We start from the raw sequence: 956,170 nt of genomic DNA on the forward strand, positions 1-956,170 counted from the left end.
TACATATTAAACTGTAATATGTTCATTATTATTTATATTTTTAATATAAAGTATCGATATGACTATAACATAAGATTATAACACAATTTAAAATACCTAATTCCTCAAAATATTTATAGGTCCGCGAAATAAAATTCTGTAAATAAGGAAAAAGAATATCAGGACTAAAAAAACGTAATAGTAATTAAAACGCAAATAATGAAAATGTAATTATTAATAAAGTAATGAAATATTACAATATCATGATTGAAAGAGACAAACATTTTGGTTTAATTCAGATCCTCTTCAGTGTATCGGACATAATAACATAGAAAAAATGTAAATAGAAAAAGAAAAGCAAACATAGTTCACTGTACATGTCAGAAGATAGAAATATAAATAGATTCAGCAGGTGACATGATAAAAATGAGTTTTAAATACAATAACAGCGCACATATCACGTAATGAGAGATCCTGTTTTAATGAAACACAATGCAAAAAATTATTAAAAAATTATTAAAACATAATTTGCATCTCCAAACCGCATTTTCACGAATCTACTTGATCATCTTCAAGTAATCAAGTAATCAAGTAATACAAAAGCGTGGCAGTATGTTTTGTTTTCAAAAAGATGAGGGATCGAGGAAAACCGCCGCGCTATATTTCCCTATCTGAATTTCCACAAGCTGCCGTGTCAATAATCGTATGCAGGAAAAAATAATGATTGTATATTATTTATTTATTCTACATTTAAATGTATGTGTTTACTGTAACAAGTCCTTCCTCTTCTCTTTTAATTAAAAGTTAATTAAAAATAATTATATATTATATACTTAAAAATGCAGATAATAGATACAATTTTCAGATTAAGATGTTGTGAAACCACAAAGTTCAATTCAGGCACTAGAGATAGATATTAACGTAATGACACCTGACTTATTTTCGGATCGTCGGAGTTTCCTCCACGGGAGAAATTCTAGCCCTGATAATCGCGATCATTAAATTGATCATTAAATTGATATTCCATGAATCGGTGTCAGGAGCACTCGATACCCCGCCTGAATAGGCTTGTTTCGCGTTGAATCGCGAAGGGCTTGTATTCTCGCCATCAGCGGAGGGTTGCGTTCCTCCATCGGAATACGAGCCCTTCGCGATTCAACGCGAGCAAACTGGCCGCCCTTTCGACAGTAGGACAATAGAGCTTACGTTCATTCAATATTTTTCCATCAACAGGCTGCACGCGCTCATCTCGTTAAAAAGTCTGTTTGATCGGCAAACATCGCGGGTTCGTGTCCTTGATAGTCGCGCGTGAAATCGGCGCGACACGCGCACACGCAATTGCCCCTTTCATGTGACAGGTATTCGTCTCTTAAAAATGTGTTCGCGATATTCACAATTAAATAAATGCTTCATTAATCCGATTAAAAACTCCTTATTCCGCGCTAATAATTCTTTGATTACATTTATATGTTTGCTTCGAATCTGTTTCGAAGTTTATTACCAAGCGTGCTTATCATCTTCTGCAAACATTCATTATATTCCTCATTAATTAATTGCCCTCATTAATTAATTACGTATATAACATGTAGACGTTTTTAACGAAAAAAATTATGTGTACAAAATCACGTGAAAAAATATTTATAAAAGACATTTTCTTTTCGAAGGATATAATTTTAATCAACAACTCGTTCGTGCGTTGATTTAAATTGCATAAGAAAAATACGAGTTATCGTTAAAAAAAATAAAACACATCATCAAAGTCTGTTATTGGGGCATCGCGGATTTCCGCTGCTCGGATTTAAACACCTTGTGGATATTATCAAGATCGTAAATAATTTTGACGGCTGCGTGCATCTGCGCCCAATATTCCAGCGGTTGTCTTGGAGTCACCCTCTCATGCCACTCTTGTATTCTGTCTATCTCGTACGACAATTCAACTCAACGCGGAGAGAACCGATGACAAACCTTGCCATCTAAACAAAGGGCCTCATGCCGCAAATGCGCACCAGACACGTAATTTCCGTGCGACATGTAAATCGCACGAAATGAATTTCTGCCAATCACGCACGTGCGCCAGCCGCGCACGATCACGAAGATCGTGTGGTCCAGTGTGTGTATGTGTATGTGTGTGCATGTATGTACGCGTGTGAAGCGTATATTTTCAAAAAAATTGCCCGTATAACAAAGCCTATAAAAAAAGAGAATACAGTATATGTAATATGGAGAAGGAACGCGCTACGTTGTTGAAACAAAATTGCATTTATCGATAGTGGCATCGCTTTTTTATTTTTCGCCGCGTTTGTTTTGTGTGAAACCACTAATATATCGAATTGTATATCATTCATATCAATTATTAATACGTTATTCTTGTTGCTAAAAATGTAATAACAGTTCATATAATTAAACGCGATTTTTCAGCGTACAGCTTTTAACAGAGTTTTAGTGCTCATAATATATGCATCGTTTATTGCGTTTTAATAAAAAAAACAGAAATATTCACTTTTAATTAAAAAGTCGATCGGTTATGTGGAGCTTTAAATAAAGAGCGGAGATTTTAATATTAACTTGTGATCCGTATGAAAATTAAATTCATTCGAGAAATCGAATAAATGAGATACGTTAATGCTCGCTGTAATATTTCCTTTCCAGTAATATTTATGCTGTATAGAGCAATCGAATCAACAAAATAAAAAAAGTACAAAATAACAGTTCAACATAAGCATGAAAACGTTGTTAAGAGATAAACATTTTTTTTAAAGAATAGATAATTTGTAAAAATATTTATATTTATGACAAGGTTATCTCAAGTGATAGAAGAGATAAAAATAGAAATTGTACTTTGAAATGTTCACTTAATTCAACTAATATAAAATGCAAGCAGTGTGATAGCTATGAAAATAAATGTATTTATATATAAGTTACGAATATTATAGATAAATATTTACAAAATCTCATTGTAATATATATGAATAAATTTATTTTCATATTTATCACAATGTTTGTATTTCGTATTAGTTACGAGTATTATGGATAAACGTTATAAAATGCTCATAATTATAGAAGATAAAAGATAATTTTTCTTGGTTAAATCAAGTAAATATTAAATCTCAATTTTCGAGATTTCTAATATTCCTCTTATCCCCCTGAGAAGATGTAAACGAGAAAAATCAAGCCGAAGTCGCTGAATCTGGAATCGAGTCTTTTGCTTGTCGGGCCACTGAGTTATTCAGATCCTTTCTCATTTGCTTACATATAAATCTATTATAAATAATAATAATGCTTCTTATGTCGCTGTTACAACAAGTTAAAGAGATAGTAAGTAAGGCTTTCAATATGAAACACAAGATTTTAAATATCGCAGGCTATAAAATATTTCAACATTATTAGCAATTCTCTTAATTTAATAAAACATTTATTCGGTTTTATCGCATCAATATCGTATTCTCGACAATCAAATCTAAATAAAATCAAATAAGATCAAATAATATCAAATTTACAAAATAAAAGAAATGGTTATAAATTTATGAATATTACTTACTTATTAAATGGTTATAAAATTATGAATATTCCTACATAAATTTTATGAATATTACTACTTTATCTTTTTTGAATTATACCTAAATATACATTCGTGTATCGATAATCGCATACAATTTAAAAGTTTGACGTTTCTCTCAAATGTTATAAATATTCTAATTAGATATGTAACCTATTTTTAGTTGATAAAGTTATAAATATTTAAGTCAGTCTGGTTCAGCAAGTAACATATATTCAGATTTTAATAATTCAAATTTGTCATTATAATTTATAATTCAAATATAATTAGTAATTCCTGAAAATACATAAATTTAAATAATCGGGCAACAAAGTTCTTTTTTGGAAAAAATCAATCTTTATATTATTAATATATGTATGTTTTCGAATTCTCAAATTTAACAATATGAGATTTAACGATAATAATAATAATAATAATAATAATAATAATAATAATAATAATAATAATAATAGTAATTTAACAATAACAATGATAATTTTAATTTATAGAAATTAAAATATTACACATTAATAAAAGATTTTGTAATCCTGATTATTACAAATTGTCCATAGTTAAATTTAATTTTATGTACACAGTTTATTGAGCAATTAAAATTCAGAGTTCAAATTTTTTTAATAACAAAACATAAGATAGAAATATCGAAATAAATTAAAAAAGACAGTACTACTTCACAAGTATTATTATTTTATATAAAAATAGCAAATTTAATTCTGATTTAAATAATTTTGTTTAACGGAAGAATTCTAACGTTTTGATGATCATCATATATATTTGTTTTTAATGTAACATAAAATAATTTTATAAAACAAGAATTAAAGCTTTTTTATGCAAATATACAATTTTTCAATTTTGAACTAGATACTGCACATTAAATTTTTATATGTGTATATATGTTTGTCACATTTATTGCTATATATATATATATATATATATATATATATATATATATATATATATATATATACATATATATATATATATATATATATATATACATATATATATATATATATATATATATCTGAAAAGGCTGTGTAATGTAGGTTTGTAATGTGATATTTATAATAGAATGATATTTATAATAGAATTTATATATTTAGGCGAACGGAGAAATATTATTTTAGATCACATAAACACTTCAAAAATCAAGAGAGAGGCAGAGAGAGAGAGAGAGAGAGAGAGAGAGAGAGAAATGTATTATCATATAACTTGGAAGCATGTAGGGCTCGGATTTGCCTTGTACTCCCTTCCATAATACGTCCCGTGATAGTCATTGTCGACGTATTATCCGATTACAGGCGGGAAAAGAGCGCGATACTTCGTTAATACCCTAATCTAATATAATAACGGCGAAAATAATTCGTTTTCTTATAGTTACGTTACAATAGAGGAAGCACTTTAATTTCTAATCGAATGCCATTAAATTAAATCAATTTTATCATACGAATACTACAAATACGCACGTATACATGTTACACGTGTAACACAATCTCTTTTTAGAATATTATATAATTATATTTTTTTATTTTCATATATTTTCATTATTAAAAAAATTGATTTATCGTGCGAACAATTTTTGCAACTGTGCTACAATATGCTGTTTAGCTCTTGGCTATTATTCATTTATTTGTCTAGAAAGAAACGCAATTCTAAAATATGACAAATGACGCCATTGTTCTTTTTAAATGCAATGTAAACTGCTTTTTTTCTTGTAACGTCGCAATTTATTCAAATACATTGTCAGACCGCTTCCGCATGTGGCAAATTTTATACATACGTCGGCAAAAATGCGAAACAATTTGACATCTCGTGAAATCATTAATTAGTCTCATTACATGACATGTTACGCAAGTGGCAAAACAGACGCGTGTAATTATTCATTGTCAATGCTTAACAAATAAAGATCGTCATTCGATGCGATATAAATACTGCGCATCTGCATTACGGCGTAAGCATTGGATACGCAAAATTTCAACATGAAGTTGACAGTGGTGTTTCTAATCATGGCGATCCTGGTCTGTGCCATGTTCCAGGAATCCGTAAGTATTAATTTATAATTTTTGATAATTTCTTGTGCCGGAGAATAACGAGATGTTGTTCTGTCTGAAGGAACAAACTTTTTTTTGGTGGGGCCACAGGAATTGGCGTCCTAGGAATTATAGGGGATGTAAAAGTACAACGACAACAACTGCCGCGACAACAACAACTGCCGCGACAACAACAACTGCCGCGACAACAACAACAACTGCATCAACTACAACTACAACACCTGCAACAGGCTAGATAGAGAAGAAAGCGCAAGATTTTGAAAGCGTTCCGCCTTCATCAACATTAACCTGATAAGGAGGAAATTGGAAACTCAAGTCTACTTAGAGAAAAATAATACTAATATGCAGAATCTTTATATATATAGTACTGCCGAGTTAACAAGGTAAACTAACATATTCTAGAATTATAGCCTGTGAAATAATCGCTATAATAAAAATATACTAGATATACTAAAATAACTTCTCAAGTTTTTTGAACGAAATTCTAGTCTAGTGAAATTGTCACGCTAGAAATGTGCGTTCGAACGATTTTTTTTGCAGATAGGCCTTATCACTTTTCGTCATATCTCGGAAACGCCGCAAATCCAGCATATTCGAAGAGTGAATATCTACATATAATGTTCAGTAAATAAGAGAGTTCGGGAAGTTTTCTAAAAAATTTATAATAATTCTTTATCGTCGAGTAATATTATTTAAGTATATTTGATGTAAAGTATATTTTTTTAGTTCATATTGAGATTCGTATCCTTTATATTAAGAAGAACCGTGAAAATCGAAAATTTCTACGCGATTACTCTTGACGTATTGCTGGCTAAAAAAAATCCACGTCGTTGCGATTGATACAACGTGTGTGCCGAAGGTACGCGAGTGTGAATAGAAAGCTTCATCGCTTCTCTTTATCGTGCCTGCGGGCCCCTCGTCGAACATGCTGGATTTGCGATGATGATGTCTTCGAGATGTGACGAAAAGCGGTAAGATATGTCACTGAAGAAAAAAGTCGCTCGAGCGCACATTTCTATCCTGGCGGCTTCGCTAGGCTAGAATTTATTTTCCTATGAGATGTTCGGGTGTACGTATGTGTGCGTGTATATATATGCATATATGCGTGTCGTTGCAGACGCTAGCAGCTGCCGGGTACGATATTCTACATGCGTTATTCACATATTTCCATACATAAATTTCATAGAGGTGAAAGTAGATGCCTGTTTGGTTGCGTGTCGCCGACGATCGTATGACGACGCGTTTTTTAGGGAAGACTTTACTTCTATTACTCTATTTACATACATGAAGTAATTTCAGGTGAAAAATAGAAATGTCAGGTAAAAAATCTACTTTTATCATTATTTTCGAAACAGAAGCACATCGCGCAATTATCAGTATCGCATACACACACAATCGCTCTTTTTAAACTAAAAACACTTTATATCGCATTTTAATCATCGATTATATTTTCTTTCGTAAAAACGCGGCGCGGTGTAAAAGCGTAAAAAAAAAAGGTTTTAATATGGCAAAAGCTAGCAGCAGAGCGTGGTCACGTCAGCTCGGTGGTGTAACCTAATTTTCAGCGATTAAATGCAACGAGCGCGATAATGCTTGTAAATTGAGCGAATTATGCCACCGGTGCTGGCACCCGACGTAGCCTCGTCTGATTAACATGCACGTTACGCCGGATAATGCCGTTCGACCTGACATTTGCATTGGTACGCGTCGAACGGCCTGAGATTTTAACACGTGGGGCCTTGAACGGATAATCATGTAAAGCTCGTAAACTGTTCGCAATAATTACATTCACCTCTAATGTAAATACGATCCCTTCTTCATTTCCCGTGAAATTTATTCTTCGTACTTTTGCAGAGAAATAGAAGACATTATAAATAAATCATATTACATAATAAAATATAATTTATTTATTGCGAATGTTTGACGGTTTTTGTGGTCTCTTTATCCGTTCGACGCGTTTCGTGCGGAATCTTTTGAAAAAGTGATGGAAATGGCGACGGAAACATTCTTCGACGTCGACAGATTGTTAGTTCACGTGTTCAAGCAGTCGTCCTGTTACCAATTTCCTGAGCGTTTTTCCTCCGGCTATAGAGATCCCGGCCAGGTGAAATCATGGCTACCTTTACGAGAAAAGAAACGGACCCCCACGGTAAGCAACTTCTGCTCGCGACAGCTACAGCTTTTCCTTCTTCCGTCTCATTCAGACCGTATTCCCGAGTCTCCCTCTCCACCATCTCTCTCTCTCTCTCTTGCTCATCCCCCTTCTATCTTTCTCTCTCTCTCTCTTTCTCTCTTTTTCGTCGACTAGTGCCGTAGTCGGGATTTCCCATTCGTGTGCGACGTTTTCACTGTTGCGTATCGAATGCAGAGAGCCGGCAACCAACCCCTTCGTTTTGGTCCACGAGTGCGAATCCTCGAAATGCGTGGGATGGAAAGCATAGGGATAGGGGGAAGCACCGATTCGACGAGGCGGCGGGTAGACGAGGGAAGGATCGCAGAGAGGTCGGACACCACGTAAATTGCATACCCGATTGCGGTCTACTGAAGAGTGGTGTCCTCCACCGTGCCGTTCCCCCTGCCCCCGCTCGGGTGCCGCGACCCCAAACTAGATCTAACAAGCCGGCGACCACAGGCCAGGTTCGGCTCGCAACAGGATCGCCACCTCTGGGGACCGCCGGCGGCTACACGCCAGTGAACGGTTCCCTTGTATGCATGTGTGTCCCGACTGCACTACCCCTACGATGGGAATCTTTGTGTCCACCCGCTCGCTCGTCCTAACAAGCCCTCTTATGTCTATTTGTAAACCACGGTGCGCAAGAAACGTCGCGTTTTTCTCCGCGACTCGATAAAAGATATAATTTGATTTCGGATGTGAAAATCTTCTTGGGAATGAAGAGGCCTAACATCTCAGATTTTAATGACGAACACTCTTTATGGACACTCTCTCTTAATAGACTGTGTGTTACAATTGTTGTTGCGGCAACGATTGTCACGTCAGAATGAGATCAGGACGACTTTTCGTCGCGACAAAGTAACGAGCCACATACTGTAATGACGTTGTCACAGCGTTGTCGCTGCATTAGACAGAAAACGATACCACCCGCTGATCCCGAAGAATACCACCCGTGCTCTAAGACTTCTCAGATAGGGAATAAAAGGGAACCTTCATCGTGCATAATAGACGCCGACCACGAATGACATTGTCAGATAGAGAAGCTAAATAAACTCGAGCAATTATTTCACGAAACGCTTAATTGCCACGAACACAAGCCTTGGGAAGTCTCTTATTCTCATCTATCACTGTCACAATCAATATACCATGAATTTCTGCGTCTCGGTTTTTTCCTCATTAGTGTTTGCGCTGGTAAGTACGCATAATTAAAAACATAGTCTAGAGAAATACATATTTTTTTAAACGTATATATTTATACAAAACATTTTTTCCTATAGAATTATTTATTTATAGACTCGGAAATGTTTTCCAGGTGGACTTTCTAACTTTGCAAGGCGCATGAAGTTTTTCTCGTTTCGTTAAAATGTATTCTATCGCGACGTATCAGGAGAGAGAATGGCCAAGCGGGATCGCAAACTTTAAACGGCACCATTAATGCAAAACGGTAGGCTTCCTCCAATGATTTTTTGAATAGTTCTTGGCACGTTAGAACGATTGTCGTAGCCGCGTCTTTGGCGCGCAATAGGAAAGGAAGCGAGAGCTTGAATAAAGCATAGCACCATTTCGTGAAAACCCTTACTGCAAACTTTTCTCGGCGACCACATTAGAAAACTTTTTACGATTGTACGATCTGACTATCCAAACTCGGGGATATTTCATTGTATAGGTCAATTGTATAGGGTGTTCCAAAGTCGCCGGATAACCTTTGAATGACAAATCTTTTAAAAGCTATTTAGAATCGATTTTTTCTTAGCGAAAATATTAGAGAGATTATTAGATTTTATTAAAATTTAAAAATCAATTAATTTTTTGCATCATATGTCTTTGTGGTCAAACATAAAATGAGATTTTTCTACTTTAAAATCCTTTTTTTAAATAGTTTAGAACTCGAAAATTATTCGCTTCTTTGAAAAAGAATAGCTTTTTATTTATAAAAAGGCATTAATTTACTACACAGCACGCGCACTGCTTTATTTTAGCATTTTAGCATCTGTATTAAAGAGAGAGAGAGAGAGAGAAAGAGTATTTGAATTTAAAAAATTTTATTAAATACAATATAAGTAAAATGTCAAATAAAATAAATAATAAAACTCTAGATTTACTTGTAAAAACACAAACATTGGCATTCATGCGATGAATTAATCCTAAGATGTAACGAATAAACTCCAATCGGTACTCTCTTCCCCCAGATAAATCCGATTCGTCTTAAGCCCAATCGCGTGGCAATCGCAGACATCTATCCAGATGAAACACTGGCGGCAACCGACGCGGGATAGTCATCCACGGCGGCTGTGAGTTTCGGATATCGAAGAAGGAGATGCTGAAGATGGGAACCGCCGAAGAGCGGAGGAGGAGGGGGAGGAGGAAGAGGAGAAGATGGAAGTGGAGGTGAGAGTTTGTGCTCGGAGGTAAGAGGCTGAAGAGCCCATCTGGCTTCCAATCAGAGCGTTGCCACCAGCACATGTGTTCACGGCACGTTGGAGGTGGCGGCTCAATCAACGAGGGTGCATCCCTCTCCGACCTCCTTCGTCACCCCTCACTCTGGCAACTTTATATCACATAATCGAGCCTTGAAGCCGCCGTTCCGTACCTCGTTTACCCCCTTCCTCTTCCCCTTCCCATCATCCTATCGCCAACTCTCTCTCTGCTCGTCTCCCCACCCCTCTCTCTTTCTTTCTTCGTTTCTTTCGGAGCCATGTCTTTTCGTCCTTCAGATACCAGCAGCTCCCGACATCCTACAGCTCTCTTCCACCGCTCTCGCATCGCGCTTCCGCATTTACGAGCTACCATCCTTCTTCTTTCCGTCGATCCTTTGCCCCTCTCTCTTTCTCTCTCTCTCTCTTTCATCTCCGAGTGACTCTAACGCGCATCAACGACAGTATCCAACGGCGCCAACGGCAGGTTAAGTAATTGCGGGGGGAGGAAAATGCATCGCTCGTTGCGAGAGAAACGGCGCGGTGTAACTGTGAAAAGTAATCACCTGCCGAGGTTGGATACGGCTACCTGCATCGTCGGGAAACACGACGGGGAATCGGAGGAAACTACTATCGACCGGAAAGATCCGGCCGGCGATTAGCTTCTCGAGGAGCCACGACGAGAACTATAAATTGTAATAGAGAAAGAGGGTCTTACGTAATTATTGCGCCCGTGGCGTTTACATCCTCTCACCCTCTTTCGTTTCTTTCGCGCGTCCGTTTCTGTTCGTTCCGACCCGAAGAAACTTGCGGACTCTTATTAGCGAAACAAAGTAATGATCCGGCGCGAGGTGTATTTCTTTTCCGTTTAATGATCCTAGATCGTAAAAAAATCTTACGCGTACGTCGGAACTTCGTATTTGCGTAGAAATAATTCTAACGATATTAAAGACAACTTCATTGCATGTATTTAAACATGCGCGGGTAGACACAAAGCAGCCTGCTGATTTCGAAAGTGTTGCAGAGAGTTTAATCTAAAAGTTATATTGTCCATAATGGATCTAAAGCGCTGAAGTATCTTCGTTTAAAAGGGTCTATTTGTAATTTGCGCAGCGGAATATCGTATAAAATGTGGACTCCCTATAGCGTTGCAACATTTCGCAAAGCCGTAACATGCGCGACGCATAACACATCTGCGCCACGCTACTCAATGGCACGGAAGAGACGAATTCATGCGTAATATTTCCAGGACGATTTGGCTTGGACGTCCTTTTTGAAGCACCGTTTAAGTAAATTGGGTCCTCTTTTCTCATGCAGATACGGTATCCCCTTGGCCGAATTGAATTTAAACGGGTCCACTCGTGCCATGCTAATTTGCTCGTGCCGCCTATGCTAACGTGCCTTTGACGCTCTTATTTAGAATACAGTGCATAAATTGTTTTGTTGTTAATACATACAAATTATTTTTCCCATACTTTCATAAACTCGCTCTGTAACGCAATAAAAAATTGTCTTGTCATTTTAATTTAATATTTCGTAGCCTGTTGCAATTTCAACAAAGCATTATTTTTATTTATTACAAATCTGGATAAAACTCAATTTCTAATGAGATTTTATTCAAGTTTAATATTTTATATGCTAAAATATATTTTCTAACGACTCAGATGTAGAAAAATAATTTTTAAATATAGTTTTTTGATGGCGAAAAGAGAAAAAAGAGAAAATGATTAACGGATGATTAATTTAACATAAACTGAATATCGATCAATAATATTAAGTTTTATAGTTGTTAGTCTCTATTGTATGCTATATTAAACTAATTATAAATTAATATATTTATTAATGCATACAAATAATTTTTATTTTATTCTTATTATACAATCGTCAATACATTTAAATAAATAAAAACTTGATGTCTACATTAATTAATTTTTATTACAATAACATATGAATATTATATATATTATATATATACATGAATAATATATTATATAAATTTCATACTAATATATGAATATATATGAATATTATTATTACTATAACATATATAAATATTCCAATATTATAATAGAAATATCAATATTATTTTTTATTTAATTTTCTCAAATTTATTGTATTTATAAAATTACTTTGTATTATGTAGCAAACTCAAAGCAAAAAACTAATTCTCAAAAATATCATTTCTTTTATTTAAGAATAAGAATAAGAATAAGAAGATTCTATAAATTGTAATCAAAATGATTATTGGTTATTGCATGACGTAGCATTATCTTCTCCTCATATCCTATTTCGGCATCCGCTATCGACAATTTCTTGATCTTAAATCGGTTCAGCATCTGCATGCAAAATGATTAAAAAAATAAAAATTGTTGAAAGAGTCTCAGCATTATAAAGCCTTGTCACAATAATTGTTCGATTACATATTATAATTATTATTAAATCGTTTGTTATCAAAAAATATTCGAGTAAAATATCAGATTTTCAAATGTTACATGAACCGAAAAATTTTATGCGCGATTATTTACATGTAAAATTTTATAAATTGTCAATCATACTTATATAGAAGTTAAAAACTTATTCATTATATCCAGTTATAAGTTCAGTATAACTAAAGCCTATTTAAATATTTATAACATAAATTTACCTTGTTATTCATTTCCCTGTTGTTTATTATCTTCCAAATATTGTTTATATTTATGTATTTGGATTACGTCGTTTGTCAAACTTGCCAGAAGATTCATAATTGTTTCCGCATTACTATGAATACCTTGACCTGATTCATCATCTAACATACAAAGTAATTAAAAAAATGAATGTTAAAATATTTTTAGTATCATCTTTGTTTATAATGAATCGCATTATCTAATTAATTCATGAAATTGTACAACTAAATCACTTATTATTCGAATATCATAATATATTTAGATCTTTGAATATTATTTAAACAAAATATTTTTCTTATTTGCGATTATTGAACTGTGTGATTTTACAAACTATCAATTATAATTAAATAGAAAATAAACATAATACAATTAATTATTATATTTGCATATAATAATCAGCTTTAATTGAAATTGACTCAAATCTTCATAATGTATATAGAAGTTGGACATCTGATTTTGTAAATAATTATTGTGCATACAGATATACACACACACACACACACACACAAAGTATATATTAAAAAAAAAGAAACGTACATAAATATATTTTTCTTACCTTGTTTCTCTTTCATTTTATCTTTATGTTTTGCATCTAAATGTTTCTGAATATTTGAACTGTTTAAATTTACAAGAAAATAGCGTTTACAAATATTGCACATTGCCATATTGTTTCCGAATGCAAAATATTTCCATATCCAATTCTCTTTTTTATCAATTTTATTATAAATTTCACTATGATCAATTGCTACGTGATTTTCATAATGATACTTGTAAATGGTAATATAATAAAATTTATCACAAAATCTGCATTGTGCTCTACCATTTTCTAATGTGCAGTATTTTATCCACCAATAGTCTTGTCTCTTATGTTGTTCCACTTTAACATCATATTCATACAATTATTATTCAATCTTTAAATAACGTATACATAAATGTATTCATATTTATGAATGTCACATAAATAATCATATTTCTAAATGTCACACAAATAAAAAAATTTTCTCCTATGCATTTATTTAAATGCATGATTTTAGAAATTATAATTAATATATTTTAACAATATGCGACAATCAGAATATTGTATCAATTTAATATTAGCAACAATTGAAAATAATTTAAATGTTTATAAAATAAAACTACTTTGTTTATCTCTACCTGTGTCGATCATAGATTCGTGTTGTTTTGAGTGGTTTCTAAGTTTACGATGTATTTGAATCATATATTCCCGATCACAAAGCTTGCACTTCATCATATTGTTTTGGAGTTTGAAATATTGATATAAGCAATTATCTTCGAAAGTATATATATTATGCTGAGTTATATGTACTTTAAGATTATATTTGTCTATGTATTCTGTAAACTCTTGATTACAAAATCTGCATTTGGCCATATTCGTTTCAAATATCCAATGTTTTTCCATGTTTACGCGTTAATATTATAGTCACACTGTATGTTACAGAAGTAATTGTACTATATATAAGGAAATAATTAGTTCACCGAGATGTGTTCGTGGAAATTTTTCTCGACAATAAGGGTCATGAAAAGAAATATGATTCTCTGCACGAATATAAATATTGATATAGTTTAAATCTGACTAAACCGTCCAGTATTGTATCTTATTATTCGATAGGCATATCTGAAATGTCAAACAAAATAAACTAAATAAATCATCACAAAATAAAAAGAAAAATAAATCAACTAATAATTAGAAGCTAATATTAAGATTTTGCTTTTTACTTTGACTTAAAATCTAATTGAATTCTTTTTAAACTTCAATTGTTTTAATATTTTAATAATCTACACATGTGTGTAAGAGGATATCTCTCTTTTGACGGTTAATCCAAAAAATTAATTCTCACGTGTAAAAAGTCCCGTTGATCTTTTCATTAATTTATTAACATAGTTTCTCCTATGTCTAATAGAAAATTTTTGAGTATTAAATTAATTCCAAATGAAATAAGTATATTAAATTACTTTTTAATAATATTAAAGTTAATAAAATTAGAAATCAATTATGTATTGCTTCTAGTATACAATTATTAATGTATCACCACATATAAATTTGAAAAAATAGAAAAACTGATGTTTAAGATAATATATTTTTACTAAAATACAATTTGACAAATTATTTTTAAATAAAATCTATAATAACAATTTTATATATTAAATAAGATATATGTGAAATTAAACAAATCTTTTTCATTTATATGAAATATTTGACGTTTTGAGATAGTCGATTAGAAAATATATATAAGAGAAATGTCAATGTTATTTTCTTTTATCTCTTGTTTAAATTTATTTAATTTCGTAATCGCTCTACATTATGTCGCAAATACAAAACGAATTAATACACATCGAAAGTATCATCTTTTTTTTTGAGATTACTTAAAGCGCTATGGTACAAATAGCTGTATTATTGTAATGGTTTGATGTAGCATTTTATCTTCAATGTTATGTTTGGAAAGCGCCATTGCCGAAATACCTTGAGCTTCACTTGATTAGTCATCTGAACATAAATAATTAAGAAATTAAGAATTGATTGAATAATTTTAATATTATAAAATTTTACTCTAGGATTATTATTCGATTAACTTGTAAACCCCTGTTACTATTTAATTAGATATAATTCAAATATCCGAAATATTCCTGCCATGATATATTCGGATTCGAATATTACTTATTGTTAGACTAAAAGACTCTTTTTGTGTTAGATTAAAGGACTCTTCTTTTATGCAATTATTTGAATTAATTGATTATAATAAAAATTGCATTATTTTGTTGCGAATTATAGATCGTTTGGACTCATAATATATATCTCCATGAGATTAAGTTAACTTTCTAACAAAATGTTATTATAACTTTAAATTTAATTACGCACATATCTTTTTGTGTGTCATTTTTTTGTCGCTAATAACATTTAAATTTTGACTCTTAATGCAAAATAAACAAAAATAAATTCTCTGTTTTTAACGCAAGAAAGAGTCCAATATTTTGAGAGATTTGACAAACATTTTGATAGTTTCTTATTTTATATCTTTAATTGTACAAATAAAACATGATAATCACAAGTGATACCCATTATGTTATTTATACGGCAATTCATTAATATGTTGGGAACAATTACAATTACCAAGTTAAGACGTAACGAGATCTGAAATATGAGCATAATGGCTACCAGATTCGAAGCTAACAGCTTTAATTTATATTACACACACACAGACGCACATATTAATAAATTAAACAAATGTATTATACCATAACTCTTTATATTCGAAAATGGCATTTATTAATGAAAACATTTATATCTCACATTTATATCTCTCATATTATGTATATATATATATTATATTTTATAATTTTATGACAATTTTTTTTGTTCCCGTATTTATCATTCATCTTTAAAAATTCGTCCCTAAATTAAATTAATAAAAACTTAGTTGATATCTTTTCTTATTAATATAGCACGTAAAGAATTGTTATCGAATCTATAATGACAAGATGACTTTATTTTTTAGTTTGTGGCCAATATGTATTGCATGATTCATATAATTTATTACAGATCTAGATGAAATACAATCAGATTTTTTTCAAGTTCAATATCTTATGTGTGTTAAAACATATTTTCTAACTAGTCAGACGTAAATACAAAAAAATAATTTTTAATTATGTCGTTGTGTGTTTGATACTGATTATACAATATAGTTTTTTTTGACAATCAAGAAATGATATGCATGATTAACTTAATTAAAACTGAATATCAATTAGAAATATTAAGTTTTTATAGTCTCTATTGCATGCCACGTTAAACTAATTATAAATTAATATGATATTTATTAATACAGATAATACTTCTATGCTACTTTTATTATACGAGCGTTTTTCATACAATTAAATGAATAAAAACTTGACAAACTAAAGTAATTAATTATTACTACTACAGCATATATGAATATTTCAATAATATAATAATCACACATAAATATTTCAATAATAGAAAAGTCAACATATTATTTTTTTTTATTTTCTCGCACTTATTTATATTATTTTTTATTTAATTTCTTCAAACTTATTTATTTGATAAAATTATTACTGTATTATGTTGCAAACGCAAAGCAAAAACCTATCAAAAATATCATTTCTTTCATTTAATGTGAAGGTTATATAAATTCTAGACAAAACGATTATATTATTAGTAACTATCTGATGTAGCGTTATCTTCAACATCTGTTTCGGAATCCGCGCCATCGACAATTTCTTGATCTTGAATTGATTCAGCATCTGCATGCAAAATGATTAAAAAAATAAAAATTGTTGAAGTAGTGTCAGCATTATAAAGCCTTGTCACAATCACTGTTCGATTATATCTTATAATTGTTATTAAATCGTTTGTTATCAAAAAATATCCGAGTAAAATATCAGATTTTCAAATCTTATATGAAAAATTTTTTGCGCGATTATTTACATGTACAATTTTGTAAATTGTCAATCATACTTACAGAAGTTAAAAACTCATTCATTATATCCAGTTATAAGTTTAGTATAACTAAGACTTATTTAAATATTTATAACATAAATTTACCTTGTTATTCATTTTCCTGTTATTCGTTATCTTCCAATTTCTTATTTTTATTTTTTATACATTTGGATTACATCGTTTATGAAACTTTCCAGAAGACTTTTCATATTTGTTTCCTCATTATCATGAATCCCTTGACCTGATTCATCATCTAGTATACAAAGTAATTAAACAAATGAATGTTAAAATATTTTTAATATCATCTAGTCTTGGTTTATAATCAATCGCATTATCTAGTTAATTCATGAAATTGCACAATTATATCACTTATTATCCGAATATCACAATACATTTAGATATTTAAATATTATTTAAACACAATTGTTTTCTTTTATGATTATTGAACTGTGTGATTTTACAAACTATCAATTATAATTAAATAGAAAATAGACGTAATAAAATTAATTATTATATTTGCATATAATAATCAGCTTTAATTGAAATTGACTCAAATCTTCATAATGTATATGGAAGTCGAACATCTGATTTTGTAAATGATTATTGTGCATACACACACACACACACAAAATATATATATTAAAAAAAGATAAACGTACATAAATTTATTTTTCTTACCTTGTTTCTCTTCCATTTTATCTTTATGGTTTGCATCTAAATGTCTTCGAATATAATTACTACGTAAATGCACAGAAAAAGGATTCTTACAAAACTCGCATATTGCCTTATAGTTTCCGAGTGCGAAACATTGCCATATCCAATTCTTTTCTTCGTGAATTTCATTATAAATTTCATTATGATCAATTGCTACGTGATTTTCATAATGACGCTTGTCAATAGTTATATAATAAAATGAATCACAAAACCTGCATTGTGCTTTACCATTTTCTAATGTGCAGTATTTTATCCACCAATAATCTTGTCTCCTATATTGTTTCCCTTTAACATCATATTTATACTTAAAATTATTATTATTCAATTTTTAAATAACGTATACATAAATGTATTCATATTTCTGAATGTCACATAAATAAAAATATTTTCTTCTATGCATTTATTTAAATGGTTGCATGATTTACATAATTTTCTAAATCATAATTAGTATATTTTAACAATACATGCAACAATCAGAATATTATATCAATTTAATATTAGCAACAATTAAAAATAATCTAAAATAAAATTTGTTTATAAAATAAAATTAATTTATTTATCTTTACCTCTGTCGATTTCAGATTTGTTTTGATGATATTTTTTTGAATGCTTTCTAAGTTTAAATAATACTTTAATCTTATATTTGAGATAACAAACGTTGCACTTCAACCTATTGTTTTGGAGTTCGAAATATTGAAATAACCAATCAACGTTTTCTTTGAAAATATCGTTATGCTTCTTTATCATGTGTATTTTGTAAGAACGTTTGTCTATGTAGTCTCTATATTCTTTATTACAAAATTTGCATTTGGCCATATTCGTTTTAAATATCCAATATTCTTCCATGTTTACGCGTTAATATTATATTCACACTATATGTTATATACAGAACTTATTATACTATATATAAGGAAATAACTAGTTCACCGAGATGTGTTCGTGGAAATTTTTCTCGACAATAAGGGTCATGAAAAGAAATATGATTCTCTGCACGGATATAAATATTGATATAGTTTAAATTTGACTAAACTGTCTAGTATTGTATATTATTATTCGATAGGCATATCTGAAATGTCAAACATCATCACAAAATTAAAAAAAAAATAAAATCAGCTGAAAATTAGAAGCTATATTAAGATTTTATTTTTTACTTTGACTTAAAATCTAGTTGAATTTTTTTTTAACTGAAGTTGGTTTAATAATAGAATATATATATATATATATATATATATATATATATATATATATATATATATATATATAACAGAATGTCTTTTTTAATCAAACATTAATCCAGAAATTTAATTCTCAGATGTAAGAAACATTCCTATTGCCTTTTTCATTATTTTTTAACATAGTTTCTTCTGTGTATAATAAAAAACTTTTATATATGTATTAAATTAATTCTGAATAAAATAAACAAGCATATTACATTATTTTTTAATGATATTAAAATTAATAAAATTAGGTTCTTTTAATTATATACTGCTTTTAGTATACAATTAATCACGTATCACATATGAATAAATTTAAAGAAATGAGTATTTAATATTTAATTTATTTTTACTAGCATGACACAATTTGATAAATTATTTCTATACGAAATTTCTATAATAACAATTTTATATTATGTAAGATATATGTGAAATTTAACGAACTTTTCATTAAAAAAAAAAAATTTATGATTTGCGATGCTCGATTAGAAAATATTTTATAAATTATATTAATGCAGGAAAATCAATATTATTTTCTTTTACAATTGCTTAAATTTATTTAATTTTTAATCGCTCTATATTATGTCGCAAAGCGAATTATTACACATCAAAAGTATCATTTTTTTGAGATGACATAAAGCACTGTGTTAAAAATAACTCTATTATCGATAATGATTGCATAGTGTAGCATCTTGAACATCATGTTTTGAAATCAGCACCATCACCAGTCACCTAAGCTTTGAGTTCCACTTGATATTAGCATTAATTGAAAATAATTTAAATATTTATAAAATAAAATTACTCTGTTTATCTCTACCTATGTCCATCATAGATTCATGTTGTTCTAAATGGTTCTTAAGTTTAGGAAGTATTTGAATCTTATATTCCTTATAACAAAGCATGCACTTCATCATATTGTTTTGGAGTTCGAAATATTGACATAACCAATTATCTTCGAAAATATATATATTATGCTGAGTTATATGTACTTTAAGATTATATTTGTCTATGTAATCTGTATACTCTTGATCACAATGTCTGCATTTGGCCATATTCGTTTCAAATATCCAATGTTTTTCCATGTTTACGCGTTAATATTATAGTCACACTGTATGTTATATACAGAAGTTATTGTATTATATATAAGGAAATAATTAGTTCACCGAGATGTGTTCGTGGAAATTTTTCTCGACAGTAAGGGTCATGAAAAGAAATATGATTCTCTGCACGAATATAAATATTGATATAGTTTAAATCTGACTAAACCGTCTAGTATTGTATCTTATTATTCGATAGGCACATCTGAAATGTCAAACATCATCACAAAATAAAAAGAAAAAAAAATCAACTAATAATTAGAAGCTAATATTAATATTTTGCTTTTTACTTTAAATCTTAAAATCTAATTGAATTCTTTTTAAACTTCAATTGTTTTAATATTTTAATAATCTACACATGTGTGTAAGAGAATATCTCTTTTTTGACGGTTAATCCAAAAAATTAATTCTCACGTGTAAAAAGTACTCCCGTTGATCTTTTCATTAATTTATTAACATAGTTTCTCCTATGTCTAATAGAAAATTTTTGTGTATTTAATTAATTCCAAATGACATAAATATATTAAATTACTTTTTAATAATATTAAAGTTAATAAAATTAGAAATCAATTATGTATTGCTTCTAGTATACAATTATTAATGTATCACATATAAATTTGAAAAAATAGAAAAACTTGATGTTTAAGATAATATATTTTTAAAAATACGATACAATTTGACAAATTATTTTTAAATAAAATCTATAATAACAATTTTATATATTGAATAAAATATATGTGAAATTAAACAAATCTTTTTCATTTATATGAAATATTTGACGATTTGAGATAGTCGATTAGAAAATATATACAGGGTGACCCATTTTAACTTAGGCAGCCAAATAACTCGAAAAATAAGCAAGATAGAGAAAAATGTTTTAGACAAAAGTTGTATGGTTTCGAGGGGGCCATAAGATGGTATCATTGGTTTGACCTTGAAGAGTCATTTGAAGGTCACGTGAAGGTCACTTCAATTTTTTTAAATGGAATACCCTATATATTTTTGTACATTCTTGTAGCTTATTTCGAGAGCTTTCCAAAACACTATAATTAAGTACCTTTCCGTTAAGTACTTTTTGAGTTATGATGCTTGAAATAATTTCTTAATTTTACATAAACCGTAAAATATCTTGTAAAATATTCATTTTTCGATTATCTTACCTTAATACTTTTATGTACAAAATAATGAGAGGAATCAATTGGTGTAAAGAAAACACATAGTTGTTTTTAAGAAAAAATATGGAATTGTTAATTGCAAATTACATATTTTTTCTTCGAAACAACTATGTGTTTTCTTTACACCAATTGATTCCTCTCATTATTTTGTACATAAAACTATTAAGGTAAGGTAATCGTAAAATGAATATTTTACAAGATATTTTACGGTTTATGTAAAATTAAGAAATTATTTCAAGCCTCATAACTCAAAAAGTACTTAACGAAAATGTACTTAATTATAGTGTTTTGGAAAGCTCTCGAGATGAGCTACAAGAATGTACAAAAATATATAGGATGTTCCATTTAAAAAAATTGAAGTGACCTTCACGTGACCTTCAAATGACTCTTCAAGGTCAAACCAATGATACCATCTTATGGCCCCCTCGAAACCATACAACTTTTGTCTAAAACATTTTTCTCTATCTTGCTTATTTTTCGAGTTATTTGGCTGCCTAAGTTAAAATGGGTCACCCTGTATATATAGAGGAATGTCAATGTTATTTTCTTTTATCTCTGTTTAAATTTATTTAATTTCGTAATCGGTCTACATTATGTCGCAAATACGAAACGAATTAATACACATCGAAAGTATCATCTTTATTTTTTTGAGATTACTTAAAGCACTGTGTTAGAAATAGCTGTATTATTGTAGGGGCTTGATGTAGCATTTTAGCTCCAACATTATGTTTTGAAATCAGCCCCATTGCTGAAATCCCTTGAGCTTTAGTTGATTAGTTATCTGCAAACAAATAATTAAAAAATTAAGAATTGATTGAATAATTTTAATATCATAAAATTTTACTTTAGGATTATTATTCGATTAACTTGTAAGCCCCTGTTACTTTTTAATTACATATAATTCAAATATCCGAAATATTCCTGCCATGATATATTCGGATTCGCGAATATTACTTATTGTTGGACTAAAAGACTCTTTTTGTTAGATTAAAAGACTTTTTTTCTATGCAATTATTTGAATATAATAAAAATTGTATTATTTTGTTGCGAATTATAAATCGTTTGGATTCAATATATATTATCCTCTTGAGATTAAGTCAACTTTCTAACAAAATGTTATTACAACTTTAAATTTAATTACGCACATATCTTTTTGTGTGTCATTTTATTGTCGCTAATCATATTTAAATTTTGACTCTCAATGCAAAATAAACTAAAATAAATTCTCTATTTTTAACAAAAAAAACGTCCAACGTTTTGAGAGATTTGATAAACATTTTGATAGTTTCTTATTTTATATCTTTAAATGTACAAATAAAGTGTGATAATCACATGTGATACCTATAATGTTAATCATACGGCAATTCAATATGTTGGGAACAATTACAATTATCAAGTTAAGACGTAACGAGATCTGGAACATGAGCATAATAGCTATCAGATTCGAAGCTAATAGCTTTAATTTATATTACACACACAGACACATATTAATAAATTAAATAACTGTATTATACCACAACTCTTTATATTCGAAGATGGCATTTATTAACGAAAACATTTATATCTTTCACATTTATATCTCTTATATTATATTTATATTATATTTTATAATTAAAGAAATTTTTTTTGGTTCCTGTATTTATCATTCATCTTTAGAAATTCGTCCCTAAGTTAAATTAATAAAAACTTAATTGATATCATTTATTATTGATATAGCACGTAAAGAATTATTGTTAGAGAATCTATAATGACAAGATGACTTTATTTTTTAGTTTGTTTCCAATATATATTGCATGATTTATATAATTTATTACAGATCTAGATGAAATACAATCAGATTTTTTTCAAGTTCAATATCTTATGTGTGATAAAATATATTTTCTAACTAGTCAGACGTAAATATAATTTTTAAATATGTCGTTGTGTTTTTGATACTGATCATACAATATAGTTCTTTTTGACAATAAAGAAAAAGATATGCATGATTAACTTAATAAAAACTGAATATCAATTAAAAATATTAAGTTTTCATAGTATAGTCTCTATTGTATGCCATGTTAAATTAATATGATATTTATTAAAACAGATAACAATTTTATACTACATTTATTATACGAGCGTTTTCAAATTAAATAAATAAAAATTTGGCAAACTAAATTAATTAATTATTACTACTACAGCATATGTGAATATTTCAATAATATAATAATCTCACATATAAATATTTCAATAATAGAAAAGTCAACATATTATTTTTTTTATTTTTAAGTCAACATATTATTTTATTTATTTTTTAATTTTTTCACAGATATTTATATTATTTTTTATTTAATTTCTTCAAACTTGATTATTTGATAAAATTACCACTGTATTATGTTGTAAACGCAAAGCAAAAACCTATCAAAAATATCATTTCTTTCATTTAATGTGAAGGTTATATAAATTCTAGACAAAACGATTATATTATTAGTAACTATCTGACGTAGCGTTATCTTCAACATCTGTTTTAGAATCCGCGCCATCGACAATTTCTTGATGTTGAATTGGTTCAGCATCTGCATATAAAATTATTAAAAAAATAAAAATTGTTGAAATAATCTCAGCATTATAAGGCCTTGTCACAATAATTGTTCGATTATATATTATAATTGTTATTAAATCATTTGTAATTAAAAAATATCCGAGTAAAATATCAGATTTTGAAATGTTATATGAACCAAAAAATTTTTTGCGCGATTATTTACATGTACAATTTTATAAATTGTCAATCATATTTATATAGAAGTTAAAAACTTATTCATTATATCCAGTTATAAGTTTAGTACAACTAAGGCTTATTTAAATATTTATAACATAAATTTACCTTGTTATTCATTTCCCGGTTATTCATTATCTTCCAAATATTTTTTATGCATTCGGATTACGTCGTTTATCAAACTTGCCAAAAGACTGTTCATATTTGTTTCCTCACCATGAATCCCTTGACCTGATTCATCATCTAGCATACAAAGTAATTAAAAAAATAAATGTTAAAATATTTTTAGTATCAACGAATCTTGGTTTATAATCAATCGCATTATCTAATTAATTCATAAAATTGTACAATTAAATCACTTATTATCCAAATACCATAATATATTTAGATCTTTGAATATTATTTAAACAAAATTTTTTTCTTATTTGCGATTATTGAACTTGTGATTTTACAAACTATCAATTATAATTAAATAGAAAATAAGCATAATACAATTAATTATTATATTTGCATATAATAATCAGCTTTAATTGAAATTGACTCAAATCTTCATAATGTATATAGAAGTTGGACATCTGATTTTGTAAATAATTATTGTGCATACACGCACACACACACACACACACACACAAAGTATATATTAAAAAAAGAAAAAGGTACATAAATTTATTTTGCTTACCTTGTTTCTCTTTCATTTTATCTTTATGTTTTGCATCTAAATGTCTTCGAATATCTCTACAATTTAAATTTACAGGAAAATAGCGTTCACAAATACTGCACATTGCCTTATTGTTTCCGAATTCAAAATATTTCCATATCCAATTCTCTTTTTTATCAATTTTATTATAAATTTTAGTATGATAAATTGCTACGTGATTTTCATAATAATACTTGTAAATGGTAATATAATAAAATTTATCACAAAATCTGCATTGTGCTTTATTATTTTCTAATGTGCAGTATTTTATCCACCAATAGTCTTGTCTCCTATGTTGTTTCTCTTTAACATCATATTCATACAATTATTATTCAATCTTTAAATAACGTATACATAAATGTATTCATTTTTATGAATGTCACATAAATAATCATATTTCTAAATGTCACACAAATAAAAAAATTTTCTCCTATGCATTTATTTAAAATGCATGATTTTAGAAATCATAATTAATATATTTTAACAATATGCGACAATCAGAATATTGTATCAATTTAATATTAGCAACAATTGAAAATAATTTAAATGTTTATAAAATAAAATTATTTTGTTTATCTCTACCTGTGTCCATTATAGATTCGTGTTGTTTTGAGTGGTTTTTAAGTTTACGACGTATTTGAATCATATATTCCCGATCACAAAGCTTGCACTCCATCATATTGTTATGGAGTTTGAAATATTGATATAACCAATTATCTTCGAAAGTATATATATTATGATGAGTTCTCATATGTACTTTAAAATTATTTGTGTCTATGTATTCTGTAAACTCTTGATTACAAAATCTGCATTTGGCCATATTCGTTTCAAATATCCAATGTTTTTCCATGTTTACGCGTTAATATTATAATCACACTGTATGTTATACAGAAGTTATTGTACTATATATAAGGAAATAATTAGTTCACCGAGATGTGTTCGTGGAAATTTTTCTCGACAGTAAGGGTCATGAAAAGAAATATGATTCTCTGCACGAATATAAATATTGATATAGTTTAAATCTGACTAAACCGTCTAGTATTGTATCTTATTATTCGATAGGCACATCTGAAATGTCAAACATCATCACAAAATAAAAAGAAAAAAAAATCAACTAATAATTAGAAGCTAATATTAAGATTTTGCTTTTTATTTTAAATCTTAAAATCTAATTGAATTCTTTTTAAACTTCAATTGTTTTAATATTTTAATAATCTACACATGTGTGTAAGAGAATATCTCTTTTTTGACGGTTAATCCAAAAAATTAATTCTCACGTGTAAAAAGTACTCCCGTTGATCTTTTCATTAATTTATTAACATAGTTTCTCCTATGTCTAATAGAAAATTTTTGTGTATTTAATTAATTCCAAATGACATAAATATATTAAATTACTTTTTAATAATATTAAAGTTAATAAAATTAGAAATCAATTATGTATTGCTTCTAGTATACAATTATTAATGTATCACATATAAATTTGAAAAAATAGAAAAACTTGATGTTTAAGATAATATATTTTTAAAAATACGATACAATTTGACAAATTATTTTTAAATAAAATCTATAATAACAATTTTATATATTAAATGAGATATATGTGAAATTAAACAAATCTTTTTCATTTATATGAAATATTTGACGATTTAAGATAGTCGATTAGAAAATATATATATATAGAGGAATGTCAATGTTATTTTCTTTTACCTCTTGTTTAAATTTATTTAATTTCGTAATCGGTCTACATTATGTCGCAAATACGAAACGAATTAATACACATCGAAAGTATCATCTTTATTTTTTTGAGATTACTTAAAGCACTGTGTTAGAAATAGCTGTATTATTGTAGTGGCTTGATGTAGCATTTTAGCTCCAACATTATGTTTTGAAATCAGCCCCATTGCTGAAATCCCTTGAGCTTTAGTTGATTAGTTATCTGCACACAAATAATTAAAAAATTAAGAATTGATTGAATAATTTTAATATTATAAAATTTTACTTTAGGATTATTATTCGATTAACTTGTAAGCCCCTGTTACATTTTAATTACATATAATTCAAATATCCGAAATATTCCTGCCATGATATATTCGGATTCGCGAATATTACTTATTGTTGGACTAAGAGACTCTTTTTGTTAGATTAAAAGACTTTTTTTCTATGCAATTATTTGAATATAATAAAAATTGTATTATTTTGTTGCGAATTATAAATCGTTTGGATTCAATATATATTATCGTCTTGAGATTAAGTCAATTTTCTAACAAAATGTTATTACAACTTTAAATTTAATTACGCACATATCTTTTTGTGTGTCATTTTATTGTCGCTAATCATTTAAATTTTGACTCTCAATGCAAAATAAACTAAAATAAATTCTCTATTTTTAACAAAAAAAACGTCCAACGTTTTGAGAGATTTGATAAACATTTTGATAGTTTCTTATTTTATATCTTTAAATGTACAAATAAAGTGTGATAATCTTTATAGGTATCACATGTGACACCTATAATGTTAATCATATGGCAATTCAATATTTTGGGAACAATTACAATTATCAAGTTAAGACGTAACGAGATCTGGAACATGAGCATAATGGCTATCAGATTCAAAGCTAATAGCTTTAATTTATATTACACACATACAGACACACATATTAATAAATTAAACAAATGTATTATACCATAACTCTTTATATTCGAAAATGGCATTTATTAATGAAAACATTTATATCTCACATTTATATCTCTTATATTATATATATATATATATATATATATATATATATATATATATATATATATACAGGGTGCGCCAAAAGTCTGGATACACCTAAATATCTCACAAATGATGCATTTTAGAAAAAAATGTTTCAGGCAAAAGTTGTTTGGTTTCGAGGGGGCCATAAGACGGTACCATTGGTTTGACCTTGAAGAGTCATTTGAAGGTCACGTGAATGTCACTTCAATTTTTTTAAACGGAACACCCTATATATTTTTGCACACTCTTGTAGCTTATCTCGAGAGCTTTCCAAAACACTATAATTAAGTACCATATCGTTAAGTACTTTTTGAGTTATGAGGCTTGAAGTAATTTCTTAATTTTACATAAACCGTAAAATATCTTGTAAAATATTTATGTTTCGATTTATCTTACCTTAATACTTTTACGTACAAAATAATGAGAGGAATCAATTGGTGTAAAGAAAACACATAGTTGTTTCGAAGAAAAAATATGTAATTTGCAATTAACAATTCCATATTTTTTCTTAAAAACAACTATGTGTTTTCTTTACACCAATTGATTCCTCTCATTATTTTGTACATAAAAGTATTGAGGTAAGATAATCGAAAAATGAATATTTTACAAGATATTTTACGGTTTATGTAAAATTAAGAAATTATTTCAAGCTTCATAATTCAAAAAGTACTTAACGAAAAGGTACTTAATTATAGTGTTTTGGAAAGCTCTCGAGATAAGCTACAAGAATGTGCAAAAATATATAGGGTGTTCCGTTTAAAAAAATTGAAGTGACATTCACGTGACCTTCAAATGACTCTTCAAGGTCAAACCAATGGTACCATCTTATGTCCCCCTTGAAACCATACAACTTTTGCCTGAAACATTTTTTTCTAAAATGCATCGTTTGTGAGATATTTAGGTGTATCCAGACTTTTGGCGCACCCTGTATATATATATATATGTATATATATTATATTTTATAATTTTATAACTATTTTTTTTGTTCCCGTATTTATCATTCATCTTTAAAAATTCGTCCCTTAATTAAATTAATAAAAACTTAGTTGATATCATTTCTTATTGATATAGCACGTAAAGAATTATTATTATAGAATCTATAATGACAAGATGACTTTATTTTTTAGTTTGTTGCCAATAAGCATTCCATGATTCACATAATTTATTACAGATCTAGATGAAATACAATTTCTAATCAGATTATTTTCAAGTTCAATATCCTATGTGTGTTAAAATATATTTTCTATTTTCTAATTAACTAGTCAGACGTAAATACAGAAATATAATTTTTAAATATGTCGTTGTGTTTTTGATACTGATCATACAATATAGGTTTTTTTGACAATAAAGAAGAGGATATGCATGATTAACTTAATAAAAACTGAATATCAATTAAAAATATTAAGTTTTCATAGTATAGTCTCTATTGTATGCCATGTTAAATTAATTATAAATTAATATGATATTTATTAAAACAGATAACAATTTTATGCTACTTTTATTATACGAGCGTTTTTAAATTAAATAAATAAAAATTTGACAAACTAAATTAATTAATTATTACTACTACAGCATATATGAATATTTCAATAATATAATAATCACATATAAATATTTCGATAATAGAAAAGTCAACATATTATTTTTTAATTTTTTCGCAGTTATTTATATTATTTTTTATTTAATTTCTTCAAACTTGATTATTTGATAAAATTACTACTGTATTATGTTGTAAACGCAAAGCAAAAACCTATCAAAAATATCATTTCTTTCATTTAATGTGAAGGTTATATAAATTCTACATAACACGATTATATTATTAGTAACTATCTGACGTAGCGTTATCTTCAACATCTGTTTTAGAATCCGCGCCATCGACAATTTCTTGATCTTGAATTGGTTCAGCATCTGCATATAAAATTATTAAAAAAATAAAAATTGTTGAAATAATCTCAGCATTATAAGGCCTTGTCACAATAATTGTTCGATTATATATTATAATTGTTATTAAATCATTTGTAATTAAAAAATATCCGAGTAAAATATCAGATTTTGAAATGTTATATGAACCAAAAAATTTTTTGCGCGATTATTTACATGTACAATTTTATAAATTGTCAATCATATTTATATAGAAGTTAAAAACTTATTCATTATATCCAGTTATAAGTTTAGTACAACTAAGGCTTATTTAAATATTTATAACATAAATTTACTTTGTTATTCATTTCCCGGTTATTCATTATCTTCCAAATATTTTTTATGCATTCGGATTACGTCGTTTATCAAACTTGCCAGAAGACTGTTCATATTTGTTTCCTCATTACCATGAATCCCTTGACCTAATTCATCATCTAGCATACAAAGTAATTAAAAAAATAAATGTTAAAATATTTTTAGTATCATCTAATCTTGGTTTATAATCAATCGCATTATCTAGTTAATTCATGAAATTGCACAATTATATCACTTATTATCCGAATATCACAATACATTTAGATATTTAAATATTATTTAAACACAATTGTTTTCTTTTATGATTATTGAACTGTGTGATTTTACAAACTATCAATTATAATTAAATAGAAAATAGACGTAATAAAATTAATTATTATATTTGCATATAATAATCAGCTTTAATTGAAATTGACTCAAATCTTCATGATGTATATAAAAGTCGGACATCTGATTTTGTAAATGATTATTGTGCATACACACACACACACACACACACAAAGTATATATTAAGAAAAGATAAACCTACATAAATTTATTTTCCTTACCTTGTTTTTCTTCCATTTTATCTTTATGTTTTGCATTTAAATGTCTTTGAATACCATGACTATCTAAATGCACAGAAAAACAGTGTTTACAAATCTGGCACATTGCCATATCGTTTTCGAGTGCGAAATATTGCCATATCCAATTTTCTTTTTTATCAATTTTATTATAAATTTTAGTATCATAAATTGCTACGTGATTTTCATAATGATGCTTGTCAATAGTTATATAATAAAATGAATCACAAAATCTGCATTGTGCTTCACCATTTTCTAATGTGCAGTATTTTATCCACCAATAGTTTTGTCTCCTATGTTGTTTCTCTTTAACATCATATTCATATAATTATTATTCAATCTTTAAATAACGTATACATAAATGTATTCATATTTATGAATGTCACACAAATAAAAAAATTTTCTCTTATGCATGTATTTAAATGCATGGTTTTAGAAATCATAATTAATGTATTTTAACAATATGCGACAATCAGAATATTGTATCAATTTTATATTAGCAATAATTGAAAATAATTTAAATATTTATAAAATAAAATTACTTTGTTTATCTCTACCTGTGTCGATCATAGATTCATGTTGTTTTAAATGATCTCTAAGTTTAGGAAGTATTTGAATCTTATATTCCTTAGGACAAAACTTGCACTTCATCATATTGTTTTGGAGTTCGAAATATTGATATAACCAATTATCTGCGAAAAGATGTATATTATGTTTAATTATATGTATTCTCAATTTATATTTGTCTATGTATTCTGTATACTCTTGATCACAATGTCTGCATTTGGCCACATTCGTTTCAAATATCCAATGTTTTTCCATGTTTACGCGTTAATATTATATTCACACTGTATGTTATATACAGAACTTATTGTACTATATATAAAGAAATAACTAGTTCACCGAGATGTGTTCGTGGAAATTTTTTTCGACAATAAGGGTCATGAAAAGAAATATGATTCTCTGCACGAATATAAATATTGATATACTTTAAATCTGACTAAACTGTCTAGTATTGTATCTTATTATTCGATAAGCATATGTGAAATTTATGTCAAACATCAACACAAAATAAAAAGGAAAATAAAATCAGCTGAAAATTGGAAGCTGATATTAAGATTTTGTTTTTTACTTTGACTTAAAATCTAATTGAATTCTTTTTAAACTTAAATTGTTTTAATATTTTAATAATTTATATATGTAAGAGGATGTTTCTTTTTTGATGGTTTAAACGTTAATCCAAAAAATTAATTGTCACGTGTAAAAAATACTCCCGTTAATCTTTTCATTAATTTATTAACATAGTTTCTTCTATGTAGAATAGAAAACTTTTGTATATGTATTAAATTAATTCTGAGTAACATAAATAAGTATATTACATTATTTTTTTAATAATATTAGAGTTAATAAAATTAAGTTTTATCAATTATGTACTGCTTCCAGTATAAACAATTAATTATGTATCACATTTAAATAAATTTAAAGAAATAAATACTTAATATTTAATCTACTTTTACTAAAATATGACATATATAATTTGACAAATTATTTTTATATGAAATCTATGTAAATAAAATATATGTGAAATTAAACGAATCTTTTTCATTTATAAAAAATATTTGACGATTTGATATAGTTGATTAGAAAATATTATATATATATATATATATATAATATTTTCTAATCAACTATATCAAATCGTCAAATATTTTTTATAAATGTAAAAGATTCGTTTAATTTCACATATATTTTATTTACATAGATTTCATATAAAAATAATTTGTCAAATTATATATGTCATATTTTAGTAAAAGTAGATTAAATATTAAGTATTTATTTATATACTTAATGTAATAAATAAATACTAATATACATGTATATATATATATATATATATATATATATATATATATATATATATATATATATATATATGTAAGCAAGTCAATGTTACTTTCTTTTAATCTTGTTTAAATTTATCTAATTTCATAATTGCGCTACATCATGTCGCAAATATAATACGAAATTACTAAACTTCTAGAGCATCATCTTTTTGTTTTTTTGAGATTACTTAAAGCGCTGTGTTAGAAATAGCTGTATTATTGTAATGGCTTGATATAGTATTTTATCTTCATCGTTATGTTTTGAAATCAGCGTCATTGCCGAAATACCTTGAGGTTCAGTTAAATAGTCATCTGGACATAAATAATTAAAAAATTAAGAATTGATTGAATAATTGTAATATTATAAAATTTTAGGATTATTAACTTATGGGATTAACTTTAGGATTATAAACTCTCGGATTATTATTCGATTAAATTGTAAATCTGTTATTTTTTAACTACATATTATTCAAATATCCGAAATATTTCTGATATATTCGGATTTGCGAATATTACTTATTATTAGAGTAAAAGACTCTTTTTAATAGATTAAGAACTGTTTTTCCGGTAATTGTGCATAAAAGGGGCCTCCTCTCCGATTTGCTTTATTTTTAATTATGTTATAGGGAAGATCTTTCCGAGTAATTTCGTATATATATATATAAGGGTCGGACTCAAATAGTTTTGGAGGTATAGGCTGAAAAAGGATAAAAATAATAAATTCAAAAATAATTTTAATAGAATATATGTATTTGTAAACTTTGCTTTGTCTTGCGGAGCCACAGCATGTTCGGCCCCCCCTACGGGGGGGCACCACTTTCGGAAGATATAGCCTAACCCAACCTGTGTCTGAAGTGTGGAATATATCTGGCTTCGCATAGAAAGTTACAAACTTATATAAATCATATGAACCGTGTAAAGTGAAATGTTATATATATCAAGGTATTTCTTACACTTCAGACACAGGTTGGGTTAGGTTATATCTTCCGAAAGTGGAGCCCCCCCTACGGGGGGGCGGAACATGCGGTGTCCCCGCATGTACTTTGCAAGAAAAAGCAAAGTTTACAAATACATATATTCTATTAAATATATTTCCTTAAACATATATGATATGGTAAAATTATAATATCTACATTTATTTGCGACTTTCCACGCGAATTTTTGTATTTATTATTTCTATCCTTCTTCAGCCTATATCTCCAAAACTATTTGAGCCCGACCCTTATATATATATATATATATATATATATATATATATATATATATATACGAAATTACTCGGGAAGATCTCTCCTATAACATATTTAAAAATAAAGCAAATCGGAGAGAAGGCCCCTTTTATGCACAATTACCGTTTTTCCTATGCAATTATTTGAATATAATAAAAATTGCATTATTTTGTTGCGAATTATAGATCGTTTGGACTCATATATATCTACTTGAAATTAAGTCAAATTTCTAACAAAATATTATTATAACTTTAAATTTAATTACGCACATATCTTTTTGTGTGTCATTTTTTTCGTCTCTAATAGCATTTAAATTTTGACTCTTAATACAAAATAAACAAAAATAAATTCTCTGTTTTTAGCACAAAAAAAAGTTTAACATTTTGGGAGATTCGATAAACATTTTGATAGTTTCTTATTTTATATCTTTAAACTACTTTGTACAAATAAAACATGATAATCACATGTAATACCCATAATGTTATTCATACGGCAATTCATTAATATGTTGGGAACAATGACAATTATCAAGTTAAGACGTAACGAGATCTGAAACATGAGCATAATGGCTATCAGATTCGAAGCTAATAGCTTTAATTTATATTACACACACAGTCACACATATTAATAAATTAAATAAATATATTATATCACAACTTTTTATATTCGAAGATGGCATTTATTAAAATAAAAACATTTATATCTTTTATATTTATATCATTTACATTATGTTTATATTATATATGTTTATATTATATTGTATAATTTTATAAAATTGTTCCTGCATTTATCATGCATCTTTAAAAACTCGTTTTTAAAAATTAAATTAATAAATATTTGATTGATATCTTGATATTTTCTTATTAATATAGTATATAAAGAATTATTGTAATAGAATCTATGAAAAATTCTTACAATTAAATAAAATATTAGATAAAAATTACGATTTTTTAAATATTTAAATTCTAATATTTATAATATTAAATAATAATATTTATTTTATATTAATTATTAATATAGGTAATAAAGATTTCAGTGGTTTGAAAATATTATATATACAAATAACTTTTGCACAAGAATAAATGAAAAAATGCGAAGACGTTATATTGTCATTTACTTCGCTAATTGAGTGACGCGCAAGAAACTCTTAGAACGACATCAATGACTCAATATTCATCTAATTCACACGCTCCTTTCTTGGGTGCTATTATCTTTGTTGTTATGACATTCCATAAAAATGCATATAGAAAGAGAATCGCGTGTATCCTTGCAATATTCTATCACATCATCATGTTCTGTCGATTTTGCATTAAATATAAATCAAAAGGAAGAAATTAATAAAAGCATGGTTGATATATCAACCAAGGTTTTATTAATTTCTTCCTTTTCTTTTATACGATAAGAAGATAAGAATGAAAAGAAAGCGAAATACATATCAGTTTCTTGTTTTATTGTCTACAAAAGGAGAAAGAAAATAATCCGCGATTCAAGAGCAACAGCTTTCACTGTGCGTGAAACAGGACATTTTGTTCGATAACAATCTTGAACGTGGCATGACTATTCGCTGCTTTGTATGTTTCATGACAGAAGAAACGCTTGAATGCTAATCTCTGTAACGTATTTAAACTCTCGTTTTATTTCTCTCTCCATATATAAATGATCAATTTTGTTATCATAAAGATTTTGTGACTTTTTCAAACATTAGTAACCAAAAAAATGTTTGTTTGCTAATTTTATTCTATAAATATTCTATAATTAGTTTTTATAAAAGACAACATAAAAATATTAGGTGCGCAACTAAGTTCTCGCTGTTTTTTTTATGAAAATGCAACTTTATTGTGAAAAAATGGTTACAAATGAATCATTCAAAGTATTGCCCATCGCTAGCTACAACTTTTTCCCATCTTTCTGGCAGAGCTCGAATACCGTTACGGTAAAAGTGTTCATCTTTTGAGGCTATCCACGAATCAAGCCATTTTTTGATGTCTTCATATGAGCGGAACTGCTGATCAGCCAGACCATGTGCCATCGAACGGAACAAGTAATAATCGGACGGCGCAATATCTGGGGAATATGGCGGGTGGGGTAGGACTTCCCATTTGAGCGTTTCCAGGTAGGTTTTAACGGGTTTGGCAACGTTAGGCCGAGCGTTGTCATGCTGTAGAATCACTTTTTCGTGCCTCTGCTCGTATTGTGGCCGTTTCTCGCGCAGTGCTCGGCTCAATCGCATCAATTGAAGTCGATACCGTTCCCCAGTGATGGTTTCGTTCGGTTTCAACAGCTCATAATAAATAACATCGACCTGGTCCCACCAAATACACAGCATAACCTTCGCAGCGTGAATATTCGGCCGAGCCGACGACGTAGAAGCATGACCGGGCAGTCCCCATGACTTTCTTTTCTTTGGGTTGCTGTAATGAATCCATTTTTCATCACTCGTCACGATGCGATGAAGAAAACCCTTCCTTTTTTGCCGCTGGAGCAGTTGTTCACAGGCGAAAAAACGACGCTCAACGTCCCTTGGCTTCAAATCATAAGGAACCCAAGTTCCTTGCTTTTGAATCATTCCCAACGCATGCAATCGCTTGGAAATGGCTTGGCGGGTAACTCCTAATGCTGATGAAAGCTCTTGTTGCGTTTGGCATGGATCCTCATCGAGCAATGCCTCCAATTCAGCGTCTTCGAAGGTTTTTGGCCTTCCTTCACGCGGACGGTCGTCAACATCGAAATCACCGTCTTTGAAGCGACGGAACCAATCACGGCACGTTGTTTCACTTAGAGCAGCATCTCCGTAAACTTTGTGGAGCTCTCGATGCGCTTCAGCCGCCGTTTTCCTCGAATGAAAGAAGAAAACTTCCCGCATATCAACACTTCCCGCAAATGACGATTATTTAGCACAAAATCAGACATTTTCACACAACCAAAAGTATATGACGCCAAAACAAAATCACTACTGTGTCAAAACGGTTTGTTTACCATATGTCTAAGCTTGGTTCATGACGTTTTGGATATGTCGAAATCGACCAACACTTATTGGTGGCGCAATCTATTGACAAACAGCGGGAACTTAGTTGCGCACCTAATATATTATTTTTTTGTTACACTAATTAAATTATTAATTTGAGAGTTATTTGTGAGAAAAAAGGGAATTACGCTGGTTAAAGAAAAAATCCAATTTAGAAAATATGAGACAAATATACGGCAAACGCTATGTTAATAATGTTTTAATTACATTCTAAATCAATTCTCTCTCTAATAATATAATAATAAATAAATTATTCAATATTGTATACACAGTATATAATTGTGATTGATATTTAAGTAAAATATTGAAATTTTTTATAGTAACGAAGAAAAAGAAACCAAAAGAGTATTATTGTTTTAACATAATGTATTATTGTTTTAACGTAATATCATCTCGCTAAACTGATTGTGAGTCTATTGAATTCTTCTAATTACAGGCAATCTGATTAGCTGCATTTGGTAAAAGATTTTCCGAATGTTTATTTGTACTGAAAATGGGAAAATTAAATTAATTTTAAATGAATAGATAAACTAATTTTTTAAAAAAAGGAGAAGGAAGATATTCCTTCATCTTCTTAAGATATTTTCGCAGAATACTGATACATTCATATATAAATACACAGAATTTATTACATACTGCCGCCATTGGTTACGCGTTATATCGAAACGTAAGAAATTCTCTTCATACTCTCTTTAGCTATAAATCTCGCCACTTGTCACAAAAATCGCTTTATCTTCCTCGGCGCGGACTCTCGCGTCGAATTAAGTGAATGCAGTTTGTTTGCTCGTGTCGTCGGTATTTCAGGGATGGAATAAGCGGGGAGAGGGGAGAGAATGGAGGAGGTCGGGGGGAAAGGCCAGCCGATGGCGCCGGGTGGTGAACCCCGGTCTGCGGGGGTTGCACTGTGCATGGGCTCGCGAGATACGAGAAATAATGGCAGCACGTATACGCACGCCGGCCGCTTGTACACACAAGGCCACATTCGCCGAGGGAAACTGACCGCCGAACAGTTCCAATGGGGCCTGGTCACCACTCCGGCGGTAATAGTCCCGACAATAATCATTTATTGTTCCTCAATGGCGCCGACGCGGTCTCGCTCTAAATGGGAAGGCATAAAAAGTTCGACAATTTTATTCCGGCAAGTAATTATTACTCTTATTTCTATTCGCTGACAAATATAGTTTCTTTTAATCTTGCAACTTTTTTAATTTTTTTTCGATGTCATATATGTAATAAAATATTTCTGTTGAATGCAGTTTCAATTACACGTATATATTTTCAACAAGCGTCTTCATGTATTAATTTATAAATTCTCAGATTTAATCTTTACGTTTTATTAATCTCAAACATGTTTTTCATGGTTCGATTTTGATAAATTAAATATCGCTTGGATTTCAATATTAAGTAAACCTTCTGAGAAATATTATTTTCAATTATATATTTCTTGGTCATAATTTAATTATACTTTTTGAATATATTTGATTTTTTTGTTAAAATAAAATATTTGCTTAAAAAGTTATAGAACCATGGTTAATTGTATAATTTAATTTACAACATAATCCTTAGCTAAATAAGTTGCAAAACGCAAGAAAGAATCAAGAATCAAAGGAATTTATACATTTATTTATGACCGTTGTGCATCGCAGATCAAATTCAACGCTCATAGAATCAATTCGAAAGATAATTTTAATCTTTTTGCTTAATATATTCTTTTCATCTAGAAAGCGACTCTTTGTATCGAGTTTTCGAGATAGTATTTTACGATCTCAACCTGTGTCTTTTTTCATAAATTTTCTTAATAAATCATTTTATTGACCGTCTCAAATACAAAGACTACAAAGAACTATTAAGACTTGATATTTTATATTAATATCGTACATATATTGTTATAAAAAGATATATTTATTCGGGATATCTTCCTTTGTGAATCAATACATGGCATATTATAATATAATTAATATTATTACAAATTATTTTATTAGTAATTATTAGTAATTATTATTAATAATTATATGTAATAATTAATATAGTACCATTAGATTATTGGCTTTTTTTCTGCGGTCTCTGTTTCATACGCGACGAGGAACGCACTTTCTACACGCCTTAAGTAATGCTAATTCGTGTTTCTAGTCTAGACGGAGTGACGGATTATTAGTGCAACCAAGCAGTGTGTACGCGCGTTCCCGTAGAAGCAAATCTACGTGTGCGTATATACATAGGACATGTGGGCAATAAACACTCGATGAGCAAACGGTGTGCGCTCGACATTTGATTGGGCGAGCCGTGCGTAATGACGGGGTACTGTCATGCAAATCTTGTCAGCGTCGCTTATGACTGTGGGCCTATTACATCCGTAGACATTCGCTCATCATCTTGTTTGGCAACTGTAAATCGATGATTTGTAAATTCTAGAAACTTAGCGCATGGTCTTCGAACAGGTGCTTTATTGACGTCGCGTGTTATTGATGTCTCTATGCGTATCATATAATGCAATTGTTGTATCGCTATGCAATTGTTATATGCTTCTGCTTATGTTGTTATATGCTTTCTGTAACAGACACGTTTCGAGATAAATTCGATGCAAAAAAAAGAACGCGATCTTATATCTCATAATAAATGTTTGTCTGCTAATTTTATTCTATAAGTAATTTTGTGAAAAACAAATTAAAAAATTTATTAATCTTTTATTGTATTAAATAATTAACTATTAAATAATTAATTTAATTTAATTATTAAATGAAATGTTTAAATTATTTGCGAGAAAAAATGAATTATTTTTTTGAGTTGATTGAAATAAAAAAAGACTCGAATTTTAAAAATACGAGACAAATGACAACATTCTTACGTCAGTGCTTTGATTAAGCGTTCTATTAAATCAGCTGATCAGCGTTCTATTAAATCTTCCGATATAATATTACGCTACGTAATTATAATTGACATTTAGAGAAGTCCTAAATTATCCCAGCCCTAAATTAACTCGAATTTTTCGCGTTGCAAACAAGATGCAACGTTATTATTACTATCGCCGGCGTAATCGCATGAGGGCGAAGATGAAACGAATGACTACAATCGAATGAATAACAATGGCTATTTCGAGTCACGGTCGAGCGGGTCGTCAACGATTTCGACGCTTTTGTACCGCTCGCATCGATTCGCCCTTTTTCATCTATTTCCCCGCGCGCGCAAAACTCCACCGCGCCAGCCACCTAAAATGCAGGTACCATGTGGTGACCATGGCCGATGTCCAAAGTAGAGGATGGCATTTATAATTTTTTTTTTCGCCTCTAACCCACGCACGCACATGAACGGATACACGCGCGATGCCATCGCGGTCGGATAGAATTTATATTTCGCTCGGCGCGTTATCGTTGATTTATCGCAAGACCCAGTTTTCCACATTTCTCCGCGCTTCGCGTAATCATTTTTTTTCACCCGCGCTTGTTTCGAAAAGGAGAAAAAAATAACGACGAGTTATCGCCAGATAAAAGCGCATTGCATGCGAATGATCGGTAGTTTTCGATACATTTTATGAACAATAATTGGGAATAAAATACCGATTGCGAATAAAAGTTGTGACAGAAATAACAACGTTACGTGATATTTTAAAAGCCTAACGAAAACGTTCGCGTGTATGTACATGGGTTTTCATATATAAATGCACGGAATTTTGGAAGCGCCATTATTCGACGGTCAGTCGTATAGAAAAAATTGCACAATCAAAATCGATAAATATGTTTTTGTATGTCTCTGTTACATTGAAGAAATATTAATATATTGCAACAATCACATATCGGAGTCCACTTAAAAAAAACAAGTATAATCGAAATTTATATAATACTCTCCTTTTCCAATTTATGCTCTTTTTTATGACATTGGTTACATATTTCAATATTTGTCATTAAAAAAAGATTTATGTAATTGACAGTTCAAATATTGAAAGAATTAATGATGTACGAATAATTTGATTTCATGTAAATTTAATATCATTGCTTTCGAAGAACAAAGAAGGTTGAAATACACTCTTCTTAAGTTTGTAATAACATTTTGAAAAGTTTTCATTGCATAGAAGTATGCAGAGATTGTGTTTTTAACAGTTTTTTTTTAAATCTCGAACGCGTGACGAAGATCGCTCGCGATGTGCTTTCGCCATCAATGAAGTATTAAACGTAAAGATTATTTAAACAGAAATATTAGAAGAATAGCGTTCATAAAGTAATTAAAATACCATTTGAAAGTAAAACAATTAAGAAAAATAAAATTTACTAGAAATGCTTTTTCGTGAAAAGATTTCAAATTTTGTAAAAGTTTAAAAGTAAGAAAAATATCTTAAAGTAAGAAAGGCTCTTAAAAAAATTGTTTATCCAATTATTTAAACAAAAATGATTTGAAAAGATTTTTTATTTATAAGAAAAGTATATAAATATATAAATATATAAATATTTTAACGTTTATATATATGTAAATAAATAATGTAATAAAATAATATTGTATTAAAATAATATAATATATAAGTAATGTTGCAATATAAAATAATATAAAATTGTATATAAATAATGTAATAAAATAATTTTTACATATATTATTATATAATATTATATAAAAAAATTATTATTATATAAAAATAATAAGAAATTAACTAAAGTTCTGCTATTGTATTAAAACATGAATGATATGTTGTGGAATATTTTTATATTTATTCCACACGCGGCCAATAAAACTGTTGTTTTCCCTATTTTTTCTTCTTCGGAGGGCTCAACGCGAATCTTAATTAGAATATACGTATTTCGGGGAATGTAGATGAGTTTATTGGTAACAGCGCCCATGCGTATCTGCAATAACAGGATCATGAGCTTATAGCTGGAGCTTAAGGGGTTCGATCAATTATTGTTCGCCTCCTATCTACATCACGCTGGGCTAGAGCATCGGCCGATCTACAACAGGCGCATTCTAAACTGCATTTACGCGCGTACTTTTCACTGTTATCATCAAACAAGTCATTTTCAAAGGATAAAGATATTACGCTATTTATTGATCAAAATCTGATCGAATTCTTGAATGTTTCAAAAATTAAACATATTTCAAAAACACAATCTGTTTCTACATTTCTTTAAAGAATTATTCACAATAAAATTATGCAGCATAATTCTTTTTCATGAAAAATAAAAGTTTCATTAAAATAAAAGAAATAATGAAATATGAAAAAAATTAAAAATGAAATATTATCATTAATTTGAAATAATTATCGATATAAATAAATTAATTTTTATATACTTTATTATTTATCGAAAATGCGCGCTTTTCACGTAAATTAAAAGAAATCGATAGAAAGAAGATTTACAAGAATTTTTCTATTTTTTAAAAATACAATTACATATTTCTCAAGTGATGCATGTTGTTACGTTAATAAATTTTTTATTCATTAATTTAAATAAGTTTCTTGCGAATCATAAATATTATTTTACTATTTTCGACCGTGGTGTCTTTTGACACCGAGAATATATAGCGCAAGATTTATAAGAATCTTTCTATTTTTTGAAATATAATTACATATTTCTCAAGTGATGCATATTGTTACGTCAATAAATTTTTTATTCATTAATTTAAATAAGTTTCTTGCGGATCGCATAAATATTATTTTGCTATTTTCGACCGTGTCCTTTGACAGCGAGAATATATAGCGCAATGTCAAGCGCATATTATGCAATATCGCGGATTATCACGTGTGAAACGTTCTATAGGAGAATCCAGGATCGGTTAGTTGACTATACCGTCGCGGCTAGGCCGCTTATCTCGCTGCTCTGGCATGCTAATCAACGAGCTATACTACGCCTACGCTTGTATATAGGACAAGCGCGTTCCGGCAGTTATCTCGATTTGTCCAAATAATCCCGGAACAAATCGTTGCGGGCAGCGATTAACTTCCGTCTCGTTTCTACTTCATGCAGTGTACGTCTGTCGGCGGCGCCCATTTGTTTCCGCTTCCTTCAGTTGGCGCTAAAGCGCCATCGATAGAGAGAGAAAGAGAGAGACCGACGTATAAATTCACTCTCTCAAATGAATCATCGGGAATACTTTATCGTTCCAGCGAGAAATAATTTCATCCAGCGATTAATGCATTCGCGCTGCAACTCATCTCGAGCCGCAAAAATCAATCCCCCTACACGTTCGATCGCATCGTAACTTTCTACCTCTTGTAACTTGCCGTTTTTGCCTCGATGGATTCGCGCACAGCAAGACCCGCCACGCTATTATTCTCGTCGGCGCTTCGCAATCTCGTTTCGCAATTTATCTTCTCGCAGTTATCTTCTCGCGCTGATTACGCGTCAATCATTTAAGAGCGGCAGGAAAAGAAATAAAGTCGCGAGCCTTAAAGACGATGTCGCGCGAAGGTCCTCCACAAAAAGTTCACCCTCCGCGAGGGTGAGGGGAGAGGGCGACGCGGAATAATATCGTCCCACGACGAGATCCTTCCGGTAAACTCCCCGGTGGCGCACCACCCGCCGCTCTTCTCGAAACGAAGAGAAAATTGGAAGAGACTGGAGGCGGCGGCCTCTTCCAAGGCGGTTCTCCAACCGGCGCGGCGCGATGGGGAAGCCAGAAGAGGCGCCGTGCGGGAAGAGATCCGCTCGCGTTCGTCCTGAAACGCGCTCCTCGGGGACTCGCGAATGAAATTTCATTTCGGGAGCGCCGTAATCCCGGAATTGTTACTTGACTTCGTTCGCGGAACGAGAGCATGAAAGGGATCCCGTAGATTCGCCCTGTAATCGGTAAAATGTACCTCCATTTTCCGCCCACTCTCTCTCTCTCGCTCTCGCTCGCTCTCACTCTCGTCGCCCCCGCGCGCTACTTACTTTCCTTCTTTAACCGACACGAGGATCCTCATTGTTTCGTACACCTGTGCTTGCAATTGGCTCGTCTCGAATTCCAAAGGGATCAGCCGTAGGGCTTGATAAGACCTTGAAGTCGTTGTTGAACGAACAGAAGCGAATCGATGTAATTTGCATGGATATTCACGACCGGGCGCGCCCGATATCGCGATTTCACGAAGGAGCCGTAAACTATGAGAGATTATTCCGCGTATCTTAGAACGGTAATTCATCCGGAGTACTTCGAATGATGTAAATTTGAAATTAGAGAGCAACAAATATATTATTCATGTACTTACCAGTTTACGAAACTTTATAAAGCTTAACTGGATTGATAGCTGACTGACTTGATGGCGTCTATTGATTATGAGATCAATGGAGAAATATATAGCAATGTGACTATTAATTAGAGGAAAATGATGGTCTCGGAATAGTCAGGAACTTGGACTCTCCAATCTCCAATTCGCTCGCGTTAAACTGCACTTCCTCTCCTCTTTGCACTGATGGAACTATCCGAGCATCCGCCGTGATCTCACTTCGCTAACCTAATTTTCGGTAAGAGATTAATCGTATAATTCAACGTCGAGTGACGTGCAGACGCCGTCGATAGCGCGAATGCGGGCCAAAATGGTATTACAGCCGAATCCGGGGGAATCGATTCCCATCGATATGATCGTCTCGAAGCCCCCGAAAGGAACGGATAGAGTAAGGGACGTGGAATTTAGATCGCGAATACCTCAAGGAACATCAATTAATCATTCGTATCGCAATATGTGAAATCGATTCGGATTATCGCGCGTAGACGACTTGATCCATTTATACAGATTACATGTTAACTAAACTGTCATAAGTAGGGATGCTGCAATGCGTTGCATGTATTAATCTTTTTGCTATAGAATATTTCTCTAGATAATTCGTATATTAAATAATTGATTTTTTTCTCTTTCTATTCTTTCTATTATTTTAGGTCTCTAATTCTTGGAAATCAATCTATTTCTTACTATATTTATGATTTTCATTAAGCTAATCATATTTCTTGCCATAAGAAATGAAAGAAATTTCTTTAGTAAACTATAATGAAGACGACAAGGAGAGTTATTTCTCTCGATTGAAATTTGAATCGTTAGAATTCCAGTGTGTATGTATCTAAAGAATTCAATTATGATAATTTACAGCAAGATCTGTGTCAACATGATTCGCTTGTGTTTCACAATTCATAACAAAAAAGATAAATTCGTATTCTCGTGAGAGAAACGCGAAGAAATTGCGCTAGTTCTACAAGCACGATTACCATTTTGATATTTTCTCAGAGCTTGAAACTTTTCATCGTGCATGTTGCGAGTATTTTGACTAAGTTAGAGTTTTCAATGTTGATAGAGATCATAATAATTTCAAATTCATAAGCGAGTAAAATTAATCATTCGATTAATTTAAAATTATACATTAAATTAGAACTTTCTAAAAAAGCCCAATATTTATTTCTAATCATGTTTGATTGTTGATTGTCATAATCCGTAACAACAATTTTTGTGTAAATGTAATAAAAAAAGGAAAAAAAGGAGAAAAAAATTATTATATGAAAGAGAAAAAAACACGAGCTTCGGGAAAAGAAAGCGATGAAGACAACGATTGTGGACAGAATGACGGAGAGAAAAGTAGAGGATAAGAGAAAGAGTATTTCATATATATATATAGTACTCCAACTCGCGATTAGATGACTTGTCAACCTACGAGAAAATTGCGTTTTACAAACTTGTTTCGAGAAAAGAATTGGAGGGAATTGCGGACGAGGGCAGCCCCCGTCGTAGGCAGGTAAAAGAAGCTGCGAAGGAGGGAAAGGATGAGTCGGCCACGTGTTAGGAGAGAGGACCAAGATGAGGACGACGAGGAGTAAAAAGGAAGATGCCCCTCTCCTTGCGTTAGGGCAAAGCAGTTTGAGCTGAGCTTCGAGCAATGCAAAGTCGCTACTTCTGTTGTAGCTGTCCCGTCTTCCTCCATCTCCCCCCTCCCCCTTCCACCACTCTTTCCACGATTCTCCCTCGTCGTCTTCACCTATTCCTTACAAAGAGAGACACAAATTGCCTCGGAACTTAGTTTCGTCGGATATAAAGGACTTTCCGATTACGTTACCCGTATTCCGTGATTGATCCGAGATGACGATTGCGAGGGCAACTCGACGTGACCTCCTTCGCACGCTTACTCTTCGTGCCGTCTCGTCTAAGGAATTACAAAAAAGCGTTATTTGCAGCTCTCAGATACATTTCTTCCAACGTTCCTATCGTGTCATTGTCCTATAACTGGCTCTCCTGCGAGCGGAAAATTTGCTTCGGAAGCTCTATTACATTATATTGTATCTCGATTATATTATATTACACTCTGCTTGACAAAACTTACATAAATAAGGTGACAAAATATTGGACGCGTCCATAGCGCAAGATTGGTAATGCCAGCTTGTTCCCTAGATAATTTCGAGAAACAAGATTACGTCGCGTATTTATTGTCGCCAAATGCGAGAAGCCAACTGGACGAGTCACATGTCCATCGCAGGAAAGCAACACATATGTCGGACGAGCGTTATTCAAATAAACAATACAAACATCAACCGTAATCGTTGAGGCGAAAGTGATGTTTGCAGATCGGACATGGCAGGTATTCGAATTACGAGGTCCAGCGATCGGAGAAGGTCCCGCGCCAAACGACCGTACGACGGCGATTGGCCAGTCTTTCAGGACACCCCTTCGAGCGCAGTTTACGTAGTTTACATACGCGGGATGAAGCGAAGCTTTGCGAACGGCGGAGATAAGCCGCGTCCGAGAGCCGGCCGACCTTATCCCTCTTTTTTCGCCTAATATGGCGATAAAATAAGGAAAGAGTCCCCACGGAGAGAAAAAAATGGATTTCATCCCCGTGCTGTGATTCTTTCGGATTTCACGCTTCAGGTGGAACTTCGGCGTTGCCCGCGACAGAGTTTCCACCCCGACTGGTTTCCACTCTGCTCGCGCAGTAATAAATACGCCGGATCGGCCTGTTCCAGCCACGTGAATATAAAGGAATAAGGGCGATATATACATATATTTGTGTGGCGATTGTTATTTGACAAATAATCATAGTTTCACACACACATATACATACGCGAATAAATTTACTATCAACTTACTCTAATTATTAAATTCTGACATGTATATAATATTTTACATATATAAAAAATACATACATAAAGAAGTATTTTATTCGTGAAAAAAAATCATCCATAGCAATAAGTTTATTTCTTACGGAAAGAAATCATTGCAAATAATTTCTATCTAAAAAGATTATTTTATTTTATAAATCATCTTATTTTATTTTATAAATTATCTTATTTTATAAATCATTTACGCGATTTTATAGATTAAATAATTATACGAGAATTCAACGTTTGATTGAATAGTAGACACAGAAATCAATTATGCGCTGTGATAATTAAAATGATAATTAAAAATAAAATAGCAAAGAACTCTAATAATTATCGATCACGTTCTCCTAAAACTAATTTGGTTAACTTTTCCGTTGTTCTCGTGTCGAGCGAAGGAAATTTGAGCAAAATCGACAGAGCCGTTTGATTCTCGTGTTTATCGGTGCAAAATGTACATACGGAAACAGTTACATAGACGTGCGATAACGAGCGCGAGGGCAAAGGACTGGTCGTACGTGTTTTCGAATTTTCCGGGCGAGCGCGTTGATCCAAAGGGCGCGAGTGGGTTAATGATTCTCTCTTGGTCCTTCCCCCTCTGATCCCTTCTTATTTATGGCATGCATTTCCCTATATCTCTCTCTCTTTCTCTCTCTTTCTCTTTCCATTTCCCATCCTTATCACTACTATATCAACTATTATGTACGGAAGTTCGTTTCGATTGAACTTGGACTGCGATAAGAACGAGGAGAGGGAGAGGATTCGGTAGAAAGTAGTGAGAGAAAAATATAAGAGAAAAATTTTTACTATGAATGAAACATTTCATGGAGCCGATTGTGAGTTTGAACGTTTTCTGGCTGATCGGACGATGCACCGTGGACACCGATGCGGAAACCTTCGTTCTCTTTTCGCGTTGCAACCGGTCACCCCGTAATCCCGCGCTTGCTTCTATTTTATAAAAGGGAACAGAAAATTGGTTGATATTAAGAATCCGTCGTTATCATATTCGAAGTTAATAGTTTCAATTTATAATGTATATATTACATTATAAAATCTCAAAAATGTTTATATATAACGTACGTATGTTTATTATAACGTACTTAAAGATCAATCCTCTGATTTCGTAAATAATGTATATACATATATAAAAAAAGAAACCTATTTAAATTTATTTTCCTTACCTTGGTTTTTTATAATTACATCTTCATATTTTTTATTTAAAAAATTTGCTTTATAATATTTTCACTATATAAACTCATACAAAAAAGGCGATTACAAATCTTGTACCTTATTATATTGTTTTAAGTGTGAAACATTGCCATATCCAATTAATTTTTCCATGATTTTCACTGCAAATTTTCATATGGCAATTTGTTACATAAATTTTATAATGTTCCATTGAAATTCTGTTATCTTAAATCACAAAATTTGCACTATATTGTTTTCTAATATGCAATATTTTATCCATCTATACTTTTTTACATCCTTGCGCCTTAATATAATATTCATATAATTATTATTCAATCTTTCAATAATCTGTATATATGTATAAATGTATTCAGATCCCTGAATCACATAAACCAAAAAATTTTCACGTAAGAAATTACTTAAATATATATGGTTTTAGAAGTTATAATATATTATAATATATTTTAAGAATATCTATATATGCAACAATCAGATTATTATATTAATTTAGTATTAGTTATTGAATTGAAAATAAATTAAAAATTTATATAATGAAATTACTTTGTTTATCTTTACCTGTTCCGATCTTATGTTTCTTTGAATGCGTTCTAAGATGTAAGCGAATCTTATATTCACGATCACAAAGCTTGCACTTTACTATATTGTTTCTGAGTGCAAAATATTGATTGAATCAATTACATCCGCGATTGTCTTTGAAAATTTCGTTATGTTGAATTACCATGTGTTTGTTAAAATCATCTTTTGTCTATGCAATTTATAAACTTTGCCACAAAATCTGCACTATCTTCATTTCAAATATTCAATATTTTTCCACGTCTGCGCGTTAATATTATATTTACTGTTTTATATTACAATATAAGGAAGTAACTAGAGAGTTCACCGAGATGTATTCTCTCATGGAAATATTTATCGATGATAGAGATCGTGAAAAGAGATATGAATATCTCTGTAGGAATATAAATATTGATACCTAGTTTAAATCTGACTAATAATAATATCTCGGTATTATTTTTTGTTTATAACGCATGACCGTATCTTTAAATTTACATTAGATATGCGTAGTAACCTCATATATAATATGCTGATAAATAAACTTTAAAAATCAATATCATTCGAACGACTTCATTTTTTAGTTTGTCGTCGATATGTATCATATAATTACATGTATCATATAATTTATTACAGAACTGGATGAAATTTAATTTTCAATCAGATTTTTTCAAGTTCAATATCTTATATGTGTTAAAATGTATTTTCTAACTAATTAGACGTAAATAGGAAAATAATTTATAAATATGTTGTTACGTTTTTGATCAACAATATAGTAGTTTTTAATAATAAAGAAAGAGATATGCATGATTAACTTAATATAAACTTAACATCGATTAATAATATTAAGTTTTTATAGTTGTTAGCCTCTATTGTATTGTATGTTATATTAAACTAATTATAAATTAATACGATATTTATTAATGCACACCATTTTATGTTATTTTTATTATACAAACATTAATACATTTCAATAAATAGAACTTATCATTTAAATTAATTAATTATTTCTATATTATATATTTCCATATATAATATTTATTATATATTTCCATATATAATATTTCCATATATAATATAATATTTCCATATATAATATTTATTATATATTATATATTTCCATATATAATATTTCCATAATATAATAGAAAATCAAAATTATTTTTAATTTAATTTTCTTGAATTTATTCATAAAATTGTTACGTATTATATGTTCCAAACGCAAAACAAAGAAACTATTTATTAAAAATATCATTTCTTTCGTTTAATAAGAAAATTGTATAAATTCTTGTAATTGTATAAAACAAAACGATAGTGTTATTATTGGTGATTATTTATAGCATTATCTTCAACATCTGTTTCGGAAAAAGATGCAAGCTCCGCGCCACCAACAAATTTTTGATTTTGGTTCAGCATCTGCATACAAAATGATTAAAAATAATAAAAATTGTTCAAATAGTCTCAACGTTATAAAATGCCACAATCACTGTCCGATTAGATCTTATAATTGTTATTATATTAAGTCACTTGTTATCAAAAAATATCAGATCTTTAAATATATTATAAATATATTATATTATACGAACCGGCGAAAACTTTTTGGTATGCGATTATTTACATAAAATAAATTTTTGTAAATTGTCAATTAAAACATTTATATAAATGCAAAAAATTGATTTGTCATATCTAGTTATAATTTAGTATAATTGAGGCTTATTGAAAAATTTATACCTTGTTATCCCCGTTATTTATTTTCTTTCATGCTACGTTTATATATTTGCATTCCGTTCTTTATAAAATTTAATGCACTTTTCATATCTATTTCCGCGTTACCATAAATTCCTTGACTTGATTCATCATCTAGCAATCAAAATAATTGAGAAAATGAACGTCAAAATATTTTTAGTATCAGCGAACATTGTTTTATAATCAATTGCACTATTTAATTAAATCATGAAATTGTTATAATTAAATCACTTGTTATCCGAACATCAGAATACAATTAGATCTGTGAATATTACTTAAATATAAATTTTTTCTTACATGTGTTTATTGGACCGTATGATTTTACAAATTATCAATTATAATTAAATAATAGGTTTAAGAAAATTATATCTACAAATAGCATTAGCTTTAATCGAAATCTTTATAATGTATGTAAAAGTCAAACATCTGATTTTGTAAACTATTATTGTACACACACACACACACACACACACACACACACACACACACACACACACACACACACACACACACACACACACACACACACACACACACACAAAAGTAATATATATTTAAGAAATATATATATAAATATTTATTTATTTATTTTTTTACCTTTTTTAATTTTATCCATATGTTTCTTATTTAAATGATAAATGATATTTGCACTTTGTAAATTCACACAATAATAGAAATTACATATCTTGCACCTTGCAGCTATTATATCATCTTCGAGTGCGAAACATAGCCACATCCAATCATTTTTTTTATGATTTTCAATGTAAAATGTTGGGTGATCAGTCATTACATGAACTTTATAATTTTGCGTATGAATAATAATTTTATGACTTGAATCACAAAAGTGGCATTGTACTCTATTGTTTTCTAACGTGCAATATTTTATCCACCAATATTTTTGTTTCTTGCATCCTTGCGCTTTAAGATCATATTAATACAACTATTATTCAATGTTCAAATAATGCGTATACATAAATATATTTAAATCTCCTAATATTTCATAGATAAAAAAATTTTCTTGTATGCAATTACTTAAATGTATGATTTTACAACTTATATTAATATATTATAATAATATATTATAATAATATGTTATCCAACAATCAGAATATTATAACAATTTAATATTAGCTATAATGAAAAATAATTTAAATATTTATAAAAAAACTTGATTTGTTTGGTGATTTCTTTACCTGTGTCAATCTGAGATTTATGTATTAATGAATGTTTTGCAAGAGTACGTGATTGAATTTTATATTCGCAATTACAAAGCTTGCACTTCGCTATATTCTTTTCGAGTGCGAAATATTGATAGAACCAATTATTTTCGCGATCGTCTTTGAAAGTCTTCTTATGTTCATTTTGTATATGTATGTTTAACCTTATTTTATTATGTATGGAATAATTTGTATAACTTTTATCACAAAATTTGCAATTTGCTGTATATGCTCTAAATGTCCAAAAAAATGTCCAATTATTTTCCATGTTTGCGCGTTAATATTATATTTACACTTTTATATTACACATTTATATTACAGGACTTATTGTACTAAATATGAGGAAATAACTAGTTCACTGAGACGTATTCTTGTGGAAATTTTTCTCAAATAAAGGACATGAAAAGAAATATGATTCTCTGCAGGAATATAAATATTGACATATAGTTTACATCTGACTAATGTCTCGTATTGTTTTGTATCGTACCTATTTTTACTAAATATCAACACAAAATAAGAAGAAGAATAAAATCGGTTGAAGATTAAAATTAATATTATATCAAGGATTTTGTTTTTGACTTTGACTTAAAATCTAAATTCTTTTAAACTTAAATGGAGCTTTAATGTTTTAATAAGTTATATATATATGTAAGAGAATGTTTTTTTTTGTCGATTTAAACGTTAATCCATAAAATTAATTCTCAGATGTAAAAAATACTCCCTACTCTTTTCATTAATTTATTAACATTATTTCTTCTATGTCTAATAGAAATATTTTGTGCATGTATTTAATTAATTCTAAATGAAATAAGTATATTATATTATTTTTTTAATAATATTAGCATTAATAAAATTACATATCATATTGATACATGATTTAAATTTGACATATAATATATTGTATTATTTTGTTCAGCATGACCGTATCTTTAAATTTACATTAAATGTGCGCGATAGCATAATATGGTGACAAATAAACATTGAAAATCAATATCATTCGAACGACTTTATTTTTTAGTTTGTCATCTATATGTAGTTACATATCTAAATAAAACTTAATTACTAATCAGAATTTTTCAAGTTAAACATCTTATCTGCTAAAATGTATTTTCTAATAAGTCGGACGTAAATATAGAAAAATAATTTTTAAATAAACTTTAATTATGTCGTGTTTTTGATTACTGATCAACAATAGGTTTTTTGGATGAAGAAGGAGATACGCATGATTAATTTAATATCGATTAGTGATATTAAGTGTTTTTGCAGTTGTTAGCCTCTATTATATTGTATGCTATATTAAACTAATTATAAATTAACACGATATTTATTAATGCAAACAATTTTATGTTACTTTTATTATATAAATGTTAATAAATTTCAATAAATAAAAACTTGTCATCTAAATTAATTAATTATTACTAATACGTATATTTCCATGATTTAATAGAAAGTCAATATTATTTTTTATTTAATTTTCTTGAATTTATTTATAAAATTATTACGTATTATATGTTGCAAACGCAAAACAAAGAAACTATTTGTTAAAAATATCATTTCTTTCGTTTAATAAGAAAATTGTATAAATTCTTGTAATTGTATAAAACAAAACGATAGTGTTATTATTGATGATTATTTATAGCATTATCTTCAACATCTGTTTCGGAATCCGCGCCATCAAAAAATTTTTGATCTTGAATTGGTTCAACATCTGCATACAAAATGATTAAAAATAATAAAAATTGTTCAAATAGTCTCAACGTTATAAAATGCCACAATCACTGTCCGATTAGATCTTATAATTGTTATTATTAAGTCACTTGTTATCGAAAAATATCAGATCTTTAAATATATTATAAATATATTATATTATATGAATCGGCGAAAACATTTTGGTATGCGATTATTTACATAAAATAAAATTTTGTAAATTGTCAATTAAAACATTTATATAAATGCAAAAAATTGATTCATTTATATCTAGTTATAATTTAGTATAATTGAGGCTTATTGAAAAATTTATAACGCAAATTTACCTTGTTATGCCCGTTATTCATTTTCTTCCATGCTACGTTTATATATTTGCATTGCGTTCTTTATAAAATTTGACGCACTATTCATATCTATTTCCTCGTTACCATGACTTGATTCATCTAGCATTCAAAATAATTGAAAAAATGTCAAAATATTTTTAGTATCAACGAACATTGTTTTATAATTAATTATTTAAATAAATCATGAAAGTCTTATAATTAAATCACTTGTTATCAGAATACATTTAGATCTGTGAATATTACTTAAATACAAATTTTTTCTTACATGTGCTTATTGGACCATATGATTTTACAAATTATCAATTATAATTAAATAATAAGGCTTAAGAAAATTATATCTACATATAGCATTAGCTTTAATCGGAATCTTTATAACGTATATAAAAATCAAACATCTGATTTTAACTAAACTTGTAAACTATTATTGTACACACACACACACACACACACACACACACACACACACAAAAGTAATATATATTTTAAAAAAAGAAATATATATATAAATATTTATTTATTTATTTTTTTACCTTTTTTAATTTTATCCATATGTTTCTTATTTAAATGATAAATGATATTTGCACTTTGTAAATTCACACAATAATAGAAATTACATATCTTGCACCTTGCAGCTATTATATCATCTTCGAGTGCGAAACATAGCCACATCTAATCATTTTTTTTATGATTTTCAATGTAAAATGCTGGGTGATCAGTCATTACATGAACTTTATAATGTTGCGTATGTATAATAATTTTATAACTTGAATCACAAAAGTGACATTGTACTTTATTGTTTTCTAACGTGCAATGTTTTATCCACCAATATTTTTGTTTCCTGCATTCTTGCGCTTTAAGATCATATTAATACTATTATTCAATGTTCAAATAATGCGTATACATAAATATATTTAGATCTCCTAATATTTCATAAATGAAAAAATTTTCTTGTATGCAATTACTTAAATGTATAATTTTACAACTTATATTAATATATTATAATAATATGTTATCCAACAATCAGAATATTATAACAATTTAATATTAGCTATAATGAAAAATAATTTAAATATTTGTAAAAAAACTTGCTTTGTTTGTCTTTACCTGCGTCAATAGATTTATGTCTTGATGAATGTTTTTTAAGAGTACGTGATTGAATTTTATATTCGGATTTACAAAGGGTGCACTTTGCTATATTCTTTTCGAGTATGAAATATTGATTGAACCAATTACTTTTGCGATCGTCGTTGAAAGTCTTGCCATGTTGAGTTCGCATATGTACGTATAAATGTTTTGTCAATGAAATAATTTTTATAACTTTTTCCACAAGATTTGCAATTTGCTGTTCCATTTGTTCCAAATGTTCAATTTTCCATGTTTACGCGTTATTATTATATTTATACTTTATATTATACAGGATTTATTGTACTAAATATAAGAAGATAACTAGTTCTTCGAGATGTATTCGTGGAAATTTTAACCGACAATAAAGGTCGTGACAAGAGATATGATTCTCTGCAGGAATATAAATATTGATATATAGTTTAAATCTGACTAATGCCTCGTATTGTTTTGTATCGTACCTATTTTTACTAAATATCGACACAAAATAAGAAGAAAAATAAAATCAGTTGAAAACTAAAAATTAATATTTCATGCAATGATTTTGTACTTTACTTTGACTTAAAATCTAATTATAATCTTTTTAATCTAAAATTGATTTAACATTTTAACAATCTATATATGTAAGAGAATGTCTCTTTTAATGATTCTAATGTTAATCCAGAAAATTAATTTTCAGATGTAAAAAATACTCGTGTTCCCCTTTTCTTTAATTTTTTAACATAGTTTTTTTTATGTATAATAAAAAACTTTAATTAAGTTTTTATTAACTTTAAGTTGATTCTAAATAAAGTAAGTATATTTCATTATTTTATGTGTGTTTAATGATATTAGAGTTAATAAAATTAGTTATCAGCTGTATATTGCTTTTAGTATTAATGTATCATATATGAAATTTAAAGAAATAAAAACTTGATATTTGAGTTAATATATTTCTACTAGTATGATACAATTTGACAAATTATTTCTATATGAAATCTATAATAATAATTTGATATTGAATAAGATATATGCGAAATTAAACGAATCTTTTTCATTTATAAAAAAAGATTTGACGATTTGCGATAATCGATTAGAATTGACACAAATGATACATATGCAAGAAAGTCAATGTTATTTTCTTTTAGAACTTGCTTAAATTTATTTAATTTGTAATTGCTCTCTATATTGCAAGTACATACAAACGAATTATTATACATCAAAGTATAATTTTTTATATATTTGAGATTATTTAAAGCGTTATGTTAAAAATAGCTTATTTTGATTATTGATAGGCTGTTTGATATAGCATTTTGTCTTCAACATCATCTTTTGAAATCAGCCCATTGCCTAAATATCTTGATTTTCAATTAACTCGTCACACAAATAATTAAAGAATTAAGAATTGATTGAATATAATTTTAATATTATAAAATTTTATTCTAGCACTATTATTCGATTAACTTATGAACTTGTTATTATTTAATTGCATATTATTTCAATATCCAAAATATTTGGATTCGCAAATATACTTAGATTGCTCTTTTTTATATGCAATTACTTGGATATATTAAAAATTGCATTATTTTGTTGTATAATTATATAGATCATCTAAAATGGGCTTGCAGAATCTTAATATAAATCAAACATTGATAACTTTAAATTTAATTACACAGACATAACATTTTTGACTCATAATATGGTTGGACGGGATTCATTTTTTTGCTTATTAATAATACTTAAATTTTGACTTTTAATGCAAGATAAACAAAAATTAATTCTCTGTTTTTAATCAGAAAAAATCTATCATTATGGGAGATTTGATAAACATTTTGACAGCTTCTTATTTTATTCTATACCTCTAAATGTATATAAATAAAACAATGTTATTGACAATTAACTATGTCGAGAATAATTACAATTATCAAGTTGAGTCATAACGAGATCTGAGACGTGAGCATAATTATGAATATACATTATTATACTCATCAGCTATTGAATAATGAATAATAAGGGACATTTATTTTCGATATCCTGCATTGACGACAGAATTACATTAAACTTATTAAAACAATTGCAATTTAATATATGAAATAATTATAGGGAATTTTAAAAAATTCGATATTTTTACATAGATAAATTTTAATCAAAAATTGAAAAATTAAGTCTCATTCTTATTTATTATGATTATTGTAATTTCAAAAGGAGCAAAATTTTAACACTCTGTTTAAACTTAAACCATAATTTGTATGATTTAATAAGTGGTGAATTAGTCTAAAGATTATGACGTATACATTATTACAGTCAATAGATTGTACGAGGAAGAAACTTCCTCTCTGTTTGATAAAGGACTTATCACAATGAGGCCAGAAAGATTCCGAGTTGTCTGAGCAATCAGTCGCCCGCATGTTTGGATTGCTAACCCTCTACTTTATTCCTTTCCCTCTTCTTATTTCTACAGCTTCTCTCTTCTCTCGTTTGAAAGACTTGTCTTCATTGATCTCCCAAGGTAAAGAATTTTACGTAATTAGGAAGATAAAATTATATCACAAACAATTATACTAATTTATCATTAATTGCATGCTCTAAGAATACACATAAACGTTTTAAATATCTAACATCTTGTTGATGCATTAATTTTATTTTTGGCAGGAGCAGCTTTTTGACAAATTTTATGTGTGTTTTGAAGATAGATAAGATTTATAAAATAAATCAATATATAAATATATAAAGAGAAAGAGAGAACGAGCACATCTCGAGATAGAGGGGGCTTGAAAAGGTCGGTTGAAGGGGGTGGAATCGGGAGGAAGCAACAATGCGCGGCGTCTCTTCGCGGCCAAACGTTCGGAATAACGCGAAAATGTTCGTGATAACTGCTACTCTCCGACATGGTAGAACTCGCTCGTCCGAACAAAAGTCTAATTCGCGCGGCGACGACGACGGCATTAGCGAGGCGTGGGAGGCGGGCATCGTTATATAGCTTCTCGTGCGAACTGGTCGTGGCGAAATTTACCGTGTGTCGAAGGCAGGAAGTTTCCTCGGTCCTCTCACACGCGCGATGACAAAGGACAACGGCCGAGCGATGCGCATTCGTACGGATTCTACGGGCAAAGTTTGCCGAGTCGCTCGTTCACGTGCACGTGCGCATCCAGGTCCACGTCCGTGCGTTTGGACTCGCGCGCATGAAACCGCCTCCGCTTGAGAATACGCGAATATTCTATTAGGGACTTAGGTACGCCGAGAGATAGATGGATAGATAGATAGATAGAGAGAGAGAGAGAGATAGAGACAGAAATGTAAGTGCGTCGACTGTGCAGGACGAGAAAGGGATTAGTCGAACTATTCGCACGGAATTGTGGCTCGAGAGCGCGCATGCTGCTGTCCTATTGGACCCCTTCAACGTTGCCTTCCTTCAGGAAACATCGTCGCGCTTTGCAGGATTCCCTATCTATCTCTCTCTCTCTCCGTTACCTCTAATTCCTGATAGCGAGACGAGAGAGGAGAGGCGCCGGGCAAAGTCAGCGTGCTGCGTTTGATTACGCTTCCCGATCCGATTGTCGACGAGTACGGGTACTTTGTACCGAGTTTTCGTCTGACGAACTCTCTCCCGATGAGAGAGAGAGAGAGGGAGAGAGTGAGTCATCGGGATTGCGCCGTGTCCGCTTTGGGATACGTCGCGTTTGAAAACTGCGCCAAATAAGCGCCTTCTCGTTTGCACGTCTGAAAGTTTGAAAATATTCAACACTCGTTGTTACCTCGACACACATGTATAAATATCTCGCTCAACATTCGCGCATTTTCGGTAATAATTTTTTTTTTTTCATTTATGTCTATTTTTTTACGAATCTTCGCAACCCCTGACCGCATGCCCCACAATTTACTTTAGACGCGTTGAAAATTTCAGGAACCTGGGTATGTACGGTAAATTTGTAAAGATTAATCGGGGGAGCGCGCTGTAAATGCGCTTTAAGCCGGGCTAGGAAGTAAACGTAATATTAGTTGTTGCTAATCTGATTATTAGCATACTGTCGGATCATAGTGTTTATCGGCTCTTACCGATGTATAAGCTTACGTGCACGAATAACTCGTGAATATACGAGTGTCCTAAAGGTGTATCGCCCATTGGCGAGTATCTTTCTTGTTGCGATATATATGTCGATGATATAATCGGATTCTGCCAATAGCAGCCGCGGCAATTGCGCAGATAGCCACGGATGCTATTAGAATAATCTGGACGCAACCCAGAAGCTGATCCTGCGGCAAATGGATTTTCATTGAAAGGCATCGCGGATCCGAAGCCGGGAAATTGCCGATATTTTAAGAACATTTTCATAACTTTTGTCAATTTCCGGTTTTGAAGTCAACGATATCAGGCCGATTCAATTAACTGTCGAGCTCACAGAAAATGCAAAGATGGTCAAAATATCTCGATGGTGATCGACTAGCGTCTAATCGATGATTAAATAATCCTTTCAAAAGAGTACAAAGTGTCCACTCTCTCAAATCTTGTAAAAAAATTCTGTAAAATTTTTTTGATTATCAAAGTATTTTTATTCAAAATTTTACATAAAGGGAATATTGAAAAAAATTTTCAACTTTCTAAAGTAACTTTCTTACTAATTTTTATTTCAATTTTCTAAAGCAACTTTTTAAAATAAATTCTTTTATTGTATGCATTTTCCATTTTTCACCCATGTAAAGGAAAAATATAGAGCCTTTTAAGTCTCAAGTACTAGATTTATAAATGTACTGAATAAAACTTTCATAAAATAAATATGTTTCACTTACATAATATTTTCATTTTTTTATCAATAAAAATTATAATAAAAAATATATATTGCATATTCAACATTTTGTTAAGTTGAATAAATATTGTATAAATAGAAATCGATATATATATTTATAATATACTTTAAACATATAAATCATATGACTTGTCGATTTTTTATATGTATATTATCTTATTTATTTAATAAATTTCTTACTTATCAAATTGCATCAAATACATATTACTTTTATTACAGTCAATGCACAAATCATTGAATTGAAAGCAAACGCGGCTTATGTTATAATATTATATAATATTTAAAAAAAATATTTTGCTACACTATATTTAATAAATTAATTATCAGAGCTTTTGTAAACAAGCAGGCTTTATGTATGTTCACTTAATTAATAGCTAGAATAATTGTTCTAACAAATAAGTTATTGTTTTAAAATTTTTTGGATTGAAAATTTTATCATTGCTTTTTTTACATCTTTTTCATTTGTGTACTAAAATAATTATAATTTACGATAATTTATTTATTTAAAAATAAATACCTTAGGAACTTAAAAAAGATTCATTTTTTGAAGATTCACTTATCTCTCTATATCCATTAAAATAACTTTATTCCTCGATTTTTAAAAAAATGATTAGATACGTTTCAATTGCTTCTTTTTTAAGACTTTCTCGATTTTTCAACGTACAATATTTAACAATAGGAAACAACTGTGGAGAGCTTATTGCGTGAGATGCAGGGTGGGACGCAAAAATTTATCGAGATTGAATTATATAGAAATTTTTATAAGCTTATTGAATTTGAAATTTAATTCAAAATTGATGTAACGAATATAAATAGAGGAATCATAGGATAAACAATTGATTATAATTTTTCTATAGTGTAATAAACCTATAGAATAATAAATAGTTCATCATAAAAATTTTATTAATTTTGATTTTTACAACAAACTTCTTTTAGAAGCAAGAAGTATTAAAACTATACTTAATTTTGAACAATAAATAATATTTTATTCTCATCACATTATATATTGCTATGACAGAAAATTACATAAAAATAATTTTTTTCATCTTTAATCTAAATTTTTTGAAATATTATTACATAATAGAATATTTGAGAGCTACGATTGTTTCCGGCGTAAAAAAATTACAAGAAATGATAAAATTACTCTTTTCTTCTCATCTTCATTATTCTTCCGTTTTATAATACATAACAATTAAGAGATTTAGCTTAAAATAATGAGATTAAAGTTTAAAATAATTTGTAAGAAAATAAACTAAAATTTTATTTATAAATAATTATTTTTGATACATAATTGATTTCTTTTAAAAAATTACTTTCAAAATCAATGACAGATGTAAAAATCATGACATATGTAATATCTGTTATATACAATATTATGTAATAAATTTATCTATACAAATAGTATGAAAAAAATATGTCTCATATATATGTATATATGTATGTATGTGTGTATATATATATATATATATATATATATATATATATGTATGTATGTATGTACATACATATGTATGTATGTATGTATGTGTACCAAATACTTTTAAAAAATTATTTTCGAAATCAATAACAGATCATATGTAATATCTGAGAGATGTTAAATATAATATTATGTAATAAATTTTTTAATAGTTATTAATAGTATGAAAAACAGCCGAAAATATATCTTTGTCAATGTTTGATAAATTCTTAATAAATAAACAATGTATTTGTAAAACTGTAGATGTATTGTAATTATAATTTCATGTAATATTACTTAATGTTACGTCAAAAAGCAAATTATTATTCATCAAATCGTCAAATTCTTCCATTTCCTTAAATATATTTTCGAGTTCAGTAGGGCCATCATATTCAGCAATGTTATCAAAATCCGTTGACTGAGAGCTGTTTAACTCAGAATCTCCAAGATATAATGATATATAGTCATTTTCATTGCCAAATTGATAAAAATTGCGTATTAGTTATTTGTAGCTGCTTTTAGGAATGTCTATAGCACTTTGCCTAGAACGTAAAAAACTGTTTGTTAACCTGTTTGATATTGACCTGTTCTTAATATTCATAATCTTTGTGATAAAGATATATTAAACATCTTGAATTTGATAATTATACTTATTATATATAATTTTATTCATTATGTACACAAAAATATATATGAATAAGAGAATGAAAAGAAATAAAATAATAATATTCGATTTATCGCCGTTTCTCTCTTACCCCGTTTATTTGAATTCCAAAGGTACATCGACTTTATGAGTGATCAAATGTTTCATTAAAGAGAAAAAATTCCTTGGAAAAACTTGATGGCAACATCGGCACGTTATTTCACAATCCTGATTTACTATAATATCTTTACTATGTATTATCCAGTTTTGATGTTCTCTCGCTTTATTTTTATCAATTCTATGTTTAATTCTTAAATGTGTTCTCATATGGCGTGTAAGGGTGTAATTTATATTATATTTTTTATGACATCTACCACATTGTAATTTATTGTCTTGTGTTACAGTAAAGGAGCATTCGCTTTCTCCTATTTTGGAAATATTTTGTTTAAGTGCCATTTGAGTGTCACGAACTTTTGTAGAAACTCGATCGAAAAATGCCAAACGGCGCGAAAGCGCTTGTCTTCTAATTCTGAGTCGAAAAAAGCTAAGCGGCCAGTCTTGTTTATAACATTAAAAAAATATACACTTGCATAGTGTTATCTTGCTTCAATTTCGTCTTAATTTGTCTATGATCAAACGGTAACAGTAAAGACACGCATCCACACAAACCGAACGTGCAATTATTGTGAATTTACAATTTGATGCGCTAGCACTTTTAAGCACTGGATAGAAGAAGCGCGATCGCGCCGCTTGACACTGGAACGGATAATAATGTTATAAATACCTTCATGTTTCTTATTTATGTGATATTTTATATTGTTATTGTTTGCCTGAAGAGAATAATATTCATTACAAAAATTGCACGTTGCACCTCCAACGATTTTTGTAAAATACGGCCACACATAGCTACCCATAATATTCGCTTTGTATCAGAGACTGTATATAACTAAATTCAAACGAAGAATAATTTCAACGAAAAACATACAAGGTAATAAAGGAAACAAAGAAAGGTCGTGAAAAAATGTCTTTGTATAAATGGAAATATTGATACACAATTTAAGTGTGCCTAACTGTTTCACGATTAGTTGCTTATTCACTGCTGGTCTCATTGTTTGTAGGAAAAAATTACAGAAAGAGAAATTAAATAATCATAAATATTACAATAAGTATGAATATTAAAAATTACTAATCGTTGCATGATAGATCTGTCTGTGAATCTGTATCTGTGAATTAGCAACAATTACTTCTATCGAAATAGGTAGCATAAATTACCACATCGATAAGAAATGAAAAGTGCGAGATACATTAATCGAGGAGTATAATATATTTTTCTGTGTACTAGAATAATCTTATTTTAAAGAGATATATTATCTTATTTACTTAATAAATTTCTTACTCTTATCAAATTGCATCAAATATATATTACTTTTATTACAGTCAATGCACAAATCATTGAATTGGAAACAATCGCGGCTTATGTTATAATATTATATAATATTTAAAAAAAATATTTTGTTACTATATTTACTTTAATAAATTAATTATCAGAGCTCTTGTAAGCAAGCAAGCCTTTATGTATGTCCACTTAATTAATAGCTAGAATAATTGTTCTAACAAATAAGTTATTGTTTTAAAATTTTTTGGATTGAAAATTTAATCATTGTTTTTTACATCTTTCTCATTATTGTACTAAAATAATTATAATTTATGATAATTTATTTATTTAAAAGTAAAAACCTTAGGAACTTAAAAAAGATTCATTTTTTGAAGATTCACTTATCTCTCTATATCCATTAAAATTAGTTTATTCCTCGATTTTTAAAAGAATGATTAGATACATAACTTTAAACTTTCCTTCCAAACATCTTATCGAGAGGCATATTAAATACGTTTCAATTGTTTCCTTTTTAACACTTTCTCGGTTTCTCAGCGTACAATATCTAACAATAGGAAGCAATTGTGTAGAGCTTATTGCGAGAGATGCAGAGTGGGATACAAAAATTTATCGAGATTGAATTATATAGAAATTTTTATAAGCTTATTGAATTTGAAATTTAATTCAATAATTGTAATGAATTTAATTCAATTTAATTGTAATGAATATAAATAAAGGAATCATAGGATAAACAATTGATTATAATTTTTCTATAGTGTAATAAACCTATAGAATAATAAATAGTTCATCATAAAAATTTTATTAATTTTGATTTTTACAACAACTTTTTTTAGAAGCAAGAAGTTTTAAAACTATATTTAATTTTGAACAATAAATAACATTTTGTTCTTATAACATTATATATTGCTATAACATAGAAAATTATACTAAAATAATTTTTTTCATCTTTAATCTAAATTTTTTTGAAAAATTATTACATAATTGAATATTTGAAAGCTAAGATTGTTTCCGGCGTAAAAAAATTACAAGGAATGATAAAATTACTCTTTTCTTCTCATCTTCATTATTCTTCCGTTTTATAATACATAACAATTAAGAGATTTAGCTTAAAATAATGAGATTAAAGTTTAAAATAATTTGTAAGAAAATAAACTAAAATTTTATTTAGAAATAATTATTTTTGATACATAATTGATTTCTTTTAAAAAATTACTTTCAAAATCAATGACAGATGTAAAAATCATGACATATGTAATATCTGTTATATACAATATAATGTAATAAATTTTTCTATACAAATAGTATGAAAAAAATATGTCTCATATATATGTGTATATGTATGTGTATATATATATGTGTATACACACACACACACACACACACACACACACACACACACATACATATACACATATATATGAGACATATATATATATATATATTTATATATATATTTTATATATATATATATTTTATATATATATATATATATATTTTATATATATATATATATTTTATATATATATATACATATATATATGTATGTACATATGTATGTATGTGTACCGAATACTTTTAAAAAATTATTTTCGAAATCAATAACAGATCATATGTAATATCTGAGAGATGTTAAATATAATATTATGTAATAAATTGTTTTAATAGTTATTAATAGTATGAAAAACAGTCGAAAATATATCTTTGTCGATGTTTGATAAATTCTTAATAAATAAACAATGTATTTGTAAAACTGTAGATGTATTGTAATTATAATTTCATGTAATATTACTTAATATTACGTCAAGAAGCAAATTATTACTCATCAAATCGTTAAATTTTTCAATTTCCTTAAATATTTTTTCGAGTTCAGTAGGGCCATCATATTTAGCAATGTTAACAAAATCCGTTGACTGAGAGCTGTTTAACTCAGAATCTCCAAGATATAGTGATATATAGTTATTTTCATTGCCAAATTGATAAAAATTGCGTATTAGTTATTTGTAGCTGCTTTTAGGAATGTCTATAGCACTTTGCCTAGAACGTAAAAAACTGTTTGTTAACCTGTTTGATCTTAATATTCATAATCTTTGTGATAAAGATATATTAAATATCTTGAATTTGAAGATTTTACTTATTATATATAATTTTATTCATTATGTACACAAAAATATATATGAATAAGAGAATGAAAAGAAATAAAATAATATTATTCGATTTATCGCCGTTTCTCTCTTACCCCGTTTATTTGAATTCTAAAGGTACATCGACGTTATGAGTGATCAAATGTTTCATTAAAGAGAAATAATTCCTTGGAAAAACTTGATGGCAATATCGGCACGTTGTTTCACAATCCTGATTTACTATAATATCTTTACTATGTATTATCCAGTTTTGATGTTCTCTCGCTTTATTTTTATCAACTCTATGTTTAATTTTTAAATGTGTTTTCATATGGCGTGTAACGGTGTAAATTATATTATATTTTTTATGACATCTACCACATTGTATTTTATCGTCTTCTATTGCAGAAAAGCGGTATAAGCTTTCTCCTATTTTGGAAATTTTTAAGTGCCGTTTGAGTGCCACGAACTTTTGTAAAAACTCGATCGAAAAGTGCCAAGCAGCGCGATAGCGCTTGTCTTCTAATTCTGAGTCGAAAAAAGCTAAGCGGCCAGTCTTGTTTATAATATTAAAAAATTGTACACTCGCATAGTGTTATCTTTCTTCAATTTCGTCTTAATTTGTCTATGACCAAACGGTAACAGTAAAGACACGCATCCACACAAACCGAACGTGCAATTATTGTGAATTTACAAATTGATGCGCTGGCACTTTTAAGCACTGGATAGAAGAAGCGCGATCGCGCCTGTTGACACTGGAACGGATAGTAATGTTATAAATACCTTTATGTTTCTTATTTATGTGATATTTTATATTGGAATTGTCTGCCTGAAGAGAATAATATTCATAACAAAAATTGCACATTGCACCTCCAACCATTTTTGTAAAATACGGCCACACATAGCTACCCATAATATTCGCTTTGTATCAGAGACTGTATATAACTAAATTCAAACGAAGAATAATTTCAACGAAAAACATAGAAGGTAATAAAGGAAACAGAGAAAGGTCGTGAAAAAATGTCTTTGTATAAATATAAATATTGATACACAATTTAAGTGTGCCTAACTATTTTACGATTAGTTGCTTATTCACTGCTGGTAATCTTATTGTTTGTACGAAAAAGTTACAGAAAGAGAAATTAAATAATCATAAATATTACAATAAGTATGAATATTAAAAATTACTAATCTTTGCAAGATAGATCTGTCTGTGAATCTGTATCTGTCAATTAGCCACAATTACTTCTATCAAAATAGGTAGCATAAATTACCACATCGATAAGAAAGGAAAAGTGCGAGATACATTAATCGAAGAATATAATATATTTTTCTGTGTACTAGAATAACCTTATGTTAATGATATATGTATATGACAGAAAATTTACAAAAGAAAGAACTTTTTAAAAAAGTTTCCTGGGTTTCAACAAAATTCTATGAAAATTCCCCAAGATCTTCCCAGATACAAAAAACCTCTTTCAAGTTTTCCATCTTTTTCCAGAAGGTAGACACTCTGTAATATTATAAGATTGTTCATACATTGACGTATTGACATTTATTTCTTGACGTTTTATCTCGTAACACATCCCATTAATCGTTATAGCTTCATACGATTTCATTTACTTCGCTTCATGGCAAATCGAAAGAAATATCCATGTCTGCTAAAACTTCGCTGAAATCGCGCGATTTTCTTTCACATCGAGTAAATTGGCCGCGCGCGAACGCGCACGTAATTCCTCGGGATTTTGCAGGAATTCGCAGAAATTTCGCGAGAGGAATCGGGACCGCTTCTCGATAGAGTAATCACGAACCGATTTTAATAATAACCGTTCGTTAACGCTCGACGCGTCGATTGGCGGGTTCAATTAAAATCCGGTAGATTTTTCGAGTCGACACGCCGATTCGTTCGCCGATATATCGTAAAACATATCACTCCATGGACGCCAGATGAGCCAGAATAACGCGCGTCGGTTCGACGATAATTTATGTTATCGCGAAGCACCCCCGAATTCTGATTCTGGCGCAAGAGTTATAGACTAATTAAATCGGTGACGGAGCGTGTTAGTGCTTTCACCGAATGCACGCGGCTAATTACCAGTTTACGACGAACCAATGGTACGGTACAGGCGATTTGTCGCGGGCTCCCTTCTAATTGCACGCATCAACGTTCGTTGTCAGCTTGTAATCCCGCAGGCGTAACTGCGATTGATTAAGGGTGCTAACACTTGGAAAACAACTTCTTGCTGCGGTGGATGCTCTGTAAATCTCGCGATTGAATCGCGGAAATTATTCGCGGCTTAAATATTCTCCACACGAGCGCTCAATTAAATATTAAATATTTACAGCCGAGGAGATTCTCTTTTTTTCGTTAGAAACAAGAGCTCCAATCGAACGCCATCGTATCGCATTTTTTCTCCCTTTATTCTCTAGATCGGACCTCGCGTGGTCGATCCACGGTGACAAACTTACGCGAAGACGCGGCGGAAATAAAGTGTCGATTTTTCCAAAGGACAGAATTAGGAGGCACTTGGCTGGCGATGGGCCAGGCAACCAAGTTTCCGATATGCAATTCCGCTTTATTTCCGGATCGTTTGGCGCGCCCGCGCACTCGTGCGAGGGCTAATGTAATGGAAATGCTGTAAGCCCTCTATGTTCCTATGCATATTATTGTGCCACTTCCACGCTGCGTCGCAACGCTAATAATTGTTATGGCTCGATAGAGTCCAATTCTAACGGCGTGAGGGATGGGGGGAGAGGAGTTGCGTGGAGTAGGAGAGGGGGAGGGGAAGGGGGACGATGGGATCGGATCGGACTCGGCCTCGGACGCGATTCTGGCATTGAATAAATTGCAACTGTTTTTCCGCGTCCGTGACTCTTTTCAACCAACCGATCCGGCAATACTCGACGGGATCTGGCCGCGCAATATCGATTCGGATTCGTTCGGATGGGACCGGCGGCTAAACTGATTCGACTTTGAAGCCCACGTTTACGCATCGATTCGCGCTCGGTTGCCGCACTCTGCGATAGCTCTGGATATCGCCGAAAGAGACCGATTACAATTGATTTTTTTTAGCTTATCTCTAAACCAAAAACGCTTTGATTTGCGTCGAATCAATTTGAGCTACACATGCATATAAATATGAAAAAATATTCATAATCTTTTCTTTTTATTTTATCGCCAACGTTGAAAAGTTGATTCGTAGCATAACAAGTACAGTGGCATGCAAATTACTGTCAAATCATGGTTTCACAAATTATTACAATAATAAATGAAAAATTACAAGTACGCATACAGAAATAGATAATATTTCATGTAATGCGTCATTAATAGAGTTGCAATCTCAATCCTTGCTCGAAGATTGTCTTTAAAAAAAGAAGAAACAAAGAAAAAAAGAAGTACATTTATTACATTAATTATTTCTTAAAATTATATAAATATTTTTTTCATAGGAAATATTGTATTAAGGATCAAGTTATTACAAAATAAAAAGTATAGCTAGCTAAAAATATAATATAATAACAATATAAAGATTACTATCAAAATTATATTTTTTCCTATGTTTTTATTATTTATTGTAATTCTTTATGCGTATTATATTATTTTTTAAGGAAATAGGGAAAATAAAAAATAATTTATACCAAATATTCAAAGATTCTCTCTAAATGATTCTTCTCTCTTCTATAAATCCAAAGACTCCGGGCTAAAACCGAGGTAGTAGCAATTTTAGTCGCAAAATTTGAATCTGTATTCAAAAAGATTTGAATACAGATTCAAATTTTTTCGATAAAAGACACATGACATAAAGGAGATGAAACTTTGATTATTTCTTCCTTGATATTTTAAGTGCATCAAATGCTAATTATGTCGCAGGAGCTAATAACAAACTCTGCGCAAGGAGATTTTTCGTAAAATCGCGGTACAAAATGGAAAGCCTCTCTTTATTAATCCTACCGGAAAGGGAGAAGAATGGGGGTGAGGGGGAGTAACGATAACGTTCTGTGCGAAGTGTTCTCAAGTTAGGTCGATAGCATCATTAGAATTTGAAACGCAAATGAGAGGCTCTCTCTCTCTCTCTCGCTTCCCTCGTCTCCATCCCATCTCGAAATCCCGGCAAAAATCACTTGGCGCGCTGGTACTTTCGGTGTGCAAAGGCTACGATTTTATTTCCTCGTGCCAGCTTGCGCTGCGAGCTCGTAGACGCCTCTTGTAAGACCGGGGCCATTTCGCGTCTTTCGCAACACCATGCCATGTAAACGAGGATACTTCTCGTCGTAACAAGCGGTAACTAAACGCGTAAGGCGAAAGCGTAAGATACAATACATCCTAGAATAATGCTGTCGGCCTGGTTTGAGTTCGGCCATTGGTTTAATGCGTAAAAATTAAAACAGTAAAAGTGCACGTCTTAAAAGCGCCTTTTTTCATTGTAATTTTGAATGGGACACATATCATATTTTATGTCCTTATTATCATTCTCTCGCTTTCGCCTCTTTTATGATTAAATTTATAGAATTTATGCGCGGCAATTTCACACAGAATTACGTTCTTAATGCTAGTTTTTATTCCTTGCCGTGGAAATTAAGAAAAAAATGTTAGAAAATTTAATTTGCACGATTAAAAATAAATATCAATGTAAGTAAAAATAAATATCAATGTAAGTTTTGTGTTAAGAGAATCTTTTATGCCAGGAACAGCATTCGTTTATCGTCGAAAATATATTATTATTATTTGTTTATTTATAAATTTGAAGATCCCATGTGTGCGAATAAAATAATTCTTTCTTTTTTATGCTGTAAAATTTATTGCTCGATGAGACCGATATTAGTTCAGCGAGTCGTTGCGTCTGAAAGGGAAAACGAAAGTTACCGAACGTCATCCTTGGCCTTTCGTCGGTAAATTGTAGTTGGAACAAGGGAGAAGGCGGAAAGAAAAATGCTAGGAAAGGCAGGAAATAAGATCTGGCGATGCGCCATAGCGATTTATTTATTTTTCCCCGTGCAAACTTTTAGCCGAGAAAGCTGTGGAAAGCGCTTGGACAAACAAAGGGAACAAAAACATTTTATTATGCGATTAAACTCGATGATGACAATATTTTAAGGGGTGATAAAGACTTTGCCAAATGCAGTTTCCGCCGTTGGCGCGTTAATCGATTAGTGGATTGTCGTTGACAACTAGATTTTAATAAAAAGAAGGTATCTAGATTAAAACGTGTCAACGATTATTACACGTTCTCGCGCAAAAATATTTATTGCATTGGATGGATTTTACTTTCTTCAATTTTATCTTCAATTTTATTTATTTTTATTTTTTTTACAGCCTTCATTTTGAAAAATATAATTATTGATCAGTTTTTTGTCATAAATGTTTCTTAATCTTGAGCAATTTTCAGAGCCGCAGAAAATCGGCGACGAGTCAGGCACGAAACGAGCAGACCGTAAAGACTCCGGAAGGTGTTCATGAAACCTTTATGCGATCATAAAGACAGTTCATAAAGTTTATACGCGCGGATGTGTAGTCGCTAAACTATCGCACGTAGACCTTTCGCGATATCGTACGACTAAGAATGTCCACAAGGAGACCGCATCGACGCTTTTTACAACTGGAAAAACTATTATTCTGTCGCGTTTTACCGCCGATGAGGATCGTGCAAGGTTTGACATTTTATATTTTTTATATATATTATACGTCGCATATATTATTTCTACTCACGAAAGAAACGATACCAGCTGGCATCTCATATTTTTCTTTTATGATAATTATTAATGCGAGTAATTTCCTGACATGACATTTCCTTTGAAGATATTTATGATTAAGATATTTATTTATATTATTTTATTTTATTATTATTTATTATTATTTATTAGTTATTATTATTTATTTATTATTTATTATTATTATTTTATTATTTATATTTTAAATGATTTTTGGGATTATATTTTTACACCTTAACTATCTAATATTGACACACATCTTTAATGAAAAGAGTCCAGTTAAGATCGAAACATTTATTACTTTTTATTAAGAACTTTTGATTCTGTTATTTTTCAAACTAATTTTAAAAACTTTCGACACTTGTGCTGTTTATAAAATATATACACGTACATCCGTTTGCTCCTTAAACCTTTCTTGTATTATTTATTGTTTAGTTTATTATTTGGAACATTTTTCCATCGTCTTTTTTCATTTTTTGACGTATTTCAAACAAGTGTTCTAGCACGTCCACCTTCGTATTCAGTCCACGAGATAATCAGATATTGTTAAACGATTTCGATTTCTTGTGAAATAATGGAAGATTGAGAAGCACACGGGAGAGACAAAAGGAAATTTGCGATGTTATCGCGCTTTTTAGCTCAATCTCAGTCAAAGCGGAACAAATTGGCTTCGTAGAGCTCGTCTCGTAAACGGGCATTTATAGAGAATTAGCGGTACTCCAATATAAATCCTCTTCATTATCAGGGCAAATTTATTGGAGGATATTATCGAATTATCACGATAACATCGCGACGGTATCTGTCGGGTTTCGAGTACGGATTGTGTTCATTTGGGGCAAAAGGTCCCGCGTGGCCGCATAATACGAGTATTTATTACAAAAACGTTATTTATTGGCCGACGATTCTTTGAGCAAATGATTTGTTACTGGCGTGTCCATCGATTTTAATGGCACGCTTATAAAATTGACATTTCGTCTGATTGGATAGTTGAATGAATTCGAAATCAATTTTTTTTTTAATTTTGTGAGGTTGGCAATTTAAACTACTTTTTACGATTACTAAAAGAATGTGCGTGCGTGCTTTAGAATATTACGTGATTTTAATATAATTTTATATATTTAACTTTAATTTAATTTAAAATATTTTATGCTTTTGTTTTGAATTTTAATACAAATTTTAAATGTCAATATTAATAATAAAGACGGATAGGGATAATAAAATGCATATACATTTAGTTGCAAAATCATCATCGACTAAGAGAAACATAAAGAAGAAAATTTACTTGAAGAAAAGCAAAGTGGAAAAAATACAATGTAAAAGTTTATACTTAATAGAAAGGCTTTCGCGAGGTGGATCATCAGAGGAACTCATTTATTGGCGCGCTAACAACCCGGAGAATCGAGAAAGAAGAGGAGGAGGATGGGAATAATGTGCAGAAGTACGTGTAAACCGCGCGGAAGTAAAGCCAAGGCGAACGAATTCAGTCATTTTCTCTTGTCCCGCGACGTAATTGGAAACAGACTCGGGGATCGTCCTATGTATCAACACAGCCCGCCAGGATAACCGGGCGTTCCCTTTCGCTTATCGGATAATTACGGGGTTGGGTTCTTCTAGCCGTGCGGATTGGAATGAAAGCTGCCGGGTTACCGTCGAAACGGACTTCGGACGGAGGATGAAGACGCACGGGGGTGGATGGAAGAGGGAGAGCCTTGGTTATAGGAGGTGGAAGAAGAAGTCGTTACAAAAAGTTAAGTCGGATCAGGCCGAGGGTTGCACGATCGTGCAGGGGAGGAAGGCGTTAGATTAGCGTGATCTCCAGTGATAACGTTCCGCCACTTCCTCTTTTCCTCCTCCCCGTCACCATCCATCCGTTAACTTACTGCCGCCCTTCGCGCGCTCCTCTCTCTGCTACCCTTCCCTTCCTCCCTTCCTCTGATATCATCTCGTCCGGTCGGATTCTAGCGGACAGCATCTTAGCACGTTGTTACCGTGCAATTACCGACTCCCCCTAACGAGGAGGGGTCGCGGGGATGCAACTTTTGAAAATCTCCTATTAGAAATAACGGCCCCTCAGCGAGCGTACGTGTTCCGAACATTAAGGGTAAATTGGGATCTGCGAAGAGAAATGAATCCGCGAGTCTTGTCGAGAGAATGAGACGCGCTGTTTCAACGTACGTAGAAATAACGACCGGCCTGCGACTATTGTAATGCATTCCGATTTCTCTTTATTTCGGAATTCTTATATCAATCGTGGGAGAACTAATATTTTTAATAATATTTAAAAGTTTTTTAATTTTTATTCATTGCATGCAAAATTGAATATTATTTATTAATGTATTTAACGTAATTTTTGTTTTCTTTTTTGAGAAGTTTTTTAGAAGATTATACTACCCTTTAGATTCTTTGGAATTGTAATACGTAAAAAAGTAATTGTATGTAGAAAACAGAAATTGTATGCAATAAAAAATGTGTGTTACTTCTTAATATTTATTCTTTAATATGAGACTTGTGTATCTTAAGTATAATTATTATCAAGGTGCAAAATAGAAAAAAAAATAAATGCCAATTATAAAAATTGTAAAAAATCAATGTATATAAGATAATGCATTTAAAAGTTGCAAACATCAAATAATAAGAGATTTTGACAGATTTAGATTATTAATAATTTTTTTAAATTTTGACAGAATAGAACATTTTTGAATTAATACATAAAAAAAGAATATAAATCTTATAATCCATTTTCTTAGATATTTTCTTTTTTTGTCAAATTTTATTAATGATTGAATATATTTGTACAAGAATCTGTTGATTTTTTTACTTTTCATATTTCTAAAAAAATGCACATAAATATAAATATTTTAACAAGTTAGATATATGTATATATTTGCGCATGTGTGCACATGTATTGGTATATGCCATATATCTTCTTAATTGCCTCATGATGAAATTCTTCTATTGCGATTGCGTTTTCTAACAAAGTACAAAGTAGTGGCGAAAATAGCGGTTATAACATCATTGTAAAGCGTTCATTATGGTGGGTTAATGCAACTCGCGTAATTACTTTGGAATTGTTGTCCCTCTACTATTGAAGATCAGCAATAAAGCTCGTTTGTATTTCTCTAATTAACCGCAGCTGTATTGTCGATTGCCATTTTGGGTGCAATTACGGCGTTGCGACTTTACAACCGGTCTAAACTTTGTTCCATACGATCATGTATGTCGTATCAAAGACATACGATAATTGGTTTTTGATACGACTAAAACAATTGAAATTAACCAAGTTTTACTGAAAGAGAGAAGATTTAATCTTTATATAGTATAAAAAAAATGTTTGTTATTTTGAAATACATATAATTATATTATTTTGCAACAACATTTGTATTTTAATATTAACAGAGAAATATCTTTTCAGTTCTAGTATTTTACATAAAATTAAAAAAATATCTATAACATATTTGATAATTAAAACATCAATCAATTTTGAGAAATATTTTTCGCACAACTCATTCCTACATAAACTATAAAGCATCGTGTATATCGTATCAAAGACATACGATAATTGATTTTTGATACGACTAAAACAACTGAAATTAACCAAGTTTTACTGAAAGAGAGAAGATTTAATCTTTATATAGTATAAAAAAATGTTTGTTATTTTGAAATACATACAATTATATCATTTCGCAACAACATTTGTATTTTAATGTTAACAGAGAAATATCTTTTCAGTTCTAATATTTTACATATGCGTTAAAAAAATCTATAATAAATTTCATGATAATTAAAAAATCTATAATATATTTCATGATAATTAAAACATCAATTTTAAGAAACATTTTTCGCACAACTCATTCCTACATAAACTATAAAGCAGCATCGACAATTTTTCACAACGATCCTTTGACAGTCGTTAACAGGAGTGAGACCAAGTTTTAGAGACGCAAGGGACGCCCGGAAGACAGGAGGAAGTTCCGGCAAGAAGAAAAATAAAAGGGCAGGAGAAAAGATCTCGGTAATGGTAGCCGACCGAGGAACGGTCAATTTAGACTTCAAAGGGTTGTCCGGTATAAAGGATATATAAAAGGAGAGGTATGGTCTTTCTTACATCCCGAAGCAAATTCCGTCTCAGAGAGAGAAAGATAGAGAGAGAGAAAGAGAAGGAGAGAGAATAAGCGATGCCTGCGACCTACGGAGAGAGCAAACGCGCTCCATTATTTCCCAATAAATTTCCAACGCTGAAAGAGAACGGTCTCTTGCTTTCGCCTTTCCGGCGTGCAAGCGTCCACCCCCGGTTCCCTCCGTTTCACGTGCACGTGCGAATCCGGTCTCCAAGTTTTAAAGTGGTTTTAAAGTGTCATCGCGCACTCTCTCGAGAGTGGACGACGCCAGTCCACTCGGCTCATTTCATCCGTTGTATCGGTAAACTATAACGAGACAAATGGATGTAGGAACGAAGCACGCCCTCACATCCGCCCCAACTAGACATCTTTCTTCCCTTCGTCTGTTTCTTCCTTTTTTTTCCTCCTTTTTTTCCCTTCGCTCCCTCTTCCTCTAACGCGATCACCTTAGGTCTCTCGTCCGTCCTCCGCAACGGGAGAGAACGAGGAGAGAATCAAAGTTGTGGACGTGGTCCACACACATCCGCGACCATTCTCTCCATCCCTTAAATCCCCTCCCCCTCCCCCTCCTCCTCCCTCTCCACGTACTCTCCTCTGAACACGTACTTTAGCCAAAGTTGCCCCGTCTAGTCGCGATAGATATAAATGAACTTGGTACTTTCAATCGTTTCCAGTTCTTTTCCCGAGTCTGCTACAGACTACGGCGCGTAAAGCCGCTTAGTTCATCCCCCGATACGTTTGCGATACCCGATACTTTACTCGAATAAATAAGTAAACGCCCCGCCATACGTTACAATGTAAGGTATTTCGAGGTCTTTCGTATTCGAGTGTACATAATATATAAATATCCCAACAATCGTAAATCAATTTTCAAGAATTCAAGTCCTTTCTTATTCACTTTTCCACTGCTTTTGAAATAATGAAATATTTAATAAAATTCTTTAAAAAATTACATTTTACGCATATTTTACATTCGTGTCTGGTTTCATTTATTTATTTATTTTCACATATCAAACTTTTGTTTCCTTCGCACGCAAAAATAATCTTTATTATATCATACATTTTCGATTTATATCGCGAAAACGACATAGTAACGTATCAATATAACGTATATAAATATGCTCTATCTGATTTTCCCGATAATGCACTATTGTACGTCATAGTTACATCTGCATTCCCGGCTCCGTTGCCGAAATCTATAGATTACACATGTTTCATTGCTTTGAATCGCATTGAGTGATCAAAGCAATTAGCGAAACGCTGATTGAACATTCGCATCAATCAAATCACCAAACAAATAACGATTTCCCTTTCTGATTTCTATTCTTTGCATCCCCAAATGAATCAGCGCGATAGATCAATGTCGAAGACAATGAGATTTTTAGCTGCTGCTGTAATGAACAAACATGTATTTTGCGCAATAATATAATAATAATAATAATAATAATAATAATAATAATAATAATAATAATAGCAAAAAAGCCAAACAAATAATAACGAAAACGAAATATATCAGAGATAAAACAACGCCGATAAAATGGTGCTGATGTATTCTAAGAGATGGCGTCACGAGTATTGCACGAGAAGAAATACTGCGGTCTATATAATAGAAAAAAAAGGATGTAAAAAAGAAGAAACGCTGCGGCATCTCATCTCAGAGATATAAAACGTCCCTATCACGTAACGTTACGGGAACTCATCGATAAGTTGGAATAATGCAAATTGTAAACAAAATATTCTCGAGGAAGTCTCGGTGTTTTACGAGCGTGTTTCGAAGCGAGACATCTTCCCGCATCGTCTTCGGCTACAAAATGCGAAAGACCCAATGCGAAAACTTTCAATTGTAACGACAATGCGCGCCGATTTACAGCGTCGCGAACGGCTTTGCATTTCTCCCGCAATCGTAACGTCCCACGCCTCCGTTATCCCCTTTTTCGTACGGAACAAGATCGCGTCCGAAGTCAAATTCTATCCCGTTACGAGAGATTCCCGTGGGAACTGGAACTGTATCTTCCTCTTTGTACATTCAGACACACGGAATCCTGCCGACCACGACACGAGGTTGACGTTGTTTCGGAATTTCTCGAACGCTATGTTTTCTCATCGTACGGCACTCAAAAAAATGTTTCGCTGATGCAGACAGATTTCTAGATGTCACAACGAAAATGTATCTCTATTTTTTGAATCTGCATTGTTTGTAACATGCAAAATTTATAGCAGCAAATTAGTAACATTTTCTGACAAATTTAGATCTCACTTGTCAAATATTAATCACTGCGTTGGATAAATATAAATTTTGATACTACTAGATCTTCGAAATTTTAATGAATAGAAAGATTACCTAAATTTCATTAATAATTCAAATATAAATTCTATCTCTGTCATTTAGATTAAGTGTGATATCAAAGTATTTGCTAATCATTTATTACCTCAGTTAATTTTTGTCATTTAGAAAAATATTATTATTGCAAGACTATTCTTTTGAGAGGAAATCACATATAACATAACGTAAATAAGGACTCTTTACCTACCTATCGATACTACTCTTCCCAAATCAGAAAACTATTTACAAATTTGCTTACTTTTTTATAAATAAGAACTTTTATATTTCTCGTCTCTTTCATAAAAATAATGTTCTTATACGGATATTAGACTAGATTTTTTTTCAGAGTTATTGCATTAATACTACTTTTTCTAAGGCACTTCTTAAATAACGTCCACCAACGTCCTATACCACATGAACGTAAAAGGAAGTGCGTATGTGCGCAAAATATTTCGTGATTTCACGAATACGTGTCATGCGATTTTGCGAAGTTTATTTTATGAAGAATTGGGTGATATTCGCCCCGTTGTAACAGCGTTGCGTTTCCACGCAATCTTTTTTAATAGCAAAGCGCACACAGGTTGCGGCGGTCCCGGCGTATTGTTGCCGATAGGTGTATGTATCCTGTAACAGGTAACGTGGACAAGCAGTGTAAATTCTCTCACGCTTCATCATCGCGGTGTATCGCCCATATGCTACGATACCCGGAAAAAAATGAATACATATTTGGCAATTTCCAGCTTGCAGTATGCAGCCGAAAATGGCGGTGGGATGGAGAGCAAATATTTTGCTTGTAGGGCGTGAATTTCGTTTTTATAGAACTCGCGGCGAGGAACGCGCTCCGGAGTTTTTCGCAGTCATATACGAGGGGGAGGGGAGGGAGGGCTCGTCACGGGTATGCACATATGCACCTACGAGTTTGCTTTTATTAAAAACTGAAGTCGGGGGACGTGCGCCGCATCTCTATCATTCAAATAGACTTTAACGAATAGTCCCGCCGTGGGAAGGTTATTTTTTTTTAATCCAACTAAAGCTCGACTAAAAGGGAGAGAGCGAAAGGGATTCGGCCGGACATCGATGGCACGTAAAACGCGAACGAGAAAACAAAAATCGCTGCGGCTTATCGGGAAACACGCTCGCACGGGATTGTCGCTGGCTAAGTTTTCGCGCTCGAGACGAAATAAAAGTGTAACTGGGTTTCTTAAATAATCAAATTAATTCAGGAGAATGTATAATTATCGAAAACTACGAAACAGAGGGAAAAGACGATACGTTTCGGGGTGTTTTACAAGATCTCGAGAACGAGAAAGAGAGAGCAGCGACAGATGCGATGTTGCTGCAGACACCCCCGCGAATCGAAATGAACTTGGGGGGCTCGCTCGTCTCTCTCGCATGCGTTTCCATCCTCCTCGATCCTTTCCGATCGCTCCATTTCTGTCTCTTTTATCCCGCTGGTCTCTTTTATCTCCTCTTCCTTCCCTCTTTTTCTCTCTCTTCTCTGCAATTCGCGACTCTGCCAGACCCGTGGGTTCGTATTCCGGCTGTTTAATATATGGCTCCTTGTAATTGCCTCGCGATAAATTAATACGATTTCGCACGCATGTGCCGCACGATATATAGGCCCATTGTTTCGGGTGGCGGCGAGTGCCCCCGAGGAGAACGAGAAAGGGTACGGACACTTACATATCCCAGGATAGTTACCCGGAGTCCCGGGGACGATGCTTTCTCCCTTTTTCTTTCTTCCCTTTCTTTTTTTTACCCCGTGCGTCGATCTTGAGGAAGAGAAACACCTGCTCTCAGCGCGCCGGCCGCGATCCGGCGTGCTGAGAGATGCGGTTTACGAGAACAATGAGGTTCACCGTAATTTATCGCCCGTTATATAGACGTCCGCCCAGCCGGTCAGCCGAAATCCTCGCGGTGCGTAGAATATATTTTATAAAGAGCCTCGAGATCTCGCTCTTTTCCACCAACGCGCGGTCTGACGGCTCGTTATAAATAATATCATCAATTACCGCGTTACCATTGGCTTAAAAAGTCTTAGTGAGTGTACATCTCGTAAAGAGAAACGCCGAATATGCGTGAATAACGCAAGATCGGCGATGCAGCAAAAATACGTTTAATAACTGCGAATGAAATAATTATGTAACGACGGTACGAGAGAATTTATCTATATCGATATAGGAGGAAATTAGTAGTAGCGCAGGGTAATAGACAAGATGTGTGAAAACGGGCATCATTACGTGCGATAGAGGGGTGGAAAATGAGAGGGCGCACGTGCGTGAGCAACGGCGATTATACCAACGTATACGCATAGTTTAATGGTGGGTTTTAACAAAAATTATCGGGTAGATAATTTCATGGAACCGACATACCGGGTTAACATTAATTATTCCGGCGTCCGCGCCGAGCTTCGTTGAGCTAGTAAATTGAGGGCATAAATTAAAAAATAACAGTTTAGTTGCGTATCCACCTACCATATGTGACGTGCGTGTACGTAACGTATGGTCGGCGGCTCTATTATCACAATTAGACGTGCAGATTTAAACTCCGCATTAATAGCGTAAATTCTCGCAACGAGCGGCAAATCATCCTATAAAAAAACATCGATGACTCTTGTAATTATAACGTGCATGGCCATCGATCCTTTATCGAGAAATAATCAGAGATAAATTACAGCAATTCTTATAAGGCACAAGACATTTCTCTACAAATTATTCCAATCATTGTCAAAATATTTATTACGTCGTGAGTAAAATTGATTTTTATTGACTCTTAACGAGCCTCTTTTATTTTCCTTCCAATAATCATATTTAAATGCAAAATGTGTTTGCGACATTATAAAAAAATATTCCTTTTTTTACTGGAACACGAAATTGTGCTCGAGATTAATATGTAAAATAATATCACAAGATACTCCAAAGTATCCTCATTTGGAGAAGTCACATTCGTGCTTGCTATTCCTCGACATTCCGCTCGGTCCACGGAGGTATACATTCCCAAATTCTGTTTGTCACCGTTAGTCGCAGAAACTGTGTACGGAGCCAAATATCGCCAGGAACGATTTCGCGTGGGTCGGAGGGTTATATTATACGTCCGCAGTGGCACGATAAAAGTAACGGATACGGTAATTCACTTCGTTAATGAACTTCCAGTTGGCAAGCCCCCGGCTCTTGTCCGTGAGAGGCCGGAGCCAACTGGGGAGATACATTATCCCTGGAAATTAGAATACCGCGAACTCTCCAGGAGCATCGCGCTGATTCTAATATTGCGGGAGGGATAAAGAGATAAAACAGCGCGCCAAGGAGATGAGATTGTCGTGTGATACGGTAACGGCACAGAAAGATAAGCAACAGAGATGCGAATGGGAGTAAGAATTTTATAAGATGTAATTAAAAACTTCTCTGCTCCTTTGGCCATGCCTCGTAAGAGAACTTGTTTCTTCGATGACATCTATAACATTATTGGACTGAAATAAATTCAAGATTAAAATTCTTTTAGAATTTCGATAAAACCGCGCACATATCTAAAATATCTGCGAAGGGATCACGTTTATCGCACACACGCATGAATTTTTATAATTTCTGGAAATTAAATCTCGTAGCGAGTAAAAATGTTTCATGAGACGAGCGTCAAAATTAATTGTAAATCCAAGTTGGTTTTAGAATTTTATTTTGAAAACGTCAACTTTTCGATATCGTTAAAGGATCCATTTATCCTTAAAATATTTCCCCGTCACATAACGTTCCGATATTTTGCTCCACCGCGAAAAGAGTGCTTTTATAAACATTTTATCAGCTATCGGATAGGCGCGCGCTCAGCACGCGCACTCTCCGAGAAATTATTGATATCCTCGCGTGAATATTGTAAGCACGTGTGTTCGACCCGCGCGACCAATAAATATTGATAATACCGCGGCATTATAGCAATAAACGCAAAATATAAATAGAAATTTAGCGACATGTGCGTTTGGGCTCCATTCTCGTGGAGTAAGAGGGCACTGTAAAACCGGCTTATTATAAATTGATCTAATCTATATGCATTAAAAGCGAGTCCCGATACGCGTACACGTCCGCGACCGATATCGCGTTTTGATAATGCGGCCGGATATTCAAATTAGGCGAGTTTATCAGATTTACTGAAGTGTCGCCGCGGGATCGCACCGAAAATATGAATCCTGAATCCCTCGCGCGGTCATATCTTGTATATATTTTTTCTGTTTCGGTGAGCGTGATATTCGCCCTGACTTTGACCGCGTTATGTGTGGCTCACTTTTTTTTTTCTATTTATTTCCTGTGTCGTGCATCTCGATGGGGCTAAAGTTATCTGCTTTTATATATTTATTCATACTTTTTTATTTTTTTGGGGATAAATTATCGCGCATATATGACACGAATACGTTAAGAGTTGAATAATTAATTTAATGAACTTAAATGAAATTTATTCATGACACAGTCATTTATTTAATTCAATGATTATTAATTCCTATGATTATAATTCAGACTATTACAGTCTCGAATGAGAGCACGTCTAAAAGAAGATCGGGTCGTATAAAAAGCAACAGCTAAATTATATCTAAAAGAGGGTATTCTTCAATCGACATCACTCTGAAATGACAGATCTTATTAAGTTATAATAAAAGCGTCATGGCTATATATGCGCACATATTCGCGCGGAACAGAATTGGGCTCGATTCAAATCTATCTCTGGCCGGGGCAAGTCAAACATCAACAGGCAGCGGAGCGTAGAGGGGAAAAACGAAAAGCGGCGAAACGTGTATAATATCCAACAGAGGCGGCCGATATTCGCGTAAATGATTCACCGGCCGCTATCGTTCGCGCGAATAAATTCATTCGCTTCGAAGCTCGGCAAGGGTGAAAGGGGTGGAATCAGGTAACCACGGAGGCGGAAGAGACCGCGAGAGAGGGATGAAAGGGAGCAAAAATGTGTGTGGATGTGTGAGAGAGATAGAGAGAGAGAGGAAGAGAGAGAAATTGCTGGGAAGCTCATTCCATTCTGAAGGCAAAAGCTAACGCGAGTTACGACGAAAAGTTCGGCGCCGAGGCTGCGGCTAAAGCGATTCGTGCGACGTACCATCAAGGAATTCGCGATTTCTCGCCCCGGAGGCGTCACAAGGGAGGAAGGTTCAGAGCCAGACTGGGATATCGCATTAAGATAAATACGTAAGCACGCGGCCGACGTTGTGTGAAAAGTGTAATCGTCAAAAGAAAGGTCGAGGTATGCGCCCAGGCTCCCTCTTGCGAATATTTCATCAGGACTTGGGTGGCTCTCTCTTGCAGCTCGAGCAGTTCTCAAAGCTCCCTAACGAATTTCACCAGATCGTTCTCTCTTTACCGTCTTAGCGAATTTTGAATCTTCCCTTCTATATCCGTCTCGATCTGGCGTATACATCGTGTACTCGCCGCGAATGTTTTTAGACTCAAAATATGTGAATACATTTCGCGCACACTCGGCTCGTGTAGCTTCGCATAATAGCATAATTTGCCCCAGGCATTTCGGATATAATGGCCTAAAAATTTCCCGTAAAAAACTTGCGGACGAAAGAGATGTAGAAATTTTAAATATTTATTAAAAATTCAAGCATATATTTTTTCCATCGTCAAAATATGCGGACAAATACAATAATATACAATTTGATACAATTTGATGATACGTATGATATAGGGAATGAGCTCTCTCTCTAAAAAAAGCTTTTACTTCCATGATTAAATCAATACAGAGAAAACGGACAGAGAGGAAAGTCCGAAATGCTCGCGTTCAACGAGAGAGAAATTGAAGTAGACATTCTGGAAAATTAATATGAAATAATCTTCATAAACGCGCGTGAGAATGGAATTTTTTTTCACCAACTTTTTTTTACTCTATGTATTTATGAGTTGCGCGAGTTGCATGGTTCTCGGCGATGGACGCATGCTCAGCTCGCGTATAAGCTTTTAGAAGGGGGACCGAGGGGTTATGCTGACAAGCGACCGGCACGGTGGATTATCCGCCGAACCGTGACCGGATAGGATCATAAATTATGATGGGGAATTTGTTCGTTTTCGCTCTATAATTCCCGGTAGCGAAGTGCATAGGAAAAAAGAGAGAAAAAGAATCATCGCGCGTGAAAATCGCGCTTTTGTCGCTATCGCGTTGCCGAGTAGATGGCCTTTAAACTTGTTTGCTCGCGGGAACCAAGATACAAAACTTCGCGTCTGATAAATCGAACATCGCCAATTTAATCACATTGTCTCTTAATTTATCGGTGCTCGTTTTTAAAGGAAGATTTCTTATTTTAAGAAATTTTATTAATGTACCTTATTCGATCGGATTTCACGATAAATGTTCCCGCCCTTAAAAATATACATTTCAAGAGATCGTGAATAGAGAGCGGCAGAATTTTATTCTGAGAACACGCGGATGTCAAAGAGATTCATTAAATTAGAAATAAAAGAATGGAATTAAATCAATGATGTCGCACTGCATTTTTGAGCCGGTAAATGTATATAGTAAATTGTTTATAATATATTTGGGATTTAAAACGACACATTCCTGGTACTCTTATCCGAGATATTTCATTACGACATTGATGAATTCGGTTTTATCGTATGATAATGTAAGCCACACGAATGTAAGCCGTGATATATCGTAAATATTGTTCGGGAATGAATCACGTGGGATTATCGCCTTGGAAATTCGTTTACAAAGTCTCCTCTCGGCTGCGGAACGCCGCGTAGGTAATTTTACAGAGATTGAATTGGCTTTATACCCCGAGACTGAAATATGAGTCTGCGCTGTGTGAAATAAGAGCCGATTAGATTGAAAGAGTATCTCTTTTGATATCTTCTTATACGCGGTGGCGTCAGAATTCTCTTGCTAAACTCTTCCTTTCGCACTTTTCTGCGACGGGATGAGTCACGCGATAGCCAAGAGAACATTTAATAAATGCTTTCTATTTTCTTACATCTCACTCTGCGATATTTTAGAAATATCTTAATTATGAGAATGGAAGTGTCCACAGAACCAAGATATTTCTTCTGCGCATTAAATTAAAAGTTAATTGCGTAAATATTTAATAGAGATTATATGTATATGTATTATGTGACAGGATTTTTAATAAGCGTAAAAAATTCGATTTATTGGTATCTCGATTTAGCTTTAATAGATCTAGCTTCAATGTATGCAGCCTGAGCGATAGTTACATGTACGCCAGTCAAATTGAAAATACGTGCGTCATGAGTCTCATTGGAAATCGGAGTCACAATTGACGTGTTGCTCCAGATACTCACTCGGTATCAGTCCTTGATGATTCAGCTTGGTAATAAATTGTTAATTAACGATTCCATCAGCGGTGACTGAAGAGCGTACGTGAGGGGAAGAAAATAGCGGAAATCCCACGACAAGGATTAATAAAAATAAAACAAGCGCGGCGAGCTGGCACCGCCATTGCTTTACGCAGTGCCATTTGCGTTCGACATGTTAATTACCGGCACGGCCTCATTAATCCTTCCACGACCAACGTTTTGTCTCCCTCAACTTGTTTTACCGAACTTTACACAATAGCCATCTCTCCGCGTAAATAAATGGAATGAGACAAAAAAAGAATTGCTAGCATTAAAAAAAATTTATAGTGATCGTTTATAATAAATAAATTTGCGAAGAATTAATCAAGATGGCTGTAAAAAAAATTAAGCCCGCACTTGATTTTTATATAGGGCGATTCACGCAATTAAATCGTAGGGTCTATTAGATAGTCTAGATAGTCCGTTGTAGTCTAATTTAGAAGATAGAAACCTAAATCTCTAAATGAAACATATGCTTTCAAGGAAATGTTGGAATGTTTCATTATAACAAACATTTTGTGATTAATTTTTTATGTATACACAGTAAAAAATAAAATATTAATTTTAACAATTTTCACATGTCTCAGAAAGTCCACTCTAAATTTTAAGTTAAAATAACTCATTCGTCGTATGTTACTTATTGACAAATTAAAAATGTTAAATAATTGACACAATACATTTATTTTTGTTATTGTGACTTTAAGTGTAATGTAAAAATAATATACAAATTAATTAAAAATTACAGGAAAAAATAGTTACAATAACTTGTAAGAATTGTTGTAGAACATTAACATATAATAATAATTATTTTGACTTAAATTATTTGTAATAGAAACATTTGACTTTAGTAAATTTGATTATTTTGTATGTCAAAGTTCAAGATTATTTAAAGATTTGCTTTAACTTTAGAATGTTAAACTGACTTTGAAACATGTTGATTGTTTAAAATGATTATGTTAAAAATACTCAAAATAATATTCCATTTCTAAGAGACATATACAAAGTGTTAAGTTATGAAGTTGACATAAATGTAACACATGAAAACGTTATAAAAATAATAACATATAAGTTGTATGTTAATTTTACATTAAAGTACTAATCAAAACGTTGTAACACAAGAAAATTTTAACATATGGATGCACAATTTTTTACTGCGTATTAACTGCAAAATATGCATATAACATACTATTACATATAATTAAATAAATAAATAAACTGTAGCCAAAATAAATAGATTAATATAAATAGATTGAGAGAAAGAGAGACAGAGAGAGAGAGAGAGAGGAAGGGAGGGAGGGAGGCAGGGAGAGAGAGAGTTCAAATTTAATATCTCCGAATGAAAAACGAAGCTTAAATAAAAGTATAAATGATATATCGTTTTTCAAAATGAGCGCAAGTGTTAAAAACATGATCGATATTAAAATAATAAATAACATCTGCAAATAATATCATAGTGATATAAAAATTAAAGGATTACGAATATATCTGACAATGCATTTAAGTATACAAAATTGTGAATTTATGTGCATTCATGTCCATTCATATCCATTCTTCCGAACAATATTACATCTATCTTTTGTTATTCCTGGCAACATTTATTCTGACTACATTTTTTTGAGCCAGAACTCGAGAAAGGAGAGAAACTTCTTTTATTATCGACTGATAATCATCGTTGACAGAGCAAAGATTTTATGCTTCTTTACGATCACAAACTAAATATGCACATCATTCAAATTGCGCGAAAGAAAGACGATTATATATATCTAGGTTATAATATTCTAGCCCATTTATTTTAACTCTCCACTAGCGGACTCAGGGGGGTCACTCATGATTCATATCCTAAAACTATTTTATAAAACTCATAATTGAGATAAATATTCCACATTAGTATGCATAGAGATACAATAAATATATATTATCCGCTTGTATTTCAAAAATATCTCTCTCTCTCTCTTTTCCTTTAATTATTATGTATAAGTTGCATTTTTTAAAGAAAAAATTTAAAAATATAATACATTTAAAATCTAACATCTAAAATTTTATTTTAGAATAATAATATAAAAGAAATTTTGCTATATAACTCAATACTGAACCAGAATTTTTCATGTATCTGTTATGTCAACTTAGATTGCCACATTGTCGGAATGTTAAACTAACGAATCTATGATATGTCATATTTGTCTGTAAAATCTTTATGTTATTGTTAGCGCAATACATTCAGGACACATAATTATCATAGATTCGTTCACCTCAAAATAAAATAAAAATTTTTGTCACTCACCGGTCGTTCCGCAACAATGGAGTTGACTGCATCGAAGTTATGTTGTTCTCTATAACATACAAATATAAGATGCCAATTATAGCAGTAATCAAAATAATTAACATTTGCAAAAATTGTTATTGCACGTACCGGATATAAAATTTTCGATATGTACAATAATAAGCAGAAGGATATTTAATAAAATAATTACATATATTTTTCGAGAAGCTAATTCTTCTCAAAATACAAACTTTTATAAGATTCTTTTGTTCAATTCTTTCTTCAGTCATCTAAATAAACGAATCGAATCAACAGATGTGCACGTGATTAATAAAAAATAGTTGTATAAATTAATCATTTCAAGAGATTGGTCCACTTTCATCTTTCGATATCTCTCCTAGACATCTTTTCCTTTTCTCAGATTGTCAGGACTCGTACATACTTGCGAAAATGATTTGTATATATTATAGTTCATTACTATTTATTATGCAATATGATGAGAAGGAACACTTTGCTTGGCACTCTCAAAGTTAGACGCGCGATACTTTGCACGGGATTTCCAAACTAATTAAGACAAATCATACTAAAAATGGCATATTGAAAACAAGTATATTGTTCAACGTATTAAATGGGCTCTCTAGCCACATATATGATATGTAAATCATTTAACTAATTAATGATATCGACTTATGACAATGCAGCGTGTTTCGGATACTTAATTTTGCCTTCAATGTAAATCTTTTAGGTACCATTTTATTATTATTAAAATATACTCAATAAAAGGGTTATGTTATGTAATTTTATAATATAATATAATATAATTTTTAATTTACTTTTTATAATTAAGAGATTATTGTACATACATTATTTATGCATTTGATATATTATTATAATATTTCTCCCCCTCCCCCGTTCTCTCTCTCTCCTTCTCTGTTTTCTAAATATAGAAATTCATTAATATAGGAAGTATTAATGTATGTCACAGACAGTGCGTAATATGTATTATTGGTATTATTTCAACAATATATGCAGACCATTGAAATGCGTAGAGTTTAGCATGAAAAACGGCAAACGAAGGGAAAATCGCGCGAGCGTCGGCTTCCTCTCGTATCCATAGAAGAAAACGAGGTAGTATTGGGATAATCTCGATGCGCTCTCTCGTTCTCATACATATTTATCCGCGACGTGTGTACACGGTGAATGCACCGGCGATCCATATGCATGGTGCAACGACGATGGAATCGCGCATTCGAGGTGCGGTCCCTCTCGCAAAGGGGTGGAAGGAGGGAGGGGGAGGGCGAGAGGCAGCCTCGGGAGCGCTCGAAAGGTCGGCGAAGTGTGTGGGTGGCCTCTTTTTTTCTCCGTCGGCCAATTTCACGGTTGAAATGTAAGGAAACTGCGAGAGAAAAGGGGGCGGGAATCGACTGCGATATTAATGAACGTTTTAAAAGCTTATCAACGACGAAATTACGAGAGAGAAAGAGAGAGAGAGAGAACACTTAACAAATTTTTATATGTGAGTAATCAGCTATTTGAGATACGATATTAAACTTGCGCCGACATTTCTAATTTAACTAATAAATATGAACATGATTGAAGTATAATAATAAATTGTACGCGGGTAAATCAATATTATATACAGAGACATGATGTAAAATTTACGGTAACATTTTTTGAAGAAATAACTATTTCAACATAAACATTTGATCGATACTTTCTAAAATCAAAACGGCGGTAAATTACAAGAAAATAGGAAAAACAGTAGCAAATTTTATAAAAACATTACAAATTTATTTTTTTAAATCACTCTTCGATATGTACTTTACATAGATATATAAAAATGTGTCACGTACACAGAACATATAAATAATTGGACAAAAATTTTATAATCCGAAAAATAATTAAAATGAAATACTTGAGTTCTTTTGAATATTTTAATTCAAAATTCTAATAAAATAACAATTTTTATATCCATTAATAATAAAGAATTAATATATTGGGAATTTATTATTTAATGGTTTTAATTACCCGTATAAATAAAAATTGGTGTCTTACAAGAATTTCTTCACCTATTATAAAATAATATTTGGTCAGCGAGCGACTTTTTCAAGGATCCTCCATGGCAATCGGCATTGCATCCATCGAGCGAGATACTCAACATCGCTCTGGAGTCGCATATCACTGTGTTAAGAAGCAGCATTAGGTGTGAGGTATGGGCAGCTCAGTGGTCTAGAGCAGTTGCCCGGAAAGCGAAAGACTCGGGTTCGATTCCCGATCCAGTCACTTGTACCTCACATATTTTTCTAGTCCACGAATATTGTTTTCTAACAATTATTCGTTGGGCTGGAGAGTGTGTAAATGCTCTCTCCAAAGAATATGCGTCGATGCCGTTGCCACGGATGGATTCTGTCGCTCATTAATCAAATGGATGTATAGACACGTCCGACCTCCTCCCACATACATCCCTATCTTTTCTAGAGGCTTGCCACGGTCCTATTTAGGGTCTATCCGCCACTGCTATTCTAAAATAATATTATTAAATGAACACAAGTTAGGCATACCTGAGGAGATTTAGATAGTGTATCTCAATATATATACAATCATACGTATTTCCCTTTCCCTTTCTTTCTTCTATACACCAACCTCTATTCCTTGAAGTAAATCTTATTTCGTATTTAGTAGTGTACGATCTGTGATATACATTATATATAAGAAAATAAGTGGTGGTGGAGTTATTTTACAACAGAAGGTGTATGTAAAATAATGTGCAGTATTTGTAATACAAATATTAAGCCTAGGTCAAAAGCAGTAGAAATTATGAGACATCATCTAACGGACGATAAACATATAGAAGTTTATGGCAATGTTTTTTTTATGGATATATAGATTGGAATTTATACTATGATTCTATTATAATAAAAGAATGTATGACTCATCTTGAACATTTAAAATGCAAATATTGTGGGTATATATTTTCTATTATTGAAATTACTGCTACGACTGAAATGATAACACATTTAGAAAATAATCATAAAATTAACGAAAGTAAATGGATAGAACTTAATATGTGTATAGTAGCCCAAACTGAAGGTTGTAATTATTTGTAAGCTAAACCAGGAGATGTGATCGAAACAAGAAAGTGTAGGAAATGTGACTTTTTTTATCATTTCTTTCATCATTCGCGACTTAGTAATGCTATCATCTATGTAAAGCTTTTGCTCCACCAGCATTGCTCTAAAATTACAGAATTTCCTTCGGATATCATACCAGAAGAGTAAGTTGAATATTATTAATTTACTTCTTTTGATTCATTTATATTTTTCGCATACAATAATAAGAATGTATATACATATATCATAGATAAAATTACAACTTTTAAATATTTATAACACTGCGTTTACTACAAATATTTTATATATTCGAGTCATTTTAATTTACTTTTTAGATTATTATATTAAAATATCATAATACAAATTTATAATTTATTAATTTAATATTTTTATAATTGAACAAGAAAGAGAGAGAGAAAGAGAATTTGACACATAAACATAAATTGTGAATAAATATGAAAATTTTTTGTAAAAATTATAAATAATTTTTTAAATGGACAAATATATTTAAACTGATATTAGATTTTTATATTCAATTTGTTGACATAAAACATTTACAGTGACAATATTGTATTTAATATGTAAGAGAGAGAAGAGGGGAGATGGCGAGGAAGAAGGGGGAGAGAGAGAGAGAGAGAATTATATTTTGCGACATCGTAATTAGATAGAATTTACCATGATGTATCCCCTCCCTTCTCGAGCCCCCATCTTCCTTTCGAGTCTCCCCTCGGGGATATCGAGGAAACCTGTGACAATCAAGAGAGATGCGCTCGGTCCCCACCTCTGTCCCCACGTCTCAATTTGTTCGGCAAGTGACACACGCGTTTTAGTTTGTGTACATCTTTATGGTGAATACACGCGCGATTTCCGGAGAGGGAAAGCTGCAATCTCGGGTATTGGGAGACTGGTTACGCACAGTGATTTTCCTACCCCTAATGACTTTTGTTTAACTCACCCTACACGTTGTATCTCGATGCCCGAGCTCGATGTTGCTTCGTCTTTGTCCGGGGTTTGAATAAATCGCTCGTGTAACACGCGTCCCTCCCTCCTCGTTATTATAAAATTGTAATAGTCATCAAGATGCGAGACGAGATGCGGCAGTACCCCGGGTACGATAATTCGCGCTCCATATTTCCGTTTATTCGAAATTGATGAGTCATGTAAGCTCGATGATACATTTATACGCTTATATTCGATATCTCTGATTATCGTGGAATTTATCGTGCAAAAAAAAAGTAATTTGTAAATTAGCAACTGCTACTCAGAAACTATGTGGATTAAATGATGAGACATTCATCCTCAATCTCTGAAATAATTCTCACGCTTATTTATCGCTGCCGAAGTTCCTGATTTTACAATTTTCAAATCGCGACCGCGACGTGAATCTAATATCTCTCGCAGAAATATATCACCGTCGGATTAACAATGTAAAAATGCAAATAAATTTCGTGGCGGGCACACACGACCCCCCGGGTTGAACGGCACTAAAATCGATCCGGGGAGATGGTTACTGCACATGGCTTTCGGGCCATTTACCAATTACCGACGATTAGCCGCATAATATCTTCGCTAATAAAATTCTTAATTACAAATTGTGGATATGGGATATCGGCTTTTCTCGGTTCGCGATACTGATTATCGCTCTAATAATTCGTTGCACCAACTGCAATCTACCAATATCGTTACTGCGTATGTATATCATTAGCCTCACATAATTACCTATAGCGCCAAAAATGTAAAAGAGAGAGAGGAAGGGGAGGAGATGCGCCGCAATTTTCGATACTGCATTGCGTCACGGCACATTTCGCAGTTTTCCACATGGTCCCTCGATGTATCTCACATAGCGTTTATTTACTTTTTTTTTTTTGCTTGATAATGGTATTTGATGTATGATTTACCTGCTTTACATTCACGCTTTTCATACATTACGAGCGCTAATCTACCGTAATTTGTAATAAAATATATTTTATAACCTTTGACCGACCTATATTTTATGATCCGCCATTTCGCATGCTGATGTTGCAAAGGAATTTATAAAACATTTAGGAATATAATATATCTCTTTCTGTATTTAACTTCTGTATTTTAGTTTTGCGTGCTGACTCTTTCAAGTATTTAGCGCGCTACTTTGAATAATAAATATAAGTGGATATATTGAAACAGAGAGAGAGAGAGAGAGAGAGAGAGAGAGAGAGAGAGAGAAAGAGAGAGAGAGAGAAAGAAATTTGATCGAAAGCTTAACGTTTGTTGAAATTATTTATTTCCATGCGTATAAATTCAAAGAAATGTGTTGTCATGTCTTAATAGCAATTCGAGAGCGATACATTCGCGATATAGAACAAATGGCCGAATTTGTGGGGTCGGTAACAATAAGCCAGTTGGTTCACATGACGTCGGAAAGAACTGCGAATCTGTTGCCATACAAATATCGAAATCAAAGGCGGTCACGCACGTGTAGTAACATCTGGTGTCTCGGACCATTTGCCGATTAGCGACGATCGGTTGCATAATATCTTCGTTAACGCTTTCGCTCGCGTTCCAACTCAATTATTGCCACTCGACATAACATGTCGAGAACGTACGATTGCATTACGCACGAAGTCTGCATTTCGAAGAGCAAAATACGTGAATTGTCGTGCCTGCAAAATATTTGATCGGTAATTCTTCACAAACAATCATACTTCTCTTATTTTAACAATAATAAAATAATAATTATCTTAATAACTGTAAAAAAGATTGGTAATTAAAATAATATCGATAATATGTTATTAATAATATGTTAGCGAGATGTATGATTTCCAAGAGTGCTTTTTAATTAATCCCTTAATTAATCTCTTAAGCAATCCGATCAAAATCCTTTAAATCAATTATAATTTTAATTTATTAATTTTATCATCTTTTCCTTTTAATATATATTTCGACATTTAAATTAATGCCAGCATTGCAATTTCGTCTTTATACCGAGTTTTCAATCGATCCTCCTCGAAAGCCGATATTTGCCGTACGTTCATTAGTCGCGTGGTTATTTAAAAAAATTTTATTTCGTTTCATTCATTATATGTCGGAACAAAAACGATATTTGTGTACTTCGTGAAGCGAATTCGAAGAGAATAGAACGAATCTTGACTTTAAGAATGCTTTTGGAAAAGACGATTAATAATGGCTGTCGCGTGTCTTCGTTCTTCGAGCGATTTTCTCTCGAGTTTGTTGACCGATTCGGAGACGAAATATGACGGCAAGAGAATTGGACCGACCGACCGACCGATTTCTTTGACAGAGGCGAATATAATTGTGCGCTTTGACGCGCGTCCCATATGTCGCTCCTGCGGACAAAGTGCAAAATTCAGAATGCCAATTTGTTATTTCTTTTTCTTCATTCCATCGACCAGATCCAGTGCATTGTGCATATCGTTGCTGAGCCGAGCGTGATTGACCGGCAATTTCATAACGAGTGGTCCGGAACATACGTAAGTCTGAAACCGGTTCGTTGGACAGCCTTATATGCACGATTACGTCCTTTTAATAACTAACAATTTTGTTAATATAGACTTTATTTATTTATGTGTTTTATTATTTTTTTTAGAAAGATAGATATTGAAATAATCCTTGATTTACGCAATAAGCTTGTTATCAATTTTAATTATTTTCTTAAAAAGAAATCACGTTTGTGTGGTGTTTTCCGGAATATAAGCAAATAACAAAAAGTTTTTTAACTGTTACAATAAATTAAAAATTAAAAAAATAATTAAAAAAGTAATTTAAAAAATTGCGATTTTACAGAATGACTTTAAATTAGAAATAATATTGATTCTGCCAAGTTGATTAGTATAAATGATCAAATCGATAGAGAAGAAAGAAAATACAAGAAATAAATTAAATAAACATTATAATGAGATTTTGTGGATTGTAAACTGAACACTATTAAAAAAAAATCTATTTAAAATCGTCATTTTATTTTAATGCATATCAATACCATATTACTTTTATTACTGTCAATGCATCACATGTTTATAAACTTGAGTAAATAAAAGTTTAATATTTAAATTTACATATATATTTGTACTAATGTATATACAATCAAAAAATTATTCGTATTACTTCTATATGATGACAAATTTATGTATTATATACGATTAATTATATATAAGATTATATATAATAATTACATATAATTACATATAATATATTATAATTACAAATAATTATTATATATCTTATATATATATATATATATATATATTATTATATATCTTATCTATATATAATAATTGTATATAATTATTATATACGAATATTATATAAGGGTATTATATACAAAGGCATATTATATATAAAATATTATACATAACAGGGAAAACATATAAAAATTTTGAATATTTGGCGACGTTATAATATAAAGTTAAAACGCAAAATAAATTGCTCGTCAAAGATACTAAACCTTATTTATGATTATTTATATCATAATAATCGTTAGAGTTCGAATTTTTGTTATTGTTATGGTAGCGACCTGATGTAGTATTGTCCTCGATATCTCTCTTGAAATTCATATCAGTGCCGTCGAATTTTAAAATCAAAATACTAGTTAACCTGTAATTATATATAAATATATATATAAAATAGCATGAGAATAGAATAAACGGAAGAAAGAATAATTGAAGTAATCAATTTTATAAAGTTTTAAAGTAATCATACGCGCACATTATTTCATTGTCAGTTAAAAATTATTATTAGAATCTTTTTATTTGAGATATTAGAATATGTGGATACAAATATTATATAGATTCAAAAAGATTCTCTAATTATATAAATTCTCAAAAATTAATGATTTAAATTATAAATTCACACATGATAAATATTTAAAAATTATTGTATCTGTATATTATGACAACTAAACTCACAAATGTTTATAAAACGAGAGTGTGCTATGTATTTGTTTCGAATATTTGATATTTATTATAAAGAAATGTTAAATTTTGTATGTTTATTGTACATAAAAATGCAAACGATTCAAAAATAAAATAAATAAATAAATAATAATATAAATAATATAAAGATAAGATAATAATAAAACTTACCAAGGTTTTTCTTATTGCGTTGGCATCATTTCCAAAGATATATTAATATTAATATTGCTATGATCATCGAGCAAATGTTTCATTAATATAAAAAAATTACTTTCTTTATAAATTAATTTGCAGTCTTTGCATCGTTTTTCCTTGCTTCCTTCATGGAGTTGTTTAAAATAAACATGAAAATTGTTCTTCATCCAAGTGTAGAGATAGTCTGCTTTACTATTGTTAATTTCATGTTTCTTGATTAAATGTCGTAATAATTTGTTGCGATCTAGTGGTTCATAGTATTCACAAAGCTTGCATGTTACACGATCAATTATAATCTTGTAAAACTTTTCTAGCCAGTCACCTTTTTTGCTGGTTTTTTTATAATACTTTTTATGTTGCTTGATTACGTGAAAGCGTGCAGATTTCGGAAGTGTTACTAGATAACTTTCATCACAAATACTGCATGTTATTTTATTATTTTTAGAGAGAAAATATAGCTGTATATACTTTTGCGGAGACATGATATCCGCTTTATATCGAAGATCGTATGTTACTAAATGTAAGAGAAGAATTATATTTCATATCAATGTGTCATTGTCACGGAAATAAACACTGGCAAGAAAGAGGAGAAGATCGCTACAACAACTTATATGATTCCCTATTGATATGAAAATCTTGATACACAATCTAAACGTCTGCCTAACATCTCATTCGATCTTATTCGATGATTACAATTTTGAATTTACACTAGAAATATATGTCCAGTATCTATATATCTAAAACACAAATTAATAAATAATTATATATTTATCTACATTATGAAAAATGTTTTATGATATGGTTTTATTATTTTTTGTATATTATACATATATTATATTAAAATATTTATCTATAGAATTATTATTTTATATTATTTATATTAGATGTGAATTCCTTTTCTTTATAATACATTTCTATTTTTTCAATTGACATTTATTGTTTCTTTTTTTTATATCTTGACGCTTGAGATGTGATATTCTCTTATTCAAAATCTTTTATTCTCTTAATCAATTTTTTAAGAGATAATGTGCATTCTTTATTAAAAGCACACATGCTTCTGCTATATTTAATGTAATTTTGTTTAAATATAACTTTAAAGAATCTATGCAAAATAGTGAAATTATTGTAAAAAGATTTCTTAAAAAGAGAATAGGAATATGTTAAATACATAACAAAATATTTAATCTTGCATAAAAAATAAAAGTCTAAAAAATAAAAAATTCTTAAATATTGTTAAAATATTAACTGTTCCAATGGATGTAAGATTAATGAAACTAGCCAGGTACGTATATATCAATACACACATACGTATTATATTAAAGTCATTGGCAATTCGATATATGTTTATTTTTATTTTCTATAATTTCTATAATGTTTATTTTTATTTTCTATAATTTATTTTCTATAATTTATATAAGAGAATATGTTTATATTATCTGTAAAAATTACTTTGTAATCTTAACAAAAAGAGTTAGAGAAATTTAATTTTAATTAAATAAATTCTAATATTAAAAATTGCTAAAATATCGATAAAATATTTTTGGGTTGGAAAAGATTTTTGTTAAAGTAATTAATTTTAGATAGATAATCAGATCAATAACGAAAAAGAGAGATGCGAAATAAATATTATAATATTATTATATTTTCCTGTTTCTTAGAATAACCTATTTTACATAAATTAAACAAATATATTATCATGTTTATTTAAGAATATCATTTTATTAATGAGAGTATATTGAAACTTTACTTTATTACAGTGAATGTACATATATATAGATGCATATTTATTCCTCGTTCACCGTGTATTTAGAATGACTAAAAACGAATCACTCTGTAAAAATTTGCCATCCGGCTAATTTTAAAAGATCATTTTTGTAAAACAGAATTAGAGAAGAATGAGGGCCTATGCAGATGATGTCATGACATGAGAGACAACAGAGCGAGCGAATATTTTCCGCTGCCGTAGGAAAGGAGGTATTTGTGAACATATATGTGCGTGCATATGTATGTATAGTATGAAAATAACATCATAGCGCGCGCGCAAACGTCATCTGCTGGAGAACTTGCACGCACGACAACCACATATCTGGCAATGAAAAAAATGCACGTCCTATTTATGAAAAAAAAAATATCATAAATTTACTCTTTCTCTCTGCAGTTAAACAATATCGTGCTAAATCGCAATTTTATTTTGAGTCCATGCCATAACGTGACGTTTGTGCGTTTTACTGAACTTCATCACCTAAATAGAGTGTCATGTCGAATTTAACACTTGTAATTGATTATAATGTTAATCATATTGCAAGTGGCGTTCGATTAAGCGCGATTGAGATATCAACAAGATTAACGGTAATCCTGTGAAGTTAAAAATAAATTATAAAGAGATAATCTATTTATAATAAATTATGCATTGCATGTGCGAACAAAGAGATAATTGTGTCAAAGATCAAAATAATTAGCCATTTTAAATACACTTATATATTAATTATACACTTTCGTGCATTTCTCAGAAAACATTTCTCCAAATTATTTCAGAGAGAAACGAACTTCGCTTGCGAAATCACGCGCCGCATTTTACGTACCTTCAATCATGATTAAATCCTTCAGACATATAATTAGGCGAAATTACGCGAGTAGCGAAAATCTGGATCTTACATCAACGGTGGGAGAATCCCTGTTGATTCTCGCGAGCCTTCGTCCAGCTTGAGGTGAAATTTACGCCTTTCGAATTTCGTTTTTTTTTCGCGTACGCGATGTACAAGAGAAGAGGGTGGAGGAGGATCGAAGGAGAGGTGCAGTGATTTCTCAAGTGCGCGCACCTGCTCCGCGTTTCTTCAGATCGGGTCCCAAGAGATTCGATCGCCAAGGGGCACGCTACCTGTATTTCGTATCTGTACCCGAAAGGTCCTCCTCGAGAAGCACCTGAATCGGCCGTCGCGATATTCATCGTCCGGCGAGCGGTGTGGCCCGCGAAGGTCCTCTCCCTCTCCCTTCCTTGACGCGCGAGGCTATCGATGACCAGGTGGTTCGCAGGTGTCGGCGATCTCGACAGAAGGAGCCTACCTTCAGCGACGATTACGAGAGTGGTGGGTTAAGACGGGACCGTCGCGCTCGCCAGGCATATGTTGCGCGAGCCCCCCATGGAAAAAGGTGTTTATCACGCCCTATGGGAAAAAGTGACGCTCGACATTTTTAACATTTTTAACGTACGAGTTATTTATGAATGCATAAAAGATAGTTATAAAAATATATTAAAGCGTATTAAAACATTTATGCGAGGACGAGTGACAATATTATATGTGTATTTATGTTTTTAATATTTTCTTACGTAAGAGAATATATTAAATTGTTGCATGAAATTGTTTCTAAGAGGATTTCTCTTTTTCCTTGTTTTATTTAACCTTTTTAGAATTTTTATTTTTTATCTGTTATCTTTATCTCCCCTTATTATTTTTTTTTATTGTTGCTCGTTCTCAAAATCTCTTGCAAAATTAATTAACATTCGCAGTTCTTTTTTGCGGCTATTTTCAAATGGCTTGTGAAATAGTTCAATATGCTTTTATTGTACTTGTTAATTTTACATTGGCAAGAATTTGCTGGTTAAATTAAAAACTTTTGTCGAGCGCACCGTACACTTGTGCGCCCGACAAAAGGAGCTCATTAGCCATAGAATTATGAAAAGCGCGCCGAGTTGTTGGCGGTAGTTATTCAAATTCCTCCACGCGCTCTCGCGCGTAACAGCGTAATGATAATACTGCTCGTTGGAGGAAAGAAAAAAGAAATACGAGGAATACGCGTCTCCCGATGTAACAAACAGGTCGATGTCGTTAACAAAATGTCTTTCAAGCCCGTCGAATGTAATTGCACAGCTAAGGCGAAAAGTATTCCCTTTTCTTTCAAAACTGCAAGGGAATTTTTGAGAGAAATCAGCGCGAAATGGATCAACGTTTCACGTTCTTTTGAGGCTTTAAGCGAACCGAGGGCTTTCGTTTCAGCTTGATGGTGCATAGAAATCCGGTTACTCGTCGATGTATGCAATTGAGGTATCCATGATGACCCTGTTGGCGCAAATTCCGCTTCCGATATCGCAGTGATGAAGCGGAGTCATCTCCTACCTTTGTAATCGAATATCATCTTTTCACCGCGTTTAATTTCAAATTTAATGATGTCGCGAGCGATATACATACCGCGTATATACATATTGCGTTATCATGGTATCAATTTTGTACGGAAATTCTTCACAGAAATAATTCTCTGCGAAAGCAAAATGCAATGAAAGGCAAGTAAAATGCAATGAACATTACCGTAAAAATCGGAGATTGACAGTAAACCACCTTTTCTTTTCTTTTTTTAAGAAAATAATAATATCGTGGAAGTTCTTTGTCAAATTTGACATTAATTATATTTTATCATTATGTTAGAAATAAATAACATTTCGTGCAAAGATATTTCCTCTAATCTCGCGTGACATATAATAGTTATATACCGTCGTGTAATAATGGCAAGCTGAAGTAAATTAATTATAAGCCTTCCTATCCATCACCACATCCCGTGTCTTTTCTGAAATGGACGTGACTGGATGATATCGACCGATTACATCTTCGATCTTGCATGACAACGTGGCCGCATTACGTGAAATCACGTAACAGCCATCGAGAATGTCTCGAGAGAGATTTTCGCGTGTCAATCAGACTCCTCTGGTTTCGCGTCACGCGAGTAATTACGATGTTCCGTTAAACATGAGAAATTCCGAGGGGTTTCCGTTTTGTTAGAATTAATGTCAAAAGTTGTGCGAATCGACTCTTTCGGTTGCGTTAACGCATGCTTATTCGCGATTGCCAATTATTCCCGTTAATTACGTGTCCAATTTTACGTTGTGCGGCTTCAGCAAGAATAAACGCATGATAAACGTTTCGCGAGTTTAGAAACGTGTTTGAAACATTTTGTATTGTACAAAGTTAGCACGCGAATTGCGAGTGTTGGTGAAAAAGTAAAACAGATGCAGCTTATTAACAAATTATATATATATATATATATATATATATATATATATATATATATATATAAATATAAATAAATTTTATATAAAAATATAAAATCAATTCACACAAAATTATCAATCTTCTTGCAATTAAATTATTTCTGAATATATCTTCAATATATATTGTAGTATTTGTGAATTATATACCATATAATTCACTTACAATTTTGTAAAATTCGAAGCCTTTTGTTTCTCGTGATTTTGAGATAATGCATGCAAACTATCAGGCAAATTCATGCAAAAAATTCCGCTGCACGAATCCAACGTTATAATACGTAGAATTGTTCCTAGAGGCGCGAATCGTAATTCTCTTTTCGCCGTTACGTGTGTTAGATAGCGAAGTCGATCTTTCTATCAAACCGTGAGAGAGAAGCGATTCCCTTTCGAAAATATGCCCGCTCACGCGGGGAGTCTCGGTACAAAGCGGAGATTTGAGCGCGACCCCAAGTTCTCGGGGTTCGATGGATCGCGAACCGCTATTGCAGGTTACACCTGTAAATCTGGTCCCCGAGGCGGTTGCCACCCACGGGATTCGTGGGTCTGGAACACGCGCGGTCAGATCCGCAGATTATACGGGGTACCTTGTTCCTCTTGTCCCCCTTTTCCCCCTGATTTGTGTGCCCCTCCTCCCCTCCTACGTCGCATTCCCTCTTCCCCTTCGTTTATCTGTCGGGCATGCACGCTGCATTTACGTAGACCTCGTGGCCAAAGGAAGGGGAGAGGGAGAATAATCGACTATCCCCGACAATTTAGCACAATCCTTGCACATCCTCTGCGTCGACTATGTTTATCGGTAATGTGGAGTTCGATAGAGCGAATGTATCTATTTCCAAAGATCCGTTTCGACTCGTCGATCGACACACTTATCGCATAACGGAGGGCAATAAAGTCCCACAATGCGTTTCTGCCATCTTTAAATAGTTTCCGTTACTTCTCTGATTTGCTCCTTTTATTTTCTTCCTTTCTCCATAATTTTAATAATTCTAATATTTAAATGACATATTTAAATGACATACTATAAAAGAGAAAATTTTATTTGGTTTTGTTTTATATATAAATTTTCGCGCTTCTCTGGAATCTAGAATAACGCTCCAATAGTCGCTCTTCTGACAGCCAACCGCGAAATAAATAGAGTCTCATATTCTTATCTCAGAGATATGGAAGTTTAAGGAAAAAAACAGAATGTGTGCACGTTATAATTTTGCATCGCATATTAAATACAAAACATTTCTGCGAGTCGTAAAAGCCGAATTCGGACTGAAAATAAACCCCGTGCACGCGATATAACGCGCGCCAGTTTTAACGGCGCGCGCGTTGTTATTGGTCCATATTCGCGAAGCAATTACCCGAATCTCTATACTTTCTTTTCTACTTTCCTCTTTCTCTCTCTGCCACATGGGGATACGGCGTATAAAATTGTAGATTACGCGATGGCCCGCGGCACCATCGCTTACCGTCGCAACGTGGCTTAATCCGGTGACGTTGGTTGCCCGCGATAAAGCCGAGTTTCTCAGGTCGCGCTAAAAACACGGAGAATACCCCCAGGAATTCGACGTCGGACTCCTTTCGCGCAGGATACCTGGCAAAAAAAATACCGGACATTCGACCATGACGTCGTGTAAATGCACGAGACACTACGCGTTGCTTTATGAAAAACAGTTTTTATCACGCACGTTTGGAAATTATTTCGTCTCAGAAGGATTCGATATATTATTTGAGAATAACTCTAATCAGTCTAAGAAGTAAAATTATTTGCCAATTTGTGTTCTATTAAATTTGCGATTGAATATTCTCAATTTAATAATCAATTAGCGATATTTTTAATTTAATTCAATTTTAAATAAATTTTTTTAATTATTTCTTTATTATTAATAGATAAAAATTGTTAATTATTAGTTGTATAGTTATTTGTTAGTTATTATAATTTTTTAATTAAAATATTTATAAGAATTCAAATATTTAATTATCATTAGGATTAAAAAATTTTTAATTACTTATATGTTCATTTCTATAATTTTTCAATTTTAGAAATTATTGATTATATTCAAATTATGAAATGACAAATTTTTGAATTGTTGTATCTAGATATAATATTAGCTAAACGAATTTGGTTTCAATATTTATAACTATTTATATGTTTTCCGTATATTGATATTTCTTATACTGATATTTAAATTTATATGTTAGAAGGTTTCTGTTTACATGATGCATTTTTATATATGTACGTAAAGTACATATCGAGTAGCGATTTAAAAAAATCAATTATAATAATATTTTATAATAAAATTTACTACTGTTTTTCTAATTTTTTTGTAATTTATCGAGAAAGTACATCAATCTGATCAATTAAATACTTCATTAAGTCGAAAGAGTTATTTATTTGGAAAATATTATCGTAAATTTTACATTGTACCTCTCTATAATATTAATTTACTCATACACAAAAGTTTGTTATAATACTTCTATCACATTCATATTTATTAAATGTTGGTGCAAGTTTAATATATTCGTATCTCATTAAAAACAATTGGTTACTCATATATAAAATTTTTTGTTAAGTGCTCTCTCTCTCTCTCTCTCTCTGTGTATGTGTGTCAGTAGGATCCTTCATCGAAATATCTCTGCGCATTTGAAACATTACCCTTCATTCCGCTTCATTCTCTCCCATCTCGCTTTGTTTCTATGCACAGCCGTTTCTTTTTATCCTTACTTTCCTCCTCAATCTTTCTCCACGGATTTTATACTCGTATATGAACTACTTTATGATTTAACTCCGCTCGCGCTATTAATCATTCTGATCAACTCCCGCGATGCTGTAAAAGGAATCGACCTGGCATACGTATTCCCTATCCGATTTTCCTCTTTTACATTGAGTAATACGGCAACAACACGTATCTATATTAATGAGATGGTAATAGTTTTCATTACGATGGTACCAAAGCAAGGTAAATAATTATTGTTTTCGATTGTATGTGCACAGCAAATTATGCAAAATTATGATGAAAAATCGTGGCATCGAATCGGGAGTGTATCTTTAACATATAAAAAAAAAGGCAATTCTATCGAAAGACTTATATTTGGCAGCTGATCTCTTCAATAAATACGTACAATATTTTTTGTAAAATTTTATATTTTTAGATAACATTTAATTTAGCTTTTGCACACATATATGTTATTTTTCTAAAAATATGTTATTCGTTTTATATCAATTAACATTTATGCATACATTTTAATAACATAATTTCTCAGTTGTTCTCTAAAAGAATATAAAAATAAGGTGTCGTTCTGTTAATATTTGTTAACATTTTTAATAAGCCATAGACAAACACACATTACATAAAAGTAATCATATATAATTTGTTTTATAATATATTATCTGTATTATAATATAAAATCTGAACACATAAATTGAAAGAATAGATTCATTTGATTTACATCTACATATTTCTATTAAAATTTCTTCAAATTTTTCATTCTTAAGATATAAATGATTCGTTTTTATAAAGTTGTTTCAAAGTCGTTTTACCAAATACAGTTAATTTATTATTCGGATCTTCATATACTCGAGAATATTTTAATAATGAGAGGGAGAATCTTAATTCACTGAAATATACTTTAAATTACTGAGCTATGGATTATAGCACATAGTTTGAACAATAAATATTCACAAACTTAACTTTATTACTATACTTATATAAAATTATAAACAATTAGAATTACAGCATTATCATACCTTCGTAAGTTTAAATTCGTAATTAAATATGTATGCATATCAAACTTCCTTTTGTTTATTTTGACTTTAATTTAAAATTGAAAAATAAATTATAAAATATTTTAAAGTCATATTTTTATTTATGATTCCATTATATTCCATATAAAGACAAAATCAGTTTTAAATTAATATTAATTTTTACAGCATTTGTTAAGCAGATGTTAAAAATATTGAATCAAGCTTAATTAATTATATTATATCTAGATACGGCAATTCATATTTATTATTTACAATTTGAAATAATTCTTTAAATATATGTATTTATTATTTACAATTTGAAATAATTCTTTAAATATATGTCATTAATATATTAATACTAAATTATTAATTATATGTTCTTATTAATACTATATTAATTATAAGAGAATTTGAAGCTTTCTATTATTATTAAGTTTTTATTTGAAGTTAGTAAACATACAATGCATTACAATTTTAATGAAAATAATGTAACATCAACACATTTTCATTAATAAAATTATAATCTTAAATAAAAACGTAATAATTATATAATTTATAATAAACGATAAAATCTCATCATGATGAATACTTAACTGATTTATTTTATGCATTCTTTTTCTTTTCTATCAATTTAATTATTTACATTAATCAATTTTCGGCATAAAAGCATTTCTTAATCTGTCTAAAGATATTCTAAAGTAACAGTTTCTTTAATATTCGTATTTATTATAATATATGTAATTGAATCATTTCTTTAATTAAAGCTATTTCTTCTTTTCTCTCCACTTTGATTATTTTTACATTGTTTTTTCTAATTTCAGAAAGATTTTCAATTATATTGTTAGAGATTATTGATTACGTTAAGATGATTTCTTCAAAAATATAACCGACATAAAAATTTTTAGCGTTCGACTACCAATAGACAATAATAACTCAATTGAACGCAATTTATATTATTTATATGTATATTTGTTATCACATTTTTTTATCATGTTTCTTGATTTAAACCATTTTCGAATTTTTTTTCCGAACTATATAAATACGACTGAACGTATAATTGATTTACCGTTTCATCGCTGCAACGTGTGTGTGAAGCTGGCGTATTTTGTCAAAATTCATAAATAATTAAGTTTCCACGAAATGATACGCCAGCTTCACACACACACACACACACATATATATACTGCTGTTCGACATTATACTTTTAAGCGAACGTAAGCTCCTCGGGGACGCAAAATCGTTTATCTCGACAGAGCGGCTCACAGATTGAATGATGAATTACTCTCGTATGTCGTAGTAGATCGCGCCGCGTAAGCGTATGTTCGAGCTGCATCAACGAAATCTCGATTCGAGAGGGAAAGGGAGGAGGGATGTGTGTCGATGTAGGGGAGAAAAGGTGGGCGTCGAAGAAGGAAACACACACGCGTACAGAGATGAGGTGGCCGAAACAGCGATGAGAGGAATCGGACAATAATGATGCGTTTCATTGAGTCCATTGTGTTTCGGGATCCAAGTTCACAGACACAATCGGCGTGTATCCATTGCTGCGCGGGGGCGGCGCTATTCAATCGACTTTCAATTTCTGGATGGTGTTGCGTTCGTGTACGAGAGTTGTCTGGTCTGGTAGAGAGGCCTGGTTAGTAGCTGTGCCCCGCTGTGTTTCCAGAGATATATTAGATGTATTGTATCTGTCGATTCGGCCCGGATTCTTCGCGGCGGCAATTTTTGCCCTACACCCTCAGAAAGGATTTCTAATAACAAGACAAAAAATATTCTTGACACATTTAATCCGGTCACAATCTTATGTAGTATAAAAATGAAACAATTTTAAAACTAAAACAATAATTCTTATTCTTCTCTCTCGAATTAAATAAGATTGTCTTTATAATCTGGAAACAAGAATAATATAAAGAAATCTAAGCTATATATTCTTGCACTTAGAATAATTTGATATTAGCGCCATTTAATAAATAAGAATATATTCTTAATTTGCGACTTCTACGCCGCAACTCGATTTTCGTGTGCGCGACATGTTTCTTCATTTACCGCTATGCGGCGACACCACTCTTAATTTTTCTCGTACTCAATATTTACCATGAAATGTATATAAAGGACTTGTATTAACATAAGATCTAAAGTATATTTTTCTCCTTTAGCAGTGATGCGGAAGAGAGGACGCCTGCTCACACACAGGTTCTCTATGTGCATTTGAGCCGCATCCTCTTTCTGACATCACTGTTTATCAATTTAATTTCAAGTTGAATTTAAAATAATTTATTTAATAATCTGGATTCCTTGTTGGGATTCAGAATATTAAACAGATTATTTCAAATTAGGCGGAAAAAACTTTTAGACCAATAATTAAATTTATTTGACTTCAGCAAAATTTATTAATTCCAAAAAAATATTTTTCTCTGTGTATTAAGAATATATCTCTTTAGAAGATCCTCTTAACTTAAGAGTATCCTCTTAGCGCTTATTTTAGTGGTATATATTCTAAAGATAAGTGGCATATTCTTAAGTTAAGAATACAATTTTTTCGCAGTAGTTGCGTGAAACCGACATGCATCTGTCGTCTTTTGTAGATAGTATCAGGATCATTTTATTCTAGATTTAAGAATTTTCTATTTAAGATTAAAATATTCTTTTTTTAATAAAAAATATGATTGGCGCTATATCGATCCTATTTTATGATAGATTGAAGTGTAATAGCATTAAATTTAGAAATCTTTTCTGTGGGTGTATATCTTCTTTGTCGGCATCCTCTTTTCTCATATGCTTCAGCGTTTGTTGTTCAGATCAGCTGAAACAGTATTATAGATTTCTATAATAGATTATTCATAGAATAATATTGGAAATAAATGGTCATAAAATTGGCTTGATTGTATGATTGCAGATCATTATATAGAAGATTAGCATTCTAATGGCTCTGTTATTTGAATACGAAAATATGAGATAGTAATCTTTGTTAATAAGCGTAATTTATTAAGCTATTATTTGTAGAAATATATAATTACCTTTCAAAATCTTCGTAGATTATTACGAATACAGTTGATCGTTTATATAACTTTGATATGTACTTTATCATACATATGCTTTTAATACACTTTTGCATTTCTCCAGCTCAATTAAGTTTTAAAAACTGAAAAAAAAGGTAAGAAAACATAAATAAACTTACAATATCTAAAATTACATACGCAACAAGAGTGGAAATTAAAGTGTTAAAACTGTTACGAAATTGTTGATCATTATTAAAAAATTGTTTAAAATATATACAAAATCAATCAAATATTTTGTTATATATTATTAATTTATAATGAATATTAAACTATTTAGTATTTCTTTAATTTGCAAAGCATGCTTTATACAATTTATATATATGGTTTATTTAAAACTAATATAAAGTTTAAAAATTAAGCATTTTCGAATTTAATTATTCTTTTTATATTTATTTATAATTTTTGATTATATGTATAATGTCATCAATAAAAGTTATTATATTACTTTTATTTTATTATTTATTTATTATATACACTTTTATTTTATTATATTATTTTATTATAACAATAAATGTGTGACTATGATCATATCAGCTTTTATTTATTCTTACATATAATATTTAGTTATATTTTTAAAAAGAGAGAGAGAGAGAAATGTCATTCGGTAACATCCGATCATGTCGCAACTAAGGATCGTCTGCTTTTGCAGCTTTGAACCTTTCATTCGCGTATCTCTCGTAACCCAGACATCTCGTTCGGGTAGATTAAATCTCAAAAAAAAAAAGAAAAAGAAAAAATCCGCGATGCGCGCATTACATCGTCAAAGCGCCTCACGAGATCCGATTCGTCATCAGACATCAGAAGTTGCGAGAGTTCAGCGCTTTTTGATCTGAAAAAAGCTGGGGTCGGGAACGCGCGCTTGGAAATTCCGTGGTATCCCATTGCCGCCATTGTCACGAGGAGATCACGCGTGTGCGATGCGTGAGGGTAGAATGTAGCCTCCGGCCCCGGGATACCGAATAATAGATATTAACACAAAAGCGGTGTGTGCCGTCGCGTTGAAAATTGATTGGACATGTACATGCGTCGGTTGATAAGGTAGCCTCTCTCTCGTTATACCGGGGGTGCGATAAATACACTTAGTCCGCATGCAAACGGCGCGAATACGCAGAATAGATTGCAAGTAATTACTTCGCATTTCCTCTGTCCTATTCGCTTTCACTGAGACGACGCGCATATGCAATTGTGTTACCGAAAACTAAGCGCGGCTTTACGGAATACCCATTTATACATTATAGCGTGCTCTACGAATTTTATTACAGTTGCATTTATAGAGATATTTCAAGCTTAATATCTCGGAAAAGGAAGTAAAATTCTTTACAGATTCAATGAAATTTAAAGATGTAATTTTTTCAACTTTAACAAATTTAATCCTTCTTTTAAAATTTAATTTGATTATTTGAAATTGTGCAAAATATTAAAAGACTAATTAAATTCTCATTTACACGTTAATGTGCTCTAAAATGTAACTTTATTATAATTAATATCATTGCATTTATAGAGTTATCTCAAGCGTATTATTTCGTAGACGAAAATAAAATCTTTCTTTTATATATTTATAAAAGTCTATAGAGAAGGCCTAATTTCTTTGTCAATATTTAATATAATTTTTAAAGTCTTACGCTCTACTTTTTAATGCAATATATCTATTTTACTGCCTTCTGCGTTCTTGATTCTACAACCTTAATTGATTAACTAAGGATTTATCTCATGAACCTCTCATTACAAGATTTATTAATATAATTTTTCCTTTAATCTTTTCAATATTTAATTTCTCGTTTAAAAAAATACAAATTACTTAATATTAAAAATTAAAACAAGAATTTTACTTCCTTTGGCTAAATTTAATCTAATCCATCTGAATCTTACTCTTTCTCATTCGAGTTTAAATGCCGCTTCCGAACTCATGAGGGCCACGATCGTCTCCCGTAAGCGACAGTAAAAAGCGCGATGCGACATCGCAGCGGAAGCATTTCCTCTCCCCTACCTATGTTCTTTTTCTCAAAAATTAGCAAACAGACGTTGCTAACCTGGACGATGTTGTCGCCTCCGCTCCAGGTGGACGGGGCGCGCGCGTTTCACCCCCTCGTCCCATACTGACGCCGACTACGGCCGTCGGGCCGTCCGGAGTGCGGATAATCTAATTATCTTGGACGACAAATCTCGTTACCCGTGTCGCGGCTGCTGTTGCCGACGACACGGCACGACGACGCGGGGGACAATGTCGTGACGACCTAAAACGCAAAGGCGTAACGCAGCGACTCGGCTCGCTGCAGCCGGAATGAAATGGAAGGACGCGAGGACCGGAGCACGAGGGTGAGAAAACGGGGGGGGGGGAGTGTGTGTGGATATAGAGCGAGGAGAGAGAAAGAGAAAGGGAGACAGATATCGTTAACGTAATCACGAATTTCTCTACGAGAATTATTCGTCCGCCTCTCTGCATGCCAGGTCGCCGGCGACGACGGCGGAAGGTAAGCGAGGCCGGAGGCTCGGGCCAGGGAAGAAAAGAAAAACGTTTACGGGGGCTTATGTAAATGCGGGTAATTAATTTCGCGAATCCTATTAGCTCCCGTGCAACGAGGGAAGCGGGGGCGGCGAAGGGAGGGGAGGGGAAGGAGTAGGTGCGCGGGAAGAGATGGGAACTTAACGGAGGAGGCAACCTCGCGCGCGTGGTACCGGGATTTTTTTCGAGAGTCTCGACTTCGGAACGCACAACCGGATGTTAATTTCGACCGGAATGAAGGAGAGGAGAGGGGCAAGAGGAAGAACGGCTCGTATACATATATATGCATACGCCTTCGAGAGTTAATTGGATCGCTCGGCAAAAGAATCGCGCGTCCAACTGTTGTGTACGTCGTCGGATAATCGAAGAACGAAACTTTACGGCGCGGAATTCGTAATTATGCACCGCAATGCGATGCATATCGCATGCCGCAAATTCGCGCTCGGAAACAGTGGTATAAATTGTCGAGAGGTTTAATCAAAGAAACTGAGCACTGCTGTAGAAATGGGTAAAAGAAAATCGCGCGAACTGTTGAACTTTTCATACTCCGTACTTCGTATCTTGTAATGCAAAAATGATGTGGGCCAATATTTTTTATAAGATAATGACGTGGAAATCAATAACGCGAAATTATTATTTTTTTCTCTTCGATTTTGATAATAATACTAAATATAATTAATAATAATATAATTAATAATATAATTAATATAAATAATTAATAATATAATTAATAAAATAATTAATAAATAATTAATAAAATAATTAATAAAATAATTAATAAATATAATTAATAATAATCGTCTTAGATAGTCTAAGACGATTTTTCTACGCTAATAATAAGATCCAGAAAAATTAGAAAAATTAGAAAAATTAGAAAAATTTGGATTCTCATGGAAAGAGCTTTCCACTTGTATTCGCCATAAATTCGTCCCCGTGATAATAAATCCAGTTTATCGTCGTGCTCGTCCTTTCGCCGAGCATCGCTCGCATTGTTGTCATAAAGCATCGGGGGCACTTTTGCTGACCCGGTCGGCAACGGTTAATGTGTCCATCGTGAAAAATTCGTTAATTTCACAGTGACTGCCTTCGCGCCCGCGCGATCGCCTCTCACGTGCACGTCGATCGGACTCTTTTGTCCACGAATGCATGAACCGGGGTACATTCTCTCCAGCATTCGACCGTGTACGTGTATATGTGCGTGTTTGGGGTAAGTCTCCCCCTTCAGTGCGCCGCGCGTATTATTGACGGTTCAAATTCATTAGATTCTCCGGCGACGCCACCGAGGGATTGCGATTCCGCGAGGGTGACGGCGATAGAGCGAGAAACCCGGAACCCGCCCCGAATTGACACGGAAAAAGTTGGGTCCCGCAAACGCATATCGGATTATTTCCGATAGACTTGATTTCATTGATATCGAGATATATCGATTTTCTCTTGTCGCGCATAATTTAAAGAAAAAGTTTGAAGCATAAAAAAAATGTCACAATTTTAAGACGGAAATGTAATATTTTAATCTTTTTCAAATATATATAACAGTTTTAAAAATATAAGATATATAATTTATAATAATAATAATAATAATTTAAATAATAATCATAAAAATATTTAATTTTAAAATTAATAATACGATTGTGTATTTGATGTAGCAAAATTAACGATATCAAAGATAGCCCTTCACAGTTTACTTAAGCAACGCAATTATCTAAAATTTTGAGGCTTTCTGGATAATTGGAGTAGTCGCTTCCTGCGCGAGGCAAATGAAATTTTACGATGTTTTTAAGCAGCCGCGTAAGTTTCGCGGGAAACGCGACGCCTCGTACAATTCACCATAAGAATCGTGATTTAAGAATCCGTCGGCAACCCTAGAATTGTATCTCCATCATCCATTTTGTTCCCTCCGATCGCTGGCTTGGCAACGCATTTTTCTTTCGACACCGCGGAGAGACGGAGGCATAAGTTATTCCTTTGGTTCAACGTTACGAAGGTCCTCGAGGGACGCTACAGCTGGCGATACTTCCTTCCTCTCTCGCGATCTGTCCTAACGTTTGCGACGAATTATATGGAGAGGAAGGAAAAAAAATCTTTCTCCCATTCTCTTTCTTTTTTCTCCCGTCTCTTTTCTCTCTTACTCTCTACGCGCTTGACGCATAGCCGCGTTTAATACCATTATGTGCTCTCTACATTTCCAATGACAAATCATTCCGCCTCCTATACTACCAAGTCTAGTCTGTAAATATTCTTAAACGTGTGAAATATAACGCGCGGGTTTCACGAAAAGTATACGAGCGGGGTTATTACTTGCCGAAAAGTAACAGAGCGAAGATGAAAACAGTGGAGAATATATTCTCCGATAAAGCAACCCGAAGATACGTTGCATTTTTACAGTCGGAGACATTCCTCGCGCGAGCTCGCGAATTTCGGGAGAGAGTGCATTTGCACAGGCAGCTGCGAATAGTTCATGTCCCTAAATACAAAGTCCCCTACCCCGAGCGCGGCACATTGTCACCAGTACTGTCTGCTTGGAGTGATTAACTCCTTTCATTATCGCCGCTTCCGTGACCTTCGTCGCAGTCTCGACGTAGTCGCTTCCTCCTTTGCGTCCTCGCGCGCATTCCTCGCGCATTTTAAAGCGACCCCCCGCCGACGTTGTCGTGTTGTCTCCCCCATCCTCTCCCCGACGACCTGTCGAGGCGCGAATTAATAATGTCGTCGCAATTAATAATCGCGAAATTAATACCGAGACGTGAGAATAAAGATGACTGGGGAAGTACGGACGCGGAATTTTGGAATTTCCTTCTTCGTTTCTAATTATTTTCTTTTTTACAACTGTTTTTTAACTTTGTCTCGCATTATTTCTTTATATTGCATCGCATAATCTTGCATTTTTTTATCGCGTATGAGTTTCGTAATTTAAACATGGTAATCGTATGTATTATATAAAACCATACATTTGAAACATTAGCTTTTTAATAACTCTTTTTGTAGAAAGATATTCCGCATTAAATTCTGTTATATCTCTGGAACAAAAATATTCACGGAATTGTGAATATTTTTCTCAGCTATGTATTTTTAGAAATATTTTGCAATGTAAAAATCTCATAAATAGCAATTGATTCAATATTGTAAATTACACGCCAATTCTCGACATTATTATTCCATTGACGCATATACGTTATTGCGTGCCGTAAATTATTTTGCTTTTTCTTTTTCGGACATTATCGATTATATTTTAAGGTCTCTCGTGTATTCACGTTGAAGTTGCTACCTTTGATTCTTTCAGTAATGAACTGCTCTATAGAATGTCCATTTCCAAAAAATCTGCTTCGAGATATTAGTTTCGCTCGTCACCAATGTAACTGCGTATGTAACATCTGTATGTAACTCCCCAGCAATTCATCGCGATTACAATCGACCGCTGATCGTTGCGCGTTTCGATTCGGAAGCCGCGACGAATTGACCTACCCTATTTTTGAATCAATTGATCGCTATGTGGGAATGTAGATTTCATGAAAAGCCATTCGCGGTGTAGGTCATTCGATGAAATCAAATGTCGAGCTCACCAGATTCGTTTTACCCCGAATATATTCGTGCCGTGTACAGAGGGAGAGAGAGAGAAAGACAGATAGACAGATAGACAGACAGACTGACTGATAGACAGAGAGAGAAAAAGAGAGAGAAAAAGAGAGGACCGAGAATGTAAAAAACTGCAATCCGAGAAGATTGAATGATCGCGCCGGAATAGATTAATTCCCCTCGGGGGTCGATTTTGCGGAACTGAGGCATTTTATTACAACTCAGTTCTTGATCTGAAAGAGAGAGAGAAGGAAGGAGAAAGAAAGAAGAAAAGAAAGAGAGATAATGAGTTGACCTAATAACCCGGAAAACCGCAAGCGAGATTATTTCTGTGTTCAATGACTGAGCTATTAATCCCCGCCTCTTCCAGTTTTAATCAATTTTTACCGCGCAACAACGCCGATTAAAAGAAACCTAATTGAAAGCAACGGTCGGGACTTAATAATCATTCAAAATGGCCTCACATATATTGCAGTTTCGTTTTCAAATATACTTAACAACTCGTTGGTCGTGAAAGGAACTAAAATCTGTTTTGATGATATTTGACTCACGATAAACTGAGTTACAAAATTGATTTTGAATTAACTGAGTTATAATGCTTAATTCCTTTTTGCAGATAAGATAAGTCGAATTTCGAGGATTTTTTAAATTAAAAAATAATTTACTAATACGATACGCAAAGTTGTAGCGCCCACACTGTTTATAAAATATAAATATATTCAATCAATATATATATACGAAGTAATATATATTGAAATATTATAAAAGTTATAATTATAAATATTTTATACAAAAATTTTATTTTTAAAAAGAAGTATTTATATATAAAGATATTAATATTTGTGTGTGTGTTTTACAAATATTTATGTGTAAAGTATTTATAAATGTAAAAATATGGATATTTGTATGTTTGTTTTACAAATATTTTATATTATAACTTCTATTTTATTCTATTTTATTATACTATATACGGGAAAGGCGAGCGCCAAAACATCATACAATTTATTCATTTTGTTTCATCACGAAATATATTTAACGTAGTATAAACTAATGTAATATATTTCTATATTACTACTGTAATATATTTTATTTACAATATATTTTTTAAAAATTTTAAATTATATAAATAATATGAATTAATTATATAAATATAATAATATATAATATTATAATAATATGATTTAATACATATGAAATATCTTTGAAAAATTTCAAATTAAGTATTAAAAACGTATCACTTCTCTTTATTATTTTAAAACGAGTGACGATCGTAGGAATCGATAATAATTTATAATATATTATATAAAATATTATATAATATTTATTATATATATATATATATATATATATATATAATATAATTATATAATAATTATACATTATAAATAAAATAATACAAAGTATAAAATATAACGATCTACATTATGGAGAATAAAATGTAAAAATAAGACTACTATACACACACACACACACACACACACACACACACACACACACACACACACACACACACACACACACATAAACACTACGTCACATAATTCGGCAGCATAATGTTTACATACGAAGGTGTTGTTACGAGGTCATTCATGCGGCGAAACTTGAACGAACAGTAGTAGTCGTCGCGCGCTCCGTGCGTATTGTTATTTCTAAAATTACGATCGCGATGAGATACGAAACGCGATCATTACTTACGATTATTACTTCTCATTTAATCATTAATTAACATCATATTGTATACAATATTAATATAAAATTGCTGTGCGATTGTCGTTTTCTATTATTATTTTTTATCGATATATTTATCAACTGTCATAAGTTTGTTTCTTGTAAAATAAAGTGCGCAATTAATGTTGAAAGTATTAAAATACGACGTGATATTCTATTCTAATTAGTGCGCGCGAGAGTGTAATCAACAGAGTGTTTTTGCGAGTGTTATGTGAATGCCATGAAAAAATAGAAGCCAAACAAGAGAGGAGGAATAGGTTCGGAAAGAATGGAGAAACGTATATGGGGTAATTTTATTAACTTATAATTTGCTGCTTGAAAAATGAAAATTTGTATCTAGTATCCTCACAACAGTTACATTGAGAAAAAAGTTATTAACTTGACTAAACCCCGTTTAACTAAATTATTATTTTCTTAATTGAAGTATTTAAATATTTAAATCATTAGACAATTAAATAAGGACTTGAAAGAAGGTTGAAACATCTGTTGACAGATTTTCAATTATATAATTTTACGTCTATATTATATGTAAAAGTTTTATGATCTACATGAGTTCTTTCTTATAATACGTTATATTTTACTTGTATGACTATCACGCACTATTTTCTGCGTCTATGGTCCTTAGCCTTTTTTAATTGTCTAATGATTTATATCCTATAAATCCTTCTAGTTACGCAAACTTTTATATTTTAAATATTTAAATTAAATAGATGATAGATATTAAATTTAATGTGTATTATTTAATTTAAATACTTAAATATATTTCAATTAAGAAAATAATAATTTAGTTGAATGATTTAATCAAGTTAACAACTTTTTTCTCTCAGTGCATACATAATATAGTAAATTTTATATTAATAAATGTAATAAATTTTATATAATAAATCTATAAAAAATAAAACATTCTAAATTTTATTTTAAAATGCTTAAAATATTTAATACAATATCTGTAATTAATAATTTAAATTAAATTAAAATTGAAATTAAGCTAGAATTAGATCTTTTAAATATAACATTGTAAAATCCTTTATTTCTTTAAAATTCATAATTTTTTAGATTATTTTTATATATATATATAATTTCTCTTATATACAAGCTTATATATAAAACTACTTTTTCGAAAATTCTGTATTTTTCTTAGTAAATATTTCTTTAAAGAAACAAATATAAATTGAATTTGTATGTAATAATTATTATTTTATATAAAAAAAAATACATGTCTCATATAATTTGGATATTTTTGTATTTTACAGATTAAAATTTATACAACTACAATTCCGTCACTTCGCATCAAACTGGTAAGTGTTAAATCGTTTTTTTATTTTAATCTTTTGATAAAATATTGCAAACTTGATATAATATTGCATCACAGACAATAGTGAATTATATAGAGTTTTTATTTCAATCAGTAGCCTTTTGAGGATGCTAATTTATTTCGCACCAGGATAAAGTATATTAAAACAATCAGTTATCTTGTTGATTTTGATATTGAAACATTTCTCGAATTCTTTAATTATTTTCAAAACACGTATTATTCTCGAATTTATTGCGCGCGAAAATAATCGAAAATTGATTTCGCGAGCGCAATTAAATGCAGTATCGGCATTAAGAGCAGAACATTCTGTTACTCGTAATTCATAAGATATTTCGCGCGGGTTGGACGAAACTTGGTAAAGTTTGGCGCGCGTGACACCTGCCGCCGCGTAATCAACCTGCCGAGTTAACTAGGTTTCTCGTTCTCTCGGCCGTGGCGCGAACCTGCATATCCTTCCGCAACGACGACCGCAACGCGACACGGTTCTGCCGCGTATTGTCTCAATCTACGGGGTTATCCGGGGCACCGTCTAAATTCATGCTCGATCGACCAATGAAAACGTCGACATGTGCCTTCACGTACGGAGCGTAAGTGAGGACCGCGCGAATACCGTTGTTGGAAGCTGACGTTACTTTACGAATTACGTTTAGCAATCGAGATTTCACTAAGAGACGTTAGAAAGTTATAAGCCAGCTGAGACCCCGCATTGTTTGTCGTAAGGTTGTTACGGAAATTTGATGAGCGTTCGTTCGTTATGCGACATTAAAATTCACGTGTGTTTACAAGAGTTATTGAATTTTATAAAGTGTAATCAACGTTCTTTTACGATCTAAATTTGGATAATATAAACGTAATAAACGTAATATAAACATAATAAAATAGTGGAATCATCTGTTGAAAACGGGCTTGAAGAAACATAACCATGACGTATTTTAATGTCAGAATAATCACATGGGTATATTTTAAAAAATAAAACACAGAAATAAAGAAATATACGCACATGTGTCTGTTAGAAAAAATGGTAATTGTCTATTCAGTTACATATCATAAAGAAAAAAGATATTATTTATTTCTTGTGTAGAAATAATTAAGCGAAAACATCAATTGCGTAGAAATAATTAAGCGAAAACACATCAATCTTACTAATACAATTATAATTCTTCGAAAATAATTATTTATTATTATTTTTAAGAAAATTTTCTATTTGACATGAGAAAATAATCGTTTTTCATTCTCGACTTTAGATGCATTTCAATCCTCGCTTTGCTTGAAATAGCTGTCGATAAGAGTTTTATTTTACTTGTGAGGTACTTTGATTTTGATTAGGCAACTCTCATTGATTGCGGAATAAAAGCGTATAAATAAGAACGGAAAAAGACATAGGGGGCTGAGACGGTAAACGGAATCGAAAAGAGCTCGATGCGCGAATAAAAGGTATAAGGAGAATTTGCGGACGCGACTTTTCTCGCACAGACTATCAATTATGCGCGGCGCTTTACTCTTTGAATCCCATTCTATCGCGCATACGACTATCACGTGTCGTGAATAATATCTACATTTAAGCTTACTAATTATGGCACAGCGATACAACGCCCGCATAATGAAACATGCATTACAGTATGTGTAACGTTAATTACGCGGGGCGAACAAGCGCAGGAATGTAATGCAATTCTGTGCTCTACACGTGTTGTGTATTCTACTCTCGAGACGATATATTTAGATATAAACACGATATGTAAATAAATAACACGCTACATTTCTGTCGGACACACATCAGGGATGTACGGTTTACCAGCATTACAATAATGCGGTTAATCGAGAAATTTATAGAAAATTTAATTATTGGAAACTTCGTCTCTCAAATAAGACAAGAATTTTATTCCTGTCGAATTTCATTCAGATAGAGATTAACTATTTAAAAAAAATACAATTAATAGACATTATTTCGATATGTCTTTCTCCCTTCCTCTGTTGCATATTAATTAAATACATTAAATATACATAAATAGAGAAATACAAATAAAGTTATGGAATATCTCCTCAAGATGATGAAGGCGTATGATACTCAAATGTACGGTATGTTCAGCAATAGCAGGAAGGCAACAACAGCAAGAGCAACAAGTGCGCCTGTCGTAATTACCTTCCATTTCGCTTCACGAACTGTTACCTCGCAACAAATAGACATTTCATGAAAACGACCGAATAGATTGTCAAATTTATAATAACATAACGTCAAAAAGAGACGTATTGCATGAAATCTTAAATTGTTTACTTTATTATTAATGATGCATGTAATATTAACGTTAAACGCGTATCTTGGCTGTCATAAACATATCAAAACATACAAAATATTTATCTTGTCAAAATTTTGAATTGATAAATAATTTTAAATTAATCAAAACAAAAAAGTGTGCATTTCGTATGAAACTATATCGATGCAATAAATAATTAATTATAAATACAGAGATTTACATGCAATCGTGAAAGAGCAGAATAACATGACAATTTGACAAACAATCGATTTATCACTCTGACGCTCCGATTGATAAAATCTCAAATAATTAAATTGAATAACGTTTAAAATATAATTATCGTGACACATCGTGCAGTTCTCTGAAAAGGTCGTTTTTAATTGCAATTAGATTCGGCGCGTATTCATACATAAATATTTAATACGATGATGGTTGAATCGACGAAGACGTTGATGAAAAGCAAAGTGCAACACAGCGAGGAAGAGAGGCAAAGAACGAGAAGGAAAGTGGTCCTCAGCAACCCCACCGGTGGCAATCACCTCTCTCGGTGGTGGATGCACCTTCGCGAGCAGTAGCAGTAGCAGCAGCAGCAGCAGCGGCGGCGGTGGCGACGGCAACCTCCCTCCGAAAGCGCAGAACGTGGCGCATGCCCATCCGGGAATCGAACCCGCGGAGGCACAACGTCACCGGCGAACCGTCTGCCGGGTTCCTCAGTACGTTTGGCGAACAGTTCGCGAACGGACGTATATTCCTCTTCCTCGTGGGCTCTGGAGAACGCACACGTCCTGAGCATAAACACGAGCGATAGCAAAGAGAAAGCGAGAGAAGGAGAAAAGAAAGGGCAAACGCGGGGGTGGTCTAGGTGGCCCCGACGCGAATGCGAAGGCCCCACGATTCGCACGCGAACCGAACCACCTGTTCTCGTAGGCCGTTCTTCTCTTTCGCGTCGATCCTGCGGCGCGAATGCCACGGTGACGCGGGGAGAATATCCTCGAGATTGACGCGCGACCCGAGTGCATGTATTGACCTCGTCGTCGACAGCTCGCACGTCGCCGACTCGCCATCAAGGTCGGTTCGCGATCAATGAACGTGGCGTTCGCCGCCACGTGACTGGACGAGACAGCGAGGACACACGCATCCGTTGTGGAATGCTCGTAGAATCCCGTTTCAGGACGCTCGCCAGGACACGCCGTGAATCGTTTCCGTGAAAATTCTCAACTGTCGTGGCCGATAACGGTCCCCGACGTCGTTCTCGAGACCTCGCTTGAGATTCCGCTCAATCTCGCGACGTTCCTGAGATTTTTTCCACGTTTGCGCTTTGAAATCGAAAGCCTCTCATGATAGACAATTTCCTCCTCTTAACACGTGACAGCGGCGTGTTCGGTCATCAGATTAGAACGAGGAAACCATAGTCGTTCCGAGGCTCATCCAGAGAGATTCTCCGGTCGATTCTGTCCCTCGATCTCTGATTAACGGACACTGATTGTGCGACGCGGAAAGAGGCGTTAATGTCAGATCGACGTCGCTGCGGACCCTTCGATAGATTTTCCGATTGTTAAAGAGTTCGTACGCGAAAAGAGGGAATGACGGTAGGGGAAGGACGACTGTGACGTGCAGTGCAATCTGTGTAAAGTAGACTCCGGGGACAGTGGGAAGGCAGTTGGAACGTGACGTGACGAGAGAGTTATAGAGGCCGAAAGAGCACGGACGCGAAAAAAACGCTGGAAGACAGACCCTGTTAAGCCTCCGAAGTGGGAATTGTCGCGTCAGACACGTGAGACTGGTGAGTCTTTAGTTTCAACATTACTATGTTACATCATAAGAAACGCTTTACGTTGTAATGCAAATTTAATCGGGGAAGCGAAAGATGTTTCGATAAAATAGTAATGGCCGCGTTTATTGTTTATGATCATCTCCAAATGAGCAACAAGTGTTGCTGGCATTGTGTCAGACAATCTATTCTTGATATCGGATTATAAATATCTCCTCGCCTGTTTGCGTCCTTTTTTTATAAAAAAAAAAAGAGAGGAAATTTTCAACGCTTATAATTCATGTACCTGTCATGTACTGCACAATAGTCTCCCAGAATGATTCTTATCAGAGTTTTTTTTACAGTTTAGTTTTTTTATGTAATCTTTATGTTACAACATGTATCTTTCATTTCTTTCATATATCCATAGGATAATGCGAATAATCATTTTACATACACACATGTGTATAAAAATATAACATAAAATTATATTTTTGCAAAATGATAGCGTGATTTATCTCATCTAATTTATAGTTCCTATTAATACAGCTGAAAACTTGGATGATGATAATTAGGATTAAATATGCAGCAAACGTTTAGCGAATATCCGGCTCTCGTGGATACCGTTAGTTTGAAGTCCGCATTTTAAAATAGTACACGCGGAGTAGGATGGAGAATAGTAGTGAGAAAAATGAGGAGAGACGGAGAGGAGAAGCGGAAAGAGTAAAGCGCGACAAAAAGGACCTGCCATATGAACATGAGTGACGTTAAGCTGACGTGAGTGGAAGGGCCGGCCGAAGTCGTGGGTGGCCCGAAAGAAAGGGAAAAGGATAGAGAAGACGGTTGACAAAGCAGAAGTATGGCAGACGGAAGGACGTAGCAAAGTGTGGCAAGACCGAATAGAAAAAAAAAAGTAGTAGAGATCGTTGCGGTCTCTCCGGAGCGGACGTCGCTTTCGATTAATATGCACGACGATATAATTCGATGGTTACAAATTCAAACTGCGCGTTTGCGCGAATATGCGTTAACTTCGCCGAATCATGAATTCAGATGTTGACTATTCAACCGCGAACTCGGTTGATTTATGTACGCGTCGATCAATCGCCAAAGTTTGCATTTCCCTCGCAATTTTCGCTTACGAGAAATGTAGCGAAATATGTGCGTATATTTTCAGCATCTCGAAAAAAAGATTTAATTAAATTTGATATTTATGATTATTTTGAATAAGCTTTAAACGATTAACTTTTAATTTGATCGATTAATTTAATAAGACAAAAATCTAGTAGCCATTATTAAGCGAGAATTTATGTTATTAATGGAATTTATATATATTTTTTTTTGAAAGATTTTGTTTTCTAGATTAACATAATTACTCTACTTTGATGTGGATGAGAAAAAGCAAACATGTAATTTCGAACAAAATTAATTACATCTTATTTCCCTCGCAAATCTCGCTTACGAAAAATGTACATGTATTTTCAGCATTTAAAAAAATTTAGTTTAATATTTACGACTGTTTATCTTACATAAATTTTAAATTGATTAATTTCGAGAATTTATGTCGCTAATGGAATTTATATTTTGCAAAATTCCGTTTTTTAGATTAACGTAGTTAATCGCGTTACTGTACTTTGACATGAGTGAGAAGAAGCAAAAATATAATTTGCAGCAAAATTAATTAGATCTTTTGCAGCGCGGACAATTAATTTACTTGCGGCGTGCAAACTTTTTCCCGCGTCACGTAGAGACAGAAAATTCGCCGCAGTCGCACGCGACGTTAGTTTTTTGGGCAAACTTAGTTAACTAAGTAGCCAGAGAGAAAAAGAGAGAGAAAGAGGTAGAGAGAAAAAGATAGAGACGCGCATAAATAAAACGCGGGAATAAAAACTCGGCTCCGGTCCTCCGATTGAGGCCTATAAAAGCTATGCGTCACGCGACGGCTTGTTAGGCAAACATCACGCAAATAAATTTCGACGGAATCAAAAAAAGGGTTCGATCGTCACGATGATTACGCGTCAGACGCGAGTGTAACCCGGTGGCGGGAGAGGCGAAAGGGGAGGTCGCGCTTAATTCAACGCGTCGAAAGTTAGTCGTCATTAATTCTCTCGTTTCGCTTAATTAATGCCGAGCTGCAGCGCTTTCGTTGAAAATTCGATATACGAGATTATTTCATTCAGTTTTACAGTATATAAACTTATACGATTTCATCGGCGGGATATCGGAAATGTTTATTGACTCGGTTACGCTGTCCGATTAATTGCTAGCTTACTGAAAAATAAATAAAAAAATAAGATACATAGAAGAGCTTCGCGTTACGTTAAAGTATAAGGGGAGCTCTCGGATAAAAGCTACTGTACGCGTGTCACGCGACTAGCTTTTTTCTTGCGCGGTTGCTTATCGCACGTTGGAATGAAGTTGGAAAGAGTCTATTTTCTCTTTTTCTGAAGAGAGTTTTGCTCTAACTTTTTGAATTGCTTGGCTGGAAATGGCAGCAATATCATCTTTGCAACCCCGTTGTCAACCTGCATCCCCTTTTGTAGCGCAACGTCTATTGAAATTATACCGCCTGTGACATCCGTTTCTTCGTGGAGAGAATCGCGGACTGATTGTCGGAATTAATTAATTGGGTCTACAGCGCACATTTATATGTCGCGCAAAAATGCAATTTAAATGGAAATTTCGTGACCCCGATTGAATTTTCAATATAACGTAACATTTGTTATCGAAACTATATGTGCCTCACACTGTAGCTGTTTCTGATAACATTTCCATTCGGCGCAATCTACAAACATGTATATACGTTCGTATATATTCTGAGAAATGCGATTTTAATTATTTTCCTTGGAACTTTTCGACAAGTACACGTCTGTACGCACCGTAAACGAGAGGAATACAGGGAAGAGAGAAACGGATAATACAGTCCGAAACATTGAATGGCAGCCGGTAAACCCCCATCGAATAGGAAAGGGCTTATTCTCGATTGGACAAATTGCCGCCAATCATAAATAATTGACAGACAATCGCAAGGGATTTAGATTTACCGGCTCGGCACGTATCTATGCGCGTGTGTGCGTCTATGCGTGTACGCCCATAACTTCGATACTGATTTGTACCAACTCTAAACCTTAATTTAGAGTGCGTTGGTCCACATTTATATAACCGCACGCGAGCAATACACGGGGGAGACCAATGCGCCGTTACGCTCCATATATTCCATGCACGTTACATTCTCATCAGAAATACGTTTAGTTGTAAAACGTTTCGCGCGCACACAAGCACGAGCATTAATATATTTTGTAATATTATTAATGCGCTCATTTCCACTGGATTTGTGTAAAGTGCCTCATTGTGCATCGGGCATTGTATCAAATATTATATAGCTTTATAAAATACGTGATACAGATTACAAGTAATCTGCTCGGGATTAACCCCAGATGCCAATCATGTGACTTTTTTACTTTTCAAGTTGCCCAATAAACTCACAAGTTTCCTTAGAATATTATTTACATTTATGATGCTCTCTTACAATACTGATTAATTAATCGGTTAAATATACATAAATGTAAAAAGTTAAAAAATATAGAAGAAAGGAATCTTCAGGATAAATTAATTAATAATTGAGATGACACAGAATCAAATATGACAATTAATATTTATCAATATTGCTGAGCTTGTATATTATATGTATATTAGTATTATATTTGCATATGTATATAATACTATATAATATAGTTAAAATTTTCAAACGAAATATTAAAAATATAATAGCAAGGAAAGAGCTAAAAGATATTTATAAGTATTATGTATTTCATGTTTTAATCTCGGAAATAAATTTAATAAATATTCTTTACTTCAAATAATCCGATCAATTATATTTGATAAAAAATTATAAAATTTTGAAAAGTCATTTCTTTGCCTTAGAAATAAAAGAATTACAGAAATTTTAATAGAGACAGAGATAGAGTGATAAACTATAACGACATATTTTGTTTTATGCAGATATTATGGAGTGATTTACGATTCGAGAAAATACAATTCGTGTCTAACTTTTATGATTTTCTCCAAGATAAATGTAATCGCTCCGTTTTTCCAGAATTATTCTATTATTAATAAAATATTGGATAACATGCAGTCGATGAGACCTTGCGAAGATAAATTGACATTTATTCCGAGAGAAAAAGCCTAAATAATTATTTACGACTATTTATACGGATTTCTTTGCGGAAGCCACTGACGTGCAGGTTGCGTGCACCTTGGGAATTTGTACGGATCGCGCGTAATTCGAGGAACAGACGTCACTGCGCCGTATATCGAGATGGCGAATACCAAGGGGTAGATGTACCGGATTGCAGGGGTAGAGCATGTCTTCCGCGCGATCAGATACCGAAGATTACAAACGAAATACCACCGAGCTATTTTTGTTTTAGGAATTCCATCGTAAAAACGCCGTCCGCAAGTAGACTCGAATTGGTCGTGTGCATGCGTATCTTATGTAACTCTTCGGATAACAAACAGATTGCCATCTACGTAATGTGTGTGTAGAGTTTAAAGTTCACGTAAACCTCTCCCTCCCTTTTTGTGAAGAGTGGAAACTAATTTCGAATATAGAGAATATAAAGAGAAAGATGTATACATTTCTACAAAACCGGAAAGCTTGAAAAAGATAAGACTACGCGCTCGAAAGGAGAGAGGGGTAGACACGAAGGCCGTACAAGGGCCCATTTGGTTAGAGGAGGAGGATGATATAGACGTACGGAGTACAATGAAGAGAAGATAAGTAAAGCTGCTCCGAAATGAGGTCGACATAATTGCACCCTCTCCCCCTTCGCCCCCCCCCCCTCTCGATCCGTACTAGAAGCGGGCGGTCGCAACTATGGGCGAGAGAGAGCTATGTCGCGACGGGGGTTGAGAAGGACAAGCCTCGTAAAGGGAGTTGGCCGCCGTCCATTGTCTCATACGGAGACTCGACCCGGCGCTGATTAAATACTTGACACATCCCCGCGGCCGCTCCGATCCGGCATAACTTTGTTCGGATTGTAATTACGGGCCGGATCGGTCTTCGTTCGCGAAACGAGGGGGAGGGAGGAAGGGGTGGGTTTTCCGAGCCATTCCCGCCGACAAACTTGAGTTCGTTCCTTTCAGATCGCTCCACCATCCCCCCCGGCTGGTTCCGACTTTCTATGCGCGAGCCGTCTCGATTCCCAACTTTTTGAAACGTTTCCGGGGATTGTGCGCACATGATCTGTTGAATAACCGTCCCTCTGTCCGTCCGTCTGCCCGTTCTCGGCTTACCCCCTTGAGGGGTTAAATTATTGATTCGTATTTCGCGGTACATTTCTTGAGGTAATGATCAAGAGAGAAACACGCCGCACATTTTGCTTGAAACTTGTGGTTAAATATTGACACCAATAGCTACAATATCAAGAAAGTTGTCGAGAGATTCGTTCTATAAAGTTCCATCTGAGAAGCACGAGTTGTCGCGCTTCAAGACATTAATCGCTGCAAGTCTTACGGCTGTTTTTACCAGCCAATTAACGATAATTGGACTAGCTCGAAATTTAATTAACCAGCATCATAATGTTATTAATCGTCCAAATCAGCGGCGTATAAAATTACAAGTATGCTTCCCACATTTTATTTACACGTCATCACGCTCGCGCGTTCACGGATCTCACCATCTTCGGTTTACAGGGTTTACAGAAGCGAGCGAGCGCGCCGCGCGGTTTATCGCGGGTACCAACCTCTCCGCGGATTATGCAATTTAAAATGAGTTAATTGAAGTGCAATAAGTCGTTAAAACTCTCGAGCAAATTAATTAATATGAAAGCCGGTTAGAATGGGGCAGCGCGCGCGAAGAGCGGCCGTCCTGGCCCGATCCTTCGCGTCGCCCACCCCCAACCCTCCCTTCCCTTGCCACCCTCGGTCTCATTCTTGCGATGCTATTACCACACCGACGCGACGTCGGCCATGTCCCTGGCACCGTTCACTCCGTGCCGGGAACAAGGCGTTCTGCGAAGGTGGTGGTAACGATGAGGTCGACGGCGTAGGGGTCGATGAGGAAAGCACGGTTAATGAAATAATGTACGCTCGAGGTGGCCCTCGAGCACGCGGCGCGGATTTAACTTTTGCGCGAAAATGCTCGCGCGTTGGGAAAGAGGAAGAAAAAGAGAGAGAGAGAGGGAGAGAGGGAGAGAGAGAGAGACGGATTCCCCGCGTGTTCTCTCAACTTGGAGCTAAGTCGCGGCTTTATTGCCGAGGGAGGGCCGATCGTTGAAATCAAAGGCCCTCGCAAATCGTAGCGTGCTTAATTAAGAATTCTGCGTGCTGGGGGGAGCGCAATATCGTCGACTTGGATAAGGGGAGTGAGAAGGAAGGCACGCCGTTTTCGCGTGGAATTTTTCGTGTTTCGACGGTTCCACGAATTACGCGTTACGTGCTTTTATCAGCGTCGGGTTTAATTGCGCGTCTACCTGCGTCTGCATTTGCTAATTGCGAACGCTAAATCTGCGTGAGTCGCATAAAAATTTTAGCCTCGTCTCGATTTAACGCATTAAATCAAATGTCCCAAAATTGTCGTATTTCCCTTTCCCCAAGATTTTCACCCTCTCTCGTCAATATTCTGTTATATTAAAACTTTTTAGTAAGTTTTGTTTCAAAGTCGCGCGTAAATAATACATTGTTTCCTTCTTTGAAGAAATTCTTATTGAAATATTTTAATAAATTTTGTTTCAAAGTCACACATAAATTCACAATGTTTGTAATTTTCTACAATTAAGAACAAATACATATATCTTGGAAAATATATATAAAATGTTTTAATTTTGATTTAAAGGAAAATGTTTGCTGATGGGAATATAAAGGCTTCTACTTGAATATTTTCTGAGTCAATTTTGGAATTTGTCGAGAAAAAAATATCCAGAAATATTTATTAAATAATTTGTATCCAATAATATGATAATATAATTAGTATATCATACTAAATAAAGAAATCTATATCAAATAACTGTCTATTATTTGCGCTTATAAAGTGCACTTGTGGTGTCTTGATGAAAAACGATAAACTTTTCTGTACTCAAGTATTTCCACAAATACATACGATCTACAAATCACTTACCTATAAAATGCAGTCCGCTCGCACATACTCGAGCTTTCATCGTGTGTAAGCAATCTCTTTTAAAAATAAATATATTTCAGTTCGAAAAAAGGGAGCGAAACGTGTGCGGAAAAGCGAGGAAAGCGTGACTATCGTTTGGATAAGTCTCAATATCTGGACGAGGGATGGCGAGAGATCCCCGGGGAAATAAGCGGGAAAAATAAATTATATCGATACGATCCGCGCGCACGATTCGCGCTATCTGTGTTTATGAAATAGTTTATGAAGTTTTATTGCCCGCGGCAAGAGAGAGACGCCGTTCGTTAATGCTGACGTTGGCGAACGTCCATTTGACACGTTTTCAGTTTAATTACTTCGACCGCCGCTAACGGACGAACTTTCTGCAGACGTTATTTCCACCTCGTTTAATGGGTCATTTTGCGTGTCAATTCTCCGATTCTCCTCCCTCGCCCTCTCTCTCTCTCTCTCTCTCTCTCTCTCTCTCTCTCTCTCTCCTTCTCTCTTCTTTTTCGTAGCGAAATTTGCCATTATTTACGCCGGTACAATAGCGCGGCCATTAGTCACCGCTTTTCATAGAAGCACATATCTTTTTATTTATTTTTTTTTAAGTTATATAATGCATATCATGAAATTAATGGTCATACAAAAATTTATACAGCAAAGGGGCCATTTCTATTTCTAATATATGATATTCCACGCAAACGCATAGTAAAGAGAAATTTTCTTCCATGCTTTAGAGTCGCTTTTTATTTTTTACGAGTGTGTGTGTTCGAATATAATTAATTGAGATAAAATAAACGTCACGTATGTGATGGGATTAAACGAGCAACGTTGTCATTGAATGCATAAATATCGTCATAAATATCGTATCCGTTGTGCATCTCGTTGCCGCTCTGTCGGAGGTCGTGGAGAGTACGATCTTAATTATAACGGCTAAGAGAATATAAGTTTTCACGCCGGGATAAACCGTACTAAATTTCACAGGTTAAACTAGTTACCGCCCCTCGATGTCTCGCGTTACGCAATTTCGTTCACTTGGAAACGACCTTGGTTCACTTCCTTCATTCCGCTCGCTTTTCATCCTTCCTACGTGCGTGCGTCTTCCGGAGACGTGTGTGCGCTCCCGTCACTGAAAACATTTAACGCTGGAAACCGGTTTTAAAGGGTCTAACGAACTGCGAAGCCGGGCTAATTGAGACCGTTGCAAACGCGCCTGTATCTCCGTCGGAACCAGTTTACTGCACGACGACAGGTGTAACACGAGGATGTTTCGTCGCTTTACGAGCGCTAATTCCTTTAAGCCGGAGGTTGAGGAAATGTTATGAGAGAGAAAGCCCAGAGGAGAAAGAGAGAGAAAAACAATTCGCGAATCTATCGATGTATTTCTAGAGTTATCTCTCTCTCTCTTAATATAATGTCAAGTTGATAACTTAATTAAATATTGACACAGTTACACGATTTCTTTTTGCCTTTCAAATATTTAAACTGGCATCATGTAATTGTGTATATTAATATATAATACATTCCATATTCAAAAAAAGATGTATGTATTTTTTGAAAACTGTCTTTATTAAACCGCTATTTTCCTCGATTTAAAAATCGAACACGGAATGTTGGACAAGTTAAAAGTGGGAATTTGGCGGAGTAATAATCTAAAAGCACTCTGTATCGTTTTATAAATATGGCAATGAGAATTTGCGAAACGTTTCTCGCGGTTACGAAACGTAGCGTAATATTATTTTCTAGAAGAGTTCCCTCGATACGAGACGATACGAGGCGAACATTGGAGCAACGAAATTGGATAACGTCCACGTTCTCGTGCGCACACACCAAAATCGGCAAAATTGTATTCCGGACTTTGTTACGTGCGAGCACCTTCAATTAGGAGTTCAAAGCGAACGAAACGACAGGTTTTCGGATGCGGTGTAATGGCGCAGTTTCAGCGCAACTGCGCGACGATAATTCATCCGCTAATGCAAAATTATTGTATCATTTATTTATAATTAAATAATTTTATGTAAATTATTTATAATTTGAATTTAAAAATGACTTGTGTAAATATTTTCCTATCAAAAATGAGACAAGTGTAAATGTCAGTATTTCAAAGAATATTTATATGTATGACATATATGCAGAAAATATTTATTTTGTAAAAATTCTGATGTGAAAATTAAAACTTAATATGGAGAGCATTTTTTTAGACCGAGTGAAATATTATAGAAAAATTGCAAAGTTTTAGAGAAATAGCTATGACACTTGATTATTTATATTATATACATAGTAAAAATTTGTGCGTCTATGTGTTGAAATTTTCTTGTGTTATCACGTTTTGATTAGTATTTTAATGTAAAATTAACATACAACTTATATGTTATTATTTTTATAACGTTTTCATGTGTTATATTTATGTCAACTTCATAATTTAACACTTTGTACATGTCTCTTAGAAATGGAATATTATTTTGAGTATTTTTAACATAATCATTTTAAGCAATCAACATGTCTCAAAATCAGTTTAACATTCTAAGAAAAGTTAAAGTAAATCTTCAAATAATCTTGACATACAAAATAATCAAATTTACTAAAATCAAATGTTTCTGTTACAAATAATTTAAGTTAAAATAATTACCATTATATGTTAATGTCCTCAATATTTCTTACAAATTATTCTAACTATTCTTTCATGTAATTTTTAATTAATTTGTATGTTATTTTTACATTACACTTAAAGTCACAATAACAAAAATAAATGTAAAGTATTGTGCCAATTATTTAACATTTTTAGTTTGTCAATAAGTAACATACGACGAATGAGTTATTTTAACTTAAAATTTAGAGTAGACTTTCTGGGACATGAAAAATGTTAAAATTAACATTTTATTTTTCCGTCTGGGACATGAAAAATGTTAAAATTAACATTTTATTTTATATATACCGTGTATATATTCCCGTCGTTGTCTTTTTGTCGTGTTTTTGACTGCGCATTAAGCGTCTAATAATCGCGTATGCTTGCTCCGGTCGCGAAATCGGCTTATCGTTATCAGCGCGCTGCATTCCCCGATATTGGAGCGAGGATATCGCGCTATTGATAATCGTTCAAGAATATAAACCTATTAATGGACCATTCTAGAACGCGCGAGGATCTTCGTTCCAGTCAAACGCGATGCGATGCGACGCGACGCGACGCGACGCGATGCGACGTAATCTTCTCCTGTCTCGCGTCCGATCGTATAATACCGTGTAACGAGGATGCAATGCATCCCCCCTGAAATCCCTGCCATGCAGGACGACTATGCCGAGAGACCCCGTTGGATCCGCCGGGATGACGAAACGTATCTATGCGTCCGCGTGTGCGTGAGAACAACGACACGCGTAGCAGCAACAACCGTGTGACAACACGAAGGCCGCTCGGTCAGGCGCAAACCGGCGGGGACTATAGCTGAATTAGCATGGCTATCTGGATAATATATTGGACTGTATCGTTGGACACGACCAGCCAGAGCCACGTGATATACTGACACCCTCCCCCTTTTCCCTCTTCGCCCTTCCCTGCTTTTATTGGCAGGACGCACCCTTTCCCCTTTGCGCTGCTGGTACCCAGCCCTTGACACCCGGTTTATCCACTTTCGCTGTTAATCCGCATCGGTAGTAGCGTAGAAACGGTAAAAAATGTATTCCCTCCTCGTTACCCCTTTGTCGCATTCTTTCCTGCTTCTCTCTCGCCGCTTCTAGTTTCTCCCGGCTCTCATTGAATATATAGTCGTGGTCGATTAACTCCTCTTCCACGCTCGAAACTTAATCAATTTCATCTGCATGTCAATTTTTCTTTATCCCTAGAATCGCCTTTAAAGTACAGGATGTTTCGGAACAGTACAATCAAGAAATAAATCAATAATAGTATAATGTAATAAATAATAACAATTATAATGTAAAATTTAAAGTTTTTTATACAAACCTTTGTTATCAAAGGAGTAATTTAAAAAAATAATAATATTAAAATAAACATTTTTTAAACTTGGATGGTCTCTCTAACAAGTTTGCATCATATATATAAAATTTACCTCGACAACTGCTGTCAAAATACGTGTAAAAGGACCGTAAAATTTTATTAAAAAAAGTAAAGTGTTATAAATTAAAACTAAAAATATTAAAGTAATAATTACCAAGTGATAAAAATGGCAAATAAGAGACGAGGAGCAGATTATTAGAGAGCAAAAAACATTCTTTTAATTAAAACATTCTTTAGATTAAAATATTAAATTTTGTTAAAAAAATATACATTAAATACGAATTTTACGAACTATTTTTGGTCCATCTTTAGCATAACAATATTGATGTCAAAAGAATATCAGAAAATAACAAAAATGGTTATTAATTTTATTTTTGTGTTACTTTCCGACGTTCTTTTGACATCAATATTATTATGCTATATTTTGTACCTAATACAAAAATTTTTTTTCTTGCTCTTTAATTATCGCATTTCGGCTGTTATTTGCCATTTTGTCACTTAGTTATTAAAATATTATATTGAAATATTTTTTTTATATATTAAATATAATTCTTTTCCAATTAAAATTATTTTATATTGTTTTATTAGAAAGAATGTTGTATTTTCTATTGTTAATAGTTAATGTTGAGATGCACTTGACAATATGTGATTATCATTAAAAATTACTCAAATTTTAAGACTTTAAATTAATTATTAATTTTTTAATTGTCAATATTGATTCTCTAGAAAATCAAAATTATTAATATTAAATATCTAGAAAATCAAAATACGACATGTAAAAATTTATTTTACATTTCAATCATTAATTTTTATGAAGAATTATATCCTTTTTTAGTGTACTAATGATTTAAATCTTGTATATAAGATTTGAGACTGGACATATTAATTACAGATATATACATGTTGGCTGTTTTTTTTTCTTAAAGGATTGTACCTTTGATAATTATTGATTTCGAGATACGAGTTCACGAATAAGAACAACTTGCCAATAAGATTGAATAATAGGATCATCATGTGGGCTGAAGAAGCGAGACAGGTGATTATTAATCGTGCATCAAGCGCAGTTGGTAATCCATATATCGAGCACACGCGGGGGTCCATGACTTGCCCGCGTCTTCGACAGCGAAACTCTCGTCCGAGAATCTCGTGCGTGGATGGTAGTTTATGGACGACCGACATCAAGCCGGTGAAAGACGCGTATTGTGGCTAATCGTATTCTGCCTCGTAACCACCCATAATGGATTTCGGAGCCGTCCCGGTTAAATTAATAAATACTCCCGATCTTGCGCACGTCAGAGCGTGATTTATGACGTTTTATCGAAGCGAGGAATCGTAGAGTCCCGTGGGATAGCTCGTGGCAAAGATATTTGATTGGCTTGTTTGAACAAGACGTCGTGCTCCATCGCGGCCGAACTGGCAGATTAATAATACGATAGATGAACATTTAATTGAATGACGATCCTCGTTCGCTTTTCGTACAATGATGCATTGAAAACTACTTAGTATTCATCGTTCATTAAAATCTCATGTGTTTCACGATAGTAAAAGTGACGTAAAGAAAAGGGAAGAAAACGTTAGTGACTTTAGTGAAGTCCATTTAATCGATTTTCGCCGGATGTAAAGAATTATAAATACATTACCCGTTCAATTTATTAATTTATGAAGACAATATAAAGAAAATATTTTACATAAAAAATATTTCTCTTTAATAAATAATACAATCTTTGTGAAAGTACGCAAGATATCTATCTTTTGTTAAATCAATATTTACATTTTCGATGTATCGAAAGGTTAAGATGGAAAGAATGATTTGATTGATGAGCTATTTTAAGTCGCACGCGATATGGAATGCATTAATTAAATATGTTAAATATATTTTTAATCTTTAGTTAGCAAACTGTCAAACTTAAAGTATATTCAATTTTCTACTTATTGATATAGATGTACTATAAATTTTGCAAGAATGAATACAATTTCTCATGAAAAATCACGAAATATATATATGTATATTGTGTCCGTGCATTTGTAACTACTCGCGAAAATTTCGATAGAAGGAGAGGTTTCGCGGGTTCACGTATTTGCGTATATAGAAAATATTGGTGGTAAACTATTTCAACGAGCGATCTGCACCGTTTTCACTACCTAAAAATAAAGTTCATACGCCAGCGTGAAATTGACGCCGTGAAACGTTATCGGCGTTTCCCAATCGCCCATATTCTCGCGACTGAGCGAAGCCCAATTTGCGATGAAAATGTATGTATAGCAACGGCGGTTGAATGAGACTGAAGGATGGATCGGATTAAGGTTAAAAGCGCGTACGGTAATTGAACATAAGAGCAACTATTTCTCCTCTAGCGATCAAGTGAATTAACGGAGCAAGTTGAAGCTGTATTGTAAAAGGGTTTTTAAATGAGATTTTAATTTAAAATCCAATGCGAATGCGATTTGCAATCATTACGATAATTTACAATTGCTTTTTTTTATAAAATTATATCATTTTGAGAAAATTAACATAAGCCCCACGTTCGAGAGAAGTAAAGCAAAAAAAATCATTTCGAAAGAAATAAAGCGTTACTTAAGATATGAATTAGAGTTTGATAATATTTAATATGGAAGGAATGATATTATTCATTCGATATTTCAAGCATTTTGGTTACATTGTCAGTTAAATAAATTAATAAAATTTAGATATAAACGAATGAAATTGCAATTATTAATTAGCAGAGATAAAAGAGAAAAACAGAAGTGAGATTTCTAATTTTGACTTTATTTTTCCTCCAAAAATTATTTTAATTCTATATTTTAAGTCACAATCGTTCCTCCTTTATAAATCTATCCTACATCACATCTATACTAAAAAATTTACATCAGCAAGTAGAAAATAGATTAATATTTTAAGTATATATTAAAATTTTCAACGCATTTATTTTTATAATTTCCTTTCGAAATGGCTTACCTTTTTCCCGGAATATTTTTATTATAATATAATATTACTATGTAAAATAATAAAGAAACATGAAAATCGTGTAGATTAGCTCTGCGATGCAGTTTCGCGGCGCGGTTATCCGCGAAATTGATAAACGTAATCGCGACAAGGGCGATTCGCACGTTTCGCGTTTAAGACCCGAGGCCTTCGAGGCTGGAGAGAGAAACGCGATTTTTGAAATTTATCACACGCAGCCCTTTACATTACAGAACCATGGAAAATAAGTCGCGCGTGCGCAAGCGATATGCAGCGACGAAATTAGTCGTATCACATTCCCGTGATCTCGCCGCGCGTTCGCGGTGGCGGTATCGATCGTGGTTAGTAATTAACGAGCGGCGCGCGCGAGAAAAATCGAAAGCGATCAAGCCTCACTGCGCGTTGCTAACTAATTACCCGCCGTGGATCGTGATTGCGTCGCTTTGTCAATCTCCTAGCGAGCTGCACCCGTTCACCCGCTCGATTTGCATTCCGACATTCGTTCTACGAAAGCCGCGGTGTCTATTTTTAACTCGTGTACCGACTGAATCGTGCTGGCCGTTTTATCGCACAACCGCAGTTTCTATCAAGATATCCAGTTACAGGTAGTATTTATAATGTAAATTCCTCCACGACACTTTGTTGTAGAGATATTTATGTCCATACAATTATTTATTTTATTTTATTTTATTTTATTTTATTTTATTTAAATGAGAAAAGATCTCTTTAGCACAAACAATTATATAAATAACAAATTACTTATATCAGTAAAGGCTCAGAAAAAACTAATAAAAACAATGAGATGATAAACGTTTGAATGAGCTAAAAAATATATGAAAGAAAACCATGTGATCAGAAAATTTGTTTGTCATTTATTAAGCATACATCCCTTAATTTATTATAAAAGATACGATAAAAAATTAAACTGTTTTTAAGAGGCTTGGCTGGAATATGCAGTCCTATATGAATCAATAAAAAAATCAGGGCAAATAATGCGTCCACTAATCAATTTAAAGAGAAATAATAAATTTAAAAAAATTCTCATACTTTCCAATGCTAGCTTAAGCTTATTTAACATGAAATTATATGTGTGATCAAAGTAGACTAATACGTTGAATTCTTTATAAAAAAAGATTAACTGTACAGAAAAAGCAATATTAAAGCTGTTCAATTATTGCACAATATTTAGAAAAAAATGAAACAAAACAATTATATAAGAAAAAAAAATATTTTGAACGCTTAAAGATAAAGATGTTACTATAACGATGACACATTTTTCGGTTTCAAATAGAGTTTCATGATTCTTCGTTAAAATCGGATAAATTTGCTGATGAAGCCATTGAAGATAGAAAAGCCACTTTTGAGAAAGGCAATCATATTATTTCACTCGTGAACTTGCATGACTCAAGAGTGTTAAAACTTTACGAGCTATTTGATAGGGAAATTGCATCCTTCCGAGATTTCCTTTTATTTCGTCGATCGGCTACCTAAAAATTTTCATACTCGCGAGAAGGATATTATCTTCCAATCTTGCTTCCGGTCTTATCGCATCCGGTATTGCTGTACAACTTTTCACAATTCAGATCGAATCGACAGCGAGAGAAAAATCATATTACATTTATAAATGTATTATGCCATCCATATTTCGCACATAAAAAATGAGAAAGATTAAGCGATTTTCTTTGGTATAAAAAATACGTTCAGGATAATAATTTAGAATCTTATTGCTCATATCGCGTTGCAATAATAACAAAATTATTGCAAGATTATGAATTGGAAGCCATTGAATTTTTTCCACGAAAAGTCATGACATGCTTTTAGTCACATTTCTGTATTTTACACGTATGTTAATTAATTAATTAATATTTAGTAACTTATATTACTTTATTTTCCTTTCATTATTATTCTTGTTAGCATATTCAATGCTTTGCTTTACATATGCCTTAGTACTTATCGCATGAAGCATTTTAAGTATGCGAGTTTAAAATTTAATTTTTCTTTTCATAATTATCAGTATGCTTTATTGGTAAAAACATTGCGCGCGCTAAAACGTATAGATTTATTAAACTTTATTATAAATAAGTGTAAAATATTATTGATTAGCTGATAGCTGATTATTTTTACCTATTTATTTATTTATGAACAGAAGATTATAATGATAAGACAAAATCAATAATATTGTAAAAATATTGATAACATAAGATTGATAAATTTTTAAATCTCAAAAAGAGAAAAGGAAGAGAAGAAAATGACAATAAAATTAATAATTTGAAGTAAAATATTAGCAAAAATATTTAATAATAGAAATATATGCAATATATTTTAAATCATGATTAATCAGACAAGATTAGTCAGTTGAAGTTAACGTAGAAGACTTCAAAGAGAAAATAATTTCTAATTACGTAAAAGAATAATATAAAAATATTAACGAGAAGTCTACTGCTCACATTGAATTTAATTTTTTCATGATTTCAAAAACGACAGATTAGTTAATTTAACAAGTTTAACAAAGTTTAAGATATTAAAAAAAAAAAGAGCAATAATTATATATATTTGCCTGCGCATTTCAATGATATAAAACTTAAAGCCCTAAAAAAGAAATATATATATATATATAATCAAATATATCATTATTTCTCGCGAGAGACAAAATCTAAGACAGTAAAGACGTATGAAAAGATTTGCTCAGTTGAATTCTTGTCTGAGCATAAATATATTTAATTTGATCTCAATAAGCGTAACTTTTGCAATTTCCTCCGAGCTTGTATATCTTTACATTCGCGTTCTCCACCGTTAGAGTGTTTAGGTTTTAGCCGCGCTTTGACGTCGCGATGGCGGTAAAGGCCACCAACAAGATACCAAGTTCAAGTGCTCGCACGCCGGTGGATCCGCGTGCATGCATCTTGAGGATACGTCCGGGAAGAGAGAGCGAAAGCAGAGAGAGAAAGAGAGAGGGGTGCGCGATCAATCTCGTCGATAGAGGAAACTCGGGAGAAACTCATTGAGAAGCACTCCGCCGGTGTGCTGACGAAGAACAAGCACCCGTTCTTCCATTTATCGGCCGCGTACGCCAAGTTAAAGTTCGAAGCCTTGAAGAGCGGCAAGGAACGAGAGCGCGGGCGACACGGCGCAAGAAAACGTTGACAACGAAAGCCAATATGGTGGGTAATGAGAGGGTCGCGTCAACTTTCAACGTTCCGTAATGACCGCGAGAGGAAGAGAGAGAGAAAGAGAGGAAGAGAAAGAGAGAAAGAGAGAGATAGGGAAAGTGGCGGCGGGGGTGGAAAGGGACTGGAGTGTGCTGTGGGGGTGAGATTGTAAAGAGTGTTTACTTAACCCCTGTCCTGCGCCTCGAGGTGAGTGCAGCTGTCTATAAAGACCGCGGATCTCTATATAACGGAGAAGAAGAAAGGGCTGAGCGAACGATAGACGAAAAGGCAAAAAGGGAGAGAAGGAGAGGGAAATATGCTGGGTCTGTTCAACGAATACAAGCGGTTTTTACGCGCGGTCTGTTTATACGACAATACCTTTCAGCACACTCGACTTGACGACGACGTCGCGCGAATCCCGGCAACGTTTTTTATCAGCCTTTCTTCGCGTTATACATCCGCTGTAAATCGTGTGTACTTTGTACACCGAAAATGCGCTCTCTTATAAAGCTCCGGACAATTCTGACGCGCACAATCGCAAGCCCGACCCGATTGAATCGTTAATGCCTCGCTTGTGCGAAATCAGTTTCTTCGCGAGAGCTCGCGATATTGAAAGCTGGCAAATATTTTTAATCGAGCCAGTGTTTTTTTTTTCCCTCGAATAATAATCAAAGCTGTTTATCGAACGCATAATATGTCATAATATGCCATGCAAAAACTACCCCTATAGATTTATCCTTCCTTTTTTTACTTCTCCTTCCGTTGGTATCTGACAAGGATATATGTTCAAACACTTTAGATTCCTCGGTAAACAAGACAACCAGAAGTTGCTTGCGTCTGACGATGTCGCGTTGTGTACTTTTTACGTCACATCTTATTGCATTCTATGCCGGTGCATTTTCTCAGAAATGCATTCCGTTAAAATATAAAAGTTATTATGTTTTTTAAAAATTGAATGAAAAGAATGGACGTCATGAATTATAATCAAATTCTTAACTTTTAATCACGATGTTTTAATTTTTAATTACTAATTTTTTTCGATAATCAATAACGATATATAAATATATAAATAGCGAGCATCAGACATTCATTCATTTAGGTATAATGTAACGCGCGTGTGTAACTTCTGCGAATAACAGTTTCTTTATTAGAATATGTACGTTTAAAAGCATTGAAATGATTATCCACCGTCCTCTTTCAAGTATCTTCCTTGAAGGCAATAAAAGCCTTCCGCATCCTGTCTCTTTGCAAAATTCTGCCAACGTAATGGAGTGTCCTCTCAGTTATACTGTTTGAGATGAGCCGCGGTCTGAACGTGACATTTGCATTTGTACAAGCAAAAGCGGGCAGCAACAGTTTGCAATGGGAACAAACATATATTTTTCCCAAGGGTGGCTTGTTACGCGCGACTTTTCATTTGTTTTTCCCAACATCCGAATCTCCACATTTATGCCACAAAGTGCGGTATAAATACTTGTATGTGCGCGCGCTTAGTATATTATAATATTCCCCGAAGCCAGAATCAATTATCGGTGTTACCATTCGAAAGCTTCGCTCGGCGAAGCTCATTTAATGTGCAATAATACTAAACGGCATAATGGCGAAAATAAAATGTCAAGTACGAGGGCGTGCAACGGGAAAAAAATTTCGTAAAAGGAAAAAAGAATTATTTTTCACATCTCGTCAACGCTATCGCTATGCAATTTGCAATTTCAATTAATGCAGTTTTATATCTTCGACGCGCGCTATTATCTAAACGAGTTAATCGCTAACGAGCGAGGGGGAGGGAAAAACTGCACAATATCGAAATAATGAATTGTCAAGCGACAATCATCCCGATGCATTTGGCGGACAAAGGCTCGTTACACAATGTCAGGCGTCGACAAAATCGAAGCGCACCGCTCGACTCGTCGCGCGTGTGTTAGCAAAACGTTAAATGCTGGACAAACATAATTTGTCCCCGCCACTCGCAGGCATTTATTTGCCGACGTCCTCCCCCGACTGATTTTCGAAAGTGTGAAAGGCCGGGCTCTCCGCTAAAGTGTTCGTCCTCGTGTTTTTGCCCCGCAGCAAAGCCATAAGGCGAGCTTTTCCGGGGGTGACCGCGCGTAACGCGAAAGAGAACGAAATAGCACGCGGAAAGACTAATGAGGAGTAATGAAACACGACCAAAACCGAAAAGAGCCGGCTCGACGGACGCGATAAACGTCATATGCGAAGAAGATTACTGCTTTTATACTGTAGCGAATTTTCATCGTGACATAACTGACGATAATTGACCAAGTATGATTTATAGTCACGTCATTAGTATTTAAATAGCCGGGAAAAATATTACGGTAAAAATTACAATTTTTATAATCGTCGACGTATTAACATGTAAGAGAAAAAAATCGCGATATTTTTATTCAATAATATTATATATTTTACAAGGTATTGTAATTATTCAGATATTTTAATGCAGAAATAAATAATTTACAATCTTTATAAATATCCTGATATCGTTACATTTCAGCTTCACAATAAATATTGTAAAAGAGAATGTATTTTTCACTGTAAAATTTTCTTCGTGCATAAATAATGGAATTCAGCGACAATAAAAAACCACTTCAATATAAATATAAGAATCACTCACATGACAATTAATTTATTGTCATGTGAGAGTGATTCTTATATTTTATTCGATTCGCACGCGCGATGAAGAATATACAAGATGTTCCTAAATTTGTGATAAATATTTTAATGACAAATTCTTTGTAGCATTTTAAGACGAAAATTCTAATACAAAAATGTTAAGGCTATAATAGTTTTCAAATGGGAAAAATTTAAGGATCACGATTTTTAATGAAATTCTTGAATATTTTCACAATAATTTCACCAATGTCAAAAGCATTCGATTCAAGGAAGCATCTTTACTATTAGCCATTTTGCCACCCTTGAGCGCGCGAAACTTTAGCCCTGTCATTCGTGATCTTTTCCCATTTGAAAACTATTACAGCCTCGACATTTTCATCTTAAAATGTTACAAAAAATTTGTCATTAAAATATTTATCGCGAATTTAGGAACAATATATATGGAACCCTATATATGGATAAATAAGTGAACAAAAATATAATATATAAAAAATAAAAAAATTCAATTCTCTAGTCTAAAATCGTCGCAACAATTTAATCTTCTTTCGCGCCCTCGACATTTTCCTTTTTCCGCGGACGAGATTTACATCAATATTTCGCTCCCTGAGAAAAGCGCGGGGGACACGTGCATTTTTGCGTGAAAATCGCGCTTGTAAACGCACGCTACCGAGTATCGAATATTTCAACTCGGGAAAACGCGCGATACACAAGCCCTCATGGAAGGACACGGGGGCGGTGTATACGGAAGGGCGGTCTGTGACATCGAAGCCGGCATGTCGGGTTTGGCACGATGTTTGCCGAATACAGTCAAAGTGCATGTGAATTACCGCATTAACCTGGACTCGGTGGATCTCGATATATGTGTGTGTGTGTGTGTGTGCGCGTGAATATGCGCTGCCGTTGGTTGGCGCAACGCGAGCCGCGTAATTAAAACATTCTTGTCACCGGACGGATCGTCAGCGCAAACAGGAGTGCCCATCATTTCGATTTGAATTCATTTGGCGGTTGAATTAATTAGCGTCGCCGGTTTTCGTTTCACCGACGTGTCGGATGTGAGGATCCCGAAAGCGGGCACAACGGACGTAACGCCTCTGTCTGAAATATTGATGCATGCATGATATACTTGCCGAAAAACACACACATGGAATTTCGAAACGAGACTTTTATCCCATGGCTAATACCAGATAGCGTCTTTTCGCGACATATCGAAAACGATCTTGCATTTTGTAAGCTTGCGAAGTGCTCGTAATGAGTTTAAAATACTATGATTTAATCATTCTCCTCCCAATCTCGCGTTATTACTTGAATCTTCTTAATAAAAGGATAATAGATAATTTGACAAAATCAATTTTCATGTACTATCTTCTTTTTTTTCAAATTGTACGATTAAATAAGAGTCTTTAATTACGACTTTTGTGTATTGTAAATTTTAATAAGCGTAAATTTTCAACGAGTATTCACATTTCTAGAGGAGGAGAAACATACGTGTAACCTGCAGATTGTTATCTATTGCTAAATAATTTTCTTTGCTAGCTACTCGCTCAACTTAACGTCGTGTTAAGAAGCTATTCGACGCAGTCGGGACCGATTCTGAGCTTAGTCCGCCAACATTCTCGCATTTGGAGAGCTAATAAATAGTAGGAAAACGACCATCGAGGAGAAGAGGCTTCGCATAAATAATCCGGTGACTCTGACAGTAGAGTCACCGGACTCTATGCAGTGTCCCGGCTGCATAGAAATTTTAGAGCGTGCTCTAACCATGACGAGTGCCATGTTTTATGGAATGTTCAACCGCATTTAAAGCCCGACGCGACAAGTCCCGGTACAAGGGTACTTAAAATTCGGCGAGTATCTCGACCACAGATCTCCCGTATATTTGTCCGGTGTACTGTTTGTTTTTTTTTTCAAGCTCATATTTACCACTTACACCTGACGTTTCTTTCACTACCATTGATAATATATTTTAAATGCGTGTTACATTAATAATTTTTTTAATAACTTTTGCTATATTAAAATATATCTCTTAGAAATTTCTATTTATTCTTATATTAATTTTTTTGCTATTGATCTACTTGTTTCTTTAATTAATTCTTTAATTATATATTTAATTATACAGGATAGGCCATTTTAATCTACGCACTGAAATATCTCAAAATCCATAAGTTTAAGACAAAAATGTTTCAGACAAAAGTTGTATGGTTTCGAGGGGGCCATAAGAGGGTATCATTGGTTTGACCTTAAAAAGTTATTTAAAGGTCACATGAAGATCACTTTCAATTTCTTAAATGGAACACTATATTTTTTATTGCATATTTTTGTAGCTGACTTCGAGAGCTTTCCAAAACACTATAATAAAGTATTTCTTCATTGAGTACTTTTCGAGTTATGAGGCTTGAAATAATTTCTTAATTTTACATAAACCATAAAATATCTAGTAAAATATTCATTTTTCAATTATCTTACCTTAATACTTTTATGTACAAAATAATAAGAGGAATCAATTGGTGTAAAGAAAAAAAAGTTGTTTTTTAAAAAAAATATGTAATTGTTGATTGCAAATTACATATTTTTTCTTAAAAACAACTATGTTTTTTTTTTACACCAATTGATTCCTCTCATTATTTTGTACATAAAAGTATTAAGGTAAGATAATCGAAAAATGAATATTTTACTAGATATTTTATGGTTTATGTAAAATTAAGAAATTATTTCAAGCCTCATAACTCGAAAAGTACTCAATGAAGAAATACTTAATTATAGTGTTTTGGAAAGCTCTCGAGATAAGCTACAAAAATATGCAATAAAAATATAGTGTTCCATTTAAGAAATTGAAAGTGACCTTCATGTAACCTTCAAATAACTCTTCAAGGTCAAACCAATGGTATTCCCTCCCCTATCGCTTTTTCTCATCTACCATTGAATCATGGTTCTTATCTTTGAGAAGTACGAAAAGCCTCGGCACTTCCTTGATTCGTGAGAAACAAAGACCAGTAGATTGAAATTCGTTTATTGCAGCCCAGCTGCTTCTATCGCGCGAGAGTTCGACGTTATTCTTTCTATTACAACGATAAGACTGGCGAGGTCCATTCACGACTCCTGCCCGCCGTTTCTTTCATTCGAGTTTCCTTTCTCCGAATTTCCTCTCTCTTTTTTTTTCTTTACAAATGTAGCTAATTGGAATTGATGCTGTTAAATTATATCGCTGCTTATTAAAAGTGAATTCGCTGTTCAATCCCATTTTATTATAAATATTAAGTTTAATTTGTTTTTTCTTCCTCGTAGAATGTTAGATTAATATACTCTATATATTCTTAACAAACTAAGTTGTTCGAAATGAAAAAGTAAGTTTCATGAGAGACACAATATTTTTATTACGAGGAATAGAAAGAAACTGACCTCTTTTGGCTTTGCAGAATTGTTGGAAACAGGTGATGTAACAACTTTCTTTTACTGTCGAAATGTCCTTCGCTCGAGGAAAGATGAACGATCAAGCGAATTCTTCCGAGTATATTCGCGCAGAAAGGAAGGAAATGTACATGAGGAAGCAGAGGAAACGAGGATGTGTGTGTCAGCTAAGCGACACTGACGTCTCTCTTGGCTGGTTGAAATTTTCGGTTACTGCGTTTAAAGGAGGTTCGAGGAGGAGAAAGAGAGATGATAAATAAGGTCAATTCTGTCCTTTCTTTTTCTCCTCTCTCTGTTTCTCTTTCCAGTCGCAAAGATTCGAAAGGCGGTGGACGATGACGTTTGTCTATGCAAATTCCTGTCAGGCCGCACGATCCTGTTGAGTTTCGCGTTCTTCCATCTTTCATTTTTCCATCTATCTCCGCCATTTTTCCGACCGACATTACGCACGGGACATTAATGGAACATGGTTGACAATTTTTATCTCTCCTCTTATTGGAATATTTTATATTTGACGAAGAAAGAATTCTAGTTTCAATATACTTATATCTTTAATATTGGACAACGATGTCGCAGATTTGATGATCGAGGAAATCGATAAATTATAAAAAAATTAAAAAGAAAATGGCATAAGAGCCAACGCGCGGTAGAGGTTGGAGCGCAGAGAAGCAATACTTCTTTCTTTTTTCAATATTAGTTTATTACGAAACACATATTATAATAACAAAAAGAGAACGTTTCGGATCATTTTTTGATCCTTCTTCAGCGCGATGTTAATAATATATATTACAAATAGTGACGCGTTACATTAAACGAATTTTTTCTCGACGCTAAATTAGATGACGCTAAATTACATCCCGCGGAGGTCCAGTAAGCGATAAATTATAACATCTAGCCTCGTCTTTTCGATTGCAAAAGTCGTAAAATAATGCGCGCAAATTTCCGCCTCAATCGACAGACTAGACGACAGCAAATCGCATTATCTGCGCGTAATTAGTGTCATACATAAATGAGTGAACGGATATGTTACAAAGGCAATCGAGCGAGATTATGTATGCTTTTAATAATCGAGCGGAGATGATTAATTATTATCGCACTTGCTACTTCAACATTTATCTATATGCTTCCATTCTTTACTTTCGCGAAATACTCTAGAAAATTGAATATTTAATCGTTCATCGCGAATCACGATCAACGATTATTATCGACGATAATGATTAGTAGTCTCTGTTATCTCGCGAAATTTTACAATCTCCTCTTTTACATCTTTTATATTCGTCGATTGTCATTGATGAATTGAACGACAAATTAACACAACAAAAATTGATATACAGGGGGTTTCTTAATAAGTGCGAAAAATTTTAGATGATTCTTTGTCGAAAATTAAGGGCGGTTTTTCATATAAACATATACTCCTACTTATTAAGAATCACCCTGTATATTTGTCTGATCATCAAAAAGTTTCAAGAAGATTTAAACGGATCTCCGTGTCAGACCGGATAAAGCTTATTAATTCATTCGCGTAATGTATCGGAAAAAGAGAATGCGAGGACGTATATTGTTACTCAGCTTTATGGCTTGAGAACAAGTGAAAGTGACATTCTCGCGATATCCGCGTTCTCGCTCTCGTATTTCTTCGTCCTCGGTGAGAAAGGATCTTCCCGACTGGAAGACATGAAATATTTGCCGAAGATGGTGGACACGGCCAATCTGCGCGGACAGCCACCATAAAGAAGAATGTCATCACGAATCCAGAAATGTTGGTTGTTTCCCGTGACCACGTATACACACATACACACATATATGGTCGTAGAAAAAGCATGTAGCAGGGATAACGCATTGCTGTAAACTTTGCACAGGAACGGCTTTGTTTCGAACCATTTCGTAGCGCAAAAGCGTATCCGGATATATTCGATGGTGTGCTTTAACGTTGAATCGGATTGGAGGTATCATCGTGAGATTACTTATTGCCTTTATTTTATATATTTCTTCGAGCTTCGGAAGGACCACCATATTTACCCACAATATTATCGATATTTCTGGATATATCCGAGAGTGTGCAAGGACCGTCATAATCAGCAATGTCCTGAAAATCTCTTGACGGAGAGTTGCCTCCATCAAACTCTCCAAGATATAGCGACATATAGTCGCTCGCACTTTTAAATTTCTTAAAATTATTCATTAGTTGTATGTGGCTGCTCCTGAGAATATCTCTAGCACTTGGCCTAGAATGTAAAGAACTGCTTGCGTTGTAGGCTAAACTATACGTTGGCTGTCTTGAAGGGTCTGGTTGATGAGGATAGCTGGTTGATGGAGCAACATATCTATATTCAGCATTTCTACCAGGATGTAAAAAATTGCTTGCATTATGACCCATACTGTAGGTTGATGGCTGTTGATTTCTGCTTGATGTAGCAACTTCGGGATTTCTATTAATATTCGGAAGATTGCATGAACTATTCGATCTGCAAAATGAGAAATAAAAACTTGATGATTAATCAATATTTTAAAGTCTTGTTTGAATGTCCACAATATATAATTATTAAGTCTAAGCTATTATTGTTAATAAAACACACTCATTATTCAAATATCTCTCTACACAGAAAAAAAATGAGTGCTACACAGAAAAAGAATGAATGCTCAAATCAAAACTTATATACTTAAATTAACGTGTTCATTGTTTCATATACACAACAATTTATAATCTTCTTAGAAGAATTTAATAATTTTAAATTTCAACAATATTATAGTCTTATTTTAATATTGTAATTGTCACCTCAAGAATATATAATTATTTAATTCTACTTTAAGAAAATTATAATCTTTGATTTAAAAATATTATTTTCTATCTAACATTGTTTCTTTCCATTCAAGAAAATTAAATCTTAAATCATAAGAATATATTTTTCTCGATTGAACTATATAAAATGGTTTCATTCAAGCAAGCAATTATTCAAGCAATTATATTTTTCTTTAATTAACGCAATATAATCTCATTTCAAGATTTTCATGTTAAAACATTTAAAATATTTTCAAAACAAGAATGTCCTTTTTTTCTGTGTATATTCTCATAAATTCAATGTCCAAATACAAAAATTCTTGCCCCATTAGTTAATTTTCATACTTATTCATAATTCATACAACTTGTTACAAATTACCGATTATAGAAATATAAATATTAAATATAATAAACAAAATTGTGTGTGTATTATATATTTTGATATAGTATTAATTATATATATATATATATATATATATATATATATATATATGTAAGTTAAATTTAATCAAATATTTATAATTTTTGTAGTAAACACATGATAAATACTTGATATGTAGTGAACACATGATAAATTTTATGATTTTACTTATGATATACTTTTTACTTATTATACAAAAGTATATAGGGTGTCCCAGGTATCTTCCGTCCAAAAAAAAGGCAGATTCTCTGGCCATTTTAAAAACGATTTTTCCTCAGCGAAAATGTCGAGGGAGGTCATTATTTTTTGCATATTCCCAATTTTTGTCATCATGTATCTTTCTAACTAAGCCTTAAATTAAAATTCTATTAAAGTAAACTCTACCTAAAATTAACTAAAGAATGTGACTTTATTAATATTTTATTCCCATAAGCCTTAGTTTGCGAAAAACCTTTTATTTTCAATCGTTTATAAATCGAAAACTATTAGTGCCGCGACATTTTCGCTGAGGAAAAATTGTTTTTAAATTGGCCAGAGAATCTGCCTTTTTTTTTGGACGGAAGATACCTGGGACACCCTGTATATAATTGATTTAAAAGAGATAAAATATAATAATATTCAATTTAGCGGTTTTTCTTACCTTGTTGATCTGACTTCAAAAGATACATTGATTTGATGAGCGTCGATCAAATGTTTCATTAAATTAAAATAATTTATATTGTTTTCAAAAACTTGGTCGCAATATTTGCATGTCATTGTAGAATTCCGATTGAAAGTAACATGATTACTATAAAATATCCATTCTCGATGTTCTTTCGCTGTATTTTCATCAATTTTATAGGTATTTTTTAAATGGTTCTTCATAGCTGTCGTACTGCTGTAAGTTTTGTTATAAATCTTACATACACAAATATTACATACTGCTTTACAGTCTGGTATGTCAGAAAAGGGCCAGTTTTCATCTGTTTCTGGGATGACAATACTGTTATAAGCATTGCTATGTTGAAATTTTATATGATTTTTCATGTTTAAGTTGTTGCAGTTAAGATGAAAAGAAACGTGACAAATACTGCACTTTGCAATATTAATGCTCGCCTTTATAAAATATCGCCATACGTATTTTGTAACGCCCATAATATCTGCTTTGTATATCACAAATTATATATGACTAAATTCAAATAAAGAATTATTTCAACAAAATATATAGAAACTGATAAAAGAAGCAGAGGAAGGTCGCAGAAAAACATACATATGAGAGACTTTTTGTATAAATATAAATATTGATACACAATCTAAATTTGTCTAACAAATTTTATGACTAGTTGCTTATTTATTGCTGATAATCTCATTGTTTGTAGAAAAATTACAGAAAGAGTTAAATAATCGCAAATATTATAATGTGAATATTAACAACTATCAATTTTTTACGAGATATCTTTGAATTAGCAAAGATTATTTCTGTTAAAGGATTTACGTAAACTATCACGTTAATAAGAAAACAAGTTGTGGAATATTATTATTAATCAAAGATTACAATAATTAATTTTTGTGTGTGCGTGTGTGTGTGTATATGTTGGAATAATTATAAATTAAAGTCATATTATGTTACATATTTAATAATATCATTTTATTTAGGGAGATGAATCAATTTTACTTTTATTATATATATATACAATTAATGTATCATACATATCAACAAATTGAAGATGCAAAGATACGTGAAAATCTAATATTTGTTTAAAAGATTTTCCTTGCAGAATCTATGATAGATTCATGTCATATGATATAAAGAATAATAAATATAAATATAATATAAAAATATAAAAAAAACTTTTTCTCTTATATCTTTGTTGATGCTTGATAAATATAGTTATATATATAACAAGATGTTTATTTGCAAAAATAAATGTAATTATATTGTAAGATTGCCAAACGTTACATCAAAAAGGTAAAAATAAATAATTACTTATCTGAGGTTTATCAGATTAATTCTCTTTTATTTACTTGAGATTATTTAGATCATTAACATCAAAATTTATTTTGTATAAAACACAATAAGAATCTGATATCTATTTGACATCGCAAGCTGTAGTATCTTTTTTAGAATTATTAAATTAACTGTTTGAACACTACTCGATCTGCATAGAGTCTACAAGAAAAAAGAGTAATAATTGTTGGATTAATGAATGTTATAAAGAATGAAACTATATGGACGGTACAGTTGCAGTTTGCGCGTAAAGCCTCGACTTTTATGAAATACGGCCTGGCAAAAGTTCGCCATGTAGGACCACTGAGCCGCTGACACCTGCAATCTGCATTTTCGGTTGCATTCGAGATGCATATACTTCGGTGGTATATCCGTATTTTACGATTATTCACGTGCCATTGTCTGTATGACGAAAAATGTTGCGATGCGCATGATGCTTTTTCCGACATCCATGCTATTGTCTTACAAGGGAAGGATCAGAAGTGTCCCTCTCCAATTTGGATATGTTATAATCTAAGTGAAAATAAGATATATATATTTTTTTATTTATGATCATTATAATAAATAATTTACATATTGTAATTTTTATATTATATTATATATAATTTTTATATTACAGCAATATAAAAATTTGTTATATAAATTTATGTTGTTTTTGTATCTCCTCTGAGATAAATTTAAACTTAATGGGCAAGAAAGGGAGATTACGATTAAAATATCAATTATTATCAATTATGAGAATTGATTGTGAAATGCCATTTTGGAAACTCCAACAGTAGGCGAGGATTAATTTAAACTTGATATCTGATAAAGATCCATGTTTTATTGTGTATAATTAACGGCACATGCAATGCTTCAGATTTAATTATCTCCAACTTCTCTCTTCCCAGCATCTCATTCCATGTTTCCCGAAACAAATATCAACCACCGCAGCTTCCTTTGCAGCAATCCCGCCGATATCCAAGTTGGGAACGTCGATAAATCAGGTTGGTGTTAGCGGAAAGAGCATTATTTACATTCGATCCGGCGGCAAGTTTAGAAGTTTTAATAGCTCAATGACATTTGTTTCCGGATTGGGGTGAACGCGCTTGTATAACGCATATTGGAGAAATCTTTACTTTCTCTCTCTCTCTCTTTCTCTTCTTCTCTTTCTTTCTGTCATCTCGCTATCTTATCCAGAGAAAAGTTTCACAATCGAAGTTATCTGAGTTGTTTATGACGTCAGTAGCTCGCTGCAATAGTCCATCTTTCAAGCGCGAGAGTTATGACATATACTTTTATATTATCACCACTTTAGTCATCTATCCGCTTACAACATATGCGTCACTTTTCTAGCGAGTAAAGTTGCGATATAAAAATCGAATATACCAGCCGGCCGATTACTTTTACGAAGTACAAAGTACACGAAAATCGCCGCAATTTTCCGTAACTTCTTTGACGCTCTGCGAACTGATTTTTCCATTAATGAAGGCATTTAAATGTCGGAAATGTGTGACAGGATTTTAAATAGCCGATTAAATATTATTTTTCGGTAAATCGCGATTGCGTGGCGCTTACTTCATTTTGAGATTTAATTTGTGACCAATTGTCAGGACGCATAATGTCGCAAATTAGACAATCGCGACAAATAATGGCTCGTTATCATTTTTTTGCATTTGTAAAAAAAATCGTAATTTTCCACAGACATCAATTCTCGACCTGTCCACTCGCAGAAAATATTCAAGTATGCATATGACTTAATATAAGTTCGCTTATCGATTGTTATCAGGCGTGTCTTGCTACCTGGCTGACTTGCACAAGACTATTTTGTAATATAAAAGCGCGTTTCTCTCGCATGCCCTTCGCGTTATTAATTATTCATCTCATGCCATGAGGGACGGCGACGTAATGAGCGTCTATGCCCCCCTCATCTCTCTCTCTTTCGCGTTCTTTCTCTTCCTCCTTCTCTTGCTCTCCTTCGATCTTCTCATTCACATGACGCTTCTTCATCCATTCTTGCCTCGCGCGCGCTCTCCTGCTCGAGAAAGTCAAGAAAGATTATTAATAGCCCGCTCTCGCGTGAATTATCGTGCGCTCTACGAGATATCGTCGCGAGCACGTGCGATATTCAGCGACTTGACTTCGCGTAGCTTGCAGCATTAGCGCCTGGCGCAGCAACGGGAAAATATCTGACCCAGTAGAAATTGGGTTGCACCTCGAGATGCTCCGTTGCATTAATATGAGATCAGATGCCTCGCATTCGGTGGCCCATCTTCCGCGTTATATCCTACGAGTTCATCGATCCATCGCTCCACTCGAAAATTTAAATTGTATCTTTTATTTTTCCGAGAGGTGGGAAAAAGAAAAATTGAGAGAAGAAATCGCAAAAATCCCTCATAGCTGTAATTATATTTCTAATTAATATATGCACGCGCACATATACATAGGTATATATATATATATATAGATATACAGAAATCTCACACGCAAAAGTCAAACTATTAAATGTACAATGCAAATTGGCATCGTTTTCGTAATTGAGAAAGTCGTTCAACTTCACGTGACATACTTGCATAATTTTAATCAGCAACCTATTTCCGTACAGATATTATCCAACAAATAAATATGTATATGTAATAATGTATATTCCCAACATATTTAACTAACTCTCGTCTATGCGACCGCGTTACATTTAAACATCCTTTACGAGGGCTCCGAAGGTTTTAATGGCATGGTGCTCGAAAAAGCGGAAATATGTCGGCACATCGGAAGTAAAAAAGGGAGAAAGAAGGAGGAAGAAAATTTTCTCTCTCTTGCTGTCTCTTTCTCTCTCTCTTCGTGAGATGCACAGGAATATATTCCCGTCCCATTCGCCAATAAAGGCGATACAAACGAGCTCATTATGCGGAAAAGGGGCGGCGGTTTCAGTGAGGAGCGCCGGTGGTGCAGCCACCGCGAAAACCAACTCTCTTCTCAGAGTCTCCCAGAGTTCTCGACAATCTGGCTCCTCGGCCGTTCTCGCGGCGATAAAGATAAAGGAACGACGAACCGACCAGGCTGACGTAAACGCGGCACCATAACGCTCCCCTATCGCGCGCATAACGTTCGAACATTAATTTGCATTCGCTTCCTGGCCGCGGCTCCTCATACGCGTCAAGACAACGGAGATGCCCCAGATGGGCATGCAATAACCAATCGAAGAGAATGTTCCTCATATCTCTATTTTATCATTTTTAATAATTTTCAGTAACTAACATAATTAAGAAGAAACTTTTTTTTTAAGAACTAAAAAAAAGAAGTATTTTATTCAATCAGAACTAAAAAAAAGAAGTATTTTATTCAATTTTCTCAAAATTGTAATGTTATAGAATATTTCTTGGACTAAAATTATAAGCTATGTGTTTTACGTCTTATTAATAAAAATACTTAATTAGATTTTTGCGATTGTTAACATGCGATGCGTTGACTGTAATAAAAGCAATATAAAATAGCTATCTGGTAAATGAAATGGTATTATTAAATAAATAATATACTTTTTAATATTTAATTATTTCAACATATAGTTATTATCATAATCTTGAATTAATATATTCTGCACTTTTTCTCTTTCTTGTCAACTTGAGGATTTACGCTAATTATTTTGACAGAAGTAATAGTTGCAAATTCACAGATATAGATTCATAGACAGATTTATCTTGTCGAGTTTAGCAGTTTTTAATATCGTATTCATTGTAATATTTATGATTTATCTAACTCTTTCTGTAATCTTTTAAATTGATGACATTATCAGCAGTGAAAAAGCTAATCGTAAGATTTCTTAGATAGAGTGTATATCAACAATATTTATATTTATACAAAGATTAAAATTATTCTTCGTTTAAATTTAGTTATATACAATCTGTGATATAAAGTGGACATCATGACTGAAGAATCCTTCCTATGTACAAGAAGCTTTTGGTGGACGTATTTCACAAAAGAATTTAACGTTGCAAAGTGCTATATATATGGTAAAAATTATCATCTTAAAATGTCCAATAAAAATATAAGAAATCACGTAAAAACTGAACATAGAAATGGTAGTATTGTTACTTCAATAGTTTCAAGAAAAAATAGAAAATAGCCCTATTCCATTTCTATACAAAACAGCGCAATAAAATGTAATATTTGTGAGAAAAATTATAACATAAATTACAGCATTACCACATATATGAAGAAGCATTTACAAAATATTCATAAGATTGATGAAAATACAGCGCAAGAACATCGAAACTGGATATCATGTTGTAATCATGTTATACTAAATTTAGTTAATAATACAATGACGTGCAAATATTGCAACCAAGTTTTTCAAAACAATAATTATTTTAATATAATGAAACATTTGACTGACACTCATCAAATCGATGTAGCTTTTGAATCAGATCAATGAGGTAAGAAACGACAATAAATTGAATTATTATTTTACCTCTTTTAAATCAGTTATATATAAGTTTTGCATAAATAAATAAAATATATGTGTATCATGAATAAAATCATAAAATTCATTTAAAATTTATCATATACTTATTACAACAATTACAAATTACTAAATTCAATTTAACTTTCATATATATCTAGCTACACAACACTATATCGTATTTAAAATTATTATTTTTTTATATAACAGCTAAAATAGTAGGTTTATGAAAAAAATGCATAAAGCCTTTTTTGTAGGGTTTTTCAGGGGCTTTATTTTTTGCTTAACATTATTTTTTCTCAAATCAATATTTTCGGAAATAAAAAGCATTAAAATTGTGAAACTTCAATTTGTTGTTTCTTCTAAACCAATGTTATCCCCCACTTATTTCTTGCGTAGAATTACTCAGAAAAAGTTCCTCTACAACATATTTAAGTGGCGATAAAATCGGTGAGGTCTAACCTTTTATGCACATTTACCTTATTGTGTATAATCGAACATATTATTTCACGGCGTGCATTTACATTTTGGCTCTTATTTGATTTTTATGTACATTACATTTGATGCCTATAAAACTATGTATGATGATTAGGTATTTTAGCTCTTAAGAATATGCTTACTTCCTCAAAATCTTGTAATACTATCTTGATAATAGAAAGAAAATATAAATATTATAATTTATTGATATTTTTTTTTGTATGAACTTTTGTATTTTAATATTCGATTCTAATTGCATACAAAATATGATCTTATGTTAAATTAGATCTCTCGTTTTATCAGCAAAGAGTAAAAATATGCAGAGAGTGACAACATCTCCTTTTCATGTCTATTAAAGTAGGTCTTCTACAGATTCTTCAAGTCACGAGTTTCTGTCGTAGTTCCGCGATTGGCCAGTCTTTGAAGAACCGCGCGACAAGAGAGTAGCCTCGCTCAAAAGACTAATTAACCTCACGGGGTCGTTAGCATATTCGTCCGTTGACCCGATCTTGATGAAGAGAAACCACTCGAATCTTTATGCGCGCACATGCCTCTTTCTCTCTCGTTTTCTCTCTGTCCAACGGCTTGACGAAGAATAGCGATTGTTGGACTTAAGAAAGAATGTGCAAGTAAAGCTATATCAGTCTTTTGGAGGTATTTTTATCACAATCTAGGGAAAAATGGCAAATAATTTCAAGGATCGCTGAATTTTTTACTACTGGAATTAAGTTTGATATTCTTTTGATATCGTGATGTATATTATTTCGTAAGCTACTTTTCATGAATAGTAAAAATTACTTGCTTTCCTGTGTTGTGATTTGTGTGTGTGAGAGTTAAATATTATATATATCTATAATTTCTCATGTGAAATATTACATGAAGAGCTATATTATATAAGTTACATAAATAACATTGTTACAATTTTCAAATATGTTGAACGCTTCAATAGTTGCTATTGTAAATACAAGATGTACATTGTTAATGACGTCAAACAAAATCAATAATTATCATGAATCTGTGTAGATATGACTCTGCTACAAGTATGCGTGTCATGTATTATTTTTAATTATAGTAGATTTGTTAGCAAATAGGATTAATTTACATCATATAATCACTCTTTTTATGTAATTAATAAAAAAAATAAAGAAAAAAATGAGAACATATACGAGCAGTATGAAAAGAATTAATAGAAATAAATAAATAAATATATATAATTATTATTAAAAATTGAAAAATGATAATTTATTTCATTAGAAGTTTTATATAAAAAATAATACACACACATATTACATAAATATAAATTCATAAATATAAATTCAAAAACAATAAATTAAACATAACAAAATTATACTCCATGTAAAGAAATATGAAAAATGATGATTTCGAAGCTTGAATACTTGTTCATGTCATGAATTTTTATTCTTAGCAACTTGTTATTTTTTAATGGCATTCTTTCAGAATGAGTACATTAAAAATTATCGTATTATAATCTAACTTTTAACAGTGGAAAAATTCAAAAATAATCTATTTTTTTATCATAACACGAAGTTTTTCAATTGAAAAGTAAAATTAAATTGACATAGTTTTTAGATTAGTAGATAATCAACAAGTTAAAAGAAACTTCTAGCGATTTGTGGAATTGTGTATTCTGGCAGATATATATCTTAATGCTAACTGTGTAAACGAATTTTACAATCACGATCATTAATGGAATCGACTTTCGGGATTCGATGTCGAGTACCATGTGAATAATTATTCGAAAACGATTTGCGGAATCTCATTAAAAGCCATTTGCATTAAATGTCAATTAACTCATGTTACGCGTTAGAATACACTTTGTGCTGGATCAGCCTTTAATTAGAGATAGAAGTTGAGTTATTCAAATTACAATAAACAGTAAAGAATCACATATACCTATTTTATTTTTATATTGAAATAATATAAGAAAACACAAAAATGATAATCATTAAAATAATCTTAAATTACATTGTTTAATTTTTTAAATTTGTTTTTATTTTTCTCATGTTCCTAACATTAATTCATTATCTTCGGCATGTGTATTTAAAATAAGATATTTTCTATTTCCGGAATATTATCAAATGCGCTCACACTAAAAACGTATACGTGCTGATTTTATAATAACTTTGTTGACAATCCGAGCACGTCGCACCACTGTCGATCTGCACCAAAATTTCAACTGAATTCGATTTTTTTCATTCTTTCACGATTCCTCCCGCAAAGCGACCGTTACCGTCGATATTCCTACACACACAATAGAATATTCCCCGTAGAATAATTGACTTTATTGGATTACCCGAACTGCATTCTCTGATACGCGCGATGAACAAAATAAATGCTTGCACAACCTGTATAAATTATTCCATCAGGATATCATCATCGAAACTCGAAATTACACACGTAACTTTACAGCAAGGATGATGAAGTTGTACGAAGTTCAGAAATATTATTCAATTCTGATGTATCTATTTTTACGCAGTGTCGATTACTTTTGAATAATTCGTGGAATTTTCATATTTTGATATAAAAAATAATCTTTAAAATAATTTTACTTTTAAGTAATTTTACCTTTGCTTATATTTCATACATATCGTGATGCTTATCACATATGTATGCAACATAAGCAATTAAAGGTAAAATTATTTTAAATATTATTTTTTTATAAAAATATAAGAATTCTGCTACGAGAAAAAAATTACAAATGGAGATAATAGATTAATTATAATCCAAAACATTTTTCGTATGTTTAAGTCCATCAATTTTTGTTATAAAAATATATATAATTTCTCTCTCTCTCTCTCTTAATATACAGAGATTTGATAAATATTTATATTGTTGCGATAAGTTGATGGGATACTTATTGCCATTGTGGGATATGCAAGGCGCGTACGCGAAAAGAGGAAAGAGCACAGACACGTGGAGTCATTTCTACGCACGTGTACGTACACACGTGCGAATACGTGGTCGCACTTTAATCGAGATAAATCTCGATATTTATAGCCGACGATCGCGCGGGGCCGGATATGTCGGCCATTGTACTTCTGTAAATGCGCCAACGCATCTGCAGCTGCACACCCAAGTTCGGATATAACGTCTGAGCTTATTATATGCGATCGTAGTACAGCGCACGTCGGCGTTGCATTTATGTTTTGCGTTTACATACCGGGGGTAAATACGCGTAAAAACATACAATATGGCAAATTAAACCGAGATATCTGAAAGAGCGATATCGCAGGTTTGCATGTGTTAATTAAATATTTAGAGATTTAGTGATGCAGATTATATATATATCATATATTTATTGGCGATGGGGAAAATGCATTGATGTGTGCATGACTATCTTGTCTCCGTTCCAAACAGTAACATTTTTTCTTTACTATTAATTAAAAATTCTCTCTGTCTGATATGTCCAATTAAAACTATAAAATTATCAAATACATACAGTAGCGTGCAAAAGTCTTTGGTCAAACTTAATATCTCCAATTTATATGCATAATGTATTTAAATATCGATTTTAATTATTCCTCGAAGTCAATTTATATTTTCCAACAAATTTTCAAAGCTGTAATTTTAACTTAATACATCTTAAGTCTTATATTATCTGGAAACACAATCAGACCTCTTAATGACTATAGAACGTTATTTATGTACTGAGTCATACAGTTCTTGTTTCTTTATATTAAATTTTGGTATATTATGGATAAATTTGATTCACAATATTATCTTCTTTAAATAATTTAATTATTTAATATTAATATACGTTTTATAAATCTAATATTTAATTTAAATTTATGTGTCTCTTGTTGCAATGTCATTACAAATAATTGTTGAAAAATAAAAAAAATGTGAATATTCAATTAAATTGCATGATAAAATTCAAATTCTTTTTGAAAAAGATTATATTTATGCGAAAATTGCAAAAGATTGAAAATTCCAAAATTACAAGACTTCAAGAAACAGGAATATATGTGACAAGAAAACGTTGTGGACGACCTAACTGTACATAAAAAAATGAAAGACAAACACATGGTCATGAATAAGCGAAAGAGAAGACTCCCAGCAACTGTGTAGAAAGAAAACCTGAATAAAATTAGGAAAATTCCGATGTTAATGACACAAGAAACGGGTCTAAAGGGTCGTATTTGTCAAAAATCTTTATTACGGCGTGTAAATGAAACAAATCGTTTTCAATGGGCTAGAGAACATCAACCTTGAGCATTGAATGAATGGGAGAAAGTTTTTTTGTATTGATATGTCCAAGTTTGAATGACTTGGAACTAAAAGACGTCAATATGTTTGAAGAACGGTCGGAAAATATGTACTTGATGTATATTCGAATACATATGAAGTTATACGTATAATCTTATCGTAATCTTGTTTATCTCTTCTATTATCGCGCTGCGTAAATGAAAAGATTAACAAAAAATTCTTGGAGCTTAATATAAAGTTAACTAAAAATTGATAAAAAAATGTACCACAGTATCTTAGTGCAATATGCAATGCCATCTGGAACTCGGAATATTGACAAAGGATTTATCTTTCAGTAAGATAACAATCCTATACATTCAAATTATGTATGAATTGTTTGAAAACGAAAGAGTCTTTAAAATCATGGCATGACCATCGCGATCACGCGATCTCAAGCCTATTGAGAAAATTTGTAAGATAAATTGGATAGAAAGGTTCGTATGATGGCCTTAATAAATCTTCAAAACTTCTGAGAATATTTAAACAAAGCCTGAAGAAACATAACCGAAATGATGGAAAAATTAATGTCTCGAACGCCAAAATTATACAAAATAATACACGCTAAAGGAGACAACATCAACGAAAGCAAAATTTGAGTTAAATTGAGCTATTTGTGTTAAGTAAATAAAAAGTTCTTGTTTATATTTTGTTAAAATATCATGTAAAACAATGTTTCATATCAAATTTAGCATTGTTTTATTATATTTTGTCTTTTATTAACAATTATTACCAAAGACTTTTGCACGTTAGTAAATGTACACTTTTTTTCAAAGATTGTTAATTATGTTTGAATTATATATATATTATAAATATAGATGACAAATTTAAATTGTTATATCTAAATATAGAATTAGCTAAACGAGAAGCTGATTTATATATTTCATATATTTATAATATTTAATATTTATATTTATAATATTTAAAATATATTTCATATATTTATAATATATATTTTCCTTTCCGTTATTGCTACCGTTTCTTCCTTCCGTTATTTAGTCCCGTTATTTCCTTTTCCATCGGAATGCATCCTTACTGTGAAACACAGGTAGAAGATACATTAAGATAAAAATAGATCTTTGTCCCTAATAAACACATATATAAATCATTCCTCTATTCTTTCATTCAAAATTCTAAGAAACTTTTTGTTTGAAGTTTCCACCAGTTTCGTGGAACTTAGCCGCACTGTTCAAAAAATTTCAATATCCAAATACAAAAATTCTTACCCCACTATTTAAAAAATTTTCATACTTGTTTACAATTTATATTTATATGTCACAATATGTCACAATAATCGATTATAAATGTACTAAATTAATAAATATTAATAAATTTGTATTATGGTATTTTGATATAATAACCTAACAATAAGTTTTAAATTGAATATCTACAATTTGTAGTAAACCCATGAGCCATAAATATTTGAAATTTGTAATTTTATTCATGATACACATTCTTATTATATATGCGAAAGTATATATAAATGAATATATATAATTTAAAAAAGATAAACATGTAATTTATCGCAATTTCTCTTACCTTTGTGGTATAAGGAGTGAATGTGAAGCTGCAGCAGTTTGTGGTTGTGGATGGAAATGCTTCATTATATGCTTAACTAACATCTTTGATTCATTCTTTACAACAGCGTTACATTTCTTGCATGTTAGTTTGTCCATTCCTAAATTAGAATAATTATTAGTGAATAGTTATATTTGAAGTTTTTTGCTGTATGTTTATTAATTTGATGTATAAGTTATAGGCGGGATATCATAAATCTCATAGAATTCATAAGAGGAGTCGTTTAATAATTATAATATTTGCATTTGTATTAGTTAAGCATTGCGTTGTATTTTGTTTCCCACTTTTTTTCAGTCTTTTAAATGTCGGGACATGTTCATAAACAGATTAAACTTTAATGATTTTCCATAATAATTATAAATTCCTAATTTAACTCTTCAGCTTAAATTCTTTATTACAAATATTACATATTACTGTATATATATATATATATATATATATATATATATATATATATATATATATATATATATATATATCTTTTAATTAAATAAAAATAATTAAGTAAAATAATTAAATAATTCCACTTTTATTTTTTTTACTTTTTCTCCACGGTAACATAATATCCGCTATATACATCACAGATACAAAATTTACGATACAAAATCTATATAAAAGATATCAAGATAATATCAAAATCTATGCTATCGCAATGTCGTAAATATTATATATATATTTATTAAAATAATAATGTATATGAAAATAATTATGATTTTTTCATGATGATTCCGATATGATTCGTCATGATGCATCACGATTTATTGTCGTTAATTAATTATTGGTCTATTAGTCTATTTCAAACGGTTCGATAAATAAAGCGATACGATGCGAGTATCATCGTAACTCTATCGCTGACTGTGACTATTAAATACAAAATAAGAATTATTTCAAGAAAAAATACAAAAAAATATAGAAAGTAGTGTGGAAGAATATAGAAAAAAAAGGAAATACGTATATGCGAAGACGTCGAGCAAGTTGAAACATGTATGATTGTTTATACACATGCAAATATTAATACACTGTCTAACACATCTGCCTATAATATGTATAAATTTAACAATATTGTTGTATAATAAGTGTATAATAAGTAAAATTTTCGCCAAAAAAGATAACAATATTTTTATTTGTGCAGGTAGTTAAAGCCGTCAAAAATTAAAATTGCAATAAATGCTCTTACAACTAATAATATAACAATATTGAAATTTTTTTTATCTTTAACATTTATCATTAAGTTTCTATAACTGTTAATGAATTTAAACCTATTATTAATCTTTCAATGCAAATTTTCCATTAACCTGCATTAAAATATATGATTAAAACAATAAGAATGTGATTGAAACAATAAGAATAAAATATAAAACAAAAAAAATAAATATTAAATTTGCGATTTAATATTCTCAATTTAATAATAAATATTTCTTTAATCATTTCTTTATTATTAGTAGATAAAAATTGTTATTTTATTAGAATTTTTAATTAAAATATTCATAAGAACTTAAGTATTTTATTTTAATTATTGTTCAGATTAAAAAATTTATAACTGATTATAGTATATAGATTTATTTCAATATTTTTAATTTTAGAAATTATTATTATATACGAATTATAAATAAATGACAATTTTTTGAATTATTTTTATATATAATATTATTATTTAGATTAAATTTGATTCAGTTTGATTTCAATATTTATAATACTTGGGAAAATGTAATATGTCTATCTTTCAAAAATATTTGTGAAGTAAATGTTTTATATGCGTGTTTATATACATACGAGCACAGAAAGGTCTTAACACATGTATTTATACACATACCGCAACTTATATCTTTTTCTTATATACAGAATGTCTGATATAAAGTGTCCCATCGAAAATATACAAGTAGATCTCGTTAAACTGAATTGAAAAATCCTGTACTATTTTGCAAACAACCATGCAAAAATTTCAAGATATTAATTAAAGAAGATCGGTCAATCAGCGCGCGATTCACCATATGATTGCATTAGCTGTACACTCTAGACGTGCCAGTGGCAAATATTGCATAGCAACAAAAAGATAAAAACCGGAGTAAGAACAGCTCAACTTTTCATTGTCATGTAACAAAAGATAAGTATTCCGACTCTTGGTTTTTCAACACTGTACAACACTCCCCGCTGGCATGTCTGAAACGTGCATGTTATCTAGCTATGCGGAGAGATTGCGTTCTCGTTCGATCTTCTTTAATTAATATTTCGAAATTTTACATGATTAGAAAATGATATAGAATTTTTCAGTTCAGTTTACGAACTCTATTTGTATATTTGGGGACACCTTGTATATTGATATCTAAATTTATTATTTTGCGTTAGGATATTTACGTCTACGTGATGCATTGTTATTAATTTGAATTGAATTACCTTTTGATTATTAATATATTTCTCATATGAGAAATATATTAATAATCAAAAGGTAATTCAATTCAAATTAATAATCAAAATATCAAAAAGTAATTCAAAGAAATGAGAAAGAATTAGTAATATTTTTGAGATTTAACTCCACGTGTAGCGCGTGATAGGCATCTATCAGCAGCTGATTCTTGTGAATTTCGTATAATAATAGAAGGAACTAAAGCCCTAAACTCAGATCTTCGTGAGATATGATATATGTAACTTTTCATTTAATTGAAAAAATATATATATAGAAATTTCTAAAATTATATTATTTTCATAAGGTCACACTGAATCATGCTTTATATCAACAAGATAAAAAGTTTAGCTTAGGCTATATCAATTTAAAAACATTTTCTACATACTTTTAGGATTTATGTAGAAATATTCCATTATTCGTTCCATAACAATTGAATTAAAATCACTTTACTTCTATGTTATTTAATAAATATTTAATAATAGTAAATTTCTTGGTTTTATTGCGCTCACTCCGAAAGTTTACTTCGTACTGAACTTTAGAAATAAGTATAAGGATAAACTCTTATCCCTTTGTTCTTAGATGCACCAATCGTTTCTCTATCCTCCCCACCAGTCAAAATTCCCAAAATCAAGCTTTAACTTATAGTAATATTGGTTTTTCGAAATTTAGCTCACTGTAAGACTCAAGTATAAGGATAAAGGTGGACGCACATAAAATTGGACAGGAGCTCATAACCATAAGCATAAGAAAATTGATTGGTTCATTTTCTTATGCATATATTTGTGGACCAATCAATTTCCTTATGCTTATGGTTATGCGCCTATGCAATTTTATGTGCTTTCACCTTAACACTTGTCTCTTTGTATTTAGATACATCAATCATTTTTCTATCCTTTCCAATAAAAATTCTTAGAATCAAACTTTTATTTAGTAAGCTTTTAGTTAGATTTTCGAGATTTAGTCTCGAAGCGCATCTCGATGAAAAAGGAAATAGCGAAACGGAACAGAGACGGAAAGGAATCTAGGTAGAAGGCTAACTAATCAGAATGATTTCGTTTTGTTCTTCGGGAATCGGGTTTCCTATAGCAAACATTTTACTGGACAAAACTAAAATATAGTTATGTTTATCGGATATAGTAACCGATAGTAAAATATAGTAAAATCTAGTTATAGTAACGGATATAGTAATTACATAATCTGTGTAACTCTAGAATTTATTATATCAGACTTATTAATAATTTTATTTATCTGTGATATTATTTTTGTTCGTTTTACTATAAATAAATACATTCCAGCAAACACTAAGTAAGTTATATTGTTGAGTGAAAAATTATTACTAACAGTTATATAACTGTTACTTGGTGTTTAGAGTTATTTATTTAATAGAGTTTTTTATTTAAAAATATTAAAAGTATTTAGAAGTTTATAAAAGTTAAAAATATTCAAAAGAAGTTACTTAAAATGTTTAAGTTTGTAAAAGATTTATCTAAGGAGGAATTTCCTTAGAGAAAAGTATATGCTAAAACGGGACAGAATCATTCTAATTAGTTAACTTTTCACTTAGGTTTTTTTCCGCTTTCTCCTTTTCACTAGATGTTTTCACAAAGTGTGAAAGACGCAGGTATAAAGATAGTGTGTCCGATTGTGTCCTATTGTGTTCCTTTGTATTTAATTGCATTCTTCTATCCATCCAGTCGAAATTCCTAAAATCAAATTTTTATTTTTTAAGGTTTAAAGCTTTTCGGAATTTAGCCCCATGCGATACCATCTTGATGATTATAAAAGCAATAAAGAAAAGATTAACTAGCGACCGTGGCTGTCATTTGTTCAGAGGCATAATTATGTATTGTTTCGCTAGTGATCGTACAAGCAGACATAAAATCCGCGTCTATCATCATTTTCTATATCGATATCTCTTCCAGCGAGGTATGCAATATGTCCAAGATGATGTACTTTATTGGCTATATATTTTGTCCTTCACACATAACACGCAAGCCAAAGAATACTCGTCGAAGTCGCGCAACTTTTTTACAACTCCCTAGTATGTCTTTCTGGGAGTTTGATGGTTGGAAAAAAAGAAAAAGAGATGTCGACCATCACGCGAGACCTGTAAACGGTTATCGCATTACTCAATCGGAAGCACGCTTCTGGCGGCCGGAAAAATAGTCCGGATCATCTGTGTTTTATAATATTCAAGGATCTTTTAGTGAGAATCTCCAACTCTCTTTATCCTCCTCGTGGTAAATTAGGCAAACGCACTTTTATTCAAATTATTGTCGATTCGTGCTTTTGAGACGCGATCCGACGCGAAATCTTACATTGTTCGGCCTGTTATGTTTTCACAGGTTACACATTAAAAAATAAAATGTTGATTATAACATTTTTCACATGTCCCAGAAAGTCCCCCCATTCTAAATTTTAAGTTAAAATAACTCATTCGTCATATGTTACTTATTGACAAACTAAAAATGTTAAATAATTGACACAATACTCTATATTTATTTTTGTTATTGTGACTTTAAGTGTAATGTAAAAATAACATACAAATTAATTAAAAATTACGTAAAAAAATAGTTACAATAATTCGTAAGAATTGTTGTAGGATATTAACATATAATAGTAATTATTTTAACTTATATTATTTGTAATAGAAACATTTGATTTTAGTAAATTTGATTATTTTGTATGTCAAAGTTCAAAATTATTTGAAGATTTACTTTAACTTTTCTTAGAATGTTAAACTGACTTTGAGACATGTTGATTGTTTAAAATGATTATGTTAAAAATACTCAAAATAATATTCCATTTCTAAGAGACATATACAAAGTGTTAAGTTATGAAGTTGACATAAATGTAACATATGAAAACGTTATAAAAATAATAACATATAAGTTGTATGTTAATTTTACATTAAAGCACTAATCAAAACGTGGTAACACAAGAAAATATTAACATATGGACGCACAATTTTTTATTGTGTATTTTCGAGTATTTATGACCCAGCACGTTTGGACATGAAAAAAGTGAGAATTTTTTGATGTATAGAAGAAATGTCATGAATAATTTTTATCAAAGACTAGGCTATTGTCAAGCAACAAAGAGGTAAATTTGAATACTTACTCCATTAAACTACATACTCACACATCTAAACACACATATACACGCATTTACAAACAAAAAAGAGATAAATCTGACCTCTACGATGCATCTCAAATAATATCAGTATTTAAATCTTGTCAACCGAAAAATACTAAACAGAATTCAGCTCTATTATACCATTTTGAAAACGTCTTGACGTCTCAGCTGCAATAATATGTAGTCAAAAGTATAGATTTCAATTCAAAGAAATTAGCCCTGATTTAATCTTGACAACGACACTCATGGTCAAATACATACTGCCATTGAATGAGTCTTTTTAAACCTTGTAACTTTCTTCTGAAACATTTTTTTCTTTAAAATGTATTATGAAATATTTTACCGTTTTCAAAGCAATATATGTATATATATATATTTAAAATTTGATTTGGAATTTTATTATATATATTGAAAATTTGATTTTTGTTGGGGATTATTTTATTCATTACATATAAAAGTAGATAAAGCGAAAAGGGCAAGCGGGAGGCTTAGTAGTAAGTAGGGAAAAATTTGGAGATTGGCGTATGCAGATGATATAGTATTAGTCGCGAAAGAAGCAAACGAGTTGAAAGAATTCTAGATATGATATAAGATATAGAGAGTTATACACGATAGAAATACCAGAATATTTAAGAAAACAAGGTCAAAAAGATTTTTAAAAGATTATAGCGAGATTTAGATGTGGAAACGAAGAATTCCGAATAAATTTTGACAGGTACTGGAAAAGAAACTGTGTAGAATATGTCAGAAGGAAGTAGAAACATTAGGGCATTTATATATAGCAATAAATTGTACAGAAGATACGAGGAATAATAAAAGAATGAGTCAAATTTTAGGAGAAAAGGGAGAATTAATTGAATGAAGATAATTCTAAGGTTAAGAAAAGAGAATAAAACCAAAGAAATTATTAAAGACAAGCTAGAAGTAATTGAGATTATTTAGAATAAGAAACAACATTATATAAGTTAAGCCTATTATAAAGTCTGCAATGTACATTTTAAACCCCTTTCAATGCCGAAATGCAAGAAATAAATAAATCTATCTATAAAAGTAGATATAAATAATTTAAAAGAAATGTAATAATAATTTATTTTATCGCCATTTCTTTTTTATTCCATCAGTTTTATTTTCAAAAATCCACCGATATAATGAGCATTGATTAGATATTTCATTAAGTTTAAAAAATTGTTTTTTCGAAAAATGTTATCTCATGATTATTGTGTCATCTTAACAAGATATTCACACATCCATCTGAAATTTTATTGCTATATTTTTTGTTAATATATATCTATACTTCTTATAAAAATGCAGAAATTTAATAAATATAATTTGTAACGTATATAATTTAATGTACATATTATATTTTTTTTCACATTTGTAAAAAAATGTAACTGTATAATGTATTGTATGGCGTTCTTCGTGCTTTTATTTGTGCTTTGTTTCTTTCGTAAAATTTTTCCATTAAATATGTTATTGTATCAACTAAAACAACTGTGACTTTGCGTAGTTAATTATATCATTAATTCGCGCACACATACGATAGCAACAATCGTAAATCACGACTGTAAATTGCGTCATGTATTATAAAACTTACATGACACATTGTCCAAAAAAATTCAATGTGTTAATAATATTCCGTTTGATCAAAAATAAATATATTATTTTTAATCATATTACATTCTTTATATGACATAATTTCAATGTGTGGATTTTTCGCATTGAACTACAGTTATTTTATTCATTTACTTACTCATCCGTTTTTTCGTTTGCCGATACCAAATTTTTTATCACTTTTAATTTAGTGCCCGCATGACACATGCAGAGAGACGAATCCGAAAATTAATTTCACTGGAGCGATTTTAACATTTGCACGTTTAACAAATTTTGTTGTCTCCTCAATAAATTGATTTTAGCAGTTAACAGTGATCTATTTAAAGCTGTGTAAATGAAAGAAATATAAATTTTGTATTATATTGTACGAGCCAACGATATTTAATACATTAGTGAAATATACATATATTTATTTATAGATTATCTATTTATTTTTAAAATTTCTTTTTATTTTCAACTTCAAATTTTTGCATTCTAGATGCAAGAATTTTAATTTATATACGAGTTTTCTCTCTCTCTCTCTCTCTCTCTCTGACATATGTTCTTTTATATTTATGAAAAACAATACCTTTCCAAACACGATATTTGCGTTATAAATGCCACATATATGCGACGAGCAAATTTTTCGGCAAGGAGAACTGTAACATTCCATCCATGTGTATTTCCGGTGTGACAGAATCGCACCCGATTATCTATGGTTTTACCAATCCCATACGTCAGACGGAGCGTGCTCTCACCAAGAGACCAAGAGAAACGAAGGCAGATCATCTCGCTTTATGGGTTCCCTGTACGTGTCCACCGTAGCGGCGGGAATGATACCGTGAGTCGCGTATTGTCCTCGCTTATTTATCGTCGCGAATGCGATACAATTCCAAGGGCCTGCGATACTGTGGGCACGAGTGCGAGATATACGGAATCTCCCAATGATTCAGATCCCCCTTGTGTCCTTTCCGCTCGGAGCTGGCCAGATAGCGCGCTACATCGATATGAAACCCCGTATGATCCTCGATTCGCTTATATGGACGGCAAAGAAATTATAGCCTCGTCCAATATATATATATATATATTCCTATAAGGATAAACTCTTATCCCTTTGTTCTTCGTTTCTCTATCCTCCCCACCAGTAAAATTCCCCAAATCAAGCTTTAACTTATAGTAATTTTGATTTTTCGAAATTTAGCTCACTGTAAGACGCAAGTATAAGGATAAAGGTGGAAGCACATAAAATTGCAGGAGCGCATAACCATAAACATAAGAAAATTGATTGGTTCATTTTCTTATGCATATATTTGTGAACCAATCAATTTCCTTATGCTTATGGTTATGCGCCTATGCAATTTTATGTGCTTTCACCTTAACACTTGTCTCTTTGTATTTAGATACATCAATCATTTTTCTATCCTTCCAATAAAAATTCCTAGAATCAAACTTTTATTTAGTAAGCTTTTAGTTAGCTTTTCGAGATTTAGTCTCGAAGCGCATCTCAATGAAAAAGGAAATAGCGAAACGGAACAGAAACGGAAAGGAATCTAGGTAGAAGGCCAACCAATCAGAATGATTTCGTTCTGTTCTTCGGGAATCAGGTTTCCTATAGCAAACATTTTACTGGACAAAACTAAAATATAGTTATGTTTATCGGATATAGTAACCGATAGTAAAATATAGTAAAATCTAGTTATAGTAACGGATATAATAATTACATAATCTGTGTAACTCTAGAATTTATTATCTCCGACTTAATAATTTTATTTATCTGTGATATTATTTTTGTTCGTTTTACTATAAATAAATACATTCCAGCAAACACCAAGTAAGTTATATTGTTGAGTGAGAAATTATTACTAACAGTTATATAACTGTTACTTGGTGTTTAGAGTTATTTATTTAATAGAGTTTTTTATTTAAAAATATTAAAAGTATTTAAAAGTATATAAAAGTTAAAAATATTCAACACATTCAGATCCCCATGATTCAGATACCCCTTGTGTCCTTTCCGCTCGGAGCTGACCAGATAGCGCGCTACATCGATATGAAATCCCGTATGATCCTCGATTCGCTTATATGGACGCTAAAGAAATTATAGCCTCGTCCAATATATATATATATATATATATATATATACATATATATATATATATATATATATAGGATGTTTCTTAATAAGTGCGAAAAATTTTAGGAGATGATTCTTTGTCGAAAATTAAGGGGGGTTTTTCATAGAAACATTAAAAAGATCTAATAAAAAATTGAATAGGAGTTGAAAAGGCTAAAAAAAATAAATTAATAAATAACCTTTTTACTAGTATAAAATATCCATCTAATTTCATTTTTTTAACTTGTTCCAAATTTGAGAAGAAAATAAAAACCTAATTTTTACCCTCATTTTTGGAGGAGTGTAATTCCACAAGGAGGGATGTAGGAGTATATGTTTATATGAAAAACCTCCCTTAATTTTCGACAAAGAATTATTTCCTCTTCGCACTTATTAAGAAACACCCTGCGTGAATTTATCCGCGTATATACTTTAGATACTTATACTATTTTACATAATAATTTGCATGTCGTATCAAATGAGATTAAAAAATGAATTTATTATATTAAAACAAAATAATAATAATAATTTTCTCTAACTAATTCGCTCACTTGTATGAATCTATAAGCAAAGGTGCACGCAAATGCACGATGCGACGATGAACGGTTAATTCGCTCAGTCACGTGAGTCTAGATTCACGTGACTGAGCTGTTCGTTGTTGATCGTGCGACTCGCGTGACTCGCACGCCTTTGCCTGTAAATCGCCGATATTTCCGATTAAAAGAGTCGTAGCGAGTTGAAAGGAAAAATGAAAGCCGGAAGTGCAGCATGATAGTGATTTGCTTTAACACATTACAGTCTTAATAAAAACATTTACTAAATATGCCTTTTTAAAAAGTGGATAATTTATGTGTTGTATCAAAAAAGATTAAATTAAACTTATATTTGAACGAAATGAAATGCACTAATATAATGTCATTTTTTCTTTTTTCAGGTACGTATATAAAAGTATATAAAACACAAGGCAGAATCCAGTATCAATTTCTAAATCTACATGTCATATGTAAGTACATTATTATAGCTTCCTAAAATTATCTGAGAAACTTAAAAAGTAAAGATAAAATTATGTGAAGAGGATAATAAAAGGGGAATAAAATTGCGACAACTATTACATTATTATAAGTTGATCTTTGAAATGACATTAAAAAGTAAACTCGATATTTTTACTTCTAACTAGACATAACTGGAAAAGTTGCGAATTCTTTTGGACCACGAAATCAGTGCCAAACTGCAAACTCAAAAATTCACAGTTGCATATGTCAGATAAATAGTTCGCGAACGGGTCAACCTGTAACACGAAGCAGCTCGTGACTCGAAGACGTAATTCTTTTTTAATATTCTTCGATCGACGACAGCGAAAATGTAGGTTGTCCTACATCTAAAACTCTACGCGCACAGATGACATGACTTTTAATGGACGGTCTGATAAAAAGATGCCCCGAAAAAGTCACAAAAGTCAGCGGACGTACATAGATGGAACTTTGATCGGTCGGAACCAAGATGATCCGACTGCCCGATTCACCATTCCCGACTCCTCCTCTTCCTCTCTCTCTCTTTCTCTCTTTCTCTCCATTCTTTTCTCATCGCGTTTGTTGTCCTTGTCGTCGTCGTCGGCGTCGTTGTCGGCGTCGTCTACGACGACGCCCGTTGACGACGAGTCTTGTAATCAAAAAGTCATTATCCAGGGTTGCCTCCGACTCCGGGAACTTTCTCGTTGTCGAGTCCGACCACAATTCCTCGGAGTTCCCGGCATCGAGACGATGCGAAATGAGAGACAATGATACTACTTCGTATTAATTTCCCTTCTCGGTGCGACGGGTTCTTACCCCTCTTGCTCCTTTCTCCTGTCCGGCGAAACATCAGCCGGCGACTCCTCTCCCCGTCGTCCTGCCGACCCCATTGTCGCAGAGCTTGTTTTTATCTTCCGGTTTCCTCGCCCAATCTTGCACCGTACATCTACTCGCACACGCTACTCTATCTCTGACGCATAGGATACATCTCAGAGAAGCGCTCTTTGCGGTACGTGGGATACTTTGATAGATATATTTTGGAGCACGGAATCGTAATCCGACAAGTTATCCGATGTGGGACAGGAAGCGAAATTATTACACGCGGTTGTAATCACGTCGCATCTACTTTCCAGGCTGCAGCTGTGAATATCGAATACGGATAAAATAAATGTCGATTTGATGCCTCGATCGAAATCTCTAGCGAACGACGCGAGCAAATCGCAAGCATTATTTTTGTATTATTTTTAAAGTTTGAATTTTATGCTATTATTTTGACAGGAAAATCGATATCTCGAATAGACGAGATTTCGAATCGCTAATAAAAGGGCGAGTCTACATCACACCTCTGTGCCCCCGACTCTGTTTGGCGATACATTATTTAAATCAGCGTTGTGCCTGTTTGCTGTCTCTGTGTACGACATGTAAATACACTCCCCTGCTCTTGCAACTCCACCTGTGTTGCCGCAAATCCCTCCTCAATCATTGAAAAGAGATAACATACATTGGCCCCGATCCCAGTTTCATGACAATCCCGATGATCGCATGACAAAAATTATTCTGTAAACTGAATTGTCGTATTTGCCTCTCTCCTAAAACTTTGAAAATGTCATCGATTCATTATCCAGCTGGATCGATAATGATCATGAAATGCTCTGGTTTAAAAATGCGTTCCCTCGATTTATCTTTTAAGAAAAAAAAGAAAACACTTTACATTGTTTAATTGACTTTTTGGAGTATTTTCGCTCTTGCGTTGGAGTATATTTTGCGTTTGATTGCAAGAAAAGGATCTTTTTATCCGCGATCTCGTTCGCATTTTATCTTAATGTTCGTTGAGAATAAATTTCTTAAAACCCTCGTGTTATCTTTGATATTGGGAATTCATGCTGACTGTACCAGGTATCTACGAGACATGTTTATGCGAAGCGATTTCGCGGAATGACTCACTCGGTTGTTCCAGTCTAAAGACTTGGATGGGAGGCGGCCAAGAAGGAAGCAAAGTCGGCCGACGAAACGGTTGGGATATCAGGGGGAGAATGATATTAAGATAGGTATTGAGATATTCAACTCCATTAGCGGCAAGAACCTCTGGGAATCGTTAAAGATTCGGCTGACTACGCTAAAAGATGCTAAACCCTCATGATGTAGCGAGCAGATCAGTAGACAAAACAACGATAAACGCGCACGATATACATGTATAAATCATTTATACATAATCTAAATATTTGATCATCCAAATATTCTCCTCATTTATCATTTTGTTTCGAAAGAACGTTAAACAACATTCTTTAAAAACATGTAACCATGTAGGAAAGAAAATAAACTTGAAACATCATTCATAATAACATCAATTCTCTTTTATTTCCCGACAGCATCATCGTGAACTCCGAACTGGAAAACAGCGGGCTTATGGTAAATGCAGTTGCTATTGCAGTCGCATGCTTTTGTATGCGCGAGCATGCACAGGTGTAAACCGGTAGCTCGGTGTTTACAACCGCCGATACTCCTTTTATCGAGTCACCTTAGGATGCGCGTGTCTCGGGACGCGCAGCCTCTACGATTCTCAAAGTGCTTCGTTATTCGCGCATCGATACTTTCTCACGGTAACGGATTCAGCTTCGGATTCTCCCCGAGCGAAGCGCAATTTTCTCGCGATACACACTTTGATGTTATTGCAACGCGACTATTATGCGTGTTACATCGCGAGCATCGCCGGAAAACATCGGCTTTGCCGATAGTCTGTCTTTCGCGATTGTTTGGAATTTTATAAATCGCTCTCTTTCTTCATCAGTTTAACAGGTTTTTTTGGTAAATAAAATTATCAATTTGACACGCATAAAAACGAGATTACCTCAATCAACTTCCGACTAGAATGCTGCTAATGTAGCTCGCGTAATATTTATTGTCGCTTTTTCCCGTTACTCCTAAAAAAGTCACATGTTGTAAACATCTTTGTTAGTATGTATATATACGAGATTGAACGCTATTATATCTTGTATATAAGAAAGAGCGATCGATATTTAAATTATGTAAAGATTGACGTAACGGACTACTATCAGGGATATTACTTGTTTATATTCCCTTGTAATCTTGCACGTGACACAATTATCAATTATTAAATTTATTAAAATTCTAATGATAATTTTGTTTTACATTTGGCGCGAATAAATCAGAAATCCTATGCTTGAATCTACAGTATTTGTGAAACTGCCAAGCAATTTGTGATCGTCATTACGTATCATAAAATGTATAATAGTGGCATTCGTGCACTCGCGATAAAAGAAGCGCGAAAGGAGTGGTAAGGAAGCGAAATCGTGGAGCTCGGCAATAAATTAGTGTACCACATTGCCGTATCAATATTTATGCAGCATACTATTTCACGACGATAACATTGTCGTTTGTTCCGCGGCCAGTAACATTACAATGCCATCGACAATGCGCATATTAATGCATCTGTGGAGGAGTCCGCCTTCAACGGCTTTCGTCGCGTCTTTCGTAAATTAATGAAAATATCTTTGAGATATTATCTCACGGTTTTTTGTCTTTCTTCGCTTTCCAATTAAATTATTCATCGAGATCTTGCCACTTGATTTCTGTCGATGCGTTCTATTCGACAGACGCGTCTAAACGCTTCTCATCAAAAACGCGATTTACAAGATTATTAATTTACGCGCTAATTTTGACAGAAGTAATTGTTACTAATTCACAGATTGCTAATTCATCGATTATCTCGTACAGAGATTAGCAATTTTTAATATTCATACTTATTGTTATATTTATGATTATTTAATCTTTCTGTAATCTTTTCTTACAGACAATGAGATTATCGACAATGGATAAGCAACTAAACATAAAACAATTAGGCACATTTAAATTGTGTATATGTCAATATTTACATTTACACAAAGACATTTTTTCACGACCTTTCTGTTTCCTTTATTAACTTCTATGTTTTTCGTTGAAATTATTCTTCGTTTGAATTTAGTCATATACAGTCTCTGATACAAAACGAATATTATGGCTTGCTATGCATGGTCGTATTTTACAAAAATCGTTCCAGGTGCAACGTGCAATTTTTGTAATGAATATTTTTCTCTTCGGGCAGACTATTCCAGTGTAAAACAGCACAGAAAAACGAAACATAAAGGTATGTGTAACATTATTAACCGTTTCAGTGTCAAGCGGGGCGATCGCGCTTCTTCTGTGCTTCTTCAGTGCTAAAAAGTGCCAGCGCATCAATTTGTAAATTCACAGTAATTGCACGTTCGGTTTTGTCGATGCGTGTCTTTATTGTTACCGTTTGGTCATAGGTAAATTAAGACGAAATTGAAGTAATATAACACTCTGCAAGTGTACATTTTTTTAATATTATAAACAAGGCTGGCTAGCAAGGCGTTTAGCTTTTTCCAACTCAAAATTAGACAAGCGCTATCGCGCCGCTTGGCATTTTTCGATCGAGTTTCTACAAAAGTTCGTGACACTCAAATGGCACTAAAACAAAATATTTCCAAAATAGGAGAAAGCGAATGCTCCTTTACTGTAACACAAGACGATAAAATAGAATGTGATAGTTGTCATAAAATATATAATATAACTTACACCGTTACAAGCCCTATGAAAACACATTTAAGAAATAAACATAGAATTGATGAAAATACAGCGAAAAGACATCAAAAGTGGATAGAACGTAGTATTGACATTATACTAAAGGACATTATACTAAATGATCATACAATAACGTGCCGACATTGCTATCAAGTTTTTCCAAGGAATTTTTTCTCTTTAATGAAACATTTGATCACTCATAAAGTCGATGTACCTTTGGAATTCAAATAAACGGGGTAAGAGAGAAACGGCGATAAATCGAATATTATTATTTTATCTCTTTTCATTCACTTATTCATATAAATTTTTGTATACATAATGAATAAAATTATATATAATAAATAAAATCATCAAATTCAAGATATTTAATATATCTTTATCACAAAGATTATGAATATTAAGATCAAACAGGTTAACAAACAGTTTTTTACGTTCTAGGCAAAGTGCTATTGATATTCTTAAAAGCAGCTACAAATAATTAATACGCAATTTTTATCAATTTTGCAATGTAAATGACTATATATCACTATATCTTGGAGATTCTGAGTTAAACAGCTCTCAATCAACGGATTTTGATAACATTGCTGAATATGATGGCCCTTCCGATCTCGAAGATATATGTAAAAGTATAGAATTATTGACCAGCTCTCAGTCAACGGATTTTGATAAAATTGCTGAATATGATGGCCCTACTGAACTCGAAAATATATTTAAAAATAAGGAAATGGAAAAATTTTACCTTTTGATGAGTAATAATTTGCTTTTTGACGTAACATTAAGTAATATAACATGAAATTATAATTACAATACATCTACAGTTTTACAAATATATTGTTTATTTATTACATATTTATCAAACATCGACAAAGATATATTTTTGTCTATTTTTCATACTATTAATATCTATTAAAAAATTTATTACATAATATTATATTTAACATCAGATATTACATATGTCATGATCTGTTAGTGATTTCAAAAATAATTTTTTAAAAGTATTCGGTACACATACATACATATGTACATACATAAATATATATATATATATATATATATATATATATATATATATATATACACATACATATACACATATATATGAGACATATTTTTTTCATACTAATTGTATAGAAAAATTTATTACATAATATTGTATATAACAGATATTACATATGTCATGATATTCACATCTGTCATTGATTTTGAAAGTAATTTTTTAAAAGAAATCAATTATGTATCAAAAATAATTATTTATAATTAAAATTTTAGTTTATTTTCTTACAAATTATTTTAAACTTTAATCTCATTATTTTAAGCTAAATCTCTTAATTGTTATGTATTTTAAAACAAAAGAATAATGAAGAACATGAGAAGAAAAGAGTAATTTTATAATTCCTTGCAATTTTTTTACGCCGAATATAATCTCAGCTCTCAAATATTCTATTATGTAATATTTTCAAAAAAATTTATATTAAAAATGAAAAAAATTATTTTATTGTAATTTTCTATGTCATAGCAATATACAGGGCGATCCTGAAAAACGTTATGTCTTTAAAATGACGTATTCCTGACACCATTCTAAGACAATTTTTCCTTTACCAAAATTTGATTTGAAGCGTAGTTTTTGAATTATGAGCAAAAATAGTTAGTAAATCACGCGTCGGGTACAGAAGGCAGGCAGGAGCGGCGCGGCGTGCCGCGAGCGCGGACGCAGCTGACCGCCCGACGGGTGATTATCACCGCATGAGTCGCTAACTATTTTATCTTATAACATAAAATTATGCTTTAAATAAAATTTTGGTAAAGAAGAAAATGTCTTAGAATTACGTCAGAAATACGTGTTCCTTAAAATAACGTTATTTTAATAATGAAAAGTTGTTCCGGATCGCCGGCCGTCCGACGTTGCAATCAGCTGATTGCTACACGCGATGTGTGTATGGCGGAGTGTGTGCGTAAGAGAGAGAGAGAGAAAGAGAGAGAGAGGAAGGGTAGGAGGGACAGACATTCATACACACGCACGCACTTTTTTTCTCACTCTCTTTCTCTCTTTTACGCAACACTCATACACTCTCTCATTCAGTCTCTCACTCACACTCTCTCGGTCACTCACTCACTCACTCACCTGCTTACTCACTTGCTCACTCACCTTGTAGCAGCGTAGCGAATCTTCATGCTATGTATTGTTGTTATTTGCTGCACGGTTATGATTGCTAGAGATGCGCGACACATCGAAATTTTTTCGATTATTAGTCTCACACTCGATTGACACAATACAGATTACACGATAACGAGTTTACTGTTTATTCACTCACTATTGATTTATCGATACCAAAAATTACTTTCAAAGAAACGCGAATGCAAACAGCACATGACTCGACGCGAAGCGACGGACCGCGGAGACTGCGCGACAACAAGAGTTATGTTGCCAGAAATGCGACACGCGACGCAAGAATAATGTAATTAAAATTACATTATTCTTGCGATTGACTTAAATCTTCGCATCGTGAATGCAATAATTTCGAAAACGTAATAACGTACAACACATGCTTTTTAAAATAATAATTATTTATTATAATTAGAAATAGTTATTATTTATAATAAATAATTAATTTTTTAAGTATGTCATTATACGTTTCATGTTTTCTACCGCATTCGCAATGCGAAGGTTTTAGCCGATCGTTCGTCTTATCTCGCGTCAATCACGCGCCACGCGCAAGTCGTTTGTTAGATGTCGCGTGTCGCGTTTCTGGCAACATAACTCTTGTGGTCGCGCAGTCTCCGCGGTCCGTCGCTTCGCGTCGAGTCATGTGCTGTTTGCATTCGCGTTTCTTTGAAAGTAATTTTTGGTATCGATAAACCAATAGTGAATGAATAAACAGTAAACTCGTTATCGTGTAATCTGTATTGTGTCAATCGAGTGTGAGACTAATAATCGAAAAAAATTCGATGTGTCGCGCATCTCTAGCAATCATAACCGTGCAGCAGATAACAACAATACATAGCATGAAGATTCGCTACGCTGCTACAAGGTGAGTGAGCAAGTGAGTAAGCAGGTGAGTGAGTGAGTGAGTGACCGAGAGAGTGTGAGTGAGAGACTGAATGAGAGAGTGTATGAGTGTTGCGTAAAAGAGAGAAAGAAAGCGAGAAAAAAAGTGCGTGCGTGTGTATGAATGTCTGTCCCTCCTACCCTCCCTCTCTCTCTTTCTCTCTCTCTCTTACGCACACACTCCGCCATACACACATCGCGTGTAGCAATCAGCTGATTGCAATGTCGGACGGCCGGCGATCCGGAACAACTTTTCACTATTAAAATAACGTTATTTTAAGGAACACGTATTTCTGACGTAATTCTAAGACATTTTCTTCTTTACCAAAATTTTATTTAAAGCATAATTTTATGTTATAAGATAAAATAGTTAGCGACTCATGCGGTGATAATCACCCATCGGGCGGTCAGCTGCGCCCGCGCTCGCGGCACGCCGCGCCGCTCCTGCCTGCCTTCTGTACCCGACGCGTGATTTACTAACTATGTATTTTTGCTCATAATTCAAAAACTACGCTTCAAATCAAATTTTGGTAAAGGAAAAATTGTCTTAGAATGGTGTCAGGAATACGTCATTTTAAAGACATAACGTTTTTCAGGATCGCCCTGTATAATGTGATAAGAACAAAATGTTATTTATTGTTCAAAATTAAGTATAGTTTTAAAACTTCTTGCTTCTAAAAAAAGTTTATTGTAAAAATCAAAATTAATAAAATTTTTATGATTAACTATTTATTATTCTATAGGTTTATTACACTATAGAAAAATTATAATCAATTGTTTATCCTATGATTCCTCTATTTATATTCGTTACATCAATTTTGAAATTAATTTCAAATTCAATAAGCTTATAAAAATTTTTATATAATTCAATCTAGATAAATATTTGCATCCCACTCTGCATCTCTCGCAATAAACTTTCCACAGTTGCTTCCAATTGTTAGATATTGTACGCTGAAAAATCGAGAAAAACTTAAAAAAGAAGCAATTGAAACGTATTTAATATGCCTCTCGAAAAGATGTTTGGAAAGAAATTTTAAAGTAATGTAACTAATCATTCTTTTAAAAATCGAGAAATAAACTTATTTTAATGGATATAGAGAGATAAGTGAGTCTTCAGAAAGTGAATCTTTTTAAGTTCCCAAGATATTTATTTTTAAATAAATAAATTATCGTAAATTATAATTATTTTAGTACAAAAATGAAAAAGATGTAAAAAAAGCAATGAAATTTTCAATGCAAAAAATTTTAAAACAATAACTTATTTGTTAGAACAATTATTCTAGCTATTAATTAAGTGGACTTACATAAAGCTTGCTTGCTTACAAAAGCTTGCATGCTTACAAAAGCTCTGATAATTAATTTATTAAAGTAAATATAGTAACAAAATATTTTTTTTAAATATTATTTATAATATTATAACATAAGCCACGTTTGTTTTCAATTCAATGATTTGTGCATTGACTGTAATAAAAGTAATATGTATTTGATGCAATTTGATAAGTAAGAAATTTATTAAGTCAATAAGATAATATATCTCTATAAAATAGGGTTGTTCTAGTACACAGAAAAGTATATTATACTCCTCGATTTATGTATCTCGCACTTTTCTTTCTTATCGATGTGGCAATTTATGCTACCTATTTTGATAGAAGTAATTGTTGCTAATTCACAGATACAGATTCACAGACAGACCTATAATTTTTAATATTCATACTTATTGTAATATTTATGATTATATAATTTCTCTTTCTGTAATTTTTTCCTACAAACAATGAGATTACCAGCAGTGAATAAGCAACTAATCGTAAAATAGTTAGGCAGATTTAATTGCGTATCAATATTTACATCTATACAAAGACATTTTTTCACGACATTTCTCTGTTTCCTTTATTAACTTCTATGTTTTTCGTTGAAATTATTCTTCGTTTGAATTTAGTCATATACAGTCTCTGATACAAAACGAATATTATGGCTTGCTATGCATGGCCGTATTTTACAAAAAACATTCCACATGCAACGTGCAATTTTTGTTATGAATATTATTGTCTTCGGGCAGACTATTCCAGTGTAAAACAGCACAGAAAAACGAAACATAAAGGTATGTGTAACATTATTAACCGTTTCAGTGTCAAGCGGGGCGATCGCGCTTCTTCTGTTCAGTGCTTAAAAGTGCCAGCGCATCAATTTGTAAGTTCACAGTAATTGCACGTTCGGTTTTTGTCGATGCGTGTCTCTATTGTTACCGTTTGGTCATAGGTAAATTAAGACGAAATTGAAGTAATATAACACTCTGCAAGTGTACATTTTTTTAATATTATAAACAAAACTGGCCGCTTAGCTTTTTTCGACTCAGCATTAAAAGACAAGCGCTATCGCGCCGCTTGGCATTTTTCGATCGAGTTTCTACAAAAGTTCGTGGCACTCAAACGGCAATTAAAAAATTTCCAAAATAGGAGAAAGTCCATACTCCTTTTCTGTAATACAAGACGATAAAGTACAATGTAATAGTTGTCCTAAAATATATAATATAACTTACACCGTTACAAGCCCTATGAAAACACATTTAAAAACTGAACATAGAATTGATGAAAATACAGCGAGAGGACATCAAATCTGGATAGAACGTAGCAATGATGTTATACTAAATCAGGATTGTACAATAAAATGCCGATATTGCCATCAAGTTTTTCCAAGCAATTATTTCTTTTTAATGAGACATTTGATCACTCATAATGTTGATGTACCTTTGGAATTCCAATAAACGGGGTAAGAGAGAAACGGCGATAAATCGAATATTATTATTTTATCCCTTTTCATTCTCTAATTCATATATATTTTTGTGTACATAATGAATAAAATTATATATAATAAGTAAAATCATCAAATTCAAGTTATTTAATATATCTTTATCACAAAGATTATGAATAAAATAATATCAAACAGGTTAACAAACAGTCTTTTACGTTCTAGGCAAAGTGCTATAGACATTCCTAAAAGCAGCTACAAATAACTAATACGCAATTTTTATCAATTTGGCAATGTAAATGACTATATATCACCATATTTTGGAGATTCTGAGTTAAACAGCTCTCAATCAACGGATTTTGATAACATTGCTAAATATGATGACCCCACTGAACTCGAAAATATATTTGAAAGTAAGGAAATGGAAAAATTTGACGCTTTGATGAGTAATAATTTGCTTTTTGACGTAACATTAAGTAATATAACATGAAATTATAATCACAATACATCTACTGCTTTACAAATATATTGTTTATTTATTACATATTTATCAAACATCGACAAAGATATATTTTCGGCTATTTTTCATGCTATTATTATCTATTAAAGAATTTATTACATAATATTACATTTAACATCTCTCAGATATTCCATATGTCATAATTTGTTATTGATTTCGAAAATAATTTTTTAAAAGAATTCGGTACGCATACATACATATGTACATACATGGATATATATATATATATATATATATATATATATATATATACACATACATATACACATATATATGAGACATATTTTTTTCATACTATTTGTATAGAAAAATTTATTACATAATATTGTATATAACAGATATTACATATGTCATGATTTTTACATCTGTCATTGATTTTGAAAGTAATTTTTAAAAAGAAACCAATTATGTATCAAAAATTATTATTTATAATTAAAATTTTAGTTTATTTTCTTACAAATTATTTTAAACTTTAATCTCATTATTTTAAGCTAAATCTCTTAATTGTTATGTATTTTAAAACGAAAGAATAATGAAGAAGATGAGAAGAAAAGAGTAATTTTATAATTTCTTGCAATTTTTTTACGCCGGATACAATCTCAGCTCTCAAATATTATATTATGTAATAATTTTTCAAAAAAATTTATATTAAAAAAGAAAAAAATTATTTTAGTGTAATTTTCTATGTGATAGCAATATATAATGTGATAAGAACAAAATGTTACTTATTGTTCACAATTAAGTATAGTTTTAAAATTTCTTGCTTCTAAAAAAAGTTTCTTGTAAAAATCAAAATTAATAAAATTTTTATGTTTAACTATTTATTATTCTATAGGTTTACTACACTATAGAAAAATTATAATCAATTGTTTATCCTATGATCCCTCTATTTATATTCGTTACATCAATTTTTAAATTAGTTTCAAATTCAATAAGCTTATAAAAATTTTTATATAATTCAATCTAGATAAATTTTTGCATTCCACTCTGCATCTCTCGCAATAAGTTCTCCACAATTGATTCCTATTGTTAGATATTGTACGCTGAAAAATCGAGAAAGTCTTAAAAAATAAGCAATTGAAACGTATTTAATATGTTTCTCGAAAAGATGTTCGGAAAGAAATTTTAAAGTAATGTATCTAATCATTCTTTTAAAAATCGAGAAATAAATTTATTTTAATGGATATAGAGAGATATGTGAGTCTTCAGAAAGTGAATCTTTTTAAGTTCCTAAGGTATTTATTTTCAAATAAATAAATTATCGTAAATTATAATTATCTTAGTACAAAAATGAAAAAGATTTAAAAAAACAATGATAAAATTTTCAATCCAAAAAATTTTAAAACAATAACTTATTTGTTAGAACAATTATTCTAGCTATTAATTAAGTGGACATACATAAAGCTTGCTTGCTTACAAAAGCTCTAATAATTAATTTATTAAATATAGTAACAAAATATTTTTTTTTTAATATTATAATATTATAACATAAGCCGCGTTTGTTTCCAATTCAATTATTTGTGCATTGACTGTAATAAAAGTAACATGTATTTGATGCAATTTGATAAGTAAGAAATTTATTAAACAAATAAGATAATATATCTATTTAACATAGGGTTATTCTAGTACACAGAAAAATATATTATACTCCTCTATTAATGTATCTCATACTTTTCCTTTCTTATCGATGTGGTAATTTATGCTACCTATTTTGATAGAAGTAATTGTGGCTAATTCACAGATACAGATTCACAGACAGATCTATCTTGCAAAGATTAGTAATTTTTAATATTCATACTTATTGTAATATTTATGATGATTTAATTTCTCTTTATGTAATTTTTTCGTACAAACAATGAGATTACCAGCAGTGAATAAGCAACTAATCTTGAAACAGTTAGGCACATTTAAATTGTGTATCAATATTTACATTTATACAAAGACATTTTTTCACGACTTTTCTCTGTTTCTTTTATTAACTTCTATGTTTTTCGTCGAAATTATTCTTTGTTTGAATTTAGTCATATACAGTCTGATACAAAACGAATATTATGGCTTGCTATGCATGGCCGTATTTTACAAAAATCGTTCCAGGTGCAACGTGCAATTTTTGTAATGAATATTGTTCTCTTCGGGCAAACTATTCCAATATAAATAGTCACATAACAAGGAAACATAAAGGTATTTATAACATTATTAACCGTTTCAGTGTCAAGCGGCGTGATCGCGCTTCTTCTGTTCAGTTGGCATGGGCCCTACTTTACAAGAATTATTAACGACGCAAAGTGCAATTTTTGTGGTGCAAATTATTATCTTAAGAAAGGTTATACAAGTATGAAATGCCACATAAGAAGTGATCATAAAGATATTTATAACAGTTTTAAATCAAAAGCTTCAAAAAAGGAATTTGAATGGCCGTTTTCTATAACAGAAGACTGTGATATTTGTCATATGCATTATGATATAAGTTACACCGTTTCGAAAAATATGACAGAACATTTAAAAAATTTCCATAAAATTGATGAAAAATTTTTTTTTTAAATTTGTTTTTAATTTATTTACACATGCATTGACTGTAATTTAAATCTTGATATAAATGTTGCCGAAGATGCTGACATGAGTAGCTAACGTATAGTTTGGACTATAATGCAAGCAGTTTTTTCAATTCTAGTAGAAATTCTGTAGGTGTTCAATTAATTTATGCACCTTTTCTTAGGAAAACATTATATTTCTCGTATCACTCGGTCTGCTAAAAAATTGGTGTTATATATGATTTAATCAATATATGTACTTTTATCATACCCAAAATTTCATGAAAAACATCTCTGTTATCTCTTATATTAATACTTTAATTGATAATGATTCCGTATTTATTAACGTAAAATCTATGATGAATTTATGCATATACGCATGCATACAGACAGCAGTGAATAAGCAACTAATCACAAGATTTGTTAGGCAGATTTAGATTGTGTATCAATATTTACATTTATACAAAGACATTTTGACCGCGATCTTTCTCTGTTTCTTTTATCGATGTCTATACTTTTCGTTAAAATTATTCTTCGTTTGAATTTAGTCATATATAATCTGTGATACAAAGCGGATAATATGGCCACGTACGATAGTTATGTATGCTATAGCTATGTATGGCCCTATTTCACAAGAGTTATTAACGACAAAGAAATGATTGCAAAGTGCAATTTTTGTGGTGCAAATTATTATCTTAAGAAAGGTTATACAAGTATAAAATGCCACATAAAAAGTGATCATAAAGATATTTATAACAGTATTAAATCAGAAGCTTCAAAAAAGGAATTTGAATGGCCGTTTTCTATAACAGAAGACAATCGAGCAGACTGTGATATTTGTCATATGCATTATGATATAAGTTACACCGTTTCGAAAAATATGAGAGAACATTTAAAAAATTTCCATAAAATTGATGAAAATACAGCGAAAGAACACCGATATTGGATATTGTATAGTAATCATGTTATATTAAATGAATCGAGTGATACAATGACGTGCAAATATTGCAACCAAGTCTTTCAAAACAATAATTATTTCAACTTAATGTTACATTTGATCAACACTCATCAAATCTATGTACCTTTTGAAATCAGCGAGGTGTGGTGATCCATAGAGGTAAAATGGCGATAAATTGAATATTATTATTTTATCTCTTTTAAGTCAGTTATATATACTTTATCAGTTATACATACTTTTGTATAATAAATAAAAAGTATATCATGAATAAAATCATAAAATTCAAGTATTTATCATGTGTTTATACTATAAAAATTATAAATATTTGAGTCTATGTAGCTTGTATAACTAATACTTTATCAAAATGTGATAATTAAAAAAATTTACTATTTATTATATTTAATACTTATGTAATCGATAATTTGTAATAATTTGTAATAATTTGTATGAATTGTGAAAATTAACTAATCGCACAAGAATTTTTATATTAGGATGTTGAATTTTATATGAATATATGGAATATTTAAGTTATTGAATAATAAATGTGTTTTATTAAACACTTTAATAGTTTAAACTTAATAATTGTATATTGTGGACATACAAACAAGATTTTAATATAATATTGATTAATCTGGAAGTTTTTGTTTCTCATTTTCCTGATTATCAAATAGTTCAAACAATCTTTTGAATACTGATGCTGAAGATGTTGCTACATCAAGCAGCTATTGGGAACCAATTTTTGACGAGTTCTTCTTTTACGAGTGTTTGTGATACTGATGTTTATTTCATCTCTGACGATAATTCTGATTGTGATATTGATGTTTGTAATAAATATTGAATTTTGATGCCTTGACAAGAGGGAAGAGAAAAGAGAATCCCAAGGAAGTGAAAAAAATAAAACGTCTCTAATGAGTAATCATTTGTATTGCTTTTTGTGGTAAACTAAGCTATATAACACAAATTTATAATCATATCGACTATTTTGCGAACATACAGTTTGTTAGTTCCAATTATCAATCATCGACAAAGATTTAAAATTTTATAAATATTTTTATACCATTTATATCTATAGTTTTTATATGTTTCATAATTAACGTTAATGTTTAATTATATAATGCGATATATTATTGATTGTGCGAGAATAATTTTTTTAAACATATTGTCTTAACGCGAAAATATTTGAATATATTACATTTTTAAATTTGTTTTTAATTTGTTAACACATGCATTGACTGTAATTTAAATTTTGATATAAATGTTGCTGAAGATGTTGTTATATGAGTAGCTAACGTATAGTTTGGACTATAATGCAAGCAGTTCTTTCAATTCTGAGAGAAATTCTGTAGATGTTCTTTCAAACAGTTATGAACATCAAATTTTACAATGATTATCAATTTGACAATGTAAATAACTATTTATTGCTGTAGATTGAAAATGTTGAATTAAACAGCTCTCTGTCAACGGATTTTGATGACCTTCCTGATTTATAAAATGATGGCCTTTGCGAATTCGAAGATATATTAAAAAAATAAAAAATAAAAGAATTAATGCACTTGGATGAATAATTATTTACATTATTTTTTGATGTAACATTAAACAGTACAATATAAAATTATAATTACATATACAATTTTACAAATATATTGTTTGTTTATTATATATTTAATCAAGCATCGATAAAGATATAGGAATTTTTATCATATTTTTTATACTATTTCTATCTATAAAAAAATTTATTACATAATATTATATAACATCTCTCAGATATTACATATATCATGATTATTGATTTTGAAAGAATTTTTTTCAATGTATTTTATATATGTATATTGAAACAAAGATATTTAAACAATTTAAAATATTTATGCGTTTTTAATTTATTAATATTTATTAATTTCAATAAAAATAGTACAAAATTTGCGTAATTTTATAAATAAGATGATATGTTTACAAATAAGTACAGTATGTAATATGCTCTTTGATATGTGTGAATATTATCGCAGAAACTCTTAGAAAAATTTGTTTTATAAATAAATAAAACAAACACTTGAATCTGTTTTTGATAAATGCATAAAATAGAAAATAGAATTTGTGCGATATCTTCTAAATGATACTGCGATTATTCCGTAAGTTTCAATCCTGATCCTTTGCAAATATACCTCGAGCAAGCTCGCGCCAGCATCAGGGATTCGCGCGGATACGTTCGTCACGTCGTTGACATTTGAAGTATATCTATCGCCGAAACCGAGCAGTATTTACAGGAAGCTTACTTTCGCAAACGTGACTAGGTTATGATCGAAAGGAGCTTGCCATTTCGAAATGCTCCCCGATAGCTGGCTATTCCTAGAAAGGGTCGAGTCGATCGAGTTTGTTATTCCAGCAACTCTGACAATAGCATGCGCTCCGCTCTCAAGAGCTGAGGAAAATACGAAAACACTCAACGCCATGTGTTGGTAACATCCTTTTATTTAAAAAAAATTCTCATTTTAATGCCTCCTTTTTGATATTCTTCTGTAAATCTTTGTCCTTACAAATTTTGTAGCATTTTCGAATATCTTTCAAATAAATAATTTTTCTCTTATATATAAATGTACATAAATTTCTCACACACGTATTGTTTTTTATCCTTTTAACTGTAAATCTATTTTATTATATCATTTATTTATTTTTATATTTTTTATTTTTATCTTTTTATATTTATTATTTATATTAATTTTTATTGGTTATAAAAATTGAATGCTTAATTTTAATGAACAAATATATTCGGTTTATTTCCATTATTCAATATACATATATTTAATTTTTTCAATTTTAATTTTTCATTATTCAATATATGTGTATAATTAATTTTGCTTCTTTATCACTTACTCGAAAAATTATAAAACCTTCTTGCGATTTTATTAATAAAAAGACGCTTCAAATTGCGTACAATCATACCGAGAAATCTTGATGTCGTGACAAATTACTACATTGCAATAATAACATAATAGAAGTGAGATTGCTTTCGCAATGACGTCACCTTTCTATCATTACAATCATTTCATTCATTACAATCCGGGGCGGCGTGTGACTGAGGTGGCAAGGTACTTACCTGCCATATGAAGGGTTTCGGGTTCAAGTCCCACAGATCCTGAGGCAGAAAATTTATATATTTCTGCGATATAGCCGCCCCTATTCTCCTCCTGCATTCCGCAGTCTATTGGATGTGTAAGTAAATTTTGGACGTTCGGGTCTTGTTAGGCGTTTAATTGATTTCGAGAGAATAAAAAGTTTATGGCGTGGTTTCTCTTTAAACATAGTTTGTTTCCGCTCCTCACTGTTCGGCAAGTAGGAGACGTAGATCCCGAACCTCTATAACGTCGTTACCGCTGCCTATGTTAATTGAGAGGTTTTTGAGATTCTTTTAGTAAAAGGACTTAAGTTATCGATTTTGCGTCGCGAGCAGATAGATCGCAATAACCGCTTATAATAATCATCACTCTCGTGTGTTTGGTTACGTTCGCATAGTGCGTTCGATATATTTTTTAGTGTTTCGCGTTTTCGAGCGATCGATGAGCGGATCGATCCATTCGTGCTTAATATATTTTATCGCGACTTCTCCGGGAACCGCCGCCGCCAGTCAATCTGCAAATCTTGTGTGTAATTACGTCTGTAATTCCTATTCTCTCGCATTCTGTGTATTCTGTGTATTTCTCGCGTGATATATCGATATCGATTTGTTCGCGCTTTTACGCATGTCGTGCACGACCCGAATTCCGCGAGTTTTTGCTTATTTACTGCGAATATCGAGTGAGCGAATTTCAATATTCTTGTATTATTATTAATATATTAGACTGAAAATGCCGCAACTTTATTAATTCGAGGGTGTTTTATTTTCTTGTTTGATTTTCTCACCTGGGCGGCCGATACATCGGTCGTCCATTTATAAATTGATCCATCTCGCTCGCGCTCGATACCGCATGGGCTATAGGTCCTACCTCATAACTCTATTCAAGCCTATTATAATTGATTCCGCTGCGTTAATTGCGTCGATCACGCACTTACATTGTCATTATTATCTTTTCATTTATTCTAATATATTATTTCATTGCAAATATCGTCTTGCTATTTTCAGTGGGTTCTCAACCTTCTCTCCTCCGTTACATGACTGAACTATCGCGGCAAATACCATCCTGAATTCCGTCGCATTCGTTTCTCCGTCTCCATTTTTCGCATTCATCTCGATATTTTTCACGTATTTTTGTGCGGTACTATTTCCCATACCTAGCGCCCAATACTTCAGAGAATCTTCGCTAGTATTTTCGAGTAAAGCGGGAAAGCGTCGAAAAGCCTCATTAGCATATCGTGAGCGAAACAAGGTTGCTCGCTTCTAATCGTTGAGTAGCTAGTACTTTCGACTCTCGAGTTGACGTTGATAAACGTTAATGAGAGCCGCACGTAAATTTCCTTAACTCCCAATGAAAAGTTTAAATGATAAAAAAGTGGCAAGTAATTAAACGCGGTGATTGGCACTCCAGACTGAGTAAACGAAGATTCTTTTAATTAAGGTCCCATCGCGTATCTCTGCTCTCTTTGGTCGCGTCAACCGCTGCCTACTCATCTTTCACAGGTACTTTCAGCTATAGGTTCCAATATATTCGTAAATTCTAAAATATAAGTTTATCATAGATGAAATCATAAAATAGCAATATCAAAATTACAAGATAATTGAATGAAAATGCGTTTTGAGTGAAACCCAATAATACGCGAAAAAAGAGACATTAAGATAATCAGTATATTCGATATTCAAAATATAGAATGCTCTTAAATTTTTATACATTTAGTGTGTTTTTAATAAATTTCTGATATTAATAATTGACATTGGAAGGAAATAGAAAATATATTTTACAAAGTTTTCGTATATGAGAAATGTAACTTAAAATAAATGTAACAAAAATGAATAAAAGTCGATAAGAATTATCGAAATCTAGTCAAGATTTATATATATTATTATCGGTATTTTTATATCTTAAAGAAAAAATTATATCTAAAAGATACATTCTCTATATTTCTCTAAAACAGCAGGAACTATTAGGATATCCTATACATATTATTTTTTTAAAGTTTATAAAAAATTGACGATTCTTCCAGTAAATAAGGCTCCTATAAAATATTCTATTAAAAAGAGGGGATACAAAGAAAATATTATATTTATAACAGTAATAAATCTCCATTTTTCGAATGAGAGTAGATTGTTTTTTGCTATCTTCCTGTGCGTATGCGACCACGCATTTTTATTATACTACAACTTTACTACGATGTAAGTAATGAAATTCTCTGGTTTACGAGAATATTCCTCTCTTACGAGAATATTTCTCTCTTGGAATATATATAATATATAAAATGTTTACGCGAAAATATCCGTTTCGCCGTTACAACAACGCGATCCACCGTAACATACGGGGACGTGCGACCCCCTGCGCGTGAGAAAGCGAGCGGGAGCCGGGGCGCGGGGGTGAAACCGATCGCGGAGGAAGCGGATTAAGCTCAGCGTGGCATCGTAAAAATGTGCTTCTCCACTTTATACATACTTTAGCCTCGCACGCGGCATCTCCCACGCACTTACTGTCCTTACGCCGCTTTCGGTAATGCAACCATAAATAACGGAACAGGCGAGGCGCCCCCCCGCCAGCCCCGCGGAGCTCGTTTCAGGACGCGTTATCGCGTATTCCCCTTCGAACGCCATCCCTTGCGAGCATCTCAGCAAGGGGTAATCTTCCTCGCAAATGCTTTTCCCCGCGATATGTATGAGAAGCAATCAAACGATCCGTCAGCGACCGCCGAGACGGATGCGTCGAGTTTTTCCTGTACGTGTTCGCACCACGACGGTATGTATAGTATCCTAAATCGATTTCGCGCTTACATCTTTCTCTCCCTCTCTCTCTTTTTCTCGTCGCCTCCCACTTTCCCTTGTTTTTATTCCGAACATCGTAATGGCATTTTTATTCTCCCGCATTTGCGACGCACTTTGCTGTCGTTCCTCAGAGCAGTAGAAATCACGAGATTTAACAGTTTTGTTAAATCGGATAACCGAATAATTGAATAACTTATTAATGCGCTTGTTAAAAAAGTACTTAATATAATATTTCAATATTTTATTAAAAAATTAAAAAATAAAAAAATACTTAATATAATACATTTTTTCTTAAATCTTTCAGTCTACTCACGATATTGAGTATTATCGTGGTGATAATTATGTTTCTCTCGCGCATCGATTTTTAAGTCTTCGACTTCGATCTTCCATTTTATGATGTCGATAGCGAAATATCCTCAGACGGGACCACCCGCGCGAAACATTCGACCGAAATATCCTTACTTCCGAGAATTTCCAAGTGCAGGAACCATACACTTCAGAAATATCGGGTTATGTGCATTACTAGCGCGACTATTTTCGGAACTAAAGACATACCAACGACGACACCAACGCTGAAAATCGGCCACCCAACTGGTTGGTCTTAATGGCCTCAACGAGTGAACGCAGAAGAACGGTAGAATAAGAACGCGAGAAAGACAGTCCTTTGAACACTCTTTGCCGATCTTTTAGCCGCGTTTCGTGCCGTAAAACGCCGAGTAGCTTGAAAAAATCGAGAACGCGAACAGATGAATTTTAACATTTTGCATCTCGCGTTAAATTGTATATATTTATATATTTACATGTGTGCGTGTATCACGAAAAAGATATAATTTGTCTAAAACTTCATAATTCATGCATAATCCAATTGCGCGGATATCAGTGAGAATTTGGATTGTTTTACGGAAACTGGATTTTAAAATTTACTCTTTGACATACTAGAACGGTATATTAATAGATTAAAGCACTTTTGGTCCTATGCTCGTGCAACGTAAAATATATGGTGTAAAATGCAATTTATCTTTCTGCAGCGGGCGCTTAGAATCGTAGAGAATGTTCTTAACGACATTTCGCAATTAGTCACAGCTCGTTGTGGAACAAAGTATTTCGCGAGCTTAGTAAACGCTCGGATTGTTAAGGACGTTCACTTTGTGAGTGCGGTTGCTTATATACAGACACAGTACCTGTAACGCGTTACCGTTACAAGCGCGACTGTTGCGACCCCTAATTTAATCGCTAAGTAATCGCGTAACATCTAATTTGTAATGTAGGCTGCGTTCTCCCATTTGCACATATCTAAGCATTTGCAATCGCGCAATAATTGAGCATCGCGTTACGAGTACAAAAGATACGAATTGCAAAAGAGAATTTTGGCATTAAATTTTATTCGTTGAACGATTGATCATAAAATTGAAGATCGTTTAAGCATGTGATCATTAATTGCGTAATTGTGGAACGTATTTTAACCGAGTGTTTTTTTATGATTTTAATTTGACAAGTGAATGACGCGAAATTTTTAAAAATTTTTTTAACGAAATCAAATGCTGTCGCGTCTAAAAAAATAGAGAGAGCAATAGGATTTTAATTTATTTAATAATTTAGTGTTTTTTTTCACGTATTATTAATTAATATTTAAATCAATATACATAATTTTATTCGAAAATTAATGTAATACGCTTGCACATTTATTTACGCAAATAAAGTTGATAATTGAAATAGCACTTCTACGTCCTCGTTTAGAAGCGATCATTTATTTTCGAATAAGAACAGAATTAACGGCGTATAACGCTGTCGACCTGATTCCGTCGCTCTCCATTTCCGTCATTTTCCGAATAGCTTTAAACCCGCAATCTTCGTTGTTTCCGTCAGAGGGAAAAAAAAACGCGCGCACTTTTATTGCTTTTCAACAGAAAAGCAAACTGTACGTCAGAAGCAGCAAGGAATAAGAAAGTGCGATCCCGCAATATCTCTCGGTTTGAAATAAAATCAATGTTTAATTAATCTCGATTAAAACTTGACAGCGTGTCTATTTATTCAAAATAATTCTCTCTATTAAACTCGATTATTTATTGAAATCAGTAAATTTTCAATATATATATTCCAACTTTTCTTTCCTAAAAATTTATCAGTGCTTTATTCAAAATGAAAAAAAAAAGAGTTATCAACGGCTGTAACTCGACTACTTTCAAATACATGTGGGTCGCCGCGATTACATACGATAGCATACGTGCCTGACCTAATTAGCAAAATTGCCATTGTAATTAAGCGAGCAAAACATTCTGCGGGTTAATGCAAGGCGACGTGATAGTGGAGAGATGAGCGTAACGAGTTTCGCATTGGGAGGATATAATTAGGACGAGAAATACAGTAGAATGGTGCCGACAGTGTCACATGCCGTGCCATTTTTACAAGCCCTCAGAAGCACGTTTCCCAGGCATAGAAATGGAAAAAGGAGAGCGCCGGATCTCTCGGTGATTTTATGCTGCAAACTTTAAAGCATAATACTAATAATATCCAGCCACATACACAGCGAGGTATTCATATTACTACTTTCGCTGATGTAACGCGAGCAAAGCGGCTTTTACGTTGTTAATAACAAATATAGCGAGAGTTCACACGTTATCTTTATTAATTAAGACTTTACGACTGCTATAATAATAACCGTCCCTAGCCATCAACTATTTATATCTAGGTTTATTGAGAAAGAGGAAAAAACAGAAAATATGTATTTGTAACAAAATTTGTTTAGATTATAGAGAAAATTATACATAATAAAATTCAATAGAAGTATTGTAGAAAATTTAAATTATAAAATACAATATTTTCTAATTTTTAACAAAAAGATTAACGTGTGTATTGTCTCTTAAATTTTGCAATGTATGTTGGAGATGTAATTTTATGGAAGTTTAAAAAAAATACTTTTTTGTCTGATTTATATTTTTGACGAGTATATCTAAAAGCTATATAAAAATTAAACAAATAATATGTGGAAAACGGTGATCCTATAAGAATGATAGCTTATAAAAAGCAGATTAAATGTGAATTTCAATATTGTACGTTTCACGCCCTTTATCATACATAGCTCGTATGTACGCATGTATGCATGGCGTTGTATTAATTCGTTTATACAGGGTGACCCATTTTAACTTAGGCAGCCAAATAACTCGAAAAATAAGCAAGATAGAGAAAAATGTTTTAGACAAAAGTTGTATGGTTTCGAGGGGGCCATAAGATGGTATCATTGGTTTGACCTTGAAGAGTCATTTGAAGGTCACGTGAAGGTCACTTCAATTTTTTTAAATGGAATATCCTATATATTTTTGTACATTCTTGTAGCTCATCTCGAGAGCTTTCCAAAACACTATAATTAAGTACATTTTCGTTAAGTACTTTTTGAGTTATGAGGCTTGAAATAATTTCTTAATTTTACATAAACCGTAAAATATCTTGTAAAATATTCATTTTTCGATTACCTTACCTTAATAGTTTTATGTACAAAATAATGAGAGGAATCAATTGGTGTAAAGAAAACACATAGTTGTTTCGAAGAAAAAATATGTAATTTGCAATTAACAATTCCATATTTTTTCTTAAAAACAACTATGTGTTTTCTTTACACCAATTGATTCCTCTCATTATTTTGTACATAAAAGTATTAAGGTAAGATAATCGAAAAATGAATATTTTACAAGATATTTTACGGTTTATGTAAAATTAAGAAATTATTTCAAGCATCATAACTCAAAAAGTACTTAACGGAAAGGTACTTAATTATAGTGTTTTGGAAAGCTCTCGAAATAAGCTACAAGAATGTATAAAAATATATAGGGTATTCCATTTAAAAAAATTGAAGTGACCTTCACGTGACCTTCAAATGACTCTTCAAGGTCAAACCAATGATACCATCTTATGGCCCCCTCGAAACCATACAACTTTTGTCTAAAACATTTTTCTCTATCTTGCTTATTTTTCGAGTTATTTGGCTGCCTAAGTTAAAATGGGTCACCCTGTATAAGCGTTCAACATTTTACAGATTGCAAATGTGACATTGTGGCTTGCTATTCAATAGCGTTCCGCGATTTTGCGCCATCGTGAGTTTCTATCGTGGCCAATTCATCTCGTTGCATGCACTTTATTCGAATGCACTTCCCCCAGCGTCCGCATTTATGCGGACAGGCTGATAGTTTCACGACTGTGCATTTATATCTCATTTTCGAACTTTCAAGCTCTCCAATATTTCCGTACGCGCGTATTTCTGTCGACCAGAATTCTATTTACAATCCAACGGAATAATTAAATTTATCATCCGTATAATTTTTAACAACATTTTCACCTCCCTTTGACGATGCGCAAATTATCACGTTGGAGGAAAATGCAAAATTCATAATTTATGCATTTTCAGTTGCTCGCCTGTCAAATCTGTTTCACATGCAACTCATCTCGCCCATCGAAGCCCTCTCGAATAAAGCCTCTCCACCTCGTTCTGTCTCCCCGCAAGTCACTGTTTGATCGCGAGCATTTTCGAAGCGCATGTACGTCGAAGAATGTCGAGACGATTCGAGACTTGTTTACGCACGTACCTAGCACCAGCGGGATATTTGTCGATAGCCGCGAGGCTGAAAAACGTGGATACCATTCTCTCCTCCGACCGTAATATGGTCACGCGGGGGTGGACAAAGCGGACACGTGCTTGCACGCGATGGAGAAAGACTCCCCGCATATCGCCAGGAGGTCTGTTTGCTTAGGAAGCACCCGAAAAACCGGGCGTTAAAAGCCGCGCAAGCTGCTCTCTCCGAAACACTCGCGTCGCTTGTCGACGACGACGACTATGTAACCGGTGCAGGTCCCCGGGCCCTGGGAAACGTCGGGATAATGTGTCGTCGTTCTCGCGTGGGTCAATATTTTCATTATTTTCCCCCGGCAACGAGCGGGGAGACAACGATGGAAAACGCCGTGGAAAACGCACGCGAGGCGCTCGACAAATTCCTTTTTTTTTTTCTTTCACACGAGTCGCTCCGAGGCGCATTCCCGCGGGAATACGTTTCTTCTCTTTTTTTTCTCTCCTTTTTCTTTTTCGCGAGGCTCTCTCGCCACGCGCACGCTCCATTTCTCCGACGGAGTTCCGTCACATCAATGGACGGAAAAAAGGCCTCTCCTACGCTTCGGCGTTAAATAGAGAAAAACACGAGGTGCTGAATATTTTTCGAGCCATTGTTTCGCGAATCCACGGAGACAATTCCGACCAAAGTGCTACATTTCGCTACGGGAGGATCGCGCGAATGGAGGCTAAGGAACGTGTCGATGATCTTTGAATAGGATGGACGTCCCCTGAATTAAATGTCAACGAACGAACGTTTTGCTGCTGCCGTTTTAACCTGCCAAAAGTTTCTATCGTAAACAAAATATTAAGATAATTTATTCTATATAAAATATAATTTACCGATATGACACATATTTTGAATATCTTGTATTGGATTAAAAAAAAATTATGAATAAATCATATAATCAGATGTTAAAAATATTACTCCGAATGAATAATAAATATATTGACATAGAAAGATGGATAAAGTGAATAACGTAACGCTTGAGAAATAAATATTTCAACATCGTAATTTATAACTACGTGATTTATAAATCGTTTCACTTCGATTAACATAGATAATTGACTGTGTGTTCCAATTCGTGGAACGGATAAATTAACCGGTGCTCTTCCCAAAATCTTTCTCCTCCGTGCATCCCTTTTCCTCTGTCACTCGTTGCGAGCTTCCAGATGTGCACCCGAGTGGTTTTACGACTGTATGTATTAATAAAGAGATGTTCTATCTAAACATTTTCAGTTTCCGAATGTTTGACAAATGACTTGTCTGTTAACGGTGCACAAAGTCTAATGGTGTTAATCCGATTAATCTCGCGCGTTTATCTTTGAAAAATTATTATTGTAAATATTATTAAATTTCTAAATATTTATTAAACTTCTAAAATAAAACGTCAATTATAAGCAAAATGTTGAAATATGTTAGCAAAATAAAATTGAAATATTAGTGTCTTAAGTGACATGGGCGATGCTCTTCATGTTCTAATTGTTTTGACATGATTTAATTTGTGGCAGAAATAAATTCAATATGCGTACCTATTTTAAGCTTTGATAATAGATAATAATGCAAATAGATGGTATACATAATGCTATACATATTAATTTTTAAGATGTAAGAAGTTATAAACTTCTGAGGAAAATATTTGAGATATTGCGTTTTGTTCCGCGAAGATAATATTGAGAGTTAAACTTCACTTCCCGTTCAGTGACAAAGAGAGGAAGAAAAATTGCTTCGGTATAAATAACAACCGATGTCCTATGTCACGATTTCGTGGCGAGTGAAAGACACTCGTTCGCTTCGACAGGTGCGTGCCATGCAGTTCCGTTCCCAAGAGCCCAGACACGTACGTCCATTAAATGCTTCCTGAAACATCAACATCAACACGCTCCTGCTTTCTATAAATGTTAAATGAAAAAAAGAAAGGTTTCCTCGCTCCTTATATTTTTCTGAAGACTAGATATGCCTGTGTCAACTAATAGAGTCATTCTCGTATCATAAATGCTGGAAAATACACGTGCTAAAATTTGAAACTGTAACACAAGTAATGGAATAACAATTTATTTTTTATCTATATAGTTTCTTATATTTCTACTTAATGATTTTTAATATATAACATATAATTAAAAAAAAAATTTTTAACTCAAAAAGAGAATTACCTTTTTGCATAACTTTTTTATGTTACAAACTAAATTTTGAAATATTAAATTCCAAAATACTCTATTACATTACATAGTAAATTATTTAAAAAAAACTCTTTTTTCATTCAGTTTCCTCAAAATTATAAAGTGATAAAGCATTAGGGTAAAATAATAACGAGTTTTATTATAATTTTGCTATATTAACAATTTATATAAATATATATAATATAATATGAGCGTTTGTTTCTTCAACTTGTTGATCTGTGCGATGCATTAACTGTAATAAAATTAAATAATATATACTTGCAGTTAATATAATTAAAAAGGTACTATTAACTAAGGAAAATAATATATCTCTTTAAGATAAAATTATTCTATATATAATACACAATAAAAATACATTATAATCTTCGGTTAATGTATTCCGATCTTTTTCTTTTTTTTTATCTTGATAATTTACGCTAATTATTTTGATAGAAGTAATTGTTGCTAATTCACAGATTCATAGACAGAATCTATCTTGTAGAGATTAATAATTTTTAATATTCATACTTATTGTAATATTTATGATTATTTATTCTTTTTCAAAATCTTTTTATAAACAGTGAGATTATCAGCAGTGAATAAGCAACTAATCACAAGATTTGTTAGGCAGATTTAGATTGTGTATCAATATTTACATTTATACAAAGACATTTTGGCCGCGATCTTTCTCTGTTTCTTTTATCGATGTCTATATTTTTCGTTAAAATTATTCTTCGTTTGAATTTAATCATATACAATCTGTGATACAAAGCGGATAATATGGCCACGTACGATAGTTATGTATGCTATAGCTATGTATGGTCCTATTTCACAAGAGTTATTAACGACAAAGAAATGATTGCAAAGTGCAATTTTTGTGGTGCAAATTATTATCTTCAGAAAGGTTATAAAAGTATAAAATGCCACATAAAAAGTGATCATAAAGATATTTATAACAGTATTAAATCAAAAGGAGAAAAGGAAGGAACTTCAAAAAAGGAATTTGAATGGCCGTTTTCTATAACAGAAGACAATCGAACAGACTGTGATATTTGTCATATGCATTATGATATAAGTCACACCGTTTCGAAAAGTATGACAGAACATTTAAAAAATGTCCATAACACTGATGAAAATACAGCGAAAGAACACCGAGATTGGATATTGTATAGTAATCATGTTATATTAAATGAATCGAGTGATACAATGACGTGCAAATATTGCAACCAAGTCTTTCAAAACAATAATTATTTCAACTTAATGTTACATTTGATCGACACTCATCAAATCTATGTACCTTTTGAAATCAGATCAACGAAGTAAGAAAAACAGCGATAAATTGAATATTATTATATTTTAACTCAATTATATATAAATTATGTACTTTTGTATAATAAGTAAAAAATATATCGTGAGTAAAATTATAAAATTCAAGTATTTATCATGTGTTTATACTACAAGAATTATAAATATTTGAGTCTATCTATCTTATATAGCTAATACTATATCAAAATATAATTTGAAAAATTACTATTTATTATATTTAATACTTCTATAATCGATTTGTAATAATTTATATGAATTGTGAATAAATATGAAAATTAACTTCGGACAAGAATTTTTATATTAGGATGTTGAATTTTATATTGAATATATAGAATATTTAAGTTCTCAGGGGATATTATTTGAATAATAAATGTGTTTTATTAAATATTAATAGTTCAGATTTAATAATTATATATTCAAACATAAGATTTCAATATAATATTGATTAATAATGAAGTTTTTATTTCTTATTTTATGCAGCTTATCGAAAAGTTTAAGCAATCTTTCGAATAAAGGTGCTGAAGATATTGTTACATTAAGCAGCTATCGACAACCAATCTTTGACGATAATTCTGATATTGATGTTTGTAAGGTCTCTGACGATAGTGATATTGATGTTTGTAAGGTCTCTGACAATAGTGATATTGATATTTGTAATTAATGATAATAATTGAATTTTGATGCCTTGACATAAGAGAAAAGAGAAGAGAATCCCAAGGAAGTGAGAAAAATAAAATGTCTCTAATGAGTAATCATTTGTATTGCTTTTTGTTGTAACATTAAGCGATATAACACAAATTTATAATCATATCGACTGTTTTGCGAACATATAGTTTGTTTGTTGCAGTTATCAATCATCGACAAAGATTTAAAATTTTATAAATATTTTTATACCATTTATATCTATAGTTTTATATATGTTTCATAATTAACGTTAATTCATAATTAACGTTTAATTATATAACGCGATATATTATTGATTGTGCGAGAATAATTTTTTTAAACATATTGTCTTAACGCGAAAATATTTCAATATATTAGATTTTTAAATTTGTTTTTAATTTATTTACACATGCATTGACTGTAATTTAAATCTTGATATAAATGTTGCCGAAGATGCTGACATGAGTAGCTAACGTATAGTTTGGACTATAATGCAAGCAGTTTTTTCAATTCTAGTAGAAATTCTGTAGGTGTTCAATTAATTTATGCACCTTTTCTTAGGAAAACATTATATTTCTCGTATCACTCGGTCTGCTAAAAAATTGGTGTTATATATGATTTAATCAATATATGTACTTTTATCATACCCAAAATTTCATGAAAAACATCTCTGTTATCTCTTATATTAATACTTTAATTGATAATGATTCCGTATTTATTAACGTAAAATCTATGATGAATTTATGCATATACGCATGCATACAGACAGCAGTGAATAAGCAACTAATCACAAGATTTGTTAGGCAGATTTAGATTGTGTATCAATATTTACATTTATACAAAGACATTTTGACCGCGATCTTTCTCTGTTTCTTTTATCGATGTCTATACTTTTCGTTAAAATTATTCTTCGTTTGAATTTAGTCATATATAATCTGTGATACAAAGCGGATAATATGGCCACGTACGATAGTTATGTATGCTATAGCTATGTATGGCCCTATTTCACAAGAGTTATTAACGACAAAGAAATGATTGCAAAGTGCAATTTTTGTGGTGCAAATTATTATCTTAAGAAAGGTTATACAAGTATAAAATGCCACATAAAAAGTGATCATAAAGATATTTATAACAGTATTAAATCAGAAGCTTCAAAAAAGGAATTTGAATGGCCGTTTTCTATAACAGAAGACAATCGAGCAGACTGTGATATTTGTCATATGCATTATGATATAAGTTACACCGTTTCGAAAAATATGAGAGAACATTTAAAAAATTTCCATAAAATTGATGAAAATACAGCGAAAGAACACCGATATTGGATATTGTATAGTAATCATGTTATATTAAATGAATCGAGTGATACAATGACGTGCAAATATTGCAACCAAGTCTTTCAAAACAATAATTATTTCAACTTAATGTTACATTTGATCAACACTCATCAAATCTATGTACCTTTTGAAATCATCGAGGTGTGGTGATCCATAGATGTAAGACGGCGATAAATTGAATATTATTATTTTATCTCTTTTAAGTCAGTTATATATACTTTATCAGTTATACATACTTTTGTATAATAAATAAAAAGTATATCATGAATAAAATCATAAAATTCAAGTATTTATCATGTGTTTATACTATAAAAATTATAAATATTTGAGTCTATGTAGCTTGTATAACTAATACTTTATCAAAATGTGATAATTAAAAAAATTTACTATTTATTATATTTAATACTTATATAATCGATAATTTGTAATAATTTGTAATAATTTGTATGAATTGTGAAAATTAACTAATCGGACAAAAATTTTTATATTAGGATGTTGAATTTTATATGAATATATAGAATATTTAAGTTATCGAATAATAAATGTGTTTTATTAAACACTCTTATAGTTTAAACTTAATAATTGTATATTGTGGACATTCAAACAAGATTTTTAATATAATATTGATTAATCTGGAAGTTTTTATTTCTCATTTTCCAGATTATCAAATAGTTCAAACAATCTTTTGAATACTAATAGTGATGCTGAAGATGTTGCTACATCAAGCAGCTATTGGGAACCAATTTTTGACGAGTTCTTCTTTGACGAGTGTTTGTGATACTGATGTTTATTTCATCTCTGACGATAATTCTGATTGTGATATTGATGTTTGTAATGAATATTGAATTTTAATGCCTTAACAAGAGGGAAGAGAAAAGAGAATCCAAGGAAGTGAAAAATATAAAACGTCTCTAATGAGTAATCATTTGTATTGCTTTTTGTGGTAAACTAAGCTATATAACACAAATTTATAATCATATCGACTATTTTGCGAACATACAGTTTGTTAGTTCCAATTATCAATCATCGACAAAGATTTAAAATTTTATAAATATTTTCGTACCATTTATATCTAGTTTTTATATGTTTCATAATTAACGTTAATGTTTAATTATATAATGCGATATATTATTGATTGTGCGAGAATAATTTTTTTAAACATATTGTCTTAACGCGAAAATATTTGAATATATTACATTTTTAAATTTGTTTTTAATTTGTTAACACATGCATTGACTGTAATTTAAATTTTGATATAAATGTTGCTGAAGATGTTGTTATATGAGTAGCTAACGTATAGTTTGGATTATAATGCAAGCAGTTCTTTCAATTCTGAGAGAAATTCTGTAGATGTTCCTTCAAGCAGTTATGAACATCAAATGTTACAATGATTATCAATTTGACAATGTAAATAACTATTTATTGCTGTAGATTGAAAATGTTGAATTAAACAGCTCTCTATCAACGGATTTTGATGATATTCTTGATTTATAAAATGATGGCCTTTGCGAATTCGAAGATATATTAAAAAATATAAAATGAAAGAATTAATGCACTTGGATGAATAATTATTTACATTATTTTTTAATGTAACATTAAACAGTACAATATAAAATTATAATTACATATACAATTTTACAAATATATTGTTTGTTTATTATATATTTAATCAAGCATCGACAAAGATAGAGGAATTTTTATCATATTTTTCATACTATTTCTATCTATAAAAAAATTTATTACATAATATTATATAACATCTCTCACATATTACATATATCATGATTATTGATTTTGAAAGAATTTTTTTCAATGTATTTTATATATATATATATATATATATATATATATAAATATATTATAATAATATTAATAATAATATTATAATAATATTAAATTAATATTATATATATATATATATATATATATATATATATATTATGTATATTGAAACAAAGATATTTAAACAATTTAAAATATTTGTGGGTTTTTAATTTGTTAATATTCGTTAATTTTAATAAAAATAGTACAAAATTTGCGTAATTTTATAAATAAGATGATATGTTTACAAATAAGTACAATATGTAATATGCTCTTTGATATGTGTGAGTATTATCACAGAAACTCTTAGAAAAATTTGTTTTATAAATAAATAAAACAAATACTTGAATCTGTTTTTGATAAATGCATAAAATAGAAAATAGAATTTGTGCGATATCTTCTAAATGATACTGCGATTATTCCGTAAGTTTCAATCCTGATCCTTTGCAAATATACCTCGAGCAAGCTCGCGCCAGCGAGATTAGATATCTCTTATCGTACAATAAGATAGACATTTCTTTTTATTTCTCTCTTCACAGATCTTCTTCTTTACTTTATAATTTTTCTCTTTAAATTTATTATTATGTGATATTTTTAATTGTATTAAAATCGATGCACTTTTATTTGTAAAATAATATATTCTTAGATAAACATAATAATATATCTTTTGGATTCATAATTTCAAGACAAGAAAGAATTTAACATAATTCAATTATTTTATTTTAGATCTTTCAAAGTCGATTGATTTATTTCTTTTTTATTTTGCTAATAAACATTGATAAGCTAAAGGAATAAAGTTTTTCTGGTCCAAAAATGGATTAACAATTTCTAATATCCACTCATAAATGTCTTAACATTAGATTTTGTTCTATTAAAACACTAGACACCATACATTTTTTATGAGAAAAAAATACGAAAAAAGATCATTGTCATTTTTCTTAAATTCTCGTTAAACTAATATGTTATAATGTATTATTTTACATAGATATTCTCTAGCTTATCACTTTGAATTATCAGTATAGCATATATACAATTCATTATTATTTAAAAAATACAAGTCTCCTGTACTAACAATAAAATAAAAGTCTGACATATGGAATGCGACATAGCGAGCACCAACTGAAAACGATAGCGCTTTATCATCACCATTGCGTCTAGCATAACGAGTCGCCATTCGCAGTTGCATTAAGCGAGATTCCAGCTGCGAGCGCTTCGCTATCGCCGACTGCTAATATCAATTGGCATTCATAATCATTAGGCGATTAATATTATATTAACGTTAGCGCGTACCCGGAGAGGCTGTGTATTGCAAGGCAGAGCGCGACCAGATAATCCGCAATCTACGGCTTATAGCAATTGAGTGCAGTAATAGCGTTGTTATGCATTTGATATAAAGCCTCGTTTCGCGTCGAGAGTCTGCGTACGTTATGCCGTACCTGTTCCATCCACCTTGTACATTATCCAGCTTTGTACATTATGTACGGCCTGCATGTGACTGTGCGCGCCCGCGTGCACTATGTGAGCGAAATGCCCAATACACCTATTTGACAATCTATAGGAATGTGTAATCCAATATCGCGCTGGCATAGCATGTCTGCTAGGTGGTCCGATCTATATCGAGCGAGGAGAGGTTGATAAAAACGCGCCTCTCTATCGTAAGACGCCTCGTAGAAATGTAAATGAGCGCAATCGCGTGTGGTCGCAATCCCCAGTCGATTGACTCGTCAACTATCTCTAGAGTTGCATAATACGTCAGCGAGAGGAGGGTATTATGGGATTTTCGTATAAAGAAATTATTGAGGGAAAATACAAAGAGAGAAAGAGAGAAAGAGAGAAAGAGAGAAAGAGAGAGAGAGATCATATGGTTTCGTGTATGTACAATACGTCGCGTTGTTCCCAAAATCCAGATCTCGGCGAGCATGTTGGTAAACGATTGGCGACACGTCATGTACAAACACACATGTACACGTAGCTCCATCGTCATCGGGTATATACGTGTATTTTGAAATTCTCTCGATGTGCTTCGTTACCGGGCCACATCTCGGCTGTATTTGGATCCGCTCTTTCTCTCTTCCCCTCTCTCTCTCTCTCTCTCTCTCTCTCTCTCTCTCTCTCACTCGCCTTGTTACCGAGTATAATAAACATAGAAATATATAGTTGCGCTGGTCTTATCTTCGCGGATTAACTGGAAACTGTGGTCGGGCACGTAAAATCCTCGGACACGGGTTGGCGTGTATCCTCGTACTGACCACCCATCGTGAGAATATCTTATTAAAACAAAGTAATGGACACAAAACGCGGTTTCTTCGTGGTGCATTATTGTACATATGTAACGGCACATGAGTCGCGTACATACCATCTCGTACATAAATCCTTTATCGTCCAATGCATGAAAAAATGATTTAGCAAGAAGTTTCAGTTTCTCGCGTTGTATTATGCAAGGGTGAAAAAAAAATAGGAGAGAGAAATAATCCGAATCATCGAAAAAAAAAAACTTAATCCGCAACGCTTTACGTTTATAGACGTTACTATAAATTATTAAGTGTAGAACTTTCTCTTTATTTATATTAACATTAAGCATATTATTATAGATATATCAAAGACAATAAATTTCTAATAATCTCAATAATTATTCAAACAAATCTTGTAAATATCGCAAACCAAATTATAATTCATACAATTGCACCTTTTTTGTTTCAATAAATTATTAATAATTGCATGTTAAATATTATGTATGTCTAAAAATTAAAATAAATCATATATAGATGAACATTGATAATTAATTAACCGTAAGACATTAAAATTGCAGTAATCGATATAATTGAAATTCTTAGCGAACGCGGAAAATCCGAATCTGATGATTTCTATAGTAATCCAGCACCTCTCTCCATCTGCTTGTTATATGTTCATCAAAATGTTAATCGAGATCTTCGTAGTTGTCTCTCCTCGGTTTGTCTATTTCTCCCAAGTTAATAATCATGCGACGAACTTGGAAGTAATCACGAAACCGTGTTAATTCGTGGATCATGCCGAAAAGATTAGCGAACTCGCCAGTTCTAGAAAGTAGGAAAATATGAAAAGTTTTTAATGGATCCCTCGCTTTCTTCCTATTCCCGATATTAATTAAAATCAGATGTTTTTTTCACTTTTTGTTGCTCTATGTTTATTTGCATTACACTTCGATGAATACATATATGAGAATTTATTTCATTATATCAGAATGCGCAAAGTGAATGAAAAATATTATAGAAAATGTTTAATATAAACTCATAAAAAACGTACTTATAAGTCGTCGATTGCCAGACGAATTAAAATAAAGATTGAGCATTTATATTAATCGATTTATGTACGCAGATCTACAATGTATGTACATGAAATAATACATTGAATCGATATTTGAAATGATATGATTAATTAATACATATAATAAATTTGAGGATAAAAAAATGAAACAGTCGGCAATAAATAAAATTTACAGGGAATAATAAAGAAAAAAAATATTTATATTATTATTATTAGAAAAAGTCATTTATAATCATTCTTCTTGCATTATTTTTTTTCTAAATACTTATATTTTTATTTCGATATAGATATATAATGAGGAGAAAATCTTTCGATTGCAATACTGATTAATAAATCGAGAGAGATTAATAAACATAAAAGTTTTGCGACGAGACTTTACCTAAGCTTCTTCCGATATTAATTAACGGGAATTTCTCTCTCTTTTTCTCTCTTTCTTTCTTATCGTTTGCACTATTGTCCTGTCATATTAAAAATTGACGAGAATGTTCGCTGTTGCCGTGGAGAATATTCCTTCCCTTACAAATTCTTCGTTGTTCCCCCTCGTTCGATTACCAAAACTTCGACAGACTTGGCTCGCGGAAGCCAGGAGCATAATTAAAGCATTCTGCTGATAATTGTCATCCATGACTCCTTCAATTTTCGCGGACGCATTGTTAGCCCGGCACCTACAACTTATAAACTCATCGGGAACAACTTGAAAATTTGTACGGAAAATGAGATTGTTGATCAGCGTATTTTACCTCGCTTCGCAGGATAAAGTTACTCGGGAATAAATATTTTTTCTCAACTTTTCTTTTCCTTGAACAAGCAACTTTACTTCCTTTCATTATTATGTTAAAGATATGATGTGTATTGTATATATGTATAGTATGTATTAGCATATTTAATTCGATAATTAATTATATATAATATCGCTTAATATTACATAATAATGCGTTACGCAACTTTGATATAATCTTATTGTGTGTGCAAGTATGCGATAAAGTAAAATTTTTCAAAATTGCCATTTTAGGAACTGCATTAAGCTTCATTTTGATATATTAATTATAGCGATGTTTCATTGCTCGAGTTTTTAGTATCCGATATACATTCGACGTTTCGAGTGCCGTTGAAGCCACGGAGAATTCCCGGCTAATTCCCTTTTCGCTCTTGGAATCTATTTACCGACGCTAATTGCTTCGATTGTCTCGACACATCCTTCTACCTTTGAGTCTCTAACAGCATCGACATCGAATTCACCGATAATCGAACGGTTTTCATCAAATCGTTGACTTTACTCCATCATGGCAGTATAGTTGATTAAAATCGGAGAGGCAGAAACGTAATTGAGAAAATGTTGAGTAATCATTCATGTAAGAATAGATTGCATATATATTGTGATGTTATGTATATATATTCTGATTATACTATCATTAAAAAATGTTGAAAAATATAGTTTGATGCATTAAAATATATCCATTATTATTTTATCGATTTATACAAAAATATTTATATTTTATCAGACAAAATTATATATGCATTTTTATATATTTTCGTATATATTTTTTAAAGCCTGTGTATAAAAAACTAAATATCATAAACATTCAATTTGTGAAAAAAATGTGTTACTCAATATAATCATATGTTTTTATTACTTCATGGTTGAAATAACCATGAATATCTTTTTATTCGATTTAATAAGCTGGTTTATTTGCAAAATATCATATGTCTTTATGTACTTCGTTTATATAGTCGGAGCAAAATTGCCATGAATTTAAATTTTGTACGATTTAGCAAACAGTTTTATTGAAAAAAATAGCGAGAGAAATTTTCGAACCTGCGACACGAGAAAAAGGCACGGTTTTCTTTCTTTGATTTCTAACGGAACTTTTTGTCAGCAAATCCACAATCCGTGCGAGTGAATATGCAGGAGTTTCTAGTCTCTCGTAGATATTTCGAGCTGCTTGACAAATGACTGACGTCGTCGCATCACGCAATATATCATGACGAATCACATGTTAAAGAATGAAACACGTGAGATGGAAACGAGGAGATAATTTAATTTTGGATCAATCTCTCTCTCTCTCTCTCTCTCTCTTTCTCTCTCTCTCTTCTCTCACTCATATAAAATTATTGTCACTATAAATATTTTATCATCAAAAGTACATTTTATCTGTCGTCTGTTATCGTTATTTTCTAATATTGTCTTGTCTGGTATTATTATTCCTAATTTTCTTGTAAGATATTACTATGATAAATATAACATATAATAAATTTTGATGTCTTTTTAAATTTCTCTTTTTTTTAAGAAATTAAAGTGCACTATAAGTATTACACCTCGCCATATCGCCTTCAGGTGCAAAATATTCTTACGTATACATAACAGATCTTCTGTATATTGATATTATACATATATATGGATCTGCTTTATAAATCGTATTACAAATCGTATTAATAAACAACAAAAGAAAAAATTTGTTTTAACGAAATATATGAAGAATATAGAAACTGGTAAAAAATAAAGAAAAAGATAATTTTAAAGATTAATAATTATATAAATGCGACTAAAAGCCGCAAAATATTTTGAAATTAACACAAATTAGTTCTGTCGAAGCATAAAGTTAATCAATAAAAAAAGGTAAACACATTAATCGAATATTATAATAAATTTTACGATGTTATTAAAGTAATTATAAGATAAAAAGATATATTATCATACTTATTAAATAATATCATTTAATTTATAAAATTGCATCAATTTTACCTTATAGTTAATGCACACATGTCAACACATTGAATAAAAAATCTAATATCGGTTTAAATATATGTTGTATAATACACTTAAAACATTATTATCGCAGAATCACTAATAAATTCACATATCATAAAGTATGTTATATTAAATGTTATATAATATATGTAATAAATTATATATATATTACATATATTACATCCTATCTTCATCTTGGAGATGAAGCCATGGCCTGTTTAGGATCCTTTCATAAAGGCATAAAGAATAAACTATTGAAGCATTTATGCCTTAATAAGCTTATCGGTTTATTCTTTATGGAAACATGACATTTTTTGCATGTTATTTCGCCCGTATCTAAATCATAATAATCGTTAGCTTAGTGAATAACTGGATTTGAAACTTCTCTGTTGCATCTTTAATTATAAGTTCTAAGTGGGATGTCAAAAATCTCATTTAAGAGAAAGAATTCAAGAGACGTCATTTAATAATTATAATATTTGCATTTTATATTAGTTAAACATTGCGTTATAAAATAATTTCACATTCATTACTTCTCCATGGTAACATGATATCCGCTATATATCACAAATCATGTACTCATTAAATACAAAATAAGAATTATTTCAAGGAAAAGTGTACAGAAGCTGGTATATAGAAGAAAAAAAGGAAAGGTCATGAAAAGAAACATGATTGTTTGTATAAGTGTGCAAAAATTGATGTGCTGTTTAAATGTGCCTAACATGTTTCCTTGACTTGTGTTCATTTAATATCATATATATACATGTGAAGAATCCGAGACCCTTCGTATGACAGACAATCGCTTTGCCACTTTGACCATCCGCTACCCCGAATTAAAACCATTAGAAATTAAAATTACAATTGAAACATCATTTGTAGGGTATTTCACTGTATTTCATGAAATGAAAGTCTATAATTAGCATGAAGGGAATGAGTGTAGATTTTGTCCTTTAGAATAGCTCGTTATAGTGTTTTTTTCGCGAAAAAGAATAGAAGGTTAAATCAGAGATGTAGAGGCTCCGAAAATCGCATAATCGAATCTCGAGAGTCAATCATTCAATATTAACGAAGCGGAATGTGAATCGTCTTCATTGACTATAATATGGTCTCACGATGTTTTAGAATCAGTCCAGATTTGCTTCGAAAAATAGCATTCGCGAATGTTGTATAGATTTCAAGCGAAAACGGAATTTCTCCAGTTTCTTATATATTTTACTTTTGTAACTGTGATTTTGCGAAATTAATTTAATCTCGTTTCTTACACTATGAAGATGAAGCTTGACTATAAGCGCAAAAAGATTAGAAGAAAAGTATGGATAGAAGAAGCGGAGAATTTCCGTCGCGATTGATTTCGGCTGCACTTGTCTTTTAATTGGCAATAAGCAGCGCAAACAGCATCCAGCGAAACATTAGGTGCCTTTAGTATTTCCGATCAACAATGTAATTAATATAAAATAGAAGATAGTGTAAGCTTGAATGAGAAATAGATCGTATCGACTCGTTCTTAATCTAAGAAACAGCAAGTTGCAACCGACGTCGCAAAGCGATGAAATGATCCCGTAATCAATCTGTACAAAAATATTGTCATTTTTTCTTTTTTTTTTCTTCTTTTATGATGTGTCCTATTGCTACTAATAACAAAAAAAACATCGTCTAAAATGCGTAAATTCTTCAAAGAATTGAATGATGATAGATTAATAGAGAATGTATGTTCCCGTGCTAGGAAAAATATTTCAACTTCTTGTGATGATTCTTTGGCATTGTATTTATTCCACGAAATTTTATCAAGGAGCCCAATTATAGACCTATATAACATTGATTAATAATTAAAGGGCTTTGAATTAAGCTTAATCTTAAGCTCTTTAGTAAATTTTAAGTCAAATTTAATGGCAATTTAATTGTTATCGCATTGCGATTCTAATTGATAAAGATTTTAATCGCATTCTATTGCGTTGGGCATTCTATTTGATAGGAAATTAATTTCTATTAAACGATAATTTAATAATTAGAGATTTGGCTCAAGTAATCAAAAAATTAAAAAGAAAATGGCATAAGAGCCAACGCGCGGTAGTTGGAGCGCAGAGAAGCAACAACACTTCTTGCTTTTTTCAATATTAGTTAAAAATATTAGTTAAAAAACACATTATTTTATTATTTGCAGGTGTTGAAAAATTCTAGTTGAAAGTTTAATAACAGATTCGAATTCAATAACAGATATATAAATTTAGAGGCAATGTTATAATATCGTTGGTTGTAACGGCATTTATTATAATTTTAATTTCTAACGGTTTTATAATAATTGTGTTCAGGGTAGTGGATGGTCAAGGCGGCAAAGCGATTGCCTGCCATATGAAGGGTCTCGGGTTCAAATCCCGACAGCATGAAAATTTTCTGCGACATGGTCGCCCCTTCCCTTTCCTCTTCTTTTCTCTAATAACGAGAGTTACAGAAGTATTGTTTAGGTCTAATATAGTGTAGTTCCCCTACACTACATCGTTCCTTCTACTGCTACATACAATTGTCCACGGAATAAATAAAAATATTAATGTTCTTTATGAGAATTCTTTCACATATCTGATATTAAATAGAGTTAAAAGAAGAAAATTGTTCAATGTTAAAGCTATTTTTAGCAATATAAAGCGCGCTTTATAGTTAGAAAACACAGCTTTAATGACAATTATCATTTAAATTAAAAAGAAAATGGCATAAGAACCAACGCGCGGTAGTTGGAGCACAGAGAAGCAACAACACTTCTTTTTTTTTTCAATATTAATTTATTAAAAAACACATTATAATAACAAAAAACGAACGTTTGGGATCATCTTTTGATCCTTCTTCAGCGCGATGTTAACAATTTATATTACAGATAGTGACGCGTTACATTAAACGAATTTGTTCTCGACGCGTAGGTAACGCTAAATTAGCGTCACCTACGCGTCGAGAATAGAAGGAACGATGTAGTGTAGGGGAACTATACTATATTAGACCTAAACAATACTTCTGTAACTCTCGTTATTAGAGAAAAGAAGAAGAAAGGGCATATGGCAGGCAATCGCTTTGCCGCCTTGACCATCCGCTACCCTGAATACAATTATTATAAAACCGTTAGAAATTAAAATTATAATAAATGCCGTTACAACCAACGATATTATAACATTGCCTCTAAATTTATATATCTGTTGTTGAATTCGAATCTGTTATTAAACTTTCAACTTGAATTTTTCACCTGCAAATATATTTAATAAAGATTAAAATCTTGCCTTTTCTCCCACCGTCTCGTAGATAATCGCCTCGTAATTCACATATCCAGGGTCGTTATTATTCACCTGGAGGGAGACTGCGATATGCAAAGGCAAATCGCTAGCCGGACCGGACGAATACTAGCGATATTTACATATATACGTAAGAGCTTAGTTTCTTTTCGAGCATTATATCCCGCGACTAAAGTATGCCACGAGGAAAAGAATGAGTTTACTTTGGAAGTTAATAACGCTTTAGTTAACCGAACGTGAGACACGCTTTCCTATTAAAGGGAATGGAGCTCACGAGCAATGAGTTTATAAGCTGCGCTGTCGCCGAGATCGTACATCGTGAGAATATAACGTAAATAATTATCGTCGCGACTTGCTGTGTTTACCGTAAACTTCATCTTTAATACTGAAAACGAGCGGGACGAAAGTTCGATGTCCCGAGACGAGATGATGATCCCGAGAGCGATCGGCAAGATTTCAAGGTAGCTCGCTTGACGCAGATATGTCAATTGTAACGCCTGGCTTTTATAATGGCACTTAAAGGCATTCACTTGTCTATCTTTAAAGCATCTCGCGATAAAAGCGAATTGCTGGTTACGTGCGAACGATTAAATTGAACCGCTTTAACCACGCACAGTGGGGCCAAATCCTAAAAAGCTAGTCAAAATTTCAAAATATTTGATTTATTTCAATAAGATAAAAATTAAATTTAGATTGTATTGATGTAAACATTTTCTGTATACTTTCAGAAATTTCTATGTATTCTTCTATGAATTGTCATAATTTATAAAAATTGAATTAAAATCGAACACTCAAGTTATTCTTAATCTATAATAAAAAAAGTGTATGATACCTTCAATTTCTTTGCAATCTTATAATTGATTCATGTATCTCCAGAAAAATTAATATTTGGCGAGCAAACGACGCTTAACTGTGGATCGCCCTTGCGAACTTTTATCTATAAACTTTCTTTCAGATTTTATTACATGCCAAATTCTTACTCAAACAATTCAATTTTACACAGTTTACGTTACATACTTGTGTCGGACACATCGAGGTTCATTCCCCGTTCGAGCTCTGAATTTAATAAATTTGAAAGTCTAATTATCACAAGTTTCATTATCATAACTCGAGATCACTCACATATATATCTTTTCATCGTATATATCTAACATTATTATTTAATGATAGCATATTATTTGTAAGATTGCATCAATTTTATATTTCCCTTGTTACAGATGTACATCACATGTCAACAAACATAGAAACAAAAGCAAAAATCTAATATTCGTTTACAATATCTTTGTCAATACAATACAATTAAAAGGTTATTCTTGTAAAATTTATGATAGATTCATATAAAATGAATTAGATTTATGTTACATAATATAAAATAATAAATTTAAATAATATAAAGAATAGAAAAAGTTTTATATCTTTGTCAATATTTTTTAAATAGTTTAATAAGGTATATATTTGCTAAAAAATTGACATAATTAATTCGTAAAATATCGTTTAACGTTACATTAAAAAAGCAAATAATTATTCATAAAAGTGCGTCTATTCTCTCACTATTTAATTTTAAATAATTTTAAACAATAGCTTCAAGAACATTATTATTAAAATTGCAGTTACTGAAAATTAGCTACTGAAAACTGATGTAGCAATGTTTATGTAAGATTGGTGTTTATCATATAAACAATTTTTTAAAAATGCATTTTATATCATAAATAGAAATTCTAATCTTTAAGGAAGATAAAAATTGAATTGATCACGAAGCAAAGATAGGTTTAATTCACTTATGCTAAAATTTGCAGCAATGAAAGCAGATGTGAAAAACGGCGCTATTCACACAGATCGTACATCAAGACGTATATACGAACGTCGTGGGTGATTTCTTGGTACTTCTGAACCGACCCGCCGGATCCATCGGGAATAATCCATATTTCATCAAACATATTGATAGGATCTGCTTGTATGCGAGAGTGGATGCTCTCTTGACCCGTCGATATACGCGAAACACGAGAAAGCGCGAGGGGCGCGTTTAGAGGGCGAATTTTTAGGAGAGCGAATCGTTAACGAAAAAAAGAAAAGAAAAAGAATCTTACGCTTGTCCGCCGGTCCGATTAGGAGGCAAAGAGACGAGCGGGATAAAGCGCGCGACAGATCCCGTTATCGCGCGCAAACATCCTCGAACGGGTCAGGTCGAGGAAGATTTTGCGACTGGGACAACGTCGGGAATCTTATAAATCATCGCACCGAGGGTCCGAGCGTCCGTTTTATCATCGTATGGAAATCCAGTGAGTTATATCGAGAGCCACGCCGCGCCGGTTTCTTATTTATGGTTGGACCGAATCGTAATATCGCGCGCGGGGGCGAAAACTTTTCCGCGCATCTGGATCGCGTTTTCCGGATCTCTCCCTGAAAATTGACATCGCGATCCGTCCATTCTTTCCGTCTGCTACTTTCTTATCGTCTTAGTCTACCGAGAAAACTTGGAAAGTCAAACGGGGGTGAGGAGAGGGGGGGTTTGGAGTCCTTCTATATCGCGAGTTCGAACTCAAACGACGACGGATCCTGGAGGGAAACTATCCAGGACATTCTTTCCACTCGCTGACAAACGTTTCTAAATGATTCCCGTCGAGGAAAACGTCCACGAATTCTCGGATTCCGGGACGCCAGCTCGACGAGGGACGAGTTAATAACACGTCCGGCGAACTGGATGTTCAGACCATCGTTAATTAAAGTCGGAGGTCCGCGTTCGCAGGGTCCGGTCGCACCACCTCTCTTGACTCTCTCTCTCTCTCTCTCTCTTGGCTACCCCTACCCGCCTAATTCGTACAACAATGTCTATTATTCAAGTTAGCCCGTGTACGTGGTATAACCACCTAACACAGCGGCTGCTGGTGCGTGCTGGCCTGAGCAAGTTTGCCCGGAGAACGCATAACTCCCGAGCTTACCAAGTTTGCCGCACCGAAAGTACTAGAAACCCGCGGAGCCGACTCGTTGCCTGGTCCTTAACGCAATGGAGGATGCACCGCGCGACACGTTAATTAATCCATCGGATTAACAATACGCTTATATTACTCTCTTCTGTCGCCAACTAGGTCATTAACCGACGATATAAGATAATATAAACTTATTTGGAAAAGCACGTAAGAAAAATCTGGACACACTTATAATTCAATATTGTGAGACTTGATGATCTTTAAAAAATGCTAATTACTGTCGTAGAACATTTTTGTCTATTTTCACAAGGTGAATGAATGGATGTAATGTTGTCGAAAATGGTTCTAGAATTGTATGAAAATATTTATATATGCAGATAATAATATTCAATATAACAGATTAACTATGCAAAAGAATTGAATTATCGTATGGAAAATTGTATGTATTTTATTTATTTATATGATAATATTCTTTTATTTTATTTGAAAAGTTACATTTTCCCTCAAAAGATATTGTATTATTTATACATTATATAAAATGTTGGAATTTCTATCATGAATGTCCAGATCTCTTTTAATGCAATAAAAAAGGAGAACAGTTTAATATCAAGCAAATTTATTTCTCAATGTTTTTATTCCCACTCTTTTACACATAATAAATATTGAAATTGCCATCTCCAGTTCGTGAAACAGTAAAGTATTATAGCCGTAGTTAATCCAGAATTATTATCTCTATAACAATTATCTCATGTCTTCTTAAATAATATTATATCTTACAGTGTTTATTAATTTGTAATGTAACTAAGAATTTGCTCTTAGAATATATACTATTATTTCATTTGAAAAATATTCAGAAAAAAAAATAATGATTACATTGACTTTTGAATGTTTCTACAATTAAATAATGAAATATTCCATAAGCATAAATAAAATAAAAATCTTGCAAAACAATTTGAAATTAAAGCTTCCACTTATTTAATGTAAAATATATTTAATTTTCTTCGCGTTTGTGAATATTAAAAATTTTATATATATAATATATTTCTTTTTATATTTATAAAACATCTCTAAATTTTATAAATGAAAGATATAAATAATATATAAATTTTCTAATATTTATAAAACACAAGAAAATGAAAATGTATTTTATATTGAAACAAATGGAAGTTATATCGATTTCAGATTCTTTCGCAAGATATTATTTTATGCGCTTATGGCATATATTTTATCATTTAATAGTAAGAGAGAGAACATTATAGAATCGATAGCGAAACAAGGCTATTCTTTTTTTATGGATCGTGTAATCATTCTGTGTATCCTTTATGCATAACTAAAGCGAGATGAGAAATTCACCAATGTTGATCTATCGAGTGCACAGTACGTCTAGATATTCTTCTTGTTCCGCCCATCTTCACCTACTTCACTCGACTTGATTCGACGTTTTCTCTCTCTCTCTTTCCCTCTTATTCTCTCAAACGGCGAATAAGTTCCGCGGCTCGTAATCTACAAATATTATCCCAGAGCTCCATCCAGGAAAAAGATCTTTCTCTCCTGTTCCAGCAGGCAAAACTGCCTTCGCTACCCTGAAAACTCGTCCAATCATAGAGCTCCGAGCTGGCCGTGCAAACTTCTACCACCTCGGCGTAGGATTCGCGTGAAAGGAGCACCGAGGAGAGAAGGGAAAAAAAAAGAAAAGACGCGTGACCGAGAAAGAGAATGAAAGAGAGAATTGCATCGTAGATTTCAAAACGGCGAAAAGAAGTTGGGTGAGAGGACGGGGAGGACAGGGAGGGAGGGGAGAAATGCGAGAAAAGCCGCGGAGAGGAAGTTTGCTCTGTAATTACCGCGTGCTGCACAATTAAAATCTTAATCTCCCCCGCGCGTAAAAATGGGACAAACTCCATAACGTCATCGTGCCGCGAAAAATTTCTCAACCGGTGCCGTCTTCTCCAGACTTAAGTGCATACACGGCTCATCTTCGCGCGAGATTTCATCCGTCGCGAAAGAATCTCGCGAATGCAGGCAGCGGCGTAGTTAAGTGTCTGATGAGATTTATGCAAGAGAGACATTACCAGTACGTGTATTAACTCAACTATTTCTTTCTCTTTTTTTCTTCTTTTTTTTAAGGGTATATAAAATTGTATAATTAAAACATTCGCGGAGTTAAAATAACACGTGTGGATTGGAATCGTAATTTATAAACCTCTGTTTATTTTTGCAGGAATAAATTTGCATCGAAGAGAGGGAGGAAATCCGTTCCATTAATGTATCTATTAGTTTGATTATCGGTTATACAATCCTTCCGTCTCATCAGACTTTCTCGACTCGCTCATTACGGCGAAATCTCGGATTTCGCGTAACAGAGATACATATTTACGGGCGTTTCGTAACATTAGCGCTCCAACAATCGCGTCGATTCGTCGAGATCGTAAAACTTAAGAGGGACGTTGAATTTCCAAAGAGGTTCCCGGGGTTAATAACGTAAAGCTGGTCTGTAATTAACACGCGAAGGAAGAAAGTCGGAAAATAATATCTTGCCGAATTTCGAGGGGCTCCGCAGGGATATTCGTTTCACGGCCGAGCAGTGACCCGAGGCACTTTGGAGGCTGGTTATCGAGACCCAGGGAGTTTCTTAATCTGCTCATAAGTCAGAAGGGTTCCGAGCCAACGAGCGAGGCGTTGCCCCAGGAGTGCGATTCAGCTTTTCAACTAAGCTCGTATTACGGCTCGAGCCTGCCGTCTTCGACGCTGACGTGATTTTTCACCACGTACCACGGGATAATTGGGAACTCTTGTACATCGTTCCGACTATCGTGCGATCATTTCCTTCGGACCCTCGTCTCTAAGGCAGTTTTAAGCTGCACCCAGAACGTCGCGTACTTACTTGAAATCCCTCGCGCGAACAAAGAGTAAGTATAAGAAAGGGGCTTTCGGAAGATTGCATTGTAAAATCATAATACATTTATTAAGATTAAGCGACCGATCCAAGATATTTGCCCGAGAGGTTAAATTCAGCAATATGATTTATTTCGAGTCATCATCTTGTAAATAACATCCGGTGTAACGAAAACTACAGGATAAACATCGAGACTCAAAATTCTTCTTTATTGTTGTTTCTATTTATTATGCACACACCTGCGGCTCTCAAGACACTAAAAAAAGAATGACTACCGTCTCCTTGTGAATAATTTCGCCGCTTGCAACTTGCCCGACCTCCATTTGACCCTGCTTTTAATCTAGTGTTCGTGTGCCCAAGTGTTTCTTATTTATAACTTTCTTTCGCGGTCCCTTCGTTAAAATGCAAATGCGTCGGCATAGAAAATATATCCGTGAAATTAAAAAAAAAGAGAGACGAAAAAGGAAGAAAACCAAGAAAAAGTCCGAGGCCGCACATATTCCGCGGAAGTGAGAAAGCGAAACGCCGCATTCGCGGAAACTGCCTTTTTGCGCGGTCGCCGCCGCCGCCTGGTCACCATCCTGTGTGTAAAAATAGAGAGTGTGTGTGGGAGTAGAGCGGAGTAAAATTCCCGTGGTCTGAAAACGGTGACGATGATTTACAAACGGTGCGCGATGGTGAAACATAAGCTCTTTTCATCCTCTTGCACGAGAGCGCTGCTTTTCATTGTACTCCATATTGAGCGCTTTATCGTTCCAATGGCTCGCGTACCAATATGGGAAAGAGAGAGAGAGAAAGAATCACGTTTTGCTTTACTTATTCTCTAATCGTACAAACGGCAGTATTGATTGTAATTCCCGGACAAAGAGATGATTAACCGGTCGACTCTAACGAGGCGAATAAAAATAATGTTGTAGAATTTAAATCGCGCCGCGATTTTTTTCCTCCTTTCGTTATCGAGCCTTTTGTATCCTTCGCGGAATAATGACGAATACATTTGTTGCATTATGATGCTTTGTAAATTTGTACAAAAGTTACTCACGTGTTGGAATATCGCTATTTAACTTGAATGCATGTTTTATTTTCGCAAATATCCACGCTCGATTCGAATCGCTTTTCGCAAAAGCAGATGCAATTGAGAAAAGTTCAATGCAATAGTAATCTTGTTCTTTAAATTTTAAAAGAGTCAACATATGGATTTAATTTTCTTTCTTGACTTTAAGATTAATTTCTTCAAATTTTTAGAAAAATGATAAGTGTCTCTGTTTGCGATCATTTCTTTTAAATACAATTGATAATGGTAGAAGCAATATCGATGCAGAAGACGAAGGAGCGGACCATTTGCGCTTGGCTCCTTGTAACCCTTTGTAAAGCCAACGTTCAGGTAACAGCAGTACACTGGACGAGCAAGTCTGTTGTTCTGGCGGCGGTTGTTGGCTCGCTAACTGCCCGGGTGACCGCCTCTCTCGCAAATTACCTCCAATTTACCACTAAAGTTACACTGGAGCTTCACTGTCCTCCTTCCGAGGGTTGGGTGTCTACCCACCATTGATGGTGTAGTATCTTGCGAACGGCTCCTCGACTAAAAGCGTGCAAATCTGCGCTTTAAAGCCGTCTTATCGCCATCTCGAAAAAGAACGTTTTCAAGTTTATTTAGCATAGTCGAAAATGAGATGAAGCATCTTACACGGACTCATCGCTAAGAAAATATACATCGTTCATTTAAAAATATAAGACACATAATAGATGTATAAAGAAGAATCGCGATAATTTAATCGTCTTTTTCCGTTTATGTTTTTACTCCTCGTTGCGTTATATCCGTTCATCTACTTCTTAACGCGCAGTTCATTATTGAAAACTTTTTGAAAGTCGGAAGACTCATCCAATAATATAGCATTCCGCTCGGAAAAGTGTTACTATGACTACGTGCGGTGAAATGATGGTGGGATTTTGTCGGCGCGGGTAGAAGGGGGAGGGGTACACGGCGCCAGTATGCAAATGTCCAGTCTTGGCAATCTGCTTAACTTCTCGTCTCGAAAATTTTCCGTCTTTCCCCTGGAGAGCTTATGTAAAGTCAGCCGTCTATTAATAATGTATTAAGTAATTACGAGAACAGAAAAAGAGAGTTGCTCTCCGTGCGATGGGACAGGGACACGTCTCGTCGTCGTTGACTTTCACACTTATGCACACTCATATATATATATATACATATATACAATCTTCTCCGGATGAAGAAACGCGAGAGATAAGCTAGTTAAGCGCGTTAACATTCGACATTTGTACGCGAGGAAGAAGTCGGAGAAGAGATTTTCACGAACGAGTTTTTTTCTAGAATCGTTGCCCGCCGGTAAAACGTGAAAGTTCCACGATACACGTTTTTCCGAATCCTTCTGTTAATAGCTTCACTTGCGTTTCTTTTTTTCCCACTCTCGCGTTTCTTCACTTTTCTCGCATAATATCGCTCGAAAATTTTTGGCTCTCAACATTTTTTACACGTTTCTTTCTAAATCTCTGGCTAAAATTTGAATTAAATAATTTATTCTTAATCGTCGTGAATTTTCTAATAATCGACCGCGATTATCGCACAATAGTGTGATTTAGATGTATATTAATTTTTTTTTTTTAAATAATAGTTATACAAAAATTTTGAACAAAATATTATTTTCTTTATATGACATAAATGAAAATTAAAACTTTTTTTTTAATGTTGTGCATAGCATTAGTTTTTTTAATGGAATATCTTTTATTATAATTTTGTAAGATATTTTATGACAAATTCGATAATGTGCAATAAAGTGAGATTTTTTCAATAGTCGTTTATTAAGAATTGGCATTTGTTTTTAATTATGAATGGAGAAACAAAATAATTCTATTATTTAAAAACACAAACTTTATCATTATTTAAACAATCTCTATTATTATATTATTATTATTATTGCTATTATTATTTGAATAAATTTCATTATTTAAAAAAATAAATATAAACTAAAAGAAATAAAAAAAACGAAGTATACATTTAAACCGACCGCACTGTATAATGATGAATAAATGGCAAAATTATAATGCGAGGCGATTGCTTTCGCGCTTTCACCACGGCCAGCGTAAATGCGCGAAGAGAGAGTTTCAATATTGATATCAAGTGGAATTATATCGTTATTATGTCATTATTCCCGGATAAAGAAGCAACTCGGGTGAAAAATGCTCGGCATCGAAACAAATCCTCGACAGGGAGGAAGTGCGCGAAAACTTCTTTCCGGAATTACCGGCTCTGGATTTATTCCCGTGGAGCTTTTAGCCGAGCCAAGCAGTTCTTCCGCTGCGATTCGCAACGAGCTCAAACGCGAACGAGCGATTCGATATTAATGTCGTTACGAGTTCGCGCCCTACTTACCTCCAGTTGCGCACGCGAGACATCCTGGCGGATCCTCCCGCGGATCCTCCGCTCCTCTCGGGAAAGTTCGCATTTCGCGCATCGAACTCTAATGCTCTTTTCGTAATTAATGGCTTCAGCCATCTCCGTATTGCCTCCGTCCTTGGAAATCGCGCGATTCTCACGCGAAATGAGACTCGGGGATAGAGGCACGTATATTGCCGCGAAAACGGCGAGGATGTGCGATATCGCGATATCACGCACACATTACACACCTGCGTGCTTGCGCGTATTGTTCTCATTAATGGTACAAATAGGATTCGCTCCGTGTTTAGAATAATACGCGCCATCGCGTCACACGTAACGCGTACAATTTGCGTTTGAAGCTTCGGAACGCAGGCGAGATTTCGCGTTGAAATAGTTCTAGATAATTATAAATTGCAATTGACGAGTGAAAGCGAAAAGATAGCGCAACATAGATTACGCTGTACGATGATAGCTTACTGACTACGGTTAATTACAAGCTTCCTGCTTCATAATTGAAACGCGAAATGCAGTATTAAATGTTGCTGCATTAGAATGCCGACATTAGGCAAGGTAGGAGAAAAGAAAATAATAATGTTCTAAAATGAATATTATTAAATAAAGAGAAATAAAAATAAAATAATATATTTGTGTAAATATTTTGTAAAATTATTTTATTTTTATTAAAATATTATTATTAAAATATTATTTATATTATTTATTAAAATATTATTAAAATGTTTATTTATTAATATTTATTAATTAAAATATTAAAATATTATTATTAAAAAATTATTATTAAAATATATTGAGAGAGAGAAAAAAAAAGAGAGAAGGAGAGATTATCTCTTTTTCCGATTGAAAATTCAGGAAGAAAAGCTCCTGCAGAGAGAGAGTCGTTCATTTTTCCGCGAAGTAATTTTTTTCTACTTTTCCTCGGAGCTTACGAGAAAATCGATTTATCCGCCTAAAGTAAAATATCAATTATACGTTTCCTAGAATTTCGTAGATGAAACGCGAGTGGGAAATGAAATAAAAATCCATGCGCTATCCGTTAGCCTATCATGTTCGACGATACATATCTAACTCTCGCGTATCCTCATGTCTCTGCGGATAGCTGTAATATCCAATATCCGGAAACAGTTAGGAGCCCTGGAAATACGGCTGGTCACGCCGTGTCCCTTTCCTCTACCCCTTTCGAGCCGTCCTCTCTCGAGATAATAGTAGCATGGACGTTAATTTTTTTTTCTCCCCTCGATATCCTCGACCCGCGGTTGAGATTCAATTTGCAAAGGCTATTCCAGTAATTGCATAAGTACCGAACCGCAGTCGCACGTGGTCGCAGGCTAGGTTGTATCCTCGAGATCCGTATTTCTCCACATGTGCGCACACCGCCGTGTAACCCTGTTTCACGAGCACGAATCGAAGAAAGTTCTTTCGTCGAGTCGCAGCCAGGAACGTCCCGCTCTATCAGGAACAGAATTAATACAGTTTACCCCGCTAATTACTTGATTGCATTAGTTTAGGATGTTCATTGCTTTCCGATTAACCTTCCTTACGCAGAAGTTTGCGTTATCGGGAATTTACGTAATCGTACTAAATTAAATCAGCGATGCGATAATATCTGTGTGCTCGAAAAACCGTCGTTTAAAATAAATTTTATCTTTGATATTTTGCACAAAGGTGCAAACATTTTATTATATTTATTGCGAGAAAAAATTATTACACATACAAACGTATCATTTTTTTATCCTACTCTGTCTTGAACCAATTATTTTCAATAAGTATTTTTTTAAAATAACACATATTTATTATATTTTTACTTTTAATTATCTGTCATGATAAATTGAAAAATTAAATTTTCAAATTATTATTATTGTTAAACACGCACATTGAAATTATTTACACGCGCATGCAGTCTGCATTATTTCTTTTATTACTTTCATCTTGTTTTTATTTCGATGCATCAGCGGTCAATTGCGAGGCAAAAATAATGTATCGCATATCAGATAATTAAATTTGCGAATAGATAAAATTGGCTCACGCGCGCATTACACCACCGATATACGCGGTGCAAGTCATATATCCTAGGGTTAAAATAACTTTTTGTCGAGTATTAAGCACACAAGCCGTTGATCAAATCAAATAGATTACTATGTACATTCCTCTTGTACAAGCACTCGTGTAACTGGTAGCTGTACTCTGCACACGATTCGAAAATGTCATCGTTAACCATTGTTCTGTGAACATTCACACCGAGAGGGAGATGCGCGAGCATGATATATTCGGCTCCCTTATGAATACGTCCGCCGTATGCTTCGGGCTAGATTGCTCTAGTTAACGACAGGTATTTGAGCGCTAACTATTCGACTGACTCAGTGCCATTAGAAATGTTTCAAGAGAAATTGCCCGTACTGCATTGTATTAGCGTGCCGTCGTAATTCCGTACTCGCGTGCAGAATTAACGGGCTTCCTCGAAAGGTAACGTGTATTTTTTTTTATTAGAAACACATTTTGTACAAATGCGTCCTAAAACCAATCTGGGCCTATGGCCTCCCACTATGGGGGCCTCCCACATCTGCAAATTCAAACATAAAAATCCTCCAAAGATTTCAATCAAAAATTTTACGTATAAATCGTCGATGCACCCTGGTATGTCACAAATGCAAGACTTCACTATGAACTAGATATACCACTAGAGACGAATTAATTGCCCGAACTGCAATTTATAAAGAACGCATACAAATGCATCCCAATCGTTTGGCTTGTGAACTGATGGACGAAAGTCCTATTTTCAGAAGATTAAAAAGAAGAGCACCTCCAGGATCTATTCAAATGAATATTTAAAAAGCTGCTAAATGTCATCACAGGATAGATCGCAGTATCTACATACTTAAAAAAAAAGAAACACATTATGCTTTCGCTGCTCAACTATCTTTATTTCACCAGCCGAGAATCGAAGATTTATATCGTCATGTCTCTTATCCTTCGTTGATGGAATCAACGAAGGACTGCTCGAATGAGTGATAAAACGTATGGTCGACGAAACACGTAATGTAGCATAAATCCTTCGAAAATAATCCATAAAAGCGGGAGGATGTAAACCGGAAAAGAAGAGAACCCCATCGAGAGAGAGAATCACGACGCGGGGGCGCGCGTTAAGGAGGAAGCACCGCCCGTCGCGACGATGAGAATTTATGGGCTGTTCTCGAATCGCGAATACAATTTAAGCGCTGTTGATCCCGCTGTGACAAAGTGGCTCGCATGATGGATGCGGCCGCGCGCGTTCGCGTTTGTTACACCATCGGCAGGAGCGAGAGCGCCGATATAACCGAGATACCGAGTGTTGTACGGCAACAAGGGCGAAGGAGAAAGAGCGAGAGCTGCGGTACACGAGGTACAAACAGAGGGGTAGAACACGAAGAGAGAGAGAGAGAGAGAGAGAAGGAGGGGAAGAGCGAGAGAGATAGATTTGTAGTGTACTGTGCAGGACCGGGAGTGGAAAATGGCAGGAGAGCTGCCTCGTGACATCCTACTTAGTCCGCAATTCGCGGCCCATTCATCTTCATGCGCGGAGTTCGATCGGATGTCTAAAGTTTTCAGCTCGATCTGAAAGCTCCAGTTAGCGTCCTGCGATCGGGCGGGGGAGAAAAAAAAGAAAGAGAAAAACTGAGTACGAAATGATGTCGTTCGCAGGCAACCTTTCATTAATATCGCTTGTCGGCGTTATTAACAGTTTCTCTCAATATTCGTGACGCAATATGACGTAAAGAGTCGATATATGTGTAGATATATTTATATGCACGTATATTTTTGATTTTCAATGTATATATTTTATATATGTATATATTTATCCAGTCTATATTTTTCAGCATAAAGAATTGATAATTTGTAGGAATTTTTTTCAAGAATATTAGAAATTGATCTTTTTACATGTTTTTCTTGATATTTAAATACAGTCAGTATTTTTAAATCTTAAATACTTAGCTCTTCTTTATTTAATATATCTTTGTGTCTAGCATTTAAAATACATGATTCTTCATCAGTATTTTTAAATTTTAGCTTTTTTATTTAATACGCATACTTTTTTATCCTCTTTTAATTTTATTTTTATTATTTTTATTTTTAATACTTTTTTATTTAATACGAATCTTACTGACTAATGTTTAAAAATATATGATTTGACATGCTGCTCCGTAGAATATTTCTGAACATTGAACCTAATTTTGTATTACTGGAAAAAAATGAAAAATAATAAAGTAGTGTCTTTCTCTCATAGTATTTTAAAATTAAATATTACTGACATATATTGTATGTTTAAATCTCAATAAAAACATATATAAAATACCCAAAAGATTAATTTTTGATATTCTTGGGAAAAATTGTCTAAAAATCATCAATTTTTCATGTTGCTAGAATAGACTGGAGCCTTAAGTTAGAAAATGTATCGAAAGGGCAAATTTCGCGAATATTCGCGAGTGCCCGAAGAACTTGAAGAGGAATCGCGCTTTTTACAGCTTACGTCGGCCCGAGTTAATTGTATCACTGCAAATGCCAAGCGTATGCTAATTCGAAAGCATGTATAATACACTCTCCCTAGTATGCACTCCGCCGTCTCCTAGCCGAGTATGCAAATGAAAATCCAAGTTTCCTACACTGCAGTGTTTGTATTACCTCCCAATGGACTGGATGGTAGAATTTCGCTCTGTTGATATAACCGGGGATGACGATATACCTCGCCATTTCCGCATTGATGACGATGCAACTGCGAGATTCGTTTTCAACTCGGAATGCGACGATTAAAAAATCACCGGCCGCGATTCCGTCTCTCTGGACGATGTCGACGAATCGCGCCCGTTTATCTCGCGCCGCCATTATAAGGGAATTGAACGGCGTTTATAAATTTCGCTCTCTATACGATCGATGCGCTCTCGTGGTCGGTATAGACCCGGCGGCTTTACCATGGTAGTTTACGTCGCTCCGAATACTGGACATGTTATACAAGGTTCAGGATGATGTCGCGCTAATGCACCGGCTTTGTTGTGATTTGTGTACAGTATCTCCTCTCAGTGTACGCGGCTGGGATACTTCAACAATGCTTTAGGCCCACTACGGTGGAAGGCACAAGTTATGGGAGCGTGATGGAAGCGCGGCTAATAAATGGGAACCGATTACCACGCATTATGTGCTCTGTGCTGCGAATTGGTTTGCCGGCAAAATCACAGGGAGAGGAAGAGAAGAACATAAAGAGCATATATTTTACGTATTAACAATAAATATTATATCATAACATTATTATTACATTTCATGATTTCCTTGCGTAACATTGTTTTTCTAAACTTTTTCACGTTGATTTGATACGTGATATTTATATCTTCTTTACATTGATTTTATACGTGATACCTTATACGTGACGTATCTATGCGATGAGCGAGTTATAGAGCTCGCAACGTGTTGCTTTTGCCGATGAGTCGATAGTGAAAAAAAGTAAAGTTCGATCGTAGCGTGTTGCTTTCGCCGATGAGCTTGCAATGGCCAAGTCTGCTGTAAACTTTCACGCTTCGAGTATTGTCAATAAGCTAAATAACATCAGAAGGACTCCATGATTGTTGACACTATGCGAGCAGATCATCTACGAAGGGCGGTTGAATAAGATAGATCGAAGAGATAGAGACTGCATGAATAATTTTACACTTACGTAAACACTTGTGTATACAATGCAGATGTTACTGCTCAACCGGTCCACCGCTTCGTACATCACTGTCTGTTTTTGGCCAGGTCGGCCTCTTCCAAAGGATGACTTCCGTGACGCGCCATATCTACGGATCCCGGAACTCGAGGGAGGAGAACGGAATCGTCGCCGTGACATTTCCTATTTACGGCACTTCCTAGCGAGCTAAATTAACCGAGAATGCCGGCGATCCTTATCCGTCCCCCCGTTCTCCACCCCCTGACGTCCTCCTCACATTTCGCATCGTCCTGAAGAACCGCCCGCGACGACGCGACGTTCCTCCTTTCCCTCTACGTGACCGAGCAGATAAGAGGGCGAGAACCGTCGTTAGTCTCTCCAGTCGAGAAAACGGAAGAGTGTCCTCGTGCACGCGAAAACCATAGCTGTGGGAGAGATTATCGGGTGCTACTTCGTTTACAAATTTCCCAGAGCCCCTCGCGCGCGCGGCAATGTCTCTTTATCGTATTATTTAAATGCCTCTAGATATCTTCCGCTACGATTGCCGACGTCGTGCACGTGAGATCCATATATTTCAGGGCTTAAAGCGACAAGATCGAGAAGAGCGAAATTATTTCAATTTCTACAAAGAATTATTACCTCAAATGTACATTTACCGCTGTATATATTTAAAACTCTTCAGCTGTATATAATAATATAAAGGTCAGAAAGAGAGATAGGGAGAGAAATAAACTTAGTTTTTACCTATAATAACTGAGAGTAACAGAATCAATAATGCACCAATGAAAATTCCAGCAACCGCTGGCTTTTCCGATTTAGATCGTCCATTACTTTATAGCTCTCCATAAATACTTCTAATGCAATTTATCGCGACGTTGTGCGACCAGATATAGAAACTTCTTGTCTAGTTATAGTCCTTTATTACAACTCGAACATGATCCCAACATGCTATCTTGAATTATTTGAACTGAACTTCTTTCTTCATTTATTAATAAATATATATATATATATTTTACTCATTATTATAATAGTTTTTGATGTATTTTCCTTCCTACTTTATTTTTCCGTATCAATAAAAATTTATAATAATTAACATTGTGTTTTTTCTAATTAAAAGAAATTGTTTTATTTAAAAATTTAAATCCATACTTTTGCAAGAATCATGAGACGTTTTGTAAACTTGACTTTAGAACCGTTTAAATAATTTCCACTATCTGCTATTCCACGACAATGGTTAGCCTTGTCAGACATTGTACATAGATTGAACCTATAGAAAAAACTTGTTCCTAAATATAGCGCAACGACACGAGATAATCACGTCAGCGATATTAATGACGCGCTTTGTACATGACATATTACCAATGAGATTGCCACTTCCCTTGCCGCGAGCATTATTAACTTGTTGGGCGTTTACATTAGCGGTGTAATTAAACATTCGAGGCGAATTATCGCGATCTGTCATAGATAACTCGCAGCGGGTAGGTGCACAAATACAGAAAAAGAAAATAAAATCACGCAACGCAATTCCGACAATCGCTCTCTCTCTCTTATCGTTTCGTAGACACGCATTAACATGAGCAAATCAAATCCTGTCACTTATAATTACTCACGCAATAAATATAACATGTTATTCACCATGTCAAGTTTTTAAAAGGTAACGATTTAAAACTCGCTGCACGATTTAATCTGAAAAATTTTATTGCAAATTAAAATATTTATTTATTTATTTATTTATATAAAAGAAAAAAGAAAGATCTCTTTAATACAGAAAAGAATTAACATCAATAAAGACGCAGAAATAACTGTTGAACTCAACAGTTTCAAAATCCTTTCAAAATCAAGCAAAATATTATGACTTTGCTGTAAATAAAAGTAATTATTATTAATAATAGAAAGAGAGAAAAGCTTACCTGTTTAGGAACATTTTCTTCAGATATATCCATATTATCCATGTTTATTTAAACTTTTTCAATAACTTTATTGACAACAATTTATTATCAATAATCAACAATAATAATTTGACATGTAGGGTTATGTCAATTATTATTGCCGCCACTACTTCGAGATGTCTCCAACTATATTTCCCTATACGGATGCTTAGAACGAATCTTATTGGTGAATCATTTTTGCTTCTTAGATTCACTCGCAGCCAATGAGAGCACGTAGACGAAATAATATTGTTTTTCCGCTTTTTATTAATAGAATAAAGAATGATAATTATATGTTCTAAACCATCCTTGGTTAATAAAAAACTGATGTGCAAAAGATGACATCGATAATTATGTTATTGTTATCGAGAAAAGTGATAACAACCGATCCGCAGCAGTCGGGAGTAAAAATAGAGATTTAAAGAAATATTACTCTTAAGTAAGATTCTAGTAACAATATTTTTTTCTCAATATTCTTCCATTTTCTACATCTTCTACTTCCTACACAGATACAAAATGAAATGTCGATGTATGATACTGTTGGTTGTAAGAAAAATTGGCGGACGGTTACGGCACGTTGATATATACGTATGTCATTGCGTCTGGACAATGGTCAACTCGAGGAGAAAGAGAGATGCGTAAATAAATAATGCTGGAGAGAGAGAGAGTGGTTATTTCATGGCGATATGTACAACAACACATCCGCCGCTTATAGACTACTTCCCGCTGCCATGAAACTGCACAAAGCGTTTCTATATATAATTCTTTCGCGATATCTTGTACTCGTGTTTTTCAGCGCAACTACACTCCTGGACAAAATTAACGCATAATTTTTTTTTCACTTTTTCTTTAAAATTTTTCGTTAAAATTTAAATATCAGCTTTTAAAGAAAAAGTGAAAAAAAATTATGCGTTAATTTTGTCCAAGAGTATATAAGATTCGCGATTCTTTTCATTACAATCAAACATTTCTGGAAACAAATGGATTTCTTTGCATATTAAAAATATATGCTCGTCATAAGCATACTGTAAAAATTATTGAACTTAGAAAAAATTCAAATATATGTGCATTTTTCCTCGGGATGTGCTCAGCCATCGGTGGCAAAGTTTTCGAGGGCATGCGACGTCATGGAAGGCGAGTCGCGGCGGTTTATAATGTTTATCTCATAATGCGCCGTTCCTCATCGTACTTCTTCGATGCAAAATGGCGTGGCCGTTAGTCTTTTACGCGAGGGCACATTAGCACCCTCCGTGCCGCGCCCTCATAACCGACGAAGGGCCACGCGCCATCTTGAAAAAAAATGCCAGACGATGAGACGCTCAACCTCTCCTCGGCCGTTACCTCTTCGCTTTATACCCTGTTCGACGTCGCGTCCATACCTTACATTTACAGCGTAACTCCGTAGATAGAGTGCCGCGATCTATAATCTCCCCAGAAGTGGGGTATCAATTCCAATAGATTTAAATCTTTCGCGACCACATTCCACCTTCCTCGTGCGCCGATCTTCCGCCTCTCGTAGATAACGTCATTTCTTCTCGTCCTCGACAATCTACGTGGAATAAGTTTGCCGCGTGTAAGACGAGAATTCGTTGCTTTATAGGACGGAGGAATAAGCAAGATGTACGAGCTGCCGTCCCGAAGCAGAACTAAAAGGGCGACTTTTAAAATACTTTCTCGGTCGGAAAGTTCGTCGGTTGAGGATTTGTCGCACGTGACTCGGTACCATCTGCCACTCGATTCTATTTCCGTATATATACGCGATTTTTTATCGGATATCGCGAGAAAGGGGAAAAAAAACGCTTCGCTTCAAGAGAGCATAGAAAGTGTCCCGCTTTAAGAGGGATAAATCCCCGCGTGACCGACTTTGACATAATTTTTCACGGAACAAACACATCGTGATGGTTGTTCCCCGCCGACACCGGCAACCCTCGGCGACGCGGAAACGTCGATTCGCAATGTCGATCAGTGACCTTTCCAAAACAGGGTCGGAGATCGTTCCGGGAAGGGATCCACAGAGAGAGGCTAGTTAAACGGCATAACGTGCCGCCCTTTAAGGGCGCTTCCACAGGAATGCGACGCCGGGCTGACGACGTGACACGCATCGACGAAGCGCGATGCGCGGCGCATGCTAATGTCGGAAATCTGAAACGTCAACTGGAGCAACGTTGCTTTGGAACGATGACGCGGAACGCCTACCGGGATTTCGTGGAGATTCAATTCGGTTCTGTACCAAAGTGCGGCTCGTTCGTGACGATTTGTGCCGGACGAAAGGCATTATCTGGCGGAACGAACGTTCGCATTGTGTCCCACAGTCGTTTATCAGACGTGATTAGAATGTAACGAATGCCAATCTTTTCTAATAATATGTTTTAATTCATCATAATGGAATCATATCGTGCTGATTACGTATAAACTCTCCAAATTGACTGGAATATCCTACTTGCATCTTTCTTTTAATTAGGTCAAAGTATCTCCGACTTCATATTTAGATATTCTTTGCATATAAAATTTTATTAATCATATTTGAAGTTTGTCTGTTTATAAGGAAGTTGTATAAAAGCGCGAAAGATATAAAAAGAATTCTCATTCTAGAAACTATAATTTCTGTTTCAATTCTGCGACTTCGAAAATATCACTGGAGAGATTGTTATTAAATATAAAATGGAACGATGGGAGAAAAATCGAAGGAAAGAACGGACAGTGTTGAGTAATCGTTCGAACCGCATATTGGCAGTTGTCCCGGGTTGCTTACAACAGATTAATCATTGAAATACGTGCAAATATTTATTTCCCAGCTGTCAAAAGCATACCTACTTCGCCCGCTTTCCTCCGCGACTCCAGAGTAAAGGAAGGATAGCCTACCCACATATGAGAGGACTCCCGAGAAATACGACTCTTGGATGCATTCGAACCAGTGCACATTCTCTCTCTCTCTCTCTCTCTCTCTCTCTCTCACTCTCTCTTTCTTTTCCTATCTCTATCTCTCTCTCTCTCTCTCTTTCTCGGCCTCTCGTGTCGTTACCGCATTGCCTTTATTTATCTTTCCTTGTGCACAGTTGCGTTCTCGCGTTCACAAACGCAAATCAAAATGTTTTCTCAAGTCGTACCTTTTCTCTACCTTCTCTCGCAGAAGGCACAACACTGTAGTCTGTTATTAAGGACAGACCGCACGTTTCGTTTATTTCAATCTGCCTCATATCCGTTTTCGTATGTATGTGTATGATTGTATAGAAAAGATTTTGACGAAAGCTGCTCGGTTATGCGTACACAAATAAACCAGAATGTATATGTAAATCGCGCGCGACAGGATATTAATTTCATCAACATACGACGATGTGTTTAGCATTTTAATAATATAACATGTTACACTTGCGTGACAGGCCGAGGAAGCGGGATATGTAAAATGCATTTCGCGACCTATTAGAGAGAGTGCACAAGTGCCTAAAAAGCGCTTAAATGGAAAGAAAAGAGATATCGCGTGTGTGCGCGAGCGTTTAATCTCTTCTTCTATATACATGCATAAAAATCACGTCGCTCTCTAAATATTGCGCCGCTGAATATTGCCATTTCGCATATCCGGCGTAATGCGCGCAGGCCCTTTAACTAAATTCCGAACGAAATCGCGAGAATTCGCGTTCGTGCCGGCGACCGGGTGCCTGGTGGAATCGAATTATGAGGGACTGCGACGGTCGACGCTCTCCACGGATGCGAATTTCACTTCCGGGCGCGGAGAGGTACAATAAAACGAAGACATTTGACGGACCGGGGCGAGAGAGAGATGGGAGGGTAGGGGGTGAGGGGAGCGAGCGCGGTGAGACAGGAGGTTGGAGAGGCTATGAAATTACGGGTAGGTAAATGAAACTATTCCAGAGACCCGTGCACAAGCGTACACACATGCAGCTGCCGCTGCCGCGTCGCTACCAGTCCAACCTAACCCAACAGTGCGGAAAGGACTTTTTACTTTTATCTGCCTTTCCCGCTTTATTTTCGCTTTAATTTCTCCCTTTTCGTCGCGGCGCACGCTAATGGGAGGGATACCAGCGGAAGGGGAGAGACAGAAAAGGGGGACACGCGACGAGTGGATGTGGGAGAGTCGTTGGCCGTACCTTTTTCTCTTCTCCGAACTAAATCCTCGACGAAACTGCAATTCCTCCTTCAATGCCGATAAAATTAATTATCTTGTCCGCCTCCATTTCTTCGTTTTTCTTCGAGCAGGTGACACGTATCGTAAATTGTCAGTTGAAGACTCCGAAGACGATTGGGATGATCGATCATATGGGCCGTTTGATCTTTGCGGTATCATACGATTGCTCGAATTTTTAGCTCGATTACCCTCCGTTACCGCGTATCTCCGATCGCTTCGCGACTAACATATTGATTTCTAGCGGTACATTGGTAGACGTCATGTTCCCGCGATATCCGAGCGACGACGTTCCGCTAACAGATCGAACTTTCGTGTAGCGGAATATGCGATTTTATGTAAGGCGAAAAGGAAGATCTCCCCGACAAAGGGAAGAAATTTCGAATGTCGAGATGCCGCGCGGGCGCAACGTGGGTCCGTATTTGGCGAACGGGAACCTACAACGATTTCCACTTACTTCCTCGGAAACTTGGGATAGAGGATAGAGTTGCCATCCTATCATTCTCACCGGTTCGCCGTTCGCCGCGGTGTGATTCCCTTCTCGCGCATCCACCGATACACTTCGTTTTCCCGCGACTTTCTTCTCGCGTATTTTGCAGAGAAGGTAGATACCTACGGAAACAGCGTCAAGGCGGCGGCGCGTCCGACATCCACCCTCGCCCTCATTCCCGCAACCTCCCTCTTTCTCTCCCTCTATCTTGGGGTGGCATTGCGCCCCCACCTCCTCCCCCAACGACACCCCTTTTGCACCCTCCGTCCCCAACGACCCTGCCGTGGCCCGCTCGTGCCGTCAGTCGAGTCCAGAGGACTCCGCGATTCGCACTTCGGCCTTAGCGAGTTTCCTCTTCGAGTCCTTCGAGAGATCGCGAGCCTTTCGTTCATTATCGTACGTTCGCTCCTACAACAATTTCGCAATAAAAATCCATCTCGAATAGAGTTGCCACGTGTCAACGATGTCAACTTTATTATCGTTGTATGCGACAAACTTGTAAAAGCACATACAGTCATCTTCAGAGATTATTGAAGAAAATAAATTTCAGGAACGAGTAATTTTATCCGATTGATACGGAAAATCTAACATCGCAAACATCAGTGCCATTAAGGCTCGACGATCTTGATGCGTCGAACATTTGTGATACTTAAGCGATTTACGCAGAGACGGAAAGAGGCATCTCGCGTGAAGCTGTGTGCATCTCTTAAGGTAATCTGATATTGAGTAAACAGCGTACGCGTAAAGTGCACCGTTCCAACGCTATATTGACAGGCGAACACGTGAGATCTCTTTCCCGACTCCATCGCATGGCACTTTGGAAGATGCCATCGGAGCACTCTGGCTTCCAGGTTCGGGAATTTCGCATAAGCAAACCAGAATAACCCATCGTGGCGTCAGATTCGAACTATACGCATCCTTTAGTCGCGGCAATATCTACTTTGCGAGATACACCTGATGAAACCAAGTCGTCTGGAATGAAGAATCCGTTTTGAAATGTTTAAAAATACCGATTCAGATTATAACAATTCCTTTATTCTAAATTTCGTATCACTTGAACTATTGAACTTTTCACCTTTAGGAGATGATAATGTGTGATATTTTTGATTTAATGTGATGTAATATCGTTGAAATTTTCGTTGATTAGTCATTGCCAAGTTCTGTTTACAAATAATTACGAAGCATAATTCTTGCTGCTACTAAGAAAACAGTGTTTCGACAACTGTCGACACATGACGGGAGCTGTGGCCTTGAAGGATTGCACGACTTGAAGTTCTGCTAAAGTGCGAAAGTTCTGCGAAACTGCACGGGAGTTGAATTGAACGGATATACACGCCTCGAATACGAGTCGTTCAAAAGGAAGTGACCTGCATGACTTTGATTTAATCTTGCAATAAATGACGTAAAGATTTCTTTAAAATCCTAAAGAAGTGACAGTGTCGACAGTTTCACTATCTTGATCAACTCAAACATATCAGTGTTCATTAAGAGACTTTTATTCTGATTACACTTATATTCTGGTTGTAGAGAAATTACATTTCGCGTGAGATAAGTTCTCTTAACATCTCAGTTAAATTGACGATGATTTCGAACAGAAATTGAAGACGACACGAGAATTTCAAGGTAAGAGACATATTTCAAATGGCTGAGATAATTTTATCGCGATTCTCCGAATTTTAATTGATATAAATTAAATTTAAATAATCAATCTTACACGCAATACTCCAATATGCTAGATATTCGAGTAATCGTTTTATTAAATTTGTATGCACATGTACCTATTCATACTTAGTTGGATATCATGTATATTTCAATATAACTCAAAAACAGTTTTCATTATACGCCGTCCTTTATTAAAGTTTCCGTTGCATTTTCAACGTTAATATTTGTTCAAGTCATGAACACATATTTAATGCGAAATTTTATTACGAAATTTTAATGCGAAAATTTTACCAAGTACAAAATGAGAGACGAGAAGAAAACTGATGATAAATTTAAGAATTTATCTTAAGGACTTTCTTCGTGTAAATTAAAATAAAAATAAAATGGGACATTTCCTGACGTGAAGAAATAAACAGATCGTGACATAACGTGACGCAACGATACTCCCGATCATCTTCTCAACGAGTGAATTATTTCTAGAAGTCAATGTGACATGGATACAAGCCAAAGGAACTTCACGTTGGCTGTCGTGCCATTGGTAACGGGAATTTCGCTTTGCGCTTGGACCTGCGCGATTAAATCGGCCGCGGCACGTAAAGCGTTATGCAGTCTGGCCATGACGGTCTGTTTCTACTCTTTGGTCGTGCAGTGAATTACGTCGCTCGTTTTCGCGTACAGACTTGCAGCACATCGCGCGTTTGCGTGCTATTTTACGGGACGTACACGCCGCGTACGTCGTGTCACATAATATTGCCTCAATAACGGGACTGCGGGGGAGGGATGATCTGTGACGCCCGAGGGTTTATTACATCCTAACCGACCGATATTGGTCACTGGTCGATCGCGCGGCAACTAGAGGGATAAACCGAACGGAGGGAAGTAGATGGGTAAATCGAGCCGGCGAAAAGCTGAAAAGAGAGCGACGAGCCTTCATGCGGCTATTTTACCGCCGGCTTTTGGCTCGTGCTCGGTAACACGCGGCCTAGTTTATGGTGACCCATCTCGATAACCGACTATTTCATTGTGGCTGTCCGACCTTTCGGTCCGGGGGACAGTTGCCTAATATTCGCTCTCTCTTCGTCTCTGTCGCTGACAACAAATATTGTTCGCCATCGAACCGATAAAAATTATACTGCTGCTTGTCACATTCCATTGTAATCGTAATATTCGCCTGATAGTCTCGTTAATCTATCAGTTGCTTTCATTATCATTTATGTACGATATCAAATAAATTATGTTGAGTATTAAAAAATCTTGTTAAAAGATAAAAAGTTACATAAGAATATTTTTCTCTTATTTAAAGAATTATGCATATAATTATTGAAATTAAAAATCAGACAGTAATAAAAGATTATTAGCAGTAAACGCGTTAAATAATAACATTTCATTGATTAAGAGAAAACAATATAGTATTTAAATGAATCGATATTTAATTATATACAATATGCAATTTATTTAATTAACTATTTTAATAAACTTTTTTAATAATTACTCATTTTCATCAACTTTCTCGACACGATATGATTTAATAGTCATGCGAAAAAAGGAAAAATCTACTGAAAAGTTTTGAAGCATATCATATTCAAGTATGTAATTACTGAACATAAAAATTTTAAACAGTAATAAAAGATTATTATCATTAAAATGCAGTAAACAATAACATTTTTATTTATTACTGAGAGAAAAACATACAATATATTTAATCCGATAAATCGTACTTAATTATGCAAGTTCTCTAATTACTGTGCAATTTATCTAATTATTTCAGCAAACAGTTTTTATTAATATAATTACCCATTTTCGTAAACTTTTTGGATGTAATTTACGATATAATTTAACAATCATGCGAAAAAGAGAAAAAAATCTACTGAAAAGTTTCGAAGTTTCATACCATGTTCAAGAATGACACAATGTAAGACTTGCAAAACTGCTGGGTCGTTCGGGGAGTGGCGGTCGAATCTTCTGTTACGATACGTCCCGTCCTTTTCCGACATACAGAATTTCCGATAAAGCCGTCGAGAATTCGCTGGAGAGCCGGCACCGTACTTGATCAGTTCGAATTTCGCAAGTTCCATCCCCGAAGTTCACCCTTTCGCACATTGAGCGGCTCAGAAGGTTGTAAGAATCTTTGAGAGTTCAAAGCTGCAAACTTGCCCGGACGTGAATTTGAAGGAGGGTGAACGGATATTCGGGGGAAAAAAAATTATCGTACTGCGAGGGAGATGATATCATTATGTTGTTACAACGAACCCTCGAATTGCTAATGGAATAAAATTGCGAGAGAAAGAAAAGAAGAAATATGTATGCGTGTGATAACAAATAGTATAATTCTAATGCTAAATCACCCTACCATTTCTTTCTTATTGTCGTAATTTTGAACATAGGACATGTATATACACATAAGATACCATCTGATATATATGCGATCTGATGTAATCCATTTTTAATACATTTTTATGTTTTACACACACATACACACATTATTATGTTTTACACACACATACACACATATATAAGGAGATACAAAAACGCGTATGTAAAGGTGTTATTTTAATAAAAAATAAGTTGTAATATAAAATTTTCAGTAATATCAGTAATTTTTAATTAAATAATCAATAATTTAGACTGTACTTTTTATATAAACAGTTGTATCAAAATACGTGGTATTTAAAGGCGATTTCTCAATAAACTCTATTTAAATATATCATAATATACATAAATATCATATATAATTTTCCTATTATGTAACAAGTATAATCCTTTTATATAACGAGCAATTATAATCCTTTTTATATAACAAGCTAATTTGTTGAGGCATAAAATTCCTATTCAGAACACATACGAATGTGCGTGAATCACTCTCGATAATCCTTTCTGTACAATAACAGTGCTAATCTGTTGGAACATAAAATTGTTATTGGAGATTGATGTATTTTATTCTATTTTATAACTTTTACATTTACCCACAAATAAACTGCTTAAACTGCATATAATAACACATTTAACAGACTTTCAAATTATTATTTTTTTTTAAAGAAAGCTATTGCAAAACTTATTATCGTTCGCGTTCGTGTCGATTTTTATCTAAAATTTTGTATGAACAAGTATTAAATCTCATAAGTCTTACATAATTTTTTTCAAAGATTTGCGCTCACCTGGCGTATCTAAAGACCAGGAATAATCGGCGTTACGTACATCATTCTAATCACGACTTTATCGGCCTTGTTCGACATTTTCCCGGGCCGGTGATGAAAAATTTGAAGCTTACTATACACACGAGCTATCTCAGGCGCGCCGGTTATATTTCCCCGATATTGATTTCGTTACACACTCCATAAATAAGTTTCTCCGCCTTCCATATCTTAAGAACCGGACGATAAATCTTTCTTCTCTCTTCTGCGCGCCGACTCGCTACATCCGGTTTTTCACGAACGAGTTATCGCGCGTAGCAAGCGCTCGACGTACAAAGGAAAGAGAGACTTTCGCCGAGCATCAGATAGCAACGTTTGGCTCGATCATCGAATTACCTGGTAACAACCGTAATTACCATAATCGTCCGTAGACGTAGGTGCCCGAGGTGCCAAAGCGATAAATCAAAGACGTCGCGTCGGGTGCGAAGAGACATTATACCGTGCGTCTGCTTCTCGCTTTTCGAGAAGATCGCTTCGAGGAAATTCGTTGGGAGAAACGGAGCGTTTTTGAAGTTTTAATTTCGCGATTGCAATGCGATCTTTTTTTAATTTATGGAAGTCTGCTAAAAGTTAAAAGCTGTTGTTGTAACGTGAGCATACTTGACATTTGTTTTATGTTACATCTGTAATATACTTTGTGAGAAAAGAAGACCATATACATATGATACTTCTTATATACAGGGTGTTTCTTAATAAGTGCGAAAAATTTTAGGAGATGATTCTTTGTTGAAAATTAAGGAAGATTTTTCATATAAACATATACTCTTACATCTCTCCCTGTGAAATTACACTCCTCCAAAAATGGGAGTAAAAATTATGTTTTTATTTTTTTCTCAAATATGGAACAAGTTAAAGGAATGAAATTAGATGGATATTTTCTACTAGTAAAAAGGTTATTTATTAATATTTTTTTCAGCCTCCCGTATTGTTATAAGGGGATGAAACTAATAACCCCTATTCAATTTTTTATTAGAACTTTTTAATGGACCAGAATATGATTATCTAAAAATATGTATTAAAAAGTTTGATTTATTTAGAAACTTTTTTATTTCTTTTATTTTTTTCATAAAATCAGTAGTTTTTAGAAAAAAAATAAAATACGTTATCGTGCACAGCACGATGCAAAATAGCATAGGTTTCGAATTACGAGAAGTTACATTTTAAAATAAAAATAAAATTAGAGTAAATGTTGGGAAAATTGGAACAAAAACAAAATTATAATAAAAACCTAAAAACCTAAAAAATAAAAACCTAATATTTTCACCCTAATATTTCAAGTATTCTTTCGAGAAGTCTTAAATATTCTAGTTGAAGGCTGAACAATGGCAGCAACGGCATCTTTGTCGCTATTGAAAAGAGAAATATGACAAATCGTCGATATAAGCGTTTCCATAAGTGGAGAATGTCTTCAGTATCCAATCGTAGAGCTCCAATATCGGTTTATTGCAACGATTTTCAACAATGTGAGTATTGTCGCAGACTTGTTCCCCGGATTTGCGGAGACGTCGCGCGCGTCTCGCGAGAAGATTCATTAAATTCTATAACCCCCGATTATGCTTCGTCAGCTTTCGTCGTCTTTCTTCCGGCGCGTTTTACTCGTCGGGCTCGCCTCTATTATTATTGCCATTATTATTTCGTTCCCGTTATAATCGCTTTCCCGTCTCGAGATCTTTAACCTTGATCAGTATGCTGCACTACGACGTCGCCGTTTACCGGCAGATTGGAGGCTGCGCTCTAATGATGCCCGCAATTTTCCGAGGACTCTCCAATCCCGCTAATAAACTTCCGCGACAGGACGGGCGGGATCGCGATTTTTATTCCCGAGTCGATCGCGCAAGATTATAAAGGTCGCTAAAAATTATCTCGTGGATCGATCGGAAATTTTGTCCTTTCCTTTCGTCGTCCACGAGGATAAATCCAGTGCAGGCCTCTTGAAGCGAGAGGAGACTTTGATATTCCAGCCAGCCAACAAGCTGCATTTTTAGACGGCGAGGGCAAGAAAGATTCGACGCGTTCCCTCGTCGTTTTTGCGTTTTTTTTCTGTTTTGTTTTTATACGTACGATCAATTACGGCGGATGTTAACAGAACTTGATCGCCGCTCGTAAACAACGCTTTAATGGCAGCGCAGTAATGGTCGACGTGTGTGCGCTTGGTAGCTGACTTTCGCCTCGGTAACGTGATACAAGGATAATTCATGCCGACGTTATAAGCGACCGTGGCCGCGTTTAACGCGGGACGTTTATTACGGGACATTTCTGTCGAGCCGTACATTTTCTACGGGGCGGGAAATTCGTCTTCTACGCAAGACGTAAATCATTCCTTACTTTACGAGGATGCATTCCGAAACGTGAACGTCTCGTCGAAAAAATGCGCCTCTCGCACTATTATTGCTCGTCCGGTTGACGAACATGTAGTTTGCGAACTTCAAAGTCCGCCTCTCGTCAAAGTCTCAAGATTTCTCGATGTTACAACGTATTATTCAACGAGAATTATAAATGGTGCATTTATGATGCATCCATCCTCCATGTATCAAAATAAAAAATGTTCAAACTTTTATTTAATTTATTTAGTTTAATAATTTTTATTTTATATAAACTTTGATTTATTTTATTTAACTTGTATTGGCTGATTGGCTAAATTTATTCGCCAATTATTGTTTCTATTGTCAAAAGTTATTTTTATTAATCACCTTATATAATTGTAAATTTTTTTATATTAGGCGTTTGTTTCTTATTCTTTTATTGTTTAGTAGAGAGAATTCTTTTCGTTTATTTCTACAACAAATATATAAATAAACAATTTCTTCGATAAGAGAATTTGAGTTTAATTGAAATTAAAATATATTAAATGTTATATTCAAAAAACTTTTCCTTCTGATATATAATTAATATTCGCTTGTGTCAATTATATTATTAAAATGTTGTAAAGCTCAATCACGATATAACAGATAGTTTCTTGCCGGATTCAATTTACATAAAGATCATCATAAACAAGGAATTGCGCAAAGTAGTTGGCATAGATTATCCGATAAAGAGCGAAGGAAACTGTCACGGTCGGACGTGCTCAATCGGCGGAACTTCCTGTTTGAATCGATTATTAATTGCTGGCACGTGCGCCACGTGGCTTCTATCTGCATCCCGGATGAAGGGCCGAGAGCACATCGCGAGCATTTCGGCGGCCGATAAGGTTATGCCCGTCCACCAGCTACTAATTAGCAGTTGATTGACTTCCTCCTCTTCCTCCTCCTCCCAACCCCGTTATAGTTGTACCTGGGATTAGAACTCGAAACGCTCATTACAGTACTGAATAGCTTCTGCGAGCAATAGAGATGCACAGACTATATATGAATAATAGAGATATGTATAAACGGATATACATTATACTAGGGTAATTCAATAAATAAGATAACAACTTAAGATTGTTACCTTATTTATTGAATTATCTTAGTATAATGTATATCCGTTTATATATATAATATTAGCAACTGTACATATATAGCATATCTTGTTACCTTATTCATCGAATTTGGCCTTCATATGTGAATGAATATAACTTTTAAATACTGCATTTATATATGTTTATAACTTATTTATACATATATCGATATTTTAGTTTTTCATACAAATTTATTCTATATTTAAATATACAGATGTATATTCTATACTCGATCAAATTATATAAACGTTCAAAATATTTTGAGAAAGAAAGAAAAAAAAGAGAGAAAGAGAGAGATAAAAATGTGACATTTTAATATGCGATTGAAATGAAGAAAACATTAAATTTTTTGTTTGTTTCACATATTCGGCATTTTTATGCGGGACAATATTCTCTATATACATACAACGTTACTATTATTTATACGCATCCTATTGTCATATATTGAGAGCAGACAGCGTGTTCGATTACTCGTCAACGAATCAATAAACTGTTGAAATAAGTTCAATATGCAGAGCGCGGATATTCTATTATTTTTTTTTTTGGATATATGTTTGCATTGATTATTTGATATTGTATAGCGTATGTACATATATATAACTTTCAATACATTTTTAGTTTACCGCTGGTGAAGACAGTAGTTTTTCGGTCTATTGGAAAAGCACAAATAAAATAAATCTGAAACAATTTTACACACATAAAAATACATATATATATATATATATATGTATTTTTATGTGTGTAAAATTGTTTCAGATTTATTTTATTTGTGCTTTATATATATATATATATATATATATATATATGCTTTATATATATATTATATAATATCTTTCAGTACTTTTTTATATCACGAGTTGCAAATTGAAAAGGCATGTTGGCGAATGTTTTATGCAAAAACGTTCGGTGTAATCTCGTTCTTTAAATAATTATCCAATAATTTGAACAACTTTCGAAAACACGTTTGGACGATATCTGACAATCGGATGAAAACCTTTCCCTGTAAGCGTTTACGGTTCGATGCCATTATGGAGGCAGGTCAATCCTTCGATTATCATACCTCCCGCATCGCACGTACACGGACCGTTGGGATACGATTAATGAGGAAAATCGGTTGATCGACAGTTACATTGTAATCAGATTGACAGAGCGGCAACGGCAGGTGACATGCCCGTCGACTTGTCAGAAAAACAATTGGCCGTTAATCACTTTTCAATTACGCGGAAAACGACCCAGTCGTCACTCATGAATGAGATGAAACGACAATGGAGAGTGTAATTCGAAAGTATGAAGAGAGTTATATATATCGTCAAGCTTGTTTACTTTTTGTTTTTCTTTTTTGCGTATTGTGCCGCAACACTTTGCATCGTGTTTCCTTCATGGTCTTTGTAAAACTCGTTAGCGATATTTAAAAACAACAGTCGATAGTTAGTATCACATTTAATTGTCGATTCGTTTTACATTATCAACGGAAAAATAGATTTTCAATTAATAATAAAAATTACTTTATTAATTTGATTAAAGAATGCATGACGTAAATCGTGTTGTAAATACTTATTACAGTATAAAAATTGCACAGATAATTATATAAATCATAAATCTAATTTAGACATAAAATATAGACATCAGTTTATGTGATAAAGCAAATCTATTTTTAATCGAGATTCATCTTCAATTTCAATAAACGTGGAGGAAATTGACTTTTCTAAATTAGATCCGTTTCCGTCAGCGAAGTCACTTTAAATTTTTCTCGTAATAAATTCGTAGAAAACTTAATGTCTTAAGCACCGATAATTGACGTTGATCCGGTTCAACGTCCCTGTTTCATTAAATCTCGCCTTCCAAGGAAGAGGCGCGTCCCGCGGAATTGAATGTGTAGAAAAGAAGGGTGACCCGGATCATAATGTGTGATGGTTAGAATAAGTTAATAAACAATTGCTCAAACGAGAGTACAATAGCCGTCGTGATATTGGCTGCCACATCGCTAACGATGACGGACAGCGCTTTTATGAAAATACACGCGCACCGGATAGGGTTGACACGTGGAAAGTAAACGAAATGTTGATACGACGAGAAGCGTCTGCGTGATACACGTGATTTTAATGGATATTGAAATCGAGAGAGAGAGAGAGAGAGAGAGAGAGAGAGAGAGAGAGAGAGAGCGAGCAAATTTAATTGTATGCTATTATGATTTTCTGTGTCAACTCACTTATTATTAACCTTTGATTAAAAATATTGATGAAACATAGATGTAATGATATTTTACACGTGTGCCGAAGAGAGCGTTTCTCTCCAAAATTATCTGAAATGATATTTTCATCCTCACAATTCCTTCCATTTAATATTCCAACAATTGCTCATGCATGACGCGTGTCTTAAGAGGACCATTTACAGTCCTCTTCTATGAACACCTGTAATTCACGCTATTTCGTGACTCAAGGGGTACTTTTTTGACGCGTCTTTTATGAATCATCCTATACGTCCGGGACCACCAAAAGCAAGTGAAATTAATATGCCACAATCGCGGTGGCCACCCATAATGGGTGACGGGAAGCGATGACAGATCGCATGTGGGCAAGCAACGTGTACATGTCGCTTTCGTAAAGATGCAACCGTTCGCTCGAAAACCACCTCCGCGAGAAAAGTACGTGAAAGGAAAGAGAGAGAGAAAGAAAAGGAGACAGCGACAGCCATAAAGTGGAAGAAATAGCGAGGGGAACTCTTCTCCTGCGCGATGTAATGGCTTTTTATTCAACGGGTAGGTAGGTAAGAGATCCGTGGAATAAGACGCGTCTGGATAATGATTGTGCGCAGAAAGATGTTTCCTTCTCCTTGTCCTTCTCTTCCTCGAACGTCGCGCACATGATAATCGAGGTAGGTGAGGTCCGTCGTTTCTGTCGCCGGATGTCACGCGGTGCCAGGCGACGTGTTTCGTTCAAAGTGACCGCACGCATCGATATTTCCTTCGATGAGTCAATATGAATGCAGATGCGTCGTTTCGTAATCCTTTCCAGCGACTCGACGAGGCAGAAAATAATTAAATAAAACAGAGGATCGACAGAGGACCGTGAATAATTTTAATTGGAATTTATAATACATTTTATTACACGAATAAAATTAAAATTAAAATTCGAAAACTTGAAGAAGGATGAAAATAATTTTTTGTTTACGCAAATATAAAATGTGCTATCATATAATTAATATTCCATACTAAGCATGTGCAAAAATTCGTCGCATTCGAATGATTACAAAAACACCCCCATCGACGCGCTAACGGTAAATCTTGGGTTGAAAAATAATATTCGCGCGCTTTAACCGATCCTCATCCGGGAAATATTATCTGTTTCCAGTATCGCCGAGTTTCCCTCGAGGAGAGAGAAAAAGGTAGAAGAAAAGAGAGAGAGAGAAAATACTTTATAGCCGAGTCGAGGAAAATGCGACGTTTGCATGTGGTCGGCGGGTACGTAGCATAACCGACGAAGGAGTTTACCAGGCAGAACGGCGTGCGGTGGCGGAAAATAAATCTGCGCTTTCCGTGTCGCGCAACGTGCAATTTTAAAGGTTGCAATGGCGGCGTAAAAAGCGTGAAGCGCCACCCCCGCCGGGAAATAAAAGTGTACGTACACACGATGTTGTACCCCTCGCCAATCGCGCTTCTACGTCGCGCCCTGTATCGGACCACGTGGCGATTCTTTGGCGCTGGATGACACATACCGGGCGCGGTTATTTTTCGTTTCCGCGAAACGCGTGACGTGCGCGCCCGGCACATCAATATTCATTAATCCGCGGATGAATGTATGTATATTTATGCGCGGATTGGGCCAACTACACCCACACACATGCGCCGAAGAGGCTGTCGTGTAAAAAAAAAGGAGAGGAAAAAAAAGAATGTACCCTGAAACGTTTCGCCAGTTGATTACTTGAAAATGTTACGCAAGATTAAGGAAGATATCAAAATCGATGTAGAGCTTTCTGATAAATCCCTATCTCGTAGCTTTATCAGAGCTAATGTGAAATTGATATCCACAAGTAGTGTTAATTTACTTATCAGAAACGTATAATTCTTTTTTTATGTTTTTATAACGATGCTTGTATATTAAATTGGCTTATAAAAAACTTTCCTCCCTTTGAGAATTTTTCTTCAGTCTTCTTTTGAAAATTACATATTCTAAGTAATGATAAAAGAGAATATCTTCTTTGATATTACATTATTTAATATTATTCTCGTATATACACATATAAATATAATAGATACATAGATACATTTGAAATATTTATTATATATGTAAAAAATATCTTATTATTTACAAATTATTAAAACAGAGAAAATAGAATTTTATTTTCTGGATAAATTGATTTCATAATTAAAATACAAAAAGAGTTGGAGAAATTCGGAATCAACAAAACGAGGCCAAGTATCTTCCTAATGAACTCATTGAGTACCCTAAAAATGTGTAAATATGTAGAGTAGATTACAAGTCGCGTACTAACGATGTATCATATCTCACTCTCTTCGGCTCTTCTTGCACAGCTTTGCTCAACCGTGAGATAACGACTAATAATAAAGCTTTATCATCGCTGTAGGGCATCTCACGAGAAAGCATACGTATAGATCCGACACCCCTCGAGAGCCTTACACATGCAGCCTCTGTTCCATCGACTGTTTTTTGTCAAAAGAACCCCATTATACTGAACATGCGCGCCTAAAGTAGCTCTTGACCTTTTCCATCTCTCTCTCACCCTCTCTCTCTCTCTCTTTTTCTCACTCTCCGTCTATCTTACGCCTTTGGCACGTATGGAGCTGACTCTCCCTATATCTCTGTTTCATATATTCCCGTGTCAAGCACTTTCCACGATTGTCGCTCGAGAGTTAAAGATGACGTTAAGCCAAACCTTTTTTTCTCCCAGTAACGGAACTAAATCAAACGATTCTGCCATGCGAGCGAACGCAATCACACGTACATCGATTCGATCTCTCAGTATTTGTTTGTCTCTAGAATTCTCAGTACTTTTGATATCTTTGACGCAAACAGCGAGGAAGGAGTGCGAAGTGTTTGATCATACGTGACCGACTTTTTCAAGTGACTTCCCGGTTCCGCAAACCCTGTGAGATTTATCGTAACAGACGTTTCTGTCGGCTCTACAAAAGTTTCACGATTTGACGATTATTTTTCACAAGCAAGGGCTTTATCCATCCGACGAGTATTCGCGCAAAGTTGATTCGAGCGTACAATCAACTTGGAGAGATTGAGATTTGTAAGCAATGTGTAACACAATTTCCGGTAATTGCGGTGAGATATAATTTTCAAGAAGAACGAGGAGCGAAGCGCGTAACTCATCGATCCGCCAATTTGAGCGGTAAGACGAAGATTGATTCATGATCTTCAATCACTATGCCAAGGTTGCCGCTCTGGGCCGAGATGAATCGACGATCGATTTCGCACATAGCGGAAAATACGCGCACACATTCACGCACGCTATCTGTTTATAAATACGAGTGTCCTGGTCGCTGAATCATCCCTTTGCAACCGCCAAGATACGTGACGAGCCATTAAATTGGCTCGTGACATCCTGTATTACGCTACGATTCCGTAAGCTAACGAGAATCGCAGACGAGTCATCCTTCAACAATTCTACACAGAAAAAAAATAAGTAAAAAAATAAGTGTCAAATCAAAACTTATATACTTAAACTAACGCGTTCATTGTTTCGTATATACGCAACAATTTATAATCTTCTTAGAAGAATTTAATAATTTTAAATTTCAACAATATTATAGTCTTATTTTAATATTGTAATTATCATCTCAAGAATATATAATTATTTAATTCTACTTTAAGAAAATTATAATCTTTGATTTAAAAATGTTATTTTCTATCTAACATTGTTTCTTTTCTATTCAAGAAAATTAAATCTTAAATCATAAAAATATATTTTTCTTGATTGAACTATAAAATGGCTTCATTTAAGTAAGCAATTATTCAAGCAATTATATTTTTCTTTAATTAACACAATATAATCTCATTTCAAAATTTCCATGTTAAAACTAAATATATTTTCAAAACAAGAATGTCCTTTTTTTCTGTGTAGTCATCACGTTAACACATGATTCAAATTATCATGTGTGAATATTTCGATTGTTCTTTCGATAATATATCAACGAAATTATCGTGAATCGATAGAAAATCGCGAGTATTTTATTAAGATGAAGCAAAATCCTTTAGTCCAAATGTAATTTCAACAGATTTCACGTGTAACATAAATATCATATATCGTTAAAACATTTGTACAGAGAAATATTATATCTCGCGCGTCTCTCTTTCGTCGTATTCTTCCAGAATAGAAGGCATTGCTGTGTGCGTGTCGCGATGAAAGAATACTGGAAATGGATGGCAGACATCGACGGATGCTCGGACATGTCGCAAGGGGTGGTCCGATGTCTTCAATGGTGACAAAACCGTGGCATTCCCGTATCCGCTCGCAATTTGGCGAGCAACGATGTACCTCGACAATAGAATACTCTTATTGTCCGATGAAATAATCGTAAAAGGATAATAGGGTTTTACGGACCGACTGTTAGTCGAGCATGTCCCCGACCATAAATACGTTCTTGAGCAATATCCGGTTAAAAGCGATCATTTTTGCTGCCGAGAGAAAAAAACCACTCGGAAGTGAATTTTTATTTTGAAGAGAAAATACCGCGATTACATAAATTATCTCATTCTATTTAATTATCAATCGTACACATCAGCACTTGTTCCTAGAAATATCGACAGCTGTTTTCTTCTATGACATATTTTAATGATTATTTTTGCACGATAAAAAACATTTTGTATTTCTGTTAAAATTTTCTTGTATAAAAATTTTTGTGTTAAATTTTTAACATACTCTTATGTTAATGTAACATATTATCGTTGCGTTATTTTGACATTTCTGCGTTGAGTTAATATTCACCGTTTTTAAGAGTTAAAACAACACAATTAATATGTAAATGCACGAATTTTTGATGAAATATGTTATATGTTAAAATGAACAGATAAGTTGTGTTATTTTTCTCTCTATAACAGTTTCCATATGTTAAATCGACATATCTCTTCTGTTATTTATCATAAAAATGTAAGAATAACAATTTTCTTTTAATTAAATTTAACATTATAAATATGTTAATTTAACATAAACTTTATTTCCAGATAAAATTTAAGTGTTACACTTTTGTGTTAATTTTTAAACATATTACTTGTGTTATTTATTTACATACTTGCCTTCTGTTAAATTAACATTAAAATTAGAGTAGATAAATTGGGAAATGTGAAATATGTTAAATTTAACACAAAATTTTTTACTGTGTGATTCTGTAATTTTTCTAATTTAAAAACTGTTGAGATAAGATGTCGATAAGGTAAAAAAGGAGAAGCTTAATTTCTTAATAACATTTCGATTTTAAGAAAGATTATCGTACATCGCTTCGATGTTAAATTTAGTTACGTCAGACTTTATCGCTCCTTATAAATGCGAAAGTTATTCAGTTACAATGTAAACGGAAATGTATGTTTGCGCTTGTCATATGTAATAGCGCTTTTCTCCGCGGTTTACGAGCACGGCACTTTAGCTGGACGAAGATTCCTTTTTTTCTCCTCGCATCTTCGCGTACAACGACATACGCCATTCTTCTGGATTTAGTCAGAATGAAATATATTTCACCATATATTTTTACTTTTCTCTCCAGAGAGTGCCTCCTTTACGTCTATCATACTCGCGCATAATATATTTTAGCTCGTAAAACACGTTGTCCTACGCTGGTCTTCCGTCTCTATCCAAAGATTCGTATTCATGGACCGCTTTTAGTAGCTGCTGAGTCTATTAACGACGCGCTTATAAGGAAAAGGAAGTTCGTTAAAAGCATGCCGGGAATACGAAATATCGCCTGCAATGACCTGCGAAGCGAAGGCTCATAAATTTCGCAATACTTCTCGCTCCTCAAACTTTTATCTCTCTCCCTCATGTTATTACGATTTAATTTTTATGATACCTTCGCACTTATAAAGTATCAGATAAAAGTGTACATCGGGATACGAATGAGATTATCGATTAAAATTTATAAGATTACAAGTTTTTAAAAAGTCAAAGATTGTCTGACAAAGATACTAGAGTTCAGAATTATATTGAAAATTAAAAACATCTTTAATAAATTAAGTTTCAGAAATAAATAAATAATAAAAGTTTGATTTTTAGTTTAATGTCAAATATATTATTTCTGAAAAATGGTATGAAATAATCGACATTTTTCGCACCAACAACCTCTCTCAAACTAGTCTAATTTTGGCGTTTCGTTTAACCAGTACTTCCGGCGCATTCGCTCGCATGGCGCGTTAGTTGCAAGCGGCAAAAGAAAAAATATGAAATACCAGAAAAAATATGCAGTCGGCAAAGGATGAGCTTGCGATCTCCGACGCAAGAATTTAACTTCACGGTCGCTTTTACGACGTTTTTATCGCTCATTTCGTGCAAGGCATATGTCCGCTATCGCAAAGTGATCTTTGTTTTGTATTCGACCGCCGAACTTAACTACTGGGTTTGTCGTTGATGTCTCTTCGCCCACGTTAACTTTCGCTTTCTTCCGAAGAGAAAGGAAAGAAGCGTACATTCGAGAACAGGCAGCTCGTTTGAATTCTTTCAGTTTCTTTGATCCGGCGTGCGTGACTTGATACGCGATCGATGAAATACGTGCATTTGCGAAATAAACCATTATCTTCAATAGTCGAATCTCGATTAGAGTTCGCAGAGTATTGTCAATTATTGCAGCGAGATACATGCCCAAAACAATATAGGATTATTTTTAAATCTACATGTTAAGTTGTAAAAATTGCGCTATACTAATGTATTACATTCTATTACACGAAATCAATTTTACTCATCAAAATGTTTTCTAAATAATCTCCTAGAAATGTGACTGGAAATATTCAGTTTTTCCATTTCTCGGAATATAAAGCTAAAAAGAGATTTTATTAAATATAATAAAATATAATAAAAAGATTGAATGTATCCGTTATATTAATATAGTTTTCTTGCAAAAAAGAAAAAGAGTAATTTTTTGGTTGACAAGATTAGATATTCTGGATTTTTTCATTAAATTTTCAAATAATTTCTTATTTCGTTAAATATAAAATTTTTATCTTTCCGTAGAATTTTTTAAAAATCTATTTCTTGCAAAAAAAGATATTTCACTTTTTAATTATAAATAAAATGATAAAAGTAACACATTAAGTATCTCTGCCGTGTTTCTTTTATAGAGAGCGTCTAAAATTGAAAATAAAATAAAAATTAGAAGAATATGATTTTAAAAATGAAGAATATGATTTTATATTACATATTTGCACCTTTTAGTTTATATAAAATCTCTGTTTTCAACTGCTATTTATATTAATAAAAATTATTATTAGGACATTTTCTTAGAAAAAAAATTGTTTTCAAATTTACTAAAAAATATATTATTAAATGTTTGTAGTAATAACATGATATTTTGTATAATACTGCAGATTTAATAGGTGGATTAAATACACAGAATGGTATTCCACTCAGCTTTCTACATTTATTCCAAAATTATATGAAGAATTTTTATTCTGAAAGATGATAAAAAGAGAAAAAAGATGTAATTTATCGTCAGAAATTCCCGAGTATCACACATGGTATATCTCACATTGCAAACGTCGCTATTTCGTGCATCGTGAGCCTCCGGTTCACCGGAAGGCTAAATCACACGTCGGCAAACTAACTCGAGCGTTAAACGTCTCGTTTGTGTTTAGCTCGCTAATACATCTAGTTAAGTGGAAAGCAATTCTGGCCGATTATAGAAGACCTGCATAGAACTCTCTCCCCCGATGGGAACAGTCAGTGTCAGTGTCAGTGTCAGATCCGATACAGTCATCCGGTGAACGTGCATCGCGAGAATGTTACTTCACGACTATTCAAATGTTAATCATTCGAAAAATAAATGACCGATTAAGTATTTTCTCAAGTATCTTCTCACAGATCTCTCTTAAATCCTTCCTGATTCGCAACGATCTAACACGTTAAATATTAATATATAAAACTAATCTTTGTACGCGACACTTTTCTTCAGGCATCGTGGCCATTAGCTAAAGTTAACCGAAGTTTACGAGGGAACGCGGGATTTAATCTGCTCACGCTACGTCCATACGATTACCGACAATCACCCTGCAATTGCGTGCATTCCCATTGACGGTTGAACAGCTCCTAATGCACTCACGAATAGGGAATTACGTATATAACGCGCATAACGTAAACTGTACGCGCGTAAAACGTTATCAGGGAGAGATTGAGGAAACTACCGCGAAAGAGCTTGGAGCGTGCCGTAATAATAACATTCCGAGTGGTATATAAAGAATGGTCATGGCCGAACGGGTGAAAATGTGGACTGCCGGCCGATTATCTGCGCGAGTGATCAGCATCGAAATGCACGACGTGGTCTGGATTTTTCTCTCTCTCTCTCTCTTTCCCTTGTTTTTTATTTCATGACGCCCACGACACGCGAGAGGGAATCGGCGTCGTAACGAGAAGGGCCGCGGCTTCCTTCTCCTCCTCCTCCTTCGAGAAGACAATAATTAAGGATCCCCCGTGCCGTGACAATTGGCGCGTTGGCCGTGTTATGTCGTGCGGCCTGCACGCTATCCTCGTACTTGCGTGACACGTTCGTTGCGTGACTCGGCGCGAGCATCGAGCTAAGCGAGTGGATACGAGGCCACGACCCCGTCATTATCGGTAGATCGTGTTAAACCCCCGTATAACCCGGGCACACCGAAAACCCGGTAACTCGACGCGAGATCTTTCCCCTTCCGCTCGGAATCTTGGCTTTTCGACTCGCGCGTGAGTTCCATGCACCCTCATATATTGGATGATTAAATTCTTTAGCACGAGAATATTTTTTTTCTTGCAAAATCTTGCTCCCCGGGATATCTTAAATCCTCGAGGAATAATCGAGCAAGCCGCTTGCAGGGAATCGTTAGGTCGGCGTCCAGTTTTATCATAATTTTTATGTCAGATTGTCCGAACGAAGGAGGACTACGGTACAGTGCATCTCCTCGAGGCTGTTTTTTCCCCTGCAAAATTCATCAAGCGAAAGTGTTCGCCGCGCGAAAGAAGAGGGACATTAGAAGGAAGATAAACACGAAGAAATCTTCTTTGGAACTTGATAAATCGCGGTGGGACGGGGACGGGGGAACGAGAGGACGCCGCGAAAAACGAAAGGATCAACGAGCCCCTCGTCCAAATGCCCGTGTATTATATGCGGCGTCCGCGCCTCCGGTAATGGCTCCTTATGATTTAGCGAGAGTGTTTTCTTAGTTCTCGCGAAAGTGGAGACCGCGTAATCGTTTGTCAAGCGCCCGACGAAATAATAGCGCCGGCGGGGTTGGAACGGCCACCCCTTCGTGTACCATCGCGCCAAAGAAATTCCACGGTGATATTTCATCATCATCGCTATTAAAGGTCATTTCGCAGATGAAGAGTAATGACGAACGTCCTTCGCACAAGCACGGCAACGATGAACCTCGTTCCCGAACGATGTCCCTCCGTAAAGAATCTCGAGGGGTCGCGCGACTCGTAAAGCCCCGCTGATGATATGCCCTTGACAGTGAATTTTTCCGGTCAGCGGATTCAAAACAAAAAAGACAATTGTAAAACTCTGTTACGTGCGATCAGCTTATAAATACCTATTTATAATTTTAATAAGATGAAAGAATGACACTGTTCAATGACAAAGATACGAAGAAAAGGGTAATTTTATAATTTCTTATAATTTTTTATGTTGCAAATAATTTTAGCTTTCAAATATTCTATTATACAGCAATTTTAGAAAAACTTAGATTAAAGATGTAAAAAAGATAAGATGTAAAAAAATTATTTTAACGTAATTCTCTATGGCATAGCAATAAATAATGTGATAGGAACAAAATTTTATTTATTGTTCAAAATTAAGTATATTTTTAAAACTTTTTGTTTCTAAAAAATATTTGTTATAAAAATCAAACGTAATAAAATTTTTATGATCAACTATTTATTATACTATAAGTTTATTATACTATAGAAAAATATTCATCCATTATCCCCTATGATTCTTCTATTATTTATATTCATTATGTTACATCAATTTTGAAATAAATTTCAAACTCAATAACCTTATAAAAATTACTATATAATTCAATCTCGATAAATTTTGCATCCCACCCTGCATCTCACGCAATAAGCTCTCCATAGTTGCTTCCTATTGTTAGATATTGTACGCTGAAAAATCGAGAAAGCCTTAAAAAAGAAGCAATTGAAACGTATTTAATATGCCTCTCCAAAAGATGTTTAGAAAGAAATTTTAAAGTAATGTATCTAATCATTCTTTTAAAAATCGAGGAAAAAACTTATTTTAATGGATATAGAGAGATAAGTGAATCTTCAAAAAATGAATCTTTTTTAAGTTCCTAAGGTATTTACTTTTAAATAAATAAATTATCGTAAATTATAATTATTTTAGTACAAAAATGAAAAAGATGTAAAAAAAACAATGATAAAATTTTAAATCCAAAAAATTTTAAAACAATAACTTATTTGTTAGAACAATTATTCTAGCTATTAATGAAGTGAACATACATAAAGCTTGCTTGTTTACAAAAGCTCTGATAATTAATTTATTAAATATAGTGACAAAATATTTTTTTTAAATATTATATAATATTATAACATAAGCCGCGTTTGCTTCCAATTCAATGATTTGTGCATTGACTGTAATAAAAGTAACATGTATTTGATGCAATTTGATAAGTAAGAAATTTATTAAATAAATAAGATAATATATCTCTTTAACATAAAATGTTATTCTAGTACACAGAAAAATACATCCCCTAAAGAAAATCTTATAAAGGTAAAAAAATACGCTAAGTACATAAAGAAAATAAAAAAATCTAAAAGAGTGATAAAAATAAAATATTTAAAAACCGATATGAGATCAATACTACTAGCCAAGTACAATAAATTATGTGATATTAATTCGTAACCGATACTAAATGAGTTAAGATTACTTTAATTCCTAAAGCAATTTTTATATGATGTATATAATTTAAAAAAGTTTTACACAAATTCTAAATCGCATAAATGACCTTCAGGTCGAAGTTAGATATGAAAACTTGGCGTGCCCCCCTCCCGCTTCGTCGTTTACATATCTTGAATAAAATAAGAAATTTGATTATACAATATACATATATATACAATATATATTTGTTTATCCTTTCATTTAGTAAGTACAATTTACATTTTTATAAAATAAGCTTTAGACTACGAATGTGCAACAGGCAGCCTGTGGGTCAGAAACGACCTGCGAAGCTTTTCAATCCGACTTACAACAATTAAACTTTACTTGCAGAGAAAATAAAAAAACTCATAAAAAAAGAGATTTCACTTTGCCTAATCTCTATGTGATGATTTCCAGGTAATACAGAGGAGACAAGATATATAAGTTCGAAATTTAGCTACGCGCGTGCGCGGTCCGTAGTGTAATTTTAAATTTTACATTGGGCCCATCAAAAATCTAGCTGTTTCCTGTTTTAAACTATATGATTTAAATACGGGGCACGCCAAGTTTTCATATCTTACTTCGACCTGAAGGTCATTTATGCAATTTAGAATTTGTGTAAAACTTTTTTAAATTATATACATCATATAAAAAATGCTTTAGGAATTAAAGTAATCTTAACTCATTTAGTATCGATTACGAATTAATATCACATAATTTGTTGTACTTGGCTAATAGTATTGATCTCATATCGGTTTTTAAATATTTTATTTTTATCACTCTTTTAGATTTTTTGATTTTTTTTATGCACTTGGCGTATTTTTTTACCTTTATAAGGTGTTTTTAGGGGATCTCACTGCTTTTTATAAAATTTTATATTATTTATACAGAAAATATATGTTAGATTTTTTAAAGACATTTTTTTATGTATTTGACGTATCTTATTTTACCGTTATAAGGTTGTTTCTAGAGGGATATCACCATCTTTTTGTAAAAATTTATATTATTTCTGCAAAAAATATATACGCATTTTTAAAAATCTTTACTAAGGGTAAGTCGCGTATTTTTACAAGGTTTCATTTTCTAGATATTAGAGTTCACTCCCAAGGAGTGCTTTTTGAACATTGTTATAATACGATAAATTAGTCTCCTTAGAAGTCTTATCTAACGGCACAGTTTTTATATTTTTGTGATACCGTTTTCGAGATAGATTAGATTTTACCCCCAAGAGGTTTTTGAAAATTGTTATGCGATAAATTAATCTCTCACACGTATACACACACATATACACATATCACACGTATGCACACATGTACATAAATGGTTTTGTTTCTTAAAGCATTTTTGCACACTAAAGCGAATAATCATATATACGTAGTATGAACGCAGCTTGAGGGACAAAATCGCTTTGAATGTGCGCATGCGAACATACGTTCATGAGTCTGAACCTTATGAAGGAAAATGAAAAATTGCACAATTCCGACATGCGATTATCATTTCTCGGAAATGACTGCACCGATTTTATTCAAACTGGTCACAATCGAAAGCTTGTATTCACATTATATCAGAAAAATGCCGTTAAATTTTTAATTACGGCTTTAGTTTCTGAAATATTTCAATCGAAAGTGTATGTGACGTAAAATCATTTCACGTAAAATTCCAGATAAGCTACTTAGGTGATATCGCCGCATCGAGAACAGTGACTCTCAATGCTCGGATCCAATTATTTATCAGTTTATGTACTTGGCGTCGCGACGCTACCGCGTCGCTTGATTATACTCCTCGATTAATGTATCTCGCACTTTTCCTTTCTTATCGATGTGGTAATTTATGCTACCTATTTTGATAGAAGTAATTGTGGCTAATTCACAGATACACAGATTCACAGAAAGATCTATCTTCCAACGATTAGTAACTTTTAATATTCATATTTATATTTTAATATTTATGATTTAATTTCTCTTTTTGTAATTTTTTCCTATAAACAATGAAATTACCAGCAATGAATAAGCAACTAATCGTAAAATAATTAGGCAGATTTAAATTGTGTATCAATATTTACATTTATACAAAGACATTTTTTCACGACCTTTCTCTGTTTCCTTTATTAACTTCTATGTTTTTCGTTGAAATTATTCTTCGTTTGAATTTAGTTATATACAGTCTCTGATACAAAGCGAATATTATGGCTAGCTATGTGTGGCCGTATTTTACAAAAATCGTTGCAGCTGCAACGTGCAATTTTTGTAATGAATATCATTCTCTTCAGACAGACTATTCCAATATAAAATATCACATAAACACGGAACATAAAGGTATTTATAACATTATTAACCATTTCAGTGTCAAGCGGCGCGATCGCGCTTCTTCTATCCAGTGCTTAAAAGTGCCAGCGCATCAATTTGTAAATTCATAGTAATTGCACGTTCGGTTTGTGTGGATGCGTGTCTTTACTGTTACCATTTGGTCATAGACATATTAAGACGAAATTGAAGCAATATAACACTGTGCAAGTGTACATGTTTTTAATATTATAAACAAGATTGGCCGCTTCGCTTTTTTCGACTCAGAATTGGAAGACAAGCGCTATCGCGCCGCTTGGCATTTTTCGATAGAGTTTCTACAATAGTTCGTAGCATTTAACGTCATTTAAAAAATTTCCAAAATAGGAGAAAGCGAATGCTCATTTTCTATAATACAAGACCATAAAGTACAATGTGATAATTGTCATAAAAGATATAACATAATTTACACCGTTAGAAACAAAATGAAAATACATTTAAAAAATGAACATGGAATTGATGAAAATGCAGCGAGAGAATTTGAAAACTTGATAGAAAATAGTAATGATGTTATACTAAATCATGATACAATAACGTGCCGACATTGCCGCCAAATTTTTCCAAGGAATTATTTCTTTTTAGTGGAACATTTGATCACTCATGAAGTCGATGTACCTTTGGAATTCAAATAAACGTGGTAAGAGAGAAACGGCGATAAATCGAATGTTATTATTTCATCTCTTTTCAATTAACTTATTTATATACATTTTTGTGTACATAATGAATAAAATTATATATAATAAGTAAAATCATCAAATTCAAGATATTTAATATATCTCTATCACAAAGATTATGAATATTATGATCAAACAGGTTAACAAACAGTTCTTTACGTTCTAGGCAAAGTGCTATAGATATTCCTAAAAGCAGCTACAAATAACTAAAACGCAATTTTTATCAATTTGGCAATGTAAATGACTATATATCACTACATCTTGGAGATTCTGAGTTAAACAGCTCTCAGTCAACGGATTTTGATAACATTGCTGAATATGATGGCCCTTCTTCCTCCCTCCGATCTCGAAGATATATGTAAAGATATTGAATTATTGACCAGCTCTCAGTCAACGGATTTTGATAGAATTGTTGAATATGAGGGCCCTATTGAACTCGAAAATATATTTGAAAGTAAGAAAATGGAAAAATTTGACGCTTTGATGAGTAATAATTTGCTTTTTGACGTAACATTAAGTAATATAACATGAAATTATAATTACAATACATCTACAGTTTTACAAATTATTTACAAAATTATTTATTTATTATGTATTTATCAAACATCGACAAAGATATATTTTCGACTATTTTTCATACTATTAATATCTATTAAAAAATTTATTACATAATATTATATTTAACATCTCTCAGATATTACATATGATCTGTTATTGATTTCGAAAGTAATTTTTTGAAAGTATTCGGTACGCATACATACATATGTACATACATAGATATATGTGTGTGTGCATATATATATATATATATATATACATACACACACACACACACATACATATACACATATATATGAGACATATTTTTTTCATACTATTTGTATAGAAAAATTTATTACATAATATTGTATATAACAGATATTACATATGTCATGATTTTTATATCTGTCATTGATTTTGAACGTAATTTTTTAAAAGAAATCAATTATGTATCAATAATAATTATTTATAATTAAAATTTTAGTTTATTTTCTTACAAATCGTTTTGAACTTTAATCTGATTATTTTAAGCTAAATCTCTTAATTGTTATGTATTATAAAACGAAAGAATAATGAAGAAAATGAAAAAAAAAAGTAATTTTATAATTTCTTGTATTTTTTTTACACCGGAAACAATCTTAGCTCTCAAATATTCTATTATGTAATAATTTTTAAAAAAATTTAGATTAAAGATGAAAAAAATTATTTTAATGTAATTATCTATGTCATAGCAATATATAATGTAATAAAAACAAAATGTTATTTATTGTTCAAAATTAAGTATAGTTTTAAAACTTCTTGCTTCTAAAAAAAGTTTGATGTAAGAATCAAAATTAATAAAATTTTTATGATTAACTATTTGTTATTCTATAGATTTATTACACTGTAGAAAAATTATTATCAATTGTTTATCCTATGATTCCTCTATATTCATTACATCAATTTTGAATTACATTTCAAATTCAATAAGCTTGTAAAAATTTCTATATAATTCAATCTCGAAAAATTTTTGCATCCCACTCTGCATCTCTCGCAATAAGCTTTCCACAGTTGCTTTCCATTGTTAGATATTGTACGCTGAGAAATCGAGAAAGTCTTAAAAAATAAGCAATTGAAACGTATTTAAAATGCCTCTCGAAAAGATGTTTAGAAAGAAATTTTAAAGTAATGTATCTAACCATTCTTATAAAAAACGAGGAATAAACTTATTTTAATGGTCATAGAGAGATGATTGAGTCTTCAAAAAGTGAATCTCTTTTAGGTTCCTAAGGTATATATTTTTAAATAAATAAATTATCGTAAATTATGATTATCTTAGTACAAAAATGAAAAAGATGTAAAAAAAACAATAATAAAATTTTCAATCCAAAAAATGTTAAAACAATAACTTATTTGTTAGAACAATTATTCTAGCTATTAATTAAGTGGACATACATGAAGCTTGCTTGCTTACAAAAGAACTGATAATTAATTTATTAAATATAGTGACAAAATATTTTTTTTAAATATTATATAATATTATAACATAAGCCGCGTTTGCTTCCAATTCAATGATTTGTGCATTGATTGTAATAAAAGTAATATGTATTTGATGCAATTTGATAAGTAAGGAATTTATTAAATAAATAAGATAATATATCTCTTTAAAACAGGGTTATTCTAGTACACAGAAAAATATATTATACTCTTCGATTAATGTATCTCGCACTTTTCCTTTCTTATCGATGTGGTAATTTATGCTACCTATTTTGATAGAAGTAATTGTTGCTAATTCACAGATACAGATTCGCAGACAGATCTATCTTGCAACGATTAGTAATTTTTAATATTCATACTTATATTTTAATATTTACTTATGATTTAATTTCTTTTTCTGTAATTTTTTCCTATAAATAATGAGATTACCAGCAGTGAATAAACAACTAATCGTAAAATTAGTTAGGCAGATTTAAATTGTGTATCAATATTTACATTTATACAAAGACATTTTTTCACGACCTTTCTTTATTTCCTTTATTAACTTCTATGTTTTTCGTTGAAATTATTCTTCGTTTGAATTTAGTCATATACAGTCTCTGATACAAAACGAATATTATGGATTGCTCCTATGTATGGCCGTATTTTACAAAAATCGCTGAAGGTGCAACGTGCAATTATTGTAATAAATATTATTCTCTTCGGCTATCCTATAACAGTATAACAAGACACATCGGAACGAAACATAAAGGTATTTATAACATTATTATCCGTTCCAGTGTCAAGCGACGCGATCGCGCTTCTTCTATCCAGTGCTTAAAAATGCCAGCGCATCAATTTGTAAATTCACAATACTAGCACGTTCGGTTTGTGTGGATGCGTGTCCTTATTGTTATCGTTTAGTCATAGACAAATTAAGACAAAATTGAAGCAATATAACACTATGCAAGTGTACATTTTTTTAATATTATAAACAAGACTGGCCGCTTAGCTTCTTTCGATTCAGAATTGGAAGACAAGCGCTATCGCGCCGCTTGGCATTTTTCGATAGAGTTTCTACAAAAGTTCGTGGCACTCAAACGACACTTAAAAAATTTCCAAAATAGGAGAAAGCGAATGGTCATTTTCTGTAATAAAAGACCAATGTAAATTACAATGTGGTATTTGTCATAAAAGATATAATTTAGTTTACACCGTTACAAACCAAATGAAAATACATTTAACAATTCAACATGGAATTGATGAAAATGCAGCGAGAGAACTTCAAAACTTTATAATAAATAATAATGATGTTATACTAAATCAAAATCGTACAATAACGTGCCAACATTGCCGAAAAGTTTTTCCAAGGAATTATCCCTTTTTATTGAATCATATGATCACCCATTTTTAACTCGATGTACCTTTGTAATTCAAATAAACGGGGTAAGAAAGAAACGGCGATAAATCGAATATTATTATTTTATCTCTTTTCATTCTTTTATTCATATATATTTTTGTGTACATAATGAATAAAATTATATATAATAAGTAAAATCTTCAAATTCAAGATATTTAATATATCTTTATCACAAAGATTATGAATATTAAGATCAAACAGGTTAACAAACAGTTTTTTACGTTCTAGGCAAAGTGCTATAGATATTCCTAAAAACAGCTAGAAATAACTAATACGCAATTTTTATCAATTTGGCAATGTAAATGACTATATATCACTATATCTTGGAAATTCTGAGTTAAACAGCTCTCAGTCAGGATTTTGATAACATTGCTGAATATGATGGCTCTTCCGATCTCGAAGATATATGTAAAAATATTGAATTATTGACCTGCTATCAGTCAACGGATTTTGATAGAATTGTTGAATATGATGGCCCTACTGAACTCGAAAATATATTTAAAAGTAAGGAAATGGAAAAATTTTACGCTTTGATGAGTAATAATTTGCTTTTTGACGTAACATTAAATAATATAACATGAAAGTATAATTACAATACATCTACAGTTTTACAAATATATTGTTTATTCATTATGTATTTATCAAACATCGACAAAGATATATTTTCGGCTATTTTTCATACTATTAATATCTATTAAAAAATTTATTACATAATATTATATTTAACATCTCTCAGATATTACATATGATCTGTTATTGATTTCGAAAATAATTTTTTAAAAGTATTCGGTACACATACATACATATGTACATATATATATATATATATATATATATATATATATATATATATATATATACACACACACATATACACATACATATGACACATATTTTTTTCATACTATTTGTATAGAAAAATTTATTACATAATATTGTATATAACAGATATTACATATGTCATGATTTTTACATCTGTCATTGATTTTGAAAGTAATTTTTTAAAAGAAATCAGTTATGTATAAAAAATAATTATTTATAATTAAAATTTTAGTTTATTTTCTTACAAATTATTTTAAACTTTAATCTCATTATTTTAAGCTAAATCTCTTAATTGTTATGTATTATAAAACGGAAGAATAATAAAGAAGATTAGAAGAAAAGAGTAATTTTACAATTTCTTCTAATTTTTTTTATGCCGGAAACAATGTTAGCTCTCAAATATTCTATTATGTAATAATTTTTCAAAAAAATTTAGATTAAAGGTAAAAAATATTATTTTATTGTAATTTTCTATGTCATAGCAATATATAACATGATAAGAACAAAATGTTATTTATTGTTCAAAATTAAGTATAGTTTTAAAACTTCTTGCTTCTAAAAAAGTTTGTTGTAAGAATCAAAATTAATAAAATTTTTATGATCAATAATTTATTATTCTATAGGTTTATTATACTGGTGAAAAATTATAATCAATTGTTTATCCTATGATTCCTCTATATTCATTACATCAATTTTGAATTACATTTCAAATTCAATAAGCTTGTAAAAATTTCTATATAATTCAATCTCGAAAAATTTTTGCATCCCACTCTGCATCTCTCGCAATACGCTCTCCACAGTTGCTTCCCATTGTTAGATAATGTACGCTGAAAAATCGAGAATGTCTTAAAATATAAGCAATTGAAACGTATTTAATATGTCTCTCGAAAAGATGTTTGGAAAGAAATTTTAAAGTAATGTATTTAATCATTCTTTTAAAAATCGAGGAATAAACTCATTTTAATGGATATAGAGAGATAAGTGAGTCTTCAAAAAATGAATCTTTTTTAAGTTCCTAAGGTATTTACTTTTAAATAAAAGAATTATCGTAAATTATAATTATTTTAGTACAGAAGTGAAAAAGATGTAAAAGAAAGCAATGATAAAATTTTCAATCCAAAAAATTTTAAAACAATAACTTATTTGTTAGAACAATTATTCTAGCTATTAATTAAGTGAACATACATAAAGCTTCCTTGCTTACAAGAGCTCTGATAATTAATTTATTAAATATAGTAACAAAATATTTTTTTTAAATATTATATAATATTATAACATATGCCGCGTTTGTTTCCAATTCAATGCTTTGTGCATTGACTGTAATAAAAGTAATATGTATTTGATGAAATTTGATAAGTAAGAAATTTAATAAATAAATGAGATAATATATCTCTTTCACATAAAGTTATTCTAGTACACAGAAAGATATATTATACTCCTCGATTAATGTATCTTGCACTTTTCCTTTCTTATCGATGTGGTAATTTATGCTACCTATTTTGATAGAAGTAATTGTGGATAATTCACAGATACACAGACTCACAGACAAATCTATCTTGCAAAGATTAGTAATTTTTAATATTCATATTTATTGTAATATTTATGATTATTTAATTTCTCTTTCTGTAATTTTTTCGTACAAACAATGAAATTACCAGCAGTGAATAAGCAACTAATCGTAAAATAGTTAGGCAGATTTAAATTGTGTATCAATATTTACATTTATACAAAGACATTTATTCACGATCTTTCTCTGTTTCCTTTATTAACTTCTATGTTTCTCGTTTAAATTATTCTTCGTTTGAATTTAGTTATATACAGTCTCTGATACAAAGCGAATATTATGGCTAGCTATGTGTGGCCGTATTTTACAAAAATCGTTGCAGGTGCAACGTGCAATTTTTGTAATAAATTTTGTTCTCTTCGCCCAAACTTTTCCAATATAAATAGTCACATAACAAGAAAACATGAAGGTATTTATAACATTATTAACCGTTTCAGTGTCAAGCGGCGCGATCGCGCTTCTTCTGTTCAGTAAAAGTGCCAGCGCATCAATTTGTAAATTCACAGTAATTGCATGTTCGGTTTGTGTGGATGCTTATCTTTACTGTTACCGTTTGGTCATAGACAAATTAAGACGAAATTGAAGCAATATAACACTGTGCAAGTGTACATGTTTTTAATATTATAAACAAGATTGGCCGCTTCGCTTTTTTCGACTCAGAATTGGAAGACAAGCGCTATCGCGCCGCTTGGCATTTTTCGATAGAGTTTCTACAATAGTTCGTAGCATTTAACGTCATTTAAAAAATTTCCAAAATAGGAGAAAGCGAATGCTCATTTTCTGTAATACAAGACCATAAAGTACAATGTGATAATTGTCATAAAAGATATAACATAATTTACACCATTAGAAACAAAATGAAAATACATTTAAAAAATGAACATGGAATTGATGAAAATGCAGCGAGAGGACATCAAATCTGGATAGAACGTAGTAATGATGTTATACTAAATCAGGATTGTACAATAAAGTGCCGACATTGCCATCAAGTTTTTCCAAGGAATTATTTCTCTTTAATGAAACATTTGATCACTCATAAAGTTGATGTACCTTTGGAATTCAAATAAACGTGGTAAGAGAGAAACGGCGATAAATCGAATGTTATTATTTCATCTCTTTTCAATTACCTTATTTATATACATTTTTGTGTACATAATGAATAAAATTATATATAATAAGTAAAATCATCAAATTCAAGATATTTAATATAACTTTATCACAAAGATTATGAATATTAAGATCAAACAGGTTAACAAACAGTTTCTTACGTTCTAGGCAAAGTGCTATAGATATTCCTAAAAGCATCTACAAATAACTAATACGCAATTTTTATCAATTTGGCAATGTAAATGACTATATATCACTATATCTTGGAAATTCTGAGTTAAACAGCTCTCAGTCAACGGATATTAATAAAATTGCTGATTATGATGGCCCTACTGAACTCGAAAATAAATTTAAAAGTAAAGAAATGGAAAAATTTTACGCTTTGATGAGTAATAATTTGCTTTTTGACGTAACATTAAGTAATATAACATGAAATTATAATTACAATATATGTACAGTTTTACAAATATATTGTTTATTTATTATGTATTTATCAAACATCGACAAAGATATATTTTCGGCTATTTTTCATACTATTAATATCTATTAAAAAATTTATTACATAATATTATATTTAACATCTCTCAGATATTACATATGATCTGTTATTGATTTCGAAAATAATTTTTTAAAAGTATTCGGTACACATACATACATATGTACATACATATATATATATATATATATATATATATATATATACATATACACATATATATGACATATTTTTTTCATACTATTTGTATAGAAAAATTTATTACATAATATTGTATATAACAGATATTACATATGTCATGATTTTTACATCAGTCATTGATTTTAAAAGTAATTTTTTAAAAGAAATCAATTATGTATCATAAATAATTATTTATAATTAAAATTTTAGTTTATTTTCTTACAAATTATTTTAAACTTCAATCTCATTATTTTAAGCTAAATCTCTTAATTGTTATGTATTATAAAACGGAAGAATAATGAAGAAGATAAGATGAAAAGAGTAATTTTATAATTTCTTGTAATTTTTTTACGCCGGAAACAATCTTAGCTCTCAAATATTCTATTATGTAATAATTTTTCAAAAAAATTTAGATTAAAGGTGAAAAAAATTATTTTATTGTAATTTTCTATATCATAGCAATATATAACGTAATAAGAACAAAATATTATTTATTGTTCAAAATTAAGTATAATTTTAAAACTTCTTGCTTCTAAAAGAAGTTTGTTGAAAGAATCAAAATTAATAAAATTTTTATGATCAACTATTTGTTATTCTATAGGTTTATTACACTGTAGAAAAATTATAATCAATTGTTTATCCTATGATTCCTCTATATTCATTACATCAATTTTGAATTAAATTTCAAATTGAATAAACTTATAAAAATTTCTGTATAATTTAATTTCGATAATTTTTTGTGTAAAAATATAAATTCATTTTAAATTTTAATATTCTTTCTATGTTGATATTTCTTTATTTTAAATTTGTGAAATTTTACTTTAATTTTATTTTAATTTCTATTTTCAGCAATCTAAAAAACCTTTAGAAATAGTTAAAAAAATTGGAATAATTAAGATTGAATAAATGATGGAAAAATGTTCCTCCTTAATAGCTCAATTTACAGTTCTCCTAATTCAATGTTTCGTTATAAAATTCTTATCAAGCTTACAATCTGCAACCTTTTTTGAGAAATAAGAGTTCTAACAATATCCTTAATTATATGCGAATGGAATTAAACTTTTTCAATACGTCCCATATTATAACAATACACAACACGATAAAGTACATGGTAGTTCTCATTGTTAACATGCCTTATTGGAATGATTAATTAAGATCCATTAAATATTGCAATGCTTTTCCCTAAACTATCGCTAACTATCGCTAAGCGTTTTACGCGCGTCAACGATTTAGAATAAATATTTAAAAGTCGTTATACATAATATTATATTTAAAAAAACCGTTTATTAAGAATATTCGAAGAAATGATGGGTCGTCAAGGTGTGCCTTCGATCGATCACGCAACGTTTTCGGCAGGTGGATTGATATTCCAGAGACGTCGACCGATACTGGAGGCCTGGCCGCTACTGATCCGAAAGCGAAAGATCGTGAACGACCGAACGAACGAGATTGCGCAGCGAAACATTAACATGCCGTCACCGATGTGCGGTTATCAACACTGGATTGTTCACCAGCGTGTCTCGACTTCCAACGCGCAAACCGCATTACGTTCTCCACCACCGCATCGTTCATCGTCTACGTCAAGCGCTGAGCCAGTCGTAACCCTCGTGCCTTTCGTTGCGGATTCTTAACCTCCTCACGACGCTCCCCGAGGTTTTACAACACCCAGTTTATTCCCGCGAAAGGCCGGTCCTTTAGGTGAACGCGAACCGCCGCTATAATTCCGTCGACGTACACCCGGCTTGTCTTCAACCATCGGCGACCTATTTCGTGCCGCGCGTTCCTACCGGGATTCGAAAATGCTATTCCACTCTTGCTCTCTCTATCTCTCTGTCATTTTAATGTCAGAGCATCTTGCGGCCTTTAACATGCGTAATTGAGCATATATTTATAATTTAATGCTACTTTAAATAGATACTATCTTACAATAGCGCATATTCTCATGCATGTCTAAAAATATATGTCCTTCAAAAAAATTGAAAATATACATAGCGTATTGATTTATCGAAACAATGATGTGAGACGATCAGTTGTCTAAAATAAATCTCTATTTCTTATACGTTCGAGTAGGGAAAATTATTTATGCTGTTCAATATGCAACCTATTAAAGTCTAAAAGATACCATTCCTATTATATTCGCGACGCGATCTTTGATCTTCGAGCACGTTTCGGTCCAAAGGGAAGCCCTATTATTTCCACGCTCGTTCTTTTTTTCTGCGCAAGTTGAGAGATTCCGCTCCCCGTGGTAATTCGAAAGAGCAGCGGAGAGGGAAAGAGAGAGAGAGAGTGAGTGGTTCCTCGCGTAAAGAGTCTACGTGACTAGGGCAGTCTTTTTTACCCCGAGAAACATGGACCATGGAGTTTCCTCACATACGCATAACACGAACCAGGCGTTAATCTTGATTTGCAACTAACCAGCTCCATCGTTCTCCGGCGCCTCCAATGCAACCGTAAAGCATCGATTTAATCCCTGGAGATCTTTCGTTACGTTCTACTTTTGCCTTCTCATTCTTCCGCGAGCGTGCGAGCCATGTACCTTCCGCGAGAATCGTTAAATTTATCGGAATTGATAGCTCCCTTTGCACGTCTTAAGTTTTATTTACAACGTTCTGAATAAAGGTGCATATGAACGAGAAACGCGCATCACGGACAATACATAATTCGTCGATATTAATTATATATTAAAGCGTGAAAGAAATTTTTATTCATCGTATCGATACTGCTTTGTGATATTCTCTAGTACTTTTAATGCTTCTGATAGATCGACGTGTACGAAATATTGAAAGCACGCAGATTTTGCGCAATTTCGCCGCAGTCTCGACTGCGTATTTGTCAAAAATGAGACGAAATCCGCGTCGGACCTATTTTATGTCACATCCAAAAATATATATATATGGATATATACGCCGGCCGGAAGAGACATTTCGCTGAGGGTTATCATCTAGGCTCTATCTATCTCCCTCTCTCCCTTTCTAGCTCCTTCCGTTCTATCTCCCTTTTCCTTTTCACCTCGTCCTACATCAGACCTTGGGGAATGAAATAAATTCCACGTTTCTGAGAAATTGGAGAGCCTCGGGGGTAGAAGACATTTTCCTTGGACCTTCGGAAAACTCCTTATTCCGCGTCATCTGCTTTTCAATCAAGGTCGGGTATCGGCGCGGACGAGATGAGAAGAAGGTGAGCTCGGCTGCGAAGCCGATGGGGGGCAGGAGGGAGAGAAGGGGGAGGGGGTAGAAAGAGGTCGGCAGCCGCCTTACCTTCAGGTTATAGATAAGTTGATATCACCCTTATATAGCATCGTCGCTCCATCGACCTCGCATTTTCAGAGCTCGTTTTTAACCTTGGTGCCAAAAGAGGAAGAGTTACGATGTTGACCGTGACAGAAGAAAATTTCCCTTCTTCTTGTATATATCTTCGCGACTTTAGATGATAAAAAGCATCTAATTTTTTACATTATTTTTATATAGGAATCTTTTTATTTTAGGAGAATATATTTTGCATGTATTGTTATGGTTAAATATTCTATATAATCCTGACTTCTCTCCCTCTTTCTCTCTCTCTAAAATAAAATATTCAGTAAATCTGTAACTTTGGAATTTTTTATTTGCAAGTTATCAATATTTATTATCAATATTTATTTAAATAACAATAACATGTTATTCAAATTTGATAATATTTACAAAAAGCCAATTGAAATTTTTGTTACAACAGGGTATTTTTCATATATGTAAAATTCAAGCGCCAAGCGAGGAGAAAGAGAGAGAGAAAGAAGGAAGAGAAAGAGAAAAGATGTTGCAGATTCGTAAACTCCGTTGTAGCACGTGCGGTCTTCCGCGTGCGAAATGTTTCAAACTAATGTAAATTATATATTTGAGGCGACATGTATCTCTAACAAGAAAAGGAAACGGGAGATATTATACGGGAGAGAGAACCGCGCGGCGTTTTGTCACCGAGTTCGCAGATACAAGTTTCGTCGGAGGCGCGATAAGTAAAACTCAGTCCTTTTTATTTCTCGCAAGACCGCGCGAGAAATTTCTTTCCAAGTTTATACTTACTTTCTCCACCTTTTTCGTGCCGCCAGCTGGGTGGCCCTTGTTTCCACCACAATTTTAGTTCAGTTGGCCGCCAGTCACGCATAACAAACGATTTTCTCTTCCACATTTCTCTCTCACTCTTTTCCTCACCGCAAACTTTCTTCTTTTATTTCCATTTGACCATTAACTGTAAACTCATAACTGCAGCAAGTTATGAATGAAGCGATATTCCCAAATATTTTAAAAGTAGCGGTTTGGGGTTATATCTTACCACAATGCTTATATTTATTTATTTATATCGAATATTTTTTTCCTGATAAAGAAATGAAAAAAAAATTGAATGCCACAAATAAGTTAGATTTCATTTTGTAAATGATTATTATTACGACCAGAATTTCGCTTTTTACATTTCATCAAACTTATGTAGATAAATGAAAATGCGAATCAATACTTCTCTATCAATGCCAAAGAGATTGCGAATGATCGATGATCGATCAAATTTGATTGAAAGTTTTCGAGTAGCCGTGAAGAATGATAGGATGCTACTGACGAGAAACAATTGCGGTTCGAAGACCCGTACTTCAAAATTGGCGGATGCCAGTTCCTGCAAACTGTGAGAGACTTTCCCCGAGTCCGACGAAAGAGAACAAAAGTCCCCGAGGACCAGCGGACGAAGGAAGGCGATGGAACCAATATGTAGCACACCTTTTTTCCTCCTCTCTCTTCCTCCCTCTTTTTCCTCGCTTCTCAACCCACCGACGAAACCTTTGTTACTTGTTAGTGACTTTTATCTGGTCGCCCCGGGTTCTCGATTTATCTCTCAGTCTCCTCTCTCATTCTCTCTCGCCCTTTTTTCTCCCTCTTCATCTCCTTCTCCTTCTCTTTCGTCTTCTTTGTCGCTATCGCCTGCCTACAGCCCGCAGCCTCGAACAGTCCGGAACTTCTTATTCCGGATTTCAGACCCGTAGGCAAGGTTTTCACTCCCTCTCCCCTTCTTTCTTCTACTTCTTCCTCTACTCCGTTTTCTGCGGCCGCCACCAGTCCTTTTGGTTCCACCACCTGGTCTTTCTTATCAGAGATAGCTTAATCTCTCGCACGACTTCTGTTAAGGTAGACAACCGGACTAGCACGCGCGCTGCCACGAAGACGCGAACGACTCTTCCCTTCCCCTGTGTAAATCATCTCGTCTTATCTCACCGCTCCGGAAATTCCAGAACGAATTCGATTCAACGGGAGTTCTTAATTCTTATAGTTAGCTGCGCGCTGATCCATTACCGATAATCCCATAGAGAACAATCATACAGAAAGAGTTACACAATCGCAAATTTTATAATAGATATGAATACTAGAAACTGCCAATTTTTGCAAAACATCTTTGAATTAGTTAAAAATAGTTTTGTCAAAGCTATCAACCTTCAGATCGAAAAAAGGTTCGTAATAGATTCGTAAATATACTAATCAAATATTATATAATAAATTGTTATACATACTAAATTATTGTGTGTGAAATATAATTATAAATAAAAAAATACATGATCATGCTACTTTAATAAATGCCATTTTATTTTTCAAATTATCAATTTTGTGCTATATTACAGTCAATTCCATTATAGTTGATGTGCATCGAATTAAAAATAAGGACAAAAATCTAATATCTATTTAATTTCCCGTTAATATGTATACAATATTAAAAAAATTATTTAAAAAATTATTCTCGCAGAACTCTAATAATATATTATATAATATATCATATGATATGTTATATATAATATTATTTAATATATACATAATTATATATATATATATATATATATATATATATATATATATATATATATATATATACACATACACACACACATTATATATATAATTATTTTATTTAATATATATTATTATTTATAATATGTGTATACATATATAAATAATAATATATATATGAATATAATTTTAATATATATAAACAATTATAGATATAAAAAATTATTAAAAACATTTTAAATTTTTGATGATTGATAACTAGAATTAACAAGTTTTATACTCGAAATAGTCGATATAATTATAAATGTGTGATATATGAATATTGCTTCATATTGCAATAAAAGCAAATGACTACTCGTCAAAAACGCTTTATTTTTTTCACTTCCTTGAGACATTCTTCTGCCAAAGAATCAAAATTATCAATATTATCATAGTCAAAACGCTTTATTTTTTTCACTTCCTTGAGACATTCTTCTGCCAAAATATCAAAATTATCAATATTATCATAGTCATCACAGTTAAAACTATCGTCAGAGCTAAAAGTTGGCTGCTGATAGCTACTTAATGTAGCAATATTTTCAGCATTTCTATTAGACTTTGAAGAATTATTTGAGTTGTATTCGAAATTATAAGTTGTGTGTGCCTGCTGATAAGTGCTTGCTGTAACAATATCATTAACTTCTGTATCAAAAAGACTACTTGATGTAACAATATCATTAACTTCTGTATCAAAAAGACTACTTGATGTAACAATATCATTAACTTCTATATTTGAAAGACAATTTGATCCATCATTTAATCTGCACAAGATAAAAAATAATTAATACATAATAAATAATTCATACATTATACATATATATATAATCAATACGTATATATATAATCAATATTATAAAATATTATAATATATATATTATAAAATATTATAATATATATAATCAATATTATAATTTTATCTAAATTGTGTGCACAATATATAATTATATATCTTCAAACTGTTATTATTAATAAAATCTTTATTATTTTAATATCTTGGAATATTTTAGAAAACTTAAATAGTCGATGTTCTGAATATTCGATATCCAAATGATATCGAAATATAAAAATTTTTGCCCCATTATCTAGTATTTTCACTACTTCTTCACATTTTATATTTATACAAATTATTACACAAATTATAATAGTAAATTAATAAATATTAAATTTGTATTATATATTTTGATATAATTATCTAAATTAAATTGACTCAAATATTTATAATAAACATATGCTAAATACTTGAATTTTTTATGATTTTATTCATAATACACACATTTTACTTATTATACAAAAATATATATTAGTAATTTAAAAGAAGCAAAATAATAATATTATAAAATTTATTCTCTTACCCTATTGATCTGATTTTCAAAGATACATCGATTTCATGAGCGTCGATCAAATGTATCATTAAGGTGAAATAATTGTTTTGAAAAACTTGGTTGCAATAGTTGCACGTCATTGTATTTAGTGAATTTCGTTTAACATGTTTACGACACAATATCCGATGTTTTTGCGCTGTACTTTTATCAATTTTGTGGATAGTTCTTAAATGGTTTTTCATATTTTCCGAAATAGTATAACATATGTTGAAACTCTTCTTACAAAAATTACATTTTACTTGATTGTCTTCTGTCATAAAAAACGGCCGTTTACTTCTCTTTCTTTGTGACTTTGAAACTTTTGAGGTGACAGTAGAGTAGTAGTTGTTATCAGAACTATGCGTAGATAGTATGTGCAGTATTATCTTGTTATAATTTTTTCTAAGGAAAAAAGTCGTATCACAAATTTTGCATATTACATATGTTTCGTTAGTGCCTTTTGTGAAATATGTCCACGCATAGTGTAAATTCTTCTCTGACATAATGTCCGCTTTGTATCACAGATGGTATAAGACTAAATTCAAATAAAGAATCATTTTAACGAAAAATATAGAAGCTGGTAAAAGAAACAGGGAAAGGTCGCGGAATAATCTAAAATATAAATGTAAATATTGATACACGATCTAAGTCTGTCTAATAAACCTTACAAACAGTTGCTGATAATTTTACTGTTTATAGGAAGATTACAAAAAGAATTAAATAATCATAAATATTACAATAAATGTGAATATTAAAAATTGCTAATCTATAGAAAGTAAATCTATGAACCCATATTTGTGAATCAGCAATAATTACTTTTGTCAAAATAATTTGTATAATCAAGTCGATAAGAAAAAAAAAATGCGAAATATATTAATCGAAGATTATAGTAAATTTTTACGTACATATTTTTATTAGCATAATTATGTTAAAAAGATTTTCTTATTTAATATATTCTCTTATTTAATTATAATAATAGCATTTTATTTATCAGATAGCATCAAATACTACATTCATTACAGTCAATGCATATATATATACAGATAGATAGATAAGACATGTAATATAAGACGTATAATATAAGACGTGTAATTGTTTATATAAATATAAATATTGATACGCAATCTATAAATCTGCTTATAACGTCAAATTGCTTTATTATTTCTCATTATTTGACAATTATAATTTTAGATTCATGTTAGAAATACGCAACATTTAACAAAATTACAATAAATGAATGACAAATTTAAAATGTAATATATTGATAGTATTAATAATTAAATGAATTTTATTCGAATATTTATAACACTCTTACGAAATATAAATGTTATGTGGGTGTGTATGTGTGTGGATGTGTGCTACATAAATCTAATTCGAATATTTTTATTTATAATATTTGTATATATAAATGTATCGAACACAGATACGTATTACAAATCTAAAAGTATGTAAAATTTATGCGACATCATTGACTTTATCAATTATTCATATTATAATAAATCTAAATTATAATTGTGAAACTAATGCAGTTTCATGTCTCTTCTAAGCAAATTATATAATTCTTATGAAACTCCAAATATTTTTTGTAGACTATACGAAAATCTCTCGCAAATATTGAAAATAGATTTGCAAAGTTTTATCTTATCACACTTATATAATTATGTAACATTAAAAATAAAAAAAATGTTTTTCGACATATTAATTCTCTCTTAATTATATTTTTTTCTTAAACTATATTATGTACTATAATATGATAATTATGAAAAAAAAACAAAAATAAAATTTCACAAAGAAGACCAGAGGAGAAGATAATTTTTTGAATAATTTTTCGCTTTTTCTCTTTGACAAATCACGTAGGGACAAATGATGTAATTTGTAACAGAACACTTTTCGTTTCGGGCTTTCGAGAGAGATCGGAGGGAAAAAAATAGTTTTTCGCTACCGTGTCCATCGTCGCTGATAAGTCGTCCTTCGAACAAAGCGGTTGATTTGTAAGGATGGTCTTCAAGATCACTTTTCTTTCGGGACCGCCATGGAAATATTGGAAGTAGTAGCAATCGAAGAATGACCCTATTCGCGCCTTTCATAGCAAAGTCTTAGATAATAAAGGTTCGTTCACGTGAGCATAATGGAAGACTGATTACGCTGTCCGTGCTATCAGCACTTGCTATTGCTCACCAAGAATCTTACTTCCGACATTTTCTCTATCTACCCCTTAAACACGCTATTTCTTTGTATGTGTCCGAATTGCCTTCATTATTTCCAAGTAAAATAATAATAATATGAAACTGCGAAAATTACATAGCTTTAATCATTCAATATAAATTACAGCTTTCTCTATTCAATTATTACATAGTTTTTTATTATTTAATTAATATGAAAATTAATATTAAAAATTATATAAATAATATATTTATACATATATTATTACACATATATAAATTTATAATTCTTAATATAATTATTAAAATATAAGCGTTAATGTGAAATATAAAAATGTTGTCAGGGATTTTTACAAAAGAAAATTGCAGATTTTCGAGAAATTCATAAGTTAAAACGATTTCTTGTATTAATTTCCGTATCAAATATTCTCTTATATATATAATATTAAATATTTAACAAAATATGTTTCTGTTTCAGGTAAGTTTTAGCTGATAGTGCCTACGATTTATTCAACTACAAATCCAGCTCTGATATAAGTAAGTAATAAGTCTATATCCTTCTCATTTTTCACGCTATAAAATAATTTTAATGATACTAAACTCAACTTTGCGAGAGAGAAAAACCTACGCTATCGTTGATTGTTGCTCAAAGTGATCGCGCGTATTCCGTATTCCTTATAACACCGGCCGCAATTAATACTGATGAGGAGAAAGTTAAAGGGACCTTTGTAGGAACAGTGTTTCCTTGAGTTCTTATCATGAACTTTTATTATCATTAGTCGGCTTCTCCGTCTTCTTCAAAGAAACATTATGACTACGATGATATGTTGTATACATCGACTTAAACCGACGTAAATCGATTAACGAATTAACACATTTATGTACATTTTATCGATTTTTCCCTCGCTTGTACAAATGTCAAATCTCGCGGGATATTCTTATTACACGTGGCGCATTATCATTCGTTTATCTATAATCGAGAAGGTTGATGCAACAACGCGGCCTTTGTGTCGACCTTAATACTTCGTTCCTCGTTCATGTAAATTTCAACGGTAATTAGTTCGCGGGACATACAACGACGAGAGTTATAGGAGCCTTGCAGTGAGATGAGTTATGTGTGCATTAAATGCCGGGGAAAGGCAAAGGTAATGTCTAGATTCTTGCAATATCCGGTGATCATTCGAGCAAACTGTCGTTAAAGTACGAAAAGGAATATCGCTCAAATACACGCTTTTCAATAAAATACATCTATCTAAATTCGAGTTTAGGTAAATTTACATCGCACGATTACGCTTATATTTCTAATCAATGAAATTATAGCTAATATTTATCGGCAATAATTCTATCAAAAATATAACATTTATCATGAAAAAAATTATCCAACATTTTCTCTTTTTTACACAACACTTTAATTATCTCTCTGCGTTCAACTTCTTATCGGATTCTCCATTGCTAATCGATGAGATCTCTCGAATCCCAATCAGGGTAGCTCGTACACGGGGAACGCGCGCCGACAAGAAGGGGATCACGATCACGGCGGCAGTCGTGGGATTTTTGGCGCGACCTCCGGGATACGTGGATCGAATTCCATGGAGGTTCGAAGGGGCTTCAGAATTCTCGTAATATCCGGCTAACGTCCGTGCGACCACCGAATTCAAAGATAGATTCCACGTGAGTGTATAAGCGTGTTGAAGCGAAGGGGCTTTACGGAAACGCGAGGAAAAATGGAGATAGAGACGGAAGGTAGAGAAGCACGTGAGAGGGTCGCGTTCTCGCGCTACCGAATGACAAATGGAGACCACAAGATTGCGCCTCCGACATCCAATTAGCCCGACCTTCCTCTCCTTGTTCGGCTCTTTCCTGACGCTTCTGTACCACCTCTAGGCCCACCCTCGCAACGTCAGGTGCAGGACACCTCGTCCGCAGCGTCCTGTAAATGACCCGAAGAGCAAGAAGACTCAGTCCTTTGTACGTTTAATCAACGAAGCCCAAACGTCATTCCGCTCGAGTTCGTATCATGTCGCCATTTTCGTCAGCATCTGTGGCCCATGCTAATCCGTATAGTCTGGCAATTCTTAAGCGTTCGTGTAATTAACTAAAAACCGCTCAATTTTATTTATTTTCAATTTAAAATTGCGACGTAAGAATTTTATTTATTTTCAATTTAAAATTGTGACGTAAGAATTTTATTTATTTTCAATTTAAAATTGTGACGTAATCGTTAATTGTAAAAATCAGGAATGCGTTATACATATATCGTATACGATTACGCTTGAGAATGATTTACATCAGAATGCATTTGCTGTCAATTAAAATTGTTCGATGAGATGTAACTTTCATTTAACCTTTAACACGTACACGTCTATCTCGGCTCGTTCCGCGACGTGAATTATTCGTAATTCGCACTTAATGGAGAATTACTTGACGTTCCCCGAGTTAAAATTGTGCGCCATGCGCCAGTGAACACGAGGTGGCACGTCCTTGTCATCGTTCCCAGGCTGCGCCTTAATATTACGGAACCGAGTGCCGTCGAAGACGACGACGAAGTCGAATCCCGATGTGAAAGACGGCGGCGGCGGCGGCAGCGGCCGCTTCATAACGTCTAAAGGGCGTCTATCGTCGCCTCGTCGGAAGACAAAACCGGCAATTACCGTCATTCCTTCCGCACGATAACCCAGCAGCTACGTCCGCGTGTTTGCCGAACGATCGATTTTCTTAACCCTTGCTACACAATCTCTCTCTGATTTCCCGGGCGCTCCCAGAATCGCTTCGTTGCCAACCGGGGGTTAAATAAATTGTGAATTTCACGATAAATCGAGCGCGAGAGATCTACGATTATTTCGCGCGGGTGATCGTATTCCTTGATCTCGGCTCGTAACATAACATCCGAGCTCGAATTCCTCTTGGAAATATTCTTGGCCGGTGTAATTTGACGTCGAATAATCGGATATTTCGAGTAACGCGTCACTGTCTCGCAGCTCAATGTACATCCACAAATTTGTCGAAACATATTTAACATCAAATATCCTTCTGAGAAGATCAAAAAGATCAGAGACGCGAGGTAAAATACGGATGGATTTTCAAGATGAAAGGTATCGAAAAGCTATCAAATTTTTTCAGCAAAAAAATTATACATCTTTACAAATATAAGCAAATAAATTTGCATAAATTATCGTAATCGAAATCACTGTATTTAAGTTCACGTTATAATCATGAAATGTTTATATTACATAATGCCAAATAGGATACAATTAAATCAAATCAACATCTCGATCATTTTACATTAGTTTGCAATAAAAAATAAAACAAATTAAATAAAATCTTTCACATGCTTTTAAGCAAAAAGAAAAAATGAGAATATCTAATAATTGTATATATTGTATATATTTTGTATATTTTGTATATATCATCTAGAAATTACTAAAAACAAAAATGTTTAATTAAATTGTAAATTATTAATTATAAATTATCATCGCATTAAATTAAATAGGTACTAATCGCGTAATAAAATATTTAGGTATCGTATATCATAGATTCGATTCAAGTCATCGCGTTGTGATTAAAGAAGGTGTTGTAAAAAGAAAAGAAACGATCTCGACAATTTATAAAAATACTCGAAGAGAAGTCGTAGTCTTGCGGTGGGGGGAGGGGATGCATATGTAACCGGACGATAAATCTTTGACAGTAGGCAGTTGGGTGGCAGTGTTTAGCGCGAGGCATGTGGCGGCCACGTTTGCTGGCTGTACTAGGTACAGAGCAAGCGCCTCTGTTACTAATTGCTCATTAGTCCGGATCACAGACATTCCGATCTGCGGTGCTAGTCGACGTTTATTTCCACCCGGTTGCGCGCGGACAACGATTTATTCGTCGATCCGTGCCCCAATTAATTAACTAACTGTTTGATCGGGATTCGAAACAAACTTCCGCTAAACTTTCCTCATCCGATTCAAAAAGCACAATTCGTCGATTTCTTTTAAAAATTAACTCGTTCAACCAGACATACATATGTGTAGACATGTATGCAGATCAATAACTATGTTATATTTAATTGATTATTAATCTTAATTTTTCAAGATAATTGTTAGAATTAAAATTTTAATTAATGATTATTGGATTATTTGCTTCTCTTCAAACATACTTTTCTTTTTTTAAGCTCGCGCGATTAATGCATGCGTCTGGAAATTGATGTTGGCGATCGGTTATAATATCTTAATAACGAATAGCTTCACTTAAAGAACAATGCAGAGAAGAACGTGGACGCGGATGGATGCTTTTCGCGGTTGCCGGAAGAGCGAGAGGACTCGAAAGATCAACGGATGCAATAGTGTTCTCGGGAATGAATCGTCAGGAAGTGTAGCGAGCGCGATTTGTTCGACTGAGAGAATACTATGGTGCGGGAGAGTAGGGGAGGGGGATGAGGGTTGAGAGTGGAAAGGACAGTGACGTTTCGAGATAGAGAAAAGGAGGGAGCGTTTTGCCGCGGCATTATGCGAGCCCGTCTTATCGTCCCGCTTCTAATGTTTGCTCGTTTTCGTGCCTCCTTCAGTTCCGGGCACTTCTCTTGGATCCGGCGTCTCCGGGCTTTGCGTGATTAATCACCATAAATAAATATCCCGCCTCGGCGCGAGATACCGCGCACCGGGAGAAAGAGATTACTTCTTGCCGAGGATTCTGCTACAATCATAGCGCGAGACGGGTAGAGAGAAACGCCCTTCCTCCCCCGTTTCCATCCCCAGGTGAGAAGAAGGCGCAACGGCGATGTAGCTCATCTCGCGGAAATAACGGGCTGACCATTAACTTGATTTTTAAATCTAACGTAAGCGATAGTCTTCGCTGCATTCCACGCAATAAGTTACAACGCTCTCGACAGTTGCTTCTTATTGTACGCTAAAAAATCGAGAAAGTCTTAAAAAAGAAGTAATTCGGGTAATTATTTACGGACACCTCGCCGATTACACAAAATGGAAATTTTCTTTCGGAGTGAAGATGCAAAAAAAAGGGCGAAGCCTCTTTTAATACATTAACAGCTCATGTAAAATAGTGTATTCAATGTATATGGTGTCAAAAAATTACGTTTTAATCAAATATAATTCGACCCCGACGTTTTATCTCGTTCTATTTTTCAATTATTTAAATATAATTTAGATTCAAAACGCACAGCCAAAACAATCGAATCATAAATCGAAGTAATTAACATAATGAAAAGCTTCGTGATACATCAATCCTTTAATAAAAATATTATTTAATTAATTTATATAATCTAAAACATCCCTATATACTTTAATATTCCGTGTATATATGTTAAAGTACGTAAAATATTTCGACAATAACACGTTCGGCCTTGACGGCGTATGACGCGCTGTGTTTACATGTCAGGGCCTCGATATCATTCACACGGTAACATTCGAGCAGTAAGGTGCGAAATACTTCGTACATTGTCAAATTTTCTTTCTAACAATAAAACGCAATCGCGATTAATATTGAAACATAATTCGTTACGATAATTATAATTAATACTTGCTAAACTTTTAATTGTAATTATTACGCGATCGGGAGTGCCGTACAAAGTGTCCCACGGTCGTTGCGTATATAATTAATCTTAATTAATCTTTTTTCGGGAGTGAATGTGAGTGTAACAAAGAAATAGCAAAGAAGAGGAAAAGCAAGTCTGAAAAATCACTGGGCAACGTACGAAGCAACAATATGAGGTAAATAATTTTTAAATTATTTATCATTTATATTTATCATTCATTTATCATATTTATCATTATACATTAGTATAATATATATATAAAATATTCTGGATTTTATTTTAATATATTTAAAATATCTATAAAATAAAATGTTCTCGTATTAATTAATACTTTTATATAGATAGTAATATTTTATAAACTGCTTCATAATAATATATTATTTAGATATTGTATGCATAAAAAATTAGAATTTTTTTATTTTCATAAATTTATATTCAAAAAAGAATTTGGTAATTATTAACGGACACCTCGCCGATGACTTTGATCTTTACATATGTTGTAAAAGTGAGGATGCTGATTAATTTTTCTCTTTGTTTTAGCGGTCTCTTATAGTTTTTGAGATATTTAATGAAAAATGTTTAGTGATTAAAACGTAATTTTCTGACACCGATTTGCACATGATAAATTTCCAATATAAATTGTCCAATATAAATAATATGATGTATATGCAATTTTATAAACTATATATAATATATAATATAATATATATGTTCTCTTTAAATAGACTACATTTTGACGTTACATAAATGTATTAATGAATATTTATAAGCGTAAAGAAAAATGACATAATGTTTGAAGTTCTATAAAACCTTAATACGAGGAAATTAATATTGCATAAACCACGTTCTTGCCTTTCAAGCCATTCTTTTCAATCCGAGCGCTACCCGCCGTCTGGCATTCGTTTAAACGAATGCGAGAGGCATACCACACCGCATACATATACTCATCACGGCAAAGCGGTACGAATTTGGCGAGGGAATGTTTTTGACAAATCACACACAGCGAGGATACTCGCCGATCCTTTGTCCAGATCCTTCTTACCCTCTCGAGTCACAACGCGGGTTCGCGAAACTTAAACAATTGGAAGCCGGACGGTGGACAGATACATAGCGAAACAAGATATGTGCAATGTATCTCCGACTGCTCTTATGTATTTCAAACACATGCGCCAAAAAAAAAAGAAAATGGAATGCGACGGATATAACAGTTTTTACATTTTAAAACTTCTAAATATAGCATTAAATCATAAAAGAGAATAAAGTCGAATATTAAAGCCTTTCAATTCGATTGCACGTGTGCATAAATGCGATAAAAGTCTCAAAAACTTAACCAGATTATCGATGTAAAATATTATCATTTTCGGAGTAAAGTGGATCTTTATTTACCCGCAGACCCACACATACACAAACACGACAATTATTTATATCAATTTGCATGCAAATACAAGAGATACAAGAGATTTAGATTATAACACATATACACACATTGCGGAATCGTATTTTATAAAATAAGGATATATAAAAATTGAGAGAATAAAGAAATAAAGAAATACACAAATCTATCGATGGATGAGTTTTCTTTCGCACAAAATAAAATTCTTCCAAATTATCTTTATTATTTTATAGCAAAATTAATAGGTAATTAATATATTTATTTTAATTTGAAAATATTTACTGATAATATATACTCTGCATATATAGTCTCTTTAAATTTTTCTGCCTTTTTCAAAGGGGTAGATCCGTCAAGTGGCGCCGCTTACGGAAAAACTTTGCATCAAGATCTACCCCATTCTACGCTGGATATTCTAATAGAATATTCGATTTAAGAAAAAAATCTAAGAATATTCACTTTACGTAATTTAAAAATCAAAAAATATATACCTTACGTAATTATTATCTTTTCACGACAATTCATAATCAATACGAATAAACTTGAATTCACTAAGAATCTTGATGATATAAATTAATCACAATTTTTAATTACGTATTAACGCAGTAGAATCCAAGCCACCCCCAGAAATTTGCATTGGCATGATTTTTTAATCGCGAAAAAATATATACATCCAGAATAATTTAAGAGCATCTTGTAATAACATGTTTTCCACCTACTTATTAATATATCCATCTATAGGAAAATATACATCTGGCACATCGCCATTATTATATCGAATAACAGAATCGATTCTCAAGAGCGTTATACACGCCGGGGTACAATAACCAGCGCGAGGTCCACCTACAACCCGCGTCGGCCTTCCTTCCTTCCCCCTCCTCTCCTCCACCGTCTCGTAGATAATCGCCTCGTAATTCACATATCCAGGGTCATTATTATTCATACTTGGAGTGAGACTGCGGTATGCAAAGGCAAATTGCCAGCCGGACCGGGCGAATACCAGCTTGCATACGTACATAAGGGCTTAGTTTCTCCTCGAGCATTATGTAACGCATCGAGCATTATGATTATGCCCCGCGACTTTGCCGCGCGTATATCGCGACTAAAGTATGCCACGAGGAAAAGAGTGAGTTTACTTTGGAAGTTAATAACGCTTTAGTTAACCGAACGTGGTACACGCTTTCCCATTAAAGGGGATGGAGCTCACGAGCGATGAGTTTATAAGCCACGCGCTGTCGTCGAGATCGTACATCGCGAGAATATAACGTAAGTAATTATCGTCGCGACACGCTATGTTTACCGTAAGCTTCACCTTTAACGGTGAAAATGAACAGGATGAAAGCTCGACGTCTCGAGACGAGACGTTGACCGATCGGCAAGATTTCGGAGTAACTCGCTTGACGCGTCAATTGTAACGCCGGGTTTTTATGGCACTTAAAGCTCGTTTACTTGTCTATCTTTAAAGCATCTCGCGATAAAAGCGAATTGCCGTGCAAACGGTACGGGAATTGAACCGCTTTAGCTGGCGAGACCAAATCTCGAAAAGCTGGTCAAAACCTCAAATGCCTTATTTTAACGAGGTAAAAATTAAATTTAGGTTGTACTAATGTAAAAAACATTTTCTACACTTGCAGGAGTCGTTTCCACGAATTGCTCTATGAATTATTTCATGAAATTAAAATCGAATATTTCACTTTCATTATTCAATTTATAATGAACCGTAAATTTCTTTGCTTTATTGCGCGATGCATTGCACTCTGAACGAAAGCTAAATTTGAACATACAAACGCAGATATAAGGATAGACTCTTGTTCCTTTGTATTTAGATACATCACATTCCTCTGTCCATTAGTCAAAATTCTTAGACTCAAATTTTTATTTTTTAAAGTTTTGGCCAGCTCTTCGGGATTTAACTCCTGTGCGGCGTTCCCCGACGATTATAGAGGCAATAAAGGATAGATTAGCTAACGGCCGTGGCTGTTATTTGTTCTTGTTCAGACTCATAATTATGCTTTATTTCGTTAGTAATTGTACAAGACGTAAAATCCGCATTTCTTTTCCACATCGATATCTCTTCCACCGGTAACATATCCGAGATATGTATGTCGAGGGTGGTGTACTTTATTGGCTATATATTTCGTCCTTCGCACGCAAGTCAAAGAGTACTCGTCGAAGTCGCGCCACCTTTTTACAACACGCTCCGTCTTTCTGCAAGTTTGATGGTTGGAAAAAAAGAGAAAGAGACGTCGACGATCACGCGAGACCTGTAAACGGTTATCGCATCACTCGACCGGAAGTACGCTTCTTGCGGCCGGAAAAAATAGCCCGGCTCGTCTGTATAATTACGCTTTGTAATATTCAAGGATCTTTCAGCGCGAATCTCCGAGTTTGTCTTCCTCGTGGAAAATTAGGCGGACGCAGTTTTTATTCAAATTATTATCGATTCGTGCTTTGGAGACGCGATCCGACGCGAAGTTTCACGTTGTTCGGCCTGTTATTTTTTCACGGGTTATTTCCGAGTATTCATGGCCCGGCGCGTTTGAACGTGAAAAAAAGAGAAAGAGAGAGAGAGAGAGATCGATCATGCAGCGCAGATTTGCGGAATTCCTCCGGTCGGGCCCGCCCCGTCTCCGCGTGTCAAATGAAAATATGTCACTGCCAGTCGGTGGCAGTCGAAATCCGGACGCGGTGGCGTTCTCATCAGCATGCGAAAACTTTGTTATTTGTTTGAACACGTTAAATTATGCATGCGCAATATGCTGACGGCTTTCGACGGGGTTTCAGGGGGAAGGTGAAGGGTGGGGAGGGAGGGGACAGGCGGGAAAGGGACGGCGACGGAAGAGGAGAACGCGAGTTTGGGCGCGATTCGCGGGGGTAGTCGAAAGAACGGATGAGGGGGGTGAGAGAGAAACAGTTGCCACATAGAGAGCAGGAGGAGAGCGAGTCGAAAGGGTGCAGCCTTTCTCTCAAACGTAATTGAAACAACAATAAAGTACGAACGCACAACAATGAACGCGTCTAATAACCCCGAGCTCTTTGCCAGCTCTATATCACGGCCTGAAAACGAAGGGGCCTTGCGTCGGCTCTATCGCTCGAGGGGCGTGAAGATATGATTAAATTATACGACGGGGGTACAAGCTGTTCGCCGCGTCCGCCAAGTTTATGTTCTCGTACGATCAACTATCTTATACGGCCAGGCCGATCAGTTATCCCGAGAATTAACTTATACACCTTCTTGAAAATACGCTTGAATTTTATCTTATCATTATTTTATCAAACTCAATTTATTAAAATAGTTAATAAAAAGTGTGTGCTCTAAATTTCATTTTTTATTTAATCAACCGACTAATGTTAAAGTAACGTTTTAATTTTTCAAAGGTCTTTTTTTGCAGTTTTTGTTAAATGCACAAATGTCGGTCTAATATTTAATAGAAAATCCGTGCGTGGAACGCACTGACGTTTCATGTGAGAATATAATTATATGTCAAACGAGAAAGCCTTTTCTCGCTTTTGCATGCGCTGACGTATATACATAATCCTGTTTTAAAAGTCATAGAACTATATTATGCACAGAGTGCTCGAATATTTTAACTTAATGCGCAGAGTTTGTACATGATGACAAAAAGATAATCCGGTAGCTGAAGCAGAGCAATAGCAAAAAGTGGCGACACGACAACGCAATGTTTGATTAATTTACTTAATTTATGCTATAAGTTACAGACGATAATACTTATTCGAAAATGTGAATCCATGATTATTCGAATACGTTTAATGTTAAAGGACACTAAAAATCGTCAAGAAGAACAGAACGAATCTGTACGAATACGATTCAAAGACAAGAACACGTCTGTAGACGTGTGTGTGTGTGTGTGTAGTTTATGAGTTAATACGCGATGTGTACGCGCGATGCATTTTTTTATCCGTTGACAAACGAACGGACGAACGTGACATGGTCGCGCTAATCAAAATCCGATGCAGCGACGACCGCCGATTAAGCGGTGGTCCCCTTCTGAACCGTTCTCTCCGTCACGAATCCGCGACGAGGATGCGATCGGTCGGTCGAATGGTTTTTGACATAGGTCCGCGATTGCGCCGACCTCTCTCCCCTATCTCCCTCGTGTGTATACTTGGCATATATATATATATACATACATATTTATACAATGCTGCTCGTCCACGTCGATCGTCCCGGAGCGACACACAGTCGGCCGATCTCCCCTCTCCTCCGCAGATCCGTTTAAAATATGAAACATGCGGGAGGGATGACAGCTAAAATCTGCAGGAAGTTGGTACAATGCAGTCAGGACTGCGGGCTACGCCGCGAGAGAGGAAGCTGGTCAATTGAAAACAGGGTGACCGAGTTTCGAGCTTCCCCTCTCTCCCTTTCCCACCTCCCGCGTTTCATCCACAGCCGCGTTCTCCGCGTTATTTCACTGCCTTGAAAACCTGGCGCATCGACTTCTTTAGCAAAACCGCGTCTTCTCCTTCCTCCTCACTTCCCGTCTCTTGGCAGAATGCATTCTTGTATGAACGGGGTGAGCCGTAAAGAAATAATCATGGCTCAACACATACGCGTGAGAAAATATCGTCATCACGGTGACCCAGCTTTCATGAAACTGCAATTTCTTCGCTAATGCAGCATCTCTGATTCACGTAAAAAGAATTCTAACGTGTACTGAAAATAATCGTCATAAGTAGGTCGACATTTCCTAATAAGAGAAGCGTCGCAATGAAGTCTTTCGATCGTTACATATTTGTGGGGACATTTCGTTTTTATTACATCCCGAGAACGATATTTTTTGTCGCTCTATCGTATTGAAATTTCTGTATTATTATTGTATATTTCTTATTACTTATCCTAGTTTGTAAGCAGCGATGAATAATAATGTCAAAAATTCTTTTTGTGCATATATATGTTTGACAGGGAATGTTCAAGTACAATAATTGAAGCAGACTGCAACTATAGTTAAATTCGACAATTTAAAACAATTTAATACATTTCTCGTATGCGAATATCGTCTATTTTCTTCAAATTAATTGTTGCGAATCGTGGCATCACTGCTCTTGCTGAAACTTATGACTACAAAAATTATTTTTTTTTTCATAGCTTCTTCAGAAAAATCTGCTATAAAGAGCTCCGATACGGCTCCGATTGAATGTTCGATTCGTATTGAGCACATTTCGAATTTGATTTTACTTATATACATTTGTCTAATCTTTTCAAAGAAATTGATGTATATTAAGTTTAAGTTTAATATATAAAATTCTTTAACGAATAATTAATCTCAACGGTCACATATGTGTGCACATTATTTTATAAGAGATTTTGAAATATTTTTTAACTTTTTCTATTTTGTTTAATAACTATAAATATAAATAATATAAATAATATAAATATAAATAATATAAATAATATAAATAATATAAATAATATAAATAATATAATAATATAAATAATATAAATATAAATACTATAAATATAAATATAATATAAATATAATAATACCAATATAACAATAATAATTAAGAAGAAAATAAATTAATTTTTTTCGACTTCAATAAATCCGTTTCTGACGTTAAAAGGAAATTGTTGATTGAATACGCATTCCCAACATGCTCACATATGATTTAGACATATCTGCCACTTCCACTCCTCCTTCTAATATGGATCTATTTTTAATAGTTATCCAAATTCCAGATCGAGACCAATTTATTGCGCGTTCAATCAAAATCATTGTCCAAATCTTCCATTACATTTACATGTGTATTTTTTTTTCTTAATGTATAATATAAAAATGACTGTCATCATATATTATCATTAAGTTATATTTACGCAAGCGGAAGTGCGCTTACACTAGTGCCGTTACAGCCAAACAGATTAGCCGCATATTCTAAGTATTCGAGAAATATTTGCACGCGTCACTAATTGCTTGTTGATATTATAGGGTAAAAGCTTGACGCGGCACAATGGCGCGTACATACAACGTCGATATCGGGATAGAAAGGATTAAAACGCGGCGCCACGTGAAATACGTTTACTATCTTGTTACAACGTCAATCAAAACGAACGGCAATAAATCATCAGCGTATCATATCCCACGGATCATATACATACCAAAAACTCCACCGTATACGTTGATAGCGCGTTAGATAGGCGCGTTACAATATTATCTTCCAGTAAAATGTAATAAATTTTCGTAACGCGCCGCCACGTATTTTATACGCGAAATATATATATTTATCGCGCGCGTAGCGAGATATCCAAAATTAAATCGTTCGCGCCATCAGGCGATATAATAAAGAGACAGCGCAGTGTCGACTATCATCATCGGGAACTCGGTCAAATCGAGCGGATATCGTTTGAATAGAGTGTACTCTAGCCCATTCGCCCCTTAAATTCCCCATCCTTTCGTCGTCGTCGTCGTTTCTGGCTTCCGTCTGGCGTATGTCGCGCGCGAGCTCTTATTAAAGGTGGCGATTTATCGCTAGTAATAACGGTGCGGTCTGGTACGAATATCTCCCGCCAAGCTTCCCTTGCCAAGCGGGAGAAGCAAGCTCGCAAGATTGTCGCGCGAAGAGGAAGAGGTCAGAAACTGGAAAGTAAGGGTTTATTCGCAGTAACCCTCTCGAGTGGGGGTGGGAAGCGAGGGGTAGTTGGTGGCGAGGCGGTGTGTTATCAAGCGTGCGTTAAGCGCGCGCGCGTTTTCCGGGGTAGATTAACAATTCCTGACATTTTAGTGGCGCTCCGGATGCGTTAACGCCACTTCAAGTACCGTAGTAGTGCTCGGCTGTAACGAGCTCCAGGATTGATTAACCGCCCCTGTCGAGCGACCCGCAACTACGGACTACTACGTGCCTCTCTAAGCAAACGAGACGACGGCCCGACGAAAGATGTGCGGAACTTATAATTACCGCTTGATTAATTGCCATTTTGACAGATAACTTGGAAACGGAGGGAATTTTTCACCGACTAGTCGCGTCTCGCTGGGCAACGAACGGTCTACTGTGTACGGTCTATGCGTCGATTAATCTTCTTAAAATATCGGACTCTATGTAAATTAGTCGACTGTCTGCCGACTTTTCGGACAGCCGTCAGACGGGCCGGCAGTTACGTTGAAATCTGGAAAATTGAAAATATTCATCACGGAAATAGAAGAATGCACGAAGCATACGCGAATCTCCGGGCATTCCGCGAATAAATGCACGGATATTCCGTCGATTCGGCTGGCTTCCTCACTCGTGGATCTTCATAATGCGAAACCCAGCATCCACGCAAGCACGCAAGCTTGAGATAAAGTAGGGACAGGTACGAGAGACAATCGACCATAAAATTTATCGGAAACGATCGATTACAGATACTTGGCTCGGATTATATACGATCAGATATTTATTGACAGGTATTAATCGTAAGTTTCGAAGGCGGAATGTTAGTCTGAGAGAAAATCTTGATCGGTCAACAAGCGGCGTGATAGACAGCGGCAGGTGTTTTCCCACGTTGAGAGCAGTGATCGAACGATGGATCGTCCGAGCCGGGTTTGGATGGCGTATACAAGGAACGGGTCACCTGCTCAAGGGGTTAAGAAGACGAATAAGCATTATTCATACCGCGTGAACGCTTATCCTTAAGTTATTCATCTCATGAATTAGTAAACACGATGAAGAGAAGCTCTGGCTCGCGCGCATCGGCGCATCCCTACAAGGAGAAGCTTACTAGAATATTAAGTCCAACGAGATTTTTTGTCTTTCGTGCTTGCCTCGTCTTCGGAAAGTGCCCCAAATTTTAAAATTAGTCAATTAAAATTATTATATTCAATATTGTAATAATGATCACTCCAAGAAATACTTGACATTTATATATTTTTCTTTGAAAGCTTACAAAAAAAATTATAAATTGATAAATATTTAAGGAAAGGACATATATTCATTGTAATAACATAAGTTCTTAAATTTCTCAAGAAATAATGATCAATAATAGTCTATAGATTAAAAATATAAAGCACGTATTTTCGTTTGATAAAATTTTCAAAGATATAGAAGGGTCTCAATATTCCCTCGTCCAGAACCGCAAGCCTTTCTATCGCGCTGGTCGGTAATATTTAAAGGAAGAAGAAATGACTTAGCGCGCGGCGAGAGCGAAATGGCTACCGCTCGCCTCTCGTCATGGCATCGTCGAACGGCTATAGGCTGGAAATAGATTACAAACGTAATATTTCAAGCGTCGTAAATATATCCCCCGCTGCCGGTGCGATCTGTGAACCTTTCGTGCTTTTTCGTCCTTTTTCTCTGACGTTCGTCTGAGCGTCGACTGGCAGTTGCGACGTCGCGATCTAATTGGGATAAGAATTTTTGTGCCGAGTGGCCCCTTAATTGGTTGCTCGTCATTAAAAGCAGTCTCGCAACTCTAATTATCATTGCGTAAACCTTAGCACGTCAAGGCATCCTTGAGTCTCTCGTGAACTTTGGAATGTAGTTGAATTTGTCATGCAACAAGACGACTCATTTATATCAAACATGTTTTGCAATTTTATTTTCGAAATATATCTAAATATAAAATTTCGCTTTATTCTCTCAATTTAAATATTTAAATTGATGACAATCGAAATAACAAATAACAAATGTGGTTATATACGAAATTTTTTGCAAGGACAATACAAGTTCTAGGAAAAATGCTGCCCGTATAAGGCAGCTAAACTTTGACATTGATAATATCTTGTAAAGAACACGTATCTTCACAGATTGAACTTGGTGAAGAAATATATATTGTACAAGATATTATCAATATGTAGATAATTGAAAGCATTTATATAATATTATAAACAGTAGTAGAGTTACACATAAAGATATACAGAGTATATAGAGTATATCTGCTGATTAATATCAATAAAATTATCAAAAAAATGATTGGCAATGTCACATCGAGTAAAAAAATTTATATATGTAAATATATGAGTCGTCATAGATGGAAATCGCGAACATATGTGCACGTGTCTTTTGTAAGAAATTATCTTAATATACTATCATAATTTGTCTAACTTGCAAAAGTTTTTCGTTTTAGTAAGATAGGTTCTTTTTTGTAAAAAAAAAATGTTTTTGAATTATTTAATAAGGAGACTACGCGAATATGTGACTATGCGAAAATAGTCTCAACCTAAGTTTTCGTTTCTTGTTGCTGCTGCTGCTGTTGCTGTTGTCCTTCGTCGGCGTCCCAATCTTCCACATCCGCAGGCGGGTAATTCCACGGTTGGATTTTGGCTGATCCGAAAATCGCAAATATCACGAAAGCCGAAACCTGGGCGACAATCGTGATCCAGAACGCGACTCTCCAACGCGCCATAGTATGCTGTAGGAGAATATAAATAAACAAATTAAATAAAAAATAGAAATAAAAAATTAAATACGATATACCATATACGACAATTTCTCTCTCTCATAAACGCGATAATATAATAAAATAGATAAACAAAATATTGAACATTATTTTTATATCTACACTTTAAAATACATATGTTGTAAGAAATTTAATCTGAATATTTTGCGATTACTTGATAATTTTCTGAGAAATTACTTTGGAAATTACTTTACGATGAGAAGCAAATAATATAACGTTATAAATCTCATTCTCTATCTTTTAATGTTACGATAAAGTTAAGTTTGCAGTTGATTGTGCAATTAGGATTCAGTGTCTCCCGGAGAAAATGTCAACTTAACTTCCTTATCGGCTTAAAGCCGTTCCACTTTCCGTAGAACTTGAGAAAAGTGGAATTCGCGCGGATAACTTATTAAAGATTCGAAGAAATCGACGATTACGTCATGTTGTTCTTAGCAGACATTTCTCGATCGCGTTAACGTTTTTTCTATAATTGGCGTTAGAAATGTTCACTCACTCCTTCCGCTACGAGGGCACCGACTATCGGCGGCAGGATAAAGGCGGATATGGTGCCCGGGGTATTTGTGATGCCCATGAGAATTCCCGCATAATTCGGGGCCAGGTCGTTCTGATTACAAAGGTGACCGACGAATATAGCACCGCAGACTACTATGCTCAAAGTTAGCAGCACGGTCGATGTCACGCGATCGCAGCCAATGTACGAGATAATAACTAGAAAAATGCTAGGCGGTATAGTACCTGAAACAGAAAAAAACGTCTCGGATTATGTATGAAATTGTATAACGAGTCTTACGTGAAACTAAATTAATGATGCGAGTAAAATATATTTTTCCAAAACACATGATATACTAATGTAAGAACCAACGATGTATTATTCGATATGAATATTACGCAAACCGATTTTAAACATTGTTATTAGAAGTAGTGACAAAAGAATTGTAATGTCACACTGATTCATATCCGGAATTACGTAAAAAAATTTGCAAACAATATCTCATCTTCATTTCATTAATATGTAAATTACATGTGTGTTCAAGTTTAATTGTGTCATTATATCCGCTAATATAATTGTTGGTGCTAAAATAAGAAAGAAAGATTATCTTTAACTGCGTTTTTAATTATATAAGCAATCAATATTAAAAGAAAACAGTGCAAAAGAAAGTATTTTATATTTATTTCCCGTTTTATTTTTATAGATACTGTAATATCTTATTAAAAATTATAATAATTTTGATGAATATATATATTTGACGAAATTCTATTATTTTATTCTATAAGACCATTTATAAGCTATTCATTTTTAACTTTGAATAAAGAAGGAATCTCTATTTATATATGTAATAATTTTTGGGGAAGAATGAAGTCTGCAATAATTTATTTTGCATTTGAAATACGTACTTATGAATACCGCAATTTTACGAGCAACCGTCTGCGACCAATATCCCTTTTTCCGTCCCCAATCTAAAACTCTTCCGATTAGCGGATTAGTGAAGGCATTTACGAGATATGGCGTGCAGACAATAGCGGCGTTCTATATAAAACAGATTGAGAATATTTACATACAAGTTGAAATTTATATTTTATGATTATAAACTGTGTGTGTAGAAAGTTTTGCAGAACAAAATTAATATTATATGCAAAATATATATTATAAAATATGATTTTATGCTTATAATAACGAGAGAATTTAATATTTTCATTAAAGTAAAATAATTTATGTTTACAGCAAAATAAAAAAAAAAGATTATTTTCATCATTGACTTACCGATGCGATATCGTATCGCAAAATCTTGTTCATGTAAAGCGGTAACTGGGTCAGTAAGAAGTACCAGCAAAAGTTGCCTAGAGTATTAGTGGCGATTAGCGCCAAAAATGGCACCGACGTGAATATACTCTTCCAGGGGACCTTCATCTTCGCGGAGCCGGGCGTACGATGGCCGTACGAATTGACGATGAACGATCTCTCCTGCTCCGATATGTACTTTTGCTCTTCCGGACAGCCGGCGAAAAATATATAAAAGACGACGCACCAAATCAACGGTAACGTTCCGTGGATGTAGAAAATAGCTTTCCAGCCCACGAAATTTAATATCAATCCCGAGGTAAGAATAGATACTACGGTGCCGAGCGACGTGCCGGCGTATATGATACCGACCCACGTGCTCTTCTCCTCGTACACAACCCATGTGCCCAAGAGAACGTTCACTATAGGAAGATTCGCCGCGCTCACGAGGCCGGTTAAAAATCTCACCAAGTATAGTACGTACAGTGAGTTCGCGGAAACCGGTACCAACATCGTTAAGACCCCGTTCGCCAGCACGCAGAATAGCAATACGAACTTGGTATTGAACCTATGCATCGAAGAATAATATATTTATTAGAACTAAAGATATGCGTTTAAGACAAAAAAATATATATATTTATTTTTAATTAATTTTTTTAAATTATACATGTTATGTTTATAGGAGAAAAAAGTCTGTTGGTGAGTCTCTTTCTCTACAATTACTTACCGATCCGCCAAATATCCCGACGGAAACATACCGACGAGATATCCCGCAAAATAAATGCTAACGACCAGACCTTGCTCTCTTGACGACCAATCGAACGGACCATCAATGTCAGTTTTTTCCGGAACATCAAATTCTGGACATTCATCCGACCAATCTGATACGCCAGGTTTCTTCTTCACCATACCGATAATAGCCGTCGCGATATTCACCTTCAGACCGTAAATAATCATGTTCGCAATGCATAGCATTATAGCGAACAAGTACCTTACGCGTATCTCTAAAATTGTTATTGCAAGAGAATAGTGTTAATGTTGGAAATGCAGGTATCAATTAATAGTAATTTTATGTTCGATCAATAGTATGTTACATCCAAGTCTTATGATTAATCGAGACTAATCAACTATCATTCATTTTTGATAATTATTTTAAGAATATTAGTGACAGTCAATACCTGAAATTTTGCAAGCTACTTTAAAATAATTTACATATTTATTTATATACATGTGTGTATAAATTATGTAATATTATAGATAAATATATCAGTGTAGATGAAAACGATATCATATGGCACAAATATAAATTGCATAGGCATAAATATAAATTATTCTACTCGCGTAATTTAACAATGTGCAAGCGCGCGCGGATATTATTTTAATAAATTACGAAAATCATTTTTATGGTTTTTTATAGATATGTAAAATAACACGTAGTATAAACAGAAGAGAGTTCACCCGTTTAATCTGTATTAACCTAACAAATTATAATGCACTATCGCAAAATACAAGAGGAAATAATACGCATGTGTGCGTACACGAAATAAATTCATTAGCAGACTCACGAATAATAAATTATTCCTTAAAATAAGATAAGCTAAAAATTAATTTTTATACATGTAATTTTCTAAATTATTATGCACACATTTACATTACAAAAATCTTGCGTAAAAATAGAAGCGGCATCGAATATTCGAGGCAAATAATAATAAAATAACGCGATTTATTGTTTATATGTGTAAAAAAGTCAAATATAAATTTCTTTTATACCGCGCATTCAAAATAGCACGCTCAAGAGAGATAATAAAATTATTGCTTGCAAAATTCCGCAGCTACGTAGACACTAATAAAACGGGGAATATTTTCTTACCCATCGTTCTGAATATTCAACGTGACCTCGGTTAATGAGTCGACGACATCGATGATCATCACGTTTCAAATCGTTACGCCAGTGTCGCTGTTTTCGTATCGTTTGTTTTCCTATCGATACACTATCATCACTACCTTCAGAATTTTATGCGACTTTGCTCTTCGCTCTCGCTCTCGTTCGCGCACCCAAGCTCGATGACAACTATCGAAGTGTATCACTGACGAAGAGACGCCACCCGGTACGATGACACCCAGAGATTCCTCCTCCACGAATGTCTTTTTTAAACTTGTGTGTCGACTCCGAGTTGAATTACTCCTATTGATGTGTGATTAAGCTGCGAGAGAGAAGAGCGTACTGCCAGTCATTTGCAAAGTCAATAGTCCGCTGTGTTTTACGACTTTACATACGATTCCTCTCGTAAATACGTTACGCCGACACGATAACAGTTACATGCATATATTAAGGTTACAAGGTTGCTACGTGGAAAAAGTTTTTTTTTTCAAATGGCAAGCGACGTCATACGAAAGACAGTTGTTTTTGTCTTTTATATTTTTTAGATAACATATGCATGCGCTAGTTTGTTTTCAATATCGCGCTTAAACAATAGCCGATATTTCCATTTTCAATGTCAATGTCTTTAAATATGTTCCTTTGCTAAATGTGAAATAACATTCTTACGCAAATTTCCAGTGCTACAATAATCTGTAAAAACTGACACAATATTCTTTAAGAACTTTAAAATACGATATCACAGTATAAATATTTACTTATATTGTGACAATAAATTACAAATCTTTTCTGCACCGTACTATACTTTATCAATTTCAGTTTATGAGATAATATCGTGATGTTGAAACTATCTTTACAGTATTTATTCGATATCTACACAGTGTCGAAATTATTATCATTCATTAAAATTATGAAGCTAATATTTCTAATAATTAATATATCTAATAATTAATATATTTCTAATAATATATTTCTCTAATAATTTTCCTTTCCATTTAATGAAAATTTACCAATCGACATCTGTTGATTAAACATTTCCACTAAGAATCTTCTTCAAAGTAAAAGATGATTTAGTAGATGAGTCATGATAGTTTCGAAACACTATGTATAAATAATTTCAAGAGACATAAAGAATATATTATATATTTACAATGCACAGTGTGATAGAGAAATGATAAAAGATAACAGGATAGACTACTTGATGACGCATGCACGACTGTTACTGGAACTAGGTATAACGGAATGTGTGAGTTACTCTACAAAAGACAGTTCGACACGAATTGACCGGCGGTCACACAGTCACTAAACTAGATTATGAAAGCGGACGCGTTTTAACTTTCAGTTAATTCGCACCGTCAGTGGTTCTATAATACAAACAAGACTGCCTTGTATTTGCCACGTCATTAAATAGAATCGGTTTGAGCGACGCTTTTATCTACTGTTGCATAAATGCTATATTTACAGAATTATTTAGTGCAATTGCATAATCATGAAAAAATTTCAAGAACCTTGCCGAATTTTGCTAAATACTCTATGTATATCATAATAAAATAAAATGAAATAATAATGTAATAAAATTATAAATAATAAATAAAATCAAACATATATTATAGATAATAAATAATTATAGATAATAACAAAAACATATAAATAATAAATAATAATAGCATGTGTTATACTATGTAACATTTAATTATAATTAATAAATGACGAAAAAATATTATAAATAATAAATAACAATGAAACATAATTGATATATAATTAATAATTAATGTTAAATAAATGATTGATTAAAATAACAGCAGTTTGGCATATTTGCAGTCGTGTGACTAGTTGACTTTCAAGGTGATCTTGTGAGATAGCTCACCCTTTTTTACTCGTTGAAAATGAAATTCCGACGGGATAGCACAGTGTTGCACCACTCACACTCTTCTCTCAAACCGGTCTTGACGATGGTCTGTGAATTCACGCGCTGTTACTCGCGCGATAATTAATGCCAAGTGCGCCTCTATTTTGATTATACAAACGTCGACAGTGTTTCGTCTCCGCTGGCAGTTGAAGATACGCAAGGTCTTACTCGCGTGATATCCAACGTGGATGTTCCGGCCGTTATCTCGATGAGTAGCCGGGCACCGAGGCTCTCCCAAGTCCCTTCCTCTTGCTGCGACACGGTGGCACACGATATATACGGTACATTCTTAACAGATATCCGTCGGCGAGACGCCGCGCTTAATGTTTACGGGCTGAGGATAATGGGGTCTCCCCAGTGAGCCCGTGTCCAGACGGATGAGAAACGTTCCGGAGCGCATCCTGAGACGACCTCCCGCCGATCACGACAACAGTCTACGGATATCTAGACACATCCGTAACGCCCACTGAATTATATTCAACACGCACGCGTCATCCTTTTCCGTCGACCGATTTCAGATAAACTAGATAGATTGGTAGATTGCTATAATAATGGCTACACGATTATCTTTCTGTTTATTGCGCATCGTGCATCACACGTCGTTAAAGAGAGATGAATGAGCGCCTTTCTGACATAAATCCATTTTATTTTGACGACTATGTTTACACGATTTTTTACAACAGGGAATATGGAATTTATATAAAAATTAATAATAAATATTTCCAAAATATTGTAAACATGTTAATGCTTTTTGCTACGTATTTCGAAATAATACGTTTATCGCCGCACTCTTATGTGTATATTCCATATTTGTAAGAGATAATCGACCAGACGCACTCACTGTGAAAAATAGGTCTTACATAATAATAATTAGAGAGAGAGAGAGAGAGAGAGAGAGAGAGAGACAGAGACAGAGAGAGAAGAGAAAAAGAAGATTAAGAAAACGACATAAAACCTTGTAGCTCTTTTCAAAGATGATTTTTATTTTAAAAGTGTCACACATATATTATAAATACTGTGCATTATTGAGAGATATCATTTTATGCGTATCAAATTCGCATATTAACGCATAATTATCGCACATATATATATAATGAGAATAATATATCTATTTGTTTATTTAACATAGAGATAACATAAATGCACATTATTTATTATATAAATACCACGATATACCTAGAATACATCCGTGCCGCTTGATTTTAATTTGATGGATAATTAGATTAATTTTATATAACATTTTATATGAATATATCATTCTCCTTTTTAAATTTCAAGATGTAGGATAAAACAGTCCATATTCAAATCTAAACGAGTATTTCAAGATAAAAATAAGAGTCAATTTACGATTATGTACGCCAATCTATAACATTGCGATAACTTGAATTTTATGTAATATGCTCTCTTTCTCTCTCTCTCTCTCTTTCTCATTAGTCAGCGAGTTTTATATAAAACAGTCTATATTCGACGCGCACAGGAAACTTTGACCCTTGACGTCGTATCTCGCATTAAATTTTCAAATAATACACTATATAATCTCCTTCATTCAGCGGCAACCGAGGTTTTTAACGTAACGTTATCGCGTGATGTCGCATCTCGTGCTTTCTTCTCCTCTCGCGGTGCAAAACCGCATACGTTTCTGCATCGTTCGCCGGCTGATGGGCAACGGCGGACACAAAACGGTGGACAATATATAACGACACGCCACCGACCATCGCAAAATATTTTTACCAGACCGCGGTCTCTTTCGTGCGGTAAGCATGTGACAAGCGTGACGAAACGTTCGTAGAAACGAGAAGCGCACGGAACGGAAGTGGTTGCCGCGGCAGTCTCGTGACGACGACGACAACGACGACGATGACGACGACGACGACGACGACGAAGCTTGGAGACGCACGAGTTGCCATCATCCTCGCGTCTCTTCTGGGCTTATTCGGCCCAGCGCACACCTGCATTCGTGCTCGGGGTGAATGCTCTACCTGCTAGAGGAATATGGCAGGTCGAGAGAGGGGTGCCGGCGAATCCACTCGAGAAAACGCAAAGCTTCGCGCACACCGATAAAAATGGATACGTCGCGGCATCCGAGACAAGTGGAGAGAAAAAAAGAGAAAAAAAAAAGAGAGAAAGGGAGTAAAAATGCGACAGGACCAAAAAAGAAATCGAAAAGTGCACTCGAAACGGAGAGAAAAATATCGACCGGGGAGAGAACGACACTTTGCGTCGATTAAAGAGACACGAAGGACTCTCGGGACGCGACGGGACAATGGCGTCGATCGAGCGGTTAGTTTGTGAAAATCTCGGAGCGAAACTATGGATCCCCGCGCGCGAAGGATTTCGGGGACACTTCAACCGGTTTGTATTGTAGAGGCGTTTCGGGCCTGCTGACTCTGTCCGCAGTGTAAACACACGGCTCTCGAAACCACCGCTACTTCCAGACCCGTCGGAGACTCGTATCCCGGCCGAATACCAATTAGCTTTTGCCGCTGCTGTTGCTACAGGTTGAAGCGGATTGACTAACGAGCGAGATGCTCCTAACATTCTTTAATTTTCCCCCGTTTACTCGGACCACCTGCTACGAAAAAATGTCAAACCGACATGAAACAGATCCTATTCGTTTTAATTGATCCACGGTTCATTCATTATCACGTCAGATAATTAGAGTTAAAATATTGAAATTTACCTGTCAAGTCGCAAAATAAATCATAAAGTTATACGATAATGAAATCAAAGAGACATCCATCACTTGTTTAGTATTTTAAGGCAAAGCGACAAATTTTCAATATAATTTTTTTTAGCAGGTGCAAATTTAACTATTTTTACTTCTCATAATGCGATAAATAAATAATATAAAAATAGCATTAATAAAATAAAAGAATTAAAAAAATAAGTCGGAACAGTAGATAAGTATTTTTTTTAACATGTCAATTATATATATGTTCAATCAATTTAAATTCTGCTTGAATTTCCAAAGAAATCGCTTCAAACAGACTTATTCGAGAGTACGATTAATTTGCAGATCAAAGGAAGGAAATTTTCAAACAAATGCAACGCGTACATTTGAAGGAAGAAGCGTGGCAGATCGAAGGCAATGTATCATCTCTCGCTATCTTTCGCAAAGTCTCCGCGCGCGTTTTCCGCATCGTATTCAAACGAAACGGACAGAGTGCCCGCATCCCGTCCGAACGAAGAAGCGCACGCGCGGCATACATTTCGCTTCGCGATAAAAAAAAGAGAGAGAGAGAGAGAGAGGAAGATGGGAAACACACATGCGCGGGGGAGACGAAGAGATGATATATGCGGACATTAGTTATACACGAGATGTATGAGGTTTCGCGTGGCGTCACTCTCTGCCACTGTCAGATTCCGGCCAGAAGCGCTGCTCTCTCCTCCCGACATAATCGGAACGACCCATATTTTCCCGCCGCAATGCGTCAAGCCGCGCGGAGCCGTGTGCGATTCCCCTCCGCGTGCTTTCCGTACCTTCATTTTTCACTCAACCGCCCTCAACCGTGATCTCTCCCGCGCCCAAATTCACCTTCCGTGTCGTCGCCGTCGTCGCGAACGTCTACCGCATTTTCTCGCTCTCTTCCCTTCTCTTCCCCGGCCTTCTTTCCTCAGCCGGCACGACTCACCGACGTCGCGACGATTGTACATCGTTTCCGGTAAAATTCTCCCTAGAATACGGGAGCCTCTCGCCTCCTCTTCCTCCGATCGAGAGACGAATCGATTCGCGAAAATGCCGCCGGCGCAGCCAACGACAGTCGAAGCGTCGTGGCAAATATTGGCCGAGCATTTTCTATCTATTTTGACACTACGGGCGTATCTACTTTGATAAGTGAGCCGATACGCAAAGTAGCAAGACGAAAGTTTACGGTCACTCACCGAGTTTTCTCTTCAAGAGAAAGAAATGAAGGCAAAATTTGGATGAAGAGTAAATGAATGATATAAGAAATGGATGCCTTCAACGATTATGTAAAAACTAAACAATTTTATTTTCTAGTGGCAGCTTGTCACTTTTTTAGTTTCGAATTTTCCAGCGCATTTCCCTTAATGTATGCACGTATTTAGATTTTTAAAATATCGCTTTTTTCATAAATAGGTCGTGATTACATATGCAAGGTATGTTGTTATTATTATATTCTCAGGATCTCTCGTAGCGACGTTGCGTTGACGCATCAGTATGAATGCATGTAGATACTATAACCAGAGCTGCTGGAAAACCTTTCTTGTAGAAGAGCATTGGATTATAGCGGAGACTGGGGGAAGAGGTAGGCAGAGTCTATCCTGATGAAGACCGTCGATATCGATTTTTCGTTAGAGAATGAAAAATGCAGCCGTTGCTTCGTAAAATATGTGCACTTTATCTTACGCGCTAGGAAATGCATGCGTCACGACATTACGCAACGATGGTGTTATTGAACGGCCATAAAACGTTTGTTTGTTCGGCGAGTTTACACAGCTTTCATAGTTCAACGGCAGCCGTCGGTCGAACCGACTGTCACTGAATGAAATGCTAACGATGATGGACGACCGCGCGAGGATCTCTTTCTTCCGTTTGATCCGTAGGGAGAAAAGGGACGTCAGTAATTTGTACGCAGTAGCCGAGTTATCGGGAAGTTGCGCGTTTCAAAAATACTCTGTAATTAAATGTGATTTGCATTACAATCTTGACGTTTATATCCGCCATGTGTCATAATGACATTATTATTCATTATAGTACGTCCGTTCATGCGTACGTATTCATAAGTCGCGGAAATCGTCCACATTTATTTCCTTCATCAGGTCGTAATTTTTTAAATATCTTAATGACACAAAATTCATGTAATTTAATCTATGATCCCACGCGATGTAATGTATTATATTAAGCTTTCTGTGAAGGAATTTTTGATAAACTCTCTTCTTTTATGTTCAAGGTAAATGCTAAAACGCGCTCATTGTTGAGAGATATCGCATTGATATGTTCATTTATGACGTAAGCAATCGTTTAAATTTGAAACAAAGAAACGACTGTATTTTTCTAGGTGAAGAGCATATATTTTTTATTCATTTCCATTCATAATTTACATGTCATAATTTATATGTCTATGCGCACTTGATTCTGATATCCTTACGAATATGTGTGTCGCACATTAGACGGAACAATAGTTCGATGTTTCATGGAATTGTCAGTACCTAATTGTCACAAAGCATAACTGCGACACAAGTGGCGATAGAAAAATATATTATCAGACATCAATGACGAGAAATAGGTCAATATTCATAAGTTTGGTATAAAATGATCTCGTCGAGCCCAAGTGTCACAAGTCGAGTCGATCGTCAAAGGGAAATCTAAACAATGCGTGTATCATTAGTGTACCTACTCGTCGCCATGGCTTGCGTCATGGTTAAGGAGGCTGTGAGTATTAGGAGGAAATAAATTTCTTTTTCAATTTTCTACCATCAGGTTTTTGTGGGATAACGAGTCGTTTATTCCAAGAATACATTTCATCACGTATTACGGTATATTATTTTTTTTCCGACAGAATTCTACGCCAGGATTTTTCTCGGATCTTATGGAACATTGTCCGTTACTCAGCTATTTTTTCCAAAAAGATTGTTGCTGCGAAACTAATAGAAGCTGCTGCCCAACAACAACGACAAGTACTACTACGACTACCACTACCACTACCACTACCACTACTGCGGCTCCCGCGGGGAACGGGACGGGCAAGAGAAGAAAGCGCTGGGTTACTCCAAATTATTATAACAACTTGTCACTAGACATAAAGTATAATACGACGCAAGAGAACAAATGTACATGAGCTTGTACATGAATATGTAATATATATCACAAGATTAAAATAAGTAATATAACATATGTGTACGTGTAAACACATATTAGCGTCAGAACATGATTAAATATTTTTATTAAAAGTAGTAAAGTTTAATCTAGGTATTTAAAAATTAATATAATAATATTATATTGGCGATTTAATATAATAATAATATAATAATATTATTTGTGCATATTAATCGTATAATAAATTATTAATTGAAACTAGAATAAAAATACATAAAATGAGGGAAATTTTAATAGTTATTATTTCTTATATATTATATTTACATATTATTAATTTCTCTAGCCTCTTTCTCACTGAGAAATTCTCCAAGAGAGAGAGAGAGAGAGAGAATTTCGCGTAAAACGAAGGAAGTGATTCATCAATATAATTAATGATCGGATAATACCTCATTGAATATTCATGAGCGATGCAAATGTCAAAGAGTTGCTCCGATATCGATTTCGCTTTGATAGAGTTTTATACGCGTTAATAAAGAAGCAACCTTTGCGTTTAACGTTTGTACATCTGGATTCTCTCTAATTCGTGATAAATTAATTATCAGTCTAACTAAAATTAATTATTAACCTAACTGAAATTAATTATTAACCTTACGAATTAATTAGCGCACACGTTAAACACACTCGTTAAAAATGGCGAGAAAAATAACGAGCAACAAACACGTTGTAAATTCGTCTACGATGACGTCTAACGAGATGTAGAACGTGGGAGGAGATAGGAAAGAGTAGGCGCGTCGTGTCTCTCGCTCGAAGAGAAGGAGAGGCATCTGCCCGATCGAAAGTGCCTCTCTGCCTCGTCCTCGAAGACCGACGCGACGAAATCTGTAACGTAACAAACTGTAATGCCTCTCGCGATCGTCGTACCCTGAAATATAATAGCGTGTCATTAGATTTCTAATGTGTTTGCTAGGCACGCTTGCGCGTGTCGTCCGTTCGCTGACAACGCGGCGTTTACGAACCAGATACAACCTAATTACCGCGTCTCTCCCGGCCGCGTCTAAAACCTATTATTTCCACCCGATAGTACGGGCTAATGTAATTATATATCCATCCCGCTTTTGATGCGGCTTTAATCCGGTTCGCTCTCCGCCAGCATAACATCCCCTCTGCCATTTCCTTCCCCTTTTTCCTCGTACTCTCGCTTTCTCCCTCTCCCTCTCTACCTCTCTCCTGCGGTATTACCGAAACGAAACAACGAATTTCCGGTCGTTGTTTCACATTTAATCGCCGTATCGTGTTTCGACGGTTTCACCCGTGTGCCAAGTGCTTTTTTAAATCGTGGAGCCTCAAAACTGGTTGAAGCAATCAATTTCTGTCCGCGATGCGTAATATATACAGCGTAAAGTGGCAAACGTTTCGCTCGCTTTGAATCGAGCGGAATCAAATAACGAAATTAATAATTATACGGAGATACCGTTTCATGCAGAAATTACACGTATCAAGATATTATTCGACGCAACATTTATATACCATCCGTAATGCATTATCATCTGTTTGAAACTCGCGACAAGCTGCTTAAATTTGCACAATCAAGCCGTCAGTGTCCTTCTTCATTTTGTACTTTCTTATCGATTCTTATCATCTTGCGCGAACTGTTAAGTAATACATGCGACTTTCGCATCGCAGTTGACTGAACTTTACCTGTCTGTCGTTTGAACGCATCATGACGTTTACCGGTACTAATAACACGTCATCGTGAAAGAACTTTCTCCGTAACTCCGTAATCGCTAGACTGACACGAGTTTCTGCAAATAGACACTCGATACACGCGAGCGCGCATTAATACGAGAAGCGTTCGAGGCAACGAGGTAAGAGATATTTTATCGACAGCGAAACGCGATATATCCTCGCCGTTCAAGCGGTAATTTGCATGTAAAGATTCTCGTTCCCGGATATCGATTACACATCGCTGACCCACTTTTAATTCGGGCTTCAGGTATCGATCTCTTTCGGCACCATAATCGGAGCATCCGCATTTTCGGAGTAGTGCCCTAGAAGTGGCCAAGTACATAACGAGAGGAGAGCGATCGACGTTCGAGGGCTGATTATGGCGAACGTGTTGCTTAAAGTGCCACTCGGCATTCCCGATACCGTGGAATTTTACACCGATTAGGCGGAGCCAAAACACAGGTTGGACCGGAGACAATTGCCGATACCGTGCCCTAATGAGGCGGAACGGCTACAAATCTTCGACTAACGAGACTTCTGATCTTTTAGACGCATCTGAAAAAAATTCCCTGGCTGTCGAGAGAGAGAAAGGTGCTTCCGACAGGTGTCGACAGCTCGTAACACGATTGCTAATCTCTCGAGATGATGGGTTACGCACGCAAAGTTACGTCTGTGATTAGGTGCTACTTTACTACGGATGCCTCATCTATCGAAAGCAAAATGTATCGAAGCATTTATACCTTTCGATGTAAAAGTATCGCAATATATCTTGTTATTATTTTCAAAAGTTTAATTCGATTAATATTTATCGACACGTATGAGAGTTTTATGATAAATATATTTCTTTCGCATATAAATGTTTACCTATTACAAAATCATTTATCATTTCCGTATTATATGCGTATAATGGGAGCTATCTATCTTCTTTTCAAAATTTTTGTCTAAACTTACGTCACGTTTGACAGTGACTAATTGCTAGCGAGAACATTAATAATGCAATTTAAAACAAAACCGCTCATGAGAGAGGAGGGAAATGAGATGGTTGTAAAGACGGTGCCCAACTAAAAAAGAGCGCATTACAGTATTTTTTAATTCACGATGAATAAAGTCATATATTCCCAAAAATTAGAAAATAAACGTCTACTTGAGAAAAAAACTACGTTATTCCGTGCTGAACAACCGTGTAGAAAGTCATTTCGTATCATTTTGAAACCTGCGTTCCGTCAGTTTTTTTACGTTCAGCGCATAATGCCCGAAGATTATCGCTCACATATTATCTCTCGTATGATATAAATTTTATCTTACCTCGAGCGCACGCGTTAATTTCATTAATGTCCCGTTACAACGAAGAGCAAGGAAGTGAATTATCTGGAATCCGGTTAAACCGAGTGCCTCCAGAAAGGCATAGAGAACGAAGTTTGGCGCGACTGGGAGTAGAAAAATTAAGGCAAAATATAAATGGGACGAGGTAATAAGTGCTGTTTAATTGATATTTTGATTCTAGTATACACACATTTTGCATATATCATTCATTTATATCTATACATACCTGGATATAGCTATTCCATTAAATATAGAAGCGTGACGGAGTGAGAACCGATGCATCTTCCGGACACGTGAAGAATGTATAATTTACGAAGCGGACTGTAATTTTTAAAGCATACTATCGCTCACCTGACAAAGTGCGCCTCTGAAAAGAAACTACCGTAACAGCTGTCTATTTTGGAGAAGAACAGGTCTTGTTGAGGCCCCTTTACACGGATATTAGGGTATAATAGGGGAGCTAAGTTGGGCCTACTATTTCTTACGCCTGCTTTCTGTTCTTCGCGGCTCACGAAATTTACATGAGAAGGAATTCTGGGCTAGACTCTCCGTATCTTCCATAATCTCGATTTTAAATAGATTGTCAAACTATCTCATCTATGTGATTTATTAAGCATTCAAACAAACTGACTTTAGCCTCTCTTCTTTCTGATCAGTAATTAGATAAAAATTGAAAACGTAGGACACACATAATAACGTTAACGATACGCCCCGGCTACGATTACGTTTCTAGAAGTCTAATGATGAGGATACATCACGCGGGGACAACGCGATTTGAAGATATAAGGATGCAATTGCGCCCGTCCGGTATCTCGCCTTAATCCACGAAATCGTTTTCGAGAAAGAAGTCTACTAGTTCAGTCCGCCGCATTTTTCTTAGCCTCGTATCTGGCATCTCGATGGCCCGCCACCGTCGTACGATCAAGAAGAAGATGCCCGCGAAGGATAAATCTCTCACAGCCGAGAAAAATATCGCGGATTATATAGAGAAAGAAAGAGTGGGTGTGGAAGCGCGAAAAAATCGCGGCCTGTTTAAAAAATATCCTCCACGGAATGTTTGCGCGACGATGATGATGCGCAATACGGATTGGATGGAGCGTATCCGTCTCCTCTCGCCATCCAGGAAGGACTGCGAATCCCCGGGCGGGTCGGCGCTTAATAACGATTTCTTTGTTGCGATGGAACTGCCATTACCTACGGACGCAACCATTACTACCACCAGGCAGCAACGCCAACATCGTCACTACCACCGACGCAACCGTCGTCGTCGTCATCGCTATCACCACCGCCTATCCTGCAGCCACCATCACCAACGGATAATGAGAAGGTGGCCCGAGGGAGCCACCACGAGGGAGAGAGAGCGGGAAGTTGCGGCGCGGTCGCTCTTCCAACAACGCGCCAGAAACACACCGACGCTGGCTGGGCTGGGGCACCCCTCACGAAATCGTAGGAGATCCTACAGGAGTATACAAGGCGCGAACAACGTATGCTATAAACACAATATATGCGCCGCAGCCGCCGCAACCGCTGAAGAATCGAGAGAGGATTAAGCTTCGCGAGCGCCCGCCGACGCAGTATTTTATCCGGTGTAAACGGGCAGCGACCGCCCGACCACGAAACCGCCTCGCATCCCCGATATATATCTGATTGGCGAGATTTAACGAGGAGACCCGCGCAGTTCGGATAAGATTCATGAATGAGATCTCTGAGCGCACTCCTCGAGATGGAGAGAGATGGGGCTCCTCCGCAACGTGAATAACGAGCAACGCGAGCCGGGCGTGGCCCTTCGTTCCCCCCGTGAACCCCAAAGACGACCCACGAAGAGTCAGGAATTTAAACATGCCGTCTACTCGAATCGCGATTAACGCGAATCGTAAATTAAACGTTGATCTTTTTGGAAGGCAAATATTTGTGCTTCAATCTGTCACGAATTAATTATTTTAGTCGTGTTAATTAAATTAAAACGAAAGCGAAAATGATGCAAATGAAAACAATTAAAAATTATTAAAGAATCGGTAAATATTAGTACTCGTACATGAAACCGAGAAAAGTCAAGATATGCCCTGCTTACACTTGTATCTCAGTTTTGCAAGGATCTCATAAAGCGGTATGGTTTCTTGTCCGGGTCAGAGAAACAGCGCCTGAATATTTATGCTAACATCATGACTTGAGGAGGGTACGAACATAGTATGAGATGCCGTGAAATTTCATATTGCCGATGAGATAGTTCCCTATGAAATTGCTTGAATGGTCCCGTCGAGGCTTGCCTTGTAATTTCAGGACGCGCAGCATAATAAGTTGTGCCGAAGCGTATTATGTTTCGCTTACAATTAGATTAATGAATATCCGGGTTGTTAACCAATCGTTGTTAAAACAGGATAAAAAAAAAGTCATCATGATTTTGACATAAATCATCTGATGCGAACAAAAAAAATTGCTTTACTTTTATATATATTACATATTTTTAATCGAAATATAATATATTCTTGAAATAAACGTATACATTTCGAGCAAATACAAGACATAAAGAATGCAATCAATAATAATTTATTACACGAGTTGCAAAATCCGCGCAGAGCGAGACATGCATCACTGAAAAAATCATGTTCCGTAAGTAAGTATCGTCTATCCATGAATCTGGAGTACATACGAAACAAATTTACCGGCGCCCCCAGATTTATTGACCTTCACGAGCCCATTTCGCTTTATCTTATAAACCTTATTTAGGATTAATGACGCGGGAACGAGCCGCGGCAAAGATCGATAGCGCCCAGAGGTTCGTTACAGCCTCGTATTTCTTCGGCTGACAAACAGTTATTTTTCTCGACGAATCATTCTCGATATCCGCACGCATAAAACACAATTCTTTGTTCAAATTCTCGTTCGCGAGAAAAAAATATTTGCAAAACGTCCACGGCAAATTAACGACCGTCCGATTATTTATTCCAAATAATATTCGAAATGAATACGAATAAGAATACAATGCTCGGGAAATGATCATTATCGATCGGAGAAATCACGGACCCTTTGAACTCTGGAATCTTATCGCGGGAAGCACAAAGTCTGTGCGGAAATTTTAATTCATTCCTCGCTTACGATAGACAGAGCCGTGTCTCCCTGCGGGATGCCAAAGATTTTAGATAGAAGAGATACGGAATATTAAAACCGACGTTTTGTTCGTCTTGTGTGCATGCGCTTCGATATATAACGTCGCTCGTGCGCGGCTTATAAGATGAAAATTCGAGATTGTAGTCCAAGTTATGAGTTATTGCCGATTTATCACGGGATAAAGTTCAAATAAACGTTATATATAATGGAATTAATAATAGCAGTTATAGTGAATCGTTGCTTATACAATTATTAGCGATTTAAATATTTCGAAGGAGAGCGAAATGACGTTGACATTAAGCTGAAGCCGGCATAAATCGATACTTGTAAGCGACACTTTTTCACGGGCTTCAGTATATGATCCCCGTAAAAAAGTATCGTACACTTCCACCAGACATTTATCAGCTTTAATCAGCTTTTAATTCGTCGAATAAACATTCTGGGATGATATTTATACGTAATTTTTTTAAACAGCACATAGCTTCGCTGTTTAACTCGAGAGACGCGTTTTTATGTCGAATATATTTTCTCGTTTTGGAAAAAATGATGAAGCGAAGACTTGAGACATCTTTCCCCTTTTAGGAAAAGTCCACTCGAGTCCTTATTCTTAACGAATACAGAACATCTTAATGAGAAGGCCGCGATCCCTCTCCTCCGATCCGCTCCACTCCAGGCCTTGCGCTTTCATCATTCGAAGAGCGAAGAATCCACTTCGCCGTACCTGCATCGTCATCATCGTCAGTCGCGATAATGAGGACATCGTGTGCCGTTAACAAGACGCTGTCACATCTCGCTGTTCTCTCCACCCTCTCGCGACGCAGGAATGTCATAACGCGGCAGGTTTACGAATGTGCTTAGCTGGCGCCGCATTCTTGTCTGAGACGAGGCGTCAGGAATCATGCGCGTCGTTTTGCGACAGCCGAGCTCCTTCCTCGCAGCGTCGACGGCTCGCAACCATCTTAAGAAAACGTCGCGAAAGAGCAACGACACCGACTATTACTTCAAGCTGCGACTGCAATTTTGTAATCGCAAAATGACATGTCAAATCGTCGCGAAAAATCGGGAAAGCTCGTATAAAAATAATAGACGGACGGGAGAAATTTATAAACAATATTCACATGTCAGAAATTTATAAACAATATTACAATTTTCGCTTCTTATTTCAACGTTATACTTAACACGTAGGAGATTCCATCGCTCAAGTATTCGCAAAGTCAATGTTAAACCGGTTAGAGAATGACGTGGAGATGAACGGCGGTCGGAGTAAGACGATAGTGTGACTTAAATCGCGTCTATTCAGCTTTTCCCGTGCGTTGCATCACATGAGAAAAAAAAAGTACAATCTCTCTCTCACACACTCCACGCACGTTGGATCAATTGAATATTTTCATAAATAATGTATCGTTCTTACGCGTTACAAAGCGAAAATATTTGACAATGGCGCGATCACAAACGAATAGCAGCTGTAATACCAAACAGTCTCATAACTGGCGGCAGACGTATTAACATATTAATACGTATCCACGTGTTATAGCGCATCAGTATGCATGTAAGCCGATGTACGTCGGGGCTTCGTTGTCCGGCTTAAACGTAGGGTGATCGCTGTGGGTAGACGATCGGGATACGCGGGGGAGAGAGGGGGGAGAGGGGGGAAGGGGTGAGGAGGGTATCATAATACTCGTAAGCCTCGGAGACACATTAAGAGGATCATATCGTTCGCGTTCGAGATACTACAAGACGTTTCTTACGGTTCGATCCGAAACGTGTATCCGTTATGAGAGAACGGAATAAAGGGGAGTTATATAGAGTCCCTCTCACGCGTCGAGACGGCAGCCTGTCGCTTTTTTAATGCGATAAAGGTGTTCGCGTCCTCCGGGTATATTATCCCGTTGAACTCTGCCCTGAGCAAAGGCGGACGTAACCCTTTTTCCTCTCCGGTCTCTCGAGACCGCTTTCATCCAAGTCGCGAAGTCGGTTAAAGAACGATGCGCCTTTGCTTGAAGATGCGAGGCAACGATACATACATTTTCTGATATGTTTATCCTACGATGTTATATCTCGTCCTCTTAAACAAATTTTTCACGCAACGTTTGATTTATTTTATTAATTCTTTAAAAGCACGAAAGCAGAGATCACAAGTTGTGTAGACAATAATAATAAATATTTTTCTAATTGTTGTTCTTGTCAATTATAGCGTTTCCACTGTGCCAGAAAAAAATAAGCATAACTTATTATGTTTCACGCATAATTTTAATTAAAGAAGAATAATTGCAAGATTTTTTTTTTATATTTGAGAGAGAGAAAAATTATCGGAGCAAGCACCTTCGTACTCTTTTTAATGATAAAGCGCATCACATTACGATTCTGCCTATCATGCAAAATACATTCCTAGAAGAAGTCTATCGCGTAATACTAAGAGACTTACACACACATTCGTGTGTCGATTCATAGATGTAATTTCCGTGAATTAAATACGTACAATTACAAGAATCACTCATGTCATTCCTTCTCGCTGCACGATTTTGATAACAAGGTGTTTTGAAACTTGCGAAAACGCACGCTTTTTACTCGACAATTCCGCGTGTATCATTGTTGCAGTATAGTAACTTTAATATGTTTATGGACACAACTGCGCGAGGGTGGCGACGAGAACAAGAAGAAACTTCTGACGCCATCCTTTCACGTCGTTGAATTACGATCATTTTATGGGCAAAGATGGAAGAGGAAGAAGCGGAGGGAGAGAAAAGAGAGAAATTGCGGTTATGCTTCCGATAAAATCGCGCGACGCGAAATTATTTAAGGTGAACTGCTCTTCCAAGACTTTGTAGACTTCATGGGAGAGAATGTCGACGTGCTACCTTCCGGCATTTCTTAACCGAGCAAAGTCGTAAAAAGGGCGAAATCTCAGTTTACGGCCGGTTTGACTTTTCTGCATTACGATAAATCCAGAGGAAATGATCAGTTCGTCTCCCATCTCTTTCTTCATCATTTTTAAATACTAAAAAAAATAATCTTTAATCTCAATTTCGTCTAAAATTTAGTATGCAAGTTTCAAGTTCGTTATATATAATTGTGCTTAAAAACGAAATATAAGGCTATAGGGGAAAAAAGCCCATGCTCGTTTGTAAATAATTTGAGTGGAGTGCCTCGACTGTGCAGTCGAATCGTCGAGAGGTCCTTCTTCCTCGAATCCGTTTTTCCTCTTCTCTTTTTCTGTTTATTTCTCTTTCTCTCTTTCTCCATCTCTCAATAGTCTCTTCAAGTTCCGTCTGCGTACCTGAGCAAAAGCGCGGGATACAGCTCGGGAATGTAGGTATATTTTCCTGTGTGCATGCACACGTATACACGCACATGTCTCACGCAGAATAGTAGCGTCGTTTCAGACGTTCGGTACGTTGGCGTACGACCGTGCTTTTTGTACGCAACAAGCTCCGGCTCGATTGTTTCTCTCTAAAACCATCCTCGGCGAAATGCACGTATTCTTTTCGCAAGTTTCACGAGAGTGCCGAGGTTCCCTTCCCCGCTTGTACCCCTTTAGCCCCGACGAATCCAATCCTTCCGCAAATTTTCCGCGCTGTTTGGATAGATACGCACCCCCTGCTTCTCCAAAAATACTCGTCAACGAATAAGCAGACGGCGAGGCAGTAAAGAACGATGGTATATAACGTAGTAATGACGTCGTGCAAGTGTTTGTGTCATGTCGATGAATGAATTTCAAAAAAAAGACAGGATAATTAAGGTTTTTCAGAGAGTCTTTCAATGATACATTCCAGCCAACCGTATAAATGTGTCTCATATGAATATCTCGGTGAAGCGGATCCATATTCTTCGTCCCGAAGAGATTTGATTAAAGAAAGTTTTAGCTTTAAATTCGAAGCGTTTCGGTTTATTTCAAAAGACAAGTCTCTTCGCGTATGAAGTAAGAAGTTAATAACGTCAGCAATTAAAGTTCCATTGTTGATTCCTGGGCCAAGATCGCACTCGTGACGTCATTTTGCATTCATTAGACATTCTGTCATGGAAGTTTTTCCGTCGGATTCTATATCCGGGGAAGATAATCGAACTCATTCAAAACTAGTTTCCGGACGAGTGAAATTGGCATTCTCCCCGAGGCCGAGAGCGTCGAGAGATCCGACGTTAGATTTTGTCAGGACATAGGATATTAGGCAACCGCGCTGTAGACGCAAAGAGAAACGCGCAGGAATTCAGTCTGGGAAGTCTCCCTTCCCTCCCTCGCCATTCCTCCGGCTTGCTCGAGTCCTCTCGTGCAATCTTGCTGGTTGCAGATAAGACTAATTACCATTATATCCACGGAGAATAGCTCGTGCACCATCATCCGAGAATCCTAATCTAACCTTTAATAATATCTCTCTCTCGTCGACAGTCAACAAGCCTCGCGGCATGAGACATTCCAACTTGGTCATAATTAACGAAACACAATAGACGCAGACTTCAGGCAAGTTGAAAGAATTATTTACAAGTACCTTTTCTCATGTACATACATTTAACAAATTAACGTCCAAGTAAACTAACAATAAATAAGTCTGTCACGTGTAATTTCCAAGACGTGAGCTTAACTATTTTATAGAAACTTACTACTAGTATCTAAATGTATTCGCGTAACAACTGTAATTTAACAAAGAGCGAAGTTTGAAAATTGGCTCTATATCAGGCTCGTGGAACTTGTATTTACGTCGCAGCGCACGAGGCGACCGTGTTTATGCATGCGGCAAACTCGACCTTAAAGGTAAAATCATGCGTAGGGCGTGATCCGCCGTTAACGTTGTAAAAGGCGCGAAACTTGCAGCTCGAACGTATCGTCTTTAGCGGAAAACGGGGGATCCTCGCTTACTAATGGCGAGTCGCGCGAAACTTTGGACGGGCGTTATGAAAATTTACGGATTTTAAATGCCCGCGAACGGCCGGGCGACATTACAAGTTTTTAGCCACGGAAACTTCGCCCTTATCTCCCTTTATGGTCGAGTGCCGTCCTGGAGAAAATGGGGTAACGCGAGTATCTCGAAGCGGAAACATCGATCTCTCCGGAGGGTCGTAAAGATGCGGGAAGGATGGCGAGGACAAAGGAGAGAAAAAAAGGGTAGAGAAGAAATAGATACGAAAGAAGGAAATAATCCCAGAAATTGAAGTGGACAGCGTTTCTCTCTGCCTCGCGAGGTAATATTTTCATCCTCCAATGAAGAGAGAGCCTCCGTTACTGGGTCAGTGGTACATCGATATTCTGTGCATCAAGACGAAGAGTAGCTGTTTTGTACTTATTCCAACATTGAATATCCGAGCAATAATATCGTCTCTGAAGAAACATCGATTTTCAAAGAAACGGACAAAAATGTAATACATCTTTATACGTCGATGGTTTGAATAAGTCTTGAAAAAATATTATAATAGTATTATTGCGCATTCCTCCCTCTCTTTAAAGAGAAAGCATTGTCGTTTAAAAGTAACATCAATAATTTTCAATTTCATATATTTCGATATCAGGAAAATGCGTTTTTCCCCTATAATGCTTTTTGCATGCTGAAAGCAGCGTCTCTCTTTATCGTTGCTCGGACTTTTACGACGTGAATGTAGAAATCGGATAAAAACGAATCGAAATAGCACGCGCGGAATCAGCTTTTCGCTCTCGCGAAAATGGCCAGCTTAATTTATTTAGTCGCTCGGACGCCTCTCTACCGGCCAAGCTGCTAGCGGTGACAAGGCGAGGCGGCGTCGGCGAAGTTGCTAACTTTATGCTCCGCTTGTTTAGATTGGACAGGAAAGCGGTCCCTCCGGTTCTCGCCGATGTTGGTAATTTGGCACTGACTTCGGAACCAACCAGTTAGCCAGCCAGCCGGCACCGGTTGACGGTTTAACCGTAATCACCGTGCGCAACGACTTTCCTCAACTTCCAATCTCAAGATTGTCCGTGTCGCCAAAGGCATTCCCGCAGCCGCGGATCGATCTCGCGATCGGGCGCCAGAGGAACGAGTTCCTATAACCGTGCCAGCTGCTACACTTGTCGGCCACTTAACCCCGTTCCCTAAGTCACTGGGTACGGGACGAACGTATTATTATCCGTCGTAACGCATGCAACGCCGGTTACTACGATGTTCTTCAAGATGTTCTCGTGGGCAATTAAGCGCGTCGAAAGGGAAACGAGGTGTTTCCACTTGGTAGCAATCTAACGTAGGATAATTATGAGATAAATGGAATGATAAATGCTTCGAGAAGGGCTCATGCTCGAGTTTACTGACCATCGTTACGCGAACAATCTTCCTGAGCCGTACATTTATTCCCTTATTTGTATTCATGTATACCACGTGTATATATTCGACCGCGTCAATCGTCCCGATAACGTCACTTCCTCTTGTTTACTAATGTCATGCGTGACGCGCGTTTGAAAATACGCGAGTCTTATCAGCAGACATCTAATTGTTACGTCCCGTGGCATAAATCGAGTAAAGACAAATAATTATTCAGGTGAAATTCTCGACAATTATGTCACAGGCGTGCGCAAACTCCATTTCTATGACGCATATGACGTTTCGCATTCCAGTTTCATGGTTTTCGCGTGTAATTCATCGGGTAGTTAGAGCCAACATACACATAACACACGACGCGATAGGATTCGACTTGTAACTGTATTCCTCCGAGTATATATCGTCGGCAAAAGCGATTAGCAAGGCGCGATTCTGTTTGAGATGTAGGCGTGCAAATACGGGTTTATTGATTCGCCACTAAATATTCGTCGCGCCGAGAATTGCCGATATATTATCGTTTATTTTAATTATTTTTTAATATTAAAAACGGAACGAGATTTATCGGGTAGATTATTATGAGGAATGCGGATATAAAAAAATTGCACGCAGAAAAAAAATCGATCTTTTCCTCTTTGAATTCTGACTCTTGCAACAGATTCGAGATTCACCGAAATGTTTGCAAAGTGCATGCAAATATGTCGAACCTACAACTCTCTTTATTGATTCGCCACTGGATATTCGTCGCGCCAAAAATTGCCAATATATTATCGTTTATTTTATTTATTCTCTAATATAAATAATAAAATCGAGATTTATCAGATAGATTATACAGGGTGTTTCTTAATAAGTGCGAAAAATTTTAGGAGATGATTCTTTGTCGAAAATTAATTAAAGGGGGTTTTTCACATGAACATATACTCCTACATCCCTCCCTGTGGAGTTACACTCCTCCAAAAATGGGAGTAAAAATCAGATTTTTATTTTTTTCTCAAATTTGGAACAAGAAGTGAAATTAGGTGGATATTTTCTACTAGTAAAAAGGTTATTTATTAATATTTTTTTCAGCCTCTCGTATTGTTATAAGGGGATGAAACTAGCAACCCTTATTCAATTTTTAATGTTTATATGAAAAACTCCTCTTAATTTTCGATAAAGAATCATCTCCTAAAATTTTTCGCATTTATTAAAAAACACCCTGTATAAAGAATGTAAATATAAGAAACTGCGCACAGAAAAAAATCGATCTTCTTTTCTAGTTTCTGACTCTTTGCAAAATTCGAGATTCACCGGAATGTTTGCAAAATGCATGCAAATACGTCAAGCCTGCACACAATTCTCTCTTTCTCTCTCTCTCTCTCTCTCGCTATTAACGTATCTTCTTTACACAGAAGTTTCGCTGATTCGAGCACGAGACACGAATGAGGGTGACCTCAAGTTCCGAAATTCATTACGGCGCGCCGCATCGAACTCTTAGCACGTATACAGCTGCCATTTAACCAGCCATTCACTCTACCACGTACCGCTTTCTATCCTCTAATAACTTCCCGATAGTCGAAACGTCACGAGTGCCAGCGAACGACTAGACTCTCGTATACGCTTCCAATAACCGCAGGACAGTTGGCAACTGTCGCACATGTCGTTTTCCAGGGCGCTCCCACCCATGAATTTACTTTGCTGGCTCGGAACGAGATATATAGAACAGCTCAATTTTTCAGATTCTCTAATGCATGTCGCGGAATTGCCAATTCGGCTAACATGGCAAAGAGTCACAAGCGATCCGAATAATTTTCTCCGTCTCAAGTTTATACATCATGAGAATGACATCGTTTCAATCAAATTACGGTTGAAAGTAATTTTACTAGAAAAAAATACCAAATACCATTTTATTCTTAAGTTTTACAATGAAAGTTTAAAATCAAAATTTATATATGTAAAAATTTAGAGAAACCTCTCTCTATTTCTTTTATTAAATTGTATCACAGTCTTTTTAATACCATTTTAAAGAAATAAAATTGCTAATAGTTAAAGTTTTATATCAATTAACTATTTCTAAAAGCTTTTTAGATTGCTGAAAATAGAAATTAACGTAAAATTTCACAAATTTAAAATAACGAAATATAAATATAGAAAGAATATTAAAATTTAAAATGAATCTATATTTTTACACAAAAAATTATCGAGATTAAATTATATAGAAATTTTTATAAGCTTATTGAATTTGAAATTAAATTCAAAATTCATGTAACGAATATAAATAGAGGAATCATAGGATAAATAATTGATTATAATTTCTCTATAGTGTAATAAATCTATAGTATAATAAATAGTTCATCATAAAAATTTTATTAATTTTGATTTTTACAACAAACTTTTTTTAGCAGCAAGAAGTTTTAAAACTATACTTAATTTTGAACAATAAATAACATATTATTATCATCACATTATATATTCCTATGACAGAAAATTACACTAAAATAATTTTTTTCATCTTAAATGTAAAGTTTTTGAAAAATTATTACATAATAAAATATTTGAGAGCTAAGATTGTTTCCAACATAAAAAAATTACAAGAAATTATAAAATTACTCTACTTTTCTCATCTTCTTTATTATTCTTTCGTTTTATAATACATAACAATTAAGAGATATAGCTTAAAATAATGAGATTAAAGTTTAAAATGACTTGTAAGAAAATAAACTAAAATTTTAATTATAAATAATTATTTTTGATACATAATTGATTTCTTTTAAAAAATTACTTTCAAAATCAATGGCAGATGTAAAAATCATGACATATGTAATATCTGTTATATACAATATTATGTAATAAATCTTTCTATACAAATAGTATGAAAAAAATATGTCTCATATATATGTGTATATGTATGTATGTATATATATATATATATATATATATATATATATATATATATATATATATATATATATATATACATATATATATATATATATATATATATATATATATATATATATATATGCATGTATGTACATATGTATGTATGTGTACCGAATTGTTTTAAAAAATTATTTTCGAAATCAATAACAGATTATATGTAATATCTGAGAGATGTTAAATATAATATTATGTAATAAATTTTTTAATAGATATTAATAGTATGAAAAATAGTCGAAAATATATCTTTGTCGATGTTTGAAATACATAATAAATAAACAATATATTTGTAAAACTGTAGATGTATTATAATTATAATTTCATGTTATATTACTTAATGTTACGTCAAGAAGCAAATTATTACTCATCAAAGCGTCAAATTTTTCCATTTTCTTACTTTTAAATATATTTTCGAGTTCAGTAGGGCCATCATATTCAGCAATGTTATCAAAATCCGTTGACTGAGAGCAGTTTAACTCAGAATCTCCAAGATATAGTGATATATAGTCATTTTCATTGCCAAATTGATAAGAATTGCGTATTAGTTATTGGTAACTGCTTTTAAGAATGTCTATAACACTTTGTCTAGAACGCAAAAAACTGTTTGTTAACCTGTTTGATCTTAATATTCATAATCTTTGTGATATAGATATATTAAATATCTTGAATTTGATGATTTTACTTATTATATATAATTTTATTCATTATGTACACAAAAATATATATGAATAAGTGAATGAAAAGAGATAAAATAATTATATTCGATTTATCGCCGTTTCTTTCTTACCCCGTTTATTCCAAAGGTACATTGACTTCATGAGTGATCAAATGTTTCATTAAAGAGAAAAAATTCTCTGGAAAAACTTGTTGGCAACGTCGGCACGTTATTGTACAATCCTGATTTAGTATAACAACATTACTAATTATTAACCAGTTTTGATGTTCTGTCGCTGTATTTTCATCAATTTTATGTTTAATTCTTAAATGGTCTTTCATACCCCTTGTAATGGTGTAATATATATTATATATTTTATGACAAATATCACATTGTGCTTTCGAATTATCGTCTTGCATTACAGAAAATGAGCATTCGCTTTCTCCTATTTTGGAAATTTTTTAAGTGCCGTTTGAGTGCCACGAGCTTTTGTAGAAATTCGATCGAAAAATGCCAAGCGGCGCGATAGCGCTTGTCTTCTAATTCTGAGTCGAAAAAAGCTAAACGGCCAGTCATGTTTAAAATATTAAAAAAATGTTCACTTGCATAGTGTTATATTGCTTCAATTTCGTCTTAATTTGTCTATGACCAAACGGTAACAGTAAATAGTAAAGATACGCATCCACACAAACCGAACGTACAATTATTGTGAATATACAAATTGATGCGCTGGCACTTTTAAGCACTGGATAGAAAAAGCGCGATCGCGCCGCTTGACACTGAAACGGATAATAATGTTATAAATACCTTTATGTTCCTCTTTTATGTGATATTTTATATTAACATGGTCTCTCCGAAGAGAATAATATTTATTACAAAAATTGCACATTGCACCTGGAACGATTTTTGTAAAATACGGCCATACATAGGAACCCATAATATTCGTTTTGTATCAGAGACTGTATATGACTAAACTAAAACAAAGAATAATTTGAACAAAAAACATAGAAGTTAATAAAGGAAGCAGAGAAAAGTCGTGAAAAAATGTCTTTGTATAGATGTAAATATTGATACGCAATTTAATCTGCCTAACTATTTTACGATTAGTTGCTTATTCACTGCTGGTAATCTCATTGTTTGTAGGAAGAAATTACAGAAAGAGAAATTAAATAATCATAAATATTACAATAAGTATGAATATTAAAAATTACTAATCGTTGTAAGATAGATCTGTCTGTGAATCTGTATCTGTGAATTAGCAACAATTACTTCTATCGAAATGGGTAGCATAAATTACCACATCGATAAGAAAGAAAAGTGCGAGATACATAAATCGAGGAGTATAATATATTTTTCTGTGTACTAGAATAACCCTATTTTAAAGAGATATATTATCTTATTTACTTAATAAATTTTTTACTCTTATCAAATTGCATCAAATACATATTACTTTTATTACAGTCAATGCACAAATCATTGAATTGGAAACAAACGCGACTTATGTTATAATATTATATAATATTTTAAAAAAATATTTTGTTACTATATTTACTAAATTAATCATCAGAGCTTTTGTAAGCAAGCAAGCTTTATGTATGTCCACTTAATTAATAGCTAGAATAATTGTTCTAACAAATAAGTTATTGTTTTAAAATTTTCTGCATTGAAAATTTTATCATTGTTTTTTTACATTTTTTTCATTTTTGTGCTAAAATAATTATAATTTACGATAATTCATTTATTTAAAAATAAATACCTTAGGAACTTAGAAAAGATTCATTTTTTGAAGACCCACTTATCTCTCTATATCCATTAAAATAAGTTTATTTCTCGATTTTTAAAAGAATGATTAGATACATTACTTTAAAATTTCTTTCCAAACATCTTCTCAAGAGGCATATTAAACACGTTTCAATTGCTTATTTTTTAAGATTTTCTCGATTTTTCAGCGTACAATATCTAACAATAGGAAGCAACTATGGAAAGTTTATTGCGTGAGATGCAGCGTGGGATGCAAACATTTTTCGAGATTGAATTACATAGAAATTTTTATAAGGTTATTGAGTTTGAAATTAATTTCAAAATTGATGTAACATAATGAATATAAATAATAGAGGAATCATAGGATAAAGGATAAATACTTTTCTATAGTATAATAAACCTATAGTATAATGAATTGTTAATCATAAAAATTTTATTAATCTTGATTTTTATAAAACTTTTTTTAGAAGCAAAAAGTTTTAAAACTGTACTTAATTTTGAACAATAAATAACATTTTATTCTTATCGCATTATATATTGCTATGACATAGAAAATTACACTAAAATAATTTTTTTCATCTTTAATCTAAATTTTTTGAAAAATTATTACATAATAGAATAATTGAGAGCTAAGATTATTTCCAGCGTAAAAAAATTACAAGAAATTACTCTTTTCTTCTCATCTTCTTCATTATTCTTTCGTTTTACCATATACAACAATTAAGAGATTTAGCTTAAAATAATGAGATCATAGTTTAAAATAATTTCTAAGAAAAAAAACTAAAATTTTAATAACAAATAATTATTTTTGATACATAATTGATTTCTTTTAAATAATTACTTTCAAAATCAATGACAGATGTAAAAATCATGACATATGTTATATCTGTTATATACAATATTATGTAATAAATTTTTCTATACAAATAGTAGGAAAAAATATGTTTCATATATATGTGTATATGTGTGTGTGTGTGTGTGTGTGTGTGTGTGTGTGTGTGTGTGTGTGTGTGTGTGTATATATATATATATATATATATATATATATATATATATATATGCATGTATGTACATATGTATGTATGTGTACCGAATTGTTTTAAAAAATTATTTTCGAAATCAATAACAGATCATATGTAATATCTGAGAGATGTTAAATATAATATTATGTAATAAATTTTTTAATAGATATTAATAGTATGAAAAATAGCCGAAAATATATCTTTGTCGATGTTTGATAAATACATAACAAATAAACAATATATTTGCGAAACAGTAAATGTATTGTGATTATAATTTCATGTTATATTACTTAATGTTACATCAAGAAGCAAATTATTACTCATCAAAGCGTCAAATTTTTCCATTTTCTTACTTTTAAATATATTTTCGAGTTCAGTAGGGCCATCATATTCAGCAATGTTATCAAAATCCGTTGACTGAGAGCAGTTTAACTCAGAATCTCCAAGATATAGTGATATATAGTCATTTTCATTGCCAAATTGATAGAATTGCGTATTAGTTATTTGTAACTGCTTTTAAGAATGTCTATAACACTTTGCCTAGAACGCAAAAAACTGTTTGTTAACCTGTTTGACCTTAATATTCATAATCTTTGTGATATATTAAATATCTTGATATATTAAATATCTTGAATTTGATGATATTACTTATTATATATAATTTTATTCATTATGTACACAAAAATATATATGAATAAGTGAATGAAAAGAGATAAAATAATTATATTCGATTTATCGCCGTTTCTTTCTTACCCCGTTTATTCCAAAGGTACATCGACTTCATGAGTGATCAAATGTTTCATTAAACAGACATAATTCTTTGGAAAAACTTCATGGCAATGTTCGCACGTTATTGTACCATCCTGATTTAATGTAACATCATCATAACTATCTCTTATCCATTTTTTAAGTTCTTTCGCTGTATTTTGATTAATTCTATGTTCAATTCTTAAATGTATTTTCATACTGGGTGTCGTGGCGTAAAATATATTATATATTTTATGACAACTATCACATTTTACTTTATCGTCTTGTGTTACAGTATAGGAGCATTCGCTTTCTCCTATTTTGGAAATATTTTGTTTAAATGCCATTTGAGTGTCTTTAGTAGAAACGAACTTTAGTAGAAACTCGATCGAAAAATGCCAAGAGGCGCGATAGTGCTTGTCTTCTAATTCTGAGTCGAAAAAAGCTAAGCGGTCAGCCTTGTTTATAAGATTAAAAAATGTACACTTGCAGAGTTGCTTCAATTTTGTCTTAATTTGCTTATGACCAAACGGTAACAGTAAAGACACGCATCGACAAAGACCGAACATGCAATTACTGTGAATTTACAAATTGATGCGCTGGCACTTTTAAGCACTGAACAGAAGGAGCGCGATCGCGCTGCTTGACACTGAAACAGTCAATAATGATATAAATACCTATATGTTTCCTTCTTCTGTGACTTCTTATATTGGAATAGCTTTTGTGAAGAGGATAATATTTATTACAAAAATTGCACGTTGCACCTGGAACGATTTTTGTAAAATACGGCCATACATAGCAAGCCATAATATTCGTTTTGTATCAGAGACTGTATATGACTAAATTCAAACGAAGAATAATTTCAACGACAAACATAGAAGTTAATAAAGGAAACAGAGAAAGGTCGGGAAAAAATGTCTTTGTATAAATGTAAATATTGATACACAATTTAAATGTGCCTAACTAACTTTACGATTAGTTGTTTATTCACTGCTGGTAATCTCATTGTTTGTAGGAAAAAATTACAGAAAGTGAAATTAAATAATCATAAATATTGAAATAAATGTGAATATTAAAAATTATAGATCTGTCTGTGAATCTGTATCGATGAATTAGCAACAATTACTTCTATCAAAATAGGTATAAATTACTACTTTGATAAGAAAGGATAAGTGCGAGATACATTAATCGAGGAGTATAATATATTTTACTGTGTACTAGAATAACCCTATGTTATTATATACCCTATGTTATATATGTATATAAAGAGATATATTATCTTATTTATTTAATAAATTTCTTACTTATCAAATTGCATCAAATACATATTACTTTTTTTATTACAGTCAATACACAAATCATTGAATTGGAAACAAACGCGGCTTATGTTATAATATTATATAATATTTTAAAAAAATATTTTGTAACTATATTTAATAAATTAATTATCAGAGCTTTTGTAAGCAAGCAAGCTTTATGTATGTCCACTTAATTAATAGCTAGAATAATTGTTCTAACAAATAAGTTATTGTTTTAAAATTTTTTGGATTGAAAATTTTATCGTTGTTTATTTACATCTTTTTCATTTTTGTACGAAAATAATTATAATTTACGATAATTAATTTATTTAATAATAAATACCTTAGGAAATTAAAAAAGATTCATTTTTTGAAGATTCACTTATCTCTCTATATCCATTAAAATAAGTTTATTCCTCGATTTTTAAAAGAATGATTAGATACATTACTTTAAAATTTCTTTCCAAACATCTTTTCGAGAGGCATATTAAATACGTTTGAATTGCTTCTATTTTAGGACTGTCTCGATTTTTCAACGTACAATATCCAACAATGGGAAGCAACTGTGGAGAGCTTATTGCGTGAGATGCAGGGTGGGATGCAAAAATTTATCGAGATTGAATTATATAGAAATTTTTATAAGCTTATTGTATTTGAAATTAATTTCAAATTTGATGTAATGAATATAAATAGAGGAATAATAGGATAAACAATTGATTATAATTTTTTTATAGTGTAATATATATATAGAATAACAAATAGTTGATCATAAAAATTTTATTAATTTTGATTTTTACAACAAACTTTTTTTAGAAGAAAGAAATTTTAAAACTATACTTAATTTTGAACAATAAATAAAATTTTGTTCTTATCACGTTATATATTGCTATGACATAGAAAATTACATTAAAATAATTTCTTTCATTTTTAATCTAAATTGTTTTCAAAAATTATTACATAATAGAATATTTGAGAGCTATGATTGTTTCCGGCATAAAAAAATTACAAGAAATTATAAAATTACTCTTTTCTTCTCATCTTCTTCATTATTTCTTCGTATTAAAATACATAACAATTAAGAGATTTAGCTTAAAATAATGAGATTAAAGTTTAAAATAATTTGTAAGAAAGTAAACTAAAATTTTAATTATAAATAATAATTTTTGATACATAATTGATTTCTTTTAAAAAATTACTTTCAAAATCAATGACAGATGTAAAAATCATGACATATGTAATATCTGTTATATACAATATTATGTAATAAATTTTTCTATACAAATAGTATGAAAAAAATATGTCTCATATATATGTGTATATGTATGCATATGCATATATATATATATATATATGTATGTATGTATGTATGTATGTACATACATATGTATGTATGTGTACCGAATACTTTTAAAAAATTATTTTCGAAATCAATAACAGATTATGACATATGGAATATCTGGGAGATGTTAAATATAATATTATGTAATAAATTCTTTAATAGATATCAATAGTATGAAAAATAGCCGAAAATATATCTTTGTCGATGTTTGATAAATACATAATAAATAAATAATATATTTGTAAAACTGTAGATGTATTGTAATTATAATTTCATGTTATATTACTTAATGTTACGTCAAAAAGCAAATTATTACTCATCAAAGCGTAAAATTTTTCCATTTCCTTACTTTTAAATATATTTTCGAGTTCAGTAGGGCCATCATATTCAGCAATGTTATCAAAATCCGTTGATTGAGAGCTGTTTAACTCAGAATCTCCAAGATGTAGTGATATATAGTCATTTTCATTGCCAAATTGATAAGAATTGCGTATTAGTTATTTGTAGCTGCTTTTAGGAATGTCTATAACACTTTGCCTAGAAGGTAAAAAACTGCTTGTTAACCTGTTTCTTAATATTCATAATCTTTGTGATAACGATATATTAAATATCTTGAATTTGATGATTTTTCTTATTATATATAATTTTATTCATTATGTATACAAAAATATATATGAATAAGAGAATAAAAAAAGTTAAAATAATAATATTCGATTTTTCCGTTTCTCTCTTACCCCGTTTATTAGAATTCCAAAGGTAAATCGACTTCATTATGAGTGGCCAAATGTTTCATTAAACAGACATAATTCTTTGGAAAAACTTCATGGCAATGTTCGCACGTTATTGTACCATCCTGATTTAATGTAACATCATCATAACTATCACTTATCCATTTTTTAAGTTCTTTCGCTGTATTTTGATCAATTCTATGTTCAATTCTTAAATGTATTTTCATACTGGGTGTCGTGGTGTAAAATATATTATATATTTTATGACAACTATCACATTTTACTTTATCGTCTTGTGTTACAGTATAGGAGCATTCGCTTTCTCCTATTTTGGAAATATTTTGTTTAAATGCCATTTGAGTGTCTTTAGTAGAAACGAACTTTAGTAGAAACTCGATCGAAAAATGCCAAGAGGCGCGATAGTGCTTGTCTTCTAATTCTGAGTCGAAAAAAGCTAAGCGGTCAGCCTTGTTTATAATATTAAAAAATGTACACTTGCAGAGTTGCTTCAATTTTGTCTTAATTTGCTTATGACCAAACGGTAACAGTAAAGACACGCATCGACAAAGACCGAACATGCAATTACTGTGAATTTACAAATTGATGCGCTGGCACTTTTAAGCACTGAACAGGAGCGCGATCGCGCTGCTTGACACTGAAACGGTCAATAATGATATAAATACCTCTATGTTTCCATCTTCTGTGACTTCTTATATTGGAATAGCTTTTCTGAAGAGCATAATATTTATTACAAAAATTGCACGTTGCACCTTTAGCGATTCTTGTAAAATACGGCCATACATAGGAGGAAATACCCATAATATTCGTTTTGTATCAGAGACTGTATATGACTAAATTCAAACGAAGAATAATTTCAACGACAAACATAGAAGTTAATAAAGGAAACAGAGAAAGGTCGGGAAAAAATGTCTTTGTATAAATGTAAATATTGATACACAATTTAAATGTGCCTAACTAACTTTACGATTAGTTGTTTATTCACTGCTGGTAATCTCATTGTTTGTAGGAAAAAATTACAGAAAGTGAAATTAAATAATCATAAATATTGAAATAAATGTGAATATTAAAAATTATAGATCTGTCTGTGAATCTGTATCGATGAATTAGCAACAATTACTTCTATCAAAATAAGTATAAATTACTACTTTGATAAGAAAGGATAAGTGCGAGATACATTAATCGAGGAGTATAATATATTTTACTGTGTACTAGAATAACCCTATGTTATTATATACCCTATGTTATATATGTATATAAAGAGATATATTATCTTATTTATTTAATAAATTTCTTACTTATCAAATTGCATCAAATACATATTACTTTTTTTATTACAGTCAATACACAAATCATTGAATTGGAAACAAACGCGGCTTATGTTATAATATTATATAATATTTTTAAAAAATATTTTGTAACTATATTTAATAAATTAATTATCAGAGCTTTTGTAAGCAAGCAAGCTTTATGTATGTCCACTTAATTAATAGCTAGAATAATTGTTCTAACAAATAAGTTATTGTTTGAAAATTTTTTGGATTGAAAATTTTACCCTTGTTTTTTTTACATCTTTTTCATTTTTGTACTAAAATAATTATAATTTACGATAATTAATTTATTTAAAAATAAATACCTTAGGAACTCAAAAAAGATTCATTTTTTGATGATTCACTTATCTCTCTATATCCATTAAAATAAATTTATTCCTCGATTTTTAAAAGAACGATTAGATACATTACTTTAAAATTTCTTTCCAAACTTCTTCTCAAGAGGCATATTAAATACGATTCAATTGCTTATTTTTTAAGACTTTCTCGATTTATCAGCGTACAATATTTAACAATAGGAAGCAACTGTGGAGATCTTATTGCGTGAGATGCACGATGGGATGCAAAAATTTATCGAGATTGAATTATATAGAAATTTTTATAAGGTTATTGAGTTTGAAATTTATTTCAAAATTGATGTAACATAATGAATATAAATAATAGAAGAATCATAGGATAAAGGATAAATACTTTTCTATAGTATAATAAACCTATATTATAATAAATAGTTGATCATAAAAATTTTATTTATCTTGATTTTTATAACAAACTTTTTTTAAAAGCAAGAAGTTTTAAAACTATACTTAATTTTGAACAATAAATAACATTTTAATCAACACAATAATTATTATTACTATTGACAACAATTTATTGATAATTGTCAACAATAATAATAATTTGACATATAGGGTTATGTTTCTGTAATTATTATTCCTGCTACTTCGACATGTCTCCAACTCAAGTTACTATATTTCCCTATACGGATGCGTAGAACGAATCTTATTGGTGAATCATTTTTGCTTCTTAGTTCCGCTCGCAGCCAATGAGAGAACGTATAGACGAAATAATATTGTTTTTCCGATTTTTATTAATAGAATGAAGAATGATAATATGTTCTAAACCATCCTTGGTTAATAAAAAACTGATGTGCAAAAGATGACATCGAATTATGTTATTGTTATCGAGAAAAGTGGTAATAACCGATCCGAGCTCGGTGAAGCGCATACTCCCTCCGTCTTTTGCCAACCGTAGGTTGGCAGCAGTCGAGAGTAAAAAGATTTTCCACCTCTATCGCTATTTTCATTAATTCGTCAAAAGAAAGACATGGAAAAGAACTTTCAAACTTTGAAAACTCTCGATAGCAACCTATTCTATACCAACCTATTCTATACAAACGAATGCACAAACTGTACACTTCTGATCGATAAATTGACTAAGTAGATGCAAACTTTATGTAAGCTTTAATAAAGCTCAGCGCTTAAGAATACACCAATTTTCTTCAAATATCTTCTCTATGATGTAATGATAAATAAGAAAAATAAAATTTAATTTAGAAGATTCACGGATTTAAAATCCAAAAAATCTCAGCGAAATCTTCGTATTTAACGCCATTTCGATACATCGAAAATTTCTTAATCTCACGTAGGCTGGTATAATTAGCAGCGAATCTACATTAAAAGAGAGAGAGAGATGGAGAGAACAAGAGAGCTTTCGGGGGAACGCTAGCGAGACAACTGGTGAATCCGGACCACGATGGTAACCTTCAGACGACGGCGACGACGGGAAGGTGGAAGCCTCACAACAGGGGTTTCGTAAGATGAGCTATGACGCTACACGGTAAAGTTAGCGGCTTAGCGTCAACGTTTGACAAATTGTGTGCCTCCGCCTCGCGCGCCATTGGACGACATAGCAATCTCCATTCTCTCTCTCCCTCTCTTTCTCTCTGTATCCGCGGCAATGACACTTCGCCTTTGTCCTGACTCTGACGCGCATTTTGTTGAATGGCCACCTTTTCGGGCGTACATACACAATGTGGCTCGCGGGCATATTAAACAACAAAAGACGTTCCTGGAAGACAGTCCGCGTGATTCGTAATTAATTACGAGCGGGATAAACACGTCACGATGAATCGCGACCTGGACGTTCAAGCAGCCTTGATTAATCGCCACTTGAAGATTGATTTAATCTCAGCGAAAAAAAAGAAAAACACATACAGTCTCAATGATACGTATATCCAGATCCCTTTCATACAGATATCATTTTGGAACAATGCCTAAAGTGTAAAGTACCTCGTCCTGCAGTGAGATATGACGCATGATATTTTCGTTGTTTTATGTGACGCGCGACTTTACAGAACATCCTCTATAGAGAACCTTCGTGAGATCTTCCTCGTGAGATCTCTTTTAGCCGGAGATTCATGTCGGAGGAGCAATCGAGAAGTTAACAAGAAGGCGGGAGTTCGATAGAAAGCCTCAACCTACGCGCAGAAGATGCGACCGATAAAGGAACATTGTGACTTGATCTCCCGCAACATCCAACGCGCACTCCACCTTTCATCACGACTCCGGATCTTCATCTCGTCTGTATCGCCTCCTTAAAGCGATGACTCCCCAGGATATCTGCGCGCGCGCGCGCTTTGCGTTTCGTAGAAACGTAAATAAGATTAATCGTGACGTGCGAAACAGTCCGCGTCTGCGAGAGAACACGTGTTGCCCATTCCTGCTCTATCCACTTGGGTGGCTCCGCGACCGCTCGATTAACATCTGGATATCGCGATGCTCTTCACGGCGAACGACGTTCGATAACGACGTGTCTGTGAACATCTTGCGTCCAGCACGTGAACATGCCATGTTAGCGGAAAGAATGAGTTTATTTTGCATCTTTGTATCTTTCTACGTATTTATATGGGGGAAAATAGACCACTGGAAAAAGTAATCATTTGTAATTTTATAAATTGCATCACAATGTAGTGACCCTCGAAATTGCGATTAAAACATGATTTTTCCTTCTTTCTCATTATAATATAAAAATGTTGATCTGTGCGAGCAAAAGAATATCGATACATCATCACCGCAACTTCAAGGTGCCATAATCTCACCCTACTTGCAATTAGAATAAATCCAAGGAAAAAACAGGTAAATGATTCTACAGTTTAATCTCAGTTTTCCGAAGATACGAGGCAATTTTCGGGAGGAGGTAATTTAGAGGGAGGGCGACCTATTACTCCGAACAACGCACTGTTTCAATAAACCCGTGGGAATTGACGACGTACAGGAGGACAGGACGAAGCGTCCCCAAAACCCGCACAGTGTGTGTGGCGGCTATACTGAAATATTAAACGAGAGAGTGCAGGACGCGCCGCATACGCATCCGCGTACGCACGTGTTCCCGCGTATACATACATGCATTACACACGTGTACCCGTGTACGTACTTGCTATTTTGTTGCACCGCCATGTACGTGCATATTAACCGGTTTCGGTGGTTCCAGCCTTGTGTGCTCGTCGACCGACGCTCTAGGGGGTCGCCGTACAGTATGTGTCTGATAAATATTATAATTAGCTGATGCGGCTGATGGGACAATATAATTCGTTTACGCGTTAATTCTTGCTGCCTGGCATCGTAGACTCCCCTGATAATGCCACTGCCGAAACGCGTAGTGTCAGTTGTGCGACAGCGTTGGACACTTTGCCGTTAAAAAGTCACGAGGACTTGGAGCAAGTATATACGTATCACGAAAGATAAAATCGAATACGAGAGATCGGACAAAAATAACTTTTCAATTGCCGATAAAAGTAATCTCGATAAATCAATGCAAATCCCAATAATCGCTTAAGTAAAAAAATTGCCGACATAATGTTATTAAGAAATATATGTACTCGAGATAAATTGATATATATAAACATACACATGCACGTATATATATATCTTTCATAATCCATCCCGTATCAATTGATCTTAAGCGTATCGAATCGTATCTGCGAGTGTCTTTCCCTTCTCTTATTTTCCCGTTTCCCCAACTTCCTCATCTCGTCTCGATCTCCCTCCTCGTCCCACTAACGCGAACGTTATCCGATTATTTCCGACCGCCATTTTCCACGGTCCCACAATGCATCCTTCGATTGCGACGGGTCTCGATTGTATTTTCGTAAGTGATATTTGCTGAGAAAACTTTGGCCACTTCACTCTAATTGTTTCTCTCTCCCGTCGCGTCCGCTCTCGCGGAGAGAGCGAAATCCGTCACGGTGAATAAATATCCCCAAATAGACGTACCCTCTGGACGCGCGCGAATCCGCTCCATTTCCAAAGAATCGCGATATTTTCCGCCCCGCGTTAACATATATTTTTAAACTTTCATCTTACACAATTCGATATCGAATCCCGAGTTTTCAAAAAATTCAATAAAACCCGAGAGCATCGGGCTCCCGTGCGCGTAAATCGTTCATAAAACTTTTGAATCCATCATCGAACGTCGAACTCGAGCTACCGCGAGTTTTATTTTATACATTTGTGCGCATACATACGTACGTCGTGGTTATAAAAATTTTTTTCAAATCAGTCCCGAGAGGGAAAAGCCAAACCATTATCCGGCAATAACATGATTTATTACGGCCTCTAAAGTTTAATGAGACGTCGTAATTAATTCCGCGATATTCAAGAGATATTCTAGACACTTTACCAGCGAATATTGCCAAGATGTTTGCTAATAGTATTCACAGTTTGATGCGCAATTATCATATCGATTCGCTCGTTTATTTTTCACGAATTTGCGAATCGACGACAAAGAGTGACTCGAGAGACTTATTATCGGACTTATTATCGATATAAATCGGTTCGCGCAATTGTGCTAGGTGTTAGAAACGAGATTACGCAAGATAGCTCTCTCTTTTAGAATCCTCCTGTGCGGTATAATGGAGTGATACGAAACAAAACAGAGAAAACAAAGGGAACCGCAGGCACGAGAGTGGGTTTCTGGCTTTCGGACCGGCCACGTGCTGGTGTTACCGCAAAGCATACGCGACCACGGACGGTACGTGTGGACAAGTGTACACCAAGAAGGCGTAATGGACAGCTGGCAATTCTCATGCGAACGAAAATTGTCCGCTAAAGAGCATCATGGTCGTTGTTAAACGCTGCTTTACGCGTTAATTATTATAATTGACTATAAATAAATCACGCGTAGCGAATCGGTCCTCACAAGTTTCTAATTTAAGATAAGTTACTTGCTGTTATATCTTTCCTCCGCAATAAAATAGATAGACATTGATAAAAATATTGAAAGCTTGTAATTATGTTATTTTAACTAGAGTTAAACTAATGTTGCATAGAAAAAATTCTCCTCTTAATATCTCAAAATATACATTCGTGAGGGAATAAATGGAATAAATAATTTTTCCAATTTCCAAGAGATGTAAGGGGAATAAATGCGATTGCGTCGACTGACATCTTTCGAATAGAGCCGAAATATATTTAGGAGGATGAAACGTTAATCTACTTTCGATACAAACGATGCATCATTTGGTACAAATATAGTGCACGAGCGTATGGAGTAATTTACAGACTGCAGAGCGAAGAAGTGCCGTTTATCAATTATTGACATTCGCAGCTCTTTGCCAATATTGACACGTTCGCGCGCGTACGTGTTTCGCCTTGCTGGCCAAGCGATGCGCCTGGTCGGAGCCGAAGCGAATAGCGAGATAGGCCGATGTTAATTCCTGAATTATTCTCGCCAAATCGAATCCCCATTTATTAATTAACCCGCGGCACGAAACCCGCTCGGGCGCGAGCGCACATAGCGTAGCATGGCGCGGCGACACGTATTTCCTGGCAAAATTGGGCTGACGTGCAACGCGCGCGGAATACACATTGGGAGTCGGGAGTCAGTCGATTCGATCGTCGGACGATTGCCTGTAATGTCGGGTACGTGTAATGCAGCGGCGGTGGCACGCCACCGTCACACACAGGGAACCGGAGCTAACGAGGTTCGCTACGGTATTACCAGGCATCGAGGGAACTCGACATCGTCGTCATCGTCGTAGTCGTCGTAGTCGTCGTCGTTGTCTGGATGCGAGAGACCGAAATGTAAATGAGTCAATACACAATCGTCGTTACAACTTGGACGACTGTAATATTTATCGTGCGTCGTATCCGACAGTAGAGACTGTTTTGTCAGGTCGCAATTCCCATCTGAGAAGGCGGTGAAATCAAATGTGACGTGACACTAAATGAATGTTTAAGTTTGAATCGAAAGATGTTACAAAATTGCACTGACATTTTGCATGTGTATGTGTATTTATAAGTAAAAAAACATTGATTTTTGTATATGCTTTTAAAAAAATGTCTTGGAGAAATATCTTAAAAGCATCACTTTTAATACACATATATTTTTAAATATCATACAAAAGTCTTAAAAATATTTTTACAAATATTTTCAAAATTTATCAAAAAATGTAGGATATAATTTCCGAAAAAATTTTTTGAAATTATCTACGAGTATATTTCTACTCGATTGAAATAATAATTGAATTTATATCGCGAAGCTTTTAAAGCACTTATAGTTAATTGAGAAATGCTATACTATTAAATAAAAAAAATATAAAATACTATTTATTATCTATCAGTATCGAAATAATAAATGTATGTACATTGAAAGTATATATTAATTAAAATAAGAAAACTCAAATCAAAGAATTATTGATACAAGAAATAGATGCAATTATGCAAAAACTCATATCGATATTACATAGCAGAAGAATTTTTAGATTTTTTTCATCACGACATTACTTTTCGAAAGATGTTTTAATTGAAGAATTTCGCGTAAAAAGAAAAATTAGAATTAAACGACAAACAATAACAAATGTAAACCTGGGGTATTAATAAAAAACTTTATTATATTTATTTATTAATAATAACTTTATATATTAAATATTTTAAATAAAACCCCGATAAAAAGGAGTACCTCGCAAAATTTCGCCGAAGGCACGCGGATCGATCGATTTTCATGAATCTTCGTGAGACGACGCTCTACGTCGGTTGCTGGCGAAATGAATTCACGAAAAACGGGTGGGATTCTTTATCGGGCTGGCTATTCCCAGCAATATGGACGCATATAAGGTCCGACTATTTGCAGAAGAAAAGGTCCAGGAGGATGCAAGTAGGTAGATACGTCAGGTACGTACATATACGATCGGTATACGATATCGGCGCCGGTGCACTTTGCAGCAGGCGCGCTGACGTGCGATCAAGGGATAAATTGAATTATCATAAAGAAATTGCGTCCGAATATTTCGTCCAGTTCGTATCGAATGCCGGCGAGTAGATGAGAGGGCGCCGATAGCTTTTCCAATATCGCCACGAGCCGGAGACCTGCATCGGGAATTTTAAGAATCTAGACTTTTCTCCGGCCTCCCCGGTACGTGGACGTATACAAACACATGCTCGAAATCCCATACGTATTTATACTCCGCTAGGAAACCGACGGGAAGAGTTGAGGAAGGGAAAGAGAGAGAGAAATCGGTTTGCACTTCGAATCACTTTATCACAATTGTCAATTGTCTGCCGGAGTAAGACAATCATCTCGCGGAGTAAGGATGTACGGACGTGTAGAAGGATTGAGTGGATTTAGTCGTAGATATTTTGGATTCGTTTTGATTTTCACTTTCAATTTACACGTGTCAAACGCGATTTGGAAATTTGAAAACTCTCTATCGACGGATGAGACATGATGAATACATTTTTCCGCTCAATCGAAATCTTAGATAGTTTCTGATTTAAATCACACATATTAAATTTAGATAATAAAATTAATTTGCCACGTGATATAAAACATGTATTTATTAAAATATTCAAATCATACTCATGTAAAAAAAAGATTTCATACATATTGAATGAAATAATCATATAGCCCATCAATTTTGATTGACGTAAATATAACTCTCTCTCGTATGAGTTGTATATATATATATATATATATATATATATATATATATATTCTGATATTATCTTTCTTTACATAGAACTAGTACATGTGTAACATACGTCCGCATATCGATATATCGCTTAATTTTAACCACATGGATGGTGTATATAATGTAAGCCTAATATCGTTAGAACTTGCATGTGCAAGCGGACGCCATACGTTGTGCATCCTGAGCACAGGCATCAAATACCCGACACCGCTATTATACGCTCATTTCAGGTTAATACTCGACTGATGTTGTTACATCAATCTAACGACTGACGGTTAGGTATCGGGCATTAAAATTGACCGCCACTGAGGGCTGCATCAGCGAAACGCATTGTCTGTTCTCACAAAGTTATCGTGCACGTAAATATACTGGAATCTAAATTATCGAGTAAAAGATGTCTAAGCGAGAAATATCGATATTCATCTAAATAATTATTTAAATTCCTTTGCACGAATTGAAAATTTTAGACTTATTGAATGTCAACTTTGAAATGCAATTTGATTAATGATAATTCTTTATTATATTCAAATTATATTTTTAAGTTTTCCTTCTCCTTCCTTTTACTATGAACGAAAAGCTCTAATGTATTTTTAGACGATTGAAATAAAATCAAATTGTTAAATTTAACTCAACTGTACTCTTTTAAAAGAAGTCATCGATCTTAAGCACAGGATATTACAAATATAACGAAAATAGATCATATATATGTATCTGTGTTTCAGCTGTAATAATTAATAATAAGACAATAATAGTCCATATAAACTTTATCTTGAATTCTGACGAGGATTACATTGCATTACGATGCAGCAATCGAGAGAACCGGATGTTCGCTGCGAGGGGGAAAAACCAGAGTGAGCACAAAGGTCGTCTCGTAAACGAGTCATTTTGAAACCTCGTTCCTGTCTGCTGAAGAAGTACCCGCGAATCGTAAAGTCTCGCAAATCGCCCCTTTGCCGTCTCGTATATAATACCCATGTGCTCATAATTCGTAATTTCATTTTGGAATTCGCCGACTTGGCGAACTTAGTGCGTGTGCGCGGCACATGTGCGCTGACGTGAGTCACACTGTCAGGCCGCAAAAACCGGGCGAATCGTTAAGTAGCCGCGCACCCACAAAAATCGTGTACGAGCAAATGTCACGTACGTACATATATATATATGTATTATATATATATGTGTATCTGTTGTGTGTATGTGTGTGTGTGTATAGGTACTGCACATCGGACACGTCACGAACCCTCCGGGGGAGCGCCAAGGGGATGCGAGTTGCATCCAATTCATCATCGCTCACCCTTTGTGCCGCTCGCGCCGGCGACGCGGTTGTCCCATCGGATTGTGCGAATGGGAGAAAGTAAATTTGTCACGGTGTATATATATATATATATATATATATATAGAATTTCGATCTGAGATATACAAAGAGATCTCATTTTACCTTGCAATAACGATAGTATATATTTTTGTTTGAGCGATCAAACACAATTAATTAAATTACCTGAAGCTAAATTATAAATTTGCAATTATAGAAATAATGTGCCCTAAAAAATATACTTATTATGTATAGTTATTAAAAGAATCTATAAATGCTAGGCATTTAATAAAAATTAAAAATACAAATAAATATATAATGATATTTTAAACAAAAATCCAATTTAAAGAATTTAACTGATAGGAAATATTTATTAATTTGTCGCTAAAAGAACATCTCGATTGTTTAAAGAAGAATCGTTATCTAAAAATATTAGCTGTGTTAAAGGCTTGATATAAAATATATTTAGCAATATCGAGTTCTATTCTCTTAAAGTAATACAGTACGCTAGAATTCTAATCGATTGATAATTATGTAATAATTATGTTCAAATATTCGAAGTAGAATTGCGCAGTAATAATTATTACGGAAAGGAATTTATATGCCATCGAATTTCGATTGATATTTTGTTGAACGCATTGCTCTTTCATTATTAATATATCGAGTCTACCGCGTTAACTAGTTGATTCACAGATTTCGTAAAGTTATTAGGGTTTCCCGCGGATGCAGCTTTATTATCTCATTCGGTTTGGGTATTCGGAGGGAAGAGAGGCATGCGGGTGTGCCGAAAGGCACACCTGATTAAGAATGCACCCTTCCAACGGTGTCCATGACCCGTGGTTAGGGCTGGTGACATTAATAGCGAACACAACCGACGATCCAGATCCCCGCGGCTTACCCGCGTCTTATATTTAATTCAACGCCGCCGCTAATTCACTCCAACGCATATTCAATAATTTCGGGATACGCGGAATGTAGCGTCTTCATCGTTATATTTTTCGCTCTATCATGGCTAGAGCAGCGACGAGCGATATTCCCATTGTCACAATATTAATGATGTCAACGAGAGCTGATTAAATTAAACGTCAGCTTCACATGTCAAGATGTAATTTCAACTCTTAATTTTAGGAAATCCTCTTAATTTTTATTATTGAATTAAAGAAGAATTCAAAAGATATTTTAAGGCCATATTTTTTAATATTTGCGGAATAACAATACATTAAGTCGAAAAATTTAGAATAAAATATATTAAAAAAGTATAATAACTATTTCTAAAGACTTTTTAGATTGCTGAAAATAGAAATTAACGTAAAATTTCACAAATTTAGAATAACGAAATATCAATATAGAAAGAATATTAAAATTTAAAATAAATTTATATTTTTACACAAAAAATTATCGAGATTAAATTATATAGAAATTTTTATAAGCTCATTCAATTTGAAATTTCATTCAAAATTGATGTAATGAATATAAATAAAGGAATCATAGGATAAACAATTGATTATAATTTTTCAATAGTGTAATGAACCTATAGAATAACAAATAGTTGATCATAAAAATTTTATTAATTTTGATTTTTACAACAAACATTTTTAGAAGCAAGAAGTTTTAAAATATTTAATTTTGTACAATAAATAACATTTTATTCTCATCACATTATATATTGCTATGAAATAGAAAATTACATTAAAATAATTTTTTTCATCTTTAATCTAAATTTCTTTGAAAAATTATTACATAATAGAATATTTGAGAGCTGAAATTGTTTCCGGCGTAAAAAAATTACAAGAAATTATAAAATTACTTTTACTCCTCATCTTCTTCATAATTCTTCCGTTTTATAATACATAACAATTAAGAGATTTAGCTTAAAATAATGCGATTAAAGTTTAAAATAATTTGTAAGAAAATAAACTAAAATTTTAATTATAAATAATTATTTTTCATATATAATTGATTTATTTTAAAAAATTACTTTCAAAATCAATGACAGATGTAAAAATCAGTCATTGAATCATGAAATATGTAATACCTGTTATACACAATATTATGTAATAAATTTTTCTATACAAATAGTATGAAAAAAATATGTATCATATATATGTGTATATGTGTGTGTGTGTGTGTGTGTGTGTGTGTGTGTGTGTGTGTGTATATATGCATGTATGTACATATGTATGTATGTGTACCGAATTGTTTTAAAAAATTATTTTCGAAATCAATAACAGATCATATGTAATATCTGAGAGATGTTAAATATAATATTATGTAATAAATTTTTTAATAGATATTAATAGTATGAAAAATAGCCGAAAATATTTCTTTGTCGATGTTTGATAAATATGTGATAAATAAACAAAATATTTGTAAAACTGTAGATGTATTGTAATTATAATTTCATGTTATATTATTTAATGTTACGTCAAAAAGCAAATTATTACCCATCAAAGCGTAAAATTTTTCCATTTCCTTACTTTTAAATATATTTTCGAGTTCAGTAGGGCCATCATAATCAGCAATTTTATAAATATCCGTTGACTGAGAGCTGGTCAATAATTCAATATTTTTACATATATCTTTGAGATCGGAAGGGCCATCATATTCAGCAATGTTATCAAAATCCGAAAGCTGTTTAACTCAGAATCTCCAAGTTATAGTGATATATAGTCATTTAAATTGCCAAATTGATAAAAATTGCGTATTAGTTATTTGTAGCTGCTTTTGGGAATATCCATAGCAGTTTGCCTTGAACGTAAGAAACTATTTGTTGTTGTTAACATGTTTGATTTTAATATTCATAATCTTTGTGATAAGGATATACTAAATATCTTGAATTTGATCATTTTACTTATTATATGTAATTTTATTCATTATGTACACAAAAATATATATGAATAAGAGAATGAAAAGAGATAAAATAATAATATTCGATTTATCGCCGTTTCTCTCTTACCCCGTTTATTGGAATTCCAAAGGTACATCGACTTCATCATGAGTGACCAAATGTTTCATTAAACAGACATAATTCTTTGGAAAAACTTGATCGCAATGTCGGCACGTTATTGTATCATAATTTAGTATAACATTATTACTATTTATTATCCAGTTTTGATGTTCGCTCGCTATATTTTCATCAATTCTATGTTTAATTACTAAATGTACTTTCATATCGTATGTAGCGGTGTAAGTTATTTTATATTTTTTATGACAACTATCACATTGTACTTTCGACTTATCGTCTTGTATTACAGAAAAGGAGTATTCGCTTTCTCCTATTTTGGAAATTTTTTAAGTGCCGTTAAGTGCCACGAACTTTTGTAGAATCTCGATCGAAAAATGCCAAGCGGCGCGATAGCGCTTGTCTTCTAATTCTGAGTCGAAAAAAGCTAAGCGGCCAGCCTTGTTAAATGTTATAATATTTAAAAAATGTACACTTGCAGAGTGTTATATTGCTTCAATTTCGTCTTAATTTGCCTGTGACCAAACGGTAACAGTAAAGACACGCATCGACAAAAACCGAACGTGCAATTACTGTGAATTTACAAATTGATGCGCTGGCACTTTTAAGCACTGAACAGAAGAAGCGTCATCGCGCCGCTTGACGCTAAAACGGTTAATAATGTTATAAATACCTTTATGTGTCGTTTTTATGTGACTATATATACTGGAAAAGTTTAGCCGAAGAGAATAATATTTATTACAAAAATTGCACGTTGCACCTGGAACGATTTTTGTAAAATACGGCCATACATAGCAAGGCATAATATTCGTTTTGTATCAGAGACTGTATATGACTAAATTCAAACGAAGAATAATTTCAACGAAGAACATAGAAGTTAATAAAGGAAACAGAGAAAGGTCGTGAAAAAATGTCTTTGTATAAATGTAAATATTGATACACAATTTAAATCTGCCTAACTAATTTTACGATTAGTTGCTTATTCACTGCTGGTAATCTCATTGTTTATAGGAAAAAATTACAGAAATTATGTAAATATTAAAATATAAGTATGAATATTAAAAATTACTAATCGTTGCAAGATAGATCTGTCTGTATTTCTGTGAATCTGTATCCTTGAATTAGCAACAATTACTTCTATCAAAATAGGTAGCATAAATTACCACATCGATAAGAAAGGAAAAGTGCGAGATACATTAATCGAGGAGTAAAATATATTTTTCTGTGTACTAGAATAACCCAATTTTAAAGAGATATATTATCTTATTTACTTAATAAATTTCTTACTTATCAGATTGCATCAAATACATATTACTTTTATTACAGTCAATGCACAAATCATTGAATTGGAAACAAACGCGGCTTATGTTATAATATTATATAATATTTAAAAAAAATATTTTGTTACTATATTTACTTTAATAAATTAATTATCAGAGCTTTTGTAAGCAAGCAAGTTTTATGTATATCCACTTAATTAATAGCTAGAATTGTTCTAACAAATAAGTTATTGTTTTAAAATTTTCTGCATTGAAAATTTTATCATTGTTTTTTTTACATCTTTTTCATTTTTGTACTAAAATAATTATAATTTACGATAATTAATTTATTTAAAAATAAATACCTTAGGAACTCAAAAAAGATTCATTTTTTGATGATTCACTTATCTCTCTATATCCATTAAAATAAATTTATTCCTCGATTTTTAAAAGAACGATTAGATACATTACTTTAAAATTTCTTTCCAAACTTCTTCTCAAGAGGCATATTAAATACGATTCAATTGCTTATTTTTTAAGACTTTCTCGATTTATCAGCGTACAATATTTAACAATAGGAAGCAACTGTGGAGATCTTATTGCGTGAGATGCACGATGGGATGCAAAAATTTATCGAGATTGAATTATATAGAAATTTTTATAAGCTTATTGAATTTGAAACTAATTTCAAAATTGATGTAACGAATATAAATAGGGGAATCATAGGATAAACAATTGATTATAATTTTTCTATAGTGTAATAAAGCTATAGAATAATAAATAGTTAATAAAAATTTTATTAATTTTGATTTTTACAACAAACTTTTTTTAGAAGCAAGAAGTTTTAAAACTATACTTAATTTTGAACAATAAATAACAACACAATTTTAATCAACACAATTATTATTATTACTATTGACAACAATTTATTGATAATTGTCAACAATAATAATAATATGACATATAGGGTTATGTCAATTATTATTCCTGCTACTTCGACATGTCTCCAACTCAAGTTACTATATTTCCCTATACTGATGCGTAGAACGAATCTTATTGGTGAATCATTTTTACTTCTTAGTTCCGCTCGCAGCCAATGAGAGAACGTATAGACGAAATAATATTGCTTTTCCGATTTTTATTAATAGAATGAAGAATGATAATTATATGTTCTAAACTATCCTTGTTTAATAAAAAACTGATGTGCAAAAGATGACACCGAATTATGTTATTGTTATCGAGAAAAGTGGTAACAACCGATCCAAGCTCGGTGAAACGCATACTCCCTCCGTCTTTTGCCAACCGTAAGTTGGCAGCCGTCGAGAGTAAAAATGCGATGAGATTTTATACATGTTCATACTTTAGGCAATATATATCTAGTTAATATGTTTGTATTATAGATTGGTCTGCATTAATCCGGGTTTCCGGCGTCATTAACATTATTTCCGGTCATTACTATAGTTTACATCACCAAATAAAAACTAATATATCATGCCACAAGCGACAATTATATAGTATTACAATTGTTGACGCACGCGATTCTGGATTTAATAAAATTATAAGAACAATTTTTTCAGTTGGTTAGTTGTATCACTCTTAAGCTTTCGGGATCTTATTTAAAAGTGAATTCAACGATCCCGAATGTTCATGTAACACCTCGAGTCGCGATCAAAGTACATTCATGAGCGGAAGGAAGCGGAGGCGAGGCATTCTATTGACAAAGAAGAAAAAGTATCTATTTACAAGTCGCGTCGCGAATTCTGTTCATTCTCGGCGTTGGCGTGATCAAGGAAACCAGAGTTTTAATTTTCCGCTCCAGCGGTTCGCCAGCAGGAGAATCAATGAGAATTAGAGAGTAGGGTAGCACCCCGGCTTTTACCCTCGGACGAAAAGGAATACGTTGCTAGAGAATCGCAGGAGAGGATGGAACACGCGGAGGGAATGATACCGCGTCTTTACCAAATGTCTACTTATGTATAGTCATATATATATAAATACGAACCGTATTTACATATTTTATTCATACATATGTGATGCAAAGTAGATCGAAGTAAAATAGATAAGCGAACGAAGATAAAAATTTTATATTCGTATCTCTTCAAGGGAAATATGTTCGAGTCCGTAATAATCCGCCGCGTCAGATCTCGTTCCGATATTTTTAGCTTGATACGCTTCCCATAAAGCCGTTCGTTAAAGTATACGTAGTTGTAGCAGTTTCTTTTTTTTTTTCGAAAAGGTCATCTTGCACCTTTGGGGCCAGTAACTCGGAAGATCTTCCGGCGCGAGAGCGAGAAATTTAATCGCGATTCGTTCGTACGATTAAATGTCACCGGTGCCATACACGCGAGACCGGCACGTGGGGAGACAACGACGACTGGGGAAATGAAAGGGTGCAAGACGGAGCAACGGAACGCGTGATGCGTGCGCGCGAGAAAGATAGAGAGAGAGAAAGAAAGAGAGAAAAGGGCAGACGAGAACGAAGGGTAGATCAGCGGGGCCCCAGATTTCCCCAGTGATTGTCTCGCAAAGTCTCGCAGAGTCTCGTCAGACCATTCATCGGCGACGTGCCGAGACTTCGAGTCTAGAAGGTTGCAGTCCTTCTTCGCTTAAACCGTCGCCTCGTCCTTTTTCAATTCCCGAGGACGAAGAGGCGAGAGCGGATCGCTCGATGTTAGCTTGCGTGTATTTTATCCCGCACGACGTCCTGTCTTCTTTTACACATCCATCTGACTCTTTCTCTCTCTCTCTCTCTCTCTCTCTCTTGCTCGTCCTCTTCCATATTCCCCTCTTCATCGTTCATCCTTTGATGATGGAATTGCCAACTGGCCGATAACACTGATTGAAAAAAAGGCTCCCACACAAAATCAAATTTCCAGTTACGAGCACCCCCGATATAGCGGGGACACCGCGATACCGATTGCTTTGATCGCTACACATATATGACCCTCCGTTATGAAATCTCTCGCAACCGCCCTAAAACCTGTTGGAAATTACCATTATCGAATGAATTTTATTCGGAGTAATCCTGACATTTTAATCACGCAATAGTAATTACGATATGCTTTGACGTGTAATCTTAATGGCGGAATAATATTAATGCCATTCGATTGACGGCTGCGAAGGGTCGTAAAAATTATAATGTATATATAAAGTAATTTATAAATATTTCGAATTAAAAATATATTTCACGTCGGGGCTCTCAACATTGTTATAATTAAACAACATTGCGAAAACCACTCGCCATTGGATTACAAGTCGGGCTTTCCCCTTTGATTAACGGAAGTCTCGCCGGCTAAAGAAACGATTTACATCACGGCGAAACGCGGCGAAATTTGCGAAACTGGTCAGCCGGCCGGCGAGGTCGGCGCGTATTAATTAGAGACCCGCCCTTAAAGTACCGGCGAGGCCTTAAAGTACGGCAGCTACGGTCTGGCGAATTCAGTGCTCGGATTTCACATAGTCAGACGCGGCTTTAGTGCGCCGTGGGGGTAATTATTCAAGCGGCATCCCTCGTGGCGGGCGAGTCACGCAAGGGTACGAAGGGCGCGGGCGAGCCGTGAGGGCGTGAGACGACGAGGCGGGGTGGGTTTCCGAGGCGCGTCATCCATCACTCCGTAACGTACGCATGTACCCACGAGTGCCCCGAAATAATTGAGCGAGAGCGAGGCGCGGAATCGTTTCTTCTTCCGGCGAATTTCGCTTGCACTCGAAAATCCAGCCTCCGAAAGAGAATAGAAAGTATTAATGCGTTTATTCGTTTCGATTATCGATAGCATTTGAAAGTCGATTTTATAATCCTCTGATGTATGAGAATGTCCTAGTCCCATGTGTGATATAAATTTGTATAACAATACGATTATTTCTAGGAACTCTTCTCTTTTTCTAACGCCCTTTCCTTGGTGCATAAACAATCGAGTGGTATTAATGTTTCTCAAAGAGATTTTAATTGCAGCGGCGAGAATTTCACAGAAGAGCGTGAATTGCATGGTTGCAATATCGATGGTGAATGCTTCAACTTTGATCGCGCTTTCCTAGCTTTTATTATTCCGGAGCCGAACGATTAGTATTCCGTAAAAAAGAGGAAGAAAAGAACGAGGGGAGCGGACTTTCACTATTTATTTGTGCTGTCTGCGAAAGGAAAGGATGCTCGAAAATATTGCGCGAAAGAGCTTCCGTATTCCGGAGGGTAACGTCGATAATGAGTGCAATTAGCACGCCTAGACGATGAAGCAACCGCGCGAACACCAGAGTCGATTATCGGGAATACGCTCGTTCGAGCTGTTTCACGCTTGGCGACTCGAGGCAACCGAGCCATTCATGCCGATCGTAAGAAGAGAAAGATAGAAGGGATGAATGTCTTCATTGACGTGAAAGGTAACACTCTCCACGTAAGAGTAAGACGGCGGTGTTTATTCGTTAGCGCCGTGCGAATTTGAAGGGGAAACAATGTATTCGTCTTTACTTAGTCGCCTTTCCGACTCTCTTTATTGCTCCTTCGCCATCGACCCTGCTCCTGCAAGAGTACGGTAATCCGACGCTGCGGTTTGACCGCCTGCAAACCTGACCAGGGATCTGCAGGCCTCCCGCGAAGGTATCCTCTTCCACGAACCACGTCATTATGCAAGCATCAAGTATCCCTTCAAGGGAATTTTCGAGGAAAATACCTCGACCGCCAGTTTCGCAGACAACGTTGCCTGAGACGTCGAAAAAATAAGAATAGATCGAAACACGAAAAGTATATAATTGTAATATAAGTACGCTAATCGAAGAAATTTTAATTTCTCTTCTCGAGAAATATAAATTAATATATAAAATAATATAAAATAATATAAAATAATAATATAAAATAATATAAAATAATATTTAATAATATTAATATTAAATAATATTTAATAATATTTCAACGACATATTACAAACTAACGTTTCTTCTCAAATCAATTTAAAAATATCGGTAAAATGGAAAAATAATCGTTTTCGGTTTCTTATTTTGTAATTTGCATGAAAAAATCATACTAGTTTATGGTTATGAATTTTGTACAACATTTTCGGTAATTACTTGCAGGATCGATATATTTTTTTTTTCGAGGAAACGATGCAAGCCATTACTGTTAAGTTTCTCCCAAGTGAAATGCACTTTAACGTTGCGATGCTGGGACCCTTTTTGCAGCACTACAGATAAAACAAAAGGGAAAGAAGCGACAGAACGGCGCGGAAAATAAAAGAGGAAAAAGGAGAGTGTACGGGACAAGTAAGGCGAGGTACATATATGCATGTATATCTCGCATACTTTGCACACGAAAGTATACATGCATCGTGACAACAAAGAAAATTAAGAACTTGAAGCAATAAATCAGCTTATGGAATATTAAAGAGAACGGAAGCAAAAGTTTATCCACGGCACGAATTTATTATGGCAAATCCTTTTGTTCTTTGAAGAGCGAAAAAAAATAATAAAATTTAAATATTTAAGAAAAAAGTATAAAAAAAGACTTATAAATATCACAACTTTGCTAAACTCCACTCCATTTTTCATATTTTGTGATCTGTCGAATAGTTGCACTACTGTCTCTGTACATTTTTCCTCAGACCTTCTCTTTTGAGTTCTATAACACGTTTCCGCGCCTCTATCCCTCGGGGCATTTTGCAGCAAAGAAACGTGAGAGCATTCGTAACATGGCGATCGAGGTAACTCTACAATTTTTATAAATAAAATCGTAAACCTGCCTTGTTTGCGGATATTCTGAATATTTATTCTCCTTTGTTCTACGCTTTTGTTTCCATTTCCGCTATGAAGTTCCTTTGGCAAGTCTCTGCACGATGTGGATTTGACTTTTCAAGAATGTCGATAGAGAACTAAAATCAACCAGCAAAGGAATCGACATCTGAGATATTGCACCGTCTTTTGAGTCCGCTAGTGATTTATTCCAGGGGATTTTCTACATCTATTTTAAATATAAAACTCGAATAGATTAATTAAGCGAGATGAAAAAGTAAGATACGAATGATACGTGTGATACGAATAAGAAACCTCGTCTATGAATAATGGATAATATCCAATGTAAATGCATATGTCGCATAGAAGTATGCATTAAAAATGATCTTATTGTAAGTAATGCCCAATATACATATGTCTAAAAGATTTACAATGGAAAATGCAAGAATTTAGAAAAACGCAGTAAAATATTTTCCGACGTAATTTACAGTCAACATGAACTATTCCTTCCAATAGCCCATCCAGTCAATGCATCTTGTTCGGGTCGCGAAGAGTGCAGGATAACAAATCGGACGAACTCGGGAAATATATGTACCTATGTATTCGAAAAGCTGCTACGGCTTCGATCCTATGCAAATCCAGAAAATACCAAGCGCAATACTCGTCGAAACGTCCATTCTTGCGAACGATTCTATTTAAAATCGATTCAACCCCTTTCGACTTCATCCTCACATGCTTCAAGAAAATCGGAGACTGCAAAGTAGGTACTTGATAATTAACTTGGAACATATGTATAATATTTATTTATTGACATTAAGATATTTAAAAATTAATAAAAAAAATTTAATTATTAATAAATGATTACATCTCATGAATGAAAAGCGTTAACATACAAGATAAAATTTCATACACGTAGAATATTCTTCCATCATAAAATTAATTCACAGAAAAGAAAGAGAGTAATTCAGGGAAAAGAGAGAAGAAGAAGAAAAAAATGAAGAAGAAGATAGTTTTTTTTGAAAATTATTTATATAGATACTTTTGTGATTATATAAAATTGATTATATAAACACAATTAATATTGTTCTGTCTTGTATCAATAAAAAGTGAACTGTGTATTATCCGCTGTTTTATTAGAAGGTACATGAACGTGTTAAAGACATCCTGTCGATATCGGATATGAATTTTGAAATCGTACGCCGCAGACCGTTCGCTGAATTCGTCAACAAAGCTTGACAGAAATTTGCGTTTGTTATATAAATGGTACGGGAAACGGCCGAATTTGAAGAGAGAATCCAATATAGAAAATACGTATATTTTTACATGAGAAATACATATATTTGTAGCCATGTTTCGATAGCTCTGCGAAAAGCTGATATAAAATTTCTTAAGTTTATCTTACCAGCTTTTACGGCAACAATGGATAGTAAAAAAAGTTTTATCGTCCACACATGCTCACTTTCCATACCAGTTTATGAAGCGGCGACGATGCACGAGCAATACCGCGAATTGAACCAATCATGGTGATGCACGCGCCGCCGTTATTCTCACAACGATATTTTCGGGTATTCGCGTACAAAAGCGTGTAACGTCCGAGACGATAAATATAACCGAGAGTTACGCTGCTATGACGTGATCGCGGAACTTTGCGGCGCAGGTGGTCGAGACCGTTCAACGTTGAAAATTGTCTGTAATTTTATGGCTGTCGGAGGAAAAACGTGTGAGCGGGTTAACGGGTTGGCGGATATGTATTACGAATTATAGTGAAAGCGCGAATTAAACTGGAGCAAAATCGTATAACGCGAAACTCTTCAGTCTACGGAATGAACTTTGCGGTATTCGCTATGGATTCCAATTTAATTTAATTTGTTAATACAACCCTCTCTCTTTTTCTCTTCGCCTAGTATGTTGCACGCGCTCGTGTGTATCGAGAAAGAGACGGCGCAGGTCTAATGGGAAGGTAAGAAGGGTATACTATTCCATGGGTTGAGCCACATTCAGACTGACGCGGTAATGCGCACGAATCCATTTAGCGACCGCAACGTCTCCATCCAAGAGAGCAAGCGGAAGAGATTCGAAGGAGAAAACTAGAGAAATAGGCGTGCAAGCGAGAGAGAGAGAGAGAGAGAGAGAGAGGAGAGGAAGAGCAAAGTAGGAAAATCTCCCGTTCCTAAGAAGAAATTCTCCTGGTACCCGAGATGCACGTCTCCTGTCATTAATGACTAAGAATACTGCAGCAAGCAAAGCACTAAAGACGACGCCGCGTCTTTCAGGGGAAATATTTTCTTGTCTACATTGGTTTAAGAGGAAGAAATGTATCCAATCTACGTTTAAAAATATATCTCTGAAATAATAACGACGGATATTTTTCAGTTAATCTTCCTTTACGTAAACTTACGGAGCTCTATCGTTTAACAAAATCGAAACGAGAGATTCGATATTAATAATGGATGCAAAAAAAACTATTCTTAATTTAAGCTCACAAAGATTTTCGCGCGATATCATCGCGCGTCGACAACAGAAGGAACGTCGTTTTACTTCTCATCCCTCGCTTCGTCCTCGGAAAAATATTATCTTCCGAAATCCCACTTTACGAGCGCTGCAGATGCCTGCTGTTTCGAAAGAACCCTCGTTCGCGGAGGCACGAAGACGGAAAAAAAAGGAACGGAGGACGACGAGGAACGGAGAGGGCGTGTCGAAAAGACAGAAATTGCGCGAATTATGCGAATTAAGTGAGCTCGCTGAGTAGTGACAAAGCTGCGTAATGAAGATACCGAGGAAGGCGTGTCGCGAGAACGGGAGGGTGACTGCGAGGCGCACGGTAGGAAAGGAATAAGGAGTAGGTGAAGGGTATAAGGCGAAATGAAGTCTGCAGGGTGGACGTCGAGGAGAGAGGAGGGAAGCTGGTAAAATTCTTGGAGTCGTGGGCTACGAAAGAAAGAGAAGACAAGAGGCGGAGAAGGAGAGCTTCGCTCTTGGAAAGTGAAAGAAAGAGCGGACGGAAGATGGAGCGTCGAGGAGACGACGGTGGTGTTCCAGGGGTGACGGTGTGTTGGTGGCCCGCGAAAACCGGGTGGAGAGGGAAATGGAAGAGGAGCCGCTGCTGTTGCCGCCGCTGATGTTGGTCGTCGTCGTCGTCGTCGTGAGAAAGCGTCGCGTTGGGGTTGTGTTGGAATAGTCGACGGTGCGCCACATGCCGCGCCCGCAGCAGCCGATGGAAATGTAAAACTGCGACAAGTCTTGGAATAAAGTGGCTGAATAAAATACAACTAAATCCCCCGTCGCGGCTCGGCTACGCCGACCGTGGGATTCCCGAATGGAGGCTGATGCGGAATGCGGCGCGATGCCGCAACCATCGCGACTTACCACAACGCGACCGACTGCGCTCCTGCATCCTCCTCCTCCTCGGATGAAACAGCGAGGAAAAACTTTCTCGCGGGAATGCGCGAAACGGGAAATGGCAGTTACACCTATTCGCCCGCATCTCGCGCGATTCCTTAAATTCCGGGCATTTTGTACGATTTATCGAAACTGGCACTTACAGATGTATACGCTGACATTCCTTGAAACTGTCATATTGAGATCTTTGGCAAGTAGATTGACTGAAAAAGCCTCGATTATATTTACCGTATAAATGTGAGACAAGCTTCATTTATCACTCTTGTAAATTAGCGAATTTACCGCTCATTGATTCGCCAGAATGTCCGTTTTAGGAGTCGAGATCGCTTTTAACTCGCGGAAATGACGGAAACGGTCCGCGCGGCATGAAAGATCGCCCTTTCCGTTTCTCCTCTGCAGACACATACGTTGGATACGACGGTACCTTGGGTGACCGGATGCATTATCTGCCTGTTCGGACAACGTGTAAGTGTAATTAACACGCCGCCGCTCATAACGAGGACAATGTACGCAGTCGTACTAATGAGAGCAAATTAGCTCGTTTGTGCCAGTTTAGCTTCACCTCCTTGCTCCACCGGGCCCTTCTCTCTCTCTCTCTCTCTCTCTCTCTCTCTCTCTCTCTCTCTTTCTCTCTCTCTGTGCGGTCAAGAATGCAAATTTGGCCGTTTCGCACACACCCATCTACACCAAAAATGCGAATTTCTGCCGAGCTTCGTTGACGAATTCAGCGTTGTCGACGGTCTGCGGTGTACGGTTTCAAAATTCATATCCAACGTGACGAGACGTCTTTGACGCGCTGTTCGCGTTCATGTACTTTCTAATAAACCCTTGGACAATGCATGGCCAATTTTGTACTTACATAAGACAATATTAGTCGTTTACAGTTTTTGTAATTAAATGTCACGTAATTATAAAAGTGTCTAGATAACTTTAAAAAGAATTCTTTGCTTAAACTGATTAATATTCTAATAAAATATCTTTTATTATACAATATAAATTTTCGATCCTCCATTCGCTATTTAAATGTTCTCTCTTTCCTTCTTATTAACAATAAATAATTAAATATTTTAATCCCAATTAAATATCATGCGTGATTCTACGATGCGCGTCATTTTTAGATATTTATTTTGTAATCTTTGATTTTCTCTTGAAACATGTGAGGATGAAGTCGAGAGGTGAGTCGAATCGATTTTAAATAGAACCGTTCGCGAGAATCGACATTTCGACGAGTATTGTGGCTGGTATTTTCTGGATTTGCATAGGATCGGAGCCATAGCAGCTGCTCGAATATATATAGGTACATATATTTCTTCCAGTTTGTCCGAATTGTTATGCCGGACTTTGCACACATACACATATATTTTAAAAATGATTAAATTTCATAAATCAGTAGAAAAAAAGCATCGTGCAATTTTTGACTCTTCAAAGTATCTTTTATATATTTGCGAGATACTTTGTAATTAATAAAAAAAATTTTCCAATTACTAAAAAATACCAGGAAACGCACGCAATTACAATAATATTGATCGGCGTTGTATTGTCTTTTAAATATAGCCAAAACACATTTAGGAATAACCGTAATCTATTTTTGATACAACATGGTGCAAATAAGACTATTTTTGTATTATATTTTTTTTTAGCCAACCAATATCGTAAAAAGCCGGAACAAACAATAACCATATCGAGCTTGACTGAATTTCAACACCTGCACTCATACATGTACTATATTCGTTTTTATAACACAAAGTCCGCATACATGACAAAATTATCATAGAAACGGATTTTTTTCTTGATTATTACATTATACGTGTTGAAATATAGAATATTCTTTGCAAGAATACAATAATTTAAAAAATTTTAAAAAGCGATTTCGATTAAAGTAAAAGATTTCTTTTTCTTGCTATCCGTATTTCATCCTTAACGACGATCAACACACAATTGCGATGCTTTATAAAACTTTTATCAAATTATCTTGGTGGATTTCTTTCCTCTTATAATGATTATAAGGAAATTTCAAATTCAGAGCTTAAACGGATTTTTAAAACATAAATAAAACATAAATTAAAGTGCGGGAAATGTTACGCGGAAAAAAGAGTCACGTTATTAATTACTTAATAACTTTTCTTCTCATAGTCATTGTATTTTACGTTCGTTCATAGCAATTGCGTGAAAATGTTGAATTCAAATTTATCTTTCACTTTCCTTTCGAATTCAGTACGAACGTATATCATGACGGATTATATACATATCGGGTAAAATATCGGCGGTTATCGTTATTAGAGGATCGGCGTAGGTTCGTATCGCAAGTTGCTAATTAGTTTGCCAGATGGACAAACGGTTCGCAGTAATATTGGCTCGGTTAGCTAATAAGTCCCCGTATATTACAGGAGCTAATGAACTTTAATCATTCCCGTTTATATCTCGATTTCCAATCATTGGAAGAAATAGTGGAGCATTACTCAATCGATAGCAATATATTTTTATTAACCCTTTATATAATACAAAAATACTATGCTATTTCTTCCAGAGACAATATTTGCCAATTAGATTAGACAATTTTCGAACATCGAAGAAATATTATCGTGGTGTAGCGATCAATATTTTTTCCTAAATTACATTATATTCGTTACGTTATCAAGAAAGGGCAACTATAGTCATCAGAGCAGCGTTTCCAAAACGTGCTCGGGCAACTTGAGATGGTTGAAGGAGTTCTCGAGCTTACATACGAGGGATTGCCGGTGATATGTTGGCCGTTAAATCGGCTTGGAAATAGTTTCCGGAACTAATTTACTCGTGGGGGTCAGCGTCGTCTCCTCCACCGAATATCCTCTTTATTTAACGTTCCGGCTATCGTCCTCGAAATCGCTGCGGTCGCAAGGAGCGAACTTCGAACATCGGACGTAATACCCCGATCCATTCCCTGACTACGAATCAATATTATCTTTGATCTAACGTCGTCAACGCTTGAATATATAATGGTTCGAATACCGAGAATTCCTCGATCGAATTATTTGCAATCGAATCAACTAGTTGCGTTAATCCTAGATCGCTGATAGAATATTCATTTTACGTATCAACTTACAAAAACTCGTTATAAATAAAACTTTATGACACTTTTCTCTTGAATCTTAAAATCTTTTATTATATTATATCGAGAGAAATGTATTCGGGTCTTTAATTTTAGAATATTATTCTTGTCAACTTTACTAATTTTAATTACGATTCGTTTCAGGTGATTTATCCCTACGTAACTGTGACTCCGGCAAGGAGTAACTATCGAGGTACATGAACGAAGGACATGAACTACTCGCAAGGTAAGTCAATCTTGAAATATATCACGTATTCCGAAATATAATGTAGAGGTATATTTCGACGATTGTGCTCGCTGTAGAGGAAAAGAGGGACGCGTGACCGATATATCTATCGTGTATCTATCGAATTCACCCAAGGTTTGTCCCCGTCCAATTTCCAGCCCGGCCAAGTGAGCGGGAGGCGGTCTGAAACAGTTCGGAAATTCACTCAACTAATCAAATACCGCTAAAACCGCTAAACAAGTTAGGTTAGCAATCTACGTGCTCCGAATGGTAACTTCGAACTGCTGCGGCTGCAAAGCGCGAAAACGCTCGCGACTGCCTCCGCAATCCGCACGCCATCTTCGCCCTCTCTCATCCACCTACATTCCTTAACGAGGGGAAACGATTCGATGCAGACGTATACGGATCTCCTAATCGACGGTCAAAGTTACGCTATTGCAGGTTTTGACTTCGCTCGTCGTGTTACCTGGTTGATTTAAGAATAATCAAGATAAATGCGTTAACCCTTTTAATTAGAAATTATTGTGAGAGATAAGAGAAAAAATTACAGTATCTTTAAACACGCTAAATTATATAAATGCTGAATCTTTATATAAAAAGTATTCTAGAATATTGAAAGTAAAAATTTAAAAAAAAATATTAAAAGTCAAACTGTACTCGTATACTATTATACTTCATCAAACGCTCAATTATATTCCTTAAGCGAATAAATAGCCTCGTCATTTTTAATTGGATCTAATCGCAAACATTAAAGTCTACTTGAATAATGAACGAGATACTGATCAAGTAAAAATATGAGAAGAAATTAATGAAACTGATTTATTTTTGCTCCTAATTAAAAGTTCATTATAGAATCAAATATAAGACGGTATTACAAAGCTTTTTCGTAAAAAAAGCAATTGAACACGAATAAATGATCGTATAAACAAAAGTATAAACAAAAATCCACTCATCTTTGTCGCGATAAATTCTCGTGATTTAATCGCGCAAAAAAGCAAGAGCAAAGAAGAGGTATTAAATAAAGACATCAACCATGTATGTATGCACGTGAATAAACAGGTACTCTTCTCCGCTTGATATGCGTGTGTCTAGGCCATTAAATCTCCATACAAACACATCCGGGACATTTTCACGTAGAAACTGCACATAAAACGGACTCGTAACTCGCATTTTTTACAATCTGCTGATCGGAACTATTCAAAGCGCGTTTGGCGAAGCTCGCCAGGCCGTCTGAATCATCGTAATAAAATCGAACGTGATCGGACAACGCGCCGTGGCTTTTGCATGACGTTTCGTCATCCCTAAAGCGAAAGGATAATTCGATCGAAGTAACTAACTCCACTCAATAAGAAGTGTTAAATGTACATCTCGCAAAATCACGCTACGCTGAGCAAGAAGTCCGACCTAGTTACGTCCTCGGGTGGATGGGGTGGGTTTTATGCGTGTATGTCTGTGTGCAACACCTTTAATAGTAAACGGGAAGTCCAGCCATGCGTACGTATCGCGGAAACGCAAACGAAGTCTTACACCTCGCTCTATCCCCGTGTACTCTACTACTTACGAACACGATAATTACCTAAAGGAATTTGCGGGCATTCGTTCCTTCCGCGTATCTAAAGACCTCGTTTAAGCGTTATCAGCGTTTCGTGAATTTAGTAGCCGTATTCCGCAAGGCGGGAGCTCTATCATGGCGTTAACGCGATAATAAAAAGGAGGAACATTACCGTGGCCATGTAATTAAAACTTCGAAGACCTCGGAAAGAGTATAAAATATAAATCTTATTACAAATTGAGATAAAATACAAATAAAACGTGTATCGGAAAATCGATTGCAAATTTATTCTCCCTCTTCATTACGTACAGTTTTTCCGAGAGTGTGCATTGTAAGGATTAGGAAAAATGATCTGCATTACGAAATATGCGATTAATCTGTTCTACATAGATTTCACGGAAAATCGTCCTTTTTCAGTTCCACAATATTAATTTTCGTAATTAAGTATCTGAATAATTAGAAAAGATGGAAATTCAAAAATTAAACTTTTAATAATTTCCCTTCGTTTTCCATTACATATTATCATTTATAAAAAAATGCGCGTTCTTTCTTTCTTGAGTTATATTTTAAACGATATCGAGTAAAGAAGAATTCGCATACGTGTATGAAAACAAGGAATATTTTGGCTTATCGACTAAAAGCACTTACTCGTGTAGATCCGGGAAAGAATACGATGGAAAAATACAAAATTTGTTATAAATTTTATTTGGATCGATACTCTGACACAGAATCCATAAAGCCGATTAAAGTTCGATAACCGATTGGCTGGGCGCAGCGCGCAACGCAGTTCCCTGTTTCTCGTTTCGGCAATTTAAATTTCCAACGGAACTGAATACAATAAGGACAGTGAATCGGCGCAGATTGCAAACAACTGTTTGCCAAGAGCTCAAATTACGAAAGACAAATCAGGCTGATCTGTCATCCGTTATTTACTCGGCGATTTCAGCAAATGAACCGCTCCAAATCGATCTACAAAAGCATTTCGTTTTAGTCCGCATCGATAATGACACTTTGGTTTCGCTGCGTCAACTACGATTAATTGATTCGTGCTAGTCGAGCCCATCTATTATCGCCGCAGATGCACGCGCGCGGATTTGTTGTAAATTGACTCACACGTCTGGCGCTCAGCTGCGCGATTTAATTATACGGCCGATGAGAAAGAGAGGGAGAGAGAGAAAGAGCTCATTGCGCCAAAAGTTCAATTAGACTCGCGGGCTCTATTTGTACCGGGCTGATCATGGATAGGAAATTTCACGCAAAAGTGCACGCTTTCCATCAGACGAATGGATTATGGAGAGACGATAGTGGATTTTACACCATTCACGGGTGCGTATCGAGCGGTTGAAATTATTTGGCGATATCGAGCATTCGACGCATTGTAAAAACGCTCCATTTCTCGATGCAATTCTGTAGAGACGCATTATTACACGCGCTTACTACTCCGCCCGCGTTGTTCGCATCGTCGAAAATTGTATAATTTATTCCGCGCAATTCCCGTAAAACGTCGGGGACGGATAAATAATGACGGGGCGAATCAACGGATATCTGGAAAATTGGCGCGTTATTAACAGTTTCGCCGATAATCGATCTTTTCGCGAATATTTCCTCGCGATATTTTCGGCGGACGCGCGTACACGAACTGGTTATGGCTATCTCGTATATCGGGCCGGGCGCAATCGCTTTTCGAACGGCCAGAAATAAACGAGCCGGCGCCAGTTTATGCAGCTTTTAATCGCGAGGAGCACAAAAGCGATGCGATGCGAGATATGTATTATACATGCATACGTGTATCGGCGCCGACGCGCGCGGATGCGCCCACGCAGCGTCCCGCGGACTTGCGTTCGCGCTTATAATTCCGGAACCGGGGGTTGAGATACCCGAGCGAATCCATGGCCGATGCAAGGCGCGCTATCGAGGACGTTGGTATCGTCGGCGTTGCCCTTTGATGCGTGAAAAGATTGTAAAGTCACGATATATCGGCTTTTTTTGCGCCCTCCGCTTCCCCGCGCGCTCTGTCCTCTCAATTGTTTTATCTTACTTTATTATTCTTTTGCGTTCTTTCAATCACGACGGCTAATCAGTCCCTTTGATCGCGCCCGACATCGTCTCGAGCATGCGGATACTTTAAACGCGCGTATGCATTTTTCTCCCGTCCTACGACGGCGAAAGAGAAATATCCTTTCAGACGGTATTTATGCGTTTCTATGAAATATGTTTAAAATATTCAAGACTTGTTTGGCGGAGGGTATTACCGCGACAAAAGAATACGGAACGCGCGCGCAGTCGCTGCGACTCTCTCCTCTTTGTGCGTCCGCCGAGGAGACTCGGGGATTGGAATTAACATGGGATCCGGAGTGCGTTTCCACTGAGGGAGAACCGGCGTGTCTCGTTAATATGGATTTCACTAACGATCCGACTAATTTGTACGCTCTCTTCTTCATTCGGAGAGTTATCCCTCCGTAAAATAGCAAACGAGACGAAAGTGCTGGAAAGGCGTCGCAAGGACAAAGGATGCAGCCGGGATCAGTGTCCTGGATCCGTGAAGAACCTAATGGCCGTCTCGGCATACATTTGCATGTGAACGACCGACGAAGGTTTCGAGATTACGAGCGTGTCTCCTCCCTTCGCCCCGTGTGGCCTTTCTATTGGCCAGACGAGATAACGTCGAATATGAGTACAATTAAGCCGCGAGAGAAGAGGGAGAGAAACGTTGACGCGGGACGACAGCGCGTGTTCTTGCACCTTGGGGATATGCTGATAGGTTACCTGACGCGGCGTGAGATGCATTCGCAATTAAAAGAAGTCTCGCAACGTCCAACTAGAATTTAAAGAAAAAAGCGCCCTTACATTTGCATTACAATGGTCAGAAAAATGGCGACGAAAAAGGCGAAGGGAAAATGTAAACATTAAAGAGTGTATCGCTGAATTTTCCAAAAAGAAGTACTGTCAAATTAGACCGGGAGTAGGTGTAAATAATGGTCAAGCGGCCAGAAAGGTCGGCTTCCGCGAGAAAGGGTACGTGGCAAAGAGAAATTAAGGCAGCGGTTGCCAGAGTGTAATGAGTGCTAAAGCCGCACTGGCGTAAGAACCACAGAAAATGCGTAGAATCCGCAAAATTCAAAAAGTAATAAAATCACGAATAAGAGAAAGAAAATAAAATAGGGAAAATGAAGGGCGCAGAGAGAGAGAGCGAATAAAATTTTTTATTCTTAAAGCTCCGTAAAAATATACGAACATTATAATATATTATACATAATTTTATTACATGTATATGTACAATTTTTACATTATAATTTTATTATTAATACGTAATATCGATATTGCAATATGTATTTTACAAAAGTATAAATTATACCGATGATGTACAAAATCGATTTTCTTAATTTTCTCAAGCATTTTAACGCAGTTTTATGGGTACATTTTTTGTCCTATTCCTTCCGATGAAGAAAATTATATTATAGCATATTATGCGTCTAATTACCTCCATTAATTACGCCCGTTCTTGACTTCATTCGGTATGGAAGATTAATCTTGAAGTCCGCGGGGCGCGTTGCTGCACCAGTGAGCGGGCAGAAAGGATGGATTAGTCACCTGCACTCAGGGCATGCGCTCGATAAGAGCCCTCGTAACGTTACCTGCCGTGCGGCCGCCGCCACCGTTGCAATCGCCGTTGCCTCCGGCGCACACACAATCGCCATTTAGATTTCATTACGTGCCTTAACTGCGCGCTATTTACGAACCGGCGGATAAATGTAAGACCCGTCGCCATATACGTTTCGCCGTCTAATAAAGTACGCGCGTTTCAATGCATCTGTCTTCCCGGCGACTACATTGAGATTTATACGATTGTCGACAGTATCAAAATTACACAACGACCTCGTACAGCGAGATACCGTATTCCGCGCACGACTATTTAAGAATGATTGTTACGGTTATGATACCGTCTCGAAGAGAGAGAGAGAGAGGAAGAAAAGAAAAGAAAACGAAAGCAAGAGAGAAATTCGCTCTCCAAACGTGCGGCGCTAAGTTTTAGGGACAAGAAGCTCTAAATTTCGCGGAGGATTGCTGGACGAGCTTTCGGGTAAATTAAGGATCGCACGTAAGAGAGACGCTTCGTTGGGACACCCTCGATGACGGTAATAACACTAACTTCTCGTCAACCATCGTCGAGAAAATCCTCGAAGGATCCTCTCGTCCAACGTGGCAGTATTTCGCGAAAACTTCTTCAACGATGCCATCCGCAAAGCGAAAGAAGGAAGAGCAACGACGTCATTTGCGAAAGAAGATTTCCTCGGACATTCTTGCTCGAGGCTCGAACGCCAAGTCTGTAATTTTGAGCGACCAATTAATATTTCGCTGACAAAACGCAATGTCTACGTTATTATTTGTCGAGAGATTCGCCAAGTGGATCACTCGCAGTCAACAAAAGAAGCGGAGGGTACGTTTCGCCTGATTTTACTTTTTCGACCAATCAATACCGGCGTCTTTTTTCCTTCTCCACTCGAGAAATCCAATACTCCTCGATACAATTAAATTTTCCGATATTTCGATATTCTTACTGATAACGAGCGGGACCGATAGGTCGAACCGAATCTTGAGGATGGCGTTTAAAGGAATAGCGCGACCTGACTTGGCGAAACGAAGTCCCGACTAAGGAAACTGGCTTTGATGAGTCCACAAAGGGAAGCGCGCGCTTCTATTTCTGCGAAGCGGAACGCGAATCTCAATCGTCAACGACTTCGTCTTCGGCGATGCCGTTTGTGACAGAGAGAGGAAGAGAGAGACAGATGTAGAGAGGGAGATTGTGCGATACAGAGGCGCAGGAGGTTAGCTCAGGCGTGATCCAGCATAATGCGAGAGCAATTTGGTGAATGGAGTTAATTCAATAGAGGCTCTCGAGCACGCCTCCGGTACTCGGGGGGCCTCTTCAGCGTCTGGTGAACGTTAACCTCCGCCAGATATAGCACTCCTACGTCGTCTGTCCGTTTCGCTTCGGCCGACGGACGTACGAATCGCGGCCCTTGCAAGTTCATTTAAGTCTCGCGCGGTATGAATCGAGACTCCCGGGAAGAAGTACCCGTTTAACCACAACGGTCTTTGGAATGTATTTTTTTCTCTCTTTCACCAGCCATACAACGTTTGCATTCAAGTAACGAAGGCATACTGTAGCGAATGCAAAATCTTTAAGCGTAAATATTCTATGCACAATATTCTATAAATATTAATATTTACAGATTTCTCTGCCCACAATCGAAACATTAAATAATATTTTTAGCTTAATATCTTAGTTTAATATTTAGTTTATTTTTATACTAATTAAATATTGTATAAAAAGAGATGTGAATTTTATTTTTTTCTTTTTTTTTTGCTATACACTTCATTTATCGCTTACAAATCCCATAAATCAATACTGTAATAATAGAAAATAAAAAATTCAAGCACGCATAGTCTGCGAGACGCCTGCGAATCAAGCCGAGGAAGAAAAATGGCGCTGGAAGGGACACTGGCCGTTTCTTCCACAGCTTGCCTTGCGAGGCTGCGTATCCGCGGACGAACAGACGATAAATCCACCGCAGAAAATAAAACGAAAGCTAGAGAGAGAGAGAGAGAGAAAGAGAAAGAGAGAAAAGTATCGAGGGATATGAGAAAGATCTCCTCAGTCGTACAATGCGACTCGTTATAGACTCGGTCCCGTTCATTTTCTCTCTCTCTGTCCTTGGCCGTGCTCGCAGACACACACGCTGTTCTCGAGCTGTCTGCCAATCGAAAATCGTGTCGGCGATCAAATTGAATTTCCTACATCCACTTCCTTCTACTCGTTGAGAGCGGGGGCGTTCGACGAGTGGCCGAGAAAAAAATCTCACGGGATTTTACGCGTTCGAGATGCGTGCGCGAAAACGATCGTAAAGTAACGCCGACATTACGGAAGAGATCGTCGTCTACCGGCGTAATATTTAAACGCACGATAATATTTATTTCGCAAATATCGCTCGAAATTATACCGTATTCCGAAATGTCAATATTAAATAACGAAGTCCGGCTTTTCATACGCGAAGATAATGAATAACGCGAAACATCGTGTCTCTCGTGTCGGGACAAATTTTAATTATGTTAAACGTCAGTCTATCGGAGGGACACTTGACGATAAACAAAAAGTCCCCGTTATTTCCCAACGGAACAATAGCTTTCGTTTCTACGCAGTTGAACGGCGGGCGAGTTGACGCGCGGATTGACCCTCGAATGTTGAAAAAAAAGATAGGGAAAAAAAGGGAAAAAAATATGGAAAAAGAGGAACCGAGAAAAAATACACAAAAATTGGCAATGCTGCGAAATGATCGGCTGCTTGTGTCGCATGGACGTCGCTCGTATCGTACCGGGCCGCGAGACAACCGTTGCACTGGGCACAGCGAATCCGTTTTTGCGCCCGGCTGTCCGCGGCAGATTTTTGGTGCGGATGCGTTATGGGTCACCCCGGGTGGCGGACAGTTGCGTCGACGTGGACAATCGATGTTAGCTATCAGTTGCAGTTTGCGCGGGGCGGTTATGCCCGGGACAATTGTTATTGACAAATCGTAATGTCGATCATCAGTCATGACCGTGACAGGGCACCTGCAGCGGCCGCGTGATCGTCGTCGTGAATGCGTGCGCGTGTGCGTGCCCTCTGTGCAAAGACGGATTGCGCGATATTTTAGAGATATTGCGTTAATGAAAGCTTAGTGTGCGAAATTATTAACGATAAAGCGAGAGAAAGATACAACTCGTCTCCCCGAGTTAGAAATTTTTCCATGTATTTTGTATACATTTTGTGTATATCTTGTTTGTCAGAATTATTCGAAAATACATGTCAAAGTATTTTTATCAAAAGCCCTTTAAATAATCTATAATTCATAAATTCGAGAAAATGAAATGAAATTGCATTTATAATTTTATATATCGTGTAATATAATAAAAAACATATGTACGTACATTAAAATATGCGACACAAATAATAATGAATAGAATTCTCTTTTGAATTTTTTCGCGACTCGTAGATCATCTAAACCTCGAGCTAAAGGAATCTTAATTTATAGCTTTCACAAATCATAATCACAATAATTAAATGCATATATGCATAATATTACTACTTTTCACTATGCCTAACTACTTTTAATGTATATCGAGTTTTTCCATCGAGTTGCTGCGAAACGGAGAGCGGAGTAAACGCATCAGCGCAGAGTTAGTCGACCGCAACAGAAATGTACGAGGGACACGCGGCTATCTCGTCAGTGTCGTAAAATGGGCGTAAAGACATCTCGGCGTCTGGATCGTGCTGAGATAAGCGCGGAGAAAAAGCGAGTTTCCACCCCTGACGAGCATTAATTACGAGCAACGCGTATACAACGTCGACGCATTATCGACATTGTTATTCATGATCACCGAGCCGGGGTCCTGGAAGGACGGACGCGACAGACCATAACGTCCGGATAGGATGCCGTAGGTGATCCTGTCTCTGAATGCCACGACGTTGCTCTGACGCTTACGATTAGCGAACGTCCGTGGCGTGTTTCGCCAATTTAGGCACGCCATACGCTTTGTTATCATCTCCGACTGACAGTCAATGTTCTCTGACGAATGACTACCGAGTCGATCGTCTAATTTGTGAGTATAATCGAGAATATCGTAGGATACTGCACGGACTCGAATGCGATAAACTCGTTGTAATGAGCACGGCACTTCAATTTCTATCAGATTGAGTCGATTTTTTTCCGCTTTCCAATCATTCAAGCTACCTGAAAATTGTGAACGCGATCGGAGCGTAAAATGCGGAAAATAATTTTCAGTTTAATATATTTTTTAAAGGGAATTTAAATATTAAAAGATTATCTCTCTCTCTCTCAAATTTACATTAATTCTACACATAAAAAATTTATACATTTATACATAATTCTAGATTGAAAGTTGTACTTCGAATTGAATCATATGCATATTTCTGGATTGAAAAGTTATACTTTGAGCTTCATGGTAATTTTAATACGTTGATGTTAAAGTAAAATATTTATTTACGTTGCAACACAAACATAATTAGTATGTATAACAGTGGATTATAATAAGAATTGTGATACAGAAGAGAGATATTTGAATAGAATTACTATCCCCAAGAAAGAGAATGGTAAAGAATGCTCTAGCGTGTTGAAAGTGAATCGAGCAATTCACTGGTGAAACGATCGCTCTGACACTTAAAAGACCATTAAGAACTTAATGATCACTAACTGCCATTCATGAAAATTTATTATATAGTATGACGAACATTACTGAGAATACTATTACACTTTTATGAGCAAAAAATCTCTGCAGGAGGTTTGAAATTAAATAACTGATAAAACATCGGGATTCATTTTTACCTTTGCAGCTCAATTCGAAGAAAGCTGTTTTCAACGACGTACAATTTATAAATAATACTTCAAATTTTAATGAAATAAAAGTATATTATAAATTAATTAGGAGAGATTTATATACATGAGAAAAATTCCGTAAATTTAAGGGAATATCCTTGCGTATGAATATGTGAAATGACGTTATATTTATCAACTTACCTAAACAAGCTTAATGCACGAAGCTTGCGGGCTCGTATTAAATTTACATGGTTCGGAGAGCAATTCTGACAATCCACGTTCCAAGTCGAAATTACGCTGAATATTACGTGGTGGAGTTCCGCGTTCAGTTTCGAATTATCGACGATTTCCTGAGTGCACCGATAGAATCCATTGTTGGCTCATGCACTCAAAGCGACATTCGCGGAGACGAGCGGAAGACTTGTGGGCGATGAACGGATGGACATTCGGAATCGAGCTTAGACTAACCCGCTCCTACGTCGAAATGACCCTCTCTCTCTCTCTTTCTCCTTCTCCCTTGCCTCTCTCTCTTTCTCCCTCGAGTGAGATTCGACGTGGCTTTCGGGGGACGAGATATCGCATTATTCCCGACTGAATGGGGTAAATCAGGGTCTCGTAGAGTTCCGACGTGGAATCGGCGGTTCTCTCTCGGATCGCTGATGTCGAGAGGATGAGGGTTAGCTGGCGGCAGAGCGGGCTGCCTTGGGAATTCAATTATACCTACGGAACAATGGCACCCGCGCCAGTAATGAAGGGACCGTCGCCGGGAGGTCATCAGATTACGTGGTATTTACAATATATAAGCCGGATGGTTGGCGGATGAGAAAAGAGGGCTCCTCTATGGCGGCATTTCTTTCCTGAGTCGCGTCTCCTCCCACGAGACGTCGCATCGAGAGAGTTAATTCGTAAGACGGAGGTGGATTATCGTCAATTCTTTAGATAGCTAAGAAGAGAGAGACTCCCACCGCGCGAAGACTTTCTGGCACAATTTGACGGGATTATGTAAAAAAAAACAATGCCATCGAAAATATTTCGATTCTGCTTCGTTTTGCGTCCCGAGTGGATAGTTTTCTCTCCGAGACTGTTTATCGGAATGAACGAATAGATAATTTCGCTTCGGCCCGCGCTCGAAGCAATTCCTCCGTGAATTTACATCGATAACGTTACGACGCAACCCATTCAATGCACTCTAGCGTACCGCTGCAAATTGGATGAAATGGTAGCCGCGCGAATACGCTACTCGTCCGAGCCGCGTGTTACGCGATAACTTTTGACACTAACGTTGGTTTACTGCGGACGTTACGTTCGAACGATTCGAACGCAAAACGACTGAATAAATATCGCCCTGGCGCGGAGTGGAAATATTTAGTCCTGTCTTTCTCTTTGATTCGGACGGAGAGATTTCGTAATTACGTTAAGAGGGAGAGGAGAGGGAAGAGATCGAGGTCCTGGCTCTCTCACGCTCGATCGGCCATGCGTTCAGGACCGGGAATGGATTCCGTCAATAATCTCTTTAAAACGGACTAAATTCATTATCCTGCTCTGTATTCGGCGAATGGTCGATACACACAACCGAGCCTTTCTACATGACCTCTCTTCCAATCCCTGAAAAAAAGAAGCTGCGATCGCGGTGACTTAAGGGGGCGCCTTATGTGAGTCGCGCAGCATCATCGCAAAATCAATAGACGACGAATAGAAATCCGATGTGACTCAGAGATCGCGATCGTTCGCTGTGTTTACCTACGGTATACAAGACAATTCAATTTCACGCCCGCGGATTACATCGCTTCCTTAAATTCGACGTTTGTTTCCGCCTTTTAGACGACGAATCTGCGCGCGTCGACGAAGGATCGCGGTAAAAAGATGAGAGGAGGAAAGCGAAGGTGATATGAGGTTTTCACTGGCCCAGATCCGTATATTCCGAGTCGCAACTAGGGAAAAGAAATGGAAAAAGGAACAAGAGAGAGAGAAAGGAGTTATACGTCGGTACATTCCGGGATATTCTGCATATCGATTCCTGCCGGAAAAATGCGTTATTCATGGGAAACGGAATCGTACGTTGCGGAAACAGAGGGTGATCCGTGCGAGCGCGATACACCGAGCCCATTTGAATCGAGAGTCGACTGCGACACGCCGTCTTCTCACGACAGAAGAAGTTAAAAACGAGGAGAAACTGACATGAGGAAGGAGGAAGCGGAAGGGAGGAGGAATCGCGTATAGGGAGAGCTATAACGAAGAGGGATGAGGTTCCGCTAAGTCATCTCTGATTTCTTTGCGTCGTCTGCAAAAGATGTCGGCTGGGGGGGAATATGTCACGTGATCTATCTTGTCGACAGTGATACTCCGAGTATCGAGAACACATGTTCAACTTGTGCATTAGTATAATGTGTATCCGTGTATCGCGATAAAGCGTCTATAAAAACATCTTATATAATAATAGTAATATAATAGTAATATAACAATCACGTAATATATAAAGATTAAAACGCTTTTCCTGATTATAATTATATATTTTGGATGCAAATGCATTAATACTTAATACGTCGTGTTTTAAAATCGACATGTAAAGAGAATAAAGCTTTAGCACGCCAGAATATCCGGAAATTAACTCGCAGTTTTACCTGGTCTATATTTTCGTTTGATGACGTCAATGGAGGACGGAAATAAAAGCAACTGACGGTAGTGGACTATCGAAAAAATTGTTTTACATCATTGTACGTTGCATTTGCGTGAGAATTTCCAGCAAATAAAAAACTCTCCCAATATATATACGAGTACACTTCCATCCTCTCTTCTTTTTAATTTTCATTCCTTCGTATTATTCATGATATGCATATTTATCAGACTGAGAGGCAGAGAGATAAACTTATGGAAATTTTCTATAACATTTTTATAACATGGGACCGTGAGTTTGTGAGTTTTTTTGATCGCTATTATGTAACGCGGCGCGGACAGGAATTTCAAAATTAGTATCACAGCGATCGGCGCTGAAGTCAGAACGATGGAAATTCTCCCCCGACGAATTATGGCAGGGAAAGTATGACGCCGCGCTCTCAAGCGTTCCCAACGGATCACGAATGAATGTTATATGGGCTCGAGCTCCCTCGTTCTTTCTCTTCGCCTCGTGTTCTTCTCTTGGCGTTACTATCGTAGCGACCCCTTCGTTGCTTTTAGCCTCTAGAAGAGAGAAAAACCGAGCGACAAAAGTCGTCAAAAGTATAATCGAGCCTACCGATTTTTATCCGGATTCCGCGACATCGATCCCTGGGCGCTAGGAAGCTCACCGAGTAATAGGAATGATTAAGAAATCTGCATACATCGCTCCCGGGATAGCTGTGCGTGGGTGTCTCGCAAAAAAGGGGGAAGGGGAGAACAAGAGATGAACAATCACGAACCGCTCGATCGTTGGAGATCATTACACGGTTCTCGCTCCGACCAAATAAGCTCGCTCGCTTACATGTAACGATGTCAGGGGCCGGTTGACATAATGAACAATTAATATGCAAACAGCGAATACTTAATGCTAAGCTGCACGGCAGATTTTGATGGGCTATTCGCGGGATTCATTGGGTTTTACGAGGGAGTATCCTCCTTTCCCCCGTTTTGGTTCCCGTTTTGATCCTTCACTGCGATATATCGAAAAATCCAGAATCATGCTGCAAAATATTTTTAAAAGGGAAAATGTGAATATAACAGAATCTCGTTAATGTAAAATATACACGCAGTATATGATATTTGTAACTTGAAAAGTTTAAAAGTTTAAATACTATATGAATGACAGATAAATAAAGAGACACGAGATTACATGTATAAGTATATTAAAATTATATTAAAGAAGCTCAAGATACATTAAAGCTACTTATTTTTTCAGCTAATACGATTTACTCTTAATAAGTTTACGAAAATTCGTTCCAAAGCCAGTGAAAGTGAAATACTGGCAGAATTAAATACAACTTTCTCAGGCGCAATAAATTTAATTATGCTGCTTTTAGAAAAAGAGAGAAGGTATAATTTAGCATCAAAGATACTGCGAAAAAAGGACGGATGAGGCTAATTGGATTTTCCGGTCAATTTTCTTTTCTGTCAGCTAAAAAGAATTCTTTGTCCGGCAGTTTATCAAATATAAATCGTCACCGTCAAAATAGAGTTAGCCTCAATCGTCTTTATAATATGATATATATAACTCTCTCTTTCCTATACCGGATATATAAAGAATTTTTATCCGTTCCAATAATCTTATATTTCTTCCAAAATACAGACTATACGTAGTCATATATATTCACATTTCTATCAATCAATAACTACACACACATAACATGATTACATGAACTTTTGAGAGGAAATAGGATTTTGATAAGCTATTAAAAGTATCGGAAATATGTACGTGCGTACATATTTTAGATAACTTATTTGATAAATGAGAGACAAATAAATATTATATTGTCATGAAATCTCTCTTTGTGAAATATAATATTATTAATATTTATTTTATCTGTACATATATATTATATATGTTATATTTTATTTTATTACAATATATTGTTTAGCACGAAAGTAATAATAATCAATTAATCTGCGTATAAATAAAAGATTTCAGTATTTAAATTACGTAACGAAATAAAATAAAATGTTTTTTTAAGCAATATATTACGAGTTATTTATCTTGAAATATATTAATGTTTGTGTGCAAAAAATTTGTATATTTATATATAAATATATTATTCAACAATATTTAAACCTATAAAGAGGTTTGGTAATTTGAATTTTTCGCGAAAGATTTTCCATTTCTTGGCAATCAATACTCCTTATTAAAAGCTACTTCAGTGGCCCATTGTGCGAAGGATTGGCCTAGTACTATTATTATATTCACGAAAATCCTTTGCAAACTCTATTCGCGTGTTGTAACCAACGACAGAATATTAGATCCTTCCTTCCGTCGTAGCAAAAATATAATTAGTTGTTCGATGAAGATAACATTGATTGCAAGAGCCTCAATGAATCGAGCGTGAAATTAATCCGATTGTTTTGGAATAAGCTTAAGTAAATCCGCAAGAAGAAAATTTATCGTATGTAGCGTGCATAAAACTAATGAAAAAAGAGCTCATCACGTTTCTTTACTTTATAGCAAAAGAGAATTGAGATTTAAATCTATTACAACTATATATGAGATTAATTATTATACCCGAAACAAAGATAATTAATTTAACTCTGATACATAAAAAAGATGTATCAAACTTGGGCAAAGTACGTGTGTTGATGTATTTGAAAATATAGTCCAATTGAAAATACATTCCAGCGAAAAGGAAGGGTCGAAAACGAATTTTGTCGTCTATACGCATCGCGACTATATCGCGTAATTTAGGAAAATTGGAAACAACCCTTCATATCGTCGGCAGGGAGTTTCGTGAAGGCTCTCGAGGCACTTGGTATGGAAGGTTTTAATAGCCAATCTGTGGGACGCTGAAGCGATCTCTTATAGCGCGACATATTCGAGGGTTCGAACGCATATACAGTTTAATTCAAGAATACCGGGGAAGCTTACAACGTTTTCTCCACGTCGCTATAAGCCAGTTATTTCGTCTCGAAGCCTTCAAGAATATTTGTTTCTAATCAGATTTCTAAAATTTTAAATGCTAAAAAATATTGCAAACTAACGTATATCTTGCAAACTTTTAAATTGAAGTGATTATTGTATTTATCACGTATTGCATTATTAAATCACAATCTCTTCTTATTTTTCATCTAAAGAATTTTTTAAGTTAGCAATCTCAGAAATATTAAGAAGAAAAGCGTATTATAAATTCTGTATAAAGTAATTAATCGGCGGAGCATTATCATACATCTTTTAATTAAAATAAATGTGGATCTTCGCGAACGAGAAAGCAATAATCACGATGCGTGCAATCGAGACAAAATCGATATATTTTTACTCGCGCCATAATGTTATCTACGGCGACGATTCGAAAGCAAGAGTAACAAATGAAATGACGTGACAAACGATTTCATCCCCTCGATTTCATTCGATGTCACACCCGCCACCGGGGCGCCGGCAACGCGCACCATTCTTCGCCTCGAGGCGAGATATTTTAGCGTGGCAGCCCGGCTTTCGGAAATCGCGTGCTTAGCCACGCGAGAAATGGTCCATGGGGTGTCTTGGAGCAAGAGAATTTCGAGGGTGGTAATTATTAGCGGTGCCGATTCTCCGTTGTCGTAGCACGATGTTCACACGCCCAGATGTCGCCCGCGAGGCCTGAAGGGATTCTCTCCTAAAGGGTCTCTCTTCATGGGCAAAATCGAGCCAACTATTTCGCCAGAGTAATTTCGGGGAGGGCTTCAAGAGTTGAAAGATTGACAATTCGCGACATCGGTCGATCGGTTTAGTTCGAGAAGATAATCTAATGTCCCTCTTATGCTTCAATTGAAGAACTTTCCCTTTAAGCTTCCCATTTTTTCCATATCTTGAGAAAAAAACCGATATCGTGACAGAGTATCTTTTGTAAGCAATCATTACATGTATCTAATATGTAATCAAGTGGATAAAAACATAATAATTATTAAAATAAATTAATTGTTTTTGAAAAATTTGTATGTAAAAATGTTGCAGTAAATAAAACGTATAAAATTGTACGAATACAATTTTTAATCGATTTTAATGTGCTGTAAAATATATGTTAAGAGATTTGAAAGTTAATAAGATAATAATTTATTAATCGCATTACATACACCATACCGGATGATCTTTCTTATAGAGAGAATAAAAAAGAATTATAAATTATTTATTACATAAGCACATGCGAGAGATGTAATCAAACTGTTCTTGATCTGACTTTAATCTCAAGAAATTTCCACAAGAAAGGGGCTTAGAGGTCTACATAAGTTCAACGAACGAACTCCTTTCTTTTACTTCGTACCGTATGAACGTTGGGAAACGCGGACCCTCGTCTTCGTGTTCCTCGATCATGATCTAATCCGGGGGACTTAACTGTCCGACTTTACGTATCTTGTGGAATTAGGGAATAAAGATTATTAAGTGACGGGCCGAAGGGGCCTCTCGAAGGGACAGCCGGAAAATCCCGGTTGAAGCGAGTGAGATTCTCTTAGACGGTACTGATCTGTAAATGTCGTGACGAGGACCAGAATATCCTTTCGCGAAACGCGATTAAATTTGCGGTACATTCGTAATTAAATACAAAGCCTCGTAATATGAAGTATATTTAAAAATAAAATCTAGTAAATGTAGAAAAAAACATTTTACTTTGCTTGCCGCAATTCGTAAATTAAACTTTAAGTCTCGCGTATTTAAAAACTTTCTGGCAAAATTTTATAATTCGGAAAAAGTTGTTCCATATAAAAATCTACGATCTTTAGGAAGTTGTGCACTTAATGTTGCAAATTTCTCGCATGTTGCAAATTATCGCGAAACAAAATAATAAGCTAACTCGTAATTTTTAATCTAGCTATTTTCCATGTTAGTTATTTTTCGATTTTCTCATCAAATATAGACTATAAAAATCATACGCTAATTTTATATCATACGCTATTTATGTCAAACTCTTTTCATTATTGCATATCTCTTCTTTTTATTTTTACAATCAAAATTTCAATCAAAATTCGCGCGATCTGAATTAGACTTGCATTTCGCCGCGAAACGATGTTTGGTGCGGATAGAAATGTAACAACGCGTGAGACGGAAAACTAGTGCTTTCCCACACAAGTTGATTCTTAGCGTGAAGACGACGGCGTTACAGAGAGGGTTGAAAGTAGACCGTGAGGGAAAAAGTGAGAGAGGAGAGCGGAAGAGGATGCTGAAACGAGTAAAAGGATCCGTCGAGCGAGAAACGAGGTAGATAGATAGTAGCAAACTGGTAAACTTTCCTAAAGCATAACCGTTACCGTAAGGCAATGACGAAGTGGCACTCTGCGCCTCGCGTACAGGTAGATTCATCTGCTCGCCCAAGGGCTGCATCTTACTTTTTGCGTGGAAAATAGTTTCTCGGGTTACCGCGCGCGTTAGTTTCATGTTAGTCAAACTTCGTATCTCTATGATATTTTATATGAAATTTCCATTTGCCGAATAACATCATCCGGATAAAATCCGGAAATGTATCAAAGATAAAAAAAATCGATAAGGGAAGAAATAACCGCGCATGCGTACATTAATTAATTCTTGTTAATCTGTTTATTTTATTATTTTTTTATAAGTGTAAGAATTAAAATAAAAAATTTTTCTTGCATATAAAAAATTAGAATCACGTTTGATTTTTTTTTCATTTCTACAGTCGTGTAATTTCTTCCTTTCTTCCACTTCTCATTCGCGTTTTGCGATTCGCGATGGAAATTCAAGGAGTTGTGCCCTCCGGGGACAGTGCGGTCTGAAGGATAATATCGGAGTGCCGTTTCGATTCGTGGATTGTAAACCCTCTCGTCCGCGGCCAGCTTTCCCGTCGATCTTCCCGTTAACGCGTCTAAGTAGCCTGGCTTCGTTCAACCACGCTAATTCAATAATATCGCTGAATCTATATATTAAGCGGATAGGATCGATCGTAGGAGGAAGAAGAAGAGGAGAAGGAGGAGCAGGAGGAGGAGAAGCGATAGTGGTAGGAAATGGACCAGCGTTCTAATTCATCTCGTAATGCTCCTTACCTACCCTGTACCAGCTCTCAGTGTGGTAATGGGTTTTCGCTACCCCTGAAATTTTGCTATATCCACCTATCGTGCCGCAACCGACGTACCCTCTCCACGGAAGCGCGATGGAAGATCAAATTGATTCGATTCGACGTCGGGGAAGATACCAGACTAATTGGCTATCATGAGTTTTGCATACCTTGAAATTCTGATTAATAGATGCCTTCCCTTAATTCGAGAATGTCTACAAGGATTAGATACGTGTTGTCGGGATATTACTTAAATAAAATCGGATAAAAATATATCGCCGAATTAATCTCGCTTTAAATTATCTACAATTCAGATAAAATTCCATTTATAATTTCATATATCATATAGAACATGAAACTACTAACTAAAAAATTAAAAAGCGTATTTTTAAAAGATTCTAAAAGAACCGCGTTGCGAGGGTATGATCGCAAAGGTCCCATCATACCCAGGTGAGGCAAGATTTAACTTGGTCGCTCATAAGCCATCGTGAGCAAACCTGCGTGGACGATCCTGTCGCCGAGCTCGTTGATAAATCGTCCCGCGGCTCGCAGCATCCGGCTCGACATTGCCGCATCGTCGTCCGACAGCGCCGACACATCGCTATTTTTAAAGAGATAACAAATGACGCTTATAATAAGCGCATTCAGGCGTGCCCGCTTTGCGTAAACCTGTCGCAGACGCGGGTGTATTTTTATTTCTCGTATGTACGCACCGGCGGAAACTGCCTCTCATGGTCTTCGATAAAAATTGTAAAGGTTTTAAATAAAACGGTTGAAAGAATTCGACGTAAGTTTCGTAAAACGAATAATCAGCAACGATAGAATTTTATATTGGATAAAAAATCCTCTTCACGGAAACACAGAACTTTGTCTTAAAAAATATAATAATAATGATAATAATAATAATAATAATAATAATAATAATAATAATAATATAAATTATATCGTCGTAAAAATGTCGTTTGTAGGAATGAGAAATATAAAAATGAATAAAAGTGCAATATTTTTTCGCGTTATAAAGCCCGGTAGCAACAACTTTCTCATTGGGAGAGTTTATTAGCGTTCTTTATATTTGACACTTTCTTTACGATCGACGTGTATGAAGTTGTTCCGGCTGGTAATATAATGCTGGCAACCGTAAAAGTTAATATACTCTCGATATTTCGGGAATACAAATCACCATGTCATTTTCCTCCCCTTCGCCTCTTTCCTATTTCTTCCCGGATGGCGTATGAAATTTCCATAACTGTAAACCGGGCGCAAGGCAATCCCCCGATTCTAGTTCCTCATGACTGTGCAAAGTATATTTTCGCATGCTGCCACTTCATTAACTTTTTATGATGCGTAAACAGAACCCCAGAGCCAATGAAAAAAAAGTCATATTCGCGTGCCAAATGGTGATGTAATGTTTACTATCAAAGTAATTTCAATCATACGAGAATAATTTCGAAAAATTATTAAAAAATATTTTATAGAGCTAATATAAATAAAAATTCTCTCAAAAAGAGAGAGAGAGTTACACAAAATTTTCAAGCAAATATATGGCACATTGAATGCACTTTGATTAATAAACATCTCAGGTTTCGGTCTGAAAAAAATTTTTTTGCAATAAATAATTTAGGTTTAAATGTATTTTTTGTCAATTACTATTGAAGTTACGGGTCAAGATTGAAATCTCGTTTGGTAATCTCAGTTTGACATATCATAAAAGTATATTGATATGACGATCGAAACGATGTAGCTATCGTGGATATGTGTCTCTGTGAATTTTTTATCACCTCTCGGAACTATCCCGCGATTATGTTAAAACGCGACACTTTTTACGATCGCTTTTACTTCCGATTTTACTCCCCGCATAGATCGGCGTTGCTCGCCACTACACGCGATAGAGCGAAAAACTCGTAAAAACGTGTGCTTCTTCGTATCTGCAAAACAACCGTACAATCCAAATGCAAGAGTCGACTTTACGAACCGGATAAAGACGACCGAACGACCCTTCTTGACGCGATCGCATCGGAATGATTCATCATGAGAGTTACCAACACTTTTTTAGTGGAAATAATTTCTACGAGAAAATAGATGAGAGTTATATAGGCAACTAAAATGGATTCTACGTCAAACTTGATAAATATTTATACAAATTGAAGAAATTTGAAATGCGTGACAATTTTATTCGCGACAATTCTCGCAGGTAGTCATAATGTCATTAAATTTCCGTTACGAAAATATAACAGAAATTGTTGGAATAAAGATAAATCCTCAGGTACAATGCATCAAAACACTGTACGTCATTTTATAACATTATAGAAAATTATAGAAAATTCTTCTTTTTTCATATGAAAAAAAGAAGAAAATTAAATCAAAATCACAAAAAAATGAGAGAGAAAATATTATTAAGAAATATTATTAAGTACAATAAAAATAAATAAAATCTATAAGTTCTCTTGTCAATCCATTTTCTGCAAATTCTAGAATAAATACAGATTAAAAGAGTTCCGTTTGTGTTCTGTTTTACGCTCAATTTATAATATCCCGTGCAACAAAGGCCAAGCAAAACTCTGAACGCCGCGAAATGTGTTGTCGATAAACAGCGGACAATTGATCTCAATGGTGAAAGTAGAGAGAGGAGGTACGGTCGAAGGTAGACACGGCGATCATTCTCCGATCTGGCGTGTCGACAACGCGGGAAGCGCATAGCTCAGGGCGACGTTCATGACCCGCGCAAGTTGCTCTGCAAAAACTATCCGTTTTTACTATACTGCCCCGCAGGCCGCCTCTCGATTCGCCCGCGCGATCCGATACCGAAAACGCGGCGCCGCTCGAATCGAGCGCTTCTCTCGCGGCCGCCCCCGCGTTTCGTAGTAACGCGGTGTACAAGGAGGGATATTGGAAGGGTTGAAATATATGCATCATGGAACAACGAGGAGGAGAGAAGGAAAGAGAGAGAGAGAGAAAGAGCATGCCCGGTAATATCAGATTTATTTTATGAGCGAGGTAGAGCGGTGTACCATCTCGCGGAGCAGCCCTCTGCCGCACCAATGATTCAGCCGCAACTTTCACCCTCGTAGCCCCCTCGATGCCATTGTACGCGCCCTCCCCCTTTCGCGAAACTTTTATTCGCGTCGCTGATCCGCCTTGCTGGCGCGCGCGCCACGGTTGCTTCTCCTTTCCCGTCGGTTTTGCTCACCGAGAAGCGAGAAGAGACGCGAACCACGAGTGAAACGTGCTCACAAAAGCTTTCGGGACTTCGAAGCAGGCGATGTTCCCGTTTCTTTTTCTTTTACGCGCCAAAAATGATATAAAAGAAGTATGGGGATACGCTGCTGAAAAGAGAATGCGTCGCGCTTTAAAAATATAAGTAATAGAAAGTTGTCCTCTCTCATGTTAAATCATATGACAACTGCAACTAGTTCGTAAACGAAATACAGTTATATAATATTTATAATTTGTGTAAAAACAATATCGAGAAATATCTCGGCAAATTTTATTATTCTAATTTGAATTCGTAACAAAAAATATAAGAGAAGATATCAAATTGAACATGGATTTCGCAAAAATCGACATACTCTTGTTTCTTAGTAATTAAGTGTTGCATTCCATCACAGCTGATATGATGAAAATTCATATATCATTTATCAAGATAGAAAGTTTATATATAAATATATATAATATAATATAAGCATGTGTTTCTCCAACTTGTTCAACTGTGCGATACATTGACTGTAATAAAAGTAATATATACTTCTAGTTGATAAATAAAAAAATACTATTAAATAAGTAAGATAATATATCTCTTTAACATAAAATTATATTGTATATATAAAATAAAAATACATTATAATCTTTGGTTAATGTATTTTTCTATTTTTTATCTTGATAATTTGACGCTAATTACTTTGATAGAAGTAATTGTTGCTAATTCACAGATCCATAGACAGATCTATCTTGCAGAGATGAATAATTTTTAATATTCATACTTATTGTAATATTTATGATTATTTATTCTTTTTCAAAATCTTCTTACAAACAGTGAGAATATTAGCAGTGAATAAACACAAGATTTGTTAGGCAGATTTAGATTGTGTATCAATATTTACATTTATACAAAGACATTTTTTCACGACCTTTCTCTGTTTCCTTTATTAACTTCTATGTTTTTCGTTGAAATTATTCTTCGTTTGAATTTAGTCATACACAGTCTCTGATACAAAACGAATATTATGGGCAGCTATGTATGGCCGTATTTTACAAAATACGTTACAGGTGCAACGTGCAATTTTTATAATAAGTATTATTCTCTTCGGCTAGACTGTAATGTAATAAATCACATAAAAAGGAAACATAAAGGTATTTATAACATTATTATCCGTTTCAGTGTCAAGCGGCGCGATCGCGCTTTTTCTATCCAGTGCTTAAAAGTGCCAGCGCATCAATTTGTAAATTCACAGTAAATGCTGGTTTTTGTCGATGCGTATCTTTACTGTTACCGTTTGGTCATAGGCAAATTAAAACGAAATTAAAGCAATATAACACTCTGCAAGTGTACATTTTTTAAGTATTATAAACAAGGATGGCTTATCATTTTTCGACTCATAATTAGAGGACAAGCGCTTTCGCGCCGCTTGGCATTTTTCAATCGAGTTTCTACAAAAGTTCGTAGCACTCAAACGGCACTTAAAAAATTTCCAAAATAGGAAAAAGCGAATACTCCTATTCTGCAATACAAGACAATAAAGTACAATGTGATACTTGTCATAAAATATATAATATACATTACACCATAAAAACCGGTATGAAATTACATTTAATAAGTAAACATGGAATTAATAAATATACAGCGATAGAACGTCAATACTGGATAGAAAATAGTAATGATGTTATATTAAATGAGGATAGTACAATAACGTGCCGACATTGCGATCAAGTTTTTCCAAAGAATTATGTCTGTTTAATGAAACATTTGGTCACTCATGATCAAGTCGATGTACCTTTGGAATTCCAATAAACGGGGTAAGAGAGAAACGGCGATAAATCGAATATTATTTTATCTCTTTTCGTTAACTTATTCATATATATTTTTGTATACCTAATGAATAAAATTATATATAATAAGTAAAATCATCAAATTCAAGATATTTAATATATCTTTATCACAAAGATTATGAATATTAACATCAAACAGGTTAACAAACAGTTTTTTACGTTCTGGCAAAGTTCTATAGACATTCCTAAAACCAGCTACAAATAACTAATACGCAATTTTTATCAATTTGGCAATGAAAATGACTATATATCACTACATCTTGGAGATTCTGAGTTAAACTGCTCTCAGTCAACGGATTTTGATAACATTGCTGAATATGATGGCCCTACTGAACTCGAAAATATATTTAAGGAAATGGAAAAATTTTACGCTTTGATGAGTAATAATTTGCTTTTTGACGTAACATTAAGTAATATAACATGAAATTATAATTACAATACATCTACAGTTTTACAAATATATTGTTTATTTATTAAGAATTTATCAAACATCGACAAAGATATATTTGCGGTTATTTTTCATAGTACTAATATCTATAGCATTAATATCATTTAGTAGTCATAGTATGTATTAATATCATAGTATTAGTATCTATTAAAAAATTTATTACATAATATTATATTTAACATCTCCCAGATATTACATATGTCATGATCTGTTAATGATTTCGAAAATAATTTTTTAAAAGTATTCGGTACACATACATACATATGTACATACATATATACATATATGTATATGAGACATATTTTTTTCATACTAATTGTATAGAAAAATTTACTACATAATATTGTATATAACAGATATTACATATGTCATGATTTTTACATCTATCATTGATTTTGAAAGTAATTTTTTAAAAGACATCAATTATGTATTAAAAATAAGTATTTGTAATTAAAATTTTAGTTTATTTTCTTAGAAATCATTTTAATATTTAATCTCATTATTTTAAGCTGTATGTCTTAATTGTTATGTATTATAAAACGAAAGAATAATGAAGAAGATGAGAAGAAAAGAGTAATATCATAATTTCTTGTAATTTTTTTACGCCGGAAACAATCTTATCTCTCAAATATTATATTATGTAATAATTTTTTAAAAAATTTTGTTTAAAGATGAAAAATTTATTTTAATGTAATTCTTTATGTCATAGCAATATATGATGTGATAAGAACAAAATGTTATTTATTGTTCAAAATTAAATATTTTAAAACTTCTTGCTTCTAAAAAAGTTTCTTGTAAAAATCAAAATTAATAAAATTTTTATGATGAACTATTTATTATTCTATAGGTTTATTACACTATAGAAAAATTATAATCAATTATTTATCCTATGATTCCTCTATTTATATTCGTTACATAACTTTTGAATTAAATTTCAAATACAATAAGCTTATAAAAATTTCTATATAATTCAATCTCGATCAATTTTTTCATCCCACCCTGCATCTCACGCAATAAGCTCTCCACAGTTGCTTCCTATTGTTAGGTATTGTACGCTGAAAAATCGAGAAACTCTTAAAAAATAAGCAATTGAAACGTATTTAATATGCCTCTCGAAAAGATGTTTGGAAAGAAATTTTAAAGTAATGTATCTAATCATTCTTTTAAAAATCGAGGAATAAACTTATTTTAATGGATATAGAGGGATAAGTGATTCTCCAAGAAATGAATCTTTTTTAAGTTCCTAAGGTATTTACTTTTAAACAACTAAATTATCGTAAATTATAATTATTTTAGTACAAAAATGAAAAAGATGTAAAAAAACAATCATAAAATTTTTAATACAAAAAATTTTCAAACATTAACTTATTTGTTAGAACAATTATTCTAGCTACTAATTAAGTGGACATACATAAAGCTTGCTTGCTTACAAAAGCTCTGATAATTAATTTATTAAATATAGTTACAAAATATTTTTTTTAAATATTATATAATGTTATAACATAAGCCGCGTTTGTTTCCAATTCAATGATTTGTGCATTGACTGTAATAAAAGTAATATATATATGATGCAATTTGATAAGTAAGAAATTTATTAAATAAATAAGATAATATATTTATTTAACATAGGGTTATTCTGGTACACAGAAAAATATATTATACTCCTCGATTAATGTATCTCGCACTTTTCCTTTCTTATCGATGTGGTAATTTATGCTACCTATTTCGATAGAAGTAATTGTTGCTAATTCACAGATACAGATTCACAGACAGAACTATAATTTTTAATATTCACACTTATTTTAATATTTATGATTATTTAATTTCACTTTCTGTAATTTTTTCCTTCAAACAATGAGATTACCAGCAGTGAATAAGCAACTAATGGTAAAATTAGTTAGGCAGATTTAAAATGTGTATCAATATTTACATTTATACAAAGACATTTTTTCCCGACCTTTTTCTGTTTCCTTTATTGACTTCTATGTTTGTCGTTGAAATTATTCTTCGTTTGAATTTAGTCGTATACAGTCTCTGATACAGAACGAATATTATGGCTTGCTATGTATGGCCGTATTTTACAAAAATCGTTCCAGGTGCATCGTGCAATTTTTGTAATAAGTATTATTCTCTTCAACAAAACTATTCCAGTATAAAAAATCACATAAGAAGGAAACATAAAGGTAATTTATGCTATATTTATAACATTATTAACCGTTTCAGAGTCAAGCGGCGCGATTACGCTTCTTCTGTTCAGTGCTTAAAAGTGCCAGCGCATCAATTTGTAAATTCACAGTAATTGCATGTTCGGTTTTTGTCGATGCGTGTCTTTACTGTTACCGATAGGTCATAGACAAATTAAGACGAAATTGAAGTAATATAACACTCTGCAGATGTACATTTTTTTAATATCATAAACAAGGCTGGCCGCTTAGCTTTTTTCGACTCAGAATTAGAAGACAAGCGCTATCGCGCCGCTTGGCATTTTTCGATCGAGTTTCTACAAAAGTCCATGGCACTCAAACGGCACTTAAACAAAATATTTCCAAAATAGGAGTAAGCATTTTATCCTATAATGTATTACTAAACGGTAAATTACAATGTGATAAATGTGGAAGAGAATATAATAAGCATTACAGCGCTACTATCAATATGAAATCACATTTAATTGAACATGGAATTGATGAATGTACAGCGACAGAACGTCAATACTGGATAGAAAATAGTAATGATGTTATATTAAATGAGGATAGTACAATAACGTGCCGACATTGCGATCAAGTTTTTCCAAAGAATTATGTCTGTTTAATGAAACATTTGGTCACTCATGATCAAGTCGATGTACCTTTGGAATTCCAATAAACGGAGTAAGAGAGAAACGGCGATAAATCGAATATTATTTTATCTCTTTTCGTTAACTTATTCATATATATTTTTGTATACCTAATGAATAAAATTATATATAATAAGTAAAATCATCAAATTCAAGATATTTAATATATCTTTATCACAAAGATTATGAATATTAACATCAAACAGGTTAACAAACAGTTTTTTACGTTCTAGGCAAAGTGCTATAGACATTCCTACAAGCAGCTACAAATAAATAATATGCAATTTTTATCAATTTGGCAATGAAAATGACTATATATCACTACATCTTGGAGATTCTGAGTTAAACAGCTCTCAGTCAACGGATTTTGATAACATTGCTGAATATGATGGCCCTACTGAACTCGAAAATATATTTAAGGAAATGGAAAAATTTTACGCTTTGATGAGTAATAATTTGCTTTTTGACGTAACATTAAGTAATATAACATGAAATTATAATTACAATACATCTACAGTTTTACAAATATATTGTTTATTTATTAAGAATTTATCAAACATCGACAAAGATATATTTGCGGTTATTTTTCATAGTATTAATATCTATAGTATTAATATCATTTAGTAGTCATAGTATTAATATCATAGTATTAGTATCTATTAAAAAATTTATTACATAATATTATATTTAACATCTCCCAGATATTACATATGTCATGATCTGTTATTGATTTCGAAAATAACTTTTTAAAAGTATTCGGTACACATACATACATATGTACATACATATATACATATATATGAGACATATTTTTTTCATACTATTTGTATAGAAAAATTTACTACATAATATTGTATATAACAGATATTACATATGTCATGATTTCTACATCTATCATTGATTTTGAAAGTAATTTTTTAAAAGAAATCAATTATATATCAAAAATAATTATTTATAATTAAAATTTTAGTTTATATTCTTAGAAATCATTTTAATATTTAATTTCATTATTTTAAGCTGTATGTCTTAATTGTTATGTATTATAAAACGAAAGAATAATGAAGAAGATGAGAAGAAAAAAGTAATTTTATAATTTCTTGTAATTTTTTTACGCCGGAAACAATCTTATCTCTCAAATATTATGTTATGTAATAATTTTTTAAAAAATTTTGTTTAAAGATGAAAAAAATTATTTTAATGTAATTTTCTATGTCATAACAATATATGATGTGATAAGAACGAAATGTTATTTATTGTTCAAAATTAAATATTTTAAAACTTCTTGCTTCTAAAGAATGTTTATTGTAAAAATCAAAATTAATAAAAATTTTTATGATAAACTATTTTTTATTTTATATGTTTATTACACTATAAAAAAATTATAATCAATTATTTATGCCATGATTCCTCTATTTATATTCGTTATATCAATTTTGAATTAAATTTCAAATTCAATATGCTTATAAAAATTTCAATATAATTCAATCTCGATATATTTCAATCTCGATAAATTTTTGCATCCCACCCTGCATCTCACGCAATAAACTCTCCACAGTTGCTTCCTATTGTTAGATATTGTACGCTGAAAAATCGAAAAAGTCTTAAAAAAGAAGCAATTGAAACCTATTTAATATGCCTCTCGATAAGATGTTTGGAAGGAAATTTTAAAGTAATGTATCTAATCATTCTTTTAAAAATCGAGGAATAAACTTATTTTAATGGATATAGAGAGATAAGTGAATCTTCAAAAAATGAATATTTTTTATGTTCCTAAGGTATTTACTTTTAAATAAATAAATTATCGTAAATAATTATTTTAGTACAAAAATGAAAAATATGTAAAAAAAGCAATGATAAAATTTTCAATCCAAAAAATTTTAAAACAATAACTTATTTGTTAGAACAATTATTCTAGCTATTAATTAAGTGGACATACATAAAGCTTGCTTGCTTACAAAAAATCTGATAATTAATTTATTAAATATAGTAACAAAATATTTCTTTTAAATGTTATATAATATTATAACATAATCCGCGTTTGTTTCCAATTCAATGATTTGTGCATTGACTGTAATAAAAATAATATGTATTTGATGCAATTTGATAAGTAAGAAATTTATTAAATAAATAAGATAATATATCTCTTTAACATAGGGTTATTCTGGTACACAGAAAAATATATTATACTCCTCGATTAATGTATCTCGCACTTTTCCTTTCTTATCGATGTGGTAATTTATGCAACCTATTTGGATAGAAGTAATTGTTGCTAATTCACAGATACAGATTCACAGACAGATCTATCTTGCAAAGATTAGTAATTTTTAATATTCATACTTATTGTAATATTTATGGTTATTTAATTTCTGTTTCTGTAATTTTTTCGTACAAACAATGAGATTACCAGCTGTGAATAAGCAACTAATCGTAAAATAGTTAGGCACATTTAAATTGTGTATCAATATTTACATTTATACAAAGAAATTTTTTCATGACCTTTCTCTGTTTCCTTTATTAACTTCTATGTTTTTCGTTGAAATTATTCTTCGTTTGAATTTAGTCATATACAGTCTCTGATACGAAACGAATATTATGGATTCCTATGTATGGCCGTATTTTACAAAATTCCTTGCAGGTGCAACGTGTAATTTTTGTAATGAATATTATTCTCTTCCGAAAAGCAATTCCAATATAAGAACTCACATACGATGGAATGATAGAGGTATTTATAACATTATTAACCGTTTCAGTGTCAAGCGGCACGATCGCGCTTCTTCTGTTCAGTGCTTAAAAGTGCCAGCGCATCAATTTGTAAATTCACAGTAATTGCATGTTCGGTTTTTGTCGATGCGTGTCTTACTGTTACCGTTTGGTCATGGGCAAATTAAGACAAAATTGAAGCAATATAACACTGCAAGTGAACATTTTTTTAATATTATAAACAAGGCTGGCCGCTTAGCTATTTTCCACTCAGAATTAGAAGACAAGCGCTATCGCGCCGCTTGGAATTTTTCGATCGAGTTTCTACAAAAGTTTATGGCATTCAAACGGCACTTAAAAATTTACCAAAATAGGAGAAAGCGAATACTCCTTTTCTGCAATACAAGACGATAAAGTACAAAGTGATAATTGTGATCAAAAATATAATTATGCTTACACCGTTGAAATCCTTATGAAAACACATTTAAAAAATGAACATAGAATTGATGAAAATATAGCGAGAGAACATAAAAACTGGATAGAAAATAGTAATGATGTTATACTAAATCGGGGATGTACAATATCGTGCCGACATTGCGATCAAGTTTTTTCAAGGAATTATTTCTCTTTAATGAAACATTTGATCACTCATAAAGTCGAAGTACCTTTGGAATTTAAATAAACGGGGTAAGAGAGAAACGGCGATAAATGGAATATTATTATTTTATCTCTTTTCAATTAACTTATTTACATACATTTTTGTGTACATAATGAATAAAATTATATATAATAAGTAAAATCATCAAATTAAAGATATTTAATATATTTTTATCACAAAGATCATAAATATAAAGCTCAAACAAATTAACAAACAGTTTTTTACGTTCTAGGCAAAATGCTATAGACATTCCTACAAGCAGATACAAATAACTAATACACAATTTTTATCGATTTGGAAATGAAAATGACTATATATCACTATATCTTGGAGATTCTGAGATAAACAGTTCTCAATCAACGGATTTTGATAACATTGCTGAATATGATGGCCCTACTGAACTCGAGAATATATTTAAAAGTAAGGAAATGGAAAAATTTTACGCTTTGATGAGTAATAATTTGTTTTTTGACGTAACATTAAGTAATATAACATGAAATTATAATTAAAATGTATCTACTGTTTTACAAATATATTGTTTATTTATTATGTATTTATCAAACATCGACAAAGATATATTTTCGGCAATTTTTCATACTATTAATATCTATTAAAAGTTTATTACATAATATTATATTTAACATTTCTCAGATACTATATATGTCATGATCTGTCATTGATTTTGAAAATAATTTTTTTAAAATATTCGGTACACATACATACATATGTACATACATATATAAATATATATACACATACATATACACATATATATGAGACATATTTTTTTCATACTATTTGTATAGAAAAATTTATTACATAATATTGTATATAACAGATATTACATATGTCATGATTTTTACCTCTGTCATTAATTTTGAAAGTAATTTTTTAAAAGTAATCAATTATGTATCAAAAATAACTATTTATAATTAAAAATTTAGTTTATTTTCTTACAAATTATTTTAAACCTTAATCTCATTATTTTAAGCTAAATCTCTTAATTGTTATGTATTATAAAACGAAAGAATAATGAAGGAGATGAGAAGAAAAAAGTAATTTTATAATTTCTTGTAATTTTTTTACGCCGAAAACAATCTTAGCTATCAAATATTCTATTATGTAATAATTTTTCAAAAAATTTAGATTAAAGATGAACAAAATTATTTTAATGTAATTTTCTATTTCATAGCAATATATAATGTGATAAGAATAAAATGTTATTTATTGTTCAAAATTAAGTATAGTTTTAAAACTTCTTGCTTCTAAAAAAAGTTTGTTGTAAAAATCAAAATTAATAAAATTTTTATGATCAACTATTTATCATTCTATAGGTTTATTGCACTAAAGAAAAATTATAATCAATTGTTTATCCTATGATTCTATTATTTATATTCATTACATCAAATTTGAAATTAATTTCAAATTCAATAAGCTTATAAATATTTCTATATAATTCAATCTCGATCAATTTTTGCATCCCACCCTGCATCTCACACAATGAGCTCCCCACAGTTGCTGCCTATTGTTAGATATTGTACGCTGCAAAATTGAGAAAGTCTTAAAAAATAAGCAATTGAAACGTATTCAATTTGCCTTTCCATAAGATGTTTGGAAAGAAATTTTAGAGTAATGTATCTAATCATTCTTTTAAAAATCGACGAATAAACTTATTTTAATGGATATAGAGAGATAAGTGAATCATCAAAAAATGAATCTTTTTTGAGTTCCTAAGGTATTTACTTTTAAATAAGTAAATTATCATAAATTATAATTATTTTAGTACAATAATAAAAAAGATGTAAAAAAAACAATGATAAAATATTTAATCCAAAAAATTTTAAAACAATAACTTACTTGTTAGAACAATTATTCTAGCTATTAATTAAGTGGACATACATAAAGCTTGCTTGCTTACAAAAGATCTGATAATAAATTTATTAAATATATTAACAAAATATTTCTTTTTAATATTATATAATATTATAACATAAGCCGCATTTGTTTCCAATTCAATGATTTGTGCATTGACTGTAATGAAAGTAACATGTATTTGATGCATTTTGATAAGTAAGAAATTTATTAAATAAATAATATATCTCTTTAACATAGGGTTATTCTGGTACACAGAAGAATATATTATACTCCTCGATTAATGTTTCTCGCACTTATCCTTTCTTATCAAAGTAGTAATTTATACCCATTTTGATAGAAGTAATTGTTGCTAATTCGTCGATACAGATTCACAGACAGATCTATAATTTTTAATATTCACATTTATTTTAATATATATGATCATTTAATTTCACTTTCTGTAATTTTTTCCTACAAACAATGAGATTACCAGCAGTGAATAAACAACTAATCGTAAAGTTAGTTAAGCACATTTAAATTGTGTATCAATATTTACATTTATACAAAGACATTTTTTCCCGACCTTTCTCTGTTTCCTTTATTAACTTCTATGTTTATCGTTGAAATTATTCTTCGTTTGAATTTAGTCATATACAGTCTCTGATACAAAACGAATATTATGGGTTCCTCCTATGTATGGCCGTATTTTACAAAAATAGTTCCAGGTGCAACGTGCAATTTTTGTAATAAGTATTATTCTCTTCAACAAAACTATTCCAGTATAAAAAGTCACATAAGAAGGAAACATATAGGTAATTTATGCTATATTTATAACATTATTAACCGTTTCAGAATCAAGCGGCGCGATTACGCTTCTTCTGTTCAGTGCTTAAATGTGCCAGCGCATCAATTTGTAAATTCACAGTAATTGCATGTTCGGTCTTCGTCGATGCGTGTCTTTACTGTTACCGTTTGGTCATAAGCAAATTAAGACAAAATTGAAGCAACTCTGCAAGTGTACATTTTTTAATATTATAAACAAGGCTGACCGCTTAGCTTTTTTCGACTCAGAATTAGAAAACAAACGCTTTCGCGCCGCTTGACATTTTTCGATCGAGTTTCTACAAAAGTTCGTGACACTCAAATGGCACTTAAACAAAATATTTCCAAAATAGGAGAAAGCGAACGTACCTTTACTGTAACACAAGACGATAAAGTAGAATGTGATACTTGTCATAAAATATATAATATACATTACACCATAAAAGCCATTATGAAATTACATTTAATAAGTAAACATGGAATTAATAAATATACAGCGACAGAACATCAATACTGGATAGAAAATAGTAATGATGTTATATTAAATGAGGATAGTACAATAACGTGCCGACATTGCGGTCAAGTTTTTCCAAAGAATTATGTCTGTTTAATGAAACATTTGGTCACTCATGATCAAGTCGATGTACCTTTGGAATTCCAATAAACAGGGTAAGAGAGAAACGGCGATAAATCGAATATTATTTTATCTCTTTTCGTTAACTTATTCATATATATTTTTGTATACCTAATGAATAAAATTATATATAATAAGTAAAATCATCAAATTCAAGATATTTAATATATCTTTATCACAAAGATTATGAATATTAACATCAAACAGGTTAACAAACAGTTTTTTACGTTCTAGGCAAAGTTCTATAGACATTCCTAAAACCAGCTACAAATAACTAATACGCAATTTTTATCAATTTGGCAATGAAAATGACTATATATCACTACATCTTGGAGATTCTGAGTTAAACTGCTCTCAGTCAACGGATTTTGATAACATTGCTGAATATGATGGCCCTACTGAACTCGAAAATATATTTAAGGAAATGGAAAAATTTTACGCTTTGATGAGTAATAATTTGCTTTTTGACGTAACATTAAGTAATATAACATGAAATTATAATTACAATACATCTACAGTTTTACAAATATATTGTTTATTTATTAAGAATTTATCAAACATCGACAAAGATATATTTGCGGTTATTTTTCATAGTATTAATATCTATAGTATTAATATCATTTAGTAGTCATAGTATGTATTAATATCATAGTATTAGTATCTATTAAAAAATTTATTACATAATATTATATTTAACATCTCCCAGATATTACATATGTCATGATCTGTTATTGATTTCGAAAATAACTTTTTAAAAGTATTCGGTACACATACATACATATGTACATACATATATACATATATATGAGACATATTTTTTTCATACTATTTGTATAGAAAAATTTACTACATAATATTGTATATAACAGATATTACATATGTCATGATTTCTACATCTATCATTGATTTTGAAAGTAATTTTTTAAAAGACATCAATTATGTATTAAAAATAAGTATTTGTAATTAAAATTTTAGTTTATTTTCTTAGAAATCATTTTAATATTTAATCTCATTATTTTAAGCTGTATGTCTTAATTGTTATGTATTATAAAACGAAAGAATAATGAAGAAGATGAGAAGAAAAGAGTAATTTTATAATTTCTTGTAATTTTTTTACGCCGGAAACAATCTTATCTCTCAAATATTATGTTATGTAATAATTTTTTAAAAAATTTTGTTTAAAGATGAAAAAAATTATTTTAATGTAATTTTCTATGTCATAACAATATATGATGTGATAAGAACGAAATGTTATTTATTGTTCAAAATTAAATATTTTAAAACTTCTTGCTTCTAAAGAATGTTTATTGTAAAAATCAAAATTAATAAAAATTTTTATGATAAACTATTTTTTATTTTATATGTTTATTACACTATAAAAAAATTATAATCAATTATTTATGCCATGATTCCTCTATTTATATTCGTTATATCAATTTTGAATTAAATTTCAAATTCAATATGCTTATAAAAATTTCAATATAATTCAATCTCGATATATTTCAATCTCGATAAATTTTTGCATCCCACCCTGCATCTCACGCAATAAACTCTCCACAGTTGCTTCCTATTGTTAGATATTGTACGCTGAAAAATCGAAAAAGTCTTAAAAAAGAAGCAATTGAAACCTATTTAATATGCCTCTCGATAAGATGTTTGGAAGGAAATTTTAAAGTAATGTATCTAATCATTCTTTTAAAAATCGAGGAATAAACTTATTTTAATGGATATAGAGAGATAAGTGAATCTTCAAAAAATGAATATTTTTTATGTTCCTAAGGTATTTACTTTTAAATAAATAAATTATCGTAAATTATAATTATTTTACTACAAAAATGAAATCATGTAAAAAAAACAATGATAAAATTTTCAATCCAAAAAATTTTAAAACAATAACTTATTTGTTAGAACAATTATTCTAGCTATTAATTAAGTGGACATACATAAAGCTTGCTTGCTTACAAAAAATCTGATAATTAATTTATTAAATATAGTAACAAGATATTTCTTTTAAATGTTATATAATATTATAACATAAGCCGCGTTTGTTTCCAATTCAATGATTTGTGCATTGACTGTAATAAAACTAATATGTATTTGATGCAATTTGATAAGTAAGAAATTTATTAAATAAATAAGATAATATATCTCTTTAACATAGGGTTATTCTGGTACACAGAAAAATATATTATACTCCTCGATTAATGTATCTCGCACTTTTCCTTTCTTATCGATGTGGTAATTTATGCCTATTTTGATAGAAGTAATTGTTGCTAATTCACAGATACAGATTCACAGACAGATCTATCTTGCAAAGATTAGTAATTTTTAATATTCACACTTATTTTAATATTTATGATTATTTAATTTCTCTTTCTGTAATTTTTTCCTACAAACAATGAGATTACCAGCAGTGAATATGCAACTAATCGTAAAATTAGTTAGGCAGATTTAAATTTTGTATTTCAATATTTACATTTATACAAAGACATTTTCTCACGACCTTTCTCTGTTTCTTTTATTAGCTTCTATGTTTTTAGTTGAAATTATTCTTCGTTTGAATTTAGTCATATACAGTCTCTGATACAAAACGAATATTATGGCTTGCTATGCATGGCCGTATTTTACAAAAAACATTACAGGAGCAACTTGCAATTTTTGTAATAAGTATTATTCTCTTCAGAAATCCAATTCCAATATAATACGTCACATAAAAAGGAAACATAAAGGTATTTATAACATTATTATCCGTTTCAGTGTCAATCGGCGCGATCGCGCTTCTTCTGTTCAGGACTTAAAAGTGCCAGCGCATCAATTTGTAAATTCACAGTAATTGCACGTTCGATTTTTGTCGAAGCGTGTCTTTACTGTTACCGTTTGGTCATAGGTAAATTAAGACGAAATTGAAGTAATATAACACTGTGCAAGTGTACATTTTTTTAATATTATAAACAAGGCTGGCCGTTTAGCTTTTTTCCACTCAGAATTAGACAAGCGCTATCGCGCCGCTTGGCATGTTTCTACAAAAGTGCGTGGCACTCAAACGGCATTTAAAAAATTTCCAAAATAGGAGAAAGTCAATGCTCCTTTTCTGCAATACAAGACGATAAAGTACAATGTAATAGTTGTCATAAAATATATAATATATCTTACTACGTTACAATCGATATGAAAATACATTTAAGAATTGAACATGGAATTGATGAATATACAGCGACAGAACGTCAAAACTGGATAGAAAATAGTAATGATGTTATATTAAATCAGGATAGTACAATAACGTGCCGACATTGCAATCAAGTTTTTCCAAAGAATTATGTCTGTTTAATGAAACATTTGATCACTCATAAAGTCGATGTACCTTTGGAATTCAAATAAACGAGATAAGAGCGAAACGGCGATAAATCGAATATTATTATTTTATCTCTTTTCGTTCACCTATTCATATATATTTTTGTGTACGTAATGAATAAAATTATATATAATAAGTAAAATCATCAAATTCAAGATATTTAATATATCTATATCACAAAAATTATGAATATTAAGAAACAGGTTAACAAACAGTTTTTTACGTTCTAGGCAAAGTGCTATAGACATTCTTAAAATCAGCTACAAATAACTAATACGCAATTTTTATCAATTTGGCAATGAAAACGACTATATATCACTACATCTTGGAGAATCTGAGTTAAACAGCTCTCAGTCAACGGATTTTGATAACATTGCTGAATATGATGGCCCTACTGAACTCGAAAATATATTTAAGGAAATGGAAAAATTTTACGCTTTGATGAATAATAATTTGCTTTTTGACGTAACATTATGTAATATAACATGAAATTATAATTACAATACATCTACAGTTTTACAAATATATTGTTTATTTATTATGTATTTATCAAACATCGACAAAGATATATTTTCGGCTATTTTTCATACTATTAATATCTATTCAAATATTTATTACATAATTTTATATTTATCATCTCTCAGATATTACATATGGTCTGTTATTGATTTCGAAAATAATTTTTTAAAAGTATTCGATACTCATACATACATATGTACATACATACATATATATATATATATATATATATATATATACACATACATATACACATATATGTGAGACATATTATTTTCATACTATTTGTATAGAAAAATTTATTACATAATATTGTATATAACGGATATTACATATGTCATGATTTTTACATCCGTCATTGATTTTGAAAATAATTTTTTAAAAGTAATCAATTATGTATCAAAAATAATTCTATATAATTAAAATTTTAATTTATTTTCTTACAAATTATTTTAAACCTTAATCTCATTATTTTAAGCTAAATCTCTTAATTGTTATGTATTATAAAACGAAAGAATAATGAAGAAGATGAGGAGTAAAAGTAATTTTATAATTTCTTGTATTTTTTTTATGCCGGAAACAATCTTAGCTCTCAAATATTCTATTATGTAATAATTTTTCAAAATATTTAGATTAAAGATGAAAAAAATTATTTTAATGTAATTTTCTGTCATAGCAATATAATAATGTGATGAGAATAAAATGTTATTTATTGTACAAAATTAAATATTTTAAAACTTCGTGCTTCTAAAAAATGTTTGTTGTAAAAATCAAAATTAATAAAATCTTTATGATAAACTATTTATTATTCTATAGGTTTATTACACTATAGAAAAATTATAATCAATTATTTATCCTATGATTCCTCTATTTATATTCGTTACATCAATTTTGAATTAAATTTCAAATTCAATAAGCTTATAGAAATTTCTATATAATTCAATCTCGATAAATTTTTGCATCCCACTCTGCATCTCTCGCAATAAGCTCTACACAGTTGCATCCTATTGTTAGATATTGTACGCTGAAAAATCGAGAAAGTCTTAAAAAAGAAGCAATTGAAACGTATTTAATATGCCTTTAGAAAAGATGTTTGGAAAGAAATTTTAGAGTAATGTATCTAATCATTCTTTTAAAAATCGACGAATAAACTTATTTTAATGGATATGGACAGATAAGTGAATCATCAAAAAATGAATCTTTTTTGAGTTCCTAAGGTATTTACTTTTAAATAAGTAAATTATCATAAATTATAATTATTTTAGTACAATAATAAAAAAGATGTAAAAAAAACAATAATAAAATTTTCAATGCAAAAAATTTTAAAACAATAACTTATTTGTTAGAACAATTATTCTAGCTATTAATTAAGTGGACATACATAAATCTTGCTTGCTTACAAAAGCTCTGATAATTAATTTATTAAATTAAATATAGTAAAAAATATTTTTTTTTAATATTATATAATATTATAACATAAGCCGCGTTTGTTTCCATTTCAATGATTTGTGCATTGACTGTAATAAAAGTAATATGTATTTGATGCAATTTGATAAGTAAGAAATTTATTCAGTAAATAAGATAATATATCTCTTTAACATAGGGTTATTCTAGTACGCAGAAAAATATGTTATACTCCTCGATTAATGTATCTCGCACTTTTCCTTTCTTATCGATGTGATAATTTATGCAACCTATTTTGATAGAAGTAATTGTTGCTAATTCACAGATACAGATTCACAGACAGATCTATCTTGCAAAGATTAGTAATTTTTAATATTCACACTTATTTTAATATTTATGATTATTTAATTTCTCTTTCTATAATTTTTTCCTACAAACAATGAGACCAGCAGTGAATAAGCAACTAATCGTAGAATAGTTAGGCAGATTTAAATTGTGTATCAATATTTACATTTGTACAAAGACATTTTCTCACGACCTTTCTCTGTTTCCTTTATTAGCTTCTATGTTTTTCGTTGAAATTATTCTTCGTTTGAATTTAGTCATATACAGTCTCTGATACGAAACGAATATTATGGATTCCTATGTATGGCCGTATTTTACAAAATTCGTTGCAGGTGCAACGTGCAATTTTTGTAATGAATATTATTCTATTCCGAAAAGCAATTCCAATATAAGAAGTCACATAAAAAGGAAACATGAAAATATTTATAACATTATTATCCGTTTCAGTGTCAAGCGGCGCGATCACGCTTCTTCTGTCCAGTGCTTAAGAAAATATTATATTTCTCGTATCTGCTAAAAAATTGGTGTTATATATAATTTAATCAACATATGTACTTTTATCATACTATCATATAGGTATATTATATATCAATATGCTATAAAATATATATATGTTACCATACTTCATATATACTTATTATATAAATTTAGTCTTGCTAATTAATTTACTTATCAGAGTAAACTAACTATTAGAGCTTTTCCAAGACGCTCAAAATTGTGGATTCGTTGCTCGTTTATATGCTAAATCACAGCTTGTATTAAGAGTTCTTAAAATTTAAAAACTTTTCTTATAATTTTTTTTTGTTAATTACATAATCTGAATAGCAGTAACAGTACATGCTATTTTTTTATAACGTGCTATTACGGTATATGTTTGTATATTTTTAAATTTGTTTTATTTGCATCTCTATTTTACTTTTTCATCTCTTCATCTTTTTTGTGATTTTTACTACATTTCTTTATTTTTACTATGTTTTTACTATATTTCAGCGAGAATATCGGTGTTAGGAAACAATTTCCCAATCTCATTTTTTGCTCGCTATTAAAAAAGTTCTTTTATCAAAAAGTTTAAAAACAATATCACCAAAATTGAGATGTAAGCTTATAGAGATTACAGTATCCAATAAATATCTGCGATCATAAATTTATGTCAGTTTTGATACATTTTCTCTGCCCTAAATAAAAACTGTGCAAGCTAGAAAAACGCATACATAGCATAATCATAAAGCGGATACGGATCAACCTTTAAACGGAATACAAATTGCATAATTTGTATAAAGAAAAAGATTGTGTCCCATTTTGGAGATATACATAAAATTGTGCTGGAAGCTACGAAGATAATATTTTTCACTTGCACGAGTATGTGTTTGCGTCATTTGAAAATTATTCCGCAAATTGTTCGAGAGTCTAGCGGTTCGCGAGATAAGGAAAATCACATTCTACGCGAAGCGCAAAGAAGATCAAGTGCAAAAAAATGCAAGATTAAACGCAGGTTATATGCTGAGTTGTAATAATTAATCAATCTTCTGGAAAAGCGCTTAGAGTACCCATTCTGTATTAACACAGCTGACACTCCTTCATTATCGTTTTATACGCGAGAAGAGCTTATCAACGGAGAACAATCGAACACGCGATCCGCCAACAAAGTGGCTGCGGACCACCCGCTGTTGTGTTTTGCATTTCTTTCATACATAGACTTCAAAATACACCATTAAAAAACATATCAGCTCTCGCTTTTTCAGCGTGTTAAAAACGTGTCGGTTCAGACATGGTGTGAAATCGCTCATGACCCGTTTGGAAACTAAAATGAATTTGACACGCCTTGCTTATCGAAAGTTTTTGTAGAGCGCTAGCGAGATACATAGATAAAGGTTGAAACGCGCAGCAGTTTAGTTGAAATATATGCACATTTCGCTGTAAAGATACTAGGAATTATATAACTTTGCTTAATTCACTCGCACAATGTATTTTCACAATGTGGAATTTAATGTATGCGGAGCGTGCAAGTGGGTCAATTTGATTACCGATCAATTAGTCACGTAGGGAGGATAGTCAAGAGTATCGAATAGTTAGGTCCATTATGCAAGTGAACCCCGGCAGCCGTGTGAACCGACTCTCTCCCTTCCCGCCCATCGCACCGCCGAGAAGTCCGTCAGTGTTAGGTCAGGATGTAATAGACGGGCCAGTATGCAAATTGGTCGACCCTAGATAGTGTACGGGGAGGGTTAATACTTAGCGAGACGAGAATGACGGGTAGTAAAACGATCGCATTTAACCTGACCGGACCGACTTGACAATCAGCCCCGAACGTTCCAAAGGCGTCCGATATTAAATCCAACGTGTATATTACACGGTGTAAAACCACAAAGCAACACAACCCCCAATCAGACACGTTAGCTTTTCGAAGGGGTCGCGCAAGATTACCGTGTCGTCGGCAATTATCATAATTGCAGTAATCGCACAACAAAAAGGAAGACGCCAGTCTGACTAAATGAAAGTTGTTTCTGATAATCTTGGTTGAAAGGGTAACATGCTGGAAGTAGTAACCCCCGGGGAAGCTCACGTTGAGTCAGATCTGGGCAAGAATAAGCGAACAATTGAGGATTGAAGCTAAACACTAGACAATTTCGACAATTGGCAAACATCTTGACGCATGTTTACTTTGTATCGAATCATATATCGTCAACTGCTTTTACTCATAAATAAAAATCATTCTCTCTAACAGTATATTTTTTCGTTTGTTTCAGGTACGTTAGCCGATATGTTAATTGGATGCACGTTCGGTGAGTGATAAATAAACACGATGATGGAGCATCTCTTTAATCTACGGTTATATGGCTAAACCGTTTACGAAGAGGCGACTCACTGTTTTCCGTTAACCGAGGAACGGAAAGAAGAAAGAATCGCGTTCCGTAGATAAATTCGACGGGCCGAGTTAGCGACCAAACGACCATGTAGTACTTCGATATCCTTGGGAACTCGTTACACGAGGGGGACGAAAGGGATAAAGAACTCTCGGCTCGTAAATTACACTTCAGGAACCATTGCTCCGCGAGCCGAGCGATCCTCGCTCGTTCTTCTTTCGACGGATCGATAGAATAGGAAAGCGGGGAGGGAGAGAGAGAGACAGAAACAGTTTTCGCGTCTTATTGTTCGTAATTAGAAGGAGAAGAGAAGAGCTCCCCTTTTAATCGTGACCTCGTTGATAACGTCCACCGGGAGCGTTCGGCAATTTTTATAAGCGCGCTTATATGTATCGTTACGGATCCATCGATAACGAGAATCCGGATTTATGAAACAACGAAAAAACAACGTCATCAATCACCGCCGTCCTTCTTCCGCCCGCCACCGTGTTGCCCCGTCGCCGTGTTACGCGAAACAACTAATGAAAAATGACCTACCGGCAATTATGATGGCCGGCGAGCTGGACAAAGAACGATAGAGAGGAAGGATTGATTGAACGAGGCTAGAGGGATATCGCGAATCGCGAGGTCAGAACCCGAGGGATTGCAGAGTGACGCGAGCTAATCTGTGCGCTTTTATATTTTCGATACTCGATTTTTAAACGTTCCCTCTTTCGCTCATCTATCTGCGGAGTTTATAAAGCTCAATTTTATATATTTTCAATATTCCAAATTATATATCAATATTCCACTATAAATGCGACAACACATTTGTACGTATGTATGTGCATTAATCGTGAAAGAACGATGACGATCACGTGGCATGCAAAGTTATCCATTTTACGGGTGGTTAACGTGATTATACGCACAATGCGGCTTTTCATCCCCCTCTCGTCCACCCGCCAATTCCAGTCACTCCCACACCCGCGCCTCCTACCCGGTCGACCCTTTAGCATAGACACAGGAACCGACTATCCCGAGGGACAGATGGACGATTCGCCACCGGTCGCTGACCAGTCAGCGTTTCCCACCAACGCTCCATTTTCCACTTGGATATCGCCTAATAATTTCGGGGATTTTCATCCTAATCCTTTAATGTCCTTATTCACGGGCAATGGTCAAATCGAATATCCCGTCGAAGCGGTCGGCGCGGTATCACGCATCCATCTATCGAAGCGTCAACGAGCGCAATTTCGCGCCGCGATACCGATTATCCTTCTCGTTATGGATCTCGAGATTCACGTTTCCGCGCTGCCTCCATTTCAGATCCGGATACGGCGACGTTGTAGATAATTCGCGCCTGTGTAACATTGCAATGCGCGTAAAATTCAAGACTAAAATCAAAAACACATATATTTGTGTCTTTATTATTAATGAATTTTATATATCTTTTTTCGAAAAATATAATTAAATTATTACTAATTTTTTATAAGATATAATTAATTGTTACTAATTTTTTGTAAGATATAATTAATTATTACTATATAATTTTTTATAAGATTTTTCAATGTGTAACATTTTAAAATAAAAAGATCGGTTTTTAACTCAAATTGAATGATGTGATATTTTTGACATTTGACAGAGAACAAACGAACGGGAAAGACAAGCTTTTCGAGTGTCTCTTAAGCGCAAGGCATTTGTACCGTATCTCTCAATTAATAAACATGAACAGAGCGAGTCTGTGTGAAACGAGACGCAACAGCGGACGCAGTTTTTTCAACCAACGTCAACGTGATGCAGTGCAGAGGACCGCCGACGGTGCGCTAGAACCTGGAAGATTTACGACCCCGTAATCATCTGCTGATCCACGAGCGGCGATCCCCTCTTTTCCCTTCCGGTCGCCCATATTTTCTGTCTCGAGTGTCCAATGTTCATTGTGTGTCCGTAGCGGGGCGTGAGCGCGATAGAGAAGGAGAACGAGAGAGAAGGAGAGTCGATAGCGAGGGTGGTATAAGGGAGCGCACGTAGAGAGGAGAGAACGTGACGCGGAGAAACGAGAGAAAGAGAAAGAGAAAACGTCACCGCACGCGTTTAATTCGTTTCGCACCTTCTGGGTCAGTGAATCGAGAGACGAATGGTTCGACCGCTGAAATTTGCTCGCGTCGGCTGCGACGTGTTGAATTTCCCGCTTGCCGCTCATATCCCAGTTTTCTCATTATTCCCAACACAATCGCTGATCGTGATTCTCTTTGAACGAATCACCGCCGATTTCGCCCCCGCGACGTTTTTCTCGAAATTTTCGAAAAATGTATATTTTTTTTCTTAAAAAAATTCTCGTCCAAATCGGGTTCAATATTCAAATCAACCGACTAATAAACAAAATGCTTGTTGATTCACATTCTATAGCTACGATCATAATTTCTTTGTTTGAGGATGAAAATTGACTTGACACTACTCCATAAAGTACTTCATTTCGAGCATAATAAGCATAAAATTCTCGTGCACTTTTATATTACACTGAAATAATTGTCAAACGATAGTGATTTACAAAATTATATTCATTCTAGGCTCTCGAGACTCGAATCTATCTTATCTTCGAGCAAATGGATGCACATTGTATTAAAGTTCGTATGTACAATTCGATAAATTATCCGAGGGGGAGAAGAGGGGAGGGATCATTGAACCCAGCGACAGAATCGTCGTCGCGACGAGGATAACCGAGGAGCGTAGCCTTGGGTCGCAGCCATTCAGTCGTTGTGGCAACAGGACGGACATTCGCGCTATCGACTCTATTACAATTCACTCGTTTTCGCTTTGGCAACCCTCGTTATCCGAATGCAGCCACGCAAGTACGGAGACACATTGTCCGACCGGACAATACACGCGGATTCAGAAGCCCCCGCGTTTTCCGCCGAATGAAAAGTTGTCTATTACCGTGCTACCCCTCCCGTGCGCTTTTTAACCATTCATGGATTTCCGCGCGCTCCGGATCTTGAAAACGAATTTTAATTTTGCGACAGACGAGACAGAAAAATGACTAACGGTCATTTTCACTGATGGAACAAAGTTCCCTTTACGATCGTAAAAGTAAGATCGCCAAAAAAAATAAAGTCTCAAATTTATATAAATTTTATATAAATAAGCATTTTAATAAACTCCTTTAGTTCTCGAAATGGGATTACTATGTGTTACACGCGACTACTTGATTTGCGAGAAGAGTTCGACACGAACAAATCCATTCGATCGAGGAGTTTAAAGAGTGTAATGAAGAGCGGAAATCTCGTAGAAGAGTAGAAATAACGTAGAGAGGAGAGACGCAACAACATGCGGCAACAACCGGCGGGAGAAGAGGAAACAATGGTTGGAGGAAAGAGCTGAAACTTAAGGCGGAATAGGAAACGGATAAAAGTGGACGAGAAATTCGTCGCAGTCGTCATTGGCGCGGGGGTGAGAACGCGAGGGTGAGAACGCGAGGGGAGAAATCCGTTTTCACTTTCCGCGCTGAATCCCAATGCCGCCGGTTGAGAAACGAAGGAACAAAACGTGCGAGTTGTCGGTGTGCACCGCAGTCAGACTGCGGCTCGGCATGCAAATGCGCACCCCTTTCCTCCCCCCTTTCTCTCCCTCTCTCTCTCGATTCTCGCTCGGCTTCACTGTGCAGCCAAACTCGCGAGCGACTCCCAAGCGACGCGGCTTCTTTTCTTTCCCATTGTAGTCTCAGGTTTTTGCGGAGAAAGCCGACAAAGGGGGAACTTAAGCTCGTACGTGCGACTCGTAGATCGCAATTCCTCGAATTCGGTCGATAAAGCTGAAGATGCGTCAATGGTTTCATGATTGAACGTAAATAATCGCGAAAGCTTGCATTTTTTTTTCATTAAATATGTCAGTATTAATTCTTATACATTTTTAATACAAAAAACAAAATTTTTATAAGTCTATGCATATTGTTACAAACTTGAGAATTTTATAAGCGCTACATTTACCTTAAATATAAAATAAGAAACGTTGCACTTGTAATATTTTCAGAAATTTAAAAAAGAAGAGAAAAGATTAAGAGAATTATATCGGATAAATATCTCGGAAAAATTATCTTGGGTAAAACGAAGATGTATCATATTCAGAATATATATTATTATTGTACATATTATTATTGTACATTTTGCGCTTTTCCGGAAATCGAAAAACGATTACAGAAGGATAATCTGTTCGTTATTACGGTATCATCGTTGCAGATGGTATCACTTGATAATAAGACAAAGCTAGGTGGAAGAATTGAGATGTGACGTCGCCGAAGGATCGCTGAGTAAATCTTTACCGCGTGCAGAGGCAAGAGAGATAAAACGAGCAAGCAATAAAACGGAAAGAATGAGTAGGGGGAAGAAAACGCGACTCGAGAGGTTGAAGCATCGGGTGAGTTTCAGAGAGAATGAGAGAGAAAAAGAGAGAGAGAGAGAGAGAGAGAGAGAGAGAGAGAAAGAGAGAGCTCAGTTATGGCACATACACCTGAACGTACGTGTACAAATATGTGCCATCTGCGCGAGCACACGCGCGTAACCACCCACGCTAGAACTTGGTGTAGAGTTCGAGTTTGCGTTGACTTTATGAGATCCTTTTATCCCACAGTAATCTTCCTTGTCAGGGCTTCGGCCAAATAGATGTGTTTCCTTATTTCTCAAATGCACGGCGTTACAAATTTCGCATATCGCGCGAATATACGTACACGATAATATACGTTTAATTATCATTAAATTTTAATTAACATGCATGATCTCTCGTCATGTCGTACACGTTTTTCGTTAAATAATATCGTTGATATATTACAATATTAGTAACGTGTGATACGTTAAAAATATAATGAAAAATAATACTTCTTTAATTAATAATTTTTAAAGAGTATTATTTAAAAAATCAAAAATTTTTTTGACGAAATATTTTATTCTCCTAATCGAAAATCCTATAAAATGGTTGAAGGATCGCTCTGTAAATTGGTATTATGTGTGAGAGAAAATAACTGTGTAAATGTGCAACAGCATCTATGGGTGGTAGTATCTTGAGGAATCGATTTTTAGTCCAGGTAACGCAAGAGATATCGGTCTCCTCGTCCTCTTTCGATCCTGTTTTGTAGCGGAGCGCGCATTATCGAGAGTATTAGAATTAACGAGCAACTGCGAAACGGTAGTCGGGATAGTAATCATCGTTAACACTGACCGTTATCGCAAATCGCACAAACTTGGTTCTTAGGTCGATCTAGTGGTTCGTTCCAAATTACTTGCCATCCGGAAAGATTTGTCTCGTATTAGTTTCCCTCCCCCGATCTATAACACAGATTTATATTTTCGAACGTAGAGTCATTTGCGGCGTGTGATAGCTTTGTTCCAATTCGATTAGATAAACGATATATCCGGATACGAAGCTCTGTGAAAATATATCTAATTCTCATTATTTTACATTTTGCGCTACCTTATTAAAGATACTTGATACTTGATATATCAAAAAATATATCTATAACTTTCATGTTAATTCAAATAAAATTAATAATATAATATATCTATATCTTTCATGTTAATTCAAATAAAATTAATGATAATTTTAATTAACGCGATTGAATTAAAAATCGCAATAGTGGCTGCCAACAAATATGAGGGGATAAATACAACATCTTTTCGATAAACTTCAATTAAATAAGTTTTCAAAGTTCAACTCTCGACATAAATATATATCGCCTGGAAAACGTTGACATTATGCATGTCAGATTTTCCGCAAAACTTTCATAATTATAATTAGATTTATCCACAAATGATTCTTCGCGAATAATTCATTATAAGAAAACTGACAGATTTATATTTAGCAGCTTACACATGAAACCATCACTTTTGCGATGGTTACTTAAGTGATGGCCAACGTGGTGCTAAAAGTTACCGTAAAGATCCTAGTCTGCGATCGTTTAATCCTGACAGTTCGAAGGGTGACAAGGGGTTTAGCGGATTCGATTAACGAGCTGCTCGGAACGTTCGTGACCAACGTCCTCTCTCTTGCCGTTTATCGGAGTCCCACGAGGCCCGAAACGTGTTCGCGAACGTGTATGCATTATCGCCGCGAGGATAAATGCACGCAACATCATCGGGACATCGCGCCATGTTGCGACCGTACGGGAGCAATCGATCCGATCGATTTCGGCTACATCGAATGACAGATGGGTACATCGAGAAAGTGTTTAGAACGTACGACACGACGTATCGATGACTCACTCACGGCAAGAAACAAATGGCCTTCATTTCATCGAGTTATCGCTCTCCCGCGAACCATCTTAATTTCTCGTCTTCCAATTAAGGCTTCTTCGAAGACGACCAGCCGCTCTCCGACGGGGGTCACCGAATTATATGGACCATTGCTGATCTTTATGGCGAGGAAGCAACCGTGGGGTTCGCTTCTCCCCGCGGATATGTGTCTTTATTAGCGACGGGAGTGCTTTATTCGGACGCGGTAATGCCAATGTATATCCAACGAAGTAACCTCACAAGTTAATGACGCGATATAATTCTTGTCTGTTGAAACTTTAACCGAAAATCCTAAAATACTCTCGAGAGTGACGGGCAAACTGTGCAGAGTATGCGACATCGAGATTCCTCTCGATCCATCGTGAAAACGCGTCCTCTTCGCGCGCTCTTTGTAACCGAACAATGACCGGAGTAACGGTGACGGCGGGAGAATCCCTTTGTGCGAATTAGATAATTCGTGAACATAAAATATAATAAATTCGTGAACATAAAATATTAATATAAATGGCTAATATAAAGTAATAAAAATATAGCTATTAATTTGTATTATATTTGTGTTAATTAAAATTCTGTTTGTAAAATGTATAACTGATATTTTATAAATCAAAAATTAATATTCCGAATGTATATTTCTCGTTAGTGATTTCAAATAATTAATGGATGCAATTATTTTTCTCATTATATATAGATGTGAAATATTTAAAAATATTATTAAAAATACTAATGTAATATAATTTTAAATAAAGTATAATTACTAATATAATTTTAAATAAAATATAATTACTAATATAATTTTAAATAAAATATTTAAAAATACTATTTTCACATAAATTTATATCCATGCATTTATTTACATTTCTCTCTTATATTTTATTTTCTGAATCTTTATTCATATTTTATTTTAAATTATAGATATAAATTATATTAAAAAAAGGAAACAACAGTTATTTTTTTTAAACACATCTTAATCATTTTTTTAGTATTATTCCTTCTTGCAATAGATATATATGTATATAATATTTAAAATAATATTTGTAAATATAATGTAAATATAATAAGAGATAATATTGAAATGCAAAGAGTTAAAATCTTAAGAGAGATGTTACAATATTTTAAATACAAATTTTCTGATGATTCTTATAAAATTATTATTTCAAATAATACTCTGATAATTAAACTTGAAATATTTCCTATGTAATTGTTACTATCATCTTATTAGAGAAAATAAAAATTCAAATAATACATTATATTTAAATAAAATTATGAGAAAATAATTATCTTCAATAACGTGAATTTGAAATGTGCGACTAAGAAGTTTGATTGCGCTAAACGCATCGGGGCGACGTGACGACCGGAATAAACGGATGAGATTCGCTAGGGTGCGCGATGCAATAATTAACTCCCACCCTTCCTTTTCCGTACACGTTAAGTATAAATCAAGACAATGAACCGAGCATCGATTCAACTGCTACTGTTGCCTAGGCTCGCGTGAGCTCGGAATTAGCAATCGGCGACCACCATTCTCGTGTGAGCGGGTATAAGCGATACGGTCGCACACACATCGAAAGCGAAATACCATAAATACCGCGTGTGCACCATGATTTGCGCACGACGATACCGCGCGAATCTAATGTCATTTTGTTCAACGCGTGCGCCCATATGTTCGCTACACGCATCTGCGTGTATATCGCATGCGTGCCAGCAGGTATATATTTATACCCGACGCGATGACAACAGCAACGTGGACCCAGGATGAAAGCCTTTGATAATTTAATTTATACACCGTGAACGAATCCTTACGGCGCGCCGAGCTAATTGCATAATTTATTGCTGTCTGACGGTTCGATAACCGTTGCCCTTGCGACGCATTTCGCAGTAATGTGGAAGAATTCGATAAAATCTCCACCCGCAGCGGAATATCGCACAGGCCCAGAAACACGAGTCTTGAATCTTAAAATGCATTGAAACCTGATTTACTATTTTTTTTAAATTATTTTATATATTATTATTATTTTTATTATTATTAAATTTAAATTTTTTTGTCTCAGAGATTTTTAATAAATAAAAATTAAATATATTTTTAGATAATAATAATAATATACATTATGCTTCAAAAAAAGAAGATTAATTAAGGGTCCTTTTTTCTGAATTTAGTTTTTTACGCTATTTTCAGAAAATTAATTTTTAATTGATAACTTTAACAAAGTAATATTTTTAATTAATCTTCTCCAATTTTGATGAAAATAAGAAATATGCATATTTTTTCATAAATACTCAATCTCGTACATATTAACAAATTGGAACGCTTTCTTGATGAAAAATGTATGGTTCTGAATTAATATCATCGCCAAATAATAAAACATATTTAAAAAATGTTATTTTGCCTCCTGTAGAATTTATTCATATCGTATCATTTTGATTTCTCTATTGACCGACCGCAATCCCCTTAGGCAAGGAAAGTCGAAATGACAATCCGACTTGAGAACTCCGGTTTGAATAAAATTTAGAGAGGCTCCTGTTATTGCTGCGAGACGATGCGCGCATCGATAAAAGCCTGGAATTTTCATTCAAATCCCGTGCGCATCTGTTCCCGCTCGTGGAATTTACGACGTATATCTTCGCGCGAATATTTATACGGAATCAATGGAGGAAAGGGCGGCCTCGTCCATTCCGGTCAATTGTGTCAAGGGTCGGAAAAGTTTCGCGAAGTCCTTGACACACCCGTCTACCATCGCCGCTCCAGTTTCCTCGTTAGCACGTTGATTGGACGTGATCAAGCTGGCGCAATATGCGGGCTTAATTAATTAGCGTTAACCCGACATTGAGCAGAGAGTCTGTTTCCCCCGAGGAGTGGATAACGATGAAAGTTAGGAATACACCAATATCTATCTTGTAATGCTGTGCATTTTTGACCGCATTTTATCGCGTGAGCGCGATTCATACATTTCATTATATTAAACATTTATTATAAAACATACTTCTTCTCTCTTTGTCTTCCTCTGGAAAATCAATGCTCAAGTTTATCGCTACAAGAACGAATAAATGTTTGCGCTCGACATTTGATGGAATTGCTACTTTACATTAATATGTCACAAATTAATCGGAGAAAGGGGAGGGCGATTATCATGAATTAAAATTATAGAATTATTATATACCATATTTATTTTTGAAGATTATTCTCATTATTTTTCGTTATCAATTATGAAATTATTTCGAGCGCATGAGCGCGATAATCATTCCCGTAATAGATGAGGTGGTCGGGAGAGTTTTGAAAAAACTGACATGTGTCAGGCCCCGCCTCGTTTCCTATCACTCTAATCTGTCACGATAGATCGTCGTTGACACGACGCGAGTCACGCCTTGTGGGTCACGTTAACATAGCTCGCGTTTCATTTACCGTTCAATCCGACGTCTCGCCCATCGACGGCTCGTTTCGCTATGCGTGAGGCGCGTCTCATCCGCGAATCGTTCCGTCCCGTGACTTCAAATCGAATAGCGTCCAAGTCGCACGGATCGGTTGGCTTGCAATTCACGTGGAAAGGTAAATCTCGATCTCCTCACGAAGCGTGACCGATCAAACGAACCGATGACGTACCGCGCAAAGGCACAAACGCAAATTAATCTCCCTTAATATTTATTATCCCGGAGCAAATGAGCGTGAAACCAGCGAGAGAGGAAGATGCAATCGTACTTGAAAAGAAACGCTATGGGGGGAGAAGCAAGAGAATACGCGCTGCTCGTCGCGTATCCATCGGGAAAAAACGAGGACAAATAAACCGCAAAATTCGATTGCAAAGGGAGGTACTATATATATCGATTCTGGTCAATTCATACTGACTAAACCAAGTTCACAGAAAATTTCATGGCGTCATAAATCATAAAATTTCGATCTGAAGATCTTGATTTCGATCTTGAAGATCGAGGAGAATGGAAGTTGAAAAGAAAACAGAAGAGAGGAAAACACAGAGACACCGAGGCACTGAACTGAAATTAAAAGTGGAACGACAAAAGCCATAGAATAATACGATGTGTAATCTGCAATCCAATCTTAAGTTAAATGAGAGGAAGCGGTAGGAGGACGAAGAAACGACTAGCAAGGAAGAGGAAAGAGAGAGAGATGAAAGAGGAGACGCGGCAAACAGGAGAATGCGAGGGGATAGAGAGTCCTCGGCGAGACCTCTATACTCTCTACTCACGGAATCCCTCCAGGATCTCTCCAAGATCTCTTCTCGCACTGTCTGCAGAAGCGTGCGGGGGAGTCGGCACAAGAGAAAGGAGAGACAGCACAATGCGCGCGAGGATCGCGAGACATTGTCGCCCTCCCCGCTCGTCCCTCATCCCACCCCTTCTCCCTGGCATACCCTTCGTAGACGCGTCTTCCGAAGCCACCGAAATCTTGGAGGCCCTCTTTGTTTCTAGCTTCTCGAGCGTGTGAAAATTCCAGCATGCAAGACGCTATCAGAGTCGAGCGAAGGGGTCGTTGAAGATGTTCAGGAAACATTGTACTGCGCGAATTATTCGAGATTAACGGCATTTCCGGCAAAAGAAACGCGAGGTTTCTTCCGTTCATCTCAAAGATATACCTCTCCCCACAATTTGCTCCAAAATTTAGTGATCGTATGATAAAATTGACTCCTAAATCGTATCAATCATAGACACTATTATTCGCATATCTCCTTTTTATGATAAGCGATTCTGAATTATATATGTACAAAATATTTGACAAAATTCTCAACAGTATTCAAATATTTTAATATCGAGTCTAACAACAATTGCTTTTATCAGTTATTTGCCTACTTATATATAAGTATAAAATTTAATTATTTCAATATTCACGGATCATAAATCATCATTTATTGCAAAAATGCATGTGACTTCAATTTAATAACGTTCAATAAATTACACGGAAGAGAGATAAAAATTTCGTTAATTACGCTCTGATTACCTAAGTAAAGAACATTCGTACATAGCATATCCAGTGCACTCAGTGAAATATAAAACTGGGGAGCGCGCGCAACTGGAGGGATCGCGCCACGTTTCCGTTAATCCAGTCCGCTGTAATTTGTGCAATTCAAATGAGTTCGACCATCGCTTCGAATTACTGGTCGGGCAAAATTGGCAGGCGTCATGTCCATAGCGAAAGCGACACACTAATGATGCTATACAATTACTTACGGATCATTAAGTATTACGACCAGTACTTATATTAACGCCGGGATAATGAGCGCAAAGCTGTGAGCAAATGACACCTAAATGCCCGTAAACGCACGTGCGATCTTACCGTTTATTTCGTAACACGATACGACGTGTTCTTATATACACTATGACACTTGAAGCTTCGACAGCGATAGAGTGATAGACATAGAACACTTCATATTTCCACATTTTTATAATATTTATAGCTTTTTTTGTATCAACTGAAACCGTAGGAAGAAATATGAATTACTTTCGAATTATCCTTCAATTAAAAATGGAAGGGTCACAGCTGAAATTTTTAATGAACGACAGATCTATTTTTCCCATCTTTAGAGCAAAAAATTCATATTTTAACACCAGTTATCGGTGATCACTGAAATTCAAATCGCATGGGACAAAAGAACGACCATTCGAAGATGAAGCAGGAAGGAACTCAATGTTCCGGAAGGGGCGATGCTGTCTCAAGTGTGTGACCACACGATGGAATGAAAAAAAGAGAAGAAGGAAGCACGGCGGAAAGAAGGAAAGGAGATAAGCCAGGCTCTCGGAACTTAGAAACGAGCCGGCGTTGAGGGAGAAGGCAATGAGCATCGGGGGAAATCTTCCGAAATAAGAGGAGCCGGGGTCAGGGAGAGTAGTTCGCATAGCTACCGGGTCCGGTTACACCGCAAACCCGATAGCCCAGTGCTCCCGTTGAGAGCGGCGCGTTTCGTTCGTTTACGCGCGCGAAATTCCCTACTACTATTACTACTACTACATACTTGGCTCGACTTGGAAAGTACCGAAACTTTCCGGAATAACAGCGAAACACAGGCCAATCCGGCTCCTACCATAGGGTCCGCTGAACACTCGCGAGGGCTCAACTCGTTCGACAAATTTGACATTGTTATGACAGAACACAGCAGGTGTCTCTTTTTCTCTAAGATATAAGAATGAAAAATATTTTCTTTTCTTATGCAGGGGAGAAAATATTCTAGACCTTCACGGAGAACATATGAGAAGTCTCAAAGATTGCTTGATACCACAAGCCGCTCGATAATCTAATAGGAAGATAATTGTATATTTTTGTTATTTATTTTTTTTGTCATTTATTTATTTTTATTTGTCGGTAGTTATCAGTAAGAATCGTCAAAAGTTTGTCGCGTGCATGTCACATTGCTATCGTTTTTTATTTATGAAAAATATTAATATTAGATTTTTCCCGTGTTCCACATATATTGGAATGCTGAATGAAATTGTAGATGATGTCCGCTTTATCGATTTAGCAACCGGCGCATGAATTAATATCGCTTTAATTAAATAGCGCTCATTCGATTTGGTTGATAAAAATGTAATGCTTTTAATCAGTGACGTCAATTTATCACAGTAAAACACTCATGATATCCTCGATATTCTCATCAAGTGAAAAACAAATTCGTTGACTCGCACAACATTTTACTTATGAAATACAGTTTTAACGAAACGGCTTTGCGATATATATTGATAACGCTCACATTCATGACATTTATAAATAATTTTTAGTTATCACAAAATGCCAGTGAGTTCCAAGAGGCAAAGTTTAAATATGTATTTTATGTCAAATCCAGTATTGGCGAATATATGATTATAAAGCATAAAACTCTTTAATTTTATTGTAAATTATTATAATATAGATTATAATAATAATTTCACTTATTACTTAATATAATAAAAATGTCGAAATTGAAATATAATAATATCTTTGTTATTTCGTTTTTTTTCACGAAGCAACAACTCTTCTTTATAAACATAAAGAAAAATGCAATGACATCTAAAAATATGTATCTTTATCAAAATTACGAACAGTGGGAAAGAAATCAGACACAACCAACATCCGCGAAAATTTGCGATTCGATTTCTTTTTCGTCACCTGTCATTTGTCAATTTTCAGAAAGTGATCGGTTCAGCTGGTCGAGGACGATCTAGGAAATCGAGCGAAGAATCTCCCGCGAGGGGATAGATGCAGCGAAATATCGACACTGTTGCTGCTTCTCGGATGCCCGGATTTGCCTAGCGCGTTCTCGTGTCTCTTCTACTTTTTTTAAATCTCATTTTATATACCTATCCACCGAGAAAGCACGAAGTGAAATAGCGCCGGAAATGAGAATCTACTCCCGACCGAGTTGAGGGTGAAATTATTTTGCGGATATAGGCTACACTGAGAGCGAATTTCTTTCCCACCGACTTGATTTTTCAAACATGGAAATATAGAGGCGTCGACGGAAATTACAATTATTGAAATTACTTGAATTATTAAATTAAATTAAGCTTAAAAGAAAGATTTTTAATCTAAAGTATATAATGTATAATTTTGTAAACAAATAATTTTATATATTTTCAAATTTCTTCCTCTCTTTTCTTATATAAAAATAATAATTTTGAAACTAATGTTTTTTATATTGCATGAAAAACCATTGGAATCGATTATATAAAATAGTAATTTTAATATACTTAATTGCTATATATTTGGAGATACTCAGAATAATGTCAAATAAATTAATTGCTTGCAGTAGCAATTAATTATTAATATAATATAAATAATAATAATAATATTAATATAATGTTTTAATAAAAATATTAAAATTCAAACGATCATGATCTTACGACACGTGATCGGTTGAAATTTTTATCGAAACTTTGATGTTAATCAAACTTCCCTAAGCTAATATCAAGTAACGCGCATTATATTTAATATTGCGCAAGCTGCCACAAATGTATCTGACATCTTCGCGACCGTTCGGATTAAGGTATTAATTACGATTACAGACGATATCAGAACACGCTGACAGGTCCGCCCGGGCGTGTTTGTCCCTCCGTGACATCTGTCGATTCGGAGCGTACGCGACATGAGAAGAAAGGAGGGTGCAGGAGAGGAGGGAGGAGGATCGACGCGCAAAGTACAAGGAACGAAAGGGGAGGTGACCGCGAAGGGAGTAAAGGGATCGAGGGAAGGGTCGGGTAAATGAAAAGCAGTAAGCCGAGCCGAACGTGTTTAGGGGACGGTCGTATTTGAGGATGGCACGTGACCGCGATTCGCAGCCCATGGCAGCTGCGAAAAGGCTCCTCTTCTATATGTCCATCCCTTTCTTTCCTCACTCACTGTTTACCCCCGCAATCATATCGGCAAATACGACGTACAATTAAAGGCAATACAACGAGAACGCTTTCGACGTGTGCATCGGCACGAAAAATATGGGGAAGGAAGAGGGGGAGCGCCCGAAGAGCGCTTTGTGTTGCCGAATGCGAATTTGATTGCCGCTTCGAGATGATCGAACGTGTTTAACGATCGCGATTACCTTTCGCTACGTCAAGTCGTTATCATTGTGGTAAATTCCGTGGGTGGTCGAGATTCTTTGCGGTAGACATAGGATAATATTTAACCGATTCAAGCAGAGCGAACGCGCACACATGACGCGTCGCGCATATCGATGGCAATCGAATCACGCCGCATTGCGCCGAAATAAAATGACGTTGAAGAGGTATTTGATTAAGCGCGCGTATTGTTTTGATGAAAGAGGACACTCGCAAATCGTTCATTCGCAAACATGAAATAGGGAGCGATGATTTTGTCGATTTCATTGATATATCCTGGTACGTGTACGCGCGCGTGCGCAAACAGTCGACGGCATTTTGCGCAAATTCCGTTATGAATGCTTATCGAAATTCTCGCGCTTCCATCTGACGATACACGTCGCTGACGTGATTAAGGAAGACGTCAATCTCAGATTTTAATCCGCGTTTGCAATCTGACATATCGCACACAAACTTTGGACAAGCTTTCACGAGCGTCAACGAGCGTAATCGATAAAAATTAAATTCATCATCTCGCGTATCGCGTGAAACCCGCAGTCAACGAACATGCGCCAATAATGGAAGCTGGATCAATTTTTAATCATTTTTCTCGGCGAGATGCGTCACAAGGATGAATGCGCGCGAGGAACGGGATAGAATTTTCATTACGACCAATTTTCCGCAAGACATTCAGTATGATGAAGAAATAAGTAGCTTGGCTCGAGATGAGAAATCCGCTTAGCGCCGAGGGAATCCGGTGGTGACAACTTATTTTCGCGTGGAGGCGACGCAAAGCCGCGTCGCCCCTAATACAAAGAACCCGGGGAAAATCTAGACACGCGGATGCGTGCGCGCGCGCGCGCGCGTGCCGTCTACCCTTATTCGGCGCGCATCGTATAGACGCTTTACACGCGGCTTAACAGTCGATGGTTATAAGTCGCGGGTAAATATTGTGCCGGTAAACAGCGTTGGATCCCGAAAGGGCCTTAGGGTTCGACGGCAGAGAGTCGGAAGGGGTTGCACCGGTGGTTTGCACGTGCCGCTATTTACGCAGAGAGATACGTAAAGAGAGAGGGGAGGAAGGTGGATCGCGTAGACGTGTGTATGTATGTGTGTTTCCGAAAGGCTTATGGGTGCTCCGGTATCAGTTACCCCGTTCAAGTATCTGTCCGCGTTTCGATCCGCCCCCTAGCTTCTCTCCGAGCTCTAGAGCCACGCGGCTTTTACTCTCCGTTCCGTACCTACCTATCCTATCTACCTACGAAGCATTATTGCGAGAGTTAAGGACCTCCGTTTAGCGTTTGCGCTATTAACAGCGTGTATACGTTCTTGCGGCAACGACGTACGCGCGGTCTAATGGCCTCGAAAGATGGTGGTCGCGTTTAGCGAGAACAAAGCTAGTAATTAGCCCAAGACTGAGGAACTCTAATAACGCGCCCCGCCTCTTAATTTGGAGTAACAAAACATACTTGGAGCAAGTATGATCTCCCTAACGCGTTCTCAATGTCCGAGATTGATCTTACCCGAAATAATCAAGCGACAGAAATTAATAGGAAAATAAATTAAATAATTAAATATCTGAGAGAGAAAGAGAGAGAGGCGTGGAAACGCGAGACATTAAATCGCACACTTTCCGATTGACTACGTCGGCGTAAAATTAACGGGCAGTCTCGGTAATTGCTATCCCATTTCGACGATTTCGGCATACCTGTCATAGTCGCCGGCGAGCGCGATTACGCACGAGTCGAAATTCCGCCTCGTCAAAATATTACCGCTGTGAATTGAGGTGTTTGAATATATGCCGACGGTATTCGCGAATCACGCAAAGAACTCGAAGAATTCCTCGCTCGATATCATCCCGGCCCGCGTTGACGAGTCTCGTGAACCGTGAAAGCGGCGGATACTTTCACGCCGCGAAATCCTCGCAGATACTCGCTGCCCGCGCGATATATCGGTATGCAACGCGATGACGTAAGTGGAATTACGAAGTAATTGCGCGGTTATAACACAAGAGAGAAAGAGAGAGAAAATCTCTCAAACGTCACGCGATACATTCTCTATTCAAACAGTTTGATAAACGTGACACACTTCCCTCTAGATGAAGGGAGCGAGTGCCTTCTCTCGCGCACCCAAGCTGGACTGAATATAACGCGGATCCGCATGGTAAATATGCTCTCCTAGTTAGCGCCGCCGCAAACATTGATATCCGCGTTTATACGTAGGTGAGGTCGACTCGTGGAACTGGAGGAAGCTGGAGCTGGAGGAACTTGCTCGCGCTACGGCGGCTTAGAGCTTGTAAGCGCTGCATCTCCGCCGGGGAAATGATACTTCTCTTGACAACTGGGTCAGTTTTATCGAAAGCTCTTCATTAATTAACACGGGAATAGCAAAATGTTGAAATATTTAAGTATATTATTTTTTATTTAAGTATATTATTGATGTTATTACGCATTGAATCACTGTTATTTTTAAAAACTAGAGTAATGCGACAACGAGCCTTAATGTCGTGGATAATATATGTTTGCGAAGGATTTATGTATTTATACGAGTATTTTCGAAAGTTTCCAAAACTTATTTAAAAATGTTTTACATTTTCCAGTAATAATAAGATTTTCTTTTTTTATGTGAATTGTCTGGAGAAATCTGTCCCATTTTTTCGTTTTGTAAAGTATCTGGTAGTTAAAAATAGTGCAATATTAATTGCAACAATGAGAACAGCAGACATATGTCGTCTACTTGTTTAACTTTGCATTGTATCAATATAACATTACACGTTGCATATTGGTCTACTACAATTAAATTCTGGGATTACAGATTGTATTTCGTGTTACCAAGTATATCAAGCCTGCAATTAATAAATTTGTAAGCATCATTTCCAAGTCAATTCTTTTCTTATCCAAGAATCTTTCTTCTAAAAATTCTTTTAATATTTGTAATATGCATTCTTCACAATCAAACTTTTTTTAAATATTATTACATTCGTATGAAAGTAAAGATATTTTAACATGTCATTATTTATATTAATACATTAAGTGTATACGTTAATATATTAAAAAATTTCTTTACACATGTATCTCAGGAATCATGAAGTCTTAAATTTCTTAAAATAACTAATCAATATAAAATATTTTATAATAATATACACATATATGAAAAGGGTAAATTGCTTAATCCAACATTTATCCAACTTTAGAACACGTCATTTTTCCAAATGATTAAACATTTATGGTAGGTAATAACTCATTTATAGAGATAGAATCTATTTACACAGTATCAAATTATAAATGTAATTATTTTACAATCCATAATCCATCAAAGAATTATACATGGGAAAGGAAGGGAAAGAGACACTTGAAATATACCAATGAAAACACCGACTTGTCGACATACCTCGCAATATGGAAAAAATAAGACGTCGGAGAAAAGAAGAAAGTGACAGGCGTCCCTCCCTGCGACTCGCATATGCACGAGCAATCCTGCGATACGTGTACGTGACTGCAGCAGACTAAACACAAATACGTAAAGAAACGAAGACGCGAGCCTTCTGAAACTGCGAGATGTAAAATTCTCGTGTACTCTCGCGTGTTCCCTAAAACAACTGCGTCACACGCGTGCACGATTTTATTTTTACCCTCCATATATCCGCTCGTGCATACATATCGGAGAGGGTATCTTCTACCCAATAGACCCAAGGACATCACTGGAGCTTGCATCGATTGTTCATTAAAGGTTCCAGAGAGGCGCGGTTCTATGGTTTTCTTAAAGGCATACGTTTCGAAATGTTTTCCTACATTCTTGCAAATTTCCCCAAAATTATCGAAACGTCAAAATTGACCTCAATATTTGACTCATAATGCCAATGTGAATTATTCATATCGCTCAATATTTCGGTCGATGGTCCTTTTATTAGAGGAATTGCGAAAATCCCCTTATGACATTATTCCCGAAATACGTGCCCGGCGAATCGAACAACTCGCGCCAGCACCAACGACGGCAGGCCTAGAGAGTCTAGTTAAATCCGAGCGTACACACACGCGGGGTCGACGGCACTTTCTCGACTTGGCGTCGCGAGAGAGTAAACCGAACGGATATTTGCTCGATGTCGCGAACCGCACAAACGCAGCAGTGCTGTATATCGAAGGCGATATTCCGCCTGCCGCGGAATCAGAGCCACGGAGCATTGGAGAGAGGCATTCTGCGCGTGTGCGTGCACGCGCGTATGTGCGTGTACGCGCGCGCGCGCGCGGGGGTGATTCCGGTGCAAACCCAAAGCGTTGACGAGCCGAAGCTTTGGGCGTGCCTGTAGCGCCCCGGGATGAAACTCCTCGTCGACGACAACGTCGAGGACTGCGAAGGACCACGAGGACGAGGACGAAGACGATGACAATAACGTAGGCAGAGCCAGCTCCCCCCGGCTTAAGGCCGCTCGGGACCTCTCCCGGGAACGACGAGGTCGCCGTTCAGCGAGGAGGCTACCTCCGGCGTAGCACCGACGAGAAGAAAAGAGGACGGAGAAAACTCGGAAGAACGGAAAAGGAAGGGTGATAGCGTGCGCCCGTGTGCGACCATCGTAATATCACAGGCAATTTCCTGGAGGAATTTGATCGGTTCCTATATCGCCCGGAATATTTTTCCCTGTCATTTATTTTTCGAAACATCTCGCGAAGCTGCTACGATCACATCTCGCTCTCTCTGTCTCTCTCTCCCGTTCTCCCTTATTCCTCCTGGCTATATAGCTGTATCAACGCACGTTATGTGTATATCAGCCGATGGAGATTTTCCCCGGCAATAAGGTAACCCGGTTTCACGCTTGCAACGGCCGTCGAGATTCCCGCTATATCGCGTAATTACTAGAAGAGAGACGATTTTTTTATATGCAATATCCACTGTCACGATGCGCTAAATCTATGCGTCACCCGAAAGGGGATGAAACTCGTTAATAAATAGTCGAGAGCACGCATTTTCGAAAAGAGAGTTCATCAAAGTGCCATGCGTACCGATTTAAAAAAAGGAAAAAAAAGAATAATCATTTTTAACCATCAGCATATGAGTGCGCACTCGTCATTAAAGAATCGTTGCATTCCCCGACAGAGACAGTGCGTTCCTGCATCTTTCGGAATGTTGTCTTGTTTCTTTGCGCGTCTTTGGCTCTATTTTACAGGTTTCGAGAATTTTTTACGAATTTGGTGAAATTTTTCTGTTTGTGAAGCCTTTTCGACCTCTTTTAAATTTTTAACGAAATATTTTAAAAAATATCTTGTTGATAAATTGTAAACATAAAATCACACGTAATAAATATCTAAATATTTTTCAAATAGATAATTTTCGATAAATATTTGGATTGAAAACTCTCTGAGCTCTTTTTTTTTTAGAGAGAATTTCACCATACATTTCAACTATTCTAAATTATTCATCGAGTTACAGGTTTAAATGAAACATTCGTTATATATTCTTTGTAGCTCTGCGCACGCATACATTATAGAAAATTTTCTTTCGAAACGACGGCTTTGTATGCTAATGCGTTAACTCGGAAACGAACGCGAATCGTCCGAAACGAAAATAACATCGACTTTGTCCCGTGCTCGCATTAAGAAAACAAACCGAGTAACGTTCATGTGCATATCTCCCTTGTTCTCTCTCTCTCTCTCTCTGTCTCTTTACACGTGTGCGTGCGCACGCTGACACAACACACTCGAAGCCCATAAACCATGGTAGCCGAGTCACATCCGGCGTATAAATCTCGCGGGGGTTAGCTGCCGGCGGTGCCTCGAGTTGCACGTGGAGATGGGGAAGGGGGGCGAGACGACGCCGGGGAAAGGGGGCGAGCATGACAGCGCGGCACGCACCCAGAAACGGCACGACAAACGTGTGCCGCCGGTAGTGGTGGGGGTGGATGGAGCGGAGGACAACTAGTTAATAGTCATTAGTGAGTCGCGCCAGTTTTAAATCTTCCGCCGGTCTGCCCGAAAAGGGGGCGTGCTGGCCATACCCCTGTCAACCCCCGAAAAGGCTTCCGCCCGGTTGCGCGTAGATTGGCCCAGCAAATTACCCTTAGCCCACCCCTTAGTTAGCTCGCTGGTTATTACGTAATTTGATGTTGAATGCGATCGCCCCCCTCCTCTTCCCCTCGCGAAATCCGGCCAACTATTCGGCCGCGTTTCTCGTTTTTGTGAATTGTTGCGAATTGTCGTCCCTGTAAATGTAACGCTCCCCGACATCGATTCTCGAATCTGTGATTTATTCGCTTGAGAAACATTATATTTAACGATGCATTTTATATTAAAAAAAACGGCTAGATTAAGATATACTGTTAAAATCCACGGCGATGTAATATTCACGTACACTTTTCGAAATGAATCGAATCAAAATGTCATGAAAATTACCGAGAATTACAAATAAGTTAAAAATAACAAGTTTAAGACGTCTCTCTCAACTTGATATCAATGAATATTAATTCTCGAATTAATTACTTTTTGCTCCGAAAATAGTAATAACCAGATTCCGACTTTGTGTCTACAAGATTAATTTGCAAAATAATCAAAAATTTATTTCACGAATATTACATTCGGGAATGCTATATCTTAAGAGTACACAATTAATTCAGAAAATGTTTTAATAATTCCAAGAAATTATGCCATATGTCCATTAGATTTTTTTAGATGTGATGATAGTGCCAAATTTTAACGGAGCTAACCTGGATTATAAATACATATTGCAGAACGAATTTTATAAAATATAAACCATCGTTTTTTTATCCATATCCTCCATGATATAGCGATGTTTTTAATATTTTATCGATCATTTGCCTAAATTTCGTTTGACGGAAAACGTCGTCCTATATTGAAGCTCCGATTTTTGCCGGTAGAATCGAAGATGCTTCATTTTTAAATGCAGTAACGCATAAACTCGATCAACAAACGTATTAACGTGCGAGGCTGCCAAGTAGCTAATTATTAATCGCTCGTATAGTCGCGACAGGGAGCCGTGTAATGTATCAACTGGCAGTAATTAAAAGCTGCCGCGTAGCACCGGGGTCGTTACGATCATCGCTGCGTTGGTAGCTTACAATAAATCGTGCGTCGTAGGTGGATGCATTGTGCGTATTGGTCGCTCTTTCTTTGTTTTTTTTCTTTTTTTTTTGTGCGCGTATTCGCCGGCGATTCATCTCTTCCACGAGCGCTCGTAAATAAAACCAAACATATGGAATTGTTCGGTTAATCATTAACATTAGACGAAAGTAACATTAGACGAAAGTACAATCTTAATCTTAAAATTTAAAATTTTAGTAGCAATTGTTAATTATTGGCCGCTTACATTTGACTAGCTGGAAATCTCCCTCGGAGGCTTAATCAGGATCGTGAGAGCATCTCTGATAATGCGTCCGAGGGTTAATCTAGGTCGATTGTGACGTTTAATCCTTTCCTCGCCTCGTGTAAGATCTATCGGATAAATTTTGCAAGCGTGAAATACTAGTCATTGCTCCGAGGAATCAAGCAGCGGAATAAAATTTTCCTCGAATAAATATTTATCAGAAAAACGAGCGATTTTCCTCTAAGATATCTCTTATGATTTAAGCGGGCTTGCAATTTTTGAGTTTCGCTGGCAATTTTCGGAAGACTGCGATTCTGACTGCCGCACGTGGTCGTATTCATTTTTGCTCGCGAGCAATTAGCTTGTTTCAAAGGTTGCTATTCGCTTAGCATATGTACACATATATTTATGTATACATATGTGTATACAGGAGAGAATGCGTTTCTACTAGGTTGTTTCTGTTTCCTGCGGCATGCAGAGATGCTGGTTTTACGAAGTCGGCGTTAATTGCCTCCGGAGATACCCTCGGTCGTACCGTAATTCACGCATAAATACATGAAATTACTTTCCCTTATTTAGGGGCTCGTTAGGCAGATCTACTGTTATTGCCGACAAAGCGAAATAAACCGGCGCGCCAACATTCTCAACACGGCTCTACGTACGCGAGAGGAAGGGTTGCAATTTAGATATAAGTGTTACACTTCGCACCTTATACAAAGCGTTCTGCGTCGTGATTGCGATTCAATAATGAGACAAAAAGACTGCGATAAGAAAACAGCCAATTAAATTTGTTATCGTAATCCCTATTTCTTTTTACGCTAAAACAATGAGACATTTTTTAGAAGACGAACTTTTAGAACGTTTATATTGCTTGGAGATTAATCCCAATAATTTGTAAAAGGTTATATTAAAAATACATAATACATCTTGGACTATTTTCCGAGTTTAATTGATTTTATTAAATTATAATTGATTTTGTTCGATGATATTTATTGCTATCCCTTCAAAAAGTCTGTCTCTACTCAGAGTTGAACAGAAGTTCCAAGTTCTATTAAAAGATTGCTCCAAGCTCGAAGGATTTGATGTTTCTGACATAGCCCGAAGTGCTATTCTGCTAAGTAGGCAACTGTATATTTTTTCGTGAGACAAGAGTATCAAGAGAGTGATGTAGAACACTTGGATATACAAGGCATAATCGGAAGAGCGGAAATGCGACATATGTAACATCATCTTGAGTAGACGCGTCAAGTGATTAGTTTTTTCCATTTTCTAATTTTGCAAAACCAAATATTCTCGTGTTTTTTCCTCCTACTGAGATATTTTAAGTAAAACTATTTACAATCTTCATGCATGTCTTTCAAAATCATCGATATTACTCCAAGATGTCATTGAAACAAGTTGAATAAACAATTTTAAGTCACTAATTATATATCCTGCATAACTACCTGGAGATTCATTACTTAAGAAAACCAAATATTAATAAAGTTTTTTTACTGCAATTCAAAGTGTTTCCTTCTTAAAGTAAATTATGAAATGCGAGTATCTTGCTGTGCAGTCAGATACAATCTGATCAGACTGGCAACATCTGTTCATCTCAAATTTCTTGTCTCGAAGTAGAATTGATAGAGTAGAAAATATGACATACGAAATTGTAATCCTCGTTTCGAACGACCGCCATAATAAATTTCGATAGTAATTACGCACGTTGTAGATGTAACTGCAAAACCCAGCGATGAAGTACAAACTAGATAAACAGATAAACGAGGTTGCCGTGGGTGTTCATAACAAGGGTCGAACTTCGAAAAGCGGATTTGTCGGAGTAGTAATTCGACCCCTGTCCTACCTCTGTGGACACGTTCCACTAATTAATAACGATAAGTACGAATGCGTCTACACCGCAAGGGATAAAACGGCGGTTCACCAGATTCCCACGAGACAAACACGCCGGCCTAGAGTTGAGCCGATAACGCGGAGATATATGTATGTGTATGTATATATGCGTAAATTTCTCCCTCTCTCTCTTTTGCCTTTCCCTGCTTTTTTTCACAAAATCCATTTCAGTTGTTCGACTTTTCGATACGCAGTGTAACTTGCTGACGAGAGCAACAATGCAAAATCTCATAAATTCGCTACCATACAATCGTAAAAATTCGCTCATAAAGTTTCTCGTCAGCTTTGTTACTAGAAATAAATACAGGTTGAATCGTGGAAGTGACAACTTCGTGGTATCGACAATACAAAAGTCAGAGAAACTTGGGCTCGATATCATCAACGTGGATTTATTCGTCGTATATAGAAAAAGAAAAATAAAAGCTAAGTTTTTATGAAAATAATTGTAAAATGCAAAACGTTATTACAAAAGCGTCATTTACTTGATCTGTTACATTATTCCAATCCATCTCTGTAAATACTCTATTCCAATAATGTATAATTTACAAAAAATATCAAAAATATTTTCATAAAAAGATTTAAATATAAGTGAAAAATAATGCAATATATGAATAAAGTTATTTAAAATTATAAAATGTATTATCTAAAAATTGGAAAAAACTATCTTTATTTAATTGATTCTCATTGATTTTCTAAAAAATAATAAATCATTATTTTAATAATTTGAAAAAAATTAGAAATGTAAATTTTAATTGTAAACTTTTTTAATTAAAACAATGTTATTTATGAAGAATTACATTTTACCATATTCTTAATAAAAAAAGTTTATGACGGGATTCATTTTTCGACATTTGCAAAGGAAATACTTATGGATTTATTTAGATTTGTAAGCAAAAAGTGTAACAGACGAGATTAAAAAGATGTTATGTTTTTCATAGCTACCAACTGGTTAAACCGATTTTAACGATCTATATGTAAAAAAAAATTATTGGCCTAGTTATTCTGCAAAGCATGGCAAATCGTTATTACTTCTGTTTTTAAAACATCAGAGTTAGTTTGCGTATGGTTCTTTCAAAAGAATTTATCTACCATCTATTTTTATATCGTTACCAACCAAAATGGAGATATAAATGACTAAAATGTAATTTTTTTCGAATAATTTCTTAGATATACATAATATATTTTATAATTTCAAATATGATATGAATATCCATATATTATATTATTTATCTCATATATGTATTAATCTTTTTATAAAATACTTATGATATTAAAATACAAATATTTGAACCGATGTAAATAAATAATTAAAAATGATATATAAAATATAAAAATTGAAAAAAAACTGAACTAAATAATATTATATTAAGACTTTATAATACTTATGTATAGCAATATTATATCGATTTTAGATGCCATATATCTTCAAATATCGATACGTAAATATTCCAAGATATAACAGCAATTTCATAAGCTCTAATTACTTTCGAAATGAAAAGAGAAAAGTTGCGACAAAGCGGATTATCCCTTTCCCCTTTCAGTTAGATTAATATGGCAATTTCAAGATAACGATCGCGTAACCCTAAGGCACAATGGCGGCGCTCGAAGCCACGAATGCGAGGCAATACAACCTGTGAATAGCGATCCGTAGGATGTATGGGTCGGAGTTATAACTAGCTGTGGAACAATCCTAGCGACTTTTGATGGTGTTGGATATTAAATTTCGCCTGTGTCTCCTGGTTTTATTGGATTACGGATAACCAGCCGAGATATGGCGTTGTGTGCTGGAGAGCTCGCCACCCTTGTTCCTCTCTAAGTACCCTGCAAACCACGTCTGCATTGGCACATAACGCTTGGTTCGTCGAGTGTTGCTGAAACAGGTAGAGAGAAAGAGGAAGGAGAGAGAGAGAAATAGAGAGAGAGAGAAAGAGAGGATTGTTTGTACGAAAATTAAATTCATAACGATAAAATCCTTTACGACTGAAACGCGAGCACGCGAATACGTGGCGTTGTATGCATATATCTATATGCGCGACTCAAAGTGCGTTCGCCAGCGAAATTTGGTTCAGTGCAATCAGCCGGACTCGCGGAATTGAAAGGCGCAAGTATTTGCTTGTGCGCGAGCAAGTCGAGTGTCGTCTGAATAGTCAGCCGAGTGCATTATCGGATCTCGCGCATGTATAATATCTCGTCGTAGAATTTGCAATAACATTTACGAGGATGTCCTCGAAAGTAAAAGAAAAAAAATTCTAATATATATATATATATATACGTGAACGAAACGACAGAGAGTCGATGTTGTTTGATATGCTTATATATTTCTTCTTTTTATCAAAATATATAAAATATGAAGAATATTTGAATATGTCTGTGTTTGTGTGTGTGTAATCCACCGAATTTATCGTCAAAGTTTATCAATCGGTGATTGAATTAACTAATATTCGAGTAGTTAGTATGGTGATGACTTGAATAAAATATCTATCACAGAAATATACACATTTATTATCTTGAATGAATCTAATTCTTTTTTTTTTCTCGACACATTATAAGTTTCTATGAGACGTGCCGTATCCGCATTTTAGCGGGATTTTGAAGCTCCTCCACCGCACTTTCGAAATAAACGACTTGTATGATTGAAGACGTGTAGTAGAAGTCAGTCATAATCAATTTCACGTCGATCTTGGCCGTCATCCTGTTCAATTTCATTAAAAACCTTTCGGCCTGATTTCACCACCGCACTGACGCGGTAGGTAAAAGACGGATAGGAGTGATGCGCGTGTACCGTGTCACCGTGAAAATGAAAATTACGGTGGAGAAACGGGGGTGGCTTTGATCAGAGCGAGTCGAGAGATTATCAAGCGCTGCGTCGTATCACCGCGACGTAACGATAACGTCACGGCGGAAGTTCGTCAGCGGCGAGGCCGGATTCATCTCCCGGTTGATTCTTTTTCCCCATCTCCTTTTTTTTCGTCGAAATCGTGTAAATCAGTGACTCGGTGAATTGCCGGTACAGACGTGGAAGTCGGGATTCGGATGATGAAGTAACGAGTAAATAGAGGCGAGCTCGTTTATTGACGAGGGAGTAGACTGCGCGCTCGTACCACATATAGACACACAGAGAGATGGCGTGTCAGAGAAAGATATATATATATAATGTGTGTGTGTGTGTGTGTGTGTGTGTGTGTATGTGTGTATAGCGACGTACGATCGAATGATCGAGTGGCGGTGGTTGCGTCGACGGGTCAGGTAGCATCGAGTGCAAAGCAAACCTTCCTTATTCAAATGACCGTGGCGCGTAGTGGAAAACTGCGGTTTCGATATCGATCCGCCGATTCATCTGCTCCGATCATTAACGGATTACATTTTGCCGTATCGCGACGTTCTGTACACGCGGGCAAATGCGAGTTCCTCCGCGCGTCCCTCTCCCGTCCACCTGGGATTTTTGATTAATGCAAATGACGGTGCGTTAGTTAGAACGCGAAGAGCGGGACGTTTTTCTCTCCGCCGGCTGTAATATGTATGAAAAGCGCTATGGAAAAGGTACTCCCTTCTCGGTTTGATCATCGAATGGAGCAGCTGGACCTCGATGCGCGTATCACGGAATCATGTGTATAGTCGCTTTTATGAGGGCAACGTATATTCATCGTATGTATACATATACAGGGTGACCCATTTTAACTTAGGCAGCCAAATAACTCGAAAAATAAGCAAGATAGAGAAAAATGTTTTAGACAAAAGTTGTATGGTTTCGAGGGGGCTATAAGATGGTATCATTGGTTTGACCTTGAAGAGTCATTTGAAGGTCACGTGAAGGTCACTTCAATTTTTTTAAATGGAACATCCTATATATTTTTGTACATTCTTGTAGCTCATCTCGAGAGCTTTCCAAAACACTATAATTAAGTACATTTTCGTTAAGTACTTTTTGAGTTATGAGGCTTGAAATAATTTCTTAATTTTACATAAACCGTAAAATATCTTGTAAAATATTCATTTTTCGATTACCTTACCTTAATAGTTTTATGTACAAAATAATGAGAGGAATCAATTGGTGTAAAGAAAACACATAGTTGTTTCGAAGAAAAAATATGTAATTTGCAATTAACAATTCCATATTTTTTCTTAAAAACAACTATGTGTTTTCTTTACACCAATTGATTCCTCTCATTATTTTGTACATAAAAGTATTAAGGTAAGATAATCGAAAAATGAATATTTTACAAGATATTTTACGGTTTATGTAAAATTAAGAAATTATTTCAAGCATCATAACTCAAAAAGTACTTAACGGAAAGGTACTTAATTATAGTGTTTTGGAAAGCTCTCGAAATAAGCTACAAGAATGTACAAAAATATATAGGGTATTCCATTTAAAAAAATTGAAGTGACCTTCACGTGACCTTCAAATGACTCTTCAAGGTCAAACCAATGATACCATCTTATGGCCCCCTCGAAACCATACAACTTTTGTCTAAAACATTTTTCTCTATCTTGCTTATTTTTCGAGTTATTTGGCTGCCTAAGTTAAAATGGGTCACCCTGTATGTACGTTATTTATATATAGGTACCGCCATTTTGCAATGTACTTATGATATTATGGGCGACTGATCAAAAACAAGATTCAACGATTCGAAAGACGAGTGCTCGCCTTGCAAAAATGACCCAAGTACGTACTCGCATGAAAGGGAGTCGCGGTTTTCGAAATAATTGGTGATTGGGACGAGTTTATACACCGGTGAAATAACGCGGCGAGCTACCGATCTAAATGCGAGTGGAGTCTCGTAGACATCTGGCGAATTAATTGCTAAAATCTGACTAAAATCAATCCCGGGACTGCGTTACCTGAAGCTGTATCGCGGAATGGAATTTTTCATCAATGAAAACCGCGTCGATTCACCGACGACCAGGGAAACCGACGATCGGCGGATATTTTTGTTACACTGATCGAACAAAGCCGTCCACTTTCATCGACCGACGCCGCGTTCCGCTCTCTTGTCTCCTTGCGCGTCCTCGAAATTTTATTTCATCGACCGGCGCGCTCATCAAACGATAAACGTTTCATGGTTTCCGTGAGAGGCCCGACCGCTCCGCGTCATTCGTCTCTGCAACATCATTGTTGGCCCTCGTCTCCTCCCTCATCCTCATGGAGGCATGGAATGATCCACCATTGCCGTCCTGAGAGGCTCGGGAACGCGAGGGTACTTCGCGAAAATTGAATACCTTCATTTTCTCGATGTTTACCGTAGAGGAATCGCTCTTCAATCACGGCAACGTCGAATGGCGAATCAAAAAGAGAGAAAGTCAAAAATGTGCCGACCGTTATACAATCCGTCACGATATTGATCGTATCTACGACATAAATTCAGTAATGAGATGAGCAAACAAGCAAAGTAATAACAGTTTTAATTATTCATATGTTGCCCACATAATTTATACGGAAATTTTACTAGCGTTATTAGAAACAGAATTGTTTCTCTCTCTTTAAATAAATTTAAATAAACATTATCATTTGTGAAAACCCTTATTTTCTTCTAATGAGAGGAAATTTTACAAGTTTGATTAATACTAACAAATTTTAAACGATATACACACACATTAAATACATTTTTTTCACATTATCGTAATCATAAGTCATCGTTTAAAATTCCTCCTGATAAATATTTATCAATAAAGCGCAAATAAATAACAAAAAATAATTTTAATATATTTATGCTTTCAATATACATGGAATATGACGTAATAAAAAACCTTTGATATTGGCAAATGGCGCAGAATTTACGGGAGGACAAAAGAAAAAAGCCAACGAATTATACTCACATCTATTCACCTATTAAAATTTATTATACTTATTAAAGTGATTTCGTGACTTTAATCAAATTCCTACATACATGTTTTCCAAGATACATAAGTAAATCGGTAAGAGAAAGAAAGATGGAAAGAGTGATTTATATTTCATATCCGGTTTCTTCATTCAAGTATCGAGAGCCTTTATGCCATCTTTAATATCCCTGATACTAGTGCATACACGTGAACGTACATATACACATAACCCTTCACGCACACACATACGTATTTGCATTTCCTGGCTCGGCAGCGCGTACGATTGCCCTCTTCGAGGAGCATTTCTGTCCTGAACAGTCGATGAATCTTTCATCCGACTGTCGTAACAACGGCGTTCACAGACATACCTGACGAAAGAGAGCGATCTATATCCCGCAAGGTCGCCGAATCAGGACGTAGAATCTCTCAAAGGGACTTCCACTACAGGATATTGCATAAGTCAGTCCATTTTCTATTATTGCACGATCGATCAATAACATTTAAAAATCTCGTTGAATCTGATATCTATCGCAGTATTTGTATAGTTCCAAATTCCCCGCATTAATTTACATTGATTCACGATTCTCATCATTATTGGCAGCAATTAAGATCATTTATATTCGTTAAAGTAATTTATACATTCATTGACGAAATTCTCTTTTAAATTATAAGCGAATTTAGCTAGAATGTAGAAAATAAATTTCGATATTCTTATCGTGTCACAATATTTCTTACACGTATCTTGCAATAGAACTTTTCGGCAAATCGTGATAGTCTTTTTCTCTCTCTTTTTTTTTCCTTAAGATAGAAATCTAAAATAGAAATTGCTGCGGATATATTTCTCCAACATCGCAGATATGTAATGCAGTTATTGGAAATAAGCGGGAAAACTGATGTCACATATACACACATACACACACAATCTGGAGAATCGCTATGTTGAATAAAGGAATAAATGGATGCGCATCAACGACATATCAAGGAAATACGCGTTTTCCTTTTGTCCGAGCCAATGGAAACGAAGCATTGCCGGTCCCAAAGGAGCAAAAGGGGGAGAAAGGGAGAAAATCAAACGCGGAAAAAAATAAAACTGTAAAATAAATTGAGTCGGCAGAAGGACAATTTCACGATTACCGGAGTGGCGCATTTGTTTTGCCGTAAAATCCGATAGCCATCGGCTTTCCTCTATAAAAAAAGAGCTCGTGGGAGAATACGATTTCGAAATTTCAAAAAGACCCGATCATTCTATACGAAGAATCACGAATAAAATTTATGTTCGTTCTCCATTAATAGTTGCTTTATCAATCGAAAAAATTCCATTAAATGGCACATTATTGAAAATTCGCTTTTCTGAACTATATTTTCTCAAACTAAATGTCACTGATTAAAGTATTGATTTTCAATAGAATTGTATGTTTCACTGATGGCAATAAGATATATTTTACTATTTATAATATTATACTTACAACTAAAATTGCTTATCAGTGATAACATATTGATTCCATTTAAGAGAGTATATAGGAAAAAATATAGTACAGATTTAATTTTAAAAAATGCACGAAGTGTACATTTACAATCTAACAGATTTTAGAATAAATAAAAATTATTAAAAATAAATTATTAAAAATTATTAAAAAGCATTAAAAAAAGAGGGAAGAAACGTGCAAGTCAGCTAACCATTTGTAGTAAATCAATTTATAGCGTGCAATTTATGAGCGCGAGCGAAGGGTCTTAAGAAAATTAACGAAGTGTGAGGAGAACGGGTTGCTACCTGTTATCGCGTTCTGACCGGCCTCTAATTTTTCTACTTTCGGCTAAGACCAATAACTAGGAGTCGATCGATCTGATCTACGAACGCATTAACCAGACTGGAAGCTAGGACTTATATTAGCCACATAAAAATTGATCGATCGATCGAGCGATTGATCGACAGTGTCGGGATTCCCATCGCGACTAATAGACGAGCATACCTCGGCGGAATAGAAGATCAGCGATTGTTTAACGCCTACGAGGATCGGGACTAATAATTTAATGATACTATTCAGATCGAATGAATATTAAACAGGAGACGAGCAGCATTGTAATCCTCGCCGATGAGAAACCATCTGTCGATCGGTATCGAGCGTAATTTCTCGCAGGAGCGAGATTATTATTTCCGCTTAAAATGTGCCCTCTTTCGACTCAGATAGACTCCGTCTGATCGAACATCGTTAAAAGTATTCCAAAAAGACTCCCCCGGCTCTTTTTGTTTTCCGAGGATCGTCTGATCAGTCGCACGGAAAGTCTAATTTCTCGTTTGATCAGAATTCCTTTTCAATCGTACGCTGACTTCGACTCTTACTCGACTACGTACGTACAATATCTCTCTTCTGTAATTCGAGTAACGTATAGATACCTGACCGATTATTCGACAGATTTTGAGATTTTATAGATGTCGAGCTTTCCGACTCTCGTTTACAATTAGTAATGCAACACTGAATTGCAGTGGGAAACCAGATTTTCACAGTGCTGCATAATTATTCGAGGGATAACATTTAATGCTATTTAGGTCAGCAAATTTGACCGATAATGAATATTTCCATGATTCACGTGATTTTCGAAAATTTACATGAATATTAATGTGAAATTTCTACAAAATGAGAAAATATTTCTCTGTCCTTTTAATGTCATCAATTTTAATAAATAAAAATATGATCTCTTTTTTTAATATAAACTTTGATATTAAAAAAATTAACTGATTATTTTAAAATTAATATTTACTCCAATTAAATTTACTATTATCATCTTCCTTTGAAATTTATGATTACGTATATCAATGATTAATAATAGATATTGCGATTACCATTTATTAAGAATAAAATGGCGATACTTATAAGATTCAGAAATTTCCTCAGAGATCAAAGAATATCGAGCACGAGTTCAAGAAAACGGATGAACACAAAGATCGATCTTTCTGTGATGTAACTGCTATAAACTTCGCCTTTAAGCTCCTTTTCCTCGCTGCCGTCAATAAAGGAAAATTAATTCAAATTAAAATCCAATTTGTGCGCTATCTCTTATTCCTCTATAGAGCGAAGATACTCGTTATCCTTCAGAAGATGTCGAAGCTCGTTAAGTTCTCATCGAACTCGTGAAGTATCTGTCCATGAAATCGTAAGGATTATATCGTACATCTACCTTCTCTCTTTTCTTCCCTAGTTAAATAATCTCTCGAGCTTAGCAACGCAACAAATAGAAAAAGTCATTACCTGTCGAAATCGAGGACGCGTCTTCTTGTAGCTTTGCGTTTAACGAGCAATAAAGTTAAAAAAAAAATTGGTCCACTAATCGCAAACGACGTAGACCCATCGGACACTATTATCCTGAATTGATTTTATCGAACGTTCACCCATCGGATAAATTTGGTATCAAATTTCTTCCAAAGGACTCTCCTCAATCGTAGAAACGACTCGTTGGAATTGACTTATCGCCATTTTGAAGTTGAAACGAAAGAGTAAAGGGAATGTACAATGTTTCTGGCCCATCATCACACCCTTTTGTTCGCAGATTCTTTGATCAATTTAAATCCGACTTTTTCCAAGTGAAGATTCGATTGGACACAATTTCTCCAATCTTTTTCAATAAATAAACGTCTGTAACTAAATCTGCAGTTAAAAGCTTTGTTTAAAATTTGTTAAGCTGTGTTACGGAATCTCTGACTAAAAATAAATGGCATCGTGCCATTAGGTGAACGTGTAATCATTACGTCATATTTTTCCAATCCTATAACTCCTATTGATCGTTATTGCACTTCGATATAGATATCGTGTGGATATGCAATTCGAGTTGTCCTGGGTTAGGAAACCGCCGCGACAAGGTGGCAGAGGATACAGACATTAAGGGTGAGGATGAGGTTATTCTACGAAGATCGTCGGAGATGCCCGAGAACTGAACGTTGCGCGCGGCGCCCCTTCAGGATCAATACGGCAACCCCGGTTGTAATACCGCGTTGCCTGCCGCGAGCAACGGTGGTATAACTTTTTAACGGACTTTCCTTTAGGAATTTCTCGTCCACCTCGGAATATTCTCAAGGATTTCATCTCCTCGCGTATCAAGAGAATCAATACCCTCACTTATAATGCTTCTAATAACCGGCAAAAAATTTCCGCTATCAAAGATCTATAACTTGGAATAAATCAACATAAATCATAAATCATCTCCGATATATTTAATTGCGCGAGAGGTACAACAAAAGAAATTTATCCGTTCTATTTAAGAGAATAATTTAACGAGAAGAAATTCTTTTCCTTTTTTTAGATTTAAAATTGACTTTCCCTAGAGAAAGATTTTTTTTTTATATATGCAATTGAATTATAAATTATTTCAGTCTCGCAGAAAAACGTGCAAGATATACGTATACATTTCTCTCGTCAATTTAAATACGACATTAAAAAAGCCAATATCGAACGTTATTGTCGTAACACGACTGATCAATTCTCGAGTCAGCCGCGAATCAGAAATTTAAATCAGCACCGGCATTTTTGCATACTTACGGTACAGAACGGACGTGAGTTTGAGAATTTTTCAATGTTCCGTCAAATCATCGTAGACTTAAAGGAGCCTATCGCATCGTGATGCTCTCCCAGCGGATTGAAAAAAATTGTAATTACGTCCGAGATCGATAACGTCGTCGTTACTCGTTAGCGCAGATATAGGGAAGACATAGTGGCCATTCCATGTCTGCTTGGCCAACTTGCGTCGTTCTGATAACAAAAGGATAGCGAGGTAATTGCACAGCTCAAGGACCATTTGGCCGATTATTTTCCTTCTTTCCCTCTAATACGGTAATCTCTCTGTGTCCTTTCGTATCTCATCCTCACGTTTGGAGATTTAATGAAAATTTTGTGCGTAACATTTATAATGTTGTAATAAAATCCAATATTTTTATTAGCATCCTTTTCGCGAAGAATAGAGATGAATTCCGTAGGCTGAAAGATAAACACGCACATACGTGCGAGCGCCTTTCGCATGGTTTGTGGAGGAATCGTGTCTTTGATATTGAGATGCAGGGTTTCAATAAAAGAACAAATAATTTCCATGTTATTGAGCCACAGGAAGGTGGAAGGGAATTTTTTAATAACAGTGCTCGGGGATAAGGCGATCGCAGAATGAAGACTGGTATGCCGCGAAGACACTGCCTAAGGAATCTCTGACCCACTTCGCGATTCTGAGCCAATATTTTTCTATTCTCTTGAAAATTCCTCAGAATGCACAAAAGATTTCTGTAAAAGCCATGAATATTCCCACTATGAGGTAAGATATACGCGAGTCAGGAAGGCAAATAACATACGTATGCTCATTTAAATGATTTAGCCTTTTTCTTACTAAAAAATAAATTATATATATGATATAAATTTAAATTTATATAATATATTTAAATCTTTAAAAACGTAACAACATGATTGCATATTAAATCCATAGTGAATATTATTTTATAATTATTGAATATTAATGAATATTATTTTAATAATATCTTTATTGATTCTTGGTCAAAAAGTTTTTGTGTACAAAGTTTTAGAAAAGTAATAAAAAGTTACCATAAGAAAGGCAAGAAAGAGTATATAACTTTCCATCCAACTACCTTTAAAACAACAAAAAGTAAAAAAAGATAAATTTAATAGTAATAAAAAATTATGAAGAAAGTTCTTTTATTTTTTATTTTGAAACTAATAATTCACACTTTTCTAAATTAATAATATTATGTATATCTACATATATACATATTAACGATACTTTAGAATCAGAATTGCAATCTTGCTTGTACATATATTAACTATAAATACGTCACATTATTGATTAGTCATGACAAACCTAATTTCGATTCGGACATTAACTGACTGAGAAATTACTTTGTACACGAGTTGAAACAACTAGCATTCGTATCTTTTAACAAATCCATTTTAACTTTAATCATAGACGGTGCAAAATACATTTGATATATTTGATAAAGAACAAGTCGAACAGTAAACTTTTATTTATCAAATCACTATGAAAAAAAAGAATAGTATTGATAAATACAATATCTATAATTTATTATGTAGGAAAATCTTTTCAAAAAATTTTATAAAATTATTAAATGTATATATCTTTTAATAATCGTATATTTTTCTTCATATATATACATATATATGAAAGTATATGATTATTAAAAGATGCAAACAAAAGAAATGCATTAACTTTACAATTTAAAAAATATCGTTTTAACTTAAAATAAAAACAAAAGATTTTAAAAAATTACGCAAAAATGGGTTCTCAATAATTATCATTAAAACATTTTCAAGAAAATCTCATTCTTTTCAAGAAATTCCAACATTCAAAAAATATGAATATAAATATATTATACTCGAAAAGAGCCATACATGAAAACCATACATAAATGTAAATAAAAGAAATTAAATTTTATGAAAAAGTACATTTTAAAAGAAGAAAATTAATGAGGAAAAATGTGATTGAAAGCAAGTTTAACATTTTTTATTCAAACAGAAAAAATATAATCTGGCGAAAAAGCGATGAGAAATTAAAATTAAAAAATTTGAAATCAAACGTAAAGTAGAATGCAAGAATGATATGGAGTACGAGCTGCATTTCTATTTAAAATCAGTGAATTAATTTTTATTCAAGATATCACAGAGATAAAAATTATTATTTGATAATTCTAAAGAATAATTTATTTTGGAAAATAAACTAGACTCGGTCTCTTTTGATATTTATATATATTTGTAATACCAACATTATACCTTTACAACCGATTTATAAATAATATTTTATAAGGATTATTTTGAATTAATTTAAATTTTAATCCTTAATTTCTCCGCTTATAGCCTGCCAAATATTGTGTATTGCTTTTTCTCAAAATAAATATAATAATATAAAGACATAAATAATAATACGAAGATTTAGAACAATTTGAGATTTTATTAAATATATATACGACCCGAAACGTTTTGTTTAAGAATATTTACTATATATATATAAAATTAAAAAATGTTGCATCCATGATCCCTCGATTTTAATTCTATTAGGAAATCTGAAGAACTAAAACTCTCTCTCTCTTATATATTATTTATTTTACTATAATTATCTTCTGAAAGTGTACAATATTTAGCCATAAACGAAAATTCGTGAAACTTTAATGTTCTAAAAAACATTAAAAGTTTGATTAAAACAAAAATAAAGTTCCATTAAATATTTAATCAATGTTATTTCAACATGCTTTAATGTTTAAGATATATCATTAAGCAGAATAACTACCTAACGAAATATTAAAAACTAACTTTAGTTTAAAAAAATATATTTAAAATAATAATACATATTTCTAAGCTATTCGAACATTCTTGTAATACTAGATATTGTTTCGTTTAAAACATACACATCTATTACAAACAATTACATTTATCTATTTAATATTTTTGTTTTATAAATATCTCTAATATATCAATAATTAATTATTTAAAATATATAAATTATTGAGATACTGGAATAATATCCACATTTTTAAATATCTTTACAAATCGATTGTAAAGAATGCTGATATTATACATGTATGTAAATGTCAAATGAGACCGATTCCAGCGTAATTTTTCGAAGTTGTCTATTTATTCACTCCGTATGACAGGAAGAAGGGTGAAACGAGTGACAAGTGGTAGGGAAAAGACAAAAGAGTGAGGATATACCGACCGATGTAGCCCTGCAGATGGCTCCATTAACGGATTCGCGGATAATCTACAAAAATATTGCGCCCGGCAACGGAAGTACCGTGCTTCCGTGCGGGAAATACGGAAAATTCGGGTCGAGAGGGCCCTTCTGCCGTCGTTCGCTCGCAATTTTTTCCCCTTCTATCCGCGAGGGAGAGAGGAAACGGGAGGAAAAAAGCGGAATAGAAGTGGAAAAATAGGGAATGGGTCCACTTTCCTCGCGGATGAGAACTCGCGTCTAACCCACTCTCTTTTATTCACCACGCCATCATCGTTTCGCTACCATCTCCTTTCACCAAAAGCCTCGCTGTATTGCAATCTCGTTGTATAGCTCCCTCTCACTCGACCAGATTTTTGAATCTACGCATCCGACGAATTACTGCAGACTTATGAATCTGTGATGGATTTTTCTGATATTCAGAGAAAAGAGATGCGTATTTAAAAAATAATTAAAAGCTTTTCAAAGCGAGAGAGAGAGAGAATATTAAATGTAAAAATTATCAAACTTTTTGCTTTACCTTTACTAAATATATATCATTGACTCCTTCATCGTAATTTTATTAAGAAGACGTATAAGTATAATAAAGATAATAAAAGGAAAGGACACGAGGCTGCAGTGAAAAAACCGAGGGTGGAAGAACTTGTCGAAAAGGCAAGCGACATAAAAAAGCAGGGGAAGATATAAAGCGAAGGGAAGAGAGGTTCACGGGGAGGAAACGGGTGATCTGAGGTAGAGAGGAGGGATCGGCGCTCTGTGCCGAGGATAAGAATTTGCATAAACCGCCCATTAAGTCGCGGGTGGTTTATTGAAAGCAGCGGTGGCGTTTGTAGGTGTGAGTCGAGATGGCTCTGGAAGGAAGATCGCTTAAAGGAAAGTAATAACGTTTGTTGGGCGAGCGAGAGACGGTGGCGCGCCCCTGCCCCCGCTCGTCCCTTTCCGTCATCCGGCTGTTCCGTCGCCGACTGTGGCGAGGGCTGAGAACCCGGCTCCGGATACGAGGCGTTATTAGTTCCGTATTCGAAGGTCTTTGCCGGAGCGCGCGAAGCCAGTCAAGGTCTTCTTCCTTTATCGCGCACCGACCCCCGTCACATCGGTAGCTCGGCATCAGACACGATGCAATTAACGCCCCGTAGTGTCGGGGGGGAGGGGACTTACACCTAAGAAGTGTTGCGCCGAAATTTCCGGTTAATCCCCCTTTATGCGAACATAAAATGTTTCGCCGAGACATTTACTCTCAGCGCTCATAATATAAAATAATTTGTGAAATTCTAACTTCATCTTTGCATGATATCAAGAGAATGCGATGAGATATCGACTAACGTGAATGATGTGAATTATTTACAATTTGAAATGTTTATTTTCTTTAACTTGTAATAATATACTTCTATATACATAGAATCATTCTTAAAATATCATTTTATTTGTGCGATGATAAAAGTTTGAATTTTATAAAGCTTTGCTTTTTTTACGCATCATGTTTCATTACGTATGTCTTGGTAGAGGCAACATTATAATTATTATACAGTTGTTTGATGAAAACCAGGTAAAAATAAAAATCTGCGAAAGAACGGGAAGAACTATGACATAAAAGGAGGAGAAAACAATTTATGTTAATTAACGGTAGCTTTGGCTCTAGTTCCGTCAAACAAAAATAATGTGTGTGTGATGGCCTTCGTTAAAAAACGCTCGACATCCTTCGTTATAATTTCAGGACTAACGTCGCACAGTGCGCCTGTTCTTTGATCATTCCACGGCAAAGCGCTCATTATATATATCTTTTAAAATCGCGCGTCGAAACTGTGCAATTTAACAAATATAACCAGAGCGTGCAAAAAGCAAAGTGTTTTACCGTGAACGAGAATATAAGAAAAATAATTTTACGACACAATAAAGTATAATATTAAATCGCTATATAACTATGGAATTTTACATATCACTCGCTGAACAATCTCCAAGTAACAATCTGCAATTTCAAATCAAAAGTGCATATTACAAAGAACATTTTCGAAATCAGAGCAGGTATCATTCGGATTAAGCAAAAACCAAATTCGTCATTAGAAACCGGTATAAATAAAAGTTTTACATAGAACTTTGTTCGTTTCACGGAAGAGTTGAAACTTCCAATAAAAAATATTGGTATTTCCCGATAGACCCGAAAGAAGCGATTTATCCATTCAAAAGATTTAAAATATTTTATGTATACATATGTATAAAGTATATTTATTTTATATAAAAATATAAAATATAGAAGTAATAACCGGTAATCTTTGAAATAATTCAAGCTGTAGCTTATATATAAAAATTTATAGAACCGGTATAACTTATATTTTATTTCTACAAACCAAAGACACAGAATCATGAATCAAACGAATGGATTTTTAACTTCAAATTATTTATTTATAATAAGAGAGAGCGAACATATAAAATAACTTCAAGATATCCGAAAGTTTATGAAAAATGATTAAACTAGTAAATATAATAAGATCGTGTCTTCTAATAAATGTTTATACATCAATATATCTATAATATATCTTTAAAATGAAGGATAATAAAGTGATAAACTCAAATAATGCAAAAATAAGAATAAAAAAGTAAAAATTGCTCCTGTGCGATACGGAATAATACTCGCTAAGGTATTTTAATCGCATTTGCCAGTGCGGATAAACATTACTTCAAATATTGTCGAAATTTCTTATTGATGAATAAAGAAGAGAAAGAGATAAAGAGAGAGAGAGAGAGAGAATTCTAAGCCGATAGAAATTCAGAAGAAAACGACGACTCACAAAGTAAAATGCACAAGTAAAGCAAATGGATTACTTCGATAGGATGTTGACACACATGGAAAATATCGAGAGAAACATGCGCAAATGAAACATGCGAAGATAAAGAGAGAATGTGATATGGAACGATAGAGACAGAGAAAGAGAGAAAGGGAAAGATGGAGGAAAGGAGAAAGAAAAAAAGGGAAAGGGCCGTCTACGACTGGACCGGTCGAATCGCGAGAAAGGGAACGTGCGAAAAAAGGAATCTCCTCTACGTCGGAATCGGTAAATTTAGATGCGAGACGAAGAAAGGGGTCGGAGGATACCGACGACGGGATGAAATGCATCAGGCATGCGGCTCAGGCTTCGTTAGGCCACCCCTGTGTCTTTCTTTCTCGGCTCTTCACTGTACATGCAGCTCTTACTTCTATCGCCTTTGGCAATTTCCCAGAAGAACTCTTTGAGCAAGGAAAAGAGAAAAGGCACGCCTTTGCCTGCGCGTATCGCCGTACATGTATTAGTAAGAACAGTATGTGTAATATATATCTATCGAGTATCCATAGATTTCGTACATCAAACTTCGATAAAATAAAATTAATTATTATAATAATTTTAAAATACGTGGGGAGAAATCAAAATATTAAGTTATATCAAAGTAGTACTAAAGTAATTAAAAAGATTCGTCAGAAGTATAAAAAAATTGAATGCACTGAAAATCAAATAGGCATAAGAATATATTTATAAACGCAAATGTGTTTTAGTACCTTATTCTGAAAGGTAAACTGTAAATTAAAGAACAATGTAAAAATTCATTATATCCCTTTTTTATATGTATATAACCTGTTGAAAAATTATATTGCAAAAAATAAATAGTAAAGAGCTATTGTAAAAAATAACGACGAAGAAAGTTTCATCGAAAAGCAAAATGGCGTATATCATACATGCATCGTGACTGTATTATGAATTACCCGATACATACTGCGTACGTCAGCTGTTAGGACAAACGAGTTCGACCTGGCTCGTGGCTCACCGAGTATTTGCCTCGAGGCGAGGATATGGCTAACGCTCGACGAATTTAGTTTTGGGGAGAATTTATGTTTTCGCCATTGGCGCGAAATGGCTCGCACCAACGCGCTATCCGCGCACAAGTTTCTCGCGAGTAAAGTGCGAAACGTAGGGAGCGAGGGAAGGGGATGAAACGCGGGGAGCCCGGGGAAAAGTTGCGAATTTCACGAAAACAGCTCCCCCCATTTGTATGTGTGTACGTGAGCACGCGAGGAATTAATGGTGATACTTTTTACAATCCTTCCTCCTCATTGTGAGTGCCAGCATTATTTCGCACAATGCGTTTTACAAAGTACATGTGAATTATTTTATAATGTTCCTTGCTGTAAGCAACATAATTTCGTAAAAATATAATGTCTTATGCAATTGATTGAACGTGTCTTACGTGATCGAATTAATTTTTTCTAATGCGAAAATTACTTGAATGATTAAAACAAAATTATCAGCGAAAATGTAAACAACAAGGCAAACTAGAGTGTATAGATATATATGTAAATTATTTATTAAATATTCGATGTTGTTTTTATTCAATTATCTTTCTCATTTTTACTTTACGAATTTTTACAAAATATTCTCTCTCTGTTAATTATTAATTTAGATATCCTCTCTAAAATCACAGAATAAAAATAGCATTAAGAAAATAAGAAGAAAATTTTTCCATTCTTTTTTCCTCTCAACTCTCACTCAATCATCTGATTCATATCAACCATATTATCTGGAACAATTGAGATGATTATCAAAAATTCTATGCTTTTTTCCTCTTGATTTTATCATAATTTTGTCTTTTAGCGTCTTTTGTCTTTTATTTTATTGTAATACATATTTATCCTAATTGTATGAGATGCGTCGTGAATATGATACGAAAACAGTACTCAATAATTATGCTGAAACCATCTCTTATACTAGAAAGATAATATGAATTAGCAAAAGAAATAAAAAGATGGCAAAATCTCTTATATAATTCCGAGCCAAAAAAACTTTATCCAAGTTAAGATGATGAGAATTGGCAGTGGGGGGGATACGTATACACACAAACACTTATATAACTCCAATGCTTTCTATATTACCTGAGCCGCGAATTTTATTCCGCTTAACTATCAGCGTAATTATGACATAAATTTTGAATACGGACAATTATTTTACGCCAGTAGTAATGCTTCGCGGATTTGCTGCCGACGATGCTTTCCTGATTCTTGCGAAAGGGATTTTCAGGATGGCATTGGACAGAGAGGACGCGAAAGAGAGAGAGAAAGAGAGAAAGTAGAGGGTGGCAATTTCCAGTTATAACGGCTAATCCGTATTTCATCGCCTAAACGGCGCTCGTTCGTCTTCGTTCCTCTGCGGTTGAGAGAGCCGGGATGGAAGTCGGAGTCGAGTCGCAGTAAAATATAATTGGGTTTCGAGGATTATCCCGCGGGCGAGATAGATCTCCGTGCGACTGGTTCCACTGGGCGGGTGTTCCCTTTGCCCCCGCGGATCCTCGGGAAGCTCATCACCCGTGGGAGTGCGGCTCATTTAATTCCTAAATAGGTTGATTGCGCGTTATACTAATCTTGATTAATTATATCTCGTTGGATTCACTAGATCTGTTCTAGGAATACCGATCATAGTCTTTGAAATCAATCGTTATAGATTTCGAAATCAAGTTGCCTGAAATAATAATACACTAATATTATAATCATTATACTATTCTATCAATCTTATCTCGTCTTCCGCAAAATTATTGAAATTGGCTGTAGAAAATATTTCCATGCTTGATTCGGCATTGAAGGAATTAATGGACAATGCGATATATGAACGTGGGCAGAATAGATAGATTGTTGGATTAAAATTTGATGCCTTTTGTGACCTATCATCTCAATGCAGTGCATTGTAATTGAGCTCTGTCTTCTCGCTACTCGCGCATACATTTTCTCTGTATCTTTTAGCCCGAAGGGTCAACCATCACTCAGAAAATGTACAGTGATTGTCATTTTTGGCAATACAATATATTTTATTGCTAACATTGCTATTGCATTGCTTTTGTATTGTTAATAATGCTTTTGCATTTTTGGTATTCCTATTATTATTTCATTGTCAATATTGCCAGTACTGCCGAAGTAAAAAGTATTTCTAATGCATATTACCTTTCTCTTATATTGCTAGTACGATTTCAATTCATATTTGTCTTAAACATGAATTTCCTAAAATTATATTTACTGTACTGCCAAAATATATTCCTGATGAAATGTTACAATGATTGCCAGTGGTTGACCCCTCGAATTCTTCCGTTAAGCAGAATTTTTTAAATTGCTATTATTATATGTGTATGCTTAATATAGAACCGTCTTTTGTAATTTATTTTGATATCTCTATTATATTTTTTACTGTTCAAAAAACTTGAATCGTGAATTTTAATTATTCAATAAACTGTGCACCCAAAGTTACATTTATCACAAAATCTTTTATTAATGTGTATTTTGATTCTTATAAATCAAAATTATTATAGTTATTGTTAAATTGTTATTATTATTACTATTAAATCTTATATTCTTAATTTTAATAATCTGAATATAGTATTTGCTGTGAATCAAACTGATTTAAATAATTATAACTTTATCAAATATGAATATGTTACATATGTAATTAGAATATTTAGGATATTTGTGAGAAATATCAAACATTTTAAATTTTGCAATTATTTGTAAACGAATATACATTTAGGGACGATTCAGAGATAATTTAGGAATATTCATAAAATTTCCAGTCATTTCTTTTATATTATACATTTGATTTTGTAGCTTCAATCGTTGAGAATATTTTGATATGATAAAGATCGAATAAATATTTCATTAAATTGAAAGAATTACTTAAAATGACTCCAAATTTCGACTTGTTAATTGACTTATTAAAATGTTGAAATATCTATGTATCGCGTGAAAATCTTTTATTATAATTTCATAAACTTTATTGGTTAAATGCATTTTTATAATAATCGTAAAACCCATTATCATTCATTTTTAAAGTTTATTTTATCGAAGTAACTTATGTCATTTTGTATCAAATATTGCCACTTTCAACATTCTGAGTCATTGTTCTGATAATATATATTTAATCTATACTATAAACTTATAGTATAATTATAAATTTATTTCTTTTTTAAAGAGACGAAGTACTCCACAAATACTGCATTTTGTGTTTTCACTTTCCTTGAAATGTTTTTTTACATACAACTATACATTTAATAAATCTTCCTTGCGTTAACATCGTATCTGCTTTGCACCCTAGATCATGTATTAATATATATATAAATATGAAAAAGAAACTTATTCAAACAAAAAAGTTGCAAAGAATATGAAAGCTGATATGAAAAAAGAATAAATTGTATAAAAATGTTTAATTTTCATGTATATAGATAATAATATATAATTATATCTGCTTAAAACATTTTTTAACTTTTACAGTTGCTACTTTTACAGTTTGCTAATCCACAGCTCATAATCTCACCTATTAATAATTACAAAAAGAATATACATAATTATTATATAATTACAAATGTGTGTTAGAATAAATATTAGTAGAAACAGCTTTCCGTTTCCTGCAGGATATTTTTGTGAATTAGCAAAAATTAATTCCGTTAAAACGTAAATCATCGGATCAATGAATATAAATTAATCGAATATTGTAACAAGCTTTTTTAAGTGTATTGGAATAATTATAAATTAAACAGATGCAATATTATGCTTATGTAAAAACGCTATTTTATTTATAAAATTACATCAATTTTACATTCCTTTCAATTAATGCGTCAATAAATTGATTATGAAAACCTAATATCGGTTTAAATATTTGTCCACACAATACGAAAAATTATTTTTGTAAAATCAATAATAGATCATGTCATATAATATGTAATGTTACTTTAATTCTTTGTCAATGTTTGATGTGGAGACGATTAAAAGAAGAAGTTACATTTCGTAAAATAATAGATATAATTGTAAATTTGTGTTACATTAATGCAGCTGCTAGTTTGCACTTTTCTATCGATTTTGTCTACAACTATCTCCACATCTTTTGTATCATAATTTCTCTAGACTTCTCGAAGAAACGTAAGACGCCCGAGTTCAGGAATGATTATAGTTATCAATGATTATAAATCGTCCGGAACATATTTCCCTTGCACTTTTCACTCTTCTTAAAGTTATTATATTTATAATTATAATATTAATTATTATAAAATTAGAACACTAGAAACAAAATGGAAAATATATTAATTGTATACATACGATTAACAATTGTGTTTCATTTTAGTGCTACTTTTGACTTTATAATAATAATAATAATAATCATAACAATAATAACTCTATAAACTCTGTAAATGTATAGAGCAATTAAACTATTTAATTTATAATTTTTACCGTCCTGAACGTCTTACGTTTCGCACACGTGTTACAACAAAAATTAATACAGTAATTACTCATCATAAACGCATTACTTCTCTCACTTATTTTTTGAGGTAACGTTTTGAAAACCTAATATCGATTTAAATATTTTTCCTTACAATATGTTACAATACAAAAAATTATTTTTACAGAATCAATAATAGGACATGTCATACAATATGTAATGTTACTTTAATTCTTTGTCGATGTTTGACAAGTGGAGACTGGATTAAAAGAAGAAGTTATATTTCAAAAAACAATCGATTCTATTATAAATTTATGTTACATTAGTGCAGGTTAGTTTGCATTTTTCAGCTGATTTTGTCTGCTATCCCCACTCCTTTTGTTTCATAGGTTTCTCTAGACTTCTCGCGGAATCGTAAGATGCTCGAGTTCATGAATGATTATAGTTGTAAATCGTTCTGCACATATTTCTCTTGCACTTTTTATTCTTTCTAAAGTTATTATAATTATTATTATAATTGTTATAAGTATTATACAATTAGAATACTAAAACGCATATTAATTGTATGTATATATACGATTAAAATTCGTGTTTCATTTCAGTGTTACTTTTGACCTTATAACATAATAATAATAATCATTACAATAATAACTTTACAAACAATGTATGGAGCAATAAAACTCTATTTGATTTATAATTAATATTGTTCTAAACATCTGAACATCTTACATTCCGCGAACAATCTAGATGTTGTGAAACAAAAAAAGTAGGAATGGCAATAACTAAAATCGGCCGAAAAGTGTTAACCGCAGGCTTGCATTAATGTTACAACAAAAAATCAATATAAATCTAATATCTTATCATAGACGCAATTCTCTCACTTATTTTTTCAAATAATGTTTTACGAATCGTCAAATTTATGAAAGCAAAGTCAATAATGTAATAAAAATCAGAATTAAGAGTTAAATGCTAATAACTAATACATGCGATATTATTAACGGACATACTCTAATATCTCCTTCAAGATTTTTAAGTTTGTTTGAATTATATTAAGAACTGTTTCGGTGTTTTCATTAAAATGATCTGCAATCATATCGATAAGAGAGTCTTTGCCTGTGTCTTCATTTAAATATTGGTTACATGATTCGGAACTAGAGATCGAACTTGACAGTTGGATTAATGTTGCTTGTTGTAGCAGTATCGCTAATCACCTTTCCTCACTCTGAATCATCCGTAGAACTGGATTTTCTGCGTTTATATGGAGGTTCCTTTATCTGAGTACTAACCGCAGGCCTGCATTAATGGTACAATAAAAAATTAATATAAATAATATCTTATCATAGACGCAATTCTCTCACTTATTTTTTCCAAGTAACGTTTTTACGAATCATCAAATTTATGAAAGCAAAGTCAATAATGTAATAAAAATCAGAATTAAAAGTTAAATGCTAATAACTAATATATGTAGCGATATTATTAACTAACATACTTTGACATCTTCTTCAAGACTTCTTTACATTTACTTGAAAACTGAGGTGACTCCGAGAAAACTCCTTGCGCCGAGCTACCTTGATGGCTGGGACCTGGACGATCAGCAATATCGCTGCTTAATGTGGTATCCTCTCTGACAGTAGAATATAAAGAAAGTAATCTGTACAACATAAAATAAAAATTACTGGATTAATCAGTACTAAAATCTAACTTCAATTATGTGCAACAGTATATATTTTCAAGGCATAAAATTATTATTTTTTAATGTAATACTTTTAATATGAAATTTTTTCTTATCATAGAAAAAATCTGAATATTCGATTATTCTCAAAAATTCCACATCCAAATACAAAAATTCTTGCTAGATTATTTAAAAAATTTTTATACTTATTCACAATTTATATTTATGCATAATGTCATAAATTATTGACTACAACAGTATTAAATTAATAAATTTAAAATTTGTATGATATTTTGATTAATAACTTAATAAGTTAATTTAACCCAAATATATAAAATATTTGTCGTAAGCATGTACTATAATCTCATATATCTGAATTTAAAATTTTTTCCATGGTATACATTTTCCTTATTATATGCAAAAGTATATAAATTATTCAAAATAAATATATAAATTATTCAGAAGAAGTAAATTAATAATATTCAATTTTCGTTGTTTCACTTACTCTTTTGGTATTTCATTCCGAGAAAGACATTTTCCAAATTTTCCCTCATCATTGCGATGGTTGTCGATCATATGCTTTGCGAACATGATAGCGTTTTTGGCTCGACTCTCATTATCATCATTATCACATTTCTTACATGTATATACTCTAATCGCTCCTGATTTCGTAGTCTTGCAATAATCAACAGTACAGTCTGCTATCCAGTTATTAAGGGATATCCAGGTATCTTCGCTAACATGATGTATATCTTTTAAATGTGATCCCATTTCAGGCGAAGCAGTTAGGAATGGTATTTTTTTAATCTCCGTACCAGCATAAGTAGACATTATATTATAACAAGACTGGCATTCTACTTTTGGATTGAGCATGTGGTCATCAGTTGACTGTACTATTTTATAATACCTATCCCAATCTACATTTTTTAAAGCAATTGACCCAAATACATTATTATAATTATTAATAGCGTTCTTATGAGCTTCAATTCTATCATGTAGATGATCATATAGAAGTGTAGGTTTATTTATGACAGGCCTCTTATGTGCATCACAAAGCCCACACTTTGCTATACATATACCTTCTAACGTAAAATAATTCCATCTAAACGTCTTATCTGCCATGATGTCCGTTATGTATCACAAATCGTGCACTACTAAATATGAAATAAGACTTATTTCAAGCAAGAGTGTACGAAGAATATAGAAGGTGTGTAGAAAAAAGAAGGAAAGGTCGCGGTAAGATGTGTGATTGTTTGTATGAATGTAAATATTGACTGTCTAAATCTGCCTAACTTGCCTGTTTGCCTGACTTGTTTTCGTTTAACAATATTATTTTATGATACATGGAAGGAATTTTCATAAGACATTGATATTTTTATTTATGACGTGGAATTAAAGCCGTTAAAAATTGTAATCACATTAAATGCCCTTAAAACCTATGTAATATATCTTTAAAATTTGTCTTTAAATTTATATACTTTGTTACTGAATATGTTATTAACTTTTTAACTGGAATTTTTTGACAATCTGCATTCAAATTACAATTAAAACAATAAGAATATAGTAAGCAGGTATTAAATTTTTGAAATTCAATATTATATTTTTAATTTAATAATAAATTCTCAATTTAACAATTTTTCTTTAATCATTTTTCATTATTAATATGCAAAAATTGTTATTCTATTAGAATTTTTAATTAAAATATTCGTAAGAACTCTAATATTTAACTTTAATTATTATTCGGATTAAAAAATTTTTGCCCGATTACTTGTATATTCATTTCTATATTTTTTTGGTTTTAGAAATTATTGGTTATATTCGAATCATAAATAAATAACAAATTTTTGAATTATTGTATCTAAATAAAACATTAGCTTAAAAGGTGAATTAGAACGAGCTTGATTTTAATACTTATAACTTTTGCCAAAGTGCGATATTTTTCGAATAATATTTGTGAAGCAAATGTTATTAACGTCTGAATTTTATATGCTCGTTTATATACACACGCGAAGTTAGAAAGGCCTTAACATCTGAATTTATGCATATATCGTAATATATATCCTGTTTCTATATACAGTGTCTGAGATAAATTGTCAAGTATAAAAAGTCCTATATCATTTTCCAAATAACCACGAAAAATTTCAAAATATTAATTAAAGAAGATCGATCAATGAGCGCAAAATCCACTTGGTTAGAGTGCATGAGGTGCAGATGCCGGAAACAAGTGTCGCATAACAACGAAAAGACAAAAGTCGAGGTACGCCCGACCAAACTTTTCGTTGCAATTTCACACTCTTCACTGTCACACCTAGAATCTTACATCTCACAGAATAGTCGCTGATTATGCACTCATTGGCAGATCTCTTTTAATTAATATCTCGAAATTTTACATGATTGTTTAGAAAATGATATAGAATTCTATAGTTTAACGAGATCTACTCTCGTATATTTTCAATGGAACACTTTAGGACTGTCAGATACCCTGTATGTATATGTATTATACTCCCATATTTAATTATAATTAAACATTACAGATTGTAAAATTAATTTTGTATTTGTGATGAAAGATTTTACATTTCCATCTCTTTCTTTCTTATCGATATCTAAAAAATTTAAATGAATTTATTAAAGATTCTGTATATAGGAGATTGTCTTATACTGATTAATAAAATTATTTCGGCATTGTTTAAATATTTAAAACTTGTTTTCTCGCCCTGCCCTCTCACCCCCCCCCCCCCCACTCCGCCATCTGTCTTCCTCCACTCACATTTTTTTCTCGATTTTTCACATATTCATGTAATCTAAAATAATCTCTGTATGTGTTCGCCGTATGTTTAATGAATAAATTCTATTATAAATATCACATCATGCTTTATGATTGTCTTGTATGTAATGTCAAATATCCCCATATATTCATCTGTGTTTTCTTCTTAGCATGATATTCGATTTGTATTACAAATCATACGTTATTAAATAAAAGAAACCATCCAACAACGAATATAAAAGTTGAATTTCTTATATTACTTTTAATACATATAATCATTGCATACGTTAATATGTTATTTGAACAAGTAAAAATATAATATATAAATATTCACTACCCATTTTCATCAATATAATACACATATAAAAATTGTTTTTACAAACACTATAATGACAGATTCATGTGTTACATAATCTTTTTGGATATATAAGTAATTTTTTAAATAACGGATGTATACATATAAAAACTTCACGTACTTGAGGCAATATCTAGTACATAAATAAGAAATTTATATTTGCATGAAAGCGCTTGTGTGTGAGTCTTGTTTTATAAAATTGTTTTATGTTATATTAAAAACGCAAGACATATAATTGTATACTAAAACATTAAAATTCTTTCGTTAATCTTACAATTAGTCATTTAAATCAGATTTAAACTGCTATATGATAAAAACCACGAAAGCTTATAATTTATCATACATCATGTAAATATTGATGTACAATTTTAATGTTGAAACTGTCTAACATTGTCACAATCATTTTATATTATAATACTTCTCATTATTATATACACTTGATTACAACTATAATCTAGATTCACAATTTTAGATTCGCCAACAGGCAATATTATAAATTAAATATGGCACATTTATATAAAACAGTGTTATTTTATTTTTATGAATATTTTATGTAACTTCTATATGTAATACAATCATTGCATACGTTAATATATGCAGGGTGTCACTGAATTCGGTGCCAAAATTGATACAGCGGCTTCAGGACATGAAAACAAGTCGAAAATGTTAATAAACATATATTCGAATTCGAACGGATTTGGAGTTATAAGGTAATAAAGTTGCTTTCTTAAGACAATATATATTGAGATAATTGTTATTTAATGTTCTTTATTTTGTTTAAAGCTTTACAAAAGATGCTCAAAAATTTTTTCGTCGACTTCGATACACTTTTAACACTGCTGCGGATGTCATTCGTAAAACTCCAAATATTTTCCAAAATGCTCGAAACAATTTATTAATTCGTGCTAGAAAGTGTATCGAAGTCGACGGAAGAATTTTTGAGCATCTATTGTAAAGCTTTAAACAAAATGAAGAACATTAAATAATATTTATTTCAATTTATATTTTCTTAAGAAAGCAACTTTATTACCTTACAACTCCACAACCGTTCGAATTCGAACGTATATTTATTAACATTTTCGACTTGTTTTCCTAAGGCCGCTGTATCAATATCGGCACTGAATTCAGGAATGCCCTGTATTTGAACAAATAAAAATGTAATATATAAATATACACATTTTTATTTCAATATAACACACATGCAAAAAATTTCTCCTACACAATCTATAGTAACAGATTCATTACATAATCTTTTTAGATATATAAATAGCATTAAATGGCGGATATATAACATATATCAAATATATGGATATGTACATGTATAAAAATTTCATATGCTTGAAATAATATCTAGTACAGAATTAAAAAATTATATATTTATAAAATAACTTCGATTTTTATTTTATAAGATTGTTTTATGTTATTTGTTACATTAAAAAACGCAAGATATATAATTGTATGTACATCAAATGTTAAAATTCTTTCGAGATGTCAACCACCACTCAGAAAATGTACAGTAATTGTCATTTTTGGCAATACAATATATTTTATTGCTAACATTGTTATTGTATTGCTTTTGTATTGTTAATAATGCTTTTGCATTTTTGATATTCCTATTATTATTTTATTGTCAATATTGCCAGTATTGCCGAAGTAAAAAGTATTTCTAATGCATATTTGCTTTTTGTCTTATATTGCTAGTACGATTTCAATTCATATTTTTCTAAAACATGAATTTCCTAAAATTATATTTACTGTACTGCCGCAATATATTCCTGATGAAATATACAATGATTGCTAGTGGTTGATCCCTCGAATTCTTCCGTTAAGCAGAATTTTTTAAATGAAAATTAAATTGCTATTATTATATGTGTATACTTAATGCAGTACCGTCTTTTGTAATTTATTTTGATATCTCTATTATATTTTTTATTGTTCAAAAAACTTGAGTTCTGAATTTTAATTATTCAATAAACTGTGTACCCAAAGTTACATTTAACTACGGACAATTTGTAATAATCAGGATCATCATAAAATCTTTTATTAATGTGTATTTTGATTCTTATAAATCAAAATTATTATTGTTATTGTTAAATTATTATCATTATTAAATCTTATAATGTTAACTATGTGAGAATTCGAAAGCATGCAGATATCAACAATATAAAGATTGATTTTTTTCCAAAAAAGAATTGCGTCAGATTATTTAAATTTATGCATTTTCAGAAATTGGTAATTTGAATTATAAATTATAATAATAAATTTGAGTTATCAAATCTGAATATAGTATTTGCTGTGAATCAAACTGATTTATAAATACTTATAAATATCAAATACGAATATATTACATATCTAATTAGAATATTTATAATATTTAGAATATTTATAATTGTGAGAAATATCAAATATTTTAAATTTTGCGATTATTTGTAAACGAATATACATTTAGGGATGATTCAGAGAAGATAATTCAAGAATATCCATAAAATTTACAATCATTTCTTTTATTTTGTACATTTGATCTTGTAGCTTTAATCGTTGAGAATATTTTGATATGATAAAGATCGAATAAATATTTTATTAAATTTAAGAATTACTTAAAATATCTCCAAATTTCGACTTGTTAATTGACTTATTAAAATGTTGAAATATCTATGTATTGCGCGAAAATCTTTTATTATAACTTCATAAACTTTATTGGTTAAATGCATTTTCATAATAATCGTAAAACCCATTATACCATTCATTTTTAAAGTTTATTTTATCGAAGTAACTTATGTCATTTTGTATCAAATATTGCCACTTTCAACATTCTGAGTCATTATTCTGATAATATATATTTAATCTATATTATCATAGAACGTGTACGCACACACACACATACACACACTGATTGTTACAGTCATCGCGTATAGCAATCAGCTGATCGCGGCGAGCGCCCCACGTAATCGCCTATATCGCGCCGTCCCTGCCTACCTCTTGTACTCGTTCCGTAAGTAGTTAACTATTTTCCTTTATAGTTTAAAAACTAAGCTCCGGGCAAAATTTTGCAAGAGGAAAAATCGTCTTAGAATTCATTCAAGAATTTGATATTTTAAAGACAAACGTTTGTTCAGAATCACCCTGTATATATAAATATGAAAAAAGAATTTATTAAAACGAAAAAGTTGCAAAGAATATGAAAGCTGATATGAAAAAAGAATAAATTGTATAAAAATGTTTAATTTTCATGTATAAATATAGATATTAATATATAATTATATCTGCTTAAAACATTTTTTAACTTTTACAGTTGCTACTTTTACAGTTTGCTAATAATAATTACAAAAAGAATATACATAATAATATATAATTACAAATGTGTGTTAGAATAAATATTAGTAGAAACAGCTTTCCGATTCCTGCAGGATATTTTTGTAAATTAGCAAAAATTAATTCCGTTAAAACGTAAATCATCGGATCAATGAATATAAATTAATCGAATATTGTAACAAGCTTTTTTAAGTGTATTGGAATAATTATAAATTAAACAGATGCAATATTATGCTTATGTAAAAACGCTATTTTATTTATAAAATTACATCAATTTTACATTCCTTTCAATTAATGCGTCAATAAATTGATTATGAAAACCTAATATCGGTTTAAATATTTGTCCACACAATACGAAAAATTATTTTTGTAAAATCAATAATAGATCATGTCATATAATATGTAATGTTACTTTAATTCTTTGTCAATGTTTGATGTGGAGACGATTAAAAGAAGAAGTTACATTTCGTAAAATAATAGATATAATTGTAAATTTGTGTTACATTAATGCAGCTGCTAGTTTGCACTTTTCTATCGATTTTGTCTACTACTATCTCCACATCTTTTGTATCATAATTTCTCTAGACTTCTCGAAGAAACGTAAGACGCCCGAGTTCAGGAATGATTATAGTTATCAATGATTATAAATCGTCCGGGACATATTTCCCTTGCACTTTTCACTCTTCTTAAAGTTATTATATTCATAATTATAATATTAATTATTATAGAATTAGAACACTAGAAACAAAATGGAAAATATATTAATTGTATACATACAATTAACAATTGTGTTCCATTTTAGTGCTACTTTTGACTTTATAATAATAATAATAATAATCATAACAATAATAACTCTATAAACTCTGTAAATGTATAGAGCAATTAAACTATTTAATTTATAATTTTTACCGTCCTGAACGTCTTACGTTTCGCACACGTGTTACAACAAAAATTAATACAGTAATTACTCATCATAAACGCATTACTTCTCTCACTTATTTTTTGAGGTAACGTTTTGAAAACCTAATATCGATTTAAATATTTTTCCTTACAATATGTTACAATACAAAAAATTATTTTTACAGAATCAATAATAGGACATGTCATACAATATGTAATGTTACTTTAATTCTTTGTCGATGTTTGACACGTGGAAACTGGATTAAAAGAAGAAGTTATATTTCGCAAAACAATCGATTCTACTATAAATTTGTGTTACATTAATGCAGGTTAGTTTGCATTTTTCAGCCGATTTTGTCTGCTATCCCCACGCCTTTTGTTTTATAGTTTTCTCTAGACTTCTCGCGGAATCGTAAGATGCTCGAGTTCATGAATGATTATAGTTGTAAATCGTTCTGCACATATTTCTCTTGCACTTTTTATTCTTTCTAAAGTTATTATAATTATTATTATAATTGTTATAAGTATTATACAATTAGAATACTAAAACACATATTAATTGTATGTATATATACGATTAAAATTCGTGTTTCATTTCAGTGTTACTTTTGACCTTATAACATAATAATAATAATCATAACAATAATAACTTTACAAACAATAAAACTCTATCTTATATTTATAATTAATATCGATTTATAATTAATATCGTTCTAAACATCTGAACATCTTACGTTCCGCGAACAATCTAGATGTTGTGAAATAAAAGAAGTAGGATTGGCAATAACTAAAATCGGCCGAAAAGTGTTAACCGCAGGCTTGCATTAATGTTACAACAAAAAAATCAATATAACTCTAATATCTTATTATAGACGCAATTCTCTCACTTATTTTTTCAGGTAACGTTTTACGAATCGTCAAATTTATGAAAGCAAAGTCAATAATGTAATCAAAATCAGAATTAAGAGTTAAATGCTAATAACTAATACATGTAGCGATATTATTAACGGACATACTCTAACATATCCTTCAAGATTTTTAAGTTTGTTTGAATTATATTAAGAATTGTTTCGGTGTTTTCATTAAAATGATCTGCAATCATATCGATACGAGAGTCTTTGCCTGTGTTTTCATGAACTGTTGGAATAATGTTGCTTGGTATAGCGGTATCACTAATCATCTCTATCACCGTTTGAATTATCTTTAAGATTGGACTTTCTGCATTAACTTGGAAGTTCTTCTGCCTAAGTGGAGCTATCTTTTTTGCGTTTACTTGAATGTTCTTCTGTCTGACCAGAGCGGACGACTTTACGAAGCCTTCGTCCTTTGCGTTTACTTGGAGGTTTCCCTGAGCTGCATCCTGAGGTACTAGGAATATTTGTGACATCAGAAGGTAGTTGATTACTAGTTGATCTTTCGATTTCCGAAATGCTTCCTCTTTGTCTTGACCTATCGGTAGAAATGTCAGAGAAGTCGCTTGAAGAGGAAGACAGAGAAGACTCTTCATTTCTAGGAGTTGAAGGAAGTAATCAGTAAAAATATAAAATAAAAGTTACTGGATTAGTCATTAGTATAAAATATAGGTTCAATTATGTGCGCAATATTATAAAGTTTTTAAACTAGTATTTTTAAAGTAATACTGTTATTATCAAAACATCATCGAACAAATTTGAATTTTTAATATTCTCAAAAATTCCACATCAAAATACAAAAATTCTTGCCCGATTATTTAAAAAATTTTTATATTTATTCACAATTTATATTTACGCTTAGTGTCATAAATTATTGACTACAACAGTATTAAATTAATAAACTTAAAATTTGTATGATATTTTGATTAATAACTTAACAATAAGTTAATTTAACCCAAATATACAGGGTGACCCATTTTAACTTAGGCAGCCAAATAACTCGAAAAATAAGCAAGATAGAGAAAAATGTTTTAGACAAAAGTTGTATGGTTTCGAGGGGGCCATAAGATGGTATCATTGGTTTGACCTTGAAGAGTCATTTGAAGGTCACGTGAAGGTCACTTCAATTTTTTTAAATGGAACATCCTATATATTTTTGTACATTCTTGTAGCTCATCTCGAGAGCTTTCCAAAACACTATAATTAAGTACATTTTCGTTAAGTACTTTTTGAGTTATGAGGCTTGAAATAATTTCTTAATTTTACATAAACCGTAAAATATCTTGTAAAATATTCATTTTTCGATTACCTTACCTTAATAGTTTTATGTACAAAATAATGAGAGGAATCAATTGGTGTAAAGAAAACACATAGTTGTTTCGAAGAAAAAATATGTAATTTGCAATTAACAATTCCATATTTTTTCTTAAAAACAACTATGTGTTTTCTTTACACCAATTGATTCCTCTCATTATTTTGTACATAAAAGTATTAAGGTAAGATAATCGAAAAATGAATATTTTACAAGATATTTTACGGTTTATGTAAAATTAAGAAATTATTTCAAGCATCATAACTCAAAAAGTACTTAACGGAAAGGTACTTAATTATAGTGTTTTGGAAAGCTCTCGAAATAAGCTACAAGAATGTACAAAAATATATAGGGTATTCCATTTAAAAAAATTGAAGTGACCTTCACGTGACCTTCAAATGACTCTTCAAGGTCAAACCAATGATACCATCTTATGGCCCCCTCGAAACCATACAACTTTTGTCTAAAACATTTTTCTCTATCTTGCTTATTTTTCGAGTTATTTGGCTGCCTAAGTTAAAATGGGTCACCCTGTATAAAATATTTGTCGTAAATATGTATTATAAATATCTAAATTTAAAATTTTTTCCATGGTATACATTTTCCTTATTGTATGCAAAAGTATATAAATTATTCAAAATAAATATATAAATTATTCGAAAGAAGTAAATTAATAATATTCAATTTTCGCTCTGTTTCACTTACTCGTTTGGTATTTTATCCCAAGGAAATTCTTTAAGGTTCTCGTCATGGCGATGTTTGTCGTTCAAATGCTTTACGAACATGATACCGTTTTTGGCTCGAATCTCATTATCATCCTTATCACATATCTTACATGTATATATTTCAAACACTCCTAATCTCGTGATGTTAGAATAATCGCCAGCATGGTCTACTATCCCTAATTTAAGTGGCATCCAACTACTTTCGTCAACTTTATGCTTATTTTTTAAATGTGATTTCATTTTAGGCGTAGAATTTAGGAATGTTCGTTTTTTAATCTCCGTACCACCCTGAATAGACATTTCATTATCACAATATTTGCATTCTACTTTTGGATTGAGCATGTTACCAGTTGACTGTACTATTCTGTAATGTTCATCCCAATCTACTTCTGATAAACGTTTCGACTTATTAATCTCTTCCAAAGCTTCCTGATGACCACCCGTTCCTTCAAGTATATGATTATATAGAAGTTCTTGTTTACGTATGATAGGTCTCTCAGATTTATCACAAAGACTACACTTTGCTTTACACATACTTTCTAACGTAAAATAATTCCAGCTCCACGTACCCATGATCTCCGTTATGTACCACAGTTCGTGCACAACTAAATGCGAAATAAGGATTATATCAAGCAAAAGTGTACGAAGAATATAAAAGTTGTGTAGAAAAAAGAAGGGAAGGTCGCGGTAAGATGTGTGATTGTTTGTATGAATGTAAATATTGACTGTCTAAATCTGCCTAACTTGCATGACTTGTGTTCGTCTAACAAAATTGTTTTATAATAGGTGAAGGAATTTTCATAAAGAACATCAATATTTTTATGTGGATGTAATTAAAGTCGTTAAAAATTAAAATCACATTAGAGAGATGTCCTTAAAACCTATGTAATATATCTTTAAAATTTATCTTTAAATTTATATACTTTGTTACTGAATATGTTATTAATTTTTTAACTGGAATTTTTTGACATTCTGCATTCAAATTACAATTAAAATAATAAGAATATAGTAAGCAGGTATTAAATTTTTGAGATTCGATATTATATTTTTAATTTAATAATAAATTCTCAATTTAACAATTTTTCTTTAATCATTTTTTATTATTAATATGCAAAAATTGTTATTTTATTAGAATTTTTGATTAAAATATTCGTAAGAACTCAAATATTTAACTTTAATTATTATTCAGATTAAAAAATTTTTGCCCGATTACTTATATGTTCAGTTCTATATTTTTTGGTTTTAAAAATTATTTGTTATATTCGAATCATAAATAAATAACAAATTTTTGAATTATAGTATCTAGATAAAACATTAGCTTAAAAGGTGAATTAGAACGAGTTTGATTTTAATACTTATAACTTTTGCCAAACACAAGTGCGATATTTTTCGAATAATATTTGTGAAGCAAATGTTATTAACGTTTGAATTTTATATGCTCGTTTATATACACATACGAAGCTAGAAAGGCCTTAACATCTGAATTTATGCATATATCGTAATATATATCCTGTTTCTATATACAGTGTGTCTGAGACAAACTCTCAAGTATAAAAAGTCCTATATCATTTTCCAAATAACCACATAAAATTTCAAAATATTAATTAAAGAAGATTGGCCAATGAGCGCACAATCCGCTTGGTTAGAGTGCATGAGATGCAGATGCCGGAAACAAGTGTCGCATAACAACGAAAAGACAAAAGTCGAGGTACGCCCGATCAAACTTTTCGTTGCAATTTAACCCTCGTCGCTGTCACACCTAGAATCCTACATCTCACAGAATAGTCGCTGATTATGCACTCATTGGCCGATCTCTTTTAATTAATATCTCAAAATTTTACATGATTGTTTAGAAAATGATATAGGATTTTTTAGTTTGAGATCTACTCTCGTATATTTTCAATGGGACACTTTGGGACTATCAGATGTATGTATATGTATTATATTCCCATATTTAATTATAATTAAACATTACAGATTGTAAAATTAATTTTGTATTTGTGATGAAAGATTTTACATTTCCATCTCTTTCCTTCTTATCGATATCTAAGAAATTTATTAAATGAATTTATTAAAGATTCTGTATATAGGAGATTGTCTTATACTATTTACTGATTAATAAAATGATTTCAGCATTGTTTAAATATTTAAAATTGTTGTTTATATTGGAGCAAGATTATTTCCTGTACTCTCCCTGTATTTCTCGCCCTCCCCTCTCTTTTTCCCTCTCGATTTTTCATGTATTCATGTAATCTAAAATAATCTCTGTATGTGTTCGCCATATGTTTAATGTATAAATTCTATTATAAATATCACATCATGCTTTATGATTGTCTTGTATGTAATGTAAAATATCCTCATATATTCAACTGTGTTTTCTTCTTAGCATAATATTCGACTTGTGCTACAAATCATACGTTATTAAATAAAAGAAACCATCCAACAACGAATATAAAAGTTGAATTTCTTATATTGCTTTTAATACATATAATCATTGCATACGTTAATATATTATTTGAACTGGTAAAAATATAATATATAAATATTCACATTTTAATCAATATAATACTCATATAAAAATTGCTCCTACAAACACTTTAATGACAGATTCCTGTTACATAATCTTTTTGAATATATAATTAATTTTTTAAATAACGGATGTATACATATAAAAACTTCACGTACTTGAGGCAATATCTAGTACATAAATAAAAAATTTATATTTGCATGAAAGTGCTTTGTGTGTGAGTCTTGTTTTATAAAATTGTTTTATGTTATATTAAAAACGCAAGATATATAATTGTATATCGAAACATTAAAATTCTTCCGTTAATCATAGTCATTAAATCAGGTAAAGATCACGAAAGCTTATGATGTATCATTATGTAAATATTGATGCACAATTTTAATCATAAAACTGTCTAACATTGTCACAATCATTTTATATTATAATACTTCTCATTACATACACTTGATTACAACTATAATCTAGATGCACAATTTCAGATTCGCAAACAGGCAATATTATAAATTAAATATGGCACATTTATATAACACAGTGTTATTTTATTTTTATGAATGTTTTATGTAACTTTTATATGTAATGCAATCATTTATACGTTAATATATACAGGGCATACGTAAATATATATATATAGGGTGTCCCTGAATTCAGTGCCAAAATTGATACAGCGGCTTTAGGACATGAAAACAATCTATTTATCAATATAATTAAATTCCTATATGTTTATTTAATTTTTGTTTACCTTTGTTACATTTAATTTTATTTACTTTTATTAAATTTATTATTATCCAATGTGGCTCTAATATATTTAATATATTTTGACTGTCGCGTTCATCAATTAAAATCATCTTTGTAGTATTCAATAATTAACGCTACGTGAATATACATACAATAATTTTGCTGCTTAATAGTTATTCTCGTGAAATGATAATCTTCACAATTGTGCGCGCGTTTGATAATCGATAAAGTCGATAAACATTTAATGGCGCTGGCAACGAATCGTTATCGAGCAACTTTCGGCATTAACAAGAAGGGATCGAAAATTAGAGTTCCAGTGTTCTCGGTATTAGCCGTAGTTAATGAAGAAGGGCAGCGGCGCAACGACAGGAAGTACTCTGATGAATGGAACCAATTTACCGAGTTGGCGTCTAGTCTATTTTACTTCTTCCTAAGCCACGGACCTATTGATCTCCCGTTTCTCTCTTATCGTTATCGTACTACATTGGCGCCCCGGCATTCTCTCAACGATCTAATTAACGTCGTGTACCCAATGTTCTTTATCACTTTTAGCATGTGTTTGTCCCTTTATGTTAAAATAATTTTATAGATTGTCGCGCTTTCGTTTTCCAAGAACCAGAAACTCGCTGAACAAGACGGAATGAAACGAGGAAGGAGAGCCAGCGAGTCAGCCGAAGGAAAAGCACGGGTACGGTTTTAAGGAGTCGCGGAGATAAGGATAAGCAGATGAAAGAAATGGCTTCTCGCTCATCCGCGTCTCGCTAGTCCTGCGAGACGAGGAAATTTCCTCTCTCGAGAAAGGGAGAAAGAGCGACGCTTCTCTTTCCGCGTTCGCGATAAAGAGAACGTCGGACCACGAGACCGAGAGATATCGTATACCCAGTGACATCGGGAAGCCAACGCGACGACGAGAGAAAGGAGACATCTGCGTGCGAAAAGCGTGGGCGAAGCTGGCGCTGATAACGTGGGACACGCGCCGGATTTCCGGTCTTATCCGATGATTGACCGGGCTGATAAGACCCACTACTCCTTCCCCCACAGGGAGTTTGCGTTCGCGAGGCGATCGAAGCGCAGAAGAAGCGAAAGATAGAACGAGAAGAACAGAATGGCGTTAATTAATCTGCCGCAGAGCGCGTTTGTTTCGGTCCCGGGAACGTTGAATTATACAGCACGATTGATCGTGGTGCATCAATACACCAAGATAAATAAGTAATGTAATATGTATTTGGGATCTACAGCTGGTGGTCGTTTCTTAAGTGAAGACTCGACTTGCAAATCGATGGGAAATTAATGAATTATTTCTGACGTATACATAATTGCACCGATAAATATAAACACTCTTTATAAATCTAGTCGTATAATACCATTCAGGAAGAATATTATATCTAGAAATTTTTTTCTAAATAATAGAAATAAATATATTTTAGAAAGGCGTAAAGTATTAGACTTTTTCAGAGGCAGTCTTGGACGTTTCTCGTCACGAGAAAAGAGAGAGAGAGAGAGAGAGCGACACACGCGAAAATACACAAATGTAATCCGTCTATCAACACCGCAGCTGCCTCCAAACTCGTCAACGTGATGGCAGGCCCGACGGAACTCATTCTAACAGCAAAACCGCGTCGCTTAATCGCATTTCGTAATTTTCTCCGTCCTGTTGCGACTCGCGTCGGCGAAAATTTTACGCGCCGATCTCAAAGCGTTCATTTCAACGAAAATATGACCTAATTAGTCGCGCAGCAATTATGCGTGTATTTATGTAACGCGTATTCTCCCTTAATATTGTTTTATCAAGGTGCGCATCTACCGTTGCGGTCTGTCAATTACATTAAAAATGTGGCGCCTCGGTAACACGTCATATATCGCGGCACTTTTTTCCGCAAGCATTACGCCAACGTTATCAGATGTACCTGCATTTGTTTAAGGCATTCGAAAAGGGCACGTTTTGTCTACGTAGGATGACCGGAATCTACCGTCATCGTGTCGGACAGCCGCTCCGACGGACGCAATTAAAGGCAGTAATTTACAGGGACGAAAGAGGGAGGGAGGGAGAGAGGACGAGGGAAAAAGCCCCAGGTAGCGCACGGTTTGTTCGCGAAGTGTGCCCAGACCGTATCCATCACGTCGGCTATCCACGTGCAGAAAGGGTTTGTTAGGGGCAAGATAAGAAAACGCGTACATGGGCTTCGCGGGGTGACCGGAGGTGGTATGCAAATGCGGGGGTCACCCGGTATATATTCCGCCGGCCGACGTACACCCCCGCGCGCGCACGCACACCGGTCGAGACGGAGGAGGAAGGGAAGAGAGAGGAGTCCGACCGTACCCTCCGCGGAGTCTTTGTTATTGTAATGCCCCGCGAAGATATCGCATTCCACGCTCGCTTTAAAGTAAAATCAACCTACGGACGTCCCACGCGGAACGAGTCTGGGACTTTACCGTAAAGCGTGCGCGCGAGTCGTTCCTCTCACCTGTTCGCGTTCACCTGCGCGCGTTAACATACGTCGAAATCGGTCGACGTCGGGGGTCCTCTCGGTACTCGAGAATCGAATCGAACGGAGAGGGAAACCTTTGGATGCATGGAAGACTGACCCGTTTGAGAGTTCGAAGGGATCGCTTACAATTCGGACTGAAAATGGCGATGGAGTCTGAATGTCACGGAGATGTGTGCTTGACCAGGAGATCCAGATGCGCATACGCAATTGGAGCGAATTGTCGTCGGATTCGAAAGGAAGATACTTAAGATAGAAATGGACGCATTAACTGGAAATATCGTTGACACTTGCGACAGTTTTCATTTTGAAAAGGAAATAAAACTAGTTCGGAGAGCATTAAAAATATCAGTGTATCATTAAAAGATATATGTCTCGAGCGTTCTGAGAGTATCGATCTTAGAACACGAAAATATGACTTTACGGTAAATGTAGTCCATCGATTTTATGTCAAAAACCATTTATTCGATGTAGCCTCACGTAGCTGTCTCTCTTCGAGGGCAAATTTGTCCACTGCACTTTTCGTTAAGTGGAAAGCTATGTCCGTAATCGCTATATCTTGCATTACCGAAGAATGATTGCTGCTGGTTAGAACAAGAATATTTCCGAGAAAATTTTTCCGGACATTTCTCGATAGTATTTTTTTCAGTAACATTTTATACAAGATTAAATTTTTAAAGAATATTCATTTTTATCATTTACAATTGTACGTCAAAAATAATTTATCAATATTATCGATTTGCAAATCGGGTTTTTCCTTAAGAAATAAACACCAACAAGTATTTAAATCCCAAAATGTTACTTATATTCTCCCTTTTACTTCTTTCTCTCTTTCATTCTCTTTCTCCCTTTTTCTCCTTTTGATAACATTGCTAATGTAGTGCAGCTCCCCCTTTCGCTGTTTCCCTTCCCCTCCATTTTAACGCGAACAGCGCATAGACAGCATCGAGAAAGTTTCGCGAACTGCGTGCTGCCGACTGTTCGAAAGTTAAACGAACGACTCCAATTATGCAGCCGGTGCTGCAACGAGCCGCGCGCTCTTCCAGCGGGAGCTGTTTATTTTACAAATTTATTATTGGCGTTACAACGAATTACTGAATTCCCTCCCTCGCTCCCACGCTATTTCTCGTCCTCCCCGCCATCTCCCCGCACCCTCCGCAATATGCGCCATTTTATTTCTTTCCCTGCTTTCTAAATGATGCTTCTTCATTCTCCATTCTTGTTCCATCAATGCTCCAAATCACAAGAAATTTGAGGTAGGAATGAAACACAGATTCTTCCGACACGGAAGAATCATATAAAAATTTCTATTTTATCCATTCCGTCAATTTTTGACACATCATCGAGTACTTTGAAAGAGACAAAAGACGCGTATTAAAATTCAGTCACGCATCTCTTTGCTCTATTGACTCCTCGATTATTTGCGATTATTTCAACAAAATTGATACGCGAACGTATCAATCGATTGGACGGCTAATTCGATTACCTTCTGGTTTCCGACGTGGAAGGAACAAGCGGGACACGTTGTATAACCGACATAATTGCGCAAACTTGGATGGAAACGATATTTTGACGAAAGCACAAAAGCCGGGCGCGTACGCGTTTTTGTATGTCAAAAATCCGACGCGGAGAAAAGAGGCAATCGGGAGAATCACTCACCGCCGCCGGGCTGGCCGGCCGTTGATGCTGGAGCGCGCGTCAATTTTCTGCTCGCCCGACTGCCATAACTCGCCATAAAAAATTGGCACGTGAAAAAAAAGAAAGGGGCGGACGCGCGCGCTGTCACGAGTTAATGAGAAGCTACCGATCGTCGCGTTGCCTGGTGTGCCGAGGCCATGAATAATTAAACGCTCGTCCCGGCTATCGGGGCGTAATCCTTAAGCGTAGGCATGACCGTAAAAAGAATTATTAAAGCGCGCGTTCTCTCTTGTTAGGATCGCGGAGCGCCCTGTATTAAGCGCGCACTGTCCAGGGTAAACGCGGTTCCGACTCGCGATCACCTGTGTATACCTGCGTCGCGCAAATTTTTCCATCTATCGATGCTGGTACGCGCGCGTCACGGCGGATTGTTGTTTTGATAAAGTAATTCGATTTCGGGCGATAATTAAATTCTCAACGACGCGACGACGTTTGTAGGTTGCTCCGCATGTTGCAGTTGCACGCTGCAGAAATAATGGAGACACAATTGCAAATCGTAAATTTTGGAAGAGGATTAAATTATTTTTTAGAAAGCTATTTATTAGGACTCGGTGAAATCAATTTGTAATATGTAATTGGCAAAGAAGTGATTTCTCGTGAAAAAAATAAGTCGAAAATGTAGATTAAAATTTTTTCATGAAAGATGAATACTTGAGCTTTTTAAAATTTAAATGAGTTATCACGATTTCGTATTACTTATTATAAAATTTGATATCGACTGTCAAAATATTATTGAAAAAATTGAAACAATTTTCCTTCCTTTTTCCAATAATTTTAGATATTTTAAATTGTTTTTGAGTATTGTCTTTTATATTTATTTATTTATGTATTTATTAATAAGCTACTATGAAACGAATTTGAAGCCATATAAGATTATACGAGCTTGAAAAACATAAATATGTTGTACCAATTTTCTAATTTTGGAAATCAAAATCTCTTTTCCCCAAACGTATCTTCGCACAAAGAAATTATTTTACATTTATTTCTGTAGGAGGAATCTTTCCTTTCTCAGTTACATCACGATTTTGGACGCACCCTACAATTAATTATTAATATAATAATGAATTTTTTCATTGCATTAATTCGGTAAAATGGTAGTGTAATTTTCAATAAAATGGTATATTTGTTATTCGTAGGGATGTGTAAGGGCCAAATCGCATCGGACGAAAATGTGGAAGCGGTAGTTTGCAGCATCGGCAGTCGTCAAATTATTGGCAAGCGATTAAAGCAGTGTAAAGTCTGCGCGTACTTGTACCACGAATAATTTAAGCGTGTGATTGCCGGGCGGGCAAATAATACCCGTACGATAAACAACGGGCCCGCCAACGCAAGTTAATCGCTCCATTGTCCGATTGTGTTGACGTGCGTGAGCGAATTCTGTCGCTCTCTCGTGGTAACGCGCCACGCGCTCTAACACGGACAAAACGACTTGGTTATATCATTGCTTTTCCATGAACAAAACGCCGACGTGTAATCGCGCGCGCGTTTCTGCTCGCGTTTTCGTGCATTAAACCGCGAATAAATATGTCCCATAGGATGAACTCGCGTACATCGTCGTCATCGTACGCCGCTTGATGATGTCGAGCGTAGTTCCAGCAGCAGCGTGAATTGTCAGACAGTCAGTACAATTTCCGGTCACATACATACGCGGCATAATATAATGATATTTCAATATTAATATTCAAGAAATAGCTTCCTAGAAATGATTCCATTTATCGTTGCATAATTCAATAAAATGTGAAACGTGACACAAAGATGACGGTTAAATATAATTCTGCTCTGTATCAAATAATCCTGGCTATAAATATGAATAAAATGTTACATATAAATATAGAAATATTATCCGTTATCCCATTCTATTCTTTATTATTAAATAGTATTCCGGATTACGTATTATATATTGATGTCATCTCTTATATCCTGCGTATAATATTTCAAATATTATTTCGTATATTAGAGTCAGTAGTAATATTGGCGAATATTCGTTGAACTCAATTGATGACTGTGCAACATTTTGGTACTTTGATACTCCGAAATAATCTAATTTTCCTGGACTCCCCGTACCGTCTACAAAGCGCGCCAGCTGTCGAATCATTATCGTATATCCGCCCAGCTTTATCATAACCTTTTGATCTAAATTGCACGATACTCATTGCGCATCGGGCAGCTGTTATCGACGAGAGGATCGATCTCCCGGATCGGTCGCAGCGCGCCAAGTTTCAATCGTCCGGATTCGGTCGCGTAATCCGATAAGGAAAGCCGATGGAAGTTAGTGCTTTTCGGGAAAATCTCATCTGACGGGCCGACGCGCGATCTCATTCTAGGACAGGATTATCACGCCCTACCGCACTAACCGATGGGGATCCGTAGGTCTTGCTGCAACACGGGGGGTAAATAAGAGGGGTTCCGCCGCCTTCGCGGCGTACTATAGGTATGACACGATACGAGGAAGCTATTGCGAGAAGCGAAAAGTCAATCAACCGCTCCCGCCGTTGTTTGTACGCGACTCAACACTAATTCCTGTTTGTACGTCTGATTAAACGCCCGCACGGGGGATTTTTCCGCTTATAATCGGCAACGTGGAAGCACAAATTCGGCGTTAAAAAAATTCTCTAACGAAAAAATTTCTCTTATAAAACTGCAAGAAAGTAAAAAGTGTAAGCTAAATAGCCAAGTACATCGATAATCGTCAACAATCATCATTGCACAAAGAAAGATGACATAAAGGAACGCAAGAGTAGCGTTATTTCTTCGAAATGTGTGCGCCGTTGTACCAATAATACTTTCACCAGGATATAAACCCTCCGGGCGGGAGAAAGTGCCAGGGCTCGCAGGACGAAGAGGAGGACTACTACTAACCCCGGTTAGCCGGGATACATATCTACTCCTGGGGAGCCGTTAGCTTGAAGATGGCTCCCACGGGAAACCAACTCTCAGACTCATCGTGGCAAGTAACGACCGCATTCCCTCTCTTATTCCACTCGATTCGGGTCGGTTCGTCTATCCTCGCGCAGGGTTTCTTCGACCTTTAACAGCTCGCTTCAGTTTCGCGCATTCTTCTTCGAACATATTCGCCGTCTCCCCGAGGAAAAAGTTTTCGGCCGTGGAAGCATCAGACGAGAATTTACATCGCTTGAGAATTTCCACTGAATTAAACTGATAAGAGAATATACGAATATATGTGAATTGCCTCGATTTTTTATAATAAAAAAAGTCCATAATGAACGAAGGAAATCAGCTTTGCGATTAAATTATTTATCCTTGTATTTATTTAAATTTTACGCTACTAAAAAATTTAATAAAAAATGGCTAAAAAACAATATTGAAAATAATATATATGTCGTTTCTTTTGAATAAAATAAATACGATACAATACGTATAAATTTATCTAAAACGTTGCGCAATTAATATTACAATTATCAATGTGACAGAGAATTGTTTTAATTAGTACTTCTTACTGTTTAATGGGAAAAGTTTGCGATAAAATTCATTATTCATGGGATGTAACGTATGCAGGCAAACGCATAATAGTAGTGAGAGGGGACAGAAATGACAAGCGACAAGAGCGGTGCAACAAGAACACGATACTAATTTGTCTAACACGATGAGCAACAATGTTTCGGTTCTTCGGTACGTATAATACATGTACGAATGCTATATGTGGTCGATGCCGCATGTCATCTACGCCCGACACAATGAACACGATTTTCTTGCTCTCCGAGTCCGAGACAATGGTCTTAACATTGTAAAGGGCGGACTTGACTCGCTAAGGAAGTTCTCGTTGGCCAGTTTCAATGCTATTGTATGCGCGCAGAATCCTAAATTTATGTTGCGTATAAAAGAAATATATATCTTTCATAATATAATATCTCACACACACCCGAATCTTTTCAAATAAAATTTTTAAAAATACTTGAAATGAATTCCTCCTTATTAAAATAATATTGCAAAATTATTATCAAAATTATTAATATTAATCTCACGATTTTATTAATGCGTGCGTTCAACATTCGATATTATAGCATTTAAATTTTTTGTTAGGATTAAATTTAGACAAAACTAATTTAAAGCATGTTTTATTGTGCATTTGCACATAGAGATTCAATTATAAAGGGATAAGCAATACAAATATGAATAATGGATACTAGCAAATTAATGACTAATTCATGTGCTCATAATACGCGTAATGGGAATAAAATGTGAAAAAAAATGTGTAAATGGGACTTCACTTTAGCAAATAAATTTCATAAAAAGTTTTATTTGCATAATAATTTTGTATATATGACTGAGACAGAGAGACACAACTCAGTAAATCGTTATTAAAACTTTTATATATTCGTAAAATGCACACAGCTTGATGCAATGTTTTTGTTGTATACTAGATATGATTCAACATCATATAATAACGCAGTTAGCATTCTGTTTTTATTACTTACGGAATGTCTCCTTTTTTTCGTAAAACACGTAATGCACGATAAATTGCAAACGATAAAAATATTTCTTTGACAAATGTGATGTTTATACGTCAGTATAATTCTTTCGCGCTTGAAATGAAATAATTAGTGAGACAATTATATTTGCGAGACCCTTTGTTAAATATTAATATTGATAACATTTAATTGATGTACAACGATAAAAGAACGCATTACGTGATTACATGTATAAACAAAGTATTATCGAGAATCGAATGCGCACAGATATCGATAGAATTTCAATATTTGCATATAATCGAAAAGAATAATGAAAATCTTTACGCGTTGCATTTTTTTCAATTACAACATCAATGTAAAATTTATACCTGCGCACGAAGATCACATCGGTTAAGGTTGTTTCAGTTCTCAAGCAAGAAGCATCGATAGAATTATCGTTAAACTATCTTAAGCAAAAGCAAACTATCGTTCTAACAACATCGTCTCGTGCCTCGTGGCGCTATCGACGGTTAATTCAATGACCTGTCAACGAAATGGAGCAAAGAACGCAAGGAAGACTACCCCGCGATGCATTAAAAGAGCACAGAACCCTGGTGACAGCGGATTACTGCACAGCTTGGCGAAAGTAATTTCGCGAGATAGGCGCTTCTTGAAGCGTAGAGCGCGATATTAAAGCGGCAATGCGCGGAATATGGTAATGTTCGGAGGTAGAGCAGAGGGAGAGCGGTCGGCAGGGGGAGAGAGTGTAATAACGGAGGGAAATAACGAAACGACGTAGACGTAGCGACGTAGCTGGACATCGGGCAGCTACGGTGAAATCCGTCCGAACAAAGGAAACGTCGAGAGCCACGCACGTTTATTCCGTTCAATTTCACCGCGCGCGAGTCGGTTCGCGCAAACGGCGACGCTAATGGCAGTTCCATTCTCGAGATTTTCGAATTTCTCTCTCGCAAAGCCCCCCCGGTCTCGCCCCGGACTCGCTCAGGAGTTTCAGATTTTCCGGGACTTCGAGATTCGTTTCTCTCTCTCTCTCTCTCCCTTCTACTCTTCGACTAAAGCCCACCGGGAGTACATTGGAAATGGGACAGCGCTCTGGAAACTCCGTCCAAGTATTAAAATCGTATCGCGCCCATTTTACGCGACGCGAGTACATTGATCGTATTCACGGCACGTATTACTTTCTCCCTTTGCAGCTATGTAACGTTACAATTACAAGATATAAACCCCGGAAGACTTTTCTCTACGATATTTAAATTAACATCGAGTTGATTCTTCGCGAAACAATTCTCACGGTACAAGCTGCAAGCTCGTCTAGTAGAATGTTGGGATGATGTACAATGAAGAGATGAAGATGGCAACCGGACAGATCTCCGGAATGCGATCTTATCCGATCTAAATAAAACGCGGCTCGGGATGTAGAGCCATTTAAATCGATTTCTCACATTTCCGGCCCTTCCACCTCTCTTCCTTCCTATTTCGCAAGACTCCGCCAAGTACGCGAGGGCCAAGGTAATTCGATGCGATGCTGCCGGAGTGGCTTTTGGCATCGAGGGCGAGAGAGAGGAGCGAGCGAGAAAGAGGAGAGGAGTTACGTAGAGAGAAACGTCGGAGAAAGGGACAGAGGGAGACCGATGTAAAGAGAGGGCGAGGGAGAGGACGTAACTCAGACTGTACTTGGACTATCTGCACGGTGGATCTGGCATCTCGAAGAGCAACGCCCACTCACACTTCGCTGCGGGCGCGCCGCGGTCTCCCTGTGTAAGCGTACGTACGTGTGCGCTCACCTCGTACGTACATACATACATATATCACGCGTGAACGCGAAAGCGTACGCGTGTTACAGCTATTCCTTCGCTCGCTCGTGCAGCCAGGCAGGTAGGTCGGACACACCGGCGCGCGCACACACGTCGGGGGTGGATCGCGTACAATTACCCATTGTCTGATACAGAAATTTATGTGAGGATACCCAGGGCCCACGTAACTAACGGACGGTCAGCTTCGAAAGAGAGAGGGATTTAGAGAGAGGGAAAGAGATATCTACTAAATCCAAAGGCTCGCCGCAGCATGCGCCTTAGACGGTGCAGATAACCGATGAATAGGATACAGGAGGGACGTGCTTTGTGAACCGGAACCCGCGTATCTACCTACGTACGTAATCTTATATTTCGACGCGCGGGTGTGGGTAGAGAATTTGTACGTGTTTCGCGAAAGAGAGCTGGCGAGGGCGGCCGAGTGTCTCTCCTTCTCCTTCTTCTTCGTCTTCCTCTCTCAGCTGATTCTCCTAAATACGAAAAAGAAGGTCCGCCATCATTCTTCACTTTCGCGAGCCGCACGCGCGATCTAAGAGGGAAGTTATTCCTGATAGAAGCCGATAGCGTCATCATTTTCGTAGATTGAAGTTGAGTCCGGTTTGTTGAATCGCGCTACAAGCTGATTGAACTTGAGTATTTGTATAATCGAAAAAAAGGCGCGACAATCTTATTTTTCTCTCTATAAATGTTTAGCAAATTTAAAAACAAAGTATCTAATAATTAAAATTATTAAAATAATTTGAAAAGAGTATTTCATATTTAAAATAATACTTGTACAATTTTTTTCAAGCTTGCACTAATTATTTTACTTTTTCTATTATATTACAAATTATTTTTATAAATGTTATACATATATTAATATCAAATATATTTGTTATATATATTAATAAGGAAAATAATTGAAAAATCGACATAAAACTAATATAAATTCATTTTAAAAGTAATTGCGTATTCATTTAATTTTATAAAATTTAGAGAAATATCTAACAAAATTTAATAAAATAGGAAAAAAAAACAAATTTAAGACATGTAAGCCATAAGAAATAAATAGAATGAATACGCATTTAAATATTCGTAAAATAATATATTTTGAAATATTTTTAAATATCCTGAGAAAAATAATTATATATTTTTTTCAAACGATTTTTTTAAACGAGAAATATATATTTATTAAAACATTTTTTTATTCTAAAATTAATGAGATGTAGTAAATTATTATTTCTGGTTAATCGTTGATAATTTGACAGGAAAAAAAAGCTTACGTAAAAACATTTTATATTTATTTTAAATACTACTTTTTGTCCATCTCTGCAACAGATATTCATTAATAAATACGAACTGCGTTGCATCAATAAAAAAATATGCATCATTGTATAAAAAATATTCAACTGATCAATTCTGATTACAATCAGGATCTACCTACACCATTTGAGCAGAGATGACATCTCGATTTACCGCTGTACGGGAATTTAAAAAGACCTCGCGAAATCCGAGAAGAGCCGCGGTGTTCACCGATGACCCCCATACCAGCGCTTACGCCGTCTCGTTTGCGTGCGTAAAGAGAAAAACCTGACTAAAACTATGAACGCTTGTAACGCTGTCCAAACAAGGATCGTAGCTCCAGCGCATTAAAGCGTCGACAAAGGGCGAAGTCGGTAGTCGGCCAACCCTTATTTACTCACGTGACGAAGCAGGCACTTAGTATCGTGATATTACCGGGGTAAATAAAAAATACGAGCGAGCAAGTCTCGCAGTGAGCGAAGTTTAAACGCAACGGGACGATGATTTATGTTACGAACGGTACGCACACAGTAGGAAAACTGGGTTACGAGAGGTTTAGAATTAAAAAATATCTTTTGCCAAGCATGCACTTGTCGCGCCATTTGTCTTGCTGCCTGTCATTAATTAAGATAAAGCTGTCGGTTTCCATTTTTTCTATTTATTACTATATTTATGCAATAATATACAAAGACCAATTTATCACAAGATTTATTAAAATTAATTTTTATTATTAAATATTTTTATTATTTTATTATTTATTTTATTATTAAATATTTTTATTAATTTTTATTATTAAATTAAATATTATATCACGGTGCATAAAAAACAAGATAGTCGCAAAATACGCCACGGTTGAATTTCGGTGTCTACTCTATCGTGACACGAGATCCGACAGAGTTGCGTTTGTCATAAAGAAAGGAAATAAAACGCCGTTAGTACCTCAGTACAAGCTGTCGCAACATCGAAAAGAGATCGGCGCGACGCCGAGAACGTGCAACGCATTAGGAGATCCCGAGGATCTCTCACGAGGAGAAGGAAGAAAAAGAGGGAAGCTGGGAAAACAATCCTAGCGTCACGCACACTTGCACAAATAGTGAAGAAACGGAAGAGACTTCCGCATCCCCGGGCGGAGACCTTTCGAGGGGGATACCCGACGCGCGCGGACGTCTTCCTTTCGGATCCGGCCTCTATGATTTCGTTGCTACTGCTTTACAGCAAAAAAAAAAAAAAAAGAAAGCGATCCCGCGAGACGCGACGTTCGCGTGTGATCCCTTCGTGTTTTTTTCCGCGCCAATAATAATAGCGCGTAAGCGTCGACTTCCGACCATCGACGGAGAAAACTAATCGGTCCCAAGAGCGTGCCCGAGTTGTCGTTTCCGAGACTCGGTGTCGCGAGAACGCGAGATGCCAGATGTCGGGTGATGACGAGCGAGAGGGGAAACCGGTTTTCGGACAAAACGAGAGACGGAAGGTCGTGGATATCTTATGAAAAAGGCTGATAGCGTCCGACGATCCGCCTCGTTATGGCAAAGCCTTCGGGATAAATCGCGCGAAAACTTTGATCGATGCCTCCTGCCTTTGACCTCCGACTCCCTCGTGCTGGGCTCGCGCGAGGTCTTGCATCAGCGAGGCGTGCTTATCGGGATATCGATATCGCCAAGTCGGTTTTCTTCCCCGAATTGGCATCTTTGACGCGCCACCGGCCGATCGATCGACCTGTCGCCAAGAGTTACCTCCGCACTCCGTAGAAAAAAGATGCGGGAGGTTCGTTAGCATCTCGTTGAGGCGAGGGATAAGAAATCGTGTTTCTCGATAACCCTGACGCTTTTTCCCTCCGAGAGCCGAGACAAAATGGTTTATGGATGGATGTGTATCAATGTCGCCGGCGACAGAATCGATTATCGACAAATTCGTGGACGCTGGATCCGACAGAAATTGCAATTCGATTAACTCTATTTAATTGCGTGTTCGGTACGAACGCGCGGGTGTATCTCTTTAATTATTTTAAATTAATAGAGCGCATTTATAAGTCTCTCCCCTTCCTACAAATTTCATCAAATTATAAATATTGTCTCGGCTTATTCACGATTATTATGATTGCGTCGATTCCTCCTTTTGACGAGCTTTGATTTCGAGTACAATGCAAATAGCTTTGAAGAACCTACTTCGCGTGATGGATGAAGTTGCAGCGAAATGCAAATGTTATTAGTGGTATCTATCGGTAGCGCGTAATTCGACATTCAATTATGGTCTGCGTCATATCGGGCAAAATGCATAGCGCGCTCTCATCGCGATCTATGCCACCCTCGTGTGTACAAATAATCTTCTGACACGCGGGATGGACGCGCATAAAGGAGATTCTCTATTCGGCGGCATTGTTAAAAGCAAAAAAGCACTGTTACCAATCACGCGACGCAGCGCGGCGGTTACAGGGGTCCATTATAATTAGGTTTGTGCGTGCATACCGTTAATGGACACAATATATACCCCGTGCCGCGTAACAACGCGACTCATCGCTAACCAAATTATCCTCCCGCTCGCTCCGTTTCTCTCTCTCTCTCTCTCTCGTTGCTTCCTCCTCTCCCTCCGTTTCCGTCGTTGCCTCCTTTTCCCACCCTCTTCGCATCCCATTGTTTACTTTTGTCCGTCCATTCTCCGAACGGCCCCAGGCTAAACAAACTTACGGGGTTTTAACGCTTAACAAGCTTAGTGATTTTGTAATTGGGTTACCGTAGTTCGCCGCGAATGGAAATCGTAAAAATTCTTACCCCGACGTAACAACCCCGTAACGCTGCCAACGAATCCTCCTTGTTGCTAGCGATGATGAGATCCGCGCGATAAGTTTTACATCTATCGAATAAACCATACGTAAACACGTGCTTTCAGCAGCAAACGGTGTCCACGTATTACGCGGAACATTAAACCGCGCGTTCGAATAACTGATATAAACCTCGCACGGGTTAGTATCCCATATGTTGAAACTATCAAAATATACCTCTTGGCATCTTTGGTTTTACATCACGACAAATGCCTCGCAAGTGAATTTTCCATTTTATAATGTGACATATACGCGAGAGAGAAAGAAAGGGAAAGCCAAATCAAACATCGCATCACGTAAATGTGGAAAAATATCATTTTAATTAAAAAAAATGAAAGATATCCTAAAATATTTATGTAAAAATAATAAATTTTAGATTAATTTTAATATGAATAAAATCTGAAATCTCATCTAGAGAAAGAAAGTGATTTTTCGTAGATAAATTAAGAATGTAAAATAATATCTCATACGAGGATTTTTTTCGAGAAAATGATTTGTGAAAATTATAAAATTAACGTATTTATATTTTTGCACAAAAAATTCAATCAATTCAAAAAATTTCATCTTAAAAAAATAAATAAAAAAATATACATCCCCATGTAATATTTATGTTACACGCAACAATTTTATATCACGTTTCGTTTTTGATCTCACATTTCTTTATTGAAGAAAAATAGATCAAGGCATCGTGACTGAAAAAATGTGGGAAGATAAAGCTAGACGTGATGCGAAACTATCTCGTATACGCGGATACTCGCTCAAACGTTTTCTGTTTTCCGGCGTTGCGGTGAGCGAGATTCTCTTCAAATTTCACGTATCCATAATACATTATCGGGTTACCATGGGGGAGCATTGTGGCCACCATGGAGACTCCGTTCGTATATCGAGTACTCGCGCGTACCGTATATATGAAGGCTTATAAATTTCTTCCTAGCCTTCAACGCGGATTAGGTTAACCCCTATAATATCATCATAATTTCTGTGTTACCGCAACCGGACGTGTGTGCTGTATGCGCATCCACGTGATAATCTATACTTCCATAAATACAATGCGCGTATTTCTCGGGACGCGCGAAAATTATTGCGCGCGTCGACAAGGAAACGATAGTGTCGCGTAAAGGGAGACGTTTAATTTGGCGAATAATAGGCTCCAAAATTGCAAATAATTGATTTTTATGCCATCTCTTTTTTTATTATTATAAAATTATAAAATTTGGAGTAATAAAGCTGACGTGTCTCCGCGCGGCTCATGACTTCGTAACAGGCTCAATTTCACGTATCGCTTGTTTTATATATTTGCGCATGCAAGTGGATGATATTATGCAACACGGAATATCGTGACATGACGTTATACGGCGTTCCGACACGCACAGATAACGTACTTATAAAATATTTTTCAGTAACAAGCGTGGGGTGAACTTTCATTGTCGTGCTAGTTACGAGTCAGGCAGCCTTTTCTATCGCTCACCGCATAGTATAAATGCGCATTAATATTTATATGAAACAATAATAATTATACTCGAAAGTATAAATAGACAACACACTAGATATCATAATATACTTGCTGGAAACTAAAACGATAATTTGTCCTAGATTAATTGCGTGTAATTTAATGACATAATTTAATTAGCTCACAGTTAACTGATTATTTCGTAAACATGATATCCACGTAAAGTTTACTACTGAAAGATCATTATTGTATTAATAATCTGGACTTTGTGTTGCATATGCTTTATGTATATATGTGTGTGAACTCTTATTAAATCTATTGTGAGAATTTATGCTGCGCATATTACACATCTCGCACCGTCGTTTCTCATCACGATGCACGTAACAGCGCGATTACGTTTGACGCTAATACACCATTGGTACCGTTAGATCATTTAATGTCATACTTTTACGCGAAGCAGATCACAAATACAATAGGATCTTTGTTCTTGTATGAATGGCGGCAGTTCATCGGATTGTCATAGAAAGACTTCTACTTCGTCGTTTGACCCGCTCTCCAGTAAAAACCCGTTATCTTGGATTACATCACAGATAAGAAGATTGCACCACCATTGATAGGATAGTGGCGTCCATTGGAGATTGGATCGGATGTTTCACGATCTTTCTGGTAATGGCGGCCGAGCGGGCGCACTGTCCGGGACGCCCAGAATCATCTTTGGATTAATCGATTTGCGCCAGTGATAGCATTCCCGAGACGAGACGGAAAGTACGTTTCACTTCCTCGATTTCTATTCGCCCGCTAAATGGAAAGAGCTTACGTCGATATCGTTCAAATCGAGGCTTACGGGTTTCTTCGTGTGCGGATCGAGGACTTTCGATAAAAAAACTAGTACCTACTATTTCCGGCGCAGAGACTATTTTCTAAAATGTAATGTTACTTTTATCATTTCTTTACAATATACAGCTATTATTTCTCAAAAATGCACAGTTATTTTTCTCGTATAATAATATTCTACCATAATAATAAATGCTACTTACCGATCGATGTGCGGAGAACGGAATCAATTACCTACATGGCTCTGCGTTGATCTGCAACATACATACGAGATTCAAATTATAGCAGCGTTCAAATTCATTAATATTTCAAAAAAATTATTATATTAAACATATTAAACATAAAATTTCATATGTGTAATAACAAGCAGATATTTCATTATATAATTTCCGGAAAAACTATTTCAGTCTTAACTAAATACAAATTTTTATAAAATATATAAAAAAATATTTTTCACTAATTTATGTTAAATTGCCTAAATAAAATCAAATAAGAGAAAATAAAACTTTCTTTATTATAAAATAAATTATAAAATATATATTTTATTATAAATAATATATATAAATATCGAATGTTATGTATTTTCACACATTATTAATTTAAATTTCCGTTATTTAGATTTCTCGATTAATTGTTAAACGCGATATATTCGAATATAAGAGAAATGTATAAACAAATCATTAAAAAAATAATTATCATTTACAAATATATATGTTGCAACAAAATAGTAATTTATAATTCCCATTTATCATCGACTTTTACCTGTGAATAAATTGTGGGGAATATTTGATTCGATAAATAGTTTAATCTTGATAGGTATACGAACCTTTAATTATGGATTAATCAATCGGATGATAATCTAATTGTTCGTAGAGAAAGATCGTATTTCAAAGAGCGGTATACGGAACAGATTGTACCACATTACCTGACGTTTCAGGTTTCACTGAGCAAATACTACTAATAATACGCGTATTACGCAGCATAAACAAACGTCAAGGCCACATACCAGTTGATTTGTTGTCAAACATTACTTTATCCAAAACATTACTTTATATTAAATATTAACACTTTGTGAAATAATTTCATGTCGAATATTCTGTTTCCCGTATTTCTGATTGATTATTAATACGATCTGATATATAACTTTCCATTATCTAAATTATTCAATCCGACGATTCTTGTATTATTCCACGCTCTATCAATTGTTTCCCGCAATCAATTATTAACTTGAATTATTCGATTCATATATAAAGGTCTCTTTAGACAATCTATAATTCGCGACAAAATTCTATTTATAAATTTCATGATTCATGTAATATTCAGAAAATATTTGTGACTACATAAATTATATAAAAATAAAAAAAATATATATATCAAAATGCACATATTGACAAGGCACATAATCATTAATGCCTTCTCGCCTAAAATTAGCTTTTTCCGAATCGAATATACTTAAATGCAAGTAGCTATTTATACATATATAATGAGTGTTGGTTCAAGAAATATTTACATAATATATATATATATATAATATATATATATATATATATATATATATATATATATATTAATTATGCAAATATTTCTTGAACCAACAGTGATGATATATAAATAATTAGATTCGATGCGTATTGAAGAGGCGAAAATGGTATCAAGTGGAGCACTTATTATAGATAGAGGTCACACGACTTTTTTGAACTTTAATTGGCCGCAGTCTCTTTTTTCATCCTATACTATATTTAATTATATATAGAGATCAGTACTTTCTGTACATTAAAACATAGCGTATAAAATTATATAAATAAAACTTTATTTTAAATTTTGTCACAAATTATAAATCATTTAAAAAGACTTTTATTTCATTTTATTACTTCGAAAACAATAATGATAAATTACATATCGGGGGAAAAAGTTTAAAATGCGACGCAAAATATATTCAATAATCGTTAAAGAAATATAATTATTGTTAAATATTTTCAAAATAATAAATTCAAATTTTCACTCTTCGAATCTTTCAAATGAATAAATCTCTGCGATAAATAAACTTGGATAAATAGCCATCGTTTTGATACGCTTGCAAATGCTGAAAGTTAAGTAATCGCACGGTCGAGATTCGGACATCTCGAGGACGATAGAAATGAAGGAGATAAAAAAAACGGACATAAAAGCCTCGTGCAAGGTATCACTGATTGTGAGTCCGTGAAAATCGGATGATGTGCAATATAGTGATACTCGCACGAGCTGGACAAACCTCGCGTGTTCGCGCGCAACCTTTTCTCGCTGCATCGTCTGATATACTGACACGGGGCCAATTATTTACGCTTAATGTCGCACTTGCACGGAGTCATAAGCGGAGAATGGAGCGAGGCAACGGAGACGAAATACGAACGCGAAACTGATGGTAACGACTCCTAATGAAAAGCGAACGGCTGTCGATAAAAATCGAGAAATATATCATCGTTCGTACAATGACTATCTATCGTTTTTGCGAGCTTTCCAAGCCGGCGAAATTACGGTGCGTTAATATTGAATGCCAAACGATTGTACAATAGGTTGTGTTTTGCCTTCATCTCATTCTTCGTATCAATTACTTACAATAGATATGATTAAGGTATTCGACGAGAGCTTTTTTAATTTAAAGAGCATATTTTTAAAATTGGTTTTATGCTCTTTAAAAAATAATTTTTATTAAGCACGAGTAATTAGTTAAATAATTATGCTTAAACATTTTTATATAAGATACATATATGTATAGACATAGAGTAATATGCACGCGCGTACGTGCAAGCAACTAAAGGACTTTAGTCCACATGATTATAGGAAACCGTTGATTACTTAGTCACGATATTAGTATGACATTGCCAATATTGGCAAGATTATCGGTATCAGATGTTCGTATTATTGCAGCGGCTGATTATTCCGATGTCAACAGTTCCAATATGCGCGTCACTCCGGAACTGGTTTTCACTTCTAGTAGAGGAGAACTAGAGCGTACAAATACGGGAGGAAGGAAGCAAGAGAAGGAGACTTCCATGCCTGCTGGAAGACGTAAAACTCGGGATTACGGTACGCGGCTCGTTTCGAGATGTTTGCGCGAAAAAAAGAGGGTAAAGTTGGTGGATCGTAAAGTTCGAGATTACGCCGTTTGGGTTTAACGGGGCAGCGACCCCCGCGTGAAATTTGCATGAGACTGCTGTAAGAGATCTTGCAAGAAAGTGGCAATGAAGAGGCGAGATATATAGGCATCGTTACTGGACTGACGTGGAGGCGAGACGCGTATAAATAGGAACCTTGTCCTCGAAAGAGGAAAACGCTATAGCTAGACGCATCGCGTAAAAAAAGCGGGCTGTAAAAGAAATGTCGAATGTTAGCGAGACACGGGCATTAAAGGCGCTTCGCGATGAAAAAAATGCGTGGCGAGAGTATTTCATTATATCATATGTACCTCGCGGGAATCCGAATAAGCGCGCGCGAAACTTTTGCGACCCCGATAAAGAGAAGTAAGGGCAGAATTCGCATTCATTTCGTCGGCACTTTTTATTCAAATTCGGAATTATTCTCGTAAAGCATCGCCGCCCATGTGTACTCGTCCGCGTATTAGCTTATGCAAAGCGGCAGCGTTGCAAGGCCCTTTTTCGGAACGCCATTAGGCGGGAATGCAAATGAGAAGCTCGCATCGGTTACCTTTCACCATTGACGAGCGCAGGGAAATGCAATTTCGCCGAAGATTTGATCGATTACCGAGGAGAAAAGTGGGCACAGTCGGACTCGTCGAGTCCAACGCAAGTTAAACTAACTGAAACTGGTTCCGCCGAAGCACGGACTTCTCGTTAACGGTTAAAAATACGTTCAACAACCAGTTGTTACAAAGTAGCCATCACCTCGGAACGTTCGACGTGCGAAAAAAAGAATATCACTTCGAAGAATCCGTCAGAGACGGCGTGATGTCCGTTTAATGTTCGGCCGCCATTTCAGACGTTTAGAGAAAATTATTAAACTCTTGCGGATCGATCGCTCGCTATTTGCCTGTTCGTGTCTAGTTTCCGCGAGGCGTGCTTCGGGTATCGATCTAAAGTCAACGGACCGAGAAGTACGTAGATACGTACTTACGAACGCCCGACGACAGAGAGACAAGTTAAACTTCACGTCCTCGCTAAGAGTTTTCATGCTTTTCATGAATAATAAATTAAACGGGCCGAGTTAAGGAGAGAGAAGACCCGTAAAAATTTGGCGCACTTAAAGTTATTATCGCGATATCACGGGATTCTCGAACATGGAGAAACTTTGGCAAAAAAACTGAGAGATTATTAAATAGATTCACTATCGTCCGATAAAATGTGTAAGATTAAAAAAACAGTTTATCAAAAATCGTGCAGCCAAATATTATTATAATGTATTTAATGTAAAATAAATTGTCACGAGTCGCACAATTTCAAATTGCAAAAGTTGCCGTATAAATTACTCGAGTTGATAATTAATAAAATATTCACTCTTGGTAGTTATTATTACTAGTAGATGTCGATTGTTTGCCATCAAGAATACAACGGCGTACAATTCGTGCTTTATAAAGATATAGGTGTCGTACAACTTTTGTTAACGCTTGTTATCGATGCAAGAAAGTGAAATAGAATGAACAACTTGCATGAACTTAGTTACTCGTACCTGTCATAGCTATATTTATAACAACGTAACTGTGGGTAGATACTATTAACGTGCCCTTACAGATAAGTAGAAACTTATCGATCATTTCCAACTGCGCGTTCGTGTATACGACATGTATTTACGGAGAACAATTTTCATAAAGAATGGTACAGTCCGCAATAACATTCATATAAAAGTCTACTGATGCGGCTAAGCAATAAAGTGCATAATGAAATTTTATTTTATTATTATTTTGTAGGAGCAACGATGCATATTAATTCAATATCGATAACACAATTTTGATGATATCTTATTACAATTTCTGCCTTGATTTATAAATTTAAAATGATATTTTTAGAATTATTATTTTTTAAAAAGATCTAAAATTTTAAACAAACTTAAAAATCGAGTTAAATTTTTTAATTTAAAAATCAAATTACATTTTAAGATTTTTATAAGAGAAATTGTAGAGTAAGATATAAATTAATATTGTATTAATATTATTTCAACATATCCGATCTTTCTGTAAGATATTTTATAAGAGAGTAAATATTATTTTAATTAATCTTATTCACTTAGTTCGCATTAATCGTAAGATAAAATAAAACGTGAAAATTTGTGATTCCGGGTGATTATGTCGGAAATGTCGATTAAAGTCTTTTTTATGGTTACTATACTTCTAATTGTAATCGTGGCTCTTGCCTGTCATCGCCAGTTAACGCTCGTCGTATTGACACAAGGTTTCAACGCGTGCTACGAGCGTAAAGGTTGTTGTTACGATTATTACTATCATTATTGTCGTCACTATCGCATTATCGCAGCGTGTAGATATCGTCGCAGTTGTACGGTTTGTTATCGCAACTTATTAACTGACCTGACACTTTAAGGCGACAAATAAAAGTTCATTGGCCATTTTCCCAGAAATGCCAAGATATATCAAATATCTTTACAAAATGTCAACATCGAAAGTTCCAAGCTTTTCTAGCTCCGATATTATATTTTTATCGTATTTTCAAAGTTTTCTGTTAAATTGATAAGAATTGATACACGTATATAAGATACGTCAGCAATATCTTGTTTACAATATCATTCTATTTGCAAAAACTCTCTCTCATATCTTGCATTTCATTGTCTGGATAGTTTTATAGCATTTCATTAATCTTTATTTATCTATTATTGAATTTATCTATTATCGAACAATCTCTTGTCCTTGGCTTATCGGACATTGAACGAACAAATATGTATCTCGATATGTTATTAAATTGAAGCATTCATATGAATGGTACACGAAGAATAATGCAGAGTCTGCAGGTGGCCAGATAGCCCCGATGACTCTTTACTTACGAGCGATGCATATTTTATACCGGGCGAACACGTGAGACAATGAACTGCCGGAAGACTCGACCGCTTGACAAACTGCGAAACAATTTTCGCGTTACACCGTAAAATTTTGGCCGATCGCCGTTATTTTCCATGTACGTGTATCGAGTGATCGATGGGTCGCTCGTGAATGCGTGCGAGACTAGGCGCGTTTGTTTTAAACTACGCAGTTTTTTTTAGCACAACCGCCTCTCTCTTTCTCTCTTGCTCTCGTTCAACCCCCTGCGGTCGTTCGCCAAGTGCTGGATTAAAAAAACAAGTTCGATAGCTAAAACCGCGTAAACCGTTTGCATCACGTGAATTGTAAACAATGCCGAAAAATCCAAATAAGTAACGCTGTGGCTGCACATTCTGCAATCGGGGATATGATTTCGAAAATTTCCGTGATTCCTCCGCTTCCTCCTTGAGAGATTTCGAAATTACGATCCAGATTCAAAATTTCGATCAAATTTTCCACGAAGAATAATTATATTTCTTTGTTATATTATCATGAAATTAAGATCGAGCTTTTCTTTTATGCGATTCCAATGCATCGCATTATTAATTCACCGCGAACGAGCAGTTGAATAGGAAAAGTTATACAGCAGGACACTCTTGCGCTATTGGTAACGCAATTTACGAAACGCATAACGTTGCTTTTATGTGACGTTACCCACACATACGCACGCATACGTGCGCGCAGAGTGTATGCGTGTGCCAGGAGCGTGATAAAGGCATCTGCGTAGACAGATAAACATTCATTCCATCCTACGTTAATTACACGCTGCGTTATTTATCACGCTCATGTATATAATGCAAGGGTCAAAACGAATTTATACGACCGCGAATCGAATTGTTCGGCGCATTACTTTCGCGCTGTTCTCATAATTGATGCGATCGGCCGAGCGCCGCGATTCTCAATTAATATTAACGCGCGTCGCGTTATTAGCGCTATGAATCACTCGCACGGCGATCCGCGTAGGCGGTGCTATTATCTACGAATCACTGAACTAACGTCGCCGCCGACGGAAACTATAATGTCGTAAGATCTCTCGGTGCGGTCGTTCGACTTGCGTGACAAATGTACGAGTTAGGAGCGTAACTTCTGCGATCGCCGACGCTGCGTTAAAATCAATAGCGGTGCGTCGACTATGATGGTATTTATATCCTTATATCGAACGCGCGAAATTCATCTTCACGGTTATATATCCACCATTGATAATGCTTCAGAATGTCGCGAAAAGGTAATTACGCTTATTGCTCTTTTAACAAAATTATTATTGCGGGATTACAAATGTAGTAATTCTTTTCTGCAACAGAGATTAACTGGGTCGTTCGTTACTTCTAAGCAAGGATTACGACATATTCCGTTGTGAATAATGCAGTCGAGTTATGCAGCTGTTCGTTTACATGTATATTTCAATAGGAAAAATTAATAAATTCCTGTGTAACGAGATAAAAGTTTAAGTGTGCATTTCGAAATCAAGGGTCAAAAGATAAGATTTTTCTTGCGGCAGACGTGTCGTAATTTAACGAAATCTATAACGAACCAATTTAAAGAGACGAGCGATATGACCAGGACCCTTAACATTTCAATTAACCCGACAAGGCGTGAGAAGTCATTAAAAAAATTTCGGAGATAATCCACTGATAAAAAGGGCAAAGGGCTTCACGGGAAAGGACTTTCGAATCCCTGTGAAACAAGGTCTATATTTATGTGGCTTATCTATATCGGCACCCCCTGACATGTGCGACTTATCAAGCAGATTATCGAGCTTTATCGGGTCTCATGTTGATTTTCGAATTTACATAAATCTTGGCGTATTTAACGACGCAATCAACGCAGAATCGCGATGGTGAAATTACAGGAGAGATATCATAGATACAATATCGATCTTTTTTTTCGCTCTGTTATTTCTTTATGTTTTTATATCATTTACTTGTTTTTATTTAACAAAGAATATCTCATTTATTGCGCTCAACTGTTATTTCTCTTAAAAACTCCGATTATTCAGAAAATAATTAGTGATATTTTTATAGCGACTGTCAGAAAAAAATCTATAACATGTTTATATAATACATTTGTTATCGAAAATATTGTACAAAACTCATTATAAGCGATCAGAAAAATAGTCAATATATTGAGGAGGCAATTATTATTTCCGATTAAAGTTTCAATAAATTTCTAAAGATTAACGAGTTTGCTTATTAATAATGACATTAAAAAATTATATTAGAAATTAAATCGACAAAATGTAATGTGATTATTCTTGATTGTTTCAGGGAAGGGACGGCTCTATCCGGCCTACAGTCTAAGTGGCAGCGAGGGTGAAGATAATACCTCCAGTTTGCGTAGCCGCGCCTATCCGCAAAATAATCATCAAACTAACCAGTCGCATCATAATCATTACAACACCAGTCAGCACAAGCAGCGCGCCGTCTATCAACAGCAACAACAGCAACATCCCCTATATCATATGCCTGGCAGTGGTGCCGGCCTCAGTGACACACCGACTTCCGGTAACGCATCTGACGAAACTCTTACTGATAGTGACCTTATCACTGTTGCTCGTGATTCTGCGCTGCTCGTCCATAACGGTGAGTGAATACGCTTCTTCGATATGTTGCTACAGTAAATAAAATTCTGTTATTTAAGTTGCGATTATCGGTTGTTTGCTGATAATGAAAAAAAATACAGGAATCCTGACCCGATTCGCTAATAATAAAAACAACATCGCAATTTATTTTGACACAATAAAGTTATCGAAAATATACCATAGCGCCAATCTCATTGATAGCGATGAAACCTTTTCATGCGGAAAAGAGAGAGATAGTCTCATCGAGTAATATTCAAGCTAATAACATGTCTATGTAATCTATTTCGATGGCATCGTTCTTGTTGATAGATTATGGATAATACGGATATTAAGAACGCAATTTCGATGCGCAATATGTTGCATTCATAATTATATGTATACCTCGAATAATAATGGAGAATAATTTTCTTTGTATCTCATAATATTTTATATGTTTACAATTTTATATATGTTTATGTAAAGTAAATGATCGCGGAAAATGCATCTATACGCATTGGCTACTGCAAAAGGTTAGGAACTCGCTGAAGTAATAGCGGTAATGGTTCCCTTGCGAGCTAAGCCAAAGAGTACTATAAAGACCCGACGACAAGATCTCTTTATTGCGCGAATGTCTTGCGGATCTTGTGCCTCGTGGCGATCCATTTACTACAAAACACACGGGGAGAAGTTGATTTTCTCCCGATATGCTCGAACGAGATATCGATCGAAGGGAAATCGTGTTTCTATTCTATCTTATCGATGACCCAGATCTATGGAAATCTGCGAATTCAGCGCAACTTTTGATACTCGGAGAGAAGCGGTCTTTCAAACTGATCTCAGCTCGATCTCGGCCGAAATCGTATTCGTTCGATTGCTGTTTACCGACCGCAAAGTTGGATCTGTCGCGATCTAAAAAGCGACTGATGAAGAGAGAGGCGGTGAAACGCGAGCGACAATCGACGAGGACGATCGGATTTGCTAGTCCGTCGAACACTCACGTTGAATCCAGCTGGAGCCGTTGAGACGACGCGGCCAAGATTAGTCTGTCTTCGGGTAAGCGTGCACCGAGTCGGTGAAGGGTTACCCCGTATTTAATTAAACTGTTACTTCGCATTGATTGCCAAACTTGGGCCCTGGGCCGCTCGTTGCAGAGAAGATTATCGAAGTTCGCCGCGCTTCCACTCTCATAGGCCATATCGAGAGGCAGCCAGGCAATCTCGCCAACTTCCAGCCACGCGATAGTACCGCTAACCTTCTTTGTTAAGCCTGCTTTATTACTGTCTCCCGTGCGAGTCGACATAGTTATCAGCATCAATATCGGAGCGAAAAACTTGAGGATGCAAACACCAAGGACGAGCTTGGTGATAATCGCTTTCAATAGGTGATCTCTCGATTATTTAAAGTCTCCTGTTGACATGATATGAAAAAGTTAGAGACGATATAGAACTAATTCTCGCTGTAAAAATCATATGTAAAAAAACAGATAAAAATTTTGCGTCGCACTTCTAGTCTCGTAAAAGTTGCGCGGAACAGCGTAAAATGGATTCCACCGAATTGCTTACGGACGATGTAATAGATAATACGCTGAATGGACGACAAACGATAATCGTGATAGCGGTACCGCAAGGAGCTTAGCGGGAGTTCCGGTTTTGCATCGTGATAGTGACAGGGATGTAACAAACTGTTAACTAGCTCCTCGTGGCAAGCAGTTCTGCGGCACGGCTAGAGAAAAGAAAAGTTCGGAATGCGACGCTCGTCCCGCACGATCACCCGCTACAATGATTTGACGCTGAGGATAGAGTACTTGCAGCTGCAGTTTCCCGCAAGTTTGCGCGATGATCTTGGCAGGATTGTAATATCTAGCCTCTAAGCGGTTTAGTGATACCTCGAGATAATGTACCTCAGTGAACGCTAGATAATCCATGTATTGTGTTAATACTATATCAACCATGTATGCGTTTCTCTGTGTTGATAATAACATGTGACATAGGCATGCGACATTAAAATCAACGAAAAACAATTATATGCTTTTATTAAGAAAGGCAAGAATGATATACTTTATCATTATTATCGCGTCAATCTATCGCATGATCTTAATTAATTAAGATGCTCTGACAATTTTGCTATTTTACAAAGTACTTGTATTTCGTTGCTATGATTTTTGCGACAATTTTGTAGGAAATTTCAAGGAGATGGCACTTGTAATGTTCGATCGCATGGATAATTTTGATGTAAGGATGTATCAAGTTGCGCATATATAGTTGCAGGGTGCTTCGCGTCATAATCTTGTCGGGAATATTGGTAGTTGCGTGTAAGTGGTCTCGGAGCGACCGAGGTAACTACGGGGTAGCCGTTCGCTACGATGGAGAAGAGTTTTCAGCGCACCCTCCCTCCGCGCCCTGTTCGCGCTACCCTTGCTCGCTGAAACGCAAGACCGGCGTCTCCTGTCGATCGACCGGGGGTAGGCAAACGCGAGCAAGAGGGAGTTTCATTTAAGTTAGAAATTGCTTCTTCCGTAGCGATGATGGGCCGCAAATTGGGCGCGAAACAGAACGCGAAGGAAGAGAGGAGAGTCTCGAGAATGCGGAGACGAAAGACCCAAAGTGACAAGAGAAAGAAAGAGACGGGAAGCGATGAAAGGGCGCGAAGAAACAAGGAGGGATGTATAAACGGGAAAGGGTATATTGATTTTTTATTTATGCGTCTGTCTACCTGTCTACCTGGCCGAGAGATATAGTCGGCAGGCCTACTACCGTCAAGTCGAAAGACAGGGTCGCGACGCGTACAACGTGTCGCTTGCTTATCGCGTGAAGCTGTATCGTCAGTCGTAGGATAAAACGAAGCGTTAACGAGCGACTAACTCACCAGAGCGGAACCGATCGTTACAAGAGATATTCGCGATGATAGACGCTCGTTAATGCGAGGCGACGCAGACGAAATCCGATATTCTACGCGAGCGACAAAGGACCTTCTCTCTCTCTCTCTCTCTCTCTCTCTCTCTCTCTCTCTCTCTATCTTTTTCTCTCTCTTTTTTTACCTATCGAAGTGCCCGGTCATCGCGTTCTTCGATATAACGAGCCGTGATTATCCGAGCGACGACAAAAGCCCGCGTTACTAAAGGGTATTTGATAAATCGTCGCGCGCTGATGCCATCGCTGGTATAAACATATACGCGTGACAAATATATCGTTAGGATTATCGCAACGGAAACGATGATGTCCAGCATCTTTTTAATATTGAATAATAACAAGAGAGACGCGTTATAAAAATAATTATACCCAATCATCCGCTTAAGCACGCGCATTGTCGAGGAGAAGTTGTAGCGGAAAGACAAGACGCATTAATTATCCGAGAAATTTATAATACGCCAGGGAAAGGAATTTTCCAGACAAAAAGAGACAGAGGGAGAGAAAGTGAGAGAGCGCGCGTTTGTGATAAAGCAACGAGGGCTCTTCCTTCGTGTGAATATCGGGGGTGATAGGAGACGACGAGACGGTGGATTAGAGTGCACGACCGGAATCTCGCGGCGAAATCCATTCCTGCGCCGGAACTATGACCGACCCACAGGAGGAGGGGGGGGTTTTCAACGAGAACGAATGAATACCTCGGAGGAGGGGATTACTTCCGTCTCATTAACGTGGCTCGCGATTCCGCATGCGACAGAATCGAGAAATTCATCGTGCCCGGCGACCAGCGAAAATCCTAATTCATTCAGAGCCTGACGATGAAAACGACGATTCCGCCGACCGTTAATCAGGGAATGATGTAATAACGCGATTTATTTCGCCCTTTCCGGCAAACGATGATTTATTTATTATTTCGCGCCGGCACTATTCTTTTTTCAAATAGAGGAAACAGGATATATTAGGATCTATTAGGATGATCGAAGACGATACAGCTACATTGTTACGCACGGAACAATGTAACGCGATCGATTCCAGAGTACATGCTAATCTCTGGTAATCACACATTCATACGCATGAGAGAGTTACGATGCAATTAATAATCTAATCTAATTTCACTCACGCACAAATATTAGTGATGTATGTTAGCGATATCTATATATACATTAGTGATATATTAATAAAATAGAGTGACACACAACACTCACATCTTTCGATGAAAAAATCTCGTAATTTTTAACGAGGATTCTGACAAGCAATTATCTTAATTTATGAAAATTTCAAACAAAATATTTGCAAAGTATTTCTACGTTTTCGTACTATTTTCCAGTTTCGATAAATAGGGTATAATTATTATAAAATATAATTATTAATATAACATAAATATAATTATATTTTATAAATATATAATTATTTTGTTTTATAATAATATAAATATTATAATTATTTGATATAATAATTATAATATAATTATTTTGTTTTATAACTCTTGTGCATTGATAATAATTTTCCGTAAATATTAATGATTATCGATTAGTGTGATACATGGAGAGATATCGGAGCAATCTTTCCATGTTGCCGGCATAAAGGACGTCCCCTGATAGTTTGGCAGCAAATGTCATCTTGATATGATCGAAGGCGTCGCTATTAATCCGGGACGCTTCGCGGCGCGCTGTGCAACGGTAATGTAATCGTCTAATACACCGTCCCCCTTCCATCTCCCTCCGGATGACGCGATGATTTCCACTGTCATGCTAATCCGCGTAGCTCGTAATTGCGCGTTTATGCGCGCCCGAGAACCGGATTGACCTCGAGCATTATGCGTCCAGGATGTCACGGGCGACGAGGGGGAAGAGAGAGCGAGAGAGAGAGGCAGGAATTATTTGCTCGTGGAAGAATGGAAGCGTACGCATGATGGATGGCGCCGGCGTGTTGTCACGTTGAGAGGGATTGGGTTAGGAGTCGTCATGCCAGAGATTGAAATCCGCGAAATTTCTCCATCGCTTTCCTTTTCATCTCGCGAGAGCCGCCCGCGCGCAGAGTCGTGGCAGTCATTGTGATTCAGCTGAAATCTTAATGGAGTATCGAGAATTGCGGCATGAGATGTAGGTATATTATCAGAGAGAGGCTCGCGCCCAATAAAAAGAGGGGGCTCAGACCCTCCGGTCCCGGATCTCCTTCCGGAAACGAGTCGCACCGGAGATTCGATGCTACGTCACGCGCGCTAGCTCTCTTTACCGTTTTCCGTGTGATGCTGAATACGTCTCCATTATATAACGCCCGTCATCCATTTGCGCGGGAACTTCCGCATGTATGCCCGCGGTTTACCATTTGCGTATATTTAAGCATCGCCGGGAGAGATCGTGTTTATCGTTCTCGCGGGTGGATTTCACGCGTGAGACATTTTTCTCTCGATCGACGGAAATGTATGTAGTCGGTGGCGGTGAATTGATTTACTCGTCTTACGTCGCGACCGAGGCGATAAATACCTTTCACGCGCAAGTGTCCACCACGTTGAGTGCGGAGTCAGCCTGGGTTTCCAGGTGGTACGCGTCGGACGAAGGCGGATGCGCGCAGGATGGGCTAGACGGGCCTCGGAGATATGGTGTGTATACCTTCGGAGCGATACGTCATCCTTGACAAGCCGGCATGCCGATAACCCCCGTCTACGACAAACCCCGTGTGTGGCCTCACACCTCATCGCCGCAAGGGCCATCCATCATGTTTGAGTAATGTAGGGGAACGATTTCGCGTTATTGCGAATGACCGACTCTGTCGCGCGTGTCCTTTTGCCGTTTCGTCTTTTCCCTCGATTATCTCGAAGAGATTTATTCCGATCAAGCGATACGTCGCGATAATTTAACGTTGCCTCTCAATTTTACGATCGAGGATTAATACTTGGATAAACGAAAAGCGGAAAACAGCTACACTTTCTCTCCCTTTTTTTTATTGTAAGTGGAAAATGATGTTACTCCCCTCTCGTCTCCAATTGGCCCGAGAGAAGCTCCTTAGGCACCGTTATCAAACCGAGGTTCAACCTATGCATTATTCAGAAAAAGAATGGACGTGAAAATTGGGAGTGGGGGTGGAAAAAAGGGGGAGAAAGAGTGACCTATTAGCATGGAACCAAATTACTTTTCTGCGATAACGTCATTCGTATAATTTGCCATCGCGAACCGACGGTGGAAGCTTTTTTCGAGTACGTCTCTTTCCGCCTCGCTAACGCATAATATCCATGCTCCGTTCGCGATTTTTCCGATAAAGGTTCCTCGTTTGACCGAGATTTCTAATAGCGGGAAATAAAAACGCGATAAAGACGACAAAACTTTAGCGCCCGTTACTTTCAATGACATTTTCCATGTTACGTCATTTATATAAACACGATGCGTACCATCTGTACGCGTTATTACGAAATCGACGTAATATGCTCCTAAACGATAAAACTAAAGGTACGATATTTTTAAACGATAATAGACGTTGCGATGAGAAACTCATGTACTTTGTAGACACTTGAAAACGCGATATCACAAGGATCGAAGAGAAGCGAAGACTAGACCTTGCGAGCCGAACTATGAAGAAGTCGTGAAGGAATGAGACGGCAAAGTACACCCGGAACAAATGACACATCTCACGGAATGTAATTTGTTGTCCGCGTAAGACAATCGTGAGAGATCGGCCGGTCGCGCGAGACGGAAGAGAAGGCGTATCCGTCCGAGCGGATCTAGAACGAATCCTGGCTGGGAACGGACAAGATCCTCGGACGGAAGTACCAAGGCTTTCTCCGCGGCGCCCGTGGTCGAGGAAACAATTTCAATCATTCTCGTCGTACCGCTTTGATGTTTTACGAGGATACCTACGCATTCCTCCGGTCCGTGGAGTCGCAATTCGTTTTGGGAAACCGAACTCTCTTTTTCCGTTCGCGTTCGCATCCTGTGCCCGTTGCCTCAATTTTTCCCGGCGTCTTAAGCGTCAGGGTAGAAGTCGTATTTGTACGCGTGTATTTGTGTCCACGTGCACGTGCAACGGTTTTCTTTCGTCTTTACGTTGTTTGAGAGTCACGGAAATACAGAAGGCCCGCGAGCGGAAGGAACCGAGACACTGGCATCGGTTCAATTTGATTGTGCTTCGGAGCTGAAGCAAATAATGGAGATTCAATGTCTCTTTATCTCTCTTTATCAATTTATCTCTCCGTTTCTCCGCCTGTTTCCGATGACTATGTGCAAATATTTATTTACTAATTCTCGCCGAGAGCAAGCAATCCCGCAATAAAGCACTGCTCTTAAGCGTCGAGTCACGGATTTAAATACGAACCGTGTAATTCCGTACCCGGTATTTGTAGAAAATTATTTTTAATTCATGTACTGAAATTTTACGAGAAAGTTGATAATCCTAATATACGATGATCATCTTAATCCGCAACAACTCAAATCGTAAAAAAGGTAATCCTGTAAGATACGATCCTTGCCAGGCACATGCGAGAACAACTCTTAAGAATTGTCCACGAATGGTATTAGCTAGAAAATTCGAACCACGTTTTCCGAGCAGATACTTTGACTCTTTCGCTATCCCTTTGAAAGCTCGGGGTATCCGAAGAATCAAGGTATACTCGGAGAATGAAAGTACTTACTCGCGCGCGCGTTCGGAAAGTACACCTGATATCGCGCGACGAGATGCGGGGTAAATCCGAAATCTAATCGCTCCGTCGTAAAATTCCGGACACGTGCGCGGTATATGCAGCGGGTATACCCGATCGAATCTGAAGAGCCCGATGTCGAAGAAGCGACGCGAAACGAACGGGACGAATGCGAGGGAAAAAAAAGAAGCGGACCAGAAAACTAACAGAGGCCAAGAAAACGAAGGGGAACTGGAGGAGCAGAAGTTCGGGGCGCTCGATTCTAGAAGGAAATGATATCAATGCGGCCGATTACAATGCTCCCTTCGCTCCTCCTCTCACCCCGTGACAAAAAAAGTCGTCAGGTAAAACGTCGCGATGGCAGCGCGCGTTTATTACGCCGTTCGGCGCTGAAAGTTCCATTTGCATAACGAAAACGCGACGCGGAGAAAAAAAGATGCGGATGCGATTTGCAAGACGCCGACTGAAGTGGGGAGGGAAAGAGCGATGGTAATAGAGGAAGCGAGAGGAAGGGAAGAGCGGCGGCAGAGAGGAGTAAAAGTCGGGAAGGCAAATTTCGTTATTGCCTGCGACAGCCCCGAGGCACGCAGCGTCTAAAGCGCCGTTAAAATAAGAAATTGAGTGTGATAAAAGAGTGTACGATAATAAGTATATAAATAATAAAGTTCAATATTCCCTTACTGATGGTACAATAATTTGCTATGGCGAATCAAGCTATTCAAGTACCTCTACGAGCGCGTGTCTGCTTTTGCAAAATTGATTTCTAAAATCTAATCATAGCAAATTATATAATATAAATTTTTCCCACGTATAAAACGTGGGATAAAATAAACCGAATAATTTGGTGGATTTATGTAATAAATTATGCGCACGCGCAATAATTTATAAAACTTGATTCTCTGATTACTATTTCATTCACCGATGATGCTCTTTCTATATTTAGAAGCGAAATTTTATGTAAAATAAATAAGGTAGAAAAGCCGGACAAGTTGCTGAATTTACATAATTAATTCTTTCGTATTAATTTGCACACGAATATATTTATAAGATAATGAAGAGATTAGAAACTAAAGCAATAGCTATGTCGAAAATTTATATTTATATTTTAGATTCTTTTTATTAATCGAATTTTCACATTTTAAGAGTAAAAATGTATCGCCGGAGAGAATATTTATAGGACACCGTTATCATCTTTGTCATGTAAAAAAGATTCGAAAAATCGCAACCTAGTCTATCAATATTTCGTTATAAATCGAGCATGGGATTTGAATACTTGCTGCATTGTTTTGCAACTAACAAGTCATTTTTACTTGCAATAAAGCTGTCCTTATATCATCAACCTCACCTTCGAGAGCCACTCAATAAAGGTGCAAGGATCGATTAACATAAAGTACCGTACGGGAGAATCAAACGTTGCCTGATATCACGAGACCACCCGTGCGCTTTAATTTATTATAGTTGCTTAGCACGAGGATATCCCCAGGGGTGATCGAGGTTCCACGGCAACAAGCACGGAGCTCGTTGTTTCTAACCAGTTACGTACTTCGTAATACACTTTTTTTCCCAAACTATGCAAACTACTCCTCGGGCTATGAAAAATCGGTCGTCGTTGTGTATTAATCTATTCCTCTCGGTGTCATTAAAGTGTTAAGACTATCGACTATAAGACTATTCTTTTCTTTATAAGTCGATACAAAACGTAAATAGCGTGCACGTTTCCGAATCGCCCTTAAAAATACGATAGCGATCTCGAAGGGTGGCGCCCGAATGCGTGTGGGCGTCGCACGGATGAACAGACAAGGAGGATAAAACAGGGAAAAGGGGTGTCGGCGAACCGGAGAAGGATGATGGTCGGTTACAAAATAACCGGGCCTAAGGCCGAAATCGCTGCCCTGTACGCAATGAATTATCGCCATCGCAGGCCCTGAATTAAAATAATCAGGCGTATAACCCAGCGGGATACAATACGTAAGACAAGATAAATGGACAGGGTAGATAATGAAATCTTATTCCGCAATTAGTTTCGAGTGAACTTTGTGGAGTGGATTTTATTAACTTTTTAATATATTCAAATATAATATTTAACAGCTCGTGACCTTTTAAATGAGATCTTCGTTATTATCTTTGCAATGAAATTCCATTATATAACTTTCTCGAAAATAGCACATTGTATTTTTATCGCTTATTTTAAAAACAAAATTTTATACCAACAAGCTGTATATTTCGAGCTTAATTTATAGATTCAATAACAAAAGATCGCAAATAAAGATTCGCGCGCTCGATGCTACATTTATCTTATGATATCAAATTGCACTAAAAGTCGTGTTTGCACGAGAATCAATTATGAGCGAGGCTCGAGGGATGATCGTCGACCCTGTCTGACTGCGGCCCTGGCTTCGCCCCGCTGGTTGGATCCTTTAAATTACTCCGCGCGCGGGAAACAATAAACTGGCGAAGTTTATAGCAGCGACCCGACCGAAAGAGGGAAACGATGGACTCTCGGTTTAATTTCACGAGAGCCACGTCGGAATAGGAATACGTGGCTTGTGTACGTGCTCCCGTATACTAGGCGTAAAGACACGCGCGGCTGCAAGAAAGCGGGCACCCTCGCCAAGGGGGCGAAACAATATTCGGATAATTACGGCACGCAACTTTAGATATTTGTGGCAAGACGAAGGAATAGAAAGGGATAGAGAGAAAGGTCGGAGAAAGGCAGCGAGAAGAAGCGTAGCGCGCGCGAAGGGATCCATACATCTCGCGGCAGGCTAATTAAACGTCGGGATGCCGACCTATTAGCGGCAGCACCTTGGGGGGGCGCACGCAACTCTTGGGTCTGGCCCTCATACAGCGAACCGGACTAGCTCCCGGCAATTATAAATCGTCAATTAATAAGCGTAACTCCTTCTCCATCCACCTACCGTGGCGTCCTGGAAACTTCAAGCCGCACTGCGGGCGAGAGTCTAAATCATCGACAAGGGTCCGGGCCCTCTTTTCGACGCTTGTTTCCGCGTAGTGGCCAAGGCCACGACACTTTCACGACGCGACGTTGGCGACAAAGGGGTCTTGACGAAGGCCGAACTCGCTCTCACCCTCGAAGGCGAAGGTTTATTAAGGTGGAAGCTGTGCCGTGGAATTAAAGTCTGGAGAATTCTAGATGAGAGAAAGAGAGGGCAAAAAGCGCCGGTGAAAGTATTAGTGATTATCGTTTCTTATGCTCGACATTCACGAAAATGGCTCAAACACAAGAAGTATAATAAAAAGAGAAAGTTTAGAAATATTACTTTTACAACATGCTCTCGGTAGACTTTTTAGCATTTACGTTTCAGCATCTCGATGATTATTAGCTAGATTGCGAGTCAGCTAGTAAGCTTTTTGCCGTATGTAAAACGTTATATAAATTTTTAATTATTAATAAACGAAATTAAATAAATATAAAATAATAATTATAGTGCGCGAATGATGTAAAATATACGTTTAGATTATTCAACTGATTAGCTATAAAAAAGTGTTGTTAATTAGATAACGTAAAATGTCAGGGACAAACTAAGAATATAAAACAAAAGGTGCGAATTATAGAAACGTGCAAAAACGGAATAAAATGAAGCGTGCAGACTTTCCACCGAGAATTTCTATTGAAAATTTTCATCCGGTAAAATGCGTATCATTGATACAAAGATAGTTCAAAGGCATTTAAAACAAGATGTGTTGGAAAAAATTAAAATATATTTTTTAATATTCATTTTTATATTATTTATTATTTATTAATTATTTTCTTATTATTAAATTATTTTCTCCAGAAAATAAAATTATTTTAGAATAGTGTTGTCTATAGAAAGTAGTGTAGAGGATTTCAAAGTTTGTGCTGACATTTTTCGTGTATTTTGCACTGTAAAGACTAGCAGGTCGAAGATCATACTATTTCGCGCGTAAACGACACAGAGGACTTCGTTCCTGAGACTCGTCATTGTAAATAACGAAGAAACTATCAAGGAGATCGAGGTGTCTATCCAGTTATAACGGTAAAGCGAGAACACCTGTAACAGAGGTGCTGGCAACAAAGAAGGGGAAAGAGAGAGAGAGAAAGAGAAAGAAAGGAAGAGAAGACTAGAGAAAGCAGCCGAGAAGGGTGACAAGGTTCCTGGTAATTGTCACCGTTGCTCCGCCATTTTCATCACAGGCCAGGGGCAAAGCTCCCTGAAAGCTCTACAAATTGCGTACCCCTTGCGTTCCATTCACCGTGAAACCTTGGATGGGGAGCCATAAATTTTCATTATTTTATAGTCAACGCCTCGCTTATATCCACAACAAGCGTGACAAGAAAAAGCAGAAAGGCGAGACACGAGGAGGAAGAAACAATAAGCGAAGAAAAAGCAAAGAGCCCAAAGAGGGAAAAACCGAAGAATTAACGAAATTTGTGATTACAGAAGCGGCAAAGTTATTCAAAAAGTATTTTATTCGAGAAATATCTCGGGGGGAAGAGATACGGACGAGAAGATACGAATCGCTCTGTGCTCTCAGTTTGATGAGCAGCGTAAGGACTGAACGCTCGTCGATCGAATAAATAGGTACTTTCTGTATTCCGCTCGTATCGTTTGTGAATAGTTTATATTCGTTCGTGGAATAAGGAATAAGCGGTTTGTTCGCACGTGAGTGCTTCCGACATGGCATACGTGGATTTGAATACAAAGTGGGTAGAACATCGGATATCTGCGCACAAGGAGGTAATTGCATTGAATAAAGAAGGATTTGAAAACGTAAAAGTGTCTACACTTACATCCATTTAGATATATACATTCGAGGGATTCTCAATATTCACGATCCAAAACGAATTTTCTGCATAATAACTGCGAATATGCGCTTCCCATATGTCCCGTGATCGACTCGCGCAAATGTAAGTTTATTATCTGTTACTATTCTTTGGGAATTATACAGTAACATGTATAAGAAAAATATTATTTAATGTAGAATAATTTCTTGCAAACACAACTATTTTTATAGCAATCTCAAAACGATTTTAAAGAATAAAGAAATGATTTTAAAGAATAATCAATTTTCGCATATTTAGGGAATATATAAAAGAATAAAATAAAATAAAAAATTATTATTGGATGACTTATAATAGCAAAATATTATCTAATGTAGAATAATTTCTTGCAAACACGTAACTATTTTTATAGTAATCTCAAAACGATTTTAAAGAATAAAGAAATGATTTTAAAGAATAATCAATTTTCGCATATTTAGGGAATATATCTAAAAGAATAAAATAAAATAAAAAATTATTATTGGATAGCTATTATTGGATTCCCCAAGGAAATGCTAATTTTTTTATTACATTATAACTAGGATTTGTGAAATAATAATTTTGCTCAATGTACGCGAATTCATGGGATTAATAATAAGAACACGTGAATTCTCTTTTATCGAAATTCGAGAATTGCATCAGTTAATGTAGCAAAGCGAAACACGAAAGTTGCGTTGAATAATGAAAACATTGGATTTAAGGGATGTCGAAACGGATATAACTTTCTCTTTGCACCCCATAATCCTACTTTTTCCCGTTGCAAAAGTTGAAAATTCCAAAGTTGGCTGTCCGCCGCTCGGAGTCGATTTCCTCGGGGACGCGCGAAACAGGCATGGCGTTTCCCGACGAAAGAAATGTATTTACAGCCGCGCAGGGAGGTAGGTAGCGTAGGAGTGAGTCGCGCAAAGGCGGTGGAATCTCGGCAGCGTCGTTAACGCTTCTCATGGAAATATTACCGGTCTCGATTCCACGAGATATTGCGCCACGATCGAAAACGCCTGTCGCGTTACCCATGGGAATAACGTCACATGTATCCCGATCTCTCGTATATGGGCTACCTCTAATCGCACGCGTCGTCACGCATTCATCTAAAACGCGGATACCCAACTGGGAATCGTCACAAGGATTTCTCTCTTTCTCTTATCTTGGCATTTCGCACTTGTTTTAGCTACGAAATCGTAAACTCGAAGGAATTTAGAGGACTTGAGAGAATTTCCAATACATGTAGTACTAGCGTTCAAGGTAGAAACAAGGGTGAAATAGACCTTACCTCATGATCTCGGAAACATTGTATTTTGCGACGTTGAAATGTTTTATTTTACAGCTAGATTAAGGCTAAAATTAAAGAAGCTTAATGTCCACATTGACCTATATCAAATTATTTTTAAATATGCTCGTAAATTTATCAAGTACTCAAAATTTTATAAAGTAAAAAATGTTACTTTAACTTTATTTCCTACATTTTTCAATTTAATGTTTAATAAATCTTTCTCGTAATATCATCTAATGTAATTTAAAACTGAATTTAAAGCAAACTTAAAAAAATTGTAATTTAATTAATCTTCTAAAAAGCTAATTTATATATGAATAATTAGAATTGTGTGCGATAGAGACTAGTATCTACATGAACACCACGTTATCATGTCATGGAGCTTAATATGAAGATCGTTCAATAAACCGCGAAATGTGACGAAGCCATTGCTATAATTCTGACGGGCGATGGCCAGCAATCTCGTGTAGCAACCAATAGCCTACAATGCGGACGCAATAACGTACTAATGACGTCACCAGAATAAACAACATTTTAAATATTTGCTCGACCGATATTATCCGTTGCGCGAAATATTCGGAATGCAAGAGCAGCAAAATATCACCCCGAATATCATCCTATTGGCGATACGCGACGCATGAAAAACGTAATTTAAATCGTTATATCAAATTTCAGCGTACTTGATTAATGTCAATCACATGTAATACAACCGAGCGTCGGTGCCGAGGTTACTGCGCGTGATTCATTAGTACGGTCATTAACACGTTTGATGACATGAGACTGCCGGGGGGCTCAAATACGAGCAATATTTTAATTCCTATTTAAACGCATCGATTATTCCCCGTGTAGTATTTTGTATTTTCAATATGTGTTTAATTGGACAGATTCTGCGTTACATTACCGTTTTTATTGACCGTCGCGGTTTCACAAAGAATGGCAAATCGTCCGATGTTCCCTTGTGCTGAAGAGTCTGCGCTGCTTCTGCGACAAATAAGTAAATATCTGATAAATAAAATATCGGAAGATTTTTTTCCTATAAATACAGCGATAAAATTTATATCAATAAATTCTCTTAATTCGAATTTTATCAAATGGAAGATTTCTTTTTAAAATCTATATTAATATAAAAACTGAATTGGAGATAAAATAATAGTATACACAGTGATTGAAACAATCGACCGAAAGATTCGCTTCATAACGAGAATAAATAACGTGATTACGGACGAGTCGTGACAAATCCGTAGACATTAAGGAACGCGATGAGAAATTGTACAGGGATACAAGCCTCGGCGGAAACAACATTTACATAAAGCGCTACAACCCCTCATCCCCGTCTCGCGGACATCAATTTTTCATTTATAAATAAGAAGGGTTAATTACCATACTCGCGTCGTACAATTAAAAGCGCGCGGATTCGGTAAAAGACATTCAGTGGAAAATACGGAGGGTAAGTTGGAAAAAGAGAGAGACGGAACGCGACGGAATTTACGTTTATACACCAGCCGAGAGATAAATGAATCCTCGTTAGGTCGAGCACGATGAACCCTCGTTTGCATCATTCCCGTGGCTCTCGATCAAAGTGAAACTTCCTGACTTCCCGATGTCGGGAGGACGGCATATATTGAACCGACGACCTTCAAAGGGCTGTTTGAAGCATCGAAAAGTGTGTGTGTGTGTGTGTGTGTCTATGTGCGTGTGCTCTTACAATTAATGTTTTACCGGCGATTCCACCGACGCGCGATCGCCAACGTTATCATCATAACGATCTCCACTTTCGCCGTCGAAGCCTCGGTCGCCGCAATTTATTTTCGAGCTCGTTTTATAACGAATAACGAACGCTGCGCTCGCGAGATAAAGTTGCGTAAAAGTGCGATCACGGCGAATTCTCTCCATTTGTCCGTTTTACGTTGATTATGGAGCTCGTACAAGGAGCTCGTTTATCCAGGTCCCGGAGGTGCATTTGGTAGCGGGACTCTTTGAATGGCAACGTAATATCGCGCAGACGAGAAGCGGTCATATAACTACGTTACTGACCGTAAATGGTTCCGCGCTCTTCCGAGTTGAGTTTAGGGAATATCGCGTCTCGCGATAAGTTGAACGTCCTATATTTTGCCGATAACGCCGAACGTAATACTCGAGTGTCGATTCGCATCATCGTTAGATGAAGATCGAGTGAATCACGAGTCTGAATGCACATCGCTCTATCGCATTCAATTGCTTCATTTCGACAAATCGAATTAACGTCAATTATATAGTATCAAGTATAAAAGTGTATGAAAAATATTTGCGGATGATATATTGTAAAAATATTTGAGAATAATTACTGAATAAAATAATAAATGAAAAAATATAGATTACGGTATTAAAAAATGGTATTAATTAATCACGCATGACTATTGACGTCAGCATCCACTAATTTAGAATTATCAGTAATGAGATGATTGATAACGATGAAAAATTATAATTTCGTAACGATAGTGATAGGAGGATGTTACATCGATATGTATTAGCATCAATCCCTATCCGAAATGACAAAACAATTTTACAGACAAAGATCGGCAATATGCCATAAATCATCGAGTCCTATACATGTGCAAGAGAAATAGCGATGTCATCGATATATTTCGGTGCGTGTTTTTTCACGCGCGGTAATTAACGGAGAGTTTCCCCGGTCGGGGGAAAGCCGCGTTTCCCCACGATACCGGAACCGGACGTTTCTGTCGTCGGTCGTGTTTTTCTGCTTTCCCCCCCTTGCGGATATCATGCACGTATCTGACTTTGACCGTGACTCAGCCAGACGCCCCCGCCATTCAAGTCGCACCAAAGGGAGAACGGATAATATCGCGTGTTAGGGTTTGAGGTATTGCACTTCGAAACATCAAAATCCCCTTTCATTAACACGAACGTACCTGCCAAGACGTTGCCGCAAAGGTTACGAAGCGAATGTATTCTCGATTCCATGATAAAGATCGGTGATATCCATCATGCTAAACTGTGAATTAGTAAAAATAATTTTTAGCTTGCTTGTAAAAACTTATTTGTAATATATGTGACAAATAAATCTGTCCTTATATTACTCTTTATATTAATGCAACGTAATCTGTTAAATACATTTTAAAAATGCTTCTAAAATATTAATAACGCGATATATTTTTTAAATGTTTATTAAAGGAGAATTATATAGAGTATTTTACATAGAGATATATTCAAAATCGTGGTACAACCGAGAAATTCCCCATGCATAACTAAATATAGAATAACTAAATGCAGAAAATGTAGAATACATTATTTTTTTCATACTATTTACTCACTTTAAGAAAATTTATTTTGTAAAATTAATAAAGCATTTTAATATTCGTTTTAGTTTGAATAACTTGTAACAATCTTGTGTTATATGTCATCTCGACGACGACAGCTCTGTTAATAGCTTAAATAGAAAAATACATTTCACTTACAATAAAATAATTTAAAATATTTAAAATTTGTTATTAAAAAAGTTATATTCAAAGTATCCAGATCACTTAAATTTATTTATTAAGAATTACATTTTTAATTTTTGTAATTATTTCTTTCGAAAATAAAGTTATTTTACATTTTTTATCTATTTTTTCACGCAAAATGGTTTTGCCAATTGCATTATAATTTGCAAGATATGTGCATGTGCGCGTACGTGTGTGTGTGTGTGTGTGTGTGTGTATAAGAAAGAGAAGTCAGAAAATTTAAAATTATCGTCGATATGCGATTTCATTGCAATTTGATAATTTTTCACAAGAGAGCGAGTGATAGCAAATGTGAAAGTATGCCACCCTCCAGAACAAATGTTGACACTTGGCGGTGACAGTCGTCACCAACACGCGACATCCTTTTGTCGGCGCGTGGCGCATCCTACCGCATTGCGTACATGCGAACACGTGTTCGTACACGTGCACGCGAGCAAATTTTCTGTCATTATCCATGACCGAGTCTCAATATGGAAGAATTGCCATTAGAGAAGAATAGACTCGTAAAAAAAATACTGATCGCCAATGGCGAGAATTCTACGATTCCGATCGACATCAATTTGCTAGTCATCGATGCCCCAATAAACGTTATAGACAGGTTTCCAGCATCGCGAACCGTTAATTTCCTGAGCATGTTGCGCACAATAATCGCACATTATTACACGCTCTGCAGCCGAATGATCTGCAGAAATGGCCGCGTTGAATGTAATACCGACACGATCTCGCTGTACGCGCTTCCCTGGCAATAGAAAGCTTCTATTGCTATGGAACATGATTACGTGTGAATCGTAATTGGTGATTAAGAAGCTATTGATTAATTAAAAATTCCGTATATACGTATAATCCAATACTAAATTTAAATTTTCATAATTTATATAATCAAAGATTTAAAATTTAAATTAAAAACCAATATACCTCTCATAAATTTATCATGTTATGTATTTATTATTCAAGTTATATACTCAAATTTTGAGCATATCTTCTGACATTTTTTATTGTAAGATAAAGTAAACTCGTAAATATGCCCATTGAAACAATCAATATGGATAAAGAAAATGTATTACCACTGCTCTTCTTGGTAATATTCCGTCGTAAAGCGAGCCTTTCTATTCTAAATTCAGGTTTTCGCGATCGATTGGCCGGTTTTGCAGTCACGATATACCATTACATGCTACTGCGTTAAGAACTGGACGACTTACGCGAGCACGAGCTTTACGAGTTCATGCGACGCGAAAAGCTTTGTAATGAAACAACGACAACGAACGCAACAATATAGTGTGAGAACGTAGTCTCAGAAAATTACGAGCCTTCGAAGTGTGAGCGTGATTTATTCGGATAAGCCTCATAAAATTACGCCTGGAACTATATTGCTTTTATCATATGACGTATATGTTCTCTTACACGCATTTTTATAATGTATGTACATGCCTTGGTCTCGATACATTTTATATTTCCGTAATGTTAATCTAAATCTGTAATTCCTGTTGCGGTAAACGATAAAAGATTTTTAGATTAATTATTGTGAGCGTCTAAAGATAAGAAATTTATGCTAAATTATTTACAAAGATATGAAAATTAAATACAATCTTGTATTTAAATTAACATGTTACAGCGGAGTTCATAATTCGTAACCAGATGTTATTTACTACCGTGCTCTGGTGCTCGAATCCCAAGATGGTATATGCGTACGCACTTATTTCTGGAAAATTAAGTTATAAATAAAAGTGTTATTCTTACGCGCGCGAGCGCGTGTGTACAAACAGGTGGAAGGTTTACAAAACACAAATAATTGCACATAGCGGAAACATAGTTTGCATGCTCGAAGCACTTTGTTCACGGTAATATTCGGCCCCTAAATCAATCTTGATCGTGTACACATGCAATTTACAGGCGTATAAATCGCGCTATTTATGAACAAGCAATTACGCATTCGAAATATGTTCTGTCTAGATAATCGGTAGTTGCAATCTTACCAAGAAGCATCCACGTATTTCGCGACATCAACAAGAATGCACTAAGATCCTCTTCTACAGCCGTAAACATTTATATTCCTACAAGCTGCATCAAGACTCTCTACCGAGTGTTCCTCTAATTTTAGATACCAGCAATCAAATTAAAAAATTTGCAGCTTTAATGTCAATATCGATAAATGTCGCAAAAATGTCTGAAAATGTATAATTTTTTATTATTTTAGATTTGAAATGTTTTGAGAATTTAAGCATTCGAGTTATTATATTTATTGTTAATATTAAAAAGATTTTTAAAAAATATCCAAAATTAATAGATTAAACTTTGTAGATTGTAAATTAAATTAAATTAAAATAACAATGCAAATTATAAATTTATTATATATAAATTAGATTTTGCTTTTTAGTAAAATGTTTAAGGTTTTTTGTGAGAAATCTTTGGAAATTTTAATTTCCAAATATTATTATTACTATTATAAGTGAAAAATAAATAATAATAATATTTGAAAAAAATATGTAGATAATAAATGGTCCGTATGATAAAATCAAATCAACAAATATTAATAGGCTTAATGGACCAACGCAATAGGTCTAGAGTATGCGAAATACAGATTACTGTAGACACAATAATATTTGATTAATTTCCTAATAAGAAAAAAATCCTCTTAAATTCGATAAGACTTGTAGTCGGGAATATATTCACGATATATTTGGTGCACAGTATAGAGTCGATCGTGTGGTTTTCGCTTGAAAGGCGAGATTGCCAAGCTTTTTCTTCCGGACAATTCGGTCCAGTGCATAATAATAATGCTTCAATTGCATCCGTAGTAACGAGTGAAGTGCTCAAACGAACCATGTATAGGTACGTAAAGGCAATAGCCCATACAGCACAGATAGATCCTGAGTATGTACTCAGTATATCGCAAACGTAGATTGTGTATATCCCACTAATATTCGATATACATACTATGATATTTTGAGAATGTACGGAGGATGTTCCTATGTCTGCCTTAGAAACCTACTCAGTATATACTCAGAATATTTCTTGGTATATTATGAGTATATTTTTAGAATATTTTAAGCATATTTTTACATTAATAAATTATATATGAATATAGAAGACAGTTGAACTATATGTAGAATAAAAAATAGATTCTTCGTGATGTAAAAAATAAATAAAAATGTGAAATTATTTACTTTATAAACAAAACTTCAGACAAAAATGTTATTTCTAATAGATGAATATAAAACGTTTGAAAAACACCTATTAGTGTGTATTAAATGATTCTCCTTGAAATATTGATCTCGATAATCTATGTACAATTATGTAAGTACACTCGGTAATAGATGAAATACCTTAATAAATGCAGTAAATGGATTACTTCTCATTTTAATTTTAAATAATCTGTTTAATATTCTGAATTCCAACAAGGAATCCAGATTATTAGACAAATTACTTTAAATTAAGTCAGTTTATTACAAATTAAACTGACTAAAAAGAAAAAAGAAGAAACTTTGGAATTCATGTTAGTACCAGTCCTTTATGTCCATTTCACCAAAAATTAAGTACGAGTTTGGTGGCGCGCGTAGCGGCAAAATGAAGAAACACATGCAATATTATAGAGTATCCTGAAAATATATGAGAAAGAATATACTAATATTATACGAGATATTCAAAGTATATTCTGAGAATATATGAAAAATAATATACAACAAGAGATGTTATGGGATTATTCTCAGGATATTACATCTGTAACGTATATTTACAGTATGAGTATAGAATATTCGAATGATATCATGTGCTGTGTGGGTAGTATTATGCAAGTAATAAATAGTCGACGCGTCTCTGATTTCTATAGCGGTTTTCTTTATAATAAAAATCGCACAAAAACACGTGGAAAGTTCATTTTAATTAAGCGCGAAAAAATACCACGGCCACACAAAATATATTGCACGAAAAAAGATTGAATAATTTAAGATTCAGAGATTTTGTGATATCATATATAATTGTAACGGTCGTATTTTCGGACGTTCTTTCGCTGCGCGGATAGATCGTCGGTGCGAGGTTCGTTGGAAAGAAAATACGCGATGTGTGTTAGATGAACGTATTTATTGCATATACAGAGTATGTGTATGCGAATGTGCGCGCGCGTGTGTGTGCGCGCGTGTGTGTGTGTGTGGTAATTCAGCTGGCCGATTAATGACGCGACAAATGCAGTTCCGAATTTAATTCCGGTCTTTGATCGCGAACACCTGTTCGATGTTTACAACGTGCGAGACAGCACGTGTTTTTGCGGCACTTTTTCCGCGGGGAATCCCGATGTTCTTGGGATCCTCGGGTTCTCGGAATCGACGGGCGCTTTCACGAGAATTATTATTTCCCGGCGCTACACTTTAAAGGGCCGCGTTTGGTCTATTAAACTCGGTGCGCTTTAATCCCACCGGTGGATGTCGTGATAAATGAATGCGCTTATGCGCTCGGTAACAAAATACGCGGCGGCGGGGGCCGCGATAAACGGATGCGCTTATGCGCTCGGTAACAAAATACGCGGCGGCGGAGGCCGCGATAAACGGATGCGCTTCTGCGCTCGGTGCGGTTGATACGTGCGGCGGCGGAGGCCGCGATAATCAAATGCGCGTATGCGTTCGATGTCAAAGTGCGCGAGATAGGATCGCGTCGCGAAGGATGGTACTCGCGTTGCAGCTGGGTCGAGAACACTCGACTCGGGGCGGTTTTGAGCTCCACTTTCCGTGATGGCCCAGCTGCGGATTAGGTGGTTTGCACTTGTACTTTGGAATCGAGATCTCTCGGCTAAGACGGAGCGCGCTCCACCTTTCGTCCTCTGTAATGAGTGCTTGGTAGGATTTCTGGATTGCTGCTGAAGCGTACTGCTTAGAGCGGATCAGGAATATGGTGATTAGACGCCGAGATGTGCCCTTTTTATACCGACTAATTGCCCGCGTCGGCGCGCGGCGGTATAACCCCTTCCGAACGGTTTTTCGGAAACGGTACGGTCGGGTCCGTTCGGAGGGGTTCGGGTTGAGCGCCGAACGCGGGTTTTCGCCGGTCGGCGGTTCGGGTCACCTCGGCTCTGGTCGGCGGTGTTCGGCCGTTTCGAGCCCTTAACGGTTCTGGGCCGTAATGAGAACGATTAAAAGATGGGCGCACCGCGCCCCTGCCTCTGCCCGGCGGGTGTTCTGCCGGGCGGCAGCTTCCGGCTGGTGTTCTGCCGGGAATTAGGAACGATGCATCGGGATGCATCGTTACATAATTATTTTTAGACTCGTTCGTGATAATAAAAACGCAACAGGAATAATAAAAAATAATAAAAATGTAAAAAAATATAAGAAATAACATAAGAAATAATAAAAATAATTATAAATAACAAATTATTATAAATAAATAAGATAAAAGAAGCATATAAGTAGATTAAAAAATAATGTATATGTTATTCATTTTTATTTATCTACAAATTTTTAAAAAATATTAAAAACTGTAGTAAAGAAAAACGTGTATTCTTTTCTACTTACAAGCATTAAATTCACAAAAATATAGCAATTTCAATTCCGTTCGAATATATGTATCTGATGTAAGTGAAATGTTATGCATCCCTCGATGGATCTCGCAAAGTCGGCTAATCGTCGCCATTTGCCAGAGATATGCCGATGCATTAACGAGAACGGCGTGTGTCTAGAAATCGTTTACGACTACGGAAACGCCGTTTTAGCGCGCTAAGTTTTAAGAAGAAGCAACGGCGTGCGCGGGAGCAGACATTCCATTAATTCCTGGCGTTTCGTCGGTCCAACTTTCATCCTTCTGGCGTTGACTAAAGTCAACGGAGCGACGTTACATTTTCATCTATGCGTATTTCACGAAGCCCCGGAAATTCGGTACGGAAACGAGGTCGACCGATTAGAATCTTGTCGAACGAGTAGGAAAATTATGAGGCTCGATTATATGAGTAAATGCGTGGGAATTACGTTAGATGGAAATGCATCGCTGATGGAAGAGAGAAACTACATTCTCGTATTCTCCATGATAGAACATACGAATACTCGCAGGAGAAATGATCTCGCATAGTGATTTGCGTAAACTTCATTAAATTTAGTAGCCGACATAATGGCAGAATTAAAAGCACTCGCCACGAGAAGAAACATGTATCACCTTACTACGTGCGTATTATTTATGATATAATATCATATTATAATTCAGCAACATTTCTCGAGTAAATTTTTATTATCCAACATCATTATGCATTACAATTATTTAAATAACGCGAATATCTTATATAATATTATCCGCATATAAACGTAATATAATATGTGTGTTGTTATTATGCGATATATATCGTTCCCTCGAATTACAAGTTAATACAGTGAAATTAGATTATTCACTTTATTTACGGATAATCGAGTATTATCGAATAAATATATTTTAAATATATACTGATAGTTATTGTGTTTTACGGTCTTCTTTGACATGTAAAATAACCTGATATTAAACATGCGCGAGCAAAGTATAATTACATCTCCACGTATCTTTGATATATCGTGTAATACTTTGCAAAATTTACAACGCAAAAATATAGAGATTGCGTGGGAAAAAATCTAAGGAACTACGTAATGCGAAATCTGTCGGTTTTTTCGCGGCAATCATCTTTCGCGAGAAATTTAAATAATTTATCCAAACCATCGACGCAGATGCACTTTCAGTACATCACCGGCAAAACGAGCTTGTTATAACGTGCCGCACGCGGAAAAGCACTCCACTATTTAGAACGTTTCAGTGCACGTAACTGCTAAATAAACTACTAAAGTTTAAACCCCAGTTGCGGTTCGACTTAGCCCTGAGGCGTATCTGGGTTAATCGACGTCGATGAAATTCTGAAACGAAGTTACGAGTGCTTGCGGTCGAGCACGATCGTTTCGCCATCGGTAAAATCCGTAGACAGGCTGCGTTTATTCCACTGGTAATAGAATGGCTAGACAAAATTGACATTCGAAAGAATTTCACTATCTAGAACACGACCGTCCAACATTTACAACTAGAGATGTATAAAAGATGAGCGCAGATAGATGGGACGAGGATTATCAACCATCTCATAACAAATTTAATGACAATTAATCTCGTTTTATATAGATACATATCATGTCGACGGTATGTTTAATGAACAAATGAACAGAAAAATTAAAAGTTATTAGCACTAATAGACAGTTATGAAGAAAAATAGAACGATAAGCAAATATATTATTTTTGCAGACGATAACAATATTTCAGTAATTTGTTGTAAAAAATGACTGCTCCGTCATTATCATTGTTAATTCATCGTATGCAATATCCTTGAACAATTGTTACCGTCCTCACACAATTCAGTAAATCTTGCTTCGGTGAAATAAAACAAAAGGACAAATTTCCTATCGAATGTTTCACTCCAAATACAATAAAATCGTTATAGTTCGAATCAGCAACCAAAGTTGAACCTCATAGCCACCATCGTTTGTTCGTATGATCTATTATTTGTCTTTTCTATTCGCAGCTTTTGGTTTTCAACGTGAAATATCTCGTCGATCAATGACCTTTTGCCGACTTTATCATCGATTGTGGACTGTCCGCGGGAACAACGTACGAGAGACGAACGATTTATCAATTTTCAGGCCGAACTGTTCCGCTGTATAAAATATCATCCACTCGTTTGCTCCTCCCCGTCCGATAGCTCGTGCGATCGCCCAGGGCTACCCGCGGGATAATAATTATTATTTCACGCGGTTAACGAACGAATTGTGTCACGAGCAATGCCCGAACACGTTTCCAGTCGGAAAAGAGAGAGAGAGAGAGAAAGAGGGAAAGAGAGAGAGAGAAAGAGAGAGAGACAGAGAGAAAGAGCGGACGGATGTTACCAGGATAGAAAAAGAGAAACGCGCACTACCTCGTAATTACCGTGGAACGTGAAATTCGAAAATCCTGATTGGCGTGCGCTCCCCTGGAAAGAGTCACGTTTGGTAAATTTTTGCAGCCGGACCATCGCGAGCTCCATTTTCAATAACTTTTTTTCCTCCCAATAGCTGATCCGGTCCTCCCGATATTTATTATCACGGAACTGAGCGACATTTGCATTAGATATATGGATTCACTAGAATCCGAAGAGAGGAAAAAAAGCATTGCAACCGGGAAATGTCGTTTTCGTTCAAGTGTCGAGTGTTGGAAACGGTTTAATAATTCACCAATGAAATTGTGTCGCTCAAATCAATCAAGTATGATATGGCACATATTTTCCATCCTTTATCGATGACAATTACGTTATAAATTAATTAAACGCGAAATAATATAAGATAAAACATACGATAAGCAATCATTGCGCACATTATTAAACTTTTATCAATTGAAATAGAATTGTTAATTATTTACTTGACACAAAGTCGTGCAAATCGTCGATTAATTATCATTGGCCATCTGTTTCATGACAATCGTGCTATTTATTGGCGAATCAGCCGTTTTCGACGACTGTAAACGTTTAAATCAATTACTAAATCGCCAATAAATTCGCTTTGATTCGAAGCTATTCGACACTTAATTTTATATTGTACTTACTTAATCGATCAATCAGGCTTAACGCTTCGATTCACTAGCATTATTTATTTTCGCTGTTTCGTGTCATTTTTATTGTAAGAATTGAGTGACAACAAAATTCTATACTGAAACTAATTAATTATGATTCTCTGTTTTACTTTATTCAATTTTACTTTTATGAGTAATTTTCTCAACTTTTTGATAAAATTTATTTATAAAAAATGCTTATAAAGATTCTACTGTATTTTGTAAAGACTGCAATAAAACGAAACATAGTATAACTCACATTGTTACGATAATTTTCGACATCGGAAAATGACTCGGCCATTTACGATCAAATTATTTTTCTATTGAGAAAGCGCAGTAACAAAAAGTACAAGGTGGAGCGTGGGTTGTCAACAATTATTTCGACGGTCAAGTTCCCTGTTACGTTTGCCAAAGCTTTCGGCAAACAATCGGAAATAAAATTAATAACGACTGTTTGCTGACGTGTTAATATCGAAGGAAAATACGGGGAAGAGTAAATACACGCTGTGGAATTTCATTCTCTTCGCGCGCTTCCCTGGGAGCCCCCGAGACGAGAAGGCAAGGTGGAAGATGAAACGCACACGACATTGCGAGGAGAAGCAGCGAAGAGGAAGGGTCACCGACTCGCCCTGCTTTCACAGCCTTTGTTTACCCTCCTCGGAGCGAACGTTTTACAATCGTCAGACTGGTAGAAACTATCCCGTCTTCAATGGACTCGATTCTCGTTCGTCTTTCTTCGAAATAACCCATTTACCGAAGCCATCAACGATCGCCGATGATAAATTTTTTAATTTATGTAGATAATAAAATTCTTCTGCTTTCCCTCTACGAATCCCATATCTCATACCTTGGACTTATAAAGAGAAACTGCGCTTCATATATTAAGTATTACCGTAATAAGTCTGATAAATGCTCGGATATTGTCCTTTGTATGATCGGTCGATGCGTAATCGCGTACTCGTGTTTCATTACGTGAATCATAAGACAGATAAAGAAGTAACGGTATCTTTCTCACGAATCCCTTGGCTTCGGATCTTTATCCCCGCGACGAACTTAATATGCGGATCATCGGTTCTCGATGGGGAGAAGGAGAAGATTCAAGTATAGATCAATCAAGATTAAAGCCCGAAGACCGACAGGGAAAATTCTTCGCTACTCTCGGTGTCTAAAGGGCCTAGGGGGATAAGCATGTAAAAGTTGCCCCCGCCCGTATCAAGTCGAGATTGGCATCATAGATTGGCATCTATGTGTCTAAAAAATCCTGTAAATCCTGTAAATATCAACCTTAAAATTGCATTTTTGTAGGAGTTATGGAGAGGGAAAGCAAAATCAAAAAAGTGATTTTTCTCGAAAACGACTGAACCGATTTTGATGAAAAAAATATATGTTATGAACATCAACAAGACTATTTTAAGAATAAATTAAAAAAAAAATTCTGACCAAAAATACGAGTAAAAAAAATTTTTGAATTTTTCAAAATTTTTTTTGAGGTTATGTTTTAGAGATACACCTCCAATTTTTTTTTTTTAAATCTTAAAATGTCTGCTTTAACATCTATTTTTTCCAAATTTTTCGTAGAGGTACTTCATGGCGAAAAATGATGAAAATCATGCATGCGGCGCGGTACCACGCTTTCACAGCACACTCTCGCTCCAGGCGCGTATATCGAATGTTCTAGTCTGGTTAGTATGCTGGATTCTTGAATTATTTTACGACAAAGTTAGTAGAAATGACAGAAAGAGATTTGAAAATCTTATTCACCGGTTCATACCAACTCGGTCAAGCCATATCATATTTGGCAGAAATGGTTGACAAAGATGGTAAACTAAAAATTGAGTATGTTAAAGATCAGTCAAATGTACTCAAATTGAAAGTTCCATCTCGTCATATTTGTCGAACAGCATATCGATGCTTCTTAAGATATAAACCTAACAGTGTTGGTGTTTCTGGTTTGACACATTACACATGTGAATGTGCCAATGGCAAACGGTCTGTTGCTTGTTGCTCCCATATTGCTGCAGTGGTGTATTATTTATCTCATGCTAGGTATTTATCAAAAATTTTCAAACCGGCCGAAATACTCAGCGAAGTATTCAAGAAATACAATTACATTCCAGTAATTGAGAGTGATAGTGATGAAGATTAAAAAAATAATAATCTCAACTCCTATAAAAAGTACCCGGTTTTCTGAGAGGCGAGGGGACTCACACTAACAAAGCACTCCGATAAGGAGTTCAAAACCGTACTGCATCCTTTTCATAGTGAATTCTGGACACTTATTTTTATAGACTAACTGCAGATCTGACGAACTGACGATCCTTATTTAAATACTTTATATACATAAAATGTTAACATTCTTTTTAACCGTTTTTCACGAAATAGATTTTCAATTATTTCATCTGATCTGATGAATCACGTAGGTATCGTTACAGAAATCATAATTTCACTAAAACTTAACTTTTTCGAAAGGCGCTTAAAATAAACGTACAAGTAAATATAAAATCTAAATTCTTACTAACTTTGTCGTAAAATAATTCAAGAATCCAGCATACTAACCAGACTAGAACATTCGATATACGCGCCTGGAGCGAGAGTGTTCTGTGAAAGCGTGGTACCGCGCCGCATGCATGATTTTCATCATTTTTCGCCATGAAGTACCTCTACGAAAAATTTGGAAAAAATAGATGTTAAAGCAGACATTTTAAGATTTAAAAAAGAAAAATTGGAGGTGTATCTCTAAAACATAACCTCAAAAAAAATTTTGAAAAATTCAAAAATTTTTTTTACTCGTATTTTTGGTCAGAATTTTTTTTTAATTTATTCTTAAAATAGTCTTGTTGATGTTCATAACATATATTTTTTTCATCAAAATCGGTTCAGTCGTTTTCGAGAAAAATCACTTTTTTGATTTTGCTTTCCCTCTCCATAACTCCTACAAAAATGCAATTTTAAGGTTGATATTTACAGGATTTATTAGACACATAGATGCCAATCTATGATGCCAATCTCGACTTGATACGGGCGGGGGCAACTTTTACATGCTTATCCCCCTAGGCCCTTTCCGCGTAAAAAAGTAGAACTCTTTAATACCCGGTGGAGAGGGAATCAGGGAGAGAGAAATAGTCGAGTCGAGTGAAAAAAGAGATACCTGTTACAGCCATGGCATGAGCCCAAAGTCAGTACCTTTGAGCGTGATGTGGGGTCCAGAGGTCCCCCGTGGCGCACTCCAGGGCACCACGTGCAACACGAATGACAACAAACCGAAGAACACGCGTACCCGTCATCCCCCTCGGGTATCACGAGAAGAGCCGAAAATATGTGCCGTCCCACTTAATAGCCAAAGATCGAAACCACTTCCACTGCCGATGGTGGTTTCCCGGTGCCGGGTCTCGTAACAAAAATTAATACATGCGATGAGTCGTGCCTCGTACGAGAGTACCAGACGCGTGCCTTCGGGCTTGCAAGATTTACATACCCGGGAAGTACACCTGCTCGGCGAACAACTCATCTTTCGAACAATGAATCACGGCATTTTTAAGCGACAGATATATTGTGCCTACCAAAATACAGACGATTATCGTTTTTTATATTCTCTCTTTCTCTCACGCGCGCGCACGAGGAGCCTTTTAAGTCTTGTAACACACGTTTCATCCTTTTTATAATTATGAATTATGAAGCATGCGCGCGCGCGCTGACATTTTCGAAATATATAAATCATTATCTTCATGTAATGTATTAAATATTACGAGCCATATTTAATGCGTATAAATTTCTCAAATATTTTAATAATCGAATGCGACGACAAAGCTTTATGATTTTTAATCTCTCTCTTCTTTGAATTTAATGAAATGTATCGAACAACATTATATTTATATCGCGTAGCTTAAATGATACAAACATGTCTGTGTCCGCATAAAGAAAAATTCAGAGCTGATTCGATATTCGCTCGCAGGCTTACACACGTGCACGTAGACACGCATATACGCAACATATCCATGTAAGCCGGACAAAACCTACTCAGGTCGGTGCTGTCATCCAGCACGCCAGATATAATGTTCGCTAATGATGCAACGCGTACAAAGGCATCACGGAATCCCGCATTGGGAAGGCGAGCCGTGATTTATACCCAATTACCGACGAATTCAGCTCCGCGTCATAGAAAAAAGCGAATCCTATGGAAAAGCCGGGAGGATTAACAGCCAATCAGTTTCGCTTTCGTAGCTGTCGGAGAATATGTACGCGTGACTATCCGCCACTCTTAAGCTTTGAGCTATTGGTAAACTTAAATGGAAAGACCACATCATAATGTCCAATAATCATGCGATAATCGGCTGAATTATAAATACGCTTCGCTAAGCCCTCGACGTTTACCAATATATTGTACAATTCACAATTGGAGTTTGATACTTGAGTACGCGTATAAAATTTTAATCTAAATCAATAAAAAAAAATGTAAATAAAAATTACGAGATTATAATTTTGTAATAATTTTAACGATTTTGCGCAAAATAGAAGAAAAACATTCTAGAGGAAACTATATTCTCGTGTTAATTCCAAATTTATCTTTAAATAAGAAAAACAAACAAATTCTCACGAAAATATTCATAGATTTTTACGAACGAAATGCGAATAGAAAAATGACGAAAGTGAGGATTATGCGTCGGAATTTTGATGCCATAGGAGTATTACTTCGATACGCTTGATTTTTCCTACAACGATGTTTCCTTCAACTTCAAAGCGGTTCTATTTCTAGCGCACAGCTTGGTTCCCATACATTGAACATATGATTTCGCGCGTTCCGTTCCCGAAAAAGAAATCCTGATATACCGTCCATGATACGGATGACTTGCCAATAGTCGACGCTTTACGCTGATGCATTCATGCATCGTGTCGTCATATTGTTTTACCCTCGTGCATATTCAGCAGCGTGCACTAGATATTCAAATCTCGCTCATGTTTAATTGGAGCTTTACTTGGTGTATTCTTATATATTACATCCAATATGCATTCCTTCACATATCGTTTAGTAATAAATCCAAATTATGAATAACATGATAAATTAATATAATGTAATATAATGTCATTTTTTATCCTTTCTTTACTAAAATGTGGATATATTAAAATGAATAAATATCACGAGCTACTTAAACAGTTTTACGAGCTACTTTCAACAGTTTCTTAAAAATAATCCTTCAAAAACTTGCAAGAACATAAATAACCTCAATGAAAAAGTGAAAAATAGTACGCGTTGTCTTATCACATGAAAAAAAAAACTACCTGACCTCTCATCTAGTTGGCTAGCACTCGTTACGCCCGACTAAATTTTTCAACGTGGTTGCGATGAATAGAGGATACCTTCCATCTCTATAGCTGGCTCTTGCCACGAAAGTCAGATAGTCGACGGCGGTCAGAGCGGTTGCCAGTAATGTTAGTTGTTGAAAGAAAAACATCTTGCATGCATACTGCATGCACACGTCGTATACGCTTCGCTTTCGGACAAGAGTGTTGGTTCTATTTAACTGAAACGACGAGGTATCCTTTTATATCTCTGACCCGTTTTCATATTTCTTCGCTCTTTTTCCTCTTTCTCTTTATTATCTTAAGTTGCTTGGCCAGCAAAGATGCGAGAATAGATGGCCCAGTTTTTTTTCCAGCGTTAAAATATGAATCCCATATACAAATCCTATAATAACGTTAAATGTAAGTTTCCCGCTATTCGAAAAAGATAGCATCCACAATTCTGCATTTCAGTGAAATAAAAATAAATTGCACAGGAATATCTGTATCTAATTTCTCGATGTATATTATACAAAAAATGTAAATTTATATAAAAAAAAAGAGCTTCTCTCTGCATATTATGTGCACATTACGAATGCAGATTACACTGATATCGCGTCCGCGTTTCTCTTTGCTTATTCCCTTACATTTTTCGCTATATCACGATTATCAGACGGCGTTCGAGCAAACTCGGAGACGAGGCGTTTGTAAAATTGCTCCGTATAATAATTTCGCGCGAAGTAGTCGAGAGGGTGGCAAAGTGCGCGTAGAGAAAGGGTGTACTTGATGGCAGTAACCCTCGAAGTAACCTCTTTAAAAGTAACTGTCGCGACACCTGGTGCAAGTCACCCTCTGCGCCGAGACCCTCTTTGTAATTTTCTTCGTGAAACGTCACGCCGTAACGTCACGAATAAGCAACACCGGGTCAATCAGCTGAATCATTTTGACTGCGCGATTAGCGCGAGAGGCTCGATAAGTAACTCACGTTCCCGACATGTTTTGCAGAGGAGAAAAATATATGAAAATATTATAATATACATAACGCGAAAGAGAAAAAAGGAGGCCGTGACTCCGCGATATTCCTAGAAGCAATCTCGCGATGAGGGTACTTCGGCGGGGACTAGAAATTTATTGCCTGTCTGTAAATGGATCGGAATCATTTTTTATAACCGCCGTAAAGTTCAGCAACCAGAGGTTGCAGATAAATAGGGGCGAAAGAGCTTTATGTCAAATTTTATGTGCGCGCTCGAAAAACTGCTGGCCGGCAGTCGAATTACAATTTTTATCGCTGCTTAAATAATTTTTACCGTGCGTCTCGGATCTCGGTGTACAGCCGAGTGAGTATTAAATTTTAAATTGACACGTGGCCACTGAAACACATTGGCGGACAGTGATATACGTGCTGTGTCGTATCCGCTCTGCAATTTGTCTTCTTGCGTATGTCATGACGCACGTCCTTTCCTAGACATTTCAGTTGTCTTGAATTGCCGAACACAACTTTTGTATCTCTTGAAAATATATCTCTCGTAAAATGAATTTTTTTAAAGTTATTTCACAAAAATATCGAATTATTCGGCAAAATAGGAAAAAAATTCTTGAAACGAGAGAAAATTAAAATATTTAACAGTCAATTATTTTTCAGATAAAATGCACGCGTACTCGGACAAGATAAAGTGTGATAAAGTTATAATATTTAAATCTAGAGAACTATAATGCGTTATTTAATACAAATGGAATAAATTTTCGTAACGCACTGAAAAGTGCATAAAGCTATTATTTATGCGACTTTTCGCTGAAGAAAATAACGCGACATGTATAGCGGGATTGACGAGCGAACGTGGCAAAGAAATACGAAGCTGAAAAATTTCATCACGTTTTGATACGGAAAAAGAAAGACAAAGATATACTACGGATGTGAAACCGAGAATTTGCGAAAGGAAAAAGCGTTAGCGTACCGAGTTCGCCTCGTAGAACCTCGTCATTTCCCGTTTATACGGTCGCGTGTAAGCGATACTCGACGAAGGAGAGCGAGATTCTGCGTTTACCCGGCGCGGCTTTAACGTTCCACGTAAGACGATACGTATACACGAAGTCGATATAAACCCGGCACTTTGTGTGTATATAGTATACACTCCGACTATGTGGAAGTTTATCTCTCGCGAGATCCGGCAGTTTTCGTGCCGCCACGAGAGGTCAATCGGTCCTCGGGGAGGTCGGCGAAAGATTTTCCGGCGTAAATGAAAAGTCGAGCAATCTCGATTAAACGTTTTTTCATCTATAACTTTATATTCGCTGACATCCTCGATCGTATTCTCGTCTCAACGATTTAATAAATATTATATCATGGTAAGAATTGCTGTATTCGATGCTGCAGGGCAACAAAATTGAATTTGTATCGTGTGTTAAACTTAATTTAGCTTTAATTTAACCAATAAAGCTCGATATTTCTTCATCTTCCAATGCTTATTTTTTGTCACAATTTATTAATAAGAGATCGTATGAGAATGTGTAACATTTTCTCCGATAAATGCTGGTTACTATAAAAGCTTAAAAGATCAAACTTTTAAGAGCAATAGAATTTTTATAATGATCAATTACGTAGTTTTATTAATTTTACTGTGTGATCTATGACATTTTGTCGACATGATTTAATCATAACAGTAACTGAATATTGATTTCATTTATCCTCAACAGTTAATAGATTCCATTTATTCTCAGCAATTAATAAGTCTATGGACTGAAAAAAGAATTTCGAGATTATATCTCGATCATGATATGTGTATACATGATTCTGATGGCGATTTAAATCCAATACATCGCGTATATACGTTCAAAGTCGGGATCTTTGCCTTTTGCGGAATCTAGGACTTTCACGAACAACAGATTGAGTGAGATTTATTCGTCACGTAGTAAATATTTTTCAACCCACAAAGGTCTTACGAGGACGAAATGGAAACGATTGCGGTCGCCCTAGTTCCTTGATCATGCTCTCTAAAAGTGAATCAGTGAATACATCACTTATTTAAACAGTAAAATAAACTTTCACTCAGAATCAGTGAGTATTTTACTGATCTTCAGTGGAAACGCTTACTTTTTTGTTATTTTATCTTATATCTCACTGATTATGGTCAGTTAAAATAAAATTCACTGTAAAACCAATAAATTTTACTGTAAAACCAGTAATCGCTAGTTCGTTCGTTTACCGCTACGATCGCTATCTCTCTCGTATTTAATTTTAGTCATAAGAATTATATAAAGTTTGCAAAGAGCGACATTTAAAATTAGAAGTATTACTTCGATTTAATTTCTGATACAATCTCAATAGAGAAGCTTCAGATATTAAATCGATCTTTATAAGTCGGACAAATAAATGTCTGGCGACTTAATGAAAATTATTCGTTCGTTATCCATTTAAAATAACAAGTTCAATATGCATGTAATATATATAAATAAAATAAAATTTTTAATATAATAAATATTTAGTAAATATAAATAAAATTTTTAAGTTTATATGAAACAGATAGAGAGATGAATTGTAGTTTAATATTACTGACAATAACGAAAGAAATATTACTAATATTGAGAAATATTACTGATTGAAACACAAAATAATTAACTGATTCTTTCAATAAAATATCACTGATTTACAGTGCTGTACTTATAACTGCTGTAATAAGTGACTATTTACTGTTTTTCAGTGCTAATACACTGATTCATTTTTAGAGAGTGCAGACACTGAAACACACAGATATCTGATAGCCAACGATAACAAAAAGATTGTATACAGTTTGTGAAATATACACGTACATTGTAGTATCTAGAATTTATACAAATATACTGAGAGAATATTAAAAATTGAATATTTAATAAAAAAAAACTCATACTATTTTGTTTCTCAAATAATACAGGCAATGTATTGTTTTTATTCGCGCTATTTTATTTTACTTTCTCGTCCTGTTCTATAAATGAAACAAATTATTTTCAACGATTTATTACGCAGATGTTGAGCACACACATCTGCATAAAAAAAATACATACGACATATCACGATTATGACCTGGAAATAATAACGATGCGTCGACTAAAAAAAGTTTTTATTGGCTATGCATGAATAATAATTCACTCGGGAGCTGCAAGCCAAGAAAAAGAGAAAAATCAGTCTGAAAAAGTCAGTCTGCTTCGGGAGAATACGGGAATATTCGCGAGGCTTGTCAAAGTTGATGAAATATTTTCCGATTGTTGTCGGAGCAATCCATATCGGAAGAGCTCCTTAATGCACGTGATACGAAACTCTCTTCGACCATGTAACGTGCGATGCATCGAGTTGCTTCGAACGCGAAATATCATCTAATCTCGCCCATCTCCATAATCGTGCCTCGAATTACGATTGACGAATATACGTCATAAATTTCGACGATATAAGTTTAAACGTCTTGTGTATCAGTCACCCTTTTCCCCGCGATAACTTCTCATAAATGACGGCAATAAGTATCGACAAACTCAGTTTTTTCTCTCAGGTTTTACGGTTTTGAGCTCGTTTGCCTGCAGTCGACTGGATATCCCATAATTTATAGATTTCCCGCCAGTACGTTTTACGAAAAAGCACGAACATGGCACGACCTCCATCGGTCAAGCCATATCACCGACTCCTCCTCTCTGCAACCGCTCTCTCTCGCTCGCTCCCTCGCACACTTTCTCTCCTTCTCTCTCTCTGTAAAACGGGAAAGTTTTAATAATACATTTATGTCGGTCCTCGGGACGCGCCGGAGTTGCTGGATTTATAAGACGTCACGTAATCCAATGCCGTTTACTTCGCTGCTAGTTTTACGACCACGAGCGGTCGTATAACAAGTCCGGATTACCGAATGCTCACCTTAATCTGCCGCTAAAATGTACGATGAGCTGATTATTTATATTTAACACCCCAAGTATCCGATATTTACATTTTAATGCTATTTTATTTATATTGCTCTTTACACTCGTAGCTCTTCATTAATATTATCGTGTAAAATATCATGTGTGCGAAATGTCATACTAATTCAAAATTGCTGATGCATCTCGAAATGAAGAGATCCGCGAGAGTCAGAGATCGCGATGTCAGTTCGCGTGGCTTAAATCTGACTCGTTAACTTAAACTGCGGTGCTCGCTGGAATAAGGCGTGCGCTTGACAAGCTCGTTGAAGCATGCCCAGCTATGGCAAGTACCGATATAACGTCCCGACTTGATGGACGCGGACGGGGAGGGAAAGGGGAAGCACATCGTCGCGAAATACGTGTGTTTCGCGTCGTACAAGAGATACGATTATCTACGTTTATGGACGCCTCGACTGTACATCAGTGGAGTTATTGCGGATTCTTCGTCTCTCCGGCCTGTGACATTCCCGACATTGTCTCCTGATGAGGGATTATCGTGCCGTTGAGGTGTATATATCTGACGATTTAAGGTCGGCGTTAGAGAGACTGCTCCATGATGACGTCGGCGAAATGTTCTCGGACGTCAGTTCTCAACTGTGCGTCCAGAAAGTCATATTCCGCGCAAACTATCTTCATTCGCGAAGCTGAGCTGCGTTAATTCGATAATACCGAAATACTTGAATAATAACGTTTTCGGTATTTTCATCAAAAAGTCCCTCTCTTTCTCTCTCGTATAAATGTACATTTGCTCCTCCTGCATAATATCATTTATTTAATATTCACTAATGAAAAGTTATAATTATATATAATATATACAGAGTTATATATATCATATTTTCTATATAAAAATATGATATGTAGTTATACATATCATATTTTCTATATAAAATTTTCAAAAAAATTTGGCAAAATTATATAATTTAATTAGTCAGATTAAAAAATTTTGGAAAAAATTCTTTTAAGAAAAATGGATTTAACGAAAATTATAATCTTCGAGATCGTGATGTATATTTATTATTACGACTTGGCCTCTGCGCAAGGACGACCTGTATGCTCTCAGGTGTCTTACTCCTCCGTATATGCACTGGCTGAAGACCGTGAAAAGTCCCGAAGCAATCGCATCACCTGCCGCACGTTAACTGCACTTGGCTGCAAACGTCTAAATAAGTCTGTTAATCTTCCAGAGACCACCTTGAATGGAATCACACTCGCCGCATAAACGTTTACATCTGCAAATATTCTCACGCTGCGCGATCAAGAATGTTCCTTGCTGCATATATTATATATTTAATTCATATATAATTCTTTTTTCTACCAGTAACTTTTAAGACAAAATTAGTAAAATATAAGATAAGATTAATTAAATACGCTCGATTATGTGATGTAAATATTTGACTTTTTTTAATCTTATTTGCAAAATTGATTCGCTCTCTCAATCCTCCGTTTCCTTGTTTGTGATTTCGTGAGAAATTTTCCTTCACATATGTGTGTACATGTAATTATAATCAATAGAATGGCCTTTCTCGCTGATGTAACAGTAATACCAGGTCGCGATCCTAGCGTATCTTCCTCCTTCGACTATCTCCCGATATATTTGCCGAGAATATCGATACCTATCGATACCTATCGGCATTTACGCTAACCGTCTGATACCGGTGAACGTGCCTTTGGCAATCTCGGCAGTACACGACCGGCATTATTGACTCGGATAGGACGTGCACTTCCGCCTCGAAGATCGACCTAATTTGTCGCGTTAGTGCCAGAGAGTCCCTGGATACTATTGCACGATGACACTCGCAGAATGCATCCTAATGATCGTTATAGTCGTCAAATTAGATCGGTACATTTCGGTCGACAAATATAGCTTCCGGGCAATAGCACGACATTCTAATCGAAACTTATATTAACATAGACTAATTTAAATAAGATATCTTTTTAAGATATACAAACATATATAATATATCTTTTTGAAATATATAATTTAAATACATATCTTAAAAGAATATTGCAGCTAAAAAATCTGCAAACTAAAATTTATAAATTGCTTTCCTTTTAAGTCGAATTTTCCTCATAAAAGATTCCAATTTCAATAAATCTCTGTAAGATTTCGATATTAGAGAATTAAAATTGTTGAAAACCGCGAATCGAATTTTTTTACAAACAGCTAAAGAATCAGCGAACGAAACGCCCTTTTCGCAACTTTTCGACTTCGAGACTGACGCTTATTAAGTTTTAATAACGCTCGAAAACGCATCGCGGCAACGTAACGCGTATAACGCGTTCGATTCGCGCGTTAGTTGGAGAGCTCATAACAATCTGCATTATCCGCGTGTACTCTACACACGCGTTTACAGCGCTATAGTTGTGTGTACTCTGCGTTATCTCGCGCTCGCGTTAACCCACCTGGTGCATCGCGCGCGCATGCTAGACTACTTATCTACTTTGATGTATCACTCCGGAAACTCCGCGCGCGAGCTTACCCTTTCCCATCCGCCCCCTCCCCCTCGGTCCTTCTCCCTTCCCGTCCCTTCGCAACCACCTCGTTTTCCGGCGGTTACAAGAGCCGCGCCGCGCCAATGGCGGCAGGAAATTCGCGAAACTTCACTTTCGAAAGTTATGCGTCCGCAGCACTTTGCGGTTCATCGAGTGCCGCAAGTGGAGATAATTTCGGACGAATTTCCGCGAATTTGCGCGCTAGGAATTAAAGCGACTCCCTCTGACGAGAGAGCAGGGCCCTGCATGCCTAACGCGTCGGCTGCCAAGTGAATTCGGCCGAAACTTATTGGGGCAATATTTACGAGAGCGATAAGTCGACGGAAGTTTATCGCGGAGCATAACTGCAAAATTATGCTCGGAGCGATCTTTATCGGATCGTAATGCTTTTAAGCGTCGTGTCACGGAGTGTTATGGAACCTATAAACTGTACGATGCACTTTATACCGGCGTGTAACGCACGATTAACGCGTTAAAATTTCATTGTCGAAGCGAAAATTAATTTTCCCATTGATTTTACGCAACATGTGTTACAATGTAAAGTACGTAGATCGATGTATCAGGTTTCAGAATAAATGTCGAGTTCCTTCGAAATAGTCCCGTGCAATTTTTTGCCGCAGCTGACGTTACGCGATGCTACCTCGGATCGAACAATAATCGATATCGTTACATAATCCTCGCAACGATAAGTAAACACTTGTGAACTCAATCGCTATCGCGAGCACACATAATAGATGCCTATCTGCATTTATACTCGTGAATGTGCGGTCTTTCCACAAGAGTCATTCTACCTACCAGACGATCGAGGTTAAAACCAGATCATATTGCACTTCTCCGACAAGTATTGCGCATGTTCTTGACATTTTTTAAGGAAATTCTACGCGCTTCCTTGTGATCGGATGACACGATCGACTTTCCGATCAAGGAAGCAGTCAGGAGTGAACGGAACGAGTCGACGGAGTGAATCGTTGACAAAGAACGAAAGAAGAGGATAGATCGCCAAGACCGAGAACGAGAGGAAACATATCATCATCTTAATTAAACTTATAAATCGTAATTATGGCCGATGAAAGTTTCATCCACTCTTGCTTTATTTGTCTGTTGACGGAGAGAAAACTTGTCAATTAATAATTAACAGAATTTTCCCCGGCGCCACAATCGACGATAAGAGTTCTAGTCTTCCGTTTATTTAATTTCATCCAAACTATTACACCCAGACCATCAATCTCATCGATTTCCCGTCTAATTACATGATACTCTGCTGACAATAATATAATAATAATAATAATAATAAAACGCAAGAAAATACAATAGTTGGCGCGAAAGCCTCGAGATTCCTCGATCTATAATATTTTCAACACACTTTTTTCCGCGTTGAAATTCGCGCTGATCTCGTAGCGATGGGTGGTCGATAAGCGATCCTTTTCTGCCTTTCGTCGATCGCACGAGAATCTTCCCCTAGACGCCACGACGCAACTTTGCTGTACAAAGGAAGAAGAAGCGATATCTTCGTAATGCGGTCGCCCCTTCTCGTCCCATCCTCTCTCGTCCCTCCCGTTCCAGCATCATCATTTATTCGAGGTGCCTATTTACGCGCGAGCCTTCAAAGCCGCTTTCACGAGATAACCCTAGCTCGCCCGAGCGAGATAACGTCAAAGTGGTCTTCCGTCGAGGGATGCGCAAGAGAAAACCGATTGAAATAGCCATCGTATATATGTGTGTGTGTGTGTGTGTGTGTATAAATATATATATATTTATATACATGCACACAAGAGAGAAAGAGAGCGATCATTTTTCGAGGATGAGCGATCGCGAAACGATCGGAAGCGGCGTCAATGAGAAAATAAACGCCAATCTCGAGAGGCTTGACCGAATCCTTGTGATTCGCGCGAGAAATTTGCTCCAACTTTCGTAATGCGAAAGGGGACGAAATTCTACTTGAGAGCAAATGACCCATATGTCTTGCGCGCCGTCTCGTAAAGGTGTCTGTGAAGCTGGCACGACAATCTACGAATTATAAAAAAATACTAAGAGTTCTGATAGCACTTTTCATAGTTCTATAGTTCCTGATAAAAATTAAAAAGAGTTCCGCATTCCTTATATTAAAAAATCGAAATCGAAAAAATGTCGTGCTAACTTCGCGAATCTAGCACGACACTCTTTCCTCTAAAGTACCAAAACGCGTTGAATATTATTATTTTTAGCAAGAGTTCCCGATAGTTCTGTTCAAGTTCAGCCTATATATGCAATTTCAGATCGATATTTCAAAAATTAATAATTTTTAAACAATTTTTAAGATTCTCGCCCAGCATGACATTCTCCCTCTAAAGTACTAAACCGCGTTGAAAATTATTATTTCTAATAACAGTTCTCGATAGTTCTGCTATAGTTCAGCCTATATAGGCAAATTTCAGATCGATATTTCAATAATTAATAATTTTTTACGAATTTTTAATGTCCTCGACCAGCGCGACACTTAGTAAAAATGTGTCGTACTGATGATTTTCCGTAGTTTTAACGGCAGTTCTGGACAGTTCTATATAAGTTCTATCTTTTAGAAACATTTTTACGCAGAGTTCCGACCGATTACTATTTTTTAAATAATTTTTTACAATAACCCAGCACGACACTCCCTCTAAAGTACTGCGACACGTTGAATATTATTATTTTTAGCAAGAGTTCCCGATAGTTCTGCTATAGTTCAGCCTATATATGCAATTTTAGGTCGATATTCCAAAAATTAATAATGTTTAAACAATTTTTAAGATTCTCGCCCAGCACGACATTCTCCCTCTAAAGTATTAAACCGCGTTGAAAATTATTATTTCTAATAACAGTTCTCGATAGTTCTGCTATAGTTCAACCTATATATGCAGTTTTAGGCCGATATTTCAATAATTAATAATTTTTAACGAATTTTTAATGTCCTCGACCAGCACGACACTTAGTAAAAATGTGTCGTGCTGATGATTTTTCGTAGTTTTAACGATAGTTCTCGACAGTTCTATAAAAGCTCTATTCTTTGAAAACGTTTTTACGCAGAGTTCCGACCGATTACTATTTTTTAAATAATTTTTTACAATAACCTAGCACGACACTCTCCCTCTAAAGTACTAAGACGCGTTGAATATTATTATTTTTAGCAAGAGTTCCCGATAGTTCTGCTATAGTTCAGCCTATATATGCAATTTCTGATCGATATTTCAATAATTAATAATTTTTTACGAATTTTTAATGTCCTCGACCAGCACGACATTTAGTAAAAATGTGTCGTGCTGATGATTTTCCGTAGTTCTAACGGCAGTTCTGGACAGTTCTATATAAATTCTATCTTTTAGAAACATTTTTACGCAGAGTTCCGACCGATTACTATTTTTTAAATAATTTTTTACAATAACCTAGCACGACACTCTCCCTCTAAAGTACTGAAACGCGTTGAAAATAATTATTTTTGACAACAGTTCTCGATAGTTCTGCTATAGATCAGCCTATATATGCAATTTTAGGTCGATATTCCAAAAATTAATAATGTTTCAACAATTTTTAAGATTCTCGCCCAGCACGACATTCTCCCTCTAAAGTATTAAACCGCGTTGAAAATTATTATTTCTAATAACAGTTCTCGATAGTTCTGCTATAGTTCAACCTATATATGCAGTTTTAGGTCGATATTCCAAAACTTAATAATTTTTTATGAATTTTTAATGTTCTTAACCAGCACGACACTTAGTGAAAATGTGTCGTGCTGATGATTTTCCGTAGTTTTAACGGCAGTTATCGACAGTTCTATATAAGTTCTATCTTTTAGAAACATTTTTACGCAGAGTTCCGACCGATTACTATTTTTTAAATAATTTTTTACAATAACTTAGCACGACACTCTCCCTCTAAAGTACTGAAACGCGTTGAAAATAATTATTTTTGACAACAGTTCCCGATAGTTCTGCTATAGATCAGCCTATATATGCAATTTTAGGTCGATATTCCAAAAATTAATAATGTTTCAACAATTTTTAAGATTCTCGCCCAGCACGACATTCTCCCTCTAAAGTATTAAACCGCGTTGAAAATTATTATTTCTAATAACAGTTCTCGATAGTTCTGCTATAGTTCAACCTATATATGCAGTTTTAGGTCGATATTCCAAAAATTAATAATTTTTTATGAATTTTTAATGTTCTTGACTAGCACGAGACTTAGTAAAAATGTGTCGTGCTGATGATTTTCTGTAATTTTAACGGCAGTTCTCGACAGTTCTATAAAAGTTCTATCCTTTAGAAACATTTATACGTAGAGATCCGACCGTTTATTATTTCATAAATAATTTTTTACAATTATATTATTAATTGTTGGAATATCGACCTAAAATTGCATATATAGGCTGAGTTATAGCAGAATTATCGAGAACTCTTGCTAAAAATAATCATGTCCAACGCATTTTAATACTTTAGAGGCAGAGTGTCGTGCTGGGTTATTGTAAAAAATTATTTAAAAAATAGTAATCGGTCGGACTCCGTGTAAAAATGTTTCTAAAAGGTAGAACTTATATAGAACTATCCAGAACTGCCGTTAAAACTACGGAAAATCATCAGCACGACACATTTTTACTAAGTGTCGTGCTGGTCAAGAACATTAAAAATTCATAAAAAATTATTAATTTTTGGAATATCGACCTAAAACTGCATATATAGGTTGAACTATAGTAGAACTATCGAGAACTGTTATTAGGAATAATAATTTTCAACGCGGTTTAGTACTTTAGAGGGAGAATGCCGTGCTGGGCGAGAATCTTAAAAATTGCTTAAAAATTATTACTTTTTGGAATATCGACCTAAAATTGCATATATAGGCTGAACTATAGCAGAATAATCGAGAACTGTTGTCAAAAATAATTATTTTCAACGCGTTTCAGTACTTTAGAGGGAGAGTGTCGTGCTGGGTTATTGTAAAAAATTATTTAAAAAATAGTAATCGGCCGGAACTCTGCGTAAAAATGTTTCTAAAAGATAGAACTTATATAGAACTGTCGATAACTGCCGTTAAAACTACGGAAAATCATCAGCACGACACATTTTTACTAAGTGTCGTGCTGGTCAAGAACATTAAAAATTCATAAAAATTATTAATTTTTGAAATATCGACCTAAAACTGCATATATAGGCTGAACTATAGCAGAACTATCGGGAACTCTTGCTAAAAATAATAATATTCAACGCGTTTCAGTACTTTAGAGGGAGAGTGTCGTGCTAGGTTATTGTAAAAAATTATTTAAAAAATAGTAATCGGTCGGAACTCTGCGTAAAAATGTTTCTAAAAGAGAACTTATGTAGAACTGTCCAGAACTGCCGTTAAAACTACGGAAAATCATCAGCACGACACATTTTCACTAAGTGTCGTGCTGGTTAAGAACATTAAAAGTTCATAAAAAATTATTAATTTTTGGAATATTGACCTAAAACTGCATATATAGGCTGAACTTCAACAAAACTGTCGGGAACTCTTGATAAAAATAATAATATTCAACGTGTCTTAGTACTTTAGAGGGAGAGTGTCGTGCTAGGTTATTGTAAAAAATTATTTAAAAAATAGTAATCGGTCGGAACTCTGCGTAAAAATGTTTCTAAAAGAGAACTTATGTAGAACTGTCCAGAACTGCCGTTAAAACTACGGAAAATCATCAGCACGACACATTTTCACTAAGTGTCGTGCTGGTCAAGAACATTAAAAGTTCATAAAAAATTATTAATTTTTGGAATATCGACCTAAAACTGCATATATAGGCTGAACTATAGCAGAACTATCGGGAACTCTTGCTAAAAATAATAATATTCAACGCGTTTCAGTACTTTAAAGGGAGAGTGTCGTGCTGGGTTATTGTAAAAAATTATTTAAAAAATAGTAATCGGCCGGAACTCTGCGTAAAAATGTTTCTAAAAGATAGAACTTATATAGAACTGTCCAGAACTGCCGTTAAAACTACGGAAAATCATCAGCACGACACATTTTTACTAAGTGTCGTGCTGGTCAAGAACATTAAAAATTCATAAAAAATTATTAATTTTTGGAATATCGACCTAAAACTGCATATATAGGCTGAACTATAGCAGAACTATCGGGAACTCTTGCTAAAAATAATAATATTCAACGTGTCTCAGTACTTTAGAGGGAGTGTCGTGCTGGGTTATTGTAAAAAATTATTTAAAAAATAGTAATCGGTCGGAACTCTGCGTAAAAATGTTTCTAAAAGATAGAACTTATATAGAACTGTCCAGAACTGCCGTTAAAACTACGGAAAATCATCAGCACGACACATTTTTATTAAGTGTCGTGCTGGTCGAGGACATTAAAAATTCGTAAAAAATTATTAATTATTGAAATATCTATCAGAAATTGCATATATAGGCTGAAATATAGCAGAACTATCGGGAACTCTTGCTAAAAATAATAATATTCAACGCGTCTTAGTACTTTAGAGGGAGAGTGTCGTGCTGGATAATAATAAAAAATTGTTTAAAAAATATTAAACGGTCGGAACTCTGCGTAAAAACGTTTTCAAAGAATAGAACTTTTATAGAACTGTCGAGAACTATCGTTAAAACTACGAAAAATCATCAGCACGACACATTTTTACTAAGTGTCGTGCTGGTCGAGGACATTAAAAATTCGTTAAAAATTATTAATTATTGAAATATCGGTCTGAAATTTGCCTATATAGGCTGAACTATAGCAGAACTATCGAGAACTGTTATTAGAAATAATAATTTTCAACGCGGTTTAGTACTTTAGAGGGAGAATGTCGTGCTGGGCGAGAATCTTAAAAATTGTTGAAACATTATTAATTTTTGGAATATCGACCTAAAATTGCATATATAGGCTGATCTATAGCAGAACTATCGGGAACTGTTGTCAAAAATAATTATTTTCAACGCGTTTCAGTACTTTAGAGGGAGAGTGTCGTGCTAAGTTATTGTAAAAAATTATTTAAAAAATAGTAATCGGCCGGAACTCTGCGTAAAAATGTTTCTAAAAGATAGAACTTATATAGAACTGTCCAGAACTGCCGTTAAAACTACGGAAAATCATCAGCACGACACATTTTTACTAAGTGTCGTGCTGGTCAAGAACATTAAAAATTCATAAAAAATTATTAATTTTTGGAATATCGACCTAAAACTGCATATATAGGCTGAACTATAGCAGAACTATCGGGAACTCTTGCTAAAAATAATAATATTCAACGTGTCTCAGTACTTTAGAGGGAGTGTCGTGCTGGGTTATTGTAAAAAATTATTTAAAAAATAGTAATCGGTCGGAACTCTGCGTAAAAATGTTTCTAAAAGATAGAACTTATATAGAACTGTCCAGAACTGCCGTTAAAACTACGGAAAATCATCAGCACGACACATTTTTATTAAGTGTCGTGCTGGTCGAGGACATTAAAAATTCGTAAAAAATTATTAATTATTGAAATATCTATCAGAAATTGCATATATAGGCTGAAATATAGCAGAACTATCGGGAACTCTTGCTAAAAATAATAATATTCAACGCGTCTTAGTACTTTAGAGGGAGAGTGTCGTGCTGGATAATAATAAAAAATTGTTTAAAAAATATTAAACGGTCGGAACTCTGCGTAAAAACGTTTTCAAAGAATAGAACTTTTATAGAACTGTCGAGAACTATCGTTAAAACTACGAAAAATCATCAGCACGACACATTTTTACTAAGTGTCGTGCTGGTCGAGGACATTAAAAATTCGTTAAAAATTATTAATTATTGAAATATCGGTCTGAAATTTGCCTATATAGGCTGAACTATAGCAGAACTATCGAGAACTGTTATTAGAAATAATAATTTTCAACGCGGTTTAGTACTTTAGAGGGAGAATGTCGTGCTGGGCGAGAATCTTAAAAATTGTTGAAACATTATTAATTTTTGGAATATCGACCTAAAATTGCATATATAGGCTGATCTATAGCAGAACTATCGGGAACTGTTGTCAAAAATAATTATTTTCAACGCGTTTCAGTACTTTAGAGGGAGAGTGTCGTGCTAAGTTATTGTAAAAAATTATTTAAAAAATAGTAATCGGTCGGAACTCTGCGTAAAAATGTTTCTAAAAGATAGAACTTATATAGAACTGTCGATAACTGCCGTTAAAACTACGGAAAATCATCAGCACGACACATTTTCACTAAGTGTCGTGCTGGTTAAGAACATTAAAAATTCATAAAAAATTATTAAGTTTTGGAATATCGACCTAAAACTGCATATATAGGCTGAACTATAGCAGAACTATCGGGAACTCTTGCTAAAAATAATAATATTCAACGTGTCTCAGTACTTTAGAGGGAGTGTCGTGCTGGGTTATTGTAAAAAATTATTTAAAAAATAGTAATCGGTCGGAACTCTGCGTAAAAATGTTTCTAAAAGATAGAACTTATATAGAACTGTCCAGAACTGCCGTTAAAACTACGGAAAATCATCAGCACGACACATTTTTATTAAGTGTCGTGCTGGTCGAGGACATTAAAAATTCGTAAAAAATTATTAATTATTGAAATATCTATCAGAAATTGCATATATAGGCTGAAATATAGCAGAACTATCGGGAACTCTTGCTAAAAATAATAATATTCAACGCGTCTTAGTACTTTAGAGGGAGAGTGTCGTGCTGGATAATAATAAAAAATTGTTTAAAAAATATTAAACGGTCGGAACTCTGCGTAAAAACGTTTTCAAAGAATAGAACTTTTATAGAACTGTCGAGAACTATCGTTAAAACTACGAAAAATCATCAGCACGACACATTTTTACTAAGTGTCGTGCTGGTCGAGGACATTAAAAATTCGTTAAAAATTATTAATTATTGAAATATCGGTCTGAAATTTGCCTATATAGGCTGAACTATAGCAGAACTATCGAGAACTGTTATTAGAAATAATAATTTTCAACGCGGTTTAGTACTTTAGAGGGAGAATGTCGTGCTGGGCGAGAATCTTAAAAATTGTTTAAAAATTATTAATTTTTGAAATATCGATCTGAAATTGCATATATAGGCTGAACTTGAACAGAACTATCGGGAACTCTTGCTAAAAATAATAATATTCAACGCGTTTTGGTACTTTAGAGGAAAGAGTGTCGTGCTAGATTCGCGAAGTTAGCACGACATTTTTTCGATTTCGATTTTTTAATATAAGGAATGCGGAACTCTTTTTAATTTTTATCAGGAACTATAGAACTATGAAAAGTGCTATCAGAACTCTTAGTATTTTTTTATAATTCGTAGATTGTCGTGCCAGCTTCACAGACACCTCGTAAAGCGTATTCGCGAACAGTTATAGATGCGGCCACTACGAAATGAACAAAGTTTTCTTCAACGAAAATTACGATCAAACTATATGCTGCTAAAATGTGTGATAAATGTGCTTTCTAGCTCCATCGGTTCCTACATATTTAAATATATTAATTATGCAGGTGCACGTTTAATAGTTTTATTTCGATTAAAAGAGATAAAAAGAAAAAATATGTCAAATATATATATTAATTTTTAAAAAATGACAAAAAAAGCTAGTATATTATATGCATATTTTAGGTATTATATGTTTTAAATATTAAGAATAATACATAAAGCTACATACGTATTTAAAACTTTTAAACGAATGAATAAATTACTTGTACAAAATGCAGACGACGATAGATATGTAAATTTTTAATGCATTAGCTGACGAATGATATTGATACAAAAGTTCGCAGTGACTGTCGAAATTTATTTCTGCATGGTAATCGTCCGACGATACTTTGAGGGTTTAAAAGCGCAGACGTGCCTCAAAGAAGGAAGGGCGTGCCTATTCGAATACGGCAGGAAAACTGTTTTAATGGAAGAACGATCAAAACGAATCGCATCGGGAACATCCATGATGAAAAAGCGAATGTCAAGTTCGAGAGTGAGGAAACGTCGAGGCGGGAGAAAGAGACGACGAATCCCCGAAATTTCTTCGAGAAGCAAGAAGGGTCGACTTCATACTTTACCAGCACGTGAATTTCATTGTGTCTGAAGGAGGAGAAGGGGGGGAGGGGAAAGGAATAGATGTCGACGCGACATCACGTTTAGTCGAGCGCGTCAAAATGAACATCTGCAAGCAGAGTTTGTCAAATTTACGAGCGACTCGTGGATCGTTCCACGAGGGCACTAAATAAGGATGGGGCGACGTAATCGATCTGCTCCGTGTGCGCGTGTATGTGCATAAGATACACGGGAATGCTTTAAGAGGTCGGAGGAATTTTTGGCGGAGGGTCCATAAAGACGCGCGTGATATAATCATGTCGGAAGAAAGGAAGGAGGAAAGACCATAAATGGATTCTGTCATTGTACGGAGTCGATTGGCTATAAAGTATGACGACGAGACAATCTCGCGAATTAATCACCTATAATCCAAAAGGCAACAGTCATATATGACATTTCATCAACGAGAAATAAATAATGTAAATATTTGACACATTTGTTTTCCGCAGGCTGTAAATTTTTCCGCAGCGATAACTAATTCGCGACGAAATCCCTCTCTCCGAATATTTGTTCGCCCGTATCTAACTAACGACTCAAACGGGAGGAACCTTGACGAATATGCGAAGGGAGAGAAAGAGAGACGGAAACAAAACACATTGGTGGAGCGCGTCGGAGTGACGTTTGAAGCATAAGGGAAAGGGAGACGGGGTGAGTCTTCGGAGCGCGAAAACGTCGAGAGAACTCGCGGTACGGGCGTGCTCGGTAATCCATCACTTGCTGTCTATGCCAGTTCCGTGGCAGGCGCCCCGGGCTAAACCAATCCATGCATTTCATTCCGGTGACTTCACTCGAACCCGCCATTTTTCACCACACGGCGTGGCTGCATCATCATTTTCTGATACGAAGCGTATATACCGACCTATCGCGACCGACCGGCAACTCCTCCGGCGACTCGATCGCGGAAACGCAACCGTTCTCCCCTGACGTCTATCCCGACGATAACGAGAAGGCACACTCGAGCTCCGATATATCAAGAGATCGTGTTTGCATCTCCACTCAATTAATTCCTCACCGATTGCCTGGATATAACTCGATCAAAAATATAAGCGAAAAGAGGAAAAATTCCTAAAAACTGAAATTTAAAAAATTTATTATACAGATCAAATACATATGTAATCAATAAATTCAAGTATTTTGGAAATCAAAGTCAATTAGATATTTTTTCCTTCCTGATATTTTATAAAATTTTAAGGAATAAAGACAGTTTGATTTAAAAAAATATCATGAAGACAGAGACGCACTAAGATATTGTGATTTTTAAGATCACCTTTATTTTTTCGATAGAACTTGTATATCTTAAATATATATAGTCATTTTGTATATAAAAATATTTTAATATATAAAGATGTAAAATATGAAATAACTTATATAAATAAATACTTGCAATCCCTTTAAAATATTTGCAAAATTTTTCACAAAATAAAAGTATAATTGATTAGTAACATTTTTCATTTTTACACAAATATAAAATTAAATATAAAATTGCACTTGCAAAATTCAACACTTTTACAAACTGTATATGTATAACTTTTAAATATAATAATGTATTTTATACATCAATCAATTTACCGTATATTATTTTTTATAAAAATATTAAAATAAAGTTGTGTATTGAAAAGTATATATTTTATGAGATTTCATATTTTATGTCGCAACATATATATATCTCTCTCAAAATAATTTATAAAATATCTCATCAATTATTGATTTTTTCATGATATTATTTTAATATTTCATATGCAGAATTACTCTTTGAGAGAAGATATATAATAAATAGACTTGTGTAAAAAAAAATATAATCTCATTTAACAAAATGAATATTACAATAGCGTATTTTGGCAGTTTAGATAAAAATTTTATTCAAATTTTTTCATCCCTCAAAAAACCAAAAAATTATTTACTTATTTATTTATTTGAGCGGAAAAAGAATCCTTTTAGTATAAAATGGAAATATTATAAAAACATATATCGAATTTCTAATTTAGTTTATGTAAATGGTTGACTTCATTAATTATAATTCGACATTCTGCATACATATATATTTTTAATGCTTTCTTTTATATTTACGTTATTCTGGATTTATTTTACTCGTTTACACAGATATTAGTACGTTACATTTTAGTTCTTTTTTAAGTGCAACGATATAGCACGATAGTATATAAAAAAGTTTTTTCTCCTTTTCGTTCGCTGTTTCGAGACGTGCTATACAGTGTACCTTGGAGATCGCGTGACAAAGACTGTTTCTCTGCTAGTGACTCGGAGTTCTCGAAACCGCGGCGAATTGGCGCCGTGTAATACCTTAAAGAGTACTTCTTCCTCGGAGTCCCTCATCCGCGCGGACCGAGGCCGAACTTTCGCAAAAGTCGCGATCCATCATCGGAATGGCCCCTCGAGGAACCCGTTGCGACCAACTTCCGGTCACTACGCCCGACTCTCTTCTCGAGGATACGTGGACTCGTCACACGAGAAGAAAAGTCGCCTCGCTACCTAAACTCTTTCTCTCGTATTTTGTCTCGCGTGCTTTTGTCTCTCGTCTACATCTACGACGCGATACTCGCTTACTCCGAAACTCGGCTCTCGCTTCGTATAGCGAAAACAAAGACTAAAAGCAAACGTACAGCTGGAAAATTGACAACAGCTGCGCTGCAGACTATATGCATGAGTAAACGCGATAAATCAATTTGTCATCATCAGAAAAATTAGTGGAAAACTAGTCGTCGTCTCACATTTGACACATCCAATTTTATTATCCGTTTCGCTTCGACTATCAATATCCCGAGAGAGGCTAGGCGAAAAAAATCCTTTTCGAAATCTAAATACACATGTGCCATGTATAACAGCTACATTTCGCATCCTACAACAAAACATGCGCGATACGCATATTCTCTTTCACAAACCGTTGCGTATCTGAGATGAGATGTAATATGCTGCTGCAAAACATGAAGCAACAAACCGTTAAAATAATTATACAACTTTAGTTAAAACCAAAACGCACGGTTACGTATTGTTCTTTCGTTCCACACGCGAGATGCTATAAATAAATAAAATTATCAGATCTATCGTTACACCAAATCATAATTACGATGATTATCATCGAGGACCGCTGTTCCTCGCAAAGTAAAATAAATTTGAACCTAATGGCCAAATAAATCTTTCGTTATGCACTCGGAGCGCCGTTTCGATCTACGTGCACTGAGACAGCTAGGTGCACCGCGAACGAGATAAATTTCGTCGTTTACGTCTCGCGACGTAACTATAATATAATGCAAACCATCCGTCCCAACCGTGCCGTGTCTGTCACGCTCTTCCGCGCGGGCCGCGACGAATCCAGTAATTAAATCCGACTCCGCGAAGCGAGCCAAAGTAAATGAACGATGTCGTTGCCGCACTGGCTGTCTTTACCGGTGTCGTTGTAACTACCGCCGATTTTCTGGCGGCATTCTGGTAGCGAAGGCAGTCAAATGGGAATGCAGGAAACGAACGATGACGAGAGGGAGAGAGAGAGAAGGAGAGAGCAATCTGCAATACGCGTGAATTGCGGCGGCACAGACGTGCACATCGTATAAATGTGCCGCGTCAAGGGCTCAATTAGCGGGCGATAACGAACACTCCAAAGTAAACACCGACACGAAGGGATCGGCTAAACCCGCCTAAGCTTTCCCCGTGTTACAACAAGGCCACGGAAAATCACGGGGTAGGTTTGTGTGCGGAACTTGTTAAAAAATACTCGTCTTGTTGTCGCTTCATTTCTCCCCGCAACAATTTGGAGAGAGATAAAACTGGAAACTATAAACGCGAGAACACAAAGACAATCGATAATAATAAAACTATAGATTGAAATCTTATTTATCTGTTTGTTAATTCCATATGAAATATTTAATATATAATTAGACGCAACACACACTGAATTTGCAAGTGTAATTCTCAGTAGAAAACATTTCCATTTCTAAATTAATTGCAAATTTGATAAGCGCAATCCGTCATAGTTATTTTTAAACATACCAAGGATATGTATCATATATTATTTGATGTTCGCGTCGATAACAGTGGAAACAGCCGAGCGTGTGTGTTAATCGTGGTATACCTTGTTTTGTTTCAATTATTTATTAATTAAAACAAATACCACGTGCGCTACCGTACCACCGCAATCGAAAGTAACCGAATATGCACAATTGCACCAAACTGCATTTCGACCATAAATAATTTAAAAACGAAGCTATTTTTGTAAACAGCGTTTGTCTTGTTATTCGTTAATTTCTTAGTCTTTTGAGTGAATAAATGTAATCAGAATAAATGTAATCTTTCAAATATATAAAAACAAGAGTATATATTTTCTATCAACTTAAAAAGACAAAAGACATCTTATACATTTTATACATGTCATTATTTAATATATAATCATTTTAAATTTATGTTATTATCATCCTATCCAAATAGATACTGATAGGGCGCATTTTATTCACGAATGGCTACCTAAACGTTCTCGATTCAAGGGACTCGAACCCACCAATCGCCCATGGTACGGACAAAGTGTTGGAGTGGACCTCAACTTTGTACGAAAAGCGACGCGACCGTCTACACAGAGCATCAATTAATCCGCGAGAACTTCACTGCCGCTTTAGTACGTTTACTAGCCTCGGTCAAGTAGTTGAGCTTGCGTGATAACTCCGTACGACGAAAGCAGGACTTAAGTCCTTAAAGGGATTTAAGCGTAAGCTGATTAAACATCGACGCGACCTTCGGACCTTCAAAGTCGATTGAACATGAATAAGCGAGAAGCGACAGTCGATATTTGGCACATACCGTCATATTTATCTCGACGACTTCACGATCGAATACGTCATCCGGATGATGCTCCCTTTGACACGAGCGATACAAAAATTAATGCGTCGCTAGATACTAGATAATAATTTTCGTTTATTTTCCAGGGATATTTTCCCAAGTTCTATTCAAGTATCACGCAGACGCCGGGAGGAAATCGTCGATACGTTTGCAGTCTAGGGGTAGTAATATGCGCATATTTACGTCCGAAGCTCGCGTATATTCGCCCGTTATTGTTTTCTTTTATGCGCTTCGAGAAACGCCGACGTATCTATTTTACGAGTTATCCGCGCGAATCTTCCGGCGAGTTTAAAGGCACCGTATCCAGACGCTTTCGAAATTTCCGCCCGCATCCCCCCACCGAGGCGACTGCAACGGATGCCGGCGGTGTTTATAAAAGAAAAGGAGTTCATCGCTCGGCGGCGCGCATTCTCTCGTCTCTCTAACGAACATCGCTCGCGCGCGCGAGAAAAGTGTCGGCGGTTCTTTCTTGGCGAACAAACCCGGTCCCGGACTCCTCGTCTCTCTACAACGCGCGGAACATTATTAAGCCGCGTCTCTTTTCTCTGGACTTTGAGACGAGCCTTAGCGCGCGTTTACCATTCGCAGCTCATGATAAATTGTGCATGGCGGAACATTTTAACGGCCTCGTTTCTTTCTGCGTTTAAGTACCGCGCAAAAAGAGCGCGGAGAGATCCACGGAGGGAACGGGGCGCGGGAAATGTATAGAGGAGCGTAAAAAGGGGGCTGCGCCGAAAGGGAAAGCCGCTTACCCCTTTAACTCGCGGCGGTGTAAACGGCTCGCGGAAAAAAAGAGATACGGCGGTGAAAATGCCGAAAAGCCAGTTGGCATGCACATACCGATTTCCTTCCGCAACGCGAGAGGCGAGAACTTAAGCTCTTCGCCGAGCCAGCCGAACCCGGCGCGTCGCGAGCCAACGCACGTGTGTGCGTTGCCAACGTACGTGTACGCGTGCATGCGAAGCGCCCTGCAAACTCATTAGGGGCTGAAATAAATACTGCGCTGCACTCGCACTTCCGCCTCGCGCCACTGCCGCCGGTGTTGCAGGCTGCACGAGAGAACTTCCGATGAAAGTTTCTCCTAATGAGAGGCAGCGCGAGAGAGAGAGAGAGAGAGAGGGAGGGAGAGGGAGAGAGAGAGACGCAGAGACAGAAGAGAGCAAAATAGCGAGCGGAGACGCGAGATGGGGAACATGGGAAACCTGCCGCGTCGCGTTTCACCAAAGTCAGATGCTTTTTTCCAGTTTCCATGCTCCTCCTGCCAGAGAGTCGCGACGTTTCTCTTCCCTCGCTCCCCTTCCCACCACTCTTCGACCGCTTCACTCGTCCCACTCTCAAGTGTTTTGGTCGTTCGAGCAAGCTGCTGCCCTCCTGTTTCTCCCTATACTCCTCATTCTTCTTCCCTGCTTTCGTATCTTCCCCTCCCCTCCGGCCGTCCGTGTCATACCATTCTCTATCCTTCCTTCCTTTATGTTCTTCCGTGCCCTCTCTCATCTCTCGGCTGTTTCCACATCGATAAGTAAGAAGTCCTCGCGAGAACTCTTCGTAGGAAAATGTCGAGAACCGGCTGTTCTCCGTGCACGAGTTGAAATAGAAGTACGGAAGGCAAACGAGATAAAGAAAAACGATGTCGAAGAGAGGAAAAAAGTTTGAAGACGGACTACTTCTCTTTTCCCTCCCGTCCCCTCGCGTATTTCTCCTTCTACGTCGTCTGCGTATTTTTTTTCCTCGTCGTGTGCTTGGGTCGAAAGCCTGTGTTTCTCTGCTTCCGCGGACGAAGATGCATGTTTGTAACGTGTGATTGCGCGCTACCTCCAAAGACCAATTATGCTACGAGAGGTCAAGCAACGCGTTGAATTAAAATGTAATAATACCCTGGTTGAATAAAGTAAATTTACAATTTTGTTCCACGCGCGCTCGCGATGGAAAATCTCGCATAGTTTATAAACTGTCGCCGATATAAAAATACCGATAGGCGCGGCTCGCTTTATCGCGCAAAAAATCTAATTATTAATAACACACGGATGCTATTAATACCATCGGGAGATTTCCTCCCCCGTCCGACAGATACACGCGTAATTACCGTCCGGGTTCGTGTAACAGACAGAATTTCCACGAACTAATATTGATTACTCGACGGAGATATTACGATTTAAAATTAATTTCGTGGAGCAGGAGACGCGCGCGCAGACAGTGCTGTAGCCACCCGGATTAGCCCCCTCGTCCTCGTCCTCGTCCTGCGCGACCTGCTTCGACCCCCCGTTAAGCCAACCTATTCTGTGATCCGCTTTCGCCATTTCAATTTCATTGTCCCCCTCCTCCCGTCCGCTCCGCTCGCTCTTCCGCATCTTCCGCGTCCTGAGAACGTCTACAGCTGCGCGTGCAGCCGCGAGGGTCCGATAGGCGCGTGAAAGATTTTCACGTCTTATAAGTTAGCGGAACAAAATGGGCGGAATCAATTATAATTGATATTTTTATTTGTTGCTCATTTGTTGCTAAAAAGTTGCCAAAGAAAAAAATTTGTTGCTCTGTCATTTTTTTAAAAAAATCATGTTCCGCTAAAGGAAGATTAAGTTAGCGGAACAATATATATAACAACAAAATTATACGTAATAATAATATAAAAATTTGTTGCTAATTTGTTGCTCTTAAAATATTCAATTTGTTGCTTGCAAAATAAATTTAAACAATAGCGGAAAACTTTTCACAGCGAGCAAAGTTACAAGAATAAACTATCAGAAAAAAATGTGTTGCTCGCTTAAATTTGGTATTGAGATATAGTTTGAATTTGTTGCTTTCGAAATATCCAAGTTCCGAATTTGTTGCATGCAAAATAAATTTAAATAATGATGAAAAACCTTTCACAGCGTGCAGAGCTACAAGAGTAAACTACTAGAAAAAAATTTGTTGCTCGCTTAAATTTGGTATTGAGACATAGTTTGAATTTGTTGCTTTCAAAATATCCAAGTTCCGAATTTGTTGCTTGCAAAATAAATTTAAATAATGATGAAAAACCTTTCACAGCGTGCAGAGCTACAAGAGTAAACTGTCAAAAATAAATTTGTTGCTCACTTAAATTTTATATTGGAATATAGGTTGAATTTGTTGCTTTCGAAATATGTAAGTTCCGAATTTGTTGCTTGCAAAATAAATTTAAATAATGATGAAAAACCTTTCACAGCGTGCAGAGCTACAAGAGTGAACTACTAGAAAAAAATTTGTTGCTCGCTTAAATTTGGTATTGAGACATAGGTTGAATTTGTTGCTTTCAAAATATCCAAGTTCCGAATTTGTTGCTTGCAAAATAAATTTAAATAATGATGAAAAACCTTTCACAGCGTGCAGAGCTACAAGAGTAAACTATCAAAAATAAATTTGTTGCTCCCTCAAATTTGGTATTGGAATATAGGTTGAATTTGTTGCTCTCGAAATATCCAAGTTTCGAATTTGTTGCAATAAGTTTAAATAATAAACAAATTAAATTACAAGAATATGTATATGACGATACAATAACAATTAATAAGATTTATATGGTCTTGAATACTTGTGCCAAATATATTAAGTAAAAATTCAGTCAATATGTTTTCGATGTAATTTAGACTTTGCACGCTGTGGAAGGTTTTTCGTTATTGTTTAAATTTATTTTGCAACCAACAAATTCGGAACTTGGATATTTCGAAAGCAACAAATTCAACCTATATTCCAATATCAAATTTAAGTGAGCAATAAATTTTTTTCTGATAGTTTACTCTTGTAGCTTTGCACGCTGTGAAAGGTTTTTTATCATTATTTAAATTTATTTTGCAAGTAACAAATTCGGAACTTGGATATTTCGAAAGCAACAAATTCAACCTATATTCCAATACCAAATTTAAGCGAGCAACAAATATTTTTCTGATAGTTTACTCTTGTAACTTTGCACGCTGTGAAAGGTTTTCAGCTATTGTTTAAATTTATTTTGCAAGCAACAAATTCGAAACTTGGATATTTCGAAAGCAACAAATTCAACCTATATTCCAATATCAAATTTAAGTGAGCAACAAATTTTTTTTTGATAGTTTACTCTTGTAGCTCTGCACGCTGTGAAAGGTTTTTCATCATTATTTAAATTTATTTTGCAAGCAACAAATTCGGAACTTACATATTTCGAAAGCAACAAATTCAACCTATATTCCAATATAAAATTTAAGTGAGCAACAAATTTATTTTTAATAGTTTACTCTTGTAGCTCTGCACGCTGTGAAAGGTTTTTCATCATTATTTAAATTTATTTTGCAAGCAACAAATTCGGAACTTACATATTTCGAAAGCAACAAATTCAACCTATATTCCAATATAAAATTTAAGTGAGCAACAAATTTATTTTTGACAGTTTACTCTTGTAGCTCTGCACGCTGTGAAAGGTTTTTCATCATTATTTAAATTTATTTTGCAAGCAACAAATTCGGAACTTGGATATTTTGAAAGCAACAAATTCAAACTATGTCTCAATACCAAATTTAAGCGAGCAACAAATTTTTTTCTAGTAGTTTACTCTTGTAGCTCTGCACGCTGTGAAAGGTTTTTCATCATTATTTAAATTTATTTTGCAAGCAACAAATTCGGAACTTACATATTTCGAAAGCAACAAATTCAACCTATATTCCAATATAAAATTTAAGTGAGCAACAAATTTATTTTTAATAGTTTACTCTTGTAGCTCTGCACGCTGTGAAAGGTTTTTCATCATTATTTAAATTTATTTTGCAAGCAACAAATTCGGAACTTACATATTTCGAAAGCAACAAATTCAACCTATATTCCAATATAAAATTTAAGTGAGCAACAAATTTATTTTTGACAGTTTACTCTTGTAGCTCTGCACGCTGTGAAAGGTTTTTCATCATTATTTAAATTTATTTTGCAAGCAACAAATTCGGAACTTGGATATTTTGAAAGCAACAAATTCAAACTATGTCTCAATACCAAATTTAAGCGAGCAACAAATTTTTTTCTAGTAGTTTACTCTTGTAGCTCTGCACGCTGTGAAAGGTTTTTCATCATTATTTAAATTTATTTTGCATGCAACAAATTCGGAACTTGGATATTTCGAAAGCAACAAATTCAAACTATATCTCAATACCAAATTTAAGCGAGCAACACATTTTTTTCTGATAGTTTATTCTTGTAACTTTGCTCGCTGTGAAAAGTTTTCCGCTATTGTTTAAATTTATTTTGCAAGCAACAAATTGAATATTTTAAGAGCAACAAATTAGCAACAAATTTTTATATTATTATTACGTATAATTTTGTTGTTATATACAGGGTGAGCCATTTTAATTAACGCACGCAGTTATTTCGGAAACAAAGCATTTTAGAGAAAAATGTTTCAGACAAAAGTTTTATGGTTTCGAGGGGGCCATAAGATGGTACCATTGGTTTGATCTTGAAGAGTTATTTGAAGGTCACATGAAGGTCACCTTCAATTTCTTAAATGGAACCTGCTATTTGTCATTACATATTCTTGTAGCTTATCTCGAGAGCTTTCCAAAACACTATAATTAAGTACTTTTTTGTTAAGTACTTTTTGAGTTATGAGGCTTGAAATAATTTATTAATTTTACATAAACCGTAAAATATCTTGTAAAATATTCATTTTTCGATTATCTTACCTTAATACTTTTATGTACAAAATAATGAGAGGAATCAATTGGTGTAAAGAAAACACATAGTTGTTTTTAAGAAAAAATATGGAATTGTTAATTGCAAATTACATATTTTTTCTTCAAAACAACTATGTGTTTTTTTTACACCAGTTGATTTCTCTCATTATTTTGTACGTAAAAGTATTAAGGTAAGATAATCGAAAAATGAATATTTTACAAGATATTTTACGGTTTATGTAAAATTAAGAAATTATTTCAAGCCTCATAACTCAAAAAGTACTTAACGAAAAGGTACTTAATTATAGTGTTTTGGAAAGCTCTCGAGATAAGCTACAAGAATATGCAATGACAAATAGTAGGTTCCATTTAAGAAATTGAAGGTGACCTTCATGTGACCTTCAAATAACTCTTCAAGGTCAAACCAATGATACCATCTTATGGCCCCCTCGAAACCAAACAACTTTTGTCTGAAACATTTTTCTCTAAAATGCTTTGTTTCCGAAATAATTGCGTGCGTTAATTAAAATGGCTCACCCTGTATATTGTTCCGCTAACTTAATCTTCCTTTAGCGGAACATGATTTTTTTAAAAAAATGACAGAGCAACAAATTTTTTTCTTTGGCAACTTTTTAGCAACAAATGAGCAACAAATAAAAATATCAATTATAATTGATTCCGCCCATTTTGTTCCGCTAACTTATAAGACGTCCACTTTTCAGCCCTGCCAGCGATCCCGGAAGGAAGAAACCGCGCGTGACTCGGGAATAAGCGAAATAATCTTCTTCGCCTCGGATAATCGCGTCGCGATGGACCTCCGACTCGACAAAGTCGGAAGAACGAGAAGGTCGATGACGCTTTTCGAGGGCATCGAAATTTTCTTCACCGCGCAAAAGTCCGATTCGCGATTCGAATATTCGCCACGTGACGTAAAGCGAGTAAAATCCGACAAGCGGGTAAGGTGTGTGTTTGAAATGTACAACTTTATCCACTTAAATCGTAACGTTTCTCGATTAAACCGCAACGAATGTTCGGGCCGAATGGAAAGGATTAAAAACACGATTTTGAAATTTGTTATTCGTCCAAACCGCGACCACCGCCGCGCACACAACAACAGCAGGAACAGGACTTCGTGCCATGCCTCGCATGATTTGCATCATAAAACTCTGTACACATATGTTTTAACGCGAACGTGCAACCGCGATGAAATAATGGAGCATACACAATCGAGAGCACGCGCTTGGCTACGGACATGCAATTGCATTCGCGCTCGGCACGAGACGGGAAAATCGTTGGGACACGAATTATTTCAAGTATATAGTACGTATAAGATGAACTCATTTTATATTTTAGAATAACTAGAATGAATAATATATAATACATAAATTATATATCATTTTATACATTTCCTTTTCTTATATATATTCTATTAGAAATATTATTCGATTAAAAAATTTCGCGAAATAAACAACAAAAATCCTACAGAAAATAATTTTTAGAAAGAGAAAATATTACAACAATTATGGACAAAAATTATCATTGTGTGATAAGTATTTGAACAATAAAAATATTTATTAAATATTATCATAATTTTTTTTCATAAAAATATTTCTACATTATCAGTTTTACATCAAAATATTTACATCACAAGATGAGCGACAATTACGGCGAGATACAAGAAAAGCGCGACTCGTTTCATCTCCTCTTTTCTTTTCCTCTGTTTTTTTCCCGGTATTTAGATGAACTATCAGGGCAAAATGCAATTTATCCACGGAAAATTGCAGCGGCCGACGAGCCGCGTGTTTAAGACGCGGCAGCGATAACTCGGCCCAACAACATTACAGACGCCGTTGCAAGTTCGCGCAGCTGCAGCTGCGCGAGAAGTACATCCAAAGTTCGCATTACGGCCGGAATCCGCATCTTTATTTCCGCGAGACCGTAAAACCGTAGGAATTCGCTGCGTGCGGATAGCAGGCTGTACTCGACTACATAACGGTGGATGGCAGCGGAAATCGTCCAAAGTGTATCTAGAAGCAATTCCGAGAGAAGGTATCTCCCGTCGAGAGATATATCCTCGATTGCCGGAATAATCCTTTCTCGAAATCTCGTAGCCTCTTACAACGGAAGCGGGAAGCCGGGAGCGGGAAAAATCGAAGACGATTTTTATTGCGCGATAAGAGCGGATATCGATGCCGATATCAAATGTACTCGGCGCGAGACGCGAGACGAAGTCGTATCTTTTCCGCGGCTTCCCTCGCCGAAAGATATAGCATTGTCCGAGGCAGTATTATATGCTCGAACGCGTACAATGGCCCAAATTCCAGCTCGGGTTCGCAAACCGTCCGTTGTCGTGTTTTCTTCGAATCGGCGCTCTGTATCCTACTTTTATTCAATTATGCACACGCTACTCCGATACGAAAATTACTGACTATAAATCCGTATTTTATATCTCGGAAACGTGCATAAACTATATTCCCGCTATATTTCATATTCCGTGTTTGTGAACGGAACGCCCACATGAATTATACGAACAAATTCAAATCAACGGATAAAATGCAATCTGTACTATAAAATATAACCGTAGAATTTAATCTCCAAATTTAAATAATAGATTCTAGTTTAATCGAAGTGTAATTGAAACGTAACATTTAATCGATCTGTATACGCGATTTATAATGAAACGTAGCCAGACAGAGAAACCTTCTCGCGACCCAGTCGAAATGAATCACCGACACACCTGTATGATCATAAATGCAAATGATTCGAAAAGCGGATCGTCTTATCTGTACGAAGAGCATGAATATAAAACAGTGTGACGTGCGTTAACCTGTTCCCAAAGCTCCTTGACTGACCGCACCCTCGCAATCAGATCGGTACCCCATCGATCGGCACCTACGAGAAGAGCCGCGGTTCATTCTTCAAGGAGAAAGAAACCGCGTTTCGTCCCCGTTCACGAGTCGTGTACGAGACGTCTCCCGATAGGATCACCAATTATTCTCGACGATGGGTCCGGAGAGCACGGGCCTGTCAATTATCTACCTGGGCCGTGAACCTCTCATCATGAGAAACGAGATCCTTGGTCAAACTGCCGAGACTTCATTCCGCTACATGCAACACTGATAGACACATTTACGCAGTCAATCTGATAGCGGTCGAGAAAATATCTACAGATTCGATCTCATTGTATTCGGTATTTGTTTACAGTGACGTGTCCACATTTCTTTTTATATGGAATTTGTAGCATATATTTATAATCAGTAAGCCGTAACAAAATTTTGTCAGCTTTAAAACAAGTATTATATTTGATTTTTTCTTAATAAATTATAACAAGTTACTTAATGTTTACATTTTATAATATATTTCAATTAATGATCGGAAAGCAAGCACATGTAAAATTATTAAGATTAATAAAAATTTATGTATAAAATAATCCTAAAATTTATTTTACTTAAAAAATTTTGTACCTGTAATCAATATATATAATTAATGAGCTTTAATTAAATTTGATCAAGATTAATAGAAGAATAATTTAATATTATAAAGAGACATCGGTAAATCTCGATCAGTCGGAACGTCTTTGTAGCTCGATGAAGCTGATAAATTTCACGCGACATTTGGCAAAGTATTCCAAAGCCAATCTAGATATCGTCATTTGAGCTGCCGTTCGAGAATGGCTTACTGAACCAAACGTTTGCGTTCCTCGTTATATCCCCGTACTATGTCGTCGGCTTTTGCTCTCCGTATCGTGCGCTGTGTGTATCTCTCTACCAGATTCTACCGAAAATACGCTGCAACGATTTATCGAAGCGAATTTGCGAATTAGCATCTCACTGCGTATTTGCTCACGACGTTTGCATCAGCTCATGTTTTTACCAAAGAAAATATATAATAGACGTCGCGGAAAATCGAAACGCGAAAATCAAAATTCCTAGTTTCCGAGTTACAAGACAAATTTTTAACGCGAGATCAAATAAACTGAAAAGTATGCTTCTGTGTAAACGATAACTCTTATTTAATTTTTCATGCAATTAATTACATTTTATACAATAGATAAAATACCTGACGCGAATATATTAAACACATTAAAATTGTATTAAATATTATTACATTTATTTATTACATAATTTAGACTTATCACTTTTGCAATCACGAGGAGGAATGCATGCGAAATACCGTAATAATATATTAATGAAAGTTTTTTTAAGTGAATTAAAGTTTCACCCAAATCTGTCTAATCCAAAGGAAATAGCGTGACAGTTTCAGACTCGTGACAGATAATCCAATCCATCCGAAAAGCGATAGCTCGATTCCCCGTAGCGATTTCACGACTCGTTAGATCAAAAGGGACGGCCCGGTAGGCTAGGATTCGGGTAAGGTCGAGACTCGCTTCTCGAATTTGCATGTCTAGTTTGTGTGTGTACATGTACAATTTGTTACCGCCGCCATTGCCGCAGCTACTGCTGATTGCTGATTATTCACAGACGCTAAAATATACACGGCTGAGCCCCGACCTGGCCGGAGTTTATGTACACGTGCACGGAGCCAAAGCGGAGGATTCATATAGCTGCGCGAAATCACGTATACCAACGAATGTATGCATTCCTGTGTATCGTTCGCGCAATTAAAGTAGACGCAGTCAACCAAACGGCAAACACACAATGATGATTTTAATATATCCACGGGGACCTAAAAAACATTCGTTTCCAAATACTCGTATAGATTTTATTGTATGCATACAGAATAAATTTGGATCGTGCGCCAAATTGCTAAATATTCAGATATCTACAATCGTATCATTCCATACACACACAATAGCGTACGTCATAGTATTTCGTCTTAAGATAACAAGAGTATTACGTAAAAGAAAATATCAAACGAAAAAATTATGTGAATATATTTATATAGTTGAATATCGATAAACAATTAATTTAATTAACTATAAGAAATTAGGCTCTGTATATTAAAATATAAACTTAAATTTAAACAGGCCATCAGAGCTAAACGCGGATGGTAGTGCGTAAGTTCAACGAGAATTAAGTTTTCGTTGAAATTTATTTGTGTGCACAGGGCACAAAATTTTCTTGGTACGATACCAAGCAAATTTTAAATAATTCTCAATTCGAGAAATTATTTAATTATTATCCCTCTATTTCCCCCCTGTAGTGTTGTAGGCGAGAAAAATATCGGGCTGAAAGTCGCTGAATCGGGAATCGAACCCGAGTCTTTCGCTTGCCGGGCGACTGCTCTTACCACTGAGCTATTCAGACCCCTCAACTCGATACTTCTCGGTCGCCTACAAATATATATTAAATTAAAGTATAACGCCATCTTCCGCCGGCGTGAATTAAATAACTATAAGAAATTAGGCTCTGTATATTAAAATATAAACTTAAATTTAAACAGGCCATCAGAGCTAAATTTAAACAGGCCATCGTACCAAGAAAATTTTGTGCCCTGTGCACACAAATAAATTTCAACGAAAACTTAATTCTCGTTGAACTTACGCACTACCATCCGCGTTTAGCTCTGATGGCCTGTTTAAATTTAAATTTATATTTTAATATACAGAGCCTAATTTCTTATAGTTATTTAATTCACGCCGGCGGAAGATGGCGTTATACTTTAATTTAATATATATTTGTAGGCGACCGAGAAGTATCGAGTTAAGGGGTCTGAATAGCTCAGTGGTAAGAGCAGTCGCCCGGCAAGCGAAAGACTCGGGTTCGATTCCCGATCCAGCGACTTTCAGCCCGATATTTTTCTCGCCTACAACACTACAGGGGGGAAATAGAGGGATAATAATTAAATAATTTCTCGAATTGAGAATTATTTAAAATTTGCTTGGTATCGTACCAAGAAAATTTTGTGCCCTGTGCACACAAATAAATTTCAACGAAAACTTAATTCTCGTTGAACTTACGCACTACCATCCGCGTTTAGCTCTGATGGCCTGTTTAAATTTAAGTTTATATTTTAATATACAGAGCCTAATTTCTTATAGTTATTTAATTCACGCCGGCGGAAGATGGCGTTATACTTTAATTTAATATATATTTGTAGGCGACCGAGAAGTATCGAGTTGAGGGGTCTGAATAGCTCAGTGGTAAGAGCAGTCGCCCGGCAAGCGAAAGACTCGGGTTCGATTCCCGATTCAGCGACTTTCAGCCCGATATTTTTCTCGCCTACAACACTACAGGGGGGAAATAGAGGGATAATAATTAAATAATTTCTCGAATTGAGAATTATTTAAAATTTGCTTGGTATCGTACCAAGAAAATTTTGTGCCCTGTGCACACAAATAAATTTCAACGAAAACTTAATTCTCGTTGAACTTACGCACTACCATCCGCGTTTAGCTCTGATGGCCTGTTTAAATTTAAGTTTATAAATTAATTTAATTGCTTTTATTCTATCGTGTGATATCAATATGTTATTAATAACATATGATAATTCGTGATAAAATTCTATTTATATTTTAATAAACATATATGTGTATATATTTCGATTCTTTAAATGTTTTCATTATAAACAGAATATCTCGAATATTCTAGATCGTCCTTTTATGCACTTGAGAATTATTTAATAGACAAAAAGAATCAATGTAGACGAAATAAAACAACAGAATATACGTGTTTATCTAAGAATTTAGCGCCGTTCAACGTGTGCTTTTGCCCCAGTTCGGAGCAAAGATTTGTCTCGCTGTAAATGGACGCTTTGCAGATCGTATAAAAGTTCGGTCGGTGGTTTACACAGGGCGCAGTATCGTCAAATTGCCGCAAAATAAGAAAGTTTATGTCGCTCGGTTTATATCGCCGGAAATCGGAGCGAGTCGGGTTAAACGACACGCGGAAACGACCGACAGGAGGGATCCTTACAAGGAGTTTTCTGTGAATAATTGCAGTCGTTACCGATAATTAACACGAAATACGCCTGCCCGGCAGCGTTGCGTAACCTCGTATAACATAAACGAGATACCGTTGTCGGCAATTATCGCTGCTTACGACAATTAATAATGGGATTTCCTTGATAACCGTGAGCCTCTTTCTTCCCCCACCGACTGTACGTTGTAGCGAGACGATAGTTCCTTTCGCTAAAGCCAACCCGGAAAAGGAGCTTTCTACCCCGGCCGTCTATTGTCCGCGGTAGCCCAATTTACGACGATTATTTACAGTCGGTGAAATTTATTTTCCCGTTGCTACACCGCGTTTTCCCTCCCGTGCTCGGTTTGTATCGTGGATGAGGCGAGGGTGGTTGGTCTGGCGGTCGCCAAAACACAGACGCCTCGTTAGCACCCACGCTAATAATAATTACTCGCCTGGTTTGACTCGCAAAGAGGGGGTAGTCTCGCATAGGGACGCAAGGACATTGACATCCTCTCCATAAAAGCTGAAATTTTCACCCCATTCTGTATTTCCTATCCTCCCGGATATTTCTCCTCTCGACATTCTACCTTATAAATATCAAATTTACAGTTTTAATGACATCTCTTTCTCCTCAAGTGTTAACACATCAAACAATCGCAATTTGTAAAATATTAATTACGGGATAATGTTAAAAAATCAAAATTGATGTCGAGGAAATTAAACGTCTGTAACACGTTTTTTGAATCTAGCAATAAATAAATAAATAATGTACATATAATTATTTTTGTAAATTATTTATGTATATAATTATTTTTGTATATTTAATTAAATATATTATGTTGCAAATACACTTTTGTGATATGCATTAGCGTTTATCTGTGCTCGCGACATTATGCGAAAATGCAACTTATTATCCCTCTTGTTGGCTAATAGTCGAATCTGAGAAGCTTAAACTGAATATATTCTCGCCTTTAATCCGAGGCGGTCCCCGTCGCCTTCTCCAGTATCGTAGAATTATATTTCTCCTGAAAGGAGATCGGATGAACCAATCATAATAACGAAATTTCAACTCTCAACGTCTGGCCGTCGCCTCCCGTCCGTCGAATGCGTATCGAATTTCTGCTTTAACAAAGCGAGAGTGAGAGAGAGAGAGAGAGAGAGAGAGAGAGAGAGAGAGAGAAAGAGAGATATAATTCAGTTTAATGCGGCGCTGAAATATTACATTCGGGAGAAATTTTAGAATTCGCGAGATTTCCACGCGTACCGGAAGAACACGGTCGCCGTATCCGCGGAACTTTACGCAAGCTGCCTGCGAGACGAAATCCACCTGCCGAGATAAGCTCGTGCTGGGCGTAATTGAACCGCAATGGTTCTAATCTCAACTGGACGCGTTTCTAACGGGAATCTTAAGCGCAAAGTAACGAGTGTAGTTAGGAGGATACTCTGCGAAACCACTGTGAACCCAGTTAGATATCCGCAGGCACAACGTGAGCCATTTGGCTATCCGACGAAATTTGTGTTGGCTTGCGATAAAACGGTACAGTTACATCTCCATTACCTTTGTGCTGAATTTCGATTTTATCGCGCAACAACTGTTCGCCATATAAATTGATAGATTATCGACAAGAATCTTTATAAAACACTTTTAAATTTATTAATAAAAAAATTTAAATGAGCCAATAATCAATTGTTAAAGTTGATAATTTCTATTAAGTTAATTTTATAGATTTATATATCTCATTATATATTTATATATAAATCGTATAAATTATGTGAATCTGGCGGAATCTGGTCTACATTGATTATAAATTTCCAAAATATAATACATGTAATATCACATATAAATGTAAACGTCTTTTCCTAAAAATTTATATATATAATACATGTGCGTTTTTTTCTGCAATTTATCTGTAGATCAACTGCGCGATCAGATAGAATTTTTGCAAGCGAAATAGCAGCAGTATTGTTTAAAACTGCACCATTTCTTCCCTTGATGCGGAGATATAAAAAAATATGATTATCCTATATACCCACTCTCGGACTTCAGCGTAATTTTTTTCGAACGACCGCCGCGTTCACTAGTGAAAATACAGTTTTTTTCACGGTACATGGCAGTAAAAAAAGTGCTTTATAGTAGTAATATACAATAACGCTCAATGAAATAATCTTACGCGCGTGCGTTTCCACCGAAAAGCTTGGAATATATATTAGTTTCTCTTACAGCTTTCTTCGTAAATTTATGCGATATCTTTCAATAGCGTTTCATTACTTTTTAAATGTAAATATAAAGGTACAATGCGTATCGTATCGCTGCGAATAAGAAAATTTCAGAGCACTGAAGAACGAAAACGAAAGTGTCTGACATCGCGTATCGTAAAAGTTTCCAAGAATAAAAAAGAGAGATGCTTTAAACAAGAGCAAATTCCATGTACAAATGTTTACATGCAAATTTTTTTTTTTCAGACCCATTCAAGTGGTCTTTATTGTTTGTAAAACGTTCCAAATTTTTTTGTTTGATAAAATACACAATCTTCTCTACATATACTGGGTGTTCCACTTTAACAGTCACGCTGTAATAATTTGAAAACACGGCGTTTTGGAAAAAAATTTTAAATAAAAGTTGTTTGATTCTGACGAACAGAAAAGATGCGAATATTAGTTGACCGTGGCCAAATTTTTTTCATAAATGAAAAAATTCGTCTAATTCTACATATATATCTTACCTAATATAAAATTATCATTATAGATTTCATATAGAAATAATTTATCAAATTGTGTCATATTATTGTAAAAATATATTAATTAAAAAAAATATTAAGTTTTTATTCCTTCAAATTTATTCATATGTGATACGTAATTAATTGTAGGCTAGAAACAGTACAATTGATACGTAATTTTAACACTAATATCATTAAAAAATAATATAATATACTTATTTCATTTAGAATTAATTTAATATATACATGAAAGTTATTTATTAGATATAGAAAAAAGTATGTTATAATAAATTAATCATAAAAACAGCAAGTATTTTTTACATCTGAAAACTAATTTTCTGGATTAACGTAAGAACTGTTAAAAAGAACATTCTCTTACGTACATAGATTGTTAAAATGATTCCCAATTTAAGTTTAAAAAGAATTCAATTAGATTTTAAATCAAAGTAAAAAACAAAATCCTTGCACATAATATTAACTTTAATCTTCAACTGATTATATTTTTCTTCTTATTTGTGTTAATATTTAGTATAAATTTCAGATATGGTTATGGAAATATAATAGACATGAAAACAATACGAGGCATTAGTCAGATTTAAACTATATATCAATATTTATATTCCTGCAGAGAATCATATCTCTTGTCACGACCTTTATTGTCGGTTAAAATTTCCACGAATACATCTCGGAGAATCAGTTATCTTCTTATATTTAGTACAATAAATCCTGTAATATAAAGTATAAATATAATATTAACGCGCAAACATGGAAAATTGGACATTTGGAACAAATGGAATAGCAAATTGCAAATTTTGTGAAAAAAGTTATACAAATTATTCCATAGACAAAATAAGTTTATACAAACATATGCGAACTGAACATAACAAGACTTTCCATCTCAAAAGTAATTGGTTCAATCATTATATCGCACTCGAAAAGAACATAGCGCAGTGCAAGCTTTGTAATCGCGAATATAAAATTACCTCACCTACTCTTGTATCACATTCAAGAAAACATAAATCTAGACTAGAAATAAATACTGACACAGGTAAAGACAAACAAAGTATTTTTATAAATATTCAAATTATTTTCAATTATAACTATTATTAAATTGTTATAATATTCTGATTGTTATATAACATATTATTACAATATATTAATATAAGTTGTAAAGTCATACATTTAAGTAATTGCGTACAAGAAAATTTTTTGATCGATGTAATATTCGGAGATCTGAATAGATTTATATATACGCATTATTTAAATGTTGAATAATAGTTGTATTAATATGATCTTAAAGCGCAAAGATGCAAGAAACAAAATTATTGGTGGGTAAAATATTGCACGTTAAAAAACAATGAAACACAATGCAAATTTTGTACTTCAAGTTATAAAATTATTATTCCTACGCAAAATTTTGAAAATCATGTAATAAATTGCCACCCAACATTTTACATTGAAAATTACATTGAAAATTCGAAAAAAAATTGGGTATGGCAGTATTTCGCACTAGAAAACAATATAATAGCTGCAAAGTGCAGCATTTGTGATAGCTATTTAAGGGTGACTTGTAACAGTTCAAATATTACACGCCATTTAAATAACATTCATAAAGATAAAATTAGAAAACAGCAAGGTAAGAAAAATAAATTTATGTATATTCCTTTTTTTTAATATATACTTTTACATATATGTATACAATGTTAATTTACAAAATCAGATGTTTGACAACTGTATACATTATAAAGATTTTAATTAAAGCTAATACTATATGAAGGTATAATAATTAATTTTCTTAAGCCTATTATTTAATTATAATTGATATAGTTTGCGAAATCATACGGTTCGATAATACATATATAAGAAAAAATTTGTATTTAAGTTTTATATACAGATCTAAATATATTCTGATATTCGGATAATAAGTGATTTAATTATAGCAATTTCATGATTTAATTAAATAATGTGATTTATAAAACAATGTTCGTTGATACTAAAAGACCATTTATTTTTTGAATTATTTTGAATGCTAGATGGTGAATCAAGTCAAGGATACGTTCATGATAGCGCGGAAATAGATCAGAAAATTTTGTCAAATTTTATGCTGAACGCAGTCCAAATATATAAACGCAGCATGAAAGAAAACGAAAAACGGGGATAACAAGGTAAATTTATCTTATAAATTTTTCAATAAGCTTCAATTATATGCTAAACTTATTTATAACTATATATAACAAATCAATTTTTTGCATTTATATAAATATAATCGACAATTTACAAAATTTTATATGTAAATAATCGCATACGAAAAAATTTTCAGTTCATCTAACATTTGAAGATTTGATATTTTTTGATAATAAGTGACTTAATAATAACAATTATAAGATCTAATCGAACAGTGATTGTGGCATTTTAATGTTGAGACTATTTCAACAATTTTTATTATTTTTAATCATTTCGTATACAGATGTCGAACCAATTCAAGGGCAAAAATTTTCTGATGGCACGGATTCCGAAACAGATGTTGAAGATAATGCTATAGCAAATAATCACCAATAATAACACTATCGTTTTGTTTTATACAGTTACAACAATTTACACAATTTTCTTATTAAACGGAAGAAATGATACTTTTAATAAGTAGTTCTTTGTTTTGCATTTGCAACATAAAAAACAGAGAGTAATTTTAAAAATTAAATAAAATTAACTTAAGAAAATTAAATAAAAAATAATATTGACTTTCTATTATATTATGGAAATATACTGTAGTGGTAATAATTAATTAATTTAGATGACAAGTTTTTATTTATTGAAATGTATTAACGTATGTATAATAAAAGTAACTTGAAATGGTTTGCATTAATAAATATCGTATTAATTTCTAATTAGTTTAATATAGCATACAATACAGTAAAGGCTAACAACTATAAAAACTTAATATCATTAACCGTTGTTAAGTTAATCATGCGTACTTTTTTCTTCATTGTAAAAAAAATATATTGCTGATTAGTAATCAAAATCACGACATAATTATAATTTATTTCAAAATTGTTTATCTATATTTACGTCCGACTCATTAGAAAATACATTTTAGCAGATATGATATTTAACTTGAAAAAATCTGATTAGAAATTGAGTTTCAGTTAGATATGTAACAAGTTATATGAATCATACAATACATGACAAACTAAAAAAAGTCGTTCGAATATTGATTTTTAATATTTATTTATTAGTATATTATATGCGGCTAGCGCGCATATCTAATTGTACTATAAATTTAAAGATATGGTCATACACTACAAATAAAAAACAACACGAGATTGTTATTAGTCAAATTTAAACTATGTATCAATATGATGTATAATTTTATTAATGCTAATATAATTTAAAAAATAATGTAATATACTTATTTCATGTAGCATTAATTAAATACATGCACAAAATATTTCTATTAGACATGGAAGAAATTATGTTATTAATTAATGAAAAGAGTAACGGGAGTATATTTTTTATCTGAGAATTAATTTTATGGATTAACGTTTGAATCGTCAAAAAAAATATTCTCTTACATATATATAACTTGTTAAAATATTAAATTTAAGTTTAAAAGAATTTAGTTAGATTTTAAGTCAAAGTCAAAAACAAAAACGTGCCTTTGACACATAATATTAATTTTTAATCTTCAACTGATTTTATTTTTCTTCTTATTTTATTTTGTGTCGATATTTGGTAAAAATAGGTACGATACAAAGCAATACGAGACATTAGTCAGATTTAAACTATATATCAATATTTATATTCCTGTAGAGAATCATATCTCTTGTCACGACCTTTATTGTCGGTTAAAATTTCCACGAATAAATCTCGGAGAACCAGTTATCTTCTTATATTTAGTACAATATCCTGGTAATATATAAAGTATAAATATAATATTAACGCGCAAACATGGAAAATTGGACATTTGGAACAAATGGAATAGCAAATTGCAAATTTTGTGAAAAAAGTTAAACAAATTATTCCATAGACAAAACATATTTATACAAACATATGCTAACTAAACATAACAAGATTTTCCATCTCAAAAGTAATTGGTTCAATCAATATATCGCACTCGAAAAGGACATAGCGCAGTGCAAGCTTTGTAATTACGAATATAGAATTACCTCACCTACTCTTGTCACATTCAAGAAAACATAAATCTAGACTAGAAATAAATACTGACACAGGTAAAGACAAACAAAGTATTTTTATAAATATTTAAATTATTTTCAATTATAACTATTATTAAATTGTTATAATATTCTGATTGTTATATAACATATTATTACAATATATTAATATAAGTTGTAAAGTCATACATTTAAGTAATTGCGTACAAGAAAATTTTTTGATCGATGTAATATTCGGAGATCTGAATGGATTTATATATACGCATTATTTAAATATTGAATAATAGTTGTATTAATATGATCTTAAAGCGCAAGGATGCAAGAAACAAAATTATTGGTGGGTAAAATATTGCACGTTAAAAAACAATGAAACACAATGCAAATTTTGTACTTCAAGTTATAAAATTATTATTCCTACGCAAAATTTTGAAAATCATGTAATAAATTGCCACCCAACATTTTACATTGAAAATTACATTGAAAATTCGAAAAAAGATTGGGTATGGCAGTATTTCGCACTAGAAAACAATATAATAGCTGCAAAGTGCAGCATTTGTGATAGCTATTTAAGGGTGACTTGTAACAGTTCAAATATTACACGCCATTTAAATAACATTCATAAAGATAAAATTAGAAAACAGCAAGGTAAGAAAAATAAATTTATGTATATTCCTTTTTTTTTAATATATACTTTTACATATATGTATACAATATTAATTTACAAAATCAGATGTTTGACAACTGTATACATTATAAAGATTTTAATTAAAGCTAATACTATATGCAGATATAATAATTAATTTTCTTAAGCCTATTATTTAATTATGATTGATATAGTTTGCGAAATCATACGGTTCGATAATACATATATAAGAAAAAATTTGTATTTAAGTTATATATACAGATCTAAATATATTCTGATATTCGGATAATAAGTGATTTAATTATAGCAATTTCATGATTTAATTAAATAATGTGATTTATAAAACAATGTTCGTTGATACTAAAAAACCATTTATTTTTTCAATTATTTTGAATGCTAGATGGTGAATCAAGTCAAGGATACGTTCATGATAACGCGGAAATAGATAAGAAAATTTGGTCAAATTTTATGCTGAATGTAATCCAAATATATAAGCGCAGCATGGAAAGAAATGAATAACGGGGATAACAAGGTAAATTTATCTTATAAATTTTTCAATAAGCCTCAATTATATATTAAACTTATTTATAACTATATATAACGAATCAATTTTTTGCATTTATATAAATATAATCGACAATTTACAAAATTTTATATGTAAATAATCGCATACGAAAAAATTTTCAGTTCATATAACATTTGAAGATTTGATATTTTTTGATAACAAATGACTTAATAATAACAATTATAAGATCTAATCGAACAGTGATTGTAGCATTTTAATGTTGAGACTATTTCAACAATTTTTATTATTTTTAATCATTTCGTATACAGATACTGAACCAATTCAGGGTCAAAAATTTTCTGATGGCACGGATTCCGAAACAGATGTTTAAGATAATGCTATAGCAAATAATCACCAATAATAACACTATCGTTTTGTTTTATACAGTTACAACAATTTACATAATTTTCTTATTAAACAGAAGAAATGATATTTTTGATAAGCAATTCTTTGTTCTTTTGCGTTTGCAACATATAATGCAAGATAATTTTATGAATCAATTCAAGAAAATTAAATAAAAAATAATATTGACTTTCTGTTATATTATGGAAATATACGTAATAGTAATAATTAATTAATTTAGATGACAAGTTTTTATTTATTGAAATGTATTAACATATGTATAATAAAAGTAACTTGAAATGGTTTGCATTAATAAATATCGTATTAATTTCTAATTAGTTTAATATAGCATACAATACAATAGAAGCTAACAACTATAAAAACTTAATATTATTAATCGATATTAAGTTAATCATGCGTACTATTTATATTATTAATGTTATATCCAGGTATGATAATTAATTTTTTGTTACTTTTATTATATAGAATAGCCCACTCTTTATAACTTGATATTTTGGAAATTATGTCATCGATTTTAAAGGTTTATGTTTTGAATTGTATAGGTTTGATCTTTTAAATTTAAATGAAAAGCCTTTAAATTTAAATGAAAGTTAGGCCCGGTTGCGTGACTGGCACGCAAGATAATTTTAAAATTTTAAATAGGAACTCTATATAATATTACATTTGCGAATTCTATGTTAGCAAACAACTTAGTTCTCTGAAATATATTTTTGTTAAAAAATATGATGATGTGAAATTTTCACTTATAACTATATAAAAAGATCACGAATCACACGCAAAATCAAAATTACAATATTTTACTGTGACTTATATAATTTATGTTATTATATAATTTATTATGTTATTATATATGTTATTATATAAATGTCCTTGGAAACATTTATCCGAATTAATAAATTCATTTCAGATAAAACCGAGTTCTTTTTATCAAGATAGAACTCAAAAATTTCACAGGGGGTTTCCATTAAAAATTTTAAAGTTGCTCTCCGTCCCACCCACTAATTAGAATTGGAAGACCAACTTCCATTCAAATTTGAAAGCTTTTCAATCTATGCAATCCATGCAATTCAAGACTCAAATCTTTAAAATCCGTGACATAATTTCCGAAATATTAAGTTGTAAATTATGTGGCCATCCTGTACAAGTATAATTAATAATTTGTAAAATCATAAATGTAAATAATTGCATAAAAAATTTTTTGGTTCTAATAAAATTTGAATACTCGAATATTCTGATAATAAACAATTTAATAATAATTATATGAGATTCAACAATATGTTATATATTATATATTGTTAAATTATATATACAGTTTCCTAAATTTTTAAAATTGCAAAAATTTCCTAATTAATCTCCTAAAAAAGAATATTACATTTAACGATATTTTTTATATATATTTACATCCATAATATATAATACATCCGTAGATAGCAAACATAAATATAATTTTATATTGTAATCAATTTTTATATAAATAACTTTGTGACAAGTATTAATAAAAATTATCCTTCTTTTGTTGCAGGTGAGTGCATTTTACATTTCTACAAATATCACGGTGAGTTAAATATTACAGTATATAATCATTTTTACAAATTGATTTAACCTCAACTATTCATCCTAAATTAATAATATTAAATAAAAATAAAATTTAACATTTTTTTTGTATAAATACAAATAAAAATTTACGACATCTAAAAATATAATTTGCAAATCTGCAGTAATAATACCATAGATATAATAATGATGCCAAACTCGTACTGTAAATTCGATGGCAAATATGTGAGTCTGCGTGTGGTAACAAGCGCATATACCAAATTACTAAACAGCAAAGACAAGACATATATAACGGCCGTATACCAAGTAACGCGTGCAACGGCGTCGGGAATATAGAGGCTAGGATGGAGGCAACTCAATGCATTATTCAGCTCGGTCAACCCTAACTCACGCAAGATGCATCCTCGCCTTCCTTCATCCACTTCCAGAATATACTACAGTGGTCACCCATACGTCTCCATGCATATACGTGTGCTGAGCACGCACATCGGTTTAACGTCTATGACCCGAAGATTTGTACTTCGACAGTCACGTCAATAATCATTTATCATCGATTTTGTAGATCTCTTATTATTTTTCAATTTGTTAACTAACGCAATATATTAATATTCGATAATAGGGACCGTGAAAATTCAGAAAGTATTGCAAGATGACAGAAAATGATCTGTTAGTTAACGAAAGATCAGTTAGGTAGAAGAGATAAAATTAAGATTGACTTTTTTCGAGAGAGAGAGAATCTCGCTTCTCTGAAAAGTTTAGGAAGTCCCGCGCAAGTAGTGGTCCGATTCGAGGGTAGTCAGGCGAGGTAAAATGGGTATTTGGTATTCCGACGAAGTAACCCCGAGCTCTTTCCACTCTCTTCCGCTCGTCGCGCACGCATGCCAACTATCTTCCGGTCGCTAGAGCCGCTCTTCACGGCTTTCGTCTCGGAGACAAGCAAATATTAGCGGTCGCTCTTGAAACGAAACGCCGGGACTGACTAAACCGCGGTGAATTCACGGCGAGCTCTCTCGTTAAAAAGAATACCGCACCGTATTTATAATTTGCTAATACGAAAGAAATATGAAGCATTTAAAGAATGAAAATATAAATAGAATATAATATGTTAAAGGATCGCAAGATCTCCCTCCATTATTGTACTATATTTTTTCTGATTTTATTTTTCCTGTGATTATTCACGAGTAGCATTTTTTTCAATTTTTCCAATATATTTCGCATAAAGTCGCATAAAAAAAATTTACGTCTATTGATTCTATCCGGAAGCAAGAACATTCGAATTTCAAATTTCTCTCACAATATGCTAATCTAAGTACGTACCGATGACACAAGTCTACGATCGTCTACAGAGACAGAGAAGTGGCAAGTTTTTAATTAATATTATTTTTGAGCAAGTCGAAAGCTAATTCCTGAACAAGTTGACAGACAGATTGGTTCGTCAATGCTGGGAGAAAAAAAAACGCGCGGTTCTTGGTTCAGTACGAGTCGTGGTAAACATTCGAATTCGCTCAATTTTCTTCACACAGCAATCTTTCCGTTTTCTCCGACTTACGCAGCGAGACGTTCTCATCCTCCCCTCCTTCCCTCTCCTTTCTACCTAACCATCTTCTCCAAGTCTCTCTCTCTCTCTCTTTGCCTCTTTCCGTCTTGCATATTCCTTCGTTCTTTACATTTTCTCTGTCTTTTCCGCGTCTTCTTCGCGGAATGTCACAACTTTGGCGAAAGCCTTCGATTTGGACGCAGGTGGATGGAGACGTGGACGACGAATCCGCATCAAACGAACCGATTGCGGAAAACTTGTCGAGAGCCTCGACGAAATATCCGTCCGTCATCGTCTCGAGCGACGCAATGTTTTCCTCCCGAAGCCGCGTCGCGCGCGCGTTCCATCTTATTCCGTCTCGCCCGTCCCTCATTCTTTTACCGATTTTCCTCGCGTTATTACTACAGGCGCTGACACAGAATCATCTCTCCGCGCGATATAACGTGAAAGATTGCGAAAAGCGAAAAAGTCGCGAGGAGCGAAATCATAATGCACGAATGTATTCGCGGGATTAAATGCTGAAAGACATTCTGACATGATGGATGATCGCGTATTCGGAGACAAAAGAGCGAGACAGTCTCGCGTAGGGAGTGACACTTTCGCTATTGAATTTGTGTACCGTTGCTCGAAGCACGCACAAAATGTATGATTTTCATAAAAAGCACGATATATTTGCGTGTTGTACCGAATTCAATTTGCCAGCCGAGCAATGGTTCGGATAAACTTGATAAGAAAGCAAAATAGGAAATATTCAATAACACAAATACAGTGATGGAATTTACTCACCGATCGCCGCTGTTGCCTTTTTTTTTGATGGCTCCAAACATTCCATCGTCGTACATTCCACACGAGTCAATCGACGGAGTATAAATGATCCCCATGATGACACAATCACACGTATATCACTTCATTCCGACACTCACTATGAACGACTTATGATATAAAAATACGAGTAAATATAACGCGTAAAACACACGATGATTCGCGCGTTCGCCGGCGCCATTTGTTGATACACTTGTGTCGTATACGAACCGAAGGAGAAAGTATAAACATTGCGCGAGAACTTCACGATATACGCGACCTAGTTTGTGAAACGAAATGTACGAAATTGAACAATAATTAATCGATGAGCAATAATTAATCACTTCATTAATCATTCCACACTCGGAGGATCACTTTCGACACTCCCGATACTTGGAACGCGAAATAAGACACTTAGAATTAGTAAATATCGAGTAAGACGCAACGATCCGCGTAAATCATCCGCCATGTCTTCACGCGCGCAACTACTGATGTACTACCTGTGGAAAATCTTGTATACAACCACTACATATCATTAGTACTGAAAACATTTGATCGACCAATCGGAAGAAAGAAACCTTTGCTCCGATTGGTCAATCAAGCGCCAGCACTTTTCGCGTCAAAATGAACAGCCATAAAGTGTCAAATTTATGTCGGTTCGCATGCTCCAGTTATATATGTGTAATATTCGGCGAACAAACTCATTGTATACGTGTTATTCGCTCTAAATATGTTGTTTCGCGTCTAAACTAAAGACTGCAGACAATTTGCATAGATGCATAATGTATATGCATACAGAAATTAATCGAATATTTAATATATAGGATGTCGTATATTTTATCTCGCAAGTTCATCCGCATGTCTGTGTATGATTTGCATTCATCTTGACGCTACGATGCCCAAGGCGCTTGCTCGACCAATCACAGGGCGAGTACTCGTTGTACCGATTCAACTCTTTCGGGACTTATGACTGTGTAGTGGCCGCCCTGCGTACGAAATTTTTTCATAGGTTGGTGTACATTACTTGCGTAATCGGCAAAAATGGCAGGTATGCGACTCGTTTTTTACGCATTATTTACTAATTCTAAACGTCTTACTTTTCGTATTCCGTAGTAAATATCGAGAGTATCGAGATGATTTTTCGAGTGACTAATCAAACAATTGTACACACGGTCTCATTCTCGTCTCGCGAATTGACTCGACCGCGCATGGCTACAAAGTCACCGTGTATAAAGACTTGTCGGTTAATACGCGTCGCGTATAACGCGAGCTGCGATCGACCAGACGCACCGCGAATGCCTGAGAGCGTTCAATTGATCAATCGAGATAAAAGGAGCCGAGCTTCCTTTATCCTGCTTGATTTGTCAAGCGCTTCGAAGCATTTGTAATCGACCTCGACCTGTCTAGTCGACCGCGACTGTTGACAACAAACAGGCTGGCGGCGCGCGCCGATCGCCGTGCGTGTTTCACGCGTTGTTTACGTTCGCAATGTCCTTTCGCGTCAGTACCAAGAGTGCCGAGCGGTCTTTCGGATGTATGAATGACGAGCGATTAACGTGAACGACGATTGCTTCAATACGCAGTTTGCTATATTTCGTCTCGTGTGAAGTAGTCTGCGCGTTTATTCGCGTTTATTCGCGTGTGACGTATGTCGAGTGCTAGTGCATCATCTACAAATGGCGGACGGCGAGTGTCTCGTGTGTCATGTTTTAAGCAGTATTTATTATAAATGTTCTAAGTGTATTATTTCGCGTCTGTCCAAAAATCGGAAGTGTGTTGTAGACGCAATGGGTGTTTGTTATATCGTGTTGATTAGCGCCATCGTAACAAGCCGTTTTTTTTATTCCGATTCATATTCACGCGAGTGTTGAGTGCATATTTGAAGTACATTGGAGTACATTGGAAATAATGATGAGGAAGCGGCTTTGGCGAGCGCATCCCACACGCATGGTGATTTATAAATCGGTGAGTAAATAAATTTCTTGCACAAATGGTCCATTACAAGTTGTTTTGTCGAGTAAAAGAAGCTTAAAAAATTTTTTAAAGAGAATTTGTAGAAAATAAACATTACACGAAACATCTCCATATCGCGAGGTGTGCGAGGTAAATATTTTGTTCTATAAAAAGCGATAAAGCTTAAAATATGAAGAATAATTTTGTCGCCATTTTAAATATAATAATTTCCGCGAAAAGAACTTGTGTAAAACGCATTTCGCGCATTTGGACCATTTTGTTTTTTTTGTGATAAATTGCACAGATATTTATGTTTTTGAAGAGTTAACGTTGCGGCATGTTGTAGCAATCGTGTATTTCAACATGCGCCTCGTATTACGTTACTGTTATCGTTGCTTTCAGTTAGTTTTTATTCGAAAGACTGGATCAAATATCATTCTTGTTTGCACGATTACATTGGTGTACAAATGGCAATTGATCGCCTACGAACCTCCCGTTGCCGCAGCATTTTTCCGCAAACAATATTTCCATTCAAGTTATCCATATTCATTGCAAATAAAAATTCTTAATACAGCCACCGCGTTTTGTCAATGTTATTTAATCAAAATATTATCGATGCGTCTAGCAAAATATTTCGGGTAAAAATAGGTGCTTTCAGAAATACACGCAGATATTATTAGCGCAATTCTCTCTACGAAGATAAAGAGCATCGAATTCGTCCGGAATTCAAAGCAAACACGCGTTCGCTAATTCGTGGAATGTCAGACAATGAGTCTTGCTTTTGTGCAAAGTGAAAGTTTTATCATATTATTCGTGGTAAACCCCGCGTTAAGAGAATTAATGGGTGTTACATCTTTTGTTTAGCCACGCGGCTTTATGAAAGGGAAGCTATTCAGTGATTGAAAGAGGGGGAGGGGGAGCAGAGAACGAAGACGGGGAAGAACAATCATTCGGTTCGGGAAGAAAGATTTTCCGCGTCGATATAATTTGCCTTGTAAGAACAGGTCATTTCGTCTTAATTATTCATTAACATTGCATCCGTCCAAAGACACGTCGCGTTAAATTAATAGACGAGTGAAAAATTTTTAAAGCTCCATATCATGCATATCGTTTATTACTTCGATGACGAAATTTAAGTACGGTTAATGACGTTCGTTTTTCCTTTCTCGAAACTCCGTAATTACGGGCGTTTTTCGAAGAACTTTAATTTCGCGGATCTAGGATGTCATACGCGATGGCGGATTTACTGACTGAGGTAGTACATGGAAAAGATCGTGACCGGTAAATAAAATAACCGAGGACCCTTCCTTTTTCTTCTTATTCTGACCTGTTAACCCTAATTCCGCAGACATTCGTAGTCGTGACTCGGTCTGGCCGAAAAACAGTGGAAGTAACATCCGTTAAATATATTCACAGAATTGAACGAGTTGAAAATTAAATGTTATTTAAAAGCGCTTGTTTAACAAAAACTTTTGAAATACAATGAAAATGAAATATATTTCATTTTCCGCATACAATAAATGGTTTATTAATTTAGTTAATTATTTTTACATTATTCATGTCTGCATTTTTTGCATGTAATTATCATATAATTATCGTATAATTACCATATAAATCTAAGCAATATAAAATTTAACTTATATTAAATTATATTTAATTTATATAATATATATTATTATATTTAAATTATATTATTCCTGCGTCTATGATAATTATTAAAAATACATTTTATTTTTAAAATTTTACTACATAATATATTTATTTAAATGAAAATTGAAGGAATTTACCAGTAAATAGAGTAATAAATATATATAGTGTCATATAATAGAGGCAGAGAAAAGCAAGGTATAATTAATCTCCGCGGAATATCATAAATCCTTTCACGTAAAATTCGAGTCGAAGTAATCGCGCCCTTTCTCGTTTCAAAGGATGCTATCGGTGGATGAGATCCACGAGAAATAAATTCTTCTCGATTGAGAATCCGATCCTGACGATCTAATCACGCGATAAACACGAGCGCTATCCTTCTTCGTAAGGATAACATCGTGGAAGAAGGGAGAGATACATCAGGCGGCTCGTTAAGATACAAAAGCGAGCCACGTGTGATGTATTTCATGACAGCCTTATGTATGTGAAGATTTTCGTTACAATGGCATTGTACGCTGAATCGACGTGATAATCGTAATAAATAAATGAACGAATAAAAATGTTTCATCGCCAACAATTTTTTATTTTTATTTTTATTTAAAAAGGATCTCTATAAATTTAAACTCTTGTAAAATTTATAAAGACATTGCAGACGGTTTCATGTTACAAAGTATAAATTTAAGAAATTGAAAGGGAACATATAGATCTTTTTTCTCTTGTTTCCTTTCCTTCTCCGTAATTTCCAAGAACTCTCGCGCTGTTTCCGAGGGCGCCCTGCGAGCCTCGCTTTACGTCATCGATAACGTTCCAACATCCTTCGAATCCGGCAAGGCGAACACATACGAAACACGACGAGAAACGAGAGCCGTCGGGCGCCCACACCCCGATGCACCCTTTTCCGAAGCTCGAGCTATCCATCTTATACACGCGCCTCTCTGAAGAGGTTTTATTCCGTGCCGTTCCCGACCCCTCCGGCCTCGTCTCTTTCTCCCGCGATAACGCCAGCCTTACAACTGATTGTGAGCGAGGGATGTCGCACCCTATTCGAAATTTCCTTCTACGTTTCGTCCGGGATCATCCGAGACAACTTAAATCTTCGACACCTTCCTTAAGCGAGTTCGCCTCGATGCTCATCGATCGTTTCCGGCGAAGCGTTTGTATTTGTTCGTGCGCGATTATTATCTTGCGATTCGCTTACATTTCGATCTCGGATAAATTATCTTTTATGCGCGCTGTAGATTCACGCGAAATTTAACGCTCAAATATAAATGGATTGACTTGGCGAGCTAAATAAAAAGCAACAATTAACCTAAATTGTTAATAAAAATTTAATATATTTTATAAATATCTATAGAATGTATATATTGCGAGTTCTTTTGCGAAGTAATTTGATACCGCTATGTTTAAAGTTAATAAAAATGCATTAAATCAATATTATGTAACGATATCTATTACTCTCGAATTATTTAAAAGTGATACAAGAGAGAAAAATATATAAATAGTTTTATAATTTAATATTAATTTTATTAATATAATTCTCTAAAATAACATGCATTTGTAAAGAAACTGTCTATTGTAATTTTAAATCAGGAAGAATGACGAATGCAAAAGACGGAAATGTTGATTATGAAACGCGCTTCTATGATAAGTTTTGTATTTACATATTTGTAAATCACTCGGTTTAAATCTCAATCCGATTCTTAAGAATGATAGGATAATGACACTCGCTGATGCATATGTAAATTGAAATGAGGCTGACATGGAGAGACTCGAGTCTCGCTTTACTATGTTGATCGAAGCAAGATTACGCTCTTGTTGCTATATAACATATATAATCGTGATTTATCAATGGAAGGTACAACGTACCGATCAAAATAAAATTGCGATTAAATGGAAACACTATAAAATATTTTCGATCGTTTCATCAGCACGATTAAGAGAGAATAGCACTCGCGACACGAGAGATGATTGATCGAAATGCGGGATAAAAAAATTGTGAAAAATGTTATATAAAAATGCCACAAATAGATTCCCGACAAAAATCGCTCTTCCCCTGCTCTTTACGCTCCGCGATATCGCGCCTTTATTTCCGACTCTGTGAATTTGCATATTCCACCTTCTTCCTTTCTCCTCATTCAAAGGTCGTCGTTTTATACGTCGGACCATCTCTGACTCCTTCGCGGGGATCAGCCTTTCTTTCTCAAGAAGAAGGATAAGAGGAAGGAACGAAACGGAGGCCTCGAACTCACGTCTCTCTTCTCGCGCTCAACCGAACGAACTATCCGCCTTCTTTGCCCGCGCCCTCCATTCTTTCCTTGACTGCATTTGTCCCTTATTAGATATTCCATTTTATTGAACAGAGCCTAGGAGCTTTCCTTCTTTCCTTCCTTCCCACTTGCATTCTTTTGCTTTGCCGTCGATTGACTATACACGCGATACGTCCCTCCCTTCCTGTAGGATCCTATCTATCCCTAGCCTTCCTCAACTTTCCCCCTTCCCCCCTTCGACATTCGTCAGAAACGCCTGCCTCTCTTTTTTGACGACGCGCCTTTCATCCGCGACATCGTTTTATTCCGCGTCTCGAATTTCAAACGTTATTATTCATCCTTCCGCGAATCCCTTCGCGAATCTTAGATCTTTCGTCGTCGAGTATTTCCGGTTAGATACTCGCCCGGAAATCATTCTTCTTTTTCTCCTGCCTTTCGACTTTCGCGGTGTTATGTGGAACTACGTTGATTCTGCTTCTCGCAAGAGAACTCGGGTGGTTGAAACGAGAATGGGGCGTCAGCGATAGTCGAGGGAAAATGGAGAATAGACGAGATAGACGAGAGAGAGAGAGAGAGAGAGAGAGAACGATGAAGGAATTTTGCTCTGTACTTTCAAATGGGATCGAAACTTTCTGTATTTTGATGCAACGGTAGAGGCTAAATTTTATTTCGCCATGATTCTATCGAGGAACAATAAGCTCCTGCATTGAATCGTATGATCGAATAGTATGATCGTAATCTTGTAAATGGTCAGATTAAATTTGAATATAGTTTTGACGGTTCGAATTCACTAGTTGATGATATGATTCTATCGAAAATTCAAACCGCAACTGAAGTTTAACTATTTCGGATATGAATTTCAAATCGTACGTATTAACATTTAGTTTCAAAAAAACATGTTTATTTGCTATTTAAATCTGCTCGATGAAACTAATCGTATTAAATATTTAAATTGCTACAGACTAAAAAAGCATTTTTAATATTAAAGTTTACATTAAATATCATAAATATTATTTAAATGATACTTTAATGCGCGTACACATACACTTGCTACCATAAAGTTTAAATAAACGATGCGAACTAAATATTAATCAAGCAAATTATTTTCTATAACAATATCACCTCCGTACAGGATTAAAGTACAGTCGAAGTAATTATAATAATTGCTATCGGAACTTTCATAATATTAATGCATAATAAATCCAACGAATTTGAAGCTTGTTCCGGCTGCAAATCATGAATTAATGCATTTTTGCCGGCGGGTAGTAATTCAAAGTTATGTCACGTTACATCGTAATTTTCAATTACAATTTTTCATTACTTTCTGCGCGCTCGTTTTTTTTTATTATATTCGGCTCTTCTCGAATAAGAAGCGGCCCTCCCAGAATAAGAAGCGCAAGATTCCGCGCGACCTTTCGAGTAATCGGTAACGAGACAGCGATCTCTTTATACGATCTCTTCCAAAGTAACTCGCATTCTTGAAATAACGAGGTTCGAGGGGACGTGCGGTCGTAGAAAAGTGGGTAATCTTCGTCGTCCTTGTCGTCGTCGTCATCGTGTAAATGTCGCTGCACGTACGTGGCGGAACGGAGTCTCTCTCGGAGTAATAATATCCGCTCGGGCAGGACCCGCAGGGCGCACCCTTTTCCTCCTACACTTTTTCCGATTCAGACAATCATTGTCCCTTTCTCCTTCTTTCTCTCTCTCTTTGAGACATCATCTCGAAATGACCTTATCGGGCTTTCCTCGTGGATTCACGCAACGGGACCAATCGCGTTTCCGCATCTCTCTGGTCGCGCATTTACAACACACTTGTACGATTATCTCTCAGGCATGAATAGCGATTCTTCGGATAACAGTTTAGCAGCATAGTAAAGCAAAGGAGTATTATTAGAAAAAAATCTTCCTCGTGTATTTCGAATAATTTATATTAAAATGGATTTTTTTTAAATTGAGTAGGAAAAGAGCTTGATTATTTATACAAATTATTTCGCACGATTATTTACTGCCTGGATTAAGTTTGCTATCTAAAGTTGTAGTTTCATTAGATTCACTTGTATTAACTTTATCCTCTTGTTCGTACTCTCGTCTCTATTCTTCTATCGACCTTCTCTCTTTCTCTCGCCCCATTCTCTCGCGTCTGAACAGCTGATTATGTCAGACGCATTAGTTAAGACCGCGTTTGTTTATCTGATTTAACGTTATAACGGCAGGTAGCGAGACAGGCTACCATGGAACGTCGTGGCGGTATCTTGTGTAACTAAGATTGAACGGAAGAAAGAGAGAGAGAGAGAGACGCGGTGATAGCCAGCAGGAAAGAAACAGACATAGGGCAAAGGAGCAAAAAAGAGGGAGATAGATCTGACGCGCTCGGTTCTGTCGCCGAAGGCGAGGATGGCCTTCCTTCGAAAAGCAGTTTAGTTACGATGAATGGACCGAATGAATCACACGGACCAATTAAGGATTACAGTAGGCGACGTTCCGCCAGTACCGGCCTTGCTTTAGCATCGGTACCGGACTTGCGACGAAAGAAAAGTACTTCTAAGATGTTGGAAGAAGGGAGGCAAGAGGGGTGACAAATCAGGTTCCTTCACGCCTGCTTAACCTTTGCTGGCTCGCACTTAATTGGAACTTCTAAATATACTTTCCGTAGTACATTTTGTCTCTTTCCGAGAGACTATATTGAACTAGAAGCTCCTCTCTCTCGACTTAGAGACAATTTTGAGCAAAGCGGAGCATCGAGGTGTAAAATTTTTAAAGCTGTTTCAGTATACAATCTTTTTATAGTTAAAATTACATTCTCTTTTTATTTGAGATTTTATTTCCGTATGAAATTAGGAAAGCGGATAAAAATAGATTAAATAGAAAATATGAAAAAGAATCGTATTTCAGTAATATTTATATTATTTTTAAAATACATTAATTGCGGTAAAATAACTCTGAAATGTTTAAAGCAAATATTACTTAAGCTGGTTCAGAGTGTTGAAATGAAATTTTACTTACGAAGGAATTTAACGCTATTATTCCATAATGCATTATCGGGTCAATCAAATTAGTGCGACTAGATAAGGGGGAGACACATTTGTCTTTACATTTACTTTGGGGAATAACGCGTATCGATCGGCAAACTGCGAACTTTGAAGAATATTTCTTCCCTGGCGAAAAGTCCTATCTCCCGTCAAATATTCCATCTCGCCTGTTTTCAAAGTGGTCACGAGCGTTCCTTATCGTAACGACCGTTCGGCATACGATGGATAATGGAACATTGTCGAGTGAAATGGGTATAACCTGGTAATTAATTATCGTATTTCTTATTTGCACGAATGAAACTTGCGATGTATTTAGCGGTTAAAGGTAAGTCTGTAAATTGCGCACGATTTTCTCGTCGGCGTGCAACTCTAGAGGTATTTCCTTACCGAAAATTTTTGTTTGCACTTATCGGATTACGCCGCGCGAGCAACGTAAAGTTCCATTTGCCATTCTAAATTTTATTACACGGAAAGTTGTAGATAAGACGAAAACGAAATAGCACGGGATTAACAATGCGCTTTAATTTAGCGCTCACTTCGTAGTTGCAGAACCAATCTACCATGGGCGGCGCACGTATCTGAACCATCTACTAATTTATCTCCAACAGCTCGTATCGAGATTATACGTTACCACCTTTTTCCTCTATCGTTAACGAGATCATAGACCGCACGTCACGCTTGTAACATCGATAGATTTTACGTGAGATTTTTTTTCTTTTTCCCCATGTCCTAAGATGTCTTAATCCTTTGGCGGATAAATTACGTAATTCCAATTTCGCACATATAGAAAAAGTCCCGTTACGCTTGTCCGAAGCACTTGGAATGCTCCCAATAAAATCTTTCGTTCCTTCGTGAGGTCTGAACGACCACCCGGATGTTTCTGAGCCGATGCCAAATTCGTTTCGAGACTCGCGATTCAGTTGTGCATCGTTTTCAGTTGCGCAGCGGTAGTAATAGCGATCGCTAAGATAAAAAAAGAGAGAACAAAAACGGTGCATCGCGGTGCATACATTGCACCTAGAAACGTATAACTTATTCATGCCCAAGGGGTGTCTCACTGTCGCAATACATGTACATTTTTCCTGGAATTACTTATGCATTACTTCGAATTACTTCGAATTATTTCGAATTACTTCGAATTACTTTGCATTACTTCGAATTACTTCGCATTACGTTGTATTATTTCGCATTTTACCGCGCTTACGTCTGAAGCAGCATCGATAGCATAGGAATGGGGATGAGTGGGGGTCATTTTGGACGGTACACAGTGTCTGTATGCATGTACGGCCGTTCAGAACCATTCCCACTCACATATTGTCGATGTTAAACTTATAGAAAAGTTCAGTCTACAAGATATTGTATCTCCTGATTATTTGAAGCAACTTCTCCTTTTTACTGGATATGACAATATCATATCAATAAGCAAAATAAACGAAGAAAGACTTTTGCCAAAGAAAAGTTAATTTTATTGTTAACTCCTGAAGAAAAAAAAGATTTTTTTGGTATATACACGACAAAAGAACAATATTTTGAAATTTTATTTAGGCGTAAAGAATTATTAAATATATTAATTAAAAGTAGTAAAAAGTTTCTTGAATCTACTATTCTTGAAAAAACTCAAGAAAAAAATTTAGAATGTTTATGTGACGTTAGTACACAACATCAAAGCACGTCTAATAAACGTAAATGCTTAAATAAAGATAGAAATATAAAACGTAATAAAAATAATTTTGATGATACAATTAAGACATCTAAAAACAAATCTTCTTATTTAACTGAAGACGATAAATCTAAAGCTGTTAATCATATTAAAAACGTAGTTTCAAATTATATTATTAAATTCCTACATATAATATTAAATTCCTACAAAACATCGATTATGATGAAGCTAAAAAATCACAAACTCTTTCTAACTTAGATAATATTAGCATAGAAATAAAAAATCAAACTGCTTATGTAAATTGCACAGAGTGCAATTTTTTTTCTAAAACATTTACACAAATTGAAAATAATAAATATAAATGGGTTCTTTCAAATTTTAATAAGCATTTTAAAACGCATTTTAAAAATAAAAAGTCAAAATATGGTAAAAAATTCTAATATTTTAAATTTTCTTCAAGTAAATCCAAAATCTAATGTAATAGAAAAAAATATTAATGAACAACCTGATGAATGTAATAATAATGTCGTCATAATTCCGTATGATAATGCACTCAAGAAAATACATGTATGGAAGCTGAAAAATTATCAAGTGTCTCATTATGTTCTTCATCAAGTGTTGATGATTCGATTCAAAAAGAAATTAATTTTATTGAAAATGTATCACAAAGTTCTAATTTCATATGTACTCAACTTTATACGGATGATCAACTAACATCATATAATGCAAGTCTTTTCTTGGATTTTTCCTCGGATTTTTCTAAGAGTGAAATTACTAAGGAGGCAAATCAAAATGACAACAGCAATTCTGATGAAATTATCTAGCTTCCACAAAAAATAACAAATTTTCCAAGCAGATTAGATCGAACAAAGACAAAAAGAAATTTTGTTTTAGATATAAATCAAACAAAAATCACAAACTTTGTTGAAATTTGTGAACGTATCAAACAGCATGTAAATGAATGTGAAATAATTTCTCAAGAGTTTGTTTCCAATTTAAGACTTTTGGATGAGGAAAAATATTATGCTGCCTATTATAATAACACATTCTATATTGGAAGAGTCATTGAAATATTTGAAAATTCTACAAAAATTAAATTTTTAAAATCCGAATTAGATGTTTATAAATGGCCTAAAGAAACAGATATTCAAATAGTACAAAATGAATACTTATTCTTTGGATCAGTTACTCTAATTGGAACCGAACCGTTTTATTTAAATAGACATGAAAAAATATTAATTGAAAAAAGATACAAAGAATTAAAGAGAATATATAATGATTAACTATACGTAACTCAAATATGTGTACAAATATTTGTATTTTATATGTGTTCATGTTCGTAAATTTAAAATGAAAGATTTTTATTCTAAACTTATATATATATATATATATATATATATATATATATATATATATAAGTTTAGAATAAAAATCTTATATATATATATATATATATATATAAGTTTAGAATAAAAATCTTTTATTTTAAATTTACGAACATGAACACATAAAATACAAATAAAATTAATACAGATCGGAATAAAATCATTAATGATTTTATAAATTATAATATTTAGTTATACATATATTTTTTAATTATTCATGTATATATTTATTTTATATATATATATATATATATATATATATATATAAAATAAATATATACATGAATAATTAAAAAATATATGTATAACTAAATATTATAATTTATAAAATCATTAATGATTTTATTCCGATCTGTACTAATTTTATTTGTATTTTATATGTGTTCATGTTCGTAAGTTTAAAATAAAAGATTTTTTTTTAATTAATAATTGGAACAAAGTTTAAAATAAGACATTTTTTTAAATTTATAATATGTATATTTTGCAAAATAAAAAATTATAAATAAATATATTTGCATTACATAGAATTACTTTATATTTCATGGAATTGTTTCGTATTACGTCGCATTACTTAGAGTACATGGTGCATTACATGGAATTACTTGAAATTACCTGATAATTCGCAATACATGTACAAATTTTTAGTCAGTGAGACACCCCTTGTTCATGCCGTGCTATATCGATAATCGTGGCAAAAATTCTCGGTTGTCATTCGCAAACCATTGCTTTTCGTTTGTATATGCATCATCTATTTATGATCGAGATGTGAAATCCGCTTGAATCCAATTTATGAATGTCCATTTTAGCTTCCAGAAAATATTGCAAGATTTTTAATTATTGCTATTTTCTGCCACCCTACGAAGTTCTAGTAATGCATACAATAGAAATAGCTTAATCTTCCATGATATTGTTAACGTATAACCAATATTAAATTTCGAAAGGAACGACGATATATCAAACATTCTATCGAGAAATTTAGAAATAGAAAACTGACACGAAATTTTTAAAATAATGCTCTAATGTGTTTGTTCTCATATAAATTTTGTTTAATTAATTTTCTCTCTTAATATTTATATAATTCTATATTTTAATAATATTGCAAATTAACATAAATAGAAGCTCTCATCTTTTCACTTGGCGAATGAATAATTTTCTTCAATTTAGAGGACGAAACAAATATATCTCTTTCATTGGAACGTAACGTTTAATTAAAGATAAGCCGATAGAGAAGGAAGAATCTGATTAAACATCAGCCGTCATTCCAATTAATTGAATTCGTGCGGAAGTGCATAGCAGCGTTTAGGACGGTCAAAGCGGCAGTACCAAGGAGAAATTTACATCGATGCGTTGCATAATCGGCGCAATTAACTCTAATCTCACTCATGACCTGTGCAAGTCACGCGTTCGTACGTTACGAGGAACAGTCCATGACTAAGTGCTCGATCATGTGAACTCATTCGACACTCGATAATCGCGCGCGTCGAAGGAGAACCTCGCATGTGACGACGGTCGCTCACTATGTTTCTGGTCTTACTCTTACGCGAAAAGAGCGCGAGAACCGGCGTGCCACTCATCCCTTCTGTGGGACGCGGTGGGAGAGGGTGTCGCTGCCGCCGAGATATAGAACGCCCGCCTCTCCCCTCGCTCTCTCTCTCTCGGGGGTGCCGATTTGGGGCATGAAGCACGACAGTGCGTTCGCGTGTACGAGCGAATACGTATGCGCGATACCACACGCACAATCACGCACGGAGCGAGCCACAATGGGAAGAGAGACGGGGCGAGCCGAGGGTTGACGAGGAGAACGATGACGATGACGACGACGACGACGACGACGACGTCGGTGACGGCGGCAACGACGACGACGACGACGACGGCGCAACGTCGCCATGTTGAGCCACGCATGCGCCGCGTGGGAGTCGGAGCCGCGGACCATCGGGTCGAACGAGGAGGTCGGAGTCAGTGCACTACTAGCCCCGGAACCGCGAGCGTCGATCTCACGCGCGTCCCTTGCTCGTCAGCAGCGTAGATTCGTCTCCGCGTCGCGTACAGCGCGTACCGTGTCTCTCCGCGCCCTCGCGCTCTCGCGTCCGCCGAGGTGGGTGGACTCGGGTCACGACTGACTCTACCCCACCCCTCCTACCGCCGCCCGCGAACTCTGCTCCGAACCGCGTGTTAGATCGTTCCACCCTGGGTCCCGCGAGCTTCCGGAAAGGAACGTAAAGCGCCCGGCATCGACGGCGGAGCCGGCTGTTTTAGCGGACGGCCGCGTGTAGTGTCCTCCTCCGTCCACCAGCGAGCTCACCTCTACCTGCATCCGCGAATGCGGCACCGATACTGCGGTATTTCCGTGTGATCGTCCGGCCGAACGATCGGAGTACCACCGCTATCGCCGCTCACCGGTTGGTCGGTGCCGACTGGCTCGGGAGAGGAGATCGGTTCCCAGCGGGGGTATCCCAGTGGCGAAGATGATGGTGATTTAAGAGTGTCGTGCAGTGCTCGTGTGCAATGGTAGAGGCAACCGTACGAGCTATAGGCATAGAGGACCGTAGATGTACCAGCCAGGTGGGTGTCCGGGGGATGCTTCGGAAGAGAGCTCCCCTTGATAATCGTGCGCTTTCGTCGGCAAGTTTTCTATAGTTCCCTTCCTCTGTCATTACGCGTCACCTGTCCCCCCGCGATCATCGGTCGCGTGCCTTTCGGGATGAAAGTGCCGCTCGTCTCCCCACCACGCCCAACATTTGTAAACGGCCGCTGCACCGCTGAACGAGAAAGCGCCTCGAGAGTGCATATCGTGCCACTATCGTTTCAGTCGTCGATACGGCCACGTAGAGGTGGGTGGGGGGTCGAATTTACCTGCGCACCCAAGTGTGCGGGTGGGTGAAGACGAATTTGTCCGGGCGGCGATTCGATTCGGATAAGTAGGAGAGAGGTCTCGTGGGAAGCGGGAAAAATCTCCGCTTGGCATTTTTCACGGACGATATTTTGTTTCGATACCGCGAGCCGCCGACGCGTCCGAGCCGGACGCGCGTTTACCCTCTGCACCGAAAAATCATCGTTTTATTTCCGTTTTCGCGCGAAATAACGAATGGGGGATGGAGCGCGTCGTCCCCTGTCGCTATTGATATGTCGGAATTGCGTCTCGGTACCGTTCCAATGCTGATGGATTGCAATTTTCAGTTTTTAAGTTCGCTTCAAACGCGATTTCGCGACATGGCGATATGATATATTTCGGTTACCGGACGCAATTAAAATCGAATGTTGATTTTGGATTATGATTCAAGAACAAAATATTCTAGATTCGCTTTAACTTGAACCAAGGATGATATTGAAATATAATATTTTTTAATCTCTTTTATTTTTTCTACAAATAACGTGCATATTACTAAAAAAATATATATTTTTGTAGGAAAAGATATTTACTTTTTATTGTTATACGTTACTAAAAATATGATATATCCGGATTTACTCCGAAAAATCAGAGAGGCATTAAAATCATAATCTTAAAATATACGAATTTAGAAATAATTGAGCATCTTGAAATGTAGGCATCGAGAAAAATATCGATCTCGGGAGTAACGCTGTCAATTTCAAAGCTAAACTGACGTGACGGCGTATATCGTTTGCTCCAAAAAAGCCTATCCGTTTTACTCGTAAATGTGAAGCAAGTTCTTGCGAATGAATTCCTTGCTCAGCCGACATTATTCCGTCGTTCGCGTGAGTTCCACACGTACACGATAATGTTCTAAACCTCGCTTTGGAATAGATTGATTGCGGCGTCTCTTAAGGATAACGAAGGCGCCGTTTTTCTTCCATTCCAAGGTTTTCAGCGTAAAGTCCATGAGCACTTCTTACGCACGTTTTGCTACACGCATTATTAGACACTCACGCGAACTTTTTTATAGATTAGGCGAACTGCGACTCTTATAAAGTCGCTGGTTGATAAAGAAAATATTCCGGGATAGAAATACCATTTACCTTGCGAGATCGCGGTCGCGAGATAGCGTTACTTTTCGCGTAACGAATAATTAAATTTTTCGCTCGTATGGTGGAACGCGAAATATATTTTCAAAAATTGCGGTAGTTGATTAATTAAAATAACTGAAGCGAGCTTTTTTGGATGAATTATCCTTGCGCGAATATTGAAATTCATGTAGAAAGAACTAACAGAGTTGGGATATTACGCGCGAAATCAAAACAGGTGCTCCAATCTGCCTCGAAAACATTGTCCCCCTGCGGCTGAACATATTTTTCATTATATGCCGCGGCGATATATTATCAATACAAATATATTATATACTTGCAATCTGCAAAAAATACAAGCGTTGATGTGAAAAAATGAGACAAATGTCATGTATTTAGTTATTTAAACAAATTATTATCACAGCTCGATATCTATCCTTCTTTCGCATTTAAACAGTTCGTTATCAAAATAATTTCGAAGAATTATATTCTAGAGATGGAATGGAAATATGATATCGAATAATTTGACGCTGTCAACTTTTTAAATTGAACAACGATATAGTACGGCAATATAATTATCGATTTATATAAAAGAATGCTATCATTTATATTTACATAGAGAGCGCGGCTTGTTGTATGAAATTTAATTGTTATCGATGTTTGTCCTCGATGATGTATTAACGTTTCAGTTTGTCATTTAACTCGTTTAAGTTGCAAAATCTGATCGCGGATGGATGGTAATTTTCAACGCCACTTAATCCCTTACCTGTGGTCAAAGCCGGAAAATCCTGAAGCGTATATAATATATAACAAGCTCTAGTATTTATGATCTCAATTTTCATATCGGATCGGCATAATTTTCTGGTCGCTTAATAAGTAATTTACCAATTATATATGATTATTATACGACGATCGATGTTATGGAATCAGCAGCGCGGGAACGTTGACAGTGCTCGATACGGGATTAAAAGTGAAAATATGATGCGTATTAACGAGGATATTATAAATGAGAAAATTAAATCAAATTATAATTAACGATGGTAATATCGTGAGCACACGGCATCGAATGCGTGGGCACAATAAAGACGAATGAATATTTATTACGCGTCGAAATAATAGAGAAAAATCTACCATTCATACGGTAATGAATATTATCGCATTTGTTTTCTAGACGTATTTGTGTAAACATATGAACCGCACGATAGTCTGCTAACATATTAATGAGTTAATTAATTATTAATATATATGTATATACACACATACGCATGTAAATTTGTGTCGCGCGAAACAGGAGCTAAAGAAAAAGAGAGAGAGAGAGAGAGAGAGAGAGTTGTCGTTTTATTTTAAATACATTTTTTATCAAGCACGTGCATCGCTCACAGGCGTATCTTTGAACTCGGGGACAAGAATAACGTTATAACGATAATAATACCGAGAGAGAGAGAGCTTTGGCATTCGTGATAGAGCAACACGTGGCAATAAAAGAGAGGGGTCGTCGTCGCGAGAAAACGAGACGCCGCGAAATGAAGATTAAAGGGTCGCCATGTTGGGAGGCAGCGTTTTGTCAGCGTTTTAACGAAAACAAATGCAACATGTATTATCCGCGACGGCGGCACGTTCGAGTAGCGGCACCGTTGCACGTGCCGTTGGTGTAACTAGAAAGATAGTTGCGCGAAAATAATGACACATGTCTCGACGTGCGCGTTGCATAAAGTAGAAAGGCAAAGTCGCGCCATGGCTACGGTTAATGGTATGGTAGGATATGTCGGCCTCCAGGCACACCATTAAGACCGGTGTCACGTAGGGAAGTACAAGGGGATAAGACTCCGGGGGTGGGGGGAATCGTCCATAAAGTCTCATTGTCCCTCGAAAGTCGTAACGGGCAGTGCACCGAGGAAATTGCGGACGGTGTCGCAGTCATCGCGCGTTTAGAATTGCATCGCTGATCCCGTCGTCCCGCATCTCGTTGGAAAGTCTGTCGGAAAGATTTTCTTTTCTTCGAGCGAAATGTCATTCCGTACAATCCGTGGCTTTCCATTTCTCAACATTACTATCAAATTATTATAGAGTATAATTTTTGTTGAATTAATTATACATGTATAATAATTATACGTGTCAACTTCTTCAAATAACTCTTGTATAAAAACGAGGAGACTATGATTGACCTCTCACAATCAGTATAGCGGCAATCAATTGCACTTGACAAACGGTTCGGTGATTGTGAGAGCGCTTCTTTGATCGGGGGAGGAGGGGGGGAGCCGGCTATTAAAAATACTTAACTCGTCGCGCGGGTCAACGACCCAGTGTCGTCGATACCATCGGCATGCAAATATCATGCATGTGTCGGCGCATGCTACGCATTCTTTGTTCGCAACACTCGCCAGCTTTGTTCCCTTTGGGATGTACATATTTCGTTAAACAGGCCGCGATTCCTCAGGCTGGCTTCGTTATCGCGGTGATTGATGTCGCGTTATCACGGATGCGCAAATATATCTCTCGAAGCGTAATACGATGACTCTCCTCTATTAAGCTTATTAAGCCTCGCGTTATTACTACTTTTAATAGCTCGGAAATATACATTTATCAATCACAACGATATTATCGATCGAGTGATTTCCATAATTTGCATAAATCCGCGGAAGGATAAAGTTCGCGCATGCAAATACGAGAGTCGATCGCACGGCCTTATTGTTATTCGCGCCTCTTTTCCTTAGAACTAATCGGCGCGTCAGAAAGAGGCGCGCGACGGGGGAGGCGGCAGAGGGGTCGTTGTAAATATTCATCCGAGATCGATCAATCGTGCGAACCTAACCCCCGAGGCTTTTGCGTCTATAGTACGTCGTTGCAGAGTGTGACCGACTTTTTCTCTCGCTGAATTCCGCCTTTTGTCTTGCGCGCCGAGGTGATTTACCGGCGCATTGTGTGCGAGCGAATCTCGTCTCTCGTGCCTTTTAGAAATTCAGATACTCTCGTGCCGATGCGCGCACAAGGCTCAAATGGAAGTGGACACGAGACTCGCCGCCAGAATTTCCTACGTGAAAATCGTTCTTACGCCGAGGAAAATAAAGGAACGGAGGAACCGTATCTCGTAAAGTAAAATATGCCGGCGCGAGAGAAAACAGCGACGAAGGTGTCATAAAATCCGTGGAGACGCGAAAAAATAGATGGAACACGTCGGATCGTAGGACGTTGCCGGAGCATCGTGAGACGAGAGAGAAAAGGAGGCGAAGAAAGGACCGGAAGGGTCGGGGAGAGGACGCATCCCGGATAGGCGCATTTGAAAATGTAATCAGTATAATAGCAAGGTGGTTCTACGAAACCGTGCAAGCGAGAAAAGCCTGACATCTCGACGCTTCTCTTTATGCGTTGCCGTTCCTTCTTTTCGTCTAGCGCCAATCCGTTTCGCTTCCGCTTCTGTTTCCCTGTATATTTCTCTCTCTCTTTGGCCGTATATACATTCTTAGCGTTCGTTCCTACGACTCTTTTTGTCGCGGAAAATATCTCTCTTTGTTCGTCCACTTTAATTTGTTAAAAGCGCGAAAACCAACGCTTGTCCCGAGACGAAATATGTGAGCTTCAAACATGACTTCTCGAATGCATATGTTTCAAATTCTACGGGAAACGATTGCACGGGAAGACAATAACAAACCGCGGTCATCGCTATTCCGGATAATATTTGTGTACCAAATACTATGTGCAAAGCATTATTTTAAATATATGAAAATGTCTTCTTTTTCTTTCTCTTTACTCCACTACAATTAAACATACATTCAGTTGTCAAATGCAGTAATTGTCAAACGCGATGAATACATTTCGTCATACGCTATTCTTTCTAATATTAATAAATGTATTATTTTTAATTTGACAAAAGCGCGCGTACTTCAAATTGAATTGAATTCTATAGGTAGAATGCGATCGATGATAAGAACTTTTCTACTTATGGAATGTTATCATATTAATTGATCATGAGTGTATTTCATATTGCAAACATAAGTTCCTGTATTTCTCGTGTAATACTTTTGAATGATTTATTATTACATCACTGAGATAAGATTTCTTCACAATATTGATTATCATTCATTGTTAGGTCGATACACACATACACATATTTCACTTGCGCATAAATTTCTCGAATTTGCAAAGTTCAAATTTAAAAATATCAGAAAATTAAATCAGATTAACAGACTAACTCAAATATTATAAGACATTTTTATTATTTTTATTATAAGACAATTTTATTAATTAAAAATAAAAGATTACTAATTAAAAATAAAAGAAACGACATACATCTTACACGCGAATATATAGGAAATATCGCGCAATATCGTGTGACTTTATTATCGCGTCTTGGTTCAGCGGCGAAGGACCGCGAAGAAAAAACATGGATATGCGATGCAAATACGGCTCGTGGAAATTATCGAGTTATCTTCCCATCGCGAGTACGAGCGCGTTCCTCGACGAATTGTCGCAAAGTTAAACTCGGCCGGCGAGTAAAGTTCTTTATCCGCCAACTCATGAAACATTAACTTTGCTTTCCACACGGCTGGAACTTTTCATCGTGCGACTTGAATCGGTACTTGTGCTCTGTCTCTTCGTCTAAAAACGCAGTGCGGCGTATCGTCGACGGTCTCGTTCGTCCGCCCCCTCGTTCGCGATTCGCAACGCGGCTATTTTTACTCCCGCAAAAAGCTACGCCGTAATAAGTAATTAGACATCGCGCACGAAGAGAAAGAGAGAGAGAGAGAGAGAGAGAGAGAGAGAGCCGGTCTCTATAAATTCTCCGACTCCTGAAATCGCCAAACGCGGCTATTTCATCGAGCCGCAAATAAAGCGAATGATTATATACGGTGTTTCAAAAATTTCTATCACGTACATATTTAAAGCTACAGATTTTGAAGAGACGAGCAATACGATTTTCATCGCGCATATCGACGCAACAAGGCGCGACTGGACGGTGCGTAGGGTCTTAGAGCGGACGGTCGTCAAAGTGCGTGATAGAACTGATAGACATTATCGCGGGCATTGAGGTCGAGTGTCACGGAGACCACTACATTGATCTCGGACGAAACCGGGCCTCGCGAAACGCACGTCGGTGTATCCCGGAGCTACACACACGCTGCGGTGTGTGTGTATGTGTGTCGCTATGCCGCGGACTCACGCACACTTTGACACGCATTTAGAGGTCGAAGCGTATACACGCCTGCGTTGACCTACACGCGTATCCACCTACCTACCTACGTCGAATTCACGCGGGATTATAGGCGCGCGCGCGCGCGCGCTTACGTGCGTGCGCGTGTGTGTCCGCGCTTTCTTGCGCGTGTAGGTGGCACGGAATGGTGACCGCGACACGGTATATAGCGACGGCTAAACCCTACTAAAGCTCGTAATGTATAGCCCGGCGCAACCCGTGCTACGACCTCCGGCCGAACCCTCTCTTCTCTTCCGGCACCCTCCGCTGTCTCCCAAGCCACCCTCTCTGATTTGTCACCTACCCTCTGTCGTCCCTTTCCTTCTCCCCGCCCGCCGTTTCTCCTGTCCCGGTCCTTTGGATTCTGATGGCGAGTGCAAGCCCGGTAGAGCGTTATCGACCTCTGCAGAGACGGTTTTAACGAATCGCTGATTAATTAGAGCGGACCATCGCCGGCAACCTCCGGCGATCCTTATCGCAGTCGATGCATCTCTTCGGTTACAGACGCCACTTTAAAGGTGTGTAATAGAAAGAGAGAGAGAGGCGTGCTTGAATTTCCGTGCACGCGCGTCACCTTATACGTGCAGGCATTGTCAGTGGGCAACCACATCGTGCTTGGGAGAAAAGGAGAATGTGGCGATGTGTCAGCATTTGCGAAAAACACGCCGCACGTTGTAAAGCCATCCTCCGAAACCAATTTATCCAGCAGCTTACAAAAATTTAATCGTATCGAAAAAATCTAGGTCACTAATAACGAGATAAATTGGGTGGTAAAGATGGCGCGAAAGATTAATCAATTTATCATTGAAGAATTGATGAATTGATCATTAATAAAATTACTTGTGTTTTGTTGGATGAAGGAGAAATGCCATTTTAATTGAAAGATTTACTCTACGAAAAACTGAAATTAAACGAATAATAATTGACTCTTGATATCTCCAATGTAATATCTCTTAATAACCAATGAGAATTAATTTTAAAATATTAAATCTATAAATTGATAGAATTTATTTGTTAGTATATAAACCGTCGAGTTGCAATTTTTATTCGGCGCGCATGCCCCGCGCTTTGCTTTGATATAAAATATTCGTTTCGATATAAAGATGCAATTAAATTTTAAAGCGCGATACGAGTTTCAATGGTGAAAGGTAAAGTTTTGCATTGAGAGAGATAAAAACTCACGTGCAGCATGTTGAGTAATTGGAATTCGATACACTGTACATTTCACTGCAATGATTTGCGACAAATTATTTTCGCTCGCGCGATGGGGCGGGTAGGACGTTATAAAATTCGTGTCGACGCAAATATATGCTTTTCATATTTCCGATGGGCACGAAATGCACCAATACGATAATATTGAATTTTTCGAATTTTCTATTTCGGCACGTTTAAGTGCGCAATAATGGAAATGTACGGCAACAACGAAAGGCGATGGCGCGTTGCATCGTTCGCAATCGATGTTGTACGTTTTCTGTCACACTTCCTGCGCGCTGCAAAATATGATATTCCCTACGGAAGTAGCAGCGCGCAAACGTACATTCGTTCAAAAATGTCTGAACAGTTTTTACATGTATCACAAATCGTGTCATTTCGCGCTATATAAATCTTTTCTAGTCACTCCTGTCGAGTTATCGATGCGAGATTAGTAGAGTGGACGATGTAGCGAGCTTGATAAAATGCCCTTATTTCACATCGAGCTGACCGTTCAATCTAATTAAAGACGTACGTATTACTTTGAAAAAGATTATTTACGAACATTTCATGATAAAAGTTATCTCTCTACGGAAGAAAATTATCAACATTAAATTAAATTAAAAACTTAATAAATCTAAAGAAACATTTCTGGGAAAAAGATCCAGCATTTTTATATTTATTAGACACGTTAATATTTGAAGGCTCGATACAAGTTCCCCTGTTAGCAATAAAGTTGGCGTTCTTGTATCTTTCATAGATATTCTCAATTTTTCATATGACACTTTCGTTTCACTTTGGGATTAATCCGAAGGCGACAAGATGCGATGAGATTTTCGCCTTAATCCGGTGCGCCAGGTGCGTTGCGGCGAAATAACAAGTAATTTAAAATCATCGTCTTTAAGTCACAAATCAACCTAAATACGGGATAAAGAGGGAAAAGCGAGCGTTTCGAATTAAGACAGGCCGCGGTCATCGCCCTTCAACCATCGTATCTTGTTTTCTTAAACCTGAATTTATTGTTTGCTTGCCGCTCCTCGTTCGGCCCTTTCCTGTCTCTCGGGAAGTTTAATAAATCTCTGTCGTGTTTTGCAACGAGCGGGAAAACGAGAAGGTCCTTCCTCCTCGTTGTTAGGCGTCACTTCCGCCGTGGCCCACCCTTGAAATCCTTGTGCGGTCAAATTTTCCGAAGGGGAAGACTTTGGCGAAGTCGGAACATTTATCTCTCTCTCTCTCTTGCGTTTTCTCTCTCTCATCAATGATGTATATAAACAGAAAATTAAAAATTACATCTTATAAAATCTTCCTTTATTATTAAATATGTCATTAATAATAACATTAAAAAAAATAAAAAATGATTATAAATATTCCGTTTTAATTGCTAGACTTATTTAAAGTAATTTCTTTAAATTTAATTGAAAACTTATTATCATATAGTTATAGTATTTAATTAATTTGCCTAATCAATATATTGATTAAAAAGCTATTGTAGTATTGTATTTGTTATGTTAATATCAATGAAAAATTATTTTAACCTTACAAGTCTGTTCGGTTATCTTCCAATTCGATTCTGCAAACTTATGTTGTGACTAAAAGAAGTTAACGCAGATGAGGTAGAGGAGGCAATTGAAAGCAAATTTCAATGTAAGACATGTTTTTATGTATTTGTCAGAAATTATAGTTAGTTATCCTTAAATTTTAATAATTATCTAAGAGTCTATGGTTTCACATAATTATATAACTTTTATCTTCTAATTAAAGTCATGAAGTAAGTTTATCAACAATGAAAATTAAGCTCAAGCAATCATAAAAAAGAAACCAACTAAAAAAAAAAAATACTTTAAAATGTTATAACAGTAACTTAAATTAATTTCATAATATAAGACGTAAAGCTTTTCTATTAATAATGGTCATAATGTGATAGGCTTCACAGCTGAAAATTAAAAAGAATTAATTATCTGTAAGAGAGGTAGTTATTAGTTGACTCGAGAATAATACGATTGTATATGAACATAATGCTATATTGGCAAGCACCCCCTCTCCCTGTCGGAGGGGTCTGCACACGGCAAACAATGGATATCAGTCGTACAGAGACTGTTCCTTCTATGATTGCTCAGAGTCGAACTGGGACTCAACACCTTGCGGCAGAATACAAGAGTCGAACTGGGACTCAACACCTTGCGGCAGAATTGAAAGGCTAAATTAGCCTTAGAGAGAAATTTCTCTCACTCTTCCACCTTTCGGCACGTTTCCTCAGATTGCCCGAGAAAACTCAAAGTATAACTCACAAACTTGTCCCTAATTGGACTCGTATAGAGTTTCAAAATTCGGAAATTCACAAGTCTCGCGAGACACGTGTCGTCACGACCCAAAGACAAAATTCAACATGGCTTCCGTCCGACGCAGCCACGATCCTCCTCCTCATAGGGAGCGGCCCCGCCGGGACTTGTCGCCCCGAGCGCTCTCTACATAGATTTAGCGTCGGTAATACAGTTCGTTTTCTCAACAAAGTCACATATTTTTTTTGCTCCGTTCCTTTGATCATGTACGAAATGTCTTATCGCAATTTTAGCTATCTTAGTGATTTAAAGATTTACAAAAATTTATATATATATTTTTTGATATTTGTAGGAAATGATCATGTACAACAAAAGTTAAAAAAAGACATTTTAAATATTTTTTTTAATTACTTACACAATCGATATACAATACAAAATATTGAGAATATCAAAATGACCCATTGTGATCTTTAAAATATAAGCAAGAGATTAGAGTAATTAAAGAAAAATTTTTTACAATATTTTTCTTTATTCAACTAAATTTATTAAAGCAATCGATATTATGCTGCAGGCAAGACTTATTTAAATATTGAAACATTATAAATTGCAATAATAGAGAGAGTTAGCAGTAACCGTAACAAAATATGCATTAATCTGTTCTAGTTTAAGTCTCCAGTACAATATTAGTCTCGATTATTGTGGTGGATTATTGATACCTTCAGCTCGTAAACGCGGAACAATCAAATTCATGCTTCATACGCGGCAATTAGAACGGCTTTAGTGTCTCTACATTCGTGCTCAGTCTCGGTCGTGCAATTTCAGTCGACAATAAAATGAGGAAAACGTCGACGGGCGAGAAAACGAGACGGATAATCTCTCTCGATTTACTCCGCGAAACGCGGTTCGCCGATAGTTTCGTATCACAATAGCCAGTTGCTATCACATCGGCCAATGGTCCTGATACCATCACGCACTCATCGCGAAATTTAATATTGCCATAAAACATCGCGAAAGGGAGAGGGTCGAAAGGGGATGCACTTGCGTGTCGATGAGCTAAAAGGAGAAGGAAACGTGGGGGGTAGCCAGCGCGAAGACGACGGGGTACAGGGAAAGAGATAGAGGGATGAAACGCACGCGTGTTAGGGCAAGTCTATTTTCAGTTGATGCTCGAACGCCATCCCTAAAACAATATCCCGGAGCGAGAGCGAGGTCGCGGCAGGATGAACCGACGACGAGGACGAGGTTGAAAAAGGAGGATGGCTAAAAGAGGGGCCACAAGCGAGAGCTCGGCGTCGCGGTCACTTTATTTTAACGTCGAGCGACGATAAAACATGCTCTGAAACGTCGGCGCGAAGGGAGAGGAAGGGGGTGAAAGTTTTTACAAAGCCTTATCCGGGATCTCTCCGCGAAAGGCTGGTTCTACGCTGGTTCCACGTTTCGAATCGGGTGCCGGGATATCAGTCGCCGATGATATCAGTCGCTCCGCATTTTTACCGCGAAGAAATGTCTGAGAATATCTCTGTGCTCATTTGAAATCTGATATAACGAGGTTAAACGCGAGACGCTCGCGCATTGAAGATACTTTAACCAGGTTATTCTGGACGTTGTTGAAAACTTGGCGTGTCGAGCTCATACTCTTGTAGGAGAAAGAGACGATAGGATAAGAGAAAGCGCTCGGGGATAGTTTATTATTTCTCGAGAAAATACGAGAGACAACAAGTGGAACGGACGTAAAATCGTCGAATGATTACGCGAAAAACAAGTGTCTTCGCGGAAAAGTAAGAGCGCGGAGGTTCAAAAGTTTCAAAGTAAACACATCGTCCTCTAAGAAAATACAACAGAGAGAGGGATGGCGAGGGAAAGAGAGATAAAATTATCCCGATACGGCTAAGAATGTTCGTAACGTTGCGGAAGTTATTATAGAAAACATCATAACGAAAACACAGCCATCGGGCGTTTATCGCGAATTAAGAGAAAAGTGCGGCGTTTCGCGAACGAGGGGTTTAAGTGAGAAATTAATCGATTATAGCGGCGAACGTATTGAATTGATAAGGAGGCGCGTAATGGCGGAAGTCGGGATCACTAACTCGCTGATTTTACTTTCACGAGGTGTTAATCAGGCGGCCAGAAAAAGGTGTTTCGTGGGCGCGGAGGAGGCGAGAGGAGGGGAAATTTGTTGCGGATTTGCATATTCATGGTGCGTACACGTACTTACCCGTCGTGAAAACATTTACCTTGGATGGTCTTTATTATTCCTGGTTGTTACGAAGGCTTCGAATTCAAGACTTTGTTGTTTCCACGCGAATAAGTTTGTCACGCCCGCGGCACTTATTATCGCTCAAATAGAGCTAAAGCTCTCGGAAAGTTTATCTTTTATTCCTCTACATTGGAATAACCGGCTATTTTGTGCATTATAACAAGTTTCGCTTTTTTTCATTTTTTTTTCATTTTTTTTCTCTCTTTAAAAGTATACTTAAAATAACATTTTTTTAACAATATTCGTTCGTTTGTATATTGTTATTCGATAAAATACTCAAAATAGTGTACATCTATCAATTGCATTTTCACAATCGAGAAGATGCAATGTTTGAAAATACTAAATTTATAATCTCTCAAAATACTTTTTCGTAATAAACTGGTGAATCGATGTTATTGATAAAAGTAGGTATTACAAAAGTTTCCTTTGTTAATGAATGGCTCGAACTACAGCGTTTCAAGCCGATGATTCAAACTCGTCTGAAAGTGAGCGAAAGATATGAACCGATGGTAACTTTATCGAATCTATTCAATCGGAAATTTTTTCAACACTTCTCAAAATTTTTACTTTGATTTACACTTTAAAAGATTTTTTACTTTTATTATAATCCTTCTTTTCCTTATTTTCTCTATGTTTGTTACATTATTCTAAAATTTTGATTTTATCAGAATCAGAATAAGCGACTTAATTATTAAAAAAGATAATAATAAATTCTAATGACAGAGCAATAGTCTACAACTAGAAAATAGAAAAGATGTTGTGTTGCATAATACGTATTAAAGTATTGCGAAAAGTATTCACTCCGCAAATATAAACTTCTTATTAAACATTCTATAACTTCGGAAGCTATTTATAGTACTTGCTTCCGTGCTAACAAAACACAAACCGTTCACGTGCTATAAGTATGCAAGCAAAGTTCATGGCAGGTGTATAAACAAACGGAAGCCAAGAGGGCTTGGAATATTACGTGTTACGATTACTTAGGCGAATATTTCAAAGCCATTACTACTTTTGCAGCTAAAGTACCTCAATCTCTAGTTTGCTATTGCGAGTTGCGAAGGGAATCGATTTGGTCCATAGACCGGTAGGGAAACCGACAGATTCGAGGTAAAACAGAAAGGGGATGAAGAAAGAGAGTGAGAGAAAAGATGCAGGAAAGAGGACTGATGCAAGAGAAAGAGAAAGAAGGAAGGGAGAAATTGGATGGGCGCTTCCTCGGTTCGTTAGTGACTTTATAATAATGAGAACTCGGGCGGTAGTGCGGAGGGTGAACTGGAAAAATGGAATCACCTCTAATCACTGGCCTTCGTTGCCGCGAACAAAGCCACAAGGAGAGCATCCATTCGACGATCGTCGAGAGGAAAAAGGTCTCGCGACTCGCGATGGTTCGAAGAACGTGGAAGCTGGAAAATTGAGCCGATAGAACATAAAGAAAACTCATCGCGAGATGCTGGCGGATTTTTTTTTTTTTTCCTTAATAAAATTCCTTTCCGCGACTTTACAATCGCGTCTTTGTGGGCTGGTCGAAACGAGCGGCATTTCATCAGCAACGGCGTATAATTTTATTCGTTTGCGATGCGAAAATCCAAAGCGGATGACGTAGGGGTGAATAATCGACGTTTATTCCATGATTTTAAACCTTTATACACATTTACACATTATACACATTTGGGATAAATAGTTTTAATTAGCCAATGTTCGTTTAGCCTCTCGGACGCGCGCGACCAACATTACATCAATGTCGGTATGGAAATATTTGCGTGTCGATCTCTTTTTTAATTTCGCGCGTTATTGTATACTCTCTCCCTCCCTCTCTCCCTTTCTCCCTCCCTCCCTCCCTCCCTCTCTCTCTCTCGACTGTATTCATCGCGTAAATTGTTTGGTCGAACGCGGAAAAATAACGGTAATGACTGCGAAATTAAAGCCGCGTATCGTCGAAATAAAAACGATTCGGCCGCGTGTTTCTCTCCCCGCTACCGTCGCGCGTTTTTTCATTTTACACCGATGATCGCAATGCACTTGCGCTCTTTTTTTTCTCTCACTTTTTTTTTGCAACGCGCCCGTTAACACTTTTGCGTCTGCTATTGACGGCATCTGGCGCACTTTGACGGTCGTTAACGGAGAGACACTGAACGCGATATTGAATCGCGCGATCGTGAACAATCGGCGATGCTCGATGAATAGATTGGAAATGGGACAAAATAACCTACGGCGGGAGAGATAGCGAACGAAACGCTCGTGCTAGAAAGTATAGTTATCGTTGATTTTCCCTCGAATGATCGCCGTTTTATCCACCATGAATAAAGCTCCCATTCAGTGTAAATCCCTTTCTTTTCTTGTGTAAAAAAGAATAATTATATAAATTCACGAGATTCTAAATTTATCATAATGGACGATAGTAAAATATAAATTTAACATCGAATATGTAAAATGATGATATAATCTTGGACAAGTATATCTCTTTCGTGTTTAATACATTAATCAAAGATAAAGACACATGTAACGCGGAAGTAAATGAAACTCGTTAGATATCGCTCTCGCGAATAGTTTACATTCTCGCGTTACATACCGCGGTGCGGGGGCGCACGATTACAGGCCCTGTGATAAGCTCGATTACATTGTAACACGCGCGGCAGCGGTAACTGTCTAACATCGCAAAACATTTGTTCCCGAGATATAATAATATTGCGTCACAATGATTGCATTTGTCAGGCATGGAGTTTGCCGCGTATCCGCATCGTTCAACAATGCGTTTAGCCTATTTGCGAAATATCAAGCGTTACCTCCGCGTTGTAACGGTATTCGTGTTGACTGTGCATACCGACAAATCGGCGCGCAATTAATTCGCATGGCGCGGCAAGAAGTACGGAGGCATCTGAACCGCAAAGCGTTAAATCCCAGCGCCGTTTGCGAGAGAGAGAGAGACTGGAGACGATAAAAAAAGGAGAGAGGAGGAAAAAGAAAGAGAGATGAGCGACTCGACGGCGTTTGACGGTATCGCCGAGGGAGCGAAACGCGGCGGAAGTACACATCGATATCGAGAAAACGAATCCCGCGACGCGACGGATGCCGGGGAGCGCGCGTAAAAATCCGGAGAATTCCCGAGGAAACCACAATCTAACTGTAACTTTAGCGACGTAGTCCTAGCGCAGTTTTCGAAGGACCGCGGCAAGTGCAGCCGAGCGAGCGAGCGAGAGAGAAAGAGGGAGAGGGAGAGGGAGAAAGTGGAAAGACGGGGGCGAGAGCGATACATTCGGGGGACGAGATATACAGCCTACCATCGGCGCGATGCATAAATAACGATATCGATGTTTTCACAAGCACACACGCTACCAAGCATGTACAAGGGAGGTTACTCTACCGTGGCACCGGCCCGCGGTATATAACTCACCCCGTCGAGAGTCGTGCACACTGAATAGAGTCAACGGGGATCGATACCTATCGGCCTGTACGTAGACACACTCTTCCTCTCTTCTTCTCTCTCTAGATTCTCTCGCAGTCGCGGCTAGTAATCTCGCTCGCGATAAATGCGCCGACATAAACTTTGATTCTCCTTTCCGGGGAAATATCTCTAAAGCTCATCCTTCATTTAATTCCAAACGGAATCTATTTTGAAATCTTATCTTAACTTTTATACACTTGTTAAGTATTGCTAGCTGCCAAGTATATGCGCTTGTTAAAGATGTAATATTGAAATTTGAAAGACCATAATATAAATAATAATCTTATCCACAATATTTACGTGAAAAAATAAACTGCAATTTTCCACAATTTTGCAATGTTTTATATCCATGTTAAATGGCACGCATAACTGTCATAAAGTTATGACGTTCTATTATTTGATTCGATTATCCGTTTCGCCGTTTGCGATAGATTCAATAACGAACTTTCAACCGCGCGAACAAAAGACAATTACCACCGACGGGAAGAGAGACACATGAGCTGATGGAATAGAGAGAGCTAAGGACAGAGCGCTAAATAACGTTCCGATAAAAGAGCTATTAATAATGTGACGCGATCAAAGAGAATGTATTGGCGCGGGCGAGCGCAGAGCGCGCTGCAATTCGATTTAATCTTCTCGTAATTAGACAAACGGCTGCTAATGCAAAAGATATTTCAATCGTTATCGCGGCTTAAAGCGATTTTTAAGCGAATTAAAAATCGATACTGCCGTGGTACGGCTAAAATGCGATCGCGCAGCCCGCTCCGTGACACCGCGGCGCTCTATACGCGCCTAGTTTCGGTCAGACGAGCTTTTCCGGGGCATTTTAGGGGTTCGGGTGATATATCGGAGGATAAATACAGCACGTTCCGTGGTACCGAAATACGCCCCGTGCGCTGCTTTACCCCCGAGATCACGCGACACCAAATAATGACCAACTCTGCAACCCCGGATTAACAAATCCCGCGTGGAATTAGGTACGCTCTCTGCAGAGGGTTTCCAACTCGTAGCTTCGCGATCTTTGTACATGGCCTTTTGGCCACACCGAACAGATCGATCGTCGCAACAGTATCATTCGATAATCCGTATCGTTAGAAGAGAAGTAAAGAGAGAAGAGAAAATTTTTATTTCCCATTTTTGCGAAAATTAATAAAAAGATAGTTTAAAGATGTTTCAACATGCGAGCGATCTCGACATTTTTATAATTTAATGTGAAAGTTGAATGTCTCCCTGAAAAACGTTGATAACTATTGTGACGCGTTTTTATTATGACAATATGAATAAGTGAAATTTGATGCAACATTGTGGAAAATGTCAAAAGTGGTTTTACGAGAGCGAAAATTGTGTGACAAATTTCGCATATGCAAGAGAAATAGACTTTCTGCGCGAAAATTGTGTTTAGATAGCTTTATTTATTCATGTGATAGTATTTTTCATTTTATTGCAAGAGTTATTATTTTCGAAAAAAAGAAATATATTTTATTATTACCTACATAAAATGTTTGAATTACTTTTCCGAGTATCCAAATCTCTTAATGTAACGAGCAATGTTTACTTTCGTGGTATCAAACAAATTTATTTTTGAGCGTTTATATATTTTATAATTTCTACTTTATACATTTAAAAAATTAAAAATCCACATTTCTTTATCTACATTTTTTCTAATTAAAGAATTAGGATAAAACTAAAATCATTCGATCTAGAATTATTATTTTTTTATCAAAATGTGTCAAGGAGTCTTTAAAAATTATTTTACGTTAAATATTTTATAAATTATAATTTATTAATAATTTATTAATTATTATAAGTTTTCCGAGAGCTTCTATTATGACCCATTGTATTTTTTTATTACTTTCCTATTAACAATCGATTGAAACGTGATTCTAAATTTCACTTGACAAACTTTGCATTATTATACGATAATTAATCATTTTATACGAATGTGAAATATTTACAAGAAAACCAATAGTTTGCTATTTCTTAGAGATGAGAGGCCGCGATATTTCCCGTTTAATATGCCCGACAAGTTTTCCATGTGTCGCATGGATGACGCACGTTTTAATTATTTACGAGGATCGACAGATGCGAGCGGCGATTTACTCACGCGCGATTTGTTCCGCTCCACGACGAATTCGTCCAGCGCCGATGCCAATCCGTACGTAACGTTCTCGTATCGCCGGAGCGAGGGAGGGGTAAGATGGAGCCGCTCTCATCAACGGCGCGGTTCATAAATAATGCAAACCCTATATATATAGGCGCTAGACCCCCGCCAGCAACAACTCCATCTGCGTTTTCCAAGAGGCGTCCTAGCGCGGGATAACTCGGACGTTCTATCGCGCGAAATCTTTATAATCCATTGAATTAACCCCCTCGCATGGAAATCTTTATCTACGCACGTCTAGGATCGCCTGTAAATAAGCCGTCGATTGATGAATTTAGAATTAAGGCGGAAATCGATCTATTTACGATTGCGATGAAAGCATCGCCCGTAAAATCAATCAATCATGGTTTATTATTCATTCGTTCTTATCTGCGCGGCGTCAATTTTCAAGCAATTCACAAATTCTATTTGACCGAGTGTAACTTGAACGAATGGATAAATCAATCCTCGAAATAACTCTGCCAAGATTTGCGACTACTATTTATATTGTTACCACTACCACTGTACTATTTATATTATTTTGCTACGGCTATTAAACTCGACGTCTTGGTGAACTAGATTTCGCGTAGCGAGATTCCGAATGAATATATTGGATTTCTCAGACACATATCAGATGATACAATCTCGCTCGACAACGTAATATCAATCCTTTAATGTAAAAGAAAGTGCATTCGCGCTCTTCAGCTACAATATTGCAAGGAAGGAGAAATATAAATGTGGTGATGTAATATTTATACATTGTTCGCGCGAATATGTTCTTTTTACGATCTCTTTCTTCCGTCATGATGGAAAAATATCTTAATAGAGTCGTGCATTCGCTTCGTTTATTGCGCGTAGAAACACGCTAAAGGAATACAAGTGAAAATCGCATGTTCAAGAGTCGCAAATATTACGCGAAGCGTCTCGGAAGGAATTCATGCGAGGAATCTAAAGAACGAGACGCGCTTACTGAGGAACGCGATATTCCCGGGGGATATGTCATCGTTCGCGGGCTGCAAAAGAAGAGACGAGGTAACGACAAGATTATAGGGTGAATGGTTCTGGTCGGGGGAGAAAATGCTAGACCAACTCGCGGAAGCGACCGAACCGCGTATCGAACGGAATACGAAGCCTCCCTGCTTATAACCTCCGTTATATCCCGCCTCTATTAATTCGTTATTATCGCTCCGATCGGACGAAAGGTATCCGATCGTTTCCACGGATCACCGACACATTACGCGCGATCGCGTTCGAAAATAGAAACTTCACGATAATAGGTTTTAAATTTGCCTTTACAAGTGATAAATAAAATGCAAGTCGAGAGAGAGATTAAAATTATCCCCTTCTCAATTTATACGTTAAACATCTATCGAAATGTAATCTTTAATAGCGGATGAGGAGAAGGATACGCGTCGCGATTAGTCATATTGCTCATTTTAGTCGGATTTTATAAATAGCTCGGCGCCCTTGCGACATGTCGTAGCGACACGAGTGCGTTATTCGGAGCGGGATAATGACTACGAAGCGTACAACGTGAAGGAAAGTGCTCGCTCACTCGCGAGATGGAACGAACGGAGCGCATATAGCGTTGGCGTCGGTGACGGTAACGGCGCGGAGCAAGCACCCCGGCGCGCGATGAAATATGAACGGCGGTGCTCTCGCGGCACAGATGGCTGAATTTGAGGTCGCTGCTTCCTGCAGCAATAATGCCGTCAGATCGATAGGCCGCGGCTATAGATACAAGCGGAATAGCGCGCGGATAACCCCTTTTCGAATTCATTTCTTCCGCGGCACGTCTCCCGCCGAGACCTGGACTCTCCCCCCTCTCTCTCTCTCTCTCTCTCTCTCGCTCGCTCTCGCTCTCGTTTGCTTCCCACCCTCCTTCCCGTCCTCCGTCGTCGGCCGCGTTTCCATTCCCCGCCGCGTCTCCGTCATCCCTCTCACGATCTAACCTCCCTCGACTCCCCGTCCCTCTTTCTTCTCCGCTCGCTCGGGGTAGAGCAGCCTTCGTTCGTACTCGTCTCCTTATCGATCCGCCTACCGTCTAGCTTACGGCGTGTGTGCTCCGGAGCGCACCTTGTAACGGAAGTGAAAAGGGACGGGATCGTGGCACCGGTCGTGCTTGGCACGACGACGAGTCCGCCGACGTGCCCCTGTCGATCGTGACTCGAACTGACTCAAACTTCGTGTCGCAATATCGGGGATATCGTATCGATCGCATTCGCGTTTTCGGATTAAATGTTACGAATTAACGTTCGCGAATCGTGCGATTTCTTGGGGAAAAATTGGCTTTTCGACGTATGTAACGCGAGGATGCGTAATTATTTTTATTACGTTGTAAAATTTATAACAGACCACGTATTCTGTGTCAATGTGTCTTATTCAAATATTATTATATCCGCGCGGTGATACAGAATCACGTTTCCGATTTAAACATCAGTGCGATTTTAAATTCGAAAAAATATTAATCTCAAATTAATTAAAACGTGCTATCAGAGTTTATGTAAAGTATAATATGTATTTATGTAAAGTACATATCCATCGTTAAAATATTGAAAATATACGCTTTTCGTGCGGTTTTCCGTTCGCGTCTCGATCAAAGTCCAAACGATAATTTTATACGTTACCTCGTTTCATCTTTTCGATTTTCTGGAAAACTTCGAACGCTGTCCTGATGTAAACCCTCGTGAATTAGATACGAACAGACGCTAAATGGACCAGCAGAAACGTGCACAACGGGGAGATGAGACCGTAAACTTGATTAGTCTGCGAATGCGGGAGCGTCTGCACTTAGACAACCACACGCATGCATCGCTAGAGACGAATAGAGCCAACCTGCGACAGACCACACATGTTTGAGGGAAATTACCTCACAACCCTGATATATATATATGTATGAGTGTGTGTGTAACACAGCTATATTATACAATGATGGTGAAAAGACGAAAAGATTCCTTTTATTGTTGTACATAAAAGATTTCTCTCTCTCTCTTTCTCTTTGTTTTTCAATTAAATTGAGGCATCATATAAATTAAATTGAATAAAATTTGAAAACACAATTATTACATACAATATATATATATATATATATATATATATATATATATATATATATATATATATATTTTACACATAATACATCTTTTTATAAAATATGTATGCCAACATAAATCAATATTTTGTGGCATGTTTTTTTTATTAAGCAATTGGAGCAAATTATATCTCATCTCGTTTTTACACATGAAAAAATAAAATCATCGTGGCCACTTTGCGAGAGTTCACGCATTTTCACATCCCTCGAACATTATGCGAAAACATACAGATTTTCTGGCGCCATCGTTCTCCTCGCGATTTATATTTCCCTGGTTTAAAACGATTTATTTAACGTTGGAATTCTCTCACCGAGAGTCGTAGACGCCAGCGGGCGAGGCGATACATGGTTTTCCGAGTGCTTGGTTCTTTTTTCGTCGCCAGAGTCTCGTAACCAGAGTTCTTTGCAACGTATATACATATGTACTATACTGCAAAAACCATAAACAAATTCACTTTGTTTCTACATCGACACGTGTGATAATAAAACAAAGGGAAATCTCGAGTCAAAACGCGCATTCGCGCCAAGATGACAGGAGCGGATAGATCGACTTTTTTTACATAGTAGCTGCCACTGGGTGTACAAAAGCGTTGACCGACGGCAACAGTAGCTGAAATTTTTCGTCACGGGAGTGTCCAAGGGGCCATTAACCCTTTAGCCTACTGGTGCGACCGATCGCCGGGAACAGGGAACATTTACACAGTCATATACGAGAGAGAAGAAGAAAAATCGTATGAAAAACGAGTCGGGAAGGAAGAGACGGGTATAGAAAAAAGAGAGAGTGCGCGCCCGCGAGAGCTCGAAGGAGACGAAAAGAGCGGAAGCAGGAGAGGGGGGCACCGAAAGAGAGAGGGAGAGAGAGAAAGAGAAAGAGAAGCAGGACAAGAGTTTGAGAGGACCGCGTAGCGGAGAACCGGGTGGCGGATGCCGAGAGGGAAGAAGAGGGTGGTCGAGGTTACCATAGCGACCACTGAGAACCAAATGGACCCACACGCTGTCACGGCATGCCTGCCTTGGAGCGGACGAGGGAGAGAAGGAGAGAAGCGAAAGAGGGAACGAGAAGGGGACACATTCACCACCATCGTCACCGTTCTAACAACCGCCACTGCCACCTACGCTCCTGCCCCTGGCGCGGGGCGCCCAGCCAACGGAATTATGCTAAATCCCCGACGAGGAAAATTCGCGACACGACGTCGCGACGTGTACCTACGTGCTGTATCGTCATCTCGGGAAATCTGCCGCGTACAACCTGCATACGCATTCTCGGGCTGACAGTTCGATCAAGATCGTGAATCTCGAGAAGGCGCATCGATGGCTCGCTTTCGTGCCAGCTACGGAAGATGTGCGCATCGTCTCGCACGAAATCAGACGGATTTCTCCTATACAGACATATTTATACGGAAATGTTACATGTTTGTCTGAGAGCAATCGCAAGCGGCATTTCCTCTCGAAGGCTGCTTTAATTTATGCTTTTGTTTCAATGACTCGCATCATTTATTTGTTAATTCATTTAACATTGAATATTAAATATCGTCGTTGATGTAGACGCAGTCTATCAGCTTGAGAATTATAGGCTAAAGTTTGGAATGCGACATAAAAGAGGCTTATAGTTTTGAAATGATGCAGAGTCATGAAACTTGAACATTAATGTCGCGAGAAAGGAAGATTCTCCTTCCGGTACGAAAGCTGGGTATTTAGTGGAATTATGATAAATCCGTAACGATGGAACTTTGCAAAGCATCGTCGCCTAATTGTGCGTCATTATTTTCCCTGCGTCATTATTTTCAAGAGCTATCCGGTTATATTCTTTAAGAAACTAGGAAAAAATGTTGCGTAATGTGTACTTTTAAATTTCGACACTCGTATTGTTAATTATACACATTGTGGAAATTTATTCGTTTCAAATATAAGAAGATTTGTCAAGAAGATATAGAAGAATATCAAGTAAAAATAAATATTTCAAGATTTTCGCGAGTTGAAATTTGTCGCCAGTCTACCTCTGATTTTCTGCTTGAATATTCAGTTAGCTTTCCGTTATTATTATTCACCTGTAGCTCTCGGAAAACCAAACTCTATTCGTCAAATCGAATATAACTTCTGCTCTGCTTTCGTGAGATATTTCCATATTAGAACGTCAATCATTTCATTGAATAAGATCTTAAAAAATCTCATATTTTCGCGAATCTATTTTAATCGATATTTACGTATCGTGTGGAATAACATTGTCTTTTTGAGTATCTACCATTTTTAAAATGCCGAAAAATGTCGTTATTATTTCTGACAGCAAGCACGGCTACGCGCACGAAATTCAGTGACAGTGGATTGAAATATTAGATGAGAGCTCGCGACTATGCTTACTATTGTTATATTGTTCGTGTAAAATCCGAGGATTGGTCCTCTAGATTGCGCGCGCGCGACGCAAAAGATAACAAATCTTGAAATATGTCTAGGCCCCGAGGTGTAGGGTTCGCGACAATACAGGGGGAAATTTCGCAATCCCCTTATATTATCCCCGCTGCACAACTACTCATCGCCGTACGCATATATACGCATATATGTGTACATATATATATATATATATATATATATATATATGTATATAAGAGACGCCATATTTCATCTTCATATTATATCTTCATCTTGTATTAGCTATACAAGGTCGAATGAACTTGTGTTTTCTCGCGAAGCCCTACCGATTTGTGTAAACGGCTGCTTCTAAGGCGTATCCCTCGTATCTTAGAAAATATTTTCCAAAAGGCCTCTGAAAATAAAGCCTCGAGTTACGCGTATGAAAAATGAGACAGGACGATGACCGCGGTTCTTTACGGATGAATATCCTTTTTTTTTTAAGTAAACCGGACAGAGAGAAGGGGTGTTCATAAATTTGGCGGATGAAGTGCCGCGCCGTGGGTAATATCGTTAGACAAAAAAAGGCTTGGCCGAAGGGTCTGTTTTATGTACGAAAAATATCCTTGTGGGATATGGAACGCGCGCACACACACGTACGTAGCTAGGGTCGCCTGGTCGGCATCAAGCAGACTTCTCGGGATCGCTGGGTTCTACTTGAGTGCGTCGATCGTTTTAATGGGATTTTTAAGTGGCACGCCCGCCCTTATCTGCATTCAACCCTGTGCGGCCCACCCACGAAATTCCTTCCTCGGAAAATGCATTATGATCCGGCTAGAACGGTCTACGACGGTGGCCCAGGTTCGTGTGGACGTTTTACGAAAATTATCAGAAGGGAGAAAACGAGATAGTCGTGCCACACCCTATATAAGGTTTTGTCAAATAACGTATTTTCCTTGGAAGCGCATCAAACGTATATTCGTTGGATTCGTTTTCGCCGATCTACCTTTCAATGTCGTATCGATTGATTCTTACGTCGAGTTTATTTTTCAGCGAAAAATCCCTCGCACGTCGGTCGATATGCAACAACATCTCGCCTCCGTGTGAAAGAAAATCTTTAATTTCAATATTTCATACCACGCCCTCGACACAATGCGAGAAATATTACGGGTTGATGGGGAGAAAACACGTCGAGCATTCCATACAATTACACGCAACGGCTCTACTTCCAGAATTATTATTTTGCACCAGGCGGAGCAATATTATTCTATTCTTGCCGAGCTCAGATATGATTTATGAGAGAATACTACTATTACGCGACGCACTATTATATTCCTTATCAATCGATCCTCTTAAAACTAGCCGCGTTCCCTCAACCTTTTTTTTTGTCATTCTACAATACTTCTCGAGCAAGCCAAGCGGGAATAAGGGTAGTTTCGAATTCGACGCTGCAACACTCCATCGTACAGATATACAGTTACCTTCGGGGGATGTCGCTGTGCAACGAGAAACGTGCGTTTGGTAACGAAATAAGCGAGGCATTGTGGCTCGTCAGGTATGCGTATTAGCGTGATAAAAAACCAGGGCCTCCGATGATCGCGATGACGTACCACCTGGCTTGTCACGTCCCCGCATTTACCGAGCAAGGAAAAGGGCTGGGGGAGACCTCCGCTTTGTGCGGGGCATGGCGAAACGGCTAATCCGAGGGTGTTTTGAAAATAGGCGCCACATTTAGAAGCACGTATATACGTGGGCGATGGGGAATGAATCGAACGGAATGAACGCGCGCATAAATAAAAGTGCATCGCGCTTTGATGAGCGACGAGCTGCGGCGCTCATGGATGGACTTTTGCGCGCGTAATCGTCTGACTTTGCGATCCCTTGGCCGTTCGGATGCACGCTCTCGCGGCGAGCGAATTTTATCGTGAGTTCGATAAAGAACATTACACTTTATTCGGCGCCGGTTAGCTCGCGGGTTAGTTGCCCGATACGGACCAAGTTTAAATCTATTGATTGGCTCGCCGGCTACGCGAGTTTATCGTTAAACGAATCAACGAAAATCGGGATCTCATTCCGTGCCCTCGAATCGTTCTTGTCTGAGGCTGCTATTTATGTCGCGTAATAAATATTTTTATACGATATATCACTAGCGGCGGAAATTGCGCGAGCTTTGGACTCGATTGTCTAACTCTTGGTTTTGGAATCAATTTTGAAATTTCATCTTGATCGAGATATGCAAAACATCCGGTTGAATAAAATACGATATTTACAATCGTGTAGAGCGCAACTTCCGCGGAGGTATGGGAAAACTATATTCGCGAATATATGTCGGGCGATAGTTATATTTGGCGAGCAAACTAGTACATCATTCTTACCGAGCGCGTTTGGTTAGGGGAGGGGAAGGAAACCCTCGCCCGGCCGGGCGATCACTTTCATTTCTGTCATCTGCATTCGTGCCCGTCCATCATGCAGTAGTTACCTAGGCAATAAACGAATGAGCGTCCGAAAATGGTGCGGCGATCCGTGAAAATCCATCTGGTACGGCATGTAACCGAGCGTAAGCTCGAAAATCGCGTGTGATACGTGCGTCTACATACGTCGCGATAGTAGGGTACGGTGGAATTGGTTTGTTCGGGATTATCCATTAAAAAAAAAGGAAAAAAATGGCGATTGGAAATTGACCTCCGCTCTGGCGTTCGCGTCGGTGCTCGGTGCGAGGGACCGATCGCATTCGGCGACCGTCGTTTTTCGCGAGCCCGACCGACGCGATTTGCTCTCGCGAGCGGATAATGGAAAACGCATTTTCGATGTATCGTCGGCAGGAGCCGCTACTCGGACAGCTCCCGATGTTTAATGCAGACGCGCGTTGCGTGGAGCCTCGTTCGCGCCTCGGATTAAACGTCCATTTCTGTATGCAAGTTGGGAAAAGTGTCATCGAAAGCGCACCCGTAACCCTAAGTTTGCAGGGAAAATTTGACATCCGACTTTTAATTTTTTTTCGCTGATTAATGCATCATTTTTTAGTTGATTGGTTTTGTAAAACGAGGAGGAAATATATTTGAAGGTGTTTGAAAAATAGCAATTTCCATACAGCAAATAAATTTATAATTAATATCTTTTGTCATGTCATATTAATTAAACAACAGTATTTTACATCGCCTTTCTTATTTAAATAATATTAATTAATCGTGCAATTATCTCAGAGAAATATCGCAACAATACTTGTCATTGTGCATCGCGACGTTTGTTGTCGTATCGAACAGAATCGAAACTGAACAAAAACTCACGAGTCTCCCAAACGACTCAAACTAATTGCACAAGCGTATATGAGAATTTTGCATAATTGCGACCTCTTCGTTGATTGGATTACACGATGCGGATCGGGAGGAATGCGAAAAAAATATCGGACGGAAGGTGCAGTAGCGCGATAAAAAAAATGCGACTAAATAAACGACTGTATGCGTAAAAGTATAGCGGTATTAATCAAACTGCAATTGGAGGAAGTCGGAACAATTAAAAAGCAACTGATACAAAAAATGTAGGTCGCGCGCATCGATCAATGCCCGTTTTCCAATGGAAACGTAACAAACATCAGCGCCCGCCGCGGCTCACCGAGTTTAGCCGAGCCCTAGAAATTCTATACCCACCCGCGGTAATTCTATACAGAGGAAATTGGTATTTTGCCGTAAATCACGCGATAACCCGTGCCCGTGCTGTGCTCATTATCAGTTTGATAATTTTCAAACTCGCCGATATTCCCCGGGGAATGGAACGTGCGTTGGAACAAACGTGCTCGTTAGCTTAACGATGGTCCTCTTCTTTACAATACGAAAACATCCCCGTTAAAATCACAAAGATTTTCTAAAAACGTAACTTACAACTAGACACACTGATATTTTTTTCCCGATTCGAACTTATTTTTCATTAAATATTTCTATTCTCTTCTTCATTTTTCTTTCGCGCAAATATAAACTCGATGATTCGAAATATATACGAAAAAATACAAATATATATTAAAGAAATATCCAAAAATTTTTTTAGCATTTTATTTAAAAAACGCGCAGGGTATGTGGATTTTTTATTTATCTCTCTGGTTAAAAGATAGCCGCGAGATATAAAAGAGAAAAGGACAATCTCTACGGGAGATAGAGTCCTCTCGAGAAGGAGAGAGTTTCTCGTTGGACCTCGTTCTATCTCCTTCTTCAATCTAAATTGGAGTTTGGCTCGAATAGGGAACCGAAGTGAAAGAGAGGGAAAGCGCGGGAGAATGCGAAAGGGGGACATAGCGAGAGATAGAAATTACCAAGACTGAAATGTGCGCAGACGATCATGCACGGTGTGTACTTTAAACGTGTGTGTGATGAACATTGTGTTTTAAGAAAAGACGAAAAGGAGAGAGAAAGGAGGCGACCCTAATTACGCGAGTGCCTCGGGAGGTGAGATTACGCTAAACGCGCTCTGATAAACACTCTCGTTTTTCAAGGAGCGCCGCGTTACGAGTATCCGAGGGAAGGGGTAAGGGGAGAGAAGAAGGTGCAGGTGAGGCGGAAGAAGATGAGAAAAGAGGATAGCCAGCCCACACTCGTATCTGTCTGGCGGTGAACACCGCTCTCGCCGTCTTTTTACCTCTTCACCGTCGCGCATCGCACGTGACCTCACAAATGATCACTCATTAACCACGCCGTCTCTTTCCCACCGAGGTGATAGAGTCGCGCTAATTATAAGGATAACAGCTTTCGTCAACTGCCGCGTAGATGAAATCAGAAAAAAGTAGCGAATTGTCTCATTTTAAGCTCAGAGTTTATCGTTGTAAAATTACATCTCTGCCATTCTACATTATCTGCACCTTTTTGGCATTTTTTGGCATTTATCGTTTGCGTGTTATTTAATTATCGATAAAACTTTTGCAAAAACAAAAAGATAAAAGAGTTATATATGTGTGTGTGCTTTATTTTTAATTTCTATATGCGCGTCTGATTGGAATTATTAATTACAATTGATTTCAAATTTATATTTTTATCTCTAAAAAACTTTTATTTACATATTAATCTGTATAAAGATTATTATATGTATAATTATATTAAAAAATGATGCGCATTATATATGGCAGGGACTTTAGCGTCGCATGCGTCCTCTTTCTTTTTTCTTTCTCTATCTCTCCGGCATCGCAAAAAAAGGAAACCTTAATCGAATTATCTCCAGACCCTCGTTAAATCCAGTGCAATCCCTGCTGCGGCATCGCTTAGCGATAAGAGCGCAAGGATCTCTCTTTACCGCCCTATATATAATCTTTTCTATTTCCCTCTACATCCGATGACATAAGCCACGTGCTTCTGTCAGAGGCGACAGACCTCCGCGGGCCACGTGTGCCTATAATCTCTTATCGCTCATCAGTTTCAGCAATGGCCGATATTCTTGAACCGGTATCGAACCATACAGTGACGCGTGCCACGCAGATGCGTTCGCACGAGGGATGCGTCTGCATCTCAAAAATTGCAGGCACAAAATACATAACGCTCCGATGCGTGCTAAACTGATCGCGTAATATTTTCAATCACGTGCAATTTAATCGTACTAATTTCGCATAATTTTATGCGTCAGTGAAGTATAATTAAGGAACTATTAAAATATTTTTAACGCACAAAATTCAAGTTTACAAAATAATTATGGCACTTTTGACGTTTTTATAATTTTTTACGAGTAATTTAATTTATAAAATATTAAATAAATATCTTTAAAATCTGTAAAATGAAATCTCGTTTTCTTAGAAGAAAATTATTTCTATTTTTCATAATTCTAGCGTTATCGAGTCAACACATTAGCGCATCAAAATATGTGTAATAACACATATAAGTTTCCCATATTTTAGAAATTATAGACACGTTATAAAATATTAACCTGTTTGACGTTAGTTTACGATTTTAGTTAAACAGACTGTTTTCAAAACAGCCTGTTCGACTAAAAACCGTAAACTAACGTCACGCTCACGTCGGATCGAATGCGACATTGTAAGCGCACTTCTAAATCAGCCGTGACGACTCCTGAATTGTTTTCTGTGTCTCGAGAAAAGGGTAAGAACGAAAATAACAGAACACGACAAACAAAATTGTGACGAATAGCAATGTGACAGAACTAACGAAGTCGTAGTGGTCCTCATTCTGGCACGTGCCATCGAGGCGTTGCTGGCGCGCATTGTCAACGTTTGTCGCTGTCTACGTCGCCGTCTAACACGACAGAGCAATGAAACATCGTCAAATGTGCCTGTTCTTGCCCCGTAGAAATATTTCTCACTTTAATCTCATCATGGAATCTTTTAAAAGATTAATAAAAACGTAATCTTTTTGACTTTATGTATCACAGAAATAAATTAATAGATTTATCATAAATAAGAATAATAATAATGAGAAAAATACATAATAAATATTACTTGGTCATCTTAAGAAATCTTTTTTATATATCTTTATATGAAATCTATAAGAAATTCCTAGGAAATTATTAAAGTCTGTAAAAGAAATTACTTGCCTTCCGAAAGATACTATCTGGGAAACGTCGTCTTTAGAAAATTTAAGATGGGATCCACCATCATCATTTTCATATGATGAAACGAATCTCGAAATCTGTCTGACTCGCACGAGTTTCGAATAAGAGAGAAAAAAAAAACAGAGCGCCTCATTTGACACACGGACGGCGACCGGTGGCAGACGTGCTTGGTTAATTACCGAAAAATGCCTTAATTGTCTCGACAACCATCGTGCCTGCCAGACTCCATCTGCATAGAAATGTTCCTTTTGAAGAACTCCCACGAAGCCCCGTTCTGCTAGTAACAGATAATATATTTTTTATTACACGTTACATTTTTGTTCCGATATTGTATATTTAATAAATCAAATTTCTATCCCCGTTATAATCATAATTTAATATTTTCTTAATTAATCTGTAATGATTTTTTGATAGATATCTTTTGACGTAGCTATATTTAAACAAAACCAAGAGTGTTATATACGTTTCCTAAAATTAACACCTAAAAAATTGCCGCCTTAGAATTATAATTTTTCGCTTGATCGTAAACATTGTCGTTAACGCATCAAAATGTTTAATTACGGTATAATAGAATGTTGCGAAAATTTTCAGCAGAAAGGATCCAGACGCGTTACGTAACTCGGGAGAGTGCTTAATAAATTATTATTACTTTTATCGTAATTATAGAGACACGTAAACCGATTAAATTTTATGCACCAAGAAAGTTATATGAATGTTCTCGCGGAGCGAGAGAAGTGATTTGCGGTTAATTATAATTCCAACGCGGATGCGCACAACGTTATTGTTAGCCGGTTTTGTTATTCATACGCGCGACGGCGCAAGATGTATGCAGTTCTGATTCCACGCTGCCAATGACACAGCAACTAATGACTATAACTGCTTTAACGACGAAACAGCCGCGCGGTCGTAAACTCATAGCCAATCATGCCTGGATTTAGATACTAAAAGTCGTTTGTGCTTTTACATTCTCCGCGACCGGACGAGGAGTGCCGACATAACGACATGCGTTATGCGTTGCACGTGTTTCTTATACCGCAGAGCACGTTTCACATGTGAATCATCCTAGGGCTATGGTTAACAAATGAACCGTCGTGAAACTGGGATACAAATTTGCTACAGGGCGCAATTTTTTCCATAAATTCCGATCGGTAATTAATTAAGCTTTGCATTGCGATTAATGTTGTATATTATTGTAATATATAATATATTATGTATATATTAAATATGTAATTATGAATATTAAATGCTATAACGATAGCATAGAACATTGCAATTTTATAATCAGTGCATTAATGCATGTTCAATATTTACCTCTTATTAGATAAACAATTAAACAATTTGCATAATTGGAAAAGAAGAAAGAATATTTATTCACAAGAGGTGATTTATTTGTATAATTTTAAATCTCAACATTGCATTAACACATATTTATTTATTTATTCATTTATATTTTTTTATATCAATATTTCTCTTTATCAATTTTATTCCATAACATCCAAGGCGTGTTTTTTTACATTTGATGTTAAAGACCAACGCAATCATGTAACACTCTCAAACGTGCAGAGAACCTCTTTAATTGGGGCAATTGTTTCATTAAAAATAAACTCGCATGAATGGATGCCATATATGGCGCTCTATAATGAGGCGGAAATCTTACGAGACAATTTAATCTCGTATAGTATGGTGCTTCGAATAAAAAGCCGACGAATCTAAAACAAACGGCGTGTCTGAAATGAAAGTCAGCACTATTTTTGTACCGTGAAATGCATGACATAGTCTTGAGTCAATTTTTAATGAATCAGGAATATGTTTTGAATAAATCAGCAATCTCTCTAATTACAGCCCATATTTTCACAAGCACATTTACGGATAAATGTATTTATCTATTAATTTTTAGCTTATAACAATACTTGAATTTTTTATTAATAATAATCAGGATCTCAAATAGCGTTTGACATTAAAAATAAAGCAAAAATACAAGCCGGTGCAGGTCTTTCTCGCAGTTTTTTAAATCGTAACGAGTGAATTGGGAATTGACTCAGTTTCGAACTCTTACGTGGAATTAATATACCTTAACCAGCGTGCTAGTAAAACGTCTGACCGTTGTACTACATTGCAATTAGTCTTAATTGTTCCACCATCCTCTTCCAAGCACGTCCCGCTTACCACCTTCCGCATTGTCCGGTTACGATAAGCACGCAAGGGCGGAATCATGACGTGAAGTTTAATTGTGCAAAGCTTTCTCTAGAATTACCATGTGTTTCCGTCAGAAAGAGAGAAAGAGCGATGGAGATAGAGGAGAAGCGAAGAGGACCGCGATAGGGAGAACAGACGGGAAAGGGAAGAGACGTTTACAAGTTGAAAACACTCGAACTAACAAAAGGGGCGGAAATAAACTCGCGGTTTACGTCACATCGTGGAGACTGTAGAAATTACTCGTGAAGATATTTATGTTACGGTAGAAGAGACCACGGCGCGCCGAAAGAGAACAGAGGTCGAAAATGCTCTCGACCGTCCCCGAGATACCCGTTGAATCGTATTTACGTTTTATCTGGCAGAGAGAAATATATATATATATATATATATGTAAGAAAGATGTATATACATATAGTCGAGAGAAATCCTGCGGCTTCAACCAGCCATCAGTCGGTCCCTTCAAGAAGCGCGTCGATAGCCCTTTTTTACTTGTCGCGCGGCCCACTTATGAGAGAGAAAGAAAGAGAGGGAGAGAGAGTCTCCTTTGAACTCCCTTCATTAACACCTGGATCGCCGGATATTACCTCGATCGTATCCTTTGATCACAGCCCCCCTTTCGGTCTCCCCGCGGCTGCAGCGCAAAGTAATCCGCGGCACCGGCCGCTTTCAAAGAATTTTCCACCGGCTTCCTTGGCCAAGGAGGGGAGAAAAAATAGTAACCCTTTTAGGTTTTCGTACCTCGTCGGGCAAAAAGGACTGCCCGACCGGGCATGGAGGATCCCTTTTACCCTCTTTCGCACGGTTGACCGGCGAATCTCGAGGTTCGACCTCTCGCGACGGGTCGGCGGCCCTCACGATTCCCGACGTCCCGATGCGAGACGCATATTTGACTGCGTAAGGTCACCGGTCAAGCGAGTTTTAAATCGCCCGAATTAACCTTTCCGTTGCACCACAATCCGAAAAAAACTATGACGTATTATAAGAGAGTTTTAACTTTTTTTTCTTCAATTTAGCTTTTTTGATAATTCAATTTTTTTCCACTGATTCTTATCATATATCTGTTAATTTTTCTTTCATTAAAATTTAGTTTATTACTATTTAAAATTTTTACAACTTTGAAAATTTCAATTATCTTGTAAAAAACCCCTCTAATTGAATTTTGATAACATTTTTCTCATCTATTTATGAAATTTTATATAAATTTTTTAATGATTAATTTTTTATTAGTTTTAATTGTTAGTTGTTTCGACAAAAGAGTATATCTTAATCTAAGAATAAAATATATTCTCATAAAACATATGTAGTAAAGAATAAATAAAAAAAAAGTTACAAGTATAATCCTTTTATTTTAAAAGAAAAATATAAAAATTTATTTAGAATTTTAAATTAATTTTAAGGAAATATAAATAATCACTTTATATCAGGAATAGTAGAAAACTGAATATTGTATTGTTATATAACAGTAGTATTACATGTATAGTCTTTCGTAGCAAATTAAAATCGTGTCGCCAAATATCGTTTATAAATATCGGATGACGGAAGTTTGCGAAACACGATCGCTTCGATAGCTTCATACGATCTCACGTGCCAAGAGAATGAAAATTTGACCGTTATTCGGGTAAATATTCTCGTTTGTATGTGCGGTCGAAGGTATGGATGGCGTCCAACTGAGCAAATCTAATATTAAAACGCGCTAGATTCTACTTGCAAAGTATCTATCTTCTCTTGAAATAGTCTCCGATGCAATATTTCTCGACGTTACGTTGCCTATACAATCGCATCGGCTTGATATCGGAGTTGGCGCGAGGCGGTCCATTGTCTTCCCTCCGTACGCTATCATTGAACTATGTACAAAGGTACACATATATCGCGGAAATTGCCGACGTAATTATCCTTATTTCTAATTGCGAAACTCGGTCGAGCGATAGTGCGCACCGTGTGCGCGATAACTGAGTGAACGATATTGTGTACAATAGTATGCATTGTCCCCTTGTTTTCCTATCTCTGATTACTAATTAATTGATTGGCATTACTTATCATCGAATTTTATTTCTATCGAATGTACAAAATTTCTCTTATTTTATCCGACTGCGATTTCCGCTCGAGCTTTTTCCGATTCCTTCCTCGCTTTTCTCTCTCGAAAAAAAGCGAGACGTTCCGGCAGGTTAGAGCTTTTAGAGCCGCGCGGGAGAACATCGCCGGAAGGAGAAAAAGTCTTTCCGGACTTTTCTCTCTCGGCCTCCTTCCGCGAGCGCGATGGGCGTCCGATCGAATGGGATATTGGAAACTTTATTCACGGTTGTCAGCGAAGAAGGACGAAGAGCGCGTAGGAGGAGGAGGAGGAGGAGAAGGAGGAGGAGGAGGCCGACGCTCTTGGTCGGGAATGGCGGCAGCGGCGGGCGACTGTAAACCATGCATCTCGCTCATCCCATTCAATAAGGGGATGCGCAATGATTTAAGCGAAGTCGGCCGGCCGAAAAAGGTGCAATAAATAGGAAAAGCATACGTGCCCGGAATCCTATGGCGGCCGCTCGCGCCCTTCGGATCCTCGAAGGGACGACGAATCGTCGTAGTCGCCGTCGTCGGACATATGGGTGTGCGAGGGACGACGGCCCTCGATATATATTCCTACGGAATAGATTTCCCTCCTTCTATCTGCATTCGCGCATGGATCCTCGGTCGCGCTCTCTCGATTGGACCAAGTCGTCCGAGAATACCTATCGAGAATATAAAGGGGTGGCATAATTCCGGCCTGATAAAACACGGATGATCGACGAAAGTGATCCCCGGACGGTTATATGTATGTGTGTATGTGAGTGTACGTGAACGAGGGTGCCTTTTATCACGACCTTATCGGGACGGAAAATCGACTGGCCCGGTTTATTGACGGACGCCATTTGAATGCATCATCCCCCTCTTTCCCGCGGTAGCGTGTATGTACGCGTAGTTCATTTGCGAATGTGCGGGTTTCGACCGAGAAGGGACGAAAAGGGGGAGGAGAGGAAAGTCGCTACGCTATCAACGGTCGTGCGGAAGCCAGATTAGATTATGGAATTCAATTAATTAAAAGTGAAACTCCAGCCGGCGTGGTCCGAGTTGGTCGGTGTCTACGTCGTCGGAGCTTTTTTTTCCCTCGCTGTCTCCGCTTGGGGAGATCGTCCGCGGCTAAAAACTGACCGATTAGAATGAAAACGGATCGCAACGATCCATTGTTCGCAGGAAAACGCGAGAAACTTTTCGAGACGGAGAGAGGAAGAGAAAGAGAGAGAGAGAGGAAGAATGAGTTTCCGATCGATCCGCGCCAACACGATGCGTAATTGAACGGTTGGCCCGCTTCGGATATTATCGCATTTTAAAATTGCACGAGATGGACATCCTCTTCGTAGGGTCGTATCCGCTTGGCACGTTTCGGGTTGTCAGTTCGATCGCGGTAATCTCGTTATCGCGAGATCGTGCTTGCGAGATATCGCGAATTGACGCGTATGAATCGTTTATGACGCGAATGTGAAATAAGCGCGCGGCTGAACCTCCGTTCCTCTCTTTCCGGTTAACGCCAATGTAATTAAAGGTAATTGAACCATTCCGTGTATAAATATTCGGGCGAACGGGAGCGCGGAGCTTCTCGCCGCGCACGGTGATCGTGAAATTTAATTGCGAAATCTCGCTCTCTCTCTCTCTCTCTCTCTCGATTCCAACAAGTCTCGCGCTGTATATCATTATGCGACGTTCAAAAATCGCGTTTGCTGCGTCGATCATTGAATTATATGTCATATCACGGAGCACGCCATATTGTTTTTCGCTTAATTGTGGACGAGGATCGAGAACTCGTCCTGTCAGTTCTCATTTAGTAAAACCCGATTGGTCGAAAACACAAGGTTGTCATTGATATCCAGCGATAGAAAACGATTTACACAAATTACTGTCGCGCTAAAAACTACATTTCTTCTAATATACGCCAAGTCAAATATCAATATATTCACGTTAAAGTAAAAATACGTTAAAGTAATAAATAGATGAAGTAAATCTCGCAGTTGCAAGGCAAATATAAATTATTATAATTTTAATGAAACGTTATATTTATCCGTTTTATTTGTGGAAACTTTTAACGTCTAAATGAGACGTCATTTGCAGCGACAACGAGACAGGTAAATTTTTCAAAAAATATGATAGACGTTAAACAGAAAGAGAAACGGAGTCGATCCTCAGTCAACCACCTCTGTCTAGCTATTTTTCATGGAAGTCGTACACTTTCCATGCATATAGTTCAATAACATCGGTCGTGCAAAATTGAATAGCGATATTTGTTTTCCACATCGCAACGCGAAACTTCATGGCGGACGGTAATTTTAGAAGTATGATTGATTCTGTAACGTATATCGGGTTTCCACATGCGGTAGTCGACTTATCGGCGCACTTGTATCGACGAAATGGCATCGATGCGCGCAATCTCCTACAAATCAAGAAACAAAATTAAATAAATCAAGGGAGGCGGACGGGGTAGGACGGAGAGTTAGCTCGGCGCCACCCCTCTGTCCCTTATCTCTCCATCTACCTACGCTTCCAAGAGTTCGTTTCTATATCCGAGGGATCCTCCGTTTACGATTCTAACCCGAACGAATCCCTTAAGCGAGATTTTCAAGACTGCACGCCCGTAACTCGTAGAAATGGCCCCGCCAGGAAAAACTTACCTCCGAACGACCCTAAACTTCTCACCGCGTATAAACTACAAAGTACCCGGGTACATGTTATTCTTACTCGTACATTCGAAAAATCAAAATTTCTACTCGCGATAATGCTCGACGGCAATTTCCTATTGCAGAATCTTTTTATCCATAAATGAAAATCGAACTAAAAAGATAACATTTAGTGTTGATTGAAGGAGTTTAACTAATTGTTCTTGAATGATTAAGTTCGCCTTTAATCTGTTCGGAGAGACTTGTTTTCTTAAGAATTTAACTTGAGGATTAATCATCGCTGCATCGATAATAAAAACTTGCGCTAAAAGCTGGCGTCTCGCAAAACTTTCGTAAAGAAAAATTGACTGGACTTATCGCAGAATTATCCATATTCCGCGCAAGCAATATTTCGGACAAAAATGAAGAAGCTGATCTTCAAAGAGAAACGCGGTATAATGTGAATCAATCGGTAAAAGTGGTAAAATTATGTGTAAAAAAGAAATGGCGCAAAATCGATGGATCGGCTGTGCCTTTTTGCACTTCTCCGCCTGTGGTGCCGTAGAGAATGGCGAATCCAATTATCGATTCGCACGTGCAGATTTTTTTAGCCATGCATATTCAGGCAGTGACCGCCAGTTATCATCACTGCGCTTTCCATGAACGCGTATAAACGCAGTATGCGTAACGACGCAATCAAAATTATTTCAATTCGCGATATTAGCGGCGCCCATTGAAACGCTTCGCGAAAAATAAATCGCATGAAATAGCACAAATCCTATTTGGTTCTTGCAACACGCCTCGATATATCCGCGTTTATTTCGCCCCCTCATTTGCGAGACGCGCGTCGGTTTTAATCATAGAGGGATCTTGCTGCGAAAAACGTATATAACATACATGTATGTATGACAGATTTTTTTTTCCATCGAGATTACGTATTGCCGTCGAATATACAACAAATCCGGTGGATATAGATGTATATATCGATACGGTGTACGGCTCGCGCATATATAGTTGCCCGCTTTAGAAATACACGGATTTCAAATTAATTTAAAAAGAATTCAATTTCGAGTTCGCGGTTTGGTTTATCAGCGGTTTATCATTTGGTTTATTCACATTACTTCGTAACATGACACTTTCAATAGCGCGCGCATCAACCATTTGTGCAGTATGTACGCTTCGTTAAATAAATAATTTGAAACGTTAATGATCGCGCGGCTCAGTTTGAGCGCTGTAATATTTGAACGATGCATTGTCATGTACATACATTGCCAACGATTGTCGTCGCATGCGCAGAGCAACGGGCTATCGTTTGTGGCGACATCGTTATTCAAATCGTTACTATTGCATGCGAATTTGTAATCATAACATTACACATATATATATATATATATATATATATATATATATATATATATATATATATATATATATATCTAGCGTATCCCTGAAAACCTTCCTTTGACATACGTTTCATGAATCGTGAGTCTCTGCACAATGAATGCATATCGCGTAGGCGTATTCACGCTACACGCTCGATTAAATGCGTCATCACATACGCAAGTAATCTCTCATTGCGGTAGTCCAATATGTCGTCCTTTATGTAAATTCTCGTTAAAGGGAAGGAATTAACAAAAGTGATTTGCGCCGATACTTAACTTACAAAAACTCAGATAAACTTTTCTATTTTTTCCAACGTTAATAAACATACTCTTGTCACGAATAAAAATAAAAATGTATGAAGAGAAGAAATTTTGTTGCATAATTTCGTTATCGCAAGTAGCTCGAATATTATAATACATATGTGAATAATCCAATTTTTTTATACACATGCAAACTATTCAAACATTTATTTTCGACATACGGTGCCTGAAACAAATCGGAGAATCTAAAAATAGTATCGATGTTGGGATATCGCACTCTCGAAACCCACCTTTAACGCGGCTCTCTCGAAAGCAGAGTCATTCGCATAACGCACGCGTATCACGTATGTGCAATCAGGAGGGAGCGAGACCGAGTCGCAGTCCGTAGAGCGAGGCTCCGTGTGTTCGTACGCAACCCACATAGGATTTCACGTACAGCCAAAGGGAGGCTGTACAACATCCCAGTACATGCAACCTCGAAAGCGACTATTCCCAAGGCGACCATAGAGCCACTCGAATACATTCTGCTTTCCTTCCTGAATGCAAGCCGGGATGATAGCCAGCTGATAGCACGGCCGAGTCACGATCGGTCACTTTGACAAACCCACCCCTCGGGTAGATGCCCTGCACGAATCAGCGTCCTACCCATTCCGTCTTTCCTTTGGTCTCTATACACCGGAGACGATTCGTCCTTTCAGAGACTGAACTCTGATAATTTTCCCAACGAATCGGATTCTGTGTATGGAACCGTGAGGCGAGCATTTGGAATTAAATGGTGGATTAATCGCTGTTTCTGATGCGCAGCGACACATTCCGATGAGTACCTGATGATAAAGAGAAGAAAGATGCGCGAGGTATTATGATGTTCTTTCAAAAAAGTGAAACAAATTTTAAGTCATTGAAACGTTGAATTTAATAGTAAACACATCTATGTTGATGTTTTGCTTTTACCCCGGGGACAATCGTGTGCATTCGCGAGGCAAATGCGCTAATGGAGTTGTGTGTGTTAATCATATAGTTTTATACTATTCCCGTGCGATTAGTTTATCTATTCTGTCCCTAATAATGCAAATATTTTGCATGTATACTAATTTGTTAGATTGATTTACTTTCACAATTATTTGGCGTGGCTAATGGTAGGTGTTAATCATTTATTTTAGCCATTCAATACGGATTATTAACTTGAAAATGCACTAATCTGAGTGAAAAAGATAACTTTTTGTTAACAGTTAAATTATTATGATAATTGTGAAGATTTTTATCAAAATAATTGTAGAAAAAATAATAAAAGGAATTGTTGGTGAAATAAAATGTAACTTAATGATAAAAGAGATATGCATATAGTTATAATGGAGATGTATAAAAAAATAATAGTTAATAATAATTATACAATGTTATTAAAATGTAACAAATAGCCATTTATTAGCTATCATAAGAGATCATATTATATTAATATTATTAATATATTAATTACATTGATCATAATTAGTTGTACATTAAATTACAATTATAATGATTAATTTTATTGTTGCAAATTATATTATCTCATTTATTCACTTCTCCTCTTTCTCCGCCCCTTCCCCCGAGGATGCGATTGGTTCATTTTGTTCATCTGACCCTATACACATTAAATTGAGTTGTGCATCATATCACACTTACTTTTCAAGAGATTTTTATTTATAGATTTTTATTTTATAAAAAATTTAGTATAAAGAAAAATTATACGCTATTAAAATTAAGTTACTTTAAAAAAATACTAGAGAGGGTTAACTTGCCGGTTTTTTGTCAATGTCCCATCATCCCTCGACGTTTCTACGAAGATTATGCGCCAGCTGACCGCCCTTAATACGGTCTTGACATATCGTTTTGATAAATCGCAACAATTACTCAACACCGCCTCTACAGCGCATATGTCCCAAGAAATCGGGGCTGCCACAGAACTCATTTCACCCCTACATTATTCCATAACTGGGAACGGTTTTTGTCGGCTACGGATACGCCCTATACACCCATGGATTACAATGTTCTGTCTATAATTATAAATCAGTGCTGTTCGGACTCTTATGAAATTAAATTTGCATTATAATAATATGGCATAAAAATATTACATAAAAATATTGTCTCAGAATATTTATTAAGTACGGTCGTCTCTTTTCAAATTTATCAAAGGATTCTTAAAGACATATAATATATATAACTTTTCTCATATATACTATAGACCAATTTTTTTTAATATCAGGACTTAATCTCTATATTAATTTATATTAATCTGTATTTATTTATATCATCCGAAAATAATTACAATATCTTGACAGCAAATTCTGAGATTTTTATAAGCCATACTCTGTAATTTATCGCAATCATATTTTTTTTTAATTTTTCAATTTTAACTAGAGCAAAAGACGAAATCGAGAGGTGTAATACTTATGCAAATGAATAAGAACGAGTGTGATTTTGCAAGAATGGAGGCGCGAAATTATAGATGAATATCAACCGCACGTGAACCACGCAGATAATGCGCTAAATGAATAGCTCGGTTCGACAATGAGGGACCACCGTGACTCTTTCATACGCTTGATCCGGGCTTAACTCCTCTCCCCTTAATCAGTTTCCGATCCCCTAATAATTTTGGGTGCGGTTATGATCCTCGATGGTGCGCACCCATTGATTGCTAGTATGATGTGCATCGCGACTGATACCAGACGCATGATGGTAGAAACCTCGTTCCATTTATCGTTCATAAACTGGTTATCCTTTGATATCAATTTCAAATACCGTTCGGTGGTCATAGACGACTCTTGAACAGCTTAATGCTGTAATCTAAATAATTGTAACAGTTGCTTATGTATCTCTATGAAAAATATCTAATAAGTTTCTAATTTTTTCATCATCCATCAAAATCTTATGAAAATGACTATACATATTTCTACAAACGTATAAATAATTTTTGATCTGTATATAAAATTCAAAGTAAAAGAACCGATCCAACTCGTAGGAAACAATGATTGTCGCATATAACGGCAATTATTCACGCGGTTGAAAGATAAATCAAATTAATCAAGCCGGAAGTAAAGAGCAACCGGGGCTGAAAAGCGGATGTAGAAAAAGGATGGGAAATACTCAATTAAACTCCGAGACTTTTCGTCTCTCTTAGGATCTCTGAGATTTATCTCAAGATTTATACACCGGTTGCGTATTTAAATTAAGGTGTTTGGAAGAGAAGCTGCGAAACTGTCGAGGACGCGGAATCTGAGACAAAAGCTTTTCTTTCTTCGTCAAGCGAACTTGTTAAGAAAGACGAACAGCAACGCACGAGTCTGCGGTGATCGAGGGTAGTTAAGACTATTAACCTGACGGATCGATTTCTCGTGGATACACTACGAGATCAGGTTGCGGAGGTTCAAGAGGCGGGGGTTAAGATGTCGAGCGTACTCTTGAAATGCCGATGGCACTAGTGTCGAGAAATCCCCCGTTTCCTACCTTTCGTAGCCAACAAATATCTTCTTTGACAAGCGAGCGTTTCTGGTTTGTTTCTTACCATGATGTGTGTCTTGATTATTAAACTATTAATATGCATCCCTTTTTGCTAAATAGATATACACGCGGAATATATATTTTAATTTTATAATAGTAATTTCTAATAGTGATCTTTTTTTTAATTTTATAATAGTAAAATTTTTGAAAAAATTACACTTATTATATACGCGATTCCTTAAAAAAATTAGGTATATTCTTGTTAATACTTTGATCGATGATCTATAGAAAGAAAATCATAATTAACATACTTTTGTAATAGTTAAAAGATTAGTCGAAAAAAAGAGTGAAGAAAAATTAACTTAACAATTTTTATGCTAAAAGACAATGTAAAATAATTGACGGTATTTTTTGTAAAATGCTACAAATATATAAATGTCATTTTTAATACAATATTAAAACGCATTGAAAAACTATCTTTATTTTTCCATTTTTCCACTAGCCCTAAACACAAGCCGCGCCTCTCGTGCGTGGTTGAAGAAAATTAAATTGCGTCATGAAACGACAATAAACACCAACTCGTTGTGATTGACGCGAGTCGTATGCGATGGCTTTCGAAATGAACGCCGAATGTAACAGCAAACTGTACATATACTACGACGTGTATACGTTCGTTTTCCTGACCGAGACGAGCAATAGAACGACGCCAATGTATTTACGTCGACAGCGCGGCTGGAAGGATGAGTTATTGTTCGGTCATGACGTCGTCGGTTCGATAATCGAACCTTTTAATTCAGGTGTAATAACCTGCGTTGCGGACACAGAAAAAAATTTCGCGGCTAGTTTCCACGCAGTTTTCATTAATCTGTCTTCTCCAGTTATCGGGATGGTCAAGTGATGATCGTTTTTTTTTCTCGTCGATCGGTTGCAACGAAGGGAATGCGAGAATTCATGTTCGACGTTGTAGCGCGCGTTAAATTAGAATCACACGGAGATGAATCCCTTTTTTATTCCATGCCTAGTCTTGGCTAGGTCTCTACCCTCGTCCTTAGGCGTCTAGAGCGATTGCTGGAACGTCGTCGCCCCAAGTCGGTCATGCCGAGCTTATCGGGGCTTTCCTTCCCCGATTGATACCTACCTAGCGTAAGCTCGTTGTGATAATTAATGACTTGGAAGGATAAACGTAGATACTCAATGAAAATATTACTTTCATAATATATCGCCATGGCGCACAAACTGCGAGAGCGAGATACGAAATTTATTACTGTTTTTAACTTTATGTGTAAGTATCAAGTTCCGAGAATCTTTAAGATAAAAATTGGAAAAGAAGAGACTGTATAATGATCGTGAGAAATTAATTTTAGTACAAAAAGGACATTGTTTGTAATAATTACCACAAAATTGTGTAAAACGAATCCCATTGTACACGATATTAATTTAACATATCATTATTATTCAATATATGGAGCCATATATTAATATATCAGCATAATCTGTCGTGAAAAGATGAAAACGAAAATCCGTCGAGTTCGCGAAAATTCGTGGCAAGAGAACGACGAGAGAATCCTCTTAACTTTCGAGCGTCCTACGTCTCTATATACAACACGGGAACGAGAGGCAAGACCGACGAAGCGTTGATTAAAATACATTTGTCGAGAGCTTTTCGCCTGGACAATCTCTTTTCCTCTCTACCGGCAGCTATCGCGCGTGACGCGTCGCGCTGCACGCGCATCGCGGCCTCGTGTCTGTCGTATAATTAACGCTAATTTTTCAATTAGAATCTCAGTCGGCGCAAAACGATATCAACGCGAGAGCGTGCATGCCGAGGTGGCCGTTCGTCGTAATGAGAAAAACGAGCGATAGCGAGAGAGAAGCGCGAGAAGAAGAAGCGAATGAAGATAATAATACGTTTAACGGGAAGGGGCGAGCCGTGGGCGTTGAGTGTGAAAAAAATTTCCTGGATTTCGTTATGATGGCGACGAAACCCCGACAGCGCCGCTGTTACTCCGGGTAATAATCAGTTGCTCGTATATTTCAACGTAGATACCGTTCGCTAGTGTCTTCTGCGAAATAGTAATCTCTCGACACACAGAAAAATGCTTAAAAAGCTTGCAACATGTATGAATATAAATATACGTGGGATTTTACTTTTGATCATTTTTTTTTAAATTAAAAAAAGATACATTATTTTAGATTGAAATTTCTGGGAGCAATAAATCCCATATTTTTATGCGTAATTTTTATCGAATCCACCAATTTTTTTTCTTTGTTCCACAAACATACGGAGCCTTTTAATTAATTTCTCATTAATTATTGCGAAAATCACAAAATGATAGAGAAGTTTCCTTCTTAATTTGCCAATCTATCTTCATACTTCGGATGTGCAAAAAATTATCGGACACCCTCTATATTCTCGGTGTACCACAATTGTACTTCTTTTTAGACAAATAAATGAATAATAGTCAAAAGCTAAACAACATGTAGCGATTGAAAATTTTTCGTACGATATATTAATTTTTTTAATGATAAAGACATATAATAATAAAAAAAATTATTATATAATGTTTTAAAAAGAGATTGTTGTATATAAGTGTAATAGACGTGTATTTGCAATATTCATGTAATAAAATTAATTTAATTTAATGCAATTTGGTTAGAAAGATTATAATTGAAAATTAGAATTGAAGTGCTTCCTCCATTCTAACGTAACTGTAAGGACACGAATTAATTTCGTCGTTATGAGATTAGGATATTAACGAAGCATCGCGTTCTTTTTCCGTCTGTAATATCGTCGACAATGATTATCAAGGAATGTGTTATGGAAGATAATATAAGACTCTAATATTAAGGATCCAAGCACTATATACTTCCAGTTATATGAAAATACAATTCTCTCTCTTTACAGTTAATAATCTCATCTATTAATGATTACAAAAGAATTACATAATTAGAAATGAGTGTTATAATAAATATTAGAAACAATTCTCCAATTCCTGCAGGATTTATTTTTGAATTAGCAAAAATTAATTCCGTTAAAGCGTAAAATCATCGAATCAATAAATATAAATTAATGGAATATTGTAAACTTTTTTAAGTGTATTGAAATAATATAAATTAAAAAGATTACAATTATGCTTATGTAAAAATTTTATTCATGAAATTACATCAACTTTACATTCCTTTCATTACAATTATGCAGGTCAATAAATTGAATATTAAAATCTATAATAATATCGGTTAAAATATTTGTCCACACAATACGTTTGAAAAATTATTTTTACAAAATCAATAATAGATCATGTCATATAATACGTAATGTTCCTTTAATTCTTTGTCGATGTTTGATAAGTGGAGTCAGTTAAAAAAAGAAGATATATTTCGTAAAACATATAATTATAAATTATATATTATCGATATAATTATAAATTTGTGTTACATTAATGCAGGCCCGTGGTTAGTTTGCACCTTCCAGCCGATTTTGTCTACTGCTATCCTCACTCCTTTTGTTTCATAGTTTTTCTAGACTTCTCGCGGAAACGTAAAAGGCTCGAGTTGAGGAATGGTTATAGATATAAATCGTTCGGCACATATTTCCCTTGCACTTTCCATTCTTTCTAAAGTTATTACAATTATAATTATAATATTAATTATTATCAAATTACACTAGAACACTAGAAACAAAATGGAAAATATATTAATTGTATGTATGTATATACGATTAACAATGTGGTTCATTTTAGTGTTACTTTTGACCTTATCACATAATAATAATAATAATAATAATAATCATAACAATAATAACTTTACAAACAATGTATGGAGCAATAAAACCCCACATGATTTATAATTAATATCGTTCTAAATATCTGAACATCTTACCTTCCGCGTACAATCTAGATGCTATAAAACAAAAGAAGTAGGAACGGCAATAAGTAAAATTGGCCGAAAAGTGCTAACCGCAGGCCTGCATTAATGTTACAACAAAAATTAATGCAATAATTACTCATCATAAACACATTATTTTTCTCACTTATTTTTTAGGTAACGTTTTGAAATCCTAATATCAGTTTAAATATTTATCCTTACAATACGTTACAATACACACAATTATTTTTACAGAATCAATAATAGTCCATGTCATACAATATGTAATGTTACTTAAATTTTTTGTCGATGTTTGATAAGTGGAGTCCATTGAAAGAAGAAGATATATTTCTCTCTCTCGTAAAACAATCGATACAATTATCAATTTGTGTTACATTAATGCAGGTTAGTTTGCATTTTTCAGCCGATTTTGTCTGCTATCCCCACTCCTTTTTGTTTCATAGTTTTCTCTAGACTTCTCGCGGAATCGTAAGATGCTCGAGTTTATCATTGATTATAGTTGTAAATCATTCTGCACACATTTCCCTTGCACTTTTTATTCTTTCTAAAGTTATTATAATTACTATTATAATTATAATTTTTATAAGTATTATAAAATTATGGAATACTAAGACGCATATTAATTATATGTATAGATACGATTAAAATTCGTGTTTCATTTCAGTGTTACTTTTGACCTTGTAACATAATAATAATAATCATAACAATAATAACTTTACAAACAATGTATGGAGCAATAAAACTCTATCTGATTTATAATTAATATCGTTCTAAACATCTGAACATCTTACGTTCCGCGAACAATCTAGATGCTGTGAAACAAAAGAAGTAGGAATGGCAATAACTAAAATCGGCCGAAAAGTGTTAACCGCAGGCTTGCATTAATGTTACAACAAAAAATCAATATAAATCTAATATCTTATAATAGACGCAATTCTCTCACTTATTTTTTTCAAGTAACGTTTTACGAATCGTCAGATTTATGAAAACAAAGTCAATAATGTACAATACATGTAGCGATATTATTAACGGACATAGTCTAACATCTCCTTCAAGATTTTTAAGTTTGTCTGAATTATATTAAGAATTGTTTCGGTGTTTTCATTAAAATGATCTGCAATCATATCGATAAGAGAGTCTTTGCCTGGGTCTTCATTTAAATATTGGTTACATGATTCGGAACTAGAGATCGAACTTGACAGTTGGATTAATGTTGCTTGTTGTAGCAGTATCGCTAATCACCTTTCCTCACTCTGAATCATCCGTAGAACTGGATTTTCTGCGTTTATATGGAGGTTCCTTTATCTGAGTACTAACCGCAGGCCTGCATTAATGTTACAAGAAAAAATTAATATAAATAATATCTTATCATAGACGCAATTCTCTCACTTATTTTTTTCAAGTAACGTTTTACGAATCACCAAATTTATAAAAGCAAAGTCAATAATGTAATAAAAATCAGAATTAAAAGTTAATAAATGCTAATGTATATAAATGCTAATAACTGTAGCGATATTATTACCATCTTCTGCGTTTATTTGAAGGTATTTGAGTGTCTTCGTTTTCCTGAGCTGGTACTAGGAATATCACGGGGATCAGGTGGTTGAGTAGATGGTACATCTATTTGTGAACCGTCCTCATGAACATTAGCCATTGATTGAGTACTGCTAAATAATGTTTCGATAATTTCCATAATGTTTTCTCCTTGTGAGTCACCAGTATTAATGTCATGGAATGAATCGTCAGTATCATAATCAAGATGTAATCTATATAAAACATAAAATAAAAATTACTGGATTAATCATTTTATAAAATATAGCTTCAATTATGTGCGCAATATTATGAAGCCTTTAAACTAGTATTTTTTAAAGTAATACTGTTAATTCTCTCACTTATTTTTTTCAAGTAACGTTTTACGAATCATCAAATTTATGAAAGCAAAGTCAATAATGTAATAAAAATCAGAATTAAAAGTTAAATGCTAATAACTAATATATGTAGCGATATTATTAACTAACATACTCTGACATCTCCTTTGAGACTTCTTCTTTACTTGAAGACTGAGTTGACTCCGTGAAAACTCCTGTGCTACCTTGACGATCAGCAATACCGCTGCTGGGATTTTGACGATCAGCAATATCGCTGCTTAATGTAGTATCCTCTCTGACAGTAACATCTGAAGGACGTAGTCTGTACAACATATAAAATAAAAATTACTGGATTAATCAGTACTAAAATCTAACTTCAATTATGTGCAACAATATATTTTATCAAGGTATCACAATTTGTATTTATGCATAGAGTCATAAATTATTGACTACAACAGTATTAAATTAGTAAATTTGTATGATATTTTGATTAATAACCTAACAATAAGTTAATTTGACCCAAATATGCAAAATATTTGCCGTAAACATGTGCTATAAATATCTGAACTTTATAATTTTATCCATGGTATACATTTTTTCTATTGTATGCAGAAATATATAAATTATTCAAAATAAATATACAAATTATTCAAAAGAAGTAAATAAACAATATTCAATTTTCACCGTTTCACTTACTCTTTTGGTATTATATCCCAAGGAATGTTAAGTCCCGGATCATCGCGATGTTTTTTGATCAAATGCTTTACGAACATGATAGCGTTCTTGGCTCCAATCTGATCTTTACATACCTCACATTTATCTACTTTGATCACCTGATTTCTTATGAATATCTTTTCACGATGTCTCATAGTCCTTCCATATATCCAGTCTTCAAGAGCTTTCCAGTTACTGTCAATTTTATGAGCATTTTTCAAATGTTGGTTGAGGTCTTTCGGAGAGCTTATGTATGGTTTAATATCACTTGACATAGGTATGAAATTTTTACAATGTTTGCATTTTATATATGGCTTGCGAATTTTATCTGAAGATATTATGTCATAATGCGGATCCCACTTAATCCCCTTTTTTTTTGGCGTTTTTGAAACCTTAGAATAAAGGTTCTCATACACCTTTTTATGATTATCCTCTAGATGTTTTCTTAGAGCTCCTGTTATTCGTAGATCAGGCTTATAAACCCTATTACAAATACTACACTTTATTCTAGATAGACTTTCTAACGTAAAATAATTCCATCTCCACGAAGCCATTATGTCCGTTATCACAGATCGTGCGCTACTAAGTACAAAATAAGAATTATTTCTAGCAAGAGTGTACGAAAAATATAGAAGATATGTAGAAAGAAGTAGGAAAGGTCGCGGTAAGATGTGTGATTGTATGAATATAAATATTGACTGTCTAAATCTGCCTAACGTGTTTGTCTAACTTGTATTCGTTTAACAATATTATTTTATGATACGTGAAGGAATTATCGTAAAAGACATTGATATTTTTATTTATGACGTGGAATTAAAGCCGTTAAAAATTGTAATCACATTAAATGCCCTATGTAATATATCTTTAAAATTTGTCTTTAAATTGATATATCTGTTACTGAATATGTGAAGCTGTTATTAAATTTTCAACTTGAATTTTTAATCTGCGTTCAAATTACAATTAAAACAATAAGATACTATAGTAAGCTGGTATTAAATTTTTTACGATTCGATATTATATTTTTAATTCAATAATAAATTCTCAATTTAACAATTTATCTTTAATCATTTCTTTATTATTAATATGTAAAAATTATTATTTTATTAGAATTTTTAATTAAAATATTCGAGATATAAGATCTCAAGTATTTAACTTTAATTGTTATTCGGATTAAACAATGCCTCATTACTTGTATGTTTATTTCTATGATTTTTTAATTTTAGAAGCTGTTGGTTATATTCGAATTATATAAATAAATGACAAATTTTTGAATTGTTATACCTATATAGTTTAGACATTGACTAAACCAGTTTAGTTCCAATACTTATGACACTTGCCAAGCTCAAGTGCGATATATCTGTTTTTCGAAGCAAATGGAGATAATAATATATGTTTAACGGGAAGGGGCGAGCCATGGTCATTGTGTGTGAAAAAAATTTCTGGATTTCGTTATGATGGCGACGAAACCTCGACGACGCCGCTGTTACTCCGAGTAATAATCAGTTACTCGTATATTTCAAGGTAGAAATCGCTCGCTAGTGTCTTCTGCGAAATATTGATTTCTCGACACAGATAAATGCTTAAAAAGGTTACATGTATGAATAATCTAGTCTATATATATAACAATTAAAATAATTTCCAGCACATATACATGCTTCGAGATATGTTGTACATATACGTGGGATTTTACTTTTGATCATTTTTTTAAACTGAAAATAATACATTATTTTAGATTGAAATTTCTGGGTGCAATAAATCTTATATTTTTATGCGTGACTTTTATCAAATCCATCAATTTTTTTCGTTGTTCCACATACGAAGTCGAATTATGCCATTTTGATGATCTAATGATTTCGCTCTCATCTTCGTTTCGGGCACGCGGCCACCGGAAACAGATAGGCGCGCTCAGCACGCTCTGACTCTAGCATTCTCCTGGTTCAATTTGCACTTGGCTCGGCCCTTTGCTCTCCTCGTGACAGGATGCCTTTCAATTATTCCGTTCACGCCGCTCCGTAATTTGAACTCTGCGCAGCGGTCGCTCTTTTCCCTCTCCCCTCTCGCGGCGGTCGGCCGGTTCGGACGAGTCTGGCGCACCCCTTTTTGTTGTTTTATTTTTCGCCTTTTTTTTGAGCACATGAAAACTGCGAAGTGTACCGCGGGGATGGCACATCGCGAGAATTGCCATAAAACGATGGTGAAAATGCGGGAGAAAAATGGGATTTTCGACGATGGCTCCACGTTACCAGGAGCAAATGGGCTTTCGATCGGCTCGAATGACCATGACTTTAATTGCGTACTTTGTTCGGCGCCATCGTGTAATTTCCGGCGTTCGCCGGCGGTTTATGTACTACGATGATGTAACGGAATTTGGCGCGAGCCATAAACACGCCAAATGTTGTTGTTTTATCGGCCATAATGGGACAGGTTGTATCGTCGTGATCTACCGAATTAACAGCTGGCATTTACGAACAAATGTCGCTCGCGCAAGTCACATACCAATGAGATCGACATATTAATATTCCCGTATCCTGACTTCTCAACGGAATGACAAGTCACATTGTAAACACAACTGAATCCGAAAGATATTTATTCATGATATTTTATATGAAAATTGAATAAAATTTTTGTTGCTTTTTTTTGTATCAATTATAAAAATTTTGAATTTTGAAAAACGATATTAAACTATATAAACTATGTAAAAACTTTATATAAAAATTATATTTCATATTTTTAATTCATATTTTCTTCTTGTTTCAGGTAAGTCCTCGAACGGTCGATTGGCTGCTTTAAAAAATGAACGATTGAGGGATTACAATAAGTGAGTCATTAGCAAATATCTTATTCATTTTCGATTTGCAAACTGATTGGTGGTGGATTCGCTCTCAGACACCCCCAACAAATTCAAGACAACTCGCGCGCGAATTCGAGAAATTAATTAGTGAAAATCCGAAGGGGATCGTGGGTAGTCGAGGGATTGTAAAGATTGGACGGCAGGCCATACCTAGAGGCGGAGGGGATGGGTAGACTTTGGTACTCGAGACTTTGGCCTTCGAAACCCTCGCAGCAACGGGTCTCTCCCCTGGGATCCACTCTCCCTCTTTCTCTTTCTCTCTCCATTCTCTTCATTCAGTCTTGCTTCTCTCCATTTTCCAAACTCCGTTCCATGCTGATAGAGTTCCTCTCTCTCCCTCCCTCCCTCCCCCTCCTTCCCTCCCCCTCCGTCCCTCTCTCTCTCTCTCTTTCTCTCTTTCTTTACCTCTCTTTTTATCTCGCTCTTTACCATCGTACTCTCTTTCCCCTCCCCTCAATCTTTCATTGCCGATACTTCATATTAACCGCATCTCTTCGTCGGGCCGTTATCGTTATAATAAAGAAGAAGGAAAAGAATGAGAACGAGAGCACGAAAAATGAGAAAAAGCCGGCACCCGTCGCCACCGAGACGCAAAGGCTCGATGGCGTCCGATTATCTACAAGCGCCAACAAAACCTACATCGCAGACTGGCTCGTGCCAGATAACTTCAGTAGCGATATTTTTCAATTGCACGACAGCAGCCGGTTATCTGTATAATGATATCAGACTAAAGAAAGAAAACATTAAATTGCGCGATTTCACGTCTGCGAAAATGGCCATTTCCAGGATTTCAGTGACATTAACAATAATTTCATACAAATAATACGCAGAGTCATGATACTTAAAGAAGGATAATAGTTCTTGGAATAATAGAACTCAGGAATAATAGAACTTGTACGGTATGATAATAATAATATTTGAATTACAAATATTAACTTGCGACCTTTTGATATGTGATATTTATCGTACGATATTTTATATGTCTCTTTTATTATAAAAAATTAAATTTTTTACAAATAAGAGTATATATAAAGAAGAAAAAGCATATACACAATTAATCTATGTAAAATTCAAATAGTAAACAAATACAATATAATTTTCTTCTATATATATATTTATAAATACGATTTTTGTAATAATGATTATATTTGTAATCATTAGTCTTTGACATTTTTATAGAAAAAGAGAAACTGTTGTCTTATAAATCATATACACGGTGCAAAATTCGCCAACACGAAATGTCGAGTTCGTTAAGTGCATGACCGGCATCAAAGCATGATATCCACGTAAAACATAAGATCCACGCCGTAATTGAATGCCATTGAATAACCATCTCGCGGAAATAATGGCCCCTTATTTTCCCACCGTTTCCTTCCAGAAATGAGTTCTCGCGAATACCAGAGCGAAATGAACGCCACGTAGTTGTCTGTCCGATCTTCTACTATCTAGGAAATTACGTTTCGAAGAAGAGGAATCGGTAGTTATTTATTTCTTCCGCGGCATCATGCATTTTTTCACATCCAACGAAGACGTCCGACAACCTCGTCGTTGAATTTTTACTAAGACTCTTTCGTTCCCATTACTTTTTTGTTTGTTCGTGAAAGATACAGGACCCATGATCAGAAACGACTATATGTATATTGTAGAAACTAACGAGTTTTAATCTCCGAAAGCTGGTCATAAAAAACTTGCTATTTTAAATTCATGAAACCAATAATCTCCTTTACTCGTAAGTACTAAGAAAAATTTAATTTCCTTTTAAGAAATTACTTTATGTGTATATAAATGCACAAGAATATTTATGATGCATTTATATTATAAATTTATTTATGCCTCTTAGTTGTATTAAGCTTCCATATTTAAAGTTCTATTAAATTTTTATTAATTGTATATATAAGCTATAGATAAGAATGATTTCTTTGAAAGATATATTCGTCAATTTTTTAACTTTCTATACATCGTATAAAGTAAGAAGAAGAAGAAGCATTAGATCCCTTCGCTTCATCTGTGTCCTTATACCAAAAATTATTGACACCGGAAAATTATCATTCGCTCGCGATTTTCACGTCGTCTTTGCCTGATTTTTAATGACGCGCAAATTTTATTTCTGCGCCCGAATATCGAGAAATTTTTTTACGACTCCGTAGAAATTATGGCTGAAGGAACCCTCTGTACGAATTATGGCGAGAAGGAACCCTCGAAAAAATCTGAGTCTGCGAACGAATTATTTTTTTACACTCTATCCGTAGCGCCCCGAGATGAACATTCAACTCGCATTTAGTGATTACGCGTGATAATTTTTTTTTTGCACTATCAAGCAGTGAACGAATGACAATTAATTATATTTTAATTACACGTTATTCTCATTATACGTAGCGATTGTATTAATAGTTAGACATTTCCCGTAAAGATTTGATTAACTCGATTATTCAGATTATCGAGAGAGATAAATGTACGTTTTAGCATTCGTTCCAGCACGTTTAACATGAGCGCGCGGGTACTAATCATGTCACGAACTATATAATTGCATTATCGATCATAATTATTAATCAAATTTTTCTTCGCAAGAGTTAACCAAATTAATCAAATTAACGGACATGAACAAAAGGCGTAGAATCAAATTTTGCTCAGGCCGTTGTAATTGGATTTTATAGAAATTAAAATATCGAGAATGTCAAATAGAAATTTCAACGAAAAAATTAGACAGCTTAAAGACCTTTTAAATTGCAGACATTTAAAAAATATATATTGACGTTTGCCAGAACGATAAATGATTCGAAAATTTACAAACAGTATACACAACATTTTCGAATGACATCCGACATCGTCTCCCCTTCGATATTACATTTTGGTTTAATTGTGTATTCTTTCCTCTCGTCTTTCACGCTTGGTAGGGAGATTTCGCGAAACATTTCCGGCGAATTCCTTTTATACTCGTGCGCCTTTACACTTTGCGCGGCTCGAGCCAAGTCGGAAACAATTATTTATAATGTGTTCCTCCAGACGTCTGATTAACCCCGTGGGTGAATGAAACTTTCGCCCCGTCGACGTGCGCTCTCAAAACGGGTATTTGATTATTCATCTTCTCCTTTCTTTCTAGTGTTTTTTTTTTCTTTCACGACTCTCTATGTCCCGGCGCTACGTCGGAGTGAAAAGAGGGTTGTGAAACCGTGGAGAGGACCTACGGTAGTGCAATCCCTAGGGCTGCGCCATCTCCCGTTCGCTCTCCCTTTCCCTCCCCCTCTTCTCTTCTACCAGCAGCGACTCCTTTCACTCTTCCGCATTCGACCACCCTGGGTGGAGGATAAGGTATTCTAATGCCTCGGAGCTTTTGCCTCTCACTCCCTCTCGCTCCCTGTTTCTCCCATCCCTTTCGTCCTTAACCTCGTCCTCTCTATCTACCTATCGCCTTTCCGTGGCGAAACCTCACCGTTGGTTGCTGGCTGGTTGCTCCTCGAACCCGTCTGTACCCTTTCTCGTGCTCCTTTTTTTCTTTCCTTCTTTTTTTTCCATATCTACCACCGCCGCGTCGTGCGTATTCGTGAATAAAAACCGAAGGGCACGCCAGGCGGTCTGGCTCTCGCGGGAAAATGGAAATCCGATATTGGTACTTCGCCCTTTAAAAGGAGCGCGCGCACCCGCGCGCCTACCGATACGAAACGCGCGCGTAAATTGTACGGTTCCACGCTCCGCGCGGCAATTTGCCAGATGAAAAATCGTCCCTCGACGGCGCAATGGAACCCCCGTTGAAAAACTCGATCGCTCGCGCCCGCCCGGTACATCGAGACTTTTGCACACAAACCGAAGTTCCTCCACCGAAGGTTATTTATAAACGCCATGTATATAAATGCAAAGTGGAGGGTCGCGTATTTCATCCGCGATGGTTACAGTGAACAGAGACTCCGAATTCCGGTTCGATTGCTTCGATTTTCGAGGGCTATAAATACGAAAAACTATCTTACGTTAATTGCCACGTTCCCGCGCTCGCAACCGCGCGCAAAAGTCGCAAATTGAACTAATCTAAATTAACCCATGCGGGATTTACTGGTTTCTTAATTAGAATAAAGGGTCGCGAATTAACGGCGATCTCGACTATCGCAATGTAGATTGTTGGGAATTACAGGAATCGCTCGCAGCACCAAGTTACAGTCTCGAGGAAATGAAGACACGATTGTCACGCGGAGCGAGTTACATGCTAGCCTAGATGACCTAGAAAAGTATTTAATTGAGAAATAGCGGAGTGCAAATAGAACCGAGGGAAAGACACCTGCGAAAGCGGTAGTAAACGATGGTCGGGGTGTGGAGTGGAAAATGTTAGGGGGATATGGAGAGGGTGTCAGAGGGTAGGCCGCGAGAGGAACGAGCGGAATTTATTATCACGTCAGCAAGTAGTCGTTATGTTGCCGGGAAAATGGCACGAGGGGGGTTGAAAGCCGGGCGTAGGCCATAGACTAGAGGAAAGGGAAGGAGGGAAAAAAAGGGCTGAAAAAAGAAGGGAAAAAAGGAAGAGAGAGAGAGAGAGAGAAAGAGCGTTCTTACAGACTCACGAATAACGGGCCAGCTACCATTTTTATACGTCCTTCAGTCGTCAATTTCGGGAGAAGACGACCGGCAACGCGATCCAGATATTTTCGCGCATTCATACCGAAATTTTCATTCGGCATCCCCTTACGATCTTTCGTGCGATCCCCATACGATCGCGCGCAAATTTACATCGCGAAGGCATTTCTACTCTTTTTCTTCTCCATTCCATAACTGCGCTAAACATAACTATTATCGGCTCGAGATCCGATAGCGAGGATATGAGATTTCTTTTTCGTCGCTTCCGTAAAAAGATACGAGACGATTGACCTTGCTCGCAAAGTAAGAAGACATTACAAAGGAGACGCTCTCGAAATGGGAATGCGCTTAAGAAATACGAAACGCGCGTTGCTTAATATAAGGATTCTCAGTGTTCTGTAAGCTCCGAAATATCGTGAAATATTTTTGAAATCAGATTAACCCTTCATATATGTATATATGCGCCGCTATGTCGTTTAAATATTCAATTCCATATATCCTAGGCAGGCAGTTCCGGCGGATTAAAACATTCCTAAATCTCCATCGCAATCCGCTTTTATCTGTTTAACTCTTAATTCGTTGCCGGAAATTTAAATGGAACATCGTTTACGCAAGTGTGCGCAATTTGCGAATTTATCCGTTGCGGAATATCATATTCTCTAAAACTTAATTCATTAGAAATTTATCACTTGAATATTTGTGCCGTAAGTAAAACAAATGAGATTATTTAAAAGAATATTAGAAATGAAAAAAAGGTATATACAGAATATTTGACAAAGTGTTCCACTAAAAATATACAAGTAAATCTCATTGAAATAAAAAGTCTACATTATTTTACAAATAATGAAATTAAAATTTTGATATTAATTAAAGGAGATCGACTAATGAGCGCGCGGTTCGCATGGCTAGTCCGTGAGATACATATATATATATTCTAGGTGTACCCCAGTGAGAGACGAGTGTCACATAGTAACGAAAAATTTGGCCGCCCGTACTTGTGTTTTAAAACTTGTTATCAAATATTTTAGAATTGTATTTCTTTGTAGACAAATAAATGAATAATAGCCAAGAGCTATTGTAGCGATTGAAAATTTTTCGTACGATATATTAATTTTTTAATAATAAAGACATAATAATAAAAAAAATTATTATATAATATTTTAAAAAGAGATTGTTGTACATACATAATACGTGTGTATTTGCGGTATTCATATAATAAAATTAACTTAATGTAATGCGATTTGGTTAGAAATTGAAGTGCTTCCTGCATTCTAACGTAACTGTAAGGACACGAATTAATTTCGTCGTTATGAGATTAGGATATTAACGAAGCATCGCGTTCTTTTTCCGTCTGTAATATCGTCGACAATGATTATCAAGGGATGTGTTATGGAAGGTAATATAAGATTCTAATATTAAGGATCCAAGCCCTATATACTTCCAGTTATATGAAAATACAATTCTCTCTCTTTACAGTTAATAATCTTACCTATTAATGATTACAAAAAGAATTACATAATTACAAATGAATGTTATAATAAATATTAGAAACAATTCTCCAATTCCTGCAGGATATTTTTGAATTAGCAAAAATTAATTCCGTTAAAGCGTAAAATCATCGAATCAATAAATATAAATTAATTGAATATTGCAATAAGCTTTAAGTGTATTGGAATAATTATAAATTAAAAAGATTTCAATTATGCTTATGTAAAAATTTTATTTATGAAATTAAATCAACTTTACATTCCTTTCATTACAATTATGCAAGTCAATAAATTGAATATGAAAACCTATAATAATATCGGTTTAAACATTTGTCCACACAATACGTTTGAAAATTTATTTTTATAAAATCAATAACAGATCATGTCATATAATACGTAATGTCACTTAAATTTTTTGTCGATGTTCGATAAGTGGAGTCCATTGAAAGAAGAAGATATATTTCATAAAACAATCGATATAATTATAAATTTGTGTTACATTAATGCAGGCCTGCGGTTAGTTTGCACTTTTCTGTCGATTTTGTCTACTGTTATCCCCACTCCTTTTATTTCATAGTTTCTCGCGAAAACGTAAGACGCTCGAGTTCAGGAATGATTATAGTTATAAATCGTTCGGCACATATTTCCCTTGCACTTTCCATTTTTCTAAAGTTATTACAATTATAATTATAATATTGATTATTATAAAATTAGAACACTAGAAACAAAATGGAAAATATATTAATTGTATGTATATATATGATTAACAATGTGGTGCATTTTAGTGTTACTTTTGACCTTATCACATAATAATAATTATAATAATCATAACAATAATAACTTTACAAACAATGTATGGAATAATAAAACCCCATATGATTTATAATTTATCGTTCTAAATATCTGAACATCTTCCGCGTACAATCTAGATGCTATGAAACAAAAGAAATAGGAACGGCAATAAGTAAAATTGGCCGAAAAGTGCTAACCGCAGGCCTGCATTAATGTTACAACAAAAAATCAATATAAATCTAATATCTTATAAGATTATTAGACGCAATTAATGCAATAATTAGTCATCATAAACGCATTATTTTTCTCACTTATTTTTTAGGTAACGTTTTGAAACCCTAATATCAGTTTAAATATTTATCCTTACAATACATTATAATACAAACAATTATTTTTACAGAATCAATAATAGTTCATGTCATACAATATGTAATGTTACTTAAATTTTTTGTCGATGTTTGATAAGTGGAATCAATTGAAGGAAGAAGATATATTTCGTAAAACAATCGATATAATTATTAATTTGTGTTACATTCATGCAGGCCTACGGCTAGTTTGCATTTTTCAGCCGATTTTGTCTACTGTTATCCTCACTCCTTTTGTTTCATAGTTTCTCGAGACTTCTCGCGGAAACGTAAGACGCTCGAGTTCAGAACTGATTATAGTTATAAATCGTTCGGTACATATTTTTCTTGCGCTTTTTATTCTTTCTAAAGTTATTACAATTATAATTATAATATATTGATTATTATAAAATTAGAACACTAGAAACAAAATGGAAAATATATTAATTGTATAATATGTATATATACGATTAATAATTGTGTTTCATTTTAATGTTATTTTTGACCTTATAACATAATAATAATAATAATTATAACAATAATAACTTTACAAACAATGTATGGAGCAACCTAACCCCATATGATTTATAATTAATATCGTTCTAAACATGTAACGTTTCGCGTACAATCTAGATGCTATGAAACAAAAGAAGCAGGAACAGCAATAAGTAAAATCAGCCGAAAAGTGCTAACCGCAGGCCTGCATTAATGTTGCAACGAAAATTAGTGCAATAATTAGTCATCATAAACGCATTATTTTTCTCACTTATTTTTTTCAAGTAACGTTTTACGAATCGTCAGATTTATGAAAACAAAGTCAATAATGTACAATACATGTAGCGATATTATTAACGGACATAGTCTAACATCTCCTTCAAGATTTTTAAGTTTGTTTGAATTATATTAAGAATTGTTTCGGTGTTTTCATTAAAATGATCTGCAATCATATCGATAAGAGAGTCTTTGCCTGTGTCTTCATTTAAATATTGGTTACATGATTCGGAACTAGAGGTCGAACTTGACAGTTGGATTAATGTTGCTTGTTGTAGCAGTATCGCTAATCATCTTTCCTCAGTCTGAATCATCCCTACATCCGTACAACTGGATTTTCTGCGTTTATATGGAGGTTCCTCTATCTGAGTGCTAACCGCAGACCTGCATTAATGTTACAAGAAAAAATTAATATAAATAATATCTTATCATAGACGCAATTCTCTCACTTATTTTTTTCAAGTAACATTTTACGAATCATCAAATTTATGAAAGCAAAGTCAATAATCTAATCAAAATCAGAATTAAAAGTTAATAAATGCTAATGTATATAAATGCTAATAATTGTAGCGATATTATTACCTATTCTTTAACTCCTTGAATATTTCTATGGTTCGTTCCGTGTATTCAACAGCTTCTTTGAGTTTATTAATCTCCAATTGACTAAATTCTCTGCGTTTTCCTAAGGTACTAGAAATATCACGGGGATCAGGTGGTTGAGTAGATGGTACTTGCACGTCTATTTGTGAACCGTCCTCAAGAACATAAGCCATTGGTTGATTACGGCTAATTGATGTTTCGATTTCCATAATGTTTTCTCTTTGTGAGTCATCAGTATTAATGTCATCAAATGGATCGTTAGGATCATAATCAAGAAGTAATCTATATAAAACATAAAATAAAAATTACTGGATTAATCATTTTATAAAATATAGCTTCAATTATGTGCGCAATATTATGAAGCCTTTAAACTAGTATTTTTTAAAGTAATACTGTTAATTCTCTCACTTTTTTTTTTTAAGTAACGTTTTACGAATCATCAAATTTATGAAAGCAAAGTCAATAATGTAATAAAAAAATCAGAATTAAAAGTTAAATGCTAATAACTAATATATGTAGCGATATTATTAACTAACATACTCTGACATTTCCTTCAAGACTTCTTCTTTACGTTCACTTAAAAACTGAGTTGACTCCGTGAAAACTCCTGAGCTATCTTGACGATTAGCAATATCGCTGCTGGGATCTTGACGATCAGCAATATCGCTGCTTAATGTAGTATCCTCTCTGACAGTAACATCTGAAGAACGTAGTCTGTACAACATATAAAATAAAAATTACTGGATTAATCAGTACTAAAATCTAACTTCAATTATGTGCAACAATATATTTTATCAAGGTATCACAATTTGTATTTATGCATAGAGTCATAAATTATTGACTACAACAGTATTAAATTAGTAAATTTGTATGATATTTTGATTAATAACCTAACAATAAGTTAATTTGACCCAAATATGCAAAATATTTGCCGTAAACATGTGCTATAAATATCTGAACTTTATAATTTTATCCATGGTATACATTTTATTCTATTGTATGCAAAAGTATATAAATTATTCAAAATAAATATATAAATTATTCAAAGGAAGTAAATAAACAATATTCAATTTTCGCCGTTTCACTTACTCTTTTGGTATTATATCCCAAGGAATGTTAAGTCCCGGATCATTGCGATGTGTTTCGATCAAATGCTTTACGAACATGATAGCGTTCTTGGCTTCAATATCAACATTACATATCGCACATGTATCTACTTTGATCAACTGATTTTTTATGAGTAGCCCGATGCGATGTCTGCTTGCTTCCATATCTTCAATCTGAGTCCTTCCATATATCCAGTTTTCAAGAGCTTTCCAGTTACTAAATTCAATTTTATGAGCTTTTTTTAAATGTTCGCTGAGGTCTTTCGGAGCTTTTATGAATGCTTTATTATCACTTGACATAGGTATGAAAACTTTACAATGTTTGCATTGTATATATGGCTTGCAAATTTTATCTGAAGATATTGTCTTATAATACGGATCCCAGCTAAACCCCTTTGTATAGTGCGAATTTGAAATCTGATCAAAAGACTTCTTATGTCGTTTATCTTCGTGTTTATCCTCTAGATGTTGTTGTAGAGCTTTTGATGTTAGTAGTATAGGCGTATGAACACTATCACAAAGACTACACTTTACTATAGATAGACTTTCTAACGTAAAATAATTCCATTTCCACGGAGTGTTATCTGCCATGATGTCCGTTATATATCACAGATCGTGCGTTACTTAGTACAAAATAAGAATTATTTCAAGCAAGAGTGTACGAAGAATACAGAAGGTGTGTAGAAAAAAGGGGGAAAGGTCGCTGTAAGATGTGTGATTGTTTGTATGAATATAAATATTGATTGTCTAAATCTGCCTAACGTGTTTGTCTAACTTGTATTCGTTTAACAATATTATTTTATGATACGTGAAGGAATTATCATAAAAGACATTGATATTTTTATTTATGACGTGGAATTAAAGCCGTTAAAAATTGTAATCACATTAAATGCCCTTAAAACCTATGTAATATATCTTTAAAATTTGTCTTTAAATTTATATATGTTACTGAATGTGTGTGTGTGTGTGTGTGTGTGTGTGTGTGTGTGTGTGTGTATGTGTGTGAATCTGTTATTAAATTTTCAACTTGAATTTTTAATCTGCGTTCAAATTACAATTAAAACAATAAGACTATAATAAGCTGGTATTGAATTTTTTACGATTTGATATTATATTTTTAATTTAATAATAAATTCTCAATTTAACAATTTATCTTTAATCATTTCTTTATTATTAATATGTAAAAATTATTATTTTATTAGAATTTTTAATTAAAATATTTGTAACAACTTAAATATTTAACTTTAATTATTATTCGGATGAAAAAATTTTTGCCCGATTACTTATATGTTCATTTCTATATTTTTTTGGTTTTAGAAATTATTGGGAGGGGGAAGTTATATTCGATTAAATAAATGACAAATTTTTGAATTATTGTATCTAAATAAAACATTAGCTGAACGAATTTGATTTCAATATTTATGTATAACACGTATGCCAAATACAAGTGCAATATATATCTGGTCTAAAATAATCTTTTTTCGCCTAAATATATAAATTCTATTATAAATATCACATTATACTTTATCAGTGTGCAATTTCAAATATTCCCATATCCAATTATATTTTGTTTCTTATCATGATATTCAATTTATGTCAGAAATCATATATGTTATTAAATAAAAAAGAGAAACTATTTCAAAGACGAATGTACATAGCTGGATTTCCTATATTTAATTGACTACATTTGAATTATTTTTAGTACATATAATTGCATACGTTAATATACATTTGAATAAATAAAAATGTTATATACAGGGTGTCCTAGACCACCCGTACACCCCTTTTCTTTCAAAAACTAACCCCTATTAACCTGGCACCATGAAAAATCGAGTTCGAATATAGTGCATAAATAAGTGTTAATTTGTTGCTAATTTGTTGCTATAAGCGCGAATTTGTTGCTTCTACCGATTAGCAGGAAAATCATATTAAAGGTGGGGGTGCTAGCTTAATGGCAAGCTAGCACCCCCACTTCCGAAAAACACTTATAGCGAGTCGCAAATTAAAAAACAAATACACTAGAATTTGTTGCTAATTAGTTGCTCAAAGATACTGCAAATAGATTTTAAAAATATTAAATTTTTAAAAATACACCAATATAACATCATATACATATAAGCGTAAAGTCATTAAAAATAAGTAATTAACAATATCAGTTTGTCATAAAATTGTTTCTTACATAAAATAAACCATTTCTTAATTTATTGTCTACAATTCAAATGAAAAAAATCATTCAAAACGAGTGGCGGTGTTATCTTGCCGCCAAGAGTAAAGTACATTAACGCAATTAGTTGCTGCGATTATTTTAATCTTAAAATGTTTCCCTAATTAGTTGCTCGAAGAATATGCGATATCGAATTTATTGCTCCACAATTAACTTAAAAAATTCGACTCGAATGGGTGGTGGTGCTGGCTTGCCACCAAGAGTAAAGTACATTAACGCAATTAGTTGCTTCGATTATTTTTGTCTTAAAGTGTTTCCCTAATTAGTTGCTCGAAGAATATACAATATCGAATTTGTTGCTCGACAATTAACTTAAAAAATTTGACTCGAACAGGTGACGGTGTTAACTCGATTTTTTTTAAATTAATTGTTGAGCAACAAACACATAGTTGTTTCGAAGAAAAAATATGTAATTTGTAATTAACAATTACATATTTTTTCTTAAAAATAACTGTGTTTCTTTTACACCAATTGATTCCTCTTATTATTTTGTACATAAAAGTATTAAGGTAAGATAATCGAAAAATGAATATTTTACAAGATATTTTATGATTTACGTAAAATTAAGAAATTATTTCAAGCCTCATAACTCGGAAAGTACTTAATGGAAACTAACTTAATTATAGTGTTTTGGAAAGCTCTCGAAATGAGCTACAAGAATGTGCAAAAATATATAGGGTATTCCATTTAAAAAAATTGAAGTGACCTTCACGTGACCTTCAAATGACTCTTCAAGGTCAAACCAATGGTACCATCTTATGGCCCCCTCGAAACCAAACAACTTTTGTCTGAAACATTTTTCTCTAAAATGCTTAATTTTTGAAAGAAAAGGGGTGTACGGGTGGTCTAGGACACCCTGTATATATATATCTTGATCAATATACATGCGACAAATTGCTTCAACAAATCCAAACTACTCGAAAGAATCTACCGTAACAGATCCATGTTAATCTTTTTAGATATATAAGTAGTATTAAATGACAGATATATAAAAATACAGATATATAGAAATTTTATTCGCTTGAAACCATATCTGATACGTATTTAAAAAATTATATATTTAAGTAAACGAGTTTCGATTCTTATTTTATAAAATTAATTTATGTTGCATTAAAAACGCAAGATATAATTGTACATCAAAACATTAAAATTTTCTCGTCATATTAGTTATTTAAATTAGGTTTAAACTGATATAAAAAAGAGATTACGAAAGGCATACTATAAAAATGTAACTATTGATACACAACCTTAATTCTAAAATTGTCTAACATTGTCAATCATTTTATTACTTTTCTTTTTTCGATATACACTTGCTTATAACTACAAACTAGATTCGCAGTTTAATATTCACAAATAGGCATATTATAAATTAAATATGGCACATTTATATTACAGTGTTATCTTATTTCTATAAATTTTCTATATAACTTTTATATATAATACGATTATTGCATATGTTAATATATATTTGAAGATGTAAAAGTGTAATACTCGTATATATGAAGGTAATATAAATATACACATTTTTCATCAATATCATACATATGCGAAAAATTGCTCCTATAAAATTTATAGTAACAGATCCATATAACATAATCTTTTTAGATATATATATATATATATATATATCTAAAATATGTCTTTTGGCAATTTTTGCAAAAAATAATCAATCCTGAAATAAACGAGAGGAATGTTTTAAAATGAACACCCTGTATATATATATATATATATATATATATATATATATATATATATATATATACAGGGTGTTCATTTTAAAACATTCCTCTCGTTTATTTCAGGATTGATTATTTTTTGCAAAAATTGCCAAAAGACGTCAATTTTATTTTCGAGGGAGACATTTAAGTACATTAACAGCAACGAAATTTTTTCATCCCCTTCGTCTGTTTAATATTTCGGCAATGTTTAATTGTTTGCGAAATTTTTGTTGATATCGGAGAAAGATTTCTGCTTTTATTCTCCCTCCATTTCCGGCCTCTCTCTCTCTCTCTCTCTCTCCCCCTCTCTTTCTCTCTTTCTTTCTTTTTCTATTTCTCTAACACAATCTAATTTCATTTCACCGTACGTTAAATTTACATCAAATGTTTATTTTGAACATATAAATATGCGCGTTGTTAAAGATCAATTATCAAATTCATAATTTGATTATCTCGCGGGTTAAGGATCAAAACTCGAAAACGGCCGCGGAAAACGACGCAATAATTTAGTTCGATAAAACTGCAAGAGGTGACAACAGAATACAATAATAGTACATATCGTGATAAAGTTACAGCGGGGCCCGTATATAGGGGATGTGGAATATCGAGTGAAACTGGTTTAAAACACAAAATTCATCTAGCACGTACGATCCTCGGTTCTTTGACGCGGACTGCATTTTTACTCTCCCCCTGTGTTATTCGTTATCCGTGTAATATTTACTCATTCAAGGATCAACAGCGTCGGCTTCGATGAAATAAGAGACATGAGATTCACGTGAAAATTTAAACGTTACAACATATGACGCAGCGCGAAAGTTAAATATAATTAACTATAGACACACGCCGAGGATACAGGAATATTTATTTACTCGAATGTAGAATACCATTCAGAATTATCATGCCCTCGCGATAGTGGATATTTTTCTGAAATTGTAATTTTCGATAGCCATGTATTGCGTGGCTCTACTGTTAATATTACAAAATATTTTACTACGAGAGTTTTCCCTTTTTTCTCGAAATAATTTATATACAAGAGTATAATTTATGAAGCATTTTCATATATTAAAATAAGACTCGGGGAAGTTACAGTAAATTGAAGCTCTAATTATCGAGAATTAATGAAAGCACGAAAGACCCGATTAATGATCAAAATTGACGCCGGCGAGCGAACCAGCCCCCAGTCCTGACTCGCGCAGACTCTCCCGATAATCGGGAGACACAAGCCAGGACTTTGAATCCGTACGACACGGTAGCGGGTGCGCGGTGGGGTCTGGTAGGAAGATTGATCAAAAGAAACCAGATCCGGCGGATCCGGATCTCCGCGCATTAACGAGGCGAAGGCAGCGCGCGCCGATTTTCGTCGAGGTTCGCGATTGTCTCTCGTCGTCCTCATCGTCGTCGTCGTCGTCGTCGTCGCGATATTTCACGGTATGTCGGGGGAGGATGGAAAGAGCGGAGAGAGCGGGGGGGGAGAGTGACTTGGGGCTAGGGGAACGTCGAGGGCAGGGGAACGGCGAGATTTTCAACTCTTTGCTGATTAAAGCGAATTTCCTATGGCTCTCGCTACCGGGTAATCCGCTTGGTGGGTTTAGCGGCGGCAACGGCGGCGTCGACGGGGGTACCGACCACCTCCGTTTCCCTATCTCACGCTTCTGCGTGTACGTATATAACGTGTGTGACGCGCATGTGTACGTATGGGTACCGTATATCTGTGTGCGTGTGTGTGCCGCCGCTCTGATTTAAATTTATTTACATTTGTCCCTTTTCTATACGGCGCGCTTCCTGCGCGGCGCTATGTACCCCGTCGGCGCTATTGATTTTGTCCTCACTCACAAGCCACCTACTCCCCCACGGGTCCATTCTCTTCGCCCCTGGCCCGCCACCCATCGGCGCTCTTCTCTCCCCCTCCCTCCCCCTCCGCTCTTCTCTTCTCCGATGCCCCTTCCGAATAAACCCCCACATTCGCGACGTCGGGCTTTAGCCGCGGAAATTTGCCGTTACGAAATTCATCGATCGCGCCCTTTCCGCTTAGTTTCAAAAAGCCGTAACGTGACGTAACGTCGGCCCTGCAACGACGCGAAGATGGAGAAACAGCGCGGGGTTCGCTTGAGCGTGCTTGATGAGAAGAAATGAGAGTGCACGCTTGGTCGCGTCGTTGGACAAATTTTTAGGTCGCGCGGGGTGGAATTACTGTCAAATTAGTCAAATTAGTTTGCAGGCGAAGATTTGACACTAAGATTTCCTCAGATTAATAGTTCATTTGTCGGAGAGATTGACTCGCGTTATTTCTAGCTCTCTTGAGGAACGAATCCCATATGTAACGTAACTTCTTTCTCCCGTACGATCCATGCGAACCGACGCATGTGGATCGTTTCGCAGAGGAAATTAACAATGTCGGAAGTTAAATATGAATACACTGCCGGGGAGCGTGTATGCTAGGTGAGTACAGATAGGATATATACGTCGTGACGTCAGATGAATCGTGAAATCCAATCGACTTCTATCCGCGCGCTTATAAGAATTTTACAACAGCGTGTATAAATATACTTCACCGCTATCTCCAAGTTGGCTATGTGGAGCAAAGTTATCGCCGCGTCGTGTTTCTCTCTGCAAAACGCTACGCTCGATCGTGAGATCGTATGTTGCGCAATCGTTTCTTATTTTCTTACCATCTCGAGGGCGAGCGCATTTCGGTAACTCGTGTCGGCCGCGACCGGAATAAGAATCGTTTCCGGATATTTTTATTTAAGCGATTTTTTTTACTCCTTTTTCGTTAAATCGCCCGCCGGAGGCGCACGAACCAACCTGGAAATGAAAGAAAAATTCGAGAAGTCAGAGGGGGAGGGAGATATGGAAAGCAAACATTCGTGCAGTAGCCACGATAAGGTGGATCGTTGATAATCCCGTTGCTTGCGCTATCGAAGCTGAAAATCTCACTTTATCGCGTCTGTAGTTCAAATAACATCCTGTTTTTATGAACAACGCATTGCGCGAATAAATACATGAGACGTCCGCGGTACGTGACATTTCCGGGCGAAATGTAGTTGTAAGATATTATATTTATTATTATCTCTTATGAAGTTGCTTTGTTATTCCGTGAAATTAGGTTATCAGACTGGAACTCTAATTAAAACTTCATATTTCAGAATTTCATATTATATTAAATATCACATTGCATATTATGCGTATCAAGTTTCTCTTTGTTTTTTTCATTTATTAAAATATCTTAATATACTCAAAAATGTAATCAACTTGAACCGATTATAAAACGAAAATATTTCTCTTCGTAAACATCAGAGCTTTGTAAAATATTGAGATATATAATAAAAAAAATACAAAGTTCAATTAAATAAAACAGCACACGTACTAACGAGATGTCAGGGGTGTAATCGAATTTTACAAAAATGATTTCACAGTCTGCTTTTCTAAAAGTATATTATCGGAAGAATATATTTGGAAAATGAGAATATTCGCGGAGTGCTGTTATCCAAAATTTAGTATCGAAACTTTTTTGAAATTACATTTTATAGAGGCAATTCGTTCTGCGCCGCACCGGGATTGGTTTGCATTAATAATATCTTTATAGGGGCGCACCGGTGATCCCGAAGTCAGCGGTCTGACTCGATTTTTCATGGTGCTGTAGAAACGATCGTCAACGAAAACACGTTTGAAAAGAGCGATATAAACTGCTTTTAGACGCGTCATCATAGTTTCGTAGCCGTTTACCAGGAAACAGACGTAAATATAAACACAAAGTATTTTCTCTCGCAAATGTTTTCGAAAGCATTATTCACAAGTGACTTTTATTACAATATCTTTAGAATACATATCGATTGAATAAATTAATGAAATATATTTTGCAAAGTATCGGTCATTTTTTTATGTAATTTCACAGAGAATTTATTAGCATACGATTAATTTGTAAGAAAGAGGAAGAGAGAGAGAGTCGCGGATAAATGTATTCAAAACTTTTCCGAAAGAGCTTCGGAGCACGGAAAGGAAAAGTTGGAGATTAATCCGTGATTCTGCGTGAAATTTGAAATTCGGATTAACGCGAATTAACGGCGGTGTAGTTATACGCCAGGCTATTATCGCGATAAAACCAACAGGCGACCGCGCAACATGGATATCGCGAAATAAAGTTTCCGACGCCCGGGGGGTTTGAGACTTATGAATGATTCATTACTCAAACAGATACAGAGCGCGAGACGGTCGGGGTGAGAAAAAGTTGCCGGACGTTATTCGATCCGCGACGAGAGACGTAAGGCGCGGTGGCGGAGGCGATCCACCGGCGCTCTTCAGTGATCGAACTCGGCCTTTTCGCGGCCTGAAAATGCAACTGCAACTTTGCATCGTTATTCGACGATAAACATAATTCGCTCGAGCGAAAAAGCGCCTCTCTTTTGCGCTAAATGTTTCCTCGCGATCGCTTTACGATCGATTCGTTCACTTGCGAAATATTACTTACCGTCTCTAGGATCTGTGAAAGAGAGAAGTAAACGTCGTCCACATTCAGGCTCGTAAAATAGATATCGAAGGGTAGATGCACTTTATGTGCGCGCGCGTGCGTGCGCTCTGGATCGTTGACTCGTCTAGTTATCGGTATGCGGTTTTTCGTTGCGAAATATCCATTTCTCATCTGGGTCGGCAACGCGAGCGGGACGAATGCCTTCTTCGATGATATCGTAAAAATCAGGGAATAGCGCCATAAAAGGTTTGCCCGCGACGCGCGTTTACGCACGGGGAGGGTTTTCCCGGGGCGTCTCCTCTCCCCGAGATGTGCCGTACCGTCTGGTCCCACGGTCCGCGTCCGCAAGTTAAGGATACGCATTAAACTTTACTTAGGGCTTAACCGCCATCGAGCGCGAAGTCTTGGTTCTATTTGGGGTCAAGAACTTCTGAAGTACCGTAGTTATCTTCTGTATTATAAATGCATATCGTGCGCGCATACAACCCGCTGAATGGCACCCTGTAAACGAACTTCAAAATATGATGAGAGCATAAATGAAACTTTTAATTCTGCCCTGTGAAACATTTATGCGATGGATTATCCCAGTTTGCAGCTAACGCCCGCGTTAACGCGTTTGATCGATATGGAAATAACTGAGAATAATCTTATAATGTAGGGGTGTCGATTTTTTATTTCAAATACTATCTCGAAATTGTCGAAATAAAAATTTGAAAAAATCTAGAGTTAAGAAACTTAATATTATGTTTCTAAAATAAACACATACATATGCATATATTATATAGATTTTGTTATTTTATTTTAAAGAATTATTTTAATTAACTTTTCAGTCATATAAAACATAAATATTATCGTTCTCTTCAATGTAAATTTCTCGTTTAAAACTAAACTTTGTAAAATTGCACGAATCAGAGAAGAGTCCAATCTGTTTGAAAGAATTAAATACAACACGTTTGAGAGAAAATAAGCGAATCTCGCGCGTGCATTCTCTTCTTGTACTTTACACATCTAACGTAAAAAGCATAAAGGTTAACGTGCCCGTTCAAGGAAAACGCATCAGTTCGAGAACAAAAGCTAGCGCTGGGAGAACGAGTATAAATCTACACCTTACCCCGGAGGCATCACGAACTCGGCAAACATGAGGCAGGAGAAATTACCTGACGCGCGCGCGGACCACCTCCCTATACACATGCAATACATAAATTTAACTTACGCATAAATCCACGCACGTGTATTACGAAAGCGTGTCGAAAAGATAATAACTCGGTTTTAAGCGTTCCTCCGCCTCTCTCGCGGACTAGAGGAGTCTAAACGTACGTATCAAGGAAAGAGGGAGAAAGAAAGAGAGAGGAAGAGTGACGAGAAGCCGACAGCAATTACATCTAAATGCCGGTCGCTTCCAGGAATCGTCCTGTTTTAAGCTCGTCTCTAACACGTCCGACTTAACGTCACGTTACGAGTCCGATCTCGCCAGCGGCGATTCGGTTATCTCGCGCTGCCTCACCGTGGCTTACATCGCGGCGACACGCTCTCCCTAGGACGACGCGCACGATGTTCCTTCTCACGACGATCGATCGATAAAAGTCAGAGACTGGTTCTACGTCGATGAGAATGTGGGTTACTGCGGGAGGAAGTAAACGCCAGAATGTCCGAGCGCCCAGTAGTTCATTGCACCACCAGGTGGGAGGCTGCAGGGGTTTCTGTGACGAGTCGATAATCCACTTTTCCGTGATACGCCGGGGATAGTATCATTCGGACCTTAACGAATTCTCCGTCTCGTTTCAGCGAGCTTCGCGTCTCTCCCTCTTTCGACAGCATCGCCGATACGCATTGCAGAGACGCGTTAATTAATAATACGCTTCGAATGTATCAACTCGGTTTCCTTGAGCGAAGTTTGACGTATTTTCGAGGATATATTGTCCCGTTTACAATGATTATCCGTGTAAATTAACACACCGCGATAGATCCTACCACTTGCAAAGACCTTACAAAGACCTCGGCCGAGACGACAACAACGGACATCGACGACGACGACGACGACGAAGACAACGTGCCGGCTAATGAGAATCTACGACGGATGATAAAGTCAAGCCTGAAGTTCCGAGACGGGGGAACCGCGAGAAGGGAAGAAGGCAAGAGGGACGGGACGGCAACTCTCCCGCATAAGCTGACCAAGTTAAGTAATTTGCGCGCTCGGCGAATAAGTCATAACTAAGGTAGATTGTGACTAATTGTGTCCCAGGTGAGGGTCACCGCACGTTTTGCTGAACGTTTCCGGCCACCAAGACGCATGGAGGTCGCTAATAAGTCGGTTAAACTAAAATTTGGGCCAATCGTGAGTTGGCTGAGCGAAATGACATCGCCACCTGGGGCCCTTTTGCGCGATGGTGTCAATCTCGAATTTGAATTGGGTCAACTTCCGTTTTCCTCCAGCAACGAGAGAAGGCTCGGCTTCGTGCCGCGGTGCAAAGTCATTGCGTGTTTTACGATGGCGGAAGTGTATCCTCGTTTATACTAATTGACAAAGTTTTCAGACTAACTGCGCGAGAGCAAGAGATGATTGAGATCATTTGTATGCAGAATTGTTATTCTCTCTCTCTCTCTCTTTCTCTCGCGATTTGAGAAATGTGAAAATCTAAAGATGAATTTCTCGCAAAACCCAGGCGCGAACGCGACGTAAAGCAAAATTATACTTTTGAAATAACACGATAAGCGAGAATTTTATACGGAAAAAGTACCAGTTATTTTTGTGTAAATAATTATAAATTTTTCAAATGGAAACGGAAAAAAAGCTAGTTTATAGAGAGTTATAAGATCTGGAAGATTAAATATAAAAACCACTCACACCACTCTCTCTCTCTCTCTCTCTCTCTCTCTCTCTCTCTCTCTTTGTGTCGTCGCGATGCAATTACAGCAATTAAAATTTCAGCGTCGCGCTAAAAAGAGTAAAAAATGCAAATCTGCAAATATAAAGACTACTTTCCGTGCGCGACGCAAAGCGTCGCTTAACGAACAAATGGCATCGATCCGTGAAGGAAGCACGCTTCGCGCTGCCCGCGCGGTTGCACGTGCATTCTACCGCCTTCAAAGTTACAGCGCTTGAAAGGCAACGCGCGTCGCTCGAGACGCTCCAAATTAAATCTCAACCTTGTTAGTATTATGTTAACAATCGCGCCGCCGACTTCGTTCGTCCGCTTTAGCCCAGTTTTCGTTGTTCATTGTTGAAAAACTCGCGACCTGCCGCCGCGCAAAGCCACTTTAGCCAAGACAAGACGTAGAAACGGGAAAGAGAAACGGATTTGTGAAGATCTCTCGCAACCCCTTTCTGTCCTCTTCCTCTCCTTCTTTCTCTCTCTATCTCGCGTTCACCTTTAATAGATTTTCGCCCCTGCCTTTTGTTGCGAACGGCGAGAGCAGACGATGACCCAACCCCGTCAGACTTCTGTGCTCCTCGCTTCCTTCCCTCATTCGTCCGCTCGTTCGTTTCTCCTGCCGTCGTTTTCTATTTACTTTCAAGACTTTGTGAATCGTGTTGCGTTAGCTGGCTAGCTAGACGCCGTTCTATTCCGCACTGTCGTCGCCGTACTGTCATCTCCGGCCATCCGGTACCTACCGAACAACCGCGTCTCGCGTCTCGCGCCTCGCGAAGAAAGAGACCGAGACAGAGAAAGAGAGAGAGAAAGTTCTTCATCCCGGAACCCCGGAAAATAAACTCATGATTTAAAGCGTCTGAAAAAGAGATCTTTATTTCGCGCGACGCCCTTATTTCTGCGCCGTCCGGGACAACTAAGGCCTGATTAATGGCCTTTAGTTTTATTCGTTCTCCCGGTCGAGCAACCACGCCGCTCGGCTGACCTTTATCTCGATGCTCTCGGAGGCCGACTACCCCATGTTGTATCTAGTATTACTCAACCTGCACGTGGATCATGGAGTGACTTTAATAAAAAAGTGGCTGGTACGTACCGTTCATGCGCTCGCTAAAGTTAACTTCGACCTATGCCTCGCTTGTCCGTCTGTTTTACGCAAGCGTTGTTGCATCAATTCATTCTTCGAAGCGCTCCGAGCTAATTAGATAATTACTTTTTTACACACGACACGATATAGCAAAAACGATGAACCTTTAGCGGAACAATAATGCGCCACGTGTTGCTAAAATGATTTTTGCCTCGCTGAGAATTTATCGTTGAAACATTCATTGATGTTAGATTTGCCGAAAGAGAGAAGCGATCGATACAAGACAATGTTAAAATTGCTTTGATAATTCACCGTCCGATTGAATCCGAATCAATTGTGAACCCAATGCGAACTCATTACCGATTCAACGATAAATTTTAATTCATGTGATCTTCTTACACGAATAATAATAATTTATCCGATTATATACGTTAGTAGCATAATACTTGGAAATGTGAAAGGCACAATCACGACGATCTTTTTCTCCTCTCTCGCAAAATGTAACGATCCTAATTCCGTAAACTCCATCTTGCCTGGAACCTTCGTTAATTGTCTCAACTCGCTGGCGCAAGCAGATTCGTACTTTAGTCGACATTCGAATTGGAGCGCAAAGTGCACTGCGGGTGATTGTTTAGATAGAGGGTCGTCTCCTGTCTCAAGAACAATTAAACTACAACGTTCTTATCTTCTGTCTCGAATACGTGACATTTTACGAATAAAAGAGTTTGGAAATGATGTTGCTTGAAATATCCGCTAGTGTATATATTACATATTTCTATTTTTTTTTATTCTTTTTATTTTTTATAGGTAGATGTTCATGAAAAAAAATTTAATATTTTATATCACTACATACATGAATGTTTACATGAATTCTTAGGACAGAAAAGCTATTACATCATACAACACGTGTTTCAATTTTTTATTTAAAATCGATTTTCCATAAAAATTGAGTGTTACTATTTGTTTTCTGTGAGAGAAAGAATAGTTGTTAAAATCTGAAATCATATATAGATTGCAGAATCAAGTTTCGTTATGTTTGCAATCGATAGTTTAACTCGCCGCAACCTTGTAGCTGTTAACTATTAATTAATTATAACTTGAAGGCTATCGATGTTCATTTGGCTAATAAGGTTTTTCTCATTATTTTCCATATTATTAATTTAAGCACATATTACAATTATAATCATGAAATTATGTAGATATATTAACGAAAAAAAATAACTGATCTAAATAATATCTTAAACGATTAAAATATATTAACTTTTATAAAGACAAAGATCTATTAATGCTTTAAAACAAAGAATCTTTTTCATAGAGAATCTTTTTCATTCGAGAAATGTCCAAATACATTTATTACGTGTTGGAATTACCTTGATAAAGCCTACTGTTATACTAATGCAGATTGAGTAACCAAAATGGAATACTAAGGTGACCCGGTATCTGCGAGTGGATGTGCCAGAGTGCTGTCGGAGAGGTGGTATGCATATAACGCAGGCGTACGCCGATGATACACGGGAGTGTTTGTGATGTATAAATTGATGCAGGGGAGGTAAAAGCCGGAGGATAGACGTTGTTGATACAGCACGAAACGCCAATGGACAAAGTGGTTATTACGTTTCCTCGTTATCTGTAGGCGCGTTTCAAATTAGCGCCTACTCGTACGTGCATATATATATTAGGTCAAAAGTATGCGCAAAGTGTATAATGCTCGTTGGAACGAAGTATTCCTAACACTTCAAGGTATACGTTCTCAGAGTACAACCTTAATACAAGCACCATCTGTCTGTCTTATGTTCTCTTGAAACAAAACTGCTCTTGCTGCTTCCTTTCCAGACTGTTGTTTCTCAGATCAACGATGCATATTCTTAGAAACAGAGAACGATGTTTAACCTTCCGCGTCGGCGATGAAGGAAAATCATGAAAAAAGTACAGCGTTATAAAAACACCAATTAAGCGATATCAAATAAATAAATGAAGAGTATATTTAATTTTCTTTATCTGATATTATCACATTTGTATGCATAAAAATTATTAATATTTCATAAAAATCTTGGTGCTCTCGAGATGTGAAGAAAACAATTAGATATGTAACCGTTCTAATCATGCACTGGAATCAGACTGAAACTTTGAATTACAACTCAAACACCCTCCTACACGTATATCGCGCGCCTCCGCTTCGCGCAAGTATATTATTCTACAAGCAGACAAATGTCGTTATCTCGAAACAACCCTCTTAGACATTACTGCCGGCAGGAACGAATAACGAAAAGTTACACGAGGGAGAGGGAGGGATCGGCGAACATTCTCCGGCGTTCATTAAGAATTGGCGCGAGCCTCGAGAGCCGACCTACGGGCGCTGGCTGACGTTACGACCGATCAGCAGGCGGCGGTAGTTAATTAAATCAGAATCAACATCGAATTAAATCGAAGCCATGCCCGTGCCTCGCCAGGCCGGGAATCGTCTCTTATTCCACGTAGCGCCGTTTCCAGCGCCAGCGAAAACTTCAAACGAGAAAGGAAAGATAGGAAGACTCGGCAGTAGTTGAGGGAATTGCCAAGACGCGGTCGTGTGGGATGGGAGGGGAGGAGGAGAGGAAGAGGTATATGGAAGGACGGGGGGAGAAGAGGAGATTCGCAAGCACCTACATCGGCTGCATCCGACTGGGTACCTAAGGCACCTAACCGAATCTGGACCCTGCTCCTTCCTGCCTCCTTCCCTCTCTTTCTCTCTTCTTACTCCCCCTCGTGCTTCTTTGCTTCGCCCGCGTCCGTTGCTTCCTTCCTTCCTTCCTTCCTTCCTTCCTTCCTTGCTTCCTTCCTTCCTTCCTTCGTTCCTTCCATTCCAAGTTTCCAATGTATAATTCCGAACTTTCCGCCGACAATGGCAGTTCTCCGCAGTTCCGCAACACAATTGATCGCTTCGCCTCCGCGATTCGCCTCCTACTTTATACTCTGTTCCAACGGGGAGGAAGCTGTGGGATTGAAAGGACTCTGGGACCCGGAGGTGCCTAGATGCGCGAGTTGAATATAGGTACGTGCTTACGGATCACGCCGGGTTTGTATCTTCGCGGACGATTTCGCGAAACTGACGATTTCGTTCCTATGCGCGTAAAGAATCGGTTTAACATTAACATATGTTAACGTTATGTATTTAAATATTCTCGTGATTTATCGAAATTTTTTAAATTATTCTCAAAAGTACTCATATATTTTCGTCATAAGAACGTGAGAAACTTTCCGGGTAAAACGTTTTGTTAATCGAATCGCCATTTTCTCGGACTAGTTATATCAAAGAACGTACTTTATTTATTTGGTCAAATCAAAGAATTGTCGCATTTAAATATTGTTACTATTTTTGTAGACATTTCTGTGAAATAATTTTGCCAGAAATTAAGGCGAATATTGTGCGAAACGATGCAGACTACGTTAATTGCCTGCTGCTAAACTGCTCGAGTTGACTAAGCTAAATAAATCAATTAAACGTAACACGGTTACGTTATTACTGCGGCTCCTGCTAAATATTCCCCAAAGCTCTCGCAAAACAGCCGCCGCAATTAAGCTAGTACTGGATTCGCGTAAGCCGTGTAAATCCGCTATTAACGACATAGAACAATGTAAATGCCAACATCGGGGATGCGCCGAGAACACGCGACCAGTTCCTTCCCTCTATACCCCATCTGACGATGCATTCGTAGAATGACACTGACCCTCGATCTAACCATGCGACCCACAGACTGGATCTTTTCACGCGATAACGGAAAAAAAGTGTCATAAATCACGTTCGCTCGCGCGGAATCCGTAGTTGGAACGTGAAGCGAAGGGTCAGAGCGCGGGGAGCGAGGTTCGAGGGAGGAAACGTGCCAAGAAGTAGCTCGTACGAGACTTTATGGAACGAGTCGCAAATTTATCACGCGGCTATCACGTTGTCTTCCGAAGCGTGGCATAACTAGTGTACCTGAGATCCTATCTGGACTTCTGACCGGCGTGGATCGAGGGTTGGATGAGTATATTAGACGGCGGATCCCGTTTGAATTCTCCTTGCACCCCCCCTTCCTCCTGACGAATGTGGCGTAGACACGCGCAGCGACTCGGGGCGCACATCCGGCTACGAATATTCATTCCTCGTGATGTAAACCGGCGTCTACCTTGACCTCCCCGTCTCACGATATACGCGGCTGGTGAATTCAGTTCAGACATCGTCGGTGAATATCGCCCCGATATATATAGCTCGTGTCCAGCTCGGTCCGTCCGGCTGTCGTGACATACGCGACATACGACATTGCGTGCCGCGTATGAGAGTCGATGAATTGACCCGACGTTATTACGACACGTGCGATCCTACCACGAGATACACGCTGTAACGTGTAATCGAATATGTTACGTTTAGAGGCCGAGTATTCGATTAACGTGAAATATTTCTATTTTCTAATTCTACGAGCATTTATTTACGTCGAAACGCGCGCCTGTACGTTTAATATTAATAGAGAAACACGATGTGGCGATGACAAGTGAAATGCAAACAAGCATAATGATTCGTTTTCGATGCGCGGCTCTTTTTCTACGATGTGCGACTTATAATTAAATACAAAAAAAGATGGCAAAATTATTTCTTTCTCTTGCTCACGTAGTTACACACAAATAAGAATTTGCTTCGTACGGATTTAGATAAAGTTGAGAAACTGGACGCTGTTATTCGGATTTTACGACAGATTATAACTTCGGGGACGGTAATTAAGTGCTCGGCTCTCTTCCGCTCTCGTAAACGTGTTGCCTGGCTGGCCTTTTTGGCGGACCACCATGGAATTTTAAGTGGAATTGGGGGATTGTTTAATTCGCGTCGACGTTGGGGTAGGTTTTCCCCGCTGCTTCTCGACGTTTTCAGCATTTTCCATAATGCCTACGTGAATTCACCCTCACGCGTATTAGCATTTTAATTAGAAAGATCTCCAATTCGACATTCCTATGACAATTTAATTGCCAAGCGTAATTAATACGGGATCCCTATTCTTGTTAGATGCTTAAAATGTGCTTGCCGCAAGCACATTATTGTCTTATTGTTAAATGTAATATTGCGGAGAAAGTTGGACAAAAAGAGACATCTTGAAATCTTTTACATTAGTTTTAAAATAATAAAAATTAGTAAAAAATAATATAATCTATTTTCTCGCATTTATACTTGAATGTTATTACCTACAGTTATAATACAAATAGTAATACAACATTATTATCTAAATTTAAAATTGTCGCTATTAGTACATCTTATACATAAAAAGAAATCTTGTCTATTACATTTATCAGACAAATTATATTCTAATTCGTTAAATAAACAGAGTGCTTTATAATTCCGATTGCTCGTCTTCCGTGAAACGAGATATCCGAGAAGTACTGTGACCGTCACTTCCTGCACGTCAACCCCGATTTCTGTCGCAATTCCCAGGAAGCTTTTTATCGGAGGGCGGTGCAGAGGCGCTATTGCTGTCCCACGACATACGATCGTAAATTTCTCGCACCAAGTGCAGAAAGGGCGCCGTAAAGGGCTAAGACGAGAGACCGGGTTAAGGGGGAGAAGGAACGAGAAGAGCTAGAGGAGGATAACGAGCAAACATCTACACGCACTTATCGTTGGGAAGGGCTAACCGCAAAATAACGGGTTGCAGGCCGCGAACAGTTAATGCAAGGGGGGGGAAGGGTGTCGAAACCCCCAACGCGATACGCCTCGCTCGATTTTTTAGCCGGCCTATCAACCACCGATTTCTCCCCCTCCATTTTTCTTCTTCTCTGCCTCTCCTACCCGCTATCTCGTAATGTAAACGTATCGGACGCGCGTTAACAACCTGCAATTTTTTTCACGGGGAATGATCAAACGCCACCGATAAGGCCTCCGGATTCGCTTGGACGCACACCCTTTTACGCCAAGGGATGATAACGATCTCCAAACTCGCGTTTCTAGGTAGCAGTGACACATTAATGTAATACTACGATAACACTCACGTTATGATGGCCGGCAAGAGCAGTCCTTTCATTGTACGATTTCGCGTGAGATCTCTTTGAATTAATTGATAAACTGGAAACTCGCTATTCTTTCCAAAATTCTCTACAAACTGTGATATAAAGAAGAAAAATTAGCATTGAAATAGCATTGATAAAAATAAATGCATAATATTAAATTTATCGTATTATGACATCGAATTTTATTAAAACAAATTCGATTTATAAATTATTTTTATACTTTCTCAAGACAAGAATCAAGACTAATTCGGGAACAATTTTACCATCACAGTACCATTTCGTAAATTAGATAAATTAAAGATTGACCGTTCAAAAATAATTTTAGTTATATTACGAATTTTGCGACAAACTCGGAGATTTTCAACGTTAATAAAGATGTCATAAATATACAACTTTCTTATTTAGGAATTACTCTGTAAACATCTAGATAAAATTGTCTAGAAATATCGCCACATAACGCACGTTGTGCTGAGTTGTCGCATATCTAATAAATTACAATGTTATTACATATAATTATAAGTACTTTATTACAAAAGAAAACATTGTGATAACTTATTAAAATATTACATTTTTATAAAATATAACTTACTGATAGCTTGCGCAGTTATAAGATAGAGAAAATTATATATAATAATATATAATTAGTACTTGCTTGAAAGAGTATATTTTTAAAGTCTAATCTGTGCTGAAACCTTTCGAAGGATAGATACATCTTACTACAAGATTGACTTTCTTATATCAGGATTTTCGATGCAAAGAACGAGAGGATGAAAGAGAGGACACCTTTTGCCGTCTGTTTACCCGGCCGTCTAGGCCGTCCGCAATAAGGGAATCAGTAGAAACGTGGAATTCGTTTCGGCAGGCAGAGCTAGTTTCTCGTGCCGCGCGGAAAACATCGAAGAAAATTTAGAGAAAAAGGAGAAAAACGAAGGAGAAACGGTAGGAGACAGAGAGGCAGGCCGCGATTGGGGGGGTGAGAGTAGTGACTTGAAGCGGGAGCGAAGCTCGTCGGAAGACGGATAGATAAAGAGTAAAGGGGAGAGTCGAGAAGACGAAAAGAAGACGGCTCGGGGATGGGCGAATGGGCTTCTCGCGAAATGAGAAGAGACTTTATCCATCGCGGACGGATACTGGGGGGAAAAAGTAACTCACCACACACACACACACACACACACACACACGCACGCACACATACATCATTCGCTGTAGAAGAAAGCTTTCGAGGATCCGCCAAAGCTTTCTGCTTTCTCTCCGTGCTACGGTCGACTTTAATCGCGCCTATTGTCGAGAGAGATCTCCGCGCCGATTTTCTCATATGTATGTGATTACGACAAATTATTTTTCAATCTACTATAAACTTGACGTTAATTGTCAATTAAAATTTATTATCACACGACATAATAATTTTTTTCTTCATTTTTATATATATTTTTTAATTGACAAATAATTATCTTTGACGCTTCTCTATAAATAGATAAAAGATAAAATTTATTAAATATTAAATATAAAAGATAAAATTTATTAAAATACATTTCTTCGGTTTGAGGTCGATTATTAATAAGGTCAAACGTAAATTAAAATAGAGAAAGAAAATTAATGATGTGCATCGCTTAAAATTTAGAATAAAAAGAAGAATTAAAGAAAAATTCTCGAGTCTTGGGGAATGCATAAAGAAGGTATTGCTCGAGAATTTTTGCAAATATTTACGTGATGTTATTGCTAAGTTTACAATGAAGATGATCATCGGCCTCGGGGGAAGCTTCTTACGAAAGTGGGTTAACAATGCTTAAGTGCTTTCAGGTGGCTTCCGATAGCAGAGGTAGAATAACATTTTACGGAAAGCATTAGCCTATCAGTCTCTAAGAAAGTCTCGCTTATCCCTCCGAGAATTGAAATAGCGCATACAACGTTCGGCTATAGCGTCTTTCAAGATAAAACTATTGTTTAGACAGCTAAGAGAAAAACTCCCGGGGATAGCCTGCTGGTCGCACTTGCTGTCAAAAAGCGCTGTGCGTGTATGCAAGCATGTATGTATGTGACTCGAAATAAATACACTTTAATAGAACGTTCGTTTAATATCTTTATAAGAACGCTTGAATGAAACTGAATCGACAATGTCGACATATCAAAATTTCGGATAAAAACATATCGCTCTTCTCGACATTTTAATATGATAAATAAGTGATATATTCTATTTAACAGATGTAACATTCATGCTACCGGGTTTGATACATCTAGCGAATATCAAAAACTATTTTAATTCTATGATATTATTGAAAATCAACAACTATTTTTGCAGTATAGAAAAGAACATTTACAAGCAGCAGTTGTTATCATCAGATCCTATGATTTATTAAACGATGCGGAAATGTATGAATTACAATCGCTCATTTATATTTTATACGTAACATGTGAACGGAACTTTTGCAACTTTTACTACACTGAAGATTGTAATTGGATCTAATTTTAATATAGGTCGCTATCGTATCGCGTTCATTCAATATGTATTCAATTGTCGTGTCATAACGCGCGCAGCTCTAAAGAGCGATTTAAACGAGCGGGCGGGTTGCTCGGCCGCTTATCGGATAATGAAAAAGTAATTAGTGCCCTTCGGGTAGTGCGCGGTCACGAAGGATCGTTATCTAGCACGGTACAAATTTCGTACGTAACAGCCGCTATTTATCAGGATTCGCGTGTACGCGCGAAGAAAAGAGGAATAAGCAACGAGAAAATGCAATGCGCGTTCAATATGGCCGCTAAAGGAAACGTATATCCGCCTGAAGGTGGAATTTCGTAACTTCTTCTTCTTCTCGCTGGCCGCAACAACACGAATCTCACTTTCTCAGGACTTTGTTTTTCCGGGTAAAATGGAAGGGGACGTGGATCGCGACGAGTTCTTCATTCCTCGCGCGAAGAGGGGAGAATGGAAAGTTAGTCTCTCGCGTAGCGATTTTTCCAACTTTTCTTGGGGGATCACATTACTAGATTAAGCCGGGCTCTTTTCAGCGATCCTCTTTGACCCGCTTGTCGGGGTCTGTTGCGTCGTTTTCCCTTCGCCGGGACGCTTTTCCCGCGCTCCTCTCGAGTCGGGTAGGACTAGGGAGAGAAAAAAGACGACTCTCGCCTTCTCGTTTCGACGCCCGAGAAATATCCCTCCCTCTCGTCGTTTCTTTTTTACGCGAACGAACAGAGAGGAAGGAGATAAGAAACTAGACGAAGGAAGATAAGACAAAACTGGAGCGAAACTTCTACCTCGAACGTCTGTCCGGATCTAGAAAGAGTACCGGTCGAGAGAAATCAGACGTTCCGAAGCACTGCTTAAGACATTTATCTAGAGATTCACGGTGAACCCAAGCGCGACTTCTGTAAGTGCCGTTGCGATTTTAAGACCGGTCAAGACTGACGTTTCACCGATCCCGAAGCAGGTTTAATCGTTCGTAGTTCTTGGGAATACGATCAAACTATCCGACGCAAGCGAGTAGGAAAAACAAGAAACTTTGTATCAAGTTGAGCTTGAAAAGAGATTGTATGCATTTCTAAATCATTGAGTTTCCAATTACTTTCTTTAACTTGTATTTCAGATATTTTTTCTTTGGCGTTTAACAATTTACCGAGATGTTTCTCATGTCACGTTAATGTTTCCCGATGTAATAAAGATAGACGTAAACGAACTGCCCCCCGTCGAAAGGACGAGCTGTATCAATATGATCACATTTGACGAAAAGAAAGAGAACTCCGGGATTAAAATTACAAAGTCTAATCATCGAATGAATCTTCCCGGCCACAAAAGAATTAAAACGCCGGGACATTTATCACGCTGTCTAAGAAGCGAAAATAAAGCTGCTTCCGACTACCTGCGTTTATCGTTCTATTCTCTCGACCCGACGAGGCTCGATGCTTCACGCTAGAAAAAAATCTTCCAACTTATCGGAAATCTCGATCTTCCGTTAATCCAGACGACACGAGCAACACAAAGTGCGCGCCAAGATAAGCATAGTCCCGGTTACTCTCGAGGGCTACTCTAAGGATCCCGACCAAGGCCCCCGGGACTTAGGTCTAATCAAATTGTAAATTCGCTAAAAATGCAAATTCGCCCATTCGGACGTCTATCTGAGAGCAACGGGCGCTCACGCAACCCGCTATGTTTTATACGTACGAAAGCATCGCGAAACATCTACCACTCATTTGCATATACGCTCCGAATGGCGACGATTCTTCTACGTCCTCGACGTGCCCGTTTCCTATATATCTCTCCTCCCCCGACGACAATTAATTTACCGCGAACTCTCAAACTGTTTTATGATGCATTATGGGGGAATCATACAGTCGTAGTATCATTAACGGAGATAGAGAATGCGCGACAATATGGAATGCAGCAATATTTAAGATAATTTAAAAACACATCCTGACGCGCGAACGATAATAATTAATTATGATTAGTATCTTAATATAAACTAAAAAACACTTTTTTAAATTATTATTTTAATATGATACATTATGTCTGTTTTTTAGTCGAAAGTAAATTTGCTTAATTTCTGAAAAGCGCTTTTTTCTTGTTATTTTAAAGGATATTTGAACACTTGTCAGAATATTTTATGTAATGTTGGAAGAAACTATGTGTGAGTTTTTCTTAAACATTCTTAAAATATAGAATGTGTACACATAAAGTAGATTGTTTTACACATTATTTGCATGGGATATTTACATGAGGTTAAAAAACTCGACTAGATTACACAATTCCACGTGTATTTTAAATGTCAACTCTTATTTTTTGAGCACATACTTGAGGCGTATGAAACCGTTTAATCTCAGCGTTTGCTGCAAATTGCAGTGAAAACGAACACGACACACGAGCACGATGGAGATGGCGCGATTCCGATGAAATATCGACACGTCTGGGGATTTATATCGCAGTGACATAGAACAGTCAGGCCGCAATAGTCGGATAAATTAACAGCACGTTGGACGTTGCTACTAAATATAAAAGGGAGGAGAGGCCGCGTGCGGACTGTTTCCAGTTCACGTGAAACCTCGACATTACGACTCGTCGGCGGGGCCGGTTGACCCTTCAGCCGTGATTAAGGGCTTCGATTTATCGAGTGCACGTCCCGGCATTCCATGGAACACGGTGCGCGGAGGAAGGGCGAACGGGGGATGGAACAAGGATGGAGCCGCGCGCCCTCCAGTAATCCGGCTGATCCTTTATTTATTTCCACGGCCCCGCTGTAATATTCATCGCGCAGAAATTGATTTGGAATTAGACCTCCTCTTAGACCTCCTCTTAGACCTCTCTCGAGTCTCCGAGCGCTCTCGAGGGTATCAGCAAAGTCGCCCCGGCAAAAGAAATTACTTCTTCAAGTAGTCACCGGAACCTCGTGAAAACAGCGTTTCTAGCTATTTTATAATTTCCTGGAGCTTGTTAATGTTGCTTATAAGTTGCAACGTAATAAAACGCACTGTGTTATTTCAAAGTATTATATGAAGGGTCCTAAGAGGAGTTTGAAAATAATTTATAATTCTTATATAATGTTCCGTTTTTATTAAAAAAAGCTATATTTATATCGTCGCGAGATAATCATAGATTTCCCTTCGTGTATCTTGGAAAATTAGAATCGAGTCCTCCAGAATCCTAATAACGCTGATATTTCATTTTGTAAAAATAATGAAAGTAACTTTTACTAGCTTTTTGAAAATGTTAAGATGAAAAAAATAATCTTCACACGTGTCATTTTCTTACATTTTACTTATTTACGTATACAATGTTCATTTCGAGATAAATAAGAATGAAAATAACGATCGGGAAAGTACGAGCAATCAGTTTCTCGAGTCGGTGCATATTAGCAAAATCATCCGTCGATGAGTACACGTCACCCTTCGATCGCCGGGTCTCGAATGCCTGACAATTTAGCCGAAAGCGCCGCAGTCAAAAGGGTGAAGGGGGTCAAGAAGGGGTGCGCTCGGGCACGTAACGAAGGGACGTGGTAGCGGCGTGGTCAGCGACCCTCGCCATGCCGTCGCGAAGGGTAGGGTCCGAGATTTCTCTCGATAGGACGAGGCATTTTGTCAAGCAGCTAAAGTAATCCGAGCCACGCAGCCGCTAGGTGGTGGTTTCCGCGACGCTCACGCACACACGCACACACGCGACGAGAAATCAGCCGCATCGTCCAAGAGAGAGAAAGGTCGAATTTTCGTCGGTCGGCTCGCGTGCCGGGGTAGCACACGCCACGCTGCTCCGTCGACGTTCCTTTTTCGGATCGGTCGATGACGATGGCGATGCCGTGCGCGCAACGAGCCGACACACGACGACGTCGGTTGGCGTGATTCCGAGCCCCGTAGAGACCACGCCGGATATGAACCTAACTTTACCGAAGAGAGGGAGGAACGTCGATGTGGCCCTGGAGTTCCGCGCGCGGCTTGAAATTCGATCAAAGTCGAGTGAGCCGGGAAGCTGACGGACGTTTCGCCGCGAGAAGTAAAATCGAGAACGAGATGGATTCGTTCATCGTCCTCGACGCCGGGGCACAAAAGAGCGTTAATTGTGGACGGGAAAGTTGCACGTGGAGATTTCGTCCGACGCGGCGGCGGCGACCGGTGCTTCCTGTGAAAGGAGAATCAGAACTCCATTAATGAATCAACCCCCTCGGTCTTTCGAAAGCCTTTCACGATCTTACATCGCATGCGAGGGGAGCTCGCGTATCGCTCGAGCGGCGAGAAAACGATCGATCACACGTACGAAATTCGAGTCCCGGTAACATTACATCGATAATGCACCGACGTGTTTCAACATATTATATTATGAATCTGTTAATGGAAAAGCGCGGCGCGGAGAGAAAAAAATTAGTCTTGGGATCTATATATCATTTCTCCATTAACATATACAAGTCGAACAAGCGGCTTGCGCGATATCGCAGCGGAAATGTAATCAATCAAATATTCGAAGGTGCTTAAAATGTAGCGATATACGTGTATATATTAATAGAGATGCGGAATATATTAATAAAGATGCGCCATCATAAGGCGTACCCTCTACGCACATCTCTCTCTCTCTCTCTCTCTTTCTCTCTCTTCGCGACTTCTCCAAGATTAGAGATCGTAAATGTTTCATAACTCGCTGCCGCTGCCGTCGACGCGATCGCGGGAAACGTAAATAACGTTCATCCTACGTACGTGGTTATTTGGAGAGAAGGAAGAAGTTTGAGAGAGCCAGCGTCGAGAGGAGCCACGGGTTTCTCCGTCGAGTTTTTGATTAGGTATGTCTCTTTACGCGGGTACCACTAACATCGATAAGTACCACTTTCAAGTAACTTTTCTCCAGCCTCCGTCGTCGGAGGCCTCGCCTGTATACTTGGCTACGCTTCTCTCTCCTGCCCCCTCCCTCCCCCCATCCGCCCACCCCCATCTCCCGCCTTGCTCCCTGTCGCTAACTATCCGGCCGACTATCTGCCCGTCTCCCTCTTCCGCAAAGCGAAGCCATGAACTTTCTGGTCCCGCCGCCGCGGATGCCAGCTAACGAGCGACGTTAGACAGGATGCAATTAGCAGAAGTCCTCTTTTGAGGCCGGGTACATGTCTCTTCTTTTCCGTGCCGCGTCAGCGGAGTTCCGTCGCAAAGAGAGAGAGAGAGAGAGGGAGGAAAAACTCGGTACATCCCCAATTGAAAGTCACTTGGGTGCTCGCCTAATTTATTTCTTTCTCCTCCTTGTCCGAATGCAAATGGCGGCGCCGCACCATTTCCAACTTTTTTCCAACACCCGGTCTCTGTTCGCGTTGCTGGTACGGTCCCTTTGGGACGTTCGTTCGTTTCCATCCTTTCTCTCTCTCTCTCTCTTTCTCTTTCTCTTCCTCTCGCATCAGTATTCCTCTCATTTGTCTCGCACTGATTGTCCGGGAAGCGTAATGGCGCAATCTCCTGAGCCGTCGAACGAGAAACCGCACCAGTGGCACCGGCCACCTCACTTGAACCGTTCGCCAAGTCACGTATTACACCTCGAACGACGAACTATGTACGTTGGACGGCTAATCAATTTCTTTTCGTACCGCAATCCTCGCGGCAATTAAGTCCCGATAGATAAAAGAGCGAACATATCTACACGTTGGTCTGGAAAAATGCTCCATCTATTCGTCTCTCTCTCTTTCTGCCTCTCTCTTTTTCTCTCTATCTATCTACCTATCTCTATTTCTCTCTCTCATTCTCTCTTTCTCTTTCTCTGTTATAAACAATGGGTTCTCACGCTATTCAAAATACGAAAGAGACGGATAAATAGACGTATGTCTTTTTATGCACAAAACGTTTCATTGTTAATGCGCTTAAGTGTGTCTGCAACATATGTACAAACAATAATGTAAAATGTAAAAATTAAGGATAGAGTTTTCTATTTTTCAAGAATTTTTCTTAATGTTATATAATTTTTCTTAAGCTAAAGTATCTATATTTTAAATTTCATTCAACTTCAAATAACATACATTCCTGATTCCATAAATTGTGTACGCTTGTCGTAGATTTTTAGACATTTTGCCTTTTATAACGCAATTACCATGCAGGTGCGAGTGAATTTATTATCAGAATAAAAAATATACTGCAAATTAACTCTGAAATTGGTTTAAATGGCTCGCAATGTATTCTAAACAGAAAGCACCGTTATTTGACCCAGAAATCCGGGGGAACGATGTTAGCACGAAGGAAATTCGTAATTACGTGGTAATCCAGCTATAACGACTCTCGACGATTCGACGCGACGAAACTCGTCCATTAACGCGACCTCGTCCGACGCGGCGGCGAAAAGTTTTTCGGCGGAAAACCGACGGAAAATCAGCAGCGTGCACACACGCACACGTACGTGAACGTCATCGGGCGCGCGCGGCTCGTTTCTCCCAAAATTCCCAGGATCGAAATCGCTTTCGCGCAAATACGCCGCGACCCGTAATGACGTTCCCGAATCAGAACACGGATGACCGAAACGAAACGCAACGCATCGCACGCTACGCCCCGATTCACATAGTTCTGTGCTCGCGTACGCACGCACGCACGCACGCACACAGACGCGCGCGAGCGCAAAATCGTGCGTGTCTACGCGAGCATCGCGTTTAACGGCGGAGGGGGTCATGGACGACTAGCTCGCGTTAAGGGTCACGCTCGATCGCATCCTACTTGCACTCGCCGGTCAATGCACGTCCGTGGAACGGAGCGGTAATTTCTGATCCCGGGGCACGTCGGATCGGCGTGCGCGCGGAGAAGGAGGGGAGGAATGGCGAGCGATGAGGAGAGGATGCATCGTGCATCTCGAGGGATCCGGGATGAGGAAGGGGAGCGGTAGGGAGGGGTGTGCGAGAGTAAAGGGGGACCACGGACGCGTGGGAGCAGAAACAGATTCCTTGACCACAACCGGTTCGCACACGCCGCTCACGATCCCTCGCGCGAGTTTACGTTGCCCCGGGTTAGGTAAGTTACTCCGGACACGGGGTTAAGTAACCTTCCAGGTCGGAACGAGAAAAAGTCATCTCGAGAGAGCCGTCCTACGCGCCTCCCGGCGCCCTTTTCATCGATTTATCTCCCGACTTTCGCCGTGATCTCGGAATTGCGCCCGCTTTTCGAGCACGGTACTCGCATAATAAGTATGATGAATTATAATGCATGTTTCTCGAAACGGCTTTGGCGAACGCGTAAATTTAACGTTTATGCCAATTAGTTTGTGACCGACATTGGGTTTCTAAATAAACGGCCGTATTTTAATGTCAGTCGGTAGATTTTTAATGCGCCACAGAATAATTTATTTCGAGAGCACTTTATGCAAACACGGTTCTATCTCGATTCCGATTATGTGCCGAGAAACGGCACATCGAGAGACTAGCGTCGTCTCGAGAATGACTCGTTGTGACTTATTAATGTGTCCATTTGAAGTCGAGAGACGGAGGGAGATGCGCGCTTATGTACGGAAACGCGTATGTACTCGACGATCAACCGAACCCCAGTGTGTATTGGAATTTCTCCGAGGAGTAACTAGAAGGGAGGAAAATTGTGGTTTCCAGAAGGTCGAGAGGACGAGACCGACCAACCACCCGTTCGTCCGTCCGACCGTTCGTCCGTTCGTTCGTCCGTCTCGCAGGTTGAACGATACCATAGAGCGGAGCGCGTGCATCGATGCCGCGTAAGCAATATTGATCGAACAGGGATGCATTACGGGGTGACCCAGGAGGAGGCGGTCGGTGACTATGGGGGCTGCTGCGGTACCGGGGATGGCCGGGACCGAACCCGGTGCGCACCGGCTTCATTACAGGACTGAACCGAAGGCTGTACGATCCGACGAGAGAGTCTCGCGCTCTCGTCTCGCGTCGGGATGTCTCTCCTTCCACCTCCGCTGCATCTCTCGGTTCGTTCTTCGTTTCTGTTTCTGTTTCTCGGCCGCTCTCTCTTCCCGGCTCCGATTATTTACCCTCGCTACTCCTCTCTACTCGCCTCTCATGCCATCTCCCTTCGCTTGCATCCGATCCCCGCCTGCCTATCTCTCGTTTACGGCTTACTCTTTGCCAACTCCGCACCGACTATCGACGCTTCACGCTTGATCGCCAACCCTTCCTCTGTCTACCCACCTTACCTCTTCTCTCTGACCCGTGCGGTCAATGAGATCCATGCCGAAGATATTAATAGGCATAGTTTGCGAAGTAGATGGGTTTCTCGCAGGCTCGAGACGCGCGTACGAAAGTACGTTTTGCGAGATGCGGTCGGTCAGGAACGCGCAGTCTTCTCGAACCGAACGAGCTCTCGATTAAATTATCGACACGTTATTCCACTTACACGATGATAGTCCTGCGCGCACGTTATCTCCCACTTTATCTGCGTAATGCGCGCTCTCTCTCTCCCTCTTGCCCCCTCTCTCTCTTTCTCTCTCCATCGTGATTGTCATTAGAATATATGAGTAGAGTATAAAATGTTACTCCGAGCGCACCCAAAATTGGGAGATCAAAAAACTTACAAAAATTATTACTCAATTTTCAAGAATTTTTTAAGCGAATTTCAAATAAAAAAAGTCCTTAAAAATCACACCCAATCACCTCAAAAACAATGAAAAAAAGCTGAATTTTTGATCTTTCACTTTGAGCTGTCCTCGGAATATTGTTAATTAAATGTGTCGTGGGAGATTTAAAATTCAGCTTTTTTTCGTTGTTTTTATATGATTTTTAATGATTGTAAACGTTAAAATGGTAACTTTAATCACAAAAATCGTGTTCCCACAAAAATTGCGCTCGGAAATTTTTATGATGGTTTGAGTGTGGGAGATTTGAAATTCGCTTAAAAAAGTCTTGAAAATTCTTTCCTTTTATGAGTTTTTTAATGATTTTTGTAGGTTTTTTGATCTCCCAATTTTGGGTGCGCTCGGAGTAACATTTTATACTCTACTAATATGAAATTTCGACGCGTAAACAGCGCGCCACTTGATACTTCATTATATAATGACTCGATGCAATAATCCACTTAATGTCACTGTTTAATAATAACGTTGAAAATTATCGAGTTTTGCGCAAAGCATCATTTTGTTGAGTGCTGCAAGCATGTCTCGCAAGAGAGCAAATAATATGACGAATTTCTGTAATATGTCAAACAAATCTTTGTGGCTGTATCGTTGCAAGGCAAAATAAAATTTTTTTCATTTAATATTAATATATTTTTTAAAGATTATTAATTGCCTAAAATGTATAAATATGTCGAGCTAGATTATGTTTCTAGTTCACTCGTGAATAGAGTGAATTTAGATAAAGATATCAGAAAGCTGCGGAAATGGTTCTTATCGTTTACGACAGAGCACGTTGAACTACATAGCATAATCTCGATTCGCTCCTTCTCGACACTCCGATCTCACAATCAATTCGGATTCCATGCTCCACGAAGCACAATTGACTCTTGGCGATGTACTGCAATCTCATCTTGTTACACAAAGCGTACATCTTAAACATATAAACTTTTTCCCAGATTGTATTTCATCGTGTAACTTTATACAACAAGGAAATTGATAATCCATACTTGAGTTTTCAACTTTTCAAATAAATTTTTTTTTAATTCTCGTCAGATCCGTCTTAATTAATTACTATTTAAAGTGCAGTCAGTTGATATTGCGCTCGATTTCTAGTTTTTTTTCCCGTATTCTCTTATATATTTTCACTACATTTAACAATATCATACATCTCCTTTTCCTTTTTATCTCTTGAATATATTTTTATCTTTAAATTTATTATTTTTAGATTTTTATTCTCCCGCTCTTATTTTTATTCTTTTCTTATTATCTTTTATTTCTATCCTTTCTACATTTTCGATATTTTTATCTTTTTATTTTATCTTACATTATTTTATTATACTTTCGTTGATATTGATTCTTGTATTCTTAGATGAATATATTTTAGATTAGAACAAAATAAGAGCTGTTATTACTTTCCCAGAAATATTTGATCTCTTCCCATTAACATTTAACACTTTAGTCCATTAATCTTAATCGAGCAACTCGATTCGTGACGAATCATCCCCCTTTTAATAATTGATAAACCGGTCTCGATCCCCATACGTGATTCGCGTAATTCTCGATATAGCGATGTATATTTTCGCGCATTTGGCCTCCCTGTTTTACGTCTCTTTTGTTACAGTAAATCGACGCGACGGAATTACGCCGCGCTTCGTCACAGACATCGGTATGTATACTGTACATGTACACAAACGCGGCATGGCGCATCCCTCATCACTCTGCCTGATTAATTCATTGCGCGAAGTGCGGGAATGTGCAACTATAGGGTGCTAAGGGGGTGAGGGGTACAAGAGATGGGCGACACATAGCAGAGTAGCAGCGTACCGATGCAGAGAGGTGGAGGTGGAGGAGAAAGTGGCGATGGTGGTGGAAATGTTTGGCGCACACGGGATACCGGGCTCGGTCGGACGTTTTGATTCAATGCTGCCTGGACGCATTGATTAAATGACTTCAAATTAAAACGGATAGCGCGCGGCAGGTGCGCGAGGGTAGCGAATATCGGCAGAGGGAGGGAGCGAGAGCGGGTGCAAAGCCACACCAAGTCGCTAACTTTGAAACCTCTCGTGCGGCCTCGGTTGCGCAATGAAAACACGAGTGTGTGCGAAAATCCCAACACGCGGATGTGAATTCGTACATCGCGGAGCACAAGTGTTTGCGCTATAAATCACGATGCTTTAGCGAAAATGTTTACCGTTACAAGTTAAAAAAATAAAATGTGTCGGAATGTGTGCAGAACAAATTTTAAATCCACCCTCGCAATCTTATCGAGATACGCGTTGCATAAATTGCGAAATACTAGCCCCTATTTTGATTCGCCGTCATTCCAGGTGCAAAACGATATATATTTTACGAAAAAGATTTTTCGTTGATACTCTTCAAGTAAAATAAATATGACGAACACGCAGAAGTCTCTCCTTAAGGACAAAACCACGGTCGAAAACCACGTCCGAGGCGAGGGGCGTTTATTCCATGGAGGGAAAGATCGATCTGTGCGGCCAGAGCGCGTCGCTGCTTCCGAGTCGCCCTCTAGAATTCTGCCCTTCCGAACGCCAATTCCTTTTCTTCCTCGTTCTGATGTTAGTGTGCGTGGTCGGTCGATATTCCACCTTGCGCCTGTCTATCACTCAAAAAGATCCTATCTGCCAGAAACGCGACCTACTTTGGCGCCGGCGGCGGCCGAGTCATGCGATATCGGCTTGTCGAGAAGCGATTTGTACTACCACGGTACTTCCACATTATTACGTTCCGGGGGGTGTAATCACGCTAGATTTTAAATGACTCGAATCAATTTTCGGGATTAATTAGGAACAGAAGGAGCGAAAAGCGACGCTGTATTGGAAAAGGAACCGATGTCATCAATTTCTCGAATCAAGCTGACACCAATTTTTTAAATGAGATGTTTCTCTCGTGTGAATTTATCGTATGAAAAATTTACAATTATACCAGATATCTCTGCTTCTCTTTATTATTAACAGTTGCATAAGAAAAGAAACTCAAATCGAAATGCAGATATTTCTGCGCATATACTGTTCCAAATCTTTCTACATAATTTATTAAGTATGATACCATATAAAGATGAACGATAAATACATTTATCCACCTTACTACATGTATATTTTTCGACGAAAATAATAAAATTATATTTGTGTTATTGCCTGATTGACAACATGTTATTTATGAATCGCCCATATTTGAATACAAAAGAATAAGAATATCGATACATATTATATTTAACTTGAGAAAAATGACTCGAGTCTGTTTAAAAACACGTTAAATATTCTTGTAATCATAATAGAATATTTATTTATTTATCTTTAATAATGTTTGGATACGAAAAGATAAAATATTAATTAATATGGGCGCGGTTGTCAAAAGTATACCTGATTATATCGCACGAGATTCACCTGCCTTGAGACTGATTACGCCGAAAGTACACCTACGCCCTTATACTCGTAGCAATATTTTTAATAAACATAAGTCAAATTCTGCACACGTTTCACAAACACGATTCAAATCCATTTACGCCGAGCACGGTCGCGCAGATATTTCCAAAAATCGCTCTCGGCAACGAACTAGCGCTCGCGCTACGCGGATGAAACAGAGAGTCCGGTGTAATAACGTTAATCTCAAAACTCTGTGTATTAAGCCCTGAACGATATATCCGCGTCCCCGCGCCCGTCGGCAACGCGCACGGTAATATTCGCACCGTTTTATAGAGATATCGAGTTAATCTATCGAGGTAATAATTTTCTGCTCGCCGCGCGCAGGCGAGAGAAAGACGAGAGAGAGGAAGAGGGACAGAGAGAGAGAGAGAGAGAACCGCTGCGAATCGTCGGCGCCGCCGCTCGCTAACGAAGCATTAGGATATCAGTTTTGTGAAAAGCAAAGTTTCCACGCGTATCCGCGGAATATCCAATTTCCCCATCCACAGAACGCGCGTCCATCCGCCTGCGTCCTTGGATGCAGCGGCGATACCGTAACGGCATTATATTAACGGCTCTCGCCGTTCGATCATTCGCGTTATGCGTGCCAGATATTAATCCCGCGTAATCGCATTATAGAGCCCGCGGCTACGCATGCATCGATGTAACCTGCGAGAATGTAACCGATCGCCAGAGGTTACAATACACGATGAAGCGAATGTATTACCGTAAGATGGGATTAGATTGCACCCGCAAGGGTAACTTTGCGCGACGATGAATAGAGAGGAAGGGAATAATTTGTTGGTAGCTACGATTTATATTACAATATATATTAATCTAGCCCCCTCTCTCTCTCTCTCTCTCTCTTTCCTTTTTTTCTTTGAAGATGTGTGCGAATCTATTTCAAAGATTCGTCTAAAATTTTGATTAAAAAGGATCGATCGATGCTTCTTTGACATACCGGGTGGTTTTAAAATCGGCCTCTGACGCAAAGTTACCTCTGTCGATGCGATCTAACCCGATTTCACGGTATCGCACGTATGTGACGGTAGCACGAAAGTTTTAGCCCGCGAAAACGAATTACTTTACGCTAGGGGGTGAAGTAATAACGCTGATGCCGGGGTTGCTATGTGGCCATGTGATACAACGCGGCGCGCGGATGTAGCTGCGGACGGGCGATGAATGGGCTCTTTGATCTGCATTTGCTTTGTATAACGCTAAGAGGGCGCAGCCGATATATGGGCGCATCGTGCATCCATCCTCCGTTAAGGTTGTCTGATTACACGAGCCTTTTCTGCGCAAAGAGACTCCTCATCGACTCCGCATTACGATTTGTACGATTAACCACTGGCACCGCGGTTCGTTCGTTACTCCGATACGAGGTAGAAAGAACGACGGGGAATCAATATAGCATCGTAGTCGGAAAAAGGCAAGCTAATGCTGATTACTGTCGGCATCATGAAGGATGGGCAAAAAAGAGGCGTGGTAGCGATGTAACGTTAAATGTGAAAGAGGCTTTTGCGACAATCATGTGTGTTTAACAATGATATTAAAATATATTAATTTTATTTATACACGCGCATGCACGTAATACAATTAAATTACAATCTAAAGAAAGAACTCAAATTTTTGTCGAGAAAAATAAAAGTTCTATCTAATTTAAAAGCTATCCCTCAAAAAATAATATAAAGTATCTATTTTTTTTATTAGATGATAGAAAATATTTATCTTTTCAAGACTTTAAAGAACTTTTTTTTAAATTCGACTACTTTTTAAAATGGAAAAATCTCCCAAAAAGCGAAATAGGAAAATAAATATTCTCTCCAATGTAATGAAAAGTTTGTATTTTTCGCTCGAGTTTAAGAATAAATGCCACAAGTTATAGCATTGATGATACTTGGGCAGTTTCATACAGATAAATCGGCAAATTTCTATTGTGGTCCACTGCTCGGGCAATCGATTATAGTTAAGATAACTAAGTTATGATATAATCACCCCCTTTAATCTCCTTGCATTGGCTGCGCGCAGGTCAACCGGCGGTTTATCACCGCGGTGCTGACGGGACTGAAATCCATCAAGCGCCATTGCGTCGATGGAAACCATTGCCGTTAGTTTCCTAAGCAACCGATAGCAGGTCAGGATTAGGTCGGGGCGCGGGTTAATGCTTGAGGATCGCGTTGTGTGTGCGATGGAACGAGAGGTTCAAGAAGAGAGAATGCAAGAGAGAGAGAGAGAGAGAGAGAAAGAGCACGTAACTGTGGAAACCGATGATAGAGATCTTTCGCGTAAATAATTGGATCGCGGTTACTTTGTGCGACAATAGCTCCCGGTTGGCTTAATAACCTGGTGCCCGATATCTAAGACGGCCATTCGGGAGTTGTACGCTATACATCCGTCTAAATTTATTATGCAATTCTCTATTGCTTTATATATGTTTATTGACACTGTATACTTTGCGAATATTAACACCTTCAAAAGCCACTTGCAGAAAGATATTAATTAAAACTTATACAAATTCAAGAGATCGAATTACATAAGTTTTATTGTAATGGCATCAATTTATCAAACTCATTGAAATAAATTAATTCGAAATTTTTCTCAATTTAGACGTAAAGACCTTTCAAGGATTTTTCTATAGGATATTTTTATATATATTATTAAGCTTATAATTATAGACGATTTCCTCTAATTACGTTCAACGTATCAAGTATTCAAATTGACCGATTTTGTGTATGCCACGTCCTACGTATCGACCTGCCAAGTTCAAATGCATGTTGCTATTCCTGTAATGTCAGGCAACCAGATCCAACGCAATTACCAATGCGTGCGAATGGTGCCAATTATTAATTACCCGGATTGACAGACACATACAAACGAAACAAGGATCAATTGAACAGACCCTTCGAGAAAGCACATATTCCAACGTACACGAGACGATATATTTCGAAAATATCTTGAAACGTCTCTCTCTCTTGTAATATCTCAATCTATATAAATCTCTCTAACGTATCTCTTCGATATAGATACGCTGATTGAAATTTGAAATCAATTTTAACGGTAAACGCGAATCACGACAATTAAAAATTACATGAAATTACATGTCTTACAACTATTTACATACAATGAAATAAAAATGATAATCAAAAATCACTCGTCGATTATTGAATATCGATACGAGTCTATAAATCCGTCGTGTATCAGTTCTATTATTGGGAATTAAATCAGAATACACGCGAAGTTCGAAACGTGAAAGTGGAAGTTTCACGTTAGTCCAGCGAATTGAATTTCAAATATGTATCTTGCTGTTCATGGAATACAGCGGTCTATCTTTTCCTTCCAAACACACGTTATAGTAGCGTACATCGATGTTGGCAAACATTCCCGTCATTTTTTGCTCTCTCGTTTCATCGTGTGTCTCTTGACGAAGATGTACGTTTGAAATTATATTAGCACTTGTTAAAATGACTATCGACCTATCAATTGAAAAGATATATCATATATAGTTGACAAGTTTCCAGATGTTAGCAACAAAATAAATGTGCAAGAAAATAATTGTTCAAAGAAATGCAAGAATGATTTATATAATTATAGCTAATTAAAATATTTTATTTTTTTATATATACATTTTTATTGTATAAAACGTAGTTTTTGTTTTTATTTTGTTTTTAGTTTTTTTAGTTTTCTTTGGCAAACATCTTTATTATGAACACGATTTCTTTGTCGCATCGATCATAAATGTTTTAGAAATCAGAGAAAACAAGGTGACAATGTCATGACGAGAAACGTCAGCCACTAAATTAAGTCCCAGCTACGTTGGAGCAACTCGATATGAATGCGCCGGAGCTTTCGGGCTGCCAGCTATTGGCGAGGCCGGCCGTACCGGAGGTCTCCTAAAAATACGCGAAAAAAGCGGTGGATCTCCGCGGTGTACTCGTCGGGGACCCGCGACAAAAAGGGTTTTAATTTCCGGTGAGAAAGACAACCGAGAGAGTCGCCGGTTCGGTTGCGCATTCGGCCAGCCTCAAACAAAATATTACTACAGCTCGACGCGCTTCACGGTCGCAGACCGCGACTTTACCTTCTGCCTTCCATTACGCTCGTATTTCGATTTAGAAGGTTCTCATATTCTTTTCACCAACAATTATTTATATCATTCAAGTTTCTGGTTTTCCAAAATTACAGCGAAACAACGATCGCAATTAAAACCTATGCCCACGCAAAGAATTTTTAAAGTTCTTTTTCGGCCTAATTGAACTAATATTTTATAGAGGAGCTTAACTATAGAAAAATATTTTAAAATAATTTTAATGTGGAAAATGTCTTCTTTCAAAGCTATCTGTTTAAGGCTTCTTTACATCTTGTAAATTTCATCCGTATAATTTTCACATATATTGTACGATGTATTTTTTGACCCTCTTGCCTGTCACGATCCAATTTTTAACTAGCGCAATTCACTCGAGGAAACAAATCGATATAGAGTTGAAAACGTCGGTACACGCTTGAATACGAAATATCTTGCATTGAATAAATTAAGATACCGCGAGGAGCACGGTTTTTCTCGATACACTCGGGAGGAACGTGCTTCAGTTTCATTCTGAAAAACGAACGCGGCGGACAGTAGCTCGAGTAGCGTGCATCATGGAGAATTTTTCGTACACCGGCCCCCATCTTTTACAAGAGCCGATCGCTCGATCCGACACGGTTATCCTCGAATACTTCTTGCCCGGCTTTTATACGATTCGCCGAATAAACTTTTGCCTTCGCCCCCGCTTCTCGTAGCTCGGATTCCGTAAGACCACTTAAGTCGAAGCAAGAGCGAGGGTGGCGATATGAGAACCACTTTTCCGCGGTTCCACGATTCGTTGTCATCATCATCGCCGTCGTCGACGTCCGCTATATAAGCGACCATGTACCTGGCAGGAAGCGTTACGATGCCGGGAGAAGAGAAGGACGACGAAAAGATATTGGTGCCAAAGTTAGAGAGAAGGACGACGCCGAGAAGAGCGTCCTGCTGACTCGGCTCGCTCCGAAACGAGAGAAACCTGGAAGTTCGTCTCGCCCACCTTCCCGCGTTTCCTTTTTCGTCCTTCCTCCCTGTCATCCGGCTACCAGTATCTCTTTCGTATATCGTAACGGTCGGCTGTCCTTCGTCTCTTCCGTCTCGACGTCAGGCTTCCCTCTCCCGGGATCGACGTAATCCTCTTCCATCATTTCACGATGATATAAAAAGAGTACTTATGTCGGTTCAATTATGGAGACTCGCGTCAATAAAAGCGCACGCTATTCTTCCTTTCCGTCTCCGCGTTTTCCTCGCGCTCGCTTCAAATGTCTTGCGAGTCACGAGCGAAACTTTTATCGGAATGATGATAGAAGAACGAGCAAAGTCGCGTCGAGAAAGTATTCGCGTATAATTCACAAGTAAAATTAAATCAGTCGCGCTTTACTTTTCACGTAGAAACGCAGGACGTTGCAAAATTTAAATAAAATATTTCATAAATTATTCAGAAAGAAAAGTACATCATTATTCGGTAGAAAATCGTTCAAAAATTCGTATATATAATTCTATGCATTTACAAAATATATTATAATTAATTTATTTTTAAATTTATTAATTAAATATGTGTCGACAGAAGCGTAATAAATTTCTGGAATATGAAACATTGAATGGAATTTCACCACGATCGTCTGACGTCATTTAATAGGCGTATACGAAACGTATCTCGAAAAAAATTCACTTGATTATTCTTGTAGTCCACCATCGGAAGTCTTATCTATGTGTTGGAGACCGGGAGAAAACGATAGTCTTTTAATCAGGACACAATAGAGAGTCGCGCGCGCGACCACATCGACAGTCTACGTCGTGTACGTGAATACCGTCACAATAGCTGTCGTTAATCATTCCGTATATTGCCGGACGACGAAGCATCCATCTAACGTCTAGAGTCTCTACATTATTAATAAAAGCAATAACAACGACCGACCGGTCACTTTACGTTATGTAATTTCCACAACTACTAATTGCATTCCTATCTGCAATTTATCGATTTACTTACTTGTAACCGACAGGTCGAATTTTCAAACGACGTGCATAATTTTACAAAGTGATTGTTTTTGACAAAATATCATTTAGATGATATCGTTTTTCTATTAAAAATTTTGTCCTTAATAGAGCGTGATAAAATATCTACGGATACCGAATAAACGAAGAAATTATTTTCATTTTATTATACACTATTTTCTCTAGAAATAAAAATTAGTAATTTAATTGAATAGTTCTTTTCTTTTAAAATAAAAATTTCACGATAAGCTTGGATACGCCAGATCGATATACGATTGTGTTTCTATCGATTTTGCGTGAAAGAGAAAGAGAGAGAGTTAATAAAATTCTATCATTTGAAAGATGTTTTCTATTATATGCGACCTCGATAAAAATCAAAATATTTAATTCCGGAAGAAAGAATACGTGTGCGAATCGGAAAGTTTAATCGGAAATCAATTGGTACTATTATTTCCTATAAACTATATTTTTTTACATATCATATATATTAATTTACTAATGCACGGTTCAAATTTCTTGCTTTAATTAGGCGATCACAGATTTTCCGATATTCCGATTCTTTTTAAATCTACTTAAAGTCTATTTATCTTCGATCTTACTCAACTTTGCTTCTTTTAAAACTAATAACGCAATATCTGACATACGCGGAGAAAAATCGGAATAGAAAAATACTCCATTTTTTTGATAGAGACAATTTTCCCTTTAGCTTGTAGCGATTGTTATTCCATAGAGTTGTATACCGAGCGGTCGCGAAATAGAAATAGCGTTTGTCGCGCGCGTGCGCGCATGGATCATTAGGAAATATTGATGATAAAAAAAAAGCGGGAACGAAATATAGCACGTAGAGAATTTGGACGACGCGTCAGGTCGATAAATAATATCGGCGCTCCGTAAAAACAATCGATGAACAATTCCGCAACATCTGCGCCACTTCTCTGTGTACGTGACCGCATCAAACCCGATAGCCGGCAAAGCGGGAGAATGCTCCGTGCGTTTACACGTCTGCTCGCAACCGGAGGCTGTATCGGACGTTCCCCTCCCTCTCTCTATTTGCTCTATATCTGCGTTTTCCGCCCGAAAGGTACCTGAAAAGCTCACGTCGCGGCGAATTTCAGGCAACGAGCGCGACACTTCCGGTCAGGCTCGGAGCGCGTTCTAGTTTCCGGTCCATAATTAGTCGTTATCCGGGTGAAAGATAATTAACTGATAAGAGCAATCGGACGAATCCAGGACAGAGAGAGAGGAAGATGGAGGGAGAGAGAGAGAGAGAAGCGCGATTCGCATGAAAATGGCGATATCGAGAGGCCAGCGTTGTGGATAGAGACGCTAACGATATTCAATACTATTGAGACAATCTCAATAGTCTCACCCCGATACTCCGATACTTCAGCATCGACACTTTCCGCCTGATACTTCAAAAGTATCGACAGTCTCTTGTCATTATTATTATATATAATCAACATACGTTCGTATCAATAACATGTGCATTATTATGATGGTGAACCGAGATACATCTTTTCTTTTTACATATAATATATTTTTTATATATCCCATCCTCTATAGAGAAATCAATTTTGAATTAAATGTAACAATTATTTCCCTATAATTATGAAATCTGAAAAAATTTCCGTTTCAAACACTGTCGATATTTTCGTTCCACTAAGTGAAAGCTAAATTGATATTTTTTCATATTGATGTGGATATCAATACTTATATTGGTATGGAATAAATAAAGGGGGACGCATACGACATAAAAGAAAAGGACGCCAACAAAAGAGAGAAAGAGAGAGAGAAAAAGATAGTAGGATCGCAAACTGGCGCCTCTATTAATGGCACGCGGCTGCTGCGCTTCGTCGTGCGTCGTGATTTTATTTTTCCGGCTACCTCTGCTTCGGCAACACTCGCTCCCTTTCATCTCGGCCTCGCCGAGAAACGATGAAACCCTTGCACCGTCCACCGGTTTCCTTGCGACCTCGAAAACGTCGTAAATTGTTCGCAGACGCGAAGACGGAGGCACGCGTCTCTCGCTTCTATTCACAGACGCAACGAAACTGCAATGAGACGGCGCCTAAAGATGGCTAGATATTTTTAGATCAATGTTTGCATGGAACACAAACACGACTTGTTGTTAATTAGTCGATTTATCGATGGACTTTTTTTCAAATATAGGCATATAATTATTTATCTATAGAAATTGATTATTATACAGAGAAAGAGAGGGAGAAATAATTCTTTTTTTTCTTTGTGCTTCTTCGCGACTCGGAAAACAATTTAGTTAAATTTTGTTTTCTCTCTATTATTTGTTTTATGTGACTTTTATTGAAAATAGTTGATTGAGATTCTAACTTGAATATATCTCCAATCAATTTGAATTGGATCGATCGAATAATTGCTTCTAATTCTCGTAAATGAAAAATATGCATTTTCGATCGCAAAAGACACATTGTGCAATTTATATTTAGCACACATAATATATTAATGGTTGGAACATGTGCGAGTACGTTTTCGAATTGGTCGCTATTGTTACTGAGATATATGTACGTCCTGCTAGTGCGAACTAAACTTAACTCGCGTCGTTGAGCGGAATAAATTACGGTTTTATACTTAGCTGAGGGAATAGGCGAATGTAAACCGCTGCCTGTCTGCAAGTTCGCTGATAGACGCAGCTGTTATGGAACTTGCACGCAGTAACAAAGTTTATCCGAGTTTCTACGTATTAATCGGATAGTTTGTCGGGGAGTTGGTTGGTTAATTAGTCAGTTACTCGATCACCGCGTTATCTTTTATGATTACTTCTTCCTCCGTCGACCAACTTTTATCCGATGGAACAAGTACGGTTCCGTGTAAAAATATCATATCGTCTCTAAATATTCCGCGATGCTCGATAAACTTCTCTCGCGGTGAAGAACATTCATACGTCGCAAATTAAAATATCACGAGGTTGAATCGCTTCTGCGGTGTATAAACTTGTGATTAAAAAAAAACTTTCCAACTAATTTTGTTGGGGCAAGAATCTTTTTTTTTTTACTTCACATGCACGTGATATAAAAACAAATAAATTTATTAGAAAAAGGAGAAGCTTCATATATCGAGTTTTTTAAAGTCGATGGAGCAGAATGTTATTGTTAGAACGCATTTCATATAGATAAGTTTATCTTTTTAACACAATGACATAATGACATGATCGAATGAATATTAGTCACGACTTTATTCAAGGAACTGATTTCTTATAGAGATAAGAAATGTTGATTATTTATAAATATATTATCATTATTCATACATTTAAAGAAGGCTATGATTTTTCATATAATAAATTATTTCATATAATAAATAAATTTCTCTCGAAATATAAATTATAATCAGGTAAAATAATTTAATCACTTAATATCGAATTGTAAATTGATAGCGGTATCGCAATGAAAAATGTCAAACGGGATGAAGAAAAGTTCGTTAGATATATAATAAAACAATGACGTAGGATATGATCAAATGAATATTAGTCACGACTCATTCAAGGAACTGATTTATTATAGAGATGAAAAATGTTTGATTATTTTTAAACATATTATTACTGTTTATAAATTTAAAGAATGCTACGATTTCTCATAGAATAAATAAATCTCGAAATTTAAATCATGATCAGGCATAAAATACATCGTTTAATATCGAGTTGCAAATTGATATCGACATCGAAATAAAGAATGTCAAACGGGATAAAGAGAAAAAAAAACTGTTTTGTTAAATAAAAAAAAAACACGGATGTTTAACTCGTTGCATCTATTATTTTGTACTTACAATTAGTACCGAGAGCTTGGAATTTCCCTAACGAGTACGAATACCCCGGTCGGGAGATATCGGGTGCAATATACTCTCTCTGCACGCGCGTCTAGGTCAAATTTATTTTTAATTAAGAGGATGCCGGAGTCGCCTGTAATATCGACGAAAACACCGTAATTTTCGGAAGTATGCCATTTTTTATTGCCTGTATAGAATTAAAAATCCTTCTCCAGAATTGAAGTATACACGCAAACGGACACGGGAAAACTCTATATAGTACGAGATTTTATATTGAGAAAGAAAATAAGTATAAAATAACATTTTTATTTATCGACATGTTAAAGCAACATGGCGTCAGAGCTGTCAACTTGTACAAATATTAGCTTCTTATAAAAGTTTTATAGTTTTTATGCATAAAACAGTAGTTTCCCCAATTGTGTACTGCACCGTAGAACATTGTAGAATTATAAAAACTGAATTTAGTTGCCTAATTAATAAATGGCATTCTTCCGAAAATTTCAGTCCGTATGTACCTGAAATATCGGTAAAGTAGAGTGGAAAAAGCAGTGCATCTTCTTTATAAATAACGTGATAGAGAGAGATACGGGTTGAGAATTAGATGAGGGCGCTGTAATCGTGTAAGAGTTCGCCGTTCAGTACAGGATCCCCTTAACGTGCAAATGAAATGCACCGGCCGACCAGTGCTTCTTGCTTATCGGACGCGCCACTCGCGGTCGTTGATAGCGCGCGTGGCCGCCGAGATTATTTGCATCCCGTGAGCAAGCGTGCAAATCGATTGTCCGGGAAGTGACGCGGTCACTCGCATCATCATTGCATCGAGGAACGATAGAGTCCTCCGAACTCGCTCCTCTCGAATTTCATCCGGGAGTCACGAACAAGAGATGGAATCGTGGAATCGGCGATGATCGATGAAACTTGAATGAGATTGCTTGAAAATTCCGCCGATTATCCCCAACATTTCGCGCGCACAAATTCAACATCGCGTACGTGAAAATGAAAACATGATACATTCATTAAATTTGTCCGACCGGGTCGAGAGAATAGACGATTCTCTCTTATATCCGTGGAAAAAGCTGTTTTTCAGATAATTAATCATGCACGCAAATTCTCGGGATTGTTTCTGTATTATGTAAGATTATCTTGTTCCGTTGGCGTACAAGTAGCGAACAAATTGCATTTTATATCGGACAAATTTGACAGCGAGGAGGGCGGGGGCGAAGCGTGTAATGGGAAAAACGAATCTGCTGCAGAGTAGATTTATTACATCCGAAGCGATTACCCCCGGTCTCTTCTAAAAAGAGAGTATTTTTCGTGTAAAACAGACGCGCGACAATGTCCGACCAGCGGCATTTCCACGACACGAAGGGAGCATTCGCTGTCGCTGATAAAGCGTTTTATCCGCGAAATTGATTTAGTTAGTCGAAAAACTGGCCAAATGGCAGTCGCCTCGTGTAATACGGACGCTTATATTACATTAATTAACGCCACACTGATACGTGCGAAACGCGTATCCACGGCCGTAATGTTAACGCATTAAATCGACCATTTCCGGTTGATTAATCGACGATTGATGACCCTGCGCAGACTACATGCGTAATAAACTGATTTAGGATGATGGGCACCAACACATAAAGCAAGTCGAAATGGATACGCGTGATGTTTCGCGATGCTCCCGTGAATCACTAGACATGCAACTATTCGTGGAATAATTGCTCGCGGCATGTTTGATCGACCCTCTAGATCTGTTCATTTCGGTCCTCGAATTTTTCGACGTTAAAGAATACGTGAAATATTTACAAAAAATAAGCTGAATTTAATTTTGAATTATAATAGACACTTGAGAATGTTCGAAGCGTATGAGAAATAAAGAACGCTCTTAACCAACGGAAAATTTCTCGATAAAGTCACGGTTATACAAGAGAGAAAAGTGAAAGAAAGCAACGACGTTTTTCTTTGACTGAAAGAAGTTCATTTGGAAGGCAATTAAGCTTATTCAGCAAATTAAGCGCGTATAATCAAGCCGGGTATAGTTCGATGGTTGCAGATTGCGTCAGTTGTTTCGCTCGCTCTGCCCTTATTATACGGAGTTATGAATTTTTGGGGGGAGGCGGCGCAGGAAACGCAACACGCCGGCGAGATAGCATAGCTGAAGCTACGATGGTGGCTGTTTAACCGGGCCCCCAGATGACGGAGGGAGGAAAGGGGAGAGCTTCTCTGCGTTTCTGATATTTCTCTCTCTCTCCCTCTCTCCTTCTCTCCGTCTTCCCCTCTCTTTCTCGTACAACGCGGCGTTTATGCCCAACCCTTTGCCGTAGGTCGTAACCTTCCGGCGTGTCGAGGTAAGCAGACCGTACCAGACGGCTGCAGCTGCACGTTGCTGGCGCTCTAGCGCCAAACGATTTCCGTTCTGGCGATTAATCCTCGGAGAACGTCGGTTTTCTGGGAAGAATTTCGCGAAATCCTGACGATAACGAGGGACTTGTATCCGCGATATTGAAACACGATCTATTTTCGTGTAATAATTGAAATATCGACCGCGCACTCTCGTCGATGTTAAAAATACAGTTTTCGCAGCGCGCGAAATAAAGTCCCTGACTCGATTGTCGCGAATAAATATCATTTTACACGGATTTAATGTATCGCCCGGCGGCAACGTTATGCGGTGACGTAATTTAATTCGTTTAACCGGTTCCCCACATCAGCGTCTCTCTCTTTCTCTCTCGGTTCATTTTTATAAAAAAAAAAAAAAAATTATCTCGTCATGCATATGAGCACGCGCGACTAAAACGCGAGAGTTTTCCGCGAGTCGACGGTGCCAGGATAGCCTATATTTTCGAGCAATTAGTGTCACGATCTTTTTCTACCCACGCGCTTAACTTTGACACGCTCTGTCACTCCGAGCCTCGGTACCCTTCAATCCCAGTTGTCTGCTATTCGGATGCGAGTAATTACGCGTCACTCATGGCTCTTACGATCGACGAGCGTGCCGGCGAAGTTTCCTCGCTCGAGCTCGAGCGCGAACCTGCCGCGCCAGGGGAACTTGTGTCGCGAGAATCAAGCGCCTGACTTTGTCGACGCGCGCAACGATTTCCCGTCGCGATCATTTCGAGTGTCGATTTATCGCGTTACGTCACGGCCCGTAAAACTTTGCCAAGGCACCGCGATTCTCAATTTCTCCCCGTGAGATCGAGCGACAACGCGGAAATTGCCGGACAAACGAGACAGCCTTACGATCTTTTTTAACCAAGTTAATTAACATCACTGACGCAAGATTAAAATAAATCATTTAAATTAATCAGGAACAATATACATATGTGTATATATAGTATTAGATATTACAATTACTCCATTTCGCGATAAACAAGCGATTCAACTCGCTTTTATCTAACAGACATTTCGTTTATAGCGCTATCTCGCTAATAAAACGAAGCGCGTTTCCGGTCGCGTCCCCGATTCCACGAATCAATCCGATACGCTCGTGCAATTCCGGAAGATAACCTCGCGAAAGGGGCATCGCGAACGAAATATATATATATATATAAAATTTTGCTTCCAGACGTATGACGCATCATCCGCGGCACATATCCGTCAGGAAGCCTGTCGAATGCAGCGGCGCGTGCATACGCAGTCACTGCACAGCCCCGCGCTGCACATTTCGTGTCGGCCTGCGCGATGCAACCGCAGCAAAGCACATGCAGCCCTCGTATAGCTCGTAGCTCGTTAGACGAGAACACGGCCGACGACGTATCGGTTAACAGGCCGCTGCTTACGCTGTTGAGACTTAGCGAAAGCCGCAGACCGTCGCTTATTAAACCACCCCTAATTATATTTCAATATGCGCCCGCGAGGTGAAGTACCGAGATAGGAGATTGGCCGAGAGAACCGAGCGACCCCGATGGAGAGGCAGGGGAGGAGAGGGGCAGGGAAGGGTAGAGAGAGAGAGAGAGAGAGAGAGAGAGAGAGAAGAGGGAGAAGGAGAGAGGAGGACGCAACCTCCGGAATATGCAACCCCTCTCGACCGCGATACTCCGTCACCCCCTTTTACTCTCCCCTCTCTTCTATTCCGCTCGAGCGCAAAGATGAATTTGCCCGCTCCTCGTGGCAATTAATAGTTTCGTTCCCAATTAAAGGAGGATATTAAAATCGCGTTATGTCATCCGCAGACTCATCGGCGAGAGTTTTATTAACGGCCAACATCGATATAGCGGAAATTAACGCAACCTTCCAACATCCGAAAATAAAATACTTGCAGCGTCTCAAGTATTAATCGAAGCTACCAATCTTGTACAAATTTTCTAACTTTGATTAAAGCTCTTGCACATTGTTGATATTGCGTTATAGATTGCGAAATTTTCAAGCAGCCTATACGTGTGTAATTGGAAATGTTGCATGTTTATTAAAATATTATTTACAATTAAAATAGTAGATCATATAATGTATTATAAATCTTTCTAAAATTATTATTTGCAATAAAGAATAAAATTTATATTGGAATATTAGATGTAGATATGTGTTTTAAATAAAAATTCATCTAATGAGAATAATGTTCTTTTTTTGTTACAGGTGAGTTGTTTCTTCAAATTATCATGATCGCCAAGGATTTATAATTCATCATATAACTGAATCTATAATTCCTCTCGTTAGTGTAAGTACGCTACACAATTAATTAAATTATATATAGTATTCATTTTTTTATAAATATATATAATTATCATGTACACAATTATTACCACGCGATTGCTTTTATTTTACTGCAATCGATGATTTCCTTTCGCTTTGCTCCCATTTGTAAATTATTCTTATAAATTATTATTAAATTTCTATTGAAAAAATATTTTTTGAAAGCGTAAAAATAAAATTAACACGTGAAATAAATTACATTACGTTACAATTATAAATTATGTTTCATGAGACTCGAAAATCAAGTTATAACTCATGTCTTATTCTTAGCCGTTCATCATTTGACACCTCGTTCAATTTTATACTGTAAAAGTTATTAATTGCAAAAGAGAAGTGACAAACCTATCCGCTCTTTGGTGCACTTTCTTGTTCATCGTATTTAATACCGTTCAATCGATTGTGCAAAGTCTTTTATTTAAAGTGTTCCGCTATTCTATCTCTTTATTTTCCCGATAATTCCTCATTAATTCCGCCGAGGTTATTCATCTCTTAGTCTTCATTTATGCGAAAAGTTTACACTACCTCTGAATATCATTATCCACGTAGCACCCTTTTCTTTGGACTCCTCGGGCGATTTGATTCCGTTGTTGAATAAGAAACGGCTCGAGAAGAAAACTCGCTTATATCGTCTGGCGAGAGCTTTTCAGGCATATACACACATCCACTATTATACGTAACATTATTGAAAGTTTTTGCAAAATTAATGAAGATTCAAGTTTACATAATCACGTGGCATATTTTGTTATGTCGCGAACTCATTTACTAGCCGAATATACCTGCCGTAATGTGACAATATATGTGTAAATTAATCGATCGCAAATACTAATACCTGCAAATTTGCATAATCCGACACCCAAATAACCAAGTAACCTAATATGCTGATAAGTGTAAGCTGCAATACCAAAATTCTATGCGCTACAATAATAACATGAATGAGAGAGAGAGAGAGAGAAAATGTTTAAATGTATTACATATGAATTAATCAAATATTTTACTCTACAAAAAATTAATTTTCTTAAGTTACACTATTTAATAAATATCGAATAAGTATACTTAAAATATTTCCAACTTTAAAAGTTAATTTTATATTACTATATTAACATTTATTTTTAAACAATTTTGAAAAACTATATGTTTATAAATAATAATCTCATATGTCAACATTTTTTAATATTTAACAATTGATTAAGCATTAACAATTGAAAAATGAAAAAAATAATTCCTTTAACACGCACAACATTACGAATGTATACAGGGTGATTCTAAATAACTTTATGTTTTTGCAAAAACATAATCTTGACCGAATTCTAAGACGATTTTTCTTTTGGCAAAATTTCGTCCGAAGCTTAGTTTTTGAATTATTAAAGGAAGTAGTTAACATATGACAGGTCGAATACAAGAGGCAGGCAAGGGTGGCGCGATTCACCGTCAGACGCGGGTGCTTACGCGGGGCGCCTGCTGCGATCAGCTGGTCGCTATACACATACAGACACACATGCGAACACATACATTCTCTCTGTCTGTCTGTCTGTCTGTCTGTCTGTCTGTCTGTCTCTCTCACTCTCACTCTCTCTCTCTCTCTCTCTCTCTCTCTCTCTCTCTCTCTCATTCGCTCACTCACCTGTAATTTTTTTTTTTTTTACGAGAGGGGAAAATGCATTTTATGCATACCCATCGGTCGATCCAGTGAGTTATGTGGGACTCGAGTACCAAGTCGAATTACCAACTCGGTACTCCCTACCCACTAAAAACCCCTCTCTTTTCACGAATTTCCTTTGACACACTGTCCCTCTGACTTCCCGAGATCTGTTTTCACATAACGTCAAAAAATAGTTATTATTACCTTGTTCGATGACTTTTGATGTATTGCTGTAATTGCTTGAAGGAGAAATGAATTTTCCGATAGATCGTACGTTCTCAAATTTAACGTAGATATCACGTTGCAAAAGACAAGAAATCCACATTAAATTATTAACTGAAAGTTTTTCTTCTTTCATGAACTGTATTCTTTTATAAACTTTAACGTAATCACATTTATTTACTCACTCGATGAGACGAGAAATTTACTAATGACTATCTATCACTAATCACTATTAATCACTGTCGAATAATAACTGTTGGCGATTAAAAATCACTCGATGAAAGAAACACGCGCGGACACGTTACTACACGACGCGACGACGCGATAATGCGACGATAATTACTCAGCGACTGCAAGTAGTTTTTTGTCATGGTAGGTTGCGGTAGGTTAAGGTACTACTGGCGCTATCGAACGCGATCATGTGTTCGATTGAAGAATGCGGTAAACATAATAAACATTTAACATATTAATATTATTATTATCATGAATGTGTGTGATATCCATACATCGTATGATATCTACTTAAAAATTAATCAGATTAAATAAGTGTTTTTAAAATATTTATTACTTTTACTATTATCTTAAATAAATATTTAATATTAATATTTTATATGATAATAGTAAAAGTAATAAATATTTTAGAAACACTTATTTAATCTAATTAATTTTTAAATAGATATCATACGATGGATGGATATCACACACATTTATGATAATAATAATATTAATATGTTAAATGTTTATTATGTTTACCGCATTCTTCAATCGAACACATGATCGCGTTCGATAACGCCAGTAGTACCTTAACCTACCGCAACCTACCATGACAAAAAACTGCTTGCAGTCGCCGAGTAATTATCGTCGCATTGTCGCGTCGTCGCGTCGTGTAGTAACGTGTCCGCGTGTGTTTCTTTCATCGAGTGATTTTTAATCGCCAACAGTTATTATTCGACAGTGATTAATAGTGATTAGTGATAGAGTCATTAGTAAGTTTCTCGTCTCATCGAGTGAGTAAATAAATGTGATTACGTTAAAGTTTATAAAAGAATACAGTTCATGAAAGAAGAAAAACTTTCAGTTAATAATTTAGTGTAGATTTCTTGTCTTTTGCAACGTGATATCTACGTTAAATTTGAGAACGTACGATCTTTCGGAAAATTCATTTCTCCTTCAAGCAATTACAGCAATACATCAAAAGTCATCGAACAAGGTAATAATAACTATTTTTTGACGTTATGTGAAAACAGATCTCGGGAAGTCAGAGGGACAGTGTGTCAAAGGAAATTCGTGAAAAGAGAGGGGTTTTTAGTGGGTAGGGAGTACCGAGTTGGTAATTCGACTTGGTATTCGAGTTCCACATAACTCACTGGATCGACCGGTGGGTATGCATAAAATGCATTTTCCCCTCTCGTAAAAAAAAAAAAAAATTACAGGTGAGTGAGCGAATGAGAGAGAGAGAGAGACAGACAGACAGACAGACAGAGAGAGAATGTATGTGTTCGCATGTGTGTCTGTATGTGTATAGCGACCAGCTGATCGCAGCAGGCGCCTCGCGTAAGCACCCGCGTCTGACGGTGAATCGCGCCACCCTTGCCTGCCTCTTGTATTCGACCCGTCATACGTTAACTACTTTCTTTAATAATTCAAAGACTAAGCTTCAGACGAAATTTTGCCAAAGTAAAAATCGTCTTAGAATTCGGTCAAGATTATGTTTTTGCAAAAACATAAAGTTATTTAGAATCACCCTGTATATGCTCGATATTTGCATCATTAATAAAACGTTAAACTTTCATTATCGCAAGAGAACAACGGGAGGCGCGGAGCACAGTTATCGTATTACACAAAATATTATCGAGAGATCAAGTCGAACGACAGGTCCCCGACTCTCCTTCGATCCGGTTCTCATCTTTGGCGCGAGCGAACAAAATCTACCACCCGCATTATATCCATGAAAACCTTCCACTCTCGCTCCCTCGCCGCTCGTTTCGCACCTACCCCTTTTCACCTTTACTCACCTCGGATTATCGATTGCCCCGGGCATCGTTTCGTACATGTCCAACGCGCTCCGGCACAAGCGCGCGCTCAAGGTAATAGCTATGATTACCGAGGGATGATCCCATCAGGGCTTACGAGACTTTTAACGAAACTTTTCGACCGTACGAATTTTGGTACGCCCCGAGGCGAGCGTACACGCTCGGTAGAAATGTTATTTCCACATCCGGGGGCCCGCGACAATAAAATCGCAATTTGGTAATGAAATCGCGAATGTAATAAACACTCGGCGGATAATGGCATTCGCGCTGCGAATATTCCGGGGCGAATGATAAAAATAAATAACTTTTAACAAATTCACTGATCGATCCACTTTTTCGTTTGATACGCTCGTTTCAATTCTACGCATTGAAATTACCATGTTTAACGTGTTTGCTGACGTTTCGAATGATCATTTTATTTGCAGAAATATACGCGTGTAAAATTACATCGTGTAATATGTATATGTAATTAAACTAATTTAGTGAAATTTTCCTGAAGATAATTAAATTATACATCGTATCTCTTCCTCTCTCTCACATAGTAAATTGTTCTCAAAGCATTTAAAAAATTTATTTAAAAAATTTATAAGCGTTATATATTGATATATTAATTGTGAAATTGATATGTCATGTGAAATTAATGTTTACAAATGTGTGAATGCACGTGCAGCGTGTATCGAGTATTCGAATCAAAACATCTGTAAAATTCACGTTCGCGGTTAGTTTAAACGAGACAAAGGGTTAAGAAGCGGTTGACTAAAAGCATCGAACAGGTGTGAAATCTGGCGAAAGCGCGAGCAATTGCGCGACGCAAACGCGCATATCGCGATCCATCACTTATTAAGTACAGCTGCGTTCACCGATTTCCATTGTCGCTGCACCCGCTCGTGTATGTTTCCCGAATATGTCGACGCGTGTTTTCCACCATGTTGCTGATCGTTCTCGTGAAAAAGTCCGGAAAATTCTAAACGAACACACGCGAGATGTCGATTCGTTCTCGTAAAAGAAATCAAGTTGGAAAAAATAAATCCGATGCGCGATATATTTATAATAATTATTTTTATTAATTTTATAGTAGACAATATTAACCAATGTGTGTACTATTAATCTCTGATGCACAGTGTGAGAATTTTATGATATTATTATAATTTTATTATTATTATTATTATTTTATTATTATGATAAATATCATGAAAAAGTCCCTTTTCAATAGTTATATTTTAATTACAACAAAAATTATCATATAATTATAAAGATAGCATAAAATTACACGATATTATCTTGTATACACATGTATATAGAAACGACCTCATATAATATGAATTAATGATCAAAACAAGGATGGAGATTTAATCAGGTAATTTTGTATCATGCGCCTCAGAAGGCAAAATATGAAATATCTTTAAACGTGTTACACAATTATCCGCAGGTATGATTCTGTACCGATAATAAAACAGCCAACTCGAATAGTTCGTTATAGTCATTATATTTTGATCAAGGAACGTGGAATCGACATCAGCGCGTGCATGCGAGGGAGTCAATGCAATAGACAGATAGATAAAAAGATAGTGAAATAATACACGGACGGGATAACCAGATTGGATTGATTGATAGCATTTACTATGGCGTGACTAATGGCTATATTTCGCTAAGAATAATAAATCGAGATAACACGCATCGTTGAAATAGACTGCGCGCAAACTATCCATTCGCGCTAAATACAGACGCGTAATTTGCATATTATATGCATCTGTAAAATATTCGACATAAATTGATATTGATTGAAATATATCGATTTAATATGGGGTGATATAATTAAAGATAATCTCGCCTAGATTTTCAGATTTTCGCGGGTGCGCCGCTCTTGATAAATTGATTTCCGTGACACCTTATCCCCGAGACAATACGGCTTTCAACTTTGACTTAAGTATTGATCACACGAAGGAGCTTCCGGGATGATAAATCGTTCGACGACTAAAAAATTAATCTCAGGGAGGAAAACGGTGTTGTATAACATTCCGCGCCATTGTCTCCTCATCCCCGTCCTTCTTTCTTCCTTGTTCCGAACGACAATTCATCGAGGCATTTGCACCTTTGGCACGAAGGATGGTGGCGATCTAGGTGATTAATGAGCGGCCAGAGTTTTGATTATGGCAGCCCGGGGGGTGGCCCGTCATGCAATTAGAAGATGAATCATTCCTAAGCTCAAATCATAGTAATCCGATGAGACAAGTGGGTAGAGAATGGAAGGCTTTCGCGAGAGGGACGGTGCGATGAGAGGGTGATTATTTATAATCATGTGCGTATGTGTGTATGTGTAGATATAAAGCGTTTAACGTCGAACATTAATATGCTTCATTAAATTACGCATCATTATTACAATACTGATTGTAGCAAATAATAATAATAACAAAAATAAATATTTTTCCATCAGTGATAATACCATTTTTGTTAATATGTTTTTGCATAATTTGGTGCACAAATTCAAATTGATATAATTGTGAAAGTTATTATAGTGACAACTGAGAAAGAAAATTATAACAATAGTAGTATTTCCGTAATTTCTTTAGATACAAAAATGTATTTTTAATATTGACTTGATTATTATATTTAACATCCCGATAATATTAATAATTGAATTAATAATTGAAATCTTATAATGCTGTGTAAATTATAGCTGAAAAAGAAGGTTAAAATAGTGATTTTTTAAAAATTCATTTTGATATAAAATTACTTTTTCGATTTTGACATTAATTTTTAATTCCGATAATAATGTAGAAAGTAAAATTCGCAATAATCTGTATACATATAATCATATCAATACAATAAATTCTTCCAACATCCACAAGCATTGCTTCATAAAAATACCGCTTGTTAAAAATATATACACACTTTTGAAAATCGTAAATTATAGCTGAAAAAGAAGGTTAAAATAGTGACTTTTTTAAAATTCATTTTAATATAAAATTACTTTTCCGATTTTGACATTAATTTTTAATTCCGATAATAATGTAGAAAGTAAAATTCGCATTAATCTGTATACATATAATCATATCAATAAATTCTTCCAACATCCACAAGCATTGCTTCATAAAAATACCGCTTGTTAAAAATATATACACGCTTTTGAAAATCGTTTTTCTCCTTTTATGTACGTGAGTCGCGATTGTTAATTTTCTCTATTCAGATTAAACTAAAGAGACTTTACGCCGATTTTGCCGAGTAATTAACCAGCGACTGGTGTCTTTATTAAAGGCCATCATTACAAAGCCTTTCAGAATCTTGCGAAATATCTGTGAATTTTATTAACAGGCGCCTCGCGTGCCTGCATTCGAGCGGGAACTCGCGGAATCTCCTCGCGGTAATCATCTCGCAGGCGTGTTAATTGTGACACATAAGACTATCAAGCGAGCATTGTCGTTGGCTAATTAAGAGATGACTTCAATGCGCGAGGCCGTTTGCGACGTCTGCCAGCAGCAGGATTAATTAAGCCGAATTGCCGCGCGGAGATAAGCCCCGGGATCTCATAACTGGATTCAATCCGCTCCTTCATATTTCTTTCTCAGTATCGTTTGTCTAATCTGAAGGGATTATTAAAAGATGTCCATTCCGCTAAGTATGATGACTCGGTATATTCAAGCACTTTCGCGCGAGTTGATTATCGCGCGAGAGAGAGAGAGAAAGATTATACACGATGTCAATAAATCACGATGAAAGATATTTTCTCGATACGCCGGCAAGAACAATACGTCATCATAGGTGCATCAAAAAATTTCAGACGCTAAATTTAAAAATTCATGTTCAGAATTTTCATAAATATTGTAATCACACATAATTAATATCTGGGAAATTTGATTACATACGATTATAACATTTATGAATATCTATATAATATAAATTCGTCTGTATTAATTCAATTTTTTGCGGAATAAAACGGAACTAATTGAATAATACGAAATATTTCCGACTGGCAACGATTTTTAGCTAAAAATTTAAACGCGTGCACGCATTCCCGACAAGTGCGCCAATGCTGTAAATTTATCGTCGCCGTCGATTTGTCCGCGTCAGCTACTCCGCTATAATAGTTATAGCTTCTCCCTTTTTTCTCTCTTTCCACGCGAAGAATCAGCAGACCGTTCAATCGCGACCAGCTGGACCGGCACAAGCCCGGCTCTGTGCTTGGTCCCGACGTGATTCTCGTGAGAGAGCGCGGGCGGAAAGCAGAAAGAAGGAAAAAGCCAAGACGCGGAGACGAGCATACGCGAGGAGCTCGTGCGAGCGCGTATCTCCCCTTTTACGCACAATGGCGCCGATTGTTTATCTCAAGATCGCCGCATTCACCAAGGCCCATCGTCGCGCTTCAACATCGACTCCGTATGGTGTACAAGCGCCCCATCGTGCCCCGACATCAACCGCCGTTATTGTCTCGGCGTCGTCGCCAGCCTCGTCGTCATCGTCATCTCGAGGAGATAGCGCGAGATTCGCGGAAGAAAGGAGGTCAAAGATCATCCTCTGTTATATCGCGCGGATTTAATAAGAGAGAGACTTTACATGTGGGAATGTCAATATTTAGAGAGAATGGGATCCTCTTTTAATCATTTTGATATGAATTTCTAACAGCTCTCTTAGGATGAAAATCACACAATTTGCGTCAAGTCTCACAGTATCCCATAGTATTATTTTATCTACCAATAGTTACATCTAAACTAAAGAGGAGATGCATAGAAACGCCTCTATTGTACGGAGGGATACATAGAGGTACCTGTCTGAGAAGCGCATCCTCCTGAGGGCACCCTCATTTCCAAGCACCGGAAGTCACCTCAATATTACAGCGGTTGCACGCATGATCGAACACGCGTACCCGCATCGGTCGCCGCGTTCACGGTATGTCACGACCACCTCGCTCCCGATTTTCGACTCGTTTGCAGCTTTTTGTCAGGCCGCGCGCGCCGGAAGCTCCTCTCGCCATCATGATGCAGCCCGCCCGGACTTCGTCCGTAGGGATTTTGCGCCGCGCCCGGTCTCGTCGCATAAAGGGTTACCCACGGATGATGTAGTGCCGTGTTTATTGCGTCCTATTTGCTCCTCCGCCATCAGCGTTGCCGCAATAGCGCGCGGAGCTTTCTCTCCCTCTGTCTCTCCCTGTCTCTCTCTCCTCCTATGTACGTGTCTATGTGTTTCAGCGCGCTCGCATTCTCGCGATGGCCGACGGCGTACACGCGTGCGTGTGTGTGTGTACATATATACGTCTGTATTGAGCTGGCTCAACTCTCGCTCCGCAGGAACTAATTACAACGAACCCCGGCTTGTTGGCCGAGAGAGTGCAATGTTTTCGTTCTTGTGCCCAGTGGTGTACCGTCCGTTTTACCGCGGCCACCCTCCTCCGTCTCGTCTCGCCACCCTCGAGGTCGATCGTGCCGCATCCCACCTCTCCAGCACCTTCCCCGTCCCCTTCTATATCCTTCCCCCTTCGAATCCCAGTGACGATACCTCCGACGCGACTGTCCTCCACACCTCCTCTCCCACGGGATTTGCTTACAATGCGAAATCCGCCTGCGGGGGGAGAAAAAAATTTCAGCTTTTTGAAGCCGGGACAAAAGGAGCGGCTAGAAAATCTGCCGGAGAGATACCTGGCGCCGTATTGCGTGGGTGGCTAAGCGTTATATAGCCTGCGATTATCTATAAAAAACACGTATTATCAGTATTTTTTTTTATTGTTCCTCGAGATTCGTTAATCTGTAACGAGCGTGCATAAGATTATCGTTAAAAATCTAGAAATTTTTCCACGAAAATTTTATTTCATTTTTTCCGAAAATAATATCGCATCCCTCTAATTTACGAAAAGATGTACAGTTTGTACACAGTATTGTGCGTAAGAATTGCGAGATTAAATTAAAGGCAAACAGATTGTTACAAAATTTATACATCGATATCTCTGCCTGCGATATCTACAGTTTGCTCGACAGAAAATCACGTGGAAACGCTGGATGTTGTACCTTTTTTTCAGGGGGCCACCAGATTTATGCGTAACAGCTACCATAAACTCTAGAGAGCTTTTCCGGGCGTCAGCAAAATAAAATATGAACATTCGTCGCCAAAAGATCGTAAATTTCTTGACTATTCGAGAGCGTAAACCGGGATACTCTGTTGCTCTTTAAATTCCTGGATCAATTTTTGTATTACAAACTCTTGTTACTATTAGCAAATTTATTAGAATCTTACCTATTTTATTAGATTAATCTCCTTCCTCCTCAAATTATCATCAGACAACTTCAATCCTCGCCTGCGTAAAGATTCAACTTATTCGTCTCCCGTTATCGAGCTGACGCGCGACAATCACTAATTACGTCGCCGGCGACATGGATACGGGTGGTGCCTGTTCCACGGGTAAAACACAATGATTTGAAAAAAAGGGGCGGAAGAAGGGTGAGCCGTGCGCTCGTTTGTCGCGCGCCGATACGATAAAAACAACATTGATATGCGCTGCGCAGTCTGCGTCGTTTTATTTGTTTGATGCATTTTCGAGGGTTGTGGGGAAGTGGTGGACGTGTGGATTTGGGGGGAGAGGAAATACGAGAGAATTGACGGAGGTCGGGATAAAGAGCGCCGATAACGGGAAGAAAGGAAGAAGAGAGAGGGAGAGAATGTATGTATCGATGATTGATAGATGCCAGGCGATTGTAAAAACTGCGTGAATGAATTTCACGTATGAATTCGCGCGACGCGAAAAGTTCGCGTCGTACATCTTGTCGGTCGTGGCCGTTTCATCATCGCTTCGGAAGTGACGTCACGTCGATATCGATAACGTAAGACACATTTACCAGGAGCATTATCGAGCTTCCGACGACGTTAACCAGTGATTTCTTTCGCGATACACACATATATACTCATAAAAGTCGAGTTTCAGAAAAATTGTTTCAACGCACGTGAATGAAAACGATATCAAAACTGTATGAATATGAATTATCGAAAACGCACGTACACACGTACACATTACGCAGATACAATTATAATTTAAAGCACAAATATATATACAACGGTGCATAGATGAAAGAGCAAATGTCACGTGCAAATCCGCTCTGTAAATTTGAACGATTGCCAAATATCGTTAAAAAAGAGAGAGGGAAAAAAAGGAAATGCAAATATCATCGCGCAGCGACGGCCGATATCGGCTAAAAACAATACTTATTGCGAATATTTGTGTGTCTGCGTATTAAAATCGACATAAAACAACTATATTTCGATATGGATATCATGTAACAAATAAACGGATTGTCCAGCAATTTTCTCTAGTAGTAACAACGGCGCGCGCTTTTATGTGTGACGACATCGTTTCGGCTACATCCACCGGTTGGCCTAAATGGGCAACCGATTATAGAAATCTGGCACGGCCGCACAACCGTGTTGATCCGAATTGAAAACGTACTAGGTGCGCAACTAAGTTTCCGGGTTTTTTTGATCAATGAAAAATGGAAAATTTCAAGAGAAATACAAAAAATGGTTTATTCAAAGTATCGTCCCTCGCTAGCTACACATTTTTGCCATCTGTCTGGCAATACATGAATACCGCGACGATAAAACGACGCGTCTTTGGACCGAAACCATTCATCCAACCAATTTTGCACTTGTTCGAAATTGGCCAAGTGTAGCCCAGCCAAGCCATGCGCCATCGACCGGAACAAGTGATAATCGGAAGGGGCCTGGTCTGGCGAATACGGCGGGTGCGGTAGCAGATCCCATTTCAGCGTTTTGATGGTGTCCTGGACGATGGAAGTGCGACGGCACGGAGCGTTGTCGTGCTGCAATATCACTCGTTCGTGTCTCGTGTCCCATTCTGGCCGTTTTTCGAGCAATGCGTGGTTCAAATTGATCAGTTGTTGTCGGTAGCGATGCCCATTGACAGTTTCGCCCGGTTTCAGCAGCTCATAGTACACGATTCCTTTCTGGTCCCACCAAACGCAGAGCATTGTCTTCTTTCCGAAGCGATTTGGCCGTGCCGTCGATGTTGATGCTTCGCCAGGTGAAAGCCACGATTTTTTGCGTTTGGGATTCTCGAAATATATCCACTTCTCATCGCCAGTAATAATTCGATGCAGGAAACTCTTTCTTTCATGCCGCAAAAGCAAAATTTCGGAAGTGACTCTTCGATTTTCCATCTGTCTCTCAGTCAACTCATGCGGCACCCATTTTCCTTCTTTTTGAATTTTTCCCATGGCACGTAAACGTTTGGAAATACCTTGGCGAGTCATGTTTAATGCCTCCGCAAGTTGATCTTGTGTTTTCGTATCATCTTCATCCAATAACGCTTGCAGATCAGCGTCCTCAATTGTTTTTGGTCTTCCGGAGCGCTCCTTGTCCTCAGTGTCGAAATCGCCACTTCTGAAGCGTTTAAACCAATCTTCACAGGTAGTTTTCGATGGTGCATGTTCGCCGTAGGCCTCCTCAAGCAAACGACGTGTTTCAGCTGCATTTTTTTTCAAGTTAAAGCAGAAAAGCAAAGCTTCCCGCAAATGCTGTTTATTTGGCACAAAACTCGACATCTTCGTTGTTAGAAAAAATATTTTTGCGTTGCGATATGTGTTGGTATTACGACTGGTTATTGTTAACAGATGTCCAAGCTATAAAAAAAACACAACTTCAGACATGTATGTCGACTACATGTGTCGTTAGCGCCACCCATGTGTGAAACCCGGAAACTTAGTTGCGCACCTAGTATATGCTGTAACAGCGCGGACTACCGGGAATGCAACGTTGCAACGTAATATCCTCGGAAAAAATAAAAAAAATAAAAAAAGAGAGAGTATTCATTCGCTTCGTTCTCTGTTTGCATTGCACGAATGCACCGTCATCAAAGTGCCAATAACTGACCTTATTGTTTCCGTTCGTAACGCGCAATAACCTTGCCATTTAAATGAGCGTACGACAGGAAATGAAGAGAGTCACTCGTGCCCGGCGTGTTCAGATCGGTTTCGCAACTTTACGTCACGGCTTATGTAGTCGTTATGCGTTTAATTGTGATATTATTCAAACGAAACTTTAATCGCGGTAATTATAGTCGTGAAACTGTTAATAAGTACGATAGTTACGTAATATTAATTTATGTTTGATAGAAGTTTATTACGATTGGGATAAAATTATTCGACACTCATCATTGCTCTTTTTTCACTCTTTTATCGAAAAATTTAACAGCGCAATTTATATAGTTTAGTCTAATAGCATCGCTCTTTTTTTTAAAGTAGTACATTTTTGCTTTTTAAATAGAAATTGCTGTTTGTATGATTTATTTCGAGTAACTCCAAGGAATGCGGTAAATTATTTCGATTAGACGAAGAATCAACGATACCTACACGTATCTACACACAAAGAATTTTGTCGGTAGAGGTAAGTCGTACTGTCTGATAAATTGACATCTTGATAGACGTTCTAGTATTATACCACTTTGTGATATTAATATTACTTCGAATGTGACAAGAGAATGCGGAACACGAAGGCTTTACCTGAAAATGAATTATAAGAATTAAATATAAATCTTAAATTTGTGACCTAAACAAATTTATAATGCTCTTTTAATTTTATAAATTCATATTAAGTATTTTTAAATGACATGGATGATTTTCATGAACCATCTTCAGACTTAACTCGCGTATTTTAATTTACACATTATATTTCAAGATTATTTATTATCGAGATGATAGAAAAAAATTAGAGAAAATTATATTGTACAGATGATGCTCTTTGCTATATAATTTAATTTTCACAAATTATTTTCTGCACAATTTTTATTAGCGAATAAAATAACGAACAGTATCGACGATGAAATCTTCCATAATCCTGTTACATGAAAGGGACGAGCTAATTTTTCGATGATTATTCATTAAGCGGTTATTTCTTAATGAAAAATAAATGTTGCGTTTTTTTTCACGATAACATATTTGACACGATTCGTGATTTGCATCGCAGAAACTGATTCTATTTATCGCGAAACGGAAAATCGAATCACAGAGATAAATACATATCGTTGATGAATTCGAAGCAGCTTTATAAAGCACGCAAATCGATGAATGCAAAATCGCTCGCGGGATTGAAATAATGTCAGGAATTATACATGATGATGCTATTTTACAATACTAATCGGAGCTTGTTTCAACTTTTATCTCATTTCAAAAATCTCGGTACATACATATGTGTGCCTGTGTATGTGTATCTATAATAAATATATGCATATATTTTTTTTATTCATACACATCTCTCGCATCTTTCTTTTTCTTTTTAAAACGTTACAAAACCGTGGATAAAGTGCTTAGGAGGGTGGAGGGAAAGAAGAGAAAATGCGGGGGAGCGATTAATGCGAGCAACGCGAAAGCGTGTACGAAGGACCGGGGGCAGTTTGAGATTTCCAGAACGCAGGGCGCTTCGACTGTTATACGAGCACCGCGGGTATTGTTATCGTTGCCGCCAGCTGCCAACCCCGTATTCGCCTTATATGTATGTATTTCTGCAATCCGGAAGTACGTCCATTCGCGCATTCAGGTGTGTGTAAGAATGAGAGCGGGAACTTGGCGCGAATACTCGCGGGACGTCGATACCGATGTCGATGATGTCGTGTTCCTGTGACCTCGGGCGGTCAGGTGATAGAGCCGGTAGCACGATTCGAAGATGAAGAAGTCAAATCTCATCGATATTGATATTGGGATATCTTAAAAAAAAAGTGTGTTTCGAATTAATAGTATTTTATAAAGTAACACTTTTGTAGAGGAATTTATAATTTGACGTATAATTGGTGTTTCTCGAGGAAAGAAACAAACGCGATCGATCACAGAGGGTTAGATTCATTGAGTCGGACACGCTTTTCCGCTTCCGCTGCAAAGCACGCTTGCTTTCTTTTAACCATAACGAGCGAGATTCCAAGTTTTCTTTTCGAGAAAGGGAGTCTCTTTGCGTATGCTTCACTGAATACCTCGGGGATTTTACCCTTCGGGCCGGACCTTCGAACCCTACGAGAGAATAAGGGATCAGCCGTCGACCGCTCGTGAAGCCAATCAAGCTTACAGAACTTCTTCCACGGGTTCTGGTATCGTTTCCTGATTACGCGGCGCGCCGGAAAACCTACGTCGCTTGTTTGGAATGTTGTTAACGCCAGTAACAATTAAAAGCGGATCGAAATGAACAGTCAATGAGGAAAAATAAAATCGAAAAAAATAGAAAGCGCAAAATGCGCTATAGTTCTCTAGTTCAAATATTTTTAAATAAACAGCCACTGTTTCAGAATCAATTTTTATTTTATTTGCGTAATAAATATTGAGAAAAAAACACGAGAGAACATTTGTAATATTTTTCATTTACAAAAAATATCTGATTTTATATCAATCACGTTCAATATATAATATAAATTTAAAAAATATTGTATATTTAAATCATTATGTATTTAAATTTTTGTTTATTTTTAAATCACTCGCATTCTCTTCTCTCTTCGGCGTTTCCTATTTATATTTTATTTCTTACTTCTACCTTCTCCGCCAAACTTTTCACGGGCTAGATAAAAAAGAGATTTCGCTCTCAGGGCGCCAGTTATGGAGCTAGCGCTGCGAAAGAGTTTCGTGGATTCTCGCTTTTTCCCTCTACCGCCGTCAGTTTCCTCGATATCGCGTTACGCGCTCAGGGATGAGGCGGTGTATCTTCCCTCGGAAACCATCCCTCCAGCTCGGGTGAAGCCGAGAGATAATTCTCCGCTGCAGCGTCATTAACTTCTTCTTATTGCGCGAGCTACACCCCCGAAACGCATCCATTCCGAGTACGGAGGGGTCGATGGCTCGTTCCATCGAGCGACCCTCCTATGCCATTTGTAGCTCATCGATCAACGACGCGCCGGCGAAAAGAATACCCGGCATCCACACCTCCGCGTGCACGGATTTCCTCCGTAATCGAGTTTGTTCTCGATTATCGATAGTCGCACCTCTCGGGAAACACCATCTTCTCGCTTCACCCCCTCGAGAGGGGAGGGGGTAAAACATCGGGAAATGCTCCAGATTCGGATAATTTGTATCGCCGATAGTTTAAAGTTCCATAAAAATATAGGATTCGTGTAAAAGAGACTGATCTCGAGCAAGATGTTAAATTTACCTATTGTAACTCTACTTGCAATCATTTCTAATATTGAAATTTTCAAGTTGAAGAACTGGAAAAATTCCAGCACAAATATCTAAAGAAGGTAGATGTATGTATTCATTGAAGCAAATTTAAGAATCATACTTGAAAATATTTCTCTACCGTTTCAAAAAATATTTAGATAGTAATATTTAGATAGTAATATTTAGATAGTAATATATTTAGATTGTAAAATATTTAGATAGTAATATTTAGATAGAAGATATATATAGGTATATCTTTTTATTACCTCAAAATTTTATTTCTTGAAAATAAAAGAGAATTAGATTATTTTTTATCTATCTTTTTATTTATTTATCTCTTTTTTAATTAAATCATTATCAGTAGTTTGATCGTTATTTGGGAAAAATAATCCGAAATAAAATTTGACAAATCAAGGCATGGATCTAGCTCGGTTCTCGAATGAGAGGCGTACCAATTGCGGGATTTCAATTGTGAACAATTGTACAATTGTACAAGATACGATGATAAGATCATGGGAACTCTGCGGTATTATGCCTGAGCGCGTAACCTCGCCCCCGTGGAATTCCTAGGCCGACAATACAATCTAATTTCACGCATCGAACTCGAGCGCTATATGAGCGGTCGGACGTGTTCGCACATATCCGAGATCAACGTGAGCGCGAGAAATTTGCGGGACTAATCGAGAAAGCGCGGGGAAACCCATTGCCGATTTCTCTCTATTTCTCTCTCTCTCCCTCTGCTTCTCCTCCCATCGTCGACGGAACTTTATGAAGCTGCGCGCGTGCCTCTCGCTGCGCGCGGCCGATCGATCCGTCACGGCGTCAGTCTGCAGTACCATAAAATATATATTCGGTAATGATATTCATATAATATCGCGTCGGCCCACAAAGCTCGATGAATGCCAATACATGAAAATGCACATCTCGCGAGGGGAGAAGAAAGAAAGGGGGCGGCCGACCCCCTTGAGTCATCGTCTGCTCCCGGGATATAATCCCCCTCCCCTTTCCCGATTCGCGTCTTCCCTGCACGCGATGATCAGCGTCTGGGGACAAGCGCGAGGAGCCAGGGTCCCCTTTCGCTTTGACCGCGCTCTAATGAAATATCTCGTATGCGAAATTGACAGCAAATGAAATGGAGCGACGATGCGGTCTTCAGATTTTCCTTCCCTCTGGAGACCGGTAGAACCGCAAAGGCTCGTCTGCTTTTGTCGTCGAAATCCTTCGATAATCTGCCGCGATGTGCTGGCATCGGTATTGTGCAACATGCGTGACGGTACGATGAATATTTTTTTACGCAATCGCAGAATTGAAAATGAAGAATATAAAACGACAAGCTTCTCTCTCTTTTCCTCTTTAGAGATAATTGTAAAAAAAAACGAAAATTATCTCTTACGCGACAAATACTTTCGATTATTCAAATATTTCAGAGTGTATAATTTCGATGCAATTTCGACGGTGTAAACTACACGCGATTTGCAGAATTCGACGCAATTTACGCGCGCCGGATTAAGAAATATCGCTGCGATTGAATGAAAATTAATTTTCATTCGGCGCCGCCGAATTCGTTGGTAAAATAATCGCAGCGCGGAGGTATCCGTTTTTATATTATCGTTTCCCGTATTCTCTCTCGATATCGGTTTATTACTCGTTTCATCGACGATACGTGCAGACTCGGAAAAATCTTTAGACGTGCCTTTCCCGACTCCACAAGCCGGTTGAGGAGTCAGCGAGAATATTTCTGCCGCGGAATAGCGCTCATAAAAAATATGGGGAACTCGTCGTAAAAGGTAATCGCCGATTAGTGAGACAGCAGTCCTCAGGAGCGGTTGAAACGAGCGCGAATCGCGCGACGGAAATTTTTTTTTTTTTTCGCGGACATATATAGCATATACGCGCGGCAAAAACGCGGCGAGGAATGAACGATAAAGACCGGATCGTAAAAGTAAAACGGGGATCTGAGGGAAGGCCGAGGAGAAGAGCTTGCCAACAGCGACACAGGATAGGCGAGACATTTGCAGTCAGAAGGAATCGCCGATAATCATAAACCGCGTCTACGGTGCCGCTTTCGTTAAAGCAGCCACGTGATAACGAATGTTAATGAGCCGCTAAACACGCCGGCCTCTCCAGATATCGCGGCTAAGTGAGTGCCAACTTACGACGATTTCCGAACACGTCGCCCGTGGAGAATTGCACGGTTGAGACGATCGGATGTCAGTCTGGTCACGTTCTATTTAAATGAACGTGCTCATAAATTTAAATATAATTTCGCGACAGTGATTTCTGTCTCGATGTAGTATGATCTGGAATTCATTAAATCATAATGTTTTCTTTTTCCCTCGAGTTCTTAAGCTAAAACGAAAAATCAAAATGTAATAAAATATCTATATGGAGCGAGTTTTATCGATTAAGGTATTTTATAAAAAGAGATTTTATATAATAAAATTAACAGTCAACTAGAAATTAATTGTAAAAATTTATTGTAAATATTTACATTATATTTATTATAAATAACGAGAAGTATGAAAATTAAAAATAAAAAAAAACATAATGAATAAAAAAAACATTTCCAGATTTTTATTATCAAAAACTTTAATTATTAAGGATAGAATAAAAATATTTAGTATGTTAAAATGTATAAACAATATTAAGACGGAGAATATATAACGGAATGGAAATCACTCATCATGATTCCTGTCCAACAAGTTCGAGTCCTCGCGCGACGCTGCATCCGTCGCTAATTGCACGGAAGCCATCGATCGTCGAGAGAGATGCACCGGTTAATGATTAATGAAGCCACGAGAGGGCAAGGGTTGAACAGGAGCGCGTTCTACGGTCCTGTTAACACTGACCGACTCATCCTGGCCTCGGATAGCGAGCTCGCAAACGGTAGCAATAAACGTTCGACCTAACTGGTCGAGTTTACATCGATAGAGATGCAAGCCGGCTGTAAAAATGATTGCGTTGTACGCGAGCGTATTTATAGTTAAAGGTTTTCTTGGTCATTCGTGCGTGCAGCCGAGTCTTCGTGGAAGAAAGACTTAGGAAAATTAGATACGATGATGGAGTATTTATTCTCAAAGGGTGTGCTTTTTCTGGGAAAAGCTCTGGTCGTCGTATTATCGCAAATAGAAAGAAGGAAGTGAGGTTTATAAAGAATTTAATTTAATTTAATATAAATTTGCAATTATTCCACAAAATAATTATAACAGAAATAAATTAAAAATTAAAAAAAATATTAAAACCTTGAATTTTAAGTTCTATTTATATATTTTATATGTATTATATATTTTTATTATATATTATATGTATTATATATTTTTATTATATATTTTATATGTATGTATGTGAGATTATTATTGAATTAATTCATTTTAATATAATAAGGGGAAATATTACTATATATTACGTTTTGGAGGAAGATGTAGGAGAAAAAAAGACTGTGAGCCAAAAATATGGCGATAGCAGTATCGACCAATGGAACGAGTGATGAGAAAGATTGGAAAGAGTAATAAATGTCACGAAAGGAAAAAGGAGAGAATGAGGCATAGTTATAATCCACGATCGTAAATGTCTCTGCATAATCATTTCGCTCTGCGTAACCAAGATTAGTTCCCTTCGACGATACATCGGTCTATTAAAACGCGCTGGTATGCGTGTGTCGATGCGCTCAAAAATCTTGATGCTGTTAGTATCTAATTATCTAGTGTGCAATTATCTCTACGTCATAAAATTGGCGAGTCGACAATCCGCCGCTTTTTATAAAAGAAATTCCCGGTAACTTAATTTGCTCTGAAAAATGTGACGCAATAGTAATAATCTAACGATTTGCCGCTTTTCTATCAAATTGTTATTTGTAATTGTGATTTTATGCATAGGTATATATAATAGATACGGTTAGAACAATAACAAAATATTTACAGCATTATTTATTGAAAATAAAATCAATTATTAATTTTACGTCAGTCAATCCAAATTGTTTCTTCTACATCGTTTTAGCATTATTTAATAATGAATCACTTTTGGAAGAGAAATAATTTAAATTTGTATAAAGTTGAAAACTAAATGAAACTATATGAAAAAATAAATGAGGAAAATTTTGGAAAGAACAATGTAGTATTATTTTCAAAATTGATTTCTTTATATTTGCCTCGTTCATTACGCGGATATCTATGTTCTCGTATAACAGTATTCCTATAAATCGCACTCTATGACAAAATAATGGAAGCTGATCATATAATTGTACATTGGAATACAATAATTACCACGTATGGCTATGTTTTGTTTCACGATTATCTATTGATGCCCCGAAATAGCTGATATTTGTGCTGCACAAGCATTACACTCAAAATTAATTATCACTGAACGTATAAATGAGTAATATCTCGTCGAATTACATTTGCATGAGAATTCTGCCTCGACAAGGACATTCAAATCGACGGATGACAATACCTAATGCTAAAAAAAGAGAGTCGTGCGATATACACGGTCACTGGCGATGCGAATCGAGAAAAAAAAAGTGCCACGTTTTATTTTTTATTCGAGTCAATGCACGTGACGTTGACATGTGTATAGATTATATCAATACATGTGTGCGGATTCAATTTCCTCGATGAGTCGTATAATGAGTCGACCTCGCCGTCTAACAATCGCCGCTCTCGTCATGCTCAATTAGATGTCAACGACTTCTTAGGATTGCGGTTAATTTCAATAGTTGCTCGTTGAAGGATTATTGAACGGTCGGTTGCTCTTTCTCTGCGTTGCTCACATAAATATCGCATATTAATCGATTGTTTCGTGATGTATGCATTGCTCTTTCCAGCCATGTTAAACATATGTATAATAAACATATATATTTAATAAATATATAATACTGTCGCGTTTTTATTACATATGTTAAAATTAAAAAAATATATCTTTGTTGATATCATTATATAAAATACATGGAGAATAAAATAAAATTGATTTAATTTTTCGAATAATTTGTAGCTACGAGATTATATTTGCAATGTTTTTATTTAAGAAATGATGACATATACACGGCATATTGGAGTTTATTACGAACTAGTAGTATAGTTTATGATTCTGGTTGAACGATATGTAATTCTAGGACTTAAGATACATACATTTACGATCGTTAGTTGGTTCGCCGATGAAAACGCGAACGATGGAGCTCGACGAAGGACGCGAGGAGGCCTAAGGAGAGACGCTAAACCGGAAGAAACGGCGAGGAAGGGCGAAAGGGGAAGCTTAAGGCTCCAAAGACCCCATTGACGGCGAGTTCCTCCCGCTCGTCCATTGAAACACGTAACAGTGCGCTGTCACGCTGCTAATCCGCCGTCTGCCCCGGTAATGCCCTAATAACATTCGCAGCCAACAATGGAGCCGTTAAAAGTAATGCGCGTCCCCCGAAGATCTACCTATCCTCTACCTCCGTCCGCGAGCTGCGAACATTTTTAAAATGCTCTACAATAACGGCGGCTCAGATTTACGCCGGAAGGTACAAAACGACTAGGATCTACGAATACCCGGCGAGTCGCTCACAAAGCGCATTAAACGTCTCTGCGCTGGAAATTGGGGACAAACGACGCTCGAGTGTCCCCTTGCTGGAGGAAAAGACGGCCGTAACGAGATGGCCGTCCTGGAAGGATCGATACTCGCCGATAATCCGCTCGGAGATTCGGCATTTCGGGATCGGAACGCTACCTACGCTAAAAGAGAGAGAAAGAGGGAGGAAGACACTAAAGAGACAGATCACCTTTTTTTCGAGAGTGCTTAAATGTACCGATTCGAAAAGATCCTTCGGAGCTCAGCCATCCGTATTGAGCTAACGCGGATATAAATGGAAAGAAAGAAAGGAGATTGATTGTGTATTCGGACTATACAAGTTTTCTTAACTAGAAATATATTACGACAGATTGTTGTAAAATTATCCCAAGGTAAGAAAAGACTGTCACAACTGAAATATTTAATTGAAATATTTAAAACGTTTTACACGTAATAAATAATGAAACAGCTTGCGACACTAGTGGAGCACGATGATATATTTTATTATTACTTGATCATTAGTATTTTAGAAGAGGAAATCTCATTGAAATTCTCTCCCAAGAGATATACTTTCACATTTACATAAGAACCACATTTAATACAAACCACTAAATTCACCCTACACGCACGTGCTATTTTCTCATATTATCACTCGTCTTATTTTCCCCGTTTCTTTATCCATAAAATGCCGCTACACTCCCTTCCGTAAGACCCGGACAAAAGAAGATAAACAAATTTCATGCGTGGACAAGCGTGCGACGTGTTTCCGACATACGATCCCCCGCGACCCAGAAAGTTAACGCCATTTTTAAAGAGTAACCGGAGAAACACGCGAGAACCCTCGATGGCGTTGCACGGTATATCCTGCCTCTCGCAGGAGTCGCAAAATCGACTTCCGTGCCACGTGCAGAGCGTTACGTATACACACACGTACCGGTTATAGAATGTCGCCAACGTGGACGATTCCGAAAGCGTTCCCTCCCCCCATTCCGCGTTCCCGCCCTGCGTCGAAAATGACGAGAGAGCCGTCACTCGCCCTCCCCATCGCCGTCTGTGGGAGCGCGTGCGTGAATGGACTTCGGCGGCCGCGCGCGCACACGAGCGCACGCACACGCACACGCTTGCGACTGTATGTTACGCAGCTGGACTCGCTAATGACCAGACGCATCCAGGAATCAAATTCAGATGACGGATCCCGCGCTCTGACGCAGCCACGCACACGCGGGCTGAAAGGGGTGAGCGCAACTCTGCGTATGCATGCGTGTATCCCGACCCTGTCGCGCATTTCTATGCGAGCCGCGCCGCCCATTCATGCCGCCAATTATTATCGAAAACGACATAACTGTGCGCGCGTTCAGGGGAAAATTGGCTTCCTCTCGACTCGGTTTATACATCTCGCTTGCAAGGCCGTCTCTCCGGGGGGTAGTTTTTGCCCAAGTTTCTCTCGCCTAAGCCCTCCTCCCTCCCCCCCGTAGCGCGATCTCTTTTTTCCTAGCTTTTTTTAAGGAGATTTCACTTCACACGCTACGGTATCGAGGTATTATTGAAACCAGAAGATATTTGTGCGCGCCTTCAGTCTGTTTATTTCGAAAATAATTGGGTATCATTTTACGTTTTGAATGAAATTGATCGTATTTCGGTGGAAATATGAAAGATTGGCGTGCTATTCCATTTTAGAACGTTTACCAGGAAAAGCTTGCTTGCTGTCAAATTGTTTGCGAATGTTACTGTCATTATTAACTACTTGTCCTCTCGAGGCAACATATATCTCTGAACGGTAATTTTCAAACTGTTACGAATTCTGTTAAATGTCACGAGAGTTTATTTTGGTTTATTTTAAAATTGCATAGGTGGTTTTCCTAACTTTCTCCGCTTTTAAAATTTTCGAGACGATCGCGATCGCTTTTCCCCGAGCGAAAAATTTGGACATAAATGAGATCGCGACGATTCTTGCAAAAATATTTTAATGTCTAAAGCGGATCGGCGGCTCAAGGATTTATGGAGATTTCCGCCGGGGGTGAATGAGAAATGAAAGTTACACGTTGTCCCGAAATGAGCGATTTCAAAATCAATTTTCCCGATACCGATCCCGCTGACAGGTTTCGTTCTTGAGGGCGAGACTGACGCCTTTCGAAGGGGAAGGGTAATTCGGGCGTATACGAAGTTCCTATGAATAATGGAGGGTGTTTCTCAAAATCCGGAATGCACGTCGGACGTTTATTGGTGCGCCAGCAGCATTGTGCGCAGCATCGCGAGCTCACGCGAGAAAGATTCGTAACGTGAGAAGATTGGTGCATTTTCGAGGCGAGGGTTGATTATAAACGATATTTCGTTCGCACAATGCATCCATCGTATTTAATCCGAGCATCAATCAAAACCGACCATCAAATTGCATTAAATCATAGAACACCGACGATATCTATTTCCAACGCTAAAGCCCCAATCAATAAACGTAACGATGGATTATTAATATGGCTACCAACTCACGCGATTGCTAAGTAGACGAAGCTATTCCGCGGGCCCCTCGATGTAACGAATCAAGAAATATAACAATGAATGATGAGCTCTCCGATCGTCCTTGCGATGAATTAATAACCAAAGACATAAAACGCGTCCGCGAACTGACCCGATTCGATCGATCGGCCCTGATATCGCCGCTGGCGAAATAAGTACTTAAATCACATCGAGACGCTAACATATCGAAACGGCGGTCGGTTTCCGCCATCGTAAATCTCTCGCCAGCGTTGAACGAAACGTTCACGTTTAAGTATAGCAACGCGAGTGCGAGGTATCCGGAGATTATCGAGGCGCCGCCAATGGAGGTCAAAGGGCCACGGCGATCGTCTGAAAGGAACCATGGGAAGTATTTCGTTCCGAACCGACAGCGAAGAATTTCGGGCTCTTTGTGATTGGCAATAGACCGAGGAAATTGGTTTGAAATTCGCGGGGCTATGGAATGTATTGGCAATCAGATTTCCTGCCCTCCCAGCAGCCACCGACATCGTCCTCACCCGCCCTCTCCTCTTTTCCCGGCGCGCCCGCCTTCTTCCTTCCGCCAGACCGGCAATGAAGGGTGCGCCAGGGTGAGCTTCCCTGGTATTCTCAGAATGTGGCGTAGGCCAGGGATGCTCGGGGCGACGGTGGTGGCGGTGGCGGCGGTTGCTGTATTTTCCACCACCACTTATCTTTCGATCTTCTCGCGATTCATGGATATTCGCAACGACTCGACGCGGAAACCGTTTGTTGTCTGTCGGAACGAACATGGAATTAAGTCGACCGTCTGAATGGGAGGATCGTGTATGGAGATCGCGATGTTGGGTACGAGATCGGGACATTATCCGCGAGAAGTTTATGACTAAATGCGCTCTCCGTGTGCGAAATTGATGTCGTCGTAAAAGAGGATAACGCGCTTCCATTTGTAAGCACTCGCCACTAAGAACGGATATACGGCACAATTTCCCGTCGTGATTGTATAATCAGCTGGACGACGTATGCCAGAAGAACTGATTCGTTGGCGAGAGAACTTTTGGCGGAAATAAACGGCGATTTCGTGAAGCACTTGGAAAAACTAGTACAAATTATATTAGAAATTTCTATAAATAAATAGAAAGTTATACAAGATCCTAATCTAAAACACTGATAAATATTTAAAAATTATAAGAAAATAAAGAATAAATATCTACGAAATAAATAATAAAAAATATATGAAGAGAGAGAAAGAGAGAAACGAATCTTTATTTATTTAATTAAAAAAAAATTATTTACTTGTCAAACATAGCATAACAAGATGGAATCATAAGAAAATTCAAGTGATAAAGTAATTGTGCGCTTTGAAAATTCAAATTATTTTTTTTCCTTTATTGAAAGCAGAAATGAACATTGATTTTATATTGTATAAGAAAATGTGAATTACACGATTTCTCCCTATTTCCTATTTTGTCCTTTATTATAGATTCTATTCAAAAAATAGATACCCTATCTTATTGTTTTAAAAGCAATCACTTTATGCAAGCTTTCTATTATGTCTGAGACATATAGCAACAGTTTATCGATGAAATAACGAGCGCTGTATTAGATATCGGATTTTCTTATATAAAGTTCTCGGAGATTACAACGTCAGCCGGAGTTTTTCGTCAGGCTTTCAAATCTTCTTATTAATGTTCAATACGATCGACATGATTGCACCTTAAACATGTATCTCTGAATACATATTTGAAATTGACCAGTAAATTTTCATTTAATATTCAATTTCGATTGATTCTATATAACTCATCGGAATAATTAATCATCTAGAAGTAATTATTTAGAAATAATCTTATTTTGGAAATATTGCAATTATTCGAATACGTTGCTTTTTCAATTTATAATAACGATCTGTAGTTAAAATTGTCCATAGTAAAAATTAACTTGAAGAACATAAAAATCAATAAAATAAAATTTTATGTAACCAATGTATAATCCTGCTAATTTTAATAAGGTCAGTCATATTATATTTGCTGATGATAAAATAACGTGGGCTATCTTTGTTACAGTGAGAAATTTGTTTCTGTCCTAAAAATATATCTTTTAATAATGCACAGCAATGAGAGAAAATGAAATTAAGAATTTAAGGAAGAGAAATCAAATTAAGGTTGAAAACTTCAGCTTTAGGAAAGATATAAAACAGAACATAAAATTATTTTTGAACGACTATCAAATTATGTAGTAAAATGATTGTCTAAATGTTATTTTTTAAACTATAATTCGCACAACTTTTTTTCATTTCCCTCTATTATTATTGTATAAAACAATTATTTTTACTTATACTATTTTTAGTAAATAAATTCAGTATTAAAACAAAAGATATAATAATGAAAAAAAAATACTAAAAAAATAAAAATAAAAATTAATTAATATCTTTTTTACATTTAGTTACAATTGTAACACTTTTATTCATATGATTATGGGATTAAATTCGGTGAACGCTTATCTTCTTTTGAAAAAGAGATTAAGTGCGGATCTCATAAAACGCAATTCATGAAATTCAATGGATTCCTGGTTCAAGAATACAGCCAGCAATAATTCCTCGCTTACAGACCTGCTATTAAGGCTATCTGGAAATCACGAGAGACTACCCGCTTATATTGTGTCTCTCGGACGAATTTTAATAGAGTGGACCATCGAGTATAATTAACAAAATATTTAATTATCCGCCCGACTAATGTCGCATGAATTCCTCAAGAACAATTTCTCTCTGTGAATTATAATGAAATATATTTTAATAAATGAATTTTAGGGATATCTATGTTTTCCTTTCATTGACATTTATCGTCACATTTCCATGATAGAATCAGATTATGAATCCTATTATTATTAATTTTGTATTTGAATTGACAGAAAGAAATTATTATTAATATGTAATACTTATATATATATTGTTATAATATTAACTCTTGGCATGTATACTTAACTCTTTATTATGATGATATTATCTTTTCGCCGGTGACATCTCGCTGCCATGTCTCTCGATGTTTCGATCAAATTGATTTTCGTGACGTTTGTATGAGATATTTATACATGTAAAATGTCCTAAATTAATTTTAATCACACGTGAATAAATTAATATGTATAAATTACAATTAATTATAATAATTATTGCAACGTTATAAACAATTTGACAAATATTATAATCAACTATATAGTTGATCGAAAATACGGGAATTGAAATGGCACTTGCGCCGTTTCCGTTTTCGTGCGCCCCTATATCCGAAAGTCTGTTGGCACCGGCAACGGATCAATCATCTGTCAAAGAAGTATGCGAGCATATCGCAGCTTTTTTCATCCACGCTGCGACATGCTCCACGTTTCCGCTTTCGCGTTCATGTCGAGCGTCGCGTCGCGTCGCGTCTCTTTTCGTCTCGTCGCTCGCAAATCTGGATAACCGGCACAGGTTGACGGATGGGGGGCGAAGGGGGAAGGCGGGGAGGGTGGCGGATGGGTGGCGATGGTGGCGCGCGGGATTGAAGTCGGCGATTCAACGGGACGGATAGCCAAGGCAAAGTTTCCCGGTCCATTGTTCCAGCATTAGTTAGTTTCATTAATGTAATTCCCGTGTACGAGATGAGAGGGGCTCTCGTATTTACTTGGTTTCCTTTTTAGCAATCTATTGTCGGCCTTTGTATGTCGGCATACGGCACCATCGGGAGCTCGCATTGTCCCCGGGTATTGTCAACGACCGCCTCCAATGGAAATCCACGCCCAAACCTCGATCTTTCTAGTACCATCGTCATCGGCCAACGCACGTACCCGATAAAGTAAATTGATAGTGAACGAAATGTAGGAAAGGAAGAAGCAAAAGACTGCAACAGTCACCTCTTTCATCATTTTAGCGAAATCTGTGAATTCGTATCTCGAAGCCGGTGTGCGCGTAAACCCGCTGAAAAAATCTTTTGAACGCGGAAAATGAAGAGCTCTTGCATCCCGTTTAGCGAATTCTACGAGTAAAGTACCGGGTTCTTATTATTTTCACGCTTTTATACATATAGTGTAATTTAGAATTTATTCAATATTTAATTGTACGGGAGAGATAGATTGTATTTTGCGGTTAAATATTTCCATTTACATTTATCTGATTTACCTGATTTATTTAGTGATGGATATTATTTTGCAAAGAAAGACAATCGTGCTCCATATTTGTAATATAAAATTTGTATGATATATATATAAACATCAACTGTTACGCGTAATTGTTAATTTATGCCATTTTATCGCGATTAATTAAAAGATGTGGACCCTATATTGATATTTCAGTGATACTCAAGAGAGAGACATCAAAGAGACTTTTAACTAATTAACTGGACTCTACTTCGCACATTTAATTAAATCTCTACGTATATATATATATATTTTGACTTAATATCTGAATAAATATAATAAGATCAGATTCTTGAAACTCTTATAATTATAGTACAATAATAGACGGAGAAAAATGTATACTGCATTCAAGTAAATATTATTTATTTTAAATAAATCATAAGTTTGCATATCCGCAAATATATTATAAGTTCATCACGAGCATTAAATTTAATTGAATATATTTTGAATTCTAATAAGTGCGGTATTTTAGTCAAGAATATTAAATTAAAACAAAAATTTGGTTTGCTTACTACATAAAGTTGGCGTAAAGTAAGTTTGATTTATTTTTGATATATACAACTTTACAATATTCTTGAAGAGAAAATAAATTCTTCTTTTGAGTACATGATAATGAGATTTTCTAACACTTATGATGAGTATATTTTAAGACTATTATCAAGAATATATTCTTTGTTGAAGAAAACTTACTTAAAAAAAGAAAAATAAACTGAATAATCGCTTTTCTTGGTAGTAGAATGATATTTTTCTCCGTGTACGCTTTAGAAAACAGGCTGAAAATAAATCTTTTTTTAATTAATAATTACTGAAAATTTACCTATCTCTTTTTCCCTCTCTTTTTTCCTTCTGTCTTTTTTCTCTCTCTTAATGATGGATTTGGATTTTGATAGACACTAAATATTAATAAGACATTTCTAATAAATTAAGTAATAATAATTTTAATATTTTATTCAAATTACAAATTTCTCTTATTGTATGCAAAAGTATATAAATTATTCAAAATATCTAAATTATTTAAAAGAAGTAAATTAGTAATAGTAAATTAGTAATTTTCGCTGTTTTTCACTTACTCTTTTGATATTTCATTCAGGGGAAAATTTTGAATGTCATGGCGATGTTTGTCGATCAAATGCTTTACGAACATGGTAGCATTCCTGTCTCGAATTTTATCACCGCATTTGAAACATATGTCTATTTTAATAACACTTCCTTCTTCAAATATATTGTAATAAGTCTCTGTATCAACTCTGTCTTGTAACCAAGTTTTAAAGCAATTTTTTTAATTTTATCCCGTTTTTTTTTTAATTTTATGAATATTTTTCAAATGATTGATCATATCTTGTACGATTTGCTGATTATCACAAATAATGTATTTTTATTTTTGTTATTATATTGTATTTGCTTGAATGAAGCGTGGCACAGTAGACAGCGCACTAGTTTACAAAGTCAAAGGCCCTGGGTTCGATTCCTGGTAGAATCGAAAAATTGTATACGCTCGCTTCTCTTTCGGAATTAATCTTCTAGATGCTGCATCAGTTTTGGTATTTTTATTAATATGGGCCTTTCAATATTATGTTCGATATATATCACAGCTCGTTCACTACTGAATACAAAATAAGACTATTATTTTATGAGAGGTGAAGGAATTCTCATAAAAGACATTAATATTTTTATTTATGACGTGAATCAAAGTCGTTAAAAATTAAAATTTACATATTAAATGCCCTTAAAACTAAGAATATATACGTAATATGTCTTTAAAATTTGTCTTTAAATTTATATATTTTGTTACTGAATATGTTATTAAATTTTTAACTGGAATTTTTTGATAATCTGCATTTAAATTACAATTAAAACAATAAGAATATAGTAAGCAGGTATTAAATTTTTACGATTTGATATTATATTTTTAATTTAGTAATAAATTCTCAATTTAACAATTTTTCTTTTTTTTGTGTGTGAGTCTTGTTTTATAAAATTGTTTTATGTTATATTAAAAACGCAAGACATATAATTGTATATCAAAACATTAAAATTCTTCCGTTAATCATAGTCATTTAAAGTAGATTTAAACTGCTATAAGATAAAGGTCACGAAAGCTTATGATCTATCATACACCATGTAAATAGTGATACAATTTTAATCCTAAAACTGTCTATAACATTGTCAATCATTTTATATTATAATACTTATTATTATATGCACTTGATTACAACTATAATCTAGATTCACAATTTTAGATTCACAAACAGGCAATATTATAAATTAAATATGGTACATTTGTATAACACAGTGTTATTTTATTTCTATGAATTTTTTATGTAACTCTTATATATAATGCAATCATTACATACGTTAATATATATTTGAAGAAATAAAAATGTAATATATAAATATACACATTTTCATCTCAATGTAACACACATGCGAAAAATTGCTCCTACAAAATCTATAGTAGATTTATTACATCTTTTTAGATATATATGTATAAATAGCATTAAATGACGGATATATAACATATATAATATAATAATAACTTATTGTAATAATTATAAATACGTCACATATCTGGGCGAAAGAGATGTATCAAAATATAATTTTTTATCCAGTTTTATATGACTTCCGGTGAGTTCTTCTTCGTCTGTCTTCCGTTTTGACGTCTGACGAAATTAACAATGTCGTCCGTCTGTCACCTCATGAGAAGACGGCGAGTTTTACGAATCCTGCACGATTCTCCGCGAATGTTTTTATCACGCTTGCGGAAACACGTCGGACCGGAATCGCCACCGGAACGCGACAAGAAACGCCCTTATCCCTCCCGCTTCGCGAGAGCACGATGACGAATATTTTTCTTACCATCGTACTTCACCGAACCATCGTGGGTTTTCTAGTCACCCTCCAAAAGGAGGAGACTGCCGGAGAAACGATCTTGCCGGAGTCGTGAAAAACTCTTCGAGAGGTTCGAAGCGTCTCCGCGTACTTGACGGAGCTCGACAGCGACTACATGATTAATTCATTGTTACCGCAAAATTATCGCGCATGTTATCCCGAAGAATTCAATTTTAAACATTTCAAAATTTTATTTAATAAAAAGGTATTTATAAAATAATATAATCACGCGTAAAATTCGGAAAATGCTTAAAATAACGTTGAAAAATAATATTGTATCATGTATAATAGATATATCGTGTACTACATATATACATATATATTCATTTATTGACTTTATTTTATAATTACTCAAATGAGTTTTTATTTTAAACAAACAAATGATATTATTATTATTTAATTTTCAATAATTTGAAATGTCTCGATGATAAAAAAAGATGTTGAGTGTAAATAAGCAACGACGGCAAGTGCCACAGATAAGAGGCGTGAAAAATCAACGACTTCCGGCATTGTTAACAGAGATGATGGCCGCACGCGTTCCCGCATGCGGGTGATTCCGGATTTTTGTAAGGGACCGACGGAAGATTTACATCGAATGTATTTACGAGCGCGTCGAATCGTTCCTTCAAGATCTTTAAATAGCACGCAATCACAAGCGTGTTTTTCGTCCCAGCTCTTCTCTCTCGGTGAAGATTTCTCTTCTCTTCTCTTTCTTCCTCTCATTTTCTCTCTCTCTCTCATTTTCTCTCTCTTTTTCCTCATCTGTCATATGCGACATACAATATCAAGTACGCTTTGCTGTACTTTTTTTTCTACGCGCATCAGATTATCTTTTTAATTTGCACGTTCATTACGATAATTAAAGACATACGATTTGTCATGTTTCGTAGAAATAACATAACATAGATGAATTTGCATATTCATTCGTGAGTGAATATGTCAAGGATTAATATACGTATATAGAGCGCACATTGATGGATTTATTTTAAAAAAAGGTTTCTATCTCGCTTTAGATATATAGAATGCATAAATAAAGAAAAAATTAATATAAATAAATATATAAAATATACATAATTATAAATATTAATATAAATAAATATTTCTTACTGTCTAACATAATTTAATGGATAATTTATTAATTGTTGTTTCCTTCTTTTTTATTATATCGTTATTTATATTATTATATATATTTAAAAGATAATTATATAAATCTGCAAATTTCGTGGTATTCGTGATAATAAACACATACATACATAGGCAATCCGCCTGAAATGAATTTTTAATTCGCATTCCGCGCGCGCGAATCTATTAAACACGCAGAATTTTAATTAACTTTCATATAATTAAAATTTAATTTAGGCCAGCAAAGACCGCGGTATACTTACCGGAGTGTAAAACTTTGATCCTTTTCTCATTAAAAGAGAAAATGATGTTCGTATAGTCAATCAAAAATAATACGATTTTATATTATTATAATAACATGTATATATAAATATTCTTTCTTTTTCTACGTTCAATTATAGATTTAGATGAGTATCAAGATATTAAAATGCATCAAATAGATGATACGGTACATCTCGTATGTTTTTAAAAAGAAAAAAATGCACAAAAATATAACATTAGACGTGGAAACTTGAAATACTGAAATGTAATTTTTCAAACTTTTCTTTTCAGAAAATATAATAATTTTGATATGCATAACGTGTGAGAGACATATACTATATATGTATATATTATATTTATTTATATTTGCACCGTTACGAGGTGCACGTAAAATTGATAGGATGTGACATATTTCGTATTAAAAATAAATGCATGTGGAAAGAGACGACGACGTTACTCTCGCTGATACCAAAAATAGAAATATAAATTAAAGAAAAGAAAAGAAAAAGAGAAGGGAATACAGGAAAGTAGAGAGGAGCGATAAACCGGTAAGAGAGATAGAAGCGAGAAGCGGAGAGAGAAGCGTCAGAAGAGGAGCGCTTAATTTCCTGTCGCGCGCTTTATTTCATTAAAAAGTCATTAATAACATCACGTTAACGCGCGCGCGCGCGCGCGCGCGCTCTGTATGAACGATTATACATATATGTGCACAATAACAAATGTATATGCGACAAGCTATATCTGTGCGTGTGTATACATGCAATTCAGTTGCATATGCGCGTATCTCTCTCGCGCGCGTTTCATCTTTTAACGTGATATACAATATTAAACTCCGGTAGAGAGCTTCGTTTTGTTTTTCTCCCCTTTTTCTATTTCTCTTAGTGTGGATGACATTGTTTTCTCCGCGTGTACGTACTCTCTCTTTTCTGATAATATGTCTCTCGCCTTTCTTCGTTCTGCCAAACGAGTTGCTACCGTGAAATATCGCGAATCAACTATTTTTACGATGCTCCTCGTGGGGCCATACCTTCGAGTTATCCATTATCATTTCAGACACCTCGCACGTATACATACTCGCCTCTCAAACTTTCCTATTTTTTTTTTTCACTCTCGCGTTTCACAAAAATTTAGCTGGCGCGAAATCCCGCGAGCTTTTAAATGTATCACCCAGCAAAGCAGCGCCAGGACCGACAGACTAGGATATACCACCGCTCGGACTTACAAAATGAATGAGCGCCATGTCCTTTGTGCCATCGGCGTGCAAAGTGGTTTTATGTATGTAGGTCGCGAAGTTTTCGATGAAATTGTAGCCTCGATGCGGCACAGCAACTGCAACCCTACCCACGATATCGTGTGGGCGAACGTTTGATCTCTGTACGCGGTGTAATAGACTCGCGCAGAGTGACTCCATTTAATTCGCATTCGATCCGCGAATATCGCGCAATTAGGGCGCAAGAGCCGTCAGTAGCGCGTAATAGGACCGCGAAATCAATCCGGGCCCGATCCGTTATGTATTCAACTTTAATTAATTTCTATTATCAGAGAATCGAGCATTCAAGATTTATAGATAATTCTGTGAATAGCCGCCCCCATTTAGCGATGTGCAATCGTGTACAAAATTAATGTAATGACAAGTATATTTTGACGTTGATATGTATCAACGTTATTTTTATTTTCTTCAAAATTGTCTCAAAATCCATTGTTTTCAAAAATAGTTTTAATTAATTTTTAAGTTTCTCTTCTCTTAATTCTTAAGTTTCTTTAACATACGTATATTCTTTATATATATATTGCACTATATACTTTAATTAGGCTTTATTATTTTTTAAAGCGGTTAATTTTCCTCGAATTAAATTAAATTTATATTTCCTATTAATTATTTAATTGAAAATTAATATTTTACTTTCTTCGAATTACTCTTATATACACTTTCATGTATACAAAGCATGTAAAAATTTAGATATATAGAGCGATAAGAGTAAATTTCAAACATTGAAGTAAATGCAAATATTATTTTATTAATCTATAGAATATTCTTGGATTAGAAAAGATTCTGCCAAATTGATCGGTAAAAATAATTAAAAAATTAAAAATGGAATTAATTATAGAATTAATTACACATTAATTTTTTTATGCTATTTCTTATTATTGAGGAAATTTTACATTATCTGTATTACAATGCATCAATCATGTATCAAGATTAAATTAAAATTTTATACCTGAATTTATATTTTTTTATGTATAATACATTTAAATTGAATTTTTGGCGAAATATATTATAATATATTCGTGTTACACAAAAATCATATAAAGTAATGACATAAACAGGTACACAAATATACGAAAAAAATTTATATTGTCGATCATCTTTTAAATACAATCAACAGAATGGTTAACAAATTCTATATTTACAGGAAAATGGATATTTAATTCGTAAAATCGTTTAGCTTAAGTTGTAAACACGAAGTAAATAATAACTGATTGAAGTATAATTTTCATATATTTTATCTGATAGCGCAAATCAGTAAATATCAATATGTTAATTTTATTTTTAACTTGTTATCTTCATATATTGCGCGGACTAAAGCAATCGTTATAAATAAAAATAAAATTGAAACTGTTAATCTGATTTAAACTTAAATTACTCTAAAATGTAAAATTTAGGATTAATAATAAATGAGCGATCGATGCGGATGTAATCGTATTATTGCGAATTTGAACGTGCGAAATCCATGCGACTCGGACAGTTAATTTCAATTGTTTATCAATTAAATTATTGTGAGAGAGAGAGATTTTTGTATTAAAAAATTTTCAATTTTAACTAATAATCGAAATATTCTCGTATCACAACGCAATGTGATGCTGCAAATTCTGAAAAAAATATTGAAATATTAACTATCGCATATCTGAAATCCTTTTGCAACGCGTGTTTTTATCATACTTGTCCGATTTTAAGAAGATGTAAAAATAAATCATAATAATAAAATACGCGAAGCGATGTGTAATGATTCAATAAATATGAAAAAGATTTTTTCCAGAATTCCGTTAAGAAAGTTCGTTTAACAGAATCAATTTTGAAGAAACGATTTCTTTTCAATTCGCATGCAAAATATAATCGATTACGTTTCGCGATAGCTTCAATGCAAACACGATCGTTCCCGTTCCGTCCATCATCCCTCGATATCGTGAGAATTGTTTTAACACGCGATAAAATGCATTGGAGGTGAGAACCAGCTCGGGTCAGCGTGAGTGGATATAGATGCCTGTCTCCAACGAGAACGCGATGTTCCAATTTTGGAGCAACAAAGGAGGACACACATATTGACGCGTTAGATCTGTCAGAATCCTTGCTGATCGGCCTATCCCGGATAGTCGCTCGATCCGCGAAACGTCGATGCCATTAGCGTGGACGCGTTAAAAGAACATAACACGTTCCAGCCTGCGGAAATCGCAGCAACGCCCATCTTTTTGATCTCCGTATTAGCCACCTGGTACTGAAAAGAGCCGCGCCAACGGTAATAATAACTCGCTCCTCTGAAAACCGGGGAGGGGAGCCGAGACTTATCTCCGGTTGCATCTTATTACGAGATTCGTGCATTGTCTTCCTTTCTCCTTTTTATGATTCTATACTGATGGATTTTTCCTTGTTGCTCTCTTTTATTCTCTTGCCTTTCTCCGTCCTTGGCTGTCTCCGAGCAGCTGCCAGTTTCGGATGACTTGGTCGTGCCCTTCACCCCTGCACCCTTAAGACGATATGGGTCCTGCAAGACGCTCGAATTCGCAAAAGACAGACATCCATTGAACAATCGTGAAGGAAACAATGACGAAGAAACGATTGTTCCTCTATTCCTTTTATCGTCTCGATTGCGTGATTTTTTTCTTTTTTATTATATTTTCTTGTTATACATTTTTTTAGAAAATAAGCAATAACCTTGAAAAAATATTAATATATATTTTTAACAGTGTTTCTATAAAAGGAAATTTAGAAACTAACATATATATAATTTTGTGTATAAGAATGCTTTTTTCAGAGATAGATTTTTTCCTAAAATATTTTTCACTTAAAGAATAAGAATCGAAACCGTCTTCCTTAAATCACTGCAACACACTTGAACAGGGTTAATGCCTTACACGTTTTCTTCCTCGTTCCAAATCCGCGCTTTAAAGTGAAAAGTAGGATTCTCGAGGAAACGCTGAGTTATGGAACAGTGCGATGTTCCCGAATTTAATCGCCGTCGTTGAGCTACACGACGTCGACGCGAGTAACAGGAAGGGAAAATACGTGTATAAGGAAAGAGACGTTCGGGGAGAGGGAGAGTCCGTTAGTCCAAGCTCGCCTTTTGGGAAACACGATACCACGTCGGAGGCAGCGGCGCTCCGGCCATTAGCTATTTACGGAAATGGCTCGGCAAATGGGCCGTGGAGCTGAAGTTGCTTCACGATTTTCGTTCAGCCGAAGAAAAGGAAGAAGTCGATATGGTTGTTTTTTTTTCCTACTCTTCCCGAAGAAACGACCAAGGGATGCTAACGCCGAAAGGGTTGCCAGGGGTAGAGCAGCATGGTGCTCTTTTTTATTTCAGGCAGGACGATACTGCCTGCTCGTGCGTGCTTCGCTACGTGGAAAATCGTACGCAACGTCGATGGCGTGGGAGGCTGAAACGATTTTTACCCCTTTCCCTCGTCGTTCTTTTTACATCCGTTCCGCCACGTCCCACCAACGGCTGATGGATATATGACGGAGGCGATCTTTCGTCACCAGAAATGTGCGTCTTCCTTTTAAAAGAATAGATTTCGATGCTTTGACCTGTTAAAAGAGTTTCTCTTTTTAGAAAGCTACAAACGTCCTGAATAAAGAAGTAAATCATGTAATAAAAATTAAATCATGATCCGCTTTGCTATAAAAAATATTAATAATTTTGATTATAATGAGAGAGAGATTATCGTTACGCACAATTATAAACAATTCTATTAAATATACATATAAATGCAATGTGAAAAATCGGGTAAAAATCGGGATTTTATCGAAAATATTGAAAAATGGATTTTTGGAAATAGCGAGATTTATGAAAGCAAAGTCTGCGGTTTAACTGCTTTTGGAAGTTAAACGCTTAAGCGATATCGTTCTGATGGCACATGATGGAGCGTGTATAAATCGACGCATTCCGATACTTATTGATCATACAGTTCTCTCTCGCTCTCTCTCGCGTTTTGCGTCCCGCACAGCTCATAAATTTTTCAGAAGGCTGAAAGCTTCGATCGCGTGCACTAATCTCGCGGACAGATGCCACGCAATGCCTCGCAAAACCGATTACGAGAGAGTAGTTCGGTATACATCGCCCGGTAAAAAGACCTCGGAAGAATGGAAATGGGGCCGTTAAATCCGTCAAAATGCCTACCCGTGGATAAAACGCGACGTCCCTCCTCGCGTCATGTCTTTTTTTCACCAGGGACACACTCATCTCCCGGAACTAAACGAATTTCTCTCCTTCTCCTTGAAATTATCCTCATTGTTCGCTGCATCCAGCCTCTCTACTATCTATGGATTCTCGTAATGATGCATCGTAGAATGTATATAACGGACATTATCCTTTTCCTTTCTCGGATTCAATGGGATGCAATTTACTTTGCTCAACAAATAGCGATTGTGAATCTAAGAGATTTAAACATACAGATACTATTATTTTTGCCAACTTAAATTTTGATAAATACTATTTAATTCTTATCATATTGCTTGATACGCAGTTTTCTTCTTTTTTCGTTGACAGTCTGAAAATCGTGACACCAAATGCAAATTTCAATCAGTCATAGTCGCAGCTTATCGTCGCAATTCAACATTCGCTTAATGAGCATGCTAATCGACGTTAATTCGTCGACAGACCGGAGGCTGTATGTAAGCGTCTTAACGGGTCTTATTGACAAGTCTCGCGTACACTGCCAAGCGATTCCGGCTCGAGCTGAAACAATGCCTCCTCGTGTGTGGTCTTGGCTTCTGTAGATTGCGAAGGCGACTCCTCGCATCCGATGGTCACATCTAGTCTCGAACACATCGATGAAAAACGAATAGATCTTTACCATTATTAATATTCCTCGTTCTCTCGGGAATGACATTTTTTATGGTTTGTCGCGCAAATATTTGCCATATTGATCAGGGATCTTGTTCCTCCCTATTCTATGCTTTTCGCTACAAAGGGTGATACCAGCATAACTAGACGAGCACAAGCGAATAAAAAAGCTAACTTATACTTATCACGGCACCTGTTGAATAGAAGGCATGTCTCTTTATCCTGGCACGATCGACAATTATCTCGTTCTGTTTGTCACGTACTATTCGCAAGATGAACGTCTGAGATCTCGTAAGAAATGTGTCTTTAAGCTTTTATACCTCATTCGAGTAAGAAGACATTTCTGTTCCTCCTTCGCGTTATCGATCGCAAATCTCGCTCGTAATTCAACAATCGGCGTTAAAAGATACTCCCCCTTTTGGTCGTTATTCAAAAAGAGAGGAGCATCAGCGCGCCGCCAAATAGTATACGGTTCCATTTATCCTCGTTGCTCGGCCATCAAGGTCAGGCGTGATCCTGTCACGTCATATATCATCGTTAAGACGTACCGGGAATACCAGTTAAGGGTTAAAAGCAGCCTTTATCAATCCGATGCCGAGCCCTCGGGGTCTTTCTCATACGTCTATCGCCGGACCGTTCCGCCGGACGTGCATTTCCATTAATTCAACCGCCTGTTATAACCAGACTTTAAACGACCGGCGTAGAAATGATCGCCGTCTTCTGCAGAATTTTCCGCGGGGAAGAGAAGCGGTGTTTACGGTATGCGCAATTGCCAAGTGCGTCATCGGCGATTTGGAAGAACGCTCTCTCGGCGATCAAAGAGATCGTTTCGCTCAATTTGCAACGACGATCTTCTCGGAAAACCGTCTTACAGCGTCTCGTAATCGGCAATGAGTCATGATCGGAAGTCTAGAACATCGTGTGAGCATTCTTGGCAATTTTCTTCTCGCGGCAACCCCTTCCTCTTCCCCGATGCACCGTCGTCATGTCTGGGAATATACGTCGTTTATACGTCGGATGTGCCTCGCAAATCGATCGTGCTGGCCGCCAAACGATCACGATAATTTACCTGGTCTGGTTCGTCCTACCTGCCAGTAATGACAGTCGCCGGAGGCTCGTGGAATTCGTGGGAGGCTTAATTTCGTTAAAATGGTCCACGAAGGTACGTAGGTAGATGGGAGAAGGGGAAAGAGAGGTGACGTACCTGAGCGAGTTTCGATCGTAGATCATGGATCATGATGGACATCCTTGATCTCTAGAACGACGAAACATCATTTGAGTTTCCACGAATAGTTTATCGCTATTTTCGTTCTTCCGAACTATCCATCACAGTAGAGATCCATTAATCTTTATGTGAAAGAGACGTCTCTAACTGACCTTGAAAAGTGTCTCACATAAATTATACGTGTCAAACGTGAAAGAGTGCATTGTTATCTCATCGAACTGTATTATTTTACTGTAAAGGAAAAAAAATGAAGCGAAGAGACTACAAAGACTGGTCACGCAACATCTATGAAATATGGTGTCTATACTAACGAAAAAAATTGCAATTCAGATGCATAACATGACGCGCCTGGAAGATTCTAATGGAATTCTCTAACACGTACGCGGAAAAATTTGTAATTTTCTCGCTCCGGGGCCGGCTAGTATCTCGGGCGAATTCAATTTTGCCGTATATGCAGATACATAACCGAGAACCTGGCTGGGTCACTTTAATCCCCCCGCTTCAATGGCGCTCATTATTCTTTCAAGACCGTTTCCAAGAGGTATTTCAATGCGAATAACTTATGTACGTGCCGGGGCAGTCACCTGCTACACGGCCGCCCGAGAGATGCTTCCTCTCTCTCTCTTTTGGTGCATTTTATGCACGTGCAGGTGCATTGTAACCACGGCAATCGCCGAAGTTAAGATCGCTCGCTCGCTCGCTTGCGTGGGAGGCTAAGAGAAGCGCTCTCCCGAGAAGGAGAGCGGCGCGCGAGATGGAGGCAAAGGATGGAGGAGAAGGTTCTTGACTGGCTGAGGTCAGGTCAGGCTAGAAGAGGAGATGGTGGATATTTCGCCGACGGATGATCCGGCTCCGGCCTTCACCCGCGCCCATTCGCGTCTTCCAACCCATCTCTCTTCTTCCTCCCATTAACATTCACCCTGTCTGCCAGATAATTACATGGAATTGTAACTCCACCGCGCCAGAGAGACAGCGGAAGGACTGAGTATTTGCGATACCGGTCCGATCATTAATATCGACGTAATTATCTCGGACCGGAAATGTAGACTCTCTGTGCAAAATTCATGCTCGAGCAAAGCGATCGATTAAGGAAATATTCGCTTTTTGTCACACTTTGCTTAAGATTAAATTAATATTTACGCAAAGATTACATCGATTATAAATAATTTTATATTTAATAAAAAAGGAAACATTATAACTTCGGTGAGTTTATGCTTTCGAAGAAATAAAAACACAAGTATATGTTTTATATTTTTAATAACAATTCGATAACGTCAAATTGGCGTAATTTAAAAAAAAAATAAACGAACTAGATTCGTAATTCTGAATCATTATTTCCATCACATGTGTTACAATTTGAGTAATCAATCGTTTCCCCTTTATCTAATACTTAAGCGCAGACATCAGCTTGAACCGTTTTTATTTAGTCGACGGAATGTCTCTCGCAGAACGTAATAACCGATAACGGTCCAGAGTCGAGTTGATATTACAGCGGGGATGTGTTTTAATCTAAAGCATATATCGGGTGGACGCGGTAGTAAGAGTGTGCGTACACACACGTCACCTTGCGAGCCAAGGGTACTTGAACCAACTATTCGGAGGGGTGAAACGAGACGAGCTATAGCACTTGGTGCACCCCGCGCTCCTACCATTCGCCCGCCCTAAAGATTGATGGTGACACCACACCAGGGTTTGGCGTAAGTCATCCGCGTAAGGAAAAAGAAAGTTTAAAGTTTCCCGCCTGAACATGCATCGGCCCTTAAATATCCTTAAATTTAATGATATCTAAGATGGAAGGGTGGCGTGCGAGCGCGCGCTATTCCGAACTTTGCCATTTCAGTCGCCGTAAAGTTTTAAATGTGCTGCGGAAACATGGCGCGCGAGCGCGTTTAATTACCAAGTGAATTAAAAGAAGCGAAATTGAAGTCTGTGCAGTTTGATGGACAGCACTCGATTAAAATATTAAAATCACCGTCACGTTCCCGATCGTTAACAAACCAAATCGCGCGATGTGTCTCTTAATTCCTCGTGCATAAAATATGTATTTTAAATATATCTATATAATTATATTATAGTTATACATAATATATATAGTTAATTATCAGTAACTCGATATACGGCTATGTGTTTAACAATAATTTATTTTAAACAGTCCTATTCCTCTGCCTGTTCTACTGTAACGCGAGCCTGATATTATTGTACGCATGTATGCATTGCTGGCAGAGAATTATCTCGTATTTAATTAATCGTTGTTTGGGCTTTATTGCGTTCGGCTTATTATGGCGAAATAGCAAAATTATTGAACGTAGAGCACCGAATTATATTAAATATAGAGAGAACGAATTCTCCTCTAATTATCTTCCAACACTAATTATTACTGTGACATCGCGACACAATAAATCCGTTTGCAAATATCTCAACATCTCAAAATGTTTATCATAAAATTAATAATCTCTTAAAATATACGTCCAACGCAATATCCTTCATATATTTGTCAAACAATATTTTTTTTTTAATTCTTTAGTAGAAATTGATTTATGCACTATGTTGAGATCGTTGCGAAAATTTTGTAGGTAGAAGAAAAATAATTTTCCCTGAGGTTAAATTGAATTCATTTACGTTTATTGTTACACTAATGTTGTACATACACTATTGCGAACGAGAAATGCAGATTGCGCGGAGCTCACAATTTCGGGAATAGAGATCGAGTTTCTTTCGCGTAATCGAACAAAAGGAGACTTACTGACTCAACTGTTTTTGTTTTCTTAGCGATCAGCTGAGCTGAAGACAACTCGGTGACGCGGGGTGCGCGCGGTAAGACGCGTGGACAGAAAGAAACGTAAACACAGTTGATCGAAATAATAAACCGTTGCGCGAGATGAAATCTTAGTTAAATTTAAAAGTCTTAACACACTAGCTGTATGTGATTATTCTAATTCATATGTTTTCTCTGTTTCAGGTATGTACGCTTTTCTACGAAGCAAGTGAATAAACATAACCGACGCATTCCGTAAGTGCATTTAATTCGAAATTAATTCCCCTTATTAAATGATACTAACAGAACTAAGAATTATTGAGAAACTATTTTCCCATTAAGCATACAAAAAAAATGATCTTGATTTTTACTGTATAAAATATTTTTAGTTTTTACCATTTATATCGTATACATTAATTATAAATTTACAAAATATGTCATGGATAATCAAAAAACAATTTAGCTGTGAAAATTATTCCTTTGGTCGTTATAATTTTAACCGAGCATTACGATGCGCATCAGCGCATAGAAACAGGAAACGGGAAACCCGTAGAGAGCCCAGTGACGACGTGACTAATCTCATGTTTAACGAGGGAATCAACGATGTTTCGAATTAAAAGGCAACCGTAAAAAATCTGGTGGAGGAAGAAGGGTTCTCGATGTATACGAATATAGTAAACACTCAGATGGGGATCCCGGTCTTTTTTTTTCTCTCTCTCTTAACTCTATACCTGTCGCGACATACGGGAGGCGACGAGTTAAAGCGACCGCGGCGTTCACGCGCAACATCACGAAGGATGAAAATCCTATCGAGCTTACAACCTGTCCTGGGACATCTGTCCCCGATTCCATCGGCGGTCCATCTTGCCAGCATCCCCGGATCGTTCTGCTTGTTTACAAATTGACTTTATAAGGGACGGTGATTTCTACCTCAAATAGGCCGTTGATTCACGACATACGGTTAACCGCGGATCAGACCTTCCAAAGGCCAAGGACTTCATTATGGTTGTTATGGTCCGACCTCTTCCTTGGCGCATGTTTTCACCGTATCATATTCTTTGAGAAAACGAGCGTAACTTCCTGTCTCATTAATGATTTTTTAAAACGAAAGGATTTTTTAAAACGAGAGGATTGAATCATGAAATTAAAAGAAAATGTATAGCACTTTTCGTTTGCGATTATTACTTTAATTATTTATACATAAACTTAATTTATGCCGTGAACAACCAATAATTTCTAATTAATGAGCAGAGAATCGTGAAATTGCCAGAATTTATATAATTTTATATAATTATATGCTATTTATTGGAAAGATAAAATGTAGCAGCTATTTTAACGAGAAATAATATTTGAAATAAGAATATTTATGTAAAAGCTATTTTTCTATACTGGATCATAATTAATATAAAGTAATAAAATGCATCGTTATTATATTTTTGGTTTTTCTAGTTATTTTTCTCATTATATAATATATAAGATAATTAATGCATAATTTAAAAAATTTTAAATATTATTTTAAATAAGAATTTCTGCGATAAAATTTTAAAATTATTATCTCAGCAAATTATTCACATTTTAAAAGATTTTTTACGCAATAAACAAATAAATCTTCAAATTTTATTTAAACCACGAAATGTTTGATGAGCTAAATGAATACTTTCAATGATATGGCATTTGAAATATAATCATCGCTAATTTTAAAGCATTAACGTATAAATAGTTTTCATAGCTTCGCTAACCAACACGAAACATGCTTCAAATGATTGCTCTATCGATTTATAGCCTAGAATGTAGGCTATAGATATCTCGGATTATCGAAGAAACCGCGCGTAAATAACGGAGTTTCGCAGACCACGAGTATGTATTATTTATCTCGATATGTGTAGTCGAGATGCATTTGCAAGGACGGCTTCATTGGCGCGAGGAGACGGAAGGTACGCGCGCAATCAGCAAAATCCCGCGGATAATGCGGATAATCGGCTATATCGTTGAGAAAACATATCATTACGAAGCGCGGACAAAATACACGTCGAGAAATTACGATCTCGCGAAATGTCGCGGTTTTATAAAAAATTATTGCAAATGCTCGCTCGCAAATGCAACTGTCTGCCGAATCAAAAATCACTTAGCGGCTAGAAAGAAAGGCTCTAGGGATAATTGCGGAACCGGTTCTTACATACATATGTACGCGGCCGGTATCCTTTCTCGCGCGATTCATCCCACGCATATTGTGCTCTAGAAAGCTTTCTCGTTTAAACGAAGCGCATTTATATTGATATTGCTTTAATGAAAGCCGAATGCGTCCCTTCGTTATGTGATCTCTTCAATTGAGATCACGTAATTTTTTAACACCGCATCGGACGATGTTAATTAACTTATTTATTTATTAATTCCGACGGTTGTATTCGATAATGAGGTAATTAATGATCAGTTGTTTGCGATATTTTGTGAAATTTAATATATCTCGTGAATAATATATAATAAAGAGTTCAATAATCCCCGAGCTACAGAGAATTCACACAGGCAGGATGAATTGAAGTTGCAAAGTACGCCATAAAATTCGCATTTATACACGCTTGCGCGCATCAGCTTATATTGTAGGTCACGAAAATCAATTTCGAACTCTAGATAACTCGGGACTCTAAGAAACTCGGGGCGACTAGGATTCACCGATTGAATCGCGAGTGGGGTAGTAATTTCTCAATACGCGAGGATGTGAAATTGCTCGATCAGCTCTATAATTTTATTATTTTGCGAGATTGAAGAGAGAGATTTAGAACTGTGGATTATCTTTTCGGATTGAAAAAAATTGAGAATAGAAAGAAGAAACAAATCGGCATCTTGTCTATCTATTAACTCTCACGTGGATTTAAGTGAATTTTTTTCTGAAATTTAAGTACGAGACTAGCTTAATATCCCACTGGTTTTCTGAACGTCTCGGCTATTCGCACTTTGTCGATATGTCAAGCGGAAAAAAGTCCGGTGTTTATGCAGCCGCTCTACAGCCGCAGCCATTGAAAGATCATCGTGAAAGATGAAGCGATGCAGAACGCCGGGAGACGGCACCCTGTGTTTATAGAAGCAATTTTCCGGCATCCAAGACAAATGACGTCCGTAGGACCTATCCAACTGTCGACCAGCCCAATTTCTTGCCGAATGTCGCACGAGGCTAAACTATTGTTTTTTCGAGAGTAGATCTTTTTGGAAACTCGAATCCCAATGATATTTACAATGGCTTCTTTAATGATCATCGCTTCTTCTTCTTCGTTACGTGAATAAAGTCTATGAAGATTCTAAAGAAACCTCTTTCATGGAGTCAGAAAGGATTTGACGATTCGACATCTTCAACGCAAGGTAAAAAGAAAATACAAAGATCCATAAAGTATTTTTTTAAATGTGAGAGATATCCATTAATCAATCTTTTATTTATGAAAATGAAATGATGGATGAATTTCAATCCGGAGACAGATTACCATGTAACATAATTATCGACAAATAAACTGAAATCATATTTAAACACGAATACAAACAATTAACCGGTTCTCGACAAGTAAAATCCGCTTACCAATCTCAAAGTAGACAGGCATTGGTGTAGCAATAATATATAAGAATACTTTCTTAACGACTGACCCAATGTTCGCGCTTCCTCGCAGGCATTTCGAGCACCTGAAATCATCGTGGCCGACGCTCAGCCCATTCATTGGTCCCTGACGATTCAATTCTCCGTTTATAAATCCAGTCTATATATCTTCGCTTAACTGTTTGTTTTTCCAATTTTCCATAACCCAGGTAAATATCTACCTATCCTCTACGATCCCCCGGACCCATTTCCCGAACCAACAGTGTCATGTTAAAAGGCTAAAAGGGACTAATTGTCCCCGACGGAGGAGAAATTAGGATCGTCGAGGCGTAATCCAAACATCCCCACCGACAACGAGACGCCGATGTGTCCCTTTTCACCAACCGGTCGCCCGAGATTCCTGCCACGAAGATAAAAAAAGCCCGGTCACTCAGCGGGACGCTGGGTATTGGGTCTCCATAAGAGAGGGCGCAGAGGCGGGCTTTGTGCCCTTCGCGAACTTTTCTCCGTCAGGAGATTGTTTGGTTCTTTTGCAAAATGCAAATTTCTCGCGAGGAGGACAATGAACGCGCCGAGAGTGAAACGATCCGCTCGCTTTACGGCAGCCCGCAAATACAAGCGTTACAGACATCCCGCCTCGAGAGAGATCGCCTTGCGATTTTTCATCTGTCTGCTCTAAACAATTCCAATTGTTCGCTCGTGGTCGATTCGTGGCGCGTAACACGCTCTCGATATTTTTAAACATATAAAAGGAAAACAGACTCGGAGCCGAAATCAGGGCGGTTACGTGACGGAGAACAATCGGCTGCATGCATCTTGGAACAGATGCATCGATAGCGCGTACTATCTGAATCGAGATGAAGTCTGGCGACACTCGGCACGTTTCAACTGGAAAAAAGGGAACAGGGTCGCGTCGCGAGCTCTTGAGAGAACGCTGGAAAAGTTCTAGCAAAATAAATCGTCCTACTTTCGCAAAGATTCTATCAATAAATCGTCTCGTGTATCTAAAATTGAGAGTTTTCTCTATTTTTAAAACTAATACAATTTTCAAGTAAAAAATCGAAATAAAATAACATCGGTCACATTAAAAGCGCGTTCCTCCATCTAAAAATTAATTAGATTAAAATTTTGTTTCCCAGAAAAAATACATGATATCAATTAAGGCTCTACCGGTTCGTTTCAAAAGAAATCTGCGCAATGTTTGACAGAATTTACGTTTCCTCCTTCACGACAGAATTACGTATCGCTTTCGTAAAGACGAATCTGATGTGTTGAAAGGCGGCAAAAGCGATATGTACGGAAAACGCGGGATGACCTCGTGTCACAATGTGTATACAAGTTGCATATGAATTACATGTCCCACGGACTTTGGATATGGTTCTCGACCCAGCAACAGCGCCCAGATGGAGCACCCGTAACGCGACACTTCCAATACAAACAGTTCCAGATGTGCTTTGAACACACGCAAAGCGGAAAACGTTGTACGCGTGATCTTGCACGTTAAGAGACGTTATTACCGGAAAGTTATTTGACCAAATAATGTGATGTTGGAAATAATTTTATATAAGCAGGCCTCTCTACTATTTCTATCTTCCCTGTCATCTTTTATTTTCACTCGTATCATTGTTGCTTTTATTGTTCTTGGCACTAGATGCGATAATTTTATTTTCCCTCTTTTTAAAAAATATTAGAATTAGAAAGTGACAACTGATCAGTTTTCTATCTGTAAATTTAACCATCGCGATGGAAAAGCTACAATCGCACAGGATAAAACACGAGTCATAGATCGCAGTCACTATAGTACATATCGGGAGATATGAGCTGTCTCGGAATCGCCGAGAAATCGAAAGAGAGATTTCCACTCCGTATAAATAGGTACGGGAGAGAAAGGTGATCGATGGCGCGGACGATTGGTATCGCGAGCCGATACGATACCCCAGAGACATTACACAGACGCACTTGGAGAAATTGCTAATCCCCTACATCACGACCCCCGTTACGCCGTTACTCCTATGCCATCCGGTATACCCGGCTACGTGTCAGGAATTTCTCTTACCGCCCTAAACGGCCATTCTCGCGCGTTAGTTCGGAGTAAGTTTAGATTCTGTTCCGTCGAGCCAAATATTTCCCTTTCCAAAGAGCCGTATTTAACAGCGTTTTTCTCGACATATCCTTATAATTTCATCGCGTTATGAATTAATATCTCACGTATGAATAATAATCGAGGCAAATGAAATATTGATAATCATCAGGAATGATAATCAATAATTAATACGATTAATATCAGGGTAATTGATTGCGCAGAAATTAACACGCTTCTTGCAGCCCCGCGTATTTCGCATATCAATCTTACGCATCTCAAAAATTGCGCTTTCGCTCGGAGAAGCCGCCGGCATTCCGATTTCAATGTCGATGTACATCTCGATTTGACAACCTCCCGTTCCCGCGTTGAACACCGCGTTCCGCCTGATCCTTCATCTTCCCTTAGCACATCTCAATATCACTCGGATATGCGCGTGTATGTGTTAATGCATCGCCTTTTGTGCGCCGATAACGCGACTGGTGCACGCACGTCACGCACGCGTGAACAGACACGTATTCTCTCCCATAGTCGTTTAGATGCTGGAAATTACGCGCATGTAACACCTATCTCGTCGTTCTAAAAGACAACGAATAGAATAAAACGCGGAATATTTCGTGCATTTAATTTTCATATTATTATTTATATTTATCTTTTTAATTTTTATAATCTAATCTTTCTTCCATCTACAACAATTTAAATTGATAATTACTGCTCCAAAATTAGACAAGAATGCAGAAAAATCTTTACACGTAGAAAAAGTTGAAACAACACTAAAAATAATAAAAAAAAATTTTTAAATTGTGTATTAAAAATTAATTCCTTCGAAAAATGCGAGCGAGACTTTTTACTTATAAAGTCACAAGCGTGTTTGCGCAACAATCTCTCGTATGGCTGTGGGAGCTCCCTTGTATAGTTTGACGAGATGACTCCGATACGTCCGTTGGCGGGGTACATGGATTTTTCACGCGCAACTGCGTTCCCATAAGCACCATGGTGTTTCTTTCTTCGGTTTCAGAAGGGATCGGGCGCTCTCTCTTCCTAGAGAGCAGCATGGCATGGTGTAACTCATCAGCGGCGTGTACAAAGCTGCCAATAGACATGCCGAGATAATACTTAGGAGAGGGGAGACCGCGGACACTTTTAACCACGCGTGTTTGAATAAGCGCTCCCCTAATTCCTTCGAGCACCGCGACGACGCTCGAGTGCCTGGAAATATGACAAACACATTTGCGTCGGAGCTTGAGCATGGCAGATGTCCGCTCGTATCATGCCTCGAAGCTGTATAAATTCTTTAATGCTTGTCTTGATTAGATAATTGGATCAAGTATAGATTACTTGCTAATTTCCTTTTTATATCATGCGTTTTTTTGTTCAAAAAATATCAATCTAGATTAAAATCAATAACTATAAAAAAATACGAGGTAGAGAGAAAAATATTATTGATGCGCGAATAAAACTTTTATTACATAGAACCTTTTTAAGATAAAAGAAACTTTGACAAGTATGGCATTTGTAGAAATTATTGAAACGTGTTATCTGATGTATATCGGAGAATGAGTCAAAATGAATCAAGTAACATTACTTTCATCCAAGTCTCTTGTTATTTTATTAAAAGGAAGGAAAAATATACGACGTATCTCGGTTATTCGGCAAGTGAGAAAAAAGAGACTCGCAGTCACTCGAAGCGAATAGTCAGACAATCAGCATGTTTTTCGGCAGAATTGCATATCGATCGTATCACCGAGCATGTGTCTTAAACTCGATGTAAAAATTTTAGCCAGGTTTTAAAATGAATTATTAAAACATGTCGGTTCTATCTTTTTCTCTCGCATTATTTATCGCTTGACATTTGAGGCCGCATCACAGTGAGCTATGAAACACATCAAACTTTTCTTTCTCCATTAATTGAATTGCAGATAACGCGCTGCATTATTTAATTAGATAAAAGGGCCCAACGAAATCTTGCGAATATCCTTGCACATAAAGACTTTGTATAAAAATGTTCTTTCGGCATAAATATATAATGTAAGATTTTAACATAAATATGTAATTTAAGACTTATATTAATAAAAAATTATTTAAAAAATACAAATTTGTCAAATTTAGAAGAGAAAAATGCTTTAGATTTATTAATAAATTTATATTACATTTATAACACACGGTATATATTTGTATCATGAAAAACTATCGATTATTCTCAACTCGAAAAGCCTCGAAAATGATTGATCATTAACGGTCTAATCGACGCGGCAATAGTTATCGCTTAAAACTCTAACTCTAACATGGAGGCGAAGAATCCGTTTTATAATTATCCATAATCATAGAGACACGAGCTCGGCCTGTATCATAAGCTAATGACAGATTCGAGATTCGTTTGAGAGGCCGTATACATAATTTCAACCATCTAGCTCATGTCACCATATGACAGACGGTCGATCCAGATCACCGAGAAAACGCATTACGGAGGCAGGAGCTTCTTTGGTTCATAGAAGGGATCGAGATAAATGTGTATGTGTATCCGTGCGTCTCCTTTTTTTAGAGTTCCATTAATCACGCAGGACTCCAGCTGAGCATCGGGATCGAAGCCGCGCGTGACAAGTTTTGAAGCAATTAGACACCCTTCGAAATTCCTAACCGTGGAGTCATCGGTTTCCCCTTTCCCCCGTCTTTCGATTGGAATTGCTCCTCGGAATCGTCCGTCGTGGTAATCTAACTGCTCTCAAACCCGATAAAAGAAATGGACGAACCCTTTTCGAGACAGCAACACTCCGCTCCGAACGCGCCGAACGATATTACGCCGATCGAGCCGAAGAAACTCTTTGAGGTTTTTCGGATAGCAATCAGATTCTTAATCGAATCCTTTCAAGACGCGAATGTCAGCGTAATCCATCAGACGTATTTTTTTATCAAATAATTGCATCTTGGTCGAGATCTCATTTCTCGCCGAATAAATTGAATTTATTTCACGCGATAGTTTTTCTTCCCTGTATCAAAGATGTTGCATTTCCTTTAAATGAACATTTAAAAGATTTCAATTTTGTTTTATATTATGAATGACTATTTTATTAAATTTTTAAAAAAGCATCAAAATGTTATCAATGCTTTCTTACAAGTATATCAAAAAATATGAGTGTAATTTTCAATCTAGAAGATAATAATATTATTTGTTTAATTTATCGTTAAAAAATAATATTTGCTTAATTCTTAATCATCGTTAAAAAGGAGGAAATTCTTTTTTTATTAGTACTCACTCTATATAGAATTACTAATACTCTTTATATAGAATTTGCCAAGTCATTCAACTAAAACGGCTACGCCGTCTGCAATGGCCGATAAAAGATTAGACGACATCAATACTCGACTTTTCTCATTGTGCCGTCGTCAGACGCTTACTCGCGCCATATGAAGGTATTACGAGCTGTCCACTGAGGACCATCGCGAAGACGGATATAGTCAATAAGGGAGCCCGTGCCTGCTGATACGAGCATATTTCGTCAAGAGGGTAAAGTCTGCAGTCAAAAAAGGATCCCAATAATCGGCCGTAGTCCATTCCTTCGTCGCCCAGTTAACCATTGAAAGAGGCAAGGACGAACAATTTTGAAAAGAGAGAGAAAAACATCCGAGAGCAAGATTGAGCAAACAGGAGGATATTAGCGCAGATAGCGTTCATTCGACTTTTTAAACACTAGGTTTATTGACGCTCAATAATGTGGATATACGACATCGGATTTTTAATATCAACTGTGTACATTCGACTATCTACGAGTATATATATACATATATAATATGATTGTGAAGTTTTTAAAGGAATACTGCAGCTTCTGATACGGAATGCATTAAGTGAACGAGAAATATGCTGTAACTTATATGAGAAAGCAAAAACATTTTCAAGCGATTCATTTCATTGGCGATTTTATTTTCATGAAGAAAGCGGCAGAATAGTAAATAAATAAGCTTTTCAGATAGTCTTTTATGGATAAGTTTTTATTTAAAAGCTCGACTATTAAAATCTTATTTAAAAGCTTTTCTATAAAAGACTATCTTAATATATACATGTATCTTAAATTTAAATATATTTTTTTATTGAAAAAAAAACTAAATTTTTGAATATGTCACGTGCGTTTTCTTCGATTCATCCTCAATTGTCAATTAATTAGAGATCTACATAGCTTTTAATGACCAAGTTGGGCTCGCGCGAAATTTCCGCGATGGCTGTCCGCTTCGATTAGCTTCGAGCGAACGTTATTTCGACGGCTTTTCTTTGCGCCCGATGAAATATCCCGGAGCCCCGAGAAAACGATTCGCAGTTGCCCAAACGCGCTTGGAACGGTGCGAAGTGATTCTGACTTCCGTGCTTTTGCGAGCTTAAACTTCGGAGTAATACCTCGGAGTTATCGGGCACGCCTCCAAAGTTCCGCGTCGTTTAACGATAAGTACTTATCAGAACTGATAAAAAATATGGACCGAGTTTATAACAAAGCGTACATAAGAGAGGCGGAAATATAATTCCGTACTTCACGAGCGCGTTCCAAGTTCCGTTTATTAAAGGCAAAACTTTCGAATCACACAATCGCGTTTTACAGAGTTATAAATCAAATACATTTGTACAAAGAATGTCTCCTCTACCTTGGAAACGGTAATCCAATATAAGTTAAGAAAATCCAGGAATCGTTAAAAAAAGGACTCTCGTAACTTCCATGATTGACTTTTAGTTCTTCGGTTTAGTATCTAAATCGTCTCTCTTTCTCTCTGTTTCTTTTTAAATGCGTAGTCACATTTTTTCCTCAAGAGCATATCATCTGAAAGAGAACTGCTCATCATCGAACAATTAAATCGATTCATACATCTCATCTGGCTGAACGACTTTCGCATACATCCTCCTTTCTAAGCGACCGTCCGATATCCACTTGGACTCGACTTTTCATCCCGAGGATCTTCCCGCGGATATATTATTCCTCGAAATACACGAGCGGGAGGAGCAGGTTGTTGGTGCTCCTCATTCAAATCTTCATGGCGATCTTGAAGGAGAAAAAGAACGCGGGGAAACGAAAAGAGCGAGCCAAAAGTAGGTGGAGGAGAATCGCGAAGCGTTTGGACGATCAGCGAAGCGTTCTTAAAAGCCTCTTAAACCTGTCGCTGCCAAGCAAAACCGGCCATATTTATCGTCAATATCGAGGCGGACCGAGGCGGAGAGGGACCCGCAGCTGGCCGTCTGCAAAATCGAACGATCGGCACCGACCGTTTGCGTCTCTTTCTCGCTCAGAAACGAACCGATCCCACGGATCGGTCAAGACAGGCAAGTTCGTCTTTCGCTATTTTCCTCGTAACTTGGTAGACGACAAAGACAAATGATCCGCGGACCCAAATATTTTTCAAGAGTGTTCTACGAATCTCCCAAGTTAGAAGAATCTCAACACATTCATTTTCAACGAAGTGTACATGATATAATTTATAATTTATCAGCGAATCTAAAAGTGACATCTAAAAGTGACACATGTATTGCTTAAAATAATGATTTAGTATGTGATTTAGTATCAAAATTTTTGAGAGAAAATTGAAAATTTTATAAAGTATTTAAATATTTTATTTAAATTTTATAAAATGTTTAAATGTTGATACTACTTGTCTGAAACTGTTGGGAAAATTAAGGTAGATTTTTAGCGCGCGATATGTTTGTACGCGTCTATCTTTGCACTCGTTTATTAGTCTCTGCCCTCGCGCGACCCCTCAATTCCCACGTCAATCATTAATCAATCTACAACACGTGCGCCTGCTTTAATTTACGCAACGTTCTCGATCTACCTTCTCTCTGCTACAAGGCTGCTACCGCTGCGGTGTCATGCATGCGTCGCGACAGGTGGCGATCGTGCCTGTTTTTCGTCGAACCGTGGCAAGAACGCCACATTGTTGCCTGCCTAAACACACCGCGGGATCCCCGCGAGTCCCCTCGTCTCTCGCTCGCTCGCCAACCCCTTTCGCGAAAGGAAAACGTAACGCGAGAAGGGCCTTCGCTGCACTGGTGACAGCAACGCCATGCTGACAAATGCCACGTAATAGGCCCGATTGTTCGCCGTCGGGCCAATTTGAGTGGCAGCCCGGTAATTTCGTTGCCCGTAGAAGCCCCACCGGAAAAGGCGATCCCGGGCGTATCCTTTCTCTCCTTGCACGAGTCGGCGCGAGTCGCAGAGCGCAATGACAGATTAAAGGGGTTACGTCGGTGTGTGTGTGCGTGTCTGCGTGTGCGTTTTTTTTTTCTCTTAGCTATGGGACCCGCCATTCACGGCGATGTAGTCCCCGTAGCAGCCGTATGTCGTTCGACAGGGTCACACTATGTCAGAGAGGAGGAGGCGACGAACGAGTTTTCGGAATGTAGTTTGGGGAAGCCCCGAGGAAACCCGGTAGCGTCGACTCGATACAGTCGCATTTATGATTTGTAGTCCATCCCTCTCGTCCCGCACACGACGAACGTTGCGGGTCCCCTTTCGACGTTGTCGTATTAGATAATCACAGACGGGGGGGACGGGAAGGGGCCGTGCGCCGCGGACTTGAAAGGCCCCCGACATCCATCATCCGTGGGAGAGGGACGTTGCCCCCTTCTCGCGTTTACCGGACCGAACCGGGACCTGCGTTCTCCCCCCCCCTCCTTTCGGTTATTTCACATTGACATTAGCTTTAGTTATGTTTGCGAGTCTACAGCTACGTTTCTGCGATATCGTTTCATTGGGAATCTTGACTCCTTTCAAATTTTTATATACATGTATAAAAGTTTATGTACATATGTATAGATAAATTTTTTATATAAAATAGAAAAAGTTAAAAAATTTAAACATTCCGTACTATAGAGGATTTTCAATTTAGAAAATATTACAAGTTATTTTAATTTCTTAATATTAATGATAATGATTAATAAATAACTACTATGTATCAGATGAGCTATTTTGAGATACTAATATTATAAATCATTATATTATTTAATTAGTAATTAAAATGCATAAATTAATATATAATATTAATAAAATAATATATAACATTAATAAAATAATATTAATAATATAAATAGCCGCTATAGATGGATTTCTCATACATTTAAATCTCGCAATTAAAGCGCAATTTAAAATAAAGCTTACGTTGCCAACTTTTGACGTCCCGAGCGCGACTGCCCGTTTCGATTAGCTCTGCAAAGCCGGCATCGTCCCACCATTTTTGTCCTCTCTCCCTCTCTTCTCCCCCTTGCTCGCCCGTATACACGCCAGGGTAAACACAATGTCAACGAGGACATTAATGTTGTACATCCCCACTTGCGTCGGGATGCAGTTCTTTCATGCCGCTCGATCGAACCGAATGCTACACTCGAATGCTGAATGGTTCGCGAGAATTGTAGTAACAGTCGGGCCTAATGGAGATTGGATTGCGAATAAGGCGGTCCTGTTTTTTTTTTCTCTTTGACCGGCGCTCGCAGGCCGCTGATTTTTTTTGACTGATGAAAATCCTCGATGGTTGACAATTTTGCTTTTAATAAGCGGCAGTCGTCGATATATCGGAGCGTTATCGCCCCACGGAGAAAAGGAGTACTTCGGCTTTTGTGACCGGTAACTTCTTATTAAAAAGGGGAGGATTCTGCACGCTGAATTGAACGCTGAATTCTGCCTCTGTATATTTAAAGAGCTCAGCCACGCGGGGCAAGTGTACGTGTGTACGTGTCTGCGGGTGCGTTGTGTGCGTGCGCAATATCAGCGCCGATATCGCCGGGTACGGAGGGAAGATTGAACGGGCCATGCGAAGTTCCGCGAAGTTATCTTTGCTCGCGGCATACCTCATCCTTATTGATGCATTCTCCGCAGATTGAAAGCGGGATCGATAGAAAAAGCTGCTTACTGCTTTATGCGCGCGTTACAACGTGATTCCTCTTTTTTACGTCCTCCGAGAAGAAGATGAAGTCCAACGAGAAATTGTGGGAAAAAGGTCGAGGTGAAATTTTCTAATCTAACGATCTTGGCGAAAAATGTCGCTTCCCTCCTCGAGTCGAACGCGCTATTTTAATCGAGTTATGTAATATAGAAATTATATTGCTCTCTGTGCGCGAGTAAAATTGAATTACTCCTGTCTTGAGGGCGACTCCGCGCTTTATTTCGTATCATCCATCATGTTCCTGCATTTATGTATAGACGCAAGTAGGGCAATCTCGACGACCCGTGCCGTAATAGATATGTAAATCCGACGAATTTAATTGCGTCTTTGAATAATAAGTAATTTAGTCATGCATTAAACCGCTCTAAGGACCAACTTTTAATAATGGAAAACGTCTTCATTCGAGCGACGTTAGACGTTCTCTCGAGACGTAACATGCCGCTAACGAGAACGCATTTTCGTCAACTGTGCCTCCATTTTCGTAGTTTCCCCTCCTCTCAAAGTCTTAAATAGTCTATTAATAGAACGCGAATCTTCCAGGTCAGTTATTATTTATCTTTGATCGCATTTTGAGGTCATAAATATTAAAAATATTAAAATATTAAAAATTTTGTACATAAATTCTATCGCAGAGAGTCGCGTTCTTTTCTCGCGACGGGAGATTATGAGAGCCACTGGGTATTGTAAGAACGCGAGTGCACGTTGCATTCGCTTTTCTCGCCTGCAGATGACATAATATTAAAAAAAAAGACACATGGCTCACGTGCGGAATTGGGAGAAAAGAGGAAGGAGGGAGTCCCCCGATATCAGTATACTGTCCGTCTCGGCGGAGTCGCACGTTTCGTGCTTTTTCGTGCGTGCCTACGCATCCGATCGCACGTCATACACAAAATGGAACGTGGAACGCGCCGTTTGCAGTTAGACTCGCCGACAGCGGCTGCCCGCTACACTCTCTTTTCTTCAATAACACAATGTATCTCACACGAGCGTTCTAAAGGCTGTATATTACACGTTTTGCGCAAAACTAAATTGTAAAGCTGAACTGTGTGAGGTGCACTTCCCTATGCTCATTGAAGCATATATTTTACATATTATAATGCGAAAATGGCAAAATTGTGTTATTACCAGATTAATTTTATAACTATAGCTATTACAATTTTGACATTTGAAGTGATTATATGTCGAGAGAATTGCATATTATTTTTAGAAAATAATTAAATGTAAATTGTTGCACTCTCTGCAATTAAACTTTGAAATTGAGAGACAAAAGTTATTTTTATATCAGTCTTTAATAGCTAGTAAGCAAACTATTCTTTATTTCTAAGTATTCGTAATATAATAAAAAAAATTAATTATAGAAAAGAGATTGAAAAACAGAATTATTTAATACATAAAATTATTATGAAATTTTGTTACGACATTATTGTTAAACAAATATAGTAAAAATTCATTGTATTAAATGACATTTTTATTTAAATGGTAAAATCGCCCCACTTTGCTTTCAACATTGTCGAACACATTCTTGATATTCTTGACAATAGTTTTTAAAATTGTTACTGATATTTGATTCCAATATTGCAATCAGATGATTGATTTTAAAGAATCAAAAATGTAATATTTCTGTTATTGTTTGTTAAAATTTTTATTATTACGATATTAAAGCATAAAATAACAGTAACAAAATATATAATCTGATAATATTTATGTTTTTATATATATTCATTAAAGTAACGACTTTTCTGCTTTTATAAAGGATGCAATAATTTTGACCGTTATTTTATAGAATAATTAATATTTGAGTCGTATTATTGCAACTTGCTTTTAAAGTAAGAATTGTCGACGCTAAGTAGATTTTCAGCGAGACGCCACGGGACCACTTTAGCGTCCCTTTCAATTCGTATGACAGCAAAGAGGGCGACGTGAATCTCGGATGGGGGAGTATTAGCATAATTCGGGCCGAAACGCGCAGACCAAATTCCTTCCTGAAGAGGCCCCGGTGTCAGATGGCGAGCCTATGAAGAAACCGGCACTCAGAGGTCTCCCGTAGGGCCTCCGAGATTAGCATCGGCGACCGTAAACGCCAGAAAATAAGCGGCTCCTCCCGCGCACTGTCGAAAATTTATTCCAATCCTTTGTTCGGAGACGCTCGTTGCTTATCATTAGTACGGCGTGCTCAAAGCACTTGTCAGATTGAGGATATCAAGGACCGCCGCCTTGGGAGGTTCTTTACGCTCGCTCCCTGTCATAAAATAACAATTCTCGATGCGAAAAAGATCTCTAAAGATGGCAGCTATTTTCATTACTCTCTTGTCATTTAAACGTGACAAGTAAAATAATTTTAACTTTTTAATTGTTCTCTGTTCAAAATTATCGTACGATTTTTTATATATGTATAAAATTTTATATTGCTAGCAAGGAATAGAATATTTGGCTGCATATTATCTACGTTAAAATATATTTGTTGTGCGTCACATCTGACATTATTATATGTGATTTACATCACATTTGCGTCATTTACGCCCAAAACAAAGGATATATCTCTTCCTCCTTTGCAGCTTGGGCCAAAAGTGGATGCAGTGAACTTTCATTGCGAATAAATTTAAATGAACCTGATGATGACGTTCGTATCTGACGTAGTTGTTAATATTTGAGAATAGATTAATCGAAATCTAATTTAACGTGATTTAGATATTCTTACATCATCATAAGAAGCGCATAATGTTAGTTAGCTTGACGTACATTCGGTCGTAAAAAGAATACCATTTACATTACCGTGTTCTAAAATAAAGCAGTGACGTAGGATTCGACAATGAAACTTCCAATTTCGTCCTTACATTTTTATTTATAAAAGGTGAAAGCAAGAAAAATGTCATCGATTACCGCTAGTTCAATGTCATATCCTTACGATACCTTCCTATTTACAGCACGAATTAGTAAATCCATAAAGTCTCATTATTTTAAAGTGTTTAACACATCATTTATAGGATGAATATATTTTTAAGAAAACTGCGATAAAAAATGAAGCAAAATAAAAAATATCCGAGTATAAGTTTGCTTCTTATTTAGGGAAAGTGTAATATCGTGTAACGTCATCGGGACAACCGTATTTAACCATCTAATGGCTAATTTGCGCGCATCTACTTTAGGATTACTCGGACGAGAACTAAAGTTAGCGCGTTATCATCGATCGCAGCGCGATTTCAACAATCGGATATGCACCCCGCTCGCGGCTAGTTGAAGGTGCCCGCAGGAAACCTTAACAAGAACTTCTCCCCCAAGCAAGCTTTCCCTACCTCCCAAGGATACCCCCCGCGGGTCTCCCGTGGACACGGAGGGATGGCCGGAACTAGCCCGAAGGTACTCGCGAGTAAGGGCCACGAAGTACGAGGGGAAGCAGCCGTGAGATACGGTCGAACCTATTCGATAAGATCTCTAGTCTGTCGTAAGAACAGGAAGTGCATTAAGGAAGCGAGTATTCCCACTGTGACTGCTAGCTCGACATTGTACGATCGGTTCAAAAGCATGTAGTTGGCGTTGCAGATATTGCAAGTGGATTACGACTTGCGGAAAATTTCCCGCAGGATGTTGAGTGTTTTTCAACATCTTGAAATTGAGCGCGTATTGTGCGTTAAAATACAAAGAGGTTTCGATTTTTAATTAGAACATAATAATTTAAAGGAAAAAATTTAAATTTATCTCTATAATTATTTGTCGTCAATTCATACTAATTATTTTATCGTACTGATTATTTTACGAATCAAATGCTGTAATGCGATTAATAATAAGAACATTAATTGTAAATATTTAAATACTCTTTTATATTAACTCGTTCTATTATAAAAATATCGTTAATAGGCAAAATTTCACGAATATTTAATAATATTTCAGAATATTTAATATTGATTGAGAGAGAAAGAAAATAAACCTGATAAATTAATTTATACTATTAAATATACGTTTCAGCAATTTTTATTATTGAATGAAAATATTCTTTTCGATGTGCATCTATTTTGATAATTATTTCAACATCAAACGGAGAGGTTTTCGCAAAGTATTCCAGCCGCATATCGAATCCGGTTCCGTATTACGTTTACGAATTCACATAGGAGAAGGAGATTTCCCGAATTGAAAGCCCGAAATCGGACAAATCCATCGTACAAAATCTCACGCGAGATCGGAATCAACTCCGTATGGGTTGACACATCCCCGGGCAGATTCGCGCGAAGGGGGTGAAGGTCGAAATCCCGGAATCCCGAATTCGATTTTCGGCACGACCATGCTCGCTGAATGAAACCCCGACCTGCCGGTCCCGGGATGAGGGCCCAAGTCGCTCGTCCGAGATTGGAAAATGTCTGGGATTACGAAAAAAAAGAGCTAAGGCGGATTGCGTATCGCAGGCAGATGGCAGGCGGCTCTCTCTGGCAAAGCCAACTACGTTTGTGCATGTTGCACCTCCTCCTCTCCCTCTTTTATGTGAACGTATGTTACGTGCGTGGTGATCGGTCCACGGTCGATGGTAATAGTGTTGTGTAGTAACTGTTGCTCGGAGAGAGATATGGGATGCGATAGGAACACGAACAGCTCGTTGGATGCGCCGCTCGGATTTCGAAAAAAGGACGGGACGACACCCTTTCATCCCATCCGGTCAATAGTTCTTTTCGGTCTTCTTTCTTCCTGCTCGTCTTTTTTTCCTCTTTCGCTTTGGTGTCTCCTATTGGTGCCTCCTATTTTATGCAGAATGCCACGGGAGACGGTCCCGAAAATGTCGAGATTACGAGACGCGTGTCTTCCAAAAGAAAGATCCGATCGCGTGCAACATTTCTCTCTCGCGTTATGCGAGAGATGAGTCTTTCGTGGTAAAGTTCGAAACGTTTCCGATTAATAATACAGTTCTAAAAGTGGATTGTAATGGAAATAAGCTAATGCATCTTTAAAAGGTTCAGCCCAGAGAAAAGCAGGATTTAATATTCTACCAATACACTTAAGCAGGGTATAAATGCCGGGTGTAAATCCCGTTTATGGATAAACAGAATATCGCTTTCAAACCTATTCCGAGCCTTTAATGTTTGCCATTTACGCTCCGTTTAATATACGCTCAATCACGCAGAAATCTTAATAATGGTATTCGAAAAGATCATCAGCTCTACCACACGCTTCACGTATTTTCTCCTTCCGATCAGTGAAAGCTCCCGCGGATCAATTTATAATTTTTATACGTGTCATCGAACGCGTTCTCGCTCTATTATATGTATATCCCGTGGGGAAACAGATTTCAGTGAACAGGTCCAACGTGACTTTGCAAGTAGCACCGTGAAGGGTCCAGCAGTCTGATGGACAAGGTAATCTTTAGATTCATCCTCCCGAGCCAGATGTCCGAGCCGAACCGGCGGTTTCATGTAATACACATTTACGCTGTAACATCACTCGAACTACCATGTCACGCAGTCCCGAGAGAACGTTAATAGCTTGGAATTAAAAAACAACAATTCAAACAACGAAGAGAATATTTGTATCATCGATATTGATATCACTGATGCTTTTTTAAAAATTAAAAGTATAATTTTTCCAACTAAATAATAAAATTAATAACAAAATAATAAATTAATCGGATTCAATCGGTCTGTGGCAAGCACAGCGCGATTTCAAGTTTCGAGACACTAATTTTATGCCAAAGGAAACTTGGCGCTACCGTCCATAAAATCTACCGTACAAGTTTCGCGCTCGGGACTGCAACTTATTCCGTTCTTGGTGCGGGAAAACGCGCGACAAATGCATATTTAACCAAACTAACAACGATGAAGCACGGCGGCGACGTGTGTGCAAAAGTTTCGACGGTCGTTTGGGGAACTTCTCGCCGTGACTTAGTTCTTAGTTGCCCATGCGAGTGCATCATGGCGGTCGGCGATGCGTAAAGCTTAAAGAAATAAAGGGCGCGCGTAACTTGCAAGGATTATGGAAACTACCTATATTTTCATACTCGGCTGAGCGATTGGAAATGCCGTTATTACGGAAATTCCAACTTGAAAGATCACGGATCCAACTTTCCGCCGCTCGGAAAATCTACTTTGATCGCGCGGCTCCCCGTAAGATATTGTATTAGAAGATAAATTCAGCGCGAACGCAATTTTTTTTTCAAGCGCAAAGTTGCGTTCCGATATGAAAAGAAAAAAATATTGCATCCGTCTAAAATATTATCTACGTTATTCGCTTGGTCGTTATCTCTGACTCGCCGTCAGCTTTTGGCGTCGTCCCGCGCACGAGACGTCACGTTCACGTTCCAATGCAAATGATCGCGAAGGCCGCGCATTACCGAGTCGAAAAATGCGCCCGGCGCATCGCGCACCTGACGTGTAAAGACCGCCGTACGGAGTTATGGCGTTACATACTCGTTATCCCTCCGCGCGACCGTAAAGTGCCCGTCCTTACGCGGAACTCCTCGCCGCGTATGTATGTAACGCGTGTTTATCCGCGATGCCGGCGATGCGGTACACACGCGAGGAAGTTTCGTGGCAGCCAGCGCACCGGTCGTGACCGAGAGCGACGTGCGTCGGAGTGCGGAGAGTCATCGCCATGAGCGCCGTAATTTACGAAGCCATCATCCTTGTATGCAGATGCCGCGGTCATGAGGGATGCCCTCCCCTCCGCCCCCTCTCTCTCCTCTTTCTTCTTCCTCTTTATTTCTGTCTTTGTCTATCTCTATCTCTTTCACCTTTCTTTTAATCCTCCCCCTCACTCGGGGGAGAAAAGGACGAGGGGGAGAGGGAACTTTGTCGTCGCACATACGGACCTCCCGCGCGCTCGCGCTTTTATTGACTTACCTCACTATTTTACAACCGATAGTGGATTAAAGGGATTAAAGGCGGTCGTCCGTATGGGGAGCCGGTGATATAGTCCTTGCTATAGAGACATAAAGTCCGTAAGATACGAGGATTACCCTTCTTCTAACGAGCTCGATTCGACGGCGGCTTCGAGTGTCCCGCGTGAAACGCCGATATAAAAAGTCGATTTACGTCCCCGCATTCGCGAACCGATCTCGCTTTCCTTCTCATCCACCTTGAGAATTTACCGACGACGTGGGTTGCCGAGGAGTGTCGGGTTACTTGGACGTGCATCGTCAGTCTTGCATGGGCGAGACTCTCCCGGGACAAAGAGATGAAATTAAGGTATGCGACTGCTAAAAAAAAAAAAACATCAATAGCACTTTATTTATGCGATGCAACAATGCAGTTATTGAAGAAATGTCAGACATTAGAATCTGATTTTTCACAGCTTTCCTTGATGTTGAAAAATATGTTAAAGATGATTAAATATTTTTAATGAATAAGATTAATTTAAATAAAAATAAAATTTCAGAATTTTTTTATTAAATTGCCATCGACATAATTTATGTTATTTTTATCTTTCACATTTGAAGAAAATATTGTACTCGCGTTAATAGCGAGATTATTCGCACTATACTTTATACTTCTAGCAAATTTAAAGTGTGATAGATATCTCAATAATGCTTCAATACATATAAAATCGGATCGTTTTGTCGCGTTCTACGGAAAATATCACGGGCCATTTTCATTTCTCTCAACCGCAAACAAGGTCGCTGCAGCACTTCCGACACTAGGATCACGAAAAGCCCCATCTTTCGCGAATGTCGAGTATCATTTACGGTCGAAAGCTTTTCTGGGATTTCAATATCGCAGTGGAACAAAGTAACGAAGAAAAGATGGAATTGAGTTGCCCGAATGAATATCGAGCTGCAGATCTCTGAAAATCGAAGCTCAGAAAATCGACCTTACCCTACCTATCCTGTGATCATCTATTTCTGAATGAAAAATGTGTGGTTGATTTTTGCAATTAAAAACAATTTCTTGTAATTAATTTAATTTTATAATTATTATATATTTATTAATTTAATTTTATAATTATTAATTATATTTATTAATTTAATTTTATTAATTTTAAATATAATTATTAATTTTAAATATAATTATTAATTTTAAATATAATTATTAATTTTAAATATGTAATGAAATATTTTAAATTTATAAAGAAATTATATATTTTATATACAGAAGGAAAGTATCTTAAAACAAAATATGTATGTATCTCGAAATAGAGTCTTAATAGAGAAAGATAATACATCATTGTTATATAAAAACAAATATTACTTTTTCTGGTACCGTTTCGCCTTCAATTATAACACAATTACAAACTTTTATACCGCACGCAAATTAGGAGAGTCGTACGCAAATTGGCCTCCGTCGAGCGCTCCGCTTTTAACGATCCAAAGTCCGCTCGGTCAGGTAACCTTCTTCGAAACGTCATAATTTACCGCACGACTCGGCTTCTTATTATCTTCGAGCCGGTTGAGCACGAACGCGAGAGCCGGAAAGGTTTTTATCTGCCCGCGTTCGTCTCACTCGAGCCAGCGACCTGGCTCTCGCTCCACGATAGGTACAACTTAATCGCACGTCGGACCGTAACGCGAAATCTGTCCGACCGGATAAAGCGCGAGCGGAGACGGTAGCGGATGTGGCAGCAACAGCAGCGATGGGAAAGCTCGATCGTCCTGGACGGACAGTGTCGTGGAAAAACAAGGGTAGCGGGTCCATCTATTAGGTCACACTTACGGTGTTTCGAGCAAACTCGGGGAATCCGGGTAACCCGGTAAAACGATGGCCGAAAGCCCGGAAACTCTCCGAGGCACGCGCATTATTCAGAACAGTCACGTGAGAGAGAGGAAGCAGCGAGAGGAACGGATTCTCTGCGTCGGACCGCTAAATGAATTTTTTATAACAACCCAGCTGTATGAAATCTGCCGCGAAAAACAATTCCCCGCACTGTGAGAATTTAAATGGATGCTCTGGGGGAATTTAGATAATGCAGTTTAATTTATCCTCTCTTTCTCTCTCTTCTCCTCTCCCTCTCCCTCTCCTCTCTCTCTCTCTCTCTCTCTCTCTCTCTCTTTCTCTCTCGGTATAAAGCTGCTGTTAAAATCTATGGCTATTGTCTAAGTTTTCAACATGGTTCGCACGCGGATAATTTTATAAATATATCAAACAAAATTTCCATTGTATTTATGTATATTGAAGATGTATGTATATATATATCTACTTTCTCTCTCTCTCGCTCTTTAGGTTTTCGTCGTATTATCCACAAGTCTTTTATAAATTACATAATACATTGCCTAGGAAGAAATAGCTCGCTCACTGAACAAGTTACGAACGCGAATAAAGAATTGTAAATTGCGAGTGTATCCTTGATCCCTTAATCCGAACTTTACCCTCTACTTTTATCCTTACCTTGCCGTCTACTTACTTCTTTCTTACTCTTTTTTCGAATTTATAAAGTTACACGTCTCGAGAAAATTGACAAAACGCGAATATTATATTCAAGGAGGATTTTGAGTAAAACTTTATGTAGAAAAAAAAACGTAATTTCTACATAAAAATAGCAGGATGTACGCGCAGTGGAAGAGGTGAACTTTGTGTAATAAATAAAAAACGGAAATCGCGCCGAGTCCAACAATATCTGGCGACAATCGAAGCTCGTCTTCTTCGACCAGTCGTCGTTGTCGACGATCTCCCAAACCCCTCGGCAAACATTTGAACGCTAGATGATACGATGTCCTCGCGTCCATCCCTATATCCTCCGATCCTCCTCATCCTGTTTCCGCGTGCGATGCAATATCGCTCGGTGTTTCACGTCGATTTGCCGCGTTTCCCGGATCATTTAAGTCTCATTAAATATCTCGCTTTTGTTACTAGCACTCTCAAGCATTAATGCGGTGCGTAATAGGTTGCGATATGGATTAAGAAGAATCGTGAATCACTCGAAAAATTTATTATTGATTAGTTATTATTATTGATTAGAGACTTCTAGGTATTACTGATGCAGAGATTTCTAAGTATAACAACAAAAATGTATCGCTAATTGTTGTACCTGCTAGAATATTGCTTGTATAATACGTAGAATTTTATAGCAATTTTCAATAATACTTTCTAGCAAATTTAAGTCATCTCATTACCAAATATTAATCACTGCTTTGAGTAAATATGAGTTTCGATATTAAAATAATCTTTATAAGAAAACGATTTTTCTATGTATCATAATCAAACTTAATAACTTTATAACAAGTATGATTAATTTCAACATGGATAGGCGCCATAAAAAGACTTCCTAAGTTTCACTAACACAGTTCAAATATAAATTTTGTCTTCGTCATTGAAATTGATTAAGTGCAAAACATATATCACAGTATTTGCTAATCATTTTTTTATCTACCTCAGTTAAGTTTTCGTATTCAGAAAATTGTTGCTGTAGCTGCAAATTTTTTTCTTTTTTTTTTTTTTAGTGGATATTCGCAACGAGTTTTCGGCAAAAACGATATAGGAGACAAGATTTTTTCTGGCGTGGATGCACTTTTTTATCAGCGATCTCTATATTGATGTTAAATAATTTTTTCCCTTATTTTGCGGGAACGCAATCGCAATTAATCCGCCCTGGTAAGCGCGAGAAACCTGTTATCCCGATAAACATTATCACTCGGCAAGTTTGTCATTATACAAGAGAATCTCTCGAGACACGTGCACAGATAATATATTCTCGAGAGTTCAAAGTTTCACTCGCGAAAAGAGATCAGATCCAAATCTTCTCCTTCTCATCTACGATTAATTATAGAATTTAAAAATTTTTTAATAACACACAGATTGTTTCGTAATATCATCTTTGAATATACTTTATTTAACTCTCTATTCTTGAGTATTCTCTATTCGAGAGTTCAAAGTTTCACTCGCGAAAAGAGATCAGATGCAAACCTTCTCCTCCTCATCTACGATTAATTATAGAATTTAAAAATCTTTTAATAACACACAGATTGTTTCGTAATATCATCTTTGAATATACTTTATTTAACTCTCTATTCTTGAGTATTCTCTATTCGAGAGTTCAAAGTTTCACTCGCGAAAAGAAATCGGATGCAAACCTTCTCCTTCTCATCTACGATTAATTATAGAATTTAAAAATCTATTAATAGCACAGATTGTTTCGTAATATCATCTTTGAATGTACTTTATTTAACTCTCTATTCTTGAGTAAGCACAGCGAGAAACGCGGCGTACAATGCATTCCTTTGCAATCCTCTCGCGATGCCCATTGGAACCTGTAATCGTAATCTGCGTACATTGTTTAGGATGCGGAATGGACACAAATCGAGTGTGATTGGAAAGCAATTCAGATAATTGCATAAACAGATAACGTTATTGCGTATACCCAAAGTTTATCGACGATGAAGCTTTTACAGCGCGAATGAATACACTGAAACAAAAATATATGTCGGAAATATTTTGCGCTCTTCTTGAAATTACGTCAAAAACAGCGCGAAACCAATGCTTACTTTACGTTACGTTCTATATTTTGCATTACGGAAAAAGAAACGTTACAATCATAATGTTTGGTGGAATGCGGTGTTTCACCTCGCTTTTTAGTTCTCCATCATTTTAGTTGGAAGAGAATTATTAAAACTCCTGTGTGTCTATTTCACACGCACATCGCAAAGTTACTCCACAAGAGAAATATCGTTTCTAAAGTTACCTAACAACATTAATTATTATCGCTGTATCGCCAGCGACACGAATTTCAGATATTTTTGTATCATTAATAAACGCGCGGGTAACGTGAATAATTTTTGTTGCGTGTTATATAATAAACAATAGCGCGATGGCATAATGTAATCTCCTAATTACCAATTTAATATAGTGGTCAAAGATAAACGTACTCAACTTTAATTTACCTCCGATGTAATTGCAATTTTTGATTCTTACGATATCGTAAATTAAAGAGTAAAAACCTCAGAAATAGATTTTCGCAGAATCTTTGTATCTTACATGCTATTATTATGTTTCCGAACTTTATTCTTACAAAGGAAATGCGATTAGATATAAATATATGCAATGACATATCGCCGTGATTACGATTCACATAATCACCTTTTCTCCTGCGTCGCATTTCAATCGCCCGCGCACACGATAAATCAGAGAAATCCTTCGATTTCCAATTTGCAAAGCCGTGCCCACGCTAATCGACTTCTGTCTCTCGCGTCCGCCCAATAATAATCGAAGATCGTGGGCGAAGATCGAAAGTACAAATGGCGCAACACCTCGTTATCCAGTCCCCTTTTCTTTCTCCGTTTAATATTCGCGATACACTTTAATCGTTCATCAGCCGCCAGAAACTGATCGCCCCGATAAAACGGACGATGTCAGGGACGGATGATGCCTCGTCAAAATCTAAAGCTAATTTTTTTTTAATTCTTTGACAAGAAAGAAGTATCTCTTTTCCAATCTATTATCTTATATCTAAGACTACTTTAAAAGACAATTCTACTTCTGAAAACTGGTGACATAGATTAATTAAAGTTGACCGAGACTTTAATATTTCTCGTCTCTTGCTAGATTATTTAGAAAAGAAGAAATTACTATCGGTTAAACTTGGGTGTATTTTATCTAATGTTCAATCAGAAGATTCCTGAGCAATGTTATTTCGAGGTTTGTCGAAAGTAACGAAACTTGAGTTTCCGACACAGATCCGCCCCTGGCTGGTGGAGACGGCAGGAAGGAGAGGTGTGAGAACCCGAAGTAGAGTTGGGCCAGCGACGACGGCGGCGATGCGAGAAAGGGAGAGCGGCTCTTCTTTCTCGACGGGATCCGCTGCAGCATCAGTCGAATAGTGGGTGCTGCGATCGTCGAGAACCGGCTGTTGTCCCCCACTTCCTTTCGCTTCAACATCGGCCTCGTCTCAACCAGACCTCTTCCACCCTTGCTCCAAAATGCCTCTTACGCAAACCTCCCCACCGACCAAGGATCTCCCTGCCTTCCCTCTCCACTCGCTTACCTTCCCCCACTAGCCGACGTCCACCATCCTCCACCGTGTCGGGAGTCATCGGCTGGCATTCTGTCCTCAGTCTGTAACCGACCGCGTAAGCGTGCGGTTCTACTTCGAAGCACGTGAGCCACGGAACCGATCCTCACGTTCTCACTGATGTCCCGCGGTGATCGCGTCGCGAATGGATCTACGCAAGTTGAGGCCGATTACAATTTCGCTCGGTAAGATCAAGTGGAATGAGACAAGTGTGATTCCCTAAATGTCAAATTGCTCGAAATTCGTTGCCGAGTGTGTGACCAAGTGATAGATCGGCATCGGGGAAATTGTCGAGGATCGCGTGAACCCCCGATCGCGTGTATCGAGCGTCGCGGGTTGAAATTTTCCCGGAATATATTTTCGTAATCCGCGTCCTTCGCTGACACCGTCTGCACGACAGGACGTCGATCGGCACGGGCCTTTCCTTCGGCGAAGTGACGTGACTCGCGATACTTCCGGTTCCCGCGAGCGAGCTTTCCCCGACGTCGTCGGATGGGAAAGGGATCGCTTTGACGGTCGCTTTTATCGATCGATCGAAACGTACGAAGCGAATCGCCGACCCTCGTCATCCGCGGAAGATCCACGCTCCGAAATTTTCGGAGCAACTCGACCAAGTCCCACGCTGCGCTCCGCTTTCAATTGGTCACGGACCGTCACGAGAGCGAGTGGGTTATTATTAATCTTCATCATTCGGCGAGAGAGAAAGAGCCGCTCGGTTACTCGCAGTTATTTCGCATGACGAAATGATGAGTACCCGTTGGAGCATCAGGCATTAGACGTGCAATTTTGACAGAGTGGTACTCTGATTTATTTCTCTCTCTCTCTCTTTCTTTTCTTCTCTTCTCAACAACCGTTTCGATCTACGCATGTGTGAAACGACGATTTAAACGACGTTGAAAGGTGCCAGAGTGTCTGTGAAATTTTTACGTGCTCCGCACAAAGTGCAGTGAATGAAGGAGATGTGGATTGAAACGGCCGCGACCGCAAAGGGAGGAATGCCCCAAGTCTCCGTTCGCAACGGACGATAAGACAGGCCGGAGATCGCGCGACTCCAATAACAACAGGCCTATTTTTTCCACTCCCCCGCCTCTCTTGGCCAAGTGTACAGAGGGACAGGTGCCGCCGAGACAGAGGGTTTCTCGCCGTCTCGTCGTATTTCAACGCGCCGCGAAGTTTAATTTGGGATACGTTACCGTAGGGTTTCGCGCGCTTTGACGTAACGCGGTCGGTCGCGCGCCATCCATCGACGTCGCGGGTTTCCCCTTTGAAGTCCAAACCGGAAGGATCGTTTATACGAAGCGACGAATACGCTCGTGTGTTTGCCTCGCCTTGGGTGATTCGAGAGCAGACAACGACGACGACGACGACGACGTCGTTGTACACGTGTAATCGCGCCGCCGCGATCGTTTATCCCCTCGTCCACGCGCTGCGTGGATCGACGAAATCGCCCAGTCTCCCACGTCTTCCTCCGTCTCTGTCGCCGTCGATGACAAAGAGAAGCGAACCTTCTCTCCTCGATGTGCGACCCCACCGCGTTGCTGGATCTAGTGCCGGGCGAGGGATTACTCAAGAGGCCGTCCATGGATTATAACGAGTACACGTACTGCTACGGCGGTGGTCGAGGTGGGTGGCATTTCTTACCCCCGGTGTTCTTCCCTTTCGCCTCCCGCCCCTCCCCCCCCCCCCCCGACTCTCCTCTCTCTGCTTCGATGCCCCGACCACCGGGAACTGCGAACTCGCGCTCGACCGCGGAACAAACGAGATTTTCTATCGCGTCTCGGATTGTATGATCCGATGGATTCTTTATAATCGACCCATGGCCGATCACAAAAGCCGTGGATCCGGAGCAAATTGTTGGAGAAATCCTGTATCGATCGGTGATTTTATTATACTATTAATAATAATTAGCGTTCAATTAATGTTCGTTTAAATAGTACTGTATATCGCGATTATATCTAAACTATATCAATTTTTTACACGCTTCTACGTCATATTACATCTATCATTATTTACGTACATAGTCTATATATCTGACAAACTATACAAATTACTTGAAATTATGATGAATTTATGATTTATTGATCATTTAATAATGGTACATCCTATATTTGACGAGATATTATTCGGATATTGGAGTAATTACAAGTGCTTATAAATTTCGAATCAGTGGTTCACCTCTCATCGAGCTTTGCGAAATCGCGAGTGATCCTGACGCGTGCAACGACGATATCGCTTCTGGTCCATGCGAAATTTAAAAATGAAAGGCAGCTCTTTCATGAATATAAGAGAGAATATAGCCAATCAATCAAAGGGAATCGGAGTGTAGTTAAATATTTAACAATGCAAAATGGAGTGGCGTTGATAGAGTGCTATTCCCGATAACTCGGCTTCTCTACAGAAAAACACAGTGACTAATGTTTTTATTAAAATTGACGTTTATTTATTTTCATTTGTGCGACGTCGTTCCGCGCTATTTCAGAGATTACCGAGCTTTGTTTCGTTGAATACCGATTTGAAGGAGACACGTTTCTCTAAAGATATATATAAATCTCTCTCTAAAAAAATCTTGAAAAGATATCTCCTTGAAAAAAAAATGTTGTTTGCGATTTTCCGTGAAAGCTAAATCGTACTTTAATGCCGGATAATACCTCAATTACCAGCGAATAATAATTAAGAATGCACGAGCCACGCGATCCAACTACTCGTGATGAAGCTTCTATTTTCGGCGCGAATCGATTGTCCCGAGGCAACGCTTCCCCGCGGTGAATGGAAAAAAGCAGCAAGACGAAAACATCCCCGTGGAGCAGGGGATCGTCACGCGATTGCATTATCACGCGGGCCCTATTTGTCAAGTCGACGTATCCAAGGCGTGACTCGGAGAAACTTTCTCGCATGTAAAACTACTTGATAGTGTATGTAAATGAAATTTTCCATTATATATGCGCTTCTTAAATATTCGACGATGAAAATCGCGAGTTGAGTGAAGGAAAAAACCGAGGAAACGTAGACAGAGTACCTTGCAGTATCCTTAACCACATCTTCGAATCGCTTGTCGACTTTACATATTACGATGCAAAAAAATTGATTAATAAATCGCGAAAGATTCATAATAATTCTCAATTTTATTTCAAATGTTATTGAAATGCATTTATTACGAATTAAATAATCGCTATTTTTTTTTAAATTACGACGAAGAAAAAATATTCAGCTCACGAGAAAAACTGTTATTTGTGTGTTAAAATATTTACACATGCTTTTAATTATCTAATTAATTAAATCTCCTATAGAAGAAACGACTTTCATTGATATGAGTGGGCAAGTGATTTTTTTTACCTTGTTAAATCTTCATAATCACACATTTCTTTCTCTCACACATTCTTTTAACAACTTACTCATCCTTCTAACATCCTTCTAATTTATATCTTGCGACGTGGGAAGATTCTAGATAACATCTGTTGTCGAAAACAGAAACTTGTTTCATTTTGCCGAAGCACGCTGCAATCGTCAAGCGAAATTCCATTTTAAACTCTATTACGCAAGCACGACATTTCCATTAAGATTTTCCGACAAAGTGAACGGAAAAACGAGCATAATTATCGTTGCTGAAAAGCAGGGCATTGCACCATGACATTGCTTCTTGCTACTATTCTATCACTCGATACTTTGAATTTTCCCATACGCGAAATAATTATTCCTCCGAATTTTCAAATTAGAATCTCTCTTTCTCTCTCTCTCTCTCTCTCAAAGTACCGTTGATATGTTTTCGTGCCTGCTATTGATACCAATAATAATAATTAATAAGTATATATATATAATTAATTTTTAAATTGTTGATGTGAATTAATTAATTATATAATTATCTGTCAACACACAATTTTCTAGTCTTATGATTTTAACGATAATGTTTCGTGCAAAATAACTGATTTTTCGGAGAAAGCCTAAAAGCTAACAATTGACATGTACACATAAACAAAACAAAGTTGAAAGAAACATTTTTTTCTATTAATATGTGAAAGTTCAAAGAAATGTCAGAGCAGTATGATAATGTCAAAACTCAAACGTCATTAACTTTTGCGCACATCTGCTCAAATAAAAGCGTGATGGACTGGCGAATCGGCCAGACTTTGACTTAGTATCTCTATTTTTCGCTATGGAAAGCTGCGAGAATCCGCTACAGACTCGTTCCGACTTCGCGATAACGTTCGAGTCGCGATAAAACCTTCATCCCCGGCGCGAATCGATCGCCCGTGGGCGCAACACTTTCACCGTGAGAGCGAGGGGTGGGAAGGGAAGGGGAGGGCTGGGGATTGCTCAGGGAAGAAAGCCGCGGAAGAACGACAACGCGCGTGAGACATACGAGGCAAAGGGTTCGGCGAGAGCGAGGGAGCGGTTGCATTACCACCACGCAGGAGCCGTATTTATCACTCTGACATTTCCAAATGTCGCACGGTTTATCAGGTGTTCCCCCGGTAGAAGCCTTAAGGTACCTTCGCACGAACCCGCCGGCGCGATCGTGAGAGGCCACGAGAGCGCATGCATCGCATTGGCGACATCATTAAATTTACATAATAAGACGTTGCATGGTCGAACAGAGCGTCGTCGTCGTTGTCGACATAGTCGTCGTCGAAGCCGTTGGCAGCTGCTGCGATTCGCTGGTAATTTAAAGAAACTGGTTTAGTTAGCACCTCGATAGGGAGGAGCTAGATAGAACGAGTGTCAACAAAAATGTTGAATCTTGAACATCCCTTATCCCGCGCTTTTACAGACTCGCCTGATTTCTCGAGGCTGATCGATTCTATCAGGTGCAAGCTTTGACGTCGAATGCAAAGTCATAGATTCTTCCCTCGCGCTATTTTCAACTTCACTTATCGAACACTTTCCGAAGATTGGTAAAACTTACCTCTGATATACTCTTCGCGATGAAGTGTGGAGGGATGGATTCTCCATTATCATGTGTAACTTGGTCGATAAAAAAAGTGTAATTCTGGAAACAAGTTGCAATGATTACTGTCAGATTAGGGAAGTCAAAGAGTAGATTTCGTAGATAGTTTGAGAAGTAAAATGGGTTGTGATTATCGTGCATCTTTTGCTCGGAGGAAAATTAATCTCTTTTACGAGCGTTTGGATAGATAAGACATTCGTGATAACGAAGAAAGTAATCTTTCTCGACTTCTCGAGGACTCGGTACTCATATCAAGATGTATCTTCGTGACTAAAGACACTAAAGTAATTGACTACGTGCTTTTTTCACCATTTATATTCCCAATGCTTGCGCACAAAAATGTGTCACGTGGCACTTGAAGCACAAGTAATTTTTATGATTTTTTCAACGATTTTATCTCAGAAACTGGGAAAAAATTTTCGAGAGCGAATTTAATGATGTCTGTCGAGAAGATGATGAGGATAAGCTGCAAAATTAATTGATCTTGAGCAGTCGTCGAATCACGTGCGCTCTAAATCTACGATGGATGGCCATGTCCGCCATAATGCGTTGCGTTTGTGCGAACGTGACCGATTCGCCCCTTCGGCGTCCCCTTGGCGTCCCTGCTCGCGCATTAAAGTTATTCACTTTAACTATTTTCAAGTTTCGGGGCACGACTGCCGAGTTTTCCCTCCGTCAAGTGTACCAGTCAGCGCTGCATTCCTGAATGCACCGTAACGACGAGCAAAGGGCGCCTCCAACCCTTTCATACCCGCGTCGCTTCCGGTTTCCGGCGCATCGCGCGGATCTCGCGGTATTGTGTTCCGCTATCGCCAAGTTTTGTTACGACGGAAATAAGACGAATCTAAATTTACGATCGTCGATTTCGACGGAATTTTAAACGAGCGAATGCAACGCGATACAACTGACAGATGCGAGATATTTCTTTTTTTCTCTTTTTCATTGAGACTTTAAATCTCTGCAAAGTTGTCTAGCATTTGTAGACTTTTAATTATAGTATTTTTTTGTTTCATTTTCTGATTTTGGCGATTACGTATCATCCTGAATTAACATAATAATTTCGCAGAGCAAAAAAAAAAACAAATATAATGTGGTTGGTAAAAAAGTAATTGTGCTTCATATTTTAGCTGTATATTTTACACGCATTCTTTTTAGATGATCTATAATTCGTAACAAAATTTCAAACAGAATTTTATTTATAATTTCACATAAGAAACGTTTGAAAAAGTAAAAGGCATACATATTAAAATATGTGATGTAAGAAAATTATATAAATGGATTCGTCTTAATATTTATCATGATTATATACAAATTAAATCAAGAAAGATTAAATGTAGATCAAATTTTATAAAAATAATCTTATTTAAAATAAATAAAACTTGTATGATTCTCATGATTAATTTTACTTTAATTCTCAATAAAAACTGCATGTCCTTTTTTAAGAAGTCTGGTTTGTCAGAATAATTTTTAAAAAGTTTGCAGCGTTTTGTACTACTTTCGACGTTTATACATAAATTCAGCTTTAGAATATCGTTCAAAGATTTATTATAAAATCGTAAGGAAGAAAAAGCATCAGTCTCTCTGAAAACATATGCATATCCAATTTAAATTTAGCTACGTTTTTGACGTCTATAGAACCATAGACGTATAATATATAGACCGGGCGTTCTCACTCTTTCCTTTGTTTTGGTAACATAAAATTTTAGAAAGAGAGAACTTATTTTCATGGTAGTTTCTTCTTTGTCTAATAACGCGTGGTAGGGGAAAGAAATCGATCAAGATATATATCATATAAAATTTTTGCCCCACTCTTGTTATTGATAGACAGAGAAACTAACACCACGAAAGCATGTCGTCTCCTTCTAAAATTTGTTCAGCTTTTTAGCCAAACGCGAAGTCTATGTATCCTACGTCCATGTATGGAATATACTCGCGTGTAAATGAATTAACAATGATTCCTGCACATTGTGTTTCGGCCGCGCACATATAATAAACTCCCCATTAACGACAGAGCTCTCTTGACGCGTCTAGCCGTAATATTATATTATAATCGCGCTGAGATCTTCCGACGCGTATTAAGTCGTTGAACATGATGTCCAGAATTACCGACGTACGAGAGGGAGAAAGAGAGAGAGCGAGAGGGAGAGGGAGCCTTTGTAATAACCTTCCCGGAGAGCGAGCGCGCGCCTATTACCGCCTCGAGCGTTAAAATACCTATATGACGGGGCCGGCCTTCTTGAATTACGCGGCAGGCTGCTTCGTCGAGATTAACGTCTCGTAATAACAAGCGCGAGAGCGGCGATGGTGTAAGGTGGTGCACACGGGGTTTACCCTCTTCGCCCCTCGTCCCCCTCTTCCTCGGCCTCGAAGGGAAGAAACGATCCGAGGCGACGATCCATCGGAGAGAGCGGTTCTTCTCGGCAACGGCACGACGGCAGCTTCGATTCCTCGTTAGAGGCACGTGCGTGGTTATCGGTTACTCGTCTACCAGGACGGTCGCTACAAGACGCCCCGGTACGCAGTCTAATTGCTGGCAAAGTTCACGTCGGGATAAAGGCGCGCCCCTCCTTCGCATACACGGCCGAGAGATCCAAGGACCTTGGTGGAAGGACGAGAACCGACAAGCAATTATCCCTCGGATCGATAGAGTCGATCTGCCGCTGGTGTCATTATCGTTAGGTGGACGAAGAGGAAGTGTTCTTCTCTCTCTTCTCTCTATTTCTATCTATCTACGTCTCTCTCTTCCTCCCTTTCTCTATCTCCTCGGTGCTTCATCGAGTAAGACCGCCGCAAAACTTTGATGCTGCGATGCGGATGCGAAATTGAATAATCTCGCAGTCTCCTATCGTGCGACACCGCGAACTTGAACTCTTCAGCTTGATCTCAAGCTCGTCGTTTGCTAGATTTCTAAGGATTCGACGTGTTCAAGCGAATGTATCGCGGATCGAAATCACGCTTGCATCTCTTCCATCTACAAAATGAAGAATAATCGGAATATAATATTGACATTGCTAAAATATATATTGGAAATGTACATTTATATTTAAAATATTAAACATTTTTATTAAAAATTTAACATCTCCATTTAAATGGTGATAAACACTAGATTATCTAAATATAAAAAACGGACTTATTGGCTTGTATTCTCTGAAAAAATTAATCTGAATAAAAATTTTTATTCTATTACAAAATGTATGATATTATTACATTGTAATAAAAAATATATAAAATAATAATATTTCTTGTATAGAGAAAGGTTTAATCTTTCTTTCAAACAGACTGGAATGATGAGCAGAATTATAAAGAGCATTATTAATTATATCATATAATATCTATCATTACATATAACATCGGTAAAAGTTAATTTGTTCCGTTCCGCGCTTAGAAATATGCTGAAAATCACTGGAAAATCCCAATTTGTAAAAATGAAAAACTTCGTGGAATTTATACGAGCTGAGCTGATATCTATTTTCTCAATTTATGAAAATGAAAAACTTCGCGGAATTCATACGAGCCATCCTATCTATTTCGAAAAAAAAAAATACAATTTAGCATTCCATTCCACAGATCGTACGTTATTTTACAAAGTATATCTCGATGATGGGAATAACGATCATCTACAAAATTAATTTTGCTTTAACAAACATGTACATATGTATACGTATAAAATTATACATGTACGCAATATAATGTAATATACACAATGTACATAATGTGCACAATATATCTGTTTTTTAGCGCAACTTACCGAGTTTGTTTGCTTACTTCGCATCTTGTTTCTCGAGATCGACGAAACTGCCATTTTCCTCGGATAGTGGAGGAAATCATTTCGACTGAACCGTAAAACGCATCGTACCGTGCCCGGCCAAACTTTAATACATACGCCTCGGCGGATGCCGCACTTGAAATTGAGCAATCTTGCACCCCATGAAGCTATCCTGCATCGCAAACTTGCAACTTTGGTATTCCTAGAGTGCCTCGACCACTGGGCAACTAATTTAGTGGTTTCCTTAGTACGAGACGAACTCGACACTTTTGGTCGTGAAATTGGTATCCCATTGGCCCGTGGGCACCGTTGCCGAATAGAATCTTGTTTATAGTCTTATTAAAATAGTTTGTTGTCATGATTATCCTGTTCACGTATTAAACACGAAAATTTACGTTCAATCGTTTGAAAGAGAATTAATTATTTAACATATATTAGGAGATCAGGTTGTACATTTTCATCTTAATTTTAAAAAAATATATAGATAAATTAAAAATACAGGAAACAAATTTATGATATTAAATCCCGATGTAGAATGTTGTAGAATCGATTATTTGAAGGATAAAAAGCGTATCCTGTCCGGCGAAGCGCGCCAAAGCTTCCTTCGACAGCTTGCACGATACAGCGAAAAGAGAAAAACTCGTTCCTGCCGATTTAACAAAATCTCGACTCTTATTAATAGCGCACGGCAACGGGTATCGGTTATCCGTTCGCTCGCGAGAGTCGCTTCGGGAAATGTGATTGCTCGAGCAAAAGTTGGACGGAGCGGCGGGGGTAGATCTCGATGGCATAAGGACGACTGGTCCTGGGGACGAACGATCCCCAGGATCGTCTTCCACGACCTCCTCTCGTCGCGCGACAGGCCTCCTTCCAATATCCACGAGCTGCCAAACGCAGAATCCTCGTCCCTCCCTCGCTCTCTCTCTGTCTCTTTTTCCTCCTCTCGCCCTCCCATCGTCCGTCGTCCTCCCGGATCTCCTTACCCTTTCTACCTACCCTACTGTTCAACCTCCCCTTATCCGTTTCCTTCCTTCTTCCCTCTTCCTCTCTGAGCAACCCATCTACCTCGCCTCGCTCTATCCTCGCCAAACGGCCGCTCGGCATCGATTTTAACCACGGCTTTGCGGATTTATTTCGGCGCCCCGTGCCTTAACCGATCCGAGAGACAGAGAGAGACTCGTGTACGGTATTTCAAGCGTATTGCTCTAAAGAAATCATTTCCTTCCGCGCGATTACTCCGCAGGACGTAGGAAGAAATGGCGACGTGCGAGATTGCGAAAGTATTATAAGAGGGGGCTAGTACATACATACAACATTATTGGCATTAAATTTTGCACGTCCGCACAACACAGTTATCGGGACCATCTCGAGCCTCTCCTGCGCGAACTTTCGGGATGAGAATCCGATAAACGTTTTATGATCCCTCTCGCTGTTTTATAAGGAAACGAGTTAACCTTCGAGGTTGCCGAAAGTATTCGAAAATTTAAATTCGCGATGAAAGTTTCGCATAATAATAACAGTCGAAAGTGACGTGACGTTTATAATTTATATGTCGATATTTTTATATAATTAAAATATTTTATATAATTATATTTTTATATAATTAAAAATATTTTTATTACGTATAAAAATCTCCTTTGTGTCTAGAAATGTTGGAGGTAATTTTTCTCCGTCTAATTGTAATTCCGTGCAATAGATAGGAAACCTCGTGTGATTCCGCAACGTAATTTGGGGTAGAAGTAAATCTACGTCCCGCGGACATAACGGATGATCGCGTTGCGGACGTCGTTGGCAGATATACCAGGCGAGTTCCGGCGAGATCTATCGACGACCTATCGGCGTCTGCTATGAGCACACGGCCCTATTCATTAGGTACGTGCGCCGCGAGAAATCCGAGGATTCGAAAGTTTCCAACGAGGCAAAAGGGGGAGGCTGTCGAGAGGGGGTGGGAGGAATCGGCGCGTCCTAAATCACTCCTTTCTTTACGTAGGTGTACTAACGACTTCGCCTCCTCCGCAGCCTGTAATTAATAGTCGGACCGCGTTCTCCGGATCCTATATCACCGTGAAGGGAACGCGCTCGCGCGCCAGATAGATCGTATTAGATTCGTAGGACGTAGATCGTAGGGGCCGATATAGATAGTCTCGCATGCCATCGGACAAGAGGGAGATGTAACGAGAAACGCGATCGCCTAGAAGGCGATTTTTATCGACTGTTAATTGCACCGATTAACGGATACCGATGTCAAAAAGCCGGTTAACGCCCGCGCGCATCCGTTCGTTACTACTAATTAATTCCACGCGCGCTTTCTCCGTCTCTCTCGCCCGATAAGACACAGGTAAGGTCCGCTAATCCGCGTACAGATCGTAGATTTCCAATTGCCCGTGTCGATCGTAAACAGCCGGGCTAATGTAACGCGGGGGATACACACGCTCGTCGATCTGCGCGAGATACATGGGTGATCGTTAGCAGCGCTTTACGGTCGACGCTATTACGATAAACGATAAAACAGTGGAGCTCTATTAAACGGCCGTTTGATAAATAGCTGTTGCAACTGGCGCGCGCGAATGATTTCCCTCGGAAAGTCGATCCGCGCACGTTGGTCTTGATTACGCAAAACTCTCGACGTAACTATTAAGAGTCGTATCTCTACCGTACAGCCTGCAGATTCAACGATAGGGTGAAATGTCTGGAAGCTGCTTCTGAGATACCGGCTTTGCATCCGCACCCGGTTATTTGTACTAATTAATTTCGCAAAGATTATCTGCTCGCGTGTGCGTTGGATCAATTAAGCAATCATGATATTAAATCGTATGCGAATGAAGAGAAAGATTGTCGCTCTCGCAAAGAACTTTTACAATGAAATAGTAATAAATATTGTCGCTGATATATTTTCTTTTTCATATAGATTGTTGCAAATTATACATGATGGCTATCTTTCACTTTACATCAGTCTGCACTTGTACAATTCGTGTAGGTCGACGAGCTTCGCTTTACGAGTACAAACACACCCAAGCGCATACATTATTGGGCGCATAAATTTGTGATATAATAAAAACGTAAACCTATATTTCACTTATTCTTATTACTCGTGCCTGTAAATAAAAGCGAGCGACTATCTCGGATGAAACCAGTAAAGCCGTAAAATATAGTCTTCGCGTTACCAGCTGATGCGGCAATTCTCTCGAGACGGGGGTCGAGCCGGGTATATCGGTGATACTTAGCCCCGTAGTTCCGAGCCGACCACTCATCTCGTGAAACAATAATGCGACTCGCACGACGAGGGGCACCGATCCGCGACGATTGCGGGCCCGCGAGCCACCCACGCGCGCCGGATCGGCGAGGCCCTTTGGAGCCGCGATGGGAGGCAATTTATCCGTGGTATCCGTGTAACCTGGCGCGCATGTACCTGGTACCTGTACCTCGCCGTAAAGCGAGAATCGCGTCGCTCGCTATCGGAATCGCTCGACTCGTATTATGACGTCCGCGCACTCGAGGAGAATCGCCCACGAGGGATCGTCGATATTACGATCATCGATCGGCGATAATGGCCGGGCAATGCGGACACGTGGGCGAGGTACAAGCTCGCCGACTCTCGACCGCAAAAGTTTGCCGATGGGAACGGCTTACGGCGACTCCGTGGTGTTAGCGGTTGTTTCGCTCCGATGCGTTTCTTTTCGCCGCCAAATTACAGCAATTTTACAAGCGACTTTCTTCGCCGTCCGATGTGTTTGGAACTTTGAAATTGCAGGCCGTTGCGCATTCTACGCCGGAAACATTTGTCATTGTTAAGAATGATTAAAATCAGCGAAACTAAACTAAAAAAAATGAATATAAAAAATGAGTACAAGAGAAAGGTCAAATTGCTCTGAATAATGTCAATTTCCAATTAGAAGGACGAATATCGAATTTCTCGAATTTAAAGGTGTAATTTGAATCGAAATATACGTAACGAGAAATGTACACGTGAAAACTATCGGGAAACGAGCATTTGAAAAATTCAAAGTTTCAACGCACATGTGTCTCCTTAATTGGCGCGAGGAGGACGGGAAACCGGTCGTACGATACACGACCTGTTCGACGATCGCTCGCGTGATCGCGTACAATGTTTTCCGCATGTTTCGGCTCGCCGATGTAGTCCGCCGAAAACAGGGTACCAATTATATCGACCCCAATTTCTGACATCCCGCACTTTGCTCGCGAACACATCGTACATTCGATCGATGTTCCTGATAGATATTCTCCCATGAGAGTAAGAGACCTTTCACATGAGCAAATAAATATTATTGTTCAGAATTAAAGTAAATTACTACGTGCATTTTTACGTCAATAATGTGAGTATAAAATTAACATGGTACGTATTATTCATATATGAGTATTATCAATTAATGCATATCTTGAAAAAAATTGACGTCAATTTGTCATGATTCTATTTTGCGAATAATTAAAAAAATTTTGTCAAACTTTAGATTATTGTATACAAAGTTTATGTTTCGAAGCTTTATTGTCTCTATTGCAAACAAAAGAAAAAATATATTTATATTGAATATACATATAATATAAAATATCACATTCGAGGAGTCAATAATAGTTCATGTCATACAATATGTAATGTTACTTTAATTCTTTGTCGATGTTTGATAAGTGGAGTCAATTCAAAGAAGAAGATAAATTTCGTAAAACAATCGATATAATTATAAATTTGTGTTACATTAATGCAGACCCGTGGTTAGTTTGCACTTTTCAACCGATTTTGTCTATCCTCGCTCCTTTTGTTTCATAATTTCTCTAGACTTCTCGCGGAAACGTAAGACGCTCGAGTTCAGGAATGATTATAGTTATAAATCGTTCGGCACATATTTCCCTTGCACTTTTCATTCTTTCTAAAGTTATTACAATTATAATTATAAGATTGATTATTATAAAATTAGAACACTAGAAACATCTGAAACATCTGAACATCTTACCTTCCGCGTAGAATCTAGATGCTATGAAACAAAAGAAGTAGGAACGGCAATAAGTAAAATTGGCCAAAAAGTGCTAACCGCAGGCCTGCATTAATCTTACAACAAAAATTAATGCAATAATTATTCATCCTAAACGCATTACTTTTCTCACTTATTTTTTAGGTAACGTTTTGAAACCCTAATATCAGTTTAAATATTTATCCTTACAATACGTTACAATACAAACAATTATTTTTACAGAATCAATAATAGTTCATGTCATACAATATGTAATGTTACTTTAATTTTTTGTCGATGTTTGATAAGTGGAGTCAATTGAAGGAAGAAGATATATTTCGTAAAACAATCGATATAATTATAAATTTGTGTTACATTCATGCAGGCCTACGGCTAGTTTGCATTTTTCAGCCGATTTTGTCTACTGTTATCCCCACTCCTTTTGTTTCATAGTTTCTCTAGACTTCTCGCGGAAACGTAAGACGCTCGAGTTCAGAAATGATTATAGTTATAAATCGTTCGGCACATATTTCCCTTGTACTTTTCATTCTTTCTAAAGTTATTACAATTATAATTATAATATATTGATTATTATAAAATTAGAACACTAGAAACAAAATGGAAAATATATTAATTGTATGTATATATACGGTTAATAATTGTGTTTCATTTTAATGTTATTTTTGACCTTATAATATAATAATAATAATAATAATAACAATAATAACTTTACAAACAATGTATGGAGCGATAAAACGCCATACGATTTATAATTAATATCGTTCTAAACATCTGAACATCGTACGTTTCGCGTACAATCTAGATGCTATGAAACAAAAGAAGCAGGAACAGCAATAAGTAAAATCGGCCGAAAAGTGCTAACCGCAGGCCTGCATTAATGTTACAACGAAAAAAAATGAAATAATTAGTCATCATAAACGCATTATTTTTCTCACTTATTTTTTTCAAGTAACGTTTTACGAATCGTCAAATTTATGAAAACAAAGTCAATAATGTAATCGAAATCAGAATTAAAAGTTAAATCCTACACAGAGAAAAATGTATACTGTATTCAAGTAAATATTATTTATTTTAAGTATATCATAAGTTTGTATATCCGCAAATATATCATAAGTTCACCACAAGCATTAAATTTAATTGAATATATTCTGAATTTTAGTAAGTGCAGTATTTTAGTCAAGAAAATTAAAACAAAAATTTGGTTTGCTTACTACAAGAGTTGACGTAAAGTAAGTTTGATTTTTCTTTGATACAACTTTACAATATTCTTGAAGAGAAAATAAATTCTTCTTTTGAGTATATGATAATGAGATTTTCTAACACTTGTGATGAGTATATTTTAAGATTATTATCAAGAATATATTCTTTGTTGAAGAAAACTATTACTTAAAAAAAGAAAAATAAACTGAGTAATCGTTTTTCTTGGCAGTAGAATGATATTTTTCTCTGTGTAATAACTAATACATGTAGGGATATTACTAACTATTTCTTTCTTGTCTTCTTCAAGGTTTTTACGGTATTTTTACTAAATTCATGCGTTCTTTTAAGGTTTTCCCCCATCTTCTGTAATTTTTCTTTTGAAGGTCTTTTGCTGGTACTAGGAATATTACGGGGCTCAGAAGGTAGATTACTGCTAGTTGAAGGTTGATTACTGCTAGTTGAAGGTCGATTATTGCTAGTTGATATTAGGACTTCCCAATTGTTTGCTGCTTCTGAGTCATCAGTAGAAATGTCACCGAAAGAATCGTTAGAATCATATTCATAAAGAAGTAATCTATATAAAATATAATATAAAAATTACTGGATTAATTATTAGTATAAAATATAGCTTCAATTATGTGCACAATATTAATTATTTGAAGCCTTCAAACTAGTATTTTTTAAAGTAATACTGTTATTATCAAAACATCATCGAATAAATTTGAATTTTTGATATTCTCAAAAATTCCACATCAAAATACAAAAATTCTTGCCCGATTATTTAAAAAATTTTTATATTTATTCACAATTTATATTTACGCTTAGTGTCATAAATTATTGACTATAACAGTATTAAATTAATAAACTTAAAATTTGTATGATATTTTGATTAATAACCTAACAATAAGTTAATTTGACCCAAATATGCAAAATATTTGCCGTAAACATGTGCTATAAATATATGAACTTTTTAATTTTATCCATGGTATACATTTTTCTTATTGTATGCAAAAGTATATAAATTATTCAAAATAAATATATAAATTATTCGAAAGAAGTAAATTAATAATATTCAATTTTCACTTACTCTCTTGGTATTATATCCGAAGGAAAGTGCTGAATTTGTTCGCTATGTTTGTCGATCAAATGCTTTACGAACATGATAGCGTTCTTGGCTCCAATCTCAACATGACATTCCCTACATGTATCTACTTTGATCACCTGATTTCTTGGTTGCATGATGTTATAATAACTTCCAGCCTTTTCACGTATCCAGGTTTCAAGTGCTTTCCAGTTTCTGTATTCAATTTTATGAACATCTTTTAAATGTTCGTTGAAGTCTTGCGGAGCATGTAGGAATGGTTTATCACTTGGCATAGGTATGTAATCCTCACAATACGTGCATTGTATATTTGGCTTGAGAATTATATTTGAAGATATTGTCTTATAATGCGAATCCCATGTAAACGACAGATTTTTGCCGAGGTTCCTCGAAACGTCCAAAAAAGCTTCATAATGCTTCGTATCCTTAATTTTTTTCTTTAGATGAGCTTTTAGAGGTATTGATATCTCTAGTCTAAGCTTATGATCACTATCACAAAGACTACACTTTACTTTAGATAGACTTTCTAACGTAAAATAATTCCATCTCCACGGAGTATTTGCCATTATGTCCGTTATGTATCACAGATCGTGTGTTACTAACTACAAAATAAGAATTATTTCAAGCAAGAGTGTACGAAATATAGGTGTATAGAAAAAAGTAGGAAAGGTCGCGGTAAGATGTGTGATTGTATGAATATAAATATTGACTGTCTAAATCTGCCTAACGTGTTTGTCTGACTTGTATTCGTTTAACAATATTATTTCATGATACGTGAAGGAATTCTAAAAGACATTGATATTTTTATTCATGACGTGGAATTAAAACCGTTAAAAATTGTAATCACATTAAATGCCCTTAAAACCTATGTAATGTATCTTTAAAATTTGTCTTTAAATTTATATATTTTGTTACTGAATATGTTATTCAATTTTTAACTGGAATTTTTTGATAATCTGCATTTAAATTATAATTAAAACAATAAGAATATAGTAAGCAGGTATTAAATTTTTGCGATTTAATATTATATTTTTAATTTAGTAATAAATTCTCAATTTAACAGTTTTTCTTTAATTATTTTGTATTATTAATATGCAAAAATTGTTATTTTATTAGAATTTTTAATTAAAATATTTGTAAGAACTCAAATATTTAACTTTAATTATTATTCGGATTAAAAGATTTTTGCCCAATTACTTATATATTCATTTCTATTTTTTCGGTTTTAGAAATTATTGGTTATATTCGCATAAATAAATTTTTAAATTATTGTATCTAGATAAAACATTAGCTTAGAAGGTGAATTCAAACGAGTTTGATTTCAATACTTATAATATTTGCCAAACACAAGTGCGATATTTTTCGAATAATATTTGTGATACAAATGTTATTAACGTCTGAATTTTATGCTCGTTTATATACGAGGAAATATAGAAAGGCCTTATATGAATTTATGTACATATCGTAATATACAGGGTGACCCATTTTAACTTAGGCAGCCAAATAACTCGAAAAATAAGCAAGATAGAGAAAAATGTTTTAGACAAAAGTTGTATGGTTTCGAGGGGGCCATAAGATGGTATCATTGGTTTGACCTTGAAGAGTCATTTGAAGGTCACGTGAAGGTCACTTCAATTTTTTTAAATGGAACATCCTATATATTTTTGTACATTCTTGTAGCTCATCTCAAGAGCTTTCCAAAACACTATAATTAAGTACATTTTCGTTAAGTACTTTTTGAGTTATGAGGCTTGAAATAATTTCTTAATTTTACATAAACCGTAAAATATCTTGTAAAATATTCATTTTTCGATTACCTTACCTTAATAGTTTTATGTACAAAATAATGAGAGGAATCAATTGGTGTAAAGAAAACACATAGTTGTTTCGAAGAAAAAATATGTAATTTGCAATTAACAATTCCATATTTTTTCTTAAAAACAACTATGTGTTTTCTTTACACCAATTGATTCCTCTCATTATTTTGTACATAAAAGTATTAAGGTAAGATAATCGAAAAATGAATATTTTACAAGATATTTTACGGTTTATGTAAAATTAAGAAATTATTTCAAGCATCATAACTCAAAAAGTACTTAACGGAAAGGTACTTAATTATAGTGTTTTGGAAAGCTCTCGAAATAAGCTACAAGAATGTACAAAAATATATAGGGTATTCCATTTAAAAAAATTGAAGTGACCTTCACGTGACCTTCAAATGACTCTTCAAGGTCAAACCAATGATACCATCTTATGGCCCCCTCGAAACCATACAACTTTTGTCTAAAACATTTTTCTCTATCTTGCTTATTTTTCGAGTTATTTGGCTGCCTAAGTTAAAATGGGTCACCCTGTATAATTGTATGTACATCAAAATGTTAGAATTCTTTCGAGGGGTCAACCATCGCTCAAAAAATATACAGTGATTGCCATTTTTGGCAATACAATACATTTTTATTGCTTACATTGCTATTGTATTGCTTTTGCATTGTTAATAATGTTTTTGTACTTTTGGTAATCGCATTATTATTTTATTGTCAATATTGTCAGTACACTGCCGTAGAACTGAAAAGTATTTCTAATGCATATTACTTTTTGTCTCATATTGCTAGTATGATTTCAATTTCATATTTTTCTAAAACATGAATTTCCTAAAATTATATTTACTGTATTGCCGCAATATATTCCTGATGAAATGTACAATGATTGCCAGTGATTGACCGCTCGATCACATTTGACGTGGATGAGAAAGATGAAAGTAAAAACCGCGCTATTTGACTAATAACAATTTTTATGCGAGATGTCAGGGATATATCCTGCGAGAGCTTTTACATGAAAGCGAAAGGTAGAAAGAGAAAGAGAGAGAGAGAGAGTTAAGGATCGTGCGCTCGCTCGAGTTCACACGATCAGACGCTTTGATTTCGATCTCCCGTTTCCCGTCTGGAAAATACCTCGCCTCTCGACGCCCGGCTCAACCTTTCCATCGGTCCTGGAAGGAAAGAATCGCCGAGGGTGTCGTATCGAGGTGCACGCCCGCGCTTCGCGGAGGTCCACTCGAACGTAGCAGACACGCCGTAAGGTCGTAAAGGGGAAAGGAGAAGGAGAGCGACCGGCCATTCTCGCGCGGCTTTTCCACCATCGTGCGCGCGTGCACGCCACATAAATTCTAATGGGAAACGAATTAAGCCGCCCCATTTTCTCGCCCGAGCCACCCTCTTATTCCTCGCCGAACGTGAAAAGTTTTCAGCGTAACTTCGCGCCACCGGCGAAAGGAGATCCGGCCCAGATATATCGCACTTAACGCAACTGCGCATTACGTTATACACGTACGTGCGTAATAGTTTCCGCCGAGACACACGGGAATTTTTCCGGACCATGTGTCGTCCAAGGCTCTCCCGCTTAAATACGATAGTGTGTTTGGTCGGAGTGAATTATACGTTTCAGAGACCGGCTCGCCGCGCTGGATGTCGGCGTAGTTATTACGGTCCGATGAGAGAACGTATTATAACTCGATTTAAATTCATGCGAGATTAAAATATATATATATACACACACACACACACACATACACACATACATACATACATACATACATACATACATACATACATACATACATATACATGTATATATAATTCCATTAGAGAGAACGCCATAGTTTTGCCGCGCTGCTAACGAGCTTTCCTAATTTCAGTTTTCCTAATTCGCAGCTGCAAATATACACGCGCGCGACAGGCGTTATTAGTTCACGTATGTACGGGCGCTTTTTGTAGCGAGTCATATTTCGTTTGTAGGCGAATTTTCATCGCGATTTTTTTCTTCGGGACAGCGCACGCGGAGTTTCTATATTTCAAAGAGAGAACGCGGGACAAGCGTCTCTTCTCTCTTTTTTTTTTTCTTCTTTTTTATCAACTACTATTTATTTCGACTTTCGTCCCTGTTAACTTCCGCGGACTTGGCCGTCGTGGAAAAGCTAATTTCGATTTTCCAGGACACCGGCGTGCCGTGAAAAATCCAATGGTCGAGCTGGCGGCGGGAAAACGTTCCACGAATTCTCGCTGCTCTCCGACTTCGTTTTCGGTCTATCCTGCTGCCTTTATTTTCGAGCCACGTAAATTCTAATAGGAAACGAATTAAGTCTTTTTTTCTTCTTTCTCTTTTTTCCCTCGTTCTCTTTCTCCCTTTCTCTCCTCCTCTTCTCTCGGCAGTTCCTCTTTTCCGTAGAGTTTCCACTTTAGGAAAAACGAGCGGCGCCGCCACCATGCCATTCCGCGCGGTTTAAGGCCACCGAGAGATGCGATGCTCGACTTCATGGTACAGATGTTGGTGCATTCGAACTTATACGAACGTGCAGGGTCGGTGTAGAAAATGATTTCATAGCGTTACTGCTGAAAAACAGATCGCAAAATTTCTGCACATATATAGTGTATATGTCATGTATAAATTATATTATTATTAACTTAGAAATTAAATTATTAAATTATAATACTATTTTAAAAAAATGAAATATATATTATACAATATATCAGAATAATAAAAAAAGTAATTACGAGAGACAAGGATAAAAAAATTGTAAACACATCAAAAATATAGCAAATATAAATATTATTATAAACTTTAAAAATTTTTAAACGGCCATAGGAGCCAAACGCGGATGGTAGTGCGTAAGCTCAACGAGAATTAAGTTTTCGTTGAAACTTATTTGTGTGCACAGGGCACTAAATTTTCTTGGTACGGAACCAAGCAAATTTAAATAATTCTCAATTCGAGAAATTATTAATTATTATCCCTATCTTGCTATAAATATTATTAATATATATATTGAAAATATTCATACATTTGATTGTCACATAGTTTGATAAAAAAAACTAAATGATAATTTTGATTAAAAAAATAAAAAAAAATAGATATATATATTCGAAATCCCCGAAGTCTCCCCGAAAACCTCCAACCGGCCCTGTCTGGACATTTATATATCTACGTACGCGCGAAAATATATGTAACAAGAGGATAAGGGACGTGGCGCTCTCACACATAGGGCGTAGAACGAGCGAGGGTAAAGAACCGCTATCGGCCCTCCATCCATCCCCCTCCGCCCTTTCCGACCCTACACTGTCCGCCGGTTCACCCTACATCTCTCTGCACCGCGTCTCCTCCGACTTCCAATTAAAACTGTTTCGCCCTACCCCGTGCCTTTTCCCCTCTTTTCCCCAGGTCCGCCTCTTCATTTTTCAAGATTTTCCTCTGATGCCAGAAGGAAGCGAAAAAGAGGGTCTCGAGAGGGCTTTTCCTTCGCTCTCGGGTCATTCGACGACGAAAATCTCCTAACGAGACGTAATGCGACGATGTCGCGCGAACTCGACTCGTCGATAAAACGAGAGGCTCGACTTGATTCGCTTCTGAAGAATGAAAACGCGAAGATTAGTGACGATTATTGGCAGACCAGTGTCCCTCCTAGAAGTCAATCGCGATCACTGAAATAACAAAGTATATAACAAATATCTTTATAATTGAAGATATGCTCTATTTTGGAAATTAGATTCTGTTTTTATAAAGAAAAATAATTTATTTAAATAAAAATTTTTTAAAATTAAAATTTGAATGAAATGTGAAAGATAAATGAAATTTATTCAAATATAATATAATTTTAATAAAAATATGAAAGATATAGTGAGAATAGAAATAAAATATGAGATTACATTAATAATAATACACAAAGGCGATAATTATATAAATATAATTTATTGTGTTCTGATAATTTGGTTTATTGTTAGCTTAATATATCTGATTCCAACATCGCTCTGGAGTCGTATATGACTGTTAATTAGCGGCCTTAAATGTTAATAATAGCTGTATGTTTCTCATCTACATTTTTGCATTTAATGTAGTACTGTTTGATATTGTCTAAACTCTCTTTTTTTAACAGTTATATTATAAGTGGATTATTGATTAAATTAATATAGGTGCGCGTGCATCCGAGAGATGGATGCACCGCGAATACACGGCGGAAAATTTTCGCGAAAACTTCCGGATATTGCGATAAATTGCGAACGCTACCCGATATTAGAGCGACGTAGTGATTCCCTTAAGTAAAGTGGTTGTTCCACAAATTCTGGCATGGCTTCCGTAAGTTCTAGGATAGCACAAGGAAACGGGCGGACGCGGCGTATATACGTAAATTCGAGATAACTCAACCGCTTTAGGATTCGCCGGGAAAGCTGGAGGATCTCCAACACATATCTGATGCAGTTGATGGAAGTACCAAAATAGCATGTATATATATATATATATATATATATATATATATGTCACAAAAAAATAAGAAAAAAAAGAGAGGGGAAGAAGATAAAAAAATATATATATATATATATATTTTTATCTTCTTCCCCTCCCCCCCACTCTCTTTCTTTCTCTTATTTTTTTGCGTACATTGCAATTTGATGCAATTTGTTAGAAATTGGAACATTACTCGAAAGTGAATGCAATCCAAGACGTAATAATTATTTTTAACTTCGCAAAGATTCAGTAACCCCATTATAAGCTTAAACAATATCTCACTTTGATTTGTTAAATTTATGAGTGCTTATATTTATATGCAAGTTATTTGTATCTTCGATAAAATCATCGTATTTCGATACTTGCGATGAGAATAGCCGCTCTTTTAAATATTTAAGATTATACATCTCTTTTTCTCTTAAAAGAGAATATTCATAAACTATAAACATGTCCAAAGTAAAAAAGTAATCTCATCTCACACACACATAAATTTTTTGTTATACAAAAGAACTCATTTTATGCTTACAATTTAAAATTCATTTTATGCTCTTACAATTTACAAGTATATCTGTATAGAAAATTCTACAATCACATATATTTAATGTAATTTTTAAAAAATGGCTGTACAGGGGCACGAATCATAGATAAGCGAGTCTTTTTAATTACTAGATTTATGAAACTACAATCTCGAATATATACGAAGATTGTGGTTCTCACACTACCGCTGGCACGTGGAAATATGCGAGGCTTTATCCAGCGCGCGATATAGTATTAATTCGTTCCGCTCTGAAAGCTAATCCAGACACGAGACTAACCCTTGTTCATTTTCTTCGCCCTGCACCCCAAAATTCGTCCACTCTGCTCTTTGATACGTGACCGGGCTCCCGAATCGTTTGTTCACTTTTCCCCTCCTAAATCTCTGTGGATATTACTACGATGTTGCTTTATACGGCATTTTATCCCGGAACGTTTTCACACGAGTCGTATTTTTTTCACCGAAAAAAAATGGCACAATTTATATCTTTTATCGGAAACGGATATTCAAAACTTAAGCAGTCCACAATGCATCACAATGCGAATCATTTTATTTAGTATATTGCTTCTCTTTCGCTCTATTTTTTTTTTAATTTTATATTTACACTATAAAATTATTATTCATTACTGTTATTGTATAAAATTATCGCATACTGTTGTTTAATTAAAATAATCGTCGTGCTATCGAATTATATTCATAATCAAATTGATAAAAAAATTACTTGACAAAAATCACATTGATTAATATTATTGGTAAGCAATTTAAATAAGACCAAATAAAGCCTCTTAAAGATTATCTATTTCGGAATTCGATTAAAGCCATGAAGAGGCATTTGACGGAATCGGATTGCGTTACGACATGATGCGCGACCATCGTTATCGAGACTTAGCTTTCTTTCCTCATATGGTCGTCTCAGTTAGACTTTCCGTGTCGAAAGAACGCGTCCAATGATCCGAAGACAATCTGACGATCTTGGAGAGCCTCTTGATTCCACGGCGAAAACGCACCGTTCCCGGGTTCCGTACCTGGGATCCCGAAAAAAAGGGAGAGGGGAGGGAAGTACCTCCTCTAATAAATTCCATTAGGCATGGGCTCTTGCGCGTAAGGGCCCCGATATTATGTTACGCGTTTTGACGTGCGCTCTCAATGGGCGCGCATCCATTACGCGCGGGCCCGGTGTGCGACACCGGTCCTTCGAGGTCAGAACTCATTCAAGCAACCAGGTCCTTTGGTGCCCTACCACTGATCTTGGGATCCCTTAGCCGACGAAGTCCCAATCCGCGCAAACCAGGCGAGCATAATTCGATTCACGAATGCCTCGCTTCTTCCTCTACCCGCGCGCGCGTCCTTTGTCGCGCGATGCTCATCCTGGATACCGGATAGCGGCACGCAAGATCCTGCCTTTTGTCGGTGCTCAAACTTTCTCTCTCTCTCTCTCTCTCGGTCTCTTTTTCGGTCTGTTTTTATTTATTCTCCTCGAGAGCGAGCGACGACGAGATCGCTCGCTCGAGCTGCTAAAACGGGAGAAGGAGCGATGACGACGGGGTGAGATCCTTCAAGTAACTATCGGGACAATACCCACTCCCGCCGATCTATTAGCAAGAATAACGACGTGCCACAGACTCTTCTGCCTCGATGGATCTGCAAGGATGAATAGACCGAAGCGTTCGAGCTCTCTCTTTCTCTCAAGTCGCGCTAACGCTTCATACGTAACGGGCGGATCCTGGGGTTAACAAGTTTCGGCATTCAGGTAGAAATGGTCGACAAGGCACACTGTCTTCTTCATTGAAATCTCCATCGGCGAAAATTATCGCGGCGCTCCCGACGTTTTACATTCCGCGACAAGATATAGGAAATGTCGCAACTACATGATTTGACTGGAAATGTTAATGTAAAAAGGCAGACATACCGTACAATTAATATTACACGCTGATTTTGAAGTTTGTGCAGCATTGTTGTATTAATTAAAATTTAAATAGCCACCGTCGGGAATTATTAATATAAGGATTCACATTTAATCGCCGGCGCATCGGAGGAATAATAAAAGAATTTCACATTTGGTATTACGAACGTGATTATTGCTAATTGCAATAATATATTAATTTGCCCCATAATTATACAATATGCAATAATTACAGCCAATTTTAGTCTAGATAAATAAAAAAAAAGGAATATTTTTTCAAAGTATCTTTCAATTTTTCAAAGCTGTACTCTTGAGGCAGTTTACGCATCTCTATCTCTATCGATGAATTGATGCACATTGGTAATAATATCAAATCTTGCTTTTCTAGCAGAGGAAAAGAAGAAGTGGGGGAGAGAGTTGAAGAGCAACGGTGAGAACGAAATGTGGAAACTGAGAAAGTTCGGTCGTAAAAGGGTCGAGTGCTCTTGGGTGAACCAAATCAAGGGACGGAAGGAAAGGGTGACGGAGGAGGGTAGGGAAGGTCGCGTAAGCAAAGCACGAATCGAAGTTGGTAGCTACAGCAAACGGGTAGGAGGAAGGACGAAGAGGAGACGAGCACGCGATTAGACGAGATTGAGAAAGTCCTTTGTCGTCGCATGGGATAAAACTTTTTTTTCTGCCGTCTCGCTCTCTTTCTTCACCTTCCATTCGTCCGGCTCCCTTCGCTCTGTCTCCCTCATGGTCTTCTTCCGCTCACGCCGCCCCCTGTTGTGCCCTTTATCGTCCAATGAGATATCAGACGATATTCGTTACGACCACCAGAAAAAAAGTACGAACGAGTCCGCCTCATTGGTTAGCACTCGATGCAAAAGAAATGGCTCGAATTTCTTGTCGAATCCCTTCGGATTCTTTCTGAGCTTTTCGAACTTGTCGATAAAATACTCGATTCGATATTCGAGTGATATCAGCAATCTTTAATGAATTTAATCAATTATTATCAGAGATGAGCAAAATATTTGAAATAGAAATTTGTATGTCGATAAAATATAAAATATATTTTAAAAAATTTAATTCATTTTTTACGAATGAAAAATAAATATTTTAGATATGCATTATTTTCGTTAATGAAATTCTAACTAATCGATTAAAATAATTTTTTTTTTTTTCATTACATGGGCAATAAAATACTCGATATTGAATACTGAATATATATTCACAATTTATATTTATTCTATTGATTCAAAAAATTATTTATATAAATAAATCTGTTTCTATTCGTGTCAAATGATGTTTTTGAATTGGCATCAACAAGCTGTACTTTTTTGAAATAATATAGAAAATAATATTTAAAATGATTACGTAATGCAAATTCAAATATTTTAAATATCATATCAAGTAAAAATATTTCTTTGATATTTCTTCAAAATTACTTAATAATTATTAAATTTTATTTTTTTTAATTATTATATTATTGATGATTTTTCAAATCTATGAGTTGATGGCTAAAAAATTATTTAAATTGTTATTAAAATATTTTCACGAGCAAGGCTAATAAAGTGATATTTTATTACAATATCGAGATAAATAATAAATTGCAAGTAAAGTATTCTCTAATACAGACACGAGAATACATATTGTGTTACTTGAGCTATCCTTCTCTGATTGAAATTTAACTTCGCAACCACTCGTATTTACCCGAGTATATCTAAAATTTTCGCTGAATATTGCATTTCACATCTAACAATATAATCTGCTAACGCTCTCGTCGAGAGAATATGCCGAAATAAATAGCGTAATAGCCTTTTATACGTTATAAACCTCCGCGAATCGCATTAGAACTTTCCATTTTTAATATCTTCCGACAATCTTTCCAATCCGCGTGACACATCTGCAAATCCGTGTTGTTGCCTCGCGTATTCGAATTTTTGTCGGATTTGTTTAAAAAAAATTCCAGATCGCTCGTAGATAGGGCCTATATGCCTAGCGGTTTTCCATCTGGCATCTATCCACCCCCGACGACCGCGATAACGGTCGACGCGTGCCTAATCGTGAGATCGGCTCAACCCTTTGCCAGATGAAAACCCAGGCCACCTGTCATGGATTACTCGCGACCATTATAAGCCTCGAGACCGCCAGCCGCCCTAGATTCTGGGGCAAATCCTCGCGCAGACGTGTCGATCCGGCGCTTTTCTTACGAAACAGCCTGTACGGACTCTCTATTTTAGGGTGATTCATTTTTAAAGGGGTCCTGTACTTTAAGTCGTCACTTAACTATCGAAAAGTTTCGATTTAATAAAAACGGATACCTGAAATTTTTCTTTTTATGACAGTTTAGGACGGTCGATTTTGAAGTTTTATTACATCGGTGACTGAAGACAAATTACACAATGCAATAAAAGCTCGCCTTTTCAAAGAAAAGAATTTCAAGGCTAAACGATTCTCTTTTCTTGAAACCTTTGAAGAAATCCCCTTTAATACGTTCACACTTTATATGAACGTCGAAATATATAACTCTATTGTCAGCGTACGGAGCAATTAAAGGATATCTTGTCAACCTTAAATTAAAAATGTTTTCCCATTGTTGTTGCAGGGTGTTTGTTGGACAGTTCGGCACCGCGGGGCCCGCCTGATGTGCCACCCCGTAATCCCGCAATGAGCCGGCTCAACGGAAGACTGCCAGGAAGTCACGCAGCGAGTGATCACGAACGCGATCCCGATCTCGAGCCATCCTGCCTCGTACGCACCCCATCCGGTAACTTCTACAATATACCAAGTGAGTCCGCAAGTAGGGATCATTAAGTCTGATTTAGTGGAAACGAAAAATATATGTACGAAAGCAGAATATATTCGTGGGAAACGACACTTTTCCCCCTTTTTCCTCCCCTCTGTCTATGAGTAGCTAAGTCGACTCGTGTATCATGAAATGGAGATTCGAGTTACCCCCTTTTCTTCATAATTTCATTTATAAAAATTATCATTTTAAAATTATAAACATTCAAAGAATATTCATATTACGTAAAACTTTCATGATTTTTAATAACGAAACTCGAAATTCGACAACTGTGTATTGAGATTTCTACATCTTTATTACGGAAATTATTAAATGCAAAGAATCTGTTGGTCAAAGAATCCGTAGGCGATATTTCAGGTACTCGTGCATTTTCCCCTTTCATCTTTGTCATGCACAGAAGCTCCGTTCTCCATTACCTTAATTAAGGGCAATATTGATCGAGAAAACTGGATTTTTTCTCTCTTTTATCTGATCAGGTAATTCTGTCACGAAATGAAACTATTTTCGTGCTGTCCTGATTTTCTTTTATCTTCTCGATCGATTTGTTATCTCCTCGCAAACATAAACATGAAACTCCTCGATGCTTTTAATAATGCCGCGCGATTGCCAAAGTATCCCGACAGAAATATCAACACGCATCAATATTTGGCGGAGAAGAAGGCGAGTGTCCTGGCAGGGTGTATCCACCGATAATGTCGTTCTTTGCACTAGCTCGTCGAAAAAAGACTTAGATATAGGACGACGGCAAGTGACATCTTTTGACGAGGGTATACGTCGTAATCAGCGGTAACCAATGAGGGGGTCAGCCTCGGCAACAAGGGAAAGGGGCAACGACGATAATTTCCAGATCCTCTCGCGCTTGACGTATCTTATCGTCTTCGGGTTTTTCAAAGACCCCTCGGAAGCCATGCCGAGGTACCTGAAGTGTTCCTCTTTTACCAACTTTTCGTGTGCCTCTGTTTGCCGAAAGTATCCCAACAGTATTCTTTCGCTTTATCTTGGGAAAGCAAGGCACGTGATAGCGCCGCACCCGGCGAGATGCTCGCGTGTTTCGCGTGAGAAAACGTGGTTCTCTTCTCGTGAAATAAAAGTTGGAAATAAAAGCCCGGGGCTTGTTGGAGTAGTTAACTTGACTCTAACAAGCCTCGAACGCTCGCGCGCGATTCTCAAAATTTAGTCGCCGGATCGAATCGATCTGGTTCGGCTCGGCTCGCTAACTTAGCTTTTCACGAGTGTTCTTCAAACTTATACTCGTATAGGCAAATTAATTACAAATTTAATTTAAAGTATCGTAACGTGGAATAACTTTGCATGCCAATGGCAACTTTTCAATTAAATAAAAAAAATGCTCGATCAATCCGATGTCTAGAAGACGTGAGATGAAACGGGCAATGGAGATCGTGAATATCGCAAGTTGTTGAATACGATTATTTTGCATTTTATTAAATCCCGATGTTTTTTTTTAGAAAATATGCTCTCTCTTTATAAAATCCAAAACTTCAAGTTAATGTAAAGTAAAGATAAATAGGCGATTTTCATGTTGAATTCAACCATGCTCGAATTCACTACCCCGTGCTGCGACGAAGGGACGGTCGCTTGACGGTTTCAACTTGTCCTTCGTGCCACCGAGCGCACTCGAGGAAAGAAAAGGGCGCCTTGCGGCGACATTTTCCGAGGCACTCCAGTGAGTGGTATCGACTACGGGGAGGAAACAACGGGGCGAAACCTAACCATTTCCACGTATAAAGTATCTCCGGATCCGCCCGGGAAGAGTGTCCGAGCACCCGATCTTGTCTTCTTCCTCTTGTTTAGCTCGTCGTAAAGATTTTTCAAATTCCACGGTTGGACGCCGGGGGTTGACTTATCCGCCAATGCGTTTCTCTGTGTGTATACCCCTTGCGTCACTTTTCTAAAGCACACGCTAAACCGTCTCAAAGGTTCTCCTGAAAGCCATGAGATAGCTCGACCGGTGATTTACGATCCTTCGACATATTGACTGCCCGGTTACGGCAGACGCCTGACGCTTATGACCGTCTGCATAATACTTAGCTCCATTTATAGTCGAGATTTCTCTTTTCCAAGGGTTATCTCGCTCACTTATATTCGTTTTCTGGACGAAACGTGAAACCATGCTTGTTACGGTTGTCAATTGCATAATGTGTAAATTGAAAAAAGGTTTTTACGAATATAAAAGGATTACATTTCTTAAAGTACATTAATATGAACTTTTGTTCTCTGTATATCTTTTGCAATGAGCTATATATATATCTATATAAAATAATATTCGAGTTTTGTTAATTCTTTGCATTTTGTATATTTTTGCATGACATTAATTTATTTATATTTAGATATGTATTTATAATATTGAATTGAAAAGAGTTATGATGAATATAATTCTATATTTATTTTATTTATTCTTAAAAATATTACACTTATAACTCATTTATTATTACGTATTTTTTATAATATTTAATTATCTATGTTAAATTAAAATTTCATTATTATTTATTATTTTTTTTTACATTTATATTTTCTTTATATGCAAAAAATAATAGAAATTAATTATTAAAATCTCAAAATTTTCTTAAAGACAATCTAGTTAATATTAGGAATAAAAGATTAAATTTATAATTTCAACAATATTATAAATTAATGGACTGTCAATTAAAATGGAGCAAGAGAAAATTTACAGATTTTTATCGCGAATATTTTTACGATTTTAGATATTTGAAACGAAAGAAAGTATTTTAATTATTCGTATATTTTGTTAAAGTTTTCTCAAAGTATGTATATTTCATTCTCTGTATATAAATTGGACGTGTCGCGTCCAAATATTTCATTGTTTCACGTCACTTGAAGAAATTTATTTCAGTAGTTTTCAGTCGAGGTATACGCATATAACTGAAAATGATTGCGCTACAGAAAATTTAGTCGCTCAAATGATTTAACGCGGCCAACAAAGTCCCAATCCTATGCATATTCACATTCAACCCTTTGCTGGGCTATTCCTCACGCGGGGACGCCTCTCGCGAGCGCATCATCTACAGTAAATCACGTGGCAGGTCGCCAATTAGAGTGATTTCTCGCCGGCGAACCGCCGATTAGCAGATATTCCCCTCTAATTCGATTCCGGGCGACGGGGGTCGTCCGTCTCGTGCGCCTAAGCGCTTCGGAGGAAAAAAATAAAAGCGTAAGGCACCCTCCGGGTAGAAAGCGGAGTAACCCCCGAAATCACCGTAATCACGAATATCTGCCTAAATGGCATAATCACCGGATTTCGGCGGAGTCGGAGCACCAACACCTGCAATTAGCGGCAGCTTCGGGGGGTCAGCGGCTCCGGCCTGGGCCCTCTTCTTCCCACGCCCGCGTTTTACCGGCGTTGCATCGCCGTGGTATGTGTAAAGGTACGGAGAAAGAGCGGGTTCTCCCTTACAGTATAAGAAAAGACCACAGTAACCAGCTTTCTCTCTCTATCTCTACCTCTCCTCTTGCCTCCTTTGCTCTTCTTCTTTATCGAGCACCTCGAAAATGGGTTTCGTGAAGCGGTCTCGAAAGGGGCTAAGTGTCAAGAACAACAAAGCTCGAACTCGAATGCCGCCTGCGCGCGTAAACGTGCAAAGTGGCTCATTAATATTCAAAACGCTGCCGCGGAGCGCTGCGTTTTAAATTGCGCAACGCGCATGATATCTCGCCGCACGAATGGCCGGGTTAAACTTCTAAAATTAATTCGGGGCCTCGTTACAAATGTAAATACATTTCAGCCGCGTTTATTTCTATTTTATCAGTCATTATATCCGGCATTGAATATTCAATTCAGATTTCCTTTTTCCCTCGCTCGCTATAAATATTGTACATTTTCGTCAATCTTTGCGTCAAAATAAATTTAAACGCGCATTTTATAAATATATTCATCTGAGAAAAGACTTTATATTTCATCGTCTCTAACCGAGATATCCTACATATTTTAGCAGGATATCACGAGAGAGATATAATAGAATTTGTGCGATTCTACGTTGGAAACTTGTATTAGAGGTTCCCCCGGTGGAGGATCAACGCGTTAATACTACTCGTGCATGTTGTTGCGAATGGGATCCCTCAAACCACCATCATCCGCCACTAATCATCGGTACTGTCGTCGCGACAATCTGCCAAATATGCTTAATGTATCTTGTGTAGGATATCCCGTCTTTCAACTTCGAAAATCGCTCAAGGAACATTTTAAAGAAGATGAAAATAAAGAGAGGAGAGAATTTCGTTGCAAAATACGTCGTTCGATCAAATTAACTTCGTTAAAAAGAAATAAAGACTTCTTGTTACGGCATATTTTCTTTCCCTGCCTTCAAGACCCTCCTTAGTGGTTTTCTAAAACCTAAAAACGCACACAGCTCTCCCTTCACGCGACTCGCATTCCGCTTGCTTGAAATTCAAGCCGAAACCGCGATGAATCATATACTTATCGATTCAACAGGAGAGCCGCGACTACCGTCTCGCTCCTTTCTTTTGCTTCACGCACATGCGATGTGAAACGGACGGAAAGACGTTCGCGTCTGGCATCACAAAGAACGTCTGGTCGTTCACCGGGAAAAGTCTCGTGCTGAAAATGAAGAATCGACACGTATCGTAATTTATTTAACGGCTGACCACGCCTCGCGCTCGTCGACCTCCGCGTCTAATTATAATTATACGTTCATACGATCTAATTATACGTTCCCGTAATCGGAAATACCGCATGCGAGGATAAATGTAAGCGAGGGGTGTCATTATCTCGTCGAATCGCGACGCGGTGAACATTTTTAACTATGTTGGATTGATAGAGAGCCCGCGTGAAACCTGTATAGTGCGTGCGTCTATTAGCTCTAACAATATCATTTACCCCCATGAATCAGTTAGCTCGATGAAGCAACTAATCCTGGACGCGGAGCTTTTAAGGATTGAGAAATAGTCGTATCCTCGCGCGAAAAGTTGTCTCTAGTACTATCTCTACTAACTTCCGCGTATTACAATGCTTATAATACGATTTCGTATGCATTACGTAAAATGTAAGCTGCGCCGCGTTGAATTGCATTTACATTTCGGCGGCGAAAAAACTTGACGGCGAGAAGGAGGGAGGGGGAGGCGCCGTTTCCCACGAGAAATTTCGCCGATCTGTCAGACGCGAATATAACAAACTATCTTCATCGTCTCATCTTTCGTTTCTTCTACCTTCTTACAGAGATACCGAAGAATGAATACAACAACAAGAATCAGTCTACGGGGAACAGTCCAATAAAGGTGGAGCTGCAGAACAACATGGACAGGTAAGGGTCGTACGTGCCGCGCTTTTACCGCGGTAATATTTTTCTTCTCCTTCTCTCTTTCTCTCTCTCTCTCTCAGACGGCGAATTGTGTCGTCCATGAATGAACTGAATCGAGGTGTGAGTCGAAGAAACGCGTGTTTCGAAAACCTCGACAGACGGACGAGGCGATCGGTGGCTGATCGACTTCTGCGTCCTTTCCTGCTTTTTTCTTCGCGCCACTCGACGGATCCCCATGAATCATCTATTCAGGCGACGCGCACAATGAGTTAATGTTTGAGCGCGGATTGTCATCCCTCAAGGAAAAGACGTCCCTGGTCCGCGCGTGACTGCTCGCCGTGGAAAATCGCCGGTCCTTTGGGTCCTTGCGATGCATTCGCCACAGATCCTCGAGGAACGCTCTCTCTCGTTGAGACTCGCAAAACGGTCGCCGCGTATTTACGGAGCCCGTAAACGAACTTCTTTCGGACGGGGACACAACGGAATTTGGTATCCGAGCAATTCGAGGATTCGAGTCTCTCCGGACTTTCGCGTTATGCAAATTTGCTAAATGACATTAACGCGCGCTCGAAAGTTGGACGAATTATTTTCCAGGAATTAAATAAAACGATATTGACTTAATACGAGATGGAAAAAATAATTTGATAATAAGTAATGCTGATTAGTAACCGATTTGACATTTAATTGCGCGCAATAGTAATACATTTTCGATAAAAAAGAATTTATTATCAAAAATTCGTCATTCCATGTTAAAACTTGCGGTGAATGAAATGATTCACGGTTGAATTATTTTTTTGATTCGTGTAAAATAATCATTACGTTGCACTTATATCTTTATTAAAAGCTAAAACAACGAGATATGATGAAAATGTAAATGTGGCAAAACCAAAGAGTTGACGTTCAAAAATGCCGGATATTCCAATATTGAAACTTTGTAACGAATAAGTCAAATACTCGGTTAAACATTTCGACATCGGGCTGTAAAATAGGGAATTCAGAGACCTGGAAGTTTCACTCGGAGAACTTCAAATCATCCGCTTTTATTTTGTTTGCGCGATAGGAAAAAAAAACTGCGCATCCAATCCGCGTAGAATCAACAGCGGGAGCGAGGACGACGCGACGCCTGGAGAGGACGGTAGACGCCGCGCGCCTGGTTCTCGTTTTTTTCATTATCAGGTGCAACGAAAGCAAACGCGCTTTCCCGCTCGCGCTTCAGAATCCGTCGGTTACGTTTAAATATTTTGGTTAGACATTTGTGAGTTACTTGGAAGCGGCGACGGCGGCGGCGGCAACCGTTCGCTACAAACACACTCGAGGGCTCCTGCTTTTCTATGGGGGTATGTAACGAGCGAGAATACATTGCGAGTTTCTCGAGTCTCTCTTCGACCACAAGGGAGAAGGAGAGAGAGAGAGAGAGAGAGGGAAAGAGAGCTGCAACTCTCTACTATAGCGAAACTCCGAGAGTTCGACAGAATGTGCTTGAAAATTGTACTGAAGTGCCGAATTCCTCGACGGTGTTTCTCTAATTACAACGGCGCATCGAGAAATTATGTAACATCGTGTAACGGTTCGACTCGAACCGCTATCTATGTAACTTTTCGGATAAAACAACGGGATAAAGATAATCTCTGACCGCTAACGAGCGGGCGGATAATCGTTAATGACGCCGCGTATTAGACGGAGCTACCGGTGAAGAGAAGAAAGATGGGAAAGCAGGAGGGAGGGAGTGGGAGAAACCAAAAATTTAAATGCGCAGCCATAAATCGACCTTCATCGATTTTCAGGGTACCTTTACCTTACGGGCACGCCCCGTCGATGATCCCGATGAGGAGACAAAGCATCCGCTGTCATTTCCGCAAGGGAATCGATTGGTGCAGCTGGAAACTAATTGCCATAGTAGTAATTATGCTCTCGCTCTGCTTGACCGCGGCATTAACCTACGTCGCAGGTAATTATTCGCATATTGCATTCCGTGCCATTTCTGTACCTTTCTTTGTTTCATCAATTATCTCTCTTGTATATCAGATATAATTCTATATAACAAAATTATAGTACAAATTTAAGACTTCTATTTAAGAGATATGTTATATTTAATAACCTGATATCATAAAAATATCTCAAGCTTATATAAATATCTATCATCCAATTCTTTTATTGTCCATGAAATAATTTTAGAACAATACGAGATGACACGTAATAACGTAGGATAATTTCCTAAACTAACACCTTACCAATCCTAATTGATTTCTCATTAAGCGTCCAATTTAGTGAACTGGTCGTACCAAGGCTCCAAGGCGTGCACAGTCCTGGTAGGCGAGAACACAGACGCGAAACCGTCGTCGAGCGAAGCAAACAAGACGTCCACGTCGTCCACTTCAACGACGTCGCAATCGGGCGGCAGGACGCGGCAGCCATCATCGTCAGGAGGTAGTATTAGCACGTCGGATAGCATGTTGCTAGATGGTGTCGTATACAGCCGTAAGCGTAGGGAAGTGTTTAATGAGCATGCATTGCACCAAACTGTCGCACTGCAACCCCCTCGTGACCCCGAGGAGCCGTCCTTGATTCCGACCGCCCTTGAGGCTGAAGCCTCGGGGTTCGAGCAGCGATCAGTCCCATTGCATGAGAAGTTTCCCGGTAAAGTTGTGCATGATTCGGAGCATGGGGATGGTCCAGGTCCGGCGAAGGAGGCTGTCGACCGTTCGATCGAAGCTAACGAGGTCACCGAGGAGTCGCTTGTTGTGAATGTCTCCGCCACTACTACTAATTACTCGCACGATCATACAACTCACATCACTGTCGCTGATCATCTCTCCTCTTCGTCCTCTGTCTCTGTCGGCTCTGGTCGTTCTTCCGCGTCGACTTCCGAATTCAATCGCGAGTCACCCGACGACGAAGCGTCCGGCACGACGTCCTCGTGGCTCACCGAAATTTTTCCGGTCGTCGACAAAGACACCGTTGATGCGCTCGAGAAATCGGCGACGCGAGAAGAACACGTTGCCACGAAAGCCCCGATCGCGAAACTTGTCCGCGATGACTCCGCGGATTTCGACCGCGATACCGATAACGCCAGCACGTCCGAAAGTTCGGACATTGGCGAAAGCGGAGACGGTATCGAAGCTACGACGTCTGCATCTGACGCGGAGTCCGCGAAACTTGGCGCAGATAGCAGCGATTACGACCGAGTAGTTGGCGGAACTACAGAAAATGACAGCAACGTTTCCCCCGTCGATTATAACGGTAATATAGATGCTGCCGATACCATTGTAGAAGCTGTAACAGAGGTGCGCTCGATTGAACTAACGGAGGATCAAGGATCGAACGTAAGTAATTTCAATACGAGTGAACAGTTAGTTTCTGTAGAAATGGATCAAAACAAGGTAGACGCTAGCACTGTTTCGCCTAATATAAACGATGAAAAAACGACATTTAATGCATTGTTAAGTAACGATGAGAAAATCAAAGAGTCTGAGGAAAATATAATCAAGATTGAAGGTGAACACGATAAATCTAAAGAAAAAATTATCTCGGACGAAAACAATAGATCAGCTGTCTTTACGGAGGATATCTCAAAGACAATAAATATGACCACGAAATCAATAAAATCTCAGACGTCGGACATTGTGAAAGAAACGCGAGAGCTTTCTCAGGAAAGTTCGTCGTCCGAGTCCGAAGCCTCATTCAATATCGTTAACCCTCCTGAACAGTCCGAAGAACTTCAGAAAGACTATCCCCTACCGATCTATAGCTATGGACAAGACGAGATAGAGATTGTCGATCTTCATCATAAGAAGCAATCGATCGCAAAAGCGAAAAATCCTACTAAAACATCTGAAATTCTTGATAACAATGTAAAGATGAAAGTCGTTTCCCGAAAGGGTCGTCAAAATAAAGACGATGTACGAATCATCATGAGAGAAGAGAGCGATGACGAGTTGCTTCGAAAGTTTAAAGAGAAATTCCACGAAGCGGCTGTCGATGTTAACGAACCCGTTGAAAATTCCTCATTGATTAGAACCAATTATAATTCACCTCCAACGAACACTCTGCATGAAACGGTGCATGATTCATCGGACAACGCGTCACCCAAGTTTCCCTCTAATACGGACCATCTGTCTAATTCACCGATCACTCAACGGGTACAGATCGTAGAGGTGCCCGTGTATCGCGACGCTCATTCCGGCCCATCATCGTCTTCATCATCATCGTCACCGCATCGAGTGCTCATAAACGTAACGATCGCTGCCGAGAATCCATCTGCCGCTTCTTCGAGGCCGCTGTACGTCCTCTCGGTATCGGTGCCGACGGAGGATGGCCATTCGTCCGGGATTAACATCGATCAAGCGCAGGTGCCGCCTGCAGCGAGCATGAAAAAAATCCCTGCTAAGGATGCCGAGTCGATAAGCGTGGTCGATACGCGATTACCGCCACCGCCGCAACCACCTGCTTCGCCTCCGGCGCCCATCTGGGCCGGTGGTGAGTGCGAGTGCTCCTGCCCGTGCATGGGCTCGTCCTCTGATGAATGGGACAATTTTTCAGCGATCGATGACAATCTGGAACAAGAGCTCGAGAGCGTTAATGCTACTATGTTAGACGACGAATTCCTAGAATCGGGAGAGAAATCAGCGGACAGAAGAGAGCAAGATACGGAATCAGCGGTGAAAGATTCGGCGAAGACCAATGCGACGATTTCCACCACCGAAAACTATTATCTCTCGACGATGGACGACCTCGCTAAGAATAGCGAATCAATCGATGGGAGTTCCACTTCAACTTACGAGCCAGAAGTAAGCACCGATCCGTGGGCTTGTTCGGGGAGCACCGCACTCCCCCCCGAGCCTACTATACTGATCCTTGAAGGTGAGGCCACGTTTACGATTGTTTCTCTCTCTCTTTCTTTCTTTGTTTCTTTCTTTTTCTCTCTGTCTCATTTTTTCCAAGACATTTCTTTTCAAACATGTTTACTTTCTCTCTTTCCTTAATGCTCACTTTTTTGCTTATTGTTTACCCATGGATTTATTAAATGCAAATTTACCTCTATTGTAGTGATTAATTGTACTGTAGTATTGTGGTGATTGTAATGTGCTTTGTGATAGTGGGTAGCATTATTTAGATAACGTAGATTGGTGTAGTAGCGACATAATTTTAAGTCCATTCCTGTGCATGAGATGTCACAATTAAATAACCGTTATCTAGCGATTACACCGATTATACCGATAATGTTTCACAAGAATAATTGATAATCAATATTATTTTCAGAAGAAAATTAATAATTGTCGATCCAATGTATTGCGAGAAATAACTAAATGTATTATGAGAATTAATTAAAAGTATGAAACAAATAATACATTTAAAAATGAGAGAAAAAGATGTAACACTCATAAAGTGCCAAACACGCATAAGCATTCATCCATTAGATCTGAAAACATTTCAACTTCAGTCGGGTAACGTAATCTTGATGCCTCGTTAACATAAATTAATGCCAATTTTTTTTTTAAGAAATCAGCTGTTCGATACAATCTGTCACAATTTGGCCAACATAAATCACTTGATCATAGATGATTTAATTAATTGTGCTAAAATCACTAATGATAATTCAAACTTACATTACCCGGCAGAAGGTCAAGTACGATTGTGCGCCGTTTTTTTAATCAAGACGAATGGATCCGCAGGTGCGCGAACTTTCCCGGCGCGGTCTTTCCCGCCAGACGGGACGACCTTCGCTCAGGTCAGTTTAGGACAGAAGCTCAGCAAGGAGATACCGCCGTACGGCTACTGGAACATGCAGTTTTATCAATCGGAAGCCGCCTACGTGCGTTTCGACTACAGCATCCCGCGCGGTGCCAGCATCGGCGTGTACGCGAGAAGGAACGCGCTGCCCACGCACACGCAGTACGATCTTCTGGAGGTTCTCAGCGGCTTCAAGGCTCGGACCACCAGGGCGTCCCATGTTAGTGTTATTGTATGTGCCGCTGCCCTATTTTTATTTCACTCTTTTACATAAAGTCGATAGTCTCTGGTAGACTATTTTTTTCATTTTTTTTCTCGCCCCCTAGTCGAGCAACAATCGAACTTGTATGCAGTTCTGGTCAGATAATAAATTCACGTTTTCTTCACAGCCTTCAATTAAGAAGGAGGTAACTCAGTACATGGAGCCAGGACACTGGTTCCTGTCGCTTTACAACGACGACGGAGATCCCCATGAAGTCTCGTTTATTGCTGTGATCGCCGAGGATATGACGCATAACTGTCCGAACGGTTGCAGTGGCAAAGGCGAATGTCTCTTAGGTCATTGTCAGTGTAATCCTGGTTTTGGTGGCGAAGATTGCAGCGAGAGTGTCTGTCCTGTTCTCTGCAGTCAAAGAGGTGAATTTATTTATTTTAACGCCGAAAGATATTTCTATCAAAAGTTAATCAATAACCGCCTTTTATTCCTTTAACTGTGTATCCGTGAATATTAAAAATAATTTACATATTTATTTTTTTTTTTTAATATATTTTCTGATATGTTTATTTATGTATCATATATTTACTGTTATATTATTGCAGAAATATTGAGAAATTCGCGATAATAGGATTCAGTCGTTTGGTTGAAATAATATTAAATTGAAAAATCCGTATTGGAATTTTAATAAACTTCAAAAATTGGTTATTGGTTACGAGTTTGATTAAAATCCTATTGAAATAGAAAGAAATAATGATTGGAAAGTTTTTTAACCGATTAAAAAAACCAAGCGCCTGTTACAGCTTTGTATATTGATTTCTTTTAAATAGAAATCAAAGCCGATTATACATTTCACTTGCTTTGATAGTGCATTTTTGCAAACAGTCGCGATACATGCTAATTTTTTTGATGCTCAACGTACCAATTTTTTTTCTCTCAGTGCTCTCGATAGGCAAGATATGTGTGTCTATATTGTTACGCCCGGGGCGGGGACTTCGATAGATATCGAAGTCGCGCGGTAAAGAGATCGGCCGCTCGCGGGACGCGCTAAATAAACAAGCACTTAAGGAAACTAATGAACTTTAATGCACTGCACAATTACAACACAAACGGTAACTCAGAACGTAATACACAATAATGATAACACGGATCGACTCGTAAGAGAAACGCGTCCACACAGCCTGACAGCTGGCTCCAGACTCAAATGACAGCCGCCGCTGTCAACAACCTCTTGACAACGGACTTCTTCTCGTTCCACGACGGACTCGACCGCGACCCGAACCAGGGACATAACAATATTTACGAAATAAAATAAAGTCGAATTGGAAAGTAGAATGCAACAATAACTCAATGCAATTTCATGACTTCGGAATCAAATTGAATTGCGAGTATTTTGTGTATAGACAAGATTTCTCAGCGGCGATTGCTGCACCGTCGAATTTCAATTGTTAAAAGTTTCCGTTCGAAAACAACTTTGCGAGTCTCGCACGCGCGTAAATAATTCCATGTCAAATAATCCCATCGTGTCGATTTAGGGGAGTACATAAACGGCGAGTGCCAATGCAATCCCGGCTGGAAAGGCAAGGAGTGCTCCCTGCGACACGACGAGTGTGAGGTGCCCGACTGCAACGGCCACGGCCACTGCACCAATGGAAAATGCAACTGTGTACGGGGCTACAAGGGGAAATATTGCGAAGAGGTTGACTGTCCACATCCGACTTGCTCGGGCCACGGTTTTTGCGCCGAGGGCACGTGCATCTGTAAAAAGGGTTGGAAGGGAGCTGATTGCAGTCAAATGGATAAGGAGGCATTGCAGTGCCTGCCGGACTGCAGCGGTCATGGAAACTTCGATCTCGAGACCCAGACCTGTCTCTGCGAGCCCATGTGGTCTGGTGATGATTGCTCGAAAGGTGAGATAACAAATTAACAAACGTAATTATAGTTTATGAGCGGACATCTATATATATTGAGCGTTTTGTGCAAAAAAATAATGTCATACTTGTTTGTATCAAAATTTTTATCTTAAAAAATATAGAAAAATTATATATGTCGATTCTATCTTATATAAATCAAAATTTTATTTTTAATATTTTTCTTTTTTTAAATATTTTCAATAACAATTATTTTATATATTGTCTGCTTATAAATTTTTATACTTTTTAAATAATTATAATAATTATGCGTTTCTCAGAATTACAGATAAATATTCGTATCAATATGTATAATATTAATTTAGATATCTATAAGCACGATATATATAGAATTGATTTAAAGATATCGATCAATATGTTCATATTCTTATTTCGTACTTTCGTAAACTGATGATTCCTGTGTTCCAGGTGTCAGAAAGATGGCGAGAAAACTTACGAAGTAATTTTCAGTCTCTTGATTATAATTATCCTTTCATAGCTTCATTCATTTGTCAGACGATCGTTGCTTTATTCCCGGCTTCTGAGTGTCGTTTCGAAACTAACACACTCGCGTACTCTCAGATGAATCAGTCGCTTTTACAGCTTCCCGCTCCGCTGTATTTCAGAACTGTGCGATCTCGATTGCGGTCCTCACGGACACTGCGTGGACAACGCTTGCGACTGCTTGCCAGGCTGGTCCGGCGAGCTTTGCAATCTGAAGCAATGCGACCCTCGTTGCAACGAGCATGGACAATGCAAGAATGGCACGTGTCTATGCGTCACCGGATGGAACGGAAAACACTGCACGATGGAGGGATGTCCGAATTCTTGTTCGGGCCATGGACAGTGCAGGGTGTCGAATGACGCGCAATGGGAGTGTCAGTGCTACGACGGTTGGGACGGCAAGGACTGCAGCGTACTTTTAGAGCAGAACTGCAACGATGGACGAGACAATGATAAAGGTACATGTTCCAATATAAATTTATCTGTTATAATGATTCAGTATAAAAGGAGAGTGTTGATTATACTCGTGTATATTATATATAATATTTGTTAAATATATAATCCACACATTTTATTTGTTAAAATCAAGACATTAAAATACTAGAGAATGAAATAAAATGTAAATTGGAATTTTAGACAATTGCGATATAGTTGAAATATTTATTCGAAATTAAATACTTCTAATTAAAACATTCATCAATGTAAGTGTACCCTTTTTTCTGCGATCTTAATGGAGAATAATGGGACTTTCAGATGGTCTCATTGATTGTGCGGATCCGGAATGTTGCTCCAATCACATATGCCGCAGCAGCCAGCTGTGCGTCTCAGCGCCCAAGCCAATCGATATATTGCTACGGAAACAGCCACCCGCCATTACTGCTTCCTTCTTCGAGAGAATGAAGTTCCTAATCGACGAGGGCAGTCTGCAGAACTACGCTCGTCAGGAGACCTTCAACGAGAGGTAAGTTCGGCGTCGATCGTCGCGAGACTTTCCCCTCTCGTCCTTGCGACCATGTCGTCGTCATGATCCTCGTCGTCTCCGCGTTGAAATCGTTAGCGAAAATTGTCCGTCCCGATGTCGATGTTGCGTCTACAGTCTGCGTGTCTCTGAATAAAAAAGTAGGAAAATAGGAGATTTCAACACACATGTGCGATCAGGAGAAAATGGCAGCATTAAATAGGAATACACTAACCATTGGTGCTATACGCGATATTACTTGTGTTCACCATATTCCCTTTACATATGGATTTCTTAAACAATATGGAATCAACTTTTTTTGGCAAAAGTTTTATTAAATGCTTTTTATTGAGATTTATATTAAAAATTTGATTGACTTGAAATCCAATTTCTGAGATGTTTAATATCTTATATATCAGAAACTCTACTATAAAGCCTTAACATTTATATTTTATTGAAATCACATCTATATTCTAAATTAAACAAAAGATTCCTATGTGACAGAGGAAGTGGAGAATGGAGAACCAACGAAAACCTGTGAATCGCGAAGGTCGAGAAAGTTGCATGCTCGATGGAACGACTAAAGGTTATTAATAATACGAGTACAATCCCTTTGACTCGAACCGAATCGGTTGAAAGATTAGTCGGACAAAGCCGATCGATCTCTATTTTTAACTAAAGCGGGAAGAAACGCGCACACATAGGAGGATCCTAGCTTTTCTCGCAGGGATCCGATAATCTTTATAGCTGCCTTTGCGCGCATATATTACAAGATACACGCATATCCTTGTATATCTCTCTCTCTTTCTTTCTCTCGCAGTACACGTGTATTACAGACAGAGTATAGACACGAGGATGCATATACATAGATTTCAATATATTATATCTGCGTTGTTGTGACCCGTGTGAAATCACATCCCAACAGTTTTCTACATATGTTTTGTACGTACGTGTGCGCGAGCGTGTATCCTGCACTAACCCTTTCCCTCCCTCCCTCCCTCTCTTCCTCCTCTCCTCCCCCGCTATCCACATCCATATATAATATCTCTCTCTTTCTATCTTTCTCTCTCTTCTTCATTCTTTCTCTATCTGCCCCAGAGTCTTTATCGCAATCCCTTACGATCTATCTCTATTGGTACATCAATCCAAGTCCCGTTCTTTCGATTCTTTCTCTTTTTCTCTTTCTCATGTCCGTCCGAGTGGAGCTTGCGTGAATGTGTGAGTCCATGTTTAAGCCTCGAGCTTTTCGCTCATCATACTGACTAAGGGGGAGGGAAGGGGTTATATGCAATAACCGGACAGTTTTTTTTCTCCCCGATGCGTCAGGTCCATCGGAAGGGACCAGCAAATTCTAGTAATCCCGAGACGCGACATATCGAAATTCTTCGTAAAAGCGAAAAGTTTTTCCTCAGACTCCTCTATATTTTTATTCCCACCTTTGGAAATCCTTCGCTACTTTTTTCTCTCTCTTTCTCTTTTTCTTTCGACGTCCTACGTCCTTGACCTCTCGTCCTCGATCCTGCATTCTCCTTCTTCTATTTTCGCCTTTAATCGCATCATTTTAACTCGGCTCTGTTTTATCCGTGCTGCCCGGTCAGTATGTTCTGGAATCACTTCAACACAAGGTAAGAAAAACCAGACGTCGATAAAGCTCGACTAAATGAACGAGGATCCGTAATAAGATCCATCGTAACAGTAATAAAGAACCTGCTGCTGTTTGATAATATTTTCGTGCATTTGATATCTCTCTCACGTATGTGTACATAAATACATCCTGCATCCTGATCACGACGAGCCGTGCGTGTGTGCGTTCGACTGTGCTCGAGAAGTTTGACCTCATTCGATTTCATTGAATCTCGGTCTCTCTCTCTCTCTCTTTCTCCTCCGATCATGTATTTCTACACCTCGCATTTATATTATATCAGTTGTTCCCAAAATGATGGAAAAAGCCAAATCGTAGATTTATGATTGTGAGAAAGAAATCTTTCTCTCATTCTCATTAATATCGATGACAAATCGATCAATGTTTTTTATCAATACTTGAGAGCAATGAATGTTAAAAATGAGATGTGTGCGATATACATGATCTAAGAGTCTCTATGTGAACAGTTGGAACACATTCCACGATCGTTCGAACTCGCACTTTGTCCTCCATTATTGTTGAACACATTCTCGTGTTGCATGGTTCAGTTACCTTTTGATTCCTACGTTGTGTTTCGTGCCTTTTACGTTGAGCTTCCGACTTTGTGTTATTCGTGTTTATGTATATATATATATATATATATATCGACTATACGTATATAAGTAGAGTGATTTGTCCTCGACCATAAAACGCTCCAGTGCCAAAGAGGCACGATTATGAAGGTTCGATTATCGTATTCCGTTGTTCGTTCGAGAAAAACGAGGCAACTATATGACGTTTATAGTGACGGAGAGATCATCTGAAACATCGCGATGAAAATAATGCAACGATTACGTTCGTCGTTATTCGTGCAGCGATATCAATCAAAAGAGTCGAGTGGTCCCTCTTTAGCACTGAGAAGCAGAATTGACGAAAGTACGTCGCGTTGAATATTCATGGCGTATTTGCATACGCGATTGGCGATCGATACTCGGTATCGAGATACTTATTAACCGGCGAAAGAATGCTGTCACATGTAAATGGACGCGCATTATCCGAGATGCAAATTTACCTCGATTACTTCTGTCTTTTTAAACGCTCGAGAAAACGGCACTTTGCGTATAATTATAGCGATTCCCCCCATTATGGGCATTGATTTGTCGATAATTCCAGGATCTATTTTCAAAGCACCTGAATCCACAGTTAAATATTGTACAAGATCTCCCCTATTCCAATTTTGTTATCACGTTACTTTAATCAATTTAATTTTCACATATGATCCACGATATATTAAAAGTCTCATTAAACTTATTGCATTGATTTATCTGTCTCTATTTTTTACTTTTTAGAAGACTTTTAAAATGGATATCATACCTATGATATTTTTATTTTTAACATTAAACACATTTAACTGTCTCACAAACATCTCATTAGATCTCGTTATCAAGTGACAGTATCTCTTTTCGTCGGCATATATTCATTCTAAAGAAAATTTCTAAGGACTGTGAACAGTAAAACAGTAGTAGATTGAGATTAGTCTAGAGAATAGCGGTTGCTTTGTTGGTAGTGTACGACGAAGCACACAAAGAAATGATCTTATCCGAATTTTTCTGCGAGTAACACGATCGTTGTCTAACAGCCGATCGGCCGTCATACGCGGCCGCGTCGTTACCCATCTCGGCACGGGACTCATGGGAGTGCGGGTCAGTACCAGCACACCGCTGGAAGGCTTCACCCTTACGAGAGATGACGGCTGGTTCGATCTCTTGGTGAACGGCGGCGGTGCCGTAACTCTGCAATTCGGTCGATCGCCCTTCAAGCCGCAGAGTCATATCGTCTTCGTGCCTTGGAATGAGGTAAATTTCAATTAATCACTGTATTCGAGTTCTAACTGAAGGTTGAGACTGAATCAGCCAAAACTAGTGGAACTTTTTAACCAAGTTAAATTTCGCGATATAAAGTGAATGACTTAATAATATCTTTCTTAGAATGTATGATTAAGTTTACCTCTTCTAGAGTAGCCTCTAAAATGTATGTGTTTCGCTCCAGGTCGTCATAATCGACAAGATTGTTATGAGCACTGCCGAGGAGAAGCCGCCCGTCCATGTTCCACACGCATGCGCCGCTCACGATTACGATCTCATGAAGCCGGTCGTCCTGGCGACCTGGAAGCACGGATTCCAAGGAGCCTGCCCGGATAAGAGCGCCATTTTGGCGGAGTCTCAAGTTATACAGGAGAGCTTGCAAATACCCGGAACAGGCTTGAATCTAGTATATCATAGTTCGCGAGCGGCCGGTTATCTCTCGACCATACAACTGCAGCTGACTCCGGAAGTCATACCAGCGACCTTGAATTTGATACATTTGAGAATCACGATCGAGGGTATACTGTTTGAGAAGACCTTCGAAGCCGATCCAGTGATCAAGTTCACCTACGCATGGAATCGCTTGAACGTCTATCGCCAACGCGTCTACGGAGTTACGACTGCTATGGTGAAGGTTGGCTATGAGTATAGCGATTGCAAGGACATTATCTGGGATGTGCAAACGACGAAGTTGAGCGGTCACGACATGTCCATCTCGGAAGTCGGCGGTTGGAACTTGGACATTCATCACAGATACAACTTCCACGAGGGTATTTTGCAGAAAGGAGACGGCTCAAATATTTATCTGAAGCATAAACCGAGAGTTATTCTCACCACGATGGGAGATGGTCATCAGAGACCGTTGGATTGTTACGATTGCGACGGGCAAGCTTCCAAGCAGCGTCTCTTAGCGCCCGTTGCTCTTGCCACTGCAGCAGACGGCTCCATCTTTGTCGGTGATTTTAATCTAGTCAGGAAGATTCTCGTTGATGGAACAGTTAGAACTGTAGTCAGATTAAAGTACGTAATTGATATCGATTAATTTTATGCAATAATTTCTTACAACTCTTTAAATTCCTCTAAAATGTTTTATAATTTTTTTTAACTTTATTTTTATTCTTCCAGTGCAACGAGGGTATCATATCGTTATCACATCGCTCTGAGCCCGCTGGACGGCGTTCTCTATATATCGGATCCAGAATCTCATCAAATCATTCGCGTACGTGACACCAACGACTACACGGATCCCGACCATAATTGGGAGACAGTAGTCGGTTCCGGAGAACGTTGTCTTCCTGGCGACGAAGCTCATTGTGGCGATGGTGCGCTCGCACGAGACGCTAAACTCGCTTATCCCAAGGGCGTTGCCGTCTCTGCCGATAATGTCTTGTACTTTGCCGATGGCACGAATATACGAATGGTCGACAGAGACGGTATTATCACCACCATAATTGGTAATCATATGCACAAATCGCACTGGAAACCCATACCTTGTGAAGGAACGTTGAACGTCGAAGAAGTTCATCTACGCTGGCCGACCGAACTGGCGATCAATCCTCTGGACAATTCGCTGCACATGATCGACGATCACATGGTTCTCCAGCTGGCCCCAGATGGTCGTGTCAAGGTCGTTGCCGGTCGTCCACTTCACTGCGCCTCTCCGTCAGCCTCGTTTGACACGGAACTCGCGACTCACGCCACTCTTGTGATGCCGCAAAGCGTTGCATTCGGTCCATCGGGCGACCTTTACATCGCCGAGAGCGATTCCCAGAGGATCAATCGTGTTCGTGTAATCGGGACTGATGGCAAGATCTCACCGTATGCTGGTGCTGAGTCCAAGTGCAATTGCCTGGAGCGCGGTTGCGATTGCTTCGAGGCCGATCACTATTTGGCATCCACCTCCAAGTTTAATACTATATCCGCTGTAGCGGTTTCACCCGACGGAGTAGTGCACATTGGCGACCAAGCTAACTATCGCATTCGTTCGGTGACGGCGAGCATTCCTGACGCGAGCGGCGCACGAGAATACGAGATTTACGCACCTGATACGCAAGAAATCTACGTATTCAATCGGTTCGGCCAGCACATTGCAACGAAGAACATTCTGACCGGCGAGACTGTGTATCTCTTCACATACAACGTTAACACTAGCAATGGTAAGCTCAGCACTGTGACGGACGCGGCTGGCAACAAGGTCTTTTTGTTAAGAGACTACAGCAGCCAAGTGAACTCGATCGAAAACACAAAGGGACAAAAATGCAGACTAAGAATGTCCAGAATGAAGATGTTGCACGAACTGAGCACGCCCGATAATTACAACGTTACTTTCGACTATCACGGACCCACTGGTTTGCTGAAGACAAAGCTCGATAGTACCGGCCGCAGTTACGTTTACAATTATGATGAGTTTGGCAGACTGACCAGCGCAGTGACACCCACAGGCAAAGTGATTAGCTTGACGTTTGATCTTAGCCTGAAAGGCGCCATAGTCAAAGTTGGACAAAACAACAGAAAGCCCATCTCGATGTTAATCAAAGGATCGTCCGTTGTCACGAAGGTCGGAGAGGCCGAGCAAAGAACAACAGTTCTCGCCGATGGCTCAGTTGGAAGAGTAACACCATGGGCTCACACCGTCAGCACCGATAGTATGCCGTACTCGATCCTGGCTGAAATCGAACCTCTGTTAGGTGAAAGCTATCCCGTGCCGGCTAAACAGAGAACAGAGATCGCTGGCGATCTGGCTAATCGTTTCGAGTGGCGATACTTCCTCCGAAAGATTCAAGGAAATAAGAATCGCGGAAACTCGAAGGCAATCGCTCAGGTCGGCAGGAAGCTCCGAGTCAATGGCGAGATCTTGCTGTCTCTCGAATACGACAGGGAAACAAACACTGTGGCTGTGTTTATGGACGACCGGGTGGAACTGTTGAATGTTACATATGATAGAACTGCTAGACCCGTTAAATGGGGCCCGAGAAACGGTATCTTCGCTGGTGTTGAGTTGGAATATGATCGATTCAGCAGACTGACTAGTTGGACGTGGGGCGACATCAGCGAAACGTATGGCTTCGATAGAGCAGGTCGATTGTACGAGATCAAGTACAGCGATGGTACGTCAATGGTGTATGCCTTCAAAGACATGTTCAGCAGTTTGCCGCTGAAGGTCACTACGCCACGTGGAAGCGATTATCTTCTCCAATATGACGAGGCGGGAGCATTGCAATCACTGACTACTCCGAGAGGACACATCCATACATTCTCTCTTCAAACGTCTCTCGGATTCTACAAATATCAATATTACTCGCCGATGAACAGACATCCATACGAGATTCTTTACAATGATGACGGTCAGATCCTTGCCAAGGTATATCCTCATCAAAGCGGAAAAGTTGCTTACGTCTATGATCATGCTGGAAAACTCGAAACTACGCTTGCCGGTAAGTATTAATTACTGTAAAATAATATATCTTTATTTCTTCTCCTTAATTAAATTTTACTAAGTGTGATTAAGAAAAAAAAATATTGTTGATTTATAAACATAAAATTATTAAAGATATAATTTGTTAGTTAAAAATATGCAAATATTTTGTATAGGATTATCCTCAATACATTACACCTATCAAGAAACAACTAGTCTAGTGCGTAGCATCGACATCAATGAACCAAACTTTGAGATGCGTATCGAATACAAATACCATGCTGGCATTGTAAAGGACGAGAAGATCAAGTTTGGCAGCAAGAGTGGCATGGATAACGCTCATTATCGTTATCAGTACGATGGTAATGCGCGTATATCTGGCATCGAAGTCGACATTAACGGCAAACAACTGCCTCAACTTCGTCTCAAATATAACCAGAATCTTGGTGTGCTAGAAGGCGTCGGTGATCTTAGGATATACAGAAATCTCTTTAATCGATCAGTTATGCAAGACAGCAGCAAACAGTTCTTCACGGTCACAGATTATGACGAACATGGTCGCATCAAGACGGTGCTGATGAACATCCGATCCTTCGACGTGTTTCGCATGGAGCTCGAGTACGACAATCGCAATCGCATCAAGATGAGAAAACTCACGATCGGAAAGGAGTCCATGGAGAAGAAGGAATGGTCTAGAATGGAGAAGATTACGTATAATGCTGACGGTCACGTGCTCGAGGTAGCGGATACCGAGAATAATTGGCAATACGCATACGACGAAAATGGTAATGTGATTGGCGTGACCGAGCACAATGAGAAGATCGTCTTGGGCTATGATAGTGGTGATCGAGTGGTCCAGTACGGTGACGTCGAATTTAACTCATACGATGGACGCGGTTTCGTCGTAATTCGTGGCGAGCACAAATATAGGTAAGTTTTTTTTTTCCCAAATTAAGAGGTATATCTGTAAAATATAATTAAATGTTATTAAAATAACTAAATGTATATATGGAATAGTATTTTGTATGTACAAAAAAATCTATTTTCTCGCAGCAAATTTTGTGGATAGTTTTTTTTGTTCAAGAACATTGACCTAAAAATACTATATTGTAATAGATATATGCCAAAATATATATTATTAATTTTCTCTTCTCCAGGTACAACTCGCGCGGTCAGCTGATTCATGCGTCAGAGCACAAGAAATTCCAAATTTGGTACTTCTATGACGATCGCGGTCGACTGGTGTCGATGAACGACGACCGAGAAAATATCACTCAATTCTTCTACGCGAATCCAAAAACTCCGGATCTGATAACGCATGTGCACTTCCCGAAGTTGTCCAAAACATTCCGATTCCTTTACGATTCGCGCGACTTCTTGATGACCGTGGAGACATCCGAGCAACGGTTCTACGTCGCAACAGATCAAAATGGTTCGCCTCTCGCTCTTTTCGATACCAATGGCAATCTCATCAAGGAGATGCGACGCACGCCGTTCGGCAAGATTATCAAGGATACCAATCCAGACTTTTATTTGCCTATCGATTTCCATGGTGGTCTCTTCGATCCCAATACCAAGTTGATCTATTTAAACAAGAGACTTTACGATCCAACCGTTGGTCAATGGATGACGCCTGCTTGGGAACAAATGGCCAACGAGCTCACCACTCCGACCGACATATTCATCTATCGTTTCCGCAATAACGATCCGATCAACTTTAAACAAAACGTCGAGTACATGACGGATCTGGCGAGTTGGCTGAAACTCTATGGCTACGACATTTCAACTATGCTTGGTTCTGAATACACAAAGCAGATGGTGTATCAACCGAGCGCCACCGTCACGTCTCCGCAACTGACTCCGGACTTTGGCGTGATGTCCGGTCTGCAATGCATCGTAAATCGTGTGCAGGAGAAGTTTTCGGATCTTGGTTTCGTGCCCAAGCCATTGCTGAAGCTGGAACCGAAAACGCGAAACCTATTGCCGCGGGTGGCCCATCGTCGGGCAGTTTTCGGCGAAGGTATTCTAGTATCGCGCGTTGGCGGTCGGGCTCTGGTGAGCGTAGTGGACGGCGTGAACAGTGTAGTGCAAGACGTGGTCACATCCGTGTTCAACAACTCGTACTTCCTGCCGCTGCATTTCAGCGTGCACGATCAGGATGTCTTCTATTTCGTCAAGGATAACGCGCTGAAAATCCGCGATGACATGGAGGAACTTCATCGGCTGGGCGGTATGTTTAACGTATCCACGCACGAGACGACGGAACACGGTGCCGGCACGTGGAAAGAGTTGAGATTGCACAATCCGGACGCAGCGGTGGTCATCAAGTACGGGGCCGATCCTGAACAGGAGCGACATCGGATTCTGAAGCACGCGCACAAGCGTGCCGTCGAACGCGCCTGGGAGATCGAGAAGCAATTGGTAATGGCCGGTTTCCAGGGTCGAGGCGACTGGTCTAAGGAGGAGAAGGACGAGCTCATCAGTCGCGGCACCGTCGACGGCTACGAAGGCGTCGATATCCACAGCGTGCATAGGTATCCCCAGCTCGCCGACGATCCTGGTAACGTCGCGTTCACTCGCGACACCAAGAGGAAGAGGCGGAAGAGCGGCAACAGGCGCAACAGAACTCATAGGCACGACTCGTGATTCGAGGACGCCACGACGCGAGTTCAAAGTATCGCTTGGGACTTGATTCGCGCGTGAAGCGAAGGAACGGAAGAGAAAGAAAGAGCTAGCGCGTCTTGGAAGAAACAGTAGGACGGTTTTGTCGTCGTAATGTGATTTGCGAAATCGCAATTTGTGCGAACGGCCAGCATTGTTGCTCCCTTTTCTCCTCGATCCTCCTCTCGGTCTCTTTCTTCTCTCTCGTACTCGTCGTTGAGAGGAGATCGCAAAGATCTATCACATGATGACGAACGATGCGTCTCGTATCTGATAATGCAATCTATCGATGTGCCATAAGCGCGTCTATATGCGATCGCTATCGAATTTAAATTCTAGATTGATGTGCGTAGGAAGACGACGGGTGTGAGAACGGGATCGCGAAGTGTCAAAATTAACCTAGTCGCATTATTAACGAAATGAAGAATATAAAGCTTGTTATATGGTGATTAGTTTATACGGAAAAAAGAGAGAAAAAGGGAGAAACACAAGGAAGAGAGAGAGAGAAAAGGGGGTGACGAATATAGACGCATATAAAGGTGCAAGACGGATAAAAGTGCGTGCGTAGACCTTCAAGGTGCCGTCCGCGACGAAATCGATAGTGTTTTTTGCGAAAAAAGAATGGGAGAGGGAAATGTACGTGTCTTGGACTTTCGTCACAGATCATCGGTCAAATTCGAGCTGATGTTAATTCATGCAACAGGGTCTACAAGACACGCGTTATACGCACGCACACGCGAGACAGGAGCGAGACATCTCGAGATCAGCGCGTCGAAGCTAGAAGATGTGAGGCGAGGGAGAAGATAATTTTCAATAAAAAATGCAAATGAAAGAGAGAGATGTCAGGTTTCTCTGTTTGAAATGTTCTCGCACCTCGCATCTCTAGTCGGGACGCATTCGTCCGAGAATGGACAAGTGAGAGTGAGAGAGAGAAAGAGAGATAGAGAGAAAGAGAAAGAGACAAACGTGGAGAATAGATATATACAGCAGATATTTTTAACATGGCGCAAATTGGTGTACTAGATGCGAGACGAGCAATTGTAAATATAGCTACACTCGAACTTAATGATAAATGTAGATAAAGTATCGTAATGTGTAAAAGAAATGCGCGCGAGAACGGTCGTGAAACACAAGTGGAACTGTCGATACTGCTTTTTTATATGTATACAAAGAAGAATACACGAGTCACACACACGCATAAAGATATATAATAGGAATTTACGTCCCCGAAATATACGCGAACGGGAGAAATAATATGGGGAAAGTCGTGAAATTATATCGGACGCGTCGCGATTCTATATTCTTTTGTTTTGATATAAAAATGCGTGGAAAACGGAGGAAATTTTGTTAAGAGAAAACGCGCGATATTCGCGTCAAGTGGATAGTCGCGTTAATCTCGACCCAGGCCTACGCACACAATTGACACAAGAAAACATATACATACACACGTACAGACGTAGACATACACTATCGCTTTAAATCGGCATACGTATCGTACAATCGGCGATGTCGTCTCATCGATTTCGCCGACGCGTACAAACGCATAATTGGAGCCAAGTATAAATGCGGCACCTAGAATCGAAATCAAGTCAAGTCTAAGAGCCATAGAGTTTATTTTAAATATAATTTCATACTTCAAATATAACGTAAGTTCAAATGGAGTCTTCGAGATGTTAGATAAATGGAACAATACATTGATTTTTCAAGAATAAAATTAATAATCAATGTGAATTAAACGCTAGAGTATTAAACTATATATATGATAGTCATTAGAAAATTATTAAGAAGGATAGTCATTAATTTTATCGCTGCAAAGTTGTCGCATTGTCCCATTTATCCGCTCAATTGTCTCACTTGAGCATAAACTTTGTAGATTTTAAACTTGACGAATATTTCGATCGTGGAAGAAGAGGGTGCCTGAGGTATAAACGAATCGACTGATTCGTCGTAGACAACGTAGACACTTGTAAATAGGCATCACGTAAACGAGTAAAAGCTGCTATTGCCACGTAACATCTGCATGTAACAAAAACCGACGTGACGAGACGAATGACAGTCGTAACGGGATGCGTCGAAGTAATAATGTCCAGAAGAAAAATAATAATAATAATAATAATAGTAATAATTATAATATGATAACACGATAAGTAATAATAATAATATAATAATAAATATAGTAATAATAATAATAATAATAATAATAATAATAAAAAATAATAAATAATAATAATAATAATAATAATAATAATAATAAATAATAATAATAATAATAATAATGGAATACGATAATATTACCATTGTGTACGAGAAATGCCCCGCCTATCTTTCTACTAAAAATGAAAAATTATTTTTTGAATTGTGTCGTCGAGAGAAGAAGAGTCCTATGTAACCGCGTGTATGTAGGATCGCCCTGTGAAGAGAACCTCACCCCCGCGCTCCACCGAAGAGAGTACCCGACAAAAAATAGGGTTTAACAAGAATCTATGCAGAGATTTATTTTTCGGATTTTAAATTTTTCGAATTCCCAAAATTTTATTGCATTCTCTTCCATAGTTTTTCCCATTTGTATCAAATTATTTTTATTTTCATTAGAAATAATCAGGAATTTTTCAATAATTAGAAAATTATTCAGAATTAAACTCAACGTCAGTATTTAATTATTAGTATTTTAATTGTATCCGCAAAAATTTTTAAACTTAATTTTCATTTCCAGATGTTTAATATTATTAATATTAATTTCGAGATGATTTTCTCTCCCGAGATTCTTTGAATTAGTCTATTTTTTTACAGGGTACAACCTTGACCCCTCCTCTCTATAACTGATATAGCTGAATTCGTCGGTGTTTATCAATATTGGGTAAATAAGAAAAAAATGTAGATCGAAGTTTGTGGTTCGGATTGAATGAAGTAACCGACTAAATAGAAAGTAAAGACGCAAAAAAATTAATATAACGCATTATATATATATATATATATATATATATATATATATATATATATATTTATATATAGGGGTACACGGTGAGCCAACGTGCGAGCCCACGCAGCTCCACCACGTTGTGTTCCACGTAGGCGATATATAATAAAAAAAAGATACATAATCATAATTGCAAATGTACGTACTAGTTGAGGAGTTGACGTGGGATTTAGCGAACGGTTAAGGGAATGTGCTAGTGAATCTTACAGTGAATCTTAACATCGCTGCACATATCTGTTGTGTATAGCCTACTGTCTCGCGAAAGTAGTCTTCACATCCTCGCTTAAAAAAAAATTTTCACCAGAGAATTTTAGCGGCGACATTGATTTTGCAATATTTAAGTCAAATCTCAACAATTGTCATATCTTTAAAATCTTCCACATCAAAGTTATCTTTGCAAAAAAATTAATTGAAAGAGAGAAGAACATTGATAGAATTCATATATGTATTTCACATCGTGACGAATTTTTCATATTTGTAAAATAATGCCGCCAAAATTCTTGTACTCTTTATCAAAAAAATATTCCGTCTAAGGAAAGTTTTTTTTTTGTTAATCGTCTTTTTCTAAATTATTATTTACTAGGGGGATCACATGATGAATCACAGATCATTATGCCCGAAGACGAGGCTTTAATGATCTGTGATTCATCATGCGATACAATGGTTAAATTTGTTTTTCCTCCGTAAAATAGAACAAGCAATAGGTTCAAAACTTAACGAGGCAAATTGCTTAGTTATCAGGGCCTCGGGCTTTAAATACATGGGCTCGCCGACATTCTTTCTTCAAAACTTTAATAAAATTATTTCTCCGCAATTATTGTAATCTCAAGCGAATAATTTTCATTATATAATTTCACATATTGAAACGTATATGTTAGAATAATATTTGAGAGAACTCTAAAAATTATCTATTCAAGATTAAAATGTGGTGGGAAAATCTCAAAATAATTTCACATGGTAATTAAAAAATTAAATTTTATTTTATTTAACATGCAAATGATTAGAAAACTGGACTACAACTGACTCATTAATATTATTTCCAAGATTCCACATGCGCAGAAATATATATATTTTTTGCTGTGAAAATTTAAAAACCTTTTTATCGAAGTTGACCTTATTCTTATCAATTTATAAAATGGACATGTGTGATTAAATTTAAACTAATCGAACTTAATAACGAGGCAAGATTGCCTCTTCGGTGATGTTTTCGAACGTCGCCTCGGGTAACCCGCATCCCCTCGATATTACGTTCTTAATGATCTCCTCGACTCTCGGAGCACGAGGGAATAAAATCCCCTCCGTAGCAGCGCTTGTTACTGAGTTGTCTATTAATACGCCGTTATCCGACACGCGCGCATTATTGTATAGTTTGTAGCAGAAATGCTCGGCAGCGTTTTGTCGACACCTCGAACAGGAGATTTTTCGTTGCAAGCCACTTTCTATGTGTACTCGTCTACTCGCAAAACGATACGTAAAAACGGAGAGAGAAAAAGAAAAAAACGATACGACGTTAAAAAGTCCTGTACTCGAGTTAACTTTACGCTTAGCGCATGTTTCCTTCGAGCGCAAGAGAGCCGCGGGTGAATCCTGCCTTTTATTTTATTTTATTTTCAATAGTAGTCTCATTAAGGATTCTAATAAAAACTTGACCGAATTTTTATATACGGAAAATGATGAAACATATTGCACAGTTTTTGCAATTTCTTTATATTTCAAATGTAGAAAATCATGGATACAAAATTAAAACATAATTTTCAGATTAAATTAATTTAATATACATAATGAGAATTTATATCAAAAATACAGAAAAACATGTGTCCACTATAATCTTAACATTTTCTTCGATCTAAATAAATACAAGAAAAAATATTAAAATTTTCAGAATTTTCGAAAAATTGTACTCTATACTTGTGCAAATTTTAAATATCTATGGCTTTGGAGTGAAAGAATCTAAAAAAAATAGAAGCACAGGATTCTCAATGTGGCTCGTCGCAGGAAGGTGCAAAATTTATTATTGTTATGCCGGATCGCGATCGGCAGGCGCGATCGAGATTAAGAAAAAGCAATACTTTGTAACTATCGTGTATGTCTCTGAATGCTGTTAAAAGACCGGCGATAATGCTGTTAAAGAACGCAAGAGAGACGATGATAAATATGTCAAAAAATGGAGAGAGTGTGAAAGAGGAAGGGTGTGTGAGAAACGCTAAAAAGCGCGCGAGAGACATTATATATATACATAGATTAATATATAAATATATAAATATATAAATATGCGAGAATTGCGTTAACATAGTTACTGCGAGGGGAAGGGAAGGAAGTCGTGCGCTTTTTTTTTTCTTTTATATATATATACTGACGAGAGCCGTTCATCTCTCACGCTTCTTTCTTGTAAGTCAGAAAAATTGCGGCGGTCGCGCCTGACATTTCTTTTTGTACATATATAACGATACGACCAAAAATGATATTGACGTCACGCGACGACACAGGAAGCATCTCTCGAGATCTCTCCGCGATCGATATCCTTGCACGAAGTCCTTGCAACATTCTGAGTAAGCGTAAAGTAAATGCTAAACGTCCATGGTCGGTGGAAAGTAACTATGAATTGTCGTGCATAATTTTTATCTTGAACGCATATCGTATATATATATATATATATATATATATATATATATATATATATATATATATATATAATTGCTCTCTATTATACATGCGCGATTTGACACATTAAACACGCTATTCCAAAAGGTCCAGAAAAAAGAGCTCTATATCAGGTGATGTGGACGTATGCGTTATGAGAATTTTTATCTTGGACTCCGATATTACATTTTCTTCGCTTTAATATTTATCATAAAATACAGCAAATATACATGCGAGGTCTTCGTTATCGTTCGCGGGCGGAACAAAGAGAGAGAGCTGATACGTAAGAAGAGGAAAAGAAAAAAAAAGAGTCACAATCGTACGCGACATTGATGTTGTTAATTAGGGTACCTACAATTATCCGTAGCGATGGTAGTTTCGTACACCTGTGCCCGTAAAAAGGAAAGGAGAATCATGTCACCGTAGCGACCTTTGTACTTTCATATAAAGAGACGACGGTCAATTTGTAATAGACGGAGAGAAAAAGTGACAAAGTAAAAATTGAGACTCCTTCCTGGCATTTACTCTCGGCATTTGGCGTGTCAGTGAACGCGCGGCTCGTGTCCCGATGGCCGAGATCCTCGGCGCAGAGGACACCCCGATGAACCCGACGATCACCGACACGGCCGAAATACACGCTCGCCCGTTTGTCTATATTTTTCCTTTTCGTTTTTCGTAAACTTGTACATATTTTAATTGCGATCATTATGTAAATACTCTGAATGAACACACACACGTACGCGTGCGTGCTCGCGCGCGCGCACGCAAGGTTTATTTTAAAAAGATTATACATCATTATATATATATATATATATATATATATATATATATATATATATATATATATACATATATAAATATATTTACCATGTAATGATATATTTAACAGTAAGGTAATATATATTCTATACTCTTACACGCTAAGTACTCAATAAATATATCTATAAAATCTCCCCGTGTTTGTGTGAATGTCTACCCCTAAACCCATCCTGATGATCCCATCGTATCGTGGCGTCTGTGAACCACCCTATCAAAAGAAAGAAAAAACTATCTCGAATAACGTCGTAAACCTCTGTTTATCGGACCCGTTGAAGGGACTACCGTTAAATGTGTTCCCTCTCTCACCCTCTGTTATCTCATTTCGCGCACTGTTCCCCCCCTTCTCCTCTATCTTTGCGCGCCTTGACGTAATTTCACACCTCACGAATGTTCGCGAAAGACTTTAGACTATAGGTATACAGATAAATATATGTATATAAGTATAAATACATATATATATACGATATTCTCGCGACGGGTCCGACGTGGTCTGACAAGTACCTATGGATACGTGATGTGATGAAAGTTGTTTTTCTATCGATAATAACGAGAAAGATAATTAAAATCTTTTAGTAACATCACTTGCAAGTTGTTATCATTGCTCTCTCTCTCTCTCTTTCTTTCTTACTATGCCCACACAAATACACATATACATGGTATGTTGGATTCAATGCGCGTCCAACAAGATCACTTTTTTCATCTGTTACCTGCTCACCTCTGACTGCGAATGCGACAATAGGAACTTATTTGTCGGTGCTCTAGCAGAAAAACTACACGACAATACGGCAGTAGCTATTCTGTTTCGCCAATCACCTCATGCTGATCCTCCTTCGTTTCTCTGTAAAAATTATGAAAACATGAAAGAAAAGATACTCAATTGTATTGATGCTTAAATATAAATTTTTGATTATGCTCAGGAAAATATTATTATGCCTATGAAAACAAAGACATTAATCTTATTGTGATTATTTAGTATGGCTTTTAAAATTTTCATTTTATATTAAAATTATAAATATCTCACACACAATTTCTACCTTTTCTTTTATCTTTATATATTTATTTTTATTTGTTATATATTTGAATCTATTTCTATTAATAAATGACTGAATTTCTCTTTAATATTAATTAATTTTTTTAATTAGAGAGAATTCATAGTGATTAGAGAGAATGGAAAAGAATATACGTGTATGCTTTATACTAGTTAAATTGAAATTATTATCATTACTGATTTATCTTCTTAAAAATTTAAAAACTAAACTATTTCTTCCTATGAAAGAAAACTAATAAATTAACAAAGAAAACACAATATAGAGGAATTTAATACCACAGTTAAGAATATTGTTTTGTACATTTTTATTGCAAAACAAGTGTTCTTGACAGTGATTTTGCTCTTTACAAATGTGTTACATATGATGATTACGGTCTAGAGACAAGAGGAAAGAAATACATGTTACATTCCCGTCAGTTCTTTTATTATCGAATTATATAATATGCCGATAAATTTCGCAAATATACCCGAATACAAACAAAATCAAATGTTAGAACTGGATTGTTGAGAATGTAACATATATCAAATATTTTTGTTCCTTGAAATAATCTTAAGGAATGAAATGTTATAAGTAGTAACTAATATTACATTTGGAAAACTTCACATTCTCTCACATAATTAGAATGGTTAAGAACAAAGATAAGTTCGACTAATTACAATTCTTGATTTACACAATACATATATGTATAAATAATTTGATTTCTCATTTGTTTAAATGCAGCAAGATATAGTGCATTAACCCATTAAAGTATAACGCGTTTTTACTAGAAAAATGTTTATTACATACAAAAAAAATTTACTGTAGAAAATATAAGTTAATGGAAAGGTATATTGAAAAATACTTCCATAATTTACCTTTTTTTTTTTGGTAAAATTACTAATATTTATTTTCTAATCAAAATGTGTTTTAAGCTACTTTTCTAATTATCGTCATTTATATTTTATTAGTACTTTTTCAATTTGCATTTTACATTATAAAAACATTATAGGAAGTTATTAAAAAGCACGACTTAACTTAAAATATTATGTACATTTGTGCCTATTAGATTTAATATCCTTTTTACATATCTGCATCAATTATAAGATGAATAGTTATCTCGTGAGCAATAGTTATAATATATATGTGCACTAATGCAATTGTATATTATCGGATAAAGCAAATACTGGAAGCAGCACCCGTCGTGGGTTTAGGAATGATGAAATGTATTTATTATTAGTAGGAAGTTTAGCAGAAGTTATGAGAAATATACATAACAAATTAACTATAGAGATTAATTAATAATAGAGAAAACGTGGTATCATTCTTAATATTTAAACACGAATAGAATTATTAGTTTCTGGCAATACGCTTTTCTTATTTAATAAAATATTTTATGAGTATAAAACAAAAATTGCAATATGTGCAAAAATACAAACATATCGATCGAATGAATAAATTAATCATTCTCTTTAGCATTGGAATAACACAACAATAATGTGTGTGAATAAGTTTTCACAATATTACTTACTCAAGGCCCAGAGCCCAATTTATACCTTGAACTAGGAACAAAATTAAAGGTTGCCAAGCAACTAACCATCTTATCCAATCCAGTAACTGGCCGAATAAAACATGTGGCCGTTGCCATCTGCATTATTCATTAAGGTACACACAAGATTTAAATTGACATTAAATCATTATAATTAATTAATAAACTTTTTATAGAAAAGGATACGGATTACGAAACATTTTTTTTAAATCCACTTTTTCCTTACAATAAGGGCAAGTCTGTTTTTTTCCTACAATACACCAACCCCTAATGCAAAATTCATGGAAAACATGTTCGCAAGTAAGTTTGTATGTATTTTCAATCACACCTTCTTCATGTTCCGAAACAAGAAGTTTGTTTCCACATACTGCACAAACATTTGGTTCTAGAGTTCTAGTTGGCATACTGCCTGGAGTATAATACTGCATAAAGTATATTACATATTACAAAATTATATGCATAATGCATTTTGAATACAAGATAATTAATACATACTCCAATATGTGATGCCATTGTGTCAGCACATATTTCAGCGACATCTCTTCCTAATACTCCAAAATAAAGACCATAAAATAAAAGTAGTATACCCCAGTCCATCCAAACATGAGGCTTAATGTCTAATAGAATATTTAGACCAACAAATGTAAGTAACATTAAAACACAGCCGATTATGCCCAGTGCATAACTGAGCTTATAAATGAAATAAAACCATTTGTACACTAGTCTGAAAAAAATAAGAAAGAATCTTTGTTATATTTTATAACTACTCTTTCTATGTAGCATTAACAATTATATAATATTACCTAGGTGTTGTACCTAATATTGGTCTTTGAATAGCTTTTCTTACCACTAGACCTGTTATACACGAAGATAAAAGCCACAAAAATATAAATCTCCACCAGTGATTCTTTAAGCTTATTCCAAATGGAATAATCCACATGGCTACTAGTGTTACAAGCTAGTATTACAAAAGGAACATTTTATTTGTATATAATTAAAAAGGTATTTATATTAGATAATAATTATTTTATTCTCTCTACCTGATATGATTTAAAATGCCTCTTCTTCCATTCAACTAATGCAATCTGTGCTATTGTTAATGTCACTAATAATATAAGCAGCATCTCTGCATGCATGGATTCGTGACCCATATGCTGTTCGTGCATCTTTATATGCTCCACTCTAAAAAATTTAATGAAAAATGTACCATTAATATATTTTTCCATATATATATAAATAATCATTTGCTAGAGATCAAGAGAAAAATGTAACGTTGAAACCGTAACGTGTGAAAAATCCAAAATTTTATTGAATACAAGCTTACATATCAATAGTCAATATGCCCTCCTCCAATCTTCCTTATAGCTCTTAATCTTTCAGGATAAGATCTTAATCAAATTCTGGAACAAATTAGTATTGCATTCCATATCATTTAACACTTCTTAATTTTAATGTGGCAAAACGTTTTGAGTCAGTTCTGAAGAACACAATCGAGACCCTCATGTTTCAAGAGAAAGATGGCAACAGATATTTTCAAGCAACTTTGCATGCTTCCAAGAAGTGTTAAACAATATGGAATTTGACGCTAATTTGTTCCAGAATTTGATTCTACCCCAAAAGATTAAGGGCTGTAAGAGAGAAGTTGGAGAAAGATATATTGATTACTGACATATAAGTTTATGTTAAATAAAGTTTTGGACTTCCTATACATGTTGCATTTTTATCTGGATCACTCTAGGTTATTTTTTAAGTTATGTAAGTCCTGTATATTTAAGTTATATATCCTGTATAAGTTTAGAACCGCAAGAAAAGGTATTATAGTATTATACTATAATACTATAAATTTATAACTTACTTCCATTTTTCCTCTGGAGTTAGGTCTTCGTTACTCTAAAACAAGAAGCATAGTAATTATAAAATTCTAATCAATAACACATGTGATTTAAAGCAAAAATCCCTTAACAATATATTGCTATCAACAATAAATATTTATGTATGAAACGAAAATGATGCCTATTATTATTATTATCATATGTCAATCTATAATAAATGACATAACGTGAGAGGTTATGTTTTCGAGAATACGCATGTTACTTTAATATTAACAAGCCACTACTCCGTAGAATTATATACCTACCTTATTTGGCATCTGATGTATTTCATGTATATCCATCATGAATGTTTTATCCCATTAACACGTAAAGAAATGTAAGTTAATTAACTGACACAAGACAGCCAATACGTTGCACACACATCTTACAACATCGTTATCGATATTATATATTTAATATGAATGACCGGCATTTTTTTCACGTTATCAACATTATTATGTATGATTAAACAAGCCTTTTAAAAAATAATTACTTGAACCATTTACAAATTTCGTCATAACTCCGCGCTTTTAATCAGCTTTTTATGCATTTTTTAAATCTAATCTTTACAATAGACAGATGGCTTTGATATTTCGCGCCGAAAATATTACGATATCGCTGACGTTACTAAACGCTAAATCGCTTCTACGCGTGTGTACGCTAGTTTTCAGAGGTTATGTATTTGATTTGAAGCAAGGTAGACAGAATATAAAGAGGGGAATATTCGTAACTAAATTGTCTAATGGAATAGTTCATCGTTATGTCATAAGGAGCGCTGCTATCAAAAATATAATAAATATAGATAAATAAAAACAGAGAAGTTAGAGAAAAAATAATAATAATAGAAATTAAATACTCATAAGCCTATTTAATAAAAACAATTTTACACATAGCATTTTATGCATCGCAAATAAAAATATCAAATCTTTACAAATTATTACAAAATAAGAATTATATTTTAATAGCGTCTTTAATCAAATTTAATCATTAAAGAGAAAATAAATCAGATTCTATTCTTTTTGCTTGATGTCATATAACATAAATAACAAAAATTTTAAGATATCAAAAAAATTATGGAGATATTAAGAACTTAAACACATACATTAAATAAGGGTAGATTTTTTATATGAACAATTTATTGTTAAATAAAAATATATAATTATTTATAAGAAATTTGAAAAATATATTTGTAAGATATATAATTGTTCTAATTCTACTAATATTTTAGAGTGGAACTCTTCATCGCACCATTTGAAACTACCCTCATTATTGGTATGTTATGGAGCATGTATAAATGGGTATTTTTAAAAACATAAATGAATTTTAAAAATATAAATGATAATTTATAAATTGATTATTTACCCTATATCGTTGCTCGATGCTTTTTAGCGCCGTTTTTTTAATTTTTTGTTTTATATTAAGTTTTAGTTTTCAATTTTTAAATAAATTTTTAATTTTTTAATATTATTATTTTTGAAAATTAAAACTATTCTGTATAATATAGTGCTCTCAATTAAAATATTTCTATTTAACTTGTACAAGTTTTCTTCCTTGTATTGATATTTATCTTGTACAAATTTTTATTCTTTATTGGCGAAATTTTTTATATCACTATTTTTGTAGACAATACAACAGTTGGATACAATTAGTGCATGAACCCCTAACAGCACACATGTCCAAAAGATGTCTAGAGAACATACAGAGAATATCTGGATGTCTTACAAATGTCTTTTGGACATCTTTCGGACATGTATACTGTTAGGGAACTTGGCGCCCTTTTTTTACCTTTTTTATAAAAAGATAAGTTTTTAGGAATTATCAGACATACTGTAAATAGGAACAGGACATATATTACGATATGTGCATAAATTCATATGTTAAGGCCTTTCTATCCTTGTGTGTGTATATAAACGAGCATAAAATTCACAGACGTTAATAACATTTGCTTCACAAATATTACTCGAAAAATATCGCACTTGTGTTTGGCAAAAGTTGTAGGTATTAAAATCAAACTCGTTCTAATTCACCTTCTAAAAGTTAATGTTTTATATAATTATAATAATCTAGATATAATATAGATACAATAATTCAAAAATTTATTTATGATTCGAATATAACCAATAATTTCTAAAACCAAAAAAATATAGAAATGAACATATAAGTAATCGGGCAAAAATCTTTTAATCCGAATAATAATTAAAGTTAAATATTTGAGTTTTTACGAATATTTTAATTAAAAATTTGCTTCTTTTTTCTATACAACTATATTCTTCGTATACTTTTGCTTGAAATAATTCTTATTTCGTATGACCACATCCAATTCTTATTTCGTGACCACATCCCTCAATTCCACTGTGCCAATAACAGTGGCGGATGGACCCTAATAGGGCCGTAATATCTTTAATGACTTCCATGCAGGTCTAATACCAAGAGAGTAAGTGAAACAGCGAAAATTGAATATTACTAATTTGCTTATTGTTAGATTTTATTAATTAAAATATTATACAAATTTAAAATTGACTAATTTAGTACTACTATAGTCAATAATTTATCATTAGCTATATGAGGGGAAAGAGTAGGAGGGGGATTAGGGCGGCTATATCGCAGAAATAAGTTTTCTGCCTCAGCGGGATTCGAACCCGAGACCCTTCATGGTAGGCAAGTATCTTGCCGCCTCAGCCACACGCCGCCCCATAGAGTCGGTAGTCAATCATTCATGATAACTCTGGAAGATATGATCAAACATTTAAAAAAATGATCATAAAGTTGAAAAAAATAACTGGAATGCACTTAAAATGGATACAAGACAAAGCTATATTAAATTTATGACACTATGCGTAAATATAAATTGTGAATAAGTAAAATTTTTTTAATAATCGGGCAAGAAATTTTGTATTTGGATGTGAAATTTTTGAGAATGTTCAGGTTTTTTGATATTTTGATAATAAAATTGTTACATTAAAAAATAATAATTTGATGCCTTGATAATATATATTGTGCACATAATTGAAGCTAGATTTTATAGTAGTGATCCAGTATTCTTATTTTATATTTTGTACAGATTTTGATTAAACGGCAGGTTCAAATGATGCGCGCGCCTGCAACTCTAGATGAAAGCTGCGCGCGCATGCGGACTCGCTTCGCGCGCGCGCGCTCGTCACGTTCGGACCTCTACGGCGCTAGGCCACGTCCAGAGCGCTACGAGCGCAGAGAGGGAAGGAGCTGGAATGGTAATTCACTCCGCGGAGCCAGCAATATGAGCGTCTGTGGTACCGTTCGTTGAGAAAACGCCGCGACGTGACAAAATTCCATCGCCGTGAAAATCGCGTGTCGTACGTGTCGCGCGTTGTGTGCATCGTGTGTTGTTGGCGAGTGTGTTAAAAACAAGTGTCGGTGTCTGATTCCTCCGTTCCTGCCTTCTCCAGCACACGCATACGCGCACACACACGTGGATACGCATACGGATTTCTTGGGGTTAGTTCGCCGGATTCGCCCAAGGATTATCGCCAGCCCGTCGTCGTCATCGAGCCCCTACCCGGTCGTCGGAAACGCCGCAAGGAATTGCTTTCGGTGAGTGCGTGACGCATCAGTATTATCTTACATACACGACGTCTCGCGAATGACGGGCGACCGCTCGTCGTTCGCGGGAATTCGTAAAATTCCGGCTGATCAATCGTCGCTGGCACGTAAAGACCGGCATTCTTGCCATTCATGCCTTCGACGTGCGAGCAAGAAATTATTTTCACGCGATATTCCTCGCCCCTCTTCCCCTTGTCGCAATAACATGAATCGAAAGAAAAACAGGAGGCCCGTGAATTGAGCCGTAATTCCGGACGATCAGTTTGTAATTTATTTCCTTTTATTTTGCGAATATAATTCCTGTATCTTTGCACATGTCAATCTTCGCAACAGCGGTTGTTGCGTCTTGGAATAGTCGTACAACAGTCGAACGTTTCTCGCGACATTGTTTTCTACAGTACGGTAATTAGTCATCGTCGTAATTAAATTCCATTCTTAGCATCCGTTCTTGTCATCCTATTTACGACGTTTTTTCAAGGATTCCGCGCGATCGCTTTAAGCAGCGTGATTAGAGGTCAGTTACCGGTCAGCCTTTCTATTATACGCGATACGTTGCGTTATCCGTCACTTTCGATAAGTGTGTGTGTGTAATTTACTTCGTCGCGAAATTAGATCGAAAACGTGATACACGGTTGTTGCACGGCAGGAAGAGGAGGAGAAGGGGGAGGGGAAGGCTCCCCCTCTCTTCAAGTTCGCTGCATTTTGACAGATAACGTAACGGCCTTTGACAGTTGATGCAGAGATCGACGGGAAAGATTCGTCGCGATTACTGACCCTGAAAGGATGCGGAATGCGGAAAACTAGAAGGTCGATAATTTCTCTCGGCCAGCGATCGTATCGAAGATGGCATTTATCATTATTGCGTCCATTTGTATCCCCGAATAGGGGCATTCGGTGCAATATACGCGATAAAATGATGCATCTCGCTCGAGACGCGCCGTCGTCGAGATTTATTACCCCCATGCCGCTCAATTAATTACAATAATTCGCGACTCCTTTCTTCGCCGATCTCGTTTGCGTTAATCGTGAGAAATATCATCGGGGAGAATGATCTCTAATGTAAGGCAGGTAATAAAATTTAGGCCTCCCCTATCGCGCATTTAACGCTAATTGCGATTCTCAGACCCAGATACGTCGCTCGCGATCCTCGTACGAGATAAAAGCGGCGTTAACAATTGTGTTTCATTTTAGTGTTACTTTTGACTTTATAATAATAATAATAATAATCATAACAATAATAACTCTGTAAACTCTGTAAATGTATAGAGCAATTAAACTGTAATTTATAATTTTTACCGCCCTGAATCGAGCGTCTTACGTTTCGCAAGCAGTCTACGTGCTATGAAATAAAAGAAATAGGGATGGCAATAAGTAAAATCGGCCGAAAAGTTAAGCTAACCGCAAACCTGCATTAATGTTACAACGAAAATTAATACAATAATTGCTCATCATAAACGCATTACTTCTCACTTATTTTTTCAGGTAATGTTTTACGAATCGTCAAATTTATGAAAGCAAAGAAAATAATGTAATCGAAATCAGAATTAAAGGTTAAATGCTAATACATGTAGCAGGGCGAAGCGTGGCACAGTAGGCAGCGCACTAGCCTGCAAAGCCAAAAGTCCCGGGTTCGATTCCCGATAATACATGCAGCGATAATGGAAATCAGAATTAAAAGTTAAATGCTAATACATACAGGGTGATTCAAAATAACCCCCTTGTCCCTGAAATGACACATTCTTGAATCAATTCTAAGATGATTTTTCCTTTGGCAAAATTTCGTCCAAAGCTTAGTTTTTGAATCACTGTTGAATAATAACTGTTGGCGATTAAAAATCACTCGATGAAAGAAACTCGCGTCGTCGCGTCGTATAGTAACGTGTCCGCGCGTGTTTCTTTCATCGAGTGATTTTTAATCGCCAACAGTTATTATTCGACAGTGATTAATAGTGATTAGTGATAGAGTCATTAGTAAATTTCTCGTCTCATCGAGTGAGTAAATAAATGTGATTACGTTAAAGTTTATAAAAGAATACAGTTCATGAAAGAAGAAAGAGAGAGAGAGACAGATAGAGAGAGACAGAGAGAGAGAGAGAGAGACAGATAGACAGAGAGAGAATGTATGTGTTTGCATGTTTGTCTGTATGTGTATAGCGACCAGCTGATCGCAGCAGGTGCCCCGCGTAAGCACCCGCGTCTGACGGTGAATCGCGCCACCCTTGCCTGCCTCTTATATTCGACCCGTCATACGTTAACTACTTCCTTTAATAATTCAAAAACTAAGCTTTGGACGAAATTTTGCCAAAGGAAAAATCGTCTTAGAATTGATTCAAGAATGTGTCATTTCAGGGACAAGGGGGTTATTTTGAATCACCCTGTATAGCAGGGCGAAGCTTGGCATTTATACGCATTTCTTGCGATTTGTTTGATCCATTGTTGTAATAATTTCCATTTTCCTTTGGTAATTCCATGCTTTTGTTTCAAGTGTGTAGTCATTATCGTTGAAGCTTCTAGCAGTGTTTCTTTTTTGATATCGGGATCATCATCAATAGATATTTTGTGATGACAAAATTTGCATTTTACTTCTGGATTGAGCATATCATTTGAAAAACTATGTATTTACAAAAGAGTTTCGATTTTTATTTTATAAGATTGTTTTATGTTACGTAAGATTGTTTATGTATTAAAAACGCAAGATATACAGGGCGATCCTGAAAAACGTTATGTCTTTAAAATGACGTATTCCTGACACCATTCTAAGACAATTTTTCCTTTACCAAAATTTGATTTGAAGCGTAGTTTTTGAATTATGAGCAAAAATAGTTAGTAAATCACGCGTCGGGTACAGAAGGCAGGCAGGAGCGGCGCGGCGTGCCGCGAGCGCGGGCGCAGCTGACCGCCCGACGGGTGATTATCACCGCATGAGTCGCTAACTATTTTATCTTATAACAAAATTATGCTTTAAATAAAATTTTGGTAAAGAAGAAAATGTCCTAGAATTACGTCAGAAATACGTGTTCCTTAAAATAACGTTATTTTAATAATGAAAAGTTGTTCCGGATCGCCGGCCGTCCGACGTTGCAATCAGCTGATTGCTACACGCGATGTGTGTATGGCGGAGTGTGTGCGTAAGAGAGAGAGAGAAAGAGAGAGAGAGGGAGGGTAGGAGGGACAGACATTCATACACACGCACGCACTTTTTTTCTCGCTCTCTTTCTCTCTTTTACGCAACACTCATACACTCTCTCATTCAGTCTCTCACTCACACTCTCTCGGTCACTCACTCACTCACTCACCTGCTTACTCACTTGCTCACTCACCTTGTAGCAGCGTAGCGAATCTTCATGCTATGTATTGTTGTTATCTGCTGCACGGTTATGATTGCTAGAGATGCGCGACACATCGAAATTTTTTCGATTATTAGTCTCACACTCGATTGACACAATACAGATTACACGATAACGAGTTTACTGTTTATTCACTCACTATTGATTTATCGATACCAAAAATTACTTTCAAAGAAACGCGAATGCAAACAGCACATGACTCGACGCGAAGCGACGGACCGCGGAGACTGCGCGACCACAAGAGTTATGTTGCCAGAAACGCGACACGCGACATCTAACAAACGACTTGCGCGTGGCGCGTGATTGACGCGAGATAAGACGAACGATCGGCTAAAACCTTCGCATTGCGAATGCGGTAGAAAACATGACACGTATAATGACATACTTAAAAAATTAATTATTTATTATAAATAATAACTATTTCTAATTATAATAAATAATTATTATTTTAAAAAGCATGTGTTGTACGTTATTACGTTTTCGAAATTATTGCATTCACGATGCGAAGATTTAAGTCAATCGCAAGAATAATGTAATTTTAATTCTTGCGATTGACTTAAATCTTCGCATCGTGAATGCAATAATTTCGAAAACGTAATAACGTACAACACATGCTTTTTAAAATAATAATTATTTATTATAATTAGAAATAGTTATTATTTATAATAAATAATTAATTTTTTAAGTATGTCATTATACGTGTCATGTTTTCTACCGCATTCGCAATGCGAAGGTTTTAGCCGATCGTTCGTCTTATCTCGCGTCAATCACGCGCCACGCGCAAGTCGTTTGTTAGATGTCGCGTGTCGCGTTTCTGGCAACATAACTCTTGTGGTCGCGCAGTCTCCGCGGTCCGTCGCTTCGCGTCGAGTCATGTGCTGTTTGCATTCGCGTTTCTTTGAAAGTAATTTTTGGTATCGATAAATCAATAGTGAGTGAATAAACAGTAAACTCGTTATCGTGTAATCTGTATTGTGTCAATCGAGTGTGAGACTAATAATCGAAAAAATTTCGATGTGTCGCGCATCTCTAGCAATCATAACCGTGCAGCAGATAACAACAATACATAGCATGAAGATTCGCTACGCTGCTACAAGGTGAGTGAGCAAGTGAGTAAGCAGGTGAGTGAGTGAGTGAGTGACCGAGAGAGTGTGAGTGAGAGACTGAATGAGAGAGTGTATGAGTGTTGCGTAAAAGAGAGAAAGAGAGCGAGAAAAAAAGTGCGTGCGTGTGTATGAATGTCTGTCCCTCCTACCCTCCCTCTCTCTCTCTTTCTCTCTCTCTCTTACGCACACACTCCGCCATACACACATCGCGTGTAGCAATCAGCTGATTGCAACGTCGGACGGCCGGCGATCCGGAACAACTTTTCATTATTAAAATAACGTTATTTTAAGGAACACGTATTTCTGACGTAATTCTAGGACATTTTCTTCTTTACCAAAATTTTATTTAAAGCATAATTTTGTTATAAGATAAAATAGTTAGCGACTCATGCGGTGATAATCACCCGTCGGGCGGTCAGCTGCGCCCGCGCTCGCGGCACGCCGCGCCGCTCCTGCCTGCCTTCTGTACCCGACGCGTGATTTACTAACTATTTTTGCTCATAATTCAAAAACTACGCTTCAAATCAAATTTTGGTAAAGGAAAAATTGTCTTAGAATGGTGTCAGGAATACGTCATTTTAAAGACATAACGTTTTTCAGGATCGCCCTGTATATTGTGTCAATCGAGTGTGAGACTAATAATCGAAAAAATTTCGATGTGTCGCGCATCTCTAGCAATCATAACCGTGCAGCAGATACAACAATACATAGCATGAAGATTCGCTACGCTGCTACAAGGTGAGTGAGCAAGTGAGTAAGCAGGTGAGTGAGTGAGTGAGTGACCGAGAGAGTGTGAGTGAGAGACTGAATGAGAGAGTGTATGAGTGTTGCGTAAAAGAGAGAAAGAGAGCGAGAAAAAAGTGCGTGCGTGTGTATGAATGTCTGTCCCTCCTACCCTCTCCCTCTCTCTCTCTCTCTCTCTCTCTCTCTCTCTTACGCACACACTCCGCCATACGCACATCGCGTGTAGCAATCAGCTGATTGCAACGTCGGACGGCCGGCGATCCGGAACAACTTTTCATTATTAAAATAACGTTATTTTAAGGAACACGTATTTCTGACGTAATTCTAGGACATTTTCTTCTTTACCAAAATTTTATTTAAAGCATAATTTTGTTATAAGATAAAATAGTTAGCGACTCATGCGGTGGTAATCACCCGTCGGGCGGTCAGCTGCGCCCGCGCTCGCGGCACGCCGCGCCGCTCCTGCCTGCCTTCTGTACCCGACGCGTGATTTACTAACTATTTTTGCTCATAATTCAAAAACTACGCTTCAAATCAAATTTTGGTAAAGGAAAAATTGTCTTAGAATGGTGTCAGGAATACGTCATTTTATAGACGGATCGTTTTTCAGGATCGCCCTGTATGTAGGACCAGTTATATTTCAAAATTATTTGCCTCCAAATTATTTATTACATTTTAATTCTTTGCATTGTGCTATTAAGATATTATGTCATGAAAGTGATTGTATTAATAATAATGAATATGCTAAAAATTTGTTAACTTATTTTGTTGAAACTGCAAAAATATTATACGGAAAAGATTTTATTATTTATAACGTTCACAATTTAATTCACTTAGCTGATGATGTTCTAAAATTTGGTCATTTGGATTCATATAGTAGTTTTTCTTTTGAAAGTTTTTTATATGAAATTGAAAAACAATTAAAGAAAGCAGAAAAACCTCTTCAACAAATACATAATAGAATAGTGGAACGTGCTACATATAAAAAAACACGACATGAATATAATGTTTCAAAACCTCAAGTTGCTCATTATAATTCTTTAAAATCAAATGAAACAAGATCAGCATATGATTCCATTTTTTATAAAACATTTGAACTTTTATCAAAAAAAGAGCCTGACAGTTTTTGTTACTTAAAAAGTTTTGATATTTTTCATATTATAAATATTTATAAATATGATAAAGAATTCATGATACAAGGTAGAATATTAATAAATACAAGCAATCTTCCTCATTATCCTGTAAATTCAAAATTATTTAACATTGTCGTTGGGAATGAATGGTCCGAATTAAAAAATTATCCACTGGATGAAATAAATATAAAGGCAATTTGTATTCCTTATAAAAAAACATTCGTTTTTTTTCCTATAATTCATACATGTACATAGGGGGGACGTCGCCGCCATTAGATCGGGTGACATGTGTGGAAGTGAGTGGCAGAAAGGAGAAGGAAAAGGGGATGGTTGGGAGAGGAGATGAGAGCTGGGAACGGAGGAGGAGGTGGAGGTATACCGGAGGGTTGTGTTGACGTGGAGGCGGAGATGGAGAGAGAACGGATAGAGAGTTTTTTGGAAGAGAAAAGTTGGAGTAAAAGTGCTGAGTTGGGAAGAATGGCGGATGGAGGGAGAGGCGGGAAGAAGAGGAGTAGTGGAACGACGGAAATGGAGAGTGGAGATGGCGCTAAAGGCCAAAGGAAGGAGCGAGTGGAACGGCAGAGATGGAGAGTGGAGATGGCGCTAGAGGCTGGAGGAAGGTAAAGTCACTAGATATACAAAGTACCGCAATCCATAAGACTCAATGTATAAGGATTTGGAGCCAAAATGACGCCAAAAAGTACAAGTGCACACTTTTGTTACGTATGTATGTACACTTTAAGTGCAATTTTCTAACTTGTATGTGAAATCTGAGAAGCATTCGTGACTAGGTTGTTGCGTAAAAGGCTATAGAAATCAAAGCGAAAAAGGTTTTCGTTTATTTCGCATCCCAAAAAGCGAAAATAACAAAAAATGCAAAAAATGGCTGAAATTAATTGCCAAAAATACATTGTCATTAAGGGGTCATGTAAATATATAATTTGAATGAACCGCTTATTGGAGTCAAAATGGCGAATGATTGCGGTACTTTGTATATCTAGTAACTTTAGAGGAAGGAAGCGAGCGGTAGATAGATCGATGCGTGGATCGATTAAAGAGAGACGGAGAGTACGGGGTTTACAGTGAGGAAGTTGGAACGATAGATAAAAAGATGGAAAGTGGAGGACTGTGGAGGAGATCAGAGAACTGAGGAAGGTTATGGTGGAGCTGGTGTTGGTGTTAAGGAGGTTGACAAGGGGAATGGAGAGGAGAGAGGAGGTCGGTCAAGAGACCGTGGGAGTTGAGGTTAGGACGGAGAGGGAAGGTGCAGAAGAGGAGAGTATGGTGGAAGGTGAGAGGAGAGAAAAGGAAGAAGGAAGAGGAGGAAAGGAAGGCAGGAAGGTGGAGGAGTCAACGATAGGGAAGTGGAGCGTGGGAGTTGAGGTTAAGTTGGAGAGGGAAGGTGCAGAGGAGGAGATTAGGGTGGTAGATGAGAAGAGAGAAAAGGAAGAGAGAAGAGAAGAAAAGGAAGGCAGGAAGGTGGAGGAGTCAACGATAGGGAAGTGGAAAGCATTAGAGGTGAGGAAGGAGATGAGAGAGAGGACGGTGGAAGGAAGGAGAGCTGGTGATGGAGAGAGGAGGGGCAAGCGGTGGAAAGAAGTAGGTGGTATGAGGAAACAGAGGAGACGGAGGAGGAAAGTGATGAATAGTGGAAAAGGAGAGAGGAGGAAGAGGGTGAAGAAGGTAAGGAATGGAGAGCTGGAGAGGGAAGGGTAGGAGGTGGAAGAGGGGGGACGAGTAGGGACAAGGGGGAGAGAATAGGGATAGAGGAGGAAAGGTAGGAAAGATAGGAGAGGGAGTTAAGGGAAATGGAAGAAGTGGAGGGAGTGGAGAGGAGGAGTAGATAACCGCTGTGCTTTTGTTTAATTTCCGTTTGTTTGCAGTTACTCTCGATACAGGGTGGGGAATGGAAAGGAAGGATTAGAGCAGAAGGAAACGGAGACAGGAAAGGAGGAGAGACAGGATAGGGAAAGCAAAGCGCAGGAGAAAGGGAGAGGAAGAAGAGGAAGATGGAAAGCGGTGCTGGCATGAGAGGAAGCATAGATTGGGAGGAGAAGGGTCCGGAGAGTGGAAAGGGAGGTGAGGGATGGAGAGAAAGGAAGGGGAGGATACGCAGGGAGGGTGTGGGAAATTAGAATGTAGTGGTCGCACAAGGGCTAGGTCGGGGAGATGTAAATTTTTTGGATTGTGAAAGGTTCGGGTACGCTCCTTGCAAAAGCGCCTTGTAACCCTAAGGGGAATCAATAAACTATCATACATGTACATAAAATGATATCAAATTGTATTTTAAGCGTGTATATATATATATATATATATATATATATATATATATATATATATATATATATACAGGGTGACCCATTTTAACATAGGCAGCCAAATAACTCGAAAAATAAGCAAGATAGAGAAAAATGTTTTAGACAAAAGTTGTATGGTTTCGAGGGGGCCATAAGATGGTATCATTGGTTTGACCTTGAAGAGTCATTTGAAGGTCACGTGAAGGTCACTTCAATTTTTTTAAATGGAATACCCTATATATTTTTGTACATTCTTGTAGCTTATTTCGAGAGCTTTCCAAAACACTATAATTAAGTACCTTTCCGTTAAGTACTTTTTGAGTTATGATGCTTGAAATAATTTCTTAATTTTACATAAACCGTAAAATATCTTGTAAAATATTCATTTTTCGATTATCTTACCTTAATACTTTTATGTACAAAATAATGAGAGGAATCAATTGGTGTAAAGAAAACACATAGTTGTTTTTAAGAAAAAATATGGAATTGTTAATTGCAAATTACATATTTTTTCTTCGAAACAACTATGTGTTTTCTTTACACCAATTGATTCCTCTCATTATTTTGTACATAAAAGTATTAAGGTAAGGTAATCGAAAAATGAATATTTTACAAGATATTTTACGGTTTATGTAAAATTAAGAAATTATTTCAAGCCTCATAACTCAAAAAGTACTTAACGAAAATGTACTTAATTATAGTGTTTTGGAAAGCTCTCGAGATGAGCTACAAGAATGTACAAAAATATATAGGATGTTCCATTTAAAAAAATTGAAGTGACCTTCACGTGACCTTCAAATGACTCTTCAAGGTCAAACCAATGATACCATCTTATGGCCCCCTCGAAACCATACAACTTTTGTCTAAAACATTTTTCTCTATCTTGCTTATTTTTCGAGTTATTTGGCTGCCTAAGTTAAAATGGGTCACCCTGTATATATACAGGGTGACCCATTTTAACTTAGGCAGCCAAATAACTCGAAAAATAAGCACACTACGAAAAAATGTTTAGAATCAAAATTTTGTCATTTCGAGGGGGACGTACAATGACGTTAAAATGAGCCCCCCACCCCTCCCCCTGGGCGGTGAGGGGGGGCAAGTTTGAAATCTTAAATGGGAACCCCTATTTTTTATTGCATATTCGGAATCTTTGGCTAAAAACACATACAATTTGTCTGAAACATTTTTCTCGATTCATGATAGATGGCGCTGTAATCGACGAAATTCAATTTCTTCGATTTCTCTTACTGAGAACCCATGCTTACGATTCTGCAATAAATTAACAATAAAAATACCACGTTTTCATTGTTAATACTCGAAATTAGTCTTAAAACAAACTTCTCATTATTTTTTATTACTCATTAATTACTTCTCAAGAAACTGCTTTTAGCGTAACCCAGGAACAACGTCGTGGACGTAGCAGTTTTCTGTTCCCTTCGGGGTGCTTGATTAACGTGAGTCCCCTCGCCTCTCACAATTCGGGGTGCTTGAACGTGTGGTAACCCAGCCAGTGAAGGCAAGGTCGTGTGGTGATCCAGCCAGTGAAGGCAAGGTCGTGTGGTGACCCAACCAGTTAAGGCAAGGTCAAGTAGTGACCCAGCCAGTGAAGGCAAGGTCGTGTGGTGACCCAACCAGTTAAGGCAAGGTCAAGTAGTGACCCAGCCAGTGAAGGCAAGGTCGTGTGGTGACCCAACCAGTTAAGGCAAGATTGCATTGTTATCAGCTCTCTCCGCATGGAGGAGATGCTCAAAGTGTGCACCATTATTTTCTAAGGATAACAGTAATCGACAGCGAAAGTTACGTTGTACATTTTCTAGCATTAAAGGAGTTATAGCTTCACAAGCTCTTCTTATTCTTTCCATCATATTCAATCTTGTCGTTGGAGCTTTACTATACACTGCATCTTTAACGTATCCCCATAAAAAGAAATCAAGGGGGTTCAAATCCGGTGATCTCGGAGGCCACAGAACTGGTCCACCCCGCCCTATCCACCGATTTGGGAACCTTTGATTCAAAAACATCCGTACAATACGAGCATAATGAGCAGGAGCACCATCTTGTTGATACCATAAATTTAGTCTAACTGCAAGGGGAACATTCTCTAGGTATGCTGGCAAATCATTTTCGAGGAATTCTAAATACATTGGACTATTAATTGGACGTTCAAAAAAATGAGGTCCAATGACTTGGCCATTGCAAATGCCTACCCATACATATAAACTCCAACGATGTTGATTAAGCACCTCACGATACCAATGTGGATTTTCTGGTGACCAATAGTGGCAATTATGCCTATTGAGACTACCATTGCTGATGAATGTTGCTTCATCACTGAAACAAACATTACTAAAAAAATCTGGATTCTGATCTAACATCTCAAGAGCCCATCTACAAAATTGTACTCTGAGTACGTAGTCGGCCTCACTTAATTCCTGTACCAGAGTAATATGATACGGATGGTAATTGACTGATCGTAACAATCTATGTGCCGTAGTTTGAGGGATTCCCAGTTCTCGTTCTATTTGACGGGTACTAATATGGGGATTTTGATGAACCATAGCCAAAACTGCGAGCAATCTAGGGTCATTATTATTATGAAGTCTATTCCTTCGCCTTTCGCGATGAAGTGGATTATTACGAGATCTCCTTTCAATGTTTATAATTTGTTGATCAGTAGGATGGCGGCGATTTGGGAATCGCTCCGCATAAGTACGGGCAGTAAGTCTGTAATTTCTACCACATTCGCCAAAGGTTATAAGAATATCGACTACTTCTGTAGGCGTATAATTTGCCATTTTACCAGAATTTTATCAGAGTACAAATGTTAAAAAAATACATAAACACTTGTGACTTTGGCACTAAATGGACAAAATTTTGGAGGGATACTTAGAGGAACTCCATCAGATGGAAAGTCCAAAATGTCTCGGTACTTTGGACCATTCAAGTTGCCTAAAGGGCAGGTTACGCTAAAAGCAGTTTCTTGAGAAGTAATTAATGAGTAATAAAAAATAATGAGAAGTTTGTTTTAAGACTAATTTCGAGTATTAACAATGAAAACGTGGTATTTTTATTGTTAATTTATTGCAGAATCGTAAGCATGGGTTCTCAGTAAGAGAAATCGAAGAAATTGAATTTCGTCGATTACAGCGCCATCTATCATGAATCGAGAAAAATGTTTCAGACAAATTGTATGTGTTTTTAGCCAAAGATTCCGAATATGCAATAAAAAATAGGGGTTCCCATTTAAGATTTCAAACTTGCCCTCCCTCACCGCCCAGGGGGAGGGGTGGGGGGGCTCATTTTAACGTCATTGTACGTCCCCCTCGAAATGACAAAATTTTGATTCTAAACATTTTTTCGTAGTGTGCTTATTTTTCGAGTTATTTGGCTGCCTAAGTTAAAATGGGTCACCCTGTATATGTATGTATGTATGTATGTATGTATATAACATTTTTATTCAAATCTATATTAACGTATGCAATTATATGCATTATAAGTAATTCAAATGTAGTAAATTAAATATAGGAAATCCAGCTATGTGTTTCGTCTTTGAAATAGTTTCTCTTTTTTATTTAATAACATATATATGATTTGTGACATAAATCGAATATCATGGTGAGAAACAAAATATAATTGGATATAGGAATATTTGAAATTACACAGTGATAAAGTATAATATGATATTTATAATAGAATTTATAGATTTAGGCGAACAAAAATTATTTTAGATCAGATATATATTGCACTTGTATTTGGCATGTGTTATAAGTATTGAAATCAAACTCGTTCAGCTAATGTTTTATTTAGATACAATAATTCAAAAATTTGTCATTTATTTATAAATCGAATATAACCCCCCTCCTCCCAATAATTTCTAAAACCAAAAAGATATAGGAATTAACAAATAAGTCGGGCAAAAATTTTTTAATCCGAATAATAATTAAAGTTAAATATTTGAGTTGTTACGAATATTTTAATTAAAAATTCTAATAAAATAACAATTTTTACATATTAATAATAAAGAAATGATTAAAGATAAATTGTTAAATTGAGAATTTATTATTAAATTAAAAATATAATATCGAATCGTAAAAAATTTAATACCTGCTTACTATATTCTTATTGTTTTAATTGTAATTTGAATGCAGATTATCAAAAAATTCAAGTTAAAAATTTAATAACAGCTTCACATATTCAGTAACAGATATATCAATTTAAAGATAAATTTTAAAGACATATTACATAGATTTTAAGAACATTTAATGGTTACAATTTTTAACGGCTTTTATAAGAATTCCTTCACTATCATGAAATAATATTTTTAAACGAAAGTAGGTATACTAGGCCGGTTCTAACCCAGGTCCTCTCAGGGGGGGTGAGGCGCGAGGGGATCTCAGCGGCGCGGGGAATGACGTTACGCAGGATGGAGGGGGTTTTCGGCGGCGCGGGGGAATGACGTCACGCGGGACGGAGGGGATTTCGTAGGCGCGGGGGCTGCGGGGCGGGGCGGGGGACGCTTGTGTTGGATGTTTTATGACAAGTATAAACAATCATAAACAGATTGATAAACAGCGGTATTTGAAGAGGATTGGGTCTTCGGGCCTAACCCAAAATCATTTTCCCCCTTTTTTTTATTTTATTTTATCTTATTTTTTAATGAAGAATTGTAACGTATCAGCACTGATGTTCGGCTGCTTTGTACCCTTGCCGCGCGTGTGAGAGAGAGAGAACAATAATATCGCGTGCGAAAAGAATGCGTACGAGAGAGAACGATAGCGAGACTTATAATTAATGCGAGAGCACGCAAAGGATTGGAGCGCAAGGGAAAGGCGTGTAAATAATTGCAATTTTTTTTTGTTATAATTAAAAATATATAGAATTTATTTAAATGTGTGTATGAGTATTACAAATTGTGTGTGTGTGTGTGTGTGTGTGTGTGTGTACTTAATATTAAAATTATATAAAATTTAAAAATTAATAAAATATAGGAGGAAAAAAAAAAGATGAATATAAAATAATGCGGACGGTGCGCCGGGCTGTAAGGGGGAGGCAGCTCCTGAAACAAGAAAAACGCTACATTAATTTTATCTTAATTAAAATAAAAAAAATAATAATTTATTTTGAGATACTTTTGATATATAATAAATTAAAAGATACTTACAATGTTATCCATGACTCATCTATTTTAATTTGTGCAAATAGGGCACATGTTGCAGGGAAATATTTGATTCAAACATTTTCTGCACTCTTTGCATGACATACTCGAATTTTCCAAATGAACATAAGCTATGGTTCTATGTTCTCGAACAGCACTAATTTCTTCAAACTGATGCGGATCTTCTAGAAAGCATTCGGTACAATATTTTGATCCATTTTCCATATAATAATAATAGGAAATGCAACATATCTTTGTTGCTTCGTTGTATGTCATTATTTCAGGTATGCTTAAATCTCGCTGTTTCTTTTGTAACCGTTCATCAAGAATATCGACACTATTGTCACTATCATAATCACTGTCCTTCGCCAAGGGTTCTATATCAGATTCATCATCTTCCATCTCTCTCCTCTCTCTCTCCTCTCTCTCTATCTCCATCCTCTCCGCCACAGCTGGATCCATCCAATCATCGTAATCATCATCCGTATCGTCGTCGATGATAATTACGTTTTCTTCAGCCATTGCACAAGACCACCGAAACACAGAAGAGCAACGAAAGAAATGACACTCTAGTGCAGCAGACTCCTCTTCATTATATATATTTTTTAACATAAACAATATAAACGCGGGGGAATGACGTCACGCGGGACGGAGGGGATTTCGTAGGCGCGGGGGCTGCGGGGCGGGGTGGGGGACGCTTGGGGATGTGTTGGATGTTTTATGACGAGTATAAACAATCATAAACCGATGTCCAGATGGTAAACAGCGGTATTTGAAGAGGATTGAATATTAGGGCCAGAATTATTTTCCATATTTTTTCTAGGAAGAATTGCAACGTATCAGCGCCGATATTCGGCAGCTTTGTGCCCTTGCCGCGCGTGAGAGAGAACGAATTCTTTCTGAGATGTAAATAAATGATTATTATGATACACCACTTATTTATTTTACACAAAGATGAAAAGGTTTAGACGAAATACAGGGAGGATTGAAGCGCATCAAGTCACAGTACATGATTTGAACGCGCATCGACACGTCGCGTCGGTATAGTAAAAGTATAGTCAAAAAGTATAGTGTTCTGTCAGTGTTGTGTGATAATATATATATATATATATACACTCACCCGCAAAAAAAGCGGTACACCTAAAATTTGAGAAAATTTCATCAAATTTTAAATGATCATAACTTGGTAAATAATGATGATAAAAATATGTTTAAAAAAACAAAATGAAGGCTGTAATGTCCACTTTAAGAATATTTAAGTGGCAATTATGCTCAGCCATTGTTTTCAAAATGGCGGATAAGGAAGTGAAAGGATGTAAAATTGATTATTAAAGGATCGAGTTTGGGACGGTGCACGGCGTAAATCAGGTAACGCAGCCCAATGAGACCAAATGCTCGTGAAAGTGTGGAGTGTTATCTTTAAAATGTTTTTTTACCGAGCTCGATACGATGATTTTTCGCTGAGTTATTCCGAATTTAATTAAAAACGCTCTTTTTTCTTCTTCAATTTGCAGCTCAGCGAATAATTATCGTATCGAGCTCGGTAAAAAAGCATTGTAAAGGTGATACTCCACACTTTCACATGCATTTCGTCCCATTGGGCTGCGATACCTGATTCACGCCACGCACTGGAGCAAAGCGGGAACCTTTATTTATCGGTTTTGTATGCTTTCATTTATCCGCTATTTTGAAAAAAAATGGTTGCACATAATTTCAATTTAATTTAGGTGTGTGTGTGTGTGTGCTCGTTTGTATACCACAAGGATAAGGACCCCGTGGTTCGTCAGCTCCACAGTATTTAAAGACTCCAAACCCTCCTTGTGGCGTGTGTGTGTGTGTGTGTGTGTGTGTGTGTGTGTGTGTGTGTGTGTGTGTGTGTGTGTGTGTGCTCGTTTGTATACCACAAGGATAAGGACCCCGTGGTTCGTCAGCTCCACAGTATTTAAAGACTCCAAACCCTCCTTGTGGCGTGTGTGTGTGTGTGTGTGTGTGTACGGGCGCACGCATGTGTGTATTAATAGTGGGTATGACCTCCTCGTGCGCGTATTACCTCATTCATACGATCAGGCATACTCTGTATTAGTCTTTTTATTTCATCCTGCGTAATTGCATCCCATGCATTTTGAAGAACTCTTTGAAGTTCTTGCAGTGACTGAGGTGCAGGTACGTGATTTCGTACTTTCTTGCCGAGATTGTCCCACAAATGCTCAATGGGATTTAAATCCGGACTACTTGCTGGCCAAACAAGTCGATTTATGCCAACTTCATCGAGGAAATCAAACACTCTTCTCGCAGTGTGTGGTCGAGCATTGTCTTGCATAAACAAGAAGTTCTCTCCGATAAAGGGTGCATACGGAACAACATACGGAAGGAGTATGTCTTCCACGTATACATCTGCGTTCATGTTCCTGTCAAAAAAGTGCAAATCTGTATGAGCGTCCGCTGAAATACCTGCCCAAACCATCACAGAGCCTCCATTGTAGCTGTACCTTTCACTTACAGTACAATCTGCAAATCGTTCTCCACGACGACGATAAACTCGTTCTCGTCCATCTGGAGAATAGAGACAAAAACGAGATTCATCGCTAAAGAGTACTTTGCCCCAGTCTGCGTAATTCCAGTCTCTATGCGCAACTGCAAAATTGAGTCGAGCTACGCGATGACGACCTGTAAGAAAAGGTACAGCCGCTGGCCTGCGCGAAAACAGATTTTGTTCCGCTAATCTTCTCCGAACGGTGTCAACGGATACATTGCAATTGTGGACATCCCTTAAATTGTTTCGAATTTGAACAGCTGTTCGATGTCTGTCTCTTAATGAATTTAAAACAATAAATCGGTCATCGTTTTCATTGGTACGTCGAGGGCGCCCAGAACCAGGCCTCCTCTTGAAAGAATTGGTGTCTAAGTACCTGGCATAAGCACGTTGCACAGTTGAAACTGACAGATCAAGTGCCTCAGCAACGTATCTTCGACTTCTGCCATCTTCAATTAAAGCAACAACTTGAGCAGCTTTTTCTGGAGTTATCGTTGCCATAATCGAGAAGTAATTTCGAGAAGAAGTAATTAATTATGGTTTCAATAGATGAAGTCGCAAGGAGCAACGCGTCTAGAGAGCTAGCAAATCAATCGCATAACTTGTACTATAGTCTTTCAATGTTTTTTCCGTTTGAGACGTGCTTATGCCAGGTACATTGAAAGACTATAGTACAAGTTATGCGATTGATTTGCTAGCTCTCTAGACGCGTTGCTCCTTGCGACTTCATCTATTGAAACCATAATTAATTACTTCTTCTCGAAATTACTTCTCGATTATGGCAACGATAACTCCAGAAAAAGCTGCTCAAGTTGTTGCTTTAATTGAAGATGGCAGAAGTCGAAGATACGTTGCTGAGGCACTTGATCTGTCAGTGTCAACTGTGCAACGTGCTTATGCCAGGTACTTAGACACCAATTCTTTCAAGAGGAGGCCTGGTTCTGGGCGCCCTCGACGTACCAATGAAAACGATGACCGATTTATTGTTTTAAATTCATTAAGAGACAGACATCGAACAGCTGTTCAAATTCGAAACAATTTAAGGGATGTCCACAATTGCAATGTATCCGTTGACACCGTTCGGAGAAGATTAGCGGAACAAAATCTGTTTTCGCGCAGGCCAGCGGCTGTACCTTTTCTTACAGGTCGTCATCGCGTAGCTCGACTCAATTTTGCAGTTGCGCATAGAGACTGGAATTACGCAGACTGGGGCAAAGTACTCTTTAGCGATGAATCTCGTTTTTGTCTCTATTCTCCAGATGGACGAGAACGAGTTTATCGTCGTCGTGGAGAACGATTTGCAGATTGTACTGTAAGTGAAAGGTACAGCTACAATGGAGGCTCTGTGATGGTTTGGGCAGGTATTTCAGCGGACGCTCATACAGATTTGCACTTTTTTGACAGGAACATGAACGCAGATGTATACGTGGAAGACATACTCCTTCCGTATGTTGTTCCGTATGCACCCTTTATCGGAGAGAACTTCTTGTTTATGCAAGACAATGCTCGACCACACACTGCGAGAAGAGTGTTTGATTTCCTCGATGAAGTTGGCATAAATCGACTTGTTTGGCCAGCAAGTAGTCCGGATTTAAATCCCATTGAGCATTTGTGGGACAATCTCGGCAAGAAAGTACGAAATCACGTACCTGCACCTCAGTCACTGCAAGAACTTCAAAGAGTTCTTCAAAATGCATGGGATGCAATTACGCAGGATGAAATAAAAAGACTAATACAGAGTATGCCTGATCGTATGAATGAGGTAATACGCGCACGAGGAGGTCATACCCACTATTAATACACACATGCGTGCGCCCGTACACACACACACACACACACACACGCCACAAGGAGGGTTTGGAGTCTTTAAATACTGTGGAGCTGACGAACCACGGGGTCCTTATCCTTGTGGTATACAAACAAGCACACACACACACACACACACACACACACACACACACACACACACACACACACGCCACAAGGAGGGTTTGGAGTCTTTAAATACTGTGGAGCTGACGAACCACGGGGTCCTTATCCTTGTGGTATACAAACGAGCACACACACACACACACACCTAAATTAAATTGAAATTATGTGCAACCATTTTTTTTCAAAATAGCGGATAAATGAAAGCATACAAAACCGATAAATAAAGGTTCCCGCTTTGCTCCAGTGCGTGACGTGAATCAGGTATCGCAGCCCAATGGGACGAAATGCATGTGAAAGTGTGGAGTATCACCTTTACAATGCTTTTTTACCGAGCTCGATACGATAATTATTCGCTGAGCTGCAAATTGAAGAAGAAAAAAGAGCGTTTTTAATTAAATTCGGAATAACTCAGCGAAAAATCATCGTATCGAGCTCGGTAAAAAAACATTTTAAAGATAACACTCCACACTTTCACGAGCATTTGGTCTCATTGGGCTGCGTTACCTGATTTACGCCGTGCACCGTCCCAAACTCGATCCTTTAATAATCAATTTTACATCCTTTCACTTCCTTATCCGCCATTTTGAAAACAATGGCTGAGCATAATTGCCACTTAAATATTCTTAAAGTGGACGTTACAGCCTTCATTTTGTTTTTTTAAACATATTTTTATCATCATTATTTACCAAGTTATGATCATTTAAAATTTGATGAAATTTTCTCAAATTTTAGGTGTACCGCTTTTTTTGCGGGTGAGTGTATATATATATATATAAAAATGGAAGACGAAGATCACGCGTTGTCATCTGACAGTGACTGCATTAGTGACTGCAGTGAGAACTCCACGGAATTCAGAGAGAAAATAGTGTCTGTTGCGGAAATTAATGCTTTAAACGCACGTAGTACAAAATTTTGTATCATATACAGTTATTATTCCACGGGTGGTGCTCTAGCTGTATGTCCTTCGTGTATGATTGCATTGCAAGGCGTGGATAGCCAAATGATGTATGCTATTAGAAAACATAAAATTGAGACACTTAATGCGATGGATGGCCGATTTTGTTCAAGGTGTAGCGAGCCGTTGTATATAAGATTTCCATGCAATATGTGCCCAATTTGCACTCAGTGAAAAAAAAAATGGAAAATATCGAACAGACTGAACGCGACCTGGTGGAGCGATCCAACCAAATTGCCACCTTGGGCGAATATTTTGCATGGCTACAACGATGCAACGAGTACATCGAGTCGCTGGAAGAGCAAAGTCGGATCAAACGACTACGATTATCGATCGGGAATCGACAATCATTGATTGCTCGGATCGCGCGACTCGAAGGTGCAAAGACTCGATTGCAGAGACAGTTTATGCCCAGTGGTGGTAATTACAGTGGCGACAATAACGCGGGTGCCGGATGTAGCGCGCATCAAAATGAACTTGTGTGGCGCGAGATTGATACCGCGTTCGATAACCGTATTCTGACCGGTGCTGTGATTAACGCAAACCATATCGAACCTCGTCAATTTCTCGATGACGCCAAAGACATTGTGATAGAACATGTGCAGGACGTTATAAGAAGACACAACAGTGTAAAAGTGAACACTATATTCAATGGTGAATTTGTGTCGGGTGATAAGCGCGCAAATAAAAGTACCAATACGAGAAACTGTAAACTCTTTCACACATCCGATTTACACGAGTGGTACGAGCGTCGCGTTATCGAACCCACTCTAGCATCGCTGGAAGAATTTCAGGAACGCGATAGTGGCTGGGCATTGTCGCGAATATTGAATTTGACTGTAAATATAAATAAGTATAATCCTATGCGCGCGGGATGTCATATAAAATTGCCGCGGGAGATTATGATGAAGAGAGCAGTGATTAACGTACAATCAAAAGACAATGCGTGTTTCGCGTGGGCAGTGGTCGCCGCTCTATATCCCGCAGAAAGAAAGGCGGAACGAGAATCATCGTACCCGTCGTACGCGACAGTGCTGAATTTCCGAGACATTGAGTTTCCAGTGACTGTCAATCAGATTAAAAAATTTGAACTTGTCAACGATATTTCGATCAACGTGTACAGCATCGAAGAGAAGAACAGCATTGTTCCGATACGTCTTTCGCAGCAGAAGCGGGACAAGCATGTCAACTTGTTGTACGTGGAAGACGGCAACAATGTCGGACATTTCGCATGGATCAAAAATTTATCCCGGCTCGTGAGCTCGCAACTGAGCAAAAAGGACCATAAGAAATATATCTGCGATCGGTATGTATAATTTAAATAATTATAAGTTATGTAGCAAATAGTATATAAATCTTTAATTTTTTTAAAAATTTTTATTTTCTTTTATAGATGCTTGCATTACTTTGATTCGGACGACAAGTTGCAGTCGCATACTGTCGACTGTGGAAAGATGAACGACTGCGCTATCCGGTTACCGAGCGATAAGGACAAGTGGTTATCGTTCAACAATTACAACAAGAAAGAGCAGCTTCCATTCATCGTGTACGCCGACTTGGAATGCGTTCTGGCCAAGATGGAGGAAGAGAAGAATATGTGCCAGCACCATCAAGTATTTAGCATAGCATATTATATACATTGCTCATACAACGACTCATTATCCGCATATCATTCGCGTCGCAGTACCGATTGTATAGCATGGTTCGTCGAGCAACTTAAAATGTTAGCATTTCGTGTAAAAAATATTTTAACTACTAATGTCCCTATGGTAGATTTAACATTCGAAGAGTGTGAAAAATTTAATAGCGCTACTCAATGTCATATATGCGAAAAACCGTTCGCGCAAGACGATACACGCGTACGCGATCATTGCCATTTGACTGGACGGTACAGAGGTCCCGCGCATTCAAATTGTAATTTAAATTATAAAGAGTCTTTCTGTATTCCGATAGTGTTTCATAATTTATCCGGTTATGATTCGCATTTCATTATCGAGGAAATAGCCACAGCGTTCGAAGGGAGAGTCGAGTTACTTCCAATAACGAAAGAGAAATATATATCGTTTACCAAAAACGTCGATCTTAAGGAAGAAAAACCAAAAAATCAAGTAAAATTACGCTTCATCGATTCATTCAAATTTCTTACGGTAAGTCTCGACAAATTAGCATCTTATCTAGATAAAGATAAACTGGATATTTTAAAATCAGAATTTCAAAATTTATCGAGTGAAAACTTCAAATTATTAACACGAAAAGGTGTGTTTCCATACGAATACATCGATTCCGTTGACAAGTTGCAAGATACATGTTTACCACCGCGCGAATCATTTTACAGTTCCTTAACCGGTGAAACTATATCCGAGAGCGATTACGCGCACGCCGAGAACATCTGGACGCGATTCTCCATTCGAACGCTAGGCGAATATAGCGATTTATATCTTAAAATCGATGTCTTGTTATTAGCCGATATTTTTGAAAACTTTCGCGAGAAATGTATCGACAGTTACGGACTCGACCCTGCGTATTATTATACTCTTCCCGGATACACGTGGGACGCCATGTTGAAGCATACAAAGATTACGTTCGAATTGCTTACCGACATCGACATGGTCATGTTTATCGAACGCGGTATACGCGGTGGTCTGAGTCAGTGTTCCAACAGATACGCGCGCGCTAATAACAAGTACATGCAACAATCGTACGATCCATCGAAACCATCGTCGTATTTGATGTATTTCGATGTAAATAACTTATATGGATGGGCAATGTGTCAACCGTTGCCCTATGCCGATTTTCGATGGGTCGATGTCGAATTTTGACGTAGCATCGATCGCGTTAGATTCGCCTACGGGTTATATCCTCGAAGTCGATCTCGAGTACCCGCAACATCTTCACGATACGCACACTGACCTTCCGTTTTGCCCGACACGTGACAAGCCGCCCGGCAAGCGGCAAGACAAACTCCTCGCAACATTATACGATAAGAAGCGTTACGTGATACACTACCGTAATCTACAGCAATGTACGCGACACGGCCTTCGCGTTACAAAAATACATCGAATTTTACAGTTTTCACAATCTCCGTGGCTTCGCAGTTATATCGAATTAAATACACAGTTTAGAACACTCGCGAAAAATGATTTTGAAAAAAATTTATATAAACTGATGAATAACGCGGTATTTGGCAAGACGATGGAAAATGTGCGTAATCGTGTCGACGTAAAATTATTAACAAAGTGGGACGGACGATACGGCGCAGAAGCAATGATAGCGAAACCAAATTTCCATAGTCGAAGTATTTTTTCGGAGAATCTCGTTGCCATAGAGTTACGCAAACTAGAAGTAAGATTTTATAAACCAATCTATGTCGGCATGTGCATACTAGACATTTCTAAAACGTGCTTGTACGAATTTCACCACGAGTACATGTTTCCTCTGTATCGCGACAAATGCCGAGTAATGTACACCGACACAGATAGTCTAATATATCACATCGAATGCGTCGATGTATATGAAAACATGAAGCGCGATATCAACCGATTTGATACGAGCGATTATCCAATTGATAACGCGTACGGTATACCGCTCGTAAATAAAAAGGTACCGGGTCTAATGAAGGATGAAAATAACGGTGCCATAATGACCGAATTTGCCGGGCTCAGAGCAAAAATGTACGCATTACGAGTCGATGGGAAAAAGGATACGAAGAAAGTTAAAGGTGTCAAGAGCAACGTTGTCGCGAGAACGATAACGTTTGACGATTACACACGGTGTTTGAAAGAAGAAATTGAAATGACGCGCCAGCAGTCGTGTATAAGATCGAAATTGCACCAAGTATACACAATCCGCGAGACAAAAATTGCTCTGAGTCCGTACGACGACAAGCGGTATATCGTACCCGAAACCACCGATACGCTACCGTGGGGGCATTATAAGATACCATTGTAAAATGTGTGTGAAAGAAATATTAATAAAGATTTTTGTATTTTTATATTTCATATATTTTTATGTAATGCATTTCTCATACATCTTATATTAAAAATACATGTACTATCGCAAGGGATATTGATAAGGATTTATATATATATTTTCATTTTTCAAATATTATATATGTTATACACATATATTTTTCCAGAAAATTAAAAATAAACATTGTATGAATTAAATCACATTGTCTTTATGTATCCAAGAATTGTGCGAATTGTCAAATCCCAACCATTTCACGTAAACCTCGTCACCCCTCCTACGCAGTATTTTCTCCACGAGATACACGTCCGGATAATTCGCGCGATGCAACTCGTGCTCGTAGAACGCTCCAGCGATAGGTTTTTTGCGATAATCCTCAAGTAGATAGCTTACGGGATTAGTATGCTGCACTTTTACAATTTTAAACACTTCGGTTGTCCAATTTGGCGTGTAACCTTTCTCAAAAATTGTCTTGTACTTGCTAACGCGTACCGAGTCACCTACTTTGAATTTTGCCGGACCCGCGATATTTACACGGTTATACACAGTAGCCAAGAGTTTCAGCGACCGCGGGGGTAACGTCGACGGGTCGCATACCGATCGTTCGATGCTTGCGCGCGTTGTAATCCGATACGAGTCGCGGCAACGCGCTGATCCACTTGTAAGATCCGTTCAGCGTAAACATCTTCCACATGTCGTTTTTCAGTGTGCGATTGAATCGCTCAACGATCGATGCCTTCAATACTGAATATGTAGAATAATGATTGATGTCATGTTTCCGTATGAGCCGTTGCACGTCAGCGTTATAAAATTCCTTCCCCATATCAGTCTGTAAGTTTTTCGGACATCTTTTGCTATTTCGAATTATCTCAGCGATAGCGTCAGCTGTCTCGCTTCCGCCTTTACTCTTGAGTGGTGCGGCCCACGCGTGCTTGCTCAACGCATCGATGACTGTGAGTATGTAGTGGTAACCTCTGTTGAAACGAGAGTACGGACGCATCTCGACAATGTCAGCTTGCCACAGGTCATCGTATCCCCGCACTATGACATGTCTTCGGGGAAAATTTTTTCTCGCCGGCGCGTGCAATTCGTTCACCAACTGCCGTTTCTCTAAACTATGTTGTTTCTTCGCTTCCTCGGTTATTCCCGATCGCCGATCCATCATTGTTTCGATTCGTCGATCAAACGATGTGTGCCCCGAGTATCACCGTGCGTTTTATCATTCGTTACTGTTCGATAACCGTTCCTGCCCCGTTCGATAGCCGTTTCTGACCCGTTCGATAGCCGTTCGTTACCGTTCCTACCCCGTTAGTTGTCGTTCTTGCCCCGTTCGATAGCCGTTTCTGACCCGTTCGATAGCCGTTCGATAGCCGTTTCTGACCCGTTCGATAGCCGTTCGTTACCGTTCCTACCCCGTTAGTTGCCGTTCCTGCCCCGTTCGATAGTCGTTCCTTACACGTTTGATAGTCGTTTCTGAGCCGTTCACTGCCGTTCTTGACCCGTTTGTTGCCGTGATTGACCCTGTTGGTAGTCGCTTCTAAGTAGTCCGTAGCCTCGTTCACAGTCGTTTCTGACCCGTTCGCAGCCTCGTTGGCAATCGTTTCTGACCCGTTCGTAGCCGTTCCAGAGTTGTATGCCGCCTCGTATGTAGCCGTTCCTGACGTGTTCATAGCCTTGTTCGCAGCCGTTCCTGAGGTGTTCATAACCTCGTTCGCAGCTGTTCTTGAATTGTTCGTAGCCTCGTTCACAGCCGTTTCCTCTTCGATCACTGCCACTCATTGTAGTTCGATAACCCTTCGTTCGATAAGCCTTTGTAGATGTTCAATAATTGTACAATAGCCGCTCCTTAGCCGCTCGTAGCTGTTTCAGAATTAGTGTTAATTGCACGCTGAAGCTCGTTTATCGCAGTCTGCAAAGCTCGCACGTCCTTCTCGCACGCAGTCAGCTTCTCGTCTGATTCTTTCTGCTGATTCTTCAACGTTTTAACGCATTGTTCCACGTACAGTTTGTTGACTGCATCGGTATCAGCCTCAGGTTGCGCTACACGGCGAATCTTGCGCGACCTCGCGTCATAGTACGTAGCGACGCGACACAGAGCGTTTTGACGCAAGTAACTTGTCACCGATTTACCCCAATGATCGCTTGTTCTAATTGCTTCATTTCTCTGTTCGAATAATCCAAATTTGTTGATGGGCATTTTTTTTCTCGATGCGAGTGACGTCGATCGACTGATCAGTTTCGTTGAGACACCGTTTAATTTATAATAAGGCCGACTTCGCGAAGTTCCTCTATAATCGACAGGATCTCGTTGTCGTGAGCGTTGTGGCCAGCTCGGCGCGAAGCGTCGAGCAATCGTAGACGATCCACTAGCTCGTTGGGATCGTCCCAGTGCACGTAATCGATCTTATTGTCGGTTAGCGTCATCGCGCGAGGCATGGATACTCCCGTACCGCATTTTTTCTTTTTCGATTCGATTGACATCAACGGTGCAATTATGTGTTTATACTTGTATCCCCTGTTGCTCTTTAATTGACCTTGCGCATCATATTGACGTTTATGCGCACTCGTCGCCATTAATATGCTCTTATATTTTTGCATATCGTCCTCAGTGTATATGTCATCATCGGGAATTCTCTTGAAGATCAACTCGTATAATCCAGGTGTACCAATGTACCTCACCTTGTCTATGATTATAGAGTCATCTGCACCGATGTCGAATCGTTTGTTACCGAGCCACATTTCATTCTTGTCGAAATAGATACCGTACACGTAATCGATCTGGGTTTTTCTGTCGCCACTAAGGTGAGCGCTCATGTACTTTTGTGCCAGTGGCCCGAAGTGCTCTTGTAACATTTTTTGACCTTCCAACGTTTGTAACATGTTTCGAACAGATGGTGATTCGAGCGGGTTGCCCGTGGTTTCGAAAACATTTTCGATTGCGAGTGATTCGGGTATCGTGGGTTGTACGATTCTCGTTGTCGCGGACGGTGTGGAGGTTATCAGCGGTTCATCCGATGTCGATAAACGATTCACCTTCAATCGTTGTCTCTTTTTCGGTGTCGTATCCTCCTCCTCCTCCTCCTCTTCCTCCTTGTACCGCTTGATGGGTAACGTTTTAATTATAGCGTCAGCGTTACTCTCCGGCTCGTTTTTCACCGCGATTAAGCTAGAGTTGTCGACGATTTTTTGTAGTGGCTCGATAATAGGCCTAAAATGAGTCTTGACCGCGATATCGTCGTCGATCTTACCGGTCTTCAAAGCGCGATGTTTCTTGCGGATCGATTCGCTCGTTTTCTCAATCTCCCTCGCAATCTTTTCACGCTCACGAATATTATCGCTTTCAGCCATGTCGACAGAGTGTCGGCAACGACTAATCGTTTTGCGGTATCGCGAACACGTTAAATCCTTTTCTGTATCGCCCGTTCGTAAATGAGCTGTCCTTATCTATCACTAGAAATCCATACTTTTGTTGCCAACAAGTACGACATAATTCACTGAAATCCCCGTACGACATGTCGGTATTCACGTGATCGTTGTACACGTGTTTCAAGTTGGTACCGTCCTGTTTAAACAAGATCAGCAGGTTCGCATTGTCGCGTATAAGATGTTTTGGTATTCTCGCGTACGTCTGACAGAGATAGAAGCAGTCGACGTTCGAGTGACGACCCATTGAGAAGTACTCTCTTATCGTATTTTGCTTGTCGCACGCCACGTCATCGAAGACGAAAATCGAGTTTGGACGTGCCTCGCTCGGTGGAATGACGTCACTGTTATTGGAGAACGTAAAATAGCCGATTTCGTCAATCGGCGTCAACAAATTCTCCAGATATCGATATTTCGGCTGTTGCAGCGACTTCGAGTACACGTACACGTTCTCGAAACGTACACCGTGCGGGCTTTCCAGTAGACTTATCAGAACGTTGGTTTTACCACAATTCGAGGGGCCGCAAACGATCGCGCGTATAGTAGTCGGTAGCATCGTACCGTGCCTGCGCATTTCTGCGTTGTCCTCCATTGATCGTAATCTGTCGTCGCAATTCGTCACGCGTATCGTCAAAGGTTGTCGCACGAATCTCATTTTTTCAACACTACCGATTGGATCGAACGCCTGCCTATTTATAGGTGCGCGAAATCACGAGTCGCTCAGTAGAGAAAAAATGTTCGTTCTGCTATCAAGTCCTTCCGACATTCGCGATTTGAGCGTCGAACAACTACAATTTGTGTCAAAAGCTGTTCTGTTGCGAATGTGCGGTGATCACGTCCACTACGTGTGGGACAAACTTCCGGAACACATAAAAGCGGATCCGGAGGTTCAGACGTATCGTCGCTGTTACGAACACTACAATCAGCCGTGGCAGGAAACACACATCGACGGTCCGGCGCCATTGATAAAGAATTGCAGCGAATGTCAACGAAAATAGGTAGAGGCCTATTAAATCACGCGATAAACACACTTCCGATCGAATTCCATATTCCCGGCTATCAGTTTTGCGGGCCAGGCACACGGTTGGAGAAGCGATTAGTCAGAGGCGATCGAGGTATAAATCCATTGGACGCGGCGTGTCGCGAACACGATATAGCATACTCTCGGAGCAACGATCTCACCGAGAGACACGCGGCGGATAAGATACTCGCTGAGAAAGCGCGGAATCGCATCGTTGCGAGAGATTCGACTCTCGGTGAGAGAACCGCAGCCACAGCTGTCTGGACAGCGATGAAAGCCAAGACGAAGCTCGGTATAGGTCTGAAGACGAAGACGAAGAAAAAAACGGCGAAGAAACGGATACTTCCGGTAGCGAAATGCGGCGGTGTATTGCCGATTCTACCAATGTTGGGTGCGCTCGGATCCCTGATCGGTGGAGCGGCTGGTGTAGCGAAGGTGGTGAACGACGGAAAAGCCGCCCAACGTCAGTTGCAAGAGATGCTACGTCACAATCGCGCTATGGAAGGTCACGGATTATATCTCGCTCCTTACAAATACGGACGAGGAGCCTCAACGAGAAAAAAAAAAAACGTCAAAGAGACGCTAAAAATGCCGCAGGGCGCAACTACCAACATACAATTGCTACAACTGGCAAAACGTATGCACATTCCATATTTTAGAGGTGTTTTCATGCGCAACTCGTTACCGATCGGTGGTATATATCAAAACGAGAGCGGCATTGTAAATTTGGATAGCGTCGAAGGACCAGGTACTCATTGGGTAGCGTATGCAAAGAGGGGGAATCGCGCTATATATTTCGACAGTTTCGGCAATCTTCGACCACCGAATGAATTGGTGCGATATCTCGGACGAAACGTAACGAAGATACAGTACAATTACACACCTGTTCAAACTTACGATCAGAGCATCTGCGGACAATTGTGCTTGCAGTTTCTTCGAACGGTCGATGCATGTGAATTTAAAGACAGATATTGCGCTATTTAACTCAGTATTCGTTAAACAGTTTCGTCGACATGTCTATGACGTTCACATTGACTGGGAAGAGTAGCGTTCTCACGACAAACTTCTTTCCCACCATAGATTTGAGCGACGGCGAATACGAGCTCGGTCTAACGGATTTTGAGACTTATCACACGATACCGAATGTGAATTCCTCGAATAATAAATTTTACTTTGGCAAAGATGACGAGGAAATTACGATTCCCGAGGGATCGTATGAGTTGCAAAATATACATGAATTTTTGAAACAAGCAATTTCACGGAAACATCGCGATAAGAAACACATTGACTATGAAGATGATGAATATCCAATAGTGCTCCGCGCTAATTACAATACAATGAGGAGCGAGATCAAATGTGCCTACAGAATAAACTTTACCAAACCCGACAACATTGGATCGCTGCTAGGATTTTCGAATCGTATTCTCGAGCCGCGAAAATGGTACGAATCAAACATGCCGATTAACATTCTCAACGTGAATATTATCCGTATAGAGTGTAACGTGACCGCGGGTGCGTACAACAACGGCATACTCGTTTATACGATACATGAATTTTCACCGAGGGTACCACCGGGATATAAGATATCGGAAACGCCTGCACAGATCATTTACCTGCCGATCATCGCGCGGAGCATTACGGATTTAACGTTACGCGTTGTCGATCAGAACGGACGATTGCTCGATTTTCGAGGAGAAGAGATCACCGTAAGATTGCACGTACGTATGCGACGTATGAGATGCTCGTATTGAACGGATCGAAAGACGTAAGAGATAACGCAATCTTTACGAGACCAGCAACACCACCGACAACAACAACAACAACAACGTCGACGTTCGCTAATATCAAATCATCCAAGAAAAAGAAACTCAGCGCATCGAACGTTGCGTTTTTACAATCTTTGGGATTTGCGGTGCGAAACAGCTGAACGATGACCGACATTCTCAACATCGGTGATGAACCGATCTTTGACAATCGTATCATCAAGATCGAGACTCACACGTACAACCCGTTCGCCAATACAACGTTCGGACACAGTGATGAAATAAGAATACCCATACAACAACAGGATCTGTATACATTGCCGTATGAGAGTTTCCTATACATCGAGGGACAACTAACGAAAACCAAACCAGCTGAAGGAAGTGATGTGGAACTGGCAAATAATTGCGCCGCATTCATGTTCGATGAGATTCGATACGAACTCGATGGCGTTGAGATTGATCGCAATAGAAACGTAGGAATAACTACTACGCTCAAAAACTATGTAACGGTATCATCCGATAGAAACGTGATTATGAAAAACGCTGGCTGGGATCCGTGGACCTATGAGAATGGACATTTCAATTTTTGCGTACCGCTCCACATGTTATTGGGATTTTGCGAGGATTATAAACGAGTGGTGATTAACGCTCGTCACGAATTGATCTTAATACGATCGCGCAACAATAATAATTGTCTGTTTGGAGATTCGACACTGGAACCTGTGATCAACATATTCAAGATACAATGGCGAATGCCACACGTGCTGTTGAGCGAGATCGAAAAACTGTCGATGCTGCGTGCTCTGGAAAGCGGACGATATCTCAGCATGGGTTTTCGCTCGTGGGATCTATACGAGTTTCCGCTATTGCAGCTTACAACCAAGCATTCGTGGGCCATTAAGACCGCGACTCAACTGGAGAAACCACGATACGTTGTCTTCGCTCTGCAGACAAACCGGAAAAATATCATGTCTGAGGATACGAGTCGATTCGACCACTGCAAATTAATCAACGTGAAACTCTATCTGAATTCGGAATGTTATCCGTACGACGATATGAATCTGGATTTCGAAAAAGGAGGATGTGCCATTCTCTACGACACGTACGCGCGCTTCTGCAAGATCTATTACGGATACGAGTATCTCGAGCCGAGTCTCTCCATCTTACAGTTTCAACGTCATGGTCCGTTCGTGATTATCGATTGTTCTCGACAAAACGAATCGGTCAAGAGCGCAACCGTGGATGTGAGATTGGAATTCGAATGTAAGGAGAACGTGCCGGCGAATACCACTGCGTACTGTCTCATCATACACGATCGTGTAATCCAGTACAATCCGTTGACCAACGTTGTACGCAAAATCACCTAAGCGATAACATCGACACAAGAGAGAGAGGGGAGGAGAAGCAGGATATAAATCAAAGTGCTGCGAGATGATTTTAGAGTTTCCCATTCCTCTCGACTGATGCATCGGGGAGAGAGAGAGAGAGAGAGAGAGAGCGAGAGAGAGAGAGAGAGAGAGAGAGAGAGAGAGAGAGAGAGAGAGAGAGAGAGAGAGAGAGAGAGAGAGAGAGAGAGAGAGAGAGAGAGAGAGAGAGAGAGAGAGAGAGAGATCTCGTCATGTCCGTACCAACGTTTGTGGATCTGCAAGGATTTATTGTCGGGAGAAATTTTGTCGTGAAGGAAGCTGCGGTTCTGAGAAAGGGATATGTTCTCTCGCATTACTTTTTCGCAAGTCCCGTACCGTGGAGCGTGCTTACAAAATCTGAGCGATGTCAAGTCTCATGGGTGATTAGAAATCATCATGGATTACAATGGGAAGACGGAAACGTTCCGTATGGCTTGGCTCAGCGTGTAATTACAACAGCTGTCGTTGGTACGATACACGAAGAAGAAGAAGAATCGTCTGTCGTGTACGTTAAAGGACTTGAAAAGCGAAAATGGCTGACCGATATACTAGACGATGCGGGAAACGGCTATATTATTGAAACCTTGGATGCAGACTATGAAGATATTGATTCTCTAAATAAATTAGATATTACCAATAGTATGCGATGTGGAAAACATGTTAAGAATTGCGCATTACAAAATGTATTCAAAATATTTAACTGGTGGTCGCAACGCCAGAAAGAATTGCAAGAAAATAAAATATGTAAACATTAATATGTTTTATCTCTTATTTCCCCTTCCTAGACCTTTCCATGCGTTTCTAAGAATTTTTTGTCTGAGCGTTATCCCCCCTTCTCCTAAAATTCAAAGCATTCATCCCCCCACCACATTATACTTTTGGAAGATGAGCGTCATGTATACTCGGTTATTTCTTATACGATCAGTGTCGCGTTAACACCGCTCTCGTGGTTCACTTTTCATAACTCCCAGAGAAATGTATTACGTCGAAAGAAACGGAAACAGCGGCATCGGAAGACGTGTGAATAATTACGTACCGAGTCGTGATAAAACTCCATCGTTTGAGAACATATGTGACGAGTAAGTTTCATTTAACTTCTTTCTATTTTTTATATATTTTTTTTTTTACAAATTGTATTATTACTATTATTTTAATTTTAATTTTTCTGTAGCATTTCGTTGGAACGTCGTGCGGTTCGTATACTAGGTAGACGATACGCATTGACAGCTACGGAATTCAAATTCCTCGAAATTGGTATCAACGTGGGTCCACCGAGTTACGTGGAGATTGCCATAGGAGATCATCGAGGAAAGGAACTGATATTATCTCTCGAAACGTGGAAGGGACTCTACGAGCAACGTCGCAATATTCAAAAATTACTTTGGAACAACTCTAAAGATGACTACAAATTCATAAGCGTTGGACCGCTAACAGTGAGAGTTCGTACGATTAACGACGTCAAACTCATAAGTCTCGAATCTTCAAACGTATGCTTGATGATGGTCGAATCGACATTACATCGTATGTTCGATCTCGATCAATGCATAGATGTAACTTTTGATCGATTGGGTAAAATTATCGAAACAGTTGATGTCAAGTTTACGCAATTCTCCAATATCGCGTCCACTGTAATAAATCCAAAAGAAATATCTAATGTAATACGCGCGAGTGACGCTTTCAACAAGCATCAGCTCGTTGATTGTGAGCTGGCAGCTTTAGTTTTTAGTTCATAGTACGTAAGAAAAATATATATATACATAAAACATAAATAAAGAGTTTTAAATCATGACGTAATTTCTTCGCACGCATTTCCATCCACCCAATCCTCTTCAAAGGAATACCGCTTATATTGTTTAATTTGAAAAAAAAAAAAAAATCTAGAATTACTTATATTGTGGGAGAGGGGGTGTACCGCAAGAGCACAAAGCTATTTTGTTTGCGAAAACATGTTCCGACGCGTTAGTTCAGCCCTAATATCCCATCCTCTTCAAATACCGTTGTTTATCAATCGGTTTATGATTGTTTATACTTGTCATAAAACATCCAACACAAGCGTCCTCGCCCCGCCCCGCAGCCCCCGCGCCTACGAAATCCCCTCCGTCCCGCGTGACGTCATTCCCCCGCGCCATCGAAAACCCCCTCCATCCTGCGTAACGTCATTCCCCCGCGCCGCTGAGATCCCCTCGCGCCTCACCCCCCCTGAGAGGACCTGGGTTAGAACCGGCCTAGTATACCTACTAACGAACACAAATCAGGCAAACACGTTAAACAGTTAATATTTACATCATACAATCACACATCTTACCGCGACCTTTCCTACTTTTTTCTACACACCTTCTATATTCTTGGTACAATCTTGCTTGACATAATTTTTATTCTGTACTCAGTAGCTCACGATCTGTGATACACAACGGACATCATGGTAGAAAATAATTCATGGGTTTGGAATTTTTTTGTGGCAGAAGGTATTTGTCAAGCAAAATGTAGTTTTTGTGAATGTGATATTATGCCTGTCATAAATATATACGACGTTTTGCAATGTCATATGCAAAAAGACGATAAGAAGCATAAAAAATTTTTCGAAGAGATCAGAAAGCAAACAATGGATTCAAAAGAACAGTTGGATTCATCTTATAAAGTGACAAAGACAGATGATGTATTAAATCCAGACGTAATGTGTACATGTTGTGAACGCATAATTTCTATCGCTGATAATCCGCAGTCCAAAAAGAAAACGATACTAGAAGCATCAAAAGAGATGACAAGACATTTGAAAGCAGAACATAAAATTACAAAAAGGGAGTTTAATAACTTAATTCAGTGGATTCAAACTGTTACAAAGTGTGTATATAAGATCAAGCCAGCGGACTATATCGTCCAAGTGAATAAGTGTGAGATGTGTAATGATAACATTGAAGCTAAGAATGTGGTCATCTTTATAAAACATTTGATCGAAAAACATCACAATAAGGGACTTCTCATTCCTTGGGATATAATTCCAAAGCAGTAAGTGAAACAGCGAAAATTGAATATTATTAATTTACTTTTTTCGAATAATTTATATAATTCTTACAAATAGGTTTTTAAATATAAATTGTGAATATACTCTCTGTCCAAAAAGAAACCGAACTTTTGATAGAAAATGAAACAGACCAATTTATAATTGTTCTAATAATTTATTTCAATCAATATACTCTCCATTAGCTTTGATGCATCGTCTGGCACAGTCAATTAAGTTGTTAAATGATTGTTTTATATAGTTTTTGAGATGCTGTTGAAAGTCGAGGTCACTGCCGCTTGAACGTCTTTAATGCTGCTGTGTTGCCTTTTTTTCATCGCCAAATGAAGTCGGGGGGAGAGAAAATAGTTGCATGGTGCGAATACCGCCTGATTTAGGACCATGTGACTATTTTCTCTTCCCCCAACTTCATTTGACGATGAAAGGAAGGCGACACAGCAGCATTAAAGACGTTCAAGCGGCAGTGACCTCGACTCTCAACAGCATCTCAAAAATTGATATAAAACAATTATTTAACAACTTAATTGACCGTGCCAGACGATGCATCGAAGCTAATGGAGAGTATATTGATTAAAATAAATTATTTGAACAATTATAAATTAGTCTGTTTCATTTTCTATCAAAAGTTCGGTTTCTTGTTGGACAGAGGGTGTATGTTGTGCATATAATTAGAGTTTACTGATTAATCCAAATTTTATATTTTTTACAGATTACAGCTTCCCTCTAAAAACGATGTTCTCAGTAATGACTTAATTAGCAATGACGAACCATCTTCTGATCTTGATAATGTGATTCCTAGTACCAGCAAAGACAGTCAACAGTCTAATGATCTTGATTCAAAATCAGTGGATGTGGAAGTACCATTTGATATCCCTGAATATTCTTCTGATATAAATCGTAGTACCAGCAGTCAACAGCCGTCTAACGTGGATCTAATGGATAATGTTCTACACGGCGGCTCACCAGTAGATGTGCCGTCATCATCTGATATTTATAATAATCTTGATAATGTGATTCCTAGTACCAGCAAAGACAGTCAACAGTCTAATGATCTTGATTCAAAATCAGTGGATGTGGAAGTACCATTTGATATCCCTGAATATTCTTCTGATCTTCCTCCTAATCCTGATATTCGTAGTACCAGCAGTCAACAGCCGTCTAACGTGCCGTCATCATCTGATATTTATAATACCAGCTCAAGAAAACGCAAAAAAATCACTCAAACAAAAAAACCTTTAAATAAAAGAAAAAAATCCAACTTAGAATTAAAAGAATCAATCGAAAAAAATTATGAACAAATTTTAAAATTAATGCACAAAACAAACCAAAATTCGATAACGATGGATAAATTAATGAAAAAGAATTCGGAAATATTAGATCAAATATTCGAGAATATTAATTAATAATATATTAATTATAATTAATATATGTATTAGTTTTTGGAACTTTTAATTTTAATTTTGATTTACATACACGATTTCGATACACTTTTTACTTTCATAAATTTGACGAAAACGTTTTTTGTAAAACGTTACTTGAAAAAATAAGTAAGAGATAATGCGTTTATAATGATTATTAATTTTCATTATAACTTTAATGCAAAAAAAAGATATATTTCGTAAAACAATCGACACAATTATAAATTTGTATTACATTAATACAGGCCTGCGGTTAGCACTTTTGGTCGATTTTACTTATTACTGTTCCTGCTTCTTTTGTTTCATAGCATCTAGTTTGTACGCGGAACATAAGATGTTCAGATGTTTAGAACGATATTAATTATAAATCAGATAGTTTTATTGCTCCATACATTGTTTGTAAAGTTATTATTGTTATGATTGTTATTATTATGTTATAAGGTCAAAAGTAACACTGAAATGAAACACGAATTTTAATCGTATCTATACATACAATTAATATGCGTTTTAGTATTCTAATTTTATAATACTTATAACAATTATAATTATAATAGTAATTATAATAACTTTAGAAAGAATAAAAAGTGCAAGGGTAATGTGTGCAGAACGATTTACAATTATAATCATTCATGAACTCGAGCATCTTACTATATATTATAATAATCAATATTATAATTATAAGTGTAATAACTTTAGAAACAATATATGAATGATTTTTAACTATAATCATTTTTTAACTCGAGCATCTTTCGTTTCGGCGAGAAGTCTAGAGAAACTATGAAACAAAAGGAGCGGGGATAGCAGTAGACAAAATCGACAGAAAAGTGCAAACTAACCACGGGCCTGCATTAATGTAACACAAATTTATAATTATATCGATTGTTTTACGTAATATATCCTTTTCTTTTAATTGACACCACTTATCAAACATCGACAAGGAATTAAAGTAACATTACGTATTATATGACATGATCTGATGATTATTGAGTTTGTAAAAATAATTTTTCAAATGTATTGTGTGAACAAATATTTAAACCGTTTTTAGATTTCATATCATTTATCATTTATTGATGATATTAATGACATTAATGAAATAATTATAATGAATAAAATGACATTTTTATATATAAGCATAATATGGCATCTTTCTTCCTTTACACCACCCTTGTTCATCTTCGTCTTCCAGCTTCTCGAATACATCTCCTGAGAAAAGTTTTGAGAAAAAATTAATTATATATATTAATTTATATATTTTTACATTATTTATATTAAATAATTATATTATAGATTTATATATATACAGGGTGTTTCATTTTAATCCGACCAGTCGAATATCTCGAAAACCAATCCCGGGAGAGAAAAATATTTCAGACAAAAGTTGTTTGGTTTCGAGGGGGCCATAAGATGGTGACAATGATTTGACCTTGAACAGTCATTTGAAGGTCACATAAAGGTCACCTTAAATTTCTTAAATGGAATACCCTATATATTTTTGCACATTCTTGTAGCTGACATCGAGAGCTTTCCAAAACACTATAATTAAGTACCTTTTCGTTAAGTACTTTTTGAGTTATGAGGCTTGAAATAATTTCTTAATTCTACATAAACCGTAAAATATCTAGTAAAATATTCATTTTTCGATTATCTTACCTTAATACTTTTACGTACAAAATAATGAGAGGAATCAATTGGTGTAAAGAAAACACATAGTTGTTTTGAAGAAAAAATATGTAATTTGCAATTAACAATTCCATATTTTTTCTTAAAAACAACTATGTGCTTTTTTTACACCAATTGATTCCTCTCATTATTTTGTACATAAAAGTATTAAGGTAAGATAATCGAAAAGTGAATATTTTACAAGATATTTTACGGTTTATGTAAAATTAAGAAATTACTTCAACCCTCATAACTCAAAAAGTACTTAACGAAAAGGTACTTAATGATAGTGTTTTGGAAAGCTCTCGAGATAAGCTACAAGAGTGTGCAAAAATATATAGGGTGTTCCATTTAAAAAAATTGAAGTGACCTTCACGTGACCTTCAAATGACTCTTCAAGGTCAAACCAATGATACCATCTTATGGCCCCCTCGATACCAAACAACTTTTGTCTGAAATATTTTTCTCTCCCGGGCTTGGTTTTCGAGATATTCGACTGGTCGGATTAAAATGAAACACCCTGTATATATATATATATATATATATATATATATATATATAAAATATCAAATAACTATATTGGTTGCATTTTAAATTATATTAATCGTAAGAAACAAAATGATTCAATTGTATTCCTATTTTTCGCTATAGATACAGAAAATTATGTCATATCAAATTAATTATGCATACAAATCAAATTGATTGACTCTAAAATTTTGCGAAAAACAAAATCCTATGTAGGTACCTTGCTTAAAACTAAGTTCGTCCGCCTCGGCTCCTTCGTAGTCGTACAAACCTCGCACGGGAACCCCTGGTTCTCCATTGTCGACCAATGGTTCATCACCTTCCTCGTCCCATTCCTCCTCTTCGAATGGGTTTGACTCTTGCTTGGCGTTAGTACCGTTACTGCAATCATCATACATTTCACACGCGGTTCTTACTAGTTAACTAGATAAAGAGCTTTATAAGAGTCGCTTTTGCAACAAACTTATGTAATAGTCTATTGACGTTATCGCTCTCGTTGTTCTTTTCCGAAGACTGCTTGCTCGAACTTATTGTGTCGGTTTTGCTATCTCCGTGATTGCTGTCCGCTCATACTACACGGCTGATGGACTTTGATTTTGATTTGTTGTTGACCGGTGGAAATTCCTGATTTGAAATATGTGGAAATATATTAGATACGTTTCAATGAAATTCGCATAGTGTGTAACCGCGATGCACGAATTTATCTCGTTGAAAATGCCATGCGTGTAACCAAATGTTTCATATGATTCGAGAATCGCTCACTGCGAATGTTTAATTAGCATGCCAACGATGCATGTGCGATTTTGTTAAAGCCTTTTCATTATTTCACCTGGTCTATCTTCTCAATAATCTCAATAATCTTATTACATATGTCAAGATATAACGAATACAAGGAAAAATTGACCGATTCGATGTCCTATGTCTTTGCATAGTGAGCACTGCTCACTCGACAATTCAAGAAAATATTTTTATAGAGAAGATAGACTATCTCTCATCGTACATCTGTATTTTCATTACAATTTTAAAAAGCGCGTATTTACAAAGCGCAACAAGGCTCGAGATTGCAATTTTTTGAGATGAATTCTAACACGATAAGGACAGGACTCTATATAGACAGATTATATGAATTATGAGTAGTTAAAGAAATGTTACAATAATTTTTAGTCACAGATGTATTATTATTGCGTTATTTTTTGATGAAAATTTAAATGAGACATTTTAAATGAGATATTCTTGAACGATATAATTCGTAGCTTTCCGATAAATATATACAGAACTTTATGCTATATCAAGCAAAAAATTAATGTATACAATAACCATCGCATTTTCTTTGGAATTTACTTCTTTCTTTCGTATATGTTTCATGTTTATATATAAATTTAAATTAAATGTCTATATAAGTTTTGTAATCTAATTTCCATTAAATGCCCATTTGATTATATATTACATTGCTTCGATTATAAATTAAAATACTATTAGAGTATAATTTACGAATATTTGAAAAGTTTATAGCTGAAAGAAAGTACGACAGTCCTGATAAAGTTTGGTTTATAAAAAAACCTCTTTTATTCGCAAACTTAATTGCATATTATATTTCCATTGTTTAATTCCATATGTATATAATACGACACTTTCATAATAATATAATATTTTTAAGCATGTGAAACATGCAGATGTGTCGCATGTGATTTTCAACAATCGGTTGCAGGCATATATGACTGTTGTTAAGCTCGATGTGACTTATATTCATATTTTAATAATATTATAATTATCCATACCGTATACCATAAACAGGATAATAAGCATCTTGAAAGGAGACAATTTACAAACTTTTGAGGATTACAGAATTTTGTAGAATCTAAGTCTAATCTAAGTCTAATCATGAACGATTAAAATACAATGTTTTCATTGATTATTTTTGTTATAATGATGATAATTCTTTTAATTTTATAAAATGTATCACTCAAATAAGAATAAATTTGCTTAGATTAGGCAGATTTATCTTTTCTCTTATCTTATGATACAAATATCATGAATAAATAAAAAATATTTCAAAAGTATGTATAATCTCTTTTGAACGATATATAATTTTGCAATCTTTCGTGACTTGTATTTCCTGCCTTTGTCGCAATGTGTGTTACCTCAATAGTTTGTAAATTCGTTCCTCCTATATCTGCCATCCAGGGGAGGAGGCTATTCCATGTTCACCTTTAGGCAGGGATCCGTGCGATTACGTGCGAGTGCAAGCGCTGAGCGGATTTACGGTTAATTCGGTTAAGCCGGCTAAGAGCTAGAAGCTGAGAAAGGAAACCCATCTTGGATGACCTCGCAACCAGCTGGGACATCCGCGTTTAAAAGCTGTCGCGTGCTTGCTTTTAATCGGCGCCGACGACCTCTCGATCGTCTCAACGTGGCCGATCGAGATAGATCGTAGGCCGGACGGACTTTGAATATGTTTAACAATTATAAAATGAGATTACACGGGCGGCGCGTGTCACGTGTGTAACGTGTAAACAAAACTTTACATGCAGATCCTCGCCGACCGGGCGTTGATTGATGAGTGTGATGGAGCCTGCCGGAAGCGCCTCCTTCGACTTCGAGCCCTTCGTGATCTCGCGGAACTCCTCTGTGTAGTCCTGCATAATAGCAATGTCCCAAAACAATCACATGCATGCATTCCGGAAAATTGCAATAATGAAACGTATCTTTTTGGAGCGTAAGGTTTTTTATATATAAGTTAGTTAAACTGAAATTATATATAAGTTAATTAAACTGGAAAATATTGATAAGATCGGCAATGCCTGTAACCCGTGATCATTATAAAATGACGATTGATGAATTCGCGTTATGTACAACGATTAGATAAATTTTCTATAAATTTATAAGATATTACTCCTTTTTAGGAGAATGTCCTAAATAAGTATTTAGTAAGATAAATATAAGATTACGAGTTAGAAGCCTCAAGAAAATTCAAAGGACAAAACATTATTGTAAGCAAATTTTTTTCGGAAACGCGATTGTACAAAAGCATAATTTTTATTTAATGTTATACGATGCAATTTGATGACACAGCGATAAGTTGTGAGAGAGTTAAAAACTTTGATTAAATATGCCCGTTCGCTTTCCTTTAAGTATGATCTTATTCTTCATTTTATCACGAATAGGATATCATTTTTATTATTGTCCATTATAAAAAGTTATCGATATTTTACTTATTACACACTTTTAATGCAGACAAAATTTACTTTTTCCTCAATGAAACTCTTTATTTCCTAAAAATATCGATATCTTTATATTTTATGTTAAATGTTTCAAGGAAAATGACGGCAAACATTATGGTATTTTATGTTGTGCCGGAAATAAAAAAATATGTGGCGAGACGCACATAACGATTCGAGTAATGGTAAAATTATTGTAAAATAAAGGGAAGAGCTATAGAGTAATATTCAGTCCACGCTACAGCTATATGTTTTTCTAATAATAGATCTTCAACCACGAGCAGGGTGTCCTGGCAAGTTTTTCATATTCATTAAATCTAATAGAACATTGAGAAATGAGGATTTTAATTTTATTATTTTTAATTTTATTATTTTCAGTTTTATTATTAATTTAAATTATTGTAAGCTGAATTGATTAAATGGTAATACTGAGAGCCCGCAATCAATATTGATTATGATAGACGCAATCGTATCATATTTATACAATAATATATAATTGATATAATATATTTGAATATATAATTTAAGGCAAAATACATTTGTGTAATTTTTAAATTTACAATTATTATACATGATGGATCATATATATAGTTGCACAATAATGAAAAAGGGATCATTGGATCCTGCGATATATTCAGACATTCGCGAATGCCGAAGAGGACGTCTTTGAAGAACTGTAGTCGCTGCGCCTCCATTTCCTGATACTTCTCAAATACTTGCGTCATGTCTTCCATGTACTTTGGATTGTATTGATTGATTTCTTGAAGCGCCGCCTCGTACTTCTCCTTCGCCTTTTGCACCTCCTCTTTTGTTTTTTGCACTCTGTCTTGCATTTTCTTCACCTGTCAAAAGAGACGAGGAAAAAATTTAGAAATCTTACAGAGAGCGTTCTTCTTTAATGTTGACTTGAACGTAAGGACTGGTCGGTATCACGGGATACAGTCTAATAGTTTGAAGCTTTTATAAAGCGGCTTTAAACTTTACGGTTATATAAACTTTATGATGGTAAAAGTTTATATAAAAGTACGCTTCGTATATATGTATTAAAATTAAACCTTTTTCATCTTTCACGCAATTTGCATTCAATCTTCAACATAACGATTATCACGCGACACTAAATTGATTATTTCGTTAGTTTACAAAGTTCAAAATCTACAAATGTTAATTAAAAGGACATTTTTTAACAGATAATCTCAATTCTTTACCTTTAAATTTATCTAGCTTATCGCCAAGAGCTACAAAAAATGGTTTTTTTGCGATAATAAACATGATAATGCCACATTAAAGAAGGAGATAAAAAAAATATATATAATGATTTTACATCAAAAAATGCGCAAAGATATATATATATATATATATATATATATATATGTATATGTATCTGCCTATTTACTACATCAAACTACCTATTATTTAATCTACTTAGTGTTTATCTCATCATGCAACTACATGTAAATAACGTACAAACTAATAGCCGTTCTTTACAATAACTAATGCGTTCCAAAACATTTTCATATTAATACTGAAATGTATTGTTATATTCCTCAGACAATTTAAAAACGGTTATTTCTTGTTAAAATATAATAATTAATATAAAAGTTGAATATATTTTATGTATAAATTTTTATCATAATTAATTTCAACATAAAAATTTAAAGTTTTTCTTAGTTTCTTTTTAAGATTTTTATTAAGACTAGGAAATAGTAACAAAACGTATACGATAACTCTTATGAATTTAAAATGTTTTTTATCACAATAATTTTACATAATTAAATAATTATAGTTCTCAACAATTACTTTCCGAAGGAAGTCTCTTTAAAACGCAAGGTCATCCGAGATAAAATTTACGTTGTTCTTTAATTTTACAGAAAAAAATATTATTCGCATGCACGAGATCATTGTGCGTGCCACGAGCGTCCTAAGAATTTAGTGCAAAGAAGTTTTATGTATATCGACTCATGAATTATCCATATTTCATGCACGTGCGCTGCGTTTCTCATGTTTATACCAGTTTTGAGTAACCAAATTACAATAATACACGTCGAAGGGAGTGCTGTCGTAATTACGAGTAACGTTTAATCAATCGGCGGTGCAAATTATGTCAGTCATATTCTCCTCTATATGGCAATTCTTTAAATATATACGCCGAATAATTATTTTAAGCAATAATTATATATCTAACATGAGCGAGCAAAACATGCTATATTTAAACTGAAGAGACAGATGGACATTATAGGGGTTGATAAAAGGTGTGAAAAGAAATAAAGGAAAGAAAGCGCGTAAAAGGTGTCGTAAAAAGATATGTGCTAAACATATATTGCGTTCTAATTTCTTAAATCTAACGTCTTAAATCAGAAGTTTGCTTACCAGCAGAGCCTTCTGTAATAAGAGAAAGGGGGGAAAGACACATAAGTCAAGAAACATGCGACACATGCAACATCATATACATACAAACTGAACGTCGCCTATTTTATTATTCCTAAGGATTTTTGGTACTCTGAGCCTCCATGCATCACACATCCACAATCTGTCATCTAAAAACGTCGTTAGCCGTCTTTCAGAGGTGTCATCTCCGATATCGAGATCATTATTGTGCCGACTATGCGTGCGCGTGGGTGTTGGGCGGTGATTTATATACTTTAGAATTCAATGATTCAAATATTTAGAATTCAAATATTTATGGAACGCGGAATTCCTTGGAATTTTTTTCTGTCTTTAAATTTACATCTATCCCTACAATATCCCTAACAATAATCCGAACAATTGTGAAATAGTAAAATTCAGAAATCGATTTAATTTTTGTTTATTTATTTGAGCCAAATTCCTAATTATTAATTTTAGTAAAATTCAGATATACAGAAATGTGATTTTTGTTTTTTGGTATTGCAAGTTTGTTTCGTCATTTGCGTTCCTAATAATTACTACCGTGCAAGAAATGGAACGAAACGTACATATATTCATACAGTTACTATTAAAGTATCTTCTCCGTACCGAATGAAAGATGTTAGGTAAAAAACACACAGGTGTGCAAACTGAGAACTCTGCTCGCAGAAGCAAACGAATCGGGCATCGTTAGCTCACTGCGAGACGTTCGAGAGAAGCAATAATGGAACAAGAGAGAGATAGAATATAGCGCATGCAAGAATTCTTAGGAATACACACAAGGTGTAAAACGTACGTTTTCAGAGCCTCGGGCCATCTGCAAATAATACTCGCTAAAGAACAACTGTATCTACCGTACGTAAGACCATGTGTAATACGCGTGATCGAGATGCCAAGAGACTATAACGCGAACATATGATGTCAAATATATACATTGTGCACATCTATATAACTCGATTGATTTATTGTTTTGAAAAGGATATACTATTAAGAATACGAAGAGAAGAATTATCGTGAGATTATTTTAATTCGTGGATGTTATAATAATGTAAAATACGTATTGTTGTAGATTGAAGTAATAAACGTGCGCAGTATGTATGTATATGTTCACGAATTGGAATATTCATACAACAAACTTATCACCATTATAATTATCGCTTTAAATATTATCGCACTTCTATTTATGGTTATCTTCGAGAATTCTTATCTAATTAAGCAACAATTTTGAGAATATATTTGATAAAATATCGAGCAAAACTTGCCACGAGAATTTTAAAATACGAGTATTATAAATATATTATTTTATGAGAAGAGTAAATTCGCGAATTATATTTGTATAACGTGACTTAATTTTGTTTCGCCTTTTAAAAGCAAACGTGATGACGAAGTGACTTCTATTATAGTAATACATGGTACTACTGGTTGCGCCGCGATCGTTAATAAAACGTTACGAGAGTGACAAGTGACGTAATATGTGTGCGCGAGATATGCGGGATATACAATGGATTGTGACGTGGATTGCTCACCTGATACGGCGAGAGAGAACTGTCCGCCGAGGCGTTCCTATCCATGTTCGCCGCGGTTCGTTCGGTCTTGCAACTGTTGTGATACTCCGACTTTGCTTTCTCAACCTTCTGTAGGAGTTTCGCCCATGGCTTCTGTGCCTTCTTGAACGCATCTTCCATTTCCTTGCGCTCCTTCAGGGTCATCATCGACTGCAATCATAGAACCAAGCCCGTGCAATATCAGTTAATATTACTATTGCGTGCAAGTACTATTACAAAAATTGATATAGAAGGAATCATCGAGAACAATAGACATTAAATCTTCCATCCATAAAATTGATTATAATGGACAAAGATATTGTAACAAGAATAAATTTATCATCTAGAAATAAATTTTAATTTGTATATTTCAAAAATGTATAAAAAGCAAAATGTCAAATATTTTGAGTTGAAGTTGAATTTTTACATCAATTATTTTATTTTAAAAAATATATCGTTCAAAAAAAAAAAAGTAAAAATACTAATCTAGCGATCTTATCACCTAAGTTTTTAGGAGAAAGATGAAAACCTTGTACGTGACTGCAAATTTCTGTGTATTTAAGGGGGAATCAGTGACGCAACTACTCGTACCTTGTGATACGTGTCTTTCTGCCACGTCTTGACTTGCTGGACGATGTCGTTACAGAGGTTCTCTTTGACCCTGACGTGAAGATCACAAAGTCTGTCGGATTCTACCAGAACACCTTTCCATGCTGCCTCGGTTGTACCATATTCGGGTCCTTTCTCGATCTTGTCGTTCCAATTCTTAGACCAGTTCTTGAGCGCCTTGGCATAGCTTTTTTCAATCTCTGCCCTTTCCTGGACCAACGCTATCAAACTGTCGCAGAGATTATGACCATCCTCGATCCTCCTCGTCGTCCGCTTGTAGTTGCCCGGCTCCCAGAAGGAATCTGACGTCGCTATCAGCATGTTGTCGTCGCTGTGATGTGACATCTTAGCCTAAGTCGAGAAATTCTCTTTACCTGAAAATGAAAGGATAATAGACGGTCAGAGAGACAGCGATAAAAAGAAAAAATGTTATCTCTTCATAATGCGCAGAATTTTGTGCCCGTATTGACTTTTAGATTCTTCTATACTAACAGTTTTCAATTTCGTAAAATTAAAAAGTTCTTTTTAGTAAATTACAGTCATTATTATTCTGTGCAAATAAGCAAATAGGCAAATAAAATATACTACATAGAGCTTATTTGATAAAAAAATAAAGCCCAAATCTTCAAAAAATTCATTTGAAGATTAATGGAATTAATTATTTAAAAATTCGGAAATTAAAAAACTACTGATGTTACTAGTCGCGTAATATTATGTAGCGTATGATATTTGAGCATTTACTTGATTATTTATTTAAACAATATCTCTCCTAGATCAGGGAAACATAGGAATTCGTTGCAAATATATATATGTATATACTCTCTCTCTCTCTCTCTCTCTCTCTCTTTCTGCTTTAAAGATTTAAATTTTAATCTACTTAATGTCAGTTTTTTACACGACTTCGTTTTTAAAATAATAATAATTATATGTTATCTTCTAATAACATGTTCTAATTTTATATCTTCTAACATCTTCCAATTATATATAATATTTGCAAAAATAATTTAAGATAACTAATTTATCTCTGTCCATGATTTCTTCCTATATGTATCTGTCGCTGCACATAGCAACTTGTTTTTCTCAATTTGTTTTATATGCTAAGAAATTGCAGGTTCTCCGGTTTATCGACGAAGGAATTTACGAGCTGCAACAGACATGGTAGTCGTTTCTATGCAGGAATGTTGAATATTTGCTAGAACGGGTATGGCAGAGTTATTGGATTACGGCTCGGTTTGGATCATCGATTGGCCCAATTTGCGAAGCCATCACAAATCTGCGCGACGAGATATGTGCTGACACGTCGCAATGCGAGTATGCATAATATTTGCAAATTCCCCCCTTAAGAATAACTTTAAAACACCTCGAAAGATTTTATATGAATTTTTCTTTATATTTATTTTTTATATTTTTTTTATATCAATATTTATTAATCAATAAAATGTATGTGCGTTATTTAACATATTTATTTTCCACGGTACCTATAATCTTATTTTCAATTAAAAAGGAGATAAAATTAAAATAATATAAAATAGAATTCTAAGATAATATATTTAATGTTAAATGTCAAGATATAAACTTTAAAATCGTCCTATTTCTCGAGTAACGAGCGTTGAATAAAACTCGAATCGAGAGAGAAGAATTACTCTCCTTAAGTACCTCGAGACTCTTAGAGTGCGATTTTATTGTTAGATGGCACGCAACAGAGAGAATGAAAATTGTGTCTGTGCGATGCTGCGCGTGCGGCGATTCTCGATTGGGTCAAGCAAACTAACAATTAGATGCGATAGCTCGCCGAGACTAGTCGCGCCGGTACTCGTTCATATGCAAATGCAGTGCACATCCAGCCTGCATTCTCCGATTCTGGTCATCAACGGTTACGGAATCGCCTGATGAAGTTTTACGGCCAACAATATTGGCACCGCTTGTTACGTTCTAACAGTATAAATTAGGGAAACATTTCAGTTCGGTCCAAGGAAATACATCTCCTGGGGAAAAGTATAAAAATCAGATGAATATTCTCATCGTAGGTTCTTCACATTTTATGTATTTTTAATTTGGTATGTATATAATTTTAATTTGATAACCAAATTTATAATTTATTTCCCTTTTTTTAAATTTTGTGTAATATTTTTATATTTAATATTTCAATTCTTACATGAATTATAAAAAGATATTGGACCGTAAAAAATTATTAATATAAGATACAAGAAATATATGTGTAAATCTGCACTTATTGTAAATAAACTTAGATGTAGCCATCAAGATTCTTATTCTTAAACACGCATTCCTGTTGAAAATGTTCTTGTTATATAAATGTGTTAAACTGTCTTCTTTGGAAAACGCAAGAACAATGCCACATGCTGTGGGATCACATGTAAAAGGAAACAGATAGCGACGTTTAATAATGAGACAATAGTCGTTTGTGGATACGGAAGTATTCGTGAGTTGTACGTCAAGAAACGTCCTTGCTGAGCCAAACTTCTCCGGTGAAAGTCGATGAGAATGAAATCTAGGGACGTATGAGATCCGTTGTTCCGTGCATTAGGTACTTTTTTACAGAGAAAAGAGAAAAAGGTTGAAACCCGTTGTCTTTTCTTCGTTTTTGAGCTCATCCTCTCGTACTTTACTTAATGAAAACATAAAAATAAAGTAGAGTATCATCATTCAATAGAGTAAGAATTAACTTTTGATCTAAATTGGACGATCGTATAATAAATATTAATCTTAACGAAAATTAATTGTATAATTATAAGAGGACTAATAAAATTCGATAAACAAGCTTTATTGTTATTCTTCTTAACTAATAATTAAATTCCTGTTTGTCACGAATATTAAATCAACTTCACTATAATTTATATCCATTAATATCATTCAAAATCGCGAATTTATGTATTTGTTTAATTAATTTCTGCGGCCAATTCGATATTGCTTGTTATTTGGTTAAAGATTAACATTAATTTTATTGGACTAGATAATATAAATCGTCATTTCTCTTGAATTATTCTAGAGTGCTTTGATTTAATGAATATTTACGGAGAATTATGGGCACTGCGCAAGAAACAGTGGACGAGAGGTTTAATGGTTCTCCAGACTAATTTGCATAGATTTTAATGCGAATGCTTATGAGAATGATATATTTCTCAATTGTCTCGTAATACATATATACACACACACAATCATTTACATAGACTCGCATTTATGTTTTTCAAATATACAGACATAGTATCCTTTAAATAGACTACGTATCTTTCTAATAGTATTTTCAAGTATTTACTAGAGTAACTAAGGAAATTGTGCATGTTCTTTTAAATTTCTATCAAAAATCAAACATATCTCATATAAAACCAGATGTGTTAATAATCCTATATATAAATAAAATAAGATTATATATAAAATTACGCAATGTATGCAGCATTTCATATATTAATTATTATAACAGAATTCATACAAATAATGTATAAGCTACAAGAACTTTTGGAGTCTTATAGAAAGAAAAAGAGGGAGAGAAAGAGGAAGATCACACGAAGATGACGAAGGAGAGTAAAGAGGCGTGGGCCGAGGAATGCCGCCAAACCAGCCCATGGGAATGATCGACCAGCTCGAAAGATCGAGCGGAAGGTCGCATCAAGGCCCCCGGAGCGGACTTTAATTTTCGGCATCATCTCGAACAGGTGAAACTGAAAGAGAGCCGTTGCTTTACAGCTGTCTCGCGTACGAAATGGCGCTGAAACCAGTATTTTCCACAGCGAGCCCTTTCTTTCGCTCCGATTAGGAACGGTTGCTCCGGATCGTGGAATGTTGCTCGGCGAGCTGGATCGCGAGCGATCTGGAAGGCGCCATGAGCGTGAACGATTAGTCGCTAACGCTTTTTTTTCCATGTAAAACCGCAGGATTTGCCGGCGCATTGTGAGAGATCGACGAGGGGATCGCGTGTGCTGGCCGTGAAACAATACTGATGAGCTCCTTGAGATATAATGATCTTCTAATATCGACTAGAAGACATACAGATACACGTTAGAGACGCGTTGTATTTAAAGAGATTAAATAGATACACGATTGAAGATATCGGAGTGCAACGGATATGTTATTGCAATGTAATTTCTCGTGCGCACATGTGGGTGATCTCTACTTATTTGCTTTAATATATCAAAATTGATATTTTACTTTATGTAAAAAAATATTATACAAAAATTAGATATTAAATATTTTGCATTTAATCCAATTAAATTATGCGCTTGTTAACAAATCAATATCAATTCTAAATCTTTATAATTAATTATAATGTGAATATAATGTAGAAATATTTATATACATAACTTTTGTTAAATAGAGTAAACTTCAATCTTTAAAAAAAATATGCTGAATTGTGTGAATATGCGATATTGCGATAATGTATGTGCAGTTGACATTTCAAAAATATGCTAATGTTGGAAAATGCTGCGTGTGCAGATGCCATAAAATGTGCTGTTTACATTTTTATAAATAACAAGATCATGCCATGGTAGCCACTTATATTTTATTTAGTTCATCTCACTCTTTAATTCTAAATTTAATAATCGTAATCGTGCATTATCGTTAAAATCATGTGCATTGGATCATTAAGAGATCAGGAAAATTTTTTTCACAAAAATTTTTCCTCAAAACGAATATTTTTTCCCTTAGAAATAAATAGAATTTTCAACAATTCCATAGAAAATTATATTGTTACGTATTTTTAGCGATGTACAGTTTGTTTTGCATGCTTATACTTGTATTAATCTTTTCGTGAATTGAATAGTAAAAATGTCGAGTTAACAAGAACTGTTTGATAAATGGTGGAACGACCTGCTTTTGCGCTGACGCGCGTAGAAGAGAGCGATATGCTGAATCATTACGCCTTCGTTTTGTTACGTCACTATTATCGGTCGCAAGGGTGTCTGGTGCATCTTACACGTGCTACATAATATCTTCCCGAATATCTCCTTGAACGTGCACGCTTGTTAAAAGTTGCATAGGTTTCATATATGCATCATTACGGGGATGCAAAACTGCACGTGCATTATACGTGGTTGAAATATTAATAAAACATAACTTTTCTTCCTTCATTACATATCTTTTTATTAATTTTCTCAATTCTATCCTTTAATTCCTTTTTCTAAATTAATTCCATTCCTCATTGGTTATTTTTTTGAAATAATATTTTTTATTTAAAATAATAAAATATTAAGAAAGTACAATAAAAATATAATATATAAAAATATATAATATAATAATATAATAAAAATATATAAATATGTAGGAAAACACAAATGTAATTAATTAATTAGATCTCATATAATAAATTATATAATATACTTTATATAAAATATTAAAACATTAAAATAAAAATACAGTTTTTCTTAAAGAATATTCTACAGTTAACAGTTGCTTAAAGATTATAGTACAGTAAACGATATCTAAAATTTTGAAAAAAAAAAAAAGAAAATGAAAATCTCTTATATAGTTCAATGAAAAGTTTAATGTTTAATGATCAATGAAAAATTATTAAATCTATATTAATGTTTATATTTCAAATTATTTTCGCAATATGTCAAAATTTGTTAAATTCATTATTCGATGATCAGATGAGCAATCATTTCTATGGAAATCGCGAATACTTTCAAACATTCGGTAAACGAACTTTGCGCTGTGATTGCGTTTTTGTGAAATATTCCGGGTGCAGATGACATCATCTGTTCTGGATAAAGTATCAGCGTGTCTCGTGACCGAGCATGCACAAAAAAAAAAGAGAAAAAAGTGTCTCGATAAGATAAAAGATCATGCCGTAAATAAATATAAACGTGACTAACCGTATGTAGCGATGAGAGGACGCTCTTTACAATCTCTAAATAGCACGGGCATTATATATGGCGCGATTCTTTATAGAAATTATTTATATACATCCCTTCTTTATATTTATCGATACATAAATATCAATGAAACTCTATATATGTAACATCAATGAACGATTACGTTGGGGCTTCTTCGTCGAACGTGATTTATATGAGCCAAATATTTTATTTTTGACAGTTGTTATTATAACAATACTATTTATCACAAAAGATACCGATTAATTATTCTTTCCGGGCATGGTTCTCCATTAATTAAATTTTCGGCCGCTCTAGTTTAAAAGTAGAACAAGATACAGTAGAGCCTCGTTATAATTAACGTTGCGTCTCGGATATATAGAGTTCATTATATTTCGGCTCACTTTGTAACTGTTATAAAATGCAACGGAGTTATTTTATAACGGTTGATGATTATCGAATGTGTGTTACAATAACATTTTTATCCTCATCCAATGCTCGATGTACAAAAGATATATTCGAGGGGTCAACCACTGGCAATCATTGTACATTTCATCAGGAATATATTGCTGCAGTACAGTAAATATAATTTTAGGAAATTCATGTTTTAGAAAAATATGAATTGAAATAATATTAGCAATATAAGACAAAAAGTAATATGCATTAGAAACACTTTTTATTTCTGCGGCAGTACTGCTAATATTGACAATAAAATAATAATAGAAATACCAAAAATACAAAAGCATTATTAACAAAAGCAATACAATAGCAATGTTAGCGATAAAATGTATTGTATAAAACGTATTGTGCCAAAAATGACAACCACTGTACATTTTCTGAGTGGTGATTGACCCCTCGGATATATCACATAAAAAACTATTAATTACATAAATTATATACATATGTTAATATTGCATTAATCATATATTTTTGAAAGCAGAGATATTTTATTAAATTGAGAGGTTGCTTTGGATATCGCTTGATCATATATATTTGATCTGATTATTATCGAGTTTAACTGATACTCTACAAATTTCACGCGTCTTCGACTTGTATTTACATCACTGCTATTAATACATTTATAGCGAGATTTGCCAGGTTACAATTATTAATATCATTGCATATCAACGCGACATTCTCGCTTCGGGTATCGTTTAAAGATTACAATTCCTAAGTGATCAACGTAATTATTGATTATTATTGATCCGATGTAATAATATGATGTCGGAATAGTTTTATAAATAGCTATGTGCCACGCGGACGCACTGTAATAACAATGATATTCTTGCGTATAAGAGTCAGATCATCGATGTATCCAGGCAAATGACATGTTCTCCGATGTGGTCACGCTTGAGTCATCGCGTTGCAGTTATCGTTTCGACTGAGAGTTTCTTTAATAACGATGCCTACATTCGTTTCAAAATTACTGGTAATAGAATTCACATCGCTGTCTATACGATAGAAAAAAATGTAAAAATATTACTTCCTCGAAATTTTGTCAATTCGTCTGATAAAGTTTTACTCTTTTTTATATAAAGAATTATTTTCATAAAAGCTAATTAAAATTTCATACATCTATCTGGACGATAATAAAAAATAACGTTTTCTGTTACGTTAGTTGAAAGATGACAATGCACAAGTCCAGAGGTAACTTTGTTGTAAAAAATAAAATCGTTGATTTGCATTTATCTAAGAGAATTAAAATGTAAATGTTCGCTCAACGATCAGAAGCTGAGAGGCCAATAGAAACCTCGGAATGGGAATTTGTGCCATGGCGTGTTTCGAGGACAATGCCGAGGAGATGGCAGTTAAGGAAATATAAATGGCCTTATATATAAGCAACGTTAGACAAGGAAAACGTCGTTTACGGCGGATTGCAACGAAAGAATACATATATATAGACAGAGTTATACGCGCGAAGTGTCTTCGGGAATGAGGCTTTGTATCATCTTTGATACATGAATTTAATTTATTCTAATCTATTGCTACAACTGCTGCATTTGCCTTATTTATATAAAAAAATCTCGTTATTATCTTCCTAAATAATTCTGTATAATTTTTCGACGAATTTTATTAATGATGTTTGTTACTTTTATTTATCCAACCAATATTCGACATCAAAAATAATTCCTATTCTAGATTTAAACTGGATTGGAATTATAAAGAAAAAAGATTGCGATTGTGTGTATGTGCGAGAGAAATCATTCTCATCGACATATTTTGATATAAAAATTATTTTCATATTAATATATCTTTCTAAAATATCTTTCACGTCTCGCATCTTGTTTCAAATGAGATTGTCGATTTCAACGATTTGCTGGCTTGCAAACTTCGAGAAGCGCAGTTTTCTATCGCGAACTCCACTGCAAATTAGTTTCCAGTGCAAAGTCCTCGATTGATTCTCGAGACTGGCTGACTGTTTAGGATGCTTTGAAAAGAGATACGATTATGTGTTCAGAGAAATAAAGCTCTTTTGGCGACGTTTCAACCGCGATATATGTTATTCAAAGTATACACATATATTACGTGTGGTCTGAGTCTCTCCTTGTAACCACGATGATGTCTTTGAACTGAACAAACTACCGGTCAACAATCGCGAATGAAGATGTTATACGTTTTTTATTCCGTTTCATAAAATCTTATACTATTGTGACATAAAATAACATATATAGTATATCGATTTCTTTGGCTGTGATTGGATGTTTGACTGATCAAATCGTCATAAATTCGTGATTAGTCTCTCGCGACTGGTCATTTATCTAGCAATGGCAATAAGTAAGTTGACGTTAGACAAGGACGAATGCTAGTCATCAGATAGAAAGTCATCAGTTTCGCATTGAGCATCGGAAATAAAGATATTTTACATTTTTTTCACTTGCTTCGTTGGTTGATTCAATGATTTATTAGCTTCTTAAATCGCAATCGCGAAGTGCATTGCGCGTTTGCATAATCAAATCATAGTAAAGTGACGAATATAGGTTTTGCTTAGTCACACTCTTTTAAAATTAGCGTTAAATCGAAGTGGAACTGTACCATTATCGTAGCGAATGAAATAATTCATGTTTTTAAATCGTCTCCACAATGTCAAGCGGAACGTTCATTCACATGTTCGCGCGATACATTCCGTTCATTTCCAGTTTTAATAATTAAAAGGTCCTCCCCCAAGTTTCAGCCTATATATTTAATTGACCGTTATAACGAGGTAACGAATTAAATAATTCAACTTTAAATTTTTTTTTGCTTCGAGACATTTTATACGATTCCAAAATTAATTTCTATGAAAATGTAAAACCGCCGCGATCTCATTTAGTCATTATAACCAGATGGCTAATTAAACAGTTTTGCTTCATTGGTGCGCGCCCAGTATCACATTTTCCAATAATCGAACGTGAAACAATTGCGATGCTCCATGCGGAGATAACGATCCGGCCCGTGACGTGGTTTCAGGACGATGAAGGATGTCTGCAACCGACAGTGAATCATAACGACGATGGGCTGCCCGTTGGCAGGACAACGACAGCTTGACCAACGATACCTAATATTACAGTTTACACAATTACATCCGCAAATTTACGTCCAAGATCTAGGTTAATACGAGTCCCATTAATTAAACAACTTATGGTTATTTTAAGTAGGACAACTTGAATTAAGAAAATGTAAAATCAATGAAAACAGATCGATCTTTGTGGACTTTTTCTGCCGCTCTGGTATATTTTAATCGATATATTTTAATGTTACACGTCAGAGAACAAAAAAAATGTGACCGTTATTTAAATGTTAACTTATAAAGTGAGAGAGATTAAAGTATTAACTAACAATAAGTCAAAACTACGTCGAAAGTTGGGATCTTGATCTTGAATCTTATCAGTATGGTGCGTCTTTTATTTAATCGATATATCTGATCGAAATGATAGCTGTATTTATGTACTTATAGTAGCGAACAACAAGTTTGCACTCGCTATTTTGAACTTGAAAATCGAGTCTCAAATGTAGGTCGTGCCACGCTTTGTTCATTGTATTAGTAGAAACGTCGGCGTCATTTCGCGCTTCGGTAGGAACAGACTGTGGCAAATGTCACAAACATCCCTTTATGCGTTTTATCGTTGTCGACACGAGCTTTTCTGCAATCACATTGACTTTTCCGAAAAACTTGGGAAATATATATTTTCTCATAAATTGTTCGTGCAATATTTTTTAAAATAATAATTACGAGCATTTTAGCTATAATAATTATAATCGTGACACAATATGTATAATTTTTTTACTATATTTTTGATCGTTAACAATCTTTACAAACGATAAAGTAAATTATTCAGACGTGCAACTATTGAAACCCATCGAGTCTGTTTCTAGATATTTATGCATCTCTCTGCGAAACGTTGCAATGCATTGTTCTATCCGTACTATTCGCGATCGATCGGGGACACGAACGGGAGAAGATTAAAAATTTGCTGGCGCATGGTCAATTCTCGGGAAGCTCGAAAATTATTCACCAAGCATACAATGGAGATTTTCGCGTGAGTCCGATGATAATTTTCGTAATTGGAATGCGAGTCGTGCTAGTCGACAAAGTTGCGGTTGAATCGAAATAAATGGACGAGGTATTTCCTTGCAGTACAGATATTAAGAATAAAGGAGGAGGAGAAGGGGTCGAACATTGTGTAGATACGAATGCAGTGCATTTTAAACATATTTTCCTCTATTATACACGGCACTTTATGTAAGATGCCGCCTGTTCCGAAAAGAACGATCTCTCGATAGCGTGTTCGATAATACTTTTTTTAAAGCGTTTCTTCCGAGGGATCAACTATTGGCGATCATTGTACATTTCATCAGGAATATATTGCCGCAGTACAGTAAATAATTTTAGGAAATTCATGTTTTAGAAAAATATGAATTGAAATCATACTAGCAATATAAGACAAAAAGTAATATGCATTAGAAATATTTTTTAATTCTGCAGCAGTACTGGCAATATTGATAATAAAATAATAATAGGAATACCAAAAATACAAAAGCATTACTAACGATACAAAAGCAATACAATAGCTATGTTAGCAATAAAATGTATTGTACTGCCAAAAATGGCAATCACTGTACATTTTCTCAATGATAGTTGACCCCTCGAAAGAATTCTAACATTTTGATGTACCTACAATTATATATCTTGCGTTTTTAATACATAAACAATCTTACGTAACATAAAACAATCTTATAAAATAAAAATCGAAACTCTTTTGTAAATACATAGTTTTTCAAATGATATGCTCAATCCAGAAGTAAAATGCAAATTTTGTCATCACAAAATATCTATTGATGATGATCCCGATATCGAAAAAGAAACACTGCTAGAAGCTTCAACGATAATGACCAAACACTTAAAAAATGAGCATGAAATTCTGATTTTGCGGCAGTACGAATATTACGTGGATGAATTCATTTTGCGACTTTCGTTAATTACAAATTCATTTCGCGTTGCGCGATTTTGTGTTACTTAATTGTAATCGCTATATTTAGTTACGTGCGCGAATCTGTTTCACTCTTACGAGCACTTACTCGTATTGCAACGAAAGCAATTTATGGGAGATCGCATAACGCGGCCATTAAATGAGTTGTTGGACGGTCAGCTGTATCATGTGCAAAGTTACGTGCATTCTGAATGAAAATTGCGAAACGTCCGATTCAAACTTGCATCAGTTCTTTAAATAATCACCATCATAGCAGAGAGTTCCAAAAGTTCCTTGATATAAAATTCAGTTATTCTTTGCGTCTGGAGATTTTTCAAGAATCGAAAATTTATCTTTGCGACTAGATTAAAAAACAAAATCGTTTTAATTGACTTAAAGTTGCCAATACGTGTGCAAATCTCATGCGAATATTGCATGATCCCATCTGAGCATCGTAAAACGAATCGTTAATCGTTTTGAGACCGACCTTGAAGATATCTATCGTCGTGCAACAAGGTGTCAGATTGTGGGGATACTTGCAGCATGGCCGTTCGATCGACGACAGCCAGACAAGACACAACGAAGGACTTCATAAGGAGGGTACAAGCGTTTCTCTGAAAATCGCACGAATTTATTCCGTGGGAACCGAAGAAAGAGACTCGTTATTTATTTCGTGTATGTCGGATTTTATACCGTAAAAAATTGTTCTACAAATTATTTTAATTTTGTGTAAAATTGTATATCCTACAAAAATAATGATATCAAAAAAATTGCGCTAAGTGAAAATAAAAACTTATAAAAATATTTTAACCAAAAGAAGTTATATAAAATGTTGTTTTAATTTTCTACATTATATCCTAGAAAAATGATGATATCCAAAAATTACGCTAATTGAAAATAAAAACTTAAAATATTTTAACTAAAAAAAATTGTACAAAATAATTGTTTTAATTTCCTACAAATAATATTAAAAAGTTGCGCCAACTGAATAAAAATTTTCACTATAAAATATACATTTCTTTTTTATTTCCAATATTAAAAGAAAAATGATATTAAATGAATTGTAATATATCTACATATTATAAAAAATCGTTGAAAATATGAACAATCATATACATTGCAATAATCATATGCATATATCCTGAAAAGTTTAATTGAAAAAAAAAAAGGAAATGATAATACAAAATACAAAATTAAAAATTATTAAAAAAATTAAAAATTAGAAATTAAAAAAAAAAAAATTTATATAAAAATTAAAAATTAATACATATAAAAAAATTTTAGTTAAAAAACTTAGCGCTGCTAATTTCATTAGCACATTATTCAACGTAGCAGCGCTAAGTTTTTTAACTAAAATTTTTTTATATGTATTAATTTTTAATTTTTATATAAATTTTTATTTTTTTTTTATTAATTTCTAATTTTTAATTTTTTTAATAATTTTTAATTTTGTATTTTGTATTATCATTTCCTTTTTTTTTTTCAATTAAACTTTTCAGGATATATGCATATGATTATTGCAATGTATATGATTGTTCATATTTTCAACGATTTTTTATAATAGATATATTACAATTCATTTAATATCATTTTTCTTTTAATATTGGAAATAAAAAAGAAATGTATATTTTATAGTGAAAATTTTTATTCAGTTGGCGCAACTTTTTAATATTATTTGTAGGAAATTAAAACAATTATTTTGTACAATTTTTTTTAGTTAAAATATTTTAAGTTTTTATTTTCAATTAGCGTAATTTTTGGATATCATCATTTTTCTAGGATATAATGTAGAAAATTAAAACAACATTTTATATAACTTCTTTTGGTTAAAATATTTTTATAAGTTTTTATTTTCACTTAGCGCAATTTTTTTGATATTATTTTTGTAGGATATACAATTTTACACAAAATTAAAATAATTTGTAGAACAATTTTTTACGGTATAAAATAACACTATTTTGTGCAGATTAAAATAACTATTTTGTAGATTAAAATAATCCTATTTTGAAGATAGGTTTTTTACAGTAGTTTTTTACAGTTTTAAAATAACACTATTTTGGAGACAGGTTTTTTACAATAGTTTTTTACAGTTAATAATACACTATTTTGCAAATACATATACTGTTTTTTACGCGGACTTAGCACCTTTTTTTACCTTTTTTTTAAAAGGGTAATTTTTTTAGGGATATCACTCTTTTTTGTACTATATGTTAAACATCTTTAAATAAATGAGCAAAGAACCCGCCACCACCCCCGTCATATTTCATTAAAATTCGACGGTCCTCTTTGCTTACTATATAGATATTCAGATCCTTCAAACTTCTTTGCTATTCTTATTGCAAAAATAACGGATAATTACAAATCAATATGTCATTAGAAATCTACATTTATTATTCACAATTAATACTTATAAATCCATTAATGAATAATCGTTGCTTTGCTTATCTAATTTATCATTGAATATATAAATGGAACGGAGAAAAAGTGAGTTATTTTCCACTTTTTACAATGGCTAATCGCAAAAGGTAAGCATGAATATAAATACATTATATATATATATATATATATATATATATATATATATAAATTTTATTAATATACAAATAATAGATAATATTGGTTAACCTTTATTTTAATCTTTTATCGTAATACACACATTATATGTTGCACGCGTGATACATATTATAAGAAAATATTAAAATAAAGATAAACCAAAACGTTATCTATCATTTTTATAAAAATATTTTATAATTTATATTATATATTTTCACTTCCAATAAAAGATAAAAACAAAAATTAATCACTTATCTATCATTTCTATAAAGATATTTTATAATTTATTATTTTATTATTCTATTATCTTAATCTTTTATTATAATGCATATGTATTGCATGCACAATACTTGGCTAATCTTTATTTTAACCCTTTATTATAATACATAAAATATATGTTATACGCAAAAATACATATAGTTATTCATCGCAATAATTAATGATTATTTTAATCCTTTATTATAATACATTTGTATTGTGCACGCAACATATAGCAATATAAATGCATTACAATAAAAGTTAACTAAATATTGTGCACGCAACAAATATGCACAATAAAAGATTAAAAATATATAAAATAATAAAATATTATAAAAGATCTTTATAGAAATGAAATAGTTTATCTTTATTTTAATTCGTTATTGTAATATGTATATGTTGTGCATGCAATACATATGTATTACAATAAAAGAATAAAATAAAGATAAACCAATACGTTTTCTATCATTTTTATACAAATATTTTATAACTTATATTATACATTTACAGTTCCAGAAACGAAAAAGAACCAGCAATTAATGATAATGAAACTCACAAAAGGTAAGCAATGATTATTAATAATATCTATAAAGATATTTTATAATATAATTTGTTATTTTATATATTTTATTTCAATCTTTTATTATATATGTTTCACGCATGATACTGTTTAACTTTTATTTAAATGTCTTATAATTCATATATGTATTATACATACAAATACATATAATTACTCATCGCAATAACTAATGATTGTTATAATACATATATATTACTATATGTTGCATGCGCAATACAAATACATTATAATAAAAGATTAAAATAGACCATTAAAATTAAAACTAACCATTAGTTGTTGCGATACGTAACTATATGTACTTCTGCGTATAACACATATATATGTATTACAATAAAAGATTAAAATAAAGGTTAACCAAGTATTGTGTGTGCAACTCATATGCATTACAATAAGGATTAAAATAATAAAATATATAAAATAATAAAATATTATAAAATTTTTTATAGAAATGATAGATAACAATCTATTATTTCATTATAAAAATGTTTTATAATCTATTTTAATATTTTATTATCTTAATCTTTTATTATAATGCATATGTATTGCACACACAATACTTGGTTAACTTTTATTTTAACACTTTATTGTAATACATATTGTAATACATATATATAATAAAAATATAGAAATATATAATAAAAATAGATGACAAAGAATTAATTTTTATTTTAATCTTTTATTGTAATACAAAAATATTTTATATTGTACAATATATTTTATACATTTCTATTTTCAGATCTAACGAAAAGGAAAATGAAGAAAATCCTAAAAAGTAAGTGTAACACATTATATTATTAATACATATGCGTAAGAAATGATAGATAACAAGGGAATAAAAATTTATTTTACTATTTTTATTGTAATTCACTTATTGTAATTACTTATTTTTTATTGTAATTCATATTTGTGTTGCACACACAATACATATATGCATTACAATAAAAGATTAAAAATGAAGATTAATCATTTATTATCTATCATTTCTACTATCATTTCTAAACATATTTTATAATATATATTTTATATGTTTCCATTCTTTCAGAACCTACAATATGGAAGAAATGGAGCCAGAAATTGAATTGTCGTCCTTTTTACGTGTTGAGGCTGAAGCGGCTTTAAAAGAAAATATAATACTTAAAAAAAAAATACAAAAATTAATGGAAACACAAAAATTAATGGAAACACAAAAAGAATCGCCGCCACCAACGATGGCATCATTACCACCGCCACTGCCGCCGTCAACGTCGTCACCGCTGCCATCGCCGTCAGCGTCGTCACCGCTGCCACCGCCGTCAGCGTCGTCACCGCTGCCACCGCCGCCGTCGTCACCGATAACGACAGCGGGGCAAGTAAGAGGTAAATAATTTTGAATTATATAATTGGCACGTTAATTATAAAGGAATCAGCTAAATGAATCAGCTATGTTAAAAGTTAATAAATCTATTACATTTTCAGATTTATGAATTTAACATTGCCCAAAGTATTTTTAGCCTTCTATAGAATTAAAATTTGTATTTTCATGAATTTTTGTGTCGTATAAATTATATTTTACAAAAGAAATTTTTAATTCACAAATAATTATTTTTATATTTTAAAAGGCTAAAAGTATTTTGCGTAATGTTAAATTCATGAATCTGAATGTACATATATTAAAATTAGATTTATTAACTTTCAATATAGTTAATCCGTGCAGTTCTTCTTTAAATATTATATTCAAATAAAATAACATTAAAATATTTCTTTTATTGTAGAACAACCGCGTGCACGATGGGCTAGAGCGGGACGGTCGAGAGGACGAGCCCGAGGCCGAAGTTCCAATCCAAGAACCTCAGCCCGTTATAGAAATAATATTTTTAATTTTTATTAATATTTAAATGTGTATGCGTGTGCGTGTGTGTGTGTGTGTGTGTATCATCATAACATAGAATATTTTTTATAAATGTGTCTTTTTGTTTTTTCTTTCTATGCTTTGCACAAACTACTTTTTATTTTTCATTTCCTTTTGCAAAGCATAAGCTATTTTTAATTTTAAAAATTTAAATATTCTACGTTATGATGATATAAAAATATGTTTGTATATGTGTACATGCGTGTGCGTGTGTGTATGTAATATCATCATAGCATAGAGTATTTATTTTTTCTTTCTATGCTTTTGCATAAACTACTTTTCATTTTTAATTTTCTTTCGCAAAGCATAAGTTATTTTTAATTTTGAAATTTTGAATTTCAATACTCTATGTTATGATGATATAAAAATATGTTTGTGTGTGTGTGTGCGTGTGTATATGTGTGTGTGTGTGTGTACATCATCATACATAGAATATTTTTTTTTATAAATGTGTTTTTTCGTTTTTTCTTTCTATGCTTTGCATAAACTACTTTTTATTTTTAATTTTCTTTTGCAAAGCATAAGCTACTTTTAATTTTGAAATTTAAAAATTCTATGTTATGATGATTTCTTTTAAAATCGCTTCAGCCTCAACATGTAACGATGACGATAATTCAATTACTGACTCCATTACTTCTTCCATGATTAGTTTGTGCGTGTGCGTTTGTGCGTGTGTGTGTGTGTATCATCATAACATAGAATATTTTTTATAAATGTGTCTTTGTTTTTTCTTTCTATGCTTTGCATAAACTACTTTTTATTTTTCATTTCCTTTTGCAAAGCATAAGCTATTTTTAATTTTGAAAATTTAAATATTCTACGTTATGATGATATAAAAATATGTTTGTATATGTGTACATGCGTGTGCGTGTGTGTATGTAATATCATCATAGCATAGAGTATTTATTTTTTCTTTCTATGCTTTTGCATAAACTACTTTTCATTTTTAATTTTCTTTCGCAAAGCATAAATTATTTTTAATTTTGAAATTTTGAATTTCAATATTCTATGTTATAATGATTTTTTCTTTCTATGCTTTTGCATAAACTATTTTTCATTTTTAATTTTCTTTCGCAAAGCATAAATTATTTTTAATTTTGAAATTTTGAATTTCAATATTCTATGTTATAATGATTATATCAATTGCAATAAAATGAGCATTATATTTTTTCAATGCCATTGCTAGAGCTGTGATGACTATACCAGAACCACTACCTATTTCTAAACAAATCACAGGTTTCATCGCATGCAGAATGTCTAAATCTTCTTCCAAATCATCTATTAAAAGATACGAATCCTCAGAAGGATCATAAACTGTCTTAAGTTCTTCATCTGATAAATTAGATACTGGAGTTTCCATAAAATTTATGGTGAAAATTGTAAGAAATTTCTTTTATAAAACTTGCAAAGTAATCAATGTTAAGTAATAACAATCCGCTGCTTCAGCTCTATTTGACATATCCTATAACAAAGAGAATAGTTATGCATAAAAAATAATACTCTTCGCAACTTTTGTACGCAACTTGTAGTACATGATAGAAGCACAATTTTTTATAACATTCCAATAATTATATATGAAAATTGAAAATGATTTTCAAAATGCTCAAGAATTCTTGTAAAATAGGTAACAATAAGATATATATGTCGCTTGTGTAAGTAAATCGCAATTTTTTATCGTTACAATTCGATGAATAAACATATATTTTGCAATAAATAGTACATACTGTGAAAGAAATATAAGAATAATAAATATACGTAAATTTGCAAGAAGAAACGCGAAAAATAAATGTTACTATTATTGCATGCGCGCTGAAAACAGAAAACTTGACGTCACCTTGTGGCGCGAATTCTCTCGTCCAGTTGATCCACCGTAAGTTTCAAGAGACTCATAAGACCTTCCGTTAATGCATCCCGCGTCGGATTTTCGCAAAAGTCATCTATCTTGTCGTCGATAGATGTATTGTCACTCGCTGTGTCCACGTCCATGTTATAGCTGTAGTGAAGTAGACACTACCGTGTCTCTTGATATATATATATATATATATATATATATATATATATATATATATATAATCTGAAATAATAATATAGATACAATCTAATCTAAATATATAAATGTTATATGTATATTATTAATTATTTTATATAATTACCTGAAGTGACACACTTAACCTTTTACAACATATTTATAAGCACCGTTAACGCCACAGAGCGCTACTAATGCTGCGTCGCGTGAATCACTGCTAGCGCATTCTTGTGGCAGACGTTGGAAACGTATTTCTGTATTTTCTTTGTTACGTTAAGAGGAGTTGATGACGACCATGACGACGTTTCTTAATCGAAATTTTCACATTTCAGACTTTGCATCATGATATCTCCGTTTACAGAGCACGTAGCGCAAAAATAAAAACACTTTTATTATTTAATTTAAACCCAAGCTATCGATTAATTCTACTAAGAACTCGATCCGTTGAGCGGTTATATGAGAAATAAAAATATCGAGTTATACTCTCAATCCGACTCGCGTAATAATACACGGATTTGCTTACGCTGGGACTTAGCAAAGACACTACCGTGTCTCTTGATACTATCGGTATCTAGAAAATGGCGTTATTATATAAAATGATTAGATTTTCCGATCTTTTTGCGAAAGTAAAGCGATAGATATTTCAGATCATCTCTACAACGTAAAACATATCCTACATTGAAAAGAAAGGAAATCGTAACAGCAATGTCGGTGTATTTTTATAAATACGAAAGCTAAAATTATTGATTCAAGCACAGCTGAGAAAACTTTTCTTGCGATAATGTATTATTGATCTTACGTCTTGTTTTGTGTTGAGTGCTTTCCAAGAAATTAATTTTTTTTACAAAAAATAATACTTGAATATTTTATACTATTGTGAAATGTTGCAAAAAAATGTTGCAAAAAATGTTGCAAAAAAATGATTAGGAAAAGTAGTGACCAAGTCTTATGCTCTATCCTTTGCAAGCTGTTGGATAGTGAGCGATAAAGAAAGTTCAATGTAAAGTAGCCTTATACACATTAAGTATGCCATTATGAGTCACCAGCGAATTATGTAAAAGACATTCGCCGGTTATTCCCATATAATAACATTCGCGATAAGCTACAATGCCGAATGTATATGCATACAAAAATATCGACAGTCGGATATTGAAGTAAACTGATAAATTATTTTCGCGTTGTTGCTTCAAATATTGATCCAGTTTTTTTTTCAATGTGCAGAAATAAAAGAACAGAGTTCTATCCGATGGTGTTTTTAAAGAAAGCTCTTGCACGCGAAGCACTTAAATAAAAATGCTTAAGGAAAAGTGGCCCGGCAGAAAAAATAGAAAACTAATATAAAATATATTATTACTACGGATTACTATAGATATATCTCCACTTGTGTCTATCTCTACAGGTGTCTATCAAACCTAAAATCAGGTCAATCGTGCATCGTCATTAAAGAACTCAATGGGTTGCGAAAAATAGACTCGGAGACCTAAATAAGCAGATAATAAATAAACCTGACGATTGCCAAGTTTAATCGTGTAACAGATCGTGTTCCAATGTAATCGATGGATGAGTGTTCCGGTTGTTGGTCACCGATAATTCTTCGACACAAAGATTACAAGGACGATTCTGAACGCTGGATGTACGCTATTTTCATTTTACGTAATAAGGAATCCTTGTCTATCGCATATGTTTTGGAATGATTATCGCGGCAAGATCTCTGGCAGAAGTAGGAAGTGTATCGACAATATTTTTGAACTTTTTTTTCGCGACATTACATCGTGTGTTGATGTGATCATTTTTTTATTTATAAAGATAATTTGTTTAATGTGTATATATATATATATATATATATATATATATATATATATATATAGCGTGACTCATACAAATAGAAATATTATATAATTATAAATATACCGAAAAAAAATCTAGTGAAGATTGAAGTCTAACTGAATCCTAAAAAATACTTTTAATTATTAAAGAATTTTTAAATGGTATAGAATTATAAAATTATGCAAAAAACCTTAAAATAATGACTAAAAAGTCGAACAATTTTGAAAATATAAAAATAAAAAAATAAAAAAAATTAAAAATTAAAATAATAGAAATTAATAAATATATGCTACCGGATATAAATATTCTAGACGAATTGCACATAGTTATGTAACGTGGGAACGAATAAAGTCATAATAATCCAGAATAACTTTCTTTCAAATGTGAAAATACGAAAACCTTGATCTCTCTTAACTGAAGAAAAAGATATTTAAGTCCGATTGTCAGTAAAAGGGTCAAGATGCGTCGAGAGCACATGACGTAAGCGTCGTCTGGCATCTTAATTGCATTCATAAACAGTCCCGACGGAGCCGTTGATACCGTTGGTCCGGGAATCAACTTCAAACAACCATTATCTTCATCACGCACGAGATCTCTTCGTAAGAACACGGGCTATTGTGAGCTCGTCCGGCTTCACCCACGATTTTTCTCCGACCGACATTCTAGCGAGAATAGCAGCGGGCATCGCGCAACGAGATATGAGATATTCTCTCGCGGCTTAGTTGATGATGCAAAGGCAACGTGTATCATGTCGTTGCTCGGGATTTTTACATCGTTGTTACGTCTTTCATTGCGTGTACCTTCGCGAATTTATTAACGGGCTTAGCTTGTTCTTATTTCAAAATAGTTATATGACACGTGTATTTTTTGTAAGAAATTATAAGCATAAGTTATATATTTGGAATTTGTCAGTTGCTAACGTTAAATCTTGTGTAAATGATTGCGAATAAACATTTTCGATTATATATGTATATATAATTTTATTTTTAAATACATCTACCAGTATATTCAATATTTATTATTACTCAATATTTAATATTTATTATTCAATATATATTATTCATTACTACTTTTTATTACTTTTATTGTGGCAATTCTCTTGCTACAATAAAAGTAATAAAAAATAGTAATAATCTTGATGAATCTTCATGTAAATTTATCAGATTAAATCAGATATAAATTCAAAGTATCATCAAATTTATACAAATAATAAAATAATTTATTTACTTATTTAAAATAAAAAGTAAGATAAAGAGAAATATTAAATTTTAAATTAATTAAAGTATAATTAGAGAAGATTATGCTTAATTGAAGTTGTTGGCGAAGTATTTCAACCTCGTTGCGGTATGTTCGGAAGAGAGAAGTGGATTATCGATTTGAAAGATTGGAATCCCAAAATCGGGGTCAACTTTGGCTGATATCTCTGCTAACAGTTGATAATTATGTTGCATGCATTGATCATCTATGAACCATATTGGTCTCGAATTGAGACATTGTCTCAAATTTTGGCGATATTATCTGCGACTTGAGCTTATTATTAAACTTTATCATGTGTTTAAATGTGTGTTTATTAAAAATAAATAAAAATCTTTAATCAATATGTAATTAAAAATTACAATTAAGAATATTTGCAAAAGTTATGAAATATAAAACATTTTTCGTAGAATATAACAAATATTTAGGACTTGTTTTAATTATACATTTTCTTAATCAACTTGTTAGTAACAAGTTCACTAATTAAGTAAATGAATATGATACATAAATGTGTAACATTTACATTCTTTTATAAAATATGTATCCCACGGAACGTGGAGAAAGCGGCTGTGCACTATTTTAGCGTTGAATCTAATCAATGGACGAATGGATTGGCAGGAGGCGAAAATTATAATTTCAATAAGTAGAATGTGTCTATAGAAACTTATACAGCTAGTATATAGCTTTCATAGCAAAGCATAACAGCGTGCAATTTTGACTATGAGACTGTAAGTTGCTCGCATTGACTCATTAACTTTAATGATCCGCACGATTTGTTTTCTCTTAGCGTTGTTTCACTTCCAAGACCTGGCATTTGGAGCACGAAAGCACTTGAATAATGGAAATGTACGGAGAACACGCTACACAAAGTATCGTCAATGTACCACCTGTCGCTACAAGTGCGATTAATCTACGCCCAGCTGATATAGATAGAATATGCTGACGTCAGGAGCATAATACATTAAATCCATACAGATCAAATTTCTTCATCCCATCGAAATGCGTGTTAATTTTAAACAAATATTGTTCTCTTCTATTTTATTAACTACTATTTACAACAAAAATAAAAAAATTGGTTTTCTTCTGAGAGAAATTATATATATTTTATATTTTTAAATATGTTTATATTTTTAAATATTTTTTTATAAAAAGAGGTAGAGAGAGAGAGATTCCTCTCTCTCTCTCTTTCTCTCTGTTCTTAACAAATAAATGTACGTAGATATACAATTAAACAAAAATTAAAAATAAAAGCCATTAAAATTTTCCAGAGTGTTGTCATAATTTTAGAATTATCAGTTAGTTTATTCGAATATTTTTTATTACATCTTTTTCGAAATCGATATTCAATGAAATATAGATTAAATTTTTTCTATTACGTATCAATTTTTAAATTTTTGCAAAATATAATAATGAAAAATTCGTATAAACAATCGTATAAAATGATCGAGATCTATCAAGAGTTCTGCGACAAGAACGGACTTTGTTTTTATTTCAAACAGCGAATTCCCATATTCCTACCGTGCTCCATTTTCACGGGTGATAAATTGCGAAAGTAGCCGGAGACTCCTTTAGGACATGTCGAGCAAACAAATAAATTTGTAACGGTCGTATTTTCGGACGTTTTATTCGTAGCGCGGATAGATCGCCGGTGCAAGGTTCGTTGGAAAGAAAATACGCGATGAGTTTTAAACGAACGTATTTATTCGAATATATAAGTGTACAGAGTATGTGTATGCGAATGTGTGTGTGTGTGTGTGTGTGTGTGTGTGTGTGTGTGTGTGGTTAATAATTTCGCTGGCTGATTACTAACGCGACAAATGCAGTTTTCGTCGTTAATTCCGGTCTTTGATCGCGAACAGCTGTTTGGGTTTACGGCGCGCGAGACAGCGCGTGTTTTTGCGGCGCTTTTTCCGCGAGGAATCCCCGCGGTTCTTAGAATCCTCGGGCTCTCGGAACCGACGGTTGCTTTCGCGAGAATTATTATTTCCTCGATGATACGATTTGAAGTCCGCGTTCGGTCTACTATAATCGGTGCGCTTTAAGCACAGCGGCGGATGCCGTGATAATTGTATGCGCGTGTTGCGCTTTGACGGCGGCGGCGGAGGCCGCGTTATTCGGATGCGCTTATGCGTTCGGTAATAAAATACGCGGCGGCGGAGGCCGCGATAAACGGATGCGCTTATGCGTTTGATACAAAATACGCGGCGGCGGAGGCCGCGATCAACGGATGCGCTTATGCGTTCGGTACAAACTAGGCGGCGGCGGAGGCCGCGCTAAACGGTTGCGCTTCTGCGCTCGGTGCGGTTGATACGTGCGGCGGCGGAGGCCGCGATGATCAAATGCGCGTATGCGTTCAATGTTAAAGTACGCGAGATAGGATCGCGTCGCGAAGGATGGTGATCGCGTTGCAGCTGGGTCGAGAACACTCGACTCGGGGCGGCTCTGAGCTCCACCTTCCGTGATGGCCCAGCTGCGGATTAGGCGGTTTGCACTTGTACTTCGGAATCGAGATCACTCGGCTAAGACGGAGCGCGCTCCACCTTTCGTCCTCTGTAATGAGTGCTTGGTAGGATTTCTGGATTGCTGCTGAAGCGTACTGCTTAGAGCGGATCAGGAATATCGTGATTAGACGCCGAGATGGGCCCTTTTTATACCGACTAATTGCCCGCGTCGGCGCGCGGCGGTATAACCCCTTCCGAACGGTTTTTCGGAAACGGTACGGTCGGGTCCGTTCGGAGGGGTTCGGGTTGAGCGCCGAACGCGGGTTTTCGCCGGTCGGCGGTTCGGGCCACCTCGGCTCTGATCGGCAGTGTTCGGCCGTTTTGAGCCCTTAACGGCTCTGGGCCGTAATGAGAACGATTAAAAGATGGGCGCACCGCGCCCCTGCCTCTGCCCGGCGGGTGTTCTGCCGGGCGGCAGCTTCCGGCTGGTGTTCTGCCGGGAATTAGGAACGATGCATCGGGATGCATCGTTACAAATTTTACCAAAATCGCTCTTCCTTTCCGCCGCACGAGATTACTGTTAAGGCAAAAATGAAATATCGCGTCGCTGTGAATAACTTGGCGATTATGATATTTTTAAGTACAACGGAAATCCGATCTATATTTTTCGAGAAATTATTACTTCTACGTTGCCTAGCATGAACCTAAAATATATCATCAAAGATTCACTAATTTTGATGTCATTGTATTAATTTAATGCCCAGTGAATTTATCGGAAATCGTTAATAGCCGCACTCTTATGTAGCGTAGTTTCAAAAATATTAAAAATTAATTCATTATGTTTCTAAAGAGAAAAATATTTTATCCAATATCGGATTTTACAATACATCAATTAAAATTTATGTATTTATTATATATTATTAATCTAAAACTATGTTTTAATAATATTTAATCTTGTGTAATAATAATAAAATGTGAATTTCATAATTATCTTATTTTTTTCTTTTAATAAAGTCTTCTCTACATAATCAGTTTTTATAAAATGCGGGCAATATCTCATAATTAGCTTTTACGGATAATATGTTCGCTATTAAAAACCTGTCAGCATATGGGGTCGCATCATGGACAAGATTAACGGTAAGGAAGAGAGAGAAAGAAAGATGAGACCCAGCAGAAAAAGAAAGTATAGAAGCCATTTCTCCTGCGCGAATACGTGCAGATTTCTCGACGAAAGCAAGAGAATGTGCTTATATTCTAAAGTGTAATGCGTGACGCCGATGGAAATTTAATTTCTAATCGAGTCGATTATCACCCAGACTTTTGCTATGAAACTCTTGTTACGAGAAAGCTCGATGAAATCATGTTTCTAGTTTAGACCTGATTAAATTTCAATTATTGCACTAAAAATCTGCGATTTTTAGAAGCCTTTAACAATCAAGAAAAGATCTTTTGTTACGTATATTATCAGACACACATATAATAAAAACATTAAAGGAATAAATTTATATTTATAATAAAATATATTTATCATGTGTGTAAAAAAATTATTTTTAAAGTTAAATAATTCAACGAATAATTACTTTTTCATCTATCTCTATTTATTAACTTTCTTAACTTTCGAGAAACACTTATTTCTAATCACTATACTTTTGGTATGAAAACTTTTTACTTTACTCCAATTTATTTCCCGACCTTGCTCGGTTGTTCTTATAAACTTGGCTATTTGTATCGAAAAACTCGACTTGAAAGATGATTTGGCTGGAAATCGATTTCTATTAGCGATAAAGCGTTTGTAAAAAAGTTCGTTAGAGAAAGCCCGTAGTATATTAATTGCTAATTTTCAGTCATATTAACCCAAATCGAGATATACTCGTGGCTAACACGATATACATTAATTATTACTAGCAGATTGATTTCACCTGATTACACGATTTATGCTTATATATAATCGCACAACGTAAAAATATAAAGAAAATTTTTAATTCAAACTTAGAAATAAAAATTTTATGTTTTTTAGACTCACATAATTTTATATATTTGATTTACCTAACATAATTGTTTTTGATATATATATATATATATATATATATATATATATATATATAATTTATTCTAATTATCTCATAAAATTTATTCTTAATTATCTCATAAAAGAGCTTTTAGTTCCGAAATCGTAGAAATGTGGAAAAGAGAGAAAAAGGAATATTCGCTTTGTATAAGATCAACAAAAGATTAACAAAAGATCAACAAGAAACTAGAAAGACCAGGAAGGATGTTTGCTATCTCGAAAAGGCGATTTTTGCACTGATTCAACGAAAGATAACTAATTGTAAGAGAACAAGTTAGAGGAAACAGAGAAAAGAAGAGAGGAAAATAAAGAGAGAGAGAGAGAGAGAGAGAGAAAGTAAAAATGAAAGGAGAGAAACACCAGAATTTGACGAACCTTTTTTCGCGAGCGCGCAGAGAAATCATTCGCGGACGAAAGTTTCGCGATTTAAAGCGGGTCGCACGACGAGTTCACTTTCGAGAGGGTCTACGGTAATAACGGCGCGAGAAAGAGAATATATATGTACGATGCGTGCATATACATCGTCGGGCCCGTCATTATGCATGCGACGTTCGTCAATATCTTCTCTGTCAACGTTTGACAGTCATTCAATGACTCAGACGCGTGTATCGCGCCGCGCATTCTGACTTCGACAGCGAAACGATCAATTATTATCGAAGGCGCGTACATTCTGATTTTCTGATGGCTGGAAATAAAAGGATGCTAAAAACGACATTTTAATATTAATAAGTATTGATATATATCCTGATATTAAAAAAAATATTTTTTATGTCGAAAAAATAATGCTCTATTTCTATCTCTACTGCTTTTTGTGCGTGATATTGATATTATAATTAATTTAATTACGTAACATTTTTGGCGATAAAAAATACTTGTGTTTCATTTCTCTCTTAGATTTATAATATGCACATTTGCATATATAATTTTGAAAAAAATCTTTATTGAAATGTATGTTATAAATTGAAAGAAAATTTTGTTTATTCGGTAATTATACATGTAGAGAAATAAAAGAGTGTATATACAATTGTAGATATGAGAAAGTACGCATTAAAAACATGATTGGAAATATTTCATTTTATACACACAATGTGCAGATGTCAAAATTAAATCTCTAAAAAATTGCTAAAATTCCTGTCATATAGGAAATATTTACGAAATATTTGGACTTTTTTCTCAATAAAAACACTAATAATAGTGAAAGAATTAGAAATAGGAATATCTAACTGAGGACATTGCCCGAGAAAAAAGTATAAGATATCAAAAATAGATCATCTCATCTTGTACACTCGAACATCACGGACGTGATCAGAAAATCGATTGATCTATGTGCGCGTAATATTTATAGGAAGCGAGTTCTTCACTTCACGTTCTACTTGCTGAACCATTTGATTGCTGCTTTCCTGTATTATCGGAAAGAAAGGATCGAAAATAATAGCATTTAAAAACATCTTACCTTTCTTTGAATGATTGATTGAATTTTTTGTATGAAACTATTAAGTTATTAAGAATAAAATTACGACTTGACATATAATTGGCTTTCATGTATATATAAAAAAATCATAATTCAGAAATCGTGCGAATTTTCGTTCAACAAGCAAGTTTCTAAAAAAATTGCATTCGGCTTTTTTCCCCCTAAAACTAAAATTATTGATTCATTTAGTTCCAAAAATTTCAGAAACTTTAGTCCAAGAATTGAATATTGTAATTAACAATGATCTAAAATCAAAATTTTGCTAAGGAAAAATTAAATTTGAAACTGAAAGAAATCCAAAACTGAAAAAAAAGTTATGCAAATATTGATATACTGTACATAAACAATCATTTTAAAACCATTTAATAATTCTAGCTAACATCTCTTATGCAGTTTTCCCATATAAGAAAACATGTAATAAAGTACTTCATTACAACATACTAACGATGCTATAAATACATATTTATCGCTTATCTAATCTCGATCATGAAAAATTCATATACGATACTGGTGAAATTGGATTTCTCGTCTGTTCTTTACACATAAATGTAAGCATAGCATGAGTTTCTATAAAAATTTTTATATAGTATTCCAAATATTACGTATTAATATTGTTAACATTTAATAATATTCTTAAATCGTAAAAGTAAAATTTATTTATTTCGTCAAAGTAAATTTTATTTGAAACTAAATAGGAATAGAATTTTTTATATATTCTTATTTTTAATTTAGTTTTTTCTTTAGGAGAAAAACCTTTTCGGAAAAAATTTTATATCACTTGTATAATTATTTGGGGAAACTTGTTTCTCCTAGGAAAAGTTCACAAAGAATTTAGAGTAGACAGAAAATACGTGATACTTGAGAGCCTGTATATGTATATATGTATATTGAGGAGAGTTTAGTAGAGATCTGTAGAAAAAAGTATATCTCTCAAACGAGAATTAGAATAGGAAGAATTAAATAGGTGCGCTGAGCCTCTGCGGTTGATTGTTATATATTCACCTTGTGCCCTACAAAAGTCTAAAGCGACGCTTTTGATATCGATTTCTATCTCAAGGTTGTCCCTTGAAATATCTTTCCCAGGTAAGAGTGCTCGCTTCCATCCCAATAAGAGAACATATTTCTAGACATCGTGCTATGTCCGAATTTTAAAGATACTCGCTGTTACGAAGCGAAATATTTCTATGTATGTGTTCTAAATATGATATTATTTTCATATGCGATAAAATTTTCAATTGTTTTCAACTGTTTTGAAACCTGTTTTCTTTACTCAAATATTGGATTAGAAATGTCTTAATTTTTTACAACTTTTTACAAATTATTTAGTGACAAAAAATATAAGAATTAAATAAAGTTATTAAATTTTAAATAAAGTTATTATAAGTTATTAAATATATTAAATCAATAATCAATTAATCTAAAAGTATAATGAGAAATGAATAATATTGGAAGGAAGAAAATGTTGTTCTTTGATAAAATCTCACAATTATGTTTCTAGTGTCTATTATAATTATCTCTGTTATAATTATCTGATATGATAGATCTTCGTAATAAAAGATATATTTCGGTGTCGAATGAGACATTTCATTTCCTCGATGTTTCTCAACCTGAATGGTGAAAATCGTCGTTCCCGAGATGCAAGTACTTTTAGGGTTTGATATCGACCGTTGCAACCGCTATAGTATTGTTACGTCCCTGGTTCGGGTCGCGGTCGTGTCCGTCGTGGAACGAGAAGAAGTCCGTTGCCAAGAGGTTGTTGACAGCGGCGGCTGTCATTTGAGTCTGGAGCCAGCTGTCAGGCTGTGTGGACGCGTTTCTCTTACGAGTCGATCCGTGTTATCATTATTGTGTATTTACGTTCTGAGTTACCGTTTGTGTTGTAATTGTGCAGTGCATTAAAGTTCATTAGTTTCCTTAAGTGCTTGTTTATTTAGCGCGTCCCGCGAGCGGCCGATCTCTTTACCGCGCGACTTCGATATCTATCGAAGTCCCCGCCTCGGGCGTAACAGTATAATGCCGTCAGAGGATATACCTCGTACTGATAATAATGTTCGTAAGCGATCAACTTTAGTACAATTAGTAGCCAACTATTACGCAGTCTGAAATATGCTGCAACAAGATATTTAAAATATATTAATGATACAGGCAATTATGGTTTATGATTTTGAATGTTTTATTATATAGATAGACAGTGATAGTGTCTATCACTATGTCTATTTATATAATATATTTGTAAATTAAATTATAAATTAAGATATTAATTGCTATTTTTTAAAATCATTCTAATGCTTCATTATTAATCAAATAAACAATATTATTAACAAATATGACTTCTAGATTATATTTTTTATTTCAATTAATAAATTTCAATTAGTGACTAATGTCTTATACGTAAATTAACGAAACGTGATATTCACTTATGAAGCTTATTGTAAGACAAGCATTTTTCTTACAATTTAGAAGTTATAAAAACCAGCAAAAAATGTATAAACGCTTACCCATCCACTCCAAAATATAACAAAATTTAGAATTAAGAATTTATATTGCAACGCGATCGTTCTTGAAACATAACCTAGATTTTTCAGACAGCAATTTCGTAAGATATCAAACGAATATTAGCAAAAAAAAGATAATACAGCTAGAAATTATAGTCTAATACGTTATGTAGAATATGTTGTACATGTATGAGTTGATTATTTATAAAGATGAAAAGGATTACCTTTGATATAAATCCACACGTGATTGCTCTCTTGCACCTTGCACGCAGAAGTAAGCCGGAAAAGAGTAGCTACCTGTCAATATGGCTTCTACACGTTCACACAGGACGCGGAAATGCTTGCCGCGCGGCAAAATTTAAACGTGATACATATTACACAAATATGTTATATAACATCAAAGTAATGCTAATATGGCGTTTGTCACATAACGTGTAATATTTTAGTTGTATTGCTGTTATACTGTTATAACCAGTAAATAACAAAAATATATAACAGTTTTAAAACAAAGTTATATTGCAGTTACAAAAAAAATTAAGCAACATCAATATTAATAACATATAACTTCTGTTGTATTGCGTGTTATCTGTGGATTATATAATAATTATAATCTGTGTTTGCTGGGTTGATATCAGATTATCGGCAAAAATCAAGCAGAATCTGCGTGCGCGCAATTTGACTGCAGATTGACAGCAGAAGTGGAACAGGGTTTGCATGCGTGATCTGATGGCAAATTGGCAACAATCTGCATTTGATTCGATAGTTCCTTCGCTTACCGCTATGTGATGTATTTTCTCGCAATCAAATTTCTGTCAGAAATACATATATATAAAGTCGCTATTATTAATAAAAGATAAAAATTAATAAAAGATAAAAAATATAGTAACTATTTCTATCATTTTAATTTCTGATATGTGATACAAGCAGATAAGAGTCAGAATATTAAACTGATTGGAATCAATAGGATAAATGGAAAATTATTCATCTACTGCCTATTTGAAGCATAAAGGAAGAATTTAATTCTAAATAAATTATATCTCAAGTTTTATAAGTTAAATTTAATTATTTTCACCATTTACTTTATTATTAATTTAATTAAATTGAGTCCTTTATTATGTGAGATATAACTACGATATAACATATTATATGTTGTATTAGAAGAAAATTGTAATTAACCGATAACTCGCCGATAATAGTCTTATTTAACATCTGTAGTAATTAATTTTATTATATTTATATTACTTATTTATATGAATGACCAGAAGCTGCAGATTCTGCTCGGGATCTGCTGCCAATCTGCCGTCAGATTACGCGCGCGCAGATCCTGCTCGGTTTCTGCCGACAATTTGACATCAAGTGATGTTAGCAGATCTTGCTCAGTTTTTGCTAATAATCTGCTGTCAGATTCTGTGAGCAGGTTTTGCTAGCAAATCGTGAGCCTATTGCGGACATAATGGATGCCAATCTGCTAGCAACTTTTGTGGAAATCTGTCGCCAATCTGCTGGCAAATTGCCCGCATTTGCTTACCGGGAATGTTTTATGATAATATCAAATTTATTATTTAAAAGTTGAACGAGTTATATAAATATCTCAAGTGATAAATAAAATTAAATAAATTTATTAGATATAATCCCATACAGCACAGAAGCTTGCATCAACATTGCTGCAATATTACAACATTGCACATAGCAGTGTAATGCTGCAGAAATATTGCAGAGACATTATTTTACTTTGGCAATGTTGCAGCAACATTTTAACATAGCGAAAGTGTATAACATGTGTTTCTTTACTTGCCGCTATGTGACGACACCAAACTTAACTAACTCGTATTCGAATTTTCATCTAAAGTGGATATAAGGCCTACAAAGGACTAATGTAGTAATTATATTTCTTGTCTATATTTCGTGTCAGTTAAATTTCTGATAAACTGACTTGATTTATTTAATATTCTGAATCCTAATAAGGGATCTAGATTATGAAACAAATAATTTGTTTAATAATCTAGATCCCTCGTTGGGATTCAGAATATTAAACAAATTTTTCTTCATTGAATCAGTAAATGGGAAATAATTCATTTATTGCACGTATTAAAATATTCTGGTACCGAGTGTATGTAAAATAATTGTATGTATAATTATTGAGATAAATATTTAATAAGACACATTTGATAAAAAACACTAATAGATATTTTTTTTCAAAGGCGGTAAATGTTTTTTTTCCTATCTTTCTTAAACATTTCTTTATATTTTCAAAGTTTATTTATTAAATTTAAAACGGTCTGCATTTGCAATAGCAAAACGCGTTTTAATATTGCAAATACGTTGCACCGTAACATTACTACAATCTTACATTGTAATATTTCTGAGGGCGGACATTTCAACGTTGCTGCAAGCTTGCAGTAATGTTGCAGAAACATTTCGCAACTTCTATGCAATATTACAATGTTTCAATGTTAGGTCTATGCAACGTTTTTGCAATCTTTCTGCTGTATGGGATTACATATTGCATATTTATATTATGTAATGTTAAGCCTCTGCTACAATGACACTCGAGTGTATACAGGGCGATCCTGAAAAACGTTATGTCTTTAAAATGACGTATTCCTGACACCATTCTAAGACAATTTTTCCTTTACCAAAATTTGATTTGAAGCGTAGTTTTTGAATTATGAGCAAAAATAGTTAGTAAATCACGCGTCGGGTACAGAAGGCAGGCAGGAGCGGCGCGGCGTGCCGCGAGCGCGGGCGCAGCTGACCGCCCGACGGGTGATTATCACCGCAAGAGTCGCTAACTATTTTATCTTATAACATAAAATTATGCTTTAAATAAAATTTTGGTAAAGAAGAAAATGTCTTAGAATTACGTCAGAAATACATGTTCCTTAAAATAACGTTATTTTAATAATGAAAAGTTGTTCCGGATCGCCGGCCGTACGACGTTGCAATCAGCTGATTGCTACACGCGATGTGTGTATGGCGGAGTGTGTGCGTAAGAGAGAGAGAGAGAGAGAGAGAGAGAGAGAGAGAGAGAGAGTGAGAGAGAGCGAGAGAGAGAGAGAGAGAGAGAGAGAGAGAGAGAGAGAGAGAGAGAGAGAGAGAGAAAGGGAGGGTAGGAGGGACAGACATTAATACACACGCACGCACTTTTTTTCTCGCTCTCTTTCTCTCTTTTACGCAACACTCATACACTCTCTCATTCAGTCTCTCACTCACACTCTCTCGGTCACTCACTCACTCACTCACCTGCTTACTCACTTGCTCACTCACCTTGTAGCAGCGTAGCGAATCTTCATGCTATGTATTGTTGTTATCTGCTGCACGGTTATGATTGCTAGAGATGCGCGACACATCGAAATTTTTTCGATTATTAGTCTCACACTCGATTGACACAATACAGATTACACGATAACGAGTTTACTGTTTATTCACTCACTATTAATTTATCGATACCAAAAATTACTTTCAAAGAAACGCGAATGCAAACAGCACATGACTCGACGCGAAGCGACGGACCGCGGAGACTGCGCGACCACAAGAGTTATGTTGCCAGAAACGCGACACGCGACATCTAACAAACGACTTGCGCGTGGCGCGTGATTGACGCGAGATAAGACGAACGATCGGCTAAAACCTTCGCATTGCGAATGCAGTAGAAAACATGAAACGTATAATGACATACTTAAAAAATTAATTATTTATTATAAATAATAACTATTTTTAATTATAATAAATAATTATTATTTTAAAAAGCATGTGTTGTACGTTATTACGTTCTCGAAATTATTGCATTCACGATGCGAAGATTTAAGTCAATCGCAAGAATAATGTAATTTTAATTACAATAATGTAATTTTAATTACATTATTCTTGCGATTGACTTAAATCTTCGCATCGTGAATGCAATAATTTCGAAAACGTAATAACGTACAACACATGCTTTTTAAAATAATAATTATTTATTATAATTAAAAATAGTTATTATTTATAATAAATAATTAATTTTTTAAGTATGTCATTATACGTTTCATGTTTTCTACCGCATTCGCAATGCGAAGGTTTTAGCCGATCGTTCGTCTTATCTCGCGTCAATCACGCGCCACGCGCAAGTCGTTTGTTAGATGTCGCGTGTCGCGTTTCTGGCAACATAACTCTTGTGGTCGCGCAGTCTCCGCGGTCCGTCGCTTCGCGTCGAGTCATGTGCTGTTTGCATTCGCGTTTCTTTGAAAGTAATTTTTGGTATCGATAAATTAATAGTGAGTGAATAAACAGTAAACTCGTTATCGTGTAATCTGTATTGTGTCAATCGAGTGTGAGACTAATAATCGAAAAAATTTCGATGTGTCGCGCATCTCTAGCAATCATAACCGTGCAGCAGATAACAACAATACATAGCATGAAGATTCGCTACGCTGCTACAAGGTGAGTGAGCAAGTGAGTAAGCAGGTGAGTGAGTGAGTGAGTGACCGAGAGAGTGTGAGTGAGAGACCGAATGAGAGAGTGTATGAGTGTTGCGTAAAAGAGAGAAAGAGAGCGAGAAAAAAAGTGCGTGCGTGTGTATGAATGTCTGTCCCTCCTACCCTCCCCCTCTCTCTCTCTCTCTCTCTCTTACGCACACACTCCGCCATACACACATCGCGTGTAGCAATCAGCTGATTGCAATGTCGGACGGCCGGCGATCCGAAACAACTTTTCATTATTAAAATAACGTTATTTTAAGGAACACGTATTTCTGACGTAATTCTAAGACATTTTCTTCTTTACCAAAATTTTATTTAAAGCATAATTTTATGTTATAAGATAAAATAGTTAGCGACTCATGCGGTGATAATCACCCGTCGGGCGGTCAGCTGCGCCCGCGCTCGCGGCACGCCGCGCCGCTCCTGCCTGCCTTCTGTACCCGACGCGTGATTTACTAACTATTTTTGCTCATAATTCAAAAACTACGCTTCAAATCAAATTTTGGTAAAGGAAAAATTGTCTTAGAATGGTGTCAGGAATACGTCATTTTAAAGACATAACGTTTTTCAAGATCGCCCTGTATACAATTCAGTCGTACAGTTGTATCGATAGATACGCTTCAGATGGTTATTTCCTTATTTCCACATTATTTTCGGTCGCAAAGCAGTCGCGGTCGCACAGTCGCAGTCGCTCGAATAGGAATTGAACCTATTCAAACGATTGTGACTATGACTGTTTTGCAACCGAAATTATCACCTCAAGCGACCATCGATACAACTGTACGACTGAATTGTAGATACATTCGAGAGTCATTTGTAGCGGAGGTTTTACACTATGGAATGGTAACTGTAATAAGGTTCACTTTATTATTGATGGATATGTTTTATTGTGTGGTGCATATAAAAAAATAAAAAAACAATCGACGATTTGGCTCAAAAGTTATGTCAAAAGAATTATGCTCTTTAAAAGAATTACATTTTGAAAGCATTTTCTTTAGCTGCTCTGCGCATAAAATTATTCTTTATATTTATATCTAACTTAATATAATCTTCCGATAGTATTACATCTGTCATGTGGCGCAAAGCGAATTGGAAACAAAACTCCTCAAGTTCCTAAAATTCACATGATATTCGATGATATATTATATACACATAAATAAATATATTCTAATTCATGAATTCCATAATTAATAGCGATTAATCCCGAACTTACCTTAGCATTGCATTCGATCGCTTTATTGTAGAAGAAAGCTACATTTGACACACTGATGGCTTTTTCTATTATTTGACTGCAATCCTTTATAAGATTGGTTTCACAATACATGTCGGCCAACTCCATAAGTTCTGTAAAAAAGTGTCATTGCAGTTTTTGAATTGTAAGGCAGTGATAGTTTACGTTAACAACTTCAATTACCTAACGCGTTCTCCGAAGGTAAATCGATTGTGCCGGTATATAAGTATTTTAAGAAGGCTTTATAAACGATGTAAGAAAATTTATCTGATACAGTGAACACTGGTGATGAATCCGATATACTGTCAAAAAATAATGTGTTGACATTATGTAATAACTAAACTTGTGAGAAATTCTCAATAAAAATACCAGTTTTCTTTTCTAAATTTACCTTTGAATATTCTTAGGCCAATCATGTTGAAACATCCTTTTGAAATAATCGCAACGAATCTTAAGGATAGCCTTGTGAATATAAATAGGTTGTCCTTCAATTTGTATGGTAAAATCGCTCGTTAACTGCAGAATACAAATTATTAAATAATTTAATAATATCAGATTAATATAAAAATTATTATAAATAATACGTAATTTTTCACTGTTAATGTTATAATTCAATATATGTTTGAAGTGAGTCCAGAAGTCTCAATCAAAACCATCAGTAATGATTGCAATTTATTTTTTCTATGTAGAAAAGTTTCCAAATTTTTTTTTATAAAACTACAAATCTCTGATATATAAATCTCTATATTCTTTTATACTAACCAAAATTAATATGAAAAAATATATATTATATATATTTAGTTTTATGCTGTATAATGCAAAAAAGTACATACAGAACAATAATAGGAAACATACCGGATCATCAAATGCTGCTCCTACAGATTCCAATATATTCAATTCTTCCTCAACATGCTTAAAATTATTTGTAAACACAGTCAATGGCTCCCACAATAATCTATAGCCACTGTACGCAATCGCGTCGTGAATCCTCGAAAACTTTGTGGGAAACGGGACGAAAATAGGATCGGAGCGAAAATTACCCCATACATAGATAATCCTATCATAGCCGACTGCAACGCTAAAATCACCAACAGCAGCGATATCCAAAACCTTTCCCATCTCGGGCACGTTCACCTGTCAATCGTGTCTTTTCTTATTATTTTGTTTCTTGACTCCCATCATGACAATTATTAAAAAGTTTTTTTATCAATAATTCATGTATTACCATAATCGGACAACATTCCAATTGATTATAATTTCTCTTAACGCCGATTTGTCCATAAAAGTTATTGCCCCAGGCATAGATTTTTCCTTTTTTCGTGAGTGTCAACGTATGATCACATCCGCAGGTCACCTTAACTGAAACATCGATTTCCATCTCAACCATGAGGAGATTCAATGCAATATTTTTAGAAATCAAATCTCAGAGATAAAAAAAAAATCACCTATTTTATCCGAAATATTCTTAATTTTGCGTGGGTGCATGTAATATTTTCGCGACTGAGCGGTTGAAATCCGGCCATCAAAATTATTGCCCCAACCATATATTTTGTTTTCGTCAGTTATAACTATGTTGAATTTTAGACCACACGCGATATGGATAACATTTTTATTCTCCAATTCATGTTTCACCTGCCTCGGTACACTATCAAAAGTAGTTATATTTCTGTCAAAAATCTGCCAATAATTATTGTCTCCCCAAGAGTACACCTAAATTATAAACAATTGTTTAGTTTATAAGAATGACTATTATCGTTGTGATAGTTTAATCTTTTATTTACCTTTCCATCACTAGTCAGAGCGAGACAATGATACCAGCCGCATGCGATGTCCACGATACGTTTCTGGCTTAAGCCGGCGACTTGAATAAACGTGGATTCTTCAGGTATATTCATTGTCGGATACAGGTATACTTCATCGTCTTTTTTCTTTCCAGCGAGATCGCAGAAATAAACCTTTCAAAAATAGCATAACAGTAATACATTTTTTTATTTGATTTTTTTTAATATTTGCATATTGAAATAAATTATGGCCAAGTATCTGTACTTATAATCAAAACACTATTTATTAAATATATATTCTAATTAATTTATCTACTCATATTTCATTATGATTTCATACACATATATGTAAAAATTTTCATTTCTGCTTGTTGCCAAAGAAAGAAGAAAAGTTCACGATTTAGGGAGGATATAAAACCTCATACCAATTTTATCTTTGAAGCAAGTTAAAATTTATTTCCAGACACTCAGATATGCCATCAAGGCACATTCAAAGAATATAATAATATCTTTGATATACCTCTCCTTCTTCTGTAAGTGCCAGGATGAAGAACTCGCCGCGAACAAACTTTTTTATGTTTTTTCCATACAGTTCTTTTATTTTTTTTAGATAGATAGCAGTATGTATGTCATTAAGCATTGAATTAAATTCTAAAATGTAGATATTCTTATCCTTTGTCACAATTATAGCCCTCTCACCACGCCCATCTGTTTTAAAACATCAGGTATAAGTAGCAATATTACTTAGCAAAAAAGCCAATATGAGAAAAAAAAGGTAAATCTTACCAAATATCATAACCATGTGAATTTGTAGGATAAATTCCGGCTTTAGCAGCCGGAAGACCGGCCAATTTTTGAGATTCATTGAAATTATCTTCTCTGCTAGAACGCATTGCAAGATTCTCTTGTCATATTTCTGCATCTTGCTGCAAATAGTTGATCACTTTCAATTTAGTTACTTACTCATTCACTTTGATTTGTATTAGTTGTATTTCATGTCATCGCAAGCTTTTTGTTTTCATCTATTTTCTCACCGGCATGCGATTATTTCGACATCGCTATCATTGAGTAGCAACTTATATAAAAAAGAAGAAATAAACAAAACTGTCAAACTTACTCCTCTTTATTGGTTGTTAAGTTTCTTTTCTGTACATCTTCCAGGGAGCAGAATTTTTTCGACGACATCGACACGATAGTATCGCGACTTTGTGTCGCTGCTTTTTGCATAAACTTAGCCTGCATGTTCATGTCTAACTTAATATCTTGCAATAAAGCGTCAGCTGTCATGTGACGTAGAGCAAACTGAGAGCAGAACTCCTCGAGTTCCTAAGATTCACATGATATTCGACATGACATACATATATCGTATACATATAATTATATGATTTATATGATATAAAATAAATACATTGCAATTAATGAATTCCAACATCAATAGCGATTAACCCTGAACTGTAATACTTACTTTAGCATTGTATTTGATCGCTTTATTGTAGAAGAATGCCACATTTAATACAGTGATGGCTTGTTGTATTATTTGACTGCAATCTTTTATAAGATTGGTTTCACAATACATGTCGGCCAATTCCAGAAGTTCTGTGAAAAAATGTCATTGCAGTTTTTGAATTCTAAGTTAGTGATAGTTTACGTTACAACTTCAATTACCTAACGCATTCTCCGAAGGTAAATCGATTGTGCCGGTATATAAGTATTTTAAGAAGGCTTTATAAACGATGTAAGAAAATTTATCTGATACAGTGAACACTGGTGATGAATCCGATATACTGTCAAAAAATAATGTGTTGACATTATGTAATAACTAAACTTGTGAGAAATTCTCAATAAAAATATCAGTTTTTTTTTTTAATTTACCTTTGAATATTTTCAGCCCAATCATGTTGAAACATCTTTTTGAAATAATCGCAACGAATCTTAAGGATAGCCTTGTGAACATAAATAGGTTGTCCTTCAACTTGTATGGTAAAATCGCTCGTTAACTGCAGAATACAAATTATTAAATAATTTAATAATATCAGATTAATATAAAAATTATTATAAATAATACGTAATTTTTCACTGTTAATGTTATAATTCAATATATGTTTGAAGTGAGTCCAGAAGTCTCCATCAAAACCATCAGTAATGATTGCAATTTATTTTTTCTATGTAGAAAAGTTTCCAAATTTTTTTTTATAAAACTACAAATCTCTGATATATAAATCTCTATATTCTTTTATACTAACGAAAACTAATATGAAAAAATATATATTATATATATTTAGTTTTATGCTGTATAATGCAAAAAAGTACATACAGAACAATAATAGAAAACATACCGGATTATCAAATGCTGCTCCTACAGATTCCAATATATTCAATACTTCTTTAACATACTTGTAATTATTTGTAAACACAGTCAATGGCTTGGACAAGAATCTGTATTGACTGTTCGCAATCACGTCGTGGATCCTCGAAAACTTTGTGGGAAACGGGACGAAAATAAATTCGTAATGAAAATTACCCCATACATAGATAATCCTATCATAGTCGACTGCAACGCTCAAATCACCAAGAGCAGCGATATCCAAAACCTTTCCCATCGCGGGCACGTTCACCTGTCGATCGTATCTTTCCTTATTATTTTGTTTCTCGTCTCACTCATTATGGCAATTATTAAAAAGTTTGTTGTCAATAATCCATGAGTTACCATAATTGGACCAGAACGTTTAATTTCTTTATTAACGCCGATTTGTCCGGAATTGTTATTGCCCCAGGCATAGATCTCGCCTTTATTGGTGAGTGCCAACGTATGATGAAATCCGCAGGTCACCTTAACTGAAACATCGATTTCCATCTCAACCATAATATAAACCATAAGGATGTTCGATAATGCAACACTCTTAGAGATCAAATCTCAGACATAAAAAAAATTACCTATTTTATCCGAGATTGTGATAATTTCGCGTGGGTACATGTAATATTTTTGCGACGGATCGATTGAAATCTGGTCCATTAAATTATTGCCCCAACCATATATTTTGTTTTCGTCAGTTACAACTATATTGAATTGTAGACCACACGCGATATGGATAACATTCTTATTCTCCAATTCATGTTTCACTCGCCTCGGCATACTATCAAAAGAATCTAATTCTCCCTCATAAAACCGCTTGTAATTATTTTCTCCCCAAGCATACACCTAAATTACAAACAATTGTTTAGTTTATAAGAATGACTATTATCGTTATCATTGTGACAGTTTATAATCTTTCGCTTACTTTTTCATCGCTGGTCAGAGCAAGATAATGATACATGCCGCATGCGATGTCCACGACACGTTTCTTTCTTAAGTCGGCGACTCGAGTAGGTGTCAACATGACAGGCATATGCGGTGTCTTAAGGAATGTTTTGCGTCTTCGGGATTGCCAGTAATAAACCTTTCAAAGATAGTATAGTTACAATATATTTTTTTATCTCATTTTTGAATCTTATTTTATATTTAGAATGTTACATGAAAGTATCTACAGATTTGTCAAAAGATTAATTATATTATTTCATGTTTGATATTTTGATACATTTTTAAAATATCATGCTACTATAGTTTCACATGTAAAAATTTTTATTTCCACTTGTCCCCTAAGAAATATTCACGATTTAAGCGGCGTCTACAATGAGATTTTAAGGAGACTTAAGGCGTAAGACTTAAGTCTCCTTAAAATCTCATTGTAGACGCCGCTTTCCCTGGCAAAAATGAGACGTTTGTTTGGCGTTTACATGAACGTTTGTGGAAGTTCGTCGAGAGTTTAAAAACGATTAGTAAAGAGTTTGTAGAACAAAAATTGCAACACTGCAGCGTTTAAAAGACGTTTGTACGTTATAGCGTAAACGTAAACGTTTGAAAAGTCTGAGTAAACTCTGTACACGAAGATGTATCAACGTTTACTGAACGTACTCTGAAAAATGTTACCTCAGCATTGCAAAACTTTCATGTAACATTATATAAAGAGTTTGTAGAACAAAAATTGCAACACTGCAGCGTTTGATAAGCATTCAAAACCCAACAGCGTTATGTAAGTGCTCTTACAAAGTTTGAAAAGCATATAAACTCTCAGAAAACCCTCACTCAACGGTTGTTAATGCTTTATAAAGTTTCTTATTTTCGCCAGGGTTAGGGAAGACATAAAACTTCCTAATATAAATCTTATCTTTCAAGCAAGTTAAAATTTGTTTCCAGAAACTCAAATGTATTATCAAGGCACATTCAAGGAATATGAAGTGTTTGGTATACCTCTCCCTCTTCTGTAAGTGCCAGGAAGAAAAAATTGCCGTTAGCAAAGGTTTTTATGTTTTTTCCACATAATTTTTTTATTTTTTTGGGGTAGATAGCAGTATGTAAATGATTCTTCTCTGAATAATATAAGCTGTAGACATTCTTGTCCTTCATCACAATTATACTCCCATGGCTATCTATTTCAAAATGACACGGCGTAAGTAACAATATCACATAGCAATAAAAAAAATAATATGGAAGGAAGAAGAAATGATAAATCTTACCATATACTAGAAACATGTGAATTTGTGAAATAAATTCCGGCTTTAACAAATGGAAAAGCATCCAATTTTTAAGATCCATTGGAGTTATCTTCTCTGCTAGAACGCATTGCAAGATTCTGTTCTCATATTCCTGCATCTCGCTGCAAATAGTTGATCACTTTAACTTTAGATACCTACTCATTCACTTTAATTTGTATTAGTTATATTTCATATCATCCTAAGCTTCTCGTTTTCATCTATTTTCTTACCATATGCGATTATTTTGATATTGCTATCATCGAGTAACAATTTATATAAAAAAGAAAAAAAAACAAGACTGTCAAACTTACTCCTCTTTATTAATTGTTAAATTTCTCTTCTCTACATCTTCCAGGGTACATAACTTTTTCGGCGACATCGACATGATAGTAACGCGACTTTGTGTCGGTGTAATTTTTGACCAGCAATTGAGAAATCTTTATACTTTTTCTTCTTATTTTTCTCTCACAGTAAATCGAAACGCTCTTATTACTATCCTCTGATGCTCTTATACTATTCTTTTAGAAAGATCAAATTAAAATGCACTCATACGATAATGTAAGGGTGCGTTCCGTTTCATGCGTGAAACGCATGAGTGTCTAGCGTACAGTATATGAAGTGCAGTGCAGAGCCCGTTCCATTTCTTCATGTATGGATCATTCGCCTCTAGTAACGGAACAGATTTCATGCAATTCATGCAATATGGATGACGGTTTAAAATTTATTAAATCGCAATTAATTGCGATGATATCTGTTCATCTTCTTTTATAATAAAAGAAGAAGACTCATGTTTCTCAAGTAGCAGTGATGAAAGTGAATTTTCAAGTGATAAGAAACTGATATATCAACTTTATATGCCATTCTCATAATGAAAAACACAAGAGGAGAGAATATTCTTTGTGAAAAATTAACTAATATTAAATTAATATTAATATATTTAATTAATTAAATATATTAATATTTACTCAAGCTGTACAGGTTGTCCCATTATATATTTTTAATGTCCCATCCCAAGTAACTTTTTTATTTTTGATTGTAGAAGAAAATGTTTTAGACAAAAGTTGTATGGTTTCAAGGAAGAGAAATTAATTGGTGTAAAAAAAACAGTTGTTTTTAAGAAAAAATATGTAATTTGCAATTAACAATTACATATTTTTTCTTAAATATAACTAAACGTTTTTTACATACCAATTGATTCCTCACATTATTTTGTGCATAAAAGTATTAAGGTAAGATAATCGAAAAATGAATATTTCACTAGATATTTTACGGTTTATGTAAAATTAAAAAATTATTTCAAGCCTCATAACTCGAAAAGCACTCAAGGAAAAAATACTTTATTGAAGTGTTTTGAAAAGCTCTCGAGGCAAGCTATAAGAATATGCAGTGAAAAATAGGGGTTTCCGCTTAAGAATTTGAAGATGATCTTCATGTAACCTTCAAAAAATTATCCAAAGTCAAATAATTGTCACCATCTTATGTCCCTCTTCAAACCATACAACTTTTGTCTAAAACATTTTCTTCTACAATCAAAAATAAAAAAGTTACTTGGGATGGGACATTAAAATGGGACACCCTGTATAATAAAATCTACGTAAAGCTAATTGACAAATCAATCAATCTAACCTATAATAATTAAATTTCGCGCTAATATTTATTAAATGCATGAAATTATATGAAGTGCCTCACCTCGCGAGGTACATGAGGCACTCCATGCGGTCTCATGTATCAGAAGAAGCGAGGCAATACAGTTAAGAATAGGTTGGACCATGCATGCAGCATGTGCACATGAAGAGAAACGGAACGAACTTCCATGCTTCTATGCGCATGCATGAAACGGAACGCACCCTAAGATGATTGTGGGATTATGAAATGGTTACCACGCCGTCAGGAAATGAACGAGCGGAATGTCTGAGGATCGAGATATCAGGTTTACAAATAAATGACCTAGAACATACCGAGACGAGAACCGTATATTGTCCAAGTACACAACAACATCGGAACAAATGCCGGATACGTAAGACCAAACTTCCGATGGCCTCAAGTCGAATTCGCAGCAAATAATTACAATACCGCCCGAGAAAAATGACCACGACCATAAGATATAGGACTCAATGCGAAATGAGCCACCACGTGTATATAACAATGAACGGATACTTGCGAGGTACTTACGTTAACAGCACGACGGAAGAATGGTGACTGCTTGCTGGCCTGTAGTCATGATAGCTCATCTCGGGTCGCGCCAAAACTATGCAGCTAATCGCCTTGTGCGACATCAAACTAATGGCCATCACACATGAAATTCCATAAGCACGTAAGATGTAAACGTAAGGAAATCGACCAATCACGGTCAAGTATTAGCCCCTCCAAGGGGTCAAAACTCGACCGTGATTGGTCGATTTCCTTACGCTTATGTCTTACGTGCTTATGGAATTTCATGTGCGAAAGCCTTAAGGCCCATTCTACAATGAGTCATTAATCGTTAGTCGTAAGCAAATTGACCAATTACACTCGATTATTTCGAAAATAATCGACTGTGATTGATCAATTTGCTTAAGACTGACGACTAATGACTCATTGTAGAATGGCTCTAAAGCCAGGTCTACATTGGTCGTATCGTAAGGTTGTAAGGCCGTAGTCGTAAGAAATTGACCAATCACAGTTGATTATTCTCCTGAAATTCAACTGGGATTGGTCAATTTTTTACGACTACGACCTTACAACCTTACGATACGACCAATGTAGATCCGCACATAGATGCCAGTTTTGGCCCGCTACGCACACAAAGAAAGAACCGTGTACGTATGGCGCTACAGCCACTCGTCGCCGCCGAGCGCCACACGTACACGGTTCTTTCTTCGTGTGCGTAGCGTGCAGCGGGCCAAAACTGGCATCTATGGACCCGGCTTAAGCCGGTTATACAATAGCTGTCGTAAGTCGGGTGTCGTAAGAGTTAACCAATCACAGTTGATTTTAGAGAAGAATAATCGAATACGATTGGTCAACTCTTACGACACCCGACTTACGATAGCTATTGTATAATGCGTCGTCTACAATGAGATTTTAAGGAGACTTAAGGCGTAAGATTTAAGAAATTGACCAATCACAGTCGAGTATTCTCTTAATACTTGACTGTGATTGATCAATTTCTTAAGTCTTACGCCTTAAGTCTCCTTAAAATCTCATTGTAGACGACGCTTAACCGGCTTTAGGCTGGTTCTACAATAGCTGTCGTAAGTCGGATGTCAAAAGAGTTAACCAATCACAGTTGATTTTAGAGAAGAATAATCGAATACGATTGGTCAACTCTTACGACACCCGACTTACGACAGCTATTGTATAACCGGCTTTAAGCGACGTCTACAATGACACTTTAACACTTAAAATTTAAGAAATTGACCAACCATATTTATTATCCTTCTCTAAAGTCAATTGTAATTGGTCAATTTCTTAAATCTTAAGTCTTAAAATCCCATTGTAGGCTACGCATTAAACCGGTTATACAATAGCTGTCGTAAGTCGGGTGTCGTAAGAGTTAACCAATCACAGTTGATTTTAGAGAAGAATAATCGAATACGATTGGTCAACTCTTACGACACCCGACTTACGACAGCTATTGTATAACCGGCTTTAGGCTGGTTCTACAATAGCTGTCGTAAGTCGGATGTCAAAAGAGTTAACCAATCACAGTTGATTTTAGAGAAGAATAATCGATACGATTGGTCAACTCTTACGACACCCGACTTACGACAGCTATTGTAGAATCGGCCTTAAGGCCATCACACACAAAATTGCATAGCATAAGACCATATGAACCAATGAGCATCGAGTATTAAATCGCCATATTGACTTACATAACATAATACTCGATGCTCATTGGTCCATATGGTCTTATGCTATGCAATTTTGTGTGTGATGGCCTTTAGGCCTCTGCTACAATGAGTCGTAAGGGCTCGTTCCCACTGAGCGCGTCACGCGTCGCGTCACCAGCGTGAGCCAATCAAAATATCCCATTGTAATAACATCTTTTCCGTGTTATTCTGGAAACTCAGGCCTTTTTTAGTGGTGAGGGAGGTCTTACTTAGTGTGTCCGTTTTTCGACTAGAGGTCGCAATACGAGCGAGAGAGACAGAGATAGACGGCAGTAGTCGTTCTCTCTCTAACATACGTCTAAATGCGACTTCTAGATCGCAGCGAACCTAGCAGGCAAGCTGTGAACTCCCGAAAAACGGACACACTAAAGGCCGCAGCACACACTTTTACATAACGCATAATGCATAAAGCATAAGGAAATCAACCAATCAGAGTCCTTCATTTCCATCCTCCCTTCTCATTCTGCGGATCTCACATAGTGCACAAAACATAATGCATAAATAGTCGAAAAATCCGTAAAGATGAAAGGCCGCAGCACACACTTTTGCATAATGCATTATGCATAAAGCATAAGCCATAACGTAATACACAGCAACGCACAAGCTTGTGCATAAGACTTTATAAGACTTTATAAGACTTTATAAGACTTTATAAGAGTTTATTTCTTACAAACGTTCGCGTATATATAAGACTCGGGACATAACACACAGTATTGTGCGTTATTACCTAAGACAAAGACCTAAGGCATAAAACATAGTCTTAAAATCTTAAGGCAGCCATTCTGCTCAGGCCCTTAGCCATTCTCCCCTCGTCCCCAGGGAGACGTGCAATGCGAGTGGGAGCCCTCACTCCCACCCGCTGCTCCCCGGAACGGAAGGCAACCAGCACCTTCCCCAGACATAAACGCCGAAGCGCAGGAACCACGAGGAAACAATAAGGAAACGAGCAACGACAAACCCACCCGAGGGTGGGGAGCACATTTACACATACTAAACGTAACACCTAACATAGGGCACAGATAATCACGCCAACATACGATAAAAGGTACCAACACCAGACTATGGACAGAGGGCGTATCCGAACCAAACAATTCCGGATCTCTCCGGAGAGCATGGCCGCAGCCCCCATAGCTACATTAGACGTCACCAGACAAACTCCATTCAAGGGGACGACGACATGGGCTCCGTAGAGCCCTGCGAGTCAGGAAGGGGCCCGACAGCGTCCTCAGACGCAGCTCGAACCCCCTCCCGACTGCCCTCACCCAATACCGCCGAACTTCCAGGGGTCGACCCTCCATCCGGTCTACCCACCTCCGGGAACTTAGCCGGGCAACTTCGACTTTTTTAATTTTTTTTTTTTTTTAATCGTTTGTTGGTCGTTTGTCGGTGATTGTTGGCCTAATTTCAACGTTTGTTGGTTTATATTTTTTTCTTAAACAAAAAAAATAAAAATTAGCGTGGTTAGCCGGAAAAATTTCATTTTCGTTCAAAAAGCGGTTAAATCGATACGCAATCATTCGCTGATGATTGTTGGTTTAATTATAACGTTTGTTGGTTCGGTATTTGCCTTAAAAACGAAAAATAATCTCTTTTATTAAGACCGCATTTACAAAACCCTGGCAAAAATGAGACGTTTGTTTAGCGTTTACATGAACGTTTGTGGAAGTTCGTCGAGAGTTTAAAAACGATTAGTAAAGAGTTTGTAGAACAAAAATTGCAACACTGCAGCGTTTAAAAGACGTTTGTACGTTATAGCGTAAACGTAAACGTTTGAAAAGTCTGAGTAAACTCTGTACACGAAGATGTATCAACGTTTACTGAACGTACTCTGAAAAATGTTACCTCAGCATTGCAAAACTTTCATGTAACATTATATAAAGAGTTTGTAGAACAAAAATTGCAACACTGCAGCGTTTGATAAGCATTCAAAACCCAACAGCGTTATGTAAGTGCTCTTACAAAGTTTGAAAAGCATATAAACTCTCAGAAAACCCTCACTCAACAATTGTTAACGCTTTATAAAGTTTCTTATTTTCGCCAGGGAAGTCGTTAGGATCAATCACAGTTGAAGGTTAAACAGTCCTCGAATATGATTGGTTAATTTCTTCCCAATACGTATGTCATTGTTTCTTACGACTTTAGGCTTAAACATCTATATAAACTTGGCTGAAGCCTTTCCGCATTCCATTTTCGTATCACATAAGTTTGATACGTATTGTAAATATTGTAAATATATAATTAGGAATAAGTTAAAATTACATATGCGTGGTTCTATAAAAGAAAACAGAGGTTGAAAGGTTTGTATCTTATGTATTTTCTGATATATATTACAATTTCTTATTTAAGTAAAAATGTATATAGCTATTCATTTATATAGCTCATGCTATTTGATTTATAAAGTTGATTTATGTTTATTAGGAGATTATGCTGCTTGGAAATTTATATTTGGAGCTGAGCGTGGCAGAACACATGACTCAATAGAGATACCCAATAATGTAGACATAACTTTTTGCATCGGAGAAGTGGCATATGTTTGTAGCAGTATGTTTCTTCTTTCCGTCCAATAAGTGAGTACAAAAGTTAGTTTTGCATTAATTAAAATATATTGTTTTCTTTCTTCTATATGTGATACAATACGCTGATACATAGTGAATTAATACAATTAAGTTATTCTTATATATAATGTTAAATTGTACAATGTTCAATTGTTTTCAGTTGAAAGTTACAGAATTCGAATTTAAAAAAAGAGCACAGCACAATCTTTTTTAAACCATTGAGATAAAAGAAGTATTATATATTCAAGCACATGTTAATGATATGAATGAACAGGAATCATCGCACTATGTAAGTACTTACTTTATAACAAGATATCGCACATTATTAAATTTTATAATTGTATCAAGTCTCTTTATTAATACTTATTTCTCTCTTTTGCTTTTATAGATTAATTTAGATAATGGCCATTTTCTATTCGATCTAAATACTAAAACTGAAACAGATCTTCTAGAACCGAATTATTCTTGCTCGAGTAATCATTTTACTATAGAAGTCTTCTAGATTCTTAGATGCATCAGAGTAAGTTTAAATATTTTATTCATATATTTGTTACACATTAATTGTAAGTAGGAATAATATTTCATATCTAATCTATTACTTTTTATATTATAGGTCACGTACATTTTCCAAATTTTTCGCATTCCATTTTGATACACATACAGATACACCATATGATATACAATATACAAAATTAAATCTTTACATATTTCTATGTATAATAAATTTCCAAATCTGATTTTATCAATAGAAACAATAAGAGATCCCAGAAAACAAATATTGAAGAGTAGAATAACTGCTTTTCAAATAGGATATGATGACATTGATTACGTTTTATTCACATCAATATCTAACATAAATAATCAAATAATATTTTCTATATTGCTTTATATAGTTATTAGCAACAACATATCTGCACAGTAAAATGATAGAAAAAGAACCGCCTCAATTATCACCTACTATATTGTAGATCAAATTAAGCTGTGGGAAAATGAAAGATTCTTGTTTAGTGAAGGTGTTTTATACAGTCAATTTCTTTCACAAACCGATTTTGAGATTCTTAAAAGATCATGCACTTTCTATGGGAGTATGAAATTAATATTATATTATATATACATATTATATGTACATATATATTATATACATAAATTAATATTTGGGAAAGTGAAAGATAATTATTTTAGAAAGAATATTTTATGAAATATGAATACAGTTTATTACTACAAAATTTTATGACAAATATCACAATTGAGACATATTGTATCTTATAGGAAAGGAACTATGGTAATCGCTAATGCTGATCATGGTGACGTAAAAAAGTATAAGAAACGATATTCAAAGGGTTCGAGTTAATATTGCGTATTAATGAAATCTAATTGTAAGCATTTTACATACATTATATTGTTTCTTCAGTAGCAATACTTACAAAAAAATATTGTCTCAAAGAAGTGCCTAGAAAAATTGGAAAATAAATTATTTTTATTTTGACATTCTAATAAAATAAGAAAAAAACTTGTTTTAATCAATGCCAAAGCTTTTCTCAGATCGAATTTGATAATATAATTATGATGTAATGAATTATAATAAAGTAAATTTTTATATAATATTTATGTAATAATATTGTCTATATTTTTTTATCTACTTCTACGAATTATCACATTTATACAACAAAGAATTATTTAAAATTCGATAATTCATCATAATAAAACTTATTGTAATCTTGTACATCGTATAATAAATAAATGTCATGTTGAAAAAAATTCAGCTATTACTCTGGCATTCTTTTAACATTAATTTAACATTAATTTAAATTTTTGTAGCAAATGTAGCACATTAGGCTGGCTCTTTATATAATGTTTTCAATCAATATTTGTATGATGGACAAAAATAATTAAACATATATTTACAGTACTAACATTCAATATTGCAAATGATGAAATTAGACATGCAATTAAAGTGCAAACTTATAATCCTTTATACATATATTAGATATTCAAGAAAATGTAATTAAATTCAACCATAATTAGTTAAAATGTAATGTTTCGCAACTTTTGACCATATTATATCGAGAATATTGAGAAATTATTGCGAATAAAATATAAGAATATTAAGTAATGCAGTATTACTCGTCATAGTTTTATGTAAAAATAAAAAGTGTTAGACGAGTCGCGCAAAAGCCGTCCACACTTTTTAAGGAAGACGTCGAGAGAAAGAAACTTTCTTCTTTTTTTTCTCATTCGAGCGGTTCCAGGCTTCAGCCAAGTTTATATAGATGTTTAAGTTTGATTGCGTATCGATTTAACCGCTTTTTGAACGAAAATGAAATTTTTCCGGCTAACTTCACGCTAATTTTTATTTTTTTGTTTAAAAAAAAAATATAAACCAACAAACGTTGAAATTAGGCCAACAATCACCGACAAACGACCAACAAACGATTAAAAAAAAAAATTAAAAAAGTCGAAGTTGCCCGGCTAAGTTCCCGGAGGTGTCATAGTCAAGGTATTACAACTGATTTACCTTCGTTTACCAACAGAAGAAGAATGGAAAAATATTTGTACTGGTTTTCTGGAAAATTGGAATTTCCCTCACTGTGTTGTGGCTTTCAACGGAAAGCATGTGGAGATACAAGTTCCGCCAAATTCCGGGAGCTTATTTTACAACTACAAAAAAACACATAGCATTGTGTTGATGGCTGCATGTGATTACAAATATATGTTTACACTAGTTGATATTGGCTCGTATGGTGGCAATAGTGATGGTGGTATTTTTACCTCTTCTAACATTCATTTGGCACTGCAAGAAAAAACATTAAATCTTCTCAAAGGGATTGCAAATCTTCCTGAAAGTAACGTTAAAATGCCATACTTTTTTCTTGGAGATAGTGGTTTTCCAATAAGTCCTACTATGATCTTCTTAATTGAAGATGATATGAATGTTCAACAGTTTGAAGAGAAATTGGAGAAAATAATCTGTATAAGATATAAAATAAAAATTACTGGATTAATCATTACTATAAAATCTAGTTTTAATTATGTGCGCAATATTATGAAGCCTTCAAACTAGTATTTTTTTAGTAATATTGTTATTATCAAAATGTCATCGAAAAAACCTGAATATTCGATTGTTCTCAAAAATTTTACATTCAAATACAAAAATTCTTGCCCGATTATTTAAAAAAATTTTATACTTATTCACAATTTATCTTTATATACATATATGTAAAATTGAACTAATTTTGTGTATAATACATATATACATCTTCCAAAATTATAATTATCAAATTTGTTATTTCTTCAACGCTTCTTTTCATGTACATTTATTTTCCACCAAATGATTTAGTCTACGTCATGAAGTAAGAGAGAAGGAGATCGAACTCCATGAAACAAAAGTGGTCCCGAAAAGTGGCACCTAATTGAGAGGGAATCCGCTGAAAAGAATAGTTTCTTATGGTTGGGCGCCATTTGCAATTATTAACCTTACCCGGCCAGTTCGACTTTATCTCAATTATTTACCTGTGGCTTTATGCATTTTTCATGATAAAAATGGCATTCTTCAAGGAAGAAAAGCCTTTTTACAGCTTGCACGGAAAAAATATTTAATAATTGGTGTGATAATGGAATTGCTGCAAGAGGCATCAATGAGTTCAGCAAAAAAAGTCGCATTTGTGAATTACATTTTCAGAAAGATAACATTCTTCGAGAAGATATTTTTCATATGGCAGATGGTGCAACTATTGACGCAATGACACTGACACTGACACTGCTTTAGGCTGTGTTCCAAAATTCACTGCCAGTACTGAAAATCTATAGTGTACGTCATGTAAACTATAGATTTTCAGTACTGGCAGTGAATTTTGGAACGCAGTCTTAAGGTGAAAGCACATAAAATTGCAGGAGCACATAACCATAAGCATAAGAAAATTGATTGGTTCATTTTCTTATGCATATATTTGTGGACCAATCAATTTCTTTATGCTTATGGTTATGCGCCTATGCAATTTTATGTGCTTTCACCTTTAGTCGGGCTGGCCGGGTAAGGTTAATAATTGCAAATGGCGTCCATCCATGAGAAACTATTCTTTTCAGCAGACTCCCTCTCAATTAGGTGCCACTTTTCGGGACCATTTTCTCTACTCGCGCGCTATTAAGTTCGATCTCCTTCTCTCTTACTTCATGGTCTACGTAAAGTAATATAAAGTAATATTTGATCTGTTAAGGCTGATGGCAGAGAACTAGACGTGAGCTCTTACGTCTGTCGTAGTCGTGGACGTAAAGGGCCTGAGCAGAATGGCTGCCTTATAATTTTAAGACTATGTTTTATGCCTTAAGTCTTTGTCTTAGGTAACGCACAATACTGTGTGTTATGTCTCGAGTCTTATGTATACGCGAAAGTAAGGACCTGAGCAGAATGGCTGCCTTATAATTTTAAGACTATGTTTTATGCCTTAGGTCTTTGTCTTAGGTAACGCACAATACTGTGTGTTATGTCTCGAGTCTTATGTATACGCGAACGTTTATTTCTTACAAACGTTCGCGTATACATAAGACTCGGGACATAACACACAGTATTGTGCGTTACTTAAGACAAAGACCTAAGGCATAAAACATAGTCTTAAAATTATAAGGCAGCCATTCTGCTCAGGCCCTAAGACAGAGAAAAACCGTATGTCATAAAGACCATTGTGAATGCGGAAAGTGCATCATGAACGAGGTAAGTAATATTAATATATAAATATACTGAAATACATATTTCTGAATATTTTATTTATAAGTAAATATACTAAAATAAATTAAAAATAATACAGACAATATAAAAACAAAGATAATGATTTATTGTCTTCATTTTATTTTACTAAATAGTCGAAATAGTAACTATTTTTAGGTTAACCAGTATTTTCCTTTATTTTTTCAAAATATATTGCACATTGAGAAAAATATTTTAAAATCTAATAATATCTTTAAAAATATGATGTACATCATATTATGAATTAATTATGATTTATTTATTATCAATAAAATAAGTAAATTATTAACAAATTTTATATATTATTTTTTTCAGTATACATTTATATATAACAGCACTTTTTAATGAAAATGAAAAAGAAGGAATTTTATATTTTGGTGATGTACTGGATAAACTTGTGTTTTCTATTGATACGTAAAAAAAGGCAAATCAGGTGGTTAAATAGGCGATGGCTTGTGAGTCCGATCAATGACAAGAGACTTCAGTATGGAGATTATAACAATTTATTTCAAGAAATAAAAAACGATTCTGAATTATTTTATCGCTACACCAGAATGACGTTGGTACATTTTCAGCAATTATTACATATGATAAATCCATACTTGGTAAAAAAAAGTTCTCGTGCTTTAATTCCAGAGTTACGACTTTTAATAACTTTAAGGTATTTATTGAAGTACATATTTCATGCCTAAATATCTAGATAGTTAATATAAGTGTATTATAATTATTATATTTTTTTAGATATCTTGCGACAGGTGACCTACCATGTTTCATAGCTTTGGCATTTCGAATTGGGGAATCTACTGTAAGAGAAGTGGTAAAAGAAGTTAGCCGCAACACTTCCACTTTTACATTCAATTTCAGCTTTCCTTTTCTCTCTACTGTATTGGTCTCTTAAGGAGATGCATCTTTTTTGGCAATATGAACCCGTACGGCATTTTAGATTTCAGATACATAGCAGATAGATAAAATTTGAAATGTTGCTATATAGCAGATATATAGCAATACATATAAATTATCTATTAAATACATATTTAATACCGATAAATGTCCGCGCTATGGATACGTAATTTACGTTACATATCAGATACATATGATTATATATATTCGATACGTATAAAATACGTAAATTATATATTTCATACGTATCTGTAATATTGCAAATACGCGCCTAAAATGTATCATATAGGTTATTTATTCATATTCACATACAGGGTATCGATTGTGTAACTTTTTCTAAAGTGAAAACGTGAAAAGTGAAGAATTTCTTCCAATCACACATCGATTTCATTTTAAAATCAATGCGTGATTGGCGGAAATTTTTCACTTTTCACGTTTTCGCTTTAGAAAAAGTTACACAATTGATACCCAGAGCGTTTTCCAGCAAGCGATACAAACATAATATTACACAGAGTATTATTCTATCTTTTTTCAATACCAATGAACAAAGATAGAATGATTCTGTGTAACACTGTCTGTGTCGCTTGCTGGAAAAAATTTATTTTTAAAACTAAATAAGATATAAACTTTTTTTAATTATTTTCTTATTAACTTATTTATTTTTAATATTATATATTTAATATATAATATATTTTTATAAAATATATATATATTTTTCTATAACATTTTTGACACTATATTTTAGTTATAATAGTATTTTAATATCACATATCATATCAGTCTATATATCAGTATATAATATCAGTATATAGTAGTTATTTTAATATCACATATCAGTCTATATATCCATATATAATATCATGCAGTATATAGTAGTTATCTTAATATCACATCATATCAGTCTATATATATATCAGTATATATAGTAGTTATTTTAATATCACTTCATCACTCTTGATGTTGATCAGTTTGATCAGTTCGGTTTTTTTCTTTGTCTCTGAAACAATCAATAAATTTAATGTTTAATATGTAATATTGTTGTTAAATATAGAAATATAATAAAGACAAAAAAGAAAGGCGTTTCTATAAAATATACATATAATTACAAGGAATCTTTCAAATCTTTTAATATTTGTTTGAATATTATTTTGAATAAAAAAACAATGAATAATGAATACAATGAATGTTATAAAGGATTATTAGAGACAAATTACATTTAAAAAAGCACCTCAATTAATATTCGATTTTTATAATAAATATTAATATTTACAAAAATAAATATAATACTTACGCAATTCTGCGAACACGTCCAGGAGCTTGAACAATCCAATTGTTCATGAGTTTTGTTATTATTTCTTCGGTTGAATTGGTATCATGTAATCGAACAACAGCTACAAATACATATATAGTATATCAATTTATAATACTGTACATATAATACTATAAACATTATCATCATAACAATTGTTAATTTCAAAAAACAACTATAACGACGTATACTTGAAGTCTTACCTATAATTAAATTAACGATTTTAAAATTGCGAAATGTAGTTTTTCCTCGAGCTCCTTTCCAACTGTATGACATTAATATGTCATCCTTTATTAATGTTTTGAAAATGTTTTTTATCATATCTTGTAAATTTGTCCCGCCTTTCAATTTCAAAAAGTCTCTCTAAAATAATTTGAAATATGTAAATTATTAAAATAAAAAATGAAATTTGTAAATATGTAAATATGAAAAATATACAGAATGGTATATATATATATATATATATATATATATATATATATATATATATATATCAAACGACTATATATAATCATTCACATAATTATTTAATAATTATAAATAATATAAATTATAAATATAAAGTATTATTAATAATTATAATTATTAAAAGTAAAAATGGACATTTACCATTTTCACGAAAAACTCTTCATTTTTTAAATTTTCTTCAAAAAGTTGCAGCTCATTAATCGATGAAATAGTGTTGAATGTAAAAGCTTCTTCATTTATATTATTTTCTTGATTTCTAATGGTTTGGTCTGTTATTTTATTCTCCAATCTATTGAGCCTTTTATCAATGTATGTTACTTCAACCAGGATGCGATTAACTTTTTTTTAAAATTTCTTTCAATACTAAAAATTAAAATATCATGAATTATATTTTAAAATATTGTATTTAAAAGTCATTACCATAAATTTAATCCTTTTTACCTTTTTGAGATTGATCTTCATTATTTTTATTTGTTAACTCTTCATATTCATCAATGAAATGAACATTATCTTCATCGTTAAAATCTTGATTTTTATTTTCTATCTCTTTTTTCTTATGTTTAGTGATCATTTCAGTTTCTTGTTGATGAATAATCTGCTTTTTCTTTTCAATTTGAACCATTTTGACTTTTTCGGATGCAATGATTGGATTTTCAAAGGTTGCCAAAATCTGTGCAGACTTTTCCGAATGAAACAATTGTTGTGATCCAGAAAATTCCTTCGGATCTGGTAAAGGAGACAGTAGATCCACTTCTGTACCAGAAGATTCATCATCAGATGATGTAAAATTTTTTGCAGTAGCTCTGTCATGACGTGTTTGTTTAATACTTTCTTCATCTTCAGTATTTATGTCGGATATATTTTCGGCCATCCTTAACTTTTCTTGGCCTCGTTCAAAAGTATCTGAATATAACAATGACAATTATATATTGACAATTATAAATACAAAACATAGACAATTAAGAGTAGTGTGAATTATATGTCGATAGCTTGATATTAAGAAAATATTTAAGTTTTCAAATGGAATTAATTCTTTCTTTTATGCAATAGCAGTTCAATGAATCGATCCAATAAAGTCAACAAAAGTAACTTTTAATTTCATTTATTACATATCATTAATATAGACTCTTGTTTACATTACTTTAATTTTATTTATTGGATCAATATTGCCAAGAAAAAAAAAAGAATTTTTTTAACACAAAGATAAACGAGTTTTAATAAATAATTGTAAATATACCTGCTGAAGCAAAAATGCGTAGAACATCATACATTGCCCAGCCAGCTTTTACATTTTTTAAATCCGGTAGTTCTTTATTCCGTATAGCCTTATTCAGCCTCTTTTTCACATCATAATTTGGATAGAAGCAAACCTGTTGCTTTTTAATAGATTCTTGCAACCAGTTATTAGGGACTAGTGCTAGCCCGTCATGGAATTGAACTACATAGAAGTTTTCTGGAAACTACCAACAAAAAATATGTATAATAATGAATTAATTTATTGACAATAAATATATTACAGTCATGTGCATTTCTATATATTACCTGTAAGGAAGATTCTTTTCTTGTTTTTTGGGAAGAAAATTGCTCGCACCTCGATTCAGCCATATCCAATAAGTGTATTAGAAGTATTGGAAACCACGGTGTAAAATGTTTAAAACAGAGAACATATAACCTGCAAAAATTAATCACAATTTATTATATACAATTAGTTTTATTAAAAATAGTGACATGCAATATTACATATACATAAAGTTTAGTTAATTTTAATTAAATTTTGAAGTTATTTAGATGTGTTATATTTTAAATATACCTTTCTACAAAATCTCGAGTGTTGATGAGACGAATGCACAGACGAATGTGAATGAATATGGACAAGTATCGTGTCGAATAGTCACAAATGCAAATTTTCTTGATTACGTTTATATATAACTTTTTCCTTTATTGCCACTTGATGAGTAATGTAGACAAATAGCATGCAAACCAGCACACGTAAATTGCACGTTAGTCGGATGAAAGCAACAAAGTTAATTATAATCGTGAGTCGATCGATAAGTCGATAACCAACTAACGAAATATTGATTTATTAAAACCAGAATGTTGTCAATCATGTTACGATGGAAAAATAGAAAATAAAAAATAATTTCTTTTCACTATGAACAATGCAGCGTATAGATAATACGATCCTCCAGCTAATGCAACTATTTCAGCAGGTTGCTTAGGTGTTTTTAGAAGCACTCTTGCATTCTTTGGTAAAGTTTTGAATTGTGAATGTAGAGCATGCCTCAGAATTTCCATAAGAGCATTAATTGCATTATGTCTAATTTTATACTCAAAAGACCAATTTCGAAGATTGCACAACAATTCATTATCCATACTTTTATCATCAATGTTCATATTATCACCTGCATTGTCACTCGAATCGTCAGAGTCTAATGATAAAGGTTGCATTTCTTCTCGTTCTTCAATATCAATAAAATCTTCGTCGTCTGTGATTACTTCTGTGTTATGTACTTCATCCGAATATTCTTCTTCATTATTATTGTCACTAAAGTTTGGCAATTGATCATTACTAGGAGAAGATGATGTTGAAACTGATGATGATTGATCATTTTCAATTCGACATTTTTTTATGCATTCGCCCAATGGTCCAAAATCTGTCACACCACTGCTTGATGATTCTAGCAAGAAATAATCTATTTCCGTCTCTTTTTGTGCTAATCGTCTCTTGTGCCGCGAAGAAATATCACGGTTACTTATTTTTTTATCCATTATATACAAAATTATTTATTATATGTAACCTAGAAAAATAACACAATCATAATCAAATACGCATTAATATTGTACAGTTACAACCGTATGGAAATTCTAATCATTACAAAATATAAAAAACTTACCTTTGACTCACTAAATTATTTTTCACATATATAATCAACACTTATACTTTAATATCTGATCACCGTGATTACGATTACGCAGAAACGTGCCCGACTTTACGTTTATCAGGTTTTTGCAGGTTAACGATGCTACTACGATGCACCATCTTATGATATATTATTACATTTTGTCCAATATGTATCAACTACGTGTTTGATACATAAATATTTATATAATATGCGTAGTATACCTGCTATGTATTACATATGTATTTTCACTTGGATACATCAAACATATTGAATTAATTCCGTATTTAACACGTTATATTTCATATATAATAAAATGTAATGTAAATGCAATATTATTACGTATTTAATATATAATTGCAATAAAAGGTGCCGTATGGGAAGGAGTCCCACACAGCACATGATATCGTACGAATATTCTATATTCATTCTGTGAATGTACGTACTGTACGTTATATACTGAGAACATCTCTATAATATCTTGTGTAGTATATTATTTTTCGTATATTCACAGGATATTATCAGAACATCTTGTGTAGTATATTATTTTTCGTATATTCTCGTATATTCTCAGAATGTACTTTTAATATCTCTTATAGTATATTATTTTTCGTATATTCATAATATACTATTGAATTACGCGCATTTTTACTTATGACCGGATATGTATGCCATTTTGGATACGTAATTTCCGCTATTGCTGTCATTTGTCTTTTCCTTCTTCTTCTTCACTGACCACGTGCAAGTGCTATGTGCAATCTGGTGCAATTATATTACGATTGTGATTAATCGCAGGTAATCCTTTTTATTTTCAAATAAATTAAACGTAAAAAGGGTATTTTATAAAAGCTATTCAATGATTTATTAATACTTCATAATTATAAACACACAAATTAACCTCATTAATGCAAATTATAACCTCACAATCGAATATTATAATGTATCAAAAATATGTATTTTTATGTGAAATTCTTATTATTATGTTACAGCATTTGCACAAAAAAGGACGTCATTATCAATTGTCGTATATTATATCAATTATCATTTTGTGATCTCTGCAGAATCTTTCTAAAGAAAAAGTATTTCCGCATACACACATATATATATATATATATAGATGGGATATGTAAAAAATAAAAGTAAAACTCTGGATTCGCAAAAATCAAGTGAGTTTTATAACATATTTTAATTATATAGTGTGCGATTAAGTAAGAGCTAAGTTATTACTGCAATTAATTTTTAAAATGATTTTAAAAGTTAATTGCAGTAACAACATAGAGCTTATTAAATATATGTTAGATATTAAATGTATTCTTATGTGAAATTATTATTATATGTTACAGCGTTTGCACAAAAAGAACATTATTATCAACTTCGTGATCTAATACTTTCTGGGAAATGAGAAAAATTATATACATATATATACGTGGGATATTTACAATATATATTTAAAACAAGGAAATATAAACTGCGGACTCAACAAATCACAACAAATCAAGTAAGATTTAATGATATTTTTTAGTGTAAGTAAACTAGCTGTTATTGCAATTACTTGTAAAACGATTTAAAATTACTAAAGTCTTATTTAAATTCACTACTACACTAAATTATTTTATATTTTACAAAAATGTTTACGTATCAAATATATAATTATGTATATATAATTTAACTGGAAAGTACTAATTAATGCTAATGTTAGAGGCAAAATGAATTTAAAAATAACTAAAATTTATTTATTAAATTACTTAGAAATGTTCCAATTGTTTTATATGTTTATAGTTTTAAACGCTCATCTGTATACATATATTGTAGAAATGAGGTCGAAATTTTTTTTTCAATATTTAACTTGAAATTTTAAAAAAATTAAAGAAATTTTATTTATCAATAATTCATAAACAATTTTAAAAACTTTTCCAGGTGCAGTAAGAAAATTGCACATCAATGCTATAGACGAACAGATTTCAGCTCCAATAAAAATATGGTTGGCTCATGCCAAAGAGCGTATGCAGAGACAAACATTGAATAGTGAAAAGGACTAAAATAGTACTTCGTTGAATTTTTCTTCAGTCTTTTCTTGAATCTTTATAATTTATAATTTGTTTTGAGTTATTGTTGACAACGTTTATAATTACGGTGATTATCCGTCCTTTATTTTAAGTAGCTATTCTTTAGATTTATTCATTTTTCAAAACTCACACACACAATTTTGTCCTAAGTTTTCTTTTGTTTTATCAGTACTAAAATTTTTTTAGTGAATGTTATAATGTATGTAAACTCTTTTATATTCATTAAGAAGAAGTCTATGAAAATCTCGCCGGTGGGTGCTGGGACTGTCAATTTTTAAATGACAGAGTCCGCACCGACGAGATTTTTAGAGTTTAAATATATATATGATATAGCTAAACATATAAACTATAAAAATGTCATGTTTATGTAAATGTTTAATAGTATGTGTTAAAGTGTTTCATATATATAAAGTATATTATAAATATATAAAAGAATAAAATTTTATAATAAATAATAATAAGTAAAATGTTTATATAAAAAAATATAAAAGTGCAATTATATGTTCAAATAATATATGTGCAATTATAACATATATTTAAGAAATTTGAATAAAAAGATTTTATATGTGAACAAAATGTTAATATTTTACACCAATAATCCATTTATAGTATAAATATAAATGGATTATATATATATGTACCGTAAACACTCGAAATCTGTTTTTCCGTATACTTAGTAGTCAAAATTTGCATATTTTTACTAGTAAGTATATGGAAAAACGGATATGGGGTGTTTACGGTAACATATATCATTTATATTTATATATAAAATATAGAAAATATAAGTTAATCTATAGAATGTCTTGAGTAAATTATTAGTACATTATTAGTACATATATGTATATACCAATGTCATACTCAAGACATTCTATAGATATACTTATTATATACTAAAAGATATTTTCAGTATGTACTGAGAAGCAGGAAAAATCGGACATAGTAGCATTCTTAGTACATACTCAGTATATCGCAGTATGTATTTCGAATGTTCCTAGAACATACACAATATACTTTTGTGATATTCTCAGAACATTCTCGGAATTTACATGTGCTGTGTGGGAGTGTACATGTCACCTAAACAGAAAGTATAAGATTAAAAAATTAATATATATATGTGTGTGTGTATTAACATTATTTTGTAATTATATGATTTATTATATAAATTTTCAAATTTATTTTTCACCATTAGTTTCAGTCATTATTTTGGATATTTCATCCCAAGCATTTTGCTTCATCAAACAATCCTTAAAACTGGTATTATTCTTATCATATAAAAATGGATGTTATAATTCCACATTATAACTCCAGTTATTTTTTTCAACCTTATGATCATTTTTTTAAATGTTTGATCATATCTTCCAAAATTATCATGAATGATTGACTACCGACTCTATGGGACGGCGTGTGGCTGAGGCGGCAAGGTACTTGCCTATCGCATGAAGGGTCCCGGGTTCGAATTCCGCTGAGGATTTTTCTCAGTTGTTTCAACATTATGAGAAGATTTTAAATCTTCTTTCATCTTAATTGAAGATGATATGAATGTTCAACATCTTCATTTTGAAGGGAAATTGAAGAAAATAATCTGTACAAAATATAAAATAAAAATTACTGGATTAATCACTACTATAAAATCTAGTTTCAATTATATGCACAACATATATTATCAAGACATCAAATTATTATTACACTGTACTTGTGAATCATTTTTTACCTCTTTAATCTCATTAGAAGCTTTCTTATCTTTTGTGTGATGCATATGATGACGTAAAAGTTTATGAATATGCAATGTATGGCAGGCCCCAGCACATATTCGTTTCAAAAACGTTTCACAAATGTTTCTTCGAAACGTTTTATAACCGACTCTTGAAAACGTTTCTGATTGGTTAAAATGTCCACTTGAAGAACGTTAAGAGATACGTTTCTTTTCTAATAAAAAAAACGTTTAAAAAATGTTTAAAATACGTTTAAAATACATTTTTTTCTTTTATTCGTTAAACGTTTGTTTTTTTATGGAATTAATAAAATAATGCATTCATACACACTCTCTAAAAATGAATCAGTATATTATCACTGAAAACAGTAATCAGAATTATTGATTACTGTTACAAAATGCATACAGTTGATATGCAGTTATAAGTTATTATAGCACTGTAAATCGATAATATTTCACTAAAAGAATTAGTAATATTGGACTGTTTTAATTAGTAATATTAATTTATCTACTTCGTATAAAATTAAAAATTTTATTTATATTTACATGCATATTAAAACATGAATGTTAAATAGATGATGATTTATTTTACATCTTTAATATATAATGAACAGATCATTTTTGTTTATTCGCCGGACATGTCCGACTTATAAAATCGATTTAATATCTGAAATTCCTCTATTGAGATTGTATCAGCAATTAAATCCAAGTTTTCTATTATTATCAGAGAGAAGCCTGAGAGCGGCCATCCGGCCGTTTTCCTTACGATAGCTTTTCGGTCTCGTACAGCAGCGCCTCTACATCCATTTTACAGCCGCTTGGAACTACAGGGCCACATCCACTTTCGTTAGCACGATAAAACACGTGTTTGGTGTGTGTCCGTGCTACGTCCATAATTGTGGATGACGATTATGTCCCATATATAAATGTATCATAAGTTAATGTTTTAACTACATTTAAAGTAAACTTCGATAAAACGATTTCAGAAAGAAAGATAATTATTCTAAGATAAAATAATTTTTATCGTATATATTTTTATAGTTATCTTCGTTAAATGTTGCGTACATAAATAAAATAAATTTTCCTATACAGGGCGATCCTGAAAAACGTTATGTCTGTAAAATGACGTATTCCTGACACCATTCTAAGACAATTTTTCCTTTACCAAAATTTGATTTGAAGCGTAGTTTTTGAATTATTAAAGGAAGTAGTTAACGTATGACGGGTCGAATACAAGAGGCAGGCAAGGGTGACGCGATTCACCGTCAGACGCGGGTGCTTACGCGGGGCGCCTGCTGCGATCAGCTGGTCCCTATACGCATACAGACATTACAGACACACATGCGAACACATACATTCTCTCTCTGTCTGTCTGTCTGTCTCTCTCTCTCTCTCTCTCTCTCTCTCTCTCTCTCTCTCTCTCATTCGCTCACTCACCTGTAATTTTTTTTTTTTTTTTACGAGAGAGGGGAAAATGCATTTTATGCATACGCACCGGTCGATCCAGTGAGTTATGTGAGACTCGAGTATCAAGTCGAATTACCAACTCGGTACTCCCTACCCACTAAAAACCCCTCTCTTTTCACGAATTTCCTTTGACACACTGTCCCTCTGACTTCCCGAGATCTGTTTTCACATAACGTCAAAAAATAGTTATCATTACCTTGTTCGATGACTTTTGATGTATTGCTGTAATTGCTTGAAGGAGAAATGAATTTTCCGATAGATCGTACGTTCTCAAATTTAACGTAGATATCTCGTTGCAAAAGACAAGAAATCCACACTAAATTATTAACTGAAAGTTTTTCTTCTTTCATGAACTGTATTCTTTTATAAACTTTAACGTAATCACATTTATTTACTCACTCGATGAGACGAGAAATTTACTAATGACTCTATCACTAATCACTATTAATCACTGTCGAATAATAACTGTTGGCGATTAAAAATCACTCGATGAAAGAAACACGCGCGGACACGTTACTACACGACGCGACGACGCGACAATGCGACGATAATTATTCGGCGACTGCAAGCAGTTTTTTGTCATGGTAGGTTGCGGTAGGTTAATGTACTACTGGCGATATCGAACGCGATCATGTGTTCGATTGAAGAATGCGGTAAATACAATAAACATTTAACATATTAATATTATTATTATCATGAATGTGTGTGATATCCATACATCGTATGATATCTATTTAAAAATTAATTAGATTAAATAAGTGTTTTTAAAATATTTATGAGAGGGGTTTTTAGTGGGTAGGGAGTACCGAGTTGGTAATTCGACTTGGTACTCGAGTCTCACATAACTCACTGGATCGACCGGTGCGTATCCATAAAATGCATTTTCCCCTCTCTCGTAAAAAAAAAAAAAAAAGAAATTACAGGTGAGTGAGCGAATGAGAGAGAGAGAGAGAGAGAGAGAGAGAGAGAGAGACAGACAGACAGACAGAGAGAGAATGTATGTGTTCGCATGTGTGTCTGTATGTGTATAGCGACCAACTGATCGCAGCGGGCGCCCCGCGTAAGCACCCGCGTCTGACGGTGAATCGCGCCACCCTTGCTTGCCTCTTGTATTCGACCCGTCATACGTTAACTACTTCCTTTAATAATTCAAAAACTACGCTTCAAATCAAATTTTGGTAAAGGAAAAATTGTCTTAGAATGGTGTCAGGAATACGTCATTTTACAGACATAACGTTTTTCAGGATCGCCCTGTATAATGTATCATATATGTATGCATTACAAATTATTTTCTCCTGTTTTATTACCTTTGCAATAAAAATATAAGTATAAAAAGCAATATACATATCTTAAATAAATAAGAAAAAATTATCGAGAAACTCGGATCTGAACTCTCCATCTTATAGCATGTAAGAATGCTTTCCGTCGAGTCACTACACAACATTGAACTAAAGATCTATTTAATTCCTATTTATGTTACAAACTTATATTGCTTTTTACGTTTATATTTTTATTGCAAAGGTAATAAAAAAGGTGAAAATAATTTTCAATGCAGATATATACAGGGTGAGTTTTATTTCGTGTGTCAATCTTCTTATCATGCGAGAGATTATCGACTGCATAATAAATTGATCAGTACATAAATGTCAATTATTTGGATCGATCGAATCAAAGGCTCGAATATGATGTACCAAATTAAAGCAAATTAAAAGCTGAACTTATGTAATATGGATTTATTATTATTATTATTATTAAAGCTACGTATTTATTATTATTATTATTATTGTACAAATTATATTCGAACCTTCGATATGGTCGATCAAAAAAATTGACATTTATGTACCGATCAATTTATTATGCAGTCGATAATCTCCCGCATGATAAAAAGATTGACACACGAAATAAAACTCACCCTGTATGATACCAGCAGAGAGAAGAATGAGAGGTGTCATGGCCCGCTTTTAGGTGATCCCTGAAAGCGATACGCCCTCTGTGGACCTTAAAAACGTGCACCTAAACTACGAAGCCAAGGTGTACGAATGTTCTCAGAGGGTAACATATAAGGTGCACAATTTCTGGTTCTATTCCGTGCTATGTGCACAAAATGTCGGTAGCACCAGTGCTGTATAGCAAGGTGCTTACGTATATCAAATAAATTTTAATATAAATGAGAAATGACGAATTTGCGATCCTCTCACTCTCTCTCTCTCCCTCTCTCTCTCTCTCTCTCTCTCTATATATATATATATATATATATATATATATATATATTGTGACGTGACACTTTGCGGTCCGTCACAAGGATCGCGAGATCCGACCGAGAATGAATTTGGGCCCTCGTTCTCCCCGGATTTAGGGAGAGAGCGGCTATTGGAGGCGAGATTATACTCGCCTCCCTATTTAAAAATTTATTTGTTAGCAATAAGATTAGGTATAAGCGCGGGCGTGATGTGAAACGCTGACGGGATCTCATCCGGTGGCTCAACTTGAAGAAGAAGTCCAGGATACAAGGAAACGGGCGAGCGGAAGCGCCGACTAAAAGGAACACGCCAAGCTAAGTATTATTATTTAATTGCGTCAATAATAAAGTCCACTTAAGACTACTGCTGCCGCCCCTGTAAACATTCACATGCCCAGCAGGTACGGGGAACAGTTGCGGGGAAGGCCAACCAGCGGACGAAAACTGACACTGAGACCCCGAGTCGGAGTCATCTCGGCCGGAACAGCGCTAAAGAAGAACATTCTAAATCACGGCGAGTGGCTGCCGAAAGTATCCCTCCTGACGGGTCTCGACGAGAGGAATTATGGAAAATAAAAGAGGAAACGGGGTGCGACAAGCACATGTACAGCCCTGAAGGCCGCAGGATTAAAGGGGCCACACGACGATCCTGAGGGTTGCGGAAGCGCTACAGGTGGCCCAGAGCTGCCAAGTCCAAGAAAAAATATGGAATTGTTAATTGCAAATTACATATTTTTTCTTCGAAACAACTATGTGTTTTCTTTACACCAATTGATTCCTCTCATTATTTTGTACATAAAACTATTAAGGTAAGGTAATCGAAAAATGAATATTTTACAAGATATTTTACGGTTTATGTAAAATTAAGAAATTATTTCAAGCCTCATAACTCAAAAAGTACTTAACGAAAATGTACTTAATTATAGTGTTTTGGAAAGCTCTCGAGATGAGCTACAAGAATGTACAAAAATATATAGGATGTTCCATTTAAAAAAATTGAAGTGACCTTCACGTGACCTTCAAATGACTCTTCAAGGTCAAACCAATGATATCATCTTATGGCCCCCTCGAAACCATACAACTTTTGTCTAAAACATTTTTCTCTATCTTGCTTATTTTTCGAGTTATTTGGCTGCCTAAGTTAAAATGGGTCACCCTGTATATACAGGTTGAGTTTTAATGGTTGTGTCAATCTTTTTATCATGCGGGAGATTACCGATCGCAATTTTAATAAATTGATCGATACATAGATGTCAGTTAATTGGATCGACCGTATCGAAGGCCGAAATATAATGTGTACAATTAAAGCAAGTTAAAAGCTGAAATTATGTAGTATGGATTTATTATTATTATTAAAGCTACGCATTTATTATTATTATTATTATTATTATTAAATATATATGTTATTATTATTATTATTATTATTATTATTATTATTACTACTACTACTACTATTATTATTATTATTATTATTATTATTATTATTATTATTATTATTATTATTATTATTATTATTATTTTACTGTGATCAAATTAGGGATTTATTATTATATATATTCGATATATTAAAGCGGAAGAAATACATATTTAAAGATTCAGTTCAAATTTAACACTTTAACGTTTTACGTAAAACTTTATGTCAAATTCCGCATTTATTTTTATGATAAATTTTTATTGTTTTATATGCTAAAAATATGCAGCAAAAAATATTCCTCCTTCTTAAAATAAAATTACGCAATTGTTTCATAAGAATATATTTCTTGTGGAAAAATTGCGTAATTTTATTTCAAGAAGGTAGAAATACTACATATCTTTAGCATATAACAAAAGTAGGTATACAAGGAGAGTTCTAACGCAGGTCCTCTAAGGGGGGGTGAGGCGCGAGGGGATCTCAGCGGCGCGGGGGAATGACGTCACGCAGGATGGAGGGGGTTTTCGGTGGCGCGGGCGAATGACGTCACGCGGGACGGATGGGATTTCGTAGGCGCGGGGGCTGCGGGGCGGGGCGGGGGACGCTTGTGTTGGATGTTTTATGACAAGTATAAACAATCATAAACCGATGTCCGGTTGATAAACAACGGTATTTGAAGAGGATTGGGTCTTCGGGCCGAGACTAACGTGTCGGGACATGTTTTTCGCAAACAAAATGGCTCTCGCGGTACCCTCCCCCTCTCCCCACAATATAAGTAATTCTAGATTTTTTTTTTCGAATTAAACAATATAAGCGGTATTCCTTTGAAGAGGATTGGGTCTTAAGGCTGACTAACGCGTCGGGACATGTTTCCGCAAACAAAATAGCTTTGTGCTCTTGCGGTACACCTCCTCTCCCACAATATAAGTAATTCTAGATTTTTTTCGAATTAAACAATATAAGCGGTATTCCTTTGAAGAGGATTGGGTGGATGGAAATGCGTGCGAAGAAATTACATCATGATTTAGACTTAAAACTTTATTCTTGTTTTACATATTTTTCTTACGTACTATGGACTAAAAACTAAAGCTGCCAGCTCGCAATCGACGAGTTGATGCTTGTTGAAAGCGTCACGCGCGCGTATTACATTCGATATTTCTTTTGGATTTATTACAGTGGACGCGATATTGGAGAATTGCGTAAACTTGACATCAACTGTTTCGATAATTTTACCCAATCGATCAAAAGTTACATCTATGCATTGATCGAGATCGAACATACGATGTAATGTCGATTCGACCATCATCAAGCATACATTTGAAGATTCGAGACTTATGAGTTTGACATCGTTAATCGTACGAACTCTCACTGTTAGCGGTCCAACGCTTATGAAATTGTAGTCATCTTTAGAGTTGTTCCAAAGTAAATTTTGAATATTGCGACGTTGCTCGTAGAGTCCCTTCCACGTTTCGAGAGATAATATCAGTTCCTTTCCTCGATGATCTCCTATAACAATTTCCACGTAACTCGGTGGACCCACGTTGATACCAATTTCGAAGAATTTGAATTCCGTAGCTGTCAATGCGTATCGTCTACCTAGTATACGAACCGCACGACGTTCCAACGAAATGCTACAGAAAAATTAAAATTAAAATAATAGTAATAATACAATTTGTAAAAATCGAAAAATAGAAAAAGTTAAATAAAACTTACTCGTCACATTTGTTCTCAAACGATGGAGTTTTATCACGACTCGGTACGTAATTATTCACGCGTCTTCCGATGCCGCTGCCGCTGTTTCCGTTTCTTTCGACGTAATACATTTCTCTGGGGTTATGAAAAGTGAACCACGAGAGCGGTGTTAACGCGACACTGATCGTATAAGAAATAACCGAGTATACATGATGCTCATCTTCCAAAAGTATAATGTGGTGAGGGGATCAATGCTTCTAACGCTTTGAATTTTAGGAGAAGGGGAGACAACGCTCAGACAAAAAATACTTAGAAACGCAAGGAAAGGTCTAGGAAGGGGAAATAAGAGATAAAACATATTAATGTTTACATATTTTATTTTCTTGTAATTCTTTCTGGCGTTGCGACCACCAGTTAAATATTTTGAATACATTTTGTAATGCGCAATTCTTAACATGTTTTCCACATCGCATACTATTGGTAATATCTAATTTATTTAGAGAATCAATATCTTCATAGTCTGCATCCAAGGTTTCAATAATATAGCCGTTTCCCGCATCGTCTAGTATATTGGTCAGCCATTTTCGCTTTTCAAGTCCTTTAACGTACACGGCAGACGATTCTTCTTCATCTTCTTCTTCGTGTATCGTACCAACGACAGCTGTTGTAATTACACGCTGAGCCAAGCCATACGGAACGTTTCCGTCTTCTCATTTTAATCCATGATGATTTCTAATCACCCATGAGACTTGACATCGCTCAGATTTTGTAAGCACGCTCCACGGTACGGGACTTGCGAAAAAGTAATGCGAGAGAACATATCCCTTTCTCAGAACCGCAGCTTCCTTCACGACAAAATTTCTCCCGACAATAAATCCTTGCAGATCCACAAACGTTGGTACGGACATGACGAGATCTCTCTCTCTCTCTCCCCGATGCATCAGTCGAGAGGAATGGGAAACTCTAAAATCATCTCGCAGCACTTTGATTTATATCCTGCTCCTCTTCCCCTCTCTTGTGTCGATGTTATCGCTTAGGTGATTTTGCGTACAACGTTGGTCAACGGATTGTACTGGATCACACGATCGTGTATGATGAGACAGTACGCAGTGGTATTCGCCGGCACGTTCTCCTTACATTCGAATTCCAATCTCACATCCACGGTTGCGCTCTTAACCGATTCGTTTTGTCGAGAACAATCGATAATCACGAACGGACCCTGACGTTGAAACTGTAAGATGGAGAGACTCGGCTCGAGATACTCGTATCCGTAATAGTTCTTGCAGAAGCGCGTGTACGTGTCGTAGAGAATGGCACATCTGCCTTTTTCGAAATCCAGATTCATATCGTCGTACGGATAACATTCCGAATTCAGATAGAGTTTCACGTTGATTAATTTGCAGTGGTCGAATCGACTCGTATCCTCAGACATGATATTTTTCCGGTTTGTCTGCAGAGCGAAGACAACGTATCGTGGTTTCTCCAGTTGAGTCGTGGTCTTAATGGCCCACGAATGCTTGGTTGCAAGCTGCAATAGCGGAAACTCGTATAGATCCCACGAGCGAAAACCCATGCTGAGATATCGTCCGCTTTCCAGAGCACGCAGCATCGACAGTTTTTCGATCTCGCTCAACAGCACGTGTGGCATTCGCCATTGTATCTTGAATATGTTGATCACAGGTTCCAGTGTCGAATATCCAAACAGACAATTATTATCGTTGCGCGATCGTATTAAGATCAATTCGTGACGAGCGTTAATCACCACTCGTTTATAATCCTCGCAAAATCCCAATAACATGTGGAGCGGTACGCAAAAATTGAAATGTCCATTCTCATAGGTCCACGGATCCCAGCCGGCGTTTTTCATAATCACATTTCTATCGGATGATACCGTTACATAGTTTTTGAGCGTAGTAGTTATTCCTACGTTTCTATTCCGATCAATCTCAACGCCATCGAGTTCGTATCGAATCTCATCGAACATGAATGCGGCGCAATTATTTGCCAGTTCCACATCACTTCCTTCAGCTGGTTTGGTTTTCGTTAGTTGTCCCTCGATGTATAGGAAACTCTCATACGGCAATGTATACAGATCCTGTTGTTGTATGGGTATTCTTATCTCATCACTGTGTCCGAACGATGTATTGGCGAACGGGTTGTACGTGTGAGTCTCGATCTTGATGATACGATTGTCAAAAATCGGTTTATCACCGATGTTGAGAATGTCGGTCATCGTTCAGCTGTTTCGCACCGCAAATCCCAAAGATTGTAAAAACGCAACGTTCGATGCGCTGAGTTTCTTTTTCTTGGATGATTTGATATTAGCGAACGTCGACGTTGTTGTTGTTGTTGTTGGTGTTGCTGGTCTCGTAAAGATTGCGTTATCTCTCACGTCTTTCGATCCGTTCAATACGAGCATCTCATACGTCGCATACGTACGTGCAATCTTACGGTGATCTCTTCTCCTCGAAAATCGAGCAATCGTCCGTTCTGGTCGACAACGCGTAACGTTAAATCCGTAATGCTCCGCGCGATGATCGGCAGGTAAATGATCTGGGCAGGCGTTTCCGATATCTTATATCCCGGTTGTACCCTCGGTGAAAATTCATGTATCGTATGAACGAGTATGCCGTTGTTGTACGCACCCGCGCTCACGTTACACTCTATACGGATAATATTCACGTTGAGAATGTTAATCGGCATGTTTGATTCGTACCATTTTCGCGGCTCGAGAATACGATTCGAGAATCCTAGCAGCGATCCAATGTTGTCGGGTTTGGTAAATTTTATTCTGTAGGCACATTTGATCTCGCTCCTCATTGTATTGTAATTAGCACGGAGCACTATCGGATATTCACCATCTTCATAGTCACCACCGTCAATGTTTTTCTTATCGCGATGTTTCCGTGAAATTGCATGTTTCAAAAATTCATGTATATTTTGCAACTCATACGACCCCTCGGGAATCGTAATTTCCTCGTCGTCTTTGCCAAAGTAAAATTTATTATTCGAGGAATTCACATTGCGTATCGTGTGATAAGTCTCAAAATCCGTTAGACCGAACTCGTATTCGCCATCGCTCAAATCTATGGTGGGAAAGAAGTTTGCCGTGAGAACGCTACTCTTCCCAGTCAATGTGAACGTCATAAACATGTCGACGAAACTGTTTAACGAATACTGAGTTAAATAGCGCAATATCTGTCTTTAAATTCACATGCATCGACCGTTCAAAGAAACTGCAAGCACAATTGTCCGCAGATGCTCTGATCGTAAGTTTGAACAGATGTGTAATTGTACTGTATCTTCGTTACGTTTCGTCCGAGATATCGCACCAATTCATTCGGCGGTCAAAGATTGCCGAAACTGACGAAATATATAGCGCGATTCCCCCTCTTTGCATACGCTACCCAATGAGTACCTGATCCTTCGACGCTATCCAAATTTACAATGCCGCTCTCGTTTTTATATATACCACCGATCGGTAACGAGTTGCGCATGAAAACACCTCTAAAATATGGAATGCGCATACGTTTTGCCAGTTGCAGCAATTGTACGTTGGTAGTTGTGCCCTGCGGCATTTTTAGCGTCTCTTTGACGTTTTTTTTTTCTCGTTGAGGCTCCTCGTCCGTATTTGTAAGGAGCGAGATATAATCCGCGACCTTCCATGGCGCGATTGTGACGTAGCATCTCTTGCAACTGACGTTGCGCGGCTTTTTCGTCGTTCACCGCCTTCGCTACACCAGCCGCTCCACCGATCAGGGATCCGAGCGCACCCAACATTGGTAGAATCGGCAATACACCGCCGCATTTCGCTACCGGAAGTATCCGTTTCTTCGCCGTTCTTTTCTTCGTCTTCACACCCATACCGAGCTTCGTCTTGGCTTTCATCGCTGTCCAGACAGCTGTGGCGGCGGCTCTCTCACCGAGAGTCGAATCTCTCGCAACGATGCGATTCCGCGCTTTCTCGGCGAGTATCCTATCCGCCGCGTGTCTCTCGGTGAGATCGCTGCTCCGAGAATATGCTATATCGTGTTCACGACACGCCGCGTCCAATGGGTTGATACCTCGATCGCCTCTGACTAATCGCTTCTCCAACCATGTACCTGGCCCGCAAAACTGATAGCCGGGAATATGGAATTCGATCGGAAGTGCGTTTATCGCGTGATTTAATAGGTCTCTACATATTTTCATTGACATTCGCTGCAATTCTTTATCAATGGCGCCAGACCGTCGATGTGTGTTTCCTGCCACGGCTGATTGTAGTGTTCGTAACAGCGACGATACGTCTGAACCTCCGGATCCGCTTTTGTGTTCCGGAAGTTTGTCCCACACGTAGTGAACGTAATCACCGCACATTCGCAACAGAACAGCTTTTGACACAAATTGTAGTTGTTCGACGCTCAAATCGCGAATGTCGGAAGGACTTGATAGCAGAACGAACACTTTTTCTCTACTGAGCGACTCGTGATTTCGCGCACCTATAAATAGGCAGGCGTTCGATCCAATCGATAGTGTTGAAAAAAATGAGATTCGTGCGACAACCTTTGACGATACGCGTGACGAATTGCGACGACAGATTACGATCAATGAAGGACAATGCGGAGATGCGCAAGCACGGTACGATGCTACCGACTACTATACGCGCGATCGTTTGCGGTCCCTCGAATTGTGGTAAAACCAACGTTCTTATAAGTCTACTGGAAAGTCCGCACGGTGTACGTTTCGAGAACGTGTACGTGTACTCGAAGTCGCTGCAATAGCCGAAATATCGATATCTGGAGAATTTGTTGACATCGATCGATGAAATCGGCTAGTTTACGTTCTCCAATAACAGTGACGTCATTCCACCGAGCGAGGCACGTCCAAACTCGATTTTCGTCTTCGATGACGTGGCGTGCGACAAGCAAAATACGATAAGAGAGTACTTCTCAATGGGTCGTCATTCAAACGTCGACTGCTTCTATCTTTGTCAAACGTACGCGAGAATACCAAAACATCTTATACGCGACAACGCGAACCTGCTGATCTCGTTTAAACAGGACGGTACTAACTTGAAACACGTGTACAACGATCACGTGAATACCGCATGTCGTACGAGGATTTCAGTGAATTATGTCGTACTTGTTGGCAACAAAAGTATGGATTTCTAGTGATAGATAAGGACAGCTCATTTACGAACGGGCGATACAGGAAAGGATTTAACGTGTTCGCGATACCGCAAAACGATTAGTCGCTGCCGACACTCTGTCGATGACATGGCTGAAAGCGATAATGTTCGCGAGCGTGAAAAAATTGCGAGGGAGATTGAGAAAACGAGCGAATCGATCCGCAAGAAACATCGCGCTTTGAAGACCGGCAAGATCGACGACGATATCGTGGTCAAGTCCCATTTTAGACCTATTATCGAGCCACTACAAAAAATCGTCGACAACTCTAGTTTAATCGCGGTGAAAAACGAGCCGGAGAGTAACGCTGACGCTATAATTAAAACGTTACCCATCAAGCGGTACAAGGAAGAAGAGGAGAAGGAGGAGCATACGACACCGAAAAAGAGACAACGATTGAAGGCGAATCGTTTATCGACACCGCATACATCGGATGAACCGCTCATAACCTCCACACCGTCCGCGACAACGAGAATCATACAACCCACGATACCCCAATCACTCGCAATCGAAAATGTTTTCGAAACCACGGGCAATCCGCTCGAATCACCATCTGTTCGAAACATGTTACAAACGTTGGAAGGTCAAAAAATGTTACGAGAGTACTTCGGGCCACTGCCACAAAAGTACATGAGCGCTTTCCTTAGTGGCAACGAAAAAAATCAGATCGATCACGTGTACGGTGTCTATTTCAACGAGAATGAAATGTGGCTCGGTAACAAACGATTCGACATCGACGCAGATGACTCTATAATCATAGACAAAGTGAGGTACATTGGTACACCTGGATTATACGAGTTGATCTTCAAGAGAATTCCCGATGATGACATATACACTGAGGACGATATGCAAAAATATAAGAGCATATTAATGGCGACGAGTGCGCATAAACGCCAATATGATGCGCAAGGTCAATTAAAGAGCAACAGGGGATACAAGTATAAACACATAATTGCACCGTTGATGTCGATCGAATCGAAAAAGAAAAAATGCGGTACGGGAGTATCCATGCCTCGCGTGATGACGCTAACCGACAATAAGATCGATTACGTGCACTGGGACGATCCCAACGAGCTAGTGAATCGTTTACGATTGCTCGACGCTTCGCGCCGAGCTGGCCATAACGCTCACGACAACGAGATCCTGTCGATTATAGAGGAACTTCGCGAAGTCGGCCTTATTATAAATTAAACGGTGTCTCAACGAAACTGATCAGTCGATCGACGTCACTCGCATCGAGAAAAAAAAATGCCCATCAACAAATTTGGATTATTCGAACAGAGAAATGAAGCAATTAGAACAAGCGATCATTGGGATAAATCGGTGACAAGTTACTTGCGTCAAAACGCTCTGTGTCGCGTCGCTACGTACTATGACGGGAGGTCGCGCAAGATTTGCCGTGTAGCGCAACCTGAGGCTGATACCGATGCAGTCAACAAACTGTACGTGGAACAATGCGTTAAAACGTTGAAGAAGGAGAAAGAATCAGACGAGAAGCTGACTGCGTTCGAGAAGGACGTGCGAGCTTTGCAGACTGCGATAAACGAGCTTCAGCGTGCGATTAACACTAATTCAGAAACAGCTACGAGCGGTTAAGGAGCGGCTATTGTACAATTATTGAACATCTACAAAGGCTTATCGAACTACAATGAGTGGCAGTGATCGAAGAGGAAACGGCTGTGAACGAGGCTACGAACAATTCAAGAACAGCTGCGAACGAGGTTATGAACACCTCAGGAACGGCTGCGAACAAGGCTATGAACACGTCAGGAACGGCTACATACGAGGCGGCATACAACTCTGGAACGGCTACGAACGGGTCAGAAACGATTGCCAACGAGGCTGCGAACGGGTCAGAAACGACTGTGAACGAGGCTACGGACTACTTAGAAGCGACTACCAACAGGGTCAATTACGGCAACAAACGGCTGCGAACAGCTATCGAACGGCAACGAACGGGGCAGGAACAGCTAACGAACGGCTATCGAACGGGTCAGAAACGGCTATCGAACGGGGCAGGAACGGCAACTAACGGGGTAGCAACGGTAACGAACGGCTATTGAACGGGTCAGAAACGGCTATCGAACGGGGCAGGAACGGTTATCGAACGGCTATCGAACAGTAACGAATGATAAAACGCACGGTGATACTCGGGGCACACATCGTTTGATCGACGAATCGAAACAACGATGGATCGGCGATCGGGAATAACCGAGGAAGCGAAGAAACAACATAGTTTAGAGAAACGGCAGTTGGTGAACGAATTGCACGCGCCGGCGAGAAAAAATTTTCCCCGAAGACACGTCATAGTGCGGGGATACGATGACCTGTGGCAAGCTGACATTGTCGAGATGCATCCGTACTCTCGTTTCAACAGAGGTTACCACTACATACTCACAGTCATCGATGCGTTGAGCAAGCACGAGTGGACCGCACCACTCAAGAGTAAAGGCGGAAGCGAGACAGCTGACGCTATCGCTGAAATAATTCGAAATAGCAAAAGATGTCCGAAAAACTTACAGACTGATATGGGGAAGGGATTTTATAACGCTGACGTGCAACGGCTCATGCGGAAACATGACATCAATCATTATTCTACATATTCAGTATTGAAGGCATCGATCGTTGAGCGATTCAATCGCACACTGAAAAACGACATGTGGAAGATGTTTACGCTGAACGGATCTTACAAGTGGATCAGCGCGTTGCCGCGACTTGTATCGGATTACAACGCGCGCAAGCATCGAACGATCGGTATGCGACCCGTCGACGTTACCCCTGCGATCGCTGAAAGACTCTTGGCTACTGTGTACAACCGTGTAAATATCGCGGGTCCGGCGAAATTCAAAGTAGATGACTCGGTACGCGTTAGCAAGTACAAGACAATTTTTGAGAAAGGTTACACGTCAAATTGGACAACCGAAGTGTTTAAAATTGTAAAAGTGCAGCATACTAATCCCGTAAGCTATCTACTTGAGGATTATCGCAAAAAACCTATCGCTGGAGCGTTCTACGAGCACGAGTTGCATCGCGCGAATTATCCGGACGTGTATCTCGTGGAGAAAGTACTGCGTAGGAGGGGTGACGAAGTTTACGTGAAATGGTTGTGATTTGACAATTCGCACAATTCTTGGATACATAAAAACAATGTGATTTAATTCATACAGTGTTTATTTTTAATTTTCTGGAAAAAATATATGTGTATAACATATATAATATTTGAAAAATGAAAATATACGTAAAAATCCTTATCAATATTCCTTGCGATAGTACATGTATTTTTTAATATAAGATGTATGAGATATGCATTACAAAAATATATGAAATATAAAAATACAAAAATCTTTATTAATATTTCTTTCGCACACACACACATTTTACAATGGTATCTTATAATGCCCCCACGGTAGCGTATCGGTGGTTTCGGGAGTAGGTATACTAGGCCGGTTCTAACCCAGGTCCTCTCAGGGGGGGTGAGGCGCGAGGGGATCTCAGCGGCGCGGGGGAATGACGTTACGCAGGATGGAGGGGGTTTTCGGTGGCGCGGGGGAATGACGTCACGCGGGACGGAGGGGATTTCGCAGGCGCGGGGGCTGCGGGGCGGGGCGGGGGACGCTTGTGTTGGATGTTTTATGACAAGTATAAACTATCATAAACAGATTGATAAACAGCGGTATTTGAAGAGGATTGGGTCTTCGGGCCTAACCCAAAATCATTTTCCCCTTTTTTTTTATTTTATTTTATCTTATTTTTTAATGAAGAATTGTAACGTATCAGCACTGATGTTCGGCTGCTTTGTACCCTTGCCGCGCGTGTGAGAGAGAGAGAACAATAATATCGCGTGCGAAAAGAATGCGTACGAGAGAGAACGATAGCGAGACTTATAATTAATGCGAGAGCACGCAAAGGATTGGAGCGCAAGGGAAAGGCGTGTAAATAATTGCAATTTTTTTTGTTATAATTAAAAATATATAGAATTTATTTAAATGTGTGTATGAGTATTACAAATTGTGTGTGTGTGTGTGTGTGTGTGTGTACTTAATATTAAAATTATATAAAATTTAAAAATTAATAAAATATAGGAGGAAAAAAAAGATGAATATAAAATAATGCGGACGGTGCGCCGGGCTGTAAGGGGGAGGCAGCTCCTGAAACAGGAAAAACGCTACATTAATTTTATCTTAATTAAAATAAAAAAAATAATAATTTATTTTGAGATACTTTTGATATATAATAAATTAAAAGATACTTACAATGTTATCCATGACTCATCTATTTTAATTTGTGCAAATAGGGCACATGTTGCAGGGCAATATTTGATTCAAACATTTTCTGCACTCTTTGCATGACATACTCGAATTTTCCAAATGAACATAAGCTATGGTTCTATGTTCTCGAACAGCACTAATTTCTTCAAACTGATGCGGATCTTCTAGAAAGCATTCGGTACAATATTTTGATCCATTTTCCATATAATAATAATAGGAAATGCAACATATCTTTGTTGCTTCGTTGTATGTCATTATTTCAGGTATGCTTAAATCTCGCTGTTTCTTTTGTAACCGTTCATCAAGAATATCGACACTATTGTCACTATCATAATCACTGTCCTTCGCCAAGGGTTCTATATCAGATACATCATCTTCCATCTCTCTCCTCTCTCTCTCCTCTCTCTCTATCTCCATCCTCTCCGCCACAGCTGGATCCATCCAATCATCGTAATCATCATCCGTATCGTCGTCGATGATAATTACGTTTTCTTCAGTCATTGCACAAGACCACCGAAACACAGAAGAGCAACGAAAGAAATGACACTCTAGTGCAGCAGACTCCTCTTCATTATATATATTTTTTAACATAAACAATATAAACGCGGGGGAATGACGTCACGCGGGACGGAGGGGATTTCGTAGGCATGGGGACTGCGGGGCGGGGTGGGGGACGCTTGGGGATGTGTTGAATGTTTTATGACGAGTATAAACAATCATAAACCGATGTCCAGATGGTAAACAGCGGTATTTGAAGAGGGTTGAATATTAGGGCCAGAATTATTTTACATATTTTTTCTAGGAAGAATTGCAACGTATCAGCGCCGATATTCGGCTGCTTTGTGCCCTTGCCGCGCGTGAGAGAGAACGAATTCTTTCTGAGATGTAAATAAATGATTATTATGATACACCACTTATTTATTTTACACAAAGATGAAAAGGTTTAGACGAAATACAGGGAGGATTGAAGCGCATCAAGTCACAGTACATGATTTGAACGCGCATCGACACGTCGCGTCGGTATAGTAAAAGTATAGTCAAAAAGTATAGTGTTCTGTCAGTGTTGTGTGATAATATATATATATATATATATATATATATATATAAAAATGGAAGACGAAGATCACGCGTTGTCATCTGACAGTGACTGCATTAGTGACTGCAGTGAGAACTCCACGGAATTCAGAGAGAAAATAGTGTCTGTTGCGGAAATTAATGCTTTAAACGCACGTAGTACAAAATTTTGTATCATATACAGTTATTATTCCACGGGTGGTGCTCTAGCTGTATGTCCTTCGTGTATGATTACATTGCAAGGCGTGGATAGCCAAATGATGTATGCTATTAGAAAACATAAAATTGAGACACTTAATGCGATGGATGGCCGATTTTGTTCAAGGTGTAGCGAGCCGTTGTATATAAGATTTCCATGCAATATGTGCCCAATTTGCACTCAGTGAAAAAAAAAGGAAAATATCGAACAGACTGAACGCGACCTGGTGGAGCGATCCAACCAAATTGCCACCTTGGGCGAATATTTTGCATGGCTACAACGATGCAACGAGTACATCGAGTCGCTGGAAGAGCAAAGTCGGATCAAACGACTACGATTATCGATCGGGAATCGACAATCATTGATTGCTCGGATCGCGCGACTCGAAGGTGCAAAGACTCGATTGCAGAGACAGTTTATGCCCAGTGGTGGTAATTACAGTGGCGACAATAACGCGGGTGCCGGATGTAGCGGGCATCAAAATGAACTTGTGTGGCGCGAGATTGATACCGCGTTCGATAACCGTATTCTGACCGGTGCTGTGATTAACGCAAACCATATCGAACCTCGTCAATTTCTCGATGACGCCAAAGACATTGTGATAGAACATGTGCAGGACGTTATAAGAAGACACAACAGTGTAAAAGTGAACACTATATTCAATGGTGAATTTGTGTCGGGTGATAAGCGCGCAAATAAAAGTACCAATACGAGAAACTGTGAACTCTTTCACACATCCGATTTACACGAGTGGTACGAGCGTCGCGTTATCGAACCCACTCTAGCATCGCTGGAAGAATTTCAGGAACGCGATAGTGGCTGGGCATTGTCGCGAATATTGAATTTGACTGTAAATATAAATAAGTATAATCCTATGCGCGCGGGATGTCATATAAAATTGCCGCGGGAGATTATGATGAAGAGAGCAGTGATTAACGTACAATCAAAAGACAATGCGTGTTTCGCGTGGGCAGTGGTCGCCGCTCTATATCCCGCAGAAAGAAAGGCGGAACGAGAATCATCGTACCCGTCGTACGCGACAGTGCTGAATTTCCGAGACATTGAGTTTCCAGTGACTGTCAATCAGATTAAAAAATTTGAACTTGTCAACGATATTTCGATCAACGTGTACAGCATCGAAGAGAAGAACAGCATTGTTCCGATACGTCTTTCGCAGCAGAAGCGGGACAAGCATGTCAACTTGTTGTACGTGGAAGACGGCAACAATGTCGGACATTTCGCATGGATCAAAAATTTATCCCGGCTCGTGAGCTCGTAACTGAGCAAAAAGGACCATAAGAAATATATCTGCGATCGGTATGTATAATTTAAATAATTATAAGTTATGTAGCAAATTGTATATAAATCTTTAATTTTTTTAAAAATTTTTATTTTCTTTTATAGATGCTTGCATTACTTTGATTCGGACGACAAGTTGCAGTCGCATAATGTGGAATCGACTGTGGAAAGATGAACGACTGCGCTATCCGATTACCGAGCGATAAGGACAAGTGGTTATCGTTCAACAATTACAACAAGAAAGAGCAGCTTCCATTCATCGTGTACGCCGACTTGGAATGCGTTCTGGCCAAGATGGAGGAAGAGAAGAATATGTGCCAGCACCATCAAGTATTTAGCATAGCATATTATATACATTGCTCATACAACGACTCATTATCCACATATCATTCGCGTCGCAGTACCGATTGTATAGCATGGTTCGTCGAGCAACTTAAAATGTTAGCATTTCGTGTAAAAAATATTTTAACTATTAATGTCCCTATGGTAGATTTAACATTCGAAGAGTGTGAAAAATTTAATAGCGCTACTCAATGTCATATATGCGAAAAACCGTTCGCGCAAGACGATACACGCGTACGCGATCATTGCCATTTGACTGGACGGTACAGAGGTCCCGCGCATTCAAATTGTAATTTAAATTATAAAGAGTCTTTCTGTATTCCGATAGTGTTTCATAATTTATCCGGTTATGATTCGCATTTCATTATCGAGGAAATAGCCACAGCGTTCGAAGGGAGAGTCGAGTTACTTCCAATAACGAAAGAGAAATATATATCGTTTACCAAAAACGTCGATCTTAAGGAAGAAAAACCAAAAAATCAAGTAAAATTACGCTTCATCGATTCATTCAAATTTCTTACGGTAAGTCTCGACAAATTAGCATCTTATCTAGATAAAGATAAACTGGATATTTTAAAATCAGAATTTCAAAATTTATCGAGTGAAAACTTCAAATTATTAACACGAAAAGGTGTGTTTCCATACGAATACATCGATTCCGTTGACAAGTTGCAAGATACATGTTTACCACCGCGCGAATCATTTTACAGTTCCTTAACCGGTGAAACTATATCCGAGAGCGATTACGCGCACGCCGAGAACATCTGGACGCGATTCTCCATTCGAACGCTAGGCGAATATAGCGATTTATATCTTAAAATCGATGTCTTGTTATTAGCCGATATTTTTGAAAACTTTCGCGAGAAATGTATCGAAAGTTACGGACTCGACCCTGCGTATTATTATACTCTTCCCGGATACACGTGGGACGCCATGTTGAAGCATACAAAGATTACGTTCGAATTGCTTACCGACATCGACATGGTCATGTTTATCGAACGCGGTATACGCGGTGGTCTGAGTCAGTGTTCCAACAGATACGCGCGCGCTAATAACAAGTACATGCAACAATCGTACGATCCATCGAAACCATCGTCGTATTTGATGTATTTCGATGTAAATAACTTATATGGATGGGCAATGTGTCAACCGTTGCCCTATGCCGATTTTCGATGGGTCGATGTCGAATTTTGACGTAGCATCGATCGCGTTAGATTCGCCTACGGGTTATATCCTCGAAGTCGATCTCGAGTACCCGCAACATCTTCACGATACGCACACTGACCTTCCGTTTTGCCCGACACGTGACAAGCCGCCCGGCAAGCGGCAAGACAAACTCCTCGCAACATTATACGATAAGAAGCGTTACGTGATACACTACCGTAATCTACAGCAATGTACGCGACACGGCCTTCGCGTTACAAAAATACATCGAATTTTACAGTTTTCACAATCTCCGTGGCTTCGCAGTTATATCGAATTAAATACACAGTTTAGAACACTCGCGAAAAATGATTTTGAAAAAAATTTATATAAACTGATGAATAACGCGGTATTTGGCAAGACGATGGAAAATGTGCGTAATCGTGTCGACGTAAAATTATTAACAAAGTGGGACGGACGATACGGCGCAGAAGCAATGATAGCGAAACCAAATTTCCATAGTCGAAGTATTTTTTCGGAGAATCTCGTTGCCATAGAGTTACGCAAACTAGAAGTAAGATTTTATAAACCAATCTATGTCGGCATGTGCATACTAGACATTTCTAAAACGTGCTTGTACGAATTTCACCACGAGTACATGTTTCCTCTGTATCGCGACAAATGCCGAGTAATGTACACCGACACAGATAGTCTAATATATCACATCGAATGCGTCGATGTATATGAAAACATGAAGCGCGATATCAACCGATTTGATACGAGCGATTATCCAATTGATAACGCGTACGGTATACCGCTCGTAAATAAAAAGGTACCGGGTCTAATGAAGGATGAAAATAACGGTGCCATAATGACCGAATTTGCCGGGCTCAGAGCAAAAATGTATGCGTTACGAGTCGATGGGAAAAAGGATACGAAGAAAGTTAAAGGTGTCAAGAGCAACGTTGTCGCGAGAACGATAACGTTTGACGATTACACACGGTGTTTGAAAGAAGAAATTGAAATGACGCGCCAGCAGTCGTGTATAAGATCGAAATTGCACCAAGTATACACAATCCGCGAGACAAAAATTGCTCTGAGTCCGTACGACGACAAGCGGTATATCGTACCCGAAACCACCGATACGCTACCGTGGGGGCATTATAAGATACCATTGTAAAATGTGTGTGAAAGAAATATTAATAAAGATTTTTGTATTTTTATATTTCATATATTTTTATGTAATGCATTTCTCATACATCTTATATTAAAAATACATGTACTATCGCAAGGAATATTGATAAGGATTTATATATATATTTTCATTTTTCAAATATTATATATGTTATACACATATATTTTTCCAGAAAATTAAAAATAAACATTGTATGAATTAAATCACATTGTCTTTATGTATCCAAGAATTGTGCGAATTGTCAAATCCCAACCATTTCACGTAAACCTCGTCACCCCTCCTACGCAGTATTTTCTCCACGAGATACACGTCCGGATAATTCGCGCGATGCAACTCGTGCTCGTAGAACGCTCCAGCGATAGGTTTTTTGCGATAATCCTCAAGTAGATAGCTTACGGGATTAGTATGCTGCACTTTTACAATTTTAAACACTTCGGTTGTCCAATTTGGCGTGTAACCTTTCTCAAAAATTGTCTTGTACTTGCTAACGCGTACCGAGTCACCTACTTTGAATTTTGCCGGACCCGCGATATTTACACGGTTATACACAGTAGCCAAGAGTCTTTCAGCGACCGCGGGGGTAACGTCGACGGGTCGCATACCGATCGTTCGATGCTTGCGCGCGTTGTAATCCGATACGAGTCGCGGCAACGCGCTGATCCACTTGTAAGATCCGTTCAGCGTAAACATCTTCCACATGTCGTTTTTCAGCGTGCGATTGAATCGCTCAACGATCGATGCCTTCAATACTGAATATGTAGAATAATGATTGATGTCATGTTTCCGCATGAGCCGTTGCACGTCAGCGTTATAAAATTCCTTCCCCATATCAGTCTGTAAGTTTTTCGGACATCTTTTGCTATTTCGAATTATCTCAGCGATAGCGTCAGCTGTCTCGCTTCCGCCTTTACTCTTGAGTGGTGCGGCCCACGCGTGCTTGCTCAACGCATCGATGACTGTGAGTATGTAGTGGTAACCTCTGTTGAAACGAGAGTACGGACGCATCTCGACAATGTCAGCTTGCCACAAGTCATCGTATCCCCGCACTATGACATGTCTTCGGGGAAAATTTTTTCTCGCCGGCGCGTGCAATTCGTTCACCAACTGCTGTTTCTCTAAACTATGTTGTTTCTTCGCTTCCTCGGTTATTCCCGATCGCCGATCCATCGTTGTTTCGATTCGTCGATCAAACGATGTGTGCCCCGAGTATCACCGTGCGTTTTATCATTCGTTACTGTTCGATAACCGTTCCTGCCCCGTTCGATAGCCGTTTCTGGCTCGTTCAATAGCCGTTCATTACCGTTCCTACCCCGTTAGTTGTCGTTCCTGCCCCGTTCGATAGCCGTTCCTGACCCGTTCGATAGCCGTTCGTTAGCCGTTTCTGACCCGTTCGATAGCCGTTTCTGACCCGTTCAATAGCCGTTCATTACCGTTCCTACCCCGTTAGTTGTCGTTCCTGCCCCGTTCGATAGCCGTTTCTGACCCGTTCGATAGCCGTTTCTGACCCGTTCAATAGCCGTTCGTTACCGTTCCTACCCCGTTAGTTGTCGTTCCTGCCCCGTTCGATAGCCGTTTCTGACCCGTTCGATAGCCGTTCGTTAGCCGTTTCTGACCCGTTCGATAGCCGTTTCTGACCCGTTCAATAGCCGTTCGTTACCGTTCTTACCCCGTTAGTTGTCGTTCCTGCCCCGTTCGATAGCCGTTTCTGACCCGTTCGATAGCCGTTCGTTAGCCGTTTCTGACCCGTTCGATAGTCGTTCCTTACACGTTTGATAGTCGTTTCTGAGCCGTTCACTGCCGTTCTTGACCCGTTTGTTGCCGTGATTGACCCTGTTGGTAGTCGCTTCTAAGTAGTCCGTAGCCTCGTTCACAGTCGTTTCTGACCCGTTCGCAGCCTCGTTGGCAATCGTTTCTGACTCGTTCGTAGCCGTTCCAGAGTTGTATGCCGCCTCGTATGTAGCCGTTCCTGACGTGTTCATAGCCTTGTTCGCAGCCGTTCCTGAGGTGTTCATAACCTCGTTCGCAACTGTTCTTGAATTGTTCGTAGCCTCGTTCACAGCCGTTTCCTCTTCGATCACTGCCACTCATTGTAGTTCGATAAGCCTTTGTAGATGTTCAATAATTGTACAATAGCCGCTGTTTAGCCGCTCGTAGCTGTTTCTGAATTAGTGTTAATCGCACGCTGAAGCTCGTTTATCGCAGTCTGCAAAGCTCGCACGTCCTTCTCGAACGCAGTCAGCTTCTCGTCTGATACTTTCTGCTGATTCTTCAACGTTTTAACGCATTGTTCCACGTACAGTTTGTTGACTGCATCGGTATCAGCCTCAGGTTGCGCTACACGGCGAATCTTGCGCGACCTCGCGTCATAGTACGTAGCGACGCGACACAGAGCGTTTTGACGCAAGTAACTTGTCACCGATTTATCCCAATGATCGCTTGTTCTAATTGCTTCATTTCTCTGTTCGAATAATCCAAATTTGTTGATGGGCATTTTTTTTCTCGATGCGAGTGACGTCGATCGACTGATCAGTTTCGTTGAGACACCGTTTAATTTATAATAAGGCCGACTTCGCGAAGTTCCTCTATAATCGACAGGATCTCGTTGTCGTGAGCGTTGTGGCCAGCTCGGAGCGAAGCATCGAGCAATCGTAGACGATCCACTAGCTCGTTGGGATCGTCCCAGTGCACGTAATCGATCTTATTGTCGGTTAGCGTCATCGCGCGAGGCATGGATACTCCCGTACCGCATTTTTTCTTTTTCGATTCGATCGACATCAACGGTGCAATTATGTGTTTATACTTGTATCCCCTGTTGCTCTTTAATTGACCTTGCGCATCATATTGGCGTTTATGCGCACTCGTCGCCATTAATATGCTCTTATATTTTTGCATATCCTCCTCAGTGTATATGTCATCATCGGGAATTCTCTTGAAGATCAACTCGTATAATCCAGGTGTACCAATGTACCTCACTTTGTCTATGATTATAGAGTCATATGCGTCGATGTCGAATCGTTTGTTACCGAGCCACATTTCATTCTCGTTGAAATAGACACCGTACACGTGATCGATCTGATTTTTTTCGTCGCCACTAAGGAAAGCGCTCATGTACTTTTGTGGCAGTGGCCCGAAGTACTCTCGTAACATTTTTTGACCTTCCAACGTTTGTAACATGTTTCGAACAGATGGTGATTCGAGCGGGTTGCCCGTGGTTTCGAAAACATTTTCGATTGCGAGTGATTCGGGTATCGTGGGTTGTACGATTCTCGTTGTCGCGGACGGTGTGGAGGTTATCAGCGGTTCATCCGATTTATGCGATGTCAATAAACGATTCGCCTTCAATCGTTGTCTTTTTTTCGGTGTCGTATGCTCATCCTCCTCCTCCTTCTCCTCTTCTTCCTTGTACCGCTTGATGGGTAACGTTTTAATTATAGCGTTACTCTCCGGCTCGTTTTTCACCGCGATTAAGCTAGAGTTGTCGACGATTTTTTGTAGTGGCTCGATAATAGGTCTAAAATGGGTCTTGACCGCGATATCGTCGTCGATCTTACCGGTCTTCAAAGCGCGATGTTTCTTGCGGATCGATTCGCTCGTTTTCTCAATCTCCCTCGCAATCTTTTCACGCTCGCGAATATTATCGCTTTCAGCCATGTCGACAGAGTGTCGGCAGCGACTAATCGTTTTGCGGTATCGCGAACACGTTAAATCCTTTTCTGTATCGCCCGTTCGTAAATGAGCTGTCCTTATCTATCACTAGAAATCCATACTTTTGTTGCCAACAAGTACGACATAATTCACTGAAATCCCCGTACGACATGTCGGTATTCACGTGATCGTTGTACACGTGTTTCAAGTTGGTACCGTCCTGTTTAAACAAGATCAGCAGGTTCGCGTTGTCGCGTATAAGATGTTTTGGTATTCTCGCGTACGTCGGACAGAGATAGAAGCAGTCGACGTTCGAGTGACGACCCATTGAGAAGTACTCTCTTATCGTATTTTGCTTGTCGCACGCCACGTCATCGAAGACGAAAATCGAGTTTGGACGTGCCTCGCTCGGTGGAATGACGTCACTGTTATTGGAGAACGTAAAATAGCCGATTTCGTCAATCGGCGTCAACAAATTCTCCAGATATCGATATTTCGGCTGTTGCAGCGACTTCGAGTACACGTACACGTTCTCGAAACGTACACCGTGCGGGCTTTCCAGTAGACTTATCAGAACGTTGGTTTTACCACAATTCGAGGGACCGCAAACTATCGCGCGTATAGTAGTCGGTAGCATCGTACCGTGCCTGCGCATCTCCGCGTTGTCCTCCATTGATCGTAATCTGTCGTCGCAATTCGTCACGCGTATCGTCAAAGGTTGTCGCACGAATCTCATTTTTTCAACACTACCGATTGGATCGAACGCCTGCCTATTTATAGGTGCGCGAAATCACGAGTCGCTCAGTAGAGAAAAAATGTTCGTTCTGCTATCAAGTCCTTCCGACATTCGCGATTTGAGCGTCGAACAACTACAATTTGTGTCAAAAGCTGTTCTGTTGCGAATGTGCGGTGATCACATCCACTACGTGTGGGACAAACTTCCGGAACACATAAAAGCGGATCCGGAGGTTCAGACGTATCGTCGCTGTTACGAACATTACAATCAGCCGTGGCAGGAAACGCACATCGACGGTCCGACGCCATTGATAAAGAATTGCAGCGAATGTCAACGAAAATAGGTAGAGGCCTATTAAATCACGCGATAAACGCACTTCCGATGGAATTCCATATTCCCGGCTATCAGTTTTGCGGGCCAGGCACACGGTTGGAGAAGCGATTAGTCAGAGGCGATCGAGGTATAAATCCATTGGACGCGGCGTGTCGCGAACACGATATAGCATACTCTCGGAGCAACGATCTCACCGAGAGACACACGGCGGATAAGATACTCGCTGAGAAAGCGCGGAATCGCATCGTTGCGAGAGATTCGACTCTCGGTGAGAGAGCCGCCGCCACAGCTGTCTGGACAGCGATGAAAGCCAAGACGAAGCTCGGTATGGGTCTGAAGACGAAGACGAAGAAAAAAACGGTGAAGAAACGGATACTTCCGGTAGCGAAATGCGGCGGTGTATTGCCGATTCTACCAATGTTGGGTGCGCTCGGATCCCTGATCGGTGGAGCGGCTGGTGTAGCGAAGGCGGTGAACGACGGAAAAGCCGCGCAACGTCAGTTGCAAGAGATGCTACGTCACAATCGCGCTATGGAAGGTCACGGATTATATCTCGCTCCTTACAAATACGGACGGGGAGCCTCAACGAGAAAAAAAAAATGTCAAAGAGACGCTAAAAATGCCGCAGGGCGCAACTACCAACATACAATTGCTACAACTGGCAAAACGTATGCGCATTCCATATTTTAGAGGTGTTTTTATGCGCAACTCGTTACCGATCGGTGGTATATATCAAAACGAGAGCGGCATTGTAAATTTGGATAGCGTCGAAGGATCAGGTACTCATTGGGTAGCGTATGCAAAGAGGGGGAATCGCGCTATATATTTCGACAGTTTCGGCAATCTTCGACCGCCGAATGAATTGGTGCGATATCTCGGACGAAACGTAACGAAGATACAGTACAATTACACATCTGTTCAAACTTACGATCAGAGCATCTGCGGACAATTGTGCTTGCAGTTTCTTCGAACGGTCGATGCATGCGAATTTAAAGACAGATATTGCGCTATTTAACTCAGTATTCGTTAAACAGTTTCATCGACATGTCTATGACGTTCACATTGACTGGGAAGAGTAGCGTTCTCACGGCAAACTTCTTTCCAACCATAGATTTGAGCGACGGCGAATACGAGCTCGGTCTAACGGATTTTGAGACTTATCACACGATACCGAATGTGAATTCCTCGAAGTATAAATTTTACTTTGGCAAAGACGACGAGGAAATTACGATTCCCGAGGGATCGTATGAGTTGCAAAATATACATGAATTTTTGAAACAAGCAATTTCACGGAAACATCGCGATAAGAAACACATTGACTATGAAGATGATGAATATCCGATAGTGCTCCGCGCTAATTACAATACAATGAGGAGCGAGATCAAATGTGCCTACAGAATAAACTTTACCAAACCCGACAACATTGGATCGCTGCTAGGATTTTCGAATCGTATTCTCGAGCCGCGAAAATGGTACGAATCAAACATGCCGATTAACATTCTCAACGTGAATATTATCCGTATAGAGTGTAACGTGACCGCGGGTGCGTACAACAACGGCATACTCGTTCATACGATACATGAATTTTCACCGAGGGTACCACCGGGATATAAGATATCGGAAACGCCTGCACAGATCATTTATCTGCCGATCATCGCGCGGAGCATTACGGATTTAACGTTACGCGTTGTCGACCAGAACGGACGATTGCTCGATTTTCGAGGAGAAGAGATCACCGTAAGATTGCACGTACGTATGCGACGTATGAGATGCTCGTATTGAACGGATCGAAAGACGTGAGAGATAACGCAATCTTTACGAGACCAGCAACACCACCGACAACAACAACAACAACGTCGACGTTCGCTAATATCAAATCATCCAAGAAAAAGAAACTCAGCGCATCGAACGTTGCGTTTTTACAATCTTTGGGATTTGCGGTGCGAAACAGCTGAACGATGACCGACATTCTCAACATCGGTGATGAACCGATCTTTGACAATCGTATCATCAAGATCGAGACTCACACGTACAACCCGTTCGCCAATACAACGTTCGGACACAGTGATGAAATAAGAATACCCATACAACAACAGGATCTGTATACATTGCCGTATGAGAGTTTCCTATACATCGAGGGACAACTAACGAAAACCAAACCAGCTGAAGGAAGTGATGTGGAACTGGCAAATAATTGCGCCGCATTCATGTTCGATGAGATTCGATACGAACTCGATGGCGTTGAGATTGATCGCAATAGAAACGTAGGAATAACTACTACGCTCAAAAACTATGTAACGGTATCATCCGATAGAAACGTGATTATGAAAAACGCTGGCTGGGATCCGTGGACCTATGAGAATGGACATTTCAATTTTTGCGTACCGCTCCACATGTTATTGGGATTTTGCGAGGATTATAAACGAGTGGTGATTAACGCTCGTCACGAATTGATCTTAATACGATCGCGCAACAATAATAATTGTCTGTTTGGAGATTCGACACTGGAACCTGTGATCAACATATTCAAGATACAATGGCGAATGCCACACGTGCTGTTGAGCGAGATCGAAAAACTGTCGATGCTGCGTGCTCTGGAAAGCGGACGATATCTCAGCATGGGTTTTCGCTCGTGGGATCTATACGAGTTTCCGCTATTGCAGCTTACAACCAAGCATTCGTGGGCCATTAAGACCGCGACTCAACTAGAGAAACCACGATACGTTGTCTTCGCTCTGCAGACAAACCGGAAAAATATCATGTCTGAGGATACGAGTCGATTCGACCACTGCAAATTAATCAACGTGAAACTCTATCTGAATTCGGAATGTTATCCGTACGACGATATGAATCTGGATTTCGAAAAAGGCAGATGTGCCATTCTCTACGACACGTACGCGCGCTTCTGCAAGATCTATTACGGATACGAGTATCTCGAGCCGAGTCTCTCCATCTTACAGTTTCAACGTCATGGTCCGTTCGTGATTATCAATTGTTCTCGACAAAACGAATCGGTCAAGAGCGCAACCGTGGATGTGAGATTGGAATTCGAATGTAAGGAGAACGTGCCGGCGAATACCACTGCGTACTGTCTCATCATACACGATCGTGTGATCCAGTACAATCCGTTGACCAACGTTGTACGCAAAATCACCTAAGCGATAACATCGACACAAGAGTGAGAGGGGAGGAGAAGCAGGATATAAATCAAAGTGCTGCGAGATGATTTTAGAGTTTCCCATTCCTCTCGACTGATGCATCGGGGAGAGAGAGAGAGAGATCTCGTCATGTCCGTACCAACGTTTGTGGATCTGCAAGGATTTATTGTCGGGAGAAATTTTGTCGTGAAGGAAGCTGCGGTTCTGAGAAAGGGATATGTTCTCTCGCATTACTTTTTCGCAAGTCCCGTACCGTGGAGCGTGCTTACAAAATCTGAGCGATGTCAAGTCTCATGGGTGATTAGAAATCATCATGGATTACAATGGGAAGACGGAAACGTTCCGTATGGCTTGGCTCAGCGTGTAATTACAACAGCTGTCGTTGGTACGATACACGAAGAAGAAGAAGAATCGTCTGTCGTGTACGTTAAAGGACTTGAAAAGCGAAAATGGCTGACCGATATACTAGACGATGCGGGAAACGGCTATATTATTGAAACCTTGGATGCAGACTATGAAGATATTGATTCTCTAAATAAATTAGATATTACCAATAGTATGCGATGTGGAAAACATGTTAAGAATTGCGCATTACAAAATGTATTCAAAATATTTAACTGGTGGTCGCAACGCCAGAAAGAATTACAAGAAAATAAAATATGTAAACATTAATATGTTTTATCTCTTATTTCCCCTTCCTAGACCTTTCCTTGCGTTTCTAAGTATTTTTTGTCTGAGCGTTGTCTCCCCTTCTCCTAAAATTCAAAGCGTTAGAAGCATTGATCCCCCCACCACATTATACTTTTGGAAGATGAGCATCATGTATACTCGGTTATTTCTTATACGATCAGTGTCGCGTTAACACCGCTCTCGTGGTTCACTTTTCATAACTCCCAGAGAAATGTATTACGTCGAAAGAAACGGAAACAGCGGCAGCGGCATCGGAAGACGCGTGAATAATTACGTACCGAGTCGTGATAAAACTCCATCGTTTGAGAACAAATGTGACGAGTAAGTTTCATTTAACTTCTTTCTATTTTTTATATATTTTTTTTTTACAAATGTATTATTACTATTATTTTAATTTTAATTTTTCTGTAGCATTTCGTTGGAACGTCGTGCGGTTCGTATACTATGTAGACGATACGCATTGACAGCTACGGAATTCAAATTCCTCGAAATTGGTATCAACGTGGGTCCACCGAGTTACGTGGAGATTGCCATAGGAGATCATCGAGGAAAGGAACTGATATTATCTCTCGAAACGTGGAAGGGACTCTACGAGCAACGTCGCAATATTCAAAAATTACTTTGGAACAACTCTAAAGATGACTACAATTTCATAAGCGTTGGACCGCTAACAGTGAGAGTTCGTACGATTAACGACGTCAAACTCATAAGTCTCGAATCTTCAAACGTATGCTTGATGATGGTCGAATCGACATTACATCGTATGTTCGATCTCGATCAATGCATAGATGTAACTTTTGATCGATTGGGTAAAATTATCGAAACAGTTGATGTCAAATTTACGCAATTCTCCAATATCGCGTCTACTGTAATAAATCCAAAAGAAATATCTAATGTAATACGCGCGAGTGACGCTTTCAACAAGCATCAGCTCGTCGATTGTGAGCTGGCAGCTTTAGTTTTTAGTTCATAGTACGTAAGAAAAAAAAAATATATATATATATATACATAAAACATAAATAAAGTTTTAAGTCTAAATCATGACGTAATTTCTTCGCACGCATTTCCATCCACCCAATCCTCTTCAAAGGAATACCGCTTATATTGTTTAATTCGAAAAAAAATCTAGAATTATTTATATTGTGGGAGAGGGGGTGTATCACAACAGCACAAAACTATTTTGTTTGCGAAAACATGTCCCGACGCGTTAGTCAGCCTTAAGACCCAATCCTCTTCAAAGGAATACCGCTTATATTGTTTAATTCGAAAAAAAATCTAGAATTACTTATATTGTGGGAGAGGGGGTGTACCGCAAGAGCACAAAGCTATTTTGTTTGCGAAAACATGTTCCGACGCGTTAGTTCAGCCCTAATATCCGATCCTCTTCAAATACCGTTGTTTATCAATCGGTTTATGATTGTTTATACTTGTCATAAAACATCCAACACAAGCGTCCTCGCCCCGCCCCGCAGCCCCCGCGCCTACGAAATCCCCTCTGTCCCGCGTGACGTCATTCCCCCGCGCCACCGAAAACCCCCTCCATCCTGCGTAACGTCATTCCCCCGCGCCGCTGAGATCCCCTCGCGCCTCACCCCCCTGAGAGGACCTGGGTTAGAACCGGCCTTGTATACCTACTTTCGGGTACGATATACCGCTTGTCATCGTACGGACTCAGAGCAATTTTTGTCTCGCGGATTGTGTATACTTGGTGCAATTTCGATCGTATACACGACTGCTGGCGCGTCATTTCAATTTCTTCTTTCAAACACCGTGTGTAATCGTCAAACGTTATCGTTCTCGCGACAACGTTGCTCTTGACGCCTTTAACTTTCTTCGTATCCTTTTTCCCATCGACTCGTAATGCGTACATTTTTGCTCTGAGCCCGGCAAATTCGGTCATTATGGCACCGTTATTTTCATCCTTCATTAGACCCGGTACCTTTTTATTTACGAGCGGCATACCGTACGCATTGTTCGCAGCATAATCGCTAGTGTCGAATCTGCTGACGTCGCGCTTCATATTTTTGTACATGTCTTCGCACTCAATGTGATATATGAGACTATCGGTATCGGTGTACATGACCTTACATTTGTCGCGATATAGGGGAGACATATACTCATGATGAAACTCGTACAAACATGTCTTGGATATGTCGAGTATACACATACCCACGTAGATTGGTTTGTAGAATTTCACCTCGAGTTTGCGCAATTCCACAGCTATTAAATTTTCCGAAAAGACGCTTCTGCTGTGGAAATTTGGTTTAGCGATCATTGCCTCTGCACCGTACCGCCCGTCCCAGTGCGTTAGTAATTTTACATCAACGCGATTGCGCACATTTTCCATCGTTTTGCCAAACACCGCATTGTTCATTAATTTGTATAAATTTTTTTCAAAATCGTTTTTAGCCAATGTTCTAAAATGTGTATTGAGTTCTATGTAATTTCGAAGCCAGGGAGATTGAGAAAACTGTAAAATTCTATGTAT

At 35.8% G+C, this 956,170-nt stretch overlaps 23 protein-coding genes, 23 long non-coding RNA genes and 2 pseudogenes across 96 annotated transcripts; 24 read left to right on the forward strand and 24 right to left on the reverse strand.

Annotated features, from left to right (window-relative positions):
• The first annotated feature begins 5,426 nt into the window (after positions 1-5,426).
• Positions 5,427-11,908, forward strand: LOC145970527 (uncharacterized). 3 transcript variants are annotated; one of them, XR_014438519.1, is made up of 4 exons: positions 5,427-5,574; positions 5,645-7,732; positions 9,069-9,200; positions 9,946-11,908. It is a non-coding gene; the product is annotated as an uncharacterized LOC145970527 (long non-coding RNA). The 3 variants fall into 3 exon arrangements; XR_014438520.1 differs by having other exon boundaries at positions 5,645-8,947; positions 9,946-11,757; XR_014438518.1 differs by lacking the exons at positions 9,069-9,200; positions 9,946-11,908 and having other exon boundaries at positions 5,645-6,042.
• A 4,850-nt stretch (positions 11,909-16,758) lies between these two features.
• LOC145971033 (uncharacterized) lies at positions 16,759-18,934 on the reverse strand. Its single transcript, XM_083098241.1, has 4 exons — positions 18,588-18,934; positions 17,986-18,306; positions 17,413-17,560; positions 16,759-17,111 (listed from the first exon to the last, which is right to left on the reverse strand). Exons 1-3 carry the CDS (start codon positions 18,865-18,867, stop codon positions 17,460-17,462), a joined length of 702 nt encoding a protein of 233 aa, XP_082954367.1. The 5' UTR covers positions 18,868-18,934; the 3' UTR covers positions 16,759-17,111; positions 17,413-17,459.
• A 4,121-nt stretch (positions 18,935-23,055) lies between these two features.
• Positions 23,056-25,897, reverse strand: LOC145970833 (uncharacterized). The gene is made up of 4 exons (XM_083097839.1): positions 25,542-25,897; positions 24,942-25,262; positions 24,371-24,505; positions 23,056-24,062 (listed from the first exon to the last, which is right to left on the reverse strand). The coding sequence occupies exons 1-3, from the start codon at positions 25,807-25,809 to the stop codon at positions 24,390-24,392; spliced, it is 705 nt and encodes a 234-aa protein (XP_082953965.1). The 5' UTR covers positions 25,810-25,897; the 3' UTR covers positions 23,056-24,062; positions 24,371-24,389.
• Positions 25,898-29,128: 3,231 nt separating this feature from the next.
• Positions 29,129-44,151, reverse strand: LOC145970762 (uncharacterized). 6 transcript variants are annotated; one of them, XM_083097699.1, is made up of 5 exons: positions 31,281-31,370; positions 31,075-31,209; positions 30,503-30,823; positions 29,936-30,073; positions 29,129-29,627 (listed from the first exon to the last, which is right to left on the reverse strand). In XM_083097699.1, exons 1-4 carry the CDS (start codon positions 31,309-31,311, stop codon positions 29,955-29,957), a joined length of 606 nt encoding a protein of 201 aa, XP_082953825.1. In that variant the 5' UTR covers positions 31,312-31,370; the 3' UTR covers positions 29,129-29,627; positions 29,936-29,954. The 6 variants fall into 6 exon arrangements, 1 of the variants encoding a protein (XP_082953825.1); XR_014438596.1 differs by lacking the exons at positions 29,129-29,627; positions 29,936-30,073; positions 30,503-30,823; positions 31,075-31,209; positions 31,281-31,370 and adding exons at positions 38,569-39,038; positions 43,506-43,712; positions 43,820-44,151; XR_014438595.1 differs by lacking the exons at positions 29,129-29,627; positions 29,936-30,073; positions 30,503-30,823; positions 31,075-31,209; positions 31,281-31,370 and adding exons at positions 38,569-39,202; positions 43,506-43,712; positions 43,820-44,151.
• A 9,300-nt stretch (positions 44,152-53,451) lies between these two features.
• Positions 53,452-54,845, reverse strand: LOC145969656 (uncharacterized). Its single transcript, XR_014438216.1, has 3 exons — positions 54,566-54,845; positions 53,992-54,312; positions 53,452-53,560 (listed from the first exon to the last, which is right to left on the reverse strand). It is a non-coding gene; the product is annotated as an uncharacterized LOC145969656 (long non-coding RNA).
• Positions 54,846-60,891: 6,046 nt separating this feature from the next.
• Positions 60,892-62,409, reverse strand: LOC145970987 (uncharacterized). Its single transcript, XR_014438712.1, has 3 exons — positions 62,251-62,409; positions 61,579-61,891; positions 60,892-61,365 (listed from the first exon to the last, which is right to left on the reverse strand). It is a non-coding gene; the product is annotated as an uncharacterized LOC145970987 (long non-coding RNA).
• Positions 62,410-64,445: 2,036 nt separating this feature from the next.
• On the reverse strand, positions 64,446-65,922 carry LOC145970923 (uncharacterized). The gene is made up of 3 exons (XR_014438676.1): positions 65,766-65,922; positions 65,099-65,411; positions 64,446-64,896 (listed from the first exon to the last, which is right to left on the reverse strand). It is a non-coding gene; the product is annotated as an uncharacterized LOC145970923 (long non-coding RNA).
• A 26,189-nt stretch (positions 65,923-92,111) lies between these two features.
• Positions 92,112-95,429, reverse strand: LOC145970746 (uncharacterized). Of its 3 annotated transcripts, XR_014438587.1 has the most exons (4): positions 94,918-95,429; positions 94,281-94,429; positions 93,097-93,315; positions 92,112-92,481 (listed from the first exon to the last, which is right to left on the reverse strand). It is a non-coding gene; the product is annotated as an uncharacterized LOC145970746 (long non-coding RNA). The 3 variants fall into 3 exon arrangements; XR_014438585.1 differs by lacking the exon at positions 93,097-93,315; XR_014438586.1 differs by lacking the exon at positions 92,112-92,481 and having other exon boundaries at positions 92,618-93,315.
• A 23,444-nt stretch (positions 95,430-118,873) lies between these two features.
• On the forward strand, positions 118,874-802,254 carry Ten-m (teneurin transmembrane protein Ten-m). 15 transcript variants are annotated; one of them, XM_083097980.1, is made up of 19 exons: positions 118,878-119,925; positions 351,389-351,470; positions 479,559-479,873; positions 776,943-777,125; positions 782,356-782,440; positions 784,222-784,385; positions 784,694-784,864; positions 786,977-787,297; positions 788,110-788,399; positions 788,557-788,803; positions 789,917-790,291; positions 790,918-791,253; positions 791,549-791,756; positions 793,352-793,378; positions 795,014-795,230; positions 795,424-796,259; positions 796,365-798,673; positions 798,831-799,584; positions 799,812-802,254. In XM_083097980.1, exons 2-19 carry the CDS (start codon positions 351,455-351,457, stop codon positions 801,298-801,300), a joined length of 8,343 nt encoding a protein of 2,780 aa, XP_082954106.1. In that variant the 5' UTR covers positions 118,878-119,925; positions 351,389-351,454; the 3' UTR covers positions 801,301-802,254. The 15 variants fall into 15 exon arrangements, with proteins under 15 accessions (XP_082954092.1, XP_082954096.1, XP_082954095.1 ...); XM_083097966.1 differs by having other exon boundaries at positions 118,874-119,925; positions 784,694-787,297; XM_083097970.1 differs by having other exon boundaries at positions 118,874-119,925; positions 784,694-787,297; positions 788,110-788,387.
• Positions 143,922-162,014, reverse strand: LOC145970521 (uncharacterized). Of its 2 annotated transcripts, XM_083097365.1 has the most exons (3): positions 161,892-162,014; positions 159,064-159,202; positions 143,922-145,627 (listed from the first exon to the last, which is right to left on the reverse strand). In XM_083097365.1, the coding sequence occupies exons 1-3, from the start codon at positions 161,929-161,931 to the stop codon at positions 145,141-145,143; spliced, it is 666 nt and encodes a 221-aa protein (XP_082953491.1). In that variant the 5' UTR covers positions 161,932-162,014; the 3' UTR covers positions 143,922-145,140. The 2 variants fall into 2 exon arrangements, with proteins under 2 accessions (XP_082953491.1, XP_082953492.1); XM_083097366.1 differs by lacking the exons at positions 159,064-159,202; positions 161,892-162,014 and adding an exon at positions 147,003-147,225.
• LOC145970964 (uncharacterized) lies at positions 178,943-182,701 on the forward strand. 2 transcript variants are annotated; one of them, XR_014438702.1, is made up of 4 exons: positions 178,943-179,100; positions 179,456-179,768; positions 179,973-180,160; positions 182,477-182,701. It is a non-coding gene; the product is annotated as an uncharacterized LOC145970964 (long non-coding RNA). The 2 variants fall into 2 exon arrangements; XR_014438701.1 differs by lacking the exon at positions 182,477-182,701 and having other exon boundaries at positions 179,973-180,313.
• LOC145970326 (uncharacterized) lies at positions 197,136-200,795 on the forward strand. Its single transcript, XR_014438398.1, has 4 exons — positions 197,136-197,722; positions 198,210-198,450; positions 199,528-199,885; positions 200,387-200,795. It is a non-coding gene; the product is annotated as an uncharacterized LOC145970326 (long non-coding RNA).
• On the forward strand, positions 255,925-257,321 carry LOC145971168 (uncharacterized). Its single transcript, XR_014438788.1, has 3 exons — positions 255,925-256,015; positions 256,370-256,679; positions 256,883-257,321. It is a non-coding gene; the product is annotated as an uncharacterized LOC145971168 (long non-coding RNA).
• Positions 259,319-260,792, forward strand: LOC145971117 (uncharacterized). The gene is made up of 3 exons (XR_014438768.1): positions 259,319-259,483; positions 259,839-260,157; positions 260,360-260,792. It is a non-coding gene; the product is annotated as an uncharacterized LOC145971117 (long non-coding RNA).
• Positions 289,080-295,965, reverse strand: LOC145970915 (sialin-like). Of its 4 annotated transcripts, none has more exons than XM_083097984.1 (7): positions 295,498-295,965; positions 293,622-293,955; positions 292,479-292,755; positions 291,734-292,319; positions 291,367-291,499; positions 290,465-290,706; positions 289,080-289,920 (listed from the first exon to the last, which is right to left on the reverse strand). In XM_083097984.1, exons 2-7 carry the CDS (start codon positions 293,623-293,625, stop codon positions 289,729-289,731), a joined length of 1,434 nt encoding a protein of 477 aa, XP_082954110.1. In that variant the 5' UTR covers positions 293,626-293,955; positions 295,498-295,965; the 3' UTR covers positions 289,080-289,728. The 4 variants fall into 4 exon arrangements, with proteins under 4 accessions (XP_082954110.1, XP_082954111.1, XP_082954112.1 ...); XM_083097985.1 differs by lacking the exon at positions 295,498-295,965 and adding an exon at positions 294,781-295,004; XM_083097986.1 differs by lacking the exon at positions 295,498-295,965 and adding an exon at positions 294,029-294,272.
• Positions 296,813-301,596, forward strand: LOC145970523 (uncharacterized). Its single transcript, XM_083097367.1, has 2 exons — positions 296,813-300,934; positions 301,062-301,596. Exons 1-2 carry the CDS (start codon positions 300,875-300,877, stop codon positions 301,338-301,340), a joined length of 339 nt encoding a protein of 112 aa, XP_082953493.1. The 5' UTR covers positions 296,813-300,874; the 3' UTR covers positions 301,341-301,596.
• Positions 319,767-321,681, reverse strand: LOC145970924 (uncharacterized). The gene is made up of 3 exons (XR_014438677.1): positions 321,510-321,681; positions 320,839-321,148; positions 319,767-320,625 (listed from the first exon to the last, which is right to left on the reverse strand). It is a non-coding gene; the product is annotated as an uncharacterized LOC145970924 (long non-coding RNA).
• Positions 323,537-325,041, reverse strand: LOC145970920 (uncharacterized). The gene is made up of 3 exons (XR_014438673.1): positions 324,881-325,041; positions 324,204-324,522; positions 323,537-324,006 (listed from the first exon to the last, which is right to left on the reverse strand). It is a non-coding gene; the product is annotated as an uncharacterized LOC145970920 (long non-coding RNA).
• Positions 336,495-338,600, reverse strand: LOC145970919 (uncharacterized). The gene is made up of 3 exons (XR_014438672.1): positions 338,457-338,600; positions 337,778-338,096; positions 336,495-337,569 (listed from the first exon to the last, which is right to left on the reverse strand). It is a non-coding gene; the product is annotated as an uncharacterized LOC145970919 (long non-coding RNA).
• Positions 374,218-375,948, forward strand: LOC145970300 (uncharacterized). The gene is made up of 3 exons (XR_014438385.1): positions 374,218-374,395; positions 374,743-375,058; positions 375,231-375,948. It is a non-coding gene; the product is annotated as an uncharacterized LOC145970300 (long non-coding RNA).
• On the forward strand, positions 377,580-379,170 carry LOC145970299 (uncharacterized). Its single transcript, XR_014438384.1, has 3 exons — positions 377,580-377,722; positions 378,094-378,406; positions 378,606-379,170. It is a non-coding gene; the product is annotated as an uncharacterized LOC145970299 (long non-coding RNA).
• On the forward strand, positions 380,914-382,504 carry LOC145970748 (uncharacterized). The gene is made up of 3 exons (XR_014438588.1): positions 380,914-381,094; positions 381,447-381,759; positions 381,963-382,504. It is a non-coding gene; the product is annotated as an uncharacterized LOC145970748 (long non-coding RNA).
• Positions 384,232-385,843, forward strand: LOC145970585 (uncharacterized). Its single transcript, XR_014438546.1, has 3 exons — positions 384,232-384,396; positions 384,760-385,075; positions 385,275-385,843. It is a non-coding gene; the product is annotated as an uncharacterized LOC145970585 (long non-coding RNA).
• Positions 387,609-389,032, forward strand: LOC145970583 (uncharacterized). Its single transcript, XR_014438545.1, has 3 exons — positions 387,609-387,769; positions 388,111-388,498; positions 388,623-389,032. It is a non-coding gene; the product is annotated as an uncharacterized LOC145970583 (long non-coding RNA).
• On the reverse strand, positions 440,268-442,066 carry LOC145970925 (uncharacterized). The gene is made up of 3 exons (XM_083097992.1): positions 441,432-442,066; positions 440,744-440,905; positions 440,268-440,547 (listed from the first exon to the last, which is right to left on the reverse strand). Exons 1-3 carry the CDS (start codon positions 442,046-442,048, stop codon positions 440,472-440,474), a joined length of 855 nt encoding a protein of 284 aa, XP_082954118.1. The 5' UTR covers positions 442,049-442,066; the 3' UTR covers positions 440,268-440,471.
• On the reverse strand, positions 447,661-558,435 carry LOC145970917 (uncharacterized). Of its 3 annotated transcripts, none has more exons than XM_083097990.1 (4): positions 557,955-558,435; positions 494,363-494,442; positions 471,479-471,529; positions 449,692-449,766 (listed from the first exon to the last, which is right to left on the reverse strand). In XM_083097990.1, the coding sequence occupies exons 1-3, from the start codon at positions 558,047-558,049 to the stop codon at positions 471,510-471,512; spliced, it is 195 nt and encodes a 64-aa protein (XP_082954116.1). In that variant the 5' UTR covers positions 558,050-558,435; the 3' UTR covers positions 449,692-449,766; positions 471,479-471,509. The 3 variants fall into 3 exon arrangements, 2 of the variants coding, with proteins under 2 accessions (XP_082954115.1, XP_082954116.1); XR_014438671.1 differs by lacking the exon at positions 449,692-449,766 and adding an exon at positions 471,234-471,361; XM_083097989.1 differs by lacking the exons at positions 471,479-471,529; positions 494,363-494,442; positions 557,955-558,435 and adding an exon at positions 451,186-451,857 and having other exon boundaries at positions 447,661-449,766.
• LOC145970921 (uncharacterized) lies at positions 549,028-550,458 on the forward strand. Its single transcript, XR_014438674.1, has 3 exons — positions 549,028-549,385; positions 549,638-549,973; positions 550,371-550,458. It is a non-coding gene; the product is annotated as an uncharacterized LOC145970921 (long non-coding RNA).
• On the forward strand, positions 552,209-553,675 carry LOC145969643 (uncharacterized). The gene is made up of 3 exons (XR_014438212.1): positions 552,209-552,563; positions 552,816-553,151; positions 553,550-553,675. It is a non-coding gene; the product is annotated as an uncharacterized LOC145969643 (long non-coding RNA).
• LOC145970239 (uncharacterized) lies at positions 617,500-621,343 on the reverse strand. Its single transcript, XM_083096807.1, has 4 exons — positions 620,780-621,343; positions 620,238-620,405; positions 619,738-619,981; positions 617,500-619,539 (listed from the first exon to the last, which is right to left on the reverse strand). Exons 1-3 carry the CDS (start codon positions 621,070-621,072, stop codon positions 619,750-619,752), a joined length of 693 nt encoding a protein of 230 aa, XP_082952933.1. The 5' UTR covers positions 621,073-621,343; the 3' UTR covers positions 617,500-619,539; positions 619,738-619,749.
• LOC145970198 (uncharacterized) lies at positions 630,735-633,912 on the reverse strand. Its single transcript, XM_083096746.1, has 4 exons — positions 633,292-633,912; positions 632,743-632,916; positions 632,185-632,484; positions 630,735-631,986 (listed from the first exon to the last, which is right to left on the reverse strand). Exons 1-4 carry the CDS (start codon positions 633,897-633,899, stop codon positions 631,893-631,895), a joined length of 1,176 nt encoding a protein of 391 aa, XP_082952872.1. The 5' UTR covers positions 633,900-633,912; the 3' UTR covers positions 630,735-631,892.
• LOC145970814 (uncharacterized) lies at positions 764,665-766,206 on the reverse strand. Its single transcript, XM_083097810.1, has 2 exons — positions 765,624-766,206; positions 764,665-765,110 (listed from the first exon to the last, which is right to left on the reverse strand). The coding sequence occupies exons 1-2, from the start codon at positions 766,202-766,204 to the stop codon at positions 764,819-764,821; spliced, it is 873 nt and encodes a 290-aa protein (XP_082953936.1). The 5' UTR covers positions 766,205-766,206; the 3' UTR covers positions 764,665-764,818.
• On the reverse strand, positions 784,634-789,695 carry LOC145970922 (uncharacterized). Its single transcript, XR_014438675.1, has 3 exons — positions 789,304-789,695; positions 785,230-788,789; positions 784,634-785,149 (listed from the first exon to the last, which is right to left on the reverse strand). It is a non-coding gene; the product is annotated as an uncharacterized LOC145970922 (long non-coding RNA).
• LOC145970916 (E3 ubiquitin ligase Rnf121) lies at positions 790,714-812,875 on the reverse strand. Of its 3 annotated transcripts, XR_014438670.1 has the most exons (10): positions 812,463-812,875; positions 812,181-812,215; positions 811,366-811,507; positions 811,129-811,283; positions 810,821-811,049; positions 810,512-810,747; positions 810,308-810,424; positions 808,467-808,589; positions 791,507-791,902; positions 790,714-791,224 (listed from the first exon to the last, which is right to left on the reverse strand). XR_014438670.1 is itself a non-coding variant. In XM_083097987.1 (8 exons), the coding sequence occupies exons 1-8, from the start codon at positions 812,499-812,501 to the stop codon at positions 808,544-808,546; spliced, it is 999 nt and encodes a 332-aa protein (XP_082954113.1). In that variant the 5' UTR covers positions 812,502-812,875; the 3' UTR covers positions 805,254-808,543. The 3 variants fall into 3 exon arrangements, 2 of the variants coding, with proteins under 2 accessions (XP_082954113.1, XP_082954114.1); XM_083097987.1 differs by lacking the exons at positions 790,714-791,224; positions 791,507-791,902 and having other exon boundaries at positions 805,254-808,589; XM_083097988.1 differs by lacking the exons at positions 790,714-791,224; positions 791,507-791,902; positions 808,467-808,589 and having other exon boundaries at positions 809,088-810,424.
• A 2,750-nt stretch (positions 812,876-815,625) lies between these two features.
• LOC145970412 (uncharacterized) lies at positions 815,626-903,136 on the forward strand. 6 transcript variants are annotated; one of them, XR_014438425.1, is made up of 3 exons: positions 815,682-815,766; positions 902,767-902,833; positions 902,915-903,136. XR_014438425.1 is itself a non-coding variant. In XM_083097211.1 (2 exons), exons 1-2 carry the CDS (start codon positions 823,264-823,266, stop codon positions 824,070-824,072), a joined length of 609 nt encoding a protein of 202 aa, XP_082953337.1. In that variant the 5' UTR covers positions 821,802-823,263; the 3' UTR covers positions 824,073-824,374. The 6 variants fall into 6 exon arrangements, 1 of the variants encoding a protein (XP_082953337.1); XR_014438423.1 differs by lacking the exon at positions 815,682-815,766 and adding an exon at positions 900,414-901,960; XR_014438424.1 differs by lacking the exon at positions 815,682-815,766 and adding an exon at positions 902,263-902,602.
• LOC145970356 (uncharacterized) lies at positions 834,727-837,930 on the forward strand. Its single transcript, XM_083097076.1, has 2 exons — positions 834,727-836,283; positions 836,371-837,930. The coding sequence occupies exons 1-2, from the start codon at positions 835,121-835,123 to the stop codon at positions 837,794-837,796; spliced, it is 2,589 nt and encodes an 862-aa protein (XP_082953202.1). The 5' UTR covers positions 834,727-835,120; the 3' UTR covers positions 837,797-837,930.
• LOC145970409 (uncharacterized) lies at positions 837,998-843,675 on the forward strand. Its single transcript, XM_083097206.1, has one exon. The coding sequence runs from the start codon at positions 838,143-838,145 to the stop codon at positions 838,923-838,925; it is 783 nt and encodes a 260-aa protein (XP_082953332.1). The 5' UTR covers positions 837,998-838,142; the 3' UTR covers positions 838,926-843,675.
• Positions 846,713-848,684, forward strand: LOC145970410 (uncharacterized). The gene is made up of 2 exons (XM_083097208.1): positions 846,713-847,635; positions 847,728-848,684. Exons 1-2 carry the CDS (start codon positions 847,532-847,534, stop codon positions 848,287-848,289), a joined length of 666 nt encoding a protein of 221 aa, XP_082953334.1. The 5' UTR covers positions 846,713-847,531; the 3' UTR covers positions 848,290-848,684.
• Positions 848,866-852,129, forward strand: LOC145970382 (uncharacterized). Its single transcript, XM_083097129.1, has 2 exons — positions 848,866-849,562; positions 850,285-852,129. Exons 1-2 carry the CDS (start codon positions 848,976-848,978, stop codon positions 850,976-850,978), a joined length of 1,281 nt encoding a protein of 426 aa, XP_082953255.1. The 5' UTR covers positions 848,866-848,975; the 3' UTR covers positions 850,979-852,129.
• Positions 850,916-891,416, reverse strand: LOC145970589 (protein kinase C and casein kinase substrate in neurons protein 1-like; annotated as a pseudogene). The gene is made up of 8 exons (XR_014438549.1): positions 891,288-891,416; positions 860,913-861,304; positions 860,304-860,492; positions 856,851-857,237; positions 855,703-855,837; positions 853,641-853,801; positions 853,398-853,558; positions 850,916-852,196 (listed from the first exon to the last, which is right to left on the reverse strand). The product of XR_014438549.1 is annotated as a protein kinase C and casein kinase substrate in neurons protein 1-like (transcript).
• On the reverse strand, positions 876,250-879,949 carry LOC145970442 (SNAPIN protein homolog). Its single transcript, XM_083097255.1, has 3 exons — positions 879,635-879,949; positions 879,316-879,555; positions 876,250-878,943 (listed from the first exon to the last, which is right to left on the reverse strand). Exons 2-3 carry the CDS (start codon positions 879,465-879,467, stop codon positions 878,901-878,903), a joined length of 195 nt encoding a protein of 64 aa, XP_082953381.1. The 5' UTR covers positions 879,468-879,555; positions 879,635-879,949; the 3' UTR covers positions 876,250-878,900.
• On the reverse strand, positions 896,192-905,410 carry LOC145970345 (uncharacterized). 11 transcript variants are annotated; one of them, XM_083097031.1, is made up of 22 exons: positions 905,277-905,376; positions 903,416-903,617; positions 903,087-903,226; positions 902,821-902,999; positions 901,811-901,969; positions 901,467-901,731; positions 901,240-901,367; positions 900,869-901,147; positions 900,405-900,529; positions 900,198-900,316; positions 899,998-900,128; positions 899,650-899,858; positions 899,319-899,458; positions 899,053-899,240; positions 898,533-898,706; positions 898,197-898,461; positions 897,977-898,110; positions 897,607-897,885; positions 897,143-897,267; positions 896,935-897,053; positions 896,734-896,864; positions 896,192-896,633 (listed from the first exon to the last, which is right to left on the reverse strand). In XM_083097031.1, exons 2-22 carry the CDS (start codon positions 903,487-903,489, stop codon positions 896,493-896,495), a joined length of 3,504 nt encoding a protein of 1,167 aa, XP_082953157.1. In that variant the 5' UTR covers positions 903,490-903,617; positions 905,277-905,376; the 3' UTR covers positions 896,192-896,492. The 11 variants fall into 11 exon arrangements, with proteins under 11 accessions (XP_082953157.1, XP_082953153.1, XP_082953154.1 ...); XM_083097027.1 differs by lacking the exon at positions 905,277-905,376 and adding an exon at positions 905,063-905,270; XM_083097028.1 differs by lacking the exon at positions 905,277-905,376 and adding an exon at positions 905,063-905,270 and having other exon boundaries at positions 903,416-903,622.
• Positions 905,411-907,748: 2,338 nt separating this feature from the next.
• Positions 907,749-911,098, forward strand: LOC145970445 (uncharacterized). 2 transcript variants are annotated; one of them, XR_014438480.1, is made up of 5 exons: positions 907,749-909,273; positions 909,395-909,543; positions 909,692-909,820; positions 909,920-910,051; positions 910,801-911,098. It is a non-coding gene; the product is annotated as an uncharacterized LOC145970445 (long non-coding RNA). The 2 variants fall into 2 exon arrangements; XR_014438479.1 differs by having other exon boundaries at positions 907,751-909,273; positions 910,145-911,097.
• A 2,996-nt stretch (positions 911,099-914,094) lies between these two features.
• LOC145970449 (uncharacterized) lies at positions 914,095-915,342 on the forward strand. Its single transcript, XR_014438485.1, has 3 exons — positions 914,095-914,239; positions 914,588-914,933; positions 915,014-915,342. It is a non-coding gene; the product is annotated as an uncharacterized LOC145970449 (long non-coding RNA).
• Positions 915,343-915,915: 573 nt separating this feature from the next.
• On the reverse strand, positions 915,916-918,874 carry LOC145970383 (uncharacterized; annotated as a pseudogene). Its single transcript, XR_014438416.1, has 8 exons — positions 918,760-918,874; positions 918,492-918,621; positions 918,187-918,409; positions 917,391-917,852; positions 917,091-917,312; positions 916,685-916,844; positions 916,464-916,563; positions 915,916-916,169 (listed from the first exon to the last, which is right to left on the reverse strand). The product of XR_014438416.1 is annotated as an uncharacterized LOC145970383 (transcript).
• A 1,643-nt stretch (positions 918,875-920,517) lies between these two features.
• On the forward strand, positions 920,518-922,491 carry LOC145970446 (uncharacterized). The gene is made up of 4 exons (XR_014438481.1): positions 920,518-920,644; positions 920,839-921,015; positions 921,193-921,347; positions 921,767-922,491. It is a non-coding gene; the product is annotated as an uncharacterized LOC145970446 (long non-coding RNA).
• Positions 922,492-929,703: 7,212 nt separating this feature from the next.
• LOC145970590 (uncharacterized) lies at positions 929,704-932,668 on the reverse strand. Its single transcript, XM_083097471.1, has 2 exons — positions 932,526-932,668; positions 929,704-930,374 (listed from the first exon to the last, which is right to left on the reverse strand). Exons 1-2 carry the CDS (start codon positions 932,666-932,668, stop codon positions 929,813-929,815), a joined length of 705 nt encoding a protein of 234 aa, XP_082953597.1. The 3' UTR covers positions 929,704-929,812.
• A 7,961-nt stretch (positions 932,669-940,629) lies between these two features.
• On the forward strand, positions 940,630-942,829 carry LOC145970408 (uncharacterized). The gene has a single exon (XM_083097205.1). The coding sequence runs from the start codon at positions 941,560-941,562 to the stop codon at positions 942,418-942,420; it is 861 nt and encodes a 286-aa protein (XP_082953331.1). The 5' UTR covers positions 940,630-941,559; the 3' UTR covers positions 942,421-942,829.
• An 89-nt stretch (positions 942,830-942,918) lies between these two features.
• Positions 942,919-946,374, forward strand: LOC145970389 (uncharacterized). Its single transcript, XM_083097150.1, has one exon. The coding sequence runs from the start codon at positions 943,912-943,914 to the stop codon at positions 945,103-945,105; it is 1,194 nt and encodes a 397-aa protein (XP_082953276.1). The 5' UTR covers positions 942,919-943,911; the 3' UTR covers positions 945,106-946,374.
• Positions 946,375-956,170: the final 9,796 nt, after the last annotated feature.

This window comes from Camponotus vicinus, unplaced genomic scaffold (assembly GCF_025532165.1).
Source record: "Camponotus vicinus isolate PSW18456_S1 unplaced genomic scaffold, iyCamVici1.0 SCAF_4, whole genome shotgun sequence".
Taxonomy (NCBI): Eukaryota; Metazoa; Arthropoda; class Insecta; order Hymenoptera; family Formicidae; genus Camponotus; species Camponotus vicinus.

Excerpts from the sequence above, each read along its gene's own strand:
- LOC145971033 (XM_083098241.1), bottom strand. The coding sequence starts at position 18,867 with ATGGAAGAATATTGGATATTTAAAACGAATATGGCCAAATGCAAATTT. Across the intron at positions 18,307-18,587 it reads CAAATCTGAAATCGACAGAG|GGAAACAATATAGGAGACAA; the intron begins GTAAAGATAAAT and ends ATGATGTTAAAG. Across the intron at positions 17,561-17,985 it reads TAAAATGGAAGAGAAACAAG|ATGATGAATCAGGTCAAGGG; the intron begins GTAAGAAAAATA and ends TTTGTATACTAG.
- LOC145970833 (XM_083097839.1), bottom strand. The coding sequence starts at position 25,809 with ATGGAAAAACATTGGATATTTGAAACGAATATGGCCAAATGCAGATTT. Across the intron at positions 25,263-25,541 it reads CGAATCTATAATGGACACAG|AGAAACAACATAGGAGACAA; the intron begins GTAGAGATAAAC and ends ATGATGTTAAAG. Across the intron at positions 24,506-24,941 it reads TAAAATGAAAGAGAAACAAG|ATGATGAATCAGGTCAAGGG; the intron begins GTAAGCAAAATA and ends TTTGTATGCTAG.
- LOC145970762 (XM_083097699.1), bottom strand. The coding sequence starts at position 31,311 with ATGTGGCCAAATGCAGACATTGTGATCAAGA. Across the intron at positions 31,210-31,280 it reads TGCAGACATTGTGATCAAGA|ATAATTGGTTATATCAATAT; the intron begins GTATACAGAATA and ends ATCTTTTCGCAG. Across the intron at positions 30,074-30,502 it reads TAAAATGGAAGAAAAACAAG|ATGATGAATTAGGTCAAGGG; the intron begins GTAAGGAAAATA and ends TTTGTATGCTAG.
- LOC145970521 (XM_083097365.1), bottom strand. The coding sequence starts at position 161,931 with ATGGAACGAATAATGGAATATTTCTACATAAATCCTAAAA. Across the intron at positions 159,203-161,891 it reads TTTCTACATAAATCCTAAAA|GAATGGACAAACTAACATGC; the intron begins GTATGTAGAAAA and ends ATTCTAATTTAG. Across the intron at positions 145,628-159,063 it reads TCACTCCTTATACCACAAAG|ATCGAATAGTTCATGCAATC; the intron begins GTAAGAGAAATT and ends CTCATTTTGCAG.
- LOC145970915 (XM_083097984.1), bottom strand. Across the intron at positions 291,500-291,733 it reads TGCGATACGATATCGCATCG|AACGCCGCTATTGTCTGCAC; the intron begins GTAAGTCAATGA and ends TGTTTTATATAG. Across the intron at positions 289,921-290,464 it reads GTGCCCTCGTAGCGGAAGGA|CATACTATGGCGCGTTGGAG; the intron begins GTGAGTGAACAT and ends ATTCTCCTACAG.
- LOC145970523 (XM_083097367.1), top strand. The coding sequence starts at position 300,875 with ATGCGTGTATCATTAGTGTACCTACTCGTCGCCATGGCTTGCGTCATG. Across the intron at positions 300,935-301,061 it reads GCGTCATGGTTAAGGAGGCT|AATTCTACGCCAGGATTTTT; the intron begins GTGAGTATTAGG and ends TTTTTCCGACAG.
- Ten-m (XM_083097966.1), top strand. Across the intron at positions 777,126-782,355 it reads TAACTTCTACAATATACCAA|AGATACCGAAGAATGAATAC; the intron begins GTGAGTCCGCAA and ends ACCTTCTTACAG. Across the intron at positions 790,292-790,917 it reads TGGTGATGATTGCTCGAAAG|AACTGTGCGATCTCGATTGC; the intron begins GTGAGATAACAA and ends GCTGTATTTCAG.
- LOC145970925 (XM_083097992.1), bottom strand. The coding sequence starts at position 442,048 with ATGGCAGATAAGACGTTTAGATGGAATTATTTTACGTTAGAAGGTATA. Across the intron at positions 440,906-441,431 it reads CGGAATGAAATACCAAAAGA|ATTACTTTCTTTATATTCTA; the intron begins GTAAGTGAAACA and ends TATGTTGTACAG. Across the intron at positions 440,548-440,743 it reads GTCTTGAAGAAGATGTCAAA|GCCTGCGGTTAGTACTCAGA; the intron begins GTATGTTAGTTA and ends CCATTAATGCAG.
- LOC145970917 (XM_083097989.1), bottom strand. The coding sequence starts at position 451,778 with ATGGGTACGTGGAGCTGGAATTATTTTACGTTAGAAAGTATGTGTAAA. Across the intron at positions 449,767-451,185 it reads TGGGATAAAATACCAAACGA|AAATGAAGAGTCTTCTCTGT; the intron begins GTAAGTGAAACA and ends TTCAACTCCTAG.
- LOC145970239 (XM_083096807.1), bottom strand. The coding sequence starts at position 621,072 with ATGTCAAGTGATATTAAACCATACATAAGCTCTCCGAAAGACCTCAAC. Across the intron at positions 620,406-620,779 it reads TGGGATATAATACCAAAAGA|ACTACGTCCTTCAGATGTTA; the intron begins GTAAGTGAAACG and ends TATGTTGTACAG. Across the intron at positions 619,982-620,237 it reads GTCTCAAAGGAGATGTCAGA|ATTACATCTTGATTATGATA; the intron begins GTATGTTAGTTA and ends TGTTTTATATAG.
- LOC145970198 (XM_083096746.1), bottom strand. The coding sequence starts at position 633,899 with ATGGCAGATAACACTCCGTGGAAATGGAATTATTTTACGTTAGAAAGT. Across the intron at positions 632,917-633,291 it reads TGGGATATAATACCAAAAGA|ACTACGTTCTTCAGATGTTA; the intron begins GTAAGTGAAACG and ends TATGTTGTACAG. Across the intron at positions 631,987-632,184 it reads TTCAAGGAGTTAAAGAATAG|GTCTGCGGTTAGCACTCAGA; the intron begins GTAATAATATCG and ends ACATTAATGCAG.
- LOC145970814 (XM_083097810.1), bottom strand. The coding sequence starts at position 766,204 with ATGGCAAATACTCCGTGGAGATGGAATTATTTTACGTTAGAAAGTCTA. Across the intron at positions 765,111-765,623 it reads TCGGATATAATACCAAGAGA|ATTACTTCTTTATGAATATG; the intron begins GTAAGTGAAAAT and ends TATTTTATATAG.
- LOC145970916 (XM_083097987.1), bottom strand. The coding sequence starts at position 812,501 with ATGATGGATATACATGAAATACATCAGATGCCAAATAAG. Across the intron at positions 810,748-810,820 it reads CAATGGCATCACATATTGGA|TATTATACTCCAGGCAGTAT; the intron begins GTATGTATTAAT and ends TACTTTATGCAG. Across the intron at positions 808,590-810,307 it reads AATTGGGCTCTGGGCCTTGA|AGAAACGAAGGAGGATCAGC; the intron begins GTAAGTAATATT and ends TAATTTTTACAG.
- LOC145970412 (XM_083097211.1), top strand. The coding sequence starts at position 823,264 with ATGGTGGAGCTGGTGTTGGTGTTAAGGAGGTTGACAAGGGGAATGGAG. Across the intron at positions 823,789-823,988 it reads GGAGGAAGAGGGTGAAGAAG|TTACTCTCGATACAGGGTGG; the intron begins GTAAGGAATGGA and ends GTTTGTTTGCAG.
- LOC145970356 (XM_083097076.1), top strand. The coding sequence starts at position 835,121 with ATGCAATATGTGCCCAATTTGCACTCAGTGAAAAAAAAAATGGAAAAT. Across the intron at positions 836,284-836,370 it reads AAGAAATATATCTGCGATCG|ATGCTTGCATTACTTTGATT; the intron begins GTATGTATAATT and ends TTTCTTTTATAG.
- LOC145970409 (XM_083097206.1), top strand. The coding sequence starts at position 838,143 with ATGAATAACGCGGTATTTGGCAAGACGATGGAAAATGTGCGTAATCGT.
- LOC145970410 (XM_083097208.1), top strand. The coding sequence starts at position 847,532 with ATGTATTACGTCGAAAGAAACGGAAACAGCGGCATCGGAAGACGTGTG. Across the intron at positions 847,636-847,727 it reads TTTGAGAACATATGTGACGA|CATTTCGTTGGAACGTCGTG; the intron begins GTAAGTTTCATT and ends ATTTTTCTGTAG.
- LOC145970382 (XM_083097129.1), top strand. The coding sequence starts at position 848,976 with ATGGTAGAAAATAATTCATGGGTTTGGAATTTTTTTGTGGCAGAAGGT. Across the intron at positions 849,563-850,284 it reads TGGGATATAATTCCAAAGCA|ATTACAGCTTCCCTCTAAAA; the intron begins GTAAGTGAAACA and ends TATTTTTTACAG.
- LOC145970442 (XM_083097255.1), bottom strand. The coding sequence starts at position 879,467 with ATGGACGTGGACACAGCGAGTGACAATACATCTATCGACGACAAGATA. Across the intron at positions 878,944-879,315 it reads GAGAGAATTCGCGCCACAAG|GATATGTCAAATAGAGCTGA; the intron begins GTGACGTCAAGT and ends TCTTTGTTATAG.
- LOC145970345 (XM_083097023.1), bottom strand. The coding sequence starts at position 905,395 with ATGGCCATTAGTTTGATGTCGCACAAGGCGATTAGCTGCATAGTTTTG. Across the intron at positions 897,268-897,606 it reads GAGCAGCATTTGATGATCCG|TTAACGAGCGATTTTACCAT; the intron begins GTATGTTTCCTA and ends TGTATTCTGCAG. Across the intron at positions 897,054-897,142 it reads TGGCCTAAGAATATTCAAAG|TATATCGGATTCATCACCAG; the intron begins GTAAATTTAGAA and ends ATTTTTTGACAG.
- LOC145970590 (XM_083097471.1), bottom strand. The coding sequence starts at position 932,668 with ATGACCGACATTCTCAACATCGGTGATAAACCGATTTTTGACAATCGT. Across the intron at positions 930,375-932,525 it reads CCCATACAACAACAGGATCT|CATTTCGTTGGAACGTCGTG; the intron begins GTATACATTGCC and ends ATTTTTCTGTAG.
- LOC145970408 (XM_083097205.1), top strand. The coding sequence starts at position 941,560 with ATGCCCAGTGGTGGTAATTACAGTGGCGACAATAACGCGGGTGCCGGA.
- LOC145970389 (XM_083097150.1), top strand. The coding sequence starts at position 943,912 with ATGGATGGGCAATGTGTCAACCGTTGCCCTATGCCGATTTTCGATGGG.